The sequence below is a fragment of the Corvus hawaiiensis genome, chromosome 26 (genome assembly GCF_020740725.1).
Source record: "Corvus hawaiiensis isolate bCorHaw1 chromosome 26, bCorHaw1.pri.cur, whole genome shotgun sequence".
Taxonomy (NCBI): domain Eukaryota; kingdom Metazoa; phylum Chordata; class Aves; order Passeriformes; family Corvidae; genus Corvus; species Corvus hawaiiensis.
In genome coordinates this window covers 40,553,153-41,637,546 of record NC_063238.1, presented here as the reverse complement: position 1 = coordinate 41,637,546, position 1,084,394 = coordinate 40,553,153, and the positions used below count along the sequence as shown (strand labels likewise).

At 41.2% G+C, this 1,084,394-nt stretch overlaps 7 protein-coding genes and 4 long non-coding RNA genes across 39 annotated transcripts; 6 read left to right on the top strand and 5 right to left on the bottom strand.

Annotated features, from left to right (window-relative positions):
- Positions 1-3,743: 3,743 nt before the first annotated feature.
- On the bottom strand, positions 3,744-38,004 carry DENND3 (DENN domain containing 3). Of its 4 annotated transcripts, none has more exons than XM_048286743.1 (23): positions 37,830-38,004; positions 31,784-32,057; positions 31,120-31,235; positions 30,469-30,608; positions 23,638-23,749; positions 22,363-22,482; positions 21,247-21,465; positions 20,818-20,939; positions 20,203-20,358; positions 17,029-17,125; positions 15,656-15,759; positions 15,192-15,373; positions 14,162-14,683; positions 13,050-13,312; positions 12,385-12,555; positions 11,820-11,949; positions 11,239-11,346; positions 10,277-10,416; positions 8,945-9,105; positions 7,858-7,991; positions 7,577-7,692; positions 7,317-7,454; positions 3,744-5,228 (listed from the first exon to the last, which is right to left on the bottom strand). In XM_048286743.1, exons 1-23 carry the CDS (start codon positions 37,911-37,913, stop codon positions 5,028-5,030), a joined length of 3,810 nt encoding a protein of 1,269 aa, XP_048142700.1. In that variant the 5' UTR covers positions 37,914-38,004; the 3' UTR covers positions 3,744-5,027. The 4 variants fall into 4 exon arrangements, with proteins under 4 accessions (XP_048142700.1, XP_048142701.1, XP_048142702.1 ...); XM_048286744.1 differs by having other exon boundaries at positions 15,192-15,346; XM_048286745.1 differs by lacking the exons at positions 31,784-32,057; positions 37,830-38,004 and having other exon boundaries at positions 30,552-30,608; positions 31,120-31,232.
- Positions 38,005-41,877: 3,873 nt separating this feature from the next.
- LOC125317141 lies at positions 41,878-48,805 on the bottom strand. Its single transcript, XR_007199946.1, has 4 exons — positions 48,542-48,805; positions 46,885-46,967; positions 46,161-46,338; positions 41,878-45,058 (listed from the first exon to the last, which is right to left on the bottom strand). It is a non-coding gene; the product is annotated as an uncharacterized LOC125317141 (long non-coding RNA).
- A 1,962-nt stretch (positions 48,806-50,767) lies between these two features.
- Positions 50,768-52,584, top strand: LOC125317324. The gene is made up of 3 exons (XR_007200019.1): positions 50,768-50,936; positions 51,016-51,122; positions 51,898-52,584. It is a non-coding gene; the product is annotated as an uncharacterized LOC125317324 (long non-coding RNA).
- A 54,984-nt stretch (positions 52,585-107,568) lies between these two features.
- On the bottom strand, positions 107,569-115,977 carry LOC125338410. Of its 3 annotated transcripts, XR_007208291.1 has the most exons (6): positions 115,433-115,977; positions 114,650-115,328; positions 113,866-114,055; positions 110,275-110,354; positions 110,081-110,190; positions 107,569-107,800 (listed from the first exon to the last, which is right to left on the bottom strand). It is a non-coding gene; the product is annotated as an uncharacterized LOC125338410 (long non-coding RNA). The 3 variants fall into 3 exon arrangements; XR_007208293.1 differs by lacking the exon at positions 113,866-114,055 and having other exon boundaries at positions 107,569-107,803; XR_007208292.1 differs by lacking the exon at positions 113,866-114,055.
- A 1,459-nt stretch (positions 115,978-117,436) lies between these two features.
- PTK2 (protein tyrosine kinase 2) lies at positions 117,437-315,879 on the top strand. Of its 16 annotated transcripts, XM_048286969.1 has the most exons (37): positions 117,437-117,527; positions 132,942-133,000; positions 160,066-160,092; positions 203,256-203,482; positions 218,952-219,118; positions 225,079-225,166; positions 238,822-238,901; positions 240,389-240,451; positions 245,046-245,100; positions 248,720-248,860; positions 249,585-249,662; positions 250,650-250,757; positions 251,698-251,815; positions 258,361-258,391; positions 260,821-260,873; positions 269,348-269,431; positions 270,586-270,603; positions 274,274-274,330; positions 275,693-275,713; positions 276,760-276,857; positions 279,559-279,643; positions 282,436-282,536; positions 283,823-283,938; positions 284,746-284,846; positions 285,731-285,820; positions 287,105-287,309; positions 293,366-293,477; positions 295,708-295,794; positions 296,961-297,098; positions 298,403-298,534; positions 305,749-305,811; positions 308,691-308,730; positions 309,388-309,494; positions 311,753-311,761; positions 313,031-313,186; positions 313,639-313,719; positions 314,633-315,879. In XM_048286969.1, exons 4-37 carry the CDS (start codon positions 203,288-203,290, stop codon positions 314,840-314,842), a joined length of 3,288 nt encoding a protein of 1,095 aa, XP_048142926.1. In that variant the 5' UTR covers positions 117,437-117,527; positions 132,942-133,000; positions 160,066-160,092; positions 203,256-203,287; the 3' UTR covers positions 314,843-315,879. The 16 variants fall into 16 exon arrangements, with proteins under 16 accessions (XP_048142926.1, XP_048142927.1, XP_048142914.1 ...); XM_048286970.1 differs by lacking the exon at positions 160,066-160,092; XM_048286957.1 differs by lacking the exons at positions 117,437-117,527; positions 132,942-133,000; positions 160,066-160,092 and adding an exon at positions 178,421-178,790.
- An 866-nt stretch (positions 315,880-316,745) lies between these two features.
- Positions 316,746-318,014, bottom strand: RPLP1 (ribosomal protein lateral stalk subunit P1). The gene is made up of 4 exons (XM_048286676.1): positions 317,839-318,014; positions 317,670-317,744; positions 317,447-317,564; positions 316,746-316,863 (listed from the first exon to the last, which is right to left on the bottom strand). Exons 1-4 carry the CDS (start codon positions 317,908-317,910, stop codon positions 316,784-316,786), a joined length of 345 nt encoding a protein of 114 aa, XP_048142633.1. The 5' UTR covers positions 317,911-318,014; the 3' UTR covers positions 316,746-316,783.
- Positions 318,015-325,708: 7,694 nt separating this feature from the next.
- AGO2 (argonaute RISC catalytic component 2) lies at positions 325,709-382,837 on the top strand. 2 transcript variants are annotated; one of them, XM_048286339.1, is made up of 19 exons: positions 325,709-325,955; positions 343,407-343,602; positions 347,387-347,507; positions 353,286-353,467; positions 354,741-354,877; positions 355,016-355,150; positions 356,271-356,358; positions 357,039-357,186; positions 357,376-357,495; positions 357,626-357,748; positions 359,431-359,564; positions 361,877-362,061; positions 363,929-364,088; positions 366,716-366,806; positions 367,889-368,083; positions 369,259-369,393; positions 370,135-370,236; positions 370,597-370,796; positions 371,138-382,837. In XM_048286339.1, exons 1-19 carry the CDS (start codon positions 325,925-325,927, stop codon positions 371,244-371,246), a joined length of 2,592 nt encoding a protein of 863 aa, XP_048142296.1. In that variant the 5' UTR covers positions 325,709-325,924; the 3' UTR covers positions 371,247-382,837. The 2 variants fall into 2 exon arrangements, with proteins under 2 accessions (XP_048142296.1, XP_048142295.1); XM_048286338.1 differs by having other exon boundaries at positions 353,283-353,467.
- A 1,910-nt stretch (positions 382,838-384,747) lies between these two features.
- On the bottom strand, positions 384,748-387,307 carry CHRAC1 (chromatin accessibility complex subunit 1). The gene is made up of 3 exons (XM_048286341.1): positions 387,091-387,307; positions 386,351-386,477; positions 384,748-385,591 (listed from the first exon to the last, which is right to left on the bottom strand). The coding sequence occupies exons 1-3, from the start codon at positions 387,226-387,228 to the stop codon at positions 385,446-385,448; spliced, it is 411 nt and encodes a 136-aa protein (XP_048142298.1). The 5' UTR covers positions 387,229-387,307; the 3' UTR covers positions 384,748-385,445.
- Positions 387,308-391,924: 4,617 nt separating this feature from the next.
- Positions 391,925-852,239, top strand: TRAPPC9 (trafficking protein particle complex subunit 9). Of its 8 annotated transcripts, none has more exons than XM_048286362.1 (23): positions 391,925-391,974; positions 393,668-394,268; positions 403,295-403,440; positions 405,575-405,703; positions 410,843-410,869; positions 412,019-412,140; positions 413,828-413,953; positions 419,634-419,850; positions 422,017-422,160; positions 436,603-436,729; positions 441,171-441,316; positions 447,564-447,649; positions 454,805-454,931; positions 456,498-456,630; positions 457,878-458,038; positions 464,997-465,149; positions 474,452-474,576; positions 547,167-547,309; positions 558,047-558,157; positions 603,168-603,321; positions 612,056-612,146; positions 841,864-842,087; positions 849,128-852,239. In XM_048286362.1, the coding sequence occupies exons 2-23, from the start codon at positions 393,685-393,687 to the stop codon at positions 849,305-849,307; spliced, it is 3,456 nt and encodes a 1,151-aa protein (XP_048142319.1). In that variant the 5' UTR covers positions 391,925-391,974; positions 393,668-393,684; the 3' UTR covers positions 849,308-852,239. The 8 variants fall into 8 exon arrangements, with proteins under 8 accessions (XP_048142319.1, XP_048142320.1, XP_048142316.1 ...); XM_048286363.1 differs by having other exon boundaries at positions 391,935-392,045; XM_048286359.1 differs by having other exon boundaries at positions 391,935-392,116.
- Positions 852,240-873,975: 21,736 nt separating this feature from the next.
- Positions 873,976-892,321, top strand: LOC125317166. The gene is made up of 5 exons (XR_007199955.1): positions 873,976-874,044; positions 887,607-887,764; positions 889,504-889,671; positions 890,349-890,482; positions 890,959-892,321. It is a non-coding gene; the product is annotated as an uncharacterized LOC125317166 (long non-coding RNA).
- Positions 892,322-909,301: 16,980 nt separating this feature from the next.
- Positions 909,302-1,003,621, top strand: KCNK9 (potassium two pore domain channel subfamily K member 9). The gene is made up of 2 exons (XM_048287133.1): positions 909,302-910,330; positions 1,002,292-1,003,621. Exons 1-2 carry the CDS (start codon positions 909,745-909,747, stop codon positions 1,003,131-1,003,133), a joined length of 1,428 nt encoding a protein of 475 aa, XP_048143090.1. The 5' UTR covers positions 909,302-909,744; the 3' UTR covers positions 1,003,134-1,003,621.
- The last annotated feature ends 80,773 nt before the right edge of the window (positions 1,003,622-1,084,394 follow it).

Genomic DNA, 1,084,394 nt, shown 5'->3' with positions numbered 1-1,084,394 from the left:
CACATGCTCCTCATTAAACTCGTACTCGAGAGCATTTCCGAGTGCCATTGCCCATCCCTGGACATGCTCCAGTACCTCAATGTCCTTCTTGTCATGACTGGCCAAGAACTGCAGACAAAACTCGACCGCTGGCCTCCCCAGTGCCCAGCACAGAGGGACAATCACCAGCCCGGTCCTGCTGGCCACACTATTGCTGACACAGAATGCCAGGAGGCCACCGGCCTCCTTGCCCAGCTGGGCACATGCAGACTCACATTCAGCCGCCGTTGGCCAGCACCTCCAGGGCCTTTCCTGCTGGGCAGCTTTCCAGCCACTCTGCCCCCAGCCTGGAGCACTGCAGGGCCTTGTTGGGACACGTGGGCAGGACCCAGGCCTTGCTCTTCATGCTCCTCATCCCATTGGCCTCACACCAGCCAGCCAGCCTGTACACATCCCCCTGCAGAGCCTTCCTACCCTGCAGGGCATCGACAACCCCACCCACCTTGGTGTGGTCACCCAAGGGCACTACCCAGCTCTTGGCCTTTAATACACTGGGGAATGCAGCCACTAATGCCAGTACCTCTGACATGCTAAGTGCGCACACTGGCTAATTCCTCTCTAAGCTAAACACAATATCCAGACACTTCCCTGGACATGCTGTTAAGGAAGAACTAAAAACATAAAACACAATAAATTGGACATCAGGCCCGCCCTATGCTGTTGGCATTTTTCACCAGCACAGAGAGGAGAACAGGTACCTGCCTCATTGCGGCAGGAGGCTCTCCAGATACCTACAAGACACTCAGAGAGGGGCCGTGCTGGGTTTGGGTGGATAGAGTTGCTTCCTAGTAGCTTCTATGAAGTATGTGAGCAAGTAATGAGGGCAAGAACCTCCCCTCCTGGCCCCACTCTGCCCAGCAGAATTTTGGGTTCATCCTCACCTTGAGGGACTGTACCTGGAGAGCCCAAAGTGACGGGGGGAATAAGTGGCAGGGATTGTCCTACATCCCCATCTTCTCCTGGTGCAATGACAAGTGAAGAGGCCCTGTCCCCTGTGCCAAGCGTGGGGTGGGGAAGCCTTCTTGATCCCTTCCAGCACCACAGCAGGATGAGGCCTTGAGAGAGGGACAAGAAGCAGAAATCTCTTGGGTGCTGTTGTGCCTTTAGGGTGATCCCCCTGCTCTGCTCAGGGGAGGTGACTCATCCCTGGCCCTGGGAGTGGGACTCTGTGATCCTTGTTCAAGAGCAGCAGGTCCCTGCTTAGGCTGGGAGCGGGGTGCTAGGTCTGGGCTGGCTTTGTGCTGTGCTGGGGGTGAGGACAGTGGAGCTGGGTCACTCCCTTGATGAGATTGACAGCTGGACTGACAGTCTCATAGTCAGACCTGAAGCCAGTCAGAATTTACCCGTGAGAATATTACAGTGAAATTTTGCAGCTTTAGTGAAACCCACAGAGAAGGCCAAGAAGATAATAAGAGATGTTCTAGACACAAGGGGAGGATGTTCTTGTTATGGGACATTAAGAGTGTACAAGGAAGAGCTTGTGGATAATATATAGCAACTATACCTTTGCTTGTATAGCTAATTGTTTTACTGCCTGAATGGTCATTGCTTGTTAGACAGCCTTGTCACTGTTTGCTAATCTCAATTAGGACACAGCATTTGTGAAGAGGTATAAGAATAGCAGTAGGGAAAATAAAAAATCTACCTCTCTCAACTATGGATTATGACTAGTGTGTGCTTTTATGTCTGCCTCAACAATAGCCACACTCCCTGAGCTGTTGCTTGTTACAGAATAACTCACAGTGGCCTTGGAGTGGTTCGGAACAGCCTGGAGAAGAGCTGCTCTAGCACTGCCTCCACTTCCCAGTCTGGACCAAGAACAATCAACAAACCAGTATCATCCCTCCCTGAGCCCAGTCTGCCCCAGCGGGGTCAGTCCCTGCATTTTCCAGGCTTGGCAGCAGCCAGGGTGTCTCTCGTCCTGGGGGGTGGGGGTGGCATATTGTCCCCACATCCATTGGCACATGGTCCCCATGCCCATCACCAGCCGAGACCTCGTGCACTCCCAGACCCCCAAGGAGCACCCAGGCTACAGCAGTGCCAGCCCGGCTGTGTAACCCTTACGGCACACACTCACTGGGGACATGGAATGTGCCTGTGGGATTTCACCTCTTCCAGGTGACATCCCACACCTCCTCACATTGGTGTCCCATGTGCTGGGCAGCCCTTCACATCCCAAAACGGGGCTAGGGACATGGGGGGCTGGTGGCAGCATTTCATGCATTTGTGCAGCACTGTCCCTGTCCTGACAACTGGGGTGGCACAGGGCCACCCACTGCTTCGGAGAGCAGGGGACCTGTGCCAAGACACCGGGGAACTCACCATGGAGAGGGGAACAGGATGCCAGGCAGAATCCTGCAGGTTACCATGACAGATGAAACAGATGCAGGAAGGTAAGGAATGCACATCCAGGGGTGAGGATGTGGTTTAGTTTGCCTACAAAAGGATTCAACTGGCACTGAAGGAAGACAGGGCCTGGTCCCATGAAGCCCCCCAGCAGCCCATGAGCACGGGCTGGGAGGCAGAGGAAGGGGCTGTTTCCTCCCTTCCTGCATGGCCCTGTGGGGGAGATCACACCCAGCACACAACACCCTGAATTTCCAAGCAGCTCCCATCTCCACAGCCGAGTTACTTCTGGAAGCAGACACTGCCATCCCTTGGTTTGATCCAAGAATCACAGAACAACTCAATCTGGAAGTGACCCATAGGGATCATCGAGTCCAACTCCCTGCTCCACACAGCACTTTCGAAAACTGGACATAGGACCAAGAGCATCGTGGGCTCCTGGCAGGTCTCTCTGCTCCCCTCAGGTTTTTCAGGTCGGGAGACCAGGAAAAAGAATCAGCAAACATTAGCCTTCAGGTTTCCAAGAAACAGGCAACATTTCCTTGAGGGAGAGAAGGAGATGGCAGCACAAGCTGGACTTGGAGGCTCAGACAGAGGCTGACCAACCCCAACAGCAGCACGGCCTCAGGGCCAGAGAGGGATGGGGTGTGCTCAGCCCAGTCACTCAGGGCCTCCCTTCTCTGCCAGGGGCAGCTCCTGCTCCCTTTGTCCCTTTGCTGGGAGACAGTGACTCACAGAGGCAACTACACCTGGCAAGCTCTCAGCTGGCAGCAGGGCAAAGAGGAGCTCTGAGCAGCTCAGAGGGTCCTTCCCCTGTGCCTTCCCAACACCAAGGGGCTCACAGGAAGTACCTGAAACTCTACTGAGAAGTGAACAGAACCTCACAGTGCTATGACTGCAGGTTCATTCCACAGCTGAAATCCTGGAGCAAAGCTGAGATGGTCAGTGAACACCTACAAACCAGCTGAGAAGACAAGCAGGTTTAAAAAGTCTGTCAGGAATGAAAATCAATGAAGGCAGCAACAGGTGGGCAGCAGGCTGGTGCAGCTGGTTCATCTCTGCAGCCAGGGGAAATTCATTAACAGGCCTTGTGTGTCTTTAAATTCAGTAAATAATTCCTGTCACTTACCCCAAGCAGGCCGACAGAGCCCGGGGAGGAAAAAAGGAACCTGAAAGTCACAGGTAAGGGGCTCAAAGTGGGACATGTTACAGCAGAAGCTGTTTCAGAAAAGGAGAACATGCAGAGAAAAAAACCCAGGCAATTATTCTTTACAGCACACAAAGAGGATGCAAGTCAGTGCTAAAATCATCATTTTTCAGTATTGCATTACACAGGAAAAAGAACAAGGTACAGAGGCCAGAGTATCAATATAGTGTTTAATATTCTTAAATTGATACAAAAGCTAAAAAAGTAAAATTTCTGTTACCATGATACGATAAAAACTTTTATCAGCAGAAATATTGCACAGAGTCATAAAATTTCTAGTCGTAATATTTTCCAGTTGTTTATACCCTTCGTTTTAGCCCTACACTGGTTTATATTTATTAAGAAAAGTAGCAGCCCATTTTGTCCTTCTATTTACAGTCTTTTAGACACTGCTTTCCACTCTGCACTGATGCAGATAAAACCATTCTGCACAGATTTATTGTTTTACTTGTAGATAAATGTGACCAGTGGAAAAACCACTATGCATCAGGCACCAATCAGGGAATGCTGCTCTGGAGACTCCTCCAGGCTGCAGCCCCTGATGCTCGCTCCAGAGACTGAGGAGGAGTTTCAGAACTTAAAAATGGAGCAGGTTCTACCCAAAATAACAGCAGTTCCTCTGATTGCAGAAACAGGAACTGAAGGGAGATGGGGCAGAGGTTGGTCTGCACAGGGGGTGAGAGGTGCTTCCAAAAGCAAGAATAATATATACAGGAATTAAATAAATTAATGCTTCAGATAAAAAAATCATCAATTTCACAAACTGTTCAAAATGCCAAGTATTGTGCATTGTTTTCAAAGAAAAAATAAATTTAAAACCTAAAACATTCATTTAAAATACCTTGTTTCAGCTGGAGGAGCTTTCAGTGCCATCGGGGAGAGCCTGTCTGTGCCTGCATTTTAAACAAAACGGCCCCAGAAATCCCACCCAGGGTAAGGGACACTGCTACAGCTCCGAGCTCAGAAAGATGATCACAGTGACAACTCCATAAGTCCAAGTGCACTTGTTTTTTTCCTTTTAGTGTCCTCTTCCACCTATTACAGGCTGTAAAGACATTATCAAATCCTATTTTTAAGCAACCTTGCACTGCTAAGAGAGAGCTCCCATGGAATTATTGAGCCAGCTCTGGCATTCCAACATGACCTGCCCCAGGCAGCCAGGTAACCCCAACCCTCCACACCACCTCGTGTCCAGTTTGAAGACAGTGACCTGTCTTCTCCCATTTCTGTTCCTTTACCAAATGTACAGGAGCAGGACAAGGTGTGTGGGAGATTTGCTTTGATTTCCATTTTCTACAACATAGGGATGGAAACCAAATAAATACAAGACAATAACACTGGCAGGTGGTTGAAATAGATGCAAAATGCTGAAGTAAACACAGCCCAAAGTCTTTGCCTTTCCCCAGAGGAGGCAGACACACTCAGAATAGCTTGGCTATCCGGCCTTCCAAATGGCAATCTTCCCTTCTTCCTTCCCAGAGCCGCTGAGGACATACCTGTCCTCCGCTGAGCACAGCGCCTTCACCACATCGGCGTGGCCAACCAGCTCCTTCTCCACACTCTTGCTCTCAGCACTGATCACATAGATCTTCCCTCTGCTCTTGCCCTGCAGCCACCCACTGCTGCCAACCCACAGCTGAGGGAACAAAACAAACCCACAGTCATTTTCACTATCAGGCCAGGACACAGTTGAGGAGGTTTATATGGCACATTGGTACAGTCTCACGCTTGACTGGAAAAGGGAAACACTGAAAATTTCCTCTTCAGTATAAATAAGGGGCTTGGCTACTATTGCTCCTGGCCTCCTCCAGGCCTCCTCAGCTGCTGTGGCGTGAGCTGAGGGCACCTGGTGGGTGTCTCTGCTCCCCTCTGGTTCCCTCAGTTCAGGAAACCCCCTGTGCCCCATGCTGGAATGTTCAGCTGCAGATCATGCCAGCACTGGGGCTGCTCTCCCTTATCCCTGTGAGAAGCACAGTGTGCTCTTGCAGTGCAAGAGCAGAGAAAATCCAGGGAAGAGCAACTAGAACTGCAAAGAAGAAGAAACAGCTGTCATATGAGCAAAGATCAGAGAATGGTTTGGGTTGAAAGGGACTTTAAAGATGTCATTTCAACCCCCTGCCATGGTCAGGGACAGCTTCCACTATCCCAGGTTGCTCAGAGCTCCATCCAACCTGGCCTTGAATGGGATGGTGCAGCCACAGCTTCTCTGGGCAATCTGTGCCAGGGCCTCACCACCCTCACATGGAAGATGGAAAAGCCAAGACTCCTTAGGTTGGAGAGAAGGCAGCTAAGGAGCCTTTACAAAAGGTTTACAAACTAACAGAAGTGCAGATAAGCTGAATGTAGAACCACTGTTCTACCCTGAAATTAAGGAAGTCAGGGACACGTGGGAACCAGTAATAGTTCCGTTTCACTGAGAAGAAAGTACTTCTCTGTACAGGGCTGGCAGTGAAATTCATGAACCTGCTGCTCTCCAGGGAACTGTTGCACCAGCAAGATCAGAGCCACAGAGACTGGGTCAAAAAACAGGTAATAAAAGACATAGACCGAGGTACCAGACAGAACACATCCTATTTCAGATAGACACAGTATGCAGCTGGGTTTCTCTTCGGTTTCTTAAAGAAAAACAATGGTTTGTTTTTAATTAAAGCCTGTGACTGACAGCCCTATCAATGTTGTTGTCAGCCTTTGTCAGGCTGCAAGCTCACTCTCCGTAACTCATTGCTGTGTAAAGGGAACAGGAGTGTGAGTGGTGGCACAGGGCCTGGTTGGAGCCTGTCACTAGTGGTGTCCCCAAAGGGTCAGTACTGGGCTCAGTATTGTTTAACTTATTCATAAATTACTTAAAGAAGTGAAGAGAAAGGAACAAAGTTCTTCTGTAGAATAAAAGAGAACTTAATGCCTTGGGGGTTCCAAACAATCCTCTCACTCCCTTGAAACAGAGGTTATTAAATGTATCAATCTCTGCCTTGGGGAAGAATATCTTAAAATGATTTCCCATTTTAGTACAAAAGTCTAACCAGAAGCTGAATACAGAGAAAACTTCCCTATTCCACTAAAAAATTTTTTTGAAGGAAGGAGGGAAAATCTGAGAAAAAGATTCCGAAAGTTGCTTTCCCAGTAGATATACATTAGCTATTTATTTGCAAAGTAACCTTGAATGGGCCCCTGTGGTAGCGCAACTCCAATCATTTGCACAGCTACTGATACGACATAAAAGCAGGTACACAGAGGCCAACAGTGACATGGACACAAGATGCCAAGGTAGGAATCCACTGCCTCCTTTGGTCTGTCCTGAATAAGGAATGTGGTAACTAATCAAGGAAAAGGTCATCTACAAAAACAGGCCAATTAATTGGCATTTGTTGGTTGTCTGGTAACCATTTTTCAAGGCTTAGTCTGAGGAGTCCTGAGATAAAATATCAAAGGACCTAAACTTTCAGTTTCTGCAGTTCCCTGGAAATGTCAATAGCTAATAAATGTCACCACACATTTAATTACTGATGAGAGTTTTGGCTTGCCATGCATTTTGGGGTACACCTGTAACAGCCATTTGTGTTGGGCAGTCTTTAGCTTCTCTGATTTCGAAGAGGAATCAACATTCCAAACCAGTATTTATGCACACACCAAGTGAGGAAGCAATGAGAGCCCATGACAGCTGCAAACAAACAAAACTTCAGTAAAGAAATCCACACGAGGCAAAATAAGCCCAAATGTCTCTCACCTGATTTTTAACTCTTATCATACAAGTAATCTCAGAGCAATCCTGAAGATGAATCTTTTGAGGTGTACTTGAAAGGTCTTTGGTGCTCCAAATGTACAGGTCGCTACTCCTTGAGGAAGACGCCCACACTTCATCTCTCTAAAGCACAGAAAGATACATTTGAGCACTGCTGACAGAAAATGTATCACAATAACCAGGGCTTGAAGGAGGCACAGGGCCCTGCCTCCTTCAAACTCTATCAAACAGAGTAAGTGCAATACCTCGGGAAAGAGCTGGAATCCAAGAAAAGAGGAACACACATCCTTCAGGTGGTGCTCGATTTTCATCTGTGGTCGAAACTCGTGAGTTGACACTACAAGAATGCAACTTCTGGTACCTTCAAATATTAAAAATACAGAGTTAGTAACAGAGGTGCCCACTTCTTCCATCTCTACAAAATATGGAGGAAAAAAGCAAAATAAAATGGAACATCCAATAACTGTCTTGCTTCTTTATGTGAAGATGATTTTTGAAATTATTATTATTTGAGGAAGGGACTTACAGCACCATAGTTGACCATTATGAAGCTTTATAGAGGTGAGATTTTGGCAGGGCAGCTGAAAGACACGGTTCACTTTCAGAGTACTGATGTTCCAAGCAATCACCGTTCCATCTAAACTGCTGGAATAGGCTTCACTGTTGGCACAGATTAAAAAATAAAGAAGTATAGTGTGCATTCATGTTCAGAAAAGAGAACACACACAGAAGATACTTACTTGCAAAATAACCAATTTTACAGTAAGCCAAATTCATGTTCATTTTTTAATTATCTTCAAGATTATCCTTTACAAACTCTGTATCACCGGAAACACTCCAGGCTAACTCAGACCTCTCCGTGAACGAGAGCACAAATTACATCATGCATGAGGAGTAGAGCACAAAACATTCCCTATAATTCTTCTGAACAACATTTCCTGATGGATTTTCCCTTGAGTTAGAAAAAAAACCTCAAATTGTTTTTCTTTGTTACTGCACCTGAGAAAACAAATTATACTATCCCTTTTCTTTTTACCTTTAACATTTGTTGTCTTAGAATGAGAAAACCTTTTTCAGAAGGTTCCAACAACACTTAAACAAATTCTTCCTGAAACCCAGTTACACCTGGTGCACCACTGGCAGACCTATTGACCTTGGAGTTGCCTTTCCCATGGGAAGACAGCAGGTTAAGACATTCAGCCAACACTCTTCCCAGTGCTACCAGAAGATCAAAAGCGTTCTGCCTGAACAGAACAATAAATGTATTATTTCTTTTACAAACAGGCAGGAAAAATCCAGAAGCTTGCTGTAAACATTTAGTCGACGACGTGCTCAAAGCGAAAGTGAAGCGGTCTTTAAGCTTCATCTGTATCAGCTCTTCACGGGGTGCTGCCAATTCCTGGCTGTTCTCATCCTCATCCAAAAGAGCATTCCTTTATCCTCTTTGTTCCAAACTACACAGTGCTCTTTACTTAAAAAGCAAATTCTTAGTTGACCATACACAATATGGGAGCTACAAAAATGGGCTAAATGAAGACTTTATTAGCAGGATAAACCCTCCCATTTAAAACAATAAATTCTTTCAACATGTAGGAAAATCAAATTAGATATACCTGGGTGTTCCATTCTTCTTCTCCACAATGATGTCTGTAACATCAGAGCGATGATCATTCAGTTGCTTATTACAAGACATACTGTGGGTGTTGATTATATAAATAATGGAGTCCTGAGAACCAATCCACACTTGACTCTGTTCCACCATGACCATGCAAGTCTGGGGAGAAAAAGCTGGGTTAAATAAAGCCTAGAAGAAAAATCACTCTTTAATGTAACATGGAAAATGCTGTATTCAGAAGCTACAGTTTGTTGGTGATCATTGTAGGAGACAAGACTTGGCTCTCCAGTGTTCTGTCCTTTGCTCTGCTCTATAAAAAATGAGAGGACAGATCTCTTTGCAGCAAATAGGATTAATACTTTACCTTAGGGACTGACTAAAGGTGTGCTTCCTGGCCCAAACAAAGTAAAAGTTACAGAGGGCATCAGGGGGAACCACAGAAGTTAGTGTGCTCCTTTCCTCTGGATTGGAAACCAACCTAACCGTCCAATATATCCACACTTCCAACTTCAGCTAAAAGTAGTGTTTAAGAAAATACTGTCTCCTCTACTGTCTCTGGAATGTCCTTCCCCTTAATCAAACATTCTTGATTTATCTCCCTCCAGAGTCCCATCAGTTGCCAACTTTTTTTGTCTTCTTTTAGGTCAATATCTGACTCTCCTGGAATTCCATCTTTCCTCCACCCAGCTCTTCACCATCAGCTTTACGCCTCCCTTTCTGAGTCTCTCCCACACTCATCCACAGTGATGTATCTTATCTTGCACAGAAGTGACATGTCCAAACCCTTTTCCTGTGTGTTCTCTCTACTGTGTGTTTTTCACTCAGGTTCAGATTCCCCTTTCACAGAGAGAGTTACTCTTTCAGGTGGTCTTTGACAAGCAACTCTTTCACCTGCTGGTTGAGACACTTTCTTTTAGAGCTCTATCTCTCTTTCAATAGCATCTACCTGGTTTCCTTACACCTTTTCCCAATCTCCAGTTCTTCAGCATGGATGAATTTTCATCTATTCGTAGGATTCCCCTTCTCATCTTCTCTTTGGGTTAATTATCTTCTATTCTATTCTTTCTCCTCAATTGTTTCAACCCTGCTTTCCTGCCCCAAGAACCCACCAGGCCCTCCCAAATCCAATCCATCACTTTTCACCAGTTGACTTGTTTTATTATTAATCCACTTAGCCTCCTTTCCCCTTTTCTCAAAAATCTCCATTTTTTCAGGTTAACTGAAGCCCAAACAACTCAACAACTTTTAAGGAATGATGTGATTCAGGGTCAGACTACAGCAACAAAAGCACCCAGCTGAAGCAGGAACTGTGATCCTGTGCCACTCTTACCAGTTTAGAGCGGCCCATTTTGAAGCAGTGTTGTTGGATAGACCAGGTGGAGGCATCAAAGACCACTACCTTCCCCTCATTTAAAGCACACCAGAGTTTTGGATGAGCATTATCCAGTCTTTCTGAAGGGTCAAGATGCCCTTGAAATAAAGCAGAGAAGATGAGAGAGGTGAAAGAAAACAAATTACTTTTGGAGACCTATGGGAAAGCCATTATTAGGCAGAGCAGGTTTGTAATGAAATACATCTGTGTTCTGGAATTTACATCACCAGTTACTTACTGACACAGTTCTCACAATGAATTTGTGCTCATTCTAATCTGTTTGTTGAGTTCACCCAATGATTTCATCTTAAACTCCAAAGAGAGCAGAGAAAATCTCTTCCATTGATGACTAAGAGCTGAGCTCACTGGGATTGCAGGAAGGCTTTTAAGCCCTATGAAATACAACTAATAAATCCACTCACTCTTGTCTACTCCATTAGAGCCTCTCTTAAAAGCATACTATGAATAAAGAAAAGCACCACTGAATCCAACACCCTCCACACTACTCCTTGCACTGGGGTTCAACCAAACACCCCAACAGGACTACTGAAAAATAAAAATATAACAATGAATATTGATCAATGGGGGAGCATCATCCATCCACCCACCCCGCTCAGTAAGTGAGCCAGAAATCTTAATGAGAAATCAGCCCATTAACACAGAATTGAAGTCTGTGATAAGGCACAAATGTAGAGGAAGGCAAAATAAGACTGTGGAACACTATGCCTTGGAGTATCTTAATATGCAACATTACTGTTCTTTTTTAATGATTTTTCTGGTTTAATATTCAACACACAACCAATCCATGTCAGAATGTGAACACATCAGGCAGGCATAATAATACCAGGTGTTACAAGACAATGTGCTTTATAGGCTAATTAAAGCTGGGCTAACCTGAAGAGAGCAATACATCACCTTACCTGGTGTGTAAAGCAAGACATCTATTGCCTGTGGAAATGTCTCACCAGCTGAGGGGTTGATCTTGTGCTTTAGTGTCTCTGCAGTTGTTTTGGGGACCATCATAGGCACTAAAATAGATTTTTAGAAGGTTAGGAAGTGCACACTTAAGCCTGAAATAGAACTACAATACTAACGAGATACCAATTCTACACCATTCATTCGCATTTCTCACTTTTCTTTCCCTCTAGCTTTAGCTGAGGGCCCAAACACCATTTGCATGAATTCTGGTAGCAGAGACATCCACCACCCAAGGAGTCTAAAAAGCAAGACAAAAACACAGCATCCAAGACGGAGACAGAAGCAAAAACCAAAACCAAACCAAACAAAAAAAAGGGGGGGGAAAAAGGGAGGGAAAAAAAAGAAAAGACAAACCCTAAACTTTCTATTTACTATTAAATAAACTACATTTGTGAAAGTGCAATCAGGCTAATGTCTTTTTGTATTTCTACACATAACCAGTTTGAAAAACAGAATATATACTGAAAGAGCAGAAAGAGATGATGCAAACACCAGCAGGCTTTGTAGCATTGCTGTGACTGACCTTCATTTTTCATCCTGTCAAAATAAGACAGTTTAGAGGCTGCATAGATGCTTTTGGAGGACTGCAGGGCACCAACCACAGCATCCATCAGGAGAACATTTGTCAGTGCTTGCTGGATATACTGAGGATCCTAAAGACAGAAGTCTTACTGTAGTTTATCTATTGCTCATTATTCTTACAAGACACCATGTTCAAAATTACAACATGTGTCATGCTTAGCACAAGCACCAGCCAGTTGCTGCCCTGCAGCATAATTCCTGCCACCTGCTGTCAGACCCCACTCCCACATCCATGTTCCAAGCCAGGTCTTGGAACAGGAAGCCAGAAGCCAGTGTTATTTCATTACAGGAATACTTCAGATCTAGCACAACCTTGATACAGGATGTGCAAACAAAACCATATGTAAAGATACAGCAGGCACAGGGTGGATACCCATTTCCAAGCTGGATCTTTCTTCACGGGAGAGAAGCACCATGAAATTCTAAGATTAGTGCATGAATTATTTAGAACAGAGATAGAAAGCACATTCTTCATACTTATTTGGTTACAAATTCCCGATTTATACCTTGTGATCATATGCCATTTTCTTTCCAGCCCACATTTCTTTCACTATCAGGTACCAGAGATCACACTCAGTTTTAAGGTTGGCTTCAAAGACTTCTTTTTTAGATAATGTTTTAATCCTCAGAGTAGGTATTCTCAAAAGAAGGAAAGCTACAGTTGTGCTCTTAACATCCTGGAAAGTTACAGGAAAGAGAAAATGAGGAGAATGTATCAAAATGACAGATAAAGTTCAGCACTCAGCCCACAGGGCAGCTTTCTCTAATTACAGCTAATTATTTCAGTTGTCCATACACACCATTAAGGAGAGCTGGATTCATGAAAATAAGTTTAAACATCATCATACAGCCTTGGCTCCACAGTGGGTAGAGGCTGACCCACTGATACCTCAGTCACACGAGCACATTTAATGCTCATGTTATTAAACTTCTCTACTCCATATCCTATGTGCTGCACTCTGCACATTTCTCTGAGGTTATAACCTCTTGATTTTCAGTCACGAAATTTTTGGTCCAAACCCCCAGAATTTTACCTAATCACTCATATAGTGACTTCAGCAGTGTTTCCTACTCTCCTTACTGAAACTTTACCTTGAGAGCCAGCTTATTCTGGAGAATGGAACACAACCTATATCCACAGGCATGCCAGAGGACAGAAGTTGATGCTCACCTCTATATCCCTGAAAGCAGCAATCGGGACATAGCCAGGATGGCCTCCTTCAGTCAACAGGAACAAGCGCTTCTGGGTCAGAGCTATTTTCCCTACACCATAGTTGGTCTTAACTGAGCAGGATAACTTGTAGACACATTCATTTTTATCTAGATGCTCAATTACTGCTCGTGGCAGATTCACCTCTTGAGCTTCTGCTTCAGTTTCCTTCCAGTAGTTGTAGAAATCTCTGAATGTTTCAGGATCAATTTGTTTCTGCTGTCCTAAAAATATTTTAAAGCCCCTTTAATGTGAGAAAGTATTACACAAATTTGCACAGGAAGATGGGTTTAAAAAGCTAGTAACTGTCAAACTGTGCCTCTTTATTGTGCACACAAGTATAGACATTCTAGGCACATGTCCCCATCCAAAGGTTATTTCAGGCATTATCCTGAAATACCCACCCCCAAGGTACAACCACCCCTCACTGAGTAAGATGTGTGACAAAAGTCACTTCAGCTCCATCTAAACATAAAGGAATAGTATAAAAGTGAGCTAAGAATGAGGAAAAGTCAGAGAAGACTCCATATAAATTCTGGGATCAGTCAAGAGGCTGAACCTGTCTTCTCCCCCAAAGGATCACCTACCGGGTAAGAACCATACTCTAGGCACACTGATTCATTATCTCAAGCTGGCTCTTATTGGGGATTAGAGCTTGTCCATATATTGATGTGAATTAATATATTGCTTTAAACATATTTTTTTGCAGTCAGATACTACAACCAGCAATTCTCAAATTTTAACCTCTGACAATTTTACTAATAAACAGTGTTCTTCTTTAAGCTGTTAATGTGAGTCCTGCAAGGGTGGTGGCAGTGGGCAAAGGACACCCAGGAGGGGTCTCTCTGTTTGGCAGGTGACCCTGGACAAGTCAGTGGAGCCTCCCTCCATCCAGCAGCTGCACAGTGAAGGGTCCCCACAATGGAACACTGACAGACTGGTCAGGCACAAGGGGCTCAGCTTTCCCAGGGCACTGACAGACCAATCAACACTAAGGGATTGAGTAAATCTCCCTTTTTCATGTGACAGTGCTAAATAATAAACAAAAAGGAAAACAAACATCTTACACTCACCTACTGTCAGGGCATCAAATAACCGGTGGATAGTGTCTATATCCCTGACAATCCCAGACTCCTGAATTCTCTTCACAAAATCATCCAGCTGCATGTGTGTTTTTGGCAATTCGAAATTTTTTACGTGGTCATCTACTTTTAGAACTTCTCTTTGTTTTTCCATCACTCGACTTATCAGCCTCTTGAGCTCAGGTTTGCGGTCTGCCTGCAAGCGCTCCGAGCGAGGCAGGGTCTCCACTATTTTTCTTACAAGATCAGTAGGGAAAATTCTTAAGTCTGTTTTTTCTAGGTTCTGAAAGTCAGAAAGTGCATTTAGTAGTTTTCCTTGCATCAAGCTAACAAGGCCCCGGAGGTAGAAGTACCTTGCCAGCATCGCAGAGTTCTCAGGGGGTAAGGTACTGATAGCTTTGCTGAGGTGGTTGAAGAAGTCTGTGTAGTAGGAGTGAACACACTGGAACATCAGAGGAAAGTGAATTTCAGGGATTTTGAATGTGGTGATGGATTTGGAGGGCGTTCTCACAGCTAGAAACAAACACCAAGAGAGTACATTGATCAGGGAAAGGAGTAAAAGTCTAAGTATCTTCACAACCAGCAATACTACAAACAACAAACAGAATCCCCATCACAGCAACAAGCAATTACAAGAAACAAGAAGGATTACATCCATGCTAGGGACACACATACATTTCTATGCCCATTGTCTTTATTATCAGAATATTCCCTAATCAGATAATATCAATTCTGGAAAAGGAAAAAAAAAAAAAAAAAGAAAAAAATCCCTCATGTAATTATTTCTAAACAGTGGTAAGCTTAAGCCTGTGTTAACAATCACTCTTTTGTGGTCCAGCAAAACTTACAGCAGGCTACAGACTGACTTCACAAGCAAGGGGAAGCACAGACAGGCCCCAGCTCAAAGCGACTCAGCCCATCATTTCCTCCCAGCAACTGACACTGTTTCTGTGACAACTGCTCAGTGATGTCACCCCAAAAGACAACAGAAGACTATTTGTCCATCACAATCTTCCCTTACCAACACTTGTTTCTACTTTTCGAAGTGAGGAGTTCCTGATGGGGCCCTCTGGCAGTTTGATGTCCTGCAGGTTGGGCATGCTGATCACCATGCGCCGGCTAGCCTTGCGCTCTGCACTGACTCGCTTGGAAGCCATTTTCTCTATCATCAGCCTTCTGGGGGTGAGAAACATCAAATCAAACCTGAGAAAAATAAAAATAACACATAACTAGTTTCAGAAATCCATACACATACACTCTAAATTACTGCTTGGTTTTATTTTTTTTTTGTATAATAGTATTACATCTACAATTTCAACAGCCATGTGTTCATGTAGCCCTTTTACAATAATCTTAATTGAGTTAAGAATTAATCATAATCTTGTTTATAGATGGCCTGATCTCATACCAATAGAGTCAAAAGGACTTTTATCCCTGATACTAACAGAAGATTCAAAACCAGGATAAGAAATGAGAAAACTCTACCTGTCCTCTTCAGACTGGGTACTCAAGTCAAGCTGAGCAAAAGCATCCATCTTTCTGTTCAGACGAGCTTTAAGGAAAGAGTGAAACATGTAGGTCTCCAAAACCTGTGAGACACAAAGGGGTTAACGGTGGATGATTTATAAATTTACATTAGTATGTTTTCCTCATTTTTATTATCTTTACATATGCATAACTGAGACCTTCCAATTTAGCAATCACAAAAATAAAAAGATTGAAAGCATCAACAGAAAACTAATTAAGATTCCATTCACGTTCTGGACTTTGATGATATTTGCTTAGTAGGAAACAGTAATCTCAGACTGCCCCCCAAGAGGTGAAACCAAACAAAAACGAGAAATACTGAGCAACAGAGCTACAAGTTTAGTATTATCTTTCCTACTTAAACCAAATGCTGATAATGCTGTCTATGGTTTGGAATAAGAATTTTGGGGCCCTCTAAATTAACATTATGTCATCATACTGAAAAGACAAGTGAATCTTCTCTTCTTCTGGTAACCCACAAAATTGCTCTCTGATCAGGTAATTATTCTAGTGTCATCCAGAAATAACTTCTAAAAGGTCAAATTGCTCCTTTTAGGATAGAGGACACCACAAAAACTGCCAGGTGTGAACTAAAAAGAGGGAAAGCCACCATCTCTCATCACTGTGCAGTAAAACAAGGTGGAATCTGGGATTTGAGGCAATACAACATGTCTATTATATAAATGTTCAAATGCCTCTAACTAATGCGCTTGCAATGTACTATGTGAAACAGCATCTCCAAAAGCATTAGGATTCCCAATTTCCAGTATTCCTCCAGTAGGTGGCATATTTTGCTAGCAATTTTATGTCCAGGAGATTCCAAATTTCAGTCATATCTAATGGATGTTTTTCAGTTTTCTTAATATAATTCCAGACACCACTAGTAATTGCTCCATATTGTGTTATTTTTCAAGATTCATCTGAAAGCAAACCTGCCACTTTGCTCTTCCTGGTATTTAAGTGAGTCAGCTGCTCAAAGTTCTTCTTAAATACATACAACTGAGTTTTAAACTACTATTAAATTTCAATTCATAAAATTGCCACCATTTAATTTATAGCATTAGAAACTGCTACTGAAAATATTTTAATTCTTTCTATTCATCTGAAATCCTGGTCAGAAGATTTCCAATCAATTTCTCTCCTGCAGACATATTAATAGGTTCCTTTTAGTCTGTTTGTTTTTAAGAATGTGTGCATATATTGGAAGCTTTATCCAACAAACACTATTTCTCATATAGGATTCATTACTTTGTTGCCTTTAAATTGCCAGGTATTGGCATTAATCCTAAAATACAGATTTATTAATAACAGAATCACAGCACTGAATTTACCTTTTTGTAGAATAGCTGGTCACCGATTGCCCTTGTTTTCAGAAATTCTTCACTGTTAAACACTCTGTGTTCATAATTTAGGTGGTCTTTTACCTCCCTGGAGACAAAAATAAATAAATAGGTAAATCTGCTTGGAGATTTGTAAGCAAGTTGTACTTTTGCAATAGCAGAAGCCCACTGGAACTACTAGAAACATGCTGCAGCATCAGAAAATGGAATAGCAATGTGCTGCAGTATCAGAAGGCAAATTCAGTTTTAATGAACAAGTCTGAGTTACTGAATCATAGAAAAAGAATTCAAATTCTTGGAAGTAATGTGGGCTATCTGCTGACAAACTCACATACACTCTGTGAGATTTAGTAAACCATGAAAGAGAATCTGTGTAAATCATGCCTTAGGCTCCAATCCTGGAATTAAATTTACATACACAGTTCCTGAGTCACACACAATCCATTGGAGCACAAAAGACAAGTGCATTTATCACGGGCAATTTGAAAGATGTGACCTGAGCTCACACTGTCCCATCACATTGCATCTGTAACAGGCACACGAAGAACAGGACTCAATTTATTATTACATCTTATTAATAGTTTATGCAACCATATGGGGTCAGGAAAAATTACGATCAATAAAAGGACATAGTTCTACATAATTCCATATAATTTAGCACTGTTTGCTTTAAACCTGGAACCTCCATGCAGACAAAATCACTACAATGCTTTGCTGAAAACAGAACAACTGGCAGCATAACTGCATCAGAGTTACTTTCCTTCACTCCTGGATGCTGGCAGACTTAGAAGATAGAAGAAACAAGGCTGAAAAAAAGAACAGAGAAAGTTTGAAGGTGTCATAGGTTAGCAAGCATAGCCCCAGAAGGGATGTCCTTGCTAAGGGGTGCTTACAGCTTCCTCTGGGACCTGATAGCACCTATCAGTGGCCAGTTTGAATATGGACAATTCTTTAAGCCACTTATAGTTGTGACCACCTCTGTGATACACACTTAAGAATAGACAAACTCCCCTCCAAGCTCTCTCTTGTTTCTGGTGCTGGGACAGGTGGCTGCAGGCCCCGTGCGGGCGCCAGTGGGCCCGGCCAGGCCCTGCTTGGGCCAGGCCGGGCCGGGCCACGGCCATCCTGGAGCCATGGACCTGTTCCAGCCGTGGAACCCCCCCCACTGCCTTGCCGTGGGCAGCCGAGGTGAGATTAACCCTTTTATTGCTGTGAAGAGCTGAAAACCTGAGGGAAGAGAGAGCGGAGATGCTTAAAGCTGAAATTCTGTTGTGAAGCTATGATATATCAGAGTATCCCGTTGTAATTTCATGAAGATATGGGGGGTGGAGTGTTCAACTCATAAGCAAAAGCACCTGCGCTGAGATAGGCAGATGCTGACGCAGCTGTAATTTCATGAGAAGTTTGGACAGGGAGTGATGGACCAGATGAGGACTTTTGCTCCAAACGGGAAAGGAGAAACCTCAGTTCCTAGAGATGCTCCCAGAGATAGTCCTAAAGATGAAGATGATGAAGACCCTTTGCTCCCAGGGAAGGGCCCCTGTTTTTGTTTCTGAACGGCTCAACCTTAAAATTGTACCCCAAAAAACTTCAAGAGTGGACCCTCGAAAGCAGTTGCAGGAAAAGCTGCAAGTCGGGGGAAGGGACTCACATCGTGAGCAGAGAGACTCCTCTTCCTAAATGGACTGAACAATATTTGGAAGTGGGCAGCTGGCTCGTTGTGATACTGTTTTCATAGCACGAGCAAGAAGAGACTTCTCTTTCTAAATGGACTGAACAAGGTTATTATGGAAGTGGTAAACAGACTGAACATCTTAAGGGTTGTCTTTTTACGTTGTCAGTGGGAGAAGGGAGGAAGGTGGGGGGAGGAGGAGAGTTCTGAAGGTGGTATAATTTTTTTTTCCCTTCTTTTAGGTCTGTTAATAAACTTCTTTATATTCTTTCAAGTTTGGTGCCTGCTTTGCGTTTCTCCTAATTCTTATCTCACAGAAGATACACAGTAATGAGTATTTTGGACCAAACCACTACACTAAATTGGTGTTTCTGCCCGGTTACAAACCCAACCCGCTACAGAAGGAAAAGAGAAAGAAAGCAAGAGAAGAATCAACCCCTTTGTGACACACATTATCTCTTAGAGAGCAAAGCATCTGTTCGTTTTTTTTGCAGCATTTAGTGCATTAAAGAGTTCAAGCTGTTATGAGCAAAAATACATTTCTCCTCATCTTTGTCTGCAATTATTGTTGCCAAACACTGAAATCCACAAAATCCCACTGTGGAAATAAATGCATTTCAGTTTCCATAACTAGCTATCTGTAAAGGCTGTTCTATTCCCCACACCCAGCAGCTACTCTCCTTGGAGGGTCCAGGCACTTGTAGGAACACTCCTTAAGATGATCCAATAACAGATACCTGACATCTGGACTCTGTATATTAACCCAGCACCTTCTGACTGAAAGTGCCAAGGAGAATTCCCATGAGCAATTCAGTAGCTGATCCAAAGAGAGGAACGACCTCCAGCAAGAGGCCACATCAGCATTAAAATGCCAGTCCCAAACACACCCAATACCCCACATTTCTTACCAAAGAATTACAGAATACCCCGAGTAGGAAGGGACCTACAAGGATCATTGAGTCCAGCTCCTGGCCCAGCTGTCCCTTCTTGTACCAGCACTTTGTCCTTGAGTTTCAACAGCTCCTCTCCCTGCTTCATTCTCAGGTGGTTGCACTCTCCAGGTATCTCATCCATTCTCAGCCCAAACACTCCCAGGTGTTCTGAACTCTTGTTCCTGCTTTCAGCTCTTCTACCCTGTCCTGGTTTAAATTCAGGTTCCTCTAACAAGAGTGACCAAAATTTGACTGATATCCCTGCTGGGCCCTAAGCTTTTCCAAGGACTGCACTTCTCTTCCTGAAATCTTCATACAAAAGACAAGGTCAAAATTTTGTCAAAGTTTTATCTAAGATGTTCTAGCAATGTATATGTACATCAAAACATCAATGACTCATATTCCAGCAGGCTACAGGATCTCCTTCTCATAATCCCTAACAAAACCTAATCTCTACAAAATATCTATAAAGTAAGACGAAATGAGAATATTTTCACAGATGCTTAAAGTACTTAACCAGTACCACATGCTCTTGTAATAGAAAATACTACATCCACTTACCTGAAGATATTAACAATTAACTGCAACATGGTTTGCTGCACATCCATGTTCAGTTTCTGTTGCCAAGCCCTTCTGCGGGTTTGGAGCTCACCAAGGTCTGTGCTGGCTCGGAGATGGCAGAGCTCCAGATCAAAGTGCAGCTGCAGACCCTCCACTCTACACACAAAAGAAAACTATTAACTTACATCCTAACATCAACAATTTTATTTCATACTTTTAAAAAAAATGAAAGTCATTTAGGCCTGTGCATCTTACAGCTGAAGAAGTGCAAGATTGATTTACAAGTGCTGACAAGCTAACAAGATTTCAGGGAGCCCCACTCAATTAAATCACAGTGCACTCAGTCTTCCTTGTAAAGTTCAGACTATAACCGTATCAATAATAAAAAAGAAACAAGCATTCCAGTTGTTACAGAATTATTTGGTGATTATGACTGCTTAAAGCCACTTCTATACTACTTAACTGAAATTTTCAATTTGCCCTTTTAAAATACAGTGGGGTTTATATGAATGAAATAATATAATAATAATAATAATGAATAATACAAAATAAAAAACTTGGAGCATCATGCATGATTTATGCACTAAGATAAACACATCTTCAAGATCTTGTCACCTTTTTATGAAAGTTTCTGCTGCTTGTGCTGGAACATCTGGAATCTCAAGCTCCTCTTCAACCATTTTTGAATGTGTAATATCTCCATTATCTATATTAATTAGAATTAAATCTTCACCTTCCTTTTAACAGAAGAAAATAGAATGACTGTACATATATTTACCTTGTAAAAATATTTACTTCTCATTTACATACTCCTCAGACAATTAATTTCATCAAGGAGGTAAACCAGAAAAGGATTGAAATTTTTTCCACAAGTAGAGAATTGTATGGATAACTAAACAATTACATTCAAAACAAATAAATACAATTGCCTTAATAGATGCTAATCTCAATACATAAACACTTAGTAATCTAATATGCTCTAATATGGAAGGGGACAAATGCACTGCAAGTAAAAATCAAGAGTGGTCATGGTGTAAAACATACCGTGCTCACTTCACCAAAATGATCAATATGACATCCCATGAGAAAAGATGTTGGAGCCATCACAAAATCCAGCATTTGCCGAGACAGAATAGGCACAAAAGTGTGCTGCCACTGCAGAGGATGAAGGTACAACATAAAGCATTCAGCAACAAGTGTCAGGAGAGCCCAGTCAGAAGAGAAGAAAACGATTCTCTGCTCAGTCAAAATGCAAGTCATAATCTGGAAAACAAACCCAGAATGTTAAGTATTTGTAATGAGGTATCTAGAACACACTAGAAATGCAAGTATTTCATCTGCATGTGAGACTCAGCCTCATGAGCTCTCATTTTTAGTAGCTACCTTACAGATTTATAAAATTAAATAATGTCCATTTCAAGATGCTCCAGCTGCACAGGACCATTTAGGATTTGAGGTACTTTTATTCATAACATGCACATGTGGGCAAAGCCCAAAAAAAATAAGGCAGTACTGCCAACTCTCAGGACTGAGGAGGTTTCTTGGAGGAAGTGGCTCAGATGCTACTGGTGACCTTAAATAACCTAATTTAACTTCACAGGTGGCCTTTGAGCAGGCAACTGAATTAGGTAACCTCCAAAGGACACTCCAGCCAATATTATTGTGAGATTCTGTGAAGCATTGAAAAAATTCAAACAGCCTTTTGGATTTCTTGTCTTTCTACACCATTTACACTTTATTTGTATGAGAGTGCCAACTGTCACCAATCCTTCCTTCTGTCCCCTTCTTAAATGTGAAAAAAACTCTTATAAATCTTGTAGTGAATGTAGTTTCATGTAGTGAAAATTCAAAATAAAATATGTCAATTGGCTTGGATATTTACATTTTAAAATACATTCTTAAGAAATTTAGCACCTATTTCTAAACCACAGGAGGAAGAAATGCAATATGCCTTAATCTAATTGGGTCTATAAATAACAAAATATCTTAAGAATAAGTATATTTTATTGTGCCAGATCTCTAACATTCAGAACTAATACTATTCTGAATTGTTGGTCTTTTAAAGTTTTTTTAGTAAATAAACATCTTGATTTTTTCCTAAACTACAAATTACCAGTACTTTCAATCCCTAAAACATTTTAAAGTATGAGTTAGTTTTACCTGCAGCACCTTCTCTGGCTTGAAACACAGCAATGGAAGATGGAGATCCAAGTCAATAATTGGACTGTCTGGATCCTCTCGTGAAGGAATTATTATTTGAAGAGGTTTCATATTAAATACCTGTAATAACAGATGGTTTCTGTTTACTCCTTAATGAAAATGTTATCACATGACATTTAATTCAGGATTTTAGTTCCAACTACAAAATATTAATTTTAATTGAGAGCAAGAAGACAGGTGTTTGCATACTGCAGAACAGTAAAATTAAAAGAGAAGGAAATATTAAAAGACATAATAACTAGTTTGAAAAATTAATATGGACTTGTTTCCTCTCATTCTCATAGGGTGATTGGCTGGCAAATTTTTTTTAAAAACATCTTTTAACAGAATTAAACTTGCTTTGTTATAAGCATAACAAAATAATTGAATTAAATATGTAGATACAACTGGGAAACTAAATCGATTGAAAAAATTCATATAGGAAATAGAAAAAATATCAACGAAGTAAGTGAGCATGGGTTGTCATGCTAAGAAAATAAAACAAGCCAAAAGGAACGAAGTCTCTCAGCATTTCAGATACTTCAGCTCAAATCTCTGGGGGTCAGATCCTGCATGTGCTGCATATTTCAGCACTCACAGCTGGTTTAGCCAATCACCCAGTTGTTTTCCAGCTATGCTATTTTTCCTCCACTCCTAACCCCACATCCCAGAGTCAAGGAAAGCAGCTAAGGAGAAGTCCATGGCTGAAACTCTGCTTCCCTGGAAGCCACTGCAGTAGATAACAACAGAGTGTGTGCTGAAATCACTGACCCAGCTCACATCTGGCTTGACTCGGGAAGGGTCAGAATGGAACAAATACACAGCACTAAATACAAATGTTGATGTGAGTTTCCCCTCTCAGTTTGGTCTTATCCAGGCAGCAGCCAACTGAACATTTCATCCACATCACACTGTTCTGCTGCTCCCAGACCTGCCCAGGCATCATCTCAGACCATAAATAGTTGGCATGAGCCAAATCCTTCCCAGAGGAGTACTGAAAACTAAAGAACATGACTGGCTAGCACTCCAGCCTGAACGCTGGCCACACTGTTATTTTCGCCACTAACAATGCATAACCTTATTTTTAAAGCACAGGTACTGACATCAGTCCCACACCACCAAGTACAATCTCTGACCTGACACTCATGAATGTCACCCAGTTTACTGAACACAGCATTTTAGTATCTTATAAGAAATAATGTAAAAGTGATTATGGAATTCAGGAGGAGTAATTACCAAGTGGAGTGGTCCTGGTGGCGGGCTGGGGATTATAAATAGCTTTGCTGCAAATTCTTTTATGTGCTCCTCGACATCTAAATCCCTGAAAGGTCGTAGCTGCACTAGTAAGCTGTAATTAAATGATAGGAAATTACTTATCAATAGTAACATGCAAACACAGAAAACTCTTTCTGCTGATAATCTTGAAAAAATTATTAGGAGTAATGAAGCTATTATTTCAGCTAATTAATTTCTAATTTATTAGATGCTTCAGCAGCTTCATTAAATTTTAATGATGCTGCTGCGTCAGAAGCAGAGTTTTTCGTACTCGCATGTATAAAACACTACTGCATTATATCCGAGGACACAGCACAGTGGTTTGATGGCCAAAGGAAACCACGTGTGAGGCGAGATGGTGAGGTGTAGCTACAGTGTCTTATAGAGACTGCTTGAGGAACCAAACCCACAGCTGCAACACAGTGCCTTGGCGTTCCTCCCATCCCAAGCATCAGACACCAGCTCTGAGATGGAAAACAGCACCAGAGGAAAAGAGAGGTTGCAGACCTGGGTTTGACTGCAGAGGAATGTGAAGCAAGAACCATATTTAGCATAAGGCTTAGGCCTGTATGGACACTGCCCTTTGCTGTCATTCCTGCCCACACAAAAATAAGAACATTTGTGCAAACCTGACATATGTTTTTGGCTTAAAACTTATTACCCTAACAAAGGTCACGTGGTTTTTATTATACTCCAAATAAATTACTGAACATTTAAACATACACACCACAGAATTTCTGAAATGCAACAATTACCAAGTTAGATATTTGTGGTCACAAAGGGCATCTTGTTCAACAGAAGATTCTCCTGCACATTTATAGCAAAGCCCCCAAATCTTTACAAATTCAGAAATCTAGGCCAGCAAATCTATATATACAGAAACTAGGAACTGAATATGGTTTTCTTCTCCCTGAGGGTTTTACTTCAGTTTGCAGCTTTACTGGTTTCCTGCAGAAGATTACTTGCTGTTCAGGAAGAAAGCAACTGAATAGGTCAAGAGATACATAAGAATTCAGGACACCATATTTGTGTATAGCATTTAGATTCCAGAAAAAAACATATTCTGTCATATATCACTGCACTTTTTAATGAGATATTTAAATTCACTATACTCCCATATGAAGAAAGACCTGGGCTGTTATAAATATACTCACAAAAAGTCCATCAGCTCTTCAGGGGCTCAAAGAAAGGAGAATTTAAGAATTATCAAAGTAAACCAGACAGTAGAACCATCAATTTAAACAAATACCCTGTCACACTTAGTAATGCCTCAGATTTGGCCTAACAGATTAAGCAGACCTGTCTTTTTTTTTTCTTTGAGACAATACACTCTTATCATGACATCCAGTAAATGTCACAACAGAAACAACGTGACTGAGAAAGCAGCAGATGTAAAGAGAGGACAGTAAGAGCTCCCTAATCAGGACATGGTGCCCATTAATGCAGCCTAACAGCAGCTGACAGCTCTGCACTGCAAACGTCTGCAGAAATAAATGAAGTAATCTCTGAAATACTCAAGTGGAGAGCTAAGGAGTTTATGAACCTTTCATTACTGCTATTAACTGTCCACAGACAGGTGTTTCAGAGAGCAAGAGCAGCTCAGAATAGGCCCTTTGTACTGCCTCAGTGCTGGGAGCTATTTGCACACTCCCACCTTTTCCCAAGGCAGCTGAAAGGACGAATGCATAGGTTGGAAGATTTACTGTTTGAATGGAGCGTATTCATCCATCCAACACAGAAGTTCATCCAGGAGATTACTGCCAGGAATATTTCACTTTTCATGCAGTCTAACAGATTGAGGTAATACTACATGTGCAAAGTGCCAAAACCTCTCAAGTTAAAACTGAACCCTTTCAAAAAATGTAGAATAATTCAACAGCCACCGTGCTGTGGAACAGTTTAGGTGCACACCTGCCTGCTTTGGAGAGAGGCAAGACATACTCCACACAAAATGTTCTGGATTCGGAAGCACTGTGTGCCAACAATACGGAAATTAGTTATAAAATTAATGACATGGAACACAAAGACCTTCATTACTATGCTGACAATTTGCAAATCCCCTTGCAGTTCAAAGCATCTACATGGATTTATGGCTTGATGCTGCCTGTGCATCTCAGCTTGGTTGTTTTCAGTTGTGATTTCTACTCTGCCACTTGAAAAAGTTTAGGAACCTGGATTTTATCTAGGAATACTTATGAAAAAAAATACCTTTGATGATTGCTCTGACTGAAAACCAGTACCACCTCACCTACAGACAATTCTGCACACTTAGGTACTGAAGAAAATAATCTATGCACAGAATTCTGGAGAAAAAGGAAACCTTCTGCTGCAAAAAAACCCATCCTGAATGGAAGCAGAGCCCCTTTAGATGCTACTTCAACATCAGGTCTTCAGGAACAGCATTCTTGCACTAGTTCTCACAATGAAAGGGCTACACACTAGAAATAGGTGGTTTGAGGTCCACTAACAAGTGCTTTCAAATCTCCTGACTGGAAAATAATTAATCAGTTGAAGCATCCTGCAAAACACATCTGCTGCATACCAAGGATACAAGTTGTCATAGGTTAGCAAGCATAGTCCCAGAAGGGACGTCCTTGCTAAGGGGTGCTTACAGTTTCCTCTGGGAACTGATAGCACCTATCAGCTGGCCAGCTTGAATATGGACAATTCTCTAAGCCACTTAAAGTTGTGATCACCTCTGTGATCCACATTTAAGAATAGGCAAACTCCCCCTCCAAGCTCTCTCTCGTTTCCGGTGCTGGGACGGGTGGCTGCAGGCCCCGTGTGGGGGCCAGCGGGCCCGGCCAGGCCCTGCTTGGGCCAGGCCGGGCTGGGCCACGGCCATCCTGGAGCCATGGACCTGTTCCAGCCGTGGAACCCCCCCCACTGCCTTGCCGTGGGCAGCCGGAGCAGCTCGGCTCTCCCCCCTCTCCACTGCGATAAGAAACATTCAACATTCCAGCTGCAAAGCTGCAAGGCCGAGGTGAGATTAACCCTTTTTATTGCTGTGAAGAGCTGAAAACCTGAGGGAAGAGAGAGAGGAGATGCTTAAAGCTGAAATTCTGTTGTGAAGCTATGATATATCAGAGTATTCTGTTGTAATTTCATGAAGATATGGGGGGTGGAGTGTTCAACTCGTAAGCAAAAGCACCTGCGTTGAGATAGGCAGATGCTGACGCAGCTGTAATTTCATGAGAAGTTTGGACAGGGAGAGATGAACCAGATGAGGACTTTGGCTCCAAATGGGAAAGGAGAAAACCTCAGTCCGTAGAGATGAACCAGATGAGGACTTTTGCTCCAAATGGGAAAGGAGAAAACCTCAGTTCCTAGAGATGCTCCCAGAGATAGTCCTAACGATGAAGATGATGAAGACCCTTTGCTCCCAGGGAAGGAGAAGGGCCTCTGTTTTTGTTTCTGAACGGCTCAACCTTAAAATTGTACCCCAAAAAACTTCAAGAGTGGACCCTCGAAAGCAGTTGCGGGAAAAGCTGCAAGTCGGGGGAAAGGACTCACACGCAGGCAGAGAGACTCCTCTTCCTAAATGGACTGAACAATATTTGGAAGTGGGCGGCTGTCTCGTTGTGATAATGTTTTCATAGCATGAGCAAGAAGAGACTTTCTAAATGGACTGAACAAGGTTATTATGGAAGTGGTAAACAGACTGAACATCTTAAGGGTTGTCTTTTTACATTGTCAGTGGGAGAAGGGAGGAAGGTGGGGGGAGGAGGAGAGTTCTGAAGGTGGTATAATTTTTTTTTCCTCTTTTAGGTCTGTTAATAAACTTCTTTATATTCTTTCAAGTTTGGTGCCTGTTTTGCATTTCTCCTAATTCTTATCTCACAGCAGATAAACAGTAATGAGTATTTTGGACCAAACCACTACACTAAATTGGTGTTTCCGCCCGGGAACAAACCGAACCCGCGACACAAGTGTACTGTTGAAGGTGTTATTATTTGTTATGTATAAGAGGCACTGCTACTTGAGTACATCCAAACAATGAAAACACTTAATTAGCTGTTTAACTCATTGGTCACCTGATTACACACAGTAACTCCCTTTCTGGTTTATAGAAATACAATGTCAATGCTTTGTAATGTCACAAAGTCAGAACATCTCCAGCTGTACAGGGCACTACATTCAAAATATATCATAGAGGTCTTGGCTGTAATTGTTTATGTTGCATTCAGAACAGCCACACACCCCAGCAGCTGTTTCATGCCACATGGAAACATTTCAGTAGTACAACCTAAATAAGGAAAACCGGTACCTCTCCACCCCTTCCCTTCCCTCCACCCTAGTGTACTCTGGCACAGTGAAATAGTTTTTCTAAAAAAAACCAAGACACCAAAACCAGAAGGGCAGACATTCTGAAACGATCCATTAAATAGTATCAAGATAAAGGAAATTAAAAAAAAAAAAAACAGAATAAAATTTAATGGAAATGTGATCAGTTGAGTTTCCAGTACAGTGGGAAATGCAAACACCAAATTCAGCTCTGTCACTGGCATTCCCCTCCTCTCCTTCCAGTCACACACACTCCCATCTCACAGATGCAGCAGCAAAAAGGAGAAGAGCTGTGCAGCTGTGTGAAAAATTCCCCTGTTAAAGCACCAGGACAACACACAAGACTAACATGGAAGGTTATTGTCCTGCTGAACTTCCCTATAAATATTCACATGTTTACAAATCACTTTAAGCTCAGATGGTAGGGTACTGATCAATCTAAACTCCTCTCAGAAACCAGTACAGACTTAAAAGAGAAAAGTCACATGTGGTAGTTGGCTTTGGACATTAATGCTTTAAACAGGTGCTAAACCCTACTATATATGATCAAGGCAGAGGTGTTTAATTATGTTTAAATAATTATAAAGTTTAAAATACCCACCCAGAGGCAGAAGCAGCTCTAGAGGGTTAACTCTACCTGGTTACTGTCTCCTCTAAACAGATACGAGAACTAGAAACACTTTTGCAACATCTGGAATTTTCCATGGTTGTTCTGAAGATTTTCCCACTTCTCCCTCAGCAGGCTCTTTTAAAATCCATTTGCCAATTGACTGCTTCTCCCAGCTCAGAGATGTCTCACTTCAGAGAAGAAATTACTCACTTATGAATACTCTACATAAACCACTGATGAGTACTGTAACTGTCAAGCTGAATCCGTATTATTTCTCACTCAGTGGAAAGCTGGTGTGAGGTGAGCCCTCTCACAGGCTGAGTTCACAGTATAAAAGAAGCAGGAATCCCACTATAAAGGCTTGATAGAAACAGTAGCCAGAGCTGTAGTCACAGCTGGAAGAGTTCCATATGCAGATTAGCATTGACTTGAGATTTGAGATTTATAAAAGGCAGCAATGAATCAGTTCCTGCAATACCAAGGGCTGATGTAATTGACTGAAATATAAGAAGCGGGGGTGGGAGTGGTCTGGGCAAGAAAAGAGAAAGGAAAACAAACATTTGCTTTTTATTTCACTGAACATTTTGATTTCACACTGACCTGTGCACAGTGAGTTTCCATCATGTTGAAGTCCCTTGTCCACATTAAACCCCTTTACTAATGTTTTAAAAATGACAGAGCAGAGGTACATGCCCTTAAGGGCTGCTAGAGTGATTAATTTCTGATCTCACAGCCTTTTTGAGCCAACGTCTCAAATGCCCAAGTGGAAGGCACTGCTTTGCTCCTCCAGGGCTCTCCTCATGTAAACCAGGGAAAGCCAGTCAGTGCTCCAAGATGATCCAAATCCACAGCATGGGGAAAAAGAGCTGCATGGGCTGGGGAAATCAATGCTCAAGTCTCCTTTGGTCTGGAGCCAGGTTGGGAGTTGGTGATGCACCTCAGTTGGTATCCAGAGAGTGCTCCCTTGCTCATCTGCTCGAGACACGAGCACCAGCAGAACAAAGGGGAAGAGTCAAGCTCCAACCTAAAACACCAAAATCTTTCAACTTATGTACAAGAAGCAAATACCTGCAACTGGCTTCAAATTTGACTCTAGAAAGCTTGACTGAAATTTAGTGAAGAAAACCTCTTCTACCTTTGGACCACAGGTCTGCAAGTGAAGACACACAGTAATGTCCAATCTACACAGACAGGTTCCCTGATATGAAGAAATTTAAATTCATAAAAGATGCAAATAGATCCTAACAATTTAACAATAAAGTAACCTCAAAATAAGTGAAATTACTTAATTACAACATATATCCACCTTCACTTACCTTTTCAATCATCCACACTGCAGACTGTTTGATTGTCTCTAACCAGTGTATCCTAAGAATTTCTCTGCTAGTTCTACAACAGCCAAGCAACAACTGTACTTCCTCAAGTGACTTGGATTATTTCCCTGAAGTGTCATTAACTGCTTATTAATACATATATATTCATGTTCTTATGACATTTATTTGGTGCATTATAAAAACCTTTTTGTGCTTTGAAAGTGATTTTTCTAAGAGTGGCAAAATTACAGTTAACCATCTTCCAAAACAACCAATAATATCTGTGAAAAATCTGTTCCCTACACATCAGCAAAAACCCCAAAGAAAATGAAGACAACATCATAACTTGGTATATATATATATATATATAACTGAATACCCTTGGTATTCAGAATTTGCACTTACTGTCTGGGCAACACTGACATAGCATTTCTTCTTTTCCTCTCCTGCACACCTCACACTACCTTAACATAAAACTAACCACTGTTTCACCCCCATGCAGCTCTCCTGACCACATCAAGCAAATTCAGGTGTTAAAAACCTGCAGTCATTTCCAGCAGAAACACACAGGGGAGCAAATCTTACCAAGAGAGACAATCCTTGAGGGCATTAAAATATGGGTATCTGGATATAACACAAACAGCAAAGGGTACAAAACAGACAGGCGCCTTCCCAGTCTGCGCAGACTCCCAATGGCCCCGCCCATTCGAGGAGCTGGAATCATCCTGCAAGGAAACTGCATATTAATGTCTTTATGTTAATCACGAATTTATGGCTGATATTTTCTTGAGAACCTTAGAGATGTGATACCCAATTCCCCCTAAATTTCAAAGGGATTTGGATGTCTATCTCCCTTTAGGTCTTCAGAAAAATGTCAGCCTGTAAGACTTAAACAATATGTATTAAAAAGAATTTCAGCACAAAATGTATCTAGAAAGAACATGTTTCATTGTTTGGAAAGAACAATCTTTACCAAAAAAAATCCAAGGGATAAAATCTGCTCCTAAATATCTAAATCTCCTAAATGAAATCCCTAACAATTTTTCCTAATGCAATGTGTTCCAAAGTACTTAATTTAAAATGGCAATATAAAAGTATGATTTGTCCTGTACTATTTCTAACATAGAAACACACCTGTTAACTAATTTCATAAATTAAATCTCACAGTATTTTCAAAGTGCTTTGTTTTTATACATTTTAATATGTTCTAATAGACGAATGAGTTAAATAACATACTTGCATAGACTGGTAGTACTGTGCAACAACACCATATGTTCTGTTACCACAGACGTCAGTGAAGACCAGGAAATGGATGTGGTCTTCTTTTGATTCAGAACTTATATAAAGTCCTCCTGAAATGAAGGCAGCAACAATATTTTTAATTACATATTTAACTACCGCTGTGTGAAAGGCAATTCATGACAAATACTGCACATTGCCACTTCATTTCAAGAGAAATGTTTCATTTTAAGGGATTAAAATGTAATATACAGTCCACTTGAACTAAAGGTTGCTACAGAGGCTATAACATGCACATTACTGAAGAAGCAAAAATGGAATTATTCTGCATTTTCAGAGACAAAATACAGTAAATGGGTTTAATTCACTTTTTTCCCCCCAAGATATTAAAAAGGTCTGCAATAATGACACACATATTAAAATTTCTCCCATTAAACCCGGAGGAAATATTCACTACTTCAGATATATAAAAATGCCAAATGAAAAGCGAGAGAGTACTCAGCCATTTTGGGGGGAAAAATAATTTTTCAAGTGTATCCATGTGTGCACTTCACTCAAACCAAGATCTACCAACAAGGACTAAAAAATAAGGGCTGTAGTCTAGGTCAACAAATATATACATTAAAACAGTTCTCAACAGTAAGTGTGAACTCTCATGTACCTGGGAAGCAGAGCTGTGGCAAAGCAATAAGATCAATGTCCTTTGGAACTGTCACATCTTCTGTGCCAGGTGCTTTCTGCTCCCCGTTGAAGCTCTTGGCATTTTCAATCTTGGGTCTCTCTTTTTTCTTTCGGAAGGACCGGCGTTTGCTTTTATTCAAGTTATTGCCAGCATTAATCACTTGAAGATCATCTCTGCTGATAAATGGAGGCACAAATACAGAAAGAACTTCTGGATCAAGGGGTGGAAGACTTTTGAGTCTTCTTTGAGTGCCCTATAGAAAAACAACAACAAACAAAACAAACACTAAGTTGACACTCATCCTGATACGTGTTTTTTTTAATAATTTTTAACTCTGTTTTTTCTCTCCCCCTAAAACTGTGGGTTTAGAATACATTTTTTCTTCTTCCTAAATAATTCATTTCTCCTTTTTTTTTTTTTTTTTTGTTTTATGCATGTTAATGCAAGGAGAATGAGAATTTTTAGCAGGCAAGGAATCCTTCATCACTAAAAATGCACCATATCAATATTACGCCTTTGCCAAAAGAAAATAGCAAGTATCAAATACCATATTTCCTCCTTTTCACTGTTAAGATACACTTAAGCTATACTTAAAATAAACACTGGGAATAGGAGAAACCAGGCAACAAATAAATTAAAAGAAAGAAAAACAGCTGAGCCTCTTAGATAAGTCTTCATTCAACTTCAGGAAGAACTTCCTTTTAACTCAGAATAACATGTACCAAGAAAAACCCCAAACAACAAACACAGACTTTCACAAGACAACACTCAACTTTATAAGGCAATTAACAAAGCACAATTAAAAACTACAATCACTGTTACAATAAATACAACTTTAAGACACTGTAAAGCATGAAGCCATGAGAATTCCTCCATATACCGATGACTAAGTGGAACAGGCATCCCAAGAGCACATATGAAATTACAATATTTTTCGCAGGCAGCTTTGCAAAGTACAACTGGCCTGAAAGCCCTCACTGCCCTGCAATGAAAACCTGTGGAGGAAGTGATCAGAGAGATTTCCTTGAACTTGGGAGCACTTTTTGTATTCTTGACCATATAGTCGAGCCAAGTAGCTGCATTTCCAATTACTTCATTGCAATTTTAATTCTTCCTGCAAGGTTAAAAAAACAAATAAAAGCTTTGTTTAACCAACGGATATTTGGAAACAGGAAAGGCGAGCCCCACTGTGGTAAAAAGTTGTTTCGTTTTCAACTTTTTGCAAACAGCTTCAAAGTCAGATGAGGTGAAGTATACATGCTGCTTTTATCACCAGACATGATGCAAGATGCTCCTTGAGAACCAGTGCTGGCCTCACCCATCATTTCCCTATTGTTTTTTAAACAGCTACAACATAGAAAACTCTGAAGACAATCTTCCACTGTCCGAATTTTGAGACAGAAGTCTCAGCACTTACGTCCCAGAAGGAAGTCCACAAATAGGTTTTTTTTCCACATTTGAGCATCATAGGAAAAATGGGAAGGAATGCTTCATGATATATTAATTATGGTATCTTAAATTCCATAAACTGCACCATATTTATAATAGGGTACTCTAAAGAAACTACTTCACTAAAAATAAGAAGCAAAAAACCACTTTTAATGAACAAAGAGCCTGAACTAGAAATAAATTGGAGTGGAAAAGAAAAGGTCAGGTAAGTATCCACTGGGATAGTCAAAAGACAGCAATGACTTTAAAAAGCACATCACGGATTGGGGTACTGAGTGCCACATCCTCCCCATGCTAAGAACTTTCAAGTGTCATTTCCTTAGTTAGCAGCTGACAAAGGCAGTGAAGAAAGTGGAAATACAGATAAATTCACCATGATCACCCTCAAACTAACATGCAGCTAAGCATTTCAGGAGGAAATTAAGAATTAAGGCTCAGCCCTGAGGCTGTTATGCAAGAAAAACACAGATGTAGTCCAACAGTAGCCAACTCAACTCGGCAGATTTGTCCCACTGAGCTTTTCATACAGAGTTGCTTTGACAGGGCAATCCCTGACTTACACTAAGGCATCTCTGTGCTCCGAAGTGCTGGATGGCAGCCAGCAATTTAACGGCCTCACAACCTAACAGCTCCTGAAATGGCAGATCCTTGATGTCTTGAACTACAAGAGAAGCATTAAACACCATTTTTTCCCCACAGAACAGCACTGTCAGCACTGTCGCTGACCCACTGACAGTCCCCAGCATTCGAGTCAGCTCATATTAATGTCTTGGCCAAAGTCACATCTTCTTACTCCTTGAGTTCAGGGATAGTGAATAGGCAGCAACAGAACAAACAATATCCACTTGTTTCTGCTATTCTTTGAACAGTTTATCTTTTCTGCTGCTACTGTTACTTCTTCACTTTGAAATACTTCTCTTTTGTAGCTTCTTACTACCAAATGTCCTTGCATCATACATATTTTCTTACAAACAGAAGTGGGGGACTTTATTCCATCCCCATTTGCTGACAGTGTTCCTGTAACAGCGGTGCTGTAAAGGACACCGATGCAAGACAGACTTTTACAATGACTGCATTATTCAAACACAAAGAGCAGTGTGTTGAAACCACAAATCAGAGCATGACCTCAGTCGTCTGGTGTTTCCTTGACCTCATTCTCCTCTTCCCATCACTGAAGAAGTTAATTTCACTTTGAATGTCATGAAAGAACTAGCTTCTTTAACAAATAATCAGGCAGGGAAAGTATGAAGCCTCAGAAAAATTAGATTGGGCAGGACAATTAGGTTGCAGTGATAGGACAAGAAGGAATGGTTTTAAACCAACAGAGGGCAGGTTTAGACTAGATATTAGAGGAAATTCTTTATTGTGAGGGTGGTGAGGCACTGGAACAGGTTGCCCAGAGAAGCTGTGGATGCTCCATCTCTGGAAATGTCCAGAGTCAGGCTGAATGGAGCTCTGAGCAACCTGGTGTAGTGGAAGACGTCCCTGCCCCACAGCGAGGATGTTGGAACTGTGTGATCTTTAAGGTCTTTTCCAACCTAAACAACCGTAGGATGATCTCTGGAGATTCTTGTACAACTCTTTGCTCAAAGCAATTATAAGGTTGATGTTAGGTCTGGCTGCATTGGGTTTCACTCAGTCAAGTTTCAGAAGTCCCTTAGGAAGGAGATTCTTCCGCCCTTATGCCCCAGCCCTCAGATAGCTCAGCTTCTTCTGGACTCACTCTTGTTTGCCAGCAGTTCTCCAGTAGAAAGGTACCCAAATGTGGGACAGCATCCCAGATGGGAACTCAAGGGTGTTGAGTAATAACAACAATAGTAGTAATCCCTTCCCTTCGCCTGTGAGCCACAGTCCTGATGATGCAGGCCATTACACAGTTACTTTTCAATCATACAGTGGCTTGGGTTGGGAGGGACTTTAAATTATCATCTCATTTGAATCCTCCTGCTACAGGCAGGGCATCTTCCACTAGACCAAGCTGCCCAAAGCCCCACCCAATTTGACCTTGAACACTTCCAGGGATGGTGCATCCACAACTTCCCTGAGCAACCTGCATCAGTGCCTCACCACACTCACAGTAAAATTCTCCCTAATATCTAATCTAACCCTGCCCTCTGTCAGTTGAAGCCATTCCCCCCTGTTCTATCACTCCATGCCCTTGTCAGAAGTCCCCCTCCAGCTTTCTTCGAGCCCCTTCAGGTACTGAACAATAAGGTGACCCCAGAGCTTTCTCTTCTTCAAGGTGAACAGCCTCAAGTCTCTCAGCCTTTCCTCATACTCATCTGCTCATCTAATAGTCTTTGTGGCCCTCCTCTGGACCCAATCCCAAGAGGTCCATGTTTTTCTTGTGCTTAGGACCCCAGAGCTGGATGCAGCACTCCAGGTACAGCAGAGGGGTCAAATCCCCTCCCTCAGCTGCTGCCCACACTGCTTTGGAGGCAGCCCAGGACATGGCTGGCTTTCTGGGCTGCAAGTGCACATGGCTAGGGCATGTCCCACCCCCCATCCACCAGCACCCCCAAGTCCTTCTTGGCAGGGCTGCTCTTGATCCCCTCATCACCCAATCTGTACCAAGAGTAGGCACTGCCCTGACTCAGGTGTAGCACCTTGCACTCAGCTTTGATTGTCCCAAGGTTCCCACGGATTCACTTTTCGAGCTTGTCCAGGTGCTTTTCACTGCAACAAGCACACACTGATAACTGATGCTCAATCTGATCACACATAATTTCTTTCAGCCAAGGAGGCATAACAGAAGCAGAAAAAATTGTTTTGGTGGTTATGTCTGCATCAGCAGGGCCAGCAAGCACGAGACAAGCTCTGTACCACTAACTGTGGTGGGTAGATACAGAACACGAGGATGGAATCTGTAGGAAGATCTGAGACATGTCACGGACAGCTTGCATACACTTGACAAATCAAAACCCAGCTTTATAGCTACAGATAACGTAGGGAAAAGAAGCATCACTACTGTACATTTCATTCTTACAAAATACATGCTTCCAGTGCTAAAAAAGAAATCTCTAGCTGAAAATAGCAGCCTTTGATCTTTTCAAATTGAAATCTCAGAGTGACAATTTTCTTGGCAATAAGGATAAGCAATGGATGACAGCCCAGAAACTTCTGTTTCATGAGCTTCAGTGGGAAACTGTATCTTTTTTCCTGGAGTCCCCATGAACAACAGGTCAGTCATATAAAAATTTTCTTACTTTGTGGGTGGGTTATATCACAGTCCCATTGACCTCATTTGCTTTATCACTCCATGTGATAGAATGCACCAACGCACTGTAAAGACCAAGATTTGAAGCACTATCAGGATTTTTACCCACTGTTTCATCTGTAAATACCATCAGAGATACACTACTTTCCATTGGAATGGTATCTTCTGTCTATAAAGTCTTTTCTTTCTACAGTCACTAAAATTAGCCATAAAACATATTCCATTCTCGTCATGTAGATGTAAATCTCTAAACTTGCCCTAAGACAGTGACTGAAATTCCTGTGGTGCAACAGCTTGCAGGGACTTTACTGAAGTTCATATTCACAAAAGAAGGGACTACTTTCTTTTCTGATACCTTTTTGTATCTTGAGCAAAGAAACAATTCAGAACCTGCAGTGTGATCAGAATATCAGAATGGCTTCTGCTTTCTGTAGCCAATTTCTTATTTGTTGTTCCACAGGGTTTTTTTCAGAAAGCAGTGAGATCAAACTAAGCAAACTGGAATGAATAAGAAATTCCCCTTCCTTTGGGTTCACTTCTCATGCTTCTGATAAAACACCATGCACATACTGATTTCAAAAGTCTGGTGCTAACATTTAGGAACTATTTTCCCATTCTGAAGGTACACATGAATGAGATCCTGGAATGTGAACCTGTGCTTGGCTGTTATCACTTAAGAAGCTGACATCAGCAAAAGCTGTCTCCTGAGCGAGTGAACAAGCAAGAAGCCCAACAAAGACTTCTTTATCTAATGCTATTAGAGCACAATCAAATTCAAGTTCAAGCAAAGCAATTGAGATCCCTGGGAGCTGTTTGGCTTTTTTTGCACGTGCTGGCACCACAGCTCTTCCCATTGCGGGGCACCTCGTAGGTATGGAACAAACCCGTCAGCACACTTGAACCAAGCAGAACCGGGAGGAGGGCTATAATTGTGAGCCCACATGTGAATAAATACAAACAAATTATAAATCATATATTAAAAGCAGTAACCAACCCATCGGCTCCCGCCGTATCCAAGTGGTTCAGGTTATGCCAAACTCAGAGCACTTGAGCACAGGGATTTAGATCTCGTGTTTTCCTGAGGATACAGATTGCTTTTCTCTCCACAGGACGTGGAGTAACACCCAGAAAGAACACGCATCCTTAAGCGTTTTGCTGTTCCTATTTATATAAACCTACAGTGAGTTCTCCATCTAAACTCAGACCTTTGGAAAAGTGCAGCCACCTCACACCGCTACCAAACTCTCCCTGCTTTGCTGACGTTCGCCTGTCAAAACAACTTTCTGTTGGGGTATATCAGCTCCATGCGCTGACAAACCCTACCCCACGCACTGGCACCGCCCGCCCGAACCCGCTCACCTGGAGCAGCGCCCGCACCCGCTCCCCGGGCGCACCGACCAGCAGACAAATCTCCAGCAGGCCCGAGGGCAGCACGTCCTCCATGGCACAGCGGGGACAGGGCGGCTCCTTCCCTGCGAGCAGCGGCTCCTGCCCTCGGGACAGCGGCGCCTTCCCGCCCTCAGCGCCGCCCGGTCCCTCCCCGCGGGGGTGGTCTGGGGGGAGTTCCCGACGCCACACACGGGAGCCCTACCCGCCCGTCACGACTCTGAGCTCTTTGATTGGCTGTCTCTCCTGTCACTCGAAGGAGATACAACCAGTCAGAGCGGCAGGAGGTGTGGCGGGCCGGGCGGGGGTGGGGCAGAGGCGCTGGCAGCTGAGGGGCTCCGGTGCGAGATGTTGAGGTCTCAGGATTGAGGGATAAAAGATGAGGGGCTGAGAGTTGAAAGGATGAGGTGCTGGAGGATGATGGGCTCTGGGGCTCAGGGTTGAGGAACTGAGAGCTGAGGGATTGAAGGGCTCAGGGCTGAAGGCTGAGGGTGCAGGGCTAAGGGGCTGAGATACCATTGGCCCCTTTAAAGACTAGTGATGAGGTTTGTGATTTACAGTCACGTGATTCCACGTTGACATGACGAAGGGCTATAATATCTGCTACTTCTAAGCAACAAGTTGAGGACCTGACTTGAACGAGAGGAGTCCGCAGTTGTTGCTCCATCCCTGGAAGTGTTCAAGACCAGGCTGGATGGGATTCTGAGCAGCCTGGCATAGTGGAAGGTGTCCCTGCCCATGGCAGGGAGTTGCAAGTGGATGATCTTTAAGTTCTCTTCCAACCCAAACCACTCTGTGATTCTTTCCTCACCTCGTTTCTCTGTCTCACTGAGACATCCACTGGGAAAGACACTTCCCGACTCAAGGTCGAGTTAATTTTTCTCCACGGGCTGTTTTCCTCGTGGGGCTGTTGGCCCGGAGGGGCTGACGTGCCTCAGGGCTGCTTGTCACCCTGTCAGACATGGGTGATGTCATGGTCTGGCGCCTTCTTAAGCACAGCCATTCCCTGCTGTTTGCTCCAGGTGATTCAGCACGACTGTGTCACTTCAGCACGACTGTATCACTTCAGCACGACTGTGTCACTGCCACTACACGAGAGTTTTCTATTTACGTTACCACAGGTCACAGTTTCAATGAACTGTAAGCACAGAGCTGGTGCAGGCTGTGTGGTGCTTTCCCCTCTGGAGCAGCGGAGACACAGCACAGGGAACTCCGAGGTTTCTTCTTGAGCTGTTTAATCTAAATACACCATGAGTCACTCTGTATGTATTGGCTCTGTGCAGATCTTCACTGAGAGAATGTAATTCCTCTGGGACCGGAGCATAAAGTACCCGAAACTAGAGATTGGTTTCTCTGAAACTGGATGTATGAGATAAAGTTTCATCACAACCACAAACATTTTTTTGTGGACTAGTGTTCAGGTATTTTAAATGCAAAAAAAATCCCAGTCTAAGTGGTTCCAGGAGTTCATGAACTTCTTGTCAGTTCAGGGGTCAAAACAGGCTTCCTCAAATGTATGAAGAACATAGGGAATTTTATTATTTCGTGGGGGTTTTCTTATCTGAATTTTTGTGGTGTTAAAGCTCAGGATTATACAGCCTCTGGTTGTCTCAAATTTTGAGGAAGACACACATCCAGGATATAGGAAACTCTGTTCATATAGCAGTGACTAAAAGACGAAAATTCTTGAACACCTGGAAGTTCAGGGATCACTTCTGCAAAGCGGTAGAAGATCCAAAGCTCAAAGATTTTTGTTCATGAACTTTGAGGTCATAAGGGTTTGTTAAAATGATCTTGTTTAGCCTGTGTAGCCCAGGTCACAGAATCAGAGTGAGTCCTGTATTAATGCTGTATCTTCTGGCTGAGGCCATCCAATAGGAATTGTTAACAGTCCCTATTAAATGTTGGGCATCTCATTTTTAGTTTCACTTTTTAGCTTAGCTCTTTGTCGCTGGATCATGTTACACTGGCTGCTGCTTGAACAGACATTTTACTATGAAAAGATTTCTCTCTGCAGAGTTCAAGATTATTAATCTCTATTTCTAAAAGATTGTACAACTCATACTGTTAAAACTCCTTTCCTAATCACTTGTGTGCATCTTTTCTCAAATATTTCAAATTTTTCCAGTATTATTTTTGAATTATGAACACCAAAACCAAAGCTTTATTATTGCTGAATGTTCAGTGATAAATCACATTACTGTTTCTGACTGATATCCCCACCTAATTAAAACACAGACAGATACATGAATCATTCAGAAAGGATGTAGTGTTTAAATTAGTTATCCCCTGCAACTCAGTACAGTTTTCTTAGGGTTATTACTTCCAACATGACAATCCTACATCATACATTGCTTGACCTGTGACTGTGACCAAGCATTTGACCATATTAAAAGAAAATTACAAATGAACCAAGGCTATTAAGCAATTCAGGTCACCCATAATTAATTAATCTATATCATGATTATTTTCTGATTTCTCTGCTATCTGCAATGATAAATACTGGATGATTCTTGTTCATAATTAATGTAGCCCTCAAAGCAAAGATACGGTGAAGTTATTATCAAAACAGAACTACAAGATGAAAGGTACTAATGTTAGTCTGGTAAAATCTCAAGAACCCTGGAAGGAGAAAACCTGCTATATGGGGTCCCTGGTAAGAGACAAAATCATTCACATAAGAAGAATCCCTCTGTGCTACAAAAAGATTCATGTAGTTGAGTAATTTTCTTCCTAAGAAAAATTGTCAGCTAAGGAAGAAATGCCACCTTTTAATATGTGTTTTCTTTTTGTAAGATCACAAATACAGTAAATGTTTGTTTGTTTGTTAACTCCCTGAGGTGGTACTAGGCTGCTGAATGCAGAAAAAACTGCTGTTCTTGATATGTCCTCAACATGGGAAAGGCTTTCTCAGACCTACAGGGCCATATCTGAATAATTAAAGATTCTCTTGGCATAGAATCTAATTTACCTTCCAAATACAGTGTTTCTGTTTTAGACAGACTGCCTCTGTTAAAGGGAGAAAATAATTTCACAAGTTGTATTCTTTTGATGTGATCTTGTTTATAAAATAACTGAGTGACTTGTTGAGTTGTAGATGCCTACACTGCAAACACCTCAGTCCTGAGGGATGTGGGCCAGGTGAAGAGTCAGGATTCTGAATTTCAGGAGAGCAAATTTTCAGCTCTTTAAGGAATTAGTGAATGGCACCCCCTGGGAAACTACTCTTAAGGAACTGAGAAGAGCTGGCAGCTCTCTGAGGACAATATCCTTTGAGTGCAAGAGCACCTAATTCCCATGTGTAAGAAATTAAGCAAGGAAGGCAGGAGACTGGCATGGGTCAGTCAGGACCTCCTGGTCCACCTGAAGTGTAAAAAGGAAATGCTCAAGCAGTAGAACAAGAGACAGGTATCCTGGGAAGAATATAGAGACACTGCCCAGATGTGTAGGGATGGGATCAGGGCAGCCAAGGGCACAACTGAAGCTGAATTTGTTGAGGGATTTTACAAGTGTGTTGGTCAAAACTGGAAGATTGAAGAAAGAGTCCACATCCCCACACACACAGATAAATAAGACAGGAGAACTGCAGAAAACCAACATGGAGAAGGCCAATTTTCACTCATGCTTGTGCCCCTTTCCAAACACTGGTGGAAACTACACATTGACTAACTCAGGGCTTGCGCATCCTGCAGAATTTCACCATGATAGGTGTAAGGACTGCAGGAGTTTTCATTTTGAAACTGAATACAGACATCACTCATGTTCTGCAGGTTTAATGATAGTTAAATACCCTCTCTTTGGCATATAATTAAGCTTGTGGCACAGCAGTATCGGCAGGTGAGAACTGAAACTCAGACCACTGCTTCCTTCCACTGCTTGGCTCACAGGAAGATATATTGCCCAGAGAGGTGATGGATGCCCCATCCATGGAAACATTCAGGTCAGGTTGGACAGGGCTCTGAGCAACCTGATCAAGTTGAAGATGTCCCTGCTCATTGCAGGGGGATTGGACTTTGTGACCTTTAAAGGTCACTTCCCACCCAAACTCTTCCATTATTCTGATTTCTGTGTCTATGCTGAGCATGACTGCATAAATAAGAAATCTTTATTCTGTCCAGTAAGAACTGTGTGTTCTACCCAAAGAGAAGACAGGACACACAGCCTGACGTGTGCTGCCCTGATACATATCAGACAACTCTTTGCAATCTGGAAGTCCGTTTAAAAACACCACATCTCAGGATTTTAAATTCCTTGTCTCTAAACACAGTTCTTATGCTCTTATCATCAAGGTCATTTATAGGGCAAGGGATTTATTTTGAACAAAATTCAGGGAGTCAGGTTGACATATTCTCTCCAACTTAAGCATTTCTCATTTTATATTCCTTCTTCCAGAATAATGAAGCAGCAGATTTCCATGAATCTGCAGTGAAAGATATTTACTGACAGACATAACATTTCTTTCATTCAGGACAATTCACTTTCTAAATTTACACTGAAATTAGCAACCAAGCAACCACTGACTATGCAAATCAAATGAGGATTTTAAAATTATGGCCCTGCACAGACTTAAAATTTCTCTCTTGATGCCTCAGAGACTTATTCCCATTTTTAATAATGCTACAAAAACCTATAATGAAACTTCTTTGTTGTTGCAGGTGTCATCCAACTGAGTGCAATGACTTTGACCTCAAAATTATTCTGTAAAAGATCACTAAGTTCAGCATAAACATGTCAGAGAGGAAGGAGGAAAGTTCAGAGATCTCTGCACCTATTAACAGTTTCATTTGCATCTTCTTTCTTTTTTACTTGGCTTGTCTGGTTTGTGCTCTCACCATTTATGGTATTACAGGATACAAATTTTCTGCAACATTAACTGTCATTTATCGTGCATCTCTTTCAGAATACATGGATGTGTTTCACTGGCATAACAGAAAAATGCCAGCATGGAGCAGGTTTTACAATGTGTCAGCATGTGGGGTTTGTGTTCTCAGCTTGAACCTGCCTGTGTGTTGGAGAAGCCACCTACTGCCTCCTATTTCCTCAGCTCTTGATCTATGGAAATGTACCCCCAGTTCAACCTTTTGTAGGGAAACACGCCCCTTAAAGCTCAGATCCTTGTGACTGATCCACATATGCCAAACGATTTTGTTGTGTTTCTCTGTCACCTCTGAGAAAGGCTGACCATGTACTAAAATCAGGCAGCAGAGGCCTGGAGCTGTGCTGTCTCCATCCTCAGAGGTTTTCAAGAAGAGACCAATAAAGCTGTGAGCAAACTGGGCTGACTTGACAGCTGACCCTGCTTCATGCAGGAGGTTGGACCACAGATCTCCTGAGGTTCTCTCTGACATGGATGATTCTGTCATTCTTGGGGTCTCTGTGTACTAACACAGCAGGAGGGCTAAAAATTTGTATATGAAGGAAACAAGATGTTAGAATTATAGCAAACAAAATAGGGACAATGCTCAGCCAGTTGTACAGTCAATGACCTTTTAAATGAACACAATTTTTCTGTGATGGGATAACTGAGTCCCAAGGATACAGCTTTGGGTGTCAATGCAGCACTTACTCCTCATCATCTCTATATTTCTGATAAGAAGGCTGGCTGTAGTTTTATTTTTTAGAGAAAAAAATTGTGAAAGTCCTAGGAGGGAAAAAAAGGGAGATTAGCTTTATCACAACCCCTGCATCTAGAGAGATGTAGCAACACTGAGCTGTCAGGCCTTGGCAAAGAACCAGACTAATCTGAGTGCTCTGAATATTAGAAACACTTTGCATTGCAGATACCATGGGATACTCCTGAGGCTACAGAAAAGCTTATTCCTGAATCTCATCACTCCAGGGGCAGTTTTAGCAGTGTTTTATTTATGTGGGATGTATAACGTGTCCCTCAAATCTGACTGGCTTAATATGACACTTATTATACTTCCAGTTCTTTACCATCTGGTACAATCTTGGGCAGCCAAGGAGATTTTGCAGCTGCTTTTTATAGTAACATTAAGATTTCATAACATTTGTTCTTTTACAGCATTGCTGTAAGAGAAATGCAGACTCAGAATTCCTGAAGTAGTAGGACAAGAGAGAGAAGAGGTCAGTTAGTGTACAAAGATTGTCAGTCAGATACAGAAAATAAAATGTCGAATTTAACAGGTTTAGTGTAATAGCTTCTTGTATACATCACTGTAAGAAACCTTAAAATACATCAGCATAGATATCATCATTCATAACTATGAACTGCTTTTTGCTTTTTTTAATTTAATAAAGTGTGCTTGGTTTTTCTCCCTGGAATCTGGGGAATCTCTTGGGATACTCCACTGTGTTCAGAAAAGATCAGCAATTCATAGCTTGACAAAAGCACCATATAGTAAACATCACCCTTATTTAATTTTAGCTTAGTTAAATGCATATTAAAAGCCAAACACTTTCGCTCTTGATTTTTTTGTAGCAGCCCTTACATCACTCTCTTTATGAAAAAACAGCATATGTAAACAAAATGACCTTTGTTATATAAGAAACAATCTTCTCTAAGCTGGTGAACTGTTTGTATATGAAAAGGTTTTTAATTTTTAAATGATCACATAACAAAGCTGTTGAAGAAGATTAATCCAGGCTTGGATCCAACCAGAATAGCCATCGTATTTTCCATGTAAAATAGCCAGCTTCCAAGTGACCTCTGCTTATCTCCAGGCAAAAAATGCTTTAAGAAGAACCCCAAAAGCAGCACAGACCAAGTATCCTTTAGAGCAGCCTAACACAGAGAATTCACAGGTATTAGCCAGTATGGCTATGGATAATGTGAGACCATTCTAACTTGTCAGCATTCCATGCTGCTGCTCCTCATTCCTAGCAGACAGTGCTGCATTGTGGAGCAAAACCTCATGAAAATCTTTTGTAAGCACAGAAGGGACAGAACAATCTCCCATCCTTGTACCCAAAGCTAGGAAGATATGGACTAGACAGATGGACCACAAGGTGGCTGAAAACTGGCTGGACCATCAGTTTCAAAGGGGAGGGGTGAACAGCTTGAAATCTGACAGCTGGTCATGAGTGGCATTCCTCAGTGTTTGATACAGGGCTAAAAATACTTGGCATCTTCACCATGGATGTGGACCATGGGGTGGAAGTCATCCTCAGCAAGGCTGTGGATGGCACCACGGGTGAAGGCTGAAGGGCAGAGCGGCCATAAGAAATCCAGTGCCATCCACCTGAAGAGGGGTCATAAAGAAGAGCAACACAAACTCAGAGGCACACAGTGGGAGCACAAGAGACAACAGCTGAAAGGTGCAGCAAGGGATTTCTGATTGAATACAATGAAAAAGGTTTTCACCATGAGAATGATTAAGCACTTCAGCAGGTTCTCCAAGGAGCCAGTGTGATCTCCTTCTTTAGAGATTTTTGAAACTGGAGGAAGAGCAGGGCAACTGGATCTAACTTTGAAGTTGTTGCTGCTTTGAGCAAAGAGTTGGGCTAGCGACCTCCAAAGGTCCCTTCTAAACAACATTTGTCTTTGTATTTCATTAAGCCCATATTGCTTTATTTGCATCCAAGGTTCCTTAGAGATTTAACAGTGCAGTAAACAGAGAACAAAGTTCAACCATTTGCATGGCTAAACATATAGTCTACTTTTAGGTGTACTGCTATAGCATTATAAAAGGAGTGTATTTAAATATTGCCTGACATATCAAATATAGCAATTAGGCACATGTTGCTGTGTCATGTAGGACTGAAACTGGGCAGAACATAACCTCATAAATAATTAACTCCTAGTTAATCATGTGTCAGCTTCTACAGTGAGACCAAGGAGGATTCTGCACAACTTACTATATAGAGAAAAGGGCGTTTGTACAAACACCACCCAATAGTCTGTGCTTGTTTTCCATGTTGCACTTCTAATGTTAAAAGAAACAAACAAATTTTGGGTTTGAAACCTTAACTGACAGTGTGTCCCCACTGTCTTGTTTTCTGTGATTCTTGTTTGTTCCTCTATAATGGCTACTTCAGTTTTCTCTGAAGAGCAGAGAGAATATCTCACCTACCAGGGTGAATTATTCATCAAAGATACTTTAAGAAATAATTTTTAGAACAATTTAGGCTTCCTTTTCTGGCACAGCTGAATCTAATGTTTTCCTTGATTCAATTTATTGTTCTTTGGCATTCAGAGAATTTTTCAGCGTTGATTCACCTGTAATCTTCTATAAGGGAAACCCACCAAAATATAACATTTCTACATGAGGAAGGAACATAACCTGACATAAATGGAAATGACTGAAAATTATAAAAGTGGGTTCATATTCCACAAAGACTAACCTTATGTCCAATTTTCAAGTGTCAGAAAGAGCAAACCATTTATGACATCTGGCCTTCCTAGTGCAGGGTGATCCTCCTGAAGGGTGGCTCTTAGTTTTCTGTGTTTGCAGAGTACACACAACACCAGGAGCCCAGCTTGGTTAGCTGCCAAGTTATGTTACAGGAGTGTTCATGGTGACTGTGAAAAAAAAAAGAGTTCTTTTATTTTACCAAGAGTTGTTGTGGAGGCAAAGGCAAGTACTGGAGTGAAAAAGGACTTTGTCATATGATTTGGGAAAGCTTCCTCCTAGGAGAAGCAGTGACTCAGAAAACACTGCTCATAGTTCCTGTAATATTGTCACCAATGCTGCTCACCTACTGAGAGTAAAAATGATGTAATATAAAAACATATAGAATTACAGCTTGTATTAAGTAAATTTGTATGAAAAACTAAAACCAGATATAGCCCAAGCTACAGCTAGAAATAAATTTATTTGTACTTCTACAGAGAATGGTACTTACTTTTAAGTCCTGGCTAAAAAACCCCAGATTGTTTTGAATTCTCATGTTATATAGACTGAAGGCATAAACAACAACATTTTCTTATTAGTTCTGTTCCCAACTACTTTTTTTGTATTGGCAAGTTCACTTGCTGCATCTTTTCTAAAATTAAGCCTTCAGCCCTCTTTTTTTTTTTTTTTTTCCTTCAGGATCAATCCCACTGAACTCATTATCGCGTTGCTACCTGAGACTGGAAATGCCTGAGGGCGGGAGGAGTTTCTCCGGGTGGAGCTCAGTCATCCTGCAGAGCAGGGCACCGGTCCAAGGCTGCGGAAACAGCACAACAATAACCAACTGCTTTCTGGTATCTCTGTTAAAGTTCTCCATTGTTTTAAAGGAAAGCTGGTTTACATCTGTCAGCAAATTGCATTTTGGTCCCTTCACTGAACATGGCTGGAAGGGACATTAATATAATAATTGTGAAATACATCATTCTGCATTGTCCCTATTGTACCAAAGGAGAGGTGATTTTTTAGAGCATGTTAGGAATGTGCAGTATGGCACAGCCATGTGGGGCATTCCCTTTCAGGCCTTTCTTCAGGCACTGCAAATTGCTCATAGGTCAAAAAGCCAATCGTACACTAATAGATTACATGTGTCTTTGATAACCATAGTACATGCTGGTCATAAAAGCTGGTTCAACAAAATTTCTAGTGTCTTTCCTGTCTTTCCCTGGCTATAATTACAAGAAAGCAGCATTGTTTAATTGAGAAAGCACGTTAGTGGAGTTCATAAATGAATCTACAAACAGATTTTCCTGAAAAGTCTCTTCTTTAGTTCATATTTCCCTGGGTTTTCTCCCAGATTTAACAAGATTTTTCATGGAAGCTTTCTAACAGAGATTTGCTGCTAATATATTGCAGCACCACTAGAGAGCTGACTGACTTGAACAAGATATGATCACCCCTTCATAATGACATGCATGATTACCCCTGCAAATCATGCAATTATGATAAAGATTTCAAAGGAAAGAAGGTAATTTATTTATGCACTGTCCAGAAACATTCAGTCTCTTGTGGAGCAAAACCTGAATCTCAATATGGAAGTCTTTAGAGTAACTGTAACAAGACCAATCAGCTAACCAGGAAGGAATCAAAGACATTATCATTAAAGCAGTGCCAAGAAAAGTCCTACAGGGCACTGTGCTGCAGTATGTAGTTACAATATGATAAAAAGGCTGCATTTATTTCAATACTAACATCTTTAAAAAGCAGGAAATTTTGTTTGGGAGACAGCAACCCTCGAGTTTCCAAGTGATCTGGACCTTTCTAATTCTTGTCAAATAACAACAGCCAAGCCTTCTGTTTTTCAGCACAGCCAAAAAGCAAGCCTTAAATATAAACAGCACTAAAGCTTTGGCACAAAGCGGAATTTGTAATTCAGCACTAAGCCAACTACTGAATTTATTTTTCCTAGCACCTAAATACCCCATGGGGCTTGTAACACCACTGATGCTTGGTGCCCTACAGCCCCATGGCACAGTCTTTTCTCTGAAGAGCTTACAGAACCCACAGCCAAGCAACATGGGCTTGTTTTGTCTTTATTCTCTAAGTACAGATGGCATTCAGTACTGCTAAGTTAAAATAAATATCAGAATTTAAATATAACAGCCACATCCTCCAGACAAGTGATTGCATAAATATGCAAAGTCTGTGGCCTTGCTTTCATATTAATTTTAACTGCATCTCACATCATCAGGCAAGGTTTTCTCCTTATTATCTTTCACTACCTGTCTCATTTCAGACAGCAAAGCCAACTCCAACACTTTCCAACTCTATGATAACAGAACATCCATGGCTACCTCTGTAGTCAATAGCAGAGCTCTGAAAATGTGTGCTTACCCCTCCAGCTGCCAGCAAGGAAAAGGAGAAGGTGCATGAGATGAAGATTCAAAGGTTGCCAGCGCATAAGCAACAGCTACTGACTTCTGCTTTCCCATTCTGTTCAAGGTAGAAAGAGCATGCTCTTCACAGTTTTCCCATGAGATTTCTGGCTCAGGTCATCTCATGCATCCTGTTTCCTGTGCCACGGAGTGCTTAGTCTCAGCCAGGCATCTGCTATCACTCCCTAGGATGACAGGGGTCAGATTGCCTGTGATCACAGTAACCCTGAACTATGCACACTTGAAAAATAGGGGCTTTTTAAATATCCTCTTGTTTCAGTGCTCAACATTTGTTAAGGTTGTTTTCACCCTGTAGCTAAAGCACCACTGAAAAGCATAATGGAAATACCCAGTGAATAATTTTGTCCTTTGTCATGTACAAGACCTTTTCTGATTTGCCACAGGGGAACATGCAATGTTTCTGTGAAAGCAGAGGGTCAGGATGGAGGCTGAGGTCATCAGGTTTTTCAGCTGTACAGAGTTTACAGAGTTTATAGACTGCCTGACCCTTACCTTTGGAAATGGAACTCACAAGTGGTTCCTACGGAACTCATTAGAACTTAGAAATTAATTAGAAAGTCATTGTACTCCAGTGGTATCTACAGCCATCAGGATCCAAATTTTGTTAAATGCAGTATAAACTCCAAGTCTTTCCCCTAGGGAACGTTTTCGCTCCATCTTTCCTCACCCTTACTGCATATTCTGCCCCAAGGCAGAATGGAAGCAGTTAGTGGTAGCTGTAACATGACTGCTGTCATGTGAACACTTCTCACTGCAAACTGTGGGGATGCCAACACTGATTTCTCTTCACATCTAGTTTCTTGACATTCAGCCACCCTCAGAAATGGTTAAGTCCGAGTTGCAAATTAGTCTTTAGTGTCCCCTCCTGCAAATCATCTACCCATCCAGTTTTAATTCCTTCAAATTGATAAAGAGAGGCGAAATTCCCATTCCTGGGCACCCTATCGAATTTCCTTGTTATCCTTGCTTCAAGCAGGGGATTAAGCTAGACACCTCCAGCGTTCCCTTCCAGCTTGAGCTTTTCTTTGATCCTACATTTTATAAGAGATGGTATATTGAGTGTCCATGTCCAGGTGTTGTCAGTGGAGGAGCTGCAGGGGTGGTCTCTGTGAGAAGAGGCCAAGGACTCCCCTGTGTCAGAGCCAGCTCCAGCCTGCTCCAAAAGGGACCCACCACAGGACACAACTGGAACAATCAGCTACAGTGGTGGCAACTCTGGGAAAACAGTTAAGAAAGGACAAAAAATCTGCACATCAGCTGAGAGAAGTGAGAAAAATGTGACAGAAGCAATGCTGTAGACACCAAGGTCAGTGAAGAAAGAGGGGAGGAGGTGGTCCAGGCACCAGAGCAGATTCCCTTCTAGCCCATGGAGAAGACTGTGCAGGTCATCTCCCTGGACCCCATGGAAGACCCCTCAAGAGCAGGTGGATGTACCCCGAAGGAAGCTGCAGCCTGTGAAGAATCCACACCAGATAACTCTGCAGCCTGAGGAGAGGAGCCCATACAGGAGCAGTTTTCTGGCAGGACCTGTGGCCCATGGGGGACCTGTGCTGGAGCAGTCTGTTCCTTAAGGCCTGTATCCCATGAAAAGGACACACACTGGAGCAGTTCTTGAAGAGCTACAGCCCATGGGAAGGACTGACCCTGGAGAAGTTCATAAAGGACTCTATCCTGTTAGAGGGACTCCCCACTGCAGCAAGGGAAGAGTGTGAGGGGGAAGGAGCAGCACAGAGGAAGTGTCATGGACTGACCACAAACCCAATTCTGCATCCCCCTTCACTGAACAGAGAGAGGCAAGGGTGTAGAAGAGTTGGGAAGGAAGAAGTGAAGTTGAGCCTAGGAAATAGGAGAGAGTGGCAGCAAGCTGTTTTCAGCTGTATCTTTTCTTCTCACTATCCTGCTTTATTTTTAATTTGCAATAAATTAAAAGTTTTCCCCAAGTCTGTCTTGCCTGTGATGGTAACTGGTAAGGGATCTGTCTGTCTTTATCTTGACCTGTGAGCTTTTCCATCCCATTCCTGCCCCCATCCCGTTGAGGAGAGGGAGGGACAGCAACTGGGTGTGGTCTGTCAGCCAGCCAAGGTCAAATCCACCACCGCAGAGACTGAAACAATAAAACTGTTGTCCATTTAAATTCTTTCAGTTGTCAGTTTAAGTTCTTTGCGTTCATTGCTGTCCTTTTGGGTGAATAAATACAAGCTTGATACATAAATGTAACACGGATGATTTCTCAACAGGTTCTGAAAAACAAGAACCCACTAGCAAGGCAGTACTAAAGGATGGCAAACCAGAGTTACTGCAAACTGAAGGACTGATTGGTTTCACATCCAAAGGTGAGCAGGAGTCATTGCTATCTCCCTTCCTCCACTGCAGTTATTTTCTTTTTAAGTTTTAATCCTCTGCTCTCCCTAGTGTCCACTTTTTTCCAGAAGGGGGAAAAAAAATTACTTCTGGTAGCACTCAAGATGGAAGGAATAAGGAAAAGTACAAGCTTGGAAAAAGGCTGCACACATTTACTGGTGAGTACTGTGCAGCGTTTATCTTGCACGTGTTGATGAAACCTGCTTTGAATGTTTGAAACTGGGTTCTTGCAGATCAAACAGAAACAAAACTCCCAAACCTCAGCAGCTGCAGAACAGTTACAGCCCCAATGACAGCTAAGGAATTAGCAATGCCAAGTGAAGAATGTCACAGTGGATTTGCAATTAGGTATTAGGAAGAAATTCTTTATGGTGAGGGTGGTGAGGCCCTAGCACAGGTTGCCCAGAGAAGCTGTGGCTGCCCCATCCCTGGAAGTGTTCAAGGCCACGTTGGATGGAGCTCTGAGCAACCTGGTCTAGTGGAAGATGTTCCTGCCCCTGGCAGGAGTTGGAATGAGATGATCTTTACAGTCCCTTTCAACCCAAACTCTTCTGTGATTCTATGATGATTCTATGATTTTCCTGGGAAAGAGAGGGGAAATGCTGTATTACTAATGATGCATTTATATGACAGGTATGACAGCTGTTTGTGGCACACTGTAAACATACAGGCTGTTAGTGGAAGGAGCCTGCCTTTGTAAGGGTGTGCAAACATCCTGGATGCAGATTGTGGAACTGTAAGCAAATGTCCACTTTTGACTAGTGGTGTGGGCCAATGTGGTGCAAGAAAATAGTCTTACTCTGTAACCAGATAATACCTATCTTCCAAGACTACCCACAAGTAACCAACTATGCAAAAGCAGGTGACAGGTAAGGATGTTCCACAGCATTTGAATTTCTGAGCATCATTGCCACTAGTTTTTTATGTTTGCAGACCAAAGTAAGTCTTCCCTCCAGCCTGCCATGCTTCAGACCTGTAGATACTGCTTACACCCAGCAGGATATAAAGAGGATTGGTAGGTTTTGAAAGTGTACTTCCTGCTTATAACAACCGTGGAGCAACTTAGACCAGCATTCAAACTGACATTGAGATGAGACCACTGAGAACAGAAGGAGCTTGGACTGGATTTCAGTTTAGATACTTCAGATGGTACCTAAAGATTGATGTGATAAACCTCAGATTAATTGTTCTAATAAAGGTACAGAGACACCAGAACAACTAATACATACATACGGGAAAGTTGCAAGTTTCTCAAGAAACATTTGCATGTCTGCATCTTTCCAGCTACAACTGATGAGGAAAAAATCCCACGCTTGAAGTCATCTGCACATTCAGTGCTTAGTCTGTCGTTGGAATGACTAAGAAGATGATTATGGAGGATTTTTTCACCTTTTTGTTTTGACTGCTAACAATTACTAAGACTGGCAAATGACTCTGCCTGAGAGGTTAGGTCAAAGTTTATAGTTCAGATGAACAAAAACTAACAAGCTGGATTTTCCTTCACTGCCAGCCCACTCGTGTTGAGTTGTATGAGCAGCATTTTCTGTATGATGCACAGTAATGCTGTTATTTGGTTCCTCTGGTTTAGAAATAAAATAATTCTATCTGCACCTCTCTTCACCATGACTCACGTCTGTAAGATCACAAGGGAAAAATCAGTGTGCAGCTTTCTTCTCTGTCAGACAAACAGTGTTGGTTGCCATCATGCCTTGACATTCAGGACCTGAGCTGCCTTCTTCTTGAGTGTTTCACATCTGTGCAGATAAAGCAGGTACAGTAGCTCCACAGGATTTATTTTATCCAGTTTATTTACCTTGCTCCATCTGTTCAAAGTAAACAAACACTGTGAACAGGGCAGGTAAGAGGCTGAACTGGATGTACAGAGGTAATTAACTGTCTTATCTTTTATTCAGCTAGTGCTCTTCAAATTTAATAAACAAGTTCTTTCAGGCACAGATGAAGAGCATACTTTCTTCTTTTATTCTTTCTTTGGAGTGTAAGCACATCCTAAATGGAGGCAAGGAATTTCAAAAGTACCTACTGATTTTGACTGTGTTTTTATATATTGAATTTGAAGTAGCTTAATAGAAATTTTCAGAAAGGCTGCCTCTGTGACTGTGGTTGCAGTCAATATAAATTGGATATATATGGCCATCATGGCTTCTGGGCAGCCGATGACATCTCTGAGAAAACGTCAGGGAAAATTATTTACCCTTTCTCTAAAAACCAGAGATCATATAAAATGCAGTTGAACTGTGGACTTTCCATCCCTTCTCTTCTGCTGCTGATAACAGAGGAGAAAAAGCTACAATTATTTGTTCCTGCCAGTGTGCAAAAATCAAAGTTCTGTCTTCTCCGAAGGACCTTCTTGGAGTGAACTGTTTCCTATAACTGAGGTCTTGGGGTTTCCCCCACCACAGAGTACTCCTTTTATCTTCCTTTTTATGTGCAGTGTCTTCCAGCTGAGAAAATCCCAGGTCCCTTTTGTCATTTTGTCCACAGTCACTTAACTCTTGGTAGGCCTAGTCTCAGATTCCCCCGGTAAACTGTCTATTTGATTTTCACTGAGACTCAGCAATCGTGTTTTAGGTTTCACAGAAACTTCAAAAAAAATTGACTTGATTAAATACCCCAGCATATGTGTCCACAGCCACAGAGTGAGCTCCTGCCTGAGCTTGCCTGAAGCTAGAGCTCAGGACTTGTTAAATTAATTTAACATCAGCCTACACAGATCATCTAGCCCACCACTTCCCTTCAAGGACAGGGAAGTACTTCCCATGTCATAAACTTCCATTTTGGCATAGAGTGATCAGACACATAATTGTCTGGAAGAGGAAGAATGCTGTTCTTCTATGGGCTCCAGCTCTGAAGGTCATGAGGAGAAGGCAGGAGTAATTTCAATTGGTAATGACAGAAAATATTCATTCAAATACATTCAGTGTGTCAAGTGGCACTTTAAAAATCCTTTGAGGGCAAGATGGACACAGCTGCAGGCGACTGCTTCTGTCTAGGCAGGAACAGGGCACAGAGGGATCACATTTGCTCAGGCCTGAATTATCTTGCACAAATCACATTAGAAAGATTTTTCTAAAGGCTTCTTGAAAGATCAGATTTGACAACCTCAAAATCAGCTCTTTAAACTAGGACAGAGAAAACCTCGTATGTTTAAAAAATAGTAATAGACAAAACTTTGCAGTAATTCAAATTGATATAAAACCTGGAGGATCTGTTTTCTGGGAAATGTATTCAAGCTGCTGTTACATGTCACAAATAACTGTAACTTCATACAAAGCCTTTTTCAGAGTGGTTCTCCCAGTTGTCTTCACTACAGACAGCAGACGAAGAGTGTTCAGGGTCAGTGGGCTATGTCAGGAATTGCCTCTGAGGAGCTTTGTGAGATTAAAAGTTGGAGTTTTTTGACAGTTACTTTCTGTTCCAAATAATGGTTTCAAAACCAAATTTTATGTGGGTTTAGCTATGATGCTTTCTTCATTACAGTTCCTCACTTGTGCTAAGCTTACTGCTTTGACAGGAACACACTGGCTCTAAGTCTTGCTGTGTATTTTAGTTCTTCCATGCCAACACACATAAGTAGTTCTCTCACCCCCAGTGAGATGTCTTTTACCTCCTGAAATCAACACACACTGTACTGAGGTCAGAGCAGCCACCAGTATTTTAGGCACTGAAAATGAAAATAAAATGCAATCTGATACAGCAGAGGCTGCAATTGCTAAAAAATCCCTTTGGAAATTTTCATCTTAATGATCTCCTTTGCTGATATCAAAAGGTTATGGCCTAACAGCTTCCAATTTCTGCACTCATTGCCTGTGTAAAATCATGCTGCCTTTTTAAAAAATGATTCTGAAAAACTTTTCCCTGGACTGATTCATTTAACAATACTCTTCAATGATATTTAAACACACTTAGACATGGTCATGAATTAACCTTCATAACCTCCATTATGAATTCATGGGTAGCATACTTACTACACAAATTAGTTACTGTTAGATGTTCAAACAATCAATTTCATGCTTTCTCTCATGCTTTGGGCTTACAAAAATATTTACAGAGCTCTCTCGTTAGCTTTTCTCAAATCCTTCATTAAAATTTCTTCTGCAACAATAGAGAAGCCTTGGCAACAGCTCATACCCTGTGCTGGCTGCCTATCACACCCATCAGGATTGCTTCACCGTTGCCTTAAATTCTCCTCCGTGACTGTACCCATCTGTTGTTTCATGTCTTACACCTCAAAAGCGATTTGGGGCAGGATTAGCTTTTCATTTCAGATTTTTATTGCTTCAGTCACAATGGGATCATTTTCTGTGACAGAAATTCCAACATGCAACATGCACAGTAGTGAACAAATGGGGAAGACAGATAGGGAAAGGCAAAATGACTTGCTTAAAATATCCTGTGAAAGCTGGGAGTCAGAGCACTGTTCATCTTTCTGTGTTTGCATCCTTTTTCTCACAGCTGTCATCCTTCTCATTACAGAGGAAGTCCAGGCATTCTAGCAAGGATGAAAAATCAAATTTGAAAAAAAAGAAAAAAAAGGAAGATTACAATGGATAATTCTAGGGAAAGGGAAGAGTTACTCATCCCATTTCCCAAGGGCTCATAAATACGAGCAAAGCTCATATAAAACATGTCATGGGTGCCTTTAACCACTAGGAGCCGTATTCAGACCATCTCCCGCCTGTAACGGATCTGGCAAATTTTAGCGTTTAGGTCAGAGGAATAGAATAATACAATTGTTTAGATTGGAAAAGACCTCCAAGATCACGGAGTCCAACCAGTTAAGATCTTCCACTATCCAGGGCTGCAAGATGCTGTAATCACCTTGTCTCGGTTTTTGAGACAAACTTCAGGAGGAAACACTCCGGAGTGTCTCCTCCAAAGGGAAAAGGGCCTCCCCTTTTCCTCCGTCAATGAGACAAATGGGTCACAAGAAGTGGGAAAAAGAAACCAAACTGTTTATTGACACACGAACAAAACAGGGTAGAACAGGTTAAAAAACCCCTCAAAATACAACAAATGCCCAGCGAGGGAACAGACACGTGGCCTCGGACCAGCCGGGGCCACCCCGCAGGCTCCCGGACCAGCGAGGAGGGGACGCAGTGAGGCAAGGGGAAGGAAAGGGAAAAAAGAACAAGAGAAAAACCAACAGAACCTTCTCCCAGCTAGCTGGAACGCAAAGGAAACCCAGAAAAACAGCACTGCGCTCCCGGCGCGCTCCCTCCCGAGCCCTGCCCAGAGCCCCCAGAGCCCCCCGAGCCGCTGGGCTCAGCTGTTAAACTGCCCCGCGCTCAGGCCCCGGGCCCGGCCCCGGGTCCATCCTAAAGCCACAGCGTCCTTGGGCATTGAGCGGATGGTTAAGGAATAAAGCGGCTTCAGAACATCACCCCAGGACACATCTACGCCTCATTCATCCTTTTGTTTGGGATTGCCCAGAAGGCTCAACATGTCCCAGCCTGACCCGAGTCTAGAGTTTAGGCTCTGCTTCCAGTCTAGCTTTCCTCGCTGTCCCAGTGCAATCCCATCACACCCAGCACAGACAGCCAGTATTGGCAGAGCTGGAGGGGAGGGGAATTTGTTCTGCTGAATCTTAAACAAAAACTTTTGGCAATATTTTTAATGAAGGTTGTAGGCTTTTCTGGTTCTGGAGGGGTTTGTAGCTATAACTCTTTTCAGGATGCCATTTCAGCTAAAGGGCCCATTCCCATTAATGACCCACCCTGTTTTCACAGCGCTCTGTGGTGGCAAGCATGGCTTGGCTGGGATTGTTAATTGCTGTGAGTTAATATATACTTTATTGCCTTCAGTTTGCCTGAAAACATGATGGCATTTGGCATTTGTTTGTTTTCAATACTTGTTCTTGCAAAACTTGGAACGTCCCCCTTGGGGGATTTTGCACTCCTGTGATATTCACCATTTCAAAGCTCAGATATCCCAAATGACTTTTGAAAAGTATGCCAGGTCACCTGCAGAATGACTGGAATCTCTCCATCCACTGCATGGTTACCAAACAGGCTTGAAAATATGAGAAGCTTAATGAAAAAAATCCTGATCTCTGCCGCTTTCCTCAATCAAATTCTGTCCAGTCTGATCAGTTCACACACACACAAGTCTGCAGGACAATTCACAGGCTGGTACAGAATTAAAAATCTCAGAAAATTATTTAGAAGCCAAAGCTTTTGTTGGCTTTTTCGCTATCCAAGGAAGTCAATAATATACACATTTTTAGATATTATAGGCATGATTTATCATAGCAACTTCCACAGCCTCACCACACCGGCCACTTCCCTGGAAGCTGAAATACATCATCTTATATTTCCTTACCACAAATGTGAATGAGGACCATTAATTATGACACTTTGAGAGATATTTAATTTCTGTGTGATGCAGCAGGATTGCAGAGCTGTGCGGTTCTCACATAAAGAAGCAGGACTCAATGAACACCTGAATAACCTACAGATTAAACTTGGTCCCATGAAGTTTAGAGTTCAACAGGTATGAGCCAAACACCACTTGGTACAATTGCAGGTATGAAAAGCAGCAGCACTGAAGGCATCCTTAGTGAAGGGTGTGGAAGAGACTGACCACCGTGTGCTGTTTCGATGTGGCTTTGAATTGAAGTGCTTTGCAAACCTCTGATTAGAGGGGTAAATTTGGATGTTTTGTTAAATAGTGTATGAATTATTTCAAAGATCAGACTGTGTTTGCATCATGTGGTGTGGACACACTGATAGCCTTTTCTAAAAGGAAGCAAAGACATAGCTGTGCACCAAGTTTTTCTAAACCAGTTACAAAGAGAAGTCTTCATAGCAACCTGCAAAACCTGTAATGTACTTGCACAGGTAATTTTTGAGCACCAGTACCAGTGAATCCTGGTTTCCTGAAGATTTGTGCCCTGATTGACTAACTTCAAAGCAAAATCACCAAGTGAAGGTTTTCCCATAATAGCAGCACCTACAAGATGTCCTTCCCACCTGGATTCTCTAATGATGCATGAGTTTGCAGCCTTTACTTTACTAGCTACGCATACAGGTGCTTTGTTTTTCTACCCATCTGCCTGTTTCACAAAGGCATGAACTTCTGTTCAGCATTTTGCCCTTCTGTCTTATGTGACTGAAAACAGATATAAATATTATTAGCAAGAAGAGGAAGGATGGCAAAATCCACCAGGTGCCATGGTTCTGCAAGTCTCCACAGAAAATCAATCAGAAAATAAGGAATTTAGCTCCAGCCAGCATCGGAGAAAGACAGGAAGACACAGCTGTCATTAGACAGAATGAAAATGCTCTGACAGTACAAAAGAACAACTATTTCACTCTCTGTGCAGGTTTCTTTCTGGGCAGCACAGAATATCCAAACCTTTTCCTCTGTAATCCAGCACTGAATGGACTTCTTGCTCAGCTTGCATATGCTGTTGCTGTACACAGGAAGCACCTATGTCTTTATCTGATCTTCATGTCAAAAAGCAAGGATGGATAGGTAAATTTGCAACATCTGCTTTTTATTCCCTGCTTAGAGAAAATAAATTCTGTTGAGGGGGCATGGAGAGAAGGGCTGACAACTTTGTGGAGACAGCTCAAAACCTCCTTTGGCTGCATTCCCAGTAGAAAAACATTCACTGTCATGATGTTAATTGTATCACACACATCCACACCTTTTTGTGCTTTTCCAGGAGTTAATACTGGCTGTTGCAGATCCAGCTCTGGTGGCACAAGCCTCCCTACTCTGCAGGGTTAATGTCTGCAGACAAGTGCACAATCATTTGTTTCTGCTCAGCTGCAGGGACAATGCAGACACAGTTATGCGCAAACAACTCCTCGCCTTGTAGGCAGCGAGTCACATGCCTGACATTAAGTGTAAATCATGTGCAATCTCATCTCTGGCCCTTGTCCAAAAGCCTGCTTACCCTCCCGTATCTGAATGTACAGCATTAGGTGGCACTGAACACCTCAACTGAAACTCTGCTTGGTTTTACTGGAGTAACAGACCATAGTTCCTTTGGTCTTCACAGGCCCACAGGTGGGAACAGCCACGTTGATCCCAAACTACACGCAGAATGAAGTGCACTTAAACATTTTACTGCATTACTACACCATCTTTACTTCTAGCAACAGTTCAGAGACTTCCTACAGAGCCTTGGCAGAACCTGGCCCCCATGGCCTGGTAGTTGTGGGTAGCAGGTGGCCTGAATTGCTCTCCTAAACTCAGGGTGCCCTGTTATTCCATCTGTCACTGACACCATAAGGTATGTCCATGCTATATATTACACCTGCTGTGCAGGGTGAGCTGCCCAGCTGGAACTGGTGCCTGCTTGTGGGTTCCTCCAGCCCTCCCTTCTCTATCCTCTGGATCACTGAGCAGAGCTGAGCACAGGGATCACAGCTGAACCAGAGGAAGCAGCAGCTGAACAGCAATTAGGAACGGTTCAGTGTCATCCCAGCCCACCCCACCCCACTCCACCGAGTTCTAGCCCCAGGGTCTCCTAAAGCCTTTGACCCTTGGCTAAGGGGCTCTGTGGCCTAGGGATACAGGTTTTATGGTGTGATCAACAGGGCCAGGTTTAATCTGTGACATGAACACAGCCAGAGTAAGCAGGTGGGTGAAGTTTTTGAAGTTATATATTATAATAAAGTTATAATTAAATATACACAATTATAGCTATTTAGACCCATTCTAGGAGGTTGCTGAGACCCACCTTTGAAATTTTCTGTTTGACAGTCCAAGTGCTGTTTGTACACTGCCTACATAGTGGCAGGGGCCAGCACAGCACTTCACCTGGGAAGAATTTCCTCCAGGCTCCCATGAGAGCAGAGGTTGCTCGTACCCATGGCTCAGCAGAGCATGAGGGCAGCTGAGTGCCATCCCCTCACTTAACAGGCTCTGAGATGTGGATACTCACTAATTTAAATATTCTGGCTAGAGGTTGTAGCACTTCAGATACGCTTTTTAACTTCAAAAAAGGCACACCTGACAGCACAAATTAGTCACAGCTAAGGAGAACCTAAGAAAATGCATTAAAATTAGAGCAAAGACTTGGCTCCCAGGAGAGACTAGTGTTTTCATTAGCTGCAAAGTACAGATAAGATTTTGTGACTGTTTCTTATTTACATTTTGAAAGCCAGAGTTGCTGGATATTCCCTTCAACTAGGAGCTCTCGAGTTGTTTTCCATGATTTCTGCACTAATCACTTCTCTTCTGGAAAATTCAATTCAAGCCCATGTCTAATCTAATGTAGGGAATCTTCAAGGACCTGAAGGAATTCTTTTTGCATCTGTCTATTTTTGTATCACTAAAACATTTTCCTGCTCCGGGGGCCTGCAACAAAGTCCTTGCTGTGAAATTCTTACCATCTGAGGTACAATGAGAAGGAAAACTGGAGGGAAACATCCCTCTTGCAGGTTGTGGGAAGCCCTTGTGGGCCAAGCAAGAACACAGACACACAGGTGCCAGACATGACCACCTCTCACCACTCGTGCTGTCCTGCTGCAGCTGGAGCAGGATATTTTGCCAGGAAGGAAATCACCTCCTCACCCCGGTGGGATTTCACCCGGTATGCAGATGGCTCTGGTGTGATGAGAAAACCCCACCACTTCCTAAGCAATTCCTCATCCCCCTCCTGTACCATCAGCTGCTGTTACCTCACTGCTGAGGCTGCCCACATTTTACAGGGAGTAAAAGGCTGCTGGGCAACTCTCTCAGCCCTGCCCAGGCAGCAGGATCTGTGGGATGAGCGAGGATCTGGCTACAACAAGGAGATCATAAGGCCTTTGATTTATGGTTGAGCTCTAGTACTCTGCCAAGAAAGGATTTCATTGAGTTATGTTCAGGACCACTAATTAGACTGTTTCCAGATGTTGCCCAGAGAGGAACTGTGAAGGATGAAAGGAGGTGGTGGATTTGGTATTTTTATAAAAGGGAGAAGTTTGTTTTCTGACAGCTGGATTGCATTTAAACAGCTTGGCAAAACCTTACCTTAGTTTTAAAGACACGCTTTACTACAAAGCGATTTCTGCTACAAAAAAAAACTCCACTGGGGAAATAGGTTGGGGTTTATACAAATATTTCAAATTATTATTCTAGCAGAGGAAGTGAGAAAAAGACCAGCTCAAAATTTCACATTGTCTTCGCCATGAATAATCCATCACTGTCTGTCACACACAGTACAGGTGGATGGGAAGGGAGGAGATGAGCTCCTGCTGGACCAGAACATGAGAGTTCAGACTCAGAAGAAAGTTCTTTGGTGTTATGGTATATGGAGGCAGAGCTTAGCCAGCAGTGATGTCCCAAGAGCACAGAAAACCACAAGATTTTAATAACAAAGACAGAATTGTAGCCACGAAGAAACAGTTGGTTTAAAGGACAGATAAATTACAGTCTGGCCATTTACCTGAAGCCTCAAATCAACACATTAATCAGGTGGGGAGAAAGGAACGGATCCCAGCATGAAGGAAGCGGACAGTGCCAAACCCAGGTCTATGAAGATAAATTATCACGGAAGAAGAACATGAATATTAATTTACTAATGAATATTAATTTGTGTACATGTGGTTTTTAGGTGCTTGAGATAAATCCCATTTGAGATGCATTACCAGAGTCCTGTGCAGTGCTGGGGAATTTGCTCCTTAAATTCAAGGCTGATATCAGAAACACTGTGTTCATACATATGAGAATTTTTGTAGATAGATTGATAGATAGATACAGTTTTTCACTTTGGAGAGATGGCAAGTATGGTCTGTAACAGCTTTAAATTTCTTAAATTTTATAGTGGACTGAAAATATGAGGTGAGGGAAATGGGCTGGACAAGGATGAATGACTCTGGACCAAAGGGTTTGAGTAAGGTAACTGAAAGTAAGGATTTGAGCGAGAGTTCCTAAGATACTGGATCAGGAAAAGAGGACAGGACCTGGGAGATTCCATGTCAGAGCATTACTGTCCTTTCCATTGCAGCTGAGATAGCAGTCTCCAACTTGAGCTGTAAGCATGGGAGCTCATTCCTGGTGACAAATGTGTTTCTTTCTGTCCACCCTGCTGCTAGCATCCTGCATCACCTCTCACGTGGCTTTTGGACAGGCCCTGGAAGATGCAGCACTTGATGGTTCTGGTTGTGAACTGCCTCATGACTGCAGAAGCACCTTGTACAGGCTGTGCTGAGGTACCTGCCAGACTACCTGCCCTCATCCTTCTCCAGGCAGCAGCAGACCTTGCCTTTTGTGTGTGGGCCCTTCGGCACGTGGCCTCTCCCTGCTTCCTGCAATATGGAGGGAGATGATCTTTTCCTCTCCTTGGGTCCCTTCCCTTCCTCCCTCTGCATGGGTGTTGCTGCCCGCTCGATGCAGCAGTACTGGATACCAGCACTGTGAGTAAAAGCTGGGAGACTACCAGCAGAGGAAATGCTTTGAAAATGAGATCTCCTACTTCTGTGTAGAGGAACAGGCTATTTTAGGAGCAGATTGTGTTGGAGATATGGGCTGGGACAGGATTACTGCAGCTGCTGAGGGAAGTGCTGCTGTATCCATAGCTTCCCAATAAGCAAGGCAATAGATATCTCATAAAGAAACTCTCCAGTTCATCAGCTCCTCTCCTCTCTTTGTGGCATGGCCTCTGGACTCAGATGTGGTTTTCCCAACCACAGAGACCATTGCTGGTGTACAGCAGTGTAAGAGACCAAGCCCACCATTCGCACCTTCCCAAAATAATACAATTTCCACACAAGTTCCAAATTACAGCAGAAAGAAAGGGTTGTCCTGCTGTCAGTCTGAGGGCAGCACAAAGGAGCATGGTAACACAAAATTCCAGCAGTTCTGTGTTGCAGTGGGGATCCTGCAACACGCATATATCAAACCAGGAGTCCCGTGGAAAGGAAATATATACGAACAGACAGATTCTTGATAGCTGTTTCAGAGAGATGTTTATTTCTCCAGCCGCATGGCCGGAGCTCTGCCCAGGAACTGTTCCAGTCACGGGACCAAGGGTCCTTCTGCCCGCGCAGGGAACACAAACCAACCAATGGGAACGAGGCTGAGCAGGGACAGGGAAGCCCCGTGTCTGTGCCCTCAGGGCCCCTCTCCCAGGGCTACACGGCAGGGGAGGGACCCCAACAGTTCTGGGCACATTTAACAACATTATTAAGAAAAATTCAGTCCTGAGCAGCTCTGAAGGAAGTAACACCCCATTGTCTGCCTCAGATTCACAGATTCCCCTTCTAACTGCAGCTCCCCAGCCATTTAAATTACATCTGATAATTAAACATGCTGTGAAAGCAGCTTCAGTGCCTGTCAAAGCTCTGTTGAGTTTCACCAGAGATGCTTCAGCTGAAGCCTTCAGTTCTTAAATTTCTGGTAAGTGGTCTGTTGGGACTGGCAGTGCACATACGTTTGTCATCACCTGTATCTTCAGTACACAGGTCTTGCCTGCTGAGGCAGTGGTCTCCAGCCTGCAGTACCCAAATGCAATGCCAGTAGCCTGACCTGGTGTATAATTCTCTGAGCTAAATCTACGAGCAGGAGGAGCTGCAAGCCAGGCTGCAGAGGCCTGCAGACCTTTGTCGGTCACTGTGCTGAACAGTCACTCCAAGAATTACCTGCGAATTTATTGCCCTTCACTGTAACTTGAGAAGAACGTTGCTGTCTCTATTCTCACAGAGATTTACAGCTCATTCTGACTAGAAATGGGGCTTTTTCTCTTTTTTAATTGAGTGATCTGTCTTTTGGAGAAATATTTTATTTTGTGCTGCATGTTTCAAGGTCTTTCACTGTGTCACTTCCACTTTATTTAGCCACCCTGTCACACCAGCCTTGTGCACTCCCTGGTCCACTATCCATGGCAACATTCACTGCTCGTACATTTATTTTTCCTTTACGCAGCTCCGTGATTCTTCCCAAACTGACTCTCAAGACTGGAATGTGGCCCTAAATTAGGCCTTATCTACATGGGAAACCATTCCAGAGATTTTGGGATAACTCCTCTCTGTGGAAAGCCTTGGTGTAGCATACGTGTGCACAGCTGGGAGTTATACCACGGAGCTGTCACAGTTCAGTGTGCCTTTGTGCCACGATAAATTAGGATAAGCACTGACTCAGGAAAAGTCCTTGGCTATTACTGGAGAAAGGTCAGTTGAGAATTGCGTTCGCTGTGTGGCCGCATCCAAAAAGCAAACATAGATGAGGCTATATAAAGGATGGGATGAAGGGTTATATAATTCAGTTACACAATGTATGTGATTGCTGTCATCAGAAGATGGTCTTCAGTGCTTGTTAGTCTGTTTCAAAAATAAATAATGGGATTGGGGAGTTCAGGGACAAGCAGCGTTCTCACAGCGATAAATAAAAAAACCTAAAGGATTGGAACCATTTATCTGGGAAGGAAGGATAAGATGTGATAAATCAAACTATGAACAGTCTAGGACACATGGATTAAGAGTGCCTGTTTTCCCTTTCATATAATAAAAGAGCAAAGTGTCATTCAAAGAGATGAGAAATAGCAAATTACGATTTTACAGTAGCACTTGCTCAACATAGTTACAAAACACAGAGCACTGGAATTTACTGAAAACCAAAACATGAGAAATCTTGATGTGGTAACAGGAACATATGCAGTTGCAACATTGAAAACTAAAAACTTAACCCCCAAATCCAGAAGGGAGATAAATGCTTTGGTATCTATTTTATATAGGGAATTATATTACACCATCAGGAAAAAAGAGATATCAGGGCTTGTTTCCACCCTCTATTGACATCTCCATTACTAAACACTCAGAAACAAGTGATCCCACCAAATGGCCATGGATCCAACAGTACAGTGATGTCTGTGTTCCCAAGGAACAATAACAGCTGTGAAGGCAAAGGAGCTGCCTCTTATTTCCAGGAATGTGTAACGTCTGTCTATTGTGCCCATGCTGGTGCTTGACATGGCCACACACACCAGAGCCACTGTTCAGAAACAACTTCCAAAGATGCCAGTTCAGTCGGTGAAAAATGTTATGTCTGAAAGAGCTCGAATTTGGTGAACTTTCATCAGAACTGAATTCCAGCTCTGGTTGCCCTGGAAACACTGGGATGCTAAAGACACCTCATCTCAGAGCAGCTTTGTCCAAGGGGTTTGCTTGGCACTGAGGCTCCTCTCAGCCTCTGCAGCACTTTCTGGCACATTGACTTCAGTTTGACTCAGCAACTGCAGGGTGGGTCATATTGCTCCTCCCTGGAATTAATACTGGTTCATATCCAGCCCAGACCTTTTGAGCTGAGTTTTCTTAGTTCAAATGCACATCTGTGCCATATGGCAGCTGCACCTGACTTTGGATTCCTCACTCCCCAAGGTGGGTGTCTCTTATTTGCCTGACAAAGTGGCAGAGGGAGCTCAGACAGTTCAAACCCATCCCAAAAGAAAGGGAATGGTGAATAGCCTTCTGGCCACTGTATCACAGTTTGCTACCAAACACAGCTGCTCTCCAGTTGCATTGTGAGATGGATCCAGACTGACTCTGCTCAGCTCCATTATGAGTTTCCCCCTGATCTTTCCAGCCCCCTGACCTCTGTGCTACATGAAGCTGAGAAACTGCAGGATTCATTGATTTCATTAGGAGTTATGTGTGCTTGGTGCCTCTTGGACCAGGACCATCTTTTATCCTTTTCTAGAGGATATTTTGTGGCCAAGTTTCTCCCTCAATCCCAAGGTTTTACAAAACTCTAATGACAAATTTATGCAGCCAGAATCTATTTCCACAGGACATTATAGGAGTTAATCACAGAACCATTTAGGTTGAAAAAGACCCTTAAGATAATTGAGGCCAACCATTAACCCATCATTGCCAAGTCCACCACCAAACCATGTCCCTAAGTGCCATGGCTCCATGTCTTTTAAATACCTCCAGGAATGGTGAACCCACCACTCCCTTGGACAGCCTGTTCAAATGCTTGACAAGCCTTTCAGAGAAGAAATGAAGAAATTTTTCTTAATATTGAATTTAAACCTCCCCTGGTGCAACTTGAGGCCACTTCCTTTTGTCCTCTCACTTGTTACTTGGGAAAAGAGGCTGAACCCCACCTGGTTACAACCTCCTTTCAGGTCATTTCAGAGAGCAATAAGGTCTCCCCAGAGCCTCCTTTTCCCCAGGCTGAGCATCCCCAGCTCTCTCAGCCACTTCTCATCAGACTTGTGCTCCAGAACCTTCCCCAGCTCTGTTGCCCTTCTCTGGACCTGTTCTAGCACCTCAATGCCTTTTTGTAGAAAGCATCAAGTACCTCAGCCTATTCCTCATGCTTTGTCATTTATGTTTTCCCCTGCATCCAATAAAAGATGAAGATTCTTCTTAGGCATCCTTCTGTTATGAATTTATTTACAGAAACATTTTTTTATTGTCTTTTACAGAAGTAGCCAGATTAAGTTCTAGCTGGGCTTTGGCCCAAATTAGACATTTTCTCCCTGCATAACCTCACACCATCTTTGTGGTCTTCTGGAGTTGCCTTTCCCTTCTTCCAAAGGTCATAAACTTTTTTTTTTTTTTCCTGAATTCCAGCCAAATCTCTCTGTCCAGACAGGCTGGTCTTCTTCCCCTCTGTCTTGTCTTGTGGCACATGGGAACAGCCTGCTCCTGTACCTTTCAGACTTCCTTCTTGAACAATGTCCAGTCTTCCTGGACTCCTTTGCCCTTCAAGACTGCCTCCCAAGGGACTGTGTCCACCGGGCTCCTCATTTTGGGCCCTCTGTCCCCCTCAGAAGGGAGTCTCCTATGACAGTGACCCATCTTTATTTCTTTATGGAAGCAGCTTTGACTTAGGGTGACTTAGCCTTGGCAACACTTCCAACCTGGAGAAACCATTAACTCAGGAACACCTCCCACCTAGAGAAACCATCATGCTCATCATTGTTCAGTTCCACTTGCAGAGCCTCCTACCTGTTACACTGGGGTACCTGGGGAGGTGGGGCAGTCACAGAGGAGACGTCCCTGCTGTGCCAGGCAGGGGCTTAGTGCCACTGCTCCCCATCTCTTAAGTCACTCAGTTCAGCCAGGCAGAGAGAGGACAAGTAATCCTCTGTGTCATCTGTCCTGTCTGCCTCTGGGCCTGTCCCAGGGAGGGTAGAGTGTGATTCCAACAGTCTGTTTCTCTCTCAGACTCCCTGATAATCCTCAAGCTCCTCCCCTCCTCCAGGAGCTCTGTCACTGGGGTGTCTCTCTACCCAGGCACACTCCCACAGGGATGTTCACTGGTCAAGCTGGCAAAGTCACAGCACCCTGCCACATGACTGCCTTAATTAATCATGATAATTACTGTTCTCTCTGGAGGGCCTTCCACTCCAGAATTTCCAAAAGGTTTTTCTGCACTTGTTTAATTGATGGCCCTGCTCTGTGAGGTACTTGATACCTGTGACCATGGTGAGTCCCACATTGATAGAATGAGGTTAATAACAACATCCTGTTTCCCTGGCAGAAGGTTTCAAGATTATGGGATGTTCACCTTAGAAGAAGCAGTAGACCATATCAGTATCTAAGTAAAAAGAATCATGGAGGAAATAGAGGCAGAGTAAAGCACCAGAGTGGGAAGCTTGACTGTCCTCACTTGCTGTCAGGCCACCCCAGTGGCACATCAGCCAGAGGCCACCCAGAGGCAAAGTGGAATTGGAAACTGTCTGCAGGCAAGGTTTCCACAGAAATGTTTCTGGTAAATGCATTCAGACCAAACAGTCATTAGGACTAAACACAAGCTTTGGTTTAGATTTTTGTTTTCTCAACCTATCCAACCCAACATGGACTTCCCAGTTGTTCCTTAGTAACCAGTCCATATGTCAGGATAGTTAAGATTATTATGTATGAGGTAAAAAACTTGAGATTCAAACAGCAGCCCATATCTACCTCATTTAGTCAAGAAACGCACAGAATTTCCTCCATTTTTATTAATTCTTTTACATAGATGGGAGGAAGTATCATGGATTAAAAATCATGAAACTGTCATCTCTGCTGTGGATTTATTGTCTGGGTAGAGAAAGAAGCAATTACAGTTAAGGGAATGGTATGAAAAATAACTGCTTCTGAATATTTCTTTCCAATTTTAATCAATGTTAGATATAACAGTGGAAAAGTCAGTGTTTATATTTAATGTCTAAGTTCATAACTCTGCAAATTATAAATTTATTTTCAGGTAAAAGCATTGATAGGGAGCACATTCCACATTCAGGATGAATGGCTAAGATCAGACAGCTATGCATGCTTGATCTTTCATGCCCTTGAATATGCAGGGAATGAAAACAGCATCACATTACTTCTCCAACTAGGTGGAAATAACACAGCCCTAATGTTGAATCAATTCACAGAATAAACCCTGTGAATAGCTGCTGAGGAAATCAATAGGAGGAAACAGTGAACTGAACATCTATTCTCCAAATGGTCAGAAAAAGGAAAAATAGATTGTGGCTGTCCTGGTTTTGGTATCCCTGGAAAATCTAGGCCTAAAATCCCCATCTAGATTAACAAACTAATTAAGAACCAAGTGAGGAGATGATGAAGAAAGAAACAAAGGAAAAAATTGAAAATAAAATAACATAGAAAGAAAAGAAATAGAAATAAAAGAAGAAGGATGATGGAGGGAAGCTGGGCAGTTACAGAGAAGCAGTAGAGATGATGGGAGAAGAGTATCAAGGGAAGAAACTGTTCAAAAGAGGAGGGTTCAAGGCAGCAGGTAGAGAATAAGTTCAATATTTTTCTTTCTGATAAAAGATGGGAGTGCCAGCAGGAAGCATCCTGTAAGAGAAAAAACTGTGAGATGAAGAGGACAAGACCTCTGAGAAGGTAGAGGGAGAAAAGTGCCAGAAATAAGCCAGATGTGACCGCTAGGTTTTATGTCCTATATAGCAGAAGCCTTAAATTTCACCTGCTGCCCTCTCCCTTTTTGACAAATGGCAGATTTTCCTGAGGTGATACGGTCTTAAAGACCTAAAAAGCTGGAAAAATACCTTGGATAGCTGTGATCTTGTCTGTGATAGATGAGGGATTCCAGGGACAACATGACCAAAAGAGGAGGACAGGACAAAGATGGTTGAAAGGAGTGAGAGTACTCAGAGGTAATGGAAGGGGAGGGTCAGAAAAGAGAGAAGTGTCACAGATGAATCAAAAAAACTGAGTGTAAATAAAGGTTTGTGCTGGTGGGAGGAGAGGAGGAATGAGGCTAAGAAGGAGAGAAGGAACAGATGACTGTTCTAATGTGAATTAAGATGACATCAGAAAAACTGTCTGTGCATTGATACTTACACAGCAACCAGTTTGCCCAGGCTTGAAGCCGATGATACCGTCCTTTGGGAGCTGCTGTTCATCAAAGCCCTTTAGTGCAACCCCAGAAACCACCAGTCTCTCCTTGCCCTTAATTTGTTTTAATGGAACACTTTTCCTGCCTCTTCCTGTGTTTTTTAGCAACTCCTTGCAATCTTTCTTTATCCTCAGCACCTGAAGCAAGTGATAAGATGCTGGTAACCTTGTTTGTAATTTGCAGTTCATTAGAAGTTCAGCCTGCAAGGGCAGCACTTGTGTGCAGGGTAAATTGTTGAGCAGGTTGTTTGATCTGAGCTTTGTCTCTGCCAGCCACTTTAAGGTGCTACCTAATCCTGATCCGTCAGCACTCACTGGGGTTTCCTGGTCTTCAACTCTGGTGTCAGTGGTGATAACCATCAAAACGGGGGAAACCCCCAAGTATTAGCTGCACAAAAAGCACGAAGTTCAACACAACGTCAGTGAGAAAAACAAGGGGCAGCCGAAGATGAGCAATAAGATTAAGAGATTTATATATGAAAACACAGAGAACCCCATCTCCACCGGGTACACTGCCCTAATCATATACACAGTGTCCTGATCATATATATATTGTATATATGTCATATATACAGCGTTCTGATCATATATACTGTGGCTTAGTTGTATCCAGGCAGAAACCTAACACCCTTCTCAGCCGTTCTGGTTTCCACTGTTGCTCCCCAAACAACATCTTTAAGCACTGAAAAAAGATGCCAGAAGGAACAGAGGCAGCTCCCTCATACCCTGAAAGAGATGCAGGGTTTGAGCCTGTCACATGGAAAATGTGTCCTCCAACACAGAATTTCTAGAAAAGCTGTGGCTCAGCAGCACAACTCCTTATCCATAATCTGTGCAACAGATGCACCAAGCAAAGCATCTCCTATATTGTCAGCTGTTGCTTTAGACTCTTGTATCTCCACAGTTTGCTCTTTTTTCTTTAATCTGCTGGATGGAGGTAATGAATATTTAAGTACTCGGTGTAAACCCGTCTGTCCTGGCAGAGTGGCTGGAGCTGCACAGAGCTGCAGAGCCGAGGATCATTGTAATCTGCTTGATGGGTGGTTCTGCCTGTGGCCAAATGGATTCCATATGTGAGATCATCTGTCATGCAGAAGGTACCATCATTAGTTCCCTTTCTAGGAAGTCCTTCTGCTCTCTTAGGTGAAATACACTGTCACTGACCCCTACATGTTGATTTGCCATGACAGTGCCTTTATGGAATGAGCTCTTTGGTGGCTTTTAAAATTCAAGTGCTCCTGTTCATTTTTCTGGACTTCAGGTAGAGAATGTTGCTATTTCATTAATTTTATTCTTGATGCAATTTTAAGCCTCTGCACAGAGATCATTGGAGTGTCCAGATATCTTTGCAAAACATCACCTTGGGTGAGGAGAGTAGGCTGGATTAAAGATACGCCATACCTGTGCTTTTAATTTCAGGCTTACATCATTACCAAAGAGCAAGAAGCTGATATTCTGCAGATCTGTGTAACATAATGGACAGTTTATAGAAGCCAACATTTTCACCCTTTTTTCTCTTTTTATAGGGAAGGCAGGTTCTCCGGCCCAGAGCTGCTTGGAGGATTGTGTATGAGAGTGGGCAAGTTGGCTGTGGAAAGGGAGACTGTAAACCACTCTCCATGTCTCCTGGGAGTGGGTCAGGTGTAATGAGTTTAAACTGAAACCAAATGGTTGTTAGAGATGGCAGAACCCAGTTTGCTAGAGAGGACAGTGGATATGTGTCTGGGAAGAAAGAGTGTGAAAACTCTGGCACTGGCAGTTTGTCCAATCTATCTCTCATCTCCCAAGGATTAATTGGGAGCTACTTCATTTGGATGTTTTACCATCCAGGTTTTTAACTTTGCTTTCCACTGTTATTTAGTAGCAGATGTTCAGATTCTGATTTTCCAAAGCTACCCAGTTGTTATTAGGTATAATTAACACCAACATCCTTAATCCATAAGCCTCTTTTATGTTCGATTCAGTCCTATTCTGTTTACAAAATAAAACCTTCATGTGAAGACCACTTCTTCAAAAAGCAATTAGTAATCCCAGCTCCTAGGCCCTCCCTGTGAGGAAGAGAAATACTTTCAGAATATGGAAAGCAAGGAATATTACTAGGGCATGTAGCTGTTTGCTCTAACAGCAGTACAACCTAGCTCTTACAGCTCTCCAAATTTATAGTGCTGAATTAATTACTTATCCATGTATCTAAACTCAAGTATTTAGTATTTAGTTCAGGGAAGTGATTAATATTACTCAGAAATACCAGTTTATGGATCATTGTCTGTAATCAGGCTGTGGTAGTTGAACAAGATCCCCATTTCCTGTGGTTGACAAAGGATTATTCACATAGGATGTGCAGCATAATTGAGTTAAGGTTATGGGAGCAAACACACCTTCTGGAATTTGCCCAAGCTGAGTCACATAGTTTGGTAAAGATAAAATTGCATAATTTAGGGGTATTTTTAAGCCCCTGCACTAAACAAACACCATGGTCATGCATTCTGAAGAACAACAATGTGATAGGAGCAGTCTGTTCACACTAGGATCTGGTTAAATAAATTGGAAGTGCATTGCAGTGTTTCAGAGGTTTCAGTTCTAAAGCTATTTCAAGAAACCCATGAGGATTTCACTAAAAATCTGCAGCTGCAGTATGTACAGGCAAACAGGATGCTGTTCTATCACCAAAGGAATAACAAACAATTCCAAAAGAGGGGATAATTTAGTTAAATATAGCACTTGAAATAATATACCAAGAATTCACATCTTTTGTGATCATTCTACCTTTTTAATGCAGTGGATAGGAGGAAAATCCTCAATCTTCTAATGACTGCAAATGGTGTTCCCATAAAAGAAATGAAAATTTGGAAATAATAGTCCAAAGGATGGAATGAGCACAGGCTGATGGAAATGAGCTGAAAGAAAATAGCACCTGAATGTCTGAGATCATTGCATTATCTGCTTCCCAGGCCAGGTCCTTGAGGTCTGTGCTGGTTTTGCCTGGGGCAATTTTCTTCATAATAGTGATTATGGGGCTGTGTTTTGTATTTGTGATGAAAACAGTGTTGATAATTCAGGGATGTTTTCATTATTGCTGAGCAGAGCTTACACAGAGTCAAGGCCTTTTCTGCTCCTCATCTCACCCCAACAGTGAGTGGGCTGGGGCTGCACAAAGAGTTGGGAAGGAGCACAGGTGGGACAGCTGACCCTAAGTGGCCCAAGGGACATCCCATACCACAGGACATCATTCTCAGCATGTAAAGCTGGGAGAAGAAGGAGGAGTGGGACATTCAGAGCAGCAGAGTTTAACTTCCCAAGTCCCTGTTCCATGTGCTGGAGCCCAGCTTTCCAGGTCATGCCCAAACACCTGCCCATGGGAAGTAGGGAATTAATTCCTTGTTTTGCTTTGCTTGCATGCACAGCTTTTGCTTCCCCAATTAAGCTTTCTCTGTCTCAACACACAAGTTTACTCACTTTTCCAATTCTCTCCCTCATCCCACCAGGGAGGAGTGAGTGAGCGGCTGTGTAGGGCTGAGTTGCTGGCTGGATTAAACCATGACAAGGTTTTAAATGCACAGCAACACTGAGAAAAATGTGCAACACTGACCACTATGAAGGTGCTGATGGTCAGTGCATGAGCTTAGTCCCTGATTTAGTGCAGCCCAAGAACCAGTTGTCGTCTCTAAGATTCCTTTTCTTATATCAGCCAAAGCAGATGCTTCGGGAAGAGAGTAAAAAGCGGACTCCCTTTTTGCAATCATGTGCAGTTCAGGGACTTCTTGAAAAGGTGAACTTGGTATATTAATAGCCCTCAATCTCTCTCCTCCTCGAAGAGCCTCCTTGAAGGGGTGCTTTTGAAGCCCCATCAGCTTTTAGTTCCCGCAACACACTGTGGCAGGAAGTTCCAAAGTTTAACTACAGGCATGAAGAGTCATTTCCTTCCGTTTCCTTTGAGCTTGTCCTCTCCCACTCAAAATCACTGCTTCCTTCTTCTTTTATTGGAAAGTGCAATGAAAAATCAATCTCTTCACCTTCTCCATGATGTTCATGATGTTATAGATTTATCCTGGTCATCTCTTAAATTGAAGAGATAACTTATTTAGCTCTTCCTTACATTGAGTAGTTATGTACTTCTTATCAGCCTTTTAATCCTCTGAATCCTTTTTCATCTATTGTTTCCTTTTCAAGTGAGTGGACCAGAGCTGCTCACAGGATTCAAGCTAGAAGAGCCATAGATTTATGTATTTATATAATAATAAATTATAATTTTTTAAAAATTTATTTATTTAGCAACATTCTCTGTTTTGAGCTCTGTCCCATTTCCTGACAATTCCCAACATTTTATTTGCTTTATTGATTGCTACTATATGCTTAGCTGATGTTTTCATGGAAGTATCTGTTGCAGCCCCAGCTTTTCCCTCTTGGCCAGCTCAGAGCCACGTGCGAGCTGAGGGCTGCTTTTCCCCTCAGACATCGTTTCTCTGTCCAGTCACTGAGATTCTGCAATTCTTCCCACTTTTGAATCATCTTTAATACCCAGAGTACTTTAATATCATGACTAAATCTTGTCACTTTACTGTTTACTCTTTTCTGGTTCATGAATGAGTTTGTAAGAAAATAGCCCATACCTCCAGGGGACACCACTGCTGATCAGCCTCTACCACAAGACCTGACCATGAGCTCCCACTCTCTGTTTCCTGTTTTTTTAATTCATTCCTTTTTTATTCATCCAGGGACCTTTCCATTTACGCCTTGACTTTCCTTAAAAGCCTTTGGTGAGAGATGCTGTCTGCAGCTCTCAGGAAATACAAGCTGGTTATATCAACAGGATATCCTTTATCCAAAGGCTTGTTGACACCTTCAGAGAACTCCAGGGACTGCGGCAGGACTTCCCTTTATAAAAGCCATGCTGACTTCCACGGCACATCACAATTACCTCTGCATCCAATAATTCCTTTTTTTTCTGCTTCCTACAAAGCAGCAGCACAATACCAACCCTCTCTTCAGCTCCTTATGCTGTTGAAGAGCTTACACCTCATTTTAGGCTGAGGGGCTGGGACAAAGGTGGTCCCACTGGATCTGTATTTTCCAGACTCTGACTTTCGGGTGCTGGAAGTGCAGGAGTTGGGATATTGTTTCCAGAGTTTCCCCTTAGTGTTTATTGTTGGATTTGGTCAGGTATAGAAGTGAGTGCATGGCACTCAAAGAGCAGCACCATTTCCCCATGTCAGGATTCCTCTACCTACCCCAAAATTTTACATGCAAAATTCCATGCTGCAGTCAGTCCTTTCCATTTTGTCAGAACTGAAAGATGAGCACTTGCTTCCCTTTGTTTGCACCTCCAAGGGGCAGGAAATGCCTCTTTCTCACCATGTCCCCTAAAAACCTGGGGGTGGGGAGTCCTGCCAACGAAGGGAGGAAACACCAGACAAGTTGGTTGCTGGCAGCTGCTGGTTGCAGTCAGTCCCCAGGGAATGAGGTTATTTAGAGTATGCTGGAATGAGTCTGTGCAGTGAATCAGGAGCACAGTCTCAGCTCCCAAACAGAAAAACCTCTCTGTCCCTTTTCAGAGGGAATTTCATGCAGGTGACAGTCTGGTTTCATCGAATAAGCCAACATGAATTATTTCCTGATCATATCCTTGATGATTTTCAGTTTTGAGAATGCTTATTCATCAATCAATTTATCTGCACTATTTGCCTGGCTACACCATCTTAGCAGTCTCATACCATTCTTCTTCTTGGGGTGGTGTGGTTATGACTTCTTTAAATTTTGAAAAATATTGAAAGAAAATAAATGATGGAGAAATAACAGCTGCTAAACAGCTCAGAAAGGTCATTTCCTCAAAAATAAACCAGAGAAAGGCAAACAAGCATGCTCCCTTCCCATGAGGAATACATCTCATCCTTCTTTAAGTTTGAACAATTTTTGAATGAAGTGAAATACCAGCACTTTTGAGACTTGCACTGACTGCAGAGATCTTTCTGGACCCCTGAGCTGCCCAAGGAATGTATTGCTTTCAGTCTTCTTCCAAAACCCATTCTCACATATTTCACTGGGCTCCCATCACAAAGCTGACCTGCCTGGGAAGTTTGAAGAGGTGTAAAAATTTTAGCAGACACTGGTAGGAACCAGCTGCCACACTGCAGAGTGACTCAGGCTACAGAGCTCTGCTGGCAGGAGCACAGATGTGCAGGAAGCAAACCTTGGTCAGGCTGAGTAATCCAGATGAGCACAAGAGCAGCACCTGAAGGCACGTACTGCTGGGTGTGATGCACAAGGTTGTACCCCTGTTTCCTTGGAGAGATGATCTCAGTGGTCTGTGTTATGGCTGCCCAGTACTGTGGCTGTGAACCACTGTCCCCTGTCATGGAAAGAGCTTCCACCTGTCTGCACCAAGGGAATCGTGACCTCCTTGCCTGCCATTCCTTCTATCTTTCTCCCAGCCCAGGGATGCTCTGATTAGCAATTCAGAACCCTCTGGTTTGTCCCAAAGGTTCCTGAGATCAGGGTAGGCATGGGAGGCTGTGGGGGACATGGGATATGAAGGTTGGCAAGCCTCAAGACTCACTTTATTGCTTATCTCATTCCCTTAAGAGGGGCAGAGGCAGCCTGAATACCACCTGATTTACCATCTCTCGAAGAAGAGAAAAGATTGCATTTGTTGAAACAAATTATTTTTGAAACCAAATGCAATACCTCACTTCTCACACTGGAACTAAAGGGCAGCTGTTACAGGATACGCAGCTCCATAGGGGTCTGGGTAACTGTGATTTTATTAAACACTGGAGCCAACCTACTTTTATGTACTGCTAAGAAGGATGTCCGGCTTCCTGATGCTGTCCCTGACCCCAACGTGCATCCCACAACTTCCCTTTCACCTCACTGCTATGTCTCTGACCCACACTGTGCCAGTCCAGGGAGCTAAACCATCACAGAGCCTTCTGTGGTTTTGTGCCACAGAAGGTTTTTGCTGGTGCAGTTCCCAGCACCAGCATGCAGCAGAATCAACACATAGGACTTAGTGGAAATATGCAGCCTGGTAAGCCTGACCATCCTTTCCAACAACACCTACCTGTTAATTAGGATCACAAATATAATTAAATCTCACTCTCAGCCTCCTTATACCACTGTGCCATGCAGAGAACAGCAGTGGATGCCAGAGAAGAAGCAAAGGGCTGTAAGGGGAAGGAACATGCACTCATGAATGACTGTGAGAATTAATTTCCACCATAAAATATGGCTCATAATATGAAATGTCTGTGAACCATCTCAAAACCTTGTCCTCTAGCAGTTAATTTTAAAAGTATTAGTTATGGCTTGACATCACCTGGGAGCAGGCAGATGCCTCACTGCACAGCCTGACCAGGGCTGCAACCAGGGGAACCTGCAATCCCATTAAGGTGTGGGGGCACAAGGACCACCAGGGAGAAAAGAGGAAATGAAGGGCACCGGGTGAAGCTCCTGATGGCAACAGGTGCCAGCATGTGGCTTAGCATGTGGCTTAATGGGCACCATGTAATGGTTTGCTAGACAGGGAGGAGGGAGACCCTCCCATGTCTGGGAGTGAAGGGACAAGGGGAATATCTGCTTGAAAGTTTTCTGGGAGCATTTCCTACTGCTTCATCTCATGGAGACAAGTGGAGAAAGGGCAGTTGTTAGGGAGGAATCTGAAGGAAAAGGGTCTGCAGTGTGTTACAGCAGGGATACTGCAACACATGTATCAGGCAATGGGGCCCTGGAAAGAAATATCTATGGACCAATTCTTGGTAGATGTTTCAGAGATGTTTATTTCTCCAGCCGCATGGCCGGGCTCTGCCGAGGAGCTGCTCAATCACAGGACCCCAGGGTCCTTCCCGCGCAGGGAAACACAAAACAACCGATGGGGAACGAGGCTGACCAGGGGCAGGGAAACTCCGTGTCTCCCCCCCAGGGCCCCTCTCCCAGGACCCCATGGCAGGGGGAGAGACCCCGACAGCCCTGCTCGCCTGGCTCCCAGCAATACCTTGTGCTGCTGCAGGCGTTGATGCAGAAAGCAAAGTGTGCTGAATCAGTGTGCAAACTAGGGGGTGATAGGGACACATCTGCTGCCTGGAAAACTGACCTGGAGGGACAGGGAGGGACATGAGCAGCTGGATGTGTGAGCATGTAGCATATTGATTAGTGAATGGGCTCCTGGAGCCATCACAGCTGCAGCACAAATTACTGAGAGACACTTCAATGAAGAGGAAACTCAGTAACCAAAAGACCTTTGGAAATACCATCAGAAGATGGTTATTTATAACTTGCTGCCAAAACCATTTCATATTGTTTGCATAAATTACCTTGGCTTGAAGCCAAAAGTTCAGAAGCTGCCAAGGGCAAAGCCAGACACAGGTGTGAGCTCACAAGAGGCTGCCAGTCCCATGGAGTTAAACTGGTCCCATCATGGACAGGAAAGATCTAAAGAAAAGCCAGGGTGTGAGAAGAAGGTGCACGGGGCTACCAGCTTCCCTTGGGCATGGTGCTGAGCCAGGGGCTTTCTGTGGTGACAAGAAACACCTCCAGGGGAGCAACATGGCCTAATCCTGTGTGTAACAGACACTGTGCATCCTTTACATGCAGCCCAGTGGATCAATGGTGTTATTCTGCTCCAAGCAGTACAGCAGGAGACCACTCAATGCAGACACACTTTTACATTCAAATCATCCCACAAAATAGGAGGCTTGCTGTCATTCTCAGACATGCCACTAAAATTGCACTCAACCCCCTAACCCGTGTTTAAAGAGAAATGATTCAGGTTTCTCCATTCTACTATTAGGCTTAGGAATAATCTCTGCTGCACACTTGCATCATCCCCAAGGTGTATGTGCTTTTCAAAGTCACCCAGTTCTGGCTCTTAAATAAGCTGTTATGTACTGACATCCTCTAAACTGAACCCAGAAGTGTTTACTGGACTGAAAAAGACATCACCAGATGGCTTCAATATCAGCCTAGAAGGATTTCTGTTCTTCAACAGGCACTAAATGTGTCTGAAAAAGCAGCAGGCTGCAGAGCGTCTGCATAGTCAAATCACCTCTAAGAGGCTTTGTAATTGCATTCAGTTCTGCTGTGCTGGAAAATGAGGATAATAAACTCAATGTATTACACTTACACTGGGGCTAGACTCCATATAGAGTGGTAACAAGAAACACAGGCTGAGGTTTTAACTGCAGTTAGTGGGGCTCAGCACTTTGCTTAGTGGAAAAGGAGATGCCAAGTTACCTTAGTTCCCTTGAGAGTTACAACCATGAGCTCCTAGGTTCCCAGAAGTCCCCAGAGATGGAGGGTCACCTATTTCAGAAAGAATCACAGGCTCATAGAATGGTTTGGGTTGATACTCAATTTTACTATTTTTGTCTTGATTTGCCTCATTTTCATTTCTAGCTTTTATTTTCCAGCTCTGTGCACGTGAACTGCACTGAGGAGTTTACTAAGAGTTTTCCATACGATCCGCCAAGAAGTATTGAACACATTTTCATTAACATCTTCTCTGTGCATCAAGTTCTTTTCAACAAAAACTAAAAAAGAGCTGGTCTTCTACTATTTTTAGTCTGTTTTTACTGCACTGGGGATGGAGATCTGGGTGGGTAAGTCAGTAGTAGATAAGTGAGTGAGTAGACAAGTGAGTGAATAGATAAGTCACTCCAGTGAGTTTCACTTCAAAGGAGTCCTTTCCCTGCATGCCATAGGCTGGCAAACACTTTCTCTCGCTGCTATGTCAATTTGAGCAATCCCAACATCTCCTCCTGCTGCCCACTCAGTTGTGTCAGTACAACATTCCGTGGCCTGCCCAATAAATCCTGCAGAGATCGATCTGGGATAATAATAACCTGACCAAACATGACTCTCTTTTTTTTTCTTAAGCCCTTTTAACCCTCATTGACTCTACTTAGCTCAGTGCTGCCACTGAAAAATTACACACCAAGCTGCACCAAGAGCAGAGGGGAATAAATTTGAAAGTTGGTTTCAAATTACCTTTGTGAGTCAATCAGCCACACTGTGGTATGGAAATTCAGTTCAGTCTCCTGTTCTCATTTACCACCAAACTTGGGTCAGAGAATCTGCAGCCCCACAAACTCGCACTGTAGTTGTAGCTCTGTTCCAGGCAGAGCCTATTTTTATGTGCCACAAAACTTTCAGCAAAATTGGTCCCACCACGGAAGCAAAAGCCCAGTGAGAGATGCTGAAATCCTTCTGCAGCCCCTGGGGAGAGCAAGGCATTTTGTACAGACAACATGACACCACAAACACTAACCCAGGGGATGGGTGGAATGAACCAAGAGGAAACACAAAACCCATGGCTGCACCAGAACATCATTAAGGTCCCTTCCAACCCAACCCATTTATGATTCTAAGACCTCCCCTCTGTGCAGCCCATGAGCTACAAAATGGGCCCCTCTTGTCAGCCTGGATTTCGAAGCTGCTTTCCGGGCCCCAGCACCGAGGTGAGGAGTGTGGTGTTCACCAAAGTCATCCTCAGCTGGTTTGTCACCCTAAGTGCTCTCTCTGCTTTTGCTTAGGGACATTCAGAGGAATTCTGCAGAAGACTTTTTGGATCAGGCAATGACACTTGGAGTATGATTCATCTCACCTCACTTTAACAGCTCACGAAATGCAGGGCTGGGGTACAATTGTCCATCTGGACACTCAGTGCCATATGGGCTACTCTGTGTCACCCCAGACCTCTATCCAGGGCTGGCAGGTGTGACACTGAACACACAGGAGACCTGCACATTCTGCAGTGACAGCCAGCACAGCTTTTGTCACCTTTGCTGAGGCACTTAATGTCATCCAAGACATCCACATCTGAACTAATGGTCTGGGTGCTCATTAAAGATAGAAGTGGTCCAGTCATTGGCATTAAGTATAGAGTATTGTTCACACAAACCATGCAGGTGTCTTCTTCAGGACATTAATTACACCCTGTGTTCAACTGACAGGTGCCTCTCACCCTACTGATTGCAAAAGTGACCAGGGTGAGTTCCCAGGACCCACCCTGTAGATCCACATTTAGTCAGATGGATTCTGGCACTGGAACAGGCCCTCCAGGGCAGTGGTCAGGGCACCAGTCTGCCAGAGCTCAGGAAGTGTTTGGATGATGCTCTCAGGCACAAGGTGTGATTCTTGGGGCTGTCCTGTGCAGAGACAGGACTTTGAGTTCAATGATCCTTGTGGGTCCCTTCCAGTCCAGGATATTCTATGATTCCATGATTTTATGATCCTATGTCCAGAAGTTTTCAGGATGTGGTAGCTGCTTAGGTGGGGCTGGCTGGACTGTAACTCCACCAGGATCATTGCTTTAACCAAGAAGAATTTACGGCTCAATCATTTGAACCTCTCAGGTCACAGACTATCACCAGCTGTGATGGCAGTAAAATTGGATGTCTTGTAGTGGTCTTCAAAGCACTTGGCAAAGTTCACTACAAAGACAGTGCCTTATTCTAAAATAGTTGGCTGAACTGGTTTGCAAGTTGCTGGTTCCAGTGCAGGACCCTCTGAGGCCTTTGCTCCTTGGATGTCAGAGGAGAAGGTCATCTTGGGTCTTTAAGTCTGTTGGTGGCTGTTACCTGACCACTGCCAGTCCAGTGCTCCTGAAATTGTTGACATGGGCCACAGAAGGTCAGAGTTCCTTTCCCCAGGCTTGACTGGGAGCTCCAACAAAGCCTGCAGAGAAAGTCAGCATGAGGTGCAGGAGCCACTTCTGACTCAAAACTCAGAATTCTGTCCAAGTTTGGCAGTTGTGCTCTCTGGGGTTTTCACCCTTCACATCTCCTTCTATGCTCATTTTCTCATCTGCACTGTATAAAACGCTACAGGATCTCCCAGTGCTCAGAACTTGGATGATCTTTCCATCGCACTTACCTGGAGTTGCACTGCAGCCACCAGCTCATCACTGGAAAGTTTCCAGCCACGCAGCTCTCTCATGCCCCACATTTCCTTCAAGCTTGTGGGATGTTTCTGTACAACCCAGACTGTAAGTCCCTGCCTAACACAGACTATTATTACACTGCCTGCATCATCCGTTTGCGTGGCTCATTCGAGACAAATCAAATAACTGGGTACAGCCTCATGCTGCAGCTTAAATTAGAAAGAATAGACCACAAAGCCAACTGCAGCGGTAGCAGAAGTGCCTATAAATAAAGCAAAATGTTTCTCTTAGAAACCTTTGTGCCACAGAGGGAAATTGTAGAAGTGGTCCAGGATATTTTTGTTGCTGCTTTTTAATTTGAAATTTCATCGTTGGAAGCGCTTGCAGACGCAGAGGGTTGTGCAATGTTTTCGCTGCAGTACGGCAATTGCTAAGATTAGCACAGTAACAGATCTTTTCAGAGTAAATTGCATATAATTAATAGGAAGCAGGAGGAAAAAAGGAATAATTGTATTTAACCCAAATGCAAGTTCAGTTCTCCCAGAAGGTGGAACCAGCACTAAGGCCATGCTGAAGACGGGCCCGTTCCATTCAGCTGGGTAAGGAACAACCATTATGTGCCCATATTGCAAATTTTCATTTCCAATTTGTTTTAAAAGTGCAGGGATGTTCAAGCTGGACTTTATTTTAAGCCTTTCCTAGCAACGGTGGAGATTATTGGTTTGTGCTTCTGGCTTGTCTCCTATCCAATGTCAAAACAAGTTAAAGCATTAAAACAGCATTTCCCTGTGAAAGAGCTATAAAACATCTGTGCAACACAACTTACATTTTAGCCAAACTCTTTTGGAGTCCGTGGTTAATAGGGGACCTAAGTGTCCAACAGGTCAAGGGAGGTGATTCTTCAGTGAGACCCCCCACTGGAGCACTGCATCCAGCTCTGGGGTTCCCAACAAAGGAGACATTGACCTGTTAGAGCAAGTCCAGAGGGGGCCACAAAAATTATCAGAGGGCTGGAGCCTCTCTGCTCTGGAGACAGGCTGAGAGAGCTGGGGTTGTTCAGCCTGGAGAGAGATGGTTCTGGGGAGACTTTAGAACCCCTTCCAGTACCTAAAGGGAGCTTATAAAAGAGAGGGGGAGTGACTTTTTTTACATGGGCAGATAGTGAGAGGACAATGGGGAAGACCTCTAAACTAAAAGTGGAGATATTTAGATTGGATGTTGGAAAGAAATTCTTTACTGGCACTGGCACAGGTTGCCCAGAGAAGTTGTGGATGCTGCATCCCTAGAAGTGTTCAAGGCCAGGTTGGATGGGTCTTTGAACAACCTGGTCTGGTGTAAGCTGTCCCTGCCCATGGCAGAGGGTTGGAACAAGATGATCTATAAGGTCCCTTCCAACCCAAACCATTTGATGATCCTATGACCTGTTCTGAAGCCTCATGCCACATTGCATGATGAGCTTCCATCTTCCCTCCCACTGAGGCACACAAATTTCCCAGTGGATCGTTGTGTGCAGCAATATGGAGGGACAAGTCTACACACCTGCTTCACTCAACACATTTCTCAGATCTTCATGTCCCCACACTGACATTCCTCCCTGAAGCTGCTGCAGCATCCCAATATTGCCAGATGCACAGCTCAATAAAAGTACCAAAATAAATCATTGCAGGCAAGGTTTCACTTAGCTGCTGTTATTAATCATTAGCAATAGCTATTGCTAATTAATGTCATTACACATCATGACTATTAATCACAATCTGCTGATGCAAGACATATTGTCTCTAGTAGATAAAGAGGAAGAAAGCAAGTGAGCAATAACCAAACTCGAAAATTATGATGGGCAGCGTTGGCAAATTCACATTGCATACTTCATGCTAAAACACATCAGACAATGTCCCTGCCTTGGTTACTGCATCTCAGCTGTGCTCAAGCAATGCCATTTGTCACAAACCCAACAAAAATGGGCATACAGATTTAATATATTAACTTAGTAGATGACATTTTTTGATGATACAAGCTCTTAAACCATGGGGGAATGAAACTTCAATTAAGCTATCTCATCGAAAGCACTACACTGCTCCCCTAAGAACACCCCAGTGTTGTCACCTTTACATCAAGGTCTTTCAAAAAGGATTAAACTGTTCAGTTCTAATACAAGCTGTTGGACTGTATGCAAAAATCCCCAAGGAAGTGCCCATGACATCTTTGCTAGGTAGAAGGTGTGATTAGCTGACCCTAAAGATCATTTGATCCATGAAGTCCACAAGACTTGCTATGGTGCAGCAAATCATAAAGTGCTGGGTCATTAGGATGTGTTTGTCATTAGGATTTAAGCACTCATTAATCACTTTCTTTTTTTCATTATAAGGAAAGAAAGGGAAATTTCCTTCTTTTTATAGTTTAATCTCAAGTGAAAATTTAAATGCAAGACTGGAATCAATTCTGTAGCTCACAAAATTGATTTGCCCCAGACCTGAATTTGCAATATTCCCCTTTAAGCAGGCAGTCAGAGCTGCGAGCACTCCAGCACTCCTGGTTTCCCTGTGGTACTAGAGAGAGCTCATACAGAGCCTTCAGGTACCTGCCTTCACTCTGATGGACATGGACACTGCCTGCTCAGCAATGAAATCGCTATGCAGGAAGCTCTTGGTAGTGTTTATACAGCAATTCCCTGCAGTAGGAATCTCACAAAGGTGCAGTGCAAAGGGCAGGGCACATCTGCTGGCTTTGGGTGCGCAGACTCCGGGGGAATGCGGTGCCGAGGACAGTCATGTGGAGGAAAAGGAGTCAGCCCTCTGAAACGAGGTATTTCTGCTGCACGTTCGGACGGCCACGTCTCCATCTGCTGTGGGAGAAAGGGCTGTTGGTCACAGTGGTGAGCTCATTAAAATGAGATCAATAGAGATTTAATCTAATGCTGCGGATTACTCGAAGTGGAATGCTCAATTAAGTGTGGAGAAAAAAAAATGTAACACATCAAATGAATGGCCAGCTGATTCCCCTGCTTTATTTGGATTTTAGCCCAATATCGAGGAGGGCTGATAAGCTAAAGCAGAGCTGTGAAAAAACAGCTGATGCTGGGGGTAGCGGTCACCAAACACCAGTTAAATATGCCACATCATTACTCACACATTTTGCAGTGAACTCCACAGGTACAAAGAGTTTTGCTGGGATTATATACTTCCAATTTCCACTTCTGTTCACACCAGTGGCTCTAAGAATATTTGAAAGCTGCTAAGGTGAGGATTTGCATAAACAGGATTTGCCACGGCTTTTGGAAAATTGGAAGAGTTAAGTGCGATGAGCGCTACAAAATTTGTCTTTTCTTTGCAGTTCTTCTGTAATCCAGCCCATTTCTCCCTCCCTGCTCCTCCACCCCCAAAACTGAAACTGCTGCCACCTCCCCAGCTCCCTCACCTCTCTGAGCAGCAGCCACGCGGGGACAAAGAGGATTCTGTTTTGAATGAAATATTTTATTCTCAAGGCACGAAAATGTGGGACCAGGCAGAAAGCCAGGAAAAAAGAGAAGAGAAACATATTCTTTAATTAAAACAAGCATTGCTTGCTTTGAACTATGAAAATCATGTTACAAAAAAACGGAGCGATGAATTCCTGCTTCTGGAAGAGAAGAATGCTCTCCAGCCCCACTAAACTGCAGTGCTGCAGGAGCAGGGAGGAGCACGGGATGCATTCCCCAAACTCCGTAATTGGCAGACACGGGGGGCCCCTGTGCTGCTCACAGAGAGAATTCATCCCAACACGAACAGCTCTGTGGCCCGTTGGCACAATTTCACAGCATTTTTTTCTTCCATCAAGTCGCATTTAATCTTTGCCCAGACATTTCAAGGCAGAGCTGTCTTATTTCTCCCATTAGGGCAGGACACCTTCCCACGCCATTCCCCGAAGTCAGAATTTTTGGGAGCACAGCAGGATGAGGTCCAGCCAGTCACAACCTCCCTCATAAGTCTTCTCTTCCTCTAGGAGCCTCACCATCCCTAAGGCTTATGATTGCCTCTGAGAAGCTCAGCAATTTGTCATCCTGAGTATTCTGCCCAAACTTTCTCACTCTGCCCCCTCTTCCTGACCAGGGGGGTTGAAAAGACCCTGAGGCTGCACACTGTGAGCAGGGGATGAAGCAATGCTGCCTCTGAGGTTCTCCATGTTCCTCTGTGTCCTGGGTGGGAAAGGCCAAGCACAGAGTTGTCTTCTGCTGCTGGTTGCCACCTACCCATGTGTACTAGTTTGAAAGCAAACCACTGAGAGACTCAACATCAGAACTACAATTTAATAGGAAAATTAAAAATAAATGCAGCAGTACAGAAACACTGACAGAGTCAGGATACAACCTGACACCCTGTCAGGCAGGGTGGTGGTAGCAGTCTGATGAAATGGTGGCTGCAGTCCTCCTGAAGTGATAGATGTGGTGCTGTTGAAACAGTGATCCTGTAGAAGGGTCTGATCTTCCTCTGAAGGTCCAGTGGTGGTTATGTAGCTCTCGTCTTCTGGGAATCCAGTAGGTAAGGGCTGACTGTGGTCTTCCAAACCTCAGATTATATCCAGGTAGGAATGCTTAGTTCCTCCCCCTGGGCGGAGCACCTCACAATGGGATGATGTAATGTTAGGAGTCATGCAGTGAAGCTGGATGGCCCATTAACAGAAGATATCTCCCAGAGGGAGTTACCAGGGATGTGTCATGGAAGAAATAAAGAACACTGCCCCACCTGGTTTTAACAGATGGTGATGGAATACATACTTTTGGTTACATCTTACATTGTAACCTAAGACACCATGGCTATTTCTTTTCTATTTTTCACTGTTGTTATGACTATTTATCACTATTATTGTCATTTCTATTTATCTGTGGTCTGGGGTGTGCAGCAGGAGTTTTCCTCCTGCTCCCCCCGCTGCGTTCCACATACTAAAGAAGGAGTTTGTTTTCTAGAGTGGTTCATGATGGGCTCATGGGTAGGAAAGCCCAAGCAGCACCTGTGGCTATAGATTCCTCAAAACAGCTGACTTTGGTATGTTTTGTTGCAATTCCCCACCAACTGGGAACAGTAGTTTTGCAGACCCCCAGCAGCAATCTCTCCACTGTCTGTTCTTCTGCAAAGTTTTTCTAGAACTTTTGACAAAGTTTTTTTGAACTCAGAGGGACAAGAGCCACACTGGCACTAGGGGGTTGCCTTACCTCATCTTGCCCCAAACAGGGCAAAATGCCTATGGTATTTGTAGGCTCTCCTGACACTGCTCACAGGAGCCTCTCAGCTGATCCTGCAGAGAAGAAACTGTTCATCTAGGATTACAATGCAGAAGGTGCTCAGATGGTTACTCCATATCAAAGTCTCTACAGCAAGCTGGCAGAACAGCAAATGAAAAAGGGCTGTTCTAGGATGAAACAGAGAGATTTGATAGAAATTTCGTCCAAAGTCTTCTCATGTAGTTATATGGAGGAAGAGCATCCTGTACTTGTGGGGTAGAGCATCCTGCCTTGTCCTGGCACTGCTGATGTCATGGGACCTGCTAAGCCTTGAGAGGAGCCAGCAGGGACAGGGAACCTACCACAAGAGTTTCAGTGCCAAAAATGTCCCCACCAGTGCTTCTGGTGTCAGAACACTGTCAACAGTTTGTAAAGCCTGGGCTAAAAGCTCCAAATAAGAATGACATTTGAAATGCAAAAAAAATCCTACATTTCTTGAATCTAAGCTCCTTAACCCCATGATGAACACACTCCACATGCCAGCAGGTGTGATACTTTCTGTGACATGAATAGACATGCAAATGGAATTCAGCAGGACCTACTACAAGGTGCAAGGAAGAAAAGCTTGAGGGACTCACTAGTTGAGTGATGGTGACTACAAAACCCAGAAGGCTTTACCTTTGTACAAATAAAACAGATAAATTCAAAGCAAACTACTCCCTGGAAAAACAGGGTAAATTATGAGGAAAAAAAGCACAGCAAGATTTATATATAGCATAGATCTGCATGCTTGGTTTTTACAGTCATAAATTCAAGACTTTCTGTAATATTCTGGCAGTGTTTTGTCTCAGGGTTATTTTGAGGCTGTTAGGGACAGAGAGTGCCCAGATTTGATGAAATTTGAAGCGGAAGTGAAGGGTTGCTGGTTCCATCCTGACCATGCAGTCACCTTGCAGTGGCCAAAGAGAATTGGCACCGGCCCCAATGCCTGTGTGATGTCTGTCAAGTGCCAGGATCAATACCTTCATGCAGCAATACCACTGTGGCTCAACACTCCTTTAGGCAGCTGAGCAGTATCTGATGCTTCCATTCACCGTATACTTGCCAGAGTCAGCAGCAGGGGAAGCTTTAGGAGATGAAGAAAAATGCCCAAGCCACGGTGTTTTCAAGGAGAAGAATAAGTAGCAGGACTCAATCCTGAATTGGTACAGAATCTGGTAGGTCTGCACAGCCCCAAGCACCCTGCATTGTCCCTGGTCATGCAACTCTTTAAAAACAAGCAACTTTTTGCAATTATTTGCTGGCACTCCATGAAAAGCAATGCCTCCTCCAATTCTTTCTTTCTGGGTTTCTTTATTGAAACCAGACATTCAAAAAAATCCATTTCTATTGGAAACAGGACATGAGGACAGTTTTTGCCTGTGTGGCAATTTTCTTCTTGCGATTTGCTCCTGGGGACAGCCTATTCTTCGCCAGGACTTGAACAATGAAGGTCTCAAACAAAGGCGGCTCACACAGCTGGGGAAAGGATGCTCGAGGTCAGGGTTCCTCCCTTAGCCCCTGGTGATGTCAGTGGGATGGGCTGTGCTGGTCCTGCTTTCCTGGGTGAGACTTCTCAGGGAGCTGCTTCAGCAAGCACCAGGGTGGGAATTCCAAGGCACGAATTCCAAGGTCTCCTGCAAGATGGGGTTCGCAGTGCTCTCAGACCTGTGGGGTTCAGGCCCTTGTGCTGCAGAGAGGTCACTTCCACCAAGGTCAATCCTGGGCTGAGGGGTTCCCTCCATCACTGTAATCTGACTCCTCTGTAAGAGTAATTTTTAAGCCACAGGTTAGACTTTCTGGCTGTGTTGGGATTTTTAAACGTTTTCTAAGCAAAATCCACCATTTAGGAAAACACACACATACAGAAATGCACAAATATGTATTTTGTGTGCAGCACTGGAACACTTAATAACACTTTTTTTTTCCCCTTTGGACTCCATGCCCCTCTTTAACATGGAAAACCCATTTGTCTACCTCATTGGATACTGAGTGGATAAATACATTAACTGCTTTGAAGCACCTTGGCCTCTTTTTTTCCTAGTCAGAGCATCAGCATATCTGCACCTCAGCCAGACTCTGGGAAAATCAGTGAACCACGTAAACCACAACACTGTGGGGAGACTGAAGTGAGCTAATGCTCAGTTCACACAAACCATGTGGTTATTGAAACTCAAGATGAAAAAGAATTCGATGACAGAGCCAGGTAAAATTGGCACGTTTCAGTGTATTCGTGTAGTTAAACTCCTATTTTCCCCAGCAAAGCAAGACACATGGCAAAGACTGTCATTGCTCTCTCTCTGTTTTTATTCCATCTCTGTCATTCAGGGCCAAAATGCCATGTTTTCTGGGAAACTTTGTCCTTTCCATCCAAACCGTGGTGCCTGGTGCCTCCTCTTGCTGCTCTGGAGCCTTCCTACCTCAATTTCACAGGTGCAGACATTTTCATAAAATAGTAGTGAGCAAAATCCCCAAAACAACCACCACAAGCAGACACATTTCCTTCTGCCATGTGACTTGGGAGGGACCTTACACTTTCAGGACAATGATTTCAGTCCCTGGAATCTTCCATAGCGGGAGTTCAGCAGGACCTAAAGACACTTCTGTCATTTTCTAAGATGATGTGATTCAGGTGTGCAATAGAGCAGATTCTTGTGGCTTCATTTGGCATCAGCTTACTTTGAAATCTGGATGTTGATGCCCTGTAGGGGAGTTTCTGACTAAAGGAATGACCCAACATTCGGCATCACATAGCTTGGGATGGCTGTGCTGTTATTTGTAGATAAAACCCTGGGTGCTTTCAGCTTGCACTCAAAGGGCCCCATGACAGATAACAGAAGTCCAAAACAGTAGAAAAATTAAGCATTTTAAGCCTTTAACGTGAGAAGAATTTTACCCCAGTCTCCAAGTGTACAAGCCTGCAGGTATGCATTTATGCTGTTAAAGTTGAGGGGAAAATTCCCCAGTGGTGGTAGAAATAAAGATTCCTTCAAGCTCCTACACCAAGAAATGCTCTTGACTTAAAAAAGAGCGTGTCTGGAGCATGATCTGCAGTTCAGGATGGACAGATATGGAGATGCCCTGTCTTTGCCCCTGGCAAAGAGGTTGAGCTTTTTACTTGCAGCACTATTTGACATAAATATCCGTTTTGTGGCAGCAGAAGTAACCTACAAGTCCTGGAGTGGCTCCATCCCAGCTTGGGACTCTCTCCTCACCTCTTACATTTGTGTATAGCTGGAGGCCAAACTGGAAGTATCCCATTCCCAGTGAACTGCTATCACAAAACCACGTTTATTTTTCATCCACTGTGTTTGCAAGTGGGATGTTTTGGTTCTTTCCTTCTGTATATTTAATGTATTTTTACTGCTGTGACAGAAAGGAGTTTGCTATCGCCAATGCATCAAAAATCAACTCAGCACTGGTGGGTTTGTTACCTTCTGGCAATGTCTGTGTGAAGAGTGCAAGAGAAATACTGAGTCCCTGAGCAAAAAAAAAAACCATTCCTGCCTGCAAGGACAGGTCCCCCAGTGCCTCTTTTTGATGGTGCCAGCCCCAAAGCAGGTGACAGCTGAGCAGACAAGCACGGAGCTTCATTTCTCTGTTCAGAACAGAATGTGAAATGCAGTCACTTCTGCTGGTTGGGGGCTGCCTGTTACTCCTAAATTTTTTAATAACCTTCTCAACTGGAGCCAGCTTCCCCTTTGATGTGGTGCTGCTTTCATTAGTACTCGTTCAAGATGAATACCTGATTAGCCATGGGGAGCTGAAGGGGTTTATTCTTCCCCTTTTTCTTTCAACTTTGATAACTCTTACTACAGACAAAGAGCCCCCGCGCCCTTCCTGTGTTAGAAATAAAACAAGGGGTGTTAGGCCAGAGTGAGTTTGTCCATGTCTGGCAGTTCAAATGAATTAAATCTCTCAGCCACAGATGAACTTTTTGTGCAAGTTTCTTCCATGCTGCACTTGGTGGTGTTTTCAGTCTTTTGGGGCTCTTCTCTCTCAAATCCAGGGCAGAATGGCTGGGAACAAGTGTTTCCGTGCCCCTCAGCACAGAGGCACTTCTGCACGAGGACCGTGAGGGATTTGTGAGCACACAAGATCTTACTGCAGGTCTGAGTTCTACACCTGTAGGAACTGAGCTCTGCAGATGGATGAGTTTCAGCAAGGTCATTCTTCCAGTTTTCTGAAACAGACCTATCAACCCACTGGGAAATAGCCCTTCTGAAATGCCAGAGAGATCCTAAATGTCTTTTCATCCCTCCTTTCCCTGGGAAAGCACTGTAATAAGAGACAGATTATACAGTATTATATGTGAGTTCAAGGAAAGGGCTGCAACTGGGGGGAAAAAAGATAAGAAAGCTTTGTTTACCAGAGAACTCCTAAGAAATAAAGTCATCTGACCCCTTGCAAAAACTTCACAGATTTCTCTCTTTGATTTCCTTCATGATTTTGAAGACAGAAGACATAGTAACAAGTACTCAGAGGCTCTCGGAGATGCTACAAGCTGTTGCCTGAATTTCAGGCCAGTTTAGACATCATTTCTTCTGCCTTTCCAGAGCCCATCAATGTCTCATTCTAGATAAGTTCAATTATTGGTGCAAAGAGAAAGAAACTTTCTCCTCTTTTGGAATCATAATGTAACCACAACAGCAAGCACTTAAAGAGCCATTCTGCACAGTGCCAATTTGCTCTCTAAAATATTGTGTTACAGCCAGGCAATGGACACATGGGAAGCTAGTGATTTGCCTGTTGCCACTCAGCAGAGCTGAGATGAGGATACAGGTCCCCTGAGGGGGATGTAGTGGCATAGCTAGAGGCAGCTTTGCGTAAAACCTCCAGCCTTTTCCACAATATTTTGCCATTTCACAGTATTTCTGATTCTGAACTTATTTTTCCCATTCTCCTAGTAACATGCCAAGACTCCAGGACCCAAAATTCCCATCTACTGGCTCTAACATGGGGTTTGAAAGATAAGAGACTCCACACAAAAGCAGAGAGCTCGTTCCTCAAGTGCGTCTTGCTGGAACCAGCCTCACCCAGCACCCTGCTGAGTCTGTTCCCTGTGGCAGACAATGCTGCATCATTCCAGGAAACAGTGTGGAACATTGAATAAACTTTGTATAATCAAATATCACCAGTGTTCTTACCAGCATCTCGCAGATTCAGAGGACCACCAGCTTGATTCCAAGAATGCACAGCACAATCCCCTCCTCTAGTCCCATTCCCAACCTGGTGACCTGGTGCTTTCCCCACAAAGCACACAGACACAGATGGGATGTCTGCCCTTGGCTTCTTTTGGATAAACTAAACAGACAGAGCTCCTACATCTGGCTACAAAGCATTTCTGGTGGTCTTTGGTGTTGTCTCCATCTTCTCACTTCCACCAACACCAGCTCAGCCCAGTCTTCAACCTTTTCTAAACCTGAACATACAAATGGGATGCAGCATTTCAGCCATCAAAGGCCAAAATTCCCCCTGAGCTGCTCCCCAGCTTTCCCTGGCAGTGTGGGGATAGGGTAGCTTTGCATCAGTCCACTTTAATGTAGATTTTATTTGCCCCAATCAGTTTATTAAGTCATTTATCTCATACTGAGTGATATCCTGCCTTTTTTGCAGGATGGGATTTTAATTGAAATTGCCCTCTCACATCACTGTGAAATCAAGGTGGTTGGTCAGCTGGTAAAATCCTCTTACAGAAAGCCCAACTTTCATTCTTTTTATGCTGCTTCAATCCTGGGAAATTATCCCTTTGGAGCTACCCAATATATTCATAACTGAGCCTGTCCATCCTCTGCCTCTGTTGAAACGGAGTCCCAGCCATATGTTCCTCAGATACCAACCAATCTGTCAGAATGGAATCTGAAATACTGTTATCTTGTGTTGGGTGCAATATCTCCTAGGCTAGAAAATGATCACACATCATTTGAGGAACTTCAAAGAGATTTATTTCTGGTTATATGAGACTTCCAGTATACATCTTTATGATTGAAATCTCCCATTACCTGGTATTTCTTTCCATTTATTACGGATAAAAGCTCCGGGAGCAGCTCACCTCTTAATGTGAACCCATGGTCTGTAATCCCCTTTACAGGCACCACACACTCACCTCTCACTACATCCCCCCCCAACTTTGATAGTTACAGCTTTAATATCTCTGCATTTAACAACTAAACGGGTCACGGTCTCTTTTCCTTTCTTTTTCCACCTTTTCTCTTAGGCACACTCTGCTGTTCACACACAAGTTTTAGTCAGCAGTTTTAATGCTCCAGTCATACACATCAGCATCCTCTCACTCCATTTTGCCAATTATATCCAATTTCTTCTAATTAACAAATATTTGCAATTCCTGTCATTGTCAGAAACATGAAGAATGAAGGAGCAAAGTGTTCCTACAGCTACTGGAAATTAAACTATTTGCTTGGGCACCTGAATTGCCTCAATGGATGAAACAAATCTGCCAGTGGCATTTTGGAAGTTGCTTTCAGGCAAACCACTGCCTGCTTTCAGGCAAACCCTGCTGCACCAGGCAGGGTGATTGAGGAGTGCTATTAAACATTGTCAGTCAGACATCTGGGGAGTAATAAATAAAATTCATAGAAGAAATAGGATAAAAGTAGAGAGCTACAGGGGACTCTACAGCATCTGCAGAAGACATTCAGAGCCAACCTTCTGAGCATCCTGCTCCAAGGAAAACCCTTTGCCTTTGTTTGGGCCCCAGCAGGAAAGGATGTTTATAGGTTGTGTCTTTTAAAGTACACCACCACTGAGTCAGAGCGTGTGTTTACATTTGGTTGTTGGGTATTTCAAGTATCAGCACAAATTCAGGGTGGGAATCAGCACAAAGTCCAAATAATAAATTACTACAAAGGGAAAATAAAGCAATGCAACTTTGTACTGATGTGACAAATTTTAGTGCTGCAAAGCTGATGGGCAGCAGGACAAGTCTGTGCTTGGTGATGCACCTGGTGCAGTGCATCTGCAGTGGTTTTGCTCACAAAGCTGAGCCCTGGCAGGTCCATGGGATTTAGGGGCAGAAAAACACACATGGTGGTACCCAACACCACCTTATCAATGGAAGCAGATGTAAACTGGCCAGAGAGGAGGTGTAGCAGTATTTGCTCCAGGAGTAGCAAGCAGGCATTACTGAAAAAACCAAAACTTCTCAAAGTCTCTGAAAACACTCTTCATAAGCACAGCAAGAAGGGGATGGGACCAGTTCAAACCAGCACTACACCAGAAACTGGTATCCCTCTCCCTGAGGAGAGCTGGGGAGTAGTTCTCTCTTGTCAGACCAAAGCATCTTTGAAATCCTCAACCAGACCAGGAAGAGTTAAAATCTTACTGCAATTCATGGAATCTTAAAACAGTTTGGGTTGGAAGGGACTTTTAAAGTTCATCCAGTCCAACCCCCATGCAATGAGCAGGAACATCAACTAGATCAGGTTGCTCAGAGCCCTGTCCAGCCTGGCCTTGAATGTTTCCATGGATGAGGGATCCACCACCTCTCTAGGAAATATTTCTCTGTGTTTCATCTCCCTCTGAGTAAAGAATTTCTTCTTAATATCTAATATCTATTTTATATCTCTATTTTTTCTAACCAGCTTCCAAGAGCCTGGGCCCATCTCAAGAGAAATTGGTCTCACCTTAGTGGAGAGGCTTGGACATTGTGAAACACAAATAAATGGGCAGCAGAACCAGGTAAGAGGGTTGGAGGTGAGATCTTTAAATAAGCTGGCCCTGTTTTCATCAGGAGGGCCTTATGCACTGTTCAAAATTACTTCCTTCTGTTATGTTTGTTTTATTCTGTGTTTTTATACACCGCTGATATGGTGGAGCCCTGCCAAAAAAGGATGTTAAAATGCCAAAAGGAGGAGATGTTCTGCTGGAACCTTTCTAAATCAGTGGGAGCCAGGAAGCAGGGAAGCCACAGGCACTTCCCTTTGTGCACAAGTTCCAGCCCCAAAGTGCTGGCTCCAGAAGCTGCATTTTAGCTAACCATGGAATTAAACCCATAATGGTTCATCATAGCTTTAAGCAGGTGCACTTTTAGCAAGACTACAATTGCCCTGAGAGAGCTGCAGCCCAAAAAACCTAAGAGAGTCCAAATCCCTCTGCGAAGCACTACCACTCAGTACTAATTTCACACAGAAGACCTTTTTTTGTTTGTTTTTAACATGAATACTGTCCTTGGCATCCTATAAGACATGCTACATTCCCATGGGGATAAATGGAGGTTTGTTGCAGCTTTGACTGGTCTCTTGTCAGACACACAACATCTAATTCACTGCAGTATTTCTACTTGTCCTGCTCTGGTTGGATGTACATACTCCCACCATTACACTACTCCTCCTAGCTGAGAGGGTTCAGATCTTCTTTGATTACTTTATCTCCTGTAAAGCAAATGAAAAGGGAACGGAGCTGGAGATTGGTGTGTGGCTCAGCCCCAAGGCTGAGGCAACATATCTTGAGGGACCTTTCTGTTTTTACAGAATGGTATTGTGGGGTTTGCCCACAGGGAGCACCCAGTCTCTCTCCTCTCATCCCAGCCTGCAACTCTCCTATAAGTGTCTACATCTAGATTTGGTTTATGATTTAATCAGGAAAGAGAAGCAGGTTCAGGAAGGATGTGGTTCATCTCATCTTAATTTTGGTGTCTGAACCTGCTTGGGTGAACTGCCCCTGGGATGAGTCTTTGCCATCATCAGTGAAAAGGGGAGTCCAGATGCTCAGATGGGGCTGTTCTCATTGTAGACCTCACTTTTAGGTTAGGTCTGAGGGAAAATGTAGAGACCTGGCCTCTGATTGTCCTTGCTGAGCTGGGAAAGAAAGACTCTCAGATACAGTGCATAAAACCCTTCCCTTCCCACAGCCTTTTCCTCTCTTGTCAGTGAGATGACATTTATATTCACACAGCATTCAGCACAAGGCACCCCCACCCCATTTCATTCTTGGGCACCGCTCTAGTAAAAATAATAAACAGCTGAGTGTGGCAGTGGGGTTTGGGAATGATTCCAGCTCACAGTTAAAGGACAGATCCGGTCATTCCTTGATGAATAACAGCATTTACAGAAGGCCTTTCACCCTGAGGTGCTTCACAAATTATAAACATATATCGCCACGTCACAGAACAGGCTAAACAGCCAACTTCAAAGTTTCAGCTGGGAAAATCCCACAGCCAGCCCAGTGCAGGGAGACACCCACCTGCCAGATAGCAAAAGGCAAGGCAGTCCTACACACACGGAGGGGCTGCTGCTAGACTGGAGGCATGTCCAAGCTGCATTATCTTTCTCCTCTCTGGAAGTTATTTGTATGGTCTTTAAATGCCTGTGTTTAAACAATGTCACTCCTCAGTGCCAAAGTTGAAACCATCAGTGTTTTATTGTGTTTCAACATGTCTGTGAGGTCCATGTGATTGTTCACCTTTATTTCCTCTCCAAACAAATGCTCCTCTCCATTTCCCTCACACGTGCTTGTGCCAGCCACAAACGACTGCTGGTTGCTGCAACTCTACACCAGTGCAAAGACCTGAAGGAGAAACTAAAAATATGCATAAAAGATGTGTAAAAATGACAACTACAGGAACTTTAAAAAAGATGGCTCAGGAGTTTTAGCTGAGTGTGTCAGGAAAATGCAGCTTCCACAACTCATTGTTACACCTTTGAAAACCTCAGAGAGCGAAAGAGCCTGAACCTGAATATGGAAGTGAAGAGTGCACTCGAGGGTGGGTAGGGAAGGACTTCAAAACCACCTGTTCCAGGGATCCAGCACCTTCCCTCTGACAGCAAACATGGGACTGAAATGTGGATACTTTTCAGCATCATTGACCATCACTGACCACCCACGTGTTTGTCCAGCTGTCTTCAGGAACCTGGAGAGGGATCAGCAAAAGGAACCTCATGTTCCAATTAAGTGACATTTTTACAGAGGAACCACAGGATAGAAAGTTTTTAAAAAGCCAATGATCCAGAAAGAAACTTCAGCATCCAACTGGTATCCTTTAGTTTGCATCCACCAGTTTATACTGGGACTTTTTGCTTTCTAAACAACCTGTCCCAGTGAAGATCAAGAGGCTTCAGAGCTGGTGGTGAGCACAGAGCTTTGCAACTGGGATTTTTCCCATTTTAGGTAGCACAACACATGTTCATTCATTCTTAGCTGCAGCAGACTGAATCAGCAGACAGATGAGAGAGTAGCAGGATGCCATTATTATTTCTTTATTATTCCCCACTCAGGAGCAGATGGGGAATAATAAATTTAAATATTTGGATGTAACTGTCCAAAGAAAAATGCAGGTCATGCAAAAATAAATGCTTCTCAGGAGTGTAATTTATGAGACTAAAAAATAAGCACAGAAATGAAATATGGGAATCCCCAAATTTGAGACATCAAGAAACCATCTGACCACTTTCTTCCCCCCCCTAGTTTTTCCCAGTGGTCTGACTGCACAGTTAGTTCTGCAAGGCCAGGTTTGGTTTGAGAGTGATTAATGATTACCAGTAGCAACAATTCTTTTCAATCCCTTCTGGAGATCAGGGGAGGAGAAAAAATGCAGTTCTGCCTCATGATTCCTGCTCTCAGCAGAGTGGGACTCTTGGAACACCACCGGCAGCTACAGGTGCAGCAAGAAGATCACCAGGAGAGGTGATTTGCTCCGTCTCCCAGCTGACCCACCTGCTTCAGAGCTGATCTTCCTTTTCTTCTCTGTTATTTATATGAATGAACTCCTCCCCAAAGAGTTTGCTGAGTGATAAGAACACAGATCATCCATTACCCACCTTATGTTGGGTGGCTGCTGTGGTTGGAATGAGATTTGCATGTGGTCAGACACATGGTCCTGCAATCTCAGCCTCCCCTAATTGCGGATTAGCATGAATCAATGCCTGGCTGCAGAGATGTTGCCTTCCTATTTCGTCCCTGTAGTGGTTTCTGTTCTGGCTGCTGCTGCTGAAAAATCCTTGCTTTGCAATCAAGCTGAACATGAAAGTGTTATTGGGCTTCACCAGAAACGAGTCAGTTCTAGGCAGCAGATCCAGTTCTCAGTGGAACAGCCTGGCCCTTGCTGAGTTATGCTCCCTGTGCCAGAGTTTCTGTTTTCTTATGGTCTTTGGAACTTTAAGTTATATACAAGCATTAAATCAGACTTTAGGTACACTAAGAAACATTGAAATTATAAATAATCTCATGCTAATAAATGTATAGAAATAAATAGCTATGGAATATTGAAAAGGTATCTCTAGAGTCTGTCCTCAGTGTAGCACAGTGTAGAAGACATGATTATGCATTCTTGTGCCAAGAAGTGAGACCATGTCATGCCTAGACATTATCTCATTAGCATCCTGTTCATTCTCAAATCTAAATCCAGATAACAATTGTTTAATTTTAATTTTGTGTCTATATATAATTTGTTCACTGTCTACCTTTAGGTGAAGTCAAGACATCTAAGGCTGCTGCAAACACATGAATTTCATTCCTGCAGCAGACGAGCAAATTCTACAAGTCCTTTCTCTGGGTTCAAAAGGTGTCTTTGAAAGGAACAATTTTTAAAATTACACTCTTTGCAGTCAAGGAAATGAATGAATTTGTGCTGACCATACCACTTACACGTCACTAAAATATGTACCATGACCTAAACCCTATTCCTTCCTTCTCTATCAGGGCAAATACATTAGGAGCATATCATGCATGTGAGATGCTGCTATAATTGGAGAAAGGAAAGACAATCTGATTAATCTAATTCCCTGATAAAAATCACACCAAACACCCTTGGGGAAGAGGATAAGCATCCTGTCTCCAAGTTTCATTCCACTCATGTTGCCCTCCAAGTGCTGGAGCAGTCACTGAGGTGCTGCGCTATGTTGATACCTGAATGGAAGGCTGAGGTTACCTCCAACATGCCAGAATTTCTTTTTTAAACACCTTCAGCTCACAAATCCTTCATGGAATTACAAACAAGAGGTTCTCTGGTTACAAAGGGGTGGCATTAGTCCTGGAAAATCAGGCTCTCCTCCAGGACATCTCTCCATGGATCATGTGGACCAGCTTCTGAAGAGAGAGCCTGAAACACCAGCACTGTCTGCAGCAACATTTCACTTTGCCAAGAGCAAGGCTGTGGGGGCAAAGATAACTTTTATAATACTGTGCTGCTGTGCCCACCTTGCTGCTGATACCCAAATGTGGCAGTTTAACTCTGTATCTCTCATTACCCTGGTTTTAATGCAGCTCAGGGTGGTTTTGTGTTAGATTTCAAGTCTGACTGATGAGGGAATTGATGTTGGGCTTCTGTAAGAAATTTGTCTTGTAACAGTACAAAATGTTGATGAAGTAACTAAAACAGTACAAAACTACTGTGAAACACATTAAGTGGATTAAGATTTGGCTAACTTCAGGTCTTAAATATTATTATAACCAGACAAATTTTCTTTGAGTGGGTGTGTGTTTGGACAGATCCCGTAGGGACTACTTCTTGGCTCTACACTATTGTATTTTATCAACAACTTAGGAAAAACCCCTTTAAATCATTATCAACAAATTTTTCAGATGAAAAAGGCTGGGAAAATGGTCAAAAGAAGGAATCCAGGTCACTGATGCCAACGGGTAGTTAGCAATCTGAAGGTAAGCAAGTACAACCAAGTTAAGTCACAACATTGGAGAAAGAAGATATTGGCCTGGTGGGGCTGTGGTGGGTCTATACTGGAAAGTCATGACCAAAAAAGGGTTGCAAGTCATGGTGAGTAATCAACTGTCCATGAACTGACCTAATCTTTGTATGTGTAAGCAGAGGAAATCCAGGGAGAAGAGGGTGATAATGTTGTCTGGGTATTCCCCGTCTCCTGAAACTGCTGCCAAACCATTGTGCCCTGCTCTTGCATCCGCAAAGCAAGGGGAGGCTGAAAAGCTGGAGACAATTCAGGAAAGAGGCACAAGAATGTACACAAGTCTGAGAAAGATGACTTTCAGGGAGCAATTTAAGGAGCTTGGTCCATTTAGCTCATCAAAAGAAAGCTAAGGGGTGGCTGGACACTGATCCAAGAACCTCCAGGGAGAAATTCAGTATCAGTTGTCTTTAGTCTCACTAACAGGAATGTCCCATGCCACCAGCCTTGGTCTGAGTTCCCACACCAGGTGCACAGCTTGGCCATGTCCTGCCACCTTATCAGGGGGACACGCTGGCGTTTCTCTCAAAGAGAACTCCAGGTGCCTGGTCCAACCAGAGATACAGCACATTCTGACAGGTCCTCCCAGCTGATTCAGCCAGGGACCAGGAGCCTGTTGCACACCAGATTTTCAGTGTGAATGTGGCCAAAGAATTTGGGGCCAGGATTCTCCAGCTCTGTTTTCATTCTGTGGTTTTTGTCTCTGTTCTGATCCCGGTGCCAAAGAAATGTTGCATTGTTTGAGAGATGTGAATCTGGTGGCATAGCCTGTCTCAGGACAAGCACTCCCAAAGCTCTTGTCTGATCTCTCAGGAGAGTAGCTAAACCAGGAGACAGAGATCACGGGCTCAGGCAGAGAATTGCTGTGCCTTTTCCCCAAAATCCAGGAAGGATTAGGCACTGACCACCTTGAGCAAGAGAAACAGGAAAAGGCTGGAGAGCAGCAACACTTCAGAACGCTGTACATGAGAAAGACATTAAAAATAAGTTATTTACTGGGCCCATAGCATTTATTTCCCTCATCCTACCTGCCCCTTTTGGAGACCTCTTATCCCATCTCTTCAAAGGCCAGTAGCCAAACACGACAGATACACAAAGGTCAGACGGGTGGTTCACATCAGGATGACTCCATCTGGCTGCAGATCCTGCCTGGAGTGCAGTCCCTCCCTTTTTGTGGGGGTTTTCTTCTCAACTCTACTGGGAGATGGCTGGAAGCACAATGAGGGGAAAAAAACAAAAACGGTGAATACGTAACAGGAACAATTTGTTCTTGGATTTAGGGCTGTCCTCGGACAATATGTAAGGCAGTGTTTGAGTGAAATATTTGACTAACGATCCCTACAAGGATTGGAGTAATTAACTCATAACTGGAAGTGATACACAGGGATATGGAGAAGTTGGAAGTGGGTGTAACAGAGTGGGATTACGACAGTAGCTGAGAAAAGCCCACACCGTTGGAGGTAGCTTTTCATAGGAGAACAAACTGTGAAGAAAGTACGTGTCGAAGAACAAGCTGGATGCTTTACCACACTTTAAAAGTGTCTTTAACACATTATAAGAATGTGCTAAAAACAATGTTCCTGTATTTTGCAAGCTGCATATTTTTAATTGCAGCAAATTACTGACTTGCACAAGCTTTAGGCAGCTCTGCTGAAACTCAGGCTGTTATACTTAAGAATGATTGCATTAACTACTTAAATATTCAAACACTGGTGAATAAACAAGTATTGTTCTTTGTAACTTCTCAATAAATTGTTGCTTCTTCTGGTTGAACCTTGTGCTGACTGTAAAGACAACTTTCTTATGGCACTGCTAAAAGCTTCTGTGCAAGTGCAAGAGATAATTTGAGGACTTTTTCCTTAACTGCCCGCTCAGCTGAATCCTCCACAACTGCTACATTCCAAAAAGGGCAAAATCGGAGCTGTTTGTTTATTTTCTCTTCAGAGGGAAAACGAAGCTTTCCAGGGAGGAGCAACTGCAGCTGAAATGAATTCAGCATCACAATGGCAAAACAAGAAGTGCATTCATGTAGCAGCACGTTCGAGCCCCTCCGCAGTGTGGTTGCTATGGCGTCTGTGGGTGGTGGTGGAGATGACAGGAGATTCTCAGCAGAAATGCCAAACCACGCTCTAATATATCTCATACTGACCTGCTATTAATTCAGTGGCTGCTCTTTTATCATAAAAGGGAAAAAAAAAGATCAGCTCAACTTTCACTTCCAGAATGAATGTGAAATTCAAACCAGCAGTGGCTGCAGGGGTGTAAATCACATGACAGAAACTTTAAAGGTCGGGTTTTTTTGTTGCTGGGGCTTTCTGAAACCATAGAAGGATTTTAAGGAAATGGGAATAAGCTGATAGTCACACTAAAAAGTGTGACTGTGCACTTGCCCATGGATTTTGCCATAAAATGTAATGATTGCAAGAAATGTACATTAACTGAAGTACGAGGTTTTAATTCCTGTGAGTTTTTCCTAGGTGGATATCAAACCTGTAGCAGAGCTGGGTATTTCTTTGGTCCCATTCTCTTTATTTACAAAAACTTAGGAGGTTTCTTTTCCTTGATCTGGAGAGAAATCAATAAAAAACCTTAATTCTTGGTCCTTTTCCTTGTGACTATGCTTACCACCTTTGTGCCAGAGGCTGTGACTTCTTTTTCAGCGCCATGGAAGCTGTTTTCCATCCATGTGTCCTGCACATGCCTTTGTTTGGGCAGGGACAGACATAGTTTTGTGTAATTTCAATTATCTGTGTCTTTAACGAAGATGACTGGCTATTTACAGTTATATTAACTCTAATACAGCTCCACACCAGCCTTGTGTATTGAAACACAATTATATAGGAAGCAGAAGGTATGGATTTGTGTTTGTTACTCCAGGTTATCCTTCCCATGAGCATCCTGTTTGGACCATTCTAGTGGATGACGGCTTTGTGCATGCTGGGAGGTGACACCCTTCCTGCAGGCACACATTTTGGAACTGCTCTGGAGTCTGGTATCAACAGGAATTCAGGTTCTGCTGGCACTGGGATCTTCCCAGGAGAGGAGCCTGCCTTAAGCCTGGGCTTCTCCGATGGTTGCGAGAGGCTGTTGTGTGGTGAAAGGTGGGAGTAGGACATTGGTGCTGCTTGCTCTGGGGAGTAAAACCACATCACAAATCAGCTCAGCAGAGGATGTGAAACCAGCTCAGAGGTGCCAAGGCTTGTCCTGTCTTTCCCTGCATAATTTCCTGCCCAGCAGATCCTGATCAAGGTCACAGCCAGGGATTTGCCTGTTTTCATCAGCCCCCAACCCTGGAGCGAGCCTGAGCAGGGAATACTGGCACCATTCACAGAGAGCACACAGGCTCACTGCACAGAGGCAGCCAGGGATTCTCTTGTTCTGTACAAGCATTTCAGTTCATCTGCCTTTTTCATTCAGGAGCATTAACCTACAGTCTAATACAATTATGTGCTATATGCTCTTAAATTTTTAATTAGTTACATGAACTTGAGAGCAAATGGTCCCTTTTTCCCCTGATACACACATAGAACTCCTCTCAGCCTTAATAGGGATTACATGGGTTTATCAAGTGATAATAAAAGCCTAAACATTGGCTTCTCCTGACATTTACTGGGTAATTCCTGCTCTCAGCACACAGGGAGTGTAACTGGACACTGTTAAGGGCAACATAATGAGGAGAAAAAACATTTAAGGTTAATGCTCAGCTTTACCCATGTTACATATGTGGATCTTTTGGAAGTGTTACGACAAATCTCACAGAAGGAAGCAAATCAAAGGAAAAACTGAATTAAAAGTCATGGGTGGGTGTTTTCTCCCCTGCAAAGGGCACATCTGTACCTCGAAACATCTGGGTGAGTGTCTGTAGGAGGCTGTGTGTTGGAGGCTGCAGGAGCAGAGCGGGAGGCTCCATGCAGCACCTCGCTCTTGCTCTGGGGGGAAACTTGAAGGGATAACAGCAGCTGGGCTGCTTTGAGCTATTTTCATGGGCCTCCAGTCTCTTGTCAGGCAGGCGTGAAGCAACAAGTCCTTCAGTGCTACCTCGGCATTCCTTGGGGCTGGAAACAGGGTTTATTCCCAAAGGGTGGGACTTACCTCTCCCAGCTTCAGCTCTCTGCAACACAGGTGCCTCCCACATCCCTAAAGCCTTCTTGTCCCTAAAGCATCTAAAGTCTTTGCCCCATTACTAAGAAATGAAACTATTGCACCTGAAGTTCAGTGACAACAATTCCACCTGAACTGTGCATGAGTGTCCCTGGCTTCTCCATGATTTCTAGCTACAAAGCCATGGCCTGTTTGTCCCCCTGGAAGCACCCTGGTTTTTAATGGTGAGAAGAAACTGCTACAAATGGGTGTGCACAAGAACTCCTGTTCTGTCCAGGCAGCTTTGGGACAGAAAGGGCCACATCATAAACTGGATTATTGAGACACAGCCATTGCCACAGTTGTTCAAAACAAACCATTTAAAAATCTTTTCTTAATACCAACATTTTTTAATGCTTTGAGGTCTGAATTTTGTATTAAGAACTTACTTTCTGTGAGGGTTTCTCGTGCAACACATGGAAACATGGCCTGGATGTATTTGCTATGCAGGTTAAGTGCGGAGTCTCAATATTGTTCTCCCAGCCATTTCTGATGTGCCACATCAGAGCTGACTTACAGAATAACAGAATGGTTTGAGTTGGAATGGACCTTCAAGATCATCCAGTTCCAAACCCCCGCCACGGGCAGGGACACCTTCCACTAGACCAGGACTTTCAAAGAGGAAGCAGGATGGGAAGGGAGCACGGAAACACAAGAAAATTTATTCACTGTTCGTACAAACTCTAGTCACTGCTTAACCACCTCCCAGAGAAAATCAGATTGGTGTTAGCAACACCCTGCAGATCTGTTTATTAGAAAAATTGAACAGGAAAACCTCTGCAGTGCATGACTCCTCCAGGCTGAACTGCTGTTGGACAGATGCTGAAAACTGATCTACCCAAGCACCCCACAGCTAGGAGGGACACACATTTATTGTGCCGCCGTAACACAGCTCCATGGAATAGCCATGTGATCTGCTGCCTTTTATGCAGTGGCTGAAATAAAACAGGAGAGGATTGGGGTTTTTTTAAACTTTCATATTGGAAAACTTGCCTGTTCCAAGGGGAATGTGGTGCAGGCTCAGCTGCAGGCAAATACAGCCAGAGGCATCCCACACACATACCAGCACATACACAGGGAGCCATACACAATATGCAAACACCCTGAAATCGCAAACAAATATCTCGAAAATCAGTTGTGCTCTAGAGGGAAAAGGGGCCTGCCCACACACACAGAATTAACAAGTTAATTAGTGTTTAAATATTTCCTTGCAAGCTCTGGCACTATTACTGCTCCAGTGAGTGTAAAACTAGCAGGAACAAGTGGCTGGTGGAAGAAGAATGACTCTGGTTTTCAATATGCTCTGATAAATGATAAAAATCATGCAGGCAAACCGTGCATGGTTTTTATTACAGCTTTACTGTGGCATGATTGGGAATTGAGGGAAATGCTTCTTTTTAAAAGCATATTCCTTTTGATCTAGCAGTGACCTTTTAATATGTTCAGGTCCCTGCAGGGGAGACAAAGGTACTTGTGGTCTTGTGTAAGAAAGGATGAGGAAAAAAAGGCACTTCAAGATGACATAAAAGCAAGGATCAGCCAAGGGGAAATAAATTTTCACCCTCTGAAGTATTTCACCAGACCTGATGATTTATTCACTTTGATACATTCCCCTGTGTGACCTCATGGTGGGATGGGGTTTGTTGGCTCTGCCAAGAAGACTCACCTGGAGCTAGAGGAGATTGGGGTATCTCTGTTCTAGCTGTGGGCAGTGAATTACTGCTCACCCCTTCCTGCAGTTGTTTTAATATTCATCCACTTGGGAAGGAAGCTGTGATTTGGTTTGTTATCTCCTTTGAGTGCCACCAGCTGAGGTAGTGCTGGGAGAATCAGAGATGTGCACAGCACCTTGCTGAGGTTTTTACTCTCCCTTTACTGCTAGTGAACAACTCCCATGGGAATAGATGGATGGTGGAAAAGAGCATGGATTTATACCATAATCACCACACCTTGGGCTTTTGTAGTTTCTTTTTTTTTTTTTTTAATAGAATAGAATAGAATAGGACTATTTCAGTTGAAGGGGACCTACAATGAACATCTAGTCCAACCACCTGACTAATACAGGGTTGTCCAAAAGTTAAAGCCTATCTTAAGAACATTGTCTGAAGTTTTTTAACTCATTGGTTTTTAATTTACCCTTAGTTTGCCACGTTTGTAGGTTGCCTCTGAAGCAACCTTTTGCACCACTTGTGCTGCAGGTATTGAAGCTGTACATTTCTTTTCAGGCCTCTGGGGACTGAGTTATAATTTAGGTGCTTCTACTTTCAGAAACATGACTAGCAAGTCAAAATGCAGTGTCCTTGAATACTGCATTTTAAAAAAGCATGAGCAGTGAAGGGTTTGCAGGCTGAAGCACTCTGTGACCAGAATATGTGCTTACCGAGCTAAGAGTCTGGCAAATAGTTTTTCCACAGGACCAAGGCTTTATAGAAACATGCATCAAGGAGGGAGAGGGAAAACATGACCACTTTAGTGCCTAGCAATTGCTGCTTGCATTACAGTGGTGACAGCCCAACACTTCACAGTTTGCTTCTCTCGAGGGCTGATAAATGGTTTGATTTTATGTGAGATCCTTTATCTAGAGAAGTTCCCTCGTATCCACAAGAATCAGATCAATGTTCTGAGCACAGCTGCAGCAAGGCAGCTGGCTGCCATCAGGATGTATTAATTCACCTCTCAGTGTTCTCCAGCTTTGCCACCAACTCTTCTTCTGACCTTGAGCAAGGCATTTTATCCATTCAGGTACCTCCTGATGTGCCTGCAGATGGGCACATCAGGATGGGTGTCTTCCTTCTTTCAGTGACTGCTATCCATTAGCTAAATATGAACCTATAATGTGCTTTGAGCTCTTCAGATGACATATCACAGTAGTGCAGGTGTTACTGAAACATGCAGGTAGAAGCACTGGATGAAAAAGTCTTTCTGGAAATGACTTTCATGGCCTCGATTGCCTGTGTGCAGGATTTGTCCTCAGTGGATTCTGGACACAGAGGTCTGAGTCTGGTTTTTTTCTTTTAGGCAAGAAGAAGAGGATCAGCAGTGAGAATATGGCCCAGAAAGCAAATTGTGTCCTGAGCTGCATCAAAAGCAGTGTGGCCTGAGCGAGGGAGGTGATTCTGCCCCTCTGCTCTGCTCTGGTGAGACCCCACCTGCAGAGCTGCATCCAGTCCTGGGGTCCAGCACAGAAATGACACGGAGCTGTTGGAGAAAGGCCAGAGAAGGCCACCAGGATGATCAGAGGGATGGAGCAGCTCTGCTGTGAGGAAAGGCTGAGAGAATTGGGATTGTTCAACCTGGAGAAGAGAAGGCTTTGGGGTGGCCTAATTCGGGCCTTCTAGTACCTGAAGGAGCCTGCAGGAAAGATAGGGAGAGACTGCCAGGGCCTGGAGTGACAGGACAAGGATAAATGGCTTCAGACTGAAAGAGAGCAGGTTTAGATTGGCTATTAGGAAGAAATTCTGTATTGTGAGAGTGTTGAGACACCAGAACACGTTGCCCAGAGAAGCTTCCCATCCCTGGAAGTGTTCAAGGCCAAGCTGGATAGGATTCTGAGGAACCTGGTTTAGTGCAAGCTGTCCCTGCCCCTGGCAGGGGGATTTGGATCTGGATGATCTTGAGGGTCCCTTCCAAACCAAACCATTCTGTGAATCTATGATTCTGTGCATATTCCTTAATTTTATTAGAAAACAGTTCATCCATTTAACTGTAAGATAAAAAGTAAATAAATGGAAGTAAATCTCGAGAGTTTTCTCCTTCCTTCTGGTTTGCACAACTGATAGGCACACTTGTGGGCATTTATCTTAAAACTTTTAATTATATTTAAGAATTCTATAAGGCTGAGAAACACAATACTTTTTTTTTTTTGCCAGACCGGTTCCACAGCCCAGTTCCCAACCCGGTCCCTCAAGCATCTTTACTGACACTGTTACAGTGCCCAGGGCTGGAGAGAAAAGCCAGGAATGAGAACACTTTAACTGAGTATTACTTTTGAGGACTTAACATTTCCAAACCCTGTCCCAAAGGACTGTCTCATCAGGAAACTGCAGGCCCAAGAGCACTAAAGGTGCAAAATGTATCTGCCACAACGAATGATCCCTGGCCCTACACAAGGAAGGCAGGAACAGGAGAAAAGAAGGGAAGGGAAAGAACTGTTTAACCTGTACAACCTGGGGGAAAAGGCAAACACAACACCACAGACAGACTGTTTAGTGATTGAATTCCAGTTCAGGATCAGGCTCATCCCATGAGGTGGTTGGTGGCAGCAGGACACTGCACCGATGATTTATGAGCTTCCTTTCAGTTCCAACATTCAGGATGGTCCCAATCTATGTCTGCCAAACTTTTATCAGGATACAACCTCAATCCCAAGTATTTCCTTGCATAAAGATAATAATGGATGCTAAATAGTAGCATTTATTGTAAAATAAATAATAAATATGAAAAAAAGCAGAAGATAAAAGTCTTGCTCCTCAGCTGGGATGAACAGGGCCAGCTCTGCTCGCTTCTGTGTCCACACTATGGCAATGAAGGATTTGGTTCAGATAAAATTAAGCACCAAAAAAGGACTTGATCTTCTTTCCCTCTAGGAGTATCATTAGCTCCTTCCTTAGTCCTTTCTTCCAAAATTCTGCTGAAGAAGAGAGGAAAATGGATGAGTCATTGCAAAGCTGCAAATATTTGGCCAGTCTAACAGAGTAAAAGCCGTTCTCCTATAGAATCTCTTCCTCTGTGGGCTCACTGCGGTTTATTTTAGCTCATGAATGAATGTATCAAGTTGTCTCTTGAAATTCAAGACAAATACTTTAATTCAAAGTGAAAAGGCAAAATAATGAAGGATTGTTGCTCTATGTACTTAAAAATAAACATCATCAAGCCTGTATTTAAGGATGTCAGATATTCCACAGGTGACTTTCCGGTAATTCTAATACTTCACACTACAGCTGCAGCATGAGAAAGACAACAGAAGCCCAAATTCCTCATTTATTGTGGTCAATAGCCATGCATTTGTGTTATTTTTCTGAGGCGACATTGTTCAGCACAGTAGCTTAAAAATAACACTCCTACTGCTATTGAATTTGTTCTTTTTCATTTTTGTTTCCTGTGAAGTATTTCTCAGGCAGAGACTGACTGAAGTGGGGCAGGGACTGGATCTATCCACAGAAGAACAAGTGCTGAGGACTTTCTCCTAATTTCTACTAGATGTAAATAAAACTCCTGCAACTCTTCATCAGCCCTAGAGAAAGGGTGTAGTCTGTGCTGCAGGGAAATTACAGATAAATGTGAAATTCCAAAAGCTCCACTGCCAAACTTGATGTTTATAAAATTCTCTTCTCTACCTTTCCACAACCACACTGCTTTCAAATAGGTCAGTGGTTAAATCTCTCAGGTGCTGCATTAAAGCAACTTGTGTAAGAGAGCAACCCTGTGCACAAAATATTGGAAGTTAGACTTCTTTTGGGATACAATTACTTAGGAAAAACATAAATAATTGCTTTGAAACTTTTCAACTCACAAAGAGAAATCCAATGGTAAGAGTGAACACATGCATTTGCAATCAAAATAGCAACAACTGGAAAATTAATACTATTTATATTAATACATTTTTGTAAAAGAGGAGTACTAATTTATACCATGAGTAGCTTTAAATTGAAAGAGAGCAGGTTTAGGTTGGACATTAAGAAGAAATTCTTTACACGGAGAGTAGTGAGGCCCTGGCAGAGGTTCCCTGTGGATGCCTCATCCCTGGGAGTGTTCAAGGCCAGGCTGGACTGGTCTTTGAGCAACCTGGGATAGTGGAAGGTGTCCCCACCCATGGCAGAGGAGTTGGAACTGGATGATCCCGAAGATCCCTTCCAACCTAAACCACTCTGTGATTCCATGATTCTATGAATGTGTACCACTACAGACAAGAATTTGCATTTTAAGCATGAAATCTGCCAAATGTCTTAACAGGATTTTTAATGACATATTTATACATATTTTGTAATATATTTATTACTTCTCTTTATTACATTTTGGTCACATTAATCTGATTTAAATCATAGTGCAAGACAACACTTAACAGGAGCATGAAAAATCTCTACACTTGCTGCACCTGCTTGGTAAATAAAGAAAGCAGCTCAGCCTGTAACTAACTCAACATAAACAGATATTTTAAAAAGTCTGATACAGGAGCTGATCTAGCAGCATCAAAACAAAACAGTAAGGAAATCTTTGCTTCTCTGTTACACACAGCTCCAGTACCTCACTGAAACTAGAGGAGGGTTTTTATTAAGAGAAAGATAAGAGGGTTGGGAAAACAACAACTGTAGGAAGAAAGAGAAAAAATCTGACTTGTACACTTTGTTTTCAGTGTTCAGCAGCTTCAACCACTTTTCTGAACCTCTCCTAATTGTAACCCCTGGTATCTACCCATAGGATCACATTGCTATGCCATTTTTATGGACTAGAACCAGAGGCATCAAAACCCTAAATGACATTTAAGACCACATGAAGTTCAGAGCAGATAAAAAGACCTAACACTGCACTGCTGGTTCTAACTTGTAAACAATGTGACAGCTAAAATCCTGTGTATCTGTTATGCTGAGAAGTAATGCTCTTACAAAGTTAATATTGTGATGTGTAAAAAACATGTTTCTAAATAAACAGGGTAACACTTCAAGAACAGAGGGAGAGAAACATTTCATGAACAACTTCTGATTAAAAGCTTTATTATAGAAGATACACCTGCTGTCAATTCACTTTTCTATGGCTAATGGGGACACTGATGCATGAATGTTAGATTGCCACAAAGTGCAAACCTTCAGTGCAAACTGAAATGCACCTGGCAGGGTGAGATGATCTTTCAGGTCCCTTAGCACTCCATGATTCTGTGATTTTAAGTCAAACCACAGGTCTTCTCTCTCACCTTTTTTTTGGTGTGCAATATTCTTGCTACAGAGTAAATAAACTCAGGTGAGGTATTGAGGCAGTCAGACACAAAGGCACTTCAGAGAACACCTCGGAAAATTGTTCTGCCTGTACTGAAAGAACCAGGGCAGAACTGTGAGCTACATGGAAACGAAAACGATGTCTTCTAAACATACCTGCTATGGTTTTTACCTCCATGCTTTATCTGTTCCAGAGGCTCTCTTCAAAAACTTTGTTTTACTGCAAGAGCAGTATCCTTTTTCTGCAGAACCCTAAATGAGAATAAATGATCAATTTTTAATTAGGCAACTGAAGAGCTCAAGACACAATGCTCTTTTATTCCATTTTGATTCCAGCTGTTAAAGCAGCACAGGATGAACAAATTACAGGAATGAGAGAAATCTTTCTCCCTCCTGGCTAACTTAAATTTATGAGGTCACTGATTCAGTGGTTCCCAAGTAATGATTTCATGTGGACAGCAGGAACTCTATGCAGCCATTGTAAAATTAACTCATACAGGTCAGCAGCATCTTGCCCAGAACTTCGAGTAACTCTTTTTACCAAGAGGCGACTGTAATGCAGGAGGATTTTTTCTGAAACAGGATAGAGGATAGGAAACCCTGAGAGCTGGAGAGGGGCTTTTTCCAAGGGCATGTACTGATAAGAACAAGGGGGAATGGCTTCAAACTGACAGAAGAAAAAAATTTGTAGGTAGTACAGATGAACAGACAGATTGGAAAATAAAGAAAACATTGGAAAGATCAATATTCATCTGCATTCAAAATCATTCACTAAGTGTGAGATTGATCAGCAATGACCACTAATTCCCACAGAAAATAGTCTCCCTACTTAAAGTATTTGGGTCTGTGTTTGAAAATAAATTTTCAGAAAATGATCCTCTGGTACCTAAAATGTCATTTGAAGCGTCCAAAAGAATTGCAGAAAGGGGATCTTTCCTTTTGCTGTTTGCTCAGATGTTGAAAAAAACGTGGAAGAAAAAAAGACAAGTTTTCTCAGATGTGGTCATTGTAACCTTTTAGCTGACGGGCATTCAGAACAAGTTAAAATTATCATATATGGAGAAAGCTTAACACAGTCTTAAAAATAAAGAAGTGGAAGTGTTCTGCACCAGTCATCCCTGCCCTCCTTGCTCGCTGGATTGATGTCCCGGGGGCCCAGTGGAGATGGGAGGATTGGATCTACACACTCACATCTGACTGCTGTACGTGTGCTGAAATTTGCATTAAGTACAAGAATCCCTTTGATCAAAACATCGCACATATTTTACACATCAAGGGGCTCTAGGAAAAGTGTAAGCTTGCAGAGCAGCTGGAGGAATTTGGGGAGGGATTTGACAGAGAGCAGAGTATGATGCAACTGTCACAGTTCCTGCAATAACCTGACTTGATATTTTAATGACAAAGAACTGGGACTGCATAAGGACAAAATACATTTTAAAAATTAGATTTATTGATAGCAGTTTGAATAAATAAAAATAAAATAATCTCAGGTTGGCTCAGACCTGAACAAACTGAAAGGCTATGTCTTTACTGGGAAAGCCACCAAGTGCAACCCTGGAATGTAAGCCCTGGGGCTCCAATGCTGGCAGTCCCAGGAGTGTGCTCCACTGACTGGGCACAGTCCTGAACACCCTCCTTCCCTCCTGAGCCTTCCTAGGAACAGTGGGCACCACAGCTCAAGGCAGCAAAATGACAGAAAACAGCAGAATGTAAGCCAAAGAATTCACATGTTTCTAAATGTCCTTAAGACCTTTGTGCTGCTGGGTCTCTGGAGAATGCAGTTTTAAAGTACATGGCTTGATTTGGCTCAGCAACAAATTTGCCTGAGGTTTGGTTGGGAAAGAAAAAAAAAAAACCAAGAAGTTGACTTCAGTCTTGGAAGACAAAATAAAACACAAAGACATGATTCTGTGATGGGAAGTTCGGCCCTTCAGGATAGATCATGGATTTTACTTCCCTTGCTGTCGCACCAGGGCTCCACCTGAGAGAGTCCTGACTTCATTCCTTCCTTGGAACCAGTCTCACTAAGCCAGTGTGGGATCTTTCCTTTCTTTCTAGGAATCAAAGCTACCAGTCAGGAGAGGGATTTTGTTTGATTTTCTGGAAAGATAAATAAACTTCTGGGTCCCATGACTGCACCTGGTCAGCTGTGGGGTCAGGTAAGTGTTGTATGGTACCACTGGGGCAGTGATGCTGCAAACCCACATCAGAAAATGCAGACCCAGTACTGGGAGGGTTCCCTTCCTGCCATGTTTGGTTTCAGCCAGTTAAATCCAGAACAGAAATTGTCTTGTTTTTGTTTTGTTTTGCTTCCCACTGGGAAATCTAGGAGGTTATTACCCTGCCTCTAATTAACACATTAACATTTGCTTTGGAGGTCTTAGTTAATAACAGCAACTCATCAAGTGGGTCCCCCAGCTGCTGATTTGTTTTTTTTCACACCAAATTTTCTACCTGAAATTTCCTTCCTGATCCTGTGTGAGTTTGCCAGTTTCCGTTGAAGCTTTTCTTATGAATTTCTTTGTGTTTTGTTTTGTTTAATAAATTAGAAAAACCTCCACTGGTGACTTTCCATTCAGCTCCTACTTCAGGCACTGCCCAATGCTGATACAATGTTTTATCTTTTTTTTTTTTTTAATCCAAAAAGAAGGATAGATGTATAAACATTCACATTTTGGTGCCTTTAATTTTATTTACTACATACTTTTCCTTCACCAATGCCAGAGTACTATGTAGACTCCTTATATATGCAGTTGACTTCTTCATCTGAGATTGATTTAGGTGATTAAAAAAAAAAAAAAATCCTCTTACAATGAAGGATGTTCCTGTGTATTACGTGAAATATTTACCATCTTGCCATTTTTGCCTTTCTTTTTCCCCCCCAAATCCCCCTGTATTTCATCAGCACAGCTTGAAATAGCCCTGCAGTTCAGAGCTACCTGCTTGTTCTGGTTCCTTTAATGAATATTTACCATCCTGCAGAAAAGTGGAGGATGCCTGGCTGCAGCTGTGCTCCCAAACACCGGAAAGAACTCGTTCTCTTCAGAGCCATTACCCCCAGCTCCGTCACTTAATAGAAGGAAAGACAATACATGCTACACCATAATGAAATTTCCTACCTTTTTGTTTATACCAGGTTTAATAAGCCCTGCAAATTAAATGAGGTAATGGCATGGACTGCTCAAATAATACCAGTAGTATTAAACTAAATATCTTCCCTCCATATTAATCATTTCATAATTAATTATAGGGGACAGTTGTCTTTTCCACCTACCAACAACCTCTGTGTAGACAGAGCAGGCGAGAAAATAATTTTACATTTCTACAAAAGTTCTCAAGAATCAGAAGAAAACAAGGATCTTACAAAACAGAGGAGCAAGTCACAACTTAGAAAAGTTTAGCTGAGTCAAGATTTGGGCTAATTACCAGGGCTCTCCCTCAGTTAATTGAGAAAAATAGGGGTAATCAGACAGCAATTCATTGGATTCTCAATAGGCTGGATGTATGGATGGATGGATGGATGGATGGACGGACGGATGGATGGATGGATGGACGGATGGACGGATGGATGGACGGATGGACGGATGGATGGATGGATGGATGGACAGACGGATGGATGGATGGATGGATGGATGGGTGGATGGACGGATGGACAGATGGATGGGTGGATGGGTGGATAAGCTACTGGAAGTGCCCTTCTCATAGGCAATTAGTTTGGATCAGGCCCTAAAGTTGGAGGGGAAAAAATGGCAGAGTTTTGTACCTGGCTGCCTTGTAGCGCTGACAGAATCCCTGACTATCGCCCTGCTCGCGCCTCAGGAGTTTCTGCTGAGATATCAGTTTGGATAATGAAGTAACTTCACTGGACATCACCACAGCTCCCCTCTCCCACCTGAGAGCTCAGATCATCAGCTTTTATGGAGCTTTCTCAACATTTGACTGAAACCTGCATTCTGTAACACAAAGGAGATTCCCTCACATTTTTGTCGAAGTCAGTACGTTGCTAAAGGCTTCTGCTTTTACAAGCAATTTTCTGATGAAGGAAAGGAACAAGAAACAAACAAAAAACCTGTCACCAGAACCTGAAATAGAGCCTTTTCAGGATTTACTACAAACCATCAATTTGATAGATTATTTTGGGCTTGCCTTCATCCCATTAGAACCAGTGGGAAATCTCCCAGGGACTTCAGACAACCCCCTTTTTTTTCCATATGAAAAAGTGAAACTATTAAAAGATAGAAGAGAATGTAAGAATCAGACTCACTGCTCTGGATTTAGTCTCTCTCCTCCATAAATCACCTAAATAACTCTTTAATAGTTTTTCCACCTGCAAATTGGAGAGAATTGGTACCCTGATGTTGTCCAGAGAATCTGCAGAGCATAAAGTTCTAAAAATACAGGAATAATAACTATTTATTAAAGCAAGGACATTTGAAAAAAAGCCTAAATGAAGAATGTTTATTAAACCTTTATATGAGATCAATAGGACATACAATGCATGACAGAAAGTAGGTATTGCTGCTGTCCCGAATGCACAGAATACAGACCTGGAGAGGAGTTGTTTGCTTTTAGGCCTGTTCATCCAGGGAATTATGTGTGTTTTTGGCAACTCAAATACTGTCTCAGCTTTCCAGTGTGAAAAATGGGGATAAGTATCTTCTTCACAAGTTTGCTCAGAGGCTACAGCACTTTGACATCTTTGGATGAAGGAAGAAACAGAGGAGAAATGATCAGCAATTGGGATCAAATGCTGGGAAGGGTCATTTAGTGCAATTCCCTGCTGCTGGTAACAACTGTATCATAAAATTTATGAAGCTCCATTTTCCCTTTCATTTTCTGTTTCCAGTATTTATACCACCCCTTCCCTGTATATTAATCAGAGCACACACTCCTATTTCACTCAGTCATTTCCTTCCATTTTTACCATTCCGGTCCTTAGGAGCATTTGATTTTTCTGGTGTGTTACCATGAATATCGTCTTTATTGATGTCTCCCAACTTTCTGTCATCAGTAATTTTAATTAGCACATTTCTACCTTTTCTGGCAAGAGCATCAATAATGATCCCAAGACCAATAATTACAAAATAAATGAAATAATTTTTCCCTTCTTCCTTCCTTCCTTCCTTCATTTCTGCATAGTGGTCCAGCTTCGGTGGAAAGGGTAGAGTGTATTTGGTATCCTGTCTCCAGCATATCCAACAGCCTTCTGGTTATGTCCCAGCATTTCTGTAAAAGATGAATGGGGATTGCTATACTGCTGTTTAAAAGAGAGTTTCTAGGAAACATTTTTATATGGTGCTCAATGCATTTGTATTATGCTCAGAGCTTACCTAATGGATTGGCTCCTGGAGGGGCTTGGGCCATTTCAGGTGGGATTCACCTTAAAAACTGTGTTTGCAATCTAGGTCCCTACATGTTCCATGTCTCCCTTGAGTTTCCTTTTGGTGCCTGGTAAACTAAATGTAGGTAAATAAATAAATGGAGGTAAGTTTAAGAGTGGGACTTGTCTTACCCTGAAGTAACTGCCCAGGTTTGATCAGTGAAATTCACATTCCAAACACCATTGATTATATTGAGTAGTTCTCCATCAACCTTTGTGAGATGCAGTCCAGGAGCTGGACTTGATGGTCCTTGTGAGTCCATCCAGCTCAGGATATTGTATGATTCTGTGCCCCTGCCTCCAGTTTCCAGACACACTGTAACTTCCAGAGGTGGAAGTCCGGGATCTGCTCAAGCTCCAGCTGCCTGGGGCAGGCAGGAGAGCAAAAACTGAGTTCAGCTGCCATGAGAGACAAGGGAAAGATTAATAGAGACATTTATTATTTCTGGCTCTTTCCCAGAATCACTGAATCATTAAGGTAGGAAAAGACCTCCAAAATCATCAAGTCCAACCTTTGACCAAACACAACCACGTCAACTAAAACCACAGCACTGAGTGCCACATCCAGTCATTTCTTGAGCACCTCCAGGGATGGTGATTCCACCACCTCCCTGGGCAGCCTCTTCCAATGCTTGACAACCCTTTCCATGAAAAAATTCTTCCTGATGTTCAACATGAACCTCTCTTAGTGCAGCTTGAGGCCATTTCCTCTTGTCCTGTCACTGGTTGCCTGGGAGAAGAGGCCAACTCCCACATTTTATCTGGAATGTCCAGCTCTGGGCTCCTCAGTATGAGACATGGAGCTCCTGGAGTGGGTTCAGCAGAGACGATGAAGGGACTGGACCATCCCTCTTATGAGGAAAGTCTGAGGGAGCTGCAGCTGTTCAGCCTCAAGAACAGAAAACTGAGAGGGGACCTCATCCCTGCCTGTCAGTGTCTATAGGGAGGGGTCAGAGCATGGACCAGGCTCTGCTCGGTGTGCCCAGAAATGGGACAAGAGGAACGGGCAGGAACTGATGCCCAGGAGGTTCCACCATTGCCCAGAGAGGGTGTGGAGTCTCTTTCACTGGAGATATTCCAGAAATGTCTGGACACAATCCTGTGCCATGTGCTCTGGGATGACCCTGCTTGAGCAGCAAGGTTGGACCAGATGACCTCACTGCGGTTCCTTCCAACCTTTCCCATTCCATGATCCTGTGATTTCAGACTTATGTTATTAAATATACAGAATGACTGATGGGCACTCAAATGCTGCGGTCATTTTAAAGTAAATTCCAAGTATTTCCTTGAAAAGAACTATCACAGAATCACATAACCACAGACCGAGTGAGGTTGGATGGGACCAAGTGGGTCACAGAACACAGAATATTCTGAGATGGAAGGGACCCAAAAGGATCATCAAGTCCAACTTGTAGTGGCCCATACAGGGATCGAACCCAAACCTTTGCGTTATCAGCACCAGGCTCTGACCAGGGTCATCTGGTCCGACCCCCTGCTCAAGCAGGGTCATCTCAGAGCACACGGCACAGGATCGCGTCCAGACGGCTCTGGGATACCCCCAGGGAGGGAAACTCCACAACTGGAATATCCCAGTGTTAGAACAAGGGAACAACTGTGCCAGCTGGTGCCACTGAGCGAGGACAAGGCGTCAAACTTCGCCTCTTCCCGAGCAAATTCGCCAGATCCCGTCAGGATCTGCGCTGCCTCGGGGAAGGAGCGAAGGAGAGAAAGAGGGAGGGAGGGAGGAGAGAGCCCTTGAGGCGGGCGCGGAGACGGGACGCGCCCTCTCCACCTCCTCCACCCCGCTCCCTGAGGGGCGGCACCGTGACCCCCCCGCAGCCATGTTGGGGGGGGTAGCGGCGCATCCCATGGTGCAGCGCGCCGGGAGGGCGGGGAGAGAAGGACGGAGGGAGGGAGGGGAAGAAGGAGGGAGGCGGCACTGCCCGCGCAGACCCTTCGGAGCCTTCTCCTCCTCCTCGTCCTCCTCCTCCACCGCGGCTTCTCCTCTTCGCCGCAGCCCCGGAGGCGGCCGTGCCCGCGGCGCGGTGAGTGCTGGTGGCGAGCGCTGCCCGGGGAGGGGGCGGGCGGAGCGGCCCCGATTTACATCACGGGGAGGGGGTGTAGGGGGGCAGCGGTGTCTCCTTCTGTGTCCCCCGCCCCAACCCCCGGCTTGGGGAGCGGCGACGGCTCCGCAGGGAAGGGAACATCGTCCGTGGTGCCGCCCGTTCCTGTGTCCTCGGGGAGGGGCTGCCGCGGACACCGGGGCGCAGGAGGCACCGCGCGGTGGGCTGGGGGTCTCTCTGGGTACGGCCGCTTCCCTCCCCGGGAAGGCAGAATGGGAAGGGGATGGGAGAGGAGGAGGCTGCGGGGAGAGGTCATCTGGTGCCCCGCCTGCCCCGTCCCCCTCCCCGGGGGATCCGGCCGCCCCCTGCGCCCTGCCCGCCCTGCAGCCCCGGCCGGTCCCACCGGATGTGTCGGGAGGCGGCGAGGTGGAGCGGGACGGTCCGTAAAGTAAACAAAGGGAAAGGGAAGGGAGGAGGAGGAGGTGTCCCCTCGCTCCCGGGGCCGGACCGCCTGGCTTTGCCCCTTCCTCTCCTCAGGCAAGCGCGTAAATCCGTGGCTGCCTCTTGGAGCCGGAGCGGGAGCGCAGGGGAAGTGGTTGAGGTTTCTTCTCTTTAGGATTTGGGGCTTTTTTTAGGTGTATGGGCTTTGGGGGTTTATTTTTGGTTTGTTCTGGTACTGCGCTCGCTGGGACCGTGTGATCCAAAGAGAATCGGGGCAGCGCTCCGGTCCCTTAACCCGGGGACAGCCCCCGCCGCCTGCAGCGGGGAAGGGGAGCGAGCGTCCCCTCAGCCCGGCTCATAGTCGGCCCGGTGGTGCCACAGAAGTTGGATCACACAGAGGAGCCTTTGCACTTCTTGGAGAAATCTGATATCTTTTCGTTTTCCGGTTGTAAACCTGATTTTGGAGTACAGTGAGAATTGCAGCTGTAACAGAGAATCGTTCTCCTCAAATCCCCGCGACTAATTCTGAAGCATATGCTGTACATTTCCAGTTCTCACATTCATTCTCTTCCCAGACCTCCTGTGCTCTGATGATGCTTTTTTTGGGACAAGGAGTAGACTTTTTTCTTTGATTTCCCGTTCTTTTTTGTTGTCTTCTGGCTGGAACAGTGTTGGCTATGTTGTTTCTGTGTTAGCTGCCTCGCAGTCAGTCCTGTTCCAGTGCTTTGGGAGCAGAGTATCCTGCAGGCCCTGGCACTGGAGCAGCGTCAGCCTGGAGCCCAGTTTTTGGCAGTTTCACTGGGATAAGAGCAGTGCTGTAGTAAAGGCATTAAACAAAAAGTTCACTTGAAAAGAGAAACATTTGGGAATTCATATTGAAGTATTTAATGCAAATGTTAGTGTAGGAGTGAAGTGATATTGCAGCGTCCCTTTAAAATTCACATTCCTTTGGCATTAAATTGCTTGATATATTTTTTTCCCCCTCGTGGATTAATTGGAAAAGTCCTACATTCCTCGAAGCTAATCTGCCTTTGTCGTCTCTGGTTCTGTTAAACCTGGGTAAGGTCAGGAGTGCAACTGGATTTGGGCCAGAAAATATTAAATGTTACACAGTTATTTGGAACAGTTTGTTATCTCACTGATGTTGTCCACGTCCAAAGTTCCACCGCTTCCTTTCTCTGCCTGGCCCTTTTTTTGTTACCCTTGAAATCAGGCTGTTACCTTACCCCCCTTTGTGGGAACACCTTTGTGGTGTGATTTGTGGATGGGGAACACAGCCCTTGGGTTTCTTAAAGCAGGGTTTGTGGCTAAGATTCTGTACAGAATGTGTGTGTGTCGAGATCGATCCGTGCAGGAAATTTAATGGTCCTAAAATCTGGGATCCTGTTAACAGAACAAAAAGGGAAGAGGCACTGGTTGCTGGAAAAATTGCCTCTCACAGGACTGTAAAACTCTACAGGCAACTCAGCAAGAGAAAAACAGTTCTGAAATTAATTTGTCTTTTGTGCTATTATGTCTTAAATGCAGTTTTTGTGGAACATGGCTGGGATTTATGTTTGTGTTGGTTGACCTTTTATTTTGCAGGAAGGTTAAAATGTATACATGAAAGGAAAATGACACAGTGCTTATTTGTCAAAAGCTCTAAGCTTTTTTTGGCCTCAGCCTTGGGTATTATTAAAGGTACTAAGCATGTGTAGTGACACAGCAATCAACTAGTAGCCTGTTGGAATACTTCATCCAGAAAGGAATATTCTTAGAATAGCGCTCATGTCTTGAATGTGTAATTTGCTGAAATAGCTTTAAAAATTCTTTCATGATATCTAGTGATGTGACTTTGCTTCAGACTTTGTTGTGGAAAGGGCTTTTTTTTTTTTTGGTAATATAATGGTTTGCCATATGAGTAATAGTTGAATGGGGGATCTCAGTATTATGAACTCCACCAAGCTAATAGATATTTTGGGGAGGATGACAGGAGGAGAGAAAAGCAGGAGTGCTCTCTAGAGATTAAGTAGTACAAGAGGTGGCTTTAATGGTTTAGGAAATTATCTTCTGCTTTTTTTATGCATCTGTGAATGTGGTGGTTTGGAGGTTTTTTCCTCCACTAGGAGGGTAACTCAAAAATCAATAATTTATTTCTTGCCATTTGTATAACAAAATGATCTTTTTTTTTTTTTCCCCTGGTAGGGACTGCTGTGTGTAGTAGAATGGTCTTTATTTTGATATAATTTGTAATAACAATACAGGCTTTTCCCATTCATTTTACATCTTTTAGGATTTATGGAAAAGTCCTTTTCCCTATGAAAAAGAACCTTCTGTCCTCTCAGAGCATAGTTTTGAAGAATATTGGTAACTATAAGTAGGTTGTAATTTTGCTATTAAATCTCTGTAAAAACATACAAGATTCGAATAGTCTCATGTGGTTTTATTTGTCTTAAATTGGACCTTTGTACCTTTACGTTTTATGTAGATTATTGCCTAAAGTGTATTTTCACATTCTGGATAAATGCCAGTAAATGGGCAGGAGGCAGTTTAAAAGGACACTCTCGTACTGGATTCATATTCCAGATCTATTTCCTCGTGTGACTGATATTTAGTTCCATCAGATGTGGATTCCAGACTAAAGGTGTGTTTCCTCTTGTCTCGTGTTAGGGTAATAGTAAAGTTTCAAGTACCACTGAAAACATGGACATACTGACTTAATTTCTTGAGAAGGTTTTGATTAGAGGTCAGAATTTTAAAAACTGCAACGAAGAAATCCTTACTGCATCACTTTAAGTCCTTGTATGGAATAAGAGCAGAAATGATGGAGAAACCTTCTGGAAGGCAATTTAGAATGCATTTATTTAGCACCTGAACTACAGTGATCCTTGTCTCCTTGAATGGTAACTTTTGCAGGATAGTTGTGTGCTAAAAGCTGTCTTTCTAATTCTACGTGTGGAAAAAACCCAAACCTAGAACCTTGATGCAGATTACTGCAAGAGCAGAGTTTGTTGATTGTTCACGATTTCAGGTGAATCTCTTGGTTTGTATATAATGCTACTTAAAAGCCTTGAAAGTTGTGTGTTCTACCAGTGTTCAATGAATGTGGTTTATTGTGTCTGTTACAAAGACATGAAGCTGAAAGAATGGGAAATTAAGTGGAAAACATGGTATCCATATAGATACCTGGTTTTAAATAGGGTTTTTTGGGTGTGGGAGAGGAAGAACTTCTGTGGAGATAGAGTAGATCTTTCTGAAAGCTTTCATCCTTATGTCCTGCTCTCCATATTCAGGCAGTGCTTGATGGCTAATATGAAAAACTGTTGAAGAAAGTGGTTATTTAGGGGCTGAACAGTTTTTAAACCTACAAACCCAAACTTGCAGGTTTTTATTTTTATGTTCTCTGTCCCATTCCTGTATAACGTCTGTGTTCTTTCCACCATGTAAGCTTCCAAAATAGGAGTTTGTTGCTTGTTCAGCATTGTGTTCCTGGTGCTGGGATCCAAATCTTGCATTTGGGTAGACTTCTGAGTGTTAGGGCTTTTATTTTAAAAAAACCCACAAAAATATAATCAAACAACCAAAAGCACAAAAAACTTCGTGTGGCTTTACCTGGTTTTCTGGATTTGTATTAAAGCAGGTGCAAAAGAGACGGCTGTGATTACCCAGGTGTGTGGTAGCTTTCCAAGCACCTCCATGCAAATTTTAGCAGTTCGTGCACCTTTCAGCACATCAGAGGGATGTGTTCTTGGAGGGAGTTGACTCAGGGAGTTGTGTGTGGAAGAAAAAGTTTCAGAGGCGGCAGAAGAACCACAGAAACTGATTCTCTTTGGCTCTGACAGTGCTTGAAACGTAGAGATGCAGCTCAGTGGTGGTGTCAGTGGTTCAAGAATTGAGAAGAAAATGGAGAATAGTTTCTGAAATCTGGTTTACAGGGTTTGAATGCAAGTTCTGTCAAGTGAAAATCAGAATGGAAGAGGTAATTAACAAATGCTGAAGGCAACAGGCTTTGTTAGAGAACGTCTGATTCACTTGCATTAGTGTGAATTTTGGCTGCATTTAAATGTTCTTCAGCTCTGCAACTGTCCATGGCTGAACTGGAAAAACTCTCCTGGTTTGGATTTCGTTTTTTGCCTATGGCTTCAAGACTTTTTTCTGCCATCTGATTTTCTGCATCATCCCTCTGCCCCTTTTTATGATGTTCCGTGCAGAAGGGGCATATGGAAGAACTTTAAAGTAGTTTTGGTTAGCTTCCTGTTGCATGGAAGCATTACTTCTTGTTTTTCTTCTGGGAAGGTGACCTCAAGCACTCAGCTCTGTTTCATTTTGCTGCAGGGTTCCAACTTGGTAAGAGTGTAATATAGGTCAGTTTAGAGTTAATCCCTCTAATGCTGACCCTTTCCCTGCCCATGGAACTGTAATTTAACTCATTTCAAGATCCCAGACTAATTTCCTTGCTTTTGCCCAGAAGTGTGTAAGCAAAACCTGTGCGTCAGTGTCCTGCAGCCACTACTGTCGTTCCAGCTATCTTGAACAATAAATTTGGAAACATTTAGCCTGTGTATGTGTCAAGAGTCCTTAAATGAGGCACTTGCTGTCTTTGCAGAGATAGAAGTGACTGAGCTGAAGCTGTTCCACAGCTTGGGACAGCGAGAAAGGGGTCAGAGGACTCTGCTGATTCTGAACTGCTCCCGCTTCCTGCTGCCATGCTCGGACCTTGCATTGTTTACCCACACATAAAAATGTGCGATTCCTGCTTTTGTTTTATTTTGGTTTGGAGGAGGGGAGAGGGAGAAGACTATCTGAGCCTCTAAAGTGTCTTTGGAACGCAGAGATAATTTTTTCCTGTAGTCCCATTGAAGTTTGTAGGAAGGATTTGAAGCAGCAGATTTTTTCCCCCCCTTTTACTTTTCTTTTTTCCTATTTTCTTGCGGCAAATGATTAGGTTTCAAGGGGATACCAGAAGTTTAATTTAGCAGAGGCTCAGAATGAATTAAATGATGTATTTTGCATCTGTGAATGCATCTCTTTAACCAGGTATCCACTTCTTTTCCAGGCCTTAAGCACACCTGGAATCTTTACTGATACAATCCATGGGATGTACAGTAGCCAGTAAGGTCTCTGCTCCATTAGCATTTAATAGGTAATTTTCTAGCAGTGCATCCAAGGTTACTTCTATTGAAGGTACTGGTGAGAGACTTAGAAATCCCAATGTCTGAGTTATATCCAGTGGTGGAGATTTACATCAATCAATACCTGTTTTATCCCGTCTGTTGTAGGTTTTATGTTCAGCATGAATGCTGAGGCAAGTTTGTTCCCAGTAATACTCTGCAGCTTTGAGATTCAGAAATTCTGTGATCTTCAAAAGAGAATTTCCTCTTACTGATTTCAGGCAATCTTTTAAATTCTTTTTCTGTGAAAGATAGTGCGAAAACATGAAATCTGCCACCATTTTCCTATTTGCACACAGGTACCTGTTCTTGATTTCTTTTCCTTTGGAATTGGGCAGTTCCAATCTTTCTGTCTTCAGAGGGGAAAATAGTCTATGTTCTGGGTTAGTATGCTGGAATTTTTATTGCCTGCTTTTGTTCAAGTAAAGGTTAATACAGAAAGAAGAAAAATAAAGTTAGTGTTTAAAAGAGTACGGTTCTTTTTTATTTTTGGTTAACCAACCAAGTTGTTTACCAGTATTTCCCCCTGCTGTTTCTAATACACTTTTCAAGTACAAATTCCTTTTGCTGGCGGCTGAATGCTCTTGTGGTTCTTTTATGCCTGAGTGTACCTCAGATTTTAGCAGTCTCCTCCTCCATCCCCTTTGCTGCTTTACGGATGCTCTTGTAGTGGAAGCTGTTTGCAGGCGGAGGTAATTGTTCACAATGGATTTCACAGTCTAGGCACAAAAGGGATGTATAACAGGGACCTTTGTCATTCAGTTGGTGGAACTAAGTTTTTGTAAAGAGGTGAACTTCATACTTTATTGTGTAAGTCCTATCCTCTCTTTCTTCACCCTTTTCCCTCACCAAGTTCCAGAACTTGGTGAAGGTGTTCTTGTATTTTTGCCACTGTCTAGGACCCTTCATGCATGGTAATGCTGGTTTTGTCCGCCAGTGGTGCAGAGAGGTGGGAACCACCGACACAGCTGCAGTGTCAAAAGTTGAGATGATTTTATTTCTCCTCCTGTGGCGGCTTCTTTTCCTTTCAATGGCAGAACCAATTCAGCTGCTGTGCTGTTGTTTATTCCCCTTTAATATAAGGGCAGTGAACCTGGCACAAAACCACCTCAGTTCTGAGGTGCTTCCTGTGGAGGGTTTGAAGTGCCCATCACAAGGAGAAGCAGAAACAATGGTGTTGGATCCAAGTTGTTGATTTAAGGTGCCATCTTACAGCTTGGAGTGAACCATGGCATGGCCATTGCAGTTAATTCATGTTTGTCAGTGTGCTCGTTACCCCTCCTCATGCCTGACTCAGAACTGCATTTGCTAAATAAAACACATTTTGTTTTACAGGTATGGCAGAAAAAGGGCTGATAAATAATATGTACGTACAATTGTACCTCCCGAGTAATGAGCCACAAGTTGGAGAGTTTTAATCTCTTGAGTTCCATTTTTAATTATATAAAAAACTATTTAATACTGTTACATTTTTAACTTGTTTTCCATTGCCAGCTTTCACCCAGGAAACCTTCACAGACTGCTGACATGTGTTGGTCTCTCGCTCTCAGTGAATCTCTTTGCAAATGTTACAAATTACAGTTTCAGTTCTTACTCTGGTGTTAACAGCTCCATTATGGGAACACTGTTAATTAATGGCTAAAGAAGTAATTCTGAATTTTTATCAGCTCTCATTTTCTATTTCAGGCTTAAGCGCTATATCCTAGAGGCTTCTAGATTTCAGTTAGTTTATTAATTATCTTGTCATTTCCACTTCAGTTTGTATAAATCACAAAGCCAGCTGTTTTCTGCACTTCTTCAGCTCTACAGCCTCTGTTCCTACTCTGCGTTTAGTGCATTTTGAATTTTGTTGTTCAAATGTTCTGCTCAAAATATGCTTTTAAAATCCTACAGGAGCTGAGTGAACTGGGGAGTGCAGGTGATTGATTGATTGATGGGTGCTCAGTTTGTGATTAACCTTGTTCTGCTGGTGCAGGTAACAAAATGCTCTGCTGTGGTGTAGTGGGGGGGTAAATAATTTTTCTGCTAGATTCAGCACTGGTAGGTTTTAATTAAAATTCTGTGTTCAGTTTTGGGCACTGGACATCAAGAAAGGGTTTTCCTCTTTTGGATGCTTTTGGTAGTAGATGCCTGAGAATACAACATCCAAGAACTGAACAAATTAAGATGTTAAGACTACAGAGAGATAAGAAGTTATTCCCATGTGTTAGGCCACTATGAGGATGAAGATGATAAAGGATTAAAGGGACTAAAATGAGAATTAGTTGACTTAAATAATAGGACCAAAGACATGGGCTGCTACTTGGGGAGGAAGACATCTAATTCCAAGAATAACAAACCACTGAAATAGATTAGGGAAGGGATTCATCAAGAACAAATTAGACAGCAGTCAGAAAGGGGATGCTGTTCATTCCTACCTTAGGAGTGGCAGTTTGACAAGGTCACCTCTTGAATCCTGTCCAGCACTGATTTTAATGATGAGAACAGGTAAAGAATGTGGGGTTATTTGCAGAATTATGGTGATAATCAAAAGGTAGCTGACAGTAACCCCAGCAGCTGAGAGTTCTCCCTGAGCTCATGTGCTCTCTGTTATCTCTCCGATTGCCCCAGACTGGGCTGTGGAAGAGGGCTTCGGTGGATCGATGCCGCGTTTGTTCCTGCTGGGTCCCTCATGGACCGCTGAGGCGGCGCTTTGCCAGCACCCACGCGTGCACACAACCTCACCTTTGCAGGCAGTCACAAACAGCCGCTCACACACACAGTCTGTGCACGAACGTTCTCTGCGTGCAATTCCGAGGTGTTTAATGACAACACGCCCGAAGAGAGCAGAGGCAAGAAGAACCGCCAAACTGAAAGCCTGTGCCAGTTTTATCCCGAAAACTCCCAAAGGCAGGCAGAGCATCCAAAACCTATAGTCTGAGGGCTAGGGGGCAGAGGCAAGGTTGAATGACATAACAGGGGCCAATGGGAAAAGGGATGGGAGGGGGGAGAGGACCAGCAACCAGCAGGATCTAGACAAAGAGAGAACTTTCTAGCACAGTGTTGTAAGGAGAGACCACTTTTAAGGCAACTTGGGGGGTGTAAAGTGGACTTAGCCACCGCAACACAGGGCAGCTTTGATGTGAATCTGTTGAAGGCAAAGGTTGTGTTTCCTTTGTGGAAGGCTGGAAAGGTCACGGGGAGTAGACCTTTTCTGTAAATGAAACTGTAGTGTTCTACAGATGCAGATGTTACCTAGATATGGCTTGGAAAACAGAATTATAAACTGGTTATTGATGTTACCACTATTAGTTTAGTTGCTGTTTTGATCCAATTTCAAGGAGTAAAACAGGTGAGACTTTTAAATTGTACAAACAAGTTGATAGAGTGGCCTTAGGATGACTTTTCTTATTTCTTTTAGTATTGTCCTTTAATTAATCATAGTATATTATTACCTATTAATAAGATGAGCTTTGTTTTCAGAATAATAGGAATTTCTGTTGACTCTTCCCTTTGTTTTTCTGTCAGTCTTTCACTCTTCAGTATAATTTGTATTTGATGTTTTACCACTAGGCTTTGTCTTAATCATAACTCACATGAATCTGTTTTAAATCAAGTCAGAATGTTTCTCAGCATTTTGCCATGGAAGGAACAAGTTGCTACTGACATTGGGAAGCAGAATTAAGTAATCTTTAGTGGAAATGTGTATGAAGACAAAATGTGGTAATCATGGCTGGCTGTACCTGGTACAGCTGCTGCTGAAAGCTGGGATTAATGGAGCTGCCTGCATTTGAGATGATCCTTAGGAAGGAGTAAATGCATGGATGTGGTAGCTTTTTAATCACTGTGTTAAAAATTAGAGGCAGAAGCTGTTGAAATTAACACTTCAGTGCTGCATCTGAGTCTTCATGGTGCCTTTAGGCTAAAAGGGGAAGCTAAGAGTGTGCGTCTGTGCAATGTGTGTGAACTTGTGTAAACTGCTGTGGTCTGGGGAAATAAATGTCATTTAAGAACCCCTGAATTGGTGTGGAAGTAAAGGGAAGCCTTTTCTTGTCATCTGCATTAAAACCTGTTTCATCAGTTCTAAAAACACATAGACTAGGTACCAACTCTTCATTATCAGGAAAATAATAATTTCAGATTTACTTGGTTTTTTTGTTTAGGATTGCCTTTGTAAATTGTGGGATTTCGACTGGTGGCTTGGGGAAATCTCCTCCAAGGAGGATTGCAGTTACTATACTCTTCAGTGCATATGCACAGAAACTGTTTTGCACGTATTAATCAATGGTTGTCAGGAAAAATCAATCAATTTCCATAAGTGAATAATACTGTTTTTATTTTGCCCATGTATTTTGATGGTGCAGTTTGAGGATTGAAGTTTATAAGAGAAACAGTGGAAAAAAAAGTATATGGGATGTGGTTCTCTGGGGGAATATTCTGACCCGGTCTCTTCTTGAACACTTTGTGAATATTAGATTGAGTTTAATATCTCTGTTTTTTGAGTGGTGGATGGAAAAAAATATCGGTCAGAACCTCTGTAAAACTTAGTCAAAGAATGGAGTTAAAAGGAGGAGTGGGATGTAAGACTGAATTCACTTCTGTTCCATTTCCTGCCTGGAGTTCCTGACAGTATTTCATTTGTATAAGAAATTGAGCTTTGGTACTGTGAAAATTTGCTACCTACATGAATTTATTAAACAACCAAGTGAATATTTTTAGAAGATTAGGTCCCTTTAGAAGAAGCTGGTGTGCAGTGCATATGATTAATCCTTGGCTGGAGATTTAAACGAGGTGAAAGTTTAGTTGTGTCATAGGCCCCCAAGCCCCTGCTCATTCAGCTCAGTGAAGGGAGGGTTTCTTTGTGTGACGGCAGCACTGCTCGTCTCACGCTGTTCCAGGGCTTCCAGCAGCCAGTGTTGGGCCTTGCTCTCCTTTCATCAGGAGAGGAGAGGGAATTCTTCAAGACAGGAGTGTGTAATGTTGGCTTCATTGTACAACTGCATCAGCTTTTTCTTCTCATAAAGGCAAACAAAACCTTTAAACTGTTTCACAATCTGAAGAGAGTATTGAACAGAGCTTCCCTTCCTAGGACACAGATTTTGGAATTCTGTAATCTATTTATCTGCGTGACTTTTTGGTGTTAAATGGGAATTGCATTGAAGTTCTCTCTTTCAAAAGTCTTTGTTACCTCTGTTGAAATAGATACTGAGCCCCAGTATTCTCAAGTGGAATAGGAACATTGGTCATATTATACTGAGGAAGAGATCATAGAGTGAAAGTACAAGAAGGGTGAGGACTGCACAAGTTGTGAAAATAAATGTACATAAAACACATTTCCTTTAATACCTTACTCTTGAAGTTGATAGAAGTAGAAAAACAAGGCAAGACCTTGTGGGCAGCTGGGTCTAGGTCAGTTTTGGAAAGGCAAAAGGTGAGTTAGAGAAAGGATTTGGAGCACAGTCAAAAGGAAGTGGGGAGGGGGAGAGTGGTGCCCATGTGCCTATAGTGTGAGTACTTAATGCACAGCTGTCACTTGAAATATGATCGTTTTTTGCACTGAGTCTGTGTTGCAGCAGTTTGAAGTGTTATGTTGAACTTGTGTTCTGTGTTGTTAAAGCTTTGTCTCTTTGGCTCATTTTTTCTGATTACTCATGTGAATAGGGAGTGATAGTAAGTATGGACTCTATTTTTTTTTGGTGTGTTTTTCATATCATATGGAATTGACATCTTACTGAAATTTGCACTTCTTTCTGCAGTTTAGCTATAGCAATCTAGTTAAAAGTTTCTGCAGAAGTACTGGTGGTGTAGCTTACAGTGGCCATTAGGGGACTGTCTTTTGGGGTGATGTGCTTAGGCTCTGTGTTTGGGTCCAGTGAGGTATCCAGGTTCTGCTTTATGGACTATATCCTTCTGGTGACCAAGCCACTAAGCAATGGCAAGATGAAATTAGTGCTTGTGTGCCAATTATCCTGAAGCAAGACTATTAAATGCTCACAGCATTGTCCATGCAAACACTGCTTTTGAGTCGGTCTAGAATTCAGTAACTGCCCTGACTGTTCTGGGGCTTCTCCTGAAGGCCAGTGGTCATTTGTTCACAGATTGTTCTCAGGGCTGTGTTGTAATTATTCTTTTGCATGGGTGTGTTTTTGGTGCTGCTGCTGAAAGTGCTCCAGGCAGGTCTGCTGCCCTCATTGCGTGAGGTGTAGAGGAGTAGTGAGATAATCTATGGTTTTGTGTATGTACAAGTTGGAAGGCACCCAAAAGGATCATTGAGTCTGCCTAAGGCTTGGTGCCATGACTGCTTCCTTGGGGAGCCTGTTCCAGTGACTGACCACCCTCCCTGTGAAGGACCTTTTCCTCATATCCAGTCTGAATTCCCCCTGATGCAGCTTCATCCCCTTTTTTTGTGTCCTATATATATATGTTCATCCAGTCTGTATTTTTTCAAAACACCTATGGAATGCTTCATTTCTATCTTGTTAAAAAACTAAAGCTTAGTTCCTTTCTGCTTCCTTAAAACAAGTGACTGGAGAGTAATTCCCTATGAACAGTGTACAATTCCCTAATGGAAATTTGTTTGTGGTTGCTCAGTGACTGCCAAAGTTCACTTGATTCAGTTGTTTGTGCAAGATACAGGAGAGTACAGCTACAGGAATAATAACATTGCAGATAACTTGGCTATAGGTGTCTCATCTCTGCTAAAGAAGATATTACTTGTGCCCAGCAGTTGCTGTTCTCTTCTTTCCCTGCACTGACAGAGCTCTTCAAGTCTTTCCTGTCTTCTGTGATCTTTGTGGAGTTTTCCTTTGCCTCACTGTAGAGCCAAAGGGGCATCATCAGAGACCAGATTAAATGCTTTGTAAGGATAAAAACTTTGCATTGCATAAAATTGTTTATTTGCTTTCTTGCTGTGGATCAGAGTTAGGAGAGGGAAGTGAAACAAATAATGTTGGTCTTTAGTGGTCCATCTTTGGTTTTGTGGACATTAAAGTCATTGCTGTGTTGGAGTGGAGAATCTGGGAAAGCGTTGAAGGAGAGGTATTTGTGTGTGAAGAGAGTGAAGAGGACAAGTTTTCTTGAAAAGTGTGATCAAAGAGCTTTAAAGCTCACTGGAAACATGAGGAAGCTGAGGAAGGAGCTCCGTGCCTAGAAGATAAATTAAGATTTTTACTCCTGGATACTGGTAATTGTCTAATGGCTCAGTGGTGTGGTTGGGGAAGGAATCAAATTGGAAAGGGAATAGAATGATCCTGGAGGACAAAACTTAAAATTCCAGGCTTTGTATGTGGATGTTTAGATCTACAAGTAAATTGTCTTTTAATTACAATTACGTAGGATTCTGCATTGATTTTAAGAGAAGAATAAGGTATTACAGTGATAGATAAAACAGAACAAAAAAAAAGAAGGAAGCAAAACTGGACCAAGTGGGTTATTTGCAGCTGGTTGGGAAAAGTCTTAAAAGGAATAGTTTTACACCACAAAAAATCATTAAATTTAACATTTAAATATTGTCACTTTACTTTACTGAAAACCTTTCCCATGTGGAAAAAGGTAGAGAAATTTCAAAAGCTGTGAAAAATCCCCCTCCCCTCTAATTTTTTCCCCCTGAGCAGATGTACTCGTTTGGGTTTTTTTTACTTTAAAGAAACCATTTTGTAAGATAAGTAAGTTTTTTGTTTTTTTTTTTTTACAAAAAGTTGAAATAAAAGCACAAATCTTCAACCCAAACCATTTTTTACATTTAATGTCCTTTTGACCACTTTAGAAGCTTTCAGCATTTTATCCCTATTAGGAGGAGACTAATTGGTGTTTTAAGAAGTGTTGAAACTGGTTGGACTTGAGTTTAGCATAGGAGAGTTCTTGTCACCACTTGCTTCCTAAGTAATTGATGAATGAAGTAAATCAATAAGTAACCAGTGAAAACAAATACAGGGAAGGTATGTCTGGAAATGGCTGTTGGTGTAAGGGGGAAGAGATGATCAGTGTTTGGATTGTCCTGAATACCTTACTCGTAGCAGCTAATGAGCAAACGAGAGGCCCTTTATCTGTCCTCTGGGATTGCCTTCCAACATCAAATCAAATCACAGTGCCATGCATTTGTACACTGAATTTTACACACATGGGTGATTCTATTGAAAATCAGTGGGAGAATTTGTGTGGAAAATTTAACATGCCTGTAAGTGTTTGCATTATTGATGCCTCAGCAATTAAAATAATATTTTTCTAGTATTTGGTGCTTTTTTGCTGCTGCATGTAAGTCCCATGGTATTGCAAACACAATTATTTTAACAAATGTTTTGAGGGTGCTACTGATGTAACTTCCCAGAGCAGGGAAAGGTCATTACTACTGGCCTTGGAAATTAAAAGTAGCTTTTGCCTTATCAGAAAACATCTTCAGTTAAATCAACAAGTGCACGGGTTTCTCAGTGTGAGAAATAGTCTAATGAGCAATTTGCCTTTTCATAAAGGACTTGATATCATTCCCATTGTGTTAATCATTGGTGTTTTTACAAATTGTCCCAAATCATGACTAATTCCATAGAAATGTTCAGAGCAGACGTGATTCTGGGGAAAGCTGTCGTTTGCCACTCAGTCTGGCAGAGATGGTGGGACAATCTGACTTAGCAGATTCTGTGTTAACCATAAATCAGTATTTGGAGGCAGTGCCATTTATCTTATGTAGCACCGTAAGAGCAGCACAAGTTCCTGCTGATTTTTTTTTCTCCATGGTGTGGATGTATGTTTCAGGTAAATGTCTGTGACTCTTTTTTTCTGGTTTTCATGTTGAAATTAAAAATTAAATTACTTTTCTTCCACCACCAGTTTATTACAGCTTAGATGGAAACTTAAACTGTGCTAATTTGAACTTTTTATGTTACGTTATGTCATGAGATTCTGTTGTGGATATCTTTTGGTGGCCTTTACGTGTGTGGAAAATTAAGTATCTAAGATGAATAAAGCTTGGGAAACAGTTCTTAGAAATCTAATTTTAAGTGCATAATATATAAGCTTGGGCTTTCTAGTGGTATTACCTTTGTCCCTATAGTATATATTTGTTTGAAAGGGAAAGAAGAAAAACAACTAGCAAAGTAGTAACCTCAACTCTCTACATTACTTGGCTCTGGATTTCTTTTAGATCAATTGTTTCCTTTTAAGAAACAAACCCACAACTTTCTGTGTATTATGTCTGTATTGAGCAATATCTGTATATATTTGTTACTTCAGCTGAGAACTGGCTTGGCTGCCCTGTGATGCACATACCCTGAGGAAATAAATGCTTTTCACTAGTTCCTCCCACACACTTTTTATTTTCCAGGGAAGCACTTTCTAATTCTAGATCTGGATGCTGCTAATGTTTTGAATCACTCATCAGGGTTTTCAGCGCTCACTTGTTTTTGCCATTAAATGTATATTATCAGTAATAAAGGTTCATTTCAGAATCCTTTAACCCTTCTCCTCCTTCAAGATAACAAATCCATATAACTAGGGAAATTTTTAGTTTGCTTTCATGGGACCAACAGGATTTCAGGCAACTTGCTTTGTAAGATGTCTGTTTTGAGTTCAAATATAAGTCCCTGGCTTCTACTTATACAAACTTCTTCTGTGTTCTGTTCTAGGTTGGGTTTTTTTTTTCTTTTCCTAAGGATTTCCAGCTAAATAATCTGCACTTGTAAAATAGGATATGTTCTGCAGCTGGTTCCTTAGGGAGGTTATCTTGTCTTCATAACAAGAATATCAGTTAATTTGCTCTTAAGTTTTTTGGATGTTTGAGTATTTTGACATTAGTTAAGAAAATATCCTAATGAATTCTAAATGTTTGTTTCAGATTGCATGTTTCATCCTGTATTGAGCACCTGCTGCTGAGAGCTGGAAAGTCTACTTAGGGTATGTACACCAGCTAATGATTTCAATTTCACACAGAGGTTATTCTGGGTAAAGCAGGTCAAGATGAGATGTTGTTGTTCTTTCCTTGTAATTATTGTTGAAAATCCTGATTGTTAAACAGTGGGTGTTAAAACAGAATTTTTTTTTTTTTTTTTTTTTCTCCTGAGCCTCCTGGAACTGGCTTTTCTCTGACAGCCTGTTCATGGTCCTTCCATTCAGCCTGAGGGTACAGAGGTGGGCAGACCTGTGCAGCAGTTAATTTATGGTGTGTGGGAGGAGTTTGTAAGGTGTTTTATCACCTGCCAAAGTCCCTTGGCTGAAAATTGTCTGGCCAGTCCCATGTGCTGCCTTTTGAAGCAACATACTAGTAATTCTCTGTTCTCATGTTCTGCTTTTCTGTAGTACAGAAAAAATGGGTCTTAATAAAGTAAAATCTTTGCTGTAGGGGCACTTGGCCTAATCTGAAGAAGTTTAACTGAAAGCAGGAGTAGAGAAGTTACAGTCACAGTATTCTTTGTACTATAGGAATTTATTTCTGTTCTGCATATTTTTTGATTCCTTTTGACCCCACCCCTCCCAGGGTGGATGTTTATACTTGCAAACTTAAGTTTTACTCCTTAGTATAGTTGGTATTTCTAACTTCTGCCTTTATTGCTGCTCATATAGATGGATGTTTGGAATATTCTTACGTTTGAGTGCGGCTAGAATAACTTGTTGGATCCTTATTTTTTCTTTGTGGTTTGGTTTCCCCCCCCCTTCTGCAACCTTCCCTGTGGTTGGTGGTTTGGGAACCTGTATTAAATTACTGGGGGTTTTTTTCCTATTGCTTAGGCACTGGCAGGTAACAAAATTCATCTCCTGCTACTTCAAGATCACTTTTGAATCTAACTTGTGCTTGTGGTTACCCTTATTTAAAACTTTGATATCACCTGCTTTAGAGTCGTTAATGTTCTTGCCTGGACTGTGATACACTTGAGAACAAAAGAGATGTGGCTGCTTGCATTTCACATGGAGCAGGCCCCTAATAGGACTTCAGGCTGTGATCTTGTATCCATATTTTCATCTTCAGGAATCAGTAGAGGGTCATTTAATGTTTCCTGACCATCTAAATTTGCAGGGGTAGGTATCTTCATTCTTCAGTAGCTTACTTCTGGATGTCGTCAGCCTTTTTAAAACTTCAGTTTTCAAGTTTATGGTGAATAATTGCTTCTCCTTTCCAATTTCTCCCTTCCCTTTTCTGGTATGGGATAATGTTTGTTTATATTACGCAGTTAGTTTTTTCCAAGGAATTCCGTCTACTCTCATCACTCCGAAAGACAAGTCTGAATGGTTTAAAAAATAGTAGTATTCTGTTTTGTCACTTAAATGGGAAAAAACCCAAAGTATTTCAGTTGGAACCAGTACTGATATTTTTATCAGTTAAAACCAAAATTTGGAGCCTTATGCCTCATGTTCATTCTGACTTATGATTCAGATGGAAACCCAGACACTTGAAAAATATTTCCTCGACATGGAAAACTAATAGTGTGGGAAATCCAGAAAACAAGGAGTTGGGGGGGTGGGAACAAAGCATTTTATCGTATATAAAGGTGTACAAATCAGATCTGTGATTTCAGGGGGTTTTAAATGCTTCCTTTAATTTTGTTTGACCTTTTGAAAGGAACAGCTCTGACTGTTGTGATGTCACAAGCGAAAAAGTGCACTTGTATGTTTTGTGAACTGAAGCCATTTGCTCCCTGGAGTACATGGTTCCAAGTGAGTCATATCCTGGTAAAACCATGACAACAAAGTATTTATTGGTTTGTTAGGTAAATATCTTGCAGTACCTGCCTAGATAAGACTTTATAGAAAACCAGCTCAGTGAATAATAAGGTTGTGAAATATAACGTAGAGTAAGAGGAAACAGTGAAAAATTATAGATGTAAATTGCAAGTACTTCTGACTTGTCAGGTTTACATTGAAGTCTGTGTTTTTTGGGTTTTTTTTCTGGCTGAGGATTTGGTAGGAGGAAGGAATTAGTGCTACTTGCTCTTTGAAAGTAGTATTGTATATGCAAATACTGAAATGACAGTTTCAGTGGAAGTGACAAAAAAATGTACTGCTTTATAAACTGTTACTTTTTGTATTCTTATTGCAAAAAGTCAAGCTGTTCCTTGGACCATGAAAGTCTTTTCATTATGTGATCACATGCTTTGTTCCACAGAATCACGATCTGTTTACTCCCAAAATACCCTGTCTATTCATGGCAGTCTTCAAGCCCTCCTCTTACAGGATGGAGTTTTCCTGTTAAGTGTGCTGTGGTAGTACTGCCTTCACCCATTCATCTTATGGCTTTATTAGTATTTGTACTGGATGGAGTCACAGAACTTAAGATGAAAGGTTTCAGCTTTGGGTCTGTGCTCTGACATGCCTGCTTTTGTTGTAGCATTTAAAATTTGCACTCAGAGCAGATCTCTTGCTGATTTGAACAGCACCTGAAATCACTTGGCAGTTCTGTGTTTAACTTCTCAGGTAGCAAGGCATAAAAGAAAGCAGGAAACTTGACAAAATGACTCTGCTAACATCATCCAAAATCCCTGAATGCCTGGAGAAAAGGAGGCTCAGGGGGGACCTTATTGCTCTCTACAACTCCCTGACAGGAGAGTGTAGCCAGGTGGGGTCAGTTTCTTCTCCCAGGTAACAAGGGACAGGATGAGAGGAAATGGCCTCAAGTTGCATCAAGGGCAGTTTAGATTATGTATTAGGAAAAATGCCTTCACCAAAAGAGTGGTTAAGCATTGGAACAGGCTGCCCAGGGAAGCGGTTGAATTCCCATCCCTGGAAATATTCAAAAGATGTGTAGATGTGACACTTGGTGACATGGTTTAGCAGTGGCCTTGGCAGGGTTGGTTGATGCTTGGACTCAATGGTCTTAGAGATCTTTTCCAACCAAAATAATTCTATGATTCTCAATTAGTGAGTGCAGAAGACACATTATCAATAGGAAGAGATTATAAGCAGCAGTTCTGTTTAGCTTTATAATTCTGACTTATTCCTCAGGCCAGTGTTTGAGCAGGGAATTGGTGCAGGCATTCTGTAGATAAAAGTATGTCTACTTATTGTGTGATTTCAAAGATGCTGGTCAGCCACTGACAGTAGGTGCAACAGCACTTCCACCTAAGGGGCAGCTTCCAAAGGATGTTCTCTGGATTGTATCTCTACTGCAAGTGACTTCAGGTGCTTTCCAACTTCACGGTTTTATTTCAGGTGGAATTAAACTCGTATTGGATGAGAAATCTTGTTGTATCCAGCATAGCACTTGTTTAAATACAGTATTGCAGATAGAGAAATTAATGTTCCTTTTTATCTTTTATGGTTAGAAATATTTTCCTAGTGAAATCTCAAAGATTGGGGTTCTTTATGTAGTTTGGATGTTATGCATGTTTTAATTTTGTTTTAATACATTCGGGGCTTTTTTCTTGATACAAAATTCGTTTCAGAAGATTTCAGTTGGCACTTTAAGGTGTAAAGAACAACCACTCTCTTCTCAAGTATAAAGCTAATTAATGGATGTTGCTCCTTGCCAGTAAGACCTACATGCTTATAGCTCCTCCTGGCTTCTGGAAGTGGAATTTTGCTGGGCGTCCTGACTGGTTTCTATTCTGGACTTCTGGGTCATTGCAGAGAGATTTACTTTGCCACCAAGGTTATGATAAACTTCAGCTTCTTCCAGGCAGGCTAGGCTCACACGTGTGCGAGTTCAGTACAGAACATCCTCTTCTCTCAGGCTGGGCCCTTCCAAGGGCTCTGTGCTCTCTCTCTGCTGACAGGCACCACCAGGGTTTTCAGAGCAATGAGTGTGGATATAAGGAACACAAACCACTCCATGTGGTGCCTGACGCCTTTCTGAGCTCTGTCCTGGCTTTTGCTTGGAAAATAGCTGATACTCCTCAGCCTGTCCCCAGAGCAACTGTTGTCTCTTACAGGGAAGTAAGTGGGCTTGGGGAAATAAATTTCAGTGTTTGGGGTATTCTCCTTCATTGTCTCATCCCTCCGTGGAGTTCAGTAAAACTTCAGCCTGCCTGGAGTATCTTGGAGTATGTTATTGAGGTAGAATGAAGTAGAGTTTGTCTTCCCTCTGAAGGTGCCAAAGGTCTTCTGTATACCAAACAAAATATTTGTTTTGGTTGTTAGCCCTCTGGTAAATGTGAATAGGGAAACATCAAGCAGAAAACAAAGTCTGACTCTGTAAATAGTACTGCTTTGTAATGCAGCTTGGATGGGCCTGTAGCAGCACATTCTGATGATGCCAGGGATAGCCATACAGTGCTGGTGCTGCTCCTTTCCAGGCTGTTTGAATGGCAGATTTAAATAATGATATTCTAGTTAATATTTGAAATAAAGTTTGTAGCTCTGCTTCTTTGAGAACACATAGCTTGCTCAGTGGTAATGTATAGTTGGCCTTTGATCCTGCATCTTGGTTAATGGGCTATAGTCTGTACTGGCTGTTATTTACTGCAGGAAATGCACAAAAATGTTTAACATTGGCCTAGGAAAGTTTCTAAAACAGCAGGATATTCTGAATCTTTGAACAAAACCATTCTTGTACAAAATAATCAATGATAATGTGCTCCTCACTGCTAGGTGGTAGATTTCTTAACTTTCCAGTATGTCTGGATTTCAGATGCTTAATGAATCAACTCCCTATCAGTCTTGCTCATCCAAGCATGTTACCTTGATTTTGTAAAAAGAAAACCTGAAGAGAATTTTCTGAAAACATAAAAAGACCAAAATTCAAACCAGATGGATTCAAAGCTTTTCAAGGCTTCAAAATTTCATTTTTACCTGTAAAACTGAGTGAGGCTTTCCAGTCTTCCTGTTCTCTTTAATGGCAGTGTTTGTTACTGGTGTAGCATCTTGAGTTGTAGTTACAGGACACGTTATAATGAGTGTCCTTACAAGAGAAGGAACATTAGGGGATACAAACGTACTGACCTGTCATAAAATATTTGGGGAAAAAAACCAAAAAAGGCCAGCTTGATAGGCAGCAGGATCAGCAAGTGACAGCCCAGGGGCTGCTAAGGTTGGTTTGTGTGTGCTGTGGTAAGGGAAGGATCTGGGTTGTTTCCTGGCAGACATTCATGGAGAACTTCCTCTGAAGGGAAGCGGGCTCAAGTGCACTTCCTGAAGTGTGTTTTAATTAGTGCCTCAGAGGCAGGGAATTTCACTCCTGGTATTTTACCCTAGCCCTTATCAGCACTGTACAAAGTAAAACCATTACTTGTCTCCCTCCTGTTTGGCACACCCTGTTGACAAGTACCAACATAAAACTGCTTTTATATTTATTTTCCCCCTTATCTCAGTAGTCTCATTAGAATCACAAAATACTCAAGTTTGAAGGAACGCACAAGGATCATCTAGTCCAACTCTAAAGTGAATGGCCCATATGGGGATCAAACCCACAACCTTGGTTTTATCAGTATCAAACCCTGACCAACTGAGCCAATAGTCCTTGTTCCCTTTTGATTTACTAAACCCTTTCTGTTTTCTCTGGTATTACTGTCTTGCTCATAATCTCATTTTGTTCATGCAATGTTGGTTATTCTTGCTTAGTTTTAAAGCTGATGGAAAACCATGGGATGATGCTGGAAGCCTGTGATGTGACTCCTTTCCTTCTCGTGAGTTTCTAAAACTCATCAGTTATTTGTGAACACCCAGTGTAAAATGTTTCAAATCAGCCTGATTCCCCTTCATGCATGGATGCCTGTAGATAATTTGGTTTGGTTATTCTCTATTCCTTTGAGACATTGCATAGGTCTTCCTGATGCATCACAATTCCTTAGATGCCAATTTCTTTTGAAACTACTGCATTTTTGAAAGAATGCAGTGTTTTCATGTGCTTGAGTTTCATGAAATCCATTTTCAATAACAAGAATTAGAATTTTTTTTTTTATGCTTTTGTGTCCTGCCTACACTTACTGCTGTCTTGGGTATAGAGTAGGACTATGAAAAGTGATTTCTTTTATTTCTTTTTGACCAGTAGCTGTGTATCAGTACTTTCTTTTCCAGGCAAGAAGTAAAGCAGACAACTTGAATTCCCTGACAAGAATCCAGACAAATGCAGCTTGGGCAGCATTTTTTTATTAAGAAGGAGGAAGAATGCACAAGGAGACAGTAAGAGTCTATAACCGCACCTGAAAATGAATGCGTTAAATGAGATGAAAGCTTCCGTACCAAGAGGGAGCCTTGATCACCTAGCAGGAGTTAATAGCTGTTCCAGGTGCCACTGAAATGCTGCCCTTTAACAACAAGTGGAAGGTTTATTGTTAACAGTCCACTCCCAGCTGTGTTTTGGAAGGTGCAGTCTTTAAATTGCTAACCAGGTTTCCCATTAAAAAAAAGGTCATTTCTTATTTTAGTATTTAGATTGTGCAGAGCAAAAGGGCACATAAAAAGCCATGGTTGTCAACAGGACTCCAAGTTTGGCATTCCAGGTTATTTTTGTAAGTATTGTAAGCAGGTGGCTGTGTTGTCATTTCCCTCTTTCAGGATCAGTCTACCCAGCTGAACTTTTAGGATAGGAAGGTAAAAGCTTGGCAGAATTGTAGAGAGTTTTAAGGTCCAAAGGAATTGGGACGCTGTAATCATCGAGTTCTTCCTTCAGCCTATTCCTTTATTCTAAATGATCTCTGTTAAGAGCAATATCCAAAAGGAGTGGTAGGATTTTTCTAATAGTAAAAATACATGAGTAATATACTTCCTTCTGTTTCTCAAACTCTTTTTGTGTTGTTTTGCTAGCAGTAGTATTCCTGGTAGTCTAAACCATATTGTATCCTAGTTATTTTAAACAGAACAATTCAGCTGTATTCCTATGCCTTTAATGTGGCTGATGCTGACTCTCGTAAATCCCTCTACATATCAATTTGCACTGGACTTTTAATATGGTGAATAATTTACCTTAGAAGCCTCTGCATAATTATTTTTGGTTGGAAAAAATCCCAAGCAAGCAGGATGTAAATTTGCACCTCCCTTTTGTGTGATGTTTGGGGGTCTGTATGAATCCTTCTTAGATACCTTAAAAAAACTTCCTAGGCATTGGATGTGTTCGTATCCAGTTTGAGACTTATGCTTCTACTCTATGCTAAATCCTAAACAGGAGTGACCCTAAATGAAGGTGGTCATTGAACAGTGACTTCTGCATCTTCTTTTTGGGGGGAGGCAGTTTTTTGGTGACTTTGTTTTTAATTTGAGGCCTACTTTCTCTAGCAGATCTGTAAGTAGTAAGTAGTCAATGATCTGTAGGAATGTAAGTAGTGAATGAAGAATAGAACATTTGGTGTTGGTGGTGAAATCTGGGCTTCAGTTCAGAGTTTTCCTCTTGATAAGGTCTGAAGAGAAGCCAAGCCAAAGCTACCTGGAAGATTTTCTTTGTGGGGGTTGTATGTGTGTATAAACATATGTGGTGTGAAACTTTCACCGGCTATTCTTCAGCTCTTTAAAGGGAAGGGTTAAGCAAGAGCTCCATAATAAATCCAGAGTTAGTGACATAAAAATCACTGAATCCTGATATTAATACAAGGAATTTGTGGTTTTGGTGTTAACTTTTGGTAATAAACACTTCGATTTGAAGACATTAACCTAATGCAGCTCTCCCCCCATAAAGGAGAAAGGAGGACATAAGGGAAACAGTAAATTACTTTGCTTAATGTCCTGAAGGTCTCTGTATTCATATATCCATATGTCCAAAGAAACCACGGAGTGCTGCTGCCATCTCTGCATTATCTGTGTACCAGGAATGTGAGAAGTAGGGGTCAGAAGATGCCAGTTTAGCTTTTCTGACTAAAACTCCCACTGAAGAATTAAAGAAGATGTGTGATTGTGATATTCAGGGAAGCATCACAGATTGAAAAAGTAGCTGAAATGTACAAGTAGAGAGTTAATTTTTCTGTTGGCATCTAACGCTTTTCTGATGGAAGTTCTGCATTCCGTAATTTTTAGTGGGCAAGGTGTGGAAGCACTGAGGTGGGGAAAGAGTGTTGCACTCAATTGGATGGCTCTACAAAGTCACTTCTTTCAAATTCCTCACCTGGTTTATATTTTTAAAGAAAACATTTAATTCCTCAATTTGCATCTGAACTGTGAAATATTTTTGTCAGAAGAAACCCTAATTTCTATGTTATTTTGGTGAGCTAGGTGGAGTTTAAAATCGTTGCTTTAGTATGTACCTCTTTTTTCTGTTTTTTTTGAAATAATTTTTCAAGATAAATTAGTGTGAACCTGTGGACATTTGAAAAGCAGTTTGTAGGAAGGACACAAAGTTTGGCCTCAGGTCTAAAATTTTTCTAGTTAATTCTGGAAGATTACAGAAGCTGAACAAAAGGCTGGTTGCTTTTGGGGTGGTAGAATTACTATTTTTCTCAGACTCTCAAGTGGCAGCAATGTAGAATTTCTGCAAATTGGCCCAATTCAGTGAATCCTGGTTTTCATGTCTTCAAGCATCCATGTTTCTGTGTAGCTGATCTGGTGAGTAATTGAGGTCACACATAGTCTGTTCAGAAAATCCTGGTAACTTTCCATTTTCTTATTTTTACAGTTCTCTTGTATCATTAAAATTGCCTAAAATGTGTTTTGAAGCAAGGACATATCTTAATCTGCCTGCTGTATCTCAGATTTCTGAAGAATGCAGAAATTTGAAGGAGCGATGGGGTCAGGGATGTGAACAGCCCAAGGACAAGAAAACATCTCTAGTCCTACGATACTCCTGGTGGTAAAAAGAGAAATATACAGGAAAAATATGGGCTTGGATGATGTAAATAATGATACACATGAGCCATTTGTAACTTAAATGTGGTGGTTGTTCACAAATATTTGTTAAAATCAGGAGGTGTTAAAAGAAATTACATTGAAATATTCATCTGTAACTGCTGAGGCTGTTGGTAGTGCATGTTGGTATTTATTGTGTTTTGTGGTTTATAATATATACTTTGTACATAGCTTCTGATACATTTTTAACTCCTACACTGACTGCAAATTAAATATTGATTTGTGCATTGCTGGGTTTGAGCTTCAAAGCACTTCTGAGTTGTGGTTAATTGATCTCCAAACTAACACATGGAGGTTCTGAGACCAAGGCATCTGAATTACAAATTACTGTATGTCCTACACATGTGGTTCATGTATTTAACCAGTTTCACAGACTTAAGATTAACTAGTTTTGTTGTGCAATTTGTTCTTTGAAATGCCTGTAAATATGAAGGGAAAATAAGAATAGAACAAAGTAAGACATAAGCTACCACTGGCAAGTTTTCTAATACAAAAGTAATTTTATTTGCATGTAAAATATTTGAAAATTGCACACTTTTACCATTGACACTGTTCCTCTTGTGTCATTCAGTTTCCTAAAGACCTCAAAAGTCCTTGATTTTTCTGGAGCTTTCAGTCACAAATGTCAGTATTTAGGCAGTAATCAGGGCTACAAATCCAGGAATGTTCCAAAGATAGGTTTCTACTCACTTATTCTCACGACTTAATACACAGGAATTAAATAAATTTAATCATCTGTCATGTTTTACTTGAATGAGAGGATTTTGCCCTAAAAATAAATTTTTTTAGCTGCTGTCTGAGGCCATGAGAGTTGTTTTTAATACTTTATGCTACATAAAAGTATTTGGATGTGTGTTATTTGGTTCTTAATAATGTTACAGTTGGCCAGAGGACAACAGATGTAGCGCCGTCCACTAGCAGTTTATAAGGAGAGAAAGGTGTCCATTCATGATCTGTATGGAAGGGAGCATCTTTAAAACTGTTTTGTGGAAAAAAGTCTGTATTTGCTTACCCCCACTGCAAAACCCAACGTATTTGCGTTTTGAATGACCATAGTTTTAGGGTTTGGCATAGAGGCTGAGGAGACAATGAGGAGTCAAATCCTGTGGAACTTAAAAGTCCTGGCAGAATAAAGTCAGTCCTTTGTTTCTCAGTGTATCTTGGTATTTTTGTACTTTGAGGAAGATATGGAGGAGTTGGAACTTGATAATATTAGTATTAACTTCTTCAAAAGCCAAACTTTTCAGAAATGGACATTCTGGATGTAGGACACTTCAGGAAGGTGAAACTCAGTGGTTTTTGCATTCAAGTGCTTTGGCAAGAGCTTTTGGGTTGAGTGGCAAAATCACTGCCCAGCCTCAAAGCTGCACTTTGTGATTTTTTGAACAGTGTCTAATTAATTTGTAGACTTTCAATTTTAGAGCTGTAGGTTATTAGTAAAGCTGTTGACATTGTCTAATGTCTACAGACAGATGTGACAATGTCTTAATTAGAAAATTCTGTGTGGGAAATACCTAAAATCTTTTTGGTTTTGTTTTTTCTGAGGTGAACTAAATGAGTTTTAGCTGGTACACTGTAGTCATACATCACTGGGTTAAGGCTTTTAGTGTCTGTTCTCTGTCAGAGGTAGTTTGGACCAGACGATGCCCTTGTTCCCTGTGCAGAAACTCCCTTGGACAGGATGAAACCACTGCAAGTCACCACCCCTGACATCCCACTTTGCCTCTCTCTATGGTTGTTTATTTATGACAATATTGTCTGTTACATTGGTTTCCTAAATAACGAGGTTTGTGCTGCTTGCCGTCTCACTGTTATCCTCTCCCCCATATTTTTTTTGGCCATAAGCGGGTTCCTACCAAACTCTGCACAGAGGCAGAAGCTTCAAACCACAGCTGAATGGAGCTGCTGATTTCAGGCTGCCAACAGCAGCATTCACACCCAGGATCATGGAATCATTTAGGTTGGAAAAGACCTCTGAGATCATAAGTTGCAGAGGTCTTTTCCAACGCAGATGATTCTGTGATTTCCCCTTGGATATCCCCCAAACTTGGTACACTTGGAACTTTGAACCATCCAGAGCACTCTGAAGGAGGGGGTTGGGGAGTCAGGTGAGTTTCATGAGGTGTGCTGGCTTTGGGATAAAGGGACCACAGTGATGCTGGTGGTGCCTTCTCCTTGCTCAAGGGTGTTCTGAACACTGCCACGGAGTTGAATATAAGGGTGTGTGGTAAATAATGCTTTGTTAATCTATTCAGAAAATTTTCTCAATTTTAATTTTAAGTTTGGCATTTTATAAGAATGTGCTGAAGTAGTTTAATATTTTAAGGAGGCAAAATCATGTTGGTGGTGAGGCACCGACAGAGGTTGCTCCGAGAAGCTGTGGATGTCCCATCCCTGGAAGTATTCAAGGCCAGATTGGATGGGGCTTGGAGCAACCTGGTCTAGTGGAAGGTGTCCCTCCCTGTGGTGGGTGGGTTGGAACTTGGGTGACCTTTAAAGGTCCCTTCCACCCCAAACCATTCTGTGATTCCAGCCTTGCTGGATTACTGGGGAATGCTTTAGGCAGCTGGGTCTGTTCCAAGGACCTGAGGAGTTCAGAGGTCAGAGTTGCCCAGTATACCCCAAACTCTTCTAGCAGATTTCTGTGGTTTTTCTCTTGGCTATGGAGGCACACTTCATAGATTTCCTTTGGGCCTCATGACTTTTGTTACTCTGTGATTCAGGAATTGGGGAAAAAGGAGATAAATGGGTTTAGTTAAATTGCGTTGAGGTGGCAGCAGAGTTAACATCTGTGTCACTTTGGTTGAAAATAATTCTTTTTGGTCCTTTGAACTTCCTGTGGTTTGCTCTGAGCTTTCAGTGTCCTGTTATTAAGAACTTGTGCATTTCTTCTTCTGTGGGGCTGCAGCAGACAAATACAAGTAGAAATTATTCCAGCTCCAGTTCTCTGACAAGTCGTTTGCATTTGCAGCCTGAAATTCCTTTGTACTGTCACAAATGCTTAGTTTGCAGGATGACAAAATAAATATTAACTGTACCAGAGCTGACACTGGCATAAGTACACACTGCAGTTCTCTAATTTGATCTCTTTCTTCATATCAATGAAAAAAGATGTGTTCAGAAGTTCCTGAAGTACCGGCATCCTTGTGCGGTACCTCCTTGATTTTGTGCCAGAATTACTTTAATATATTCAAGCAAATCTAAGTTTGTGTCCACTCTGAACCTGCTTAGATCTTGAAGGGCTTGAAAATGAATCTCTTTAATAATTATTGGAGATTTGAATAAGGTTTTTAATTTGGACCATTTTCTTTCTCATTTATGCCTCAAGCTTGAACTCACATGATATTTTTCAGGGTGAGTCTTATGATATGTTCAGGAGCAATTTGGAGAGGGAAGATTGGGGAACTGCAGACCTTGATGAACTCAATGTTTTTTCAATATTTTAATTTAAAAAATTTAATAAGCTTTGCATATGTATTCTGCACATTATGTGAGGCAGAATATATAGTTACAATGTATGCTAAATAATTTAATGTGCTTGGGGTACCTGACACTTCACACATGATAAATCGAAAACTAGAACATAGAGTAATTAGAAAATGTTCACCTTCTTCACGTTACTGAGGTTGGAAGAGTGTGAAACAACTGTCAGTTCAGCTCTGGATCATCATTGTGACTAAGTTCAGTTCTTTGTTCTCACTTGGGTGGGATTCAGTGGCATCTAACTCTGTCCAAGTTGGATCAGAAGCAGAGAAAGCTGGATCGGTTTCTTTTTGCTTATCTTCCTTGCTTCCATGAGCAATGAATGATCAGAAATGGAAAAGCTTTTTAGAGAATAATCCTCAAATAATATATCCTTACTTGAAATAACCAAAGAGGTGAGCTGGTGTTTTTTCATTCTTGTGAAATGGTGGGGAAAGGAATAAACTACAGTATCAGTGAAGAATTTTAAAAGCTTACCAACGTTTTTCTTGGTTTAGGCCTTATTACTGTTGCTGTCCTTTCTTACGGATTATACTGTGGTACAAAAGATTTACGTTTTTCTGCTTCCCAGTACTCATTGCTGAGGCAAAAGCCACATTTATACTGTACACTCCTTTGTGGTTTTGAATTCTTATCTTTGTGCAGAAAATACTTGTTCACTGAGTTCAGCCTACACAGGACTGTACCAAATACGCTTATATAATTAGGATATTTGTGGCTCTTTTCTGTTTATTCTTAAAGGACTGCATCATGATTTGCTTTGTGCTCCAGCCAGCTTGGTTTACTGATAAGGAGTTGTTACACATCAGCAGGGTAGGTATTCACCATTAGTATTGCATTTTATATATCAACAAAGCAAGTTGAAGTAAGATGTAATTATAATAGTGTATATGCTATGTAATCCCTTGACATAAATGGAGAGACCTGTTACTGAAGTATTTGTACTTTTCAAGTGAAGCAGCGCTTTTTCTTAACATCAGCAGGAATAGTAAATTTCAGATTGTTTTAACAGTAGATGCATTTTGTATTTGATTTTTCTTTTTGTGTTGGGTTGACCTTGAGTTGATGGACAGTCTTTAAGACCAATTACGCTTCTCACAATTTACATATTTAAACCGCACGGAAAGGCGGGACTTCCCCTTTTTGGTCGGAGCTCGCCTGCTGGAAGGTGGGGGGGCTCCGAGCCTCCCGGCCCCGCTGGGCCGGGCCGGGGCCACTGCCCCTTTCCCCCTTTCCCATCGCTGCGGCACGGACCCTGGGTCACTGAGGGGGACTGTCCCAGAGCCGCAGGCAGCTAAAACCAGCCATGGACTGCTCACAGCTAAACCCATCCAGCGCGGCTTCTGGGGACAGGCGGGTCCCTCTCCTCTCCATGCGGAGCCGGCGGAGCCAGCGGGAGCCGGCAGAGCCTCCTGTCTGCAGCCAGCACACTCCGTGCTGAACTGAAGAGGACACCACGCAGCCAGCAGCACAGAGGGAGCGAGGCTTTCCCCACCGTAAAGCCTGAACAAGAACACTCTTCAACATGGCGGCTTCAGAGTCAGAGAGAAAGAGAAGTGAGTCCCGTGGGATGGAGCTGAGCATGGCGACGGGAGAAAAGAGGGCGGTGCCGCGATTCTGGCGCGCAGCTTAAAAGAAACCTTCTTGCATGCCGTGGTAAGAAACTGTAATACCACAAACTGTTTGTCTCTTTAATCCATTTGAAGAACATGGGGGGGGGGGTGGAGAATCAACGTGTGCCTATGAAGTTTGTGAAGAGTGCCTATGCCAGGCTATATAGAAGTAGTAAGAGGCTGTTAGAGACTTGTGGCGAAGAAAAGCCTCTGTGTGCAGGCCAAAATAACTTATCCTTAAAAAGATGAATAACCCCATGTGATGGCCCATGTTCTGTAGTGTGAAAGAACTGTGAAATTCTTCATGGGAGAGATGTTCTACACACAGCAGACTGTTTGTTTCCGGGCGGGTCTGCTGTTGGTGGCAGTTTGGGAACCACGTGCAACTGAAGGAAAACCCTTTTTTCCTTAAGCATAAGAGAGAGACTTTTCAAGAACTGCAACACTGACTAACATCCCATGTTCTGTTATCCCTTGTGTGAGCTGGATAAAAGGAGAGAAGTGCTGGAAAGAAGGGGGGGGGGGGGGGGAATTTACTTTAATTTTGTTTTGTTGTTTTCTCTTTACTTTTAATTCTGTTAGTAATAAAGCTCTTTCATTGTACTGCAACTGTTTAAGGTTTGTGGCCTGCTTTGCTTTTCTCCTAATTCTTATCTCACAGAAGGAAAATAAGTAAATAATGAATATTTTGAATCAAAACCACTACATTTAATTGGTGTTTCTGCCCGGTTTCAAACTCAACCCGCTACACTTTTCCAAGAAGTCATGTCTAGGTATAAAATTATAATAACTTTAAAATCCATTTCAAATAAACTTGTAATACTCTACTTAAATACTTACAAGGCAAGTCAGTTTCTAAGGGACTTAGTGATTCTTAGCTAAGAAAGTAATGAGTGTGCTTTGTGAGCAGCATGCTGTCAGGATTCCTCTCCCTGCCGCTGCCCTTTAAATTGGCTTGTTACTTATTTACGAGGAAAATTGGTTTGACAGCCCTGAAGGCAGAAGTGTTCCATTCCCAGCACAAGTAGTGCTGTCGTGCTGTAGCCCTGGCCACGGGATGAGAGGAGCTGCTGCTTTGAGAATCAGCTCCAATCCCAGCCTGGGACCATTTGGGTACCTCCAGCTCTGGGGCTGAGCTGTGGATGTGTCTGCTGAAACTTGAGTTATCTTGGAGCTTCAGACTGTCTGTAGAGACCTCCAAACATATTTATGTGGCAGCTTTCTGTCACTGTCTTTCCACCTTCTGTGGATAATTTAACTAGTTTAAATTGAGTTTTGGGCAGGGGTGTAAGGTGTTTGTTATTTCATCCTGGACCTAGAACGTGTTCTGTTCTGACCTGTGCCCTTATCCAACCTGAGTTTGCCAGGAACCTACACAGGCGGTGTAAAGTGTATATAAATGAGAAGTTGTCTTTGCTGTCCTTGTTCCTTTTCCCTACTGTCTGTGGAGTTTGTCAGCATTGTACAAAACAGTGTTTTAGGAGATGTGATTTCAAAAATCACAGTCAGGGCTCGTGTAGGAAGCGTGACTTTGGTTAGCTGCTGGGGGGTAATTGCAGCATTAACTAAAACCCACAGCTTTTAGACTTAGAGTTTATAGCATATCTAATATTTATCTGCCACCCAACGTGTAATGAATCTTAAATCTTTCCGCAAGTATTTCTGGTGGTCTTAATCTGTTTCATGCCAGAGGCAGGGAGAAATAATGCTTTCAATTTTGTCAAATTAAGTTTTTACTGTGCATTAAATTGATTAAATAGAGCAGCAGATTAAGGCGAAAAATACTATCTTAAGTTGCAATTCAGGGCTGATAGAATCTTAATGATGCCAAGCTGAAATTTTTCAGTGGGTTGTGGAAATGAGAATCCATTAATCATATGTGCTCAACTTCGCATGGTGCCGAATTGGAAACAAACTTTGCCTTGTTCCCTTTGCTGAGATGAGTAATGGCTGAGCTGGGAAGGAGCAGCCAACGGGATATGGAAGCTGCACGTGTGTTGTGTTCTGTCAAACTAACTGGGTCTCCTGTTTGATCAGGTTCTTGCAGAGAACAGATGTGTTGGGGGGTTTCCTGTTACACCAGCGCTGCTGTCTTCTGAGTCGCTCTCTGACGGCTACATGACAGAACCAATTAGGAGAAGAAAGCCCGTCTCATGTTGTGTGCTGCAGTTCTGTCTGCACTCCTGTTCTCCCACTATCCCCTCTTTACCTTCATAATCTAGTGTTGTCAGTCATTTCTTTGGGTTTCTTTGTCCTGATGTATGTGTGTATTTTTCTTTTCCTGATTTTTTTTTTTTTTTATTCTGCCCGTGGTTTCTCCCTGCCTCACTTGTCATCTTTATTTGCTGTCTTAATTCATTTTATGTCTATTTTCCATCTGAAAAACTTTATAAAAGGGGTCAGAGACAGCAGAGGAGATGCCAGGGAAAAGCTTTTTCTCTATTTCTGCTGGTGCATCAGCCTTGTGGTGTGAGGAGGGAACCAGCCTAACACAACTAATATGCTAACATGCAACATAATAAGAAAAAATAATTTTGTCGGTTTAGATGAATACATAATGTATTGCTCTGTAATGACTCTTCTGCCCTTTCTTGATTTGTTGTCTTTACTTCTGTTGCCCCTAAACTCCTGTTTACACCCTGACGTAGGTTCTGTGTCTTTTTGGCTTACAAAGAATTGTGTATTCTTGTGTAATGATAGAAATTTGGTTTTGTCTCCTTGCTAATTCTTGTTGCCTTGTGTCTGCTGTGGTGTTCAACAAATAATTTACTTGATCTATATAGTTCTTGAATCAATGTGTTTTTGTAACCTTGGTTTTGGAAATCTTTTTTGACTTTTTATTAAAAAAAAAAAAAAAAAAAACGAAAACACAGAAAACCACCAGAATGACAGCTTGCAGCATGTTGTACCTCCACTACAGTAACTGGAAGCGGTGTAATCTGTGTCCCTGGGAGGATGTGTAAGACTTGTGGAAACACCCAGATGACATTAAAGGAGTTGTTCCTGTGCATATGGTGGTGAATTTATTGGACTTTTTCTAGCACACTGAGTGTCCTCAGTTCTCTTATTTCTTACATGGTTAAGATCCAAAACTGTCATGTCTCACTGCAGAACTGATTTCAGCCTCTGTAACTCTGGCTGTAAATGCCCATTTGTTGTGAAGGGATGCTGTGCTTCACTTTGAGAACAAGCTCCAGCTGAAGCAAATTCTTTCTCCATCCATAGTGTCACTGTTGGGCTAAGAAAACCCCAGTATTCTTATTAAAAATCTTATCTTATTATCTTATTTATTGGGGCAGGTTTCTGTACAGAGTAAAACTTGTGCAGCTGCTGTCAAACTCACTGTGAACACTTTGGAGTAATCCCACTGTGAGCAATAAAATGTTATTTCTTAGGCACTAAGTCACTTTTTTCATGGATGGAAGTGTTAAGCCTCCCCCCACCCTTTTTTTTTTCTTTTTTTTTTTTTTTTTTTTTTTTTAGGTAAGAACCATGTGTGTGCAAAGGTGATAATCTTGTTAAACTTCTGACAAACTAGTTCGTATGTGTTCTTTACTGGAAAACTTTTAAATTTTTTCTCCCTTGCTCTGTGCTGGCTGCATCTGTTATCTTCAACCTCCTTTTACCCATCTGTAACTTCAAATAAGAAAAACTTAAAACTTCAATTCTAGCTCCTGAAAAACTGCTGTAACAATGGAATCCATGTGTGGGCCAGAACCATGGAAACAGCATAATTTTACAGTGGTGAAACATGAAAGGAAGTGACTCGCCCAACTTTCTAAGAATTTGTGTTTAAACAAAAAAGCCACCCAAAACATGCAAAGTACTGGTCTAGTATCCCAAAAAGAAACTTTGGGTATTTTTTCTGTTATATTGTTAATCTATTACTCTAAATCTTTCTAACTAGTTATCGTTTTAAAACCACACCAAAATCCTCACCTCACCCCCTCCCCCTCTAAAAAAACTCCCAAGAAAGCAGTTTTCTTTTACCGTGTGGTCTGGGATGTGCAGCTCTGTTTTGAGCTTTTTAATATTTTGCCTGAGGTAATTTCTCCTCGTTCTCTCCCCTTCCTGGTTGTGCCCTTGGCACTCATTTCTGTACATGGAAACACATCTATTTTACATTCTGGAACACCTCCGTGCTCTGTGCTAAGTTCCTGTCATACCTAAAGCACAAACCAGCCTTTGCTGACATGCAGAGCTAATTTGTATTTCAGTGCAGGAACTACACAATCCTGTCGCCTTTTGAAGGCGTGGGTGACTTGTGGTGGCACATTGTGTGTCACAAGTCCTTCACAGAAAATGACAAGGGAGCTTCAATCATAGCAAGCAATGTCAAGACAATGTTTCTTGAAAGAAAAACATCCACAAAAGCTATCACTTGGAAGAACAAGCACTCTGTAGTACACGTAGGGGGTAGCAACACACGTATAGAATACATGTCTGTAGCTTTCCCTAAGCCTGCCTGAGGGCCTGAATTGTTATGTTCATAAAATGTCACAATATTTCCATCAGGATTATGTGATCACAGATCACAGTGCTGGAGATATTCCTGATAGATCTGAACTACTGCCAGCACACACATGTCCCTGCTTAAACATCTTAAATGCCTTTAAAGTTTCCTGGGCTTGTTTAAACACATCTCCTTTTGTGATAAGCCATTAAAGGGTAAGAATATTCCTGTAATGTGGCTGAAATCCTTAGAACAGTACTTTTGATTGAGTAGGTGTTCTTATAGTTGATGTTTAAACTTGTGAGTTCACAGAGCTACAACATGTTTAAGAATATGAGAATCATAAAATGATTTTAGTTTGAAAAGACTTAAGATTGTTAGTTCCAGCTGTTAACCCAGCAGTGCCAAGGCCACCACTCCACCATGTCCCCAAGTGCCACATCTACACATCTTTTAAACACCTCCAGGGATGGTGGCTCTGCCCCTTCTGTGGGCAGCCTCTTCCAGTGTTTGACTGCCCTTTCTGTGAAAGAGTTTTTCCTAATACCCAATCTAAACCTACCCTGGCACAACTTGAAGCCATTTCTCCTTGTCCTCTTGTTTTTTACTTGGGAAAGAGACCAACCCCGACCTGTCTCTAGTCTTCTGTCAGGGAGTTGTAGAGAGCAATAAGGTCCCCCCTGAGCTTCCTTTTCTCCAGGCTGAGCCCCCCCAGCTTCCTCAGCTGTTCCTCATCAGGCTTGTGCTCTAGCCCCTTCCTCAGCTCTGTTCCCTTCCCCGGACACGCTCCAGCACCTCAATATCCATCTTGTCATGAGGGGACCAAATCTGAGCAGAGGATTCGAGGTGTGGCGTCCCCTGTGCCCAGCACAGGGGGACAATCACTGGCCACAGTGTTGCTAATACAAGAGATGCTGCTAAATGAGAGCAGTGACTGCCCAGCCCAGCACTGGGCCTCGATGGCAGCAGAAAATGTTATTTACGTAGAGTTTGCATGCTTGGCCCAGTGGCTGGTGGCACCTCTCTCCATGCTTTCTCTTGCAGGAATTGCAGGGAGCTCAGTGCCAGCTGTGGAGAAGGCACTCTTACTGGTTTAAACCTAATCTCAAGTAGTTTCCTCAGATGCTCCCTACTGCTCAGACTAGCAGGATTTGTTGAATGGTGGTGCTGCATCTATTTGCTCTTCCTCTTCTTATTTTTTTCCTCTCTTCTTCCTCCACCCCCTCCACTTGTGCTGTGATCATGTTCACCCTGAGCCTCATGTCCTCCCTGCTGAGAGGCCCCAGATTTGATATTCTGGCCTTCCTTGGCAGCTGTTCCATCCCTCAATTACTTCAGCTGCCCAGCTCCAGACATCTCTACCTCCTTCCGGTGCAGAGACCAGAACTGGACACAACAAGTCGATGCTTTATTGTTTTGCACAGTAATATGTTTAAGTACCATGTTTTCAATGCTCTTCCTAATGAGACACAATGTTTTATTGCCTTTGGCCAGCTACTCCAGTTTGAGCTGATGATTTCAGAGAAAACAGTGACTCAGCCTTCCTCCCGCAGTTGGAACTGGAGAAAGTGCAAGTGTTACTTGGTTAAGGAGGTATTGCTCAGAATTCTTTCCCTAGATGTATTACATCACTGCTCTGTGCTGAAGCGTAGCTGCTGTCTTAGCAACTTGCTTCATTTTGTGAGATCCTTGTTGGTTTTTTCCCCCATTAATAAGACTTTTGCTGACCTATAAGAGCTTAATATCACCTGCAGACTTGCAGAGTTCACTTACCCATTTTGTGATGCTGAATAAAACCAATTATTGGGGAACTACTCCATCCTCTTCTCTATCCAAACCTCTCTTCCCCATAGGCAAAAGGTGCATATAGTACTTGTGTAGATATGAGACTAAATTCTTTATCTGAGTAGCTTAGATACTGCATGTTCTGTAACTCAGTATGTAATGAGATTGATCCCGCCTGCCCTGAGTAATGACTGGGTGATTTCTCTTGCTCTTTGTAATCTCCTTAAATGTGACTTCCACCAGAACCTTTTCATTTAATATTCTACCGTTCACTGTGCCTGGTCGAAAATTTGGCTCCTGGTGACTGCATGGATAACTCAGTGGTCATGCTCAGTGATGTGGTATAAATGAATTTGAAGTGTCAAGGTGCATGCAGAGTTCAGCTGAGATGGAGGAAAACACAGGTGGATTATTCTGAGGGTCTTAATCAGAGTTTGGATTTTCTCAGTTTCAAAAACTAGTATTTAAGAAGCATAAGCAGAGTGATTTTGGAGGAGTATCAGTAGAAGAAGGCAAATTGAGATTTGAAACTGTTGCATGATTTTATTTTTTGTGTAGATGCTATAAATTAAGGAAACGCAATACTGATTTTGTTTTCAAATGGGCAGAGGAAAGCAGGTACAAACAGAAGAGTGGAGTAGTGAGAGGAATGTGATAAACTGACAACAAAATGAGAAGTTATTGAAACATACAAACTGAAGGTGTTCCCATTCCCCCATATGGGATGAGTTAGCTGATGTGGTTTTACTGGTGTAAATCCTCAATGCTTTTGCATATTTTTAAAGCCATCTGAGGTATATCACGATGTGGTGATCATCAAACCATAGATATGCCTAGTACCTGTTTTATCAACGAAACGTATAATTTGAAAAAACCCTTAGTGTTCTGTGCAGTATTTCAGTTGGTCCTCTCATTTTTCCTTGCTAAATTCTGTGTTGCTTTTGTGTTTCAGAGGCAGCAGCTTGCCTTAGAACTAATAACTGGTTAAAGAGAACTTCTCAAAAGCACAGTACAGGCTGTGCACGTTGCAAGGTGTCACAGCAGTTCATTGTTGGCCGCTTGCTCGTTAACCTTTTCAGCAGACAGAAATGAGAGCATTAAATCATTACTGCTGATACTCACAGCTGAAGCAAAGATTTAAACCAAGATAATAAGGAACTCCAGTGCAACGTGGATCTCCTGTGAAGTAGGGCTGTAAACACAAGATGTGTGGTTTTGTATGCTGAATTTCTTCTGATCAGGCCAAAGCACAAAAAAACTGCTGCCAGGTTTAGTGGGTGGAGGTGTCTGTCCTACAGTTGTCCCCCTCCATGTCTCCCTAGGGTAACAGATGAAGATTTGCAGCTAAGCTGGATGTTCAGCTGCTGCTGTGCCTAAGGCAAATGCAATAAATATGTCAGTTGGGGGAAAGACTCTAATCTAAGTAAGCAAATGGTCGTTTTAGTGCTGTTATGACTGACATATGAATACTATGTCAGGTATTGGTGTTTGGAAATCAGGGCAGCTACTGAAAGCCAAAACAGCTGGAGCATTAAGACTTGTAAAGATAATAAAATGTTTAGGAAAAATGGGCCTTTACAGTGAGGCACTTCTGCTTCTCATTCTACATAGCTAGTATATGAAAAGATTTTATTGAGTTGCATTGAAAATTGCCCTAAAAAATTGTCTTAATGTGAAATGATATAATAAAAGGTTGTTAACATTCAGCCCTGCATATTGCTAAATTAGAAGTAGGTTGGATGTAGGTTACAAATGAGATGCACTTTTAATGATGAAGGGGAAAAAATACATATATGGAACAATGCAACTGGTGGTTTATACAATCTTTTAATCATACTGTAAAACTTTTTAATAACTTTTCCTTAGTGGGTGTGCTGTCAGGATGAATTCATTGCATTTCCAAGGTCTTTGTTCGGTAGATCTGATGGTCATGGATAAATCCTTCAGTTTTTCAACAAATGTAATTTTACAAAGCATTTTTCTTGAAAGATGACTTGTGTTTTCTGCTTGCTTATTTGCTCTGTAAAAAAAAAATATTTTTACAGATGATGAGATCTCAACTTTGTTAAAGATCAGAGGAACATCCTTTTTAGCCTGCAAGAGAATATAGGGAAGGAGGCTTCGAGGTGGTTGGATCCAGCCTCTAAGACAACATCCTTCAGGACCAGCCACAAAAGGCTAAAAGCTGAATATGCATCTGTATTCCTAAATTATTTTGGTGCTGTGGCTAAATAGGAAAATTGCATTTTATGTTGAGTCTGTGATATTCGTCATTTAGCTGGAAGGATTGTTGTCCAATGACATGTGCTGCTTGGCTTCTTGGAGACTGTGGTCTGTGGTTCCTTGTGTGCTGTGAGCCTTCACTCTTCCCTGGAAAGAGAGATGTTTGTGAACTGAATATCTGAATTAATTTCAAGGGAATGCTGTTAGGCTGGAGTCAGCCAGCTCCTGCTACAGGAGAACAGGATTAAATTTCTTGTGGTGTCCTGCTTACCACAGCTCTGGAAGGAGATCAGTGCTGCAGATGGGGCAGTCTCTGGAGTTGTCCATGGAGCCGTACTCTCATTTTATCTTGAGGCAGGAATAGGAAGCTTGTTGCAACGGGGTGTTGCAACACACATATCAATCAACGAGGCCCGTGGAAAAGAAATACAAGGACCGATTCTTGATGTTTTAGGGATGTTTATTTCTCCAGCCGCATGGCCGGGATCTGCCGAGGAGCTGCTCAATCCCGGACCCGAGGGCCCTTCCCGCGCAGGGGAACACAAAACAACCGATGGGGAACGAGGCTGACCAGGGGCAGGGAAATGACGTGTCTGTCCCCCAGGGCCCCTCTCCCAGGACCCCACGGCAGGGGGAGGGATCCCAACAGAAGCTCACAAAACATTCCTGTTTTTGATGATTAGATGTTACTCTTGGAAGGAAGATTTAAAGTTGCAGCTCCATTTCTAAGAAAACATTCGGTGAAACTCTGCAATGTAAATGGCATAGTTTTATAAAAGCAAATACAGTGGTAGAGAGATCCGGTCCTCAGGGCATCCATAAATCATAGAAAAAACTATTGGTTCTGGGATCTACACAGCCTGTTTGAGGATTGTAGTGCCCCAAACCATCTCAGTGCATATAGAAGTAATAGTAGTATTCTTTCTTTAAAATACTGTCCTTTTTGTTCCTCGGTGAATTAATCTATATAACTGGTTTACTTGGCAAGTTTTCTTCAGCTGAGGAACTTTGTTATTTTGTAGGACCTCTAAAGTAATTTCAGCTTGTTCCTGGTCCGTTATAATCATCTGTGTCCAGTATTACAGAAACCTTGCTTGGGAAGGAGCTCTTGAGGCCATCTGCTCCATCCTCCCAATATCTACATGGGGATAGAACCAGTTTCCTCTGAGAACTGATTAGCCTTTACAAAGTATGTAAAAGTTTGGCTATGATAAAGAATATGATGTGAAAGTAATTTTTCTTTCTGCCTGTTCAAACTGGCAGTTTGCTCCCTGCCAAGTAGCACAGTGAGATACTTAAGAATATAAATGCAGAACACGAGTGATCCCTTGAAAGGATCAGTAGGAGCAGAAGCACTTGAAATATGATTCATTTTAGATTTCACTTTGAAGAACTACTTTGGAGCAGATGAAAAAGTAAGATTGGTTCATGTTGTACAGCTGCTGTAAATGTGGTTTGTGTGACAGCACTCCAAGCATTCAGAAACTGAGTTGTAGGAGGGAGAAAAGTCAGTCCAGGCCTCCCTGATACGAGGGAATCCTTCCCAACAGGACAGCTCTCCAAAATGCTCTCAAGCCTCTCATTTTAGTCACAAACCAGATTAAACCCCTAACTTTGGGTTTTTTCCTCTTCAAATCTCAGCACTGGTTGAATTTCTCTCTAGAGATTGAAATGCTGTAGTGTGCTTCAGAAAGAGGGAAGTTTTACACAGCAGAGAAGGCAAGTTTGTATATGCAACCTGAAATGAGTAGCAGCCTAAGTGTGTACTCTCAGTTTACCTCTCCATGAAGGAAGTTTTTAAAGTGTGGACAGAATCCACTTGTCTTTTTTCAGTGTTAGATGTTAAATGAAAAACCATATTTGAGAATAAAGCTAAGAGGTTTCAAGCCAGAAGAGAGTGAGCTGGGGAGATGGGGTAAACTCAACAATAAGAAATTCCTAAAGTGACTCCACACTAACAGAAACACCTGAAGGTAATGAGCATTTCACTTATTGTTGTGGTGTCTGTGTACACAAAGGAGTGGAATTGTTACTTTTATCCTTGGAATTGTGAAGTATTTATTTAATTTATGCTGTTACGAATTGACATTTCTGTAGTGGCTGGTGTTTGCTAAAATTAAGATACATCAGCCTGTAAGGACTTAGTGCTTAATGGAAATAATAGAGAAATACCATACAAGTAACCTGCTAAGTGCATATATGCAGTTTTGAGTATACTGATAGGACCTTCAGGCTTCCATTTCTTCTGTCCAACTTGTTTTTAGATCTAATGTATGTCAGTTAATGGCAGAAAACAGTCTCTTGCACTAAATTGTAATAGAACAAAGTGCAGTTGCAGGAAGCTGTTCAGCAGACTTGTCTCAGAGGTGCAGCAGCTCTTCAGTTAATGCACTTGTGGGACTAATTTGCAGTGGAACATGGAAGTAAGAAATCTTCACAGTGTTTGACTTAAATATAGCAGCGGTGCTGATGGTGTCAGTGCCCCATTTGGGAAGGCCCTGGTGCAGTAACAGGATCTGTGTGAACGCTGGCAGGGAGAGATGACAGCGGAAACAGCAACTCAGGTGTTAGGAACAAATGCTGGGATATGATCAGGTCTTTCTTAAAAATATGTGTGTGTGTGTCTTAGCTGCAGAGCTTTTCCCTGTTTAAATCCTGAGACGTAAACGATTGTTTTCTGCCTGTGTGTATATAATAACAATAATAACGTATTTTTCTGGGGGTTATGTTTACTGTTATTTTCCTGACATCTGTTGTGTAGGCACATTTAACCAAATAATCTGCTTCAAAAGTAATAAATACTGCGATAAAACATTCCCAATACACAAAATTTAAAATATTTTAATGCACTTTTAAGTGTTTGTAGTAACTTAAATCATTTGATAGTTGTTAATTATAAATTGAATTTACACATTAGTTTCTATCACTGTAGAAAAATTAAAATCAAAAATGGCATTTTCTAATCCACAGTTTTAGATGCTTTACTCATGTGGCTGCAGTTGTATTGTGTAGCCTAGTGACAAGCAGGAATTTTTTTGTGACTTCATAAAGAAAAAGAGCATGGAAACAATTAAACTTATACAAACAGAAGAAATGATGCAACATTTATCTTCATGTAACTTTCCAAATTAATTGTCACTGCAACATCTCTTTGTGATGGAAGAAAGCTCCATTCCGTATGTGCTGATTTGGATTCTGTGCAGGAGCTGTTGGGTTTTTTGCTTCCCCCAGTTCTTGTGTCTCCTTGGCTGCATTTCTCCTGTCTTGAGGCATTTCTTACATGTAAGATAGTTTTGTTCCTAACTAGACAGCATGATGAACATCTTTTAAATGTACTTTACTATCTTTTTAAATATTGTGTTCTACCAGACTAAGGCATTCAGTATTTTCTCTGGGGGCTTTTTGTGATGTCCTGTTGCCACTTTGATTTCATGCTTTAAGTGTGTTTCAACTTTGTGTTGCTGTTTCATCATCTCCTCAGAGCAGTGCAGTTCATTTTTGAAATGTTTAGTGGGCTGCCTTTAATTTCAGGTGTAATTCTCTTTGGTATTCACGTTTCATCATGTTTTCCAGCCACAGACATGAATTGTAACAATCTGTTGGTGAGAGCAGGGCTAATAAATTTATTGAGCCTCGTTATTTCTTCAAATAGGTAGCAAAGCCGTCACCATCTGCCCCGATAATCTCTGCATCTGTTTCAGCTGCTACACCTGTGGTTAAAGTTCAGTTTCCATGTGGATTTTGTACCCAGTGTGACAATTTATTACTCAACTTTGCTGTTTCCTTTAACCAAGTAACTGTGCAGACCTTTTCCTTAGGTTCAGTTCAGTTTTTCTCTCATTTGTTTTATTGGTTCCCCTTTCTCATCCCCTCTCACTTGTATTTATTTTAGTTTTCATTAGCCCCTTGACCTCTGTCCTCAGTCCATGTCCTTACGGACTTGAGTAATTCTTTCTTTCTAGTTCTTTATGGGTTCCAGTTTCTGTTCTGAACTCTGATGGGCACCTCAGGTCCCAGTCATGATGATGTGTACTGAGAGGGCAATAGAAAAGCAGGCAGGGACAATATAATGACTTAGAGTTTAATATAATGTATACTTCTTTAGTGTATAATTTTTAATATGTTCCATTTAGACTCTGAGACAGTGGTCATTGTTTGTAGCTCAAGACAGCCTTAGCATTTACCATAAAAATGTTCAGCAACTGTGTCTAATGTGCCTTGGTGACAAAAATCAGCATCCTTTCTTTTAATATTATTTCTTCTGTTCTATGCTTGTCCACTTGAAAGCTTAAATGTTTCTCTAAAGATTTAAGAATAAAGAAAACATTCTGTAGAGTCCTCTTTATTTGCAAAGACTATCCCTGACACTTTTGAGCTCTTAAATTCTGTAGGTAATGATGGTGAATTTTGTATGTAACACTTAATTTGTGCGTAGTGACCTGTATTCTGTTGCAGTAATTACACTCATTGCCTTCAGTATAATCTTTGTCCTTCAGTTAGGTGAGCAAAGCATAATCCTGTTAATGAACAGGGTGAGACAAGGAAAATGCTTTTGATTTGCATGTGGCATTCCTGGCAGCCAGCAAATTGCTTCAGATAATGTGCTTTATTAAACAAGTATGGCCTTGCAGAAAAATTATTAGGCCAATGCAATTGTAGAGCTATTTTTTTCTTCTGTTTCCAAATGTATTTCTTTATTGTTACAGATATTTCAAGACTTCCCTTGCCAGCAGGTAAGTTCTCCTTTTTTCATTTATGTCTTGATGTGACAGCAGGCAGCTTTTAAGGGCTTGCTTACCATATAGTCATGCTTTTATATAATCAGAATATCGGTTCTTACTGGCACTGTCATGGTACTTAGTCATGTGGGGATCCGAGGTCAAAACAAAACCTGTTGAGGTAGAGATTTTTTTCCATTTAAATGGTGTATTTTGACAAGGGGAGGAGGTAACTGAGGTGTATTTATAGGCGGTTGTTAAATATGCGTGTGAGGTAGTTAATGCTTAAAGCGACTCAGCACAATGTGGGATACAGCTGTCAGGGGAGCAGATTAGGAGTAGCCACAAATAGTATCAGTGGTGGTTCAGAGGGACAGTGTGCAAGGAAATGGGGATGGGGGTTTATGGATGCAAGGAATTTCCCCAGGTTATAGTAGGGAAGGTAACAGAGTGTTCACTTGGCTGGGGTCACAGGGGACTTGTGTCCGAGCTGCTCTATTGGACTCTTCTATCAGTGGTGTTTAAAAATTATAAAAAAGCCCTAAACATAAAGAAAGACAATAAAACCCACCAAAAACACACACTTCACAAAAAATCCCAACCCTGCTGACCTGATTTTTTAAAATAGCATTTTTTGTTTATTGTTTGTTACATTTGGTCTTTAACAAAGTTTTACAATTCATGCATCCGTTTGTGCTGTGGGCTCGAGTTGTGATGCAGAGCTCAGAGTGAGGATGTCTCCTGTTCTGTGGCAGATGGAATTTGTTCATCTATTCCTTGTTTGTGCTGTGGAATCCTGACTAAAGTGCGCTTCTACTCCTGGTTGATCAAGGGATTGGGTGTTAGGCCTGCTGCCTTTTATCCTTGCCCTCTGCCTTGGTGATTTTGCGTATGTACCCATTCTTTCATTTCTCCTTGCTGATATTAATACCTGCTCTGAAGGTAGCTGCTCTTTCCTTTTGGAATCAAATGGCAATTTCAATTAAAAGCTTGATACATGGTACTTTGTACTCTTTTCCGCAAGAACTTTAGAGCAGCTCTTTTGCAAAAAAAATCATGTTTTCTTGGAGCAGTGAAGGGAAGACTAAATGTGAAAGTTTTCTTTTAAGGAAGACGTCTTCAAAATGATTTTGATTGCTGAGAGTGATTGTCAGGCAGGCAAGTGCTTATGGAAAATATTGGAAAAATAAATACTTGGTGTTTAGGTCAGGTTGACAGGAAGATAAGTATTGTTGTACGGGGTTTTTCTGCAGCTTCTAGGACAAGGATGTATGATGAAACAACTTCTGAGTTTATATTTGGGACTTGAAGAGTTTGGCTGGTGTGAATCTGAGTCACAGTGAGATTATTCTTTTCAATTTGAGTCTGTGTGTGGGAGTGTCCTAATTGTACTCCGTAACTGTGTCTTGGAAGTACTGATAGAGGGCAGAAGGTTTCCCAGGATTTCGAAAGGATGAGCTTTTCCCATGGCCTGGCAAGAGGCCTTTATAGAGGGTATAAAAACTACACACCGTGGCTTACCTGTAGCAGAGATCTGGTAGTGCCCCCTGGTAAGGGAACTAAGGAAACTTGTTTTAAAATCATGCTTAAAATACTGTCAGAAGGGAAAGATGGAGTCCCACAGAGGTCTGAATTGTCCTGTGGTATTTACAGTATTTTTATTAATGACCATGAAAATGGACATGTTGTGCCTTTATCTGCCAGTAACACCCAACACAAAGAGTTACGAGCGCACTGGATGATGTGATTAAAATTCAAATGAAATTTGATAAATTGAAAAAGCAGCCTTGATAAAAGATATAATATAATTGAATAAAGATGAGGTTCTGCGTTCAGATGGGAAGTCTTAATCAACAGAACTCATCTTTGCATTAAATAATGGTATTTTCTCATTTCAGGTTTTGAAGAACTTTTTTCTACTGGGTGCTGCTTTCAGCAGTGGACAATAGATGTCACTAGAAATGTTCTCACTTTGCCACCTGGTTTTAGTGCTCTAAATTTTCATCATAATATGGGGAGGTGGGGGCTTTTGCAGTGTTTGAAGACTTTGCAATAAGGAGGAGACTACTTCAGGTGGTGTCTTTATTGTAGTGTCTTCTTTGAGGTTGCATTATACATAAATTTGGTATAGTCAGTGATATATCAAGGTCATCCAGAACACTTATTTCATAGCAAAGCCTTGTAAAGAAGGATTGTTTCTGTGCTGGAGAATGTATTAGTTGATGAGGTTGTTAGTTAAATCATTACTCAGGAGAGTTATCCTGAATTAATCTGTATCCCTGCTTTGAAGTTCATGGGTAACTTGGGTTTTTACTGCCTTGTAATTGAGGCCATGGAGATGAGCTTAGAGGATTTTTGGAATGTGAACCAGGAGGGGCTTGGAGAACTATTTGCTAAAATATTATCATTTTGAAGGTGGATAGAGAACACAGTTCTCCTGTCTGTAAGGGAAGTTCTCTTGCAACACAAGTGTGTTCACAGCATCCCTCAGGGCATGGAAGACTGGTTTCCTCTGGTAAATGCAGTTAAACTTTCTCTGTTGATCCTGTTGGGATTAAAAACAATCCCTCCTGGATTTTGTCATGCTCTGAATTTAAAACAGCTCTAGCATCTGTGTGATGTAGGTGACTTTTCCTAAGAGCTGGTCTTTTGTTCCTGATCCTGCAGTGCAAATGTGTCTTCATTACCAGAATCAAGAAATAGTAAGGAAGCAAGAAACTGTATCAAAGAACTAGAGGAAAATAAAGACAAATATAAGAAATAAGCATATACTGGAATTTTGGTTAAAAATTCAATAAAACATTATGCCAAGATTGAATCTCAGGTACAGTTATTTGTTCTTGATGACTCCTCCAGATAGTAGCTGGTGAGTCAAATAAAATCTTGCTGACTCCTAGCATAAAATATCGAAAAATTAATAGGAAATAAGCATCCTTTGCCTGGTTCTAATTTCAGATATACAGCACATTTTAAGTCTGATGGTTTTGTGTTCACTTTTTGCTGTATAATGTACAGTTTAGGCGTAAGCACCATTTGCACACAGTCATTGTTATCTTGAAGTATTAAATGGTTTTGTAACTATTTTTACTTCCAAGTTCTCATTTAGGACAAAAAAAAAAAGTTACATAATTTCAGCTCAACCTAAAGTTGTTTCTGAATTAAAGGCATGTCCTCATTCAGTCTGTTGCTGTGTTCGGCCTTGCTGCTTACACTGGGCCTGCTCCTGATCCACTTAATGAAATCAGATTCATCTCCTGGCACTTTCCACAGCCTTGGAACAACCTCCTGCTACCCCTTCCTCTTACCCACTGGGCAGGAGATGGGGTGTTTAATGCTGTGCTGTGTGATAGATCTCCCTTACCCTAAATCTACACCTGCCTGTGTGATGAACCTAAATACAGCAACCAGAATTTCCAAAGCCCCAAAGGGTTGGGTACTTCCTATGATGTTAAAAGATGGAAAATTAAAAATCGGTTGAGGTATTGCCAGAGTTGCAGTAGGCAAGAATTGACAGAAATAAGGTTATGCAGAATTCTTAAAATAAATGTTCACATGTATTACAGAGGGTAATAAATTATGCAATGATTATTCATGCAGCTGAGAATAAACTCAGTAGCATGAGCAGAGAACTGTTGATAATATCCCTGTTTAAAGGGGGGGGAAGGTAACCAACTGTGTAGGCAGAAGTGAAAGAGTACAAAATAGTGGGTTTTTGATTTGTCACTCCAGTTTTAAGTAAGAATTAAATACAAGCTGCACTAAGACTGAACAGTTCCTCTCATTTCAGAATGCCTGGCACTGTGCTGAAGGAACTATACAAGGAAACATGTACTTTTCCCTCTAAAAGCTGTATTTTCAGTAATCCCTTCAAAAGTCAAGTATTTTTTCTTCTAGGAATCGTTGTGAATGTTACTAAGAATTCTGATTTTCATGCAACAGTAAACTTAATTTTCATATATTTTTAATGGCTTGGGTTATGATTTTATTTGTGTGATGAGTATGGAATTGAAGACATCTTAGTTTATGCAGTATTAGTGCTGTCAGTTAGAATAGCTGCCTGCATGCCCTGTACAGCTCTGAAGATGTGAGAAGACTTTTCTTCTTTTGATGCAGATGTGCCCTATAGCTTTAATTCTTTTCACTACCAGTGAGGCAGGTGCTATTTCTAGATTTCCAAATGCCATATCATGAAACTGCTATTACTACTGGATGAGGTTATTGCTGACAGAGCTTCAGTGTCACTTGGAAGAAGTTTCTCTTATTTGTGCATTAGATCTTCCTGTTTTAGAATTCTGTTGAACAGTTTTAACAGGTTAATAATCTCTACCTCATAAAATGCATTTTCCTGTTGTTGTATACCTCTGATATTTGGAAAAGCAATGTATTTATCCCTTGTAAGCTATCACTGTTGATTATCTCATTTTTGTGTTGAATACTTGGGGAGATGACCACTAAGATCTTGACATGAAATCTGTGTATTTGCCAGCTTTTCCAGTGAAATTTTCTTGGCTTATTTTGGCTGTGCTTTTGACACTGCCCTCTTCCCTGCATTCCCATCCATATTTTATGGCTAATTGCCCAGACAGGGCAAGAGCAACAGCATGGTTTGTTAAGAAAAACATCTTTATTAATGAGGCTGAGCTAAGTAGTAGTATTGAGGTGATGAGATGTATTAAACACCTCAAAAAATTTTAAGTTAGCTAAGTTTTAGTGTTTTTCCTTTAGAAATTTGAGCCTGACAGTCCAGACAGTTTCCAGGCCATCTCACTGTTCATTTATTCAGTCCATAACTTCATCAGTTTGTCTGTCAGGATGTTGTCATGGGAGACAGTGTTGAAAGTCTTGCTGAAGTTAAGAGAAATGACAACTCTTCATTTGCCAAGCTTGTATTTTAATCAAAGAAGTTCATTAGGTTGATCAGGCATGTTTCCCCTTCCATAAATCCCTGCTGACTATTTCTGATCACCCTATTGTCCTCATTTGTTTAGAAATGGCTTCCAGGGTTGTTTGTTCCATCAGCTTGTCAGGAATGGAGGTAAGGGTGACCAGCCTCAGTTATCCAGATCCTCCCTTCTTCAAGTTCCATTTGCTTTCTTCTGGCTGTCAGGAACCTCCCCCATTTTCAAGGGCAGTCTGTAAAATGATTTGTAGTTAAGCAACTTGCCCTGGCTGCAGAACATTGTTTTTCTAGGAGTGCGTATAGGGATGGAGGAAAAAGGGAGGAGAGGGAGTAGAAGAAAAGAAGTTTCAATATAGAGAATTGAGAGTAGTATTATAAAAAAAAATTCAGGACATAAACCAGGTGTATTGGGAATGATGTGGCACCCCTGGTATCTGCTCTAGTCTGATTTGATGCTCAAAGAAAGCAAAATTTGATATATTGGTCTCTTAATCGGACTATGACATGGTTGCATGAGGAGGTAGGGAGTAAGATTTGATGACATGAAAAGTCCTTTGAGTCCTCTGCCCCGTGTCCCTATGTATGTTAACAAGCTGGATCAATAAAGTCTGACACTTCAAAATAAACAAAAAAGTCAGCAATTCAGCACATTCCTCTACCGTTTCCTGTCTGTAGCTCTGGCTTCCAAGGTTTTGGAGACATACACTGCTGTGGGGATTATTCTTGCATAGTTCTGGGCAGTCATCTCAAAGTGGAAGAATTCCAGTAATCAAGGGTGCATCACATGTAAATGTATCACTTGAATGTATAGTATCTAAGATTTTTTGTTTGTTTGTTTGTTTTAATTTCTGGTTTAGGACAAATGGGAAATTATGCTTCTTTAGAAAATGCTTCTTTAGAAATTGATATTACAAATGATGTCTTTAGGAACCGTGCTGTTTGGAGGGATAAGGGTACTTTTCCTAGGGAAAATTGTTCTACTTATTTTTGCAAGTGACAAAAAAAGGTGTGGCTGCTCCACCCTGGATAACCTGAAATATCCTGAATTACAGTTATGTAGCTCAGCTTTGAATTAAGTCAGCTGGACATACGCTTCATTCTTTTAAGTAGGGTATGTGTATTCCCTAGTTTGGGAAGTTTGTTTTAGAAATAGTAAGATTATATTTATTTTCTCGCTGAGGATCATGGACAAGAAGCTTGAGCCTCAGTGTCATGTGGGTACCTGGTGACACTCCTCAGCCAGGTTTACCAGGAAGAGGCTTGTTAGTCTTTCATCTGAGAGGTGGGTAATTTATGTCTTGTGTAAATAAGGGTGTAGGGAATGGGGGATCATCTAGTGCTTTATTTTAAACATCCTAATAGTTGGCATTCTTCTAAAAAAAAATAAATAAAGCAAGTTTTTGACAGAACTTTTGGACAAAATATAAAAGAAGAAAACCTTGAAAATTCTTAGGGGGTTATTTTTTGAGTGGGGGGGAAGGGGACACCTAGGACAGAAACTATTGAATCTGAACTACAGATTTTTGTTGGTACAATATCAGAGGAATTGCAGTGGAACTTAGAGCTCTGTACTACATGCTGTCAAAAAATAAATAACTTGTAGTAGTGTTTTGCTTGGAACAGGATGCTTATGTACTCTGAGAAGATGTTTACCTGTTGTGGTGTCAAAGGAATACAGAGCGAAAATGGTTCCTTGTGGGTTCTGTGCTATTTAGATATAGGTGGATATCCAGGACCTGGCAGTTCACACTCAGCTGAGGCATTCCCTAAGTGAGGAAGGTTCATTGCACTCTGTACAGCCACATGTATGTTCTTGCTGGCAAACTGGCTGGTGGTGGTTGTGCAGAAACAGCTGGAGGGGTGTTGGTAAGGGTTATTCAAATGATGTACCTGGAGATTTGAATTAAAATTTTTTTCTGGTGACGCCTTAGGTTTTAACTTCCATATTTTTGAAATCCTGTACTGCCTGGTGTGTAACTCTGAAGTTTCTTGTAGTCTGTTAACTTCTGCTCTCTCATGCTAGGTAGACATCATAAAGCCTCTCCAGGCCTGCTCTGCAAGGGCACTCAGACTGTCCTAGGCCCAGAAAGTATAAACCAAAAGCCTCTAAAGGGGGGCAAGCTTGGGAAAAGTACATCATTAACTGAAGGATTAATTGGAGAATGAACCCTGATATGCAAATGAACCGGACTTAGAAAAGCGTGAAGAACCTGTGACCTGTTGTCCATCTTGGGGCCCATCTTGTTAGTGGCTTCTGGGCTCCCCAGGGCGTACCTTTGAAGGCCTTTCAAATAAATACCTCCCTTTATTCCCTTATTCCTGTCTAGTCTCTGTTTTTAGGTGGCCACTTCAGGCATCACTGGACTCTTCCAAAGTACAAAAATGGGACATTGTATGGTTGCAAATTTTAGAAGGACTTTTTAAAAGGGTTTTTGGTAAGTGGTTAGGAATTTCAGAATTGTTTTTTACTTTCATAGTAGAAGGTTTTTTGGTTCATAGAAGTTTTTGGATAGGCAAGTTAGGGGATGTGTATCTGCTAAGAGTGATTGGAGAATTCATCTATCTTCTTTTACAGGAGGAAAATCCAGAGCAGAGCCAGCCTCGCACATGGAGGGCAGTGAGCTCTGATCAGGGCATCAGGATATTGGGAATGAGACTCTGTTGCTCCTTTACAGCACACAACTTTCAGTGGCAGTCACTGAAAGTGTCTTGTTCTGCTGCAGAATTACTTAAGGAGAAGATGAAATTTGGCAAACTGAAGAGTCCAATAATCATGGTACCTAAATATGTGTTCTTTAGTCTGTTCTGCTGATGCCCATGATGCATTCACTCTGTTTTTATACAACTGTTCCACAGAAAGTGCAGTTTCTGTGAATTTCTGTAACCCCTTGCTGTAGTGTTGGTGTGTTACTACCCAGGGTTTTCAAAGCAACAGCTATGGAGTAAAGGAAGGGTGGGGATAACAGTATGACTGAAAGAAAGAATTTGAATATCAAGCTGGATCTTGTGTAGTTGTGTGTGTTTCATTCTGCGAGACCTGGGCTGGGAGTGGCTTGGGATCTTCTCCCAAAATACACATGAGCTTGTTTGAAGAGGAACATCACTGACTACAGTGAACCAAGAGGAAAAACATTGCATGGTGAACTTTAATCAACTATTTTGTTGTAAGTTACGCCTAAAATGACCATAAATAAAGGATTATATGATCTTTCCTTTAGTTTATTTTTCTATCCTTTACAGCTCTTAATGTATGGTTTGAATGCTCTCCTTGTGTCCTTAGCTCGTAACTTATTTGTGCTGGCTTTGTTTGCTCACCAGAAGAAAGGAAGTAATAACAAAAATTGTTACCTATGGCTTCCCCCCCCCCTTCCCTTTTTTATTTTCAGAAGTTTAAGAATTTTAAAGTTCTTATTTAGGAAAATACCCCATCACCTTATGATAGCTGTGGTGTCTCTCGCAGGTCTTTTCCTTGGGGATCACTAATTTGAATATGAAAAACTGCAAAAATTATTTTGTCAGGTATAAAGCTGATGTTCTTCAGGTGTTCATGTAGAAGGGTCAAACTTAAAAACAACAAAATCTGTTCTTGTAGCAAGTACATTTTTCCTCAGGACTTCACTCTGACGAAAGGTCAGGATAACAGAAGTGGGCTGTTAAATGCCTGTGCTTCCATTAGTGCGCTGGAATTACACTTGAGATGGATGTGAAACTTCCTAAGAATTTCTTATATTGTTTAACTCTGGCTCAAAGATGTTTTCCAGATTATATCTTCATGCACTAATTATTCCTTTAAGAAGATCATTAAAGTTTCTAGTTATTGTCCATTCAGATCACTTACTGGAATGGTTTCACATGTTTTTGTTGGTTTTTTTTTTTTATGGCAGTCTGGGAGAGTTATCTGTGATAACTCTTTTTTTGAAAGACTTAATACAGAGAAATACTAGAACTGTATTTCCAGAATTAATAGACTTTATGTTGTGATTCACATTGTTTTCAGATGTCTTAGTGGAGCAAATTTTCATGGATTTGAAGAGCAGCTTAACTAATATCTCTGATCTCTACTACAGATCTCTGTGGTGACAGTGACAGGACCCGAGGGAATGGCCTGAAGCTGTGTCAGGGGAGGTTTAGGTTGGATATTAGGAAAAGATTCTTCACCCAGAGGGTGGCTCGGCACTGGAACAGGTTCCCCAGGGAATGGTCACAGCACCAAGCCTGACAGTTCCAGGAGTGTTTGGACAACACTCTCAGGCACAGGGTGGGATTGTTTGGGTTGTCCTGTGCTGGGCCAGGACTTGGACTAAATGATTCTTATGGGTCCCTTCCAACTCAGGATATTTTACGATACTAATGAAAGGTTAGAATGCTACTAAGGCTTTTAGTCCCAGTAAAAAAAGATTGATTGATGAGCACTGAAATTCCTGCTGACTGTTCCCTGGTCATCTACGTGTCCTCCAAGAGGTGGAGTAAAAGGTATTACTGAAATTTGGGGCTTTACTATAGAGAAGGGTGAGGGAACCAAATGATGCAGTGAGATGTTAGAGGCAGTGACTACCACTGAGGTTCTGGAAACATCAGTAACGTAATTATTGAGATTTTTATACAGAACTCCTTAAGGTAGGGTATTAAATAGAAATTTTAAGGACAGTGATCAGGCTTTGTCTAATGACCTGCATCCTTCAAGACTTGAGGGGGTGAAGGAATTCTGCTCTTCTACCCCAAGAGAGATGTAACTTAAGTCATTCCTTGAAGATATTTAACCTATTAAGATGACAGTTTCACATCAACTTCTGCAATTTAAAAATTCTTACTATGCATTTATTTTAGGGTTCTTGAACTTCCCTATTCCCAGTTTAAGTTTATGACACTTATTCTTCACGTCTGTGTGGCCGGACAGGGTTTATATTCTTCCTCTGTGTATACATTCACTGATTTTATGTTTGTTTTTTGTTGTGTGGGTTTTTTTTGGTTTTTTTTGGTTTTTGTTTTTTTTTTTTTGTGTCCTGGTCTCATGTTCACTTGAAAGCTTTAGTACTGAGTCTTGGTTGAAATGCATCAGATGGGGTTGTGAAGAGCAGTACCAGAGGTTTTTGGAAGTTGTGTTTTGCAGCTCAGAACTGCACAAGAGGTGAGCTCTTGGCCCTGTCAGATGCTATTACATGCTGACAGTGTTGGCCCTGTGATGTTTGGTAAAGTAGGTCATTCAGGCTGCCATCAGAAAGGGTTTTTTTGTTTTTTTGATGTTTTGTTTACCATCTGAAGGCATAAGGTACTTATTTAACATCCTTTCTTCAGATCTGAAGAAAGGCTGTGCCCAAACATCTCTTTCCCAGCTGTATGAGTTGGTTTTGTACATCTTGGTCTTGCCTACTTTCATTTTTATAACAGCATTCTTGCACATGTGTTTTCAGCTTCACCAAAGCGCTTCCTCTTGTGCTGAAGTTGTCAAGTCAGTGGGTAAAGTTTACTACACTTCAGGCTCAGCTGAGTTTGGAGCTACAGAGCAGAGGTTGCATTGGTCTGCTCATCAATTTACTGCTATGAAAGGATGCAGAGAGGGGATATGTGCTGTCTTTGACACACTGAATGTTGTTTCATCGTGTTTCACAGCTGGTTACCTCAACTGAGTTGAGTTGCATTTGGTGGTGAACTCCTGGAAGCCTTTTTTAAAACGAAGCAACAAGTTCTTGTGTTTCTGAGCTCTTTGATACCACTCTGCAGGCATTTTCCTAGGTAAACAGAACTTGTTCAGCAGAACTGTGCAGTCTTGTGTAATTGGAGGAGCAAATGAGGCTAGGTGGTGGATTTTGCATTGAGTAAAAGATTTTGTGTTAGCTGAGGATGACCTTTGATTCCCTGTAACAGCATAAAATGACAGCCTGAGGAGCTGCTCCTTGAAAGTTTATTGCTGTTCTTATGAAGCAGTGATGTAGCTGAAAGCTCCTGAAAAGTATATGTCCCTTCTTGGTACAAAATAGGAAGAGGGGTGATTAAATTGAACAGGAATTGAATTTTCTGTGGCTTAGAGGTTCAGCTACACCTGGCCTCTACTAGAGGTTCTCCTAAACAAAGCATCAAACTATTTTTTGGAATTTTTCAATCCAAATTTTGCTAATTACAAAGGGAAAGGGGGATTTGTGCCTATTTAACAATATTTTCTTATTTTTTTTAAAATACGCTTTTCTTTGCTTAATAGCTCAGGCACAGAATTTGCTTGGTTAAAAGAGCAGCCTTAATGTTAGTGTTATAAAACTTTAAAAAGATGTTGTGTAAAAATTAATAATTAATTTTTAATTTTCTGTTTTCATAAAACTTGAAGGGTATGAGCACTAGCTTGTTGATTTATTCTGTGACTCTGGAATTTTAAACTTAAATAGCTCTTTGTTTCAGCTATAAGAGTTTGTTTATGCATCAGGGATTTATGCTATGCTCATCCATCACTAAGAAATACGATATGAACTGCTCCACCAGTGTGTTTTCATATATAAATTGAATAATACTGCATTATTGTGAGGTCATGGGTTACTGTTTTATTCAGTTTGTAATGGCATTTAATAGTTTGGGAATCTGAGGAGTTGCTGATGTTGTATCTGTGGTTTATGTAACACTGGGAGTCAGGTATAACTTTTTGCTAGAAAGATGTTTGCAACTAAAAATGGTTTGGTGAGCTGTTGTTCTAACTTTGTATTTGGCATCTGGAGGAGAAGCAGGACAAGGAAGACACATCCAGATGACACCATTTTGGGTAAATAACTGCGCCCTACCTAACTGCACAGCTTTCTTACTTCCTTTTGTGCAGTTGGTTCTTAGATAGATGAGAGAGAAAGCAGCCCGGATACACTGAGAAGAGACACTGAAGAGATTTGCTGACCCATAAGCAACTTCATTTTCCTATATCCCTCTCAGAAGATGTGGCTAATTATTTCTAGGTTATCCTTGAATTGATAAAGGTTGATTTTAAGAAACATTTGTAAGGTCAACTGATCCACTCATGGATTCCTTCCACTGAACAAAAGTAATCCTCACAGAATGCAATTCCTTTAAACAGCATCAAAGGGCTCGGGTCCTTCCCCTTCAGATACCTTCTGCTGTGTTTACCTCATAAATGGAAGGTTTTCACCATAAAAAAGGGAAGTTTTATAAGGTTATAAGTCAAGAAGGGTTCTGGTGACCATTTGGATTGCTTTGTCTCATTCCTTCTCCAGTCACCCCACATCAGAGAAGCCAAACTGATAAGCACTGTGAATCTGTCACAGACCAGAATGATCAGATTTTATTTTGCAGTAAAGTAAGGAATACTGTGTGTAGGATTCACTTTTTCTCTTTTTTTCACCTCTTCTCTCCAGGTCTCCATGAAGCAAATTTTAGCTTTAAGCAATGGAATAGTGAATTAACTTCTCAAAGATGTCTTGAGGATAGAAATGGTTTTGTTGGGTCGATTTGTTTTGTAAATAGCCTAGAATAAGAAGAAATAGAGATTTTGAATCAGTGTCCTAAGGAAGGAGTAATTTTAAACCTTTTTCAGCTTTCATGGCATTGACTTTATCCTTCTCTACAGTAAAGCCTTCAAAAAGTAAATGGAAGGAAGTGGGAGAAGATGAGCGGCTTAGTCCACCCACAAGGAAATCTGCTACAGCTTTCATGCCTGAAAACTAATACAACCCATATGGGTTTAAAAAAATGGCTAGTCTTTATTTATGGAATAATAAAAATAAAGTTAACTTAGTGGTCCTTTTAACATCTGGTGTCTTAACAGCATAGGCTGGGAGGCTGCATTGCTGTCTGCTCTGCTGCACAGCATCACAGGATCCCTTGGGAAGGGGAGGTATGGGAAACCTCATTAACGCTGCATTCCTCCTGCTCTCTCCCAACACCCTGATCTGTTTTGCTCCCCACCTCACTACTACCAATAGGTTAAGATTTGAAAATAAAACCAGTGAATTCTGTCAACTACTATTTTGAAATGTAGCTCAAATGATCATAAGGCTAAACAGGTGATCATGCTCCAGAAGGTCACAAAGTGTTGTTTTAAAACCCTGCACTTTTTGGGAATACCAAAAATTATCCTACTATTAAGCTTACCAAATGGAGAAATACAACAATAAATTGAGTATTGGACTGACTTTTTGCCAGAAGAATGTCTTAAGCAGAGATTCTCAGCAGTTTATATTCTAGAATGAGTTTATATAAGTGCTCTCTATCTTTTTTCTTCAGGAGAAAAATGGCCTAATGTATTCTGGAGCATGGAATTAGAGTTTGCTCATATTGCAAAGTTTAAAATGAATTCACAGTGGTGATGCTGCTTCTCAGTTGTGCTGAATCATTTCTGTTGAAAAACTGGGCTTGGATTTTGACACTCAGAGTAAAAGATCATTTTTCTTTCAGTTCTGCCTGTCAGAATGCTCATAGTTAAATAAGAAAGACCATCTCTGGTGGCAGGGTAATGAGGACGGAGCGTCTCAGTCTTCAGAGACCCTTGGAGGCCATGGAGCCCATCCCCCTGTTCTCCTCTGTGCTCTTTGGCAAAGGGTGTGTAGGAGGGCAGTGAGCTAGAGAAGGTGTGGGTGGGAGGGGAAAGGGGTTGCTTGTGGGCAAGGATGATAGCTTTAGAGACCAGGTAATTCAAGGCAGATTTCCAAATCAGCCTTAGCAGACCTGAGCTTAGAGTAAGGCAGAGGTCAGTTGTCGTTTCGGATTTGTTGTAATGGCAGTGCACCATTTCTCAGTAGTTCCTGTGAACAAAGATGATGCTTGTGTGACTTTGGCTAGGGGAAACTTAGGGCAGATAATATTTTTCCCTTCTAAATAATGCATACACCCAAAGAATAGTTAGAATAATTAGAAAAAACCCACACAAAGAACTAACTTGAGGGAGTGAAGATGAATGAAGATTATGGTGCAGTTACAGTGTCTGGACAGCATGTTTGGGGAATTCTGGATACTAACATGGAAAGCAAATTAATTTGGATGCAGAAGATTGTCACTTGATCAATAAAAATGTTTTAATTTTTAGAACATTAATCAGGCACTCTCAGCTTTATAGGCTGCAATTGTCATGGTAGAAAGCATTTGTGGCTTTACCAAAAAAATCCTGCACTTGTCCTGAGGGTAAACTTTGTTTGAAAACTTTATCAGCAAGATGAATGCAATGAACTCATCTTCCATCTCCTACATGAATATGCAGATCTCCTTCAAAACAATGCCTTTGTTCTTCAGCTTCTAGTAATTACTAGAGGGATGAACCAGTAGCCCATGAAGTGGCTAAGACTATGAATTATCGAGTCCAAAATAATAATAAGCATCACCATCATCATCACAGAATGGTTTTGGCTGGAAGGGACCTTCAAGATCATCTACTTCCAACCCTTATGGACACAGTCACCTTATACCAGACAAGGTTGCTCAAAGCTACATCCAGCCTGGCCTTGAACACTTAATGGGATGTGGTATCCACAGTTCCTCTAGATGTGTATCATCATCCTCACAGTGAAGAGTATCTTCCTAATACTTAATTTATACACATATTCTTTCAGTTCAAAGCCATTCCTCCTTGTCCTATCGCTATGTGCCCTTGTCAAAAGTCCTTCTCCAGGCACTGGAAGGGGCTCTAAGTCTCCCTGGAGCTTTCTCTTCTCCAAGCTGAACAGTCCCCACTCTCTCATCCTGTCTCCAGGGCAGAGGTGCCTCCAGCCCTAGTGCTGCTGATGTTATTGCTGTGCTCTGGGCTGTAGCTCTTCCTTTTTGTTATAACAAGAGAATGGGCTGCTCTTTTCTCTCTTGGAGGAGATCTCTCTGTTGCTGATAAGTTCATCTGGTGGCTGAGGTGTCGCAGAAGAGGAACTGAAAAGCAAATTTCTGTTCTGCTGTCCAACACTGCTGTGGTACCGATCTGTCTGTTTACGTTACAGTTTCCAAATCCTGAGCTCAGTTTTGTTTCTCAGGGCAGTGGAATTTGGACAAGTATTCTCTGTTTGGTTCTGTCCTGGTCTCCTTCCCAACAGTGCTCCAACTTGCCAGCCAGTTTGATCAAGATTTGATGAATAGAGATATTAACTGATGTGAAAATATTCAATTGAATAGCAGAGAGTTCCTAATAATGCCATTTACTGAGGGAGAAGCCATGGTCAGTTCTGTGCTGATGAGACCTCTGGGACACCCCAAGGACATAACCGTGGAGAAAGCCAAGGTTTGCCAGTTTGTCTGATGGGTGTTTTAGAGCTTTATTTTTGTTTGGATAAGCTTGAGTGGAAAAAATTAGACAACCTTTTATGTGTCTCGCAATCATTAAAAAAAACTCCAAAACCCCCAAAACAAAACAACAAAAACCCCCAAACCAAAACTGTTGAACCCTTTGTTCCCCAAAGCTTTGTGATTTTTGAAGGCGACATTCAATAGGAGACAGGCTCAGCACTGCAAGGAAAATTAAAATTAAAACTAAATACCTGGATACAATTAAAAAAATGCTTCTGACTTTTCTCCTCCCCTTACTTTCTAAAAGATGATTCTGATAGTCAGTAGTCTTTAAAAGCAGGCTGAAATTGAGCAACCAAAATCATAGTCACAGCAGAAAAGTCTAAACTTGAATTTCCTTGGGGCAAAATGCCATTTCTTAGTTGACCTTGGCCTGTCTGTTGTTATTGGGGTAGTCTGAGCTTTTTTTCTGGTTAGAATGTGTGCTTCAGGAAAATGGCCCGTGCTTCTATATGTTCTTAGTAAAAACTTAAGCATTCTTTTTCTACAGTAAGTATTTTTTTAGGATTTTCTTTGATAGCTGCTATCATCATCGCTTACATAGAGACTACTATGCAGATACTATCAGTGTGTGTCAGCAGATGCATCTTGCACAAGAACCAACATTCCTGTTCCACAGTCCTAATTTCTGACAGATGTTTCTTACCTCAGTAAATGGTATAATCTGATTGGCATTACTTAAAACAGATTACTTTACATAAATGCTACTCAGATACGTACTTGATGAGCAGTATTTATAAAATTTTGTAAATACTCGATATTAAGTGTACTGGAGATGTATTTAACTTTTCAAGTTTGTTTTTTACTTCGTGCCTTGTCTGTTGCTCCATCCCTCCCTGACTTCCTCCCTGCAGCTTGGAATTTTGGAGTATCTGAATATCTCCAGAATATAAATTTTATATTTTTGGTCTTTTTTTTGTGCAGGAGAAGATTATCATGTTATTTGAAAGAAGAGAATGAGCATATGTCTACTGTGTACTTCTTACAGTAACAGATATTAAGTATTTCTTTAAAATCTTAGCATCAAGGAAGCACTTGGTTTATGTGAAAAAATACATCTTGAGAGTGTAAAATTCTGGATAGCTTCTAAAATTTAATAAAAAAACTCTCATGCTATGAAGTACTTAGTTTTCACCTTCATTTTGTAGTCTAATACAAAACCAAGAAGGTATGTCCTTGACAAGAATGAATATAATACTGGTATTATATGAGCAGGCAGTATCTCTTGACACTTGGATTGATAATCTGTATTAGCCTCATCTGTTAAAAGTGTAAAGAATACAGAGAGTCCACACATTCTGTTTATTAAAACTCTCCTTGGCAATGCACTTACCAGTTGGTATTTAAAGGGTTTTGTTTTCATGAATAGAATTTAATTTAGACCTTCTCCCTTTTACCTCTTGATTTTTAAATCTGTTTTTCTGGAAAACATTTTCTTTTTATGGAAGAAACACTTTATATATATTTTTTTTTTTTTACACCCTAGAGCACAGATCAAACCAACTTAAGGAAAACTGAAGAAGTATCTGCAGCTTTCCTTTTTCTAAGGAAACAAGTCTGACTTGCTCAAGGTCACCAGGGAAGCCCATGGCTGGATGTGTAAAAAGCAGCTTTCCTGCCCTGCCAGCTGCAGTGTGAACCAGAGGGGCACCGAGCATGTCTGTGCCCCTTCTGTACCCACACAACTACAGCAATTGGGGGTTTAAATATTACTGTAGCATGTTTTGCTTTATTATTGAAGGTAAATCTAATCGACCTTGTCGCTGGAAGGGCTTGTCTGTCTGTGTAGCACTGAGGGGCTTGGAAAACTTCATGGTGGGGGGAGGAAGGCACCCAGGCATGTCTTCAGTTCCCTTTGGCTTTCTTCAGCCCCAGAAAGAGCTTTGTGCCTGAGCAGTGATGCAGAACATCTGATGGGCCTGGTTGTGGCCTAATCTCTCTCTCTCTTTTTTTTTTTTTCCCAGTGAATATTTTTTCTCATTTAAATAGAGAAGCAGACAATACTTAAATGGAGTTGCTGCTTCTTTTCTTCTTTTTTTTTTTTTATCAAGAATTTTGACATACACCACTAATTCTGCAAGGCCGGTCAGTATATTGAGAAATGAGATGGCAGTAAAGAATGGTAATTAAACATATGCTGTAGACGAGTGCATGCTGCTACAAGTAGGCAGATAGGTTAAGTTGAAGGCTGCTGGCTTTAGATTAATTCCCTTTTGGTTCTAGTCTTGGATAAGCCATATGCCTTACTGCTGAGGGCTGGGAGTGAGAAGAGATTAACATGGAATATATAAAGAGCTTTAATGATAAGTGTGAGTTTGTTCCTGTTGATTTTAATACGTATTTTAGCTGAATCAGTTACGTATAATTTTTGTGAAATACTTTGCTGTTAGTAAAACGGATATTTGCTTTATTTCCACATACACATTCTGCCTGTGTTTATTGTAAACATAGGCTTTCACAGTGTTTATACTCACCATTTTACGAGAAAACTGTTTGTAAGCAGTTTTGATGTTAGGTGCTGCAAAGTTAAGAAGAAACAAAGGCCGTTCACCATCTGGGGGGGGAGTGTTTGAGGTGACCTTTGCCTTCTGATGAGAAGTGAATAAAGAAGCCCCGGGTTTAGAGGGGGCTGGATGTGGTGGCACTGAGTAAGGACTGGCGTGGGCTGCGATATTCATTCTTTAAGGCAAATCAGCACTGCTAGGGTTCTTCCATCCATAATCTCGTGGACTGAGGCAAGTGCTGATGGAGGGTGTGATCCCTATTCCTGCTGAAGTTTGGGGAAGTTCTCCAGGGTTTATAAGGAAGTTCCCGTGCGCTTACAGGGAAGTTTTGCGCTTTTAGGATGCCTGGCGCTTATGTCAGTAAGCGGACACAGCAGATGTATAAAAGCGATGGCAGAACGCGGGTGCGGGAGGGGAAGGGGCGGTGCGGGGCAGTCGGGAACAGGAACATCAGCGGCGTCGAAGTGAGGCCGGTCCGCAGCCGGGCTGGGCGGTATTTCCAGCGCTCCCTCTTTGCGCAGAGGGTGAAGCGGAGGCTGCCGGGCGCGGGCACCAGACGGGGATTAGCATATTAATGGCAGCCGGGTAATCGCCTCCCGCCCCTGCCCGCCCTCCTCCGCAGGGCTCACTCCGCCTCGGCACCGCTCCCGGGGAGGAGGAGGAGGACGAAGAGGGAGGAGGAGGATGATGATGATGCTGATGCTCCGGGGCGGGGGGAGATGAGGCAGCGGCGCGGCTTCCCCGCTGCGGAGCGCGCTGGAGCCCCGGGCGGGCCGGGGGACCGCGCTCCCCCCGCAGCCAGGTGAAGCCGCACCGCCCCGGGGAGGGCCAGGGCTCCCTCCTCTCCCCGGGATCCGGCACGTCCAGGCGGCTCCAGCCTCCCCCCGCAGGAGCCCGGAGCGCTGAATCGGGACATTGTGTGCCGGAGCTGGCCGGCATCGAGCACGCTCCGTGTATGTGGCTGCTGGAGGTGGCCGGGCAGCAGCCCCCGAGGCGGGCAGGTGCGGGCTGCATGGAGAAAAGCGGCTGCAGCCCATTCCCCATGTGCTGGGCTAAAGGTACAACGACCTCTTATTTACATATAAGTGTATGTGTATATATATATATGTATGTATTTTCCTCTCCCTCTTTAATTGAATGTTTTACCACCTGTGGTTCTATGGGGTTTTTTCCTATCAAAGCCAAGCTAGAAAATAAAATATTCTGGTCATGCGCTTGCAGTGCGGAGCTGCCCCTCCGCAGGAACTGCTTCACCTGACAGCTGGGATGCTTCGGGTTTTTTTATTTTTTCTCCCTCTGCCTTTAGGAATGATTTGAAATGAAAAGAGCGCTTGAGCTGTTTGGTTTGTACTTGCCACTGATGTGAGGATCTGACGGCTTTGTTTGTGATCTTGGTATGTTTAAACCTACTGCGAAGATGACTCTGCTTTCACTCACCTTTTAGAAGAAGTAGTTTTTTAAGTGTCTGATCCTGATCGTAGGGAGCGTTTACAGTGGAAGACTCACATCTTTTTACTTGATGTCTGAATTTGCTACCCCTGTTATCCAACCCCAAACCCAGACAATAAGTAGCCACAGAGCATGAATTTATTACAATGAGAGGGTTGGACTTGAAATTGAGGCATAACAATAGTTAGATGGACATGGGAAAGTCGTTCACGTGATAATCTTATTTTGCAGCCCAAGACATTAATATTTACCGTATTATCATCTGGACGGTGTTTGTATATTGGAGTTGTTGGTGTGAGTGTACAGGGATTAAGGCTGAAATTCGGTTAGTAGCCATAGAATCAAATCTTCCTTAGATGGAAAACAACTGTAAAAGGTTGAGTGTTGCTGGTTGTAAGCATAACTTGCATCGTGCTCGCTTTCATTTCAATGTACTTTCTTTTTTGGAAGAGAAACTGGCAGTGAAGTATTGCGTCACCGTAATCTTGGATCACGGACAGCCAGTTACTTCAGAAGTTCAGGGCAAACGTATCTGAACTCAGGATTTAATAAGCATAGCTGTAGGCATAGCTGATGATTAGTTGTCTTGGGAAAAATAACATTAAATTCATTTACAATTTTTATTGTCTCATGATTAGGAGGACACATGAAGAAGCATTTAACGCTGTCTTTGTCTTGCCTGTTTTCTGCACCTTGCAGAAATGTTCAGGCTAAACTAGTCTTCGCCACACGTTGACATATTACAGTAGCACATAGAGTAGAAGTGACTGAGAAATGGGGGAACTTGAAGCACCACACCCTGGTCTCATGAAGTGCAGAACCTGTCAGCTCACTGGGGAATAATAGTTAGTAAACAATGAGTAATGGTAGCTGGAAACAAAGCTAAAACACAGTGTGCTTTGCTCTTAGTAAAACTTGTTTACTGTGAAGGGGTAACAACAATGCCAGATCTGTGTACCATAAATTGGATAACGAAAGTATTGGATGAAATTGGGATTCATCTCCCTGGACTATTGTGAGGGTCCAGATGAAGGCACCTCCCAGAAAGTAACTTTTAAAACTAGGGAAGAAAAATCTTCTGAAAGCAAAAGCAAGATTTTGCCATCTGCTATTAAGGCTGGTTGGTATTGAGGTATCAGTTTTTTTCCCCTTACTCCAGTCCCAGAGGATGCCCCCAGCAGGGGATGGCTGCATTGGGCCATGATAAAAGGTATTGATTTCCCCCCCCCCCCACCCATTCCAGCAACTAAAATGAATGAAAAATGATCCCACCTCTTCCTCTGGTCGCCTGTGGTCTCAGAATATAACTTCTTCAGGGAAGATTGCTTATCCATCCCTTCTGCTCCAAAATACAGAGAGCAGCCCTGTAATCTCTTGTTTTTCATGTTGCGGGAAGAAGGGGGACACCAGGAGTTGCATAAGAGGACAAAGGCACCAGGATCCTCACAGCTGCCAGTTGTGATGATTTCTAGAAAAAGCTACATTGCAGCCTCCCAAAAAAATAGGACAGATGAGAAATAGCTTGAGCTATATTTGTCATTGAATGGTGGCCATGCCTTAGTTGATGATTACTCTGTGTACTGTTCACCGGCTTAACCTTAGGGAAATGAGACAGATCTGGCCTACTTTGATAAGGGCTGTGAGATATCTGCAGTCCAAGAAAGGTAATATATTAATGAGAGAACCATTTAGTTCTGATGTCTTTATTCCGACTCTTTGGTTTTTCTGCTAAAGCTTCAGGTTACCTGTAGCAAAAACGGATAAAACTTTTAAAGTATTTTATAATGTCTTAAAAAGTTATCTTGATGTGTATATTTTATTATCCATAACTTCTTTCTAAGTGCTCTGTTCTCTTTTGAATGGGACAGATTAAGCTTTCATTGTACCAGGTGGGATCTCAGCAAATGTTTGTTCTTTGAAAATGCTTTGAAATATTTCAGTAAGTCTGTTCATATGGAGCTTCCACTTTTTTTTAGCATTCTTAAATCTGAAATTGTCAAATCTTCTTAGCGATAGCATGGGATGACCTAATTGCAGCCAGTTCTGTGGCTCTTGTCTGTCGGACTGCACCAGAGAATAAGATATTTGCTTGCTTTAGAAAGTATTTGTGTAAATCTGTGATGTTGGTTTTTTTGCCTCCTCTTCACATCTAAATCTAATCTAAATAGTGTTACTGAATTGAATAATTTAGTCTAGATCTGCACACTCCAGATTTGAGGGTATTCTGATGGGTGAATGAAGGGGAAGTGTGTATTTTGTTGCTGGTGTTTTTCTTCTCAGTAAGTCTGTATTACTTTAGTAAGGAAAGGAGTAAGACATTTTTGGCTGCTTCCTCCCTCTCATTAAGTAATTTGAAACTTAAAATCTTAGGCCTTGTGGAACAATCATCCTGAAGCTCAGTTTCAACTTTGGGGGATGCTGAAGTGGGTGTCTTGATCCCTGAGCAGTCACTACTCCTTTCCCAGCTAAATGCTGAAACTTTGTGCTGGGATCGTACAGGGATGTTTCCTTTCTGCCTGTAACAACAGACTGGAAAGTAGTCATGGATCATTAAAGACTTTTCTCTAACATCTCTGAACTTTGTTAAGATCATTAGTACCATAATGTATTGCACTTTGACTTAGATACTTTTGCTGGTGAACTTTTTTCTTGTGTTTCCTGTGAATTCCTGCCATTTTAACCTTACACTATAACTGAGTGGAAGCAGTGTAAATGTGGCAGCCAGGCATAGTTGGACAGCTCTGCCTCAGGTCAGTGAATTATCCACCCCAAGGAGGAGGAAGTTTCTTCTGAAGAGTTCTGTGTAGTCATTTATGAAGAATTAATTGATGTAGTTCAATGTGTGGCATGTGAATTATTAGTGCAGGGTGACCACAGTCCTTGAACTCAGCCCTTCAAACTAACATGGAAAGTCTATAGTGGCTTAATAGAATTAAGCTAAATTCAGTCAAAAACCTTGTCTTGATTAAAATAAATATTAAAAATTTTAACCTGTGTTGTGAAATGTATCCAATCTACTGGGAAAAAGTTTTGCCCTGTCTATTGCAAATCTTGCAGTCTTTTTAAAGAGAGAAGCAGTTCCAAGTTAAATGTTATGGGTTTATTTTCTGGTGAGCCCTGCTGATTCAGGGGGTGTGTTCAGGTGGGACCTGCTTGAGATGTGTTGAATATAAGCAAGACAGTTGGATGCATAAGAGAAAAGTTCGGAGCTGTTTCTTTTTCATCTCCATGTCATAGATCTCTGCTGTTTTGCTAACAGAGTGATAACTTTCAGTCCAACAGGCCCTTAGGTTTTTAGGTGATAGGTGATCACTAAGAGGGACACGGTGGTAGGAAACAGAATAAGGGAAGTTGCTGATACCTTGTAGGTTTCAACCTGAAGGTTGTAGGCAGGTAAATAGTCTCTAAAGCCAGGTTTCCTGCTTCTTTGACACAGACACTGTATACGTACCGTAGAAACATAATGGCTTTTGTGTATTGGAAAAGGAGAAAAGCCATTCTGTTTGTATGAGTGTTCTGCTGCATCTTCACAGTGAGCTTCAGTTGAAGTGACTGGTGGGAAGCATCTACTCTTGCACTTTTAATGTATCTATAGGTACAGTTCAGGAGTGACATGAGGTGCTTTTTCTTGGTGTCTGGGGGCATTACAACTAGGAAAAGTCTGGTCTGTCATTTGACAGTGTTGTTGACTGACTACATGGGCTACATCATTCATTTCCTTCTAAACTGAAAACTTGCCTAAACTTTTGTTAAACTTAATATTAACTTTGTAGCTTCGTGGGCTGTGAGACTTGCAAATCATAAAAAGCATCTCTTCAAATCCTGGGGTTTTTTGGAGGTTTTTGTAGAAAGAAGAAAAATAACGTTAATCTCATCAAACCACTAATTTTCAAAGGCAGTTGAAAAAAGTTCATAGAATCACAGAAAGGTTTGGGCTGAAAGGGACCTTAAAGATCATCTGTGTAGTTCCAACTTCCCTGCCATGGGCAGAGACACCTTCCACCAGACTGGATGGCTTAGAGTATCATATTCCTGATATGCCTGCATATATTTAAACGTCGAAAATAATCTGGAAAAGCAAGGGGGGTTCTCCCCTTCAGTGTTACAGCACAGCACGTGGTAGCTCAATATTCTTAAAAATACAGGAACTATGCAACTCTGGGAGTCTGCTGCATTCCCACCGGGGTGATTTGTTCCTGTATTCAGAGATGACTGGAATGGAAGATGGAGCTTGACATATTTTTACAAGAAAGGAAAGTGATTGTTTTAAGGACTGGGGGAGCATTTGGCGTTCCCTGGGTAATGGAGATGTATGATCTTATCGATTGTAGCACCTGGTAATGAGCCAGTGAACCAGCTTGGAATGAAATCCTGAGCTGCTTGGTAAAAACCTAAAACTTAAGTAAGGAAAACAAAATGTTTTAAATATCTTTTTAAAGAAGCATTAGAAAAAAAGGCCTAAGAGAAAAGTGTGGAAGTTGGCACTCAAGTGAATGTTTCGTTGTTAGAAATGATGCATTAAGCAGAAAAGTTAACCAGGAGTCTGTAGCCCTAATAGCTTTCTTATTCAGTTTATATTTGAATTTTTTTTATCACAAGTCCCATTGTGTGTGTATATATTTATTTTCTGTATGTAAAATACATCTACAGACATATGCATACTTTTCCTTGCCCAGTTAGCCTGGCAACAGTTGCAGTATTGCAAAATTAGCACCTGTAGATCCCAAAGATGATCTCTTACCTGTTTTTGTGTTTCTAGCAAATGCAATTCATTGGGCAACTCCTCTTCCAGCAGAGCTTTTATTGAAAGAACTATGGTACTGAAATTAGCTTTTGTGATTGGTGTTATATTTGTAAGAAATGTATTAGCTTGTCTCAATCCTTCACATGCTGTAGCGTTGCTGAAATAGAATAGTTGCAAATTCACGTCTTGTAAAAATTTTGATGTGCCATCAAAGGGTACATGCTTTTTATTAATTACCTGGAAAAAAACCCCTCACTAGTATTCCTAAATTTATGACCTGATATGGATTTCTTCATGTAATTATTAAAAACTTGAGACATTATAGATTAATATACACTATAACAATGCAGTAGGCAAGCCTGTACAAGCTGCTGCATTCTATAACCTGGCACAACAAACAAAAGCCAGACACAAGGAAATATCTTTGTAAATGTTACATTAAAAGAAGCTTAAGTACAGGACATCATAAATGTATTTGATTATCGGAGTTAGAAAAATATTGTAGCATTAATGAAGATTTCATTGTCATGCAAAATCAATGAGATCACTGCAATATCTCCTGTTGAATCCTTGTTGAGAACTGCGAGTGCCAGTTTTTCCTGACAGGTTGTCAAGGGCAGAGGTTGCTGAGGTATGGAGGTAACTGGTGGTTGCCCAGCACTGGGTGATGCTGTATTTATTGGCATATGGAAAGAGGGTTGGATTTTCCTCTTCTGATATTTAATGTAGCTTACATAGATAGTAAGAAAAGCATTTCTGTGTGTATTCAATCCTGCTGAGTCATTTCATTGAAAATAGCCTGTAAACAAGCTCACTTTTTTCATTTATTTGTTTGATAATCAAGGTTTGTTACTTTGCCAGAAGGGAGATTGCTTAATCCTTTCCCAAGCACCATCACTGCTTTCTGAAGTAGTGTTTCTCCTGCCAATGGTTGCAGATCCATAGCAGCAAGCACTAGGGGTTTGTGCTGTCTTTTTGTTTAAATTGGAATCTGAAAATGAAGTATTGTCCCTTGTTTTACTGAGGAAATATCTAAGGAGAAACAGCTTTTTCCTAAGTCTCCTCATCTTGAATAAGTACAGGAGTAAAATCAGTGTGACCTTCAGTTCTGCTGTGACTTGGGACAGCTGCTCACAGCAACTGAGCACCTGTAATGCTCTGGACAGGGAGACATTAACAGGGGGTGAGTGTAAGGACTGAAGTGTGGCATTTTGAGACTGAAAGCTGAACTTTTTAGTTCAGTTTGGTGTGCTGTAGAACTAAAAGTAAAACCAGGCTTTCCTCACTTGAACAATACCTCTTGATGAAGCTAAATTAATTACTTAATTGCTAGTATTTGGTCATGGATTCCCATACTGGTTGAGTTTTCTCCTTTAACATCCATATAAAGGTCATGGAAGCAAGGAACATTTTCATCATAAGTGATCGCAGGGTGAGTAATGGTCTGTGGTCCTGTGAAATCTTTATTCCTGGGAAGGAGAGTGGGAAGGAACTGGGTGTGTTCCTGCAGCTTCTTAGCTGATTTTGGAAGATATGGGGCAATGAGATTTAAACTCTTCTCATAGGCTTTCTACTAAATGTTTGCAAGTCAGCAGTGATCTGTTCTTGCTGGTATGGGGAGATAGTAGGAATCATGTTCCTGAAATCTCAGTGTATTCAGCTCAAAGGAGGTTTTGTCTAGTCTGTGTCAGGATGGTTGGTCAAGATAATCTGAAGAATTGCAACAAAGATACTTAAGAGTAGAGCAACCTTTTCAATTTGATCCTAACAAATGATTCCCATGCAACAAATTGCATTGCCAAGGACTTGAGAAGCAGCTTTTTGTCCATTCAGGTGTGTGATTGCAGCAATCTTGACTCATCCTGGCAGAATTAAAACCAGATTTATGGTTGTATGTAGCTGTACCTGTCAAATAGGAGCATGTGTGTTGTGCAGATAACCATCCCAGCCCCTTCCCAGAGGGAAAAGGCACTGCTCAGGTGACAGGGAGCTGTGTATCTGTTGCCAGTACAGAGCTAATTCCTGTGTCATGTTTATCACACGAGCGGCAATGAAATTAGGATTTGTGCCCCAAGATGTTCAATTGGTGTCCTCTGGCATGGAGGTGAGATGGGCACGTAGTGGTGTGGTGCCTGTCAGGTCAGTAAGTTAATGTTCTATCAACTAACCAGATTTAGTAGAAGGTGGGCTTTTCTGCATGTGTTCTGAACCTAAAATTAAAGGGATTTTGTTCTGCTTATAATTGTGAGGACTTAATGCCTGGGGTTTTCTTACCCAGAGTTGGGAGGATGTCATAGAATCCCAGAATGGTTTGGGTTGGAATCTCCAAGATCATTTCATTCAAACCCCCTCAGCCATGGGCAGGGACACCTTCCACTATCCCAGGTTGTTCCAAGCCCCATCCAGCCTGGCCTTGGACACTTCCAGGGATGGGGCAACCACAGCTTCTCTGGGCAACCTGTGCTGGGGTCTCATCACCCTCACTGTAGAGAATTTCTTCCTTGTTCCTGTTCTGTCCTTGAAATGAAAGATTTGCCCCTTCAATCTTTTGCTTTTACTTCTATATTTTTTAAATAGATAACACATAGTATTTCATCGAGTATATAATACAAAATATAAAGTATATTATATACTACAGATACTGTTTTATAGACATAGGATATATAAACTGAATATATGGATGCAAGGCATCATCAGTTCTTCAGTAGGAAAATACCCATTACTTGTCTTCTTTTTAGAGTAATTTTGGTGGTTGTATAGGTTCTGGTTTTATGTGATACTGAACAAACTTTTTGGTGGTTTCGGGTGCACTAATTTAGTTTTCCTGGAACAAGCTGTGTGACCTGCATTGACCAGTAGTGTTGGACTTCATGTTTGAAGTACCAAATCTGCACATTTAATATAATTTAAATATCTTTTGTCAGTCCGGAGGTGCAGTAAAAATGCATTTGGAATAATGCTGTTATCTGCCACATCTCACTTCTCTTCCCAGCTCTGGCTGGGATACATTTGTGCAGTTTAAGTACAGTGTCCCGCACTGATGAAAACCAAGGTCTTGCAGTAGGAACAGGAGCACTTGTTGTGGCGGTCAAATAATTTCTGTGATAAACCCTCCTTCAAGTCATCTTCCACTCAGAATTATCCAAGTCTTTATTACTCATGCTGAAATCAGTCTCGAATCTCTGAAATTGCTCATCCCTAAAATTTGAAGGGAAAATAGTTGTGCTTTTTCTGTGTCTGGTCTGGGAGGGAGCAGTGGCTGTTGGAGATGGGAGTAAGAACGAGCTGGAATTAAAAATTATCTGAAATCAGTAACAAGCACACCCTGGATACTCCTGGATACGCAGCAAGGTCATGTTCAAAATTCCTGTTTCATCCTGTAGGAAAAGCCAGGCAAGTTAAAACACACTTAATGTTTATCCAGTATAAAAAAGCAATGGCAACCAGTCACTTCTGTTTAATCCAGATTTATCTCCAGTTTGGTTTTTTAATGTCAAGCCAATGTAAAATAAACCAAGGTGGGAGGTTTTGGGTGTAAATATCTCAGGAACAAGAAAAAAATCATCAAAATGGGGTCAAATCTCTTGTATTTGAAACTGGCAAGATGGGCTCATACTTGGGTCTGTATTTATAAGTACACAGAGGTCAAAATTACTGGCGGAAGGATTTTTACATTCAGATGTCTCTGGTTACTTCTGTGGCTGCAATGTCTTGTGCATCTTCAGGAGAATGAGAAATGAAGGCAGCTTTGAAACTTGCAGTCACAAATCTTCTGCCTTTCCTTAGCATGGTATTGGGAAATTCAGGGAAGTGTAGTTATGAGCACAGTATTTGGAGACATCAAAACAAGACGGAGAACACCAAACCTCAACTTGAAATGGTTTTTCGTGTCTGCCAAGAATAATAATTTTATTTTATGAATCAGTCACTGATGCCTCGATCCCATCAGTATTTTCCTGTTCAGTGGTAGCAACATAAACAAGAGGTTGCAATTTTTTGGAATAATGTTACATATTGGGAAGTGGGAACCATTCTCTTTCCCTAATGTGGGCATTATCATGAATTTCAGTTTTGTTTCCGTCCGTAGTACTCTTGATTCTTCAGCCCTAGAATAATCATACAAAGCAGTAGTTAATCTATAACTTTTTGTAGGTTATTACCATAAGACTCGTGAATATTTTTCCTTCTCTTATTAGGACTTTCCTTGCTCTGTATATCCAGTCTGAACTCACATTATTAATGTTGCTCCAGTTTCCTTGTAAATGGAAATAAAAATGTGCTGGTCGACTTCTTTTCTCAACTAGGAAAAGTATTTCTCAGATCAGGCAGTAGGCAAGACGTGAGCTGTGCCCTTGTCTGCTCACAAGGACAGCCTCCTGCACTGCAATAAAGTTGCTCATAAAATGTGTCCTTTGTGACTGACTGGGCAGTTTTTATAGGGCCGGGTCCTTTCAGGTGCTGAATGCTTCCTCCTTCCTCATCCATGTGCACTCAGGTATTCCAGCACTGGACACCCATCCATTAACACACTTGTGTATTCCAACCTGCTGGGAATCCATAAGGATGGGCATTGCTTTGCAGAATTAAGGCCCTACTGAAGAAGAAAGGTGGACCTTGAACACTTTAGGTTGTTGATTTGTTAATTATGGCCTGTGTTTTCTTTGACATTGGTGGTACAGTGTAATTTGGCACTGAATTTTTAGATGGACTATTATTTTTTGCTTTAATTAGTACTTCTTTGTGTGTTTTTTTTTTTTCTCCTTCCTTTCAGGCCACAGAGGTGCTGTTTGTTTTATGACTGTGAACTGTTTTGTTTAGCGTGTAAGAGAAGATTATATAAATGTTATAATAACTTGATTTATAAGTTCAGAGATTTCTGTCAAAACAACATGTTCATAGGCATAGTCCCAGCATAATTTGTTATCTCTCTTTAATCTTAATTTTGTTGCATTGAAACAAACAAACAAGGAATTTAAGCTTCTCCTGCAAGATGTCCTATAAGAATTGACAAATTCCATCCAAAATAATTTCTCTGTAAATACCTTATATTGGTATACACCTTTGCTAAGTGCCTTTTAAAACATCAAGATCAATCTGTAAGTTTAATATATGCTGTACAGCAATATATTGTCTTTTTTAAATTAGACTATGAAAGAACAAATCCAATTTTAAATTTATGTCTTGCATCTGGAAAATGATGACAAAAGTAGCGTTTTTTTCTGGACATTTGTGCCGTTTATAAAGGCAACAACTCTTGATTTTAGGTTGTTCTTTTGAATATCAGATTTTGCAGGTGACAAAACTTAACAATGAAGACAGACACACCAGTAAAATAGTTTAAATTTTTTCAGGTCCTGTCCTTTTAAATGCTATTACAATGACTGAATTGCAGTAGACAAGGGAAGATGGATAAGAGATGTTTTTCATAAATTACTTTGTGTATCATAAAAGTGAAGTAAATAGAAACTGAACCAGGGTTGCATTTAGTTTTGGTATTGTTGTCTAAGTCTCCAAAATCTTCATGGTTTGAGTTTCTTTTAATTAATTAAAACAATGATGAATCTTGAGTTGTCTAGTTAAAAAAAAAAAAATTAAAAAAAAAAAATTGAGCATGGATTGGTGTTGAGAAAAGTCTTCCACAGTTCTAGTTGGGTGCAGAAATCTCAAATCTAATGAAGAATTCTTGAAAGAAATGGAGCTTTCTGACCTTGAGCGTGGTAGAGGATCGTTAAAATGAATGGGGAAATGGGGGTGGGCTGTGCTGCCCCTTCTGCAGTGGAGAAACTGTCCGGATCTGGTCCTGGAGGGGTTTTATTTCTTAAGGCATCACCCTTTCTGTGCCTATCTCACTTCTGCTCGAAGTGTCACAGTCTATGCCGCTCAAGTTCTTGCTGTGAAAAATACTTTTTCCACTAAGAAGGGTGGAACAGCGATGTTTTCTGTCTCTGACATCTTAAATGAGGAATTAGTGTTGCCCATTAATGAATCAGAATTTGCTCTTTCTTAAAACTTTATAAATGCGTAGCATTGCAGCAAGTGGAATGTAGTGGCTTGGGGGTGTTTGTTTAGGGTCTTGATCTTTATTTAAATTTAAAAATATATATATTTATTTTGCCTAAAGGGGTAGAGTAAAACATGAAGTCTCATCAAGTATGCTGCTCTGTACCCTTCTTTGTATTAGTAAAGGATTCTTCTGTTCACCTCTCAAAGTGGGAAAACTAATTTCCTTCTGGAGTGTGAAAATCATTTGCAGCTCATTTCTTCGGAGCAAATCATATTAACTCTTAATGTCTGATTTTCCTCTGAGTGGTGTTGTCTTTGACAGAAGAACATGTCTGCGTTTTAAGTGAGCTTTTCTCGTCGAATTCCTGTCAGCCATGAAACTCACTTGCTCAGTGAAATATTCTGCAGCTGATTAAAATGTAATGAAACCATGTTTCTGACAAATGCTGAGCGTCTTTAAAGACCATACTTCGATATTTGCAAAATAATGGGAAATAATTAGAGGTTAGTTGTGCTTATGCTGCCGTTAACTGCGCCAGGCATAGCTCAAATTAACCTTTTCCTTTACACTTCATTGTAGTTACTTGTTCCAGCATGTGTTCTAATGGTCTCTGGCCAAAAAGAAACACCGCATTACCTGTTAAAAGTTACTATCACCTCTTTAAATTCCAGTGCCTGGCACCTGTAGATGGTGCTATGATAGTCAGTGATCAGCTGTTTCGTTGATTTTGGTGCAAATTACAGGTGTTCATCAGGTTCCTTGTATCAGATGCAAACAAGCCTTACTTGTCTATTCTGTTCCTGGAGAATTCCATCAACTTCTGCCTGTGTTAAAGATTCTTGGGTTTTTTTATTGACATCTGTTCATTTAGTTGGGCAAACTTGTCTGGGTACCAGATAATAGTTGATACATGTCTTTAAATAAAGAGGAAAAAAAGAAGTTTGAAGTTGAAAATGACATTCAAATTTTCAATACTGGGATTTTAACCAAATTATTTTTGCCTTTCTTTAGTTATTGCAGTGGAATAGTTTCTCTTCCTCTCATACCTGTTCTCTGCCCCCCCCCCCCCCTTTGTCTCTCCTCTTCACCTCCCTCTTGAGCAGGTATTGAAAATCAGTAAATGTTATTTAATAGTTTAATATTTGAGGCTCAGATACATCAGTTTTGGACTGTGAACCCCCACCAAAACCAGAAAAAAAGAAGCCTGGACTGATTTATTCTGTCTTAATGTGTAAAAGCAACTCAAAAATCATTTAAGCAACAGCAGGAGGACTCAGAGGGAAGCAAGGGCTCCATGGTTGGGAAAAGTGGATGAAGAAACCCTTGGCAGGGAGGAAAAGGGTAGCAAGTTCTGCAGCTTTGGCAGCAGCAAGGACAAATTACTAAGTTGGTGAAGCAGCCTGTGGTGACAACTTACTTGCCTTTAAAAAATTAGCTCAAACCTCTGTACAAATACACTCTTCAGAAATAATCATATATCAGTTTTGTAACTTCTTACTGAGGCATGTCTGAGAAACCAGACAAATTCCTTTATTGGTATTTGGACATCAAACTATACATGAGAACTTAAACTGTGTGCAAGAGAATATTTTATATGTTTTTAAAAACTTGGAAAATATTGCATGAGTGATGGGACATCTTTAATTTTCTTAGGGCTTTTTTAAACATACTTATATGAATCCTTTTAAGGATTAGAATATACAGTGTAGGTTTTTGGATGTATTCACAGATGGGCTTTTTTTATAGGGTTGTTTATTTTTCTGATTTTTTCTATAATAAAAATGTTGCTTGACTTCTTTTAGTTTTCTGACTCTATGTCAGGCTTTTCCAAGGCTGGAAATCATCATCTTGCACTGCAGCTATTGACTTGATAAATGTAGTCTATGAGAAAGCTGCCAAAGCTGGTGTATCTGTATTTTCATCTGAACTTTTTGGAAGCCCTGAGGGTTATATTTGACCTTTGGAAAAAGTCCAGAGGAGGCCACTGAGTTGATCATGGGGCTGGAGCACCTTGGCTATGGAGACAGGCTGGGAGAGTTGGGAATGTCCAGCCTGGAGAAGAAAAGGTTCCAAAGAGACCTAGGAGCCCCTTGCAGTGCCTAAAGGGGCTCCAAGAGAGGTGGAGAGGGACTTGGGACAAGAGCCTGGAGTGACAGAACTCGGGGGAATCACCTTAAGATGAAGGACAGGCACTTTAGATTAGGTATTAGGAAGAAATTCTTTACTGTGAGGGTGGTGAGGCCCTGGCACAGGTTGCCCAGAGAGGTTGTGAGTGTCCCATCCCTGGAAGTGTTCAAGGCCAGGCTGGATGGGGCTTGGAGCAACCTGGTCTAGTAGAAGGTTCCATGGCGGGGGGGTGGAACTGGATAATCTTGAAGGTCCCTTCCAACCCAAACCATTCCAGGATTCTGTATTTCAGCTTCAACAACAGAAGCAAAAAGTTAAGCTTTTATGGATGTTCTTAATGTAAAAAATTTATCCCATCAGTGATCCAGTCTCTTGGACAGCATCTCCTACTTGTGACTCTCTCAGGAGACTGTGTGAGCAAGACTGCAGTCTGTCCTTATGTTTCTTCAGTATCCACTGCATTAGAGACTTTTAGAGAATCTTTTAATATCAGTTTATCCATCCTTGTGGATTTTGTAAATACTGATCAAGCTCTTGTCTGGAGTCCTGCCTTTTTTAGGTTCCCTTCACAAGGCTCCTGCTCTGCCCCTTCATTATTTTAGTTGCACTTTTCTAGACTTTTGGACAGTGCACAAGATGTTCTGGAAATTCCATTGACTTTTCTGTTGCACCTTGAGGCTAAAATAGAAAAAACTTAATCCATAATTGTCTATTGGCAAGGGGTTGTGTGATGCTGAAGATACTAAACACCCACCCCTTGCCTCTAGTAAGCACTGACAGAACCTTTTCCAAGTCACAGAGATCCCAAAGACCCTATTTCAGGCTAAAATTAGTAATGTGATGAAATACTGTATTCTTTGGTTGGAATACTTAATAGTTTCATCTGTTTGTACAGTTTTTCCTAATGCTAGCTACTGTTGTTTGTGTAGGAATTTGAGTGATTCTAGGTCCCTCTGACCTGTGAAATACTTGCTGCATGTTTGTAGTGTGGAAGGTGTATTGCCTCAACAACATCCAGGTTTTGTGCAGAAATACTTTTATACATATTAAAGGCCACATAGTCCTTGCTGAAAGAGATTGTTCTTCTTTTTTCTCTCTAGCTACTATGAAGTATTTATTTTAAAATAAATTCAAGCACATTAAGAGCACAGATTGCAAAGATGTAAAAACTGCTTCCTGAAGCTCATGTGCAAAGGTGTTTTAATTGCCAGATCCTTTTGGATTGTATTCTCAGGCCAAGTCAATTCAGCATTTTAAAACTGCATGTGTTTGAGTGCATCCCCCTCCCCAACTAATATTCCTGTATGTTCTAATAGAGACTTGAAAGAAGATGGATTGATAGCTGTGTTGGCTTACGGAGGTGTCTTGTTTGTGTAACACCGACTTAATTTATTACCACCTGCTGTTTCTGCAAATGGTGAGATTGTCGCACACAAATTGCATATTTCACCACTGTGATGGTGGGAATTGATTTATTGTTTCCAGGGAAATGATTGAATAGAAGAAAAATGCACTATGAAGTAAGTTGCATCTTATTGAGCTCCTTAATGCCTGTCCATGATCAAATATATTCTAAAAAGGTGCAGTAAATTCTTATGGGGGTAGTGAAACCTGCTGACTTGATGTCTTCAGGTTTGCTTGAATTTCTCATCCATGAAGATGTTCAACCAGTCACCCCCTGTCTCCTTTGATACCCTCCCATGATGAGGGTACATGCTGCACACCCCAGTGGTTTGGGACCTCAGTACTGGTAGGTCTGTGCTGGTGTCTGTGCTGATTCACCACAGATGGGCTGTCACAGAACCCTCCAAGACTCGATTTTACTCCTGTTTTTGAAAGCTGTAACAGTTGAATTGGATATTTCTGACCCCATTTCCTGTTGTTTGAAATTATATAACTGCCACTAATGAATAAATATCTCAGGGTTATCTCAGGTGGAATGAGATGGACTAGATGGAACGACCCAAACAAGTTGCTTTAATGGAAGAGGCTGACGCTGGTTTTGGCACAGGCTGGGTTGTATTTATGGCTTGTGTGTTGCAAAGCATGATGAGGTTTTGACCCAGGATGTCTCCTGTCAGGGGAGGTTGGAGAGGAGATGAAAATAGTGCCACATGTACCATGATTGATTATTCTTGTGGAGTTCCTGCATAATTCCTTCCACAATTGGAAGTGGCAAAACGGATGAAGCTTAATTGTACTGAAACTTACTGTAGGGATTGAACCCACCTCTTCCAGGTTCCAATTAATTTTTTTATCACAGATCAATATTTTATCCTTTTAAATATTAAATTTTACTTTCATAGAACTTTCTTGAAGGAAGCCCTAAAATAAATGTGTTTTGCCTGGTTAATACAAGTTGGAATGGCTTTCTTCCCCTGGTTTAAAAACTTCAGGAAGTAGTGACTCAGTTGGAAGTAGAATGGTGTAATTGCAGCTGTTACCTTATTCAGCTCAGAAGTTTTAACCTTTCTGATGGTTTGTGTCTCATGCAAAGCAAAATTTTTAGCCGATGCAACATACATGTTGCAGATTGTTCTAGAAAAAAAAAGAAAATACGTTTTCTAACATCACTTCTTTGGTAAGCTGTTGTCTGACTCCTGTCTCTGTTTACTGCATGTTGAGGAAACCCCCAAAACACACAGTGAATCCACTTTATATTGTAATCAGCTCATTTAAGTGAGAGCTTTCCCTTAAAATTGTGAATTCCTTATTTCTCATTGCAGTGTAAATGTTGAACTTCAGGACCTGTAGTATATTAAACATGCTTTAATCACTCTAAACTCAAGGAAGGTTCAGTAGCCCTGTGTTAGTAGATTGAAGGTAAAAGACTGAAAAATGCTTTGGGTGGAGGACAAGGGTGTTTTCTTGGATGATGCCAATTTTTAGAGCTTTTCAGTGTTGATGGTTCAATTCAGAGACTTAATGAAGCATTCACTGGAAAACCCCACAAGAAACCTCACAACTTCATTGGGATTAAAAAGAGCAAAACTAGTGAATGCCTTTCCCATTAGACATGCAGTGCACAGTACAGAAGTCCCTATTTTTGTGGGGAGAGTGTGGGGACAAGGGACCATGTCCAAGAGAGAGTTCCAGCTGCAGTGAGGTGGTGAGTCCTGGGGTTAGATTCAGCCCTACACAGCACGTCAGGAGCATCCACCTGGGATGAAAGCCCTGGTAGGGAGTTCATAAATCCTGTTCTGATACAAGGCGGTATGGAATCATTGGTGCTGACTCCAGAAGTCTGAAGAGGGCCCTGATGATCTGTTTGGAGTGGATGAAGTGTTTTAAATTGTTTTTTTTAAGGCTTTATTATGTTTTGTTGGTTTTTGTTGTTATTCTTAATAAAAATCTTGAAATGGTCCATACAATGTATGTTTATCTGCTTCTAGCTTGACTTAGGTAGAGTACAGAGTAAAGAATCACTTCATTCTTCATTTCTACCTGTGTGCCAGAGGTTGTAGTTACTGGCTTTGGAAAACACCTGAGCCCAGAATAGGCCTAAGGAAAACTTCCTACAGGTCATTGAATTTTGTAATAGGCCATTGTCATGCAACAAAGCAGCCAGGCTGTTGTCATGCTGTCCCTCTTGAGCACTTAACTGCCTTTTATCTGATGGTTAAAATTATTTAAGAGGGTTAAAAATTAAAAGATAGTTGGAACATTTTGAATTATAGACTGGGATGGTGTCATTCAGTAATGCAAAACTAGGAAAGCCAGGGTAAAATCAAATGTGGCCAAAGCCAAATGTGTCAAGCCTTGATAGTGCATAGCCAGGGTACCTCACTGCTCTCCTCGGCAGCTTCAGGCACTTCTAGTTTTTCATTGCAGAGAGGCACACTTGCATCATCACCAATTCTCATTAGTTTTTAATATTTTAGAAAGACAAACTCTTCCTGCTTGTATTTGCTTCTAAAGCTGTTTAGAAGAAGAGCTTGGGCTATGTGGGCTCTCCTTGGAGCAGTATTTCAGTAAGGAGTGTTAGGAAAGATTATTTGAATTCATACAGCTTACTTCAGTCTCATTTCAATGTTGATAGGAAGGGCTGCTGCCAATAAACAGTGCAGCTTCAAAATATACAGAAATTAATTTTAATCTTTATTTTAAAATTGCACAGTTGTTACTTGCTCATTTCTGTGGTGACTTTAGAAAGAAAACTGCACCCCTCTAACTCTCTAGAGCTTGCTAGAAGCAAGCAACAGAAAATTGAAGGGGAGATTAGTGTTTATTTGAATTTCAGTGGTGCCAAGGGACCACAGTGAAAGTTCAGAGTGCTGTTGAGAAATTAGACAAGTATCTAACTGGATACTGTGTTCTAATTAAAGCTTGTACAGACATTGATTTTCTTGTATTCCCAACATAACTGATGTTTCCTCACTATTTAATTTTTTAATATTAAAAATAGAAAATGGTGTCAACTCCAAAGGGAATTGCTGGTAGCACAGATTATGTAATGTTACAATAAAATTGGGTTAAACTGGGTGTTTAAAGGTACATTAGGACTTAATCCTGTGGATTTTTAGTGAAAAGGATGGGTGGTGTTTTGAATGCAGGGTGGACAAGTACAAGACATCTTGGGACATTTGAAAAATTGCTGCTGGACAGGACAGTAGTTTAACCATTGGTTAAACTATTTCAGTCCCCTGAAACTTTCTCAGTCCCTTCATCCCAAGGTGCAGCTACGCAAGTACCAGCTACTGCTTCTCTGGCACTCAGCAAAATCCTCTCCAAGTTCTTAAGCAGCCTTTGTCCATAGCAGCTGTACAGGGAATATGCCCTTGTTTCATTTAATTTAGGTGATATACTTATTTATTTATATTTTTATTAACTATTGATTTTTAGTGAGTTACACTCGTCTTACATTTACAAGCCCAGGATTGCCATATTGCTTCACTTCATGTGGGTCTGGTAGTTCACTCTGTCTCTGAATTCCTCCTTCATGGTCCCCTGAACATTTAATCTACTAAAACATTGTTATAATTGAAATAAATGTTCCCATATTGGCAATTTGTATTGCTAAACTTGTTTTGACTTTGGTCTGTATTATCTTTGAACTGTATTGAGACATAGATTTAGTAACTGTTCAGCAATATTCCCTGAGGGGGAAAAAATGGAATTGCCAGTACTGTTTTTCCATTTCATACTGATATAGTGAAGTACTTACTGAGACGATTTAGGCTAAAGTAGATACTAAGAACTTGATTTTAAAATTGTTTTAATGTGTCTGGCTTTATACTTTGACCTGAGAGCCTTGATAAATGCTTTTGGCTACAACTGTTACGCTTGAAAATGCATATATCTGGAGGAGTGGGGAGAAAGCAGTGACCAGGAGAGGATTAAAAAGAGGCAGCAAGATAAATAAATGTGTTCTTGGATGTAGTCATAGTGAATATAACCAAAAACAGTGAACACAGCTGAAAGGCAGGGTAAAGTGGAACAAAGGATTGCTCCTTTTTTCTTCTGCTTTTGAACATCAGCATTAGCTGAAAGAAAAAGTACGAGAAAAATAAACTCAGCAGGGAACAAGCAGGGACATTCCAACGTGTCTTATGGAAATAGCTGAAATTACTGAATGTCTTTGAAGGCTAAAGTGATGATAAGAGGAAAAAAATAGCCCCTCTCCTTTCTTTCCACATTCGTCCCTAATTTGAAATCACAAACCTAATGGTTTTCTCAAAGTTTCATCCTTAAATGTGTAACGAGATGTTGACATCAAGGAAATGTTCAAAGAACTTGTTGCACACCTGGTGCATTTGCTGCTTCTTTCCTGTGGCATGGTTGTGTTTGTATCAGGCGATGGAATACCAAAAGTCAGCAATGTGCTGACTCTCAACACAGGCCCCAAAAATACAAGCTTTGTCATGGGGACTGTAGTTAAAATTGTATTTAACGCCTTTCCTGTCTGTGAGGTTGAGATAGTCAAGTTAATATTGGCAAGGTGAGTTACAGCAGGATTTAATATGAGCTGTGAAAATGGATTGAGCTTGAAATGCACAACATGTTTACTCTCTGATGTGAGATGTATTATGGATAATTTATGGTTTTAGAGTGTGAAATAAATTCTTAATTTAGTTTTTATCACCAAATAACAAAATTTCAGAGGTTGTAAGGCACCTGTGGAGGTCTGTCCAATGCCTCTGCTCGGACCAGGGTCAGCTACAGCAGATTGCTCAGGACTGTGTCCAGGTGTGATTTGAATATCCACAGGTGGAGATTCCACAACCTCTGGGCAACCTGTTCCAGTGTTCAGCCACCTGCGTAGTGCAAAAACTTTCTCTTAATTTTTAAAATGGGAATTCCTGTTTGTCCCTTCAGGGCCATTGCTTCATGTCCTCACTGGGCATCACTGGGAACACTCTGGCTCCATATTTACTGGTATTCATACACATCGGGAAGATCCCCCTGAGCTTTTCTTCTCCAGGCCAAACCATCCCAGCTCTCTGAGCCTCTCCTTGTGTGAGAGATGCTCAAATTCCTGAATTGTCTTTGTGGTCCTTCTTTGGACTTTCTCCATTATGTCCTTGTCTCTCTTGTACTGGAGAGCCCAGCACTCGGTACATCAATCCCACCAGTGGTGGATAAAGGAAAGAATCACCTCAGCCTGATGGTAACAAAGCACAGAAGCCTGGTGGTTTGCTGGACACATTGCTGGCTCATGGTTGGCTTGTTGTCCATCAAGACCTCCAAGTCCTCTGGAAAGCTGCTTTCCAGTCAGTCTGTCCAGTAAAGCAGCGTTGTTTGTCAAAGGTACAAGCAATCTAAAGACTTTTATTTATTTTAATAATTGTAATATTTGAAAGTATTTTAGGTCTTGCAGAAGGATTATTACACCAGGACCAGAGAACGAAATGAACTCTGAATTTTCATTGTACTTTTATACCTTCTTAACTTTTATAATAGATTTTATGGATTCTTGCGGATTTGTATAGGTTTGGATTGAGATGGACCAAGTTACTTTCCAGAAATGCCACCTGGAAGGGGCTTTAGCTCATAGATGTCAAATGCCTTCAAGCCTAAGATGGGGATCAGAATGTGGAAGTTAAGCAATAATAAGATTTTGTGATATCTACAAAGGACAACATGCAGTCACAGTGTGAATAATTACAGCTTGGTTCCTTGTAACATGAACTTGTTAGTGCTGCATTGTTGGCCATCAGCCAACACAAATAAGAGAGAGTGTTGTATATTTTTAAAATTATTTCTATTGTATTATCAAACTGCTGGTGTTGAAGACATTATTTACGTTGAAACCATTTCCCTTATGAGATGACTCTACTATCACTTTATTAACCAATTTGCAGTTAATTGATTTAAATATTTTTTAATGACTTTTGACTGTCTCATTAGTGGAAATGATTTAATTTCTGAGTACTTGAAGCTGGTAGTGAAACGTGACTTCGAACTTTGATTGTGCTACTTGGAAGTCGTAACACTGACTTCAGCAAATGTGGGGATGTGTCAGGAGGAGTCACATTGAGAGGGAATGACTTCTAGAAAGATTCAACTTGCCTAAATCTCCCACCACAGTACAGAAAATCCATCTGAAAAATAATACATCTTGTGTTGTAGTCTGGTAGCAACTGAAGCATCTCAGCAGACTCGCTCCGTATCACCGGGCCAGGGCTGCCTTGCTTCGCTCCTTCCCCAAACTTGGAATAATCCTTGACATTACTGAGAAATCCCGTGTGATTTCTCTGAAGTGCAAGCACTGGGAGAGCAATAGTCTTTCCCCTTGGAAGCTCAAAGGGATGCTGGCACAGAGCCTTGCATACAAAGTTTGACCATGCTTGACTTTAGACCATTAGCCTTTTTTACCACAATATCCAATAAAATACAGTAGAATTAAGTCATAGAATCATGGAATGGTTTGGGTTGGGAGAGACCTTGAAGATCATCTAGTTCCAACTTCCCTGCCATGGGCAAGGACTCCTTCCACTAGACTGGGTTGTCCTGTCCAGAATTTCTGATTTACATCTAATCCAAATCTGCCTTCTTTTAGCTGACTGTCGCTAGTTTCTGGCCCATGGCAGCACACACTGCTTGTCTGTTTAATACCAAGAGGACTAAAGCTGCTCATTTGAACTGAGATGTGTAATGGCAGCATTACACACCAGTCTGGTTTGAGTTTAGAACAGCCTGAATAAGCACCGTGGTGTTGTTATCTGAGCTTGCTTTGTATTATAAAACAACCTGGCAGCTCTTGTAAAATAGTTATTTAACAGCAGCTGTGTTTTACAAAGTTTTGGCCTGGGGCAGAGTTTTACAGTCACATTACAAGCTCAAACCCAGGGGCTGGTTTTAATGGAGATGTTAATAGGTCCATAACCGGAGATATGGCATGTGTTTCTATACCTGGAGCTATCAGATTTATTGCTATTTTGGTGTTTCATAAAGTAAGCATTGGGCTTTGTAAAAGAAGTTACAAGGAACCCAGCGATGATCAAATTCTGAAGGAAAACTGCTATTCTGATTTTGTGGAGGGGGTTGTTTAACCTTAAAAATAGAGGTTTTAAAAATCTCTGTGAAATACAACCTTGTGAAAACTGACCCCATACCCAGTATTGTCAGTCTGATGTCTAATTCCACATTTTGATGAATATAGAAAAATTATAATAGTGTTTTGCCTGCCTACTGAAATTACACCTTGTAAGAGCACTTCAGTGTGTAGGTACTGGAGTCTTGAATTGCTCTTCTGTTTGCTGCTTCCAAGGGATGTAGATTGTCCATATTTAAGCCTGTGGCCAGACATCTAAGTGCTTGGTTTGGTGTTTTCCCGTAGCTTTTCTCCCTATTTTTCAGCCACATAAAACCTATGAATGTGTGTATTAAGTGGATGAAGTGTAGTGAATTAATACAAAAGCAAGCATGCTTTTGGTTGTCCTCTATGAAAAGATTACTCATTTTGCTTCACTTTTCCCTGCAGTTGGCTTATGTAAACTTTAAATAAAGCTCAGCAGTTTCACCAGTGACCTTGAGGTAGGGTGGGTTGTTATGAAGGAGGCAGAACATCCTGCACAAAGTCAGTGGCCTTGTCTGAGCCTGAAAACTGCAATTTCATTCCGAGCAGTTAGACTGTTGAAGGGCTCTGTCTGCCTGAATGTGTCCTGGTGAAACTCCCCACCCTGCGGACCTTTGGGGTTTAGCAATGGCTATTTTAACCTTACAGGAAAGGAGCCCTGCAGTTTGCGGCTTGCACAGTCTTGTCGGCTTGGTGTTAGTTTGCCAGAGGGGAGATTTTTGTGCCTGTTTCAGCTTTAAAGTCAATGTTTGTGTGAAAACAGCTCGCAGGCTCCTTTGGTGAGGAGAAGTCAAAGAGTTGCTGAGGGGCTCCCGGCATTTTCAGATCTATATCTATTCGTGAGAGGTGAAGAGGAGGAGAGGCTTTAATGTGGGTGAAAGGTTGGCTTAATACATTTGTATTGATGGCCAGAAAAGAGGAACAATAAAGATGTAGTGGTTTCTTGAGTTTTCACACAGATCTGAAATTCTGGCAGGTGGGGGAAGTCCCTCAAGGGTCAGACACTGGGGGAGAGTTTGGGAAAAGTGTCTCCTTGGCTTCTCTTACCATCTTCCCTGAGGGCAGGCCTTTTGTCCGTGGGTGTTAAGTTCTTACAGTTCTGTTGGTTGAATGCAATCCAACCATTTATTCAAGAGGTAAGGACATCCTGCCCAGATGGGCTGTTGTTTCTTCTTTATCTGGTGGGTCTGAATTAGATAGATGCTTAAGACTTCCAGTCGGGTTTTAGCCTTGCAAATGTTGTTATCTACAGTCTGAAGATTTCAAGCCTTGATATTGCCGGTGCTAATTCCTGTTAGCTGAGCTCATGGTGTGTTTTGACGTGGCTGGTGTGATGACCAGCTGCTGCTGGGGGGGAGATGCTCTCGCTCACCCTGACTGCCGACTGCTTCTGCTTCTCTTCCTGTTTGGCAGCTTCAGGCAGCCGTGGTATGAAATTAAGCCAGCCTTGAAAATCAAATCACCTGTTTTTATGTTTTGGGTTTTTTTCCCCCTGGTAGTTTCCTGAGCCAGTTTTTGGGGAGGTCAGCAGAGCACCGTGGCGGGTGGCAAGGCGGTGGCTGAAGCTCTGAGGGGCAGCCAGGCATTACGGGAGCTCAGCTGGAAGCAAGGATCTCTCTTGCGCCTCTCAGTGAAGTAAGCCAGGGCTCAGGCATTCAGTTTACTACCAGGAAGGCGTTCAGAGCACTATGCCAAAAAGATCGAGTTGAATTTATTTTTAGCTTCTCCACATTTTCAAAACTGCCTCCCCGCTGGCTGCTCGCTCTGAGGAGGAGGAGGAGGTATGGAAAGCTCTGTGCACTTGTCCAAGCCCTGGAGCAAAGCCCTGCTGTCCTTTGCTCTCTTCAGCCAGCAGACTGGAATGATGCTCTAGACTGGCAGGCAGGGAAGAGGTACTCTTTGCTCTTTCTCTCTTGGATTGCATTGATTTTGCAGACGCCATCTGCTTGTGGCTGACTAATTAGGAGCAGTAGCCAAGAGGCAATTTTCTTCTCTCTCCTTCGACATGCAGACTTCATAACATGATCTGTGCCTTTTGCCACCAGATTTTGCAATCAGGCTGGTGGAAGATAAAACTTAGTCACTTGTTCAGGAATTGTTGAGAGGAGGGATAGCTGTGTTCTTAATGGTTCCTCACTGAGTAATGAACTTAGATCTGGATGGTTTTGTGTCCCACTGGTTCCCAAAATAGCATAAAATGAGTGAAGTTCTCAGTGTTTTAGCCTTGGAACAGGAGACCCTGGTGCTGGTGTGTGGCTTCTTAGTGGAGAACCTCCAGTTCAGTGCCGGGGTTTCTTTATGCCTCTTTAGAGTTGTAAGACCAGACTTGGCAGATTTTAGGGATGGAAACTCCTGTTCAAACTGAAGGCTGGTGTTTGGTCTTGAACATTTTTTCTGGGACCCTGGGTTAAGTCATTGAGAAACAAACGGAAGAGGTTTTGCGAAAGATACCATTCTGTAAATGATGGTGTTGTTCAAGTTCAGGTCACTTGCTCCAGGAGGCTTGCAGTCTCTCTGATAATCAGCTGGGTAGGTTTTTATTCTTGTAGATATGTAATTTTTTCAGTTGCCTTCCAAAAAGGAAGTGAATCTTCATGGTTTTCCAGTACATGCCTCGTATGAAGCAGAGTAAGATTCACGTATAACTATGATTAATTTCTTTCTTGTTTCCCTTTCCCTAGAATATGACAGATACCTAGCATCTAGCAAAACCATGGCAGCAGCTTACCTTGACCCAAACTTAAATCACACCCCGAGTTCAGGTGCAAAGACTCACCTCAGTACTGGGATGGAGCGTTCCCCGGGGGCCATGGAACGAGTCCTAAAGGTTTTCCACTACTTTGAAACCAGCAATGAACCGACCACGTGGGCCAGCATTATCCGGCATGGAGATGCTACAGATGTCCGAGTAAGTCTGTTTTTAGCATTCTTGTGCCATTTTTAGGTTGTTAACTTAAAAAATGGGAGGTAAAAATCTGGAGGCAAAAACACTAGAAGTTTTGTGGTTTATTTTAAAAGAATATTGACCTGTTGTATATTTTGAGTAAATTCAGAAGCTTTAAGTGGTACCAACCTGTGTGACACCTCAAGGCAGGAATGACAGCTGGGATAAAAGTGACATTAAAAAACATTTTGCATGTTTTAAAAAAATAATAAAAAATGAATGTGTTTAATTGTAAGATGTGTGTATTTACATGTTTAAAATGTTTAAATATAAATGTGTACATCACTTAGGGAAAAAAATACTGTTAGGAATATTCCCCATAGTGTGGGAAAACGGAGCTCTGAAGAGTCCCTTTTTTCCCCTCAGAAAGTCCATTTGTCCATCCTCTCCCTCCTGGTGGTCACCTGCTGCTTGTATTTTTACAATATTGTTCTTCAGTTCATCTATGGGAAAAACCCAAAGCTTGTAACTTTTTAAAGAATAAGTGTCTGTAATGTTAGAGTTCTGTGGAAGTGTTATATATGCATGAAAACACTTTGTGACCTTAGATCCTTTCGAATGCTGAGGTTTTACCTTTTCTGCATTTATTTCAATTTTTGAGGTATTGTGGTATCTAAACTGTAATGAAGCCCAGTTTAATGTGTCAAATGCTTTTGTGGTTTGCTTGTTTTTTAATTATCCTCCAAAAGCAGAATCTTGCAGGGTGGTAGGTGGTGTGTGGGGTTGTTCTCTGCTGTGAGGTTCTTGCTGTAGAGGCAGGTTCCCATCTGCTCCTTCCTTCCAACAGTGCTTCAAATGCCACTACAAAGATGTGATTCTGCTGGAGGGAGAGAGTTAAGGAGACGTATTTTCTCCTTTTGCCCTCTATTAAGTTTCCTTTGCGCAAGAGAAAATGAAATTTTAAAATAAAAAAGAGTTTTGAGTGTTTATCTCCCTTTCCCACTGTTTATTTCCTATCATGGCTGCTTGTGGGAAGGCCCAAGAGCATTCCTCAGTGGAGTAGGTCTTGTGATCTTGATCACAGACCTGTGAAATCCAGGGATTTTCATTGGTGTGGTGATCAGAAAATCTGTTTCTTGTCAATTCAGTAAGCTCATATCTGTGGTCAGGGATAATTTGGTGAGTGGACAGATCAGAGAAACAACAACCAGAAGCATTATCATCAATCACATACATTTATTTTACGTGGAATAAGGTTTTTTGGGTGCCACTTGAAACGTTTTTGCTCCCTGGCTTAAGTACAATGGTTTGCTATCTCTAATCTGATTCATTTGTTTCATAAAGTGCATTACTTGGTACAAGAGGAGAAAAACTATCTCAGTTTGTTTTTAACCTCGCAAACCTCTCCTGTGGATAAATGTCCAGGGCTCTTAATGTGGTACTTTCAATAGAGGCTATCTTTTCAGAGAAGTATGTAAAATCCTGGAAAACAAAAGCAGAGATTAAATCTGTTTCTTTCCAGCTCAGAAATACCTGTGGTTATGGACTTTAAGGATACAAAACTTTCAGTTGCTGTAAGAAATTCAGTGCTGGGTTCAGTTCACAGTTATGTATCATTGTTTAAAGCAAGAATATGCCTTTTTTTATAAAAGCACGATCAAAAGAACAGGCAAGTAGCAGTTACTTGAGGCTTGCTTTAATTTTTGATTTTTACATGTACTTTTAATTGGATGGATGTTTCCAAAAGGAGTGGGATTTTTGTATTGTTATGTCCTGATAAAGAATGTGATGGGTAGCTGTTAAGCTTCCTTCTTTTAACAAATGTCCTCCTTTTGTAATTTTGTTAAACTGGGACAGTGACTGTTGAATGTGAATGTGCAGGTAGTAAAGGTCTAGCACTGATGTATTACCATGACATTTATTTTAGAAACAGTAAACCCTTGTTGGAGTACAAGCCTACATTCCATTGGAATGACTGCTCTTCGACCAAGCTGAATAATTTAAGATGAAAATAGCCTGTAAAGTTTTTATGCCTCCTTTTGTGGAGGAGACCGTCTGCCATAGAGCTTCCAGTTCTTCTGAATTACAACCTGAGGGAGGAGTCTGGAGCTGGATTTGTTTCCAAGGAGCTCTGAAGGAATATTCAAAGGTGAATGTCTTTGAGACAGCTCTGCAATTAAAAGGAAAAGAAAAAAGGTCTTTTGGGACTACTCCATGGTCAGCACAGCTGCTGGGACGATAGCTAGGGAACATTTCCAGTATTTGGGGTACATTCCCAGTGTTCAAAGTCACACTTTGTCTGAAATCTCCAGATGAGCCAATTAAAGGTGTTTCTGCTGCTAATGTCAGAGGACTTTATAGAATGTACCCAGGGAAAGTAAAGTTGGAGTTTTCTTTCTAAAAAAGAAAACTAATGAAATCCAGTTTGCTTTTTGTGAATGAAAAGGATGTGTTTGACAGCAGTGAGGAAAGGGCATTTTCCTGTCAAAAAAAAAAAAGGAGGAAAAAAAATTACATCCTAAGAGCAGAGTAGAAACAGTGATTTAGCTGTATGCCTTCCACACAGAAGAAGGCTATAGTCATGAAGGAAACACTTTTCATTAAAACTCAGGTGGTTAAGTGTTGGGGTCCCTCCCCCGCCGTGTAGCCCTGGGAGAGGGGCCCTGAGGGCACAGACACGGGGCTTCCCTGTCCCTGCTCAGCCTCGTTCCCATTGGTTGGTTTGTGTTCCCTGCGCGGGCAGAAGGACCCTTGGTCCCGTGACTGGAACAGTTCCTCAGCAGAGCCCCGGCCATGCGGCTGGAGAAATAAACATCTCTCTGAAACAGCTAGCAAGAATCTGTCTGTCCGTATATATTTCCTTTCCACGGGACTCCTGGTTTGATATATGCGTGTTGCAGGATCCCCACTGCAACAAATGGTGGAGATTTGTGAGCAGAACGATCCCCGATCCCTAAGCGACTGATTTGTGTGAGTAAACCCTGGAAACTTTGGATTCCTCTTCTTGGTTTTGCTTTGCTATTCCATATCTGAACTATGGAGGAACCGTGGGAAGACTCTTGGCTCTCAGAGCCGCATATGGACATTTATCTTAAACTTAAAATGATTCTTGAACAACGATTTGTAAATTTTAGCTTGATTCAAGCTCAAAAAGAACTGAAACACTTCCTGGCATGGTTGTTTAAGAACTTTTTCTATGTTTCTTGGGATTTAATTATTACCAAGGGCTTTTGGAAAACCGTTTGGACACAGTTAATACTAGAGTCAAAATATATGCCGATGGAAGAATATTTTCGTGAATATTATTTAGTTACCGAGACTGTTGAGCAATGTCAGCTGTGTCCTGGCGAAGGGAAGCCTGGCGCAGGGACCGTGCGGCCCAGGCCACGTGCACCGAGCGCTCTGAGAGCAGCAGCGAGGCAGTTCCCGCGCGCGGGCGGAGCCACGCGAGCCGCAGTGTCGGTGGCGGAGCGGGGAGCGGCGGGACCCGGCAGTGCCCGCCCGGTCCTGTGCAGTGCGTGGTGGAGCGAGCCCCGGGAACGCCCGACCGAGAGGGGCGGCACGCGGGCGGCGGCTGGCGGCGATGGCGGTGGAACGGAGCCGTGCCCAGCCGAGACGCGCGCTGGAGCGGGGCGCGGGGGAGTCATCGCTCGGGGGCCCGGCCGAGACGTGGGTGCAGCGCCCGACAGCGGCAGCGAAGCTGCGACCAGAGGAGGCGACGCACGGAGAACTGAGCGGCGTGGCCCGGCCCGGCCCGCGCGGCCCCGAACGCGACGCCGGGAAGAGCGCGCAGGCACGAGCAGCCCCGAGAATTCCAACACGGGAGCGACCGAAAGAGATAGCAAAGACGCAGCGAGACAGAAAACAGCAGCCACTCGGAAAAAGGAAAAGATCATAGCAACTAAGACCTTAGGGATAGTAAAATGGTATAATGTTAAGCAAAATTATGGTTTTATAACAAGGTGTGACAACCAGCAAGACATATTCGTGCATAGAACTGCTATTAAAAAGAATAACCCTGAAAAATGCATCCCAAGCTTGGGAGATGGAGAGGTGGTGGAATTTAATATTGTACTAGGGAGAAAAGGGTTACAAGCATCGCAGGTCACTGGGCCTGATGGTGTTCCTGTAAAAGGCAGTATATATGCAAAAAATCGTAGTCATGTTAGACAGTATCTCCATTGTAAGCCCCCCCTACAGTTTCCCTTTCCTAATCCCACCTTTCCCTTTTACCCTATATCCTATTACCCCCAGTGTACTCCCAATCCGTTTTTTCATCCATGGTTTCCCTCACAAAACCATGCTTTTGCCAATTGTTTCCCCAAAAATCCCTTTCCAATGCCGAGTGGGGGATGAAAAGGGGGAGGGAAGAAGTTAAACCCTCTCCTGCCTCAGTTTCCCCACAAAGCATGCTCAGAGTTCTGTCTCCCTTCTGTCAGTCCTAAGATGTTCCACAGAATCTGTTTGGACATTTAAAGACTCAGGAGGGTGGCTTGTTTTGTCTTGAAACTGTTCTTGTTATGTTTATCCAGTTGTTTTCATTCTCCTTTTATTAAAATAAAACGGGTGAGGTGTTGGGGTCCCTCCCCCGCCGTGTAGCCCTGGGAGAGGGGCCCTGAGGGCACAGACACGGGGTTTCCTGTCCCTGCTCAGCCTCGTTCCCATTGGTTGGTTTGTGTTCCCTGCGCGGGCAGAAGGACCCTTGGTCCCGTGACTGGAACAGTTCCTCAGCAGAGCCCCGGCCATGCGGCTGGAGAAATAAACATCTCTCTGAAACAGCTATCAAGAATCTGTCTGTCCGTATATATTTCCTTTCCACGGGACTCCTGGTTTGATATATGCGTGTTGCAGGATCCCCACTGCAACAGTTAAGCTCATATGAACAGAACTCAGCTTTCTCTAGGAGTCCCTTAAAAGGCTAGACTGTGATTTCCTTGCTGTTTGTCTTAGAATATCTTTCACCAAAGCAACAGTGTGGCTACATGTAGGCTTTGCTTTGAGGAGAACTTTGGGCTGTGGACTTCTGCTTATTCTGGACACATTTAGTCCCTTAAAGACAGCTGTTTCCTCAGAGGGTTGAAGGCTGTGTTCTGCAGTGGATGCAAGAGCAGCTTCTCAATTCTGGGAAATGCTTTCTTGGATTTCAAAGAACTGGCATGCTCTCTTTACCCTCTTTTTCTTTGGTGTTATACTAAAGGCATTTCCAAAAGAAAGAAAAAGGCTTTTATGAATGTGCAAACAGTGGTCTTCTTCTGTGAATGTGTATGTAGACACAGCCACGCATTTGCCAGGGGAAGAAAGGTTGTTTATCTTCATTGTGTTTATGTTGGTATGGCTTGTTTGGATGTGGTGTCTAGGTGCTTATGCACAAAGAGGGATTTCCAGGCTTCAGGCTTGGAGAGAATGCAGGACATGCTCTGCCCTGCTCCCAGCCTCAGGTGTGGCATGTGAGGAGGTGGGTGTTGCTGAGATGGAATTTTTTGTCTCAAGTGCACCCTGAAAGTAAACACTGCCACCAGGTCTTGATCAGCACTTGGGAGAAAATGACCTCTGTTTTCAGATGTGGTTGAAGCAGAATTGTAACTGAATTTTTAAAAATAAAAAAAGAAGAGTGCAGTGCATTTAGCAGATTGAGGGGGTAGGGAAGAGTTGGGGTTTTTAGAAAACAGGCATTAGGAAACCTTGTGTGAGTCCTTACAGGTGGCTTTTGGTGAAATGCAGATCTTCTGCGCAGTCTCCTTTTCCACCCCAGAGGTGGCCAGCTTGCATCCATTACACCTCCTTTTTTTAAACTTCCAGCCTTTAAAGCTTGTCCTTGATTCTTCACTAGTAGTTGTGAGAAGTAAAGACATTATTTATGTGGAAATAACAACTACAAACCTCAAACCAGGTTATTGCCAGACATGCGTGGTACCTTGATTCTCAGAAAGTTGTGTTTTCTTCCAGTTTTGCTACACTGTCTAAAACCTAAGCTGGATAGAGGTAGCATTAAAACTTTTAATCTGTCAGCTTTGTCCTTAGTTTTGTAGTTGGGAGAGAAGCATGGTTAGAGCTCTTGAACAAATAAAGATAGTGTTCAGGGTTCTCTGTTCATAATTCAAATGTCTTTTTCTTCCTTTTCTGTGCAGTACCACCTTGAAATGTCAGCTTCCTTAATATTGACAGAATAAGAACTCAAAAAGCTGAATTAAAAAAGAACATCCTTAGCTAAGGGGAAGGATATATCTAACCTTAAAAAAATTGAATGCAAGGAGCATGCTTTGGCTATGTCCCATCCATCTAGAAAAAGACCAAAGCAAATTCATCAGCTTCCCTACCCACCTGCAAAATCTTACTTCTCACAGGTAGAAGGCATGGATGCTTGTTGGAAGTTTGTGTATTCCAGTCTGTTCCCCAAGCTGAGCTTTTTAGGGGAAGGGCTGAAGCACATTCAGCTGGGTCTTCACTAAAGCAGTTTATTCAGCTGTGTTACTGTGTTCGTATGTGTTGCGTCTTTTTTCCTGTTTGCCTCTCCCATTCAGTGCATGCTGTACTTTCATCTGTTGGCGCAGGAGAGCAGAGTATTTGATTGGAGATCCAGTTTGTGGTGGAGGATTGGAAAGATCCTGTAGTGCAAAGGTCTGTGGTTCAAATGCTATCCTAGTTAAAATGCGTGTTTGATCTGGCAGCTGTGCCAGCTTCCTTCTTGCTGTTTGTTTTCTCATGCTACCACCGTAGTTGTGCTGGCATAAGTGGCGTGGCTGTTTTGGCAAACTCAGTCCAAGTTAAAATGAATTATTGTTTTGCTGATGTCTTAAATCCAGATCAGTTCTGTAATCTTGTTAGCTGCATTGTCTTGCAGACTAACACAGCTGAGAAGGCTGGGGGGGGAGGAAATGCCTGCTTATGCTGGCACAGTGCTGCTACTGCTCCTACTGCAGCACGAGTGAATAGAGTATTAAAGCCTTATTGATGAACATCCCTTCTCATCCACAGCATCATTCCTGGTTTCCAGCATTTCCCAAGAAGGATATTGTCTGTTCGGGAAAAGGGCAAGAGGCTTGTCAGCCCATCCTCAGTTCCAGATGTGATTCCACTCGTTCACCTTCATCTCTGTCCTCCAAGTCTCTCCTCTCCTCCTTTTTCAAACCCACGTTATTTAGAGCCAATATCTGGACAAAAGGTGCCAGACATGTACTGTGGCTAGTCTGAAGCAGAGCTGGGCAACACAATACTGATTCTGACTGACTGACAGGTAGCCAGAGGTTGAACTCACTGCTACCCAACTGTGGAATGGCCAGATGTGCTTATTGCTTCTCAGTTCCTCCCAAGCCAGAAGCTTGAAGAGGTGTAGGAGAATGGGCATGGGGTAGAGCTGCTCTGGTATATCTACTCCAATCTGTAAAGGAGATGCAAAAGTATTAATTGGATAAGTTTTTATCTACTGGGTTTCTCTTTTAAAATGGATTCTTATTAGATTTAGTAACAGGGGTAGCAAGTTGGTCACACAAAGTTCTGTGGAGAGAGGCTGTGAGCACTGGCAGGAGTCAAAGCTGGGTTGGTATTTTTGGTGAAGTCAGCTCTTTACAGCACCTGTTGTGTATTCAAATCTCATTTCTACATGTGTACAGTGATACACATGCTTTGAGGCAGTAGAACTATCTGATGTATAGAAGCAGACTGGAGTGCAGCGATTCAAACATCAAATAGATGTGTGCAAAAATGTATAAAATCATTCCTGGTGTAGTACAAGAGCTAGAAAATTGGTACTATTTACCTTTTTTTCCTTCCTTTTCTCTGCTGTGTGCCTGCATGAATTTTACCAGGTAACAAGGTGTGGTTGTATAGTTATTTTGTAGGTGCCTCCCTTCTGAGAACCTGAAAAAGGTAACAATAATTCAAAATGATGGATCTTGAAATGTAAACAAAAGGTATATGGTACCATGATAATCAGTATATTACAAGACAAAAGTACCCTTGGGCTTTAGAATGCCTCTTTTACTTGTGCAAAATACTCATGATACCCTTAGATGAGACACACATGCAAAATAACATTTTAAAGCCAATCTAAATAGCCCTTCGGCATTTTTCTGAAGAAATCTGTATCTGTAGATGGCTTCAAGTCAACGTCCTGCATCAATGTTTAAGTGTACAAAAACTGTATCCAAGGGGGCTATTAGACTTTGCAAGTTCATCTGAGGATAGGGAGTAGTGAAATAATAGAATCACAGAAAAATCTGGGTTAGAAGGGACATTTAGAGGTTATCTATTCCAGCCCTGCTGCAACATTCTCAACTAGATTGAGTTGCTCAGAGCCCAATCTAACCTGGCCTTGAGTGTTTCCAGGGATGGGGCATGCACCACCTCTCTGGGCAACCTGGTTCAGTGTTTTACCACCCTCATTGTAAAAAAACTTCTTCATAATATCTCGTCTAAACCTACACTCTTTGAATTCAAAGCCATTTGCCTGTATCCTATCACTTCATACCCTTGCAAAAAGTCACTTTCCAGCTTTCTTGGAGCGCTGGAAAGGGCTTCAAGTTCTCCCTGGAGCTTATCTTCTCCAGGCTTAGCAGCCCCAACTCTCTCAGCCTGGCTCCATGGGAGAAGTGCTCCATCCCTCTTACCATCCTGGTGGCCTCATCTGGATTTGCTCCAACAGCTCCATGTCCTTCCTCTGCTGGGCCGCCAGAGTTGGATGCAGCTCTGCTGGTGGGGTCTCACCAGAGGGAGCAGAGGGGCAGAATGCCCTCCCTTACCCTGCTGCCCACGCCGCTTTGGATGTTAAGCTTCTGGAAAACTAAATTTATGGTCAGCTTTTAAAACAGCGTTGCATTTATTTGGGAAGTGTGCAGTAGGATCAGAAAAGTGCTGATTAATCCAAGAAGACTAGAAAGCAGGGCTGTACCAGTTCTGCTCTGTCAGCACTGTCACCGTGTGCTTGGAAGGTTCCTTGTGGAATTCTGTGTGGGCGTGGAGGGGTATTTGGTATGACAGATACGACTGTGGCTTGAATATGAAAAGCTCTGAGGCACTTGGGTGGATGTGTCGCTGTTGGGGTTTTAGTTTAGTCTTAGGTTTTCCTGTTAAAGGAATTTTCTCCCATATGCATGTTGCTAGGGGACAAATAGCTGTACTTAAGAAAGACAAAAAGGGGAGTGGGGCGGGCCTGGCTACTCTTTTGTCTACACCTGGGTGTGGGGACAGTTCGCTCTGAGCGTCCGGAGAGAGAAGCTGCAGAGAAAGGAGCTGCTGCTGCTTTCTTTTTGGCCGTTCTTTCTTCCTGCTGGAAGCAACGCCGGGACCCCAAAAGCCGCTTTCCCTGCCCTGCTGGAGACCGAGCTGTGGCTGCCCTGCCCCGCTGCTGCTTCGAGCTTTCGCTACGCTGTAGCCCTGCTCGCCCTGCCTGCCTGGGCCTCCGTTTTCCCATCTGGATACATCTCGCCTGCCACCCGGGATTTGCGTTCGTCCCTGCCATTCCAGCCTACTGTTCCTGAGAGCCCGGGATCAACTGCCCAGGGGTTTGTGAAGCCTTTGTTCCATCCCTTCCCGGGATCCCAGGGCACCAGAGCCGCGGGTTTCCCGAGCTCGCTCCGGAGCGCCCCCTGCAGCCGCGGGGGAACCATCGCACCTGCCCTGCTCACCGGGAGCCGCCAGCGATCTCTGCCGGCTGTGAGCGGAACTGCACCCGAGGGGAAAGGGCCTGACAGCCGAGAAGGCTGGCACTGGGTTTGTGATTGCTGTTACTGCCATAGTTGTTGTTGTTTTGTTTGACTGGTTATATACATATATATATATAGAGTAAAGAACTGTTATTCCTATTTCCCACATCTTTGCCTAAAGGCCCTTGATTTCAAAATATAATAACTTGGAGGGAAAAGGGGTTATATCTGCCACTTCAAGGGGGGCCTCTGCCTTCCTTAGCAGACACCTGTCTTTCAAAACCGAGACAGTCGCTTGAGCTGAGGTGTCTCTGTGCTGGAATGGCGACAGGATCCTGGCCACCAGGACAGCCTGTGTTCAGGCTGTGGTTTTGATATTAACTTGTTGGGCTTCAGGGGCAGAGTTCTTGTGCAGCCGCATCAGTTTCCCAATCTTGTTTATCATGTGATACACAAATGTGTTTGCTGGATAAGCACAGTAATGAGAGAAAGAGGAATGTGGGCTTTTTGCTTTGACTGTCAGACACAGTGTTATCAGAGGACAGCCCAGATTTTGGTGTTGTGGGCATGTTCTAGAGTTCTTCTTTATGGAAATTATAAATTAATTTTCATCAGACTGTTGCCATTTACTTTTGTTCAGCTTTTCATTTAAGCCCCCCATATAAATCTGTCATCAGGACTTAAAATACTTGATATATTAAGTATTGTGTTTGACATACTTGAAGTGCTGCACAAACATTAGCACGCTGTGCCTATGTCAGAGTTGCTACTTAAAGACTTTTTCTGGTGCAAGAAACTTTCTCCTTCCTACTAAATAAGGAAATTAGGTTTGTAGTCACACTGGGAGTATATTATTCTGTCTTCAGTTTATTCATAGTAGCACATCAGTCCTGTTAATTTACAAGCAAGCAATTCATTTTGACTCATTTACAGAAGCCTGAAGTATTATTGATAAATACTGGGAGAGCCAAGGGTACTGTGTGCCTTTCAGCCTTTCTTTGGTCTGTCTTGATTTTTCAACGTTCTCCTTGATGCACTGTACTGTAAATTCTATTTTTGGGCACATCCTCCTAATTAAGGGCAAATATTAATCTATTTTTTAAATTAGCTGTGATGTGTATCTGTGGGTCCTTTAGACAAATGAGTAGAAGTGACTGCAATCCAGTTTTCTACCTATAGAAAAAGTTTTTTCTTCTTCTCTCTGGGGTAAAGGGAAGGAAAGGTCAGCTATCCCTTGCCTTTTGATAGGAAATTCCTCTGAAGGCTTCCCACTCTCTCTTGCTCAGCTCTACTAGTCTATTTTATGTTCAGGATGTAAATGTCAGCTTCAGAAACCTAATTAAAATCAGTGTGATTATGGTAAACCGCAGTCAAGTGGCACATGATTGTGTGACTGCCTTGCAGTTGTGGGGAGCTGCCAACAGACACATGAAAACTCCTCATGGGAATTTATATTCATGTAGGGATCCCCTGTACCCAAAGTGAAATCTCATTCTGGATTAGGTTTCTGCTGGAGTCAAGCTCTCCAACAAGTACTTCTAGCTGTGATTGAGGTCAGAAGTTTGTAGTCCAGGTTCAAACTGCTGGTCCTTACCTGTTTTTTTCCACTCAGTAATCCGTCTGAGGAGCTTCCTGAGCTGCAAGGCTGGTTGCAGTAGTCTGGAGAGATTTCAGATTTCTTTGGCCGTGTTTCCAGTTAAAAGATTGTGGTGACGTCTCAGCAGGATGCTGTAGCTGCTACTGTGCAGTGGTTAAGCAGTTAACTTGTTAGTCTGGAAACTTCTGATTAAGCATTCTCATCACTGCCACAGAGAGCATCGGGCTGCTTTGGCAGGGCTCCTCACAGAGCCACCGTGGAAGGCACAGAGGCTGTCACCCATCCTGGAGTGATGGCAGTGGCTCTGTTGGACACTTCAGGTGTCTCCACTGGGTCTGTGGAGGTTGCCCAGGACCTGAGGAGATGCAACATATTATTTGCTACTTAAGGGAGTTAAATGCACTGGCCTGATGCTGGCTGCAGCGCCAGTGCAATCTTGGGGATTAATCTTGGACTGTTTTTGGAAAGAGCAGTGAGGACTGTGCGAGTCCCTGGGGCTGGATGAGCTGCCCTGTTCTGCTGCTGGGTTCTCCTGATGGGATGTGTGGCTCTAAATGTTTGAAAATTCAAATTCTCTGGTTTATTAATAAAAAAAGGTATATAAGCAAATAGATGTTTTACTAGAGAGGTCTCCCTTGCAAACCAGCCATTTTGAGCGTCTTAATCACCATGTTTCCTAATTTCTCCGGTTTTTGATTCTGACTGGGGGTTGATAGCACCTGGAATGAGCTCTGCAGCTTTCCTGAGCAAGAGAGAAGAGAAGCACTTAATGTGTTTGTTTCACATAAAGCATCACTTCTTCCCTCCTGACAGTACATGGCTTTTTAGAATATATTTTCCAACACCTGCACTTGACCTCCTTTGCACCTATTCTGCTGTCTCCTTAGTGTTTTTGCTGACTTTTTCTTGAGTTGCAATACGTACTAATTGTTGCTAATTATTTTCTTGGGGTGACAGCAGCTACCTCGCCACATACCCTTCTTATGTAATTCAGAAGATATGTCTATTTTTATTTTTTATTTTTGATTCTGTGATAGGTTGAGACTCGATGATACAAAAAGGACAGAAGCTTAAAATCTCTCTCGATTTTGGCAGGAATTAGGACACCTGACTTCTTCAGTCGTTTTGAAATCCCAGCCTGAAGACTAGAGAGGGTCTGAGGTGCCCATCTTGATTCTTTCCTGAGTAAACACTAATGGTTTCAGCTGAGCCTTATGCATCAGTAGTCTTAGTGGTTCATGGTCATAGATAATTTTACCATAATTTTTTCCTTTCCAAAGCCATTTCTTATCACAGCAGGCGTAACTATCATCTAAGAACATGTACCATTTTCATCATCAACTGACAGTGTCAGAGATGGGGGGAGGGATGGATTTCCAAAATGTAATGCTGTATGTTACACGCTCTGTGCAGGGTGCAGGAAGATATTAAAATGAATGAGTCTCTTCTGTTTGCATGTAGAAGAGCTGGCACCGTTCCCTTTGGATGAGAGCTGGCCTGCCAAAATGTTAGGCTTTACTAACTAAGCAGAGATTGTCCTTTGGGTGAAGAAGAGGTTAAATATGCTTCTGTTGCTTCTGAGAGTACTTGGTGGTGGTAAGTGTTTCCAGGGATACAGGCAACTGTTCTCCTTTGTAGTTTGTGATACAAAGAGCCTCAAATGCAGGCAAGAAACAAACTTAAACAATTTACATTTAATTCAGATTTAAAACCGTTCACTGATCTGATAATAGACCTTTGGAATTGCTGGGGAAGGTTGCAAAAAGTGAACTGCTTTAAGAGGAGACAGGATGAGTAATTGGAAGAGTTTCATTGTAGGCTGATGAATGACAGAAACAATGCTTGGCTTGGGAAATCCAGTGGGATAAAAATAGTCTGAGGTTAGGAGAGCACTTGGGGGAAGTGTTCTGTGTGCTTGCCTGGTGTTGCCTCATCCCCTGGCACCCATCTGTGGCCACTCCGGTTCCTCCTGGAGTTGTTTTACTGAGGTGCCTGCAGGGAGTTCTTGTTTGCATCAGACCTTTGTTCTGGCAGCTTGGGCACCTTCTGGCTGTCGGGACAGGCTGTGGCTGGTGAGTCTGTGGTGCTGCCAGCTGCTTGAAAGCTTGGGTTTGCCAGAGTGTTGTGAAGTTCCCCTCCCACACAATACCATTCTCTGCAAGCCTCCTGCTTGCTTTGCTGCTGCTGTTCATCTTCCTTCAGGTCTGGCCTCGCCATCCACTTAGCACTGGATGTCCAGCTCCAGGGCATGGGAGACAAGGGAAATTGGGGGCTGTGGGTTCTGAAGCAAACTGATGCTTCTGAGGATGCTCACACTGCTGCTCTCGGACACAGGGTCCTGTTGGGCTTGATGGAACCTCTTCTAACTCAGTCCCCATGAACTTACTAAACATGGCTTGTGTTTCCTTCCTGTAGGCTTGAAAGAATTGTGTTTTACATTTCTCTGTGCACTGCGTTGCTTCTGAAAGATTATTTAAAGGTTGCAGTTTGAGGGGATGTGTGAGCTGATTTAACAGCTTGATATCACCTCACCAACAGCATGATTCCACTCCTACAAGTGTCATCTTCCCCCTCTATTCAGATTTAGTGCTTCCTTAATTCTCTTTCTGCAGTTAGTTTTTTGCTTGCTTAATTTGTAGATTCAGGATTTTAAACAATTTCTTTGGGGTATAAAACAAATTTTGGGAAGCAATCAGAGTCGTTTAGGTTGGGAAAGACTGCTTAGGTCATGAGATCCAGCTATGAACCCAGCATCACAACCAAGTTCACCACTGAACAATGTCCTCAAGTGCCGCATCCTCATGTTTTTTGCACTTCAAGAGTTGGTGACTCCACCACTTCCTCAGGCCAGCCAGTTCCAAGGCTTTTACCCTTTCAGTGAAGAAATTGTTCCTAATACCCAATCTAAATCTCCCTTGGCGCAGCTTGAGGCCATTTCCTCTCGTCCTGTCCCTTGTTACCTGGGAGAAGAGTCTGACCCCACCTGGCTACACCCTCCTGTCAGGGAGTTGTAGACAGCAGTAATGACCACCCCCCACATCCCCCCCCCAGGCCTTCTTTTCTCCAGGCTGAGCCCCCCTCAGCTGCTCCTCACCAGACCTGTGCCCCAGACTCACAGTGTCATCCTATAGAAAACCTTCTCTCTAACTCACTGCAGAAGGCTCCTCTGGCTCCTGTAGAACTTCCACTGGTTATGTGGTGACGTTTATCTGGAATCCTGAGCAAGAACCAGCAACTTGTGCATCTCTGCGTGCATCTGTGTGTGTACTTATATGAGTGTTTTCAGTAGGAAATTTTCAGACCATTACAGGCACAGAAGCAAAGGCCTGTGAATTCCTGAAAGAAGTGTCTGGGAGCAGCGATAGCCCCTGCTCCTGCTGAGCTCTGAGCTCCGGCCGGCGGGATCTGCCGTCTTGCAGGGAGACACGGCTTCCCTTTGATGGGGTTGTGAGGCAGCAGCTCGGAGCTCCTGCTGGCTCCCTAATCGGGATAAGAGCAGGACAGCCTGGCACGCTGCACCTGAAAGGTTGCTCATCCCTGCTCCACTAACACATTCGATTTTTAGTTACTGCATGTCAGACCTTTCTGATGTCTGACACGGCAATCTGCTACGGATTTATGTAAAAGGTTCCTTTCTTGGGCAAGAGATCCTCAAGCTCTGAAATTTACCTCAGGGCAAACAACCTTTGTTGTGTTTGAGAATGTTCCCAAATAATTGTCTCTTGCCTAGTTTTCTATAAAACAAGGGATCTGTGCTGCATTTCAAATGAGTTCGGGAAGGAGGGGAAAGGAAACCAAGGGGCTGTGGTGTCACCTGTGAAATCCTGGCTGTTGGGGCACTAAAGAGGATGAAAGTCCCAAGATGATTTTCTGGTTCTTGATGGAGAGCAACTTTTAAAGGCTGCTGGTGGGTTTTCTTGAGCTAATAAATCTTGCTTTCATCCACAAACCTGCTTTTAATATTTTGGCTTTTATGTTATTCTGTTTTACATAGAGGAAATGCTGGCCTAAATCTGATAAACGCATGGAACATATTTACTGATGTTTTCTGAAGCCATGCTAGGAAGATTTCAGCCATTGTAACTAGATGTGTGAAAGAGTAGCTGACAAATATGTTTAGTATTCTTAATAAAGTTTCTATCTATGTGCTGCTTAGTATTTTGTGTAGGGTATTACATGGTAATAATTAAAATTTTAAAATTTATATATATATTGTATTTTACAGCTTGTGAGGAGTGTGTGTTTTCTCTTTTAGGGCATAATTCAGAAGATTGTGGACAGTCAAAAAGTGAAAAATGTGGCCTGCTATGGGTTACGGCTCAGTCACCTGCAGTCTGAGGAAGTTCACTGGCTACACCTGGACATGGGGGTGTCCAATGTGAGAGAGAAATTTGAATTAGCCCACCCTCCAGAAGAATGGAAGTAAGAGTATAAATCTGTTCAATGTCAGTCATAAAAGTCTTTTTGCTTTGTTGTAAAAAATATTCTGTAATTTGTTTTACTAAGAAAGATCCTTTTGTAGTGGAATAGAGGTGATGGAATGGGGGAAAACAAACCCACCAAACTTTTCACTAGGAGCTGTGAGCAATGTTTTGTTTGCTTTCAGAGGTTTTTGTTGTTGTAAGGGGTTTCCTGCAAACTGAGGAGAAACCTGGGATTTAGAGGAAGCATAAAATAGGAACAGAAATATCCTAGTCATTTGTGCTGAAATCTGCAAGTTTTGTCATACTTAAAAGTTTTAGGGCAGGAATGCTATTCCTAGTTGTGGTATAAGCACACAGCTGCAATTTTAAAAGGATAAATCTTGTTATTTAAATAAAGCCAAAAGGATATTGTTAAGTACTGGTTGTACTTATCTATAGACTGAGTAGGAGAAATGTGATTTGAAATGAGTGAAATGCAGTCAAAAATAATTTTATCCCTCTGCTGTTGAAAAACTTTTCGGTTGTTAAACTAACTTACATTGTGGCCCAGAGCAGTAAGTGACCTCTGCCTTCCTTCTGTCTGTGATCTTCTCAAGTTATACCAGGAGCAATGAACAGTAGAAAGATAACTGCAGAATTTTGGGGGTTTTTTCATAGCCTGGGCACATTTGCTGGGGTTTTTCATGATGCTGGTTAGTTGGTTAAAAGAAGTCTCATGACCAAAGTTTCTTCAGCTGTTTAGGAGGGTAAGCTGGTGGTACACGCTCAGGAGAGGAAGGGAGGAAACTGTCCACTTTCCTGGTAGAAGGACAAGAGGAAACTAAAATTTATTTGCAGAAACACACAGTAGTCTACTAGAGAAAATGGGGAGCTCACAGTTGTAAAATACCAATAAACCAAATAGAGATTAAACCAAAGAATAGATTACTGTGGTTGCTAGTTCATTGCAGGGGTGTTGTGCATCTATTTCAGTGGTTTATGTTCATAACCACAATTTGTGCACAAGTTGCTGGCTATTTTAAAGGCTGCACATACCTTCTGCAAAATTACTGTAAATATTCTATACTTAATTTCTCATAAATGGAGTTACTATATTTTAGCAGATTTCACAGTTGGCACGCTTCAGTTTATAAATTCTCTTTAGGATCCCAATTTTAACAAATTCCACAAATTCAAAGAAATGAGGAATGTTTAAAACCTGGGCTTCAAGAATGTTGCATATTCTCTTCTATGCATTGTTTCTGTGATCTACATGGATATTTTCCCTCACAATAAGTTTTTCATTGATAATACTGTGAAATCACAGCTTAGAAAGGAGGAGATTCCTGAATCCTTCCCTTGCTAGTGGTGCTATCACATGGTAGATGAGATGTGAATAGTTAATGGTGTGGAAATTTGTTACTTAGTGTACCAGTCTCAGTTCCATTTTTATTAGGCAGTACAACTTGCATGGTACACATTGCAGAACACACTTAATTGGTTTTAAAAACAAAGTCAGATATTGTTTTGAAGCTTGTGGAAAGGAATTGCGTAAAATGCTCATGAAAGAGCTATGATAAGATGTAAATTATTCAATACCTTTCCAAGTGTCATTTAATGTGTTATCGAATACATGCTGCCTGACATACCTTTTAAACCCTGAGAGATTTGCTGTGCATAATCAAAATGCTGCTGTCATATTTGTAATGCCATAACACAAAGTGTCTAAGATCATATGACAGTACTTGTAGAAATATTTAGATTACTGAAGGGGAAGTAGTCTTGGAATGGTTCTTAAATTAAAAGCTTCCTATAGTGTTAGTAAACCACTAAATGCCTCACATGCAGTTATTTTATTTTTATCATCTGAATTTAAGGGTTGTGTATTCACAGTGTTCAAAAATTAGATCTTGGAATTCTCCTGGACTAATCCAGTTACATGAATTGTCAGTAGGTTGCACACAAAAGTTACCAGAATAAAATCTATCACTCACCTGGGTGAGCCAGAGTTAGCAGGATCTGGGGCTCTTAAATCATAGGTAACGCCAACCCTCATCATTTTGTGTAATACTGGGCCTTGAACAGCAGTCACAGCTGCTGTCCTTTATGTCTCCAAAACTGCTGTGTGCCAGAGCGCTGTTCCTTTTGCTGGTCTTTTGTGTCACACAAAAGAAATACCAAGAGGTTCCCATAACAAGTTGTGTGTGTTGGAACACCCTGTTCCCCACAGGGCAGACACCTTCTAGCTCTCTAGTTCAGGTTTGTAAAGCAGGTCCCTGTAACCAGATGACATCCCAGCTGTGGCTCTGACACGCAGGAGACACCCTATGCTCAGCAGTCCTGGACTGTGAGTTTTGGTAGCTGTGATACAAAAGCCCTGGCAGAGAGGTCAGATCACCTGTGGGATGGTTTAATGAGTTGACCAAGTTGATCTAACAGATCTGTCCCTCTCCTCGCTGCACTGTCTTCTCTCTTCTATGACTTCCAGTTATCCAGTCCTTTTCCTTTCCTTCTGTGAGCCTTAATACTTCTCTAATCCTTCAAAGAGCTGATTGAGTTCATTAAACTCACACAAGGCTTCTCCTTTGTCCACCCTTTTTGTTCTCATTTTCTATTCTGATTCCTTTCCTGTTGATGTGAACTGAATCAGAACCTGCTGGAGGCAAGGTTGGCATTGGCAAGATGATTTCTTTCAGGGGCACAAATTCTTAAGAGTTGGATCATCCTTTTGTTTTTGGCTCCACCAGCTGCCGTGGTAATGCTTGTTGCTGACAGGGAAGCTCCCAGAACTGCCTGGTGGTGTTCACTCTGCTGTGGAGGGTTCACTTCACTGTACAACTTGTGAACTCAATTGATGCCCACCTTTGTGAGGTGTGGCAAAGTGTTTCTGAACTCCAGTACAGGGGCAGAGCAGTAAGAAGAATGGTGATCTTCTGGATATAACTTATCAAACATTAGGGGAGTGATCATCAGGTGAGATACTTGCTCTGAAAGCAGACCTGGTTTGTGAGAAAGGGACATGTCATCCTTGTCAGTTGGCTGCATTTCAAAGACAGTGAATTTAGAGGATATTGAATCGAGCCCATCCTTGAGTTGGCCTTTGGAAGTCGGCTTCTTCATTCCCACAGGCCCAGGCAGAGATTAGGTTATAAATAGGTAATGAAGGTCACTCACTGTGACTGTCCCAGCTGAGCTGCTTTGCCTTACCTGATTTTCTCATGAGATCCTGTTGCAAAAGCCAGCACTTTCATGGCTGATCAGTTAAGAAGACACGTCCCTGTAAAGGAGAGAGATTGATTTTCATATGTTTGTTTTTTTTGGTTTTTTTTTAATCCCAGAGAGTAATGGTGTTCTGCATCCTACAATCACAGAATCATTTGGGCTGGAAGAGACCTCTAAGGTCATCAAGCCCTGTGGTTAACCCAACTCTGCCAAGGCCACTACTAAACCATGTCCCCAAGTGCCACATCTACATGTCCTTTAAATCCCTCCAGGGATGTGATGCCACCACTTCCCTGAGCAGCCTGTTCCAATCTTTGACAGCCCATTAAGGGATTTTTTCTAATATCAAATATCCAATTTTCTGATCTGTAATCCAGTCTAAACCTCTCCTGGTGCAACTTGAGATGGTTTCCTCTTGTCCTATCTCTTGTCACTTCGGAGAAGAGCCTGACCCCTACCTGGCTACACTCTCCTGTCAGGGAGTTGTAGAGAGTGATACGGTCTTCCTGAGCCTCCTTTTCTCCCTCAGCTGCTCCTCATTAGATTTGTGCTCCTGGGGAGATTTTGGTTGGATATTAGGAAAAAATTATTCATGGAAAGTATTGTCAAACACTGGAACAGGCTTCCCAGGGAAGCAGTGGAGTAACCATCCTCGAAAGTGTTCAAAACAAGTGTGAATATGGCACTTGAGGACACTTGTTTAGTGGTGAACATGGTAGTGGTGCTGGGTTGATGGTTGGACTTGAAGATCTTAAAGGTCTTTTCCAACCTTAAGGCTTCTGTTGTTCTAAAATGCACTGGATTATAAAGCCCCCGAAAAGGCAGGAAGTCTTTTACACAGACTTGGTTTTTTTCCATGTCAGTCTCTGCAGTTGTGTTCAGCAGTAGATTTTAGTGGATATGGCAGAATAAAAACCAAGAGGGGCTCTGCTTTTCTGCAGTTGGATAGTGTGCTCATGCTGCCTTCTCTCCCTGACACATAAATACCTGGAAGTACAATTTGGCTGATACCTAAATTTTAGTAAATAACTAGTTATCTGCTGGGGATCATGAAATATAAAGGCCGATCATCAATAGAAGGTGATTTCTGTGCTTCTTCACAAATGAGAGTTTGTCTTAATTGTGACTTTAAGTCTTTTTTTATCTGTGTCTGTTTTATTGTGTCAGAGAACGGTTTGGTTTGAAAAGGACCTTTAAGGATCACCTAGTCCAACTCCCTGCCATGGGCAGGGACACCTTCCACTATCCCAGGTTGCTCCAGGCCCCATCCAACTTGGCCTTGAACACTTCCAGGGATGGGGCAGCCACAGCTCCTCTGTGCCAGGGTCTCACCACACTCAGAGTAAACATTTTTTCCTTACGTGCAGTGTAAATCTACTCTCTATCAGGTGTTCTCAGCCTCGCCTGCATTTCACTCTTTAATTTAAGAACATGTTTTCTGTGCACAGGAATTATGAAATACATTGCCATACTACAACAAGACCATTCTAATATTCTTTGTTTATATACGGGGTGTGTGTGTGTATTTACAGTTTCCAAACTTTAATGGCTTCTAACAGGACAATGTATTTTCAATTATTTCAAAGCAAATAATATTTTATATTTTTTTATTAGATATTGCAACATCTGCTTGCAGTGGAATCCTAGGCAACACTTACCCCTAGGAAATTTTTACCAAATTGTCGTGTACATCTTGATTACAGGCAGCTAGATCACTTGCTGAAAAGAAGTTCTTGTCCTGCTGAAACCAACAGATTGAAATGTTGTAATATTTGCTCTTATCACAGGCAGATTGTTAAATATACTTACTTTGGGAAGCACTGCTAAGAGTGTTAGAATATGCTGTGTTGGCACAGCCCAAGGGATGGAGACATTTATTATTGGACTTTCATTGAAGCAATGTGTCAGAGGAGGAAGCAAACAGTCTGTGTCAAACATCGTGGGCTGTTACCACAGGACAAGCAATTATACTAAATTTAAGGATTGAAAGCAGAAGTTTAGGACAAGAAATAATACTAAATTTAGAGGTTGAAAGCAAAAGTTTAGGTTTGATAAGGGATACAGATTTAGTGTAGGTTATGGGTCAAGGCTCATTCTGAGTTTCCCTCACTTCTGGTGTACAGTTAACTTGAAAAATATGACTGTCAGGTTCAAAACTGTTTAGTTTTTGCATGTGTCTTGATGATAAATAGGGGAGCAGGAAACCTTTTTACAGAGAAACCCCTCCAAAACCTATGGAAAATCCAGAGGTGAATATTAGAGCATTGATCAGAGAAGGAGCGGAGTCCTGTTCCTTGTTCTCCTGTAGGATGTGGCTCCCTGGTGAGTGACACTGTTTGTCACTCCTGGAGCAGAGGGATCAGTGTTTTAAGTACCTGCTTTTGAGAACCAGAGATAAAAGCTGTTGCCAGGAGTCATGTCAGTGGTTCTGGCAGGCTCATCTGTTGTCACCTAACTGGGGCCTACCTTCCCATGGATCTGGAGCTTATCTGCTCCAAGTCCTCGTGCTTCAGTCCTGTCTGAAGCTCTGAGAAGGCAGCAGGGCTCTTAAGTTTGCCTCTGTTACAAAGGTCCTTGGTAAGCATCTCTGTGAAATGTCAGGTACAAGATAAATGCCAGTTTTGTTCTCTTGAGTAATCAAAAAGGAAATTTTCCATTAGTTTTCTAAGTTTGTTTTGAGTTTGTTTGTATTTTTAAGAATGTTGGGAGGAAATATTAATATTAATTCCGCTCAACACTCTTCTTCTTGCTTTTCAGGTATGAATTGAGAATTCGGTACTTGCCAAAAGGATTTCTAAACCAGTTCACTGAGGACAAACCAACTCTAAATTTTTTCTATCAGCAGGTATGTTCAGTTCTACTGCTTTGTCTTTTGCTGATTTTGCTGAATTTAGAAAGCTCGGGGTTTGAATATGTGGGTAGGATATTACTGCAGAAACAGAAAAACGGAAAAAATTTAAGGTCGCATATATATAAAGCAGAAAGGCCACAAATCCCATGACATCTTTCTCCTTGAGAAGTTGTGAGGAATATGTTCCAAAACCAAGATAATTCTGCAGGTAATAATTGTGCTAACTGAGATAAAATTGACTGTTGTTCCACTGGCTTCTTACAGTTAATTCACATTTGATTAAACTGCTGAATTTCTTTATTTTTGCAAGTGTAACTGACAATTGCACTACAAACCATCAAATGTTTTTTCCACTCACATTTTTAGGTTATTTTTTTGGGTTTAAAATCTCTTCTGGATTACTAAAACTGCATAATAGTCAAAGTTTCTATAAACGAAGCACGAAATTCTAATTTTATTCAGTTAAATGATTTTAATCTGCTTTTAGACTGACAAGTTCACGGTAAAACTTCCTGGGGATATTTTTTAGGGGAGTCAGGACTAAAATGGCTACCCTGTCCTCTAACTTCAACAAGCACAATTGTGCAACGCACATTCTTGTCTTAAGTAAATGACTTTTATTAATTTTTTTTACCGTGTGATGCAGCTTTTGTATTGATGTGATATTGATACTGATAGGATGAAGTTGACTTGTGAAAAGACAATTCTCTTGCAGTGCTTCTCTGGGCTTAGCATTCTAGTTTAAGTGATTTGTGTAACATGGTTTCAGCCTAAAAATGTCTGGGTTTTGGTGAGTTTTTAGTGTAGTGCTGATAGGGCTTCTTGTACAAACAACAAAATCATGTTCCTTTTTCCTTTAGCAGCAAGGGACTTCCTCCATACTGACTTTAAACACAGATTTGTGTTTCCCGTGGTGCAAAAGTGGGTGATGAGCTCCACAATAATTTCTTAAACTCCATCACTTACTGTTCAACACTGGCAAGCCTGCAGTGTCCCCTCGTTTCTGCCTCAGGGAACTGTTTCTTTAAAGCAAGGAGTTTGAAATCCCAGAGGAGTATTTGTTAACTTTTAACTAAATTTGTAGAAATCATTACAAACAGATACAAATGGCTCAGATAGAAGGTTTTTGAAGGTTATCAGGACCAATAGGCAAAGCAGACAGCTGCTTGTATTGGACAACGCCCTGAATCACAGTGCTATTACAGAGTGAAAATCAGATGTTCTTCTCTCCTTGCTCTGCACACCATCCCATTTATTTTCTCTTCCCCTTTCTTCTTCACCTTATAGTGAGGTATTTCTGAATCCAGTTCTTTAAAAGTCACTGCTCTTTGTTTCGGGGTGCTGTAAGGTATTTGGGTCTCTGTTGTCATGGAAATCAGGTGCATAACTTTCCAGAGCTATCCATGATTCTGCTTTGCTCCATAAATTTCACTTGTCCTCTTGGATAAACTAGGACAATAACTTTTATCTGGTAAAGTGTTGAGGCAGCAGCAATGACGTATGAAAAGAAGACAAGAGAAGAATTTGAGCAGTAAGTCTGCATCATAAACCAGATCTACAACAGAGGAGGGGTTAAAAAAACAAGGAAAGATGATTTTTCACATTCTGTTCCTATATCAGTGTCATTCCTGCAACATTTTAACATCTTTTGCTAACGACTGCTCAGTCAGACACATCATGTTGTGTGTAGGCAAGAACAACAGAATGAACAGAATTCATATGTGCATACATAGATATCCTGAGCTTTCTGCACAGAAGTAACTGTCAGAGATAAGGAGCTAGAACCCAGTTACAAAATTTCAAAAATCCAACAGAAACACCACTTCTGTAGTTAGATTGGCTTTTCTCAATGTAAAAATCAAATACATTGTTATCTTGGGTGTTATAAATGAGTAAGAAAAGATTTTTGTGAGGACCAGATGCCTGTGACTTTCTTGTCAGGATGAGACTGGGAACCTTATTGCTAACTTGGTAACATCCAAATGCATGTTTTCTGTCTTATTAAAATGTATAGCATCAAATTGAAAAGTTCATGGAGAAGGAAAAGAAACATGGTTACCTCTGTCATCCATGGATTTTGGAATTGTAATGATTTTGTTGAATCTGAGTTGCACAGCTGCAGCATTGTTGAAAAAGAAAGTTTAAATCCTCAAGTGATGTTCATCTTCTGGGAAAGCACAGAACATTTTGTAAAGATAACAAAATGTTACCTTAATCACTGTCAACAGACAGGGTTTATTCATCCAGCTCACCCAAACCACAATTATCAAGCTGTTAAACCCAAAGCTGGCACACGTTTGTGCCTTCACCTGCATGACTACTCCCATTCACTTCAGCAAGTGCACTGCCCTGTGCAAATTGGTGCATTTCAGGCTTCTCAGCTTGGGCTTGATATGTGAAGTCACTATTTTCTCCTTGGTTTTTCACTGTTTTAAGGATGCTGTGACCTCTCTTAGTTTTCGAATATTCCTTATCTTCAAGAGTCTCTAACAAATCAAGAACCTGTGATCGTGGCGGTCGTTCTGCCATCTGCGGTGGGCGTGAGCTGCTCTTAATTGGAAGTGTAAAGTAGGGCACTTAATGAGACCTTTCATTCTGCAATCTGTACAGCAAGGGATTAAAATTGGTGTGTGAGAGCAGGGGGAAACCACACAACTCGTTAATAGCATCAGAATCAGTCCCACTAACGATGCCATGCAGTGCCTCTTGTGCTCAGGCTGTGCCTCAGCTTTGAGGCCAGAGATGGGGAGAGGCTGATCTTTAGGTCATTCCCCTTCACTGGAGGAGCTGTGTGTTCAAGTCATGTCATTTCACATCCCATTTGAGAGCTCTGATCAACAAACTAATGTTGGAACTGTGTCTTTTTGTTTTGTTACTGCTCTCTTTGGCAGGTGTCAGAGGTAGTGGGTGACAGGACTTCAGGGGTGTCTTCTCTTTTTTCAATCTGTGGAGCATTTAGGTGGCGATTCTGCATCAACTGCATTACTCCCCTGGGCCTAACTGCTTACAGTTTCAGCCAAATTAGGCAAATTGGATCCCACCCAGTGCTGTTGGAATTGTAAGGCTGAAGTATTCAAAAATCAGGAAAAGCCAGATTTATGGTTGTCTGCACAGTTGGCAGATGCTCACTGCATTGGTTTTGTGTGCCAGCCTTCAGTTGTGTCCTGTGGTATTGAATACCCAAATCTGAACCAAAGTTAGCTCTAATCCCATCCACAAAACCTTAAATGTGAAGTTCAGTGAATAAAAATACTGTAAGTTAAGTTTTATCAAGAATAGCATCCTTTTTTTTGCGTGTGTGTGTTCTGATGACTGTTTTGTAAATCTCTAATGAAGATACCTGGTTTTTTGTATGATTTTTAAACATTTTTCAGAGAAAACAAGTGGAAAGGTACAAAAGGAGAATTTAAAATCGCAGGTTTTGAGTAATTAAATAGGATTTCACCATTTTCCTGTCCTTTTTGTGGGAGCATTTTCAGTTGCTTTAAGTAAGCGTTGGTGAAATTCATAGTGTCTTCCTTTCCCTGTGTTCCAGTGACATGGCTGTTGGGAAGTGGAAATAAAGGGGAGAGGTTTGGTTTCTCTAATTTGCCTTAGTAGCTGAGTGAGGAATGAAAGCCATATCTCAAATCAAGATAGAATACAGCTTTTAAAAACATTCATGTAATGAGAATCAGACGTAAGCTACTTGAATTGCTTTCCTTTTGTTGTGGGACAAGAGCCTGCACACATTTATCCTTGAATAACATGTTAGCCTGCAGTAATTGGAGATGGTTTATCCCTTGATGAAAAGGGAGTAAGCATCTGTAAGGGGGGTGGGGGCAGCTCTTGGCATCAGCTGTTCCATTGTTGCTGTCCTTGTGCTTCTAACAGAAGACTTTTAAAGTAACTTTTTGGGGGGTTTTTTTAGATCCCAGTGAACAAGAAAAAGTTGTTTTTATCAGTGTGGAATTTTTCTCTGCTGCCTCGTTTAGCCTGCAGTATGGAGCTACCCTGGAGATGTTCATGTATATATAATAAAGGAGACCATAGGACTGAACTGTGTTTTGAATTTGCTTTTTAAAATGAACCAAAGTTTGTGTAATGCACAGGAGAAGGAATTGCAAGCAGGGTATGATCTCGAAGTTAGGTCAGGTCAATGATGCCCTGAAAAAACTGAGCTGAATTCTGTGCCACGAGGGCTCTGTGTCTCACCAGGCAAGTACACTGCGGGTTCATTTTCATAAGAAAACTCCTTTTAAAAAGAAAAGAGAAAAAAATTATACTTTTTGTGATTAAAAAAAAAATAAGGGAAAAACATCCTCTAAAAAGGAGGAGAAAAAGTTTATTGTGGACACTTGGCACTTTCTTCTCTATCCCTGTAGTGTCTGTAAAGATTATGTTCACACTCAAAATGTATTTCATTAAATGAAATATCTCTTTATATTGTGGCAGATAAATACATCATGCAAATTAAATTGTTTTTATAACTCTGTCCCTGACACATAGGAAATTTTAAGTCCAGGCAATTACTGTAATAACTTAATGATTAAAGTTTTATAAGGCTTAGGTGCATGATATGTAATTTGAAGTGCAGGCTGGGAATTAGACTCTTTAACCTAATTAAATAACAACATCTCTTACTCCATAATAAAAATAGGAGACCTAAAACAAATGACTTTGACAGGAAAAGCTTTGTAGGAAATGAAGAACATTGGGAGAAAAGCTGGCATTGTTCCTGATGTTGGCAGCTATTTAAAACAAAAAGCCCCCAACAAGAAAAAAAACAAACCACCCAAAACCCAGCAGATCTTTCATGAAGAGTTAATGGCTGAGACATAAACTGTGCTCTACAGGGAGGTGGCAATCTAAGAATTGCAGCTGATTAAAAAGTTACTAAAAATTTATTTTTTGGTAAAAATACAAATCAAACGGAACCTCTCCTGTCCTGCTCTTTACAGCTTGAAAAGACAATTTTAAGTGAGATTTCCTTGACGGGGGTAGGTTTCTGAAGTTGCTGAAATTCACAGTACCCCATAAAGTACTAATTTTTTCCTGTAAAAGTTGATTTACACCCTCAAAACTATGCTGGCATTCTTGTTTTAGGCTCTGCTGTTTGTATAGTTGTGGAGCTACTTTGGCTACAGATGTTGTGTGCCCAAGTCTGCTTTCCCTTAGTGCTGTATGGTAGGAATGTGAAACTTCCTTGTATTCCTTAACACCTCCTAAACGGCCAGCCAAGCTCAGGCCAAAGGGAAAGGGCTGCTTTGATTTAAAATTTCCACCTGTCAGCCAGAGTGGGCTTTTCTTGAATTGCTCATAATTCAGCATGATAAATTGAAAATGCTTGGGACCAGGTTTCCATGTATTGATGCGTGGATATGTCTTCATTAGTAGTCTGGAACAAAATGTTACTACAATTAGTATATTAAGTTGTGTATAACAAAAAAAACACACAAAAAAAAGTTGATTTATGTTGATGCTTGGACTTGCTTGATCTGGAAACTCAAAATTCTTTGTTGGAGAGGAGAAGTATAAAATTAGCTGAGAGCAAGGCCTGTTTAGTAGGTTGAGTTCTATATGGCTCCCAAGAGTCCAGTCCTACTTTGTGGAAAGTCTGCAAGGCAGCAGTGTCTCTTGCAGTGACATCTGGAGCTCAGCCCACTTGGACAGACGGCAGCATTTTAGCTGCTCTGCCCCTAACAATGCCTTGTCAGAAGTTGGTTTCCCCCCCAGCCCATCTCTAATGCCCTTATTATTAACAGAGGACCTTCCAAAATTAGTTAGAGATGTCAAAGATCACCCCGAGATAATATAGAGACTGTGACCTTGGGACATGAAGAGGAGGAGCAGCTGAGGGCAGATGGCAGATGAATGTTATCCTGATACTGGATCTGGGCTTTTAACTCCCCTAGATGAGGCCAAAGCCCTAATTTTCCCTAGTATTGACTTATCTCCTATAGCAGATTTCAGATGGGTAAATAGGGGTGGGAACACATGTGTTTCCCTCCTGTGTGTATTTTAAAAACTACCATTATGATTATTAAGGTGGCTCCTAAAAATACTGATGACATTAGAAGCAGGCATTGGGCTTTTGTGCATATGGGGCTTCATTCAGAGCAGATGAGGCACAAATCTTTCAGGGTTAATGCTGCATTAGATTGCTGAAGCTGTAGTAGTGAGGCTTGGGACCCTGTTCTTTCAAGCTGATTTTGTAGTGATGAAAATTTGGTGTCCCACATGAACCTGCTGTTGGAAAACAAGGATGGAGGAGCAGTTTGTTCCTTACAGATACCAGGATTTATACTGGGTGACTGTTCCACATTAACCCAGTCATGTGTCTGTCCTACAGTAATTCTGTGGTGTGTTTACCACTACAAGGAGCATTACAGCTGAAACCAGAGAGCATCTGAAATAATTCTCTTTGGTGGGATACCATGGAAGGAGCTTTGTCATGGATTGGGGTGGAATTGTGTGTGGCCCCTGCTGCAGGTGCAGAGCAGAGCAATGTCCTTCATTTTGAATGGGAAATTCTGGGGAAAACAAATGTGCTGTATACTTGGATTTTTATCTTGGTCACAAAAGTAGTTGCTGAAGATCCGTTTTTCCTATGGATATATTGAGATATTCTGGTCTTTCATTACAGAAGCTTGTACTGGTAAATTGCAGGAATCATTTCTCTTGATTATGGTAGGATGGGTGTCACCAGAAGTGTTGTGTGTTAGTGTAAAACAAAGATACTGTTTGAACTCTGTAGTGGCTGAGGATGAACTATAACATACAATATCTAACACCAAATCTAACACCTCCAGAGTTAGAAACTTGAGTGTTTAAAAGCAGGTACCAGAATACACCTGAGCTGTTGAAAATAAATTCAGAGAAATTACTGAGAACAAATAAATTATTGCATATACAGGACAATTAAGAGGAAGGTTGTATATTTTTAATATAAATGACACCAACTAAGCAGAAGTACATTATTTCCCAATATACAAAAGCACCAGCTAAAAATATTTGTGTGGAACAAATGGATAAGGAGAAAATGATGGAATATAAATCTTTGTTTTCATGCTTCATTAAATGACTGTAATTACTATTTGTGTGCTATGTACTGAATGGAGTACAGAAGACATTTTCTTTGTTTGGTTGTTTATCTAAGTATCTCATATGTTGTGATGATTCTTTTTGGGTAGGGTCTTAACTCCTCAGTGGGAACTTAGTCACTGAAGGGTTGTTTAAATGCAGTGTTCAAAGCAGTGCAAATTTGGGAAAAAAATAGAAATAAAAAAGGACTAAGTTGTGTAAATAGGTCATAGACATTGAAAGAAAAGCAAGAGAAATAGATTGCTTATTTTTAAACTGTCCTCCTGAAAAATGGGAGTTTATCCTGTGGGAAATTTCTTGGTAACATTAAGCTGGGAAAGCCAGTAGTGGCTAATTATTGGTATTTGCCCTTTTTGAGACACCATTTGATAGTACTGTTGCTAAAGAATTTCCACAGTATTTATGCTTGAAAACTCAATGTCAAGTTTTATAGTTTTATTTAATAATTATAAGGCTATAAACAAGTTTAAACCTGAAATATCTTTTTAAGATACAGTATCTAATGCCTTTTTTTTTTTTTTTTTAATCCCTAAACTGGAAAGCATTTGCCAAGTTCAGAATTATTTTACTGTTGTTCTTAATAAAGAAGTCTAAATCGAGCATGGTGTGTTTTTATGAACTGCTTGTCAGCCTGGGTGAACCTTCTTCTGAAATACTGCAGCTGCATAAAAAAACTTGTGTGCAGGAAAATGAAGCAGATGGCTTTTGAAAGTAGCAGCTGGTATATAGAATACGAGGCCAGTGCTAGATTTCTCCTTAAATCATAGCATAGGGCTGTTCTCTAATTTCTCCGTCTTCACAAACATGGGCTTTCCTCTGTTTCCAATTTTTATTTTAAATTGTTCAGTCTGGAATTTGCTACCCGTTTCGGTAGCTGGGAAACTGCCCATTATTTCCTAGTAAATTTGGAGAAGTTAGAAGTGACACCATTAGTAATTTCCCCATTCAAGTAAAAGAACAAATATTTTACAAGTCTTGACATCAGAAATGAAACTGGGCTTGTGTTTATGTGCCCAACTTCCATGTGGGAAAAGCTTTTTAGTTCACGTTGTGTTCACCTCCTTTCTTTTGTTATGATTTAGGAGTATCTTTGAACTTTTAATGCCCAAAAAACTGGAGACGGAAGAGAGATTGCTGTTCTGGCTAAAAGATGAAGAGTGATAAAAAAAAATTTTAAAATATTACTAAGAATAGAAAGTATTTTAAATGAAGTGACTTGTTGTTGAATATCAGGACAGTAATAAATCAGAAAATATGGTGTAGGATTGTGTTGGATTTCAAAATCTTTGTTTTGCTTTGGATATGACTCTCGCGGGGGGTCCGATGTTGGTCAGCAGGTGTGGCGCGACCTTCCTGGAGAGCATCCTGCAGGAGCAGCTCTTCCAGGGGCGTGGCCGGCCTCGCCGGGCAGCCGGGGATTCCAGCAAGTGTAGCGATTCCTCAGCTACAAGTGATTCCAGCTCTTGGGATTCAGCTCTTTGTGAAATCACCCGAGGTGGACTCGGGGACACAGATAGCGGAGCCTCGTTTGCCTGTTCCGCAGAGGCAGCTTTTATTGTCCAGCAGCCCCTGTGAAGGGAAGGCCAGGGACAAAGGCTCCCTTCTCAGGGGCAGAAACAGGGGCTTTTTATGGGAATGGCAGGGGGTGGGGTAGAAACCGATTAGCCAACTGGGTACAGGCCATTACCATATAGAAACAAGGGATGCTGGGCGTGGTTCACTTCGTCACCGTGGCCCAGAGGAAGGTTGCTTATCTCTGGGGTAAAGTCTTTTTGCCCTCAGGCGTCTCTCCTCCAAGGGAGTGCAGAGGGCTCCTGCGCCAAGGGCTCACAACCCTCCGCATATTACTGCCCTTTCTAAGCATGTATTCACTGATGGTGATGTGGATTCTGTGTGTGGGGGCAATGACAATTTTGTTTCATTTTTTATTTTATCAGAACATGTACAAGACTTCTTTTTCCTACCTCTGAGAGGTGCTTTTATGCTTGGCATTCTATTTTCCCCACGCTGCAGCCCTTTTTTGTATCAGGCTGTTTGTAGATGTTGTGGCCAAGAAGTCAACTCCAAATGTGAAGTGTAGGTTGCACTTTAATTCTTATTTGCCACCCTGTGAATGAGCAAATTTAGGTAGAGTTGCTTCCTGTGACACTGGCACTGCAGTAGTACTCGCCTGGTAGCCTGAAGCAGTTTTTATTTCCATTATTCCATGTTTAATGGAACTTAAGTAGACTAATCCTTTCTCCCCAAAGCATGCACCTGCTTGACTGTAAATCTGATTTAAACTTGTTAGAACATACTAAAAAAAATCCGAGGGAAAAGGTTCTTGAAATCAACACAGCAGTTTGCAGCAATAAATTATTTTTGTCTCTTATCCTCCTTTAAACTGTTTTCCAGTGTATTTTTCTCAGGGAGTTGAGATAAGCACATTATGTGGGAATACAGAATTAGTAAGTCAGTGGAAGCAAATGTGTTACAAGCAACATACATCAAAGTGACTCACTTCAGACATCGTATTTTGGGTTTTGATTGTTACCAAATAAAAAATATATAAGATTTTAGCAGTGTTGATACTTGAATTCTTAATCCTAGTGTAAATCCAAGTGTTTGCCTTGTTGATATTTTTGCATTTTTATTGCTATAACATTATGACTATAAAGTATTGGAGATAAATACAGACTTAATGTAATTTTATCATTGCCAGAGCATCTGGTCTCTAGTATGGGGTATAAATGAAGTAACGGCACACAGGTTTAACAGCAGCATCTTAAAGGCTTTGTTGGGCTCGTGAAAGGGATCATGGGTTGCTGTTTTGGTTTCTTGTTTGGCCACTTGGGTTTTTGGGGTTGCTTTTTCAAAACCAGATTTGTGTGACAAGTTTATATAAATACTTTTGTCTTACAACCTAGGTAAAATTAAGGTATATTAAATAGCATCCTACATTTTTTTTCTGGTTTAGCCTTTGGAAAGGTCCCATTCTGAACAATTAAACTGGGGAGGAGACGTGTGGCAGTGGTGCTTGATCTGCTTGAAAAGGATGTGTGTGTGTATATATCTATCTGTCTGTCTATAAATAAATGTATTCTTCAGCTTCTCCAGGTATTGCACACTGTTAACTGAATTTCCAAGCCATAGGTTAAGGTCTGCACACACTGTCAAGGAGTATGACAAGCTCACAGATAACAGGATCTCCAAACCCAACAGAGGAGGATTCATCCTCCCTCTTTAACATACTTCTGAATTTGTAGTCAACAGAAAAGAACTGATAGATTTTGTTAGATTTCTAAGAGTTCATTTTTTGTGCCTTTGTATGTATGTAGGCTTTGTGCTCTTGAACATGGGGCCTTTGTTTTTCTAACCCAGAAAATATTCTCATTTCTCTCAATTATATTAACAATAATAATAATAATAATAAAAGTTATAATTGAGCAAACACAAAAGACTTCTTGGAAAACTATTCAATTGCCTTGTGACAGTGCATTTAATTACCATTAAATTATCTCTTGTCTCTTCCACTTAGTATTTGCTCAGGCATTTTCCTTAGGAGGTTGTGCTGAGCCTCCTGTGAAATTCTTATCTAATCTCTGCACAGGCATTAGTTCATGCATTGATCTGATGCCATCTCAAAGAGAATAGTCAAGCAAAATTAAAGGTGATAAGAGAAGTTCTCATTGGTATTCTGGGAGTAGAAATTGAATCTGCCTATTTTCCTTTTTTCTTGCTGAATTGGAAAGCAGAATGTGTGCAGGCAGGTTTATGAAGAAAGGAGAAATATAGTAGGACACTGTTAAATCCAGACCACTGGATTCTGAAGCTTACAATCTCTCTTTATAACTCACAAAATTTAAATACTAAAATAAGTAGGTGTATATAATATAAAATACGTCTTTTTCCCTTTCCATTTTGTTGAAACAGGGGATGGTCTTTTACATTTTCTTAGTCAGTATCTGATGCCTGTAGTTGCAGAGTCACGCTAGGAACATGACTGGACAGCTCACAAGCCACAGGGCAAGAGGAGATAAACCCCAAACTTTAAATACTTGGGTAATGTTGCTTATTTATTTATGGAACAGTAGGCTAGCAGTGTTTTAAAATCATGTTTGCATGAAACTGGAGATGCTCTTAAGCTGTTTAGTTTAACAAATTGAGTACTGGGATCCACAAGACAATGAGTTGTGAAGATAAATGAATACACATTTGATCATGATACACTGGATCTTAAATTAGCATCGTTCCTGCAGGTGGAAGTTTTGTGTGTCAGGACTTAAAAACTACTTTGCTACAGCCAGTTCTTCTTGTTGTGGGAATGGGAATGGGAAAAGGAATAGATGGATAACAGCTCTGAAATTTCCTGGTGATGCAAAATTGTTGAAATGGTTCCCAAAATTGAACGTGCAATTTAAAAAAGAAAAAGTTTATTGAAATACAAGGAATCGGTCAATTGGTATTTTATTTGGGTGGGTGTAAGGCAGGTTGGCCAAGGGATTTTGTGAACAGTTTTACTTGCTCGGTGAAGTAACTTTGACTGTACAGGAAGGTGAATTCTCAGGAAAAGGACATGAGCATTTCTGGAATTTGGGTATCCATATACGATCTGAACTCATGTTCAACACTTCCTCTCCTTTTGAAGTATCCCCACGCAGAGCTGAGGATGAGGAGGGCTGTGCTGTTGTTCACCACCCATGTGTGTTTGCAGAGGTCATTTATGGCAGTTCATGGAGCCTGAAATTCCATTCCTGATTTACCTGCCCTGAGCTTGTGTCTGACAGTTTTATGCAGGACCAGTTTGATGTCCTTTCTCATGAACAGAGATCCTGGTGTAATTTATTACATTTTGCTGTTTATAGGATCATAGAACCGTTTAGGTTGGAAAAGACATGGAATAAAAACCATTAATCCAGTGCTGCCACATCCACAACTGAACCGTGTCCCTAAGGGCTCCATCCATACTTTGAATGCTTCCAGAGATTGGTGCTTCTACCACTCCCTGGACAGTCTGTTTCCAATCCCTGACCACCCTTTCAGTGGAGAAATCATCCTAATATCCAGTCTGAATCCAAGTATTTAAAATTGTGAGCATAATGAAGAGGAGAATTATTAATTCATATTGTGTGTATTATTAGTATGGGAATACAGAATTATTATTTCCATATGTGTGTACAAATAGCACACTGCATGGTGCTGAAGGGCAATTATTCTCCTGTCTCATTAGTATTTGTAGGAATTGAATTGAGAAGAGTTAAAAGCTCATTATTTTGTCATGTTGAGTGTCTGTATGAATTCAAATGCAAGAAGCTTTTTTCTCATGTTTAAGCCATTGTAATAATTCATTTTCATTTTCTCACTCCTGCACAGTTTATCATATTTCTTCTTTCATGTCTTTTAATAACAAATTAAAACTTTCCATGCAATTCAGACCCAGGAAGTTTTTAGGGATTTGTTACTTTGTAGTTGGAGCAGGGCCCAGCTGCCACACTGGTGCTGAGGGAATGCAGTGGTGAATTCTCACGTGTTCTGAGGAGAATGCTGAGTGGAGAACACCTCCAGCTGTTGGATCCATTGCTATAATTTCTTATCTTTTAAGTTATGTATTTCCTAGCAGTAGTAGTTTGAAATAGTTGTTCTTACAACTTGTCATCACTCAACAAACCCACTTGGTGAAGTGTGTTGCTTTCATAGTGCATCATCTCCTCTTTGATCTGCAGGTCAGTCACGTGGATTTTTGTGGTATTTCGGGCCTTGCTGCAACTTTAGGATCTCAGTAGCAACTTGATGTTTCCATAAGAGGATAACAGGAGCTGTTAAGGAAAAACTGTTGAGATTTGTTACTGGTGCAAGATTTGCAGTGAAGTTCTTGGGCACTGGTTCTGTTCTCTCTTACTGCCTGGGTTTTTTTGTTGTTGTTAGTTATTGCATAAATTGCTTACTCTAACATGGTGAAAGTATTACCTAAAAAATAGGATTCTTCCCACAGCCATGTTGGTAAATAAAAAAAAGTCCACGACATGGTGATGAAGATTTGAAGTGTTTGCTACTGTAGATCGTCATCATCCAGTGTCACTCTTGGTTCTTCTTGCTAGTTCAGTATTATTTTATGCCAGTGTGCAGTACAGTTTGCACATACTACTCCATTTACTTTTATTTTTATTTTCACTGTAATTCCCAGGCATTTATCAGTTTTATTTGCATGATTAGATCCACCTACACAATTAAATACTATTGACCAGGATGATTCAAGAACACAGCCTGCCTTCTCCTAGCTGGAATGCAGGTACAACCATCTGCTCAGTCCTCTGTGAATTTTGATTATATTTAATAAAATGTAGCCAATATTGACATATATAAGGAATTTTTCAATCAAGTTCATTGCGGTTCAAATGTGTTTTTTCCCAAAGTGCCGCTCATTTATGGAGAATATAAACACAAATTCTTTTTTCTCTTCCTGGACTGTGAATTGTTATTCCAGAAAATTAGGATGTATTCATTTGAAAGTTGTTTGGGGAGTATTTTAGTCTGTGTTGGCACTGACCTTATCTTTCTGTGATGCCTACCTGCTTCTTTTGCTGTAGGTGAAAAATGACTATATGTTAGAAATAGCAGATCAAGTGGACCAGGAAATTGCTTTGAAACTAGGTTGCCTTGAAATCCGGTAAGCTCATAATTTAATTTATTATTCAACATCTTTCTGACTGAATATATACAGTAATTTTGAAACTGCTTAAAGTTCATCAATTTCTGACCAGTAGAGTTGAATAAAACATCGTAAGACATTTATTTTCTACAAAGCAGTTTGAAGAAAAACTGAATAGATTGTAACTAATTTCTAGTGATTTTTAAATTAACATTATTTTAAAATTTTAATTAATTACCTCTTGATACTGCCTTTTGGGTGAATTCTTCATCTGAATAATTCAAAGGCCTGTAGAGTACATGGAAGTATGCTTAAAAAAAAATGCATCTGTGGTGTTATTTAGCAAATAGTCTTGTGATTCTGCATATATAAATCCTACAGCTAAAGAATGTAATTATAAATAAATGCTGCTACCTTTCCTCTCTGTATTTGCTCAATTTTTAATGTGCTGTTTTGAAATGATTAAATCTTAAGGATCCTTTTGGGTGTTTCTGGTGTTCTTGTCAACTGTATAGACAGCTGGAAAATAAAGATAAGTATATCAGATTAAGAGATCCTTGAGAGAGTTCCCAGCTTCGAAATGCATGTGTTGGGTTTTGCTAATTTATGGAGAATTTCCAGCCTGAAACATTTGCTTTAGTTATGCTGATGTCTTGAACAGGGAGATTAGGAAAGAAGTAAAATTGATAAGAAATGAATGACAAATGTAAACTTGTTAGGAGAGAATAAAAGTGTCCTTTGAACAGTTCTTTCCAAATTAAAACAAAATTTAGGCTTATGAAATTTTCCAGGTATCACAGGAGAACCTGATGCCTTTGTTAAAAGTTTTGCTGGTAGCCCCAGAGAAAACAAAAATTCTTTGTGTAACTGCAAACTCCTTACGCACTTACAAAATCATTGTGCCCTATTTCAAAACATGTAATGAATATAATAATCTACGATTATGTTGTCAGCCAAGTCTTACCTTCCCTGGTTCTCAAGCTGTGGCTCTTCAGAGCATTTTGATGAGATACTTCTTGTAGATGAGCTACTGAGACTCTTAGAATGAGCATTACTGGTCCATTTTTCTCCCTGACAATGATAATCTCAGCCTTCTCCTAACAAAACTTTCTTATTTATTCATTTATTTTTTAATGTGAACGTGTTTGGATTGAAGCAGTTTTCATCACTGCCTGCTTCCCCTGGTTCTCCCTGTTCCATGCACAGAGGACTCTCACAAAGAAGTGCAGGTAGTGCAAAGAAGTGAGGTAGAAGGAGCTGCTGAAGGGCAGCTTAGGTCACTTCTTTTTGTAGCAGCACTGGTTTAAAGTCGTTCTGAAAATGCAATTAATTTGTAAAATAAAAATCTGATCTGTTGAGGTAGAATAATGTACTTAATACTTAGCTTTTAATTCATTCTGGCAATGTTTTCTGATGCTGAGTAGAAGTTTTGATTATGTTGGTGTTGTAGTTTTAGGCTGAATTATCCAATAATTGTTGCTTTCAAATATTTTTCCTGTCTTCAGGAGATCCTACGGAGAGATGAGAGGCAATGCATTAGAAAAGAAGTCCAACTATGAAGTGTTAGAGTAAGTATTGTGTTCTAGCTTGAGGTTTGAACTGTCCCTTCCCTGCATCAGAAACAATAAATTCAGTTCAATAACAGAACGTTTCTGTTGTAGTTTTCCTATCCCATCAAGTTTAAGATGCTTTAGTATAAGAAAAGGATGATGAAACCCATTGAGGTGTAGAAGTAGGAAAAGTGCCTTTAACTCTGGTCCAATGAAACAGGTTTGGAGTTGTTTAAACTTGATCAGGAGGCTTATTATGATTTTCATCAATTTTGCTAATGTTTATGGGCTTTGCCAGCTCTGGTTGTAAAGTAATTTTGTTCCTCAGTGTTTTTTCTGTGCCCAGTTCCTAAATGTTCTTCTGTGCCCAGTTGCATTCTTCAGTTGTGACTCATCTGTGGTAAAGTTTGAGTTACCTGAAAATGTTTGTGGTATTGTTTTTCCTTCTGTTTGCTCCGTGTGGACTTTTTCTGTGTTGTTACCTTGCAGTTAACAAGGTTAGTGTTTATCTGTGTATCACAAATTTTGAGGAGACCAAGGAGCATTCTTGTACTGAAATACTTTGTTTGCTTATTCATGTTGGACATGAGATGACTTCAGTTCAAACAAGCCAAAGTCCTTGAGAAGCTTCAGGGATTGAAAACTGGTTTTATTTCTATTTATATAATGGATAAAGTTTCAGACATACATGCACCAATGATATGCTCATCACTACTAATTACCCTTATGAAAAGATGCTGTACAGTTGAACACAAAATTGGGATAAAAGGTTGGTGCGGCATTGAAGTCTTTATTTTTTAAATCTTGTTTTTAATAACACGTGTGCTAACTTTTGGAAGTGTGAAATTGGAGCATTTGGAGGAGGAAGTTAAGATTTTATACCACAATGAACAAGTTTACAAGGATTTTTGAAGAATCTATGATTTTAATAGGTAAAGATAACTTTGAGGAATAGCCTGCTTATTTGTAGAGTATTTGGTATTTCTGTAGTGCTCCTGTTTTATGCAGATTTTTTTTAAAGCTTTAGGTTTGTATGAATTAGGGATTTTTTTTTAATTAATTTTTTTAAATACTTCAGTTTTTTGCCTGTAGCTGCTAGTAGAAACATCCTGGTTGAGGAAACACATCACAAAATGAGAAAGTACTAATAAAGATAAAGGGGATGAGCAGACAGACAAGACTAAAAGGGGATATAAAAAAGATCTGAAAGTATGTGAATTATGGTTGGTGCAGTTTATGTTCAGTAAGAACTTGAGCAGACTATTTTTAAGTCAGTTTTTTGGCAAATCAGAAGCTACAAGCATTAGTAATTAGGTTAATGACTTTGGAAACAATGAGACAAAAGAAAGCTGGGTCATAACAGGTCACACAAAGTATAAATTAATAATTGAAACAGCTGAGAGTTCCAGGACGACTCATTGTGGTGCTGCTTCCAGTTTTACAGTGATTTCTTTCCTTCAGTCTCTGTGTTTGTTAAACAGTGACTGCTTTGGTAGGAAATAACTGCCTTGCTGCTGTGAAGGACAAAGTGAAGCAAAACCTTGATATGCAAAATGTAACCACTTAAATGCCATGCAGAATTGGACATGGAGATTTTGCATTTCAAGGGTTTTGGGTTTTTTTGAGAAGCAATATGTGATTTGTATGGGATTTAGCTGGGAAAGATGAAGGATAAAACCACCTTAAAGTGACTATAGTAAAGATAATTACAGACTGGAAAGGGTCTGCAAAAAGTGCCAGTGATCCCCAAAATGCGTTAATTTGATCTTAGAACCTTAATAACCCATAAATGTTTAAGTGCACAAGTAATATTTATTGCTCAAGTGAGGCCTTCTGGGTTTTTTGAGAGGGGTGTTGCTAGTTTTAGTACATCATGAGGCACTTAACCAGCTGAGGGCAATTTTTAAACAGCCCTTTTTTGCATCGGGTGTGATTGCTCCTTGCCTGCCTTTGTTAGATGTCTATTTGATGTATATTTGTCTTTGATCAGATTGTCATACAAGAACAGATCTGGATGGGAAGTGGTGGATAGGATCAAACTGTTAAGTAGCCTTTAATAGTTGGGCCTTCATGGAGTGAAAGATTTTTTTCATAATAAATGTGAAGCCTGTTAACAGAGAACAGGGATAATTACAAGTACAGAAGTGGGAACTATAGGAAGGAACAGGTGCAGCCACAATTTGGTAAAAAGCATGTTAAAGTCTATTATGTTAATCTAACATTACTTTTTTTGTTGTAACTTGAATTGAGGTGAAAAATACATTGTATATGCTGCCTAAAGCTGCTTATCATTGTAAGACAAGCAGTATCACCTATCCGTAGTTGGTATTTTATTAATCATATTGAAGTTTGTACATTTAAAAAATTGAATTTAGATTTAAGCCCACAAGTAGGTTGGAGTAGATGAGGTTAAATACAAAGCTGTAGTAGAGCTGTATGAACCAGGCTCTCAGTGCTCGTTATCTCTTGTTGGCAGTCAGAAACCAGATGTCTGAGTTCTTCATCCAGAGCCCTGAGTTGGTGTCTCCCTTGTTGGCCATTCCACCCCCACACAGCACAGCTGGGAAGGAGTTTGTAGGGTTGTGTGTGTAAAACTGTATGTTCCGATTTCCAGTGCTTATTCTCTTATTTATGGGTACCCTTAGGTTGTTGTTGGCCAAGGCATTAAATCTTTGTGGTTCTTTTGTTGAATTCTCCTCCAGCAAATAAATTTGCTGTCTCAGCTAAACACAGGAAATGCTTTATTAACAAGTTTTGTTAAGAGTTTTGGTCTATTGTACTCTGCATAAGAATTTCTTCTCAGTTTGTTGCACCCCAATCTGTACAAAAGGCTGCTCTACAACTTGTTCTAGTAATGAGTCAAATGAGGCTGTGGCAGCTGTGTGCTGCAGGACTGTTAAGATGAGGGATACCAGGGTGATGGAAGGTGCTTCATTTCAGAAGCACCATCTCTCTCTCAGATGCTTAATGTTAAACTAATATATCCCTGTCAAAATGTCTTTGCATATTATTTAGATGGTAATAGTGTGTTAGAATCATTTAACTGTGTGGGATGATAAACCAAGTATCATTTGCATTTGAGAAGAAATGCATGGAAGGAATTAACATTTATGAAAGTTTTATAATCCTGCAGCTTACTGTCATTTCACAGATGCCAGTGCTGCACATGAAAATTCTGCTTCTCCTGGTTGAGGATGTTTTTAGTATGAAATTGTATGCTACTCATCTTCAGAGAGCTTTAAAAATACCCTGGTTTATTCTTCTGAGTGAGCTTTTTATATTGACTTTACTGTTGGCTTTGTTCTTGTGCCGTTAGGTAGCAGTAAATAAATCCTGAGTATCTCCGCTTGCTAACGGCTTTTCCTTTCTTTGCCAAATGTAAGAATTCCAGATGTTCTTCCATGTATGTTCAAAGCATGCAGTCATGGAAAGCTCGCTTTCATACTTGTTCCAGAGGCAGATAAGAATGTTTGAAAGAGATGGTAATGTCCTAAATTTAAAGGAAAAAAGTCAGTAACACCTGTGAACTATAAATCTTTTTCCTGTTTATACTTTTCTCTTAGTTTTTCCTTTTTTGAATGCAAGTTTTTTGCCCTTGGTTGTACAGTGGTATCTTCTGCCCTAACATACCACTGGCAGCTTCTCGAGCACCTTGTTTTGAAGCTGATGTTCAGCTGTAGAGACACAAATGCGTATCAGACATAAGCTATGTGCAGCATATCAGAGCCATAGAAATGTTTAATGGCTCTGGCTTTCAGACCAGGGGTACAACCCAATTTAAAAGTGTGAACATGAGCTTGATAAATTCAGTTTACAAAATCTGAGCTCACAGTCACCTGATTTACAGTTGCAAAAAGTGAGATTACTTGCAAGAAAATGCTGGTAATTTTAATTTGCTCAGTATGAGTTAAAAATAAATAGTAGAAATTTAAACAACCCCTTAATTATAATGCTTCAAAGGGTAAAACAGTAGTGAATTGCACTCAGCATGCTTACTGAGGTGATATGATGAGTATTGCTCTATGGATTCCTGGATTCCTTAGGCCAAGTTGGGGCTCTGAGCAACCTGGTCAAGTGGAAGGTGTCCCTGCCCATGGCAAGTGGATGTTCATTATGGTTCCTCCCAGCCCAAACCATTCTCTAATTCTGTATCTCCTACTTCATTCTAATAGAGGTTTATCTGCGTTTTCCACTTTCATGTTGTTCCCTTCTCACCTGACTACAAGCTCTGAGAATATTTGTTCTGTATTCTTTAAATTATTAAAACATGTACAAAGAGCAGTTTTTATTCTCAAAACTCCTCTGTGCCCAAGCCAACATTTAAAATAACAGACTTTCCACACAGGTACCTGTTCAAATGCAAAATCCTTTGGGATTTTAAACTAGAAGATGCTGCTGTCCCACATTTGATGTGGAGTAGCTGTAGTTAGAGTTTTAATAGTACTGTGTTTGTTACTCTGAGATTGTCAAGGACATTGCTATGAAGATTGTTTAGTAATGTATATGCTGGTTAAAAAAACAAAACAAAAAACAGACCCAAAACACCAGCCTGAAAAGAGAAATATAATATTGCACAATGGTTTTGATATTTATGCTGTATTTTTTCTTTCAGGAAGGATGTTGGTTTGAGACGGTTTTTCCCGAAGAGTTTACTAGATTCAGTGAAGGTAATTACAGCTCCAGTCAGTCCTATACTGCTGTAAAGAAAAGAGTGTCAGAAATCTGAAAACTGCATTTTAGTTTTCACTGTACAGTCCTAAGGGAATTGCTGTGCAGTTTTGCTTTGTGAAAAAACATCCAAGCTGTCTGTCGGATTGGTGGGATCTAAATCCCAGTAATGTAGCTGGCAGGACAAGGATAAAGTGATTCACATGGCCTTGCTGAGTGCTGTGAGAGGGGCACAGCTCTGCCTCTCAGACCTTGGGGGTAAAAGTACAAAACAAGTCCTTGGAGCCTCTTGTATCAAATAACTTTTTTTTTTTTTTTCCTTCCCTAAAAGAAAAATGAGACTTCTGGAGAAAGAGGAAGGGGACTTGTAAGAAAAAAGAATATTTTACTGGGAACTTGATAAACCATGTTCTGCCTTCCTTGCTCAAGACTATCCAAGTTATTCAAGGAAGATTTCCAGTAATTTCTGCTTATGTTAATCCTAGCTGAGACTATTAACATTACTTGAATCTCGCTCCCATTGAAGTCCATATGTTCTCAGAGTAAAAAATGCAAATTTTTCTCAACATGTGTTGAAAAGGGGAATTAAGAATGGTCACCAAGTATTTTACATTTATAGGTGCCTTGATATGAATGTCCTGGTAAAATATCTCTTACAATTCATACATGAAAGTATAAATCACAAATTGCTATTTTGGAGCTGGTTTTGGGAAGCAGTGCTTTATAGAAAGACTAAAATTCAACTTCAGATTTGGAAAGAATCTGCATTGTGATTTAAATGGGTAAACACAAAAGGTCTGTCATGACAGGGTTTTGTTTCAAAAGACTTTTGAAAATCAGAAGCTAATGAAGTCAAGTGGATTTAAGTAATCCCCTGTGCATTTTAATTTGAGCAATTATCTGAAACTGTATTTTCTGCTAACGGGAAAATTGTGGTAAAAGGCTCCAGACGTAAAAGTATGAATAACTGTCTCAAAAATAATATTATGGAGCCAGAAAACTGACTGACCAAGAAAACTGCACTTTGGAAATCCTGAACTGGGGAGAAAAGAAGTAGCAAGAATTGCCAGAAGGTAAAGCTGAGTGGAACCTTGTAAAGACATGAAAAAAATTGTTGGACATATGAAGAAGAAAAACAAGGGAAGGAAAAATGTGTCTGCTTTTTAATGAAAATGAAATCCCTATTCAAAATAACACAGGATTGGTCCAAATTCTTAAATTACTCTTCCACTTTGTGGAGACCAGGGAATTTGAACTGGCAGGCAAAGAAGGGTTCCTGATAGCCATGAAATATAAAAATAATTATTTCTCTCAATTCTCTCTGCCTTGAACAAACACAGAGAGGGAACAATGGTTCTTAGACATGCTTTTAAGAGCAAGTTTTCAGTGCGTTTTGCTTGAAGTTGCCATTTGCAGACATTTCTGATAGATGCTTCTGTTATGGAAAAGGTGTGTTTTGGGGACTGTTCAGCCTGGAGAGGAGCAGGCTCTGGGGAGACCTGAGAGCTCCTTCCAGTGCCTAAAGGAGCTAAAAGAGAGCTGGAGAAGGACTTTGGACAAGGGATGGAGTGACAGGACACAGGGAATAGCTTCACACTGACAGAGGGTGGGGTTAGATTGGATATTAGGAAGAAATTCTTCCCTGTGAGGGTGGTGAGGCCCTGGCACAGGTTGCCCAGGAAAGGTGTGGTTGCCCCATCCCTGGAAGTGTTCAGGGCCAGGCTGGATGGGGCTTGGAGCAGCCTGGGGTAATGGAAGGTGTCCCTGCCCATGGCAGTGGGGTGGAACAAGATGGTCTTTAAGGTCCCTTCCAACGCGAACCAGCCGATGACTCTAATGGACTTTGTATCTTTACACCTTGCTCATGATCTTAAAGTTTAAAGTGACCAATTCTTCTTGGTGGACTGAAAAGAGTCAGATAATGTATGCCAGTATTCCTGGCAGTAAAAGTGATGCTGGAATTGGTCAGGAAAACATGGGCAGAGCAAAGTATGTTTCATCAACTGAGTGGCTGAAATACTTGGGACACCTTGAGCTGGCAAATTCTTTCTTATTTTGTTGTGTCTTGCTCCTGGTATTTGCCAGTGATAAGCTAAGGCTGAGGGTTGCAGTTCCCTTGAAGTTGGTTTTCTCTGTAAAAATGAAGATAACAGGGAGGTACAATGGAGGGTGTTTGAGTCCTAACAAAGCCTGAGGCAGCTCTGGGTGCACGAGGGAAGTTTCCTGGCTGCCAGGGGCTTTCTTACCCTGTCCAGTTCTGCAGCCACTTTAATGATCCACCTGATAATTGGTTCTGCTAAATTGACACAATAATTCGAAATTACACCAAAGTCACAGATTTCTTTGTTAATTTGACAACATAGTATGTGGTAGAGGGTTTTTTTCCAACCTATATGTGCATCATTGCAAAACAGATCATTTTGTGCATATGCAACACCCTTGGATCACTGCTACTGGAGTAACTCCCCCTGAACACTCCACATAAACATTTCTGGCTGTTTTGACTTCTGAGTGTTCTGTAAAGGCTTGCTAAAAATGAGTGCCTAATCTGGCTGGAAGTGCTAACAACAAAAGGAAGTTGGTATTTGTGTAGTGCCTGTAGCTGTTAACAGGCAGTGTGGGAGAATAAAGAGTTTTACTGCCGTTAAAATGGGACATTCAGATATGTTTGGATGGAGGACCAGTGGTAATTCCTGTCTTAACCTTGACATATTGCAAAGAAAAGCATGGTTTTGCTTTCTGTCATTATTGTTAGTTGGAAGATGTATTAGAAATGGGTTTTTTAAGCCCATTCAGTCACTTTATGCAGATGTTTTTATTCATAATTCTTGTTGGCTTGTTCAGTGGGGGAGCATCTTAGAGATACTGCTTCTCAGATCCTGTTTTTATTTTCATATGAGTGGCTGCCTTTCCAGGGATTATACATTATATACAGGCAGATAATTCACTTTTTTAAAATCTTAGTTTAGCTCTTCTTTGTGCTGCTCTAAGTGGTTATTTCTACCCTGAAAACAGTTAATAAAATGCTGGACAACAGAGTTAATACAGTTTAATTTGAATGTTAAGTTTACTTTTTACATGCAGTCTACTATTTAAATTTCATCTTTTTATATTGAAGCTTTTTTTCATATTATCAGACTGAAAGAGTCCACTTTATTATGGATAGTCTAAGTCACTGTGTGCAGAAATTAAGATACAGCTACAGCTGGCTTGTTATTACCAGCTAAGAGAGAGAACGGTGATTTAGATTTAAAACCTCATATGAAGGTATAAATTGCTGTGGTTTTGTATTGGGACACAGTTCAGAAGGTGGGAGAAATGAGGAACCTAGAGCAAATACTCCTGGAAGGGTTAACATGTGGTCTTTATTATAACTTACTCAAAACATTATTAGTTTGATATCCTTGCTATAATATAGCAGAAATAATTTTGATCTTAAGTACAAGTTAAAAGGCAGACTTGCTCCTTACATTTTGAAGCTCTTTTTTTTTTTCCTTGAGAATTGTCTGTATCTCATTGATAAAGACACTGGTAGTGCTACTAAGTGACCAAGACTCTTAAAATGTCCCTCAGTGATTAGATTTAAAATATTTGTTCTCTACATGTTTCAATACACAGGCCAAAACACTACGGAAATTAATCCAACAAACATTTCGACAATTTGCCAACCTCAATAGAGAAGAAAGTATTTTGAAGTTCTTTGAGATCCTCTCTCCAGTGTACAGATTTGACAAGGAATGCTTCAAGTGTGCTCTTGGTGTAAGTAGAGGAATGTGACAGGCACCAGAATACGTTCTGGAGTTAGAAATCTAATTGCTTTTGCTTAGTTCTACAGTAATTGCTTACTTAGTTCCTGTTTTCATATAGAAACATTAGCAACATTAGCAACAAGTCATATTTATTGATTTTATTCAGGACTTTCTCTGTTGACTGCTTAAAAAAAAAAGCATCATTCATTAGTTGGGTAAGAATTGTATGTAAAATTAAATATTTTTATTGATGCTTTGTTTGTGAAGGTCAAGGACTTTTTCAGCTGTTTCCATGAGGAAATGAGACTTCCCAACTTCTGTTTGTAAATTTTTCTCTAATGCCTGTTGATCTCTACCTATTTCAAGTAAATTTTGAGGAAGGGCCCTAAGTCTGGAGGGTTTGTGAAAATGGAGACTACAGCAGAAATTAAAACTTGAATATCAGTGTCCATGAGAAGAGGAAATGCAGGAAATCCATAGTTCTCATGTAGACCTAAGATAAAACACATGGAAATGCAGTTTGAGTAGCAGAGTTCCCCAGGAAACCAGTCATGAGGGCTTTTGCCACTTACAGAATTACTTGATTTTAATATAATTTTAATTTGTTTGAAGAATTGAAAAGCTTGTAGATATTAATTACTATAACCTGTAATTATAATTTTGGAGGATAGTGTTCCATAGCAAGGCCTTGTCTTACTGTTGAAATTTTGCCCTTTCTCCTTTTGACTCTCAAGTCAAGCTGGATTATTTCAGTGGAACTGGCAATTGGCCCAGAAGAAGGAATCAGTTACCTGACAGACAAGGGTGCAAATGTAAGTCTGCTTCTGTTTTGTGGGGCTTTTTCTCAGTCACTGTGTTAACAACCACGACCTATTGTGAACTGAACATCACAGAAAGGGGAGTGACAAGTGTGACCTCAGGGTTAAACACAGCTGAGCTGGGAGCTCAGCATGTAGAGCTCTTAGTCAGATATTAATTTGTGATTTGGGATCAGAGGAGAGGCACTGGTGTTAGGTACAGAGTCAGTGTCAGCCTTAGCACTGAATTTGTGGGCTTTTCTACCCAGTGAAGCGCTCATTTGCAGAACTTGAAGCATTGGTGGGGACTTTTTACCAATGAAACGTGAATTATTCTGAGTTGTTCTCCTTAGGAATGTGTAAATGCAGAGCTTGTTTAACCAGTTTGTGTGCCCATTTGTGCAGGCCCTGCTTATTTACTTTCTTCATACCCTTCTCAGCCTTTTCCTTACCTGACACTGACTGTATTGCAGTATTTCCTGTGCACCCCCACGGTGCAAGGGAGCTCTGTCCAGACAGATCCTTCAGCACAGTGTTTGGGAACTTTACAACCACAACTTAAGCTGAGCCCATGTCCAGCTTTCTATTGAAATGAATTCAAAAGTAGTGAAAAGATGGGGGAATCAGGAATACACAGCTAAGAACATACCTTTTCCAGCAGTCTGGAGGGATGTTGGGAATGTGTCAGCACGGGTTCCGTGTGGTTTTTACGTGTTTAGTTTTCTCTGTTGACATCCAAGAGGTTGTTCCCACTTCAGTGTGCATCTGGTGTTACTCAACAGTGACCTCTGTGGGCACAGCGGAGCTGGGCTCCTTTTCCAGACACTGGATATTTGTGTGTTGTTAGCCAGTGGTAATGAAACTCCAGAAAGAAACAGAGAACAGATCTCTGCAGGTGTAGTTTGGAGATCAAAGTCTCCCTGTGCTTTTTCAACACCAGGGATAAAGGCAGGCTATTTTGCTGTATTTTTTTTCCTCATTTTTTGCACTGTCTTTCTGCAGCCAACCCATCTAGCAGACTTCAATCAAGTGCAAACCATTCAGTATTCAAACAGTGAAGACAAGGACAGAAAAGGGATGTTGCAACTGAAGATAGCAGGTGCACCTGAGGTATGTTATTGACAGTGGTGATAAACTTGCAACTAACTTTGTTTTTGCTTGCAAGGAGTGGGATTTAGTATAGTCTTAACGTGGATATTCTCTGTATTGGACTTTTGTTCCAAGTTTGGTTTTAAAACAGATTTAGAGTTCATTACATGTTTTAGGTTTTGCATCTGGTGCTTGTAGACTTTGGTATTCACAGAAGAAGCTTGATATAAAACCAGTATCTCTTAAATGCAGTTTAATAGCAGCCTGTGCATATGTACTGCATCCTAGAGAGGAAGCAGCAATTCCACTTTTGTGTAAAGGGGAAATGTGAAAGAAGGAAAATTTGTTCCCTCATACTACATGGAGGCAGTGCTGGAAGTGAAATCAAATCTTTTCCTAGGTCCAGTGCACCAGAAAACAGTGGTAGAGCAGGATTGAGGGAGAGTAGCAGATCAGTGAAGAGGATGATGAATGTTGGTGGTATTAAAATTAATAGCTTGTCTGTGTGTCTCTCATCTCTTTTTCTACTGTACATATTTCTTCTTTGAAATTGGGAAGGGTTGTTTTTAGGCCAAGAATAAATTGCTGCAGAGGGCAGGGAGAAAAGATACCACCTGTAAGAACTTTAAGGAAAAAACAGCTCCTTCAGAGTTGTCTTAATTACAAGCCTGAAAGCCATAGCAGTTGTATTCAACAGTGATTTACACTTCATAAGCCCAAATTAACACTACATTTAGGTGGCGGGTTTTACCAACTGTGCTTTCTGGGCCTCCTGTTTGAAATTTGCTGCACAAAAGGCAAAGCAAGAATCTCTCTGGTGGTTCCCTGCTCACCCATATTCTTCTGTTTACGGTTTGCAGGCGTGTGTAAGGTTCTGATGCAATGACACAGCTGTTCCCCTCAGTGTTTGCAACTACAATAATTCCTCTTTGTTGGTGCCTTGTTTTTTTCCCTTCTGTAGCCTCTGACAGTGACAGCACCATCCTTAACCATTGCAGAGAACATGGCTGACCTGATCGACGGCTACTGCCGGCTCGTGAACGGAGCCACGCAGTCCTTCATCATCAGGCCTCAGAAAGGTAAGGAGAGCTTCATCCTCACAGCTGCTCAGAGGTTATTTTGCATTTGAATACAAGACAAGAGGTAGCAGCAGGACCCTCACCTGGAGGCTCTTTTCTTTCTGGGAGGAGCCATGAGAAACACTGATAGTAAATTGTCACTCCATCAAAAATTGCTTAGTGGTTGATCATTAAGACTGGTTTCAGTAATCCGTGCTTTACACTAATTCCAAACTTAAATTGAAGAAGTAAATTATAATAATTAAAGGCACTCCTAACAAGGGTGCATTATCTCATAAAATGATTCCCTAATATACAAGTGGAAATTCAGAGAGGTTGGTTAGAATGCATTTGGATAAGGTTCTGACTGGTGATAATTATGTAGTTTCTGCCTTTTCCTAGATACTCAAAACATCTCCATTTAAAAAATAAAAAATCTTGAGAGGTCTCATGAGTTTCTCTCATAAAGTAGAAGTAAAGCAGAGATACATTTTATAGTGTTTGTCAGTTGTTTTTGTAGCAACTCACCAGGTAGAAGCAGTGAGATGAGGTTACAGGTACACCAAGTTTTAGAGAGAATTTAATTAAATTTATTAGAATTTTCAGACAGCTTTAATTAATGAAAAAGTCTCAAGCAAAACTGTTTAAGAATGAAATTTTCTTCTTCCCTGTTGTTCTCCTTTTTGCTCGTGGAAATTCATCCAACTTTCCTGCTTTCTAAAACAACAAACTATTTCCTTCTTCCCTCTTTGAAAGGGAAAGAAGAAAGGACATAAACTATCCCAGCATCTCTTCAATGTGAAACTGAGTCTCTTTTAGCCACGTTCTTGCTTTTTTCTGCCACAGGTTTTCCATGGGGTCATGTTGTTAACATAATTCAGGTCTTTTCCAGGTCCATGTATAACATCCTGCCTGTGCATGGCTCAAAAAATCCCCAAACTTACATTTGGTCATTCAGTAAAAAAGAGATGTGATCTTCGGGTGTTAGATGTCTTGACAGCAAATGGCAATTGTTCAAATTATTCTTAAATTTGCATGGGTTTTGGTATTTCTGACCCTTAAGTGTGTGTGAGTGGCCTTTAGCTCCAACACAAGCAGCTAAGTTAAAACCTGTGTTAGTTGTGCAACCTTACCTCCACACAAATGAAAATCTTCCCTCTCCACACAAGTGAAAATCTTCCCTCAACACATACTTAGCTCTCCAAGCTAACCTGGTGCTCAGCTCAGTGATGATGAACCATTGGTCCCAAAATCTGACACTAAAAGGATAAACTAGCTATCAGTGATAATAATAGTTTATTGTTCTAAAAATAAAATAGGCATCACAATCCAAGATCTTCATGTCACTAGACTTGTCTCTGGCTGTGAGTATAGGCCTTTTGTGTCTCTTGTTTTCTGAGAAATCATGGTTTGGGGTTTCCTATAATCATTATTCACTCCCAAAACTTTCCTTCTTATGCCACTGGATTGGCTGTTTTCCAACCTGAGCTGTTGTAGCCACAGTTGGTCTTCTAAAACTTTTTCATGTCTTTACACATGACCTCTTCCCTGAATTAATGGATAGCTCTGACTGTCTCTGCTTTTCCTTTAGGGGCACATGTGGACTTTGTTGGGTTCTTGCCACTTCCACACTGGTGGTGGTGCCCATCAGAATTGACTTGTTCATTTGCAGTTTTTCTTCCTAATTCCTGTCTTGTTCTGACCTTTCTTACCAGCAGCTGTTACGTCTTCTAGGCTCACTGAGCTCTCTGAGGGGCATTATCTCTGATTTGCCTGTGCCTTGCACTGAGGTTTGCTGGTAGGTGTGAATGCAGGATAAATCAGTGCATTTAATGCAGGGTGTTTATTTGTGTGCTATTCTTACAACGCAGAAATTTAACATGGAGCAAATGAGCAGTGATTGAACAGGAACATCAGGTAGCACTTTGGGAATACTCCTCTTTATGTATACATGAAGAGAACCCCTCCAGTTAAAATAAATTCTGAGTTTCTTTTGTCTTGGGTTCCTTTTTTTGAAGTTCATAGCAATACTCAACATATACATTAATCATTTTATGGGAGAGCTGTCCCCATCATGATCTGCATTCCCAGATCCCTCCCACAGTGACCTTTGATTGTATAAGACACATCAGAAACAAATCATGAAGCAACTCTTGATCCCACAGATGTTTTATCCCCTTTTTGAGCTTTCCCCTCCCTTCTTTGTTGTGAATTTACATTTATTGCAAGTGTCCTCGTAAATTGTCATTCTTTATTACTAACAGAGCCTGTTTTTGTGAGACCTGTCATGCTATCCAGTAATGATCCAGTCCCTCTTAATTTGGGGAGAGCACTTGGTAATATTTAAGATGTGGACAGTATTTGGCATTTTCCCATTGAATTTGTTTTATTTTTCATAAATATTTTGATAGACCGGTCCCTTTAGACCAATATGGAAACGTTACACTTAATATTTTTATTTCCATTATCACACTTACCTCTTACAGGCCAAGAACACAAAAGAAAAAATTCATAAAAAGTTGAACTGATTATCAGCTTTTAGGTTATGGAGTGTTTATCACTCTCTACAACTACTTGAAAGGAGGTTGTAGCCAGATGAGGGTTGGTCTCTTCTCTCAAGTAACAGGACATGAGCAAACAGGCTCAAGTTGCTCCAGAGGAGGTTTAAATTGCATGTTGGGACAAATTTCTTCACCAAAAGGGTGGTTAGGCATTGGAACAAGCTGCCCGTGGAAGTGTTCAAAAATACCAAAACTAAATAGTTCATGAAGTTATTCATTTAAGTACTTTTTGTTTTACACAGATTTATCCTGGGCATCATTTTCATTTTAATGGAATGGCAACATGTGTTTCCATTCTTAGGAATGCTACCTCTTTACCTCTGTTACCTCTTTAGTTTGACCCCTCACTGATTTTGCTTTCACAATAATTTCAGTCAGATGAGGAGAATTTACATTCCTCCTGGCTGGGGCCACTGGAGCTGCCTGGGACCTGCTGTGTCCAGCATGGAACTCTGCTCCGAGTGGAAACACCTGGACAATCCAGTGGAAACCCCACTACAGCCATGCATATCCCATTTCTTTAAAAGAATATAGAATTGGGCAAAATTGTTGTGAAAACAATTTTGAAACTTGTGAAAAACAACATATGCCTTAACTGGGATGCTGTTAGTAAGAAATTTTGACTTCAGACCTGCAGGGGTACTAATGAATATTTGGTATTTTATTTGGGATATAAACTGTAAAAGGATGAGCACCAAGTTGGGCAGCAATGCCTGAAGTGAGCAGTTCGTATCCAGAGAGCGCGTAGGCGTCTGCAAGATCAGGAGTTCCATGCAGATTCTTTTTTTCTTTAATTATATCCAGTGATCGAGGAGGGGAAGAATCACAGAAGAATGACAGAATAGTTCAGGTTTGTGATACTTCTAAATTTCATCTAGTTCCAACCCCCCCTGCCACGGGCAGGGACACCTTCCGCTATCCCGGGTTGCTCCAAGCCCTGTCCAAGCTGGCCTTGAACACTTCAGGGATAGAGCAGCTACAGCTTCTCTGGACAGCCCCATTACTACAACCTCTGTGCACCTCTGGTACTACTTAATAGTGCATGAGGTTTTTTTGATTCCTGGATGCCTTTTTGTGTTTTTTTTTTTTTTCCCAAACATCTGCCTGCTTTTTCAGTTTCCTTTGTCCTTTTACAGCCCTGCACTTGACACACATCTCCAGCAGCCGAGTGGGATGTGTTGTCCCTGTAGCCAGTCCCTCTGCAGGCACCAGGCTGTGGCTTCCAGGCAGTTCTGGGTGCTCCTTCCTTCTTCCCAGGGCTGAGCCTGCTTTGTCCAGATCTGTCAGCCCCATCAGCTCAGAGGACAAAGGTCCAGATCTGTTGCTCTGATGGTAATGAGCACAAAGCCAGTTATATCCGGTGGAATTCAGCTGAGGATGGTGAATAGGGAGATGATCAGGTGGAACGGTTGTGGATATGGTGGCCCCATGTGTGCTGCTCAGTTTCCCAATGGATCTGGAAGCAAATAACTCATTTAACTTGGGTCAGTCTTTGCTTTTCTCTGTCTATCCCTGTTTTTTCCTCACAGTTTTCCAGACTGCTTCAATGCTTGTCACCTTTCCTTCACTTCCTTCACTTTTCCTTCAATTCCTTCACCTTTCTTTCGCTTTTCATCTTCTTCGAACTCATTGAATGCATCATGCTACTACTCAACTTACTGTGTAAGACCACTTCTATTCACATTCTCCTTATCTCACAAAGTGCCTAGAAAGGATTTGCTCTTACAATGGAATCGAGATTTGGTTTTGTTATGATTTATTATGTTTTATTACGATCCTTGCTTTGCATTTTTCACTGATAGGAAGCTGTTCAAAAAGTGGAATGAAGGCTTGCAGGAACAGAATGAGATTCTCTTCCTTAAGGAAATTTAATACCACACTGGAAAGTCAGATTCTCTCTTTATCTCCTTTAGATCCTCTTTGATAGGTAGTATTTGACTTGGGCACACACTAGCAGTTGCCACCTGTGGTATTTCTCACTTTCTTAGGAGGCTGGAGGAGGGAAGAACAGTCAGATCTGATCTGAGCTCAGTACTTTGAACATATGAAGCATTGTGGCCCTGCAAGTATTATGAAATAATTCCTATCAAGTGTAATGAAATCATTCACTGATCTTTCTGAAGTCCCCAAATATGATACTCCACAAAAAAAAGCCCTAGGGGAAATTAAAATTCCATCTTTAGAATGCAGTTTGAATACTGTACAGTTAACACGCAATAGAGCTACATATTAAAGAGCAAGGAGAATTATTTTGAATAGCTGCTTATTAATTGTGCATCCATTACCTTGATTTAAAAATACAGAATGATAAGGTTAAATTTACAATTTAATGAAGTTCTTTTAACACAGAGGGAGACTCAATGTTCCACCAGTAACACGTGTGATTAAGCAGCACCATCTAAGCCTTAAATCCGTTGCCAAGTGTAGGAGCAGCGTTGGAATAACCAGCAGTAGCAGCATAACTTGGTGTAAACCAGAACACAGGATGATTTCACAACTAATAACTGCCAGTTGTAGGTGTGACACAGAATTTAAGGTTCTTTTGAGTGTTCTTCACAGCCCTGGGGAGGTCTGCCTAGCAGTGGGCAGGCCTCTTGTGCCTGTTTCTTCAAACTTGATGTCCAGTTTTCCTCCAGGTTGAATCCTCTCGTGCCCATTACAGTCTCTCTTTTTTGGGTACCTGCACTCCAGTCTTTCATTGCCAGGCTGCACCTTCACGCCATTGATCTCATATTTGTCACTCCACACTGCCTTGTAGGATCTTTGCCTTTTGTTTCCTTCCCCAAAAGGTATCATTTACGCTAACATACCACAGTACCTTTATCTCGCACCTGCTTATATAATCTTACTGTCCTTGCTCTGCCCCCCAGTTTCAGGTGCTTGCTCTTGTCACTTTGCTGAGCTGCTCCACATCTTCCAAATTGCAGCTTCTGTTTTCCCTTCTTTTCTGCAACTTCCGTTTCAACATCCCCCATCAGACAGATCAAAACAGACTGATGGTGCTGAGCCAAATGGTGCTTTTCTACCTGTAGACAGCAAAAAAATGTACCAAAACAGTGTATTTTGCCACGTTGAGTGTGGCTTTTGGGTATGGAGCATTTCTCTGCTCAGTCCGTTAATACACAAAGCTGAGACTGTCATTTACATCTATAATTTCTGGAAATTTTAATTTGTGAGAAAAGTGAGAATTTACATGATTTTGTGCAAACAGTGTATGTCACTATTTTCTGCAAGTGTGGCCATTCTCTCAGGTCACTTTATCAGAGCTACATTGATTTAGAGAGTGAAATACGATTTAATTACCCATCTTCTCTCCCTCTCTGCATACTCCAAATATAGTGAAAAGGTGTTTTGCTAAAGGATTAGTAACTTCCCCACAGGAATACCAAGTGTTTAATCAAATCCAATAGGAAAGAAACCCCTTGAATAGGTACATCCAAGCTTTTATACGCATTGCCATTTTCAAAGAAAGACTGGCAAGGATTTGAATATAGCATACAAAAAGCTGACTTACTCCCTGGCACAAAACATTATTATTCTATAGTCTCAACCCAGTGTGAAATCAATATGATAATACGTGCTTTAATGATTTATTTCAGTTGTCTTACTTGGAAATCCAAGTTGGATTCAATTGTTTTATTTATATGTTAGCACTTAGGACATCTTGGAGATAAAAGAAAAGCATTTCTTACTAGAGAGATGAGATAGTGTCACACCTTCTGCAAGTGATTTATTGGAGTTATTTGTTAAGAATAAAAAAGAGCTTTTATATTCTGTGTATGTTGTTTCCTCAGATGAGAGTTTGCCTAAAGGTCTGTATCAGTGGGTAGAAGGAGTTGTTGATATGCTGCTCTTTATATATGTATAGAGCATTCTTTTGAATCACCTCCGTTTCCCTGAGAGGTTGTGATGATTATTGTTTCAGGCACGTGTATATGTCACTTTGAGAGAGGTTATTTGAAAACTTGTAAAAGCTTTAATCCTGTTTTCTTCTTGTTTACACAGAAGGTGAAAGAGCTTTACCATCAATACCAAAGTAAGTTCTGTGCTTTCTTTTCTCATGTATTAAAAAAATGGTTTTGAAAAATAGTGATGCTTTCAGAACTTTCTGCATGTGTCTAACTTTTATTGTTGCTTTTGGATTCCAGGACAAATAGCAGGTAGGGCATAAAAGCCTCACAGCAGTGTTAAACTATAGGGATACCAGAAAGAAAATCTGAGACAAAAAGTGCTTAATGCATCCATCATATTTGACAATAACAAAAGCAGGATGTTTTGGAGAAGACTTGACTGAGATTCAGGCTATTTCTTTTGAGTCCATGAGTAAATTTAGTGTATAGGAGTGATGCTGAACAGTTTGTGAATTGTGGTTTCAATCTGTGAGTCAGTCTGTGGTCATCTTTTTCCTAATTATCCCCTTTTTGGCTTATGTGAAATACAGAAAGTACTCTTTTTGCTGCTATCATAAATCTGTCATGTGTCCTTCTTTTAATAAAACTTCCATAATGGGGCCAGTTGAAGTTGGGATATAGGTTCAGTGTAATAAAGAATAGCAGTTATTAAATATTCATATTGCATAGTAAATACCTCATTATTATTTTAAATATAGAAAAATTCTTCTCCAATAAAATTGTGGATGCCTAGAAAACACCAATCCTATGTCAGGCAAACAGAGATGCATTTTTTTCCCTGGTTGGTTTTATGGTGATACTTTATTAAAGGTGTGCTGAGACAAGTTACCTGCATCTAATAATTCTTAAAAATTATGCTAAGACACCTCTCTGCATTTTTATTCTTCCCAGACTTAAAGGTAAATAAGAATAAATTTCTGATTTAGCTCTGATTCAGACAATTCCTTCTGTTGTTGGAGTTGTTGGTCTCTAATGTAGGCAAGCCTTTAATCCTTCCTGGTGATTGTCTACTCCCCTGGTGTCAGTGGCTGGGTCTCCATCCTCTCTGGAAGCTATCATGTTTGTCTCACCTTTCCATGGGCAGTTCCTTGTTGTGGCCTCCTAAACTCCAGTCTTTAAAGCAAGACACTTTTTGGATTTTTTTTTCCTTTTTTTGTAATCTGACTGTTCTCAGTGGCCACATCCAAATTGAGTTTAGAGTCATACATCAGCAGTGTCCTCCTGGAACTTTATCAGGTGCTGCCACCCCTGTCCAGTAGCACAAGGTAACTGCTGAAAGACCCAGTGACATTTAGTGGTTGATGGTGTTTTACCTCCTTGTTTTTATTTTGGGACACAGGGGCTGTGCCTGCTTTGACCCAGTCACCTCATTTCTTCCTTTATTTCTGAAGAAGTTCAGAACTATTTTTATTACTTTCTTAACTACTGGATGGAGCATGGAATACAGTTTGTTCCTGAATTAGTGATTACACACAGGTTCTGCTGCAGCCCTCACTATTAGGCAGCTTTCTCATGCTGTAGAAAGAGAGAAGTTAAAATTCAGGGAAGAAAAGTTGAGGCTGGAAGCAGTAAAATCAGTAAATTTAGTGTGCGCTCAAGAAGCAGGAAGACTTCTATTTACTTAAATAGGCACAAGTGAGAAACACAGAATAACATTCTAATTACATAAAGCTTAACCCTTATTTATTTGTAAGGATTTCTGGGGTAAAATAAAGTTTGAAGGAAAAGCTTCTTCTCATTTTTGGAGCAGTTTACCAAAACTAAATTTGTGCACTTGAGTCTGTTTAACAAGAGCACCACACGTGCTCTGAGTTTAGCAGCAGAGCTTTTATCAAATACACAAAACTACCAACCAACAGCATCTTGCATCTGGGAAGATTTGCCTTTGACAGATGAAATTCCTGATTTCTGAAGGCATGAAGTGCAGTGCTCTCTTGACCATTGAAAATTTTGGTTATATATGTAAGTGATGAAAAATTGAGACTTCGTTAGAATTTCCTTTTGCACATTTATGTGTCATATAACATATACATAACATATACATAACATAATGAACATTTATACATAATGCGCAATACATTTACACATAATGAACAATATATAATATAGACATGACATAGTGAACATTAAAACATAGCTACATTTAAATGCAGTTGGTTTTCTTTATTTAGCTGACATGTAAATTAATTCAAAATAGTCCAGGATAAGTAATCTTACAGACAGAAACTCAATTCACACTCTGTTTCTCACGGATCACACAGAAAGTAGAAGCACAGTCAGATTGCACACATCTTGAAAGTGTGCAGTTTAGGTTTTGTGTTTTCCTTCAAATTCACTTGGTTTCTGTGAACCATGCTAATTAAAAACCGCTCTGGCTCCCCCAGACGGGATGAAGTGGTAGATTCCTCTCTGCCTTCTCTCCCCCTCTCATCCTGTGGCGGGGGGAGGTGGCTCAGCCCTGCTAATTACAGTAGGTGCCTGTTGGGATGAATTCCCAGTGTTAGTGCCTGTGAAGAATGTACAGCATTCAGCGCTTCCAACCTCTGTTTTCCAGGCTGGCCAACAATGAGAAGCAAGGAGTGAGGTCTCACACAGTCTCTGTGTCAGGTAAGGCTCATCCAAACTCAGGACCTGAGTTCAGTTCTGGAGCTGGCAGATGTGCAGGCAGCTTTTCCACTCGCTGCTGCTCCAGGGCTACTGACTGCTCCAAACTGGGGCTGTGCTGCCTTCGTAGAGCAGTTTCTAAAGAGAAACTTTTATGCAACAGCCACATCTGTGCAGTTACTTCAAAGCCAGGCTGCTTGTCAGTATTTCCACTTAACTTTGTGATGAAGTAGAATGTCGTCGGCTAGAAGTGAAATTACCTGAGTATGTGCTAATTGTGAAGGAGCAGCTTTGAAAAGGGAAAATATGCAATTAAATATTAATCGTTGCTTTACAGAAAGGAGAAACTTAATAGCTGTTTTTCTGTAGCTGTTTAGATAAAAGCATTTAAGTTTTGCTATTGAAAATGACAAGTTAATTGAAGGATGGGTATGTGAAGTAATACGTGTTATTTCTGTACCTTATAGGCTTCTAAGATTTCTCTAAGTTACTGTGGGGTTTTTTTTATGCTTGAGGGAGAACATTTTTCTGTTACAGAATCTTAAATAATTTTGAAGGATTGATTCAGTGTCTTAGTAGGAAACTGTATTTCTAAATGGGTATACAAGGGGTATATAAGGGGACTTTAATGCAAAAATGTTTCTATATTATGATCTATTCCTATAGGTTTCTAGTATTTGGCCACAAACTTGAGGAACCAATACTGTGACTCAGTGGATTTCCCACCCCTGACTTAGAGGGAGGCTTCAGCCCCACTTTAACATTTACATGTGCACTTAGTGGCAAACACTCAAAGCCCCAACACATTTCATACAATAAGGAGGAAAGACATGTAGACATTTGACTAATTTCCTGCTTCTCAGATTCCCTTTCCCACCCTTACCCACTTTTAAAAGGTGTTTCAGATTGACTCCTTGGCATAGGAAGCTCAAGTAAACAGACATGGCAAGAAAATAGGTGAGAGGGTCTGGAGTTAAAATGAGGATAAAGCTGTAGTGGGGTCATAGAGCTTCACCAGTTACTGTGGCCTCTTGGAGTCAAATAGCAGCTCTTCTTCCTTCAGTGCCTGTCAAGCAAGTATGGTAAATCAGGTAGATAAGAATAAAGCATGGGCAGCATGTTCTCTTTTGATTCTTATATATGTGGCTCATTTTAGCTGTTAAAAATGTGGAAATTTCTGAAGTGATTAGCACTGTGCTTTTAATTATTCCACTCACCCTCAAAAAGGCTGATCTTCAGGATGAAAACATCATACTGTCTGCAGCCTCAAATTTTCACTCCTTCAGTTTTTCTGAGAATGCTGATAATACTTCTAATAATAAAACCAGTAATAAATGCTGACTTCACAATCGTTTCTTGTTGTCACTCTGACTTTACAAATTTAGGTATCTTCTGCTGATGTTCTCTGGCATTTCAGAGCACAAACACTTCTCTTTTAAAGCAGCATTTTGAAATTAGTATAGGGAAATCAGTTAGAATACCCCAGCTCTGGCATTCAGGGCATCACATGAAGGTGGACGAGGGGGAAATGAGAGCTTTGCTGTAGCACCACAGAAGAAGCAGAAGTTGCAGTGCTGGAGGTGAGCTGGTTGGTCAGGTGAATGTCAGGGACACTGAGCTGCAAAGCTGGCTCCTGTTAGCAGTGCAGTAAAATTAAACCAGAAAATATCATTCTCATTCTTGCCAATATCAAAATCAGAACCAATTAGGTATTAATTCTTGTGTTGTAGAAATGTTTGATATCTTTCCACAATAAAATTACTGTGTTTGATGCTTGTTTTTATACCATGTTACAAACCACTGGAAACACTAATAATGCTGGAATGGTTCAAACCAGTGCATTTAATATTCAATCTCAAGGGTTTGTTCTTTTTGTAATATAATGACAAAGAACATAAATACCTTTTTTGTTGTTGGGTTTTTTCCCCTCAAATTTATTTGAAATACATGGAGTATGTCATTGTATTAAATTTAAACCAGAGGCAGATTGCTGAGATTAACTCACATGACAGGGGTTATTCTCAGGAGCTGCTTTCTCTAAGAATCTCTTGAATCCCCAGAGGAATCAGTTTGCTATAAATGAAGTAATACTTGATGTAGATGTGGAGAAGTGTCACTCCTGTTGTCAGATGGAACTGATCCATCAGTGTGGAACAAAGGAGGCACCAGCCGTGCACGGTGCTCAGCTCAGCCCAGTCCCAGGTCAGCAGAGCCTGACAGCAGCCAGGGCAGAGCCAGCCGTGGGGGTGCTGCCGTGGGGTGCAAAACAGGAGCTTTTCTCTGGTGACATTGCAGTGGCTCAGAGCCAAAGGTTTCAGATAAGATGAGCTTTTGTAACTCTCTGACATCTGTTAACTGCTCCACGCCTTCGATGGTTTAAATCGTAAATTAATTCTGCTGTTTGATTTCACTGACATCACTCCCCTTTGTTTAGACCTCTCCTGATGCTGAAGATAAATAGCAAAAATCTAAAATAAAGATTCAGCAAAAAAATTAAGAAGTCAGATATATTTATAGTATTAACACACTTAGTTCGAAAGGGAAGTTTTACAGTGAGTTCCTCGCCACAGTTTGGGGAAACCAGCAATATCCAAACCCAGTGTAAAACATGATTTGTTGGTCTGAAAGTTCAGGTATTTGTCTGAAGCTTTGCAGGTTTAAAAAGGAACCTGTTAGTGAAAGACACCTTGTCTTTTTGTAATATTTATTAACATACCTTGGAATATTTCTTGTCTAGCGAAGTAAAAACTTGGGCTTTTTCAAGTGCTCCAATATTCCAAAGCACACAATGATAGAAGGTTTGTAAATCCTCTTGATTTTTTTTTTTCCCTCCTCTAAATAAAGGCCTTTTCAAACTAGTGAAGGATGAAGTTGGTTTCAGGAATCCAAAGCAGCAAATTTCTGGATCTGGGAATCTGTGTGTCACCGAACCAGGTTTCACCACACACCTTCTGCTGCTTCTCTTTCTTCTGATGTTGTCTACCTTGCTTCCTCAAATTCTCTGTTCCTGCGGTGGACACTGTGTGCATCTGAGATGCCTGCCAGATTTCCCCTCTTTTTAAAAGCATATTTGTGTGGGTATAACATTATAAGTAACTACAAATAAGCTAAATTAAATTAGTTGGATTTTAGATTTCTTTGGTAGTCATCTGATGTTTTGGCTGAAGCTGCTGTGATTCACCAGAAACAATGCATGTTTTTAGCTAGTAAGTAATTGCAGCTTTTACCTCCTTCTCCCTCTGCATCTGTCTTAACGTTAAAAAAGAGTTCTTTGTACTGAGCCATGAGTGTACACTCAGGAAATGGTAAGGCTAAACGATTTGCTCTGTGCAAATAGTATATCAAATGTGTAAAAAGCAGCACACCAGTTAACTGTAATTTTATTGACTGTATTTCCACTGTTTGGCTTGGAGACACCTTATTAAAATGCTCTGCTCTAGTCTAAAGGAACTTACTTTGGCCAGCAGTTTGTTTTTAAATAGCAAACATTAACCTTGGTAAGGTGATCTTATATTTCCAGATACACATATTTCCAAAAATAATAACTTACTCGGTCAATTATATATTACAAAAAGTTCTTCATAAAATGAAATCAGTACAGCAGTAGCTGCTTTCTCTCTTTTTACATAAATTCCTTCTGACACAGTTCTTTGGTTTCTTCTGCCCCTTCTGTGCTTATGTAAATATGACTAGGAAGAATAAATATGCTTTTGCATCCCTTGGCTAATCGCTGTGCCTCCTTTGCCCTAGAGAATCAATGAATTTTTTTAATCCTAGCTCAAATGCTACTTTCCATGCAGTGCCACAGAATATGACATTTCAGGCCCGTGTGTTTCAGTGAGCATTGAACAAGCAGAGTATTGAACAAGTCTTGGCAGGTTCGTAGCAGTGCTGGGTTGATGGTTGGACTCAATGATCTTAAGGGTCTATTTCAGCCTAAAGGCTCCTGTGATTCTAAGCAGCCCCTCCTGGCATTTGGATATTCAGGTACTGTTATAAAATGATGTTTTTGTGGGGCAGGAGCTGTGAGTGGGAAGGTGGCAGGAAGGGAGAGATCAGCTCAGTAGCTTGCACAAGGAATGTGTCTGAAGGGGCTTTTAGGATGTGCCACAGGGTTAGTCCTGGTTAAAACAGGTGCTGATTTTACAACTTTAGTATGGGCTTATTTGGTGAAGGAAATTAAAAGGTCTCTGAAAATATGGTCCCTGTTTCAGCTGATAAAGCAAAGTGTTCAAGGCACCTGAGTAGCAAACCCCAGGACACATACCTTGAAGAGGGAACTAGGTATATTAAAGAGAAACTGGGTTGTTATTCTGTTGCCCAGCTGGTGCAGCTGCTGTGACTAACATAAGCAACATTTCAAACTCAAAGGGGCCTAGCTCTAAGTGCATCATGAAATGATGGTAGGAGTTTCTAACAATTCTAGTTGTGCCATTGCCTCTCTATCCCATGGTTAAGATATATTCAGTAACATGCCCCATGAAGGAGAAATTTGATCTCTTGGAACAAGTTTCTGTATAGGAGCTGAAGGATTTAATATCCTGAAAGAGGGGCTTCTCATCAAATGTCCAGGTTCTGCTTTAAAATCACAAATTTGTAACATTACATTGTTGCACTTAAATCACACTGTGATTAACTCCTGATCCTGGCAGTGAAGTGAGAGTTCTTCTCTAAGGTGCTGCTTAGGAGCAGATCCTGTTTGAAGGAGCTGCCAGTTTAGTAATGCCATTCAGCTGAAATTTCAGTTTGAATGGAAAAAAAATCCTGTTTTGAAGGAGGTAAGCCTGATTTAAGTGAGATTTTATCATGCAGAAAAAAACCTCTGTGGTATAGTTTGCGAGTAAAAGAGACTTTCAGGAGGTTTCCTGTAAAGCAGAAGCCAAATGTGAAAACACAACAAACAGGAGAGGAAAAAAAAAAAATCTGTTCACCTGATGTCAGTGTTACACCACTTCAAAGTGCTCTGAATGAAGGAAATGTTGGCATGTGAAAGGACCTGTCTGTCCCAGGGGTGAGGCTGATCAGCAGCAAAGCTGTGAGCAGGGTGGAAAGACAAATACAATTTTATTGAATCACTTCTGCTTGCAGAGCACAGTGCAAGCTCTGTGTCGTGATTCCTGTGCTCCAGATGAAGGTCTGCCCTGTGCCCAGGTCTAAAAGAGTTTCTTGTGTAGGACTTCTATTACTTAGTTCCTTTTGAGTTAGTTGGTGTGGAAAAAAAGTGTCCTTTGCTTGAGGTTGAAAAATTGGCAGTTTTTTAATGTCCGTTTTCTCAAGACACTCTAAAAGCTGAGAAGTGTAAGTAAATTTTTAGATGAAAAAATGTATCTTGAACGCTTAGGACTGTGTCACAGCTCAGCTGTGTTGTACTCCACAGCTCACTTCTGAAAAGAAAGACTGAGAGTCTTGCCATAAATTACATAGTTACAAATTCAAATTAAGTAGTTATTAAGTAATTTGAGGAATATAAAGACTTTGTTAGAGCTGTAGCTCTGCCATATGGTCCCAGCACTGGGAGACATTCAAGCTTAAGGTTTACTGCAGATTAATTTTACAAACCTTGAGCAAGTCATTAGTCTCCAGGTTCATGGAGGAGGGAGTTGCTTCGTAACTCACCCAGCTATTTCACTGATTAATATGATAATACAGTTGAAAATGCCCTTAATGCTAATAAATTGCAGTATTTCAAATTCCCATGACAGTTGAATAGACTGGTGCTGTTACTTTTTTCTATTTTATTCTGACTAAAAGGCTTCTCTTCGTGCTTAAAAAGACCAGAATGAATTGTGGTAACATTCTAAAGAGATTTCTTCCATATCGATGTACAAGAAGTTCCTGCATTGATTCCATCAGCCTGTGGTGCTGGTTAAGGAGTTCTTACTCTCCTGTGCTCCTCATTTGTGAGCCTCTCATTGCATTTGAGCAGACACTTCTGCTTTGCAAAGAGTGGCAGTGTAGTATGGCTGGAGAAATGTTCCATGCAGGTTTGGGGGTTTGTTGTTTGTGTAGAAACATATTTGATGTGACAACCCCATAGTGCTCATTTTAGTTCAAAAGCTCAAAAATCAATAGATTTATTCTTTCTGCAGGTTTTTTTTCCAGAGTTTTTCCTTAGACTGGTTTAAGAATGTACAACCAAAGTAGAATGGGATATTATCGGGTTCAGCCTTCCAGTTATTTGCTATCAGCTCATACAAGGAGCTCCAGTAGTAACTGTCCTGTAAACAAAGGGCAGTAAAAGCCTGGTTTCTTTCTTTCTAACATAGTTACTGCATAGCAAGTGATTTTTGCCTTTTTTTTTTTTTTTAACACAATAATTTTAGTGAATACTGAGTAGAAGAACTAAATAAGTAAAGAAGTCCTGTGCAGTTTTCAGCAGCATTCTTGAGCACCAGTGATGTCCCAGCTGGAAGCTGGTGAGGAATGGTGGAAATCCTTCTTAGTAGTATTCATTTCATTAAGGTATTTTCTAGACTTCTGGGAAAGTGATGGAGCTTCTGTTTTTAAAAATTTAAAATCAACTAATTCAAATCAACTTTATTCTGTAGCTAGACTTGCAGATGTGGTAAGTTTAAGACATCTTCATTTAAAGCATCTTCCATTCAGTGTGACAAAATAGTTGAACAAACTTCAGACAGTAAATCATAAAGGCAGAGTTTGAAAGGCAAGGGAAGAGTAAGACCATCACATCACAGGGCATCAGGGCATGCACATGAGGAATTAAAAACACCTTTGCCTTTGCAGTGTTCCCTTCATTTGAAATAGGTTAGTCAGGTTTCAGCAGCTTCTGCCAGCCACCTATCAGTGTGAGGGTGAGCAGCATTTCAGCCCTTCAGGCTTAAATTAGCTCTGTAGCCTGAGCAGGCAGGTCAGGAGTTGAAACATCTCTTTCCTTTTAGATGGCTTGCAGTGACTCTATACCTGTTCTTCTGTTTCAGTACAGAGTGTTGGGTTCCCTCATTCTCATGTCAACACCTTTTCAGTAGTTACTTAAACTAGGTGCAGTATTTTTTCCTTTTCTTTCGTAGTATATCGGAAGCTTTTTTTGAGTGTTACCTGAGGCTTGTGCTAGAATGACAGTGCTGAAAATTGTCTGTCGTGATGTTAGGAAGAGAAGTCCCTTTGGGAGTATCAAGGGGGAGAACTCAGACTGTTCCCCCTTAAATTGTCTTAAACCAAGACAAATGGAAGTACTGATACACTGAGTCAAGCATTTTGCCCTCTCCTTGCACCTCTTTCAGTTTTTAACACTGAATCTGATTAATGTTCTGTCTTTCTTTCTGATATGAGCATTTTCCCACTAGATTAATAAATCCTGTTTGCTCCATCACCCAGCAGTTTTTATGATGTTTTTGTTGGTTGTTGAAGTTTTTTTTATTAAAATGTAATTCTCCTTTTCTACCTTTCCTGCACTCTTCCCGCCACTGACTGGTTCACTGTCCCAGTAGCTGCTGCTATGGTACTGGGCTTCTCTTTTAACACCTGAACCCCCAGCCTGTGTAACTCCAAGTGGCTGGACCTCACTCTTGAGTTTTGGCTGTGAAGAGCTACCAGCAGCAGGATACAGGTTTTTTATTTAATTGGCTTTTTAAACCACTTCTCACATTTCCTTAGAGAGAGGAAAAAGGGGGAAGCAGAGAGGAGCAAACAGGTAACAAGAGAAATAAAAGGAGCAGGTATCCTGAGGTGCTGAGTGTCATCTTGTGTCCTTTCTCACCTCATGGAATCAGTTGTGGCTTCTTTGTATTTTTTCCTACTCCACAATTTCCCTCGTCCTGATAAGCGTTCCTGATAAGCACTTTGCTAAAAAATGCAGTGGGGTGACTGGGAAAGGGGGCAGTGAGGACAGTGCTGTGGGGTGTTCACCCAGAGATCCTTGCAGAGCTAGAATATCCATTGGCAAGGCAGGTCTGCACTGGAAATAAGACGCCAGTGGCAGATTTGAGATCATAAAATCTGTCAGTGCTGTATTTCAGGAGATAGAGAAACCATGTTTTTTCTTGTTCTGTGTAACCCTGCTATGTGAAATACTTTGTGTTGTTTTAAGGGTTCAGATAGTCAATACATACATGTTTAAGTCTGGTGGCTGCCACTTGAACTGGAATATAGCTGTAACACCATCTGACAGAATTTAGATGGGAACCTTGGAAAAGCAGGTTGCATTTCTGGGGTAGACAATATTCTTTGTGTTGTTGATGAATGGTCTTCATAGTTGACAAAAGCTGACTTTTTAATGGGTTCTAGTCTCACTTTTAAAAACTGAAATATGAATTACTGTAGAAAGGAATTTGAAGGAAAATACCAAAAATGCTTTAGAGTTTCAGCAACCTTCGTATTTTCATTTGGGTATACAGAATTGTAATGTAAACCTTTATGTTCGTTCATTGTAGATGTTCTCTTCAGTCTCTTCTCTTTTATTTCCAAATAATTTGTTTCTGTTTTTTTTTTCTCTTTCCTTTTCTTGCCTCTTTGTAAAGGAGTCAATCACTGTCAGCATAAAGTAAAGAAAGCTAGACGCTTTCTGCCTTTCGTCTTCTGTGCCCATGAGTCGCCGCCCAAGGGTACTGCTCTGCTCTTTGTCTAGGCTGCCTTATTAACTCAAAAGCTGGATATACTAACTCAGTTACTGTTTGTAAACTACTTTAGCCTCCGGTAAACAGAGTTCCAAGAATAATTTCCTTATGTTTTCCTCCTGTTGGATTGGATTTGTGTGCAGCATCACCAGCTTGCTGGTCCCCGTTTTTATGGGGAACTTGTTTTCGAGCATCATATGCTACAATGACAAATATAATAAATTATTTTCTTTGTTTAGTTACGCAGCCCTTGTCTGCTGTCTTTTTTTTGTTAATATATTTTGACTTCATTCTTGGACCCCTGATACAGCATGCTTATGGATGAAACAGAATAGCAACAATAAGCATCAGCTGAGATCACTTTGAATTAAACACAGAATACAGTGATGCTTTTGGCTGCGTACTGGTCCAACCCTGGTCTGGACCAGTTTGGCTTTATTAGGGGTAAGAAGAATTTCCTATTATCTATAAAATCTGTCTAAAATACTTGCCTTAGCTTGTGCTGTGGAGTTTGGTGTGCAGTAGGGCTGCTGCAGTACACGTGGAATCCAGTGTCTGTTTGAAATCTTCCTTGTAGATTTGCTCCCTTTCCCATAGTTTAAATTTCAGCCTTGTACAACTGCACAATGCTCTGTGTCATTAAAACTTAGATGGTTCCATTTCTTACTCATGTCTTGGTGATGTCTCAGGAGTGCATTTCTTCTGGGAGGGTCAACACCAACTCTGCTTATCCAAAGTCCTCAGTGTATGTGCAGAGTCAAGTTCAGCCAACTCATACGGCTGTAGGAGAACTGCTTTAAAGTATTGAATAAACCTAGAAATTGACTTTTCTTAGCAATGCATTAAAATAACTAGTTCCAGTTCCAAATTTAATTTTTGGGTACCTTTGTGTTTGAGAGTCATTAACTCTGTTTCATCATAAAAGCTTCTTAGAGTGTATCTCTGTCCCTTGGGTTTTAGGTGAGAAGTCTTAAATTCTGCTACTTTTCTGGTTTCTCTTGAGTCAGGTATATAAGATAACTACAGTCTGAATACTTTTGGATTACTCATGAATTTAATAGTGTATTTTCCCCTCCCCCTTCTCTGTCCCCTCTCTCTCCCCCTCTTTTTTCTCTCTCCTTGCATGCCACCTGGATCTGCAGATGAAATTAGTGGGGACGGTAATATGTTTTCTAGTCTGTGTGTTACTAACGTGCAATATGCAACTCTTATCTCCATATACCACTTAATGCACTTTTCAGTAATACATTTTATACAGCTTTTAATGTTAAAAAGTGGTCTGCTTTGGGTATTAGATGATAAATACTGTACTTTACAGGCTGTGCAACTAATGCTTTCTGCTAAGCTGGAATTGGAAAAGGAAAAATTCTATTTCAAACACACAAGGATGTGGTGGTGCATGTGTTTGCAATGAGACTTGTGGCATGATGCAAGGGTTTAGAGGTTTGCAAGAGTGTCCAGTTTGATTGAAATGGTTATATCATCATTAATTTGGTCAGTTGGTGAGATCAGTGGATGTAACACCTGAGAAATGAGTCTACTGAGTAATGCTTTAAAGGCATCAAAGTGCTCCTTGCATTAAAAGAATCTGTACAAGATAGATTAATGCAGATAGAATACATGAATATGAACCAGGTTTCAGCTATTCAAACTAATTATTTTAAAGACAGATTTTAATGTTTGGGGTTAAAAAAACTTTGAAACTTACTACAGAATATTTGACTGCTGCAGGCTTCGTAAGTCTTTTTTCCTCTGAAATCAAGTTGGGTTTTGTTTTTATAAAAGAGATTTTTAGCTATTTTTCTAAAGGATTCCATCTGATGTTGGGAAAGAATCAAACTGCTGCTACTGATAGCATATGTATCTTTATTCTTCTAAGTAGGAGGCACTAAAAGGGCATAAAAGCAATATGCAAAAGAGGGCGATAAGAGGAAATAGAGATCACGTCTTGTGACCTTCCTTTCAGTAAAATATGAAGGGGGTATATTAACTTTTCATCTCCTTTCCTTCAGATATAAACTAAATATTAAACCACACAGTTTCCTTTCTTTTCTTAAACATCAAAAGGACATTTTTTGTGTCATAAATTTAAAAATTTTATTTCAGATACTACCCCTACATAGCTTTTTATTGGAACTTACCTTCTTTTATAAATTACAAGCTTCGATAAATAGGAAAAATGATAAAAAAGGGAAGTTCAAAAGTGTGGTTAAGGTCATGGATTAGCTATTATGGGTTTAATAGCCTAGGATGTTTCTCCCTACAGTTCAATAAATGCATTCAGACTTAGTAAAGCTCAAATTGGCTTATTCATGTGTGTGACCACCAGTACCTTTTCCTGAAAGCAACTGTTCATTTTGCCATCTCCAAGAATCATAACAAGTGATGGTGCTGGGTTTAAAAATCCAGGAGGACAGCAATGATGAGCCCTGTTGTTAAATCTGAGTTTTTCTAGACTTGCCAAGGACATCTGGAATTGCTGCTTCGTTGGGAGTTTTCAGCTGTTGGGAGTGCTGTAACACATCCTCCTTTGTGGAGCAGCCTGGAGAGCCTTGCCCAGCTCAGTTTTGCTTTAGGCTCCATGTAGGTTCTGGAGTATCTCTAAGCAGACACAGTTCTGGATTTAGGAGAACTGGTTAGAGTCTCAGTCTATGATTAATCCTGGGCTCAAGCCCCTCTGTGAGGGAGGTCAATTCTCTTTAATTCAGAACACTTTGAGTCTATCAGTGTGGATGCCTTGACTGAATTTTCCTCTTAATTCCCAGACACAATGCCAGATATATAAATGAATTAATTTTTTATATATTCCTCTCCAGAGTGCTAAATGTGGAACAAGAAATATTTGTGTAGTGAATTGTGTACATTTAATTTATTTGGCTTGATTATGAAGACACTTCTGGTTTCATGATGGCTTTGGGCAATGTATCAAAACCATGTAAAGTGCTCTGTGCTGTTCTGAGAATGCTTTTAGTATGAATTAACTCATTAATTTAAAACAGAGAGATGAACAAGCCCTGCCATTGATCACATTCTGAAAGCACTGTTCTGTAACCTACTGTGACAAGCGTGCGGGTTTTTTTAAGTGGCACCAGTTCTGGTTTCCAAACTTTGAAAATTTTTCTTAAGTATGCTTAAAATAGCTTTCATCCAGCCCATTTTTCAACATAGATAAAGAACTTTCTGATACTCTCAACAAAATCCTATCACAATATTAGAAGGAAGTAGAGTGATTTATCCCCATCATGTTGGGGATTTTTTTTTAAAGCTTATTTTTACAAAAAACATTAGTTTATAATGTAGGGAAGAAAATATAATACCAAGAAAGAGATAAGTGCCTCTGGAGCGTGCTGCCTGTTCGGAATTGTGCACTGTCTTTATAATTTACTGCATTTTTATTAGGTGACTTGTGTTTTGCTATGTCCCAAATAGAAATTGCTGAGCAAAAATTTAACTAACATGAAATTTCCCAGTTCTGCTTTTACAACACCTGGCATATTCCTACAGGAGTTCAAAAGAAAAACCAGCTTTAATTTTATTTAAGTAGTAAAAAACTAGGATCATAAAATTGCACTAACTCCCTGAAGTGTGTTGAACTTCAAAGGTTATAGGCAGCCTGTAGTTTCCTGATCATTGAATATTCAGTTTGCCTGAAAACTGAGCCTCTTGCTTATCTGTGTGTGTAGTGTTGATGAGCCTTGCTCTGGTGTCAGGGTTGGCTTGAGCTGAGGGACCATCCCGTCCTTTTTCCCACTCACTGTAACTTTGTCCCAGTCCAAGCCATGGCTCTAGAAACGATGCCAGGGAGCTGTAGGGATGTATCCATATGCTCCAGGGCAGATGGGGGAAAAGGGGGAGGAAATAATGGCTTCCAGAGGCTTTCCAGTGTGTGATCACCTGAAACCAACCACGAAAACTAGGGTTGAAATTACTCAGTTTTGAGAACTTCTCTTTGCATTTGAAGTTGGTGAGTAGAATTTGACAGCCTTGAAGTAAAAAATGAACCCACTGTTGTGGACTGGCTTTAAAACCCCTGGAGGAATTGATCTGACCTTTAGGAAATGACCTGCACACACACTGGAAGTTCTTTAGGGCAAGAACCTTCTGATGTGACTTGACATCATTTAAACCATTTTGAGAACAGATGATGTAAAAGTTGCAAGTTTTAAACAGAGGAAGAAGTGCACTGTCATTTTTCTGATAATTTTGGGAAGTTGTTTCCAAAACCTGTCCATGAAATCTTGATTCTTGACAGCAAAACTAGTGGTGAATCTCCACTAAAAAAGTAAAATTGCAAGACAAATGGTTGTGAGAGTGTGGCTTTAAAAGGTCTTTGTGCTCTAGAAGACTCTGGGGTAAATAACTCACCTGGCCACACTGACAGTAAGGGGATGCTGCCCTGGAACATCACTGGTGTCTTGTGCCTGTTTGATGTAAAAAATAGCAAACTGTTATTCACACTTTATTGAAGGTAAAGCAATTTAACTCATTAATAATTTTTTCTTCTTACTGCAATGGAATTCGCTGTTAGAAAGATTCTAAGTCAACAGTTTAGATGGGTCCCAATTGCAAAACTTGAACTTTTTTGAATACAAATGAATCTCCCTTTTCTTCTTTGTTGAGTGTATCTATGTGATGTAATAAAATTGGCACTGAGATCATTATCATACCATGAATTATGCATGAGCAAGTTTTAGTCATGCTGTGTTAAATGTGACCCAGCAATGCTGAACTTGGGGGTTGGGACATATCAGCCTTGATAAATTGGAGATGTTGTTCTGGAGAATTGTTTTCATCTGCTTTTCCCAAAACTCTTCAATTCCTCCTTTGCAGAGACTGATGACTATGCAGAGATTATAGATGAAGAAGACACTTACACAATGCCCTCAAGTAAGTGCCGTGGTTAACTTGGGAACTTTCCTATCCAAAAGCTTCCTTGGTTTAGCAGGGACTGAAATATTTCAGCCTTATTTAATAAATGTGCAAACAAAATGTTCTGGTTTCCTGCTATCTGTGATTTCACAGTGAAATTCTTTTTTTATCACAAAATGTGGATTTTTTTTGATTGTGATGCTGAACATAACACTTAAAGATTGGATAAGATCTCTGTGATAAGAGCAAACAATGTGGCAAGCTCTGTGCATTGCTGTTTGGCTGTATCTCACCTTGCTCTGTGACAGACATGGCACTCTCCAATTCCATGAGAGAGGAAAACTCAACTGTACCACATGCAATTTTGTTAAAGATGAAAGACTTGGGGAACAAAAACAAAAATTCAAAGTTCTGCTGACTCTTCATCTTTGAAGTAAAAGCAGTGGTGCTGTAGCCACCACAAGGATTTTGTGTTACAGCCTGTCTGAATTGTGATACAATCCTAAACTGTCAAGGCCAGTTCATTTAACGTGAAAGTCCAATATTCTGATTTTAAAAGCTGCATCTGGGAAATTCCAGTTGCATTTGGGCAACCAAGGATTTCTGTGGAAGCAGACAATCCATTGATGCAGAATCCTGCCAAAACATTGGGTTTGGTCAGTGTGAGAGGGGAGGATGGTGCTGAGCTGGGGGCACGTTCTGCTGAGGGACCATGAACTTACATGGATTTCTGAGCTCACCATGGGGCAGAATGTTTCATGATCACTTCAGTGTTCACAGCATCGTTTCCACTACTGTGGAAAATCTTTGAAAAGCAAGAATATATGTTTTGAAAAACATATATATATTTGAACATCAGTATTTGAAAAGCAAGAATATATGTTTTCCAGAAATAAACAGAGCATTTTTACTGTCTTGCAGCTAAGTTACTATATGATTCTATTAGCATCATTTCAGGATCAAAACATACTGTGATAAATTACATCCTTTATTTTGGTTAACAGATTCACTTTATGTAATTTATTCCCCCCCCCCAATCTTTTTATTTAAATTCTCATGGAAGTAATTACTTGTGGGCCCAGCCCTGGATGTGCTGAACACTTGAATATGGCTTCAATGCAAAACCCAGGAGATGGGCTGTGGAGGGAAATTTCATTAAATGCTTTGCTGGATTGAAGGGGACTCAAGTGTTCAGCTCCCAAAGGACTGAGTCAGTAAAGATCACAAGAACAGACCTCTGACTTTTGCTAATGTAAACTTAAAATTGCATCAGTATATTTCGTCTTTTTTTTTTTTTAATGTTAAAAATGTTTGTCCTGTTTTGATTTTAAGAAGCTCTATCTAAGTAAGCATTTGATTTTTCTCTTAATTGCACTGCAGAAAGCTATGGAATAGATGAAGGTAACAGGAGACCCTTTACCCATCCCTGTATGCTTGCAGTTTGGAATGATGTGGAATTTTTAAGCTTACTATTCACTTTCATTTAATAAACATTATTTATTTATAGTTAAACCAGTTAGCTTTGGGATTTTAAAGAGGAAAATGCAGTAATTAAAAAAAGAGATGAAAAAGGCATCACCTTGTTAGCCAGCTCTAGATAACATTACTTCTGTAGTGTTAATGATGTCAAAGTCAAGGTTATGAAGTGCTAAGCTGGTTGGTTATATTTTTTTATCTGAATGATACAAGTGGAGATGAAAACATATACTGTGCATGCTTTTCTGCTATTCCTGAAATATTTTTTCATGTCTGCTAGAAATTTAATTGCAAATGAAATCATTCAATTGCAATTGATTAAATGTTTTGCTGAAGTACTGAGCCATTTTTATCAGTAATATTCTCAGCCTGTTAAACCATGACATTAACAAAATTGCATAAGGCCACCAAACATCTCAATTCCACTTCAGTTGCACACTGGCAGAGGTGTAGTGCACTCAAAATTTCAGTCTTTCATTTTATTCTTATTTGCCATGCTCTTGTTCCTGTATTTTTTTTCTTGCAGTTACCTCTTTAAAAGTTCTCTGGGCTCTTTTGATGGTTCCAAAATCTAAAATACCACATGGTGGAGTTCTCTTAAACAGCCAAAGGGATGTGTGCTGAGGCTGTGTCTTTGGTGTTGCCCCGAACTGTTCGTGTGCTTTGTCTTTCACCAGCTGTAATTAAAAATGATTTAATTACATTAATTGCACTGAAATAAGTGCATAGTTAATTTAACAATGTTGATTTCACAGTTCCTTTCCCGTTGCTTTGGTTCAAACTTCTAAGAGGTTTGAGAGGTCTCCACTGTGTGTGTGCAGCATCTCTATAGGTTGGTGTGCAGCAAATGTTAATCTTAGTTATTCATATGTGAGACATTTGAGTGACTTACTTTGAGTTTTGTGTCTTGTGGATTATTTCCTTGCCCTTCAGCAAAAACTTAATATTTCAAGTCTGTTACATTCTTGTAGCCAGAGATTATGAAATTCAAAGGGAGAGGATTGAGCTGGGGCGCTGCATTGGGGAAGGACAGTTTGGAGATGTGCACCAAGGAGTTTACATGAGCCCGGTAAGCCTCACTTCTCAAATGAAAATAAGCAATAAAACTTTTCTAGGTTAAAAAAAAAAAAAAAAAAGTGTATTCCTTAGAGGTCTTGGTCTGAATCTTCCAGAATGAATAAAAAATTGCTCCAGCGATAATCTCACCATCTCTCTCACAACAAAGCCTAATAAAGTTCCTATGTTTTACTGAAATAAAATACAAAATACTTGAACACTGATCCAACAAAATCCCAGTGCACAAGAATCACCTCAGTCAAACCAGGGAGGTTGGCAGGACTTGTGTAATTTAGGATGGTGCTTATGAGTTTTTCTAGAAAGACTAAGATTTCAGTTTAAATAGATAAAAAAAGTTTGTGTAAAATGGTAAGAGAAAGCTGCAAAAAATAGTTAATTTCAACAAATTTCAAGGCTTACAATAAAACAAATACATGATTGTAAAATGAAGATTTATTTCGTGTTAGAAGAAATTGCTGGAGTTTTTGATACATTATATAGGAATTCTTGTAGACAATAATCTAATTCTAACTTCAGAAACAGCTGGTTAGAGTCCTGGGCTTGGTGGGTTAAATAAGTCTTCAATGCAATATTTAAGTAAGTAAGGGTAAATGTTCTGTTTCAGACAAGTTTGAAGTCTGGTCTGATACCCTTACTTAGAAAGCACATCTAATATACTTCGCATTGAGAGAGATTCTTATTTTTAATTTAATTCTGTCCAAGTTAACAGGAGTACCAAGGAGTAAAGTTTCACTCACTTGGGCCATGGTGGATAAATCTAGAGCACTGTAAAACTAATTAAAGACCCTTTTCTTGGGGACTGTTGCTTTGAAAATGTTGGCTGTCTCTATTATTTTTTGTGAATTGGAAAACAGATTTTACTCAGGCATCTGTTACGGTGGTATCCCCACTGTAACAGGCATCCTGTGCTGACATTTTTAAAGAACAGCCTGTTGATTTCTTTTATTAATAAAAGTTTACTACATTTAAGGCACTGGAATATGTGAAGGTGAAACAGAACAGTGATGTCATTAAATTTTAATGTTCTGGTCACAGAGTGTAACTTATACTCTGGGAAGAAATCTTACAATCAATGTAAGATTAGTTCCAGTAACATGGTAGTGCTTCCATGTATATGTTCAGCTTGAGTGCAAAGATATAGGGGGTATTCCATGCCTCTTGTTCTGCTAGCTCAAAGCTGAATCTCAAAAATTCCAATTATCCCTGTTCATTGCACTTGTAAAGTCCTGATTCTAGTGACTGTGCAGCATCCACCTCTCCTGGCATGCTGCTTTCTCCCAGGTATTCCTGAAGGATCAGAGCCAGGCTGTAAGTGTAGGGTACTGAATGGGAAATGAGTGTATAGATACAGGATCCTATTGGTCAGCTGTAAGCAGTAAGGTTGTCTTTAAAGGCTGATTAACTGTGGAATTAATCCCAAAGTGTTATTTAAAGTACCATTTGCTGCTCAATACAGAAAGCATGGCCAGTCTGATACATCCTCACTGGTTTGTGTCTTTATCCAAAACCAAAAGATAACAAAACCCCAGTATCAGGCCTTTTCCAATGTTTATTCTGCAAAATGTCTTTGCTGGTTGCAGACACTGAGATTCTTCCTTTTGCTCTTTTTGGTTAAAGGATATTTCAAAAATTTGATGTGTAACACCAGGATAGGGATGGGTCTGGCAGGCATCCAGAGGTCTCATCCCCAGGCTGATTGTTCAATCCTGGTTTCATAAGGGAGTAAAATAATGATTTGCCATCAGTTTTTTTAGTTAGTTTATGGGCATTTGATGTGTGAGAAAAGGATTTAATCAATGTTTTCCTGCAAAGTCAACTTGAAGATCTCTTTTGTGAGCAACTTTGAAAATAAGACATGTAGCCTGCAAAATATAAATACTATTCTAATTCTGGTAATGTTTGTCTGTAAATAGATTTAAAACAGAGCAAGCATGAGCAGGCATAGAACATAACTCTGAATCTTCGTCTTCTACTGGCCTTAAAAATTGGATGAGGGTATTGAACAAGCCCATACCTATTGCAGAAGCTTGGTTTTAAAACACTTCAGCTGCTCTCAACCCATCAAGAACTTCTCATTTTTCAGTATGCGGAGGGTGAGAAATCAGATGGGAAAGTCCATTTGATTTTAAATACATGTTGTTCTGTTCAACTTGGTTTTAAAGCCTTGATCTAACTGATTGTGAAGATAATAATGTAAAAATCTTTGGTTTACTTTCCTTTGTAGTTTGAGTTCACAGTTACAGCCAGTCTTTCCTCTGAGAGTGCCACAGAAAGTCCTTCATTTGGCTTTCTGGGTTTCTTGCTTGTATAAGCCAAGTGTGGGTTTTAGCCATTATCTCCTTTTTTCCTCTGTTTTTGCTAAATACTGTTAAGATTTTACCGTCCTCAATGATGCTAAAAAGTTTACAGTACTATTCAGTTAAACTTACCATCTTTTGTCATAATTTTTCCACAATTTAACATGGTTTAAAACATATTAAATATTTCCAAGACACATTAGATGTAAATATTGTATGCAAGGTGTCTTGATTATAATGGTATTTTAACACTGAAGCTTTCAACATGTTATTTCTCAAGTAAAGGTATTTTATTTAATAGTAATTTTTTCCAAAGCAGTTTTGCCAGAATTTTGAAGGATGAAGAATTTTGTTTGATGGGTTGTATTTCAGCTATTTCTCAATAATGTCTTTCAGGAAAATCCAGCTATGGCTGTTGCAATCAAAACATGTAAAAACTGCACTTCAGACAGTGTTAGAGAAAAATTCTTACAAGAAGCCTGTGAGTATTAAACGACTTCTTTTGGGATCACTTTTGTAACAACTCCTTGCAAAGACTGGGGCCACCTGTGCCAGAAACTTCTTACACTGATGTAAATATTTTACTGATATTTATTACGCCTGATGCTCTCCCCTCCTACAATATGTGCCAGGGGACTGCTTTACATCCTTGCATTACTACCCATGTATATGATTGGATGTGGGTTCTTTAATTTTCCGAATTGAGTGGTGATGTCTGACTCCTGTAGGGCTTTAGAACCAGTTTTGGAACATGAGATCTGATCCTCGATTTCCTTCTTTTTTCCTCAATGAATTAAAAGACACTGCAGTTTCTCCACTTTATTGCTTTGGAAGGTCAGGTAGTTGTCTTTGCTAGAAATGTTGTGTCTACGAGAGATCTGCTTTGAAAATTCAGAATTAAAATCTGTGCTAGAATAGACCATTTTTCTAAATAATTACCCACAAATGTTGCATTCCCCAAATAGCACATTTCACGTATGGAGGAAGGCTTTTTGTTGAGGTGAATAGGAACAGAAACTTTTGTAAGAATATTAAAGTTACTGATTCCTTTATTGTTTGGTTTTGCTAGCAAGTTCAGATATGGCACTTAGGCCTCCATTTTTGCCTATTATCCCCTGCTGTTGTATACCTCTAAATGTTGTAAAGGTATTGTATTTTATCAATAAAGTAATTGGTTATGGTCAGATGTTACAGTATATTTTATTCACTAGTCCTTTATTGAAGGATTTTTTTCAACTTGTTCAGATCTGTGTTCATAGCTAATGGATTCTTATTTTTGAATGTCAGATTTTTTGTAAATTACTGTAATTTTTTCCATTGCATTTCTGTCTGTTGGAACAGTAAATACCATTGCTTACAGTAACAACTCAGCAGTCACAGGTAGGCTGCTGTCTCTTGGCAGTGTAGAAAATAATTGCTCATTGAATGCTGCTTGTTATGCTTCAAGTTTAACAGATTAGGAAATGCCACTGTAATCAACATGTAAATAGTACTTTTCAATTTTGATTTAATAGTTTTGCCATTTCTTCTTCTTCTTTTTCATTCTAATTCCCATCTGTTGCCTTTGTCTTGTGTTCAGATTGCAAACTCGCTCTCAGAACAGTTGGTTATTTCACTGAATTAATAAATTTATTTCCTAGTATTTTAATACTAGGAATATTAAGATATTTTGAGGTTTGCCTATGGTGGAGTTTTCAACACTGAAAAGATTTAGCAGCTGTTATTGCCTGTATCACATTTCACCATGTTATTTATTGCTTTTTATTAATGTTTTAAGCTATGTCAATGATAGGGATGTTTGCTTTGTTGCTTTTTTCTCTGTATTATTCATAACATTAATATTTGAAAGAATATATGAAGTTAGCCTGTGAAGTTCCTTTGCAGGAAGGTATGTTACTAAATCATTACAACTTCTGGCCCTACAAACAGGATTGTTCAAGGATTTTTGTTGGGGTTGCTGTGTAGCCATGTACAGAAGTAGAATTCAGAGCTCATCAGAGTAGAAATCCAGAAACACCTCCTGGTTTTTAGCTTGTGGTTAGTTTAAATTTAAGGCAGAAGAAAATGGGTTTTATTCTTGCCTAACTTGAGGCAGACTGAAGCAGACTTTGCAGTTTGGTAATTGCTGTGTATTTCTGCTGACACTACAAACTGCAAGTGTAGAAGAGAAGCTATTGAAGGGTCAAATGAAGGATGTTTGTCAACAGTACATAAAGGATGTTTTTGCCATGCCTGTGTTGGGAGAGATTCTGCCCCTCTGCTCCTCTCTGGTGAGACGCCACCGGCAGAGCTGCATCCAGCCCTGGGGTCCCAGCACAGGAAGGACCTGGAGCTGTTGGAAGGAGTCCAGAGGAGGCCACAGAGATTCTCCAAGGGCTGGAGCACCTCTGCTGTGGAGCCAGGCTGGGAGAGTTGGGGTGTTGAACCTGCAGAAGGGAAGGCTCTGGGGAGACCTTGGAGCACCTTCCAGTGCCTAAAGGATGCCTACAGGACAAATGAGGAGGGACTCTTTATCAAGGAGGGCAGGGGTGGGACAAAGAGTGGTGGATTTGCCTGAAAGAGGGCAGGTTTAGATTAGATTTTTGGACAAATTCTGTGAGGGTGGTGAGGTCCTGGCACAGGTTGCCCAGAGAAGTTATGGCTGCCCCATGCCTGGAGGTGTTCATGATCAGGCTGGATGGGGCTTGGAGCAAGCAAACTGGGGGGATTGGAACTGACTGATCTTAATGGTTCCTTCCAGCCCAAACCATTCTGTGATTCTATGATTCATATGTCATACTGTATAAAACATACTGAGACTGCTCTGCTGGGACTGAAATTAACTCCAAGGAAAATCAAATGATGTAATGATTAAATAAGATTTTTGTTTATTTCATAATCTGGCAGACGTTTTTTCCAGTAATTGAATTATACTGAGTGTTTCTTCCTACCTCCTCTTCCAGTAGAAAGACACAGATTAACTGGTTGTGCACTGGTTTGAGAGGGTATTTTATTCACTTAGGTTAGAGGCGGAGCCTGACCTGACTGGCACCTTCCACAGCAGTTTGCATTTTTGTGAGTGAAGAACAGCACAGCTCAAGCAATGAGTGTTCCTTATTGCCCCCAGCACATGGAGTGACCAGACATTACTGCTTGCAACAGTCGTTTCAAGTTGTTTCAAGTCCTGCGATTATATTTTCTGGCCATGGGCTAAATGCTTCTTAACCAACAGCTTTATTTTTGTTTTTAAAAACGGTTTTATGTAACACACTGAACTTTTTGATTTCCTTTTAGTAACAATGCGTCAGTTTGATCACCCTCACATTGTGAAGCTCATTGGGGTTATTACAGAAAACCCAGTCTGGATAATCATGGAGCTCTGTACGCTTGGAGAGGTATGAAAAATCCTTGTGCAGTCTGGTCTCTTCTCTTTTAGCTCACTGAAAAGGCTGAAAAAACACTTCACAATACTAACCATACTATCAAGCATGGTATCTTACTCCTTTGCAGACTTATGAACTCAGAAACAGGAGTGGCAGCTTTTGACTTTCTCCTCTACCGGGAGAACTGCATCAGCTCATTCCAGAGTGATTTAGTCAGAGTTTTCGAGCATTCAGTTGCAGTTCCAGAGTGAGAGCATGACCTCTGTCAAGATGATGATAATGTGATAATCAGTTAAACAGCATTTGCAAACATACCTTCCAGAAGTGAAACTGCACATCTTTTATTCTTCCTCAGTAATGCTGCATTTTCCCTTGAAACATTGAATTTCTTACCTTTTTTTTCTTCCAGTAGAATATCTGCAGCAGAGGCCCTAGATAAGATGACTTCCCTCATTATTATGTTTTTTGGATGAATGCTTTAAAGAAAACTAGTTCTCACTTTTTATAATTGATTCGTTTTCTTTGAGCCACACGTTTCTGAAAATGTGAGCTGCGGTGATGTTTCATACAGCATTATGTGATTGTCATTGCAATTACCAAACTGCAATACATTTAAAAATAAAAAAAAAAAAGGTGGGATGGGCAGAACAACCTGTAGTGGAGAAGTCATCTTCTGTCAGTAGATTTCCTTTCCAGTGCTCAAGTCACTTTTCAAAGCCTTGTTTTGATTCATAAGGACACTCCAGTGCCACCTTCCAGGAGGTCCTGCCTGCCTTACACTGGGAATATAGCTTACAAATATTCTGCACTGATACTGGCTACTCTGAGCTAAATACAGTTGTTTCAGCACATGTAGGTTAAAACGAATTATTAAAATAAATGCTTCTAAAACAATACTGATGAATCTGTGTTTGGCTTGGCCAGGTGCTGTTCAGTTCTGAAGTGGTTTAGGCTGTAAATGGAGGCTGCACTAAGGGGTAGAAAAAACAAAAAGTCCAGGAATGCTTCACCCTGGAACAGCAACAGCAGATGCTTTTCAAAAGGAGACTGAAAGGAATGCACAAGATTACTAGTTATTTTTTTAGTTTAACAGTTTTCATGTAGAAAAACTGCTTGAATTCTAATGCAGTCGCAGTTCCTCATGGGAAGTGGTTTTCTTATCCAGCCTTTAAGGGAAGTCAAACTCGTTATTTCATTGATACTCATGTAAACCTTGCAATTTGAAATATGCCTTTTTCAAATTTCTTACTTTTTTTGTCCTAATATCTTTCTGGTTTTTTCCTTCTTGGTGCAAAAAGTTGAGGTCATTTTTGCAAGTAAGGAAGTACAGCTTGGACCTGGCCTCTCTGATACTCTACGCTTACCAGCTTAGCACAGCTCTTGCCTACTTAGAGAGCAAAAGATTTGTACATAGGTAAGATTTCATACATATATATTGGTATTTTTGTATGTCACTGCTTAAAATTTTAGGGAGTGTCAGTTTTGCAGCGGTTTCCACTGAAATTACACCCTTTTCAAGGGTGACACCTGCTGGTTCACTCCTGGATTGACTTGGAGCTGGTGCCGGATTTCAGTCAGAATCGTTTTCAGTTGTTGCTTTGTGGTTACAGTATTTTTTCAAGCTGTGAGTCAACTGTAATCTTTCAAATACAGAAAAGCAAAACAAGGGCAGATGGCTTCTTAAGTAAAGAAGAGGGGAAGTAAAATATTTATAAAATACAAGTACTTGCTTAAAGAAAACGAACCTAAACTTCCTTTACGGTGTGTTTTGAATTTTATTCCCTTGAATGTGAATGTGAGTTTCTAGGGAGAAGAGACTGGCTTCAGCCTCTTACTGTGTGCAATTAAGAGCTCACAGCACTCCAGTTGTTAAGTACAATTAATTTTGAACTTAAGAAATTTATTTGTGTTTAAATACTCACTAATTCTGTATATGTGTTGTCATAATGTATATGCAAACACTTACATATGAAGTAATAGCTTTGCATATATATGTAGATATTTATATTAAAACATTGTAAAGAACAATGGGGGAGAAAAAGAGGCTCTGGGAGGACCTTGTTGTTCACTACAGTGAGAATTTGAGCTCCTTATTAGGAAGCCTCATACGAGACTGAGCTCAGAGTTCCTTACCTTTGCAGGGCACATTTTCTTCAGGTGATGATACTTCACCACTTTATGTTTTAAAGTTACTAGAAATACTGTCTCCTCTGTTTGGCAGGGATATTGCTGCTAGAAATGTGCTGGTATCTACCACTGACTGTGTGAAATTGGGTGACTTTGGTTTATCCCGATACATGGAAGACAGTACTTACTACAAAGGTGAGCTGAGCCTCTGGATCCTTCTTGCAGGCCAGTGAGAATACGGTTGTTTCTCACATTACTGAGGAATTGACCAGATTTCCTTGATCTAGCTGTTGCATTTGTCTAAAAAGGCAAGTCATTCAACAGTTGAATAATGGCAGTAAAGTCCTGCATGTGCTTAAGAAGAAGGATCACAAGGTGTGATTTAAGGTGCAAAAGGTAGCAAATTCACGTGTAGGTACAGATAAATGTTGAGTCTGTGTTGTCATTGTATGCTACATATTTCACATGCCACTGCACTAGGGAGATTCAGTACAAAACTGCCTTTGAAGCCTACTTTTTTCCCCATTTTGGATGGAATACTGAGCTTTGGTGTCTCCAGCAGCTGAGAGATGTCCTGCAGTGCCTGATAGATGGGAAATGCAGCAGGAGAATAGAGATTGCGTGTTGGGTAGCATTCCAAAGCTGGTCTATATTATTAAACCATGAGTACATAAATCTCATCTTTAATATTTTTCTGGTTTCATATATTTTAAATTACCCATTATCTGTCCTCTTACACTGTGTTATGTTTCCTTGTTTCATTTGTCTCACTTTGCTGAGCTACATTTTATCTTTTTAATTGCAATGGTGGAAAATAATTTTGACATGATCATTTCTTGGTGTGTTTTGGGGTTTGTTATTGGGGTCTTTTAGGGGAGGTTTGGGGGATTATTATTATTATTTTGGGTTTTGTTGGTTCATTTCTCTATTTCATGTAAAGCCAAACAACATAATATATTGATATTTTAAGTGCTTCACTTGAGATTGGTTTTGCCTATGAATTACTGCGTTGGGAACAAAATCTATTTTTGAGATCTGTAGTGAGGATAACAGCCTTCCCTTTCTTGCCTTCCCTGTAGCTTCCAAAGGAAAATTACCCATCAAATGGATGGCTCCAGAGTCAATCAATTTCCGACGGTTTACCTCAGCTAGTGATGTGTGGATGTTTGGTAAGTGAACTCCAAATGGCGAGGGTTCTTTGTGTCCTCTTGGAGAAGTTTGGTGTTTCATTTTAACTGCTGTAAATGAATAATTTCCAAATATTTGTCACAGTTTTGACTGTACATTCTGAAAATCCAGTTTCTTCCAGCATGTTTTCCATCTCTGTATTTTTCTTTCCTTTTCCTGCTCAATAAGCCTGAATTTTCATGGGCCTTTTTACCTCTAGGAAGAAGCTGGCAGAAATGAAGGTACAAGGAAATTACCACATAGTTATAACAGAGATTATTTTTATCTGTTGGTTTTGGTTATGTTTTTTTGTGTTATACTGTTGTCCTTTGTTGTTTTTCTTTTACATTTTGACTTCTTTGTGTTCATACATGTTTCCTTGCTTAATGTGCAGATCATCCTATGAGATACCCAATTTCCAGATCCTTAATGCTAGATTCCCACTTAGCTTGTCTTCTATAGCTCCTGGCCTCCTACAAAATACAACCAGAAGCTCATTAAATATAAGGGTAAATGGACATATCCTGAAACCTTGATCTTTTTTCTCAAATATACAACATTTTATATGAATCTGATGAGCTGTGCTCAAGCTGGTGCTGACTGCTGGCCTGTACAGACAGAACACAAGTTGTGTTCGGGAGCAAAGGTGATGAGATTTGGAATAAGAGCAGGACAGTGAAGTAACAGGTTTACTCTCTTTACAAATTAAAATTTGAATGTTTTTAAGTGAAGGGTTTATAATAGTTTGAACAAAACTCTAGTACTGTCAGAGTTAGAAAAATGAAGCCTATGGAACATTCTGGCCCATCCTAAACTGACAGACCATGTTTCCCTTTGAGCTTTTAATGCAGTTTCAATAGAAACTGGTTTATTACATGTTTTCAGCACAAAAAATGTGGATCCATGCCAGCACTAAAACACCCTCAAAGTGAAAATACACTTTACGTGTTGAAACAAGGCACTTGGAAGGTGTCAGAGGGAAAAGCAAACACATTCTGCCTCATAAGAAAGGAGATTTGAATATGAGCAAGCACTGATTTAGGGCAGGTAAAAGGCTGTGTGAGCCAGCTGTGGGTCACTCTGCCTCATCCATAGGTGAGGCTGGTGCTGTGTGTGTGATCCTGCTGTAGTCACTCCCCTGCTACAGGTAAGTCCAAAACGATTCCCTAGCTATATATTTTGGAAGAAATTGCATTATTAGTACAAAATTGGGGTTTGTTTCTCTTTTAACAGGTCTCATTGTTTGCTCACAGTGAAGAAAACGTGTTTTTGTGTGTGTTCCTCAGGTGTGTGTATGTGGGAGATCCTCATGCACGGGGTAAAGCCCTTCCAGGGAGTGAAGAACAATGATGTGATTGGGCGGATCGAGAACGGTGAGCGGCTCCCAATGCCTCCAAACTGCCCTCCCACCCTCTACAGCCTTATGACCAAGTGCTGGGCCTACGACCCCAGCAGGAGACCCAGGTTTACTGAACTTAAAGCACAACTCAGGTAGGGTTTGACTTCTGACAGGTGATTTCCTTTGTTCGGAAATACTTTTGTTTTACCTTCTGTTCCAGTGTTTTGGTTCTGTGGAAAATGCGAGGCACGGTGTATTGAGTTTTTATCTTCAGAAGGCCAGGTTGTTGCTGGTCTTTGGGAAAACTGGGCCTTATCTGTTAGAGAAAATTCGTTAATAAATTCAAATAACTGGAAATATGAATCACCTCCTTTCTCTCCCAAGAAAAACTCCTTGTCTGACTAGCACTTCATTTATAATTTTAGCAACAGTCCTTGGGGAGTGAGTTAGAAAGAATTAAGAGTGATTATCTAAACAAACATGCCGTGAGCTTCTGGAGTAGAGATGTATCTTTACTTAAATAAATGAAGCATCAGGTGAATGCTCTTGGGATTTCTTTCCATGCCATGTAGCACAGGAGTTGCACAGAGACAGCTGTCCCAGGGCAGTTGCAGAGCCTGCAGTAAATGCAGCATCACAGACAGAAATTCCTTTGCCCTTTGTAAACCAGGATATAGACTGCCTTGTGTTTATCTTGGAAAGAGTGTGAGCACACACCTTGGAGAGCAGTCTAAATTCACACCTTAGTTTATTCTGCAGCAATATATTCCAGTGTCCATATTACCTTTCACCAGCCCCAAAGTGGGAATGATATTTAACTTTGAAACATCACTGAGATAATGTGCAGGCACATTCGATATTTGTGACCAAACTGCGTCACAGACGTGACTTTTGGATTTTATGACTGCTCAGGATGTGTTTGCATAAGTCAATACAAGCTTTGAGTACCACATAGGTTTTGCACACTGACAGTCCACACTGGGATTTGTTGTAATTCATTGCTTAAATGATTTGGTTTTATTTTAGGTCTTGCTTCAAAGTTGTGCTTTGTGGCATGTTTTATTTTCATAATATCATTTCTTTGCTTTCACTGAATGTGCACGGTTCAAGATAATTCACTGGTGATTAAAATGAGGAACAATTTCAATATATTTATGACGCTGATTCAGACCTGCTGTATGGAGAACTTAAAGGCCTTTAAAGTTCTTTCCTAATTCTTAAAATTTCATACAGTTCCACCATCTGTTACTCTGGGAGCTCCTGTTTAGACTAGTAATTTGTAGAACTAAGGGAAGACAACTTTTCTCACAAATAACTTCCCATCCTCTTCACTGTGTGGAGTTAACACAAAGGGAGGAATGTCAGGGCTGGACAGGCTTTGCAAGGAAAAGATGTGACACAGTTGTGTGATTTAGGTAATAGGTGGAAATGGGTAATTCACTTGCTTTTTCTCTTTTTTTTTGACTCTGAAAGTACAGGATGATTAATAATTTGCAGCCAGTTGTACTGATAACTTAAAGATGGTTGGCACAGATGAGAATGAAGCCCTAAAAAATGTGACTGGAAGATGGCTGTGGTGTGTAACCCCAAGCAGGGAGTGTCTCACCAGGAAGGAAGGAGGATGAGTAAACCCAGAGTGTGCCCAAGAGCCTGGCTGTCCTCAGAACCAGCACTCAGGGCATGAAGGAACGCAGGGTCTTGTTGGTTACACATGAAAATGTTTCCCAATGTGCATGGGTGAGCTCTGAAACAGGTCACCCAGAAAGACTCTGGAATTTCCATGCTGGCAGATATTCAAATTTTGATTGGAAAAGGCTCAGAGCAGCTGGCCCTTGCTGTGCAGGGAGCCCAGCTTCACCAGGAGACTGGACTGGAGACCTCCAGGCATCCCTTCCATCTCATTCTACGTGAAAGTGTGGAGGGGTGTTTGCTCCTCTGGTCATGCTGGGAGATTGAAGCATTGTTTAGAGGGCAGCCTCTCTCCTGCAACCCTAAAAGTTTTTACTCTGTTCCCACAAAAGCATGGAGCTTTCTGCCACTCCAAACCAGTGACCTTTATCTCCCAAAGTTAGGCAGCGTGGTTGTCCTTAGGGCTGCTTTGCTCTGCTCCAGACAGAGTCAGCCTCTCGCTGGAAAGGTTGCCAATTCCCTGATGCTGAGGCAGTCTCAGGCAGCTAGGGAAGATTGGGTTTCAAAACTCAAATTCCCATGAACTTGCAAAAACAAGCCATTTCCCTGGTGGCCTTTCCCTGTGGTGTTGCTGCTGCTCGTTCTGGATGCTGTCCAGAGCAGTCTCTTCAAGCTGAGAGCAGACTGGATGTTTGCTTGGAGCCAGATACAGCACTGCAGCATTCATTCCTCTCTGGTTTAATGAAAAAAACTCCTTGGCTTTGGGAAAAATCTTCTGCATCTGGAATAGCACTGATGGGAGCATAAGAGTTTCGCGTGCTCTCTGTTTTTTGATGCTTTTCCCGTCTCATAGTAACAGCTGCTTTGCCCAAACTGTATTTGCAGCTGATTGTGCAAGGCAAAGGTGCTGATTTCTGCACAATTTACGTACTGTTGTTTGTTGCTACATATGAATTTAAGTACTGTTATTAGGGTAGTAATTTTATAGCATTTGATCTGTCTGAAGTGGATGTGGTTGAGTCAGTCTTCCCAGCAAACACAGAAACAAATGGGTGGATTGTGGATTTCCAAATGTAATTTATCCTCGCATTCCAAGTCCCTTTTCAAGTGGTGGAGGGGGGTTAAAAGTCAGATTAGGTCAGGGCAGTGAGGTACTATCCTGCTACTCCTGCAGTTCTGACTTGGTCAGAATTAGAATATAGGGCATTTTTGATTGGGAAGCGTGTGTTGCCTTGCTGGTTTTGTGTAGAAGACATTTTTTGTCTTGCACTACATGGTAAATAATATAAAAGGATTTCGATTTTAATTTTAAACTTTCAAATGAATGTAATTTCATGACATTTTTCACTCTATCACTGGAACAAATTTTCTTTAAAGTACCTTTCATGAACCCTCTTGCTACAAATAGCAAAACAAGCAGCAGTTGCATCATTGTGGAGATGAGTGTCCCTGTTGCCCATTGTTTTAACAGTGCTTAACCCCACTGGCATCCTGGAGCTGCAGGTTTTCCCCCCATAAAAAGAATGGGGGGGGGAAAAAGAGACAGATTCTATGCTTTTAAAGTCTGGTTTTATGACAAGAGTGAGATAATTAACTGATGAGAACTGGACTTGAGCTTTTTGTCACTGCATTTGATGTAGATCCTGAAATGTTGCTTATAAATGAAAGAGAGAAAACTGCTAAGAGTGGAGGCAGTTTGAGTCCTCTTCTTTTATAGCATTCTGACAAAAAAGTACTATAACACGTAATCGAAATACATGATGGCAGCTGCAAAATGCTTTGTTATTCTTCTGTTCTTTGACTGTGACCATTAGGAATAGTCCATAATCCATGTAAGAGTGCTTTCAGATTAGAACAGTATGTGCAGATATGCTCATCTGCATCCAACTTTGCATTTCTGGTGGCAGAGAGAAAGAAAGAAGCTGCTTGTTGGGGGTCAGCACTTAAAGTAGGTTCCCACACCACTGTAGCAGGAGACACTGGTGCTGCTGTGCCTTTCGGAATATGAGGATGCAGTTTGTTGTTTTAAATATTCCTACACTGAAAGTCCTCATAAATGTTTCCTTTTCGCTGTCAGAGGCCAATTTCAGTAAAAAGTCTTTTGTAAATTAAATAAGTTAATCAATTATGCAAACTTGTAATAGTTGAGATTTTTCTTGAGCCTCCACCTCTCAAAGAAGCAGAGTTAAGTTTGTATGTGCTACCTCAAGGTTTGCTAGGGGAAGCATAGGGATAGAATTCCCTGCTTGCTCCTCTTCGCTGCTAAAAATATGTACAGTTTGGGAAACTATGCCTAGATCTGACTTCTCCTGACCTTCTGCAAATTCTAATAAACTGTTCAGAGAACTTGAGCAGCTGCACTGAGGAAACGTCAGAAATATCTCTTGGCACACTCTTACTTCATCCACAGACCGGTCTTCCCTTTTGAGAAAACAAAGACCTTTCTGTGAGTCATTTATATTCCTTGTGGCTTTTTCGAGTAGTGCTTCTCTGAGGCATTTCTATTTTATATTCTTGTCAGCAGAATCAAGGGCATTCAAGTACAGATGCTGCTGCAGCCCATCAGCCTCTGACCAGGCTGCTCTGGGCTGCTGGGAAAGAACCTCCTGATGGCGCAGGCAGTGGGAGAGCAGGGAGGATGAACTGCAGTTGTAAAGCAAAAAAGCTGAGCCTGTGTTAAGAAAAAGAAATAATTTCAATAGAAATTTTTCGTTTCTGGTGATACAAGATGATGGTTTTGAACACTGGGGCATCACAGATAAAATGCCTTTGATAGCAAAGCAGAGAGAGTATTGGGGTTTCATTCCTTTTTATGGAAAACCAGGACTGCGCTGTGACAAATTCCACGCATGGCCCCAAATTGTCAATAAGCCATCTCTAAATTTAGCCAGCTGCTACCAGCCAACTCTGTTCTATTCTTTAGCTCAGATTAGAGCAAATACTGTATCAACAACCTGGTTAAAAATCTGCATTTTCTTCATTTTTCATTCATTAATCTGGGCAAATTTTTTTTGTCTTGTTTTGTTGTGGGTTTTCTTAATCCTGAGGCTTGTCTTGAAAGATGATAATCATGGTTCATGGCTGTGGATATGTGTTGGCTGCTTTCTCATGCTACGTAAAAACACTGGATATCTGAAGTGTGACAGCTTTAAAGCAGGGGGGTTTTGCTGGTTCTTCATGGGTTCAAGTAGGAACTCTTGCATTTTCCTCATTCTGAGGGAAGAGAGAGGTAAAATAGAAAGATTCCCTCCGTTGAGCTGTAGCTGTGTTTCCATGGTAGTTCTAGCAAGGGTGACTCTTGCAAATAACTTGTCTGATTTTGCTTTTGTTCCACATTCTTGTGTTGCTTCAGCAGTGATGGGTTGAAATTGCAGCAATAGTTATAAACTTGATTTAGCTGCAGTGAGACGAGATGACTTCTCTGCTTTTTAGAAGTGGCATAGTTTGGGGTTTTTTTGGCTGACTAAGGAGAAGCAAAGTTCTCGTCTCCAGCAGGAATTTATTCTTGAAATAAGCAGTGAAGTTCCACGATGAGAATAGATTGCTGGAGTTGATCTCATCCCCTCAATGAGTAATTCTGGGTGGTTGTTTAGCAGACTGAACAGGAGACTATAAACTCAGAACTTAGCTTTGTTTCTGGAAACTCCTGAGTGATAAAGAAGCTGGAATAGCTCCTCCACAGGATTGTCTTTACCCTGGGGATAGCGATATGGAAATAATCTACCCTGCTCACATCTCCAGACTGTCCGCGTAGCGTGCGGCTCCAAGGAATTGGCAGCTCCCTCTTTCAAAGCTTCATTCTGAGTATTTTTCAAATGGCAAATATCCAACATTAATAAGCCACATAGCAGAGCTGGGAGGAGGCTGGCTGTGGGGGCAGCAGGAGCACATTCAGCTTCAAACAGGCTTTTTAATAGTCAGAACAGTGGTGAGTAGCAAACTGGTTTTACTACTGTCTTGTACTTTGTGAAAATGCAGCCTTTTGACCTGAATGCTTAGAAGCTGAGTGAATACTGTCAGATCTTTCTGTTTTGCTAAATTGCTTTGCTGAATGTGTTCGTGGTTAGGCTAAAACGTAAGAGCTGAAGAAGTATTTTTGACTGCTTTCTTTAAAAAAGGAAAAAAAAATCCCAGTGATCTGAAGCTCTTAAGTTTCAGTAAAGAACATTTTCGGTTTGTTTTGAACCTTTGCAGCAGTTCAGTAGAATATTTTCTTGTGAAGATAAAGCTTTCATGCAAGTAAGTGCTTGATTGATTGTCTTTGGGGACTTCTCTGTGTAATTGCACATAAAAAGAACTGTTACGAAAAAAAAATGTGTGCAAGATCAACCACAGCTTTCTGAAAATTTGATGCTGTTTTTGTTGTTAAAACACCCTGGTAATCCTATGGAAATATTTCTTTCTGATCCTGGTTTTCAGAAACAAAACCAGTGTATGTAAAAGAAGTTTGGTTTTCAGTAATTTTATAGCATTTCAAGTTAAGTAGTGTTTATTATTCTGAAAAATGCAGGAGCTGTGGGGAGAGGTTTGTTAGTCACTGAAACTGGAGTTCTACTTGATTACAATATGTTTTCCTTAGTACAATACTGGAGGAAGAGAAGCTGCAGCAAGAAGAACGAATGAGAATGGAATCCAGGCGACAAGTCACAGTATCCTGGGACTCAGGAGGATCAGATGAAGCTCCTCCCAAGGTAGCTAAGACTGCAAATTACGTGTGTTTTAAAAAAACCAAAAAAACCAACCAACCAAACAAACAAAAAAAAAAAAACCCAAAACCAAAAACTTTTTCTGTTCCGTTTATTTCTTCAAAGCCTCCCCTGATGGGTTTGTTCAAACCATGGCATTCTGGCCAGTTCTGTCCCATCTGGGAATCCTTGCCTGAAATGACCTAGCTCTGCTTGAGCTGTGCTTAGAACTGAGCCGGGCTAGGATACTGCATTAAAGATTTTCTGTTTCTTCTCTAACTTGTAAAAGACACCCATAGCTGCCACAAAATCGTTTTCTGGCCTTTCCTTTTCCCTCCTTTCTTGTAGCACTCCTGTAAATTGTTCTCTGATGAGCTCTCAGGCCAGCGTGAAGTTTATTTATAACACATGAGTGATGGGACAGAAGTCAGCTAATTGCATTTTCCTTCTGCTGGACAGAAAATTAGGGGTGTGTTTCCAAGGAACGTACGTGGTTTAGTTTCCACTTAATTTTCATTTCTGTCCTCTTTGGATGTCACTGATGTGTTCTGCAGCTGTGGGAGTCCAGCCTCACCAGTTTCTGAGCCCTCTTCCCTCTAAATGACTTGTCTGCTTGATCTCGGAGTTATTTTTGCAAGTTGTTACTTGAAAGTTTGAGCCTGTATTTTGAAGTTTAATTCCGTGCAGTCACCACTGCATTGTCTATGTCCTGAGAGTTTGTGGTGAATTCCTGGAGTTGTTACACCCAGGCTCTGGAGCTGATAATAATTCCAGGAGTACTTGTGTGGCACCTTGTGCTGTGCACATTCCCCAACACTCAGAGAAAAGCAACTTTTTGGTTTTGGTTGGTGTCCTTTTGTTTTGTTACGTTTTGGGGGGAGGAGGGTGGTGGTGGTGGTGGTGGGGGATTTTTGTGTGTGTTTGGGGTTTTTTTCTCTTTGTTTCTGGGAAACAATGTTCCAACTTACAGAAGCAGATAAACTGCATAAATTGGACCAATATGCTGCTAATTTGAAATGAGCACCTTTGTGTGTGATGTATGAACTGAAACACTTGACCAAAGGTGTGTTAAAACTGCAGTTAATTCTGCCACTGGAGTTAATCTGTTTTGAAGGGGTCACTGTGTCCTCACTGTGTATATCTGATGCTGTTGTTGGTTAGGTTTTTTATACACTACTTTTGTGTAAAATATGGATGTGCTTAATAAAGGCATTGGAACAAGGTGAGTTTTGTAAATAGCAGTCTTTTAATTATTATCTAATTTTCTCATGGTGACAACTGATTTTTTTTTTTATTCTTGTGATGATGCACTGTAAGAGTTGCAGATGATTATAGGTCTTAAACTCCTACACATCCTCAAATAATTCCCAGCTATCACAATCCATACTGTGAAACTACTTGCGTCTCTCGGTGGTATTTCTGTTAGAAATCTAAGACAGAAAACATCCTAGTCCAGAATGATAATGAATTTTTTCCTCAAGCAATGATAAATTCTGCAGTATCCATTAATGTGGTTGCCTTTAACTGCCAGAAGGACTGAGGGAGCCCTTTGCAGAATGATGAAGTTTGGGGTTTTTTTCCCCTCTTTGGTTGATTTTTCTCTTCCTGAAACATCCATCAGTGCTATTCCTTATTCATAAAGAAACCCTCAGCTATATCTTTGGAGGTTCAGAATAGGATCAAAAGCACTTTCCATCTTGAGGTAATTAGTTACACAGAAGTTAATTATCAAACTAACTTCATACCTCAGAATACCACATGGAAATAGCCGTGCAAACAAACCAGTTTGGTTTGTGTTATTCTTACTGAAGCAAAAGGATTTACTTTTGGGAACAGTCACAAAAGCAACAAACTACCAGCAAAAATTGGAAACAAAGTTGTATTGCACCTGGAAATTTTTTAAGAATTATGTTCTTAGCTGATGTTCTCTCTAGAGTTAAACAGCACAGCGCAGGTCATGGAGTGCAAGCAATTAAATAAACACAAAGAATTCACAGAGCAAGCATTATTTATTGACATCCTGAGCAAACAATTCAGCTTCATCCATTGCCAAGCAAAAATGGAGGAAAACTTACTTTTAGGTTTTTTTAAAAAAAGTGTTTGTAATTATAGGAGATCTGTTTTAGGGGTTTTTTTGGAGTTTGCCAAACCTGTAAATATTTGTCTCACTGAAACATAATTTTCTGGTTTTAGTTTTGTGTGTTTAGTGATTCTAAAAATTCCTTTTTGTTTACAGCCCAGTAGACCTGGTTACCCTAGTCCCAGATCCAGTGAAGGGTTTTATCCAAGTCCACAGCATATGGTACAGCCAAATCATTACCAGGTATTACATTTAATACCGTGCATGTATTTTTTTTTCAAATGTGTGTTCTCCATCTTAGTTGCAGCTGGTGGGATTGATGCACTTCTTTCATGGTTTATTTTAATTCAGTTCTGTTCACAGAGTTTTGTTTTACATAGGAAAAAAACCCAAACTGAGCCTGGTAGGTTTGCTCCAGCTGGCAAATATTTCCACATCTGATGTGGTGCTCAGATTCCTGAAACGAGTGAAACATTTCCATATTTATTGATGGAATGTGGTGTTCATGTTAACATTTGTGCTGAGCTATGAAATCACTTGCTTTATAAAATGGCATTAACTGGGGGCCTTTCCTTGGGGTCATTGGTATTTCATTTTCTGTGTCCTGATAGCTGCTGCCTTCAGCTCTACCACATTGTATACTCACAGGTTTTGCCTTTCTTCCTAAAACTGCTGAAGAAATTTAGAACAAAAGTTTGTCGTTGTACATCGTAGAGCAATTTTAGGTTTGTTCAAGGCTACAGCCATATACAGCTGTCTCAGTCAAGGGGATTTTTTCCATGAAGAGAGGGAGGTTTTCATTGATTTAATAAGTATTTCAGGCTCATTAAAACTACTTGGATTTTCCTGTGGAGAAGTTCCCAGGCCACTCAGCTCAGCACACTAATTACATGCTGCCACTCAAGCCTTAAGCCTGTAACATACAGCAGGGGGTACATTTTTATGGGGCTCTGTAGGGTGATGTTTGCAGGCTCCTATTAACTGGAACATGAGCCCTGCATGTGTAGCTCTTATATATGTATCTATAGATTTTTTTTTGTCCTCAGAGGGCTTTGATCTCCTCGACTGCAGAGGTTAGAGCACGCTCTGATGCCGCTGGCTTGATAGGCACCATAAAACAGTTATCCTCAAAAGTTGTATTTCTGTACTGTTACACTTATTCTAAAATAGTTATGTTATGATGGGCGTCCTCTAAGACTTAAAACAGAGGTGTCATATTTTGGCTCAGCTTCTTTCTTCTGATGTTGCTTCCCCTTCCTCGTCTCAGTGACTGCTTGAATTGAGTCATTTCTGTGCTTTCATGTTTGTTGTCTTGAGGGGGATGTTTTCATTATGGGGAAGCACAGGTCTTACTGATATCTCTGGTTTTCTCTTTGTTTTTGCCTGGGTGGGGTTTTTTGCCCCCAAAGGTGTCTGGCTACCCTGGTTCCCATGGGATACCAGCCATAGCAGGCAGCATTTATCCTGGGCAGGCTTCTCTACTGGATCAAGCAGATTCCTGGAACCATCGGCCTCAGGAAATATCAGTGTGGCAACCAAACATGGAGGTATGGTGACCTGACACATCTGTTACTGTGTTCTGTACCGTTAAATACACTTTTTATTATTATAAATTGTATTACGTCTGTTATTTAGGTAGATCTGTTATAGGAAAATTGAGTTGTTCTGGTGCTTTTTAAAATCACCTCACTGCAGTGGGCTGGGAGTCAGGACTGAATTGTTTTTTAAACAAGTCCTTCTATGTGAGGCTGGCCATGAGGTGTCACCTCACGTGAATTCTTGATGAAGTTGTTACTACTTATCTTAACCGAGTGATAGCAAATATTTGGTGTTTGTTAAGAGAAGGCTTTACTGGAACTTTGTGCTGTTCATAGAGTTGGGAACACTCACGTAAAAATACCTCTTGGGAGATATCCAGCACAGCTGAAGGATTGAGTCTTCTCTATAACTTACCCAGTAGAGAAGATGAAATGGTCTGAAAGACTGTTCCTGAGCTGAATTCCTTCTGGGTGCTCTCCAGCCTGTCATGATTGCACTGAGCTGCTGAGGAACATCAAATTAATTCCCCGTTTAACCTTGTGTCTTTTTTTTCTCCTTCTCCACTGTTGTACACTTTTTTATTCCATTTTTTCCTTTCACAAAGATTCAGTTTCTGCAGCTTCTGTTTTAAATATTTTTCTTCTCTAACCAGCTCTATTCCCTGTGTTCCTGATAAACATTTAAGTGATAACTGAGATCTACATGTTAAATACAGGGAAGTTTGTTACCAAATTTCCCTTGGCTTTTTTAAAAATACTAACTTATACACTGTTTCCTAATGATTTCCAGACAGCATTGGGGTATGGTGTGTGGAGTATTTGTGAGCTTAAGGCAGGCATAAATATTTGGTCAAAAATTCATTTAAAAATGCTTTTGTGACATGTTTTGCCAGTGTTGGCTAACACTGAATAGTACATTTGTTTTGATTTTAAAAAATGTATCTTGCAGCATTTAATAACTGGATGGTTACATTATTGCTCAAGACCAAGAAAACAAAATTGATATATCTGGTTGTTTTGTCCAACTTAAATGAAGTGCAAATATAGGAAGTGACAACATTGCTGAAAAACAGAACAGAATCTTTCAAATCGTTTTTGGTTGCAGTGACTAAGAGCAAGGCAGATAAAAAAGGGCTGGAAAGAGTGTCTTCTGCTGCTCTGCTTCAGTTTTTGAGGAGCTGAAGAAACTCTGCTTGACTGCTGCTGAGAATTTTGGCTTCTAAAAATCTTTTCTTTTGTAATCTCTTAAGTTCTTGCACCTGTTTATACAACTTTTAAATTGTGAGACTGAACAAACTTCCTCTGGATTGTAGGATTCAGGCACTTTGGACATCCGAGGGATGAGCCAGGTTCTACCCACACACCTCATGGAGGAGAGGTTGATACGACAGCAACAGGAGATGGAAGAAGATCAGCGCTGGCTTGAAAAAGAAGAACGGTTCCTGGTAATTCTTTGTTTCACAGAGCTTCTTAATTCCTCCTGATTTTTGGTTTTGTATTGCAGCTGGCTAAAACTGGTCACTTCTGTGGACTGAGAAAATTTACTGGACACAGGAGTTGCTACTAAAATGTGGGTTTTAAAATAAGTGTTCAGCTAGTGAGTCTAGTTTCAGATACCTTGAACAGCTGTGGCTTTTGGTGAATCACATTTTATCCAGTTGAGTGTTTGTGTGGGGGAAGTTGTGGGTATAATTCTGTGCCCATCTAGAGGTTGCCTGTTTGCTCTTAAAGAGATAGATCTGTGTGTACTCTATCCCTAAAAAAGATGTAACCATCAGCCATCTAAGGGCCCTGGCTGTGCTCAGAGTTGTAACCAGTCTTTCCCTGGAGGAATAATGCCACATGTTAGTGGGAAGAAACAGTATAAGAGGGAGCTTTGTGAGGAGGGGAAAAGCTATGAACCTCACCCGGAGCAGGAAGAAGAAATCATTGGTAATGGGATCTGCTGATGCTGTTTCTTTGCAATTCCAGTTCCTTGTTGTCAGTGCCACTGGTGTACGTTTTTTGGTTCAGCTCTGGCTATCCAGTTGTGAAAATTCGAGTTGTGTGTTAAATTTCTCCTACATGAGGCTGATGGCTACATATGGAGCAGAAGGTTGGAGTAGAATGTTACCAGGAGCCTGTGGGTGCCCGAGCCTCACAGGACAGGTGGATAATTCACAGTGCTGTGGTGTGGGTTGTGACAAACATCAGTCCTGTGCTTGATCTTAGGCATATTTCAAGGAATGTTTCAGTTTGGAAATCTCCTCTGTGTTAGCTACTGGTATATGCCCCCATGTCCATGACATCTTCTAGCTGAGATCCACATTGTGCCTGAGCTAAGAAGTGACTTTTGATTAATGGGTGTTGAAACTGGTTTCCTTTGTAAGTCCACATGGGAATTTGCAGTTTCCCATTGGGATGACAGCAAACAAACCACTGTACCCAGATTGCTTGGTCTGAAGAGAGGGAGGGGAAAGGAAAATTTCTTCCCTAATTTAGGCATTAGCTTTTCCAGTCTTATGTGGCACCAGTTGCTTGTGACCTACGCAACCCAAGTCAGACTCATCCCACTGAAGGTTAAAACTTTAAAGATGGCCAAGAACTTTTTGTGGAATTATGTGTTTTCTGGGAATGAGGCATTGACATTGCAGGTGGTGGCAGTAGGTTGTGTGGGAACTTTCTGCAGAAAACTTCCTGATTTTTTCTGCAGAATAAATGATGATTATTTGTAGTGTTTGTTGATTCAGTCTCTGTACCATTAGGGTATTTATCATCCCCTAAATTGATGTTGAGAAGGAACTTGCTGATTTTTTCTTTCATCTGTAGTACAATCGTAGCATCTGTTTGGAAGAGATTTGCTGTGTTTCCATTTTGTGTTAGTTTTATTGTGAGGAAACACCATCTCTCTTGCATCTATTCTGTTGAGGAGTTGGAATCTGTAAGAGACTTCAGTTCTTTTTCTTTCCACATTAATATGTTGACTGTACAGACTTTGGGGTTCACCCTTGAATGCCTGTTACAGATTTACACCTCATGTCAGGAGCCACAAGGTGCCTGTGAAGCCACAGCAGGATGTGTGTCAGGGGAATCTTCAGTTTATAGATGGTTGTTTCTTGGAAAAGGAATGTGGCTGAGTTTCTAGGTTAGCCCTGAGGAAATGAAGATGTGGAAAAGTCATTGTGGGGAGTCACTCTTGGAGACCTTGCAGATCTGCTGAAGGATATCCACAATTCAGACATGAGAGCTCAAACATGTAATAATAAGCCATTTATTGAGGCATTAAGGCCATATAATGATGTCTAGCATAGAAATAAGCCAGATATTACACACACGTGCTCCTTGGCTGCTGTCCTCTAGTCAGTGACAATTAACATTTCTGCTCTTGGAAGAAGGGCCTTCCCTATTTTCATTTCAAGTGATGTAGGGAGAAGAAATCTGGCCCTCCCTTGCCTGCTTTAGGCAGGCTTCAAAGAATATTTGTCCTTTTGAGCACAGAAAATAACAGAGTAGAGCCGGATAGTAATATTTAACTTATGTAACTATAATATTTAACTTCTGTAACCATGTGTAGTGTTTTCAATGTAAACTGTCTACTTCCAAAAGCTGCTCTATTTACTCAGTCCTCGGGCTCTACAGCACATCCCACTTGTACTACTGAGAGTTGGACTCACAGGGGATCACTGCAAATCATTTAATGTAAGACACTGCAACAAGATAAAAAATCCTCTGTGGGTTTCTGTTAGTACAATTTTTGTTTCCCCAGAGTAACACCAACTTGCTCATGACTTGAAATTTATTGCTGCTTCTGCAGGGAGAAAATACAACTCACAGCACGTTATACAGGGATAAACAGCACTGATGCTGCTGGAAGGGACTCTGCAGATGGGGAATTCAGTTGCAGTGGCATTGAAATGGAAATGTGCAGGTCTTTGGGGAAGTTATCAGTGTAAGCAGTTTGCCTGAAACCGGTCCTTGGAGAACATGGGGATTAGTCAGTACTTGAAAGGATAGAAATGTTGTGCAAGATGCAGCCTTAACAGAATCCAGAATTCTGGAAATTCTGCTGTAAAAAGAGAAAACAAACAGGTCTCTCCTCGTGGGAAGCTCCTGAACAAAAACAAATCTGTTGTGTAAAAGCCGAAGAGTGAAGAAGTGCTTAATTCTAAATTGTACCAAATACACTCATTGGGAAGTGAGGAGAGAATTGGAGGGGTTGATTTTGGGGGATCTAGGACTGACAGTCCCTCACACCCCCTGACAGGGAGGGGAGGCAGCACTAGGTCTGGCAGCTTTGATGGATGTTGATTAAAACTTTTGATGATTAAACTTCCATGCTGTCTTGATAGAAGTGCTGTGGAGGTGATCCTCTCCAGGAAGGACAGAAATATGTGAATTATATTTGGGAAAGCTGAAGTGGAGACACACAAAGCATTATTGCACCTAAAGTTTGATAGAGATCACTACAGGACACAGTCTCTGTCCAGGGCACATTCAGGTGGAAGATGAAATGCCTGCACTTCAAACAATATAAAACAATAAAAAATTATCTTTGAACATTTTACACTTTTCTTCTTCTAGGCTAATTTAATTGCCTGCTCCTTCCTTTATATGGAGTTTCCAGTCTGAACCTTTCTTTCTAGCTGCACTGATGTTATGTGCATTATTTTTAATCATATAAATAAAGATATGTATGTGCATGCCTGTTAGTAACTCCTCAGCAGACAGAACAGTTTTGTACTAAGAAATTTATAGTCCTTTCTGGGATAGCTTAAGAAGAAATAACTCACATAGTTTCCTTATCATGCTTGGGTTTGTTTTTTTTTTCTCTGAAATTCCCACATAGTTGTGGTTTTGTCCTATTTTGACACTGAGAACTGCAATTCAAGTGTAATTGATGTGAACTGTTACTAAAATAAGAATTTAATTTTTAGCCTGAGAAAATCCCACCGAGACATTGCAATTCAGCATGTCCTGAGAACTCCAAGGCTTACATGTTATTTTATTAGCAAGTAACCAGAAATACTGGAAATAAAGTAGATTATGTCCCAGTTTGTCAACGTACACATCCTGTCTGAAAATTCCTCTTGACATTTCCAAAGATTTCAGATAGTAGGCTTCTTTATTAGAAAAAAAATCCATTTACTTTTGAAGGACTTTGTTTTTCTGCAAGATTTTAACAACATACAGTTCTCCCTCTATGTGGTTTTTTGAGTGTCCAGAGCCATGGCAGGGACTGGAAAGATGGCAGGGTGTTCTTTGGGGCTGTGAAATGGTGTGTGAAGTACAGAACAGGTTTGGTGTGAGGCTGACTGTTGACCTAGAGAATGTTGCATTAAACAGCTCAAGGTACAGCTCAAGGATCTCAGTATTAAAAGTTCAGCAGTGCATTGCTGTCATGGCAGCATGGGGGGCTCAAATTAAATCTCTTGCAACTGCACAAGAGTAAGAATTGCTGCTGAATAATACTTCAAAATATGATGGGAGTTTGATCATCAGAATCACCTTTACTGTAAAATAGTTTGCCTTCTGACATTTCCACATCTACACAAAAGAGTAAATCAGAATATCATTTAGTCAAATGGGAGTTGTTAGAATTTATTAGAACACTAAAGTCAATAAATATATAATTGTGCCTTTTCTTAGTCATTGGACACAAAAGTTGAACACTTTCCTGTTTTTCCATGTGTTCCTGACTACCCAAGTTTTGATGGGGCAGAGGAGAATGTTTGTGGAAGTTGAAAGAAGCTTATGTACTGCTAAAGGATTCTTTTCCTTATTTCTAAGGTGTAGCTGTGCAGGTCACAGGGGTGCAGCTGCTTGGGGTCACTCAGGTTTGCCATCACCCCCTGGCACCTGGGATCTGCAGTTTAGGATCAGGTTCTTGGAGATGCCAGGGCAGCACCACTGCCCTCCACAGTCTTATTTTTGTGGGGGTAGTCAATAGGACTTGGTTTGGGTTTTTTTGTAATGTGTGAAGCATTTGTCAAGTTAATAATCATAATTTTTGTGATATTTTATGAGCATTTGCAGCCTTTCTGTGCAGCAGTTCCTGGGCTGTGGGTTGTGTGCTGTCCATGTATGGGGTGTCCTGAAAGGAACTCAATGTGCTGCATGTTGACTGCTGGTGGAGACTTGGGGAATGGAATTGTTGCTGTGACGTGGAGACTTTGGATACTGGAAGGAGGGACCTTCTTAGCAAGATGAGGAGGAGGAGAGATGGATATTGTGTCTGCTAATTTAACTTTTTGCTTGTATTACTAGGAAAAAAACCCTGTTATTTGGACTAGTGTGCATTTTTGTGCTTCTGACTCTTTAAAAATGCTTAATATTTCATTGTCTGTGGAGTCTGGTCTGAGGGACATGGTCTAGATGGTCCAGGGGAAGGTGTCCCTTTCCATGGCAGGGGGTTAAAATGAGGTGATCCTGAAGGTCTCTTCCAACCCAAAGCATTCTATGTTTTAAGGTGCATCTTTTGAGTAATAAACTGCTATCAGTGCAAAGAGCATTAAAGCCCCCTGTGATAAAATAGCCTTTGGTTATTTCCAAAGAGTTTGGACACTTTCCTGGCTAGAAATGAACGTGAAATGATGACAAATTGTGAGCATCAGTGTAACAGAAATGTAGTTTATCATATGCTTTATATGGATATTTAACAAGGATAGCTGTCACTGTTATTCCCAGAGAGATGGCAACATCACGACACAAGTCCAGGTCAGATGATATGGCCGAAGCGACCTCGTTTAATCACCCATACCTTTGATAGCATGGTTTGCAAAAGAGAAATTACATGATTGGCCCTTGGCTGGCCACCCACCGCAGTGAGTGGCTGAGCAGTATAACCACCCATTTCAAAATATTACTCCACAAGACTGGAAACAATTCCACTGTTCTCACAGCAGCCTGCAGGTGTAGTCCATCCAGTTTGCATGAGAGTGAAAGCTTTCACAGAAAAGCTGTGAGAAGCTGGATTTCTCTGTTTCTCAGCTAAAGCATGAGAAAGGAAAAACTTCACAAATGCTTCAGTAGCTGAAAAATTCCTCTGCTCCTGCCTTTTAGCATCCACGGATAGCTATGTGCTTTAGCTGAAAAGTATGATGAGAATCACGGCTTTACCTGTCTAGTGAAGTTTCAAGCATACTCATGTCAAATGAGACTTTAATCAGAAAAAATTCCTTCATCATAATAAGGAAATAAACTGGAGATTAGTCAGCGGTCTTTTCATCTTAAAATCTGCCACAAATTCCTGGAAAAACATTAGAAGACCGCTTGTGTCTGTTTCAGTTCTTAGTGTTTAAGATGGGGTTAAATATTTCCCTGTCTGATACAATTTGTCTATTTTTAATCTGCAAGTTCTTTCAGGGAGTGGCTGTCTCTGTCTGTGCCTCAGTCTGCAGAACACTGAATGAAAACCCCAAATATAAGCCCTCTGACAGCCTGGCAGCACAACTGGACTATTTTTAATGACAAAAGATCAATATCAGTGTGTTTTTGCAGGTTCCTTCTGCCCTGCTGGCTTTTAGGGTCATTTAGCAGGATATGTGAGTTGGAATTATTGTTTAGTGTTCTTAAAGGAGGAAGGGATCTCAAATAGCTTTAAACAAGAAAAGGATATATTTGTCCCCTGAAATTAGCTCTGAGAGAACATGGAGTCAGTTCAGTGTGTTTAGTTACACTTACCTTTCTCTAAATAAAAAATGTGTATTCTCATGCTGTGTGTGACCATTTTATCCCTTGAGTTATCAGTGACTCCTCATCCAGTCTCATAGGAGAGAGTCAGATAAATCCTGGTTTTAAATGCCAGAATTGGTGCACTAGAAACACACTGTAATTCTGCTGAGCTTGTGTCTTCAGATCAGTGTTAACCTTGGCTTCACATCCTCTATTCCTTTGTCTTTCCATGTAATCAGTGTTGTCCTTGAGGAATAAATATACCTGTATTTGCTGCAGAGATGAGTGGGGTTTTCCTGTGCAGGCCCAGGAGCTGAACCTTAGGGGTTCTTGTGGGTCCCTTCCAATTAAAGATTTTCTATGAAAAAAAATGAGTGGTTTCTGTGTGGGAAAAAAAAATCAAAATTGATGTGGTTTTATTTTTCCTTTTAAAAACAACCAAGCCCCGGGTTTCTGTATTGTGCTTAAAACACAGAAAATAGAAATTTGTTTGTTGCTTATATGGGGAGAAAAGGGCATCTGGATAGCTTTGCTGGCTGGCTGTATCCAAATGGAGTGTTTAGAGAGCTCCAGTAATTGGCCCCATTTGCTTGGAGAGGGAGCCAAGTACATATAAGCCATCCTGGGGCAGGAAGTGGGAATTAATGTGCAGCATTTCTCATCCTGTGGTTGGAATTTTGCTGTTGGGAAGCAAGCTTCTTTTTAGAAAAAACCCCAACTTTTGCTGCCTTTGAGAAAACTAAAATGCAGGTTTTCCAGTGTTGTGTTAGGGCAGTGGTACTATGGATATTTAGTAGAGCATTTTTACTCCCGTGCTGAGGGCGGGTGCTGGTGGAGCAGCCGAGGCCCCGGTGGCGGCAGCGGGGGCGCAGGGACTGCAGTGAAATGACATCTGGATTTGTCAGTGTGCATTTTTAACGGGATTTCCCTATCTTTACACTGCCTCCAAGCTGAGGGCGCAACTCTGGGTAAGCAGAGCACAGAGTGAAACGTTTGATTTTTGTTTCAGAAACCCGACGTGCGGCTCTCCAGAGGCAGCATCGACCGGGAGGACGGAGGTCTCCAGGGCCCAGTAAGTGTGGGGGGGATCTTTTCCTCTCCCAGCTCTTCCTCCAGTTTCCTGGTAGAACATGCTGTCCACTGTCTCGGGTGTGGGAGATGATTTAAAGGTTTTGCTAAACGTTTCCACTGTTACTACATGGTTGTACAGCTTTCCGAGAGGCTCAGCTTCTGTGGGAACAGCAGCCACAGCAACATGGTTCATGCAGCACAGTTCATCAGTTTGGGGGATTTGAGGTTAGTTGGTTGGGTGGTTTTTTTCCCCCCTGAAACTGTTCTTGAAACAAATATTAAAATGTTTCCACAAATATGTTGCAATAAGTGCTCATGTGCTGTAGAATTGGGCCTTTTATTTAAAAAAGTGGATTGTTTTCTGCAAGTTCTGTCAACAGGAAGCAAGATAAAAGTAACTTTTGCAGTTGTTTAAATAGCTGAAGGGTTTTCTCACAAGGAATGTAAATGTTGCTGTTGTGTTACCCAGAAATGTGTTTGGGGTAAATGATCCACTATGAAACAGTTGGAATAAACTCCACAGCCATTCCTTTATTCCCAGACAGCAGCTGTAGCTTGAGTGTTCTTTCTTAGTGGCTTAACTCCTGTCTGTTTAACTAAAACCATCTCTTCAATTGTTTAATTGCCATTGGAATCTCTGCATCATACCGATGGAAAAGGGGGATTAGGCTAGGGACTGTTAGTGACACAAACCTGGTGCTTCGTCCACTGTTTCTCCCCAGGGGTCACCTGTAAAGTAGTGGATATTTTAAATTCACCTTCCTGTTTCATTTGGGATACGACTGTAAACTCATACTTCGGCTTCAGCATTTCTTCACTACTTAAAAATTTAGGGATTCTTCCTGCATTTGCAGCCAAGACACAGTCACGAATGAGTGTAATAATGACACACTGCAGCATGGTCTCTGGAGACATTCATGTCTGGAAGCTCCTAAGATTTTTTTCCATGAAATTTGAGAAGACTATTAGTTACTGTTAGGCCTTGGCTGTTGTTGCATCTTTATATAAGAGCAAGGAAAGTGTTGCTGCATTTTGTGCATTTTGTGAAGATGCTTTGAGATGCCAAGGAGATTTTGAGGTCTTGTCACAGGTTACAGCCCCAGATCCCAAACTGTTTCTAGGGGAAGTCCTATCTGCCCAGGCAAGGTAGTACAAAGTAACACCCCATTTGAAAGAGTGTGAAGAAAACACTTCGTGGTCATGGACAAAATGGGTTTTAAAAGAGACTCTAATTCATGTTAACTACGTTTCTAGTAATTTGATCTTGGAAGTTCTCAGTAGATTCAGAACATAACTCTGGCGTCATTTGCAGTGGGAAATGCCTAATGCTGCTGTGAGTCAATATGAGTTTCTGACTGAGAGGATGAGAAATTGGGCAGTGATACAAATGAGAAGTTAACACTCACATTTTGGTAGTTCCTGACTGATCACATTCTTTTGACCTCTACTTTCAATACGCAATTTTGTGGAAGTACAAATGTAAGAATTGTTTTAGTGGGATTTTATTGTCCTCCCTCTCTTGCTCCCTTTCTTTTCCCGTGGGGTTATCAGATTTGAAATAGGTTAACAGCACGAATCAAAATTAATGACATGACTGAATGTCTCCACTTTGTGTCCCTGTTTGTGAGGTGACCAACCTCACTGAGCAAGAGACCAATGTAATTTCTGGTTCTCCTATTGCTGTTGCAGTTTTTAAAAAGCCCTTTTTGTGGTGTTGTCCAGGTGAAACTGTGGTCAAGCTTTGTCTCACAAATTCTCTCCCTGCGGTGGTGAACAGCATCTATGTAGGGATGTCACCTGTCCCTGTTTCTAAAGGCTGTACACTTCCTTTGTCCACCTAAGTGCTAGAAGATCCCATCTCTGCCAGGCCCTGTTCTGTCCTGCGTGCTTGACTTCCAGCAGTCTGGAACTTCCCACTCTGTGCTCTTAAAGGATGGCTCTTAAAAAGCACCTGACATCCATGGACTCCAGTTCCTTCAAAAGCAGATTCCCAAGGGACGTCACTATTTCCTGGAAAGAACCCAAAGTCCGCTCTCTACATAGCAAAAGTTTTGCTGGATTTTTTTCTCCTATCTCCAACAATTTGAAACTCAACTCCTTTGTGGTCACCATGACCAAGGCAGCCACTACTCACCACTTTGCCCAAGAGTCTCTCTCTGTTTACAAACAAGAATTCCAGGAATCACTTTTCCTAGTCAGCTTCTTTAATACCTGCACCAAGAAGTTACCTTCACAGAAATTTCGTGGACCTCTTTGTGTCCACTGTATGATATTCCCAGTTGAATTTTGGGAAGTTAAAATCACCCCCAAGGGCAAGGGCAGTTGATGCAGAAGTAATTCCTTAATATTGTGCTGACACTGGAGCTGCTCACCCTGGTGACCGAGGTTGGCAGAGAGGATGTATGAATGCAGTTATCAGGGAAAGTCACTTCCGTCTGTTAATAAATTCTTCCAAATGAATAAGCAAATGGACCTTGACTAAGAGCATTGCAACAAAACCAAAAAGCAACAGCAGGAAGTTCTGGAGTCTCTCGTTGTGTTGCCATTTCTCCTTCACCACCATGACCTCTACAGTTGGATCTGTGGACACAGACTAAAAACACCTGTGACTGTCCCACCACCTTTGAGTAGTAAGGAAGGGTGAACTGTAATGTCGAGGCCCGGGGTGTTGTGAGCGCTACAAAATACATGCAGATTCTTTTCTTACTTTCTAAGTAATAGACCTGTAGTGAGGGACTGACGATGGTGAATCAGGATATATTTTTAACCGGTGGGAAATGTGCTGAGAACTGTCTGCTCTCAGTATTTGAGATTGAGACAGTGCTTATGAAAGCTGTGAGCACTGCAATAACTACTTCATATGTTTATTTTATTTTATAGGCTGGTAACCAGCACATATATCAACCTGTGGGAAAACCAGGTAAGCAGTAAATGCAGATACTGTCATTTTGAATCCTTGATTACAAATCTTGCTGCAGCAGTAATGAACAAAAATTCATGGCAGTATTTCCATACAGGGTGAAACTCAGTTCCAGGTACTACACATTGATGTTTGTGTGCTGTGTGTTCAGGTTCCCTGTGCAGGCCTCAGACATACAGTCAGCAAAGCCAAGGAAGTGTTTATATCAACAAGCAGGAAATGTCTAGAGGAAGCTGAGTCAGAGTGGGAATTCACCCAGTGTGGAGTTCAGACATGTAAAACAGCAGTAGAAACCTAAAGCTGGGTTTCTTGGTCTCAAAAGTGAACCACACCCAGGGTTGCTGCCAGGAAGAAGTCCAGTTTACCCAGGCACACCCAGCATGTTGGCACTCAGCTGTGGTACCAGGGGTGACACAGGTACCAAGTGTGCCCAGAGCAGTAGCAGTTGCCCCACAAGAAGAGTTTCAAAGTATTTTACTAAAACAATCCTGTTCTCATAAAGTGCAGCTCCCACAAACAGTGGGTTTACTGCAGGATGCGTAAAGATGTCCACCTTTGCAGAGGAGGGCACGTGCAGCCTGTGCAGTGCTGGCAGACCAGAGGCTGCAGGTACATCTGACACGTTGGTGCTCTAAAAACACATTTTTTGTCGAGCAGATCACGCAGCTCCGCCAAAGAAGCCTCCGCGCCCCGGAGCCCCCGGGCACCTGGGCAGCCTCGCCAGCCTCAACAGCCCCGTGGACAGCTACAATGAAGGCGTGAAGGTAGGTGAAACACCCCCAGCAAATGGAACATTACCAGGGCCACGTGAAACACCCCCAGCAAATCAAACATGACTGCTCCGAGGTAGTTTGGTGTTCCTGAAGTAGAGATTGTGGAAAGCAAAAGGCAACCAAACTTCACAAGTTAATGTTGTCGTGGGGCAAGTGTGCCCTGGCAGCTCTCCAGGGGAGTGGGGAGGGAACTCAGGTTCTCTCTGGCTGTGATTCAGTGTGTTCCTCACCTAGAACCTGCCCATAAGGTGAGCTTATTTCTAGTTTAAAGAGTGTATGAAGTGTCCCAAATGGACCCAGCTCCCTGCTCAGGAGGAAGGAGCACACCCAGGGATCCCAGGGCGTGGTACCCAAGTCTCCTGTCCTTGGTCATAGGGAGATGAGACCTGTCCAAACTGTGGTGCTCAAAAAGCTCTTGCTGCAGCATCAGGGCTCCTCAAACCCTACCAGCTCTGGGAGACAAGGGAAGAGGGGAAATGGGCTGTCTGACCTGAGAGTGAGATACTTCCTGATATCTTGTTTCATCTCCCATAAATAGCAGTAAAGCCAAAACTGAAACTCAACAGCAGTTTTGTAGCAGAGGTGCTGCAGGGTGCTGTGTCCTGCCCCTGCTGCAGTTGGTGTCCACAGAACTGCTCCTTAGGAGCACTCCCAAATGTCAGGCACTCCCAAAATTATCCCTTTGTGTGCTGTTCCCTGCCTGTGGGACTCTGCCACCTTTCTAATCTCCAGGAAACAGCCCTGCCAAGCCTGTAGTAAAGAGCAGGAATCCATGGTGTGGTGGCCACAGCAGCTGGGATAAGTGACCCTTATTTTAGGTGCTTTAAGAAAATATAGAAAAAGCCCAGTTCATCTGAACATGAAATTCAAAACCTGCCATCAGAGCAGTGTGTTCAGCACAACTTGATCCTAGTAGCCACTGCCAGCCTGTCTCAGTCCTGCTCTTGTTCTGGGATTATTGGAATGTTTAAGAATCAGTGTAAATATCCAGCAGTGGTGAATTTGAGCAGGATTATTTATTATAATCTGATGCCAGTGCTTTACGAGCTGCCAAGCCTCAAAAAATGTCAAAAAGCAGTAACAGATGTGTTACTAAACTTGGCTTCTCTAAAATTTCCTTTCAAAATGCTGATACTGGAACATAAAAAATGTTTTTTGAAAACAAACAAACCTGAACAGCCAGAGACATCAGTAATGACAAGTGAACAGGATTTGTGTACTAAATAGCTTTTTGAGTAGGAAAGAATGGCTGATTTTGATTTTTTCTGTCCAAATTTTCTTGAAATTGGGTTATGTCCCTTGAAAAAAACAGCCCATTACTTTTTGGCATAGCTTTTTTAATGGCTGCAGTCCTTAAACTGAAGATGCTTCTAGGGTTCATTTCAGACTCCCTTTTCTGTACACCCAGTTCAGACTCCCTTTTCAGGGAGAACACAAATTAAGAGGATTGGAACTGCCTGCTGTCGGGAGCCTGCAGGGCAGGCTTTAGGGAGCTCCTGGGTGAGGCAGAGTCAGTCAGTTCCATGAGGAAACTCAGGACTTCTGCAGGGCAGTGGTGTTGGGTTTGGGGATAAACAGAGAGAAACCAAGTGCGAAGAAACACACTGTCCATAGTCTTTAAAGTTTAGGGCCTGGAATTCCAAGGGTTTGGGTATCACCTAGAATGGGTTCTTGGTAGTTCTTCACCAAGATTGTGATGAGTTATTGTGAACAAGCCCTGCACAATTAAATGACCGTGTATTTCCCATCATAACTAACCTAAACAAAAAGTTTCAGAAGGATGAATACAACATTTTCTTAAATGCATCGAGTCCTGGACTGTTTGTGTAGAGGGACCAGCAGTGCTCCCAGGACAGGTGGTTTCCCAGGCCCTCTGCTCCACTCACCACTCTGCTGCTCGCCAGACTGGCTTGCTCCTGTCCAGCTTTGCATGATCTCATGCCCATGTGTTTAGTCAAGAAGGAAGCATGGGGTGCATGGCAAACCCTTCCACTGCCCACACGGGTGCACAGCAGTCGCTCTGTCACACAGGACCCAGAGCTAACCCGAGTGGCTGCCGGTTCTGGTGAGGATGCATTTTCGTTGCAGGCTTTTTAACTGGTCTCTTATTGCTACACATATTTTGGGTTTGGTTTGGTTTGGTTTTTTTCTGTTTTTTTCCTGCTGAGTTTTATTAATACTGTTTTTCTTTTTTTCCCTTCTTTTGGTAAATTTCTTTAACTTCCCCCCCACATTCTGCTCAACCATAGCCATGGAGGGTAAGCAGTGCGTGAGCGTGTGTGTACGTGCCCTATTCCAAAATGTCTTTGCATGTGACTTTGCCAAATGACTGTTTTAACTTCTTGATTGCTGAAACTGATTCAAATCACAGTCTTTCCCTGCTGATTGAGGAGATTACAGTGTTCTTTCTCCTAAGGTATTTTCTGATCAATGCACTAGATTGAATCTCTGTAATAGCTGTTCGTACCCACTTAATGAAATGCTACAAAATTGAATCAAATCATGTGCTGAATGCTGCACTCCTTCGTTAGAGAAGGTCTCATCCAACTATTTCACAGTTTCCTCAGGCAGGGTATCAGGTGCTTGCAGTGAATCATTTCTGGAGCTGGGACCAGTCTTGAGGGCAGCAGTAACCCAGTGTAGGGAGCTGAACCACCACGAACCATCTCAGATCCAGGAGAAAATCAGGAATTCTTTAACCCTCTCACACAGAGTGGTTTGGGCATCCTGTAGTAGGGAATAGCTGCAGGAAACTGGGATGGTTATAGTTTTACAGTTCAGAGATACTGAAGACCTTACAAAGGAAGTTGGCAAAGTTTCTTTCATTTCAGACCTGGGATTATTTCAGTCTGTCTTGGATTTAACTCCAGACATATCCGACTTTGTTGGAAGTTCTGCTTGAGTAAGGACCACAGGATTTTTAACTTACTAGTTTTTTTCTGATCTCTTGGAAATCAACTGTCTAAAAGCATTCCATGTTTCCCGCCTGTATTGGTGACACCATTTTTGTTAACCTGCTGTAGATTTTTCTCTAACAATAATAGTATCATAGAATCATGGAATTAGGGAAGGGACCCTCAAAGATGATCTCATTCCAGTTCTCTCTTTAACATATCTGTATGTTACTATGTGCTCTGACGTTATTTTGGAGCACAAAAATCCCTTCTGGAATGAGGAACCTGTTACCTGTTGTCCTCAGTGGAACTTGAACCACTGAGACCTGTGAAGTACTCAGTACTCTCATTCCTCAAATTACTCACTTCTCTGTTGAAGGAGTTATACTGGAAGCTTTTCAGGGAAACCCTGGTAGAAGTTGCCCAGTGTCTTTTCACAGGTTCAGTCAGAAGAACTAAAAGAAACTTCCATCAGCCTCTGGAGCCAGCGTGCTCGGCCAGCTCAGGGCAGCAGCGGGGCCGGGCGGGGGCTGTGGGGAACACGGGGAACCTGAGCCCCTCCCGGCAAGTTGGGAAGAGGCTGAGCCCCATCTGCTGGGCAAGGGAGGTTCAGCAGCCCCTCTCTGCTTGCAGATTCAGCCGCAGGAGATCAGCCCTCCTCCCACGGCCAACCTGGACCGCTCCAATGACAAAGTCTACGAGAACGTGACCGGGCTGGTGAAGGCGGTGATAGAAATGTCCAGTAAAATACAGCCGGCTCCGCCCGAGGAGTACGTGCCCATGGTGAAGGTACGGGGCAATGCTTAAAGTCGGGCTTTGTTCCTTCCCTGAATGAGGTCTTCAAGTGGTGTGGGAGAAAATGTCTGGAAAGCTGGAAGTAGAAAAGCTTTCTGTGTTCATGGGATGGGTGACTTGTGGTCAGAGGTTGGAGCTTTGGATCCTGTTCCCAGTATTGTGGACAACAGTGCTTCATTCCCAGCTGGCCTGTGCTTATCCAGGGTGTTGAGTTATGTGCTGTCTTCTCCACCTTTTCACTTTTTTTGAGAAAAACTTGTTATTAACCCTTTGGCATCTTGTTTTGATGGTGATAGACAAAATTGCAGGTGGGATTTTGAAGTGCCTCAGGCGTGTTCCAATTCACTCCTTATCCAAATGAGTTAAATGTATCCACTGTCTCTTGCACTCTTAAAATTCTGTCATCCATTTCTTCCAAGTTTATTTCTTTAATCTTTTTTTCGTAGGAGGTTGGTTTGGCACTAAGAACTTTACTGGCAACAGTAGATGAGACCCTCCCAGTGCTCCCTGCAAGCACCCACAGAGAGGTACGTGGAGCTCTGCTCACCTGATGCTCAGCCATTGCCTTCCCACTCAGCCTCAGCCACTTGGGACAGGTTTTGGTGCTCCCTTCTTGGCACAGACACACTTTTTGGCTCCCTGAGCAGTTTGTACTCTTGGGTTATAATTCTGCATTAAATGAATTTTATTAAAATTGCTGCATGGACTTAGGCTTGGTATTAGTGAGGATTTTCAAACGGATAGAGGTGTCACCCATAGGAAGGTGACATAAACCCCAATATTCCAAGGCAGGGAGACCATCTGGGGTTAATTCTTAGCACAGATGTCATTTGTCATTTGCTTGCAGACCACGCCATTGAGCAGGTAACTGAGCAGAGCTTGGTGCAGCTGGAAGGTGGCCTGTAGCTCTGGATGAGGAGTGACTGAGAGCTTTCAATGAAGTTCAGGAGTAAAACAGTTTTTCTCCAAAACTATGAACGAGTGTGGTACTGAGAAAGCAGAGAATGGTTCTGGAAGTGCTATCTCAGAGGTTCATCCTGACTTAGCCATGTGCTTAAGCAACCTGTATCTGCCTTCTTGACCCATTTTATTTTTTAGAGCTACTTCTATGCTTTAGAGCTGCTTCAGTAATAAAAAGAGTGATGCTAAAAAGGACATGAAAACCCATAACAAGCTGTTAATGCCAAGTTGTGGTTTAAAATCTGCTACTTGGGTGTTGGTGCTGTTTTACAGTGGGTGGTTCAGCAGCTGGCAGGGCTGCTCCTGATCTCCACCAGGCATGGAGCAGCAGGTGCCAGATTCCATCTGCTGCTCCACGTGGTGCCCACAGAAACAGCCCAGTTTCAGTCAGGAATCCCAAGCAGGGGCTGTGGCTCTGGGATTGCTCTGAGTTCGGTGCTTCAAACACCCCCCAGGGCTGATGGGGTTGTCTCGTTGCAGATCGAGATGGCACAGAAGCTGCTGAACTCGGACCTGGCTGAGCTCATCAACAAGATGAAGCTGGCCCAGCAGTACGTTATGACCAGCCTGCAGCAGGAGTACAAGAAGCAAATGCTGACAGCTGCTCACGCCCTGGCTGTGGATGCCAAAAACCTGCTGGATGTTATTGATCAAGCCAGACTGAAAATCAGCCAGTCCAGACCGCACTAAGCACTGAGGGAAGAGCATCATCAGCCTCGGAATTCTGCTTGTGACAGGATGTTCCTTCACCTTCCACCAGCAGTGAGGATTAACCCAGTGCAGTCCTGGCCTTCCAGCGCCTCTCGCTTCCAGACCTGCCCCACGGCCGCTGGTTCTCTCATTGCAACAGTTTAACCAAGTCTTTCTCGTGGAGCCGAGCTGGGCTGGGATTCAGAACGTGGCATTATCAGCAGATGAGGTTTGTACAGCAGCCCTCAGGCACTCAGAGCCGGGGGCACAGGGCAGTTCACACCATCGCATGGGACACGCTTCGCATTGAGCTGCCTCCGGGTCCCGGTCTCGGAGCCAAAACTGTTGGAGCAGCAGATGGGAGAAAGATATTGTGAAGTGAAGAATTCGGGGAAACCTCAGGGCTGAGAATTCTTGCCCACAGTATATGAACTATCCAGACTGGAATTTTTTTATTAGAACACTTACTTCGCAATATGCTAATCACGATTTACAGAGAAAGAATAAAAAGCTATATTTTCAAGACTTCAGTCATTTCAAGACAAACTAAAGCCCTCTTCATCTTCCTGCCTTTTACTTTTATGTGACTGTGTGAAGCATTTGTTTGGAACTAGCTGTAGGACACAACTGAACACTCGTCTTTTTCACCAGGATAATGTGCCAGTTCTTTTGTAGCAATGTTGTTTTCCTTGGAAGTGAAAATGCTGCTTTGTACCAGAGCAATTCAGAGCTGCATTTAGAGGAGATCTGTAACCATTCATGTCCCCCATTTTTATATAATTTATGAAGACAGATTAAAGCCATGACGACTATTTTAAACCCACTGTAGTTAACTAACCCACCCTTTTGTCTTTCTTGCCTGGGAGGAGTTACAGTAGAGCAGTGTAATTAGATTTTCCTTGGTTTTCCAGTTATGCCATCTGTTCTGTTAAAAACCACACTCCCTTTTTGCTGTTGAGGGGTATAAATTATTCTCAGGAAGAATATAATGAACTGTACAGTTACTTTGACCTATTAAAAAGGTGTTACCAGTGAAACTCTGTTATTTTGTGTGTGTGCACTGCAGAATTCTTCCCTGGGTATCTGTGTCTTTTTAGATATAAATGAGTTGATAATACAAATACCTGCCATCGCATCATAAAGTTCTTATATAAATGTAAAAGATGGGACAGTGCAGAGTGCATCAGTGTTTGGTGTGGATGTGGAACAACTCTCCCCAACTTTGGAGCCCTTCTTACACACCTGGAATTTTGTAATGCCTCAATGCTTTGGAATACGTATTTGGAACACAGCCCTTACTTACCTTGTTCAGTTGTTCTGGAAAAGTCCTGTTCAGAAGTTATTTATGAAATACATTCTTTTTAAGTAGCTCCTTTCTAGTGCAGCATTACATCACGTCCCACACCCACCCTTCAAACCAGTTTTCAGACTTTTTTTAAAAGTCTGGAAAGGTAAATACATTCTACACCTTTCAGAACCTCAGTCCTTCACCTGAGAATTGCAGCCTTGTCCCCCACTGTGAAAAGCCCCCGACTCTGCTGTGCTGCTGCTGCCCCTGCACAGGTGCCATGGGAGTTGCACTGCTGCTGAAACCAGAGATGTCACCACAGAGGCTGCAGCACTAGCAAACCCTCAGCCCTTTTACTGAATACGATATCCTGCAGCTCCAAGCTGTCACCACATCCCTGTGTGAGCTGTGCTCAGTGGGATTTCATTCCCACCTTTGTCCAGAGGCTGTGGGTGCCTTTAGGAGCCTTAACTGTACTTCTGAAGCACCAAAAAAAACCTGACAAGTTGTAAAGCCCCCTGCTGAGGACTCATGACAGCGATTACCAGGAACTGCAGGTAACCTGGCCATCGTCCACCCAGCCCCCTTCACAAACATCCACCTGAGAGGCACGAGTACAAGTAGATATTCTTTATTACAGGCAGGTACAAAACTTAGTCAAAAAGACCAAAGCCCATGTCATCATCAGATTCCTCTGATTCTTCCTTCTTTTCCTCTTCTTTCTTCTCCTCAGCTGGAAAAGAAAGACAAGATTTATCTTTTTATCTGCTCACAGAAGTCACTTGTCACAAAGGATTTCACATACAATGACTGTAACATCAAGCATGAAGACCTGAGCAGTCCTAACAAGCTAAGCCAGCAGCCCAAGAATAGTGTCTGCAGTATTAGCAAAGAGGCTTCAGAATTCATTTCTATCAAACCTTTAAAACTTTTAAGAAGAGATGCTAATGTACGATCCTGATGACATTACAGGAAGAGCAGTCTTAATTCTGAGGGAACACTAATCCTGTACACTGACTTTATGTGCCAGCCTTTCTCAATAGAAGGGTGCTTTGACCGAGAAAACTCACACAGATACTGTAAGGCAAACCTCATGAACACAGCTTGTGTCACTGGTCCTTGCAAGGTTGTGGCTGCCCCATCCCTGGAAGTGTTCGAAGCTAAGTTGGATGGGGCTCAGAAGAGCCTGGTCCAGTGGAAACCGTCCCTACCCGCAGCAGGGGGGTTGGAGAGATACGATCTTTAAGACCCTCCCAACCCAAGCCGTTCCATGGATCCACGTTTCCGTGCCTCGCTCGGACACGGCCGCCACTTACCGGGGGCGGCTCCGCCGGCGGGCGCGGCACCACCCGCGGGAGCGGCGGCAGCCGGAGCCCCTCCACCGCCCGCTCCCACGTTACAGATCAGGCTCCCGATGTCGATGTTCGCCAGCGCCTGCGGAGACCGAGAAGCGGCAGCGAAGCCTCGTTAACACGGGGGGGTGTGTGGGGGAGAGGCCCACACGCCGCCCCTGCCCGGCCCGCGGCCCGTCTCGCCCACCTTGGCGAAGAGCCCCGGCCAGAAAGGCTCCACGTTCACTCCGGCCGCCTTGATGAGCGCGTTGATCTTGTCCTCCTGCAACGAGACAGTGGGGCTCAGAGCCCGCCCGGCCCGGCCCCTCAGGCGGCCATGCCGCGCGGCCGCCGCCATCTTGTGCGCCCGCACTCACCGTCACGGTGACCTCGTCGTCGTGCAGGATAAGGGCAGAGTAGATGCAGGCGAGCTCGGAGACGGAGGCCATGGCGGGGCGCGGTGCTGGTCGCCGGGTGGTTCGGCCTTAGCTTCGTACGAAGGACTCAGCACCTTGGGCCGCCGCGGAGCGAAAGGGGCGAGGCGCCGCGGCCGCGCATTTATAAGAGCACCGCGTGTTCGTCATCGGTGACGTCACCACCGAGCCGCCGCGCATGGCGGGTGCGCGCGCGCGCTCCTTCCGTTTTCCCTTCCCTCCCCCCGCCCCCCCCCGCCTTTACCCCTCACCGCCCTCACAGGGAAGAATTCATTCCTAAAAACCACAAACAGCCCTCCCTCAGCCGCTCCCCCAGCACTGCTAGGCCCACCCGTGTCCCCAGGTGCCACATCCACACGGCTTGTGTATCCCTTCAGGGCTGCGGACTCCATCGCTGCCCCAGGCAGCCCGTGCAAGGGCTCGAAAACTCTGGGGAGGCAATTTTCCCAGTATCCAAACTAAACCTCCCTGGCACAGCTTGAGGGATCCAAGCCCCTTCCCCCCGCCCCCCATTTCAGGTCTCACTGGGTCGCTAAACACTCCATTTTCTATATGTAATAAAATGGGAAGAAAAGGTGCAGAATAAGCCCTTGGTACAGAACTGTGTAGCCTGATTTTTTTTCCACCTGAACATAAGGAACAACTTCTTTCCTGTGCAGTGACCAGGCACTGGACAGATTGCCCAGAGAAGGTGTGGAGTCTCCCTCACTGGGGATATTCCAGAACTGTCTGGACACAATCCTGTGCCATGTGCTCTGAGATGGCCCTGCTGGAGCAGGGAGGTGGGACCAGATGACCCCATGGTGGTCCCTTCAACCTCACCCATTCGGTGGTTCTGTAATTCTGCGCTTCTGATGAGCCTGAGCTAATTGCAGAGTTTTGCTCCAAAGGAATCATCAGATTGTGAAAAATAAATATTCTCTGAGGGCTTTTTTTGTCTTCTTGACAGATGTGCATTTGATGAGCCTTGGTGGCTGGGTAGACCATGGAACAGATTTCCTAGAAGCTGTGCTAAGGCACTCCTGGAGGACAGGGAGGTGATTTGGGACAGCCATGGCTCCATCAAGGGCAAGTCCTGCCTGACCAACTGAGGGGCCTTCTATGATGGAGTGACCACATCGGTGGACAAGGAGAGGGCTATGGATGTCACCTGTCTGGACTTCTGTAAAGCCTTTGACACTGTCCCCCACAACTTCCCTCTGCCTAACTGGAGAGAGATGGATTTTATGGGTGGACTGTTCAGTGGATAACTAATTGGCTGGATGGTCACATCCACAGCACAGTGATCAACTGCCCAATGAGATCAGTGATGCATCCCTCAGGGGTCTGTTCGGCACCAGTATGACTTAAAATCTTCATTGAAGACATGAACAGGGGGATCAGGTGCACCCTCAGCAGATTTGCAGATGACTCCAAGCTCAGTGGTGTGGCTGACATGCCTGAGGGACAGGATTCCATCCAGGCTGGACAGGGCTCTGAACATCCTGATCTAGGTGAAGGTGTCCCTGCTCATTGCAGTGGGGCTGGGCTATCTGCCTTCAAAGGTACCTTACAACCCAAGCCAAGTAAGTCAAACTATCAAAAATAAGCTTAAGGAAAATTATTCCAAAAATTGCAAAAAACTTGAAAGCTCAGAATGCTAAAATGACAATTTTCTATTACCAGCAAAGTGTATCCAACAGCCTGTTTTTGAAGTGCTCCTTTGTAGAAATCTGAGGATTTATTAGACTATTACAAGTAAAAACTGAGGTAGGCAAGAAGGACCTGACCTCTAGTATCCACCCCTCCCTAAGGATCAGAAACAACTGAGAATTTCACTAAACAAAGACCTAACACTACTCACTGCTGGAGATGATAAATGCAGAGAGTTGCAGTGCTTAACTTGTGGGTGCTTATACCTATTAGGGAGGTCACCAGCTCTGAATTTAAGCATTTACTTAAACTCCTATTCAAGGCACAGGGCAATTGTCTACATTTTTATACCTAACTCAAAGTAGCAAATAAATGCACTTTTCCATTGGGATGTAATATCCTGGACCCTCTGTCATTGCTGTATGCTTGAGGATGGGATTTCACGGGGACTTGCATGAGCCTGCCTTGTCTGTCCCTCACTCCAGGGTTGCCAAGGTCTATTGTGCAAAAGCCCTCAGAGCTGTCCCAGTGGTGCATGAGATGATGATCTGACTGAAAAGTAGCAACAGAGAAATAGATTCCTTCTCAATCAAATAAACTTGCAAATGATGCTGGCCTGGGAGATGAGTACTGGAAGTGTGCAAGCAAACAGTGAAATACAGGTTTAGTAGACATGGTTTTGTAACAGTTCTGATGTAACAGTCTTCAAGGTAAAAATTATTAGAAATGCTGATGGGTTGTTAAAAAATAAAATATGAAGACCTAAAATTTAAATGTGGCATTCACATAAGCTTAGGCTTTGGTTGGCAAAGATGTTAATTAAATGAGATTTGCCTGCATCCTTGCTTCATGGCTGTCTTGCTGCATCTATTGTGTGACACTGATAAAGCTGCTCTGTAGGAGCCCAGAATAAAGTTCTGATGAAAACAAATCACTGTATAATAAGAAAGAGAAACACCGAAAGAAGCCCCAGTTTGCTGCTTCCTAAAGTTCTTGGGAGACTAGGTATCTGATCAGGATTGCTGGTTAATAAAGCTTAATTAATTAATTAATATTTAAAGCTTAATTAATAAAGCCAGTTAATAAAGCAGACCAAGGATCTAGAAATTTGCAGTGGTGTGTGCTTTTCACCTCTGATCCTGTAACAGTCTGTACTTTTAGTGTCTAACATTGCCATCCTTTTGGAACAGAAGTCTCTGTTCTGGATGAATCTACAAATAGATGGAGGCTTAAAAAAAGCAACAAAACCCCCTTACATTCTTCTGTGTATTCTACAGTCCCAGGGTAGTGAGTTATTTCCAGGGTGGTGAGGTTTAGGACGATGACACAGCTGTGTACTAGCAAGATGTTGCAGGGTCACACAGGGCTGTTTTCATGATAAACAAAACAAGTAACTTGGCTATGAAACTTCCCTGAGGCGGATCTTTGACACTTGGAGGATGGATGGTAAAGAGCAGTGGCAGAGATCTGGCTGGATGCGCTTGTGCATTGCCAAGAAAGATGAAAACATCAGCAAAATCCGTCATTATTGTACAGAAAGCAGTCAGTCCTTAGCACCTCGTCCTAAATCATCTGTGAGTGTGCAGCACTACGGAGCTGATGCCTGATCATTAGAACATGACCAAGGCCACTGGTGGTCATCAAAATGGTCAAACTCAAGAGGTCTTTACCAAGGACACCTGAAGTTTATAGTTCCTTTCTCTTCCTCTGTCCTTGCTTAACTATTTTGTTGCTGCTTATAACCTTCCTGAGGTGACTCTTCCCTTCTTAAGCCGCCTCTCTCCGGCTCTCAAGGCTTCAGTTTATCAGTGAGCAAAGGCAAAGTGTGGCCAGCAGGACCAGGGCAATGATTGTCCCCCTGTACTCAGCACTGGTGAGGCTACACCTCGAGTCCTGTGTTCAGATTTGGGTTCTTTGCTACAAGAAGGACATCGAGGTGCTGGAGCCTGTCTGAAGAAAAGGAACAGAGCTGGGGAAGGAACTACCTGACAGGAGGCTGTAGCCAGGTGGGGGTCAGTCTCTTCTCCCAGGTAATAAGTGACAGGATGACCTCAAGTTGTGCTCAGGAAGTTTAGATTCACTATTAAGAAAAATTTCTGCATGGAAAGGATTGTCAGGCATTGGAACAGGCTGCCCAGGGAAGAGCCAACAGCCTTGGAGGTATTTAAAAGACATGTAGGTGTGGCACTTAGGGACATGTCTTTTTCTTGGTGAACAGTCTCAGGTACAGTATTTGCTTCTTTAATCTTTTTGGAAACTCCTTTTCGTTCCTAGTTGGGTGTTTTGGTTGTTTTGTTTTGTTTGGTTTTTTTTCCTTGTAACCAGGTTATTACAATGAAGAACAAAACTCTGGTACTGCTTAAAACTGTAATAACCAGCGTGTGTAACGCATCCCCAATAGGTGGTGCTGCATCTTTTCCATCATGTTGAATTGTTGCATTGTTGGCCCTGATCATCTGGAAAAGTTGTGGGTTTGAGTGATTATTATCATTGGTAATCTAATGAGAATAAGTATTTTTCATTGGTTTTGTTTTTTAATAAATAATTACTGCAATCCATTTGACAAAAGAAATCAAATGCAGCTTTGTAACTTAGTAGTTGGGACAGTCATCTGGTTATAGAAAGACATAAATCAGGTTTTGGTCCCTCCACCATGGATTAATTGTGGTTAAATCATTACTTGTTAAAATAAGAAACAGTTCCTGAGCAGGGGACCAGAACCCTCAAAGTCTTTGTAAAATGTGAACACATTAGAGCACAGAGCCATGGACTTCTTCACTTTAGTTCTGATTTTAAGTTCTTATGCAAAGCAGAACACAGAATATATGACAGATCTAATGCATGTACTCCAATATAACATCTTAAAAGTTAGGCCAGTTGAGAGATGGCAAATATAAGCTTAAATCCCCTCCAAGTCAAGAATAAAATTTACATCTTTCAGCTCTGAGCAGAAATTTTTGCTGCTGTATCATTGTAAGCAATGACTGCCATACATTTATAAACTCTGGGGTTTTAATATTAATTCAGTTGAAAATGGTAAGGGTTGTTACTTAGGGAGGTCAATGTATGGTTTCTCATCAAAAGAAAAGCTTTATCATTTGTCACTGGCCTATTTGTATATAAAATATTTTCCCTAGATTGCTGCTGCTGCTATAAATGATTTTTAAATGCTGCTCCTAAATACCATCTTTGCTTCCAGAATGATTAGAACATAAACATGCTTTTTTCCAAAATTAATAATTTTTTCTGTGACAGCTATCAATACTGGAAAATGTCATCTTGAAACCCAGCAGTTAAGACAGGTATTGTGCCCAACAGTCCCTCACTTTTTTTTTTCTTTAGAAAAACCTAATTTTAAGTGTTTAAGCATCTGTTCTTATACTACCATATAATTGTTAATACAGTTTATAAGGAGCATGCATAAAAGAATGCTGTTACAGAGCTTTCAAACCTCTCTTTCAGAACAAACCTTTTCAAGAACTGAGGCCTTTTTTGAGTGAAACGGCCCAGTAAGACATAATTAGGTTTCACTGTGCTCCCAAACAGCAGTTGTCAGTGACAGAAGGCATTGGAAATAAAACAAGTGACATGGCCCAAAATGAGTGTGTGAAGAGAAGCAGAAGAAAGTTGGAACTCTCTTCCCTCAGATGCACAGAAATGGTGCTGGAAGTGCTCAGTACCATGAAAATATAGCTGAGGAACAGCAGCACTTCCACATGGGAAAACAGTGCCTAAATAAAACAATTTAACTAATTCATTATTTAGCTGAATGTGTAGTTCTACACAAAAAAAAAAAAAAAAAAAAAAGAGATCCCTTTGCTTATGAAGTGCTAAATCCAGAGAAATCAGCTTTAAATCAGTACAAGTATGTTGCACTCTAGGATGTTCGAGGCATTAATTGCCATTTTCAGGATCTCTATTTTTCAGGGAACTTCTGAAATCAATTGCAGAGGATCCTATGGAGCCAGAGAGAAAACCTCCCCTTATAAACCTCCCCTTATATCTCACCTGTCTTCTGAGCCTTGTTAGCTTCTTATTTTCAAACTGCTAGCACAGTATTGTAGTGGACTTTTAGCTTCAGTGGAAGTCAGTGCTGATAGGCAGGGTGACCAAATTAGTCCAGTGAACATTTCCAGAGAGTTGTCAGTGTATTTTTATGCCTTTTTTTTTTCTTAAATGCAGGCCTAACAGGCATGATAGAAGGTCTGATCTTAGAGGAAGTTACATTCCTAATCAGGTTGAAGAGATTGGTTTAAATATAGCATAAAAACCATTAGATGTTGATAAAGAAAACTGCATGTTTTCCCCCTGCCACCGCAGCAGAAAGGCCAAATGTGCCTCTGATAACTCTCTTCTGGCTCTTGTTCCTGGGGATTTCCCCCCCATCCACCCTCTTTTTCAGCCTCTAGTAAGGTTATATAGCATAAACTGGAAATTATTGGTGGTTGTGCAAAAATGTTACCTAGCTCCTCTGAGAGAGGAAAACAGCAACCTCTTTGCCAGCTCCAGCTCCCTTGCTTATCTTTTTGCTAGAGCTGCTTGGCTTTACTTTAAAACTAAAGTTGACCCATAATTTTGTCCTTTGTTTATAGTTACGGGTAAATCTTTACTTCCCAGCAATTTGAGAAGCCTGGAATGGAGACAAATCCAAAATCACTCCAGTGGAAACTCTAGTGGTGACAATGGTTTCAGGAATAGTTTACTTGAAGTGAAAGCTGAGCTGTTAATAGCAGCCCTTGAATATCTGCAAGTTTGACCCAAAAGGAAGAGTATGAGTCTGAGATGCTTCCGTATCACTTGAAATATGAATTGATGAAGAAGGATATTAATTGGCTTGATAAACACTACAAGCTGTATGTTTGCCTTGTCTTTTGGCAGATAATACTTGGTGAAGGAATTCAGTTGACTTTGATGGGGCTTGACTGTTCTGGATTGAAAACTGCATCAATTTTTTAAAGGCTTCCATATCAACATGGAGGAGGTGATTGAAAGTATAGATCATGGCTATGCTGGAACTCTGTAAGTAACTCTAGTGGAAGTGAGCATCATTAACTTGCTTTTTGCCTCCTTAGCAGGTTTAACTTTATTTTTCCTACTTTCTTCTCTTGAAAGGAAGAGGTACCAATTAGGTGAATACAAAAGGACGACAGTTCCTGCAGGAATTATCATCACTGATGTGGAATCATAAAATCATTTAAATTGGAAAATACGTGTAAGATTATCACGTCCAACCATTAACCCAGCACTACCAGGCTCATCACTAACCCATGTCCCCACATGCCACATCCATGTCTTCTAAATCCCTCCAGGGGTATCACCAGGTTCTCAGTGCATCATACTGATCAGTACTCTGCCCCTTTCACATAACTTCTAGTTTGTCTCCTGCAGTAGTAAACTTTACATGTGTACAACCAGACATTATCTTGTTGTACTAAACTTTACATGTGTACTGTACCAGGCATTATCTGGTTGTACAAGGCAATAAGGCAACCCGACCACAGCTGGGCTTCATAGATATGACCAAAAGTGGATGTGGTATGGAAGTGTGGGATCCATGAGGTAACCAAGCTGAGGTTTTCACAGCAACAGGAGGAATAAAAGAAGTTGAACAATCAAATCCAAATTTAATTAAAGATCCAGCAGTATATGTAATATATAAATAATATATATAGATATAATTCCAGCATTCCTTTCAAACATGTAACAGGGAGAGGTAGCAGAGAGAGTGCTAGAGGCACACCGTCATTTCCCAAGGTCTCCCTGAAAGCTCCAGGATGACAGGACATAGTCTTAAACTGTGCCACGGGAGGTTTTTCCACAGCAAGGGTGACTAAACATTGGAATGGGCTGCCCAGGGTGGTGGTGGAGTCACCATCCCTGGAGGTGTTTAAGGAAAGACCGGACATGGCACTCCGTGCTCTGGTCTGGTTGACATGATGATGTCCGGTCACAGGTTGGACTCGATGATCTCCGAGAACTTTTCCAACCTGCCTGATTCTGTGACTCCGTGGTCAGAGCTCAGACGAGGCTGCAGGCGGGGAGCGGGGCCCCTCAGCTCGGCAGTGCTGCTGATCCTTCTCCGGCTGCCGCTTCCCGCCCGCCCGGGCCGGAGGGCGGAGCGCCCCTTCCCCGTGACCCCGCGGCTCCTCCTCCTCCTGCTCCCCTCCCCGCTCCTCAGTGCCGCCGAGGAACCTGGATTCCCGGCCGCCCTCCTCCTCCTCCTCCTCCTCCCTCTTTATTTTCTTTTTTTTTTTTTTCCCTCCTCTCCCCTTTTCTTTTCCTCCCCCTCCCCTCCCCTCCCCTTCTCCCGACAGCATAGCCGGGGCTCGGGCTCGTTCCCTCCCCCGTGCCCTCCCCTGGAGCCGCCGCCGCTGCCTCCGCCGCCGCACACGGAGACATGTACCCGGGAGCCCCCTCCGCCGGACCCGGTGAGGTTTCGCCCGGGTTTGTTTCCCTCCTCCGCTCCCCCTGGGGCGGTCTTCCCGGTCCGTGTCCGTGGGGAGCCCCGGGAGCGCCTCGCCCCCCCCGGCTCAGGCCTGGCTGGAGCGGCGGCCGCGCTGGCCGGGGAAGGAAGGAGGGTCAGGGCGCCGCCGCCACCTCGGGCAGGGCCGCGTGTCCGGAGGCCCCTCTGAGGGGAGGGTCGCCTTCCCTGCCCCGCTCCCCCCTCCCTCTGCCGAGCCCTGAGGCCGGCGCAGCTCCCGCTGCGGACCGGGGTCTCCATTTCCTCCCTCCCGGCTCCATCCTGGGATTCCCGGCTGGCCGCGTGTTCGTCAGCGGCCGCGCTGCTGTAGTTGTGCCGCGGAGGTGCGGGTGGAGCGTCCGCCTGTCGGGAGGGCTGGGAGAGGTGAGGGGCAGCGTTAGATATCCTCAGACTGTCGTGTGAGTAAATCTGGGAGCAGAGGAAAGGTGAACGTGCAGAGCAAGATTACCGACTCTATTAGAGACGTTTAATATTACTTTGGGGAAATACAGGTTAATACTGTGCGAGTTTGTGCAGTTCATATGAGACAATGTTTTTTCCTTTTTAGTGTTGGGCTGTTTCTGTGGTGAGAATTCTTATGTAGAAACAACAGTGTTCGGGTGACTAGCACCTAGTTTTCTTCTGGAAAAGTTCCAAAATAAATGGAACTTTATTTTATGCTACTGTTCTGAAGGGTTTGGCATAAAATCTCTTTCCTTAGACGGATAATCTAGCAAGGAATAGTGTAGGGAAATACAGGACCTGTAACTGAGATGTCTTTTACTGCTTCTCTTACAGACGTTTCTGTAAAAGCATTAATGTCTTGGGATCTGCAGTTAGGTGCTGGCTTTTTTTTTTTTTTTTTTTCCTTTTTTCTTTTTCCTCTGATTTGGTTCTCTTGAAGGGGAATAATCAAGAAAGACAATCAGGATGATTATTTTCCTCTTGAAATACAGCTCCTCTGTTTTTACTTTCTCACCAGGCTCTTGCTGGCACAGCAGAGAGACAGGTCTCTACAGCTCTGTGTGTCCAGACTGATGTTCAAGATTCTGTTTTCATATGTAACATCTTTTGCACATTTCAGTGCCAGTAACTGTGTAGTGCTATAGATGTAATCCTTTGGTGGCTTCTGGTGTCGGGTTCTCTTGCTCAGGCACAGGTACCCTTGGAGTTTGCAGGGGCTCATGGTGGCTCATGTCAGGCTGTTGCTGTGTTCACCTCCTGGTCATAGATCCTGTTCGAAATTGTGCTTAAAGAGACAGATAATTAAAAATATTACCAGCATATGGGCTGAGAGTAGTTTCATGTGTGGGAGTCTCTTTATCTTTATTTACTCTCTGTCCAATCCTACCACTTTCACTTGGAATGATCTCCCAGTTGGTGGCTGCTGTTTGCCATCAGAGGCCCATGTTCAGTGTGAAAGAATGTTTTCCCCTTCCTGGAACAACAACCTTTTAACCTCGGGCTCCTGACACTGCTGTACTTTCACCAAGTTCGAGGTGGCTGTGTGTTGTCATTGGTGCGTGTCTCGGGCTTCTACTGTTCTGCTGCCTCCAGCCAAGCTCATCTTGTGTCTTGTTTACTTCCGAGTTTATCAGTGTGGCTCAGCCCTTTCCCCCTGCGCGGCGCTGGGCAGTGGCCGTCTCTGTGCCGGCGTAGGAGCTGCGAGTTGTTCTCCACATGGTGATTGAGGCTCTGCTTCCTTCCTGTGAAATCATCCACGGAGAGCCTCAGCAGCACGGTGGCTTCTGGCAGCCCAGGCAGCTTCCTGCTCCATTCCACACACAAGGCAGGGCATCTTGGAGATTTTTATTATAGCGTGGCCGTTCCGTGAAGCAGCCTGGAAGCAGGACTGGACTGCTGAGTCCCCTTCCACATGTTAATCTGAAAACTACAAAACCACTGTATGTGAAATCCTGCTCGGAGGAGAGAGCAGAAACGTGGTTTACAAGCTGTTCACAGCCAGAGCTGCTGTGAACATACGAGAGCTGCAGCCTCTCCAGGTCTGTCAGCACATCCTTGACACCAAGGAAAGGCTCCATTCATCTCTGCTGTATCCGGATCCTGCCGCCGCTGCCCTCTCCGCACGCTGCTGATTCGCCCGAGCTGCTTTTGCTCTCCCAGCTCCTGTTGCTGAGCTGGGCTCTGCAGCCAAGCCCGTTCTGAGGGTGCCCCTGGTGCTGGCCTCCTGCCAGAGGAATCGCTCGATTTGCCACAGGGCTTGCTATTTTAGTCTTAAATCTTTTTCTGGAAACAGTATCAAGCAAGTTAGGAGGCCATATCTGATAGATTTCAAAAAGTTGCTGCTGAACGTGGAAAGTTTGTTCAAACATTATGTTATGTCAGGAGTGAGATGGGTTTTTTAAACGTGAAGGGGTTTTCATGAAATCACTGTTTCCTTAATTAGGAAAATAATGATCCCTTTTGCTTTCTCCCAAATACTGTCTGAATTCTTGACTTGGTGTCAAATTTGCTGTGACACTGTGTCCATACCCTTTTTATTTAGCTTCAAGAAATTGTGAAAAGTAAAAAATCTGAAAATCTGAGAGGGAATTTTTTGAAGAAAAATTTTGCTGCTGCTACTTTTTGGTGTACCTTTTCTTAGAAGGACAAAAAAATGTCAAAGTGGCATAATAAAAATACTGTCATTCAGTTAAAAGACTTGAGTAAAAGCTGCATAAACTTCTGAAACTTGCACTTCTAGGTCTTAATGTATTTATAAATTCTAAACTTTGCACACCACAGATTTCTCTTTTATTCTTTGAAAGATTATGTGGGTTTTCCTGATGCTGAAGGTCTTAATTTATTGTTGAAGCAGCAGTTGTCTGAAAAAGAATGTGAAGTTGATTATGGCTTTGCATGTGAAATACCACCTTTTTTTTCTTGGTACAAGAAGCAACTTTATCAAATCAGCGGAACTGAAGTTATTTTCTTGTCATTTAGTTTTAAGTTACCCTTTTAGAATGTTGAAACTTTTAAGTCTCTTTTGGTTTTTCAGTGCATGTACTTGTTTTTACCTTCCATATATTTTCTTGAAGATTTTGGATGTTGGATGTTGTTTCTCTTTGGGAGTCTTCAGTCTCAAAATGTGGTGCAGGGAACTGTAGATGCTGAAAGGGCTGGCAGAGGGATTTTCCTATTTTTTACAGCTGCCTGTGGAAAGTCTCCTTTCTCACGATAACTAGCTGGGAAAACGGTTTGAGGTTTTGTAAACTATATTGCAGGTGCAAGCTGTTTGTGTCGTTGTTTTTCACACTGGGAAAAATATTTTGGAAATGGGTGTTATGCTGTTCAGTCAGTTGCTCTGGGAGGCGGATGGTCAAGCACCCCATGGCATTATGCTACTCTTGTGAACAAAGCTATATGAGCTGATTTATATAATTAAATATAGCCACTTCTGGCCTTTGAACCCGATCCTGGACTGTGTCGTTCCTGGTACAACAGCGACAGGGAAGGGTGTGCTCATGCCTTGACTGGGGTAGTAGAAATGGCAGCGTCTTCATCTGGTGGAATTTAACTCCACCAGTGTCCTCTTAGCTTGTGTTTCAGTGGCAGCAAGAGCTCCCCTGTACCTCCTGCTAAAGGTCTGCCCTTCTCTTCTTAAAAAGGCTTTTTCTGTTCTTTTGGGGGTGTATGTGAACCTGGTTCTGAACTCTGCTGCTGGTATCACAGAGTCATCCAGTTTCTTTGGCTTAATTTGAGACAGTACATTAATGCTGAAACTCCTTGTAAGCTGCCACACATAGAAGAGGGAATGAGAACTTCATATACAGCCTCAGATCTCTTCCTTTTTGCATGAGAGATTTGCTAAAATTAAAATTGCATTTGACGAAGTTACAGCCTACAAAACACAGCATGACTTTTTCAAATGTGTTATTGTCATGATCAATATATTTTCCTAAGGAAAGAAAAATTCTGTACCATTATGTTGCCTCTGTTGTCTTCAGGTGGCTTAAAGATGAGGTGGTTTGATGGAAAGATAATTGGTGGCATCAGATGTGTCACCAGACTTTCTCCTTTCCCTGGTGAGCTGAACTATCCTATTTGCTCTTGAAAAGTGAAACGTCTTTTTTTGCAGTGATTCTCTTGCTGACTGTGCAATTATATGGGATTTTGTGTACTTACTCTTACTTCATCTTGAAGTTTTTCACTTTTGTGGAATTGTTGCGTGCTCGTATGTACTTAGTAGTGCATTGTAATGTGCAGAAGCAGTGCAGAGGAACACCCAAACCTTCCTGACTTCCAGGAAAGTTCTTTCTTCACAATTTGTACCCCTTCCTTCACTGCTATCACCACCAGTCTGCCTCTCTTTCACAGAAGGGTGGGAAAGGCATATAAATGCTTTAACTCAGTAAGAGGAGTTCTTCTACCCCTTAGAGCTGTATAGGAAGGCGAAATTTTTCCATTTCAGAAACCAGCCCTCCTGGCCTTCCAGAAATCACAGGGATCGAGCCGATGAACACAGTAAACTTCTGCTAAATTGGCTTTGCAAATACAGATAGTTTTAACTAATTAGGGACTTTGCATGCCTTATGAAAGTCCTGTTCACGTTGGCTAAGCCTGTACTGACAACACCTTCACAGAACTTGTAAGGTCTGTCAAAATTTTGTTGTGTTTTGCTTCCCTTAGTTCATGTTTAAGCAAAATACTTGGTCCTATTTTTAGTGATGAAATTTCTAATACTCAGCCTACCAGAAATTGTTGCTAAATCTGAAAATGAAGAAAAGCCTCCACTATCTTATTTTTGGTAAGTTATGAACTGGAGGAAAAAAAAAAAGCTGGTGGAAAATGTTACGTAGTTTTAACTGTAGTGGCTGTGGGTAGGGATCTGTTCCATGCATTGTCCAATTAACTTGTTTTAGTATCTTGCATCCTTTCTGATGTGCTCACAAAGCAGCCCACTAGAATGTTAAAATACCTCTTATCCTATTGACTAGGGAAGCACAACATTTTGAATTCAGTGCAAGGGGATTTTTGGTTTGTTTGGTTTTTTTTCCCCTACATACATTGCAATACCCAAATTTGAACTTAAAATTTTCATTATATGTTTTATACTGCAAAAATTGGGAAAAGCCAGACCTGAACAATATCAACCCCAGGTAGACTGCATTTGTGTAGTGTTTTACACCAGATCTGTAATTTGTGAGTCCCTTTGGTAGCCTTTTCTAAGAAGTTGTGCTTTGAAGAGACTTTCTAGTATTGTCCAGGAAGTGGAGTTTTTTTAACTCCTCGAGACTGAGGTGATGCCTGTATTTTTATGTACTCAGGCCTGTTTTAAGTGGTGTCTTTTAGTCTGTTAACTGAGCACCACAGATTAGTGCAATTCATTTTAACCTTTCAGTTTCAATTGTTTTGCTTTTACTTTTCTCTTTTCAGAGTAAACTTGATTCTTTCAAATAAAAAGTTTTAGTGTGAGCATTATTTCATCTGTTTCTGTACTCTCTCTTTGCATTTCGTATTAAGCAAAATTACTTCTCCTAAATACCCTGCTTTATAGCTGTGCTGCAGCTGTGAAGCCACGTGGTACCTGCTGCCCAGGCTTTCTAGGAAGGAAAGTTTGTTGTTTTTTTTTTTTTTTTTTTTACTGTGTGACTTCACAAAAGTGGACACAGCCATGGTGGAAGCAAACCATTAATTGAGATGGGAAAGTACTGTGGATCCTGGCATAATCAAATCAGTCCAAAGCTTGCTTTTTCTTTTGAATTGGGTTCTCATTGAGCTGTCCACAGTGCTACCAAATTTTGTTACTATTTGGGTTGTGAAACAGATATATTTTTTTAATCACAGGTGTGGCAAGAGTAATTTGTTCTCTCCTATTGTAATTTGTTTGTCCTGTCCTGTTCTGTTCTTTGTAGTGCTGCTCAGTTGTGTTCTGTCTTGTTGTATGTGAGTTTATTGCCACCTGCAGTGAAGTTGCTGGGGACCAGGTCTGAACATTAATAAGTCTGCAGTCATGCAAGTCTCTATCTTTGGGAGAAGCATTAAAATATTTAACTTGATGCAGAATAACTCCAGACATCTGTAGTTTGGGCTCTGCGCTTTTTCCCAAAAGCTCTTCTAGCACAACCTGATTTAATTCCCTTGTACAAGCTACTTTATAATGAGAAGGTGGAGAATATTCTTAGCATTAACTCTTGCACCCATGTCAAGAGTTAAATCCCATAGCACATCATTCCATAAAATATGTTAAGTCTGAAGACTGTGTGTTTAAGCAGTACTTGAATTTTATGCCTCGTTGTGTCACTTCCAACCTGGGTTGGGTGTGACAAGAGGGGATGCAGAGCAAAACTGAAGTTTTCATTTTTTTTAGAAATAAGCTAATCTCAGCATGTTGTCTCGGGAAGCTTGAAAAAACACTTCTGAAACTTAGGTGTATCAAGTGATATTTGTGATTTTATATATAGTCCAGGAAAAAAGTAACTCTTCGGTGGCCGCTGAGGAGCTGCAGTGGCAGTGTTGGACACCGTGGGTGGCTCTGTTTGAGCTGCTCATGTCAGAGGTCAGAGCATTGCAACTTTTTGTCTCCGTGATGCTTTTTTATGTTCCTAGTTTAGTCATGAAATTTACAAAAGCACTTATTAATGTGAGAAAATAATGAAATTTAAATTTTAATTTAGTAGTAGGAAGTGTGTGTGGATGTGCTAATTTAGATTTTTTTAAAATAAGCCAATTTTAGAAGAATTCCCAAGAGGGGAGGTTTCACTGGCTTAGCTAGATCAATCAAAAAATTGTTTGAAGTTAAACCTGCCATGTAGATGAATAGAGTTTTAAAACATAATTATTACTGGGGCCTTCTTATATACCTTCTAAAACTTGTTTAGCAAGTGTTTGCTATTAAAGGACAGGAGTCTGTTCATACAGAGGGTGAATTCCTGTCTAAATGTTGCTGTGTTCTTCACTTTGATAATGAACTTATTTCATTGTCCTTTCATACGGCTTGTGGTTTGCACTGAATGCTCCCTTTCTACTTTTTTTTTTTTGGTTTTTTAAAATCAATTTCCTCTGTTGGTTGTACAGTCTTGCCCCATCATATTCCTCCATCATCTCTGAAATCCTCACAGAGGACAAGGCTTTGGGAGAGCAGGGGGTTTCTTATTTGTGGTTTTTAACCACCAGTGAAACCTAAGGTTTCTCAAATTATACTAGTCAACTTCAGCTCTGCTGACTTACATACTTCTGTTGAAAAATCTACTGAGAGACATAGGTTTAAAAAGAAAACCCAAAAACCACCAGCCCTGCAAACCACAAGCAAAACAAAAATAAAATAGAGAAGAAATCCAGGTTCATGTAGAAATGACAATGCAGAAGAATTAATTTCTCAGTGAACCAATGTGTTTCATTTTGGGAAGACCTTCAGTGTTTAATGAGGGAGTGCTTAGGAATAACTTATAGGGATTCAGAATATTTGCATAAGGGTGTGTTGTTTAAAAAGTCAGAGCTTCTTTCAGAAGGAGGAAACTTCCCACCAGGGCAAGGAAATGAAGCTTTGTTGTCTGGGTCTCGTTATGTGGTAAGAATACAGTAGTGGTGGGTTTTTTCCTAATTATTTGACTTGCAAATTCCCTTTAATGTCAAATTTCAGGGAGACCTCTCTGTAGCAAACTTGTATGTAACTTTTTTTACCTTTCATAGCTGAGTTTTAGTTTGTATCGAGTAATATGAGAACATCAGTTGCTTACGAGAAGCAGGTGGAGGAAAAAACCCTAAGATGTAATAGGAAAAAAAATTCTGCTAGGGGAGTTCTGCTGCCAGCCTACGCTCTGTAATGTCTCAGTTATTCCACTATTAGGAACCTGCACTTTGCTCTCTTTGCAGTGATGCTGAAAACCACAGCCCTATCTCTGGAAACCACAGGAGATACTACTGGATGTTGAAGATGCTGCTACAGCTGCTTTCACTATCTAAAATGATAAAATAAAGCATAACCTCAGGTCTTAACTGGGAATTTTTCTATTCCGAAACTAAACCACGAGAGTGTTCCTGTGTTTGTAGATTAATCTAGTGTGGGTATGAGAAAAGATTTTTTTTTTTTTTTTCAAAGAAGACATGACTTCTTCTGAGTTACAGCTCTACAGTTGAATTTTTATATTAAAACGTTTTTAGGAATGAAGACAACTTAATTTTTAGTTTTAGATTTTACACAAAAACAGTGCCAGCCGAAGTCTGTATGGGTATGAGATCTGATTGCAAAGGTAGAACACAAAACAGACCCATCCTAGCTTCTTGCTTTAATTAGCTGAGGACAAATCACTTCTGTGTTTCATTAAGTTGTGCACAATGCGAATCCCACAGGGAACTGGGATCTGGGGCCTCTGTGGCACCAGTTCCCAGCTGGTGAGGCACAGCACTTGGAAAACCATGCCAGTGGCCATGGAATAGAGCCTGAGCCATTAGAGCTCGTTAAGTTTAGTGGGGCTGGTGTGCATGTGGACACTATTGGCTCTGAAAGTGCAGGAGGCTGCAGGAGAGGCATGGGGTGTGATGGCCGGGGAGGGGAAAAGTACTGGGGGAGCAGCACTGCTGAGAACTCTGACTCTGGTTCAGGTGATTTAATCTATCCAGCATCTGCTAGGAGGCTGTAATGCAGAGACCAGTCCTTTCTATTTCTAAGGAAGAAAAATAAAAATCTCTGAGAGCCTGAGATGTGGAGGTAATGGAGTGTCATGGTGAGCTGCACAGTTCTCACGGTGTTATGTGATGGCAGTTGGTGTGTGCAGAAGGTGTTGAAGTACCTAATGATGGGGCTGGGGCCGTGTAGCCCTCGCTGAGCTCAGCTCTGCACCTGGCAGCAGCTGGATTGACTGTGGCTCCTGGGGGCTGAATGAAAGTGCTTGTCTGTCTCACATTCACACCAAGTAGTGATGGAAACTTCAGTCTTGTGTGTTAAATTTTTTGGGAGGGTCAGTACTGATGCATAAAGAAGTCATGCTTTATCAGCCTTGTAGTGACTCAAAACAAAACAAAAATAAGTAACCACAGTGAAGGGTGGGTTAAGCTGTTTCCTACACACCTCTGCAGTTCCAAGTGTCAGATAGCACAAAAGGAGGGGGAGCCACATTTCTTTCCTAACCTAAATGTAAGCAAGGGGGTAAGGGAAGCATGATGTGGGATAGTGAATTTGGAATTTCTGGTCTTACTTTCTTTAGGGGAGAAGCAGCCTGAAGGGAGCAATAGGTGCTAGTAGGTGGATTGGGTTTTTTTGTTCCCTTTTAAAAGATGTGTTTATTCACTTTGGGTCTTTCAAAATGGCAAAGAACAGAGATTGTATTGAATGGAGGCATTGCTCTTTATGAATGCAGAAAATACCATTATATTCTGTATTTCAAATTGTTAGGAAAGACATTTGGAATTAGATCAACATCATTTTCTGAAGCATGGAAAAGGGAATGAATCATGATGGTCAAGTGTGATAAATAGCGCTAAGAATGTTCTCCATTTCCCTCTTCATTGAGTAGAGGTTTGTCTGAAGATGGAGTTTTTTTGTACTTTGAATTCACATTTAACTTCAGACTAGGCTGCTGACTTGTGGGTAAGCTGTAAGCATCCCTCCATTGTTTGGATGAGGCTTGCTATTTGGATGACTTAGTTCAAACTGCAGCTTGTAATTAAAAGCATTTCTCTGTGGCCCTTAAGAAGGATTGTGGTAGGACTTGGTAAAACTCCACGTGCAGGGATGGGTTTAGGCACCTGGTTTGTGAGCAGTGAGGATGGAAGTTCTGCACTTGGGTGCTCTGGTGGTGCTCTGCCACTGCTCACCCCACTTGTAGGTGTGGAGAAGCAGCTTATTATTCAAAAATCTGGAGGCTGACTTTGAAGGTCAAGGCTGCAAGAAGAATGTGGGAGGAAAGCAAAGTACTAACACTTGGTGTCTTTTGCTAGTTGACATTGTCCAGAAGCAGCTTGTGGGCTGGAAAGAACCATTCTTAGTTTCTTTCCTGCTGCTTTCTGCTGGAGCCTTGATCTCTTCCTCTTCAGTTCTTTTGTTCTTACATATTCTTCTTTGAAATGTGTTCCTGACTTAAAAGCAAGCTGGATTGATGTCCTGCTTCTCCCTTTGATCTGTGACTGCAGCTCACCGTTGGTGTGTGGGAGCGATTCTGGTCTCAGTGGATCACATCCCTTGCACCGTAAGAGATTGTGTCTGTGTTTTACAGAGGTCAGAAAGGAATCAGGGTAACCAAGGGAGCTGTAGATCTGTAACTGCTTTTTTATTCCAGACGAAATCATCATAGAATGGGTTGGGTTGGACCTCTAAAGATAATCCTGTCCAACCTGCCTGCTGTGGGCAGGGACATCTTTCAGTAGGTAAAAAGGTTGGCTTCAGAGTTAATCTTGCTTGAATTCTTTCACAGGAAGTGAAAATTAATCAATAAAATTATGTCTGAAGTAGTCTACTGACCATAATGAGATTACAGTTACGAAGGCAGTGCTGTTTCTCTAATGCTTTTACTCTTTGTTAAGGTATTTCATTTCATACTACAGCACTAAGAAATTGGAAGCAATCTGGCAGAGTAGCATCAAACATCTCAGTAGTCATGCAAGGAATTTAAAATATGAACAATTATGAGGACAACTCCTTCATTTTTGGTCATCAGTATTAAGCCAACCCTTTTTCTTGTGGCCCACCTTGGCATATGCGATGTGCTGTGGTTAGAAAGTGTGGTAGCTGCTCACTGAGAGAACCTTTAGAGAGGGGTTTCGTCAAAAATGATAACTGAAAATCTCATTACATCGTCTCCTCTGCTGTCCTTGTGATTTGTTGAATTCTTGGAGATTAACAGACAAGTCTGTAAAATTTTTTTATTGTGCATTATCTAATCAAGAATGTTATAGCTTGACTGTAGAGCTGCTGGTTTCCATGCTCTAAAACATCCTTAATGAGCAGCAGACAGACTTACAGGTTCCATATAGATTCCTCTGCCCCCAAAATATCAAGGGACTATGAGCTGCAGCTTTGGGTTTCCCTTATCTCATAGAAAACACTGCCAGCCTCTCTCCTATCGTTCCCTAACGGATCTTAACAGAAAGCCAGAAGTTAAACTTCTTTGTAAAACCCAGACTGTCAGAAAACTTGAAGACAGCCCCAAGTTTTTCTTTAGTTGAGTCCTAAAAAGAAAAGGCTGAACTCAGTGTATTTTGTTTTCTTGCTCTGACTATATATGTGTAACTAAAATACATAAACACTCTGCGCAGATCCTGTCAAGGATCTGTGCTGGGTGTTTTCCATGTTCTTTCTGAATGCCCTCTATTACTGGTAGTTGAATAACTATTTGTGGAAGTCCTGTTTCCCCTGGTATGGGCTGTCCCCTCTCCAAGTCTCCCTTTCTCCCAGTTCAAAGAGCACTTCCAGAAGTGGATATGATCCTTTTGCAGGCCCTGTGACAGGGCACCGAGGCAGCAGGGGGAAGGAGCACATAGCACACACCAGGAGAGGTGAAGGGAATCAGGTGTGTTCAGCCTTAGGAGAAGGAGGGTAAAGGATGATCTTCCAGCTTCTCCCACTGGCTAAGGGGAACCTTTGGAGCAGATGGAGCCAGACTTGTGTCAGGTGCACCAAGAACAGAGCAGAAGCTAGAGCACAGGAAACTTCACTTGAGTAGAAGACAAGTTTATTTTACCATGGGGGTGGAACAAGTTGTAAGATGTGTTGTGGAAACTCTGTCCTTTAAGATACTCAAAACTTGACAGGTCAGCCGGGTACCTTCCCACCTATGTTGCTCTGTGTTCATGATCTTCTGCTCCTCTGCAGCAGCTGCTGGAGGCTGTTCCTTTACCAGTCTTGGTTCTTCTTTGGTCATGATGAACACATTTGTCATTTTATTTATTTCCTGCAGTTCTGGAGGCAAAATAGCTGCTCAGTAGTTGAGGACAAGTTATTAAATCCCTTTTTTTGCCCAAGGAGCGATGTATCCTCTCTGGATCTGTGTGATGGCCTCCGTGACTGACCTCAAGGCAGCAATGAACGTGCACAGTGTTTGTACCTGAAATCACCTGTAGTGATGATCTGAGAGAGCAGCCCCATTATCTGATATTGGAAACCTTAACCCAAAGTGATGCTTTCAAATAAGGCTTCCTTCACCTTAGTTTCATTTAGAGACTGTATTTTTAGAAAAATGGTTTTAGAGAGTCTTCCCCTTGGCAAACTTAGATTTCATGAGCCCAATGCTAAAACCTACGGAGAGTTGTGAAAACATCACCTGATTATTAAATATGCGTTAGGACTTGCCACACAAGGAAACTTATTGATATAATTGCGCTGGTATAATTATGCTCAGATGATTTCCTGTGTCGACAAGCCCTTCCATGCAACTCGTTTGGCCCCTTCTTATTTAGTAACTCATTAGGCCTCTGACTGCACATTAAAATTGCATAATTCTGTGCTAAAAAATCTCCAATGTGCAAGTTTAATGCTGACTGGCAGCACTTCCAGCATGCTGAGCAGGCCAGCAGTTAAGCTTTAAAAAATGGCGAAGGACAAAAGAAATGAAGGCTCCAAATCTGGGAAATGGTTATGGAGCACATGGTCCTGAAAAACCATCATTACATAATTGTGTGAATTTTGGAGTAGAAGCTCATCGAAGTGTGTGGCTCATTCACACCTTTTATAGACTAGGAGTGTCTTGGCCTGCTCATTCCCTGAGTCACTCTTATCTCTGATTTTGATCCTCAGTAATGTGCAGGAGTAAGAGCAGCCAGCCTTGTGTTTTTGCAATAGTTTTCAATTTGCAAAAATTATTTTTACTAACACAGTATTTCTGTGATTGTCCAGGTTTCCTCTACCTTCACCTTTCTTCCCCTATCATTTGACAGAGTAATTTTGCTTGATTGTTAATTTTATTTAATAAAACTGCCACAAGACTGTTATTTTTGTGATACTTTTCCAGCTTTTTTTTTTTTTTTTTTTTTTTGGTAGAAATTGCTGCTTTTAAGATTGATAGCTATGAACATTTAGTTTATGTAAATGGGATGAATTATAATAGGAAGTCTGGATTCTTTCCTGGTAAAAGTAAGCCTAAAGACAGCATACGGGCACCTCATTATTCCACACCCAGCTCACCTTAATTCACACCTTGAAAATGGGGCTCTTGATGGTCTCAATCATCATATCAAGGCTGAAATGTTCTCATTATTCATTTTATCATCTGGCAAATGAGTAAGGAGCTTCCAATACTTATCACATGGATGCTCCAGTTTAGTAGTCTTTCATCTTTTTTCTAATCCCTTCTTTCCTTGACAGCACTTTAAAAGTAAAATCTAGGAATGCATGTAAATTTTCCAGTGCTTTGAAATACTGTCTCCAGAAGCAGCATCTGTGTTCATGAAGGTGTCTCTGCATGAATTTTGGCTGGGTTCCTTGGGCAAGGCATCACTTCCAGCTGAGATGTCCAGTGATATCCTCTGTAACACACCTCACCAGGCTGCAACAGCTTCCTAGTAGGAACCTTGGCACTAAGGAAAATATTCCTGTATTGATACAGCTTCTGTCACATTTAAAAGTGAGTGATGGGAATTCTACAGGGAGTGTTTGAACAGGGAGATGGGGCAGCTGAATCACTTTGAATGCAGCAATTGTGCCTCATGATCAAGGCTGAAAGCTTCTATCATGTTTTGATAGAAGGTCAAGCCTTATTTCTCTGTTCTGTCAGCACCAAATTCAGTATTTTGTGATTCTACCCTTCACAGCTGCTTGCTGTAGTAAGTTCTACATAAGATAATTTGATTTTGCATTCTTAATTTGAGGCAGTAGTCCAAAAAGTGAATTCAGCTCAGTGGTTGCAATATTTAGTTCTTTTCCCCTGAAGTTTGGTTCCCACCCCTCAGCGCTGTAGTTGACACATACGTGTCTGTTTTAGGTGGCAGAAATGTAGGTTGAGCGCTTATCGGGTCACTGCTGCTGTTTAATAAACACTACTTATCTCCTTGAAGCAACACCCTGCCCTAAATAAGTTTTGCCTTGGGAGTTGAGCCAGAAATAGCTTTCCCCCCCTTTTTTTTCCTTTAATTGGATCATAAAACCCAAATAATTGAAAAAACTGTTTAAAATTAAAATAGAGGGTGGCAGTGGTCCTGCTTTCTGGACAGCTTGGTGCTTTTTTATCTCTGTGAGTCATGCAGGTTATAAAACTGCGTTCACATCTTTACCCAGGAGTCTGTGCTTCTTTCAGCATTTCTTATTCTCAAAAATGTGGCTGAACCTTCACTTTTATTCACTGTCACTGAAACTCCAGTGGAGGAATGTAGTGGTGTTGTTGAGCAATATGTGTTCATGTTGATCCCTGAACACTTACAGATATGGCTTTGTTACACCCCTGTAAAGCAGTAAACAATCCCATTTTAAAACAGGAGGAGGATGTATTGCTTAATTACAAAATTACTTAATTTGGCAGCATAAATAGCTTGGGGATGTGTGTCCCCTTCCCTCATGCTTGTCTTTGTACTTCCAATTTTTAAGTTGAAATTTTTTGTAGTTTTGAAAATCAGTCATTACCAAATCTGGCACTGAAAAGGAAGGGCAGTGGAATTAGGATGTGGCAGTAATACAGAAATTTAGAAGGCATAAAAATCATCAGGAAAGAGAAGGGAAATCAATATATTGATAACACTTGGCCAGGTAATAGTGGTAAGGCAATGTGTGGAATGCAGAGTGTGGATAAGAAGAAATGGAAATGTTAAAATACAGGAGCCTGGGCAGAAAATTAAAATGTTTTCTAATGGCAATCATGGAAATACACAAAAATCACAGAATAAAGTTAATGACTAGGACATAATTTTCATGGGAACATTGCTTTACGGAAAGATGGAAATAAAAATGTGTGCAGTGGTGATCTGTGAAGGATTCGGCAACAGAGTGACTGAAAACATATGTGGGAGACAAATTATTTTAAAATTTTTTTGAGGGGGAAAAGTGATGGCAAACAGGCTTCTGGAGGAGTAGAGGTGGCTGCTTTGTGCACATCCTCCTGATAAGATTTGGAGGTGGATTGCAGCAACCTTTGGTGTATTGCAAGTACAAATATTTGTGGGAGTATTTTTTCTCTTACTTCCCAGCTATAGTGATAATGCCATAAATAACTTTGTTAGGTGTCCTATCTACAGCAGAGGATTCTTTCCACGTAATGGCACAGACAGTGTGAATTTGTCACACCAGACAGGGGGATATGGTGACTGCAGGGCCACCTGATCGAGTTAATCACCATCAGAAAAATGTGAAGTAAGCAGAGGGCCTGGAAGTGTTTGGAAGAGATGAAAATTGATGTCTTAGAAGTCAATATGTGTAGGAATTTAGAAAAAAAAAAACCTAAAGGTTGAGCAGAATCAGTGAGCTGGGTGTTCTGTCTTCCTTCAGGGTTGGAGGTGGATAAGGTCAGATGCAGAGGCAGATGGGCTGCTTGTGGCAAGACTGGGTTACAGTTAAGAGCTAAGGTGATACTTGGCTCCATTTTTCAGGGTAGCTGTTGACACTGCAAAAGCAATGTGGATGAATAATACTCAAATGAAAATTGCTGTATTGCCATTGAAGGCAAAACTGAAGTACTGAAACATGAAGTTTTATGTCATGGAAATGCAGATCTTCAGCAAGAAGTGACTTTAATGTGTTGATTGAGTTAGTGTTGGAGAACCAGAGTCTTTAATGGCAATGTTTCTAAAAGGGAGGGAAAAAAGGAAATTGGATTTCAGTAGCTTGAATTAAAAGGGTGAATGCCTCAGAATATGTTTGGGAGACAAGATCAGAAACAAGATTTTCAAAAAATAATAACAAAACCGTCTATAGTTTTCCCACTGTCAAATCGGATTAAGTATTTGGTGCATGGGGAAATAGGTGCTGACAGTTAGTAGGGTGGTAAAAATAAGGAGATACTCATGAGTGGAAAACTGGGCAGTGTTGAGGGGTAAAGTGGGGAATTGATGCTACTAATGTCAGGAATGGCCTTACTATTTCATTAGCAAACATTGCATAAATTTTAGGAATAAGTACATGAAAATTCATCAAGAGGTATAGGAGGCATTGTCAGGAAAAGGAGAATCTGAGCATCATTGAGAAAGAAGCAGGGTAATAGATATGGATTAGAAAAGTAGGTATATTAAAGACAATGTAGCTGGGAGTTAATAGGGAACTGGGGGATGATCATCAGCAACTGAAATGGGTGCACATGCACTGAGTGGTCGCTGGATGACCTTTACAAGGCAGTGGTACAGCAGGCAAAAGCAGTTTAGGGCTCCTTAATCTGCCTTTTCCAGTTGAGAGGTGGAAGCAGCAGTGTGATTATCACTTAGTCTTCTCCAGGAAAGGTGAGCTCAAAATGCACTGGCTTGAAAAATGACTGGAAGGATGAGAATGATGAAGCCTGATTTATGAGCAGGGACTAACAGAAGGACTGTAGCCTAGAATTTAGTATTAAATGGGAATTTGGTTTGAATCTGAAAGTACAGTGAGGAGTACTCAAGATGAAGGCCAGCGAATATAACCTACCAATGAATAAATTAAAATGGAAGGATGTTTTCTGAGCATTAGAGCATCACAGTTCTGGAACAGCTTTCCAGTAGAGAAATCCAGAGTGGAAAAGTGGTGACAGATGTGTTAATGAAGGCATGTGAGTTGTTTTTGGTGCTAGCAGAGAACTGAATTTGATAATCCAGGAAACCACACCTGGATTCTTACATAAGTAATGAGAAACCTCCTGGGTTATTTCACATGTGAAGAGTTTGCTGCAAGTTCTTATTGCTCCAGAGCACAGAACATCTGAGCACTGAGGCTGCAGGAGTTTTGAATACTCATGTTGGTACCTTATGCACTTCTCTGTGGATTTTTAGTGAACTTTCCTGGATTGAAACAACAGCAAGCAGCCATTGTGCTTCTGCTTCATGTTGTCTGAGCAACAGCTGATGTTTGAGCTCAAGAATTGAGCACAGCAGCAGTAGAGTATTTGCTCTGTTTTCTGTGTGAAGGAAGCAGTAGGATATAGTTTAGTTCTAATACAGGCTTTTGCAGAGAGCTGCAGCACAGAGGAACGTGGTGGAAACTCCATTTTATAGGTGTTTGCTCGAATAAATGTGGCTAGGTCTGTTTTGAAATGAAGATTCTTCCCTGCAAGGAAAATCTTGTTTCTTGCTTCCCTGCTTGGCCTGTGAAATTCCTACCCAGCTGACTTGTGGTATAGGAAAATGCAACTGATTCTAAGATTGTTTTCAGTAATTGAGTCTAGGAAATACAACAAATGGTGAACCAGCATGAGAAAGAAAGAGGAAAAAAGGGATTCATGGTCTCCTGAAAGTGGGGTTTGGGGTTTTTTTTTTATTTTTTAGGTTGTTTAGACTCATGGTTTAAATGTGCTGAGCTTCACTGCCCATAGCCTGTAAATTTGTTGAAATGTCAATTTGAGACAGCTGATGGTTAACTTGTGCTTTCTCTCTTTTACAGTGCTCACACCTCCTCCCCCATTGCCACCACCAATACAGGGATATGCCTTTAAACCTCCTCCTCGACCAGATTTTGGCACTTCTGGGAGAACAATCAAACTGCAGGCCAACTTCTTTGAAATGGACATTCCTAAAATAGATATCTACCATTATGAGTTGGATATAAAGCCAGAAAAATGTCCTAGAAGAGTTAACAGGTAATGCTATGCTTTGCCTTTCCTCAATTTATTTGCAGTCTTGTTTTTCTTTGAAAAAGCTGGAGCCACGTGCCCTCACTGATGTCTGGGAAGATGTCTGGCTTTAGTCAGTGATTGTACTGATCACTTCTAAGTTTGCATATCCATCAACAAGATATGCATATCCTTTTTTTTTTTTTTCCCCTCCAAATCTTTACTTGGATTGAATTTGTCAGAATCTTAAGGAGCTGCTGATCGAAGCCACTGGTGACAGATGGATAAACTGTATTAGCTCTTTTGAAGCTGGGTCAGTATAAGCCAGCTTGATGAACATGATTTAGTATTGCCTGGTTAACTATTGGAGTGTAATTGGCTGAAGTCTTTCAGCAGGAAGCTGGTGTTACCAGCTTGTTTTCCCACCTTTCCCTACTCACAAGGGGAGGCAAAACCCATTTATTTGTGGGAGAGGATTGTGGAGTTACTAAAGCATGTAAGAAATTATCCTTCTTCAGTAGATTCTCTGTAAGGGAAAACTATGCTCCTGAAACAGATAGCAAGGTGAAAACACAGATCAGTTGGCCAGCGAAACAAGCAGCCAGGGCTTGAATTTGGCATCTGTAGCTTCTTAGTCAGTGTGCAACTTCATTGACTTGAAAAAGAGCGGCATTGCCAGAAGTGAAACTTGAGAATGAGACTTGGCACCAACTGGAAACCACAAGTGTCATCATCATAACTGCATCTTGACTGTAGAGGATTGGAATGGTCTGTTTATATCTTCAAGAGCAAAGCCTTTCCTTGTTGAAAAAGGTCACATGGGTGGAATATGCAGTCATGAGAATGAACAAAGTGTAGAGTCAAAAAACGCAACCCGAAAGCCACGGTTTTCCTAATGTGAATTACTAAACCCGAGGGCATTCTTCACTGTTGCACTGAGGAGTTGGTAATGAGTGTTTTCACAAAGCAGCATCGCTGTGCTTTTCTGCCCTGTTTTTTTTTTTCCTATGGTGATCTATTATAAGTTTAATTTTTCAGCTAGTTGAAAAGTGAGGTTAATTTTAAAAGCAAACACCATTGCTAAGTGTATGAAGCTGAACTCTTTTCTTGCCCAGTTTTCTTGCTGATTTCACTGAGATGCCCTTTCTGCATTGGAGCACTGCAAAACACTTGGAGCAGTCACTTTTTTCATAGTGGGAGCCGTGAGAGCTTTGCTTTCCTTAACTGATACTCTTGCCACCACTCCAGCCCTGCCAGCTGCTGCTGGCTGATCCCGATGGCCTCTGCTGCTCCTCTGGGAGCCAAGTGCTGCACAGCTTGTGTGTATTCTGTGTGATCACCTCCCTTACAGTCTAGAGTATGGGTGCTTGCCATAAAAAAACTAAAGCAGTTTTTCTCACTGGAAAGGCAGATTCTGTTCAGTAGCAAGGTCTTTCTCCAATGCCAGCTAATGACCTGCTCTGCTTTGTCAGGTTAGTCACTCCTCTTTTGTGCTAACAGGAGCAGGTACACAGATCTATGCAGATTAAACACCTTTTGCAGTAAGCAGAGATGCCATAGATGCATTCAGCAGTGGTGTGTTGGATGTTTCTCAGTGCAGTGTGGTGAGAATACAAGTTGGATTCACTTACTGAAGTGTGTTATATTTATTTCTTTTGAGTGCTTACTGCTCTGTGCTGTAGATGTATCTGCACTCACCTGCACCTGGGTTTTTGTGAGCTGTGACCTCTTGGTCCTGTGTCTATACCTGTACTTCTGTGTGTGCTTATATATAAATACATATATATAGGATTATGCAGGATGCACATCTCCAATTCTGGATTATGTTTTTTTTACAGCTGGCTTACATGTTTCTAGTATTTTGGTGATATAATTCACATGTATACAGTAAGTGGTTTTTATCATTACTTCATATGTTGTAACCTCTAGAAAGGAGAGAGGGAGATGTTATTTTTTGCTCTACTCCCTCATCTGTACCAGCTTTGTTCTTCAGTTTTATTCCAGCTTGTACTGTGACCTTGCAGACCCCACTGCAGGGTGTATCCACTGTACATGCGAGTTCCACACTGAGGCATGAGCTGAAGCAGGACTGGAAAACACACAGCTGGGACAAAGTGCTCCTGAATTAGTACAGTCTGGCTACAATTTTGTACATGTGGCAGAAAGGCCAGATACGTTTGCGTAGTTGAGCAGGCAGAGTGGGCAATGTGAGTTTGATTCTGCACTATGGGTGCTCTCAGTTTAATTTTTGAGGACTTGTGCAAGGTGAACTCTGCCTGCAGTCGCCAGCCCAGGGTTCTTGGTGAGCTTGCATGAGCTTGGTAGAACAGTAGTCCCAAAGGGCTGAAGTTAGTGAAGTGGTAAATAACTCTTCTTTTAACTTCACACGTAGAAAATAGCTTATTTTTTATTAAAATATCTCCACCCACAGCTGAGAAGCACCGTTGCTAAATGTGGATGTGGTTTGAAGCTTGAAAACATTAATTAAGTGGAAGTGTTCATTTTTTATATAAAGCAGTTTACAATCAGAAGAACTTGCTCAGGAAGAGAGTGGGGTTTCCATTCTCAATCTTAAACTCAAGGTTGAAAAGTACCTACTTCCTCCCACCCTCCCAGTTATGTACTTGTTCAGTAAGATACTCAAACCTGAGGCAGATATTACTGGGTCATGTTTGATTCATGCTTTGCAGGAGGTCAGAGTTTCTTTCAGTGGGTACATCTCACTTTAAGATAAACCCTGGGACACAGCAAAGAAATTGCCAATTAAAACAGTCTTAATTCTCTTCTTGAATGAGTTCAGTTTCATCTCAGATTTTGCAGCACTGTAGTACCTACCTGAGTGCTGGGTTAATCACCTTGCCAAGTCAGGGTGCATGAAAGCATCTCTGCAGCATCTCTGAGCTGGTGGTTGTCAGCAGTGCTGGAGGAACAGTGGTTTCCTTCCTGTGTCACTTTAACCTCTTAATGCCCTTTTGCCCCTGGCTGTATGTTAAGATTGCGACTGCTGATGGATTTTGGGTGTTACAGGTAGCCTGAAGGATATCTCTCTGGGATATTGGGAACAAAAGACCTTTGGCATCAAAGGGTGTTATTATTCCAACTGACCTCTCACTGGCTGCTGAACTGCTTTGGATGACCAGTGTGTAAACACTGTGGTTTGACAAGAGCTGTGTGAGTGGTTTCCCCATTCATACAAACATGCAACTTAATTCCAGCTACTCTTAAATGAATGTGTACTTTTAATATCCACAGGTCCCACTGAATGCACATACCCAGTTTTGTTGGATGGATCTCAGTTTTGTTGTGTGTATGAAAAAAAAAGCATTTAAAAGTTATTTTCCTCAGTGAGCTGCAAAACGTTTCACTGTCATTGTTGGCATAAACTGTTGTCCTGGCACTGGGGCTGTAAGCTGGGATAATGATATTTTTGAAAGCTGCTCAGGCTACTGAGCCTTTGGTCCAAGGTCCTTGCAGAAAGGGCTGTGGGACGGGGGAGCTGAAGCCCCCCATACACCTGTTTTGAGCTTGAGAGAGCACGAGCTTTCACTTCACCACTTCCAGTAGGTCACAGAAAAGAGGAAGGAAAGTTTAAATCTGAAAAAAACTAAAAACAGCAGCTTTAAGAAAACAGTCTGAGAAAATGTTACTTTCAATTCAGATCAGTCAGACAAATCTTGCCTTTAATAGACAGAAGTGGACATCCCTTTCAGTTACCTAATGCCTCTATTGGTAAATATTAGTGTTAGTATTGGTCTGCTACTTAACATTCAAAGTAAAAAGTTGGATTAACTTAATCTTTTTGCATTTTCAGAGAAATTGTGGAGCATATGGTTCAGCACTTTAAAACCCAGATTTTTGGGGATCGCAAGCCAGTGTTTGATGGAAGAAAAAACCTTTATACAGCTATGCCACTTCCCATTGGGAGAGATAAAGTAAGTTTTAAATAGAAAAATTTCTAGAGGTGTGGTTATTTGCAGAATATTTGCAATAACTAATAGAAACCGATTGTCTGTTTCTGATTTTCTATTTCTGGAATAGATGTCTGTATTGTTGCCACTCTGCTCAGGGTGTGCTTTACCAGGACACAAGTGTGAGCTTGTTGCTATCCCAGTGGTCACTCCCTTTTCTATATCACTTCATTCCTCCCTCTCTTTCTCCCCACTGGTGTGGTTTCTACTGCTTTGGGGAGCTGGATCAGTCCCAGACAGCACACAAGCTCCAGAGTGGCACTAGGGAGAAAGTGAGAGCACTGTTAAATTTGGGAGAGAGAGGGAAAATGCTGCTTTGGGCAGCAAGAAGCTGTTGTGTCACCTCACTAATCTCATCAAGGCCCACTCTAAGCTTATTCTCACTATCAGTAGCTGAAAGAAGCTCCTTCATCTCTCTGCTGCTTGTGTTGGAACCTCTCCTCCCTAATCCTTTATGACTGAGAGCCAGTTTACACCGCACAGGTTAAGACCTGCAATCTTTGCCCCGGGGCAGCTGGGGAGGACTTGGGTTTTGTTTGCCAGCTCCCGGTGGGGTGGTGACCTCTTCGGGCACTGGTTGTGGCTGCTCCTGTGCCCATCGACTGCTGAAGTGGAATGGACTCTGTTAGAATATGCTAACACACAAGCCTTAGAAAATAATTTAGTCTATGCACCTGTGATCTAATACCAGACTGAATTTTCTGTGCCTTTTTTTCGTTTAGGTGAGTCCCTGAGGGAGGGCACAGTCATTCTTGTTGGTACTACAGTAGTTCCCTTCTGCTGTGGGTTACACACAGTTACAGAGGAGGACTGTTCTACCTCATAAGAGTTGATTGCAACTTAAGTAGACAAAAATAGAATGTAAGGGGAAAAGGGAAATACAGAGAAATGTGGAAACTGGGAACCACTCAAGCCCTCTGAAATTCAGCAGCTGTGAAATAGTTCAGACTGGTCTTTGCTGCCTCATATTGGATGCCTGTGCTATGCTTGACAGAGTTAATAGGTCTATCTGAATCAAGCTCTTAATCTCCTATGTGTAATTTTTATTTTCCCCCAGTCTAAGTGAATGCCATGCAGTAAAGGTCAGTCTCTACTCCAGTGTTAATTATTTTTCGTTAACTGATAAGGTAATGTCTGGGAAAGCTATAAAGGAATAATTAAAAGTCTTAGAGATTTTCTTCCCCTTGCTTTCACGTACAATATTCTAGTTTCTACAGGTTTGGCACACAAGATTGCAAAGTATTTGCCAAAGGTGGAAGGATACTTGATGAGAGTCCCTTAGGGGTTTAAACAACTCTGGATGCATGCAGAGTTGCCTTGTACTTTACAAGCTATGGATGAGTAACAATAGACATTATGACAAGTTCTGCATTTAATAAGTAAAGTTAAGTAAAAAATGGTTTATCTATAGAGGATGAACAGGGATCAAGTTAATTCTCAGATCTAATGAGACTTTATGAGATGCAAGTTGATCCTACTTGCTCTGATAACTATTTTGGGTGGGACAGAGTTAACAAAATCTTCAAAGCAGCCTTTTCCCAGGTGTAGGTTACAACATTCATTTGCACAGACACAAAGGAATTGGGGCATCAAGAGCATTTCCTGCTGGCACACTGTCCCTACGCCTCAGTTTTACCACATATAATTTAGTGTGTGTGGGTTGTAAAATCCAAAGCATCAGGAATGGAGTCCGATTTGGTCATCAGGCACAGACAGAAGGAACATCTCATCATTCCCAATCATGCCAGAGCAATGCTTATTTGGAGTGGTCACTGAGGAGAGTGTTTGTAGTGGAGTTTATCATGAGGGTAGTTCAGGTGGTTTCATCTGTGGCTCACATTTAGGCTCACTTTCAGTAAACTCCTAATTTTTCCCTGTTTCCCATGGGTATAGGGCTTTCTCAATTGTTCTGCTCTACATGTATTAGTGTTACCCTGGAGGAAGGAGCTAATAGAGATAAATCTTGAGCTGTTTTAAATCAGACGTGGGGAAATTTAGCTTAATGAAGGGAATTTTTACATGGTGCTAAATTGGTTTAAGCATGATTTAAACCACTATAAAGCTTGTAGGTATTAGGACTTTCCTCCTGCATAATTAGATTAGGTTTCTTTGGTGGGTTTTTTTTTTGACTGTTCTGTACATAACAAATGTAGCAAGTTTACTGCACATCTGATTACATTTAGGATCGTATTGAAAAGATTCATGAACATACAGTGATTAATCTAAGAGGAAGATCTTAATTTACTTGCAGTATACATTGGTAATGGAAGAACTGATGCTAAACAGAGAGGGCTGACACAAAATTGCCAAGGTTTTTTCCCCTCCTATTGCTCTTTTAAGTTAATTAATGCACTCTGTCCTCATCTCTTGTTGATAGTGGTTGTTCTGCGCTCGTATTTTTGTCCTTGCTGACAGCTCTGCTTTTTTTATAACTTTTTCTTGTATAGAAACACTTCTCTGCTTTGCTTTTATGGTTATCACATCTGTTTTCATTCTTTCCTTATCGTACCTTATTTTCACTCTTTAACGTTTTCATTTTTTTTTACCTTTCAGAACAAATATGGAATGTGTAAATATTAACATGATCTTTTCTTACTTTTTACTTGTACACATTGAGAAGAAGGAAGTGTTTAGGACATTGCCAGGGTAGGAAGATATTAACAGTCTCCTCTTTCCTTGTAGGCTCTACACAGCAAACCCAAGTCACCTCTAACAGCAGCTTTGTATTCAATTCTTGCTCTACTTTTGTATTTCCCTAAAACATCCTTTTACAGTCAAAAACTGGAATTTAATTTTACCTGAACTTGGAAGTTTTCTCACCTAGCAAGATTCAAGAGCAACTGATGTATCTTAACCTACATCTTAATTAGTCTTTTATTAGAAAAACAGTAATTACGAATGAACAGAGCAGCAGTTTGATGCAGAAATCCTACGGCTATTCTCTTTTCCAGAAGGAAAATGTTAATCCTGTCTGTGGCCACAGACTTGGTCCTCTGACTTTGTCTTTCTGAAGTACTGCTAAAGACACTGCACATGACAGAAGCAGAGCTCATTCCTACATCCATAGTTTGTTGTTAATCTGTTTTCCTCTGAATCCCTGGGAGGGAAAAGCTCTTGGATTAATAGAGAAAAGGTACATTGTATGCTCAAAGCATGATAAAGTAATCATGTGATGTTTCATTTATTTTATGGAGAAGAAGGAATACTAAGAATTCCTCAGAAACACATGGTCAGGTTTGATCTTTATAATTTTTAAGCAGTGATACATTGATTTGTGTGACTCATTCAGACCCCATCAGCTTCAAGACCTATTCTTTTTAAGAATGGCTTTGACGTTTTTCTACAGGCTTAATGATTTTTCACGTCCTGACAGTAAAATCCCTTTCATTTAGCTCCCTTAGCTGCAAAATTGTCAACTCTGTTGCAGTTTAGCAGTGGGTCTACAAGGTAGCAGGTTAGTAACTTTTTTTTTATTTGGGGATAGATAATAAAACAAGTCTTAAATTTTGCTTTAGGGTTTATCCCTAATAGTAAAGGAGATAGTAAAATTCCCATCTAAAACTACTTTGTCTTAATTTTTTCGTGTTTTGCTTACTTTGTCAAACATGAATGTGTTACTGTGTCCTCAAAAGCACAGAGTGGGATAAATAAAATATTACTGAGAGACGAAAAATTCTGATTAGCAGTGCTTAAAAGTATATGTGAACTTTTGGATGTGGGACGTGGATTAAGGACTTTTTTTTATATTTTTGAGATTTTTTTTTTAAAATAGGGTGAGATATTTAATTATTTAAAAAAAAAACCAAAACAAAACAGGAAAGTTGTATTTAAACCTTACTTATTTGAGCAGTAACTCTTAATTCAACTCATTTGGAGTTAGACCCAGCAGCAAAACTGGTCTGGGCCAAATTCAGCAGTCACATCTCTGCTAAAGTTAACTGGTGTTTGCAGTTGGGCTCCTGGAAGAGATCCTGGGCCTTTTATTTCCACCAGGGACCACCTGCAACACAGGTTCCTTTTCATCTCCCGTTCCATCATAGTGAAGGAGTTTTGCAAATTGAAAACAGAAGAGGAAAAAAAGTAAAATTAAATCCTTTCTTTAGGTTAAGGGCACCATAGTGGTTAATAGTCAGATGAGTTGTGTATTAACAGTACTGGGAATAAGTATAGAATGGTTGGGATGGGAAGGCACCTTAAAAGCTGTCCTGTTCCAAACCCCTGCCATGGGCAGGGACACCTTCTTGCTCAAGCAGGAATTCTGAAACTTGATCTGGAGGAGAAGTTTAAAGGAAAATGCAGGTCAGGTGCAACAGACATCTTCCATCTGTTGTAAATGAGATGCAAGTTGAAGACTTTTTGATGGTGTGGTGGAAAAAAAGACTTCATGGAAAGCTTCCAGCATGTGTGAGCTGAAGACCTGTCCCTTTCTTTGCACAGCTTTCAGTAGGGTTGACCTTCTGGGCCAGACTCTCAGCAGTGACCCCACGATTAGACTCAGCTCCCAGTGCTCTCCCACAGCTGTGCAGCTCCTTCCTCCGCTCGAGTCTCCCTGGGGAATGGTGTTTGTGCTAGAGGAGAGATGCAGCTGTAATCTTAATTTTGTGTGCCTACAGTAGATGGTCAACTCATTTTCGGGGGCACACGGGAAGGCTTCTTATTTGTGTTTTATATTTCTTTCCTATTTTTGGACCGAAGAAGCAAATTGCTGAAGAGGCCAGATGTTTGCAGATATTAGTTTGCTGTTAGCCACCTATTATTTTTGCTAATTACAGTTTGCCTGTTAAGTGGATGCCTTTTATATTTAAATTGCAAACTCCCTAGCAGGGGAAAATACAAGGTTTTTGTTTGTATCCAGCACAAAGGATACTCTGATCTTGGTATTTCCTGTAGTCACTCCCAGACGTTCTGATCATTTCAGACAAGCCTTGATTTTAGTCGGCTTAAGAACTTTGGTGCTCAGACTTTCTTTGTTTTAAGAAAGAGGAGAAATCAGCATTACAAATAATTCCAAGTAATTGGCTGAAGTAATTTACCACAATGTAGTTTGCCACTGTTTTTTAGACAAAAAATTCAAAGTAGGGTGTACCATGGGAAAGAAGTGCCCCTGTTTCTTGCCTGTACCATCACTGGTACTTGTGTTGTAGTTTATTCTTTCTTGGGTATTTAAAAGTAAGAATTTTGGCTTGGTAGGTTTTGTGGTATTTTTGTTTTATTTGGGGGGTTGGTGATTGTTTTTTGGTTTTGTTTTTCTATTGCCTGTCTTCTCTTGTTTGAACTGTGTGTTCAGCAGTAGTATGTAGAGCACTCTGGTGCTCTCGAGAGCAAATACCAGAAATTCATGAATCTTGGCAGGTGGTGACAGCCCATGTTTTATTTTAGGCATGCAGGAGCTGACACGAGTGGTGATGCACTGGGACGTGTTAGGGATCTGAAATCAGGTTATTGGATCTTCACCGAGACCTCCCCATTGATCCAAGCGCCTCCAAATTCCAGTGTTGCCTCACAGAGGGAGAGAGATGCCAGCTGGGAGGCACTCCAGGCTTCTGAAATACCCCTTTGGGAAGATGTAGCTGTAAAAAGAGACTTTACCTAATGTGTGCTGTTGCTTCATCATTGCTTTTTGTCTCCTCCCCTGCTTCGTGGCGCTGTTCAGAAGAATCCATCGTCCCTTCTGAGCCCCTTCCATTTTCCCCCCTTTCAATGGAAAGAATCATCTTGGTTTGTTGTTTGGTATTGTTGCAGGTGGAGCTGGAGGTCACACTGCCAGGAGAAGGAAAGGACAGAATATTTAAGGTGGCTATAAAGTGGATGTCCTGTGTGAGTTTGCAGGCTTTACATGATGCTCTCTCTGGCCGGCTGCCGAGTGTCCCATTTGAGACCATCCAGGCGCTGGATGTAGTGATGAGGCACTTGCCTTCCATGAGGTGAGGGGAAGACCTTGATGTGGTTTAGGTGTGATGTGAGTGCTTTGGTGGCTCTTTGGGTAGGAGGTGCTCCCATAGACCAGCCACAGTTGTGGCCGTGTGGCAATGGCAGGCTCAGGCAAGAGACAGTCAGTGCTTTCCTGCTCATCTGGTGGAATTCGGAACTTCCAGCCTGGACCCAAGTCCCTTTCCCCAGAGGTTTTCAGACTGGGCCCATGTTTGTGTGCTCTCAGGTCAGGGGGGCTCTGCTATCTCCCTCTTTCCTCTGTAGCCTTGGAGAAGGAGGCTCTCCCCAAGTGGGAAGTGCTTGGAGGCTGGTAGACGTGGAAGGGTGGTTTTAAGACAACTTCTTACCCTGTTCCTGTGTGTCCTTGGACAGATATTTACTGCCAATTTTGTATAAACGTTACCATGCTAGGGGGACATTAATGTCACCCCCTGTGGCTATTTTGATAGGAAAGAAAAGCTTGAAAATTATTTGGTTTGTTTTCCAAGTGGGACCCACAGCATTTTCAGTCATGCCCAGGAGATAACTGGGCTTAATTCTGCTGCCATGGAACAAATCACTTAAGACCACTGTGCAAATGATATTCAATTAGAAGCTAAAGAACAAAGTTTAGTAGGGCTGAACTTTCCCATATCGAAGCTCTAAACAGGTAATATGAGTTAAGTATATGTAAATGACTTTAAATAGCCTTATAGTATGTTGACTTTACCCTCAAATTAAGGATAAAAAAAGTAAAATTACTTTAATCAGGTTTTGCAGCACAGAAAACAGCCCAGACTGTCAGATACCTTTGTTCAGAGGAACACATTGGCTCTTGATATGATTTGTTTGCTATTAAATGTGAAGTACTTAATTATCAAGATGAAAGATGGATCAGAAATACTTGTTATATCACTTATTTACCCTCACATGATGTCTATAATTCAGAGTATGGGGAGAAATGATTACATTGGTATTTTAATAGCAGAGACTTTTAATTCTTTTCTTACGGAAGCCCAGCTGAAGTTATTAATGCTTTCTGTTGGAATTAGTAGATATGTTAAGGGGTGTACTGAAAATAAATTTAAACTTGAGTAGTAGCCTATTTCTTACAGTAACAAGCTGGATTTTGAGAGGTGTAACCTGAGTCCTGCCAAGAATCTCAGATTATTGGTAATTTTAAACACTGACATTTCTGTGCTTTTCGAAAAGGAATTTCCATTAGTTACGGCTTTATTGCAATTTTTGCTTTAGTTTCCTGATGTGGGTTTATTTGCTTTCTTGCAGGTATACTCCTGTGGGGAGATCTTTCTTTACAGCATCAGAAGGGTGCTCGAATCCTTTGGGTGGTGGCAGAGAAGTTTGGTTTGGCTTCCATCAGTCAGTCAGACCTTCATTATGGAAAATGATGTTAAATATTGATGGTAGGTAGTACAAAATGTTTTCTTGTTTCTTCTTGCTCCTTAATGGAAAGGCAAAAATTTAGCTCCATTTGTTTTGTTGGATTTCTTGAGAATTTCCTCTGTATTGTTGTAACACATCATTAATGTTTTTGTCTGCAGTGTCTGCAACTGCATTTTACAAAGCACAGCCAGTTATTGAGTTTGTCTGTGAAGTTCTGGACTTCAAAAGTATTGAAGAACAACAAAAACCTCTGACAGATTCCCAAAGGGTAAAGTTTACCAAAGAAATAAAAGGTAATAAATTATATAAAGCTGCTTTATTCTGTCTGATGTGTTACTGCATTTTAAATTTACTGCATTTTAAATATTTTCCACAGCAGTTGCCTTATTGGGAGACAAAAATTTCATATTTTTCGCTTTTGAAACCTATAAGTAGTGCCAATTGCAGTTTCATGGCAAAGATATTTCAGTTCCTAATCTGGTGGTTCTAAATGTTTACAAATACTGGGATTTCATGCTTTTTTAATTACCCAATCTTAATTTTTTCTAGTTATTGATGTCAGGGTTTTCATATTTCAGATTTTACTTATAATTTAGCAATGTGTTTTTGTCTACTTAGGCATCTGTCCTGCATATACTCTTCTGGAAGTAAATTAGAGTTATTCTAGTGTGTAGTGTCTGAATCAAAGAGGAGGAAGAAATCTTACTGGTTTTGTTCACTGAAGGTTTCTTCTGCAAAATGAAGATCCTTCCTTCCCGATATTCCTGGTAGAAAGCAAGCAACTTTAAAAACTCCATAAATCCATCCTGCACCTTCCTTTTGTGTTTCCAAAAAATGTCAACAAAATTATCTTTGCCCAACCAGAAGTTAGCAAGGAAAGTATAAATAAATCTTGAGTTTGCATTGGTTGTAAATGTTTTGAAAAAATAATCAGGCACCAAATTGCTTCACTGTGGCCTCGTTCCCATGAGCTCCTAGAGAGGCTGTTTGGGGATTCTGCTCCACCCACACCCCCAGTTCATTAGCTCAGGCTCAGTTGCAGGAGTTGGAGGTCTTACAGACACCGTATGTTTAGACAGAAAGTATAAACAAGGGGTTTTGTTTCAAGGATCTTTCCCCGTCCTGGGCTTCCTTAGAGGTACAGAACTGGAATTTGCAGAATGTGCTCAGCGTCATCAGTGAGCTCTGGGGACTTTGGGATTTCTTCTTGGCTCTGAAATTCTGGGTTGAACTTTGGCTGAAGCTCAGGAGTTTGAATTTTAAGACTGTAAATTGCTTTTTGAGTTCTGTCCGGGCTGCTGTTAGGGGCTAAATAGAATGGCTTTATTACACTGTTTTACAGGTCTTTTGTAGCAGTTTAGGGCTGACACCTTGATTTTGGAAAAATGGTGATTTCTGCTTTCTAATTTTTAGGTCTGAAGGTGGAGATAACACACTGTGGACAGATGAAAAGGAAGTACAGAGTGTGCAATGTCACCAGACGACCAGCAAGTCACCAAACGTAAAGTATTTTCCTACCTTTTAAGCATATGCTTGATCTCAGGCTGGAAAAATACCTTGCCTGCCTTACTGAGGTGGGAAAAGTTGCCTTGAAAAGTGATGCTTTCTTTGGTTAATACCCTTAAATATACCTCAAAGGATTTTCCCAATTTTGCTGTTCTTTTTGTTCTATTTTTATACTGTAATGAGTATCAGGGCATTTGAACCAATTGCTTTGGTTTAGATCTGGGAGGTTTTTTTTGGTTGGCTGGGGATTTTTTTCTGTCATTTATGGATTTCTTCAAAATTGGAAGAACAGGGTGTCCTATATGTAGCCTAAAGTTTCCCACAACAGGAGTAGAAAAGTGGTGCCAGCTGGGATTGGCTTCCTAATGTTGCTTATTGGCAATCTATTTTTCCTCTGGAAAAAGTGTTTCTTTTTAATCACCAGCCCGAGATTTGCAGGTAGCTTGAATATGGAGGCATTGACTCCCATTTTTAAGGAAGTAATATAACAAACAAAACTGATATCAGCTTTATACAAGAAGATAACGGCTCAGTATCTGAATCTGGTGTTTAATTGCTTGGGCTTTGTTTCATCCTCTTCCAATAGGCTTAACTTGTGCCCAGAAGTGTACTAAGGAACTGTGGGAAAGTATTTTGCATGGAGTAATAGCTGTTTTCATATTTGCTTTCCAACAGATTCCCACTTCAGCAGGAGAATGGACAAACAGTTGAATGCACTGTAGCTCAGTATTTTAAGGACAGGCATAAATTAGTTTTACGCTACCCTCACCTTCCATGTTTACAAGTTGGACAGGAGCAGAAGCACACATACCTTCCTCTGGAGGCAAGTAAACTTATAGAGAATTCTGGGGGCTGGGGGAAGGGGGTCAGAGGGAAAAAGGGTTCAAATGTTGGCCAACTGTTTTTTTTGAGCAGCCAAATGTTGAGAAATTCTGTAGTGCATCAGTGAAAGAAAAGCCAAAAAAACCAGTTGGACTGTGTTTATAATTTCCTTTCTGTGGGGATATTTCAGGTGTGCAACATAGTGGCAGGACAAAGATGCATAAAGAAACTCACTGACAATCAAACTTCCACTATGATTCGAGCCACTGCCAGATCAGCGCCGGACCGGCAGGAAGAGATCAGCAAATTGGTGAGTGCTGTGTCAGATGGGAGTCAGATGTAGGAATGGGCTTAATTTTGCTCGCCCTTAGCAGGGCCCGATGTGTTTGTGCACTGCACACAGGTTATGAGCTTGGCTCTGTATATTTTTACAATTTCAGATGCGGAGTGCGAGTTTCAACACCGATCCTTACGTCCGAGAATTTGGGATAATGGTCAAGGATGAAATGACAGACGTGACTGGCAGAGTCCTACAGCCTCCCTCAATCCTCTATGGAGGCAGGGTATGTCCAGTGGGTTCTGTACAGTCTGTGATGGCTTCCAGCATCAGCTGGAACTGGTAGTGGCCTCTGTAATGTGTTTATTTTAAATTAATTGTGTTGTGTGCCATGAGAGAGCTGTCATAGGTGTAATGTTCGGAATTTACATTTAGGTTCTCAAAGTCCTTAAATGTATTGGCCATTTTGCATCTCCCTCAATTGCTGTTTTATTTCTGAAAGTAAAACTGGGTTAAAAATGCCTTTTTTTGCCTCAAACACTCTTACACTGTGTGTTGCAAGAAGCAGCCTGCAAATAGTGGTTCAAATCAATGTGTATGGAGAAGAACAATTTCAATTATCACTATATATATTTGAAAATATACTGAAATATTCCTGAATTTCTGTTTGGTTTTGAATATTCTGGGTGGAGCAACTGTGTTTAGGGCAGCTGTCTTAAGGTATCATCTCTATCTGCATATCTTTCTCCAGAGTCATCCCTTCCTGTTGGAGTATTTACCCACAGGTTTTTATTTTACAATGGCTTTTCAGATCGCCTTTCTGACAGTCTTTCTCCTGTGATGTCTTTTAAAATAAGCTTGAGAAACAGGATTTTCCATCAGTTATATACTGGGACTTTTATGCAAGATGAAAGCTTTGATAACTGGGATAACTTCATTTGTGGAGGCTTTTGGTGAACCTCATGCACTGCCAGCTGAATATAATTCTGTCCCTGTGCACAACAGACTCTGGTGCCTCTGTAACCCATCATGGGAGAGGATCTTGAGTCTTCTGCCTAAAATTCTTTGTACAACTCAGGCAAATTAGCTCAAACCTCCCTTCACTGGCAGGTTGAGGTACCCCAGGCCTGACCCTGGTTAGGGGAGTGCTTTCATGAACTATTCTGGCACCAGCAGGTTGGGGGAACTTAATGGCAGATGAATGTTGGAAAGTCCAAGTGGGGAGGTACTGCCTTCAGCAGACACAGCTCTTTGCAAGATCCATTATCAAATTCATGTGTGTGTCCTGAAAAATTCCCAGAAGTTTTAGCTGTTGCTGCTAGGTGAGAAGAAAGACATCATGGTAACTTGTCTAAAACGTCTATCAATATTTATTAATGTAATTAATATCACCAAAATTACTTCAGCTGCTTTATAACATCTCTTGTTCTCCAGATAATCCATCCCAGTAATATCTGCTTGGTGGGAGAAATAAAAGTGTTGGGCAGGGCCAAGTTGAATAACTGATCACCTTTCTCAGCTTGTTCACATTTTTTCTGGAGTTGTGTGAATGACATTGAACCAATATTTGCCTCTACTTAGTGATGTGTAAAATATTCACAGTACTTAAACGAACTTTTCCCCTTTGGAAAGTTCACTGAGCAGTTGTAAAGTCACGGTAGAAATTTAGGTTCTTGTTAATGTTCCATACCAAGCATGAATCTTACTTTCCATATATAAATACAACCAAAGGCAATGATCAGCAATAAAAATGAACAATGTGAGCTTTATTTTTCACCTGGCTAAGAAGCTGTCTTTCTACAGTGATAAAATGATTGTTACAAGATAGGATGGATGTTTGTTCAGGGGAGAGAATGACCTGAAAGTATAAATCACCTGCTGATTGGGGGGAAATAGAAGCAAAGCTGATTTTTGTTTAGCATCAATCAAGTTTTGCATTAATGTTTAATTTTTACCTTCCACTTCCAGAATAAAGCAATTGCTACACCAGTTCAAGGTGTCTGGGACATGAGGAATAAACAGTTTCACACTGGAATTGAAATAAAGGTTTGGGCAATTGCCTGCTTTGCTCCCCAGCGCCAGTGCACTGAAGTTCATCTTAAGTAAGTGTGTTGTGTAAGATGGTGATTTTATCATTTATTATGGATATAAATGTCATGATTTCACTTATTTATGAAGAAAATATTTTTGGCCAAGTTGTTTAACATATGGCAATACATCTTTAACAGTGCTTTCAAAGTTCTGTCTCTTTGTGTTTTGCATGATGCCAGTATGATTTCAATGCCAGCATCAGGAAATCCTCCAAATCAGACTTAACAAAAGCTGTTTGTGCTCTATGGCAGGTTTCTGAGCAGTGAGGCCATAGGATAGAGTTTAAGATAACTGAAATGATGTAATGATGGGTGTTTATCACTAAGTGTTTCTCAAGAGTCAGAGCTAACGTGTATTCTGTTAGGTTCCTTTCCTGGATATATGGAGTGGATTTATTCATGCAGAATTTCTTTAGAAGGAAAATTTTTCTCTATAACTTCTTCCCCTTCAGAGTTCCTGGAATGTGCAAGTTGAATGGCTGTATTTGCCACATCAGTAGGACTGGTTGTTCTGTTGACTTGAAGAGTTTGAATGAAACTTTCAGATTTGGTTTCTTTGCCTTTGGATGAGATGTGATTGTTCAAAGCCTATTGTTAAAAGTGACATCTGCCATTGGCTCAGGGAAGGTGTGCAGGCCCAGATCAGTGTCTGATTCCTTCTCTCACATGCAGCTGCTTTCCCTTCATGCATGGACAAGTGCAGCCTGTGGAGCTGCCCTGGCAGTGACTCACCTGCTCTCTGGGAGGTGAATGCAAGGCAGGGATTGCTCATGCCAGTGGCATTGCCACAGCAGTGTTCCTTCAGATGATTTGCCAAACAGCTTGGGAATTTTTCCCTAACAAGTGATGAGCAAACAGTGAGAATCTTACTTTTTACTGCCCGTTGTGTGAGGAGGGGAAGGACTTGTTCTCTCCAGGCACATGTCAAGAACTGGGCTGCCATAGAATTTTCCCTTCCATGCTGCTTCTTGTGGTGGAAATGCTTTGTAAGCCAAGTTACTCACTTTTGAGAAATAGGCAGAAGTCTTCAAGATAATGAGCCAAAATAAAATTATTTGAATGGCTTAGAATGAGTCTGTGCTTACCATGAAAGGACATTGCTTCGTGCCAGGAAAATGGCTGCATCCCGTTCCACCTTGTGGCCTCTTGTTACGTCTTGTTGAGCAAGTTGGAACTCAAATGCTGTTGATTTACCAGAGTAAACACCTTCAAATGCCCTAAAAGTCTTCAAAATCGCCCTGCTTTACCTGTTGGGAACAGGGAGAGAAACTTTCCTCATAGGCATTGTAGTTCCAGTTTAAAGGCTCAAACCCTGAGCTATTTTAGACTTGAATGTTGAAATCACAGAAGGGTTTGGGTTGGAAGGGACCTTAAAGATCATCTTTTTCCAACCCTCTGCCACGGGCAAAGATACCTTCCCCTATCCCAGGTTGCTCCAAGCCTCTTTCAGCCTGGCATTGAACACTTCCAGGGATGGGGAGATGTACTGCCACTGACTCTGCTATAGTGGGTGCTTGTTTTTCCGGAGGAAATATCCATTTTCTGCAAGGAGCCTCAGGCTGCAGGGCTGAAGCTCACAGCCTGTTATGATTCATGCAAGTTAACAATGGGTTTGGAAGAAACTAAATCTTCACACCCTCTCAGTCAGTGGCATCCTGTGGTGAAGATGAGTAACTTTTAAACACCTGTGGAGGGGCCACCCAACTTAATAAAAATGGGCTTTTATCAGTGAGCTAAAGAGGCTCACAGATGGAAGCCTCTGAAGAAGTTAGGTTGTCTTCATATCTGACCAATTCCATCAAAGGGTGACTTTTTTTGTACCAGCCTAGGAGAAGGTTTGCCTTTAGCTCCAGGATACACATTTTCTCTGGTATCTATGAAATTGTGCATTATTATGGATGCTGAAGCAATTCACTGAAACAATTGCTGGTAACTTGGTTGCTTTCCTCATCAAGAAAAAAGGGAGGAACTCCAGCCCTTTTTTTAGTGGTAACACATGGAAGAGCAGGCTATCCCACATCGTAATTGTTGCAGTCTTTTTGCAAAAAGTAGTTTATTCCATATTTCCCATAGAAATAAGGTAGAATTTTCTTTGGAAATGAGGTTTTTTTATTAATGGTGTTATTTATGCAGCATATTTCCTGTCTTTCCTTCGGTGACTACACAGGCACTGTCAATTAAAGATGCACTTGGGGTTAAATTCCCAGGTTTTTGGACAGCACAACTCTGCAAGTTTAACAGGATTGTTCCATTAAAAATAAGATCAAATATCAAGATGGGTTTTTACTACCTGATAATGTAATGTATTTGTTTGCATTCCTCAGGTCCTTCACAGAACAGCTGCGGAAGATTTCCAGGGATGCTGGAATGCCAATCCAGGGGCAGCCCTGCTTCTGTAAATACGCCCAGGGAGCCGACAGTGTGGAGCCCATGTTCAGACACCTCAAGAACACTTACACTGGGCTGCAGCTTGTCGTGGTCATTTTGCCAGGAAAAACACCAGTCTATGGTCAGTGAGTGGAAATGGTGCATTTCAGTCACAGTTCGTGTGGTTTTTGTGAAGTATCCAGAGGAGAGAGGTTTAATGCTGGTTTAGCTCTACAAATTCCGGTTAGGGAATAGGCTGTAAATTAATTTTGTTATTTTTCTTGTGCTGCATGGTGTTTTATATTAAGCCCTAATTATTTTCATTATTTTTTCTATGCTTTTAATTTGCTTTTCCCTATTCTTCCTGCTGGTTGCATTTGAGATGGAGGTTGTGAGAAAGCCAACCCAGGGCTTTGGTGAGATTGACATTGATAGGTGGTGAATTAAAATATACTTAATAAAACTTGTGTGCTGAAAATTCCAAGTGACTGAAGAAGTAATGACTTCAAGAACTCTGTAGCTTTTAGAACATCTTTGCTTACTCACACAATCTCCCTTTGGCAAAAAGTGTTGAGTGAAGGAGATTTCTGTCTATTTTTCCTTTTATTTCAGTTTTTAAACTCGGATTGCGAGGATACAGATGCATGGAAAGTGAAAACTCAGCAAACTAAACTGTTTTTTGGAAAAAGTGACAATTAGTGCATTTTACATAGCATACACACATGGGTTTTAATATGTTTTGTATAAACCATGCATTTTTGTTTTAACCAGCTCTTCCTATAGGCAGGACCACTTGTTTTCCTGTCCTCCCTCCCTCTTTTTTTCACTTACCTTGCCCAGCTGGAGCAGCATCCACTGTTTTTCTCTCATAGCTACATGGTCTCTTCTCTGGTGGATCAGATCTACCAAGCAGCTGCAGAGTTGTTTTATCCCATCCCTCACCAATTTAATATAGCACAAAATAATTTTCTTACTTTATTATTATCTCTTACAAGATGAAAAGAGATTAAGCAAGGAATCTTAAGGAAATAGTACCTTTTTCTTCCCCCTTGAATTCAGCCTTGCAAAGGAGGTGGCTCGTCTCTAATTTGTACAATAGAAATTTGGTGCAAAATGACATTTTTGCTATTCCTGCTTGGCATTAAAAGGGAATTCTTTTCCTCTACTTAACCACTGAGAGGATGTGGTACCGCTCTCATCTTCTTTCCTTGTCATTATCTTTGATTACAGTTATTTCTGCCCCCTCTAATCATCTCTCCTTATTTTCTCCCTATGCTCTTCCATACCCTGCACTTCCTATACCCACAGTCTTGTCTTTTCTCTTCTTCCCACCCTGCTCTTTTCCCCCTCCTGTTGCCAAAGAGGGGGGTTCATCTTCTCTGAGCCAGTCTTGGAGCCTAGATTTCTTCCCAGAATGTGAGAGTATGAGGCTCTCTGAAAGCCTTCAAGTCTCATTTTTATTGTTAACAATAGGATTTGATTTAACCTTTGGAATTGTACAGTATTGAATGAGTTTCTTGGGAGTTTTTATGGACCATTGTCTGCTAAACTGGTCACTTTTCTATGCAGGTGATAAACTTGCAGTGATGAACTGATGATAAAACTGCTTGGCTGAATATTACTCAGCACTTTACTGTTAGGTTTTTGTTGCTAGTCCAGTGTTTAATAATGCAACAAGTGCTCATCATCCTAATATCCACAGTACCCATATCATTAGGCAAAGCTGATGATATAATGCTACATTCTAAACTAAGAATTAATTTTAAAATTCTTAGTTAATATAAGTGAACAGTGCCTTTAGTTACTGCATTTAGGACCCAGTTAGGTGGAGCAGAGCAGACCTGGGGGGAGGTTCTGGATTTGGGGAGTAGGATTCATTGTGTTCCTTTAAGCTTGAGCACCACTTTGCTAAAACTCCAGGTGTAGTGAATTGGCATCAAGTTTAAGTCTCCTCCATTGTTTGATTTGCAGTTTGCAAATACTTTTTTCGGTTTTTCTCCATTCTGTAGCGGAGGTGAAGCGCGTTGGTGACACGGTGCTGGGGATGGCCACTCAGTGTGTGCAGATGAAAAACGTCCAAAGAACAACACCACAAACTCTGTCCAACCTTTGCTTAAAAATAAATGTCAAATTAGGAGGTGTAAATAACATTCTATTGCCACAGGGAAGGTAAGTCATCTTTCAAAGGGGAAGAGGTTATTGTATTGCAGAGAGGGTGTGCGTCATGCTGAGATAACTGGGAGCTTTTATCTGCAGCCATAGCACTGTGGCTTAAGTGACTCTTCAGACAAACTCTGTTTTGGCTTCTAATAAATAGTCCTGCAAAAGTTAAGTTATGAAGACAGGAGAGGAATACTTGTTTCTGTTGAAATTTATAATAAAAGTATTGTTTTTACGATCTGACCACTGAAGTACACGGCTGTCACTAGAATGAAAAATCTCTAAGACTCTATTTGCTCTGAGTTTTCAGAAACAGAGACCATCTAGAAGAGTAGTGCCTTTTCTTTTGGTCCACATTCTTCTCTTTGAGACTCTTAACCACAGAGGAGATGTGAGCCTGCATTGGGCCCTGGACTGTGCTCTCAAAATTCCTGAGTTTGCTGGCTGTGGAGCCCACTGTCTCTCGGGTGTCCTCAACATTCAGTGTTGCCATGAAGGTGGAGTATTGGGATGGCCCTAGATGTGCCAGGCGCCCCAATATTTCCCCTGTGCACCTGACCTTGTCAGGGTCGTTATCGTGCTGTCCGTCCCTTCCAAAAAGTGCCTCTAGTGCTGCCACTTCTCTCAGCTGTTGGATCCCTTCCTCAGTGGTCTTCCAGGGCATTCTGTGATGGTGCTCCTACAGTCTGTCTCTCTGAACAATCCTCTCTCTTACATTCATTAAAAGTCCCTCCCAGAGAGGAAGGGGTCCTGGCTGCCTCCCGAAACCTGATCAGTACTTGAGTCCTGGGTCAAGGATGCTTTAGGTGGAACCTGGACAGTTGTAATCTCTGTTGGTTCCATGGCTGCACCATCGGACTTTCCCTCTTTGAGGCAGGAAGAGGGCTTCCCACCAGCTGAGGAAGAGTATTCCCTCAGCACCCAGCCTATCTCCTCCTATACCCCCATCCAGTCTGGGTGGTTCATTTCTAAGGTGGACTGTGGGGCAGGATCAGGCTGTGGGGCAGTGTCCCTGGCCCCTGTGGCCTGCTCCTGGCCAGCATCCCTAGTCTCTGGGGTAGGTGTCAGGGTGGTTACCCAAGACAATCCCACCTTATCTCTAAATGCTAAATAGATTAGGCCTATCAGCAGCACCAGCCATTGTATGGTATCATGAGCATCTAGAGAAAATTTGAGTGCTTCAAAAGCTGGTGGAGTGCGTCCAAGCAAATGGGTGAAGGATTGGGGAAAACCCCCCCTGTATTGCTTCCTCACAATGGGTACCATTATTAATGAAACCCCAAAGACAATCTCCTCTGCGATACTCATTCAGCTATGTGCCCACGTTCCAGAGGAAGTTTAAAATCCATGAATTCCTCACCTTACTGACCCATAGTGCAAAGTGTAGCCTTAGTCAGAGGACCCATGTTTAGATAAGGAGCTGCAAATGGCAAAAATGTAGCCACAACCATGTGCCACCTGAAGCAGGGTAAGCTGGACCACATGGTGCTGCCTAACGAGGTTTCTATATTCAGCAAACAAAAATTAGGTTACCCAGGAACTGTTACTCCTTTTTCACCCTTTCCTCTCAGTGCCCTCGAGCCCCACATTGGGCACCAAAAACTGCTGGTTTAAGAGACAAGTGTCTGCCAAAGAAAGTGGGAGCCTTCCTGGAATGGAAAAGATGACCCCCTCACTCCAAATTATTGTAACTTTGAAATTACGGGGGCTTTCAGGCAAAGATATGGGTAAAGCAATAACAGTTCTTTACTCGAATATATATATATATATATATACACACTATATATATATGTTATATATATATATATATATATGGACAAACAACCAACAGTAACAGCAGTAACAAAAAAGCCCCAAACAACAGCAAAAAATTAACAGAATTCCAAGACACCCAGCCATGTTTTTTGTCTCTTAAGTACAGTCTATTCATCATCTCTTAGGCAACAAATGGGAAGAAAATTCCCTGAGAGAAAAAAAAAAAGAAACAAGGAAAAAAATGCCTAATCCCCAACGTTCTCAAGATTTCCTGTATGAAATTGTGTTATTGAGGAATAGAGTTGAAGCTTAAAACTTGTGCTGTAGTGCTTTGGTGTTCCTCTCTAGGTGCCATGGTTTAATATCTTAACCTAAATATTTGTTTAAAACTTTCAAGCACAGTTTTAAAAAAAATGTACTTTGCAAATAATGACTTTGATACCTACAAGTTTTGGACTTCCTTACTAAGACTGTTTTTTATTTGGAAAAAAAATTTTTATTCATAGGTTCTGAATATGTCCACAGTCCTTCAATTTTCTTAGATGCCTTTTGTTACTAAGGGACCAACCTTTACTCCTTTCCACGATCCAGTTAATAAAAACTGCAATTCTGAAAGGTAGAAAAAAACTAGATACATTTTTAAACTAATTTGTAATTAAGAGCTACAATTAGCTATGCTTTCAAAATCTGCCTAAGTATTTAGCATGAGAACCTTAATCAGGATTTTTAATTACTGCCACAGGACAAGTGACCAACTCTGATCAAGTGCCAGTTGTTGATGAATTCACTGCAGGAGTACAGAGTACTGTTTATTTGAGTTTTAATGTGCTTTATTAAGCATAAATCTTGCTGCTCTTACAAATCTCCCTTCTCTTTGCCAGACCCCCAGTATTCCAACAGCCTGTCATATTCCTTGGTGCAGACGTAACTCACCCACCAGCTGGGGATGGGAAAAAACCTTCCATTGCTGCAGTGAGTAAATTGTGTCCTGGTCTTTCACCCCAGCTCCCTCCTGCTGCTCAGCTCTAATGCATTTTATTGCTTTCAGTCCTTTTGTGGCCCATTGCATCTGATTGCCTAATTATAGCACTGTAAATTATTTTTCTGCAGGAATTTAATGAAACTTCAGAGAGCTTGCTCTGATGCTAATTACTTAAATGTGTATATTAGCTTGTAAAATGCCAGAGCTGCTGATACACAGAGGAGCTTTTCTGGGAGCTGATATTTATCAGCAGCCTGTAATGAGCTGGTGCATGTTTTAATCTGCTTCTTCAGCACTTAGAAATGTTCAGAATTTCTTCATTGCTGATAAGGAACTAGGCTGGCTCAGTTGTGGTTTCTGGGGACTCACGCTTCCAGAAAACACAAAATGTGCAGTAATCTGTTGGAAATGTACTTCTGAACTACAGGGAATGGTCTTTAGTTTGTGTTATGTAAACACCAGTAGTGGCTACTCAGGGTTGTTTAATAATGAAGATCTTTGGTGATGTTATGCATCTGTTTTAAAAAGTTACACCTGTGTGTCCAGAGAAAGCCAGGTGGAGATATGCTCAGTGCTGGCTTTAATTTTTTTTGTCTGTTTATTTTTAAGTCCCATGCCACTTTTACAGTATATGAATGTTGATGTTTCATAAACAGAAAAATCCCTTCCTTTGGTGAACAGTGTGGATATTTCTGTGGTCCCTCACCATTTCAGTTTGATGGATCCAAAAAACAGACTTGGTCTCCCAGAGTTCAAATTCCTGTGCTGTAGTCTGAACTAAATTAATGGTTTCATGGTATCAGTGCTCCAAACTGTATTTGATTTTTTAAGTGCTTGTAGGTGGAAATAGGGAATGAGTCTTTTAGATTTAAAACAAGTTTTCTTTTTCAGCAGGGTGTGCTGCCACAGGTGGACTAAACCCAAAGCTGTTTCCAAGCACATTTTGATTTCCACTTCATCTTTGCCAGGCCAACCACTCAGCGTGCAAGATACTGTTGAAGACAGTGCAGTTATCTCATGAAACACCTTTATTAAAGTGCTTTTTGGTTTGATGCTAAGCATTTTTCCCCAGGTTGTAGGAAGCATGGATGCTCATCCCAACCGTTACTGTGCCACCGTCCGGGTGCAGCAGCACCGCCAGGAAATCATCCAGGATTTGGCTGCCATGGTCAGGGAATTGCTTATCCAGTTCTACAAATCAACGAGATTCAAACCAACTCGCATCATCTTCTACAGAGATGGTGTTTCTGAGGGGCAGTTCCAACAGGTGATATTTGTCTTTTTGAAATTCTGATGGTGTAGTTTTGTGGTACTAATGGAGATTTATATAAGTCCACCTTTGTGGTTGGAGTTACAAAAAGAAGTACAACCTCAACAAATCTTCCTCAACAAATTTGTTGGATTCTAACCAAGCAGGCAGGAGAAGTGTTTCCATATTTTTCATGTGCTTTTTAAAATACTTTCCCCCTTCAAAATATTTCCCTGTTACAGAATTATAAGTGAAAAGTGTAGTTTTAGCACTCAAATTATGTTCCACATATGTTCTGCTTCCTATTGAGGATCTTTTAGTCAGACTGTATCCCATGGAACTTAGGCAGTAAGGAAAAATAAGGTGGTTTTTTTCAACCAGGAATAATAAATACTGGATTTTCAGTCACTTTTATTCCGGATAAAACTCATCAGATACTTTGTCATATTTATTATGTTTGCTTGCAAGTACCATTTTTTATGAAATATTTTTTAATATATTTTAAAGACCCTTATATGCACTTTTCTTTCCAGTATTTATGTATGTAAATAAAAGATATAGAATTGAGTCAGCTTCTCAAAATCCAGGGGGAAGAGAGGAAAGGTCACTTGCTAAACTTGAATTGATAAAATAATCTTTGTATGAGATTTTGATGTATCCTTTTTTCAGTTATCACTGGTTTTCACTGAATTTTTCATGCATAATTAACCCACATTCCAAATCATTGCTTTTTGGTTTGTTCCACTTTCCTTATTATTGATGTCTGTAGTCCTGCACGGGATTGCACAGAGCTGGGAAAGAGCAGCTGAACTCTTCTGGTTTTCATCCCTTGTACTAGTCTGAAAAATAATTAGTCTGTTGTATATTCAGCAGCCTAATTAAATGTTCATTTGTATTTGGCAGTTAAAAAGATTTTGACATGCAGCTTGTTAGTCTGAGCCTCGTGCTTGGAGCTGAACAAATATGGAAGCAGCTCTCTCCTGGCTCAGGAAACTGCTGATGTAATTTGCCCTCATCAGGGGAAGAAATTAATGTTTGATCGTGAAAGCTTTGACATCCCATTACTCTGAGTGACAGTGCAAGAAGGAACATGATAAATTATCTGTGGATAAACAAACCTGTAGATAAATAAGAGTTATTTGTATGATAGTAATGGTTCATGTTTATCACACTTCTCTCTGTGTGTGGCTCAGGTTCTCCACCACGAGCTGCTGGCTATCAGGGAGGCTTGCATTAAACTGGAGAAGGATTATCAGCCTGGCATCACATTTATAGTTGTGCAGAAAAGGCACCACACCAGACTCTTCTGCACGGATAAAAACGAACGGGTACGTTCTGATTGGGACCCACAAACGTCCAGCAGGCAGCCAAGTCACCAATTCCTGTTTATTCTTGGTACTTACTGTGAAGAGGAGACTCCCAAAGTGCAGGATGGAGCTGTTGCTGAGAATGGAGAGTTCCTCATGGCAAAGCTCTGCTCACAGACTGGGCCTTCCACATTGTTTTTCCTTCTGTCGGGCTTCTCTGTGGGAGCACTTGGAGCCCACTAGGCTTCAAGGCAATAGTTAGTAACTCCCAAAACTGACATGAAGGTGGTTGTTATATTAATAAATGCTGTGATTATGGATGTTAAAATTGTTTGAAAGTTAAGAATATTTATACATTCTGCTTTGAAGAGTTTTTGAGGGAAGAGGTGGCCTGTCTGACAAGGAAGGATTGTCCCCTCTCACATATAAACAGGAAAAGTTACTCCTGTCCTGGAGTGGGAAGGTGAAAAGAGTTTGACAAATCAGTTGCAGGAACTTCTTTTTACATTATTCAGAAAAACAAATCTTTTTAGGTAATTTCTAAGAAGATTTTGCTGCTTGTCTCTTCTTTTCTTTCTCCATAGTAGAGACACTCCAGATTGTAAGCTGGAACAAAATTTCAGTTTTGCATATTCTTTCTTCACTTTTCTGCTTTTTATAGATGTTTTCCTTGTGTTTGTTTTCCTGGCTATATAGCTGAAAAGAAAAAAAAAAAGCCCTTTGTGTTGTGCCTCAGTGTCTTTGTATTTCCTGTTCACACAGGTTGGAAAAAGTGGAAACATTCCAGCTGGTACCACAGTAGACACAAAAATCACCCACCCCTCAGAGTTTGACTTCTACCTGTGTAGTCATGCTGGGATCCAGGTAGGACATTTTGTGTGGCATGGTAACTTTTTAGCTGTTAAAGTTTGGCCTAAAGCTGCTTTTTCTGATGGGTTTTTTTGTCCGGTCTGAGGTTTTCAACGTGAAATTGCATTTCAGTATGATCATTTAATTTCAGAGATGAAATTCTGGAAAACAATCCTGTCAAAGAAAAGGGGAAGGGATTAGTTTGATGGGGAGCAAGGAAGGAGGTGGTTTGCCTTTTAAAGGAAAAATTAGCTGAGATGTGTAGAACTGCTCCCTGTGACTTTGGAGGAAGCGGCTGTTTCACTGCAGTTCCCTGCAGGGGTGGAAGTTAGGAGATGTTTTGGGAATGCTGACTGCTCTGTGATCTGGCTCCAGGGAACAAGCCGACCTTCTCACTATCACGTGCTCTGGGATGACAATCGCTTCTCCTCGGATGAGCTGCAGATCCTCACCTACCAGCTGTGCCATACGTACGTACGCTGCACGCGCTCCGTCTCCATCCCTGCACCAGCATATTATGCACACCTGGTGGCCTTCAGAGCCAGGTACCATCTGGTGGATAAAGAGCATGATAGGTGAGTTCAGAGGTTTGAATCATTGCAGAATTGGAAAGCAAGGAGGAAGGCAGTGGGCTAATTAATTCTCAGATCAGTGGTGTCCTCAGCAGTTTGAGGGTGAATTTGCTCTCACCACTTAATTAAGCTTCTGAAACAAAGCAGAAGATGTTCCTGTGTGTGCTGTGTTCTGTTTCAGAACCTCAGTGGTGCTTTAAGGGTAATTAATGTTTGACCATTCTTTTCAGAAGAAACGAATTATACAGAAACATGTCCAAAGAGATGCAGATTAAATAGGGTTTCTCTCCCCGCCCCCCAACCTGTTGTTTTTTGTCATCCCCTGCCCCCCCCTTCTCTTTCAGTGCTGAAGGAAGCCACACTTCTGGCCAGAGCAATGGCAGAGATCACCAAGCACTTGCTAAGGCAGTCCAGGTGCACCAGGACACGCTGCGCACAATGTACTTTGCTTGATGTGTTTTAATGTTCAGCGGCTCCGGACAAGGCAGGATTGGATTCACACCAGAGCAGCTGCACTTAGACCAACAGATGCCCCAGCCCAGGGACAGCCAGCTATGAGTGATGCATCTTAATTCCTTTCTTTCCCATTGCAAGGAAGCCTTCCGTCCAGAATTTCAGACTTGATCACAAACTGCATTCTTCTACCAAACCCTCCTATTGTCGGAAATGTGGTTTGCCAAAAATCTCTGAGCTGCTTGCTATAAAACAGACCCAGATTTTATAATTAAATCAAGAGCTGCAATCTCAGGGCTTAGGGAAGAAAAACAAAAAACCAAACCAACAACCCAACCCACAAAACTCCTCATTCAGTTTGCTGTTCATTGAGTTGCTTTTGATAATTTGGAAAGATCTAATTCATACTAACATTTGATGAGCTAAAACGCTGTGAATCAGCTTTTAATACAAAGGAAAGCAAAGCATCTTTTGAGTATTTATGAAGCCTTGATTATTCTGGATGCATTTACAAAATTTTTATTTTCAAAATAAGAGCGTGACAAAGTTCTGGTTTCTAATTGTCTTATAAAGATTATTCTCAGATTATTCTCTGCGTGTCTAAGGGCATATGTATTTTCTGAAGCTTGTTCTTGAATGTTTTTTATTGTGCTGCATTTTAAAATGTTTTTCGTAGACTAAAGATGAGTATAAAAAAAAAAACAAACCTGTAACTAAGCTTTTAATAGCTCCAGTTAGATCGGCAAAAGAGAATGTGCCATTCAAAAAATTTGTAAAGATTTTTTTTAAATCATACTGACAGCTAACTTTAGGATTTGTCATACAGGACTGTGACACTTACTTTCCAAAGTCTCTAAAGAATACGGGTCTGTGGTGATAAATACAGTACAATCCTTTTTCACTGTTGTTTGAGTTAATGTAAATTTTATATATGTTTCACAGTATTAATGTGATAGACTAGATGCTATTATTTATTTTTATTTACTAAGGAGTGCTCATCATACTTCTGTTAACATATCAAGAATGCTTTGAACTTAGAAAGTAAAATCCTTTTTGTGGGGACATTACTCTTCAAATGCAAAAAAAAAATATGCAATCGATGTGGTGAGAGGTCAGAGATGCAGCCAGTGTCTGTTGTAGCTTGGGATTTGCAGAAAGGCTTTTTCAACATGCACACAACACAGCAGGTTTTACCTCTGCGGTTCAGACGCACACAAGACCGACATCCTCCGTTCATTCAAGCACAAAACAATTGTATTTTATTTATATGTTGAGTAGTGGTGAAGCAGGAGCTCTGCTAGAGGAGAGTGGCTCGCTGGAAGTTAGGCAGAAGTCAGAGAATCTATGCAGTAAAGATAAAAATTAGGAAACTGAAGTTTACTTAGGGAGGGAGGTGAAACTCTCTTCATTATGCATAAGATCTGTAGGAGATGTGAGAGTTTGGCCATTCTCTTAGAAGAAGCATTAATTAAAACTGATAATTATTAGATGCTTCTGTTAGTTTGCACACTGGATTCATAAAAACCATAACACACATGTAAACCATTGCACTAATGACAATGCCATGAGCAGGTTTAGGAGAAAATGGAAAAAGCCCAGGAAAGTTGTTTATGCTGAGTTGATCTTGTTTGTTTTTCCATGGGATAACTGAAATGACATGCTGAGAGGCAGGTTGGAAAACCTTCATTCTCTTCCATTGATGGATTTTGCTTTGTCTTTTCCCTTTTCTCTGAGCAGCTGCTCAGTCTCTGTTTGGACACTTTTACCTCTGGCCACTGGGATGGGCGAGTAGCTTTAACCCATGCAGAGCTCTGGGCCACAGAGCAGGTCATCTGCGACTAGGTGGTGTTGGATAAGCTAGAAAATGCCCAACCTTTGCTGCATAAAGATTTTTAGGTACATAATTCCAGTTCAGATCTTCACCTTGTAGCAGTGTGTTGGTTGTCAGTGTTTTGTAGGTGAAATGTAGAACCTGTTAATGGAATAATTGTATTTGTTTCTCTTACTATTTGTTACTATTACTATTGTAATAGTATCACTATTCTAATTGGTGATTAGGCTGCTGGCTCAGAGTGTCTTCTTGGTCATAGTTCTGTAAATTCAGATTTCTGTAAATTTGAAGCAAATCCTAGGTAGCATTGTCTGTCTTGCTGTGTGCCAGCGAGGTTGTACCTACCTCCCCTCAAGTACCCCTGAGCTGCAGATCCTCCCCTTGGTGGGTGTGTTGCACTTCTCTGTGTTTCCTTGAGAGCTTTCCTATTTCAGTGAAGATATTAATTTGGCAGAGTTTTATATAAGAATTATTTTTATATGGATTCTTCTTATCAAATAGGATAAAGATCATCCATTTTAAGACATCATTTAACTTATTTGCTGTCTGTTATGCAGAGACCTCTTGGATGTGAAATTCATCCCCCTCTTTCCACGGATATCTGGGACAAAGGAATTGTACAGGTGGTCAGATGGGGTGAGGAGAGCAGGATCTGTCTTGACCTCAAATCTCATTTCTGAAGCAGCCTGGGACTGCACTGCATCCTGTTTAAGATGTTTCCTTTGTAAGAGAGTTTTAGGCAGCTCCTTAATCTGAGAGTAGTTGTTGTTCGTGTATCCTCTTGGAATGAGCAGATATTCTGTGTAGCTTTCTTTCCCTAAGTATGAAGAACTTGGGATGTTTATGTGCATTTCAGGATGTTTTTACCTTTTACAGATCTTTCTAAGCCTCTAATAACTGCTAATCCTTTATGCCTTGGTGTCTCCCTCCTTTTCCCTCCCACCAGTGGTGAATTAGTGAATTTAAAACGTTAAAAAAAAACCAAACCCACTGATTAAGTACATGCTTTGTAAAGTACAGCATGCTGGCAGTCCAGCAGCTCTCCTTCTGGGAGTATTTTTAATATAAACTATGTATTCAAGAATGTCCAGAAAAACCCACCACAAACACCTAAGATCCCAGTATTATTTTTTATTCTGTACCTCCCACATGTCTGGTGTAGAGCAGAAACTTCTCAGGTCAACACAAAGGTCAAGAAGTCTCAATCTCCCACAGGTTGCTGCTGGAGAAGTGCCAGCTGAGGTCACAGCTCTGAGTCTCTGGGTCACTGTGTAGCTCAGGTCAGCAATAACCAAATTTGTGCCACCCTTGGGCACTTGGGGCATTTTCCAGCCCATGCAAAGGAGTCCCACTGCAGAACCCCCAAAACCAGCATCAGCAAGTGTGAAATGCTCCTCTTGGCAGGTGACAAATACTGTCAGAAGACATGAAATACTGAAAAGTTAGGTTTTTTTCCTCTGATGTGCAAAATCTAATGCAATAATGGGGTTTGCTTAATGGTGGAAATTTCTGCTCCAGTGGCTGAACAGAGTAACGAGTCCACTCCATCTGTTCTAGCGCCCAGGAAACAACTGAGCTGATCCTTAGGAGCAATGTCCTGTTGGGAAATGCTGGAAGTAGGTGGATTTGTCTCTGCCTGTATGTGGCATTTAAGACAGCCCTATGCAATTTAACACTTGTGTGTGTGTGTGTGTGTGTGTGTGTTTGCACTGATGTACAGTGTGAGATCACTTGTTTTATTAGAGCTCCTTATTTTGGCTCGGTTTGCTTTAGAATATTTAACTTGGTGAATTACAATCAATGATCTTCCATGTAGAAGCTTTGGCACAGGAATTCCCTTGTTTCTTGATCTGTCAGGTAACAAATACCATTGATCTCTATCCAGGCCCCCAGGCAGCGTTCCCTGATAGTAAAAAAAAAAGAGGTTGTGAAGGTTTGGCTTTGATTCTTCCTCTCTCAATAACTCCTGCAGCCTTTGTCCATTGTAACAGAGTCTTGTTCTTGTTGGATCATTTTTATAAGACGAGGTATTTCCACAAGGATTTTCAAATTAAAACTTTTGGAGAGTGGGTGTGAGGAGTTCAGGGGTTTTTCTGAAAAGATTGAATTTTCTAAGATGCTTCTTAGTTTTTCTTTCTGACTTAAGTCATTGGGGCCCAAAGGCTTTTGATTAAATAGCAGACTCAGTCAAATAAGCATCTCTGCTGGCATAAATAACCCATAAGGGACCTTTTTTTTTAAAGACATCTTTGACATCTTTTACACACATTAACTAAACGAATGTAAGAAGAGTTCTCAGTATTTTTCACACTTGAGACCAGTGTAAAACTCACTTGTTTTCCTGTTTTTTTAATACTCTTCTCCTGCCATAGCATCTCTCTTTGTGTGGCTTTCCCCATTCCTAATGCAGGGCAGTCCTTTGTTTTTTACTTTTATATTCCATTTGGTAACATGCTTCTTGATGCACACATGCCATCTTTCCTAAGGAAAACTTCAAGTAGAAGGTAATTGCACTGATTTTTTGGGTTTTTTTAAACTCTTTTTACTGTATGATTTTTTTTTTTTTTTGCGCATCTGTTGTGGCTCTTTGAAAATACTGTAAATAGTGCTCTGTACAGCAAATACTGAAATGCTGGGGATACCATTCCTTGTTATATATTCCAGAATCCTGCCATATTTTCCAGTGTTGATATACGAGCTTTGGTGTCAAATGCTGTTAGCCTTTGTTTGCATTATGGTGTTAATCCAAAGCACAGTTGCTTTATGACAGTGGAAATATTTAGGGTTTGTTGGAATTTATAAAACATTTCTTCCTTCTCTCCCCTGTGCACATTTCTGCCAGGCCACAGAGATGCATTTTTTCAGCTCTCACTGTGCTCGTTGTCTGTGCAAGGTTCAAATGCCAATTTTGGTATCAGTTAGGTGACTGATGGCATTAATGTAATACCTGGATCATCAGCTGTACTCTCACAGGTTTTCCTTGGTTGCTCCAGCATCTGATTCTTGTGTCGTAGAAGCAGAACCAGTGGATGTGGCAGAATTAGTGGAATTACAGGGATTTGGGATCCAGTTAGGATGTCTTGCTGTCTGTCCCTGCATGGTGTGGGATTGGGGAGTGCAGTGGATGTTTCAGTGCTCTGAGCTAAAGGAATGGTGTCACCTCTGCCCATGGATCTCCCGTCCATCAGCAGTTGCCTTTTGCTTCCATAACCCTCGGGGACAGGACAGACCCCAACTCCAGCCCCATTGTCTGATGTTAGGATGCAAACCATCAAGTCCTGCCTTCTGTTTCTGAGGGTAAATGACTGGAAAGATGCATTTTCTGAGAGGGTTTAATCCAGATTGTATGGGAGAGGGGTGCTGTGTGTGCTTGGTGTGGCACAGAATCTGTTTAATCTCATTTAGTGTTTCAGTTGCTTTGTCACTTCTTCGAAGTGTTAATTTGAATGTAATTACTTGGCCAAATCACTACAAAAGTGGGTTTGTGAGAATCTTTAGTTACAAAGCAGGTGCAGTTCAAGGCTACCTCCTGTGTTCCTTCACAGAAGAATTCATTGACGTGAACCTCCCACTAAGCAGCCAAAATGCTCCCAGAGGGACTGGATTTGTCCTGGTCTGTTCCTTCCTGGGAAGTGGCAGTGCCATACTGTGATCCTGGGTGGCTGCTCAGCCTTCCCTCTGTCTTCCAGAGGTGCCCCTGTGTATTGAGAGGGTACCAGACCTGGCAAGAGGCACGTCTGGCACATCTGCTTCTGCTCAGGGTCAGTCCATCGCAGCAGCTCCCTCTGTGACCTGTCCCTTCACTTGAGTTTCTATACTGTTGTTTTCCAAATGAAAAATGTTTCTGTTCTTTACCTGTTGGCCAGAAAATGTCAGGTTTTCTCTGAAAATGACATGAAGGTGCTTGAAATATATTTTGAGTCTGAGGCAAAAAATAATTTAAAAATTATTTTTTAAATGTGTTTTTTAGATGAGTTGACATGCGACTGTAAGAGTGAAAATACTTTATTCCTTGCTCGGAAAATTAAAAACTTTAAAATGCAGGAAAAAAAACCCAAACCAAACCATCAAAAAATAACCCCAAACCTGAATATGTTCATCTTGGGACTGTTTAGTGTCAGTTCTGTGCAGAGCCTTGGCCAAAACTCAACCCCGACATAAGTGCACGTGGACTGAGGGTGCTTTAAGTGACCTGAAATGAAACTGTAGAAAACTGTGTTAATACATCAGAATTTTGTTTACAATTATTCCAAAAAAGCTTCCTCATCTCAGAACAAACCACTCTGCTGACAGAAATACCTGTTGGAGCACCGTGTGCTGGTGTGGTTTTGTAGCAGTGTTAAAGTTGATTTTTATTTAGAGGTAACAGGTCTTTGTGCTATGGATTTTGGCCTGTCACAGTGAGTTTCCTGGGATTCTGTGCTCCCTGCAATTTCCTTCCCTTAATCTCTGGCTGTAGACACTAATGGAGCTCATCCATGGCAGGGGATTGCTGCTATCCTGACTTTTGGGAGCCCAGATTTTGCAAGTGACTGAATAAACCATTATAAATCAGCTCATTAATAACGGAATGGGGCAAAATCCTGTCAGTTTGGTTCAGTTCTCAGTCGTGATTTAACAAAGCCCCCCCAAAAGTGTGAAGTGCAGGGTAAATGGCTGCTTTGGAGATGTTTCACTATATTCTGCACTGCAGATCGAGGACACTATTGCTGGCAGGGCTTGCACTGTGCAGAGATGCTGAACAGCTCCTCTGTCTCTGATGGGAGCAGAGTTTTGTATACAGACAAGGCAGACCTGGGATCATCAGGAAGTTTAAGGAGCCCTGTGCTTGGTGCTGCTCATGCCATAGAGAAAAGAAAGACTGAGTACCCCAGCCCTTGGGGAAACGAGATGAGGAAGTGAGGGGAGACATTTCCTTGCAAAATTGCCAATTCAAGCACTTGTTCAGGTGACAGTTTAATTCTTAGTTTTCCTTCTGGCTTCCCTGCAAGTGCCCCTCAGAAATCCCCCCTGCTGCACCCATCTGCTGGCCCCATCCCAGAGGGGGAAGGTTGGTAGGGAGCTCCCCAAGTTGGTTTGTGGTGTCAGGGAGCTCTGACTTGGTTGGGGCCAGGACAGGGAGGGTTGAGAGGTTGGCAGGAGTCAGTTGTGGGAGTTCTGCAAGTGGCAGCACTACAGACCTGCAGCACCAGGTAAAGTCTGGCTGCTCCTTCCTCCCACCTAAATATCCCCCAAAAAAGCAATTCCTTTGGATTTATCCATGTGCTGCCTCAGCAGATGCATCCTAAAACTGCCTGTGGCTGCTCTTCCACCAACCAACCTCCCTGTGTGGTTTGAGGAGCCTTGGCTTGCATGGCAGTTCTGTATCAAAGGCAATAATCCTTTCCATGGGCTTCTTAGGAGTGCACAGGTTTTAGTTGCGTTTTTCTCCTCACATTTTGAATGTGCCATTGTACCACGGGCTTTAGTTTTGTTATTTTTTTCCTCCCTTTAAACACAACTAAACCACCTCCTGGAACAGCTGCTCTCTGCTCATCAGTGGGGATTGCAGATGCTGTCTGACCTGGGAGCAAGCCTAGGAGTTGTCCCCAAAATATAAATTTGAACTTTTCTGGTCATTTTATGGGGTTTTTTTGAGTGTGCTTGGCAAGTGTGAATGGTGAACAGGTCAGCAGGCAAGCTTGGGAGTCTATAATCCCCCGGCTGGTGCTGTTTGTGTTTGCTTTGTTAGGTTGGATTTCCTGTCAGAAAAAAAAAATTAAATAATGTGGACTTTTTTCTGTATTTGTCAGCTTTTCCTGGTTTTAAAGCCATGAATAGAGGAAGCTTCACTCGTGCCAGTATTTGTGAAATTGCATATTTTTGCCTGCCATGTACTTGGCTCAAAGCAGATGCTGTCTGGGCTTTATGAGCACCCCAAAACCTCAGCTGCTGTGGGTTGGATCAGACCTCTCAAGTACCAACATGAGATCCAGTGAATTTTGTTTCTAGATTTCCCCAAAGTTAATTCTGCATCAACTGTGAGGTGCTCAAACCTCACTGTTCTATAGCACTGTTTCTATGCTATAAAAACTATAAGGATTTGACCCAAATTTTGTCATTCCTGATACATTTTCTCGTGAAACTTAACATGACTGAGCCCTTCAATTGCTCATCTCATTTACACATGACAACTTTGTAATTGCATTTTAAAGAAAATAAGAGAAAAAACCCAACTAAACCATCAAAAACCATTAAAAAGTAAGTTTCAGAATTATTTATCTTGGAAAATCAAATTTTCAATGAGGTGCAATGAGGAATTACATCTGGCAAAGCTCTGTGCTGTCCTGAAGACTGTTACCACTTGCTTTCTGTAATTTGTTGATGAAGTTTAGTAGATTTGCTAGATCTGTGTGTGTGTCCCTTGCTGTGTGTGTACACACGTGTGATAGGAAAGGGGACAGTATATAGGCTGTCTGTAAAAGATAAAAAGGCAGTATTTGGCTGGAAATAATAAGCACAATTTCCGTGGCTTTTGCAGTATTTTATTAGTTGAACAATCACAAAGACTTCAACATTTAGGGCAGTTGATAAGTAAAGGTCCAGCCCTGGATTTCTGTGCAGCAGAGTGGTTAACTTGATCTTGGGAGGGTGAGATAGAAAACAGAATGTATTGATTAAATCCTTTTTTTTTTTTTTTTTTTGCTTTAATTTTGGTACATTGCAAATTTAACTGACTTTATCTGCTAAGGTTTTTAATCTTTTGTTTTAATAGTATCAATTTTTTAAAATTATTTTTTATAAAATAACTGAAAAAAAAGAACCAAAAATCAATCCAGAAGCTTAATATTGTAAATGTTCCCTCCAATGAAAATGTTTCTATGACCATTTAAAGTTTGCTTCTTTTTTTTTGAGAAAAAAAGAAAAAAGATATGATGTTAAGGTTGTTCCAAGTGGTACTAAATGTGTGTTGAGTAGTTTTGTGTGTGTGTTGCATCTCTGTGGAACTGTCTCGTGCTTGCAGTATATAAATGATGTAGTGCTGGCTGGGGGAGAGTAGCACTTGTAATGCAAAAACCAGACCCAGAATTACTCTCAGCTGACTCTGAAGGGCATCCCTGGCACTGTAGGATTTCCCGTGGAGGTTGGAGGCATCACTTGGCAGTGCTGGGGGGTCACAGGGGGGTGGAATCAATCCATTGCTTCTCTCGCTGCCGTAGGTGAGCACTTGCATGATGCTGTGTGGCCACGCCACTTTAAACTAAGCCTTAACTAAATGATAAATGTGTCAGATTTCTCTCTCAGAGTATGCAAAAATACTGTTTAATGACAGGAGGATGTTCCTGTAGAGCTTCAGTGTTAGTAAAGGAAGTCTCCTGGCCTGAGAAATAAGGGATGCCTGTAGCTGTCTGTACTGTGATGCCTCTTTGGGCGCTGGCTGTTGAGGCCTCTTGGGCCTTCCTCCAGCAGCTGACCCCAAACAGGCTTTCCCAAATCCCAAGCTTTTTGTTGTCCTTGTTGTCAGACACATTCTCCTCCCTCCCCCTGCCAGCAAATCTCTGCCTGAAGGAGGATTGTGATTTAACACTTCAAATTTTACATCCCAAAAAAAGCCATTCTTGAGTTCCGCGCTTGCTTCAGGTAGGTGCCACCGATTCCATTTCTTATGACTGACATAGGATCCTTAAAACATTTTAAATAGAGGCAAAAAAAAGTGTTGGGGACCCAGCTTGCTTTTATTTTAGTATTTTTTTTTTCCAATTTGGATCTACCTCATGTAACCAGTTGGGTGCTAATTACTCAAATTGTCAAGGAGATTTGACAAAGGCGACCAAATCGACCCCAACCATGGCCCAAAACCTTGGGTTTCTTGTTCTGAGACAACAATCTTGGATTTGAGTTCTATTCTTTGTGCCTTTGTGTTTTTTTTCCCCAGTGCACAACAATCAAAACTCATCTTGATTAAAAACAGCAAATGGATTTTAACCATGCCACAAAAAACTGAATTTGAAAATATTTGTCGGTGTAGCAAGTTGTAAAATAAAGTATCACAGCTGACCTAGGCAAAGAGAAATACCCAATAAAGAAGGTTTTGGAAATGTTTAATCCTGACCCCAGATCTCTACATCTCTGTGTCTCTATGTATGCATATAGCACACGACTTTGTGTGTATATGTGTATATATATAAATATAAAATGGATACATGTGTAAGGGTGAGGGAATAAAACATCATTGACCTTTCCACAGTTTTGTATGTAACAGTTTACAACAATGTGTAACTTTTTTCTACTATGTGAACCTTTTTTACTCAAAAAGAATTCCTTTTCGGAAAGCTTTAAGTTGTGATACGCTATTATTTTTTGAAGTTTAATAAATTTTTTTAAAATCCACTTTTTACCAGTACCTACTACACAGGGGGACTCTTTGCTGTAAAACTGTATTTAGTTTAAATATTAAAAGAAAAAAAAAATCTATATATGGGATTGTAAAAGTGCTGACATTCCATCATGGCAGGACTTCCAAGCTGTTTCCTAAGGCTTTCTGTTGCAGAGAGACTCGAACAAAAGGAAAATGCCTCTGTTCAGTGTTTTTATAAAACTGCTCCATCAGGTCTAGACTTAAGCTATATTTTCTAAAGCCTAATCATCCTTTAATATGCTGCAGATAAATGATCAGCATGGTTGCACTTTCTCAGTAATAAAGTTTGCCCTGCAATTGGCTCATGATAAGAACTTTAGTTTTTTAACAAAACCAATCGTACTTTGGGCAGAAGGTAATATTTATATAGGTACCTCAAGATAAAAAAAAAAAAAAAAAAGAGCCTGAATATGCTGCATTTTGTTTCTTTAACATTTTTCATGTAGCATTTGTTTGGTTTTCTGGTTTTTTAGGAGATGACTTAGCTACCTGTTTGCTTTGGGGGACCCCAGTAGCATTTTAGGCCATTGTATTCCTTGGGTCTCACAGAATGTAGTATCCTGCCTTGGGATCATGCAGAAGTTTGGGATGGGATGTGCCCTGCGGTGTGTACACACAGGGAGGGGGACCATGGGAATTCGCTTTATAGACTTCAGGAAAAGGAGGAAAAGGATACTATATTCCTAAAACAGACAATACATGTTCCTAATCTTAATTCTGTTGTATTTGGTTTTGCTCTTTCTGCTTTCTTGCCTCTTTTCTCAAATACGAGTGTGGAAAGGGGCAGTTTTTTAATGGGGACACAGTGACCTGCCCCATTGGTGGGTGTTTTGGGGGTCATTCCCCAAATCCATGGGTAAGAGCAGTGCCCCACGTTGGAGCAGGACTCTCCTGCTCTCTGCCCACTCCCTACTGCAGGTCCACCCTCTACTCCTTCATTTCCGAGTCGGTGAAAATCTAAAAATGTGCAGAGATGGGGAATTTTTTGTTGAGAACTGTTGAAGGAAGCTTCAAAGGCTGTGAAATTGAGCATTTATTGTCATGTTTTTAAGCTTAGGTGGGTCCTTTTCCAAGTTTGTTTTACAGCTTGCAAGGTAAAATAGTTTGCACTACTTTTGCAATAAACTCATGAAAAACCTAACAGGTTCTGTTCTGGTTTCTTACTGTATGTATACAACTAATACTAAAGATTTAGCAGAGTGTTTTTCACCTCAAAACATAAGACTTGTAACAAGCTCAGAATGCTGTAATTCCTGACAAAATAATGATGTGAATGATATTTTATAAAGTTATTTTGTATGGTGTCAATTTTGTTTTGCCTCATAGTATGTCAATAAAATAAAATTCCTCATCTTTACAAGAGATTGTTTCATGTCTTTTCATTTAATATTTGACCATTTTCTGCAGTTACTTGTGCACTGTGAGACTGTACCAAAATCCCTGGTCCCATTGGCCTCCCTTGCATTTCACCCCTTAGTTGTGTTCTTGAAGTTTCCCTGTGCTCCCACCTGCTCTGTGCCCAGCCAGAGACAATCCTTGCTGCTTTAACTGCTTATAAGGTGTAATCCTGGAATTGTTTATGGAAGATGAACATTTTGGAAACCACTTGCCTGAAATGCCTTTTTTTTTTTTTTTTTCCTGAGTGTATCCCTACAGTGATCAATTTTTAAATAAAGAAGATGTAGCACCTGGTGGTGATTATAAAGCATCCAACAGCATTGCAAGGATGCCAAGGAGCTTCCTCTGGGAGCCCAACTCTGCAAACAGATTGGTTTTACTCAATATTATGAAATACTGTCAGAGCTGTCTCTTCCCTTTATTTTTTCCCTTGTTTTTGAACCACTGCTTTGAATTGGATGAGGTTTTGCTCTGTGTCAGGCTCTTGGGGAAAACAAATAACCCTTCACTGCTTTGATGGCAACAAGCTTTGGCAGATGCAGGGCCTTGGAGCAGGCTGTGGCAAATTTTGGCTGCTCTGACATTCCCATTGAGGATTCTGGCTGAATGAATCCAGAAGGGTGTGCAAATTCTTTTGGTCTCAGTAATTCACAGAATATGTTCATCATCCCCCAGGAAACTTCTAAGAGGGATGAAATATGGCGATTTATACTTACTAACCACAGTTCTTTTGTCATTTTGGCAAGTTTAGGAAACTTCATGTCCTTTGAGCAGCACTGGCTGGGGAAGGATCTCACAAGGTGGTGTTGTAGGGGGAAAAAAGAAACATGTCTATAATAATAGTAATTCATTCTGGCAAGCATCCCCTGGCCTGTGTTCCACTGCCTAAAATCCCAGAACACCTTAAACAGGTCAAGATACTTGGTCACTTTTGAGGAAGTTCATGTTAAATGATGCAGTTTGACAGAAGAGAGGAAATAGGATGAGAAAGCTCGTGGGTTGAGATACAGACAGTGAGCTCACTGAGCAGTTGCTGTCATGGGCAAAACAGACTCGACTGGAGGGAAAATTATATAATTTACTGACATTAAATGGAATCATATGGTGAGAAACTAAGTCAGAAATTAAAACCCCTTTCCACCCCTTTTCCAGACAACACTTTCCCCTTTTCCCTCTTGCCTCCTCTCTCCAGGGCGCAGTGCTGGGGATGGGGCTGTGGTTGGACCCCTGCCAGGGCTGGGAGGACGTTCCTCTCTTTGGCTGTGACCCACCCAAGGTAACCATGGTTCAGGTATTTGCTTGTTGCCCTCATCCCTGTTTATGCTGGAGAATTACTGTGCAATTTTGTGCTGGTGTATCTCTTTTTCTTTCCCAAAAAACTGTCACCCCCCAAACAGCATTCCATGCTCAGTTTCCCACACATCTCCATGCACTTTTAATGTTTTAAAAAAAAGCACAAACCAGCTCTTTCAACAACGGTGTAGTTCCGCCTTTACCCACTTGGGAATTTCCCCAGGGATCCAGCCCCACTCAGCACTCACTGCAGCATTCCTGGTACAGTATGATTTTCATTTATGATAACTTCAGAGAATTTTTTTACAGTGCAACATCCTCTGATCTTTACCCTGCCCTCCAAATTAGGGTGTTGCTTTAGTCAAATTTCCAGCTGGTTTTCTGCCCAGCTTTTTTGGAGTGGGAGGTTCTTATTCTCTGTCAACATTCCAGTACTTACCTGGGACATTCCTCACAGCTGGGGAAGAGATCTCAGTCACTTCTCTCTCTCAGAGTGACCGTGACACTCTGCAGACATTGCCACACTGACCACGAGTGTGACTGAAGCTGGAAAGAACTACAGGAAATTTCTGCATCCATTGTCAGTTTTCATACAAAATGTTTATTTTAAAAAGTTGCATGTAAAGTTCTGCACAAGATGGTTGCCATTTCTGTAGTATTAAAAAAAAAAAAAAAAACAAACCAAAACCAAATGAAAAATCCATCTCTGTCACTCACATGGCAAAGGAGCTGCTCATTCTGAAGAACCCACAATTAACAGACTTCAATGTGCACTTTGGCAGGAGAAACTGCAGAAGTGGAGTTCATTCAGGAAAAGGGCTCTAGATGCAAGTATTTACATAATTTTCTATCCCATTTACCACCACAGCTACAGAACCACATTAGCCCTTGGGATGGATCTCCTCCTCTACCACGTTTTAGTGCCCACATGGCTGTTTTTACAGACTTTTTTCATGGACTTGGTCCACTTTTGGAGCTTTTGAACTGAAATCTGCTCTAAAGAAATTTTAAATTTGGGTAATGATTGTCTGACAAAGCAACTTCAAATCATCTGACCAAGCTCTGCTGTCAGGTTTGCACTGTCTCTTCCTACCCTGCCGTGTTTCTGAGGGAAGAATTCCATTCTCCAACGAGTATGAAGTTCAATTTCTAAACTTCTTTAAGCAAAAGCAGATGGCTCAGTGTATAAATAAATCCAGCATCTGGATTCTCAGTCACAAAAATAACATCCTTTATACAATAGAAAATGGATCAACTATGAAACAATTTTCCATTGGCCTTAAGATCCAACACTGTCACCAACAGCTTCATCTTCATCCTCTTCCTCCTGACCCTCGTCATCGTCTTCCCTCACTTCTCCATCTCGCTTCTCTTTTTCAAGCATTTTTAGATACTTGCTAGCTAGGATCTTCTTTGGCAAGATATCTGGAAGGCAGAATTGTGGCTTTTATAGTCTGTTTGAACACTTGTATTGCCTCATTAATATTATTGCATCCAAACCACTAATGAGCCAAAAAGAAATATTAGTATTTTTAACAAACCTTAAGTGAATAACCAGGTAAGTTGGTCTGACCTACACAGCTGTAAGAGTAGGAGGGAGCTACCCACTTATGGTACAAGTAGCCCAAGATAAGGACTCTATTTAATGACTGATTACTGGCAACTATCTTGAACGGTCTGCTGACGTAAATTATTTGATGTAAAACTGAGTGCTCAACTGCCTTAGATCCAACAAGCCATTAATATAAAACCCAAATATCAGTAAAAACACATGTGTGTGTGTTTATATCTAAAAGGAGAGAGGGACCATACAATGAAGCTCTTTTTCTCAAAATTTACAGATTCCTACATGTCATTTTTGGTCCACGTAACTTCTCACCTAAAGATGTGCAATGATCTTCTTTCACAGGCCTAAAGCTTTCAGATGGAACTGCTGGAATTTAAGAAACGCCTAAGGTAATATCCTGAGAACTGTATATAGTATAACTGCATAATTTAGAGGCAAGCAGAAAAATCCCCATTCACAAATAAATGTTCTTAGTGACGTAGTTTATGAGTTCCAGTTGAATGCTATGCAGGAGATCAATGACCAGTAGGAAAACTGGGTCCTCACAAAACAGAGCATTAAGAGCAAGATTTCATTTTCCAAAGCAGACACTGGATTTACCCTTATGCTATCGATACCTGCAAGGAACTGAAAAGTCTCACACTCTTCTGCTGTATGAGACAGGTCAGTGTAAGTCAGAGCATTCTTCTCCTTCCCTCTGCCGTGTTTGTAGGAGTATGTAGCCAAATACTGAACAAAAAGCTCCTAAAAATTAAAACAAAACTGAGTAGTCAGACTAAGAATTCACATATATAGTTGATCCCTATCTAAAGGCAGAAGCACCATATTTAATTGCACATACACTAGGCACAGTGCAGAAACTCATTAAATTTCAGTAGCTGAAGGGAGTCTAAAGGAAGGATGGAGAGAGACTACTTACAAGAGCAAGTAGTGACAGAACAAGGGGGAATGGCTTCGAGCTGACAGGAAGTAGGTTTAGATCAGATATTAGGAAGAAATTCTTCCCTGTGAGGGTCGTGAGGCCCTGGCACAGGGTGCCCAGAGAAGCTGTGGCTGCCTCATCCCTGCAAGTGTCCAAGGCCAAGTTGGACGGGGTTTAGAGCAACCTGGTCTAGTGGAAGGTGTCCTTGCCCATGGCAGGGGTTTGGAAACAGATTTCTTTAGTGCCTCCCAACACAAACCATTCTGTGATTCTGAACTCGGGGCAGCTTTAAGGTCAGTTCAGTCTCGGGATGCGGGCAGAGAAGGGAAGCGGGAGCCCGGCCCGGGCCCGCGGGAGCGCTCCGAAGGCAGAGGCCCCTCAGCCGGGGAAGGGAGGCGCGGGGGAGCCCGAGGGCAGGGCAGGGCGAGCCGGTACCGTGGCCTTGGCGGTGAGAAACAGCGCGTCCTGGTTGATGCTGGAGACCTCCGGGGAGCTCTTCATGATGACGCGGATCCTCGACAGGGGCAGCGACACCAGACGGTTCTCGGTACCGCTCAGCCGCGCCGCCGCCATCTCAGCCCGTCCCCGCGGCACCGCGGGCACGGCCCGCCGGGAGCTGTAGGCGGCGGCTGCCGGGACTACAGCTCCCTACAGCACCGGGATCCGCCTAGGACCCGCCCGCCGCCGGGACTACGGCTCCCTACAGCACCGGGACCCGCCCCCGCCGGGACTACAGCTCCCTACAGCACCGGGACCCGCCTAGGACCCGCCCGCCGCCGGGACTACAGCTCCCTATTGTACCGGCGCCCGCCCGCAGCCGCGGTTACGGCTCCTTGCAATACAGTTCCCCACGCAGGGACTCGCCCGCCGCCGGGATTACGGCTCCTTGCAATACAGCTCCCCACACAGGGACTCGCCCGCCGCCGGGATTATGGCTCCTTGCAATACAGCTCCCCACACAGGGACTCGCCCGCCGCCGGGATTACGGCTCCTTGCAATACAGCTCCCCACACAGGGACTCGCCCGCCGCTGGGCAGCGCCTCCGGTTCCCGCCTCACTGTCCGCGGGCACCCGGGCACGCTGAGGCTCCGGCTGCCGAGTCCCTTCACAGAATCACAGACTCAAGTAGGCTCGAAAAAGATCTCTGAGATCATCGAGTCCAACCTGCGACCGATCACCAGGTGCTTGTAGAATGATAAGGTCACACGCCTGAGCCTCCTTTTCTCTAGGCTAACCACCCCCAGCTCCCTCAGCTGCTCCTCATTAGACGTGTGCTCCAGCCTCTCCCCAGCTCTGTTGCCTTTCTCTGGACATGCTCCAGCACCTCAATGTCCTTCCTGAATTTAGGGGCCCAGAACTGGACTCAGGATTTGAGGTGCGGCCTCACCAGTGCCCAACATAGAGGAACAATCACCAACCATCCTGTCTTGCTGTCGACACTATTGCTGTCACAGAATGCCAGGATGCAACCGGCCTCCTTGCCCACCCGGGCACATGCCAGCTCATGTTCACCCGCGGTCAACCAGCACTTCCAATCCTTTTCTGACAGCTCCTTTTGTGCTGAGCAGCTTTCCAGTCACTCTTCCCACCTGGATGGATTCCTGCTGCCCCAGCGCAGGTGGGAGTAGCCTTGGGGCTTCCCCTTCCTCACCCCCTCATCGTGGCTCTTCAGCCCAAGGCTGGCACAGGAGTGTGGGGAACTTGTTTTTAATGGCAACTGGGCATCTCCTGTGTGTATTCTGATTACAGGCCAGCTGGCCACAAAATTGTTAACCAAACTGTAATTACAGGCTGCTCAACACCTCTGCTGCTGTAGTACAGTACCAGGGAATGCGTCTGGTCATCCTGACACTTGTTAGAGCTGTGGGGAGGTGTGGAGGGCATGTGTAAACTATGAAGTGATGATGGGGCTGCATCTTCAGTATTAACACATTCCCCATGTTTATGCTGTGTGCCTGCTGCATAGGAAGGTTGTACCATGCTTGTGGATGGGGTTTTGCTGCTGGGAACGTTGGCTCCAGAAATTCACCTGTGCCTGTTTGGGTAAGAGCTGCAGGGCGAGTGAGCACTTCCAGAAGTGGTGACACATCATTTGCATAAATTCATTAATGGTTTCAATAAAAAAGTTTCCAGTATGCTTTACAAACAACATGCCTGATGGTTTGTATTGGTAAGAAATCTGCTAAGGCCATTAAATTACCTCTACTTAGTATGAGAGGGAAGAGCAGGAGCTTTTTCAGAATACACAATAATAATTCACATGGAATTTAGGGGAGAAAGGAGTGTACTCATAAAGAATCATTAAATGGACAACACAGGGAGTTTATTGACTGAATGTTATTATCTTATATAGAATTTGCCCAATGCATAAGGACAAGGCTACAGATGATACTGATTCATTAATAAAATATAGCACCGTAAGCAGTTGCAAGCACCTTGGTGCAAGGATAACACAGTATATGATAAAATTCCAAAATTATTGTATTTGGGGACATCATTTATAGTTAGCTATTGCTGATTATCTCTTAGGCTGTATAATTCCCTTGAGGTTAGAACTTTTGTGAGGCCATTCTGTGTATGGTATATCGGAAGGGAAGCACAAATATCCTGGGATGCTGCATGGATGTCTGGAAAGCTTGGTTTCTTTCTTCATCCTTACCGTCTTGTGACATCTTGTGGAGACAGCTGACATTACTCCGACAGTGAGTTTCTTATAAATACTATCAGAGTCTGTTATGATTTCAATTTACAAATAAACCCTCGTCAAACTAACAAGATTTCTGAGGGTATTGAGCTTGGTGGTGGGAAAGCACAGGGGAGGGACCCTCTGAGCTGCTCAGAGCTCCTCTTTGCCCTGCTGCCAGCTGAGAGCTTGCCAGGTGTAGTTGCCTCTGTGAGTCACTGTCTCCCAGCAAAGGGACAAAGGGAGCAGGAGCTGCCCCTGGCAGAGAAGGGAGGCCCTGAGTGACTGGGCTGAGCACACCCCATCCCTCTCTGGCCCTGAGGCCGTGCTGCTGTTGGGGTTGGTCAGCCTCTGTCTGGGACTGTGAGTCCAGCTTGTGCTTCTTGTCTCTCCTCCTCCTTTCCCTCTGGGCAATGTTGCCCATTTCTTGGAAGATAACTGAAGGTCAAGGCTAAAGCTTGTTCAGTTCCTTTTATGCTGTTGTTTCCCACACGTCTCCCAAACTGGGGGAGCCCAAGGGGAGAGTAGAGACCTGCCAGGAGCCCACAGCTTGTGCCACAGTGGCTGAGGAGACCTGAAAAGAGGTTGTAGCCAGGTGAGGGTTAATCTCTTCTTCCAAGTAACAAGTGACAGGACAAGAGGAAATGGCCTCAAGTTGTGCCAGGAGAGGTTTAGGTTGGATATTAGGAAAAATTTCTCCACCAAAAGGGTTGTCAAGCATTGGAACCATCTGCTTAGGGAAGCGGTTGAGTCACCATCCCATGAGGGATATAAAAGACATGTAGATGGGGCTCTTAGGGACATGGTTAGATGTGGCCTTGGCAGTATTAGGTTGGACTTGATGATATTCATGGTCTTTTCCAACCTAAATGATTCTACGATTCTACCTAAATGCAATTGCTCACCTAAATTTTTCAAACACTGCAAGTTCTATTGAAGTTAATCTGTTGGTGTGCCACTACTTTAAGTCATGACATTCCCCCTAAGGAAAGGCTGCAATAAGGCGTTCCTGGACCCTTCTCTTCTCCAGGCTGAGCAACCCAAACTCTCTCAGGCTGTCTCCATAGGAGGGGCACTTCAGCCTTCTGACCATTTCCATGGCTTCCTTTGGACTTGCTCTAAGAATACCATGAGTTTTTTGTGTCCTGGGGATACCAGACCTGGATGCAGCACTGCAGGTGAGGTCTTGTGGATACTAAAAAGCTAGGAGCAGAGGAATTTTCCAGCTGCTGCAGCATCCTGTGAAGTTTTTCTTTCTCATGCAAGCTAGCTGAGAAACAGTTTGAGGTTTTTGTAAACCAAGGCTCTATCTTGCACCTGCAAACTTGTTTTCCAAGTATTATCATGGTACACTGAAGAAAATATTTTGAATAGGTGTTATAGCATTCCAGCAATCACCCTGAGACGTGGATGGTCAAGTGACCAATGGTGTCATACCACCCTTGCGAACGAAGTTATATAAACTGATTTATATAATTAAATAAGGGCCATTTAGCCACTTATCCTGAAACTGGACTCGTGTCATTTTTCACCATTCTTGGTACAACAGCGACAAGGTCTCACCAGAGCAGAGCAGAGGGGCAGAATCCCAATCCCCTCCCCCACCTGCTGCCCACCCTGTGGGATCAGCCCAGGTCATGTTTGGCTCTCTGGATGCAAGTGCACATAGCTGGCTCCTGTCCAGCCTCTCATCCACCAGCACCCTAAGGTCCTTCTTTTTGGGGCTGCTCTCAATCCACTTATTCCCCAACCTGTGTTGATACCAGGAGGTGCTGACCCAGGTGCAGCATCTTGCATTTGGCCTTACTGAACATCATTAAGGTTCCCACATCCTCCACCAGAAACGCATCTGAACTCTCATACAAGGCTCATACTTTGGAGTTTTCATACTTCCAGAGTTTTCAAGATTTTTGCATTTAAGCTACATGACTGAGAAATCCTCTCAGAGGAAGATCTCTCTTCTCAAGGAGGCTCAGGGGAGATCTCATCGCTCTCTATAGTAAGCTTAAAGGAGGTTGTAGTGAGCCAGGGTCGGTGTCTTCTGCTGTGCCAACAGTGTGAGGACTAGAGGAAACAGACTTAAGCTGAGACAGGGAAGATTCAGATTAGATATTAGAAAAAAAGGGGAAAAAAAAATCACTGTTCAGGTGGTCAGACAGTGGAATAGACTGCCCAGGGAGGTGGTAGAATCACCATTCCTGGAGGTGTTTAAAAGGCATTTGTCTGCCAATGTGGTTTAGGGGTTACAGTGGCAGTGCTGGGTTAACAGTTGGACTGGATGATTCTATGACACCAGACCAGTTTCGGGTTTGGGAATGCCAGGAAGGATCACTTCGTTCTAAGAGCTAGAGCCCTTTAAGTTTTCATAGAGTCGGCTGGAATTCACCACCCAGAAGATTCAACCATTCATTCACTCGTCCTAACGCGTTCCTCATGAAGGAACGCCTCGCGTTTACAGGCAGAGCCTTCCAGTCCCCGTGGAAGCCCCGGGACCGACACCGCGGACGACAGCGGAGAAGCGCCGCGCTCCCCTCGCGGCCCTCCCGCCACCGCCCGCCGCGCATGCGGGGCGGAGCGGCCACTGCCGTCAGTTCCGGCGGCAGCGGGGCGGCAGCGGGGCGGCTCCTGTCCCGGCTGTGAGTGCCGCTTCCCTGCTTACCGCCCGCCAGCCGCGTCCCCCTGTCCTAGAGCGGTTCCTGTCCCGGCTGTGAGTGCCGCTTCCCTGCTTACCGCCCGCCAGCCGCGTCCCCCTGTCCTAGAGCGGTTCCTGTCCCGGCTGTGAGTGCCGCTTCCCTGCTTATCGCTCGGCAGCCGCGTCCCCCCGTCCTAGAGCGGTTCCTGTCCTCGCTGTGAGTGCCGCGTCCCCCCGTCCTAGAGCGGTTCCTGTCCTGGCTGTGAGTGCCCCGTCCCCCCGTCCTAGAGCGGTTCCTGTCCTGGCTGTGAGTGCCCCGTCCCCCCGTCCTAGAGCGGTTCCTGTCCTGGCTGTGAGTGCCCCGTCCCCCCGTCCTAGAGCGGTTCCTGTCCTGGCTGTGAGTGCCCCGTCCCCCATTACTGCCCGTCCCCGCTGCCCAAAGACCGGCTCCTGCCCGGGCTGTCAGTGCCCCTTCCGCGGTTACCCAAAGCAGCTGCCCTGCGCCTTTCGCTGCCCGAGAGGTGTGCGCCTCTGCTACGCTTGGCTCTTTTGCAGTTTATTCCTTTTCCATGCTAAACTTGGCGGGCCCAGCGCGGGATATGCCCGGGGACAGGGAAGAGCGGGAGCTGCCATTCGCCCCCTGCCCGCCCGCTGCGGCCCCTGCCGGGGGGAAGTGCCAGGACGGTGCTGCTTCCCTGGGAATGGGGCTGCACGCTGGGAATGGGGCTGCACGCTGGGACTGCGGCTGCTGGGCAGACCGCGGGCAGTGCCGTGGGAGAGGGGAGGTACAGTCCATAGTTCTGAGGAGCCCTTTTCTTCAAGGCAGCTGCCTGTCTGTGCCCCCGTGGGCTCGGAACTCACTTTTCGGCTTGTAAAACCGATGTTGTCAAGTCTAAGCTGGGCTGTTTTTGTTTTGTTTTGTCCATGTGTTTGGTTTTGGGGAGAACTGGTTTGTTTGTGTTTTTTGGTGATATTTACGGTTCAGGGTGTGCTTTGGAGCTGAAATTCACCAAGCGATCCGTGGGGTCCAGGACATGAAAGGACTCAGGGATGTGCATCTTCGTTCAAGACCCAGCTGCAGTACAGTAATCAGTTTTAGAGAGCTCAGCAGAAAAGGAATTCTAAATACTTAAATGTAAAGGCAGAAAACATTGCCTAGTCCTTACCTATGTGTGTTTTGAGAAAGCAAGATTCCACTTTTCTTCAAAAATAGGTGTTCTGGCCCTGATTTTCCTCTGCTTGACCATGCACGAGCACTGACAGCTGTGTAAAGTTTGGTGATCCCAATTTGGTGCCTGTTTACATCTCACTCCACACAATTTTCCATATTTCCCCAAGAAAATGGGACTGAAGAGCCTGAATCTGACAGGCTCTTCTGAGCTGGTATTTCTTCCCAGTGGTTGTGGTAGAGACTCTGCTGCCCCACGTGTGAACTGGCTCGTGTAGCTGTACAGGGAGTGAGGTTCAGTTGGAAAAACCCTAATTTACAGATTTTTGTTTGATAGGTAACTAAAAGTACTCCTTGTGCACAGTGTAACATCAGTAAGCTACATGTTGAAGATGGAATAAAATGGTGAAGCAAATATTAGTATCGCAGCACATATATTCAGGATGGAGAAGTGTTTAGCATCTGTTTGATACAGCAACCCCGTGTACTTCTGAATGTTAAGAAATAATACACGTTTTTCTTTCACTAGCGTGCAGTTGATGCAAAATGAGTGTTCCTGACTACATGCAATGTGCTGAGGATCATCAGACCCTCCTGGTCGTGGTTCAGCCCATTGGCATTGTACCTGAAGAGAGCTTTTTCAGGATCTACAAGCGGATTTCAGCTGTGAGCCAAGTTAACGTGCGTGACTCGCAGCGAGTGCTCTACATCCGATACAGGCACCATTATCCCCCAGAGAACAACGAGTGGGGGGATTTTCAGACACACCGCAAAGTCGTGGGGCTGATCACTATCACGGAATGTTCTTCTGCCAAGGAATGGCCTCAGACTTTTGAAAAATTCCATCTTCAGAAGGAAATGTATGGCTCTACTCTCTATGATTCCCGGTTGTTTGTCTTTGGGCTTCAAGGAGAGATTGCAGAGCAGCCCCGCACGGATGTGGCGTTTTATCCCAGTTATGATGAGTGTGAAACTGTGGAGAAGAGAATAGAAGATTTTATTGAGTCCCTCTTCATAGTGCTGGAGTCAAAGCGGCTTGATAGAGCCACTGATAAATCTGGAGACAAGATCCCCCTCCTCTGTGTTCCTTTTGAGAAGAAGGATTTTGTAGGTCTGGACACCGATAGTAGGTAAGCAGCTACTTTTGTCAGCTTGCAGGTCTTAGAAACACACATCTGTGGCACTTGCCAGCCTTTAGAATAAGCCTATTAGAAAGGACAAGGTGAGCTTTATTCCAACAGAGGCTGTGTCCTGATCTTACTGTGTCTGAGAATTTAACTTGTAGGCTCAGCATATTTGATGGTCTGAGCTTGTTTACATATATATACATTTAATTGATGAAGCTCATCAAATAGTAGGAAGAAGTCACAGGAGTGACTTCTGTGTCAGGTTTGACAGAGTCTGTTGTAATGAGACTTTTGCTGGAAAGCTTCCAATGTTTTAAAGATACACAGTATTAACAAAAAAAATTCAGTTAGCATGAATGAAACTATTTTTACATTATGTTGAGTAGTATTTGACTAATTCTACTTACTGTATTTTTTCCTCTAAGCCTCTGTCTACTTTTTCATTCTATGAGACTGACTGTTTATTTTGATTATGAAGTCCAGCATCTTTCCCGGTCTTTCTTTGTTTTATGTAGTTATTTGTTACTGCTTTTTACCTGTCATATTTTGCTACCTGTTTGCTACAACTGTTTGGTTTTGTGTATGTTAGAGTTCCCCCATTTTTCCTTCCTCCTCATTTGCATACTCATCTGTCAGATTTGAGTGTTGCATAGTTCTTGTGCAAGGGATAAGTAATTCTGGCTTGATAGCTACAGGCACATGCAAAATCTGTTTGACTCTGCTGTTGGCAGTCAAATCCAGGCGATGGAAGCAACCACCTTTTGTCCTGGCAAAGACAGAGGTGTGGAAGCCCTATCAAAACACAGGGTGTGTTTGGAAGCAGTAGTGTTCATACCTGTGTTGTACTGTAGGGATGCCAGCAGAGGTTATTACTGTGTGTAAAAGCTCAGAGGTGTCCAGGCAGGGTTGTGAAGCTTTTAGATCACATGAATCAGCTCTGCCTGCATAGTTAGTCCTGGCCTTGGAAATGGGAAGAAAGCATTCCAGATTGCTAATTAGTTTGAAGCCTTTTGTTAAATTATCTGTGGGTGCTTGAAGGACCAGCAGTACTCCTGTGCCCTGCTCCTTTTCGTGAGCACTTGAACTGGCTCTGACTCGTTGGTCCCTCGTTTGTCCCTGCGCTATTATTCAATTATCAGAATAAATTACTGTGTTGCTGCTTTTTGTATGTGGGTGGTAAAGTTGTGTACACTGGACAAGCGTTTTTAGAATCCGGTCTTTAATTACTCAGTTTGAATGAAATTTGATTGAATGTAATCAAAATTTCCCATTCCAGTTAGATAGAAAATGAGAACTGTTGGCCAAGAATCTCAAAATCAGAATTAATTCTGCTGTTCAGTTGTGTCTTCTAAAAAACTGTACTTTGGAAATCGATTTCTTAGATAAATGACTTAATTCTGAGCAGTGGCTGTGCTGTAGCTAGTGGGAAATAAATACTCTTTGTGAAGTTCTGAACTGGTGGGGAGCTCGAGTGACAGCAGAATGTGTCCACACATCTCCAAGCAGGTATTTTATGCTGTTGCAGTGAGGAGTTCAAACAGATTCAGGGTGATGCTTCAGTTCTTTGCAGAATGGAAGGTGTGTGACCCTGCCTGTGTGGACACAGGGGTTTATCCAGAGTTAATCACTGGCTCAGCTCTGCACACACCCTTGCTGGAAGGTTTGAATACCAAACAGGTTTTCAGTAAGTCTGGATCAATGGATGTACTTGAAATGTTTGCTGCACCGAACTGCTCAAGGAAAAGTTGCTAAATACTCTTAATTGTTCCGTTCAATAGTAAGAAAGTTCTTCAGTTTTATTTTGCTGTGAAGTTAGTACTTCTGATTGTTTTAAAACTTAGGATTTATACATTAAAACTTCAGAAAGCGGAATGAAAATATATTTTTAGCTTCTCTGCACAGGAACCTTTCTAGGCACCTTTCAAGTACCCTGATGCATCTCCTACCTCTGTGTTGTAAAGCAGAAATTCAGGTTCATGGAATACGGTTGAATTCAGATCAGTTTATTAAACTAACTTATACTGTCAAGCCAAAGTCTTTGGATGTGAACTAGTGATAATATTGCATTTTATTACTTGGGAGATTTTTATTGCTTGGCTTGCAATTACAGGATTTTATTTTAGCACATTCCCGTCTGTAGTGACAGATTCACTAATTAAGGGAAAGCACTGCGTACCAGGGAGGTACAGGGCTAGGAAGGACCTTCTTCAATAGAAACCAGTTTCTGTTTTTGCAAGACTGGATGTAATTCTGTTCAGGGAGGCCTCAAGGTTGTTTGAGTGCAGGAAGTGGGTATGAAAAGATCTGGTAGAACAACTTTTGGTACTTTGTTGGTTTTGAGTCTGTCAGCATAGTAATTTTACAGAAAGAAAGAAAAACATGGTATTGAGATATTGAGGGAAATGAACAGCTTTTTCTAGAAAAGGTGGAAATTTCCCAAGGGTTAAAGGCAAAGAAAGTACCTTGATCTTTTTTCTATAGTTTCTGTCCATTTCCAGTTTTTTTGTATGATGTATCCCAACCTCCGAGTCAGTGTGTAACCAATTACTTAAAAAGCACAAAAGTTCTATATTAAATAGATGGCAGAGAAGACACACTCTTGATGCTTATAACAGAGTGTGTCTCTGCTGCTGTAATTGTGGATGCCTACTTAGGCTAAATAAGCATCTCTTTACCTATAACTTCTAAAATTGAAGTTAAATTTCAGTGTCTAGCAAGGGTCTCATTAAATGTGTGGTGCTGCTGTAACCTGGAGATATTGGGATGATAGATTGAGGGTAAATATGTTAAGAATTTACAAGGGACACAGTAATTCTGATCATGGGATTTGAAGACTAATTAAAACTACTGAACATTGTTTGTTTCTTAAAAGATACTCGTCTCCAAATATTTTATTGTCAAATACTAAGGTTAATACTTATGTGATGATCAGGGCTATATATATAAACCTGATCTTCTCCCTCACCCAGTTACAAGACTTTCATTAGCTTGGTTACATAATAATTGCAACATGATTGATTTCTTTTAAGATGCAAAGTTCATAAATTAGGAAGGTGAATTATTATGCTGCATTTCAAGTAAGTTAATTCTTGGAAAAAATGAGGATGATCTTTATCTTTTGCAAGTTGCTTGTGTAATGAGCAGGAGAGACACATTCCCAGAACTGGTACTGAGGTGACAGCATACTCACTGTTTTATGTGTGAATAAGAACTTTTTATGGCTGGTAGAAAACTTTCTGTATGAAAAATAGTGGATTAAGTCCTAAAAAGTTTTGAAGAAAGGTTGTTCTGTTAAACAGAAATTGTAGGACTGAGAATCTGATCTTGGTTTAATTCCTGGGGCATTCAGCCAAGAGGGGATTTTGGCAAATTGATTTATTTTTTCTTTCTGGTTCTTCAGCTGTAAATTGGGTAAAATATTTATGTGGTCCCAGGGCTCCTGAGGACAATTGAAAAAGTTTCTGAAATCAGTTGTGCTTGATAGTTATTCATAGAGGCTGGGAGATTGATGGAGAACAATGGAAACACATGTTCTCATTATGATAAAAAAGTCCTACAAACTGAAAACTAGGAAACATGAGCCAGAAATACTGAAAATCCCATTTAAGTTTTCAATTTTATTTCTGTTTTCAGCTAAAAAAAATGAACATACTTAAGTATGATTGTAAATCTACTTGGATAAGCTCATTTTAATGTTGTTTACAACAGTTTGTGTCTTAGGTTCTTTCTTTTTTAATACTGGCTTCCATTTAATGCTGTGGAGTGATGAGAATGTAGGGCCCTGTTTATAGATGCGTTTTTCTCTACACGGTGACATAGCTGGGATTTGAGCACTGATTTATCAAAGTTGATGATCTCAGTATCTGTATGTGGCTGTTAATTTTCTTTCTGTTCTCTGTCTTTCTAATTTCTGTTTTGTTCCTTTCTGGTTTTTTTCCCCCTTCTTCTCTCATACTGCCCTGTGAGTTTGTTGTTGGGTCTAAAAAGGTAGGCTGTGATTGTGTATCTTTGAAAATAGTTAGCTTTTTTCCCATCTCCTGCCTCTCCACTTTGCCTTCATTGCATATTTTAGTGTTGCTTTTTATCTTTATTTTTTCAGTACACACAAAAATAATTGCTGCCTGGAGCCTCACCACTGCAGTTGTCCCCTTTTGGTGCATTTGGCAATTATATTTGGTAGCAATGCTGAGTTTTTTTGTAGGACACACATAGTCTGCTTAGGTGGCTGCTGGCCTCTGGAATTTGCTTTATTTTTTAAACTCCAAAGCCATGAAGCTGTTGCTGCCTGTGTTTGGTTTCCAAAATCAAAAGTTCTGGCAGTTGATCCAACGCTGTAGCTGTGTCTCTTTAAGTCTGGATAATGTTATGATTGGTGATATCTATAGCTCTGCATGCTAACTGGAATTAGTAGAACTTGATTGATGGAAATTTTTTTTGGAGCATTTTGCATGTATATACTTTTGGAAATTGATTTTGCATGTTTCTTGTTTGTAAATTTAGCCAAATTTTGAGGATCCAGAAATTCTGTCAAACCCTGTTTCTGGATGGTTTGTAGTGAAAATAAATTCTGTCATGAAATATAACACTGAATTTTCCTTCACATTATCCTGGGATCCTAGAAAAGAGCTGGAGATGAAAGAATAAAGCACATATCCTGTAGAGCAAATGAGTCAGAAATGGAAATTCAGTAGTTCTTTGTAGTTCCTTGAACAGATTCATTGCCCTCTACTTTGAAGTAGTAGTAGTGGTCACTGGCCATGATTGTGGTTATTCCTGTCAATATCAGAGTGTGTTTGGTAGAGAATTAACCCAACTAACTTTAGAAAATCAGATTTTAAAGTAGTTCTGTAGTCAATGGAATTTTTCCCTGTGGTGAGGACCTTCAGAAGAGGAGTTTGGGTGACTGACACCAAGGAGCATTCCATGGGTGGTCCTGCATGAGGTGATACTGCCTTCCCTGGGGATGTTTCTGAGTGCATCACACTCAGGAAGGAGTTTGTAGGGGCAGACTTTAGGTGCTTCTTTGAAATTTAATGTTGTAAATGATCTGGCGGAAAAATTAATACGAACTGCTCTTGGCAGTAGGGTGCTACAAGGAACTGGCGTAGAAAAAGGTTGTCCTCTTATCCTAGAGGAAGTAGTTGTCAATTTACACGGGCTTCCTGTCCCTAAATAGATTAGGATGAAGCAGGAGAGAGCCAAAATATTTAAACAGTGTTTAAATAAAAAATAAATCAGAATATATCTGTAAACGTCTCACTTTCAGGTTCTTCAGCTAAAATTGTGAAGCAAAACTAGCTCAGTATTAAAATGAGCAATCATCATTTTATGGTGATATATATATATCTAAAAATATATGTGAATATATATGCATATAGGACTTTTTTCCCATTAAATTTGCACCCCAGTACACACTGAAGAAACAATGTGTCACTTGGATGTGATTTTAAGGGCCTGATGTAGATACTGGATTTTTTTGAAAAGAGGCTTCCCAAATGTGAAGTAAATTAAGTTTTGCTGTCTGTGGAGAGTGGTTTTTGTCTCATTGAAGTCTTTGCCTTCTGTCTTTTTGGACATTTTTGAAAGAATTTAATTCATTGTACTTAATTGTGAGTGCCTAATTAAGACACAGTTTATACATCTGTTTGGTGCAAACTTACTCTGTCATTAGTAAGAAAACATCTTCCAAGAGGATGGCAAAGACTTGCAGGGACTATAAGAGATGGATCCTGTCTTGGCAATACCTTGAAGAGCCTAAAAATAGGTGGAGTGAATTCAGTCTTTGAATAATTAATAGTAAATTTCTTCATCACTGGGAATAAATTATCTGTTTGTCTATAAATAAGGAGAGTTTCTCAAAGAACAGTGGTTTTTATGAGCAATGTTTATTGATGTCTGGGTGAATAAATGCCTTCAAACTTCACATATATTGACATGTGCGTAAACCAGCAGCAAAATTAGGTTAGGAAGAGCTGTTGGTGAGGCAGCGTGATCGAAACCATTCCGGTATCAGGTCCTGATTTAGAAGTCAAGCATCATCTCCTTTCCTTTGCTCTATGACTCATATTTATGAACATAATCATATGTTAGCTGGAAAATCTGGAAAAACACTTACAAACTACAGTTTTGAGAGAATAAGAAATTTAATTGTCCATAAACATAGAGATTGCTTGAAAGTGTAGAGACAGGGAGTTGGAAGCAGTGGCATCTTTGAAAGGAATTATAGCTGTGTAAGGGAACAATGATTCTCCAATCCCACTACTTATGTGAAAAACAAACAAAAAAATTAAAGCAATATAACATTTAAAATGTTATTGTCATTCTGGAGTACAGACATTAGGAAAATCTGATTTATAACCAATTTATATTCTCCTGTGCAATGATGATTCAAGATTGCAAAGGAACTTTTTTGATAGAGTTATTTTTCTATAACTCAAAGCTCAGACTGAAATCTTGGTAAGATTTGGTGCCCTTCCATAGTTCATACAGAGCAGTTTTAGTTTTCACTTTAAGTTTTCTTGTATTTTTTTTCTTAAACAGATCTATTAAATATATGCTTGTTGAAAAATAAAATATAAATATTTCAATTTCTTGACACATCTGAAAGATAAAGAACAACAGTTGTATTGAGCTTCATTTAATGTCAACACCTTCACATCAATTGTGAATATGGTGTGATAGATCAGAGAAGTGCATACATTTATATAGGAATTATTTGTAACTTTTTAGATGGAGAGAAGCAATAGGAGACATACTTCTTGTCTCCTTTTATTATTTCCATTTTTTTTGTAGACAGTAATACTGGTTCCCATAGCTTTTCTCTTTAGTTTTTATAAGGCCATTGTCTGTACTTTATATATATTTTCTCCTTCTAAATTTCTGTCCTGATCCATATAAATCAGTTACTTTCTCTTCATCTCCTTCTTCCAAACCAACTGCAAGGAGTAAGACATTATTTGGTGCCTGAAAAGTTGCTTCTCTTTGGCCAAACTAACAGCCTTGAAGGCAAATAAACCAGTAACATGAAATTGTTTGGATTCTTGACATTTCTCTTGGCCTTTCTGCCTTAAAATCTAAGGGAAATAAATGAATATCCTTATTCCTACCATTATATTTTATATGTTCCATGCCTCTTTCCCTTTTTTCATTTCTATATTACAGACTTCATGAAGACAATCTGTTCAGATGCCTTATGGAGATTATTTCAGTGACACTTCAGTTCATCTCTAGGGTCCTTTGGGAAGTTCTTTGCTGGAAAAAACCCCCCACTGCCCCAAACCTGGTTTCATTCCATAACCTTGGCATTCCTCTTATATTAAGTTCTCACTCTAGGGAATAAGAGTTTAGCATCTGGAGAGTGGGTGTTACCCTAGGTTTTTTTGGGTTTCTTTTTTGTTTGAAGTTGTTAAGTTCAAATAGTCCCGGTAACTTTTTAAAAGATCACAGGCTGGTTTGGGCTGGAAGGGACCTTCAAGATCATCTCATTCCAATCCCTCTGCCACGGGCAGGGACACCTTTCACTAGACCAGGTTGCTCCAAGCCCCATCCAGTCTGGCCTTGAACACTTCCAGGGATGGGGAATCCACAGCTTCTCTGGGCAACCTGTTCAACAGCTATTCTGATGAACTTAATTAAATTGAAAAACTATCACTACATCTAAAAGTGAAAAGTTTAGAACTATGTCAATCCAAGATAGCTCTTTGTATTTTTGCCAGATTCTTTGGACTTCATGTATACAATAAAGAATGACATCTACAGCAATTATTTTCATTACAGTTTCATTTCTGATAAACTTTTATTTTAGTTTAAACCATCCAAAGAAATAAAAGTCTGTTTTTCCTTGGTGTGATGTGTGGAAAATCAATTTTCATACCCCTATGTACTTAGACATTGTTAGAACAACAGGACATACTATTGAAAGTAACAGATAAATTAATAAAATATCTAAGTTGACATTTAAATTTCTCCCTCATAAACAGTTTTATAATTATAGTGCAAGGACATTCTTGCCATGGAATACTTTTCCAGGAGGGAGAACAGGAGGATTGCTCATAGACTTGGGAGAGCAGAGTTGTTCTGAACTGTCACTTAAACCATGGGGTGTTTTCCAAGTCCAGTGTATCTTGCTTTACATCTCTTATGTTTCTTTAGCTGAAACTTACTTAGAAAACAAATAAAGTAATAAGGTTAGTGCTGTTATCACACAGATTTATGCCCAAGTTGCCTTTTCAGCTATACCAAGGTGTCTGTTGAATATTTTCAGTAGGCTTTGTCTGTTCATTTGGAAAGAACATCACCATTTATTTTAACATGTAAAAAAAAGAGGAGGAAGAGAAATCCTGTCAGCTGTTGCCTGAAGTGATTGTGCTTTTTCACTCATCATCCCTTTAAAAGAAGGGGCTGGGAGCAGGGGGAGGTTTGTGAGGTCTGGGGGGGTCTGAGGAGGTTCTGGGCCCCTGACACCTTTGGGCTGTGTGTGGAGAGGGTCCCAGCAGAGGAGGGCAGAGGGCTGGAGCAGGATTTTGGAAAGGTCACCTTTAATATGCTCAGAACCAAAATGTGAGGAATTCCATGGGAAGCATCCATGGAATGTTGGGATTTATTCAAGAACAGTTTCCCTAAGCACAAGAACAATCCATTCCCTACTGAGGGAAAGAAAGAAGGCAGACCACCCTGGCTTAACAATGAGCTTTTGGGTGTACTGAAAAAGCAAAAAAGCAGCATATCAGCTCTGGAAAGGCAGCCAAATACTCACTGTAGTCTGCAGGAACCTTGCTTTGGAGCTTTTCAGGGGGTGTGACTCTAGCTGTGTGAATGCTGTGTAGCCAAAACGTGATACGTTTTCCTCAAATATATCCTCAAATTGTTGGTTCTTTTGCATATTACGTTAGTTAGCATTCATATTTGCTCAGAGACAGAGAGTAAATTAATGTTGATCTGCTATTAAAGAGGAAAGAAAATGGACTTCAGGTGTTTATTACCTCAAACAAGCATTCCCTGCCAGTAAAAGTGCACCTTTCATTTTGCAGACACTACAAGAAGCGCTGCCAGGGCCGGATGCGGAAGCACGTTGGAGACCTGTGTCTGCAGGCTGGAATGCTGCAGGATTCCTTGGTGCATTATCACATGGCAGTGGAACTGCTGCGCTCTGTCAATGACTTCCTGTGGCTTGGAGGTAGGGTTAAGTGGTGGTAGTTGCTAAACCCAAGTAAATCAAACTATCCCCTATCATTTCCTTAGGCATCGTGAAAAGTAGGAATGATTTTGGTGACCAACATCCGAATATCAGGTGTAACAGTTAAGTTGAAGCAAAAATTGCTTAATAAAGATATGAGAAAGGAATGTGTTTAGGAAAACCTAAACAGGATAAATTGTGTTACTGTAGTAAAGCATGTATTTAAAAATTGTGCCTGATTTTTTAATGATTCCTTGGAAAGTATTTGATTTCCTTCACTGGCTTGTACAGGTATTTTAAAAATATTTCCTATGGATGTCCAGTGTGGACTGTTAGGAAAAGATTTTTGCCTTTCCATCTACCAAAGCCACAAGTGTTAAACTTCCACTGGCATGACTTCTTTTCATAGTATGTCCTAGGATTTGCTTTTTTTCCCTGCCTTTTCTCCATCCTTTCCTTTCCTTTTTTTCTGCTTTTTATTATTTATTGGCTATACAAATGATCTTTGAGCACAATTTCTGCTTCTCAGTTTCACACCCTTTCAGGACAATCACTGTTTCCAGGTCTGCTTTTAGCTTTCTCATTCTATGTGGAAACCCATTTATATTCCTAATGGCCCTGCAGGTTACATACTATGAAAACCTTAACACCTTTTGACCTCCCACTTCTTTCCTTCTACAATTCCAAAAATTTAAATGGTCAGGATTCCTCAAATTATACTTAGAGGCCTCCAGAGGACTCTTCCAATCCAAATTATTTGGTAAGTCTGTAAGTCTGATCTCCTGCTTATATCACATCCAGTTAAATCAGGTTGTTGAGGGACCTGTCCAGTTGAGTTTCAGGTGTATTTAATGATGGAAGTTCTACAGTCTTTGAGCAACCTGTTCTAACATTTTGCTGGTTATAATTTGGAAAAACCCAACAACAAAACATAAGTTAGTCCTACCTTAAAGCAGAACTTCCTGTGTCAGCTTGTGTTGACTCTCATCCGATCTCTGCACCTCTGAGAAGCACCTGCCTCCATCTCCTCTCTGCCTTCCCACTGGGTGTTTTGAAGGCAGCAGGGACATTGACGTTCAGCCCTTGTTTAAGGCTGAGCAAGCCCAGTTCTCTCTGCTTCTCATATTCTCTGCTTCAGGAACTCCAGTCCCCCGACCCTTCTGATGGCCTTCCACCAGCCTTGCTTTGGGATGAGGCTCCTGTCAGGCCCTATCTCCAGCCTGGAAAGTTCTCTCTGCATTGAAGGCCTGCCCTACTGTTCCCCTCAATTTGGTATCACCCAGGAAGTTTCTGGGTGTGCTCTGTGCAATCATCCAGGCAGTTAATGAAGGTATGAGTATTGTCCCCCTGAGGGACACCACTGGTCACAGGCAGCCATTTGGCTGATCACAGTCCTTTGAGTGTGGCTGTCCAGCCAATTTCCCACCTACCTGATAGGCCAGCTATCCCAATCTTCCCGATTTGGCTGCAAGCATTCTGTGGGAGAGCATGTCCAAAGATGTTTTGAAAGCCAAAATACACAACATCCACTGCTGTTCCTTTGTCCACTGAGCTTATCATCTCATTATAGGAGGCAGTGAGGTTGCCAAAGACTGACTTACCCTCAATAACTCAATGTGTGCTGTTCCCAGACACGTTCTTTCACTTCATGTGCTTCTAGAAGGGTTTCTGTGTAGCCTCTCCAGGGAGCTGATGTTGATCTGTCTGTACTGGTACTTCCTTCTCAAAGAAGATGACATTTCCCTTTTTCCAGCTATTAGAAACTTCCCGCAATGGGCATGAACCTGCTGGAGGTGATGAGAGAGTGGTCTCACCTTGGTCAGCTCTTTTGGCATCTTACCTGGTTTTGTGGAATTGCATCCAACTGGATTAAGTGCTTTTCATGTGAGCTTCCTCTACAGTGACAAGTTCTTACTCCTGCAGATTGTTTTAGTAGGGTTGGGGCAGTGGGAGTTCCGAGGGTGAACCCAGAGGTGAAAAGCACATTGAGTATCTCAGAATTTTCTGTGGCCTTTGTCATTAGACCTCCAATTTCAGGTATATTTTGTTTGTGCAAATGGATTTTATGATGTGATACTTCACTTCTTGCAAATGTCTCTGCTAATCTGTTGGCTTTTTTTTCTTTTCTCTGCAGCTGCCCTTGAGGGGTTGTGCTCAGCATCCGTCATCTATCACTATCCGGGTGGCACTGGGGGTAAAGTTGGACCTCGCAGAGCTCAAGGAGGTTCTCTTTCTGCTGAGGCAGGCAACAGGCACAGGCCAGGTAAGAATGGCATTTCAGTTTTATTCTGTTTGCCACCACTGAACATCTGAAAAACTTCTCCCTATTTCCTAACTCTAAAGTTATGCAGATGACAGGATTAATCAAAGGAGGGAGGTTGGGGGAAGAGTTGTTTGGTTTTTTTTAAAGATTTTTGCAATTACGTTTCTGTTTTGGTGTTAATGTTAAGACATGTGCTTTGCATAGAATTGCAAAGCTTTTGATTTCTTCACCTGATTGTTAGTAGTGTCTGTGTTAGTTTGAATTTTGCTAGACGAGATGCAGACAGTTTTCATAAAATATGACGTGGCACAGCTGCATGTATTAAGAAAAATAAGTTGGGTACATTTTATTCATAGTTTTTTTGCTATCCTAAGGTCAACGTGTAATAAATAAATAGATTTCATTAATGAAATGCCAATAAACCAGTGTAATTTTTAATGTTTAGTATACTTTTTCTAAACTCTTGGATTACAAAAGAGATGGCTGAGGAGAAACATAAGAGTTATCCGTAATACAGTGAACATTGTGGAAGAGGATGGGTAGGGATTGAAGGTTCAGTGTTGCTTTCAAAAGAAGAACTGGAGGACATCAGACAGCTTAGTAGATGGCGAAGCAGATGGAAGGAATGACTCTTTATCCAGCCTATAGGTATGACATGGAACTCCTTGTCATTCAGAGTGGTGTGACAGAGGCAAGGCTGCTGTAGCTCCATGTCCCCAGGTCTTGGCAGATAGGAGGCTGAGCAGGAATTCCCAGCAGGCCTGGAGCAACATAGAGGGTACACACACACAGCCTCAGTCTGTCCAGGAGCTGGCCACTGGACTGCACCAGTTGCTGGTACCTTGACCCACGAGGCTGAGACCCAGAGCCCATTCCCGTTGTTGTTTCTTAGACCAGCACACACACATGCACTCCCCCTCTGTTTTTCCATGCTTGTTACCTACACTGCCTCAATCCCTCCTTCTTCTTGTCTTTGGCTCATCCCCTACACCCCAAAAGGAATCTTGTACAGTTCTAAGATGTTCTTTCCCTATAATGAGCCCCATATCCCTGTAGGCAGTGACCCCCCCAGTCTGTAAGAGGATCCAGAGAGCTGCCTGTGTAACTGAGCTGCTGGGCTTCACCCCCGCACAGCTCTGCTGGCTCTGATTTGGTTACTGGGGTTCAATTGATGGTCACTGATCCTCTCTGCTCCTTTGTAGTTGTGCAGATCAGCCTGTCACATAACCTGACACTTGTCACATGCTGTTACAGCTCCTGAAAGTTTCTGTGGCTTCCAGGAGAGGCTGGGCTGGAGTAGGGAAGTGAAAACACATTGACTAGTGTGAGCTACAGGGCCTTTGGGCTAACCCAGCATAGCTGCTGCTTTGTATGTACTCACCCAGGACTGAAACATAGCTGGGTTTAAATGCTGGTGTAAAGTTCTCTTGCGTGAAGTGTGGTCAAAATTAAGTCCTTAATCTAAAGGAAGCAACCACCCATCTTACTCTTTTATAAGTCCTAATGTAGTTGTGGTTTGATGCTGGTTAGGCACCAAGCATCACAAATAAAAACAAAGTGAAATGAGGATTATTGAGGAAAATGGAAAGACTTCAAGGCAAAACAGGTCCACACTTAAACAGTTATAGTATAAAGAAGATTAATTACTAACAGAATTAAAAGTAAAAAGAAATAATAAGAAATTAAAGCAAACTCCCACAACACCTTTCTCTTCCAGTACCTCCCTCTTTCCACCAACCCGCACAAAGGACACAAACATGGAGTTGGGTTCAGTGTTTAATTTCTTAAGAGTGTTTCTTTATGTTTTTGGAAAAGAGTTTCTTCTGCTGTGCCATGGGATTCATCCCATGGAAGATAGTTCTCTGCAAACTTCTTTAATGTGGTTTCAAACTTTCACAAACAACAGTCTGCCCGAAATCTGCTGCAGTAAAAAAATATCCCTCCCATGAATCTTGCAGTCTTTCCACACTGCTCATCATGGGTCATAACAGTCATGGGGTTTCAGTCTCTTAAGGATGAGCTATTCCAGCCTGAAAGTAAAGGCTCTCTTCTCAATCTCTAAAAGTCTTTCACCGCATCTGTATACTCTGGTGTGAGTATTTCTCATGAACTACATGTGGATTTCTACATCCCCCCATGTACATCATCTTATGAATTATAGGGAAAACAAACTGCTGTATTATAGTCTTCACCAAGGCTTGCAAGGAGAATTTTCAGCTCTGGTGCTGGGAGCGCCTGCTTTACTGCCCTTGGTTCTGCCATGTTGGCTTCACCTCACATGATCTCACTTTTCCTTTCTCTCTGACTTGGAAGAAAGCTGGTGCCTGTTAAGTTGCGGCTGAGAAGTTGATCTTGTTTCTTGTCCTGGCTCCGTGCTGGGGAGAAGTCGCCATGTCTCTCGTTGTCGGCTGCATGCTGTTTCTGCTCGGTTCCACACGAGCCGCGCTGGCTGCCCGGCAGGGGCCCGCCGGCCCCAGGAGCCGCGCTGTCGTTTCAGGCTGGCCTCGGCTGCCTGCGGAGCTGGGACGGCTTTTCCCGACGGCTTTTCCCGACGGCTTCGCCCCGCGCCAGGGGCTCTCGGGCCCGCTTCGGGATGGGGCCCGGGGGCCTCCCACGTTCGCCACCCCAGAGGGGGGAAACAGGAACAGAAGGAACTTCTCGTCCTTGCTCTTTCTTTAAATATGTAAATCGCAGAGGCGGTACCAGCTTTTTCATTTGTTTAGCAACCTATCCATCGAACTAAATTTAAACTACCACACCAGTAAACACCTGCTTTGTATTATCTTTATTAAGAACCGCGTGTGTTGAACCCAGATAATTGACAGTAAAATTACCTTATTTCAGGACAGAATACTAATTTTTCATACCATATCTAGTCATTAAAATCTGTGCATTTGGTCCCATGACCTATGAACGCATTTTATGTTGGTTATTATCATTTCACCTGGTTAGTGACCTTTGTCTACTTTTCAATGAATATTTAATAGGAGATGTTGCAATCTATTTGTTTGTCATGGGTACTCCTTGTTACTAAAGAAGGTAACAAGTCACAACTATCAGAATAATTGGATATATTTTGGATATATTATTACTGTGTCTCTACTTAAGTTGAGACTTAAATCTCTCTATTTCAAAGTCCTGTTTGCAAACTTGTTGGTGTAGTTGTATTTTATAAATGTTTTAGTTTCATATGACAAAATTTTTCAAAGGACTTTTCTGTGGAGAAAAACTGATCACAGTTTTTTTTTTTTGTCATCCTCTGCAGATGAAAATATTACTTTGTGGCCCATTAGATATTGTTCCCTAACTCCAGTTATGATCTCTATGATTTTAGGTCTGCACTGCTGACCTCTCTCCTGCACAGCTGTTGCTGTGATGTCATTTTCTTACAAAGTTTTCTGAAAGTTTATTTTTATTACCTTTTCTTGTCTCTGCCGTGCTTTTCATTTAAAATATTTTCAGACTGCACCTTTGGTTATAATCTGTTTCACTGTAATTAATTTTGTGAGGACTGTTTAATCTGTGGAATAAATTCCACTGTATCTTTTTGTGGGATAAAGCCAGAAAAAAAAGGGTTTCCAAATTCTGCACAAATCAAGAAATGCCACACTTGGAACTGACATTTGTGCCTAATTTTGAGGCATGTAGATGAGAGAGTTACCTGTAGTGCTTCCTCTTGTACCTGGAATCACACCTCTTCTTGTGCCTGTACTTCAGCCTTCACAGGATGAAGTTTCCTGCCCAGATCCAGACAAGAGAAACATCTTCCTCTGGAATCCATTGTGATTTCCATCATTTGACATTTTTAGGCTACAGCACAGGACCTGGCTGCTCAGCAAATATGGTGTCTGCTTTAGATAGAAACAACTTTGGAAAGAGAAGGTCCAAAATACAAATGAGCTTCTGCTCTATACTGTGGCTGCCCATCCCTGGAAGTGTTCAAGGCCAGGTTGGATGGGGTTTTTGAGCAGTCTGCTCTAGTGGAAGGTGCCCCTGCCCATGGACAGGGGGTTGGATCTTGATGGTCTTCAAGGTCCCTTCCCAAACCATTCTGTGATTCTGTGAAAAGGCAACTTTGACTTCTCAGGTATCTAAACCTTTTAGTTTGCATTGGGACAGGTTTAGGCCATGTCTCCTCGAATTCCTGGATGTGTCTTTGCAACCTTCAGTGTAAAGGAAGATTCTGAGTTTCCCAGTTCCTCCTGGCCAGGAAGTCTGGCTGTGGTCTGTCAGTTATGGGATTTGTATGTCAAACAAGATGAGTCTGGTTTGCTTTATGCTTAGGTCATTGTCTGTTTTGGGTTTCTCCACTGGATTTTATTTGTTGGGAGTTCTAAGCTCTTGATTTTGTTGCCTGACCTTCATCTTTCCCCAGGCACAATTAGGACACTTGAGTGAAGTGTTGGCATGTCTTTGGGTCTAGATCTAAATCTCTGCTTCACTTGTCTGGAATCCAAGCAAATCAACTGAAGGGAGAGCCTGTCTTGCTGATAAAATAATTGTTTTTGGCTGCTTAACCCTTGATATTAACAATTTTATTGCCATGTTTAACCAAAGGTTAGGGCAGTGAGGTGTTACATAACCTGATAATCTTAACTCTGCAATACTCTTGGCAACTCTTACATGGACAGTCTGGCTTATTGGGTTGACATGACTCAATTATTCAGAAAATTTGACGGAGTGAAATTAGTAACAATTAAAAGGGATAAAATTACTTGAAAATGTTATTCTAGAGTATTGTGCAGATTAAATGAGCCTCCCACAAGGAGAATTAAGTACTGTAGGTCCTGGCATTAAAATATACTAAGTGGACTGTGATGGAAACTTGCCAACTAAAACAATAAGGATAAAGAAAAAAGGATATGGCTTTAAATGATACACTGAAAATTCTGAAATTCTTCTTAATGTATCTTAGAATTCATTGCAAGTTTATGGGACTTTTTACATTTATTTATTAACAAAATGAGATTTAACATACAGTGACTACTTGATTATAATTGGTAGTCCTTCAAAATAGCAGTGATGATCCTGATAAATCTGATTATTTTGTTCAAGCCTGATGTTATAAAACATTATAAGAACTTACTTTGCTGGCTCTATTTAAGGCTGAAAAAAAATCATTTTTGTTCCTCCTTTTAGGGGCACAGGAAGTTCTCATTGATCCAGGTACATTATTTTCCTGCATGTTTCCAAAGTATTTTCTTCTGTTACTTGATGTGTTTTGCAATTGTATAGATATTGCCACTTGCCAAAACTAGATTATAAATCTGGAGAAATTATAGAGACCGAAGGGTAACTGGCACAAAATAAATACTGTAGTTCGTGATTGTGTTTCCATAAATTCTAATCAACAGGATTTCTTTCCATGAGTAGTGAGGATTTAAAAATATTTTTGAAGTGACCAACCTGAATGGTCACATGTAGTCCTGTAGTGTCATGGTGCTCTCTCAGTCATCATGAACAAACATCTTTCGCTTCCCTAAAAACATTGTTAATCTACAGATGTGCTTGGTCTGATTCCTCAAGGTTAATAACCATATGAAAAAAGTTGCCTTAGCATTTAAGTATTTAAAGAAACATTCTTTCTGCTCCCTCAGTATATTCAGAAATATCTTTCACAGTAGTTTTTAGCTGTCTGTTGAGAGTTAGGGCCAGCTCTGAAACACAAGAGATTTTTTTTTTTACCATCTTAGCAGGGAAACCTCCTGGAGAAATAAATTACTGTATAGGCCTAACTAAATTACAGTAAAACCCTACAGATTAAGCAACCCGTAAGAAGGTATCGAGCCTTGCCAAACCTTTGATGTATTTTCACTTTTATTATGTTAACTCCTCAATAAAATCAAATTCTATAAATAAATTTTTCATGTTCTTTCTAATACCCCAGATTTCCTTGGCTTCCACTTCACATTCTTATCCTTTATATAGACCCTTTCTGTCTCTTGCCTTCTTTCTTATGTAAGAAAACCAATTTCTTAGTGTTTTGTCTGAGCCTTTTTCCCCCCTAAGGTGTGCTTTAGAAACACAGTTTTAAAGTAGAACGAGGAATAGTTCAGATTAAAACTGTGTATTCAGATGTAGCCATAATATAATTTTAGCAATCTGTTACTTTATTCATAAACACTCAGATAAGTGCTAAAAATCATGAATATATTTGGTTTTTATTAAGTGAGAGATTATTTCCTTTCTTTCTACGTGGGGCAAGTGTACTTTGTGTATTCTATGTCAAACCTACAACATACCCTAGTTTGCTTTTTAGGTATTTAGCATTTGCCAAGAGTCATTGTGCTCATTTCTGACCTTGTTTTGTTCTAGGTGCTTTGACTTCCAACGGGATAAATGCAGATACCAGTGCTGAGATAGGACGTGCCAAGAACTGCCTTAGTCCTGAAGACATCATAGAAAAATATAAAGAAGCCATTTCTTACTATGGCAAGGTAATCCTGGTTATTAAAAAAAAAAAAATCACTGAGGTTCTTTTCGACAGTGAACTTCTGTGGCTTTGGTTTTGGAAGATCTTCTAAAGCAGTGAAATTTGTAAAACAGTTTCCAGCTCTCCTGGAGGAATTTTTAGGTTTTTGTGCAAATGCTCAGAGCCTGATATGGTAAAGGATCTTAATGTGTACATTCATAATAGGAAAAGAAAAAGAATTATTTTGTACCGTGAAAATAGAGGCTCAGTGTCCACATCAACAGTAAAGCTAAGTTTAATTGTATTGCAGTGGAGTTATTTAACAACTTTTTAATTTCAGGTATTTTCAAGTATCTTTAGACTAAGCTTGTAAATATTTATTACAGGCATTTTCATGTCCAAGTTGAAGGGAGACTCTCCAAATGAAACAGGTTCAGTTGTGTGCATGAGTTAATTTATGATCAGGAGCAATTAAAGGTGATAGTTCTGGGCATAGTGTCAGATAAATTTGAATCGTTCAATAAAACAGTAATTGTCAAGGATGCAGTCAGCTTTTTAATGTTACCTTAAGGGTACCTTGCTCATCTAGAAAGAGTATCATGTCTCTAGAAGTATAAAATTATTGGACTTTGTTGGGCTTAGGGCAGGATATTTATATTTTGTTTATTTATAATATGCACTATGCTCTCAACAAGTCATAACTGTGCTTCACTGCAGCTTCACTTGAAATAACAAAAAGCTTTGTGCCAGGACTGATTTATAACCCTGCAAGATGAGCAGTTACCTTCTGTCTGTTCTAGACCTACAGACAGAGTAACTCCTTGCTCTAATGCTGAGGAAGCAGCACTTTCTACATATTTCCTGTGTTCTCACTGAGCTGAAAAAACTTTTGTAGCACTTTCTAAAATAGATTAAATCTCCAGTGATTTGCTTTTGCCAATATAAATGCATGAGAGAGGAATATGGGACAGCTTCGCTGGCGTAACTCTTGCATTTTGTTATGAGCTTGCTTTCCCCCATTAGTTTTCAGATATAAATACCTGAAAAGAGCTTAACTTCAGCAGGAGGTGGGCCAAATCAAATATCCAGTATCAGTGTTGTTTGAGGAAATCACCAGATCAGATTGTCTGGCTAGAAAATTGCCTGTTTGTTATCTGAGCACAAACAGTTCCGTGGGCATCTGCATTGTCTCTTTACCTTCCTTAAGCAAGCTAAATCACTTAACAGTCGTTTACAGCAAAGGTTTTGCAAACAGATACTGGAACACTCAGATTGGTTTCTAATTCTCTGGTCGTCAGGAATATTGTTTTAACTAAAGAGAAAATGGATGCAGTAATAAAAATATTTGCACCGTGAAGGTAGAATTTATTTGCAGACGCAACACCCACAACCAACCATTTATATGAGGTTATCCCAAAGGGTGCCAGTATTCCCAGAGTTTCTCCTTATCTGAACTTTCAGACTGAAGCTGTGCTGTGTCTCAAGAGAAGTGAGTGAAGAGGCTGAAAATGCTTGTTTTGCATAATAATATTTTAGATGACACCTTAATTTTCACTTGGGCATATGTTGATAATTTAACACTGTAGTCATTAGCATTAAGGAATTGCTGGGTTTGGACAATGTGACAGCTGATTTATGTGCTGAGCAGAAATGCTTATAAAATCTAATGGGTGCAATACTTCAATATTATTTTAATTTTCTCCCTCTCCAAGTACAAGAACGCTGGTGTGATTGAACTGGAAGCTTGCGTGAAGGCAGTGAGAGTCCTGGCAATACAGAAGAGGAGCATGGAAGCCTCTGAGTTTCTGCAAAATGCAGTTTATATCAACCTTCGGCAGGTCAGTTGGAAAGTCCAGTTATTTTTTTCTTGGTCATTCAACAGAATTTACTGAAAGTTACTTAGACTCAGGAGACTCCAGTTTATTTTCTGTATCACTGCCTTCCTTCTGATGAGAGCTTGACTTCTGAGGATTTTCACATCTGTGAGTCTGGTTTGCAAGGTATTGACAGTTCATCTAAAACCATGAGGACTTAGTTTGAGATTAAAGACTCTCTTGCTTGTTCTCCCTTGTGAAGGTAAAAAAAATCCATAGTTGTTCTCTTGTGATGTTGTATTAAGGAAAAACAGCTGCGGGGGACTGATCTGCATTGGATTTTTAAAATTTTCTTGATTGCATCTCCTTCAGTGAAACTGAACAAATCAGGAATGGCCTGTTGCAGAATGAGCTGAAGGGTCTGATTAGTGTTCTTAATCAACTGAATCTTTGTTGTGTAGTGCAAAGTCTTAATTAAGCCAAATCAGAAAGGAATTCAGGGGGGAAATCAGTGTTTGGAACTGTGGGGAAAGTGCTCAGTGTCACCACAAAACAACATTAACACTTGATCAGTGTCTCAAGCTTAGTGTCACTGCTCACAGAGAGACTGCTGTGTTTGAAAGAACTAATAAAAAGTTGTTAGGTTTCTTACTGATTTTTGCTCATTACATCTTGGTAAGATGAGCAGTTTAAGTCCACACCATTGACCTTATTAAGCACCAGGCAGGGACAGCAAATATATGATGGGGGTAGAATACTTTCTTTCATTTGCAGAGAATCCTTTCTTTGGCATCAATTTTCTAACAAAGTGTAAATGAGACATTATTTAATTGATAAGCTGTCATAAAACTCATCAATTTTGTTACAGAGTCCCTTAATTGCCATTATCCTTGTAGCGCTAAGTCCCTTCTCTTTGACTCTGTAACCTGTTTTTTTGCTGGCAGTTCTGCACCCTTTTTTGTTCACCTGTCCTGTTCTAGTGCTGTTATTCTTGTTGCCTGCGAACTCCAAAATTGTTGTTTTTTCTTTTTCTGGAAGCAATTACTGCCATTTTTCTCCCTGACACCACTGATACTGCAACTTCCACTTTTTATCGGAAGAAAAATGTAAGACACAGTGTCTTGGTTTGAAAGGGAGGCGTCTGTCAAGGAAGGAAAAGAAAATGTGACCCCCTTCCCTCCAAATTATTATAGTCCGAAATTACGGAGCTTTCAGGCAAAGATATGGGAAAAGGAGTAACAGTCCTTTACTAATACATACATATATATTTGTGTATAACAAGGCAAACAAACAACAACAACAGCAGCAACAACAAACCAACCCAGAAACCCCGTGCCGGCCTCGCTCGGCTGTCGGGCCCTTTCCCCTCGGGTGCAGTTCCGCTCGCAGCCGGCGGGGGCGCTGGTGGCTCCCGGCTGGGCAGGGCGGGTGCGGTGATTCCCCCCGCGCCTGCAGGGGGCGCTGTGCGCGAGCTCAGCCGTGTCTCCCTGACGGGGTCATGGCGGGCACGCTGGGTGGGGAAAGGGGCTGCAGCAGGAGCCCCGGAGTGGAGGTAGGACGGCAGGGACAAGCAGACCCCGGAGTAACAAACAGAAAACTCCACAGCCTCAGCAGGAGCCGTGGGGGTTGGGTGGACACGGGGTGCTGGGTTAGAGTGCAGCAAAAAAGCCGAGGCAGTGGCAGAAAGCAGCGGGGCTGCGCAGCAGCAGCAGCCAGGCTCCTCTGCAGCAGCTGTCGCAAGGAGCCTGGGAGATGCGCCCTCTGGGAGGGGGGAGAGGGTCGAGGTCCCTGGTTTTCCCAAGGTACCCGAATAGATGGTGAGGGTCCTTTCCAGTCAGACCGGGTGTTAATAAGGACCCAGTACAACAGCTGATCTAACCAGCGAAGCTCCACTCATGGTAGGAGAAGACAGTGGGAGACGGAACCCCGCAGTAGTGGCGAATTCTTCCCACAGCGACCACAGCCTGTCTCTCCTCCGATGCCGAGAGAGAGCAAGGAGCTGAGCCCAGCCCCTCACCTCCCGGCCAAAATCTCAGGGTATCTTTGCCCTTGCAAAGAGGAAACCCCCAGGTAAGAAAGGAGACAGCTGCACCCTTCCCCAGCCTTGGCCATTTCTTCTGTCTCTCTTGAGTGCCGGTTGTTGTTGTTGTCTCTTAGCAACAGATGGGACAAAATTCCATGAGAGAAAGAAACAAAAGGAAAAAAATCCTAACCCCCAACACCCAGTAAATGGCAAAGTACTTGTCACTTCAACAGCTGATAGCTATTGCTTAATAATACACAAGCACAAACGTTGGCAACATGAAAAACATGCCCTAAGCTGCCAGTGAACTTGCAACCAGTACAGCCTAAACCAGTACAGACTGGGATCTCTGTGTGGCTGGGGAGCAATGTCGCATTATTATGTGAAATAAGAGTAGGATAATCTTTCCTGGGCTTTCCCCAGGGCTGGGAAATGCATTTTCCATAGAGAGGTATGGCTGAGAATTTTATTTACAGCTTTTAAAAATTTACTGTATAAAATGGAAACAAATAATAGTTCTATTTATGATTTGGACTAACTCAGAGGAGGAGTCATCCTGTGATAGCTGAGGGAATAAACTGTAGGACAGTGTTTTTCACTTGCAGGTAAGTAGAACACCAGCACAACCAATATTCTACAGCAGTAAAAACACCTCACAGGTTAAAGTGTAAGACTCATAAACAGGAAAACTAGTTCCTATCCATAAATTCAATTCCATACTCAGTCTAGTAATATTATGTACTGGTATTTTCTGATGAGCTGCAGGGTAATAAGACTTAACTTTGCATCCAGTTATGAGGAATAAATTATAAAATATAATTACAGAGAAAGTGAGATTATAAAATTTTAATGTAGTAAGGAATAATTAAAAAACAAATAAAAAGCTGCGTTCTTGAAAGCCTGTCCTGAAACAAGCCTTAGAAAAAACCGGCTCTATTACTTGAATAGTGACCTACAGCCTTTCCAGGTGCAGTTGTAACTTGGTTTGGTAGAGCAGTTAAATAAAAATTAACCAGGTGGAAATGATGCTGTGCTTCAGGTGGTGGCTGTTTTGCAGCCACTTTACAGGCATTAAGCTTTAATAAATTTGTAGGGTCTGGAAAGATGTTTGTGAATGCTACATCCATGGCATGCAGAATGCCTGCTGCAGTCTTCCCAGAATTAATTACTTGGAGTATCTGTGTGGGTTTTTTCTCCTTTTCTCTTCTTTTAAATTCCTGAATGGTAGCACATAACTGTGTGTGCTCGGGGAAAATGCAATTTTGCTGTCTTTGTGGTGATGAAAAAACAGTTTCCTGCAACTGAGGGAAATGCTTGAATAACTTTGGGAACAACCATTAAGCAACAAGTTGTGTAACAGTGTTAAAAACTTACATATGATGAAAATAAAACTTTCTAGGAATCTGCTGCCTCTCTCATAGTTCCAATTATTAGTGAGTGCTCTTGGCTACCTAAATAGCATGACTCTGTCTTTCCTTATCTTGAAGAATTTAGTTGCCATAGGTGTGTGAACGTTGTCAGAATTTGTATTTAAGGAATAGCTTTTGATAAGGCTTTTAAAAGCTTTTTTGCTTTATTTCCTGACTATGTGCTTGTGCCCTTTTCAACTCTGCTGCCTTATTTTTTATTTTTCTAACGTGTTAAAAATGGCATAAATGGGTAACTAAAGTGTGACACCTCATGTTCTTTCTGAGTGATTGCTTTTGGGAACTCTGATAAGCTTCTTTAAAATTTTTCTGTATTTTCTTTTTGTGCCTTCTGTTCTTTCCAGCTGCACTGATTTCTGAAAGTGTTCACCTTGGTGCAGTTGCCTTTTTTCACAATTCTTGGTACAGGGCTTGGTCTTTTTCAGGGATGGCTGGTACTTTTGCATCTCTCACCGTCTTCTGTTGTCAGTTCTGAAGAAAATAGTATCTTCAGCTTCAAAAATTGTCTGAAACTCTCTAAAATGCTTTGCTACTCTCTCTCTTCATATCCTGAAGTACAAAGATTTGAACTGTCAGAGAAGGTCGTGGTGCCCTCTGAAAACTCCTTGTTGATGTCTCATACCCCTTTGCCCAAAATTAGAAGTGACCTTTGAGAACAGACTACTTTTTGTAATTATATCAGGACTTAAGTGACTAAAAGACATTTTGAAGCTCTGCTTACAAGACCTAATCATTCATGTAAAAGCCAACCAGTGTGGTGAGCAGCTTCCCTTGACTGTCCAAGCCTGTAAGCGCCTGAAGTTAAACACACTGATTGATACTTCCAGTTTTGAAGAATGAATTGCTGTTTCTGTCCTTTAGGGCTATTTTTGGGTGAAGTTTGTCACTTGAAACGCCTTTGCAAAACGTGTTGGCAGCTTTAGAGTAATTTAAAGTACGTCTCATTGCTTTTGATTGTGCCATATCCTGTGCACTAGGTGTCAGCATTGGTCTGCACTGCTGGTTCCTGGGACACAGAGTAGGAATCATCCAGAGTTTCTGTGGCAGTTTCTTCTTGGCTGGCTGACTCCAAAGCAAGATTATCATCCAGGCCAGAGGCAAAAAGAATTAAGTTGCCTGTGACTTACACCAATACACTGATAAGCTAAAGAAGCACATGGTGGTAGTTCCTTACCAAGTTTGTTTCAACTTTAAGCCTAAGGGAGCTTTAACTAAATTCCACCTCACTTGTTGGCAGTGTGCATATGTATCATGGAATTCTTTAGGTTGGAATAGACCTCAAGGCAAATCATTAACTCAGCACTGCCAGGCCCAACACTAAACCATGTCCCCAAGTGCCACATCTACATGTCTTTTAAAGCCCTTCAGGGATGGTGACTCCACCATGTCCCTGGGCAGCCTGTAACAATACTTGACTCAGTGAAGAAACCTGGGTCTGTGTCTTTCTATGACATTTTGCTACTTTGACATTATTTTTCACATAGTTGGGAAAAGCTCCCATTGAACTCACTGCTGCCCTCCAAAACTTGCTTCATGCAAGGCAGTGGTGAGGCACTGGCACAGGTTTGCCAGGGGAGCTGTGGATGCCCCATTCCTGGGAGTGTCAAGGCCAGGTTGGACGGGGCTTGGAACAACCTGATCTAGAAAAAGATGTTCCTGCCCGTGGCAGGAGGGTGGAACAAGATGATATTTAAGGTCCCTTGCAACCTAAACCATGTTATGATTCTGTGATTCAGTCTCACAGTGTATAAATCACAGTACAGTTTAGTGGAATGAAGATTTTGTGGTTTACAAGATTAGAGACATAAAAATTGAGACAGTAGTTTCTTGTTTTCATAGCCTGAGATTTTAAGATTAGATTTAATCTTAAAGGGATGAAAATCTTAGTGAATCAGTAAATCTTGGAAGTGGCATATTTGTGCACTCCTTTCATTCACATGACTGTCATGTTAAGTATCTTCCATTCCATGTGGAGCTGTTTAGCTGTTACTGTTTTCACTGTTTACTTGTTAGTACCACTTACAAATAAAGTTGAAGCCGCAGAACTCCATCTTTGCAGTTTTTGTTAACAGCTGAACCGAGCTTAAGTTTTCCTGGCTGTAGAAGCTGTCATGCCTGGGTGTGTGCAAATCCCTGGCCTTCTGCAGCACCAGTGTCTGCTACTGCGTTTTGCCTCCTGTTTGTTTTTTAAAACTCAGCATTTGAAATCTTTGATTAAAAACCAGTCCTTTTCTCTTTTCCCTTCCAACTCCAGCTCTCAGAAGAGGAGAAGATCCAGCGTTACAGCATCCTGTCAGAGCTCTACGAGCGCATCGGTTTCCACCGCAAATCGGCGTTTTTCAAGCGCATCGCAGCCATGCAGTGCGCGGCCCCCAGCATCCCCGAGCCCGGCTGGAGGGCCTGCTACAAGCTGCTGCTGGAGACTCTGCCTGGCTACAGCCTCTCCCTGGACCCTCAGGACTTCAGCAAAGGTCAGTTTGGATTACCACAGTTGGGCACTTAGCTGGCTTTCCATAATAATTTCCTTGAGAGATTTCATACTAGACCTAAATTATTTACTAATCTGAAACTAATTCCAACAGATAAAGCAGTTGTTTAACACTGTACCTTCACTTTCTCTTAATGTTGTTCCAATAATTCCAAATTTCTGTGAGCCACTGCTGAACCTGTTGCTGTGGTTCCCTGTTTGCAGGAAGTAATTGTTTTATTTACAAAAACTTCATTTCTAATGTTTTTCAAAAATGTCTTTGTTTTGATAATATGCTTCTCAGTACATAAAAAGGTCAATATATTATTTTGGATTTTTTTTCAATTAAAGTGCCTTCAGCTGTTGGCATCAGAAATTGTATTTCTTCTGGTTTTGTAGTTATTTGATCTTATAATGAAAGATTAAAAGGCCTTTTACATATTTTTGTATATAGACACACATAAAGGTTATTTTACATATTTTTGTATGTAGACACACATACATACATATAATGTAATTAACAGGGTCAAGTAGGTCACATTTTCCCACAAATTAGATCAGAGACAACTAAAATGCTGCTTGGCAGCTCCTTTTGAATAAACCTTTCCAAAACTTTGTGTTGCGTTCTATAGCAGCAGTTTTGGGGACCATTCCCTAAATGTTGTAACTGCAGGAGAGGAGCAGGAAGTGATGGGCTGAGCTTTATTTGTGGATGGTTAGTGTTGTTTTTTTTTAACCTGCTGCGATTTAGCAGTCCAATTATATGTGAGGGGGGTAGAAAATGCCACGTGGACTGGGTGGAAAAATGCAGAGAATCTAATCTAGGAAGAAGGAATGTGATGGGAAAAATATGCTGTGGTCTGGGATGGGACTGTGTTGGGAGAAGAGGTTGTAGAAGTTCTGCAAGAAACGATGATTTAAAAGGCAAAAAAATGACATGATTGGTGTTTATCTTTCATTTTTACCTTTCCTTCATGTTGCACTGAAATGCTTTGTCTGATTTTCACCCCCAAAATGGCTCTTTTAGAGACATATGGAAAGATCACTGTACACTCTAAGATAGAAATGACATTTCACACATGAAAGATAATGAGACTCTCAAAATATAAACTCTCAAGGTTTGGTTGCAGTAAATATTCTTAAAATAGTTTGCCAAATGCTGATGGGTGATATTAGAAGGAAGGCTGTTGAAGTTTATGAAGTATTGCACTTCTTGAAATATCTGTTATTTAAAAATTACTGCTCTTGCTTACTACTAAAAGCAGGTTAAGCTTCATTAAGAGTGTTTCATATTATGGTTCTGAAAGGAAGGTTATGTTATGATCTATTTATTCTTTCCACAGATACTCTGCAAATATGAAGTAATTCATGGTCTGAAACTTAGTTTTAAATACTGAAAATCAGGATATGTGCCTCGTGTTCTAAAGTGTTACTGCTTTTATTGGTCAGGAAAGCATTTAGAGAAAATACCTCTTGCTTGATCTTTAAAGAGAGTTAAGAATTACAAGTTGTTTTTTTTTTTTTTTTTACAAAGACATGGACTGACAGGACAAGGGGGAATGGCTTCAAACTGACAGAGAGTAGGTTTAGATTGGATATTAGGCAGAAATTCTTTACTGTGAGGGTATTGAGGCCCTGGCACAGGTTGCCCAGAGCAGCTGTGGCTGCCTCATCCCTGGAAGTGTTCAAGGCCAGGTTAGATGGGGTTTAGAGCAACCTGGTCTAGTGAAAGGTGTCCCTGCCCATGGCAGGGAGTTGGAAATAGATGATCTTTAAGGTTCCTCCCAGTTCAAACCATTCTATGTTTCTATGATTTCAATTTCTGTATGAAATCTCATGTGCATTGTCCAGAGAATTTAAAAAATACATAAAACTTCAAAGGTTTTGCGTACCATTTTGGTTTCTGGGAAGTGTTAACTTCATCTTCTGCATTTTAATGGTACATTTCTTAGTTGATAGACAAGCACATAAAAATTGGTTTCATGTTTAGATATTCAAGCAAACACAATCCTAATTTTTGTGTTGAGTACAAGATTTGGATTTGTAACAACCTTTGGGTGATTGGTGTAAGTGCCATAAAATACTGCTTAGCATATGAAGAAAACCAAAATCAATGGGTTTGTGATGACTTCCAGGTTTAAAATATATTAAATACCTGCATTTTTTCCAGGAACTCATAGGGGATGGGCTGCAGTGCAGATGCGTTTGCTCCATGAACTTGTCTATGCTTCCAGGAGAATGGGCAATCCTGCCCTGTGTGTCAGGCATCTCTCCTTCCTGCTCCAGACCATGCTGGATTTCCTTTCTGACCAAGGTATGACTTTCTACAGAAGAATGTGTTTGCAGTTTCTATTGACCCACAGTCAAATAATGTGACTGTTTTGAAATACAATTAATTGGAGAAGTAATGGAGAGCACAGAAGTTGGGGAATTCTGTGTATGCCTGAGGTGGGTTGTTGATGGTAATCAGTCAACAGAGAGTTGAAATTAGATGATCTTTAAGGTCCTTTCCAACCCAAACCATTCTGTATTTCTAACTTGTAGAGAATGAACATGATGGACCTGAGTTAAACAGTGTTTAACTGGGACAGTGGCCTTAAATTTCTCTACATTTCTTCAGTTTCTTTTTTTTTTTTTTTAATCAGCAATAAATTTCAACAGGATTTTAATACATTTGTCAAAGGTTGACAATGCAAAGTGTCTGTGGATGATTTTCAGCAATGGGAATTTACAGAATCACCTGGAAAGCCAAAAGTGACAACTGTTACGTTTGTATTACATTTCTTAAGAAAAATATTCCAGACTGACCTATCACCCAGCTCAGTGAGACCAGTGATCTTAATTAGTGCTGAAAGATTTTAAAAATTGGTTTTGCTTCTCAGTAAGCTAGGTAAAAAAAAAGCATTTTTTTCCAGTTACTCCTTTGTTTACAATAAAGAGGATGGAAGTGAAAAAGGATAGGGTTTATTTTTTTTCTTTTCTCCTTTAGTTATGGCCACATGTCTCCCCTTAGTGACTCCTGCAGCCAAGAACTGTATTGGCAAACTTTAGGTTTTTGCTTGATTTTTTCCCTCTGTTTAGTGGCTCAAATCAGTGCTGGAGGAAGGAGAGGAACTGGACTAAAATGGATAAACTGGACTAAATGTGCTTTCTGCCTGTAGATCTTATTTGCTGTTAAAAGGTCCTTGGATTTTCCTGGACTTACAGTGAAGCTTTGTTAAGATGTGTATGGAAGGTTGTGCTGAAGACAAAGGTTTAAGCTCTACCACTCTGCATCTCCACATGTGACATTGTTAATCCCTAATCCTAAAAAGGTTTGAACTCTTGAAGAAAAGCAACTTTTTTGTTTTTTGCCTTCACACATTGTATGTCTGAGTAAAGCCTCTGGTTTCATAAGACCTATAATAACTGAGATATTTAGTGCCTTTGAGAAATCAAACTGAATGTTCTCCCATGTGTTTGAAAAATATTTTTTTCTCCTTCTCTCCTGAATACGTCCAAAATAGAGCTTGCTGTTGAGTTTGATGTATTTTATTGATATGCTCTTGCTCAGACATGATGAGTGGTGTTCCAAAGGAGCTGAAGTGTGGATGACAGTGCCAGAAATGTATTTCTGGCTTGTAATTTTTTTGGTAACTTTTCTGAGATTGGTACTGTGTGACCATAGAATCATTAAGGTTGCAAAAGGCCTCCAAGATCATCAAGTCCAACCTGATGTTGTGCAAGGGTCCATTTAGCATAGAAAATTACTTTAAATAAATAGTTCTTTTAAAAACATCAGAATATTAGGAAAAAGTAAACCAACAAACACCCTTCAGTCTTGAGCTGTGGTAAAGAACAAAAGCAAGACAATTGAAGGCAGAGGGTTATGTTACTGTTTTACTTACTGTGAACTGTTCTCCTTATAAACTGTTAAAAAGGTGTCATTAGTATTTTTCTCTGATAATCACAGTGAAACATCCAGATTTTCTTAACCAATTGAAGGTTTAATTAGAAAACAGAAATAATGCAGTGGTATTGGAGTTCAAGAGTGCCAAGATTTTACTGTTCTTCTGTATGCTGCATAGAAAGTTACCAGTTACCAAGGGTGGAAGAAAACTCACTGTTTTGAAAAGTCAGTTTTTTGAATGTTTTCTTTCCTAAATAAACTTCATATTTTTAAAGCTTGTTACTGATTATCTGCTAAATCCTATTCTTGTATTTAAAGTTTGGGTAGTTTGCAAGTCATTGTAAAAATTAGAATAAATAGAAGTGAAAACTCTTTAAGCTGAGAGGAAGTTACCAGCTAAACATTTGGCACTGGAACTTGATCTTCTAACCTTTTTCTCTCAGGATTAGCTGCCTCTAGACACAGAAAAGGAATATTTTCTAGTTTTTTAATCTAATTCTGTTCATTTACTAGTTCAGTTGAAGTTGGTATACTGGGACTTCACAGAACAGAAAAAAGAGATTTATTCTCCAAGTAGAAATTCAGCAGATGAGATTTACTTGTTCCAGTGAAATCTAGATCTATTAATTAGAAGCTCTTGCTTCTATTAATGGAACACAAATGCATAGTCAAAACTCGTTTGTGTTTAAAATAAAATTTAGTGTTTTAATTGAATGACACATTTTAAAATACAACTTGTCTATGTTTACTTGAATTTACTTGAACCTCCAACCATGCAGCCTGGCAAAGCTAAATAAAGAGTATCATCAAGTAAATAGGAGATGTCAGTCACTATTTTAACAACATGGAAGCTAAAAATTTGATACAAAATTAAGCTAGTTACATAAATATGTAAAATGCAGTCTTCTGCTAAGCAAAAAGAGGTACTAAATTCTGCATAAACCTCTAATCTCAAGCCATTATGTTTTAATGTTACCAAGCCCTTAAGAATCACTTTCTTTAAATAAGAATTAAAATATGCAGGTGCAAAGTTGCTTGGAATTAAACCTATCTTTTGCATAATACTTTTTGAAACAAAACTGTGTACAGCCCAGTGAATTTGAATTGAGTAATGTCAGATATTTGGAAAAAAAGCCATTCTTTTATCGTGGCTCTTTACTGATAATATCCATAGTAGTTAAAAGGACTGTGACATGCACTGAGTGCAAATAATTCTGAGTTGGCTCATCTGTTAGGGCCTCACTAAACACAGAACTATTTGGAAACAGCTGCTAAGGAAATGTGACTGTCCACTCACCAAAGCATGTCCCTGTGGTGAAGGAGTATAAAGTTGGGAATGTGTCTCCATTGCCTTTTTGAAGAGTTGAGGTTTTAAAGCGAAAGCCGTGAACTGCTTTACTTCAGAAAACGTGGCACCTGTTGAAGGTCATTGAAAGACCTTGTAGTTGATACACCAAGGGAGGGAGCAATAAACTTTGGATACATCAGACGAACTTGGCTTGGATACCAAGGAGCAGCTGACGGATTTTAGGGGAGCAGAGATGAAGATCATCAAAGATGTGCTGTGACTGAACGGGAGGTTGCCACTCTCAAAACCCTCCATAAGCAAGTGCCCAACCTTCCAAAAGTCTGGGAGGTCTACAAAGTGTTGGAGTGTTTACTGTCTTGGCTGCCCTGGCTGCTCCTGCGAGGCTGCTCTTGCCCCATCCCGCTGGTGCTGCTGCTGTGGCTCTGCTCCCTGGCTGGGCAGCTCTGGGAGGGACCCCGGGGAAAGCCCCATGGCACCCATGGAGATCTCCCCGATGGCACTCTGGGGGCCAGCACTGGAGCAGTGGTGGGGGTAACCCCTTTCCTGTGCTTCTCCGCATCATTCTTGGCATTTTCCTACTTTTCTGTTCTCTCTTTCTTTCCTCTTTTATGAAAAAGTTAGTGCTTTGGATCCCAACATTTAATTTCATTTGTGTTTTAATCCCACTTTCGGGTATGTTTAGAACCTTATTCCTTCCTGCAGTTGTGGATTAAGGCAAAACTTGCCTCTCCTCACCTTAAGTGGATCAGGACTGTCCCTCATCCGTGCAAGCTCATAGTCTTTCAGACGTTTAGCAGGTTTCTAGCTGTCATTCCTGCTCTTTGTTTCTGTGGTGAGGATCTTGTGCTGAGGCGACCTTTTCTCACCCACCATGCATAGCATGGGATGAAACTACGAGTATTCTATTCTTTTTTTTTTTTTTTCTTTTTTTTTGGGGGGGGAGGAGCAGGGAGGGGGCTAGTTCCTTAAAGACCTTCAAGGTTCTTCTGTTTTGTTGTTTGGGAAATAATGTGCACTTTTCAGTGCTTCTCTGCCAAGATCTTCCTGTCCTGTGGTTATTGTTGCTGCACTTGAGTTCTTTCCAGTCTTGTGGTGAGGTGACAGCCTTCACATCTGAGATCCCAACTGCTCTGTCAAGTACTTAATGAATTAAACTACTGATTCTGTGATGATTTGCATTAAACATGCAGAAGCAATTTTTCATCTGTTGACCAGGGGTTTGGATTACTCTTGAGCTGTAGGTGATGGAGAGAACAGTACTTCCCAAAATATCCTGGTGTGCCTTTCTGTCCTTCCTCTGTGTGGTTGATTCTTAAATCACTGGATTTAAGAAAGGTGCTTTTTCTCAGCCTGTAGTGAGATCATTGTAACTGATGAAGAATTTCTGCCCAAATTTCTGCTGAATGCTGTTTCAGTTCCCCTCATCCTCTAGATGAGTTGGGATGGACTTGTCAGTGTTGGCTGGGCAGGCCACCTCGATGCCTTGACAGCTTGGACTTCTTGGTAGGCAAGGGACTTCTCACCATTAATCTGAGAGCACTTTCAAAACTTTTTCCTTTCAAGCCTGCTGTGCTCAAGTGATGAGTGAGATGTCAGCTGCCAGGGTGAGGATGTGCCTTTTGCAAAGAAGCGATGAGTTTGATCTAAGAAAGAAACTCCCAACCTTGTTTATCTTCAGAAATTATGGTTAAGCCGGGACTAAGCATAGTTTGATGATGTCAGATGTGGTGTCTTACAACTCTTAAAATATGTCTTTCGATCTTGCAGTTTGAAAGAGGAAATTATGCAGTATTTTAGACATTTTTATTTATAGAACAGATTGCATATGCATCCTCTCAGTGTCATTTAAATTTCAAATTGCTATGTAGAAGTATGGGAAATAAGGAAGAATATTAAACTGGGCTCATGAAAATTGACAGACCACAAGTGAATGTGGAAATGACTTTAACCCTTTGTAGCCCTCCTGCCCAGCAGCCGTAAGGACGAGACTCAATTTCTGAGAATCTTTACTTAAAACTGTAACGTTGTCCTGAATTTCTGTCCAGACCTGGGAAATTGAAGTGAAGCTGCACAGACACTTGGTGGGTTTTACCTCCCTGCAGAGATGGGACTAAATGGCATTTCAGTGGAGCCGGGGATAGGAATAGCCTATGAGCCTATAAATTAGTTTTGGGCATGGAATGATTTAAAGCTGCATCTTTTTTTGAGGGACTGCTGGAGCAGCTTGCGACTCTGTTCACCTCACTGCCTCCTGTTCTCTTGCTCTTGTCTTGCTGTGACTTTCTCATTTCCCCATGTTTACAGAGCTGTAGCCAGAGTTGTTGAGCGTTTCAGCTCATTTCAGTTTGAGCTGGTTGCTCACCATTTCTCCCATTTGCCACTTCTCCTGCCTATTCTCATAATGTTGCTCTTCCTTTTTTTCTCCTGTTTTTCATATTTAGGTTAGAGGAAACAAGATTATAAACATTACAAATAAAGACATAAGCCCAGAAAAGATTTTGAGGTGTAACTTGCTCAACTCATGAAAAATAGTAACTCCACACAGAAGCAGGAAGCCTGCCAGAACTGAAGGATAATTGAGGTATGGAAAGAGACACTCAGGGAAGATTGAGCTGTATCAGAAAATTTGGATCAACATTTTTTGCTTAGGAAAGAAGATTCCAGTGCTGGTCCTTCCTCTACAGGGAATAAATCTGTGAAATTATTTTGAAATGTAATTAGAAGTGGTTTATGATAGGGAGTGATCTGAACTGTAAAATGAGTAGTAATAAATTTCAGGTATCAGATAAGTTTCAAAGATGCCAAAAGCATTTTAATTTTAAACAGCTGAACTACAGTTGCAGTTAATTTCTTAAACTTGTTTTTATCCTCACTTTAAAATTACAAATGGCAAGTGTATTGCTGTATTTTTTTAAGAGTTCAGGGAGAGATGGAAGTTCTTCCAACTGATATATCTATGTCATAGTCTTCCTAATGACCCTGACCATGGCAGTGGTTCTCTTTACAAGATTCATCACTCCCCTTATGCATCCATGGCCGTCTCAATACTGACTAAGTGACCCTTGTCATTGATACTTCTCTTGAAGTGAGGTAAATCAAATTCCATCCTTTGAACCCCTCTGGAGTTCAGTAAATTTGGCCTCAGTACTCAGAAGCTCTAGTAAATAGTAGTAGGTGTTTGGATAATTGTGATATAATAGGAAGAGGTTGGAACATCTTTGAAGCATGACTTATTTTCAGGGAATGATGGAGCATTTAAATGAGTGTGATTTAGTTAATACAGTGTTCCCGAATTAAAAAGGAAAAACAAAAAAACAAACCAAGCCAAACAATAGCTATTGGTACATTAATTCATTAATGATTAGAAGAGATAAAAACAATAAGTGAATGAGTTTAGGGTGTTGAGGAAGGAGATTTGCAGTCATGTGCTCAGCAATAACCAAATCATCCCTGTATTATCAACAGTTTTCAGCACACATACAAAACACAGCCCAGCCCAGCTACTGTGAAGAAAATTAACTCTACCCCAGCCCAAAGCAGCGCTTGTCAAAACAGATGTAAGCTATTCGGGAACTGGCAAAAGTGACAATATCACAATTTGTTGCTGAGTTGGTTGTTTAGAAGAGTTTCTAGAGTAGACTTGACTGTGATAATGTTACTTGAGAGTGGAGAGTAAGAGATCCTGTGTTGGAAACGTGCTCTTAGAGAGTCTGCTGATGCTGTCACAGGTAATCCCCCAGAGCTGTGTGATGAAGGCACCAACTGCTCTGCTCTACAGTTCTGTTTTGTGCTGCAATGCTTAAAATACTTTAAACTGCATTTAAATTAGGGCAGCATTTCTCATAGGATCATCTGTAGTGTGTAAATTAATTTTTAGAAAGGTAAATGTTACTGATTGCAAGGGCTAAAAAGAATGATGCTTTAATCAGATTGAACAGAGAATAAATGCAAGTTAAAACTTCAGAGTTGAACTCAGGTTTACTTAACTGACACTGATGAACTGGTTTTAATGCACTGTGTTGTATTTTAGGTGACAAAGTACCTGCAAGTTGGTTTTGCCCAACCAATAAACCTTTCAAAATGGAGCTACTTTGGTTGGTCTTATAATATTCAGATTAACTGATTTCAGGATGAGGATGGAAATCTTCAGTATAATTACCAGGGAATATTTGTAGCAGCCTGGGTAGTTCTTAGCCATTACTTTGAAATATTTTGAAGCTTCACCATAGTGTCATATCCTGCCTGTGTACATACATATAAATAAGTGTACGTGTGTGTATGTGTAAAAATATATTAAACAGACTTGTCACCTCGTGTGTTTGATGTATAGCAGTGGCACAGTGTGGTGTAAGAATGAATATATTAAAAAAGCCTGAATGGAAATGCTTTCTGATGCGTTGGAATAAAAGACTTGGGAGATTGTATATGAAGTAAAAGGAAGCTCCTTAGAAGCCAATTAACTCTTATTCATCATGGTACCATGACCTTCACTCTTGTATTCCTGCTCCCAAAAGTTGTTAATCTGTGATACTTCTTGCTGCTTTTTTGAACTCCTGCCCTTTAAAAATCTCCCTCTGGAATTTGTATTTTGTAGCAACAAGCCAACTTATTAAATAACTTCCCTCAAACTGCTTTATTAAAAGGGTGTAATTTATCTTCTTGAATTACATGTCTTTTAGACTTCGAATTTTTTTTAGATGGAACAAATAAGTACAATGGAGTAAACTGAGTAAACTAGCAACAGGAATAAAAGATTCGTTTTCATAGATACGAAAAGCAACGATTTTTTAAGTCTCATGTTATATGAAGGAAAAAATTAAGTACTGTGAATCAAATGTTTAATATTACAGACAAAGCTGAAAGTCTCACACGTGATTTGCCTTTGCTTAGACTTGAGTGTCAGTGGGATACAGACAAAAACTCCAGCCAATGCCACAGTCAGATTCTTAGGCTACAATCAGCAGATCAATTGTTACAGTAAAATAGTGCTTTTTTATGACAAAAAAAATTCTGTTAATTTTTTTAAGGTCACTCATGAACAAAATGAAGTCTTTGAACTTTAGCCCAAAATTCCTGTCTTCATGTAGGCAGCTCTGATCTTGAAGAAGTCTGATTTCCCTCAATTAATTGAGGGAAAAGATACAGGTGGGCAAATGGAGGCACATTGCCATGTTTTTATTCCAGAAAAAAAATTCCTTTGGGGAAGATCTGCTTTAATTGGCAAGATGAAGACATGAAGAATTAGTGCTGTATTATTAAGTGCTAATTTTTTTGTACCAAAGGAAGCTATTTTAGGAGGTGCTATGTTACTAAAATTCAAATACATTTTATATGAAATTTAACAGACTCAATACTGCTCTCTCACCCTAAATTAAAATTAAAGCACTGGAATCAAGGTTGCTATTGAAATTGGCACTTTATATGGAAAAAGAAATATCCATGTTTAAAAATGGATCATCCATGTACCTTAGTGAACTTCCCCATATGATGTCCATTGAGTGTGATTGGATGTGCTATGAAAAGATGAGTAAGATAGGAGTGATACTGAAGAGATGTTTTTACAGAAGGATGGGAAAACTCAACTGTACGTAAGGAGAGAGAGCTGCCATGTTTGAATTTTAAGTTTTCAGACAGTTTTCCAGCTTTTTCAACAATTAAACCATCCTTTTCTCAAGCAGGCATTAAAATTTCGAATCCTTGTAAACCTTCCTGGCTAAATTCCTGTGATGTTGTATAACAGTATGTTGGGGAAAATGTTCTGCAGAAATCAGTGTGTTGTTCTTCCCGTCCTCTGTCTCTGACTTTCCACACAGAATCCAGAATCAGAGGTGTTTAACAGTTGTGCCATTGTATCTGCGAATATTTACAGAACCTACCTTGCCCAGCAGCAGCTTTGCAGCAGTCCTTAACTTCATTTATCAATGTAGAAGTGAGCCTAATTTACTCCACTTTGTGTAGAAGTTGGACTCCTGGTACTCCTTAACATGAAAAAATTATTACTGATTTCAGTGGTTTACAGACTGGTTTTGTGTGTACAAAATATATTTTTTAGTATTGAAAGTATGCATGCAGACATTTGAAGTTCTGAGATATGGTGGAGAGCCAGACACTGAAATTTTAATGGTGTCTTTATGAACTCTGTCTTCAGCTATGTTGATTTTTTAAATGAGGTTTTAACAAGAAATATTTTTGTTCAAACTGGCTGGGCCTTCATGTGTACACATTTTAAATAATTATTAAAAATCTTGTAATGGAAGACTGTGATGTGTTTAGTCAGTCTCTTCCCATTCTTTTTCTCTGTGGCAGTCACTTTAGAAGCTGAAAACATTCTGCTTCTAAAAGACAGCTATTTTTATTAGTCTAAAATACTATTTTCTTCCCCATTCCTTCAAAGTTAGCAGTAAATTGAGAACTTAGTTTTCGAAGATGAGCTATTACACAGCAAATAACTGAATCCTTTGTGTGGATGGAGTCAGTCTCTTTAATATAGTTCATGATGCTCTATTCATGAAAGGAGGTCTTAATCTCTGGGTAGCATAGATTAATTATTTTCCTGTAGTTTCTGCTCTTTTCTGTGTCAAACAGTGAATTTTATTTGTCTCTGCTGTGTTTATTTAGAGATTTATGTTGCTTGATTTCTTAAAGAAATGGGATTCATACTCTCTGCTGACTGCCAGTGCCTTTCTCCGTAAGAACAGCTTTGGAGTCTGTGTCGGGAACACACACATTTATTGCACTAGACAATGTTGGGATGAACACCCAGGGTTCCTGTGTTGCTTTCAAAGCAGCTTGTTCAAGTATCAGATTTCTGAGCAGTTTGAAGTTGTGGTTTCTTGCTCCATGTATTTTTCAGAAAAATATTAGAGGTGTTGTTTGTTACTAAAACTGTAGAAAGTGCCATCACCCAATCCCCATCAGAGTTAATGGGGTGGAAAAGCAGGTGGTGCTGCCTGCAGATGAGCTGCTCTGTTCTGCTGAGCTCCCACAGCCCAAGTGCTGCAGGAGTGGATTGATCGTGCAGGTCTTGCTGAGGTGCTTTGCTCACACCTCTGTCCTGGTCGAGCTTGGGAAGGGGGATGGCCTGAGTACACAAATGTGGTGCTCCCTGTCCGTCTGCATCTGCCCCAACCAGAGCTCAGGCACTACCTGAAAGGGTCTGAGGAGCTCTGCACACCCCTGCAATCTGTGATTAACTGCAGAGTAAAAAGCGTGTGGTGGTTGCTGTCCATGAATACTCAACTTACACTGCAGCTTTTGTGAGGGTCTTAATGTAGTTTGTGGCCTTTTTGAAATTCTTTAGACAATACACTATGTCTTGATAGTAGGGAAGCAGATACAGACTTTTTTTCTTATCTAGTTGTCAAAAGGCTCACCAGGTAATTTTCATTTTTTGTGTGTGTGTGAAGGAAATATCACAGAATAGTTTGGGTTGGGATGGACATTAAAGATCATCCCTGCCATGGGCAGGGACACCTTCCCCTAGACCAGGTGGCTCCAAGTCCCATCCAACCTGGCCCTGAACACTTCCAGGGATAGGACAGCCACAGCTTCTCTGGGCAACCTGTGCCAGGGCCTCACCACCCTCAGTAACTAGTTTTTTCCCTAATACCTTATCTAAACTTGCCCTCTGTCAGTCTGAATCCATTTCTCCTTGTCCTGTCACTACATGCTCTTGTAAAAAGTCTCTCTCCATCTTTCTTGTAGGCTCCCTTTAGGCACTGGAAGGCCATATCTATGTTTATGGGTGCAAAAACTACTTTTTCTCTTGTTTTTTTTTTTTCTGTCATTAGACTGACTTTTCTGTCTTGTTATATATTACTATTAATTTATTAAGGAAATGTTTGAGTCTTTCCTGAAAGAGTTGGGTCGGGACTGCTGCAGGAACGCCCCTCAGACTTCTTCTTTGTGACCATTATTCAGTGTTTTCAAGGGAGAAGGAAAAATCTCAGCCAGCACAAAGCACCCTGGGCAATGAGGGCTTTTGTTAAAATGTTGATTCTGCGCCTATCACTGAGGTAAAATTGAAGTCAGAAGGTATTTAGCTATTTGTTTTCAATATTTTAGTGAGCTGCATGAGGAAATGAAGTTGTTCCAATGTGATTGGTGGGTCAGACATGAAATGTTCCCTTTCTTTATTCCACCTGGCTCTAGGTGTACTGCAAGGGACACCATGATGTGATCAACACAACTTCAACCAGTTGTTGCCAAAGAACAAATGCTGCATTTTTACTATTTGCCTTAGTGTTCAATGGGTAGTGCCTGAATCTGAGTACAGCTGTTTTAAATTTTTTCAAATATTAAAGAGCTAAAATCTACAGTTAAAGCAATTGTGTTCTCATTTTCTGTGTTATCTGCCAAGACATGAACTGCTGTTTGTGTGATACTGTTAAATCACAGTTGCTAAAGGGCTTAAAAATGTTAGTCTATAACTGACCTTCTGTCCTGTCCTGGTCTGATTTTTTCAGTGGCTCCATTATTGTGAAATACTGCTCCACATGACTGTGAAATGAGGAGAAAGTTGTCTTTTTCACATTTAGTAGCTTTTAATCACTAATGGTTTCTGACTGTGCACCTGAAGCTCTCAGATTTTTGTGTTCTCATATTAGAAGAAGGTTTGAAGCAGCTTGGACACAAACCCAATGCTCGTTATGTTGTTGTGAAGTAGTTAAGCAATGAAATTCCAAGAATATGGGTGGACTTGCTACATTTCCGGTGGTCAGAAGCAGTCAAAACCAATTTGGTATGCAATGGGGAAACTACCATGGGGTTATACTGATCAAACTGAGCAGAATGTGTTCGAGTGCCAGTGCTGACAGTGGCTTTGCTCAGCTTTATTTGGTTACAGCCATTCTGTGATCCTGGTCTTTCAGTGAGTCTGGAGAGAAACTGCGGGGAAAAAAATTGTGAACATAGTTAATCCAGATGAGAAAATAAGCTGTCACTCCTCACTCAGTAAATGAGTCTCTAATACCTACACAACAGTATCCAGTAGTGCTCCCAGCTGCAGGACAGGCTTTTAAAGCTGTTGAGGTGAATTCACAGGTCACAGGATCAAGTGGTGGTTGCCTTCCTGCTGATCTGTACAAGCATGAAGGCACCAGATGGGTAAAGACCTCCAAGAGCAGCTGGTTTTTGTCTCTTCGAAAAGGTAAGTGCTGGTGATAACAGTCACAGAAATCTCCTAATTGTGGGTCAGGAAGGCGGTTGAGGAGTTCAAGGCATCCTCCCAGGAGATTCTATCAGAACACAATGACAGGCAGCCAGAAGCTGTGAGAATTCAGAGCTGCAATTGTTGTAGCAGGTTTTTGGTAACCATTAGGCCACACAGATCAGGGAGCTGAGGTGCTCCTCGAGGGAGAAGGCTCCAGTGTTTGCTTTCAGAACTGGCTCTTGGGCAGGATCAGGCAGCTCTTTTGCATCGTGAATACTTCTCATTGTGTCCTGCTGATGTGGATTCCTTCAGCATCTTGGCTGAGATGTGGTGCTAAGAAAAGGAACAGAGCTGCTGGCCTGGCAGCCAGTGTTTAAAGCTGTGCTTCACACCACATCAACATGGAAAAATGGTTTGGTTTAGCTTTGTCTTCCCAGAAAGTATATGGAGCTGCTACCATGGAATCACCGCACGACTCAAAAATCTGTAAACAAATTCTTTTTACAAATGGCAGCCTGCTTTCTTCGAGCATGTTTCACACTAGGGAATGAGCCAGTGCTCTGGAATGACAGACCTTCGGTTTCAAGCACAATTAAGCACATTCTGTAGTGTTACCTTCATCATGTCTGGTAGCTGTGAAGATTTCCATCTCGCTGGAATCTGCTTGCACTATGTGCCCTTGCTCCTAATATGGCAAATAACCTGAAATTTTGATGGTAATACTCAGCCTTGAACCATGACAACTCCTGACTGTGCTGTACTGCTCTGAGTGTATGTGGATGTCTAATTAATGTGGTTTTGGGAACATTTCCTACAGGCAATTAAACTGTGGGGAATGGCTCAAGAGACTGTTCAGTGAAACATAGATACAAACAAGGCAATTTGTCAGTTATGTGGCATTAATTCCATAGTGAAGGGGATTATAATCAATGTTTATTTGCTTTGAAGGAGTACACACTTGTGGCTGTAGAACTCACAGACCAAGCTGGATTGATGTGGGCAGTACAAGCATTGCTGGATGTTTGCGCTTTTCAAGGGCCAAGATGGTGTTTTAGACAGGTTTTGGTATTTTTGGCATGGTTTACAGGATGTTTCTTTCACATTTTTCTCACTCCTCCTTCTCACAGCTGCTATGCAGCATTTTTTACCCTTTCTTAAATATATTCTCAAAGAGGTGCCACCAGCATAACTGATTGGCCCAGCTTTGGGCAGCAGCAGATTTGTTTTGGAGTTGGCTGGAATGGGCTCTATCATGGAGATACCCTGGTGTCTTCTCCCAAAGGCCACCTCTTGCTACCAAAAGCTTGCTGCATTACCCAGTACACCTGTCTAAGCAGTTTTTTTGGTACTACTAGTGATAACTACTTGTTATCACCCTCCCCTTTCCTATTTAGTTTTACCATTGAGTATTTTGATCTTTTAAGTATTTCCTAGAAACAGTTTAGATATTGAATAATTATTTTTATTGGTAGCACATACGTGGAACAGCCTGGTTTAGTGGAAGGTGTCTGTGCCCGTGGCAGAGGGGGGTGGTTGGGGTTCAAGGTGCCTTCCAACATTCTGTGAATGTTCATTTTAAAATAATACAGGTCTTTTCAGCTGCCTCATTCTTCCTTCTAAACAAACACTCTCAGGCTTTTGTCTGTTTGCAGACTCCCATTTCATCAGAGAAAGAGGTAATCATAGAATCATAGAAAGGTTTGGGTTGGAAAGGACCATAAAGATCAAGTATAATTTTGTGCTGAGGCTGTGTATTTCCAAATAGACTTTTTTTTTTTTTCTGGAGACACAGATACATTGTTGAAAATAATTGCTGGATAAAGCTAATAAGCAGTCATTGCACATTCTTGAAGATAACCCCAATGATATATATTTATTTGAATGTTCTTGTACTTTTAAGCAAAACCAAAGAAAACCTTTCTTACCAGTTGTTATAATTTAGTAGCGTAACACAGTACAATTATTTTGAGGATTAGATGGTTTTCACACAAGTTAACATTGAAAGTAATTTGTTTCTCTTCATTGCCTTTGATATTATTTCATCTAATGTTTCAGAGCAGGGCCTGTTCCCATAGAATGCTACTATTAATAATATGTGTGAGGCTGATTGCTTTGTCTGTATTTGAAGGTTTAATAGATGAAATTGTAGAAACTTGTACTTTGACAGTAAAAAACCTAACAAAAGTAAGTATAGACTGGCACTTGAAAAATTCTGAGAAATCTACCAAACTCTTTTCCTTAAGGTCACTTAATAATATTTGATCCATCTGTTGAGGTTGAGCTTAACTCCAAGTGCTGAATGCAGAAATTAGTTGGCGTGCCATTAGAGTTATTTTGTACAAGAAAAGGCTATAACCTCATCATAATTAAATGTGAGCTTGAAATAATTTTAAATTTTATTTTCTAGAAAAGAAAGATGTCACGCAGAGCTTGGAAAGCTACACGGCAAAATGCCCTGGGACAATGGAAGTCATCACTCTTCCAGATGGTTTGAAGCTACCTCCTGTTCCCTTCACCAAATTGCCTATCGTGAAGTAAGACCAGAACACAATCTTTGACTTTTTCACAGTACCTGTCAAATTTTAAAGGATACTGAAAGGATGCAGTCATCTCACTTTATGCATGTTGATCACAGGAACATGAAAAAATCCCAAAATGTCAAATTGTTTTGAGAAGCTCTTGAGCAAAAATAGAGCCTTTGACCAGAAAATACTTCGTGGCCTTTAGTTTCAGAAAGAGATAAGTTTTGTTTTTTGAAGAACTGTCCTTCAACAGTGTCTTGGTTTGAAAGACAGGTGTCTGCTAAGGAAGGCAGGAGCCTCCCTTGGAATGGCAGATGCGACCCCCTTTCCCTCCAAGTAATTATAATTTTGAAATCAAGGGGCTTTTAGGCAAAGATATGGGAAATAGGAATAACAGTTTTTTACTATTATATATATAACCAGTCAAACAAACAACAATAACCATGGCAGTAACAGCAAACAATCACAAACCCAGTGCCAGCCTTCTCGGCTGTCAGGCCCTTTCCCCTCGGGTGCAGTTCCGCTCGCAGCCGGCAGGGGCGCTGGCGGCTCCCGGTGAGCAGGGCAGGTGCGATGGTTCCCCCGCGGCTGCAGGGGGCGCTCCGGAGCGAGCTCGGGAAACCCGCGGCACCGGTGCCCTGGGATCCCGGGAAGGGATGGAACAAAGGCTTCACAAACCCCTGGGCAGCCGATCCCGGTGTCCAGCCGGACCCTTGGGAACAGCAGGCTGGAACGGCAGGCTGGAACAGCAGGGACGATCACAAATCCCGGGTGGCAGATGAGATGTATCCAAACAGGGAACCCCCCGGAGGTCTGGGCAGGCAGGGCGAGCACGGCTACAACGCAGCGAAGGCTCGAAGCAACGGCGGGGGCAGGGCGGCCACAGCCCGGCTCCCATAGGGGCAGGGAAAGGTGGCCTTGGGATCCCGGGGTTTTTCTCTGGCAGAAGGAAAAGCAGCCGAAGAAAGCAGCCTCTCTCTCTGTCCAAGCACCGGGGACCGACTGCCCGCACAGCCAGGTGAAACAAAAGAGTAGCCAGATGCACCCCACTTCAGTGGCTAGCTCTTTGTTTTTCTTAAGTACCCAGCCATTTGTCCCCCTAGCAACATGTATGGGGAAAATTCCTTTAACAGAAAAAAAAAAAACCAGGAGAGCTCCTAAAACCCCAACGAACAGTTTCTTAGTCAATTGAAGTAAAGTATTTTGCTGAGATTTTAGTTGGATACTTGATCACTTCAGTACTGAAGATCCATAAGTTGGATGCGGTCTCCATCCATGGAGCTTGGAACTCACCTGGAACTGATGCTTTTTGTTACTCTCCCTTTCCAGATGCTGCATTTTCGAGCTGGCACCTTCACTGGCCTATTCTAAATCTCAGTTCCTTTCTGTGCCCAGGCGCATCATACAGTCAGGCTAATGAATTATAACTTGTTTAGGTTAAAGCCTGGCATGAAGCATTAGAGAGAGTCAGAGAGAAAGCAGCCACTGGGCATCAATAATAGAAGACTGAAAGAAAATCTTTCCTTTTTGAAGGAAAGATAATGCTATTCAGAAAAGAACATGCTGAACTGTGAAGAAAATTCAAGTCTGGAAGATGAGGCAAATGCTGATTGAATCCTTTTTTATAGGAGTCATGCATTTAGAATAATGGAATCAGAGAACCATGGAATAGTTAAAATTGGAGAAGACCTTTAAGGTGATCAAGTCCAACCATCAACCCAGTATCACCACCATGTTCACCATTAAACCATGTCCTCAAATGCCACATCCACACATTTTTTCAACACTTCCAGGGATGGTAACTCTTATCACCTCCCTGGGCAGCCCCTTCCAATGCTTGACAACCCTTTCCATGAAGAAAATTCTTCTAATATTGAATTTAAACGTCCCTTGGTGCAATTTGAGGCCATTTCCTCTTACCCTGTCGCTTTTTACCTGGGAGAAGAGATTGGAAGAACAGGCCAGGCAAAACTGTGGCAAGAGATTCCCATGACTTCAGTGGGAGAGACTTTGTGTCATTTAAAATGTTTTGTATGCTGAGAGAAGGGGACAAACACATTCACTTGCATTAGCAACTTGTCTTGACCTGGCTGGGCTTAGAATATTGGGAGTACTTGCTTCTGTTTTGCCATGGGGAGGGCAACCCAGCATCAACTTATTTAACATTTAAGAATTGCTTCTCCTCTCCTTCTCCTTCTTGTCTTTTCTATAAATCCATAGCCATAAAAATTCATAGTCCAATAAAATTGTGTTTAGATATAAAGCCTCTGGTTACATCTGCTCAGCAGATCTGGTGGTGTAGAGCTCTCCAGCCCATTGGGAACCAGCTGTGCTGCAGGACTGCAGAGCTCTCTCAGCTAAATTGTGCTAATTTTTGTGACATCAATTATAAATGTGTGGAAATGTCATTTTGATCAATGTTGAATAACTTCAGCTTATGATTCAATCCATGCTAGAGCCCTCTAGAAACACACATTTACTGATGGGGATGACTTCTATTTACTGTTGGCATTTCATGGTCTATGAGTTTAATCCATTTCATGTGGGGTGCTTATTTTGCATGTGGATTTCTTAATCAAAATACTGTCAGACATGGAAATGCCACAGTGAAATAGGATCGCAGTGGCACTGTTACCTTTTCTCCCCAGTACTTCAAAAGCAATAGACGAGATTTGGCATGACAAAACCTTTGTATTCTGTTACTCATGTTCATTATGAAATCATCTTCTAGTATTTTCTCAGATAACAAATGCATTATTCCCATTTTTATAATTTACCTGTGTTAAAGGTAAATGTCTTACTAATATACTTAAAAGCAGAAAATTTTCTTCCTTTTCACCACTGCTGCTTTTAGTTGTCCTTACATACTTTTCTTACTACTTCAAATTTACTCAGTGACAGTTTTTCCCTTCCCTCTGTTTACTTAGTATAGTGAGGTCTCTTAAAAAAATATATTTTCCTTTCCCCTCTAAGTAAGGTTGTTTTTAATTAACATTTTCCAAATACAGGATTTTGATCTTCTGGGTAGCTAGTGAAATTAGTTAGTAATTCTTAATTGTCACTCATTTGCATTCAGTGGTGTCAGGCCAGGGGACATGACTGAAGCTTTTCACACAAAGGAATTAAAAAATCTGCCATGTTCTATGTCTGACCTGTGAGGGTACAGCTCTCTGATACGTGGTTGAAGAACTTTCCTTCCACTGTCATGCATTCAGGTAAAGCAGGTTATCCACCAGTATTTATATAGTAACTATGAAGGAGCCAAAGCACTTTTCGCTGTATATAAAATACAATTCCTTTTTGTTACCTCTTTATCAAATTCAATGTTTCTTTCCTCAAATAAGTATAATTCACATTTTTGCTTTAAGTTGCATTCTAATTTGTAAAAAAATTCTATCAGAAGAGGTTTTAAATTATGAAATATCAGGGGTCTCTTACAATTTCTTTCTTATTCCTCAGGTTCATTGTCTGTGATTTTGCATATGATCTCGATGCTGACACTAAGTATCACCAACACATAATATATGGATGTGATTTATTTCTTGTTCCAAACTACTTTTAGTGTTATTTAGTAATTCTTATCAGGTGTTTTGTTTCACAGAGAGAACTTGTCTCTGTAGTGCTACTCTTACAGCTTCATTATTTTTCAGGAGAAACATATTATCTTGGTTTCTTGTGTGCCTACTTTCTCTTAGTGTGATATTGATATATGTTTTTTATTGTGCTGAGTTCCTGATTTGAAGTAATTAGGTGTCCTACAGGTTTTTATAATGCTGCTGATTTTACTGAATATTCACCAATTTATTGCTTGTTCATCTGCCCAAAATTTCATCTTTAATTTCCCTCAGCATTGGAAGAGCAGTGATTTCCTTGCATGGCATTGTAGGGAATTGAGTCCAACAGGGATGTAATCTAATAAATAATTTGTTTTCTGTCTATTTGTAATTTCTTTCTGGTTGTTTAACAAACCTACTCAAATTTCTGGGATATTTCCTTCCTTCCTTCCAGTAGCAACTCTGCATTTTCACTGTATTGAAATCAGCTTTATTAACTGTGGAGAAGTTTGTTTATTTGTGTTATGTTGTCCAGTGAAATTTTGTCTGGATTCTAGTTTGGATTTAAGTTAAATATTCAGCTGCTTTCTGCACTGGAGTTGTGGTTCAGACTGCACTCAAAAATTAATAGCTGGATTTCAGAACACTGTTCTGGCTAATTTTGGTTTTGTTGGTTTCTACAGAAGATTTTTGCCTTTGTTTCCTGAGACCTTTCTGAAACTGCAGTTTCCTTGGGTTGGTGTTACTTCCTTTTGTATTGTAGATGTTTGCTTCAAGTGTTCCATTTCAGGTATTTTATTCTCAGACTGACATTTCATATTTATCAGTTCATTTTTAACAGAGTCACCTGTTATAAAATAGAATAAATGAAATAATTAGAAATTATTTTTACTCAACAGATCTGTGAAGCTCTTGAACCTCCCAACCAGTCTCCGACCTCACAAAGTGAAAAGTTTACTTGGTCAGAATGTATCAACCAAAAGCCCCTTCATATATTCTCCAATTATTGCACACAGTCGTGGGGAAGAACGAAATAAAAAAATAGGTAAGAACAATTTGCAGTATTTTCTGTTACTTTGTTAAATGAGAGAATCCTCTGTGGTCAAGGAAAGCAAATCTGAACATTGCTGTCTTTTATTTGACATAACCAGTTCTTTAGCCTCAAGTCCTGAAGGAACAAATCTTTTTTCTCGGGGGCACAGTTTCATATTCAAAAGAGGAATAAAGTCTCATAGGTGATAACACTGATTTTTGAGAAGAGATAAACTAGTTTTATTTCCTTCTCAAACAAAAGAGAATTCAGGGAAAACTTAGTTCTGACATGCTCTGCTTGGCAGCCACCACAGTTTCAGTGCCCTGAGCAAAATGCACTGTCGTGGTTTTTCCTTTTCCTATTCTGATTTAACATAAACTCAGAATGCTGAACTGTCTGATTAGTCCCTTTTACTTAAGGACAGTTCAGACAAGAAAAAGTTTATAAACCCTGTTAGGAATATTAGTAATTTTCTTTTAATAAAGATTATAAAGCTTTTCAGTGCAATAATCATGCCATTGAAAAAGATTAGAGGTTTGTTGAAATCCTGGATTAAGTTACAAATATTGGTAGTTCTTTCTGTTGCTTCTGTTCATATCACGTGTGTGGTAATTTTTACCACAGGCATTAATGTCAGCACAGAAAAGATTAGCGTGCCCGTGGAACAGAACTGATCGTAAAAACTTCAGAAATTTGCAGCGTGTTTTATCTTAACTTGGCTCCTTGTTCATTTGGACTGTGCCTGGCCTGCAGGGCCAGTTCTCAGAGAATCTCTGTGTGGTTTCCTCATTCCAACATATGTGGGCTATGCCCCTGCTGAGGACCCTCATTATGATTAAGGTGATATCCCTCACCCTGGGAGGAAAATAGGCATGTTTTTTAGTTGGGTTTGTGGTGATGCGTATTTTCAGTAAATAGCTGAAACAGGAACAGTTGGGATATGCGGAGGCAGGGATCATTATCTGGCAGTTTGGATGGACTTGGCTCAGTGTGACTTTGCTGCAGCACTACTTCAGTTTCAAAAGAGAAAGGATAAATTTAAAAAATGTACACATAGGGGAACATCTTAAAGTGCTCTCTTGATTTCTCTTAATAATTTATTGGAAGTTTGATCACTATTAAATTTTCAACATTTAATCTCTTAGCTATACTGTATCATGTTTTTTTTCATTTAAATAAAGCCTTACTCCTAGTTTTGTCACACAGTTGTATAATGCAGTATTTTCATTCCTTGATGGATACAAAAGGAACCTGCATTTTTGAACTGGTTAGGATCTGTTTCGGTGCTTTGTGTACTGTAGGAGATTTACATTTTTACAGTGAACTTTCTTCTTCTAGGTTTTTATTTAGCCTGAGATGTCTGACTATTTCTGATCCTGTACAGCGTTTGTCTTTTGAAGTATATACACATTGCAGTCACTGCTAAAAGCCTTTAATGTTTTAAAGTTCAGCGAACAAAAGAAAATAGAAAATAAAAGCAGATACTTCCTTTGAAAGAAGCTGAGGAATTATTAACTTCAAAATTAATGAGAGTATTTTAATGGCATGTATTTAACATTAATTAAAAACAACAATAACAAATGAACTGTTTTTCTTACATGGAGATACTACTCCATATTTTGGTTAAATTATTGTTTTACAGCAAAGCAAATCAAGCACTGACAAACCAAAGGGAAACAAAAGCCATTTAGAAAGTCTTGAAATGTTTTCAGCTTTCAACTTGATAAGCTTTTCTGATTGGAAACAATAACAGGGATAATTATATTCTAGTTAAATTGCTTTAATAGCATGCTAGTTGTGAAAAATAAACCTACTGATTTTTGACATGAAGTGTTTTGTTGGTTTTGAGTGCTGATAGTCTAAAGCAGAAGGAATATATAATACAGTTCTGTTAGTAAATCCAGCAACTCTGTCATACCTGTATTAGCTGATACAAATATAGCTCATTTTACCTTTTCTTTCAAAACCTTTTCCCCCAAGGAAACAATTCTGTAGCACTGCCCTGGCACATTTTTCACAGGGGATTTCAATCTCATCTCAAAAACCTGTATTGATTCAGACTCCATCATGTCCCTGGGGAGGTTGTTCCACTGAATCACTGTTCTTACTGAAACAAAAAAAAAATTAATAAGAAAATAAAACCTGTTTCAGTGCAACTGGTGTCTGTTACTCTTGATCTTCTTCCAGTGACTCCTTGTGAGGAAAGAGCTTCTGTCCTCTTTGTTGCAGCCCTTTAAGTACTGGAATATTGTGATGATATTGGCCCTGAGCCTTCTCTTCACCCCAGAGAAGAGATCTCACTCCTTTATTCTTTCCTTATCAATTGGGTTCCCCTGTCCTTTGATCACCTTTGTGGTGCTACTTGGGATCCTCTCCAGTCTGTGTCTTTCCCAACTGTGGGGATGTCGTGGTTTGACACTGGCCCCATGCCAGGCACCCAGGAGAGCCACTTGCTCACCCTCCCCTGCCACAGCTGGGCAGAGGAGAGAAAGAAAAAAAAAATTTACGAACACTTCATGAGTTGAGATAAGGACCTGGAGAAACACTTCAAGGGCAGAACAGGCTTAACTTAAAGTTACAAAGTGAATTTATTACTAACAGAATCCGAGGAGGATAATGAGAAGTAAAATAAGACCTTAAAAATACCTATTCCCCCCAGCCCCTCCCTCCTTCCCACAGATAGCTCAGGGAGACAGGGCATGGGGGTCTGGTCAGTTCATCACCGAGATTTCCTTCCACTGCTCCGGGAGAGGAGTCCTCCCCTGTGAGGCTGTGGGGTCCCTCCCACGGGAGACAGTTCTCTGTGAACTTCCCCGCCGTGGGTCCGCTCTCAGGAGCAGCAGCCACACTGCCCCTGCTGCAGTGTGAGCCCCTCCCACGGGCACACAGCCCTCCCAAAACTGCTGTGCCATGGCTCTCTCCTTCCACAGGGTCCAGTGCTCCAAGGCCAGGCTGCTCCAGCCTGGGAGCAGGGCCCTCTCTCTCCACCGGGTCTCCCACTGGATCACAGCCTCCTCCAGGCATCCACCCGCTCCGGCACGGACACCTCCTCCACGGGCTGTGGGTGGATCTCTGCATTCCCCGGGAATCCTCACGGGCTGGGGGTGGATCTCTGCATCCTCCGTGGATCCCCAGGGGCTGTGGGTGGATCTCTGCATCCCCCGTGGATCCCCAGGGGCTGTGGGTGGATCTCTGCATCCCCCATGGACCCAGGGGCTGCAGGGGCACAGCTGCTTCACCATGGGCTGCACCACGGCCTGCAGAGGCACCTCGGCTCCGGCGCCTGGAGCACCTCCTGCCCCTCCTTCTCCACTGACCTTGGTGTCACCGGGTTGTTTTCCCTCACATGTTCTCACCTCCTCCTCTTCTCTGACTAGAAGCAAAAACTCCCTGACTTTGTTTGGATTTTCTTCTTAAATATGTCATCACAGAGGTGTTACCAACCTCTCTCATTGGCCCCGTTGTCGCCAGCAGCATGTCCACCTTTCAGAGCCATCAGAGATTGGCTCTGCTGGACATGGTGGAAACTTCCAGGAGGTTCTCACAGGAGCCACCTCTATGGCCCTCCTGCTACCAAAAACCAGGCTGAGCAAAACCAATAGAGGGGACCAGAACTGGACACTGTGCCTGACAAGCACAGGTTATAGTAGAATGATCACCTCTCTGTCTCTGCAGGGGAGAAGCAGATGGACTCAGAACCCAGCAGGGTGATGAGCTGAGGGACTGTTAGTCAGAGGTCTGTTACAGGTGAAGGATGGAACCAGGTTACTGCACGTATCAGGAGGAAGGTTCCTTCCCCTCCTCAGAATTTTACAGGTAGGACTGGCACCTTCTACAACAGGGGTGAGGCTCTGGAATGAGAAGGCCAAACACCTGATGAGGTGGGTGAAAGTCCTTCTGGGACAGAGGGGCCTCCTAAAGCAACACCACCTGGAGCCTGCATCAGAACCTCCTCTGTTAACAGAGAAGGGTGGTTCTAACAGGAGATTCCCTCCCTTCTAAGGGGAGCGGAGGGCCCCATGTGCAGACCAGACCCAACTCACAGGGAAGTCCGCTGTCTCCCAGGGGCTCAGGTAAGGGACATTACTGGAAAATTCCAGTCTAGAAAGACACTCTGATGACTGTCTCGTGTTGGTTGTTCAGACTGGCAGCAACAAAACAACAAAGAGAAGTCTGAGGCCAATCAAAAGGGACTTCAAGGCCCCTAGACAGTTCATGGAGGGATCAGGAGCACAGGGAGTGATTTCCTTGATCCTTCCAGTAGCATGGAATAATATTGATAGGAACAGGCAGCTCCGTTAGGTTGATGCATGGCTCCGAGGTTGGTGTCAATGGAAAAAATGTGGGGTTTTTTGACCATGGGATGATCTATAAACACCTGGCCTGCTGTTACCTGACAGGATGAGTCTTTCTCAGATGGGAAAAAGAGTTCTAGCACAGGAGCTAGTGGCACTCATGGACAGAGCTTTGAACTAGCTTGGAAGGGGGAAGGGGACAAAACCAAGCTCTCCAGTGATGAGCGATGGGATTTTGTGCCAAAACTTGAGGATCCTAAAGGGATCCTTCAATCTGCTTTACAAGGTACCACACCTGAAATGTTTCTACACTGATGCACACAGCATGAGGAACAAACACCAGCTGGAAGCTTTGGCCCAGTCCCAGAGGTTTGACATCATTGGCATAAATGAAACCTGGTGGGACGAGTCCGGTGGCTGAAGAGCCCTGTTGGATGGTTGTGTTTTCAGAACAGACAGTCCACAGTGTGGTAATTATTAGAATGTGGAGATTCAGGACTGCAGTGCTGCTGTGCTACTGCAGGTGCCTCTGTTGCTGTAGTAAACCACGATGGTTAACTCTGTACCTGTGCAGAGCAGTCACTGGCTGTTTTGGGGGCTGCAGAATGCATAAGACATCATGGACACTAATAAGTAATTAAATAAGAAATGTACAGAGTGTCTCTTACCATGGTGAATTTGAATGTTTTGTTTTAATCAACAGTTTTGCTTTTCAGGTTTCAGTAAGATAACCCATTAACATCTGTGGATGTATGTGTTTAATTTCCACTAGCATTAATTGGAGTTAAATATTTGCATTAAGTATATCTCCCTTGAGCTCTCTAATATTGCTTGCGAAATGTAATCAGATAGTAAATGATTGTGAATGTACAATTAGAGTACAGATGGCTTCAACTGTGCTTTAAAGTCTTAATATTGATAATCCAGGTTTTTGCTGGACATTTCCTAATACTCTAGTAAAAAACTGTTAGCAATGTATGTTAAAATCATTGGGTAAACTAGTAAAAACGAATCCATGTATGTTATAATTCAGCTTATAATCATGATTTATTTAACAAAGGTAATTAAACCACCTTTTGTTTACTTGGACTGCAGATCCTCAGCTTGCAGGGAGAATCTTGCCACATTGAACTTCAGGTGCATGTGGTTCACTGTGAGAAATCTGGAAGGTAGACAAGAACTTGTGGGCTGAAAAGATTATGAAGTGCTGATATAAAGTAATCTTTCTGCATTGAACAATTACTCAAAATTTACATCTCTGCTGCTGACCTTCATAATCTCCCACAGAACCACAGAATTACAGAACGGTTTAGGTTGGAAGGGACCTTAAAGATCATCCAGTTCCAACCTCCCCTGCCATGGGCAGCCTCATCTCTTTAAATTATGAAACTCAAGAAAATATTAAAATTGTCAGAGTGAAGTATCTTTAAAGTTGAACATGTCTCTTATGGTGAGATATAAACTGCAAGTACATCTTTTTACCTGACACACTTTACTTCAGTGTCTCTTTATATACTCCATATCATCAGCTGTGTCTATAGGAGGACTTGTAATTTCCTTCTTCCTGGTGTATTTATTTCTAACCTGGTTGATTCTTATGCAAGTCTCCAATATCAAGGCCCTGTGTGCTCTACCTAACTCCAAGTATGGAAGCCTTTAAGTGTTGAACATGAAGAATGTGTTTAAGTAGTGTTTTGAATTGATGCCTGAGTTAATTTTGCCAATGAAGCATTGGGTCCTTAGAGCACTATTGCTGTGTTAATGAATGTTTCCAGTCCTTTAACCTATTCCTTTGCCTGGGATTTACAGCTTGTGCTGCACAATGCTCTTGAGTAGTACTTGGGCTGTTAAGATTATAGAGAGATATTAAGCACTATAGCAATCTGACTGCTCAGCTGCTGTTATTTTTTTATAACACTATGATTAGGTAATTCCTGCCTTAATTCTGTGATTATTTCTTGTAGACTTCCAGTGGGTCCAGGGAGATGTATGTGAAGTTCAGTTGATGGTGTACAACCCTATGCCTTTTGAGCTCCGGGTAGAAAACATGGTATGCATCTTTCTAAATCTTCTCTTTCTGCTATTTTTATGAAGAAGAATCTCATTTAGACTTCCAAATATGGTTTTCTATAAATACTTTTAAAAGGTGGTTTAAGCCAGCATAACCTCAGTTTAACTGTGTAGTGTTGTCAATTTTCTCATATTTGTTGGTGATGAGGTATTGAAAAGAAAAATCTCTGCCACTCAGAGTGTTTAAGTGCTTTACTGGCACTGACCCATAAATCAATTCTGAACATTTCTGCATTGAACAGAATTCCTGCTATGTGATTTACATATACTGGTTTTCAAGTAATAATTATATCCTGAAACCTAATAATTATTGTACACTTGCTCCTGTAGTTTAAAAGCCTGCATTCATCCTTCCTTTGCAAATTCCTGTTTTGACTACAATTTAAAAACCTGATGAACTAAAATAGTTAGGTCTGAGAAGCTTTGGGTTTTAATAAAAACTACAGCTCATGGATTTGTTGTTCCCAGTGATTTATGTTATTTGAAAACACTCTAATGTCAGATGATCAGAAGGGAGTGAAAAAAAGGCTAAACCACTGGAGAAATATGTGAGGTTAGAAGGATCAAGCCCAAGCTCTCTACTGCTTCAGTTGGTTGCTTGCACTGTATCCCGAAAAAAAAGGCAGTTGTGGTGGATTTTTTTCTTCCCCTTCTTTATTCCAACTAACAGGATTTATAAAAAATTGTTACCCATTTAAAGGTTAAAAGTTCTCTAACTACCAGACCAACTTAATAGCCACTCAGTCCTAATCCAGCTTTTTCCTTTATTGTTAACTGTTCTTACCTTTAATATTGGTTTAAAAATAAATCACATCTCTTAGAGCCTATTGTTCTGTCAAGCTAATTGAATCAGGGTACATTTATTTGCTCATGATTTTTGTTTGGGTTTTGTTTTTATTGATATGTCTGCTGTGGTGTCTGGTCAAGCAAGTTGACCTAAATTACTGATAATAAACCACATATAATGAAGTGTTTTTCCATGGGAAATGAACATGCCCAAAGATTTTGTTTTTACAGCACAATAAAATTAATTTTTGGAAGCTTACATGCCACTTTCTCCAGCAGCATTTTCTCTCACCCTCACAGAAGTACTCAAATTTTTAAGGAATTAATAGAAAAAGTAGTTGTAAAGCTTCACATCAGAAAGGTCTCTGTGGGAATTAATTGATTAAGAACATTTTGATTTACAGTCTAATTTGTATTGTGTAAGAAATGATGTAGTTATATATTTTAAAAACTTGGACAGTTTCTTAATGAGGAAATTTCTTCCAAGTGCTTACACACACTCAAGAACTCAGAATGCAGTTATTTGCATAGATCTGCACAACATCCATTCCCTGAGCAATTGAGCTGTAGTATCACCAATGCTTCTCTTCACTGTTGTCGTGATAAAGTTCTGTCTTGGAATTAACACTGAATTCCAGTTCCAGTGGTAAGCACAAGAGGAATTAATTTGCAAACTAGATGCAAATAATTGAAGTGATTAACGTAATCAGAAATTCTGCTCTGCACAAATGTGGGCTCACTGGAAGAAATTGGTTGATTTTGGTAGATTTGTCTGCAGTATCAAGACTGTAGCAAGTTGAGGAAAGTGCCTGCTCCCCTGGATTTGGAATTCTAGAGACAATTTCTTTGGAATTGAGGCCAGTTTGGAGCTCCCCAAATGACAGAAACACTGACATCTGTTGAGTCTGTAGAGGAGAAGAATATTGGAGTAATTCCTACTGCTCTCCTCAATCCCAGGATGGGAAAGTGCAGTAAAAATGGGAGTTGGGCTCTTCCCAGAGATGCCCAGTGTAAGGTGAGAGTCATAGGAAACTTTTGTTATAAAAACCCTCTCTTTTTCCAAGCATGAGGGGGATCATACACTGGGACTGGATGTCCAGATGGGACCTCCATCTTCAGGAATCTTTAAAACTTGAGTGAACAGGATGTGAAAAATCTTAACTACTACCAAAGTTAGCCCTGTTTTGAGCACTGGGCTAAACAAGATAACCTCTACCCTTTCCTTCCAACCTAAGTTGTTGATTTTCCAGTCTCATCTGTGAACTTTCTAGAATGTGGGAATAGATATTACTTCATCATAAGAATAAACTCTTCTGTTTTCATTTTAATAATTCAAAGTGTTGTTTAATGTTTTAAAAGGGTGTGTTTTATTATTAACATGTACTCATGCCTGCAGTCTCCATACCTTTTTCTTGTCTGATTTCTCATCACGTATCACATTCTTTCAGATTATTGACTCTCACAGACTCAGTTGCATATCCAGCATGTCCTTTTCTGTCATTTAGTGGCAGTTTCAGCTTGTTTGTCCCACAACTTTTGTCCTTCTGCCTGACTCAGCACCTCACCTTTGCAGGATGACTGCTCATTCAGGCCTGTTTCCAATCTTCCTTGAGTTTGCCATTGCTTGGTTTCATTTTTCTTTGTCGTTTTCATGGTCCACCATACATCCATATGTAACTGTCCTGAAATCTATAATCTTACTTCTTTTTTACAATTTTCCTCTTTCCTTCAATTTAGGTTTGTTTGTTTTGATAGATCACTCATTCCATGTTAAATGAAATCCAAGCTTTTGCCGTGGTACTTTTCCTACTATGTCTTTCTGTTTGTTGAATTTCTGTTGTGATGGTAAACAACTTAGTATTGAGCACAGGTTGTTAAGGAGAATGATTCCCCATGAAAAGGCTTTCTGAGCTTTTTCATTAATTGAAGTATTAATGCTGAGTCCATGTAGGTTAATTGAGGTGTGCTTAAGTAAAAGGCATTGAACTTCTAGACTTGACATGAGGCTGTGGACACAAGACTTTGATTAGTGTAGCTCAGATGATAAACCCTGAAAAATCAATTTTCTTTGTTGTTTTATTTTATTGTTCTCAAGGATCTTGGCCCATCTTTGTTGTTTTTACTCTTTATTTCCTGTCATGAATATTTTTGATTTGGGACTCTCATGAGGTATTTATTCTTCATTCTTGCCTGATTTCTGTGTTCCTTTTCTGTCTTTTTCTATTTCTTGTTTCTGTTTTGTCCATATAGTTAGAAGGCTGATCCAAAGAAAGGTGCAGTAGTGTTTGTAAAATGACAAATGTTTAATTATGGAGCATGGAAGTGATTGGGTCCCACAACTGTGTGAGTCAATAAAGTGAAGTAGGAGAGATCTTGGGGCTGATCAGAACAAATGCTTTAATAAAACACTGCAGATAGCTTAGCAGAATGAGAGACAAAAATGAGCCTTACTAGAATTGGCTGTGATAGATTAGACAGAATATTCTTGCCGTGCTGGTGCTGGAGCTCAAGTCACCTGGAGATGGGATGTTCAGCTGTAAATAAGTGCCACCACTTGGCCTTTTCTGCCAAGAATATTGATTTCTGTACAGACTTGTTCAGGTACGTGAGTGTTGGCCTCCAGCTCTTTTGTAGTTTGTTTTGCAGTTTCTGCCATTACTTTGGTTTTCTATGCAGGAAAAAATGACCTTCACATTTCAGGCCTTCAAAAAAATCCAAAAAATTCTGGGAAATCTCCAGTGGATTTATTCTGTATCTTGAGACAAATGCTTAAAGCAGCAAACCACAGTACAGTGTGGTGAGATCTACTACTAAAATACATGTGAAGATGCAGTTCAAAATACGTTAAGTTCTTTAAGATTTTAACTACTTTTTCATCTTTGTTTATCAAGTTTACTATTAAAACCAAGAAAAAAAAGCTGAGAAATTTTGAAGCAATGTAACATATTGAGGGAAAGCATTTTCTCTTCTACTGTAGAAAATACAGCCATGGTTCCAAGAAAGCTACAATATCTACAGACAGTGTAAACCATACTTAATAAATAGATATCAAGAAACAAAAATATACTACCCTAACCCATGAGAATATTGTAATTTATAATATTTAGTCTTTATTCAAGATTTAAGTATTTGTTCTGTAGTTCTCCCTCTGTTTGGACCTGTATTTAATTGAACACGATTAAGTGTGGTATTTTGATTAATGATGCTTTAAAAATGGCTGTTGCCTTTTTCTTTTTTTTTTTTTTTTTTAACTTCAAAACTGTGCTATTAGGCCAGAGCTCTATGTTGATGTTTAAAAATACCATCTAAAATTGATGGTTTAAATTGTTTCCATCAGCTGCTCTTTCCTGAGTTCCCATCTTTTGCTGTTTCTGCCATCTTGAGAGAATATTTACTTATTGCTACACTGCATTTAATGGAGACTGTATTAGTCAAGAATGTACACAGAAAGGTGAAGGGGGAAAAAGAATAAAAATAGTTGTGTTTGGTGTTTTTCTAAGTCTGCCTAAAACAACCATATTAGAAATAGTAGGAGAAATTTCCCTGTAAATAAATATTTGACAGTTTTTGTGTAAAGTATTTGACAACATCGTATACAAGTATGTTCAGCATGAAAACTAACTCTGAAGGTCGTGTTACTTTAAAAAAAGAATGATTGCATTTTGGGATTGGTAAGTAAAGCCTAAAAAAAGCAGTTACATACTCATGTTATTTTAACAGCATCCCCAAATGCTGCCATTTACATGCAAGTTGTTTTGTTCCTCTAAAACTAAAATGAGATTTGAAGTGATTGAAAGACATGCTGTGATAAAAGCATGCATATATTCACTCTAAGACAATTTAAATTGGTTTGTAAGAATACAAAGAAATGTAAACATTTTTCCTGTGTGTGTCACTCATACATTCCCTGGAGGAAACCTTGGATTTGGATGATCTTTTCCTATAGGGTCACAAAGAGAAATGATTACTAAGTGATGACTAAATGATTACTAAGTATTACTACTTGAAATAACGTATAAAACTCTCAGGAGAAAAAATCTAACACATCTCCCTACTTTTGGTGGTGTGGCTGATATGTTTTGTTTAATGGATGTGAGAGTACTTCAGCCTTGATTAGGCTTTCACTGTTAAACTGCGAAATTTTAGGCACCAGGGGGCAATGTTGGGCAAATATTGCAGCAGAATCGTCCGATTCAGCAAATTACGATCTTGAAATCGTCTTTCAGACGTTCTAAGATATGTTACTGTCTTTTAAAACTGACTTGTGTGGCCTAAGTTTTAACGGTAAGTATATTGATTTCAATTTATGTGTGGAAATCTGAAGTCTAGTTGATTTTTTAATATATATTTTTTTCCCATTTCAATGAGTTTTAATGCTTTCTTAATATCTTTACTTTTAAAAAATTGGAAGTTTTACTGAACAGTAGAAGTCTGAAAGTGGGGGAATTGAATGCTGATTTCTTCTTTTTGTATTAGTGCACTTCAGGCTCTTCAGTTTCTAGCCCAGGCATGTGGCCATAGTTTAGTGTGTGCTTAGTGCAGGTGTTTTGGCATTTGCATTGTGTTTGTTCTTTAAAAAATCCCTTTGTTTTCATGGTTTGCATTATATATTAGAGAATATTTAGGGGTCTCTGTCAGTTTTGTTTGTTTACATTTGCTACAGCTGATAGTAAACAATATATTGGAGGGCTTGTGGGTTTTTTATCACTGATTTTGCAGGACTTTAAGTCCTTGGATGAAAGTTTTTAGTTGAGGTGAATCCTGAATAATTCAAATGTATTTGAATATTAGGCCATTTGAATATAGGTGATAGATCGATGGTTTTGAGACTAAAATAAAAAAGCTTTCTGTACCTGTTTTAAAAGTGAGTTCTGGAGAGTGTATGGGGTCACCTTTTGTTTGTGTTTTAAGATTTGTTTCAGCTAAAGCAAAAGCAGCAGGACTACATCAGTGTTGAAGTGAGAATGTTCATCCCATTTCTGTGGGGTGAATCCCACTGGAAGGATTAATGTGGGAATCAAAAAGTCTGAGTGCTCTGGTACACTGGGTGGTGAATATATAGAAAGACAAAGTTAGGTTTTACTTATGTTTTTGTGGAATGTTTCCGACAGCTGAAGTCTCCACATGAAATGGGAGGAAAATGAAAGTTCAGTAGAAATGAGGGTGTGACAGAGTATTTACTTACAACTCAAGTAAAATGGTGAAATGGAATTTTGTGCAGTCTCAAGGACAGAGTTCTCTAATGCAGTTTTCCACAAAGCCAGAGTAGCTTTGGGTGAATTAGCTGTTGCCTCAAGACTGTCAAGTCTACAAAGAAGTAATTGCTAGGACAAAGATTTTACAGATTTTGTGTATGTTATGTGTTTTTCTGTGGCTCAAACCATGAGTTTTTTTCATCTGTCTTCACAAAAGTAGCATGTTCCTCTTTAATAGAGTTCTCAGTTCTCATGAAGCATCCACACGGAGTTGAGATTTAATCCAGTTGTGCTTACTGCTTTACTTGATGGAGCTCTTTGTGTAACATCTTTATTTAAAAATAAAAATAAATATGTGTATAGGAAAACAACTGGTAACTTTCCAAAATCAAATTTACTTTCAAGAGTACATTCTATGCTCAAGCATCTTAAATTCATTAACCAAGCTTAAAGAAAACTTGCAGTCTACTAAGAACAGTAATGCTGTGTTCAGAAGTTTCTTAAATTTTTTTTTTTTTCTGCTTAGTTTCTTGTTTTGTCTCATGTTTTAAATTTAGGATGCTAAAAGATTTCTCTGACACTAAAGGAGTAACTGCAGGCATTTAGGCTTGAGAGGAGATCAGTTCAGCAGCTTTATTCCAACTCACTGAAATGTTTAGGTTGGATGGTTAAGCTAAACTTCTTCTGTTATCTGTAAATAAAAATATTTTTTTCCCCTTAGAAAACATATTTTGGCCAGGTAATTAAAGCTAAGCAAGACCTGCTATTGATGTTTGATTTTCACTGCCCAAAATCTATCACATATTCAAGTTGAAGTCACAGGTACAATTAAATGTAGGTACAAAACAGCACTATGCGGATGATATCTCTGACTTTTTTACTGTGCTTGGGTATAAATTTTTATTAGTTTTTCATACATCATTCCCAGCTCAGTTCCTGAAACATGTTTCCATGTTGAATACAAATCCTGCTGTAATTCTGGATGCACACTGCAGTCACTGCGACTTGAACCCCAAAATAACTGCTATGAGTAAATTGGAATAAATCATAAAAGTTTGGCTGATGTAATGCATGGGATTAAAATATAAGTATGTAGCATAAAAATGTAAGTGTATATCATAAATGGATTTATCTGTGTAACGTGTTTTTTTCAGGGTCTGTTGACAACTGGAGTAGAATTTGAATCTCTCCCTGCTGCCCTTTCCCTCCCTGCAGAATCTGGTCTCTACCCTGTGACTCTTGTTGGTGTTCCCCAAACCACAGGGCAGATCACTGTCAATGGTAAGAGATGGCTCCAGTCATTCTGCGTGGGCAAAACAACCTGAGTTTTACACCTCTGTGGCTTGCATGGCTTTGTTTGCCACGTGTGTGTTCACCACTCTGAATTCTCCTCAGTAAGTAAAGGAAAAAAGCAGAAGAGGGAATCTGTTCCCTGTACCAGGCTTCATTAAAAACAGCCTGATGAATCACTTGGTTGCAGCAGCAGTAACAAGCACATTCTTGGAGTATCTCATGTGTGCGAGGACGAGGATAATGAAATCCAGCTCCCCTTTATTAATGCTTTCATTTGGAAAGCTTCTGAGGAGGATTACTTGAACTTTTTTCTTGAGAATGCAGAAGATAATCTTGCAGGGTTTTTTTTTTCCTTAATTAATTGTGTTCATGTAAGATTACAGAAATTTTTGCCGATTGCTTCTGTGGAAACAATTTAGCCAGGGTGTATGGCCTGTTGCAGTCAAGATATCATTTCCTTAATAAGCCTAAATAAAACAGTGTTTGTAGTAAGGAAGAAAATTAAAGACCTTTTACAAAAGATGAGCAGACCTAGAAAAGGAGGCATATGTGGAGAGGATGGATTCAACATGTAGTAGGAGTGAATCATCTTACCAAATCACATTTTTAAATATGTCTTCCTGGAATACAAAGTTAGGATACAGGATAAGAACCATTTTAGTAAAGCTAAACACTAAAAGATTATGGCTTTGAACTTGAAGAAACTCTGTTCTCACTGAATTTTTCTTAAGTGCTTTTGTGTCTGCTCATAAAACAATTTTTCATGTGATTTTTTTTTTCCCCAGAAACTATTTCAGTGAATACAGAATAGCATCAAAGCATTCAGAACATTTGTACTGTAGTTGTCTCCTTTGAGTTCCACGTACTAAAAATGTATTGCAAGTAGAGGAGTTGATTTCTGTACTTGGCAGCTTTTTGTGTGTCAATGTATCAAATTTTCCTTCAGATATAACTCATAAATACTGCCTGGTAAGGAATCAGTGGAGAGGTATTTTTCTACTAAATTGAACTTTCAGAAGTTGTGGTCTTCTGTGGCAGGTGTCTGTGTTTATGCATGCATATTTTTTCCATCAATAATTTCCTTTAGGATTCTTTTCTCCTTCTGGATGCAGTTGAGATTCTTTCCTATAAACATTTTTCTGAGGAAATAGGGAACGTATGTTGGAGGTTGACATGTTTTATGTGCACCAGTGAATTTGGTGATGAGGTATAAAATGGTGTCCATGCTATGACTTGTGATGTTGATCTTGTACAGAATTCTGCAGAAGTTACTGTAATGCAGAAATCAGAGGCTCTTTACAATTTCTTTTATTTTACATGCCACAGATGCAGAGGTGAACACATGTGTTGTTTGTACATTGTCAGGTACTTATAAATGTTATTTCAGGGGTTTGAAAGTCCTGTACATATTATGTGTCCTGAGAAGATTTTCCTGTGGAGAAGGTGGTGTTTTGGGTAGCAGATGCACTGACAAGACCTGACCAGTAAGCTTAGTACTTAAGACCTGCCAGAAAACAGTAAAATTCACAACTGATGTTTTCTTCTAAAACTCAGGTTATCATACTTCAGTTTTTGGTGTCTTCAGTGATTGCCTTCTGGACCATCTGCCAGGAGTGAAGACCAATGGCTGCACTGTCGAAGTCATTCCAGCTTTGCCAAGGGTGCAGATCAGCACTTCCCTCCCCAGGTGAGAAATTAAATTAAATTATGGTTTTGTTGGGTCATATTTAAGTGTTAGTCACATGCTGAATAAAAACTCTGCCATCTGAGTGTATAATCAATGCTTGAGAATAAGACATAATCTATGCCTGGGTTCTTTGCTTCAGAATGCAAACCTGAGTTTTTTGTTCTACTGCTTGAAATCCTGGAATTTTATAGAAATATGCAGAAATAATTTGGCAATACTCTTGTGCTCAAAACCTTGGTTTTGGGCAAAGAGGAATGCATCAAGCCAAGAATTCACAGTTTATATTTTAACAATCCAGTCCAGGTGTCCTTGTTGATTCAGATCAATTGTTACAGAAGAAAGAAAAAGAGAGAAAAATACATGGAAGAATCACTAATGAATACACGTACATTTATACAGTGACTGAAAACATGATTTTTTTTGCTTTTTAATATGCAATTCCATGATACTTTTTTCAGAATATGAAGGGAAAAAAAGAAATTCCTTCTTCCCTTTCACTCCACATGCCCAAATTTCAGAACCCTGAAATGCTAACAGTACATGACAGTACATTCTGTATGATCAAAAAATACTGGTTTGAAGTCCTCACCACAGATCTGTTCTGAGAGACTGAAATCTGCTCCTGTTTGTGGAGGCTGCTTGTCGTGTGGTAAGGAAAGACAGGATCAAAGGGAAGGATGGCAGGAATACCTGCAAAAAGAAGTGGAATTATTGGTCATTAATCTCAGTAACTTTTGTCCTTGTATCCTTGATGCTTTCTGACCACTCTGCATTAGCACAGAAAATACAGTCAGGAATGGAACCTCTGCCCATCTGTCTTGTTCTGCAACCTCCTTCCCTCATTCATGCTCCAAAGAGTTCATTTCTAGTCCTTGTTTCACCTTTCACACAGGGAATTTTTCCCAGGATCCACTGCCCTGAGGTTTATGCCCTGCACTGTCCACTAAACCTGCTCATTGTAATGACCTGCTCTTGATTTTCTTTCACCTTTTCCCTTTCTTACAGTTTTTACAAGTAGTTTAACAAGCTTTCAGAGTTAGAATATATATTTTGTATTGTTTGAAATCTGAGTTGTCTTATGCATAAATTATTAATTTTTGTCCTCAATGGGTCTAAAAAATAGGAATGGAAAATGGTATCTGGTATCTTCAGCAGAAGTTTCTGAGTCTTCCAAGAACAGTGAATACAGTAACCTGGACAGGCTTTTAACATTTTCATCATAATACTTTGTTTGTCACATTTTGTAGGTCTGCTCATACACTTCAGCCTTCTTCAGGGGATGAAATCTCCACTAACGTGTCTGTCCAGCTGTACAATGGAGAGACCCAGCAGCTCATCATTAAATTAGAAAATATTGGAACAGAACCGTTGGAGAAACTGGAGGTGACAGCAAAAACAGTCACCAAGGGTGTGTATGCTGATTTATATTTGGAAATAATCATGCTGACTTCTTCTCTGTTAAAAGGGAGATTATTTGTGTTATACTTCTTTTAGGTCAGTTTAGAATAAATATCATAGTCCCTGTTACAGAGCTGAAATAATTCAGTTTGATTTTATTGTAGGAATATAGGAATGAATGTAAAAGTGTAGAGAGATGAAAGGAATTGTAGAATCATCTGTGTGTTAAGGGTCACCTGCTTTTTGGAAATCTAGATCTAATTTCAGTGTTACTTGGGAAAAAATCCTGAGGCAATTACTTGTAAAGAGGAAGAATCTTGGGTCTAAATTATTTTCTCCTTATGTCTAAATATGCTGATTAGTTCATTAAATAAATTACTATTAGCAGTAATGTTGTCCTACTTGAGGGAGTGGAATTAAATAAACCTGTTTCTATCTACTTAGTGAGCAGTAGGAAAAAAAATGGAGAGAAGACTTTAAAAGACAAAGCAATAAATAAAATAAGCTATTGTGAGTTAAAAGAATAATTGAAGCTCTGGAAGAAATACAGCACATCCCCTGTGTACACTTAATTCTCTTGAAGTACTCTGGCCATGTTAGTATTAAAAAGTTATCTGATAGATGAATCCTGCTTTTGTTTTGTGATTTTTTTTTTTTTTTGGTTTGTCCTCTGAGGCATTGTTATGAAAATGATCTTAGCAGAAGAACTGCAGGTGACAAGCAGCATAATCTTTACTGACAGTAGAAATACCTTACTTTATTGCGGGTTTTATTCTGTCAGTGTCAGAGCATTAAAATGCAGTGTGATACGTTGTGATTTCTGTTCATTGCAGTATTCAAGCTCAGAATTTTTTTATAAGAGAGTATCCCCCCCTTTCCACAACATCAGAGAATAGGAGTTGCCAATCATCTCAAAATAGATTTTTGGTCTGAGACTTGTTACCTGGAATAATTTTAGGAGTTGAAACATATGATGACTTACTCTTCGTATTTCAGAAATTCCAACATGCTCCTCCTGGGCCAGGGGCTGTATGTATGAAATGGAGAGGCCAAATACAGCATTCAGGTGAAATGGAAACATTGATGGAATGAAATGTATTAAATGGTTGAATATACGGGCCTGTGAATCACATGTAAATCAGAATTCTTGTATGTAACATTACACAGTTAATGGGTTCACAGTGTTGAAAGAGAGACTTATGTCAGCTTTAAAACCACCATCTCTCCATGATAACTTCTGTTAAAAACAGTGGGGGAAAAGGAAAAGAGTTGATAGACTCGCCTCTAAGTTCAGTAAAACTTTTAATTGTAGTTCATCCTGTATTTTCTTTCTCTATAGAAGATGCTTACAACGAAGTCCCTTTGTGTAGCTGACAGTGTTTCAGATGTTATTAGGCATGATAACTGTCTATCAGAAAAAGGAAGATTTCTGATGAGTAAGCTATAAGCATGCATGCTCAAAAAATGCAACTTAAATCCCCATCTCAGAAAAAAAAGGAATGAGTTTTGAGAGGCACTGAATGATATTTGTTCTGACAGTGTGAGAACTGTGCCATCAGAATCATGCAATCAGAAATGTCTGTGTGGGCAGAGACCTCTGGAAATCATCTTAACCTTCTTTTGAAAGCAGAACTTAAGGTGATCCAGGGTCCTGTCAGGCAGAATGTTCAGTTTCTTGCACCATCTCACAGAAGTGAAATGCACCCCTGTATTTGGAACTGTGTGCTTGAGATGAGCTGTTACTGGATGAAAAAAACACAACTTAAATAAGTGTGACTTTTTACATGACTGTGCTGTGGAAACAATGTAAAGCACTGGAAAAGGCTGCCCATGCAAGAGGAGCTAATGGTCTACATTAAGCATGCAGTAATTATGTTATTTCAAATGTGATTGCATGGAGGTGTTGCAAAGTGTCATAGAATCAATCACTGAATGGTTTGGGTGGGAAGGGACCTTAAAGACCTCGGAGTTCCAATTCTCCTGCCACGGGCAGGGATACCTTCCACTATTCCAGATTGCTCAGAGCTCCATCCAGCCGGGTCTTGAACAGTTCAAGCGATGGGGAGTCCACAACCTCTCTGGACACCCTGTGCCAGGGCCTCACAGTAAAGAATTTCTTCCTGATACCTAAGCTAATCCTGCCCTCTGTCAGTTTGAAGCCGTTCCCCTTTGTTCTGTCACTACATGCCCTGTCCAAAGTCCCTCTCCAGCTCTCTTGGAGCCCCTTTAGGCACTGGATGGGGCTCTAAGATCTACCCAGGGCCTTCTTTTCGCCAGGATGAGCAACCCCAACTCTCTCAGCCTGTCTTCGTAGCAGAGGTGCTGTGATCAACTTAGTGGCCTCCTCTGGACTTTTTCTAACAGGTCTTTCATGTCAACAGGTCCAGCATGTCTTTCTTGTGTTGGGGATGGACCTTTGCTTTTTTTCATTTTAAGTCTCTTCCATTTTAGTTATGGCTCTCTTCCATTTTAGTTACGACCATAAATTTAAACAAATGCATAGGGATGGAGTGATGGTACAGTGACATGGGCTTGTGGTGGTCAACAGGGAACTAAAGTTTTGTAATGTCAGCAGCTCTGAATACATGCATGGAACTCATGAAGGCATGACATTAAACCATCTCTAACAGCATCACAAACTCTTGGTGTTACGCATCAAGGTGAGAGGATATGCAGGTGCTTATGAACTATCCATAGTGTATTAAGAAGTTGTCTCTGGTTGTTCTGTACTATTCCTCACTGAAATGTGCCTGTTCAAACTGCTCAAGGTCTCCTTGAAAGCTGGTGGTCACCTTCATCTGCCTGACCACAGCTTGCCTGTCAGCTCAGGAGCCTGTGAGAAGCTGTTGTCCCATTTCAGCCAAATACACAGAGCTTTCAGTCAACCTTTGTTTCACCTGATTTCCTTTGGTTCTTTTTGTCTTGGCAGTTGCTTGTGAATCTCTTGCAGCTGCTGCCTGCCTGACCCATTTCCCTACTTTCTGTGTCTGGAGCCACAGCTTTTAGCACAAAGATGAGTGTTGTAAATGGCAAACATTATCTTTTTTATTGCTGTTGGAATTACTGGATGGGATTTGCTGTTGCAGTGCAGTGACCTGACCCCCCTCCCTTGTTATGTTAGCATTTATAGCCAGTCACTTTCCTTGAGGAAGCCAACTTCTCTGGCATTGTTTTGAGTGGTGTCATGTTAATGAGAACTTCTGGAGGTAAGACTTTCACACTTGCCTTCCCTTACTTCCTCTCCTCTGTCACTCTCAGGTGCAGCTCTTTGGGTTTTCCACTCTGGCCCTTAGATAAGTAAGAACTTGAACCCCCCCTGTGCAGTTCATAAAGGGCATCACAGGGTTTTCGAGTCCTTCGGCAGCCGTGTGTTGTGGAACAGATCCTGAGGCAGCTCAGCAAGAGGGACTTGTCATGCTGCCACAATAGACACGTCTGTCATGGCTTTTAGTGTCTCACTGCACCCCTGAGCCAGGCTGTGGCATCTGTAGGTTGGACATCACATGTCCATACTGTCAGGGCCAACTCTGTGTCACCTTACACTGTCCCTCACCAGGTCAGACAGTTTAATCCTTTTTTTGGAAAGATGACCTGTGCAGAGCTGGATGCCTTCCCACCCTTTGGCTGCAGTCAGCTCTTGTTAGAAGCTTGTTATATCTCAGTTGAGGGAGTGCAGTCCAAAGGCTTTGATAAACCAGCTATTTGATCCACTCAAAATCCACTGTTTTTGAACTTGAGGCTTGAGAAGAACCCATCAGGCAATCTTAGCACAAGTGGTGAGCCCAGCTACACAAACTGAATGAACCTGGATGATGAAGCAAATCCTCATTGATCTTTCCTAGAAGTGACTGACCTCTGGAATTTAAACATAGAGAAACAGGTTCAGCTGTCCAGCTGTATTCTTCCCATGGCCTTTGAACACATCTGCCAGACCACAAATGAAAAATCTACTCTGAGGTTCAGGAAGAACTGTGAATACCCAGGACTAGATCTATTTACCTTTTTTTTAGCTAAAGAAAACTTTGTAAATTCTTTCAAATTGGAGTTGGGTTTTTGTGGTGGATTGACCCTGGCTGGATGCCAGACACCCATCAAAGCTGCTCTGTCACTCCCCTCCACAAATGGCCAGGGGGCAAAAATATAATGAAAGTCTCATGAGTTAAAGCCCAGGAGAAATCACTTACTGATTACTGTCACAGACACAACAGACTCAACTTGGGGATATTAATTGAATTCTATTGCTAACAAAATTGGATGGGATAATAAGAAATAAAATATATCTTAAAAACACCTCCCCCCTCCACCCCTCTTTCCCAGATTTTCCATCTCCTTGCACAGTGCCACTGGGAGGTGGAGATGGGGGTTATGGTCAGTTCATCACACATTCCTGCTGCTGTTCAGGGAGAGGAGTCCTTCCCCTGGGTTCTCCCTGGAGTGCAGGGGAACCTCCGCTCTGGCACCTGGAGCATCTCCTGCCCCTCCTTCTCCACTGACCTTTGGTGTCTGCAGAGTCGTTCCTCTCACATATTCTCATCTCTCTGAGCACAGTTACTTCTGTGCAATAACTTTTTTTTCTTCTTAGTGTGTTATGACATTGTAGAGAACGTAACGAGTCCTGCAGGTTCATTTCTATCTACCAGGTCTAGGAGAAGTCAAAATGTATGAATGCCAATGCCTGTGCATTTAGAACTGATAGTTATTTTGAGTTTATAAAATAAACTATAGCAAAAAGCCAGTTTTACCAGGGGATTTAAGATTGAAAAGAACTGAGGTTCTTGTGATCTCAGAAGAGTTTTCTATCAAGTTTCTCTATGCAAAATGTCAGAATGGATTTTTTCTTTGGCAGACCTTAAAATCTGTTAAAAGTTAGATTGGCCTGGGATAACCCAAAGTTGGTTTCTGGGTAAGCTTTTACATGATATTTGTTAGGATTTTAGTGATTTAGTATTCAGTAAAATGATGAAACAGGTTGCTATTTACAACTCCTGATAGCAGTTGCTTTTAACTTCAGATGTTTGCTAAACGCAGATTTTGGACTCGAGAAAGACCTGAATGCAGGCTTGCCCCAGATTAGCCTTCCACTGAACTGAAAGGTCTGAAGCCAGAGTATAATCCACTGTAACAGTGATTACTGAACAGGGTCAACATTGTTAAACTATAAACAGTGTCAGATAAATATAAATTAGGTGTCTCTCTACAGCGTAACTTTTAGCTCAAGCATTTAGATCTTGTATTGTAATTACTAGTGTTAATTAGAAAATATCTGCAAGGGCTGTTCTCACTTCAAAAGTCTTTTCACTTGTAATGTCTTCAAATAAATCTCATACTTAATGAAAACATGTTTTGGAAACAGTTTGGTGCTCCACTGCTTGGGATAAGTCCTTCTTTGTTTACACTGAGGGAAAACATTCCTTTAGCATATTGGATTTTCACTTGTTAGGAAAAGGGGATAGAGATTGCCATACTTTTTTTCTTGAAAGTAGAAGAAAATAATCAGAATGGTGATATGGTTCCAGCTAAATCATTGGATGAGGTGGAGGTGACTTTAAGGAAACAATTATTGGGAGGATTTTTTATTTTTACCTCATCTTTGTGTTTATGAAGAAATCTGTACTATTGATTTGATGGGGAAAGACAACACAACACCTGGTGGTCTGTGAGAAGAATATATTTCAGGCAAAGCTGTTATTGTTTAGGTAGAAGTTAATGGAAAAAACATTCTCTTGGTTTTCTCCTTCCCTAGAAAAGGAAACCAAAAGTTTCTGTGCAAATCAACATGACTTGGACATAATCTGGAATTCTGATTGCTGTTTTTGAAAGATCCTTTATTCCAGGTTTAGTTGTAGAGGCAGTCTGCCTGCCCTGTCCCCTCACATGTGGATCTTAGATGATGGTTTTGGAAAGGTGCTGAAATCCCAGCGGATTTTAATTACCTTGCTCTTCCCAAGTAGCCTGGGAGGATGTAGAGATGAACTGTGTGACTTTCAGTGGTCCCTGTTATGCAAAGCTGTGCTCAAATAGTGTTTAAATGAGCTTTTAGAAGAATTCTCCAATATACTTTGGAGATAACATACATTGCTGTAATAGATTGATGTATTTTTAGGACTCTCCCAGTCAAACAGTCACTTTTATTTTATGTATCAATAGACTTTCTTGTAGTACTTTGCATGGTATGGTTGCATATATGAATCAATTTAGGGATGGGGTGGGTTGACCCTGGCCAGAACTGAAGACCCAGTATAGATGAACAGTAAATTCTGGGTTTTTTTTTTTTCTCTTGTTTTATTTTCTGGCATGTTAGGCTTATGAGGGAGGACTTACAGATCCCCTATCTCATATGAACCAATGATAAATAATATATTAAACAAATTTTCTTCTGTCACAGAATAATCCTGTCTGGCAGCATCCTTAATGTTTGGCTCTAGTAAAAAGCTGCTTCTCAGCTTTAAGGAAGGACTTTATAAAAAGATGAAAGCCAGTAGTCTTCATTGCCTTCTCCATTACTCAATAAATAACTGAATAATGATGTTACAGCTGTTTCAGAATTCCAACTGATTAAGTTTGGTGTATTTTGATGAAAAGTGCTTTGCATTCATGTGACACCTCCTGAGCTGAGCTGTGTAAGATTCAAAACTACATGAACTTTTAGAACCCCTGCAGGCTATATTTAAAGTTTATATTTAATGCTGCCTATTGTGCAATTTTTTTTTCTTCTGGTAGTGGTCTTCTTCACTTAAATTCGTATTTTGAACTTTGTGATCTGTATGATTCCAGGTCAGTGTCAGTATCCAGTAACTTCTCTATCCTTCTAGTGTTACATTACATTATTTTTTAATACCTTAATTCTGAATATTTTAGATATTAAACAGGACATGACAAATTGGTTCATCCTCTCTACAGTAGTTCAAAACTGAAATTTCCTTAATGCAGGGCTTATGCTCATGAAATATTTACTTACTTTGATACAGAGAAGCTGTATGGAGATTTCTTGAGTTGGAATCTAGAAGACACCCTCTGCCAGTTTCCTCTAAAACCTGGAAAGATTGCAACATTTACTGTAAACATTAAAGTGAAGCTGGACTTTTCATGCCAAGAAAACCTTCTTCAGGATCTCAGTGATGGTGAGTTTTTCATTTCTCCTTGTTTAGGAGGGTTGTATGTGCTGCTGGAAACACTTTTCTAACTGCTGTGCCATTTGTGTTAAACTGATTTGTGATGTGGCTGCGTGTTTGAATATTTGTGTCTTGTAAAGCAAAGACAACCCTTGGCTGAGCTCTACAGATTGAAGGGTGAATTTTTGAGACAGCTGTGGGCATGAGAGTCTCACCCAACTTCCCCATCATGAGACCTTGCCATGGTATCTGTTAAAATATTTTTTGACAGTGTTTCTGAGGTATCTCTTTGTATCCTTACCTTATGAAGGTAAAGAAAAATAATTCACAAGCATTAGTGGGGTTTAAAGAAAAATAGCATTGAGTTGATTATTTAATTATCCAGGACTGCAGAATTCTGAAAGATTGCTGAGTGCAGTTTTGCCTAAAGTGACAGACTGAAATTTAAGGCATAATCCCCCTAATATTTGTACTGCAGAGAAAGTCTCTTCTGCTTAAACTTATTTTGAATAAAAGGAAGCTGCAGTGTTTGCTTCTATGAGAATTATTTGGAATTACAAGTACCAGGTAACTTGTAATAAGGATTCCTTTTTTATGATAAACACACAGTCTTGCTGGAGTAATTACTCAGTAATTTTTTCGTTTGTCTGCTATGTTTACACTGATTAAATTAACTTGACAAAACGATATATTCCTGTATTAAAAACTCTCTGTTATTTGAATTTTTCCCCAGTACTCACTTGCAGGGATGCATTACCATTATAAGTAGTCTTTCAGTATAGAAAAAAATACAACAAAATTACATGCAGAGCTTATTCAGGTTGAATAGGAATGATTTCTGCGAGTTACCTTGCAAATGCATGTAGACAAAAATTATAGTAATTGTTAGTAATGATTGAAAGATTTTGGTTTTGAAACCTCCCTAATATAAAATATAAAGGTACTTTAAAAATATTTTCGGACTTAACTGCACAAACCCTACAGTGTTGCTATACTAAGGTTCAATTTAGAACTTGCTGAAAATGCTGATAGTGAAGGAAGAGCACACCCTGATATTGTGAAAACACAGGTGCCTGGGAATTGAGACTTTGAGAAATGCCCTTGATAGCAAGTGAAATTATGTAGACTATAGATATGTATATATAGATACATAAACAAACATATATATAACATTTCTTTCATTTTCCCAGTGTCCAAAAAGCTCTGAAGCTGCACTTGTCTAGGAGCTTTTCAGACGAAATAACATAAATCCAAAATATTCTGTAGGAGATAAAGATAACATACTTCTTGGTATGGATACTGAACAGTTGTGGGATTTGGGATTTGGATTTCAGCCTCTGTTGTTTACCTTTATCCAACTCTTATGGGACCACAGATGAACAAAATCTTTGAAAAACATTTTTACCTTACCATTTCTGCTTCCTGCTTCTCTGGAAAATTGTGTAACTGGAGCCTGGAAGCAATTCAGCCTTTCCTCATTCAGTGATGATAAAGGAGTAGGATCCATTAGTGCTTTGTTGGAACTTTGGTATCTGTGGGTGCTGTGTACTCTGTGTCCTTTGAAAGTGTTATTAGAGATGCTAAGTATATTGACTATTTAGTTGCTACTTTATTTTTTATGTATTGCTTTTAACTTCACAAATGCTGTACTTTCCAAAGAGTCAGGTAGGAGCCTGATGGGAAGAAGAGTAAAGAGCTAGAAAAATCAATGGCAACTATGACATGGCTTTTAATCATAGGGTAGCTGTGGTACCTTTTTCTTTTGAAGACCAACCACATTTACAGTGATGATCAAAATACTTTTGTCTTAAAAGTAATGTCTTTGGTAGGGCAATTTTTACTTTCATGTCTTTTCATTTGCTGCTGGAATTGTTCCCTTTTGTGCTGTTTGTAATAGGACATGGTGCAGAAGGAATAAATTACTGATGTTTCTGATGATACACGTTCATCCAGTTGGAAAGTAAACCAAGTTATCAATCAGAATTGGCTGATGTGTGTTGATGCTGTGCTGTCTCACAGAGAAAAATGTTGGGTGTGTTTCTAGGTTAAAGGAAGCAAAACCACGAGTGGCTGTACAGGATCAGATCAGTGACCATCCAGTCCAATATCCTAACTGTGACAGTGGCTGAGAGCAGATTTCAGTGGGACAATACAGGAAAAATTGTGCACATACTTCTGTTTTCCTCTAGGCTTTTGGCCTCCAACTGTTGTTAGCCCAGGAGCTTCCAGGGCTGAATATGGTTTCTCTGGTTTTAGGCACTGTTAGTCATCTTTAGTGGGTTTCTCTTTCCTAAAATTCTTCATTCTTCCTGTCAGCACTTTACAATGTGCCGTGGCAAGAAGAGTCACAGCCAAATTAATTTTTAGCAGCTTTGCACTTACTGGTGTCCTTGTGTGTACAGGTTTTTGTATTGCATGAGAGACGTAACAGGACATCTTCCAAAGATGGTTCCTGCAGTGATTTTATGCATTTCCCCAGGGTACTGTCACAGCAGACTGGAGACTTCTACCTGGCTTACTTGTCCCTGTTATGGAAACTGTTGCACATGCCAACCTTGCCTCTTTGAACTCTCAGTTCTGTATGTTTGAGGGAGGCCGTACACACTCTTTGAAAGGTGATCTATGACCTAATGGTGCTCTTTATTTTGGTTTATATTACTTTCCTTATAATCATGGGGTAATGCACCATTTATCATTTGCTTTTTTGACTGTTGCTGAGCATTGATTTGGGAGATTCATGAATATCTGAACCATAGCTCCATGATCTTGCTTCTCAACAGAAATGATATGCTGAGAGCCTCTTACCACATGTATAAGTTTAGGATTTTTTTTCCCATTTATTTATGCTGAATTTTGGTATTTTATTGGGTGTTTTCTCCTGTGCAACAAAAGACAAGATGAGAAGAAATGGGCTCAAGTTGCACCAGGGGATGTTTAGATTGGATATTAGGAAACATTTCTTCACTGAAATGTTTGGAAAACATTGGAACAGACTGCCCAGAGTGGTGGTGGAATCACTCCCTGAAAAGTGTTCCAAAAAAATGTATGGATGTGGCACTTGGGGACATGGTTTAGTGGTGAACATGAAGGTGGTGCTGGGTTGAGAGTTGGACATGATGATCTTGGAGGTTTTTTCCAACCTTAACAATTCTGTGATTCCATGTCTTAAAGTCAGTTGACCAGGATTTGGGAGATCCATGCAGAACATGTGTTTGCTGCAAATTCTAGCAAAATTTTGGATCTCTTGATCCTCAGCTGGATGGTGCAGGGTTCCTTCTGTGCACGTCCTTGGCTCTCTGGCCAGGAAGGTCAGTGTGGGTATTTAATTTTATTCTGGGGTAGCTACACTGAGTGAGGCAGGGGGAAGCCCTCAATCTGCCCAGTACAGCCAGCTGTAAGGAGCTGAAGCAGTGAGGTCTCTGTCACCTGTTAAGGTGACTAAAAAGGTCAACAGGATACTCACATTATGAGCATAATGAATTCCCCTTTCCAGCTATTACACTGTAATTTCTGAAATTCAGCCTTCCCCTGACACTGAATGGGGTAAGAACAATAGCTGCTCTTTCTGGACTATAAGGTACACGGTGACTTGTTTGAGGATTTTAAAAAAGCTCCTGTTACGTGGGGACAGTGTTTTGCAAAGTTAATGAATTAATTTACAAGGAGTACTTCATTATGTAGAATGTTAATGTTCATTTATTCCCTGTATAGGGAACCTAAAGACAAGTGTGAGAATATTTAAATTCATAAACTCATCAAAGGAACTAATTAATTACATGTTGAGAGAGAAGCAAATCTATGCCTTAAGTCTCTCCTTCCCTTCTCTGGGGGGGGGGAAAGGTTGCAGAGAAATAATAGCATATTTCTAGAAGCACTAATCTTGAATATTTTTTAACATTGTTTTGCAAGACCAGTGTATATTTCATACTCACTTTGTTGTTTTTCTGCTGAAATGGCCAGATTTTATCTACTTCAAAATGTCCCTGCACTTACATAGTGTATAAAAGCATGACAAAGCTTTTTTTTTTTTTTTTTGTTGGAATGAAACTTGGTTTGGAATTTAAATGTGCACTTGACAGGTCTTTCAAGAAAGTAGCCTGGAGGACTTTATTAGGATAATGGTATCACTGATGATGGGGTCCTCAGAGATGTCCTCAGAGATAATACTCCTCAGAGTATTATCATTTCCATGTTACTCTGCTTGGTAGCCTTTGAAACACTTAATCATTCCGAGTATTCTTTTGAAGTGACTTCATTTCTAAAAAGTTTTTTTTGTCTCTGTAGTTTGAAGATGTCAGGTTGCTTGTACTGTTAAAATGAGTAAATGAGTTTTTTCCTTCTGTTCAATTTTTTTAAAATACAAATGCTTCTGTGTCCTCCATAAATTCATCACTGTGTAACTTCAAAAAATATTCTTAACTTTTTGAGAACTTCTCATACAGAATTATTATTGAATTCCAGCTTCAGTAACTACAGAAGATAATTACAGAGGATAATCTTCCAACTGCCTTTAAGATAGATAAATAATCTTGTCTCGTGATTTGACTAATATAGGGTGGGATTTTTTTAACAGTATATAAGTGCCATAGTACTTCAGCCTATACCAGTTGTACCAGCCACCAGACAAATACACAGAGGGACTGGTGTTTCAGACCCCAAATCTTTACAATGTAAATCTCTAAGACAGACATGAGGCAAATAACAATAAATTGGTTATTGGCACATACAGGCTAATAAACCTGCCATCCTGTTATGCTGTTCCTTTGCTGAGGATTTTATTTTAGCATCTAATGTAATCTGCATAAATAATCTCTAGTGTTTATTATGAATTTCTTTACACTTCGTTTGTTCTCTTTCATTGCATTCACCCTTATTGTAAATTTATCTCCCAATTTTAGTTCAGTTCAGCAACCTCAGGACATAAATCCTTTCTTACAGTGCATTTGTTATTGTTAATTATTGTCTTCAAAGGTAGTGGGGTTTCAAAGAAGTGCTCAAGTCTGGTACATGTCATCTGTGCCCTGCTCCTGGGAGCCAGAGAGCTGATGCATTCCCAGGAACTTTGCCTGGAGTGCTGCTACCTGGGGTCCCTCCTTTGACAGTCTTGAGCATGTTCTTGTGAGAGGGAAGGAGCTGCATCTCAGTGCCCACCTGAAGTGTGAAGGGTGAAGGGGATTATATTGCCTCAAACTGTATTCTGGTGTTATTCTACTCTTTGTTGCTGCACACAGCAAGTTTCTAGAATTCTGACCACTTCATAAGAATACAGTTATTTTTCTAAGGAAAAAAAAGGCATTCAAGTTCAGCAAGCAGAGTCTGTCTCCTGTCTCGAGTTGTTTTTTTTCTATTTTTCCACATGTTTAAAGTACTTTAAAGCTATTACAGTGTTCTTATGAGATGTTGCATACCAAGAGGGTTTTGTTTTGAAATTTCAATCAGGGAAGGATTGACAAAATAAACAAATGGGTTGAGGTGGCATTTAGCTTTCATATGTTATGATCAAGCTGTGTACTTTCCAAAACCTCTAGGATTCTATGACACAGCATCATAGAATGGTTTGGATAGGAGGGGACCTTAAAGCTCATCTCATTCCAACCCTCTGCCATGGGCAGGGACACCTTCCACTATCTCAGGTTGCTCCGAGCCCTGTCCAACCTGACCTTGAACATTTCCAGGGATGGGGCATCCACAGATTCTCTGGGCAACCTGTGCCAGGGCCTTACCACCCTCTGGGTAAAGAATTTCTCCCTGTCAGTTTGATGCCACCCCTCCTTGTCCTGTCACTCCACAGCCTTGCAAAAACTCCCTCTCCAGCTCTCTTGGACCCCTTTTAGGCACTGCAAGGGGCTCTAAGTTTTCTGCAGAGCCTTCTCTTCTCCAGGCTGCACAGCCTCAGCTCTCCCAGCCTGTTTCCAGAGCAGAGGTGTCCCAGCCCTTGGATCATCTTTGATGCCTCCTCTGGACTTGGTCCAGCAGCTCCACGTCCTTCTGATGTTGGGAGCCCCAGAGCTGGATGCAGCACTCCAGGTGGGACCTCACCAGAGCAGAGCAGAGGGGCACAATCCCCCAGGAAACATCTCTGGGCTGCGAGGGGGATCCCTGCTCTGGGCCAGCAGACCCTCCTGCCCTCCCTGGAATGGGCTGCTCAGGAACGTGGTGGAGTCACCATCCCTGGAGGTGTTTCTGGAAAGACTGAACGTGGCACTCCGTGGTCTTGTCTGGTTGATGTGGTGGTGTTCTGTTGTAGGTTGGACTCAATGATCTCTGAGGCCTTTTCCAACCTAAATGATTCTGGGATTCCTCCTCCTCCTGCCCCTCTTGGGGTCCCTGTGCTACTGTTCAGGAAGCTGCAGGAAGCAGATCTGCACTGCTGTTGGATTGTATGAAATTCTTCTGGAAAGAAGGAGCACTTCAGGCTAAAATCTTCCAGTGTTTCCATCCCGTGTGACATCGATTTGCCTGGGCACTGCCTCAGAATCCAAACCTCTCTGATGTCCTACTGTCAGTGGGACAGTTTATAAATGTTTCCTTGCTGTGGAGTTTGAGACCTCCATAGCTGTGATATACCTGTTGGAAAGTGTATCCATTTTTGTCCCCTGGATCAGGCCAGTGATCCTTGCACAGCACAGGACAGGAGCTGTCCCATGCCACCTCTTCCTTCAGTGCTCAGTTACCATGTTGTAAATCTACGGGTTTAACTCCCTGAATGCACTTTACCTCATTCAAATAAGAAATTGTGTGGGATTCTTCTGTGCAGTGTTGCTGGGAAAGTGGCTAATGAAGCTAAATTGACAATTTACTTAACATTTGAGAGGAGAGAGGAAATGCTGGTAAGAGATTTTGCTCTGTTGTGACAGCAGTGACTGGGATGTTAGAAAGGCAAGCTGTGTTTTTGCAGTTACCATGGAAAAAGTGTTGGTCATATGCTGTTACCATGGAAATATTCAATGTGGATTGTTGAAATTAGGAAAATTTCTGGACAAAGTAGAAAGACAATTATTCTTTTTATAGTACAAGGCTGCTCAGGCTGTTTGACAGTAGGGATTGACAAAACTATGGAGGATTTAGCATCTTCATCTCTTTAAACTTCATGAGAGAAAATAAAACATAGGAAATATCAAAAAAGATAAGTATCAGTAATGTAAAACTTCTGGAGAACTGCTTCATTGATGCTCAGTTTTCTCCTGCCATCATTAAGTTCTGCAGCCTACCAGGGTTTTTAGCAGGATTTCCCCTCTTGTGACTAATGTATTGCAGAGAAGCTGGGCAAGGTCTTTCCACCATTGCTGCCTGGTCAAAGAATAGAAAAACCAAAATAATTAAAAAAATAAATTGTTTGCAGCAGAACGTGACTTTTTTTTTTTTGTCCTCTGGAAGAGAAGTTGACTTGAGCAGTCCAGGCTGTGAAGGGCTGAGTCATTTGCAGCATAACAAAATGCCTGGCACTGGCTCTGTGAGAGTGACACAGACTTGAGACAGAAAGTTCAACCACTACAAGTTACCTTGGACTTCCCTTTCATCCTGATGTCTCCTTTCCTAGAAAACCTCAGTTTTCAGATACAATTTAGAGATTAAAAAAATCTCTTCTTCCCAGAGAAAAGTTTTAAACTATTGTCTTTTCTTCCCCCCCACCACAGAAAACAAAAATGAAATGGGGTTTTAAAGAATAAAATAATTAAGAAAGGCATTAGTTGTATGTCTGTGATGTTGTTTTAGGTATTATCTATTCCTCTCTCAAAGAAAAGAAAGCTCATGCCATATAAAACATGGAAAATCTGATTAATACCATGCAGATTTTCATACTTGGCTCTTTTCATGTTTTAATTTGTAATTTTATGCACCAGTCAGTGTCAGTTTTTGTTCTAAATATAGAACTAGTGAAAATCATTTATCAGTTGGAGAAGAATATTTTTCCTCAATTAAAACGTCTAATTTTCATTTTGAAAGAGTGGCTTTCAAAGCCTGTGGTCAAATGTAGTTCTGTATTTATTCCTGTGTTTTGTCTCATTCATGGGCCTGCTGCATTGCCACGGGCAGGGTACTCTCACCTGCCTGTCCTGCTCTCCCCCAGGAACTGATACAAGAGGATATTTATTCAGTGCTAAGGTGCATTTTAGAAGTAGTTAGTGAAGGGAGTTGCCAGTAAGGGAATGTGGGAATTTTCCCTTTGTTTTCTCATTTGGACACCTGTGAAGTTTAATGAAGCAATACCCCTTTCATGTTCCATCTCATTCTTATGGTTTCTTCTTTTGAGGAACATATCTTCAACATGTCCAGATTTCATAGGAGCAATTTAGGAAATATGTTTGGGTTTTGTGTAACACTTTGGTGTTTCCCATGCGTTCAGCTGTATGTGTCTGCTGCTGTACATGAGATCTTGCTTGTATTTAATTGTTGTTTGTGGATTGCAGTTTCTCTGCACAGCATCAAGGAACAAAGTCCTGCTCTTCTTTGGATGTAAATCTAAATAATAACAAATACTGAATATATTTTTACTGTATGTTAAAGCTTAATTATTTTAATTTTCTTGTTCTTCTTTTTTTGATTCAGCAGTAATTTTCACACATTTTAAGTTTGTGCTGAGAATGTAGCCTTGGTTGGGCTGAGAACCCCAAATATGCTGTGGTGCATTTATTTACCTTAAAGTTACAGCTTTTTGGCAGTAACAGACACTATTAAGTTGTTCTGTTGTATCTTGCTGCCATCCTATGTGCCTGGTACCCAGACTGGGAGTAAACACCAAACTGGGGATTCCTATCAGGGTATTTCTTAAGCTTTTTTGTTGACTCTTACAATGGAAATCTTAAGTTTCCATTTTACCTCCTTTATAAATGAGAACTATTTTATTTATTTTTATATCAGAAGCTGTACAAAATGTGCCATCTCTATTTTCTGTCATTTTCCACAATATATGCTTGAAAAAGAAATCCTCATACCAGAAATTAAAGATCCTAAGGAGCTGATAGGGTCACTGTCATGGAAATCCACAAACTTTTATCTTTATTTTAATATTGTAAATGTTAAAATTAATTTTACATTATTAACTCTGACATCTCTGTTGTGATATTTCAAATGCAGTTGCCATCCTTCCCTGTGATCTTCACCGAATTTTTGGTGTGGTCAAGTTCCATTTTTTTGGTGTCCTGGGAGAAACAGCCAAATAATCTTTGTCTTTTGTTTTGTCTTTTTGTATAAAAGGTTACTATTATTTTTTGTGTCTTTTCTCTCCCTTTGATAATACAGATGTAAATTAATTGGAACAAAGGATAGCATTAGATAAGCAAAGTAATTCAGTTTATTCTCTGTTCCAGATGGAATCAGTGTCAGTGGACTCCCACTCTCCAGTCCTTTCCGGCAGGTTGTCAAACCAAGAGTGGAGACCAAACCTCTTAATCCCCAAGAAAGCAGCAAAGTTGGTGATTTCAGTCACGTCAAGGTAAGGGAACGACATCAGAATAAGTAAATCCTGTGGTTTTTCTCTGTACTGTGCTATGGTTTGTTGTGTGATTAAAAAACAAAGGTTTCCTTCTCTCATAAATATTTCCCTTTGGTTTCCTTTAGCACAGCTTGATGTTCTGTGTTTGCATTGTTATATTAGAGCCAACAAACAAAGAAGATGAAGAAAGATCAGGCTAACAATGGAAAGTGCAGAGTTGGTTATCACTGTGGTGTAGTGGGGGAGCTCTCAGCTCACCTCATGGTGCTTTCTCATGCTATTTACTCTGTAGGAAGGTGCTTCTCTATGAACTCTTGGCTTTCTTGCAGTGAGGTTTTTTTTAGTGGTGTGCATAAAGTAATAAAACAGAATAGTTGAGAGAGTCAAAGGAAAAGTAAATAAAAGTAGCAGGGTGGAAGAACAGTTGTGTAGGTGGAAGCTGCACTTTGCTTACCAAGAGTCTGCCCTGGACAAAGCTTCTCTTTGCTTTTTTGTGGCAGATCTTACCTGTTGAAGGTGTAAAGTTGTTTTGAGTATGAAATTAGTTTAGCTTCATAATAGCCAGATTTGAAGAAGATATAATTTAAGATGAAAATAAGAAAAAATATGTAAAAATATTTTGTAAAAATATGGACTGCAGCACTTCATTGGTCTCTTCCCAGGCTTTGGTGAATGTTGTGTTGTGTGCAGTATTTGATACATTCCCTCCACGGATCCGTGTTCTGCATCAGCTCATCCCATCAGGAATTAGAGCAAGTGTTGTACAGTGCAATATTTGGCCTCGCATGTGTTTGGCTGGGAAGCAAACACAGGCTCTGCTTTTCTCAGTGACTTGCTTTGCCTGTGAATTTGCTTCCTTCACAGTGAGAATATTCACAATTCTATCTGAGCAAGAAACAGGTGAAAATGTTAATTTGTAAGTGTGTTTCTTTTGGACCATTAGCACTGCTAATTCGTCATCAGTTGATTCTGCAGCACAGAAAACATGATTGCAGCATAGGAAAGGTGTTAAAAAATTACTAAAGCCTTTGTATTTCATGACATAGCAGTGTGTTTCCTAATTGTTTATAAATCAGTATGACTGAGGAAATAATTTGCTATTTAAGTGAATAAAATGTCCAGCATTAATTTTCAAGTTCAGAACTTTGTGTAGAGTGTCTGACCTGTAGACACCTCTGAGTCAAGGCAGCAAGGGGAGTGTTACTTCAACATAGGATTAAAAATCTGGAAATGCAGAATTTTGCACCAAATACATGAAGAAAAAAGCATTTTGGTGCACTTTTTACTTGTCAATCAGTTGTCCTGGCAACCAAGAACTTGCAGGTTCCCAATGATCTGTGTGATAATATTACAATGATGTTGGAGGGCTGTGAAGCAGAAACTTGGTTTTTAACAGTGTGTAGCAAAACAGTGTGATGGGAAGGCACATGCTGGATCCTGTTGCCAGGTTTATGGGATGAATTTTGATTTAATTGGTATTTTGTGATGGAAGAACCATTCAGATGATCAAAACTATGTTGAGCAGAGAATGTGTATTCCATTCACATTCCAACAGCATCAAAGGGTTCTTTGCTGAGTAGATGTTTCTGTGTCCTGAGCCTGCTGTGTATGACTGCTGTACAGAATCTGTAGTGTGCCTGGAGTTTGTCCCAGGAATACTACTATAAACTACTATAAACCAGTAATTTGATCTGCTTGGATTAAAAATGCCTATGGAGCTCAAAACTGTTTAGAGCTGTCTTAGGAAAGTTTTTTGATTCACTGGACTATCCACATAAGTCTCTGTGTACATGGAGAGACATAGAGGGTAGTGGGCAAATGACCAGAAAAAATTACCTGTTGTAACTGAGGAGATGCATTTGCCTGTTCAGCTGACTGCATTACCTCTGACTGGTGGTCATTCTGTGATAACAAAGTTTATCCAGCTTTGTACATTCACTCTTTCTCTGTAACACACGTTATTTCTGCTTGTGACTTCTCTCTGTTTTGGCACTGCTCTTTAGTAGGAAGCAGTGTAAGAACCACCAGTAGCTTAAAATGAAAGCGAGATAAGTTCCAAACCATAGCATCAGGGAGTTACTGTAAACAATCCAGTCAATTAAGCATTTAGAGATACAATTAGAATGTGCTGTGGTCCAGTTTTCTTGGCTGAGTTTTGAGAAATTTGCTGTGGTTTTGGATTTGACTCTCTCTGTTTTAGGCTGAGTGTCTTTGAGTACATGAATTATGTTTATTGTCAAATGCTTTTGCTCAGACTTCACTGTCTGAAATGGAACAAGCTGGGATCTTCACACAAGAGATGGTCCCAGGTTCCCTTTGATACTGAGTCTCAAAATATTTGGTATTTATGAACCTTTTTGAGTTCCCTAGAACCTCGTTAAAAGATCCTTGGGTTTCTCCCTGTGGCAGCAGAACAATTTTGTGGGCTGTTGGTTTGTCCCTCACGGTGCAGTTTGGGATGAGTGCTGGGTTACATTTGGTTTATAGTTGTTCCAATTAGAGTGGTTTGACAAGGACTAATGTAAGAAGCAAGTGGGAGTTTTTAAGTTAAGAAGCAAGATGGATCTTAAACAATTTGTATGTGTGGTGAAAACACTCTGCTGTCACTTTATTCATGATTTAACAATAGGTGTCTGATGTGAATATTCAGGAGTAGTGGTTATTTTTCAATCCTGCATGCTGTGCATAAGCTCATCTTCAAATAAAAGTGAATATCTGCAAATGAAAGTGAATGTAAATCAATGTTTCTCATATTGCTGATTCTGAAATGTCCTTGTTCAGATATTTATAAGCCTCATACTTAAACCTTCCCTCCCTACTTGTTTGCCTTACAATTTTTGTGCTTCAGTCTTGGATATTGCAGTCAAGCTTCTCTGCAATCTCCGTTTCCAATTTTGCTGCAGGCTCTCTCCTAATAAACCGGTCACTGGCTTCTGGAAATGACTGTTACAATGAGCTCATAAATTCAGTGTAAAAATTGCTTTATGACCTCATCATAAAGCTTGCTTATACCCTCAAGCTGAATAGGATCTCACAGTGTAATATTATGTTCAGATACTCTTTTCTGCTGTTCAGTGCTGGGTAGTTGTGCTGAGCCGTGTCTAAACTCCTTGGTTGTTCTAGGGTGTATCTGCATGAAAGGATGAGTTACCCTGCTTCTCTCTGCATTGCTGTGGTGATACTGGTGTGCAAATGTCAGTTTGGAGGCTGAATCTGTTACTTTTTGAGTAACACTGCAGTGCGTTTAGAGATATTAAACAATTCTGTGTCTTAATGCAGAAGCTGCAGTGAGAAATTTAACCAGATGTCATAATCTCTCAGCAAACACAGTATCAGTTTTAACCTAGGGAATTCTGCACTGCTTGTCATGCTTGGAAGCTGAGATTATGTGGTGTAGTCTAGTTCTTGTCAGTGATGGAAGAAACACGCTGGCATTTCACTCCATATTCCAAATGGACTTAAGCTTTAGAGATCTGTCTGACCCAAATGAAAAGTTGAAATGGACAACTCTTTTAGCTGGGTCATGAAAACTTTGAAAGCATATTGTGAGTTTTTTAAAACCTTGGTTTAAGCTGTTAAAGACACCCAGTGCTTGCCGGCCAGTTGCTTGGCAGACAGGGCTGGTTTATAATTTATAAGGGATTTGGCTGACTTCTTTATTTGTTTTGAGACTTGTTTGTTCAGGAGAATTTCCCTCAGCATCCTGAATGTGAGCTGTAACTCTGGAGATTCAGCTGCAGAAGCTGGAGAGATTTAAGGACTCTCATAAAACTGCTCTGTTCCTGCACTATCAGTAAATGGTAGGAAGTGTTAAAATACAGTATGTAGAGCTAATTTAATTTAACACACTGTCTTAATGTATCTTTTCTGATTTAGTCAGCAGTGTATTAAGATGAGATACAGGCCTTAATTGGATTTTTTCCTATTCAGTTCTCAGGCTTTACTCTTCTATTTGAAAGTGTGCTGCTAATAGGGATAAACTTTATATTGTTGATACTTCAAGCTCTAACTCTTTTTACTCATAAGCCTTACATCTATTCTAAGTTTTAAGCCCTTAAACAGAACAAGTGGGATTTTTCTGTTGTTTAATTTTTAAATAATTTTGGGTGCTGCTGAAGTTAGTGTGGATGTTGAATCTATAGAATACAACTGAAATTTAGATTCCTTTTTATTGAATAAATGTGAATATAGGAATGAGATCTTAGGCACAAATATATAGCCCAGTTTAGATGTTCTACTTCCACACTGTCCTAACTTGGAATTCAGTACTGTGATTGTAAATTTCATGGCCCTGAGTTCTCCCTCAGTGTTAAACATGTCAAGTCTTATGCTTCTATCTCTTGTTTCCCTAATAACTTTCAAGACGGTAGAAGAGAAGATAAAAAGTAAACAAAGCTCTTTCACTTCCAAATCTGATTTTTATCAAAATAATGCATTATTTTTTATAATTGACATTTGTGATATGAGTGCCAGAAAGCCACTCACATTTCCTGAAGCCTGCTCAAATTGGAGCCATGAGCCACATCAACCTTTGCCTGGTCAGCAAAGTGTTTTTTCTTGCCTTCCTGGCCAAGAATTGTAGTTTTCTTTGAGATAAAGTGGATTATAAAAATAGAGCCATTCTGCAAAAACAAGGGAGAGATGATTTTTGGCAGTTGGTACCTGTCTGGCAAAATTTGATTATGATCTGGATCTAGATGAAAGCTGGCAATTTTTGAGCCTTTCTGGGTCTAAATGCTTTCAACTTTCCTTCCCTGACCAGTTCAGCATTGCCTACCTTCCCTTGGGTTATAGAAATAGTTGAATATTCCACACAATTTCTGCTCACCAGTCCTCTTCCTCTCTTCTTTTGTGAATTGTTCCGTCAAGAAAGGAACAGGCTGTCGTGCCCTAGAGAGGGCTGTAATTCAGAACACTAAGAAAATGTTTTACTAAAGCTATTCTTTAGAGCCAGAGGTGGAAAAAACTCTACTACCCCTTGGGTTTGGATAAATTCAATTCATTCAGCTTGTCTGGTGTTTTATATTCAATATTACCATAGTAGTATCTGCAATTTCAATGCAATATGTTTTAGAACTTGCTATTTTTCCCATTTTATTTGACATGAAAGAAGAATTAAAAATTTTATGAAGTACTAATAGAAAATTTTGGATAGATTCACTGCCTGCCTGTCAAAAGCACTGTTTCTGTGGACTTTTCTTCATTGTCACTCGGAAAACAAGTGATGATACCCTGCTTATACCCAAACCAATCTCTCATCAGGTGCAGCTGCAGGTGCAATCTCCTGTATAAACCACACTTCACCTCTCTTTCTTGTCTAAAGATGAACAAAGAAAAATTGAAGTTGACACCAACACAATAAACAGAGCTTATGTGAACAGCTGGAGGTGGTCACATCCATAATGACATTATGATGAGAAAGCAAAACTTAATACTGAGGTTGGCTTTTGTAGGAGGGGGTTGACTGTATAGAAAGTGAGGGGAGAAAAGGAGGGGAAGTTGCCTGGGTTAGAATAATGGAGAAATAGTATAGGTGGGCTCATGGGAAGACCTGCTGAGCTGGAAACAGAGGGAGGGTTGGAACAAACATCTGGAACAGGGTGGTGAAAGTTGTCAGCTCTGTAAGAAATTTTAAGAATAATTAGAAATGGAGATGTTTTCTGAATTCTCTTCTTGCATTGGATGATAAATTTTCTCACAATGTTCTTCCAGAGGTCAGAGAGCCCTTGCAGCCTGGAGCTCTCAGAATGTAACCTGCTGTGTGCCCTGTGGTCAGGTGTCACAAATTCCAAATCCCCTTGGGGTTTTAAACATTAATTTTGCACTTGCAAGTTCTTGCATGTTTAGTTTTCCTCTTTTAATGAGAACAGATGAGGTAGGTCAGGCACAGGGTTTGGATCAAAGACCACTCTTTATTTCAGGTGCCTTATTTACTTGTTTCTTACCTGTGTACATTTACACTGTTCGTGTTGCAGATCCAGACATTGGCTGCTGAAGTTGGTTTCAGCCTCATGCTGCATTTTTGCTTAAATATTGCTCATCCTGCATATGATAATATTTTCTTGCCAAATGTTCAATGGAACTTTTTTGAAATTCCATAAATTTTACTGATTTAATAATTTTCTATGGTGTTTTACCCACAAAACTCAGTGCATTGACAAGTAATGAAGAACAGCTTTACTGCAGGCTGTGATAAACACTGTGCCATAGGCTTTTCTCTGCATTTGAGAATAACTAAATCTGCAAGCAAGTTCAGTTTCTTAATATTTCAAGTAACTTTTTTTGTTGAAGTGTTTTCAATTCCTCAGTCACAGAGGCAGATCATAGTAAGGGTTGGAGTTTTGTTCTGATTTTTGGGCAGCTGGCCAAAGGAGATAAAGAGCATCTTGATTAAAAAAAAGTAGAATCTTTAGACTGCGAATGTTCTCTGTAGCTAGAAGTGGCATTTTTAATAGCTGCCTTCTCTGGGACTATGAGAAAGAGAATGAAGTTTAGTAATTTATCACTGTGGGGACTTCAGAAGAGTAGGTCAAATGTGGTAGTTTTGCTCAGAAGAAATGGGAAGTGCAGAATGTGATGGCTGTAATTGATGCCAAGGCATTTTGGAAAGGGCACCTCAGAATCTGCTTTACCAACTTCGTTTCACTGAGGGAAACGACAGGATCATCATCACAGCAAGCTCCACATTTGCTGTTTATGGGTAAACCAGGCTTTAAATGTCATAGCTTGTAAGTTTGTAGTAAGATGGTCTGGAAGAGGGATTTCTTAAGAGAATTTCAGTTTATTTATGAGTGTGTTTAAAGCTTTTTGATTTAGTACTAAGAAGGATGATGTGCTAAATTTATCATTGGTCAGTCAGAGGCTGACTCTTTGTTAGGGGGAATAGGACAAGATTGAGTTCAAAATACTTAAATTTCCAAGCAATGAAAATTATCTAAAATTATCAAAAGTAGAGGAGAGGAAATTCTTTGTAAGACAAAGAGGAAAAAACTCTGAGACTTAAATAAATGCAGCTTTTAATACTGTTTTAGATAAAACAGATCCAGCTCATATTTTGTTGGTCATTTTATGAAATTGGCTTCTCTGTGTTGTCATTAAATTGCTGATCTTGATGTATATTGCAGTGACTGATGATGTGAGAGAGGGAAAAGCAGGTGATGAAAAAAATATGATGTGAAGAGGGAAGGTGTAGGAATTTGAGGATGTTGATCAAATAGAGTGTAATTTCTTAGATGTTTCTCTGTGATTCATTTAGACCTGATTTTCTGTAGGTGTAATCTTAGAGTAAATTAAATTCCTAATGTTCTTGAGTTTAAATGGAATAAAAATCTTGTTCCCTGGTAGTAGAAGAGAAAAAGTACTGTGAATATTACATTGGGAAATTGATCCTTTATGCTGGTGCATGTTATTTTTGTGTGTAGTATTTTCTGTACCACTTAGAGGTGTGTAGTTTGATGATGTATTGGTATAAATATTACTGCTAAGTGACTCAGATGTGCTTCAGCTGTCTGTAGCCATTAAATACAGTGAGCATAATGCATCACACTTTGCAGATTGGTGAGAGTGGAGAACTCAGAATGACTTGCTGATTTTAAATCTGGGGCTCTTAAAACATGATTGGTTTAGCTGAAATAGGTCTGAGAAGAGAAAAAGGCAAATGACAAGAAGCAATTAAAATACATATTTTGTAATAAAGTTAATCTGTGGAGCCAGGAAGCTTCTGGATTGCTTCATGGCAGTAACTCGTGTGTCTAAATTTTATCCAGTTTACTTTCAGCTAGGTTATATCTTTGTATCAAATGCCCAGGAAGGTGAGCAGTCCATGTCAGTAACTTTCTTGAGTAATTCCATGAAATTCCACTCATTTTTGGTTAGACACTGTGCAAATGCAAGTAATAGACAATTTTATTACTACTGATGCTGACAGTCCAGAACAAGGAATAAATTACTTGCCCAAGATCACACAAGATGTACAGTTGGCAGTATTGTCAAAATAACCGCCAAATGCTCCAGCCCATGATGAGAGTGAGAAACAGGTCATGTAATCTTCTTTCTTAAGAATATGAAAAAATAATCTAAAAGCCTGCATTCTTCACTGCTGGAGAAATTCAACATTAGGTTTTCTTTGCCTAGAACCTTGATCTTTTACCAAAAGCCATTTCTAGATTTTGCCCCTTGCTTGGTGCTTGTTCCCAATGGGCAGCTGTCTGTATCTGTTTAATTCTTCCATGTTACTCTTCATTTGTTTTTCTACCTCTTGTTGGTCAGTGCAGTGCTGTGGGCAATCCAAATCCTCTCCCTGTGTTTATCTGCTTGCTTAGTAATCACCTGTAGACTACAGGTGCTCCAGGCTAGAATAATGAGGGGAATAGCTACAAATGGAGAGCAAATAAGTTGAATTATAAAAAAAGATGGAATGTTATCCAGATGTTGGCAATCTATTCTTGTAGCCTTGGTGGAAAACTTCCTACTGATGATCCATCTAATCTGATTCTCATAAATTTACCTCTGAGCTTCTAGCCAAGAACTCTGAGCTGAAACAGGCATTTTTGGAAGTTAGCCAATTTTATGGAAATATTTCAGTGGCAGAAAACTTTCTACGTCCTTGCAGCAGTTCCTGTAATGGTGAAATAGCCATGCCTTTCAAAAGTGCATTTTACCATTACCTCTAATTTGTCTTACCTTCAATTTCCACCACTGGGTTTTAAAGCAAATAAAGGGCCTTCTGCCCTAGGTATCTTTTTTCTCTACTTATTTTAAATGAGATAATATGGGACCAATTATTTTTAGAATTTTATTCAGAACTTTTGTATATGACAGAAATGTCAAATTCCGAAGGAAGGAGGACACTGCTTTTCCTTCACTATTATACAGCTCAGTGATGATTGCCCCCAAAGTGCTGGTTTTGCTCTTGAAGCTGTATCTCTGTAAAGTTTTAAAGTTTTATGAACTATAACGAACTTTTTTTTTTTTATGTTTCATTTTTGAAACTGACCTTTCAGGTTTCCTTTGTGGTGGTACTGTCATGCAACTATAATGCATAACTTCACCATGACAATTTTTCTATCACAAAAGAAGTAAAATAATTTGAATTGTAACTGCTCTTTGTACTTGGTATCCAAGTGTGGGTTATGATCTCCCAGTCTGGATGGAATGGAGCTGAAATGGTGGGTGATCATTAGATTTTTAACTGAAAAATTATTAAAAGTAGGAACAATTTCATTATCATGGTCTATACCACTTACTTCAGTGAATATTCCTGGGAGTGATTTTTATTCATATTAAGAGAGGTAAGTTGAGGAAAAGAAAAAGCTATCCCCAAATTTGAGCAGTTGTAACTATACTGTATAACTGTATTTCACTAATAACTTTGAAGAATAACTGACTGTAATTTCTGTGAAGTAAAAATACTCAACCCCCCCCCCAAAATCCAAACAGTTCAATCCTCAGGTGTTTGTGTAGTGGCAGCTCTGCTCACCTCACCTCCTTTGTGAAAGGTGAGCAGAGCTTTAAAAGGTCCCTGATGGAAAAGGTAACACAATGAGCCTGTGGACATTCTCTCTTTATTTACTGTATACAGGGGACCTTGTTTCCCCCTGGATTGCAGACTTTATGACATAACTGTGTGCAAAACAAGATGTTTTCTGTACTGTGCAGTGCCAGGCTAAGTCCTGCTGAGCTGTGTGTTCATTACACCAGGCTCTCCCAGTTGTGTGTTGAATCTCCCAAGGAACAGGAAGGCATAAATAGGGGTCTCTAATTCCAGGAACAAACATCTAGGGAATATTGGCTGAAAGAGAAAGGGAGGAGGAATCCAGATCAACTTAATCAACTTAATAATTTTGCATTGAGAGAAAAACACATTCTGCATTCTGGGAAAAATTCATAGATGTTTCTCTAATGTCCATTATCATAATACCCAGCTCACTCCAGTGAGGAATGTATTCCTCATTATTATGAAAATAACACCAGCAGGAATCTCAAATATCTCTGCTTGCCCATAACTTCTGATTGCTGCTGTCCAGTGACAGGAGAAATGGCCCAGAGCAGTTCTGGTACCTGCAGTGTCTCCCATGCACAGGGAAACACAAGGAAGAGCAAGGGCTGTATCATTGATTTTCCTCCTCTGTAACACTGACTTGTTTCTACCTTTGTCTAGAAATGTTTTCGTTAATAAGTCATAACAAGCTCTTTGAAGCTGTTCTGTCCTTTTTTTTTTTCCTTTTTGTTTATGTCTCTTCTCATCTCATAGTATTTTCTACTCACTGTTGCTTTGCCATGTACAAAATCCTGGCTGGCTTTTTCAGGAATTTTGCCATCTGTTGAGTACCTTGTACCAGCCTAACGTGTGAAAGTCAGTAAGGCTCAGCTCATGCTCTCTTTTCCTCATTTGTTCCGCTCACAGACTTGCATCTTACTCAGAGAGAGAATCAAACTATGACCATCAGGCGTTTTAAGGATATGTAGAAGAGCATCAAATGGGGATAGAAGTCCATCTGTGATTCTGATGTAGTACATTTTCATTTTGCATCTTTTTACCTTCCTTCCTCAGAGCAACAAAATCTCCCCATTTCAAAATACTCACAGTGTATATTAGGAAAAATTTCTTCACTGAAAGAGTGGTTAAGCATTGGAAGGGGCTGCCCAGGGAGGTGGTAGAGTCACCATCCCCGGAAGTATTCAAAAAACAACTGGACGTGGCATTTTGTGGTGCTGTTTAGTGGACATGGTGATATTTGGTCAAAGGTTGGACTTGATGATCTTGGATTGATAATTCTGTGATTCTTATCTGGCTCATGTACCTGCAAAAAAGAACTAAAAAGTAAAAACTTTGTGCAGTTGTCTCAATGAATGAAGGTTTAATTGCCTTCAGAAGAGTTACACAGTCTTTCTGTGTATCTCGGGAAGGAGGAAGCTGCTTGGCCACTGCTCCCTGTGCTTTCCCAACAGAAAGTCTGAATTTTACAGAAGTGGAACTTGCTTTTGGACACCAAAACCTTCAGGTTACAGGATTAGGAAAACAACAGAAAAAGTCCTTTGTAAACTTAGTCTCTGAGACAAGAAAAGCTTTTTCTTTTGAAGGAGTTGAAAAGAAAAATTCAGAATGCAGCCAGCGAAGTGAGGAGCTGTTCATCCTTTGTGCTCAAATGGTTAAAATCTCCAGAACAGTGAAACACTTCATTAAAATCTTGTCAGCCAGGCTGAAGTGTTGGCCTTGGACTAACCTAAACAAATGTGCTGGATTGGCTCCGGAGCAGTGTGGAGTGCTACATCTCAGCACAGTTTCTCAGCTTCTCTAACATCTTTTCTTTTCCCCCTCTTTTTTTTTTTCCCCCCCTTGCTGCATTCCTATGAAGGAAGGTACAGATTATTTTAGTCATTTAGTTCCTGTGTTTTAAAAATATATTCCTTTCCATTTGCATGGTTACCTGTTTGGAGTTGTGGTGGGCGTTTTATTTTTTGGACCCTTAAAAATAAGCATTGAATTTTAGCTCATCACTCAGGATAAACCGAAATTTTCCATACTTCTCTCCCTGCATGACCAGCTTGCTGGTTTACATTTTCCTGCTCTTTTATGAATTGGGAAAATCCTAAAGAATAGCAGCAGGTTTGAAACAGTGTTTTCCATCTTATGCTCTGTGTATAGAGGTTTGTCTGTGGGTTTTGTTAGGATCTATTTGATTTGAAAGCAATTAAATGAAAAATAGACACTACAGGTTTAGAGTTTCTCTGCAGTGTTTAATACTCGGGGAGTAGGTTTGGATCTGGAGTGGCTGCTCTGAAGTGATGGAGAAGATCAAGTGTGGATTTTCATTATTTCAATTTTTAATCTAAGCACCAGGTTCTGAGCTTTTTCTAGGGAATTCTAAATTGAATGGAATATGGATCAAATCAAGCCTACAGTTAAATGAATTTTTAGGTGAAGAGATGGTGAATATCTGTATGTCTGTTTTTCAGTAATACATTCTTTGTATCTCTAAATACTTTTTTTTTTTTTTTAAAATTAAGAGACAGAGTGACCAAAATTGCCAAGACAGGAAGAATAAGAAAGGCTTTTCTGGTTATTGTCACACAAATCTGGCTACAGCTGAGGTTTTTTTCCATATTTGACTCCAGGGCATACACAGTTCCTAATCTGAGTAATGCTTTATCTGTGACGAGGCAAAGATATACCTTTTTTGTGAACTAACAGTATCAGGATGATGCTTCTCATCTCCTCTTTGTATTCAGTTCAGGATGTGTTTTCCTGGGTGCTTATCCTTGCTTTAGCTCAGTAACAATCAGTGGGAATAACTAAGGCTGCAAAGAAAATAAACAAGAAAATCTGAAATCTGAGTATTACTTGCCTTTTCCCTTATGTTCTGTGATAACGTCCAAGTTCTTTAAAATACTTCTGATTGCTTCTGGTTTCTTTTTTTAGTTTTATTTTTTTTCCTCCTGTCTCAGGAATTTCCCTAATTGCCTGCCAGTGTCACTTATTCAGGTCTTTCTATCTGCTTATGATCATATAATTTATTAAAAATTGCTTTCCTGCATCTTTAATGAATATTCAGAACACAGAGTGAAAACAAATCTATGACATCCTAGAAGGAATTAAGATTTTTTTCTGCAGCTAGTGGTTTTAAGCAGCAGTATAAACAAAACTATATAGCTGCAAATAAACAGAAGGGAATTGTCAACATTCCCCTTCTTGATTGCATCGCTTCCCTTGCTTCCTTCTGGGAAGGTTTTTACTTCTCCTGTACTTTTTCACTTGGGGACTTAGAAGAACAAATTAAGGCTCTGAAACTTCTATAGCTCTGTATGGCTGCTGTGCTAACAGTGCTGTTAAAAATGTCAGCAGTGTCCCCATCCCTGTGGGTGGCTCTGCCCATCCGTGTCACAGGACCTCTTAAGGCTGGATCTTGTCGGAATCGTTCTTGGAAATGTAGGGATGCACCTGTTCTGAAATTAATTCAAGAGGACATTTCAGTGTTGTGGCAGTCTTGGCAAGTGTTACATGTGTTAATCCATATGTCCCACCAAAACTTGTGTGCTATTTGGATAAAATTCAGTTTAAATTATCACAGCATCCCAGCAACTTCTGGGTTTTTTTCCTTTTCCTTGTTGGCTTTTTTTTTTTTTAACTGGAATCTGAACCTTCTTTTAAAGAAATCTGATTGAAAGTTAAGCCTTTTGTTTAATATGCCACCATAATGAAGTTTCCCCACATTTCCTCATAGAGAGTTTAATTTTAAATACGTTTTTATTTTCCATTAATACATGGTTTAAGATGAAGCTGAGTTAAAAAATAATTAGTGACTGCTAGAGAATGCATGTGTAAATTAACTCATCTTTCCCTCAGTCAAGGTATCCATGACTGAGAGTTCATGCAATTTACAAAAATAAAATCTTACAGGATACCTGAATTCCCAGTGATTTGTAACTCGGATGTTGCCTGTTCTACAAGCAACTCGTGATAGATTTTGAAGAGAGGAAATTTCAGTTTCTGTTGGAAATTGAAAAGATTTGGTGCTTACATGGAATTGGACCTTATTTAAGTTAAGAAATTGAAGCATAATCTTAGCAGGAATTCTTAATATGAGTTTAATATTTCAAGAATGGAATTTAGACATGGTCTAAATATGATTCCCTCCTATTAATTAAATACCACAAGGTGGATAGTACTGTGAATGGTAAACTTATGTCATAAATACATGCAAATGTTTCATCTGGATGATTTGTTCACACTCTGTTAAAAGTAGTTTATTTTCATATCCCACATACCGGAGCGTGTGTTTCAAATAAAATGGATTTTGTGTGTGTCTGTTGGAGGTTTGTACCATGAAATGATGGGGAAAACTCCAGAAATAACAGAAAGAGAGATCTTTTTCAGCAGACACATTTATGTTTCTATTGAAAGTACTTGATCTGTTGGGTTTTGAATAACTTTAATGGAAAAGACTGAAATTAACAGTTTTAAGGCCTTTATGAGTTTCTACATTTCTAAGGCTTCAAAAAGCTGAAGAATATAATGCACTAAACCAATCTGGGAATAGTCAGACTGCATAATATGGAAAAGTGTTCAGAAAGATAATTTTTCTTAGATTCCATTACATGAAAGAATTGAAATAGCTCCATTTATTTAGTGCCCAACCCTGTAAACCCAAGTAGTTTACACTTTGTGATACCTCTTTGTGATTCCCCTCAGTTACTCAAATGTTTGAAGATCTGTAATATAAAAATGCAACAACAGAGTTTGCAGAAAGAAAACCACAAAGCAAGCAAGGCTTTGTGAGCACACAGGAGATAAATATGAGTGAGTACAAATGTTTACGTGTGGAGCAGAGAGATTTGGAGCTGCTTATTTTTGAGGAATATTAATGAAGGCTACCTGGTTACTAAGCTGAGATGGGTGCTTGATGTAGCCTTCATGTTCTCTTGTTGTGTCCCATCTTTTTTTTCATATAATTCCATGCTGTATTCCCTGGAAAATTGTACTACTTTCATTAAATATTTGTATCGGTGCTTTTAATGTTCTAATCCGTGGCTCAGGTTTTGAGCTGCATAAGCTACAAGTAACTTGAAAACTGCAAGATAAAATTAATTCATTCAGCATTATGAAACACAATTTAAACTGATTAATGCCAGTTAAGATAGTATAAAAACATGGAGATTTAAAAAAAGAGAACGATAAGTTCAGCAGTATGAAAAACAATTTTAAACTAATTAATGCCAGTTAAAATTGTATACAAGTAGGTAGATTTAAAAAAAGAAAAATAGAACATGCTTTTATAAATGAAAGTGAAGATATTTCAGTCTTACTTGATTTATATTTAGAAAAAAAAAATACTGTGACTGTTCTACCGCTTTCAGCTGTCATTTTTGCCAGTTCTTAATTTACTTCTTTCCAAACAAGTTTACAAATTTGTTCATTTAAAATGGAAAGTTGACTGCTGCTGTTTCTGTTTAACACATGCTTGAAAATGAGATACTTTTGAAGATGCTTCTTTAGGTGAAAGCTGAAGTCAAGCATTTGAGCTTGTTTACTTTCAGAAATCTGTTTCAATTGCTGCCTGACAGCATCTTCCAGTGTTCCTGTTTGATTTTAACTTGAAAATGGAATTAAAAACAACCACCATTATTTGTTTAATACGAATGTGGGGCTGTTTTATTTCCACTGAGTAAGAGATTGCATGCAGTTCTATACATGTAGATGTAGAAAGATTCTTCTCACTTTCTTCTGGGAAGTCCTGAAAAGCTCAATGAATCCTCACCCTGTTAGAGTTCTGTGAAGTGAATTTTTACACCGAGGTTCTGTGCTGAATGTTTTAACTGTGAAAGGTGACACGATAGGTGGTGGTTGGGATGTCATAATTTGAACGAAATTTTGTAACTTCCTCTTGTCAAGAGGAAATTTCTTGCTTCAACAGGCTGCTAATGCCTGGCACGTGAATGGGCTGGTAATAGGGCGCTTGCTTGGAGTGCTTCAGCTTGAATCGAGCAGGAAAGGCATTTTGAATAGATTTTTTCACTCATTATAAAAGTGTACTTTAAGAGTTGACTTTTGTTAACTGTTCTTTCTTGATATAAATATTTCTGAGGACTGTAGAAGACCCAGAATCTTACACAGTAATTTTGGATCAAAAGTCTCCTTTTCAAGACCTTAGCCCAATTCAGTGTAGTACACTCTCTTTGGACTACTTTGCCATTTTAGTGTGGGTTGTTCCATGCCATTTTTCATCCAAGAACTTCAGGGTCAAATTGCTGAATAGGAAAAAATGGAAAGACATTTTTCAGAATCATACTGTATTCTTGTAGTTGTGTTATCATCTTACTGTTTTTCTTGAGTGATCTGCAGCATTCCTGTAGCATTTTTCACCAGTACATGAAAGAGTCTTGAGAATATGTGGTGCTAGGTATGCTGAACATCAGTCATCACTGTTAGGGTGAAAAACGTAAGTAAAAGTACAAAATTGGAACTTTCAGGTTCTAATTCATTAAGGAAAATTAGCAGTTGCATTACAGAGTTGTGTTCATTGGCTAGGAGCTGCACAGCAAAAATGAGAACAGTATCTGCCCCAAATATAGCAGAACTGTAGGTCTAAGATAAGGCAGAAGAACACAGCACGGGGAGTTCAAGGAAACATTCCCATGTCATTTGTTTGTTTATCCCTCTATTTATTTGTAAGGCATCATTCACAGAATCAGACTCAGAATGGTTGAGGTTGGGAGGCACCTCTGGAAGTTACCTGATGCCACCCTTTATTGTTTTACAGCCAACGAAAAAGTTGCATCTTACATTGCTAAGCCAGTCCTTTAGTATTCGTACAGTACTTAGTATTGAAACTGTAACCTTTTAGTCATTATTAGTCCAGATTTGATCATTACAGGAAGAATAATAATACAGTTGGAATTATTACACACTGAATTCATAGCATAGGAAAAGGGGTAGGAATTATGCCACCCTCCCAGTGCTGTAGGGTTGATCTCTTCCTAGTGCTGGTGAAGTGTCCTTCACTGGCAGGAATACACCACAGGTGGTTTCTTTTCTAGGATGCACTTTCTAATGTGTTTTTACACCTTGCTTTTTCTTCATTGGTTTGTGGTTCCTTGTTACATCCCAAATCAGTATGTGTTAGATGTTATTTGTTCTTGTTGTTAGCCCTGACCAGGGTTTTGTCCGGCTGAGTATCTGCATTTCTTTATCTGATTGTTGGTGAGTGATTTACAGCCTTTGGGGTTTTGCCTGTGCAGCTGTGCTGCAACCACCTCTCAAAGTGTCCCTCATCACACAAGGCCTTTATTTATTTATGCCACATTATTATCTCGTTCATAAATACTTCATCTCCATTGAATAATTGCCTCTTGCAACTCTGTGTGTAAAGCTGTGGGTGTCCCATGCAACTAAAACAAATTGGACATGGTATCCTGATCAGGTGGACAAATTGTTGTGGCAGCTACACCTCAGAAAATAAAGTTGCAGCCAGGTCAATGAGAGCAAGCTGAGCAAACCTCAATCCCGAGGCCTTGTGAGCTCGATACAATGCACCAGAAATACAAATTCAGGCCCTTCCCTGGCTAGGACACTGCAGTGTTACAGAACTGCCCAGCCTGGATGAGACTTGTTTGAAATGATGAGCACATGAGGGGAGTGGACATGAGTTCCAGTCAGTTCTCTAATGAATATTCATTCAAGTAAATAGAAAATGGTTCTGTGGCACTCTGGAATATTAATGAAAGAGAATAGATGAGTTTAGTTACAATTACTTGGGAAAGATTGGCTCTTTTTTCCCTCCAATTTATCAAATAGTTGTGTATTCTCGTTGTTGTCAGGAGTGGGTTGTATTACCCTTGAAAACCAAAACTGCTACCTTTTGGGGGTGAAGTCCTTTCTAGATAACAGTAAATAATGGCAAAATTATTAATAATATGGTTTATGGAAAGAAAACTTAATCAGAAATTGTTGATCTGCATAATACGTTCAGAACAGTTATGCTTTACTGAGTGTGGAATGAGAGCAGTTTCTTCCAGTGAAACTATTAGAAGCAGCAGGTTTGGGGTTTTGAACAACAGCCTTTCCTATTTTGTGCAGTGAACTGCTGAAAGTTCTTCCCTAAATGGAATGTAACAGTGTCTTCCACAGAAAAATAGGAAATACTTATTCTCTCTGAGCATCCCAGCTGTTTTACTTACGAGATAGTTGAAGCATTTTGTTATTACTGGTACTGGTAGCAGCTGAAGTAATATTTAATGTTTTATACACAGGATTCCATGTGAATATACTTAATAACAAAAGAGATATTGGACTGGAAATTGACGTAGTATCAGTGCTCATAAGAAACAACAATATGAATTAATTTTCTAACTCATCATGTCTGCAGGTTTATTGCATATGAAGTTGGTTATGCCTGTTGAAAGCCTGAAATAAGTGGAATATTACATAGAATCCTTTCATTCCAGAAGGAAGGAGAGACAGAAGTCTACTTATAATTTGTGTCCAATAGCTGCCTTTTGTTTAATATAACAGTTTTTAGCTGCATAGAATCATAGACTGGTTTGGGTTGGAAGGGACCTTGAAGATCCTCTAGTTCCAATCCCCCTGCCATGGGGCCTTTGAGGAATTGTCTCTACGGCCTTAACTTCTAATCAGGTATTTTTCTTACAGAATTTTTTTATTAAGGAAAAACAGTGCCAGGTATAATATGTGTTCCTCTTTTATAGATATGCAATGTATTACAGTCTTGTCACTTACTTTGTTGTGAGAAAGGGTGAAGGTTGAATAATGATGGGAATATTTGTTGGGAGTTTGCAGAAGGGGTAAAACTAAAGGTTAACACCAACATAAATCTTTCTCCCATGTTACTGCCTTCATCAAATTGTTAGAACTTTGCTCATAACTACTATAAATTGTTAAAAGAGATAAAATATGTAACAAGCCTGGGAAGTCTATTTGAGTTTTTCATATGAGGACATAGTAAGCTGATCAATAAATTTAATACTTGATGCTCCAATTTATGTTCACTAAATTAATTTATCTGTCATTTTTTCAAAAATGAATGCTGTGGTAACTTTAGGAGTGGGACTTGAAAAGGAGTTTGTGCTTTTGCCCTTACACAGCTGGCTTTTAGAGGCCAAATTCCAGGGAAAAGCAAACAAAAACCAAACCCTTCCATGTATCTTGTTCTTGAGACCTTTCTCTTAATTTCCAGCAATAGAAACTTCATTATTTTAACGCAATATTCATATGCCTTAGTGGTTAAAGTCCTCTATGTTCCTGATGAACTTCTGATTTCACAACAAGAACATGCAAAATGGAAATCTTGAATCATTCCATTTCCCGGAGAACTGTTCCTGTCCTCACTTGCAGATCAAACTTAGGAGGAGGTTAATGGATGACATGAGGTGGTTGGATGAGCCTAAAAGATAACCATCTATTAAAATGTATAAGAGTATAAATAGTCACCAGATGGCACTGTGACTGAGATAAAACACAGCACCCATAAATATAGTCAGCTACAGCTCGGAATAAATGTTAGTTTGCTCTGAAGTTGTTATATCAAATAGCAGTAGGGGTTTTTTTATTCATTTTTTAATTTTTTCTGTCTGTGTTGAACTTCAGTTGGCTCTGCTGGCTTCAGTAGCTTGTGCTTAGAAACTGCTGCTTTAACCAATCAAGACCATTTATGTCAATGGAGCCAGCCAATTGATACTTGCTAATGATTAATTTTAGACTGTCTGATTAAATTATAATGAATTCAGGCAACTTTTGGTATTCTTGTTTTACTTCTAGGGGAATACATGCAACAAATTACTTGAGGAGGAAAAATAATTTTGATCAGTCTCACTTCAGTGCCTGGTAAAGTTACGGAGAAGATTTTTCTGGGAGGTACTGAAAACCACCTGAAAGACAATGCAGTCATTGGTCACAGCCAGCATGGCTTCATGAGAGCAAAGTCCTGCTTATCGAACCTGATTGCCTTTCATGAGCATGTCATCCACCCAGCTGATCAAGGGAGGCCAGTTGATGTCATCTTGGTGGATTTCAGTAAAGCTTTCAGCGCTGGCTCTCATAGTGTCACTCTGGACAAAATGTTCAGCCCCCAGCTGGGTAAACACCCATGGGATGGGTGAGCAACTGGCTCAAGGGTCGGGCAGAAAGGGTGATAGTGATGGGAGTGACATCAGACTGGGGACCTGTCGCTAGTGGGGTTCTGCAGGGCTCCATCCTCGGCCCCGTGCTCTTCAGCATCTTCAAAATGACTCGGACACACGACTGGAAGGGACACTGAGCAAGTTCACAGATGATACAAAACTGTTGTTGACTACAACTGACCTGCTGACTCCCTTGAAAGCAGGGAGGGGGAGGCCCTACAGAGAGACCTGAACAAATGGACTGGGCAATCACCAGCCATATGCAACTCAACAGGGGCAAGTGCCAGATTCTGCACCTGGGATGGGGCAACCCTGGATGCACAGACAGCCTGGAGAATGAGGGGCTAGAAAGCAGCTGTGGGATGGGACCTGGAGGTGCTGGTTGATGGCAAGTTGAATAGGAGTCAGCAGTGGCCTGGCAGCCAGGAGGGCCAGCCCTGTCCTGGGGGCATCAGGCACAGCATCACCAGCCAGGCAAGAGAGGGGATTGTTCTGCTCTGCTCTGCACTGGGGCAGCCTCACCTTGAATATTGTGTGAGGTTTTGGGTGCCTCAATATAAGAAAGGTACTGAGCTGTTAGAGAGCATCCAAAGGAGGGTAATGGAGATGGTGAAGGGCCTTGAGGCGAAGCCACATGAAGAGTGGCTGAGTGTTGCAGTGGGGTCTCCTGCAATATGCATTAGACAGTGAGGCCCGTGGAAAGAAATAGGGACCAATTCTTGATAGACGTTTCAGAGATCTTTATTCTCCAGCCACATGGCCGAGGGACCGCCAAAGAGCTGAGCAATCACTGGACAACCAGGGTCCTCCCTGCGCAGGGGAACACAAAATAACCAATGGGGAACAGGATTGGGTACATGTGAGCAGGGAGACCCCGTGCCTAGGCCATGCCTCTACCCCAGGGTCCCCTCTCCAGGACCCCAATGGCAGGGGGGAGGAACCCCAACAGCTGAGGACACTTGGTCTGTTTAGCCTGGAGGAGACTGAGGGGAGACCTCATTGCAGTTTCATCTTCCTTGTGAGGGGAAGAGGAGGGGCAGGCACTGATCTCTTCTCTGCAGTGACCAGTGACACAACTCAAGGGAATGGCCTGAAGTTGTGTCAGGGAGGTTTAGGTTGGGTATCAGGAAAAGCTGCTTCACCCAGAGGGTGGTGGGGCACTGGAATAAGCTCCCAGGGAAGTGGTCACAGCACCAACCATGGCAGAGCTCAAGAAGTGTTTGGACAACACTCTCAGGCACACGGTGGGATTGTTGGGAATGGTGTTGTGCAGGGCCAGGAGTTGAACTTGATGATCCTTGTGGGTCCCTTCCACTCATTCTGTGATCCTGTGAAATGCCACTTTTAGATTTATACAGAGTCATAAAGCAATAGTCATATAGTATTCTGTTTAAATTTGCGGTACACGTTTAATTTGAGCTCTTAGCGAAGCTTTTACACCCTTGGAATAACAGCACTTTTGTAGCTGACATTGAAGTTAAGTGGAACAAAAATTAATTCTCTTTGAACAGAGGTTTAATCTAATTTTTGTTTTATTTGTAAAAATCAGTTACCTAAATGATGTTTTAAAGGAATGGTATCAGTCAAGCTATTGCTCATTCTAAAGCCTTGTTCTGTCATTAACTTTTCTGTTTGAAGAAGTATCGTACCAGATCTGGCATCACTTTTCTTTAGTCCTCGGCATCACACTTTGACTGGTTGAGTAAAGTCTTCGTGGTGGTAATACCACTTGGCAGATACGCAGAAATCCTAGAGAGATGCGGAGTAGTACTGTCAGTATTTACATAAATTTTCAGAAGTTCAGAGTTGTAATGTGTGCTCTATGTTCTAATTCCCCTGTGATCAATCTGGAAAAAAGATTGGAAGTGTTTAAACTTTAAAGAAAGTGTAGTTGATAATGGAAAAATTTGAGTAGGAGTGTTACTTCTTTTTGCCTTGCAGCCTGAGTTCACTGCCATGGTCAAGTTGATCCATATGCCTTATGAAAACAGCAATTCTAATTATCCCAAGAACTTAATTTTCTAGCCTGAATATTCAAGTCTAATACTACGACAGAACTGACTTTCATTATCTAAGTTTTATATGTCAGATTACATTCCCTTACCAAAACCAAGTTTTAAAAATGATACAACAGGTGGCAGTTGTTCTATTTAAATTGTAGTTCATCCTTAAATAATCCTCAAGAAAGATGGAAGGTGTAACAGAAACCTGTTTTAGAAGCTGTATTTAGTTTTGGCTGGGAGATAATTTTTCTTTTCCTACAGTCTTGTTTTCCCTTGCATTTTGAGTTGTACATGAAAGGTCTTACATTTACTGCTGAAGGACACAAATTCAGTGCATTTTAAGCTGTGTTTAATTTTTTATTTTTAATGTAGCTAATACCCTTCAAAACCACTGTTAATGAAACTTTATGCATATATATATATATATATATATATGCTTGTAAAATAAAATAAGATACTTACCTTGCACTAGGCAATGGCACAGGCTGGATGCTGACTGGATAGAAAGTCGCTTTGCAGAAGAAACTGGATAGACGTTGATGGAAGAGGAGTCAGCAGAGTCTGTGTGCCTTTTCAGTGAAGGCCAACTCCACCTGGGGTGTACCAGGCAATGTGTAGTCAGCAGGCTTGGGGATGATTCTTCCCCTCCGGTCAGCACTTGGGAGTTTTGGGTTCCTCGGTGTAAGAGGGACAAGGAGATGCTGGAGTCAGTCCAGTGGAGGGCAGTAGGGTCCACAATTGATGTGGTGAGTGCTGAGGTTTCTGCAGCCCCAAGTGGAAGAGGCTGAGTGCGTTACCTGGTGGCAGAGTGTAGAGTGAAGGGAGCTGGGCTCATCTTGGAATGCAGAGTAAAAAAATAATAACAAAATCACAGAATGGCTGAGACTGGAAAGCACATCTGGACAGCACCGTGCTCAAGCAGTCAAGCATCCAGGATCGTGTCCAGTTGACTTTTGAGTATGTTTAAGGTGGGAGACTCTAGAGCCTGCTGGGAAACCTGTTCCAGTGCTCTCACCCTGTGCTGGTTTTGGCTGCAGTTTGTTCATAGTGGCTGGTGTGGGGCTGTGGTTTGGATTTGTGCTGGAAACAGGTTGATAACTGAGGGATGTTTCCTGATGTTCAGAGGGAACCTGCTGTGTTTCAGTCTGTGCCCACTGTCTGTCACTGGGCACCACCCAGATTACAAGCAGTAGGAACAAGCTGGAACATAAGAAACTGCAGTCACGTATTAGGGTGATTCTTGTTTACAGGGAGGGTACTCAGACACAAAATGGCTGCTCAGAGATGTTGCAGAATCTTCATTTTCAGAATTTGGCTTGATGAAACAACCTGCTGTAATTTAGCCCTGCATTGAGCAGAGAGCTGATCAGAGAACCTCCAGAGATTTCTACTCAGCTAAAATATTTTATGCTATATGACATGGTTTACTCTGCAAGCACTTCTTTGTGGAGACCTTCACCATTCATACCTTTTTTGGGTTTTTTTGGATGAGTCACATTTTCCAGTGTACAGACAATTATTAGGAAATTAGTGGTCTGCATTTCTATTTGATAATTTATAGAAATGCAAACATTTCCCTGATAATACAGGATACTGGTTAGTTTTTCATCAGCTGGCTGAACTGGTCACAGTAGCATTACTGCACTGGTATCAACTGGGATTAAAAAGCAAGCAAAAGGTATTTATTGAGAATGTATGTCTGAATTCATTAAATCTTCTGTATTTAGAAATATGTTTTGAGACAATTTTTCTTCATATTGAGTGGTGTCTCATACAGTTGTTAGTAACAACTGGGTAACCATCATTTCCCTGTTCCAGTTCTATGGAATTGTATTAGAATGAAGTTGAACTCCAGCAGCTCCCACAGATTATTTGTGTGCTCTTGATTGCCATATGTTCTGTTTTTTCTCTCCTTGAAAAATCATTTTTGATTCTGCTCTTGCTTCATGTACTTTGAATTCTAGGCATCACTTCATGTTTTATAGCAGCCTTTTCAAGATTGTTGCTGTTGTGCTTTTATTTGTAGTGTTCTAGGGGGGAGGGAGGTCAAAAAAATGTCACACCGTCTGTCTCCTGTGTGCCACAGAAGTTCATTTTCAGCTTCATGCAGAAAAAAAAAAAATTGAAATTCGCTCTGTGGATGTGACAAAGTGTTTCTGAGGACAAGTGTTCAAATGCAATATTGTCAAGCTATTTTTAGCCAACTGCTGTCCCTATAGTGCTGTTTAAAGATTCAGCTCAGGCTGCTAATAGATATATTTATAACCATTCTGTCAACTGCCACAGCATGAGTGCTGTTACAGATGATAATTCTATTCTTGGAAGCAGTGCCATGGTTACCAGTCCCCGAGCTGCTCAAATAGAAGCTATACATCTGTACACACTTAGTAACATTTTAATATCCCAACACATTTTTACATTGCAAGAAAGAACAAAGCTAGACATGGTAATCAAAGAAATGATACATGCAGAAAAGCACATGAAAATTAAAATCAGAAAGAAAATACAATAACTTCTCAAGTATTACATATTCTGAAGTCTGGGTGTGAAACAAACTGTAAGAGGTTTGTTACTGCATTTTACTGGTATTTATTGTTAAGCAGTTTGATTTCAGTGGGGTTTATTTCATGTCAGATTGGTAAAAGATTGACACCAAGTACAGCATGAATGTGTGTGGGCATGTACTTGGTACTGTAGAAAGTCATTATGCTGATGAGGTTAGTGTTGGGCCTTTGGAGAAATAACAGAATTGTACTAAATTAGATTCATCTGCGTTATGGGGACATTTGATATGAAAGGTTTCCCATGGCTGGACATTCGTGTGTTGTGCTCCAAGCATGGGTTCGTGAGATGCTCTTTGCTGTGGAGTGTCAGCCGTGGCTGGCTGTGGCCTGGCACCACAGCTTGTCTGAGGCTGGGTATCCTGTGGAAGCCTTGGATACGCCTTCATTTGGGCCTAAACTGCATGTGATTCAAGGTCCTCTGCAGCTTTCTTAGTCTGACTCCCCATCCCTGGAGTGTTCCATGATTCTGTGACTCTTTAGGGTAAATATTTGCTAAGTGATAATACAGAGCCTGGAACTCGGCTGCTTTGTTTGCTTTGTCTGAGCACGGAGAGGCTGAAAGTGTGACTGGAGTGAGGACATCAGGTCCCACGTTTGAACAGACTCTGTTTGAAATGCCTGCCCTGTAAAGGAGCCTGCAACATTGCGGCATGACTGAAAAAGACACCAGAGAAGACAGCGCAGATCCGCGTGGTAGTGGAGCTGTCAGGGCTTTGGAGATCCTTGGTGTATTTTTGTTCTGCTTGTGCTGTCAGGTTTGCAGGGAATTGCACTGTGGGACCATGAGTAGCAGTAACAGGCTCAGAACAATGGTTGTACTGGGCTTGGGATGATTTGTTATCATCCACCATGCTGGAAAGAGATGACTCAGTCTGGTTTTACTGCTGTGGAGCTGGGGAAGGGGCTTCTGTGATTCATGGACAGCAGTGGTAGATTTTAATTTGCTATTCAATTTTTTTGGTACAGATTAAAAAAAAAGCTATATTGATTTTTATACAATGACTGTAATCATAAAAATATCTGTGTTTTTTTAGTGCATCATCATTGTCATTGAATGTATCGAATTTCTGCTAGATGTTGGACATGGAATACATATCCCACCTGCCTGAAAAATGGAAACTAAAATTAACTTTGTTTTTGTAGGAAGATTTGTAGTAATATTAATATTTGGAAGAACACAGCACCAGTATTAATAGATTTCTTCAGCTGTGGTGAAGTTTTAATATAATCAAAAGGAAGTTTGTTTTCACAATGTGCATAATGTAAATTGTAGAATTCATTGTTGCTAGATGTTAGGAAGGCCATGACAATAGACGGGTTCAACATGGAACATGAGAAATGGAAAATTGGATTTTCTAGATAGCCTGCTGTCCAGATGATCCAACGGCAGTGTCTGTGCTAAGAACTTGTTGGATACTGAGTATAAATGAAAGTGATAATTGTTTCATGCCTTACTTGTCATCTTTCTCCTAAGACAGGTACTGCTGTCCAGTGTAGGATGCCGAGCTATGGGAATGCCTGGTTTGTTACAGAACAAAAGCTCTGTATTAAGACCCAGAGCTACTGGGCTTCATGTGACCAAAGGACTTCGTTACAAAAATTAAGAAATGGTCACAAGTCATCCAGTATATCAGGAAGCATCTTGCTGATGTTATATATAATACCAAAACCAAGTTTGTTTGGTTTGACTGCTCAGAAGAATTTTTAAAAAAATATTTTTCATGCTTTTTGCTGTTCAGTTAAGCGGGCTTTGTCAAATCTAATGAATTTGCTGAGGAGTTTATTTTTTAAAAAAAGATAGTGCAGTGGCTTGTTACTTAATAATTTTACTTTGTGCACAGTTTTCTACAAAACTTTCAAAAACATTGAAGTAATCCAGATGTTTTTATGTAGCTGATAGAGCAATTACGTGTTTAACTGGTGTTCTTGGCAATAACTTTTGTTGTAATCAGTGAAGGCAAGTGGTCTGTGTCTTCTAATAGTGAAGATGGTAAGGAGTGAACAAATGCAAATCCAGATGCTTTTCATGGATTTGCTCAAATTTTGCACCAGAAATGTGAATCATGCTGCAGTTCATCTTTCTCATTCAATACTAGAATTGCGATGTGCCTGATTGTGTCTAGAAATGAAGCAGATATCCAGCTTCTTATGGGAGAACTTGGTGTTTAGTCCTGGGAATGTATAGAAAGAAAAAATGTCTGAAGATGAAGTTATATTAAAACACAAAAAATCTGTAAAGATGATGCTGGAGGGCATGAAATAGTGTCTTGGTAGAGAGGGGAATTCTGAAGGGAAGTGTTACTTTATTGCTGAGTAGCATTCCATAGATGGCATCCAGGTGTGATTTTTGAGGTGATGCAAGCAATTTTTTTTTGAAGTCTGATGAAGGGCAGGGTTTTTTTTCACATTGAAGGGACGAAATATTTGAGATTGGCGACTCAGGAAGGTTCCTGATGACTGAAAAAAGATTAGTATTTTATATAAAGCAAAGATAAGGAGGCAGATTTGGGGTTGCATAGGTTGCTCAGCCTCACTGGAGTTTCTGATGAGATGATGGCGCTTTTCCAGATATATGAAAGAGAAGAACATAGTTGAGCACAGTCAGTGTGGAGTTACCAACCTTCGTTCAAGCTTCACTGACCTGTTTGTCTTCTTGGCAGAAATCGCTGATTCTTTGATGATGCTGAGGCTGATACCATCCAATACCTCAAAAATCCAGATGGTGAAACAGAATGTGTCCTCAGCAAATTCCTGGATGAGACTTGAGTGTTGAGTAAACATTGTAAGTGGTAGAGATTGAGCGCAGAAGTATCTTGGGAAATTTGAGGCTGGGACCAATAAGAATTTCAGAAGTTCTGCAAGGAGAGAAATGCAGAGTTCCGATGAAATGGTCTTTCTAGTCACAGTGGATGCCAAGTTTAGTATGAGCCAGGAGTGCATTCTCACTGGGAATTAGGGACAGCTGTTCCTGCTTCTTTATATTATGGAGTGTTATGGAGTCCTTTGTGAAGGTAAAAAAGTTTGATCATTGTCAAGTTCTCAAACACATTTCATCTACTTCCTCCAAACATGCAGAAATCACACTGGGTTTATTGCTTAATAGTATTATATTGCCAATGGGGGATGTGAAGCACAAGTGCTTTGTTTGGTTTCACTGGTCATGAGAGATGGTTGCCAGGTCTCCATGTTATCTTAGTGTTTGGCAGTTCCATGCTTTAATTACTCTTTTTTTATTCTCTTCCAGACAACTGAGTTATTTGAAGCAGTTGTTTCTTCTCTTCCAGAAGCTTTCTCATGGAATTTTTTAGATTCCTGCCAACTGTGCCTTTTATGTGAGACTGCAAAGGAGGTTGTGACAGATTGGTTTGCAGTTTCATCAATATGCTGCTAATACTCATTTTTACGTCTCTCTTTCATGCAACACAGATGGTCAGGTTTTTCAGATGATTAGTGTGTCACTGAAATTGGGTTTTGGCTAAGAGTGTTGGCTGAAACTCATCCTAGCTGAAGCAGATGACATTGATTGACTAAGGGGAAAAGATTAAAAGGTAGGAATTTGTTTCTTCAGGAAGGTTGTGTAGCTATTTAATTGTTAAGACATAGGGTGCTTGGCTTAGGTCATTGCTTTTGCTTTTCAGATATGAAGAAGAGGCGTCCAATCATATTTCGTAATGTTCATTTTAAATGCAACTTTCTGCTTTTATTTTATGGATGAGATGTTGGCTTTAGGTGGTGGCATCAAACGTCATTTTTGTGGGTTTGTCTTTGGGTGTACTGAATTCCAGTTACCAAGAGTATCTGTGATACGGCACATACCTTCCTCTGTTTGGTGTTGTGCAAAGAACACATTATATACAGCCTTTTGCAAAGAGCATCACCTCTCACAATGGGTTTTACTTCTGCTTGGAGTCCCAAAACAAACTTCGTTTGCATTTGTGTATCTCAGTTTCCTATTTTCTTGACTGAGAACAGATAGAATCCTGAAGATACGGTTTGTAGATTGAGTTGCTGTCATTCATCTTCTGCTTGGCATATTAGTTGCTTTCCATTTAAGAAATAATAATTTCCATCACTCACTTACCGACGAGTGTGCATGGCCGACAGCAGTTCGTATCCCCTTGTACTGAGATGTTCTGGATGACGTTGGTTTTGGGAGCATGTAAATGCTTACAAGTCTCAAGCAAATAACTGGGAGAATCCCTGTATTTGAACTGAGATTTAAAAGAGATACGAAGTTATATGAGAAACTTGGTAAGCCTAAAACATTACTTAGTCTTTGAAAACATTACTGACTTCGTAAAGGGGTATGCAATTCTGTGTATTGGAGTCACGCATCAAGAGTTCCACCTGTGTGTGCATAGAAATTATCAATTTTTAGGCAACTGTGGCTGAAATTTTTAATGTACTTAGACAAAGTGGAAATTTAATTTGCAAAACATTCCTTGACAGGCTGTGTCTGGTTTCTCTGGTGGTTTTTTTTTGTGATCTGTTTGGTATAGAACATTGACAATTATGAAGGGATCCAAGGGAACAAGTCCTGTACTTCCTGAATGCTGTGGAACAAGTTAACACCTATGAAACCCAGTCTTTGGAAAAGAGGAGGAACATGACTCTCACCTTGCAGATATGGGCCATATTTTTGCATGCTCTGCCTAACATCACAAAGGCCTTTCTCTTCATCCTGGTCTTCTAAAGAAGATTGATGGACTACTGGGTCAGATTTCTTTCAGGTCATGAGTTAACTGAATAGGGTTCTCAAAACTTTTTTTCTGAATGTCTTCTGACAGTGACACCTAAATTTTGGCATCCACATGCACTCTTCCAGGAACCTTGAGTTCCCTGCTACATTTTTTTCTAGCAGAACTTGGCACTGTGATATTGCAAGAGAAATCCTGCAAATGATTGGTTGTCCCACTGCCCAATTCCTCTTAGTTTCAAAAATCCATCATTGGCAAGTTCTTGTTTGTCTGAAAATTTGTGGCCAGCTCAGCATTTATCTGGTCTATCTATATTTAAGAGATGATTATTGCTGCCAGACTCCTTTTAAGGACTCATCATGGTTTTTTTAGGCTGTTGGTTTTAGGATTGTTAGTGGAAGCACTGCTGATGAAAGCTGAATGCTCCATTATGAGAAAAAGGAGTAAGTTGCTTCCGAACGCTCTGACTCATGAGTACAAGAAACTAATTTTTATAGCCTTAACGAAAGGACATCCATCTTTCTTCTTGATAAAAGAGGAGCCAAAAATACTCTGGTTACTTGTAAGTGCTGGATAAGCAGATCAGTGCAAAAAGTATGTGTTTTACCGAGGTAAAAGTAACTTGACATACAACAACAGTGCTTCTTTAGACAGAGGGAAGTTTCCAAAAGATTAGAGAAAGTAGGCGTGTCCAAGATCTGTGACAAAAAACTACCCTTTCCACAATCCAGAAATCTCATGGATTTCTTGTGTCCTGCAATGTTACCTTCCTTCAGTGGATGCTGGATGTTTTTTGTCCTCCATTAGAAGGAGGTGGAAGGTGACTTTGATTTGTTTAAATAAAACTTTGTCCACTCCAGGGTGAGTCAGTCTGTGTTGTAATGTCAACGAATCATGGAATGCATTAAGTTAGAAGGGACCATAGTGGGTTGTCTGGTCCAATCTCCCTGCTCAAGCAGGGTCATCATAGAGCATATGGCACAGGATTGTGTCCAGTCAGTCAGTGCTGGAGTATCTCCAGTGAGGGAGACTCCACACCCTTTTTGAACAAACTGTTCAGTGCTTGGTTACTGCACAGTAAAGAAATTATTCCTCACGTTCAGGTGGAACTTCTGTGCATCAGTTTCTGCCCGTTGCCTCTTGTCCTACTGCTGGGCACCACTGAGAAGTTCTGTCCTCTGACACACTGCTGAGCGACAGTGATAAAGAACACTCTCAGATGTTTCTTCTTGAGGCTGAACAGGCACAGCTCCCAGAGCTTGTTTGTAAGAGAGATGCTCCAGTCCCTTAATCATATTTTGTTGTTCTCGAGTGGACACACTTCAGGAGCTCCATGTCACTCTTGTCCTGAGGAGCCCAGAACTGGACACAGCACTCCAGATACCCCTCTCTAGGGCTGAGTAAAGGGACAGGATCACCTCCTTTGACCTGCTGGCAATGCTCTTCCTAATGCACCCCAGGATCCCATTGGCCTTCTTGGCCACAAGGGCCCTTCTGGCTCCCAAATACTGCGATGACATGTTCTGGTCCAGGATGAGCCTGTAGAAGACCCTCTCTGTGCTGTTCCCTCTGCTGCCTGCAGCTGCCTGTGGGTCACCTGTGGGAAGCAGGAGGAGGAGCAGGATGGAGGCGGCTGTGCGGGCACGGTATCCCCCATGTGCCAGCAAGCCCGGCCCTGGCCCCGGGGCAGGTGCTGGCCACGGCAGCCAGGCTGGGCTGGGTTCCCAGCTGTGCTTGCTGCCTATGGGGCATTGCTGTGCTTGGCCCATGCCAGCGCTGGCTCCCCTGCAGAGCAAGGCCTGGTGCCAGGCCTGGCTGTCTCTGCAGCCTCTCCCTCAGGAAAAGGCTGAGGTACTTAATGCCTTCTTTGCCTCAGTTGTCAACAGTAAGACCAGTTACCCACTTGGCATCTGGTTACTAGTGGTGGCTGCTGGGCCCAGTCATGTTAAGCATATGTACAGCTGATGTGGACAAGGATACTGAGTGTACCCTCAGTAGTAAATTTGTGACCACACCAAGGTAGGTGGGGATATTGACGTGCATTGCAGGGGGATGTGGACAGGCTGGCTGGATGGTGTGAGGCCAATGGGATGAGGTTCATGAAGAGCAAGGCCTGGGTCCTGCCCTCGTGTCCCAACAAGGCCCTACAGTGCTCCAGGCTGGGGGCAGAGTGGCTGGAAAGCTGCCCAGCAGGAAAGGCCCGGGAGGTGCTGGCCAACAGAGGCTGAATGTGAGTCTGCGTGTGCCCAGCTGGGCAAGGAGGCCGGTGGCCTCCTGGCATTCTGTGTCAGCAATAGTGTGGCCAGCAGGACCAGGCTGGTGATTGTCCCTCTGTGCTGGGCACTGGGGAGGCCACAGCTCAAGTGCTGTGTGCAGATGTGTGTCCCTGTTCAGATGCGGTTAGGGAGAGGCGCCTCTGCCCGAATTAAGGTGCCAAGGGGACCATCTACTAAAGTCAACAAGAGGGATTGTATTTAACAATAAATGTGGGGTAGAGAGATAGGGATAGGAAAGAGAAGGATGAGAAGGAAAGAGGGGGAAGATCGGCGGTGGGGTGAGATGGGGAAGGGATAAAACAGAAGACATTCCAAGATGCTCGGTTCCAGCAGTGTCCTGTCAGTCCTTCCTCGCCCTGCGATTCTCTGCACTGGGGGTGCCGGTGGTTCTTGTGGAGGTGAGAACCCTGGGTCATTCATCCGGGGTTAACACCTTTCTCCAGTTCGTCTTGTGGGTATCCAGGGAAGCATTTTCCTATTTGCCATGTGAAAGGAGTATGGGCCTTCATTTCCCTGCAATGCAGAGGCCCAAGGAGCATTTCTCAGCTCCTAAGGCAGCCTGGGGACAGGGTGGGGATGCACTCCCACAGTGCAGCCCAGGCCTAAAGTCAGCTTCTGTGGGGTTCTACAAAGACAGCACTGCAATCTTTCCTCAGGTGGCTCTCCCTGACCAGGCTGCCTTGCTGTTACCTTGGGAGTGAAGGGCTGGGGCCAGCAGCAGGACCTACCTTTGGCAGCTGGTTGCCTTGGGCACCATCCATGCATGCATCGGTGCCTCCAGTGTTTGTCTCCCTCTCCAGTGCTGTTGCCTCCGGTAGCTGCCGTTGCCCCTGGGAGCTGGGCGTCCTCAGGGGGAGCCGGCATCTTTGGGGATCGTCCTGGTGCCGGCAGTGGGGCTCACTCCTCCAGCTGCCTACTGAGGCAGCTGAAAGAGAAGAGCCGGCGCAGAGCCCGCCGGGCCGTCTTGACGATGGAGCGCCATCGCCGTGGGGCCGGGGGCCGCGGGACAGTGGCCATGCCAGCGGGGGGAGAAGGGCCACTGCGTGCCAGGGGCTGGGCAAGCAGCAGGCAAGCTCCTGCCGGCGTCCCATCCTGGCAGGGCTTTGCCTGGGGAGGGGCGGCCTGGGCACGGCCAGCCTCCATGCCTGCTGCGTCGGCCTCGTCCGTGGGATCGGCAGGCGAGGCACAAACCGCAAACAGCTCTGGCTCTTGGGGCGGTGCCGTGGGGAGAGGCTCACTGTGCCCCTTGTCGCGGGGATCGCTGTCCTGGGCAGAAACTGGTGTCTCTGCTTCTTCGTCTTGTGGTGGGAGAGACGAGGCGCTCTCTGGCTCGCTGTCCCTCTCTCCTGCCGCTTCTCTGTCAGGGAGCTGTTCTTCCTCCCACAGCTCCCTGATGAGAGCGTCGCAGGACAGCGAGTCATCGGAGATGGGGCACAGGTCGGCCAACAACTGGTCAAGAGACACAAGCTCTGAGGAGCTTTCTGTCTCTCCTGCGGCATCTTTGGTCCCTCTGTCATACATGAACTCCCTAATTAGCTTGGTCTTTGCATGTTAAGTGTTTTGATTAGTTAATTTTGGGTTACACAACTTTAATTGAGTGTTAATGTTCACCCATCAGTCCAGGTACAAATATCAAGTTCTGCTATTAGCGTTTTCACTTGTTCAAAGCAGTTTATCTGCACCAGTTCCAGTTAAAATCCCCTAGTTAAAAGTGTCCCAGTTAAAATTCCCTTTCCAACTTTAAAAAGAGTTGTTTTTCTCATGTTCTCTGTATACTTTTGCAAATGTTTTAAGATGTGTTGGATGTATTTTAATATTTATTTTAAGGGTTTCTACTTTTCTCAGAACCAGCTCCAAACCCCAGTTTCTAACAGCCAACAGCCAGTTTTAGACCTTTAGCCGTTGGTCTGTAAGTAAGCTCCATGACAACCTGAATCTTAATAAGGACATGTTACCACTCTTACTCCAACTGCTACTACCCCCCTGACAACGACGAGCTATTGGTAGACAGAGATAATCTGTCAAAAGGGAAGCACCAATCACTTAGGACCAAAGGGGTGTGCCATGGGCGGTCTGTAGGCGGACTGGGGTGGAGCAAGGGTACTATAAAATAGTGAGTCAGGCTCAGAGCAGCAGCAGACCACTGCAGATTTAGCTGTAGTGGGCGCCAGTGCTGGGCACTTAAGCCTTACTCCTATTTAGGAGCCTTCAATAATTTTTCTCTGACTTTTAGGTTAGCTAAAAGTCAGCCCAGCACTGCAGGTTTTCCACCGGAGGTCCAGTGCTGTAAAAGCCCAAAGATCTCTAATCCCTGCGTTCCCGGAAATACCACTTGAGCCACTAGGATCCCAAATTTTGATATTTTCCTGATATTTATAATTTTTCAATTTTCCTGTTTTAATAAATTATTCTAGTTTTTCTAAGAGTTGTCTCGTTCCTCACACTCTGCAAGTGCCGTGCGGCACCGAGGGACCTGCAGCTGGCTCCAGGGTGGGACTCGATGGATCCCTGCGGATGCAGCTGGACGTCGTGTGGCTTTCGTTGTTGTCCAGGGAGGAGAAGGTGGCTCTAAACCTCTCCTCATACACTTTGTCTTCCAGCTCCTCCAGCTGCTCTATCTTTTTCCGCAGAAGCTGCATCAAAGGGTCCTCATCCTCCGGGCACAGCTGCTTGCGACGCGCAGTTTGCTCGGCCGGCCGACGCGTTCCCTGCGCCCCTTGGCGGGCACTCAACCACTTGGGAGTGCTTGAGGTGGAGCTGAGGGACCTGTTCTCACGCAGATACGGGGCGAGGTCTCTAAACAGGTCACTGCAGGTGTTGCCACCATGCCCCTCCTGCACCTTGATGAGCTCCTCTGTCTCAGAGTGCCCCAGGTGCTTCCACGCCGGCTGGGTCCCTGTGCACATCTGCACATTGCGTGCGGGTTGCACGGGTGGCAAGCGATGGTCCTGCCTTGCTGCTGACCCATGCCAGAGCCCATCCCTTTTCGTTGCCAGGGAAGGCGTTACCCAGGCCCCACCAGCAACCAGAGTGCCCTGGCGTGAAGGTGGCACAAGCTCTTGGTGGCCACTGGCCACAGGGCCCACCGCACGTGCTGTGCCTCTGGGGAAAGACCCAGGGATGGGCGTGACGGTGGTCCAGGTGACCTGCGCTGCCTCCTGTGGCTGCCTGTGGGTCACCTGTGGGAAGCAGGGGGAGGCGCAGGATGGAGGCGGCTGTGCGGGCACGGTGTCCCCCACGTGCCGGCAAGCCCGGCCCTGGCCCCGGGGCAGGTGCTGGCCACGGCAGCCAGGCTGGGCTGGGTTCCCAGCTCTGCTCGCTGTCCCTGGGGCATTGCTGTGCCGGGCCCATGCCAGCGCTGGCCCCTCCGCAGAGCAAGGCCTGGTGCCAGGCCTGGCTGTCTCTGCCCCAGGGCTTTCCCCGGGTCCCACTGCAGCCTCTCCTCCATCCCCGTCCCTCACCTGCCGCCACTTGTAGAGCAGTGGCTGCCCCTCGCGGGGCTGCCCGTGGGCATTCGCCTGCTGCTCCTTCGACATGGTGGGAGTGCTCGGATGAACACTGGCCACAATCACCCAGGGGAGTTGCTGCCTCCAGAGAAGCTGCTGCCTCCTCAGAGAGCTGCTCTCCTGGGAGTGACCACATCAGGGATTTGGAGCGCCCAGGGACATGACACGGACCCATGTCACAATGATCTCTGGGCACGATGCCACCGCGGGTCACAAAGGCCTGGTGGGCACACTGGCGCTGTCCTTGCTTTTGTCCTGCTCATGGTACAGTGTAAGCCGCCAGAGAGGCCTGGTAGTACCCTCTTAGGGTGGATCTCTGTTTCCCCTCCTGCCATTGTCTTTGATGCTCCTCGGTGGGTGTTCAGAGGAGCTGTTTCTCAAGAGACTCCTGGCAGTGACCAGAATGTTCTGTAAAGGATATTTTCTGACCTAATCACCAAGAAGGAATATTGCAGGGAAGTTGCGGAGTTGAGTTTTTCCTTGACTGTCCTTACACTTTTGTGTTTTGGTATATACCTTTAGCAGTATGTCTTTTTATACATTTTTGGGAACAGAACAGTAGCAATGCTTTTTTCAGGAAATGCTTGAGGGAGAAATGCCATGCTTGTCAAAGAACGAGGAATGTACGGAATAAAGGTTAATTACTTTGTGATTCACAAAATAACTGAAAGCACAGATGAATGCACCATGAAGACTAACTTTAAAGTAGGATCAGAGTTTACCTGAAATGCTGAAAGAAACAGTGAAAGTGCAGTTTTCCAGACTCAGAAGCAACGAGACAGAAGGGCTGTGGTTAATGTTCTGTATTTGAAAGGCTGTGCTGTCTTTTTACAAAGATATCTTTTGTGTTGTATTTCAGAACTTCTTGCTTAGTAATTTTTAGACAAATACCAGTTACTTCTTTATTTATTTATTAACTGCATTATTAGACTGGAATGTTTTAAAAATTGTGTCAGTATTTTTGCATTAAGAGGTTTTGGTAATAAATTCATATGTAAGAAAAGACTGTGTCCCATCTGTATAGAAGCATTTATATCTGCAGACTACTTTGAGTGCTAGATCACTACCCGTTAAAAAAATAAAATAATACTACGCTTCTAATATTTGATGAGAAAAATGTGCATGCTAGTTCTGGTGGTTGTATTTAGTCATTCATCTGCTGAAAAGTTGTAGGAATGGTATTTAATTTTACCAGTAACACTAGAGTTTTCTTTTAAAATTTTAGATTAATGAGACGCTTTTTGGTACTTGGTGTTTCCTTGATCTTATGAATGGTTGACATAGTAATATATTCAAAGTTTAGAACTTGAAAAATTGCACATTTCATCACAGACAGGAGATGTGTGATGTGACACAACGTTACTAAAAAATTATACCTTATATTTTTCATCATACTTTACTCTGTCATCTTTCTTCTCATTGAGAGGTGAGGTTGTGTGGTCTGTAGCTGCCAAACACATTGACGTCCTTTTTGTAGCTGAGATCTAAGTCAGTAAAACCTAAATTATTTTAAAATTCCTAGTTAACCAAGAGTGAATGTTATGTTTTGTTAAGTTAGCTTCAGCTAATAATACTGCTTTATGATAAGCTTTTTTAGCATAACATTTTTTAGAAAGCTTCCTATTTGACCTAATGGGAAAGCAGATTTCCTGGAGAAAGTAGGATTTCAGTTAGTTTGTTCTCAGTTTCAATACGGAGTTCTTAAACAACTATTCCTGCTGCAATTAATGAATTTTCCTGTCCATGTTTGTAGAAGAGATTCTAAAGAGATCACAGAAAGTAGAGTTGGGAGGGACTTGGATAGAACATCCAGTCTCCATCTTGCTCCCCCAAAGGTTGCAGAGCAGCGATGCCTTGGCCCCTCTGGAAGAAGATCTGCTGACAGAAGTTCAGAAGTTCCAGAGTCTGCCTTTAATCATCTCTAGCCCTTGCTATCACAGAAACTGTAGAAGGCTTTTTCCTCTTTTCTCTGCGAGTTCTTTCTCTTCAGGCTTTTCCTGTCCCCAGTGGAAACTGTTCCTGTCCTTTGCACATTGAGCTTTTGATGACTTAATAGCTGTTATTTGATGTTTTATGTCGAGACTCTCTGAGTTTTACAAGTTAGGATAAAGGACTAAATAGGAAATAACTAAATTTTAATCCAAATCTGCATCACCAGTTCATTTGTTGGTTTTGGGAGAGACGTGTAATACTGCCATTTCAGGGAAATCTTGACTGAAGATGAAGCTCTGCTACGTCTGGCTGAGCACAGCTAAATTAATTTCCTGGGGTTGGAGCGAGTTTCAGTTCTAGTCACTAAGCTTTTTCAGATGGAAGACAAAACTGAATTTTAAAAAACAATGCTAAAGTAACTAAAAACTATGGTCCATATAAGAACTAGACTCAGACAACTTCCATGGATTAAAAAACTTTAAACCAGCTTCTGGTATTCTCTACCTTTATGGTTGGCTTGGCAGATTTCTTGTATCAGAATGACTTTGATTATAAATTGAGTTAAAATTTTGTGCTTTTTTGCCATCAGCTGTCAGGTGTAATGAACTAGTTCATTAAACCAGAACTGATTCTAGGAACAGTAAAATTTTAAAAATTTCTGCAATTGTGGTATGTATTTCTTTTAAAAAAGGATTTTAAGAGGTACAGTATGAAAAAAGGTCAGTGAGCACTATGAGCGTACAGCTGGAGAAAGTATGGGAATTCTTTGTTCATCTGTAGTACAGAGTTTAGACTGCCTTTACTTTCTTGGGTGTCATGCAGTTATAATTTATTTTAAGGCTTTATTCAACAGGGCATTTATTTTTTTCTTTAGGCTATTACAGACTGAGATACCATATGGCAGATGGGTCCCCAAGCAATAAAATAATTGAGAAAATAAATGTATGTTATAGTATTGGAGCTTGAGAAAAAAAACATCATTTTTTTCTCCCCTTACATTTTTAATACTTTTTTTCACTAAACTGCAAATGGTAAGAAATCTGTGGAAGACTGAATTAAGAAGTATGACAAATTAATGACAGTTGCTGTTAATTACCTGGCGGAGCAGTCCGGAGTGCTGACACAGCACAGACAAGAAATGCAGTGGACATGTGTGAACCAAGACAACCAGTAAGTTTATTGGTCATGGAAACTCAGTTCAGCACAGAGTCCCCTAAATAAATAGTTTGGCCTTTAGTATATGGATTAATTATTCATAACTTCCCTTTCATTCAGTGTTTTTGGGGTTTTTTTTTAAACATCTATGATAAGTTTCAGCTGCATTAACTAATTACAATTTCTAAAACGTCACAACTAAACAAGGGATATGAAATTGAACAATACATTCTCCCATTTTCTTTATTTTTCCTTATGAAGATCCTAGATATTGTTGAAATGAAACGTTAAATTATATACAGCAGTTCCTTGCAGAGATGAAATGGTTAAAGGAATGTATTGGTTGCCTATATATATGTATTTTGTTTTTTCAACTATGGATACTTTGAACATGGCGAAGTTAGCAGTGTATACCTGAAGTGTGGGAAGATGCAGGATTTATTTTATTTATACATGGTATATATGTTTATGAAGTTTATTTTTACTGCTTGTGAAAGATTTAAGTGCACTGAGCACTAGTTCTGTTATCTTTTGTAGAAATTAGCCTATTGATGGAGACATTTTAATTCAAAGAAGACTGATTTTTCTTTTTTTTTTTTTAATTTGAAGTAGCAGAGTGATCTGCATGGAGGTGATTATTCAGTTTGCCAGAGCAGGTATTTTATTAAGTTTTAACCTTGCACAGAATATATTAAGTGATTTACTACACATGAAACCATTTCTTTCTACTTACTATTTGCTATAAATATTTTAGAAGACACTATAACTGATACACTCTGAACCAAAATTGCCTAAGTCAGTTAATTTGAAAGTTGCAAAGGTTTTTATAGTAACGGTGGAAAATTTTACTGAGGATGAAATATTGCATAAAATATTCTTAAGTGTGAAAACTCTTGATGGATTTGATGTATAAAGTAAAATCTTGGGGGTTTTTTTGTGATGGCTTTGTCTTTTCAATGTTTTCTTGAAGGGAGAAAAGATTCATTACAATGCGTCTTTTAGTGATGTTCAACTTCTCTGGGTGTAACCAATGAGATCAGAGTTTTCAGGCTAAGCTGTATGTTTTAGTGTAATGTTTCTAGGTGTTAATCCTTTCACATGTTGTTAAACGTTTTTCAATTAATCTGGGTTTATATGAAGGCTGATGGTGTCCTGTAGAGTCTTAAGAATTATCTGAAGTTACTGTTCCAAATTTCAGCAGTCATCTATTTGCTTGTCAGTTCCAGATTTTCCTGTACATAATTACACAAAATAACCTGGAAAAACAGGTAACTTTTTCCTGTGTAGCTACATGTTTGCATTATGTGCACAGTAATATTAATGTATCTTTCATCTGATTTCCAGATGTAGAATGGTGAGAGCTTGTTGGTTTTAAGAACTTATTTAGGTAGGTTTAGTGGACTCAGCTATAACATTGTGCTCAGTTGACATTTCTGATTAGATTTTTTTTTCCTGGTTGCTGAAATAATCACGCACATAGTTATTACCATAAAGGAGCAAAAAGTGCTTAAATTACCTGCACAAATAACAAATAAAAACTCTCTAGAGATTCTAGCTATGCTATGGAAAAAATTTCGATTAAGCAGGCTTTGAATAGGAAACACTTAAAGGCGTATTTGTAATGTACATTTTTGTGCATCATGAAATGCTCAAGGCTGGAGCCTATTTTTTTAATCTGTCTAGGCCATGTATTTGGAATCACAGAATCACAGAGTGGTTTGGGCTGGAAGGGACTTTCAAGATCATCCAGTTCCAACTCCCTGCCCTGGGCAGGGACACCTTCCACTATCCCAGGTTGGTCAGGGCCCCATCCAGCCTGGCCTGGAACACCTCCAGGGTTGGGGAATCCCTAGATATGCTTGCTGCTGTTTTTCTGTGTTGGACTTTATACTTCTTGAATTATGTTGACTTGGGATGGAGCATTCAACTGATACTCTGCAAAAAGTCTGTTTCTTTGGTTATCCAGATATGGATTTATCACAGGAACTTTGAGTTCTTTTATTTATCTATTATTTGTCTGTTCTGGCTCAGTGGCTTACACTGCTCTCCTTTTCTGTACTGTGTTAGTTGTCTCAGGGCCGCAACTTTGAAGGAACTTCCTATCAATGAGTGTACTTATGGCCTTTTAATTTATTTTTCTCTCAATTGTGTTGTCCCTTTGACAGTTTGTGTTAGTAGTTTTTTTGAGAGAGGACTAACTGGGAGTTATACAGATGTTCAATTATATTTCAGTCACTACAGTTACTGGAAACAGTGTTTATTGGCTATGAGCTTGTTCAGCAAAACCATTAAAACCCCCAATTTACAGATCCTGTTTTTGTCTCAATATTGCATTATGTCTCTTAATCCTTTAAGATGCACATTGACTTTGCCATATATAATAATATGATATCTCTCCAGAGAATGGGAGACAGGTGTAGTACTTCAAAACCAATATTCTGGGAAATTCATTGAGCCTGCTTTCTTTTCTGCTGAGATACTTAGTTTTTTTGAGACTGCACGTTAACATCCTGCAAGATTGCACAGGACTGCCTGGCTTTGGCCTGTGTAATACTGCACTGGGCTGTGATTTCTGCAGTGTCAGTGCCACATCCCAATTCAGCAAACTTAAATGGGTTTGGGACTCACTTTACTCCGAGATTTTAGGGTTTTGTAGATGTGAAAGGTCAAGCAAACACCAGGTCTGAAGTACAGGCTTGGTTGTGGAAAATCTCACCAAGCTGTTGCTTTGAAGACAAGTGCTTTTTAAACAAAATGACAGCATCAGAACGTTAATTTGATGAGCAATGTAATTACATACATTTTCACTAGCCTGCTTAATTATTAGTCAGTATTAACTGATTATTGCATTAATAATACTCCAGGTATTGTTTTCATTGCCTGAATTTTAAATACCCTTGCCTTGAAGGGCTAAGGGAAAGTGGTGAGAAAGACCTTATGAATGTGCGTTTCAGCAGAGGAGAATAGGGCTCTTCAGTCCTCTTGGGTCTTTATCTAAGTTCACTGACAAACACAAAGCTATTTTTACAAAGTCCGAAGTTCTGTGAGGCCGAATGTCTGATTTTGAAGTCACTTTCTTAATATCAAGGTGAGCACCTCAAACACAGCCATTCTGCTTTCCTGTAAAAAACCTGTCAGATTTTGCAGCTGTAATGAACAAGTATAAAGTAAGGAATGCTTCTCCATTGCCTCTTGGTAGATGAAGGTTTGAAAGTTAAAGTTTTGAATAAAAACTTTAGAAAAGGCTTTATTTTAGAAAATGAGACACCCTATTTGAAGGTCACTAAAACAGCTTGTAGTAGGTCCATCAGGTGAGAGAGCAATAAACTTCCTGATCCATCAGGTGAACTTGGCCTGGATACCAAGGAGTAGGCAATGAACTTCAAGGGAGCAGAGGTGAAGTTCTCCATGGATGTGCTGTTGCTGTGAAGTAGACGTGAAGTTGTCACTCTCAAAGCCCTCTATAAGCAAGTGCTCAACCTGCAAAATCTACAAAGTGTTGGAGTCTTCACTGTCTTGGCTGCCCTGGCTGCTCCTGCGAGGCTGCTCTTGCCCCATCCCGCTGGTGCTGCTGCTGTGGCTCTGCTCCCTGGCTGGGCAGCTCTGGGAGGGACCCCGGGGAAGCCTCATGGCACCCATGGAGATCTCCCCGATGGCACTCTGGGGGCCAGCACTGGAGCAGTGGTGGGGGTAACCCCTGTCCTGTGCTTCTCCTCATCATTCTTGGCATTTTCCTACTTACCTATTTTCTGTCTTTCTTTACTCCTTTATTTAAAAAAAAAAAAAAAAAAAAAGTTGAATTATCGCTTTGGATCCTAAGATTTAACCTTGTTTTTGTTTTAATGTCACTTTTGGGAGAGCGCTAATTCATGTCCGCAATTGTGGATTAAAGCAAAACTTCCCTTTCCTCACCTTAAGCATATTGGAACATCTTCCTGGCCATGAAGAGGGGATTCCCTAAAAACAGAGTGTTGGTTCCAAAATGTTAATTGAATATTGTTATGATTCATCACATTTTTTGTAATAAGAAGTAATTGACATAAGGTAAATTCTCTTGAGGTAAGGGGTGAAATACGGAAATTAATTAAAGTAAGGTACCCCTCGGAGACCACCCCTTTGTGATTGACTCAAGGTTGTCGGATTTTGCTTACGTGAGGGAATCACACAGCAATTCTATTTAACGTATTTCTCGGACGAAATAAAGCACAAGCGAGACAAATATTACACCTGAGAACTGTTTACTGATAAGCAAGGGTATGGTCCTGACTGGAGAGGGATAGAAAAGTTACACAGAGAGGGGAAAAGAGAGAAAGAGATGACAGGGACAGAACGTTACCACCACAACGCCGGGGGGCAGCGTCGGGCTCCCTGCCGTGAGAGCGCGGCCTCCACGGCCGGCACACAGCGCCTGGCCCGCGGGGATGGGCGGCGGGCCCGGGGAGCACAGGCTGCGGAACCGCGGCGGCGATCAGAACCGGGGACAGCGTCGTGCCGGGATCGCGGCAGCGATCAGAACCGGGGACAGCGTCGTGCCGGGATCGCGGCAGCGATCAGAACCGGGGACAGCGTCGTGCCGCGATCGCGGCGGGCAGGCAGCTGCCGGGCAAGGGCGGGAAGAGCAGCGAAGCAGGGTCGAGGCGCGGCGACGCGCTATTGCCGCAGCGTGCAGGAGAAGCGGCCAAGGCAGGGTGCAGACAGGGAGAACAGGCAGGGACGGAGCAGGACCGCAGGGACAAAAGACGAACGGGGGAGGGGGGCAGCCGAATGAGCTGAACGTCCAGGAGAGCTTCCACCCCCTCCAAAAACCGAAACGGTGGAACCCGTTATGGTGGAGTTAACAGCTTTTTATGTGCTACAGCTCTTCCCATGGTCTGCTCCTTTGCGGACGACTATTCGCCAGTCAGGGGAATTTTTCCCGGGCAGCAGGGTTTCCCTGCCTGCAGGGGAGTCGCTTGCAGCCCAGTGGTGGAAATTTTCTCCCCTGATCGGCTGCCAGGCGAGGTCTGCCCAGGGACAGAGCTTCCCGTCATTTTCTGAAGGGGCTGTCAGCTTAGAGACTGTAATGTCAGCTTGTTCTGCCCCATCACGTGTCTCAGCTGCCTCCTGCACGCGTACAGCCCCTGCAGTAATTAAAATCTGGACAATGTTGAGGCATAAATAGAAATTAAATTGGTTTTTCACAAAGGTGCCCCTGAAGGTGAGGTGTAATAAGAAATGTCTAAAACAAGATACCACATGGGGTGTGCAGAGTGGGACATTGTAATTAACTTATGTAAGGTGCCCCTTGAGAAGAGCACTCCTGTGTTCGTTGCAATACAGAAGATAATCCCCAAAGTCTCACTGATCTATTGAATGAGTTTGGTGCTAAACCATCCCCTCCAGGCTTGGAGTGGGTGCAAGAAAATCAGTGTAATTTCCAAGTGGTTGTTGGTCAAATCTCTGTGGGCAGGGGTGAGTCAAAAAAAGAGGGAACAGTAAGTTCTACTGTCCCTGCTGCAGCCCTCTTTAGCTAGAACCAGAGAGCAGGGATATGGTGGGAAACCCTTTCCTTTGTCCTCAGTAGGTGAGACAGGGAATAGAGGGTGTCTTTTCATGAGAAGGATTACCAAAAATTCTTCAGGAGGCTTGTTAATAACCTGTTGTCTTGGTTCCCAAAAGTTCCTATAACCGATTTAGTAGACACTGGAGCTCAAACACCTGCCCTCAAAGTTGAAGATGCTTCTTTGTGTGGAATTATTCCGTCAAATGAAGCAACATCGTAACATAGAGGTGACTGATTAAATAGGAAAACTGCTTGGAACCATAAATGAGAAGTCTTTGGTTTGGACTGTGGCTCACTGTTCTGATATTGAGTTTGTTGGAAAAGGTAGTTATAATACGTTGGTTATGTTCATATGGTTATTTACCCTGTGCATGTGCTCAGCAGGGCAGACCGCTAGCGGTGAGATTCATTGGAACCTCACCTGGGAACTGATCAAAGGGTTCATGAAAGTACGGAATCATAGTGACCAAGGTGTATGTGTTGCATTACCTGAATCTACTGAACAAAGTTTGTGAATTTATCCTTTACTTTTACTATGACCAATGTAACCTCTCTATTGTTTTTAGTTACATGTTGGGCTGATGAAAAGAAGGGAGTTTCGGTAGATTGGGAAGTCACTGCCATGGTGTGTGGAGCTTCCTGAACCTATGGACTTCCCCCTAATGCACTCTGTAATTTGTCTTTATAGCAGAAGTCCTGTAACTTGACACGCCCAAAGGCAGACATGACAATTTATCATGCATCAAGCTCCATCATCCTACCATTGACAGTAGTGAAGGTGAACTGGGACCCAGAATACAACCTTTGAGGAATATAGTGGTACTGAGCCATGTTTTTTTTTTCAGTGGGATCCGCTTTTTGATCCACTGTATGCACCAGATCAATATGAACCCAATTATGCTGCAGTATTCAGTCTCCCTGAGTGTGTACAACTGCCTGGTGTAACAAACGTAATGCCAGTTGACAGAAGTAATTTAACACAGGCATGGTCTGGAGAAACATTATTTGTAGAAGTTAAATTTGCACAGCCTAAATTTGTAGTATCCCAACCAAACAATGGCCCTTTATTTAATTGGTGAAAGCTTATAACATGTAAAGAAGGGCCAGGAGATCCCCCAAGAAACATATTTTTTATCTGGAGTCCAACCATTGCTAAGGGAGATGTGTACTTGTTGGGGACACCCCTCAAGAGGGTGGAAGAGTCAAGATGGCCACTGTAATACTACCAGCTCCTGCTGTGCTAGCTGATGTGGGATCCCCATTACCCATCTCCCAGTCCAAGGTGTCCCCTTAGATACTAAGCCAAAAGTCACCATTCTTGATTTTAAAGACAAAACTGATTGTAAAAACACGGAGTATTTAGCTCCCCTAGGAATTGGCCTAGGGCTGCTCCAATGGGCAGTTTTATTCACACCTGTCCCTGGAACGGCATGCTATATGAAGGTGTGGAGTCATAATCCCTTCCCTTTTCCCCAAGCACATCTTCAGTTTTACTGTAATGTCCCAAAAATGCCAACACTGCAGTGTCCCCTTCTCTGCCGCAATGCGAAGACTGGAATGGCAAATCAGTGGGATTGAAGTTCCAAATTATTTTACCACTGGACAAACAACATCACTGATACTCGAAAACATCCTTAGCTCTTGTGTTACTTTAAAAAGGCATCAGTTTGTATTGGAAAGTATCACTTGGCAATTGCATTTATTAATTGTCAAAAAATGCATTTGGGGAACTTGACACACAGGTCCAGTAGGCTTCCAAAATGAGTTTACAGAATAGGTTAGCCCTAGACATGTTATTATTGGAAGAACAAGGAGTACACGGATTGTTGAATTTATTGGAAACTTGTCGCAGTGACCGCTGCTGTCCACTGCCCAGGCTAGCTCCAGCGGTGTGCGGCAGGAGTGGGGAGCAGCTGGAGGCACGGAGCTTTAACGCTGCTCCTCTGAAGCCTCTGCTCTGCCCAGGGGAACTAAGGCTCCAGGCACTGAAGGGAAAGATAACAAGTAGCAGGGAGGCTTGCCAGGAGAGGGAATCCACATTTATCGAAGGAGATCCATGGTGAACAAGCAACAAGTGCAGTGCTGCTACACCTTATAAAGGAGGGTTGAACAAGGGGAGTAACCCAACTAGGGACCAATAGGCGGATCAGGAGGGAGGGACGCTGGATGGAAGGACTCAGATCTGGTCCAATGGTCTTGGTGGCTGGAGGGAGAGGGGTCACATGCCCCAATGGGGGCTTCGAGGTTTAGGGGATTTCCAAGAGGGGAGGTATCCGAGGGGGCAGGGTCTCGGGGGATTGACGGGGACCAAATAAGGGTAATTAGGGAGGGCTTGGGTGACAGACACAGAACAGTCCAGAACTCCGGGAGGGGTTCGGGTGATTGATAGGGAAGGTGCCAAAACAAGGGGAGGGGATAACCATTTTTGGGAGCACCGGGGCAGCGGCTTGGATCTGGGACAAACCAACTGGGAATAGAAGTGGGGAAGGTAGGGACGAACCATTAGGATACAAAGAACATACAAAATACAATAAAAACATTGCATCACCACAGAAACTGAGTGTTGCATTACCATCCGTAATGCCTCATCGTCCATTGAGGAGGCATGAGCTAAGATGAAAGAAATAAGTGGTTTAGCTGGATAATTATTTCAGTTCATGCAACCATGAGACTGGTTTAGTGGATTAGAACCTGGATCATGGGTTACTACCCTCCTAAAGTCTTCAAGGCTTACGGGACGGGGGAAATGGTTAGCACAAGTTGAACTTGGAAATGTAATGGGATTTGTATTTATATTTGTTGTCAACATAATCACATGCTTGCTCATCTTGCTTCCCCCTCTGTTCACTATATTCGTATTACCAGCATGGGAGAAGACCATGTTCCTCAGGAAATGTAGAACCATGGGGCGGAATGTAGTAAATGAGTAAAAAGTACGGAGTGCTTCTCCACTGCCTCTTTGAATATGAAAGTTTGAAAGTTAAAACTCTGAACTAACTCTGACAAAAGCTTTAGAAACTGCTTTATTTTAAAAAATGAGGCACCTGTTTAAAGGTCATTAAAGAGACTGTAGTTGATGTATCAGCCAAGCAAGCAGTAAACTTCTGATCCATCCGACAAACTTTGCCTGGACAGCAGCGAGCAGCAAATGAACTTTAAGGGAGCAGAGGTGAAGTTCTCCATGGATATGCTGTTACTGTTGTAAATGAGGCTGAGACTTTTGAAAGGAAAAGTCAACTCCTTTATTTATTAACTGCTGAGAGCGGGAACCCAGGATAAGCCTAGGCTCTCCACGACAAGCCAGAATGAAGCAATACACCAACAAGACAGTGAGACCCACTGGAGGTGCTGCAAAATCTACAAAGTGTTGGAGTCTTTGCTGTCTTGGCTGCCCTGGTTGCTCCTCTGAGGCTGCTTGTGCCCCACCCCACTGGTGCTGCTCCCTGGCTGGGCAGCTCTGGGAGGGACCCCAGGGAAAGCCCCATGGCACCCATGGAGATCTCCCCCTTGGCACTCTGTGAGCCAGTGCTGGAGCCATGGTGGGGGTAACCCCTTTCCTGTGCTTCTGGAACAATTGGCTAGATGGGCAGAGTCCAAGAAGATGAAGTTTAAGCAGTCCAAGTGCCAAGTCCTGCATTTTGGCCACAATAACCCCCTGCAATGTTACAGGCTGGGGACAGTGTGGCTGGACAGTGCCCAGAAAGGGACCTGGGGGTACTGGTCAACAGCCAACTGAATATGACCCAGCAGTGTGCCCTGGAGGCCAAGAAGGCCAATGGCATCCTGGCCTGTATCAGAAATAGTGTGGTCAGCAGGACCAGAGAAGTCATTCTTCCCCTGTACTTGGCACTGGTGAGGCCACACCTCAAGTACCGTGTCCAGTTCTGGGCCCCTCGGTTCAGGAAGGACGTTGAGATGCTTGAACATGTCCAGAGGAGGGCAACAAGGCTGGTGAAGGACTTGGAACACAAGCCCTACGAGGAACGATTGAGGGAGCTGGGGTTGTTTAGCCTGGAGAAAAGAAGATTCAGCAATGACCTTATCACTCTCTACAACTACCTGAAAGGTGATTGTAGTCAGTTGGGGGTTGGTCTCTTTCTCCAGGCACCAACTGACAGAACAAGAGGACACAGTCTTAAGCTGCACCAAGGGAAATTTAGGTTGGATGTTTTTTACTGAGTGATAAAGTTCTGGAATCGTCTGCCCAGGGAGGTGGTGGAGTCACCATCCCTGGATGTGTTTAAAAAAAGATTGGATGTGGCATTCAGTGCCATGGTTTAGTTGAGGTGGTGTTAGGGCATGGATTGGACTTGGTGATCTTGAAGGTCTCTTCCAGCCTGGTGATTCTGTGTGTGATTCTGTCTGATTCTCCTCATCATTCTTGGCATTTTCCTACTTTCCTATTTTCGGTCTTTCTTTCCTCCTTTATGAAGAAAAAAAAGATTGAATTATTGCTTGGGATCCCAACATTTGACATCATTTGTATTTAATCTTGTTTAGAAGCTAATTCCTTTCTGCAATTGCGGATCGAGGCAAAACTTGCCTCTCTTCACTTTTAAGTGGATTGGAACAAAGGACTGTGAGAAAGTGCTGGGAAATTCATCCTTCCTAAGCAGTGCATAGGTGTGTTTTATGAGTCTCGGATGAATGACTTGCATTCAGTATGAGTAAAGTACTAATGTGCCTTTTAAAAATGTCTATAATAAAAATATAAAATGCCTTCATGAGGAGATACCATATTGCAGAGCAAATGACTTCACTGTCATGCTGCAAATGTCCAAATTTTTTAGAAGTGTTAAGGGTGAGCTAACAAATATATTCAACACGTGCTTGCAGTGTTTAGCTCCTTGTTTTACAAGGCAGTTTTGTATCTCAGGATTAAAATGGGTTGTGCATTTATTTACATGTTATGGAAGTGTTCAACAGAATAAGGTGTTATGGAAAATATTGTTATCTAAAGGAAAAAGTGGAGCTCATGTTTAAAGAACAGTGAATTTACCATGAAAGGTTAAAAAGTAGGGTAATTTTAGTGGAGTCATTGAAAGGCTGGCTTTTATGTCTGTGATACCAAATGGAAGTGGTAGAATGTAAGTTTGAGGTGCATCAAAAACCAGACTGATAATCTCTTCCCTTCTAAAGGAAAACAGCCTTTTGGATTACTACATTAGGTGCTATTATTACAAAAGATAAGCATTATACACACTTAGTGCTACAGAAAATACAAAATATTTATAAATCTACTCCGGGATAAGTGTATAAACTCCTCAGAGAGGGCTTCAGAAGCTTTTTCAGCAAGATGATTGTGGTTTGCTAGATGGGTGTAGTTAGATGTCAAGTAGTCAAGTGCTGTTTCAGTGGTTATATCTATTTTTCAGAGGAGTGATAGCTTATTTTAGCAGGATATTTTACATCACCAATGGCAATGCAAGATGTGACTTGAAAGTAATCTCAAGTAAATAAATCTAGTAAGAAAATATTGTCTTATTTTCCTGGTGTACTTTACACCATAAAAGAAATACTTTTATACTTTTTTTTTTTATCAGATATAGTCTATTGAGTGGCTGCTATCTTAAAAAACTGTGGTGTAAGTGCTAAACTTCCCTGTCATATTTTAGAAAGAGGGTTTAGTTATTTTCTTCTTGTCTATTTCTTTTCTTATTCCAAAGTCTTTGTTTTTCCCCATTTTTTAAACAATCAAAACACCCTTGTTCCATTCCAATGCTTGATGCATGGAGTTGTTTTAAACATATAAAGTTCCAAAATAAAAAATTATAAATGTTATAAAAGACCCACTTTCTATTCTGACCCTTTCAAGCTTTTCTAATGAGTAAAATTGTACCTTTGATATTGTAGAATTAACTCTTCTAACAGAACAAACAAGTTTGCTGTATTTTTTTAAATCTTCCTAGTAAGTTCTAAGCAATATGTTGCTTTGACTTTATCCATTTTCAAGGCTATTTTAGGTAATGTTTTCATTCTTGCACTCTGTCAGTCATTATTTTGTACGATTTTTTTTTTTAAACTCCTGGTCTTGTTCACCTCTTTTCCTCTGATCTAGTGTTTCCTGTGTGCTTGTAGTAATCCTTGTAAGGAACATTGAAGAATTATCCTTACTCGACTCTCTGGTGTTTGCAAATCTAGATTATGCACATAAAACAGGGCTTTCTTTGGTCAAATTATAGAAAACAACTCCACTTAACAAGGAAGTAGCTTTTATTAGTAAATAAAGGGCCCACTGTTTAAAACTTAATTTTATGGGTTAATGAATGCAGTCCACATGTGCCTATGACTTAACCAAGGATCCCATATACTTTTCAGCATAGTTTTCAAAAATGCTGCTTAATTCTCAGTTGCATTTTATATCCTACACAAATTGCCTTGCTGACATTTAAAACTGTCTACCCATACACTGCTGCTTATCTCAGTGACCTTCTAGTTCCTCATGTTCTGGTGTGAGAGCTAAGGTGTTGTCATTTGTTTTAGTGACTCTTAGACATTTGATATCACAGGAGTAGTTAGTTGGAATGTAATTGTCCAAATGAAATTTATCCAAACATGAAGGTTTAATGCTTCTCCGCATGTGAAAACGATTGGGTTTTATGTCTCATCAGAAATAGTATTCTTTCAGCAATGTATTTAAATACTAGGGTATAAAGTCAGTGCCTTGTCCCAAAGTAAGAGTGCTGCCTTCTGAAAGATGAAAGATTTCCTTTCTTTAGACTGACTTTTAAACTATATATTACCTTTTTCCACAACTCAAATGCAGTTCTGAAATCTTTCTGTAACTTGATCTCTTTACATTTTGTTTTCTACTTAAAAAAATATAAAATATGAATAGTTCCTGTAGGAGCTTGGGTGGGTTGGACGGTCGGGACGGACGGAGACGAGAGATCTCTGAAGTCAGATCTTGGAACATGCGGTTTATTGCAAAGGGCGTGGGTACAGGGGCACTGCTTAGAGCTGCCAGACTCAGCTCGGAGCAGGCCCAAGAGAGCAAGAGTGTAAAAGTAAGAGCAAGTAGGTAAGGGTGGAGTAAGCGAAGAGGAGGTAAGTAAGAGAGTAAGTGGGTAAGGGAGTAAGTAGAGTGGAACGATGAAGTCCTGGTTACAATACAATAAATCATCTTCTGTACTGAATATTCTAATTGTCACTAACCAATCTAATACAAGATACAAATCCTATAGCATTTACATAGAGCCTATAAGAGTTCTTGTATTACCATAGGGTGTTACATCTTAACTCCTAAAAACTACTCTTTGGACCCCTTCTGCTGAGCTAGTAGGGTCTGCTCTGACCCTTGGACCTGCCTGCAAGCAGAGGGTATTGTTCAATCAAGAGGGGATTACCTTCAGTCGGCCATACCATTGTTTTCCAGTTGTTCAGTAACTAAGACATGGTATCTTAAAGGTGGCCTTCATTTCAATGTCGCTTATAGTTTTCATATTCCCAAAATCTTTTGTCAGGCAATCATATTTATAAGGTTTTCCTGTTTCATCTTCCCCAACAGTTCCTTTGGTTTTCGGAACTGGTAAGGGTGCAGTACAATGTAAGTGACATTTATTATGGTTCATCACCTATATTTAACTGAGATTTGGTGATGTTTCTGACAAGCTGCTTGCATTTAGACCAAGTCAGCAGTTCTCCATGATGACATGTGGGCTGGAACAGGAGAACTAATCATCTGAAAAGGACAGAAAATAAAGGATTCAATGGCAATATGTTAGGAAAGACAATTTAAAGTAAATATTGAGAGCAATTATTATTGTTAATTTTAATCTGTCAGTTTGACATCTGTGAAGTGCTGAATGCTTCATTTTTTTGGGTTACACAAATACAATGACTGGAATGAGCCATAGTGTTGAAGACCCAGAAGGATTTAATTCTTCACAGTCTTCACAAGTACAAGAATATATTGTTAAGTTTCTTCATGCTGTATTTTATTTATTAGCCTTTTTGAGTTCCTGTTATGATCCTGAATCAGATCTGTGTTTTTCTCATTCCAGTGCACACTTTATTATTAGTAAGTACGCTAGACTCAAGAATTGTTTAAAATTTTGACATCAAATGAATTCATAAATACGAAGAAATCAGGAGAGAAGTGAGTTTACGTTAGAATGCTGTTGAGTGACTGAATGCAGTATTTTTCTGAGGCCATTTTAAGAGAGAAGAAAATTACCTGTTTTGAGGTTTAGTAAGAAGAACATTTAAATTAAAACTATGTTTTTATAGACAATTCCAGTGTTGTGGAATGATTTTGGCTGGCTGCCAGACACCACCTCCCCCCCCCCCCCCCCCCCCCCCCAGTGGCTTCCTTCCAACAATAGGATGAGGAGAGAATAAGATGTAAAAGCTCATGGACAGTGATAAGGATGGAAACAGGCAAAACTCGAGACTGCACATTGCCAGAAAGTGGAATAATTATGGGGAGTCTTTCATTGTGAGGGGACAAGGGTTGGTGTTTGTGTGTGTAAAGTGTCCACCTGTGTCGGTCATGTGAAGATGTTCCTTTGATTTTGGCCTTGTCCAATGAGCAGAGACACCTTGCACTACAGCAGGTTCCTTGGGGCTCCTTCCAACCTGGTCTTTGACACTTCCAGGGATGGGGCATTCATGACTTCCCTGGGCAACCTGTGCCAGGGCCTCACCACCCTCACAGCCAAGAATTTTTTCCTGTATCTAATCTAAACCTACTCTCTTTCAGTTTAAAGCCATTCCCCCATGTCCTGTCATTCCAGCCCCTTGTCCAAAATCCCTCTCCAGCTCTCCTGTAGCCCCGTCAGGCTCTGGAAGGGGCTCTCAGTTTTCCCTGGAGCCTTCTCTTCTCCAGGCTGCACAGCCTCAGCTCTCCCAGCCTGTTGCCAGAGCAGAGGTGTCCCAGCCCTCAGAGCATCTTTGATGCCTCCTCTGGACTTGGTCCAGCAGCTCCCACGTCCTTCTGATGTTGGAAGCCCCAGAGCTGGATGCAGCACTTCAGGTGCAGAGCAGAGCAGAGCAGAGGGGCAGAATCCCCCAGGAAACATCCCTGGACTGCAGGAGGGGATCTCTGCTCTGGGCTGGCAGCCCCTCCTGCTCTTCTCCTCCCCCTGCACCCTTCGAGGTCTGGAAATAATGTCCACTCAAAACGGAGAGGATCCCTTTTGCCCTCCTTGTTGGCTATTTGCTTGTCAGATCTTCCTCATAAAATTCCTTAGACTCTCAGGCAGTGGATAAAGTAACGGTGGATAAAGGGATCCTTTGTGAGCTGGTGCAGGAAAAGACACCTGGGAGCTCTGCTGAGTGTGTGTGTAATTAAAACATGAAAACATTGCTGTGCAAAACACTTATTATATCATCCATCACGATCACTCAAAGGAACTGCTGTTTTAAGAGCAGAACCAAATTTTGGTTTGTTGAGCTGTGAATTTAATGAGTAATTTGCTGTTAAAATACTCAGAAAATTTGAAGTGAGAACATTTGCAGGCCATATTTGGAATATTGGGCTTTTATACAAGGAAGAGGTTTTTATCTTTCAGAGATAATGATTTTTAGGTCTCACACAGGAAATCAAACTACAGTCCTTTTCTCCTGTTCCTTGAGCTCTCCTCCGTGTGGTGCTGTGTGTCTGCAGCAGGACAAAGCTGAATTTCTGAGTAGTTTTTCTATACATTAAAACATTTGACACCAACTTCTTAACTTGATTGAAGTAAACATTCCACATCTCTGGATAAATAAGCAACCTGGAACTTTGCATGCAGGAATTGTCTGTCACATCTCTTAATGTTTTGACTGATAGAACCACTTAAAAGCACAGGCAGATTAGTGTATTCCATTAATAATGACTTAAAATATATTAGATTAATCCTGAATTTATTACCTGTCACATAGTTCCAGGCTTAGAGATGAGTGCAGGACAGGTATTCCAGAAGTGAGGAAGACTCAGTGTGTTGTGGGATAAAAGGAGATCTTTTAGACAAGCTGTAGATACTTGAGCTTTGAAGTCAGTAGCATACATCAGCCATACCTTAGCATAATGATAAACTGCAGAATATAATTTTACAAATTCTGTTAACATAATTCAGGGTTTTAAATTATTTTTTTACATTACAATGATGGGCTTTTCAGTGAATGCACAGAGATCTTTTATAAGGTGGCAGATTGCTGCAAATCAGAGAAGATTTAAAGCAAAATAGATTAATAGATCAACCATATCACTGACTAACACTGAATTTCATAAAAGAAAGGAATGCAGGCAACCTGTTCCAGTGTCTTTCCACCCTCATGGTAAAGAATTTATTCCTAATATCTAATCTAACCTACTCTCTTTCAATTTGAAGCCATTTCCCCTTGCCTTGTCACTAAATGCTGTTGTAAATAGTCTCTCTCTGTCTTTCTTGTGGGCTCCCTTCAGGTGCTGGAAGGCTGCAGTTAAGTCACCCTGAGGCCTTCCCTTTTCCAGGCTGAAAAATTTTATGTTTAAAATAATGTGGTGGGAGTGAACAAAATCACTATGACTGCACCCCGAGCACCTCTGTGAAGTGCTGTGATGGTTTAAGTTGCCAACTGTAGTTTGTCACCTCCTGCTTTCAGCCATCTCTGTGCCTGTGGACTGATTGACAGATGGCAAACATGATGCCAGTACTTTCTGAGAATTCCAGATCTGGGACACAGTGTATTGCTAAGCCTGATGTCTCTGTTGGACACTGATAGAAATTGTAGTGCAGAATTAGTGGACACGTGAATGTGTCCCATAGACTGGGGACAGGCTTTTATTTTGCTTTGAAGTCAGTGCTTCACAGTCCATATGCTTGACATACTGGAGTTCTTTGAAGATGTGAAGAAACACTTGAAGGAGAGAGATGGTGAAAATTTTTCTGGATTCAGAGAAACCTTGAACAGGATCAGAGAAGAGAGGATCAGTGAGGGTTACTGTCTACATAGAATTCAGCTTTGTTTTGTGCAGAGAAAGACATTCACACCCATTTCTCTTATAATTTTCAAGGAATCTCATGCTATTTGTGACTGTGAGAGTGGGTTGAGAGGTATTTTGTGTTCTTGCACTGTTCTTTAGATATCCTGTTTTGGCTGCTGTATGTGGCCATTTCTTAGAAGTATAAACTCAGAACTTTTCTCTGCAGACTGTACCATTGGTTATTTTTATCTTAGGATAAAGACTCTTTGCTTTTAGGTTTATAGTGGTGAATCTCAGTAAATGCAGGTGAGCTGGTGTCCAGCTATGGAAAACTTCAGACATGTTGTATAGTAGTTTTTAACTGAGAGAACAGCAGATGAGCATTTAAAACATGCTGCCTTAAATATTTTTGAAGAAGATGCATCCTAGCAAGTACTAAGAGATAGCTGTGAGCTGCAAAGAATCTGGAGTAAAAAGCATCTATTGTAACTTTTTAGGGCATGGGTTTGTGTTAGAAGTCTTAGTGTGAGCCAGGATTTATTTTGGATTTATATTTTTATGTTCATGCATTGATTATTGCATCAGATGTTTTGAAGAAGCACTTCAAAATATGAGAGTACAGATAACATGGTGTTATTACCTTAAGGGAATGAGTGAAAACATGCAGCCACTTAGAGGACATTTGTGGTTTAAGTTTCTATTACAATCTCCATTATACAGAAAATGGTTAACCCCCGTAATTATTCTCTCTCCAGTCACCAAACTTAAGTTGTTCATTGTGGTGGCCATTCTTTATCTTTTTAAAATAGCCTATGAAAAAGTGAAATATTTGAATTTGAAGCAGGAGAAAGGGAGAGCAAGGCCTGAAACATCTGAGTAATGTGGGCAGTGGGTGAGTAGTGTATAATAACTTGCCAGATATTTGCTCTGTAGAACAACATTTTTCCTTGACATCATTCATAAAGCTGTCATCCCCACACCACAATAGAAAGATACTTCCTTCTACACATTTTACAATATCTTGCAAGTTTGTTTGACAGGTCACATGACAGGTCTATCAAAACTGGGAGTCTCCTGTGACAAAATTCAAGACAACTGGCAATCCTGTAAATGGAAAATGTGGAATTTATGTATGTCAAAAGCAACCCCATTTTTATTTAAATTTCTAAGAGTTGTCTTCTCATTTTTCCTTCTCATTTTTCTATCTGTAGGATTTGAAATATTAAATGAGAACCAGGCCGAAATGCTGTCTAGCTGTACCATGCTTTATATAACCTCACATGAACACTTGCTTGTCCTACCCTTGGATTTCTTTATGTCATTTAGTTGGAAAGAATTAAACTAGAGCAAAATTAAGAAATAAACATTAAAAAAGTTGTATATTTCCCTTAACACATCAGAGGTCAGTGAAGCAGGTGGCTGAACCTTGCTGAGAAAAACTTGGGAGTTCTTCTGCTTGAACATGTGCTTCATCAAGCACACAGAAAAGCTGGAGAGAAGCACAAGGTAGTGATGGATGTGGATTCCATCAATCAAGCACAAAAGATGCATTTCAGTGCCTGAGAGCATGAACAATTTGTTTTTATAAATTGGGGATATACTTGGAATGGTGCAGACTGTTGTCCACAGTACTTTTGAAAGTGGTGAGGTTGATCATAATCCTTAAAAATGCTCAGTCATTCACCTGTGTCACACAGCCCAACTCAGAGGTGTTCAGGTAAGAGGAGCTGTGGGCTGTGTTCTTTCCAAGGGCTTCCCTGGGTGGCAGAGAAGGTGGCAAGAAGATCCCTCCCTGCCTGCTGTGTCCTGGCTGCTGCCTGTTCTGAACCTTCTGGAGAAGGAAAATTTTCCCTTTGTGGAAGTAGATCAGAAGGCTCACAAGGGGAAGTTTTGCAAGTGAGGACTGAGAAAGGGGAAAAAAGGAATGGCTGAAAGGATGGAAGCTCTGCCATCAGGATGTTGGACCTCAGCAGCCAGGGACACTCATGGGAGCAGCACGAATTGGATCATTACTTCTCTCTGGTGACAAAATGGGTTTACATTAATAGGAAATGTGGCAAAAACCCGCAGATTTTTAAAGTGAAGCAGCGAGTGCTGAGGAAAGGATGTCTGTGCTGCCAATGCTTTTGAAGAGGGATGGGGGATTTTATTTCAGTCTGTCTCTAATCTGACATTATGGACTTGAATGTCGGATAGTGGATGGAGTGCACCTTCCAAGTTAGAATCACAGTATCATTTCTTTTGGAAGGGATCTTTGAAGATGGTCTGGTCCAGTACACCTGATCAAAGCATGGTCAGCTAAACCAGGTTTCTCATGGCCATGTCCACTCAGATTTTGGGTATCTCCAAGAATGGACACTTTATAAGCTCTTTGGGCAACCTGTTCTAGCATTTGTCTATGCTGACAATAATAAAGCCCTTCCTTGTGATTAAAGGGAATTTTCTGTATTTCATTGCCCCTCATCTTTCCACTGGAACCCAGTTGGCTCCATCTTCTTTAGCCCATCACACTGGGTGTTTACTTGCATGGGTATGATCTCCCTGAGCCTTCTCTTATCCAGGCAGAACATTCTAGTCTCTCTCAGTCTCTCCTCGTGTGACAACTTCTCAAATTCCTCCGCCACCTTGGTGACCCTGGACAGGACTGGCTCCAGTGTGTCCATGTCTCTCCTGTACTGGGAGTCCAGCACAGGCCACAGCTCTCCTGAGGGGTCTCAGCAGGTCTGAGCAGAGGGGAAAGATCATCCCTGACTGGCTGATGGTGCTCCTGATGCAACCCTCATAATTCACCCTGAAATGATCAAGTTTTATTCTTCAAGACAACTCCAGAATGTGAGCAAAGACAATAAATAAGAGTGAGGAGGAGACTGAACACAAAAACATCTCCAGACAAACCAAGTCCTGAAAATGTCCCCATAAAGTCCAGTGGCGGATTATCACCCAGGTGAACTGATAAAAAAAGTGTAAGAATATAGGGGGCAGAGGAAACTTACTTACAAAGCTTTAAAAAATTCTGTTCTATTTTCTACTTATTTATTTTTAAATGGTACCAGTTCTCAAAAAATTGTAACTTCTAGTGGATGGAAAGAGAGGATTGTAGGAGACAGAAGTCCAGATGATTCTGTTTCAAAATTTGGGCTGACTTCAGGTCCCATCATAATGTTGTGGTTCATATTATCCTGTGGTATTTTAAACTTGGATGTTTTCTTTTTAATGTTTTGTGCTTAATGCAGTTACCTTGGCACAAGTGTATTATCAAATAGTTGTAATATTACATGTAAGTCTAATAAATTTCATTTTTCAGAACTCGTTAGGGTTTCTTGTCTGCTTTGGAAAAGTTAATTGCCTTTTTATAAAACCATTTAGCTTCTTTTTCTCTCTGGCATGGGTTGAATGCGGGTAGGTAGCCTAAGGCAAACAATTACCAATCAACCCTCAAGCAGAGACCTTAGGAGTAATTTACACTTTTCCCATATTAAAGCTGTGATGTTAATATACTTAAACTGATTTCTTGTGTGTCTTTATTTCAATAGGAAAAAGTTACGCTCCTGCTACCTGGTAAAAATAGATCATAAGTTGCCAAACAGATTGTTTACCATTTGGTGTGATAAAATTAAAATGTTAGAGGTGGACAAGAACAACTTGATTCTTTATAATCTTACTATTTTTTTAAAGCAGGGTGTGACACTTGTCATGTAGATGCAGGAATACAGAGTCAAGTATTGATGCTTTGCTGTTGCTTGACTTTTAAAAGCAACTTTTGGTTACTGTTTTTCTTCTATTAAAGAGGGTGTCATACAAATTTATTGCCAAACAATCCCTGACTTTTAAATGATACAATTCCTGACCGTGTTTTAATCATTGAGCTTAAAAAGAGGGGCATAGGAGGAATTCTGGATGGCTGAAATTACATAGTTTGACTCTTTAGAAACAAATCTAATTACAATTTCTAAGAATATCTAATTTTAATGTAATTACTCCTGTCAAAAAAACCCAACAAAACAAAAAAAACCCAACCAAACAAAAATCAATAGCAACAACGACAACAAAAACCACCCACCCAAAAAATCCCAAGCCACCAAAAATCCCCCAAACAAACTAAAGACAAAAAAAAAAAAAAAAAATTTGGTTTTAAATGAAGCAAAGACCCATCATTCTGGTTAAATACATTTGAATAAAAAATAAAATTGCCAATCTATCATAATTCTTTTAATTGTCTTTTTTCCTACTCTGTTTTTTGTCTGAAAATTTAGTATTCCATACGTCAAGAATAGGAGACTGTTTCTTTTGACTGTTGGCTATTGTGTAATTGCCTGCAGTCATACCAAAAACTATTCCTGTCTTTTAACTGGTATTGCTGCAGCAAATGGGAAGCATTAACACTTCTGTGGTTTTTACAGTGAGGACACACTAAATTGCCTTTTGGTGAAATGATTTCTAACAAAGAAAGCCAGTGTTTTGCTAAGATTTAGGAAAAATAATTTATAAGCTGTTCTTGGTAATTTTACAGAAATCACAATGTTTGCAGTAATAACATTTCTAGTTATGTTAAAATTAAAAAAAAATCCATTTCAAGATTAAATAGAAGTTTTATGGTGGTGTTTAGCAGAGTAACCCATTAAATACGTATTCTTAAGCATCGTAATTCTGTTAGGAATAGATAGCTAGAGCATCTCAGTGCATTGTCTAATCAGGACTAAATCAGGATTGTTGAGTTGCAGCTTTAATTAGTTGTACACAAATAGAATTTTATGGAGAAGAAACTTGGACATTGTTGCATGTTGTTTTTCTTCTTTCTGGATGAAAAAAGTTGTCAAAGTTTGTTCATTTGTTTGTTTGTTTTCCTCAGTCTTTCATTCAAAATAAGATAAAGACAAAAGCCACACATGGCATCAGTTGTAAGGTAAAGAATGTTCAGTGTATGTTTATATAAAATACTGTTTCCATTTAAGTTGTTAAGAATCAGCACTCTTCCCAGTTTTAATTATTTTGGTTGTATTTTCCCATTGTGCTTTTTTCTGCAGAGGTTAATGGGTGGTCAAGTGGAATTCACAGAGCAAGGACAGTTTTTGCTTAGGATTTAATTGGGTATGAGTAACAGTTGGAAAATTCATGATTATGTTTTAAACCTCTGAAGTTATGAGTCACTGTTTGGGAGTTTCCTGCTGCATATTTATGAAGTGCTCAGAGATGACTCAGTGTGTTTTTTAAATAAGCATTTGTAATCGTTTTAAGTGTGTGCTAACCACTTAGGTTGGGAATCAAGTTAACACACCCTTAATAACATCAAAATAGTGGTTTCAACATCAGGTACCAGGACCTACCTACCTTCCTGCCTTCCTGCCTTCCTACCTTCCTGCCTTCCTTCCTTCCTGCCTTCCTTCCTGCCTTCCTACCTTCCTACCTTCCTGCCTTCCTACCTTCCTACCTTCCTTCCTTCCTGCCTTCCTTCCTGCCTGCCTTCCTGCCTTCCTTCCTGCCTTCCTTTCTGCCTTCCTGCCTTCCTTCGTCCGTCCTTCCGTCCTATTTCTTGGAGAGAGAGAATTCAAAAGTAACAACATAAATTAAGTCTTTTTTAAATGTTATTTTTGTAGAATGATCTGTTATTTTTAGAGCATTATTGATGTATGTGAAGAATACAGATGTGTCAGTAGTGGCAGCTGGAAAACGGGGATGGTTCAAGTATTGTCTGAGCTCATGCTCAGAAATAAGCACCAAACACCTGCTGCAGACTGGTCACTGACGAGTCCTTTATAAATCTCTGTTTCTGAGAGAGCATTTTGTTACACCTCTCATTTGCTTTGTGACCTTTGCCTCTGGAAAATTTGTCTGTTTTTTTGGTAACATCACGGAATTTAAAGTGTATTCTCAGCCTTCAGGAATCCTCAGGGCAGGTGGGACTGGTGCCGGCCAGCATGGGCCATGTCCATCTACCTTGCTGAATTGTGCCAAAATGGGGTCAGTGAAGAGTGGAAATAAATTTTAGTGTCATCTCTATGTCTGATTCATAGCTGCAATTATTTTTCTTATGTTTACTGAAGAGCTAAGTCCAAATTCCCTGCACTGAGGGGAAACATTTGAGGGAATTACACACAGAGACTTTATAGGAGCACTGACTGTTTTAATAGTGTGAGTGAAGGTTTGGTTGCTTGGTATATTGACTTTAAAAGAACCTGCCCAGGGACAGACAGAAGATACATCAGAATGGAAAGTGTTGCTGTTCTGCAACTCAAAGAACTGATTTCTAGCCAGACTAGAGGATAGATTTAATTTCTGAAGTCTTAGTTTTTGAAAACTGATTTCACTCTTATTCTGTTATTTTTGTTCATTGTATTAAGGAGTAGGAATCTGCAATATTCGTTCTAACTCATTAAATCAGTGATAAATTTAGCTCAGTAACTTTACTGATTTTAAAAGTGATGGTGCTACTGAAGCCTCTGTTTCCAACCCAAGTAGCAGCTGAAAAATCTTAAGTGCTCAGTCTCTCATATTTATGTGTTAATGTCTGTGCTGAATAAACAGATATATAGATTAAGTTGTTCAAGCATTCCTCTTTTAAAGCCCCTTTCTTCATTTGCTTCTACTTTTGGAAATTCACTAGTTGGGCTTTTCCCTTCTAATCAGAGGAATTCCTGAAAAAATGAGGATTGTTTAACCCAAGAATTCCAAAGAGCTCTTATGTAAAAATCTGATCAGTTCCAAGGATCTTTTATGTAATTGATCTTTTTTCCTGATTTGCTGGATGCATTGTTTCTTTTTAAGGTACTTCTGTTTTTGCAGAGGAGGATTTTTATCTTTTTAGGGTGTGAGTATAATTTTTCTTCAGAGTGTAGTATAATAATATTATGAATAAAAATTATACACATAGTGAAGGGAGCTGGGTTCTTCAGCAGAATGTTTTGAACAGTGAATGGATTTGAGATCTTCATGAAACCATCTGTGTGGGATGGAACCCCGTGCTGTAAAATAGAAACTCTGGGTTATTCTTCCTTGGGTAATGGTGATGGCCCTGGACCTGTGTATGACCTTATGCCCATAGGGGGGTACATGTGATTCTTCCTTCATAGTCTGGAGTATTATCTTCATATTCTCTGGTGGTTCAAAAGTTGGTAACTTTGACAAGTCAAGTTTTATGTTGCCATTGTGGAAGCAGAGTAATTAACACAGTTACTTTACACATTGTTGGTAAATATGGTAAAACCAGAAATGAAACTGCAGAGTTAATTTTAAGGTACGAGATGTTGGGATACTGTTGTAAAAGGTTTTTTTAATGAAGGGCAGCATCACAGTAAGCAAATCTGTCAGAGTTCTTTGAAGCATGTTCAGAGCTCCTGAACAAAGAGAAAATCATTGGTACTGCTCACTTGATTCCTAAAACACTTCCAGAGATTCTGACAAAAAGCTCTTTGAGAGAGCCAAGTGTGCTGTGAGATAAAAGTGAGGTCCCATCATGAGTTGAGCTGGTTCAAGTTAGGATAAATGGCCCATTTACACACTGAGGGTGGTCTCCTGCCTAATTCCTTGGGATTGTGTTGTGTCTGTGCATGCTTATAAAGGATCTGGGCATTAGAATGATTAGGGATGTGCCAAAGATCATCAAGGATAGCACACGTGAAAATCAACTCTTAGGGATTACAGGCTTATCCTGCAATAGAGGTGGGTTGGTAAGTTTGAGGTGAAGATCAGCATTGATCCACAGGCATGGTAAAGTAATGCACATGAAGAAAATGGGAGTCTTAATTCCAAATGCACAGTGATGGACTCTGAATTAACCATTGCAGTGCAGGGTAGAGATCTTGGAAGCACGAGACATTCTACAAAGGAGAGTATTAGGAATAGAATATTAGAAAGTAAAGGAATAGAGAACAAAACCAAAAGTTTTTCTTCAAAGAGTCCTTACCTCTCTTTGTGTGCAATCTTACCCTCTTTTCTCACAAAGGACGTGGTGGAAATAGAAGGAACAGAGAAGGGATGGACTGTGCTGAGGAAGAGTGAAACTGTGCAGAAATGTTTGGCATAAAAAACCAAAATTTAATAACTTTGTGGTGTTACCCAGGGACTTGAGGTTGTTGCAAATGAACTTATTCAGACTTGGTGGTGTTGCTTTGGTGGGAAGGTTGGAGGAAGGCTCACCCTCACATTTGCAGACCTTAACAGTGTTGCAGAGCTTTGTAAAATTCTCACTTGGTAAACTCAGATAAATTCTGAAAAGTTGTACTTGTTTGCTGAGTCTGGAGCAGCCAGATGTGGTATGTAGCCATTAGAGAAAGCCCTGTGCTTGCTCTCTCCAAAGTGAGAGGTGACCTTGTGAATAAGCAGGAACCCTGATCAGAGGTATCATTCCCAATTGGGGAGCCACTTCTTCAGCACTTGTTTCTGGTTTTTCCTGAGTTCTTTCTGGATTGTAGTGGTTTTATATGTTATTTAATTTATGGCTTCATGGTGTGTGGGGTTTTTAAGCTGGAGACATGGTCTTTGTTATGCCCACATGTTGGTTTTACCCACCTCTCATGGGGTATGCCTTTAGTGAGAAGGGATCTGCCAGCAATTTGTGCCTTCACTCTTGGGGACTCTGCCTGTAGGGTGAAATGAACAGGTTTCAGTGAGGAAATACATTCAATGATGCTGCTTTACAGCACCCAGCATGTTCTTAGATGTTGCTGGGAGAACCAGGTGGTCTCCACATAGAGAAATTTCCCCTTGGAAGGGTGTGTGTATATGTCTGTGATTTGTTAATCAACCTCTGTTCCTGCATTTATTCTCTTTTTGTGCCTTCCTTCTTCAGAGTCAGGGCAGGATTTATCCAAAGCAGTGTGGCCAGCTGGTCAAGGGAGGGGATTCTGCCCCTCTGCTCTGGTCAGACCCCACCTGCAGTGCTGTGTCCAGCTCTGGGGTCCCAGCACAGGAAGGACATGGAACTATTGGAGTGAGTGCAGAGGAGGCCACCGAGAGGATTGGAGGGATGGAGCAGCTCTGCTGTGAGGAAAGACTGAGAGAATTGGGATTGTTCAGCCTGGAAAAGAGGCGGCTTCAGGGTGAGCTAATTGCAGCCTTCCACTACCTGCAGGGAGCCAACAGGAAAGATGGAGAGAGACTGCAAGGGCCTGGAGGAATGGCTTCAAACTGAAAGAGAGTAGGCTTAGTTTGGATATAAGCAAAAACATTCTTTACTGTGAGGATGGTGAGGCCCTGGCACAGGCTGCCCAGAGAAGCTGTGGCTGCCTCATCCCTGGAATTGTTCTAGGCCAAACTGGATGGGGCTCTGAGCCCCCATGTCTAGTGGAAACTGTCCTTGCCCATGTCAGGGGGGGTTGGAATGAGATGGTCTTTAAGGTCCCTTCCAACTGATGCCATTCTATGATTCTGTGATTTCAGAATCAGAGAAGTTACCAAGGAACACGTGTTCTGCCTTGCCCTTCCGTTCCTTCCAGTCCTCCAAGAACAGTGTGCAGGGCTGCCTTGATCCCTAGCACAGGTTTTTCTAACAGATTCTGCAGTTTAGTGTCAGCAGACGGAAAATTCTCCATGGGAATGTTCCACATAAAAGTTACTTATGTTTAGATTGTTTTTAATCTCTCATCTGTATCTCAGCCAAGAACGAGGTGCTATGACAACTGTGGTCAGCAGTGCTGGGACCCAGGCTGAGGGAGGTAAAACCTCTGAGGCAGCTGAGAATGTGCATCAGCCCCTTGGGCATGCAGCTGCAATAGTGGGACCCAGGAGACCTGGATGCAATTTGTCTTTAATTAAAGAAGGCAGAATTCTGTGATTAATACAATAAAAAGAATTATGTATTACATTTCCTGAATATTTCCAGAGGGGATTTAAACTCTAGGAGGGAATATTGTCCAGGGGAATTATTCTGTGTATTCCTGTCTTCTGTCTTTAGGAAGTAACAACTTGTATTCCAGCTAAAAAATGCACACAAAATCACTTGTGAATGTGTGGCTGCAATAGGCAATTAGGAAGTGCAGAGTTTAATGAGAAATGAATGCTCTTCAGTACAAGATTGCTGGATATTATATTTTATCTGTCAGCCTGTGTATCTGTTTGTCAGAGTGACCTTTGATTCACCCTATTTGTTAATGTGGAATGACTACACCATGCCTGCCTTTAAACTTAATATTATTCTGCTCACATCTCCATTCTCATTATAAACACGGCTATTTTTAGCCTGCACAGATTCAGAATATGCCTTGTAAGCTTAAGGGGGATTTATTGAGCCTCCTGTGTGTATTCACTAGAGATTCCTTGTTGAAGCTTACTGATTTAGGATTGGGGAGGGGTAAAATGTACTATTTAATTCCCAGAATATGCCTGCAGGAGCTATATTTAGTATATTTAGTAGCTTCAGCTACTTGTCATTGCCATTGTGCTATTTTTACAAAGAGATGCAGCACTTCCATTGTTCAGGAGTTTAACTAGACAGAAATGTGGATGGATGAGGTGGTGTGGTGCAGGAATTGCTGCTGGAAGCCCATGTGTACTGGGGGCACCTGAGTAACACTGCACCAGAGCTCAACACAACAGGCACCTTGTTCACTAAACCGGGTGTGTAAAGTCACCTGGTTAACACAGGTGCTAAAAATTACATTTAATTGTGTGTTACACAGATAGAGAAGCTTAACAGCAGTGACAATGTGGGCTTTGCTTGTATTTGTACATACAAAGGTCTGACCTGCTGCAGAGGCACAATTTATTTCATTGCTTAACCACTTGTTAAGAATTTTATCCTGGCTTTTGTAGTTGCCATGTGTATTTTTAATGGAATACAGAGGAGACAAATTAGCATGGAGAGTGCGTGCTGCAGTTGGGTCCTGGAGGATGATTACATATGCACTACAAGATCATTACATATGCATATCCTTTTTATAATACATGTATCAGGGCTCCTGCTATCAATTACGGCGCTATTTGGTGCTATAAGGGACAATATCTACAGGGAGAGTCTCCTTTTCTTGCTTGGGGAAAATTAGGAATTCTATCTTGATCAATGAAGCATTCCAGTAGATTCAGATTTGCTTCAGGACTGGCATGCAGAGAAATGTGTAGGTGCTTTCTGCCTTTACTTGTGTGTTGAATTTCTCTTTAAAACCACAGAATTTATGTTTTATCAGAAAAAATAAAAGAGGACAGTCATATCATTTATGAAAATGTGAAACCCTAAAGGACATTTTGTGTATCAGGAAATCAGACAGGTTAGCCATGAGTGAAGACACTGATATTGTCCAGTGAGCGTGCAACGAATAAATCTCTTTCTGCAAAGCAAATAGATCCCTTCCTGCCAGTCTCAAGTCCATGGTTGGACTTGACGATCTTGGAAACCTTTTCCAACCTAAGTGAATCTGTGATTCTATGATATCACTGTGCACTTATTCCACCAATTATTTTCATGTAAAATTCAATTTATTATATAATTTCTTCTTTTAAATAATAATGAGGTAGTGTTTTCTACAGGCAGAAAACTTCATATATATTTGTTGATGTAGTCAAATTCTAATCTTCATTTCTTAACATGGACCTTTCTTGGGCAGCCTAAGATTGTGCCAGACACTAAAGACATTAGAGAGAACCAATTTATTTTCAGTTTTGAAATAATACTCACCTTGAATTAACCCTGGTGTAAAGGCTTGATTCTCTCCTCATCACAACTGATAAACTCCACTTCTCCTCCCAAATGTCCTTTCAATCTCAGCATTTCTAGTAAAGGAAGGTCTGAGTGTGAAGGAGTGATGTGAATTCCTGCATGGAAGAAGCTTTGAGGATATAAATATCCAAGTCCTTTGGGACTGAGTTTAGCAGCAGGAGACTGGTCCAGAGACTTGGTGCTAAGGAGCTGTGTGTATCTCAAAACCACAAATTCCAGTAGTGCTGTTCTTTCCTTAGGGAGTAGTAAAGACTTGATGCTACTGTCATTTAACTGGAGGATGTTTTTCCTATTAGATTGAGGATTTTTGTCCTCCCAAGGAGAATTAGAGAATTTGAAGTTAGGCAGAAGTGTCTCTGCTTTTCTTCTTCAGCAGTGTGGGAGTGTTTTTTTTTCCTTTTATCCTTCTGAGAACAAGTGGGCAGGAGGATGTTCAGCCCATGGACATAGAGGCACCAGTTGCTTCTCCCAACACTGCTGTTAAGCCTCATTCTTTTTACACAAATTTATCATTTAAGCCTCTTTTTTTGTACAAGCTTTATCCTTTGTCATGTTACCTTGTGGAACTGTGGGCTGTAGACTCAATGATGAGAAGAAGAAGCAAAAATGACAAGTATTTTTTTGTTAGACTATTACAAATGAAAGCTCAAGAAAGTGCTAACCTATATTAATTTTGATAGCCAGGTGAACGCTCAGGCAGAGCTGTGTGCATTTCCAAATGTCAGGACTGGACTTTGAGATCAATGCTAAACACAGACACAGTCTTCGTGTTCACAGGTTGCTACAAAGTGGAAGCTTGATGTATTTGAGTCTCACCTTCCTTGGTTTCAGCTATCCAGGCATCTCCATTTCCTTCCCATTGCTCACCTTTTGGTCTTTTCCTTAAAAAAAAGATTTAACTGTGTCCCATGCCCTGTATTTGTGTCTGAAACAGGTTGCTGGACCAGCATATCCCACATGCTTGGATTAAAATCTTGCAGCTTGCAAGACTGGACCTTTTTGGGATTGATCCAGTACTGCATGTTTTTGGGGCCATCTCTGCTGTTGTCAGGAGCTTGGGCATTGCCAGGGTCACCTGCTGCCCTTGAAAAGAGTGTGGTTAATTGCAGAAATTCACTTTCTCCTTGTAACTGCCAGATAACTTAATTAGTTACAGCCAGGCAGATGAAATTCCTGATCCATTATTTATTTACATAAAGCGCTTTAAAGATTTTAAGCATTCCACACTGCAGAAGAAATGGAGAAATTTATTTTGTTGAGACAGATCCTCTGGTGCCTTTTGCGAGATGAAACTGATGAAGTAGCACATTTAAATTTCTCTTTTTTTACTGATGAGGATTTTACTGATTGCTGGTTAGAATTGAGTATGGGAGTAGAATGGTCAGAGAAGGAGAGGAATGAGGGAGGGAGGCAGAGAAAATTTAACAAAACTGGGGTTTATATTAAGTTTAAAGAAAAAATTCCCACACCCAAACAAACCAGAAAACAAAAGACAACAGGTGAGAAAAGGGGCTAAAGTCAGCAAGAATGGCTAAACACTCAGGAATGTATGTAATACTGTTAATGAAAATTTGGGTAAGAAACAGATCAGGAGCAGGATAGGATTTGGGAATAAATCAAGTTTACAGTTGGGCAAGTAATCTATAATTGTTTGTTTTTCCAAAGGAAGGTGTATTTGAAGCTTACCCACTTAGAATAAATTCTTTTTCAAATTTTGAGCCGTAATCACATGAGAAATTATACTCATTAATGAGAATTGTCTTCTGTAAGCCATTTGGAAGCTAAAATGGATAGATTCTATTGCGAATTTCTGTATTTTTGAGTCTGGTCTTCATCCTGATTTTTTCCCTTAGGTTTTAGTTTTTAAGTGTTATGAATTTAAAGAGGAGGCTGCAGTGGTTCAGTTTGGTATTTCTTTAGCCTTACTGCAGTCAGCGTCTGCAGTTCCTCAGGAGCAAACTGCCTGTAGCACTGACATTTCATCTTGTATGAAATGCTGAGATCTACTGAGTGTCATTTTTACTATACTAAGGGAATTTAGAAAACACCTGAAAACACAATGTAGTGAGCCTTGCTCACAAATTATGATTTGTTAATTTAATTACAGAAAACACCGATAATAAATATTTCAAAAATTATTTTTCAGTTTGGAAAAAAATTGAGGCCAAAATCTTGCCTGGCTCTCTGAAACACAGAGAGCAGGATGTGGGGTGATGGGATACTCCAAGAAAAAAAAATCAAAAAACCAGAATCTTCTGGTTCTTCCAGTAGCAAGGTACACACAGGAATAAAGTCAATTATTGCCAGTAAAATTGTTTAGAGATAAAGAAGCAAAGAATAAGGGAAGAAATTGACTAAGCAAAATAGATAATGTAGGAATTCAAGCCAGGAGCTTTTGATCTGAACTGTTTCCAAGTAAGTAAATTTTACAAAACCCAAAATTAAGATGTATAAAAGTAATTTTCATCAGAAATGAGGAAATTAAATGAACATTTTATTGATTGTTTGCTCATTTACAATATATTACTATCAATTTGAGTTTCCTGAGTACTAATTCATGCACTGTGCATATAATTATCACTATCGGTGGTTTCTTCGTTAATTATTTCTAGTTTTGCTGTTCAGCAGTTTCTAAAAGTTTTTTTACAGCTTGCTTTTAAATTATTTTTGTTTAAAAGAAAATTACTTTTTAAATGCTTTTCATGTTTTGAAGATTTTTTCTTAAAAAAGGTCTGATTATGAGAGCTGTTAATATTAAATTAAGGTGATGCTTTGTGTTCTTCTATGGAAGTTTTATTTTCCTTTACATAGAGCATATAATGATTACGTCTCTGCAGGTGGGCCCTTATATCCTTGATTTATAGTTCCTTAACTTGCTCTTGGTCTAAGAAAACTTCCTGAGTTATAATAATGTTATTCTTCACATAAAACTTTGAGCACTTTTTGGGTAGCAAATTTTCTTGAGTCTGGTATTCAGTCAACCATCCCTCACTTGAGAAAAAGCAGAGAGAAAGAACTGAGCTCCATATTTCTCTTCCCAGCACAAGAAATGCCCTTCACACAGCTTTTCCCCCATTCATTTCTCTATTTCTTTTGTCATTGCCTGTTTTGGAGATTTCTGTTCCCAGTCAGTAATGTTCTAGTTTCTTCATAAGCAGCAATAATCTGTAGAATCAGAGGGAAATTCTCTTTAGATTTTGTTCTTTACTTCTGGGTAGGAAGTACTGCGGTAGTAGTTCAGTAGAAATACTTGCTCTGAGCTGTGGATTGCAATTGAATTGGCAATTAAAAATCAGTATTAAAGGTGTTGCTGCTCAGAGTCACCTCTGAGGTGTTGCCAGATGGGTGCTGTCTGTTGCCAGTGAATGAGGAAACTTTAGTGCCCAGTGGTTTGCTTTTCATTAGTGGCATCAAACAGCAATTCCTTTCTAACTTTACTTTAAATTTTATTAGGAAAGTGACTCTGGAATTGATTTCCATGAACAAACTGGTGCCAGATCTATGCCGAAAATAGTTTGAGGACAAAATGCGTGAAAAACCAAACCAGCAATTTTTCACAGTTTATCTATGGAATATTTCTGTTAGGTATCATTGGTAGTGGGTGCTGTTGGTTAAGAATGTCTCATTTGGAACTTAGATGCAGAAACACTTTTGTTTCCTTTCCTTCATCAATAGAAGGAAGGACCAATGAAATCATAAAAAATTTATCAAGCCAAAGCCATCGCAGTAAATATTTACTCTGAGTTTCCAGAATGGAGCTGTGCCTTAAAAACAGGAATGCCCCCAAGTCAACAGGTTTCTGAATTTCAGATGTGTTCAATAGTTACCAACAGGCTTCTTTTCCTGCCTGCCCTGAGACTCCGGTGTACTCCATCCTCCCTTCCTTTTCTTTTTCATGGATCATCTGCAGGCACAACGATGTTCACAGGGACATCCTGCCATCTCATTCTCAGTCTGCAGTGATGCAATTTGGAGCAATCTAAGAGATGCTATTGGGATTTGTGAGGATGAAGAGAATCTGCAGCTCAGGCTGTGATTTGTGTAGGTTTGACAGGGAGTGAGGATACGACGTTATTTAAGTAGCATTTGGGCCGTTCTCTGCAGGTGCTGTGGGAGAGAGTGGTAAATTATTTTAAATTTGTAAGTTTATGAAAGGTGTAGGATTTCTTTTTTTCTATCATAGAGATAGAAAATCAATCTTTCATGTTACAGGTGAAGTAGTTTTTGAGGTTTTAAAGGAGATTGAATTTGTTGTTGTTATGGGTTTTTTAAAATTTTTTTTCTGTTCATATTACATAAATCCTAAGCAATAAAACTTTCTCTAGTCACCTGAAGGCTCCTGAAGAAAAATCATTTTGTTCAGTCATGCTCCACCCCTACACATCTATCTACAGTCCTGATGTAAAGTCTGCCTGATGTTTTTTCTTTGTGTGCATGTGCACATTCATAGACTCCAGCAAATCATGATGGCCATAGAAAGAACAGAGGTTTGGGTGTGCTGCAGTTCTCAGAATCTCTTGTCTCCTCAGTGTTAAATGTGCCTAGTTAGATCTGACATTTTGGGTGGGAAGGGATGTCCTGCTGCTGTCTGGATTAATGGAATATGGTTGGGTTTCCTCTTCCCTGTTCTCTCCCGTGGGGTTTGGGGAGACACAGCATCATCAGCAGGGTTTCTCTTGCAAATTCCCCACTGCAACAGGGACCAAGATTATGAAGGTGCAGTTAAACTCTCCTGCTCATCAGTGGCACATAATGGTTGTATTTTTAGCCTTTTTTCTGGAGGTTTTTCACTTGGTATAGGATGGAAGGTGGTTTTGAATCTGAAACAGTGATGCTCTGTGACATTTCAAGCTCAAATGTGTTATGTGTTTACCTGTAATGACATGGGGCTGGGCCTGATAGAGCAGCTTTGTGCCACGGTCCCATATAGAGTGAACCATGGAGCTTTTCCCAGCAGGACACTGTGAACATTACAGCAATGATACAGAACATGCATAGAGTTTTCACAGTGTCCTAATTGAAATTGAAGTCCATTCTCACATTGCAATGTAAGTAGTGTCAGATCCCTGCACTTACAGAGCCTGGCTCTGATTTTTATGAAATGGTCCAGCTGGTTAATTAGGATGAAGTATGTTTTGAATGGATTTGTGCTTTTTTATTTTTGTCTTTAATATTGATTAGCTCTCCTGACATAACATAAACTTGAGTTCATTAACTACAAATTAGGAATTGACATAAACAGAGTAGATGGGTATGTCCAGAGTGCCCAGTGAAGGGTTTTATTTGTATTGTAATATGACTCTCATGAATTTTAATGAAACTAAATTAAGAATTAAAATTAGCCCACTTAAAAGCGAGTTGGAAATAGGCAGAACAGATAAGTGCACACATGCAGCAAAACATTAAACTCTTGATTTTGGTATTCTTTAAATCACTGGATTGTGGTTATTTGAAGAAAGTGATTCTGTCTCTGTTTCTTTTCCTTCGGTCAGACTTAGGATGGTATCAAACAGAAATAGCTTTTTTTTGTAAAATCCTTAGCTTGTTCCTTAAAGCTTATGAAAAAAACCTAACCTCATAAATTTTTTGTAAATCTTCTTGAGAGGCAGAGTGCTTTTACCTATCTGAGGGTTGATGGTGTCTGTTAAATAGATTTTCTTTCCTGGATAAGTTGTTGATTTGAGAGTTGGCATTTTTTTGCCTTTTTTTATGAAGAATGAGCTAAAAGCCAAACAAAGATGAAATTGGTGTTGTTTCTGAACCCTTTTAGGAAGTGTCTGTGCTTCCAGATCTAGGCTTCAGCATAGTATGTTATGTCCATGTTTGGGTGCAGGGCTGGCTCTACCTCTGCCTGGCTCTGAGATGTGGCCATAGCAGCTGCCCAAGGACTAGAATAAAAACTGAGGAAAAAAAAATCCAGTGACGCTTCCCAAGTTCTCACCTTGCTTCCAGCAAATTGTATTTCAGGAACATAATGAAAGACGAGGTCATGAATAATCTGTTTGGATCAGTCAAAGGGTTGTTCTGAGCTTGAACACTGATGATGACATGGGAACCGTGCTGGAAAGCTTCTCCCATGCTGTTCATTGAGGGGAAAGACACAAAGCCCAAATTTCCTCAGAGAAGTAAAGGCTCAGGGCTGCTGAGAGCAACACGTGCATAAGAGTCATGATAGAGAATCACCCTCATTTTTAATATTTACTAACCAGCCATTTCCTATAAAACGAACACAAAGAAAGACAAGGTGCATGCAGTTAGGTGTTGTTTTAATCTGTTAGTTCATGGAGATGAAGTAAGTTTGCAGTGACTTGTTGAGAGACCATTCTTTTAGTTTTATGTGATCTTTATCTGCTCCCAAACTTTGAAGCTTTTTCATTTGATTTTACAGATCATGAAGTGGTGAATATTTTTCAACAGTATGAAAGAGTGCAGCATTTAATAAACACTAAAGTCTTCTAAGCAATTATAAGATCTTGATTTTTTTCAGTGTTGAATGTGGTATGGGGAGGAATTATGTAAAGGGAAGTCCAGCTGACTTTGTGCTGCACTCTAGTTTTTAAAAGGATTAGGCAACTCTTTGCCTAAGCTGCAGTTATTTGTTAGATTGCCTTTTTTCCTGAGATAACAGAACGGATGGGTTAGGAAAGCAAATTTGCAAATCACTTCTGTGGCCAAATTTAATTGAACTTGTGAAATGCACAGTAGTGAAAAACAGCTAACAAGGTATTGACTTTTATTTCTCTAGACACTGGAAGCCATTTTGAATTTCAAGTACTCTGGTGGACCAGGACATGCTGAAGGATATTACAGGAACCTTGCCCTGGGCCTCCACGTAGAGGTGGAGCCCTCTGTTTTCTTCACTCGCATCAGTACCCTGCCAGCAACAAGGTGAGCCTTGCCTTGACTCTTGAAATCTCACTCATTGTCTCTGTTCTATTGAACCATATTGGAAAGACCATATTGGAAACATTTTCAGTATCATCAGCAACATGTAGGTAAAGAATTACATGAAGAAATTTTCAAAATTTCTCATTGAGGAGTTTATTGGAGCAATTCATGTTCATTCAACAGTTTCTGAGCTTCAAACATTTTCTCCTGATGATTTATTTTAGAAGGGACAGGATATCTCATGTTTATGGTACAGTTTGATTACATTTTTTCTGTATCTCTTAGCAGTTGTGGTGTGTTGTGCATTACAGAGTTTGGTGTTTGTATAACAGAATCTTACCCAAAATGCAGGTGTGAATGATGTGATGAATAAATTGTGACCAGACTCTGCTTTGGAGCTTGTTTTCTCTTGTAAACCACAGAGCAATTTCACATATCATAGTGAAGGTTAAAAAACAAGGCAACACTTGATGGTGGTCAAACGTGATGACAAAATTTGAATAAAATTCGTCAGCCACTGAGTGCAATCAATTTTAATAATTAGTAGGATTATTGTAAAAAAAACTCCTCTGTGTACAATGGGAGCAAGAATTTGGTTTGATTTAAATTCTGAGATTATTTCAATGCAGTTATGTATTGCAACACTAATAATAATAATAATAGTTGAGAGGGAACTTAATTATTCAAGAGATTCCTACTGGGCTGGGACCGTTTCATGACAGACTTCAGAAATCTGAAGATGGGCAAGAAGGAAATGCCAGTCTAGGAGATACTGGGTGAATATTTAATTTTCAAGGGAAAGAATTCAGTCACCAGTATCATACCATGGCAAAAATGTCCAGGGATGGATGGACAGCCTGTGGCAGCAACATAGCCTGAAAAACAGGGCTGTGAGCAGAAGAATTAAAGCCTCAAGGAAAGTTTTTAGGCTTCAACATGAAGAGAAGTTGGAGAGTCAGGAACAGGAAGAGTGATAAGATGGGACTTATGTTAAAACATACATTTAAAGAAACTGCTGGTCTTGCTGAAGGAAAGATGACTGACAAGGGAATGGAGTTTGTAATCATGGCACTGCCAAGAAGAATGGGATTCTGTTTTTCACCACAGGTGATACAGCAAATAATGACCTTTGCAAATAGCAAGGGAATTTTAGGTTAGGCAAAGATTGTGAAACGCTGCAACAGTTCTTTAAGAAAATGTTAAAAAATGAGACAAAGAGGATTATTTTTAGTGAGGCATTTGTGTCCTGCTCTTGTAAAACCATATGGCTCTATTAGTAAGCAAGTTTCTTGAGCATTTTGCTGCTTGAAAGTGTAACATAATAGGCATGGTTTTATTATTTTAGGAGCTGGTCAAGTAAAGCAAATTTAATGCTGCTTGGCAAAGTCAGAACATGGTATCCAGAACAACTGTTTGCAAAATCCTGGGCCCCTTTTTAATGATGTCCAGAGTCTCATCCCTGCAATGGCACATTCTTCAGCCTTTGTAAGGTTTTCGAGATTGAATAAGTGATCTCTCTTGAACAGCCTGGAAGCACCACAGCATCAACTTGAAGTAGTTTTCAAGAAGAATCATCATACAGGTTAAAATAACTGGGTTTCATTTATTATTTGAATGCATATTCCCCTCCATTCAGTGTCAAAAAAGCTCTCCATACTCTCAAAATGTGTGGTTTTAATGGTTTAATTTAATAGACTGCTTTATGGTTCACTGCAATTCCTTATAGTTACAGGGTGGATTGGGTGTGAAGCTGCAAATCTTCCATAAAAGCTTCAAATGCAACCTGATGGGTTTTTTTTGACTCCCCCTTGTTGGGATGTTGGCCTTTTGTGCTTGGCTTCCCCAGCTATGTTTTGTGTAGGACAAGGTTATCCTACCCCTGCCTTGTCAGTCCGCTCTCAGGAGTTCATGATGTGGAGCAAGTATTTAATCCTGAAATCTTTAAAAATAGATGGAGGTGCTAATTCAAACGCAGAGTTTCTGTGTTCAGCAGGGCACAGTTTCCCACATCGTGCAGCAGCTGGAGCTATATTTAGTGGCTCCAATTCAGCCAAGTGCTTCAGCTCACACTGTGTGTGTTTGCTTCATCCTTTGCCTGTTCATCACTCTGATCAGCAGTTAAGTCGGTGGAAACTTTCAGTAGTTTGCTGACTGGAGATGTAGTTAAAGATGTGGCTGCTTTTAAGGGTGCCTAAAAGCTTTACTGAGCTGGAGAAAAAGACTGTAATATTTACATTTCTCTCAGAAATGTTTTCTTGCTAGACCTGTCAAAAGGCTTTTGTTGTTGTTGTTGTTGTTACTTCAGGTATATATTGTTTGCTAAGTCATGAGTGCATTTTGGTGTTCTTATCTCTTCCTGCTTGTTCCATGCCATTGGCTTTAGTGATCTGTAACACTGTTCCTTTGCTCTTGTGCATCCCTGTGCAGATTCTCCACTGGAAGGAGAAGTCATGGCATTTGATATTATAATTTAGTGAAAAAATGCCAGAAATGTGTATCCCAATCTGCTAAGGGTAACTGTTCATCATTAGAGGAAAAAAGTTTAATTTTTTACTGTTGATCATCTCTGCCAATATCTGATACACAATGACAGCAAATTATAAGTTGTTTGTTTGTGGTTTTTTTTTTTTTTTTTTTTTTTTTTTTACTTTTGCTTGCTCTTGCAAAACTCAGATCTGGTTTCCTTTTGATTTACAACTGAGACTTCATTTCTTAAATATTGTCTTAGGTGCTGGGCTGTTTTTGTTTAGTCATTACAAGAAATTGTATTTTATCATTTACCTCCTTAGCTGTCATTTCAGAATGGAAGTTGTCATTGCTTTCATTATCGGGCTTAAATTTTTTCCTTTTCTTTTTCATTTTATTCTTTTTATTTTACATTTTTCCCCCACAAAAGTAAGAAACATTAGCTTACTAACTCCTGGGCTTAAAAAGTCAAAGCAAACTAAAATAACTTAGAGCATTGATTCTTCCCTTAGGCCTTTAGTGAAAAAAACCTCAGGAAAAACGTTAATGAAAACACTTCACCCCCCATTGTAACATTAAGATTGTGGTTTATGTAAAAGTCTTCCAAACTTAATTGGTATTTCTTCTATTTAGCTGCTTGAGCAGAAATGCATGGGAAATATCAACGAAACAACTGGGGATTTGGGCTTGGGTTCTGGTTTTTTAAATATCTAAGCAAAATTATATCTTTGACTCATGCACAAGCTCCTGCCTCATGGGGAGAAGTTTCATTAACCACATCTCCAGCAGATCTTCAGTTAAGTTTATATCATGACAACAGGGCCTTTTAACCTTTGTGCTGGTCTGTGGGGGTGTTGAGATGGGTTGGATGCAGCTGCAGTGCCTGATCTGTGGCCTGATTCTGGTTCAGATCTCAGCTCTCCCCACACCTAATTCTGGTTCAGATCTCAGCCCTGCTGTTGGGGCACATGATGTTCTGTCAGTGAAGGGCCTCATCTGCTCCAAGGTCCTTCACTGTGCTCCGCCTGCTGCCTACATCCAGAGGAGCTGGCAGAGCAGCCTTGTGCTGGGAAATATTCCCTCTGATCATGTTACCCGTGATCCTTGGCTCTGCTTGTTCATGTGTGCAGGGAGGGGATTGTCCCAGGAGGCATCACCAAAAACACAAGAGTTGGAAGCAGCCCTGGAATGGGGTGTGAGAGATAAAGAGTTAATGTTGCGAGTTCTCCCACTCTGTCCTGCAGCTCAATGAAGTCTTGAAGGGCTTCAGGAATCTACTTGTTTAACCACTTATTTATCAAAAATGCAGATACATCTGTATATTAAAATTGTACTAATTGTCTTCTGTAATTGGCCGTACCACGGCAATTGATTCCTTACCAGGGCTTAGCCCCAAAACACTGCTGTGCTTCCAGGCCTCCAAGCAGCGCAGTTACCAGCAGGTTCCAGACTGATGGTGGGGATCCCATGATCTGATCCTAGACTGCCAGTGGAGATGGGATGCAAATATTCAGTGTAAAGATACATTCTGTTGATGGTTTTGTGTGATTCTCCTCCTCATTTTGATATCCTGTTAGCTCTAAGCAAGTCTGCTGTTGAAACTTACCTAGGTTGTGTTGAACAATCTTCTTTATACCTGTTGTTTCTCTCAGAGGTGTTATCTGCCAGTTTTCATGGGCACTGAATGTCCTTCCTTATTGCCTTTATAAAAGAGCATGAAAAAATGCCAGAAAAAATACTGCACGTCTGACAAGAATTCAAGTAAGGTGTGCTCTGCACGTTGTGAGGGGCCTGCTGGTCGCCTTGTGTCCCTTGCCACTGTGCCATCAGTACAAAAGTGTCTTAAGTGAGAGCCTAAGCCAGAAAACGTTGATTTTGTTTATTGAAAATGTGGTGAGACAGTCTGAATTTGTAGATGAAGTCAATCCTCAGGGATGGTGCCTTCACTTTTAAGCCAAGTTGGGAATCCAGTTAAGTAATAATATTCTTACCTGTAAATTCTACAAATTCAAGATGATTAGGTAATTTTTTAATCTTTAAGTTTTTTTGTGGGGCGGAATACTTTCTGTCTTGAAACCACCATATAGCTGCTGAGACATCAGCTGCAGATCTCTTCTGGCAAGTGCTGAGCCTTAGACTCTGTTCTTGTATTTGAGTCAGAGGGAAAAAAAAAGGAATTGTAGCAGGTTAACACTGGTAATTCAAAGTGCCAGTTCATCTAGCCATAGGTTCAAGGTAATTTTCCTTTGTGTCATTAATGTAGATCATTAAATGAAATTATTTGGTTGTGTCAAGAAGGCATCAATTCAAAGCAGAGCCTGCAGTGTGTTCCCTAGTTTGAGATTTCTCACTGTTTTGTATATAAAGTTAAGATGCATTTTTTTCCGACTTGATTTCGCTGAGTGTTTGAAGACAGAGCAATCTTGGTTGTGCTGAGGGTTCTCAGGAGGTCCTCAGCTGGGTGGGTAGAACTTTGAGGTTTAATGAAATCAGATACAATTTTTAGAATTTCCATTCCAGTTCCCAAGGTTGCCCCTGTTTTTGCTACAGTAAATCGCAACACATCAGGTTTGGATCAGTAATCCTGATTATTGTATATTTACAAATTATACAAGGGAAAGAGTAAACAGAATTGTTTCTTCAGTTGTGCTCTAACAGACCTGTTTGTTACATGATAAGAAGTTATGTAGCACTTTCTGAAACCCTTCTTGGTTTTATATAGCCAGATTTTTAAATTAAGTGTTCACATTTGCTACATTCAGAATGACAATCAGCCACCTACTGATAGGCAGCAGTTTATAGTCTTCTCTTTCTCAGTATTTTGGTGTTCAAAATGTCATAGAGCTTTGAAGGGTGGAGAAAAACCTCTTTTGTTTGGGTGCTTGAAGAGCAAGATGTTTAGTTTGGAGGAAGACTTAAGATATGACCTGTTTGAAGTGATCTGCTGTTTCTACATGGAGAAAATAATTAGTATTAAATTCACTGTTTTGTTAATGAAAAATATTAATACTAAAAGTCAGTCAAAATGGGAACCAGGAAAATTCAACTAAATAAAGCAAATAGAGCTCTCATTTGGTGCAATTAAACTGACAAATCATTAGGAAAATCTGTCAAGCAATGGATTTATATCAATGTTCTCAGGACTGGATGTCATTCTAAAATATATTCCTTATTTATACATTATTGAGCTCAATATAGATTTTACTGAGTGGTAACTCATGACGCGTGGGAGGTTACACCCAATAGTTAAATTATCTTGGTAATCAGAGGTATTTAACTTCTGCTAATGGTGTAACACTGCAGCGAGTTCATGAAAGAGCAGTAAAAAGTAGCTTGCAGATTGAGAGAATTGATTTTTGAGATGAAAATGTTAAATATGTATGGTTTGTCATATGAAGATGTGAGAACATAAATCTGCAAATATTTATAGATGTGCTGGGAATATTTAGCATAAGTGACAAGGTTTACAACTGGGAGAAGTCAGATGAGGACGCTTCTTGGAATATGTGAAAAGACCTTTTGCCAGTAAGGTGGATAAACTGACTTAATCATCTGAAGTTAATCTTGAGAACTTCATTTTTAGATCATTTATTAAACATTACATTAAAGAAGACCCTATCGAAGACACAACAGCACCAACAGAGGTACTGTAGGTTGTTGTTCTGCTGTGTTGCTCTTTGTGTTGGTCAGTGGATTTTGGAGGACAGGGTTGTCATGTGTCACACCACTGTCATCAGAGCCAAAGCTTCTCTTCCCTGTCTGTGTCCAATTCTGAGTAATGATGGCTGTTCAAAGAAAACAGATGAGAAGCAAAAACAACCCCAAAACCACCAAAAACCCCCGTGGATATGAAAATACTCCATGATTTCAGTTGATGGGAAAGTGAGATGAGTCAGGATGCAGAAAACTTACCAACCCCCCTGAGAGTTTCTTGTTTAAAGTGACTTTAAAACTAAGCTAGAGACTGAACTGCAGAGAGATTTTTCACTGAAGTGAGCCATCATTGCAGCTGCATTTGGGGTTTAATTCTGCGTTCAGTGTTACTGAAGAATATCCTCTGCTGTCATTTCAAGTAATCACAATCCTCCTGAAAGAGATTTCTAGATCACAGTGTCATTGTCATTTGCCTGAAGTTCCCATGGCCCCAGTTTTGTGCCTGTTTTTGGAACCATAACTGGCATTGTAAGATTTTAAAAATACAGCATGATTCATTTTGCTGCTGACTTTTGCTTGTTCTATATTCTCAGTTCTGCAGTAGATGATAAGAGAAATTCATTTCTATACTAAATCTCTAAGACACTGTTGAATTAACTCAATTTTCAATTAAAAAAAAAGTTCCTTAATTTTTTTTAGTATCAGTATTGACTTAAATTTGCTTGTTTTTCTGAGATGTTCAGATGATAAATCAATCTGCTGAAAATATTACCTTGTAATTCTGGTTTTCACCTGTACAACCTTCTGCAGTTTTGTCTCACTTGTAAAAGAAAATCTTGAACATGACATTTATGGAAGATTTTTCAAAAGCAAACATCATGACCATATAAGGAAGATTATCAAAATGGAAAAATGTTTGGGTGCTGTGATTTTCAGTAGGCTTAATTTATTGGACCCAGACTTATTTTCTTTCCATTAGATGGGAAGAAGAGTCAAACCCTTTCAAGAACGTTTGTTCTGCATCCTGGTGTTTGTACATGGTCCAGCACAGCTGATGATGGTTTCACGTTGTGTGTTTGATACTAAACCACAAACCCACCCCACCCAAACACAAACTGACTTTTCTGGATGTGTTCAATCCAAACCCTCAAAAGGAGCTGGTAACAGTGAAATAACCCCTAAGAAAAGACTGGGGAGCCACTGGTGACCCTTCACAATGTGCGAAATGTGGGAGATGGTGTTCTCTGCCTTCCCTGGGATGAATGGTAACTAACACCTACTTGACTAAACTTAGAGGAGTCAAAATCTACCCTTCTCAAATAAATATTTAGTGTAAACTGTGGCATGGTGGTGGATAGTTTGGGAAAGGGAGAAGAAATTGTGTACATGTGGGCAAGTCTTTCCCAGTTCGATAAATCTCTGTCTTATGACTGGTGTTTCTCTCTCAAACATGTATAGGCCATTATGGTATATAATTTAATCAACTTCAGATCCATTTATTATTTTGAGTGGTTTAATTTTTTTTTTTTTTAAGCTGGCAGACTTTAAAAAAAGTGATTTACATAGTGCTGAGGTCACCACTAGTAGCCTAAGATTTGGTGAATTGCCTTAAAATCCTTAAAACAATTTGATGTTTCAAATTTTCTGGTAAAGAGCTTGGTTTAAGCAACACATTTCTGACTGCACTTAAAATAGGGGTTCAGCAAAATCTCACTGGAGTTCCTTTATCACACTTACATGAACATGATTTGCCTCTCAAATCTCCTTTACAGACACGGAAATAGGTTCTTTAATTTCTGTCTTGCAAAGGATGGCCTTATGTATGTTCTTCTGGAGAGAAAATTGATATCAATTATTTGGTTTTCTTATTAATTCTTTGTTTTCCTGGAACCTTCATAACTCAGCATCATGAGTTCTACACAGTCCTACTGATTGCAGCATGTTAAAAAAAAATCCTGCTAGTTCTCAGGTTTTCAGCAAATTCTTCTTTAACAATTTGTGTGTTTCTTTTTCTTTTTTTAAACTTTATTTTGACAATATGTGTGATTTTCCAGAGCTTTTGCTTTCTTGGTTGCCTTACTTAGATGCAGCTTCTGTTTGAAGCTTGCTGTTTAAATTAAAATTTTTTTGTAACCTTTATTTGTGTTTGGTTTTTGTTGCTGTAATAGTCTCTTTGAAACTGTCCTGTATTTACTCTGAAGATCTAGTGCTATCTTTTTCTACAGTCTTAATGTTACTTCCATTTTTTTCACACTAATATCTGATTCTTCTAAGATTTCAAGGTACTGTAATAATTCTGGAACTTCGAGTTTTATATTTTTTTTAACTTAAAGATTTCCCTGGAGAATTAACTTAAAATTGACAGGGAAAGAATGATTTCTCCTACATGTCTATTTTTTGTACTGTTGGAAGAGAAGGAAATAAATGTCATGATGATAAATAATTTTCAAGAATTCATATTTGGGAATTTTTAATATTAGTGATCTTGTTTAGTCCTGAAGGGCAGCTGCTTGTGTAGCTCCTTTGTGACAGGAATTGTTTTATTTGCAAAACTTTGGCTCTGCTGCCAGAAGATATTGCAGGAGGCTTGCATGTTTTTTGTCTGGGTTTACTGTGGCAGAAATAAAAAATTCCTTCCATATTAAGTTTTTTAAACTTCATTTACACTGGAAGTTTCTCTTCCAGATCATCACGTTGTATCTACTGGAGATGCAGAGGTTGTCTGAGACTTCACAGGTCTCTCCCACTCTCCCGGTGATGAGAGAGAAGCTGATAAAAGCTTTACCCCCTTTTCTTTTCCATTCCTTTCTGGTAACTGACTCAAGTCCTGCCCTTGCAGTTATTTCTTTCTTGTGAGTTCTAAGGAAGGAAGTTTCTAACAAGAGCCATGGCTCCTTATTTGTTCTAAATTTTTGAGCTTTGACATGTTTGCTTCAGGCACTCAGCTGCCTTCCTGCATCCCCCTCTATATTCAGTAGTCATTGGGGTTTTACACAGAGAGAGAAATCTCTTAAAATAAAAGCCTCCACCCCCACTTTTGCTTTTTATTCTTTCTAAGAGACATGGTGCTGACCCCAGCAGTGCTTTCTTGTCTCGCAGTGCCTGGCTGCAGGTGACATTATTGTCACTTTGTGACCTAAACCTTGACCTCCTGGGCTTGTCCTGGGAGTGTTCCCAAATCAGGGGTTGGCAAAACATTTCCTCTTGTGTGTGCTCTGGAAGGGACATCTCTGATTTTCAGAAGAGAGTTGTATTATGGACCAGAGAATCTATTCCCAAAGCGGAACAGTTCTTAAACTCCTGCACCTCTGAGTTTAATGAATTTTGGAATGGTGTTTCAGTTCAATTGTAAATTATTGTGCAATAAATGGAAATATTTAAATAAGTATTCTTGGTTGCCCAAGACACTCAACTGTAGCTTGAACTTGTACATTGAAGGATGGCTCTGACAACTCTCACCTCACCAATATTCTTCTTTCTTCCCTTTTTGGAATATTTCTGGGTTGTTCAGTAGCTTCTTGGGAAGTTTTGAATTTCAGATAGATTGGTAAAGTGTTTTTGCAACTGTCTGATTGTATTTGGTATTTTGGTACCTGGTTCCAATAAATTTTCATGTGTATTATATTTTTATCACCAATGCTGCTATTTCTGCTCAGTCTCACAAGGAAGAAAAGGTTGTAAATTAGAATAAAATGTTCCAAAATATTAATTTGAATAAAACATTAATTGAAAAAATTAACATGTAATTGTATTAAATAGTAACTAAATTAGTAAATTGTTAATTTTAATAATATTAACTTAATAAGACTGGTGAACATTATAAAATAATATTATTTTTACTTAAAAAGTTTATTAGAATGAACTTTTGCAGTAAGTTCTATTCTGTAGCTTTGTCTGCATTATTTTTTGGGGTTACCAGTAATGTAGTTGGTGTATTTCTATCAAATGCCTCTGGGAAAATTTGTATTTGAAGGATAGTAGCTGAGAAATACTAAGTTTTTTTGTGAGAAGCGCCTGTGTTTGCCTGTCTTACAGAGGGGAGAGAGTTCTCCCTCCCAGAGAAGTTCTTCTCAAGGTTAAGTGCTCTAATTCACAGCTTGTTTTGGTCTGTAGACAAGCCATGGAAAAGGAATTGCTCCTTGACAATAAATCCAAACCAATTAAAATTTTTGCTTGTGAATTTGTTTCTTAAAGGGGTAATGTCAAGGTAATTTTCAATAATACAACTCTCTTTTTTATGTAAAGGCTCAAAGAACTGAAAAATTCTGTGGCTTTTTCCACAGAAGTGGATGTGAAAGCTGTGAAGTGAGAATAGATAGGTGATCAAATGTTGTGGATCTTGATACTGTGCAGGTCAGAATTGTCATGGAACTTCTCCTTAAGATGTACCCTTCTGCTTAGTTTTAGTTAAAAAAAGCCAAAAACAACCAGCTATTAAAAAAGGTGGTTTTAGTAACGGATAAGGATATTCTTACAATTGGAGTAGGAAATAAAACCTGTATGTGAATGTGTGTATTTTTTGCATATATATTTATATCCATGTATAAATATTAATTTTGATAGACATACAATAATATCATCATTGAAATTGTGCTTTTTTCCCCTCTATCTAAACAGCACCCGGCAGTGTCACCTCCTTCTTGATGTCTTCAATTCCACAGAGCATGAGTTGACCATCAGTGCCAGGAACAATGAAGATTTAATTCTGCATGCTGGGGAGTGTCAGCGGTGAGTGCTGTCACTGTTAAAAGGGCCTGGATTTAACCCTGTTATTTGTATATAGACAACTGATGACATTTGGAGGCCTGGTGTTCTTTTTAAACATTGTACACATATCAAAGAATAAAAAAGTTTTGCTTTCTTTAAGATGCATCACTAAGTTTTAGCAATATCTCAAGTAAATTTATTTTGGCTCTGCATGTAGTAGTCCTGAAAATAATGAAATACAAAGCAGTTGGTACTGAGGTGTACAGCTCATTTAACTTTTGTAGTGTTTGAATTTAATTTCCATGTGCTCTGAATGCAATCCTGGTGTTAAAATCTGATCTCAGTAGTTTGTTATCCTTTCCCAGTTCTAAATTTTCTTTACATGGTTCCTCAGCCATTTCCTCACTTTTCCTACAAAGAAAACTACAGGCAAGAAAAATAGAACTGAAGAAGAAGCAATTCCAGTCTCTGTGGGAAAATATATTTCAGATCAAGTAGGCTGTTGGGAGTATTGATTCTTACAACCCTACTGGAGTGATGTACAGCTCATTATTAACCATTATTTGCCGTTACATACCTGCCTCGGGTTCCTGCTGCTGGCTGTAGCCTGGGGTTGCTTGGTTTATCTTCTTCAGATGATCATTGCATCTGGACTCCAATTTCATCCTAGAAAAGGTGATAATGTGAAAAAGGGAATCTTGCTTTTGAGTCAGGGGCTCCCTGCACCCCTCTCTTCTTTGGGAGAGTTGTGCTGCTCTCTTTAAGTCCTGCAAGTGAGAAACTTGCTTAAAGAGAGATGTTTTCATGTCTGCAAACCCCTGGATGAATATTAAGTTCAAAGTCAAACCACGTTAATTGCAAGGAATGCAGCTGTCAAAAAGAATTACAGAATAGGTAAAACAGCAGTAAATTTGGAATGCTTTTTGCCTTAGTGACTCCCAAAGCACAACCAAGTGGAAATACGTTGACTCAAACTCAGGTTGAATATTACTTTACCAAGCAATGGACAAAACCATCAGTAACATACAGTGCTTGTTCCTTTTTTTTGGAAAAAAATGGCTTTTTCTCTTTTTTAAAAAGCAATCTAAATAGTCACCAAAATGTTCTTTTTCTTATTCATATTGTTTTATAATTTTACTTTTACGCCTCTTGTTTTTTTGAATTGTTTTGTACTTTTCAAATCTCTTGAAAGTTTTCATTCCCAGTTTTTGGGACAATATATAACAGATAAAAATTAAGCTACAAATAAGGTTATAAAATTTCTTTGCATCCCTTTGATTGAATTTTATTTTTCTATGGATTTAATATTTTAAATTTAAATATTCTTAAATCATTACATTGTAATGGATATAAACCCTTTCAATCAGTCTTTTGAAACAGTTATTTTTCAAGGGAGATTGTATATGTGTTGGAGGTATTGAAACTTTTTAAGAATAGTGATTTTTATATTTATTGCAAAATGTCTTTTTCCTGGTGGTTAGAAATTGCACTGAGTTTTCTATCAGTTCTAAACTCGTTTATTATCTTATTTCTTGAATGAAGTGCTTTTAGTTGTAAAACTGTGTATGTGGCTCCTACGTTGCTCTGAGTTTTAATTTTTATTCTGATGGATCTGCTACAGAAAAGCAGGTGAAACATACACTGGCCTTTAAAATCACCTTCCTGCTCCTAGAAAAGGGCTTTTGTTGCTCTCGGGGTGGGGGGGGGAAGAAAAAAAAAAGAAGGAGAAATCTTTTCCCTTTTTAAGCAGTGGTTCCAGATCTTTGCTTTTTAACACAGGGCAGGTATGCTCTGGATTCTACTTTTGAGCCAAGGTTTTCAACCCAAACATACAAAGCTTTTCAACACATCCCTCTTTTAGATTTCTCCTTTTATGATATTTTTTTCTTTGGACTTTGATTGTTATTAAAATCTGATTAATATTTAAAGAGAGGCTTTTCAAGCAAGCTCAGGATTTCTTTCCCCTTCCCTGCATGTTTTTGATGCTGCCCTCATTCTTAATGTTTGCCTGATTCTGCCTTTATTTAAATTATGACTTTTTGCCAGCTTTGGTCACTTTCTCTTCCTTTTGTAATTTGGTCTCTCTCCATTCATCACCATCACTTTGAAATCTCCCGTCCTGACAGAGTGGAGGCAGCAGGAGATTGTTTTCTTGGTTTCTATTGTTATTTCTGGGGACTGTAAGCGTTTTCATATTCTCTGCCTCCAGACCTACAAAGAAGGATAATGCTGCATTCTGCTTACTCTGGCCTCTTTGCTTCCCACTTGGATGTTTAGAAAGTAAAATAACTGATGTGTTGCTTATCTTTTCTATATTACAGAGGGGTTGCTGTAGAATGTAAGTTTTTCCCTCCTGTGCCTGAGAGGGAATTTTCAGGGGATTCTTGCACTGCTCCCATGGAAAATGAGGAATGGTGATGGAAGTTCCTGGGTGCTGCACTTATTAGAACACTCTCTGTAATATGCTTGATTTATAATGAAGGTATAAAATCGACCATGGTGCTGGCAATGGGAAGGGTGGAAGAGATGGAAGCAGAAATGCCAAAAAAAGTCTGGGATTGTCAGCAGATCAGTGCTGGCACTGCCAAATCTTTCAGAGTCCGTGCAGGGAAAACCCTGGGATCCATTTTGTAATTATTTGGTGCATTCCAACCGTGTCGCCTTCTCTGGCTTATTTGTATTCATGTAAAATGGATCAAATATGTAGAGTGCTACACAATATTTTTGTTTTAAGGTCTGAAAGGCAGTTTGCTTCAATTAACTTAGAGATAGGTCAATAATAGCTGCTACAATAACACTGCATATGGTAGGAAAACCGGTATTATACTACTTAGGAACTAAGTGACATCCTTTAGGCCATTAAAAGACTATCTGGAAAATAGATGCCTTGTTCTACAGTAAGATTATTCTGCTGACTAGTGAAAATTATCATTTTAGCTTTCAGAAAAGCTTCAACTTACAATTTGCTGTACTTTTTAAGCCAATAATTGAGATTATTTACTGTGCGCATTGTAACTGTTCTTGGAGATGTATATAAGCAATGTTTCTGAGAAGTGACACTCTTTTCCCTCTATTTTAGGATAGAGAAACATTTTGCTCCCTGTCATTTTATAGTCAGAAATGATCATTTGGGCTCAGTGATTATTTTGTTCACTCATCTTTCTGTCTTTCATCATTGCTTGTTTTGCAGACAAACAAATGAAAGGATCAGCCTTTTTTTTTCCCCTATATCCCAAGATGTTAATTAGAGACTTCATATTCCCATCTCTGGTTTCCACATGACTTGCAATGTTCCTTTGTATCCCACTGTGGGACAATTAGTGACATGTTTTACTTTGGGGTCTTTTGTTCCCATGACTCCTTTGGAACAGAGAAGGAAAAGACAGGAGATTTGTCCTCCCTCTCCTGTGAGGTTGGTTGACAAAAAGAGAGGACTGAGAGTTTTGGAGGGTCATTTGTTGAATTCCTGAAAATAATTTCAGGACTCATTGCAAAGCTAGATTCCAAATAAAATTAATTTTTGCTGCTTTACATCTGCAAGAGTTTTTATGAACTTTAATATCCACAGGGAAATGCACTGAAGTACTGGTGTCCTCATGAAAAGATGTCAGCCAAGTTGCTCTACAGAAGTTCTGGCTGCACTCAGTGATGCTGGGATGTTGGCAATGTCTTCAGTTAATTTAAAATATGTTGTTATATCACACTGTGGTATCAACATGTTTTGTTCATCTCTCCCGTTGAACATAAGACATGTGATGATGAGGGAAGCAAATTCTCTCGTGTCTGCTTCTGGAAAGTTCAGCCTTCAGAGATTTTTCTGGACTAGCTGAGTCTCCAGTTTCTTGAAGAAGAAAAAAGCTGTTTCTTGAAGCAGTCAGCTGCACTGTTAAAGGAGTTTTGCAATGAGGAAAGTGGAAGTGTGTTGAATGTAATCAGTGGGAAATCTGAGCTTGTTTATCCCAGCAACAAGGTAATCAACAGGTTGTTCTGACATGGAAAAATATAGCAGACAGCTCTTGGAGGGGAATTGTATTAATGTCTGTGAACAAAAAGTGTTGCCACTAGCAGTGATCTGAATTTATTGAAAAACCGTAGGTACGGTAATTATTGTGTTTCTTACTTGATAATCAAACCACTAAAATTAAATTTCATGACAGCCCTCATTTATGTGTAAATCACTTCATAATTTATGGTAATAGATGTTATCTCATTATGTGCCCCAGGATATCTCATTTTGTACAACACACCCTGCCTTGCCTTTCCATTCCCATTCTGTGCACGGCGTGTCTGGCACTCGGGAGCGGGGGAAGATTGATCGTGGGGATGGTCTGAGTAGATCAATCCTCTCGTCCGTCCTTGTGGGACAGCACAGCTGAGCTGCTGAAGCCTTCCAGGTGTGTGACACTCCACTGTTGGGGTCTCTACATTTACACATTGGACTTTCCAGGCTGTTCTGGCCTTGGCGTGAGCACCATGGGGATTAAAGCTTGGATTGCCCAGAATAGGACTGGTGTGTGAAGAAATGAAGGGCAAACAGGACATGGTAAACAAGGAAATAGTTTTGTTGGTAATTCAAATGGGAGAGACTTTTGTGCAAAATTTACATGTTCTGACAAGTGCTGGTGACCCAGGGGATGCTGATGTGAAAGAACATGGTGGAATTTTGGCCTTTTCATTTCTTTAATTGGGAGTTGCCTAATTAAAAATATGCAGAAGAAATACTGCAGTAGCAAAGTCAACATTCAAGTTCAGGCTTCCTTTTTGGGTCAGCAGTTTTACCCTGCCTTTTAGCAGGGTTACAGGGTTAAATGAGCAAGTTTGCTTACACATATCCTCTACAGTAAGTTTTGTTGCTTTTTTTTATAGTCAGCAGAATTATAGGTATTTTGCTCAGTTTTGCTAAGTGAACTTTTGTGTGTATTGACTTCACCTGGTTTGATTTTTTTCTGTTACATTATAATGAGACAAGACTAATTGAAGAAACAAATTATTATTTTCACTTTTATACCTCTCATCATGTAGTGTGGTGCTTCTTTCATCCATGGAAACTAAAGAATTTTTAAAAGTCCTTTGTGTGCATACTAATTATGGGGGCCATTTCTGCTGCTTAATTATTTGATGTAAATGCGTTGATTAATTGAGCTGTGAAGTCTGTGCAGTGGTACACTGAAATTTCTGCAGTATTAGTTAACAATGCACATTTTGAAAACACTTTGAAATAGGTCCTGTTTCAAAGGGAACGAGAATTAAAATTCTGTCCCATTTTGAACCAGAATTTCCCCCAATAAATTTATTGTCCATGTGTAAGTAAATGATGATTGTTATTTCTCATAGCTGCCAAGTCAGTGTTTAATTTGTGTGTCTGTTTATGACAGGACATGTTGTCTGTATGGGAGATTAATGATTTTTTCCATACGTTGCTGTTACAGTTTATGTTTTAAAGACAAAGCTGCTATGATTAATGCTTTGCCTGCTGTCAAGAGAAAGTAAAATTTCACAGCAGTTCCCCTTGGTCTTCATGTTAAATCTATGGCCAGCTGGATATTTCTGAGATACCTTCAAGTCAAACTGTATTAACTAAAACATGAAAATCACCCTTTGTTGTCAGGGCAATTTTGTCTCTTATTTGACAGTTTTTAAACACACTTCTAGTTTTTTTAAGGCTTGCCTTTTTCTAATAGCCAAATCAATCTTTTAACATAGTGTGCAATTTTGAGTGAATAATTAGTTCTTTTAAACAAAAAGATTGTATAGGAATTGTTAGTTTGGGTAGGAAAGGGTGATACATCTATCACTGGTCACATCCATAGTATGAACCAGTTGTGATATTCATATTTATTTCAAAGTACTTTGCAAAAATTGGAGATGCTAGAGTAGGATTCTGCAAAAACTATAGAACTGCAAAATAACAACCAATAATAAAAAGAGGAAGAGCAATAGAAGAAGTAATAAAGAGAAATTTCAGTTTTAGACTGTTTTGTCGTTAAAGTACTCAAGGAATTCATTTGCATCCCATGAAAAGCAGATGCTCTTTTGAGGTCCCTTACAAGCTTGTCTCTTCCGTGGTCCTGGTTCTTTTGTAAGGCTCAAAGGCCCAGTGGGTGATCACAGGGGTTGGGAATCTTCGGTGTGACTGCACTGCAAAACCCAAATGTAATCTGAGAACAGGAGAGGCAAGTAGAAAGAGGGAATGATAGGAGAGAATGATGATATTCAGTTCTGGTCACACACACAGGACAAAGTGGAGACCAAGTGGCAGAAGATGCAGGTGACCGATGACAATAAAAGACTTTGGTTTGATAAGTGCAATAAAATTTAAAGGCATTATTAATGAACTGGATGAGGTGGGGACAGAGAAGGGCTCTCCTGTAAAGGTTAAGGGAAGTGAACATATGAATAAAAAATGAACTTTGAGCTGTCTAGGAACGCGTCTAGGAATGAAGAGATTTCAGGCCTCAGGCATCAGCAGACCATCTTCCTCATGGAGAAGTGGAGGCAAAGACCTTCACAAAGGCTGGGACTGAGGTGTCCTCAGTGGAATCGCCAAAAATCTGCCTGCAGTTGCCACACTTCCCAACAGGAAGACCTTTTCCAGTGTTCTGTCCCTGTAATTGGTGATGAAAACAAATGCCCTTGTCAGTTTTACGGCAATATGTTCCTGTTCCTCTCCCTGTCCTGTCCCCAGTGCAATATCATCTCTTTCTTCTGATTAATTAGGATGTATTTCCATTGGGAACGTGCAGATAATCTGTTTCCTATGATTTGCATTTGAATTTAGCATTTCTGTTTCTGTCAAGAAATGTGTATTTGAGCACAGGTGAGCTTTCCTTCCTGTTGCTGGTACGGAGACCTTCCCTTTGGGTTGGCTTTCTCAGACTTGTCTGAGAAAAGGGGGTTTGTTTCTTCTCTCCCCTTCCCTCCCTTTGCCAAAACTCAATGTACTGATTATCTCAATCCTGGGGTACTGCACTAGGTAGGCAACTCTTTTGGTATTACATGACTTTCCATAAGATTTTTTTTCCCCTGCTCCTTCAATTGCCTTTTCCTAAATCAGGGGTGACTAACTCACTGGTTCTAGCCTGCATGGCAATTTTTCTGACCTCTCTGAACAGTGCCTTGGCCTCAGAAGACCCAATTTGCACTATTTATAATATTTTGTGTATGTGGCTGGAGAAATGGGAACTTTGTGAGCGCAGGCCAAGTTTGTCTCTGACAGGATTTATTAAGTTTAATAGGGTACACCATAAACGTGGCTGGATGGTTTGGCCCTTATACAAAATATAACACATGTAGCACGAGTTTGCTGTCCCAGTTTTAAATGAGCTATAAATCACTCAGAATCCAAGCCAGTCATCTTCATTTTCCCCTTAAATCCTAAATAGATTACAGGTTGTAGGACTTGCAGGGTTCAAAAGCTGTCTCTTGAAAAAAATCAGAGTAATTGGTTTCAGGATTCAGATTTAGAAATTATTTTTTTAAGAAAAAGAACTTATTTTCTTATAGAAGAAACCAGACTTTTTTCCTTCCTTAATTTCTTCAATACTTGGAAAAAATAATTTATCTATTGGAATTTTTGGGTGCTAGGCACAGCTGTGGAAGCATTTGACAATGTGCAGGTCTGTTAAAAAATTGACTGAAGTGCTAATCTTTTTAATTGGGTTTTCATTTCTGTGCAAGGTATGTAGAAGAAAAAGTAAGAATGTAAGAAGATATGTGGTTGTTTTTTTTGTTTGATATCAATGGAGCAACAAGCCAAACAGGAAAAAATACCTCTTCCTGAAGGAGGGTAGAGTTGAAATGGCTTTTGCTTTCCCTTAATTCACACATATTCAAACCAATAAATTCAGACTGGTTTTAGAAAATGACATTTCAACATTGATGGGTGATGGAAAAAAGTGGGGGATGAAGGTGAATGTTATCAATCTTTCACCATGTATTAATCTCCCTGCTAGAACGAAATACAGAAATACCAATATTCCCAGGAAGAAAAGATTCTATGGAACTTTTGGGTCTGTCCTTTTTCCAGTAGATTTTCTGAACATTGAAGGAGAAAGGAAAGTCATATTCATCAACATTGTTTTGTCTCCCCACATTTGTCTGTATTTCTGTGAGACAGATACTTAATCAAAATTTCTGTTTTGTCTCAAAGTGGCTCTGTGGTCGGCACACCTGAGATATTCTGTTGGCAGTCTCTCTTCATAAAATCCACGCTAGAAACCAGGGAGTACTGAGTGAAACGATGGCAGACAACCACGAGGCAGAAAGAGGTGCCATCCACAGGAGCTCACACAAGTGGGGGAGTGCAATTGTGCAGCTCCAGCACAGTTGGCACAGCCAAATTCGTCAGACTTGGCCTGCAGTGTCAGTTCAAGGCAGGCTGCAGAGATTGTTATTGCAGAGATTGTTTCAGAATTCTTTCTTACCCAGTGGGATGCAGCAGTGCCCAAGGCAGGGCAGGCAGAGGGAGCTGCCCTGAGCTCTGTGCCTGGATGGGAGCAGGAATGCAAAGAATAATTTACTTTTCTGGTGCTGTGTTGTAAATGTGGGGCTTTGCGGCCAACTTCCAGGTTTGAGTGGATCCCTCCAGAGGGACTTTCCAGCCTACAGTTCTCTTTGATTTGAAAATCTGCCTACTCATTGGTAAACTTGCTCCTTCTTCCCAAAGCCAGCAGTGTTTTGGGCATGTGTCCATATGAACTGGTTCCTCTGTCGCTTTCTTTTGTCCTCTAAGACTTTCTGTCTTTCTAAAATTTGTCCTAATCTGTCTTGGGTTTTTTTTCCCCAGCCTTTTCCAGAGGGCAAATTCCTTTCCTTAGCCTTTTTTCCTTGATTCTTCTGTTGTTACAGATGGCATAATGCCACTTTTTGGTAAGGCTCTTGCCTTCCAGACTCACATATTACTTTAAGCAGTGTGTTATTGTGAGCAATGTGAATTTGCAGAGTCCTCCTCCACAGGTTCAGTTAGGTGCAGTACTTTTTCTGCTCACTGCCACCTAAACCTGGTGCCTTGTATGTTCATCTAACAGATGAAAAAAATGTGGAATTCATTTTCCTGATGAATTGCTCTATTATGATATGTGGAGACTTGGAAATAAGGAGTGAAGGGTACCTAGGCCCCCTTAGAGATTGTAGGACAAAGTGGTGAAGGTAACTGAATAGTTTTAGTCCACTTCCCAATTAACCATCATCTTTATTTTTTGTGGCAAAGTTTCCTAACACATTTCAGGTAATTTTTGTTTATGCTGCCAGTAAGAGACTGAGCATTTGGGTGTAGGTGCAGCTGCAGGTCACACCTGGTTTGATCGATATCTGTAGATAAACAGATTAATTTAGACCATAGCACTCTCTGTATTTAGGAGCACTTGGCTGTGTTTTGTGGCTGTGGTGACATGGTGGCTGCGTTAATGGGATGAAAGAAGATTGTCTTGAGTAGCTGCCAGTTACGTCTGCCTTAATGGCCAAAAGATTTATGAAAGTTACACTCTGATGTTGCCCAGATTTGGCTTTCTGCCTGCTCTCTGAGGCTCTGTAAAAGATCATGACGGTACAGCATAGATTTCCTGAAGCTGGAAATTAAAATATCCAATTTCTATTAATTTATTTTAGATGATCAAAAGTGTAATTAAAATAGCTGGTTTGTGAGTCTTTCCTTCAAAGAGAACACTCATTTAAAATTAGTGCTTCATCAGCTTGAATTTATTCCTCACTCTTGACATCCATTTAATTCTGCCTTCATTAACTGGAAACAAAAGCTAAAACAACAGTGATTTGAAAATATCACTGAAAGATGTTAAGTAAATGCTGTAGTATATAAAGGCAACCTTTTATGACATTTTCATTTTGCAGTTACAAAGTGTCTCTAGAAGTTGATTTGAAGTGAAGTCTTGGTTTTCTTCCCTGCCCCCTGTCCCGTGCCAACATAATAACTGGGATTACAGGCAAAAAGTTGAAGCCTTCTTTGGAATAATGCAAGGATTTCTAGGTCCTGAATCGAAAAGCCAAACCAGTATTCTGCTAAGTTTGAAATCAGTTTTTGGTTTGCCCAAAAAAGTGTCTAATCTTGTCAGGGAATGGGGGGATGTTAAGTCTGTAATCTTTCTTCTTCAACCTCTTTTTTTGTCCACTCCAGCCCACTCTTCCAGTAGCTGAATTCTCCTGAGGGAGGGCTTTGCCATGTTTGAAGTTTTCAAAAATGTACGCTCTTTCTAATGTGTTTTCATAACAATGAAGAATTCTACTCTAGCTTTGGATTGTCAAAGAATAACAGACAATTCTGAAACAAGATCACTTGGAGTTGTTTGATTTCCTGGCCCTCTGTGGGACTGTTTCTTGAGGGAGAGGAACTCTTAATCTGGATTGTGTAGTACTTTGATTTCTGCCTAGTGCAGGGGGTGTTTAAAACCTCCATGTATCACTTATCAAATTACTCCTTATCTTACATAGTGCTTTCAGACTATGAAAGACCCCGACATTATGGAAACATTCCAGATTTGATATGTTGAATCATAAGTAAGTACCCTTAGGCAAGAGGGTGACTTGTGCTAAAGAAGGTTAATTACAGGTTTATTTCAGTTTTATGTGTACATCTGCATCAAATAAGTGTGCTGAACTAGGAAAGAGTAAACAGGGCTTTATGCAGGGAAGATGTAGCTCATAAAGCCATTAAAGTTCTGTTCAGGAATGAACAAAATTCTGGATCAGGAGGGTCTAATTAATGTAATTCTTGACATGTGAAGGAGTTCCGCACCAGAAGCTGATAGAGAATCCAAGCTGCTCTGGGATAAGAAGGGGAAGTTAATAATTAGTTAAGAAAGGGAGTAACAACTTGTAGAGCTCAGGTCCTCACTGGAGCCTGTCTGGGCCCTGAACTGCTTGGCTTTGTTTGGAACTGTGTTGGCAGAGGAGTGAGCAGAGGGCTGGGAAGGTCCCTGGTAGTGGATTGTAAAGGAGGGAGCTGATGTGAGGAATTACAGAGGACAAGGTGATGAATTGTCAGGTGAACTTCAGTCTCAGTAAGTGATGAACAGGGTGAAATAAGAATCTGAGCTTTAAATAGTGAACGATGAGCTCAGAGCTGCCTTTTACCTCTTAGGAATTGGATCCAGGTTTTGATACATCTGTGAAAATCCTACCTATGGTTCAGCAGTGGTTGAATACTAAACAAGCATCTTTTTGAGCAGAATTTTTCACACCAGCACAGGACAGGATGTTTTCACTTCTTTGGAATGATCTCAACAAATGAGAAGATGATACTTGAAAACTATTTAAGTTGAAAGGAAGTGCTAGGAAAAAAATATTTGCGAAAGGAAACTTAATATGAGAGAGGAATCCAATGTTACACTTGAGGGGAAAAAAGAGAAAATAAAAGCAAGCACACATTGTAAATAGAGAAATGAATTATAAAACTATTTCAAGTTTAATGGTCCACGATGATTGGTAGTATATTGTTTTTTCCCCCTACCCAATTACAGGATAAAGCTTTGCTGATTGGTGTAACTGTTGTTAAGGTGGTTAAATGGGAATGGGTTTATTGATTCTTGTCTTCACATTATTTACTTCTTGGTGAAAGTTTTGCTATTGTCCACAGATCTTTTCCTGACTCCTAACCTGAAGGTTTCTGGAGTGTTCCCGCACATGCAGTTGTTGCAGGATTTGCACTGCTGAGGAGAGGAGCTGGTTGGAGGCTGTTTATAGTAGATTATTTCAGGATGGAATAGAGGTTTTCCTCACCAGTGGCAGGTGATCTTCTAGGTGCTTCAAATATTCTATTTCTCCTCTCCCCAGTTGTTTATTCTCCTCTTCAGAGTCTTCTTTCCCATAAAATGTGCTGGTGCCGAGCAGCTGGTTTTAGGTCTGTGCTTTAACTGAGAGGGGAAGGCAGTGGACAAGCAGGAAAACAACCTTTGCATTAATATTTTTAGTCTTATAAAGACTAATAAACTACATAACAAAACAATTATAATCTGGATAAATTCAGGTGTATGTTGCAACTAGATGAACTCAGTGTAGCAGAATAGAGTTGGGCCATTGGTTTAGTGTGCCTTTCATAGAATTAAAATGATTTTTTTCTTCTTGGCTGTATAAGTCTACTGAAATAAAGCTTGTTTTGGAAAGAATCTATGGAGTCATTGCTTGCATGAGGAAATTTTTCCCTCTAAATGACTCCTGCTATAACAGTTTACTAGGTCAGCTGGTCAGCTGTATTTTTCCTGAAGCGTTTATGCATTGTCTTTTTTTTTTTTTTTAAAGTTGAAACGGAAGTGTAAGTCAGCTCTGCAGAACACATGGCAGAATATTAATTCTGTTAATAGTTGCCATGAAATGTGTGGTAAAATCCCAGCTGTGGGATTATCTCAGCTAAAACATTTTCCTTTGACAAATGAAGGCCTAACATGTAAATTATACTCACCACCAAAGTTTCCTTCCAGGGTTACTTCATCAGGGAAGCTTCTCAGCCCTATCTTTTATATCAAAATTGAGTTAATGAGTTGTGCATCTCCTGATGAGTTGGCAGAGCTTTTGCAGCTTCAAGGAGATCTAACACCTGCTAATATCAATGCAAAAGCTTGGCTGCAAAGTTGCCAAACCCACATTTAACCTATTTAAATCACAAGCTACCATTGATCTGCTTTTCACAGTGTGTTCTCCTGAGTGCTTTGGGTTTAGATGTATTACTTAAAGAAAGATTTTAGTATTTAATTTGCAGCGTTTAAAAGGAAAGAAGCTGCCTCTTTGGCATTGAGAAAGGTAAAAAAATGCAGTTTAGTAATTTATTGATAATTAAGAGGAGACATGTAATAGGATTCTTCTACTGCCTGAAGATTCAGTTTGGTGTGAACAAAACCAGATGTGATCAAGAAAAAACTACAAGTGGTATGAGTGAAAAGCTTTAGGGAAGTGTATCCATGTTAACAGTGAGGGTAGGAGCAGGGACTGATACTGTGTATGAACCAGGGGCATTCCTGTGGGTCCAGCACAGCTGCATTACCACTGACAGCTGGCCCAGGCTTTGAGAAGGGTGATGGTGCCCAGGTTTTGAGAATGGGGATGGTGTTGAACAAACCTTTCCATTCAATGTGTAGTTTGAAATCCTAGAAACATAGAATGGTTTGGTTTGGAAGGGACCTTCAGGATCATCCATTTCCAACCCCTGCCGTGGGCAGGGAACCTTCTACTATCCCAGGTTCCTCCAAGCCCCATCCAGCCTTTAACACTTCCAGGGATGGAGCAGCCACAGCTTTTCTGGGCAACCTGTGCCAGGCCCTCACCACTCTCATCATAAAAACCATCTTCCTTACATCCAATTTAAATCTGCCCTCTTTCCATTTAAAACCACTGTCCTGTCACTATAGGCCTTGGTAAAAAGTCTCTCTCAGGTTTTCTCACTTTACTTCTTCCTTTTAGGCACTGGAAGGGGTTCTAAGGTCTCCCTGGAGCCTTCTTATCTTCATGCTGAGCCCTGCCCCAGCTCTCCCCGCCTGGCTCCAGAGCAGAGGGGCTCCAGCACTCTGAACATTTCCAAGGCCCTCATTTGGAGCCTCTTGAACAGGTCCACAGGTCTTTCATGTGCTGGGGAGCCCAGAGTTGGATGCAGCACTCTGAGAGGTACCAAGGAGTTGCAGCAGCACACATTTCATTATTTTTTCACAGTCCTGAAATAACATTATTTGGAATCTGATGGGAACTGTGCCATTTTGTGTGGACTGTAACAAGTTAAGCCAAGCTTGTCCTTAATGAGGGTGCTTGTGGTGGCAGTGACAGCCCAGATTGGAAATAGACTTTGTTTGTAAACACTAGAAATGAAGTGGACTTTGTGTAGAAAAAGGAGAAACCTTATTTTTTAAACTGTTCACTCTTGAGTACTTGTCTGTGTGTATTAGGAGAAAGTACCAAACATATATCTGAGATAGTTTCCATCTAGTAAAATATATATATTTTTTAATGATAGCAGCTGCACATGGTATTGGCAAATAAGAGAATTGATGCAAGATTTTTAACAAACATTTGTCTTGTTTTCTTACTTTAAACCTGTGTCTATATCATTTTTCTAGGTAAAAACCTTTCACTCCTTGGAGTTTTGGATGACTTGTGAGCTAAATTTATTTTGCAAAGAGTAGGCAAAGCGTGGGTAATGTTTGTAAATCTAACCTGTTCAATTTGGATAAATCTTATGCTGAGATCTTAACAGTTCAGTGGCTGAAGAAGTAGGGAAAGAATAAAAAATTGAAAAAATACACATATTAAAGCTACTTGAGTCACAGTTTATTTTCCTGCTGCTCTTTGAAAAAAGGGGGCAGGGGAGAAAAGTGTCTTTAAATAGCCTGTTGGGCTGCTGCTGCTGCATCTACTTGCTTGTGTGACAGATACTACATTTCTCATTAAAGGTACCTTGCAAGGGCCTGTGGTCGCCATAGTAACTATCTTGGAGCCTTATACCTTAAATTTATCCTGACAAAGGTTATTGTGGCAATTCCTGCTAATTGGCTTTTTTTTTTTCCCTGTTGCTGCTATTTTTAACTCATCCCCTCCTCCTCCATTTAAGTTCCAGATCCTAAGTGGAATGAATTCGCAGAATTAGTGAGAAAATGCTTTACAGGATAGGACTAATTGGCAGCTAAACTCTGTGTTTTGTTCCTCAGTGTGAAAAAAATCTAAATCATAACTTTCAGTGGTAACTAAAAAGTTATCAGATTTGTTCTCCAAATGTTTTTATATGAAATAATATCAACGCTCTTGAGACACAGTTTTGGTTCATGCAGGCTTCTACTATTATTATCAAATATTAGTCATGTTGTTTATTAGCAGATACTACTACCAGCAGAGATAGAGGGAAACAAGCCATATCCTGAAGAGCTGAAAAGCTAATTTAAAGTAAGCCTCTAATAAACAGAAGGGTGCACAAAAAGAAGAGTTAGCTGTGTGCTGTGCTGTATTAGTACCTGGGACAGGTGCTATATTGGTACAGATGCAGCTACCTGGCATCTGCTGGTGCAGCTGGTTGAATTAAAAAGTTATTCATAGGCTGATGATATCATTGTTTAATTTCCTGTAGGTGTATTAGAGGATGACTGCTACATTTCCAGTAGCTAAGAAGTCTCAAATTTAATTGCTTGATTGACTCCAGTTCCATTTTCCAGGCCCAGGACTGAGATGGCAGAGTAGTGACTTGATGAGCACTCCCAGGGCACTCATTCCATGGGTACAGGGCAGCAGAGAGGAAAAGTTAGAGGTGGAATGGGGACTGTCAAGCACTGTAACTTCTGATAGTGGGGAAGGAACAGTTCAGTTCTGCTGAACAGGGAGAAATGTGGTTGCAGTTATGACAAAGTGCAAAATGTGGCCATAAAGGCAACAAACTGGGAGGAAATCAGACCATGGCAGTGGGGGAAGGGGAAGGGGAAGGGGAAGGGGAAGGGGAAGGGGAAGGGGAAAGGGAAAGGGAAAGGGAAAGGGAAAAGGAAAGGGAAAGGGAAAGGGAAAGGGAAAGGAAAGGAAAGGAAAGGAAAGGAAGTCTCTGCTATTCAGTGAAGTGCAGGACACAGATGCACATTCAACCACTGTTCTACACTCAGTCCATTTCTGTGTGGCAGAGTTCACCTAAAGGTGACCTTTTTTCTTCTCTTTGAGATGTAAGAAAAAATCTCTTAAAACTTCACAACCTTTAAACATTGAGCTTTCTCATTTTAGTATCAATTCAGTCCTGATGCAGATCAGCACTTAAGTTTAGCACAAGGCAAGCTTAAAAGATGTAAGAGATGTTTATTCAGTGTTGACTCCGAAGCACTAAGGATGATGCATTCAGTTGCTTTGAAGTCCAAGAATAATGCACTAGAACTGGTTAGAACAATTTCATTTTCTTCCCATGCTTCCTCAGCAGAAATTTACAGGGACTGTAATTTCATGCCTGGGAATGGAAATTTGCTACAAAGCTAGAAGTTTTAAAAATAAATGAATTATGGAGGCCTGGGAATTGCATGCATCCTCAAGGGCTGTGCAGGGATATGTTTCATTTGCCATTGTTTTTTTCCTGTGTATAACTTTGAGCAAAAGCCTCTTTTTCAATATAAAACTGAAAAAAACTTTGGAAGACTGTCATTGGCTTTCAGCAATTTTAATTCTTCTTTAGCATGAAGGATAAGATGAAGGATTATTCTGTGCTAAGTAGATGGACAGGATTTATATCTTGTTGACAGTAAGTCTGCCTTTCATGTAATGTAAAATGAAGGTAGCAGAGCTTAGTGGTATCCAGAATTGGTATTTTGTCACTGTGGAGCCAGTTCAATGGGCTTTGTAGAACCCTTATTCTCTTTCCTGAGGTATTTGATGCTACAATTCCTGACACACTGTTGAGCTTTCTAGATTTTCCTGTATTCTTCACTTGGAATGTCTGAACAGGAACAGAATTCAGAACTTGCATTTTGCTCATTTTTTGGAATGTAACAAGGTGACCTGGGATAACAAAGTCTCTCTCACATGTTTTTTCACCTATATGCTGGGAGTATGTTATTAAAGAGGTGTAAGGTGTAATTTGGAGCCTGACAGACCAAGTGGGGAGTGATATTCTGGCTGTGGGCAGGAAAGTGCCGAGAGCAGGAGCACAATCTGCCTCTCTGGGTTTGCTGTGGCTGTTGCTGGTGAGTGCTGAATTCACTGCCCTGGCAGCAGTTGAACCTGCTCTGTCTGCCTGAGTGGAGATGGAAATGAACTGAGACCAGAGCTGGGTATTGGATAGAGCAGCTTCAAGGTTTCCAGAAGGTTTTATTTTAAATACATCAGCAATGGTGATCTGAAATGTAAATGATGATTTGGTCATGTAGAAAATTGCAACATTGTTCAAGACAAATAATTTCTGCCAGTGGTCAGTCCTGGAAATGCCTGAGCCCTCTTGGAAATCTGAAATTAAATGTGGGTTGAATAAAACAGCATTCACATGCTGTGATAATTTTTCAAGCTTTTGAGGCATTTAAACTCTAATTTTATGTAGCAAATTATACTCATTTGCTGCACAGAATTTCTAGCTGAACACCTACTGAAGATTTTTTCTTATTCCGTTGACTTTTATATTGTGTTGAGTGTGACTTTTTGACTATGGCTTTTGTTCTTTTCAGCTTTATATCTTCAGTTTTGTATCTTCATTTTGATCACTGATCCAATGGCAGTGGGATGCCTTTTTCCTGTGTGTGTTTTCTCCCTGACACAAAGTGATTCTGATGAATACTTACATTTGAACACTTGCTGCTGCAGGAATTACAAAAGATTAAGGGATAATACAAAATTATGGAAAAGAGGAAAATACAATTTAAGTTGTAGCAGTAAATGTTTTCTCATGTATTTCACTTAAGTGTGCAGAATGTACTTAGTAAGTCATAATTACTGATTTTATTATTGTTGGAGGAACTAGAAAAAGTTTCAGTGGAAGTTAGTCATATACCTGATTCTAAAAGAATTTCAGTTGACCTACCAAAAGTGTTCAGTGTGTTTTTTTCAGATTTTGCTTTGCAGTTTCTGTTAAATTCTAAATCTGGGTATTTCAGGAGAACTAAGCAGACTTAGAAACTGAATGAAGTGCTCATTCTGTTAACACAGTTCTGTGCTTTCTTGCAGTGTGAATCCAATTTATGAATGGCTCACTGTCAGAGGCTTGTGAAAGCTCATGGAGGGTAATGGTCTAATAAAATCTGCAGCAAAATTGCACTTGTTTAAAATGACATTAAATTTTATCTTCATGTGTTAAAAGTATGAAACATATGCTCCTGACAGCTTGAGCCATTTGAAGTTTTTTCTTTGTATATCATTAGTGACAGTAGATGTAGTTTAAATACTCAGGAAGTTTAAGACCATTTTGGTTTGGGTGTGAATGCTCCATCAAAAATATCAATGAAATGTGTTGTCGCAGCGTCATTCAGAGTCATTTAGGTTGGAATGGACCTTTTGAGGTCAGTAGTCCCATGCCTCTAGTCAAGCAGGGTCACCTAGCACAGGTGTAATCTGCTGCAGTGTTGTACCACAGAACATAGTGGTTGCTAAAATATCTCAGAGGGAAGGATTTTGACCAAATACTTCCCGTGCTTTTCTTTCCGTTTTTTTTTTTTACATAAAAGATTCTGAGGTTTTATCTGCACCTGAGACAAGTTATTATATTGACTGTAAGGAATACAGTAACTTCACAAAGAACAGAATCCCAGTATTAAGTGTACTGTTTCTCTGAAGGAGTGAGTTTCCTGATTCCTTTTAAGCTGCTGTTTCTCTCTGCTCCCACGTCTTTGAAGAACACTTTTAGAAGTCCAAGCATTTATCTCTGCCTCTGATGGGACTCAGTCCTGGATGATGAAAGGGGTAGGAAGGGTCCCCACAGAGCAGCTGATGAGTGACTTGTGTAGATGCTGGAAGTCCTCCCTGAAATGACAATAATCAAGGAAATGTGGTGTCCAAGAAAAAATGGCCCTTCTGGGGGCCAGCCTAATGACTTCTGACCCTTACTTTTTCAGATTTGTTGCTTTTTAAAAGGATTTGGTTTGTTTGATGGTTTTATTTTTTTTTTTTCTTTCAAACTTAGAAAATAGTTCCAATATTATATTCAGTTTCTTTGAGCTCTTCCTTATCCCTTTTAAAGGTGGTTTTGTCGACACTGTTGATTGGATATGAAATCTACCTTGCCTTTTGCCTAGATCCAGAAAATCTGGAGATTCTTTCCCTTGTATCATTCTCCCTGTCTCTTTCATGGGTTTTCTCTTCCCTACCAAAGACACCTCACTGGTTTTAAGTATCTTAGGGGGAAATTTTCTCATTATTAGATCTTAAAATCAAAGTTGTATCTCCATTTATTGGTGAAGTTTCTGCAATTCCCTTTATTCTGGGTTTGACCTGTGTCGGAGATTGGTGCCTCACTCTTTTGCAGACTGTTACAGATATCTATCTATATATATCTATATCTATATCTATATCTATCTATATCTATATCTATATATAAATAGAGAGAGAGATGTATGTATGTATATACATTCACAGTTATGTTTTCACACTGGAGACTTTTGAGATTTTTCATCTTTGTATCCCTTAGCTTTCCTAGCCTTTATTTGAGGAATGTTGAAAGTATATTAGAAAACCAGAAGTTACTTTTCCAGTTCAAAGTTTTCTTTTAGTGGTATATAGTAATTAAAAACTAATTAGATTTTCATAACTTGAAAGTAAATTTGTCATTTTAAAATTATGGCAGCGCTTGTGGTGAATGTCTGATCTCTTAGATCAAAAATTATTAGGGTTTTAAGTTGTTTTTTTTTTGTCATTCCAAGTGATGTCTCAGTATCTCAATACTCTTAAAAGAAAATTTGCGTTTGGTTTAAGGTTTTTTGTACTTTCTTTTTTGGCAAAATATTTTACTTTGTTTCATTGAAGAAAAATTACAAATAGCTTGTGTCCATCTGTGCACGAAGACTGAATAGATGCTCATCAAAGATGAAATGTGGGTCTAAAAGAAGTTAAGAGGTTTTCAAAATTTATTTACAGGAACATATTTGTGTGGTGTCCAAATTACAGCTAAGCCTCACAGGCAGGATGCTTGAGGAAACAAAAGCAGTGCAGATGTCTTTTTTCTTTAGTGAAGGTGAGATAATACCTCATAGTGTTGTGTTACAGAGTACCTGAGTGATTGCTTTGCTTTATTTGGAAAATTTTCATTATTTTAAGATGATTCAGATGGAGATTGCATGACAAAGAAACATATAAAGGAATTACAGAAACAAAACATTACAGTAGAATTTTTTTTTTTTTTTTAAATTTTCTCCATATGTAGGTGTGGAGCACTGTGGAATTGTTTAAATTGAAATGGTAGAAATTGTAGGAATTACTCCATGGACATGAGATTCTATTTGTCACAGTAGAAGATTTAAGCCAACAGAGGATTCTGTGCTGTACTTCAGTTCAAATGACTGCAGATAGAATGAGAAGTAAAACAGAGGAAGATGAAATGTAATTTTTTGCCATCCCTTAGGTGTGGAAGATCCCCCAGTGCCAGTGGGCACCTTTAACAATTTAATGTGTGCTGGGGTCTTGGTTCTTGCTTGGAAGATATCAGAAAAATATTTCTGATTTCCGTACTGGAATTTGGTGAAGGTTTGAGCTTTGGTACCTTCACTGCATGTCAGGTCCAGTTAAATACTGATTTAGCCACAATCCTGCATGCAACAAGCCAGTAGGAAATTATTTCAGTAGAATTTGGTGCCTAAGGAACATACACCAAATCTGAGGAACAAGTTGTAATTTTCTATTAACCCCTTTTACTCGGATGAGCTCCTAGAACAGTTAGACTGAAACAAGTCTAGATTTGATTTAGGCTCCCAAAAGTTCTGTCAATACCAGGCAGGCCCATCAGTGAAGCCTTACAGGCACCTCTGGGTGCGTTGCATGTTGTATTTTAGCTCCACATTGACTATCAACATTATTGATTCCACGGAAAGTATGTAATTACAATTCTGTGGTTGCAAATACATCGCATTAAAAACTAACAATAAATCGAATATGCTTTTCTGAATCCACTGAAAAACAAACATGCTGAGAGCTGATCACTTGGAAGTTCATAATTTTTCAAGTCTGGTTCAGATAATTCAAATTAAACTTACTCTGCTAAGTGCAGTGTCTAATATGGTTACACAGAAGTTACAATCTTGCACAGAAATAATAATCTATAGGGGTTTAAAATAGTTTAATGTAAATAATACATATTATGGCAATATTCTGATGCTTGGCTGGGATTATTTTTTTCTTAATAATCATCCTTCACTGTTAAACATGTATTTCATTGCTTTTTAAATGTTTTTCCTTGCTTCAGTTCAGAAATAAGGCTGTCAAGTTTCCAAACCCAGTGTTGTTCTCTTAGTGTTTAAAGCAAAACTAATTATTGTCAAAGATCTTGAATAATGTACAGAACATGATAAAGAAATAAATTATATAACCTAAGGGAAACAAAACTTGACTTTCCAGAAGGAGTTTTAGAAAACATTAATAACATGCACAAGATAAAGAAGCAGTAGTAATATGCCCTTCCATCTCAGAATATCTGTGATCTGGAAATAAAGATTAAATATTTCTGGAAATAATGATGCAGATGGTCATATTTGGTGTTGATGAGGCGTTTGTAACCTCTGTTGGGACTGTGAAATGCAAGAAGCAGGAATTAGATTGGGGAACATGAAAAACTGATCCAAGAAAATGAATTCCAAAGTTCATGTAACAATCATTTCAGATTTACAATAGAGATTGTGTCCAGGGATGGAGAAGGCAAAGAGCTGGAAATTCTTATAATGGAAAGAAACTTGGATTTTAGGGTCACAGTCTAATAAAGTGGAAAGGTAGAAAGAAAAAAATGAGTGAAATGAATGAGAATACAGGAACCTGAGTTCCTGTGCCACAGGAAGATCAGTGAAATAGCAGAAAACATCAGTTCAGGACAGAAGGGTTGATCTTACTGAGAGCTTAAAAAGCACAACATCCTCCTTTTATAGGGCTTGTTACAAGACAACCAAGAGGAGAGTTCTGCCTGTGACCTCTCCAGTGCTCAGCAGGACAATCGTCCTCTCTGAGGTGCAAAATCCTTCCCTCTGGCACTGGGACCCTGGGCGTGGTCTCTGTGGTTTGTGCTCATCTTCTGCCTTAGGGTCTGTGTTCCTCAGTGCAAGTCTGAGTCATTTGTGAGACCTTGGTCTGCTAAAGCAATAAAAGATCCTTCTTGTCTGTGAAATAAAGGTTCAATTTTGCATGATGTGCCAGATGAGTGATTATATTTGACAGTTTCAATATTTTGATTTCACACCGAGCCCCATTTTGAATTGCATCTGTCAAGGTAAAAGAAAGGTTTGCTCCTACAGAGAGCATTGTCTATGAGACAGGATAGTCTTTATTATGCTGCTCAGCAAATTCATATATTTCTTTCCGGCTTTGTCCTCACCAGGCAAAGAATCAGTTTCATTTTGGATATGATTTAAAAAAGAAAGAATCAATAAGGAATTAATTAAGGAATTAAATTAAGTCAGAAGTCAGATAAGGCCTGATAATGATGGAGAGTTGTATTACAGTTTTCTAACTTATTTTTTTGCTAACTAGTGGAATGAAAGTGCAAGTATGGGAAGTAAGAGTTAGAAAAGTAAAAGTAAATTAAAAGTAAATTTTAAAAAAATTAAAAGTGAATTTAAAAAAAAATACCCAAATTTGCTGATTTGGTGTGATTTCATGGTGGGGTACATGGCCTGCCATTAGTTCTCTTTTCTTCTTGTACTCACCAGTAGTAATTAATTGAAAATAACTTGTTTTGAACATACTGGCATAACGTTTGAACACTGTTTTATTTGTTTTGGTAATTTTCCTTTTATTGCTATTTCTGTGTTACTGAATTGGCTGTTGTTAGTATTTTTGGGATCCTTGAGTCAGGTGTGTGTCAGAAAGAGAACATGAGAGCAAGAAGGTTTATAGTTCTGGTGGAGGAGAGCTGTCTGCTCATGAAGAGTGAGTGGATGCCACATGCTGAACATACAATTTTGAGTTAATATAAATGTTTCATGAAGTCACAGAATCACGGAATGGTTTGAGTTGGAAGGGACCTCAAAGACCATCCATTCCAACCCCCCTGCCATGGTCAGGGAACCATGTAAGCACTGCATGTTAATCTGTTTCAAGATAATCAGAAATCTGAGAAAGTAATCAAAGAGGATTTTCTTTCTTTCTTTTTCTTTTTCTTTCTTTTTTTTTTCTTTTTTCCTGAATCCAGTAGAAAATCACCCCTGAAATGCAATTTAGAAAGGACTATGTTGCATCCCAACTTGTAGTGATTCAGGATGCTGCCAGAAGATAAATGATACTGAGCTTATCTGCACTAACTTTGACCTTATCAGATGGAAAGAGAATAAAACTTCTACTGTTGCAGCAAATTCTTCATCTATCTGAAATTTAATGATGTTTCATCTGAGCTATCCAGGTGTATTATGGTTGGTTTTCCTTAAAACTCTCTGACCCAGCAGCCTCCTCCTTGTGTCACAGAACTTGGCACTTCAGGAGATTCCCATTAGAACCCAGTTCCCTGTTCATCAAGAACTCCGTAAACAAAGTGATTTATTGATACAGAACGCTGCTGTTGAGTAAACTGGCAGCCATAAACACTGTAGTATCTAGAAGTCATCGCAAAATGCAGGTCTGCAATCGTTGTGATGATTGGGCTTTATGGTAAAAGCTCTCTTTTGATGAAGTTCAGAGCTCACTTTTGAGAGCTGTTTGCCAGTTCAGAGGGTACCTGGATGAGGTCACTCGGGTTTGTGCTCTCTCTATTTTTCCCTCGGTGCTAAGGTTCCAAGTCCTGAAGACTGTGTCCATCAGGTGTTGAGCTGGAATGTGTATGTTGTCTGCCTTGTATCAATTCTGGGTGCATTAAACCCCAGCCACGTATAAGCCCCAGAATTATAAAATTCCTCAGGGCTTCCTTTTTGCAGCTTGTTCCCCTTCTCTTTCACTCATTTCCTGGTTTAGCCTCTGTTTTTCTCTCACCCCTTCACCTTAAGCTGCTCCCCATCTCAAATAAACATATTTTGGAAGCAAAAGAAGATTTTCCTTTTTTTTTTCCCCCTCTCCCTTTTGGCAATTTTTTGTTTAGACATTGGGAGTAGCTGAAGGTTGGAGATTTCCTTACAGAGAATTCATTTTGGTGAATTTAATTGAAACAGCAGTAGGAAATGAACGTGCCCGAAAACTTCCATTTTTTGTGAGGGCAGAGATAATGAGCAGGAGATGATCCCAGAGGTTCTTGTGTACATTTCTCTTCCACTGTGTTAAACATGTTTTCTGAGCTAACTCTGCCTTATGCAAGCAATCTTTCAAGTACTGAATGTAAAAAAATCCAACCAAACTCTGCATAACTTCACCTGATAAATAGAAATGCTGTCCTTCTGCAGATGACATATTTTTTCATCTAGAGCAATCCTCTAAATGTTTTGTTGTGTTTCTCAGTAATAATTGGGAATATTTTATTTATTTTCCATTGAAAATTTCCCCCCCTTACTTTCTAATTATTTATTAATAAGAAAAATCTGGACTCGGGACATACTAGAGGATAGACATTCTGGAATAACCTTCAGACTGGTCTTTTTCCCTTCCAATCTTCCTAGCCAGTTTAAAGACAGAGCTGATAATTTTATGAGCAAGGTCACAGAATCACACCTGCAGTCATGGACTGCAGAGCCTCCTCTAAGCAGCCTGTTCCAGTGTCAGACCACCCTCACAATAATAAAGGTTTATACTGTGTCCAGATGAAATTTCCCATATTTTGATTTTGCCTCTCGTTCTGTCACTGGGCACCACTGGGAAGAGCCTGGATCTGGCTTCTTTACTCCTTGCTCCCTTCAAGAATTTATGGGTAAGATCCTCCTAAGCATTCTTTTCTCTGGGTTCTCACCCAGTTCTCTCAATTTCTCCTTGTATGACAAATATTCGTATCCATTAATCATCTTCATGACCCTGGGCTGGACTTGTCTATTTCAAAACACTGCTGTATTTACTTTAAAGAGGGAATGCAAAACACTGAATATTTTTGCCACGTAGTTTCCTTTTATTTGTGCCCTTAGCTTTATTTTCAATGAAAAACCAGTCAGTTGTTGATTTGGAGCACCAGATCAAACCTCATTCCTTTTTTTTCACATCTTCATCTTTTTCACTGATAGTCCTTGGTCTTCAAAGGATCACAGAATCCTGGAATGGTTTATGTGGGAGGGAACCTTAAAGATCATCCAGCTCCACCCCCTGCCTTCCACTAGGCCAGGTTGCTCCAAGCCCCATCCAGCCTGGCCTTGGACACTTCCAGGGATGGGGCAGCCACAGTTTTCTGGGCAGCCTGTGCCGGGGCCTCAACACCCATATAAGAATTTCTTCCTAATATCTAATCTAAATCTCTCCTCTTTTAGTTTAAAACTATTTCAAAACTATTTTAAAAAGTTACCAATAGTTGAGTTAAAGTTTTTAATTTAGAAGAACATCTTGGCTTGTGGAAGCACTAGCTAATTCTGTGTTTTCCCTAGAAGTAATTATTCTGTAGTTGTGTCACACATTAAAGCTTATCAATGGAATTCTGCAACTTATGTTTTCTCCTCAGATACAGTATTTGTTTCATTTTTTTTTTTCTGTTCTGAGTGATTGATGAATCTTCTGCCAATTAAGAATGGAAATGGAAAGTTGACATCTTGTAGAATATGTTGTTTTCTGAGTGTCAGTTAACAGTAAATCAATTTAGCTTTCCTGTTGTTGTCCCCACTTAGACAGCTATTCTGTAGAGCAGAAGCATTTATGTCCATTGCATCAAGAAAAATATTTATTTGAAAATAAACGTGCTCTTTTCAATGTTTTGTTAAGATTTCCACTTACATAAATATAAGGTATTTTTAATACATGGTCAGCTATTTTACTTAGTATAATATTCAGTTAAAAAAAAAAACCAAAACAAAACAAACAAAAACCACAGCTTTTGATCAAGCATTATTAATCAGGTGCTGCAAACACTTTCTATCCTGGTATGTGCCAGAAGAATTCTGTTAACACGGTGAGAAAACTTCATTTGTTCATAGAATTATGGAATCATTAAGGTTGGAAAAGACCTCTAAGATCAGTGAGTCCAAATGTTAATCCAGCACTGCCAGATCCACCACTGAACCTTGTCCTGAAGCACCACATCTGCCTGTGTTTTGAGCGCTTCAGGGATGGTGATTCCACCACTTCTCTGGCCATGTCTGTTCCAGTGCCTGACCACACTTTCTACTTTGTTTCTTCACATTTCAACTAATTTATTTCGACATTATATCCATAGTCGACTGTATTGTTACTTCTTCAAGGATGTAACAGCCAAATTCACCTCATTTAATTTAATACCTAATTTTTAAGGCATTTTGTAGTTCCTCCAAAGAAGTTATTAATTCATCCAGTTGAAGGGAGATTCTTGAAACTGAGTTAAAAAGCTGTTTTAATGTTCATGACTCGTTTCAGGTTGTATTACCCAAACTTAACAAATCTTATCATTAACACTGAAACTGAAAATCAAATATAATTAGTGAAGAAAGTGGTATTTTTGTACATAGCTTTAGCTAAAAATATGAAAGACCCTCAGGATATGATGGTAAATCTATTTTTAAAAGAGAGCATTGCTATTTAATGAAATGCTGAGCCCAGGGAATGCAGTCAAGGATAATCAGAGGCACTTATCACCTTTGACAGACTACAGTATTTCTTACAGCTTTGTTTCGGCCTGTGACTTCTTACTTCAGTAATTGAATACTTTCTGTGCCCATTCTTAAGCAAAACATTAAGCTTAAAAAAAGCATAATAATAATAATAATAATTAAAAAAAAAGGTGTAGCTGCAGGGGATGGGAGCATGCTTGAAACATCAGATTTGAAATACTTAGGTTCCTTATATCAGACTTTCAAATCACAGGAGGGTTGGCTCAGTCCTTCATCTTCTGCAAGACAGGTAAACTCAACTCAATGCAGAATCATTGAAATCCCTGAAGTGTAGTATCAGGGAATCACTTTACTGGCGTTCAGAGCACACTTATTGATGGTCTTGTTAGATTGTTTTTCAAGGTCTACAAAGAGCAGCTCTCTCCACTGTGACATGACATGCTGCCAAGTGTGGACCTGCTACAACCAAAGAAAGGAAATTCTCAAGGCAGTCTGAGCCCCCATCCCTGCCACTATTTCCACTTTATTTTTCCACTCTGAGAAGTGTGAAATGTGTTAAAGGAATGGTTGGGCTGTGATGAGACTGATCGGTTTCCATCAGGAGCTGGAGGAGAATCCATTAGCAGGTCCACATGGAGAAGTTTTCTGATGTAGCAGGATCAGCATTGTGTGTGACCTCTGCATTCATGGTAATGAGCCATTCTGTACTACACTGAAATGCTGAAATTACTGATTTCTGCCTTAATGCATCTCAAATATATCCATCTTCATTCTCCTTCAGTACCTCATTAGTAAAGAGTGGAAAGGACATGCAGCAAAGTTTATTTTCAGTTAATAAGTTTGAATAAGTGTTCTCTCAACACCAGCAGAGTGGTTCACTGATGAGAGCTGCATGTGTAGAACTCAGCAGAAGTTGGCACTGAAGAACTGTAAAGAAATAGCTGTGGACCACTGGCAACACCTTCACTTCTGTCAGTAGTATTTTCCTATTGGAAGCTCTTTGTAGAGCTTTATTTCTTTGCATCTGCTCCTTCTGACCTTGAGGGTGGGCAGCTTAAAGGTATTTTTAGACCTTTTGTGAGAGTATTTATGTGACACTGACTTCTTTTAAATTTGAAAGGCCAAGTAGCTTTTTATAGCATTGTTAAAGAGGCAGTGGTCATGGTTCAGTGGTTAAAACTGAATTATATTTTGCACTTAAAAGCTGAGGTTTATCCCTTTAAGCCTTGTGCTGGCTTTATGATTCAATGCAACTGTATGTTGGCAGGGAAGCAGTTTCTGGCTGCTTTGGACTGACTGTGTGGTTTTCTGCCTTAAAAAAACCCAAACAGGTATAGTTTGTGCTGTGTATCATCTTTATGCCATATTTGTAAATATTTTTGAAAATGGGTGCATTTTCAGGATAAAACCCAAGCCCCAGCTTTACCCAAAATAGCCTAAGGTTTGAATCAGTAATTTAAACGAGAAGAAAGAAATAGTTACGCTAACTACCTGCACATTAATCATTAAATTTTCAATAAATTCACAATTGAAACTGCCCAGACAAAGACTGATGTGTAAACTACAGGTAGAGGGGCAGTTTCACCAGCAATGACTTGCATTTTGTCCTTCTATTTTTTTTCCCTGATGGGATTGAGAGAAGCTTGTCTTGGAATCTCATAAAATACCTTGCCTCTTCTGCAGACATTATTTGATCAAAATCTAGGATCTGCAGGTATTTTTCTGTTAATGAAAACTGGCTGTGGAAACAATGCTTTACAGCAACTACGTCAGTTCTCTTTGTGTAGCTGGCCTTTGACGCATTTTTGTGTTGTTAAAATAAATATCTTTGGGGTTTTTTTCCTCTTTCGGTGATTGCCCCATGTGTGCTTTCTAACAGGGACATGTGTTTCCTTCTGCTTGTCACCAAATACTTTAACTTCTCCTTCTCAATTAATTAATGCCCTTAAAATATGTGGGTATCTGCTGGAGGAGATTCATCTACCTGTGTCATTCTTAGCATGATATTGCAGCTGCATTTATTTTCTTTGCTGTCTCCTCTAGAATATTGCTTTGCTTATGTTCTGAGAGCTTTGACAAAAATATATACAGGGGGTTTGAATTTGTGTGTGTTGACTTTGAAGCTGTTGGGCTTTGAGGGTCTCACTCGATTTTTGATGTTTGATCTTTTCTTGGTTTCCTCTATTCAAATGAAAACTACAAAAGTTTCAGAACACCCAGTCTTGAGGAAGGTCTCAGTATTCACAGGGAGAAGTGGAGCAGACTTCAGTCAAGCTGCATTTAGCAGCACCAGCCAAGGAGGAAGATGGTCCTCCTCAGCTTTGGTTGTGCCTGTGAGCATTTCTGCCATCGATGCCCTACTGCAGCCTCTGCCAGGTCACTGTTCCTCAGTAATTCCAGGGAAATCTGTCTCAGTCGTTCCATGAAACTTCCACAGAACTTCCCAAAAACATCTTGCAAGCCTTTTCTTGGTAACACAATTATGTTGATAGAAATATATAATCTCTCTGCATCCTTGAGATACCTGGAATTCTTCCCATCCACAGTGTTATTCCCAACATGTCTGTTGTTACAGCTGATGTGCTGAATTAGGGCAGATCTGTGTCACTGCTGTGTCACAGGTGGGTGCAGTGGGCACGTCTTGCCACTTAAATCCTGTTTTGCCAGAAGTGAGAAACAGACAAAGCTCTCTGCCAACAAGAAATCCCATTGTTTAAGGAGCTGGAGAAGAGGGAGATACAGCTCTTTGTGCCTAATGAGGGCCTCTGAGGTTTGACCTGGCTTTTCAAAAGCTGCCATTGGTTCTCTGACCCCGTGATGGAGCTCCTGCAAGGATCTTCAGCTTCACAAGGAGATTGTCAATCTCCCTTATTTGCCTTGGGGGCAGTTGTTGATACACAGCAGGAATGGGTGTATCATGATGGCATCCCAGATCTTCCAGGAACCATCCTTTTTGTGTCCTTCCCTCAGGTTAATGGGTATTCCAACACCAGTGTAGACAGCACTGGTGGACTTTGCTGGTGAGAACAGCTGCTTTGCCCACCAGTTTTTCCTCCGTCCTTCTCAGGAAAAGGCTTTTGAAAGCTGCCTGGAAACACTACTAAGTGTCTTCCCCACAAGGTTTCCTCTCACTTGAGAAGAACAGAGTTTTACAGCAGCTGTTTTGTGGCAACAAAGAGAGAAAAAGGACAGAGACTTATTCTGAATTTCAGAAAATTGTGGTTCAAGTTAAGTATTGTGATTGAGGTTGAACTAGAATTGTATCGCTTCATGAGGAAAATTGATTTGTATCTCTCCATCTTCTGGGGGGGGGGTGTGCTTTTTGTATTTTGCATGTTCTTGTGTAAGTAGAATCAGTTTTCTGTAGGTCAGGAGTCCTATCTTTACCAGGATCTGTAATTGGATTCTCTGTAACTCCAAGGCTGCATATGGAGGTCTCTGCACCAGTGGATATGGGCACTTCAGGTTAAGTGAAGGGGTTTTTTGTCATTACTTCAAACAGGTACAAAGATTTCTAGAGATGACTGTGCAGCTGTTTCGCTTACTGGAGGTAATTTGAGCCGTGCTTTTTGTTTGATGATGAGTCATGGCCAGCATCTGCAAAAAGGAGCCTTTCATCTTCAGCCCTTACCCTATTAAGGTTTTTCCCTGGTTAGGAGACAGGATCTGTGTTCCATGAAAGTGCTTTGGAGCTCTGGGCTCCATCGTGTTCCAGGTCCTGGTCAGTGCTCACAGTGTAAAGTGAAGCCCAAAGCATCTTGATACGCTTGAGTCATTTCTGGATTCCAAACAAAAGCAATAACATCCAAAATAATGTCCTTTACTTAATTTTCAGCACTGAACACACCTGGAATTTCATGTGTGTGGGATGCCAACCAAAGCTTGGATTGTGCTGTGGGTGCTTTAGTGGCCAAGCCCAGCTGTGTTTCACTGGCTTGTGTTCCTGATTCACTGGTTATGATTAATGATGGATGCTTTCCCTCAGTTCCAGCTCTTATTGAAAATACCTTAGGAAGAACTCATTGAAGCTTCAGTAATTATATTCATATTATCAGAAGTGACTTTCCAGCAGCTGCTTGATCTTTTGATTTATGAAGGTGCCCTGTAGTTCAGGATGGAAGTGCATGGTCTGGGAGCCTCTCTGCACTTAACTGAGTGGTGAATTTACCCTGAATCAGCCACGCAGGCAATGACAGCAGGAAAAGATGCAACTCCTCTCTTAATGGTGGTGGAGAGGCCAGAGAACAATTTAACACCCAGCTTGATGGAGCTGATGACAAACTCTCTAAGACCTGCAATACTCAGCTGATTTTTTTCCCTTTATCAGTCTCATTTTTTTTGTATTGAATTCAGTTTGAACATTGAGAGAAGCTGAAGGGGGCCAGGGAATTACACTGTCCTTTTTTGGGTCGTTTTCCAGCAGCATGTGGATGGGTCAGAGCTTGAGTGAGGTGTTGAGTGAGGTTATAGGGCTGAGGCTAAAAAGGTGACTTAAATCAGAGGTGAGTGTAAGCAGAACATAAACACTGAAGTGGACACGGACATCTTAAAAGAACTTCCAATTTTTGGTCAATAAGTTTCCATATTTATAAATATTAAACTGATTACCTACTGGAGCGCAAGAGTGTGATGTGGAGAGTCATTATAGCCTAGGCCATGTATTATCTACAGAACTTTTAACTCAGTTCTGGTTCCTTGGCCAAATTTTGTCCTTCCTTTTCATTTCCTCCTCTTCTGGGAATAACAGTGACTTTGGAAAAGTTTGTTATTGATAGTGATGAATAGGAAAAAACTTTAATAATCTGAGTGTGGGGATTAGAAGACTGGAAGGAAGGAATTAAATGATAAAGAAAAGAAATTTGATTTGGAGTCAGCGAGCCAATAAACTGTAGGATAGTTTTATAGAATATAAGTGCATATTAAACAAATCATTATTATTATTATGCCTCAAGTTAACTCAGTTTAAGCAATGAGCATTTATGGACAGGGCAAAGGTGTTGTCTAAAGATCTGTCTATACTTTGAAAAAGCTTTTGTGCTAAAAAAACCCCTTTTTAATTATTAATAGAACTGAGATTGAGAATAGATGATTTCTTCAATGTAATATAAAGGATACATAAAAACACAAAATGTTTTTGTACCTTCACATCATGAAACCTACATCTCTCCTAAAGCTGTCCCAAGAAAGCGTAGTTTATTGTTGTAGAAAGGCTTATGACAATAAAAATCATGAAAGAATCAAAGTATTCACCCTTAGAGAAGAAACTGAATTTTGGAGTCTACCTAACTTTGGAGGAAATGTGAGTAAAAGAATGCAGTGACATTGGTAGACTTAGTAAATGTTTCATAATTTTTAAGTCCACCCACTTGCAAATCTTTAGGGTTTGGTGGTATTTTTTCTCTCCTTACGTATTTGATACCCATTATTGTTGCAAGCGTTATCTTTTTAGCTGCTCGATCAGACCTTACTGTTTTGGATCCTGACATGAAAGTAACAACTCTGTTTCATTTTCCCCCCAAATTGAGTTTAGATTTATTCCCAGGCATTACACTCTGTATTGTATATTATTTATTATCCGTTGGAGGGAAAAGCACAGTATATATGTAAAATGAAATGAAAGGTGAACGTTAAGAAATTCAAAACCATTAGTTTTAAGGTAGAAGAGCATAGGCATCATGATGGAAATTGTGAGTGAAGTCCTATTTTTCATTTGAGTCTAGACACATTAAGTAGTAAACCTGGAAAGGGAAATTTGTAGTAAGTCATTGAGATGTTTTTTAAGGTATGAGTAATAATAATACATGAAATACTGAACTGTGCTGTGTTCTGTAAATAATGATCTAACCTGCTTCTTATTACTGTGTTTTGTGTTACTCATGAGCAGCCTTTACCCCATCTCGTCCTACATCAACTCTGCCAAGCCCAGCAATGGCAGGCACAATAAATCTACATCACACTTCACCAATATTTCCTTTTCCCCCCTTGATATATTGATGGAAAGCATCTCTTAAGATGGGCATCACTAGCAGCTTATTTCAAGGTGTCACTTATTTTCCTTCTGAATCACAAGGACTTAAATAGGATGGGACTTCAGAATAGTCAGTTGTGATCTCCAGTATGAAATAGAGAATTTTATGAGAGTAAGCTACGGGATGATTAGTGAGTGCTGATTACATGGTGACAGCAGGCAATAAATACATGTATGCAGGTTTTAATGATGGAATTTGAATTTACATGAGGAGTATTTTTACGTCAGTGCTCATTGTTTGTTTCTGGGGCCGTTCTGTGTGGGTTCAGAGCAGGTTCTTTGTTGTGTTCTCTCTTGTATTTTGATGTTACGTCTCCCTTTCTGGGAAGAACCATCCATCTGTAATTTTGAAGGAGAGCCATCCATCTGTAATTTTGAAGGAGAGCTTCTTGCTGTTTATCTGGCATTATCTGAGAGGCTGTGCAGGCTGGACTCCTGTACAGAGATATTTGCAAGCACATGGTGACATTAGACAGTGGGTTATATCTGTACTACTTGTCCTCAGAACAGGCTCACCAAAACAAGCCCTGGTTTTTGTCTTTCGCATGGCCTCTTGCTTTTCTCACTGCTGCTGTCAGCTACACTAACTCACTTATATTTGATCCCTTGTGCACAGGAACTGGTTTATACAAATAATTAGCATTTTAAAATATCTATAATTTTTAAAAGCTGTTTGTTCTTTTCATATAAATGGGTTAATTTTTTTCCTAAGGCAATTTAAGCCATGTGTTTTTTTAATTTTGTGCATTTCCATGCTATTCAATCAAGAAAGCAAATCACTTTATTTCCTTTCCTATTTTAATTTGTGTACATGTATGACATAAACAATTAACTGATTTTTCCAATATTGAAATAATGATAATGATTTAACCAGGGTTTCTCAGCCTGCCTGGCAATTGTGTTCCTATAGGACAGGAACTTTCTTGAGACAAAAAGTCACAGATTTGCCATTGAAATGATATTATCTAAGACATATAACATAAAAAGAGATACATAAAAAGTGAGTTATTGGGAATTACTGGGAGGAAAATACCAGTTTGGTTTAGGGTACAGAGGTTGTCCCAGGTTTGTGAAACTGTTTGCTCCTCTTGGTTGCTGGACAATCACAGAATTGATTTAATTTCAAAAAGCAGTTTGTGCTTAGAGCCGTCAATCCATTTCTGATATTCTCATTATCATCTAGATAAACAATTAGTTTAACTAAATAGTGCTGTTCTCAAAATGGGGTGCTGATGGCTTTTTGCCTGCTTTAGCCAATTTCCAGATAGGAAAAGCGTGGGAAAACCACCATGGGCAGAGGTAAATGTTGCTTCTCCTCCTCCTCTGGCTTCTGTAGTCCAGGAGAGTCCCTTGCATCTGCATTTTGGAATTTATTTTCATCCCAGCCTGGGCTCCAGCTCCAGGGGCTGTGCAGTGGCATGAGGAGAGGGCTGAGCTGGTGCCTACAATGAGCAGGTTTTGGCCTCAGCGCTGAGAATGGCAAGAGATGAAGAACCCAAATCTCGTAGATCACAATTGTTTGCAGTGCAATTTTTTCTCCCCCACTGCATTATTCCTTTTGATGATGTTTGTGATTACAGGCTAAATTATCCCTAGTTATTGTTACTCACATTTGGCAGTTCAGGTGGTGATTTGATCTGGTGGTTTCCTGTGTTCTGGGGATCTCGGTAAGAGAACAGTCCCACTGAAAAGATGCGTGTAGGTACCCAGCTGAAGAATATTACAGCTAAAAAAAAGAGAAGAAAACCACTTTTTTATGACTTTGTACTCAATTACGCATCATTAGAGTCTTCTGTATTTAGGAGGGAATGCTGCTGTTTACCCAATTTTCTACCACCTGGAAATAACCTGATTTACAAGTAAGAAAAGTGCTCTTTTCAGTAATATCCAAACTCCTAATGTTAGTGATGTGTCTTACAATGTGTCATGTGCTGATTAAAGTTGAGTTTTGTCCTTTTTGGGAATGATTCTAATGTAGTCTAGTCAAAGAATTTAATTAAATTACATGTGTAATACAACTTTCTGCCTTTTACTTAATTGGTCTCGCTTATGTTGTTTCTGCCTATTAGATGACAATTTAGCAATTTCCAATTTGTACACCCCTGAGGGAGGCTCAATGGGAATAAATGGGAGTAAAAAAATCTCTGCAGCTTTATTTCTCGATTTACTTGCTTGATGGCATCTCTTTTGTAGTTGTATGGAAGAAGAGAAATGGAGAATAGTAAGTAATAAAAGGAAATCTTTTGTGTGAAGGGCTTATATTGAGAACAAAGCAGATTGTGTAATCTTTGCTTCATGTATTTACAGCATTATTTGCTTAGCATAGGATATATAAACCCAATTTTAATAATAATGTACTTTCAATTTTAATATTAACCCTCTAATCCATTTATAACTGTTTAATTGAGTAACTCAGGGCAAATTAGTGCGTCAGAACCGTGGTGACTTCTTAGCTGTGGATGGAGAGGTTTATAAAACTGCTACACAATTTTGGGGTACAAATTTTCTGGTAGTAGTAGCCTGCCATTTTGGGATAATTTGGGTCTGGAATTTCTATGTTAAATTCCTCTTTGTAGATGGAAAAGAGCAAAGATGTTTTTTGCTTTAACTGTCAAATTGGCCCAAAGCTATATGTATGTTAATATCTGTGCCCTCTGTGTGTTTTTGGGGGGTTCTGTCTCCTTCGCAGGAACTGGGATTTTAAGAAAAGTTATGTTGGTTATCTATAAAAAAATGAATTTCAACTCTTTCATAAGCTGGAAGTGAAACTATGATAATTTTGCCCCTCTTTAAAGGTAGAGAATAAATCTGATTCCTAAACAGGGATTCAGTTTAAAATAGATGCCTAAATCTAGATATGCCTGTGTTTTTTATAGTCAGAAAAATATAGTCAATGAGTGAAAAGGATATGTAATTTTCATGAAAGAGATGGCAAAGCACTGTTTTCTATATTGATATCTTTGAATTTTACCCCCTTTTTTTTAAAGGAAAATTTGTCTTGCAGATGTTTAGATACCATCATCTTCTGGACTTTCATTATGTGTAAAGGAATATTATAAAGAAACAGAGAAACAGAATTTTGATTAAAATTGTTTCTTAGTTAATGAAATTTAGATTTAGGTGAATGAAAAGACTTTGTAAATTTCTATGTTAAACATAAATGCTGAAAAAAATGACCTTCAACATTTAAATATTTTAAAACGTTGCCAAAGCTTCTAAATAATACCAAGTTAATATTTTACTTGAAATAATACCTCCTCAGTTTATGAAGCATTAGCAAGATTAATATAAAATATTCATATTTTTAGAGGTAGGCATTTCCAAAGCATTATTTCAAGTAAATATGAATGAAATACTTAAATGAAAACTTATATTACTCCTTAATTCTGTGAGGGTATTCCTCATTTCAAGAAGAATACTTTCTCTTAAAAATCATAAAACTTTTGAAGAAGTTTAGTAGCAGACTTAAAATGATACCTTCAGTGTAAACTTTTAATGGAAGTGTCATATTTTGGGGGTTTTCTTTTTAATTGTTCCTCAGCTGGAGGCTTTTTCCTTGCAATGATAACAAAGGGTGCTTTGGGAAGTTGATTTTTAAAACCAAGGCGTCTGTCTCAGACACCATTAGCTGAGTGCTCATAACTTGTAGTATTTATAGTTCCCTTTCCCTCAGTTCCTCCAAATGTAGTGAAGAAATCCATTCTCATGTAAGAGATTTGTGTCTGTGAAGCTGATAAGAAAAGTTCCTTTATAAGTGGCACCAAAAATCCTGGGTTTACCTTTGAGTTCCTTTACACAGCTGCATATGCTGTGAAAGCTTCCCAAGCAGGACTTTGCTCAGGTGAAATTCCCCTGTCTAAAATTTAGACTACTATGTTCTAACTATTTCTGAACCACAGGAAGCAGGAGTAAAAATCCCCTTGATCTCATTTGACTTTAGTGGGTTTGTTTAATTTGCTTTAGCTCTTTGAAGGTGGTTTGGTCGCTGCCTGGACACCAGGCGACACGTGAGCAGGATCCACTGTCCATATACAATAAGTGGTCTTACACCATCCTAATTCACCAAGGGAGGTTAATGTGGCAGGAAACTGCTCCTAAATGAGTATCATTTCATCACAATAATTAAATAAGTACTGAATTTCTAGCTGTAGTGTTCAGATCTGAGTCTGGTGGACATTTGGCTTCACTGCCCTTTCCCAGGGGGGCTCAAGGTCAAGGCTCACTGAATAGGAGGGCACTTGGCAGGGCAGTTATCTGGGATGGTGATTTCCAAATGGGGAGTTCTGGCTAAAATAACGAGGTATTTTAGAGCTGTGCTCATTTTCTGATATACCAGTAAAGCACATCAGAAAACTAACACAGCTCAGCAATATGTGGGGCAAAATGTGCAAAGGTAAATCAGTATAAATGTGATGGGATGAAAGTGAAGGCAATCCCAGCTCTGCGTTTGGCTGAAGCTGGACCCAGGGCTGCCAAAGCTGGGTGTAACGAGCAACAGAAGCAGGAGAAGCGGCACCTTGGTTTGTTATCCATTATTTCCTTTAGTTTAAAACCATTACCCCTTGTTCTATCACTACAAGTCCTGCTAAAAAATCTGACCCCATCTTTCTTATACTCCTCTTTTAAGTGTTGAAAGGTTGCTTTGAGGTCTCCCAAATGCGTTTTCCTCTCAAGGGTGAACAATCCCTGCTGGTTTGTTTTCTGAAAATAGCTTCTAAATGAGCATGAGCATGAGCATGCTTCTAAACATATGTGCAGGTGTCATTGCTGGTGGAGGCATTAAATAAACTTCTAATATGTACAGTGTTTTTTGGGAAAAAAATTGTTTAGGTGAAATTGTGTGTGGGTGAGGGAGATGTGTGTAATTTCTGTTATTAGTGCTGAGCAGTTGACTGCTACGGAACCTGTGACACACACTCCCTGTGAGCTAAGATTTCTGGAGCATGATTAAAGCTTTTGTGCTCCCACTCATGTCTGTGAACATTATTTCTGTCACTAGTTAAAAAATAACTTCTGTAGGTTGAACCTCATGGACCACATCGCTTTGTTGGGAGATGTTCATTGCTCTTCTGGTGCTTTGGTTTCTTAAACTGAGGATGTCCTGAGTGCCCCCCAGCTTTGCTTTTTGGCAGAGATTCTAGATTTCCTTGTTTAAGTAGGGTATCTCTCAAAAACTTGCATCTGGGACTGGAGAATTTGTAGTAAGATCTGTGCAACTCTGTGGGTGAAAAGAATCAATGTATTTGTGGCAAAATAAACATTGTAAAGTCAATGGACTGGGTTAACTTGAAATACAAGACTTTCCAAGGGACTCACCAAAGAGTGCTCTGAACAGAAAATGTGAAGGTTGCAGGTGTGATAAAATTATACAGGTTATACTGGGAAAACAGTGACTTGGAAAAGAATTTATTAATCACACTAAATCATCTTGAGGTGAACTTCTGCTGCAGTGCTCTGGGAAAAGGGCAAATGTTACCTTTGTGTATAAAAAGAGAAGACAAGCAAGTAGATGGTAAATTAATGATTCATTATGAATGTAAAGTCTAATTGTATCTTGAAGTGACAGTCCATGGCAAAATGGGTATTCTTGCACACTGAGCATTCATGCATCCTATGATTCTACCCAAAACGTTTGAATCACCTCCTTTGTGAAAAACTTACTTTTTTCCTTATGTTGTATATAAAGCTCTGTACCTCTGCATTTTCCCTTGAGTAGCCACTGAGATGGACTCTTCACAATTTCCCATATGTACAGGCTGTCCTGGTGGGTTTTGCCCCCTAGTTTGGTTTTTGAGTAGGATCTCAGCATATTCTCTGAAGTAACCTTCCAGTCGTGTGCCACATGTCTCAGTCATACTCCTTTAAAAGAGGAGCACTGGGAATTTGGGAATTTTTCTTTTTTCTCATAGGCAAAAGTGAATTGATGTTCCAGGTTTATCATGTGCAGGAGGCTGTGAGATTCCTCTGAGTGCTCTACACACCCTACTCCACTCCTTTGGATCATCCTGCAGGGCCCTGGGACCGGCAACAACCATCAGTGCTGGGTCAGGACAGAGCCCAGGATGGGAAATGATCCAGGGGTGGTTCCTGACCAGCATTTCTGGTTCTTTTGGGATGTTCCAGGAGCAGAGAAATTTGGTGGGTTTTGTCCCTTAATGCTCAGTGTGAGCAGAATCAGAATGAAGATCAGGTTTGCACCAGGTGAGCACCTGATTCCTTCACTCGAGACTCCCTGGAAAAGATGAAATCATTGCAAAGTAACAGAGGTTTTTACCTTCTTCCACTCTATTTTTACTGTTTATGTTTTGTGCTGGGCAATCTTCTCAGTCTTTTCCTGGGGAGATTCAGACAGCTGGAGCGATAACTAGGCATGACTGTAGAATTGAGCTTTTTGGTCTTGTTTGTTACATCTGGCCCAAAATTCCATGTTTTTAATTTGCATATGTTTTCTTCTGAACTTCCTGCCATATGAAGGCAATAATGAATTACTCAAATGAGCAGCTGAATATGAACATATATATTTTGACATTTATTTCTCTGATTATTACTATTCCACTGAGAGAGAGGTAGGAGGTACAGAATGGCATTATTTTGGATAAAGAGACTTTTGAAATCCTTGTGTAGTTCAGCTGCGATGAAGGGAGGATAGTTAACTCAATCTTTAAGTATTACTGTACTTAGGCTTTTCCAGATTTCCTAATGAAAGACTATTGATTAATGGTCTCTTATGCCCCTATGGAAATTGGTGTATTCATAAAGTAGGCTATAACCATTATTATTATTATTAGTTTAAATTTCTTATTTTAGGTAGCTAACATCTCTGCTGCATGGTGATTGCCATGGGAATCCAAATTATTTAAATGGGCAAGTGAAAAAAGAGGCAAGTTGAAGTTAATTGTTCTGCCTCTTCATTTGCAGTTTATGGTTTTCAGATTTGGAGTTAGGAATTAACAAGCTATATGCCCAGCACGCATAGTATAATCACATTTAAGCAGAAGATTTATGTAGCCAACTATCTCTTAGCACTGCTCCATTTTCAAATATTACATTATATCCAGTGGAACGATTCTTTCTTGTTTTAACTTTTTATAGTCTGAAATGTTGTTGCTCAGATAAGTCTAAGCTGTTGAATATTGCAGACTTCAGCACTATAGTTTGACTTTTATCTCCTCTTCAATTATTTAAAATAAATAATTAAGTTCTAAATGCAAATTTTTAAATTTAATTGACCTTTCTCAAGATTAATGGAAAAATTTATCTTCTGCTCTGCATGGTTCAGATATTAAAGCCATTGTTTTTCTTTCCGCAGTCAGTTTTATGCCAGGAGGAGAGATCATTACTTGTGGGTCACTTGAGCTACTAAATTTTACAATTGTATTTTATAGTAGTGAATGAAATACAGGTTGTACTTCTAAATCTGTGAAAGAATTACAGGTAAACATGAGGTATATATTAATTTGCACTGCTTTACGTTATTATTACCAGCCAATGGTACAAATGTCTTCATCTCACAAGAGATTTGATTCTTCAGGTCCCTCTTTGCCTGTAAATTACTATATAGTGGGGCATCACTTCCAGTTTGGTATCAGCTGCAGGGCTTGTATTTAGAGTGGAATTCAGGTGTGTACCTGAAACATAATGCTATATATTACTAGTGAGATTGCACAATGAAAGAATCAGGCAAAGTTTTTAAAGGAAACTTGTGCTTTTATGCATTTCTTTCCCTCTTGAATGTGAGAATGAGAGTATCATTCTCACTTCAAGTTTTCCTGAAATTTAAAATCATTGAGTGTACAGGGACTCTTCATGCACATAAGCATTTTGCATAAGTGGCAATAACGTGGTCTGGCACAGGGTCCCTCCTGTCTACTTTATATGTGCAAGGAGGATGAACAGGAAGCATAATACTGAATAAAGTCTCCAACTGCCTCCTGTCAGCTTCATTTTGGAAGCAGCTTGCAAACTCATCTATGGATGATAGTATTTAAATAGGTAGTTAGCCACGAGGAAGAGTTTTCTGTTATACTGTTTCCTGTTATACTGTTTCTTCTTAAGGATAATTGAATAAGGACTCTCTCTATATTTTATTCTTCCAAGCTAAGCAGCAGTGTTTTATTTACTTAATGAAAGATGAAATCTACTTATGTTGAGCAGATTGCTGCTTTTCTTTTAATACCATGCCTGTTCTTAACCTTGTTTTATTTGGAGAGTATCACATAATTAATTTCAATTTATAGATTTATACTCTTAGAAGAGGACATGTAATGATCTGAGATGTGTCACTGTGGGATGGGATGTGCCTGGGACCTGCCCACTGTCCTGCCAGGAACAAAGGCAGGAGTTTGCAGCACCCCCAGTGATGCTGCCTTACTCAATTTTTCATCTATTAATTTTCTCTACCAGATGGCACTTCTGTGAAGCTGTCAGTGCTGCTCAGTTTAACTGGCACTGCTTTGGGAAAGGGGGATATGGAAGGCACTGGCTGGGGAGCAGTCATGATGTCGTTTCTGGAAGTTATTTTCCTCCATGCAAAGTCCTTTCTGCTGAGCATTTTTTTGTCAGGGCAGGGTAGGATTTCCAGTAAAGTTGCAGCTCTTTTTATGAGAAGAGGTGAAATGAGCTGTCCAGTGCCTTTAGTAGCTCTGCACTGTGACTTTAATAGGACTTCAGGTGACTGTCATTGAGATGGTGGCAGTGCCATCAGAAGGTTTGTCACTTTTTTGCCTGTAAACCATCCTGACAGATGATGTGAGAGGATACCATGCAGACATATCATCAGCACTGCTGATGAGCTGACCTTCTCCTCTTCATCCATTTAATTTGTATTTGAATAATTTGCATCCCTGTAACGATGCTCAGTTGTCTGAGGAGCTGTCACAACAGCTTGGGCTCTTTTCGTGACAAAACCCAGTAGTTTCAAAACACAATTGGTTCATTATTCATGAAAACTGTTGTTACTTTATTCCTCCTCCTGCTCAGACAAGGATGGCCAGAGAGAAACAATACCTGTTTTCCATTTGCAGGATTGGATATTTAATTTTTTTTTTTTTTTTTTGCATAATGCAGTGTTTTCAAACAAATATCTCATTATTTATTGAAAACTCATCTAGTAGGAAATTTGGATAGCTCCCCATGAGGCAAAGAAGTTAAAATGGAATTCTAGTCCCTCTTCCTGGCACAAGTTTATTTCTAAACTTTTGAGTTTTAAGATCTTCTCTGTTTTCCCTGATACATAATTACTGTGAAGGGCAAGGAACAGGTGCCCTTGCACAATGTGAACCGTCATTACCCTGGCTGTTTGCAATAAATTGAATGCCTGTTTCAAACTGAATAGTCTATTTTTACCTTTTCCTATATAGATTACATAGATTCTTGTATATCACAACAAGCAAGGACAAATTTGGGGAGAAGTGCAGAGAACTCTTGACAGGAAACAGGTTGCAAAGTAACTGCAGAAGACAGCAGAGAATGACTTTTTAGGGCTAAAATACATTTCAGTCTCATTATTCTGTTGCACAGCCCAGTGACAAAGTTGGTGATGTTGAAAAGGTTGCCTTTCACTGCCCTCTCCTTCTTCAGGGTGAGGTCCATGTGATCTCTAGAGATCACTTAAAAGTTGAAAAAAATACTTTTTTTAGTTGGTGATTGTAATTCATTGTCCAGCTTATCCATTTTCTCCTTCCATCAGCTGGCTCTGGGAATTGTTTGTCCACTCATTAACACCTCCCTGGTGAAATGCATCACTTGAGATGGGAGAAATCTTCAGATTTAAAAAGAAAGCGAAGGAGCTGGGTTTGAGTAGGGGTACATTTTTAAGGATGAATGACTGATTTAGGTTATGGTATTCATTTTTTGTTTGGATTCTTGTGCAAAGCCTTCCCATGTACTACGTGTTCCACAGGCTGAGGAATAAATACTGAAGTAACATTACAGATAAAAAATGCAGAGACAAAATTTGAAATGAATATTTTTAGCACAAGAGGAAGCAGAATATGGATGATAAAAGGCAGATAAGTTTAACAAAAAGAGCAAGGATTTAATTTTGTTGTGCTTTACTTTGAGAGGAACTATAGTCTTGAAACATTTTATCTGTTTATTGCTTTCATATATCCTACCTACTGCTGTGTTCATAGTACTGTTTTGTGTGATATTTTTCTCTCTGTAGTTCTCTTTTACTCAGACTCTTCACTTTGTAGCTGGCAAGTGTGTTGTGGTGGGTGTTTTTGTAACTTCTCATGTGACATGAGGTGCCACTGTGCTAAATACAGTATAAACATTATAAATAAAAACATGGTTAGAAGATTCGGAAACAGTAGAGCCTCTGAGTACTGAGAGCCCTGTTTACTAAAGTTTTCCATAACTTAGAGTTTAATAAAAGTTACTTCAAGGAGAGATGCACAATGAACAGTTAAGAGCAATCTAGGCTCTGTTCCTAAAGTTGATGTGGATTTATTGGAGGCTGTTGGGGTACAAAGTGCTTACATGCATATTTAATTTCCAGACAAAAATTACCATATTGCCAGCAATGATCCTTCAACAGAGGAATGCAATCTGAATGCTGCAGTTGCATATTAAATATTGTTAGGCTAGAATATTTTTCTCAAATATCTATCACTTAGAAAAGTGCAACACAGTAATTAGATGGGAACTGTTTTCCTGGTCCCTTTGGAGATGGATTCTAAATACTTCTGACTGTCCAGAAGCTAAGACAATTTATTAAAATATGGTTATAGGAAACTAACTGTATTTCTGTCAGAATATAAGCAGTATTCTGTATATAATAGAAATCAAGTCCTGGGTTTGCATCGGCTCACATACCACAGAGGGATGGAGTGATCTTGGAAACAAAGACAATGAAATTCAAAATATTCCAGTTGTGTCTTCCACGTGCATTGCCTGTGCAAAATCCAGGAAACCCAACCTGCATTTGCAGAATCAAATCATACTTCAGTGCCAGTAAGAATTGATGCTGTTAGTCATAGTTTCAGGCCTGGTAATTTTTTTCAGAATCCACTCCTCAGATTGTATCTGGGTGTTTTTCATTATGGTCTTTATTTCTGGCTTGATTGTGGCAGTTCCTGTGATACACTTTTGTAGCTCATGTTTAGCTTTTGAATATGCTTAGCACTTGATGGACTCTGCATGTAAATGAAGAACTTCTAATGATCTCTTGCTGCATTAAAAATAGCCAAAACAAAACCTTCCCTTGGAGAGGAACAGATTAATTCCTCTGCCTTTGGGATGTGAGGATCAGCAAAGATGCAGGCTGCAGAAGTGGTAGCTTACAGAAACCTTTGCCTGAGTGCTGTATTTGTACTTTTTAGTCATAAAATCATAGAGTGCTTGGATTTGGAAGGGACCTTAAAGGCCATTTAGTTCCAGCCCCCTGCCATGGGCACGGCCACCTTCCACTAATGGTGAAGGGGGAACTTTAGAAGCTTCTTCTCAGATGTCAGTTTTTGCTCAGTCTTGATAAGGTCTATTGCATTCATCTTCCCACAAGCTCTAGATTGTTCCTTGTAATTGCCGTGAATTTTCACCCAGTTTCTTTTAGGGTCAAGATTCTTTTAAATTAATGAGAATTATAGAAAATCTTTTCTGGTCTGAAGGGATTTCAAAGGTCTTTCTTGTTGACATTTGTTACTGGTATTTTCCTTTTGGCAACTCATAGAATATGTTTCCCTCTTTATATGAAGAAATAGATAAAAGAATAACAGCAGTCCTGTGCTTTTGTGAAATGCCCTTCCCAGACCCCTTTTCAGTTTGTAGCTGCATTTCATCCTGAATGGTTTTCAAAGCTGTTGCTTGGTCTCCTTAAGTGCAAAGTCATCTCAAGAGCAATATATTTTAATTCTTCCCTAATTATTTTTCTATTTCAGACAATTCAGGAAATTAAAGCTGTTTTGGCAGCATAGTATATTAGATCTTCCATAACCACATTTCATGTAATGTGAGCTGGTCTAAATTCCCTTTTATATTAGATTAGTGATTCTAATTTAACATATCAGTATTTAGTATGCATTATAGTGTACTATATTTAATTTGATTACCTTTTATGCCTTACCGTACATTTAATAAAGCAATTATTTAACCATTTACTACCAATGAATTATACTGGGATATTGAAATTAATATTGTCTGTAATTCATGAAGATGCACAAAGCAGGAGGGAAGTGTCTTCTTAAAAAAAAAAAAAATCAAGGGCCACATTTAGGCCCTACTTCTGTGGTTATTTTGTCTTTCCTTCCTGAGTTTTGCAAGGAAAAGTGAGGAAGTTGGCTTGTGAAATCAATGGACTCTCCAGGTGGTTACAGTTCACTTCAGGGATGCTTTCATATATAATATTCTGCTTTCCTTTATATGGGTTGGTATTAATAAGCAACTTTAATAGTATATTCATCAGCTTTTGGCCCAGTCTTGTTGCTTTTATCAGCAAGTCTTGAGCACACCATGAGCTTTCACCTACCAAGAGTGGAGGCAGGTGAACCTCTACAGAACCACAATAAAGTCATCTACTTGCAACTGCAAAATAAATGTCTTATGCACCACTCACAAAGTCATTGAGATGTTGATTGATGATTTGTAAAGCATTTTACCATCAAAGGCTTAGACTTCTGTTTTCAGTAGAATAAACCATATGGTTTATGTATCAGTAATTACAGACTAGGTGCCACTGAAGCCGATACACTGATACTGTAGTGCCCGTGTTTGCAGTGCTCTGCAGTTTCTGCAGAAATAATATCAGTGAGGATGATGTTGGTTTTTTTTTTTTTTCTTTCTTTCTTTTCCCTTGCTACAGCATAGCTATCCAAGTGGACAAGTTTAATTTTGAGAGCTTCCCAGAATCCCCAGCTGATGGGGCACAGTTGGCGAATGCAAAGCAGCTGGAAGAAGAAAGGCAACAAGCAAGAGGTCTGGAGATTAACAGCAAGCTGGATATTTGCTGGAAAATTATATCCTTTCATAAATACTTGCTTTAAAAGTATATAAATAGATGCCCTCTGATACATTTTATTTTATAATTCAACTCACTTCACAGCAGTGTTACTGAAAAGAAAAGTAATTAGAACTATGAAGCTTATCGTAATTATAGACTGTTTAAGGTTAATTGTGCTGTATATTTTTTAGGCGATGCTTGGGTCATCCTATAATGGCTTTTTCTGAGTCACTGAGCATGTCATAAATCCTGTGTGTTTTTCCCAGCTTTTAGGGAACTGAGGAAGTGTAGTTAGGATTGATGAGTAGTAGAGTCATGGGGTCAAATTTTTCTATTCTCCCCCACAGCAAGTCAGTGAATAATGAAGAAATTCATGAAGCTGGATTTGGAGAGTTTGCATATATTTAATTAAATTTGAGTAAATCAGAACATATTAGAATAATTTATTTACAAGTCCTCTTTATAGATTTAGTAATGTATCTAATCTTGGGTAGCTTTTTAAGGCTTAGACAGGGATTGTGTGATGACTAAGTCATTCTAAACATAAAATCCCCACAATAATTCTAAATGCAGTAAAATATTGCCTTATGATTATTAATAAGAAATTGCATTCAGTTTAGAGTTAAAATAAACCAATGGTGTTGCTATAAATTTTGTGATTTCTATAAAAAAAACTTGTGCTTGGCTTGTCAAAAATACACTTTCTCATGATTTTCTTCAGGAAACATTCTGTACAGCAGTCCCCCAAGCCATGTGATGGTACTCAGCACTTCCCAGGAGATTTATATTTTTCACACAGATCATCTTCAAATTCACATGATAGGGGGTGGCAGAAGATGAGAGAAGAGTGGCAATCAAATCATGCTTTATCTGTTTGTACTTATAATTGTACTTTTATCCGGTGATCTGAAATGATGTTTCATTACTAATTATTGTGAGGAAGAGCTTATTTACTGTGAGGGTGACTGAGTAGTGACACAGGATGGCAGAGAGAGGCTGTGGAGTCTCCTTCCCTTGAGATATTCAAGGGCTGTCCTAGACACAGTCCTGTGCTCTGAGGATGCTGCTTGATCAGGGGGATGGACCAGATGACCTCCAGTGGTCCCTTCCAAACTTAACCATCCTGTGATTATTAAATCAGATCTGGATTTGTCAAAAGCAAGGCTTGAGACATAAATGAGATTCCTAGTGCCTGGTTCAGTCCAGATTCCCCAAGCAACATTTCAGAGAGAGCTCCTTTTATGCAAAAATGTCAATATTTAACCAGAACTCACTTAGAAAATGTCTATGTTATGGAAAGATATAAACATTCTGTGATAGCACAGATGAATTCTTACACTGGAATTGAGTGCGCAGTTGTAATCATTTTGTCAAGGTGTAAAGATACAGCCTCACTCCTTTCAGTTGCTGGGCAACACTGTTTACATCCATTCTGTGTTCTGGATTTAACCCCAGTTTTGGTCCCAAAACCATTGTGGCTGACATGAAAGTCAGTACCTTAGAAACCAGTAGAACAGTGCGTGGATTCTGTGTGTTACATTCAGTGCCACCATTACTTTGTGTTTTTAATACTTGCTGTGATTGTTCTCTCTATTCCAGGAACTAAATCTAATTAATGAAAGGCAACAAGTTTCACATGTGCTTAAAAATCCTTGAAGAAATGTGTACATTCTTTTCCAGGTGTCACGTTCCAACTAGAGTTCGTCTTTCCCATGGAATTGTAGAATCATTAATGTTGGAAAAGACCTCAAAAGACCTCCAAAATCGAGTCCAAACTTTGCCCAAACACCACTATGTCAACTAAACCACAGCACTGAATGCCACATTGAGTCCTTTCTTGAACACCTCCAGGGATGGTGACTCCACCACCTCTCCGGGCAGCCCCTTCTGATGCTTGACAACCCTTTCCATGGAGAAATTCTTCATGATGTCCAACCTGAACCTATCCTGGTTTAATCCTTTTATTTCTTGCAGCAACATTTAGATGTGAACCAGTAAATAAAAAAAAAAAAAACAGTCTTCTCTCCATTCTGCTAAGTTTAAGAAACTTGGTTTCTGAGATAATTTTCCCCCATCAGAGTAATTTGACACAGGCCAGCAGAGTTACTGATGGACAGACAGGCAGAGAAATGGATGGGTAGTTCAGCTGCATTAGCCTTGTTTTCCTTCAGGAGTCAGCCTAAGTGCACCCAAGAGAGCAAAAGTATTTGCAAAATTACAAAAGGGTAGAGTTACTGATATTTCCTGCTAGATGAGGTCTTTGAGCACATCTCTTGAATGGTAAGGCCAAGTGATCCCTTTGTTATCCATCATCTCTGAGCTACTTTGAACTCCCCAGATAACTTTTCTCTCCTGACTGTGTGCATGACATGGGAAAGTGATGGGCTGAGGTGAGTTAACGTCACAGAATTTGCCCTGAGGTGTGATCCAAGGCCCACGTCAGACGCTTACACCAGGACTTGCAAAAGAATGTGGAGGGGAAATTAGAGTGTGCACAGGGAATTAGCAGGAAAGGAGACATGAGACAGTTGAAAGCTTTTTGACCAAAGACAGAGTCATCCAACAGAGTGAGGAGCTGTGCATTTGGTACAGACCCCCAAACAAGAAGCAAAGCTGGATGAACTCTTCCTTTGACGACTGGAAGAAGTCTTCCAGTTGCAGGTTAGCTTATTTCTGGAGTACTCTTAAGGACAACTTTGGTGTACAGGTGTTGGATGGTTTGATTTGGTATGTGCTGTGTGGGATCTGCTCCTTGAACAAATGATCCAGCTGCAGGGTTTGAAGTTTGGTGTCAGCCTTGGCTGCAGTTGTCCTGAGATCATGGAGCTCAATATTCTGAGGGAAGTGAGGAGAGTAAGTGGCAGAATAATGACTCTGGACTTCAGCAGGGGAGACTTTGGGGACGTGGAAGGCAGGATTGGAAAGGATGCTGGCCCAGTGGAGTTGCTGGGCCTCCAGGAGCAGCCTTCTCAAAGCCTGAGAGTTACAGCAGTCAGCAAAGTTCATCTGACAGCAAGGTGTGTCATGAGGGGACTGTTAAATTCCAGTTAGATACTAGGAAAATTCCTTTTCACAATGAGGGTGCTCAGGTACTGGAACAGGTTGTCCAAAAGTGCTGTAAAATTGGTATCTTTGAAGATGTTAAAAAATTCTGGGCAATGCCTTGAACAACCTCGTGCAATTTCAGTATTTTCTGTGCTTTGAGCACAGGGCTGGACAGTGACTCTGGAATTGCCTTTCAATATAAATTATTCTGTGATTTGTGCAGTTGGGCAGAGGGCTGGGTCAGAGAATGACTTTTGAAAAGTAAACTCCTTTTCCTTCCCTATCTTCTCCTATCTCCAGGTTTGATTGCAGCCAGAGAAATTTTCTAATGTACTGTGAAGGAATTGCTATTTCAGTGAAATGAGACTGTAACATTTTGGGGTCATTTTCTTGAAAATATTCTAAACCTGGCCTAAACAACCTTTAAAAAAGTGAGACAGACTTCCAGTGCCACCTTAAATATCATGTTCCTTTTTTAACTTTTCTAATAATTGGACTTTTTTTCTTACTTCAGCCTTAATATCTGTGATGTATAGAAGTCTGTCCTATTTGCAATGTTTCCTTACATTTTTTTAATTGTATTTTCTGCCCCTTCCTCATTTTTTTTGTTTTCCGTATTTAAACCTAATTGCCAAAATTTCTTTCAAAGCACATTTTCTTTCAGTCATATTGCTGATGTTGTTCTGCAGTACAGCTCTATTTTTCTCAGTATGTGGGATCCAAGGCTGGAGGCAATACTGCAGGTCAGGTTTCTCACAGAAGAAAATGGTACCTTCCGGGTTTCAGAGATGATGTTTTCTCTGAGAACTATTGTCTGATTGATTTTTTTTTTTTTTGCATGTGGTCCAGCATAACTGACTGAATTATTATTCCCAACTTTCATTTATAGATTTGTTGATTCCTTCTAGGGTGGTACTCGGAGGTTTTCTTCATTTCATCCCAGTGATCTTCGTAAGTTCCACTCATTTATTAGGTTTGTGAACACTGACATCTTTTCCAAATACATAAAAATTATGAATGTTTTTGTATTTCATCATCAAAGCAGCCAATCAGGATTTTGAAATTATTATCTATCAGACAGAAGCTTGAGTCATCTCAAGTGATTGCTTGACAGCAAATCACTGATAACTCTTATTGAAAATCATTTTTCTGTGTCTATTCAGCTTTTGATGACTTTATCTTGATCATAATTATGAATCTTCAGTTATGACAATATTACATCTTGTGGAACTTCTGTACATCAGTAAAGGTTTCTTTACATTTCTATGCTGCTTCTTATTGTTTACAAAAATAACTATTATTTAAGACCCTAAATAACTGTATATAATTAGTTTTAATAATAAAGTACCAGAATAATAATCAAGCAGAAAGCTTAAAGTATGAATATGGCAACTGCTGTAAGTAAAATGTGCAAATAATGCAAATTTATTTTTAATTAGTATAATTCTTACTTAGGAACATTTGCTGGTTTTTATGATTATGTGCCTTCTTCCACCTGCATTTATTTGCAAAGGACATATGTATTGAAAATAATTTTTTTTAGGATGCAAAATGTGGGATGCTGTGGGGAGAAAAAACATAAGTAACTTCCAGATAGAAGCCATTTTTAAAAACCTATTGTTTTTTTAAGCAGTAGATTTTAGATAACAGACTGTGTTCTAATTGTGAGTACCCAGCTACACATGAGGCAATCAGAGAGTGTAAAAGACCAAAGTTTTCCCTGGGGAAATAACTAGTTCATTTGACTATCATTTAGGTTTTTGGTATGAAACAGTTTATATCATATTCAATCTGTTGCTACAGAAATGTGAAATGAGGGTGTCAACTGTGAAAAATTAGGTTTTTAGGTTGTTTTTTATTTTTTTTAAAACAGCATCTGGTGATTGTGTGTTTGTTGGCTCTGAGGCCCCCACTGAGGCTTATTTGATTGTGCAGATGAAAATATCTTGAACTGTTAAATATGAACTATTGTGCTGGAAGCTGGAAGTCTACTGTTTGAGTCCTGGCTGATGCCTGTGTTGTTAATAACAAAGATTTGACTGTAGGAAATGAGGCCTGGGTCAGCAATCTGGCTCCTACAGAAGAGCAGGTTTGTGATGGCAGCAAGACCTCAGCAAAACATGTGGAGATTTGGTTAAGCAGATAGATTCTGCAAGGTCAAACTTCACCTTGGCAGTCTGTACTCGTGTTTATCTGGGCAGTCTTTTTCAATGAATTTTAAATCCTCGTTCTTACACTTGCGTCTTTTGTCAGCTTTGACTTTGAGCTAAGAATAAAAGGGTATCTTGGCAACCCCTGTTCAACTCCTTTGCTTTCATTGACTTTTAAAGGCTTTGTCTTAGGCAAACTCTGGAGTTAAGCTTTTCTCTCTCATTCCTTTGATATTTTCTTACCACGTATTTTGGTTGCTTTTCATCTCCAAGATAATGAGTTTGTAGCAATTTTCAGTTTCATATTTTTCCTATAATGAACAATTTTATGTAATTGTCTGATAATACGGTCAGGAGACAAAGATCAGTGATATGGAATTCCATGATCCAGATCCCTCTGTAGGTCCATGTGAACACATAATTCCTTTATGTGTTTGTTGCTTTATGTTCCAACAAGTCCACTTCTGTGGTTGCATCTCAACCTTGCCTTTCCCTCCTTTACCACCAGACTCCCTTCTGCTGCTTCATTCAATGATCTCATTGGACAAATGCAATTTCATTTCCTGAATACGAGTTAAATAATCTGTGCATGGCTAAACCATTTAAATGTTACATTTTGCTTTCACACAGAATGAACAATTGTGAAAATTGAAATTTCTCATCAGTTCTACAATCCATGGCCATGTATCTAAGATAAACTAATATCATCAATTTGTTTGGCAAATAAACAAATAAGACCCTGAACCTCCAGCTTAACATACCATAACATTCACCGAGCTATTTCCTGTCGATAGAATTTATTGTGCCACGAGATGACAATAAGCTGTGTGCTAAAAATAAGCTTGGTGCTTGTGATGGAATAAAGAAATTTATTTATCAAAAAATTTTGGCTGTAAAAGCTTAAAGCCCTTTTGGGATATTACGTAATTTTCTCTGTTAATCAATTCGGGTGTTTTCCTTGTGCGTTTCGTTTTTTGTTGTTTGTTTGTTTGTTGTTTTTTTTTTTAAACATTTTTTAGCTTTTGCAAAGAGCCATTCAGTTTGATTGTTTTTTTCTTTAATGTGTAACCAAAAAACCACCAATAGTGTCACAGAATGGGTCAGGCTGGAAGGGACCACAGTGGGTCATCTGGTCCAACCTCCCTGTTCAGGGCAGGGCCATCCCAGAGCACATGGCACAGGATTGTGTCCAGATGGTTCTGGAATATCTCCAGGGAGGGAGACTCCACACCCTCTCTGGGCAACCTGTTCAGTGCTTGGTCACTGCACAGTAAAGAAATGATTCCTCATGTCCAGGTGGAACTTCCTAAGCATCAGTTCCTGCCCGTTCCTCTTTCCCATTGCTGGACACCAGGAGCAGAGCCTGGTCCATGTTCTGAACCCTCCCTGCAGACACTGACAGACAGGGATGAGGTCCCTTTCAGTTGTCTCTTCTTGAAGCTGAACAGGCCCAGCTCCCTCAGACTTCCCCTGCAAGAGAAATGCTCCAGGCCTTTAGTCATATTTTCTTGTCCTCTGCTGGCCCTGCTCCAGGAGCTCCATGTCTCTCCTGTCCTGAGGAGCCCTAAATGGACACAGCACCCAAGATGTGCCTCACTGCCTCCTGTGGTTTTATGTTCTAGGGGGAATGTTCTACATCTGAATACGTGGATCTGCTTTGGTAGCATTTACCAACAATAAAGAATGGAGAATCACCTGTTTTATAGTAATTTTATAGCGTTATTTGAGACATTAAGCTTTCCATGAAGCTTTAAACAGTGAAAATTTATAATATTCCAGGCACCCCTGTGAGTCTGTTGTAAGTAAATTACAGTAAAGTTAGTTTAATGTTACAGTTAATGGCAGCCACTCTGTTTTAAAGCATCTTTTAAATACTGCCTTTTTTTTAGTGTTTTCTCTCACTTATAGTCCTTAGATTAAAGATGTGATAACAGAATTATTTATCTGCTGTTTCTGTGAAGTAATTCAAATTATTCTCTACCCTCTAGTGTGTTTTATGGAAAATACTGAGTTGTGCTGGTGTTCTGACTCTTATTTTTCAGCAGCAGCACTCTTCTAAGGTGATACTCTGCTGTCTTCTGTTTTCCAAATAGATGCTTTTCTTTAATGGTGTTTACAGCTTTCAGACTCTTTGGGGTTTGTGAATTCTTTATTTGTGGTCTCTTTAGGAGAAAAAAAAAGTGCTACTTATGACATTTTTCAGGGCATAATGAGAATATTTTAAAAAATAATGGCAAAAATCCTGTACTCAGTATTGATTTTCCTCTTCTATCATCTTTGAGCTCTTGAGTCTCAATCACTTTAGATCTGCTTTTGTTCTGAGCTTTCAAGACTTTTCTTTAAATCTCCTGGCGTCCCTGCAAGATTATGTCCTGTCGTAGAAATTAGTTATCTGCAGTGCTTGTTAATTTTCTTTCAACTGACACAAGTGAATATATATTCAGCAGTCAGATGATGTTTGTCTCTTTCCAGAGTTTACAGAAAAGGGACTGATCACATTTAGAAGCTGTTTATAAAAGCTCAGATATTCTTTTATTTTTTCATGTATTTTTGAGGACCATGGTTCCAGTACTTTTGGAGTAGTTGGTTGAAATCTTGATGAATCTGACTAGGAGCTTATTCCTTAATTATGGTGGGACACATGGCTGGATACAAGATGGTGCTGACATCTGCATGTGCTTCCAAACCCTGTGAATTCAGTGCCTTTCTGCAGTCAGGGAATTAGAAAAAAGAAATCCAGTCCTCTTCCTGTTACAAATAAATCTAAATTATTTGTATAAAATAAAATAAATCTTGATTGACTCATCACATGAAATTATTATTAATTTGTTTAAATGGGTAATACTGTCTTTGCATGACATTGGATATTGCCTATGCTTTTATTTTAGCACTTGTGTACCCTATTTTGAAACCCTTTTAAAAGAGATTGTTCTGTTCACAACAGTTTATTTCAGTGCTTCACTGTCCTTAGAGTAAAAACAATTTTCTCATTTTTTCTCTTTTCAGTCTGGGCCTATTTCTGAGCTCATACAGGGCAGAAAGGGAAGCTTGCAGGTTCTGTGCCTGTGGTTCTGGTCTGATGTCTGCCCTCAGTAATGACACTGTCACTGTCCAACATCTGGTACCTCCATGGAACTGGCCCTAAGTCAGCAGTCAGGGCTATCCTACCACATATTTGTTCTGTTTTCTATTGCCCTATCAAGTTTTAACCTTTTTGCTTTCAGATTGTTCCTAATTTATCATTCTGAATTCTCATCCATACTTAAAGGTTTTGCATTTTTGAGGCTCCCAGACTTTTTTACCCTCGTGTTTTATTATGGTTCAAGTATATTTTACCTTTACTTTAACGCTCCTCAGTGGAATTAAATTTTTATATTCTTAAGATAACAACTGGTGTAACTTTTACTGTTTGTCAATTTAAGGGTTAATAAACCATTTGTAACATTAACCTTTAATGAATCACTAGGTTGCAGTTTTGATTTGCAATAATAAAAGTTGTGCATATCACATGCCCTTTTCCTCTCTGAAACAAAATTTTCCTTAATTCCAATTTACCCTTCCTTGAAGCGTGAAGGGGAAGCAAGTGTGGAAGGGGTTCTTAATCAGCTGGTCCTGGAGCATCTACAGTTGGCTCCTCTCCAGTGGGGTGAGTGGTATCAAAATCGATGGATGATCTTTTTTAGAGAATGTACTGGCTTGTAATTTTCCACAGCATGAGAATGATAATGTTTTCATTTACCAACAATCTGTGATACTGGAGAATTTGATAGGAATTTTATTTTCCTTTAGCTGTTTTATTTAGCTGAAGATAAATGTAGAATTGATATCTGTTTTATTTTAAGTACCACTGTTCGGTGATAGTAAATATGAAACCTGACCATGCACTTTTTCCTGTAGTTTTCAGTCCTATCTGTCTTGTATGAGAGGTGGTTGCTACTTAAATTTTCACTTTTTCTTACAGTGTGGGCTTTTAAAGTAATTTCTCTAAATTTTTTCTTTTGAATCATAATGTATTTGTGATATACTTCTTATTATGGTCTAGAAAATTGCATTACTAACTTTTGAGGTGCAGAAAATATTTTTACTCTGGGTAGCAGGGACGAATTACTTGTCTTAACTTTGCATTTAGAATGATGTTCCCACAATGAAAAATGGAATTAATTTAATTTTGAAGAGTCATAATAATGGGACTTCTGTCTGAGGTTCTCAACAAGGCTTGTTCAGAGGCTTTGAAACATGGGATATTGGGATATTTTATCCCCAACACTTCTATGTGAGTTGCAAGTTTCAGATAAAGTCCCCAAGTCATCAGTAAATTGTTTCCAAGCTTTTGCTTTTAAAACAAATTTATGCTCCATATTTTAATACTGTGATGACCTAAAGAGGACCAATTTTAAGGAACAATGATCCATCACTATTCCCTGTGTTAATTATTAAAATTAAAATGACCCCAAAGTCCATTATTGGTGTACTCTTTTAAGTGCTTGGGTTTTTTCAAGCATGTTGACCATGCTCAACACATAGGTGAAAACCTGTGAGCACTTTGTTCATAGATGAGAAGATTAAAAATGGTTTAAAGTAGTTTGTTGTAAGTATGTCCAACTTTAGCCATAATCAGCTGTCTCTGAAATCATGCTTACCTGGCCTCAGTTCTTCAGGGGATTCAAGGATTTGGCCTCATTTTTTTTGTATGATTGACAGGATTTGGCCATGATTGCCCTGGGCCTCACCAGTAGAACAAGTGGTTTGTGCCAGGTGTGTGTTGTGAGATCAGACTGGTCACTTTTTAGCTCTGCAGAGTGGCTTTGACCATCAGCAGCTTTGGAACCTGGGCTCTGTGGTGGAAAATTGTCCTTTGGCACTTCTGCATAGGACCTTGCCTTAAGGTTGAAAAACTTAAACTCAGTCTTAAATGAGTAATGAGTATTATCTGTTTTGTATAACACACAAAGTGTATCCATGTGGAAGCTGTAGCTTACTGCAGAGCCGCGCCCAGCCGAGACGCGCGCTGGAGCAGGGCGCGGGGGAGTCATCGCTCGGGGATCCTGCAACACTGCAGAGATTACTGAAAAGGACATTTTGATTAAATGCCTGATTTTACTTGAAAACAAAAGCAAAAATTGAAAATTAAAGACAATGGAGACATTTTCTCTTCTTTAAGTTAACTGTAATTTTGAATATTCAGCAGCTAAATCTTTGCTAGTGATGTAGCCTGGTAACTCTACCTGCAGCTTCTGCAGTCCCTCCAGATGCTGTACCGTGGCAATACAGGATGATTTTTTCTTTACTAATGTGTGGGATGGAGGAGGAAGTAAGAGATTGTTATTATTGTTTGGGAGGTGGGAGTACTAAGGGGCTGTTGAAGTGTCTGGACAGCCAGGGGGGGTGTGCCTTGTACATGCATTTAGACAATGTGACACACTGTCTGTTGGACTAGAATTCTCTTTCAGTGCTAGAATATATTTCTTATTCAACTCTTACAGGCATGGAAATATGTTAAGAGTTTAAAATACTGTCATATTGTAGTATCAGCCGGATTTTTTATTTCTCTTAATCATTACACTGTATTTACAACCTGGCTTTGCTTTGAGTTTTGTTTTTCTGTTTGTTAACAATAACTTGTGTTTTAATATGAACTCTTTACTACTGGCCATCATTGTGACATAGCCTTTGCATAAATTGGCTAAAAATTTGGCTTAGTTTTAGGTAATATAACTGATTCTATGATTATTCAAGGATTTTGCTATACTGATGGTCACATTGAAGGGTTTACTTTATTATAAGTACTCACAGTGAAACATGAATGAATATTTAACAGGGTTTTGATTAAAAAAATGACTGGCTCTTATTCAAATTTGTAGAAGCTGTACTCCAACATTCCTTTTAAAATTGGCATATTTAATTCATATAAGAGTTAATATTACATCTCTAAAATTATGAAAGCCTATTGAAATAATTTTTCATGTAAATTTGACAATCCTGTCCTTTTTTCATTAAATGCAAGGCAAAGAGTAGAACTAAAAGTTGGTAACATTGAAATTTTGGTCTGAGGGTAAGAAGTTACCTTTAAAGTTGTCAGATAGAGGGGGAAAAAGTGGTTTGTAGTGAACAGTTTATTTTGATTTCATGTAATTAAAAGACTGGGGAAGGGAAAAGTATTTAAGACATGAAGAATCATAAAAAGGAAAGTATTTCAAAGGCTAGACTGAGAGTTCTTAATGTGTTGTTAAAATTGATTTTAAGATTTAGGACATCTCTGTAAAATGAAGTTGTCTGTTGGGCAGGTTAGTAAATCACACGTAATTGAAAAGCATCATCTTGCTCAACACCACCAAGTTCAATGGTCTCTAAAATTTATGATGTATTTTCTTTTTACGGCTGGGCAACAAACCAAATGTAGGCATAGATGTGGTTTTAAGGTGAATACATTAATATCATCAAATCAAGGAAACAGAGCCTGCAAAGTTTAAGGAGGAGAATCAAGTCTCCTCCAAGGTGTGTGTCATGCAAGCTCCGTGGCTGGGGTTGGAAATGATCCGATGGCATCATCTGTAGCTGCTGTCTGTGCAGGGTTTTTTCAATCTTCATTTGATTTATGTCACTGAATTTGCAAGCAAGCAAAATCCCGGGACTGAACACTTACCAGTTTTGATGGTGCTCTTCTGCTTTCCATAGCAAAATTATCTTAGGTACAAATGCATGCACAATATTTTATTGAACTTGAAGTAGACTGAGGTTGTAATAGGCTCCCGATTGAACCTGGAACAGGCTGGGCTTGGGATATTCCTGCATTCAAATGAGAAATGCCTCTGAAATGAGAGTCTCCTGACACTTTCAATGCTGTAAACAATTTTCACAACAGAAACTTATTTTGAATTCTCCTACATAAAGCAAAATAAACATAACTTCCTTTACTGCCTGTGAGAAACAGGTATAGAAATCTTTTCCTGATGACCCTCCTGTGTATAAGAGGGAAGATTTATTGGAGAAAATTGGTTTAGGAATTTAGAACTGTAGACACTGAAAAGTGCTAGAGGTTTTAATATATCAAGCAAATACTTTTCTTTCTCTATAGCAACTAACTGAATAACTGAAAAATCAATTATTATACATGAATTCTAATATTATTAACAGTAGTGTTCCAAGAAACATGCATTTGTCAAGCTTCACCATGGAAAAAAGTCCAGAAATAGCTTTTTGCTTTCATTCACTCTTTTATTTCATTCACTCATTTCATTAATTCTTCCCTTCTTCATAAAAAAATGTGAATTTCAATACAGTTTTAATGTTTAAATGTACTTGGATGCCTTTTCACAACGCAGTGCATTTTATTTCCTAGTATGTGATTACAGGGAGAACAAAAATCACTGCCACTGAATGCTGCTCAGATCATAAATAAGAAAAGCGATGGTCAGCAGACAAAAGTCTTGATTATCTACTTATTGGTAGAGAATGCTACAAAGCTTGTTGTGGGCCCACTGCAAATTCTGTGCCTACCAGCAGCATGCAGGAATACTGTACTTTGAGGAGACTAAAACACTCAAAAGTGGAGGTGGTTTTAAATTGTCCCTCAGAGGTAGCTGGAATCAATAGAAGATGTTGATTTAAAAGCCTTTTGAAGTGTTTTATGAGCATATGGTTCATGACAGCTTGTTTGGAAGTTCTGTCTGGTTGAGTTTCAAAAAGCATCTTATGGAAGCATTACTTAAAAATAAATTATCTTAATAATTAATTGTATGTTTTAGAGAGCACCAAGTCATAATCAGTTTTCACAGCTCTATGTTTCATGAATATTAACATTAATTACTGAAGCTACACACCCATTTTATTTTGCATTTTCCAGCCTGAACTTAGACAATAATTAAATCTTTCTTTCCGTAATTCAGATCTCTGCACACATGACCACTGTTCACAGTTTGGCTTCAGTCAGGGCCATCCTATAATGTTGCTGCTCCCCCATATTTGAAATTCCAAGGCTGTCTTGGATGTGTTTTCAAAGACTGGACTTAATGGGGGACTGTAAGGAACTAGTTTAACTTTCTCTTTTAATAAATGCACCCCTCCTAGGCTCTAGACAGGATCATTTATATTATATAGATACAAGCTTGGAGATATGAAGAGATCAGCAGGGTATATGAGGGCCTTGAGAGAAATGGTGAATGTTACTGTGTTCATTTGCCAAACTAAAATATTCTGCAATTATTTCTATTTTAGAATTACAGTAGTCTGGCCATTGTCATCATTGGAAAGGTGAAACTAAGACCATTAGCCAGGAAATCTCAAGAGTAAGCTGTCTGTAAGGTAGAAAATCACAGTCTGATTCACAGGACGACCAAAACTGATAAACAATCTGGTGGTAAATGGATTTTGCAAGGTAACCGACCTTTCTCATCCATTTGGAAAAATGTTCAGGTTTTTGATTTTTATTTTTAAGATCCAAGAGAGGTGGGAAGACTTTCATATCTTAACAGCTTGTGTGCAGGCTGTTTTGGAGGATATTTTGGCAATGTCAAGCAAGCAACATGCTTTAGTTCCTGGGAAGTGTTGAGGGACTGGGGTAGTACACAGAAAAAATGGACTAACTTGATGGAACTGGGGCATCTGGCACAGGAATAATGGTCTTTCATGTCACTATTGTGTGGTGTGTTTTGAAGCAGCTGTTGTTTCTAATTCCTACCCAAGCCTTGGTTACTCAAAACTGAAAAGTAAAACTTGTGCAGAAAAGGTTTCAGACACAACAGATCAGTAGTGATTTCAAAGGAAAGATGCTAAGAATAAAGAGAGTACCCAAAAGTGAAAATAAATTAACAAAACCTCTTATGGAATGGCATGAGAGAGGTTGTGTGGAGTGCCAGTGGTCACTTTATATCAGATTTCTGAAGTAACTGGCAGCTGGAGCTTCAGGTCCAGCACTTCTAACAAAGCAATGAGAAGAGTGGGACAAAAAATGGGGTAATAAATCCTAATGGGGAAGTCTAAGTACTGGTCTAGGATCATCCACAGATTTTCTGGGCAACATGTTCCACCCTCATTGTAAAGAATTGTTTCCTTAAGTCCAATCTAAGCCTGCCATCTTCAGTTTAAAACCTTTGCTCCTCGTCCTGTCACTGCAGGTTTTGGTAAAAAGTCTCCCTCTGTATTTCTTAAAATTTTTCAATAATCTCAAAACCCAAGTACCATAAATGAAATGGATGAAATGTAGTCCAAAAAAGGTGCTTATCTCTTCTGAGACAAGTAACACAGAAATCCGCTACAAGTTCAGCTGTCTGAAGTGATTGGAAATTATTTAATTAGGTGTTACTCAGAGCTAGCAGAGTAATTCAGCTGTGAGGAAAGGTGTATGTGACATTTGTCCAAACCTCTAATGAAACTTCTCACAGAAGAGCTCAAATCAAACCAGAACAGGAAAATGTAAAGTTTCAGAGGTGTTCTAGGAATGAAGACTATTAGCAGGTTTATACTACAAAGATACTACACTGAATAAAATTTGATCAATTCTCAAAAGTCGACTAAATCTGGCGAGTGCTATGTTGAATATTTAGAACATCTACAGTCTGCTTGATTTGAGCTGCAGTATCTCTGAGATGCATTTTTTTAATTAGCGAAATCAAAAGTTGACTGATCTCCAGGAATCCATCAGAGGACCAGGGTCTCAAGGAGGGCAGAAAAATTGCTGAAGTAGGGCAACTTTTTGCATAAGAGCATACATGGTTTTCAGCACAATGTTAAGGGTTTTAGAACAACATTACAGTAGAAATACTGGTGGAGAGACATGTACCAAAAAATGGTGTTTAATCAGATACAAAAAAGAGAAAAAGAAACAGGACATTGTGGTAGAAGGACAATTAACTCATTCAAGCTTGATCAGGCACGTGCCTAATACATTTTGTTGTGTTGAGTGACTATTTTCAATATTTCATTTGCAAAACCATTCTATTTTTAAAGGAAAAAAAAAGCAGCCATGTCTTGTTTACTTCTTTATAGGAGTATTGCTTACGACATTTCAGTTAAGCCGTAACAGGTGATTGAGAGACACCATAATGATGATAAATTGTCGTGCAGTTATGCAAGGTACTTAATTTTCTAGGTATTGTTAGGAGTAAATTGAATAATAGATTAAATGAACATCCAAATTAAAAAATGAAATGCTACTGTAATAATTATGACAATGGGTTACATGTTCAAAAAGAACTGTGTGAAGATAATTGTAAGGAAGACGATTGAAAAGACAGAAAAACTGTCTTGTAAAGTAGTTGGTGAAAAACTATCAGTGAATCTGCTGGGAAATAGATTTCTCTTACTTTGATGAACGTAGAAGATACTATTTGAATAAAAATTCAGAAAAAATATGCTTCAGCTTGTGGACAATTTAAAAAAAATGGAAATGAGATCAGAAGATGTATGTATTAACAAGAGAAGCAAAAAAAATGCTTTGATCAGGCAAGATTTTAATTGCCCAACAATTAAATGAATTGTACAGTAAAGTGTGCAGAGAATGAGAAATGGAAAATATGCTAATTGTAGTGGAGCACTACTCTGAACAGCCTGTGTAGGACAGGTTTTACATGAGATTGCTTTGGGGCAATTAACAGGAGAGGAGACGTCAGTCCACAGGCCTACTCTGAGCTTTCCTTCTCTGGCTGCTGACACTTCTCAGCTTTCGTTTTATTTCACTTGAAAAAAAAAAAATGCACCTGCTTGGAACTGAAAACCAAGAATGCTGTAAATGAAAGCAGTCGCCTCACTGGCCATATTGTACTTGGGATCAGACTCTTTTTCACTAAGAAAATTTGTCATTTGACTGGACCATGATGTCTGCTTGGTAGAAGTGCTCATGTACTCTTCTGTAGTTTGAAGTTTGTACTTAAGATAAATTGAACATTTCCTGTTTATTTTATTATACTAAAAGCAAATTTTCCTAGGTATTTGCATGAGTTCTTCCTCCACCTCATGTATTTTGACTCACTGGTTAAGGCCAGTGTGACCTTCCATCAGCAGAGGTTCTCCAGCAAAGAGATGTTTTGAGGGGATGGAAGTCGGCTTCATTTTCATTGCTCATTCTGAAGTAGTCCTTTACTTCATCAAGGAAGGAGAAGTGAATTAACGACTGCAAAGACCATAAATCCAGCTCAATAAGCCATGTAATTCTGAAATTAATAGCTTCCAACTGTCAAAACCTCAGCAGTACAAACAGAGACCAGAGCAGACAGATTTGTATGAAGAAACATACGCTTTGACTGAAGTGCTCTCTTTCATGTTCTCTCATTTTCTCCTTTTTATTCTCTCTCAAAATTGACATCCAACTGTCTATTTTTTAGCATAGGAGATTTTTTTCCCTCCATTTTGTGATTTTTTCTTAGCCTATCACACCTCCCCATTGTCCCTTCAGTAAAACAGTATCAGAACTTGATATTACTTTTGTTTTATTTTCTATCCCAGACCTTTGGATTAAGAAACCATAAAAATTTAATTAAAATAATAAAATTTAATTTCATTTGGCTGATTTGAATCATTAATTGATTTGATTTTACAAAAGAAGCCAGTCAAACAGAAAATCTTTCCTGAGCTGGAATTCTGTGTATTTATTCATAATGTATACTCAGTAGGGAACTTAGACTTTTTATTTAATGCCTGTTTCCTTACTAAGCAGAAATCTAAGGTCACTTTAGTAACGTTTCTCCTTACCTGTGGATACACGAGAAAAAGTTACAGAAGGAGAAGAGACATTTTTTCCATCTCAGGATATAAAAGAGGAGCTGAGCAAATGTGTTCTGTAGGATGGCATTGTACAAAAGGGCTTTCATTAAATGATACTCAAGTTGGTTTTTATTACTCATTACATTTTGTATAGTATCATATGAAGTTGTGGCTCAGTAATGTCAGACATGTACAGAGGTATTACAGAACTTCTATATCAAGGCCAGACACATGAGATGGAATAAGAAAGAGTCAATTAAAAATGTTAGTAGGATATAGAAAGGGTAAAGTGTCTCGGCAGTATCTGGAATTATGCAGAGAAGTAATTGGTTGCCTCGTGAAAACTTCAGGAAAGAAAAAAAGGCAGCAGGAGCAATCCTCAATAATTAAAAGAAGTGTTAAAGGATAATTACATTTGTGTGCTTTGATAGAGTCAACTGTCAGTTTTCTGAGTGAAAGATGGGGTTGAGTTGTTCAAGTCAAGGGAAAAAGCCAGGTATTAAAAGCATTGGAGACCATAAATCAGAAACCTCAGAGCAGAAGCAGGTGCCACGAGCCTTGAATGGTTCTGGTGGGAAGCCTTCCATCAGTGCTCCCAGCTGTGGGAGCATTTAGTAAATTTGTTTTAGCAGGACATGAGAGCCTCTGAGCTGGTTTGATGCTGCACACAAGCTGCAGACTCCAGCTGGAGGCCTGCTGGGGTGTCATCAGCAGCTCAGACCTGGCCGGGCTTATTGGCTGGGGCTTGGCCTTACTCAGAGCTCTGGCTGAGTAAAACATGACTTTGCACCTCTGCACTGGGCCACTTGGAAGCTGTTGCTCTTTCATTGTGCCCAGAAATTGAGGCCCATGTCTAAACCCCCCAAAACAGGAGCTGACCCCACAGGGATGGGTGGCCACACTGTCCTGCCCACTTCATGGTGCTTAACTCCCAACAACTGCATCACCTCTCTTTTTGCATACATGCTTCACTTCCAGAAAGAAAACATCCAGGTTTATCTCACTAATCAAATAGCCAAAAAGTGGTTGTGAAGCACAGAAAATAAAAATGAGTGGTAAATGTAATCTAAGGTCTGAGACTGGGATGGAAATAAGATCAGTGAGCAGCTGTCAGTTGGAGTGAACAACCTGAACTTTGCCTGTTAAAGAGTCAAAATGACCTCTTCTGTTTTCCTAGCAGATATATTTTTGTATGTATTTTTGCTGGATCAACCAGTAAGTTTCTGAACATCTGTTCTTAATGAAGGTATTAATCAGCAATGCGTTCACCATTCACTAATTATGAACTGTTTTTGTTAAACATTTCAGCTGTGTTTGAAGGAGATGATTTCTGTTCATGGGTACTTAGTAGATTGTGCTTTGTCTGCATATTGCTTTAAATTAATCTCATAACATGAAATATACATCTTCATGTTATTTAATTCAGTAGACTGCAGAAGGTGTCTCAATGTAATTTTGTTTGGAGAGCCTTTTGTAAACTTACTGAGCTCGTCTGAGATCCTTGCTGCGAATAGGAATTTCAAGATTAAATTTATTTGTGACTCATTTCCAGCTCTTTTGTTCTCATGTCAATATTGTTCTTTAGTTTAAATAGCTTTTCTCAGTCTCTGATGTTTGCCTTTTATCACTCTTGCTCTTTCTTTTGTGCATCTTGAGACAGCAGTCAGGACCAACTCTCCCAGTCTCTTTGATAGCAGAGGGGTTTTTTTATTTCTCACCCCACAATTATCTCAGTAGCCTTTGTCTTGTGTCTGGTGTAAAGTGTGTTTTTTGTTTTCTTAGATCTCCTTGACAAGCTTAGATCTTCAGTAGAATTATTCCTGACATGGATCCTTAATGATCTCAACCTTAAAGTGAATCTGTGCTTTTATTTCCAAGGCTCTCTGTTATCCTTCATTAACCACCAAAGTTACAGTGAATATTTAGTATTTCATAGAACATGATGTAAGCTGTTGAAACCAGCATTGCCTGTTTCACAAACCGGAGTCTGAAACAGGCAATTATGGAGTAAATCCAGCTTATTAAACCTTGTGGCTCATATCGAAGTTTATGAATTAAGACCAATGTGAGTGTTGTTGGTGCCTGGATACAACACAACATTTAGCAAGTTGCTGCTGTGTCTCTCTAGTGTATCTCTGGTAGGATGTAGAATGTTTAAGATGGGTAATAATGTAGTCACTTTGATTAAATACAGAATTATGAAACCACCAAAATCTTTAGAAGTCAATTTTGATTAAATTTCAAGTTTCAGGTACTCAGCACCATGACCAATAGTGTAATAGAGCAGTATCAGCCTTACCGGCTGGAAATTTAACAGTTGTTAGCAGCTCCAGATATGCAAGTGAATTTCAAGTTTATGTTAGTTTTCATTACACAATAATTCCACTTTTGGGAAGGTTGTAGTGCAGTTGTTTGGAGTCAGTAATACTCAGAAATCCCTGAAGAACAAATAGATGCTACACAAAGGTAAAAAAAAAAAAACATGCTGGAATGAGACAAGGCAAAGAATGACAATGAGGCAATACAAGATGGTTTGCTTCTGAGGAATTGTTTTGGCTTTGTGGCTGTCACAGTCCATGGTTTTGTACCTCTGAGAATGTTGTGCATGAATCAGACAAGTAAAAATGATCAGAGGGGAGCAGGACTGTGACATGAAGTGATACGTATCTGATAGGGGAGGCATAATAGAGGCTGGCGATGATAATCTGGAAGCTGTTCTTCAAAAGGCACGGTGGCAGACAGTGAAACTCTTCTGTTACTTTGAGAGAGTGAAAAAAATCCAGCTACTTGTTCATCATGCAGAATTAACCTTCACAAACCCTTCTGTTAGTGTAATAAATCATTTCTTAGGCAATGTATTGAGTGAAATTACCAACAACTCTGACATACTGCAGCCTTAATCCTTCCTGTTCTCCTTTAAAAGTGTCTTTTGTATTCCACTGGTGCTGGCAACTTGGTAATAATCCAGTCACTTTACCTAATTTATGTAAAATACCACAGATGGCATTTACCTCTGTCATTCATCTGGAGTTTCAGACTGTGGAACTGTTTGTTTGCCAAAGTGCCACAATAATCAGCAAACCTTAAGTTGGATATTTTGATGGTATGAACTCAGCAGAAAATTGTTACATGCCTAAATTTAAAAGTGAAAGGACCAAAAAGTTACAGAAAACCAGAGATTACATTTAGCCCAGGAACAACATTTTATTCAGACTTAGTGGCCTGTAGGTACTAAAACATTGTTCCTTTGGACTTTTGAAGCAGGTTGGCTGTGTCATCAGTTACCTCACATTCTAGTTCATTCCTCTGATTAGAACCTCACTGTATGCTGTGTGGATTGTGGACATTTCTCAGTTGCACAGATTCCAAATGTGACCCTTGACTGGTCAGTTATTGTCTTTATGCCCAGAAATTCATGCTAAGAGCATTCATATTTACTGCCAGTATACCATTAGATAATACTATTGGATAGTACTATTTATACACAAACTTGCAGTAATTAAGTTTTTGATCTACCTTTGAGAAGAAGCTTTAAACTGAAATAATGTCATGATGACTCCTGTGCCTTTCCAGATAAGCAAAAATCTAGAGAGAAGGCTGTGTGAAGGAGTTTTCTGAGATTACACTGATAAAACAGGAGATACTTGTACAGCCTCAAATATTTCCAGTGCTAAAGTTTCTACTTGCCCTGAGCATTTCACTAGAAATTAAATTTGAGTACATGGTATGTGGCAATTAATAGCACATTAAAACTACCTTTATAAGCAGTGATTATCCAGTCTTTAATTTCATTACTTCATATTCTGATGGCAAACTGAATTTATTAAAGTCTGCACACACTGGAATAAAAACAAGTAAATATTTTACTCAGTACAGTAAAATTGTACTTGTATGTAATAATGTCTAGGAGAGAAGTCATTGGGGATTCTTTCTGTTTTGAAACAGGGATTAAAATGAATCCAAGTAATCTTTCTGTTCATTAAGTAGCTCACTCATGCTCCACTATAAATAATAAATGATGTGATGGGGAGACTCATCACTGTTAGTGAAATTTGAATATCAGAAAGCAAGTTAATATATACAAATAAAAAATGAGCTTTAATCAGCATAAAATGCCTTTGAAACTTTTGAAAATTGTATGGTGAAAATCAGGATTGGATACCTTCTGCTGCCTAAAAATGAAAGTTACCAAGATCTACCTGGAGAGCTGTTTCCTGATTTTCCATTCCCATACTCCACTCAATCAAGGTGTAATTGCCAAGACTAGAGAATATTTATTTTCTTCACCCCTGAAAATGGGTGATTTTTGAATGTACAGATAAACTCATTCTGTAAGATCCTTTAGATGTCAGATACAGCTTCAGGCTTCTTCCTTTTAGCTCCTGTTAACAGAGAAACCTCATTATGTTATTTATATATTTATATGTATGTATATAAATTTTTTCATATATATATAAATATTAAAAAAAAAGGTAATTCAGTCAAGATAGTATAAATAGGTTTACAAAAAACCCCAGCTAAGATCCCCTCCCCATTTTTGGGGTTGAATATCTTAGACTTTAGTGGGAAATCCTGGGAGGTCAGAAGGATGGTGCTGTCAGTAGAAATACACTGTTCTTTCTCCTCAGCCCCCATCCTCTCGATTTCAGTCTCCTGTATCTGGAGGTCTCTTACTGAAGAGAAACCATGTTTGTGATTTGGAAGATGTGTGGATTAAAATATTGTAGGAGCTGTTGGATGCCTGAAAGCACTGACGACATGAGGAAATTTATACTTTACCCTCCTAATTGTTGGAAAATATGAGCCCTTGATTGGTATGCAATTAGAAGTGTAACATTCTGTTAAACATATCACACAGCATATGGCATGTTAGTAGCAAATCCTCTAACTTAAAACGAAAAAAATATGCAGTTCTGCATATTAGCAATTTTTGCAGGCAATCAAAATTTGCCATTTGTCCAAATGTCAGAGGGGGAAAAGCCATACTTAGTTATTTTGGTAATCTAAATTTGGTTTATGTTTGATGAAATTTCTGTTCTCTAGCAGTAAACAAATATAAAAGAGGAAAACTCAGAATATAGTTAAATGTGCCATTGGTTCCAACTACTCAGAACCTTGGCTTTTATTAAAAAAAAAAAAAAAAAAAAAAAAAAAAAAAATTGAATAACAGTACCACATCTGCTTTAATTCAAACAAATTAAATGTGCTGAAGCAAAATCAAATTTGCAGAACCTCAGGAAAAAAGACAAAGATCAATGAGTGAAATTCACTGATGGGCAATCAGATGGTGCACTGGTTTGTCAATTAAACATACAGAATGGCTCCCTAGACAGATGTTCCTTTCTTTAAGAACCTCATAGGGCTGAAGACCTGACTCACCCTTTCAGTACCTATCTTCTGACCACCTTCTGTTTGGTTTTGGGATAAGACGTTCACATACATATGGAGGTGCTACAAGAAACAGCCTTTGATTTGAGGCCCAAATCCTGCTTGTGTGGGCCCAGGACTGACCAGTACTTAGAACATGCAGTAGCCCATTTGTGAGATTAATTGTAAGCGCTGCTAATTGTTGGCTAATGTGGCTCATGGAGAGATGGCTCTGTTGGCCAGGCTAAGATGGGAGCAAGTAAACTGCACCTGGAAATAGAATAGTTTCCTTTTTCCAGTGATGTGCAGGGTTGCTGCATATCTTCAAATGCCATCAGTCTCAGAGGAGTTGAATTGCCTTGATTGACTGCACATACACCACCATTTGTACCACTGAAGTTTAAAAATCTCTGAACGCTTTGGACACGTTTTTGTTAACAGAGTATTTGACAAGCTTGTCTTTTTCTGGTATTTGTAGATGGTCAATTCATCTCACATTTGGCAAGTAATGTTTATCTTTTTCCTCGAAGTTTCTGACTTCCTGGTCAGTTTTTCACTGTTGCAATGTTAGGATAACTCATCGCTTAAAACATGTGCTTTATTTCTGCTTTAATTGTGTCTTGTCTCCAGTCTTCCTCCTGTGGCTGGGTATTTGTGAGGCATCACTCTAATGGTGTATTTGCCAGTGTATCTCAAAGTAATCCCCTAAGGCTGGCTTTATTAAGTGTTGACCCTGAAACAGGATGTGGGATTCCCATTGTGCTGCTCACCTTCTCTGGCTGTATCACCCTCCTACTTCGATCTCCAAATGTGACCCCTGCTGCAGCACAGCTGAGCTGCAGCCCAGCCCTGGGGGAATTTGTGTCCCTGTCTGAAGCTGGGCAGGAAAGGGAATTTTTCTGCTCTAGCAGAGAACTGATCATTTGTTATGCTCAAGCACTGATATCGGTTTTGTTGTGACTTTGTGCTCCATTTTGACGTTGACATTATACAGTCAATTTGGCATTGAACTGGAGAAAATGAGAATACTAGGAAGCTGATTCCTCAAGCTATTAATTTTATATCAAAATCAGCCCTCCAAAATGGAAGGGGGGAGAGGGTTCTTTTTCATTCTGCTTTACTCACCAAATTATACAGTTACTTCATAAACCTTAAAATCGAGTAAATTTACAATCAGCTTGTGCTACAAAGCCTGAGGTTTGGTATCGGCTGTTCCTGTTGTGTGTTGTAGTCACTAATCCTTTTAATGAAGAGCTTTTAGCAGTGAAGAGATTCTATTTATAGTAAAGCCATTAGAGCATAGAGCTCCTCATTGCTATTCTGCAGCATGGAGCTGTAATGTTTGTCAGTGGAGAAAAGCTATTTTTAGCTGCAGCATTGAAAACCAAGGCTGAAAGGTCAAGAATCCTCAGGGGGATATGTTCTGCTACATCAGTGCTATCACACAGCTGCTGTTTACTCTCTTATCGTGCCTCAGTAATAAGAAGATATTTTTATTGTGACACTGAAGGTATAAAGCATCAAAAGGATTTTGCGCATGAAATGAATACTCGGGGAGTGATGTATCCAATCACATTAAATGTTCTTCTTAGGAGGATGATTTTATTTTCCCAAAGACTGTCTCAATACCCATTCTTCAAAAGATTCATTCTAGGAAAGTATTTTTTTAAATATATATATATATTTTTTTTTTTTTTTTTTTTTTAAATAAAGGGGCTAAGACCCAATGTGAGCAAAAGACAATCTGCTGAAATAGTGAAGGGTTTCAGGCACACACATTTCTGCCTGACATCTACACCATTCATTTTTTTAGCAGTGTAGTGCATGGACGGTAGACATAAAATCAGCGTGGAGTTTGTCAAAGGAAAAAACCTGGACATTTCTGTTGGTAATTTGAGGAACAGAATTGTGGATGGTGGATGATTATATCTGGCACAGGACACTGGGTAGGTACTCAGTGAGCACAAAAAGATCATGTGGTCCTATTGAAACAAGATATGATAGATGATATGTGAAAGGGAGAAGGGAGAAAGGAGGGGAAAAAAGAAAGAATAATTATAGGAATACAAGTCTGCATATATTAGTTGAGCCTACAATGTGGAGGCTTCAGAGAGTTTTCTAATATCTTTATATAAAAATCAGGGGGAAAAGAGATTAATTGCCACATTGAGAAAATTAGGGTTGTATGATCAAAGGGAAGGCAGAGAGGAAATAGCCTGTTGACAGATGGCTTATAAAAATTAAAAGATTTTTCTGAGGATATGAGTTTGGAGTTTTGTGCTGCTTGGGGAGACGCAGGCACTGTCATCATATTTTAATAATAATAAGCTGCTATGTAACCCTTTTTATTCACCAAACATGTAGCATAGGAAAAGTATGAGTACAATAAAACACTGATAGGTACACTTTCTTCTCAGGGTGTAATGAAATTAATTGTATTTCTCTAAGAATTTATTTGAAATCTTGCTGCTGAAGGTTCCTGTCTTCTGACACATGGATTCCATTATCCCATACCTTTTAAAACGGTTACTTTCATATCAGGATATTATTTTGATTCTACTCTTTCTGCGTACCCAAGCCAGTTTTTAACACCATCTTCCCCTAGCTTTCTGTATATGCAGCATTTGGCTAAATCCATGTGGTTATAACTGATAAATTGTTCCCTCTGCCAGGCAGCAGCACAGAGTGAGCACACGTTAACAGGCAGCTCCCGTCCTCAGTACATAAATAAACCAAAAATTGAAGGATTGTCAAAAAAGAATTGGGGAAACTGAAGGGATCTCAATTCTACAATTATTTTCTTTTACAACTGAATGAGATTTAGGTAAATGGGCATTGGCTGAATGGAAAGACAGAGAAAGGGAGGGGATGGCTTTGTGAAAAGACAAGGCAGTAATGGCTTGTCCCTATCAAACCTGCCAGATGTTGCTTAGTCCCATTATCTCTCATCTCTCACTCTTATGTGAAAGAAACTCAGGTGTTTCTGGCTGTGTCACTTCACGGCACAGTGACTCAATTCAACTCACTAAAACAGCAGGAGAAAAACAAACCAAAACCAAACCAGAAAAAAATAGCAGCTTCTGGTTTTGGGTGGGATCAGGCTGCGAGGTTGAGTCAGTGTGTCCTTCACCCCCCGGGGTGGGAAAAGAGGAAGGCAGGAGGCAGCTCTTAATTCAGCTTTACCATCATGTGAAACAGGAGCCAGTCAGAGGAACAGGGACAATGGGTGGAGAGAGGCTCATCTGGACTACAAAAAGAATCAGCAGAGAACATGATAAAAAATTACGTAAGCTCAACCCATGATCTTAACTGCAGATTAATAAGTTATTTGTTTATAGCTTTCACATTTATTACAGATTCATATGTTTGTAGCTTTCACTACAGGTGTTTGTGGGGAAAAAAAGGTAAGTACTGGGTCACAGACTGATTAGATAATGTTTATTTTCTGTGAAAATGCATATGATTTTGCTGTTCTAGCTGCTAGAGTATTGCTGTATGTGAGTTTTCCTCCACCTCCCTAGTTAATCTTGATGATTTTTGTACTCATTAGTGTCACGATCCGCTAATGCAAGCGGGGGTCGTGATGGTTCGTTTATCGATCTCAGAGTGTAAAAGGACACAAGAGATTTCAGTTTTAATCAAAAACAGTGCACCTTTATTAAGTGCCCACAACACAGTAATGCAATAGAAGAGGGTAAGAGAGAGAGAGAGAGAGAGAGAAAAACAAAGTAGAGAGGAAGAAAAAGAGGGGCAATAGCTACCAACGGATGAGACGAAGTCCTCGTGGTCTTCCACCAATAGATTCGTCTTCTTTCCGTGGGGAGATCTCAGACTCGGTTATTTCAGAAAGTCCCTTTATAGTCCTTTTCAGAAGCTAGGGGCAACTGGCCAAGAGGTTGGGAAATCTACAGCCATTGTTATGGGGTCCGTTGCTTTGAGAAGCAGGTACAGGACAGACGTACAAGACAGGTGTACAGGAGAGATGTACAGGACAGGTCATTCCTTTCCGCTTCAGCGCAGTCCTTCCCGCCTGGGCAGCAAGAACGGCACAGTCCATTGTGACCTGCACTAATTTTCCTCAGGAATGTGTACCAGTTCCCAGTGGGCACACCCGTAGGCAACAGTTGGCAGACATCCCACCTCAGCCAGGCCAGGACTCCTGTGTTAGTCTCTATCCTTGGTGATGATCGTGAGGCAGATGAGGGATCTTCGGACCATCTCTTACAATTAGTCCTGTGCAATCCCATGTAGGTTTGCATTCTCTTTTGTTTTCTTAGACTATTTCACACTATTTCTTAGACTATTTCACTTAGGGCTTAGACCAGCTGCAATTACTTCAGTGGTTGTGTCTTGGTTGAAATTTTACAATCACTATGACAGCCTTTTCTTCCCCCCATAGTTGCTGTTCTCACAGTTATCTGTTCACATACCACCCAATTTGCTTTATTAGACAAACATTTCTGTGACAAAGGGATTTTTTAAATTGTTTTTTTTTACCATTGGTGGTTTTGATTAGTTAAAACAAAGGCAAGTCTTTTGGAGTCCAATGGGTGAATGCTCCTGCTTGGTTGTGCCTTGGCCTGAAACTGAAGACTGGTAAATTTGGTATCTATTGACATTCAACTTCGCTGTAAATTTGTAAAATTCAATGGAAGTCAGTTGCTAAAACACTTTGTTATCAATAAATTCTACCCTGAATTTCTTCCTTGTGCAGAGATAGGTTAAAAATAATCACAGAGCAAAGACTTTCCAGCCTGTATTGACATCGAGTCAATGAACATGCAGCAATTGTCAGTTGTCTTTTACTGGTTTCATACTTTAAATACACAGTTTCTGTGAGAGAGTGGCAATGTCAAAGCTGTGTCTGTAGTGAAGACAAGAATACTTGCCTATAATTACTGTTCTCTGAATGATTTCCTTTTTCTGAGGGAGGTTTTATCTGTTCTCCTTTCTGCTTTATCTGAGACTTGTATACTCTTGTCTTCATTTGTTTGTTAACCAAGGGGAATTTTTATCTTCTTACTGTCATGTTTTGAGATTTATGTGATTGCCTCTAATTCGGAACTTGGCAAACCTTATGAAATACGGAAATGTGACCTAGTTCTGACCTCATATACCTACGTTGCATCTTGCAGAGATGCTCTTGGCATGTTTGATGGCCCTCCAAGTCCCTTTATTTGTTGTCTGTCATCACAAAATGGATGCTTCTGGTTACTCTATAAAAGGATTAACGATTAATGACACAGCTGAAGTTCCAGTTTAGGAATCTCAGTTTAAATCTCATTGCAACATCTGAAATCTCAAGGATTGTTATTAGAGACAGATGGAGTTGTTTCGGGAGGTGTGGGGACACCAGTGCAAAGCTGTGTATGTACATCAGAGGGTGTCATCTTTTCAGCTGCACTTTTTTAGCTATTACAGAGCAGTGTCTGGAGAGTTCAGTTTATCCACTTGGGTTAATCTGTGATTTCAGTTTATTGTATATACCCAGCCCATGCTGTAGATCCAATTCAAACTGAAACAAAGTGCAAGGTCTTGGCACTTCACTCCCATCTGAAGCAGAAGATGTTTGATGGTGGCAATGTTGGGAACACTTTTGCAAATAAGGTTGCAGGCAGTGGTTAACATTTTAATTGTCCTGTCCTTTAAATTTGCTCATTTTGGGAGTCTTGTCAATGCTAATGCTGTCTCCCTCATACAAAGCCAGGATGACTTGTGATTCCAGTCCTATTTGTTAAGTGGATGTATTTCATTTGCAGCTAATGACTTGCTGCTGGTGGATGGTAAGTGTAAGTGCTGATGTGTTTTATTGTCTGTTTAAAGCTCTCATGAATCTCTGGAAGAGTCTTAAGACTGATTTTTGTTGTGGTTTCCCGCTTGTGGTTGGGTGTCATTCAAGATTTGTAAGGAATTAAGAGCTGTAAGGTGGTCTTGTCTGACTGCTTCTCTCTCTGTGGTGTTTCAGCATTTAGGATCCAGTGCAATTCATATTGACAAAATGTAAATTGGGTTACTTAAAGGGTAAAACATTTCTGGAAATGAACTTCATTGTTCCTGTTGTCAATTAAATGAGTAAATCGCATTGTAAAATCTTCCTCTTTGCTGAAGATTCTTGCTTGTGTGCTGTTGACATGCTGAAAATGCAGGTAAGATGTGATAAAAGGTGCTGTTACTATTGCCTGCCCACATGTGTAATTTGTTTGCTGCATAAATACCCCTTGCTCCATACAGAGGCCTAAGGAGCTACATAGAAACACGGATTGGTTTTGTTAATTCACAGAATTCTTCCTCCTTGTGTTCACAATAAATATAGATAAATAAGCCAAAACTTGATTAGGGAAAACTGTTTCTGCCAAGTTGTATTTCAGTAGGCCAAAAAATTTCCTTCCAAAACATTCTTCGATGCTTCTGAAGGGAATACCTGTGACTTCTAAAATAATCAATCTGGTCCTAGAGAGTAAAAGCCGAAGATTAGAGGATATGTCATTTCACCCAATAACTCTGAGTCTCAGAACTGTACAGTGAATAATTCAAACAGGTTTTTAAAAACACGGAAGGAGGATGTTGGTATGGTGTGGGGGAGCAAAGCTTATGAAGATGTCTAATTTGGACATCATGCTTTGCATCTAAGAACAAAGTGAAATATGAGCTAGAAACATGATTCTATGAGTAGATAAAATCCTTGATAGGTCAAGTTTCCTCCTAGCTCCCCCTGCAAAGAAATTGCAAAATTCTCCTGCAGAACTGCTGGAACTCCTCTTTCATATTGTGCGTATCTGAAGAAATGTCATTATCAGTCTCTGCAACTGCACTGCTGACCAAGGCTCCAGGGGAATTTTGATAAAATAAATGAGCAAGTCTGTTTAACTGCAGAAGCAAATTCTGTCTCCATTTTACCTGGTTGCTTTCCTGAACTCCTTCTCCCGCGCCAGTTTTCCAACTCAGCTTGTTGGAGATGCTCTACAGCATCTCCATCATTTTTTGGGCTTGTGTGGTCCTCCTGAGCTGACAGAGCTTAAGTCTTGCTGTTCCCATTCTCTCAGGATTCGTGGGATGATGTGGAAGATCTCATCCCTTCTGGTTCCAGATTAGAAGTCCTGAAATAGTCAAATGAGTATCTTTCTCTGAGGGCAGGGTGAACTTCTGACTTTCCTCTTCTGGCCAACATTATGTTTCTAAGGCTGGAAGCTCTCTTGGGAAGATTTTTTATTTTAAAAATTATTTTTTAAATAAGAACCTTGAAGAACTTGATCCTGGAGAATGATATAATGCTAGGTAAAAACTTTGTTGCAACTTTTAAATTGTCCAGCTGCACTGGTATGGGAAGACAGTTGTTTTCCCCCGGCTGCTTACCTCTTGTGGATTTATGATGCTGTTTTTCTGAGAACACCAAAAATGTTTTTTATCATCAGTGAACGAATCATATCCCTGTGAGAAGCATAATATGCATATTACATATAGACAGACTGAGAAAAGATCATTACTTTGCCTGAGGCTACAAAATAAGACAGTAATATAGTGGGAAGCTCAGTCTCACAGTCTTCTGGTTTAACCAGTGAATGACTCATTATACTGGCTGAAAAAGCACTAGGAGTGAATGGTGGGGATAAAGCCTAGGAAATTATTGGTCAGAACAGAGTGTCCTGTTCAGGGTTTTTAATAACCTGTGACTTTCACACTTGTTTTGAGATTAAACTAAAACTATGTGACTGTACTTGGCTTCTGGCAACATCCCTGATTAATAAGCAAAGCAAATGCTTTTTGCACTGACCTGCTGTCAGTATCTTTAATTCAGTGTATAAGACCAGTCCTTTCAGTTGTGGTTTGGCTTTTTTGGCAGATCTTATTTTGTTGCTTCATTTACCTGCCACTGGCTTGGCAATGAGGTGGCATTACGCTCTGTCCTTCTGAATGAGAGGACTTCTAAATACCCCCCTCAGCATCACAGCAGTATTTATATCCAAAGGCCTTCCTGATCTTGGAGTTGCAAGAAGCCATCTCTAGGAAGAGGTTTTATTTTTAATTGCAGTTAGAGGATGCACAAATCTGTGCTCAGTTTATTCCAAGCCCAGTTCATTATCAAAGCTCAGAGGAACTTCAGACGTGATGTAAAATTCCCAGTGTCTTCCTGACCCTGCAGCGTGCTGCTTTCCTTCTCCTTCCTCCAGTGTAGTTTGAGGATGACTTTTTATTGACCCAAGACGAGGCCTGCTACAGTCTTTGTGCATCCCCCACTTCCCAGTTGTGTACTGGGTTTTGGCTCTGGTGTTTGTATTGCTGCAAGCTAAGTCAAATTAAGGAGTGGATCTCTCTGGAAACAGTTTTCACCCATCATTGCCAAGTCTTCCTCCAGATTATTTCCTCAATTACTTTGTGTATTTTTGCTACCTAGTTTGTTGCAGCTTCTCTGTACTGATTTACCAGAGAAGTCCCCCAGAAGACAAATCCAGTGAGAAATGCCAGTAGTTTTCTATGGCATCAGTGATTGGAATGGCTGGTGGGATGATTGCCTTGATTGCTTGGAGAATTGCAGAATCAGATCCTCTGTTCCCAAAAAGAGACAGGAAATAGATTGCTAAGGACATGGAATTTCCTTCATTCCTATCCCAACCCTTTTCTTTATGTGATTGTCGTTAAAAATTGGTGGTTTATGATTTATGCCCGTGTCCCTGGGCTTCAGTGTGCCAACTTCAACACCTTCCAGTGCTGGAGTAATTTATAACGTAGGGTTCTTTCTGTGCACATGAAACCCTATGGCAGAATATCCTTTGGTCTGTGTACCTTTTCAGCTGAATATTTTGAAATTCAAAGCTCTTAAGAGCTGACTGCTCAGTTCTAACTAGAATTTGCAAGTTATCTGAGGGTTTCGTTTTCCTCCAGAGTTGTATGACTAAGCACGAGAAGGGAAAACAGATTAATCATCACTGAAAACAAACAAATAATGACTTAATAATCACAAATCTAACTGAGAAATCAGTATTAATTATTCATAGAGGGTGATTTATCTTAAATCATACTGTTAGACTGGCAGCTGAAATAAAGACGGATGTTTCTGCTTTGTCCCACAGGGTTGGAAATACACAATTGGAGTTAAATTTGATACCTATATAATGATGTGGGAGGTTATGGAGGTTTGTATAGTTGGTATTTGTGTATGAAGTTTGCTGTGAATCGCAGATGGAAACACTTTTTTAGTATCTATACTGTTTCTAGTTTCTTAGAATTGCAGAATCATAGAATCATAGAATGGTTTGGGTTGGATGGGACTTTAAATCTCTTCTCATTCCACCTCCCTCCCATGGGCAGGGACCCCTTCCACTGCACTAGGTTGCTTCAAGTCCTGACCAGTTTGGCCTTGGACACTTCCAGGGATGGGGCAGCCACAGCTTCTCTGGGCAACCTGTGACAGTGCCTCAGCACCCTCACAGTAAAGAATTTCTTCCTAATATCTCATCTAAACCCTCTTCTCTATGTTGTGTAGAGACTGCACTGTGACATCTTTCATTTAACACTCTCACTGCATATTTTGGAACAGGAATAAAGACGAATGAAAAATGCCATGTATTACAATTTTAGTAGATAGTTTATAATTAAAAGTTCATTCCTAGTAGTTACATTTCACTTTCGAAGTGCTTTGCAAACACTCGTAAATACCATAAACCCATAGTTTCAGAATATAACATTTAGACTAAAGGCGGAGGCCCTAAAGTAAAAAGGAGTGAAAAGGAAGGAATAAATTTCTGACAAAAGCTTGGAGTTCCACATCTCAGAACATCTGATTTTGTCTTCTACCTTTATTGTAAATCTATTGTGATGCTTTGGAGAGGTTGGTTTGGTTTAGTGTTGTTGAAAGAGGTATTGCGAGTGAGCTGTTGAAGTTTTAAAGAATGTAGGTGGACTGGACCTGTGCCATCATCCATTCCATCACTCTGAGCAGGGCCAGTCCTATTCTTAAAAAGAAATGCCAAGTCAGGCATTGGAAAGGAGTGGTATCATCACTGTTTTATAACTTCCCAGTGCCAACACGTGCACTAATGCCAGGTTTGATTCCGTGTTTCCACCCCAACTCTCCCAGTTAACATCACAGATCTCTGCAGAGGCCTCTTACATGCACTGAAGCGTTTCTTCAGTAGTTACTTTATTTATATTTAGAATTTAAGGTGAGAGGAAGGATTTAGGGTTATGGTAAGGAAAGGGAAAACAAGTTATGAGTTAAAAAGTGTTTCTAGAACAGGAACTCAGAATCTGTTGCCTTAGTTTAAGGTGTTAAAAAGGTGCAAGGTTAACACAGGAAGCCTTGTTGATAGATAACTGTTTCCTCCTCATGTAATTTCATCTGCTAAAGTATATGGCATCATTTTGGAAGTGTGACAACATGATCTTTATTTTAAAAAACCCCACAAAATAAGCCTTAGTCCAAACCAGCATTTATTTATATTCAGTGCTTGTCCTACTGATCAGCACATATACATGAAAATAATCCAGATTTACTTGAGCCCATTGGGCAAATTTGTGTTATTTACAGTTGCGTGTTTGTATTTTTCGTTGTCCCTGAAATTTGGGGTATGTACTGCTTAAGAGTGTATTGATACATATAAATAAGTAATGCAGTACATGTAATAGCTTTTTATGTATTTTAATTCCCATTTTTCCTGGGTACCCTGAGAATGCTTCCTATCAAAATCTCCATCTCAGAGATTTTAATAATTTTCCCCCAATATTTTCTTTAGAGAGTTGGTTCTTTCCTGGAAGCTTCAGGAAAACTTCATGACTTCATTATGCTATTACTATTTAGGTTTTCCTTCCACAAAATAACACCAGAACTTCTAAGAACTTAATTTTGTGAGAATGGTTGACCTTTCACGATATTGAAAACCCACACACTTTCTTTGGGAAGATGGCTGCATTTTATCTCTCTGGACAGACTGAGGGAACTGCTTGAAAAGAACTTCTTCCAGCTACATTTCTGTATTGATGCCTAAAATAAAATTAGTAATAATTACCAATGCCTCTTTGCACAGCTTAATAATAGAACCTGTGGTAGAACATCCTATCAGCTGGTGGCTTCATTTATCATTCCAAGAGAGAAAAGGCACATGGAATTTTAACAGCCTCAGGCCTTTTCAAAACAGGTGATTTTAAAAATTTTAATTGTCTGTTGAAGGCAATCATTCATTTGTTTCAGCATTAGCAATGTCTGGATCCCTGACTTAAATATACTGCTGACTATTAGTCTTAGCTTTTAGCTAGACTCAAGTGCCTGATGTTGTAGGAAAAGGGCTTTTGGCTTCCAGTTACGCACATTCTTTTGTATGTTTTATGAAAAAAAAAATTTTGGAATTACACCCTCCTTGTCCAGGAACATACAACTTCTGTATATATCAAGTTAAAGCAAAACGAGAGACTAATGGATCTTTGATTTCCTTGGGAAAATAGGACTTTAGCACATAATAAATTCTGGGTGAACAATTATTACCTGTGGTTGTCACGCTGTGGCACATGTTCCTGCCAGCTAAATCAAATTGGCCAAGGTAAATGGAGAATTTTCAAGATTTAGTGATCTTTGTTCCTTTACCCTGATCAGCCTGGTATTCATTCGAGGATGTTCATATTTTTGTCTCTGCTTTCAGATTTTTCCATAAAACATCTATGCTGCTGTTTCTATTTCTAGACACAGTTTTATGTGTTTGCATTTATAGTGTTCCTATTGCATGTTTACATGCACAAAAAATGCACAAAGGCTGTCTGTAGGTCAGTTTCGTTTATATGATTAGTGTGTGTTTGTGAAAAAGGAGTTAAAATTTGGAGGGAAGAAAAGATTGTGGAATCCAGGATACAGAAACTTGGTAATTTAGTCTTTTGAAGAAACAAGTGGTATTTTCACCCTGCATCCACTTGCTGAATATTCCATAAATAGACCTTATTCATATCCCTCTTGGAGAAACGTGGCTGCAATTTATGGAAAGCTCATCATGCTTCGTGGAAAAGCTGAATGCTGCAGCTTTTACTAAAGCTCACTGGTTCATAAATGTTGCAGTGCTATGAGCAGTGTAGAAGTGCAGGCTTGTTTTTTGGTTTTGCCTTTCTGGCAGGCAATATGATTTTATTGCTTGAAGATAATTCCTGCAGAGTTCAAAGAGGAAAAATGTGAATTCTCAATGAATTTTTGAAAGAATTTGATGTTGGATAATCAAAAGATTTTCGGTACAATCCGAGAAGCTGATTGACAAGGTGTGGTTTCAGTGGACTGTGCACTTACTTCTGTGGCTTCTGTTCAGACTTGTGCAGTGTCACATTCCAGTCAAATCATCCATTCTTGATTTGCCTGTCAAGGATTGAAGTTCAGGGAGAAGCTTATGCTGGGGCCCAGCTCTGGGTAGCTGCAAACCTCAGCTTTCATATATTAACAATGGTAGAAAAATGGATCAACAGAAAAGAGCTTTGCTCTGTCGCGACTTTTATTTTCAAAAGATGAAATCTGTTGGTCACAACAAATCATATTCTCCCCTTATTCCAGCAACTGCTTCCATCTTGATTAGAAATCCTGTGACAGTGGGACTGGTGCTTTTAGTGTCCCTGCAGTGTCCTTGGCAGAGTGCTTGATGGATTAGCAAGAGAGTGGTTCTATTACACAGATTATGGGCAACTCATTCTTTATAATAACAGTTGATTATGGTGCACTGCTATTTACCATCCCAGGCATACCAAATTAAAGTTTGAATACGGTTATATTAAAGCCATATATTAAAAAAAAAGGAAAGGAAAAGAAAGAAAAGAAAAGAAAAGAGGATTCATCGTAGTTTTAACTTGCTGGTTTTGTGAAGCATCTCCAGCCTCAGGACCTTGTGTGGACACAAAGGATTCTGATTCCTGTTTGAGGAGGGAGCAGCTCTCTCAGTTCATATCTCGTGTGTTTAAGTGTAAACGACCCAGCATAAAGTAGATGTGAGAGTACAGAGTAGCCTGATACTGCTTTAGGTGGGATATAGCCTGCACCAGGCTTCCCTCATGCCTGTGACCCAACTCCCACCTCTGTTCCTTCCCAAGCTGAAAATAGAATATATACTTGTTGCTGTTGATTTTGGCTTTTCACTAAATGGAACAATCCAGAGTATCAGGAAGAGGTAAAAAATCCCTAAAGAAATATTGAAACTAATTAATATTTCAAAGTAAGAACTTGTTTTTTGTCTTTCGTTTTTAGAAAGTAATTAGGTATCATTAATATTTTGGTTACTCTGCAATAAGCAAATCCTTAAGGGATGAAAATATGCTCTGACTAGCTGCTTTGCAAATGTATAAAATTCATAATGTGTTTGATTAAAACTTCTGTATTTCTTAATTAAGCTTTCCACTGAATTCTACAAACATTTCATAAAGAGTAGTTAATAAATCCTATAAGGTACCATCTTTGTCAAAGTCTGATGTATGGCTGTTGAGAATTAATAAAAATGTTCAAAACTAAATGGGAAATTAGAAACACTGTAAATAAACAGCTCTTTGTATTACTAGTACCTCGGGCAGTGTTGGGACTTCATATCTTTGGTTAGAATTGTCTTGTATTTGTGATATTTTGACATTCTTAAGTGTGCCAGAGATACGTGACAAAGGATAAAAGGGAAAGCAGTGCTGAAGAGGGCAGGAACATGGACCTTGGGTTCTAAGCTGGCAACAGGTTGCTGAAGGAATTTCTACTTGATCTGTTCTAGTATTTTTAATATAGAATAATTAGGATAATTTACTGGTTTTTTCCTGAAAATCTTTAACAGAGCCACCATAAAACAAACATTTTCTCCCCAAAGTCTGAATCTGTGGGTGAACAAACTGATGTGGTCCTTTCAGTGCAAACAGTGACAAATAAAGTCAGCAAATTAGCTTATAAATTCTTGTGCTGCACACATGAATTGCATAACGTTTAGAGGTAAATAAAGTGAGTTTATCTAAATAATGCATGCACTAGCAAGGCTGGCAGTACAATGCTTTTCAATAACCTGTTTCTTGAATGATCATCCCTGGGTTACCTGAAGTACCCTTCTTCCCTCTTTGCTGAATTTTATTATACACCCTTGTGATTTTCCAACTCGGAAAGAGAAAAGAGCCATAATGACATTATTGCTCTGGTTTTTGTTACTGAAATTTTCTCAAAGCCCTTTAGCAAAGTGAAGCTGAACCAAAATTGGTGGCATTCATCAGCCCCAGTGAACAAGCAGGGATCACTCTTCACCTCACAAAGAATTTTAATGTTTCGTTGCAATCCAGAATTAAGGACTCGCTCTTTCCTCATCTCCCTCTCCCCAATCTGTTTACTTGGCCATTCATAATACTGACACTTGTGCTGACCTGTGTTCCTTGAAATTGTTTTGTAGCTCTTTAATTCCATTGTTCCAAGTTAATCTGAGGTGAAAATTTCTGCTGTTCTCTTCAATGGCAGAGGCTGTTAAAAAAACCAGCTCATCTTAGTGTAAGCTTAATGTCAAAAATTAGCTCCAAAAGGTTGAACATGAAGAAATGCTGAGCAGGAAAATAGGAAAGTTGCACAGACAACAATGTATGATTTACAATTGAAGGGAAAGAAAAATCAATTGAATGTTTCCGTGCATTACAAAATCTGAAATGATATGATGCAGAAAAAATCATAAATGGTAATTCTGCTTTAAGGAGAGGGTAAATAATTGGAAGAGGTTGATTTATACAGATTTAAGATCCCTGAAAAAAGGGCAAATAAAATAAAAATCTGTCTGCTTGCATTTTAGATTAAATTAAAAAGTGAAGAATGAAAGATATGAACTTGAGACAAATAAAAATTATATTCTAGATGTTTCTGAAAATTTTTGTAGTTGTCAGGTTATTCAGCAATTTCATTCAATACTTTTATTGTAATAACATCACCATATTTGATAAAATCAGGTGTGAGAAAAATGCCTCAATGAGTTTTGGATTCCCAAATGCTCTTATGCTTGTGGCCTGAAAGCTGCTCTGAAGGGGCAAAAAGAAGGAAAGAAATTTTAAAAAGTCATTTATTTTCTCTGGTCAAAGCCAGTCACAGCTCTCCTTGTGCACTGCCCAGTGCAGCACTTGGAACAGCTGCTTCTGGTTTTCATTTTGGTGACACCCTGGAAGTGTCCAAGGCCAGGCTGGATGGGATTGAAGCAACCTGGGATAGTGGAAGGTGTCCCTGCCCATGGCAGGGGGTTGGAATAGATGATCTTTAGCATCCCTTCCAAATTAAGTATGGAAGCTCCAGATTTTACCTTCTTAATATAATTTAATGCACAGTGCTCCTTTTGAGCCAAAGTGTGACCAGCAGCAGATCCAGGAGAACTTGAATTATGATGCAGATTTCTAAGAGATTTCTTTCAACCCCAGAGGAACACAACAGTTGTTTATTTCAACAGAAATGTAAAATTCTGCAGAAGCTGATAATGTTGGCCCTGTCTTCTGATCTCTAGGCAGGGGAACATCAAGACCTTCCAGGCATACAAGGACGATTTTTAACTATACTTGTCAACCTTAACAAAATCCTGCCATAAGAACAATTACCAATTTCAAATTATAGATTTTAGGAAGATGGACACTTTCTTGACTGTTACCTTTCATGCTGATTTTAACTTGGTGTGATGCCTGAAGAATACCCTGTGTAGCTCATCTGCTCAGGAACTTAGTGCTGATGATGCTGATGGAAAAACAAGCAGTGATCTGATTTTGGTTCTGAAATGTCAGGTTATTCTTGATGTTAGATGCTGTGGCATTTGCCTCCTGATGAGATTATGGAACATTAGTTTTCATGTGTTGACACAGTTTCCCTTATGGGCCACTTCCAGTTGTGGATTGAAGTTCCATGAGTTAAAAAATGTTTGGAAGAGAAGAGTGTGGAAATTTAATAGCTGTGTCTCTGTACTTTGGAACAGTATTGAGGATTGTATGTATTGGACTGATTAATTTTCTTTGCTCTTAATTGCAAAAATCTATTTGAATTTAACCAACTTCTTATTCCAATTTGGCAATGTGTCTGTACATGATGGCTAGCACAAGTACTTTTGAAAATACAAATCAAGTTGATTAACAAGCATTTAATCCCAGGGAGACTTTTTTTTTTTCCTGAAGACTTTTTTTCCCCCTCCAGTAATCATTATAAGTATTTTAAAACCTGCTCTCTTTAAATGAAATATTATGCATGTTTATGTTCATATAGAACTAAAAAAAAATTTTGCAATGCCTTTAAAAAAAAAAACCAAACCAAATATGATGCATTTATAGTTATGACTTATTTTGGTTATTTTCTAAACAATTTTATTTTTCACTACTTTTGCTTATACATTCCAATTTAGAGTCATTGAGCCTTGTTTCAGAAGAGGAGATTGGCTGCATGTTCCCCTGCTCACTATGTACTTTATATTTAATTTTACACTAATTCTGGCTGACTGAGTGGGCACCAGTATTTGTTGTGGTTACAGGAAAGTACAAAATGTAAAACTGTATTCAGAAAAGCAATTTTCAGTGAAAAAATTTTTTACAAAGCAATCATTAAAAACAAAGGGTAAAGTGATACACACACTGAGTCAAGTTCCCTTGTGGGTTTTTTGTTTTTTTTTTTTAGTTACATCTCTCTAATTTTCTGTAGTTCCTGTTCTGCCTAAGAAAGAAAGCAAAATAAAGCCATTTTCTCTATAAAAGATATCACAGGATAGAATCAATTTAGGTTTATTTTACCGGATTTCAGTTGTGTACCCACTCTGGCTGTCGAGTGTACCTGGTAGATGTTAGTGCAAGCCATACCATGGAAAGTGTATTAAAAACATACGTTTAGTTACTAAATGCTTCATATTGAGAGAGGTCTTAATGATGCAGCAGTTTTCATTTAATAATTGTACAGCATCAATCCAATATTATCAGAGAGCCTTTAGGTTGCACAGTGTCTCAATCAACCACCTTGATAAACGGAGAATATCCAGACCTTGAGTCCTTCTGGGGTCCTGCTGGTATTTTCTAAGGGAAAATTCTGATACGGTGTCAAAAACTTCCCAAATTCTGCTCCAAGAAATCAGGAACAGAGCAATAGAGTCCTTATCTGCCAGCTCCTCATTCTATCCCTTATCCTGCAAGACCAGCCCTTCTCTCATTTCATTGAAAAAATTGCTTTTGCCTTTATATTTCGTGCAGGAAAATTGACCTTTAGGAAATCTCACACTGCTTCCCTAATTTATAAATCCCTGTGTGACAGTGTCGTTCTTTCTACCCTGTGCATAAATGGGACACAGATCTGTAGAGACAGATCCTAAAGGAGACCTATAATAAAATCAGAATTAAAACCAGAAGCAGTCTCACACTTGAGTGAACTCTTCTTTCTTAGGGATGCTCATTCAGGCATCTTCTCCTGGTGCACACTGAGCTGCTCTGACTTGTGTTGTCTTGGGCTTTTTTTGTGGGCTCTAGGCAGGCTGTAACTGCAGTAAAACTATCACAAAAGGTATTTCTTTAGGCTCTGTATTTTACTTTTTCTGTCTGCACCAAATTCTTTCATGACATACCAGGAGAGCTTATCTTCTCTGTGCTACTGCTTTCTCTGTCCAGAATAAAAATAATTTCCATGCCTACATTTTTTTTTGCCCATTCTTCCTCTTTCAGGAACTGAGCTGACAGAATAGAAGTTGAAAGGGGAAATATGCATAGTATCAAGAATCGGTTCTTACTGAAATGTTTTACAAACCACACGAGTGACAGTGTAGGGGATATAAGGGTGAAAAGGGCACAAAGAGGCCCTGCTGTACCATGCTTTGTGTAGCCTGTGGAGTGAAAAAGCACGTGACTATACCTAAACTTCAGCTTTCAGCTTATCCTTGCCTCATTTGGCATGTTTTCTATCTTTTTCCATCAATCTTACCAAGTTTGATAAATTTACCAAGTGAAGTTCAATGTAGGGGTTTAGTCCAGGGCATAAATCTGGGCACCTGCCTAACTGAGGAACCTGGAGTCAACAAAATTATATTTATTATATAAAATGCTCAATTTAACATTCCATTTCTCCTGCATTTTTAAAGTTAAGTGAAAGGCAGCTGTTTCACAGTTGGAACATGCTGGTGTTAAACCAACAGGCTCCCTGCTCTAATTTAAAATTGTTTGGAAATATCTTAATTTCATTCAGAACCTTAGTGAGTGATAACCTTTTTTGGTCACCTGCATCTGCAGCCAAGTCCAGTGTACAGACATGGGTGTGAGAGTGACCCTGCAATGCCTTGGAATCATGGACTCATGGAATCATGGAATGGTTTGGTTTGGAAAGGACGTTAAATTAAATTTAAATCCTATTTAAAGAAAATTTCTAGTTCATATTGTAGTAAAATTGGTGGCAATTCCACCAGAAATTATGAGGGTTGTGTCCTGTCTCACTTCAGCCTTTGCAATTATTTTCATCCTTGCTTTCCCTGCTAGCTCCTGCAGCAAACTGGGCTTTTATTACTGCATCATGTTCTTTCAGTTTCACAATTTGCTACAGTAATATTTCATCCAAGACAAGGAATTTAACACGAGGCTTTCAGGGAAGAAAAAAAAAAAATAAGAGGAAGATTCTCCTCTCTCTTATGGTCAGTGGTCAGTCCATTCCCTTGTACAAAGCAACCCTTACTTTAGAGAAGAATTCCAGCAAGAGCTATCCTTGTTTAAGTACCATGGAAGTTCACAAAGCCATCCATCAATTGTTTTTGAGGTCCTTTTTAACTTCTTTCAACAACATCTCAGGCAGTGGCTGAAGTTACTTTGTTTTGGTCAGAATGTTAAGTGGATAATGCTGAATTTTTGACGTCATTGATTGTTGCTGAAGTGCAGAGCAACGTGGGAAGGTTGACAGGGATGATTTTATTTTGGTACCAAGTAACCATTCTATTCTATACTCAGAATAATTTTTTTTTAAAGCTGGAAACCTTTATAAAACCGTCAATATTTTAAACCTTGTGCATGTAGTTTGTGTCTGCTTGACAGTGTAGAATGGTTATCATGGCAGAGTTTCCCTTCAGGACTGGAGGTTAACAACCACTGTGTGCAGCTGAGGCTTTAAAATCGGGTCTTGCCAGGGGTATCTTTAATGAGTTCACATTCAACCAATTGTTTCCCATCTGAGCATTCTGAGATTGATCTCCTGAGTGATGATTATCCCTATACCCCTGTGTTTTACTTGTATGCCCTGCTCAGAAGGCTTGGCACAAAGTCTGGCCTTTCTTCAACAGGCAATGTAGAAAGTAGGGAGTTCTTCAAACACTTAAAAGAGTGTTTTTCTTGTTTCCAGGTTTAAAGTTTCACTACTGTCAGAGGGCTCAGTACCACTCTGAGATTCATTTTAGTGTCATCACCAGCTAAAGACGTGATAATACAACACATGTACAGAGTTCTCTGTTAATGTCTGCAAAAGTAGTTGAAAACTTTTTTAAAATCTGAAATTGCCTAAATATGAATGAAATCAGCTTTAGATTACTGTACTAGATTGGCTGGCTTCCCTATACCTGAATTTATGTACCAGAGCTTTGACCTCAGTGACAGGTCGTCTGATCTCAGTCGCATCCTGGCACTTTCAGTGCCAGGATGATGGATTTTCCCACACTGCTGCATGATCCTCATGCCTGCAAGTGGGACCTGTAGAGACTTGGGATGGTTCTTCCTGAACACGTCAAACTGTGTGGCTGCAGGACTGCCAATCAAGAGGGAAATTAAAAAAAAAAAAAAAAAGACAATAATATATATTTTAACATATATTTTATGTTAATTTTTTTTAACATTCATTTTTATGAAGCCATGGTAATAAGATTTTCACTTTGGAATGAAAGTCTGAGAAATCCTTCATAATTACACTGGAAGATGCATAGCTTGTTAACAGGTGTGTGATACTTTGTTTTAGGTGCTTGTAGTGGGTCGGGTTTGTAACCGGGCAGAAACACCGATTTAGTGTAGGGGTTTGAACCAAAATATTCATTACTGTTTACCTTCTGTGAGATAAGAATTAGGAGAAATGCAAAGCAGGCACCAAACTTGAAAGAATATAAAGAAGTTTATTAACAGACCTAAAAGAGGAAAAAAATCATACCACACCTTCAGAACACTTCTCCTCCCCCCACCTTTCTCCCTTCTCCCACTGATAATGTAAAAAGACAACCCTTAAGATGTTCAGTCTGTTTACCACTTCCATAATAACCTTGTTCAGTCCATTTAGGAAGAGGAGTCTCTCTTGCTCGTGCTATGAAAACATTATCACAACGAGACAGCCGCTCAGGTTGGTTCTCTGCTCGCATGGGAGTCCCTTCCCCCCTGACTTGCAGCTTTTCCCACAACTGCTTTCGAGGGTCCACTCTTGAAATTACTGGGGTACAATTTTAAGGTTGAGCCGTTCAGAAACAAAAGTTCTCTTCACCCATCTCTGGGAGCATTTAATCTCTAAGAACAGAGGCCCTTCTCCTTCCCTGGGAGCAAAGGGTCCTCATCATCTTCATCTTTAGGACTATCTCTGGGAGCATCTCTAGGAACTGAGGTTTTCTCCTTTTCCATTTGGAGCAAAAGTCCTCATCGCTTCCATCTCTCCCTGTTCAAACTTCTCATTAAATTACAGCTGCGTCAGCATCTGCCTATCTCAGCGCAGGTGCTTTTGTTCACAAGTACCAAGTTGAATGCTCCACCCCCCCATGTTCATGAAATTACAACGGGATACTCTGATATATCATAGCTTCACAACAGAATTTCAGCTTTAAGCGTCTCCTATTTCTCTTCCCTCAGGTTTTCAGCTCTTCACAGCAATAAAAGGGTTAATCTCACCTAGGCCTTGCAGCTGGAATTTCGCTTATCGCTGTTGCTCACATGATCCTTTGCTGGACAGCAGGGCAGCTTCAGCTGAATCTTGGCTGCACTGGAGAGGGGGGAGAGCCGAGCCGCTCCGGCTGCGCACAGCAGGGCTGTGGGGGGGTTCCGCAGGTGGAACAGGGCCCATCGGCTCCAGGATGGCCGTGGCCTGGCCTGGCCTGAGCACGGCCTGGGCCAGGTCCGCCAGCCCCCGCACAGGGCCCGAAGCCGCCTGTCCCAGCACCGGAGACGAGACAGAGAGACTCTGCCTCGGGGTTTCCTATTCTTAAGTGTGGATCACAGAGGCGGTCACAACTTTAGGTGGCTTAAAGAATTGTCCTGTCCATATTCAAACTGGCCATCTGATAGGTTCTGTCGGGTCACAGAGGAAGCTGTAAGCACCCCTTTGCAAGAACATCGCTTCTGGAGCTATGCTTGCTAACCTATGACATGCTTAAAGTGGTGTTACCTGGAGTAAGCATCAGTAGAAGTAAAAACAATATACCATAAAGTCAGGGGATGGAGTAGGGATGTGGGAGCTGGTTCAGACTCTTGCTGTTTCATTTGTGCTGGTTTCAGGAGGCATTGCAAGTGCTTCTCCAGCTTCCCAAAGCAAATAGCAAAATCTTCTTACTCATAAAATATGAATAAATTATAAATCTTTTTGTACTCATCCCAGTGGATGTTCCATTATATTATGTGTTCATCAATTTTTTATTATTTTTACCTTAAATTTGTCAGTGGTTGCACTTGTAGGAAATGTGTGCTCTTGCAAGAGGAAAAAAGTAAAAAGGATAAAGTTTTCAAATGTTGATGGCAATAGAAATTGATGAGATATACATTAATAATAGAAATAGGTTTTATTCATTGGTTTCAGACCACTGATGTATTTTACTGAGGATTTTGGTAGCAAAGGGAGTGGATAATTTTGACATTAAACAGTGTTGCCCTGGGCTCTGATTAAGCTGAAAGATTTGGAGAGATAAAGCAGGTGGTTCTTGTATACATTAATTCAGTCTTTCCTAAGCTCCACTGTCAGCTCCTGTGCGGGGCTCTGTGATGAGCTAAGGTGGAAGAGAGGGGCTGTGAGTGCCCCTGGTTTTGAAGGAAGTGTCAAATGCAACCACAGTTTTAAAAACTTGCAGAAAGAAATCCTATCCATTTATCAGTTTGGGGTGTCAGAGGGAAAGCAGCGAGTCTGCATTTGCCTTGGCAGGTTTGCTTGGCACAGAAAAAGGGATTATTGCAGAGGCTGCTGTGTTCTTTGCATCCTAAATTGTCAGAAAGGGACAAGATAAAGAAATCCTGTTTTCTCGAGGAAGCAGTCCAGTTCTTAACACTTCTAAGAAACCCCTGATATTCAAGGAAGGCGCAGGGGAGTTTTACTGCAGTGCTTCAGCCTTGCAGACCTGTTGCAAATTGTGTCATTTGTGTGAAGGGTGACATGGGCTTAGAGAAAACAGTATTTACTTTCTTATTTGAAAATCAGTTTTCCTATGAATTGCAAGAAGAAAGTATAATTTCAATTTGTTTTCTGAAGTATGAATTTTTGACATTAGTTTTAGTTATGACAAATTTCAAGAGGTGGTGAAACAATGCTGGTGCTTTTGCTGGCAATACAATTTTTTTTTTTTTCTGGGGAAACACATAGTTCTGCAAATTTTTCAGGTCATTTGGTAATCTCAGCTCCTGAAATAAGAGTGCCCTTGTCTGCTCTGCAAGTTTAGAAGTCAGCGGTTGTCCTGGATCAACTGACTTGTGTAGACAAAACAAAGATAAAAGTTCTGTTCTGTTTAAATATATTACGTGTATTGCTTCAAGTCTAATAATATGTAATACACCCACACAGTGTCAAGTGGAATAATCCCTCAGTGATTTCCAGGATGCTGAACCAATGACTCTGAGCTGTCATTTTATTGGTGGGATGAGAGAACACTTAATATGTTGGTTTTATTTTCCAAGTGTTCATTAGCATCATGAATTCCTCCTGGGGAAAAAAAAAAGTGAAAACATAAAGTGTTGACTTGAGAATATGTCATAAAGTAGAAAAAGAGTTGGAGCTGGAAATGTGAAATATTACAGGATGCTGTGGATGCTGTGCTTAGTGCACATGAAAATATTAACTTACTGCTGTATGTTGAGGAAAGGAGTCTCTGGTCTGAAAATGGCACCTCATACCTTGGCAGAAAGGTCAGCATCAATCACCATGGAAGGGAAGTTATCAATTGAAAGTTCTGCAAGGTTTCTTTCCCAAATTGAGGCAGAATATTGGCAAACATGACCTCTGAAGCTCTGCTTTTAGAAAAATGTGCTTGCTTATGGTAGGCTGCTGCTATAAGGAGCAGTTAAAGTATTTTGTTTAGGACTGCTTTAAAAACTGTCCAAATTGCATTCATTTATTAAAATAACTTAGCTGAGTAAATTTACTTTGAAGTATTTATCATGTTGCATGGCAATAGAGGTCTAAATAAATGGGATTTTGTCATGATGAAACAAATGAAATGCAAATTAGATCTTTAAAATAGTTAAGGAGATAGTTGCAGTAAAATGCATTGATAATAAATATTTTTAAAAATACCTCCCAAATGACTAGACAAGATTTCAAATTGATAACTAACAGAAAGTATTAGTTAGTGCTAATTTCAGCATAGGAGGAGGGGCAGCTGGCTGAAAACAAGCAGAGGAAAAGTTTTCAGTCCCATGTCTTGTCTCTAGTTTTTCTGCTGGTTATAAAGGGGAAGAGTCAACATAGACTTAGAATTATTTTTTTTTTTAATGTTGATACGTTGATTTTTTTAAAATGACACAGGAACATTTTTTCCTTTTAATTTTTAAAAATATTATTTTTCTTTTGCATTTGTGCCCTGAGTGTAAGAATGAAACTGAACACAAAAGTTGCTGTGGACTCTCAGGTAGTGTTTCCGACATGAACCAACTCTGCTATCTCCCATTTCAGTTTCAGACAGTTTAGAAAACAAAACAAAAAGCAAGTAACAGCTTTTATTTGCATTAATGTTATCTTGCTTTACCTTGCCAGAGTGCTCTGCACAAGTGATGCTGAGGTGTATCCCCAGGCCCATGTATCCTGTGAGAGCAAAATTGTGGTGTGCCTGATTTTGGGAAGAAATGCAGATGCAGAGTGGGGCAGAGCCATAGATCTGACTGTTGGTCTTGCAGTAAGAGGTCCAGGACTCCTTGGTACTGTGAAGGACAAACCTCTTATCATTACACACAGCTATTGGGAGCCAATTTAAAAGTTATATTCACTGTATGGAATTGAAAGTATTTTTTATTAAAATAAAGTATGGAAATGAAAGTATTTTTTTAATAAAGAAGCACTTAACATGCCAAAAACACAGTCTATATTTTATTTCAATTCTGTAGACACAAACATAAATGACTTTCTTAGGCAGCTTTTCCCTCCCAAGTTCATCCAGATTGAATCTTCTGGTAGAGATCGGAGAGATACTTTGTGCTTTCTCCCTAATCAGGCATGAAGAAAAGACAGAAAAGACTTGGGGATGCTTTTCCCTGCCTGTGGCCTCCTGCAGCCCTACCAGATCTCTCCCTGAATGTTTTTCTTCTCCGGTCTAATGTAAAGTCTAACCCACATTTTACATTTTTGTCATTCATTCACAATCACCACAGCTGTGATAAGAAAGTCAGCATGGTCTGCTGTGGAGTTTGATGAGCTGAAATTTTAAAAAGGGGGAAAAAAAAAAGAGGAAAGAAAGTGACAAAAAAAAAAAAAAAAAAGGGGAGATGGAACTAAGAGATATTTTTAAGCTTTTATATGAACAAGGGAAGATGCCAACCAGACATATTTTTTGAGAAGGTTTAACCAGATTTGACCAAGGATGGAAGGTGACATTTTACAGATGAAGAGAGGTTAATGTTGTTTTCCTTTGTAGGCAGGGATGAAGGAGGATACTTTAAAACTGAAGCATTGGATGTAATAGCTGAAAGGTATTTTCTTTCTTCTTGCATTTAGTTTAATTTGAGGACTGGTGAAGTTTCTCACCTCTATAACATTAAATTTTTGAGAAGCCCTTCAGAATATTATGCTTTAAGAACTCTGCTCATTTTGTCAAATTTGGTTGAAATAATAAAAACTATTTAAGAAAAACGTTACTAGAAAGGGCCAGCTTAATTTGAAGATGGTGTGATTGACTAAACCTTGTTTTATTATAAAACCTGATACACTTGAGCAAATCTGAGTCAGATGCACAGTGAGTTTTGTCTTTTCCACTCTGCAAGCATTGTGATCCAACTCAGCTGCATTACTCCATGTTTCCCCCCAGCCAATCAATTAGCAGAACATTAACTTTTTATAAAAGTCACACTGCTATAAAATCCCTTTCTGTCAGTTGATTTTCCCCTGGAACTAATTTCTGTGGCATAGGGAGAAGTATTAAAGTGTGTAATATTTTGGATCTGAGCAGGATTTGTTACAGTAGCATTATAATCATATCCTTTAAACCAGATGGGATGTAAGTTATTTTTTTTGGGCCTGCTTTCTTTCACCACAAAACTTCTGATGAAAAATATGATTGTTTATCAATAAAGTCTTTCTTCTCATCCATCCCCATGAGATTAATCATCAAACATGAGAATAAGTTCTCTGTCACAGGTCGTCCTAAGCAAATACTGATTGATAAAATTATTTCTTTCTTACTAATCCAAGGAAGGATTGGTGTCTTGCAGTGTTAAACTGTTGCTACTTCTATTTTGCTGCAATTTTTGCTTTGGGTAAAGGAAAGAATTGGGAGCAGAAAGATGTCTAAAGATGGGCCATAATGGTTGGCCTCTGAATTTTTTATCAAACCTGTCACATTTCCCTGATGAAATTTTAACCTCTGAAATTGTAGCTGATACATTTGGAATTTTATTGTGATTACAGGGAAATAATACTGATCTTCTTGATATTTTACTTGGATATTTGTAACTTCTTACTGTTGTAAGGTAAAGATGTTAAGAGCTACCACTGGGCTCTTCAGCACCCTGTAATAAGTATGGAAAAACCAAAAATGGGGACCAATATTCACTGCTTTTCCCAGACTTCCTCTGTCCTTCCCATGCAGTGGGAAGTGTGTGCTGAACAGCCTTCTGTCAAAAACTCTTGTCTTGAAGAGACACTTTCTTAGCACCTCACTCAGTATCCACGGACAAACCCCCAAAGTTTCCTTTCCTTTTTGGTGTGAGAACTCCACTGAGTGAGCTGTGCTAAAGGAGACCTGTGCTTGTGATGTGAAAGTAGAAAAATTCCTGTTTGCTCAGTTCTTAAAAGTGTGAATTCTAATTTACAAATGCAGGACAAAAATGCTTTTCTCACTTTCATCTGAATTTCTGCCTCAGAAATAAGTTAAAATTTTCTAAAATTTCTCTGCTTTCTAAAATCCCTGCACTTCTACAAAGCTCTGCTCACAGAGATGATGGGTGTACAAGGAAGTTTTGAAATAGTTCTGCAATAACATTCCCCATTTCTCCTTAATATTCTCACGCTAATTTTTCTCTACAGTGAATGTAGAGCTGCACTCACCTGGGAAATCCCAGTTTTTGAACTAGAATGTGTCTACCTGTTCGTGCTACTCCTGCTTCTCATTCTCTTTGATCTTCTGTTTCAAAACAACCAGCTAAAAGACACTTGGTACTTTTTACTAAGAACCTGATTAAAATGTGGCATTAAAAAGAAATAATATTTCAGGAATGCTTTGCAGCTGTCCTGCTGCATATTGGCTTTCACATAAGGTCGTTGGTTTTTGCTATTGTTAGTTCAGGAATATAAATCTTTTAAATAATGCTTTGTTTAGGTTTTTTGTATTGTGTTCATTCTTTATGACACCTATATCAACCTGAGGGTTTTTGAAGGTACATAATTGAAAAAGTGGCCTGCTGAGCGCAGACTCAGCCAGTTTAATCTGCAGCCATTGGAAGACAAGAACCTTGAGTCACAAAAATATCAATGTTCCTACAAAGCCATTTATTACTGTCTTTGAAATAGTCTCATAGGGCAGAGCCACAGTGCTCTGTGCAAAAGGAGGCATAAACCAGGAGTCCACCAAGAATGAGCACTGCACTCACACTTTAAAGGGGTCAACAACCTATTTGCCATGTTGGGTTGTAAAGAATATGATGTATGCCATGTTTCTGCTCTTTCAAGCAGCTGAATTTTCTGGGTGGTGTTGGTTTTTGGCATTTTTGGTGAATTTTGTATGTGTGCTGCTCATCAAACTGACAGTAAATGAAGGTTCTGATGTGTTGATATGTCCATGTCATCATTTGGAACTGTTACACAGATTAAAATTGTTGGTATCCTTTTGAGTTGCAAAAGACTAATCAAAGGCATTAATACCCTCAAACAAGAGAATAAAGTTAATGAGCAGGAAGTAGTAAAAAAAAAAGTCTGGTTTTGCAGGAGGAAGTGACAATCCCTAAGGAGAGAGAAGAACCAGGTTACGTATTTTGGGGAGTTTAGTAAGGTTTTTGACATTCTTTCTCATAACACTTGAAGCTGAAGACACATGGTTTAGGTTACTCTTCTGTACAGGAATGCAGAACTCCTTGGAAAACCTCCTGTAGAAAAATTAGGCATGGTTCATTGTGAGATTGGCAGGATATGTGAAATGCAGCTCAGCAAAGAATCTTTCTGATGAGTATTTTCATTACCAACCCTGCTGGTGGACTAGAAGACATTCTTATTAAGTTTGCAGGAAAGCTGGGAGAGAAATTACTTGAAGAACTGGACTGAAAAAATGTAAGAATTTTTATAGGAACGAGGACAAACTCCTGAGTTTAGGAGAGAACCCTTGGTTGATTCTCTGGTGTGCTTTTCCAGCAGGGTACACAGAGAATTCAGAGCACAGTCATGGTTTCGATTAGACATCTGCACAGCGTGATCTGAGAGAAGAACAAGAGAATCTTTTTTTGACTTGACAGAAGACCAGGAGGTACATGACAGCCCTCTTAATGTGTTACTTCTTGTACTGATTTTGGCTGGGATAGTTAATTTTTTGCACAGTGGCTTGTAAGGTAGTTTGTATTTGTGATGAAAAACAGTGTTGATAATATGGGGATATTTTAGTTATTGATTACAGAGCATCAAGGCCTTTTCTACTCCTCATTCTGCCCTGCCAGAGGAGGCTGGGCGGGGACAGGAGTGCACCAGGAGTGGGGAGGGGACACAGCCAGGACAGCTGACCCTGACTGACTCAAGGGATATTCCATATACCATATCAGGTTGTGCACAGCAGTAAAATCTGGGGGAAGAAGGAGGAAGGGGTGATGTTTGTCTTCCCAAGCCACCGTTCTGTGGGATGGAGCCTGGCTTTCCTGCACACCTGCCTGCCCATGGGGAGTGGTGAATGAATTCGTTGGTTTGCTTTGCTTGTGTTCAGAGCTTTTGCTTTCTCTTTTAAACTGTTTTTGTCTCAACCTATGAGTTTTCTCAGTTCTACCCTTCCAGTTCTCCCCACATCCCAGTGAGGGGGTTGAGTGAGCAGCTGTGTGGGGCTGATTAGCTGGCTGGGGCTAACCACAACACCTCTGTTGTAAGAGAGGACAAAAATAATAGATTTCTTGTTTTTCTGGTTAAAAAAAATAAGTTGAAATAAAGTTCTATGAAAAGTGGTTTTTTATGCAGTGTATTTGAAAAAAAAAAAATGTTACGGGAAGAGGTTGTCTTGGGAGACCATGGTGGCTTCACTGTGGAAGCCTCTGAGATCCAACAAGACAGAAATGTCTCAGAGATTATTAGGTGTAGCAAGACGCTCATGTGGGAAAAGGAGATGGAGCAGATGTCTTTTCCAGGATCAAGATCATCTGATTTTCATGACATCCTCACGAGGTTGCCCTGTGTGGTACACCAGCAATCTATGTGATCATCCATCCTCACCATTTTAATTGGTGGGTGTGTGTTCAGGCATATAAACTTGTCAAGCTATATCCTCCATTGTTGAGTGCATAAATTAGCTCTTTTATTTTTACATTTATGAGACTATAAAGGCTTCCTTCACATATCAAAACAGAAACTTACACATTTCCTAATGGCTTGTAGGAAGCAAATGAAGCTTGAATTCGGTTCTTTTTATTTTGACAACTGTTATTGATACGAAGTGTAATGAAAGCAGCCTGTTGTTAGGCTTTCAGTTATTTGGTAGGCTGTTTCCAGCCTTTAATTTACAAGGATGCAATAATTGACCCTGTGTCCTTACAGGGCTGACTGGGAATTAGTGGCTGCAGTTATGTTTTATTTAACCAGGAGTGCTGTGCCTGTGAGAATAAATAGACACTTGTTTTAATAAACGCAGAGGATGGGCTGGTTAAATAGGTAAAGATTTTTGGTGCTTGATAACTCTCTGATTGTACAAGTACGGACTGAAAAAACCTCATGAATGATGAGCAGCGATGAAGTCAAAAGAAATGAAGCAGAAAATATACATTAATATAACTACTGCTGAGTTTGGGTTCTCATGGCAAATACAGAACACTTTGCTTTACAGTCCCACAGCCGAGCCCCAAGGTACTTGTGGAACAGCATGATTTTGAGTGTAATAATTAGAATTATTTTAGTGATATTATTGTTTCCTTTGGTTGGATCTGATAAACACACAGGTCAAAACAACGTAATAGTTGTTATCATCACAGATGTGAATATCCTTTGAAGAGAGTTTGAGGATTACTACTAAACCTCGCAGAGCTCCCAGGGCGTAGCCACAGCATCATAGAAAGTTACTGGCCTATTTTTTGCTGTTGTTGCAATTAGGATCAGATTTCTATCAATTTAGCAAAATTGAGTTGCATATCAGTGTATTGCATTTAAATTTTGGTGAGAAGTTTATATGAGCTCTGTGATTGGCAGCATGAAGGATATGACCTGGTGAATTTGAGACATCAGAAAAAACACTTCTTGCTGACAATAACTTGACGCCTCCCTCTCCTCTATACACACATTTTCAAGCTGTTCCCCATTCTACAACTCTGATCTTATTTGGGTATGTCTAATCAGAATTTCTACATAATTATTTTTAATTATTAATTTGGAGAGTTATGTAAAGAGTGGATTTTCTTGTGTAAGAAAGGTGCTGGGCAGCTGTTCACAAAGAGTTTTGCTAAATTCACTATGAAGAAAGCCTCGCACAGTCACTTGGCAAGGAATAATCTAAAATTAAAAGCCTAAAGATAATCACTTGAAGCATCAAATTGCCTTTTGCCATCCCATTATACCAACATTTGTCTTTCATTTGTTTTGATTCGTTATAAATTATCCACGTAATACCAACCTTTCCCATTTCCCAAATAAATAAATAATGTGTGCTTGGCGCCTAACCAGTGTCAAACCACAGCAGCTCCACAGCAACCTCCCTTGCTCCTAGTGCCTTTCATGATGCCATCTCTGTTTTTATTCCCTCTTGGCCTTGAGTACTCATCCTTGGCTTTCCACCTCCCCTCAGCTTGCCAGTGTGCACTGTATTTCCTTCTTCCTGTGCTGTTCCTGCCATACCTATTTAAATGTTCAGGTTCACAACACAGGAGAAGGGGATGGGTGCATCCTGTTCTATCATGGATGTCTTACTGCAATATTTGTCACTCTTGGTGTCCTCTCTCCCTTGCTCCCAGGGACAGTGACCCATGCCAGGTTATTTTCCCTCTAAGTGTTGACTTTGCTGTTAACAAGCAAATCCATACTGGATAAAGTGTTGGTAGTTGTCTGCTGAAGCTTCATTTCCCCTCTTCTTGCCATGCATCTGCTCTTCCTCTTGCTTAAAGTCTGCCTGCTCTCTTAAGCCCCTGCCCAGTTTTGCAAACAGATTTATTCTTGAAATTGTATTATTGGTACGGTCCTAACACAAAGCCTCTGGATGGCACCACAGCATGAATAATGATAATTATAATGAGTTGAGTCAGCCATTAAATCACTTCACCTTCAAATCTTGGCTATGTGTGGAGGCCTTTTTTATTTCTAGAGCTGACTTCTTCCAAATCTAAAATTCATTACTCAGTGCATTTTTCATCTCCACAGACGTGCTGGTGCTCAGAGAAAATTGGGCCGCAAAAAGAGACTGAAAAAGCTTTAATTAAAAAGCAAATAGCATTTTTCAGCAGAGAGAAGAGGTGGTGAGATCTCCCCCAGGCTTTTCTTACTATAAAAAGATCCTTCTATTTTTGTTTCACTTGCCTTTTAAAATCCACCACCTACCTTGTTTATTCATCCCCCTTTGGAGTTTACTGATCCAGATGTAAGAGAGGTATTCAAAATTAGCAGCTGTTCTGTGGCAGCCTTAAGGGGTATATGACTTCCTTCTGTAAAAATAAAATTTGCAGGCTCTGCACATTACTTGTGCAGCTACTCAACTGGGGGGAAGAAGCTCTAATAGTGTCAGTACCTTTTATATTCAATATTTAATTGCCCAGTGTGTAAAGATGGATTACTTTTTGCAATAAGTAGAGCAGGTAAAATGTGTGTGGGGTTATTTATTTATTTTTAATTTTTTTTCAGAACAGACCAGGGTGATAGAACGAGAAAAAGTGAAATGCTGTGGTTATCATTTTTCTTCAATTTTTGCAGTTTCATGTAGGGTGGTGTGGGTTATCAACCCTACTATCGCTATTTTAGGGAGAAGGAAATTCAGCATATGTATCTTTTAAAATAAAATCACATTATGGTGTTTAGGATGTGCTTTAGTGGTGAACCTGGCAGTGTTATGTTTAATAGTTGATCTTAGGAGTCTTTTCCAACCTTCATGATTCTCTGATTCTGTGAAAAAATAATGTATTTATCACATTTCCAAACTTGGCAGAATTGGCTGAGTTGTGGTACAACTGTTCTGAAAGCTTTTTTCTGCAGTTTACTCTCTTGTATTCAAAATCAAAGCAATGAACATCCATTACAATTTATTAGTTATTTGATGACCAATTTGAAATAAGGTGTGATCTTTCTTTGTACTTCACAAGAACATATCTTGTTCTGTTATATTTAGCTGTAATTGGCATCTTTATTGGCAGTCTGAAGAAAATGAAATGGTGAGGTGGGTTCTGGGAACTGATTAGACCCTCTTAATTACTGAATATTTGTACTCCTGGGAGACACTCAACTGTAGCTGTGGTGAAGGGGAACTTTACTCTGCTGCTCCTTTTTATCTTTGCAAAATTCAGCAACTGATACTGCTGAGCTTTCAGTCCATCCTCCTTCATGTGAACGAAAACCAAGAATTATTTTCCTGAAGCAATTTTAATTTCCATTTGAATGTTGTAGAGTGTATTTCTAAGTGCTTCCTCTGGTGCTGAATGTTTCCCTGTACTGGAACATGTCATCTATCCCATGGTGTGGTTTTAATTCTCAGAGATAAAGTTCCGGTTTTACTTTAGTTGTTAAGAATTTGATTTTTGGGTGAGTGACAACAAGGATTTCACCTGTAATGCCATATGGTCTAGCCATCAGATCATGTAATGGAAGTTTCCTGGATTTAGAGAAAAAGGTACCCTTAGTATTTTTTCTTAATTAAAATTTAAAATTATTGTAGTCTTGCACTGTTTTCTCTGAAATTATGGTTTATGAAGTTCAGGAATGGCACATAAACATTGACTCCAAAGCAACTGCAAGCTATAAGTTGATTATTCTGAAAACTACACTCCTTTTCAAATAATGTTTGGGATTTTGAGAATTTCTTCATTAACAGGCACAATTTGGTTGCTGTGGAAAGCTCTGCTCTCTCTGTGAATGTTTAAAATGTCTCTGTTCACAGTCTCTCTTGAGAGAAGATTTGACTTTTTAAATGCTCCTCTTTACAGCTGTTTTGAAATGGAGAATTTGCACTTTCTGGCATTTTCCAAGCAGCAGGGACATTACGTACAAATGTCCCTTTTTGAATAGCATGAGCTCAAATCAATCAATCAATCAATCAATCAATCTCTTCTTCAGCATCAGGGTTTTTCTTCACCCTTGTAACTGAGAGCTGGCTTGGTCCTTATGATCAGAATATGCAGTTAGAAAAAACTACACCTGGAGGTGATTTGACAGCTTATTTCTTAAAATCTTATTTTTCTTTTAGCTCATTACTTTTGATAATTGAATAAAAGAGACCTTCTCCTTTTTATGGATGGAGATGTTTAGTATCAATCCTTCCAAGCAGTCTCTTCATAGCTGGTTGTTTTGCATTTGTGAGACTATAAACCCACAATGGTTGGCAAGTGCATTTAACCTCCAATGTATGCATAAAACTTTAAGACTTGTGGTATAAAATCTTTTAGCTGTATAAAAGCTCTTGAAGTCATCAATTTTATTATAGACCTCTAGGTGCTTTTTAAGTCTTCTGAGAGACATAACCTTTTTCTTGTCTGGTGCACTGGAGTGCCTCTTCCTCAAGTCCTTTAGTACATAACTCTTAGTGGTTCCAATGAAAATTGCATCTTGATTGATGTTCTCATATCGAAGACTGCTGATGAAATGAATTCTGAAATTGTATGATAGAGTGTTGAAACAAGTAACTGTTCAAGTTGGAAACTGTACTCAGAATTGTTGTGGTAATGGATAATATATACTTCAAAAATGTCTTTTTCTTATCCATCTTATAAGATAGTCAACCTTATTATAAAAATAAACTGGTACTGGATGTGTTGAACAATAGAGTGATTTATGTGATTAGAAATAAGTTTGCTGTGTTACTAGATGGAGATATTTCTGGTTCATCTCTTAAACACTTACTGGAATTCTTTCATAGTGGTCTTGGACTCACAAACACGATGTCAGCTCGAATCGTAAGATGTAGGCTTTAAGTCTGCCTCTGATGTACCTCATTTTCATTTTACTGCCATATAAATTATATTCTCTTAGCTTTCAAAAGTTTTTCTCATCTTGTAGTTTGAAGCAGACTATTCTACAAATACTTTGATTTTTTTATAGTTCCTTTGTTTCTAGATTTTCAGGCAGTGTACATCACTTTTGTTACATCGAGTTTCTTGCCTCTTTTCCTTGCCTAACCATCTGCCATAGTCTTTATTTCACCTCTAACCAGGCCCATGCATACTCTCCTTGTAAAATTGAGATCCCCTCAGAAGATTTATTTCCATTATGATGCTGACAAAACTGTAGGCAAATTATAGCACTGCATTTTATAGGCATTTATTTATTTTAAAGGCATTTACTAAAAAGGGGGGTGTAATCACAGTGCCTGTTTTATTTATACAGGTGACATTTTTCTCTAATTCTCATCTGGTTTTAAATGCCTAAATTTGCACATTGATTACAGAGAGGAGAAAAAAAAGAAAATAATGGGAATTTGAGCATTCTCCATTAATTGTCATCTTTCTGAAGTAGTTGCCTACAAATTACCTACAAATTGTTCAAGTGTCTAAACTCAACTGCAACAGTAGGAGCCATCCCCAAAATCTCCTTAGAATAGTGCTGACAGACCTATTAGGCATTAGCAGTAGTACTCTAAGATCTGGGAAATGATACTTTAAAATCATCCTCTGTAATTTAAATATTATTAAAGGAAAAGAGAGGGGAAAGATAAAGTGTCAGCAGAAGTTAATGATGTCTAAGGTATCCATGTTATTAAATATGTATCACAGGTTTAAAATTTTCTTGGAAATTGTCATAATGGAAGTCCCAAGCAGCAGAATTTTGTATCAGTACTTTAAAAAAGTATTTTTCACTTGTTGGGATCAGGGATCTCAGCCTCTCACAGGCTTCAGCTCTTAGACTTGGAGACTCATAACAGCATTTCTTCCCAGTGATGAATGACCACTTAGATTTTCCTTTCAGTTAAAATTACTTTTGTGTAAAATACTGTAGATTTTAAATTGGGAGTGAAGACTATCTATCCAGCCCTTGCTATCTGTTGTATTTCTCCTTTAATATTGCTTGGAGAAATGATCACCTTTACACAGAAACAGATTGTAAACATTAGACAATTTGGTGTTGTAAACCACATTTCTACCCTCAAAATATTCTCTCGGGAAAGAAGTGACTGCCTGAAGTTCCCCAGAAGCAGGAAGATACATCTGTGATATCAGAGGCTCAGTAAATTGAATAGGGAAGTGAAAGGATCACACAGCACTGGAGTACTTAAACTAGGAGGAACTGTGAGGTAACTACTCAGTACCTCAAAGTCAGACTCTCCTTTGCAGATAGAAGCAGGGAGGAGGAGGATGGGGTTGTGTAATGTTCCCTATCAACTTCCCAGTTAAATTGTGTTCCCCTTGGGTCATTCCACTTCACTTTCTTGGAGGCTGGGCCTGGCTTTCAGCAGGTGTTTGTTCACCAGCCCACGGGAGCAGCCCTGCAGGAGGAGGACAGAGATTTACATCTTCTGATGGCACAGGTTGTCTTCTAATCCCAGCTGGTGCCTGGTTGCTCAGAAGGGAGTGTAAGGAACAGGGGCAATGCCACATGATCCTTCCCATGAATACACAACCAGGATTTACATTCCCGGCTCCTGGGAACAAGGAGGTTCAGGACTTTCTCAATTGCAGCTACAGTGAATTAATAGCTGCTAATGGTGTGATGCCACAGAAGTGAGATTGATGTTTTTGTGAGCTTATGGACTCAAGGCTACTGTAGCATTTGGTGGTGGTAAAGTCCCACAGCTCATCTGTGCTGTCTGAAATGTATTTTTGAGGGTTTGCTTTACATTTGTCACTTGATAACTTTATTCATGTCCCAGTTGTGTCATGTGGAACTGTGCAAGAATTAGTCCCTTGTCGTCTTTATTTTATAATTTGTGATTTTATGCATCTGTATCAGATCCTGTTTTACCAGCTATAGAATCAAAATGCTTGGTTTTTTCTCATGTTGAAAGTCCTGTGGGTTTTTTGGGATTTTTTTTTTTTTTTTGGTTTTCTGGGTTTTTTGGTCATACCGTTTGGTTTTTTTTTTTCCCCTGCTCACTTTATTATTGCCTCACAATAATAATTCTTTTGTGTTGTCTGCTGAGCAGTCACATTTGCTTTGGTTCTCACAGAGCTGTTGGCCACGTAGCTGAGATTGCTTTCCAGAGTGGCGATGAGTAAGAAGCTGTCAGTGCTTACCTTATACTTCAGACCTGACTGCTTCCCTTTGCATTCCAGCTGCTCTTTCATCACCCCGTCCTTTAGGTGGTTTATCCAGGTGGGTTGACCCTGGCTGGACACCAGGTGCCCACAAAGGCACTTCGTCACTGCCCTCCTGAGCTGGACAGGGAGAGAAAATATGATGAAAGGCTCATGGGGTGAAAAAAGGGCAGGGAGTGATCACTTACCAGTTACTGTCACAGGCAAAACAGGCTTGACTGGGGGGAAAAATGTAATTTATTACCAATCAAATCAGACTATGATAATGAGAAGTAAAAAATAATGTTAAACACTTTACCCCAGCCCTCCCTTCGTCTTGGGCTTAACTTCACTCCCAAATCCTTTATCTCCTCCCCCCCAGCAGTGCAGCTGGGGCTCCCATTTTATCTCCCCGTCACTTGGGTGCCTTGTGTGACGCTACAATTTTTTGCAGTAGACTTTGATTTTGATTATTCCAAATGATTTTTTGTTGTCAGCAAACTTCATCCCTATGCTAGTCAATCATTTTCCAGATCATGTGTTAATCTTTCAAATCCACAGGTCCCCTGTGTGTTTCCCTGCTGTGGAGAACTGATAAGTGAGCTATAATTTTAGAAAATGATAGATTTTTTCCTGCAATATCCAAACATGTCTCTTTTTGAAGCTTTTTGTTGAACTGCATGTAAAGCATTTGGTGGTCTTTGGTCTTCTGCACATGGCTCTCAGCACCATCAAGTTACAGCTGAGCAGGAACTTGAGAAGGTGTTGAAGGAACCTCCCTTCATCTGCTCTGTGCCTTGTTTGGTTTGGAGGGAGGCTCATGACTGCCTTGTTTGGGACAGATTCAGCCCCTCTTTTGGGATTAGATGGACATTTAAGGATGAATCACCATCAGCCTTGAGGCATTGCTCATAAATGAAAAATGTCTTTTTTTAGGAAGATTTATGAAGCTGTGCAATGATTTTTTGCTGCAGCCATCACAGTGTTATGATTCTTTAACAGAAAAATAGCAAGCAAATAACTATTGATCATCTGATAGTCCCCATATTTAGATGCACATAAGTATGATTTCCCTTTGTTGGTTTGCTCTATGGCCCTAGTCTGGCCATCAGGATGAAGTAGTGTTTACATATTTCAGTTTTATGGTCCTTTTTTTCAAAGGCAGAACTGTCTGATCAATGCTGCTGTATTTAATAGCTTTTGCTGTATTTTCTTAAATTGTATGATAGTGTATGCTGCTGTGGTGGAATAAAACTCTTGACAACATAATGTATCAAAAGTTTATATTAAAATATTTTTCAGTAGTATTCCAGTGATAGATTTTAACGGCCATCTTGTGAGCTGTTCACCAGATGCATTGACATATTTAGATTGCAGGGTTTTTTGTTGTTTTTGTTGTTCTGCCTGTTTTGGTTTTTTTTTTTAAGAGAAAGTAAAATTCTGTAAATCTGAGGAAAGTTGCTACAGAAATGATGGTAGGGGGTTGGAATGAGATGATCTTGAAGGTCCCCTCCAACTGAAATCATTCTGTGATTCTATAATAAATTAAGGTATTCCTGCAAGTAGATAAGGGGCAGGGTAACAGTAAATCAGCACATTATTTGTGAACTAAGATACTTTATCGTAGGGCAGATACTTACCCATGTGTAGTTAAATTCAAGGAATCTCATGGAATGTGTGAAGTTTAGCTAGAGGCACTGGCTTTCCTTTAATTTGGTGCTTTTTGTGCAGGTGTAAGTGGAACCCTTGGAGACTCTGCTTATTAGTGTTAGGGGTTGAATTCATATCTTCTTGGAAGTAGCTAAAAGGAAAAATAACAAAAAATGAATATGTGAAATATTTTGTGCAAAAAAATGTTCAGTATAAATGGTAATTAGACCAAAATCCAGCTGGATTTTGAAGACTGGTACATTTATTAGAGTTTTGGTACAGAGGAAACTCCCATGTGAAAATATATATATTGAAGTTTATTAAGTTAATATAACATTGTACCTAAAGCTTGAGAGTGTTCCTGTAATGTGAAATGGCATGGAGTTTTCTGTGGCTGTACATTGAAATTGTTCAGGGAATCTGGCAGGAGTCACATGCTGTGGCACTTCTGGCAAATCCCAACCGCTGCTGTTCGTGTTTGTGTTGAGGATGCGTTCTGTGAGCTGCCTCTGAGTACTTGCTACTTCCACTCACACGTAATTTTGGTTTGCTGATGTATTTGGCCACTCTTCCCAGTGCTGGAGATTAGGATCTTAAGAGAATGAATTACCTTGGCAGGGTTTTGGTCTGATGAGCTGTGAAGAAGATTTTTTGGAAGACAGTCTTGAATCAGGGTGCGGTTTACTCCCCACTTGTTTCTTCCCCTTGTATTAATGCCAGTTCATTCCTTTCTCTTCTGGAAGTTGTGATCTCTCAGCTCTGAAAGGCTTTTGAAAGAAGGGTTCATGCTGGATTTGAGGGGGAAAAGCTTCAGTAGTATTTCTGAACTCCACTAAGAAAAACTGAAATGGTACACAAAATCATGAAAACTGGTTTTAAGATTTAATACAGAGGGCAAACGTGGTGTATTTTTTAGACATAGTTCAAATCACAACATGTCTTTATCAAAGAGGTGCAGTGACAAATTAATGATGATACCTTTCTGACACTGTAACATTTGTCACTTTGTAATGAACAACTGAAAATTTGACAGCTTTTAGAGCTATTCATTACCCTATGGACTAAGCCTTGTGAACTACTTGTTCTGCTGCAGGTCAGGCAGACGTGTTGCTGTGGATGCGAGTCCTGGTACAGATGAAGTTGGCGCTTTCCTTCCCAGTCCTATTAGCAGTTATTTTCCAGTAGTTTCGCTCTCCTGTTTACTCAGTTACCTGTTAGTTGAGTTGGCAGCTCCTATTTCCCAGGGCCCAGTGCAGTTATTATGTGGCTGCAGAATTAATTCTAAAGTTGCTTTCAAATGCTTTCAAGTCCTTTTTTTTTTCTCTTCTCACCAGCCTTGTTGCAGAGCTGTGGTTAACAAATCTCATTGCAGAACATGCTGGAAGTGATCCTGTACTGAGAACAGCAGCAAGGAGGCAAGGGGGAATGGCTTCCCCTGGATATACCTATTACCACAAATTGGAATCACAGCTTGGAGTGATTTTGACACTTCTGGGGGAGGTCACTTGTTTCTAGGTACTGCAGGATCATCCCTGCAGTGAACAGTATGGCAGGAAGGCATGTGCTTGTCTAGAAAGGAATTTCCTAAAAACCCTTTGTCCTGCTCCAGATTGTGTGCAAAGTGAACGAGGAAGGAGGGTAAGACAAGAGTGGAGGGGATGTGACTGTCTACTAATTTTATTTTCTTTACCTTCCTTCAAAACACAAAACCTGAATATTAAGTTTTGCAGTAACATTCTGCAACTATTTTCAATATGCATTTGCTTGAAAAGAGTATCCACAGGGCTTCCTCAGTGCAAGGTGTTGGGTTCTTGGGATGGGCGATCCTGCTAATCAAAGGGGAGATGATGCCAGATTCCCTTCTCTAAAATCCTGCTACAAACATCACTGTGATGACATCATTTTGTTGCATTGCTGTAATGCTCAGGTAAGTGTTTAAAAACCAATTTAGAATTGTAAAAGCCAGCATTTTGAAATCTACAGTTAGCTTGGTGCCTGGGTAAATAAATAATTGAAAGCCTAAACAAGTAAACAGCTTTCAATGAAGCTAAATCCCAGTGGCTTCCATTGACTCAAAAATGGTTGTGGCTAAATTCAGCTCCATGCCATTACAGGTGACTTGGACTCCTTAATTTGTTAAATTCCAAATCTCAGAGAAGATTCAGCACTTAATAATGTATTTGTAGGGCTGGATGAAATTTGTTTGCACTTGCATGTTATTTTTCTTCCCCTAATAAATTCAGAAATTAGTAACTAGGGTGTATCCAGAGACCCTCAGGAGAAAATATCCCAAGGAACAGAGGTTTATAGCATGGGATGTGCTCATTTAATTTCTGGCTTATAGTGTATTAAGCAGTGATGTTCTCAGAATTTTCTGGGACTTCGCAGCCAGACTTTAGGTAAAGAGAAGATAGATTTTTGAATTAGAAGAATATAAAGACTGGACAGAGGGATTCTTATGAATTTTATCAGGATGCCTGTGCATTAGACGTAGATATTAGAGCCAGCGCTTGCAGAAACCTGCTAAATTTGCCAAGAAGCATTAGCAATTAACGTAGTTAATTAAAAAGTAGCTATGTTAAAATTCATTTGTGGGGGGGGTGGGGGGTGGGAAGAGAGAGTGAATTGTAATTAGAACAAAGAAATCACAGCTGCTACTTAGAGAACTGTAGGGAAGTTCCCAGGTCTGGCTGTTGGGAGAGGCTCTGCATTGCGGCTGTGCCTGGTTCATTCATTACATCCTCAGTTTTCTAGGAAAGAGCTCTTTGGGGTTATGTATCACCATTTCCAAGCATTATTGACTACCCTAATCAAATTTAACTTCTGCAGGCTAACACACTAATAAAAAAATGTACAGGTTTTTTTTTTTTCAGAACTTCTCAGAAAGGTGAGGCTCTGAGTGTTTCTTGAGGATTTAATGTTCAACGCATTATGGTAATTTTTTCCAGTTAAGGTTTTGGATCCTGCTGAGTAGAATTGGCTCAAAGAAAAATGCCGCCTTTCCCAGCTTCTATTACCCTGCATGCTGTTACTAAGCAGAGAGGAAAAATCAAGGCATTTATCTTGGCAAATTGAAATGGGTTCCAAACTAGAAATTTGTGAAAGTTGCTAATGAAGTAGTGAATGTCTTACACATACCATTTTATTTTCCCACTGAAAAATGAACTACAATTAAATCAATAGATTATTGAATAGGCCTGATGTGAGCTCAGGGAATTTTCAGGTCCTTCTCATATATATTTATTTCAAAAAATAAAATCGGGCATATGGATTATGATGTGTGAAGCAAGCTTGAATCTCAGGTTCACTGTGGCACAACGAGGCACATGATCAATAGTCTACATTGCAAATATTTTAGTGGGCTGCTCCTATGGTGGTACAGAGGAGATATAATTTATCCTGTCAAAAATTATTTTTTCTTGGCTAGTGTAATTAAACATTTCCTGAAAAGGTACCAAACTTTCATAGAAAAGCATCCTCTTATCCATGTGTTCTGCTTAGAGGGGAAAGGATTTCCTACTGTGTCCTACAGTCAGAGTTGTAATAAAATCAATTTAGCTTCAAGAATAAGCAAATTCCAACCTTGCTGTTGAGGCAGAAATGAGACCTGGACAAATGATAGTCTGGACTCTCGTTTTGACCATCTCGAGGCTGGATTTAGGTGGTCATGGCTCTGAGGTTACCTCTCTAATGTGCCATTCATCATTCCAACTGAGGCAAATTCAAACCTTGTGCTTCTTCTACATTACCTTGTGGATGATCCCCACTGTTCTCACTGTACCCTGAGTGTGTGAGTGCACCTGAGGTGTAACAGATGTTTGTGCCAGGGCAGACCAGGGATTGGATATACACCAGGTCAGCCATGCTGCCAATTGGTAATTTTTAAAGAGATGCTGGCAAAAGCTTTGCAGGATAGTTTGGGGTACAGATTTTGATAATATTTACATAAATGGAGCCTAGTCACCAAAGGAATGGGACCTTCTGTTTGTGCCCAGTCAGTTTATAAGTGGCATCACTGAGGAACTCTCTTGTAGATCTGCAGAGACAGTTACCTGTGAAGAGCTCTGGATACTGTATTTATATCTTTACTAGCAGATTCAGTTCGTAAACTGGGCAGAAGTACCAATTAAGTGTAGTGGTTTAGTTCAAAATATCCATTACTTACTTATTTTCCTTGTGTGAGATAAGAATTAGGAGAAAGCAAAGCAGGCACAAAACTTTAACAGTTGCAGTACAAAGAAAGAGTTTTATTATTAATAGAATTAAAAGTAAAGAGAAATAACAAGAAATTAAAGCAAACCCCCTTCCCTCCCCCCAGCACTTCCCTCCTTTTACCCAACTCCCACAAAGGGTAACAGAACATGGGATTTTAGTCAGTGTTGCAGTTCTTGAAAAGTCTCTTTCTTATGCTTAAGGAAAAAAGGGTTTTCTTCAGCTGCACATGGTTCCCAAACTGCCACCAACAGCAGACCCACCTGGAAAGAAACAGTCTGCTGTGGTGTAAAACATCTCTCCCATGAAAAATCTCACAGTTCCTTCACACTGCCAAACATGAGCCATTACATGGGGTTATTAATCTTTTAAGGATAAGTTATTTTGGCCTGAACACAAAGGCTTTCTTCGCCACAAGTCTCTAAAAAGCCTCTCACTGCTTCTATATAGCCTGGCATAGGCACTCTTCACAATCTTCATGGGCCACACGTGAATTCTCCATCCCCCAATGTACTCCAAATGGATTAAAGAGACAAACAGTTTGTGATAGTACAGTTTCTTACCACGGCATGCAAGAAGGTTTTTAAGCTACACGCGAGAATCGCAGCACCGCCCTCTTTTCTCCCATCGCCGTGTTCAGCTCCGTCTCACATGGCTCACTTTCTCTCTGACTCTGAAGCCACCATGAAGAGTGTTCTTGTTCAGGCTTTACGGTGGAGAAAGCCTCTCTCCCTTTGTGCTGCTGGCTGTGTGGTGTCCTCCTCAGCTCAGCGTGGAGTGTGCTGGCTGCAGACAGGAGGCCACGCCAGCTCCCGCTGGCTCCGCCGGCTCCGCATGGAGAGGAGAGGGACCCGCCGGGCCCAGGAGGCCGCGCCGGGTGGGTTTGAGCTGTGTGGCAGTCCATGGCTGGGTTTAGCTCTGTGGCAGTCCATGGCTGGTTTGAGCTGTGTGGCAGTCCATGGCTGGTTTGAGCTGTGTGGCAGTCCATGGCTGGGTTTAGCTGTGTGGCAGTCCATGGCTGGGTTTAGCTTTGTGGCAGTCCATGGCTGGTTTGAGCTGTGTGGCAGTCCATGGCTGGTTTAGCTGTGTGGCAGTCCATGGCTGGGTTTAGCTGTGTGGCAGTCCATGGCTGGGTTTAGCTGTGTGGCAATCCATGGCTGGGTTGAGCTCTGTGGCAGTCCATGGCTGGTTTGAGCTGTGTGCCAGTCCATGGCTGGGTTTAGCTGTGTGGCAGTCCATGGCTGGTTTGAGCTGTGTGGCAGTCCATGGCTGGGTTTAGCTCTGTGGCAGTCCATGGCTGGTTTGAGCTGTGTGGCAGTCCATGGCTGGGTTGAGCTCTGTGGCAGTCCATGGCTGGGTTTAGCTGTGTGGCAGTCCATGGCTGGGTTTAGCTGTGTGGCAGTCCATGGCTGGGTTTAGCTGTGTGGCAGACCATGGCTGGTTTGAGCTGTGTGGCAGTCCATGGCTGGTTTGAGCTGTGTGGCAGTCCATGGCTGGTTTGAGCTGTGTGGCAGTCCATGGCTGGGTTGAGCTCTGTGGCAGTCCATGGCTGGGTTTAGCTGTGTGGCAATCCATGGCTGGGTTTAGCTGTGTGGCAGTCCATGGCTGGGTTTAGCTCTGTGCCAGTCCATGGCTGGTTTGAGCTGCCTGTGGCTCTGGGACAGTTCCCCCCCAGTGACCCAGGGTCCGTGCCGCAGCGTTGGGAAAGATGGGGGGGGCAGGGGCCCTGGCCCGGCCCGGCAGGGCCTGGAGGCTCGGAGCCCCCCCACCTTCCGGCAGGTGAGCTGGAACAAAAAACCATTCCCGCCTTTCTGTGTGGTTTAAATATGTAAATTGTGAGAAGCGTCATTAGTCTAAAAGACTGTCCATCAACTCAGGTTCAACCCACTACAACATGGATGAGGAGTCTGATGGCTCTGTGGCTCTTGTGAAATCCATACCTAGGTAGTGAAGCTAGCTTGGTGTCTTCTAAACACCTCAGATCTTACTGCTTGTTTCTTTGGTTGCATTCAGGAAAGGTTAAAAGAGATAATATTTTTACTTTTTAAAAAAAATGATTGGCTTTTTTAGTTTAATGTAACATTTGTTTGACTTTTTAATGCAGTCGATATGCCCTGAAAAGGTCTGTATGTACAAGCAGTTCTATTAAAGGATTATTAGAAATGACATTAATAGCAAGCCTAGTAGCTTGCTTCCCATTCTCCCCTAGAAATCATGATCCTTTGTTTTTGCTGACATAATTACTTCCATATGAGCCAGTTCTAACAAGACAGAATTAAGAGTTCACATTATAAATGAGCAGCAGGAACAGATGGACTGAGAAAGTAGTCAAGTTCCATGCAAATATCAATAAAGGTGATTAGGAAAGCAATAAAAGCATTTGGTTAATATATTTCTTTGTATTAATAAAGACTGCCTAACTGGAAAAGGCATGAGGCCAGTTAGGGGTCTGGAATGTGAGATGTTCTGCTTCTGCACATTGCAAAGCCAAGGTTTGGGTTATGAGAAGATGTCACTGCCCTGAGTGGTGTTACACTGCCAGGCCTAATAATAAAATTCTTCATTTTTTGTTTAACTTAAGGGCTGATAGCACCACATTTCATCCAGTGAATCAGATACTGAGCTGAGGAGCTTAACTGTGATTGAAACACTGCTGTGACTGGGAAAATGCGATTGGAGCCCGTTTTGCCTGGGTTTCAGTTTTCTGGTTTGTGAACCTCCACCTGCAGCTGTGCTGGCTAAGAGCCTTCCTCCCGTGCCTCTCTCCTTACTCTTCCTGGTGGTATCGGTCTTCTGCAGTGCTTTGCCTTGGCTGTTTCGTGGTGATGCTGGTGCACTCCTGCATTTCTCTGCACCACATGGCTCTCTGCTCATTGGGAGATCTGTTTGTCCTGCAACCATCAAGAGCCAGAGAGGAGAGCAGCAGAGCCTCTGCAGCATAGGAGATGTGGAACAGCTGGAATGTACGTATCAGGAACATGTCTACATGTTCCTCTACAGGATTTTTTTTGAGAGAAATTTCATTGTGCATTATGTAGCATTTGCACGTTCCCTCACAGGTTTCTGGACTGATGGGAATATCAGCACACACTGCTGGATGTTGTTTGCTGGGTTATGTGGAATTGCTGCCTGTGGAGTTGATGTGCACGTGCACTGGGGGTTGATTTTCTGGACACCCAAATTTGAGTCAGTAGCTCAGACTGGCCTCTCAGCTATCTGGAAAAATACCTCAGAATTTGTCTGAACATCATTTCCTAGCAGAGATATCTGGAAAAACCTCATCAGCCCTTATCTAAATCAGAGGGTTAAGGCTGCCTCGCCCTTTTCCTCATATGCTCAGAACTGCTAAGAGTCACAGCAATGTCAGCGTATTTTTTGTGGGGGTTACTAAGTGTATGTGTAAAATGTTGTATTTACCCTGAAGATGAAAGTAATTTCCCAGTCAGATAAAGCACTGTATGAAAAGTCATTCAATGACTTCTTTTTCCCTTATTTCTTATTTAATAATGAATGAACACTTGCAAGAAAGTAATTCTGCACCTAAAATTCAGTTGTAAATACAGGAAATGCTCATTGCTCTAAGTGAGTCCTTAAGCAGAGTAAAGTGGTACACAAAGATCTTTGATGTCAATAGGCTTTTTCATTGAATGTTTTAGGTTTGCCTTCCTGGAAGAGAATCTCTTGTGACTGTCCCTGACTGGTGTATGTATTTCTAGCTCTAAATGTGGAGTCTTGTGATGAATTCAGAGAGGCCTTTGAAAAATAATACTGGGTTGCATTTGCATCTCTTGTTATATTTGAGTCACTTTGGAATACTGTACATTTAGTTATTTTTTTCTTTCACTTAATAACATTTTTTCTCCGCAGTATTAACAATTGATGTTCAATCTTGGCTGTAGCCTGGCTTTCCTTAGTTTTGCTCTAACAATGAGGATTTCTAGTCAGAGCCCACTCTCCTTTATGCAGGCTGCTCTGGGAGGACAGGAGAGCTTTCTCAGCTGGAACCAAAGCCTCATGCATTTCACTTAGCTTTTGATCGATTCTGTTGCTGCTCGCTGTTGGTACTGTATTGAAATAGTTTTTTTATTGTTGTAAGCTCCTATGTGCTGTGGTGGTTGGCAATCTAGAAATGTGTTAAATAATATTGATTTTTTTTTCCCACTTGGCAAGCATCTCATTCCACTCTGTCTCTAATAGTATTTTAAGTATCATTTACTGGTTTTATTTTCTTTCTTATTTATGACTGAGCATCTCGCAGAGCAAGGGGCTACCACAGTGCCTGGAGAGAAGTTCTGAGAGAGAGGGCACTTATAAGAATATACCTTCCAATTCTGCTAACTGCCTTTATATACCAAGATAAGTTTATGTATTATATTCCTATGACATCATTCAGTAGTTGGTGTGTGTCAGAAAAATAAAAAATACTTTGCTTTTCAGTGCAGTGCATATAACCTGTCAGATAGTCACCCTAAATGACAAATACACTTCCAGAAAACATCCAGGTGATAAAGCCGTGGTTCCTAAAAGTGATTTTCGTTGCAGCTATTAAGGGAGCACAATGGCCTTTTCAGCTGTGGTAATTGTCTCTTTCTGTTGAGACTTGTCTTGAAGTGATAGTGGGAGGTCAGTTTTAAATCAAAAAGAGGTTAATATGGTCGTTTATGGTCGCCATTTATTTATTCCACTTTTGCTCTGTACAGATTTGCAAAGCTCTGTGTGATTTCTGACCATGTTTCTGAACATGTGAAATGTTTCTTTGATAAATAGTGCTTCTATCCCAAATTTCACACAACTGTTGAAGCGTTTCATGTTGGAGCTTCACACCTCAGATCAGGCTGTTATGGTGTCTTCTCTAAACCTCTGTGGGTGTGAGGGGAATGGGGTGAATGTTTTTCCTGAAAAGATTTCTTTAATTTAAAATTCTGAACAAAAATTTTCAGGCTAGGTTTCCTAAATATGGTAAAATACTAGCAATTCTTTTTCCATCTGAAAAGCTTGTCTCTTGCTGTATGGGAAAGATAGGGCAGCCACAGCTTCTCTGGACCAACAGTGCCAAGGCCTCATCATCCTCACAGTAAAGAATTTCATCTTAATACCTAATCTAGCTCTGCCCTCTTTCAGTTTGAGGCCATTTCCCCTTGTCCTGTCACTCCAGGCCCTTGTCCCAAGTTCCTCTCCAGCTCTCTTGGAGCCCCTTTAGGCATTGGAAGGGGCTCTAGGTCTCCCTGGAGCCTTCCCTTCTCCAGGTGAACACCCCCAGCTCTCCCAGCCTGGCTCCATAAGGAGGATGCTCAGCCCTGTTACCATTTTTGTGAGTGGGGTTTTTTTTCCCGTAAGTTATCATTAGCTGAAGTGTTAAAAATTCATCTCAGTCTTCTGAGTAATAAATCAGGTATTTGAAATGAAATATCTCTTCTCAGTAGACGCCGTACTTCATCTTACTGAGGCCTGATATTATCTGTGTTTGAATGTGGAGGCACTGCTCAGACAAGTTTGTAGCATCACATCTGTGTAAGTTACATTGACACCACAATGTGAGTCTCACTCCCTTTTACTGATGTAAACAGAGCCTTTTTCTCAGCTCTGTTATGCAGCTCATTTACAATTTTAACGAAGGAATGTTGGGGGAGTTAAATTTTGGAGATAATGTTCATGCAGAGTGTTATTTTTGTCTGAAGCTACAGTTGTATGCATGACAATTTACACATGAATGTAAGACATGAATCCTAATTAACTTCTAGTCCAAACTGAACACAATGCAGTCTGCAGCACCGGGGCAGTGAGCAAAGGGGAGAGGCAAAGCATATGGTGACATTATGATAATAAACTACTGTGACAAAGGTCTACTTCCAGTATCCATTTGAGTTTCACTGACCTGTGTTTCTAACCCTGCCCCTTGGAACTCTCAATAACAACCAGTGTCTTGATGAATCTTTGCCACAGAATCTGTTTGATAACCTAATTCTCCTCAGTCAATTGCTTCCTGACCTGACTTCCATTCTTGTTTCAAATGGTTTTCTTAATAGCTCAGCTAACTACAGTTGCCAGCAGTTGATACTTATTAAACATTTTTTTAAACATACCCCAGCATTTTCCCACCATCTGCTTTTAAACTGCCCATTTGTGGGGATTCTTTGCATAAATATTTTGTGGTTCATTTGATTCTCTGCATAATTAATTAATTGCTTCTTACTTAGTTTTCTGCATAACTAATCTAATGCCACGTAATTAACAAACTCTTTAATTCCTTAATAATTATTTGCTGTTCTTTTGAATATATGAATTAATTGACTTTAAATTTGCTGCTGTGGTGATTTGACATCTAGTTAATTGTTTTGATTAATCAATTAATTAGCTGCTTAATCTCTGCTTAAAAGTATAACCCCATGACTGCCTTGCAAATGTTCTAGCACCCTTCTCTGCTCTCTTTTCATTCAGTGCTATCATCTCATCCACATCTGGATGCTCAAATTGTTGTCCAGACACATGGGCCTTTTTAGTTTAAATGCATCCCTCTGATAAAGCCATCTCTATAGCCCCAGTGATCCTCCTTATGTTGGATCTTCCTCCAAATACGATTTTTTCCATGTTACGCACTGCTCAGGCACTGGAACCTCCAGAGAGATTTGACTCTGCTTGGTTATGCCAAAAAGGGGAGAATCAGGGAAAAAGGACATTAAGATACTGAGTTATGAAGACCCATGAAATAAGTATGATACAAGAACAGACTTTGAGAATTTTTCTTGCACACAGGTTGAGGATGTTTACGATTCAATATAACTGCTGAAGAAATTTTTGGTAAATTGATGTGGCTGATAAAGTTCCTGAAACTTCATGTTTATGTATGGTTCTTTCACTAGACCTCGTTGAGGCTGTTTTTGTCTGGTTCTTTATAGTAGAAAGGAACCTTTCCCTTCACACTTTGCTTTATTTATGTGCTAATCTTGGGCTTAAGATTTCACATCTGGTTGCTGTAGAAATTGCTGTTCTCTTTGAGAACAGGATCTTCAAAAGAGGAGTTGCCTGAGCAAGTAGTTTGATGTTATACTTCATGAGTAAGCCAACAAAAAAACATACCTGACATGATGAAAACTCCTTCAAAATGGAATGTTTTATTTAAGTTTTCCACAAGGTGTCAGCTGTTCTTCGAAGGTATTAAATTGTGGCTTCTTATGCAAGTGGAAGAGTGGGAAGTGAAATGGTTTTATCAGATATGGAATGTGAAATGCAGGGGGTATGTTCAGGAGCATTACATTTAACAGCAAGAGAATAACCAGATGAGAATCCAAATAGTTTGGACTTTTTCTTATGTTTGATGGGCACTGGCCAAATTTATTGCCTGATGTTGATCAATCTACAGACTTAATAGTGGGAGAAGTTACCAGAAATAAAATACTTCTGAAGCACATGAGAATGCCTTAAAACTTACCAAAGAACAGTCAAATGCATATGATAGGTTATGCTGTTATGTGTGTAAAAAATTGCAGTAGGAATGATAGGTATGTTATAATATATTTTAAAGGGATTTTTTTTAACATGATCAGGTGCCTGCTGAATATTAGTAAAAGGCTGGAGGTGGTAGAGCAGTTCTCAGGAGGTTTTGTCCTTGTGCTCCTCCTCCTCCTGCACATCATCAGCTTTGGCAGGTCCATCTCTGTTCCATGGGGCTGGAAACACTGACTGCACGTGGACAAACCTACCTGCAGCTGACTAAATTTAGATGTCTTGCTCTGGAGCTGAATCTTACCCCCAGGCATGATTTTGATGAAGCACTTTGGTAGGAAGGCACCAGCTGGTCCATGAAAAGTCACCTTTAGCAGTGGTCTCCATGCCCAAACGTGTAGGACTCTCTCCTCTGCTTAAAAACACTGGAAAATATGCAGAAGTCGTTAATATTTCAAGGGAATGGATGCCAGAGTCTGCTAATCTTTTTTAGTCTCCAATTTCTCTGAAACTGATTATTGTGAAAAGACACTTGGCAATATGCACAACCTACGAGCCTGTGTTTTTGCTGGAAGTGTAGAGGTGAAGGATTTAAAGTAATTTGGTTTTCTTTATTTACTTTAGGCAATCTGGCTTGAGGCTTTTTCAGGGCTGTTTTGCAACATATTGAGTTGCATTCATAAAGAATCTGAAACAAATGGATTCCCTGCACATGTAGTGAATAACAATGAAAAACTACAGTCAAGGTTGTTGATATTCCATATTCTGATGCTGTGTTAGTGTGTGATACAGTGAATGTGCTGCCAAGAATGGATCATCTCTTAGCCCTGTGTGTATCATATGAATATAAAAAGTTATCTAACTTGGTGGACCCAAGCCCTGACAATATTCATATTTGAGATCTGCCTTGGCAAACAACAAAAGAACTTTGAGAAGAGGTGCAACCTGAATGAAAAATGAGCTTTAAAAAAAAAAAAAAAAAAATTGCAGGAGAGATGTCCTAATGTAAGAGAAATATGTAAGGAAGTGGTATAGGTGGAAGTAATTAAAATTTTTATCATCTCAATGTATATACACACATTTACACTTATCGTCACCATTTCTTACTAGTGAGAAGAAATATGTCAACAGCTCAGTCGTCTACAGGTATTATTAGAGAAGGTGGAATAGCTGAGCCTGCAGGAATATAGTTCCCATTCAGCTCTGTCTCATTTCAGTTTTATGTCAGTATAAATTTACTGATTCAGTGAAATTCAGCCCACACCTTGATTTCTGTGTCTAACTAAAGCTGTGTAAGCAGAAGGCTGAAAATTTCTGTTTCCTCTTTATTTACTGCTGATAGAGTATTATTCTAGGATGGTGCAGAAGATAACATGATTATTCCTTTTAATACTTTATTTTTTTAATAACCAGAACTTCTTCCTTGACTTCCTGTATGTTCAGTAGCTCATTCTCAAATTTAAGGTTACTTTCATAATAGTGTATTTGATTTGATTTTAAGTATTCCTTAGTCTTATTTTTTAAGTGTAGAAGAAAAAAATATAAAAACCCTGTAACTACTGACTTGTTTAAAGATCTGTCACGATTTTGAGATTTTGCTATTGATTCCATCAGCACAATTGAGAAACAGCACTTCAAATAAAACCATCTAAAACAACGGCTTTTCATGTACACAAACGTGTTGAATACTGACTGATTTCATTTTTTTTCCCCGGTGTTTCCCTTTCTATCTTCCTACTAGAAGCAAAAGTTTGTGAAAATAGGTAAAATGTAAAACATGCATCTGTCTTTAGGCAGGATTTGGTGTTTTTACATGTGATTGAGTGATTGCAATTGACAAAAAGGATGGAGGCAGAATACCAGAAACCACTGATTTATCAAGGGCCTGTGTTGCACCTCAGCTTCAGTGGTTGGTTTTTTAATCATTATATTTACTTTTTAACATCTGAAAGCAGTAAGAGAGGATGCAGTGTTTATACTGGAAGTATATCAGCCTCAGAATTAGATTGGCAGTGTTTTAGCAAAACTTTGAAGAAGGAAGTCCTAAGTGAAAATTGATTTTCTTTGCTGCTTGCTCCTCAATTAAAATTTTATTTAGAATTTCAATTTATTGGAAAATACGATATTGGAGAAGCTAAATCTTTAGCAACCTAATACTTTAATTACCCACTATTAAATTTTGCTTAATTATAGAACAACACATAGAACTGTTTGACATGTGAATAAAACATTACCAGAGGCTTGCTTTTAAATCTAAAAATCCAAAGGAAAAAGCAAGTGCTGAGACACTTAATAATGCTCAGACATTTTAAAAAGAACTGTCTTGAAAGACAATGGAGAATTTTAATGGAATATTTAGAAATAATTTAGCTGTTATTAATCAGCTTATGTAAGAAGCTGAACAGCAAATTATTTTTGTATCTGGGTACATGCTGGAATACTTTCAGAGAAAATAACAAAAATCTGTCTTTGAACTTGTGTTAAAGTAGCCCAGTGTTGTCTTACAGCTTTCCAGAAACTAGGGAGCTGCCTGTACAGGCAACCCAACAACATCCTTTGCCCTGCTGCACTTGAGCATTCAGATCAGGTAAAACTGAAAAAATAAAAGTCTATATTGAAACACTGAGCTTGATCTTAGAGGGTTTCTTTTGCCCAACTCTTGTGTAGAGCATCAATTACCAAAATAGTCACTTGTCTTTTCACTGTGCTTAGAGATTACCTATTCCTCATAATTCAGATGTTTGGAAGAGGAGGTAATTGATTTTCAAACCTGTGGAGTAAATTGGAAAGTGCCCAGAGAAGCTGTGGCTGCCCCATCCCTGGAAGTGTTCAAGGCCAGGGCTGACTGGGCTGGAAGCAGTCTGGGATAGAGGAAGGTGTCCCTGCACATGGCAAGGGGTTGAAACAAGATGATCTTGAAGGTCCCTTCCAACCCAAACTGTTTTATCATTCTATGAAAAATACTGGAGCTCTCTCTTAATCATAATGTTTTGGTAGGCTTGTGATTTGAACGTTCCAAAGGACAGCAGTTCTTCTATATAACATGGGAGGTTGGAGTAGACCCCTCCCAGGTCACTTCTATAGGAGATGTAATATTGTGTGTGATTAAAAAGATTCCTGAGTTACACTTGGTTCTGACTTGAGCTTCAAGAAACGGAGAAATCTGTTTCCATTTAATTCTCCTTTCCCACTGTCAGGTGGGAGCTGCAGAAACCATAATGAAATTGGTCCTTTAAGGCCCTATCAAGCCTAACTCTGAGTTCCTTCATTTTCTTCAGCTCCTTTAAAACCAAGAGGCTCCAGAAGGACACACAGCAGTGCTGGGTAAATGAAGCTCCACATCAGTGGTGTTCTGAGAACTTTGCTTGCATTGCTTGAGAAGAGGCAATAAAGCACAAAGCAAAACCTTCCACCACGGTGAGCAGCACTTGAGTTCTGCTCCTTCACTCTTTGGCAGTGGCTGCCTCAGCCACAGAGTGGGGACTGTGCTTCGCTGTGTTAGACCTCATCACTGTATCCCTCTTTTCTGTCCTCATTCTTTCCTAGAAATAACATATTTTACCAGGAAAAGTGTCTGTCAAGGAATTGGGGAAAAGATGAGGGAAATGACATAGGACACAAGGCCTCAGGGAAGATTCTTTTAACAGGGGAAATTAAAAAAGGTCATTTAGGAAAGAGGAAGAACATGGGGATTTAAGAATTGTTTTCACAACTTGACCATGTGTTGTATATTAACATTCAGAAATAGATTTGCTTCTTAGTCATACTGTTCAAGGCATGCTGCTAAATTTTAAATTCCCCTTGTTGGTAACATCTGTCCCTCTGGTTATTGTTCTACTAGCTGAAAAATTGGAATTTGAGCCCTCAGTGGATGGATGCACCTAAGTATCAGTAGCTTTTCCCCCTGTCTGAGGCACCATCTCATTTCAGCTGAGTCCTAGACTGCCAGATGCTGTCTTTGATCTTTGATCATCCTTAAATCCTTGGGTGTAACACCCTGTCCCAAAGTCGGTGAGTGCTATCGTGTTTCTGAGATTGCTGCATACAGAAAAGGACATAGCTTTTACCTTTATGCACATAAATAATATGTGGCAGAACTATCAGCCTGAAAGTTGTTGGGTTTGACATTGTCCAGTAGGATGACCACATTGATTTCGTTCCTATTTTTCAAGATTTTAGGTCTTTTCATGAAACTTCTTCCATCCTTGAGTGTGATGATTGTAAATGGAAAAGGCACAGCAAAACTGCTGCTTTTCCAGTTTGCTTATAAATATTCATCTGCCTTTTGTAGCTGTTATGTACAGTAGGACTAAACTAAAGTACAAGGATTTAATGCTGTTAAGAGCTGTTCCTTTGCTTTGACTCATTTTACTACCAATTTCCAATTATTTTTTACTCTCCTTCCAACAGATATCCTCTTTTTGGTCCCCAAAATATCTTCTAAGCTTCAGTTGCCCAGTAGGTATTTTCTTCATAGACAAGTTGACACTGCTGGTTGGTCTCCTGCTTGGTTTTGCATTTTAGTAACAGCCTGTCTCAGTAACTTTGACTTTTCTGCAGCGTTTTTTTTCTATAATTATGTTCCAGGAGAGTTGCAGAGCATGAATGTCTTTATTTTAAGCTCTTAATTAGCAGTGGAAGCAGGAATGTGTAGTAAGCTTTACAAATTTAACATCTAATTTTTAAATGGTGAAGTTATGTTTCAAGTCCAGCAGAAAGTAGAAATAGGAGAAATGGAAAGTTTTCATTTTTACCTTTTCTTCAGAAACCACACACTGAGGTACAGGAAAGTATTTAAGGATAAATAGGAGAGCAGGAAAACAAAGAATTCCTAAGCCTCATCAGGCTGGAGTTTAACAACCTGAGAGATTTTCCAAAGATTTTGTTTTAAAAGTTCCTTCAAATAATGGCTGAAAGCAAGCACAGCCACATCTCTGGCAGCTTGCATTTGAGTGACAAATGACAATACAGAAGATCTTGAAGCATTTAATAGTCTTAGTTGTGTTTGCATGTTAACACTTACTTTTTTTAATTTTCTAAAAGTCAGTGAGTTGTTATTTTCATTTCCCTCAGCATAAATAGGACCATATTTAAAGTTAAAAAAAAAAATATATATTGTTATTACTATTTTTAATAGGTTTGTAGGGGTTCCAAGCTCCTGGCAGGTGATTGCAGGAGTGGTGCCAGCTCCCCTCTGAGTCCCAGGCCTGAACTCTCCCTGCAGCCTGTGAGCCCAGCCTGGTGCAGCAGCCTGGTGGAAGGATTTGCTTCCAGCTCTGGTGCTGACACCCCTGATTGTTCCTTAGCTGGCTTTGTCAAGCTGCATAATATTTGAAGATGACTGTTGTAATTAAGGCTGCTGTTTCTATTATATTTAGCTGATACTTTGCCTTGACAGGAAGGACCTGAGCTGAACCATCACACATTCTTATTTTCCTCATTTTTCATGTCTGCTTTTGCACCCCATATAGCAGAATTCATGGCTTTCATACACCCATTTAACATCACTAGGTTTGATAACACACAACAAACCAGAAGATGTTGATAAAAATCCCTCCAGAGCTGTGAGCCAGGAGACATTCACAAAACCCTATTGCTTTTTGCAGGTGAAAAATGAAGAGATTCTATATACCAGCCTTTTCTACAATGGCTTCTACTTTTGATTTCAAATTTCATCAAATACTAGCTTTTTTTTTGTAATCAGTTTCAAATCCTGATGAGTTTAAAACAAAATGTTCAGCTTGTTCATGTTCGTGTTTCAGCATGTTTATGTTTTTCCTTCTGCACTTCTCCTGCTTGCAGTGTAGTGCATTGGAACTGTGTTTGTATTCAAGACCTCTTGATTTTCCTGCAATTTCATAAAGCTAAATAAAGGGACAGTTTTAATTAGCTGGGTACATTGTCATTACGAGTAGTGCTTTGTGCAGGGGTTTTCCATATCAATATGAAAACAATGTTCTGGGCTTAGTGTGCTCGTGGCAACAAGTTATGGTGAAAGCACCCAAAAAGGAGAGATTTAGGAGCTGCTCTTTCATTAGGTGATGCAGTTTTTTTTATTTCTCTGCTTTCTTTTTGCTTGTGGCCATTTGCTGTTGTGGACAGTTTTGGGAGCTGCTTCTTGTAACAAAAAAAAAAAAAAAATAAAAAAAAAAAAAAAATCCTTTGTAAGTTGAAATGTTCTTGTTTGCACCAGGACATAAAGATTTTGCACAGCAGGGGGCTGTCAGGTACCTGTTGGGTGAGGAACCAAAAAGCCATTCCTTTACAATGGGATGTTGTGTTTCCAAGCTGTGCCTTCTCACTGCTGGAGAAAAAACAGCTCTGGTGGATCACTCAGAGGTCTTTCAATGGTACAAAAAGCCAGACTTAGAAAGCACTTGTGGTCTGGAGATGGAAAAGGAGTTCTTGTCTGTGTGCTCTTGCTGGTGCTGTGATTGAATCATCCTAGGAGAGAGAGAGGTCATCAGCCCATGGTACCACACCACTGTGGCCAGGCTGGGCAAGAAGATTAAAGCTGACTTTGGGGCTCAGACAGGCTGAGAGAGTTGGGAATGTCCAGCCTGGGGATGAGAAGGCTCTGGGGAGACCTTAGAGCCTCTTCCAGTGCCTAAAGGGGCTCCAAGAGAGGTGGAGAGGGACTTTGGACAAGTGTGTGAAGGGAGAATGGGTTTAAATGACAGAGGGAAGGTTTAGATTGGATATTGGAAAGAAATTCTTCCCTGTGAGGGTGGTGAGGCACAGGTTGCCCAGAGAAGCTGTGGCTGTCCCATCCCTGGAAGTGTTCATCAGGCGGGATGGGGCTCTGAGCAACCTGGGCTAGGGGAAGGCATCCCTGCCTATGGCAAGGGGGTGGAACTCAATGATCTTTAAGGTCATTTCCAATCCAAACCACTCTATGATTGTATTATATATGTCTGATATTGGATTCTTTACACTTTTTGGATAGTGGCATTGACCTAAGGTATGAAATGAGGCAGTGTCAGCCCAGTGTTGACCAAGAAGTTTCGTAAGGCCCCAAGTAAGTGCCTTGCTCTGCTGGCTGGAGGAGCAGGTGTTTTTCCATGGGAATCAAGCTCCCTGCCTCTGTGGAACTCTCTTCACTCATACAAATCCTATAAATATATCCTGAAGAGGCAGTTTAACAACCTGAATGTGCATCTTGTATCCTATCTAGCAAAAATCAGATCTAAAGATTTAAATTCCTGTATTTTTGATACTTCACTACTAAATAGCATTTTTGTCTTCAAAATATTTTTGAGACTCTGTGTAGCTCATGCGCACAATTTTTGGGATGCAGCTGCTGGGAAAATATTAAGCCAAAACTGAAAAAGTACATAGAGTTTGCACCAACATGAGGACTCAAAAACTGTCCCTTTATTACTCTGTTTTCCATAAGGAAGAGAGGGAGCAAGATTTACTTTCATGTGATAGGCTGGATATTTTTGGTACATATAAACCATAGTTCCTTTGAGAGCTATGTGATTGCCCAAACAGTAAAGAAAGATGGAAATTTTGTTTAACTCTCAGCAGGTGGGTGTGCAATGCCCAAAAAAAGTAAATCACCTTGAAATCACAGAGTTAAGCAAGAACAGTCAGCTCACTGCTGTCACGGGCTGTACTCTCAGAAACGGGGAACAAGATGATAGCTCTTCTTGGTTCAAAGCTGAGCCTCAAACTCCAAATATCTCAAGGACTTTGGATGAATTTGTGTATCTTTTATGTGCAAGGTAGTTAAGGATGCTTGATATTTGTAACAGCCTTCAATATTCAGCTCTTAAACTAGAAAGAGGTTATAACAGAAATGCCACAAAACTCAGGTTTTTGTCCAAAAAATTGAAGCAGACAGCATGAGTAAAAAGAGTGAAACAGGTTGAATTTATAATGTGGATTACTAATGTTTGCTTGGTCCTAGTCTGGAGAGACAGGAACCCTTGATTCCATGGTCAAGGTTGGTCTGAGCACAACTTTAGGATGCAGAAATTTTGGAAACATACAGGAATTCCTCATAGGTCACTGTCTAAATTTGCAGTGCAATAAAAGACTAAATAACACTGCTGAAGAGACCAGCAATTTTTTTCTACTTCTTCTCTTAAAACATTGAACTGTTCCCATATTAATGTCTTTCAAAACCTGAAGATTTTTTTTCCTTCTGTACGTGTGGAGTGTGAATCAAGGGTTTTTCTTGTAGCTGTCATGGGGTGCACCTACCCCAGCTATGAGCTGCTGTATGGAGTGAAGAAAAAGTGTTTATACATGCTCACTGTTAATGATAAAAATAATCAAAGAAGGATCAGATAATCCAACAAGAAAAAAAAATTATGGAGTTCTGTGTCCGTTACCTAAGGATAGTTCTAAGCTGTGTGGAAGGGCTGGCAAGATGAGCTTTGATATCTCTGCTGGTTCCTCAGGGCTCCATCCTTTGCTCAATTTACAGAGGATAAATATACAGTAGATAGCAGGAAAAGGCTGATTTTGGTCCTTGCAGTAGCAGGGAAAAGGTTCTGTGTCTTATCTAAAACTAGAAATTGAAATTGCTGTTTCTTGTTTTCTGGATTTAACTTTCTTAATGGTGTCTCTTTGCTGTTCAAAACTTCATCCTTTTCAGGAAAATATGTAGTTCCTCCCAGGAGTGGCAATGCGGGAAAAACTCCTTCCACTGATGGTGCAGGGTGTTTCTGGGAATCGTGCCCTAGAGAGCCTGTTCCTCTTCCTGGACAAACAGGGAGGCTCAGCTCCTGGCATGGATCCGCAGGTGCATAATCATTCACATGTAATGATTTCACTTGAGGATGTATTTTATCTAACAAACTCAAACTGAAATGGATTTTATCCCATCACTAAAACTTAAAAGAACAAGAAGTCTCAAAGCCAGCAAACCAGCCTTCGGAGAGAAGTTAACTGTGCTCGTTTTGCAGCAAGCATCAAGTTCCCCAGTGTTGAAATTTGCTTGCCTAAGGTCAAAGTGAATTGACAACAGATCCCAGACCAAGACCTAGAAACAGGGTTTCAAGTCTCTAATTACAAGCTGGAAAGGGAATAGTTGTCTTAAGCTGTTTTATTGCATTGCATTGTTGACCTGAACATAGTCAAGAAAAATCAATATTTTCCATAGACTTCTGGAGTTGGCCTTGTGGGTGAATGAGGACAGGCTGCTTTATTTAATGAAGCTGATAGCATGAAGTAAATGCTGTCACAGAGTTTGTCACCACATATTGGAGGGAAAGCAATGATTTCTAAAGAGGCTGCTATTTGCACATTTATTGATCTCTTGGTGGAGCCGTAGCTACCGGTCCCTTTGTAATGCCAGATTATTTTATCAGTGACACATCATGTGTTTCCTCCTCAGTCCATTTATATTCCCCTTAGGCAGTGGCAGAGCATGGCAAAACAGCCTCAATGTTCTGGCAGAAGGTGGCATTTTCTTTCAGAGTTGGAGCATTCACCCTCTATTTTTGCCATGCTAAAAATTTCTAATAATTAGAATTTCTATAAAAATAATTAAGAGCTGATGTAAGTCTGCTTATAAAGAGCCAGTAGGTTCTGACTGCAGGCTCTAAGGTTACTTTATATGCTGTGTCTTTCCGACACAAAAATAGGTGAGTCTCAATCTACTGTTCAGTGAAGCAAACACTTCTCCGGCACTCAGAGGATCCCAATAAGTCACAAAAGGCTACATAAGAGAATATACATCATTGTTCTTGACAGCCATAAAAGACAATTTATGATGAGTTTTGGCTCATGAATTTAAACACCAGTGGAATTAAGAAAGTGCTACCAGAATGATGATTGCCAGTTGCAAATGACAGGGCTTTTTAGATCTGCTTGCTGTGCAATGCAAGTCACTTAGAGAAAGATTGACTTGATGGTGTATTTTAATATTGTTAAACAGCTGCATGTACGGTATAATGAGTCCCTAACCTTGTTTGATCAAAGTGAATCAAGCAAACTTGTTGAAGTCCTTAAAGTCTCATAATTTATGAAGTTTAAAAATTATTTTAAAAATAGAGTCTAATTGAGGTACATATTGCCATTTCTGTTTCTTCATGCTCCACAAAGCCAATTAATTCTCTGAGCAAACCAAATGTGTGACAAGGAGGAATTGAGCACAGCTCAAGGGTACTTATATCTTTGAAGGCTTATTTTTGGATGGGATGCTGGCAAGAAACTTTTGAGCCTGTGAAATTCCAGAAGTATCTAGGTGGCACCGAATGCCATCAATGTTTGAGCTCGGGGAGATGGATGGGATGGGGACGCTGTCTGAAATGGGGATCCGAGAGGTTGGGTGAGCTGGTGGAGGTCATTTGGTGGTGTGAGTTGACTGTGCAGATGTTGATATTTGTTAATCATCTATTGCAGCAAAAGCAGTTTCTTATCTGGAGTGGGCAAGCACAGTTTTCATGTGTGACATCTCCTTTAAGGGGGCTTGGAGAGATGCAAATCTTCTTTCCTGAGAGTGTTTCCATCTGTCACTGCACCACTAGGGGGAAAAGGAGGCTGGTCTAGGGAAATCCTGATCCAGATGGCTGGTGGAATTTTATGGCCCAGATTAGAATGGTGCAAAAGGTTGCATTATCAGCAAGAACTTGCTGCCTTAGAGACAAGTTTTTTAGCTTATCTTTAATATTCATAACTTCCAGATACTTAGATCAGTTCTCCTAACTCAGAGACAATAAATAAAACATTTCAGCAGTGGCTTATTAGTGGCATGTGGTATCATCTTAATCCTTTCCCTCCTTGGAGAATTAATGTTTAAAAAATAATAGTCCCGTAAAACACTAGGCTTGCACTCTGGTAATTATGTAATAAATATCTGTTTTCAGTTCCTCTGTGTCTGTTACTTGCAGATGTTTGCATCTAAACAAGGAAAATTGTCTATTTACAGCTCACAGGATAATTTCTTTCCTACCTGGCACAAAGACTTTGGTCCTTGTGAGCAGAATAAAACAACCAGCTGCCTCTCTACCCTCTGGTGCTCTATAATCAGCGTACCATCCTGTTTTCTGGCCAGGGTTTTCTTAGTACTACCAGTCTGATACTCTGAAGGTAGATATCTTGTTTTGCTGGTGTCTCTGTAAAATGCCTTGAGCACAAAGTCGTTATCTGAGAGCTACAAACTAAAATTGATCTGGTTTAGGCTTAGCATAATTTCCATGTCTGGGCTGACCCAAATGGTATTGTCCAACAGGTTTCTGAAAATGTCAAGAGCCAGAGGGGAGGTCCCAGTGAAATTGAAGTTCTTCCTTCCCTCAGAGTAACTTAATTTTCAAGTCCCCAAGCCCTGTAAATAAGAGACAAAAATTGGTAATAAGAAAGGGAATTAATAGGATAGTCTTTCACACGATTTATATAACTTTCAAAAACTGTTGCTTCCTTGTGTTTAAAAGTGCTGGTCTGTAGCACTTTCACACTAGGAAGATAGGATTAAAAACTTGAAGGGGCAGCTCTGGGAATTAGCAGCCAGAAGAGCTGATGGATTTGAGATGAAATAAAAGCTGCTATTGGGGAAAATTTATTTTGAAACTAAAATTGTGCGGCTGCCAATAAAGTATTCAACAGACTCAAATGTTTACCTTAATATTGATGTCACATTTCCATTTAGTAGGAAAGTACTTCTTTTCAGCTACTGTTGTCATTATGGAAATCAGCTGAATGAATCTTTGCCATGTAATCCATTATGGAGTAAATTGGAATGTGAGGCAAAGTTACTGTTGGGCGGATGTGAAATCCTGTTAGGATGCATGTGCGAAGTCGTGTTATTGCAGCCCTCTGCAATGCACTGCACTGGGATGGGAAAAAACTCATGCAGGAGTTAGAATGGTCTTTTAATTAGAAGGAAGAAAAATGAACAGGCACTGATGCATCTGCAGAGCATCTGTCTTTATTAAGGATTTCTCTTTCAGGGGAGCTGTTTATTTTAAACTTGTAGAATTTATATCTTTGCAGGGAGTTTTATTTAAGGCAAACAGGGCACAGGTTCTAGTCTCAGAGGTGGTGTTTTCACCCTTCATGGCTTTATTTGTAATTTGTTTCTGTATGTCTGTAAACTCTTCTCCCTCCTTCTGTCAAATGTGTCCATGTTCTCATTTATTCTGTAAAAATGGCTGAGTTTGTAGGCACATGCATAGAAGCGTTGTCTTATTCACAGTTTTACTGTGCAGTTCATGCATTGGGGATGAGATTGAGTGGATTGCTTCTGAAATAAGGTACTATTGGAGCATTCCAAGCTCTTACAGCTTTCCAGTTTTTCCCAGAAAATCTTCCCTTTGTGTACGCATTTGCAACAAAAATCCCAACATCGGTACTTTATTTTGAGCATTCCCTGCATGAAAACTCATGCAAAAGGGGTCAGTGTTACTGAAATAAGGAGAGAAATGCTGATTATTGTTTTTAAATGAATTCGTAGGCAAAAAAGAAAGCTTCCAATGAAATGACAGTTTGCTGTAGGGAGTTTTTGCTAAGGATTTCTGTCTCCCAATATTGTTGAGGCGTCTGTCTTACTTTTTTCTTCCCTTATGAGAGCTTTAGAAGTTCTCTGGGCAAACAAACTGATTGTTACACTGCAGTGTGGGAGGATTTTGTGTTGCATTTGTTTGAAAATGCTATTGGTCCTGGAGCTTCATGTTAAACTAGCAAACTTCTGTAGTCCCTGCTCTGTTTTCTGCTCCATTTGCATTTTTCTTTCCGACTCTACAGTAGTGCTAAAAGGAAGTTAATGAACAAAACATGAGAGTGCTGCAGGAATTAACAGTACTGTGAGTAGGAAATGCATATTCTTAGAAAAAGTTTGGTGTCAGCAGAATCCAGGATCACAGGATGAATTATTTCTTTTCTTTTTATTTGTTCTCAGGCTGTTTATCTACAGTATTTAATACAAAAGGAAACAGAATAAAGTTTCTACCAGAATTTCCAGGGAAAAAAAGAGAAAAATATAAGTTTTATTTTGCCTATTAAGTGAAGCAAAAGCATGTAAAGCAGATTTGGCCTAATTTTTAAAAGTTAACCTATTTTTTTTCTTGGATATGGCTGCTATGCTGTTCACTGGTAACTAGCCTAGTCAGACCATATAGAATACTTAATGTTAGGAAGAAGTATCTGTATGCTTTACACCCAATAGTTCCATAAGGTGCTGTGGATGACAAAAAAATACATGCTTTGCAAGAATCTGTGTGTCTGAACATGAATTCCACCCATCAGCAATGTTCCTCCACAAAAATGAGCTGCATTTTGTGGAACGGGCCACAAAGATGATCAGGGGGCTGGAGAGAATCTCCACTATGGATTCAGGCTGAGAGAGTTGGGGTTGTTCAGCCTGGAGAAGAGAAGGCTCCAGGGAGGCCTTGGAGGCCCTTCCAATGCCTAAAGGGGCTACAGGAGAGCTGGAGAGGGACTTTGGACAAGGGATAGAGTGACAGGAGAAAGGGGAGTGGCTTCAAACTGAAAGAGGAGAGATTTAGATCAGATGTTAAGGAGAAATTCTTTACCCAGAGGGTGCTGAGGCCCTGGCACAGATTTCCCAGAGAAGCTGTGGCTGCCCCATCACTGGAAGTGTTCAAGGACAGGTTGGATGGGGCTTGGAGCAACCTGGGATAGTGGAAGGTGTCCATGCCCATGGCAAGGGGGTGGAACTCGATAATCTTTTAAGATCCTTTCTGAACCCAAACCATTCTGTGATTTTTCCTGAGCTACAGCAATTCACACAGAAACACAACACACCACAGAAACAGAAGGTCCCGTTGACCACAGCTGGTGTTTGGAATGTGTATTGAAATCACCAAATAATCACAGCATATGCTGGAGGAGGGAAAGCACCCGCTCTCCCACCTTTCAAACACCTCCCCAGCACTGCAGATGCATCACCAAATGGAGCCTTCACATCAGTGCCAAAAATTAAGGACTGAGTACAGCTTGTTGGTACTTCTTAAAAACGATCCTCAGTGCTCTCTACAGAATCATGAAATTAGTGTTTTAAATGTGGAACAAGCTCAGAGACCCGAGGTGCCAGGTAAGGAGCCAAAGAGGTTTCATATCTGCCTGCATGAAACAGCTTCTTTCTCCTCTGTTGGGGTTTATCACCTTTGTTAATAGGACAGTAACACAGAGCTAATTAAGAGTTTGTCTGTGTCTTTGCTGTGGTGATGCCAAGGACTGTTTTGGTCCTGTATCTTTGCCAGCTGAGGAGAAGCACCATAGATGCACACCACCAATCATGGACTCATTTAGGTTAGAAAAGACCCTTAAGATCACTGAGTCCAACTGTAAAATTGCCATATTGCTCATGTATGCTCCTACACAAGCTGGTGCTTTTCAAAACGCAGTGTTTGCGCAAATAGTTAATAGTTAAATCCATTTAAAATAGCCTTTCTTCAGGCAAGTTTTCAGTCATTTTTGTGCATCAGCTAATCCTAAATAAGGCAATTTGTATATGGCAACATCCCCTGGAGCCCCCATTTCTATGGGCTGTTCAATGTTTTTTGGTAATCATGTACATTTTATTTCTGGTTTGGTCTTTGCTATGGTTTGGGTTGGGTTTTTTTGAGTTGAAATATTGATCTTATTATGTTATTTGGTTTTCCTGAATGATTTTCAAGCATGGAAGGCAGCCCCAAACTAACTTTAAATTTCAGAAATATTACACTTTGTGTGTTAATCATAAGGACTCTACTGGTAGCATTGGATTTTTTCGGTTTACAAATAGATTAATGTAAATCAATTTTACCAATATTGTAGTGCTGAATTACAAATGGTAAAATCTTTTGTACAGTGAAGTTGCCCAGGGATTTGAAAAAAACTCACCCAAAACCCACCCCTTGCAGTTCTGTTCCTGAATTCATGTAGAAATTATGGTCATTACAGTGCCAAGCAGTATTTTGGGACCTGCTGGATGCTCGGGACTTCAGACTATCAGACAATTTATCTTATGCTTAAAAATTAAACCAAAGCCTTTTCATTTTTCATTTGAATTTTATTTTAAAAATTGTGATTTTTTTTTTAACATATTAAAGTCAGGAACCCAAAACAAGACAGTTAAAAGGTCCTTAAATATCCAGAGGAGTGGGACTTTCTCCTCACAATTTATCCAGGGACCTCTTCATGTGTTCCACGATTCAGCAACGACTGAATGAAGTAAGCAGGCTTTGTTTTAACTCCCCTGTGGACACAGGGGAGCTCCCAAGAGAAAATGAGGGTGTCTTTTCTGCATAGACCTCTAACTATCCTCTACATGTTGCATCCAAGCCTTGAAATTCATCATGTCACCATGGTTTATGCCCTGGCTCTTATTATAGAAGCAAAACTTTTTACGTATGAAGGGAAGGACAGAATTTGTTTTATAGTTTATGCAATCAGTTTGAAGTGTTTAAAGTGCTTCAGAACCTGTTTCCAGTAAAAGTTTTTATAAAATGTAAGAATTTTAGTTAATTAATTTAATTAATTGGCATTAATTTCTTTGTCAATGCCTGAGAAGATGGTAAAGAAGAGTCTTTATCTGATGGCATGTACATCTGCAGGGGCAAGAGGACAAATTGTTCTGTTGGGAAAAGAAAAAGGCTTCTGAAGTGCTTTTTGTACTTCTTCAGATCTGCAAGAGAGGCATGGAACAAGACTTGGAAGTCAGCATAGTCTGACTAGCAGATGAATACAGAATGAAGCAAGAAGACTGGTATGTGTGGGATCATAGAATATCCTGACTTGAAAGGGACCCACAAGGATCATTGAGTTCAACTCCTGGCCCTGCACAGGACAGCCCAAGAGTCAGGCCATGTGCCCAAGAGCATTGTCCAAATGCTTCTTGAACTCTGTCAGTCTTTGTACTGTGACCACTGTCCTGGGGAGCCTGTTCAATGCTCAAACATCCTCTGGGTGAAGAACCTTCTCCTAGTATCCAACCTAAACCTCCCCGAGACATCTGCATGCTAAGCATACTGTCATAGTTAAAAATAGGGATCAGTGGTTTGATAAGTTTCATGCTGCTGTGGCACAAGCAGCTCTGAATTACTGTGATTAAATAAGAGACTGTTGTCCAAACACAGGTGAAGTGTTTGAGCACATTATTCTCAAAGCAGTGGTGTCCCATGTTTATAAAATGCTACCCTGCCTCCTGGAAATTCTCCAAACAGGACTGGGTGCTTTAGAAAGGATGTTGTTAATGACTTGGAGGCTTCTTCAGCAAAGGGATAATAAAAGAACTGATAGGAGGATGAGAAAGTCCATTTCATGAGACCTCTCACTTTGCTGTAGTTGGGATGAAAGGGTTGACCATGCTTTAAATATTTCATACTTCCCAGTATGAGATGAAAAAGTAGATGTCAAGATGTCATCTTGATACACACAGGCAATGCATATACACAAGGTAAGTGGTACATGCAGTACTTGTGCTTTTGTCTTGCAGTGCTGTTGTATTCTTAGTATTAAATTTTATAGTGTAACAAGAGAAAATGTACTTGGATTCAGAGTAAATCAAGCCACACATAATAAAGAATGTTTTTCTGTGTCTGGGCATTCTGGGTAGCAGATCTAAATATTCGTGCTACAGGAAAAAAATGTGTGCCTTAGACTGTCATCTGTACTCTGCCCTTCCACCCTTCCTGCTCTGAATATATTCTGTATCTGAAGCCCCAGGCATCAGTCTGACTCCCTAAAAATTATTCTCATGTCCTGAAATTTTCAGCCCTTGTTATCTGAAGGAACTGGCAGTCATGACCAGAAGATGATTCCTGTGCTTAGATTCTGTACTTTAGTTTTCAGTCATTTGTTATTTGTGCTGCTTGGTGGCAGAAATAATCAGTATATTTGGCAATTGCTGCTATCACTGGTGGGTTTTCTGACAGTGTACCTGGTACAGAGCGTTGCCTGTCTCCAAATTGACTATCCTCTCATTCCCACTTGTCTTCTGTTAGAGATTTCCTTGCTTTGCCCTGCTTCCATCCCGTTTGCTCTGTAGATCTTCCAACTGAAGTTTGGATATTTCACCCCTGAAGGCTTGAAGAGGCTGCAAAGAGATTGTCAAGACGATGAGAAGTGTGAATTGAGATGGGAGACTTTGATGTGAACCACAGGTGTGCTGGGATTTGGGCACTTTTGGCAGTGCTCAGTGATCTCTCTTCATGGGTGAGAACCTGGACTAATTTATCTTCACACTCTGGCTTTTTTTTCTGTATTCATATGAAGTTGTTTTGGTGATGGGGTTTTCTCTCACTTGCAAGAAGAGCAGAGTTCAAAGTCCCCCGAGGTGTATCAGAGGTGTAGGCAGAGAATGAGCAGGTGTGGGAGCCCTGGGGACTCCACTGCCCAGAAAACTCTGCAAGACAAGTCCTGCTAAGAAGAAACTGAGGTTTTGTTTAATTATACCAGCAGGCAGCACATGGTGTAGTGGGTAACCTGTCCCTCAAGGGTGATTTCCCATACATGTCAAAAGTTTCAACATTCAAGAACTCTGAGCAAACTGTGGGAGAGTTGGGCACTGTACTAAATCTTCATAAAAATCAAATGCAGGCCTAGCATTTGCAAAGAGAAACCACCAGGTCAGAAAGCCAGCAGGGGGGATATTTCACTGCAGACACGTGTCCTATGAAATCATAAAGTTCTTTGAATTATCTGATGTGCTGTGATTAGCACTGGACCAGGCTGCCCAGAGGAGCTGTGGCTGCCCCATCCCTGGAAGTGTTCAAGGCCATGAACATCAAGGACAGAGCTCGGAGCAACTTGGGATAGTGGAAGGTGTCTCTGCCCATGGCAGGGGATTGGAACTCAATGATCTTGAAGGTCCCTTCCAACCCAAACCATTCTAAGGTTCTGTGAGTCCATGATCTCCCAGATTGACACAGCACAAGAATCTGTTATGGACCAGCAAACTCTTGGTTATGAGAACAGATTTGCTCAGAGAAGCAGATGAGTGGCTTGGCTTGTCCTTTGGGCAGAGCTGGGCTCCAAAAATGAGCTTGCTATGTTAGACAATTCTAAGAAAATAGCTTTTCTTTTTTTTTTTTGGTAAATGAAGCTAAAGCTTTCATTGGCTTTAGAAGAGAACAAAGTCTACAACATATGTATTCTGAAAATGCATGAGGGAAATAAAATGCCTGTCATGGGGAGAACTGATAGAAGCATTTTCCTGTCCCTGCTACAGTAAAAATTCAAGGAAGTCTACATATGGATTTTTTTTTTAATCTAACCTTGATAATGTTGGATTTAAAGAACTGGATGAACTGTGCATCTATCTAATGCTGATGATAATCCCCCAAATCAATACTGAAAATGCCTTGCTTATTTAGTAGAAATGTCTTAATTGGGACATTCAAGGAATAAAACAAAATTAACCACTTCCTCCCAAAATATATTTTGAAAGGTGCATGTGTTTTCTGACTGAAGTGATTTATGTGAGAAGGGATTTAACTTAATTTCAAGTCTTTAGGCAATCATCTCAGCTGAGAGCAGAATCCCATTCTTTCACACCTGTACTATGAATTCAGTTGTTATTCCCTGCATTTATTAGTATTTTTTGACTGATGCCTGTGGAATGAGGCTTTTGCTTATCTCTGTTCACCCCCACTACGTTTTAACCTATTGGGTAACCAAACCCAAATTTAAAAATAGTTGAGAAGGACTCAAATGTCGTTTAAAGACATACCAGTTTTACAAAAAATGGAAGAAAAGGACCCTAAATGGTATTGAACTTCAGAAGAATCTGGAGAATTTGTCTGGTTTGTGTGGATGTGGTTCTTAGGGACACGGTCTAGTGGTGAACCTGGAATTGTTAGGGTGATGTTTGGACTCAATGATCTTAGAGGTCTTTTCCAACCTTAATGATTTTGTGTTTGGCAGCAACTATTTGTAGGTCCAAATTAACCCCAGTGCTTAATTGTTTCTGCTTAGTGAAGGTGACCTTGTAATGGAGAGGATGGAGAGGCAGAGCACACATGTCCTTTGGCATTTCTCCTGTTTGCTGTGGTGATTTTTAGCAGCTTGGACAAGTTATTTTGTGTCTCAAGGCAAGCTCTGAACAAAAGGTGTCAGAAATAGTGACTATCTGGTGTGGACAGCTGAAGTGCATCAAGGACTCCTGCACAAGGCCCTGGCTGTGCTTTACTTTCTTCTCAAATTCTTGTTTTTAAAACCAGTTCACTCTGCTGGTTCTCCACTAGCTGATACTCTTGTTTCTATTGCTCAACACAAAGCCTGGTTACTGCTGCGGGTAAATGCTGAACAAAATTATTCCCTTAGGATTGATCACCAGTATCCAATGGTGAAGTGTCTCTCTGATAGAAGTACCTTCTATACCTACTTAAAAACTGAACAAAACTCACATTCTAAAGCCTACTTTAAAACTCGGGTACATGCCAAGAGCTGGTTTGCTTGCTCCTGTCCTTCAGTGCAGGCTGAATTACTTGGCTTTGCATTTTGATATTCCTTTGTGCAGTAAAGGATTGTGCACTCAAGTTTGTTGGGGTAAGGGGGCCTTATCCTTTACAAACCAGTACAAAGTGATTGACAAGGCTCCAAAGACATCAGAAATGCAGTTTCTTAACAGGAAGGTGAAATGAGCAAATGATTTGTTGTGATGGACAATGAGTATAGAATAACAAAAGATATCTGTGATTTTTTGCCAAAACAGTTATGTTTTATTCTTTACTACATGTTGCTCTTAAAAGTAAAAAAAAAAACCCCTCATCATTTGTTCTGAATTTTGGTGAATAATTCAAGCTTCTTCTGAGATGACAGTAAGCTGTACTGGGCTGGTGATGTACATTAATTTCTTGGCTGGTGTAATGAGGCATAGAGTTGTCATGCAGGGTCACTCTGGGCATAGGAAATGGTGCCAGTCGGAAGTGATAACTTGCATTCTGTCCTGCCCAGGTGGAATCGCAAAGATTTGGCTGCACCAGCCTGGGCTGTAGCCAAGAGCTCATCATGCATGCAGGAACTTGAAAGATCAGATGGTGCCTTCTGTGAATGGCAGGGAAGCAGAGATTAGTCAGGAACAGATATAGTTCGTATGTCAGCGTGTTTTATGTTTCCATTCTTTATTCTTGACTTCATAATTCAAATCCATTGATATCTATCATGCCATCTTCTTCCTATTTCTTCAGCTTATTTGGCTGCATTTTAGCCTTCATTGGCATTGCAGTCCCTTCACTGCTGTGCTGTTGACACAAGCCAAGGATGCATCATTTAGCATGATCCTGTCTTTTGCTTTGTTCAGTGAAATGACGACAGTGGGATGATGTATGTTGTGCTAAATATATCCTCAGGGTTTAAAAATGGCATTTGGTTGGACATATGGGGCAGTGCTGTACGACATCAAAAGTCATGCTTAAAAAGATCACGCTTCTTCATAAGGATCATGCATTTCTGGCAGTTCTCAAGGTGTGTTACAGACCCAGTTATTTTGTCACTGATGTGAATTTCACAACCTGCTTCCTTGGGACCTGACCTGAACTGTCATATGTGGTAAAAAGATGTTCAAGCCTGTATGTCAAATGCTGGAGGACATTAGTATAATCAACAAGAGGTCTTTTTATTTTTAAAAGCAAATCAGAGTGTTCTCTTAACACCTGTTTAAGAGCTCAGTCATGTGTTAATTGACAGACCATAAACACAGGCTCTGATTTTTAGAAGTACTTTGTTTTTCATGCCTGATTGGCCATATGACTTTGAGCTGTCATTGAAAGGCTTCTTTGCTGGAATCATTGAGTTAGTGAGATCCAGTGCAATATGCTTTGGGTTAGCAGAATATTTCCATTACTCGGTTATCATAAAAAATGTAAGGAATTATTCTTGGCACTTTTTGTAGTGAAATAAAAAGAATAACTGTTATTTCAAAGGCATCCTGCATTCTTGATGGATAATCACAAATAGCTATTTTGAATTTAGAAATAAATTCATAAAGCAAAAAACCCTGTAAATCCATTTGCCAATAGATCCAGACTTAGGCTTTTGAGAAGATGCTTCATGTTTCTTCTCATGAGCTCACGCAGCTGGCACTTGGCTGTTCACCTGTTCAATTGCTTTTGAATCAAGTTCCTGTGGGTTTTTTCAATGTAATTTTAGTACGTGCTTGTGAGTGTATTGCTCATTGACTGATGTATGAGAACATTAAATGCAGTTTAGAGGTGCAGAGTCAATCCTCACACACTCGCTCAGCCACACTGGGACACGACAGATTGGCAGCATGTGCAAAGTTATTTGGAAATACTGTTTTGGCTTCTATCCGAGCAACTGGACAATGATAAAAAAGGATGGGAAAGAAAAGATTTTTTAGGTGGGGACAGCCCAGAATCCTTTATCCCATAGGGCTTAGAAGAAAGCATGTTATCCCTGGGGAAATAACATGGCACACTGGAATGGCAAGGTCACTGAGCTGAAGGCCAGCACTCACGTGGTCCTAGCTGGGGAAGGCAAAGACACAGTGAAAATAAGGAAAGGAGGAAAAAATGGCTTTCATTCTCAAAAAGAGCCTTGCTTTTCAGTCTGGTTTCACTTGCAACAGCAGAAATCAGTCACTGCAGAGCTTTGAGGAAGGTATTCTGGTGAGTTCTTTTAGTGTAGCTCATATGATGGGTTCACCTCACGAAGAAACAATTGCAGGAATGAGTGGCAAGTAGAAATAAGCTGTTCTGAGCCTGGCAACACTCATTACCCTGCTTGAAGCTTCACTTGAGAGCTCCAAAGTTCAGCAGTGAAAAGGCATCTGCTGACTGCAAGGTGAGTGAGATTTAGTGAGTCATACTGACTTTTTTCACTCAAAGATGTTTCCTCAAAAAAAAAGCCTGTACCAAACTGATTGTCCCAAACAGGCTGAAGTTTCTCATGTCTCTATGTTCTTCCCCTTCTCCTGTCGTGGTACTCACATTCTAAGTACTTGTATAAGGATTTTGCCCATTTTAAATTTCTGCTTCTTGAAGCAAAAGAAGAGGTTTTGCTATCATACATGAGGGATTTTTAATTCCCGTGCAGAGAACAGATCAAAGTTTTATTTTGGTTGCTTTGTCCTTTATTCACATAGAAAGAGAAGAGTGCAAACACAGTCAGGTTTATTCATTTCTATCAACAGACTGAAACTATAGTCTGGTGATGAATTGAGAAATCATTTAATCAAACTTCATCCTGATGGATTTTCCTGTGATTTGTTATGCTTCGGGGCTGGGGGAAGAGGAAGCAGGAAAGCTTTAGCATATAGACTAAACTGAATTTTTGAGTGCTTAAAAATGGGGAAAAAGTTCTCTGTCAGCCTTTTGGTGGGAAGTTAAAGAAGCCCCAGGCATGTTGAGCAAGCTGTTGAGATTACGTAGTAATGAATAATACATGTGTACCAGTGGAGAGATCTCACTGCTGATTATTTAAGTGAATACTTCTGTGGCCAAACTACTTGTGAAATATGCAGAGGATTTATTATTAGCAGAAGTGATAAAGAGAAGATTGGACAAAGCTGTTGAATGGTGGGAACAGGAGTGATTTGTTACAGGAGTGGTTAACCACACCAGCTGCATGATTTTTGGAAGACTGGCCATGTGTGTTTGAAAGCAAAATTGTTTTCATGAGCTGGAATGTAGAGATTCTTCAACATACTGGGCTTGGAGAATCTTACCTGGAAGGTAATACAGAGCATCACAGCCATTTTCATTGTCTTTCCCTTTTTTCTTGAGGAATTAATACTTTTTTGTCCCAAAGATGCAACAGTGGGAGAAAGGTGGGGTTCCTGACACAGATTTTTCATGCTGGGGGCAGTGGGAGAGGCAGACTCCCACATTTTAGGAGTATCCAAGAAAGGCAGAACCAGTTCTTCACCCTGTGACTGTTTCTTCAGAAAGGCTGACACTTGCATTTCACAAATCAGGGTTGTGGCTTTCAGTGAAACAAAACTGCTTCCCTGCTGTTTGAAAGGATTTTGCTCTCAGTGAGGGGTAGGATGTAAATATGCACCTGTCACCTCCACACTTTCTCCCAGCTGAGCTCAGTGCCTCCTCTGGAGCTTCCCTGGATCTGTGAAGTCCATGCAGCAGCAGCAGCTCATCAGCCCAGGTGTCCTTCACACTCCCCATTCAGGTGTGTGACTCCAGCCAGTGTGAAATTAGATGATGAGAGGAAATACTCTAATGTGAATCTATTTATAGGTGCCTTCAAGTATTACCTCAAACAACAGCACTGTGCTGAGTCTTACATTTTTCACTTGTTTGGACCTTTGAAAAAATTAAATGTGGACAGTGAGGTAGTCATCAAAAACAATTATTTTAATATGCTGCGAGTATGATTTTATTGTAGTTTACTTTCTGTATCTCTTTTTGACCCATGTAACTCTTAGAGAAACGGCAGAGAATGCATTTAAGGTTCCTTATTTAAGAATTTTATTCTAATGTATGTTAATGACAGAAGCTGTGGGTGCAGTAGCTGGGCAGTCTAAATTCCACTTCTTCCACACGGCACAGCAAGCATTCCCCAAATCCAGCTCAAGGGAAGTAACATCAGGTTCTTCCACATCTGCATTTTGATTTGGGCCTTTGTTTTTATGTTAAGGTCCCCTTGTGTATTATTTCACCCAGTGTTATTTCAGCTACCATAGTGCCCAGCCTTTGGATGCAGGATGCGAAAGACATTAGGGAATTCAGGTTGTTGGAGAGATTCATGGTAGTGTCCCTCAGCTGCTCATAAATGCTGTTAACTGACCCTCTTGACACTCCTTGTACCCTTCTGATATCCTATGAACTGAAATGATTATAGTGAACATCCTTGCTCATGTATTTGACTTTATCAAACACTTCACACATGGGTTCCAGTTCATCATTTGATCAGATAACAAGAGCTTTGTCTTTGCTTCTAAAACTGTGTGGCTGTCACTTCTCAAACCAAGTTCTACATTCTCTGCTTCGCTTTTATTTTTTCAGCTTTTCAGCTAATTGCCTCCTTTTTTCCTCTTATGTGACCTCTAACATATATTGTAGCACTTTTAGCTCACGTTTAAGATCATGTAGATTCCTTATCAGAACTGTTTCGTTTGAATTCAGATTGAAAGGGTGGTTTTCCTTTCCTGAGCCTCTGTTGACCAGACTGTAACTCCATGAAAATCCTGTACCAAATCTTTTTTGCTTGCACCTCACTTTAGTTTGTGTGCCTTGGCCCTCGGCTTTTGTGTTTCAGTTCTGCTTTTGGTTCCAGAGAGCTTCAGAGGTTTTGAAGCTCATTTATAAATTTGCTTCATCCTCAGAGTGTTTGCCTCAGACATTGTCATGTTCCAGTAGCAGAAGACTTAATCTTGTACATTGTTTTTAGTTAAATGGTGATGTTACTGCTGGGAATTCATTCTATAAAACACTGCATGTGATTTTTTTCAAGTTCTTTACAAGTATGACACAAAACTCTTTGTAAAATTGCATCCTGAAAATGTGACAGTGACCAGGAGCTGGAAATTCAGTTCTTGACAGAGATGTGGCACTTTGGCATTCATTGTCTCTGTTCATCCCTGCATATTATTCATAGCAGAATAAATACCACATTGCTTTGCCATGGTTCTTACCATCTCTGGCTTCTTTGAGTTCCCTTCCTCTTCTGTACATCAAAAGCAATGCACAGATAAGCACAGTTTATAAATAGAACAGAGATAATTGGTGGGACTGGGGAAGAGTTTTCAGCATTCTCATGGCTTGGTTCATTGGTGACAACTAGATTTAAGTTCAGGAAAAATGATTTTAACAAGAATCTTTGCAATTTCTTCTCATTGCTGTCTGTCCCAGGAAATGTCTTCATACTTCAGAGCTTTCCTGTGCTAGTCTGTGTCTTGCTTTTGGGTGAATTAATGGAATTTACCCTGCAGTTTCATTGAGCAGATACATTGCTTTTCTGTTTTGTTTAAGTTATGTGAAAGAATTGAGGAAGTAAAAAGCTGTGCAGCCTTTTTAGGGGCAGAGATTGTTAGAAGCACAAATATTCCTAGAATTATGTTATAATAATTTATTTGAAAGAACATGTCAGTTGTAATGGAACCAAGTCCTTACTAGATATTGATTTTTGTTTTGTGTCCTTGCACATTATTTAGAGTAGCAAGTTTGTGGTTTGTTTCTCTGTGGGTTTTTTTAGTGTTCTTTTGGAGTCTTCTAACAGGATAGATATAAGTAGAAAACCCTTTTGAGAAACATACCATAGAGAGATGGAGACATCACAATTAACTCAATGTATAAAACAGCTTTAAATGTGACTGACCAAAAGGATGGATTTAAATCAGCCTGCTGATAAGATTTAGCCATCAACATGGGACAGAAGGTATTTTTGGGAACAGCAACAATAGAGCCTGAGGACCTGTTTGGTTAATCCCCTCTGTGGTTTTACTGATGGCTTTGTCCTCCTGACCTTCAGTATTACATTGTTTAGAGCAGCCTTTTGTATGAGGCAGGAAGAAGTTTTTCTGTGGGTATTTATGAAAATGTTGGTATGTTCCTATAATTTCAGCTTCCACTGATCTGCAGACATTTCAGTGGCCCCATGGTGGTCGTGCAGTCCCGTCTCCCACTCAGGGAGAGCTGTTCCCAACAGCCAGGTCAGATGTCACTTGTCTATTGGGGGGGCTTAAAGTCTCCTCAGAAGTTCCTGCACCTTGATCTCCATCCTTCCAATCACCCGTCCCTGACCCTCTAGGAGAGCTTTTGGATGAACTGTTCTCCAGCTGCTGACACTTGACTGCTGAGTTTAACCACAGCCTGTGTGAGGCCAGCTGCACCCTCTGAGTGTTTCAGCACTCAGGACACACACAGTTTGTACCAGGCACCAAGAAATAAACATCAAGTGCCTCACTGCCAGGACTGGAGCACTCGGGAGGAATTGATACAGCTGGGAGAACCAGATCATTTGAAATAACAAGTCATGCCCCAAAACCCTGAGAAAATAAATCCAAAGCTTGTCTTTGCAAAAGATTGACTCCCACATCATTAAAAAATCTGATTCATTGGGTACTGCCATGCAGCAACCAATGGCTACTACAGTAACATGAACCAAGTTCAACTCTTTTTCACCCAAAACTCTGTGTTCTTTTGTTCTGCTTTTGCTCTCTAGCCCAGTTTTTCTCACTCTGTTTAATCATTCAGGCTAAATCTTCTGAGAAAAATTTCTTCATCCCTACAATAAGACCTGGATAACAGGGGTCAGTTGACGGTTTTAGAGGTTGCATAACAGAAGAAGGGTTATATAGAATAATAAAATCGTATAATAATAATATCTCAAATTGGAAGGGATCCATAGGGAGCATTAAGTCCAAGTCCTGCTCCTTTCAGAGCTACCTAAAACTAAACCATAAGACTTGACTTAAAGCACCATCCAGACACTCCTTGAGCTCTGGCAGGCTTGTGGCCACTTCCAGATACAACTCCAGTCATCAGCTGTAACAGTAAAGAGGGGGGGGAAAAGCGACCTCAGTGCCCTAACAGCAGAGTGTGATGGCTGCAAGAGGAGATGCAGAAACATTGTATATGGAATATAGTGACAGTTGGTTCTGGAGGCAGGTATTTTCACAGAGCAGTATTTTCCAAGACAGTGGCCACCTGACAGCTGAGTTATGAGAAGGCAGCTGGGTTTTGTCAGGGTAACCTGCTCCAGGACTACTGGAAGGTGTTATTTTGTATGCGGTGAATTTTCCTTGGCTGTTGGCAGATTGCAATAATTTGCAGTTACCCTGGAAAGGAGGAAAGCCTGTCTCTTGCTGTGTAGCAAGTTCTCAGCATCCTGTTGATATGGAAGAAATAAACTTTGGAATCTGTTCAGTGTTGCCTGCTTGCCCTCCCTGGTTTACCAGGGGCTGACTGGGATGCTTATAAGGTCATAGCTGTGGTCTTGTGAAAGCTTGCTACAGGTTGTGGTTAGAGAAATCAGTTTTCTCTAGCAATAGGTAACAAAGTGAAATACCTCTTCTAAGAGCCCTCTGTGATCTGTAATCATCCTGCTTGTCTGTGTCTGGGTTTTGCTATGCTGGATGTAGGAGGCAGCACTTGAGGTTTTAATTTTGTGCTATCAGGAGAGTGCAGTCTGAACTGACGGGTCCAAAATAAAAAAATATGATGAACTTGCAGCCACTGGACAGATACTGAGCAGAAGCAATTGTTAGCATTTCCAGATTATTTTATATTTAGAATCTGAATAAACTAAATCCAGGATGAAGGATTACAGCAAACCTTTCAGATGGAGCACTACAACAGGCCCTTTTTGAAGAGATAAAGAAACTGTGTTTCTGATAAGGTTTGCATGCAGAATCCTAGAATCTTTATGCCATTGCAAATGAAAACTCAGTTTATAAGAAAAAAAGCCAATGTAAAGAACACTCCCATATGTCAGAAAACTGGGGGAGCAAAACATTTTCGTAGCCATTCATAGTCATAATGTGTTCAAAGAACTCTATGTACATTTGTAAATTGTCTTGAAGCTGGAGAAAATTAATCTGTGCAGCTCCTGACCGTGCCTGACGCACTGGACAGACGTCAGGGTTTTCCACTGACTTCATTTCTCCCTGTCTGCAGTCTTGATGTTTTCATTTCCTTTAAAGTAAACTGTAAGTCTGAATTTCCTGACTTTCTGATACTTGGAGTTTATTTGGTGTATCACTATAGAGTTTAAAATTACAGAAATTTCCAAAATGTGCCTTCAGGCTTCACTTTGTCTTAGCTTTTATTTTCAGGCTTGTAGCATATTATGGTGCATCCTGGTGGTACTATAAAGTTCAACTTTGAGCAAACACTAAGCTTTTATTTGTAAACATCTCATTTGAGCAGCAACAGTCAGAGCGAAAAAATTTGAGTACCACTTGAACTTTCACTAGAACATTATGAAAAATGGATGAGACTAGAGAAAATAATAGGTATTGACACTTACCTCTTTGTCAGATTTTCCCCAGAAAATCTCCTTACTTTGCATGCTTTTCAAGGGAAGAATATTTTTTTTTTTCCTTGTCCCTAGTCCATATCATTTAATCTTGGCTTGTTGTGTACCGGCTCATAGAATTTCAGTTATAGTTCAATAGCTTTTGTCTAGAGCTCATTATCTGTAATTGAATGTATGCACCAAGCTGAATATGTTTATTTGTGACTTGATAATTAAGCTGCTGCAGATGCTTATTCTGAGAGGAGAGGAGACAGGCAGCCTTGTATCCCACAAATGCTGCTCTGGCCTGAGATGGGAAAACCAGGATGTGTTTGAAGGCGATCAAAGTTCACCTCCCAGCATGTACAATCACTGGTCATATCTCCCAGGGGGTTACAGTTTTTCTTCATTAATTTTCTTGTCTCCAGAGTAAGTGAACACTGAAGAAAAGAGGCTTCATTGTTCTTTTTGTTGATTATGCTGGCCCAGATGTTACTGAAGACGAATGTCCTAAGGTTGTTTAAGACTGATGCTGCCCAGTTTTGGTCTGCAGCTTCCTCTTGAGGGGAAGAGGAAGGGCACAAAGTGGTGTCTTCTCTGTGGTGACCAGTGTCAGGACCTGAGGGAATGGCTGGAGCTGTGTCAGGGGAGGTTTAGGTTGAGTATTAGAAAAATGTTCTTCACCCAGAGGGTGGTTGGGCACTGGAACAGCTCCCCAGGGAAGGCACCAAGCCTGACAGACTTCAAGGAGTGCTTGGACAACTCTCTTGGGCACCTGGTGGGATTGTTTGGGTTGTCCTGTGTGGGGCCAGGAGCTGGACTTGATGATCCTTGTGGATCTCTTCCAACCTAGGATTTTCTATGGTTTTATGTTTCTATGAATTTTTACCACTGTAGATTCTGACTTTAATCTACCCTGCAGGTTAATGAGTGCTGATTTCACAAGTTCTTAGGCAAAAAGGGTGGGATATGTGGGGGCACTTTGCCATTGTTGCAGCTGATACTGAACTATGTAAAACTTCTATTAAAAAAAGAAACAAAAAAAGGGAGAGATAAAGTTTAATGGGAGCGTATTGCATTTTGGTAGTTCTTGGTGATGAAAATGAGAGTGCACTGACGTCTGGTAGCCATGGTTGCTAACATTTCAGGAAGCACAAAAGCAGGGATGAAAGTAAAAGTCTTTTTTTTTTTTTTTTTTCCCCCAGTTCCTCTGAGGTTTTTGAATAAATCAGAAGTATAGTGCCACCTTAATTTTTACTATTTTTACTGAATTTATCTTAGTTTGCTAATGCTTTCTGGGAGCAAACCTGAGGTGGCATTGTAGAACATAACTGCTTTGTTTTTGCTCTAGTTACCCTGATGCTTTTTTTAAAGTAGAGCATGTTTGGTTGAGTTTTTATTTTCTGTCAAGTGTAAGAGCTGCTGCTACATTAAGACCCATTAATCATGTTTTAAAAATAAGTCCAGATTCTGAGAGGAAAATCACTACATTCACTGATTGACTTTCTGGGTAACAAAACAGAGAAAATAAATTGCCATGGGAAGAGCTAACATGCTGCAAGGTCCTGATCACTGGCCATGTTCTTGCAAGGTAATAAAAGGCATATTTAATGTCTGTGCCTAAGTTGTCCTTCTGAGGCCAGTAGGAGCAGAGCTTCTTTGAACCTGAAGAAAAATAAAATGCTGTGACTCCTCTGAGAAATGTGGTGAATGAGACATGGGCCCTTCTGCTGTTGAGTTTGAAGCCATCCTTACACACAGTGTGCAGTATAATCTGAATACACACAGAATAAACCAAGAAAGAAATTTATATCACTTGGTTCCCCAAGTAGTCTGTCTTAGGAGTATCCTTGCAAATAGTAAAACATAGCAGAGATGAGTATTTTAAGATGGGAATGTGATCGCTGAAATCTGACTGCCAGGTTTGCCAGGCTGTGCTGGAATTGTTGATCTGGGAGCCTGCAGCTGTTCATTTTAAGCTAAAATGGGCCCTGATACATTGATACAGAAGGTGTTGAAAGCTGCTGAGTGGCACTTGTGTGCAGAACATCTCAAAAAAGGTTTTGGTTTCAGGCTGGGCTCCTACCAGACTTCTCATTAGCCAGGTGAAAACTGGTTTTGGATCTGGACTGTCATTGTCCATGAGTTTATTTCACAGGAGTAAAAAAATGCAGCACATCAGAAAGGAACAGATGTTGGGAAAATGAGCAGTGGTTGTAGAGAACGTGACAGAAACTGGAAGGATTTTTAACCTAAAATTTATGGGGTGTACATGTATAAATCCATGGACAAAGTTGCACCACATCTTTTACCCTAAGGTAGGGTTTATTACCTAGTTTTGATGTATTTCCTGCTTGGTTCTGGGCAGCTCGAGGTGCTGGGTACGCTCAAAGTTGTGTGACTTTTTGTGCACACCTCTGTCATCTCCTGGGTGCTGTAGCTGCCTGTGATGATGGCCTTGGGCCTCCAGTTTTGATGTCAGGACTGCTTTCTGCCTATTTTCTTTAATAACTGTTGTTTGGGGTTGTTATCTTTGTGTTTTGAGCTCAGGGATGATTGTTTTGAATCTTGCCAGCTTCTCTTGGTATTTATTTTAGTTTTCAAGAAAAAATGTAGCCAAAAGTCATTCTGAGTTAGAGTGTCTTTATGGATAAAAAATGCAAAGGGCAATTGTATGAGGCTGCAGATGGATTTGTGGCTTAATTTCTTCATTAGAGACCCAAAAAATAGGCATTAATGTTGAATTGTTGCATTTATAATCCCTTAGAACTAGTGCTATATTTTGAAATAAAGTGGAATATAAGGAAGAAATAAATAGATGCCTCTAAATTCACTTTCTCCCCTCAAAGCTATGTAACTCGAATCTCTGCCTGTCACTGTTTGAAAGACCATTAAAATCATCCACTTGATATGCTCCTGTGAAAGCTTTTTTAATTCTGAAAGACTGTGTTAATGCAGAGACATGAGTTTAATATATAAAATGATTAAAGCTTCTGAATTTGTAGAATCTTTGAGTACAGCAGAATTTTGCCAGGAGTGACCATTGCACCATGCTGCTATAAATTATTCAAGTACCTGGGAAGATGTTTTCTCCACAGGGATTTACCACCCTCAGTTCATCCTGTAAAGTCATTGCTTCCTTTCCATAGAATAATTTCAGTTCCAAAGATGACAGTCTCTGGAGGTCATCTCACCCACCCTCTGACTGTTCACCAGTCTTAATATATATATATATATATATATATGTTTGTATATAACAGAAGTATTATGCCAGTTTAAAAAATATGGATAAGAAATCTCTTGTTTTCTTACACCTGGGTTTCCTCAATGCTAATCTGTAGAACTTCTCAGTGAAATATTTTCCAAGAAGTGTCTCTGTATCTTGTGGCTTTCTTCTGTGGTTTTTGTGTTGCCTATGTTTTAAAATAGTTTTGAATGTTGCTCCTCTGTTCATTTCAGCTTAACCTGGAAGTCTGTGGTGTCGCTGTTTAGTATTCTTTAGTGTTTGGAAGTGGGCAACAGTTAGGATTTATTTGTGGGTGGGAGGGAGTTAAGAGTTAGCCTGTGGTGGATTTATTTTGCCCGTTTGAATGCAGTGAAAATAATTCACTGAGGGATTACTGAATGCTCAGGAAAAGATTTAAAAAAAATAATTAAACCCTTTGAGTATTTTCTCTCTTTTCACAAGGATGCTGTCTTAGCGACAGAGATAAAATGACACAGTTTTTGAAAGCATCCCTCCCAAGCACAGCAGCATGTAAGCTGAGAGCCAAGAGTGGAAATGTGTGTGGAGATCTTTATTGTCTCTCTATCTATGCATGTATACACACACGTGTGTGTGTATTTGAAGTTGTATAACTCACATGTCCACTTCCCAATTGGATTCTTTATCTCAAACACCGTTATTTAAGTGTCAACAAGCGCAGTAAATTATATATGGTGAACTCTGATGTTGTGGTAACAAACCAGTGAAGCAACCAGTTTTAACATCATCTATTTCCTTAGATTAAAAAAGATCCAAGACCTTTCCTGAGCAGTGTTGTCTGTGCACTGTGTTTTCTTTTATTGTTAACTTGGTAAGGCACTGTGGCAAAGGCGTTGTGAAGCTGCCTTTGGGGTGGATTTTAGGGTTAAGAAGACTTGTTCTGTGCTCCTTTCCATTTGAGGGGGGAACAGAATGTGCCACAGCTGCAGCCTTTCAGCCTGGGACCTCTGACAAATGCCCACAGTACACCAAGAAATCAGCTGAGATGTCTTCTAAAGGAGATGCTCTGAGTCCATGAGGCTGCAAACTTAAATTGTCAGACAAAATGCTTGACCTGTTGGCTTCATAGGCATCTCATAGCCAAATATCTCTCCAAAACCCGGGGGATTGTTAATTTTATTTTCCCTTCTGCCCAAACAAATGCTCTAGTTTTGTATTCTTTCTTGCTAACAGGGCTAAAATCTGTTGCCCAAAATTTCCCCACTCTCTGTCATAGTACAAGCAATTGAAATAGGGTTTCTTTCCACATCTCTCTTTTGCTTCAGTCTCAGGTAGACTGTTGCAAACAGGAGCTCTGGTAGCAACTGAACCCATTTTTTGTACTTTTTTACTGAATAATAATGAGAGATGGACCTATTTGGTGATTCTTGGATGGGCATTTTTTTCTTGAATACTTGTCCTATGGTTTCCATGGTGACTGCTGGTGATAAAATGGCACCACCAAAAAAATCTCAATGCAGCAACTACAAACTTGACCCTACGTGAGCCATTTTGCTCATAAATTATGCAAAGAACATTTTCTGTCTCTTACTGTGGATATGGGGAGAGAGCAGAATGAGGTGCCCTGTTTTCATCTGAGTGTTTGAATGGATGTTGCAGACTAGGATGAGGCTGAACAGCATTTTCAAATGGGAGGGAAGAGCAACTTCCAAGTCCTCTAACTAAAGTTGGGGTTCCTTCTGAATTCCTGGCAAGCTACTAATGGCTAAGTTTGGATGGCTTTGATAGCTTTGTACATATCAGAGTTCACAGTACATTTTCCAGTCCTTTTGGAGCAACTGTCTGGGTTTCTCTTCTTGCTTGAAATGCAAATGTTAAGATGTATTTGTTGCCAACTGACAAAAAGCAAGAAAAATTATTTTAGAAGAAAGAAATCAAGCAAGCAAGCATAGCCATTCATTATTTAAATGACAGTCTTTCATGGCAATTTTGTCTTGAAATAACCTTCTGGGTTTGCAAATTGTGCAGCACTATTTTTCAGTAGCCAAAACTCTTTGTCACACACTCAAAACCCCTTTGTGATACATGCATTGCTATCTCAGTAATGGAAAGGTAGGAGCAGATAATTGGCAAATAGTATTAACCATCACTGTGTTCCAGTGAGGGCAATGAAGCAGTATTTTGCTTTGGTAAATGCATGTTAGTGTCCAAGCAATTTGGCAAGCCTTTAGATTTGACTTGAGAAAATAAGTGGAAGAGGATTTTTTTTGTGTGCCCCCAAGAGTTGTCTTTCCCATCCTGCCCCTCCACTCAGAAATGTGGAATTGAGAGGTTTTTCCCCACCAGTGCAAAGTTTGTTTCTTGGCACTGGCTCCTTCATTAGGATGACTGTATAAGATGGACATTCTCAGTAAGGGTCAGTCCTTGGGCTGAAGTCGTGGGATGTGCCAATTTTTGAGGCTGCCAAGGTGTTTCAGGAGTCAAGTAAGAAATGGCCATGTTGTACATTCAGGGTTTTTTTTTTTTTTTGTTTTTTGTTTTTTTTTTTTTTTTTTTGCCATCTGCCTGAAAGAAGTACCTTTGAGGAGATTCTGATCAGGGAAGAAGCTACTTGTACTAGAAGAGAGTTAATATCCAAAAATTGTTGCAACAAACCTCCATGCAGCCACCTAAACACTGCTTTTGCTCGGATCTTGGGGCAGAATGTCTGACTTTGAAAGCCACTTCTAGATAACAAAATAATTGCCTTGGGACTCCAGTCATCTCCTCGTTGCAGATGGATTTCTCCTGCTGTACCCAAGGGAAGCTGTTGTTTTGTTCCTATCTTGGCTCTTTCATGATCTGGCTGATATTTCCCGCGGTGTTTCGGCTCGCAGCGAGGTGCCGAATACGTGTGCTATTGGAGCACTCTCCCCGACAGTAATCGCTGTGTCTGTTCTGATAGGGATGAGCCCCACAAAAGCTCTCATAAACACTGGGTGAGAATAAAGGGCTCCCCACGAGGCCTTGTTGAAAAGGTGTGTTGTGTTTTTTATGTACTGTAGTTTTCAGACTCTCAGTTCAGGAGTGGTTTACTGAAATTGATTTTATTTTATATCTGACATTAAGGAAAAAAAAATGTCACTGGTTGTTATTTCTTTAAGTAGGCTTTTATTTCGATAATTGAAGTTTGGAGGAGAGGACAAAGCTGTGATACACCTGTTTAAGAGCGCTCAGTTATCTATGATGACTGTAATGATGGTGTGCATTGCCACAGGCCTTACTCATCCATGTTCCCTATCAAATCAACCTTATTTAATGGCTTATCATAGCCATTTAGTAGAATAACTTTCTGTTGAGGAGCAGGAATTGAAGCTGTTGCTCTCTTGTCCCTTCCTGGACTCTGGGCATGGGAGCTGCCCCTTGGTGTGCAGCTCTGGAGGAGCACTACAGTATTTATCCATGGAAAGTGATAATATATGGTGTTTGGATTCAAGAAGTATTATAATAATGAAATTTAGCTACCATGCCTGTTCTGTTTCGTGACAGTGCTATGCAGGAGTATAAATAAAGAAGTGAGTACACAGAAGGAAGGGGAGGACATGGCTGTCAGGCAGAGCCCATGCTGGCATGATTTGTGCCCAGCCCCTAAAGTCATGGCTGTGTCATTTGTGGGGCCTCTAGGTATGGTCATCATTCAAAAAATCAAATAATCTTTCTCTGTCACTATCTCTGTCTTATCAAATCAGTGTTTCATGACTCTACGCAGCAAAAGTCTGTTGTCTGCAGACAAGTGGGCCGCATTTTAGACCTAAAAAGGGAAATTAAATTCATGAATTAGTGATGATATCCAATTTGATGTTGTCTTTTATTTTTTTGTCCTGATGCTGAGATTAGCATCTTACACAGATGCATCAGAAAACACCTGGTGTTGCAGCTCAACTAAGTGCATGCTTAATGTTCCACAACAACATGTGACTAAGGCAGGCAATGAAAAAAATTAGTCTGTTATTGGCAAAGATTATACAGACAAAATACATTTCCTTCATGCAGCGGGAAGGAAAAACACCAGCAAGGATGATGAAGACTTTCTTAATAAGATTTTGTTTTTAAATATTCCACTTCAGACCTCTTAATAAAATGAATGCACACAGCTAAGATCACTGTTGAGTGAGATTATGTTCTCATCCATTTAATAATGATGCAGTTGTAGAGTTTTTCCTACCTTCTCTTTTAACTTTAATTATTTAGTACTGGGAAAATTTTGCCTGGATTTAAGTGGGTTTATAATTTTTTTTTCTTTTAAATAAGCTTTCAATTTGTGTAATCTGAATGGAACTTCATCTCACAAAAGTCTGAACATCATTTTTTCTAGTCATCTTGTGACTTCAGTGTCTATGTACTGCAGAGGCTACGTGGACAGGAGCCTTTTTAGGACAGCATTTTGAAAATTGAATTTAAAGAGAGCATTTTGGTTTAATTTGCTGGGTCAATTTGCTTAAATGGGCAATAATCTTGTATTTGTCCTGGTGAGACCTTGGACAGAGAGTACATTTGGGCATCATTTTTGATGCTGCAGAATATAGCACTTATGCTAATAAATGCTGGTAAACTGATAGGTTTATGTATTTTTACTCAGAATGACTGATTTTTGGCTTATGTATTATTTGTGATTGATTACAGGTTGCCTATTCATTTTCTTTCTGTCTGGGCTATGGAAAGAGAAATTACTCTTTACTTCCTCACTCCCCTCTGTTCTCAGCCGCCTCCCCAGGAGATCAGCTCCAATCTTGGCACTGTGTGACAGTTAGCAGTTGTGACAGGCTAGCCTATTTTTGGAAGTCTGTCCCCACTCTTTCCCTGCTGGAAAAGAAAAGCTAGTTATCTTTAAAAATTAATTCATTTGGAAGAGGAGGAGAGAGCTTTAGGAAGCACTCAGTGCTCAGTGCTCGGGCTGCAGTTCTGCTGATGATGTGTTCAGCTCATGTCATGGGCTGGGAGAGGTTTGCACTTGGCCTGGCATGGATCACCTGCCCTCAAGCTCAGCCAAAGCCCTTCTGTTCTGCATGGAAGAGGCAGCAGGCTTAAGTGCAGCATGGAGCTGCATGGATGTTGTCCAGTCATGTCTTATATTTCACACATTCCTAAGCTGCTTCTGCAAACCCAGAAATACTGCTGCTTGTCTCCAAGGAACAGAAACAGAAGTTCAGAATTTGGCAGTTAGGGTGGAAAGACTTTTTTTTGTTTAATCTTTTATTTTGACCCTCCTTTAGGCTTGCAGACTCTACAACTAGTAGAGTACATGTGTTGGATTGTACTTGCAGTTGGATAAGATCCATAGCACTGCTCCATGGGAAGAGTAACTGCTGTGTGCTCAGTGATTACATCTCTTATTTTTATATGCTCTCCTTATAATCAAACTGCTACATCTCAGTGCATTGCAAACTCATCCTAAATCAGGCAGATGTAGTCCTGGAACTTCCTCAGGATTATCAATTAAAAAATATTGAGCAAATGTGTCCTGGTAGGGAAAGTACGGCAGCAGAATTACATTGTCAGTGGATGGTTTCTATTGTATCAAGAAAGCAAGAACTTAAAGTACATAAAACTATGACGAAAATAGCTTCTATATTCTCATCCTATGTTGCCTGCGTCCTTAAAGCTGAGGAGCACACTGGGCAGCCGATGTTGGGGCTGATCTCCTAAAGCACTACTGGTTTGTTTTTTCATAGGTGGTTATTACTGGAACTTTAAAAATAGACTCTGCTGTCTGTCTAATCTATTCATTTAATCTTGTTCTCAATGCTTCACTTTTTTTTCCTTGTATATGATGTGAATACCTCTATGCCCACACTTCGTGCTCCTGTAATCGCTGTACAATATCAGAACACCTTTCCCTGGAAAGTCAGTGCTGAGTCATCTTCAGAAGGTGCCCCTACTCCTCACATCAGCTTGGTATGCAAGCAATTAAGTATTTAAAATACCATTTATGTAGGGGCCACAAAAGGAGTGGGGAGCACTTGGCCCTTCAGGGCTGATCCTGTATTTTCAAGGTCTGCGGAAGCTGCGTTGTTCGAGGCTCCCGAACTGCAAGGCACAGATGTAAAATATTAGTGAGCTCATGAGGCAGAAGCCATAAAATCTATAAAATAAAGTACCTCTGGAGGCAGGACTGTGATACCTAATCAGAGTGGCCTGTTTACATGGACACCATCCAGCTCTGGGTCCCCCAGAATGCTGGGGGGGGTGGGTCCAGACAAGGCCACAAAGTTCATGAGAGGGTTGGAGCACCTCTGCTATGGGGACAGGCTGAGAGGGTTGAATCTGTTTGGTCTGAAGAAGAGAAGGCTCCAGGGAGACCTTGGAGCACCTTCCAGCACCTAAAGGGGCTCCAAGAGAGCTGGAAAGGGACTTTGGACAAGGGCATGGAGTGATAGAGCAAGGGGGAATTGGCTTTAAACTGAAAGAGGGTACCAATCAATAGCCAATAATCAGTCATGAGATAATTGGATATTAGGAAGAAATTCTTTGCTGTGAGGGTAGTGAGGCACTGACACAAGTTTCTCAGAGAAGCTGTGGCTGCCCCATCCCTGGAAGTGTTCCAGGCCAGGCTGGACAAGCCTTGGAGCAACCTGGTCTAGTGGAAGGTGTCCCTGCCCATGGCAGGGGGTGGAACTCGATGATCTTGAAGGTCCCATCCAATGCAAACCATTCTGTGTTTCTATGGTTTCCTGAGTGTGGCTTTCCCTTTGTCCCCTTTAAAGGATCATGGTAACACTCTATGGCTCCTTTTGTCCCCTACACCAACTGAAGCTCGAAATGTACATGGGCTTGTCTGGGTGGAATGGGTTAAATTGGAAGTGAGGCAGTACATTAAATTACAGCTACAGCAAAGCACATATTGATTCCTCCCCAAAAAATATATCCATATTTTACACTTTTTAATCCTTCAGGTTTAAGAGTTTCCTGAGGAAGATAACTCATCTGATTATATTCTTACCAAGAGGCTTTTCTTTTATTATTGTGTTACATAAAATTCCCACTTCTGCCTCATCTCTGCCTTCATTGCCAGAAGGAGAAGCCCCTGAGTGTGCAGGTAGACACCCCACATTTATTCTGTTTCCTGTCAGCCAGTGGAATGCACGTGCACACTGCAGAAGTTCAGACTGACAGAACTAGCAAAAAAGCTCCACGTCTGTACATCCCTAGTGTGAACCCTGCACGAGCTGAGGTGTGAACTACACATGTGTAATTCTGTGGGTATTGGGAAAATTTTATCATAACAGATGTTTCCATGCCCATGGCAAGAGGCTTGGAACTAGTTGACCTTTAAAGTCCCTTCCAGCTCAAACCTTTCAATGTTCTTCTAGAACAGAAAATTTTCATTGTGGAAGACAAAGAAATGGGAGAGGAGAAACAGTTTTTAGATCATTTCTGGTACATATATGCATGTATGTATGTATACATTATCTGTTGTTTCACAAGGGAGATCAATAAGGGGAAGCTTTCTTTGGATATTAAATTCCTTCTGCATGGTTTGGTGCATGGAGGAAAAATGTTCCCTTAATTCTACCCCTTGTCTCATTTCCAGAAGATTAAGCATAATTAGGCCTGTAAATTGATGATCACTCTTTTGTATCCATCGATGCTAGGATGCAGCATTTTAAAATATTTATTTAAAGTACATGTGAACTAGCAGAGTAATGAATGGGCTGGACTTTATCTTTTCATATGCTAAATAGTAATAGTTAATCAGCATTGGTATGTGGTGCAACATCAGATCATCAGACCAAAAACATCCATCTGCCTCTCCTGAAGTGAATCATCATTGTAGCATCCTTGCTCAGTGTCTTCTGTAGGAGAAAAATGAAACAAGCATCTCTTAGCCTACAAAGTGTTTGCTTACCTACTGTAAATGAATATGTAAGAGGAGGGGGAAAAGAAGTGAAGCAGTACTGGTATGCATTTGTATAAGGCTGGAGGATCTGTTTGTTTATGATTATGTTTTCTCTACATCCTTTGTATCAGTCCATCAAAAACAGATGTGCTTCTCCACACATTGGCTTGCATGGACATGTGGGGAAATCTCTGTTCCTGGAAGTTTTACACTGCTCTGAAGTTGTCTCTCTAGTGAGAGACTCCAGTCATCTAATCTTTCTAGTTTGTCTACTTTTTTAAAAATATGAATTAATTTAATGTGATTGCATGCATTTCAGTTAATAACTTCATGCGCACAGTGATCAGACAAGAATTTCTTCCTTTTTCGCTGTAACTGTAGATTTTATGTCTTTATCTGCTTTTCTCCAAATGTTTCCAGATAGACTGGTCTGAGTTTTCTAAATCATTTCCGTGGCTATAAAGTATCATGACAAATTTCAAGGCATTTTATATTTGGACACACAGAGCAAGTCCTGGGAAGTTGCTGTGATCTATTTCCATGTTTAAACTATTGTCCTTGACTTATAAAAATCATTCTTCCTGCAAGAGTTGAGGGCTTTGTCTTCACCACTCTACAGTTGTTTTGAGAATAAATGCTACTTGTACCTTCTTTTTTTCCTGTGGTCGGAGTACCTTTTTAGTTTTGTAAATAAGTATTTAAGACAGATGATTAAAATAGTTTTTGCTCTGTATTAGACAATGGCCAATTAAACCTATCAGCTGCAAGGAGTTGCAGCAACAACTATTTTACATGTAGGCATATTGACTGTCTGATAGCTGTAACAAAAATGTAGCCCAATTTTAGCCATTTTTTCTGTCACAGAATCATCCTGCTTTGTCTAGTCTGATTTGTGCGTCCAACACCATTGACTGGCAGCCTGGATGGAGTTTCAAAAGACTGTCCTGGTTTGTTACTGCTGTAGAAGTGATCAAATGGTACATATGACATTTATTAATAGTCAGTAGAAACGTAGCCACATAATGATTATCCAGGACAGTATTTTATGTGTTGTTAAGATGCTGAAAAGATGTTTTGTATCTATTGTATATCAATAGACCCCACCTGGAGGACAGCATCCAGCTCGAGGGCCTCCATCATGAAAAGGACACTGACTTGTTGTAGCAGGTCCAGAGGAGGCCACAACGATGCTCAGAGGGCTGGAGCACCTCTGCTGGAAGGACAGACTCAGAGAGTTGGGGTTCAGCCTGAAGGAGGCTCTGAGGACACCTTAGGACACCTTCCAGTACCTAAAGCAGCTACAAGAGAGCTGGAGAGGGACATGCGACAAGGGCATGGAGTGATAGGACAAAAGGAATGGCTTCACTGACAGAGAGCAAGTTTAAACTGGGTATTAGGAAGAAATTCTTTACTGTGAGGGTGGTGATGCCCTGGCACAGGTTGCCCAGAGAAGCTGTGGATGCTTCATCCCTGGAAGTGTCCAAGGCCAGGTTGGATGGAGCACTGAGAAACCTGGTCTAGTGGAAGGTGTCCCTGCCCATGGCAGGGAGTTGGAACTTGATAATCCTGAAGGTCCCATCCATCCCAAACCATTCTCTGATTCTATGAAATTCTGCATGTGCTGGGGTGGCCACAGCAGACCATGGTCAGCTTGATGAAATAACTGAGAAAAAGTAATTTGAAGAGTCTCTTGACTAACTCACACAACTTCCTAGAGGAAGTTTTGGAAATGTTGGAGAACAAGAAGGCAAAGCATTTATGTAAGGATGCAAGTTTGAGTTGATCATTTTGAGATCTGCGCAAAAAGATTTGTAATGTGCCTCTGCACTCAGCTGAGGATGTGTGACTGTCACTTGGAGCAAGTGAGAAAGTCTCCCCAAAGCATCTGGCAGAAGTTGGCTGGTTTCCTCCTCTTCCTCCCACCTCTCCTGGTCTCCAGCATGTCTCCTGCTGGAGTTCCTTCACTGTGTTTTGCCGTAACAAGTGCAGGTCTGTCCTCTGTCATTTCCACTACTTGGAGCCTGAACCAGGGAGTTCATGGTGGGTGCATTTGAAAGTGCAGAGAAAATCTCACTTTTGCCAGGCTAAGGTGGATTCTCCCACTGGCCAAAATTTGTTATTTCTGTCCATATAGATGTTCATCTGGTTTTAGTGTTAAGTACTTACCACTCTTGTTCTCTTTTCATTTACTGTAATGTCATTTAGATATAAGGCATTGCTTGTTTTTTGTAATTCTACTGTTTCGGTGGCTTTCTAAGGGCTAGTTATGCATATGATTGTAATTCTGCAAACTGAAATTCCAGATTATTCAAAGTGCTTCCATGTGGCTACCTTGGCTTTAGCACTTAGTTAATCAGGAGAGAAAGGGGTCAAGATGTTTTGGTTTTTTTCCATACAAACATCCATTATTGTCCTTATCTCTATGACTTTAGCATCATCATACTTTGCTCTGGCAATTATCTGATTGCAAAAAAATGTGTCTTGTTATAGATTTGGTCATTATACTTCTTTCTCTTTGATTACCAGCATGCAAAGCAGATCAGTGTCAAGAAGCTTCCATAATATTTGTAATCATACAAAGTAAATCAATATTTGGTGTAAAGGAACAAGGATATGTCCATTAATATTGTGAATTATGGTAGAGTCTCTGATGTTGTTTAGTATTTCTGTATTCCAGCCCTTCAGAGATCTGGAATTATGTTGACTGACAAAAATTATATTAAAAAATGCTCATGTAGTGTTTCATTGCCTGGGATGAGGTAAAGAGACTTCTTTGTTGTTTGTGTAATGTTTTAACAGAGTAAACCAGGGTGCTTTATGCTACAATCTAAAGCCCACTGTGAAGGCAGTTAATTTTTATTTATCTTGCACCTATGGGGAATATGCCATATCATCCCCACCCTTGATTAAAACACTTCCATATTTACATTTCCACCAAACACATCAAAACACAAGTGAAAGCACTAATTTCTAATAGCCAAATATCTCAATATTAATGTTCCTTGTTCTCCTGCCCTACAGACTAATAGTGACGAAAACTAAAATGTCATTGTTACACTTGCATATTAATGTGCAGAGAGCTGACTGTGATTATGTTAGCTGGAGTTACCAGATACAATGATGATAATAATAATAAGCAAATACGTCATTTTCCGTGGTTTTACCTAGAAAGGAGTTATCTAGAAAGGAATTTTATGTCACACTTCAAAGCTTGCTCATGGCTCTGCTTTCTATGTAGTTACATTTGCTGAGTGGTGTGGGAAAGTGTTTTTCTTGCTTTTATTGCTTGGGACTCTGGAAGGCAGATCACCAAAGACAGCCAGCTAAAGCCTGTGCATCATCATCATGAGGCTTTATAACCTTCCTGGGAGGGCTGTGCTGGGATTGTTGGAAATACAGTCTTTTGTTCCCTTTGATGCCATTACCTGTACTGCATCCAGCATAACATCTCATGTTATAAACACTACTGGTGTTCTTGCCATGTTCCCAAGAAAAAAACAGGTTTAAGGAAATACAGGAGTTAGTTAAGTGAATAATTCATTAACATGATATATTTCTCTTAGCAAAGGCAAAGCTGTTTGAAATGTGAGGGCATGGCTGGTGATTCTTCAGCTTTGAACTATTTTGTCTTGGTACTATTGTATCTGAGGAATGGATTTCTTATCCCTAAAGTAAGTATTTGGAGATAATCTGGATGTCTGCAGATCCCTTGGAGGCATTAAGAACTGTAGGGATGTGTTAATTAACTGGTGGTGATGTAACTGGTGGGGTCTTTGCTGTTGGTGATGCTCTGTGAGGAGATGATAACACAGGTTGAGTTTTAGATCCAGTTTAGATCCTGGGTTGATCATGAAGCACCAGCTTTTAGGGGAGAGCAGAATTGATGTGCTCAGTGTGGCAGGATGGATTCTTAGCATGGAAAGCCATAAGGCTGCTAGTCTAGGAATATTTTTCCAAGTAGAGTGTGCTTCTCATCTGCAGTGTCCTTCATATCATGTACTTTCATTAGATATTCAGGTAACATAGCAAAGGATATCCCAACCCTGCTAATTTGTTCTCTGATCTTTCAAACCCTTTCTTACATCCTTGTGTTTATTCATGGAGATTGTTCATTTGACTGGACTCATTGCAGAATAGGAGATGCATAAATAGTGCATTTTGAGTGTGTTATGCAAAGTTAAGGGAGATGAGGGAAAGTGTGTCTATGTCATTGAAGACTCATTTATTTCAAGGTGTACTGTACAGAACATACAAGCATGTTCTACATCACAATTTATCCTTGTGCTGCTGGTGGTATAGAGGAGTGAATAAAATACATTGTTAGAACATAATAAATCATATTAATATCGAATAAAATAGCATAAGGATCTTGTTATAGATACTGTGCCTGCAATATAACCCAGGGCAATATGGGAATATGTAACATTTATTACTAAGTGTAATTTTTATGCTGCTTTGAAAGTGACAAACATTTGACATGTTCAGTTAATAGGTTTAATTAAAATTCAAGATTAATTATGAAGATGAGTAACTCTCCTTCATTACCTTTGTAGGAACAAAAGATAACATGTCAAGAAAGAAAATATGATTAACCCAGTAACATGTATCAGAAGAATTGCAAATACTCCCTTACAGGAGCACGGATCATGAATATTAAATTCTGCCTCCCCCAGCAAAGAGGGAATGAGATTCAAAGCAAATTTGGTTTGCAGAACTGCTGGGTTTCAAAAGAGTGATTTAAAAATAACTGTAAATGCACTTGTCAAAGAGGTAAACTGTTGCTTCAGACAGATCAGAGAAGATTAGAATAGGGGAAGGTGTTGGAGTCTTGTAAATTTCAACACATTATTGAAGAATAACTCAGGTGTAAAACATTGAATATGGGATTAGTTCCTTGGGTTTAAGTTTTTGAATATTCATCCCATAGTCATGTAAAAAACTTGAAAGAGGCTATTAGACAACTATCCCAATTCTTCCACTGTTTCCAAGAAAGTGGCAACACCAGCTGATGCATTGTAATACATTATATTTATAGGTCAATTTAGCAGCTTTTCCTATTAAGTCTTGTCAGGCTCTGTGATTTATATGATATTTTTTCAGCATGCCTGTAGCAGATATGACTGGCTAAGTTGAAATATGTAATGTGTTAACCTCTGAGCTGAGCTAATGATAAAGTTGAATTAGGCTAATAACAGTTTAAAACAGACATATGTTTCATTTCAACTTTGTAGACTTTCAGTCTTAGATCTGTTTTAGCTTCATATAAAAATACAAAACGTTATTTCTCTGAAAGTACAATGTGTTGTTCTGAAGGGTCACCTCCAGGCCTCCAAATTAGAAGCAGAAGAAAAAGGGGTTTGTTTTTAGTATGTTCTGAAATACCAATTTTTTAAAGTTGTCTCCTTGTGTTTCCTGTGTCATTCATTGATATTCAGCTAAGGTTTCTAATCAATTGCCAGATCTCACAGCTGGTTGAAAACGACCAGCAGAGTTTTTTCATCTCGGCAGTCTTTTCTCTTGGCTCCTTTGAATTAGCTCCAAACAAGCTACGAGCACCACAACTCTCGCATCCTTTTATGGGTTTGATGTGAAAACAAAGCATTGCTGTAGTGGGCATACAAAGAGACTCTTGAAACTTACCTGATGAGAGAAGAGAGCACATTGGCCAGGATTCAACTCCTGCCTATCAAACTTGGCAAGCAGGTTCAACTTTCCAAAGCTGCCCTCACTTGGGTGACTTTTTGGGTGGTTGGTGTGTCCAGTCTTGTGTGTGCTGCAGTCAAACTGTTTTAAATGTTAAATACTATTGAGCACCCTTTTAAAAAACAGAGTATTCTGTTTTGCTCATAAGTGACAGAATTCAATTTTTAGGAGCGATGTTGGTGTCAGTGCCATGCCTTGAAGGACACAGTGTGTTTAATGATGTCTTATCATTGCTATTCCTTTTTTCCCACTTGTGTATCCCACCAGTCTGGATACAAAGTCCTAGGGAAAACCACATTCGAGGGCCTCATTTAGACCTTGCTTCATTCATGACATATGTCTGGCAGAGGGGAATTATGAGTGGAACTCCTGGACTGGGAGAAGGCAAGGTGAGGATCTGAAATGGTCTCTTCTATTCTACAGGTTGAGAAATTCTCATTGCAATTAGGAAGTCCCTGCTGGTGACTCCTTCAAGTGCCATATGAATATCCAGGTGTAGAAGTCAAGCTTTTTGTGTCACTGAATAAACAGTAATGACTTGAAAATGCAGAAAAGTTAGAATATCCCTTACCCTTTTTCTCTTTCCAATAATTAATTTATGTACAAAATTTGCCCTGTTTTCATTGTCTTGATTAACAGCAATATGTTTTTATTCCCAGTAGCTCTGCAGACAAATTTTTACGAGTAAGTCTAGACTGAGCACATTTGCCAGCACCCAGTGGTCATGAAGATTGGCTGTGCTGTCTGGTATAGAGGGCTTTGAACAGAATTAAGTTCCCACCAAAAAAGAATGGCCTCTGTTAGCTGGCTCATCCAATGCCTGGAGGTAACCCCTAAAATCACACGTGTTTGTTCTATGTAAATGGTGTTTGTCAAAATGTTTCTGTTGGGGGATGTGGGGTTTTTTGTGTGGACAAGGTTCCTGCTTGGGTGCCTTAGCAGAGAGCTCTGTTTTGCCACAGGCAGTGCAATAAGCTTCCAGGTCTTGGCTGTTGCAGCAGAGGTACCAGTCTAGGGTGAAATTAGGTTGCTTTTCAGCACATGACTGCAGGATAGGATTGGAAGAACCCAGGACAATCTTTAGAGTGGAGTGTATCAGTCACCCCCTGTATCCAAATGTGTTGGTGTCTCACATTAAAATGTCCTGTAGTGTTAAGCAGTGACTACAGCACATTTCTTGGGTAAGCCACTGCCTGGTGGCATGTGGTATATTTGGCTAAAATAGAGATTGTCTGAATCACAAATAAAACCAAAAAGGAAATACCATAGTTGAACACAGCTGTGCTGCAAGTTGATCTTGTGTGTCATTGTCGCCACTTCTTTCTGATGTAAATCCTTTATGTCAGGGGCTAATGGTCACTCAGTGTCCTCTATCTCATCAGGCCATCTCAAGTGGTTTCCCAGCTTTGAGCAGCAGTGATTTGGAAGTTGCTCAGTTATTCGTCATTGGGATACAAAATGGAAAATCTGATGCATTTACTCTCTATTTTAGGCCAAAAATTAGTTGTTTTCTTGAGAAACATAGGTCCTAGTCCTGCATCATGGCAGGACACCAGCTTAAGAAAATGTCTGCTGCCACCCTATACAGGATCACCTCATTGGCTTCACTTAGATATTCCCAATCCAGTGGTGCAAACGTCCTTACAGAGGATTCATCATTTTCTGGAACCCTGGTAGAATCTGCTTTCTCACTGTCTTTCAATATGAGGCCAGTCTTTAACTCCTGGGATCATTATCACTGCTCTGTTTTACTTTAGGATCTGAGGAAGAACTTTAGATGTCTGTGGTAGCCAGCTGTGGTAGCCAGCCGTGGTAGTTGGTCTAGCCAAAAAGGATTACCTCTTCTAGAAAGCTTCCTCACACCAAGAAATTATTTATTCCTAAAGTTTAGAGGCTCAGCTGTTGTTGGAAGCTGTCACCTGATGCTGGAAGTTCAGCAGGAGAAAGTATAAAAAGGACAAATATGGAGTTCTTCATCTGCAGATATATTGAATATAATAGTGCATTTTGGGGAAGAAATAGAAAACTTCCATGTTTTTCAATGTAGACAATTCTAGGCTGAACAGGAGAGATTGCAAGGTCACATGGTTAGAGGCAAACACTTGTGTGGGAGGACAAATGATAGCTTTTATGCATTGTTTTACTGTTGATATTTTTTGTGTTAGGTAACAAACACATTTAAACCCCGAGCACGTTTGGATTTTTCCGAAGTGCCTTAAAACACAGAGCTGGGCTGCATTTCAGTCTGCAACGCAGAGTCTGGGAAGTTGGCTACTCAGAGATGGAACTGAGGTCTGCTTTTAGCTCTGAGGATTTCTCAGAACACAGAAAGTTTTCAGCAAGGGACGAAGCTCATCCCTTTTACATTTGAAAAGTTCTAGAACCAAGTAAAAATAAGAATTGGTCTGTGCATTTCAGTCCCTCAAAAGGGGGTCAGCAGAGGTCTCTCGCATATTTATTTCTCATTTTTCTTTGGAAAACACTGGAAAAGAAAAGTTTTATGTAATTTGGGATATTGTATATTTTTCTTAGTAAGATTTCTTATACTTTACCAGGGAGGTTTGGACCCCAAAGAGTCAGATCATACCTCCCTTAAAACTCTTATTTAGTAGGAGAACATCGTAACTTCTCATATTTAGGCAGGGAAGTGAAGGCATATTGAGAAGAAACTGGGGTTTCATTTATTTTCTAGACAGAGTGATCTGAATTTTTGAGATTTGAGATGACCTTTTGCCACATTTGTTCTCTGTCTGGTGCCTACCTATGAATAACAAGCCCTTTCTTGCATTTTACTGTTGAACTTCTCAGTAGCATCCCCTGTGTCTGGGCTTGTGGGATGTCACATATCAGAAAGTCTCACCCTTGACCCTCCTGTGTTTCCATCCAGCAGGTATAAGGCCTTCATACAAATCAAAAACAGGTGCCGATAAGTTACACTGAAAAATAAACATTTGCATAGAGCCCTTAAATATTTCTCTTCTCTTCAGCTTTTTGGGGTGTAGAAAGAGCAGCCACACCAAAAGCTTTTTTAGTGAGACCAGAGGTTCCCCCCAACCCAGTGTCCCTCTTCTGACAGTGGCCAGTTGCATTAAGGCTTTTTTAGGAAATAAAATTTCAAATCTAAAGTAACACTTCGCTAAATGAGTGCCCTTCTAGTTTTAGCAAACCTCATCCTGGGCACTTTTTGAGCTAGAGGTTGGATACACAGCTTTGTGTTTATTAGGTCATGCTGAACTTTCTCAGATGGATTTACTTAATTAGTCTTTGAAACCACTTGTACTTTTCGGTGCCTGTATCACAGGGAGTGATTTTTTTAATGCATATTTTAAGGCAGCTTAAAAGAGCTCCTATGATTACCTGTAGTTGTGGGGTTTTTTGTTTACCGTAAATCCTTTTCTAAGTGCATAAATCCAATTAGTATAGCTTTTATTCTATCTGTTGGCATTTTAGTAAGCGTTTCTGCATCAACATTTTTATCAACAGATTTATGTAACAAGCTGTTGTTCCAGTTCCTGTGTACAACTGTCCTTAGTTATGGGAGAAGGAAATGTTTTTACTTGCTAGATTTTATAAAAGAAGCTTACTAAAAAATGTTTTAAGCTCTTTTAAAACATGTAAAATCAGATATGAACTCATGTAAAACTGGATTATCCAGCCTTATCCTCTCACCTTCTTGTTTTTACTGAAGCTGGTGTCAATCCATAGCCTGATTGGTTGTCTTTTGTGTGAAGATGTATCTGTTCCACATAATCCTTTATAAAACATATCCAAAAACTTTTACTGTTTGTTCTGGACTAGTTACCGCGTATTTCTTGCTACTCCTAATGAACTGAGTTTCCCTAAAGCTTAGCATCCTGCTGTTTTCTTTACCTCGTCTTTTGCTGTTTCTTCCTCCCCTATTTTCTTTGTAAAGTTTTAGATCTTCTTGTGTTTAAATTCCAGGAATAATGAGATTTTTGTCAGATAGCACTGAGTGCCTGGGTTTTAGGATTGGAAGCTTTATCAATTAAGGGTGCTTTTCATCACAGCCATGCTGGTAGCCAGTTCTGGTTTTTATGTATTTCCCCTTTATCCTTCTCTTTCAGTTCTGAGAAATCTCTTTCATAATTTTAAGAGGCTGAATCTCTAAGAGTATTGCTTGTTTTTTATTTCCAGCCTCTTCACCCTAAATTGGTGGGTGATCTTGTATCTACAGTTTTCAGTGTATTTCTTACCAGCCAGAAGGGAATAATGGGCTTACTTTAATATTCAAAATGATATCTCCTCTGGAAGCCTTATAACATACAGCTTTTCTTCTCCATGTTCTCTGCAGGGCACCTTACTTTATTTTTTTTTTTTTTTTTTACAGTAATTTTATTTTACTGGTCCTGTCTTAGGTGTAGCTTGTAAAATGCATTTATCTCTAGCTTAAAGCTAGGACTGTACTTGCAGTCCCTCTTTGATTCAGTTTTGGAGTTTGGATTTCTGCTCTCAGCTTGTCGGGAGCCTCTCCCCTTGTAGAGGCTCTCTTCTGCGTTTTCTGTTTCCCACTTGAGCAATCTGATTTTGTTTGCCAAATCCCACGTGGCATCCAGAGCTGTGAACCTTCCTGGGAATTTCTTTTGGGAAATAGCACTTGTAATTGCTCCCTTCCATGGAGTATCTATTTCATAACCAGAAGAGTACAGGTAGGGAGTCAACAGGGACTGGTATTTTTGGAAGATTTTGACTTCTCCCCCTTCAAACTCCAGCATCAAGCAGTGGCACTGTAAGCTCCTGGTCTCTTTAGTGTTCCTTTTCCTTTTTATATTTTTAACAATTTAAACATAAAGGCAAATTCAGAAATTAAACAACTATTTGGATGCAACTGACAGGCAGTTGTAAAAGGTGAATACCAGAGAGACTTTAAAGTACCTGAACTTGCTTTTAAATTTCCAGTCCATGCTGCCAATGTCCCTTAATATCATAATATGTATCATTATAAACCCCAAACAAAATTGTAAAACTTATGCAGGTAATGATTTCTGCACAGGACAAAAATATTAATCCAAAATTTGTTCTTGTTCTAAAGCACTGGTTTTAAGATTATAGCATGTTAAGTGTTTCCTCTTTTTCTATTTGTATATATACAATTTGTCTGGAAATTGTTGAGCTTTTCCTGCAACGAAAAGTCTTTTAATGGAAAACCTTGCAGCAGTATATACTCTTCAGCTCCATTGGTGGAAAACTGAGGGAGGATAAAAGAGAAACAATAGGAACAAAAGTGAGGAGAAAATAAAGGCTGTGGGCTTGGCAGCTTCAAGAAGGACCAAAGGGCCACAAGAAGGAATAAAATCCAAGATACAAAGCAAGGATCAAGAGCCAAGAACATGCACGTGCTGCTTTTAGAGGTGACACATTGGGTGGAGAGGATGACTATGTACAGTAATAGCTTAGGTAGCTTGGGAGGAAGGGAAGGGTATTTCCAGACCAGCAGACTAGGAAAGTAATTTTAACAGCAGAGGTGAGAATTTACATCGGCAAACATTTTGCAGGTGGGAGAGTGAAATAAGAGAGAAATTGAACAAGTGCTCAGAGAGGAGGTGAAAGTTTACCTAAACTTATAATCACACTATCAGCCCATCCCACAGCAGAGAATGAGGCTTTTCAGTCACAACTAATACTATTTCCTCCAGCAGGCTTTGATTTTTTACCAAAGTAAGTGTATCCTGTATTTCCAGCTGGAGGGGAGTGACATATGGTGTTGTTTAATAATTGAATTTATTTTAGAGCATCGTGTAACATAATTGCCCTGGAAGTACTGAGCACATTGCAGAGCTGGCTCTGAGAATGGAGAGCAGTGCTCGTGTCGTGCCTGTGACTGTGCTGGGGTGGTGGTGCAGAGCTGTGAACATCGACAAGTCAGATAAGTGATCTTCAACGATGTGAATGACTCTGGAAGCACTGAAATCTGGGGAGGTGAGAGATTTTTTCTGCCTCTCTCTCTGCTTTTCTTGTCAGCTTGTTGTGACCATTTGCCAGTCACGATGAGACCAAGTTAAGGCACCTGATTGTCACTGGCTATGAATGCAGTAAATAAATACCCAAGAACTTGCTATTCTTGACTCTTTTTTGTCCATTAGTACTTTCATTGTTGAAAATAGCTAGAAAAAAATTGGCATTTACTCCACTTATCCTTCCTGCATCTACAAATTTTTCAGAGTGAGCTTTTGCTTAGGCCCCTTTTGCCCTGGCATCCTGCTTTTAACAGGGCTGGTGTTATTTATTAATATATTTTTAAAAATTTTCATTCTGCCTCTTCATAAGATTGAATGTGAGCCAGAAGCAGCAGGATTGATATTCTGCCTTGGTTAGATATAAATTTTTTATCATATTAGTAATTTTCTTTGTCATATTGATTTTCTCTTCCAGTACAAGGCGTTCAGATGTTTATTTTCCTTTAGAGTTATCTGAAATAAATTATAATCTAATGAATGCAAATAGTCGCATAAAAACAACATTAGGACTGAGGGGAAAGAAAACTAAGAAATAATTAATATAGAGGTAAAAATTCTGGGTTTTTTTCCTCCTGTTCCCACAGGGTCCCAAAATAGACATTCCCATTTCAAGTTCTGCTTTGGTTTTTTGCCATGCAAGAAATTACCCTGTGGAAGTGACCACAATATGGTTCTTCCTCACACTGCTCTGAACCAAGCAAGGATGTTATTCAAACAGTTTCCCGCCCTCTTGGATTTGTGCTTTATTTATGATAGCATAGTATATCATCTATCGTATTTTATTACCCATTATTAATGCTATTAAGTGCAGTAAATAACTTCATTTGTAGCCTTCTACATCGTGCTCATAGGTCCTTAAAAAGGTAAATCAACTCTTTTAGAAACCATAGTGGAGGAAGTTGTGTTGCTTCTACTGTTCAACTTTGGGTCTTCAGAGCCTCCATTATTTTTCCTGGTACTCCTCATTGCTAGTTCTCATTTAGAGGGAAATTCCTAACTGTCTTTGAAACAGTTAAATAATTATTTCTAGACAATTATTTGGCTCCGCAGTGTGTTTTTCCAGTTCTGAATTATATCTGGAATTGCACTTACTTCGGGGGAAAACTGTCCTTTTGCCGAGCACTCTCAGGAACGCATTTTTGCCAGCAGATGTTTCAGGAAGCAAAGCCAGAAAATCAAAGGCATCAGTCCATTTTGAGCTATTAACCCTGTGCCACAATGGCTTATTTTAGCTTTTTGCTGATACAAGAGGCAAATAACAGAGCCAGAGTAGCTGTCTCCTGCTGAGGAATCACCCCTTCCATCCCTGCCTTCCATTTCCTTCAGGAGAAAATGAGGACGACAGTATGGAACATAGTACCTATATATGTAAAGGTCTCTCCAGCAGTTCTTCTAGTTCTGTAATCAGAAATCATGCATATTGTCAGTCTTAAAGGGAATAATAGGAGCTGTGAGGATGTACTGTTTTGGGGAGGAAGGGAGTTTAACCCTGTGTCCGTGAGACTTGCCATTTCTCTTACCTGCCTGGTCAGGTTTTCTTTCTTTATACAAATTTAGTGTTTGAGGCCATTAGAGATCCTTTAGAAAGTGGAATTTCCAGCATCTTTCAGGAGAGATTAATTTCATCTCCAGAAGACCTGTGGGGGAGATTTGAGTCCAAACTCAAGGGACTAGAGTTTCAGGAGGAGAAAGAAATGAAATTATGTGTCCTGGGAAGTACAAGAGGTCAGAGAAGAAGAAGATATAATGTTACCTGTTGGTGGTAATGTCTGTGAATCAAGCTCCCCAAGGAAACATTCATAAATCTGAGCAACTTCCCTGCTGAATTTAAGTCAAACTGCTGGGTTGGTGGTTGGCCTCTTTGCACCATGAACAGCAGCAAAGTCACTTCACTTGGTATGTAAGAATCTGAAATCTCAGATTATCTTTGCAGAAATGATAAATGTTCCTGCCTGATATTTTCCCACTGATCTGCATGGCTCCATAAAATCCATAAAGAAGGGAAGACCATGCATGGTAATTTCTTACTTCATGGCCTGTCCAGAGTTTACATGACAGGTTAACATCACATTGTAGTGTTTGATGAAGATGTATGATGACATGCTACTATTTTTCCCTTTCCCTTTCTAGCCAACAAACACTAGCAAAAAACACTAAAAAAATCCTCAAAACCAATCCACCCTTTGGCATTGGAGGTGCAAAGGAGGGCTATTGGAAGAAAGGCTGCTATAGGCTGTGGAAAGAAACAAACAAATCAGCAAATTTATTCAATTTTAAACAGGGTTTGTGATTTGGGTAGTTAAGAAGAAAGTAAGCAGCAGCCTTGTGTTCATTAGAAAGACTCTTCATTTGTTTGTATGAACATCCAAGAAAAATTACATGTATTTTTAAAATTATCTCAGGTGATATTTGGTGAAAGGAAGATGTATTCAAACAGAAACAATAAGGACAAGATTCATGTTACCCTGTGTAGTTGCCTGTATCTGATTCTGTTCTGTGAGGCTGCCTTTACACTGGAAGTGTAGCAAGAAGCACTGGCAAGGTTTGAGTTGCTTGACCTGTGTTTTTGTCTGGGTCAGGATGCCTGTGTCCCCCATCAGCCTTGAGAGGAGCATAGGGAGGTGTAAAACTGTGAAACCCAGATACATTTGCTCAGCTGAATTCTGCCTTAATTACTTCCCGTATTAAGGAGCTAAGCTTTTTTTTTTTCCCCAGCTCTTTGAGTCGCAGAATACAGCACTGGAACAACTCCAGCCATGCAGCGTGCTTTAGGGTGGCGTGGTGATAAAATCTTTATACTTTTTAAGAAGTTAGGCAAGGTTTGCACTAGCTACCAATCCAAATGTTGCTTTACATCCTGCTAACAGCCATTGGCGTGTGTTCCCTCCCAGAGCAGTACTGGTATATAAATATTTAAATGTTGAAGGGAATGTGGAAGCACTGTGCCTATAAACTATAAATGAGATGGGATTGGTAATACCAAAAGGTGATATCATTTGAAGAACTCTACTTAAATAGTTGCTTTGTGCATTAAAGTAATTTAGGGAATGTTTATTGTCTCCGATAAAATTTCACAATGGAATTTGCTTCTGGGAAACCTGGAACGCTCTGTAATATTCATAAATGTGTCTGAGGGTAGGATTTAAGGAGCACACAAACTGCTAAACACTGAAATATGAGCAAGCCCTTGATTCATTGAGTAGGAAAGTTATTAAAACTCCAGCATGCAGCATTTAAAGGATATTTGAAGGATGCAGGTTAGTTTTGCTGTATCAGACCCAAACCAGATGGGATGTTTAATACACAAAATTGAGAGGAGGAACAGCTTTGGAGAGTGTCTTGATATCTGACAGCACAACTACTGTAGTTTGCCCCTGGAATATTAAAACACTAATTTGTTTTCTGAAAATGTGAAAGTAAATGAAACTGGCTGCTAAACTGTTGATGTTTGTTTGCTTTTCTTTGTTCCCTTGATCTTTGGAATTGAGTAACTTTCTTTATTATATTTTATTTTAAATTGTAGCCCAGAAATCAAATATCAGATAAAGATAATAGATAATTAAAGATAATAGATATTAAATAGATATTAAAGATAATAGATAATTAAAGATAAAGATAGTATCTATCAGATAAAGAGAGATTATTTTCAAAACACATGAGATCTCCTGAACTGAAGCCTCTGTTGACAGCTCTGTCGGGCTCTGTCTAGAGCATTGCAAAAGGTAGCTGTAATGCATTATACTGAATTTTTGTAAATTCAGTAACAATTTTCCTTTTTTTCCCCTGTAATACTGACTTTCTATCATTGCAGATTTGCTTTTCAGCAGAATGGACCGTGAATTTTTATGTGATGCAAAGGAATGTAATTAAGAGCCAAAGAAAAAGGAAAATTCTGTATGTTAGGTCTTCTTGTAAGAAAAGTTGTGGTTATCCCATCACTGCAGGGCCTTTGTCACTATTTAGGAAAAAAAATGTGGGAAAATATGGACCAACCCTTTTCTGTTTCATAATCTTGAACTCCTCAGTGTATTTCCTACCCGAAAATGAAACTCCTGTGGCCTCATAACTTCCTTCTCTTGCTTCCAGTTGACTGCTTAGCCTGGAATTCCTTTATTCCTCTCGCTAGGCTTGAGTGTCTTACATGACACATTTGGCCACCAGACAATTCAGATAAAATATCACCTGAAATTATGGATCCAGGAATTTAAACAAAACCCTAAACATAAAATCAAACCACCCTAACCCCCTTTATTCTATATATTTAGAACTGATTGAGCTCATTAGCACTTTCTAAATGGACAATATTCAAGGTGCCCTACCATGGGATTCTCCACATTCTTGTGGCTCTAGGAGGGATTCTTTCACATGTTGAGCAAGGAGTTGTCTGATTTAACAGAATATTTTTCTCCTTAATTCCCAAGATTTTTTTTTTCCTCGTGAGCTGGCATGTGTCTGCGTTTTAGTAGGCTTAAAATTGCTCTCCTTTGAAGGTTCATTTGGTCAACAGCCCCTGCAATGTACACCAGCTGTAAAGTGTTCATAATGACTAATGGCCTCCTTCCAGCAACCTATAATAGTGCTGCTTTTTCTGTCCACATCTATGAACCTGGTGAGGATTTTGGAAAACCAGCCACTAGGCAGAGATATAAATTTTTCCTATTCGACAATGAAAATCCCCTTGGTATCTTTGAGCTAGACTGTATGTCCATGTGTCTGTGTGTAATATATAGAAATAGTTTTCTAGTGTATAGAAATAGTTTTAGTGCTAATGTTAGGAATTTTTTCTTCAAAAAGGAGGAAAAGTAAGAAGAAACCTAAAATAAAGTATTTTTACTGAAAGCATTAATAAGTGCTAAAGTGGGAAAGTAAATTAGAAAATACCATCCCTGAAAACTGGAAAATTTGCTTATTTATTTTCCCAAACTCCTAGTCAGTTAATTAGTATTTCTTATTTGTACAAGCATGAAACCTATAAATCCTGCTAATCCTGCTGAATAACTGGTGCACTGCAAGCAATGAGACAAAAAAAGGAGATTGTGTCCAGAAATAACCATCTGTGTAAAAGATGAAAGGAAATTACTGAATGAGCTGGGGAGGACACAAGAAATCCAGGAGATGCTGTGGCTCACCACAATAGGCAGTTATCTCCAACACGTCAACAGCACCACCCTTCACCCAGTGAAGCCAAAGAAATGCTGCAAGGAGGGGGTAAAGCGGCACAATTCTTCTCAGAGCCAATGGGCAGCATGAGCAACAGATTGAAGAAAAAAAGCTTGATTTAAACAGATGGGCGATAGATGTTCTTAGACGCCTGCTAGAGGTGAGCACAGCCTCCCAGTGCAGAAAGAGAGAGGAAAAGACACAGGAGGACAGACTGAAGGAGAGGCTGAGAGCAACAAAATGTGGCAGGCATTACATTTCCATACTTCTTATGTGGCGGGATGAAGTCAGAATTCATTAAAGCCTTTTTATAGGTACGGTAGCAACACCATATGGAGTATTTCTGTCTGGCTGTAGCCACATGATAGTCTCTGAAGAATACCATGTGCAGTCAGTGTGAAGTCTGTGACACTGGAACTCTAGATGTGTGTGGAAGGGATATACACACAGAATTAAGTTTATCTAGCACACAGAGGGAGTTGTGTAGTGGGTTGACCATAACCAGCTGCCAGATGTCCCCCCAGCCACTGAATTGCTCCTCTACCTCAATAGGACAGGAGAGAGTAAGAGATAAAGCTCATGAGGTGAAATAAGAATGGGACATCATTCACCAGTTACCATTACAGCAAAGTTCATTAAGTGAGAGCAAGCAGGCCATGTTGCCATGTCTCATTAACAGATCTCTGCACCTCCAAAAAATATTTGTGCTTCATGTGCTGCTCCTTAAAACAGTGTATAAAGCACAACTGTGCCCAAATATCCCCGTTCCAAATGCCCATTCAAGGGAGGTAAGAAGCATGGGAAGGCTGTCTGTAGTGTCCTGACTCTGGCTATGTTAGGTGTGGTAGATCCCATTGGTGAATTAATTTCTAACAGTGGGGAGGAGCAGCCTTGGGTGAAAACGCCCAGTCTGAATTTAATATCTCTAAATAGACAAAATCCCGCCTGCCTAAACAGCTATAAACTCAGAAATGCAAATAACCCAAAACATGGGTGGTGGTTGTGTTGCTGCCATTGTTGCTAAATATCAGAATACTCCAGTTCTACCAAACCAGGGAGTGTTTGCAGCTCTTCATCACGTGAAGCCCAATTCAAAGCATAAGATATAATAAGAACACTGATGCAAGTCTCAGTGCAGATTGCAGATCTGGGCTGAAACCATTTCCATTTTCAGTTCAGCTAATTGGTTTCCAATTGCCTCTTTCATTTCACTGCACCCAAATGCTCATTTTCAAATCTGGGAGCAGCTAAGTCTGTAAAACAGAAATATTTTTACTTAGCTTGTTGATTACCTGAAGCATTTTTCTGATATCATTGAACTTAGAGCTGCTTATGAGACTGATAAACCAGAGTTATTTAATTTACATTACTCCTGTAAAATGTAAAGGGTTCCAGTTGGTTCCTGCTGTGCTGTTGTAGTAATGTTGTAAGCTCATCTCTTGAACTTACCATTAAGGCAGGACAAATATTTCGATGTCAGAAACGTTTTAGATTTAAAAGAAATCTGCATCAAGGAATGGTGCAGGTTTTGCCGGCTGTCTACACCCATATGGTGTGTCACACATGTGCCTCAGTTGCACGTGTTTGATATGTGTCTTTTAACCAGCTATCCCTTGCCAGCCCAGAATAAGAATTATTTATGAATTTTTTATGATAGACTGTGGACATTTTAATTCTTCTTAGGTGTTTGCATGCTAAGGAAAACGTGTTATTTGTTAAAGATTTACCCCACTGTCCATGTTTTCAGTTTGTCAGGCTGAGGTTGTCTATGCCCCTCCTCTTCTCTGAGCTGGCCCTGTTCCTTACAAAGAAACCGTTGAGAAAATGTTAACCAGAAAGATTTCCTTGTTAAAGGCAGCAGACATCATGTACAGTGCATTAAATTCAGTCTTTTTCCAGTTATCTTATGTAACAGCATTATGGAAATCTGGATAAAATCTGAATATGGTAATCCAAATATAGATATATATATCTATCTATATATATCCATTTTATATCTACTCTTTGCACATTTTCAGTTGTAGGTTATTTTTATGTTTCTTTTTTTGTCAAGTAATACTTTTATTATAAAGATTTTAAAATGTTATGTTAAAGCTATATAGGTTCCTAACATATTAGCAGATGTTGATGTACTTACATCTTTAGACCATCGTAGTCACATCTAGCTTGTTGATATAAAGAAAAATAGAAATAGTTTTGAAAAATTGAATGGGATTCAGAAATGCTCAGATGACTAGAAAAATGTGTTAAAAGGATTGGGAGGGAGCTCAGTGTATTTTGTTGTTGGAAGACAGGGATCTGGGCGGTTGATTACAATATGTGCATATCTTTTTTGAGGAATAGAAAATTGGTGATGGAAAAAAAAGAAACCCTGGTGGTGACAAAGAAGCAATCCACCAAGCTGGAGACTGAAGCTGGACTTCAGACTTGAGCCAGGTTGCTTTTCTGAACAGAGGGAATAATTCAGTAATCACAGGGGCACTCACAGGAAGAGTTTGGATTTACCAGTGCTCAGCGCCTGATGCTTTTCTAGAGGTTGTTCCCATGTGAACATAGATAAATCAGAGGAACCTGGTGGTGTCTGTTGTAGAGGTCACACTGCAAGTTCTGAGAAAATCTGTTTTCTCCCTGAGTTGGGGCCAAGTGGGTGGGTGTGTTAGAGATGGTGCAACCTGTGGAAGTGGCAGTGTGATCTCTGGATGAGATCAGCCATAGTTGGTGTCAGGTCTCCTCAGGGTGAGGAGGTGATTGTTCTCTGAATTCTTGATTTTTTTGGTGATAGTCCTTTATGTGAACTAGGCAGACTGGCTGGAGCAGTTACTGCTCCATCATGAGAAGAACATGAAGTTCAGTTGTTCTCCTCATTACTCAGTAACATTGTTGGTGGGAAATCACTGTAGCCAACATACCTAGGTAATGATTTTTCAAAGTGACAAGCTTTTCTGCTCCACTCTCAGGCACATGATTCATCCCACTGCATGACTTAGATTGAAAATAAGAATGCTACAGTTTGCATTTTTTTCCCAGTGCAAGCTTAATGCCACAGGCTGAGTTCTTCAGAGAAGGTTAAAAAAGTACATGCTTATTGATGGCAAGAATGGTGCCTGTTATATGTCAAGACCTTTTGTACAGATTTGGTTTATTCATTCTGTTTTATTTTCTTTCTAAATTGAGATCTCCTTCTATACAAGTCTGCAGGGATCAAAGAGAAGGATGTGGGATTTCTTTAATCTTTTTTCATTCATCCCTCACTGGAGTTAGTACAATATTGGAAGAATGTTACAAAGGGTCAGACTCTTGGTTGGTTATTGATTCCATGCTACCAGTGAACCTGCTCTCCTTAAAATATTGTTGCTACTCTGCATTTTGTAATTGCTGAAAACAATTCAGAGAATGGGATAAATGAAGCTGGAATATTAAATACTTAAAAGGAAGTGGGGGTGATTTAAGTCACAGGTTTTTTTTGTTGCGAGTGGACAACCTATAAGAAGCAGAAATGTCCCTTTCGGGTATAGAAAGCTTGAGGATTCTTCCTGGTAGGCAGCATGTACATGATTATTTTTAATGTAAATAAAAGTGACTTTACAACCTTGAGGAGAAGTACCTCTGTTTCACATGTGGCATCTCTCTTTTGCAGACAGAAACCTGTAGCAGTGGCACACACATGCAAATATATCCATATTTGTGAGTTCCTGTGAATGTAGTTTGAAATATTTTAGCATATGCTTATAGTATATACTGCTAGTTAAAATAATATTAAATGGGAAAATTATTAGTGACCAATGAATCATAATAAAATACACATTTACTGATCTGTACTTGAAATATTGTGTTTTCTGTACATTGTGTCATCCATTCTAAGAATAACTCAGATACCACTATGTTACAAACTTCAACATGGACTTTCAATAAACATACACTTCAAAAAAATTTATAGTAGTATTTCTCCTTCAAATCCCACATTTGGGCTAACCGTGATCAGTTTGCTACCATGAAGTTTTAAACAAGAAATACCAACTACACTCCAGGGACAAAAGGTTGACAAGTTACTGGAAAAGGGAAAATAATCTCTTTGTAGAGATACAGAGAAAAAAAAGTGAAGTTTGATCTGGCTTTTAGCATCTTCTTCTCTATTTCAATCCCTAGTTGATTTCAGCAGTTTTTACCCTCTTAAATTTTTTTCTTATATATGTAAATACATATTTCTCCTGTAGTCTGAGTTGAATGGTGAACCCAACAGTAGGAGCTAATAATCATGTATATTAGAAGATATACACTGAAATTGAAATTGATTTTTCTGGAGGAAAAATACTATAACTGGTTTTGTATTCTTAAATCTGTGCTTGGAAGTGCTAAGTCATACTGATCAGCATGGGCTTATTGCATTATTTCAACAGTGGAGATAATTAATGATGGCTAAAAGAGGGCGTTTATATGACATTCAATTATTTAATGATGTAAACTGTCAAAGTTTTTTATTCCAAGACTCTAAAAGCTGAATTTGGAAGCCAACCTAGTGAAGTCATTGGAATTGAATTTTTCATTAGCTTTAATGACTTTTTTCAATGGTTGTTGTATGGGTCTTCTGCAAAATGCAGTAATTAAAGTACTGGTGGTAATTAGAACTTACGGAAAATAAGTGAAGCTGAATTTGTGTATCTTTCTGCCACAGGACTAGAGCAAAGGCAGCTCTGTGTGCTCTGTTTTCAGTTGTCTTGATTTCCTTTCTCTGCTGGAACTCATTGGGAAATAATTTCTCAGAAATTTTGTTTGCCTTCCACCACATTATATTTAGGATTCTGTTGAGGGTTTTTTTGCTGGTAAAATTTGAGTTTCTATTACCAGGAGTGTGTTTCTGTGCCAGATAATGCACTTTCTCAGCCTTGGACATTCTGTATGAACGCTTCCCGCACACGGCCCCAAACATTTTGACCATTAATAGTTCTGTGAAAAAGAGTAGATGTCCATTTTCCCCTTGAGCCTTCACACTCCATCACTCTTCAGCCTTGATTTTAAAGGTATAAATATTAGAAGATGGCATGAAGCACCTCACCTCAAGGAGACTGGTGCATATCCTTTGATTCCACAGTCTTCGGTGATTCGGCCTCTGTTTGATTTTGACCCCATATGATTTATTGTGTTTGCACCATATTAGCATTGGAGGACAGTCCAGTGGATAGGGTGCTAGACTAAGTGTCAAGACACCTTATTTTCCAAGTTTTTCTCCCCTCTACTGAATGAACACAAATTTCTGTGTCTAAAAGAGGGGAATGTCTTCCCCTCTGAGGTACTTTGACATTCCCTCTGAGGTACTTTGAGTGTGCCAAAGAGAATAAAAGAGCAAAAAAGGAAGGAATTTGGAAGGAAGGAATTCGGAAGGAATTCGGAAGGGAGGGAGGAAGGGAGGAAGGGAGGGAGGAAGGGAGGAAGGAAGGAATTCGGAAGGAAGGAAGGAATTCGGAAGGAATTCGGAAGGAAGGAAGGAAGGAAGGAAGGAAGGAAGGAAGGAAGGAAGGAAGGAAGGAAGGAAGGAAGCAATCTTTGGATTTTCATAGTGTTCCCTTTCAAGGGTTAACTGTGAAGTGAAAAGGTATCTAATGTGCCTGTTGGATAGACTAGAGAAAGCTAAAGGCAGTGGATAATTTTCGTTTGTTTTCTTTCTAACATCTTGCAAAATAGATGAGATTGTCTTGTTTGTTTCATTAATATACAGAAATTATAAATGTCTTAACTTTGGGGGAGTTCCTCAGGAAATACAGTTATTGTTTTGGTTTTTGCCTGGGTTTTGAATCATCTGTTAAAGTGACAGGCCCTTGTTGACAAATCAAAATCCCAAAATGTGAAGCATAATTGTAATTTTTTTGGATATCACTCTTATTTTTGCTCATGTTCTTACAAAGCAGTCTTGTCTCAGGGAAGGGTATACTAATAATTAGTATTTTGGGTTTTAATTTTTTTTTAATAGTGTTTGGCTTCAATAATCAGTACAAACTCTTTCCTGGTTAAGCCTGTTTTGACTTTATAGTAAAACGGGATTTAAAGTTTGCAGATGTTCCAGTTTTGGACGCAGGCCAGACTAAAGCTACAAACTTGATTTTCTACCCTATAAGGGTAAAGAGATTTGAGAGCTTTTACCAAGAATACTTTACTAACAGATCGGGTTTCCCTTCAGAGAAAGCTGCCAATTAAAAAACTCCCTGAGTTATTTATTTATGGATTTTTGGTTCTGAATGGCAGAAGTGATGGGCTCAAGCCACGTTCCTGTTGAAATTAAGGGGATCTGCCCTTCATCAGCGTGTGACATTGTGGCTGGGAGAAGCTGTTTTCTCTGCCAGTGTGTCACCAACACCCAGGAGCCCAGCTCTGAAAATGTGACTCAGAGTCTACCTCAGGCAAGAGTAAATGGAGACCTTGCCTGAGGAATGACTATTTCATATAGGAATTCCTGGGATATAATGTGATTTGTAGCAAATGAAGGGAATTTGATTCCTCATGAACTGCTGACGCGCAATTCCCGTTGGCTCATCCAGGGAGAATTTATTTCTTCCTGTCTGATCTTGTCTGCAGACCCATAAAAACCCTGTTCTGTGCCACTGGCATGCTGAGGGGGCAATTGCTTTGGGAAGGAATGCCTTGGTGCAGAGGAACCTTCATTAAAACACTTTATGCCAACCTGAGTGGCATTTCAGAAAACTGAGGAACTTTTGGGAAATGGGTAAAGTTACTTTTATTAAAAAAATGCTACTCACTTTATATTTCATTGATATTTTATGAAGAAACTTTTAAAAAGCTTAGTAACATTTTCCAGCCTCTGTTGGAAAATTCAATGTTTTTTTTTAAATGCCAGGTTTCTTGGGACCAAGGCAGAAGAATTAAAGGGTTTGTTGCCACTGTACCAGAGGATGAAGCTCTTTCCTTTCCTGCTGGAGCACCTGGTGCAGAGTTAGTGCTGGTCTAGATGAGTCTTGTGTGCAATTCAGCATCAGATTTCCACACACATGAACTTCCATGAAATTACATTACTGATGTGTCATGTACTGAAACCACAGATTCCTTCTGACAGAGGATGTAAAGACGAGTGAAGTTTCAGGTTTCTGAGACATATTGGTGGGAAAATCATTATTTCTTCCCATCTTAAGAGAAGAGATTTCAAAGAACCAGCTGAAAGCTCCAGTTGAGGTGGTTTTGTCTAGATAGTGACGGGTTCAAATCTACCTTGCATCCTAAAGTCCTTTTTAACTTTTTCTTTTAAATGAATTGCTGTCAGGAGGGTAAAAGAGAGTGTAAGTGGCCTTGTGGCTGGTTTCCCCAGGGGAGAATGCCTTGAGCAAGCTGCCTTTGTCTGAACTGTGAACTTAGTCCACCAGTAAGAGAGCAGCAAGTGATTGCCAAGACAGAACTCAAGCACGTAAGGGCAAGAAAAGGGCAAGAAGTGTCTCTAAGGATGCTTTCCCAACTCCCCCCCAAGGAGTCACTGGCATCAGTATTCAAAAGGATGGATAACGAGACAGTTTTGTGAAAATCTACTGAAAGTTATTTTGGGTAGGAAAAAAAAAAAGTATCCTGAATCCCTTCTGTTACTGTGCCCATAGTTGAAAGAGTTTTTTGGCCACCAAATTCTCAGATAAAAAAGTTTGAGATTTAATTGGAACCTCAGTTCTTTGGGATGATTTTCTCCCGTGTAAGTACAAACTGTCAAAAGTCAATGTTTGAAGTGTTTGATATCTGAAAATTCTGTTTTCACTTGATATTTGGAACTGCCTCTGAGGAAAGGTAGCATTGTGCACCATTTTAAATGTATAGATTTAGACCTGTAGGTTCTTAATTTGCAAGGTAAATTCTCTCCACAGTTATGATTGTGTTTAACCTATCTGCTAAATTATTGCGCTTGCTTTCAGACTGTTCCTTAGAAAGATTGTTTTGGTTTTCTGAGAGAATGATGACCGAATTTATGACTGTGTTCTCTATAGAAACATCAATTATTCCAATAAAGGCCAAATAAAAAGAGCTATTTACTTGTTTTCTCAGACAAAGACTTGCTGTGACTTTCAAGTAGCTCAGACGTCTGGCTCACAGCAAGCCTCTGTAACACAATGAGTTCTCATGCTGCCTTCACATATGTGCCCACACTCTTCATTAGAGAGGTCCATGAAAAGGCAGTTGTTGATGCCCTAGAGACCAGCTTGCTATCGTGCTTTTTGTAGGCTGTTTCCCCAAATAATGCAGTTCCATGCAGCTCAAAATAGGAGTCAGCAGTGTTGAAAATGGCTTTGGTGTTTCATCGAGCGAGTGTCACTTTAGCAGGAATGTGTCTTTGGTCTGCTGGACTAAATTAAATTCATTGCTGTTGAATGTGAAAAACTAGGAAGCTTCCTGCTGCTTGTTTTACAGGAGCAGGGATTGTCGTCTTGGTGTTGGAGTTTATAGTGTGCTCACACAGAACAGAGAGACACGAAGGGAAATGTTTTTAAAGGATGGAAAGATGTTTGTTTCTGCTGATAGGAGGCAATTATGTTCTGTTTGAAAAATGGAAAAAAAGGCCTAATCCCATGCATGTGCCAAGTGACTGCTTAAGGCTAAGGGGTAAGACAAGATCACCTGGCTGATTCACTTGGGCTTTTTAAGTTAACACTTTTGCTCCGTTTATTGCACAGCTGATGATTGCTTGGCATCAAACTTACACAAGTGATGTCCTTTTTAAAAACTGCAGGGAGAATTAGAATTAACATGGGATTTGGTTAGATTTCTATCTTTTTCTAAGAAACTTCACTTTCTGTAAGTGTCACTTATACTCTGACAATTATTTCCCTTGGCCTAAAACAAGGGAAATTATCTCCCCAGTTTAATAATTTCCTTTGATTAAAATTGTGAGTAGGAACATGTTTTATGATTTTCTTTTCTTTATCTGTACCACTCAAAGGGCTCCATAAAGAGGCAGGTGGAGGCTGAGGTACCGTATTGGACCAGTGGCTTTAGATCTGCTCTGGAGCCTGCTGAGGGTTGATGTTTATGGAACTCATTTTTCAGTCATGCATTGCTTTGTGCTGGTAAGAGATCTTAATCCACAGTATCTTTTAAGCACTGAAGGTGAAACAGAATTTGAGTTTCTCTATCTTTGCTATTGTCTGGAAGTAAGAGGTCAAAAGTTGGAGCAAATAGTACAACAGTACAACAGGGGTGGCCTGACTCTTTTTGATACCTAATGATATAAATGAGATAAAGTTTGTAAGAAGAGGTCATCTCTCTCCAAATCCTTCATTCTCATTAATATGTATTTCTGTTCCCTCTTCTATAGAAAACATAATCATGAACCAAAATGACTGTTCCCTTTGAGCTTTGTCACCTCAGGCTTTGCAGTGTTACTTCTTTTTGGTTCTCATTTAAGAAACTACTCAAGTACAGTTTCTGAGAGAAGTTTGGAATGTTAATTAGGTCCAAGAGGTCTGTACTGAGACCATCAAATTAATTTTGCTTCTGTCCTATGTAGATATGAATCTCAGCTTCCTGAATTGAAAAGGCTATTACGTTGTATGCCCTGGAATGTCTCAATGTTTATAGCACTTATCTGCCCCAAAGAAATACTTCTGCTCATTCAGGGTGTTTAAAACACCTACTTGACAGAGGAAGGCAGCCTTCTCTTTTTACTTCTAACTTGTGGCAGAGGTCTAATTAAAGTTAAACTGAAATAATAAATATGTTTTTATTAAAACTGTAAGACTTTTACAAGGGCTTCAGATTTCCTGGACATTAAAAATATAATGAGTAGAGTCCAGCATACAAACCGCATTTAAAATACTTTAAAAAGTTGAATGTTAGCAGACAGGAGGAGAATTAATGTCCTGGGTTTCTTTGAAGGAGAGGGGACTTTGTGTCATTGGTGTTAGAAATGCATTTGGATCCTGCCAGAGAGATGGGTGCAACGTTACTGCTGCTAGAAGATCTTAGGTTTACATCTAGGGCCAAAACCAATGAAAATCATAATCAGAAACCTAAGGAAAGCATTGTTCATGGAAGCCAAAAAAGGCATATAAGGATGTAACCTATTGTGTAAATGAATGAAATTACGAGTTTCAACCATTATTGCAGCTTTCCTTGTAGAGGAACTTTGGACCTTGTGGCTGTTGTGCATTTTATGAGATAAGGAGGGTTACATTGATCTCAGGACTCCTTTGGTTCACTTCTCTGCAGTGCCTTTGGCTCTGAGCTGCCTCGGGTGTTCAATCATTTGTGTGCACCAGCTTGTGCCTCACATCTCTTTCTGCCTCACTTAACTCATCAGTATCACAAATACCCACCTAGGAAACCTAATTCATTTATAAAAGTAATGTCAGTTGGGAAGGACATATTTAAAATCTTCCTAGAAATTAATTGTCCCTGTCCCTGATTTGGTATTTACTAAGGGGAGATAAGCAGTAAGGGCTTGATGACACTGGGGGCTCTTACAGTTTAATTAATGAATGACTGTAGATGCACTGAGAACCTCTGATAAAAGATACCCAAGACATAGAAAATACAGTTGTTTTAATGTCTTATTGCCAGGACCCTTTCTTCAAATGAGTATCTCTGGGGTAATATAATTGTCATGATAGTCAATTAAAAGTCCATGTGCTTCCTCTGTAATTTTTTTTTCTTTTCCAATTGTCACCTCAGGAAGAAATTATTCCAGTTACATTTTTCACAGTCAAGCTGTAAACTTTAAGTTCAGCTTAAAGGAAACTAGTAAAGAAATACTAGAAAGCAAGAAAATGCAGTTTAATGTGTGATATTGGGAGATACAGCATAATTGGGATTTCTCTCGGAGAGAGGAAAAATAAAAGTGCTAATCTGTAACACAAAAAGAAGACAAAAATTTTAGCTTCTGATATTTTGAATGAGAAGGGAATTAAGTAAAGCTTATTACTGAGCTGTGTACTAAGAAAGACAGGTTATCCAGCGATAGGAGATGTAAATAGGAGCTTCTCACTGAGGCCTTTTCGGGCCTTGAAAGAGCCATTGAACTGTGACTTGATTTCTTCCTCAGCAAAATTAAATTAGGGATTGACATTTTGGTTCAGAATGTTGTGGTGATCATAGGTGAGTAAATTTAATTAGTTTTTCAAATATGTTTGCCAGTAAGCTGAATTTCACCATCCAGGTAATTGCAGCTGTTAGTAGTAGTACATCAAGTAAATTTTATTTCATGTGGGTTTTTTTTAATCACTCAAAACTAAAGCAGTGTTTTAATGTTTTTGAAGTTCTACTTGGGGACATACTGGGATTTTTTTGACTGCTATATGCCCTACTATTCAGCAAAATAAATCACAGTTCCTTTCCCTCAAAAGTTTACAAGGTAAAACCACAGTAAAGTCAGTGATATGTTCATATTTTGATTTCATATGTGTCTGTTCCCCACAACCTTTGATGTTAATTCAGAAGACAAATTTGTTCAGTTTCTTTTGGGGGATTCAGGTCTATGAGACTTGGTTTTCCCAACAGCAGATGGATTTTCATTTATCTGTTCCATTTAATTCGTGGTTCTTATAAACCTGATCCCTGAAGGTATGCAGCAGTCGAGAATGCACCATTCCTTATTGCTTTCCTTTCCCAGCGGTAAAGATGCCAAATACATCTTCACTAAAAGTTGTTTTTATATAATAAAAACCCAAGGAAAAGTTAAACATTGCTGCAGAGATGCTTGACAAAGCTGGAGGTGTCTGCCAGGGGAGTGACCATGGATGGAGAGATGTCTTTAGCTTTGTAAATGCTGTGACGTTGGAAGTCAGAGATGAAAAACCTCTGTGTCATGAGCCCAGTCAGCATTTGGGATGGGAATGCATCTGTCATCAGTGCAGTGATTTAAAAGCATAAAGTGGCATAAATCCAATAAATTATTCCAGAAGTTGGTGAGGTTTTTGCATCTTGTAAATATGAAAACTTATGGTTTTCCTTGTGACAGGGGTTAAGAAATATCTCGGTGAGCTACAGAGTAATAGATTCTCTACTTAAAAATTACGACCCATATTGTAATGAATTTATGGCAAAAAAGTCCCCCAGCAATAAAAGGAGATGTCCAAATCCATGGCAAAAAAAAAAAAAAAAAAAAAAAAAAAAAAAAAAAAAGAAAACATGCCCAGTAATTTATTAAAACCAGTACCTGAATTATCAAAGCTAGAGCATAAAAACTGAGCTGGCTCTCATGTAAGTAAGTAGGGTGTTTGAGGTAATAGCAAGGACTTAGGTAAATGGATGCTCCAGGGTAGAGCTGAGCTGTGCTGCCACAACCATCCGTGTCCACGCTGCCTCCAGGGATTTGTATTTCCACATTTTGCTGATGATACGCAAAAAGACTACAGTCAATATAGGTTCTAGCATAATGTTTTCTAGGTGTTAGTTTTGATTAGAAGGAAAAGAGAATACTCTTTGATCCCTGTATCTTCTGAGAGAAACTGACAGCCTGTGGATTCTTGTTGTATGTATTAAAGAAACAAGAATGTGCAAAGAAAGGGCTTTGGAACTGGCAGTGGGATGAAGCATTGCCCTGACTCTGTAGAAAGCATGTCCAGAGTGAAAATAAGAGCAAGTTCAGCACTAATTACTCATTTGAAGAGTTCTAATCTCCAGGCAAATTGCTGTTAGGCAGATAAGAAGTTTTCAGTGTAAATTGGACAATCAAAATTAAGGCATTTGAGCCTCCTAAAATAATGTCTTTGTTAAAATGGAAGGTGTAGAGATGCCTGAAACACGTATGAGGAGATTATGAGGAACATCTCTATGTCTTCAAGATTTTTAAGGAAGTATATGCTGAGGTAATAGGAGTATTTGGCACTTAAGCAGTTTTACATATCTGATGCATGGTTAAATCATGAAGGGATCCTTATGATATGTCAGTGAATAACGATTAATTCCTGATAAATTCACACTCTGTGGCTTAAAAAAGTGTGCTTTGATCTTTGGGAAATCATGTAGCTCTCTGTTAGTGAATTAATGGCAGACCATGATTTTAACTTGGATGTGTTTTATATCCAGTATCTCCTTATTTGAGCTGTGTATGTCGAGAAACCATAAAAACCTACTTGGCTTCAATTAAAAAAAAAAAAGGAAAAAAAAGATAAATAAATTAATAAACATACCCCAAGGCAAAACCCCAGTATGTTCATGGCTACGAATATAAATGCATTTAATGATAATACTCTTTTTTCCTATCTTGTTTTCATTGTTCTGGATACTCTAAAATGTTCTTTCTGTGTTGAATTCATGGCTTCAAGTGGTATGTCTGCTGCAATGTGTTAAAAATACAAGATGGAGTCAGGGTGAAAGCTTAGTAGGACCATCTCCAGTGAAATTCTGACATCTTTCATTCTGAAATCTAGAAAAAATTGCAGAAATACCAGATTGGAGCAGAATGGTTCGGCTTTTTATTTTTCACTGTTCCTTTGGCAAATGAAGGAAGTTACTGTCATCCTTCAGCAATTTTTTTGCAGCACTTTATTTTTCAGTGGCAGAGAAGCAATGTATGCTTGTCATTTGGGGAAATGTGTAGTCTAATGCCTTGAAGACCTTGTGTTGTTTGATTATTTTAAATTTACTGCTCCAAAGTCAACTCCCTGGACATTCCCCTTTTGCCTGTCCTTCAGGGCTACTCCACGTAGCTTTCAGGTCTTGAACCTCATGATGTTTAAGCCAATGTCCTCAGACAATATCTCCAGCATTGTTGACAGACAGAGGAAATGTAAAAGCTGAAGTAGAGGCCAGCAAGGAGTTTACAGCTACAGGTGCTCACAGCTTTCAGCATTGCTGCCAGTGGTTACCTGGCTCATGCCCTTAGAGTATGAATTCTCCCTTTAAAACCTTTGAGGAATCACACCTTCGGCATGTGTGATTTTGTCCTCTCACAGGTATTGGAAATGTTTTCAGGGTTCAGCTTTGATAAAACAAAATGTGACACAATTGGAACAAATCCTGTCTGGAAGATATTTTTAAAAATTCTCCAACTGAACCAGTTTGAATCGCTCCTGTAATTCCTGTGCTAACCAGGAGGAGCATTTGTTTAATACTTTTCTTGAATGACTCTCTTGAATTCCCCCCAGAAATACTCTTTTAGGGGGAGAGTAGTGAGTCCTTCAGAGAGCATGTGGCTTCTGAGGGATTTAGTTAGAAATTCTGTTGCTAGGAAGCCTGTAAAGAGAAATGTGGTATGAATAGCATGAATGCATACAGTAGTTCTCAAGTAGCCCTTGTATCCATCTGTCACGTGTCAACATTTGTTTATGGAAATATCCTTCCCCAGATGTCAGTTTGCTTCATTCAAAACTTCACAAGTTCGCTGTAAAATTGTTTTCTTCTGCTATGCAGATGAGTCCCAAATACCTCTAGTGCAAATAATAAGCTTTGACCTCAAGCAAAGCACTTTTATTATTGAGTTGCTGTACTTCTCCTTTAGCTTTCTCTGCCTTTGTGCAGTTATATGTGTAATTTATTCTTAATTTAAATTTTTTTCTGCTACAGATTTCATAATTGCAGTTAAATCATTACACTGGGACAGGGCAAAGATTAATTAGATTTTAATTCATTTTTTAATTGCAGTTTTCTGCAAAGCTTGAGTTACATTTCTTTGTGTATTTAGATTTGCTACACTGGTCTAACATAAATATTAACCCACTTAAAGCTACATATTACTTTTAATCTTAGAAAAATCCTCTCTTTAGTTTGGAAGACATTTCATCTCTGTTCACCATGAAATTGCCACAAATGAGCAATGGAGATGTGTTGTTAATTCCATGTGCATGGCATAGAATCATTATTCTTGAAGGCATTTATGAATTATCCTTTGAGTAAGGAATCTAGTTTTCAAATAAATTTGTGCATTTAATGTTATCTCATCTCAGAGATGTGTCTGAATTTTTCATGTTCTGTATCCACACTGTGTTTGTCTAGGCAACAGCTTTCTGCTGTCCCTTTTGGTCACAGGAAAAGGTTAAACATTTGCTCTAGAATCCAAAACAGACTGAAGGAATCACAGTTGTCACCAAGTTTCCCTGCTGTCCAAGTGTGCTTTACAACTCAAAATCCATTTTGGAATATAAGTTTACAGCAGGATTTCCATCTTTGCTGCCAGGTACCACATGTAAAATAAAAAAAAAAGTGTATTAATCTTGATATTGGCACATGGATAAATTGATAATATGTGCCCATGTTGGTGCTGCTTCTCAAAAGGCTTCACAGTTTCTCGTGGGAAAGATGTCCCCACTGTAAATTGCTTTCTTTCCTGGAAAGCTGGTTGGGTAAGGATATAGGTGACAAAGCCAGGACCAAAACAGATTGTCCAAGTCTTGTTAGAGCAGAACTTGTCTTCTAAATTTGTCTGAAGAATTAAACCAGCAAAATGATAGTCAGTTACGATAAAAGCCTTTTTTAATTTCTACGATCTTGGTAGTTTTGTCACTGTGTTTTGGGAAATGGTGCTTTTTGCCTCTCACATAAACCTCAGGACCATCCGGAACATGAACCTTTTCATCCTCATGTTAGCAATCACACTGCTGTTAGTAAGCATGAGAATTCCAGTTAATAGCTCTTTGTTCCAGGAGCAGGCACAGGTAATGTTTGGTGTCACCTCCCGGGGTTTGCAGTGTTACTCCAATGAAATCGCTTCAAAGGAGCAGACAACATCTGTCAGCCCTTAGTCATGGAACAAGGCACCAACTGCTGTGTCACACCATGATCCCAACATGCCTTCCCTGGGTTTGCTTTGTGCTCAGCAGCAATATTTCAGGAAGATTTGTGAGGATTTCAGGTGCCTCTTGATGAGGAGTGATGCTCCAAAGGCCAGAGGCTGCAGTGGTGGCCAGTGGCTCTGCCTGGAACAGGTGATGGCAAAGCACACAGGAGACTGAGCCAGGATTGGGTCCAAAGGCAGTGCTCAGCATCACACACAGCCCAGAAATCCACAGCCTGGAGACAGCTGTAGGGCCAAGCCAGGAAGCCCAGGGGTCAGGTCCAGGTCTGGATGGAGGAGACAAGAGACCAGATGCAGACACAGCTGCTCTACAACTGCAGCTTGAAATCAGCTCCAGCATTTTTATTGGTTTCACCCATTTCACCACCTTCCTTTTCTGCTGAGAGCAGCATCTCCCAGCTTCCCAGCAATGCCATGCCCCTGCCTGCGTGCTGGTGTCTGCCAAGGGTGTAGGGGACAGTGGAGCATCAAAGATCATCGCAGTAACCAGAAAGACTTACGGGAACTTTTCAAAGACTTGCAGGAACTTCAGACAGGTTGTTGTAATGGATTCAGAACATTATTTAACAATTCTGAAGTGTCTGAGAAATGCATGTATTCCCCAGCAACTCAGGAGCCATTAATTAAGATGTCACTCAAGTGGATTATTTGTGCTTGTACAGTGTCACCTAAACACTGGCCCTGCCTATGATGTGTCTGGCTTGGTGACAGTGATGGAGCTTTCTGATGTTGTTAGGAATTTGACTGTGTACTAAGCTTTTGTGTAAGTACCAGTGTAATTCCCATAAGTTTCCTGGATTTTATGTGCTGTTCTGGGTACTGGCAGCTTAAGTGCTTTTATGGGTAGTTTGTGCTGCTGCTATGACATTACAGCATTTGGAAAGATTTTGGTGAATCTCTGCCCAGTACTGTGCCCTTCCTTTATAGAAAAGCTTTTATTGGTGGAGATTAAGTAATAATGAAGGAATCTAAAAATTCTATGTTTGTTTAAAATAGGAATATATTTATTTATTGAACAGGTAATCAGTCAGAAAAAATATGAAGATATCATCTCCATGAACTCACTTTCTAGACAAGGTTTCCTTCTGCCACATGCTAATAACATTGCAGAGCTGCCTCTCCAGCACATCTCACTGCAACCTTGACAATGTTTTAATAAGGCAGCTGGGAATTACTGTGTTTTCACACTGCATTTAGTGCCATTTTACACTTAGGCTTTGTAAAAGAGAAGTGAAATAGGTAAGGATTAAGTGTTAGTACAACTGTAAGGCAGCACGCGTACAGCAAGTGCTGGTAACGTGCCCAGTTCTTGCTGCTGTAGATACCAGTGCTGAGCCTATTTTAAATTTGCTCGTGTTCATAGTCATGAACAATGAGTTGTGGTTTCATATTCCACAATAACAGTAAAATCAGAGCTTTGCCTAAAGTTTCTGTGCATGAGCTCCGGGGTCTGTTTTTCAGGTAGTTTAGCAAAGAGATCTAAACCAGCATCATAAAGATGAATTTGAATTATTTTGGGAAGTGCAGTGCAGGTCTGCTTGTTTGATTCCTTGTGCTGAAATGATTTTTTACCTTTCTTTTTCTGCTGGTTTCTTTTCCATTCTACTGGTTGTGGATTTGTCTTTCAATGAAGTGTTTAGAGTTTGATATATGCATGAAAGGATGTCTTCTCCAAAATCCGTGTAGTCCATATTATTTGGTATGTGCCTTCAGCCTTCTGTGTAGTCATCTGTATTCATTCTGGAAAGATGACAGAGAGATTCCTAGTAAGAATCAGCTGATAAATCAGGATCGCACTTGAACTAAGGTAATTGCAATCCTGAATTTGCTCAAGTGTTTAACTTCCCATACTGCTTCATTCTAAACTTCGAGGTGATCTGAATGTTGGGTTTTCAGCTACCAAGATGAATGGAAATACTTAGTATGTAGGTGACTGGCTATAGGGTTTTACCACATCTCTAAAATAGAAACAATATTCCTTTTCATTTTTGTGAAGACTTTTGCCTGAGGATGTTAATGTAGCTTTATAACATTCTTGGGAAGGAGAAGAACCTTATTAAATCTAGTCTGCCACCAGAGTAGATTTAGTCACACTCTAGCAGAGAGCATGTACCCCAGTGGGGAGGATATTTTCCCTGTCTCTCGAGTTTAGAGCTTATATTGAACAAAGTCTTGGTGGCAAATACATATTTATTTGCAGATAAATAAGTGCTTTGCAGCATTCATTTTGTCTCGTCAATATGATTCATCAAATCAGAGGAAACTGCTTGCAGATCATTGGGATCAAACTGGGACTAATGTAAATAAGCCTATGTCATCCTGACAGCAGTTCTCCCCATTTAATATAGTGATTAAATCTGACTTAAATCAGGGGATGTCTTTTGTGTGGGATAAGTAAAGATAAAACACCACAGCATTTCCAGGACCTTGAGAAAGCTGTAAGAGCTGTCTCATTCAGAAACCAAAGTTCATGGCAGAGGAATGCACAGGCTCTGTTATGATGTTTTAAAAGCCTCAATATGGGTTCAACTTAGTTAATTATGAAATAGTGATTAACATCCTCTTCTAATGTTAGCTGGCTGATGCTGTGGGTAGCTCCCTTTCAGAAATGTATTTCTTTTTCTCCCTTTGAAACACACTTCCCTCCACTTCTTTCTCTTCCTCACCTTATTTATTTATTTATTTTTTTAATCTGACACTTAGAAATGGACAGGTTTGTTGATTAGAAACTGAGATGATACTGTTTCTTTGGTACATGGCTCGTCTGAAACTCCTTTTCCCAGTGGTCTTGACCTCATTCTTCCTTTGGAATATGTAGGTCAAATTTGATAGAAGATTTTGATAGAAGATATCAAAGCATCTTGGCTTTGTCCCTATGTGTCTTCCTTGTGGTCTAGTAACTATCACTGTAACTATTTTCAGGTGAAGCATACAATGAACACAACCTATTTAAGGCATTTACTGAGCACATTGAGGAAAAAGCACCTGGAAATTTTTTCTGTCCGTAATTCCTGGAACTTTGTCAGTTGACTGAGAATACATGGAAAATTAAATGATCTTACATGAGACAAGGCCTCAGAAAGAGGGGGTGAAGAACATGGTGGGAAAGGTGGTGTTAAGGCAAGATGGGTTCAGCAGTGCTGTGAATCAAGTCCTGTGCTTCAAAGGACTTGGCTGTGTGCTTCCTCCATAAGGCCATTTAAAAAAGCCTCCTTTGCCTTTCTCTTTCTCTGCTTTCTAGAAAATACCAACAAACTGTACCAGCCTTTGAAATGCCTTGTTGTTTGCAGGCAGGATTTTTTTAAATTGATGTATTTATGTGGCAGTTGATAGAAAAAAACCCCATCTAAATAACTACCATCTATGTGATGAATTCTATGTGCTTGCCAGAGGAATCAGTGCCCTCTTTGATTTTCACAATGTGTTTTCAATTATTTCTGACTCAGTCTGAGAGAGTTGGGGTTGTTCAACCTGGAGAAGGAAAGGCTCTGGGGAGCCTTGGAGCCCCTGCCAGTGCCTAAAGGGGCTGCAGGAGAGCTGGAGAGGGACTTTGGAAAAGGAAATGGAGTGACAGGATGTGGGGGAATGTCTCCACAATGACAGAGGACATGGTTAGTTCAGATACTGGGAAGAAGTTCTTTACCCAGAGGGTGCTGAGGCCCTGGCACAGATTGCCCAGAGAGGTTGTGGCTGCCCCATCCCTGGAAGTGTTGGATGGGGTTTGGAGCAACCTGGTCTAGTGGAAGGTGTCCCTGCCCATGTCAGGGGGGTGGAATGAGATGATCTTTAAGGTCTCTTCCAGCCCAAACCATTCTGTGATTCCATGATATGCGCTGCGAGAAGGAGGAATGCACTTTCCTAAAGAAAAGAATGATTCTATAAGTATTTTTTTTTGCAGATGAAGAATATGACATGTAAGTGTAATGGATCTGTCAGCTGCAAGTGATTTCTATGTATATAAAGAGAGATCAAAGATATAACGTCCCTAAAATAGACCTCTTTATGTAATCATTAGAAAGTATTACCACAGGCAAGATAAATAGAGGCTCATCATGGTGATAGAAAGTTGAGTTCAAGCCTTATAAGAAAAATATTTTGGTATTATTGCTGTTTATGTATTTTAATAATTTATAAGCATACTATCAAGAACAAGACAGGGTCTTTATACGTAAAAACATTAGAAAGCTGATGGTTTTTTCCTTTTTCTTTCTTTAAGGTTTTGACCAGCAAAATGTTTTATGCAGGCTATCTGATAGGAGTTCAAAGTGGGAAGAAAATGAAAATAATATAAGAGAGGTTAGAGTATTTGACAGAAGTGAAAGGAAGCAACAACTTAATCAGTTTATAGCATGGAGCATCATTTCACTTGCTTTTGCTAAGGAAATAAGGTATGAACTTTTAGATTGTGTTTTATGAGCAGCTTTATAAATCCCATGTAAAGTTTCAACAGAGGTGAAGAAAGCTGATCTTGGAAACATTTTTGCAGCAACCTCAACTTGGATGTGTAGAAGCAAAGATTTAGTGTTGTTTATAAATGTTTCTACGTCTAGGCTCTAAAGAGAGAAAATAGCTAGTAGAGGTTTTAATTCACCTTGTATCCAACAGAGAAATGTCCAGAAGGAGGTGCAGTGGTGAGAGACACCTCTGCTGGGTCCTGCCCCCCTTCCTTGAACCAAGGCCTCGTACCGTGCAGTCATTCTGTCTTTTTTTTTCCTTCACAGTAGTAATTTAATTATTATTTGGGCGAGCTGCACTTACTGCAGTATCTTTCATACTAATTTAGGCACTTCAGCTCTTTAATGATTAATGTTGACTGCGCTCAGAAATCTCATTGAACCTTTCCAGCCCTGAGATGTGTTGAAGTGTATGAACTGGTTTTGATGTGAAGTCCTCTGTGTCAAACAGGAATAACTAATTTGGGCTAATACATGTATCCCATAAGCAGCCAGTGACCTTGCTGTCTTGGCCAGTTTAAGGCTGCATCTGAGTTAGTGTCTGTTGGTTCTCTGGGGGCTCTGGGGTTGCTGTTTTCAAGAGTTTTCTCTCCTCCCAAATATCTTTTTGATATTAATTCCCCTCTTGCAATGCTTGCTGTAGATCTAATTCTGATCACTCTGTATTCATACCTGTATTTTAACCTTTCCCATCTTGATAGAATTGGCAATGCTTACTCCAGTGACATATCTGAAACATTTCATTTTAACTAAACCCAAGTCCAGCATTTGCCTCACAGCCCTAACATTTATTAATAAACCCATTGACATCTACCATTACCACTCCATATCTCTCCTTTGATCAATTTCTGTTTATAAATAAAAAACATAATTAATGTTTCATTTCAAGCCCAGTAACTCACAGTGGAGAGAGCGCTTTCTCGGAGTCCAGACAGGCAGTCAGATGCACCATGTCCTCTTCATTCACTAATTTGTGTAGGCTGATGAAAAATTGCTTTCCACGTGAAATTAAATATCCTAGGAGAGAAGATGTTTTGAAAGCTGTGTGGCAAGAAATGTTCGTACAGTAATTAATATTCAGTGCAGAAGAGAAGTTGACTGTTAATTTTCACAAGTGTTTCATGATGGCAGGAGCACTTTAATACAGAAAGCACTTCATAGGTAAAAAATATAGATAACTATTATCTGTGAACAACAGTAGAAGCTATACATCAAGCTGTTGATGTAGCCATCCCATTTTTAAGATTTAGTGAGGCTTGCTTTTAATTTTAGTCTCTACCAAGCCCTCCTGACATATGACTGCAAAGTCTCTCAGTTTATTGTAGTACTAAACTGAGCGCAGTCTCCCCTCCATGAATAAACACACCCCATTATTGTACTGTCTGGGAGTACAAAACTCAAAAGTAATATTTAGGCAATAAACTTTCATAGAATTTGCTTGTTGTCTTCTCCATTTTTTTTCTGTCTTCTCATTAGCAGACCAATTGACAGTAGATGTAAAATGAAATAGGAACAAAAAGTCTCTCTTACCAGCTTGCCAGTGGTTCTTCCCACCCACTTTTCCCAGGCCAGGCTCTTCTGGGTCTTCAGCAAAGTTGAACACACCTAAGGTCAAGCTTCTTTGAAAATACTTGACAGGAGACAAAATAGCTCCATAGCCCTCCCACAGTCTCACCTTCTCCTCCTCAAGGTAAAAATGTGTATCTCTAACACATGTTCTTTATTAATTGAAATAATAACCTATTCCTTTGGTAGAGAAGGGAAAGTTTAAAAAGTCTTACTGAGCCATTGGATTTACTTTGGAGAAACAGATTTAAAAGACTTGTATGAAGTTGCCTTTTGATTTTACTGCATCTAAAATACTAAGCAGCTAATTGGTGCCAATGTGGGGTGTTTTCATGTGTGTAAAATTTGCATTTGGGCTTTTAATTTTTTTTTTTTTAAATCAGACAGTTGACAAATGGCTGCAGGAAAGTCAGAGCACGGTGAGCTGCTCTCTCTGCTTGGACTTGCTTGAATTGCGATGCCCTGCAAACAATTCAGGTCTTACTTTTTAGTGGAGGATACTAATATTTGAGTTTACTTAATGGCAAGTCAGTTGTTGAGGGGAAGCAAAAATCCACTAAAAAAATGATAAAATATTAAAAAAGAGGAACCAGGTACTGATGAATATTTGTTCTGCTCTCCCACACACATGTGTGTTCTACCCTGGTTCAGGACCTTGTCATCAGAATTTGATTTAAGCTGTGGTTCTGCTCTCCACAGAAGAGGTAAGGTGAAACTGTCCTGTGCCTGGTGGGAACCTTTAGGTCATACAGCATCCCAGAAACGAGTTGTGAGTGTGATGGGTTGTGTTGTGCATCCCCATTAGACCAGCATTTCTCAGAGTGGGGGGAGAGCCTGGCAGAGTAAATGAAAATGAGTTCATTGCTCAGGGAGGAGAATTTGTGGTTGGAAATGTTTAGAAACCACTGCTACAAACTGTCATGACTTTGCATCTTTATCTCCAGACAAAGGCAAGGGCCACAATTAAAAGATAATCCAGTTCTTCTAACAATTTTATACCTTCTGGATGCTGTGGTGGCTCATCACTCTTGTGTTGGTGGAATTGGTCTCTTCTCAACACTGATCCTAGTGTTCTCTTCCATCTTCTTTTCTGGAGGAGTGCTGTGATGGATTACTGCTTGTTGGGCTGGTGTCTCAGTCATTAAACCTGGCAGCAGTGAAGGATGGGCATCTCCACAGGTCTCCTGAGAAGACTGGGATGGAATTTCTGCACAGTCTCCTGTAAATTTGTCTTAAGCTCCTTGGGGAGGTGCCTTATGTGTGGGTCAGGCTGGATCAGCCCAACATGAGTGGCCAGAAGAGGACATTATTCCATTTGTGTTTCGACTTATTGCTGTGCTTCCCCTGAGTCTCTGTTGGGGGAGAGAGACAGGTGGGAAGAGCCAGCCCTACCAAACACTAAAACCGGGGAGTTCTGATGTGAAAAACTGATCTTACAAGAAGAAAAAATTCTATTTTAATCCAACTAAAGATGATTTTTTAAAAGAAACCTAGTGATGGGGAAAGCAGGAAAAAAGAAAAGACAAAAATTGTTGATACGATTTGCATGTTTTGCAGTAGAACAATGAGAAGAAAGTTTGGTCTTTAAAATGTTGTGGAGGTGAAAGCAAGATCTGCCTGCGTTAAAGAAAGACTCAGTGGCACATGGGGTTAAATAAGGATTTATTTTCCTGGATGAGAGCCCAGCCCTGCTGCTGGTCATGTACCTGCATATGCAAAGTGCTCTGTGTGATGTGGTACCATCAGGGGCGCCTGGAGAAGATGTGTTTTGGTTCACAAAAACATTACCAGTGTCCTGAGGAGTGGGAGACCAGTGGACATCCAGCTCTGTGTGTCTGGAGGGTGGATATTAATGTAAGAAATTAAATTTGGAGTGCTATCAGTTTTTGAGACCTGAACTTTTGAGACTCTGAAACAAAACCTGGCCTATTCCAACACCTCTGTGGAAAGCTGACTTCTTTCTTTGTATTTATTTTTAATCTACTCTTGAGATCTAGCAATGGGCTTTTTACCACTTCCTCAGCTGGTGGTTTGGAGGCTCATCTATTATTTCCAAGGTGTTTGCCAAAATCTGAAATAGTACTCAGAACTGTCCAGTTCTTCCACATCCTTAATTGAAGTTATAGCTACAAATTTCAAAGATAATCATAAAGGTTCTGAAAAAAAAAAGAGTATTTTTTAAACAGCTGTACTGCAGCCTTTCTCTGAAAGAGGAGAATGAGGAAACATCAGTATTTTATTTCAAGTAATGGAGAGTATCCCTGTTAATGATGGATAAAAATATCATTTTTTTTACTTGGTTGATAGCTGTTATTTTAGTATTCATAAAACATGGAAATATTTGCATTTCTCTTGTAATTTTTGGGCCAAAAAGCCCAATTTTACAGTGGCCAAATTATGGCAAAGGTGTTTTTCAGTCCTCTCTTGAGAGAAATAAACTCGTATTAGGAAAAGCTGCAGGTATTGGTGGTTCTTCCTAGCCAAGAGCTAAGGCATTCAGCCTCATAGCTACAGGGATGAACTGGGCTGCAAAATGTGGATACAGACCTGTGATGTAAAACACTTTGAAACCAGCTCAATTTCCTATTTTGCAAAGCTGTTTTTAGCCCTTTTGAAGCCTGGCCAGAGAAATCCCGTCACCGCTTGGCAGGTGAGGGGCACATTTTGAAACATGGCAACAGGACAGTTGTGCATCCTGCTATACAGAGCCCTCTAAATGCACCAGAAGGATGCTCAGTGTGTATTAAGAAAGAGGTCTAGTCTTGTCTGTACTCTGGAGAGGTGATATTTGATGAAATTGCATCTGTGCTTCCTCATGTTATTTATATCCAAAGATATTGCGTTCTGATACAATCTCTGTGTTATCTCTGGTACATAGAGTCTCCCTCAGGCTTCTCGTGAAAATGAGGCATTTATGATTTCCCTGGAAAATTAGATTTTACCTAAATACATCCACAGTGATTAGAAAATGCACTGCAAAAACCTTCACGTTTAGGGTTGCGTGAATATTTCCATCCTAATTCCTTGACTGTGACATTAAACCTTTCTGAATATTTCCTCTGAGGAGAATTTCTTCCCAGCCCGATATCTGCCTGAGGATTAATACATGGCTTTTCAACTTTGAGTAAAACTTGTTCGTCTACTTTTGAACAGAATGGGAGACAAAAATAGTATTTTTCTTCTTATTAAATAAGCACAAGCAAATAGATCTTGCAGCTCAGATTATATCTTTGATTGTATAGAGCACCATCAGCCACAGCTTGAATATTTTTAGAGGCTTTAATAATTCATAATTATTTTTAAGGGTACTTAAAGGGATAATTTAACCCTTAAAGGGTTAAACAGAATTTGTCTGCAGTATTGGAGTCTGGACCAGATGACCCCACTGTGGTCCCTTCCAACCTTACCCATTCCATGATTCTGTGATTCTGTATTAGTTTTTTCTTGCTTTAGACTTTGCAGTTCCTTTAAAAAAAGTATCCTTATGGCTAAAGAGAAAACACATAGGGCTTTTAGCTATTATTTCAAATGTGACTGCGTCTGGAAAAAAAAAAAAAAAAGAAAAAGGCTTTTGTGTAGAAATTGAGCAGTTTAGCATCTGCTTTGTATCAAAAAATGGTACCGTGTGTCCTGTAGGCCACAACATGAAGACAGTAGTTTGTATAAAAGCAACCCAATCTCTAATTTCTGTTGAGAATATTCAGCCTCCTTTATCTGTATTAAAGTACCACCTTAGGGGACCACCAAGCAGGGCTTGGTCGAGGAATTTCTTTTGCTAAATGCCATAACAATAAATGCAATAGTTTTGTTGTGGAAAAGAAGTGGGGCAGAACTTGGAAAAGAACTGTACTTAGCTCAGTGCAGGTGATATTTTTAGCAGGAAAGCTTTTGGGTTTGATCACTGGCAGGATGCTCAGAATTGACAAAATGCTTGAAAGTTACAGGATTCGTCTGGATTTGTATTGCTTTGCTCTGTAGGAAAGGGGCCAGCCAGGAGATCTCTCTGTCTCCACAGAAGGAGGAAAAAGTGTGTTTGGCCAGACAAGATGACTGCTACTGAAAAAAAGCATCCATGGCAATGTGCTGCTCCTCATGTTTGTTGAAATGCAAGGGAACAAATTCTTACTTCACTTCTAAGTCACCACCAGTGCATGAAGTCATAAAGAGGGGGGTATTTTGAGTTTTGGCAGCTGTGAATGGAGAAGGAAATTGTTTTCCAGATTTATATTATCTGTCGTGGTTCCACCTTTCCATTTTTTCCTATTTAGCTCTTGTGAAGAAGGGCAGCCTTTAAAAATTAATAAGTGCACTAATGATAAATGCAACAGTGGACGGGAAGGGAGGGGAGATTAGTTTAAAGGGAGAGCTGGCAATCATACAGAAACATCCTTATGCAAAAATTTAGAATTTTTTATGAAAATCAGACCACTGCATCTAAAACCACTTGAAACAGAATATAGAGCCCAAGCAACTGAAAGTTAATTTTAATTTTTAATGATAACATTTCTGAAATTTACTGAGCAAACTTAAGCAAAGTGCTTGCTTTTCAACAGCAGTATCTGCTTTATCCTCAGTATGTATTTGAAAACTTCTCTGTGCCTGGTAAGAGAGAGCTGCAATGCTTGTTGCTGGCTTCCAGCTGTCCCATTCAATGTCATCAGAGCATCTTTGAGATTCGTGAAGAAATTCTAACTTACTCAAAAAATCAGCACCTTCCAATTTCATATGTTAAATTATTTAAACAACTAGGGGAAAAAAGAGCATTGGAGATGTATGTTGGTAAAGCAGAGGTATGGTACACCAGCTTCTATGAAATTCAGTAGATTTGCATGCGTAACTAGAAATATGTCTAGCAAAGTGTCTTAGCACAAGTGTTTTCTAGCACTCTGAATATTTAAAGTAGAGCCTGGTTGCAAATTCTTACATGAAAATGATCACCAGGCTAATTGGATGGAGGGGGAAAATACATAATCACAGAATCACAGAATGGGTGAGGTTGGAAGGGACCACAGTGGGTCACTTGGTCCAACCTCCCTGCTTGGCCAGGGTCATACCAGGAGGTACTGGACAAGGCAAGTGAAAATGGAGGTAAAGGAATGTTTTGCACAAAATCACACTGTTTAAGAGAGGTGGGATGATGTGAAATAAAGGGGCTTAGGCCAAAGAACACAGTTCCCATTTTGGACACCTTGGGAGGTAGGAGGGAGCTGGGTGCAGTGGGTTTTGAGGGCAGGGTGGGGCGTGGTTTTACGCTGAGGAGATCACAGACAGCAAATGTTGGCATTCTGTAGAGGTGGGGAAAGAGCTCCCTGCTCCTTCCACACCTCTGTGCTTTGGTGTGTGGTATGTGTGGGGAGTTTTCTTAGAAGTCCATCAGTAACTTGATAAGAGTAAACGGGCACAAAGGGAGCCCCTAAAGCACATGGGTGAGTGGAATAAAGATGCCTTTAATCAGTGCCTGCTTTTCTGTATTGCCCAGTCTAGAGCAGGCATGGAAGGACAAATCCAGTGTCTGGTTTCTGAGTGAGTCCAAGGTAAAAACAATGTGCTGTGGTTGTCACACCTGTCTGACTCAGAGAGGCTTTAAGGTACATGTTTCATCTGCAATAAGTTTCTTATTTTCAATAAGTTGCTTCATTTTCACCCAGCAGAAACTGGCTTTTTGTCCGCTCTGCAGTTCCTTCGTGTAAATGGATGTTAAATTACAAGAACCTTGTCCTCCTTGTGGGAACCCAGAGTGCAGAGAATATTTCTCTGCCTGTTTTGAAGAATTTTACCCCCCTGAACAACGCTGTTTTGACCTCCATCCTTGGAAAAAACTGCCTACTCTTAGAGAAGAACTAGAAACTACACTAATGTAAATTAGGTGATAGACTACTATGTAAGATTGTCACAGGGTGAAAAATTTAGAGGTTTTGGGTTTGTTAATGTAGTAAATAGATAAAAGCAAAAAACATCAAAATGGAGGATTGTTATTGTTCTCCAAACCTTCTTCTTCTTCTTCTACTACTCCATATTCTGCAGTAAAAGTAGTTTGGGATGATTGGACAAAGAATTCTGCAGTTCCTGGCTGTGTTACTAAATAATTGGCAGAAAAGTAAAAATAATGTACGTTTTTAGTAACCAGTGGTTAATTTATCTTTAAAAGGCTGTGTCAATCTTGATAATTGGGCTTTCTCCTGCATTCTCTGCTTTTTGCTATGTCTGGATCATCTAGTGACTCTTTTTCTCTGATAAGACTTAATAAACAACTATCAAGAAGCAGCAAAGGTGAGAGTCCTGTTTGTCTCTCGAACTCCTGGCAAGGACTTAAAAAACTCTCTCCCATCAGGAGAGGTTTGATTACGGGACGATGAGTGTCACTCCTCTCCAAATTATGGGAAAATCCACACTATTGATGGCAGTTTGATGAGGAATTCATACATAAGGTTGTTTTCAAGCCCCAGGGATGGCAGGGGTTCATCAGGCAGTGGTCTGGGTGCAGCACTCAGCTCCTCTTGCTCAGTTCCATAATGGGGCAACTCCAGTGGAAATTAGGTGCTCAATTTCAGATCAAAACACATTGTGTTAATCTCCCTGTACTACCAGTTTGGATTAGAGTGGTTTCTTTAATCATATTAACTAAAACCTGTTAATTGCTTTCTCTTCTTGAATGGTGATTTGGAGAGAACTTCTACACACCTCATTTTTTGTAAGTGATACACTGAGGAGCTCCATGCAGCATCCTCAAGGGATCCAAGGGTTCTAAACACCTCAGGGTTATCTTTCCCATTGGCTTGAGGAATCCCCATGAACACAGGTGCATACCTATTCCTTCATGCGGTCCAAAATAATTCCTTCATGAGAAGCAAGCTAAAACCCATTACTGTAAATCTGTTGTTTCATACCATGGAAATGACTAAACTGGGTGTGCTGATAGTTCATGTGCTCCTGTGTTGTGTTGCTTATACTAAAGTAAATATGCTTTTGGACATCAATTAACTTCTCTGGGTAGTTTTGCCTATTTTGAGCACTTCACGTGCACCATACAGAGGTAGTGAACCAGCAGTGTTAGAGACTAAGAATTTGACACTGCTTTGCAAGAAGTGCAGTTTATTCTTTTACTTCAACACTTTGTCATTGGTGTGCCTGGGCAGAGATTTACTCTGTAGCATTTGTCACTATGGAAGTAGGCAAAGGCTGCAGATTTTACTCCTTAGATTAGTGGTTTAGTTATTGCAGAGCAAAGGGAAAAACTGCCTGAAGCCTGTAATGGAAGCCTTTGCTCCTCTGAAGTGCACCAGCTTGCATTACTTTGGAAACTTGTCCCATTATTGTTAATGGAACCTGTTCCTAAAATCTGTTTCCCCAAATGCTCACCAGAAACAAAGCATCACACAACAAGATTTATAATTATAGAGAGACGTGTCTTCTCCTTTTTGTACTTTGTAGTTTATTTGTGGTTTCTCTGTTATACAGAAACATATGGAAGAGAATAAATAGAAAAAAATCATGTCATGGGGGAAGGCAGAGAGAGATTAGGAGACACAGCCAAAAGTGAGAAAGTGTGTTTCCACGTATGTCACTTCCATCATTACAATACATCAAGTCAGTTTATAATCTGTCTTCTTGTTTATAAGAGTATCACAGTCTCAGCCAGAAGACGATGGACTGAAACATGGACTCTTGAGCTGACAGCACTGACAATCTCCCTGCTACAGCCTTTTTGGGTCGTGTCCCAAATGGTGAGCAAGACACACCAAGTGGAGCAGTCTGTGGTGCAATGTGGTTGTTGTAACAATGTCCAGGAGGTTTTACTCTGCTTCCAGGGACAGGCTATTCCACAGTGTTTCAGGCTTTCAGGTTGACTGTCAGACCAACTTTGCTTTCTGAAGACCTTGCAGAGATTTATAATGAAGGCTGGAGACTGAAAGAAATGGGAGGAGAAGAAAGATGATGTATTTTTGTAGCCAAGAATTGAAATACCTGCCCAGTGCTGAGTTTTCCTGGCAAGCCAGCCCTGGTCAACACAAGGCTCTGGGAAATTAAAATAGCTCCTCATGACTAGCATGGATTTATAGCTCTTCATCAGTTCCCGTTTAGCTCATAAATGCCCTTGAAATATTTTTAAGATACATACCTTGCATAAATGGTGCAAATAATAAAATACTGCAAATATTTAGAAAAATTTGAGCTTTTTCATTTCATTACTGTGTGTTGCTGAAGGACAGTGAGAACAGAGGGAATTTAGATAGGAAGAGCTGAAGCACAGAAGCCAGTTGAATTTTTTCAAATCTCTTGTGCAATACAGAAACCCTTGTAATATCGATCCACTGCTTTGTATTACTTTAAGTGGTAGAAATGCCCCTTCTGAAAATTTCTGAAAGTACTTGAGAAGTATCAAGACTTAGCTGTAGGATTATTGTTACCATTGATTATAATTTAAAGTGACTCATCTGCTTGCCTTTATATTAAGGCATGGGATCTCTTCATTTTGTGTACAGATCCACTCCTCAGCTTGCAGCTGATGAAATGTGGACCCTTTGCCTTAGGAATAAAGAGGCAGCGCGAAATGCTGAGCATTAGCTGCCAAAATAGCTTCTGCACTGTTGTGTTTAGGACTTGCTTTGTAGAAAATAGTTTCATTTCACTGTAATTTTTCTGTTACAGAGGAAAGATAGTGGCACATTGTGCCAGAGTGGGGCAGTCCATTAGAAATTTCTCTCTTTGATCAGAGGAAAAGCATAACTAATTGCACCTTGTCTTGTCACCCAGTGGATTGAGGCACTTCAGGTTGCAGTGGCCTCTGTCCTTTTGAGATGTGGTGTGGCCTGACATTGATCCTCTCACTTCTAATTGAGCAAAACTCCTTTGTTAGCAACCTGTAAAATGGAGTGATAATTGTTACCTAGCCAGGAGGAGTGTTATGAAGTCTAATTAGTGAATGTTTTGGTGCTCATGGGGGCAAAAAAAAAAAAAAAAGAAAAGAAAAGAAAAGAAAAGTACAAATGCTGCATTGATTTTTCTCTTTTAAGACTGTATTAATTCTGCTGTTGTGGATTTGTTCTCAGGGCTTTCATGTACAAGATGGGCAATCTAAGCAGGCTTTGCAATCCTAAAATATTGTGTGTCTCAACCAATATTAAGTACAAAGGCTTTTTCTCACAAATGTAAGGAAAATAACACTTCAGAGCCCTTCTCTGCCTTTCAATAGGATGTTCTAAAGGGAAACTATTTTAAATAGAGATGCAAAGCAAATCACAGCACTTCAATAACAGCCTCATCTTGTTGCTTTTCATGGATGTAACTTTGCACTTGTGAGTTTTCCTGTAAGTTTGCAAGGTCTACTTGAGTAAAGTGTGTCCAGGACAGAGAATGTTTCCTACCTTTCTGACAAGCTTAGATGATTCTGCCTCTGTTCTGTCTTTGTTCTTTTTGGTTTGAGTTTTTTTTTTTTTTTTTTTTTAAGTTTCTGTCAAGACTTCAGCACTTCTAGGTAAATTAGACTTACCCACAGCAAGCCTTCCAGTAGACTGCATGGACTCTTCTTCCAAGTGGCTTTCTCCTTATAAATATGCTCATTAAGGCAGTGTTCTATAAAGTGTGGGGAAGCTTCACAAAAAACCCCCAAACTACAAGTTGTGTGCTGATAGTAAAACATCTCTGAGCTTGGTGTTCTTAGGGAAGTTGTCTGCTAGTCAGAAGTGCTGTAGCCCCATCTCTGCTCTGTTTCATACTGAGCTCTGTTAAAAATATCCTCCTTAAGAAGTGTCATGGATTGGGAACAATAAAAACAAATACATATTGCTAATGAAATTATAGCCCTGATAATATGAATAGTTGAAATAGAAGAATCAGTGGAAATGCATTGCTGCCCAGTCTTGAGATTCCAGTACAGAGCCAGGTAAAGGGCTGGCCAATGGTTTTGGCCTGATTTGGCAGATAACTAGCAGACTATGAAGTGTATGGTCCCTTCATGCGGCAGCATGACTGGGATTTTGGAATTACAGCTCTAGTTTCTGTTGGGTGCTGTTAACCTTAAGAGAAATTTAATGAGATAGGTGACCTCTTTGCCTTCTCTCTGTCCATCCTCTTCCCTCACTCCAGTTCAAGAAATCCATGTGGGATTTGTTTCTATTGCTGTAGCCTGATATCCAGCACATGATATTGACGGGGGCACCGTCTGAGAAAAGCCTGGCTAAACCAAAGCCAGCCTGGTGTTCCATTTACTGAAGTGCAGGTTTCAGTTAGCAGAGGTGCGATTGCAGCTCTGCGCTGTTCTCACACAGCGCCCCTTTCCATCTTGGGTATATAAAATAATGGATGGGCTGATTTTACTTGCTGTTGGTCTAATAATCTAATCATGTAAGGGCAGAAGACATTTCTTCCACATCTCTACATTTTGGAACAGTTTTGCTTCGGGATTTCATTCACTGCAGTCCACTATTTTGTCTGTCTGTGCATTTATGATTAAGAGCATCTCCCCTGTACCTTCTCTTACTGAAATGAAAAACTTGCAAGGACATCTTGAAGTTTAGTGAGGTGATTGTGGTTTGAATTTAATTGTTAGACAGGCCATAATATAGTTATTATTTAATTATATAATTACTTTGCATTAACTTCAGAAACCATTAAGGAGAAAGAAGCATGTTTAAATATTTTACCATAATTTTGACAGACTAATCCTTGCCTAGAGCAAGGGCTTCTCTTAGCTGTTCTGTCATTCTAAGATTATGCAAGCTCCTCCTTATTTTTAATTTTTCCCTTGATTAATTCTACTTTGTTTATGAATTTGTTATTTGCGGCTGACTCCCCAGGATGCTAATTGCTACTGTAAACTACAGATACTGCTGAGCTAATGTATTCTGAAAATATCAGAAAAAGATGTACAATTAAAAAATGAACCACTGATTTTTAATTTTCAGTTCTTTCATATATCATAAAAACACCTTATTCTTTGGTTTGCTTGGTTTTTTTTTAATCTGAGAAAACATCAATCTCTCCTCTGTTTATATCTATGAAAGATAAGAATGGATCTGGTAAAAGAAGAGGTTTCTTTACAGTATTTGGAGTTGTATTTGATCTGTTTTATTCTATGGTTATTAAGAAGACAGGATGACCTCACATATTCCAGTAAAAATTTAGAGGTTATCTGGAGTATAATATTTAGGAATTGGGTCCTAGACAAAATCATAATCTAAGTGAAAGGAATAGAAAAAATTGGTGACATAAAACTTACAAATTCTTTGCATTTTCCTTTCATTGCTGACTCTTTCCTACTGAAGAAAAAGTGAGATGATCAGTGGAGTGCAGATCAGCTCCAAAAAGACAAGTGAAGGTACCAGTCCTTTCGCAGGGAAAGTTCTCCTGTTGGGTATGTGATGATCTGGATGAGGATCAGAAGAAGCTTTTGTTGCTATATTGATCTTGCAGACCAAGCCTGACAGCCAGAGAAGTTCCCCGTGCAGAGGTTGGCTTTTGATGGAGGTCTCTGGATGGACACCCAGGTGTTACGAAACTTTCAAATGGCCTGAGGCAAATCAGTTTAATCACTTCGACTCGTATTTTTTATCTTACCAAATGTAGGCATGTTTGTGTTTCTCGACTGTTGTAAGATCTCTCGGGGAGCTCTCCTTCCCTGCCAAATGTCAGAGAAATCTTCAGTCACACTGTCTTTCACTGTTTCTAATAGGTTTTAGGTGGTATCTCCTTTTCCTGCTTCAGGATGGATTTTGTCTCCCTTCTCCACCTTTCCCCAAAATACAACTTGTCTTCTATCCCACCCTCAAACAGAACCTTATCTTCACCCTCTGGGGAATACTGAGGTTTTATTTCCTGCTTTCTTGTGGCTGGACAGTAGATTGCTGTGTGGCAGTGAGAAGTGCTTTGTACTAGCCTTTCTCCTTCCTCACTTTTCATTAAATACCTTAATTAGCATTAATTAGTCTCTGTCTTCAGGCTGCCTTTTCTTATTTGAAGAAACTACTGAAGAAACCACTGGTAATACTTCCTATGTCAGATTATCTCAAATATTTAGACAAACTTGTATTCAGTATTTGACTCTTTTCTTTATGTGAACACTGGAGATCTCATTGCTCTGTACAACTCCCTGACAGGAGGTTGTAGCCAGGTTGGGAGCAGCCTCCTCTCCCAGGCAACCAGCAACAGGACAAGAGGAAAGGGCCTCAAGCTGCACCAGGGGAGATTCAGGCTGGACATGAGGAAGAATTTGTTGACTGAAAGGGTGGTCAGGCATTGGAAGGTTCTGCCCAGGGAGGTGGTGGAGTCACTATACCTGGAGATGTTTAAGAAACAATTGGATGTGACACTCAGTGCTGTGGTTTAGTTGACGTGGTTGTGTTTGGTCAAAGGTTGAACTCGATGATCTTGGAGGTCTTTTCCAACCTTAATGATTCTGTGATTCTATTGATTAAAGAAAAAAAAGGGTGGTCAGACCAAGTGCAGTGTCCTTCTCCCACCAAGGCCTCTGGCTCATCCCAGTCCTCCTCGTACACCCACACTTTGTGTGCTGAGATGACAGCAAGCAGTTGCAGTTAAAAGCATGGTGTTACCTCTCAACAGGGAACACATAAATTAGCTGTAAAATAGATGGTGATCCTTATAGGAGTTGCTTAGATGGCCGTGACTGTCCCCAGTGGGGTTTATAGAGTTTAATAATCAGGGCAGCAAAATATATGCCTGCGGGAGCAGACAGCCCAGTTGTGGTAGCATCTGTCAACTGCAGGAATTTCATTTACAGCCCGGAAGAGCTGCACTGGGACACCTCTTACCAGTGAATTGCTGAAGCAAAGGTGCTAATAGCTCATTATACTGCAAACAGGTGGTTCAGGCTCTTGCTGTTGCAGCTGGAGAGCCTGCAGAAATGTGATGATGCACTAGGCAGGCACTGCTGGCCACTCCAGAGTCTTTGTGGGTTCTGCATGTATCTAAGCAAAATGCTGTTTGTGATGTTTGTCCAGGAGCTAGGGCTGTGCACTGTGTTTTCATGCTGCGTTTGGGCTGAGTCTTTGAATTTTCATTGGGAAATATTAGCATGCTGTAATATCCTGAGAATGAAGCAATTACCTTAATAGATGCTTCTGTCTTATTGTGTGGTCTAGAGTGTGCTACTTGCCATCCCTTTCACAGCGTTGCCTTCTGTAAAATGAAATATTTACCACCAGACTCTTGCAGAGTGTTCAAAATTGTGGAAAAGTATTATACTGCATATTAATGCAGCATAATAATGATAGTATTCTAGTATTCAGAGATTAGAGGCTGACTTAGTTTGTGTGGAAGGAAAAAGAAGAGTTATTTCATTATCTTCATTTAATCTTGCAAATGGGAAATCTGTGTGGTTTAACATTCATCTCCCTACCTCTGGCTTTTTGTTTAACTTGAGTCCAAATGGGCTGATTCTAGACCTTTGATTGCTGATAGTTCATTTGCCTGATAACTGGGTTCTTACGGCCCTTGTCCTCCTCTCTGGCACCATGCAGTACTTTGAGCTTCAGGCCCAATAAAGAAATATGAAGTTTTCTGCTACTGAAATCAAAGCAAACGTTAAATCAGGATGTGCCCAGTAACTATTTAACTTGATTAGCATTTTGACTGTATTGGAAACCTGAAAAGTGCTTGACAGATGCAATACAAAGCTTTGCAGTGGCAGCAAAAGATATTACTTGTTTAATGTCAGCACTAAATAATGTAATGCTGTTGTCAAATGTAAGTTTTCATTGCTGTTTTCAGTGCAGCTTGATTTCTGGAAAATTAACCCATATCATTTTCAAAAATTGTTTCAGCTTTTCCTTGAAAAAGTAATCTTTAGACAGAGTATTCTGAAGAAGAAAGGCTCCTTCTCTCCAGACACCAAGTTTTGAAATTCTTAGATTTTGTTTATTAAGGTCAACAGGGAGGGAATAAATCTCAGGCTTTCAAATTTTAGGTTATAATTTTGAAAATCTTGTGATCTGAGACTGTTTCATAGGAAAGAACTGCAACTCTCGCTTTGCATCATTAATGAAGTATCAGACTTCTCATATAAATAATATCCTGTCTTAATTAGAAAGTGTTTAACCAAATATTTAAATCAGAGCAAGTGTAGGGAAAATAACATCCTGATTTAATCAGAAAGCAGTTAAGAGTCACTGTAGGTCTGAAAGGTGAGGGAAGTATTGGAAAGTATAAATGGACTCCTTAGGAACATCAGCTCCTTGAGAGTAGCTGTACAAAAAGAGATTCATAGAATGGTTTGGGTTGGAAGGAACCATAAAGACCATCCAGTTCCAACCCCCTCCCATGGGCAGAGACACCTTCCACTATCCCAGGTTGATTCAAGCCCTATCCAGCCTGGTCTTGAGCACTTCCAGGGATGGGGCCTGGCCAGCTTCTCTGGGCAACCTGTGCCAGGGCCTCACCACCCTCACAGAGAAGAATTTCTTCCCAATACTTTCCCTGCTGTTCTCACTGCCAAAAGCCTCTGCCTTTGTATGGACACACCAAGTACCTACAATTGATTTTGTTTGAAATTAAACCCTAACACTGTCTCCTGGGGTGGCAGCTTTCCTTAAATATGTTTGTGTCAGTTGTTTGCATACATACATTACAAATATTTCTTCAGCGTATTTTATGCTGACATAATTTCATGGCTTTCTTTCAAAGCACAAGTGAGTATTAGCCTACTAAATTGCATTACTGCTTGGGAATTCCCTTTGGTAGTTTTTCTTAGTCATTAAAAATACCACAGTAGTCTAAAGCTGCATTTTGCTTAAAAACAGCCTTTACTCTCTAAAGTGGAGCACAGGATCCTCAGCTGTAATGTGGCCACATCAGGTTCTGCAGACAGAAGGAAAATTTCAGTTTCTTTTATCTAAGACACTTTCAAGGTGAGGCCATGATTTGTGTGGCTATAAATCTCAGCAGTGAGGTTCTTGTCAGCTTTTCTTTGATGCATCATCAAAACATGTTGGTGATGAGACACCCAAAGCCAGTTTGCTGCTGGACTCAATGTGTGGCTCCATGATTTCTGAAAATGACACTGAAAGAGGGTTAGGCCAGGAAAGGTAAGACTGAGTGGCAAAGTCAAATCCCCAAGGAGTCAGGAAATGGAGGAATTAAGACTTCTTCTATGACTTTGAATCTTGATGGACATCAAAGCTTTTCATAGGCCCCAGTTAATGGCCTGGCTCAAAATACTGAAGTGGGACCTGCCATGGCTTCATGTTAATTCTTATTATTTTGCATGTGAACACATTTTGTTTGAGGTCTCCTTACTTTTCTTTCATTATCTTAAATGTGGAATTTATGGAGAAAACAACATTTATGCGAAGCTGACAGGACTCCTGGGCTTCCTTTCCTGAGACTGGTTGTGTGTGTGTGTGAGGAAGCACCTTAGAGAGGTTTGGAGATGCTTGACAGCCATCCTGCTTTATTCCCACTCCTGCCATTGCTGAGACCTTGTGACCAGAGTCCTTTTCCCTTCTGGAATGGACATGCTACAGATGTAGTCCTTAAGGGAGCCTTGGATAATGAAGCTTCCTACAGCTTTTTGCTTCCCTGTGTATACATGAACAATTGTTCTATCTATTTGTTCTGTGAAAGCGCTTTGTGCCTCTGTTATTTGTTCTTATCCCTCCCAAAGTTTTCTTGACAAACTCCCTTCTGCCTTAGCTTCTGGAAAAGAGAGGAGGAGGAAAGCAAGCAGACTGAGGATTCCTGCTGACTCGCATGGCAACAGCGATCTCCTTCCAGTTCAGTATTTTTCAATTTTGTGGCTGTGTGAATCAATTTATCTGCAGCATGCTGTCAACTTATTATTAAGGAAGTGAAAATGAGTGCTAGATAATCACTTAGAACAGCTTGGAGCAGCCTTGGTAGTCACAGAAATAAAATTATGGAAGACATTTTCTCAATACGGTGCCTTGAGATGCACTAATGGGCCAATTGGCCACACAATGAAGTTGCTTGCAATCAGTGCTAGGATATTCTTCTTCAATTCTGAATGAAGACTTCTGTGAATTTGAGAGAATTTCAGGAGAATATGTTGCTTTACATCTCTGATCAGCTTAGGGTTCGATGTTTGGCCACACATTTGAAGCAAAAAGTGCAAACCCAAGCACCACTGCGGCCAAAAGGGGATCCAAGGCTCTCAACAACCTTTTCAATTTTAAAACTCCTGGAGGAAAATAGCTCCTTACTTTATACCTTAAATAGTTATGGTCTCCATCTATGTCTACAAGGAAGATAAACATAACAAAGGATGCAACATAGGCACTACAAAGACATAAACAACAGCTGAAGGAAGACTATTAATTTTGGAGATTCATGTAGGAAAATGTTTTAGAGCTGCTGTTACCAGGACATTACCATTCTTGGTTCAAAAACATGTATTTTTAGGGGGTGCCAGAACTTTTCCCACTTATCCCAAGATAGTACATTAAAATTCATTTTGTAACTATCATTATCTCTGGAAAAAAATTATTTGAAATGCTGTGGTTTAGGAATGGAAACTTGGTGGATCTCTACAAAATCTCTTGTAGGGACGTTGACTATTCACATTCAGGTGATTCAGACCTTTTGTAAATAAGTAGGAGAACCTGGAAGGCAAATTAATGGGAATGACACAGCAGAGGAAAATCAGCCTTTGGCAGCATATAGAAAGCAACCAGAAAAAAAGTCAATGTTTTCTACAACGTGAAGTTATGCAGTGTGTGGATTCTGTGCTTCCTTTAAAATATAATGGTAATTGTAATAAAGAGTCTCTGACCAACCTGGTCTAGCGGAAGGTGTCCCTGTCCAGGGAAGAATGGTTGGAACAGGATGATCTGTGAGGTCCCTTCCAACCCAAACCATTCTGTGATCTGTAATATTAATGGTAGAGAGAAATTGTTCATCGTGTTGGTAGTTCACCAGAAATTGATGGAAAACCTCTGAAGAGGTATCAATGACAATAAGTGTAATATCTTCAATGATTGGGTAATGAGAAATAAGAGGAACTTGAAGTAAAACTGAAAACAGCAAAAACTTGTAAGGAATATATTAGTTTTGCTTTAAAAGGGTCTTATTACCAGAAGGAAAATGTGTATTATCCTCTTTTTCCCTATTTTTATGTAGATAAAGAAGGATGTTTTACATTTAAATTCTAGAAATTCGGAATTGTTCCATGTTCTGACACTCCAGGAGCTTGTTCAGCCAGTGTCAATGATGCATCATCATAAATGGGGATACAGAGGTGCCCTCTGACTTTATCAGTGGCTTGTACCAATGTCTTCAGGAGAACACCCCACTGAGACTGGTGCAGACATCCTATGTTTGGATCAGCATCTTTTCTGATCAATTAAAAATACTGTACTGTAAATGCAGTATAAAATGTTGTGTGTCTCTGCTAGTATGTACTGAGAGCATGTGGGATATTGTGCAGAGCTTATGCTGTGACAATCAGTTAAAAAATCTGTGAACTCTTCAGATTGAAGCTAGTTCATCAGTTTGGTTAAGGCTTCTTTACTAGCTTAAACTCCATGTGTTTTTCTCTTTTTTGGTCATGTTTGATGCTACAGAGAGCTTTAGAAAACAGCTTTGCAAACCAAAACCAAAGCATAACATTAGAAAGAATAAAACAACTGTTAAGATTATTGAGGATATCAGACAAACAACCTGGCAGGGAATGTTTGCTGATATATAGGAAATAACCAAAAAGAGTTCCAAAATGCTGCTAAGATAAATCCAATTTTGAGGGTTTTTTTACTAGGAGAGGTTGAAAGTACAACAGGCATATGATTCAAAAGTGATGGACATGAAGCTCTCTAATACCTTCATGGCTGGAATGTAGCATATGAGATTAAATTTCGGTGGTGAAGAGCAGATAAAAAAAATGTTTAACTGTCTCTGCATGTTGATATCTGGTTGCAGAGGCTATCCTTCAGCACCTGATAAAAAGCAGGTTGGTTATAATATAGTGATCGTTTGGAAAACTTAATTTTTTCTGTTTCCTCTGGGTGAGTCACAGTAACTGAGACTACGCTTGGTTTGCTTTAAGTATTAAATACTTAGAAATAATTAATACTTTGTAATGCTTGTAGCTTGCATTACACTGAGCTGAGTAAATTGATTTATAGTTTAGAGAATTTTGGTACAAAGTTGTATGAAATCAAAAGTTCTTTTTAACCCCCGGTAGGGTCTTGTTTCTGCTGTGTTAACTATGCCGGACTAGTTTGGAAGTTCAATTCCTGGACTCCTTTCAGCTAATTTTTCTTTTGGCAGTTTCAGGATTTTATGTGCATCTTTAGGAGTTAATGAACATGCCTTGGCTGTATTCGAGATGTTGTTTAGAACAGTGAATGAAAATGTGCTGAAACTGAAGTGCCCTTAAATTATTTATTATTCCATAGTGGTTTAAATAAACCTGTGTATTTAGCTTGTACTTTAACATTGTTTTGAATACAAGTCCTTTCCTGAATTTTTTATTTTGATTTGACTTTTTACGGTGTGGTTATGTCTGAGCACCCCCTGTTTGATTTTTTTTGGCTGACAGCACTCTCCTAAATTAGGGAGGAACTTTTATCTCTGCTGTGCAGCTGAGAAGCAAGGGGAGAGAATTCGTGGCATGCCTCAAGGTGTGCAAGAGCACTGTGGCAGAGCAGGGAAAGAAGCTTGGGTCCCCCAAGTCCATGACTACAGCAATGTGATGAAATCTTGCAGCTATGAACTGCCTTCTTGATTTGTTTCTTTTCATGCAGCCTTTCATTCCCACTTGGACTGAGGAATGAGAACTCATTTTAGGTATGAACATTTCCTCTGACTCTGATTAGGGCCAGAGAGGAAGTGTTCAGCGAGTATGAACAATTGTAGCCAGCACTTGCAACTACTTCTTGTCTCAATGCTGGAAAAAAAAAATGAGGCAGGGCTGACTACTATTGCCTTTTATTAAGCTTTATAATCCCCATTGAACTCAATGTCTGAGTTCCCTGGGCTAGCATTTGTTATCCCAACTCTGGGCTAAACCATCCTTCTTCTCCAATTATAGGCCTTGGCATCAATGTTTTTTTATAAATCATCTTCTTCAAAAGTTTTTTTTCCCCATGGATAAGATTGGGATATTGAATGACTACCTCTCTGTAAGTTAATCTAATAATGCAATGATTTTCAGACTCTTAGGTCCAAAACGAGAGAAAAGCCTCTTTAGACTTCCTGCTTAATAAGATTTACAGTGTTTTTTATTATCCACAAACTTAGTTTCATTCCTAGCTTGCAGTATGTTCGCTTCACAGTTAGGCTTCTTAAATTAATGTCTGGTTCTTTTTCCAGCAGTTTTTCATCTCTTTTAATTGGCCACTCTTGTCACATTTTGCTCCTCCACTCCAGCACCAGCTGGCCAGTGCTGCCAGAGCTCATCTGTTAACCTCCACTGATCCCCACCTTTCTCTCCTTCAGCCCTTCCCTTTCCATCCCACCAGCTCTGCTCTCAGCTGGCAGTACAAAACTTCCAGGGTTCATCCTACTCCTTTTCACGTACACAGATACCTGAGAAAGAAATGGCTTATTTCATTCAGTTTACCTTGTTTAGGTGAAAACACCTTAAAAAAGGTGAGCAAGGTCCAGCAGTGTCTGCTTTCAAATAAATCTCTGATCTTTTTAGATGATGCAACTTTTAGGATGTCAAATGTTGAAATTATAGCTTTAAGAGCAACATTGAATTTTGTAATATTCATCCTCTGTGTCCTGTGAGATTTATGTACATAAAAAATGTCACGTATGTAAACTTAATTTTCAATTAGATTCTTAAAATGGCATAACTTGCTGACACACAGTTTTACTATGTAACTTCTCATATGTAAAACCATATTTTTTTAAACCAGATCCTAATTATATCAATAATGGCCAACACACACCTACACCCCTTTTCTTCATGTAGGTGGTTGTTTGTGCTTTCTAGCAGCAAGACTGTGGTCTGTTTATTCTATTTTTTGTATTTCCTCCTTTTTTAAAATAATGCTGTAGACTTTACTCCTGTTTATCTTACCTTACACTGACTTAACTGCTTTGACTTCAAGAGAGTTAACCATAATCTTCATCTACGTAGGAGGTAGATTGTGCACATTTAGCTAATTCTCTAGGTGTCTGGGCTCAAAATGTAGTGTAATGGATCTTAGTCACTGCTGTGTTTTCATGCAAACTGTTAAATCAACACTTTATTTGCAGAATTTCTCAAAGCAATGGAAAATAAAGACATTCAAGAGTGTGCTTTTGGCTCCAGAGATGCAAATCTAAAATGTGCTGATTTCACAGTGAATAGTCCTGGAAGGAAGGAAGGACACTCCAATGGTCAACAAACATTTCTAGATGTGATTCCTTGCTAAGTATTTTCTTAATATTTTTATGCAGCCTTTTCTAGTTTTATTCTCCATGTGGAGCTGAGGTGGGTTAAGTACGATCCCTGCAAGTGCAGTTGGGAAGCACCGGAGTGTCAGTAATAGGAAAGATAAACCAGAGCACTTTGTCACTCTCTGGTTTTAATACCAGAAACATAAAACAAACCTGTAAATAGTGCAAAATGTTTAGACAGGAGGATGTAAACATAAACTGGTGATGAGACAGCTGGGGGCTGATGGGTTAGGTTCAGAGGGAAGATGCTGTCCTGGGTGTCCCTGTGCAGGGAGTTGGAAAGAGTGGACAGGCACTAGTCCTCATAGGGGACCTTAACCATCCCAAAAAGTTATAGAAGGACATCAGAGCAGGACAAAAGCAATTCAGGAGGCTTCTGGAGTACATTGATGCCAGCTTCCAGACATAGGTGATTGAGGAGCTGGTGGGTGGGCATGATCTGCCTGGACCTGACCCTCTAAACAAAGAAGAACTGGTCAGGGGTGTGAAAGTCAAGGGAAGCCTTGGCTGCAGTGACCATGGGATGGTGGAGTTCAGGATCCTGCGGAGATGAGAAAAATAGTAGTTTCACTGCCCTGGATTTCAGGAGATCAGTTTTTGACACAGTTTCCCATAACATCCGCACAGACAAACTGGACTACAGAACTGGGCAGTGAGGTGGATATAGGGTTGTAGGGTGGATGTGGGACATAGGGTCTGACAGTCTCAGAAAGCTTCAGAAAGCCTAATGGCCCTTTCTTTCCCACGTGTGTTCTTGGGTACTGCTCACTGTCCAAGAAGAAATTTGGAGAAAGTTTTCTATGTTAACTAATTCATCCCTGCCCACTGCTGAGTTGCTCCCAGAAATCTTCAAAGTTGCATGGAAAACTATAACTTCACACAATATGATTATATTTGGAGAAAGAAAATGAAGGAAACAGCTGTTAGTGAAACTTCTTGGTCCACAGACCAGCCTGCACTGAGACCCACTGGGTGTGGTTATTTAAATGTCATGAGCCAGTATCGGAAGCACAACACAGAAATGGAGTAAGAGGCTGCACCTTAAGCTCCACTTAGCAGGGGCAGCAGCAATGCCTTCAAAGCCATACTCTACTCACAGGAGCTGCAGACTGGTTTTGGCTTCTGCCTCCTGCATGATACAAAGATTAAGATGCTGCTTTAGACTTCTGAGGGATGACATCTTCGTGTTGTAGCACCAGTTCAGACATTCCCATCCCTGCTTCCACATCACCTCTGTCTTCAGACTGCTCTGCCTGGCTTCCTTTAGCTCCCATTTGTTTTCTGATGCTGCCTTCTTTCTTAGTTGGTAATGAATATTTTTATGCTCTTCTGTTTGTTGTGGGGACGTCTGGATGAGGCCCTTGCCATTCCATTCTTACATTGCCATACGAGCAAACCATCCATCATTCCCTGTTTCCAGGTTTTGTCTCTGCTCCACAGTCATTGTTGAATTGAGATAGCTTTCTGGGGAAACCAGGCTGCCAAATGAGTAAATATGTGAGAGGGTGAGCAGTCAGTCACTTTTATGAAAAGGTCTGAGTCCAAGAAGATGAAAAAATTCCTAGTTCTTGCAGAACTCTGACTGGATCTCTCCTCCCTTTTACATTCAAAACAGGCTAATGTGGACTTGATGTCTCATTTTAAAGCATTATATTTAAGAAGATCTTTGGAAATCATCTCCTTTTCTGCAGAGAACTCTTTGTTAATGGCTATTTTGACCCAATAAAATTAGATGCCTGTCAGACACTCCCTGCTTTTCCAAAAGCAACTCAGATATCATCCATTTTATATCTGTGATATCTAGAAAAGCTATAATTTGTATTCGTGTTTTAGGCTTATTGCTTTGTTTGTCTTCTCTGTCTTCATGGACATCTTTAGGAGTGTGTGTTATCCCAGACTCCTGCCCTCCCCCACTGCTCATCTCCAGAAGGTGACTAGGGAGCAGGAACATATTCTAAACCATGAGGGAATGAATCTCTGTTTCAGGGTAGGGGCTTGTTCTCCGTATTCCCTGATTTAACAACCTGCTCTTGTCGTTCCCTGCTTGGGTCCCTTCAGTAATTGCTTGAGCTGCAGTTATTTGCATTCACCCTTCATATCCTTCACTCCTGATCCTCCCACCCAGACATTCCAGCTTTGCCCTTCACAGCTACTGAGTGAACTTTTTGTCAGACTCTTTCCCCAGTTTTGACAAGAGACTTTCTTATATCCCATTTTAAGCCCCAGCTTATTGCTGTCGTTCCCTTCTTTCCCACTAACCACTGCAAATGGATCTCCTTGACTCCATGGGATTTATAAACATCTTCAGTAAGAAGGTGCCATTCAGTCTGATCTCTTCCTTATTCTGGGAGCTTATCTGGTCCCCGTTGCTAATACATTGTGCTCAGCAGCTTGGGTTTGGTTGTAGAAAGGCCCTGGTCTTCATATGAAGAGGTAAGGATAGGATTAATCTTCCTGTTCCCTGCCTAATTTCAACTTCTGCTCCAGATTCCAGCCCTTACTTTTAGTAACAGGTTTCTCCACTAGAGAGAAAATAAAGAGAGTCCTTTATCGCTCTTAATTTTCTCTCTCTACAGATATTTACACACAAATCAAGTATGTTTTTTCAATCCTTCTGATAAGCTAAACAGATTAGGCTTTTAAAGTCTGTTACTGAAAAATACTTTCTCCAACCTTCAGTTATTTTTTCCCCCCTCTTTTCTGCCTCCCTACTGTCCTGCATTCTATTCTGACATCAGAACAGCATTGTGGTTATGGGTTTAATATTACCAATGGCAAATACAAAATTAAATTATTTCTTTCTTCTTGTTGCCTGTTTATGCATTTTTAGAATTTTTTTTTAATGCAATGTGGTATTGGGAGGAAGAGTTACCTATTTAATAAAATGGTTTGGATTGGATGGGACTTTAAGGATCATCTCATTCCACCCCTCTGCCATGGGCTGGGACACTTCCACTAGACCAGGTTGCTCCAAACTCTGTCCAGCCTGGCCTTGAACACTTGCAGGGATGGGGCAATATACATCATCCTTTAATGTAAAAGATTACTACACCTAATACTTATAAGAAACTGTATGAATTCTTCTCTTTTAGGGAGGCAGATTAGGAAGGCTGCCATATAACTCCATGACTTTTGGTGAATTTAACCCCCTGATCTGCTGTTGCTGTAATATTTTATTTTCCATACTTAAAATGCATTCTTATCCATGTAAAATATCAAGGGTTCACTTTAACGTGGAAAGATGAGCTCTGCAAATGCTGGCTCATGTGGAGAGGATCAGTTATGAACTTCTTGTTAGAAAAGATTAAAAGCAAATCTTGTCCCTTCTTGGCTGTGTCACACACTGGCACAAAGTCACCTCCTGAATGAGAAGCCTGTTCCATAGTCTTGGTCTCCTAAGGCAACAGCCTTGCATGTAAGGGTTTCAGTGGTGCAGTGCTTTTTAACATGATGCTGGTGATAATTTGAAAGAAACTAACCTGCAAAGTATTTCATAGCCCTAAAAAGAATCTTAGAGTCAAAATCAATTATTTCAGTTCTGTTTTCTACTATTAATACAAAAAAAAAATCTAACTAAAATGGGAACACAGGAAGTAATGGGCAATGGCTTGGCAGTGGTCTGTTAAAAGTGTCGAGAACATAGTGCTGAATGCTCCTTCCCAAGGAATGACATAAGGAAATCAGAGAAAAGCAGTTTCTTGCAGTCTTGAAGAGGGGATATCCTTCCTGACTTGGGTCACTCAGTGCGTCCTTGGACACCTCCAGGATTTGTGTTATCCAGAAGATGCGCTTAAACAGACTTTTGACTCCAGTGCGTGTGAGTAGAACGGGGGCATTTCCATGTAATAATTGAGGTTCTGTGCTGTGTTTGCTTCTTATGATCCTGATACAAATAGGACTAGGTTCCTTTAATGAGAACCTGTACAAAAGCTGGAAAAATCTTACATAGAAACTTGGAACAATCCCTGCAATACACTGAAAAACATTTTTAGAGCCTGACCACAGCTCTCTGCCAGTGAAGAGAGAAGATAGTCTTTCACACACTTGTGGCTGATACTTGGGGGAGGCAAAGGTTCACCAGTTCTAGCAAGGATGACAGAATTGAAGCTTGACTTGTGGAGCTGTTATGTGTGAAACCACAAAGTTCAGTATTTCAATGGCCCCTCTCAGATCTGCACAACTTTATAAGGCATCATTTAACCATGAGCTACAGCAGCAGTGTCTCATGAACCTGCCCTGCCTTTTGTATTTGTTTTTTTGATTAATGTGACTTCTCATAAAGAAGTAATTTTTGGTAATCCAGATGGATGGTGGATCTCAGTATCATTATTGTCCCAAGTAGTGACTTTGGGATTTTGAGAAGGTGATTTTCCTTCTTGGCACATCAAAATAGCACTTAACTTTTCTTGTATTAAATTGAGTTACTGGAATAACTAATTAGTCTGGTTATCCAGAATCATAAGCCATTTTGGGAGTGAGAATAGACTTGGGTGTTACTTCACAGAAAAAGAATAGATGCTGTGAGAAATTCATAGTTAACTATGAACTATTTCCTACATAGGACCTCACTGGGACTGATTTAAACTTTCCTAGGTGCAGCTAAATGCATATCAGAGTAGAAACAGAGACTCAGAGTTGCTCTCCCACTTTCCTCTTAGTTTCCTAACTTCTGTTTTACCAGGAGGAAAGGAAAAGTAGATTACTTGCTGTATAAATTCTCTGTCAAAATTTCTATGAATTAGGGCTAAAAGTGAATAATGAATCTTTCTCCAGCTTTCCCCTCTCCTGTCTCATACATATACATTCACACTCAGAAATAGCATACTCTTTATGCAAAGGTTCCTCTCTTCTCAAATAAAACCAATACATTTTTTTAACATATCATCCGCTGTGGATAACTTGATTACCTCATGCGCCTAAATTCAGCTGTTAATTATTTATTTGGAAGTGTTGGGTGGGCTGCACAATTACCCTTGACATATTAAATAAATAGTTTTTTACGGTAATTGGGGGTTGATGCCATGCTGCTTAGAATAGGCTCCAGTATTTTGTTCCTGTCTTGGAGCTAACTGCAGTTTTTAATTTCGTGAAACACTTTAGGAGACCATAAGAAAAAATAATCACATTACAAGTGAGAAGTGTTGAGTAAGTTTTTTTTACAAAAACCACACCAGTTATAAATTTAGCCCTTAATTGATGGCATTATGAAGGGCTGAGATGGAAAACAAGCAGTGGGAAACCCAATAATCTGTAATGTCAGGAGCCTGCATGGTCTGCTTGCCAGGCTGTGCACGGGCTCTTGAAGAGGTAGAAACTTCCAGTGGCAAGACAAAATAACCTTCCAATACTCTGTGCCCGAGGTGGAAAGGTGTCCAGCTGAGGAAACAAGAAATAGGCAATGCCCTTTCCGTTCTAATTCACTTTTGTAGTCTCAGCCAAAAGGTTTTCCTGTGCTGCTGCTTCCAAAGAAGCAGGGAAGTGCATTGTTTCTCCAGGTTTTCTTCCTGCCAGGCTGCACTCTTTCCATGGACAAGGTGGCCTCTCTGTTTTATCCTGTCTGTTGTTTGCATTCAGCTCTAGGCACACAACTGGGGCTTCTCACATCCTAGTCTGCTAGATGGAGAGAAAGCCCCATATATGGCTGCTCTGGGCTGTGCAGGGAAGAAGATCTGGCTCTGCAATATCTTCTGACTGACTGGAAGATGTCCAAGCTGAAAGAATCCTTCTCACCTCACTCTGGGTGTCTGGTGAGAACAAGGGAGCAGCAGGATTTGGGTTTGTGCAGCAAATCTACCCATCCAGGAGCTCATTTGGAATTCCTTATGCTGATCCTCTCCTTCCATTGCCATGCTGGGAGTCTCTACCCTGAAGGATGCACAAGGAGGATAAAAAGGGCACTTTGAGAGCTTTACTGTATCAGGCTTTTGTACCTCCAGTAGAGTAAGACATTATTGATATATTTTTGTTGACATGTTTCTCAGGGAGCTTCAGCTCTCCTGTTCTTCCCATTTTCCCTGGGTTCCATGAACTTCAGAAGCTGCTTCCTTTAAGTTTAGGTTTGAATCTGTAACAGGATAATTGTCCATTCTGGTGGGCCCTTTCTATAGCATGTTTGGGTCCAAGTTTCAGGCATATGGTCCTGGATTACTCACCTTTTTGAAGAACAGTTTTGTCTTTGGAAGTTCTCCAAACTCTCCATCTCCAGGGAGCTTCTGGTTGTTCTTTGTGGACATTACTTGGGCAATTGGCCTCAAGCTTCTGAAAAATACTGAGATCTAGTTAAAAGTCCCAGAACAATCCTTTTTATACTGAAAGTCTTTAAGTTGTAGAGAGTTGATGATATTTCTGCTCTTTTCTGCTTGTAGGAATATGCCTTTCAAAGGCAGCCTTGAGGAAAACGGTGCTCTCTGCTCCCCAGTGCTGGAGGTTTGATGGGTGCACATTTCCAAATGATGGACTTTGTGCAAGGAGATCTGTGTCTCAGCACGCTCAGAGACCTGCTCATTACCATCCCTCAGTAGCTGACATTAAAGAAGCATTTTTAGCACTTCCTCTCCTTACTAATCAGAATTCTGTTTCATTTTGCAAAATATGTAGTAATTTCTCTGTACAGCTAAAGCATCTGACCTTGCTATCTTTAAATCCAGTATAACTGTATTCTGAGAGGCTGAGAGACAGACTTTTTTCCTGATACATCTACAATTCATCTGCACTGCTATCTGTTAAACTTCTTCATCGGGTCCTTCTTAAGAAACAGTAGCCGCAAGCATATTTTATAAAGAGCAGCTAGATTTTGGGGTGGTGTTTTGTGGATGGGTAAGGGGAACTGCATGATAGGATATCTAATGTAATATAAAATAGAGGAACTATATAAATTCTTATTGAAGGATAAATTAACTTCTTGAATTTCCAGAAGGCTTACAGTTTTGTTTTTTTTCATTGTCCTGAAGAGATGAGAAGTTTTGGAGGAGAAGATACGGAAATGTGAGGGATGGGGGGAACTGTGATAGACTTTGCTGCTTCTTCTACCCTTTTGCAGGGATAGTGTCTGACCTGGAAGGATTCCTGTTCCTGTAAGTCCCTGCTGCACCAGTGATTTGTGACAGCAATTCTGTTGCTTAGTCAGTGGAGGGAACAAGAAGAATCTACTTTTTTTTTTTTCTCTTTAAAACTTCCCAGTCAATTATTGTGACTTCTTACATTGAGTTGTCTCTCATTCTCTGCTCCCTTCACATACTAAACTGCCCTTTTCAAGGGGATGAACTTCTTTTGAGAGAAACTTGTGAACTGACTGACAGAATGTTGTCTAATACTGAAGGAGATAAGGCTTTTTTGCCTTTATCTTTCCTTTAGGCATCTGTATAAATTCAGACAGTGGTGTTCGATGTCATGATTGGTTGAATTTTAATAGAAGTTTAATTGAATTTTAGTAAGACTTCTATAGTGGCAAATAAAGACAATTACATAGTTCAGGAAGCTAAAGTCATCTCTCCATTCACCCAGGGGATGAACTAACTTCTGCCCAGTGCTCTGGGAATTTGTTCCCTTCCTAAATAAACGTATTATGTACTTACTTGTTTCTCTCTTTGAATACTCTCCTGTCTCTATTTGAACTTTGTGAAAACACATAGAAAAGTGTCTACCTTACAAACTTTACTTGTGTGTAGTCCTAAGCCAGCAGCAATTATGGGCTATAGTGCAATAATAATATAGTGTGAGTCTTAGAGAACATATTTTGGTGGGGTTTTTTTTGGTGTTGATGTTATTGTAGAGGTCCCAGACTTACTGCAGTAGAAATGGCATGCAGAGAAGATACAGTGAATTTATCATCTAAACACCAAAAAAGAGACTCCAGCTGTTGACAGTAAAGAGAACAGGGAGATGACAAAGATGAGCATAATCTGCTCTTTCTTCTGAGTACACGTGGCCTGGCACGGGCACTTGGGTGAGACATCCATGAAACTACTGCTGTGAACAGGGACAGCTGTCACAGGAAAGACTGTTGCGAGACTGTTTAGTTTGAACGCAAGGAGGAATGGGAATATGAATGAATTCCATGAAAAGATGATATAATCTGTCTCCAGTGTCTCACATGTATTATCTTTCCACTTTTCTGTAAACACTTGAGAATGGATTTTCCAATGAGCAAATGAAAACCCTGCTGTGACATCTCGTGCTCCTGACAAACTCCTGTCTCCCTGTGTGATGATTTGGTGCTGTCACTGAGGGGATAAGTCTGGATTGTGTGGACTTTATGGCATAAACACAGGTGTTGCAATCCGGTTTAAACCCAGAAAAGCAAAGAAAGCTAAGTCTCTGTGCATAAGCCAGAAAGAACTTAGAAGGTTCAAAATATTCCCAGAAACAAGATTAAAACCAAACGAGATTAAATGTCAATGCCAAAAAATTGATGTATTTTATTTAATAGTAAAGAGGCAAAGAGAACGGAAGAGAAAAGAAAGAAAGAAATGGAAAAAGAAGTGTGCGGGGGGGGGGGGGGGGTGGGGGGACAGGGAGAGGTGACAGGGGTTAGGTGGAAGCAGATCACCCATCCCAGGGTCCCAGTGATGTCTCATTGCTCCCCTCCATCTGCTCTGCTGGTGGTGAGGGTCTCCCATCGCTGCCGTGGCCACGCCGCCACCACACCACAGGCCAAAGAGTGCAGAATCCCGTGGATTAAGACACGCTTTGGGCCAGGTGGGAATGCCCACATGTCTCCTTGTGGGGGCTGGCTTGACACTGTCCCTTGCAACACTGAGGGTCTGTTGCATCATCTCTGGTGCTCTGGTGCAGGGTCTGGGGACCCCTTTGAGGGGGGCCCCTTTGATGGGCCATGTCACCCCCTTCTGCTGTGGATAAGCTTCCCCCCCAGTGAGCACCCCTCAGCTGGGCTCCTCTGCACAGGGGAGGATGGGCGGTCACTGCACCTCTGACCAGAGGCTTTTCCAAGACACCCAAAGCCTCTCCTCTCTCCACCCTTTGGTTTGAGGGTCTGTGGGAGCCTGGCAGCTGATAGCCCTGGGGCTGTGGTCTCCACCTTGCAGGTGTTAAGCCTGTGCTTTGTGAATGTCCCCAGCCCTGAGCTGTTACTTTATCTTATCTTCATCAGGGAGGGGTGTAAGGCCCCAGTCAGGGCCCCATTCAGGGTTAGGTGTCTTCTCTGCAGCTTTGTAATACAGTTTTAAAAGTCCTCTAAGAAAATGTTTAAGTCATAGGCTATAATATTTCAGTCTCTGACAACAATCTTCTTTGATGTTGGTCTGCTTTTGCTAGAATGTGACTGTATTGGTTGGCTTTAAGAGCATGTCTGAGAGGAAAGTAATCAAAAACTGATAGCAGCAAAAATTAATGAAGTCAGAAGAAAATGCTGTGCCTGTGACTACCCAAAGGGAAAGACACAAATTGAAATGCAGCATGTTAATGAGGACTGCAGCAATCTTCCTTATTCATTTCTGAGCTGGGTTCTGCAAACTTTTGTACATTCTGGACGTAACTCCGTTAATTTAGATGCGGTTTTGGGTATCCCCAGGTAGAAAGATTATAAAATTAATCTCTCTTTTTTTTTTTTTTTAAAAAAACATTTTGGGTTAAGGAAGGGAAATTTTTTACTGCAAATGATGGGAGCTTAATTTTGTAGGTGCAGCTCGATCCTCCAGTGTGTTGCATTTCCCTTGATAAACCAAATGTTAATCTTTAAGTCACAAATGATAAAAACAAGTGAGATTTTTTTGTTCTTCAGGTCTGCCCTAAAATTAGGTCTCCTGTTTCTGATAGAGGATTGGTCCTTTGATGAGAGGAGAGGTCATTAATATGTTGGTGAGAGCTTTCTAAAAACTCTGGTTTCACTTTTCCAGCCTCATGGCCTGGTGAGGTGCATTTGTGTGGCAGTTAGTGTTTGATGGGGAGGATTGCCAAAGTAAAGCTGACACTTAACAATTGGGTAGGGTCTGTTTGTGCTTTCACCATCTGTACAATGAACAGAAATGACGTGCAACTGCACCCAAAAAATCACTTTGATTACTTAATAGCATAGCCAGTTTTTTTTCAGGATGGCATTGCACATACTGAAATACATCTTCTGTGATGAAAGCCTGCTTTGCTGTAGGAACACATTGTTTTTCAGAGACTCAGTCTCATGGATCACTTTTATGGCTTTCCATTTCTGTCCTTCTTCCGTAGCCTAAACAATGAGTCGTTCTATCCACAGGCAGTTTGTGCTGCTTCCTCAGGGCCCCCATTCTGGGGTTTGCTTTTTACAGGGTTTTATGCTGCACTAAAAATGAAGATGAAATAAACTGTCCAGATGGGACTTTAAAGATATGGACTGTGGAGATGTTCCATCTACACAGGCCGTGAGTGGTTTCTGATAGTGCTGCAGCATTATAAGGGAATAGCACTTTTTTGTGCTTCCTTTAATAGAATCATGGAATGGTTTGGGTTGGAAGGGGCATTAAAGCTCATCTCATTCTCATCCCCTGCCAGGGGCAGGGATACCTTCCACTAGACCAGGTTGTCCAAAGCCCCATCCAACCTGTCCCTTGAACATCTTCTGAGGTGCTGCTGGAGGGGTGTGTGTGAAATAGTTTTTATGATACTTCACACAGAACTGCACGGAAACATCTCAAGATTTTCATACTGGGCCCTGGAGTTGTTTGAAAGTGATTTTAATTTGGTTATTTAAAGGTCCAGGTCATTATGTTGTCATTACAAAGCCTCCAAATGCCCAACTCTGCTCTGACAATCTCTGTGCCCATCTAAGCTTTAAATGGAGTCTTCAAATGTCACCTTCTAAAATGCTTTCTGACTTTAATTTAAAATCTCAGGATTTTCATGAAGTTGTGTTCTATATTTCTCAGTAGTCAGATTGCAAAAAGCAAGGGAGCCATGGTGCACTCCCAGAGGATCCTGGTTTAGGTTTTGGGGGACCAGGACTCTGGAGTAGAGTACCTGTGTTCATCAGTCAGGACATAATTCAAGATATAAATCCAAACTCTAGGCCCATAGATAAGATAATTCAGTTTTTGGGTGCAGGATGACCTTCCCATCAAAATGTAATACAGCAGTAAAATCTAGTAAAAGAGCACATCTGTCGCAGAGAGCAAACCTGAGCCTTGTGTTTTGCTAGAAACCTAAATTCTCTAATTCTTCAAAAGCCATTTAACTTATATTGGATAATTTCTTAGTCCAAGCAAATGTCTCTTTGTACCAGTAGTATGTTCTCCTGAGTGCTAAAAGTTTTGCTTTTACTTGCCAGCACATCAGTACAAGGATAATAGCAAAAAATGTCAATTTAATTAATTGTGTGTCAGAGCATACATTGATAACCCTAAAATAAATCTGTAGCCTAAGTTCAGGCTATTGAAAGTTGTAATTTACACTGTTGAAAGTATAAAATCATGTAAGGTGGGGAGAGCTGTAATTTGAAAGTTGAAGATATTTTTATTTTCAAAAGGATATATAGGTTTGGTGACTGCTAACATAAAGGTGTTAAAATATATAGAATGGGCATTTTGCTCAAGGGAATAATGCATCTCATGGATTTTAATATCTTTTGATGAACTATCCTCAGAATTTATAAATACTTGAGAATTAACTCATAAATAAAATAATATTAATTGAATAAGTTAGTAAATTACTTTTTCAGTGATTATCACTGCATCTCTGTTCAAATCCTTGGTGAGCTGTCCTGGGGAGTTCCAGTCTGAAGCTGCATTTTTCTACCTCTTATTCCAGGGCTGATTTAGAGGAGAGTGAAATAATCTTTTACAAGTTTATTTTACAGTCTGGTCAAAAGGTTGAGAGCTAAAGCTTAAATTGATAATGTCTAAGTGAATGAAGGCATAAGTTGGAATATAAAGCTTTACTTGATAGACATATCTAAAAAAGGGAAATGAAACATCATTTTAAGCCCAAAAGCTTGCCAGTAAGATTTCTAGGGAGTCAAGGCTGATCATTGAGTGATCACCAAGTGTGTAGGAGCATGAGCAAGAGGAGAATGTGCTTTTTGAAACAGCACTGCCTCACCTCAGCCATCTCTTGGGCACTTTGCAGAGAAACACAGGTTTGTATCAGCAAATTGGCTGGGAACTGCCTGGGGCACCTGGGTTTAGGCTGAGCTGTGCCTTGGATTGGAGGGGCCACATTGCCAGATGTGCCAAGCTGGAGGGGAGCTGCAGAGGTCTTGGGCTTCATAATTCAAACACCGGGTTTGCTTCATGAGCCTGGTGCCCCCAGACTACAGAGTGGAGAAATTGGAGAAATTTACTGTCCTGCTGTTTCTAAGTATCCGTTTTATGAGTGCAAAGGGTGGTAAATTCTCGCGCTCTGCTTTTCTGCTTCTCTTCCCTGGCTGTCCCAATGACTTGTGGGAATGAATTATTTTTAAAGTTATCTTTTAAAAAAAAGTAATTTTTAACTTGACAGCCTTCCTGTCAAGCACGCTTGAGCGGAAGGGACTGCACAGGGCAGTTGCTGCCGCCGAACAGATCAGAAAAGATGAAAGTAGGGAGTTAGAAGTCTTTTCTATTAAAGACCTTGGGGTTTTGCATTGTTGTTTCTTCCAACGATTTATTTTTTAAATAAGCTTTCTGACTAGAGCAGTGTTCTAATGTCAAAGCCTGATATCTGTCCCCTTAAAATGCCCTTAAAATAGTAACCAGTGTTCTGCTTGCCTGTTAATCTTAGCCAGGGTTTTCTTCCAAAGAAAAGGTACATATGAAATGCAGTTGATCTGAATACAGGTAATTTGGTGTCTTTTGCAGAAAATGTAGCACAAAATTTTTAGACAAAAGAGACTTTCAAGTTTTTTGTGTCCCACAGAAGGGGAGGAACTGGAGGAACCATTGTTAGGTGACAAAAGCTTAACCAAATTCTCACTGCAGGAAAAATGAGGGTAAGAAAGAAAATATCTTCTATAAGTTTTTGAAAAAGTTGTTTTTCTGTTCATTATAGGTGAATGGAATCAGTGTATTATTTCACAGTGATACTAAAAGATGTTCCCAACCGAACATCTCATTTAATGCTTGATCAGGGAGCCTCTCCTCCTGCATTCTGGAATCCCTAATTAAATGTCAGGCTGTGTTCAAAGACTTAGGGGATTGGCCACTATTGGTTTATTTTAAAATTGTGGGTTTAGTTGTATTAATAATGATAGTCTCGTTGAGAGTATGTACAGCAGTCAATAAAACTCTCACTTGTTTAGTTTTCTTTCACTGTATCGGAACCGCTTTCCCCACACACTGATAAAAAGCACTCTATAAATATCTTTGGCCTTTGGAAATAAGAGACCCTTTTTTGCACTTTATATATCCTCACAGTATTTACTGAAGCAGAAGTGCCTCCATTTCAGAGTGCTTTGCTCGTTGCACATTTCCCTCCCCGTTTAACAAGATATTAAAAAGATATCCTTCAGGGCAGGCAGTAAAATGTAATGGCAGAAAGGTCACCCAAAGAGCATGAAGATGGCCTTTGAAGAGCTATTTCTGCAGGAAATAGGGAAGAGAAAAAATTGCTTTCTAACGTTTCGTTTCAGGAATAAGAAGTTTTCTTGTCTTCCCCACTTTCCTCTGGTTTTTTTGAACCCAGCATTGCCAGTTTTCCCTCTGCATGAATAGCAGCTTCCCTGTTTTAAATTTTTAGGATACTTTTCTTAATATTCTGGATATGTTGGAGGGGGCCCAGAGTGCTATGGATTAAAGTTGTACCTAGTGCATCTAATTTTGGGTTGTACTTCAAAGGCCTGCTTTATCTTGTGGAGAAATTAATAGGCCTCTGTTTTCTTAAAATGCCGTTACTTTTCATAGCTTTGATATAAACTTTCCTGCCTGATCATATTAGCAAGAGGATGAGTCTTTCTAACTCTGAAATAAAGGAGTGCTGACAAGGTCTATGTGTGTAACTAGGGTCAGCTAGAGTTTTAAGATTGATGGTGGCTGGTTTGTCTTCAAAGATCCTTTCTCCTGAGTAATGAACGTTTGTTCCATGGTGTTGTTAATCCTTCAGTTCAAATGGAAGTCATCACACTTCTTTGTGTATGAGTACAGGAAAGAAAGTAGTGCACAGGAGAAGGAACTACATCCATGCTTTTGCTCTTTTTTAGTTGCTTCAGTTCACCCAAGGAATTTAAAGATATTGTAGGTGCTACATCATCATTTGTTGGGAACTGTATGTCTAATTCTAGTCTCAAAGTTTTAGAGGAAGAAAATGTTCATGTTATCTTTCTTCCTAAATTTTCAGTTCACTTTGATACTGCTTTTAGAGCCATGAGTTATCAGAAATGTCTTTCCACAGATGAAAAAAACAAAGAGTTTCTCTTGTTTGAATATAGGTTAGATATTAGGAAAAGGTTCTCATTTTTCACCCAGAGGGTTGTTGGGCACTGGAAAAGGCTCCCCAGGGCAGTGGTCAAGCACCAAGCCTGACAGAGCTCAAGGAGTTTTTTGACAACACTCTCGGGCACAGGGTGGGATTTTTGGGATGCCCTGTGCCGAGTCACTTCAAACTCAGACTATTCTGGGATTCTGTGAAGTTTTGCACCCCTGGATACCTTAATAAAATAATGAAGCGTGAGGAAAACAGAGGAATGAAATACCCTAACTAATTAATCACTTAACAAAGTAAATCAATAACAGAACCAAAGCTGTTTTGATGCTCCAAACAGATTAGTCAATAGCGCAATGACACTGCTCTGACTCACCAGTTAAAATTAGTAAAGTAGTTCTGATAGATTAACCAGAAACTTTCCATTTCATTTTTATACTTTCCTTTTTCTTTCAATTTTCTGCTACTTATATAGAAATAACTTTCCTTGGGGTGCTCTGTTATTACAAAGCAGCTGTGTTCGTTTCCTCCCTACTGTTTTCAGACTGCCTCTTTAGAAGTTTTTTACTGGAGATCCCATGTGGAAAGCCTGTATATATTGTGCTTTATAGAATACAGCAATTCCAGTTGCTAAATTTGGATCAAAACCTATAGACATTTAGGTATGCCTCTTTGCTAAGGACATATCTTTCATAAAAATAAAACATGATCCACGATCCCAGAATGAAAAGTTTTTCAAAGAAATGGCTAACTCTTAGTTCAGCTGCTGCTTCCTTAATTTCAAGTTTTGGGGATGGATGCTGCAAGGCACTAAAACTGTAGGTGTTTTGTTTTGCTTTGGTGGCGTTTTATTTTATTTATTTATTTTTAAATATTTCCCTTTAAGAATTGGTATTTCATACATGATCTTAATGCCTTGGAAACTTCTTAAAAGCCCAGAACAAAATGAGTGTTGTTATACTGGTATGTGAGTGACTTTATTATGAATAAAAAGGAAAAGTAATTTTACTTTTGCTACCCAATTACTGTTTCAATCAGTAGTCATAGGAGAAGGGGCACAGATACTCAAAGATCTGCCTTTCCTTTTTTACTCTCCTGATCTCCAGAGCTCAGTCCTTCCCCATGTTCTGTCAATGATCATTTCTACAATGATTTTACATTCCTCTTGAATATGTTAAAGGAATTAATCTAACTCCATATAGTCTAAATTCAGGAATATTCTTTATTATTTTGCTATGTGTAAATTCTCTGCTAAACCTTTGTTGAGGTCATTAAGACACAAGTGTTATTGAGGGAAAATGCTAAAAGTAGGATACTACCATGACAACATTTTTTGGTTTTATGCTCTATTGCTCTTAGAGTAAATCTGTCTCTTTGTCAAAAGATTGTTGACTTAGCAAAGCGTGCAGATGCTTAATTACTTACAATTAAAGGTACAAGATAGGAAGTGTTCAGCACAGTCAGAGCTGTTGTTCCCCAGCCCAGCCTGTAGTGAAATTATTCTCTGGACTAACCAGATAAAACCACTGTGCAGGTTTGTGGTTTTGTGCTGTTCTTCAGAAAGCCTGTTGTTAACTGTGAGTTCTGGAATCTGACACCATGACCTAGAAAACACCCTGTTCTTTGATCTCTAATTTTTTAACTTGAAAAGTAGGGGTGATTTTCTGACACAGTTTGGCTGCTAAAGTTGTGCTGCTGCACGATGTGCTCCCGGTGTGCAGCAGGGTGCATAGCAGGGGTGCTGGTTTTCAGAATGATCGAAGCATAACACAGTGAAATAGAGACACAGCTGCTGTTGTGAAGAACACAATAATTCTCTCTGTGCTTGCTATTGCCCTGGGTATTTTATTTCTTTGTTCCCCCAGAGGGAAAACTGGGAACTGAGTCACAACAGATCAGCTACTTTTGGTCAGACTGAGGTGTCCTGGTGGTGTGGAAGCTTGAAGGTGCCCTTTCTCTTAACACCAGAAGAAACTCATCTCTAATGAGCAGAAGGATTTTACTTTCCTTCTATCCCTTCATTTCTGTCCTTACAGATGTGGATAAGTTGTGCCAAGTCTAAGTTGTACCCTTACCTCTCTCTTCTTGAAAAGCAGCGGTGGAAAACTGACTCTCTTGCCTGGCTCTTCCTGTAGCAGCTGTCACAAAAAAATAGAAGTGCAAGAATGGAGATCTAGATATCAAGCGTCATATAAAATTTTTGTTGGGAAGGGACTTCTGGAAGCCAGCTGCTCAAAGGAACCCTAACCTCAAGGTTAGATCATATTGCTCAGAGATAGCACCAACAAGTTTAGCAAATCTCCAAGGATAGGGATTCCTCACTTTCTACTGCTGTGCCTATTTCTTTTACATGTCTCTGATCAAGATTTCCTTCACTACAACTTTTAACCATTGTCCTTTTCCTTCTCCTCTGCATCTTTGAGAAAATCGTACCATCCTCAGTGTAAGTTCCCCTTATGTCAGAACATTGATGGTGAGAAGCCCCCTGAGCCTCCTCTCCCAATTTGTTGAGTCTTTCCGCATCCATTGCGTGCTCCAGCCCCCAGCAATGTGAGTTCATTCCACTTTGTCAGCATCTCTCTTGTACTGGATGCATTCCAAAACTGGACATTGTATACCAGGGGAGGCAGCTGAGCAGAGGGGAATAGTCTCTTCCTAAGGATTTGCAGACTGTGCTCTCAGGAAAGCAATCCAATATGCATTTAGCTGCCTGGACACCTGTCCTGAAATTGTTCCTTCCCAATTGCAAGACTGCCCTTTTGCAGTTTCTGGAAGCCCTTTTGTCCAGCTTCTGGATGTCCCTCTGAACAGCAAAATCCTCCAGTACCTTGACAGCTCTTTCCCCCCCGTTTGGGTCATCTGTAAACTTGCTGAGAGCTCCTTGCATCCCATCAGCCAAGTGTAGATGGGAAATGGTATCAGCTCTGGTATTGGCCCCTGAGAAATATCCCTTGGAACCCTGTGAAAGTACATGCTCAGAAACACCACTCTGGTTATGCTCAGCTTCTTTCTATCCAAGGAAAAGGAAAATAACTGTAGGAAACAGAGGCTCTTTTTTACTTGAAATGAGAATGTCCAATTCTTAATGTCAGATGGGGGCTTTCTGAATGAGAATTTTCTTTTCTGAGTATTATGGCAATGTAGTAGAGCGAAATTATTACATAAAAAAGCAGAAAAGGATCGTCTTGTAATTTTTTGTATGCAATGTGATAGTCAATTTTGCCCTAATTGGCTTACTATTACTTCTCATCTATTTCAGCTCAGCTGCAAAAAGTAAAAAGTACTGCTGCAGTTATTCTAGACAAAATGTCCTTTCAAAGACCAGCTTAAAGCTTCACAGAACTACTGGTATGGAGCTGCCAGTACTGGTCCTGGTCTGCCTTATATTGATGTGTCCTTATGCCTGTGGAAGATGAACATGCTGAGTCGCAGATGAGTTTGATTGGCAGAAAGTTGTGTGTGCTTGGTTGAAGAATTTGGGGAGAAAAGAGGATGTTTTCAGCATGTGGCTGTGGAGAGAACTGCCTCATCACAGCCTCAGTCCCCTGTGATTCTTTTCACTAAGATCAGTTTAATAACCTGACAGATACAAATTTCTTTACTGTCAGCGTGGCACAGCCAATATGAGAGTGAAGGATCAAGCAGAGCTTGGTTGTGTCTCTGGACTCCTCAGCGCTGGGATGAGGATGGAATACTGGTGGGAAAAGGTCACTGGTTGATCTTTCAGTGTGCCAGGCTGGGCTTGCAGGCTGAACAACATGAAATATCTTGTTTTGATTTGTAAACTGAGCAAGCAGAGAATGAGACCCGTTGGGGGAATAGCTCTGAGACCACATAATGCCGCGGCCGTGTGTGGCTTTCATACACAAAGTCAGTGCTTCTCCCTTTGCTTTATAAATGTCTTCAAATAGACCAAGATGATTTTTTCTCCTTAATGACTCCCTAGGCAACTAGCTTTTGCTGTGTGGTGGGGATTACAGCTAGAGGAAATCCTCTTCCCCTTGCACATCCCTACGAGCAATATTTTCCTCTCCTGGGAAAGCATATGTGTGTGCCAGGTCTGTGCACCGACCCACCCAGGACCAGCTCAAGGGCTGACTTGGCCACCTGTGTTTCTGTGGATGCTGTTGAGTGGTCACAGTCCAGCCTGCAAGCCCAGCATTTGGCTTTTTAATTTTTATTGTTTGAATGCAATCAGAGGTGCTGAATGACTGCTTGTCAGGAGTGCAAGAAGATGGTGTTAGCTGTAGCCTGGGCTGGTTAATCATTGATGGACAGGCGATAGCTCCTGGCCTGTCTCCTCCTTCCCTCCCCTTGCTGTCATTCCCTCTCTTCCCCACACGAAACTGAATGAATATGCCACATTATTTCAGGACAAAACCTGATCTTAAAATATGCAAAATAAAATTCTCAGTTTTATTTCTTCAATCACCTTGGCAGGGGGTATTTTTAGCCCAATTTCCACATGAATATTGTATCATAAGAGGGCTGATTAAAATGAGGTAACATGACAGGGTTGGCTCCTAGTGAATGGATATGTTATTTATACTGTTGAAAGGACATTACTGTAACCTTGTCTGCAATCCTACAGAGTGGTTCCCAGTAAGTTATGTGTCATCTAACCTTCCCTGAAATTTATTCCTAACAATTGGCATGTATATTATCAATGCAGAAGAAGTCTTTTATATTCTTTTCAGATCGGAGGTGGCAAGTAAGCAACCTTTCAAACAAAACTCAGAGGTGTTCATTGATAAAACTGGAGATACATAATTTAAAATTTTGTTTTAATTCTGGATTTCAGCAGAGGAGTAAAAGAAAAGCATTGAAAGAATTTGGCAGTCAAAAAAAAAGTAAGCTTTTTGTTCTCTTTTCAAAGGGTTTTGCCTTCACTTTGACTAAGGTGTTTAATTTCCAAAGCAGATGCCAACTATAGTGTGAGCCTATTATTTTAGGAAAAAATGACAGACTTATCTTTTGTATTGAAGATTTACAGTTAACCACTGAAAAAGTGTCCTGAGTGAACAGTAACATCATTTCATTGAAATACTGTTCAGCAGTAGACCTTAAAGCACTAAACAGAAGACCTCCAAGGACATCCTTTGCACTTGACAGGTGGTAAAAACAAAGCTCACAGTGAACCACCAGTTTGCCCAGCACACCAGTGGCACAGCTCTGCCCCAGATGCAGGGTTTCAGAATTCTTCTGTGTCACTGGGTGCTCTACAGTGCCATGGGCATCATGCTCTGAGGCACAGGGAGGTCGGCAATTGCTCATCTCCTGTTCAAGAAACATCAATTAATATTGGAATTACAAACTGTGTGTGAAATCTCTCTGCAAAAACCTGTTACCAGAATTCTTAACCAGTGTAGCTTTTTCCTTGAAGGCATCCTGTTCCTCTCCCTTCTTTTCACAGATCTGGTGACTGGGTCTGAAGGAGAATTGCTGTGGTCATTCTGTTCCTAAATATCATAGGTACTACTACTTAACTTCTTCATTCTTCACTGGACCCAGTAAATTCTGCTTGATGTGCCACAGGATTTTCAGACAAATGCTGATTTTGCTTTGAATTTTCCACGTCCTTTAAAAGTCAATCACCCTTATGATTCATCTTTCATTTCCCATTTTAATTCCTCTAGGTTTAACCTCTGCCAGTGGATGTCAAGCTGATTTTGCTAGAGTGGAGCAGCTTTTCAATGTCAACTAAATGAAAGTAGACTCTAATATCAGTTCCCTGAGCAGATATGGTGACCCAGGTGATGGTTTGTTTTTTTTCCATTCTGCCTTTCAATTTGTGCCCAACAGGAGAAGACTAGTTGAGAAAAGGACAAAAATATTCTCTGTAATCAGAGGTGAAGGGCTTTGAGAAAGGCCCCAATGTAGTATTTCTTCCCTCAAAACTGTGACTTGTTTCTCTGCTAATTGAGAATTTAGAAAACAAGGCCAAAGGATATTTGCAGTTCTAATGATAAACAGATACATGGACATTGTGCACTTTCGTTATCAGCTGCCCTTGTGTTAATGATTGATGTAACTAAGGCTGTGCCTTGTTTCTTTAGCTTGCCTCTAAGTTAGGATTGCTGTAGGTAGAGCTAGAGACTTGGGGTTAAGGAAGGGGAATTCTGTCTGGCAATACAGTCAGGAAGCTGTTTTTTAGCTTTATTTCCTAAGAAAATTATTACCTGCAATGCTCTCTGTATGCCCATCCCCAGCAATTTTTCAAGTTAGTGATTGATTTCAACAGTATCTGAAACAGGACAGAAATCTCAAAAAGTAGTTATGCCCTACAAGTGGGCACAGGTGAAGATCTCAGTGGGACAGAGACGGTTTCTTGTACCCTTGATGGGGTCACAAGAGACTGGGTGGGAGCCAGGGACAGGACATGGGGCAGTAACCATAATAACCATTTTGTGGGAAATTGGGCATTTTTTATTCTCTTGCTTGCAGGAAAACATATTCTCTGTGTGCACACGGGAGGGCGTTGTGCAAGGGCAGAGCTGCTGCTGCACTGGGACACGGTTTACCGCAAATTTCTCACTTGCTGTTCTTTCATTCTCTTTCTGTGAAGGAAAAAGTGCTTGTGGGAGAGGATTCACCTGACTCTAGGTCTGCAGCCAATAAAGCCAGAGCATCCTTGGGTTGACTGAGGCTGAGGCTCCCGGTCAGGCAGTAATGTGCTGCTGCTTTTGGCACTATTGTTCTTCCTCATTTGGTCCAACCCATGGGGAAGGGAAGTAGGTGCCAAAGAGATGGTTAGGACAAGCTGTTTGTATCTGATCTTAAATAGGGAACAGTTTCTCCATCCTTGATTTCTTTCTCACTTTATTTGAGCTATATTAAGTGAATGTTATGCACAAGCTATTTTCAGAAAGTGGTAATTATATTAAATTTCCTTCTTCTGGTATTCTTTCATTTTGTAATGTATTCAAATGCAGCTAAGATATTGTCCAGACAAGATGACGATAGAATCTGATCATCTGTTACTGTTTACTAATGAAAGCAAAATTGGAAGAATATGTAGCAACTTTGAAAAGGGTACTTTGACAGTTTTTATTTTATTGGAGTTGTTTTAGTCTATTATTTAACAAACCTTTTCTTTATTGCTTAAAGAAGTGATTGCAGTATTTCACAAGGAACTAATTTTTCTTCAATTTCTATTCACTTGTGCAGTGTTCTTCTGATAGCTTTGTGCTCTGATTTTCATGCTAAATCCTTTTAAAGCAGTTGCTGGATGAAGTGAATTAATGAAATTTGGCATTCCAGCCCCTTTCATTGCCTGAAAATACTGGGCCCAACACAACCTGGGTCGAACAGATGTGTTACCATTTCAGCACAGGCTGATGGTAAAACTGGCCACTCCTGAGCCTGCAAAAATTTCATCAATACTCTTTATTTATATGCATAGCCCTTTTTTGGGACACTGCATAAAGCAAATACTAGAACATCTTTTCAGGACTAAATTTGTATTGCTCCAGCAGTGGCCAAAGCTAAATATTTGTACCAGAAGAAAAACACCTATCAGCAATTGTAAATACTGTAAACAGTGGTAGAACATTGCTGCAGGTATTTGATCAGAGACAACCATCAGTTTGCTCTCTGGTGCTATAAATTATTCTGACATTTCAAGTCTAGTGAGTGATATGGTGAAAACTGTATTAATACACATGAAAATCAGCCCTGGTTTGAAACTCTTGGCAGGGATTTCTGCAGGTTAATTGAATTAGAGTCTGTGTAAGCTGCTTCATCCTATCAATTTTTATCTTTTAGTTTTATTGATAGATCATTTGCTTGTGTAGTCAGGAGAAAATGAGAGTCTAACCATCTTTCTCATTCTTTTTCTGCTGTTCAATCATCAGTGTGTTTTCATTCCTTATCTATAAGGAATTTGATGAAAATGTTTTCTACATTCCTGTAAACACAACCAGGCAACTTTCATTTAGGCTGAAAAGGTTTGTTAGGTCTAGCTTCAACCTTCCTGCTGTATATCTGGGTGAAAATAAAATATTCTTGTTTTCTTTACCCTTAAGGATATATATGAGAATATATATATGAATATGTATGTTTTGCAGAGATAAGAAATTTTTGAATTTTATAGTTGTGAATTCAAGGTGTAGCAAATTACTTCTATTTGCTGCGCAAGCTATCAAAGGAACTTTTATAGAGGTTAGGAATGGAATGGAAGGTAGAAGGATAACAGTGGCAGTGTATTCTGTCATTGTCTCTGCAGGGCAGCTCTTAAAAAAGAATTCTCCTCTTTATATCCCCAAATCTAGAGTGAATGAAAAGCAGCCCTGAACAGAAGTTGGCAGTCAGTGGAACACAGAGAAAGCCTTTCTTCAATGCCTTCTTCATTCTGATTGTTTTTTCACAGGCCCAGTGAAGTGAGAGAACTTGCTGCCTCTTGCTCCTTCCTGGCACCAAGAGCCTGGCATGTATGTGCCAGGGAGGACCTGCTGCAGGGACAGAGCAGGTTGGGGTGTGACTGGGGAGGTACAGCTGTCACAGCCTGATGTGGGTGTCCTGAGGGAGCTCAATGGGGACAGAAACCTCCCATGGAGCAGAAGGGCAGAAGCTGACTTGATGTCCATTTTCAGTACAAATACAGACTGTGAAAGTGGGGCCTCATGATTCTTCTGCCTTTTGGTGTTTCAAGCAGGAGATGTCAGAAAAGTTACCACAGGGATGACTGGCTTGTGGCAGCCAAGTGTTCATAGCAACATCACTTTTTGATCCTTCCATCTTGGCTCTTCCTATTGATGTGAAACAGAATTCACCAGACATTGGACTGTTCACCCATGATAGGGGAGGTGAGCTGGCATGAGATCATTGTGAGCTGAGATTAGATCTTTGTGAGACAGGGTGGTTTTACCTACTGATGATGCATTGTTGCAAAAACAGTCCTGCTCAGTGCAGGGGGAGCTGCAGGTCCAGCCCCTGGTCTGTACTCTTGAGAATCAGCCCTTGGCACAAGCTTTTGGAATCTTTCACAGGTTGCCCAGAGAGGTGGTGGATGCTCCATCCCTGGAAAAATTCAAGAACAGGTTGGGTGGGACTCTGAGCAACCTGTGCTAGAAGAAGATGTCCCTGGTCATTGGGTTGGACTGGGTGACCTTTAATGGTCCCTTCAAACCCAAATAATCCTACAATTCTTAGACCAGCTTGGAAGTCTTTGCCACCAAAGACCCATTTTATACTCAATGCCCTGTTTCACTTGCCTGAAAGACAAGCCCATTGCAGGGGTATTTAGCAACCTGCTTGCTTTTGTCCCTGCTGTTGGTGTCTTATTGTTTCTCTTCTCTGTCAGGTCCCAGGCTCTGCCTTTTTGCAATCAAAAAAAAAGTATGTTCAGTTCTGTACTGTGGTCTGAGGGATTCACAGCTTGGTGTGTTTCACCAGAGTATTTGTTCCCTCCCCTCGACTCTCAACTCTATACTCATGGCATGTCCATTTTGTACTCACAGGTTGATAAAAGTTGAATACAGAGATGAGGCTGCCCTGCCCTGGTCTGAAGCTGAGCCTGGGAGGGGAGAGTCATGCTCCAGGTTATCATCAGCTTCCCAGCCCTCCTGCTCAAGGAGTGCAGGGGATGTCTACAAGCAGAGTGTGCAGTGTTGTGATGTTGCTACGGTGCTCAGGAGCAATTCTTGTGGAATGGTGAAAGGCACTTTTAATAAAACCCCAACCATTTACCACATGCTTTTTTTGAGGAGCCGGGTTGCCACTGGGGTAATCACTCTAATGGAACTGGAAAGGTATCATGCTGCAGTTGTTTTCATATCTGTGTGGCCTCTCTTTATTACTTTACTTTTACTGGGTCCACTATTGTATTTCCCACTTGGAGCTAAACACTCCTGAGCCCTGGGGATTTTTTGCAATTATTGCCACTGACAGAGCAAACAGGAATCTGAGCTGTTGCTACAGAGGCTGTATATAACACCATGCCCGTGAAGCACTGGGCATAATAACCATAACATGAAAAATGAGCTATTGATTCTCTGCCCACTTCCAGGGAATGAAAAATTTCCTCCCAATCTGTAATCCAGTGCACTGAGAACATCGTCCTCCCGAGTGCTTGTCCATGGAGGTCTGACTCCATTCTGTGGGCACCATTTAGTTTAGACTAATGAAAAAATGGGCCTATTTGAGGAAGAAGCTGCTCACAGGCTTATTTAGTATCTGTGCAGTGTAATCTGTGCTATGATTTCATGGCACTTAGGCCTGCGAGGGGCTGTTTTGACTTTGGGTGGTTACCAGCCTTGCATCTCAGGGAGCAGCCAGGGCTGAATCATGGAAAGCATCAAGGGGAAATTTGGCATCCTTACTCATTCTGAGCATTGTTTCAACCCCTGCATAAATATCCTACTTGATGTGAGCAAAGATGTCGCAGTTTAGGTGATTTTGGCCTAATCATGGCGGAAATGTTCAGGAAAGATCAGGCCCCAATCCTCTGTCATATGCAGAGACTATGTGAATAGTGATCCATCCATCCATCCATTCATCCTCATGAGCTAAAATGCAGCTGTTTTCTTTGATGTGATCAACTATTTAGTCATTCTTGAAATTTTCCTTTTGGTTCTCATTGTTGGGATTTTTAACATTGCCCAGTGAAGGTTGGCTCCAATCTCTTTTGTGTGCGGTGGCCTGGGAGATCGTGACCCTGCCACAAGGATTGACACCAGTTTTGCTTCCTATGACATCGCTTTCATTGGCTTTAGATCCCAATTTACAGGGCAAATAGCCCACACAAAGCAATATTAGTTCTTTGTGGGCAGCTGAAAGAGAAGCACCATGTGGATATCAGCAAAACTTGGCTGCTTGTCTTGCCGGCATCAGTGCCAGCATTTTCTTTGGTTGGCTCCATGCAGATCTGGGACGTTGTGTTTCATTTGGAATTTTGCTCGGGACTCAACCCAAGGTTGGGAGATGATGCTGCCAAGTTTTCTCTGGTTTTGTGTCAAGAGCAACTTTGGATTGAAGCTGGAATTGAACCAGGCACGTGACCTAACTCCTCTACTGTCTCCTACATTGAGGAAAGCCAGTCCTGTCTAGCCAAAATGGAGTCAGACAGAGGGTGTTATGGGTTCCTGGTGTAAGATCAAAGTAGCATCCATGGAGTTTTTCACTCTCCCATTTACTCTCAGTCTCACAAAAGAAATTTTGTAGAACAAACCTTCAAGCACAGGTCATGAATGTTCTTTTTTCCCCTCTGCCTTTCTGAAGCAGTGGGTTACAAGATGGCTCTGCCTTTTTTGAGTGTATGGTTGAAAGAAAAGGATGCAAAGGCAGCAAGTGAAGCTCAGTTTTTGAATGCCAGGTGCCTGGAACTGCTTCATCTCCGCAGTCTTGGGGAGAGGTCTCCAAAGCAGCAGCTTTAAAATCTTTGAATTATTTTTCTGGGCACTGAGCAAAAGGCTGACACCTGAGGGTAATATATAAGAAGCCAAGTAAATTGTTTGATGTGTCGGCATTTCTGTTGATACAAATAATTAATGAGAAAATTGATTTTTGGACCAAATTCCTTCTCTCAAGGAGAGAGATTTTCTCAGTAAAGGTATCTTGCTCTGTATTTAGGTATTTCTGCACTGTTTGTCACATACCAAAAAAAGGCATTGTGAAAGAGGATTGGGATGGCATTTTTAAGCCTGTTTTCAACAAAATCCATAACACGAAATTCTTGAATGTGAGCATGGCTCTGTGTAACCCCACAAACAGTTGGGAGGGACAGGCAAACGACCTCTGTATATCTGCAAACACTTTTTTTGTGCCTCGCTGTTGCCTCCCTTAGATCTTCATCCCTTCATTGGCTCGTGTCTGAATGCTGCTGTGCTGAACATCTCTGCCTTGACACTGGGTCTAGAACCAGAAAACCCCTTCCATGGTCTTCTGCTGAGCTTTGCCTTAGCACAGAGGGTAGACCTTGGGCATGGGCCATTAGGGTTAGTGTTCTCAGATGGAGCTCCTGTTATTTTAGCTCATGCAAAATACCTCTGCTGTTGACAGGAATTAATTTGCCCAAACTGGGAAGAACCAAGAGAGATGTTTTAGGGTATATTTTTGTTTTGGATGGAGATATAACTTCCACCTATTCATAACCAACAAGATTTATTTTCAGCATTTGGATGCAGAATGATAGGCAGGGGGAAAAAAAAAAAGCCACCTCAAACTCTGTTTTCAAATGTATAGACAAATCAATGCATTTCATGTAGTTTCAGCTCTCATATCAGCTCTCCAAGTGTGTGTTTCTGTGCTCAGTGCTGAATCAATCTATTTGCTTTCCATCTTGGGCTGCCTTTCAAGCAACACCTGACCAATGCTGATCAGCCTGGAGAGATGTGATATGTGACCTACCCTCTCGACTTGCAGCAAATCAGGCTCCACACTTCTATTTTTAGAAGTCTGGTTTCTGTGTTAGGCTCCTGGAATTCTGCATTTGCTTCATCTGGAGTACAACAAAAATCTTTTGATTAATTTTAGAGGCAAAGCTCCTTGGAATAAAATTTGCTTTAATAATGGAAGTGCATTAAAAATTTATATGAGAAGCGGGAATTTATGTCTCTCTGGGAGCTGAGATTTAAATACAATCTTACCTGAAACAGACTTTCAAGATGTAATAAACACCAGATTCTCATTGGACATCTGAGCCCTGTTGGGGTCTCCATTCCCATCCTGTTTAAAAGCCTTTCTGGTTGGAGCTGGCTTCCCACTCACAGCTCTTCTCTGTTCCCTAGCTTAACTAAACACATTCCCTCTTGGTGAAGTGAAAGCCTCTTGCCTCTCTTGTTTCCATCTTTCTGACCCCTTCTCCTGCTGATCTCTGCTGTCTCACAGTGTGGGCCAAGCCCAAAGCTATGTTGGTGCTGAAACTCCAGCAGTGCTGCCTGGGATGGAGCAATGCCCTCTCAGACTCTCTTGAACATCAGCACAGCCCAGAGAAACCTCTGGTATTTTGCTTCACAAGCCACTTGTGCCTGGTTACACAATCTGGACCAGAGCTGCTGGTCCCCAAGCCAGGTTTTGGGTAGGTTTCTTTTTTTAGCCTCTAGATATTTACATTTGCATTCTCTTGCTGAAGATTTGTGTATTAGCATTTTGTCCTCATCTTCAGTGAATTGCATTTTGCTGATTTTTGGGCTGTTATCAAAATCCTATTGAATTTTATTGTCTGCTCCAAATCATCAGTAACACCTTCTAAGTTAAATTAGTTTTCCTCAATTTTTTAGATTATTTTTTCCCCACCTCCTCGAACTTAAATTCTCAGTGGAAATATTGGCTAGATCTCAGGGCTCACCCTCATGGGTTTCATCTCTTTGAAATATTTTTGGAAAAATAAATACCACATTTTCAGTGATCTCTCTCTGAAGCCAGATTTTCCATTATCTTTAAATCACATGAATTACACACAGATTCAGATCACAAATGGAAAGACAGACAGTGAAGTGCCATGGCAAGGGCTGTTGCTGTTCTTCTTCCATCCCATTTGAAAGCAGGAAATTCTCTGATTATCAATAATTATTGTCTGGGTCAGCTGGATTTTGTAGCCCTGCCTCAGACAGCCTTTTGAGTTCAGAGTGAGGATTTAAAAGCAGGTAACCTATAAAAATGTTATATCTGTGACTGTATGAAACAGGCACCCTGAGGTAGTAGGTATTTTTGAATTTGGGTTTAAGAAAATGAAACAAGAGATGATGTCATTGAATTCTGGGGTATGAACACAAGACTGAGAATCCTGAGCCTTAAAACTTTGCAGCTGGCTCGGTGACTCGGCATTACAAAAGGGAAATGGTGTTTTATATCACTTTGTCTTTTTTTTTTTTTTAAAGATATGTGTGGGCAAAATGCACTAATTTACCACTGTGAAGGCATAACATTTTTTAAACTTACTTGTGCCCACACAAATTGAAATGGAAACTATTATTTTCACATTAAGCGTTACCTCTTTTTCTGTTACAACACAAGGTACTCTTTCTCAATGAGTGCTTGCCCTAAATCAGATTTCAGTCTTACAAATCAATCTTATTTTTTCTTCCAACTATCTTTTATTCTGGTTTGTTTCTTGCCTTTTACAACCCTTCCAAAAATCTGTTTAGTTTTTGTGTTCTGCTTAGTATACTCTCCCAATATTCAATTTGTCAGAGGTTAAGAACATTCTGATTGAAGTTTCCATCAGTTCAGAAATAGTATCAAAGGCAAAAATTATAAACTGGGGAAATCGAGGGTATTTTTGAATTTAAAAGGCTAATTTAGGCTAAATGGAAAATGGGTGTGAACAACTGCCCTAGCATTTTCACAATAGCCAACCAGATGCTATCTGAAAAAGAAATAGTCTTAATATCCTCATTTCTTTTTTATGCTAAAACATTGGCAGGTATTGATATAGGAGGCAAACTAACTTATTTGCACTAAATTGGGCAGTTCACACTGCACAAAAGGCTTTCAGCTGCAGTTGCATAAAATATGGTACAGAGGCCCCTGGGTCCTGGAAAGCAACGTGTGAAATTGCCTCACAACCACAGGTTTGGCAAATTACTGTTTGCCTGTAAATATCACCCACTTCTGAGTTGGTTTTTACTGAGATTTTTCTGTCCAACTCCTCTCACTTCCAGGGGTCAGAGTGGAGTAATTGCATCTAACATTTGAGAGCACAGGACTTGGAGTAAGGAGCGTGGTACTCTGCTCTGAACAGCCTCTCCGGCAACTCATTTGAGGTACAGAGGAGAAAAAATAACAAACCACCACCACCACAAATAAAACCCCAAACCAATCCCCACAAACAACCCCCCCAAACACCAGCACAGCAAAATGGTTTGAATATTTGCCTGGAGATAAAATTGGGTTTTGCCATGGTAGCAATGATTTGCATGGGAGGAGAAAATTTGGTCTTGGTTAAGATGGTTCTCTTAAAAATGCTGGAGATTTAAATCCTCTATAGAGATGATTTCCATCACAGCAAAGAGGCTCCACTGAAATATTCTCTATGGAAGTGAGAAATCTTTGGGTACCAAGACTGCCTTTTTCTCTGATGTATTTTTAGCACTGATCATTATCTGTTAAGAACAGGAGTGAAACACTGGGTAGGATATGCCAATTTGTTTTTATTTTATACCTTATGAATATGCCCTGTGTGGAGCTGAAGCTTCCTGCTTAGCTCAGTTAAAGCCCTCTCCAAGGATCAGTCCTTCTTCCATCCCTGACTGTGCTGTAGTCAGTAGTCATCTCATTTGGGATTTTTTTCCCCCATAATATATCCATCCTGAAATACTCATCCTGTTGCTAAGAGCACAGTCTATTATCGAGTTCAGTCTCTAGACAAGCAGACACAGTGAATGACTGGCCTGATTCAGCTCTGTTAATTCATTAACTACACATATGTACAGCAGTTGCACAAATATATTATTATTGCAGGTAACACCAGAATTAAGTCTACAAAAAAGCCATCCCACAGTACTTGGAAGGTTCAATCTGTGGATGCTAGCAAGGGCTGGCAGAGGAATTTTCCTGTGAAACTTTTCTTTCTCATCAGAGGGCAGTTAGAGAAATCCAGCTTCTCACAGCTGATTTTCAGCTCTGTGAAAGCTTTCATTCTCATGCGATCTGGATGGACAACAGTTTGAGGGAATGTAAACCATTTCTACACCTGCAGGCTGTTGTGAGAACTATGAAAATTATTTTCCTTCTCTAAGAATAATATTTGGAAATTACTGCTTAATAATAAGTACTGCTTACTGCTCAACCTATCACCTTGAGAGGTGGTGGGTCAATAGGTTAATCATGTAATTTCTCTTTTGCAAACCATGCTATAAAAGGTATGGGTGATTAAACGAGGTCACTTTGGCCGTATCATCTGACCTGGACTTGTGTCGTGATTTTCAGTGTCTCTCTGGGGATAACAGTGACATCAATCAATCTATGGAATTAATAGATTCCATCAATAGATATTTGAGGTCATATTCTGGAACTTTTAATATCAAGAAAATTCACTCTGGTGAACTTCTGGAAAGTTCAGTCACTTTCTGATATCGGGGTTTTGATCCAATCCCATTTCACAGGGAAAATTATCTTAGATTTAGTTGGCTAGCACAAGTCACACTAAGGATGATGAGGATTAATTGTCTTTGTGCATGAGCTTTTTTGGTCTGCCAAAGGCCTTTGCAAGACGCATCACATAAGACCAAAAAGAAAAGGAAAAAGCATTAGGAAATCAAAAGAGGAAGGAAAAAAGAGCCCACTCTGTGGTGTTTGAGTTTCTCTTTTGTAGCATGATTTATTGGTCTCTCAGTTTTGTTTCAGGCCCCAGCTTGGATGACAGGAGCTTACAGTGAGCCCACATAGGCTGGCTTGACAGAGATGCATATGGGATCTGTAATGTGGAGCAAGCTGGAAGGAAAGGTGGCTGAGAGTTCAGGGAAATAAGGCAGCCTTTTTTCTTTCTTCCTCTTTCCTTGTTTCTTTCTCTTCTTCCTTTTGTTTTTATAGGAGTTTGTGCATAACACCATGCATTTGCTAAACCATTTGTTTTCCCTAGGCTATTGAAAGTTCGTATCTGCTTGTCCTCATTATATTTTGGCATTGCTTACTACTTACACAGAAATATAACTTCATGCCACTGATTTCTCTTTAATGACCAATAAGCCATGAATCAGCAGCAAGATAAACAAGTTCCAAGAGCATTGCCATGCATTGATATTTATCTTTACAGTGGATGTGAAACAAGATGAATTACAGAAACCCCACCTACACTTGTGACACCTACATATTTCTCAATTGCTCTTATGCCCATGCTATCTGAAAATGGATTTGGTGCTAGAAATGTGCCTTCAGAATATTGATAACAATAAAAAGGCAGCCCACTGAATTACTGTTAAGGTTGTGACTGTAGGAGTTTGTGCATAATTAGCTCACTTGTGGACTATAGGTAGAGATACAGATATTAATCTCCTTTAATTTGAAATGCCTGAAAGTCCAGGCTTTGCCCACTGTCTGTGGAGTGAGATGTACAGTCCCAGGGCAATTATTCCCATCCTGCAAGAGCTGCCTGGGGTAGGTGGAGTGGAAATACTTTTGGAAGCATATTTACCTCCATAAACTTAGAGAGGATCTTGCTTTTGCATGGCTGCAGTTTGAGGAGATGAATCCCATTGATGGGAATGGTTATATTAGTTTATATGCCTTTTATGTGGAAGACATTGCAATTGCATTTGTTTTATGGGGCAGGTCTGAGGAAGAAGTTTATTGTACCTGACCAAAGAACCCTCCTGTGTGGAATTGCACACAGAGATTCAGCAGAAATGAAGGGCAGATCATCAACTCTCTTCGTCACAGCCCACTAAGTGTCACTCAACTACAATATTACCAGCCTGAAGACATTAGGGATATATGTTTCAGTCTTCCAGAAATTCAAATGTGGGCTTCAGGCAGAAAAAGAAGCAAGAAAAATCCTGGTGCCCATGCCCACGGGCCATGTTACATTACTGTGTAGGTGGAGTTCCTTCAGGATATACTATCCTCCCATCTTCCAGAGAAAGTTGAAAAATCCCCAAGCATGGGAGGCACAGTCTGTGCTCCAGCATCATTGTAGATTAAAAATAGCAACAGCTGTCTCACATGATGCTCTCCTGGCCCTCATCCTCCTGGTTTTCATTAAAATGCAGAATTTGTTGCTGCTCAGTGTGACACCCCTTGGAGGAGAGGCTGTGGTTGCTCCGTGTGGCTCACTCTTCCTTCTTGATATTCCCACCGTGGCTTTGCATGGGATGAATAAGTTGGGGGGGCAGTTCAATGGGAATTGTTTGAAGCAAAGGGAAGATTATGATTTTCCACAGCAAATGAAAGTCTTGGCGTTGTCAGACAATAACTCATCCTCAGCTTTTCTGACAGATTGGCTCAATGATGGCTGATGAGGGCTCTGTAGCCACAGTGGCAGTGAATCTTTCAGAATCGTTGCAAATGAGTTCAACTCCAAATAAAGTGATGGAGAAGACTTTTTTTTTTTTTCAGTGAAACCTCTGTGACTGATGCCACGGACTGGCCTGGCATGACTAAAAATTTTCTCTGTCCATTTTCATTCAATAGTGCCTATTCAGCCTCACAATGTCCCTTTAATGAAACCATTTAGGAAAATGATTCTATTTTGCAGTAATACTGGCAGGCCAGGGAGGTTCATGCTTGTAAAGCAAACTGGCTCACACACTGACCAAATCACTTCTGCAATACACTCTTGGAGAAGGCATTTATCACTAAGTGTTTGTTAGCACAGAGAGAACCCAAGCTGTTTCTAAACCTTTGCAAATCTAATACTGACAAGGCTTGTCCTAGAATATCTTTTTAGGAGGTGAACTCAGGAGCTATTAAGAGGCCAGGGTATTGTTAGCAGAGAGAAGAAAATAAAATACATGCTGAAAAGAGAAAATATGATTAAAGATAATAGTTCTGCTGTAGGGGCCCCTTTAGGCGATCTGGAGAAAATAAGGTTTGTAATGTTCTGCTCCTTCTCTCATAGCCTAGAGAAGTCTTCATGTGCAAAATATTTTTAATCTCGTTTTCTATTCCGAGACTCTGTTTCACAAAGTCATTTTTATGCATCCCAGTATAAACACTGCAGCAGATTTAACAGGGATTTTGTGTCTGTCAAAATTAAGTGCATCAGTCTGTGTGCAAGGCTGGGAAATGTTGGGAGGCAATCATAGTGGAAAACAAACATACAAAAAAGGCAAACATCAAGTAAGGAATAGTTTCATTTCTCAGATAAGTGACTTTATTCCCAAGGCTGACTAGTGATGAGAGAGGTTATTCAGTGGTTATCACAGACAATGGATGATTGGGGCTTTGGGGTTCTTTTTCTTTGCTGACTCATTTTCTGGCCTTTAATGAGTCAAACTCTGTGTCATTGTAGTCTGCAAAAATGGGTGTAATAAGGATGTGTGTCCCAGAAGGATTCTGAGTCTTTATTGACGTGGGTAAAATATTCTGATATTTTTGTTTGAAGATACAAAAATGAAAATAGCATCACTAAGGGAAGCACCAGTGCTTTCCATGTGAACACTTCTGCATGGAACCACACCCTTGTGGACCTAAGTATTTTGGATTTTCTTTGCTTTCCCTTAGTTTTTATACTTCATGGATTATGCGGACAGCTGAATGGTTCCACTACTGCATTCAGCAATTCCACTTGAATCGGACATTTATTTCTTCCCATGTTTCTCTTTCATTCTCCAACAGAAATGCTTTTATATTGAAATTGAAGGTTTATCCTAACTGAGCTTTCTCCTTGACAGTTGCTCTGCTTTTGTATATGTTGCTTGTTAAGTCCCTTTCACATGAAAGTCTGAGACAAAATTCCATTGATTTTCAGTAGGGCAGGATCAAATTCAATATTAAGAAAACTTCATTTCCTGCTAATAATCTATTTTGGTCTCCAGACAATTTGCAGAGTTGTCTTTAAAACAGATGTCTAAATCTGATCGTCTGCTTGTTTTGTTCTCTCTAAATAACCTGCAAAAAATTGCATTTATAAGGCTCAGTCCTGCAGATTTTTATCAGCACTGCTGCTGCTCATTCAAAGGTGACCTTTTTTATAAATCAGGATTTCTTCTTAGAATGAAGACTGGCAGAATCAAGCACTGAAATTTTCACAGCCATTTGTATTTCAGACCAAATTTCATATTAGTCACCTGACTGTGTTTGCTTTGACTGCAACAAAGCCTGGCAAATAGAAAGTAGATGAATTAATAGTGAACTCAACTAAGTCAGGAAAGTTTGAAGAGATGATAAAGGAAAAAAAAATGTCTTAGGCAAATAGAGCTGATGGCTTCAATGAGAGAGCATTTCTATCCTGTTGGAGGGCACTTGGATTACTTGGTCAGTAATGCTTTGTGCAGCACCAGCCCCATTCTAAGCAATAGTCTCTAAATTGTATTAAATAGGATATAAACAGGATCAACAAATGATTTCCAAATAGGGATTGCATAATTCAAATCAAGGGAAGCATTAAGAAGGAGGAATAGACGCTGTGAAGTGGAGACGTGGTGCAAGTTCCAGGAAAGAGACACTGAAGTGATGAGTGTTTCTTGCAGCATCCTTGATGAGATGTTGAGAGGTTCAGGGCTGGGCAAACACAAATCATAGGAGAAAAACTGGCAGAGATGTGGGGCCATATTCAGACTGTTTTTCTACAAGAGCCTATCTTTAGCATCTGAATTTGGGAAAGTGATCAGTGATTCAGGCCACCTACAATCCAGCACTGCCAGACCAGGCTGGCTGTGCTGTCAGTGCAGAAGAGCAGTCATGATACGTAAATTAGCTAGTGGGAGCAGATTATTCTGAATAGAGCCCTGAATTTAGGAATGGAAGGAAGTTCTTGTATGGTTTAACTAAAAAAGGTTGTTGAAACAGCTGGAGACCCAAAAGGATGGAAGTGTGCAGATTGCTTGGCTCCGATTTCGTAATTTAATAGCTGTGGAGGAACATGAAAATGTGGTTAACTTTAAGGTAAAATTTAGTGGAAAAATTATAAGGAGAAAATAGGAAGCAATGGTGCTTTCCCTAGTGCCCATGCATATTTTGGGAAGGATTGAGTCATGCACAATGGGAAAATCCTAAGTGTTCAGTCAGGAACCATAACAACAGAAGTGAAATGAACGGCAGAAAAAAAGTCCTTGTATTGCAAGTGGGATTTTGTTTAGCTGATAATGGTGATGCCAATGAACATATGTAGCAGAGCTCACTTATTCACTGTTGCTCTTTATCTTTTTCATATGGTTGCTTTTTGTCAAGGTGGCTTTGCATTGCTTTGCCTTTTTTAGTTGTATGTTGGTTTTAACTCATTGTCACGTTGTAAAATTTTAGCACTAATAATAATTACAGACACGTTTTAATTGTCCCATGTGGGTCCATTATGCTCACTCATCCTTGTTTGGGTTTCTTCCCCCTCCTTTAGTTCGTGTGTTGTTGTTAGAGTTGCGTTCAATAATGTCTAATGAATTTCATGGGTGAATATAAAATATTGTGCAAATAGGAGACAAAGAATAGAGAAAATAGGGATGCTTGAGCTCAGAAGCGTAGCAAAAGCTAAGAAAACTAGAATAAAACATGCATTACACAATTCTCTTGCATATCTCTGACAAAGATGATTTTAGCCTCTTGATTAAAAAAAAAAAAAATTGGAAGTTCGTGGGTGGTTTTCTAATGGCTCAGTGGGTTTTAGCTGACTAATACTCTGAGTCTTAAAGAATATGAGCAAAGTACTGTTGTTATCTGTGTTGTGGTTTAACTGTGTAGCACTCCCTCACTCCCCACTCCCCAGGGGGATGGGGAGGAGAGTCGGGAAAGGTAAGATCCGTGGGTTGAGATACAAGCAGTTTAATAATTGAAATAAAGTAAAATATGATAATAACAATAGCAATCCCACCAACAAAACCAGGAATAATTAAAACAGTGAAAAGCAGAGAGAAGAATAAAACCCAGGAAAGACAAGTGATGCACAATACAGACACCCAAATCCAAGGGGGAACCTCGTCAGATTTTTTTTTTGTAGTGGGACCCCTGAGGTCAAGCAGATGAATGCTGTCAGTCTCTGATCCCACACTGGCTCCGAGAGGCACAAAAAGACCTGCCTGGTTTTGAATGGTTCAGTATAACAAGACTTCTGATTTTCCCCACTGTAAATCGAAGGAGTAAGGTGGGTCAGAAAGCTCTGTACACATTCAGCTGTGGGTGGGGAATTTGTGACAGTAGAGATCTGTCTCTGGAATGTGCCTGTGGGCAGACGGTGTCCGCTTAAGTCTTGACCATCGCTCAGAAATTGGACTGAACTTCTTTCAAAAGAGGAAATTAATGAATGGCATTCACCGTGCTGCTGCTCTCTCTTGCCAGGCAGAAGCCAACCTTGTCAAATAGTGAAACAAAAGAAAGATCAAACAGCTCTCTCTCATTTAGGGTTGTTATCAAGACAGGGGTTGCTGCCAAGAAATCCAAAGGACTTTTGGTATTTATTTTACATGGAAGATTTGAGGAGGTTTTGGTGAAAAGTGGTGGTAAGTAAAAGACATTTTATGATGGAGTTAGAGCTCAAAAGACTCACTGGAGTCCTGCATGTCTTCTTTCCCATAGCAGTTGGGCCAGCATCTCTGCCTGGGAGTGTATAATGAACATCCAGTCTCTTTCAAGAAAGCCGAAATTGTCTTTTCTCAGCCCAGTTGTGGTAATGGCTGGTATTTCAGATCATTCATGCACTGTGTGGGTGCACATTGTGTTAATCATTAAGTGTGGAAATGACCAGTTAAATACATGAAGCACTAAGTGTTGCAGCTTCTCTCCTCAATAACTGCTCAACATGGGCAGCTAGATCTGTCCCACTGGACTCTGCCTAACAGTGGTGCCTCGAGGTGGCCACTTAAAACACAGAGACTAGACAAAAATAAGAGAATAAAAGTAGGTATTTATTTGAAGGGCCTTCAAAGGTACACCCTGAGCAGTCAAAAGGCTACACCCAAGATGGACCCTGGGTCACGGGTTCTTCACACTTTTGTGAGTTTGGTCCATTTGCATATCAGAGTTAATTCTCCAGTTATAGCCTTAGTTAATGATGTAATTACCCCAAGTTTGTCTCCCCTCTACGCTTTAGTCTGCACATTTTGGGGCCTGGTGTCCTTGAAGAGCAAACTTAGAGAGGTTTGTTATGTCTAACCAGCATGAGAGAACAGTAGCTAACAAGCCACACAAAACTTCAGAGTTACACACTAAGCAGTACAGGATTTGAAAAATATAAAAGTTAAAACCTAAGGCATCAACAGTGCTGCTATTTGTGATGCACAGGAACATCTTTCACTTGACATTTTTATTTGCTAGCTTCAATCTCAGCTTTAACATTTTGGAGAGCCTGACATTGTAACTTTTTTTCTCAACTCAGTCTTTACATGAGGAGAAATACCACCAGGAGGTCATAACTTGCTGTTCCATCTGCTCTGTCCTGCCCTATATCGTCATCTGGATTTGCAAATCAGGTCATGGACATAAATGTTACATGGGAGCCAGAACATAGGAATTACAACAGCAGGTCAGAGCAGTTGTCTACCCTGTCTGGGATCCTGTCTGGCAGAGTTGGCACCATAGGTTTCAGAAAAAGGAGCCTGCAGGAGAGTAGGACTGTACATGTGTTGGGAAGATGAATGGTGGTTCTGTGCCTTCATATGTCTATGTTCAGGACATCCTGAAGAGGACAGGAATTACCACAGGCACTGGCCCCTGGAACCATTTTGTGGGAGCAAAACAAAAATTAAATGTGTGATCATTTCTGTATGGAAAAAAAGAGAAAGAGTGTTTGCATTCCTGACTTTCTTTTCTCCTTCAGTCTCCCCAAATGTCTTTTGAATTTTTTCTCCATTTTTAATGCAATTTGATAGAGGTACAGAGCTTAGTGACAATGAAATTCCTGCAAATTTGCGAAATCTGGAGGAGAGGAGACAGACTTGAGGAAATGAGGGAAAGGCACTTAAGAGCAAGTTGCATTTTGGGCAAAAACCTTTGCAAGCACCACCAAGCCCATGTCGTAGAAGCTGAAAATGTCCCTTGGAAGGGGCTGCTGGAAGTCCTCCAGTCCAAAGTGTATTAGGTCAGGTTTTCCTGGAATGAGTCTCAAATATCTCTTAAGGCTGGAAATTTGACCAGGGAGCAGAGATTTGGTCCCTCGATGACCATTTCCAGCACTTCACTACTCTGCAAGTGAAGAATCATTTCCTGATACCCAGTCTGAACCTCCAAATTCTGGTCTTTTGCCCATGACTGAGAAGTCCTTGTCTCCATCATCTTTGCAACTCCCCTTGGAGTAGTGATAGGCTGAGATTACAGTCCCCCTTAGCCTCTGCTTCACAAAAGAAGCTGATGTGGAGTCAATCAACTGCAAGAAAAAGAAGTTGTAGGTAACCAGTACCCTTGGAATTACTTTTTCTTTTCTAAATGTGAAAGACAGAGGAATGAGAATAAGATATTTCTTCACTTACTGCAAAAATGCATAAATACAGCACTGCAGTGCATTGATCTCTCCTTTTTCCTGTCGTCCTAGAAGAGTAACCACTGCTACAAGAACAACTACAAATGCCTTCTTTCTGGACAAGTGATGTCAGCATTATAGAACAGAAATCCGTCATCTGTCTGCCAACATTATCTATTCCATGGGAAGTTCAGATACTGTTCTCTCTAGTGCAGTTTCAAATCAGCATCTCATTTGCAGAGTTTATGTAATGGCTCATTGATCTACCATAGTGGCCCCTTAACGTTTGGAAGTTTGAGTTTCAGTAGATGGGTTTTAAATAATTGCAACATTGCAAACTTAATTGTTTTGTCATTTCTCCCATCACTTCTAAAAAATCATTAAAGTATTTCCATTTTATTTTTTGCACAGAGATTTGTAACAGCCATTGGTTACGCAGCAAAATAAAGGCACCAAGAAAAATGGATAATGTCAAAGCAATGTAGAAATTTGCAGTATTTCTGATTAAATGTCAATTTGCATTGTTGGGCCAGGGATGGGATAGGATTTAGCAACCCTATTCCACTGCAAGCTAAGAAGGTTCCACTTGATGGCTTTTGTATTGTTTATCCTCAAAGTTGTACTCTCCCCTCTACTTCCAAATAAAAAGGGACACTTTCAGCAGTAAATTCAGGAGGTGAATGCAGCTAGAAGAGGCAGCCAACAGATGAGCAGTTTTTGTGCTTTCCTTTGAGGTCTCCTGGGAACCTCTAAGGCTGTCAGAGGTCTCCTGGGAACTCCTCAAGGATTTTCAGGGTGCTGGGTTGGGATTTTCAGGGTTGTGAAAGGATAGCTATTAGAGGCCTGTTTTCCAGGAGGCTCTAGCAGTTCTTCCAGCCACTCCTGATCAGAGTGTGCTTCAAGTTTCTTTTTTTCCAGCTGACTCCTGGTCGGGGAAAATCAAGCACCATTTCAGCAGGTGCAATGGAGAGGCCTATATGGCTGCTGGCCTAAAAGCACAGCTCCCATGTGCTGCACCTGGTGCAGAAGTGCTTCAGAAAGAGAGTGACTGGTTCTTCTTCAAGACCCTGAAGCTACAAAAATCTTGAGCTCCCAGCTGTCCTGAAGAATGTGCTGGGAGTCTGTGCTAATCAGATTGGGAAATGAAGATTTCTGTGATGGCAAATGCAGAAATTTGTACCTTCTGGCCTCTGGAGGAAGTCTCCTGCTCCACCTGCAGATCTGCAACTCCAGAACAGCTTCTGGGTGTGGATGAGGGGCTGGGAGCTCTGTCCAGTGCAGCATCTGAGCCAGCTGAGCCTCTGAAGGGGGGCTGATAGCAGCAGGTGACTCCCTCCTGTGGGGATTGTAGTTCCCATCTCTCAGCCTGACCTGCTGTCCTGGGATGTTTTCTGCTGACCAGTGGCTCAGTTCTGAGGTATTGTAGACTAATTGCTGAGGCCTGTCCAGCCACTGGGCTACTGTCCACTTCCAAGTGGGCACCAGTTATCCAGTCAAGGAAACCTGGAGCATATCAGGTATTTCCAGATGGTTTCACAGGTTGTGGTTGAGCATATGTGGCCCAGATTTTTGTTTTCTGTTTTCTCCTTAAGTAAGGCGGACCAAAGGAGAAGTGGACAGATCCTGTAAGTCAGCAGCTGTTGTCAGCAAAGAGGATCTGGCTTTCAAGACTATGGGATCTTCTTTGGAAGTCAAAGATGGCTACAGAGAGACAGGATCTGCCTGGCCAAGTGGGGCAAAAAATAGGAACAGGAATAACAGGTGAGAGCAGTAAGGATCCACAGCAGGTTTTGCACTTTACATGAGAGTGGAGGCAGAATTGATGGAGCTCTGCCTTGAGATGGATGATGGATCAGCTGGGAGCTGCTGGGTCACTCTCAGAGAGCAGAGCAATGCAGCTGGTACAGTGGTGAGTATTTACCACAGACTGACAGTGAAGGAAGAAGGAGATGAGGCCTTCTTTGGACAGTGGGAAGAAGGCACCCCAGAGAAGGGGATTTTATTCATGTGTATAAATATCTGATGGGAGGATGTAGAGACAGAGCCAGATTCTCAGTGGTATCCAGTGAAAGGACAAGAGGTGATGGGCAAGAGTTGAAATTCAGGAAATGCCATTTAAACATCAGAAAACTTTTCAAAAATGAGGGTGTCTGAACGCTGACGCTGGCTGCCCAGAGAGGTTGTGGACTCTCTGTCCTTGCAGTTATTCAAACCTGGGCAAACTGCTCTGGCTGACCCTGCTTTGAGCACAGGCTGGCCTGGATGATGCTCAGAGGTCCCTACCAGCCTCAGTGACTCCACAGCTCTGTGAAAAAACACATTCCTTCTTTTCCTTTATACCACATAGCCATGAGGAGCAAAGCTATGTCATTTCTGGGGATGTGCTTGGAGTTTCCATGAAGAGACAACAAGTGGGAATGGTTTGCAGCACAACTTTCCCAGGGCATATTTTCTTAGAGCAAAATGTAAATTTTCATGAGTGAAATAATCTACTTTGAATCACTTAATTATTGGCAATAAAAGAAACCACAAGACCAACCTGAAAATTGCAGGGATAAAAAACTAAGTGCAGGTGTAGACTTCACTGAAGCTTTGTTGAAACTCTGCAGGTATTCCAAGTGTATGTTTAAGAATGTCAAATGAATAAATAACAGCTACTGGAGCTATGTACTCTTTTTAACTGCAATTACTGTTACACTGCAATCTGCTTTCTGAAAGTGTTGGAAATCTTCCAGAGACAGAATAGGCCACAGCGTTTTGGTACAGTTGGTAGAGATGAAGTGATGTGATGTCCTTGCAAGGTGGAGGAAGGGAAGCAAGAAGAGAATGACCAGACAGATTCTGGATGGTAAATATCTGGATTTTAGCTCAAACTGGACAAAGGAAAAGACTTCACAGGCTCATAGTCAGACAATAGCTGGTGTTATTCTTAAACCAATACTTTGAAAAGATCTTGAACATCTCTTCTGAATAGAGCAGCATAAAATGAGTAAAAAATTCATGTATTTGAGTAGCAAATTATCTTAAATGTAGGTCATTTTCTAAGTGCTCAAGTCCAGTCATTCATACACTGTATTCAGTTAAACATATTTTAGGATAGGTAGGTTTAACACCTGTGGGAATGTTTTAAAGACCATTCAAGGAACACAGAAAAAGAAGCTGTTTGGTTAAATCAGAAATGGTAGCAAAGGGAAAGTCAGTGTCATGGTAAACCTGGTTAACTGAAGAAAGGCATGTTTTGGACTGAAGGCAGCCCTGGAAACAAAGTTCCTTTAGAAATTTAGAAAATCAGAAATTCAGAAATTCATCCAACTTACCAGCAGTCAGTCAGAACCATGTTGGATGGTAGATGAGATGGCCAGAGTCTTGACCAGAGCAGCTGTAATAAACAGAAGTGTTTGCCTAGTGCTGCTGAGCTGCCTTGCAGACAAATGGGATCAGTTCTTTCTGGCTGTGCCAGGGGAGGAGGTCCGAGATGTGCCTCTGGGGTGCAGGATCGCCCGTGAGGGAGTGATGTGAAATTGTGTGCTGGGTTTTTCAGGTGCCATTAAGGTCCTGCCAGTTTGAAGCAAAGCTACAGCCACTCACCGAGCGACAGGCCTGGTCTGTTCCCTCTTGCACAAATTCCTGAAGTGTGAATGGTGGCTCATCCCCACAGCCTCCCTCCTTGTATCTCCAATTGCAAGCTCTGGCCAGTGTTGATGTGATGACCAGCAAGGTTTCCTTCTTACCTTGCTTGTTTTTCATTGTCCCATTACTCTGTCACTGACAGAGACTGACCACTTTCTCTTTCCCTTTGGAACCTGCCTCTTTGGCCTTCCATTGGAAGATCATTTCAGGGTCTCCACTCTTGCACCATCTCTGTTACTTCTCTTCACCTTGACATCAAAATTTCTCGTCTTTCTCCTTTCCTTCTTGTCGTTTTGTGAAGTCTGCTTTGTGCAGGGCTGTATTTCCTTGTCTCCACTTTGATGATTCCTAGAAAATCCATTACTATTTATTATTGTGTTGCTTTGAAAGTTAGCTGTGAAAGTAGATGCACTACAGTATTTACAGAGACATAGAAAATAATATCCTGAGTCTATGCCAGACAGCTCTACTAGAGCTCACCCTTTCCTGTTGAAGGCGAGAGAAGAATTGTCTATGTAGCTAATGCCAGTGTGGGAAAAAGAGAGCAACTTCAAAGGAGGGATCAGTCTGTTGGCTGCTATACTGAAAGAGAATAAACTATGAATGAAGCGAAAACAAACCTCAAAAGGTGACATTCTTCTGCAGAAAACCGAATAAAATTGTTTTTGCCTAGCTGCAAGTTCTTTGCTTCTGTGAAGTTTGGAGCAATTATTTCTTATGTGTGTTGAGAACAAATTTGTTGTTAGAGGCAGCATCAGACGGGGCAGAGCTGAGGAGTTTGGGGGTCCTATTTCCACCCATAGATTTCGTGATGGTGTAATTGTAAGCAAATTGTTTCCCTCCTCTGTGCCTGTTTCTCATTATTAAGTAGGGCTAATTATCCTTCCTTCATAAAGCTTTTCAGTCTGGTTGGAGATCCAAACTATGAAATGTACATATCCTGCTACTATTACACAGCAAAATATATTGAAGGCTTCTTTTAAAATTTAGGAGAGGACACATCTAAGTATATCCAAAGGCAGGATGAAGCATTGCAGCTGGAATATTAAGACCTAAGAATCCAAATAAATAGGAGTTGGTGCCCAATCCACATTTTTATGCTTTATGTGGCTGGTTGTTCATATGTAGAAGAGGATATTTCTTCTATTACCCACCATCCTCTTTTGACTGTGTAGATCTTTTTAAATTGCCAAGAATAGAAATGAGTACATAAATGGATGTATTTCTAAACCACCTTCCTCTCCTTGCAGAATGTAAAATGAGGTTATTTCTGTTATGCTATAAAACATGTGTAGTTGCAGTGGCTTTGAGAGGCTTCAGCACCATAAGCTTTACAGTTAGCTTAAGGGATGTGGTTCTGTTACTAGGACACCACAGGATCTACCAAAAAAGAATCAAAAATAGTCCTTTTATTTCTCCAAGGCATTGTATTTGTATTACAGTACAGAGTGATGTGATCTGATTACTTCAAAGGCAATCTAACTTTGAGCTCCTTGTGTCTGTAACCATTTGGTCATCACACGTTGGTCTCTCTGAAGGTCTTGGGTAAAGATGTTGCCATCAGAACTTTTATCCATGGGTTAAGCATTTTAGGGAATTCTTTGAGCTCTGCTGCAGAGACAGCATTGATAATCTGTTTTCCTTTTCTGCCTTGCTGTTTGCCTTCTGAGATAACTGTATTTTGAGTGAAACTCTGTGTGTGTCTAAACAAAGAGCTTGGTCACTGTAAATATATGCAGGAAGAATGAGTTCTGCAAACAAAGCAGACTTTGCAATGTGACCTCTTTTTCTGAGATGATCCTTGGGGAGAAATATAGATAAGTAAAAGTAATAGACTTCTCAGTACACTGACTTTCTGGAGGGGCTGTAGGCCAGCCTGACTAAACCTGCGATCTCTTGAAAAAGATGACTAAGGAATAATATTTCAGGTGTGTTTTCTGCAAGGGCCAGCATGAGTCTCAGCATTGGAATCTGTGTGTTAATCTCATCTTAAGCTCTCTGTTGGTATTCAGTGCAGATTTGCTAAGAGTTGTCTTCTGAAAAATGGTTGAAGATCTCAGTCCTGGTTATCCACCTGATGTCTGTACCTACTTCATTTGCTGTTTTAGCAGAGAGAATAAGACTTCATTGTACACAAACACCCTCTTTTGAGAGCTGAGCTTCAAATCCAAATTCATGTTGTGCTTCTGGGGCTATTTGTGGTCACATTCCTACCCATGATGCTTGGGGGATTCAAAGGCAAAACTAATTTATAGTTTGAAAAGCTACAACTCCTACTGCCTTGGACTATGTTTTCATCTTTATGTTGCATCTGTCTAAACAGAGAAGTCTTATACACAATTGTCTAATGTGTGACCTGTAGATTCAGGACAGCTGTAGATTCAGGACTGGAATCCCACATTGGGATGTTTCTTTGCCAAGGTATGCAGTAAAGTTTCTTTTTTCTTTTTTCCTTTTTATTTATTTTTTTTATCCTTTTTGTCTATTTATTAAGCAGGGAAATAATTATGAAAAAATAAAGAGAGTATTTCAAATGTTCCCTGTAAAGAAGTGAGGCTTGGTAGCGTTCTCTCCTCAAAAGTTAAACTAAAAGTTTAAATTCTTAATTGAAACTGTTTAATAGACCATTATCATTAGTCAAATCATTTCTGAAAGGGAACAGAGGTTAGGAGATATGTAGTCTGGTCATGCCAATGAATTGCTTTCAGTTGTGCCATAAATCTGTCTGAAAGCAAAGAAGTTGTAGAGCTGCCTCTAAGTTGATTCACAGCTCTTAGAGATTGGGCTGGACATGGAGCTTGGGAGGGAAACCTGGTACTGGGAGTGGGACTGCTCAGTAAAAGAAACATAGAGGGCATCTGGATAAAAATTCTTGATTAAAATACAGAGGACAGTATTTTACAGAGAGTATTATTTATAGGAATTAGGGTTGGGAAGGAAAACCATCATGCTTAACATGAAGGCAGCTGTACCTCCCCAGCCAAACTTCAGACCCTGCCTGAAATGCCTGAAAGTGATAGAGCTGCTGAAGAAAAAGAAATCTGTGCAAATTCTAAGATCAGATTAGAAACTTTTGAGTCATACTAGGAACCATACTAAAAAAATCCCCCTGCTGTTATTGTGCCAAAATGAATTCATCTCAATGGTGAAAGACAGAACTGGCATCTTTGGTCAATATTTATCAAGGATTATTGAAAAGAAAAATCACTCTGCTGTCACTCAGACCACTGTTTCATCAGAAGAAATTTGTGGTAGCATGCAAAAAGCAAAAATTAACCAAAATAAAACTCTCCTTCTGGAAAAAAGCAATTTACTTTTTTAATAAAAAAAGTAACTTAACTTGAGGTGGTGAATCTGCAGCCTATCAAGCCTGCCATATAATTTTAAATTTTATAACTCTCATGATTAGAAAATGTCAAGGTAATCAAAATATAGGGGAAAATACAGCTGCTACAGTAAATGAATGCTCTGAAAGTATTGAGATTGTGTCATGCTGTAACCACATAACAATCCTGACTTTTAAAACACTCTTGTCACACAGTGTTTTGCTTATACATTGCTTGAAGATAGTGAGGGTTTGGGTATGATTTCACAGTTGATCTTAAGATTGAGTTATTAAATTTACATTTTACGTTTGATACACAGCTCTGATAATGAACCTGAGCTGCAGAGAAAGTGTCAAAAAGTTTAATTTCTTTTGTGCTCAAACCCTCCTTATAAATCTGCGTGGGTAATAAAATTATAATCACATATTCATGCCTCTTTGCAAAATAAGTGTAATGATACTTTGTATTCCCTCGGCGCCAGCTCTCTCAGGTTCTTCAGGCACTTTATAAACATTAATTAAGACTCGCACCTCTGCGTTGTATGAGCACTGCTCTGATGACCTGCATTGTTTTGGAAAGTGTCTGCCATATTTTGATTGCTCCAGAGCCACCTGTTAATATTGTACACATCAGTAAACTGAGGCAGGGCAGTTAAGTTCACATGATAAAATTCTTATAGCAGATCAGTAATTAAGATTGGGGCGTTTCTGGAGCGTTTTGCTTTCCAGTTCCCCATTCTAACCACCAGAATTAACTCCTATGGGCACTTCAAAGTATTTTCAATGATTCAAATTGGTTTCTGAGTTGGAAGAGATTTAATTCATGCCATTAATGGGTGTAGGATTGTCAAAGCATTGTCACCTGGTATCTTTTGAGGGCAAGCATGTGACAGTAGGACAGCCATGAACTGAACCGTGGCACCATTAAAGGCTCTTTTCCTATAATAAGCTGTGATAGGCAGCTGTCTGCAAGCATAACCTGTTTTATTATGGTGAGTCTGTGGCTCATTTATGACTAAATGGACTCTTTTTCTGTTGGTCCTTAGCTTGCAATGTGCTACTTTTTCCTCATTTTCCAGTCAAAAAAATTGTACCTTCTCATGGAATCATCTCTGCTCTCTTGCCCAAGGCTGTTTTATTAACTCCTGTCCAACTTCCATTTCCTGTCGTTTTCTGCTGCTTTTCCAGCTGAAAGAAGACAGTGGTCATATCATGTCATAATTATGTTCCTTAGTAATTGCCACAAAGATGCTGAGTGTTTCCTAATTAGATCAGGCAGCATTCATAGTGAAACCTCAGAGATGCTGTCTGAGGACACGAGTTTCCTTCAGGTCTTGGTAATTGAGTTGTACAGCCCATGATTGTGCAACCCGAGTTTCTCCCTGCAACTCCTGAGGCACATCAGGGGATATTTTAAGAGAAAGATCAAGGAAGCTTAATATGAGAAGTAATGGGACTTTTTTTCCCTCCCTATTCTTTACATATGCCACGGTGTGGAAACCTCCTTTGTACCTTTGTAACTTTGTACCTCATCACAGTCTCATTTTGCAAGTAGAAGACCGGAGCTTGTTATATTATCACCTATTGTTATAGGTGAGGATCAGCTAAAAAAACCTAAAGACTTAGACTGGTTTTGGGGGCAGATGGATAAAACTTACCCAGGGATTGAAAAACCGTTTGCAAATGTAACATTATTTTGATGTGAAATAACTCTACAGAATGTTCCAAATAGTGCCTTATTTTGCTGCTGGAAAGCTGTAAAATTGTAGATCATTGCACTGTAGATGAGATGTCAATACAGGGGAATTTGTGAGCAATATAGAATGGCTGGATATATTCAGTGTGTGCTGCTTGCTTTCATTTTTATGAGTCAAAATGAGCAGGGTAGTCAGCATTTGAGAGCCTTAACAGCTAGGGTATTCCACGCTCAGGATTAGTGTTCATGGCAAATGTTGGAAGCAATGGGACAAATGGGAAAATTGCCCTTTATCCAACACTGTGGTAGGGGGGAATGTTGCCTTAGCCCTGCTATTTGTGTTAGGAGCACCTCCCTTCCACCTTTTTGGTTAATGGATAGGGATGGGACATTTATCTGGAGATGGGAATTGGGGTATTTATCCAGGGATAAACCCCCAGGCACCTGGGGGGCCGTGATCTGATCCTCTCTTTGGCCACTGATGTGCATTTCCTGTGCCGGTCCAGCACAGTGGCTGCTGGGGCAGGATAAAATAATCCTATGCTCTGTGCAAGCATCATTACAAAACATATTAGGAGGGAGGGAAAGCTTGCTTTATCCAGCTCAAAGCTGAGGTAGACCAAACAGCTTCTACCACCCCTCAACTCCATTTTTCCCTTGAAAATTGTAATTTTAGTTGTAGATTCTTGGTGGTTCTTGGGGCTGTCCTGTTCAAGGCCAGGAGCTGGACTCTATAATCCCTGTGGGTCCCTTCCAACTCAGGATGTTCTATGGTTCTGTGGAAAAAATTGCAGCTTCTTGGCTTCATGTCTTCCATGTAAAACCTGCAGCAACACTGCCCAGGCCTTTTCTGGGGAAAAAGGGCACATTTTTGCAGCACAGTGTTTCCCTGATCTCTCCCCATTGTGTGATGGTCAGACCCTGTGCAGCTTGGCTTATAACTTTGATTGAACTTTCAACTTTACATGGCTAAAAGTTATTTTGATCCTTAAAATAAAGTGTAAAAAATTGAAAGTATCAGTTAAAAAAGTGGTCTTTTTGTGTTGGCAGGTAAAATGCTGGAGAAAAGAAAACCATAGGTTAGTCAAGAAAAGGAGATAATTTAGTTTTATGTTAATAGCTGTGCTTAATAATAATTATTATAGCAGATGATACTTTTCTGCTACAATGATAAAGAAACCAAACAAAGTCTGGTCTTCTCAGTCTGGAGTGATACTTAGGTACCTTTTTCATACCAGTTATTAAACCCTTTATTTGATGAGCTACTTAGTGTAAATGCCTTGATGTAGCATCTAAAAATAACATGAATCCTGAGGGACAGGCAGAACACAGTTATTTTGCTAAGGAGGAAGATGAAAAGGGAACCATCCCCTGGAAAACAGGTAAAAAGACAGGAGAAAGTCATGAGCTATCTGCTTCTCCCTTCTCAGTCCTTGTGGTCTACATTTAATGATACAAAATGCTGCAGAAGGACACCAAAGCAAAGTAGCCTTTCCTTTATCCAGCAGGTGATGGAAAACATTGCTGTCATTTCCAGAGCTCAGTGGGTTCACTCTGCTCACCAAAATCTCAGCCTGTGTGCAACACAGTAATGGAGGGAAGGTGGTGCAAGCTGCACCAGGAAGAGGCAAATATCAGCAACACAGCTCTGCTTTGGTCTGCTGGTGGTGGTTTAGTCATCTTTCTCAAGAAAGATTAGGAAGAAATTGAAGGAAACTGCTCCTTCTCACAGACAGAAGCCACTGTGATATATAAGATGGCAGAGCTGTGGTGTATTAGCAGGGGGGGTTTTTTTGGCCTTTCTCCACATATCATTAACATAAATAATAAAAAAACCCCCTTCAACCTGATTCTACCTGGCTTTCCAGCAGAAGAGCAGATAAATATTTGTGAGATTCTAAAATTGTCATAAAACTGAGTTGTGGCTGGATTCTTCCCAGTGGTTTGTGATCTCTTTGCCATTCTTATCTGGTTTGGCCAGTTAGATTCTCCCCAAAGTCTGTAAGGTCATACACATACTTGAGACTTCTAAAATCTCACTTTGATATGAAATAGCAATCACTTGACTAGTAATTCATAACAAAAATAAAGTAGTATGTTTTCCTGCAGTGTGTGGCAACAGAGAGTGAAGCTTCTTAAACACAGCCCATGACTCAGGAGGCTATTTGCAAAATCCGGATCAAAAGAGTTGGAATTGATATCAAAATTATACCAGTCAGACCTGGTTTAAGAGTTTGTTGCAAAAATAATTGGGCCTGGATTAAAATTCTGAAAATCTTAATTGATCCCTTTGACTTTCCAAAGATTGGTGAGCATCCAAAATAGCGTTTGGGGCATACAGTTCCAGCTACAGTCTGCCAGACATATCTTGAGGGAAAAGTACTTTTTAAAAAAAGTTATTCTGGACTCTGCAGGCTTTTATCATCATGAATAAAAGCTTTTTTCATTTATTTATAATCTATCAGATCTCTTTCCCTGCAGTTTCCAAGTAGAAGGTTTCATAATTGTTGCTGTATACACTACTTTTTCCTTAAAAACAAGAGTATTGTTATTCAAGTGCTTGCTGTTCATAGTGCCTGAAAACCAAAACAGCAAAGCAATGACCTCTTAAACCAGATGCCAGAGAAGCACAAAGCAAAACACGGAATCACAGAATGGTTTGGGTTGGAAGGGACCTTGAAGATCACCTTGTTCCAACCCCTGACATGAGCAGGGACACCTTCCCCTATCCCAGGTTGCTCAGAGCTCCATCCAGCCTGGCCTTGAACACTTCCAGGGATGGGGCAGCCACAACTTCTCTGGGCAACCTGTGCCAGGGCCTCACCGCCCTCTGGGTAAAGAATTTCTTCCTAATATCCAATATGAACCTACTCTCTGTCAGTTTGAAGCCGTCCCCCCTTGTCCTATTACTCCATGCCCTTGGAAAAAGTCTCCATCTTTCTTGTAGGGTCCTTTCAGGTACTGGAAGGCCATGATTAGGTCACCCCAAAGCCTTCTCTTCTCCAGGCTGAACAATCCCAATTCTCTCAGCTTTTCCTTGTACCAGAGCTGCTGCTTCCCTCCAGCAACTTGGTGGCTCATTCCAACAGCTCCAGGTCCTTCCTGTGCTGGGAACCCACCGAGCTGAAGGTGGGGTCTCACCAGAGCAAAGGGTAGAGTCACCTCAATGAAAAAATGGGGACACCTGAACCCAGCCTGGCTTCCTCATGCCTGGCTAACAGAATAAAAATATCCTTACTGAAATCATTACACATGGCATCAAATGTCCCTCATACAACAGGCATGAAGAGGCTGCTAATGAAATAAAGGAAGGTAATTTAGCAAAGAGATGAGACACTTTGGTTTTCCCTTGGTGGTTAGCAATGACTCTGGTTTTTCCTGCTTTGTTTAAGTTGCTAAGGAACCTTATTTGCTCTTGAATCTATTTTTAATTGACCCCAAAATGAAGAGTTTTGTTACAAGAAAATGCTTTCTTGAGTCTAGGTTTGTGAATCAATGTCATTCAAAGGAACAGAGTTCATTCTGGACTGAGATGTCTGATGTTTTCAAAGCAATTTTTCAGTCCTTCAGAAAAATGTTTAGAAGTAAATGCAGACTGTAACACACTGAAGCCTGCTAGATATTTTGGAAATTGACTGTGATTTATTGGTTTAAAAAGTTTAGGAACAACTTTACTGTTCTTCCCTGAGGGTCCTATGTTGAAAAAAAGGGAAATTCCTTGTATCTTGAGCTAATTCAGGTATAACCACAAAGAAAACTAAAAGAAAAACCCCACACCAAACTGAAATCAAGACTGCTGGTGATCACAGTCTTGCTACATGGTCTGACTTTGGGAATATGTATTTAAGTTTATATTCCCTTTAAAATAACTTTCACAAGACTTGCAGGTTTGAGATTTTGATGTATTGCTGTTTCATTTAGACCATCTGTCTTCTGATGTCCTGAAATGGTATTTCTTGTAGCACAGTTCCTATTAGAGTTGTAGGATTATTAAAAATCAAATTTCACCCTTTTTTTTTCCTTTTTTTTTTTGCCAGGCAGAGCTGCTTGGCATCAACACTGTTGGTAAACAAACACAATCAAATATTCTTCCAATACTGCATTCCCATGTGTGTTTGTTGAAACTGCAGCTCAAATGAGGTTGGATGCAGGAGTTGTACCTGACTGCAGACAGGCACAGCAGTATTTCCCTCTGCACTCAGCTTGGAGAAAGCACAGGCTCGACAGGCAACTTAAGTCATGTCCAAGGTCTTCCTATTGGAGATGAGTTTGCTGTAAGACAAAGTGCATCATTTTTTAAAACAAAATTAAGTGGATTTCTGAGAAATAAATTAACACACCTTCGGGTGCTGCTGTGTAGCATTTTGAGATATGGTATCCAGGAAATTCTAAATTAAAGAAGATATGCAAGATTCTTCTTGACCTTTTGTCTTAGATCACATTTAGTGTTGGATTATTTTAAGGTATCCTGTATTCAGGGATGCATTCGGTAATCTAATAGTCCTCCTCCATTTTTAACTACTCTAATTGTATTTATCTTAAAATTATCTGGCATTCATTGGCTTTCCTGACAATTTTAATTTATTCTAGTATATTTTTCTAATGTCTTCCTTTGCTGGAGGGTAGAGGAGGATAGAAATATTAGGATATCAACACCATGTGGGAGTGGAATTACTCTGAGGCCAGAATATAGGCTATAACTAAGAGTAATGGGGTAAAATTAGGATGGGAACATTTAGACTGAGACTGAAGGAGCCTTGACAGTAAGATATATTGAACTGTGGAGGTATTTCCTACAGGATATGGTGGCAGTCTCATAATTTGTAAGTTGAAACTAGAATGGATAATTTAGAAGAATTACTGTACATGGAGCAATCATAGTCTTCTTACAGTTGGAGATTACCTGTCTTTTCAATCTCAAATTTGGCTACTTCTCCTCCTTTGCTTTATCAAGCCCCTACAGTGGGACTGGAAAGAATTTAGAGAAGAGAGTTTGCTGTGTTTGTGTAGAGAACTATCTGAGAAAGCTGTACTGCAAAAGACATCTGTAGCTTTTTCCAGTGAGTCCAAGAAGCACCAGAGCTCTGATTTTTCTCCATTTCTACCTGCTGGGGAGAGCACTGCTATGCCTGTTCCCTGCCTTGCTCCCTAAAGAACTAATAAGACTGGTTGTTTTCACTGTTAACAAAATTTTTTGAGACAAAATATGCAGAATCCAGAGTAAGAGGTCTCTTCTTTGCATGGCTGTGATGGCATCCATTATATGATAACATTGAATTTTGATTCTTCATTTGAGAAATGTGCCTTTCTGAAGAGCTGGGTTTGATAACAGGTATTTTAGGAGAAGCTGGAGAGGAAAAAGCATTTGAGACCAACCTTGGTGGGAGGACAGAGTGTGAGGAAAACCAAGGCCATGGTCATGGATGGAGATGGGGGCACGGCAGTGTGGACCAGAAGGATTCTGTGATTTTAAGTAGCAACTGTGACTTTTTTTTTTGCTGTGAAGCATAGGCATTGGGGCCAGGATCCAAAGACAGGGTCATATGACCAGAATGATGGGCCAGGACATAAAGTCAGGCTATTTTGCCACTTTTGAGTCTTTTTCTTTGAGCCCATTAACAGTCTTGTGTAGTGATCCCTGGTTGTTGATGTGTTAGATATGTGATACCAGCTTTCAGTAGGGATTCATTCATTCCTGAGGCATCCTTTGGGTGCTGCCAATTTAACAGACCCATAACAGCAATGCAGTGAAGATAAAGGAGAGAAATGTAAGAGAAAGCAACCAGACAACTCTATAAATTTTTAGTCTTTGGAGAAGAAAGGAATTTTTATCTCCCCCTAACTTGAGTGATCTTTCTGAATAATAACTCTTTCAGGAGTAATAGGACACACTTCATATAATCGCTGTTACTTTCATTGCTTCAGGTCTCTCTCTGCAAGGCAGCAGAGAAGCTGGAAAAGCTGCAATCATAATACTGGCTCTGCTTATTAGTGAAACAACCTGCAGATAAACTTTGGCTGTTTCATTAATTAACAGCTGTATTTTTCTCTCCTGGAAATCTCAACAGAAAGGCCATTCCTGTGATTGCCCAGGACAAATTACTCAGCTCTCAGAGCCAAAGATGGCAGGTGGCTTTCCAGGGCTCTCAGTACAGCCCATGTCATATTTTTGTTCTACCTTGGACTTGGTGAGTGGGCAGTCAGGGAAATGGTGTTTGCTGGCTTTGATGGCATTTCATGCCATGGCCAAGCAATAAAGAGCCACACTTGCAAGAGAACATTACAGTCCAAAGTTCCAGACAATGCATATTCTCATTTCAGGATCCAAGTATTTAGGCCCACATTTATAAGTCTAGGCAAGGTAGATTGCTGCTCAGTGTTATTAACAGGCAAACAGCATCACAGAACAAAGATTTGTGTAAATATTTCATCAGATTGCAAGAAAATGAACATCATGCTGTTCTCAGAAGGATTTTCCAAAGTGATTCTGCCATGGTTGCTTTCAAATATTTAGATATATTGCTGGGGTTATTGTGAGTCCATGAATTCACAATGTATGAGTAAATATGTGCATGAAATACTCCTGCATTTGCAGGGGAAAGGCTGACTGAGCAAATGAACCCCTTTTTCTATCTTGGTATCAGGTAGAAATATTCCACATAGTACTAGACCTCATATTTTTAGGCATAGAAAAGCTATTACTGGAATAGGAAGGAGTCCTTCTGGACAGGCATAATTCAGAAGAAAATTCTGTATTTAGTGAGATATGGACAGGGATGGGCAAGGAATCTATGAGAACTCCCAAGATCTGAAATGTAATGTGACTCTCAAATGTGTGGTCAAAGGGCAAAGGAAGTTGCCATGGTTAAATGTGCATGATGTACCTGTTATATATAGATAGCTCCCAGATGTTAATAAAATATTAACTATTATTAATAGTTAATCAATTAGCTGTCTTAAAAATGAACTTGATACCTGGAATGAATGATTACATGTATTTCTCTATAAGCCTTGTGGATACATACATGGATAATTATATCTATCTTGAGTTCAGCAAGGTCCTAATACCAAATTTCAATAAATGCAAATGGCCCAAATGCCAAAGCCATACAGGGTGTACAGTCGTGTATATTAATTACAGTATCTTAGCATAAAGCTGGAAGACTTTTCCTTTCTAGACCATCATACCATGGGCAGGACAGAAATGATCCCCATGGACCCCTATCAAAAAGTATCTGCATGTATTTTTGACCAGGTTAATTACTATTTACTCACAGAAGACATAATTATTTTGTTAACCAAACTGCAGCTTACATTTTATGAACCACAGGCATGCTTCTAGGTTGAAAGGAGGTTTTCTTCTTGTCAGTTTTGTTCCTCATTCCCACTTCTCTGAACTTTTTTAATCATGTTTTCTCATTAGCAGAATATACTTGATTAACTCACTCATTTAATGAGGTGCTTTGGGATGATAAAGACAGCAATCCATTCTGCTGAATGACTTTGAGATGTTAAAAATCAAATAAAACTTCAAAATACCAACAGACCTCCTGCTGGTCTTTACTGGTAGTTTGTTCTCTGATGTGAGAGAATATTCAGTTCCAGTTAGTGCCATGCCTTCAAGAAAAGTTGATTTTCAGATTGTTGCTGATAACAAGTGTTGGCACATTGTGGCAGAAACTGGTTTCTTTTCTTAGATTAGTTTAAGAGTAGCTCAAGCTTGCCTGATTTGCAAGCAATTAACAATTTTATTATTCTTTTATAGAGAGAAGAGAGCGATATTTTTTATATTAGATCTCAAAGAAAAGTTAGATCTCAAAGAGGAAATAAACCTTTGCTCATGCAAAGCATTTTTTCTTGAGGCTGCCATGCTCTGGAAGGTAAAAATGGAGCCCAGCTACAAATAAAGTTGGGAAAACAAGAGGGTGGATACTACAGTTGAGTTTTATATCATTCAGGTTGTTAAAGACAACTAGAATTGATCTTTCCTGTCAAACACAATTCTCCTCTATTTTTCTGTAATTTTTCAGTGCTTTGTTTTGTGGGTTTGTTGTTCTGTACTTGTGAAGGAAACCCAGGAGTAGCGTTACTTTGTCGCATTTTATGGTGATAAAGGTCTTGGCTCAGCATTTTTAAGACAGGGAATGAGTTCCCTTTTTCCTGAAAGGTTGTGTGTTTGGAGTGCAGTGTGCACAACATCTGGATATCGCTTCAACAGCTGGCAAACTTGTTGGGGAGCATCTGCCTCCTATTGCAGCTACTTTTCATTGAGGCAGATTGAATGTGGCATCTGAAAGGGCTCATTGCATACGTGGAGATTTCTCTGGTCATTAAGTGACAAAGTGATTATTTAAGGGCACAGATTTTGCCTGTTTTCACGGAGAGCCTGGTGCACTGTAGACACTGTCAGAAGCAAATGCAAGAGACATTACAAAATGATCAGGAACAACATGGATAAAGGGGAAAATAGGGAAGAAAATTTAGCAGAGTCCTACATTTGTAGATATTTACTACTGAGCTTCTAAAATGCTTGAACTGAACTTTGTAGTTTTGAATGAAATGCTTCATTTAACAGATTATTCTACTCTGATGGATGTTTAAGATTGATGCAATTTTTACAACCCTTTCTAAGTCAAACCTCTCATGAAGTTGATTAATTCTTTACCTCTGGTTTTCCTTTCATTTTTTTTTTTTTGACCAGGGATACTCTATTGATCAATTTGGTAACTAAATCTGATGAAATCTCACTGTGTTTCTACAATATTAACATGTAGTTATGTGCTCTTATCACTAGATATGAGTTAGTGATACCTTTATGGAAGAAGTAATAACTTAGATTTGGCCAGTGATCTTCCAAAATTATCATCTTCTGCTGTTGTTTCTCAATAAAGGTTTTTAACAGATCCTTATTGAGTGGGCCCAACCGAAAAATGCCTTCAGAGTAAAGGTCTGTGAATGGTTTCCTTATTATGTAGCTGTGGACAGGAGGCTGAAACCACCTGCACCTGCATTCTATCAATAACATTGGGACTATGGGTCAGGACATTTTGCTGACTCATAGTAACATCCTTGCCCATCCTCATTTGTTCTGGGAATTCCATCTCTATTTTAAGAGTGAAGAAAGAGCTCTCTAGATGTGAACAAAGACATACCAGCAGGATGATCTGCTGAGCCTGGTGCCAGCACTTAGTCCCCTGGAGCTCATAGGCTTGTGCTGTGTTTGATCAGTGAACCTCAAGGGAATTAAGATTTCCAGTGAAATTTCCTAAAGCTCTCAGATACCTGAATGTGAAGAACTTCTAGGAATTGACTGCAAGTTGTTTTCTTCCTACTCCCTTCCTGGCATTTGACATCCATTTTAAAACTTAAAGCCAGGAACCACAGTTTGCATTCTCTGGGTGAGCTCACTTGTATCCCTGGTTTACAAGGGGGACTGGAATATCTATTCAGGACCTCTGTGGAAAAATAGATCCATTCTATTTCATGCGTTACTGCTTCCTTGTAGCTGTTATCCAGTTGTTCTGCTATAGTCTTGCCACCAAGCATGCTAATGCCATTAATGGAAATGGATGAGAGAACTTCATTTGTTCCAGAGAGTTTTCCAGGAGAGGGCAGCCATAGTTAATTCTGGGTCAGTTCATGCAATACAATGTGAATATAGATTACTGGCAGCATTTGTCTGTGGCGCTCTATTGCCCAGCATGGTTTCTGTGCTTAGTTCTCTTACTTTGTTCTTTTGTTTAGATTGCAAGTGCATGAAAGATGGACCTTTTCACAAATTAATGCTGGAAAAGACAACCCACATAATAGAGTGGTTAACTCCCCGTGCTGTTTACTTGCTGAAATCGCAAATGCTCTTGGGAACAGTTTCCATTATATGTCACTGTTTGCTTTATATACTTTCCAAGCAACTCATGAGCTTCTCTCCGCTCTTGTACTTCAAAGATATTTTTGGAAAAGCATAGCCTAAACTGTTGCTAGAGACCTGAAAAGTTCTGGAAAAAAAAATCCCTGGCACCAAAACCTTCTACTTCTTTTGTTTAGAAAGGATCAGGACAAAATGATCCTCTCTCCTCTCCTCTTTGCATAATGAGGATGCATATAAAGCCTCTCTTGGTTTGGATGTAAGGATGATAAGTTGGCACTGAGGGGCATATCCCACATGCACAGTTTGGAGCTGTGCTTATGCAAACAGCAGCACTGATGTAGATGGCATCAGGAGGCTTTATTTAGTACTGCCCTCCCAGGGCTATAGCTTTGGCACAACTTCTGGGGCCGGGGTGACAACCAGAATCCCTGGAAATACACCCTCAGGCTTTGTATTAAGGCAGCAAGGAAAAATTCTTTTTAATATGATATAAACTTTAATATGATAAACTTCCTTTCTTGGATCAGTTAAAACCATCAATAGCTATTTTTCTTTTATCCTTCTTCTTTTTAAAATTTTAAACCCCCAACTTTATTTTCCTACACAGCTAAGTAAAAACCATTTCCCAGACCCCTAGGTAGTGTAAGTCCATGGATTTTTATAAAGTTAAAAACCTGATCCCAGCAGGTGACAGGACTTGAGAGGATTTTCTGTTCCTGTTTTGTAGGCGGAAACACGATGCAGTTCTTTACACTTCACATGTACATTCACAGAACGATACGTGACTTCAGAGGTAGACTAAGGAAGACAGAAAGTCTTTCCATGCATTGAATTTTGAAGACTTTCAGCTTCAGTTTTTTCGACTTTGTCAACTTCCTACACTTTACAACCTCTCCTCATTTCCTAGGCATTCTACTAATGTGTGTCAAATGTACTCACATAACCTCAAAATACATAAACCATGGAAAGATTGTGCCAGAGAGGCCTTGTCCAATGATCCAGGGCTCTTTGCCTGCCATGGAGGGTGAGGAATTAATAATTTCTCATCTCTGTTTCTACGTCCATGAGTCTCTAGAAGGTGGAGCAGCCACCATACTGTGTCTGCAGATGAGCTGATAGCTCTGGCTGGCCTGTGCACAGAGCCTTGCGAAAATAATTCTTAGAAAAGGGACTTAATCAGCTGCCGCACTACGCTGATTTGCACATAATTGTGTCTGTCTTTTAAAAGCCAGAGATAAAAGGACAGAATTTGACACTTGCTCATTGCTCATTTTCCCAGCAGATCTCCAGGCTGGAGCACAGTTGCAGGATTTGAGCGAGGAAAAAGGTTTTGCCACCCAGGTTGTCAATGAAAAGGAGACGGGTTTGCAGGAATGCTTTGCAGCACTTGACAGATGAAGGCCAAGGCATGGCTTGCAGTCTTGGGTATGGAGAGGATTTAATTTTTTACTCTGTCTGTCTGAACTCAGTGTTTCTTTTCTTCTCTTCCCCACAATGTCATACTTGAAGTTTTATTTAAATACAAAGTTTTCATCCTCTGTGCTGGTATCTGAGGTCTCCATTCCCTCAAAATTCAGTGATGGGAAAGAAAGGATTTCTAGGCTATTAATTTAAGTCTTTTCTCAGAATTCTCCTTTAAACAGCATTATTTGTATTTCAATTTACTTTTCCTTATGGTTGGGTTTCCTTTTATCCACTCTACACCATTCCTCCATGTCCTGTAAAATCTCAGGCTTTACCTTTGGTTTAGTGTGACTTACTCTCATAAAGAGCTGATACCTCAATGACCCAGCATGGGGACTTTGAAAACTTACAATTCAGATGTTTTTTTCTGTCTTCTGGAAGTCATCTTTCCCTCTCAGTTCTTTTTGGTAGCTTATTAATTCATTTCTGCTTAGTGAGAAGTCCTTGCTTCACTTCCCAGGACAGCTTAACTCCTCCCTAAAATGTCTCAGTGTCCCCTCATGGAAAACTGGTGCAGTGCTCACTTCCTTGCCTTAGTTCAACCGGATTTGAGACTTGAGATACAAAAATAAAGATATTTTTAATTTATTTAAGGGGGTTTTTTTTGTTTTTTTTTTTTTGTTTTTTGTTTTTTTTTTTTAATTTAATTGTTTCTGATTCTTTAGCAGTGCTGTCTTCACATCCCAGGAAAATAGGTTTGTGTAGTTCTAGGTGCCATACAAATTGTTCTGCTAAGCTCTTAGGAACATGAGTATTGTGGTCCCTAAGAGCTTATAGTCTTTGTCTCTGAGTGCTTATAGACTAGTATTTTATACCTATATCTTTATAAATAGAGATACAGATATAGATATATACACACACATATATATGTGTGTGTGTTGTATGCTATAGAGATATATATGGTATATGTAAAAAAAAAAAAGTGAGCAGGGAGGAGGAATAGGGAAATAATATGACAGAGTAATGAGAGAGAAGTAGTTCTGCACACAGGTTGTAGCCCACAGGTAGTAGTGAGCACAATTTGCCACCTCTGCAGCAGTCACCAGGTTTCTGTGTGACCTTGGCAGCAGGTTTCAGCTGGCACAGGAAAAATGGGTCAGTATGTGGGAATTTAGCCTGGGCTGAGCTTTACTGCTGTATCCAGAAAGCTGGGAATGAGATCCATGCAAGGTTCCTTGTGGACATAGCCAGGTCATGGACCTACAGGATGCTATTTGGTGCAATGGCTTCAGAAGAATAGAAAGTTTGGAGGTTTCAAAAGCAGAGATGAAGTGACTTTAATTGTTAAGGCTTATAATCCAATTAGATCTTGGAGGAGGGCTTGGCAGTGTAGGCAGAGCAAAAAGGTCAGTGTTGGAGAAGTATTCTATAAAGTGGCATCAAGATTTAATCACAGGCTGGAAGTGTGAGTCATGAGAGGATATCAAGTGAAAGTGAATGCCGATATTGGCAGGAAAGAGTCTGATTTTATTTCTGAAATTAAGACAGGTATGGGCAGGAAAGGACTTCATGAAAAATTCAGGAGCTAGGTTTTGAGCATGTTCAGTTTTAGAAGCAGTAAATTATTAACGGAAATATCTCTGAGAAAAGCCAAAAGTAGTTTGGTTTGATGACTCTAGGCTTAAAGATTTCTTGTTTTCTGTAAGCCTGACTGTTATTTGAGTGTTCATATCCAATCTAGCAAGGAAAAATACGCATTTGTGTCACAGAGGACGACTGGAAACTTCCATCTACATGTAGCTATTACTGCGGTTCTTTCGTGCATTCAGATTGGATTTTGAGCTAGGTCATGATATAGAAGCAGGATGCAATCAGAATAAAGAAGTAATAGTAGGGTTTGACAGTTTCCATCTCACATCTGCCTGGATTATTGTCTCCTGTCTTAATCCAAAAGTGGACTAATCATACATAGGGAAAATGGGAAAAAATTCACTCAATCCATTGGCAAGTGAAACAATTAAGAGTCATCAGACTGAAATAAGCTGTGAGTGAAATTTAAAGAAACTTCATGAAGAATATGTTCATTTTAGTGGGGATCCCTGCTTTTGAGCACCCCCAGTGTGTGGCCACTGGGCACAGGTAGTCTGGTAACCACATGTCACCCCTGCCCTGCACAGAGAGCAGCATTTGTGCCTGGGCTTGTTTGATATCTCTCCTTGAGCTCAGCTGATTGCATTTCAGTCGTGGCTGGGCTAAAGGAGGCCTGTGAGGCTCAGTGTCCTACTGCTCATATTTACACAGCCACTGAAATGTGGTAAATCATCTACCTGCCTGTTAGTAGGGGGTTATCCATTATCTTGTACCAGGCTTTGGCTGATCTACAAGGACACAAAAGTTCTTTTGGCCTGGACAGCTCATGCAGTGTTTCATAGTTCCATTTTATGACAAGCATGGAAAATGAGTCACAGACCCACAATTTTTCTTCAAATAATCAATATAACTGTTTTTTTTGCTTACTTAAAGCATCTTGCACCAGTGTCTCTGTACATGTGGACATGGAAATACTACTGTCTCATCTCTCTTCTCACCTGCATTTGAGTTTTTTCTGCTTCAGACAGTATCTCACAGATTTCTTCATACAAGCCTCAAATAAGACAATGATACTATACATAGGATTAGTTTAACTAGCAACTCAAAAAAACCCCACCCTTTTAGGTATTACCTCTGTAAGAGTCCAGGGCACCACTGTGTGTTTGTTGAATGGGTAATGCAGAAAATACTGTTTCCAATTGAAATGGTGGAAAATTTAAAAAAAAAAAAAAAAAAAAAAAAAAAAAATTCCACTTCCATATTGCCATATTCTGTGAGTTTGGGTAAGTAAACTGTGTGACTGAACCCACATGTTTGACTTTGCATGCATAGAATTGAGTTCAGGAGCTCAGTTTTGTGTCTCTGCTGTTTAGTAGGCATTACTTCTGTTGTGAGCAGTTGTAATTCACTGCCATCTCCACAGCAAATGTGCTACAATCATCACCCTTATCACTGATTTCTAGAGCAGGTAACACTCCCTAGAGGTCTGCACAATCTATCTAGTGTCTAGACTAAACCTGCTTTGAGGTTGAGACATGCTCCCAAAACAGCACAAAGTTCTATCGGCTCCTTTTTACCATTAACTTTTGCAGCCACAAGTCAGAAACTCTGACAAAGTTGGCATGAGGCTTTTCAAAATCTCTTCTGCAGAGGGAGAGGTTTGTCCCACATCCCTCACTGCAGAATGGCAGAAAAACAGGAGAAAATTTAAAGTCTCATTATGCAACCAGTGAGGAAAAAGGTGATTTGTTTTCAGTAAACTGTAGGTTAAATCAAGTCATGGTGTGATTTTTGTCCTGTGCAGAGCCAGAAGTTGGACTCAATGATCCTCATGGGTTCCTTTCTTATTCAGGGTATTCTATGATTCAGTTCAGTTCCTGCAGCACAAAGCTGCCAGTATACAAAAAACAGTGTTATATGAGACATCCTAATATGTTTTAGTTATCTTTAAATGTAATATAGGGCGTTTTTCCCCCTCCTTTTTTTTCCCCCCCACAGGGCAGGGTAAGAATGCTCTGAAAGTCGTCCTGACACAGACAAGCTATAGAAGTAAAGTTTTCAATAACCTGAAATAACATGCAGATCCCAGGCTTGTGAAATTTCGAACACAAGACGCACACCATATGCCAGCCTGACCTCCTGGCTGTGTAGCAGATAATAAAAAGAAATTTTGTCAAACCTGCTTGTGATGAACAGATAAAAAAGGGTTGGCCCACATTCGTAAATGAGACCATTTAAGCAAGCTGGGGCCATGTCATGGTATATTTTAAAGTAAGTCAAAAGGAGCTCAAGCTTACTGGAAAACAGAGTTTTGAGCATCTTAAAATTTTAGGGATCTGCCTTTGTGCATTTAGGTTAGGACTGGACACAAGCAGTACAAACTCTGAAGGGATTTTCACTTGATAGCACATTGGGCAAAGCACCAAATCACAGGTTATCTTGGCTGCCAGAGGAGAGATGAGACAAGCAGGTGCCATCCATGTGCCAGCAATTTCTTAGGGAAGGAGAAATGTCTGTCATAAAAGGCATGTGTGAAGTAAAATAACTCCCACCAAAACTAGGGAGGTTAAACTGAACTGACACATTTCTGAAATAAATCTGTGGTTAATGTGCATTCAGATTTTAAGATCCCAAGTAGAAGCTGGAGGCAGTCAAACCCTGGAGAACGAGTCATGTTCCTGCCTCCCTCCTCAGCCGGTGTGACCCTATTTTTTTGAGTTAATGGAAGAAGGTTGTACCACATTTAGATGTTCATAGCCAAGATCAAGTAGTGCTAAAACTGAATGCTGATCACCTGTCTTGGAGATTAAAATTGGACATAAACATTGTACTGATTTGGAGGAAGAAATCTTGCTCAGGGCAAATGACAAGGTTGAGGAATCCTTTTGCAAGCAAGTCCCACGGGGATGCTGCAGCATCCTCAGCCTGTTGCCATCACATAGTTAAGAACAGACACAAGCTGGGAACAATTTGGCAAGAACGATAATGGGACCAGTCGGGATCTGTCATCAGCATACTGGGCACTGCAAAAGAGTGATTAAATAGGAAGACACGGACAATTATCAAAGACTAATTGCTTATTGTTGCTAGAACTATATTTTAAATGTGTTTTTCTTTTTAATTGCTTTTGGAGCAAATAAAGTGTCCTTAATTCAATTCTGAAATGTTTGGGAATGGGAAGTCTGCCAGGAACCGGGCAGCTCAGAGGTCCTGTGAAAGCAATTGCCTCTTTCACCAGCCTATATTCATGTCCAGTTATCCCATCCTCTGCCAACTTCCCTGTTTTCTGGTTCATGCCCCTAGGTTGGCTGAAGGTCTCTGGGTTGTTGGTACTTGCAGGAAGCTGCAATAGCTTGTTCATATCTTTTTCTGTATTTTTCATTCATCACTGTCCAAGGGCCCTGACCCAAAGAGGAGCTGAACTCTTCAGGTCCACAGAGGGTTTGGAGGAGCAGCTCTGAGTATAAGGGCAGTTTTTAGGACAGGACTAGCAATGATTGACAAGGTGAAATATCTGTGTAGTTTGAACCTGTTACAACACAAACATCTTTATGCCTCTGTGCTCTGGTACTACTGACTGCAGGGAAATTGAGCAGGGGCTGGATTTGCCTCAGTATTGTGTCAGTATAACAATGAATGAACATGAGGATGTTATTCCAAATTAAGATGCTCAGGTTTGGTGTGAAGAGCAGGTCCAAATCACAGACAGAAGTTTTAATGCAAGTAGCTGGGAGGATCTTGTGTTATTAAATAACCATTCAGCATTTTCCTGATGAAAGTGACAGGGAACACAGTTTTTATATTCATAGAAATATTATTTGTATGGATGTATTCAGCTTTGAAAGTACTGCAGGACATCATCATGGACAAATGAATGTAACCAAATCTCCTTCTCTGTGTGCAAATAATTTGCAGGAGAACAGTTTGGAAAATGAAAGAAAACTGGTCTGCATTAAGGAGAACAAGTGAAAAGAGGGGAAAGAGTGTTTAGGTTCATATTTTAGAGGAGACACACAGGAAAATCCAAGGATCCTGTTTTCTCAGCAGAATGCCACATGTCACCTGCTCCTCTAAGCATCCCCAAAAACCAGGCTGATAAATCTGTTGCTAACTTGACACAGAGCATGAGGGGAGGGATGGGAAACCTGCTTGTTTGGAGATGAGCAGGATCAGCTTGCTCTGTACAGACAGTTTGCCTGCAGTACAGGTTTTTTCCTCCTTTCTGATCTCTTCTTCTACCTGCATAAAATGTAAGATCAGAAATGGACAGAATTGTTCAACCTATTACTGAATAAATGATTTCAAAAAGAAGTCCCTTTTCATTGTAAAGTTCCTTGCAAAATCCTGAACAAACTCTCTTGCAAAAAAAGGACAAGGAAAAAAATAAACATATATAAAGAGTTATTCCAGACACCGTGGCTGGTGCTTTCTGTGCTCTTTTAGGGCAATTAGAAGGAAAGCTGACCTGGGCAAACATTTTAATCTGCACTTTAGATTTTTTGAACACAGAAAAACTGAATCATTCTGTGAGACCTTCATTGCAGCTTCATCTCTGGCTTGGGCTCTGGGTCTTTGGCTTTCCTCCAGCGAAGTACCTGATGTACATTATCCATAGATGTCGGTGATGCTACTGCTCCTCTCCCCTCCCCAGGCCATGGCTCTCCTGGTTCACAGACCAAGATGAGTAAAATTAGTATTTTTTAATTAACAAATCTAGCAGCATAGCAATGGTTGATTGACAGAGGACCCTAACTCTTACAGTAAAGCTAGGCATAACTTTCTTTTCTAGTTTCAAAGCTCTCTTTTACCTTGTGTGTGAGAGGTATTTACTCATCTGGGCATCTCATGCCTTGAGTTTTGCTGGCCACCTTGTTTGTGCAAAGCCATTCCTCTGTGAGGTGTTTGCTCAAAGTCTCGGTCCAAGTTCACAGCTGCAGAGAATGGCAGAGGCCAGTGCATGTGCATCAGCTGGGGATTCAATATCCAGTTTAAAAGGAAATATTTAATGGAACTTTCTCCATCCATTCTACTCCCCCCCCCGCCCCCCCCAAAGATGAGCAGAACCACCCTGCCTTTGTCTGCAGCCTGTTTTTTAAAATCAGCTCAAAAATGAGTGAGGAGAGAAAACATTACTGGAATATGCATTTCCGTGGAGATTAAATGTGTTTGTATGCAGCTTTCCAAAATTAAACTTTGACAGGGGCAAAGAGGGGCTTTGGTGTGAAAATGCAATTAGCCATGACCCAGGACTCTTGATATACAGGGGGACCAATGAGTTTTGAGCTCTTGCACAGAAAGTTGACAAAGTGGCAAGAACAACTTATTATGTGTTAATATGAGCAGAGTAAATAACACAAAATGTTATTAATTTTTGGTATTCATTTCCAAGTGGTTCCTTTGGGTGATGTAGACAGCAGTGCACCTGGGAGGTGATGGTAAATGATGTTTTTCTTGTGCAATAGTCATTGTCTTCCTGTTAGTAACATTCAATCCCTTTTCTTGAGAGTTCTGAGATCTTGAAAGAAAGACATTATAAGAGTACTGATGTATTATTTTCACATAATGGTCTCTCACAGACTTCCTGTGGTGTCAATAAGCATCACCCATCAGCTGGGCCATGAAGCAGTTTTTCCATCTTAAAGATTAATTCATGGAAATCCTAAAACACTTGGCAAAGGCTCTCAATGAAAAAGCAAGGCTTTCCAATCACCCTTCACAGTGGTTGTAGCGGCCTCATCCTCCACCTTCCAAAATGTGTTGGATAACATTTTCTCCCTTGATACAAGAATCACTTAGGGAGGGTCCCAGAGAACAGCCCTGTGCCTGTTCATGAGTGACTGGAAGAGACAATAGCTGTCCTTTTTTCATGGCTATTGGGTATTGCAGGGAAATTTTGGCACCCAAGGATGCCACCGTAGTGGACATTGTAGGTAAATGAACAGGAAAGGGGGTGGGGAGAACAGCATTCTGTTGGCTTATTGCATTACTTCAAAAATGATTTAATTAGAAGGAGATTGGGAGATTTCTAGGTCTTTATGCCTTTTTTTTTTTCCTTCTGTCATCCAGATTTCATGCTGCCACTTTTAAAATACAATTTATATAAGCAGTTTGAATTAAACTTGGTCCTTCTAATTTTCTGAAGTGCTGTTTCTCTCGTATCTGAATCTCTGTAGGATGGAGATACAGCCACGACTGATTTCTGTGCTGGTGACTGCATCTTCTGATTCAGAGCTCCTGTATTCTGAAGCCAATAATGATTCACTCTCACAGCAGTGGTGTGAGCAGTCTCAGCTTTTATATGCCATCTGTGTGAGTGAGCTGAATCTGCAGAAACGGGACCCTGTGCACATGGCTTTTCCTCTGCTCATGGATGAAAATATTAAAGCAAATCCGTATGGTCCATGAGATGTTTTCTGTGTCAGGAAGGGAGTAAAGCTGCCTGTCAAACCAAGCTGTTCTCTCTGATGAAAGGGGGCTGTTTTTAAACACTCCTTTCCATAGTATTTTGCACGCCAGCCATGTGTGCTTTCTCATCTGACATCTCATTGAGATCCTTGGCTCCGGTACTGCAGGAGGGAAGTGTGTTCTGGGAAGGAAGGAAATTATCTCTCAATATGTACACAAACATGTGTGCACACACACACACTCTTCAATCAATCTAAATGGATTGAAATTTTTTTTTAGGAATGTGAAAAAAAATTAATCTGGTTGAGCCAGACTTAATTGCTTCCCTTTTGTTTGGATTTTCTATTTCCTCATGAAGATATTAGAAAGAAATTCTCTGAGCTATTATTAGATACAAAGGTAGAGGTAGAGGGCAAAGGGTTCATTTACAATTCTGACAGCAGACCATTGAAGCTAAAAGGCAACTGATGAGCAGCTTAAAAATATAGATTCATCCACTAAGCTCGGGGAGTATTTCCAAAGGTTTGTGCTGGTCTGGGGATCTAACCCTTTGTGCAGCTGTAAAACCCACTGGATGGAGAAAGCAGAAAAAAAGTGGGTTTGCTTTTTTTCTTTTTAGTTAATGAAAGGAGTTACCTTGAAGGGAGAAGCTTGAAAACATGAACTGATATAAAGTAATGAATTTATATAAATGCATTGCTTTTGTAGGAAGCAACTGGACTTCAGCTCTGTGTCAGGAGACTGGGAAGCATAAAGGTTATCCACAGACACACATTCTTTGTGTTTTGAGAAACTCAAGTCAGTTAATCCCTGATAATGGGATGCCATTATAACCACTACTTCACCTTCATGGTCTTAGGGCAATACTGCAAGAAGCAATTTGATCATGTTGGGCAGAAGAGTCCACAGCATTAGAGTGTGCTGTTGCAGAAGAAATCCAATGCCAAAAAGGTTTTCTAGCCCTCCCCTAAAATGCATTGGTGATTATTACTTCCTTTCAGAGAATCACAGAGATGGGCAGGGACCTCTGGAGATGATGTGGTCCTATCCCTGTTCAAGCAGGGCCACCTCAAGCCACTTGCCATGGACCACGTCCAGATGGCTTTTGAGTATCTCCAAGGATGGAGACTCCACAACCTCCCTGGGAAACCCGTGCCAGAACTGGGTCACCTTCACAGTAAAAAAAGTATTTCCTGATGTTTAGAGGGAAGCTCCTGTGTTTCAGTGTGTGCACATTGCTTCTGATCCTGCCACTGGGCACCACTGAAAAGAGCCTGGCTCTGCCCTCTTTGCACCCTCCCCCCAGGTGTTCATCAACATTGCTGAGATCCCCTGGAGTCTTCTCCAGGCTGAGCAGTCTCTGTTCTCACATCCTGTCCTCACAGGAGAGGTGCTCCAGCCACTTGATCCTCTTCATGACCCTGCACTGGAGTCTCTCCAGTGTGTCCATGTCTGTCCTGTACTGAGGAGCCCAGAACTGGATACAGCACTCCAGTTATTCCTCACCATGTTCTAATTGTCCAAAAAAAAAAAAAAAAAAAAAAATTAAAGGAAATTTTGGAACAAGGGCTGTTCCAGCTTTCCAGCTGGGACACCAACACTGGCTTTGGACAGCTTCAGCTTGAACACTGCAGGGGTTTTTGTGCTCTCTCTGCCAAGCCTCTTGTGTCTGGAACTTGTTACTGTGTTTGGGCAGCTTTGGTCAAGGAGGGGTTTTCATCTGGGTACCTCAGCTTTGCTGACCTGACCTCTGGAGTAAATGTTCCTTTCTGAACTTGTTTCTTCTTTGGCAATAGCTTTAGTTTATTTTTTTTCCAGTGACTGCCTTGAGGCTTGTTCAGTTTGCCAGGCTAAAGGGCATCACAAGAACATGCATCATTTTGTACTTTTTGTCTAAGGCAACAAAACAAAACTAACTTAAAAAAATCACTTTGGTGTAGATTGGTTTTTTTTTTGTTTTTTTTTTTGTGTGTAGTTTTTTTTCTCTGTGAAAACTCCTGAAGCATAAAAATAGTGTCTTTCCTTGAAGAGGGGCTATTACTAATGTAAATCCAATGCAGAGGAATAATATGATGTATGTCAAAAGGCAAGCAACCGAGGAGGAGCTGGAGTGATGGAAGTGCCTCACGGGCAGATGAGATTGTGGGGATAGGTGTTCACACAAAGGATGCTTTCTTACATGTGCCCAGGGCTTTCTCTTATCTCTGAACATGAACCCATAGTGAAATAGAAATGTTCCTGTATTAATAGTGCATTGGAGATAACCCTCTGAAAAATACAGTAATACTGCACAACTGAGAGCCCTTTGAGCGCAGGGAATTGGACTGGCAATTTCATAGCGTGTTGATAATGAAACATTTTGGTTCTGTATAAGCAAATGGGCAAGGTTAATGGACACATTACTCTGGCTGTCATTGTCCCAGCAGTAACCAATTTAGAGGCTTTATATTTTCTGCTGTCCCAGAAAGGGAAAGAAAAGTAGAAAGTTAAAAATAGAAATCCCAGAGTGATTTAAAGTGCAAAGAGTGAACAAGCTTGTGTAGTCCGGTATAGTTTTAAAATCTCTTTTTTCCTTATAATCTGGACTTTAATATATGTATTACATTGCAAATTCTGCCAGTGTCTGTCCTGCTCCAAAAGCTCACTTCCTTACAGAAGGATTTATTCTGGCTGTAACACATGAACATGTGCCTCCAGCCCTGGATCTCTCTAGCTGCTGTTTGTACTGATGGTTTCTGTTTGTATTTCCCTTCACCTGATGCTGGTGATTTGCAGAACCATGAGAAATTGTCTGTGGCTTTGGCCTTCAAGGGAGGAGGTTAAGAAAATATCTTCTGGTGCCTGTGTATAGATCATAACTGGTTTTTTTTTTAATAATTCTTTCAACAGTGATGGGCAGATATCCGGCCTTCATGAGCTGTTTTTTCTCAAGTAGGTGCCCTACACAACAGCACAGCATTGGGTTTTCTTTCCCAGAATTAACTGTCCCACACTCTCGGTTTCATTGGGGTTACTTTTATGTTGTTGAGTCTCCTGTCAAGATTAACAAAGTCTCTGAAGCAGGTGTCCAACCTAATGAGGACTTGTTTCCTTGGCTTGCAGACATCCTGGTTGATGGCAAGGTCTGTGACTGCGACATCGTGGTGACCTGCCAGGTGGGGGACCCTGTCCCCTTGCAGGTGAAGTTGACCAACTGGAGCAAGCACAGCGTAGGGCCCTTTGCTCTGACCATGATGCCCTACCAGGATTACCAGAATGGGGTGCACAACTACGACCTGCAGGATGCCATCACTTTTGTGGGGTCCAACACCTTCTACATCGACACCGTGAGTTATTTTATCACATGTATCAGGATTTTGAGTGATGTGCACTTAAAAGGGGCTTCATTACTCCATTGTGTGTTTTAAAGCAGATTAATTGTTGAAAAGCAGTTATTGCTAACAGTGCTGCTGGGTTAATCTAAAAGGATCTCTCTGAAATGGTTTAAAACTGCAATTTCCTACCGTGTAAACCACTAGTAAATTATCAGAGGCAGCAACTTCTGGTCTCTCCAGATCTGACTGAATGTGAACGGGTAACCCTAGATTGAGTGTTCAATACCATATTGCCAGTCCCTCGAGTCACCAGTGCAGCCTGCAGTAACAAATTTTAAATAAATTTTCTTTTTTTCTTTAGTCCATAAGAAACATTCCACAGGCTGAGCCAAGGAACTCAGCAAATCAGTTTTAGTCAGGTCCTGAGGAAACGCAACAGACTGCAAAAAGAAAATGCTAAACATTAATGGCCAGTCTGATGAGCTGGTTCATTTCCTGGATGCTTAGCATACTGTTATAAAACCATAAAGAAATGCTTAAAATGAGACAAAAAAAAAAAAAGAGAGCCCCTTTTTAAAACAATTGAGATTATGATTTTTCTCTCAATTTCTCTAGAAAATTCAAGTCTAGGAGCCTTTTGCTTTTAAGGCAAGACACTGAAAATACAGATAATGCTGCTCTCTCCCACATCCTTCCCTCCCAAAAATACAACAACAAAATACCTGGAATGAAAATTTGCAGGCAGTGCTGCAGAGTGGGATGAGCAGCATTTCTGGTAACTCATGAAATAAACATGAAGAAGGGGGTGAGTGTTTGGGATAGTGCTTAGGACCTTTGTTTAGGTCAGCTGTTCAGGTTGGTAACAAAATGTACCTGTCAAAATTAAATATATAAGTGAACCTTAGTTAGAAAGAAATTAAAGGTTAACCACAGGGATAGTTGCCATGCATATTTTTCAATTACGCATCATAGAAGAAAATATTTCTAAAAGCTAATGAGCATGAAATATACCATCAACTTGAATTTTAATGGGGGCTAACTGCATTCTTATAGCTGAATAATTTTAATATGTCAACAGAAATCATCCAGGGATGGCTTTCTTTGACTCTGTTTATGACAAAGTGGAGTTTTTAATCAGAGTGGTGGTGTTTGGATGCCCAGCTGCCAGAGGGCCTGACCCTCCAGGCTAATGAGGGAAAAGGGAGATGTCAGTGTGATGTATTCTTACCTTCTGATTGAGTCTCCTATGGGGCAAAAAGTCAGGAGGTCACATCTCTGGTGTCTGCCCAGGCAGCCTTCTCATACATTACGGTCCCTGCTTTTGCCCCACTGCTCAGTATTTTGACATTTCTCCTGTAAACACAATCCCCAAGAAGTTAAAAATAGAATTGTTTTCTGCTGCTTGTCCTCCTTTCCATACAAAAAGGTGAAATGAAGAAAATGTCGACTCTTAGACAAGAAGTGTTACATTTCACAGTGTGTAGGGTTGATACTACACAGGCTCCTGGGGAAAATGCTTGGTCATGTTTCCTTGGGGCATAGAGCCCTGATCATGGAAGAAAATCCTTCATGTCTGTCAGAGGCCCTTTCTTCCCTCATAATAACTAATTTAGGAATAGAAAATAGATTTCAGAAAGTGCCACCTGTTTGGGGGACAAGGGGAAAGCCCTGTTTTGTGCATTTGATGTTTCAGGGAAGAACCACCATGCTCAGAATTGTGCTTATGCTCTGAGTTTGGCCAAAAGTCAGACAGACACTGGTTAAAAAAACAAAGAAGCTCATGGTTGGGTGAGATGAAAGAGAACGAGAGTTTCTCTTTTTTATAAATGAAAGTTGAGATACTGGACCAGATTCCCTGCTGGTTTTCAACTCAGTGCTGCTGTGTGGAAGCTGTTAAAAATGCCCCCATCATTTTTTTAACATGAGGTCGTGAGCACTTGATTATTTTTCTTGTTTAATGGAGGCGGTTTGTGGTGCTGCCCTTTCCCAGCTGCTTGGGAAAATGCTCCCCTCTCCCCCAGCAGACCCATCAGGACAGACATTGCAAGCACTTGTTTTTGTGCAAAGTTGTCCAGTTTAGCAAAAACTACATTGGTCAGCAGTTTAAGTTAATTGGGCTGACTTCACACTGACACTGGCACAGAGGTGCTGGCATGATTTATTGCAGGGCTGAGCTGGGTGGGAGGAAGGATGGAGAATCAAGTATGGTTTGGTGTATCGCTGGTGCATGGTCAAGAACGAGTGAGATCATCAGGTATTACAACAAGGGCAGATACTTCTCACACCCTGAAAATTCACTCTGTTGTCATGCAGAAACTTCATTATTGGTACCAAAAACCCCAACAGATCCCTCTGCCTTCCTAAATGTTAGTTTCATATTAAGTCTCATGCTCAAAAATTCACCGTTTTTTTCGATTCCAGACTCAAAGCAGTTTCTGCTGCTGTCTGGAAGACAGGGGGTATATACAGGAATTTTCAGGATGCACATGCTGCTTTGCAGTGCGAATATAAATTGTTGAAAGGGTAAAAGTCACACAATTTTGCATTTTCCTTTTTTGTGGCTTGAAGTCCAAGTTAGAAGATCTATCTTGGAAGTAATGTAATGATGCTTGTTCACCTCTTTATGCTTTTACCTCAGTGCAATGCAGCAGCCTGGGTTTGTGTCACAAAGTCTGCTGGGATATGCTACTTCAAAGAACAAAGTCTTTTCTGGAAAGTTTTAAAGGATATTGAGCTATTTCCATGCAATTTAAATTAAACAAAATCTGTATTTTTAAGCACGACTTCTAATTTGGCTAACCTTACTTTTCTCTGTCTGTGACTTTCTCCATTATGATTTAAATATTTGACATTTTTTGTTCAGTGTGTGATTTTGAAACATGAGTTAATATGGTGGAACCTACCCGTTAAAATACAGTGCATTGATTTATTTTTTTTATCTCGCTTCACAACATAAAGTTTATCTTTCACCATATTATTAAAATTTTTAGTTCTTACCAATGTTTTTTGTTGACTTATTAGGTGATCAGACAGAGTTGCTTTTTGCCAAAACTGAAACCAAAAATATTGTCTTATATGGAGATTCCTGTAACTCCCAGCAATTCATCCTCCCTTGTTGTCCCTGCTTGTGCCATTACTTACTCTCAAGCAGGATGTTTTCCTGCCTGTGTTATCACACACAAGCTCAAGCGACTGGTAGTGGGAGATGAGGAGAAATTCATTAGTAGATGGTCATTTTGAATCAGCTCAGAAGCAATGATGAACATTTGCTCACTTCTGGCAGGTCCTCTGTGGCCCATCTGGAACAAATTATTTTTCTTGGCACCATTTTATTCACACTGTAAACTCTTTGGGGCAGCGAGCAGTAGCTGGCACCAGCCCTAATCTCCAACTGAGCTCCCTAAGTACTACAGCAGTATAAATAAGTAGTAATTAGTTCTAAGCAATCGCAGTCCCACATGGTAGCCTAAATCAGGGAAGGATTAGGATGGAGCTAGAAACTTAATTTTTCTTCTATCTTGGTGGAACAAAGGAGTAATGTGGTTGTTTCTTCCTTGATTTTCGATCATTATTTTCTGGGGCACAAGCTGCCAATCTTTGGTTTCCATGAATGGTGGAATTTTAGTAAAACCTGTTTTAACTCTGCCTTGACTCAGGAATGTCAGCGTCCTGATGAATGATTCAACATGCATACAGGCACATATCTGGGCAGTGACACCACCAGAGCTGTGTGATGCTGAAGGACAACACGAATTTGGTCTGGGTCAGGCACAAGTCATGTTCTTTGTAGTTCAGCTGGGTCATGCACTGCAGTCAGTGGGATGGTGTGTCCTGCCAGCTACAGTGGTGGCCACCTGAACAAGCCACTCTGACTGGCTGAGCAAGTCATCAGAGCTTATGCAGTTTAGGGAACATTTTGCCTCATTCTGCATTTGATCAGGTGAATCCTTGTGTTGAACAGCTGGCTTAGATGTGAACATCCACTTTACAGATATTTGGGTGGCTTCAGTTCCAGGCTGAAACACCTGAATTAGGAGGTGTTACCAGGGGTGGTGGCCCACTAAGCTCCCATGAGTCAATGGAGATGTGGTCTGCAGCAGGTAGAACCTGGCTTATAAATACCAGGGCTGAGATTCAGTTGCCTAAAAGTGGATGTTTGCCATCATACAGGTGCTGTGGGTATCCTACCAGCCTCCAGATGCTGCCAGAAATCCTGTAAGACATCCTAGGTATCTTCCCAGTCCTGTGCAGGCATCTCAGTGCCTTAGGCCATCCCATTACCTGTGTTTGGGCAACTCTGTTCTGGCTCTGCAGGCTGCCTAGGGAGACCATTCTGTGTTTGCTCCACTGTCTACACTGACTAGATATCTTCCTTTTGTAGTAGGAGCTTGAATACCTCTTGTGCAGAGAGACACCTAAAATTAGGTGGTTTAACCTCAAAATTAGTCCTGTGCCTGGTGTAGCAGCTGGGCTGGATGTGACCCTCTACTGGCCTGACTGCTGCTGCTGAATGTCTTTTGGGAATGTTTGTAGGCAGCCCCACTGGAGAGGCAGCCTTACTTTCCAAAGCTGGTTCCTATTTTGAAGGAAACTTCTTGTAATTCCTGCAGAGGCACCTGCACCTCAGCAGAGTGAAGGTCTCAAGCTCCTTTTGCTTCCCTGTTTCTTCTACAAACCACAAGTGTTGATACAGTGATGGTGATACAACAGATGTGGGTAGAGGCCAAACCATGAATGTGATGCCTGGTGCTGATGCTGCTGAGCCTGAAGCCACCTTCCTGCTTGCCAAGGGCTCTGAGCTGTGCTGTGACAGATATTCCTTCATGGTACAGTGAGATCAGGAAAGATAGACCAGGAGCTTGGAAAATCTAAGGGTCCTGAGGAGGCTTCGTTTGCTGTTTGCCTGCACCCACTGCTGACATAACTGCCTGCCTCTGCCCTCCTCTGGATGCAAGTCCAGTGAGGCAGAAATAAGGCAGGCAGCCCTGGGAGAAGGGGAAGGAAGCAAGAGGGGACATGGCTTGATGTTTTTGTGCGTGTCCAGACGCAGTGCCAGAGGGCAAGAACTTGTACCCAGCACGGATGGGAGATGCCAAGGATGGGGTCAGGGGAACAGCTGTGGCTGCTCTGATCATTCACGTGGATGACACGATGCTGATACCAGTTTGCTGTAGTCAGCGAAAGTGCTCAGCACCAAAACCAAAGAAAGCCTGGGCTCTCCAGCTCTGAGGATGTGGCTGCTTGTGAACAGCCAGGCCCTTGTGCAGGAGCTGCAATTTAGAGTCACAGAAGCATGGAATGGTTTGGTTTGGAAGGGACCTTAAACCTCATCTCATTCCAACCCCCCTGCCATGGGCAGGGACACCTTCCACTAGCCCAGGTTGCTCCAAGCCCTGTCCAACCTGGCCTTGAACACTTCTAGGGATGAGGCAGCCACAGCTTCTCTGGGCAACCTGTGCCAGGGCCTCAGCACCCTCACAATAAAGAATTTTTTCCATATATCTAACGTAAATATCCCCTCTTTCAATTCGATCCCTGTACTCTTTGTCTTATCACTACAGATCCTGATGGAGAGTCTTTTCCAGCTTCCCTGTAGCCCCTTCAGATGCTGGAAGATGCTGTGAGGTCTCCACTCAACCTTCTCTTCTCCAGGCTGAACAACCCCAACTTTCTCAGCCTGTATTCACAGAAAAGCTGCTCCAGTACCTTTAGTGATTTCATGGCCCCTCTCTGGACTTTTTTCCAGTTTAGGGAGGTTCAACAAAGCAGCCTGATACCCCAGGCTATACAGGATGCACATCTACTGGCTAAAGAACCCAGCAGTGAAAATCCAAAAAACCCCTAGAATAGGAGAAAATGGAGACAAACAGCTCATTCCCTTCTGAAACCTACAGAGAACCTGCCTCACGGAAGGTGGTGGCTGGAAGTATTCAGCGCTATGGAATATTCTTGAGTTCCCCTGAAATCTTCTGCTGATCATTTTCCTCTTCCCTGCTATGGCCTTCCCATCATCCCTGTTCTGGACTTCTCATGCAGTGGCAAGTTTGTCCTTCAGCAAAGGATGTCCATGGGCACCATTGTTCATGTCCCAGTTTACCTTATGACGAAATTTTTTGTAGTAAGGAACAGTCCTGATCACCTGTGTCAGAGCCTCAGCCTTTACTGGGACTTTTCTGCTGGGATGAATTTGCCTTTTCACAATTTTTGGGAAAATTCTGTCCAATGGAATGGCTTTGTGTTGATTTGTATTTTGCATTTGCTGTAACTTCATCTCAATTCTAGGCATCCTGAAACTGGATTTAACATCTTGTGGAAGCAGATACTAATTCAAACATTATCACATGCTGAACAGTGGTGGGAGTGTTAAAGTTGGAAATTACTGAAGTGTCTTGCTGAAATGATGGACTGAGATATATTATTTGTTGTGAAGATATGGATTGTAGATGGATTTGGGATGAAGGAAGATACATAAATGTAGAAACAGTGTGAACTCTGCATTTAATTTGGACAAGTAAAATCAGGATGGCTACTGATTCTGGGAAGTTTCTTGCTAAACTTCATTATTTCAATGATAGTGAATATTAAAGTTCCTGATTAGAATTTGCAGTCAGATTGTGTCTCAGTAATAAGTGAGAATGAATTTAGTTATTGCTAAGCTGTTAAATGGTGTTTAACCATGTATTTAACATGAATTCAGGGACATGATTTAGAACTTCAATAGAGATGTTGGTAAATGCAGTCTAAGGAGAGATTTGGGGTGATCTCTACCTTAAACAAATTCTGTTTTGGAATCAGTGACTCCTAAAGGTTCATATTCTGTTTTGAGCTGTGCCATAGATTAACTGCATGAGTGAATAACAGGATTTATTTTTTAATGTAACAGTTTAACTAGAATAGGGATGAGATCTTTACTCCTTTTTGTATGAAAGCATTATTAAGATGTGAATCTACAGTACTCTGAGACCATTTGAAGGAGATAATGAATTGCAAACTGCAATTAATTTGCTTTGTTGATGGTTTATTTATACTGATTTTTATGTTCTCTTCGCCAGGTAAAGCCAGCCAAAGACTCTGTGTACTTTGGAGCACTTCTCTTCCTCTACACAGGTGATTTCTACCTGAATATCAAATTCCATGAAGATAACTGCAGCAGGGAGCTGCCTCTGTCCTGGCTCTGCCTTCCCAGTGTCCACATCCGTGCTACGGAGCCTGTGGCCCCAACTAAGCTGTAAATGCAGCGTGTGCTACTTGATTAACCACAGCACACAGCAGTGCTTGGCACATCCTCTGCTTGACCCCAGCTTGTTTCTGTCCAACCCCAGGCCACAGTCTCTACTTTGGAGGAACAGCTGAACACTTTCTGAATTGGCTGATAGTCATTTGGACAGCTGCTTTGGCTAATTTCAGAGGGAGCGAGAGAGAGATTATAACTATGCTGAAGTTTTCCTCTGTTTCCAGAAAGCCTTTGTAACTACTAATACATGCATTATACTTCAGTATACTCCATTGATATCAGTGGTTTGAAAGGGTCTTGAGGGCTGAATTTTACCATGTGTTTGAAGGTCTTAAATCCAATTTGAATAATCCTGTTTGATCATTTTTCAATAAGATTTGTGCATCTGTATGAAATTCCTCCTGGTTTATGCTGGACCCATGGCATGTTCCCTTGGGGTATAGATCTCTGTTAGATTTGTTCACTGGCTTGTTCTTGTTCATTTGCTTGCCAAGAATTTGGTATCTTTGGTAGTAAATGGCAGTAGTGGTGCTTTTTAGTGTGTTACTGAAAGTAAGAATTGCAAATATGCCTCCAGTTATTCTCTGCCTCCCCTGAGCCCAGTGCCTCTTTTTCCTGGTAAAGTCACTGCCTTTAGTTTGGCAGATCTATGAACTAGAATGGAGAGAGGGTGAGGAAGAGCAAAAGAGTTTTGTCCTTGAAAGAATAAATAAGCCAATTTTTGGGCTGCCTAAGGCTTGCCTGTGAATTTGGGCTTTCACAGATCTGTTTTACACAGTCACAGTCACTTGAAACTTTTGCAGACACCTGAAGATCTACCAGAATTAATCAGATGATCATTAATATAACTTTTCATCAGTTTTTGCAAACTCTTCTCCTCAGATTTTTCATTCTAATATACTGCTTTTTGAATGTGTCTGTTTTTTCCTTTTTTGTTTACTTCCAAGTTTGGGGGTTTTTTAAAGTTTAATTATTAGGCAGTTAAGGCCATGGAATTCCTGAGTGTAAAAGTAGTTGTTGAATGTACTGATAATTTAGCTTGTTTTTCAGAATAATGTTTTTGTATAGTGAGACATGGTTTTACCCCATGTAAAGCAGGGAGCTGTCTTAGCTGTATGATTAATACATTATTTCATGGACCATATGTTTAAAACCTATCTCAGTCTTTTCTTAAATACATAGTTAAATTTGGTGGTAGTTTGCTTTTGGGGGTGGATACACCAAGATGTGGCAGGGACACTCCAGTTAGCTCTAGATGATTTAAATCTACATGCACAACCTCTTTGCAGATTCTTTGTTTCTTTAGCATTCATCCAAACGTGGGCCCCCACTGAATGCCTGGCCTGGTCCTTCCTGCTCAGTCCTGGCTCTCTGCACCACTCCCAGGGGTACTTTTAGATGTGACTGGTGTTTTCCATAGGGAAGGCAGTGCTCAAAACTCCATTCATTGCATGCTTGCAAATGACTGTTCATCCTAAATATATTCCTCACCTGAGGGAACTACAGCTGTAGCATGGTAGCTGTATTTCCAGTGTATGCAGGGTGTTATCTCTAAAAACCTGTATTGTGGCAGTGTTATCAGTGTTTGTGCTTGAGCTGTGGCTCTGTACTCAGCCTTGAAAGTGGAAGTTTTCAGTCTTGACCTGATGAAAATCTGAGCCCTGCTGAAGATTTATTTGCAATGATTTACTGCTCTGTCAGGTGCCAGTCATGTCCAGTAACAAAACTGTTCCTTAAACTGGCACAGTGGCTCTGGGCCAGAGACACCCATGGAAAGAGGGTCCAAGAGCTGAGTTGGGCCTGTTTTTCTGTGTTGGTGGAGCTTTGCTGACCAGATTGTGTCGTGAGGCTGAATTCTCTGTCACTGGATAGGCAATACATGGAAAAATAAGATCCAAGGACAGCAGGAGCTAAATCAGTTCATCTTCTCCATAAAAGCTTGATTTTGACATGTGTGTCTGTACTATGTTGCACAACACTCTTGCAGCAAATTCCAAATTGGGTTTCATTCAGCTTTGCCAGAAGATAATCTGCAGATTCCAGGAATACAGCTAAGGCTTCATAAGGACCTATTGCGTTTGAAATAAAAATGTTGTGAAGTAGCTGCTGTTGCAGTCAGGATGCTTCAACTTACCTGGCTAAGGGATTATTCTCTAACTAAGTTTTGACAATGTTCTCTGAGAAGAGAGGGTCTTGTTCTGTGAAACCTGTCCTGGGACGCAACATTCCTGTGCCTTTTACACATAAAGGATCCCGATCCACAGCCCACTGAAGCTGTTGGAACAGGAACAGGTTTTATTATAACAAAAGCAAGCTGCATATTTTCTAGGTATACAACATGCCATTATAAATCTGCCATATGTGCACATAAATATAAGTTCTTACGTGTGAGCTGACCCTTAAAGGTCTATCTGTTCATTATATAGTAGACTACTCTGTCCCTTGTGAACTTTGATGCTTAGTTGCTTTTGGCATTTATGATATCTTCCCCAATTTTCTCACACTTCTACTTGTCTTGGTGAGAGAGATGAAACACAAGAAGTTCTTCCTTCGGGGGATCATTTTTGACTTGTCCAGAAGGAAGATATTTAAGTGTTAGTGTAATTTGGAGAAGGGTTGAGGGAAAGGTGCTTAAAATCACTCGGGTTGCTGTCAGAATTGGTCCTTGCAGTGCTTGAAAGAAGGATGATACTTGTCTTATCTACTTCTGGTACTGAAAACTTCTTTTTCTTTCTCTGAAACACCCAGCAATTATTTTGAACATGATGAGCTGAACTGTTCATTTTAAATCTGATACGAACCAGTGGTTGCAATGAATTATTCCTAATTTAAATGGCCATTGCTGAGAGCAGATGTTGGTCCCATATATGAATTCACTGGAGAAGCATAAGTTATGTAACTTTAACTGAATAAATACTTGTGTCTTGTTATTTACATGTCTGCCAGTCTCTTCTGTCTGTAGTTCTTGATTGTGTTCTTGTGTGTTTTTGCTGAGAATAATGCATATCTCTTGATGCTGTATTGTGTCTCTGAAAGCATGTGTTTGACCCTGGAACTGAAATTTCAGCTTCACTCAAACTTTCACTTCCTAGCTGTTTCCTTCTGGGGTTAGGTCAGTATTCTTGGGTTGTTCAGCATCTTTTTAGCTCTTAGCTTCTCATCTTGCTCTTTCTCACCTCATCCTTCCCACTGACTCTTCCACTCACTGCCCTTTTCTGCTTTTCTTTGTTTGGTCCCTGCAGAAAGGATCAACTTGTCCCTTTCTTTTTTTCCTTCCTTTGCATCTCTGTTAGAGCTCCCCTAACACTTTGTTCATGTTGGGGAAAAAATTGCTTCAAACCCAATTTCATCTGCTAAACTGGAGTTTGACTCTCATATATCCTCTCTTTAAAGCATCTTGAGCTATTTCAGTTGAACAGGATTTTGTCTGTTTTGTTACAATCTGATGTTTCTTGTTGGAAGGATACTTTAGGCCACTGTATTCATGATGCATCAGTTCCATAACACCAATGGGACTTTGTGTGTAGGTGACATGTCATTTAACATACATTGCTTGCTTACTGTTCCTGATTCAGCAAGATATCCAAGCATGTGCTTAATGTTAAACACATCAATAGAAACACATTAATAGGCCCTCTTGTGAAAGCTAATTCAGTCACACATTTCCCTGGGAAAGTTGCTAAACCTGGACCCAGACGTGCAATCTTCATCTGAACCTGAAAACTTGGCATGGACGCCCACTTGCCATTGTGTTGCGTGGGTCATCACCACTCCCTGGAACCCTGGTACAAGAAGGCATCTCACCAAAATCTGGCACTGTGTCTGTCCAAGTCTGGGAGTGCAGAAGATCCTTCCAGGCCAAGATGTGCTCAGTGTGTATCTATACCAACCACAGCAATGCACCTTGGGGGTGTAAATCAGATGCACAGGCTTGCCCACATTGTCCCCAGTGCTGTGCCCAGTTGCTGTGCACCAGGCAAAGCAGTGCTCAGCCACCTCATGCTTGCAGTTGCGCTTCCAAGTGTTTCTCTCCCAAGGGCTGGTGCCGGCACATCCTCCCAGCCTCCTCATCTCCACAGCCACGGGAAAACTCCTCAGGAGCTGCTCAGAAATCACTTGGCATAAGGGAGGGCATATGTTCACAAAGAGGCAGCACAGCACCATTTCTGAGATGAGGGAGCAGTGGATCCTCTGCAGAGAAGAATTTGTTATGGCCCAGCATTCTCTGATGCCATGGCTGGAGAAGGGCGACTTCAACCCCTCTTCAGCCTGGATTCAGCTTGAAAAAAACAAAGTAGACGCTGCCAGAGAGAAATCAGGCCAACTATTGAAACAGTTTAACAATGAGCATCTTGTTAATGACTATGAGGATGTCATCACTAATCTGTGTCAGAAACAGGGCCCTTCTGCTCTCCAAAGTCTGCCCATGTTCTTACAAACTGGTCCAGGCTGGTGGCTGAAGTGACGCCATGGTCTAATTCAGGCATCTGCCTTCCACCTCCTTTCCCAGCAGCTCAGATCCAGAGCAGAGATGCCATTCCCTCCCCATGCCTTTGCCTGATTCACTTCTTTGTGTGGCCACAGGAGGCTGAACCCATGCAGTGGGTTTGGGTTGAAAAAGGGAAAGAAAAGGCAGAGGAGTGTTTTCCTTTAGTGTGTGCACATGTGAGCGAGTTGCTGATGTGAAGCTGCATCATCATACAGAAGCCTGTGAGGTTGCAGCATCCCAGACCAGAACTTTTGGGGCAGAACAGGGGTAAATGAGCATTGGGAGGAAGGGAGGGAAAAAAATGCAGAGGGAAATGCTACAGGGCTACAGAGACACCTCCATGAGGTGCCCAAAGTTAACTGGGATGAATCAAGGTGAAATGGGTTGTGTAACTGCCACAGCATTAAAAATAGGTTACGCTGTATATTAAGATTTCATTTATAAATTGTTTATAGAGCATTCATAAATGTTAGATGTGGTAAGCACGTTATGCACACAAACACTTTGTGTTCCAGCATTATCGATGGCCGTGTCCACAGCAGCTGCAGGTATTATGGATGGTTAAATCACAGCTCTGGAGACCAGCAGTTCAATAGCAATACACAGTACATGATTCATCAGTCACCTCAACGTGTATCAAGAAATTATGTGCTCTTTCTAAATGGAACCTTAGTATGAAGTGTGACCTTAGGAACCGTGAAACAGGGAACTTTTGCCCCTTTTGTCCTTTTTTTTGTTCCTAAAAAAACCCAAAACAAACAAAAAAAACCCCACCAACACCTGCCCCCCTCTCTCCCCCCCCAACTCTCAATTCACCAGTTTAATAATGATTGTTCTTTTCCTCACCTTTGGCTTGAGAAAGGCCACAGGCTCCTGAGAATTATAAGGATTTATGGAACACATACAGTATTTGGATGTGCTCCCCTCTGCTGCAAATGTGATTTGTGTGTTTTGGGGGTATGGACTCCAGGGATGCAGAAGGATGTCACCCCAGCAGGATGTCACCTTGCCAGCCAGGGTGTCTGCAGGTCCCTGGAGAGAGCACAAGAACAGAATGTGAATGTTAATTAAGCAACGAGAAGAACAGAAGAGTGATGAAGTAAGACTTGGACAGGAGAATTTAATTTATTCAAATGAACCCTACAGCCAGCTCTGGGCATTTGCTTACATGGAAGATGTCACCAGAGAAGATGCCACCATTGCCGAGCCCCAACACAAGGCAGACCAGCTAAGAATTGTCCTTCCCTACCATGGCATCCTCCATAAACTTGGAGAAAGGCATAAAGCCTGCCCATCCCATCCCATCCCATCCCATCCCATCCCATCCCATCCCATCTCTCACTTCCATGCAGAGCTGAGTCTCACAAGACTCTCTTTATAAGTGGAAGAGAAAGAAGGTGCTCCTGTCCTTCCACTCGTGGCTGAAGTCCTGGCCTGGGCTGTGTCTTTACAAGTCTCTTGAGGAGGGCACTGCAGGGACCTGGCCCAGGTCTGTAGTATTTGAATTGTGTATCAATGTAAGCCACTTGCATGTGGTGATAGGTGGATAATGTGCATTTAATTTACCACAAAAATAAGACAAAATAGGTGCAAATGCTTTGGGATATTATTTTCAACACAAATATTGGGTAGATCTACCAGATTTTCCTTTTTGTGTACTCTCCAAATGTTGCTGCTGTTGGTTTCAATATAAAATCACATCCTCTAAAGCTTGTCCTTGCTGGGGGCTTGGGGTCACACAAGCTCTGTTGAGAAAAACAATAGGAGGGATCAGTGGTGTTGTTAACACAAACCTCTTTATTTAAAAACACTGGGTATGAACAGGAGCCACATAATCTGTGCTTCCCAAAAAATCCACAGGACAAGGGGCTCTGTAAGGAAACACCCACCCTGCATCAGGAAAATTTCCAATCTGAAATGCCTGGGTTTTGCCAGTGGCTGTAAAGAGAGGCCATGGTGATGAGTTGAGATGGAGACATGCACTAACCAGACCAGTGCATTCATATGAGATAAATCAGAACCACAGAATGATCTGGGTTGGAAGGAACCTTAAGGGTCTCATTCCAACCCCCTTGCCATGGGCAGAGACACCTTCCCCTATCCCAGGTTGCTCAGAGCTCCATCCAGCCTGGCCTTGAACACTTCCAGAGATGGGGCAGCCACAGCTTCTCTGGGCAACCTGTGCCAGGGCCTCAGCACCCTCACAATAAAGAATTTTTTCCTAATGACCAATCTAAACCTATTTTCTTTCAGTTTAAAGCCATTTCCCCTTGTCCTATAAATCGCTGTGTCCTGTCCCATCAAACATGGATGAAGTGAGCAAATGGGTTTAAAAGTTTCAAAGGACCCAGGGAGATACCTCTGAACACCAACTCTGAACACAGGAGACTCATTTCTTTGGAGATCAGACAGAGCAAACCCCTTTCCCTCCCCCTCCAGGATGCAGTAGTGTGGGATTCAGGTTTGTACCTGGACTCTTCAGCTGCTATGGTACAAACACGAGGACTGTGGCTCATTCCCAGTACTTTTCCTTTCCACTACACCCACCATGGGCCAGGTGCATGGTGACCTTCTGGGTGAGCAGGGCACCAGGCAGCATGTCAGCAAGGAGCCACATGATGGGGAAATACAGCTCTCCTGGGGACCACCCATGTGAAATGTCCGGGGGAAGAGGGAGACCTGCTTCCTGTCAGCTTTGTGCAAACCTGCTCTGATGAGACCCTTGGCTGAGAGGCTGTTCCCGAACGAGCATGGTCATATTTTCCCTCTCTCTGTTCCCTGCACCCCTGGCTGCACTGTAGATAAGGCAGCAGTGCTTTGGCAGCTGGGAGGTGATGCTCTATCTGTTTGCACATGCAGGACACTAATGGAAATGTGCCACCCATCACTATCACTGGGGTCACTTTGCCTCTGCTCGTCGTGCTGGGGACATTGGCTGGTTGTTTTGGTGGCAATGCAAAGAGCAGCAATGCTGGGCACTGATCACAGACCAGGCAGACATCTGCTTTCAACACTGACAAAGCCCCTGCACCAGTCTTGCTCACTGCTCTGTTGGTCAGTTCCAAACCTCTTTTTCCCCTTGCTTTAGATTTTTAGTTTCAGGGAATTTTTTTCTGACATCAGATTTATTTATTTCATAGTCCCTCAATGTTCTCAGTGTCACTTTTCTGCAAGTAGACTGTACCATTTTTCCTGTTCATTCAAACCCTGGGTTTCTGGGTTTGGAATGCTCAGACACAGTCCTAAGTCCTGTGCTGTGGATGAAGTCCACCTGATGCCTTAGATTTTAACTTTCATATTTTTGAAATCCTGTACTGCCTAGTGTGTAACTCTGAAGTTTCTTGTAGCCTGTTGACTTCTACTCTCTCATGCTAGGTAGACATCATAAAGCCTCTCCAGGCCTGCTCTGCAAGGGCACTCAGACCGTCCTAGGCCCAAAATGTGTAAAGCAAAGCCTCTAAAGGGGGGGCAAGCTTGGGGAAACGGCATCATTAACTGAAGGTTTAATTGGAGAATGAACCCTGATATGCAAATGAACCGGACTTAGAAAAGCGTGAAGAACCTGTGACCTGTTGTCCATCTTGGGGTCCATTTTTGGCAGTAGCCTCTGGGCTCCCCAGGGTGTACCTTTGAAGGCCTTTCAAATAAATACCTACCTTTATTCCCTTATTCTTGTCTAGTCTCTGATTTTAGGAGGCCTCTTAAGGCATCACCCCCCTCTCAGTGCCTCTCATGGCTTGTCCACCTCCTGCCCTGCTCAGCTGCCTGCCTGATTTCAATGTTAGGCACTGAGAGGACAGTAAGACTCCCGCCTCTCTGGGCTCTCCCTTCACACCTGGCACATCTGGTTTGAATCAGTCCACAATACTCTTGTCCTCTCTTCCCTCATCTCATCCCCAGTCCTCCCACTGGCTCCCCACCAGCACACAGGTAAGGCCGGTTCTGGCAGCCCTGGTGCATTGGAGAGGAGGCAGGAGGAGAGGAGGTTTAGTATCACCTTACTATCTCCTGCAAAATCTGTGTTTTGTTGCTTAGTGACAACATCTTTATACTTGGTCCCAGTGCTTCATGTGCAATGCTGAATGTGAGGCACTGCCATGCAGCAAGAAGTTAAGCTTTGCTAAATGCCACATGTCCCTCAGCACTGTGATGGGGTTCCCAGCTCCTCTTCCAAACACTTGAGGGCACATCAGGCCCTGGCACTGCAGATGGGCACAGCCACCCCCCACCTCCATGGCACCAAAGCAGTGGTGGCTCTCTACCACATTCAGAACATCCCAAATATTGCTTGTGTCCAGAGGAGGGTGGGATGCGGTCTGGGGGCAGATTCTCGTTGCCTAGAAGGACAGAGTTCCTCAGACCAACCCACAGAGCTCAGGAATGAAAGACAATTGCCTCACATGTGTAGCTACAGCTTTGCTTACTTTGACCCAAAGTTTATTTTTATTCCACAGTCTTCCCCAGGAGGAAACACTTTAGCAGCTCTTTTTCTCACTTCTACCTGAAGATAAAAAGGCAACTCCTAACAGTTTTCAAGCCTCTGTCTTGTGGATACTGTAATTCACATTAAGAAAGGAGGCTCTGGTGCTGCAGGCAGTGGTAGCCAGAGTGTGCAACAACCCCAATGACATGAGCAAGGGAACACATTGAGCAGCCACCCTCAGCTTGTGTGTGTGGTGCACCTTGTGCTTGTGGGTCCAACAAATGCAAGGGAAGGGAAGGGAAGGGAAGGGAAGGGAAGGGAAGGGAAGGGAAGGGAAGGGAAGGGAAGGGAAGGGAAGGGAAGGGACCTATAATGGTCATCCAGTCCAAATGCCTGACCACTTCAGGGCTGACCAAAAATTAAAGCACGCTATTAAGGTTGTTATCCAAATGACTCTTAAGCACTGACAAGCTTGGGGCACTGACCAGTTCTCTAGGAGGCTGCTTCCAGTGTTTGACCTGACCTCTCAGTAAAGAAATATCCCCCCCAAGAAAACCAAGGCATTGGGAATTAGGAACAATCAATGACTCAGAATTGGACCAAGACTAAAAGAGTGGCAGAACTCCCCATCTGTATGAGAGAAGAGCTCGGGGATGAAAGCCTGGTTCAATCAAAATGAAGTGACTGCTGTATGAAAATGTGTATTTCATGGGCTACCTATGACTGACAATGCACCGGATATATTTTGGACAGTCTGCCTTGCTAGTAAACCCTGCCTAATCCATTCAAGGGACTGGAGTGGCTGCGGCAGCCTTGTCTACACCAAAACAATATTCCATTTCTGTCTTGTTTGATACTGTTTCATAGAATGCAGCACAGTCTCAGCTGAAAACTGCATTTCTGTTCTTAGAACAAAAGATCTCTCCTTTTAGGTAAAGCATCCATTTGCATTAGGAAGACCCAGGGGATGTGGGTACAAGAACATACTTTATCCACAGGCGAGGTTGAGCAGGGCTCATGGTAAGCCCCAGCTCATCTGTCTCAAAAAAAAAATTAAAAAACCAAGTCAGGGCTGTAGCAACACAGTTGGACAGTATTTTATCTGCCATGCTGGGCAGCAAACCTGCACCTGCAATGGTGCACAGGAGGGCTGTAACAGCGAGAACATACCTCTGGAATGGATTTAGAGATAATAAGAAATCATCTTAATGCGACTGTTGAATGTACAAGGGATCTGGTAATAGTTACCACAGGTACACTTTCATTAACTCCCTTTAATTTAAAAGCTCAGTGTTTGCAGGAATCTTTTACTGGCAAAAAAAAAGTGAAATCAAATGAAAAGCAATCCTTCTGAAAAGCAGTGCTGCTGTTTCCCCCAGGAGCTGCACAGCACAGCCTGAAATCACCTGCACTGATCCTCCAGCCAGCTCCTGCAGCCCTTGGATGGGCCAGACAAGCACTGCCTGTCCTGCAGTGCCATCCCAGTGTCACCCATTCCCCCTTATCTCTACAGCAGGGACACCCCATGTTCACTGAGTACAAACAGGGCGTGGGTGGGATCTTTCCAGTGAGCAGAACACAAATGACAGCACCCACCACATCACCAGAGCTGCACCTTTTCCCCGTGTTCCAGGTGAGACTGGGCAGAGTCCAGGCTTGCAACAATAATGTTCCTCCACCCAGGAATAACCAATGTTCATACTCATTGGAAAAAAAAAAATTAAAGAGGTGGTTTAGTACCCAAACCTGGTATAGCTCTGCAACAAATTTTATAATCAGTAAGAAATTTAACTCCCCTGAAAGTTTATAAGCTATTTGATCTACCCAATGCTTTATCTGCTCAAATCAATAAACACACCATGAAAATTAGGGATTTCAAAACAAAAGCCTGCAGCTGAAACTTGTGATGGCTGAGTTTGGGGGAGGCAGAGCATTGCTTCAACATAGGGGTGCCCCATTCCCTCCTCCACTCCCCACCCTCCACCCCACAGAGGTTTACACCAACTGCTCTCAGGGAATGAGGAGCAGAGCTGATGGTTGACTTTTCAACATCTTGCTGAGCTCTTCTCCTAGATTTTCTGTGAGCTATTCAGCTGTGTGAAAGCCTTCATACAGATTCAGGCATTTCAGAGGACAAATGTTGGGAAGGCTGTAGGAAATTTTGGTGCAGTGATGGAGTATTCCTGTGGCTGCAGTAGGAAATGCCTTTATTAGTGGAAGCAGGATGAGGGGTGGGGACACAGAGAGGAAAAATAGTTGGGTTCAGGAAAGGTTTATTACAGGAAAATAACCCAACCATTAGATGCTATCTGTGTTGTGAATCATATGCTTTTCCAGCTCAGCTTCAGTGGAGTTCCATGCTCCACAGAGTGTGGTGTTTCAGTGAGGTGACCTTTGGGCACGACTGGGGGCTTTAGGGCTAAATGTGCCAAAATCGCTTTGCTTAACCATGTCCCCTCAGCTTGCCCTTGAGACCTCTGTCACAGGAGAATTATGAGAAGCCATAGCTGTGGGGTTGACTTCAAGTTTTTATTAATGATCAAATGATGATTGGATGGAAATTAATTGGTGATTGAGTGAAAATCAATTGGTGATTAAGCAATAATTGGATGTTAGTTAAACAGTGATTTATCAATGAGTTGACAATTATTTGAAAAATATTTAATGGTGATTTAGGTGATGCTTGAATGATAATTTAGACAGGGATATGACAATGATTTTGAAAGTGATTTAAAAAGTGGTCAAACACTCTACTACTTACTTCACTTCAAATAATTAACCTACAGCTGGGTATATGGTGCCAGCATACAATGGACTTGTAGGCCCAATGTGAAATATTACTTATCTCCATCTAGATATCAGATGTTGGGTAAGGGATCTCTCAGCCTCAAGAAGTAACCCTGAGAAATGTCTCTGCTCAAGAGATAGATCAGGGCTGCGCAGCCCACTGCCATGCAGGAGATGGGGCATCACTGAGCTGGGGGATTTCTGTCCTGTGGTTTTAGGTGGAGGCACAAGAAGTGTGTTTGGTGTCCTATGTCTATCTCCTTTTTCTTTTATTGACTTACAGGATGCAATCCAAAATAACCTGCAAGAAGCTTTGGCTACACTATAGGCTGTTAACAGAAGGATATGTCTAGGTCTTGATACCTTTCAACCTCTTCATCCTTCCCCCCAGCATTCCCACAGGCTGGAAGGACCCACAGAAAGTTGATGTCTTTCCCCACCCCACCACAGAAGTTTGTAGATGCTTTCAGCTGGGCCCACCTGGAAAAAGCAAAGGGTCCAGGGCTGGGAGTTTTTATGGGATAAACCAGGAATGCAAAAGTACTTCACAGGAGAAGAAAATACATATCTATGAGTGACTTTGGGTGTTTTCTCTGTAGTGCATCCAGGGCATCTCCTTGCCCTTGGTTGACCTTCACATCACCACAAGCTTGAGCAGAAGCCCACATGGGCTGTGGAATGGGAAATGTGAGTTGAGGGGCTGCTCTGCATAAGAAAGAGCTGAGATCTCTTACTCCTGAAGACAAGAAGTTGGAATGAAATGGAATGGCCACTATCCATTGTTGTGCATCAGTTTGCAGGCAATATCCCAGTAAGGGTAAGGGTTTAGCATCAATGAGGCTGATTGATTGATTGATAGATAGATAGCTAAAGCAATATTTTATACTAAAAATGGTGTCTGGAGAAAGGACTTTGCAAAGAAAGTTGGGTCACAAAGTGAACCTCACAATGAGGAATGCAAAAGTGATCAACACAGTTAATCGGGTCTTTACTTCATGTACTGGAGCCTTCCCAGGGCTACTCCAGTCATGGTAGCCTGAAGTCATTGCTCTGTCCTCTCCAGCACTGGCGTCGTTTTCTTATTTCTCATTTCTGACTTGTTCACCATCCAGTTTAGCCCCACTTTGCCATCTGAGGTGGCAATATCACCTTTGCAGTTGGGTACCAGGACTCTCTGAGTGCACAGGAGCAAAAGGGATCCTGTGTGGAGAGCTGGCAAAGACCAAGCTGCAACAGGAGCCCAGGCAGGCTTGAATCCAGCACCTGATGAATGGGTGGGAATCCACCTGAGAGCCTCTGGTCTGCAGGCTGAGCATGAGAACAGGCATCTCAAAGGAAAACAGCTTTGAGAATGCTCCTGGTCTTTGTGAAACTCATCCCACCACAGGCTGTGACTCCCACAAAGCATCTCAGCATGTGAAGTGAGTGACTGCTCATCCAAACCCTTCTCCCACAACCTCTGATGCTTTGCCCCAGGCTCAGCAGGAGCCTCAGAGCCATGTGCAAATTAAGGTGGAATTAAATCCCTCTTCTCTTACAAGGAGCTCTTTAGGGAAAGGTCCCCCCAAGGATCTGGGTTTCATCCCCTAAACTCAACTTTTCACCATCCCTCTCCTGGCCTCAGGTATGTACGGAAACTCTCCCTGTCCCTTGGTACATCTGGCAGTTCTGGCTGCGTTTCTGCAGGCAAGGAGAGCTGACAGCCTGTGAAGGGGCCGTGCAGGGCTGCATCTCTCTAAATACTGATTTTTGCAGCAAAGGCACCAGCGCTGCCAGAAACTCCTGCAGGATTCAGAACCATTAAAGGATCACAAGCAATGCAAGTGTCACTGGGTCCTTCTGTGAAAGCTGGAGGGAGCCTGTCCCCATTCAAGGAGCAGCTGGCACATGGAATTTGTCTGAGCAAGCTGTAAAGGATCTCTCAGCCCTGCAGGGTCTGTGCAGAGTGGCTGGCACGGCTGCCTCAGCAGTGAGTCACACCTATACTCCACTTTCCAACACAAGGCATTACATGCAAATGTTCTGGGGCGTTTTTGGCAAGCAGCTTCATCCTGGTACCCCCTTTGCCTCTTCCCTTAGCTACAGCACCTTGTGTAACTGAGAAATATGGCATATTTATCCCATTCCTCAGGCTGTCTCTATGCTCTTTCACTGTACCTTGGAAACCAAATTTCTATTCTTGCCAACAAATCACTTTCAGACAAATGGGGGAGTGTGTGGTAGCTTGGATTTCTTTTAAATTTTTTTTTAAGAATTTTTTTTTACAATCTAAGTAAAGACTTTAGGATCTATTTTTAAAGATTATATTCCCCCCCCCCCCCCCCCCCTCCACCCACTGTGCTGCAACAACTGAACACTTTGGCTTGATGAGAATATTAGTAAAGCAGTCACAATCTGTAGGGTGCACTTCTTAAAACTACATTGCATAATGGGAAAAGCATAACACAACAAAATGTGGTGGGGGCTGGGGTTTTCTGTAGTATGGGAACTGAAAAGTCATGTCTTCAGCCAGGATTGATCACCAGCTGGTTCACAGTAACCCACCCCCCGACCTTTCCTGCTTTTGTCTCCCAGATAGAAATCTATCGATTTTAGAGCTATGCTAGAGCATGGTTAATACAATGTTTTGTGGGAAATGTACCTGCTTAAACAATCTCGTTCTCTTCCTTGATATATTTTGGTATTTAAAGAAACCAATAAGTACAGTAATGGCAATGATACGCCTGTAAGATGATTTGAAAATTGTGGTTTTACCATTAGAGTCTGGGGGAATTGCATTAGCTCTAATAAAATCCTATAGAACTTCAATGAGGGCAATAACTTTAAAATGTTTTTATTAGCAACATTGCCAATATCTATTCTGAGATCTGCAGTGTTAACAAATTAGACGTAAGAAAAAAATTCCATTTCATTTGGATGAAGACTACTGTGTTCAAGGAAAAACACAGCACTTCCTAGATTTTATTGGAAGTCCTTGGGAATTAGCCACCCACATGGGATGTAATGAGTGATTTATGCTGGTCATGTGCTATTTATTCCTTAAAATGTAATCATGAGCTGATTATTTTATGATTTGATTAAGAATCTGCCTGGACTTAGATTCAAAGGAAAACACATGGAAGAAGAGTTGAAAGACAAAGGTTGCTGCTAGGTAAGGATATTCTTGGGATCTTGGTATAACCAAATATCTCTGATTAAGATTCAGCTTTTGCAGTGCTTTAGGCTTCTGTGCGCGTGCATCTGTCTTAGAAGAACTGGGCTAAGTCGATGAGGGTAGGTGAGTGAATTTGGCCTTATTCTTCAGATCTTAGTGCAGCTAAAAGCAATAACATTGCACTTCAGGGCTCTGGAACACGTGGGGGAGAAGGGACAGAAAAGGTGAAGATTTGATATGGTGTTTAAACTTTGAAAAAGAAAGGTGTTCATTGTGAACTGAGCTCCCGTTTGAATAACCACTCTTTGGGAGTGCCTTAGGATACAGCAAACAGGAAACTTTGGATGATAACAATGATAAATTAATAGTGTCCTGTGGCTCTGTGCTTTGGCATATAATGAAGGACACTGAAAGACAGGTACATGTGACTATCCCCGCTACTGAGATGGGGTAACAACCACAGCACCACCAAGTCCCGGGATAGATGCTTTCTTGGCCACTTCTTGTTTCTGATTTCCTAAACTAATCTGTGCTGGCCTACAAGAGGGTTGAAGCTATCTGTTTGGGGCAAGGTGAAAAAAAAGAAAGATGTTTTCTTTTTTAACAACTGTTTTTTTCTTCGTTCTTGAGCAATTTCTTGTCTTTCTTTTTTTTGGTAGGTTTTTCTTTTGAAGGCCTGAGATGTGACCATGTTAACTGAGAAGCCTTCTCCAGGAGGTGTTGGATATCAAAGTCTAGGAAGAGCCTTGTGTGATCCAGAAGGTGATTTTGAGTTGAGCCACAGAGAAGCCACAAGGTGTATGTCTGCAAATCTGCTGGCCTTCTGCTGGTAATTGCAGGGAGAAGAGGAGGAGGCTATATCTGTGTACGAATGCAAAACAGTTGATGTGAGAATGGAAGCTTATCCTAATTAACTGAGTGGAAGCAAATTCAATTTGTCTGGCAAATATGTGCATGTTGAATTCAGTTTGCTTTATAATGGTTTGAGTTCAACGCTGTTAAAGGACTGTGATCCAGGACATAATGCCTGGAAGTAGACAAGAGACTTCACCAGTGGGAGTCTGTCCCTGTCTGAGGAAAAACTCAGGAAGAAACGTAGAATAAAAGATGAGGCAAAGAATTCCCAACTCTGCTGTGTGGCAACCAGTTTTGAAACAGACTGACTGCCAAGTTTAAAAGATGGTCAATGTTTAGAGGTCCACAGACAGTAAACAGTCTTTAGCCCTTTCTGGCTTTGCATGTGCTGAGATGACATCAAACATGTCATCAAAGTGTTGTGTTCAGCCTGCTGGTTGGAGGACAGGAGAGAGGGGTTGACAGGCCTTGCAAGTAGCTGGTGTTTTAGCCTGAGAGTTAAAAGGAGGTGAACTTATTCACACAAAATCCAACCTTTTGTTGACCCCTGTCATTCATAGTTTCTCTGAAAGCTCTTTGATTTGGAGGAAGTTATTTTGTTGTTTTCTGAAGTGTTCCTTCTGGAAGTGGCTCCTCTTGGCTTCCTAAGCATTGATGGAATTTTTCCTTCTGAACAAATGTTGCCATCTGCTTTTTCCATCTTGTATCCCTTCCTCATCACCACTCCCTTGCCCTCTTTTGTGGTTCCTCCTACCTTCTACTACTTGCCACTTTTTGGATGCTTTTCTGTGCTATGGCAGACACACAGCATCAGATAAAGACTTGGCAATGCTTTTCTCCTGTAGCTTTCTTTATGTGTCCCACACTCCTTGCCTCCAAGCCCTCCCCAAACACCGCTCTCCCAGTCTTCTCCTGCCTCACCTCAGGTCCTGTGTGCAGTTTTGGGCACCACAATATAAGAAAGATACAAAGCCATTAGAGAGTGTCCAAAGGAGGGTAATGAAGATGGTGAAGGGCCTTGAGGGGAAGCCCCATGAGGAGTGGCTGAGGACACCTGGTCTGTTCAACCTGGAGGAGACTGAGGGGAGACCTCATTGCAGTTACAACTTCCTCGTGAGGGGAAGAGGAGGGGCAGGCATTTTTCTCTTTGGTGACAGTGACAGGACCTGAGGAGATGGCTGGAGCTGTGTCAAGGGAAGTTTAGGTTGGGTATTAGGAAAAGTTTCTTCGCACAGAGGGTGGTTGGGCAAAGAACAGGCTCCCCAGGGCAGTGGTCACAGCACCAAGCCTGACAGAGCTCAAGAAGCTTTTGGACAACACTCTCAGGCGCATGGAGTGAGTCTTGCGGTTGTCCTTTGTAAAGCCAGTAGCTGGATTTGATGATTCATGTGGGGCCCTTCCAACTCAGACTGTTCTATCATTCTATGATTCCTGGCCATCCCACTGGCATGCATTTTGTCCTCCATTTCCCACTTTTTAAACTTGAGCCATACAGTAATCCATTCTCTTCTCACAGTATGTCCAATCAGTGACTTCCCTGGATCCTACAGATGACATTAACATTTCTATCTGGAAGTTTTGTAGGTGCTCCACCCTCAGACTGCTCCTCCTGGTTCACAGCTGCTTCTTGAATCGACTATGTCATGCTGCAGAGCTGGCTGTGAGGGATGATGCAGGACTTTTTGTCTGCTCTCTGTCAGGCCTAAAGCAGCACTGTTTTCCCATCACTTAGACCCACAACACGGGTGCCATGTTTGAGTTTGGCCACCCCTCCCCCTCAGACCCTTGCCAAATGACCAGGCCACCACACTGATGTACTGCTTGCAGTCCCAGCTTTACCTGACAGGTTTTTTTACTGAAGATTTTGAGGTAAGAGAGAGTCTGTTTCTTTTGATTAGTGGTGGGAAATGCCTAGAAGAGTTTGGCATGTCATTAAAATAATAGAAGGCAGAGTTTATTTCTCCCTGGAACCCACAGTAAGGGGCAACCTGCAAGAAATATTTCAGGAGATGGCCAGCATGATATCCAGAGCAGAAATGAATTAAATACCCCAAATCAGAGCTGCACTTGGTGTAATGCGGCATGACTTCCATTTAAGTGAAAGGAAGAGCTCAGATTCAAACCAGCTGAGTCTCTGCACCCCCCAAGAAATTTCATACAACTCTAGATGAGGCTAGTTTTGCACTAAACAAGCCAGCAGTTCATACCCAAGGTCTCTCTCTCTTTTTTTTTTTTTTTTTTTGTTTCCCAAAGAATTTTTGGGAGAAAAAGCTGCTAACAGTGGTACAGAGAACTCTTGTAATACAGGAGGAACCCAGCACAGACTCAGTTACAGCAGGGAGGGGATTTTGAGACAATTATTGCATCTTGTGTGAGATCAAGAGGCTTGTGGAGCATTGCATGGCCCAGCGTGGGACCTGGGGAAGGTTCTGTGGGGAGCAGGACATGCTGATGCTGTGCTGACTTCGGCTCAGAGGAAACATGACAGAAGCAGGATTTTCAGCTGCTCGTCCCTTTGAGAGTGCCCTGTGTCACAGGGTGCTGCTGGGATGTGCATTAGTGAGCTGCAGTCAGGGATCCAGGAGTGTGCTGGGATCAGTCAAATAAATCCAAAGCTGTAACTGAGAACCAGAGAGGGTCTTGCTAGTACTGACTCCTAAATAATAAGGCAGGAGGGTGAGAGATGAGAAACCAGAGAGTCTCATTTATTGTTGCTTAAGAGAGAGGAAGGCATGTTCAACATGGACAAATTTGCTTTTTTTTTCATTATTCTTTTTTTTTCTAAGGCTGGAGAAGCTGTTTCAAAACTATTTCCTGCAGAACTGCAAGATGCTGGAGCGGAGGAGACGGCTGTAATTTCCAGCAAACCCAACTAAAGAATTAGTATTGACAAGGCTCTTCTGGCAGACCATTAAAAAACCCAGCAGCCATTTTTTCACTCCTGATATTGTGTGAGATAATGGAGTCAGCGGCTGCACAGACAACTCCTGCCTCATTACTCTGTCACCTCAGTCAATAGATTCAAAGAAGCAGCTGATGGAGGTGGGACCAGGGGGTCTGCAGGGATGGACTGACTGAGGCACAGGGGCCACACAGGCAAAGCCTGGCTGGAGACTTCTGCCAGCTGATCTGTTTGGGCAGCCAGACACCAAAACCATGGTGGGGGTGGGTGGTGGTGGGGGTGCAGTCAGGGGATAAAGGTGACCTTGGGTCTCTCTCTGATGAGATGATAGAGCTGCTTCTTTCTTTGAGAAACCAGTTTCTAAACCATGAATTTTCTTATCCCCTCTAAATGATAGTTTAAACTCTTTGCAGCTCTTCTAGTTACTTTAGTGAACAAAATTCTGTGAAATTTCACATGATTGCTTAAACTTCTTTTAAAAGCATGATTTGTTAAGAAAAACAAGGCCTTTTTTAATTTTCTAGAAGCAAACTCTAGTAGGAGACTTTGCTGGAGGATGTTCCTGAGTAAGGACAAAGCTCCTGAGTGATGATCGGGGGAAGAAAACACAACACATGATCTGTGACCCTAACCCATCTCTGACCACATAGATTTGGTACTGCACCAACTGAAATTATAAAAAACTCCGATTACTTTTGGTTGAGTTAGATTAAATCCCTAAGGAGAATGGTTTGGAGGTAGAAGTTTGGTCCTTTCCCTTTGAATTCTCCTTAGGATTCCATCAAAAGGAGTCTGACATGGGCATTTATCTTCTGAGCCACAGGACTGGAGACAGTTCAGAACAACAGTGACTGGATCAGTTGCCCTCTCCTGTGTGATCAGAGGGACTCAAGACATGGACAGATAGTCCCAGGGCATCTTACTGCTTAGATGTCCACACCCTCCTAGCCAGAGCCTTTGTTCTAGGCTCAGGGGTGCAATGAAGATGTGGCTAGCCATGCATGCTAAATTATCCTCTCATCCTGTAGGTGATCCAATTAAGCCAAATCTGAAGAGAACCAGAGAACTTCATGCTCTGCCTTGCTGTGCATGAAGTCAGCAAGTTAATAATGGACATTGATCTCTAGGGCTGTCAGTCTGTCTAGGGCTGGATGCTTCCATCCAGTTTGCAGATTTTTTTCTCATCACATCATTAGGTTTCATACTGCAAGCAATAAACTCTGTAGCCTGCAGCTGTGAAAACACTAATTTGAAAGCTATTCTGTTTTATATTTTTGAGGAGTTGCAGCTCTATTTTTTTAATATATATTTGTATTTTTCTCAAAAAAACTCCACTAGTTCTTTCAGTTTACTTTTCCCATTTTCTGATTTTCTGAACTTTCCTATCAATTAGACTGTATTTTCTGCTCCTTCCTTTCATTCCCCCTTCTCTTTTTTCTCCTTTCCCTCCCTTTTGTTGCTAGAGCAACAAAAACCTTCAGAGCAGAGGGGATTTACACAGTAAAGACTGTAAACATACGGTGACACTAAAGTTTTGCCTTGTTATTTATGAATATAATATGAAATCTTCTGGATGTCTACACATCCATTTTGGGTGTGTTAATCTAATATTGTCTTCCCGCTTTCCAGGACTGTGATTTCCCAGATCTGTTGGCTTCATTCTACATCTTCAGCCTTGTAAGATCAAAAGAATTGCCCTTGGCTAGGACTGTGACATTATCTGGGAAAGGAGCGGTCACCCTTCAGTGGCATGTGTAAGAGTATCTCCCTCCTCTTTCTGTTGTATTTCTTTCTTCACCCTGTGTTTACTCTCCAGAGATCTCTCTGCTTTATTGGTCCCTACAGCTCCTGAGTCCTGTAGTGGTTAGTAAAGCAAATTTTTATGGGATAGTTCTTCACCTAAAGTATCGGAGGGACATCAGCACAAAAGCTGGCCCTGGGCGTAGATGTTTTGAAGGCAACAATCATGTGAGACCTTGAGACTATTTTATCAGCCTGAGTCTTTTGCATTAGTGAAAGAAGGTGCAACACCTGCCCTTCTGCTGTTGTGGAAGGTTATGGTTAAACATGCTGGCAATATTCCACTGGGTGAGAAAAAGGCACATTTCTGTCTGAGTTAAACACAGGCTTGGAAAATAATAACAGGAGTTAAAGTGTGACTAAGCACTTCCAAGGGCTGTTATGCTTGACACTGAATGCAGCTGGTCATGCCCTTAAAGTCCTTTTTAATATGATTACTGTGCTGCTCATTATTCTAGGGGTCTAGAAAAAGCAAAAATTGTTATGTTCTTACAAAGGTAAGTAGCTACTCAGGTATGTCCGTATTCTTCCTGCACCAGGACCCCTGAAGAGCCCTCTCTGTCATGGCCAGGTAGGACCCATGGGGTTTAATTTAGGATTCTTTCTCAGAGATGAGTATTTTATAATGAACCATGGTTCATCCAAATCCTTAGGTTTGTGCCTAATTACATCTGAAGCCAGAAGCTGATGCTTTCTCTGTGTTACAGAAGACGCAATGGTGCCACAGGCACTGCAGAGCAGCAGCTGGGGAACTTCCAACACCAATCCTGAGTGGCATCGTGTGGTCACTGCTGTCCAGGACAGGGTAGAGTCGACAGGAAGCGGTGCTGGATCTGCCCCTGCTATTAATGAACAAAAAGAAATTTCTCCCCTGTCTGAGCTGATGCTGGGCTGGAGAATGAGCCATACAGGAAACTCTACTTTAATTTCCTTTTCAGTCCCCATGTTCAAATCTCCATGACTGTGATTCATTACTGCAAAATGACTCTGTCCTGCCTTCGTATGTTGTAACTAGATTAATACAACCATTTCACATATATTGGTGATGATGGCCAGTGCTTAACACACCTGGGATTGAATTAAAAGCTGCTGGGGCTGAGACCATGAGTCACAGATACAGGCTGAGCTCGGGAGCCAACCTTTGTAGCTGTGGCTGAGAAACATAGCTCCTGTGGATGAAGGAGGTGTGAGGCCTCTGCACAGGGCTGGGTGGTAAGCTCATACTCACCCCGTTTTTATATTGCAAAGGGGAGTTGTTGGCTCAACACTAGCACATTCATGGGACTGAGAGCCCAAGCACGTGGGGATGCTGGGGCTAGCAATACTGACTCCTCCCACCCTCTGCCAGGCTTTCTGGAAAGGGTAAATACATTTTAGATTAATTCATGGAAAGGTTTGAAGGTGTAACTTTAGTTGCCCATAGACATTCACAACGTCTCCCAGGGCGAGTGCTGCTGTGGGTACCATCAGGGAGACAGTGAGAACCAGATCTGTGTGAAAATACAGGGTCAAACCAGTCACAGAATCACAGTACATGCTGATTGGAAGGGACCCACAAAGATCATCGAGTCCAAGCCCTGGTGCTGCAGAAGACAACTCCAAAAGTTGCACCAAGTACACAAAACTAAATTTCATTTGGGAGAGTAAAAGAGCTGGGAAACAGAGTTTGTCATGATTGTCTGAGATTAATTTAAGCAATTAAGATGTTATTTCACCTACCCTAGATAAAGCCAGAAGCACACTCCTAAACTGGGGCTTGTGAGAATTAAAGTGCTGGTTGTATTCACGTTTTCTCTGTTCTGTGGCACAGGTCCAACATTATTTGCAAACCGCAAGCAGCAGAAGTCACTGTGAATTTTTAAATGAATTATCTCCTTTTTTTAAATGGATTAGGCTGCTTTTGGATACAATGAATTCAGGTTCATTTTCAGCTTGTACAATGGGAGCTTAAGCTATCACTGACTTCTTTGAATCTGCAGAAATAAGAATAAAACATGACCCTTCATGTCCTCAATGGCTCAAACTGAATTGAAGTAGATGATTATTTAGGGTTCAGAGCAGGTTAGATATCTCCTGTGTTTTACTGTCAAGTCTGTCTCTCTCTCTCTTTCCATCTCTTTCATACTTTTTCTTCCTCTGCACTCTGGCCAAGCCCTGGAAAAAAAGAAAAAGACATGCCAAAAATAAAACCAAAAACTTGGATTATATAGGTTCTTAGCCAAAACAGGGTGAATGTACCAGAAATCCAGCAGGAAAATATATTCTCAGAGGCCGAGTGATCTGGATAGTCAACAAAGCTTAGGAATTACTTAGTGACTAATGTTTATTGTCACTATGGATTTTGTTTGTTTGTTTAAAGCTGAAGTGTTTGGTACAGCCTGGACTGGGCTTATGTTTGTTAATAAGCAGATAAAATTTTCAACAGAGAAACTGAAAAAAAATCACTGCTGTAGTGTGGCCCTATCCATCTATGATAGACACAGCCTGCAGATCTGAACCTGCTGTGGAATGTTACCATTCCAGCACAATTATTAGCTTTATAAACATTTTTCTTCCTGTCACTGGGAACCTCTGGTATTTGGGATCGATCTGTAACAACTTCTAAAATCTGCCCTTTGCATGCCAGTTGTTTCTACTGCCTCTTTCTAATTCCTCTGTGCAGTACTGGTGTTGAAAATATTTTAGTCCAGACTCAGCCATCACAGACCAAGACACACAGACCAAGACACAGCCTTTTTTTGCAGTAAAAGGCTGGAGCATTTTCTACTGTTGCATTTAACTAGAAGTCACTCTCTCTGTTTTTTTTGTGGCAGAAAATCAATGCCATAATAGCTATTCCTTTTTGGCAAGAGACTGATAGCATTGGCCAGCACCCAGAATAATGCAAGCTGGAGATATAGAGCTCTGCCAATGTACCTTAAATCTCCTGACCTTCAGCATCTCAAGATTTCCAGCCCTGAGAGGAGAGCTTTTGGGAGAAGAGATTGATAATTCTGCCTGGCTGTGAGACAGTGTCCAAGACAGAACTCCAGTGGGAAACTGAAAACCTCCTCTGTGTTGCTGCTTCTTTCACAGTAAGGTAAATAATGGCTGATGCCACTGAAGCCAAGGGAACTGATTACTCAAACTAGGGCTAAAGACAGCAAAATCAGTCCTCCCAGGCACGTCCTGGCTCCAGGACTGGCTGCGCTGGGCTTGCTCACAAATGTCTGTTGGACGAAAATGAGGATGTGTTTGGGGTGATTGTTCTGCCCCACAGATCAGCCTGCTTTTTTGGGAGGGACTCCTTGTGGATGCTGAGGTGCTGTTCCCCTGTGGGCCACCCCCCTTGAGTCAGGCTGGCTCCCGGCCATTCGGGGCCAGCTGGGCTCTCTGACCCTTGCAGGCTGTCACAAGACTGCAGCTGCAGTTCAGCATCTCTTGGCTTCTGGGAGTGCCACTGTGCTGATGTTACCCTGATTAACCTGCGGTGCTGCTGATGTGCCGAGGTAAACTCTCCCGGCTCCTCAGACATTAACATTTCACTTCTTGCTGAACGGGAGGGTTTGGTTCACTACTCAAAGCACGGCTCTGGGAGCCAAAAGCGCTGACATCTCAGTCTGCCTTGAGCAATGACTTTACCGCATGACCTTGTCCCAGATGCTCTGCCTTTATTTTTCCTTCTGTAAAAATGGCTTTGTGAACTCTCAGGGATCCACCTTTGCAGGACTGTTTACTAACATGCAGAGCAGTAATTTTTCCCTTTTACTGCTGACTTGACTTGCTTCACGATCTAGAGCGGGCTGCTGGATGTAATGATGCAAAAGAAACGTTGCCCCAAGCTGATCCCCATAATAAAATTCCACCATGAAATGCGGCTTCTGAAGAGATATCGAACATGAGGATTCTTAGACATGGTTATATCTTTTCACTCCTTCCAGATTTAAGCTTGCAGTCTTGTTGTCTACAACACGGCTGCTGCTCTAATCCTTCATGTATTACTTAATCTGAGAAAATTCCTTCCAGGGGTTATTTTGTTGTTCATCTGTACAATTTTTTTCTTTATACTGAGTAAAACCACCCTGCCCACATGCAAGCAGACTGATGAGGAGTGAAGAGATACTGTTATTTCAGAGGTCTTAGATCAAATGCATCCATTATTACTATTGAACATGATCTTCTGCATAGTCAAACTATTTTGCCAAGAGATTTTTGCATGCTTGTGTCTTTTTATATAAATAATATCTATTTAATTTTCCTTTTCTGAAAAAAACCCCAGCATCAAGCAACACCTCTTCAGACACAAGTGTCAGGAAAAAAGGAGAAGCAAGAGTTAAACTAAACTGGTAAGTGACAGTGTACCAGATGCATTGACACTAATGTGCCTCTTCAGAGTTCACGCCTAAAGGCTTTGTGTACAATGATAAATATATTTGTTTTGGTTGCTGGAGGTGCCCTTAAATTATTAAAAGACAAAACAGAAAAGGGACTTTTCATTTTCTAGCACCATTAACTTGTTTCACTGGCCATGAGAGACTCAAAAAAGGGTTCAGTATTGAAAAATCAAGCTTCAGACAGCCCTAAATTCAGTTATCATTTTCAACCTTTTGTTGTATTTCATGTTCCTATCTGTCTAGGCCCTGTTAGCAGTGTTGCTTAATCATAAACCCCACAACCTCTGGCTGCTGCAAAAGTCTTTTTATAATAAAAGAGGGAAAATAGGACATTTTCAATATTTCTTTCTATTGATTTTGTGTATGTGAGAGAAGAGAAAGGGAAAGAAAAAATATGCCATTGTGATAATATAATAATGCAGTACCAGTATAATTTTAGCTAAAAGAAAAATGTTAAAGGGGAAAAACTTCTGTCTCTATGAAATGCTTTGACATAGTCAAGGACGTATTTAGGGCTAAACTTTTTAAAGTGGAGATTCACCTCCATCATGTGTTACTTTTTATCTATTCAGGCTGGATTTTGGCTGCCGTTGCCCGTTCATTTAACCTGTTGCTCCCTCTGTAGCTTTCCACATCACAGAGCTCTTTAAAAAGGCAAGACCTCACCTCGAGCTTGTGGAGCTCCATATTTACATTGGGTATTTTTCCTGAGTTGAAAAGAAACCATTTGGTTTTGTGCTGCAGATCCTTTTGGCATTCCTCTGGGTACACTGGACTCGTGGCTCAACTCAGCCTGGTAGTGGTCAGTGTGATGAATGTCTGCCAGCCCTGTATGCCCTGCACCTCTGTCCACTTCCACTCAGGTACAGACTAGCATTGATCAGTAGATATCAAGATTTGGGTCTCTCAGTTCTGAAAACAGCAGTTTTTTGAAAAAAAAAAATTACCATGGAAAACATCACGAGGTACAACATTATGAGACAGGTAACAGCTTTCCAGGCTCAGTTAGTAGCTGTCTCAAGGTCCTTGGCTGTTTCGTACAGCAACATCCTGATTGATGCCAAAAAAAGGACAATATTCCACACCCTTCTGGAGGAAAAGCAAGTAAATCAGATGCATCTGCTCTCATGACTTCAGTGCAATGAAGAGGGATGAATCTGTGCAACCAAATGCTACACAGAGTGACACAGAGGACTCAGTGTCCCTGCAGTCCTACATATTTTGATGCCAGCTCCTGCCTACCCATCCTGGAATGAGAAGTTCTTTCAGGGCTAAATAACACTAAAGACAGTGTCCCTAGGTGGGTTCAACTGTAAGTAAAGTCTCCCACAAACTTTCAAGAAGCTGGCTTTTCCACAGAAAAATCTATTTCTTTATTTTTAAAAACTATGTTCTTTCAGGCTAAGGAAGGTTCTTAACTGTGATAACCTATGGTGATCTTTATCCCGTTAAATACATAATAAAACATCTCCCTTGTTAGTGGTTTGCTCAGCATACAGTGTTTTTAAATGTCAAGTCCCATTCATTTCACATGTAGTGGAACAACAATTTAAAGGTGCTGCAAAAGAAAACCCAATCAAATATAGATACACTTGGATGCAATTACAGCAGCAAATGATTGTGTACAGTAAATCTTTGTTTAACCTAAGCCATGCAATCACCTTTGGAACCCTTTCCAGTATCTTATTATTAACCTCTTGTCTATGGAAAAGCCCCTCTCAAAATGAAGGAGCAGATGAGAGCAGTTTTAATGTGAGGCTTTAAATCTTAGCTGGGCCTTTATTTGGGAGCTAGAACAGGCAGAGCTCACAGTGCAGCCCATAAGGCTTCCCAACACTGTCACTTCTGCATGACCCCTCTTTTTGAAAGTTTTGGGAGATTTTCATATAACCATGGAATAGCTTTAACTGCCTTGACTGAAATATTGTCTGCCTCTTTACGAGCTATTTCTTTCTGGTTTTTTTTCTGGTTTGGTTTGTTTTTTTTTGTTTTGTTTTGTTTTTTGTTTTTATTATTATTATTATTTTGTTGGTTGATTTGAGGTTTGTTCTTTTTTAAATATTATTTCTTTCCCCAAAAGCCTCTGTCTTAATTTTAGCAAAACTGATTTGGCTGTAAGATATGAGAAGGAGATGGAAAAACTGCTTATTTTGCCCAGTTTCCTGGGATTTGTTGGGAAGTGGAGCATCCAGATGTTCCACAGCAGACACGATGTCCCCCTTGTGCCAGGAATGTGCTTCCTTCTGCTACTCCTATTAAAATTCATCCCCATTAATTTTAATTATTAGCTGCTGAAATATGTTTGCACATCCTCAGGAGGGATATGTTGCAGTCTGCCTGCTAAGATGCCACCCACCCTGAGTGTGCTCTGCTCCCACACTGGGCATACAACTCCCTAAAATACATGTGGCTACATATGTTAATCTGCATTTTGGCCATTCCATCTCCACCTGAGCAAGCCTCACTTCCTCTAAAGGTATTGCAGAGATGATCCATATGGCCAGTAGAGCTCAGGATATGATAAATTTCACTATCCTTGGTGAAATGATCATCTTTGGTCAGAGTTATGCTGAACCCTGAACTCTCCATGGGAGGTTAAACACCTGGGTACAGACATCTGCACTGTGGACAGGAAAAGTTGGTGGACATGAATTTTATCTGAAGTAACTGATTAGTCCAGTACTGAAGGGATTGAGCAGGAACGTGTCCTGGGAATCTGTCATGATGAAATATTTAGAGGGAGAAATTTCTTGCCTGAACATTTGTTTAGCATCATTTCTGGGTGGAATTTTTGACACTATTTTTTCTCAAATTAACTCAAGCTACTAGGGACTTCAGGCCAATTCCAGCTTCTCTGGAAGCTAATTCTGATGGAATTAGCAAAAGGAGACAGAAACTGCAAACCTACAAAAGCATCAAGCGAGCCAGATGCAGAGAAGTGCCAGTGGAAAATTTTTGTTGTACAAGGATTAAGAAAAGAATGTACAGTGCTATATAAACTGACACTTTTAAACAGACTCATATTTCTGTGATGGAGAAAAATTCTGTGATAGAAAAAAAAATTCTCTCTCAAGAAAAAAAAGAATGTATTTTAAGAAAAATGCTAAGAGTTAAAATATTTGGAGAATACTCATGAAAATGGGTTCTAGGGGGGGAAATACAAGACTTGAACTCACATAAACTCAGGTGGGATTGCCTGCTGTTAAATACATGTCTAAATGGAATATGACAACCAAATTCAGGTATCAGTTTATATTGTGACTCTGGACTTCCTAGATTCAAATTCTGCTGATGATTTGAACAAATAGGTTTGTTAAATTAACTTGGATGTGCCTTATTAACAGCAGGAAAGCCTGCAGGTAGTCATTTTCTGCATATGCACTGAGCTTCCCTGCCCCATCTGCTTTCATGATGGACATTACCCAGCACTCAAAAGGCTAAAATGGCACTCCAGAGGTAATTGGTGAAGCACCAATAGTTCCTCAAGACTCTACATTATCCTTTCTCCCAAGCCTGTTAAATTAAATTTAGTTCCTTCCCCAGTTTCTGATCCCTGTGTGAGCTCCAGAAAGAGTTAAGCATGAGGATGATTCTCTCTTCTCCAACAGGCAGGGAAAGCAAGAACTCCTTTATAAATACTGCTTCTTTAGAGGTGGACATACTCCTACCCCCTCCGCACAAGAAATAGCTGTTATTGGATATTCCACTCCAAAATCCAGTGAAAGAGCAAAGGACAGTCAATCCACAGGGACACTTCCTAAAGATCTGCTAAGGATGACAATAAAAAAATGGGCAGATGTGTGAATTTGTCAGAGACTGAGGGTGCAGATACACATCCAGAAAATTCCCTGGTCTCCTGACACATGGCTTGTGCTCCCCTGTTCTCTTGGTTTTCATCTGTCTGCATTTCAGTGCTGGGGGAGCCGGGCTCTTGATGAGTAGCATCTGCAGAGTAGTGAGAACCTGGGAGAAGAGATCTCTGCCGACAGACAGTGGGAAGTCTGACCAAGCCGGTAACCTCTGCTGCAGCCACTGTGAACTGCTCATCCAGAAACTTCTCAGCTGTTTGTTAGCTACTGCACTTGAGAACATGACAATCCCTGGTGTTGCTGGAGAGTCTGTTTGCTGCTACAACCCTTAATGGGATGCAGCATGTCTCTGCTGCGTGTTCTACCAGCCCTGACTGCAAAAGGGAGGAGGAGAACCAAGGGGAAAGGCTTTGCTCCTGCTTTTTTCCATTTAGGACAGATGGGAGGGAAACAGTCTTCAGTTGTGAATGAATGCTGGGCTTTGCCAGCCCCTTCAATATCTCCACAGTTTGCCCTAAAAAAACATACGGAAATGCTTTACTTAGGATTCAGTAGCACTGGCCAGTTCTAGGCATTTCCAGCAGCCTCAACAGGTTCATCGGTAGCTTTATAATGTTTGTCATTTGAATATTGCTGCTCATAACAATGCAAATGATCATCATGGCTTTGAGAGTTTGTGCAGGGAGTCAAGGAAGGAAGGGAAAATATCTGCTCACGCATTTTACTTCAAGGTCCCTTCATCCATGGGATTGTAAACTTGGAAGCTTAAGGAAGAATCAAGACTGAAATGAACTGCTGCAGATGGTGAAAGATCTCTTTTATTGGTCACCACGAGTGAAGGATGTGCCTCAGACTTCTGCTATTCTCTACTACACTTGCCTGCTCTCAGGTTCACAGGTAGAGGTGAAGATTATTTATTTGTAAAGCTGAAAAAAATATGCTGAGGTGTTTCAGGGAAAGAAAAGTAATAGTTTTGACGTGGTTTCTATGCTGGAAGACTTTGCAACCTGATTTAAATATGATGCTCAGTGAGTGAACAATAGGAGGAGGGTTGACGTACTCAGAATTTGTGGTGAGTTATTTTGGCATTTGTGTGTGTCTGTGGTACTCCTTCTTTTCCATCCATGAGACAGACATCCAAAACTAATGAGTTTGGCTAACCCAAGCTCCTGCCTCTTAAAAGGAGAAGTGTTGTCTGTGTCCAGAACAAGATATTTCATTTGAAAGTAAAAATAACTGGTTTTGTCCAGTCACAAGGAACAGAAATTATCTCAAAATGCATCCTCTTCTCTGGCAGCCTAGAGAGGACTTGTTCCTTTATCCACCAGTTGATCTTTCCTGTAGCTCTTTCTACTGTTTACTGCACTTCCACACTCCAGACTTTTCTTCATTACTTCCGTGTCCCTCTGATTTCCCTATACCTCCTTTATCCTTTTCTTTTTTTTCCCCCCAGTAGCAACATCCTTCCCTAACTCCTCTCACATGTGTTTCACAGGGTTCACAAGACTCCACAGTCCTCACACCACCATGTCCTCCCTGGTCTTTTCTGACAGGGATTTTTTGCATGTCAGTATGAAAACCATCAGGAGGTGGTAACCACCTTATAGGTGTAAGCAGGTGTGTTTTCTTGGGAAATGTAATTCAGGTCCAAACTGCCAGCATAGCAGTAAAATAACAAGCAACCCAAACTGGATCCACCACGGTACAATGTGTCTGTAGACTGATCTCAGAGATTACTATTTGTGGCTCAAGTGCCTGAGGTTTTTCAGTTCTTTTGGTTCAGTTCAATCTAAAATGAAATAAATTTCAGGTGCAATTCCATTCTGTGTAGGGAAGTGTGACTGAGAAATTCACTTCCAAGGCAAATCCTGATCTACGCTACAACTCCAATGTGTACAAATCCAGTATGTTCATCTTGACTACTGTAGTAGAAAGGTGATAATCTTCAGTTATTTTACTATAAAAGGCATTGTAAAACATGTTATAGGTCCATCTTGAAGGTTTCAAGGAGCTGTAATTGCTGGAGTATGTCTTTCAAAATGATAAAACAGGTTCTCTCGGCAATACATCAGGAAGGTATCTCTTCTGTTTTCAAATTCAGGTGCCTCGTGGCCTGATGTTTCCCCCTTAGATAAACTTCTTCTGACTGGTCACACTTCTGTGAGACTTAATACCTTCAGTTCAAGAGAAGCTCCAAACTTTTCAAACCTGCAGCCAGATAAGCTTCCAGATATGGGCTGCTCACCCCAGTTGCTTGGTTTTTAGGGCAGTAGCAGCCAAACAGAGATACTGAGGAAATTTGCTGAGCTCTCAGCTTCCCTTTAGCTACCTACCCTGACTCTGGTGGGGGGACATGACCTAGTGGTCCTCCTCTGTCTCTCATCTTGGTGAGCCCTGCCTTGTGAACAGTCTGTAGACCAGGATCCAGAAGTAAATTGGAAGCTAAATTATCTTCTAATGGCTCATCTACCTACCTCAACACATTTGTGAAAAGGAATTTTTAGAGCAGAAATTAGAAATTAAGATGTTATAGGATTTTCTGTATTAAATTTCTATAGGGTAGGGGAGGAAAAAAAACCTTAGAAGCAAGAATGCTGTAATGGAAGATGTTTTACTTTTTGTTTTATTAGCTTTTCTAATGGCTTATTGCCATTTGTCCAAAGTTTGTGCTTGTCTGTTTAAACTCTTAAAGAGCAGTGCAGTAATGCTGCACTGATCTATTGTTGGTGGGTGGCTAAACGTAATTCCAATAAGTTTGTCCAGACCAATAATATTGATGATTTTTTTTGGAAAAACTTCTGAATATTTTTTTTTCTGCAGTCAAAAACATCTCTCTCAGAGGATTTGCAGAGATGTTACCTTGAGAAAGAGGAAAAGCTTGCCCTGACCAGCTTGGCTTTATCCTAGAATGTGCCATACCAGTGAGGGGAAGGGGCTCTCTCCAGCTGGGTGGGAAATTGCAGCTCTGAAGAAAGTCACCACATCACTTCTTTTCCCTGCCATTCAAGTTGGCAGAAAAGATCTGCATAATTACTAAGCCTCACAGCCACCTATACACTCATAGGGTTATTTTCTAACCTAGGAAGTCCAGTTAGATGGAAAATATTCTTTTGATTTATGACCCTGAGGTAGTCAGCTCATAAATTAATGTTTGCATTGGCAGCTTCAATATGTGCCTTTTGCATCTGAAGGCTGTGGGTAGCAGAGAGTGACAGGAAGGCATCAGAATAAGATGTGTAAAACATACAAAAATTGTGTTTACTTTCTGTGTCTCAAGTGAGAAGGCATTTCACTATGAGTGTTATACCATGGCTCTTTAAATGCTTTATTTTTTGCAGACATGACTGGGAAATTATCTAAAGCAAGATTTCTGGGTGACAGGAGTGGGTGAGGAGAGGTAAACAATGAAGAACAATGCAGTCAGACACAGAAGGTCTTAGATCATTTAAGTAATTGGGCAAAAAGGTGACAAATCCAGTTCAGTGCAGATAAATGTACAGTAATGACTCTTGGAGCACAGAAAATAAAGACAGAAAATGTTAAGCAGGAGACTGCAGCAGCTTACTGACTAGCAAAGAGATCCGGCGAGCTAATGGAGAGAAATCTCCTAAATGATTGGGATATAACTGCTCCTGAATGGGTGGAATCCAATGGAATAAGAAAAGGGTCAATAATTTAATTTTTCATAGACATAGAACTCTGTTAGGTTATCTTGTCCATCCTCTTGCATCAGCTCAGAGACAATTCTTTCTGCAAAGAACCCTATTATGTTGAATTATGAGGACTGTCAAGGTGATCTATAAGATAGATTTAGTTAGTGTGAACATTTTTGCTAGCCAGCACAAAAACTGGAATGCTTTGGATGAGATTCTGACCTCACTGACACAGATGTAAATAAAATCACCTGTAAAATTTTCAGCAGAATCTTTCATGCTCTATGGAAGTAAATACACACTCGCAACTGGAATTTTACTGCAGGCTTTGTGGTAGTGGGAGATGGGGAAAGGTTTTTGAGGATTTTAGCTACAGCTGGGACAATGCAGAATCTGGTGGAGATGGGTTTTCTTCCAGGAAAATTCATCAGACTGTGAAGCCCAAGCTGACTTAAGGCCATTGATTGGAATCCCACTTCACCTCTTTCATGGTTGCTGCCTGGTGATTCAGTTCAGATGTTGATCTGAATAAAAGGTTATCTGCTCTCTCAGCAGGCTCACTGACTTCAGAAGGTACTATTGGAAAGTGAAAAGAGTAGGAGTTGACTCTTGCAGTAAGTATATAAACACGAAAGGCAAGATTCAAAGCCTAAAATTATGAGCTTAAAACCCTGTGTTCAACTCACAGTAGAAACATACACATCTATCAGTGATTATTTTACAGCACTGTTTTCCAGGTTCTGCTCTGTTCTTGTTCTCTTGCTTCTGGAATCTGCACCAAAGTACATCTGGGATCCAGATCTGGTTGTGATCTTCCTCCAAGAGCTTATCACACACTTTACATTTAACAGGCACAGAGGCAGTGAGAGGAACCCAGACCTCCACTTTCCTCATGAAATAAGAGCAGACCAGTCCTCTTGTGCTTTTGCACAATGGACCAATGGAGATTGTGCCTCCTCTTCTTTTGACACAAGGGGTGAAGACTTCTCCTTCTGAAGCTTGTAGTTACAGACATGGGCGAGATAGCTCCTGGTTTGAGGAAAACATTGATCCCAACACCTTTGTTAAAGAGCATGACAACTGTGAGAGCTACAGCTTTGCTCTAAAATGGAAAGAGCCCCTGCTCATTGCTTTTAGGTGATGGACTGTGCTGTTTCTTCAGGGACGGATGGGGGGCTTCAAGACTTTGAGTTCTGAGAAGACAGAGGAACCCCCCACTATCCTGTGCTGGGTGAAGGACCAATGAAAACAGGGAATCAGTGCTGGCTTCTGGATCTGGGATCCTGCAAACCAAGCAGGTATTTTGTTGCCTAAATCTTTCCATGAAAAATCCAAGTTCCACAAGTGACCTTAGTGCAGAACTAACAGGGCAATCTAATCAGAGCACTGTCATTTTGTTAATTCAGCCTTGGAGAAACTTACCTCTAGGTAAGAAATAGCTGTAATATTCTTTTTTCATATCAGTGAGGTGCATCTTCATCTACACCATTTGCCTCTGCCAGTTCTTATTTCCCGACCTTGCTGAGGCACCAGAAATTGCTTATGCTGTTAAACACCAGCAATTTAAGATGCTAGCACTCAATTGGAATTTGAGATGTTAATTAGAAGTTTGATTTTGTAATCTCCCAGGGGATTTTTGTCTTCTTTTTGCATCAGTCTGGGCTGTACTTCTGAGGGGGTAAAACTGAGGCTGAGTGAAATAGAAATAAATGCAGAGTGGGATGGAAGCAGGATGGCTGTACTACACAAATCACAATGTGGTGGGCCCAAATCAGCTCCCTTTGTATAAAAAGGTCCATTTTGACAGTGATTTTCAAAGAGATGGACTTGGAAAGTGGAAAAGAGAAGATGTGGAAATGAGGCAAATCTTTGATCCTCTTCAAGCTTTTCCATTGCAAAGGTATTTCTGTTTTCATATCACTGTCTACAAAACATATCCACACACAAAGATCATGTATACAGAGCCCTTCCCCATCTCCTAGGGGCTGGATACCAATAAATGCATTAAAACTCTCTGATAGCTTGGTCTTGGGATCTGTTATGACCCACCCCTGAAGGCAAGAGTAACCCAGTTTCCTGTTAATAGATGCCTTGAGGTGGATTAGGGTGAAACAACACCAAATGATTGGTGCTTGTAAGTATATATATATATGTAAGGTTTATTTTAGAACAATTTGGTTGCAATGAAAATCACTTACGTAGCTATTTTGGTTATTATAATCTACAGTAATATAGCAATAAAAAACCATAAAAATATCACTTAAGAAAATGTATAAGAAAGAGAAGGAAAAGTTAAGAGTAGAAAGATCTCATCACCCATGGACCTCACAAGGAAACTTGGTTGCAGCAGTTTCAATACCTGTTGGTCAAAGTGATGGTCACAATCTTGATCTGTTGGGGTGGAGTAAAACCAGGGACCATAGAACTTCCATGGGTTATAAACACTCATGTTCAGGTAGGAATGCCCAAGTACCACCCCTCAGGTGGGGAGTTTCAATTTAATGATGAAATGCTGTGGATCAGGGAACAATATGTGAGTGTTTGATGGTTGATGACACCTCCCAAGGTGCCAGAGCTGCCTCTCAAGTCAGCAGAGTTTGGTGGCCCATCAGAAGGTGTGAGAACGTTCAGGCTATGCGTGACTGTCCCGGTGCTTTCCAGGAGGGAAGTTTTCACAGCTGAAAACCATTTGTGTAAGGACTGTGGCATGATAGAAAGCATTATCCTACCTTGAAAGATCTGCCTCTTCTCAGCCTCTTCCCTTACCTTGTTCAACACACAGCTGTAGCCAGAGTGGGGGGGGTGTCTTCTCACTCTCTGCACCTGGGTGGTTAATTTGCACATCATTACCCCCTTATTGTTTGAGTTTACCCCCTAAGTTTTTGAGCCATCAGCATTCCAGTCTTTCTCAGGAGCCTCAAAAGCACTTGGAAGAGATTTTTGAGACTTAATTCCTTTTTTTTAAGATGTGTGCTCTTTCAGTAAAATGTGTTGTTCGGGGGAGACAGTAGACTCAGCTGAAACCACATGCAACTCTGATGTTTTTGGAAAAATAATTTTTTTTCTGATGAGTTGCTGACTTTCTGGGGCAGTACCAACAAAATTCTATTTTATTTATTATTCTAATTTTCTTTCCAAGCTGGGGTTACTCTCAGTGTCTACTCTAATAAGCCTCTGCAACAATTTTTTTCCTTCTGAGGCCTTGTTCGCAAGACCTTTGAAATGTTTGACATCACATTGGCTTTTCAACATACATTTTTTGGTGCTCTTTGATCTGTTATGGTTTCCAAATGCCTTTATATTTTTATCAAATGGCTGCCAGTGTTCAGCTACATGATTATCAGCTATTCATTTAACCTTTTAGACACACCAAAATGTCAAATGCTTCACGACGCCTTTTTGAATACAAAAGGCTACAGAAGTTTCTTTTAAATTCTGATGTGTCTTAACAACTCTGAGTTTCTGTTGTTTTAAATATTATATATGGCTTTAAAATAAAATCTGGCCCTGCTTAGTACTAGTCATAGAATCATATAATCATTGAATTATTTGGGGACCTTAATGATCATCCATTTCCTTCCCCTCCTGCCACAGGACACCTTCCACTAGACCAGGCTGCTCCAAGCCCATCCAACCTGGCCTTGAACTCTTCCAGGGGGGAGGCACCCACAACTTTTCTAGGCAATCTGTGCCAGGGCCTCACAATCCTCTGGGTAAAGAATTTCTTCCTGAAATCTAATCTAAACCTACTCTTTTTCAGTTTGAAGCCGTTCCCCCTTGTCCTGCCACTCCATGCCCTAGTAAAAAGTGCCTCTCCATCTTTCCTGTTGGCTCCTTTCAGGTACTGGATGGCTGCAATTAGGTCCCCCCAAAGCCTTCTCTTCTCCAGGCTGAACAATCCCAACTTTCCCAGCCTTTCCTTGTAGAAGAGGTGCTCCATCCCTCTGATCATCCTGGTGGCCTCCTCTGGACTTGCTCCAACAGGTCGATGTCCTGACATGGGCATGAACAGACTTGGGTTTCTGTGGGTATGGGAGATCTGATGAACAAAATGGAGCATTTTTCTATGAGGTTGTTGTTATTTATCACCTTGTCCACCAACAAACTCTTTCTACAGTGCTGCAGATAACATTTCCCCTTTCAGATGTGAGGTTTCACCACAAACATAATCTCCAGTACATAGTGATATTCACATAGTCACACCAAGATCACATCCCACCAGCTCAGACCCTGGATTAATGTCACTTGAGAAAGAAATTCCACATCTGAAGTACACAAGAAGATACTTCCTAAGGAAAAAAGAAGTCTGATATGTCTCTGTGGGATGATATATTGTGCTGAGGGTACAGGAGCAAAAGGGAATTGAATACCCAGGGATACACAGGATAGCAATTTCTGTAGGATCGATGTGTGTCATGTGGCATATTTTACTGAAAACAAAAAATGAATCTCCAGCAAGTAACTACTAGGACAGTTCTGTAGAGGGAAAATGGTGTCCTTTCACTTTAATTTTTTTTCACTGAAGAATGGCTATCTTTCCAAAAAGTATTGCTTATTTCAAAGAGGAAGGAGAAACTCAGTGCAGCGTTTGCTGGCTGGAAATGATGATAATGGGTTACAGTCGTCCCCTCTCAATTTAAAACTTCTGGGTGAGGTCCTGGTTTCACTAGAACAGATGGGGATGGGATTTTACCACATCAAGTGATGCCTTGTACATCTAGAAGATATATACACACATATCTATATTTTATATTAAACCAAAATTTGAAACACAGTTAATTTGGTTTTTATGACTCAGTGCAGGGAGAAGTCCAGAATCAGCTGCAAGAGGCAAGTACAACCAGTATTTGATGGAAAGTTGTCTGGTATCATCACAGATGGATAAAGATAGAAGTTGCTGAAATGCTGGAGTTGAGTCAGAAAGGCCAGAGGATACCATCCACAGGACTTGCTTCTGAACTTTGATAACAGGCTCAGAGCAGGACTCCAAGCAGGGCTGTTGTAGAGGAGGACATTGTGGGCTGATTTTTGAAAAAAATGACCTGAGCTCAGCTGCAGCTCTGTGTTTAGTGTCAAAGCAAACCTCAGTCTGGGACTGTGGTAGGACATATTATCATGCATGGAAATTGCTGTAGGCTTGAAGGAGAGTGAATAAAATGTGTGATAAATGTAGTCTGTGTATGTATATATATATAAAATTTGGTTTGCATTGACTATGTGGTGTTTTAAACACCTGAACATGAAATGAATGTACATGGGGCATTTGGACTTCGGGCACCTGTCTTATATGAGAGTGCATGGAGCTCCAGTGAAAAGGGAATTAGATAAGAGGTAAATTCGACAAAGGAGATCTGAATTCTCCTACAAGCTTTGTTGGGATAACCTGTCCTATGGAAACATCTTGGGCGAAGTGAGCGCGAGTCTGTGCCCATCATCTTTGCAATCAATAGAATGGGGACTTAGCAGCATGCTCAGTGAATGTAGTGAGCTCCACAGTAACCAAAACCTTGATGTCAGAGTTAGGAGGCTCTGGAGGGATTTATGGAGCATAGCCTTAAGGATGAGCAAAGGAGTCACTACTCACTCCAAGAGAGGATTAGAACCTTCTCGTGCCTTTTATTGCTCCAGCAGGACATTGCTATTGGTGAAGCCTCTGATTAAGAAGCAGTACTTGAGATATAACAAATTTTCAGTGATTACCATGGGAACCACAAATGATTTCATAAGGGTGGAGAAATTATAAAAAGTTCTAATTGAGAGAGAGGATGAGGCGTAAAACAGTTTCTATGGAAACCAGAGGTGGCATCCAAAAAAAGTGTGTGTACTAATCTGATAGTCTGATTGGCAGGTAATTGGTGCAGTGCTGGAGTGGGGAAGCCTTGGGATATGAGATGAAGTGTCCATCACACAAATACATAAAACACACAGCCTTCTGAAGAAGAGCTGGAGCTTCAAACTCTTTCCCTCCCAGTAGAATACACTCATCCCTCAATGGCGATTCCTTTTCATTCCTGTCTCTGTACTGAGTGAATCTTTTTTTTTTTAATTACAGCGCAAAGAATTTCAACAGAGCTGATGGATGGAGCTGTTCCCTCACCTTACCCAAAGGGCAGAAGTCATGAAGGTGCATTGATGGATAGCAGACATGACCTCCAGTCTGCTTCTCATCTCAGGCAGAAGAGAGTAGTGAACACAGACTTCCAGCCTTCAGTAAGCTCTCTGAATAGTTGGGTGAGATACTTGCTTGTGTTTTCCAGGACTTCTTCAGTTTCTTCTGACTGACTGGCTAATATCCAGCTACGCTCATTTCACAGAATTCAGAACTTCTGCAATACTTTTTCTTGTCAGATCCCAGCAGAAATTCCAAGGACACAATGTCCTATATCACCTATGAAGGAACTTACAGGCATACATTAAACCAGATAACCAAGTATTTATATCTACCAGAACTATTTGCTTTTAGGGCAAGCGGAAAACTCTTGTCAAGAGTTTTGTGTAAGACATAGGATGAGCAAATCCAATCTTTGCTTTCTTTCACAGGGCTACAGCCCAAGTACACCATGATATCTTTCAGCTTGATGTCTGAAGAAGGAAAATATTACTGTTGTCAATTAATCACATAAATAACAGGCCTTTGGCCAGCTGCAAGTTGCTGAAGTCCTCAGCAAATTCTTTGCCAGCTCAATGGTTTGGCAGACACAGATTTTCCTCCAGTATTCTCTGAGCTCACCAAATTAATTTCTCTATTCATCAGATGTACACAGAAAAGCCCACATTTAGAAATATTTTATGGATCTGAGGTGTTTTGAAAGAAGATAAGGCTTTCTGTTGAAAGATCTAGAAGGCTGGTCTGCAATCTCTGTGACACTGGGGTTCATGGCTCCTGAGTGTTATCCATAATCATGACCTAAATGAAGTACTGAAAAATATTAGGCGAAAAATCACCCTATAACTTAGAAAATGTGCATTTAGAGAATTTACTTTGTCCATTTCCCGATCACAGAACTACCAGAGCCAGCATGGTCTAGCCTGGAGCCATCTGCAGAACGGCCACACTTCCCAAGGTCAGCAGCAAAACTGTATCCAGAATGGCTGCCATGTGGTGACTCTGTATACTCCAGCATAAATTGGATTTGAAGAACAGTAGATAAAGATAATCAAGGAGATCAGGAAGAATTCTAGTTCCACTTTTGATCTGCCAGTTTAGATGAATTCTGGGTCAAGCAAAACTCTGTTTTGTATACAGGACTAAGGCTAGGTGAGTCTTGTACATGACACACTTCTGCAAAACTTTGAAATGTCTGCCTGGATAATAAGCTTAAGCTGTAACCTTTCAAGGATTCTGTCTTTATAGTGTGATAAAAGAATTGTTTTCCATCGACTGAAGGGCTCAGAGATGCTATGAAGAGAGGGGTGACATGCATTAAAGAAGGCTCAGAATAATACCACATTAATAGTTGTCATGTAACTGAAGAGGTTCTCAGGTGGTCGCCCCTCTTTGTGGTTCAGTAAATCCATCACTGCTGATACCACATCTTCTTTTTAAAAATATTTCACAAAAAAATAGGGCAGGGAACTAAACAGAGCGGCTGAAGAAAATGACAGAAGGTGTAGCTCAGTTCAAGAGCGTCCAGAGCTCCACCCTGCTCACTTAGCCTGGGTAGCCTTATTGTTGTTTTTTTTCCTCTCAAAAATTCTGCATTTTTGAATTTTCACATATGTTTTCATTCCCTCTGCTGCCATTGGGCAGGGAGACAACCAGAGAAACAAACCTGGCCCAGTCACACTTCTGATTGGGTGCTTGCACATCAGCTGTTTTTCTGATTCATTCACGGATGGTGTTGGTCTGTGCCCTCTCTGTTACGTACCATGCAAAATTCTGGCAACTGAATAATTAATCCATATTTCATTTATTTAATGTAATTTTATTTTATTTCATTTCATTTCAGGTCCTGCATTTCTCGGAAATGCATGTCCATGTGGTGGAAGGTGTGCAATAACTTGATTTATACAGATGTTCAGTAGAAAGAAATAATGCAAGTTCCTGGTTCACACAGATGAACATTCCTGTGTGTGTTTTGCAGGGGGTGCTTCATCCTTTCTGTTATAACATGCCAGTAAGTTTTAAGCCCCTCTGAAAACTCTTGCATTTTTTCTATGCAAAGAAAATGTTCCACTAACTACAGATATATCAGAGTCCTGTAGATGCAAAAAAGGCAGCAATCCTTCACCATAGTGGACAGAAGACAGAATTTACCACCTTCAGTAGATAAAGAGGACCTGAAAGAGAGCTGGAGAGGGAATTTTGACAAGAACCTGCAGTGATAGGACAAGGGGGAATGGCTTTAAACTGAAAGAGGGAGGGTTTAGATTAGGAAGAAATTCTTTACTGTGAGGGCGGTGAGGCCCTGGCACAGGCTGCCCAGAGAAGCTGCAGATGTCCCATCCCTGGAAGTCTCCAAGGCCAGGTTGAGTGGGGCTGGGAGCAACCTGGGGTAGTGGAAGGTGTCCCTGCCCATGGCAGGGGCTTGGAACTGGGTGATCTTTATGGTCCCCTCTAACCCAAACAATTCAATGATTCTGTGATTATGGGGGATCAACATGCAGGAATCACCACTGGGTCAGGGTTAGGCTAATTAAATGAAGGAAAGTTTGCAGGGCTTAAACAGAAGATGCTTAGTCTGTGGAGATACAGAAACACTTGAGCATGTGCAGAGCAGTGCTATTTCACTTAGAAGCAGTTTTGAGAGTAGAGTAATACTTTGCATGAAAACATAACTGTACTGCTCCACAGGAGTCAAAAAACCAAATCAGATGTTGGAAAAAGGAGTTGACACCATAAAAGAGAACTTCATTATACCTGTGGTGACCCCACATTACTCACATCCTGATGACTGTATGGAGTTGTGTCCCATCCATCTCAAAAAGGTATAGTAGAACCGAATTTCATGGAAAGGGTGACACAGCAAGGGATAACAGTCTGAGGGATGATTAAAAGACTGAGAATCTTCTCCCTTAAAAGTGAATAGCAGAGGAGGAATTTTAAAGAGGCCTTTTAAAACCTAGCGGTATGGAGAAAATTATAGTTTACGTCACGTCTTCTTTCAAGACAAGAATTAGGGGATAACAATGAAACTCCCAGGCTGCAGGTTCAGAGCAAACAAGAGGATACTGTCCCTTGTGTAATGTATCATTGTGCTGTGAAATTTCTTCCCATGGGATGCTGGAGATGTTATAAGTTTATGTGGGTTCAAGAAGTGATTAGGCAGATTCATAGAAGAAAACATGTGGTGAGGACTATTAAATGCATTCACACAATGCCTGTCTCAGGAATTCCAGGATGACAAGTCACAGAAGATGGGCAAATGTCAGCACATGCTCACTCAGTTCTTTCTCTTTCTTAGGAATCCTCTTCCAGCCAATGTCTGGGGTGGCATAATGTGCAGAAGAAAATTTGGGTCCCACCTGAAAAAGTTGCTGCTTCCTGAAAAAAGTGGACTTGTGCAGGGATCTAACTGTGAGACAGGCTGAACATAGAATGTGGAGCAGAAGGTGCTAACACAGGATAACGATGATCCACCTACGAGAAATGCAGTTCAGCAGTACCAGATCATCCCTCCGAGCACTGCTTACTTCTGCTAGAGCTGGAAATCACAAAAACTGCATTGCAAGCCCTTCAGAATTCTTGGCAGCATTGTGAATACACAGTCCAATAGATTAGTGCTTTGCTGCAATTTTTGGAGCTCAGCTAAAGGCATATTCAAAGACCCTGCTGTTCAGATTGTGAACAGTCTCATCCCTGTTCAATAATGTCTGAAGCCCAGGAATAACCAGCACCCTGTGAGGAAATTCAGTTGAAAGGCGTTCACATCCAGATGTTTGTCTGATCCATATATCCAATGAAGAAATTTTATTGTCTTCTTTTAAACTCTGTTTTCAGCTCTCCTTTAAATCACAGTGCAACCTATGTGCTCCAGAGTAAAACTTCATGGGTTTTGACAACATTAGAATCATAGAATCAATTTTTGGGGGAGGGTAGGGTGAGGCAAAGTCTGTATGTAACCATGGCTTAGATAGAACAGGCACTTTCAAAATGCAAAACCAAACTTAATTATAATTTTGTTCTGAACTTAGATGTCAATTAGGCCTTAATGACCTAATGATGCCATTATAAATATTTGTGCAGACTTAAGCTAAAAGCAAAGATTTTAACTTTTTATTAAAAAAAAACCCAACTGTGAACATGAGTGTCCACCATCAAAGCAATGATAAATCAAACTTTAAATTAAACAGTGCCAGTTCTATTTGCCAACATGCCAACAGTTACAAGAGAGTGAAGTCAAAGTGCAGGCTCTTGAAGATTGCTTACAGTGATCTGCTTGCAGAGTTTGCAAATACAATGATTTCCTCATTTGCTGAGTGACAGCTAATGCAGGAGCCTGGCTAACATATACCAGCCTTCCTTCCTGCAAGCTCTGAGGTAGGGTAACATTAATGGAGGATACAGAACAGGCAGTTTTGGGAGAGTAAATTGCCATCAATAATTTCTCTGATAATTGTTACTTTTCTCTTTTTTTTTCTTTTCTTCACAAATTGTCCATGAATAAGTTATGGCTGAAATAATGTGCTGAAGAGGAAGAATTTCTGCCACTGTGTCTATCATGAACTCTTTTCTATGAATGTATGATTGACTAAGGTCAGGCAGCTTTGCCTACACACATATGTTATGTGTATTGTTTCTTTTCCATCATTGGTTGGCAGGAAATCTAAGAGTAAAGTCTTCTGGAAAAACAGCTCTAAAACCAAATTCTGAGTCTGTCTGCTGATTGATTCAATTATATTTTGCTGTCTAAGCTTTTTGAAGTGCATCACATGTTGCTTTCCAAGAGACATCATTCACAAGGAACCTGGTAACTCCTCATCTCAAAGGCTGAAGAAAATCATGAACTCAAGTATAGAAGCCTTCAGATCCATCTTCCATGCCATTTAAAATGAATAGCACTGCTCTCACAGTGCCTGAACACTCTGGACAATAAATTTTTCTTAGATTTTAGAATCAGAGATTGCTATAGATTAGGAAGTAGCTCTGGAGGCCTCTATTTCAACCTTCTGTTCTAAGCAAGATTCATCTCATAGCTGGGTCAGTTTGCTTGAGGGTTCCCTCCAACAGAGTTTAAGATATCTAAGAATGGAGAAATCACAGTCTGCCTGGACAGCCTGTTCCAGTGCGTAGCTGGAATGTTGTGAAAAATGCTTCCTTGCAAATAGCAGAATTTTCTCTTACTGCAGCTTGATGCTTCTCACCTTTTCATGCTGCACCCCTGAAGAGAATTTGTCTCTATCATTTCTATAAGCACACACCAGGAGTTAATGAAGTCTTTGGCTTTAATAAGGGCAAATATGAAATACTGGAAGCAATACCTGTCTGGGTAAGATTATGTCAGAAAGTGAGCTACTTATAAAATTAATCATTGGGATATTATCCTAGCTTCTAATGGCAAAATTCATCAGCACAGATGTCATTGTGATGAAATGAATGTGAAAACATAAAAGTAAAGAGTGTAAACAGACATATATAATGAATAGTGTAGTTTCTATGTCTGTTGCAGCAAAGTTCTTCTTCTCTCCAAAATACCCTCACCCCAAGGCCACTACTGTGTGTGCATGCCATGCTCACAGAACCTGTCTCAAATATCCTTGGTTTTCTGCAATCTCTGATACTGTCATGGCATTAAAAGATTCCCATATAGAACATCACAGAAAAAGAAGCAAAAACCCACCCTGTCCCACTGAAACTGCAGTGCCTTCATTCTGTAGGAAGCAAATCTTCTCCGTAGGCCACAGCATAGGCAGCATGATAGCAGGATAATTTCAGAGGGGTTTACAGTAGTCTGGGCAATGCTTGTAATTACCAAGGAGGATTTTTCAGATGAGGTTAGCATAGACATTGGGGATGTACAGTTACAGAGTTATGGGCTTTAATGGTGCCAGAGCTGCAGAGTACTCTGCCTGCTCGCTGATGCTGGAGCCCTGGGGAACAGGGCTAATGCTGCTGGGGGCTTTGCTAATGCTGCTGTAGGACATGGGGGTGGTAGTTTTCCATCCTCCTGAAGGCAGTGTGAACACCAAGTTTAGCTGTCCAAGCGACTTCTCAGCCCTCTGTCCCAGCTCCCCTTTCCCACACTGGGAACAGCAAGACCTCGGAATGGTCATTAATGGTCAGATTTGTTGGTGCAAAATTAGTTTTACCCTTTATGGGGCACGCTTGGAAAAGGACACTGAACGCCTCAGAAGACACGCTCAGTTCAGTTATTACTATCAGTAGAGAGATGTTAATTTCTGAAAAAACAAGAATACACCAGTATCAAGCGATTCATTTCTGTATAGGCAAAGATTAAAAAGCCCTGTTAAATACCAAAGCCCTTATTCTCCTGTGTGTGCTAACCTAGCCCTTCAAGGAAATTTTTGGCACATGTGTGTCACTAATCAGACCCATTCTCGTTACAGTACAGCTGTTTTAGTGCCTCCCTGTAGCCCTCATGGATCTCTCCTAGGCACTGAGTCAATAAGGGCTTTTAAATGAACTGCTCTATCCAGCTCATGCATTAGGAGTCTGTGATGGGTCTCACAGGGAAAAGGAGGTCATGGGCAGAGAAGTGCTGGGTGCTGGCCCTTCAGGGACAGTGGGATCTCCATTAATTACCTTGAATCTCTTTTAACCAACATTGTGAGCAGATAAGGGGCCACCATGTGGACCAAGAGTGCATGAAGGTGGGTTAAAGCAATCTTGGTTCATACCAGCTGTTGTGATTAATTCAGGCATCTGGAACAGGAGCTAGGACAAATCGTGTGCTGTTGAATGGAGGCACTGGAACACTTTGCCCCAGATACTTAAACTGCAGGATCCAGTGTAAAGCATTCTTTGCTGGCTCCGTGATGACAAATTATTTCAGTTAGGTTCAGAGCTAACTGGTATCTATTCCAGCTGGCATAAGTTAAGTGCTAGGCACCTTCATTGCACTGTATGCTGATGTTAAATTACACTAAAAGAGGGGCACTGTTAGCAGTCTGGCCATTGACTTTAATGAAACACCTAATTTGATCATTTTAATTATGAGCCGAGGCAAAGCAAGAGCATAATGTTAAAATATCATTTCATGCCAGTAGAGAGAAAAGTTGACATTTACCTTAACTAAGGACTAGATTGCTGAGAACGAAGGAGAGAGATAATGAGCAAATGCAAAGGAAAATAGGAATGAAAAGGTGAGACAATCTGAAAGCTGACAAGACACTAGAAGGACATGACCTGGAGCTAGAGAGGTCTGGAAAAACCTTCAGGCTGGGAGAACATGAGAAGTTTAGTGAAAAGGTTCCATGTGCTTCTTTAGTTAGGAAGAATCTTGATGCTGAAAAATGGAGCCTCTGTTTCCTGCAATTCTGAAACAAAGCATTGGATATCATACAGACAACAATATCTCTGGATTCTCTTCTGAATGGAATTATTTCTGCATTTATAAAGCTAAATTTGATCAAATTCCTACAGGAAGAAAAGCAGGCACACATTCTGTCTTTTTTTTTGTTTGTTTATTTAAACAAATAAAGCCATACTTTCATTGTGACAGGCCAACAGCTACAACAGGCTTCCAACAATGTTAGCAGAAAACAGGTTCCTAAGAGAGAAGGAAAAGCAGGATTACACAATCCCTCTGCTACCAGAAGCAGAGCAGAATTACCAAAGCACTGCAGTTGCAAACCATTGTGGCACCAAAGTACCTCCTCCTCCACAGGCTGAGTTCTTCTTTTGCTTTAGCCCTTTAAGAGGTGTGTGGACTTTATATGAATCATCCAAATTCCCTAAGTAAACTTGTGACATAGAAATTCTAACATTGGTCTCCCTGAGGGCCAAAATGTTGGTGCACAGACTTGGCAGGGGTGTCAGTCGCTCCCTGTTTGGTGCTCATTTAGCACTTGGATGGACATGGGGCTGTGAGGAGCTTGGCTATGCTTGAAAGGTGGATGAACTTCTGCTTTATGTACCTTATGATAGAGCCAGATTTTCCAATATCTTTTTTCTTTTAACCATTTTTTTGTCTTTATCAAGAAGTAAATTGACTGCAGTGAGCTGTGTCAACGCCTTTGCCCAAAAGCTAAGAGGTGCAAGTCACGACGAGAGCTGGGGCCTGGTGCTGCCGTTCCCTAGCCAGATCTAACATGGGTCTGGGAAAGTTGCTGTTAATCAGCATCCTCATCAGGAGATCCTGAATGGTATATGATGGGAATTCAGAGCTGGAGGAATGTTTCTTCATCAGAAATTTCTCATGAGAATATGTTTCCTTACAAAAGAAATCCTTTGTTTCTAGTAAATTTAATAGCAATATTGCAAAAAGAGAATACTTGACTCACATTAAAAATCTTTGTTCTTCTCAATCCAGCAGAGAGAAATTCCCCAAGATCTTTCAGTCTAGAGGACTCCTTTGATCTTCCATTAAAGGTATATAATATCTGACAATTTCAGTGGTTTATTGTCTGCATAATTGGATGCGGTCAATGGATTGGGTCAAATTCCCAGCAGGTGTAAATGACATTTCTGGCAGCTTTGAAGCTTCATTTTCTCCAGTTTCTGTCAGCTAAAGATTTTGGTTTGGCTTTGAGTTTATCATACAGTGGTTTGAAATCTTGTTTGTGTGGGCCTGGCTGGGGAGCATTCTCAGGGAAATCTGGTCCCCGTAAGTGCTGGGCAGGTACTTGAGGGAGCAGATTTGGCCTTTGTGTCTGCATTGCTTTTGACTGAGGTTTCTGATCTGCACAGGTTTCCTGTGAGCACCCGGTCAATGCTATAATTTGTCTAAGATGCAGTTTCCTGTCTGTAGGATGAGGGTGGTAATTCAGCACTGAATTTCTCCTCAGTCAAGTGATGCAAGGAGAAATCCATTAATGCAAGGCATTTGGGTAATAGGGTAATGGTGACTATGAGCAACATGAATACCTGGATTTAGTCCTGCAGAGATGCACTCTTATATTTATATGGAGATAAGAGCCATGCTTTTCTATCTGTTACTGCACCATTTGACATTCTGTGTCGAAAAAGCACAAGACAGGGAAATAAATATCCTAATTGCAGCTCCACAGAAGAATCATGTGGAAATAAAGAATGGAAATTGAAAAGTGCTGTTTTAACTTCCGTTGTCATTTGTTCTGCCAAGCTATGTGAAGGTTTTGAAAAATAAAAGTGCTTTTTTGTGGCTCCTGGTCTCCCTCTGTAATCATCCCCTCTCTCTTCTCTAAAGCATCATGACAGTGTGTCAGTTAATAGTAATCTTACACAGAATTAAATTCTCCCTCTCTCCTCAGACCCCCCAGATTCAGCTCCAGGTCAGGCCTGGAGCTCCTACCCTATTCCTTAACTGCAGAACTTGTGCTAGAATGGATTTAATGACATTCATAATAGATGCTTTGGGCTAAATCCTAAATGTCTTTTCATTCATTCTCATTCTCTGCTCATGCAAACTGCCAGTGAAACCAGTCATTTCCACCAAAACCAGACTTAGATTTTCTAGACTTCGAGACACACAGAGAATCAAGCCCTGAGGCCCAGAGGAGTGCAAAGAGCTGTCCCATGCTACACCACCACCTTGCACAGAGCCAGGAACACGGACCTCTGCCGGCACCCCACAAAGGTCATCCTGAGCTTTTGTCTTGTGTCATGACAGAAGTGATTTTTCCAGAGGATTTGTGTGAGCTGGTGGCATCAGGGATCAGCAGACAAACTGAATCCAGGACAGTGAGAAGCACAGAAAGAGGCACGGAGTCAGGAGAGGAAGAGCAAGATAAACAGAGTACGAGGGCCAGAGTAACTGCGAGGTGGGAGTAGAAGTTGAACGATGGCGGAGGATGTGATAACAGATGAGGCTGCTATAAGAAGCCTCAACTATTAGTAGTATATCAGTCTTCTGTTTTACTTAGCAGTGTGCTGGAAAGTGTGATGAATTCAATCTTGTGTAGCTTGTGGAGGGACGGTGCTGCGTACGTTTGAAATGCAGAGGGTGCCACGATCTGAAGTGTACCTCAGGCCCTGTTTTATCTTGCACACCTGACATTTACTGCAGTAGGAAGTGGAGCGCAGTTTATTTCACAATATATGAAAAACATTCAATCATGTGCCCTGCTGCTCATACAGTTGCTAAGAGGATGAGATTTGTAGTAAGTGGTCTTATGAAGCTATCAAGCTGCTTCATATTCAGAGCTCAGATTTCTGCCTTTTCAGTCTGTTCAAAAAAGGCCTTTTCAAGACTTTCCAATCTGCCCAATAGGTCTTTTCAGTCTGCCAGAAATTATTAACCTTGCCAAGGCCTGATCTTCAGAGAGAACCAAAAAAGTCCCAAGCCCCTCTTTCTCCATCTCCTTTGCCTGACTCAGCAGGCCAGAAATATAATTTACCATTTTCTCATAGACTTTTGACCTGCAACTCTTGTGGGTTATTTAGTGTGACTTCAGAGCAGGTTCAGCAAGGAAGAGCCTGGCAGTGCTCCGAGCACACACTGGAGCACCAGGGCCAGCACCAGTCATGCTCCTTGGCTACCACTAACCACAAGCTTTTTCACTGGCCAAGCAACATTGTCCGGGGGTGTGAGGAGGGGTGAACAGTCACTGTCTAGCTAAGCTGGCACCAAGTCCTAAAAGCAGTGTGGTTATCCAGCAGAAGCTGCGTGCTGCAGTCAGACAGCTTGCTTTGCTGGTGGGGAAAAGCTACTAAACTTATGCAAAGCTCTGCTCTGCAGGCAGGTGTCTGCAGACACTTGCAAAGATGCTTTTCCACTATAGTTTAGCAGTACAGAAATGAATCCACTGCAGACATAAAATTATTCTCAGGGAATGTCTATGTAAACAGTAAGTTTTCCTACTAAATTGTCTTTTCAGGAGAAAGGCTGGGAGGTGTGTTAGGGTTAATGCCCCTCAGCTACTAGCACACACAAGGATTCTCCAGCTGCACTAAGGCAGACTGGGAACAGACAACTGAGGAGCTGGTGGAGATCTGTCTCTTTTTCTCTTCTCACATATCTTCTCTTGACACGCAAGCACAGGCAAAAGTCTCTGCAGTGCTACGTCCGCACAAGAAAAATGCCTTAGCAAGAGATGTGCTCAGAAATCTTCAAGGCGCACAGTTCAGAACAGAGTTCGGGTCTGAAGACCCACTTTATTATGCCAGTATCACGCCAGTGATAACTTCACTGGACATAATGTGCCTTTCCCAAGAATCCCCTGGGTTTGGAACATTGCATGACAGACTATCTGTCCCCATGGGGAAAATAAAATGCGGGTGCTATCTGTTCCCTCCTCTACTTTGTTGCCTTCAAGAGAAAATGCCAAGAGGATTCATCCAGAGTCTCCAGACAGCTGGAAAAGCTGCAGACACAGCTGAAGTGGACATTGATAAACATTTTCTGAGTTCTGACTACAATTTTTTTCTGCCCAGTGTCAAATGACTGATTGCACCATCTCCCTCCTAGCCCCACATCCTCAGCATCCAATTTCTCTGTCCACTTCCTTCTTCAGCCTCCTACACCTTCTTCCCAATCTGCTTTTTCCCCATCTAGGTTAGATCCCCTTTGTGACGACCTTTTCTGTCACTCTCTTCACTCTCTTTGTGCATTCTGTCCTTATCACTGATATTTTCTGTCTTGCAAATGAATACTGTGAACTGTCAGTGGCAGCCATCCCTTTTCTTGACTGATCCTTCAGGATGGCCTTACTGAGCCTGGCTGGCAGACGACTATCTCTAAACCTTCTGGTGAGCACGGTTTTTCAACTTCAGTGAAAAATGCATTACACAGAATCACAGAATCACAGAATCACAGAATCACAGAATGGGTCAGGTTGGAAGGGACCACAGTGGGTCATCTGGACCAACCTCCCTGTTCAGGGCAGGGCCATCCCAGAGCACATGGCACAGGATTGTGTCCAGACAGTTCTGGAATATCTCCAGTGAGGGAGACTCCACACCTTCTTTGGGCAATCCATTCAGTGCTCGGTCACTGCACAGGAAAGAAGCTGTTCCTCATGTTCATGTGGAAATTCCTGGGCATCGGTTGATGCCTGGGCATCAGTTTCACCAGGAACAGAGCCTGGTCCATGCTCTGAGCCCTCCCTCCAGACTCTGACAGACAGGGATGGGGTCCCCTCTCAGTTGTCTCTTCTTGAAGAACAGGCCCAGCTCCCTCAGCCTTTCCTCATAAGAGAGATGCTCCAGTCCTTTAATCATATTTGGTTGTCCTCCAGTGGCCCAGATCCAGGAGCTCCATGTCGCTCTTGACCTGAGGAGCCCAGAACTGGACACAGCACCCTGGATGCCCTTCACTAGGGCTGAGTAAAGGGACAGGATCACCTCCCTCTACCTGCTGGCAATGCTCTTCCTCATGCACCCCAGGATCCCATTGACCTTCTTGGCCACAAGGGCCCTGCTGGTTCAGGGACACCAGAACCCCCAGGTCCTTCTCTGCAGAGCTGCTTTCCAGCAGGTCAGCCCCCAGCCTGTGCTGGTGCCTGGGGTTGTTGCTGCACAGGTGCAGGATCCATTTACCTCTGTTGAATTTCAGACAGCTCTTCCCTGCCCATCTCTTCCACCTGACAATGTTCTTCTGCAGGGCTGCACATCTCTCTGGGGTATTGGCCACTGCTCCCAGCTTTATTTCATCAGCAAACTTCCTGAGGAGGCATCTTCCCCTTATCCAAGTAATTTGTAACTAAGTAAAAAGATACCAGGCCCAGTATTGAACCCTGGGGGTATTGTGGATTGTCAAGCAAAGCCATGGGCCTCAGGATGATGAGATGTGACACCATGCAGGTATAAGGCAGCAGTACCATGAAAATGCTAAGTTGTCAACTTTGGTAACCAAGAGACACAAAACCACAGAAATTCTCACTGTGTTGTGAGCAGCCAAGGAAGAAATGCTGTCCCAAAACATTGCTCTGTAATAATCAGGATATAGCAATCTGCATTTGGTTCATGCTCTGCCACTAATTCATTTGTTGGGCTTGTAACCATATAGCAATGCTGTGCTTCAGAGCAACCATCTGCAAACTGAGAGTAGTACTTACTGAATCACAGGCATGTTGTGAGGCTTCATCAATCAATTGTGGTTTTAAAAGGAATCTCAACTCCTGGCCCAAAAGTGTAAATCATCATAATTTATATCCTTGCTAGAATTTTTTTATACAGGACTTTTTTTTTCTATTCTTTTCTCATAACAAATGTACATCAGGTCAATTCTCAGTGGGTTATTCCTGATTTAAATGTGTGTAAGAAAGCTGAGAAGCAAATCTCTCATCTTCAGACAGAGGAAGGCTCTTAATAATGTAGCCATCATACCCTTGAAAATGGAAGCTTCTTAAGAGCTTTGTTTGACTTCAACAGCAGGAAAGTGTGCACCTCACTTTGCTCAGCATCAATCCTTTTTAAAGCATATTGTGTGTTTACAAGCTGTCTTGAGCACTGAAATTGATTTTAGATCTGGGTAGTTATTAAAGGTTCACTTTTCTTCCCTCCTCCAGTTTCAAACTAAGTGATAATGCGAGGTGGTGGGAAATTGTCTCCATGACCTGATACTGCCTTTTCCCTGACTCTGAGTTCCTCAGGAAAGGTTTCCACAGCAGTAAATATCCTACCTGATCTCTACCAGTAACGCTATAATCTTCCTTTCAAAGAAACAGTTTAGCTTTGTGTGTACATACAGGTTGGAATTTATTTTGGAAAATATCTGTAAGAGACTCTGGCACAGCTAAATGTAATTGAATTAGCTGAGGTTTAAGCTGCTGCTATGGTCTTACTTCCATTTCAATACAGTCAGATACAGTAAAAACAGTATTTAGCACCAGGTTTTTAATTGCTAGTCAGTCCAGCCAATGTCTGAATTTGGTGACATAAAGCTGACACTCCCAGCACGTCTGTGGAGATGAGGGAAGAAGCTTTTCTTCCACTTGCTCTACAACAGATTGGCTTGGCTGGCCTTAAGGTATCCTAGGCAGAGTTCAAAGTAGCACCCACAACTGGAGTATTTAGGGATTATGTTGGAGTATTCAGGCCATGGACCACTGAGGCAGATTGGCAAGAGCTGCAAGTGGAGGCAGTGGGACACCCCACCAGGTGCCATCGAGGTTTGTGTAAGATCAAGGCCAACACTGCAGCTGGGTACCCCACCTTACACAAGCTTTCTCTGCAGCTTTGGTAAAACTCTCTGCTCCCTACCTGAAAAATGGTATATGGAGGAGGAAAATGTTGGTTGGGAAAAGTGTTTCCATTACTGGGAAGTAGTCAGGTCATGAATGATGGGAGTAGAGGCCAGAAAAAAACACGTTAGAACAAAATGCACTGTGAAAATTATGGAGGTAACTGGAGGGTGAGTGTACTCGTGTCCTCTAACAGGAAAAAAATAATAGCGGGAAGTGTGGAAGACCCCACTCAATCTCTCCCAAATAAAAAAGGATGAATATACATCAACCATTTATTCCAAGGAGATAAAAGCTGGATCCTGCTGCTCAAGCAATCAACAGACAGAAGTAAGATAAACCAGAACATTTCATTCACATTTTATTCAGTGTTTTTCTAAATACTCTAAGCAATTTTTTTCTGGACAGAACAGGACAATTCCACAGCAAATATACATGATAGCTCCTATTTCACCTTTACTGTGGCATTCCATTAGTAACAGTTGCAGCTTATTGCACTACCCAGCAAGCCCCCTCAGCAATTGCTTTCCTTCTTCAGTGGTGATTTTAACGAAATGCACATTTTCCACCAATTCATTCAGAAATTGTTGCACCAAAATACAGTACCCGTTGCTGCAGGAAGATGTCTCTCCCAGAGCTCTGCATCTTTGCAGCTCAGTTACCTCTGGTGGTGATGGCGAGGGCTGTACCTGTTCAGGGATCTTCCCTTCTACCTTGCCACGGTTTTCCTCAAAGACTTAATCAGGGGCAGGTTTGGTATGTGAAGTATTAATCTAAAATATGCATTAAATATCACATTGAGGCATCAGCTGCAGTAAATGCAGAAGTGACAGTCACACTGTGAGCATTCAGTAATCTACAAATAGAGCTGGAAGTCACAGTGGCTCAGGAAACTTAGAGACAATTCAGTAACAAATGCATCCACATCCAACACCTTTGCTGCATTAATTTCTCCAAGCAGCCTCGCTCCTCTATAGTGTGCCTACAAGACGTGCATATATTACCGTCAGTGACTGATTCTGTCCCCGTGGCTGCTCATGTTTAATGAAAGCTTTGTGCCTATATATAAATTCTGTGCTTGAGTGAAATATCTTCCAAATCCTTCGCAGCAGGTCTGGAAGAGACCTTTGGCTTGTAGACTGAGAAGTGAACTCACCCTTTCTGCCACGCACAGGCTCTGCAGAATAAAAATGATACATGAGGATAAAAATAGAACAGAAGAGACTATTTAGGTTGGACCAGATGCTCACATTCCTGCCACCTAGGTGGATTTAATATTAGTGAATTCCCTGTAAAAAGAAACGAGTGTGGGAAAAATACGAAGCGTAGGTCTGATCCTGTTCTTTTTTTTCTCCCACGTGTGAAGTTGCTTCACACAAGCACCCTCTCCCTAAGTCAATGAGACTCTTCGTGCATGTTTTCTGTCACTGCTGATTACTTTCAAGAGGACTGTCATGTTGCAGGCACAGGGGGGATGGAGGCAAGAATTAAAGGACCAGTGCCCTGTTCCACCTGCTTCTGCACAAACACTGCCTGACGAAAGGAATGCCGTTGAATCATGTGAGTCCTGCCCGAGTGTATCCAACAGAGGTTGCACTCCTTTGAACATCAATGGGAAAAAGGTACAAAGAATAAAATGAGAGCTGCACAGGGAAGGTTCCCTCCTCCATCATTTTCCTGAGCTACTCCTCTAAGGACACAGGTGCATTCACCCAGTAACCCGAGCTCGGCTTCCTCTTGCACTCAGTCGACTGAGTCCATGGTCCACAAACACTTCAGTGACTGTGCAAATGCACACAGCTGGCGGAAGCAAAGGACATGAAGACAGCTTGTGAAGCTAAAGGGAAGTCTGACTCCTTACGACCCAGTCACTAATACTTGTCATCATAATCTTTGCATTCCTGATAACAGCCTGATCCAAAGGCCACCAGAACTGATAGAAATGGCTATGACATGCTTTGAATCAGGCATTGCATTTTTAACTCAGACACTTCTCAGTTCTTAAAATTGCAATGTTTACTTCTCTGCTGCAGCTGCATTGTGAAGGACAGACTTCATTCACGGCCAGATCATTTAATGAATGAATTTTGTAGACTTGCAGGGAAAAATTTTTATGGGGGACCTCTGGTGATTCTTAATGACTGAAATTGCAGTGTCTTTCTTATGTATTGCCAGTCTCACTAGGTATTGGAATTGCTACAGATTTGCAGCCCTTCTCTCATGTGAACAGCATGGCAACAACTACTCCTTGTGTGTGACCACCTTCCATGAATTGTCACTTAAAAGAACATCCACGGCAAAATTCAACACAGTGACTCTTTTATAGTAGTAATACAAAGAAAACCCCCAATGGACCAGAGACATTTTATAGGGCAAAGTGAGCCAGGACTACACCTCTGCCTTGCTCACCTGTACACACGGACCCTTTTCCTCTTATGTAATAGAGACGGGAGAGCCACATGGAGACGTCATTTTAAGGCTCTGCACTGGGAGGAGTGGCTAAAAAATGGGGCTACCTTCTTGAACTTCAGTCTTTACCAAGCCCTGATGGCATGGGGACGTTGCACAGTGTGTTCTCTGTTCCAGCCCAAGGCCTGGTAACCACTGAAGGAAGCTTGGTCTAAACAGATAAAAGGGAGTGCTCTTCCTGCTCTGAATAACAGATCCATCAGTCCATTCATCTTTGGGGAGGATGAGAATTTGTCATAGAATCATAGAAATGTAGAATGGTTTGGGTTGGAAGGGGACCTTGAAGATCATCTGATTCCAACCCTCTTGCCATGGGCTAGGACATCTTCAACCAGACCAGGTTGCTCAGAGCCCCATCCAACCTGGCCTTGGCTTGAATTTTTGCTGAGGATGCAAAAAATTTCAGCTGGGTTCAGGAAGAGGGAGGACAAGTGTTTGGGAGAAAGATCTGTTATGACTCACTGGATAGAGCAACTAACTGACAACTCAGAAAATCCACTGATTTAAAATAGTCTGAGGCTGGGAGAGTATTCAAGGAGATGAAAAAGAACCACTCATACTTGTCCCATTTGCTTTTGTCCCTTGTGCCTGTACAGCCTCTGTGGATGAGGAGCTTCTGGGCTCAATGAACCTCAGCCTGAACCAGAACTGCTGTTCTGGTCATCTTCATGCCACCATTTTCATAGAAAGAAAGTGGTTTCTTAATAACCTGTGTTGAAAAAGAAACAGGTTAAGTCTTCTTTCTAATATCGATCATATTTTTCTTTTTTTTTTTTTTTTTTTTTTTTTTTCTTTTTTTGAGGGCTTTTTTCCTTTTCTGGTTTCTTGTGATTCCTGTGGTTTGTCTGGAAGATGACTCATGGATTGGCAGCTCTCAGCCCCTTCTTGCACAGAGAGAGACATTAGATTTCTCTCAAGGAGCTTTGTCAGGTCCAAAGGATGGAGTGGAGAGGTCCACAAAAACAACTCAGAATCCAGGTGCTTTGCTGCTGGCTCCTGCCTTTGTTGCAGAGCGAACTCAAGGTAAAACAGCAGAGCTGCTGTGACAGAACAGCACCCACATGCTCCTACCTAAAACGTGGGAGATTTCAATTCCCCTTGGCTTTTTGTGGAGATAGTAGGTGCAACTTTGGGTTAGCAGAGCTGTCAGCAGCCAGGGCACCCACTGCACAGCTCAGATCTGTATTCCAGCCTGTGTTCCCTCTCTCAAGCTGGGCTTAACCCGAGAGGAGCTAAGTTATGAGTTGTCCCTTTGAGTTAACTTTCCTTTTGTGACTAAACATGGTTTGCTCCTTTGGCAGCTCCACTTATAGCAGAATAAAAGACTTTTTTTTTTTTTTTTTAATCTTATGGAGAAAATTTTTGTCCAGGAATTTTTAGTTACTTCTGTCTATATTAAAGAAAAACTCTTTGCTCACCACTTACCCCCCAATCCTTTCCTGACAGAGATATTTTCTAGATTCTTCATTTTTAAAGTTCCCTTTTCTTTCAGTCATGCTGTACAGCCCAGGTCCAAATCCTGAACTCAGTCTGAAAATGAACTTTCTGTTCCTGGTTGTGTCTCTGCCTCTCACTTGGGTGAAGCCAGCTCAGCCTGGCACTTCAGCAGAGCCTGTAAACTGAGCCACAGACCATCCTGCCCAACGTCAATCCTTCTCCCTGGAGTTTGCCTGACAGCTCTGCTGTAGATGGAGAGATTGAAAGACACTCCTCTTTGCAAGTTATTTGCTCTGTGGCTCAAATATTTATATGGCGTTGAGTCTGGATGAGCAAAGACTGGTCCTTGGAGTGGTGGGTACTTCCTCAGAAATAGGGTCAGCAAAAAAGAAGAAAATCCCAGATTCTTATGGATGTAAACAGATGTTTAAAAAAATGACTGCTACTCTTCTCTTAGCTGTGTTTGTGAGTACACAGAAAGCTTTGTGAGTACACAGAACTGCAAATATTTCCTGTTCCACAACCCCAGTAAAATGTTAATATTCAGATATTTCTCCAGAAAGCACCACACCAATCAGCATCTTGTCACTGTGGCTTGATCAGAAGAAGGCTCTGAGCTCATGGCCATGCCTGTACCCCCACAATGTCACACCGCTCTGTGTCCTAAGTCCCATGGAGACCTCGTCTGTTCCCAGCTGCACACAAGCCCCACTTTGGTCCCACACTAACCATCACTTTCAGCTAAAGGTTAATTACTGCAGGGGACATTTCCATCCAAGCTGTTGCCCGCAGGTTGCAGTCCCTACCTGAGTCCTATTTTTAGACCATCTCCTTCCTTGCTATTGATCCCAGTCACCCTCTGTTAATTAGATACACACAACATACACGGCATTTGCAACTCATTTATCAATTCTGTTCAGCACCTCCCTCCCCTGAGATGTAATTTGGAGCCCTCCTTGAATCATGCTATTGATCTTTCCCAGCAACTTTGCTAAAGGATTCTCTGTGTTGCAAACTATTTATAGATTCCTCTTCTCCTTCTCTCCCTTGAGGAATCAGAAATGGGCAAAGGTAATCAGACTTCTATTTTTAAGGAGTTGATCGAAACCAGATATTTCCTCTTTTCTCTACCTTTCCCCTCCTTTCCCCTGCTGCTGATCTGTACAGGCTTCTTTTGGTAGGTGAGACCTTCTTGCTCCATGTGGTGCTGTAACAATTCTGGTAACACTCAGGTGGTGTGATTCAGAACTTGCCCTGGGTGAACTCTTGTTTGCTGAATTGATAAAATGAAATCTTCCTCCTTCCTGCATCCAGGAGTTTCCCAAAGGGCCTTGTGACCAGTTTCATCTGCTTAGCTTGGGGTGCACCTTTCAGAGGGCTTCAGTCTTGGAGACTGACTTCTGATCAGATCCACCTGCAAGGCACTGCATTCCCTTTGTCCCTTCATATCTCAAAAAGGGTATCCAGAGGCTTTAGACAATGTATAGCCAGGAGTAAGACAGACAGAGTTGCTTTTACAGATGGAGAGTTACAGTAATGAGCCCTGCAGTCCTAGGATTTGAGAAAGACCTAAACCAAGGGAATGTAACCTGAGGCTCAGAGAAATCAGGACCAGCTCAGCCTTCACTGAGTAAAGCTGAAAATCCCAGCTCTAACACAGGAGGATGCCTACAGTTACGGGCAAGGCAACACCAGGAGGGACAGCCTTGTCTCGGAGAGTACATAAAAGCAGCCTCAGGCTCCTGTGGTAACACCTGGTGCTGGAAACCTGATGGCGAAGGGAGAGGCAGGATGTGACCTGAGGGACTGCATCCTCTCCAGGGTGGTGGCTCAGGAGCCATGGGGCTGAGGAAGGACCCTGTGGAGCCGGGCTGGCTCCTCTGAACCATTGGGAACATTTTGCTGCATCTATGTAGGTTGTATGTAATGAGCATAGAATTACATAATGACTTCAGTTGGAAGGAACACTAAAGATCATCCAGTTCCATACTCGTGTCATGGGTCTGAGTGCATGCCTCTGCTTGGGGTATATGCTGAGGCTGGGGAACGGGCTGTGCTGCATGTGGGTGGTGTGTGTAGGGCCGTGGTGTGGGCAGGTTTTGGAGTGTGTGATGCTGTGGTGCATTTGGCTGCAGACCTGAGGGAGTTTTGGTGTGTGGGGCTGGGGTATATGTGGCTGTGGAGTGTGGAGGTCAGTGTGTGTGTGTGTGTGGGGTGCCTGAGCGGAACTGCAATGTGTGGATCTCTGTGTGCATGGAGTGCCAGCACAAGATGTGAAGGTGTGGTGAGTGACTGTGGTGTGTGTGACTGTGGTGTGCAATGCTCAGGGTGTGTAGGGCTATACACGTGTGTGTAGGGCTGTACAGGTGTGTGCACGGGGGCCATGGTGTGTGACGCTCACGGCGTGTAGGGCTCTGTGCGTGTGTGTGGTCGGTGGTGTACAACGCGGGATGTGTAGGGTGACGGTGTGTGAAGCTCGGGGTGTGCAGGGCTCTGCCTATGCGTGTCGGTGGCGTGCGGGGCTGTACGTGGCAGTCTGTGGAGGGGCGGCGGTGCGCGGACCTGCGGTGCGGTGGAGCTCTGCGCGGGGCCGCGGAGCCGCTGTGCGCCGGGGAGGCGGGGGTGGCACAAACCTGTCCCGGCCGCTACGCGCGGCTCGGCTCGAGGGTGGGAACGGCTCGGGGTTGTTCCTGCGGGGACGGCACGGACCCGCCCCGCCACCGCCCGGCTCCGCTCGGCGGCCGGGGCGTGGCTGAGCCCGGGGAGGCGGGCGGGAGCCGCAGCCGCGCCGGGGGAGCTCCGCGGCCGCTCCCTGCCGGGGCGGCGCCGAGGGGGTTAAGGCGCTCCCCGCGGCGGCCCGGGGCGGGCTCCACATCCCGCCTCCCGTATCCCGCATCCCGCCTCCCGCGCCGGAGCGGGCACGGGCACGGGCACACGCACACACACGCCCGCACACACACGCTCTCACACACACACACGCGCAGGCGATGGCTGCGGGGCGCGGGCTCGCTTCTCCCCGAGATGATGTCAAGAGCCCGGGAGAAGGAGGAGGAGGAGGACGGTTGCTCTTTTTCTTAACGGCATTGTTCTAAAACCATCCTAAAGAAAGCAGCCCCCGCCCCGACCGCCAGGGCAGCAGCCGTGAAAAGTACCCTTTCATTTTTCCCTCCTTTTTGCCTCTTTATTTTTTTTTTTTTTTGTCTTATTTTTCAATTTTTCTTCTCGCCTCCGTCTTTGTGTCCGCCTGGGGCCGAGCTGCCCTCACGCGCTCCCCGGGGAAGCCGCCGGCGATTCTCCGCTCCTCCCGGCAGCTCGCGGCCGGAGCCAGCGCCCGCCGCCGTCCCGCCCCGCCGCTGCCCGGGGCAGGTGCTCGGTCCGCAGCCGCCGCCTCCCCGCCCGCCGGCCGGGGCGGCTCCGCGCCGCTCCTCCCGCCCGCGGGGCGCCGGCTCCCCGCCGCCAGGGCCACGCCGCCGGCCCGGCGCCCCCGCCTCCCGCCGGAGCGGCGGCGCGGCCCGGCGCGCCCGGGGATGCTGCCCCCGGCCCCGCGCCCGCCGCCTGACACCGCCGCCGCCGCCTTCGCCGCACCGGACGCCGCTCCGCTGCCCACGCCGCGGCCACCTGCAGCAGCAGCAGAGGCAGCAGCTGCCCGGCTCCACGCCGCCCTCCGCGCACCGCGGCGGAAGGAATAGATCGCCCAGCCCGTCCCGACCCGCCCGGCCAGCGCTCCCGCAAGCAGCCAGGGCCGGGGCGGGTCGGGTCCCCGACGGCCGGAGCCCAGGCGCCCTCCGCCCCTCGCCCCGCTCCTCCTCCGCGGATGGGCGCGCTGCCGCCGCCCGGCCCCCTCCGTCTCCGCCGCTCCGCCTGAAGAAACTTGGGACGGCGGCGACCTCCGCCTCCCCGCCGCGCCCCGCCCGGGCTGCGGGCGACCCTTCCCCGCGCCGCCGCGCCGACTTCGCGGGGGGACCCGCCCGCCGCAGGACTCCGTGCCGGGGCCGTCGGCCCCTTGGCGGGGACCCCCTGCCCCTGGCCTCGGTGCTGGGGAGGAGCGGGGGGTGCCCTGGATGGCCCTGCGCACTGGGACAGCTTGGTTTGGGCAGGTCCTGCGCAGAGTTTCCCGGCTTCAGGGCACCTGGTCCCGGCGCTCTAGCAGCCTCCTGTGCCTCTCTTCTTCCCAGGAGCCCGAGCAGGCGGGCGGGGAGCGACCGCCGCCGCAGCACAAGCTGCCCCGGAGCAGCGGCAGCGGCGGCGGCGGGCGCCGCCGGCCCCCCCGGCAGCTGCTCCCCTGCTGTGGCTGCTGCGGCCTGTCGGAACCCCGGGCGGCCAGGGGGGGACATGGTCCCCTCACTCGCCCCTTGCTGGCGGCCATGAAGAGGCAGAACGTGCGGACGCTGTCCCTCATCATCTGCACGTTCACCTACCTGCTGGTCGGGGCTGCCGTCTTTGATGCCCTGGAGTCCGACAACGAGATGCGGGAGGAGGAGAAACTCAAAGCCGAGGAGATCCGGCTCAAGGGAAAGTACAACATCACCAGCGAGGACTACCGGCAGCTGGAGTTGGTGATCATGCAGTCCGAGCCGCACCGCGCTGGAGTCCAGTGGAAATTCGCCGGCTCCTTCTACTTCGCCATCACGGTCATCACGACCATCGGTGAGTGACTCCCCTCGGGGAGGACCTGTGGGGTCAGGGCCGGGGCTGGTGCAAGAGCTTCCCGGGCTGGAAGAAAGGGAGAGGGGCAGGGAGGCTGTGGCATGCAAAGGTGTCTGTGCTGGATGAGATTTTTTGCTTCCCTCCCGTGTTACGTAATTTGATGCTCTTCCTTGGCACTTGTTGGACTTGACAGTGTCCCGCACCACTTCTCCTGGAGATGGATCCTCTGTCTCTTGTGTGGGACTGGAGAAGAGTGGGGCTGGTCTGGCTAGGGGCATTGGCACTGGCCAGGTGGCTACCACGGTGCTGTGGCTTGGATGGTGAGGAAGAGGAGGAAGAGGCAGGGTGACACTCCTGGGGTTCCCCTCAGGAGGAAGGCCCTGTTGTCACATTCCTTTTCCACCTTAAGAGACATGGGGAAAACTTAGGCAAAAGGCAGCTGGAGGAGAATGAAAATGATGAGGGCATGGGAACTGGATCAGCTGGGAAAGCCCTTAATGTAGCCAGGCATGGACAGACCTGCTTTTGTAAACTTTGTTTTGGTGTTGGCAGTGGCTGTGGTGGTGGTTCCCACAGCCGTGGTCAAACCCTGGGCATTACCAGTGTGTTCCTGCAGTTTTTATTGCAGCTGGAGTGTCTGATGTGATAACAGGTCACAGTCTGCATTTCCCCTTTGTGGGCACATGGTCTGACAGGCAAAACGATGCCTGCTGTCACATTCATGCTGCCCAGCTTCCCAGATGTGCCGCTTCCCACAACGGTCAAGGGACAGTCAGTGGACACAGCCACGGGCTGTCATTTTGTACTTTGCTGCTTCCCGCAGCTAAAGCTGAGCCTTTTTCACAAAGTTTGCTTCTCTGCTATAAAAATAAATACCACAGTGATTAGAGGCTGCGGAGTACACACAGAACTGTGCTACAACTCTGGCTTTGGCTGGATGAGCACGTTTGCTCGTGCTGGTTTTGTGTTCTTTAAGGTGGGTTTGCTAAGGCAGTAGATAATGTTCTTCTCCCAGAACTTCTGGATGTTACCCCCTAACATCTGTGGAGATCTGTAAAGACCCCTCTAACTCAGTAGCTGTTTGATAGCGGCTGCGTTATATGGAACAGGACATGAAAGAAGCGCTCTTATTAATACAGAAGGACTTGGTCTTTTTGCCATTTAGGGATTATTACAAGAAATTTTCACACTGCCACCTGAGATACTGAGTGTTCAGCAGAACATGCTGTCCACTGCCCTTTGAGAAGTGTCTACTTATGTTTGTGTTTGACTATATTCTACCTGGGGCAGTAAAAAATTTCCTTTGAAAGACCATCTGACAGTATAAAGTGTATTTGCCCTTACAAAGATAAGATTTTTCAGGGTTAATTTCCTCTTCCTTTCTGTTATTGGATACATTACTACAAATGCATATATTAACAGGTTATGGAATATAAAGTAGAATGCTACTTTGGGTGATGATTTGTATTTCCCGCTGTTCGTTACGATGTCAGAACTCTCCTTCCTACTTTGACCACTGAGTCTCCATCAGCCTGTCTCTTGCCACTTATTTGTGCTAAATGAATATCTCTCTGTCATGCTCCTCTGTGTTACAACAAACCTTCCACACACACGTCTGTGTACTCACAGTGCCCTGTACTCCTGCCTGGGAGCTGCCTGCAATACTTGCTGCGTTCTTAAGCTCAGTTGGTGACAGGTAGAAAAGGCTGTTTGTACAGTAGTTTGCTGTTTTGCTGGTGTTTTACCTGGAAACAAGTACAACTTGCTTGGGAAGTTGTAACATTTTCTCCTTCAGAGGGCTGGGATTTGTTTAGCAAGCTCGGCATACCTCAGCATGCAGAGGATAGAATGCATTTCTGTAGGCAGAGGCGCTTTCGGAGGTATGAATTGTTTAAATTTAAAAATGTGTGTAGCAACAGGGAACCACTGGGACAAAGAGTGATAATAAAGAATGGTGCAGAAAGACAGACATTCTATAACGAGTGTTCATTTGGGAAGCTGTGCTCTGGAGGATATCTGATCCGTCTTTCAAAAGTTTATTAATAGTTGCTCTCTGCATCTTGCCAAATGCACTTCTATTTTTTGTACCATCTCTTCAGTACTAAAGTGGTTTCATGATGTTATCTGATCTACTGCTAGTCTGTAAAAGTAAGCATGGAAGATTTTTCTTTAATTTCTTATTTATCCTAAACTAATTTCTCTCACGTATGGGAAAAAACCTTTCTTTGTTTAAGTTATTAGGAAAATAAGGGTTCTTACCTATGTTTTTTTTTGTACAAGGAAGTGATCTAAAATGTTCATATTAATCTTTTGTGCTGGTTCTTTTTTTTCAAATCTGTATGTATGTTCTCATATACATCTGTCTCCCTCTAAAACCTTCTGGACGGACTTCCAGAAGCACATGCATTGGGGTATGCATTGGTGAACGTGCTGTACTCAGAAGGTACTCCTGCAAAAGTGTGTCTTACAAATCATTGCAGGCTGACTTTTAAAAGAGAATTTACAAAGACCTTGCCTAATCTGGAAGGGTACCTCTATCTCCACAAAACTTCCCTTCAGAGAAAACAGTGATAGGAATTGGCGGACCACAAAGTCAAGCAATATGCATATGGTTGCAGACTAATTTATGTCTAACTTAATTGTACTCCGTGATAGTGCCGTGCTAGCAACATGTCTGGAGCGATTACCTCTTCGCTGTGCTGATTTCAACTACTGTGGCTTTAATTTAATCAAAGGCGTGTATGGTTGGCTGTGGCCCATCGGTAGCCGGGAAGAGGCTGTTGCTTCTCTGCCAGTGCTAGGGGACAGTTGTCCCCAGACCGTAGGACAGGTGCCCCGTTGCCCCTGGGATGTGGGGCTGAAGGGACAGCTCTGGTGCTGAAGGGACAACTCTGGCAATTCCCCCAGTCTACAGTGCTGAAAGGACACCTCTGGCAGTGTCCCCAGTCTGTGATGCTGAAAGGACACCTACGGCAGTGTCCGTGGTATCAAGGTGTAAGTCCAGCAGTGTCCCCAGTCTGTGGTGCTGGAGGGACAGGTCCGGCAGTGTTCCCTGTTCATGGTGCTGGAGGGACAGCTCCGGCAGTGTTCCCAGTCCGTGGTGCTGGAGGGACAGGTCCGGCAGTGTTCCCTGTTCATGGTGCTGGAGGGACAGGTCCGGCAGTGTTCCCTGTTCGTGGTGCTGGAGGGGCAGCTCCGGCAGTGTTCCCTGTTCATGGTGCTGGAGGGGCAGCTCCGGCAGTGTTCCCTGTTCATGGTGCTGGAGGGACAGCTCCGGCAGTGTTCCCTGTTCATGGTGCTGGAGGGACAGGTCCGGCAGTGTTCCCAGTTCATGGTGCTGGAGGGACAGCTCCGGCAGTGTTCCCTGTTCATGGTGCTGGAGGGACAGGTCCGGCAGTGTTCCCTGTTCATGGTGCTGGAGGGGCAGCTCCGGCAGTGTTCCCAGTCCGTGGTGCTGGAGGGACAGCTCCGGCAGTGTTCCCAGTCCGTGGTGCTGGAGGGACAGGTCCGGCAGTGTTCCCTGTTCATGGTGCTGGAGGGACAGCTCCGGCAGTGTTCCCTGTTCGTGGTGCTGGAGGGGCAGCTCCGGCAGTGTTCCCTGTTCATGGTGCTGGAGGGACAGCTCCGGCAGTGTTCCCTGTTCGTGGTGCTGGAGGGACAGCTCCGGCAGTGTTCCCTGTTCATGGTGCTGGAGGGACAGCTCCGGCAGTGTTCCCAGTTCATGGTGCTGGAGGGACAGCTCCGGCAGTGTTCCCAGTTCATGGTGCTGGAGGGACAGCTCCGGCAGTGTTCCCAGTTCATGGTGCTGGAGGGGCAGCTCCGGCAGTGTTCCCTGTTCATGGTGCTGGAGGGACAGCTCCGGCAGTGTTCCCTGTTCATGGTGCTGGAGGGACAAGTCCGGCAGTGTTCCCAGTTCATGGTGCTGGAGGGGCAGCTCCGGCAGTGTTCCCTGTTCATGGTGCTGGAGGGGCAGCTCCGGCAGTGTTCCCTGTTCATGGTGCTGGAGGGACAGCTCCGGCAGTGTTCCCAGTCCGTGGTGCTGGAGGGGCAGCTCCGGCAGTGTTCCCTGTTCGTGGTGCTGGAGGGGCAGCTCCGGCAGTGTTCCCAGTCCGTGGTGCTGGAGGGACAGCTCCGGCAGTGTTCCCAGTTCATGGTGCTGGAGGGACAGCTCCGGCAGTGTTCCCTGTTCGTGGTGCTGGAGGGGCAGCTCCGGCAGTGTTCCCAGTCCGTGGTGCTGGAGGGACAGCTCCGGCAGTGTTCCCTGTTCGTGGTGCTGGAGGGACAGCTCCGGCAGTGTTCCCTGTTCATGGTGCTGGAGGGACAGGTCCGGCAGTGTTCCCTGTTCGTGGTGCTGGAGGGACAGGTCCGGCAGTGTTCCCTGTTCATGGTGCTGGAGGGGCAGCTCCGGCAGAGCCCCCAGTCTGTGGTGCTGGAGGGACGTCTCTGGCAGTGTCCCCAGTCCGTGGTGCTGGAGGGGCAGCTCCGGCAGAGCCCTCAGGCTGTGGTGCTGAAGGTTCGGCTCCCGTCCATCACTGCAGGTCCGGACTCCCCTCCTCGGGCAAGCTCTGCAGCTTGTTGCTTCCCCTGGAACCACATCATTAAAGACGTGTTTGGAAGGGACCATGAAAACCTGAAACTTTCCTGTGTGAGATGAAGTGCTGAGATTCAGTCAAGTCTCTCATGTCCTCTAATCTATGGTATTTGGCTTTTATTGGCAGGTTTTTGGGGGTTGTTGCTCACTTGTCGAGCTGAGTAATAAACAAAAAAGTGAGGGCTAATCAGACAGGTTTCCTATTAACCTGGGGCAAAACATATTTTTCTACTCCCCAGGTGCAATGTTCTTGTTCTTTCTTTCGTTCCTTTTATTTTTTTTTTTTTAAACCAACACAACAATGGAAAGGTTGACAACTGCAGGTGCTACAATATTCGATGAGTCTGCTCTTAAAATCACTTAGCAGAAAATCCTCCCTCCCTCCCCTCCTCCACCGTCCTCCCCCCCCCGCCCCCCCAGCTTCTACAAAGTTTTGTTTATGTTTGGATTCTGTGAAAGTTTTTAGGTGATCAGAAAGAACAAATAAGCTCTTCTTGGCTCTCACCAGGTGCTGAGTTTATTTCAGGATTGTTCTCATTTCGGAGTCAGCTACGATGAATTCCTTACCATTTCCAGTTACACAGTCAAAATGATGAAAAAGAGTGGTTTAATGAGGTTCTTCATCCAGCTATTTATCTTTTACAAGATACACTGTAGAATATGCCACAGAGTTAATCTAAAGGCTCTATACTCTGAATGAAAACACCAACTTCCAAAAATAAAGGGTTATTTCTAGGATTCCTAGTAAGTAAGACCCTTTTCTATAGGTCTATAAGAGTCAATAAACTCTTTCTGTGTAAGCAGGTGTCAACACTGTCAAAATGTGTTATTGGTATGGATATCGCTCTATCATTTAGGCCTTAAAGGGTGATAGTAATACTTGATTTAACACCACTGAGCTCTAGTAAACACTGAATATTTCTGGAGGCTTGTGTAGAATGTAAAGAACTGAAAGCTGTTTGTGTCACTCTAAAATGAACTGAAACAACAAACAGATTGAAGATTGTTATTTATTTATTTTTTCCCAAGAAGTGACTGTAAGGGGAGCAAAATTAAGGCAGTTTGTGCTGTGAATTATGAGTCTCTTTTTCTGGCTTTTAGGCCTTTGTTTTTGGTTTTGAACCTACCACAAGCAGTGACTGAACTATTCAGACAAAATACTTTTTTTAAGAACGCCGTGCAATACCTGTAATGGTGAATGGATCATCCACCTATTGACAGCTGGTTGGCTGCTGAGTAGCCAAACACTCAGGAACTGTCTGCATCCAGATGAGGACATTTCATACTTCTGGCAGATGGTGTCCTGACAGGGAGTTTGAACCTGCATTAATGAACTAAGCAAACACATGCTTAAATCCATTTTGGGGTAGTGGTTGAGTCTCAGTGTTCTTTCTCTGCATCATTTTACCCTTCTGTAAAATGGATGTAAAAACACCAACTTGGTAGTACAGTGATGTCTCTACTTTGGGTTAGAAAAAGACTGAAGTGTTCTCACAAGTGAATTATTTTGTCTGTCTTGCTCCTCCTTTAAGACCAGCCTCTGGTGTTCTGAGTCTGCTCTTGGTTGGATGGTAGTATTTAGAGCCAGTCCATTGAAAAGGTTTGAGTAGGGAATCGTGGCAGATGGACAACCTGCAATTGAAAGAAGAGACAGGAAGAAAACAAGACATGTAAAGGAAGAGATTGAGAATAAAGACACAAATGTTTTGGTCAATTAACTGCTGCATTCATGACTTGCCAGGATCATGAAGGTCATATCTCATACAAAAAAACCAAACAAGCACACAGTAAATTAAGCCAATCAATTATTAATAAACTCAGGCGAAAGCAGAGAGATTTTCTGGTGAGACGAGTGCTTGCCGATACACTGAAGTAACAAATCTCTTCATTCATGCCATCTGAAGCTTTAGTGGAGAATACTGGATGATCAGGACCTCAATATCTGCTGGTGGTATCTCCCAAGCAAGAAAGAGGTGAGCTACAGTGAGCCCCGTGAATATGGACTGTGTGTAGGATTTTGCTCCCCTGCATAACTAAAATAGTCTGCAAGATTGTTTCACACTATATTCAGATTGTATTGTCTGACAAAAATTTAAAAAACCCCACTAAAATAGTGTTCTGCCAACAGAGGAGACTTTGAGGCTACTTTGCTCACATTTGTGGAAAAAGTTCTTGAGTTCTTTAAAACTGTTTTTGCAATGATACCTCACATTCCTGCCGGAGGCACTTTAGCAAAAGCTTTTTAGAAATCACTGATAAGCAAGGAAAAATTAGAACTCAGAATGATGTTGGCCTGCATCTTCCCACTGTATGGCTTATTGGCAGTGCAAATGTAATAGTAAGAGTTGGAAAACAATTTTGGGGAAATATTGAGAAACCTCTGGCCATTGAGCTCTAGGTAGAGGTGTCTGCAGATTTCCTTACTGTAACGACACTGGAGAAATTAGTGTCTTGTAGATTTTTAGGATTTGGTGCTCTTTCACTTCCTCCTAACTATTCATAAGTTCTTTCTTTACCTGAAGCAAGTGAGATCTAGATTAAGCATGAAGAAAACTCTTCCCTGCCATCAGGGTGGTTGTGTGCAGGTAGAGACTGCCTAAGGAGACTGCTTTAAAAAGAGATTAGACAAAAATCTCCCAGGAATGAATAAGCTGTAACTGCTTTTGCCTTTGGGGAGGAAGATGGACTGGCTGACCTCTTGAAGTCTTTATCAGCCTTATGTTCTATGATTTTCTGAATCTTCCTTTTTTTCCTACCTCTTGAGCCCTAATAGTTCTTGGGTTAACTTGTTTTTCTTGAGGAAAAAACCCAAATATCTTTGAAATTCTATTTTCTCCACTTTATGGTCTTTGCTTATTGATTATTTTTCTAGCCAGTAAACCCATTTATGTACCTTTGCAAGTGTCAGAATAGAAATATCTGTGTTTACCTACCGTCAAGGTTACAAGCTAGAGGTGTTGGTGAGTGTTTTGGGAAAGAAGTTAGCTGAAGGAGAAGATGATCCTGCTGATATGAGGATGCCAAGCAGAAATTCACAGGGCAGAACTGGGAAGGTGTTTTTGACTAAATTTTCTCTCAGCAATGGACTTATATCTGCTTCGACTAAAAAGAATAAAAATCCTTTTGCTTTCTCTTGGGACAGCTTCACAACTATGAGGCTTGACCAAAGGAACACTAATGGAGAGCTTGCCTGTTGGACATCATGAGTTTTGGGACAGATGTTGCTGGTCTGGCATGAAGGACAGCTGAGAATGCTGTTGTGTTTCCTCGAATGTCATCTGAACTGAGGTGCTCAGTTCCTTCAGTGCAAGAGCATATTCCCCCATAAATGCTGAAATCCATTCTCGTGGCTTTGAGCTGGAGTTGTACAGCTCTTTATATTCAGAATGCTGTACTGACATTAGGTGATTCATCTTCACAACACCTCTATGTAAAAATTATCCTCAATTTAGAGACAAGAAGAGAAAACAACTTTCTGAAGATTCAGGTTGGGAGCTATTTCTAATTGCCAAACTGCTCACTTCTTTCTCATTCGGACAACATGATATGACTTTATAGCCAGATTAAACAGTGGAGATGAACCAAAGGCAGAGATCCATAAGGAGTTCAAGGTGATACTGGCAAACTCCTGCAGATTAGGTCTTTTGACATGCAGTGATAGCAGAACCTGGAGCTTTATTTCATGAAGGTTCATATACGATTCTGGCTAATTATCTCTGTTATTACTATGTGTCTTCTGTCAAAGGCCCTTTAGGCTATCAGGTATCCAGTTGTTATGGATTTTACTGAAGATCCTTGGCTGGATATAGTTAAAGGCCACATGAGATACCCCTTCCCCTCTAACAGATGCTGGCAAGGACACTTACTGATGATGCAGAACTAACGAGTCCTTGGTGCCTGTAAGTCGAACTAAGAGGTTACTGTGGACTTGCAACAGATGTTTGCTGTGTGTAGCAGGCCTATTCCCCTCTTTTTGGATAGTTTTGAATGAAGCCATGGGCTGCTTCAGAAATTTCACACATGGACATTGCTGCGATGCAAATTAATTATAATTTGTTATTTTTTCAGGATTATAGTCCATGGAATCTACTGACTTTAGGTAGATTACCAGGTTATTTATCCCGCCCACCCCCCCCCCCCCCAGGTGTCTGTGACTTGATTAGCTACAACTAACATCGATATTGCTGGTGTTGTAGCTACAGCACTTCCTTTGATTGAAGTGAGAGTGTCTATGGATAAAGGACTGTTCAGCAAAAAAAAAAAGCAAAAAACCCCAAAGACAGAAATAAAGGTCTGATCCAAAGTTTATTATAAGTAACAGAGAGAATATTTTGAGTCACAGTAGTTTGGGATCAGGCCATTATTTGATATATTCTCTAGCAAACCAATTAATGGAAAATATCTTCAAAAGCAGTTTTCAGATTTATTTATTTTTAATAATGAAACAAAAATTTTGAAGTTAAAGTGTATGCTGATTTTGGCATTTAAACTGATTTGTGTCTTTTTAATTGAAAGTCAAACGCTAAACTATGCATCTACTGCATACCTCAAACTCAAGCAAAGAGAAATCTTGAGGAAGGATGTTGATGTTTTTATTCTATTTTTTTGTTTCTTTTGATGGTGTGTGGTTCTTTTCTTGTTGTTTGTTTGTTTTCCTTACTTTCATGACTGCCAGACAGTTAAGAACCCCTTCTGATCTATCATCTTCTAATCCACTGAGATGCTTTTTTTTTTCTTAAGTGTAACATGCACTTACTTTTTTTCTGTTTCAGGGGAAGAATCCCTGAAGTTTCTTATCAGTTTTTTTCTTTTTAAGGAGTTCAATGACTTTTTTTTTAATACCTGGCCAATTGCCACAAGAGGCTTATGCAGTTATCAGTTGGTTAAAGGGTTCAGTATCCTCTTTAACTGCTTTCATTATGGAGGTGATTAGGGCATGCCAGTGAAAGGAATCTCTCTATTAAGGACTCATGTATTTGTTACTTATTAGGATGATTAGGAGGGAGCAGACTGCATTGTCCTTTCAGTTCCTTGCACCAGCAGGAAAAAAGAGCTTCAGAGAAAAGCAGGCAAGTAGTGGGGTTAAAAGGTATCTGATGGGAAGCTGATTGTCTCCTTGCTCTCCCATCAGAGAAGAGGACCTTCTCAGGCACAAAAATTTCACAGAGAGCTTGAGGGCACAGATTGATGAATGAAACCTGCTGCAGCTCTCTCTAATTGTGTCGTGCAGGAGATTAGCTCTACGGAAATGCTCATAGACTCCCAATTTAGAGATATTCTTGACATATTGAAGGGAAGATAGAAATAAGAGATCTACTCCCAAGGCAATTGGCAGTGTCAGCAATTTCGGATGCACACTACCATAAACTCATTTCAGGGGTGTTTTGGGAGCAGATAGAATATTTTATTTCTTCCACCCTCTTTTATTTTGATGTCCTCTGGAGAGGATGTCCTCCTCCTATGTTTAAACCAACACAGGCTATGGGAACTGCGGCAGAAATTAAATGTTGTAACAAACCTGTAACAAACCTAAACCAATTGAGTTTTGATTTGTCACTCTGCTGTATTTCACACCCATATGGAACTTCTCAGGACCAGACACAGTAGGAAAAGGTGTCAAATATTCTTGTTTCAAAGGTCTGTATATCCATTACTTGAACTAATGAAAAGTTGTTGTTAGTTGTTAGTAGTTTGAACTGTTGTGGTGAAACAAGGCTGACTTCACTCAGTGAAAACAGTGTTTGCAGCAGTAATAATCTTTAAAAATCTGCAGTTTGGTGCTTAATTTAACTTTGCTCTGGATACATATAAAATATCGTACTGCAATAAAAGGAGCTCCAGCACCAGGAAGGACATAGAGCCCCGACCATAAGGCTCTGCATGCAGACTGTGTCATGTAAGATACTGCATCAGGAATATTTAAAAACAGTTCATGAAATAAAGATGATTGAACTCCCTGTTACAATCTTGCATCAGAAAAACACCTCATACTTGCAGAGGTGACTTGATGTCTCAATGCTTGCCCAGAGTTTTTCTGGCCTTTGGGGACTTCTTTGGCTTCCAGAGTAAACCGTGAATTTTAGAAGAGTTCCTTACAGGATAAAGCATACAGTATTTTCTGCTGAGGACTAGAAACAGTAGAAGGATGCTATTTCAGCATTATTCAGGGTCATCTAGGCTGTCAAAAAAACTGGATTGCCCCAGACTGCCAGAGGAAAAAAACTCTATTTTGGGATGTGGAAGTCTGGAGACCAACATTTGGATTGTGAAAGTCTCTTCCAACATTTAAAGTTATGAGCCCACCATCACTTTGACATGTCCTCTATAAAAGTTCCTGATACACTGCTTGTTTACTTCTGGACACCAAATATGTATTTTTAAAATTTTTTGGTATTATTTTCAGTATTACTTAGGTGTGTTAGAAATGACATAGGTCTGGTTCTAGGCACTTGATAGTTAAACAGCAACACTGGATCTGTGCCCTCGGAAGCACATGGAAATCCCAGTGATTTGACCTGAACTCTTCAGTTGACCTTTCAACTGATATATTGAGAATTCAGTGATCTTCCAAACTTCTCTACTTTAGAATTTCTCCCCTCTTTTGCTGTTCCATGTGGGAATGAAGATCCCAAGAAGAGGAAGGAGGTGGTTTCTATTCAGTCAGTACTGATGCTCTATCAGCTTTTTTGTTCATTTCTGGTATTTTTCTCTGACAGACGAATAAATGATCATCCAGTCTTTTGGCAACAAAAGCTTAAGCTCTTAGAACACATCCTGCCTAGTAGTAAAAGGCCTGTTATTTAAAGGGCACTTTTCAAAACGATTAGTACTTCAGTAGCAATGTGTTTGCCTTAATGAGTGCACTCTGGCAGCCAGAGGAAACAGCATAAGCTGATACCTAGAGATGTAGGCTGACATAGGCAAATTAGCAGTGCTACAAGTCAGTTACCAAATGTACTGCACATCCAAGAGGTTTATTTTAGTGAGTGAAAAGTGCTAGGTATGATTCAGAACGGCTTAATTTTTGTTTTCTTCTGAAATATCCACCGCCTTTTGTATTTTCATTCAGAAGGCCTTGTACCACTCCTCTACTTGTGATAGTTTGTGCTGTATGGGTTGCATTCAGGTCTGGTTTGACTTGCTGAACTGGCACCAGAGACAATTTTTCATAAAGTTTCAGACTTGCTTCATTGGTGTTGCTGATGTTTGAAGTCTGTTCTTGTGATGTAGGTAGGTCAGCTGCTGGGCTTTTGATATAACATAGATTTCTTTTTAAAGGTTTCAGCAGGTTTTTCCTTTCCTAAGATGGATAACAGTGAAGGCTGTTGGTATTGAAGAAGAAGAGGCACGGGATGCAAGCTCTGAGTATCCAGCAATAGGTGTCATGATGGAAGTTGCTGGCTCTTGAGCATTTGTGGTGCTGACTTGGATAACTAGCTGGAACCTGACTGCAGGTTAGGTGATAAGGAGTTAAAAACTATTTCCATGGTCTCTTTGACAAGAATCCAGCCTGTGGAGCATTTCAAACCTGATCAAAACAGCAGGTCTGTTCCTGAAGACCTTGAGTGTGGCGCAGTGAATAAGGAAAGGTGTTAAACAACAGCAAGGAAGTGTTAGAGTGGCCACAGAGAAAAAACCCTTTCTAGCAGTGATACTTGTGAAACACTGAAATGCATTGCCTGCAGGAGGCATGGGCTCTTCGTTGCTAGGTCTTGCAGAACAGGATGGACAAGCATCTGCCAGGAATGACCTATGCATTCTGTCCTGCCTTACGGCAAGGTACGGACTGGCCTCTTCATCCTGTATTTTTAATGGCTCCCTAAACACACAGGCTGTTTGAAGTTTGTTTTGGATCTTGCTTGGATCTATGTAAATTTATCTTGTCCTTTTTTTTTTTTTTCTGAAGGTTTGTGCTTCCCTTGAGGGATTATCAGTGCACCCTACAATTCTGTCTCCAGCTGAATATCTGGAAAAGAATCAAACCTCTTCTCTAGGCAGCAACTGTTTGGTGTTAGCAGTGTCACCAGCTTTTTATGGCTGCTGTTTGAACAGCTCTACCAGTGGCTGTTGCAGGGAAAAACAAACATGCTACCTATCTTTAAAAAAGGGACAGGAGAGAACGTGGGCAGTTAATGCTCAGTCAACCTAAATTTGATGTTTAGAAAGATATTTGACCAAGCTGTTAATCAGCATGAAAGTACCTAGGGGATAACAAGGGACAAGCTGGAACAAACCCAAATTTTTCCTGAGTAACTCACGCTGGATTTGTCTGGGTTGTTTTTATTCCAGCAGATAGCTGATAGAGGGGGAAGCAGTAGGTTATGACATTTTTTACATATGTGGCATGATAATAGCATTGAGTTCTCGTAATTGCAGTAGAAAAATCTAGACTGGATTGAACTGCAAGATGGGTGCAAAGTGTGGATGGCACACGCCATGGACCAGAGGTTGGACAGTGGCTGGGCTTACCACATGTGTGAAAAACACATACACTGTGCAGATGTAAATGGGGCAGAAAATACAGATTCACAGATCTGCTCAATTTACCGCCAGATAATTTCACAATAGGATAGAAAAAATGCAGAAATATTTATCACTGGTTTTCTGTCAAATTGGATGGACATAGCATATGCAGTCATACAGGGGTCTGTCCTGTGGCTGGTACTATTCAAGTTTCCCATTAATGGCTTGTCTGATAGAACAGAGAGTACACACATTTATTGTGAGGGGTGGCTAGCACTGTGAGGGCAGGAGCAGAATACAAAACGATTCTGTTAAACTGGAGAAATGGTCTGGAATCAATATGATGAAATTCAATAAAGTCGAGTGCACAGAATTACATTGAAGAAGAAAATATCAAAGATACAGATTTAAAAAATTATATAAACTGACTAGGTGCAAGTACTACAACATCATGCTGATAAAGTGGTAAGGCTTCGCCTGGAAACTGGGTGCAGTTTTGGGCACACAGAGATTTGAGAAAGGATGAGAAAAATTAAAATGCTGAAAGAAAATTTAACCTGTATTCGGTGTGAAGTAGGCAGAGATTGTTTACCCTATATGAAATACACGAAGGAGGGGAACAATAACAGCTTCAAACATGGGAAAGATTGTTGTAAAGAGGACATTGATAAGTTTTTTCTGCATATATACCCAAGGTTTGCTTTTCAGCACTGCAGATGCAGGTTTATCATCAGCTGTGAAAACAGCTGTAACATGACCTGTAAGGAACCTTCAGAGTGTCAGCAGTGGGATATTTGTTTGAAGTGGTTAAACAGTTGTCCAAACACATGGGTTTGGTTTACTTCAGCCTGCCTCAGGTCTGAATGGGCTTGGTTACCCATTGAGGCCCCTCCAGCCATGTGTTCCTAGGTGGCTGGGAGCTGCTCTACAGGAGCTGCCTGGTCAGTTGAGTAACCCTAAGTGATGGACTGAGGATCTGAGCATCCTGCAACAGGTCAAATGGTTTATTGAGGTTTCTCCCAGCCCTCAGCTTCTGGGATTATGCACTCAATGGATGTTTCTAAATGCTGTGCTGAATGTACAGCAACATTTGCTGTCTGACAGTGGACTTTGTGATGGTCAAGGCTCTGAACTTGCCTTCAGGAGAGCTGTTCTTCTAGAACAGGCATCAATATGCATCTTGCAACCCCTGCTCACTTGGCATTTTGGGTTGCACATTCTCTCATGCTGAAACAAAGAGGTTCTTCCTCTTTCCCTAAATCCCATGCATACAAACCAGCAATTTCCATAGCACAGACAATCATCAATCTGTTATCTTGGCAGACACCAATGCCTTTCTACTTTGGAGGAAGGAAATCTATCCCATAATACACCTGTGCAATATATGGCAATGGTGATTTTGTTGCTAACCCCCGCAGCAATCAGTTTATGCCCTCAAGCATGAGATTTGATTATCCTTGTCATTATCTAAGCTACAAATGTTATTAGCAGCCATAAAATTGTCCATTAAAGTGAGAGGAATTACTTGCCTGCACCAGGGGGAGAACAGATAATTTACCACACAGATTTAAGCCCAAAAGCACTTTTTTCCCCAGAAGGACACGCTAAGCCTTTGTACAGCCTCCACTTTTGCATTTCAAAACCTACTTCCCCCTCCATGGCCCTCAAGTCTGGGTCTTTTACCATAACAGTGACATAGATAACGCCTGTTGAAATAACCTCAGAGATCATGACCACGTATTTATTCTATGTTCCATAGCTTGAATGAATGCTTCCCTAATTCTGGAAGTGCAGACGCTCAAACTTTGGTTGGGTTCCATATTTTCTAGACTTCAGCACTGGTCTGAACTTCATTTACACAAAAGCAATTCTGGATGCCTTGGGCTGACTTGGCACCCATGGACTGACCCTGCATCACTGGTTGAGTGTAGGATCTGTTGATTTGCTCCTAGCAGGGCCATTTTCATAGGTTTTCTTGATCCTGCAATACTAGGTTTTTATGAGAGGAAGAAGTGATGTATCACAGGGGCCAAGAAAAGATGCTGTGTCTGAGTGGGTGAGATCCAGGGTAGTGTCTGAAAAATTTCTTTGTCTTCCCTGGGACTGGCTGATTCATCCCCTTCCCACCACCCTGCTAATTCCTGTTCATATATCAGTTCACCGTAAAGCTGCATTTTTATTCCCATGTGGTATTGTGTTCCCACCCCCTTCCAACAACAGGGAGTGGGAGAGAACACCTACAGCTTTCCCAACAGACGAAAATGGTGGATCCTGACAGACTGGAACAGATTCTGATCACAGTCTTTCTCTGTAAATCCTGTGGAACTTGATTGTTTTGGTGTATTTGTTGACTTTAAAGTAAGAGAAATGTGTGCAGAATGTGGTCTGGAGAGCCTGTATTTTGAAGGAAGTATCTCCTCCTACTCACCCAACAAATTTACACACACACGGTGTAGCATCAATATTAGCTCCTGTAGCAAATGGAAAATATGTCAGTAGCCCGAAAGGAATAGAAAATGTTCTCAAACAGGGCTTAAAAAAGTAAACAAACATCATATAACCAACAAAATCAATACAGTTTCATATTAGCCATTACAGATATCTCTGTATTTGTCTACATCCTACTGTGCACATTTCAGTGCTGTGGAAAATGTAGAACCCAGGGGACCTAATTTCAGAACTTGGAGATGGTGTATTGAATGCAAGGCCTGGGATAGAAGGCCTGGAAGAGATTTATGTTGAAAAACAGGAGAGTTTTCCCCCTTGAATCCCCCAAAAGAGCATTAACTGAGTCAAATAAATGGAAATATATACAAAATTAATATCTATTAATGGGTGTTACAACATTAATAGAAACCTGAGTTGTTTCTATTTGAAAACTTCTATTTCTCCTTGAAAACTCTTTTTTTTTCTGAGTAATTTCCACTAACTTAAGAAATTACTTTGTGAGAACTAATGTTAGGTTCAGGATGCCCAAGAGGGGACAGCCTTTCAGCTTTCTGCATTCTAAAATCTTTGTCTTCCTTAGATTCTCTTCTGCTTGGAAGGAGTTTGAGATGGAGAAATTTCCTTATGTTTCCAGCCTTTGCCTCATGGCCTTCCTTGACTTGTCATGTCTTCCAACACAATCAGTAGTATTCAAGCTATTCTTGTGGGCTTCCATATTGAGTTCCTTCAAGCCAAGCTGCTTTTCGCTGCTGAAAGCATTCCCTCTTCTCTTGTTCCTTTGAGAACTTGATATACCTATTTATCAGGAAGCAAAAGTCGAGGCTGCAGACTAAGCAGGTGGTTGATGCTGTTCCTAACCAGAAGAGCACATCTCAGTGGAAGTTGTGTGAGATTTAATAGGAGAAGATCCTCCTGTGACCCAGTGGCATTCTTTGGTTGCTTGTTTAATGCACCTAATATTGGGGGAACATCCTGTGTCTTTTGGATGGTGACTTTTGCTTCCATTCACATTCTCTTGCCAAGGAGAAGCTGGCAAGATTTCCTGCATAGCACATTGGTAGAGACTTTGAAGAAGAGGAAGAAGCTGGAAACAACTATTAGGACAAAGTGGACCATTGCTTAGAATCCTACATTCAGGTGATTTCCTGAAAGAGAAATGTTTGGTTTTTGGTGGTCTTTGGTCTTCTGGAGTTTTAGTTCCATGTGTCAGCAAAGCTATGAATGCTCACTGAGTGTGCTGGAGAGCCACAGGAGCTCTGCCTCCCTGTGTTTGCTTTTCCATTGGAAAGATAGTATTATCTGAAATACAGATTGATTGATAGACATATGTATAGATAATTTACTTTCTTTTAATGTGATGTGCTCCAACCCTTTTGCAAGTGTCTGTAGGCCCTCTGGGAGGTCCACAGCCTTTCATCCTGAAGGGGACACAGAAGGTTCTTGTCTCTCCTCTGCCTTCTATTCCATCTCTCTGCAGTGCTGGATGTTGATCTCACTGCTCAGAGTGCCTGCAGCATGCACAACACCCAGGGGCCTGGGTTTCTTGTCTCTTGAGTGGCATTCTGTGAGCTAGTGTTCAGAGAGAGACATAAAGATCAAAGGCTGTGCAAGTGTACTGTGCTTGATTTTGCTTACACCAATACAAATCGATTGACTTCACCGAGTTATGAGGGATTTACAGCTAGGGGAGAACAGATTCTGACCTAATGGCTCCAAAAGAGGCTTTTCTTGGATGAGCAATGTAATTAGAGCACTGGAACAGACAGATTTCGTGACTCATCTGTGGGTCTGCAGTCTTTTCTTTGCTTCTAGTAGGGTGTTCACTAATGTCACCACACTTTCATTTCACCCGTGGGCTGATCTAATGAAGGACCAACCTTTGCTTGAGCAGAGATCTCTGTTCAGCTGCAAAGCATCCTCCGATCTTCATGTCACTGTGAAGACTTCAAGCTTCGGACCAGACATTGGGGTAGTGGAAAATTTCCACTCTCTTTGTTTGTTGTACTGAAGCAGAGGATTAAAATAACTAGAAGAAGCAAAGCAGGGGCCGGGGAGATGACTGAGTCCACTTACCAATCTGAAATATGTGTCCTAGCAAAGGGCAAAATCATCAAGCATATGAGCCGCCATCAATCTGCTCTATATATCCAGCTGGAAAACACTGCATGCATTTTTTAAATCATAAAACTGCTTTTCAAGCTGGTTGGAGGTCTGAGGATGAAGTATTTTTGTTAGAAAATGCTGCTTCACCGAGACTACAAAACATTCATTTGGGAAATTTTTTTGAGAACATTTCCTAAGTTTGGGGATGAGGAGGTGGTCATGGTTAGTGTAAGAGGGACCTGGCATGTATTATTGAAGACTGGTGCTGAGCACAGTCACAAGGCTCATATCTTACAGATGTCTGGGGGGCTATGTTGGGCACAAGGGCCTGGCAGAGAGGTGACAGCACTCAGGATATGGAGGTGGTGCAGTTTTGGCTGCTGGTTCTCCTTCGGTCCCAGTGCAACAGGAATTGGAGTCAGGGGCCAGCTGTTGCAGTTTGGCTGGTGGCCATGACTGTGACAACAATGATGGCAGAGTGTGTAGGGCAGAAGCTGTCACCTTGCTGTGTGTACAGTGCCACCTCTTTCTCACCCACCTCTCATTTCTGCTGAGCTTGAGCTGTGAGATCCCTTCAACACAGTAGTTTCAGGAAAGGGTAGGGAAGCTGTGATGCAATGGATTGGAGTTCAGCATGGGACAGGAGACAGGAGACAGTGGCATCATATCTGGCATCACTGATGGTTCCTTCAAGAAGATTGGGGGCCACTGACATGGGGAACTCAGTGGAGTGCCTACCTTACGTGAAGCCTTGTCCTTTGTGTCTGTGTGCTGTCTTCTGAAGCCTTCCAGGTGCCAGAGTGCATCTGCACTCCAAAAATCATAACCTACTGCAGCCATTCCTCTGCTAGATTTAGCCCTCTGAAGTGGGTTGCTGCTGGTGTGGTTCACATTCAGCAGAGACTGTAAGACCCACCTGGGAAGAAGGTGAACTTCTATGTGCTGAATCATGTGCCTCACCACTTGGCAGTGACAATAGTACAGCTATATGTGCAATTGGATTTGATGTCAGTTTTCTTCTGATTTGCCACTCATTGAAACTGAGAGCCAGTCATGATGATTGGTCCTGTCCTTGGATTCAAGCCCTGCTGCACTGGGCTCTGTACCAGCATGAAATTCAGAGTAATTTCAAAAAAGTGTCTAGAAGACCACAGAACTAAACCTCCATTTTCAAAAGTAGCTTTTGCACTTAGGAGGCTGCTTTCCAAGCCAAGGAGCCTCACACCTGCCAAATATGGGTTTAAAAAACAGGTTGGTTGGAGTGTGAAGTCATTGAAGAACATGAGAAAAATATGCCTTTCAGGACAGTTAATAAAAAAGGAGTCTGGTAACTCCAAATCCTTTGGTAATCCACTTCTTCAGCTATCTGTCACACAAATGTCCCTAGGAAGATTTTTCTCTCTTGTTACACCTGAGAAGTAAGTCACCATGTGAAGTATTAATGAAAGCTACAGTCTCTTGCACATTAAAACTGCTCTTTCTGCCTGTTGACTCATGAGGTACCAACTCATGTTGATTTTCACTTGATGAATAACTGTAAAACACAGGAGTAAGTCTATGCCTTAGAGAAATTCCTGTTACTTTGAGACAGGTCACAAATGAGTGCAACAAGTAATAGGATGGAGGGAGAGGAAAATAATAACAGTTACATTCTGCTAATTGCTATTAGTTGCCACCATCACTGATGAGATGAAGAATTTATCCCAAAAAAGATACTGGGCTTGTGGGTTAGTTCAGGGACATGTTTTGCATCCAAGAAGCTGTGAAGAACAATGCCCAGAGATGTGTTTTGAAGAAGCCAAAAAATTGTAGTCACAGCTGGCACAAATAGCATTGCAGATGGGGAAGTGGGTGATGAGAAAAGGGAACTGGGAAAGATGGAACAGGGTTGTGTGGTCATGAAAAGCTTGAAGATGTGGGAAAAGGAGAAGTTAGTAGAGAGGAAAGGGTGAAGTTCTTGAGGTATTGTGCTGCTCAGAAGAGAAGTGTTTGCTTTAATGTTTTGTCCAAGGTAGATAAGGATATCCCACCTGAACGGGGTAGCCTGCAGGTATAGAACATCCCAGCTTATGCAAGTGCAGTTTAGAACAGTCACAACTTGATTGACCTTCCCTGGGATGCTGGTGGTAATTGGACTTGGCTGAGGGTTTGTATGATTGTAGGGATCTGGATGCAGGATTCACTGTCCTTTCTCAAAGAGTCTGAAGCTACGTATTTTATTTTTTAAGCCTCCAGAGATAAGCACTACCATAGGTCCCCAGGCTATTTCACTGCACAGCTATCTATAATATGGTCTAATACAACTTAAGAGGTTCACACAGCTCACAAAGCTCCAGTACAGGCAGGATTGAAGAATCCCAGCACTGTTTTGCCTGAACCTACAAGTTTTGTGTGCTCTCTGCACTGGTTTTAGCATCAGCCTCATTAGTAGCACAGCTCTTTTTAATGATTGCCAACACTTTAGCAAACTTTGGGGTTAAAACTCTGACGAGAGAATCGTAACACTCTTTGTGCTGTTCTGACCTGTGGAGGTATTTGGCTGTGGGAACAGTTATACCTCAGCAGGATTAGATAATGTAGAAATGCTAGACCTATGTCATTAAAGCCATCGATCAATAATCTGCAATCCGAATTTTCCAACCTCAGAGGTTTCTTAATGACTTCAGATGAAATTTGTGGACACCTTCCAGCTCTGGGTGTTTCGAAACAGACCTCTAAGGAGGGAAGCTGCTACTGCAGTATGTGGCAGACATGCTGATGCTTCTGTTTTCAGCCTGGGGCAGGGCCACGCAAACCTTTCTGGAGCTGTTCTCTAGGTTAAACCACGCTCGGGGAGTACTAAATATTGTCACTACTTCTTGTGTGACAAGAGAGAGCTGAATTACCTTGGGGAAGAAGGAACTGGCCAAATCCATTCTCGCGGCCGCACCGCCCCAGAGAAGAATTTTGATTGTGAGCAGCACAACTCCAAACTGCCTGTGATGTTCAGCGGGCGCCAGTGCAATGCTGAGGCAGACGTGCCGCCTCCTCCCCGGATTGTGTATTTTGAGCACGTTTCGGTAGTGCTCCAAGTTAACATTTTTTTTCTCTTCCTCTACAGTGCCAGTCATTGCCTTTTCTTCATTTTAGTGATTAATTGCTCTAAATACTCCTGCTCCTGGACTGCAGGAGTACAATTTCTGTGCTGTATTTCATCTGAACTTGCTATGCAAGTACAGGCGAACTTGGGGGAGTGTGCACACCCACGTCTTGCTAGGTAGAGATGGTTGCCAAAAGGACACCAAGTAAAAGAACAGTTAGTTCTTAAACAAGGGTATAATCTAATAAGAGAAAAAAAAAAAGAAAATTACATACTGGAATCTTCAGTGCCTTTCCCCTCCCCCCAGTTTCAAAATTTACAGCTAGTACAACCCCTGACTAGAGCAGTGATTTAAATATATATAGGCATCTGTGCTTCTAAGAAAAGGAAGTGTGTCTGTTTGGGGAGCTGTGTGGAATGAGTTGGTGGATCTCAGTCCAACTTCTGGCAGACAGGTTTTCACATCGCTCAAAGTCACCCTCTCGCCCAGCCCCCCTCCAGGGCTTGTGCCAAGGGCTCTTTAGCTATTCCTCATACGATCCCACCTGCCTTAGCATCTTCTGCAGAGATGGAGAGCTCCTCATGTTCCATTGTGTGCCTTCTGGGCCAGCACTGTCAGCCCTGCATGTGGAGGGTAGGGCTGGCTGTGTTCTTGATTCTCCCCAGTGTCGCTGCTCCTTTGCATCTTTCTCCATGTGATCCCCATGTGTTAGACACTTTTAGCCATCCACATGACTGGTTTTGCCTGGCATGTGGCATCATCTTTTCATTGTGCTGAAAAGAGGCCAGCTAGAAGGCACAGCAGTGTCTTGTGCCAGGACCATGGCGTGGCTGCTGTCACGGATGTGCTGATACACACCTCTCCTGGGGTCACTCTGCCAAAAGCATCAGGACCCTGGAATTTGTCTGGGGTGTTGTAGCACAGTGCTTCTTCACCTTTTATATACCTGGCTCTGTTTTGTTACAGGCAAAAAGCTTCAGGGCTTGCAACAAATTTAGCAGCTCAAAAATAGATGGTTAATTTGTACTGCCTGGACTTAACAATTTCCTTTTCAGTTATTGGGTGGAAAACCCATGGCTTGCTGCTGGCCTCCTTCACCTGTTTTTAGGATGTCCAGTGCCAGGATCCTCAATCTGGTCCTGTTTATGTGCTGCCTTCCAAACCTCACTGTGTGAGTTACTTGCAAAGCTGTTGCTATGCCTGGTTGTATTCATCTGCTTTAAGGATCCTCTTGTGCCCCTTGAAATGCACAAGAACCCTTTCTGATGGCAGCCACACTCTTCAGGCTGAGTGCTTTTACCTTGACTCAAAAACTTAAAAAGTGAATGTTAATTGCTTTAGTGGTGTTACTGTGGAAAAAGGCACACCAGGCTGACTAGCTCAGAAAGATGAGTCCTGTTGCTGATAAGGGAGAGAACAATCTATGTGAGTCCATGAAAAGTCTGCAGTGCCCAGGGAAAGCTCAGAAGTGGAATGGAAATATCTCAGTGATTGTCTTCCTTGTTGCTTTTGTCTGGAGATGGCAGAGCTGACTGACATCTCAGGGCTGCGTTGCTTCTGCAGTGATTTGTCACAGGCTCTGGGCTGCCTCGGTGTGCTGCTGCCTGTGCTGCTTTTCCCTATGGTGGCATGTGGCCAGCTGCAATGGAAATGCAAAGGGAAGAGGGAAAAGAGACTCTTTAGGGAACACATTAATTGCAGGAGTCAACAAGGACATGGGCAAGGTGCGTTCTTGCTCTTCTCCTAGACTTGGAGATGCTGTGGGTGGAACAGCACAATAAAATTCAATATTCATTCAGCCCTGGGGGTTGAGTAGGTCTGGAACAGGTGGCACAACTCTCTGGGAGCCTGGGTCCAGAACCAGGGCATACTACTCCAGGAAAATGAGGGTGTCCCAACAAGTTCTCTTTCCGAGCTCCCATCTGTCATAAAGCCAAATCAACATGTCCTTGTAGTTGCTGGTGGTTTGAGCTGTAGGTGATGTGTCTCCATGTTTGGGGCTGGCTCTCTTTGGTGCTCAAGTGACCTTACTTACACTCTTCTGGTGCCTCTGCTGTTTCATTTCTTTTTCTTTGAATTTTCGTGAAATTTTGAGCTCTTCCAGTCACAACAGCTGCAGTTTGGCATGTGTGCAGAACCAGCACTCTTTTATCAACTCGGCACCTAACACACATGAGGCATCCCCAGGATCATAAATTGAGGTTATTTGGAGCAGGAGAAGGTGGGAAATGAGTACTTTCTCTGTTTGCTGTTAAAAATGAGCCATTCTATCAGCAAGGATCCAGCAAGAGAGAGGAGAAGGGAGAGAGCATGTGATGCTGTAGAATGGTGATCAGATGAGGAGGGAGCCTTTGACTGTTTTTAGTTCCTTGAACTGATTGTGGATTTTTTAATTTGAATAAAATACTGTAACAGTCATGGCAACCACATCTTCCAAGCCCCTGAGAAAAAGTTTTGGGTTTTACTCTGTAAACTTGACACAAAAAGTATGCACATTGCTATACCACTGTTCTGGGTGCCCAAGGACCATTCTGCTTCTACCCTTAATTTGACTGTGTCCGGTTTCCTACAAGTGAAATAGTTATTGGTGCCTCCCTCTTCCCCTGCATGTGCAGTCTACCCTCAGAATGAATCCTTTCCTTGTCTTTTGCTGCATTTGTGGAGCACAAAATATATAGATGCTTGGCTGGGGATTTAAAAGCCCAACTCAAATCCAGTGAACTAATGTGTTATTTCAATTTCTGTATGCACCTGCTATTGTTCTCCAAATTCCTGGATTTTTTTTCTTTTGCAAATTCATGCTCATTCTCCCCAAAGAGATTTTAATGGGAAAGAGAGAATTAAGGTAGACAGCCTGTAAAAATCCAAACACTTAAGAAAGAGCAGCAACCTAAATTATCATCTCAAGTTATTGCTCTACTGTGTTAGTGCTTACACTACAAAGTGCTTTGAGCTGTGAGGAAGCAGCTGGTCTGGAATAGTGTAGCTGACTGGTATCAGGCAGAACCAGAAATGCCCCATTACGTGGTAGGCAGTAATGGTGGTCTTCTGCATGAGAGAAATGCCGGGTGTCTCATGTGGCCACAAACAGGCTATAAATGGCATTTATTTAACAGTATCTCTGGCTCATACAACAGAATAATCAAAAAGATATCTTATAATCAGTTATTCTTTATGCTGGCTTGTGGGTCAGGAATAAAACAGCATAAAAATCATCCTACTTAACAAAGCACAAAAGAAAGAATCTGTGGTTGGTAGAGTAGGAAATAAAGTGGTCTAACCAATCTTGGAAAAAATGTAACCTTGTCATCTGCAGACTTCCAGGCTGTTTTTTTCTTGCTGTAGCACTCACTGATAGACTCACTCCCCATGCATAACTCCTTTTTTTTTTTTTTTTTAAACTATATCTCAAGCCAACTGCCCCTATTCTAACCCTCCAAACCCTCCACCGTCCCAATCTGCCCTTTTGATCCTTAGCCCATGTTGCATGTAGTTCATAGAATCTCTACCTGGGCTCTGGTGCTGATGAGTTATACAGCACATGGCAGGTGAACAGTGGTGGCCATTAATAAGTGCCAGTTAATGCTTGCTTGAACTATTCAATAGCCTCTGAAACTGGCCACTAGCCTGAGACGTTAAAAATATTCCCAGAGAAACCTGGGCTTCAGGTTTCACAGACAACTGAGAGTATTTAATCCTAGCACGGAAGAATGCTTTTCCTGCCCCATGGCTTTTTTATTCCTGAGTAATGAAGACCATGGCAGTGCTTTAATAGGACCGTGGCAGAATGTGGTTGCTTGGGTTTAACAGCACAGATGTGATGGTGTTTGCATGAGGTTCTCTTGGTTTTCATATCGGTCTCTTTTTCTGGGATGGTCCTTCATTGTACCTGTCACGGCTCCAAAGAGAACAGGAGGGGATGGACTAGTCTGCTAGTAAAGACAGCAACTTGGGTGAGATTCATGTTGTCACTCTGCTGATGGCTCTGTAAGATGCAAAGTGAGGAGTAAGTTCAAGGGATAGGCAAGGAAATAGTATTTTTGGAAGCTTGATGGTGGGATCAAGTCCTTTGTGAATGGAATTCAATCTAATGATGGTGCTTTTCAGCCTGACATTTCATCCTGGTCCGAAGGAATGCTCTATGCCAAAAGTGGTGCATTCCTAAGCAGGGGGGCAAGGGCTGAACTGAGAGTTTAACTAAGAAATACAGTGAAATGACTGTATATTCAATATCTGTCCTTGTTGCTGCAAGGGAATCCATCTGGGTGTTCTGTGTGTCTCTCTGCAGAAGCAGCAACTCTTTCTAGCACTGAAGTTAAGTACCATCCCAGTGCAGCCAATTTTGTTCCTAAAATGAGTGAAGGCTCCTTAATAGTCCCTGAAAATGCAATGGGAATTCAGAAGTGCACCCTGAGTTCTGCATTCTTTGGTAAAATCTAAGCAGGCAGAGAGATAGAGAGAAGAGTGAAGGGCTTGTACAGCTCAAGTGATGGAAACAGGTCTGTCCTCACAAATTTGCTTTAGATGTATGCGTAGGCAGGACAGTGACTGCTCCTGGAAGAGTTGTTAACTGCTGGGCAGCCACAGAAGTTAATCTGAGTATCTGTTCCATTATTACATCTGCTCGAGGAAGTTAACCTTTTATAGCCACTTATAAGCCAGGGCAACTCTGAAAGGAGCCTAAGAAATTGTTTTAAAAGCTGTGGATCCAGTGACAGGGATCCTGGACATGGTGGAGGCAGCTGGCAGGTGGGACCTCATGAGCAGGTGAGGACTTCCCCAGAACATACCCATGGCTATTGAAGTAAAAAACTTCAGGGAGCCAAGTACTGTGTTTCAGCCAGTGTGAAGTAATTTAATACATTTTCCAATATTCTGTGAGCAGCAATAATGTAACTGTAGTGCTTTTTCTTTTATCCCTGATATTCATCACGAAGATGAAAGCAATGATGTTGTGACTCAGCCAATCTGAACGAGCCTGACAGTTCGTCTCTCTGATGGGCTGGGACCGGGTTATGATGCGGAGTCATTTACTCTTTGTTGGCTTTCAAGCCATAAGGACTCCAGAAATGTCCCTGGCAAGGTAGGGATTTGGGAACTTAGCAAAAGCTGATTCTTCTCTAACTGACCAAAAAAAAAAAAAAAAGCCATGAGAATCTCCTTATTCCTGGTAGAAACAGAACATTGACACAAAGAAGGTGGAGTGGGAAAAATGCCTCATTCCAAAGTGTGTTTATCCGTGGTAAAGTGCTTCTATAAAAGGCATCTTGGGACTTCATGTTTATTCCCCCTCAATGACTTCTAGGCTGGGTTTGCTCAGTTTTCAAGTCAACAGTGGTGATACTTTTTTTCCCTACTGCCAACCGTATAAACTTAACTAGGTTCTGGAAATCAAGCAGTGCTTTCTCACTCACAACTGTTGCCTCCAGTAATATCCTGCAATCAGCACATGGGAAGCATCTTTATTGGTGATACGTGAGCCAGCTTAGATACCAGTTCATTCCCTACCCCAGTGACCTTACTGTGGTAAGAATAGTAAAACCTTGTCCCTCTAAATGAAATCAGAAGAACTAATTTGGGCACGTACCACCTTGAGAAAGAAGGAATTGTTTTTTACTTTGGCATGGTGGTAACTGTTGACTTACCTGCTTTTTCCCTGGTTCCCACACTCATATTTGAAGATCCCTGTGATGGAAAGATGATGCATCTGTGCCTATTTTGTGGTGAAGAAGAAGGAAAGCCCCTGTATGTATGTATTTAGGTATTATTCCTCTTTTTGGAGGGTTGTATGGAATTCCCACTTGTACAACACAAAATCTTTAGGTTGGGAAGTGCTGTGTCCTGAAGCTCAGAGAGTGATTCTCAAAGGTGAGCATGCAAAGGTAGCATTAGATTTCCATTTGTGTCTGAGATTTTGGGTGGATGTTTGGGTCTTTAACAATCTCATGGGGAGGGGAAGAAGAATGATTTTTTAGGGTTGTTTCTGGTGTAGCTCTAAATCCATTTTGTACTTCTGAGGGCACTTGCTCCTGATTTTGCTGTGTTTTGGTTCAAGTAAGTTCCCTACATAGAACCACAGAATGACGTAGGATGGAAGGTCCCTCTACTGGGCATCAGTCCAAACCTCTCTTCCAATTATCCCAAGTCCTGAGTCAGGTTGGAGCCTTTTCCAGTTGTGTTTTGATCATCTCCAAGGCAAATTTTTTCCCAGCTGAGATGGCACAGCTTCTCTGCCACTGTCAAGTGTTTGTTGCAAAGATTTTTATGCTTAAACTTGAGTTTCTCTGTCTGCAGTCTGTCACCACTGCCTCCCATTTCGCAGTGCACCTCTGGGTACACAGCTCTCCCTTCTCTTGACCTGCCCCTGATGCTCTCACTAATGCAACCCGATGTGGTTGGCCCTGGTTGCTGCAAGGACATGCTGCTGGCTCCTCTTTAACTTGCTGTCTAACAGGACCCCAGATCCTTTTCTGCAAAGCTGCCTCCTAACCAGCCATGATAGTTTTTAGACCCCTAATGACTGTCTCCAGCCCTTTCCCTTCCAGAGGGTCACAAAGGTGAGAGAAAGGGATCGTGAGTCCATCTGGGTGAATATTAGAAAAAAGGAATGCAAATCCTTCAGCGAGGGATCTGTCAATGATGCTTCCTTTTGTAGCTGGAGTGATGTTTTTTTCCTGCCTTGGTGTAGAGCTGCTGAAAAATTGCACAGTATCAGTTGTAACAGCAGCATTACAATTTGCAAACATGCTATGTTAAGCAGTTAGTGTGAAGCTGCACGCCGGAGTCTGAAGGTTCCTCTGCTGATTCTGGCTGAATCCTCACAGATGTCAGACTGTTCTTAGACACTACGTTTTCATTAAATTAAATCTTTGCTTTTTCTGGGAAATATCGCTTTCCTCGACAGACTGTTCCACTGATGCATAAACCCAGAGTTGGGAGAGAGCTTCTAATTTTTAGCTGGCCTTTTATATTTCATAAATTCTGTCAGTTCTTGGTGGTTTTACTGTCTCTAGTAAAGTGTTTGCATCTTTCCAATATTTAGACGCTGCTATAAAATCCTCAGCATAGGTTATATTAAGTCCAAGGATATGTGTAATTGGCTGATTTAATCTCCCCTTGTTAGCCAGTTCTTTCCAACACTGAAATAATTTCTCTTGCCTTTCTTTGGAGTTCCTTATCTCCTACAATTCTTTATCCTCCCTTTCTGGGCCAGGGAGTACTCTGGAGAAGCAATCACAAGTGACCATTTCACCTCTCATTTTTCCACCAGGACATTCATGCTGGTTATATTTAATCAGTGATTTAAGTTTCTAGTTTTGCCTTTCCTGTTGAAAGTGTGAGTGCAAGAGGGGTGCAATTACATTGGAAAGTGCTACAATAAACAGGAGACTTCTGGAACCAAAAGCCACGTCTGTAGTTGAGGCTGAAGTGGAGGAGCCAAATGCTGGCCAACTACCTCCTAAAACCTCTGCTTTTAGGAAGCATGCCTTTTCCCAAACTCAGCTTAACTAACATCACAGACCATCAGAGTTAAATCCCACAGACTGGCAAGGACTTTGGGGATAGGAGGGTCACAGATTTGCCTCCCCCTTCAGTGAGGGGATGCTTAATGCATATTCCCTGTGGGCTTTTCAGAGCAAGAGGCGTTCAAGGAACTTTGTGTCACTGAGGCCAATGAACACACTCCTCTAGTCCTCAGTGACAATACTGATGGAATTAGATGGGATGGGTGCCGAGTGATGAGTGTAGAAAATTTTGAGGTTGATTAATTCAGAAGCCGTTCAAAATTCTTGAGGCTCTGAGAGATGGCACAGGAGCTGGTGGATAACGTGCCACCAACCTCAGTATCACTGCTGGTGCTTATAGCAGTGCTTGGGGTGCCTTGGGGTGCCTTGGGGTGCCTTAGTCTTCGTGTGCATGATCTCAATCACAGGCACAACTGGCACAACCCAAAAGAGACCCTGTTGTTGAGAGCAACATTGTAGACGCTGAATGGGGTTTGCTCAGCCTTCCTTTTTCTGTTTATTTCAAGCAAGCTGACAAAACGCTGTCAACCAGGCACCTGCATTTCCAAACTGAATTTCCAGGGGAAGAGGATGCTTTTTCTATCGAGCAAGAGACAAAGGGGACAGAAAGCTGCTTTCCTCTCCTTTCCTAATTTCACGGCGAAGACGGCGAGATGGAGACGGCCCCGTGGGGGGGGAACCGCGGTTCCCGAGCTCCCCCCAGAGGCACGCCGGCATCCCGCTCCCTGCCCACTCCGGCAGCTTCTCAAAGCATCTTTTACTTATTTTTTCCACCTCTTTTTTCCTTTATTTCTCTCCCCAAGAAAGCCATAGGTAGGTAAAGATTTTCTGATCTTCAGCACAAATGTGCCCCCTCCTCCATTTCCCCTCTCTATGGGTTCTTTGTAGAATTTTTTTATTTTTTTGTTGATTATTTTGGGTTTTATTTGTAGAATAAGGTGTCCATTACCACCTGCAGTGCAAAAAAACCTGAAGCCCCAAGTACTCTCTGGTCAAACAGTTGTTAAACCTGTTGTGGACTCTGGGGTAACAGGAAAAAGATACAACCGAACAAAAACCCAAACACAAAACAGGAAATAAAATCCCTAAAACTGTATCTTAAACAATTTTATCTGCTTTATTTTTAGTGTCAGCTTTTGTAGGAGAAGCTTCAGGGTAAAAGAGACTTGCTGATGGCTGAGAGTGTACAGACACTTGTCATTTAGGCTGCCTGGTTCAGTACAAGCCATCACTGGAGGGAGGGTACAGAAGGCAGGAGGGACACTTGTGCCTAGTCCTTCTGTGCATCCTCCTGTTGGGTGTTCCTATTAACTCTGGATTCCTGGCCAAACCAAACTCCCACTTTTTGGGAGTGCATTCTCATGTTTCTAGGTAACGCTTATTTCTGGCTGAGTTGTTAGGATTTGTGCAGGTTTGAGGGATGTGATTGATTAAGCCTGTGTTTTTCTTCTGGTTTTGCTGGGGAATTTTGGATCAATTCCTCCTACCATCCCACTCTGCTTCCCTTCTTCCCCAAAAGGGTGGGTTATTTTGATAAAGAAAAGTGAGGTGCAGAGAATAGCAACATCAGTTACACTGAAGTGTGGGGACTGTAGGGTCAACCTTGGGGTTGTCCTTTTTTTGGACAACCCAGTGGGTGCTGTAGAGAAAGGGGATGATACAGCCACTAAACCGGTGTTTTGTAGGGGCTCTTCAAATTACATGGGTTTTATATGAGGGATTATCGGAGGGGGTGCTAATCTATTGTCAGCACTCATCTCCCAAGCCTGTGTTACTGTGTTTGGTTAACATTGCAGTGACTTTTGGATGGTGTCATTGGCCTTGCTGAGATGAAGGAGGAGAAGACAGAAATCTTTATGTTGTCAGCAAGGCCTTGGCCAAGTCCTGGTATGTCAATGAACAGAAAGCAAAGTGCAGCTGGGAAGATGTGGGGGTGTCAATTTAATTGTAAAGAGCTCCCATTTCAGAATGGTGGCATTTTCCTTTCTCACCTTCTATTTTCTTTGCCATAGACACAGTCTTTCCTCCTTTTTAATGTATTATGTATTCAGCTGGGACATGCACAGACTGATGGATTCTCTATTGGATTTATTTTTGGCACCTGGGCTAGATTTTTACAATGGACTGTGTACTTTGCAAGGTTTATTTTCTGGTATTTCCCACTCCATTTTATGCAGTCTGACTGTACCTGTCCTGCTTGAGCACAGGCTGGAAACCCAATGTGATTCAAGTCACTTAAATGCTTTTAATGGGCAGGGAGTAGCATTTGGGGTGGTTTATTCTTGTCCAGTGAAGAGTTTCTGCACTTGATAGTAAACTTATTTATTCTAGATTTGAGGCAGAGTGGGAGCCAGTGTGAGACCATTTGGGAAACCTGAGTTCAAGCTCTGATGAGTACCCCTGTCAGTGAAAATGTTCTCAGGACACTTGCATGTTCCATGTGGAAAGCTGATATTTTCTGGTGAAAACTGCTCATGCTGTGCGTGTCACCCAAGGCAAATCTCCAAGATAGTCTCAGGAGGTTCTCTATCAGCATGAGAGGAAAGAGTAGGCACATTATGTTCTTCTACTCAGTGGGAGTTCTGTAGGAATTTTGAGTGCTGGAGCGTGTTCTTCAGCCACTACATTTGCTGTCAGTTCAGCCCCCCTGAAGGCTGTGCCCTGGGGTCACTGCAGCTGCTGGACAGCAGAATAATACTGCTGGGCATCAGAGAGGCTTTGACATCTGTTGCAATAAAGCATCCACTGGAGCAGAACTGATCTGAAATTGGCTGGTCTGGCATTTCTTACCAATAAACCCACCTCCTTCTCTGTAACCATGAAGCTCAGTGGGGATGGAGTTGGAGCGCCTCACTTTTTAATCTTTAAAGAATTTTTTCTAAATTTTTGGTAAATGATAAAAAATTAACAGACTTTCAGGCAGTGATGTGTACATGAGAAATAAATTGGTTGTAGTGAAGACATCCAAATACCATAACCAGCAGTGCTGTGTTAGATTAAAATGACAATGATACCATGTAAAACCTTTTCAGTATGTGTGGATCTCATTCATGATAATATATTACCTTCAAAAGGTGCTGTTTGTTAGCCAGCATCTAGTTAAACTTGGCCTGTTTAATGACGATGAAAAAACCCCCTCCTGTACCTCATTGAATGTGTAAGTATAAATCATATTTTATTCTGATTAAAAGAAGTTTAATGAAACAGGATAAAAAAATGATGCTTTTATAATTTTCATCTTGAAGACTATAAAAAGCATAAAACACTGTGAAAAATACATGTTTTAGAAAGATACACTGCTTCTAATTCAAGGAGGTTTTAGTACAAGAATCACAAGAAAATATATGTTGAAGTACTTCTTCTAAGTATGTAGTAAAAATGTAAAAAACTCTTCTAAGTATGTGTTCAAAATGACCAAAGAATTCCACAGGATTGATGCAGAATTAAGTCTCTACTGATATTTTGTTAAGATAATGATTTTTTCTTTTACTTTAAAGACAATAAGGTTTCAATAAAAGAAAGCAAAATTGAAGAACAGTGACATTTGCATTCTGATGGCATTGACTTAAATAATCAATTCCCTTGTCTGAATCATTAAACTTTTCATCAACAGATTCATTTATCTTCTTTTTCTCCTTTGATTTGACTATTCAAAGTGCCGCTACTTTATCATAATCATAAGACACCGTTTTTAGTATCTTCAGCAAAACGATGTTTGGCGGGAAGAGAAAATTAAATAGTGAATCCTAGCAAAGACAAACAAAGATGTTCAATTTTTTTTTTTTTTTTTCCTTCTAGTAAGGGTGCTACTACAACGTTAGGTGAAAATTATGAGATGTTTGAAATTGAAACCAATCTTGCAGTTTGCTCTTTCAATTAGGAGTATCAGTCAGTCATGTTCTGACTTCCACCTCAAGCTCTCAGTTGGAACCAGTCCCACACATGGGATCAGTAGTCCTAGAAGTACCTGCACTGACACAGAATCTTAGAGCAATCTCATAGAATATCTCACTTGTGAAAGGACTCATTGAGTCCAACTCCTTGCTCCTTTCAGGACTATCTAAAACTGAACCATATGAGAAAGATCATTATCCAGACACTCCTTGAACTCTGACAGGTTGGTGCCATGACCACTTCCCTGGGAAACCTGTTCCATGACTGACCACGCTGTCCATGAAGAACCTTTTGGCTGCCAGGACTCACTGCTGACTCACATTCAGTTTGTCATCAGCCCAAATCTCTTCCTGCAGAGCTGCTCCCCAGCCTCTCATCCCTCAACTTATATTTATAATAATAATTGCTTCTTACACAAATGTGTGATTAATGCATTGTTAACTTACCATCTTCATTTTTGGCACTACCTGCCAAGCTCAGGAAGCCTCTCAGGCCTTACAACTGAGTCCTCTCTTGGGACTGTAGGACTAGGAAAGGAGACTGGGGACAGCCAGAACTGCTCTGTGCTCCAGTAAATCTTTCCCTCCCTATAAAAAGAGCCTCCTGGACCTGCAGCAAAATTAATACTTGTTCTCAAAATCTGGAAGGAGGAGGTTTCTCTTGGAAGCCGTGTGAGAAGTCAGAACTGCCAGAGTAGCCATGCTGGTGTTGTCCTGCCTTTATCTTTCTTTCTAGAAGCATTTAGAGGGACAGACAAACCTCCCTGAAAGGTCAGACTCTGACCTGACAGTCTGGTTCAGTGGGTAGATTTGGGATGGAAATCCTCTTAGTTTTGCTCCTTCTCTCCTTTGTTTTATTGGGTCATTCTAGACAACTGGCTGAAAACTGCTGCCTCTGTTTCCTTCTCCAGCTGTGACGGTACCCACTTCCTGCCTTCCTGAATCCTTGCTGAGGATTGTTAATGGAGGGAGTGAAGAAATGCCTCCAAAAGTGCTAATTGTTAACTCAAGTGATGAAATGCTGTTGTGTACAATAATTGTGCACAATAATTTTGCATTTGGGTGAATTGGCCAGTGTCAAAATCAGCTGATGTTCAGAACAATTCACTCCAAGGCCCTGCTTAGCTGGGTTTATCAGCCACTGAGTTGTGAGCCTGGTGTATTGTTATGTGTTGCACAGTGAAGGCATCATAGCTGCACCAGCAAAGCCTCTGTTAGCAAGGCAGGCTGAGTGTGAAGCTGTGAGCTGCAGCCAAGCCCAATTACCACGCGAGAACGCCTCTCCTGTTCGGAGCCTGCCAACCATTTCCTTTGCATATTAACGACATTTATTCTATTTAAATGGCTTCGCCATCATGTCCCCAGCTCCCATTCCTCTGGCTGCATGGCTGTAAGCAGTGGCAGGCATGGGCAGAGGTTGTTCCAGCTTGAAGGTGGGATTAGTTGTCCTTTGAACACGGGGCAGGGGTTTGGGATTTGGGGTTTTGACCATATTCAGGGGTTTGGCTGCACTCAGCAGCACCAACCACCTCTGTCATTTGCCTGGGGTAGGAGTAGCAAGGTTGGTCTGTCACCCTTCCCCCAAAATTTTCCTTCTTACTCCCGTATTTCCCCAGATTTCTGCACAGTGCTCTCTGAAAGAGCTCCAGATTGGCTCCTGACCAGAGGAACCTGCGCAGTCAGGCTGTACCAGCCTTTTCAAGCCCCTGTGAGGTGACCCCTGTGATGGGGCTTCCTCAGTGTCAGCCCTCTGGCTGCTGGTACAAAAGAGGGATTAGGCCCGCATCTGATCCCCCCTGGTAATCTGAGGCCAGACATGGTCTGTTCTTTCAAGAACAGTTGCTGTGAAGATTTTAAGGATGTTGTCACAGCTACACTCATGGGCAAATGGAGCAGTTCGTCTGCTTCAGGCTGTGAAGATTTAATTGAGCTCCAAGGGAAGGCTCAAAGCTGAATTAAATCTTTTGCTGATGGAGAGCAAGGTCTGCCATAAAGAAATTCTCCTGATCATTGTCTTCCCTGAGTGCTGCTATACCAACCCAGGACCAGCTCTGACACAGTCCAGAGCAGAGTTGGTGCTGAGAAAGGGGCTGTTTACCCTCATGGAGTTACTTTCAACAACAAAATAAATTATTTCATTCTCTGTTCAGCATATGTAGAAGACTTCCAGTGCAACTGAATGCCATTTTTTAATTGCTGATACTCTGTAACTAGAGATTGTGAGATTTGCAGGCTCTCAGTCGAAATGTCATAATAAGATTGTTCCTTGTAATCGTGTAAGAAGAAATAGCATGTGTGGGAGAGACAGACCAAGAGAGAATAGTTTATCTGTTTTCCTTAATAATGTAAGTGTGACACGTGTATTAATTTTGGAACAGATTGTGGAGATCTGTAGTAGAACTCTATGGGTTTTACTCCTGGAGTTTAGTCTTGAATAAATAAATACTCAAACTCTAGCATGTTTTGGGTCTCAGGCCATTTTTTCAAGCCTCCTTGCTGCCAGAGGTACCTGGTTAACCCATCTCTGTAAGGATTACACTTGGAGATCCTAAGGCACAAATCTTGTGCTGGTTGCTTGGAATCAATTCCCCTGGATTTCTGCACAGTAAACACCTCTTAAAATGGCTTTTAAAAAACGCCTTCAGCCTTGTGTTTCTGTTGGTAGGTTTGACAAAGACATCCTCAGCAGCCAGGAGTCCAGTAAGGAACATGGGTTTGTGGGATTCTCTGGAGATAGACAGATTTAGTCCTGAGCCTCAGAGATACCACAGTATCTTTAGGAATATGTCAAAAAGTGCTTCCATGGAAGGAAATATTTATGCAGACTGTCATCTGCTGCCTTGGGTTTGTCTGTGCTTTGTGGACAGGAGAATTTGGGTTCTTCTGTGAAATAGTGTTTTTGTTTAGGAACTGTAATGTTTTTCACATGAAAAAAGAAATACTGAAAATCTCTTAAAACCTGAGGAGAGTCAGATGTCTGGGTAAGGGGCAGAACTACAGGATATTGGTGTGCCTCAAAATTCTGGGAATATGTAGAGTATAATGTTTTGTTACTTACAATAGAGAGCTGCTTGCTGAGAAGACATTTCTGCAATAACACAATTATTTCCATGGATTTCACAAGAATTCAGAGGGGTCTTCTGCTATCAGATCAGTTCATCAACATACCCCCAAACTTTATTGTTCTATACTTCATGTATTTTTCACAGATACTCCCTTCTTGTAATGTGCCTGAACACATTTTTATTCAGACGTAACCAACCTGGGACCAATGCTAAGGTGTCAGACGTGGTTAAACTAGAGAACAGTTATTACAGAATTCAACCTTGAACTGCCTGGGGTTACAGGAAAGCACAGAACAAGCCATAAATTATGGGGATATAGGTGTGAGGTGAGTGACAGGTAATATTCTTGGAGGTTTTAGGATTCCATGAAAAAGGGAAATGTGAAATGCCTGGTGAGACAGCGACCCATCAGAGACGCTAATAAATCTGATGGGTGTTGATGAGTGCAAGGCTTGTTAGCAGCTTCCCATCTTTTGTGCAGTCGAGGGAGAATTCTTTCTGACTAAGTGCATGGTAACCTGGTTCTCACCTTATACCATGACTTTCACAGGTACAAAAGGTGGTATAAATCATAGAGATGGTTTGTTTTAATAGCATTTTACCAATGCTCTGGACAGAAAAAGACGAAAGTAGCCATCATGGCAGCTATACTGCTTTTTGTCCTGTGACTGGGATTTCATTTCACAGTTCTAGGTTTTAGTTCTTTTGCATTTCTCTGACATTACAAAATGAGAGGAGTCTAAACCACACTAAGCTTCACCCATACCAAAACTTGAACCAAATCCAGTGCAGGAATGAACAGACTTGTGCCTGTGACTGAAGCTTGTGGATGCCTCACCCCTTCTTAAGCCGAAATGGCTCTGGAAGGGTTTGCCTCTCCCCTAGGAGATCCAGTGTCCTTCTGTGCTGTAATTCCTCCTGGTGCTTTAGCTATCGCATCAAATAACTCTGTATGGAGACAACTGCTGGAGCTAAGGCTCTCTGTGACCTTGGTGAGGCTAATCCTCATGTATGCTAACGTGAAAGCAGCATCCAGTCCATATGTTCAGTGTCGCGTGTGGCTCCGGGAAGTGCCTTGGGTGGGTTCAGGATTAAAGTCATATCTCTGCTTCCTCGGGTAGAGGGAAGCTTGCCAGGATCTGGAGGGGGAAATGTTAGTTCCTGAAAGCAAGGACAGTCATGATTTTTCCTCCTCCCACCTAGGTTAGACACTTGGAGAACCTTAGGACTTTTCTGTTTATCTTTGTTTAATGAGCAAAGAGAAAGATTGATTTTGATTTAAATGTCAGATGGCAGAATTATAGACTTGCCAACATCTTGGGTGCCCTTTTGTTTAAAAGAAGCATCTGTGCAAGAATTGGTACTCACAACAAAGCCAAGGTCTCAGGCAGAAAAATTAAAGTGACTCTAAGAAACTGGTAAATGCAAAGCACAAGGATGCCAGAATCTGCCTCAGAAACTTCAACTTCTCTTGAAGCTGCAGGATGGAGGCAACAGAATTTTCTAATCCTCTGATTCACATACCAAATATTTCTGCAAAGCCTGTGAGCCACAGGATGTATCATGGCCTCTAAGAGATGAGGGGATGGGAAGATTTAGGAATAGTTTAAAGTGGGAGATGATTGTGGTTTCTTAGGGAACAGTTACTCATTTGGCCCTGCTGGGTAATCAAATGGGGCTGATCTTGAGTCCTGGGTAGTTTCAGGGGTCCTGTGTCCACTTGTGGTCTTTGCAGTACAGAAGAGACAGACATAATGGAGACAGTCCAGAGAAGGACCACAAGGGTGATTAAGGGACTGAAGGTTCTCTTCTGTGAGGAAAGGCTGCAAGAGCTGGGAGCTCAGGGAGAAAGGCTGCAAGAGCTGGGAGCTCAGGGAGAATCTCATCAATGTGTATAAATACCTGAAGGGAGGATACAGAGAGGACAGACCCAGGCTCTTTTCAGTGGTTCTCAGTGACACGACCATAGGAGAGTCTATCTGAACATTGGGAAATACTTTTTCTAATCGAGGGTGACTAAGTGCTGGCAGGGTGGTTGTGCAGTCTCCATCCTTGGAGATGTTCAAAAGCCACTTGGACTTGGTCCTTGGCAGCTGGCTTTGGATGGCCCTGTGAGGGGGGAAGGCAGGATGACCTTCAGAGGTCCCTTCCCACCTCAAACATTGTACGGTTCTTAGTAAAACTTAGGATTTACCAAAAGGAATTACATCCATCTAACCACAGGTATATGACCACACCTATATTTTTCAGTACAAGAAGTCTCTAACAGAGGATATCTCAGGTTCCAGAGTTCCACTTGGAAACATGAAGCTAGTCCAGACTACAAAACAAGGATGTGCAGGCTGGAGATGAGCTACAGGCTCTGTGAAGTGCTTTGTTCCCATAAATGTACTTTGACAAAGGAATTTCCCTGGCAGCACCTCAGGTTGGGTAGTGGCAATGTCCTCATCCGAGGGGTGAAGCTGCAGACTCTCAACCTCCATCCCATGTGGACTTGCTTGGAGCTTTGCAGCATACTCAAAATAGCAGCATGACATGTCTGACTCATTTTCTGCACCACTGAAACACTGTGCAGCGTTGCAGTTGACCCAGCAGTGGCTTAATAATATCTGCAATTCCAGTGATGTCTCCTGGAGAGATCTGAACTACTGACACCGTGTAGTGCAGTGGAATAATGGGAAATGAGTTTTGATGGGAAGGAGGGTAACAATAAAGACAAAAGTCCCTTATAGATCAAGCGGTTAATGCAGGCCAGGCCAGTGAAGTGTTGCTGGTGGAGGTGCTGATAGGCCATGGAAAATTTACAAGCTGACATCCTGAGCCACTGTCAGGCTGCAAAACATTGAACTTAGTCCTGTGAGCCTGTCATGCCATAGCCAGGCAGATGACACTGGGTGCTGATGGTCAGTCAGCTTTCCCTGCAGTGTTCTTTTAGGATCTGCTGATCTTTGCGTCACACTCGGTGTCATCCTGAATATGGCTGGGTGTCTGATCTGTTTGCTCAAAAATGCAGAGCCGAGGCCTCACTGGAGGGTTGGCAGGGGGCTGGCTGGTCTCTGTGCAGGACTGGCTGAGCTGTGGGCTTCACTGGAAACATGAAGAATACATCTAATCCTAAAAGGTCCTTAATCTGTCCAATTTCTCATCAGGCAGAGCTCTGTTTGGCATAGCAGTGGCTTTGTAACTGCTCAACATTTCATTGTCTTCATTGATGCTTTTCCTTCTTCATAAAATTACTGAGTTTGCTTCTTTTTGTCTGAAGGAAGGGAATATTCTAGCTCTTCTCGATTATCCCTCTTGAATACTAACTTAACATATGCAAAAATTCTTGTGAGGATACAGGTTTTATACCATGTATCTTGTCTAAGCCCTGGGTGATGTGCCCAGTGGAAAACTGGGAGTCTCCCAAAATCTCAGTCCCAAAGAGGAAAGACTGGTTGTAGCACCACGCTAAAAATTAGCTCAGCTGTGTCTTCCTTGCAGTTCAGATCCTGACCTGCCCTGATGGTTGTAGAGGTGCTTTTCTCCCCCTCCAAAGCAGCTCACTATCTCCCTGGTGTCAGAAGGTCTGGTTGCCTGGTGTTTATAGAAATTGGAAGTCCTCCAGTGAAAGGCTGAGTGCTATTTCACTCCTTTAACAACCCACCATCCTGTGTGAGCTGTAACCCCCATGACAACCATATGTCAGTCTTATTTTAAACCTAATCTGGTATAAATTTGCTTATACAAAAGCAGAGAGAGAGATGAGGAGAGCTGACCCCCCCCCCCCCCCCCACGTACCTACTTAGATTTCCAGTTCGAAGGCAGTGTACATAAGTAAAGAGTAAAACCTGAGCAGGGTCTTCAGAGCTTGGCCCCTGGGCAGCCCTTTTCTCCCCCACAGAGTGAAAGTAGCAGTAATGAGATTTCCTTGTGTCACATCTCTGGGCCCAGCTCTTCCTGTGCCCTTGGAGACACAGGTTGTTGTCAGCTCTCTGAGATCCAGCCTTCTCCACCATGCACTGTCTCACCTGTGCTCCACTGAGCTGGGACACAAAAGGCCAAATCTAGATGATGCTTTGGGGCCAAAGCTGGCAACTTAAACTTGTCAGCACTGAGAATGTGGTGGTCTCCAACTGTGTGCAAGGCTCTAGCACTGGAGATTTGGGCTATGCTGCCTGGCAGAAGGTTCTGTAGGTGAAAATGATAACAGCCCAAGCCAGCTGGGGTCCGATTATGGGTCTCCAGCCCTCATAATGGTCAGGCAGCTTGTTCATCTTGTGAAAGATGGTGCATCTGCTTGCAGGGTAAATCAGACAGCTAGTTGTGAGATAGCCAGCTGAAAAGTCTCCTAACACATGCTGATTGAGTATTGGCTAATAAAAGCGTGGATTGTATGGCTCCTACTGAACTGTTTGACCAGAAACCTCAAAGATTTTACTGCTGGAAGTCAGGGGAAAACTTGGGTACATAAAATGGCAATAAATCAGAGCCTGAAAGGTTTTTAGATTTAATGGGGCTGTGAACAGCATGGAAACAGGACTAAGTATTTCCCCTTCTTCCATATTTCGTTCTCTCCCCATCTCCCTTGAGCTTTTGTGCTTTGCCATAAGGGAGTACTGAGGGAGGCTGCACAACATCACTTTTCCTAAGATGAAGTCCCTAACTGTTGTGTTTTGTTCCATTCTGCAGCCAGAAAATTTATGGTAACAATAAATCGAAGGTGGTAATATGCTCCCCAATTTATCGGTGAATTCATGTATAAAAATGAATGTGAAATACAGCCTTCCTGCTGCTGACTCGGAGTGTTGTTGCAAGGCAGCCAGAAGCTGCAGATCCCTTCTCCCTTGCAGTGGGGACCCCTCCTACTGGCTTCATTCATGCAGAGGTGATCAGGCTTCTCATAAAGCTTTGCAGGCTTCCAAGAGATGCATCATTTTCAAATTCATTTCCTGCTTGGGTTAATAAACAGTTGATTCATCTCCTTGTTCCCAGTTATGGACTGGTTGTGGTGACTCTAAATACTAGGCTGTCAAGGTGAGAGGGAGGCAATCATGGGCAATACACAGACTGCAGAGGAGTTCAATTACTTGTTTACATCAATCTTCACTCCAAAGCTGTGTTCATATAGGAAGGGGTTTGGGCGACAGGGTGAGAAGAGATGTGTGGGAGGGAATCCCTTTCCTCTTCTGAGTTTTAATTTCTGAGTGTCAGTGAACTATTCCCACAAGCAAGGCTCTGTGAGCCAGAGCTTTTCTGACACAATGTCTCCCGTGTGAGTGCATCACATGAGAGCAACCAAAAGACTTTCCTGACACTGGGGCTGCAGGTAATCCAGGATCCCATTTTGGAGAATTCTTCCTTCTTTGCTCATGCTTTGTCAATAGGCTAATTAGATGGGGAGGGCAACAGAGAGAGAGTGAGAAAGGGAGCCAAAATCAATATGGCACTGGAACAAATCAGGGTTTTAAGGCTGCTGCACAGTAGGGAGCACATCATGGGTGCTTCTCTCTTGTACCTTGGTGAAGCTGGCTGGGTGCAGCTTTGGTTAAGGACCAGGTCCCAGAAAAGAGGGACAGATCAGAGCAGTGGGGAAAATCGAGGTGTTCTGAAAGAGCTGAGAGCTTCAGTATTACAGAAAATGCTCAACCATGCATCAAAAGTAGCTGCAGAAACAGAATAATGCTGCAGTTAAAATACTGGGCTTGGGTTTTTGTGACTGAGCTCTTGACTTCACTATGCTTTGCTTAGTTCTCTTCATGTTGTTTGCAAGTATGCTGAGAGCCCCAAAGGATTTGGAAAGATATCTTCCAGTCTTCAACTTCCAGTGATGATAAATCAATTTATCATTGATTTATCAATGATTTTCCTCTGTAGTTTGTGGCTTCTCTATTGAAACAGTTACAAAAGATTGTGGACACTGGGAACCAACTGGGAACCAACCATTGAAATTGAAGAGTCAAAGGAAATTATTTGCAAATATCTTTAGGTCTATTTGCCAAGTGTTTATAAAAAAATCAATACATTTAAAGAAAATCAAGATGGTTCCCAGACATTCTGCTAACCAAAATGGGGCTTTTTTCATCATAAATACTATTTATGATGAATAATTTGACTAGGGAGAACTGGAGAGAGGCCAATGTATCTATCTATTTAATACGAACTATGGGTGATCCAAAGAATTATAGACTTCTCGGTCTTATTTCAGTTGCTGAAAGAATAACTGAGAAAATAATTAAAGAACAGGCAGTAAAACACCAGGGCAAATACAAGTTGAAAGTAGCAAAACTCCATAGATTTTAAGTGTAAAGTCACACACGCTTTCATTCACATTTTCTAGTCAAGGTAGGAATTACTCCTTTCACTGGAATTTCTGTATCTACTAAGATCATGAACAGAGATATGGGCTTTCACTCAGTGTCAGGAGAGTTTAGCACATTGCCACCTAATCTTTGGTGATGTCTTAGAAGGCTGCAGCACCTGAATGCAAATAATGTTACATGTCTGATGTTAATAACCCCTCAATTTCTTTGGGAAGATTAAGAGCAGAGCAGATAATGGATGACTGGCAAATACAGTTAATTTAGATTTTCAAGATGTTTTTGAAAAAAATGCATTACAAGAAGCTATTAATGGGATTTGGTGAGTATAGAGGAAGAAGGAAGGCAGAGGCACAGCTTCAGCAGTGGTGAAGAGGAGGGACAGAAAGACAAGGGCCAAGAGTTCAATTCTTAGCATGGGAAGAGGTTAATAACAAGTTCCACCCAGAATCAGGTTTGTGAAGATTTGTGAGGAACAAAAGCAACTCCATAAAGGCCTAATAAACCATAAAAATTGCCAACATGAATTTCAGTATGACCAAGCACAAGGCAGTGCTGTTCAAAAGGACTGATTTAAAGGTTTTGTACACACTGATGATTTCTGCATTCAGTTTAACCCTCCAGAAATAGGGACATCATTGCCAGCGACTGAAAGAAGGGATTCAGGCAGCACACAGCAGGGCTGGCAGCAGTGAAAAGCCCACTCAGCTGAATTAAGGAATGGGTGGAGGAAGCTGTGTCCAATAATAATGATGTGTCTATTAATAAAATGATGAACTAATGCTTCATCTGTGCCACCTGCTGTATTGAGTCTGATCACCCTTTTGTTGAGAAGAGGAATGGTAGAATCAAAGAATCATGAAATTGTTAAGGTTGGAAAAGACCTCTGAGAGCACTGAGTCCAACCGTTAAGCCAGCACTGCCAAGTCCCACCATTAAACTATGTCCCCAAGTGCCACATCTGCATGTCTTTTAAATACCTCCAGGGGTGTTGACTCAGTCACTGCCCTGGACAGTCTCTTCCAATGCCTGACCACCCTTTCAGTGAAGAAATGTTTCCTAATACCCAACCTAAACCTTCCCTGGCACAGCTTGAGACGATGTCCTCTTGTCCTATTACTTGTTAGATGGAAGAAGAGACCAACCTACAGCTACAGCCTGCTGTCAGGGAGTTGTAGAGAGTCAGAAGATCCTTCCTGAGCCTCTTTTTCTCCAGGTTAAACACCCCCAGCTCCTTCAGCTGCTCCTCATCAGCTTTGTGCTCCAGACCCTTCCCCCACTCTGTTCCCTCCTCTGGACCTGCTCCAGCACCTCAGTGTCTTTCTTGTCCTGACAGGCCTACAGCGGAACCAAGAACTCAAGGTGTGGCCTCCCCAGTGCCCAGCACAGAGGGACAATCACCGGCCTGGTCCTGCTGGCCACACTATTGCTGACACAGAATGCCAGGAGGCCACCAGCCTCCTTGCCCAGCTGGGCACATGCAGACTCACATTCAGCCGCTGTTGGCCAGCACCTCCAGGGCCTTTCCTGCTGGGCAGCTTTCCAGCCACTCTGCCCCCAGCCTGGAGCACTGCAGGGCCTTTGTTGGGACACGTGGGCAGGACCCAGGCCTTGCTCTTCATGAACCTCATCCTGCTGGCCTCACACCATCCAGCCAGCCTGTCCACATTCCCCTGCAGAGCCTTCCTACCCTGCAGGGCATCGACACCCCCACCCACCTTGGTGTGGTCACAAATTTACTACTGAGGGTGATGCTTGAAAGGTCACCTAAAAACAGAGACTGGACAAGAATAAGGGAATAAAGGTAGGTATTTATTTGAAAGGCCTTCAAAGGTACACCCTGGGGAGCCCAGAGGCTACTGCCAAAAATGGACCCCAAGATGGACAACAGGTCACAGGTTCTTCACACTTTTCTAAGTCCGGTTCATTTGCATATCAGGGTTCATTCTCCAATTAAACCTTCAGTTAATAATGCAGTTTCCCCAAGCTTGCCCCCCTTTTAGAGGCTTTGCTTTACACATTTTGGGCCTAGGACGGTCTGAGCGCCCTTGCAGAGCAGGCCTGGAGAGGCTTTATGATGTCTACCTAGCATGAGAGAGCAGAAGTCAACAGGCTACAAGAAACTTCAGAGTTACACACTAGGCAGTACAGGATTTCAAAAATATGAAAGTTAAAACCTAAGGCATCGAGGTACGCTCGATGCCCTTGTCCACATCAGCAGGACAGACACCAAACAGGACTGGGCCCAGGGGACAGCGCTACTGACCGGAAGCCAACTGGACCCGGCCATCCCGACAGTTCTTAAGCCGGTAGAGTGCACCTGCCCAAGCCCTGGGCTGACGGCTTTTCCAGGACTGCGCTGTGGGAGACGGACTCAAAGGCTATGCCAAGTCCAGGGAGACTCCATCCACAGCTTTTCCCTCAGCTCTGAGGCGGGTCACGCGCTTCTCAAAGGACGTCAGGTTGCTCAGGCAGGACCTGCCTTTCCTAAACCCACGCTGGCTGGGCCTGATCCCTCGGTTCCCCTCTATGGGCCGTGCGATCCCACTGACGACGATCTGCTCCAGAACCCTGCCGGGCCCCGAGGTCAGGCTGACAGGCCTGCAGTTCCCCTCGTGCTCCCTCCGGCCCTTCTTGGGCGTCACAGCGGCACCTCCAGTCATCCGGGGCCTCCCCGACTGGCCGGGAATGATGATAATAAAGGACGGGAGAGTGGCTTAGTGACCTCTTCTGCCGGCTCCCTCAGCATCCTTGGGAGACTCTGGGCCAGGCCCAGAGACCTGTCAGCGTCTAAGTGGCTCTGCAGCAAATTCACTAACAAATTCCTCTGGGACTGCAGGGGGTCTGGTCTGCTCCCCAGCCCTGTGTGCCAGCTCAGGGGGCTGCTCATCCTCCAGATAACCCATCTGACTGTTGGAGGAGATGGAGGAAAAGAAAGAATTCCGTAGCTCAGCCTTTTCCTCGTCCGTTGTGACCATATTCCCCTCACCCCCGCACCGACTAAAGAAGGGCGATATTCCTTGGCACTCCTGTGTTCCTAATCTTTTTAAACAAAGACTTTTAATTGTCTTTTACAGTGGTGGCCAGATTAAATTCAAACAGATTTTCTGCCTTCCTGATGATCCTTCTACCTGAGGCTGGGGCCAAGGGCTTGGGCACATGGCGGGCTGGGTGGGATAAGCACTTTGGCACAGCACAGGGCCTCTTTGGGCATGTTTAGGGGAGAAACATAAGGTGGGACAAGAGAGAGGTGCAGGTCATGGGGAGAGGAACAAGCCTAGGCAAAGTTGAGGGGCAAAGGCCTAACAAAGGCCTTTGTGACCAGGGGCGGCTCCATGGAAACCGCCAGGCCTCTGGGACAAGGGGCGGCCGTGCCCACCAGGCCTTTGTGACCCGCGGTGGCATCATGCCCAGAGGTCATTGTGACGTGGGTCCGTGTCATGTCCCTGGGCGCTCCAAATCCCTGATGTGGTCACTCCCAGGAGAGCAGCTCTCTGAGGAGGCAGCAGCTTCTCTGGAGGCAGCAACTCCCCTGGGTGATTGTGGCCAGTGCTCATCCGAGCACTCCCACAATGCCGAAGGAGCAGCAGGCGAATGCCCACGGGCAGCCCCGCGAGGGGCAGCCACTGCTCTACAAGTGGCGGCAGGTGAGGGACTGGGATGGAGGGAGAGGCTGCAGTGGGACCCGGGGAAAGCCCTGGGGCAGAGACAGCCAGGCCTGGCACCAGGCCTTGCTCTGCGGAGGGGCCAGCGCTGGCATGGGCCAGTGCTGGCATGGGCCCGGCACAGCAATGCCCCAGGGACAGCGAGCACAGCTGGGAACCCAGCCCAGCCTGGCTGCCGTGGCCAGCACCTGCCTCGGGGCCAGGGCCGGGCTTGCCGGCACGTGGGGGACACCGTGCCCGCACAGCCGCCTCCATCCTGCGCCTCCCCCTGCTTCCCACAGGTGACCCACAGGCAGCCACAGGAGGCAGCGCAGGTCACCTGGACCACCGTCACGCCCATCCCTGGGTCTTTCCCCAGAGGCACAGCACGTGCTGTGGGCCCTGTGGCCAGTGGCCACCAAGAGCTTGTGCCACCTTCACGCCAGGGCACTCTGGTTGCTGGTGGGGCCTGGGTAACGCCTTCCCTGGCAAGGAGAAGGGATGGGCTGTGGCATGGGTCAGCAGCAAGGCAGGACCATCGCTTGCCACCCATGCAACCCGCACGCAATGTGCAGATGTGCACAGGGACCCAGCCGGCGTGGAAGCACCTGGGGCACTCTGAGACAGAGGAGCTCATCAAGGTGCAGGAGGGGCATGGTGGCAACACCTGCAGTGACCTGTTTAGAGACCTCGCCCCGTATCTGCGTGAGAACAGGTCCGTCAGGTCCACCTCAAGCACTTCCAAGTGGTTGAGGGCCCGCCAAGGGGCGCAGGGAACGCGTCGGCCGGCCGAGCAAACTGCGCGTCGCAAGCAGCTGTGCCCAGAGGATGAGGACGCTTTGATGCATCTTCTGCGGAAAAAGATAGAGCAGCTGGAGGAGCTGGAAGACAAAGTGTATGAGGAGAGGTTTAGAGCCGTCTTCTCCTCCCTGGACAACAACAAAAGCCGCACGACGTCCAGCTGCGTCCGCAGGGATCCATCGAGTCCCACCCTGGAGCCAGCTGCAGGTCCCTCGGTGCTGCACAGCACCTGCAGCATGACCAAAGATGCCGCAGGAGAGACAGAAAGCTCCTCAGAGCTTGTGTCTCTTGACCAGTTGTTGGCCGACCTGTGCCCCGTCTCCGATGACTCGCTGTCCTGCGACGCTCTCATCAGGGAGCTGTGGGAGGAAGAACAGCTCCCTGACAGAGAAGCGGCAGGAGAGAGGGACAGCGAGCCAGAGAGCGCCTCGTCTCTCCCACCACAAGACGAAGAAGCAGAGACACCAGTTTCTGCCCAGGACAGCGATCCCCGCGACGAGGGGCACAGTGAGCCTCTCCCCACGGCACCGCCCCAAGAGCCAGAGCTGTTTGCGGTTTGTGCCTCGCCTGCCGATCCCGCGGACGAGGCCGACGCAGCAGGCATGGAGGCTGGCCGTGCCCAGGCCGCCCCTCCCCAGGCAAAGCCCTGCCGGGATAGGACGCCGGCAGGAGCTTGCCCGCTGCTTGCCCAGCCCCTGGCACGCAGTGGCCCTTCTGCCCCCGCTGGCATGGCCACTGTCCCGCGGCCCCCGGCCCCACGGCGATGGCGCTCCATCGTCAAGACGGCCCGGCGGGCTCTGCGCCGGCTCTTCTCTTTCAGCTGCCTCAGTAGGCAGCTGGAGGAGTGAGCCCCACTGCCAGCACCAGGACGATCCCCAAAGATGCCGGCTCCCCCTGAGGACGCCCAGCTCCCAGGGGCAACGGCAGCTACCGGAGGCAACAGCACTGGAGAGGGAGACAAACACTGGAGGCACCGATGCATGCATGGATGGTGCCCAAGGCAACCAGTTGCCAAAGGTAGGTCCTGCTGCTGGCCCCAGCCCATCACCCCCAAGATAACAGCAAGGCAGCCTGGTCAGGGAGAGCCACCTGAGGAAAGATTGCAGCGCTGTCTTTGTAGAACCCCACAGAAGCTGACTTTAGGCCTGGGCTGCACTGTGGGAGTGCATCCCCACCCTGTCCCCAGGCTGCCTTAGGAGCTGAGAAATGCTCCTTGGGCCTCTGCATTGCAGGGAAATGAAGGCCCATACTCCTTTCACATGGCAAATAGGAAAATGCTTCCCTGGATACCCACAAGACGAACTGGAGAAAGGTGTTAACCCTGGATGAATGACCCAGGGTTCTCACCTCCACAAGAACCACCGGCACCCCCAGTGCAGAGAATCGCAGGGCGAGGAAGGACTGACAGGACGCTGCTGGAGCCGAGCATCTTGGAATGTCTTCTGTTTTATCCCTTCCCCATCTCACCCCACCGCCGATCTTCCCCCTCTTTCCTTCTCACCCTCCTCTTTCCTATCCCTATCTCTCTACCCCACATTTATTGTTAAATACAATCCCTCTTGTTGACTTTAGTAGATGGTCCCCTTGGCATCTTAATTCGGGCAGAGGCGCCTCTCCCTAACCGCATCTGAACAGGGGCACACATCTGCACACAGCACTTGAGCTGTGGCCTCCCCAGTGCCCAGCACAGAGGGACAAACACCAGCCTGGTCCTGCTGGCCACACTATTGCTGACACAGAATGCCAGGAGGCCACCAGCCTCCTTGCCCAGCTGGGCACATGCAGCCTCACGTTCGGCCGCTGTTGGCCAGCACCTCCCGGGCCTTTCCTGCTGGGCAGCTTTCCAGCCACTCTGCCCCCAGCCTGGAGCACTGCAGGGCCTTGTTGGGACACGTGGGCAGGACCCAGGCCTTGCTTTTCATGAACCTCATCCTGCTGGTCTCACACCATCCAGCCAGCCTGTCCACATTCCCCTGCAGAGCCTTCCTACTCTGCAGGGCATCAACACTCCTGCCTGGCTGAGTGCCATCGATGAAGTTGCTGAAGGTGCCCTTGATACCCTCATCTAGATCACCAATAAAGATATTAAACAAGACTGGCCCCAGCACTGAGCCCTGGGGGCCAGGAAACAGTAGTGACTGGCTGCCAACTGGATGTAGCACCTTTCACCACCACTCTCTGGGCTTGACCACCCCGCCAGTTTTTTACCTAGTGAAGACTATGTCCATCCAAGCCATGGGAATTCAGTTTCTGCAGGAATATGCTGTGGGAAATGGTGTCAAAGGCTTTACTAAAGTCCAGGCAGACACATCCACAGCCCTTCCCTCAGACACCAGGCAGTCACCTGATCATAGGAGATCAGGTTGGTCAAGCAGGACCTGCCTTTCATAAACCCATGCTGGCTGGGCCTGATCACCTGGTTGTCCTGTACATGTCACATGATGGCACTCCAGATGGACTTCTCCATTACCTTCTCTGGCACTGAGGTCAGGTTGACAGGCCTGATGTTCCCTGGATCCTGTTTCTGCCCCTTCTCAGAAATGGGCATCACATTTGCTAACCTCCAGCAAACTGGGATCTCTCCAGTTAGCCAGGATTGCTGGTAAATGATCAAAAGTGATTGGTAGTGCAAATAGGAAAAAAAAGACAGTGATCAGCAACATGGGATTTTTCTGTACACTGTAAAGGGAAAATACTGCAATTTAATCCATAAGGAAAGAAGGTAAGTTAGAACTGATGTATTTTACAGGGTTAATACTCAAAGGGAAGAGTTTGTCTGCCACTCTCCATTTTTGCTTTTTGTATTTTAATCCTTTTTATGAAGTAATGAGTACAGAGAAGTACAAAGACAGCTAAAGGCAGTTTGTTTCAGAAAGGAGAAGTGTTCAGAGTCTGCATGACAGAGGCTGAATTTTAAGTTTGTGGACCTCAGTGGGGAAAGTATTTCTTGGAGGCAGCTCTATGCTTTTATAATGTATGCTTATATATATGTATATATATATGTATTTCAATTAAGGATTGAGTACTTTCAGGATCTAGAATTTTAGTACTCTAAAGGAAAGGAAATGTCTTGGGCTGTGAACATTCAACATGCATACTGATCTCAAACTGGGAATGGAAAGGGATGTCATGCTGTGGAAATACCACTCTGCTCACAAGTGCTGCTCTACACAAAATCCCTTTCACACTGCAGTGATTGTAACATGGATTGTCTCCTTCCAAACTGCACAGGGTTCAGATCTGTCGGCAGTGTGGGGCTCTAGGTCAGGCTATCTTGAAGTTGCCCAGTGTAGTGTCCCAGACCAATCTGAAATGCTAGGGCAGAGGTGTGAGGCTTTGCCTGTCTGTGACTGCAGTTTTCATTCAGTCTGAAGCAGTTTTTGAGCTCATTTGAAACTAGGAATGAAACATGGGCAGGTCTGATCGTTCCAGCTCTTGGGCAGCAAAGCTCCAGATCTATTTTTTCTGAAGAAGCACAAAGTGATATCCCCGCAAAGCTGAAGAGTGCCATGAGAAATTGCCTCTGACCTGACACTCCTGGGTGTGATGACACAGCCTAGGATGTTGCTGTGCACATACACGTGCTGGCCTGGGAGGGACGGCAAGCTCCAGGCAGCTGTGAGGTGCTTGCTGATGGGTAGGGCTGCTGCTGTGAGCGAGATGTCAGTGTCCTGTGCCATCAGTGGGGATCAGTTGCTGGAGAACTGAACACGTGCTCTCTATTTTTCTCTTTTTTCCTGAAGTCACTTGGTATACATGTTACGGTGACCACCTGAGGCACCTGATCTGCCTGTTTTGCCCATAATGGTGCTTGCTGGCCCAGTCTTACACTAATTGGAGTCCTCCAGCTGGTGCTGAGAAGTCACCTGCTGTTCTTTTGCCTCACCTCCTTTTTCTGCAGCACTCTTACTGGCAGAGGTAGCAAACAAGACAAGGAAGACCTATCTGGATGCTAAATAAGCACTTAAGACACTGATCAAATGTGACACAGGGATCACAGCTCACCTTTGCTTGAGAAGGCAGGGAAGTGCTCCAGCCTTCAATTATCACTGGGCAGCTGAGGCACAGAAAATTTCCTGATCACACCATGAAGAAATTCAATGGCAGCAACAGACTCCAGCTTTCCTGGAGCCCAGCCCTGCCTGTAAAGCAGAAGCCTGACCCTTCAAAGAGGCTGCTTTTTCCTCTCCTGCCTGTTTGTCACTGTGTCTCATGGTGTCATGCTTAGCATTAACATCCTCGTGTGCTGTGGACAGGTCAGGTGTTTCTGGGGTGCTCTCACTTCAGGGCTTTTATGCAAATTCATACCAGCAATGATCCAAAAATAGTAATCCTTAATCATGGGTAATTTCTAAAATGAATCAAGCACATTCTTTTCCAATGAATGATTCTCTTAGTAATGATAAGGACTTTCTAATGTCCCTACAATATGCTTTTTAAAGGCATTAGTCTCTCCTTTTAATAAATTCCCTTTGGAAATATTGTGTGCAATTTGAAAACCTTAGGAAAAAAGAGAGTCTGGTTGAAAGCAGTCACTGCTGCTCAGCCTTAATCACATCAAGATGGTTTTTGTCTGCAGATTTCACTCGTGTGTGTGGATGTGGGGCTCAGACCTTTCCTTAGGCAGGCACTGACTTGATAAGCTGTAATGAGCATGTCAGTGATCCATGGATGATGGGTCACTGGGAGATGGGGCATTTTGGAACTGCACCTCTCTCTCACATCCACTCTGCTGCGCCTTTGGGGGATTTCTGGGGCACCCACAGGAGCCGGCCAGGAAGCAGTGATTTTGTACTCACCACAGAGCACCCTGGAAACACCTTGGGCAGTGACTTTCAGCATACCCCTGGCCTTTGAACTACTCTGAAGGACAACTCTAAACTGCAGGAATTTGTGCAAAATCAGAAAGCCAGGGGATGTAGTACTGGACCACATTGCCTTGCAGTGGTATTTCTTTGCTAACTGGGGATAAGGCTGTTGTGGGTGTACTGAATAAGCCTAGAAGCAAATGGAGGAGCATAGTCTGTCCTAGAGGCACTGTGTGGAGTCAGTGGAGGGATCCAGGAAACATCTGGCTGGAGATGTTTCCATTGAAGTGCTTGGACTCTGAGAGGGGACGTAACTGGGCCAGACCAGAGAGACATGGGCAGTCACACGTGTGCCACATGTGCAGGTGCCCTCACTTTCAGGAATGTAAAACTTTCAGCTAGTATTGAGCTTTCCTTACTATCTCCTAGTCTTTCATTCTGCCAATCTAGAGGAAAAAAGCATAGATTGTTTCCTTAGAGTGCTGACACTGGGAAAGCTCAGTTCTATTTCAGGGAGACACAGTTACACTCAGGAGTTCCTGGCACTTTGATTCATGCTTCTCCCATAGGATGCCCATACCACCTGTGCAGTAGTTATTTTACCAGCTTATTTTTGGTAAGTAAGAAGTAGGAAGATGTGGAATTACCAACAGAAAATCTTTATTCCTTTCAGGAATATGTTTCACCAGGAATTGAGAGCTTGTTCCAATGTGAAGTGCTCAAGACCCAGGGCTGAGGATGCAAAACTTCCTGCTCCTGCAGCATGATTGCACTAAATATCCAGCATGAGCAGCTGATTTTGTCTTTTCTTTCAGTTTTCACGGTTGTCCCACAGACAGAAGCAAGATGCCTACATGGCAATGCAGCACTAGGGTTGAACTGTTGCTCTGTGATAACGTACAGTTCTCTCTTGCATTTACAAGTGTGTTGATGGGGGGGGACATGGTCTCGTGTTGCAGACTCATGACTGTGAGTTAGAGCTTCCCTTTGTGCCCTTGCTGAAGGGCAAGCAAGTTTCATGGTGATGTGAAGGGAAAGTTCCCTGTCTGAAAAGCTGATGGTCCAGATAAACACCATTCAAAAGCAAGGGGTGTGAGGCAAGTGAGCATCCAAACCAAGAGCTGAATTTGGAAATTCATTGCTCTTCTAGCCTGTCCAGTGTTGGTTGGATGTGGTCTCAGTGCTTGGATCACTGGAACTGGTAGTTTTAATAAATAAGCTACAGGAAAGCTTACATAGCTTTAGCTTTTAATATACAGCTTTTTTATAGCTTTAGCTTTTAGCTTTTAGCTGAAGCTAAAGCTAGCTTAAAAAATGCATATGTGTTGCTGCCTGTTTTGAGCTTCCCATCCCCCCTCCCAAAGACATGTGCTCCGAGTTCCTTTGTTCCAAGCGCGGGCAAAGCCAAATGTAACTCAGACTCTTCAGCAGTGTCTGATTGGCCGCTCACCCCGGGTCCGCCCCCAGTCATCCCCTTGCCCCTTCTCCGAATAAAAAGATGGTCGAGGGGAGGCAAAGGCTCTCTCTCAGCTCAGCTACCTTCCTGTAAACACCTCTGGTCGTCTGTCTCATTTGAAGGCTTCTAACTGCAGGGAATTGAGCGAGCAGGGAGCTATATTTCTCCCTCTTTGCTTCTGCTGATGGTATTTGCTTTGCAGCTGATTCAGGTACCGATCTTAGAGCTACTAAAGTGCTAGATTGCCCGTGCTACCTCTCAAGGCTGCTCGAGGCTTTCTAAGGCATTGAAATACAAGCGCTAGCCGGTATAAAGCTGAAAAGATACCTTCCACACATATGCCTATGTTTAAAGGTGAGGAAAAGGTAAGTAGGTTATGGTGAAGTCTTGTGATGTGATTGACTTGTTTTTATAAACATGTTTGTTTACTTCTCCTCCTGAAAGTGTGGGTGCTAGAACACAGGAACTGTGGTGTATTTTGTGGAAGAAAAAGGGATGGAGGCAGGCACACAGAAATATGTAGTGGAGGCATGCAGATCTTTTAAACTGGATTTATCTGTGGAGATGTGACATGAAACTGGCCCCTTCAACATCGGTGTACTGGGATGGTCATCCTCCTTCCCATATCCCTTGGGACGACCCAACTGATGTTGCAGTGGTTTGCTGCAGCTAAACAGCAGCTGCTCCTTGGCTTTCCATGTGCTGCTTCGTGCTGCACAGAGCATGTAGATAATTCCTGGGCAGTGCCATGTTCTTCTCTCTGTCCTCTTGTGGCCCTGTTCCCCTTGCCTGGTATTGCTGTCCCTGGGGTTCATGTGGGTTCTCTGCCTGGGTCTGCTCTCTGCCTGTTCTCTCCCTGCCTATGATGAAGAGAACCTTTAACTAGCAGTTAGTGGGGTAATTTGACTGAAAACTATCCTTTGATAATCCTGATTTGTATGTCATGCAAGGTCCAAGGTGGTCCTACAAAATGCAAGAGACAGTGACACTGTGGAGCCATGAGTTAAGTATTGCATGGGGCTTAGAGTTGCAGGAGGAAAATGTGTGCTGAGGAATTCTTCTTGTCCCTTCATCTAAATTTCATTCTGTACATGCTTTCTTACAGAGAAACTGTTTTGCAAACACTGTGGAGAGCTGTAAGGTATTAAAATTGGGTTTAGGATAGCATCCTCCCACCTGGAAATCCAGGTGCTTTACATATCATGACTTGAGCTCTCTGGAGCTTGGAGACAACCATAAAGCTTCTGTGAACATCCTTAAATAGCTGTTCTGCGTGTATAAATTCTGCTCCTAATTTCCAGAGCAAGTGATATGTATTGCTGTACATAGCTCTCTCTTTCCCTGGGTATTAATTACCCTATTCTTCTGCCGAAGAGCATGGCAGCAAGAGTGGCAGGGTTTGTGTGACATACTTCTGTCTGGTCAAGTTCTCCTTCTCTATTTAGTAGAAGGGCCAAGTGGGCAAGAGAGAAGACATGCTGTGTGGCAGAGAGAAAAAAGGAAGGAAACAGTGTGGGGAAGATTTAAAAAACAATAATCAGTGGTAGTCATTGGAGGTGTCCAGATAAGGTGGTGGAGGGGAAACATCCCAGTGTGTCTGTGTTCTTGTAATCCTCAGTGTTGTCCTAGCAACTCTCATCTCAGGGAAATCATTTTTCCAGTGTTTGAGTAGAGCAATTATTTTTAAGGCCACGCTAAAATCTAAGCTCTGTTTTCAGCTGGTGTGGGGTGGCATAGCTGTGTGACCTCAGAAGAGCTCAGAGGATTCAGTGCAGCCAAAGTGCTGGTTTATGGTCCTATTGCCATAAAACAGCCCACAGGTCGCTTCTGGGTGGTGAATACAGGGTGCTGCATCCAAGAGGCATTTTAAGGGAAGTATGGGTAACACAAAACTCACTCAGTCTGTCAGGGTTCTGGGATTAAGACAGCAGATGCTTATAAACAGTGTGGCTGTCCCTGGTTGTAGCTTTCCCCTTAATCCACACAGCACAGTTCCTCCCAGGAACCTCCTGAGCCTTGGGGTCAATGCTGCTTCTGAGGAAGAAAAGATGCCAATTAAGGGGCTGGCTGCCTGATGTCCTTTCCTGGTTTATGTGTTGGCAGGCTAATTGCAAAGTTGTCTTCTTGGGGGAGGAAAAGGTGGAAAAGACAAATGGGGAAAGGCTGATTGGATTTTGCTCTCAGCCTGAGGACATGCATAGTTGGAGAGTGGAGTTTAATGGGAAATGGAGGCCTAACCCAGTGGCCTTGGAAATCAATAGGAAGCCTCCAACTGGCTTCAGTGTCTCTTTGTTCTAAGCAAACAGAAGATCGTGGAAATAGGAAAACAAAATTATAACAAAGCTGCAGAATGCACATTTATCCTGGGCTCTGTGGAGATACAATTACCTGTCTAGGCTTGTGGAGAGACAAAACAGTGATGTTTCTCTTAAGGGAAATGACTTAAACAAACAGACAAACAAACCAACCTAAATAATGCATTCAGGGGAATTGCATGGAGTAGTCTGCAAAGGATGAGGATTAAAGGCTTGATTCTGCCAGTTGCAGTCCTACTCAAACCTGAGCTTAAAAGCAATGTAAAATAGTACAAGGAGCAGAGGAGGCAGCCTCAGTTCTACAAGGAGATGGTAGCTTCATTAGCCAAAATGTAAAGGAGAATAAATAAAAAAACAGCTAAAAACTTCCTAGTGTAGAGTAAAAGAACTGAGATCTGTTAGAGCTGTACAGGAGGGAGCAAACTCAAGTTGGCAATAAATTGAAAACAAACTGGTTGTCTTGGGAGTCTTCAATCTACCTGGTTCTCTGTGAATGTATTTTATACCTGGTGCATTCTATAACTACAGTAGAAAATCAGAATAGTCCATGATGTACAGTGAGGGTGTTGCTCTGCATATGTATTCCTGAACAATGCCTGGTTGCTATGGTGATAGGCACTACAGAAAGTGTTCATATGGAATCCTTGACAATTTCTAATCCGGTGGGGAGAGTGATGGTCTGAGAGGGTGTCTCTGCCAGATGGAGAGCCTCCAGAGAACACCCCTACAGGGACTAATGGGTCTTTGCTGGAAACCTTTGATTCTTATGTTGACTTAATATATTTTGAGAGAAATAAAATGAGCTCTACACACCCAACCTCTGCAGCTTTGCAGACGTTGACTCGGAAACTTATGGACACCTGAGTAAGTACACTGGATTTAGCATTTAGTGAGCATGTCAAGTATTTGGACTTGTATCTGCTTTTAAACAGCTAATTCTATCTGTAGGGAATATTAAGAATCTTGACCAGCCGATGAACTGGGGTGAGACTCGTGAAATCAGAGTCTTGGAGGTTTGAAGGGACCTTGGGAGATCACCTAGTCCCCAGCTCAAGCAGGGCCAGCTAGACAGTGGTTCGGTTCCTGAGTGCCACATCCAGACGGAGGTTAAATATCTCCAGGGAAGGAGAGCTGCTGAGCAACTTGTTCCAGGAGTGACCATTCTCATAGTAGGTAAGTTCTTCATGTTAAAATGGCATTTCCTCTGTGCCACTTTATGCCCATTGCTCTCTGAGTGGGCATAAAGAAGAGTCTATCTTTGTCTTCTTTAAATTCTCTTGCAAATACTGATACACATAGATAAGGTTCCCCCTGACCTGTCTCTTCTTGAAAGCTGAACTGTCCCAGCTCTCCCAGCCTCTTCTTCTGTGACAGATACTTCCATCCTTTATGGCACTTTGCTGGGCTCACTCCAGTATTTCCATGTCTCTTGTATTGTGGAGCCCAGCCCTGGAGAGCTTGGCCACAGGCATTGTCCTTTGGACACCATCCACATTGTCCATCAGAAAATGATCAAAGAAGGCAGGATCTGGACCTGTGTGTCCCAGCTCTCCGCTCTGACAGCCAGGCCGTGCTTTCTAGCCAGGCTCAGAGATGGTTCCCTTCCCTGGCTTCTCTTCTTTGCTGCAGTGAAAGCCTGGTTGGAATGATTATCAGAAGTAGAGAAGTTGATGAGTCACTGTCTTGTAGAGCAGTGCAATTTTGTGTGGAGCGCTGCGCTGATCTGCCCACCCATCTCGGGTGAAGATTTATTTATGGTGCTCTCTGAAGTGATACTGTAATATCCTTTCCTAGCCCACATTCCCGCTGGTGCCTGCTCACTATGAGATTTCTTTTTTTTTTTCCTTCCCACAATGTGTTAAATAAGATTATAGTGTATTGAGGTTGAAGGGAGCAGGATATTATTAGGTTTTTTATCATCAAATTACTACTTTAAGCAATTTGGAAGTTTCTGATCAGTCATGTAGAGCACGATGTACTGGACCTGGCCTTGACATCCTCTCTCAGCACCAAGGCAAGATTCAGTGATCGCCCAGAGGTTACACAGGGTAAAGGTGGAAAACACTTTGGTGTGAACAGCTGCTCCTGGTGCTTGCTGGCTGCTTCACTCTCAGGGAGGGTTCAGGGACATTGCATCTGTCTCAGTGAAGCACTTCCCCTGCTTGGTAAGTTGTGCTTCACTAATGTACTCATCTGCCAGGAGGCTTTTTGCAGTTTATGCCCATTCCAAAAAGGAGAGCACATCTCCCCACTCCTTCCCACCTTCTTGCTCTGCCCAGAGTGAGCTCCAGGGGCTGGAGGAGGCATCTGGTGCCTGCAGGGAAATATGAGTGCTTTGCCATCTTTGTCTTGGATGCAGTGTGAGATAAGTGATCTACTGAAGGGGTCTATGGAAGGCAGAGTTGCTCATCCACCACTTTTTCCTCATCTGTTGCAGGCATGGAAGTGGTCCAGTCATATTTAATTGTGGTATGAAATTAGATTGTGTTTAGAGGCAAATTCAGTGGGTTGCCTGGCACGGAATCTGGATTACTCTCAGCGCTGATAAGTTTAAGTTGATAAGTGCAAGTGATAAAATGCTACCTTCCCTGTTTCAGAAGAAGTTAAATATCTCTATTTCTGATAATTTAGAAATTTCATTCTATACTTCTCTTCTAATAAAATAACCATATTTGATAAAATCAAAGATGATAGAAATGCAACAATGAGTTTTGGATTCCCAAATGCTGATATGTTTGTGTCCTGAAAACTGCTCTAAGGTGGCAAAAAAAAAGAAGACTATTTCTTTTCCCTGGTCAAAGCCAAGCACAACTCTCCTTGTGCACCGCCCCAAGCAGTGCTTAGAGCAGCTGCTTCTGGTTTTAACTTTGGTGACATCCCTGGATGTGTTCAAGGCCAGGCTGGATGGGGCTCTGAGCAACCTGGTTTAGAGAAGGTGTTCATGCCCTTGGCAGGTGTGTTGGAACTACATGATATTTAAGGACCCTTCCAACCCCAAACCATTCTGTAGTTCTACAGTGGGCTGGTGAATGCATGGTGGTGATGTTCCTTTCCTCTGCTGAAATAATAAATTTTGACTTTTTGTATTGGCTCATGCCCCCTTCAACCAGTTTAGAGAGGCTATTCAATCTAACACTCAAAAATTAACTCTGAGGGCAGCAGTGAAGTGGTTAACAAGAAGGGCAGGGGGAGCATAGTGATGGAGATAAAAGGGAGATGAGACAGGATTATCCAGGACAAGTTTGCGTTTGCCGCAGGGGGATGAGTCAGTGGTGACGGTGGCTAATGTAGATTTTGAGATGCGAGGGATTTTTTTCCAAGTGAGATTTTCAATGGAAAATATGGTTTAAATGTGGACTAATGTGAAATGATACAACAGGGACAGTAAAGTGCATATGTTAAACAGGGCAGCTCTGCAGCAGCCACCCGGTGAAAGGATTGATGGGTTATTTATTGCAGATTATATGACAGAGAAAGAAATCTGGCTCATCAGAGGCCAGGGAAATTAAATGTTGTCCTCTTGTCATGGTAGGTGCTGAAATCGATCTGTTACCTCCTGTTACATCTTTTGATGAGCACGCAGAACAGCCTGTTGCTTGGTGGATGAGGTCAGCTTTTAGAGTTGTAGCTGACTAATTTCTAGGCCAGCAATAACATTTTTGGTTATGATTCTATCATAAAATCATAGAATGATTTTTGTTGGAAAGGACCTTAAAGATCATCTAGTTCCAACCCCCTGCCATGGGCAGGGACACCTTCCACTAGACCAGGTTCCTCAGACCTGAGGCCAACCTGGTCTAGTGCAACCTGGCCTTGAACACTTCAAGGTATGGGGTGACCACAACTCAATTTCAGAACATAAAATGCTTTCTCCATAGATAAAGAAAAAGAGCTTACCAGATAGAATATTGATTATCCATTATGGAAGTGTTTTTACATAAAGAGAACTTCTTAGTACTATCAGATAATGGTGCTACTAGAAGCATGATAATGAAGCAGACCTGCCTTTTTTTTTCCTGTTTAGTGCAAAATTTTGACTTCCATAGGTTTCAGGAGAGGTCACCCAGTTTACAGTCCTGTGGGGCTTGACCCTGTTTACATGTCACTTAATTCTGTGCCAGTATGTGAATACCGTGTCTCTGCTTCCCTGTGAACATGTGACAGCACTTATCAAAGTCCAAAAACATGTGATGGGAATGTGTTAGCCCAGGCAGGTAAAGTCCTGTGCTTAACATTCTGTCAGCAGTAGTGCTCCCCAAACCCTTCTTAGATCTTTGATGATGGAACTGTTCAAGGCCAGGCTGATGGGGAGTGGACCACCTTGGTCTACTGGAAGGTGTCCCTGCCCCTGGCAGGGGAGTTGGAACAAGATGGACTTTAAGGCCCCTTCCAGTCCAAATCATTCTGTGAATCTATGATAAAAGTTCACACACAGTCAGTGCCGTTGGTGACTGATTTAGTTGGCCCACGTTTTCTAAAAGCAGGAAAATATATTTCCTGCTCTGAAAACAGTAGTCATTTCTTTGCTCATCTGCCAACATCTGTCTGTGTGTGCCAGTCACAGTTTATGTGTTTTAATCCAAAGTATGCCATGCTCTAGCACCCACCAAGCCCCAGACCTAAAGGGCCTTGTCTTATGCCTGTGGCTTTTGGAGACCATTGCTAAACAAATGACTAGAAGTGACAGCATGTGTGCCGTGGCCCTCCATGGCTCTTAATGCCAATATTTGGCAGATTTTGGCAGGAGTGCCGAGCATTGACAGTTTTGTCTTACGGCCACCCTTGATGTGATAAGTGGCACAGGTAGTGCTAATAAGTACCTAAGCGGGTAGAGCTGGAGAGAGGTGACTACTGCTTTTCCTGTGTAGAGGCAGAGTGGAAATCTAAATCTACCTTATGGTAACATACAGCTAAATTTTTGAAGGACTTTATGTGCAAACTGATTGCTTTTCACTGCAGAGACATTTCTTCTGTTATAAAGAACGTGGTGGCTGGTACCTGACAACGGGGTTCATTGCATTGGGCTTATAAAAATACTGCTTGTCTATTAGCAAAGATTAAGGGCCTGAATCTGTTCCCACTGAGACAGCTGTGAGGTTACCAAGCAAAGAGCACTCAGCATTATGAAATGATTCAGTAAATCTGAGTGAGATCAGCAGTCACTGAGAGCTGCCTGAAGAACACCACAGATGGGGCAAGCTGAGTGCAAGCGGGATAGGTGCTGTTGCTTTGTGCAAGAGACAGTCATCTGGAGTCAGGACATGGGCAAAAGCAAGGCTAACCAGCTTAGTAGACAATTAGGCTGTGGTTAAACGGAAGGAAATGCTTGTGTGATTTAAATGCCAGCAGAATTGTTGGATTGGGGTTCTGGTCCTGACTGCCACAGTCTCTCAGACTCCTTCATTCACTATCAGTGCTTCCCCCTGCACAGCCTTGTTGCTGCTTCACTGCTGCTGAGGTACAGAGGTGGCTGTATGAGCAGCAAAATGTTTTACTGAAGACTTTGAGCTCATGTCTTTGTTGAGGGAGGGATGCTGGTGGCAAGGCTGGTTCCTACAGTATCTATAGCTATTTATGCATATAAATACATATATGTATAAATATGTATATATATGTTTTTATATAGCTCTGTGTGTATGTGTGTGTATGTATATATGTGTAGCTGTAAGGTTTGTCATCTTTGTCTCTGCTTACCACAAACTTGGAAGTGCTTTTTGGAGGTGGTAGAAGAGGCAGGAATAGGAATGTAGATGTAGCCTCATCTTCTTTACCCTGATCTCTCCTGATGTCTTTGGCTGGCCATGGAGAGGACATGGGGGAGAGCTGCACCAGGGTCTCTATCAGGCTAAATCAAAAGCTGAGACTGCCTACTTCGTAAGAGAAAACTGTTGTAAACAGAGTTGGTGATCTTTTGGGTAGAGGAATCAACCTATTGTGGTCATCTAGCAGAATGGTGGTCCTTTTGAAATCCCCTGGAATGTGACACACTCCTATTGGGAAAATAGATCAATCATCTACTCAAAAGGCAGTATTTGCCTCAAGGTTTTATGCCAAAGTGTCTTAGTCATTGTTCTGCTGTGGGGAGATTCAGGTTTTCCCAGTGCAAGCCCAGTGGCTGGTAAAGCTCAGAGACACAGAGGCTAGCACTAGTCTTTGGAAGTGGCCAGTTTTCCTGCAGCACCTTGGAGGGGCTGAAACCTTTTGGACAATGACCTCAGGAAGCTCAGAGTCACTTGTGCTTGTCTTGTGCACATTGAAAGCTCTCTAGGAGCACACAGCTTGCTGTGAAAAGGGAAAGGGAAAGGGAGGGACAGATGGCAAGGGAAGAGGCAGGAGGGAGAAAATGGATAGGGCAAATTCAGGCCAGACTTGAATCAGTGGCGGCCAAACCTGCTAGCCAGAACATGCCAGGAGGAAGCAGAGACCATGATCAGCCATCAAAACATCCTTGGTATCCCTTGCCAGACATTTCTCCCTGAAAAGACAAATAAAATAGGAAGCTGACTGATTTAATGTCATCCCAGAGCCTTCAGCACAGTGTCATCAGCATGGCATGCCATAGGCTGACCTTCCCTACCCTGAGTCAGACTTTGTCCTCGCTTGGTTTGGAGACCCTCTCTGAGATAGGCCAGAGAAGATCAGACTGCCAGAAGCCAGAGAGTGAAGGGCTCGACAGGCTGTGACGGCAGTGTCCTGCATGGCCAGGAGCAACAAGGAATGTGACACAGCCCTCCAGCTGAAACACAAGAAAATGCAAGAGCACTGTCCCTAATTTGTCAGTCAGGAAGAGCTCTGGTGACGTGAGGAATGGGAGGTGACACCCTGTGGCACAGCCACTGTCAGGGGCTCAGCCCTGATCTGCATCAGTGGATGGTTATTTCCTATTGGTCCCCTTGCCCACAGACATACCTGAAAAGATCTGCTAAATATGCTGAATTATCTGTTTGCCTGTAACAGCCAGCAAAATAGTAATTTTGGCAAAGAACAGGTTTTCAGGAAATCAATTACCTAAAATTTAACCTCCAGCTGAGTAAAGGCCTGTGGATTCCAGTATAGTGTTTATGGTGCCTAATGTATTTCTTGTGTTGGGGATTGCTCTCTCCTCATTTTAATTTAACTTTCCACAAACGCAGCAAGGAACAGTCAGTTCCTTTAAAACCCAGTCAGTCAGCTCTTCCCCATGCACCTTTCAAATATGGGCAATGAGGCCGCTCATCTCCACCTTGTTACAGCCAGAGATCATAAAATGAGACTTGTGCTTACGTGGATTATGTAGTTTTTCTCAGTGGCTTCATGTGGAGAGTGGAGACTGTGAGCCAGGATTTCTGGTTCCCTGCACTGCCTGTTGGCAATGGCTGGGCTCTTCCACCGTGTGTGGCATGGCCGCCTGTTTCATTATTTGGTAGGAAACTGGAGCTTCCTTTGAATGCACCTTCCTAGGGGACTGTCCTGGATCCCTCCCACAGAGCTGGATTATTTCCTGTTTATTCCTTTCCTGCTTTCATTTTATGTTCCAGTCTTTAACTCTGCAGAATGCAGCTGGAAAGATGGTACATAGATGAACTTAGAGGTTCCAGCTTGTGTGTGAATCTCCCTTGACTTTTGGCATGACCTCGCAGCAATGCTGTAGGTGCTGGGAAAGGAGTAGATGGCTTCAGACCAGGATATAAAATGTGCAGCGTTCCCTGCAGGCACAAGCAGAGTAGGGGGAAGCAGAGTAGGGAATGCCAGTACAGGCATTGGGAAGAAGAAAGGATGAGACTGAAGATGTTGTACCCTTTTAAGAAAGGGAGTTCCTCATAGCTCTAGTAAGGGCAGATATTTGGACCTTCTTTTGTCATTACCATAAAAAACCCCCTGGATTACCAGGAAATGCACAAAAAAACCAGTGGGAAGGCACTGTAAAGTACTAGTGAAGAGTTAAATCTGGAACGCTTGTCCAAGAGATGAGTAAAAGGGCTTGTGCTATCTAGGTACAAAAAGTTAATGGGTGTAAAAACCAAAGAAAGGGGGAATGATTTGGCTTAGCAGTAAGGGGTGTGGGGGGGTGTGGGGAATTATGGAAGGTTTCAAACAAAACCAGCCTGAGTACAGGACAAATTTGCAGTCAGATGTGTTACTTTGGAGAATAAGCTCCCAGGGAGATGTGTGGCACTTGGTTGGCAGTTTGTGACTCAGTAAGTGCACAGAAGGGATAAGGGCAAATGGACATCTGGAGAAAGAAATCTGTGTGAGCAAGTCTGGTGGGATATGAATGCATGTGAAGCTGTGTTGTGAGGACCCCTGGGTACTTTTTCCATAAATAATATGGACAGAAGAGCAGGGAGAATACAGTGGGATGGCTTTCCAAGCAGCTATCACAAAGGAAGACTTATGAGAAAAATCACAAATCAGCAGGGTTCATCTGAACATTTGTATGCCCAGTGCTTGCTGTTCAGAGATCCCACAAATGTTTTCACTTACTGATGGACAGGCACCACTCTTCTTAATTTATGGAGCCACTAAGAGAAGACTTGGAAAGGCAAGGCTCTCCGTAGTCACTTAGTTGGTTAATGACTGACCTGAAATAAATTATTCTCATCATTTAGGCGTTTCTCTGAAGTGTACCATCTCTGAAGCTCATATATACATGTACAATTTTTATCCTTTTCCTTTTTATCCTTTTCCAATCAGTACTGGAACCTGCTGTACCCAAAGTGCTGCTGGGAAGCTGTCTCGTGTTTGGGGATCTCCGTCTCCATCTGAATCACAAGAGAGATTGTACCTGTTAAATTTACTTCACAACTTTGGAGATTCTTTTAAAGACTTTTTCAAAAATATTTTATGTTGTAATGGTTCTTCAGACCCAAATGGAGAAATATCTGAGGTCTTTTTAGCAATCACTTTGGCAACTTAAACCAAACAGCAGCTTTCTTGGCTTCTTGTGGTGCCTATTGTTATACTCAGTATGAAGGAGCTGCTGTATTCTAAATTTACAGGAAGCCACAAGTTCGTGTGTTCATTCATTTATTTTTCATTCATGCAGTGAGCAGGAGTCAGCCAACAGCTGTTGACCCAGCATTCAGTGAGCGAGAGAACGGCAGCAAAGGAGGGATTACAAATAAGTCCCTTGTGAACAAGAAGCAAAACTTCCAGGTGAACAAGTCAGAGACAGAAATATCTGTAATGGTTAAAAAAAGTAGTCCCTAACTAAGAAGTTGGTTTCATGAAGAGTCAGCCTGGAGCTCCAGAGAAATTTCCTGAGAAACAAAACCATTTTAAATCTGCAAATCTTGGAATAGCTGTGGATTTGTCCTGAGATGGATAGGTCCAGTGGTGACAAGAGACATTACATTTTCTTTTCTTTCCTTGCTCATTTAATGTGCCTGTTTATTCTTAGCCACAGTCATTTTCCCAATCTCTTTAATGCCCCAGGATCCATTTCTGCTCATTCTTTATTCTGTATTTATTTAATATGTGCAAGAAGAAGTTGGTTGATGAAACATACTACTGAACTGAATGAGGCCATCAGAGGAGAAAATGGGTTTATTTTTCTCCTTAATGACAATTCAGATAAGTAGGCAATGACTCTTGGAGGATTTTGCCTTGAGATCATGGAGTTACAGGCAGTTCTCCTTCTATAGTTGCACTAAAGCCTCGTCCTTGATCCTAAACATGGAATTTCAGAGTGATTGAGGTTGAAAGGAGCCACCAGTGGTATCATCTGGTCCAACCTCCCTGCTCAGGTGGGGTCTTCTTGGAGCACTTTGCACAGTGAGGGACACTTGTGTGTGATGTTCATGTGCTTTGTCCTCTTGGTACTGATGGTGTTGTTCAGTGAGATGCACTGGTAACTTGGAACAAAGCATGGACTTGATGTTCAAAGATCTCCTGTTGATTCCCAGACCCATGAATGTCAGTAGAAAAGTACCTCCCAAGCACCACACCTAAACCTGAACTAAATCACAGAGCCAAGCCTTCCCTTTCCGTCTGGATGGAGCTGATTGATGACATCAAAGGAGGCCATATCTCTCTTCCCTAAGGCCCATGTTTGAGCACAGTGGTCTCCAAATTAGTAGCTGGAGAGACAGGGCCCCAAGTCCAAGAGGATACAGAGGTGCTAGAGCGATGCTGGTGTGAAGACAGGCTTTGGCAGATATTGAGTTGAAGTCTCCATGAGCCACCTGCTGCAGAGGGGAGGGTTGGTGGTTGGTGGGGCCACCAGAGCAGGGCTTAACCAGCTACACAAGGTAAAGTTAAAGAAAAGCTACGTAGTGTTAAGACTCTCACACTTGGCCATTGAAGAGGATATGTAACACACATCTGTATGCCCCTAGATCTGTATATGGCTGTATCTGACATCTTCTACTGCTCAACTTAACCTACAGACTTTGCAGGAGCAAATATCTTAGGCATGCAAGGAACAAGATCTCCTTCCTGTCTGAGATGGGATTTTTTTCCTAATTTGGTTAATGCCAATTGCCCATGCTTCCTGATAAGCTGAATAACTGCAGTTGGGATCATCTTCATGGAAATTTCCATATGCCCCTTGCAGAGAAGCCAATAACCAGCTGTCAAGCAATGAACCTCAGCCGAAACATCCGACCAGGATGGCTGCTCAGTGGGTGTGGAGGGAATGATGACTCTGCATCCACATCCTGCCTCTGTGTGGTGACAGGGTTGCAGGGTTGCATGAGTGCTGGGATTGCTGAGGAGTGGCTGCCCCACCTATGCAAGAAGCTTCCAAGAGGAGAAATGGGAACTGCTGCTGTCAGATTGCCCATAAATTCAGTCCAGTTAGGGATAGAGAGGATGTCTGCTTTCTTTGGTCCTCATCCCTTTCAGTGCAGATGTGGAATGAAATGCTGTGATCAGTTCTGGGATACTGTAGGTCTCTTTTTCTATCTTTTTTTTTTTTTTTGGTGGCCAGCAGTCTCTAAAGGTAGTCTTTCCTCCTTCAGCCCCTACAGAGTCCCCAGGCATGACAGCAGGGTGAACTTTGCTTTTGTTATCAGCTTCTCAGCAATACAATGTGTTTTAGAGCTTTGTTCTTTCATTCCTTGAAACTAGGGCTGGTGTCTCCTCTTTCCTTTCTGCTGCTCAAGGAGTAGTAGAAGTGATGGACTTGGAGTATTTAGAGCAGAAGTTTACAGTTATTTAATCTGTAGCTTGAGAGAAGTAGTATATGTCATTCAGGAGTGCAGAGAGTTGTTTTGTTACTATTTTATTAAAAGTGCATTTTTTTGGTAAAGGGGATCCTTAGCCAATAATCGAGTAAGAAGCAGCACATCATTAGAAAAACAATAAAGGATCAGACTAATGACTCTTAGGGCCTCATTTGCTCTCCAGTTAATTAAACAGACAACACAGATGCTACTGCTGTTAATAATATCATTCAATTACAGTGCTGCTAAGTATTATGGTCCCTAGGAAACCATTACCCAGTGCTGATTGAGAAGAGGAACTGTGAAGGGCTACTTAGGGGACAATAAACCATGTCTCTGTTGAAAAGGGGGCTGGAAGCAGAGTTTTCTGGAGACACGAGGTGCTTGAGTACAAGTAGGTGCAAGGTTGTTTGAGGTGATGGAAGAGAGGAAGAGGAATCTGAAAAGCTACATTCCTACCCCAGGTGTGCTGATGAAACTTGGAGCAGCCAGCTGGGGGTCACTGGAAGACATTTTATGAAGAAATAGCTGGGGAGGAAGGCTTTTTGTTTGCAGAAAGAAGAGAGTGCGTGCTTATAGCAGCCAGGAGATGGATGGGAAATAAAAGGGAATTGGAAATGGAAATGAATGTATCTCAACACCCCAGAGTGTACTAAGCATCTCTCCAAGGGGAACAGGGAATATCATAAAAACCTCATTGAGCAGTGCAGGTAATAGATTCACTTCTCTGATATTTCCACTCTCCTACTTTGCGGGTGAGTGAAAAATTGAAGGCTGGCAGGAGAAGACCTCATCTCAGCTGTGGGAACTTCATCAAATTCAGCTTTCCCATCCAAGCACTGCAGCAACAGGGACTATTAAGCTGAAGGAGCACAGCCCAGCACGGTCCCAGGTGACTCCCCATTCATGGCACACACCTGCCTCCCCCAGCATCCTGGGAGGGTGCTGCACAAAGCTGTGAGAGGGCAGAGGATGGGTGTTGAAAAAACCCCGGGCCTTCCTCAGAGTCCTGATGTTTCTTTGCACCATTTCCCCTATGCCAATCCATTGTGTGTCCCTCATTTTCCCCACAAGGGCTAGATGGTGCTCATTTGTTTTTTCTTTTCTTCTTCTTTTTTTTTTTCTCCTTACTTTTTTTTTCTTCTGTGTTTGCTCATGCAAAAGGAGCTTTTGTAGTATTCATATATACTGGAGAAGCAGCTGGAGACCCTGACCAAGGATGTAGGGAATCTTGTATGCTGTGATGCTCAAACTGACCATTATCAGTCTGGGATTAATGGTCTGTGTGCTCAGTACATTCAGCTGTTCTCTGATCCCCGGGAAGTGCCTTGGGTCACGACCATAATAGTTTAAGTAATATGAAGATACATGTTGGAAAATGCTTGGCAGTAGCTCTGTGTAAGGAAACCTCTCCTGCATGTCTGCACTGATATTTCGAGTGCAAGGAGGAGTTTAGGTCTGTGTAAGGCCTCTTTGTGTGCTCTCAGGGTAAGAGGGTGGCTATGGGTGTTTGGGGTGCTCCATCTCTAAGGAGGTGTGGCACTGATGGGGCTGCACTGCCCCGTGGTGACACCAAGCTGCATTCATTATACCTGGGTTTGCAGAGGGATCCTTTAGTGAACTCTGCTGGAGCGTGGTGCCAAGGTCAGAGTTTCAGTTTGCAAATTAAATGCTAAAAAGAAATGTATATTTGTGTGTGGATTCCCACATGATACAAAATGATTCAACCCCAAACCAGTAAGAAGGGAGTCATACTCGATTCTGAAGGATGCTCTGGGGAAGGTGGTCCATTTTCTTTAAAGCTCAATTAAAAAAAAAAAAAAAAACAACATACATAATTTTTAACCAAATGTGCATTTATTCATTCAGGTTCTTTTTATCACTAGATTAATAGAATCGGGTCATTAATAGAATAGAGTCATTTCAGTTGGAAAAGACCTCTATGACCATTGAGTCCAGCTGTTAACCCAACACTGCCAAGTCCCAACCACGTCTCCAAGTGCCACATCTACACATATTTTAAATACCTCCAGTGTTGTTGACTCAGTCACTGCCCTGGACAGTCTCTTCCAATGCCTGACCACCCTTTCAGTGAAGAAATGTTTCCTAATACCCAACCTAAACCCCACCATGGTGCCGCTTGAGGCCACTTCCTCTCATCCTGTCACTTGTTAGTTGGAAGTAGAGACTGACCCCACCTAGCTACAACCTCCTGTCAGGGAGTTGTAGAGAGTCAGAAGGTCCTTCCTGAGCCTCCTTTTCTCCTGGTGGAACAACTCCAGCTCCCTCAGCTGTTTCTCATCAGACTTGAGCTCCAGACCCTTCTCCTGCTCTGTTCCCTTCTCTGGACCTGCTCCAACCTCTCAGTGTCTTTCCTGTTGTAATGTGCCCAAAGCTGAACCAAGAATTTGAACTGTGGCCTCCCCAGTGCCCAGCACAGAGGGACAATCGCCAGCCCGGTCCTGCTGGCCACAGTATTGCTGACACAGAATGCCAGGAGGCCACCGGCCTCCTCGCCCAGCTGGGCACACGCAGACTCACATTCAGCCGCTGTTGGCCAGCACCTCCAGGGCCTTTCCTGCTGGGCAGCTTTCCAGCCACTCTGCCCCCAGCCTGGAGCACTGCAGGGGCTTCTTGTAAATGAAGTGAAGGACCTGGCACTTGGCCTTGTTGACCCTTGTCATGGTTCAACCCCATTTGTCAACTAAGTACCACCCAGCTGCTCATTACCCCCTGCTCCTGCCACCCTGGTGGGGAGGAGAGTTGAGGAACAAAGGTAAACCTCGTGGGTTGACATAAGAACACTTTAGTAATTGAAACAAAATAAAACTCAATAATAGCACTAATCATAAGAACAACCACAATAATAATAAAAATTCTAATGAAGTTACAATTACTACAATTTTAATTGAAATGAAATGGAGAGGAAGAGAGAAATAGCACTCAATATAAATAAGTGATGCACAATAGCATTGCTCACCACCTGCTGACAGATGCCCAGCCAGTGCCTGAGCAGAAACCAGTGCCTCACAGCCAGTCTCCCCCAGTTAATTAACTGGGCTTGATGTTCTGTGGTGTGGGTTATCCCTTTGGCTAATTCAGGTCGCCTGTCCTGGTCATGCTTCTTCCCAGCTTCTTGTGCACCTGCTCCCTGGCAGAGCATGACACACTGAAAAGTCCTTGACTTAGGACAAATGCTGTTTAGCAACAACTGAAACATCAACATTATTCTCATACTAAATCCAAAACACAGCACTGTCCCAGGTATTAGAAAGAAAATGAACTCTATCCCAGCTGAAACAAGGACAGAACCTCATTCTGTTGGCCTCAGCCCATCAATCCAGCCTGTCCAGATCCCTCTGCAGATCCCTTCTACTCTCCAGCACATCAACACTCCTCCCCAATGGGGTTTCATCTGCAAGCTTACTGAGGGTACACTCGATGTCCTTGTCCAGATCATTGATAAAGATATTAAACAGGACTGGCCCCAGTTCTGAGCCTCAAGGAATCCCACTAGTGACCAGATGTCAACTGGATGTGATTCCATTCACCACCACTCTCTGGGCCTCACCATCTGGTCAATTTTTTACCCAGAAAAGAGCACACCTGTCCAAGCTGTGATATACTATGCCCAAATACATATAATATATTATCTATTAGAGATAATTGATGTGATATGCTATATATTAAATGTATATTATATATCTGATGTACTATAATGCAATATTCCCCAAAAATTTCAAATGGCTTTAGTCCCACAGATACCTGCATTCCCCCCTTAAATTCAGAATGGAGAGACTGTTCTGCTTCCAGGGAACTTTCAGCATGACAAGGTAATTGGCATCTCTGCACTTCTGCCACAAGGAAGGTATGGAATTGGGAGTACACCAGGATCTGAGACCTGGACACGCACCAGCTGTCGGGATGTAACAGGGCCACAAAGACTGAGACTAAGCCAAGTCTGGTGGTGTTGCCAGGGAGTGGACCTGTTATTTTTTCCTTAGAATGGCACCATCCAGATGTTTGCAGCAGCTCCAGCTCACTGGCACTGTGTAGCACCTCTTTCTGGAGAGTAGGAAAGGGTCTTGGTGGCCAAGACTCTGCACGTTCCTTGGCCCAAAGCAGTGGCCAAGGTCAGTGCAGTGTGAGACTGAATCTCTCAGGATGTGTCCTAGCACTGGTCAAACTCAGGCATAGACAAGTTTAAACAGGAGGAGACAGTGCAGTAGTTTCAAAGGAAATATGAACATAGTTCTGTGCTTAAAACATGGTAAAATGGGACTAATAGCAATCAGGGGAATTAAATGCAAGAACAGCCCAGGCCTTGCAATTGCCACTGCTGAGAAAGGAGATTTACTGTGAATGAAGTCCTTCTCTGGGATGCTTTGATGTAAGCAAAGCATCTCCTTGTTTCCACACAATTTGTCTCTTCATGTCAGCAGGACAGGAACCCCTTGGAAAGGGGCTGGCAGCCCCTGAAAGACACCTTCTGTATGGTCAGGCGTGCTTGGTGACCAGGCAAACTTTCCCAGTGCTCCAACTTCACTTCTTGGTGACATTAGCCACAGACCCCTCCTTTACTGCACGTGTATTCATGGCTTGCTATCTGGCTCATCTCATCCCTGGCATCCTGCTTCTGTCCCAGTAATGGAAATATTAATTAAAATCAGCCCCACTGTGAGTAACTCCACATGTGCTTGCAGGGATGGGACCTCTCTCCTGCAAGGCTTTGGCACTTCTGCCAGTTGCACAACCACTGTCCCATGTCTGCAGCCTGCTGAGATCTGAGATGCCTCATTTTCATGAGGGATTCCCTGTGGAGCATATTAATTAATCTCACTGAAGTACTGTAAGAAACACACTTGCAAATATTTTTTTTTTCTTTTTTCTTTTTTCTTTCTTTTTCTTTCTTTTCCTTCCTTCCTTCCTTCCTTCCTTCCTTCCTTCCTTCCTTCTTTCCTTCCTTCCTTCCTTCTTTCCTTCCTTCCTTCCTTCCTTCCTTCCTTCCTTCCTTCCTTCCTTCCTTCCTTCCTTCCTTCCTTCCTTCTTTCCTTCCTTCCTTCCTTCCTTCCTTCCTTCCTTCCTTCCTTCCTTCCTTCCTTCCTTCCTCTTTTTCTTTCTTTTCTTTCTTTCTTTCTTTCTTTTTCTTTCTCTTTCTTTCTTTTCTTTCTTTCTTTCTTTTTCTTTTTCTTTCTTTCTTTCTTTCTTTCTTTCTTTCTTTCTTTCTTTCTTTCTTTCTTTCTTTCTTTCTTTCTTCCTTTCTTTCTTTCTTTCTTCCTTTCTTTCTTCCTTTCTTTCTTCCTTTCTTCCTTTCTTTCTTCCTTTCTTTCTTTCATAGGGATATTTAGTTTATACATTTGAGGACATGGGGAGTTTTTCAGGACTTGTTATCAGTTACCAGCATTAATTAAACTTCTTTCTGCTGGAAACAAAAGCAACATATTATTCTAATATATAGCTTATACTCATCCTACCCTTGCTACCCAGCTGCTTTCTTTCCTTACACATCTAAAGAGCCCTCTTCTGTTGTGTTAATGTTTCTTGCACCATTCTTATATTATTCCTACATATAAAAACCTGGACATGGATTTGTTGATTTATCCTTTTCCCACTCCTTGCAAATGTCCCTGACAATTCTTCCCTTGCAATAAGTATTACTGCAATCTTTCAGTAAGTTGCAAGATGTATTGCAATAAGCATTATTGTGCTCTACTCTTGGTATTGTTTGTGCATTTGTCATGGAGAAATCTCAAGCTCCTTTGTTACCATCTCTGCATTCTTAATACCAAGTGACTCAGTTACTAATCCCTTTAATTCTTCACCCTTGTGCTTCAGCAATTAAGGACTTTGATACCTGTTTTTGCTTATCCTTCTTTTAGTTTCAGCTACAGTAGTGAACATCTGATCAAACACTTTTCCATAGCATCCTCACTGTTGATCTAAACCAAGTCTAAAATAAAATTGCTTTTTTCTGGTTCTGGTGCTATTTCAGGGGAAAAAAAACCCTATTGCCTATTACATCCAGGAGGGGCTGAGCTAAAGTATCACTCATAACAGTAATTCTCCACTTGCCATCTAGAAAAATGCAAAATGATACATTTCCCAGAATTTATCTTTCTAATGGTTTCCAAGAGATCTCATGTCATGTCTGGATCCAGTGGCAGAGATCTGCAGTGACTTCCTAGGAAATGAATTATATTCAGATGGATCCTGTTATGTGCATGGTCTCATCTTTTAAACTTGTATGAGGTACCATGTTATTCATCTGCTCTGCAGCTTTGTGGTTACTGCCTTTATTTCCCTCTCATATCACATCCCTCAGCCCTGCATACTGACCATATAATGTTCCTGTTGTAACAAAAATACTCTGTTTCACATCTGATACCCAGAATTCTTGTTTTTCTAAGCATCCACATTACACATCTGCCATTTTTGGTGGGCAAGGTTCCCTCATATTTTTATTTCCTTCTTACTTTCCTTTTTTTTTTTCTTTTTCTTCATGTCATGCTTTCTCTTTTTCACCGCTTTGCTCTGTCCATTTAATCTCTTTTTTATACCCTTTCCCATCTCATCTTATTTTGCTCTTTCCCCACCCTCCTTTCCCTTTTTCCTCTCTCACTGTGAAATAACTTCCGTGTCTTTATAACTCCATTTGTGCTTCTCTCACTTCTTTACGTTAGGCTGCAAAAGTGTGGCAGGGAATCATGCTTTAGAGGCATTTAAGACATGCCTAGTCTATAAAATATGGAGCACTCTTGAACCCAGTGATTCTGTCTCTGCTCATGTCCTGGTGCCTCAGCAAGAGATGATGTGCACAGCCTGGAAAATGGAGAATGATATCTAAGAGCTGATGAGGAATGGGGCACGAGAAGAGGCTGGAAGATAATGAGGGTGGAAACAGGTAATGAGCAAAGGAAGTTAAGAAAGTTTGGGGGGAACCATGCTGGCCAGGACTGGGTAAGAAGAGCTGTTTGGGCACCCAAATGGTGCTGGAGATAGTGCCATGGCCAAGACAGTCCTGTATTGCATTCCAGGTGGGAGTCTGCCTCTTCTTCCAGACAACCAGCAATAGGACAAGGGGAAACAGCCTCAAGTTGCACCAGGAGCGGTTCAAGTTGAATATTCGGAAAAATTTCTTCGCTGAAAGAGTGATTAAGCACTGGAACAGACTGCCCAGGGAAGTGGTGGAGTCACCATTCCTGGAAGTGTTCAAAAAACAAACAGATGTGTCACTTCATGGTACGGTTTACTGGGCATGGTGGTATTTAGTTGAAGGTTGGGCTTGATCTTTTCCAAGATCAATGATTCTATTATTCTGCATGCAAGGCAAAGGAAGGAAAGTGGGCAGGAAGCGAAGAGGAGGCAGTGCATGAAGATAAAGGGATAGGAAAGGACCAAGAGTTGTAAAATGAATAGAATGGGTATGAGGTGAAGGAGGAGCCACCCTGATTCCCCTGCATGACTCTCTCATTGTGGGAAGCCTCTGTTCTCCCCCCAGGTTCCACTTGATCTCTGGGGATGCCGGCACCATTCCCTGCCCGCTGCACCCTCCGAGCGCTGCCTGGCCGAGGCATCGGCACTCGCTCCCTCCAACAGCAGCAAAGTGCCAGAGTCAGCTGCTGGCAAACTGCTTTGGTTAAATAACAAAACAACAACAAAAACAAATTTATATACATAAGAAAAGGAAAATGAAGCAATGATGGGTCGGGCAATTAAACTAAAAGCATTTTAGAGTGTAATCCAGCTCTCTCTATCAATAATTCAGGAGGCCAAGATTGGTCTAATTGATTAAACACCTTCCACAGTAGTCAGCCACTAATAAGACAAATGAAATGTCTTTTTTATTGTCAAATCTCCATCTCACATTTGCTCAGGCAAAATCCTGCAGGGCTTTCCATTTGAGGAGCTTGGGTATTTTTTTCTCTTGATGGAGATAAATTGAAGGCCAGCGTCTGTTTTTAAAGAGCAGTAAATTAAGCCTGTCTGCTCCTTTGGCCGTGGGTGGGTGGAGAAACAGAGCTGTGCTGAGCAGGATTCACACATAAACCTTGTGTGGGTTGTCAGAAGTTGAACCTGGTTCCCACAGGATGTGTTTTCACTGTGTAATGATTTGAGTGCCTGGGACACTTGCCCTTGACAGACTCCAAAGGACTGCAGATCCTACCTAAAGCTGATGTCTCTCATCTCCTTTCCTCTAAAGAGGAACCTCATTAGGATCCTTGGTTTCCCGATGGTGATATTAATGCTTACCTTTTGACATGGCACAGGTGTTTAGAAGGAGCTGAGCAATTGTTTAACTTTTCTAATTTATGTGACCAAACCCCTCGCAGGTTCTGGGAGAAAAAAAATATGTGAGTAGAAACTGGTTTATGTTTTATAGCTTTCCTCCAAAATCATGCCAAATGCAATGATTTGGGCGACATCTGTGAAGGCAAAGTAGGGCATACCCAGCAAATTTGCTTGATATTGTTTCCTTTGGACTGTGTCACTGAGTGAGAGGGTGATTGCCCCAGCAGGATGAAGCTTGTGGACACCAGCTTCAGAGCACTGTCCATCTCTAATCAAAAGTTGATTTGAAGAAGAGGTAAAACTTGAGCTACCACTGATGCACATAAAAATGCCTATCTGCAGGGTGTAAGTCTGTGTGTGAGAGGGCTTCTTTAAGCCCAGATACTCACCATTCTAAAACATCCTCTTGTATGCACAGAGGCTCTGGGACTGGATTTTTAGCCAATATAAATCAAACTAGCTCCTCAGGGCATTCTGCTGACTTATACGAGCCAAAGATCCTGCCCTGGGGTGAGGAGAGAGCACTGATTACAGTGTGTATGTGTGTGTACTTAATTAGGAAGGACTTCAAGCTGTGTCTGTGCTCTGGAGTCCCCACTGAGTTAACTTGGTGTGGCACAAGTAACCTTGTGAGCAAACGCAGAATCTGGAGATCTGGTAATGACTTCCCTCATTTGCTGTTATGGTATGTGTTTCCCCACAGGCTAGATAAGGAGGGAGGGAAGGAGGCAAAGTGCCTGAGAGGTTTTGTTTTGCCTGTATTGCCTTTGAAATATTGTATAACATGTTTGAATGCTTGATCTAACCAAGGAGTAGTTGTTTTACTTCCCAATCTAATAACTTCCTGATGTCTGTCTCCTCTTAGCTTTGCTCCAGCTCGACTGCACAAATACCATTTAATTGCGTTCTTGTGGAAACTAAAGGCCAGCAGCTTTGCCAAGAAGGGCTAATTTTATAATGCCCCATGCCAGAATTAATCTTGATGGCACAGATAAGGCTGATGGTTTATAGCTGGCAATTATCATCACAGGAGATCTGTTGCATAGGGTGATTACAAGTTATGGAATTCTCTTAAATATGGGGCATTGCAACACCTGTTGCAGGCAGGTGTTCGCTGTGGTTAGACAGATGGGAGTGAAAGAAAGTGGGTGACCGAGAGGAGGAAAATAGAACCAAAGAAAAGGTGATAACAGCAAATGAAAACAAGTAGGGTGAAGGCACGAGAACAGCAATGGAGTGATCTATTGGTGGAGCAGGCAGGGAAGAGGAATGGATATAACCAACAAAAAGGGAGAGGTGTGGAAATGAAATTGAAAGAAACTGATGGGAGAATTAGGCCAGTGAATATGGAAGTCTATCTGAGATTCAGTGTAGTCAGAGACCTTTTTTTTTTGTTTTGAAGGAAATTTTCAGCTTCTGTCTTTAGGCCATGTCCCACCTGTCTGCCTGGTAAGAAAAACAACTCGGTTACCCAGTAGATGTGCCGGTGCTTACCAGAGTCTTCTCCCTGGGACAGGTTCTTCGAAGCTGAAAGCTGGTCCTCTGCAGAGATAAATGAAACCTTGCCAGGTTTATAATGCTGCTGCTGCTACACAGCCAGGGAGTCAGAGGTCTTCAGGACTCAGGAACAGCTTCAAACTCAGTGTGAGCACTTGAAGCTGCTGACAACAGCTCTATCAAACTGTTAATGGTTTTGCAAGGCAAATGAGACCCATCAATGAATGAGGTAGCAAGTCTGAAAATGAAGCTGTTTCTTCCAAGAGTCGTAAGCAACCAACCAAGCAAATATGAAATAGCTGTTGGTATGTATTTGGTTTACATGGAAAGGTTTTGGTAGTCATGGCCTGCAGGGTGGCTTCTATGAGAAAACATGGGAAGCTGTCCCCATGCTGGAGAGAGTCAGCTCCAGCCAGCTCCAACATGGAACACGCCAAAGCTGAGCCCATCAGCAGTGCTGGTGAGACCTCTCTGATATATTTAAGAAAGGGTATAAAATGCCAGACAGCATCTGTGAGAGAGGAGTGAGAATGTGAGAGAGAGGAACAACTCTGTAGACACCAAGGTCAGTGCAGAAGGAGGGAAAGGAGATGCTCCGGGTGCCGGAGCTGAGATTCCCCTGGTGCAGAGCATGGATGTCCATGGGGGAGCAGAGATCCACCTGCAGCCCTTGGAGAACACCCCAGAGCAGATAATCTATGCTGAAGACTTTGGAGGACCCCATGCTGGAGCAGAAGGATTTGCCCTGAAGGAAGCTGTAGCCCTTGGCAGGCACACACAGGAGCAGGAATTCCTGGCAGGAATGGCAGCTCATGGAGAGGAGCCCATGCTGGAGCAGGTGTGCTGGCCCATGGGGGACCCACACTGGAGCAGTTCCTGGAGGACTGTGCCCCATGGAAAGGACCCACACTGTGGCAGTTCTTGAAGAACTGCAGCCCAGAGAAAGGACCCATGCAGGAGTAGTTTGGTAGGGACTATATCCCATGGGAGGGACCCCGTGCTGGGGCAAAGGCAAGAGTGTAAGCAAGAAGGAGTGGCAGGGACAAAGTGTTATGGACTGACCACAACTCCCAGTCCCCATCCCTTGTGACAAATTGGGAGAGGAGGAGGAGAGAGAAGACTTGAGAATGAAGGTCTGAAGTTGAGAATGGGAAGAAGGGAGAAGTAGGGATAAGGGGTTTTTCGTTTTGCCTTTGTTTCTCACTGACCTAGTCAGAGAGTAAATCGCAATAAATGAAATTACTTTTCCCCAAGTTGAGCATGTTTTGTCCATGATGGTAACTGTTGATCAGTCAACTTGTCCTCATCACAAGCCACAACTTTTTCAATCCTACTTTTTCCCCCTATTCTATTGATGGAGGGGAAGTGAGAAAGCAACTTTGTGGCCAACCAGGGTCAACCCACTGCATGATAATATATATTTTTTCCCAGAAATGTACAGCTGAAGAAACTTGACTTCCACAAAACTATTCTAATAAACTTACTGATAGTCCAAAATTGAGCATGTGTTTGCAACTCCAATCCCAGACTGACAAGTGTGAGATGATAAATAAATCACATTGTAAATACAGGCCCCTTGTAGATTCATGGGACAAGTGGAGGGACATTATATCTATTAGGCAGGGTCTCCAGTAGACCCTCAGCAGTGCTGCTTCTTATTTATATAAACTTCAAAGCCTTCAAGTGAAGCTGAAATAGAGACTTAAATCACAACAGGAATAGTTCTGGAGGATGTTTTGTTTGAAGAAGTTTGAAATAGGACAAGAGGGAATGGCTTTAAACTGAAAGAGGTAGATTAGATTAGATATTAGGAAGACATTTTGCACTGTGAGGGTGGTAAGGCACTGGAAGAGGTTGCCCAGAGAAGCTGTGGATGCCCATCCCTGGAAGTGTTGAAGGCCAGGTTTGATGGGGTCCTGTGCAACCTGGTCTAGTGAAAGGTCCCTGCCCATGGCAGCAGATTGGAAGGAGATGATCTTTAAAGTCCATTCCCACCTAAACCATTCTGTGATTTTATGAAATAACCCTTCTAGTGTTTTTTCTCTCATTTTGAATAAACTAATAACTTCTCTCATTAGAAGGCCCATTTTGGGGCGGATATCAAGCTCTAAGTCTGATCTGTATTCTTCGTGACTAGGCATTCTCCCTCTCTGGGATCCATGCTTGGAAAGTGCAGATGGTAATTCCCTGTGTCAGAGCAGAATTGTGAATAGTTAGGAACCATCTCATGTGTCATTTATAGAGCCCCTGCCACTGCAGGGTCTTGGAGCACAGTGGAGGTTCTCAGGTATAAAAACTGTGCAAATGATGTTTATGACTGCTCAGAAATGTTCCATGAAGTACTTTGTCAGTCTGATTTATTGAGCCACCTTGTACGGAGGAGTTCAGCAATGAAATAAAATGAAAAACACTGGTTATGATATTAAAATAATATAGTAGGTCATTGTTTTCTACCCAGCAGAAGATAAATGATGAGGAGTTTGAAGAAGTTTTTCTGAATGACTTCCCATTTCTTCCCACTCAGTTTGACTATTCCTGTTGGCTGGGAATAGAAAACTGAAGTGATGGATGGCTCTGATTATGCCTAGTCAGGTGCATTAAATGGTGTCTCACTCTACTGCCTCCTACAATCTTTCTGCTCGCTGTGCTTATCAGGGCTGGTGGGGAAGAAGTAGATGTCTGTAAACAACAAAGAAATAAAAGGGGAGGTGAAAGAGCTCAGATTGGTCTCAGCAAAAGGATTTTCTGGGCACTGGAAATGTGTTGAGGAGTTTGAACAGATCCACTTTTAGAATAACTAATTGGGATATGTCTGTCAGCTTGAAGACTCAGTAGCGCACATGAACCCCATCCTGCTTTCCATGGGTCATTTCATGGGAGAGATGCTTGCAGTATATGGAAAGTTTCTTTTTAGCATCCATCTGTTTAATGCTAGCATGGAGCTTAGCTCACATGCTTGTCTCTGGTTAAATCATGAACTCATGTGTACTTGAGTTACAGTGCTGTGAGTTCACAATCACCAAGAATAATTACTCTATTTTCATCAGTGTAGGACAAAATAAAATCCTATGGATTTTTAGCTACGCACCAAGGACGGGTAGGTTTGAGATGCAGTACTTCATTTCAGGTTTTGTGTCAGTGCTGTATACAAGAGCTGTCTAAAGTTGTATGAAATACAATTTGAAGTCTGTACAAATGTGGCATTGAATTTCTGTGGCTCTGTATCTAAATTTGGGTTGTTGATGTACAAGAAAATTGAATTCAAGCTGGAAAGGTGCAAAATGCTGTCAAAGTGACCCTGTCTAATGTAACAGACTAGCTGTGACTGCTTTATTCCTCCTAGGAAAAATCAAACAAACAAACCAGGCTGGTGAGATATGGCTGATCTTTATTAATCTGTAGGAAAGGTGAACTAGGTGGGTTGCTGTTTGAGCTAAGAACTTCCATGTGAAGAATCAGACCTTGAGCAAGTTTGGATGGGAAACAGGAAAACTTTCAGCTGTAAGAGCACTGTGTTTAGGGACAGCCTTTCAGCTTGATTAGTGGAGATGGAAGCCCTAACTGAGGTGTACCTCTATCTTTTTAGGAAGGAGATTTTCAATGCACATGAGTTCAAGTTCTGGGTTTAATATCTCTTAGGCTCAATTTCCTGACTTTCCTTGGGCATTTTCTGATGGCTGGAACAGCATCCCATGAGAAATGCCTCTGTCTTTGTCTTGTTGGGGAAAGGTACCAAGGTCTCTACGCTCCTGGTGAGTCCTTGCCTCTGTGAGATCAAAGTTGCTATCAGAAAAATATATGAGATGGCTTCATTTGGAAGTGCCAACCCAGTGAGTTAGGCTGGTGTAATTACCCTGATACTGCAATTCCAGCAAATCTTCCCATAGCCAAACCTGAACAATGTTGCAAAACGTCAACCTTCATGTTTTAGCTCAGCTCTTCTGTCTTCATGTGCCTCAAAGGTAAGTACTGGCTCAGTGAAAAGCTGGACAGGACGGTATCGTTGGGCAATATATTTCCATTAACTTTCTTGGTTTCAGCTTCAAAAAACGCTTTCTCAATCAGAATTGAACTTCTTCCTTCACAGAAGTTTTGATTGAATGATTTCAGTATTTCAAAGACAATTGGCAGAACACACTTTAAAATTCGTAGAGGATAATTGAGGCACTTCTCTTTGTTTGTATTATCAAGCATAAGGGTTTTTTTCTTGGGGAATAAGAGCAAGAGAAATAAAAACCCATGTACATTGGTAAAATAAACTGAACCCAAAGCATTTGAGCATTATTTTTTTCTTCATTTTTAATGAAATCCATGTACCTCATTCAATGAAATCTATCTGTAAGTCCAGTTGAATTACTGCTCTGCCTATATGTGATGTAGTGGGGGAAATGATGACAGATTCCGCTGACTTTCACTGTTAGATCACTGAAGCCAGGTTTCAATTACTAAAGCTGCTGCAAAATTAGAGTGTCTGCATGGAAAATAACCTTGGCCAAAACTGCAGCCAGCCAGAATTCAGAAGACATGTTTGGGGATGCTTTTCTTCAGAGAAGAGTACAATAAAGGCTGTAACTGATGTAAAGAAGTCTGTGATTGCAAAGTTCTAGAAGCAGGAAAACTTGCGCCATTCTGGCTAATTTCTTTTTTGTGGTCATTAAGGGACAGAGAATCACAAGCAAAGAAGAGGGAAGAGGAATTTTTGGTTCCTCCAAACTCGACTGTTCACCTGCTGACACAGAGACTTCCCTGCAGGAAGTGATTTTGTATCTGTATAACTTTGTCTAGATCAGCGCTTTCTCTGTTTTAGTCAAAGTTGTGTCTCTAAATTGATTTGCTGGCATATTTTTCTAGCAGGGATTGAACCTAAGCACAGTGGGAATAACTAACCCTTCCTTTATCTGACCTTTAGGATGGGGAAAGTCCTGGTTCCTCAACAGCAGAAAGGAGAATCTGCTTAAAATACCATAGGCCTATTAATGTTTTTTAAAAGTTGGAAAAATAACCTTTTTTTTTATCTTCCACATGGGAAAAATCTGCAGTAGAAACAGCACAAAATTGAAACAGATACATGGGGGGAACTCATGGCAAGTTGTATGTGCTCTTGTGTGTCTCTTAGTTGCATAAAGGGGAAAGTTGTAGAAGGAAAAATGCGATTGCTTCAGTGCAAACACATCTGAACCACTTCCCTGAGTGTCACCCCGTGTCTCTTGCTGGATGTGCTGTGTTTTACCAGCCCAGCCCTGACAGCATTTGGCATCACACAGATTTATGAACATGACTCTGTGAACTGCACTGGACGGTGACATCACAGCTTCAGAGGACGTGGGTGCTACGTCATTAATGATCTCAGTCACTCTGCTCTGTACTGGACTTTGGTGATATTCGTTTAACAGGGTTTTGTTGAGATACAGCTTCTTGAGCCTTGGCAGTGTCAGATTGAGAGCTGAGAGCAGGATCCTATTAACCCTGTGAAGACTCAGACCTGGTGGTTTGAAAAGAACTAACTCTTTGAATAAAGTGGGATCAGAAGTTTCTTGTGCCCCTTTTTTATCAAGCCAGCATAGAAGAAACCCATTAATTTTTGGTCTTTTGTTAAGACATGAGCCCCTGTGCTTCTTCCTGATGTATTTCCCCCTGATCCCTCAGAGTACTGTTTGGATCATCCTGCCTGCAGGTGGTGAGTCCTTCATCTTCCCCCCTCATGGAGAGGACTCAGATAATTGCCAATAAACTGTGAGCAACAAAAATCAGTTACAGACAACTATTAATATTGCCCAAGAAGTCAATTTATAGAGGTGATTAAGGAAAAAATGCTTCTTGCAGTCACATCCATGGAGTAGAAAGAGCCTTTGTGATGTACAGAAATGACAGCATCAGGAAAAGTTCGCTATACAGTGAGGACATGATGTTATGGTGATGGTCAGTCAGACCTACATATGCAAAAATGACAGTATTTTGCAGTCCAGGGAACTGATGACGCTGATACCATGGTCCTACAGCTAGAAGGGCTGTGCACAGCTCTAGAAGAGATCCTGAAAGTTTTTGAACAGCAAGAGTGATCTCAGACAAGTACAATAAAAGTGATCATATAAGGAGCTGCTTCTAAAGATACAAAATCTGAATTGTGTAATTACATGTATCTGTACATATGTATATGTTATAAAATGCCTCTTTTCTTCCTTGCTGCAGGACTCTGCCTCCCAGAGCTCTGTTTATAACTAATATTAACTAAGGTTTGAAGCTGTGACTACCTCCAAGAGGTGTAAAGGAGTGAGCAATGATGGAGAGAAATGGGGGATGTTGGATTGAGGGCTACAGAAGAACAGTGTGATAAAAGGCAGCATAGAATAAGAAAAATACAGGCTGTGTATCAAAAAAAGAACTTCCTAATAGCTGGACCTATTGGACAGGGCAACAACTTCTTAAGGCAGAGAGCAGAAACTCTGTTAGTTCAATCATTTAAACAAAACTGGACAAAGCCCTGGAGAATATATTGTAAGGAACAATCATATGCCATCCCCTGGGAATGGATAACACAACCTGATAAAGTCTTTTCCTAGTGGTTGTGACGATGCTCTTCAGACTGAGAACTTGTTCTGGGCATGATTTGTCTTGGGACTAGATATGATGTGAGCCTCAGGTCAGTGTTCTGATTGATTCAGAGAACCAAGCAGAGAGGACGAAAGGGAGGAAAAGAGTGCAGGGACAGTCAAAAATAGAGCTCATGGGAAAATATTGACTCAGAAGTCAACTGTCAACTGCTGCCCAGCTGGAAATCCAGCACAGAGCTGCTGTTGGTTTTGGGAGGAGTCAGGAATGGTACACCAGACACAAATCTGGTATACCAGAATCACGGCTGTTTAAATGGTTGTTTCCTCACAGAGCTGGAGAGGAACCTCTCCTATCTTCTCAGCCTCTTTTCTGAAGCAAAGGAAATTGTAGGGATGAGCTGAGATACTTTTCTATCTCTACAAAATGAACTGGTGAATGTTGGCATCTTTGATTTCATGGGAGGTGGTACCTCAGCTGCTCTGTTACCTTATTGAAAAGAGTTGCCAGGGACTACAGACATCTCCTATCTAAACAGTAAAAGTAGTGCCTAAGTTCAGCAAGAGGATGTTTGAGTTAATCATATTTTCTGTGTCAGACAGATGAGCAGAAAGGTTGTGATTTCATGGGGCCATTTGAAGTTTTCCAATTTCCCTCATTTATGTTTTAGTAAAACCCCTTATAGTGTAAATTTTAAACAGAAAAAAAAGGGAAAGATTCACATTCAAAAGAAAAAAAGTAACAAGCACAAGCAAATACAGAAGTCTCAAATATTTTGGGGTATTTTTTTGAAGCAAGGTTTTTCACATTTTGTCTTTTGCTAGAAACAAGTTGTTCCTTGAGCAGCAGTGGTAGTCAAGCCTGGTTTCCTGTGAACTCAGAAACATCCCCAGTTCTCTTGAACCCTGATTTGCATCTTCATCCTTGCAGGCAGACAGATATTCCATCACAGGCTGCTTTATAAGGTGATGGAGACATGACATTCCTTCAGTTCTCTCCCATGCTGCTACATCTCACCCCGCCATGAAGGACCTCCAGCTCTTGTTTCTTTCCAGTAACTGGCCAGAGAAGGAGCTGATCCCAGCTGCAGCTGAGCCTGCACTGTGTGTGTGTTGATTTTTAGGCCCTTTTATGTGTATTCACAGATTGGCCAGATGGTAGGCCCAGCAGAACAGATCACTATCAAGTTCACATTACAATTTCTTCTAAGTGGTGGAAATTGGTGAGCAGCTTCAAAGTTATTGTGGAGGAAAAACAGATGAGCAGAGATACAGATATAGACGGCTTATCCTTACCACGAAATGAGAAAAACACAGAGCTAATTAGAAAAAGGAAAGTTTTTTATGCCTTGGTTTAAACTCGTACGTCTATTCCTTACTGCCATAACCCAGTGGGTATTTGAAAGGGCCAAATGTGACCAAATCTCTGTTTTTGCATTATGCAGAAACAATAGGTCTCAAAACAGAGGAGCTGTGTCCTGCTGGGGTCTAAGTCCAAGAGGAATACAAGGTCTTTTTCACAGGAAGCAAAGAAACCCCCACGTCTCTCCACCTGGGGGAGGGTGGAAACTCTGTGGGCACAAGCCTCTGACAGGAGTGTGGCAGAATAAGCAGCACCTCCAACTGCTCTGCCCCAATGAACTGAACAGATTTGTGTTCTCACCTCCCCAGGGAGGAATCCAGCAGGGAACAGCAGAGGCCATCTCTTGTACACGCTAGTGGTGGAGTCCAGACCGGGAAGGAGAAAAGTGCAGTCTAAGCAGTCTGAGAACCTCTGAAACACAATTCTCCAATGTGTCTCATGAACGTGACCTTGCTGAGAACCTTGCAGGGACTGGGACACATTATTTGCCTTGACCCTCTAAGAATCCAAAGGAAATCTCTTCAAGAGGGTCAGCTTCTTACAGGGAACACCTGAGTGTATTGCATGTGATCCCCAGTTGAAACCAGCCAAACCTGAAGTCCTACCCTGAATCAGAAATGAGCATGGCTGTGTTTCACTAAATTGCTGCCTTTGGATCCCTATCATTTAAGCTAATGTGGGCAACATAACTGTCTTGCCAAGTGCCACCCACAAGAGGACTACCCAGAATGCTGTTACAGCTGATGGCCTTAGTTCTTGCTCCATCAAGGCTGTAAGATTCAGGGCTGTGTTCTTAAGCAGTTGCCCAAGCACTCTTGGTACTTTTCCTGTGGTTGAATCTTCTGATGGGACATGATTTAGCCACATCTGGTGATGGTCAGGAGTAGGAATTGATGCCAACAGGCAGTTTGGGTGATGCAGAGCATTCACCAGGCCAGTATTTACTGCAACTTGGTGTGGCTGGAAGAGAAGCTATGGGAAGAAATTGCTATCAGTAATGCTCCAAAGTGGAAGGTTCAGGTTCCATAAGGAAGGAGATAATGTGGGATGGCTGCAGACCAGAATAGTAGAGGGAATAAGGAAATGTGGCAGAGGAATGAGTGGCAGCAGTAGTTATCAGTCTCATTGGTTTTGGATGAGTCCTTCAGGTCTGCTGCTGGATGTGCTGACAAGCAGTAGATTCAGCATCTCTGGTGAGCTTACAGGAGCCACTGCTGCAGAGGCAATTCCTGAGGCCAAACACTTCTCTGTCCTGACTCATGATGTGCATAGGTGGCCTTCCACCTGCAAGACTGGCTTTGGCTGTATCTTCACCTGCTGCTCAGCAGATCTCTTCCTTTTCCTCCTTATTTCCTTGCTGCATGTTGCCTGGGCCTGCCTCTCCCATCAGAGCTGCTTTTGAAGCTGTTTTCCTTGAGCATGTGGGAAGTTTGATTTCAAGATCAAGAAGAAAAGAAGTCTGTGCTTATGGTGGGGAGAAAAAATCCATGGAAGCCTGTTGCATCCCTGCCACCCAGAATAGAAGATCATCTGCAGGTTTGATATAAAGCAAAGCAGTTAATGCAATTTCCAAGGTGTCATGACATTATTTCTGCAGCCAGGACATGGAAGCAGTTGTAACAGACCAGGGATGAGCCAGGATGAGAGGCTGAAGCTTGTCGAGGGATTTAGGATTTGAAGTTGCATCTGGGCAAGTCAGATTCTTTTTCCTCTCCCTATCTTCTCAACAAGAGATGATATAATCATGTATTGCTGTGTGTTCCTTAGGGAGACATGTGCCATGATTTATCCTAACTTTAGAGACTGTCTTTTGAGCATGGAAGGGGAGGATGTCTTTGAGGATGGAAGAGGATGTGCAAAACTAAGAGAGATTGTTGAGCTGAAGTCTACAGCAAGATCACTTGACAAGGGAATAAAAGAAAAAAGAGGTCGTGGAGATGTTTGAGAAGAAAGGCAGCAGGATTCAGGGAGAGGCCAGATATGTGTGAGAGAGAAGAGGGTGCAGTCAGCAGTGCCCATGTGCCAGGAGAGTGGTGTAGTTGCACAGCAGCTTTCATCCAGGTAACAGCAGCTCTTGATTACCTTACAGGAGAAAGTCTTTGTCCTCGTAAATGAGTTACTTCCAGTTAGTTAGATAAAATATCTCCCTGATCCCTCCTGAAAACCTCTTTCATCTGCACCACAAAGGCCACGTTGTTTCTTCTCCCTTCTGAAAGCTGAAAGCACGAACAGCAAATCCAGCGGAGAGACAGCCTGATCCTTGTGGCAGTTTCTCTGACGTAGATGAACCTCTGAAGTGAAGTGTGTTACATCAGGAAGATGTTTTAATCTGAATTACGCTTTCCCATCTGAAGAATAGGTGCTGCTATCCTCTCTTCATTATCTCCTGGCCTGGGCTGCTGCCAGCATGACTAAGAAGGGTTTGAGTCACACAGATGGAGAAGTTAATTCCTGTCCGGAGACTGTTGTCAGAGACAGCCAGGCCCAAATGCCCATCACTGGGATGAATGATGTGTCCATGAATGAGGGGAGAAACCTCCTCCTAAGAGAAATAAAGCATCCCTCATGAATAATGTAGAGCATTGCTTTGAGATTCAAGACATCTAAGACTTGTTGCACATTAAATGCGAATGTGAATGAGGCTTAGCTGCTCTGCAGATACACTCTGGCCTGAGCATGACCCATAACTAACTCACCACTGTCACAGTTTGTTTTTTTTTTAACACTGGCCATGTACTTGGCCTGGTACCAATGCACATCTAGAGACAAACCTCTCTCAGTCTCTGGCAGAGCCCAGCGTAGCAAAACACTCAGAAAACCCATGCAGGCTCTATCTGTGCTCTTAAGTGAAGCAGGACCTGTGTTTTGTAGGACACAGAGGCCAACAGACAGACGCATTGAATGCCAGTAATAGACAAACACAAGTACTGCCCAAGGAGAGTGCTTATTTGCAGTGGTCCCTGGGGAGTGTTAACTTCCATGTGTGGGCCAGGCATGGACTTTGCCTAGGACAGTGCTGCTTATTCCAGGATGAAGCCATAATGGGCTGGGCTGGTGATAGAGTGTGGACATGAGGGGCTGGTGGTGGAATTCATCCTCAGAATCACAGAATCGTTAAGGTTGGAAAGCGACACTTAAGATCATCAAGTCCAATGGTCAACCCAGCACCAACACCATGTTCACCATTAAACCATGTTCTCAAGTGCCACATTCACATGTTTTTTGAACACTCCACTGCTTCCCTGGGCAATCTGTTCCAATGCTTTACATTCCTTTTCATGACAATTTTTTTCCTAATATCTAACCTAAACCTTCTCTGGCAGAACTTGAGCTCAGTTTGGTTTGCTAGAGTAGATACCACCTTGCAGTGTTGGAGATGGCTACCATGTAGATGAAACACACTGAATATATTCAGGTTTTTTTTCCCTAATGTTTTCTTTTTCTTGTGGATTTACTTATTCCGAGCAGTCTGTATCATTGCAATAGCATGAATTTGTTTAAGACCCTTTTTGCCCCAGAAACAAAGTGTTATTCCAGGGAGTTTGTGTTGGAGGAGAAGGCAGATGTTATGGACCTGTCTGTACCCCGCAGCTGAGTGTGGTGCCAAAATCACTGGTGTAGATCTAAGCAAGCTGTTCTGTCCACATGAGGATGCAGAGTGCCAGAGATACTTGCTTGGGGCCTGAATACAACATGGCTTTTCGTTGATAGAAGGTCTATAAAATCATGAGTGGCACAAAGAAAGGGAATTGGGAATGATTGTTCCTGGTCTCTTCCAAAAAGGAGATACCATTACCATCAGATGATAGTAATGAAAGGGAAGTAAAGGAGCAATGGCAGTTTTTTTAGAGAACACATGGCTGATCTGTGAACCTTCTTGCCACAGGATGTTGCAGCTGCAGAAATTTCAGACACATTGAAGGGACAAGCCCAAACTCATGGAAGAGAAATCCATTGTGTGTTACTAAACCCAGCAAAAACTGGCTTAGGAAATCCCTGAGCACCAAATAATGAAGCTGGGTATGTGAAGTCTTGGGGGAAACTCACATGTAATTACAGCATTCCTATGCTCTTCCTCAGCCATCTGCTTTTGGTCAACGTTGGATTCAGGTAGCTGTGCTCAGAGTTCGTGTGCACATTCTGGTTGTGGGCTGGTACCCCAGCATAATGTCTCTTCACAACCAAGAGAAAAATACTGGGGTTGTCCCCAGCTGTACTTCAGAGAGATTGTAATGAGTAGTTTCTCTCTGAGTAGTTTCTCTCTGTGTCTCATCTGAAAGGCAACAAAGAAAAATAAGCTTTGAAGAAGGCTCTAAGTGGGTTTTCCTCAGACCTTCATAGCTACACTCTGGTAAACAAGAAAATAGAATTCCTTTTTTGTTCTAGAATTACATGTGGGTGCACATGGTCTTTGAGAGTTTTTCATCAGAGAATGGACAAGGCCCAGAAAAACCAAAGGCTGGGAAGTACCCCAACAGAGTACTGATTTGGTGCCAGCCTTTACACTGTGATTCTTTTCTTCCTTTACTTACACCTTCCTGAAATTCTGCTTGGTGTCTGTAGCCCAGCTGGTTCATGACTGGGAGGAGATGGATTTTGTGGTGTATTGGTACTCCACAGTCCAGAATTGGAGTAACACTGAAATATGACATTTCTTCGTGCCAAGCTATCCTTCTTGAGCCCAGATGAGCTCTGTCTTGAAAGCCTGAGCAGCTGAGAGGGGTTATGAAAGTGAAGGATAGTAATAATGATATTGCTTCCAATCAGGGTGAGAGTTATTTAGACTTTCCTTGATCATTCAAATGATATCTCATTAAACATCAGGCAAAACTGCCTGCTGTGGTCACATTACTGTATTGTGGGACCTCATCAAACCACTTACTATACCAGAGTAGGGTAGGCAGTGTTTACTTAGATGTGGTCCAATATAAGGCTCCATCTATACCTTTCTCACTGTTAGCTCTGTGGCTTGTTAAGGGATGCATTTCCTGTACCCAGTACTAAGGTCTTCTGCTCAATCTTTCTTCTTCACCACAGAAGAGAGAGACGTCCTGATGTCATGATTAACCTTTCTATTTCTCTTTAAGCCTTGTGTTTCTTATGGATGACACAAAGTCATCTTTTTATACTCTGCTAAAGGGCAGTGACATTCGTGTAGAGGAAATGAGGAAGAATTTTGGTAGCTGAAATCTGCTACCAAGTCAGTTGCTTCTGCTTCTGCCTTTACTTGATACAAGTAAAACCCAGCTGCTTGGAGACTGACTCTGTGACCTGTGTGCTTTCCCACCATTAATGATCCTTTGTGCCTCTCTTCCTTGGGCAATTATTCACCTTCCCCTTTTTCCCAGAGGCAGTCTCTGATGTTAAGAAGACAGTGGCTTGTTTTAGATTTGAAAAATACTGAATTTTAGAGAGCATGCACTGCTGCAGTTTGCTTTCCATGCATTACTCTGTACATTGCTGGATAGATTCTGCAGTGCTTAAGTAATAGAGAGTTAGTCTGTCTTTGGTCTCTCAAAACTCCTCATTTCAGAATGTTTAGGGCAATGGCTAAGGTGTTCCTTAAAGCCATGTTGCATAGGATAAATATGTGACTCTTTGAAAAATCTTATTCCAGCTTGATTAATAAAGTGCTTTCTTTACCCCAGATTCATGGTGCAAATACAGTGAGAGATATTTATCTGACATTGTGGAATGTGAGTATGACTTGGGGCAGGATAGAAGTCAGAATTTCTGAATATTCTATCTACTTATGTGAACTGTGGAAAAATTAAAGCCTGCTGGTGTCTCTGCTTCCCTATCTGCAAAACAGGAATATGGGTATATTCCTATCTTATGGGATATGCAATTACAAAGTCTGTGGCAATTCTCAGAAATTCAGTTGTGAGATAGCGTGTAAGCACATAATATTAATGTTTTATGATCTCTCTAAACTGTTTCTGGGGATATCTTTAATGATAAGGATATAGTGGGATCCAAAGAAACCTTTTTTCACCCCCAAAATTTTTTTTTAGAACCCAAAGTAAAAGTTGTTTCCCCCAACTACCATCTCTGCAACCATGTGGAAAATCACATTTTCTGAAGCTTTCCTTCTCTTTATCATCTGTAACTAAAGCTATAAAATGGGAAGACATCCCTGGTTTAATTAACACCCCTGTAGTTCTAAAGCTGATCTTAGTAATGAGAGGAAATTACAGCCTTTATTGAGGGACAGTCAGGTGGAACTAACCCAGCATCAATCTGGTGAAGACACTTCCCTTTCCAGGTAATTTGGAAACTGCTTTTTATGATGAACAGACTACCTGGCTCAATACAACAGGTGAATCTGTTTCCTTTATAACCCGGGAAAGAACCTCCTGTTTTGAGTTTTGTGCTTCTTTGGTAAAGTGGTTTTTACATCCCATCTGTCAACAACTACTAGCTGACATAATTATAAACCTGTTGCTTTTTGAAGGGGATTCTTGCTGGTTTTCTTGTTTTCTTTTCTTTGTACACTCTTGCTTTACACTTTGAAGGTTGCCTGGTGTTCATATTTTAGTTCTAGTAAAAGTGCAGACTCTGAGGTGCACCCCCATCCTGATGGGAAGGCAGAGTTCTGGTTTCTGCATCTCAAAAGTGGTGTGGCAGAGCTACAGAAGATCCAGAGGAGGACATGGAAATCATCAAGGAAATGTGGCTTCTGCTAAATGAGTGAAAAGGCTGTGGCTTCAGTTTAGACAGAAAAAAAATGAGAGCAGAGATAAAGCTGAGTTTAGCTGAAGCCATGAAGGTGGTAGATAACGAAGATTTAGAACTTCAACACTGTAGCTAAGGTGTTCTAGCTGAAACAAGGAGATATCCTTGAAATTAAAATGTGCCTTTTTAAATAGCAGATAGTGAACTTCTGGAATTTGTTGTCACATGAGATTGAGGAGGTGTGCAGTGTCAACAGTTTCAAAAAAGGATTAGACATATTCAGAGCAGCAGGTCCATGACCTGAGTCTAAATGCAGTGGGCAGGGCTCCTCAGTGGTCCTGCCTCAGTGGTATCTTAGGTCAGGTCTGTCCTCCAGCTTCAGATCTGTAAGAGTGTGGGTCTGCTGAATGCTCTGTGTTTTATCTACCAGCTGTCTGTGGTATCTTGATATATCAGGGGCTCTTGTATGAAGCTAGATGACTCTTTCTGGAAAACTGATTTAAACCCTCAATATCTACAGTGCAGGCACCTACACTGGAGACAGTCACTCAAGGTGACTATCTATCATGATTAGGATATCCTCATTTGGCTGTTTATAGGTAGTTGTCTGCCAGTTCTGTGGGTGTCTAAATTCTTCTGCAGTCAACAGATGTCTAGTCAGTCTAATGGGGACCTAATGAACATGATCAATGAACACTCAGAACTGTCATTTCATCTTGCCAGACTTGGGATGTTCAGTTAAATAACTCACTACTGCCCGTTTTCATAGAATCTTTGTTGACTGTAGTGGGAGTTTGGACACACAGAACACATGCAAATACATAAATGTAGGTATATTAATTTTGTACTGAGTTCTGTCCCAATATTTCTGTTATAATAATTGTAGAGAAATAGTTTTCTCCTGAGAATAACTCACTGAGCTCATTTAGATGTCTCTGTGTCACAACAGGAACTGCCCTTGTGAAGTACATATTTCCACTCACTGACTTTAAAGGGACTCTAGACTGTGGTACCCACAAGGTAAATGCACACCATCGCCAAGTGGGTACCAGCCATCCCATTTTGGAGACTTTGATACAGTCCCTTAAAATATCAGCTGTAAGAAATGTAGATTTTTAGAGCAATGTAATGTGAAAAGGTGTAATTATAATATCAAAACAGCTCCCTGCTTATGGTTTGATTTAGAATAAAGGCTTAGCCATGATTTTACTATCTGAAAACTGTGCTGTGAAATGTGGTCCATCCTCTGTCCTGGATTAGTTTAACATCCTGATGAAATTGCCTTTGCCATACTAACTGTCAAAGCTGTAAAACTATGGCACAAGCTGGTAAGTTGTTTATTCTTCCAGTAAGTAAAGATAGAACAGGCATTAAACCCCTGAATTCCTATGATGTTCCAGTAATGAGTGACTTTCATAAATTGTCTAGGAGAAAGGCTTATTCAGTATGGAGGAGTTTGAAAAGGAATTTCTTTGGGTGGTGGATCTGGATGTTGTTAACTTCATGCTGTCGGCAGACACAGAATTTGGATGCCATCACTGTACTCTGGTTTTGGGACAGGGCAACACCAGCTACTGTCAGAAACACTGTGGGAGAGTCTGTCTATTTCCAAAGTTTCCACTGTTGCACGTGAGACTGGACAGATACGAAATTTCTTCAGTTAATTAATGTGATATAACCTTATTTAGGAGACTCAGCATTGTTTGAGGTAGAATGGATTGCCCATTCTTTCATCTTCCCCACTCCTGTGTGAACAGCTTTGCTGTTCTTTGCCTTACCTACTTCAGACACAGGGCATGGGTGAGGAGATACGGGATGATGGTGTGACTGCAGTGTCCCTGCAGCTGTGGATCTGGCTGTGGCATCAGAGTGATTTGCATGGCTTGCATGACAGGGGAACCGTGGCCATCACCTGCCCTGCTGACTGTCCTGTGTTTCCATCCCCCTTCCCAGGTTACGGACATGCTGCCCCCGGGACGGACGCGGGGAAGGCCTTTTGCATGTTCTACGCGGTCCTGGGGATCCCACTGACACTCGTCATGTTCCAGAGCCTGGGCGAGCGCATGAACACCTTCGTCAAGTACCTCTTGAAACGCATCAAAAAGTGCTGTGGCATGAGGAGCACCGAGGTCTCCATGGAAAACATGGTCACTGTGGGTTTCTTCTCCTGCATGGGGACACTCTGCATTGGAGCAGCAGCCTTTTCCCAGTACGAGGAATGGAGCTTTTTCCATGCTTACTATTACTGCTTTATAACATTGACTACTATAGGGTTTGGAGACTATGTGGCCCTGCAGACCAAAGGGGCCCTTCAAAAAAAGCCTCTCTACGTGGCTTTTAGCTTTATGTACATTCTAGTGGGGTTGACAGTCATTGGGGCATTTCTAAATCTGGTTGTTCTCAGGTTCTTGACCATGAACAGTGAGGACGAGAGGCGGGATGCTGAGGAACGGGCGTCCCTGGCAGGGAACCGCAACAGCATGATTATCCACATCCAAGAGGACTCCCAGCATGGTCGGCCACGGTACAAGGCCGAAGTAACAGACCTTCAGTCAGTTTGTTCCTGCATGTGTTACAGGTCCCACGAGTACACCAGCCGGGTGGTGTCCCACCAAAATTCGTTCAGCTCGAAGCTGAACCCCCAGTACTTTCACTCCATCTCTTACAAGATAGAGGAGATCTCGCCAAGCACATTAAAAAACAGCCTTTTCCCATCTCCTGTCAGCTCCATCTCACCTGGGTTGCACAGCTTTACAGATAACCACAGGCTGATGAAACGGCGAAAGTCCATTTAAAGGGATTTGTCTTGTTTTGCTTTCCTTGTTTTTCCCAGTTCTTTGTTGTTTTGGGTTTTTTGTTCCTCGAGTGAGACGGAGCGAGGCCAAAGGGAGTAGAGCAAGCTAGTCCTCCTCTGAGACTCAGCTCTTGAGCATGAAGCATGGATTATTACTGTTCCAGCAAAGTATGCCTTACATTACCCCCTTGGTGGATGTCAGAGGATTCAAGATGACGTGAAGTGGGTACCAAATCCAAAGTTGCACACACAGCTGAGAGCCTTCATGTGCCACTGGCACTCCTGACCTAACAAACTTTTTTCCTCACGAGCAGGTTGTAGTGTGTGTGCGTGTGCCTGTGTGAGTGCCGGGTGCGTGTGCGTGTTTGTGCGTGTGCAATTCCACAACCAGTGCCATGTGACAAAAATCAAAGCATCAGGTATTACTTTTTCTTTTGCCCTTGAAGCAATTGTGTTCCAGCCTGCTTTTTTAGATTGCTTCCAAAAGGAACAGGGAGGGTGGGAGGGGAGCCAATTTGTTTTGGGTTGTTTTTTGCCAAGACAAGCATGCGCCATAAGCAGTCAATATACCAGCTGTATCATGGTAAATTTCTTAATGCTAGATTTTAGATTGTATTAACATTAAAAAAAAGGCAGGAGAAGATGGATCATTTTAGCTTGCCAGTTCAAAATTTAAAAAAAAAAAAAAGCATGCACTTTGTAAAACTGGTATGCATAATAAAAACACAAGAAAAACTAGCAATGGAATTAATAATCAAAAGCAAATAATCATATTAATTTAACTATATTTAATTTTATAATTTTCAACTGTTCTAACAATTTGCAAGCAGAATTTCTAAGATAAATTGGGAGAATTGTTGGAACAAGAGAGTGTATTTTGTTATTTTTATTTTATTTTATTGATAAATTATTATTATTATTATTATTTTGTGCAGAAATTACCTGCATGAATAGGAATTATATTTTTTGGAATGCTTGGTTAAGATGGGTATAAATAGGAGGATGTATATTTTTTCTTACATAATAGTGACAGGGCATTCCTTGTTTTAAATAAAAAAATAAAGATGATTGTCTCTAAATGCTTTTGATTTGTAAATAATGGAAAGCCTTTGTTGGTCTCAGGAAGAATTCAAGGGACAGTATCTTGTGTTTGGCTCACTGGGAACTTGTGAGATTAGATGTGATATTGCTTTTTCTGCTAGGCAAAGGCAAAATGCATTTAGCAGTAACAGGCAAAAATAGCTTTACTCCAGTGTTTGGAGGGTAACAGTGGGAGCAGTTGTGTTGGGAAGTTGTAGTGGAGGATGTTAAGACCATGTCATAGAATTGTTCCTTGGACATTGTCCATCTCTGAGTTGTTCATCTGGACCAAACAGACTTTACAGAACTGAATTAGAGGCCTAATCCAGCTCCCTTTTAAGACAATAGGAATTTTCAGTGATTACGTGTGATTTAGTGCTTTTGGAGATTTATCTTTGATTTTACAAGGGTAGGACTGGGAGTTTTATGAACCTGCACTGTTGTCCCTGATTTAATTCTATCTTTTAAATCACTTTCTGTGCTAATTTGCCATACAAAACCCATTTCTTTTTGGCACTAATCACCTCCTGCTGATTCTACCATTTTGTGCTCTCAGTGTAAAAGCAATAATCCTTTTTTTACCCTTAAAACTAGACGGTGTGTGCCCAGCTCTGAGCTCTGTGTGCTGATGGATGTTGATACCCTCTCAAAGAGGCATCTATAAAGAGCATTAATAGGGAGAAATAAGGAATGTCATTCCTCCTCTGTTGTCTTCTCCTTGGCTTTAAATTATTAACTATCAAATATGCTCATGTTCTCACATCTGCCTTTCAATAAGTAAATGACAAGCAAGTTATCCATGACTTTGACTCCCTTATGCAGCTTCCTTTGGGTGTAGAAACTGCTGTGGCATGAAATCCTCCATTAAGATTAGTGAAGAACTAACAGGATTCTTAATGAGCATGGATGAGGCTGGACTTCTTCAGAGTAATGTGTGGGGCGTGCTGGGTGCACCAATGCTGTGCTGCCAGTGCCATGTCCTAGGGCAAATGCTGATGGCAGAAGGATCGAAGCAAGAATACCTAAAAAAGCAGTTCCAGGATGTATTAAACCACCTCAGTGTTTGACACGTAGAAGTGCTTCCCCTGACAGCCCATAGGGTTCATGGTGCTCTCCAAATTCACTTTTTTCATCTTTGCTTGTGTTATCCCAGAAGTGCAAATAAATGTATGTCTCTTTTCCTGCTATGGAGATAACAAAAAGTATGCCTGGAATATGTACCTCTATATCATGTACAGCTGCTGGGTGTATTTGACACTGGAGAGAAGCAGGAAAAATTTGGGGTTTTGCAGAATTTGAGTGGAATTCTGTGCCTAGCAAAGGAGAATTTTGGTAACAGGACTTTTAGCAAAAACATTAAAAAGAAAAAATCAGTTGCATCTTATAAAACATTGCTTAGATTTTTTTTCTCTTTTCCTTTAAGAAAATAAGAAATTATTATTTCTGCTGCATATAAAAATAGTCTTTAAATGTCCTATAAAACATGTTGAACTGGAGAAGCGGAAAACTTTACATAGTCTAGCTGATTTGTTGCTAAATCTTCCCTTTGGAACCATAAATAAAGAGTAAATTTTAGGACATGGGGTATTTAAGCAGGGGAGAAACTTACCTCAGCATGTCATGGGTTATCTGCCACTTAGAGTCTTTGCATTAAAACTCAATGGCTTTATAATAGTTCTGCTTTAGCTTAGTTGAAGTTTGTAGATGTAGGAAGAAATCTGTGTATGTTGATATGAAGGAGCCAGAGTAGGTGTCCGTAGCCATACTTTTAAATCTAAAAGCTGTAATGAGTGTGTTTGTGGGAAAGTGTTTTGCTTGAATGTATCTGCATTCCTTGGGATTTTCAAACATGTTTATTTATTTTATTTTCTGGCTGAAGAGCCCACAGGTCTGTACAACCTGCATTTTGAAGAGTTTTCTTTGCAGGGAAACTCTTGCAGGACTTTGCTTTGTGAGCAGCCAGGCACAAGAAATCTCATGTGTGCACATCAGTACACGAGGCAAAATCTGCCTCTCTCTTTAGTCGTTTTTGTGGTTCTTGACTGATGGGTGAATAATGGCTTGGGCTGTCTAGAACTGGAACGGACAGTATCATGAAAGGGAAGCTTTTGTCCAAGGTTAATCCCAGCTTTTCAGTTAAATGTGAAAGGTCAGTCAGCGAAAGTTGAGCATTTGTCAGTTCTGTCTCTGACTTCTTATTGCCCTACATGTTTTCTTCTCATAACACTGCTATTCACAGACTATTTTCGCTGGTACATTATTGGGTTTATTCCACTTAAGACGTTTTTTCTTTCAGAACAACTTCTCTTGCTCCCTACTCGCTCTTTTGAAATTCAGCTACGAGCAGGTAGTAGTGGTGATGCTTATGACTAGACATCCTAATGTCTGCTATCACTCTGTGATGCACTCTCATTCCCCAGAGTCTCATTTCCCCTACCCTTCCCTATTATTAAGCATTAGAAATAATAATAATAAATCAGATTAGTCTATTTATGTCACGCTAATGTGCTCTTCATCAAAACAACACAAATTTAGCTCCCTGCTGTCGACTTTGATTATATAACAACCCTATTATCCTATAATATTTCATATTATCATCAAAGGGAAAAATCAGTTTGATCAGTGAAGCACCAAAATAGCTTTGACTGAGCTTGCTGTGATATAGAAACAAGAGGAAACTTAATAGAACAATGCAGGCACAAGTCTCCACTTGGTCTTCATTACTGTGTAAGGAATATCCTGACTAATCTAACTGGCACTGCTTTGCCAGAACTTTGGACATGCACCTGCTTTACAGGGATGCCTGTAGTGGGGCAGCCCTAGAAGGGGTCTTTGGATGTTCCTTCAAGAGTCCAAAATAGCTTCTTGGTTGTTAATGAATGGAGAAGATGTACAGTGACCTTCAGCAATAAACTTCTGTTTGAACTCTCTGTAACAGCTCATTAGGATGAAATAGACATTATTAAAAAAAAAAAAATCAGAAAAAAGATAAAGAAAAGAGGGCAGTGACCAAGTTAATCTGCTGTATTGTACGTTTTCTCATTAGTTCCCTAGTGCTTCGATCAATAAAATGCCAGGTCAGTAATCTAGTTTATTGTGAATCTGACCTAAGCAAGGTAATTCCTTGTTTCCTCTGACAGATTTGTAAGTTTTGTTAAGGAAAAAAAAGCTTGATTTGTTGCTAAAAGCTTAAAAAGGAGCAGTCAGTGGAACCAAGATGGAGCATGATGTTCCAAAGCTATTTGGTGCGTGCAGACCAGAGGGCAGAGGTTTGGGTAGAAGTAGCTTTCAGCTGAAGTTTATGTCTTCATTTAGCTTTATGTAATATTCCCGTTAATATTAAGATCTAATTAAGACAGTCATTTAAAATCTTTATGAGGAAGCCGGATGAGAGAGATGTGTTGGAGTGTGTCCATTACAGTAATGTTATGGACTTTTTCATGCATATTTCAACAAGACACTATTACTGACTGGAATACTGCGCAAATTACAATGAGAATTGCACCACTGCTACTTTCATCAACCAGAGATGTGTAACACTCACAGAACTGAAAAAGAAAACAATGCCTTTCTGACCAGCCTGCTGTCATCTAACTTGTATATCAAACTTTATTTTGGGAACTTCAGCAAGATAAATTGTAGAAAAAGGATTAGCTATCATAAAACTGCACCAAAATTGAAACAAATTGAATAATGACATTGGACACAAAGAAATTGATTACAGATGGAAGGTGCCCTGGGACTCTTATGCCAGTTAGTCTGAGCTCAGAGGCTGAATTAAAACCATGAAAAACTGATGAAACCCTTTGCCAAAATGCAGTTTTCAGTTCTTTAAGATGCATATAATAAATATGGCAAAGAAACTTTCACCCAAAAAAGTAGTAGGAAGGCAAAAAGAAAGTTGGGGGAAAAAAATTGTTCTCAGCAGCAGGAGTAGTTCTTTTATTTCCAGTTGAAACGGCTGTGAGGTGATGCTGAAGGACTCTTGTGCTTTTCATCTGTGTAGAATCAGTCAAGGCCCACCCCAGTGTTCCACTGATTACTGCTGATGAGGAGATTCATGGAGTTCCTGGCTCTCCAGTCAGGTTTTTGCTGCTTTCTCCATTGAAACCAAGATTTTATTCAGCCAGCCCATCCGAAGCAGAGCTGGTCCCTGGGATGTATTATCTTAGTGATGCTGTTTCCTCCTCCTCGTGCTCCCAAGTGCAAGAGGACATGAGCAAATCCTCTCCTTGTCTAAGACCTGGGTAGGGCCTTCCTCTGAAGCCAACTGATTTGAGTACTATGAAATTAGTCCTGATTTGTACCTTTTTCCTGAGACTGGAATGTGAACCTTTTTTCTATTTACTGCTAGATACTCTATCAACTACTGCTCAACATGAACAGTCTTTCCTAAACCTAAGGGAAAGCAGTAAGACCTAAACCCAACAGTTAACCTGTATAATTTATGCAGCTGTGTTTTGCTTTATGGAATCCAGTCATTCAAAGCTGCCTGCTAATTTTAGGCTGGAAATAGTATCCCTGGAGCCTTCAGCCTTCATTTGTCTCTCCTTCTGTGAATATTGTAATTAATAAATATCCCAAAGCCCTCCTTCACCTTGCTTTCTGTCAGTGTAAGGAGTGCTGCCATGAATTAACACCCAGAACAGATTGGGAAAAAAAAAAGGAGGGGTAGCGGGGAAAAGATTAATGTTGCAATTTTATTGATAATTAATATTCACAGTTCCAAGCTGCGTTGTCTTTTAGTTCACTTTGAGAAACGCAGAGCAAACAACAGGATGATAACATTTATCATAGCTGGCAAATTCACAAGTGGAGCTGGCAAATATAATAATTGAAACTATGCTCCATAATGCATCTTCCTCATGCATGAGTTCTGATACCACCATCCTGGCTTTGATTCATTGTTTATCTGGCCTGTGGAACAGCTTGCAGTAATTGCTGTATCCAGAGCACTACACTTGAGGCTAGAAGAGAGATCCATTTCACAGACAGCCACCCTCTGGCTTTCTCCATACTCGCTCTCCCCTTTCCCACCCAGACATTAACTCATTAGCCTGCCATTTCATGGATGTATATGCAGGCCCAAGATTGCCACATTCTGTACTCTGTCCCCTCATCTATTAATGAAAAGTGTTATGCTACACAGCTATACCCTGGAAAAGGAAGTGTTCCTCTCTAATTATGACTGACAAAAGAAATCTACAGATTGATTAAAAGCAATATGTAGGGAATTAAATAGGAAATGCAATGTGCATGACCTTGAATGGGTGAGATCCTTTCTTCCCTGGCTGGGATGCAATGCATTAGCCTACGAGGAGAACTTTGGAGTGTCTTTGTTTGGGGGAAGGCCATCAGGAGAATGGCCAGCACAAATTACATAAGCAGGTAAAGAGCCACAGTAGTTTGGCTCCTTGTCTGTAGATCATTGGTGAGGTTTCAGATTAAGAAAGAGTCATGGCCTTCTGGCTTTAGTTTATTTTCTAGTCATCTGCCAGCATCCTCCAATGCAGGAGTGGCAGGAGGTGTGGGAAGGATGGACCAGGGCTGGTTCATAGTGGAGTGGATTGTTGTGGTGAGACCACCTTACCAATGCTGGTCTCAAAGGGAAAGTAGGGGAAATTGGGTCCTCTAGAGCACCTTCTGTCTCCTAGTCCATGGAAGAGATAAGTTACACCAACCATCCTACTGCCTGCAGCAAATCCAAAAGTCTTGAACTGTGGTGTCCTTGTCCATCTTCAATAGCATCTCCCCAGAGCCACTGGTATGTGTGGGAAATACTAAGCTTCTCTAGCTGGGTTCAGGAGGTCACAATATAGCAAAGAAACCTCTTCATATTGACTGTGTTTGAACAATTTCTACATGTCAAAATATCATCAAAACTGGCCTTTAGAGAAATAACATTACTTCATTATCGCTGGCTCTCTCTACAGAGTGGGTATGCAGCTCCTTAATCACAATTATTGTTCAGAGGATAATTAATCTGGTAAAAACGTTTAATTAGATTATCTGAAGTAGACTGTGTAAGTGAATTTGGCCTCCCAGAGTCTGAAGCTGCAACTCTACAAAACAATTTCCAAAAGGCCTGTTTGATAGTATCACTTCTGACATGGGGGTCATGCCTCAGCTGCCCTATTGACAAGCATCATCCTGGCATGTTGGCTGGAGCTGGTGTTGGAAGAATTTGGGGAAGGGATTTTAGCTCATCACCAATGCAGTGAGGCTCTTAATTCCCACTGAATTCAGGGCTGATATCTGACTTGCACTCTGGGTGAGAGCTCAGGGCAGCATTCTCCTTAGAAACCAAGACATGGAACTTCAGTGGCAGTGCCTTCAGATAGATCTACAGCTGTTTTTTTAATGCCTCCTGTGAAGTATCTATCACATTTAACTCACCTCTCTGATTTGAAGCTCTTCTCAGAACCCCTTCTGAATGGTGAAATGGGTGGTGAAGTTTCTTGTTCAGCTTGCAGCAGTGGGCACATCTCATTGTCTTCATTAGGCCAGTCATCCAAATGGATCTGGGGGCCCGGTCACAGCAATTCATCGTGGTTGTGACTACCAAAACTGCCAAATTCTTCTGATTGCTCTAGCAGCTGCTGTCTTCCCAAAAGCCTGGCCAAGTGGGGCAAAAGACATGTATATGAGATCCTTCTAGCGCTGCAATTAGTTGGGTTTTTTATCTTCACTGCACATTCCTTTCAAGTTCTTCAGCATTGAAGCTCCAGTTGCTCTATGGTGACTGGTATTTCCATGTGACTTCTCTTTTCTTTGAAGAATTCATTACTGCTGTGCATGTTTTCTAGAAAAGATCCTTTTTAGCTTATCTTCTCAATGCCTAACATGGAGAGACACATGTCAAAGGCATCAGTGGGAAATTCCTCTTGATTGTTGATACTGTGCCCTTTTTATTCTCTTGGGAAGAGCTGAATCCTGTGTGGTCACCACTGACCAACACAACTGGTTTGCTCAACACAACTTGATGTTCTCGTGGCAATTTCTCTCCTTTTCAACTGTTCAGTTGCATTTACATTGTGGCAGATACTTTCTGTATAAATTCTTAGTGCAGGAATTACTCAGCTAATTGGAGGACAAGTGTAATACCTGCATAACAAGAGGGGGATGCCAGTGTCCAGGTCACAAGAGGTTTAGGACAGTTTATCTAGCAGCTGGGTTTATTAAGTAATTTCTTGGTTACCACTCTGAACTGCTTTTTTGGACCTTAAAAAAATTGTTTAATGCCCACAAAGTTAGTTTGGGTGTAGGTACTGTTGGGTTGACCTTGTCTGAAAAAAAAGCTAATATGTGCTTCAGAAAGAGTCCTGTCTGCTACAAACCTTTTGAAAACTAAGGAATAAGCAGAAATTATGAGGCAGTGGCAGATTCTTCAGAATGCAAACCTAATCTGTCTTTCTTCTACAGAATGCAGATTTCCTATAATATGCTATACAACCAATAATCCATCTGTTCTTTTTTTTTTTTTTTTTTTTTTGGCAAGGTCAGGAGTGAACTGTGGAAGAAAAAAAAATGCTTTATTTTTCCTCTTCCCTTGACTTGTTAAGATTTGTGTGACTGTTTGTCGCCATTGAGGAGTATCAAGTAAAACTTTTGATCCTAGTGACACGATGGCAAAGGAAATGAATTGGAGCTGGATAGGTCAATGGGGAAAGGGAGGGGGGCTTAACAGTTGTTTCCAGTAGGCCAAAAGAATGTGGATACTGTCTCTTCAAGGTGCAATTTCTTACTTCAACAAACTGTTCATCTATGAGAAACAGGGATAAAAGTGTTCAATTTGGGACCTAAGGAGTTTATATGGAAATTCTTGGATTTCTTCCAAACACACATACATGTTGAAATTAAATTGTGAATCCTGCTTTGGAGACTGAGCCTTCCTGCTCAGACAGAAGCGTGCGTGTATGTGTGTGTTTGTGAGTGTGTGTTGATGCTGTGTCTCTTTTGGATCTCTTGACACTTTTTGGTGCATTTTTGTACTTCTTTGAATGTGCATATGCGGACTTACCGACGGTGTATTGACGGCATTCTAAAGGCCCTCAACAGCCTGAGATAGAGCAAAAATCTAAATTTCTACCCTGGTTGATACATTTTCTGTGCAGCACACAGAGCATTAGGGGAATGGTCATCTAGAAAGAGGGGCTGCTTGGCTGTGGAGACTGCACTGGGAATTTACCTCCTGGAAGCTGCTTTCTCTGCTCATTTCAGACCTCTAAACTTCAACATAGTTGTTGAGCTGGTCCTAGCAAAGGAGAGTGATCAGGTCATAAGCATCAAGATGTGATTTGTTAAACCAGTGATAACTTGATTACAAAGAACCAAATTAAAGACTTGTGTTTTCATTTCTTCTCCTGGCCTTCTCCGTCATGGGAGAGGATGCCTTCACACATGGCCTTAGAATGCCGTACTGGAGTCAGAATGCAACAACAGTGAAATGAAAATAAGATGTATTGCAGCTTACTTAAAGAATGAAAACTGTATCACACAAATGTTTACAAGTCCAAGTAGACAGCGAACCCCTGTACAATATGTAATTTATGCAAGGGATTGCATCTTTTTTTTGTAATGAATGCACTACGCAACCCTGTATATATTTTACAATGTCTTTACAGAGAAAAAAAAAAGAATCATTTACTGTAGTGTTGTAAAATAATGCACTTTTCTAATTTTTTCATTAAAAATCCTATGGCACGTTTTCAAATGTATATTGTTTCTTTTATATTGAATGTGGAAATGTTAACTTCCTGTAAAATTGCACTACAGAAGTAAAATCCACTGATGGAACTTATTTTGTTAAAGAAAAGTCCCTTGACAACCAACAGATGTTTATGATTATATGATATGTATGTGTGTGCATATATGTGTATATAGTGTATATGTAATGTATGTATATGTATATGCACACACACACATATATCCAGTGATATGTGTATATATAAAATGATATAGGTCCAGATTTATATATGATTGTATTAATATAATATCTATAGATTGATAGATATATAGATATGTATATATATTCATACATACACACAAGAATCACAATGTACAAACCCAGAAAGGATTACTCATTAAATTTAAGGGGGTTGGGGGGGGCAGAAAGATGTCATATACAGAAGATATTTTGCATTGCAATAAAAGCTTTTTTGACAAAAGTACGTGCAGAGTGAAGTATGAACCTTCATCAAATACCCAACGGTGCTGTTCCCAAATGACTGCAGTTCAGTATAAGCAAAAATAAACTGCTTAGAGGAGGCATAAGAGCAGAGTCAGTGCATGGTGGGCTGGAGCTAGCTGTTGAGACTCCCCCCTTCTTAACTTTGTGGAGCTAAAGGGCAGGATCTTAGGATATCAAACTGAAAAGCATGACTTCTCCTGACTTGAGGAGATCAGTGTTTCACTCACAAAACTATTAATCCAGGCTGCCTAATAAAAGAGGGGAAGTGGGTCTCAGTGCTAATTTTAGCTGGCAGATACTGCATTGAAGCACAAGCATGATTCCTTGTTTGGGATGGAGCGTTGGGCAGCTTGTACTGTTGTTGCCATCCAGGTAAGTCACCAGGGAAGCCAGGAACAGGCCCTCATTTTGTCCTTATGATGTGATTTTGTCGCGAATGACTGTTTTAAGATCACTTAAAGAATCACCATCAAAGGTATCAGTAAAGACAGGTTTAATAGAGAAATGACAGCATGACAAAGTTCATTAGCAAGGTTCACCACTTCCTAGACGGTTAAGGCACACCGAGGAAAAGAAAACAAAAACATCCAGAGTTAATGAATCCAAACCTAAATAAACCCCAAACTATCCATGTGGAGGTGGGGTGGGGGGAGGCACAAAAGGATAGAAATGGTAAGGATGAAAATATGCCTGAAGGCCCAACAGCACTTAACAGCATTTAAGCTGAATGGTACTGTACTTAACAGCACCTTAACAGCATTTAACTTAACTTAAGTTATAAGTTAAACAATTCAGCAAAGGATTCTCATAGGATTTACTGTACCACAGCAGTACCTTACTTACAGGCCTCACTTACAAATCCAAAGTTCCTAAGAATGCAGGAGAGCAGCATTTCTTCCGTTTCTCCCATTTGGCATAAGCACATTTGCATGCACACAGACAGGAAGAGCCTGTACAAGGTACCTGTGAAAAATTGCCCTCCAAGGTAGAGAAATACTCCAGATGCCTTTGTATGTCCTCTGTGGGTGAAGGGTTGAGGAATGGGGGGTATCGGGCCAGGATCTGTCATTGTTCAGTGATCCCCCAAGTACAGCAATCTTGAGAGTTCTCTGTCTCAGAGAGGTGTCCACTCAGAGAGAGATGCTGGTCACAGCCCTCTGTAGGCCAGGCGAGCTCGAAGGGTCTCAGTTTGGGCTGCTGTTTGTTGGGCCACAGGAGAGTCTTGGGCTTTGGTCATAACAATGTTTCATCCTGGCTGCAATTCAGGTCGGTGGCTTTCTTTGAAAGTTTGAGAACAAAAATGTCATCCCACTTGGGTTGTTATTCAGGAAAATTTGTTTCCAAGGCTGTTCATTAAGGAAAAAAAAAAAAAGCAGGAGCTCATTAGACAGCACAAGTTCCTGGGAGCAGACAGTGTTTCTGATAAACTCAAGAGGGTCTCAGCCCAGGTGCTGTTCATCAATACTGAGGCCTAATGAGCTTTTCTCAGATTATAATGTGGTTTGGGGGAGGAGGCACCACCAATACAGCTCCTACACGGGCTTCACCACATCCTGCTACTCATGGAAGGATTGTAAAAATTGCCAGAGTTAATATTTCATGTTTGAGAAACATCTCACTAACGGGAAGAATCCCCTCTTTTTTCTTCTTTTTGTTGGTGATGCTGTGGCCAGAAGCTAATCCCAGCTGCACAGTGACAGAGAGTGAGAGGTTTTATATTTTCTTCCAGGAGCCTTAATGAAAGGAAACATCTACATGAACAGTGAGAATAGTTAACCATTAGAATAAAAGGCTGGTTGCAGCAAATTTACCACAACATGCAGTGATAAAACATAGAACAACTACGTGTTACCATATAATCATGGAATTGTTTGGATTGGAAGGGATCTTAAAGATCATCTCATTCCAATCCCCTGCCATGGTCAGGGACACCTTCCACCAGACCAGGCTGCTCCAAGACTCATCTAGCCTGGCCTTGAACACTTCCAGGGATAGGGCAGCCACAGCTTCTCTGGGCAACCTGTGCCAGGGCCTCAGCACCAATTATAGCGAGACATTACAGCGACAGTGAGATGAGTTTGTTGTCATAGCCTTCATCTGCTCTTGCTGTGCATGAGTCTCACTTACAAATGAGTGAAGAGCCAAGAAGTCCTGTGTGTTGGTACACAGTCAGTGTTCTACACATCTTTATTTAGTGCCTGGCCTACATTAAAACAATAAAAAAAATATGCATGTGAAATCTTCATTTTCTGGTGGAGACAGAATTACTTATGGCACAGAAAGGAGAAAAACATCAGTAACTGAGAGAAAGATATACAAACAATCTCACATATGTTTTCTGGGCTGCATCAGAGTGGCACAGGTTGCCCAGATAAGCTGTAGATGCTCCATCCCTGGAAATGTTCAAGGCTAGATTGGGTGGGGCTCTGAGAAACCTGGTCTAGAGAGTGGCATCCCTGCCCACGGCAGGGAGTTGGAACTAGATGACCCTTAAGGTCCTTTCCAAACAAAATGATTCTATGATTTCTATGAACATCTCTGTTAGCAGTCAAGATCAGCTATTATTTCTTTTTGGAGTGGTATTTGAAAGCATATTTTATCATGTACAGAAAAGCTGAAATGTTGTTGAACCCCATTTGCTCCTTTTCCAAAAACCTTTCAGAGTAATTAATGAAGCAATCAATAATATAGACTAGAAGACAATATTTTAAAGGGCTCCAGGTAGTGCAGGAGAATTTGAAGAAGAGTTTGCATGTTGAGCTTTTCTTAACAACCGCAGGAATGTCAGACTTCAGGGGATGGGAGTAGAAATGAAGGAAAAAACCTTCCATCTTTCATCTATAGGCCTATAAATATCTTTATAAATTTGAATCAAAGTCTGATTTTTCAGGGTTTGGCTGCTGCCATGTGCGTGGGTCCTGTCTCAGAGGAGGAAAAGAATTAAGCATCCTGCAGCAAAAAGCAAGAGCCTGCTCAGTACTTATCAACTGCTTGGTTGACTGCAAACCAAATACTTCAGTCACTGAAAACAGGTTTGTGTTTGCAATCATGCTGTGACCAAATCTCTGCATCTTTCTCACCTAAGGCAATGTCTTTAGTTCATCTTGTCTGTTGTAAAAACAGTGACTTTTGAGAGGGAACAAATGAGGGAATTGTACTGGAAGCGTACCAAATAATGAGCAGTACAGAAGAGGTAAATGAGCTCTTCCCTGTTGTGCTCTCTCACTCTCCCAGGACAAAGTAATACCCAATTAAACAGAAACTAAAACATTTAGAACTGAGAGAAGAAAATATTTTTATTTCTGTTATTAAAAGGATAAGTTTAGGAATAAAAAAAGCGCATATTTCTAGGATCTTCAGAGCCAGGAAAGAACCTGTTACTTGATTAAAATGCAGAAAACAAAAGCTCTGAAAGACCTGAAATCAGTGCATGAGTGCAAATTCAGCCACTGAAGAAGGTATAAAAGACTAGTTTGATGCTGTGACATGATTCTGTCTCTCTACTCTGCTCCTATGGACCTCACCTGAAGCACTGTGTTCAGCTCTGGAGCCCCCAACACAAGAAGGACATGGACCTGCTGGAGTGAGTTTGGAGGAGGCCACAAAGACAATCAAAGGGCTGGAGCACCTCTGCTGTGAATTCAGGTTGAGGGACTTGGGGTGGTTCAGCCTGGAGAAGAAAAGGCTCCTGGAAGACTTTAGTACCTCTTCCAGATCTAAAAGGGCTACCAGGAGAGCCAGAGGTGCAGGAGAGCCAGAGAGGAACATTTGACAAGGGCTTGGAGCGATAGGACAAGGGGGAATGGCTTTAAACTGAAAGAAATTTAAACTACTATTAGGGAGAAATTTTTTACTGTGAGGGTGGTGAGGGCCTGGCACAGGTTGCCCAGAGAAGCTGTGGCTGCCCCATCCCTGAAGTATTCAAGGCCAGGGTGGATGGGGCTCTGATAAACCTCTGGTCTGGTGGAAGGTGTCCCTGCCCACATCAGGGGGGCTGGAATTAGATGATTAACTTCAGAGTCCCTTCAAACCCAACCATTTTATGATTTTATGATTATATTCAGACTATCCTGGGCTCCAGAATTTTACTGCTGGGAAATTCTGACTGCTGAAGAAAAGGAAGAAAATGTCCGTGTAGATGAAGCCAATGCACTGTGCCACTTTCATAGAGGCTGATGAAAACTCTTGGCTTTAACACTTGTCATGGATTCAGATGACCTGTCCTGACTTATTTCTGGGGTTATTTCTTCCAGGTCTGGTTGAGGTGGGAATGTGTTGCTTCATTTCTAAGAAGGTGGAAATGCTAGAGATAGAAACTACTGACCTATACTACCCCAGTCTATACTGAGTTAATCTTTCCCTTCTACCTTCTAGTCAAGGTTGAGAGGCAGGAAAAAACCCTCTGCTTCAATACCCATTTTTCTCCTACATACCTCCCACACTAATGGTCTTGTGTCACAATAGACCCCAGTTTCACTCTGGAAGTTCAAGTCATATGAATGAATTTGGTATTTTCAAAGGGAGCAGCCAACAGCTGTGACATTCAAACTTAGGTTTGAATAAAAGGAGAACATATGGTATGTCTTGGTCCTTCTCTCCATAAAAGCCAGCAGCTGATTTTTCAAGGAAGAAGAGTTTAGTCCACCCTCTGGTGTGCTCTGCTGCCCAGTGGAGCGGGAGCAGGAGCTTTTATCTTGCCTTTCACTGTTGTAGTGTCTGATGAGTGTTTCCAGCTGCATTTTGAGTAGTAGGATGCAGAGGCAAACTGGAAGATGCTGACATCTGTGAAGTTTTATGACAGAGGTTTCCTGTGTTATACACAGAAATGAGAGGGAAAAAGGCCAACTCACAACCTGAGTGACCTTGATCTCAAACTATGAGTGATGCATCTTGATGATGGCTCACATTTAGTGAGAACAACTACTGCTGTGCTTTTCTTTTGTTATTTCTACTTCATAAAATGTAAGAAATTCCATGTATAAAAAGGGAGCTGCTAAGACAGTTTAAATAATTTTACCAAGAGATAAAAGCAGACAAGGAGCAGAGATGAAGCAGGAAGACAATGTCCCTCCATTCTAGATTCACGTTAGAAGTGCACAGTAGAAGTGATCCCAGTTTGTATTCCTGTGTTAGTCTGTCTCTCCCTATGCTGTGCATGGGCTCTGATTAACATTGTATGGACTCTGCATTTCACAGTAAATCTGATATAAACTCATGGAATTTATATTACAGTAAACAAGAGGAATATTTGGACTGATGGGTTAAAATAATCCATATTTTGGTGCAAGAGCCTATGTGGTGCTATGGGACAAACTGATGGGTGGTAGTGTAAAAGCCAACACCACTGAGATAGGACTCAGTTGAATACAGATGTGATGAAAAAGAAAGGGTGGGGGGGGAAGGGCAGCAATTAACGGAGTCTGATTCTGTTCTCCTTGGCTCTGATTTCACGCTCACGACCCACTTCTCTTCATAATGCTAACACAATTTTCCCTATTCTTTTTTCCTTCCAGAAACGTCTTCAGGAAAGTTTTTTCTATTCATGCTGTAAATTTACGTGCCCAGAAGTTGTGGTCATGAAGGAAAAACCCTCCTGCAACTCTAAAACGTGTAGATAGTGGATGTGGATGCTAATAGCTTCTGGCTCATTAGCACAAGAGCAAGTATCTGCGGGAGGTAATTGCTGTAAGGGTAATAATGTAGGAAACAGCCAAAACATCGATCTCTGTGTGAAGGTTAATCCCCAGGTGCTAAATCATTTAAATTAATCACCCAGTGCTGCAGGCGATGATTAGTGTCTGCTCCCCTGAAGGAGAGGGATGAATAGAGAGAGGGAGGAATCTAGAACACAAATCACACTATGTTTGTTGTCCTTTGGACGTTCTCCACTTCCTTGCAACAGCCTGTAGGCCAAAAGGGGCTTTCCCAGACGTGGTCTTGTCAGGAATCCTAATGAAAAAATGTCAATCAAGTCTGGCAGTTCTTCTAAAAAGGAGAACAAGAGGTGACCAGATGTTGTTTAAGTGAAAGGGAGAGCTCTGGGAGCCCCCTTAGTAAGTGGAATCCCAAACACAGTCTGTGGCGATTGCACTTGGATAATTTCAAGATGATTTTGGCCTGCCTTTGATCATTTAAATCCAGCCCATGTTGGTAGTGGGAGCACTCACCATTGAGTGACCATGTAGTTTCTTTTAGTGGATGAATTTTCAAACTTGCCATTTCTTCCCTGTGCTTCATTAGATGATCTGAAGTGGTCCAGGGCTGAATGAGTTGTAGAGACAGAAGGATACAGTCATCTTGCATTTAAAACAAAATCATCATATTTGGTGTATCTTGGCCTTTAGTGAAACAGCTGAAGGAAGTGATGATCTGGAGTTGTTCCTGAGCTCCCTCCAAACTTCCCACAACCTCAGAGACAGCACAAGGGGTCACATCTGTCATGAAGTCAGGGTCTTACCGAGCTGTTGTGTAGCAGGTGAGCTGCAAAACCTGGTCTCAGGTCTCTCCTCAGCCCATGGCCTTGCTTTGTGGAGTTTCCAGTTGGTTCTGATGGAGTGTGTGTTTCTGGACAAATACATAGAGGCATTTATTCTACCTCAGATTTACTGGGGAGCTACCTGGCCTTCTCTATGCCAGCTAACCCTCTGTAGAAAACTGGCATATAAGAAATTATATTCCTTCAAAGACCTTTTCACCAGGTCAATCCTTACACAGGTTCAAAACCCAAAGACAGTTAACCAACCCAGCAGCCTCCTAGCAGGGAAACATCAGGAGTGAAGGGTGCTAAAAGGGGCTGTGATGGACTGACCTCAACCCCATTCCCATTCCTCTTCTCAGAGAATGAAGAGGTGAAGGCATGATTGGAGAGGTATGGGGGGAAGGTGCTGTTTCAGTTCATTTCTCATAATCCAAATTTACTTTAACATGCAATAAATTAATTACCTTGGTTTGAGACTACTTTTCCTATGACTATAACAGATATGTGATCTCCCTGTCTTTATCTCAATCCACAAGATTTCTGGTCTTTAGTTTTGGGGTTTTTTTTCCCCCATGGTGTCCTGTTGAGAAGCGGAAGAACAGCTGTGTGGGAGCTTGTCTCTAGCCAAGGTTAACCCACCACAGCACCCAAGTGGAAACAGCTGTAAACAACTTGGTCTGACTTTAGGGTTGATCCAGCTTTAAGCAGGAGGCTAGGTTAGAGACATCCTGAGGTACCCCCAGCCAGAACAAGACCGTGACTCTGCATTTGAATCAGTGTCACATGAAGGAGACACCTGCAATCAAGCTTTATCCCATAGATAGAACAGCAGTGACACAATGGATACTTAAATATAGCCTCTCAATATCAGCAACACTTCTCCAGACACAACAGGACCGAATGGATGCTGTGAAGATTTGACCTGATGCACATGAAAGAAGAGTAAGCTTTAACGAAGCATAATCTAAGCACACTTAAAATAAATCTTGTGCAAAGCTTAGTCACGTATGGACATTTTCATAACACCCTGGACTTACCTAGTAATGATCATTCATACCCATCTTCCAGTGGGCCCAAAACACCGCACATGCAGCAGCTTCAGTGCCTCCCAGGAAGAGCTGTGCAGGCTTAGGTAGGGAGACATTAATCATTGAGGATGGTGAAGTGACGGATGGCTGAGTGAACAGGGCACAGCAGGCTTTCCTTCCCAGACAAGCCTGTGATAAGCAGGAGCCAGGGTTGTAAGGACATGATTATTAGTGTAGCTGTCTGATTACCAGAGAAACAGCAACAGAAAACACAATCTGGTTGCAACTGCTACCTGAGCACCTTTTCCGTGCAACAGCTCTGGGAGAGGCAAAGTCAGACAGGAGATGGATGGCCCTGCAAAGGCTGCAGCCCCGTGAGCTGCTTGTGAAGCAGAGTTATATGCAGAGTGCAAGACCTAGGAAGCTGTGCTGCTCCCTCTGCTTCTAGAGGAAGTGCTGATCCTGTACCTAAAGAAAAGTTGTAAGTCAGCCTCTGCTAGCCAACCTGAGTTTGTGGAAACTCATAAAGAGATAGAAGCTCTTTAACCATCGATTGGGGAAAGGGCTGTTGTGATCAGGGCAAAGAAACAACTGCACTCATCAGTGTTGCCACATCTTTTCACTCCCCTGCAAAGTTGTCAGAGGTTCAGTGGTGTGTCTGGACTATCTCCTCAAGTCAAGAGGAATTTCCTTGTGTAGCGTCACACTGATGCCAGTGCAGAGAGCAAAACACCACCTCAGAGAGACAGGTTGCTGACAGGCAAGTGTCTGGGTCATAAAACCAATATTCAAAGTTATGACAAAAGTTTTCTTCAGCAGAAATCTCAATAAAATGAGAGAGATCAGGGATGTGAAAAGAGATGATCTTCCTTCTAGCCACCTCCTAAGATGGATGTAGGTCTCTGCTGTGGCACATGACATGAAGGGAATCTGAGATCCTGTACAGATCTCAGCAGGAAGAAATGGTGCCTTAGACAGACCCTTTACCTTCTCCAGCTAGCTGAGTGAGATTTTATAGCTCCTTATCTCCACTGACTTTATCAAGAACCATAATCTGGTGCCCCTTATTAGAAGGCAGTGTGAATAAATCACAGTCACAACAGCTGAGAGCCTCATGCTGCTGCAAACAGAAGACTCAGCCCTGCAGTTCAGTGGTGCTTGACTCAAGTGATTCACAGAAAAAATGACCACAGAGGGAAAAAATGATACTAGTGTGTTTGTGAAGACTCTCCTACACAGTCCTATCATATGTAAAAAATTACCTTTCCCCAAAAATAGCTGGGAGGCTGTGTGACTTATAGAGCCTAAATTCTGTTCCAGCAGCTGGTTTCACGGCTCTGCTTGTGCAGTACACGTTGCCTTCCATTTGGGTTCAGTCTGTTCTTAATCTGTGCCATCCCTGGCTGAAGGACAAGGATGTTTCTTATCACCTTAAGTTCTGGACAGGAAGCTGCAGGAACTCATGCACCACCTGTAAGGATGCTTCTGAGAGGATACATCGTGGCAGTGATTTATTGCTCCAGAAGAAAGAAAAGAAATATTTGCATTCAATTTTCAATAAGCAGATGGCACACAGCTTGTTTTATACTGCAGTAAGTTTTGAAGTCCCTACTGAAAATTAAGAAAAGTGAGTGTATTCACTTTTATTTCAAACTTCCCCTGTTTCCATGGCAATATCCCAGTGAGGTACCAAGAGTAGATGCTGGGACATGCGTTATTAAACAGTTCTTTCTCTCTGTATCATGAAGGTGATGCTGAGATCCCTCTGTAAAGAAAAGTGAATTGCGAACGACATGGGGATACTGAAGAATTATTACACAGAGGAGGAGAAAATTTCAACACCCTGTGAATCCACAGAAGGAAAAGGTAGATTTGTCCTTTTATTTTAGCCCAGGGCAATTCAACTGATTTTCAGTAGAGCTGTACCAGCACTAAAAAGATGGGACCATTCCCACGTGGTATGGGTGGTTGGATGGAGCCAGACTCCAGCTGGAGCTGTGCAGCAAAAGGATGAGTAGCCACAGACATGAACAGCAGAAAGTGAAATCCAACAAAAAAGGCATCACAATGAGAATGGTCAAATCCTGGAACAGGTTGCCCCAGTGCTAACCTTGAAATAATCAAAGTCTGAGTGGAAAAGCTCTTTAGCAGCTTGATCTAATTTTGAAGTTGGCTCTGCTTTATTCAGAGGTTAGATGATCAAGTTCCACATCCACTCTAAATTGTTCCATTATTTTATGTTTCCCTGTCATGGGCACTTCAAGAAGTTTCCTTTTTCCTTTCATGCTGCATATTTAGCCCAGTCTGTAGGAAAGGTAAATGAAATTATTCTACTTCTGTTGCATCCTTTTGCAGATCATTCTGTTTCATAGACTTTGGTTATAATGAGCAGGAAAGTCAAATTTCTCCACGGCTCCATTCTCCTCAGATTTAACGTTGCCCTTGGCTGACACCTGACTGAGCTCTGTATTTACTGTTTACTTCAGTAATTGGAGGTCTTTGATGCCACAACAACCAGAAATGTGTCACCTCTTCAGACAAAATGTGTCACCCAAGCATCATTAGCCAGTTGAGCAATGTAACAGGATCATATGATAATTCACTTTGGAAAGGACCTTAGGAGATTATCCAGTCCAGCCTCATGCCTGGAACAGGACACAGTGAAAGTTGATTTATACAGACTCACTGGTTCAGGGAAGGGTGTGGAGTAGAATCAATGAATCAGAGGACCTGAATTATAACAGGCATTGGATTGTTTCCTCTAATAACAATGAAAATATACATAGTGATCTGGTAGTGGTGGTAGTAGTAGTAGTATGCATTGAAGTCCTAAGCCTTTAGATAGAAAAATATTTCCTTATTTTAATCTAGATGGGGGAAAAACCAAAATGGACATTAAAAGAAGTATAATGGAATAATAATTTTACAAAATCACAAATTACATGACATTTCTGAAAGATGCATCCTGATCACACAGCTGGAAAACATTCACACTGTCCTCAATCCCAGGCCAGTTCCCTACAGCTAAGACCACTCTCCTCTCTAATGATAGTTTTTGTCCTCTGAGGGGCAGGTTTGCCCCAGCAGCATTCACAAAAGCTTAGGATCCTTCAGTGGGGAAGATGATAAGAACAGGATTTTCCCTGTGACTTGGGAAAGAAACTGAGATCTCTTTTTAACCTGTTTGCATGTGGGAAACCTGAAGGTTATTCTTTAAGTGGGTCAAACACATGAATGTATTTCTTTTCCAACTTCCAAGTTGGGCCAAGATTTCAAGTGCCCAAGATTTCAGTAACACTGTCTCTGCTGTTAATGTGGGGCAAAGGAATGAATGAAAATCTCTGCAGCACAATGAAGCCATCTTTAGCTCTCTCCTCACAGTAAAGTCGTTGGATCAGATCTTACTCAGCCCTTACAAATTCACCTATAATGATAGGCCACCTTTTGTAATAACTCTGAACTGGCTACCAAGAGGAAAAGTAGCTGATTTTCTGAATTCTACAAGTCAAAGTCTGTCCTGCTATGGGTCCCAAGAAGTGCATTCCCTTTGCTCTTGTTCTTACTGTACTTAATTTATTACTGTCATGTTTTCATTATTGTAATCCCATCAGTCCCTCATGGAGCAGCCACTGCTTTGTGCTTTGCACAGTGACTCTGATCATGAGCTTGTTTCCTTCTTTAGTTACTCCTGAAAGAGAGCTGGTTTGGATGCTCCCACCTTCCCAGTGCTTCTACCTAAGGTTTGCCACAGGCTGGGAATGCTTCCTTTTGAAAGGAGATCCTAAAACAAATTATGACATTGATAGTAGTGAGGAGTTTTAAGTATAATCTGAGCCTACTTTGCCAGGGAGGGAGGCACCAGCTGGGGTCTGAGGTCCTGCTAAGTCTTTTAACCCATCACAGGAAGCACTGAAGGACCCCATGGGTCTAAAGCTCAGGGAGGGCAAAACACATTCTTGGCCTACAGAATGACCCATCAGAAAAGTGAGACTGAAACCCACTTGGCACAGCTTGTCGCACACTTGTCTTCATCTCTAGTGCAAAAGAAAACCACAGCTCATGAGATGGGCAGTGATCCACGTCACTGGGAATATCTGAGTACTGAAATTGATTTGGTTGAGACTGCTTTAGTTGTTGAGAAGAAATTTAGAAAGAGCACAAGTCTTGTTCTGATTTCAGGAAAGGCATTTGTAGATTCAGCTGACATTCACTGTGATCCATCCGGATCCAGATGGATCCGGAGGCTGTGTGTGTTTTAGCAGAAAGACTGAAAGTATCGGGCTAGACAGGTCCTGTATGAACACTGACCACCTTCCAGGAGTACCCCAAACACCAGACAGCACCAGCTGTTCTGTAACTATTTAGGAAGAGAAATGCTTGCAGCAAACACTTTCTTCTGTAGCAACAGATGGCTTGAAGCCGCCATGAGTAAGAATTCCTAATGAGATTCTTCCAGAGGATCTCCTGCAAAGGGCAGAGGAGGGAGAGAAATGTGTCCTAGATTCAAAAAAGTGCTGATCTGCCCTCATGCTGTCCTCCAGCTGTAAAGGGAGAAGCAGAGTCTCACTTCCTCCTTGCAGAGATTACTCTCATTCAGTGAGCCAAGCCAATTAGACAATTACAAAAAAGCAGAGAGTTTTTTAGAAGACAGGAGCTGTAAGGTGGCTTGTTTTCAAGGTTCATTGTTGGTATATTTTTGTGGCATGTGGAGGACGAGGATGGAGCTTTCATATTTGCAGGAGCAATGATGTGTGAGTGGAGGGCCATGCAGAGAGCGTGAGGCAGAGAGACACGTTTGCCATCTCTGCTGAAATCTCAGAATTTCAATACTAATAATATTAACACACACGGAGGCTGAAATAAAATGTATGCACCAGGGCTTTGATATTTAAATATGGTCTTTTCAGTGAGCAGTGGAGGATAATGAGATATGACAGGGAGAGCAGTTCTCAGAACTACAACTAATAAGGAATTCAGACCCCTGAAGTTACTTTGTGGGATATCTAATTTTCACTCTTCTGGCTCTAAAAATAGAACTGAGATGTCCTGCTTGAGATATAGAGGTATCCACATTATGTACACAAAGTTGTGATTTGTATTTGACAGACCAGAGGGTTCTGTTGCCTTTCAGAGTGACATCAGCAGGCTGGAGAAATGGGCTGACAATAAGCACAACAAAGGGAACACCAAGTCCTACCCCCTGGGGAGGAGTGACCTCAGACACCAGTAAAGGCTGGGGAGCACGCAGCTGGAAAGCAGCTTTGCAGAAAAATACACAGAGGTGCTGGTGCACAAGTTGCAGATGAGCTCGAAATGTGCCCTCGAAGCAAAAAGAAAAGGCCAACAGCCTCCAGGGCTGCATTAGGCACTGCTGGCAGCAGATCAAGGGAGGTGGTTCTTCACTTCTATCCAGCACTGGTGGGAACCTCCAGGAGTGCTGTGTCAGTGCTGGGCTCCTCAGTACAGCAGAGACATGGACATGCTGGAGTCAGTCCAGTAAAGGGCCGCAAAGATGGGTCAGGTGTTGGAGCACTTGACATATGAGCAGAAACTGAGAGACATAGTCAGCCTTGAGAAGAGAAGGTTCAGGGGGAATCTTGTCCATGTGTATAAAAATTTGATCAGGTGAATTAAAGAAGATGGAGCCATCTTGCAGTGTCCAAGGTGTCCTCGGTGGTGTCTAGGGACAGGACAAAGGGAATGACAGAAACTGAAACAGAGGAAATTCCATTTAAATGTAAGAGAAACATTTCTCTTGCAAGGAGGGAAATTGAAGGAGCACAGACTCTGGAACAGGTCACCCAGTGAGCTTGTGGAGTCTCTGTCCTTGGAGGTATTCAAAATCTGAAGGGACGTGGCTCTGAGCAAATTCCTCTGGCTGATGCACAATCTTACGGGCTTAGAGAAACAAGCTTTTGAAAATGCAAATGGACAATAAAGTCCAAGATTTTTAGAGAAAAAATATGCTTTAAAAGAGGTGAGCTATAAGCAGTCCATTTGCAAATTCTATGCTAAAGAAGGAGTAATGCCCAGTGCAGAGATGGGCTACTCTGCACTCAATGTTCAAAGAACTGAATGTGACCAGTGAGGTTCCTGGTCAGAGTTTCTCTGCAGACAAGTATTTTCTGATGGCATCCTCATATTTGCCATGAAGAACCTCACCAGCTGGGCTGCCATGTGATTAGGGTTAGAGTGGGATCAGCATGGTTCTGCTGATTTCCCTCAAAACCAGAATTCATGGATCCTTTAATCACAAATTCCCTAATAGCTCAGCACAGTCTTGATCAAAATGCAACCATAGGCCACACACATCAGTAACATTTATTTAGCTGGATAAAATGTGGTTGTCAAATTACATGGCCCTGTGGAATCTGGAGATGAATGATGAGGCTTCACTCTGGCATTTGACTATAGCTGTTGTGGGGAGGGAGATAATTTTGTTTTACATTGACTTAATAATTTATCCCCTGACCACAGGAATATTCATTAAATAACTGTATTGTCCATCTGGGCAAACAGAAGTCACACTAGGATATATCCAAAAGACATTACTCTATCAAAAACTACTGGGGGCAGGCTATGGTGTGGGGATGGGATGCTGCAACACTCTTCTTGATTAAGAAATCTTTGGATCTGAAAAAACTGCAAACTTAAATTATGAAAGAGCAAAGGGATCTATGCATGGGTTGCCTTTTGTGAGGCAGCCAGATGGTGAATGGGTTGTGCAAGTCCTTGAATAAGAAGCCTGAGAAGCATCTTTCAGCTTATTAGCTGAATCACAGAGTGTGAAAGAAACTTTGAAACCTGCTAGACTAGAAAGTAGCATATTTATAGAAACGTCTCTGTGCACTGCATTATCTATTCCTGCACTGCACACTATGCCTGGTATTACTACTATTTGCTCTTACCTTAGCCCAGCTTGAAATGAAGTGATTTAGAGATAATGGGCTAATACCAAGACTTTTCATCCTTTTGTCATGCCAGGCCTTAAAATGAAGATACTGAGATGGTCTAACAGTACTCAATTCACAGAAAATCCCAAGAAAATGGGAATGTACACCGCCCTCACCTGCCACAGGCTGCCTGGCAGCATTGTACCTCGGAGAAAGGGGAATCTTCTCATGGACACCAGTAAGCCAGAAGGTCTTTGATGTGCAGCAGACCCAGGAGCTTTGTGTTGGGACCACTGAGTCTGCAAGGGCTCTAAGGTAACACTGCAGAGACACAGAAAACAGGCTGATACAGCAGGAAGAGACTCATTCCACTAAGACTTTGTCCTGAGAAGATGGTCCTCTCCTGGGAAGAGTAGCTTGACCCAGAGCCCAGCTGCTTGGGTTACAGGAGCAGCCCATGAATAGCCTGGGTTTAGGGAGGCTGCAGTTCATTTATTTCAATTTGCCTGAGAAAAAATGTCAGTGAGTGCAGCACCTGCCACAGAGACAGTCCTGCTTTTCCATAGTGCAGTTTTGGAGCAGATTCTGTTAACGATAAAACAAAAGAAATTGGGATCTATCAGGCCTGATTGTGGATGCATATGCTGTGAGACTTTTAGCTCTTTCCCTGAGTGTCTCTGTACATTTCTTGGTGCCAAGGTTAAGAAGGTTGAGGATAGTGTGAGAAACAGTTACATCCTTAATCAGTCAAAGCCAATTCAGTGAGAAACAGATCAGTGCAATGCAGAGGATTAGTCCTAGCTAAGGTCCACAGCACTGTAGAACAGAGAAGCCAGCTCCCATGGTCTTCAGCAGATGTGCAGATAACAATCCCTGTAGTGAACCAAATGTCCTGGTACAGAGAATAATTCCCTTGAGCAGTATTCCCCAGGGAAATGGAGCACTGGAGAGGCTATGAACTGGAGGAGGCTCCTTATCTGTCTCTCCTCATACAGGGAGGGGTGGGTGTGACTCAGGGTGATGAGTGGGAGTGGTGGTGGGACAAGGGAGGGATGTATCAGACCCACAGCATCCCCTTCCTGGGTAAGGAACAGCTCAGTGCCAGTGCAGCTGGGTGGGGTCTTCTCAGGGAGCTCCTTGGTGGACAACACAGCCTTGCTCTGCACTGCTGGGATGGACGGAGAAGGAACAGAGGCAAGGAGCCCTTTGTGCAAGGGCTTGGTTCATCACTGAAAAACCTTTATCTCAAGCCTTTTCTTAGTGTGTGGTATCAATTAATTAATCAACCTGTGCCCTCTAGCAAAATGGTTCCTGCTCTTCTCGCCACATCCCACACTCACCAGCTGCTTTCAAAGCCACCGCTTTTCCCACCAAATTGCTGCCATGTGGAGGAGGGGAATCAGCATAACACATGTAACCTTTGTAGATGTTTTAAATCAGGTCTATCTTGTGGCCACATCTTGTTATGGGGGGATTTGGGGGGATTATTGTGTTTCAGCACATTGGTATATTATAATGACAGAGTATAATGAGTGACTGCTTGGGGTGATGCTCTACTGCTGTCTTCTGTCACCACTCAGGGCTGGAGAATGAGTTTTATAAAGAATTAAGATCTGCTATGGAAGGAAGAGGTATCTGGCCACTGTAGGGAACTATTACTCTGTGGAGTTTTCTTGAGATTTGTTCCTTTAAAAGCAGTTGTGGTGTTTAAAATCAAGAGAAAAACTACTCCTTTGTGGAAAAAAAGACTAGAAAAAATGAACTAGTTTAAAACTCAGAACTCAGGGGATAAATCTCTACCTTACAGGCTTGCCCTGAAACCACATGGGACCTTGGTCCTTTGGTTTGGAATGTCTGTACTCTGCTGAAGACAAAAGCCGAAGCCAGATCTCCTGGGGCACTGGCAATGCTTGTGCTCCCTCACACATAACCCAGCACTGCTGAGCAGAGGGTCCCCATCCACCCCAAACACCAGCTGCAGATTCAATAGAAAGAGGCATTCCTTGATGTCAGGAAATTTTCAAGTCACAAATTCTAGGTCTGCCATGATTTCCGTAGGTCTCTACAGGGACTGACACCTCCTGATCTGTCCGTTTGCTTCAAGTCACCTGCACCCATGCAAACAGCAGAGGAGATTGAGCAGCCTGTTCCCTGGAGTTGGGTCTGGCTCCAGACTCTTGAGTATCAGGGTGGGAAGCATTGGATACTATCCCTCCTCGGTTTCCCTACTTCGTTATGTGATACCAAGGGGGTTTAGAGAAATGTTTTACCTTCAATGCTTGTCAAACTACTGAAGCAGCTGAGGTTTAGCTGCTTGAGAGGAGTAAAATGCTACACTCAAAACCATTAAAGAACTTTAAGTTAATAGTTCAAGCAGCACTGTAAGCAGAGGGGATCTAAAGCCAAGACCTCACAGAAAAAGCCAGATTTTGGGTGTAGAATTCTGGGCTATGTTGGATTTTTCTCCTTCAGTGAGTATTTTATGGGTAGAGCTAAGTTTTCTGCCTCAAAATTATTTTTTACCCAGACAGAATTTGGTCTAGTTCATTAAATGTAATTCAGGTTGTCCAAGGAGTATCATGTGTCTCACCCAGACTTGTGCATTTGTACCTTGTTTATCTCCCTCCTGCAAGGTAAATATTCAGCTTTTACACTAGTAGGTGGATAAATTTTCCCCAAAGAGCCAAACTCAGCTCTGGGAAATGGGCTTGCAGCAATATCCCTGCACAAGGCTGACAGGGGTGGGGAGGATGGGACCTTTTGACTGAGTAGGTGTTTGAGTTATTGGGGAATTTAATTTCTTTTCCCTAAGCACTCCCTTCCTTTCTGCGGAAGTTATTTTTTCACTTGCTATTTAAACGGATGCAAAGTGCCTAACATAGATATCACTATCCAAGCCTGCTGCAAGTATTAATGGATAATTGAAACAGTAATGCAAGTGAATGGGAGCATCCTCCAGAGTGTAATTGACTGATGTCCTCAATTCTACAGAAACTCACAGATCACCAGCTGGTCCAAGGTCTGCTGGGGAGGAAGAAAACCCACCTACAGACACAAACATAGATTCTGCTTTGTTTTAGGGCTTCCTGAAGCTTACAGTGACATTTGAATGAAAAATATTATTTCTGAAAATAATAACTTCAGTAGTTAAAAAGAAATATAGGAAGGCAATGCAACATCCCTGCAGGTGCAGATAACCTTCTGGGACTTACACCTGGGACAGAGAAGGTAAAGCATAACTCACAGACAATGGAGAAAGGATGAAAAAAAAAAAATCTGAAGAGCTTTCATCAAAGAAAATTGAATTTAGGGGATGAATTTGCCCCATAAATCTAGGAGTAAAAATAGCTGAGGCTGGCTGATAGTGGTCTGAAAAATGAGTTCAGTTAGAACGGTCACAGCTGTGATGGATAGGGGAGCTGCTTCTTATCAGGTCAGGCCAGTAATGGAAAGGCAATGGAATAATCATCAAATAATTCTTTTTACTATCTATCAGTTACACATAAGTGGTTGCCTTACAGAACCAGTTAACTGGTGACAGTAAATCTGAGCAGAGCCTGTATGCTTCAAATGAGGATCTCCTTGTGCTCCTCCCTTACTCACTGGAGTACATTTTTCCATCTCTGATGTCACTGGGTGTTGCAGTGGGGATCCTGCAACACGCATATATCAAACCAGGAGTCCCGTGGAAAGGAAATATATATGGACAGACAGATCCTTGCTAGATGTTTCAGAGATGTTTATTTCTCCAGCCGCATGGCCGGAGCTCTGCCCAGGAACTGTCCCAGTCACGGGACCAAGGGTCCTTCTGCCCGCGCAGGGAACACAAACCAACCAATGGGAACGAGGCTGAGCAGGGACAGGGAAACCCCGTGTCTGTGCCCTCAGGGCCCCTCTCCCAGGGCTACACGGCGGGGGAGGGACCCCAACAACTGGGTTAGTTCTGATTAAGTGCTGTTGCTGTTTGATAGTGTCCTGGTACCTACGGGAAATGTGCCAGGGATGCCACAGTTTCCAGAAGACATGCATCACCAGGAAGCCCCTCTTCCCAGACTGAACTGGCTTTGCCAGCACAACTAAACTGAGATCCTGTAAGAGATTTATTTTTCAGATAAAAGCTGAAGTCATAACTATGGCTCCTAAGAATAATGCTCTTTTTCACTATTGTTACTACTACTACCACTTCTACAGGTGATGTAGCATAACCAGTAGTGCTAGTGGTAAAAGCAACAAGGAATAATCATAGTAAAGACATTTCCCTCATTCTTCCTGAGCACTAAAACTCCCCTGGAAAGAATAAAAAGAATGGCACTGACTGCCCAGCGCCGTCTGATCTTGGATGGCTGTGGTTTATCCACACAGGGATTCCTTAGGGTGTCACTTTGGAGCTGGTGTCCTTCAGATTTGCTGTGGGGTTGCCTTTAAAATTAGGTTGAAGATGGTGGAGAGGAGGTGTGTGTGAAGATAAATCACCAGGTGGGAGAGGCTGTGCTGGGGCTGTAAGCAATTGCATCAAAGCATTAGAGTTTGTGATAAAACTGTGACCATAGCCATGTTCACAAAGATGTGGAATATGTCTCTGAAGATCACTTAAAATTTTCAGAGCAGAAATGATGCCCATATAGGCAATTACCTGGTAGCTCCCTGTGTTTCCAAGTTGAAATATAATCCTGTTTTGTAAAATCTTGACCTTTACAGTATTCTGAGTCACCTGTTGTACTGAGGCATGGTGAATACGTAGAATAGCCAGTTCAGGATCTTTTCTGACCCCTGACACTGATTGTTTTCACTTTAAAAGAGATAACCCCAGAACTGGGCAGAAATGGTAGCTACTGGTATGCCACAATCTCAGTTGTTTCTGTTACTTAGGAAGGTCTTCAGAAAATTTTAGGCTAATGAGCTGTTCTTGGTCATGAGAGGGTTTCATCACCAGTGAAGGTACCAGGTATCTGTGAAGCAAATGGAAACTGGCAGCCATGCTCTCTTCAGCTGCAGAGTAGGAGATACTGACTTTTCTTAATGAAAAGGGACTGGGTTTTTTTATTGCTTAGTAGCTTCTTCAGTGGAGTCCTAATTTTATTTAGGGTTTTTTCATGAAGGGGAAATGTTTACTTCTTTTTGTCTCCCCTTTCTAACACTAAAAAATTTGCTGGAAGACAAATACTCACCATTTGCTTACTAGTGATGTTGTCTTTCTACTCTTCATCAGTCAATCTTCACCTTCAGAGTTTCAGCTATTCACAAGGCTTTGCAGCATTCCTTCCAAAACACCACACTACTCAGCGAAGCTTGAGCCATGTGAGTTTAATTAGTTATGTGACTTAAAGGAAAACACGGTTGCAGTTTCCCACATGCCATGTCACACTGTGCATCTGTCAAAGAGGCGGTGGGAGTCTTCCAAGAAGTGCTTGCCTTATTATTCAGAAAGCCAAGGTCTTTTGTTCCCTCCAATGGCAGCTTGACTTAATAATTAATGCCTTGCACTATGTAAACATGAGTTAATGAACCCTCACTCTTCCCTAAGGCTAAGGATTAACGTTTCCCTCACATGGAGGGGGAGACTGGGCCACAGCAAATCCCGTTGTGTCTTCTTTTCTGCTTATGATTGCCCAAGAAACTTCAGAACTCTGATGCTCCTGTAGAAGAAACTGGCTTTAGGCAATGAACTGAAACAGGAGTTTTTTTGATTCAGGAACAATATGAAGAAACACTGAGTGGAGTGGGTCTGTGCTTCTGGACTCTGCTTGCTGGTAGAACAGAAGGTCAGAAACAGAAACAGGCAGGAATTCAAGCTGCTGTGAGTGGGGCTGGCTAACATAAATTCAGCTTCCATGTCAAACTCATTCTTAAGGGACCATGACTCTCATGGCCTCCTTGACCTTTCTGAAAGTTTGATGTCATAGACTGAGATACACAGAGATTAGTCAGGCTTGTCACTCCCTCTCATCTCATAAATCAAGAGAAATGGAGGATCCTTGAAAAATTCAATAGTTAATTGCAGGTGCCAAAGTGAAATAGGACTTGGGCCAAGGAGAATAATCCTGGCTCAAAAAATAAAAAGAAAAACTTTGATAATAAGCCCTTGACCATTTCCTCTTAGGAATACAAGACACCAGAATACCAGAAGAAGGAGTCTCCTGCTCCACAGAATAACACAATGGAGTTTAGAAAGATGCAGATGATGCCAATGATATTCCTTTTCTCTTCCCCTTCATATCTACAAAAAGCCCTAAATATTCACCAGTGTTCCTGTGCCGTAAGACATTCAAAAAGATAATGCCACACCCAGACTTCAAACCTACTGATAAGATAAACAGGACAAACCTGGTCTCAGACACCTCCTCCATAGTCTTGCTTTGGCCTAGCTCTATGGATGGCTCATCAGCTGAAGCTGATGGACAAATACTGGGATTTTTGGAGTATGTCTCTGGAGGAAACTTGTGTTCCCAAGGCACATAGGTTAGGTGAGGCCTGGTCAGTGGTTTTCAGTGTGTTGATGATTGAACCATAGCTAAAAGTGCCTTCAAAGATAGGGGAAAATATCTCCTATGTTCTACAGCTTTGTTTCTGTGCCTGATCCCAGGAGGTTTATTTCCCTGGTTCACAGAATATCACAGCTGCGGTCCTTGTCATCAAACCATTGCTGAGATCAACATCGCAGAGTTCAAAGCTCTATCCAGCTCCGGTGTCTCTGCAAACAATATTCAGCCAAGGGGGTTTTTGAACACAAAGGATATTGTCACAGTCATAAAAAGAGGAGGCTTCTCTATTACAGGGTTTTTTCAGTATTTTCTGCAAAGTGGTTCTCTCATCCCTTAATGGGAGTCATGTAGACCTCTGTAAATACATTCCATAGCCTGGAGAAAAGGAGACTCAGGGGAAACCTTATCACTCTCTACAACCACCTGAAAGGAGGTTGTAGCCACACGGGTGTTGGCCTCTTCTCCCAGAAAATTAGTGACAGGACAAGAGGAGACAAGGCCTCAAGCTGCATCAGGAGAGCTTCATGTTGGACATCAGGAAGAATTTCTTTATGGAAAGAGTGGCCAAGCATTGCAATGGGCTGCCCAGGTAGGTGGTGGAGTCACCAACCCTGAAGGTGTTCAAAAAATGATTGCATGTGGCACTTAGTGCCATGGTGTAGTTGACAAGGCGGTGACCAGTCAAAGGCTGGACTCGATGATCTTGGAGGTCTTTTCCAATTTTAATGATTCTGTGATTCTGATTCTAAGAAGAAATGAGTGCCATTGGTTTAATCAAGTCAATCAAATCTCTGGTAGAGCTGATAACTGGATCCAAATCTTCCGATATCTTCCTGTGTCTGCACATCTGGCTGGGCATAAAACTGAACCAGGGTTGTGAGTCAGTGCACCTTCATCCTTCTTTTTCAATGGCATCAGAGGCTTAAATACCATAGCAAACCCCTCCTTTCTTATCAGGCTGTGGATGCAAAGCTTGGCAAGGAAGGAGCTACAGGGGAAGGGGAGACCTCTTGTTCAAAGCAGCTTAATCCTACCAGGGAATTGCTTCTGAGCCCAGTTCTGAATGTCATCCTGCCCTGCCCACCCCAGCACTCTGGTGAGGAGTAACTCCATGGCTTAAGTTTCTCCCTGTGACTCGGGATTCTCCCCAGTGATTACAGTGATGACGCAGCAGCAGCAGCTCATCAGTGACTCATTCATCGACGTCTGAGAGAAGCAGGGGCAGGAGGGAGACCTGCATTTCTTTCATTAATATTCCAGACTTCTATGAAGCTGGCAAGGAATGCCTGAGACCGTCTGCTTGTTGTGTGAGAGAAACCTTCACCCTCGCTTCCTCTGGGAAGCTGCCTGTGGCATCCCCCTCTCTTCTGAGTCAGAGCTGGCAGCTCCTCTCTTCATTTGTTCCACTGAACATAGACAAATGCTTCATGTAGGAAAATGGGAAATGAAAATATGTTCAAAGAAGGGTCACTGGCACACTGGTGGATGCTGTAGCTTTCCACACAGCACAAGGGAACATAAAAAATAGAAGCATTAATAATGTATATGTGTGCCAAAGCACCATGAGCAACCATGAAGAGCTGCATGTTGCACAGCCTTTCCCAGTGCTCTGTGGCAATTGCCTTGGGAGGTCTGATAGCTCACCTTTGTCTCCAGCTGAATTAAAAAAGGCCTCTTTTGTCAGTTCATGTGTTACTACAATGTTCCCAGCACCCTGGTTCGTTGTCTGCAAAGCTTCCATGCAGCAGAGCCTCCTGGAATACTTATCTTGGTGTCTGACACGGTTTTGCCCTGAACATGCTGTGCCTCTGCAAATTATAATCCGATTTGTAAGTGATGCTTATCTAAAGTGGGCTAAATGACTTACAGTTCATAATCCTGGACTTCAATGGAAGACAAGGCATCGGATGCACAATATCTCTCCGTCCAGAATGTAGTATTACAGTCTGTCAAGGGCCCTTATTTGGGAGAAGGGATTGAATACTTTGTGTGTAGCACAGACATCATCGCTTGCATGATCCCCAGGCTTTCAAGTCATTACACTACTGACTGCTCCACTTCTCAAGCAACTTCTCAGCTCCATTTCTATGCCTGATCCCAGGAGGTTTATTTTCCTGGTTCACAGAGCATCACAGCTGCAGTCTTCGTCATCAAACCATTGATGACATTGACGTCTCAGAGTTCAAAGCTCTATCCAGCTCCAGTGTCTCTGCAAACAAAATTCAGCCAAGAGTTTTTTTGAATAGAAAGGATGTTGTCACAGTCATAAAAACAGAAGGCTTCTTGACCATAGGGTTTGGTTTTTTTCAGTATTTTCTGCAAAGTGGTGTTCTCATCCATTAATGGGAGTTGTGCAGACCTCCACACACACAGTTTTGTTAGTACAGTGGTCAAATATCTGGAAGACAGCCTCGGTGTTCTGGTGATGATCTGCATTGTCTCTTGCTGTCACCTGGTGGATGATACAGTGCCTGGAGGGGGGAAACATTGCTGGTGGGGTGTTTCTGGTAAGTGAGCAGCAAGACCAGGCTGGATGAGGGTCCAGGCAACCTGGTCTAGTGGAAGGTGTCCCTGGCCATGGCAGGGGGGTTGGAATGAGATGATCTTTAAGGTTCCTTCCAACCCAAATCATTCTATGGTTCTATGAGTCTATGACCCTTTCTGCTCTACAAGCTCCTGTGGTAACTGACCCTGGGAACAACCTGGAAGGGCAGCAGATAAATTGTGGCTAAGTCTGTCTACACTGCCATGCCCTGGCACTGCACACATTTTACAGCTCCCAAAGGAATTTTCTCCAGGGGAAGGAAAAGCATAATCTGTATTGTGAACAGGAAGAAATGCTTAGCACTGGAAGGCAGCACCAAATGTGTTTGGCCATAAAGACCCTGTGAATATAAAGCAGGGGGAGAGCAACATGAGGCAGGAGCAGACAGATGAAGAATGATTGAGGCAGTTCTGGAGATTTGGGTTGAATGTGAGCTTTGCTGCATCCAGGCATCCTCGGACTGTATGAGGCCCTGCCTGGCAGGAGTTCAGGGCCCCCTCACATTACAGAGTGCAGTCACCTGCAGACACTGCTGAGCTGAGCCTAGGCTCCAGATAGACACTGGATTCACTGCTGAGGATATTGCAATACTTTGTCATAAAACAAAATGTCCCTTCTCCAAAGCTGGACAACCTTGAATAACCTTTCCCAACCTGCTCTCTGCCTGATTTTGAGTCTTTTCATTTTACAATCTGAAAAGAAGACAAGTGTTTCCAGTTCTAGACTGACATTGTCCAGATGCATAATGGAAACACTGTGCTTTGTTTCTTCTCTCTAGTTGTGGCACATAAGATGTATTGAAACAGGTCTCAAGAAAACGGTATTGAAGAGGAGAAGAATAGAACAAATTTTTTTTGCCTCAAGTGGGCTCCTGATATGAATTTGTCTTCCTTTGCTTTGGGCACTGCCCCTGTGGCATTAACGAGGTGTTTATACTCCACTGCTTCAGGACATGGGAATGATGTATTCTGCTTGTAAGACCAAATTTATTCATATTATCCACAACTGTATGAATCCCTAGCAGAATGATTTCCCTACCTCCTGCAGATCCCACCTCTGTTTTCTAGTGTTAGTACTGTGCAAGACATCAGATATCAAACTAGCTCTTGCAGAAAGTCTTGTCCAATAATAGGCAACAATGGAATGGAATCCCACATTTTATGGGGTTTAATTTTTATGGCGAGCAGATTTGTTTCTTCCAAAGATATGTGCTTGACAATGATAAAATTGAATTTTGGAAATAAATTAGCTGGAGATTAACTCATTGTTTGAAGGCAGAACAAGGTTCCATTACCAAAACTGAAGTAAGGCTGTCTCTAGGTGTGGGAGATGTGAGGTCTGTATCTGGAGGGAGATGTGGAGATTCCATTTAACCCATTACAGGTTTCATGGAGAAGTTCAGGACAGCTGTATTATTCATGAATGGCTCTTATCCTCCCTGGTTTGTTTATGTACAGATTCTTACAGAAATATTATGAGTTAGAGAGTTATAAAAGACTTTATGGTCTTCACATCCCGCTATAAATCCAGGTTGCCTCAGTTACCATCTGGCTAACTGCACAGGTGAGGGGAAAGAGAGGGACTGAAAGGGAAAGAGAGAAATTAGTATTAATACATTTTTTAAATCTAGAAAGATCTTGTGAATTCTAATCCTGTGATACAACAGAAAGCTTTCAAGACCTGCATAATACCAGAGGACTATGAAAGCTAGAATTCGGACTGGCAGCTCTTTGACAAGAACACACTGATGGGTCTTTTTGCTAAGAACATCATGAATTGCCTAATCAAAAGCTTCAGCAAAGCTAATACTCAGTCTCTTCTTGAATACTTTCTGTATTTGGGCTGAAGAGCTGTGTCTTCCTTGGTAATAAAACATGCTTGAGGCCTGGGGTAACCAGGTAACTGGATTGTAAAGACTGGATGCAGAATGGTATGATCTGGTCCTTGTCTGGTCTGATTTAGGGTAAATGGAGGCACAGGAAGAAAACACATCTTCCCAATGTCTTCAGAAAAGGTCTGTCTACTTGAACAAAGCAGGCTGGAAGGGTGGCACTGGTATTTCTGTGAAGTTTTGTCACACAGTTGTGAGTCACATATTAGTTGATTTTTCTTAGAGCGAGTCCCACCTGACAGAATCAACAGCAAAGACTTGACATCCTCAGCCTTCATTTGAAAAGGCAAAAGAGAAGATGAAATCAAATACTTCTAGCACATGCTGTTGTGAAGGAGAGTTTACATGAATGGAGATCCCCTCCTGTGGGAAGATGGGCCAGAACTTCATAAAAGCTGTTATTAAAAGCCAAGCTTGTAATCTTGTGAGAACAGACTCATTTCTTTGTGAGCAGCATTGCTAGTAGATGCCTCTGAGTACTAGTGCTTTCCTCATTCCACTGCCCTATGCATCTAAATTTGCTGCTGTTTCTTTGTTTTGTTTTTTGCGGGGGTGGGGTTTAATCTGGTTTTGGCTTTGGTTTTTTGTTTGTTGGGTTTTTTTGGTTTTTTTTTTTTTTGTATAAGGCAAAATGCACCTAAGCTGGAAGAAGTTTGTAAACAAAACCAGAAGTGTCTGTCCCATGACAATAGTCATGGCTCATTAGGCCCATGGCTTGGCTTTTTGGTTAACTTCTCCTGACTAATGTGATCACACAGGTTGAGAGCTGGGTATTGACTTTTGTGGGACTCTAGGACTCCAGGGATGCTGAATACAGATGTTTGCAGTCACTCTTCTCTAAAAGATACCCTGGGGATCTTGGCTATTAGTGATGAAAGCTCCTGTGTCCTGACAAAAATAGTTTCTCTAAATTAGAATGAGGAAAAATGGGTAGAAATTGTGACACCTTTTTTTTAATTTTTAGTCTGAATTTATACTGAAATGAGTAGGAAACGTAGCTGCATGGGCACACTGGCTGTTAGTCAGTATCCCCTAACCCCTATAAGTTTTAACCTGATGGCTAGATTCCCTCCTTCTTCTGCACTGGTGTGGCCTCACCTTGAGTCCTGTGTGCAGTTTTGGGCACCACAATATAAAAAGGACATTAGGCCAATAGAGAGTGTCCAAAGGAGCCCATGAGGATGGTGAAGGGTCTGGAGGAGAAGCCATATGAGGAGTGGCTGGGGTGCCTTGGTCTGCTCAGCCTGGTAAAGAGGACACTGAGAGGAGACCCCATTATGGTCTTCAACATCCTCATGAGGGGAAGTTTAGAGTCAAGGACTGATTTCCTCACTGTCATAACAGTGACAAGACTGGAGGGAACAGCATGAAGCTGAGTCAGGGAAGTGCAGGTTGGGTAGCAGGAAAATTCTCACCCAGAGGGTTGGGCCCTGGAACAAGCTCCCAGAGAAGTGCCAGCCCCAAGCCTGGCAGAATTTGAGTGTTTGGACAATGCTCTCAGGGACATGGTGTGACTCTTGGGGTGTCCTGCCTAGGGCCAGGAGTTGGACTTAATGATTCTGATGGGTCCCATCCAGCTCAGCATATTCTATGATTCTCTGGCTCTGAGATTCTTCTTCCCTCTGGTGCTACTTGCTGAGCATGAAGCCATATGATGTGGGATGCCCCTTTGGTCAGCTGTTGTCCACTATCCTGGCTGTGTCCCATCCCAGCTCCTGTGCATGCCAGCCTACTCACTGACAGGACAACAGGAGAAGCAGAAAAACCCTTGATGTTGTATAATAACTACTCAGCAATAGCTAAAATATCCCTGTGTTATCAACACTATTTTTCATCATAAATTGAAAATATATCACGACATGAACTACTGTGAAGAAAATTAACTTTATCCTAGCCCAAATCAACATACTCATTAAGGAACTTGAATTTTGTGTGTTGACTAAAAAATGCCCCAGATCTCTTTCTGCACTGGTAGTTATAGTAATGATCCATAAGTAAGAAAAGCAGGAATGCTAAGTTGATGTGTTTCTGGGAAGGAAGCAGGAACCTCCATTTGGATCACAGAAGAAGGTGAAAGGAGAACTTTGGCAGACACTGCTCTTCCTGCAGTAGCTCTGGCTGCATGGTGATATCAGTTTTCAACATAATGCTCTTTCACAAAACCTGCACTTGGTCAAGCATGTGCTTCTTGGGATAATAAGAGTAAACCAGCTCTTGTGGCTTACTGAAGTGTATATCGAAGGCAGAGTTATTGAGGTTCACCCACAGGCAGAACACTTTGACATCAATCTTTAGTCTCAATTATGGCATTGACAATGTGGTTCTTCAGGGCTTCTTTTCACCCTTCTCCATCATGAATGCAATCATAACTTACCTGTCTCAGCTCTTGAGATTTCAAAGTGTAACTAAGAAATCCTTATTCTCACTGGTCACTGAACTAGGTGGGATCAAATATTAGATTGAAATACAGAGTTGAGTACAAAATAGCACTCATTACTTTCTCCATGGCGCTCAGTTTCCTTTTTAGACTTGATGTCTGAAATATACTGGACAGATAATTTTTCTAGCAGTGCTAACTATAGATGAGAAGATGAGTTATTCTGATGGTCTCTAAAAATAGCTCAGGCAAAAGACTACCCATCTACACAACTAATGCACTTACAACCACCACATCTTGAAATCCTCTGGTTCCTTTTAAGGGCTCCCTATTCCAGCATTTGAAGCTTAGTGAAACAATAAATATGGCAGCACTGCCATTTCTGATGGGGTGAGAAGCTCAGGACTGGTTACTGTTAACTTCCTTCTTGAGGTGGTTTGATTTTTGACAAAAAATGTGGTGTTCTGCTGTTGCTGTTTCAGTTTGCTGCCTGAGCATTTTTGTTAATGCTTACTGCCTCTGCTCAGCAGTATAAAAGCACGATTGCTTTTTATTGCCATTCTCTCCTAGCACAAGATTGTGTCTGTGTCTCTCACAGACTTGTCAATCTGAAAACTTCATTTGTAATTTGCCAGAAGCCCTCAGGGCATATTTCTTGCAGTAGTCTAGCCCTCTGTCTTGCAGGAGAAGAGACAGATTCACCCTTAGCTGTGTGGGATGGCAGAGGACCAACCTGCATCCCCCTGTGAGGGTTCTGTGGGGGCTGGTGATGATGTGGTAGGTGGGCTGCGTGTTTTTCCTTGTGTCCCATTTTCAGTGGGACTGTGACAGCAAGCTGCAGGATCCCAGGGCAGTCCTATAGCTCAGGGAATTGTATTTGCTGTTCTAGGAACTGTGGCACTGCCTGAAACCAATCCTCTGCTCTTCCCTCTGCTTTTTCCTTCTCCTTCCTTAGGATCCTCTGGCTCCTCATCACATTTTCACTCCTAGCTGGGTTCTGGGCCCTCTGCTCCTCTTGGCTGCCTGGGTGCCAACCTATATTCAGTCCCATAATTGTCCCTACCAGCCAAAAGAAGCAACCTCAGGAGAAATTTGGCTCAAAACCTGGGATGGAGTGTGCTTGCTAGACTGAAGGTTCTAGAAGGACCAAGAGACCCTGTGCAACATATTCTGCTGAAACTGCAGCTCACCAGGCCCAAGGAGAGTGGACAGGACACTGCTGGTAAGTGAAGGGTAGAGGTGAGCATGAGGGTGCTAGAGAATTGCCATGAAAGCAGTGAAATAATTGAAGTCTATGGAAGATTTACTTCCCTAGATTTACTTTAAATTACTTCATATCTGCTTCTTCCCTTTGTGTTATTCCTTCCAACAGCAGAAGCAATTTTGCTGAAATTTCCTAAGGACCCTCCTTGTCCACAATCAGAGCATACATTTAAGGGAAAATGTTTAAGCCTTCTAAGCTTGCTGCTTGCAAATAACAGGGCGTGATAAGAAACTTTCTGTTGATCTCAGTGGAAGTTGAGGACAAAGAGAGAAGACTGAGGCAGAAACACAAGCGACAAAGACGAGAGATCAGTCAAAATTTGTCAGATCAGTGGACAAATGCAGTCGTGCCTTGATGGCTCAATTTTGCTTGCTTTCCTCCAGAAAACAAAAGGGGCCTTTTTCTGCTCTGCAAGTACAGCCTGTGTCTCAACAGAAGATGCTGAGCTAGGGGAGGGGAAGGTTCAGAGAGGAGCTGAAAAGTGAAGGAAAAATTCTGCTCATGATTCATTTCTGTGCTTGAAACTTGAAATCCAAGGTTCAAATGTCATTTAAAGGACTGTGATTAAAGCTTGGGGTGTTTATTAAGGGATTTCTGCATACAGAGATGAGTAAAGGTGCCACACAGAGCTTGCAAAAGGACTGAAGAAGGATGGGTGCCTAATCCTTTACAATTCTCTTTTTAGGTTCTTTTGTAGGTCATACGGAGTACCTATCTCACATTTAATATGTCTTTGTAGACCTTACTCAATCTTGTATTCACCAAATTCCTCTGCTTGGTTATAAAGTAGGCATTTATTTTCAGCAATACCCAATGAGAACAGCAGATGCTTTTGATCAATATTTTCCCAGAAGACTTTTCATTCTATAAACTGCTTTATCATCCCACTAATGCCAGAAGACCTTTAAGGAAAGCAGAGCATCAGGGCTTTGTTGATACTGAGCATTCCCTGTGTATGTTCTGCTCTGGGGTCAGCGTGGTATGAGCTGTCTCTCACTTTATCCAACAAAACTCCGAGCTGGTACTCATTCACCAGCCACTGAAGCCTCTTTCTATGACATCTTATCATCATACCACTTTTATTTCTCACTTCCCTTAAAAAATGAGCACTTCAGAACTCAGCTGTTCTCTGATTTTGGTAAGTCTGTATCCAGAAATCATGTAGGTGCATCTTTTTTTTCCCCTCCCAGATGCATTATTTGAAATGACAGAATAATTTTTTTTCTGAAACTTTAGATATATCTATGCATCTGTATATCTATATATTTGTATCCTTCCCCATTCTGTGGGCTATTTTTAGATGCTACTGCTGAATACCATGAGCTACTGCATGTGAACAGGTTGATGTATACTGCCTTTCCTTTGTTTCTCATCTTCTACTGCAGCTGTAAAGAAGAATGTGGCTTGAAATAAATCTGAGTTACTCACATTATGATTACTTGGTAGAACCAATCAGTTTTCCAAAAAAGTTTTGATTGATTTTATACAAGAAAGTAACTCCCTAGATAGAGGACTAAGTGGAGAGAAGTCAGATTTATTATTGTATTTGTCTGTATCTCTTTTTAGAGCTGCCTGAGTCTCAGACACTGAAAAAAACCAAAGCAAAACCAAGCAAAATAATTGCAAACAATGCCAAAAAAAGGTCTTGAGAAGCTACCTAATTACCCCTTCAAAGAAAATAAGGCTAGTAGATGTTTTTATAATGATTCTTGGGCATTAGCAAAGTACCTGGTTCCTCTTGTGCTCTATGAAATGCGTAGAGGCCTTTGGTGATAAAAGTCCATCTGGGTTTTGCATTTTTACTGCACTTTTTCTTCAGTTTACCTCCCTCAAAGCTTATTCCTCTTTCACACTCACGAAACAGCTGTGAAACTTAATTGGGAAGATAGGCCGAAACCTCATTATTCTTCTCTGTGCTGGTTTGGAGTTAGTTTTCTTCACAGTAGTTGGTTTGGTGTCATGTTTTTGATTTGTGATGAAAAGAGTGCCGGTTACACAGTGATGTTTTAGATATCAAACTTCCAGGACAGATGAACCCAACCATCCCTTTTTACAACCACCTGAAAGGAGGTTGTAGCAGGGGCGGGGATGGGCTCTTCTCCCAGGCAGCAACTGAGAGAGTGAGAGGAGATGGCCTCAGACTGCGCCAGGAGACGTTCAGGTTGGACATCAGGAAGGATTTTTTCACTGAAAGGGTGGTCAAACATTGGAACAGGCTGCCAGGGAGGTGGTGGAATCACTGTCCCTGAAGGCGTTTAAGGAAAGACTGGACATGGCACTCAGTGCTCTGGTCTGGTTGACAAGGTCGTGTTTGGTCAAAGTTTGGACTTGATGACCTTGAAGATCTTTTCCAACCTGAATGATTCCATGATTCTATGAACTGTCCAAAGGAATGTTCCCTATCATATATTGTCATGCGCAGCACATAAAGCTGGAGGGAAGAAGGAGAAAGGGAGGGATGTTTGAAGTTATGACATTTGTCTTCCTCAGTCAGTGTTACATGAGATGAAACTGTGCTGTCCTGGAATTGGCTGAGATGAGCACAGTTGGCCAGAGCCTGGTGCTCATAACATCAAGGTTGTGGGTTTGATCCCTTTATGGGCCATTCACTTAAAGAGTTGGACTCGATGATCTTTGTGGGTCCCTTCCATCTCAAAATATTCTATCATTCTGTAATTCAAAAATCTGCCTGCTGATGGGAATTAGTGAACAAATTCCTTATTTTGCTCTGCCTGTGCACACAATTTTTGTCTATTTGTCTGTTAAGCTGTCTTTATCTCAACCCACAAATTTTCTCACTTTCACCCTTCCGATTCTCTCCCCCATCCCACTGGAAGGGAGTGGCTGAGTGTCTCTGTGGTGCTCGGATGCCTACTGGGCTTTACCCAAGATATTCTTCCCATTTCCATGTGCTTGTACTCCTCTGCAGCTGAGCAAGCTCAGCTTGGCAAAAGTGCTCTGATGGCTCTGAAGGTGGGAAGTGAAGAAGGCTTGGATAGCTGTGAGAGGAGTGAAGGGCCACGGGAATCCTTGCCGGATGTTGTACTGGAACTTGCGTGTGGCTGTGAACATGCTACCAGGGGCTATTTTGTAAGAAGCTGGGCTGACAGTCTTTTTGGGAAGGAAATAAACAGATTACATAGCCACAAGAAGATAAATGTCTGAAGGACAGAAGGTCTGGAACAACCAGAGGGTGCAAGTTATTTGTGTGGAAGAGGGTGGAATTGGATGTTCCCAAGTTACTAGAAAAAGAAGGTGGGAAATGTTGATACGAAGCAGAGGTAAAAGAAGGTGGGATGAGTCATTGCATAACCTCCACAGAAGCCTCTCCTGACATCCAAGCCCACCCTAGATGTTCTCTTGTGGTCTTTCTCCATGTCATATCTGTCAGCCCCTGTTCTAGTTATGCTAGAATGCAGACAAGAAAACTGTACTCAGCACTGCAGTAGTGGTTCCTCCAGTGTTAGTAAAAACAGGCAATTCTTCACTTCTACTGCTATTTATGTTCTCATATGAGTACATCTTATACCTGAGTGGGGGGAAAAAAAAAGTGACACTGACCACACCATTGTAATCTCTCAGCAAAGTTCTTAATGAGTGTTCTTTGCAAAGAAAGAAAGAAATGAAAACCACTGTTTTCTTCCTTGGTTTCCTTCTGCAATTTTTCCAAGAAGCATTGCTCTACACATTATCAGCACTATAAATCTAATACTCCTTAGAAACACTTGTTTAAGAGATAAGAGCCAGGGACAAAAATATATAAAACTTGATGCTGGTTCTGTAACCACTGCTTTACAACAGATCACAGGAGGGATTTGTTTTTCTGTATTTCTCCTCTCAGGGAATTCATAGCTTTTGCTATGACAGATAAAAATATTTTTAATAATCTTGCAACAAGGAATTTGGTGTGTGATCCTTAAAACTAAGGCAAGACAAAATCTTCTCTGCTTCAGGAGCATGAGTGATCAAAGAATGCATCTGAAACACCTCTGGTGCTTGCTGCCTGGTACAATTCCACTCTTTGGTGGCTCACTCTTTTCATATGAGTGCAGAAAAAACAAGCAACATTTAATGCATTCATATCCCGTCCCTTTTTTACACTTCGTTTCCTGTTCTTATTATGAAGCATTGTCAGACAACTGGATCTCTGTACTTCATGGTTCATTAGCCCCCTTGCCAAAGCACTCACAGGATTACCAAGAGCCAAGGCAGACTCACTATTTGCACAAACACACACACACAGGCTATTTAGATGGAATTATTATTCATAAATTACTCTTAATTTGAGTGTTTGTCAGTCTGAGTGACTGTGCTCCCCTGTTATAAGTAGCACTAAATTACTTCTTGAAATTCATTACCATTGCTTGTTTTTCCATGTGTGTTTCTCCCATAGTTTCAAAATATCATCCCCTTATTGCTGGAACAGTTGATAAGATTTTGACATTGCTCAGCTTGGCGTTACCTCCACACCCTGGCTGCTGCCCCAGTCAGGGCTCCTCACCTTTCATAAGAGGGAAACAGTATGGGACAAGATCTTATGGAGAAAACATGTCTCACAGGGAAATAAAATTATTGGGATCTGCCTTGGCTTGCATTCCCAGAGGTTTCATACATGTGGTTCCACATCTGCATTCCAGGCTGACCCTTGCACTTCCAGCAGTGTCTTTGAAAGGTGGCTCCTATCTTAAGGAGGGTGGTTAAGTCAGTATTGCACTAAGACACTTAGATCCTGAAGAGGAGAAGAATTGTCATTTCCCATCTCCTAGCATGTGTGCTCTTGGCTTTTGTGTGTGGCTTTTACAGATCTCTTTCAGAAAAATTCTTTCCCTGTGCTGACACCCTGAGTACTTTCCCAAGTGCAAGGTTTCTACTATAAAACCACCCACCAAAATAGGATTTGCCATTCTGAATCTCACAGTGGCTGAATGAACCTTTGAGAGGTCTTGGCTGGAGACAGAGGGTCAATGCAGAGGGTGGGGGGAGTAATTAGTTTTTCCTATGGGCTGCCTTATAGAATTTAATGCCTTCTCTTCACAATGCAGTCTCTGCAAGCAGTCCAGGCTCTGTGTCTGGAAATGGGTCTTTGGATCTGGTACCTTGTAGGGTTTTTGTTCAAAATACCCATTACTTACTCATTTCCCGTCTGTGAGATAAGAATTAGGAGAAAGAAAAGAGGGCACAAAACTTAAACAGTTGCAGTACAAAGAAAGAGTTTTATTATTAATAGAATTAAAAGTTAAGAGAAATAACAAGAAATTAAAGCAAACCTCCTTCCCTCCCCCCAGCACTTCCCTCCTTTTACCCAACTCACACAAAGGGTAACAGAACATGGGATTTTAGTCAGTGTTGCAGTTCTTGAAAAGTCTCTTTCTTATGCTTAAGGAAAAAAGGGTTTTCTTCAGCTGCACATGGTTCCCAAACTGCCACCAACAGCAGACCCACCTGGAAAGAAACAGTCTGCTGTGGTGTAAAACATCTCTCCCATGAAAAATCTCACAGTTCCTTCACACTGCCGAACATGAGCCATTACATGGGGTTATTAATCTTTTTAAGGATAAGTTATTTTGGCCTGAACACAAAGGCTTTCTTCGCCACAAGTCTCTAAAAAGCCTCTCACTGCTTCTGTATAGCCTGGCATAGGCACTCTTCACAATCTTCATGGGCCACACGTGAATTCTCCATCCCCCCCATGTACTTCAAATGGATTAAAGAGACAAACAGTTTGTGATAGTACAGTTTCTTACCACGGCATGCAAGAAGTTTTTTAAGCTACGCGCGAGAATCGCGGCACCGCCCTCTTTTCTCCCATCGCCGTGTTCAGCTCCGTCTCACATGGCTCACTTTGACTCTGAAGCCACCATGTTGAAGGGTGTTCTTGTTCAGGCTTTACGGTGGAGAAAGCCTCGCTCCCTTTGTGCTGCTGGCTGCGTGGTGTCCTCCTCAGCTCAGCGTGGAGTGTGCTGGCTGCAGACAGGAGGCCATGCCGGCTCCTGCTGGCCCCACCTTGGGCGCCACTAAATACTTGTGCTGGTTTGGACAAATTTGGAAATATATCCTCTGAGAGAAGGCAGGTTACAACCATCCCTCCCCCACCAGGTTCGGAAAAAAAAAAGATTTTTTTCCTCGGAGGAAAGGGAAATAGATAAAAACTATTTATTTAACAAACACACAGGAAAAGGATAATAATGCTAAATAATAAAACCTCTCACTGTGGAGAGAAAAACTTGGGAAAATTTTGAGAGTCCTTCCATAGATTTCTCTCTCTGTCCTTGGAGCTGGGACAGGGTGGGGCCACTTCCGGGCCTCAGTGGAGAACTCTCCCGATGTGTTCTGATGTTGAAACAGTCCAAAAAAGAAGAGAAAAAAACCCAAAGTCCCAGGAAAGCAAAGTTCAACTCTGTCTCTCTCCGGAGAAAAAGGGCCGAAATCTGGCTGAGAAAGCAAACAAGCTGCTTCCTCCGCTCCTCTCTCCAACAGAACGCAGAGAGGAGTCTGTATCTCTGTGTGTCCTTGAAACATGAAAACAAACTGCAAACTGCTTTGAAGAGTTTGCTTGGTTTTTTCTCTCCCCGCCTCTCAGGCTCAGTTTAAAGGCATAGAAAGGCACAAAATTAACTTCTGGGCATAGGGCAGCAATATGGGATACACATCATAAAGTCACCCCAAGACACACCTGCAGAGGCAGCTGGATCTTTCCCACCATTTTCACTAGAAAATGTCTATCTGTGATGCCTTCACCTGGGCAGTCAGTTTGCCCATCTTCCTTAACAGACTGCACCATCAAATGTTTTATTGTTTTTAGCTTGTGACATGGTAAGGAAAGAGGCAAGAAATCTCAGGAAAAAAAAATACAAGCAGCCAAGAAAAAGAAAAGACAAAACAAATCCTCCCACCGAGGTAGAGATCTCAGAGCTCATTTATTTCAACTTCCAACTTCCACTGAGATTTTCCAATTTGCTGACGTTGAAAAGTACATTGAATCTTGGCTGAAGTACAAGTTCTAAAACACTTATTTTTTTTTTAAGCAGAATTTATATCCACAGTTGCATGGGAGACAGATAAAAGAGCAGGCAGATGAAATCTGCCCTATCCAGGGGGGGGAATTTGCAAGCACTGTGATAAATTTCAGAGGAGAGGTGTTTTCTTTGAGTTTCAGTCATATTGTGGTATTGAAAACCTTCAAAGCTAATTTCCTTGTTGTCAGAACTGTGAGGGAGGAAAGAGGCATTGCTGGGCTATTTACTTCATTGCTACCTTTTCCTTCCTTGTGCTTTCAGCATCTGGAATCTTTCTTGATGATGTCCAGCTTGTCTAACTGTGATATTAAAGTGTTCTGCCAATCTATTACCTCTCATCAAATAGGGCTTCCAGGTGAAAGGAGAACCACAGACCAACTGTCAAAAGTGTGGTCTTCTCTCTGCTGTGTTTTAAACTTGCTTTTTCTCCACTTGAGAACTACTTCAGCCACTTGCCATGCATCCAACTCAGCTGAGCCCCAGCAACACAGCAGGAATCAAATACTGGGCAAACCAAATTAAGGGTCTGACTCACAGTTGCTCCGAGGAGCGAGCTGAGAGGTTATGACTGATCCTTGTGGCTTGGTTCAAGCAGTCTTTGTCCACATAAGGAGAAGGACTTGCTGTGCAGTGGTTGCCTACCTTGCCTCATTGACATACCCTGGTGCTGGGCTTCATGGGGTCAGTGAAAGGCAGTGGGCTCATTTCCCAGCTAAAAAAACCCCTTATACTTATTTGTGTTTGCCTGAGGCTCATATGGATTTTTCCTGACCTTCATCCACTGAAGATGATTAGAGCTCTGCCACTGCCCTTCCTGCTCCACAAGGCACCTCTGGAGTTCATCTCTGTGAGCCCACAGTTTGAAGAGATGAAGTTGAACCTACCCACAGTCATGTTTTCAAACATCCAAGTTATGAATATCCTGTAAGACCCACAAAATGTAAATTTCCTCTAATTATATAATTCTCCTTCAATTTGTTCTGCTACTATCATATTCTTATAATTAATTTTTAAGCTAAACCAGATATATAGTGCTCCTTAAACTTGAAATGCCATAGCTCTATTTCAAGACCATTCTTCTCATGTGTACCAGGTTCACATGCCCATGTCCTGGCACTGGGGCTACAGGGGGTCTCTGTGAGGAGAGTTCAGGGCTGCCCCATGTCAGACACAGATGGTCCCTGGGGGCTCCAGTGGTTCCACCTCAGCCAGTCTGGGGATGCTGGGGGGAAAACTGGTTCCAGAAAGGACCAAAGGCAGCAGTGGCAGAGCAGGAGGGAGCAACTGGGTGGAATTTCAGCCCTTAGCCAGGGCTAATCTGACACATGATGACAAATCATGTAATTAAAAGCACCTATTAATTTTCTTTGCTTCTTAGGCAATATCCTTCCTTATGACTGCATGTGCATAACTCCAGGAGATCTGCTCAGTGTTGGCTCTTCTGTTGGCAGCAAAACCCCATCTCCTCAGTGCTGTAAGATGGAATGACTGAAGATCTTTGCTGTATTAAGGTAAAAGCACGAGGAAAAGTGAAAGTTTGCTGGTAAAGCAGCTTGTGTAGAGAGACACTCAGACCTCTCGAGAAATGTGTAGCATCACGAATGCTTTTGAAAACATGAGTGACTGACATACCCCTGAGGACCTAACTGGTCTGACTGTCTCTGGGAAGTCTTACAGACTTTGTATGATGTCTTCAGAGTGCCCTTTCATGACAATATTCCCAATAGGAGAGCATATTTAGCATTTAGTGACCCTCTAAGGACTGGAACAGGTTAACTGCTGCAGCTATCTCTGTTTTCTGCTAATGCAGTTTCTTTGCCTGACTGCTCATGCTTTCAAGATCAAGGGACCACATCCTTATACTGGCCATTTATCTTATTAATTTTCCCCTACAAGCCAGAAAAGGATCTGTAATGGCCAGAATTTCTCCTGAAAAGCCTAGAAAACATTCTGTCAGAATACATGTTTTTCCTTCCTCAAATCTCTATCCTAGCTGGCTGTATGGATTAGAGAAGATGTTTTAAAATGCTGAGTTGTTGCTCCTCTTCAGCAGCAGAAGTTAAGGGCAGCTGAGGATCCAAGGGGCAGAGGGGTCTCAGTGATGTCAGTTTGTTCCTTGCCAGGTATTCAGGAGATAACAGCCTGGGAAATATGATAAGCTAAGCTTGAAATTGTGTCTTGATACACTTCTGTTTTGGGCTCAACAGGAAAGGGGCCACAATGCCTGATGAAAGGCATCTAGGGCCACTTCAGAGTCCCTAACACATCCTGCCTGAATCTGCCTGTCCTGTAGCTCCTGGGGCATACCTATGCAGCAATCCTGAATGCCAGCGGCATCTTAAAAGTTGCTACACACTTTTTGGGCAACTGAATCAAGCCAAAAAAATCAAACTATAAAAAAGAAGCATGTATCTTCCACTCAGGCTTTCCCCAGAACTCATGCTTCCACTTCCAAATTTTAGTGTAAAATAGTAACGGTCTAACCTTTTGCCAGTGTTGAGATTAACAGAGGAGGTTAGTATAGTTCAATACACAGATTCATAGCAATCTCAATAATGGAAATATCTTCATGACATTGCCATGAACGTGATTTAAGAGGAGCCTGACTGGAGTTGCATATTTCATGGAAAGAGGATTGTATCAATAGATGACAAAGGTCTAGTGCTGAGCAATATGTTATAGGCCCCCAAAGGAATGATTGGGCAATCTATATAAAACCAAGATAAACCAAGGATTAACATAATAAAACATAAATAAGATAAACACAGAAAATACTGTGGAAAGGCTCATGCATTGACAGTGGAGTGACTGTGCTACACTGTCTGTCTGGAAGTTTGCTGGTCTCATACTGATGGTTCTTTCCTTGGCTGTGTTCTGGACAAACTGGTCAAGGGCAACTGGAGACAAGCAAACCCTAAAGAAAATGTGAAGAAATGAAATCCACAGTGTTATTTTCACTGGGGGCCAATAGCAGAAAAATACTTTAGTGAAGCAGAGAACAAGGTAGAAGAGCAGGAAGTCCAGGAAATTTCCCTAGGAGTGAGAAAAAGGCCCAGGTGAAAAGAAAATAGTGTAGAATAGGAATGGATATGGAAGACAGGTTAGGTCAGGGAGAAAAAGACTAAGTGTCAGGATTAGTGGACATGGAGCTAAGATTTTTTGTTGGGACACCTAAGATCTGTCACCAGTTCAGCCATAATTTACTCTCAAGTAAATTCATTGCTTTTTCTGGACATCTATTTCCTTTTCTGCCCTTTGTTTAAAGGCCTTTAGGTGTGAGATTCACTACAGCAAGACCCCTCTCATGTAGCTGTCTGAGGACTGGCCCAACAGAGTCTTGATCAGTGACATAAATAGCAAGGATAGAGTAGAGCTGAAGGGAAGCCTTCTTTGGGGAAGGGAAGCCTTTCTTGGAGTTATCTGGGATCCAAAAAAAGCAGGAGGAGGGTGGGAGTGAACAAGAACAGCTTGTTATAGAGTCCTTACCTTGTTCAGCACACCAAGATCCCTCATGACTTCATGGATCAGGAGTTGTCGGGGGCTGGCAAATGCATCTGTGACCCTTGGCAAAATCCCAGAAGGGCTCAGTTCTGCAGAGTGGCTTCAGAAGGTCAGGAGGAAGACAGCCTACTTTTCACTTTCCTAGTGTTACTCCAACATGATTACTATCCAAGAATCTGCAGTAAAACATCAGAAAGTTGCTGGATAAGGAGAAGCACCTCTACCAGAAGGAGTGGTGGAACTTACCTGTGGACAAGTCTGACTACACGTGATCACAGACTTCTCTCCCATCTCTACTTGTTTCCCTTTCTGAGTCCTTCATGCTGGAATTTTCTGCCCACCTGTATTCCAGGCATGCTCTGCCTGCCTGGATCATATGGTTTTAGAAACCTCCCAATGTGAAATAATAATAATAATAATCAAATGAAAGAGGTTATTGAAAAAATTACAGGCCATAATTTTAATAAATGTTGGCTCCTGTCACTATGTTCTCTAGTATTTATAGTTTTATATACTGCCAACAGATCCAAATGTTTTGTCTTTTTGACAAACATTTCATGCAATCATAAATTAACTCATTTCTCAGCAAAATCTGACATCAGCAGTTAAGCTGTCAGTATGCAGAAGTACTAGGGCTGGCAAATCCTCATCTCATAAAGAAAACAGAGAGCTTAAATGCCTCCCAGACAGTGAGCTAAGTGTGCCTGAGCTGAGTCTGCTATCAGGGGCCACATTGGTCATGGAGCTGACAGGTGGTGATTCTGCAGCTCAGGCATCAGCTGAAATGGCTCTGGAAGTGTTGGCCTTATCAATAACCCTGCACAGGTATGCAGGAGCAGCTCCTGGGCTTTCAGTAGAGCCAGGGATCTTAAAGCCTCTTGTTTTCTTTCTGACTTGTGTTGAGCTCCATGTGTAAATGGTGTAGATCTTAAGAGAAGTTCTGCACTTGGTAGGTTTTTTTCAGATACAATGCTGATAAAAACAAAATATAGACCAATAAAAAATTAATTTATCCCCTTGATCCTGGGATTTACCCCTTTCTAATTGAGTAGGACACTTTGGGCAGATAGATCTGCTGCCACGTCTTTTGAAAGAACTGCAGAAGAGGAGTCAGATCTGCCCTGAGCTCTGTACAAGCTCAGGAAGAGCTCTGTTTATAGCTATAATCTAAAAGTATCTTTCATTCTGAGCAGAGATCCATGCTTAAAAAGAACCTGTAGTTTAGTCTCATTAGCTTTTCCATTTCTCAGACTTCCTTGGCAGGGGCATCCTTCCTATGGAAACTCATCTAAGCATAGTGCTAAGGCACTCCTCAAAAAAGGGGGAATATTTCACCCTACTGAAAAACACATATCTTATCTGCATAAAGAGAGTAAATGAAATTATGAGTGACTCCTTGGAGGAGCTGGGGTGGAAGGCAAGAGCAAGGAAACATACCCAGGCCACCCAGGCAGTTGTAGTTGACGTGGAGATACGGAGGCTGCTGAAAGAGCACTCAGCAAGCTTGAGACATTTGTGTGCCTACAGACCAACCTAAGTTATTCCAGAAGCCTTGATATTAACAGGTATCACCCAAACTCAGACTTGAAAGTCTGAGATTAAAGGTGAGCAGGAATTTATTTTCTGCTCCAGGCAGGCAGCTCTTAGAGAAAATGTCTGCTGTTAATACAAGGGAGTGATGTACAGGGACAGTCCGGCTGACACTGGCTGGACATCAATCTGGCCACAAGTGTGTCAGATCCAGGATATATGAGCATGCATATGGATTTATTGGGAGGCTGATTTTCCTGCTGTAGCACTGCACCAGGACAGCTGCACATCTTCACCTGGCAACGGATTTGTACCAAGGTAACTGTGAACAGGACAGAGCAAATTTTGTTTACTGCTATATGATGAAAGGAACTGATTTTTATTTGGAATGGGCAGTGTGAAGGGATCGTGAAAAAACTCTGCTCATAATTCATTTAGTGCCCACTGCGTAAACTTCAGTTCTTAGCACCATCTTAGACTTTTTGGCCCATTCCACCTGGCCTCTGTTGGGTCGTGAGTCTCCCTCAGGACCCATGTCATCTCTGGATGTCAAGGATATGGTGGGGTATTTCACAATGTTTGCAGAACTGAACAAAACCTGGAGTTCTATGGAAACATCACCAAAAAACTTTGCTGTGCTTTGGAGCCAAGTTTTGAATGACTAAGGGATTTGTGACCCAGTAAAATCCTCCAGTGAGGAAAAGGTTCCCATAACCCTCTTTAGGCTGCAGATTTCAGCTTGCATGGGGAAGAAGAAAATGTTGGCTTCCTGTTTCGGGAGCCAGTATGGAGCAACTCCCTTCTGCCTCTCAGGAACGAACCAACAACAGTCCCTGTATATTTGTGGTTTCCAGCCTGTTTGTTTGGGGACTGGTGTGACAGAGATAGACATTTAATTAAAAATAGCCAGCATTCAGTCTATACAGAGTTAAGTATTAAACTGAAAAGAAATAAATGCTTATCCTTTAACAAGTGGCAGCCTTCAGATTCTCTAGTGACAATAAAAACAGTATCATGCCGATGCTGGGCATTTTTTGTTCAGTGTTCCTGCTTCAGCTAATGTCTACACTCATTCATCATATCTTTTCAACATTTTGGCTTTCCTCCCAGGCAGGATATGTTTGATTTTTTTTTTTTTTTCTGAAAGGAATAGAATTTAATAGGAACCATTTTTGTTTAGTTGCAGGGAAATATACATGGAAATAAATAGCATCTGAATCAATAAAAGGTGAGACCACAGATCTTACTGTTTAAAGCTTTAAACATCACTTATTTATCCATTCTTCCAAAGTGAAAAAATTATGATTCTTTAATCAATTGACAATGGTTATAGACATATGTTCAGAGAAGGCCTTTGTTTGTTTATCAGAGTCTCTAGTGTGATATGTTCCTCTTGTCTTCACTTACTTAATAAAAAGCCTTTCAAGATCTTTTCTCTCAGCTACTTTGTTGAGGAGTGCATGGACTACTTAATACAGTATAATTCTCAAAGTGCCATTGACATCTCGCTTATATGATTATAAATGAAGAACTTTGATATTTTTTTTGCTTAGAGAACCAAAGGGAAGCCAGATGGAAAGCAGGGTGCAAGGACAGGTAATAATTTCCTGTAGCAGAGCTAGGCTAAGCACAGATTTGGCAGGTCTTTGCAGCTTTGGCTCCAGAGATTATGGATCTCTTTTGACTTCAGACCCTGCTGAGAAATCATCACCTGATTTGCACTCTGGGCTTCTGCTGTTGACCACCAAAGAGGAAATAAAGAGGAGCATGAGAAAGATGTTACCAAGAACATCGTTTTGGCACTAAAGGAGTATAAAAAGGTTAGTTTGGCTTGTGTCCTGTCTGCTCCCTAATAATTTCTGTTTTCTGGTAACTTGAACTACAGCTCATTCTAACAATGCAATGGATTCAAACCTCCCACCGGAAACTCCAGATGTTGCCCAGGTATTAACCCAGTATCTTAAAGGGTTAAAACAAGTGTAAAAACCATAGCAGAAATCAAGAAAAGAAACTAGTATATTCATTTCCATTTCCCCTTCCACAATATATAAAATGCGGGAGTATTTAGAAACAAAAGTGACTTTTACTCTCACAAACTGCTTTGTTTTTACCACAGCTTGGTGGTGGGCAGTTTTGTGCTATTTCATAGTGTAGAAAAATAGAACTGAAGGAAACTAAGAGACTTGCCACGGTATCACACAGTGGGGAAAAATAAGACCATCCTCCAAACCTTTAGCATTATGGAATCCTTAGAAATTCCAAGATCTTCTTTAGAACAAGTCTGAAAAAACCCAACACAGCTGGAAGTGATCACGGGGTGAGGCCAAGATCCATCTTTGCTGTAAATTCAGCAACCCAGATGATCAGGTAGAGTTACACCACAGCCATTAGTATGAATGCTTTCTAAGGTAGTGCTTTTCCTTTTCCACACAGTAAATCTATGCCTGGTTGCTTATTGAGTTCCTTACATTCTGATGTATCTGGGAGAAGTGTTGGTCACACAGTTCCTTGGTGCTCCATTAACTGTAAACATGGGAGGAGGCTTTGACTGCATTATTCCAGTGTCCTGTTTATCTTGGAAATCCTTGCAAATCCTTCATAATCTCAGTCATTGCAAGCAATTATTCTGTGTGTTTAAATGCTCCCCTGAAATGGGATTGTTTCCGCAACTGGGCTCAAGTGGCTTAGCTAAGTGCAGACTGTACTGCAAGTTCACCACTTCAACAAGTGGTTACCATTTGAACTTGTCCAGATTGCTGTATTTACACACAAATCAATTGCAGAAGGAGAGTTGAAAAATCCATTGAAAGTGTCTAGCTGATTAAAGCACTGGTCACACCGAAGTGAACATGCAAACACTGGACTGGATTAGTTGGTTTAACAAGTTCTATTCCTTACAATTATTAACAAGTGTATAATAAATGTGTAGTACAGAAAAGTCTATAAAAATTTATTCCTCATGGCTTCACAGGCCAATAAAGCATTTATAAAGTCTGTGATAAGACTTAAAATAAAAAATCAATTGCCAATGCTATAGTATGGTAAGGAAAGAAGACCAAAGGCTTTGCCATGACATCCTCCAGTACTCAAAGGAGCCAGGCAGTGCAAAATTATATGGACAAAAGCAAAAAATTCTACTCCAGCACCCTGCACCACTCTGATCTGTGGGGTATCCTGAATACGAGCTGGTGAGTGCCCAGCTGGGCAAGAAAGCCAGTGGCCTCCTGGAATTCTGTGTCAGCAATAGTGTGGCCAGCAGGACCAAGGTGGTGATTGTCCCTCTGTGCTGGGCAGTGGGGAGGCCACACCTCTAGTGCTGTGTCGAGTTCTGGGCCCCTCAATTCAGGAAGGACATTGAGGTGCTGCAGAAGGTCCAGAGAAGTGCACCAGAGCTGGGGAAGGGTCTGGAGCACAAGTCTGATGAGGAGCAGCTGAGAGAGCTGGGGGGGCTCAGCCTGGAGGAAAGGAGGCTCAGGGGAGGCCTTATCACTCTCTAGAACTCCTTGAGAGGAGCCAGGTGGGGATTGGTCTCTTCCCAGGCAACCAGTGACAGGGCAAGAGGAAATGGCCTCAAGGTGTGCCTGGGGAGGTTCAGGTTGGACGTCAGGAGGAATTTCTTCACAGGAAGGGTTGTCAAGCATTTGAATATTCTGCTCAGGGGAGGTGGTGGAATTCCCATCACTGGAGGTGGTGCTCAGTGCCATGGTCTAATGACATGGTGGTGTTCAGTCAAAGTATGGACTTGTTGATCTTAGAGATCTTTTCCACCCTAATTGATTCTGTGATTCTGATATTCTGAGATCACTTATCACCTATGTCTGTCTGTAGCAATCTCGAGTGATTCAGAGAAAGGCAAAATCTTCCTCTAAAATATCCAGGAGACAAATTATATCAAAGAAGGAAAGAGTTCTTTCATCACCCCTCTAGGCAGCTGGCAGAACCTCAGAAGAATGATAATGATATTATTTTTAATGATTTATTCTTCATTCTCAAACCAATGACATCACCTGAAAGCGCAAGGTATTTCAGAAGAAGTTGAAAGGAATGAAGTTGACATCTAAACAGAAATGAGAGGATAAGAGGAGTGGGAAAAGCTACATTTGATATGCAGGCCCAGATCATCTCCAGTCCTCCTCTAATACGAAAATACTATGGTCAGATGATCCATGAAATAGGGACGAAATAAAGGAAAGAAAAAGACAACATACTAACTGTTTTATGAGGAGATAAAATTACTCCACGGTTCTGCACTGGTAAAAGTATGGCATGGACACCTGAAATGTTTATATATATGTATGTATGTTTGCAATTGCAAATATGCACCAAAGACATTTAATCAGAGCAGAGGCAGTCTCAGAAAGTTCCCATTAGTGAATTATCTTCTGATTGCAGAGGCTTATAATGAAGTTAATGAGAATAACGCTTTAATCATAGATAGCTGCTGCAGTGGAGAATATAATAGCCACATTATTTAGGCTGGATTTTTCCACTGACAAACACAAATTTAGATCATAATGGTCAGAGGTTTGGTTCCCAATTCTCAACTGAATCAATTAAAAGTAGAGAGAGTAGGAGAGTTCTTGCTGAGAGATGAATGGACACAAACTCCTTTGAAAGACAAATCTTTTTTGTTCACATCTCTACATATTGATTTAGGAACTTAACACTGGCTACTGAATTTAAACTAGGAGCCAAAAAATACTGTTCTGCTTTCTGAACAGAATTAATGAATTAATCTTCCCAGTATGCCCTCAAGGTAAGTAACAATCATTATTTGAATTTTAGAAATGCAGATAGCTAAGGCCAAGTAAACTCTGAAGTATCCATTAATGTGCCTTCTTCAGGATACCTGCCCTTTGGGTTTTCAGAGGCTTGTTCAGCATTCCTTTGACAGAAGGTGCACAAATTAAGCCAAAGAACAATATCTGGAAAAACACCATAAGCATTTCCACTTCGGGTGTCATGGGATGAAAACCTGGATATCTGTGCCTCCTGCCCTGCCAACTTGCATGATGAATAAAAGGAAGCAGGTGACATCATTTTGAGCTGTTTGGAAGACCAAAATGTGTTGAGAGGAAGGGCCTTTATCAGTCAGAAGACCAGCCAATGTGGAAGAACTGGTGTAGCCTAGATGTGAAGTTGGTGTTTGCCCTACTCACATTTATGAATCCAACCTAAAGCTTCAACATTTTCCACCAGAAATCTTCTCCAAAAAGAAATGCAATGAAGATATTGAGCTGGTAGAAAAGGGTCACCTTGCAAATGGAACTTATTGTCTGATAACTATAAATATATATTCTAACTTATGTATGGCATTTGGATTTCTAGGAGTGTGGCAGCAATGGAAATTGAAGCTGTAAGAGGAAAATTTGAGGAGAAACTGAAAAAAGTTGGAAGCCCCACACTTACTGTCTTCCTCTTGGACAAGTCAGCAGCTGCTGTCAATGCAGCTCAGAACTCACTTGAATGATGTCCATGGAACTGGGTTAAAACTCTAAGAAAAAACCCACTGGAAGGAAACATTTTCTTGCTATTCACAAGGTAGATGGAAGACATGAAAGTGCTCATTCCTCAACTTGTTTCAGTAGCAGCAGCTGGTGGTTTTCCCTTGCGTGAGTGATGACGATACTGCACTGGAGTTATCTTTCCAGGGTCCCTAATTCCCTGCTAAGGTTAACAGCACTCCTTTGGCACCACAGACCATCCTAAGGACAGAAAATTTCATCCCTGTCAGATTCCATTACTTACATTTTCAAAATTATCTTTTAATAGTGCACATTACAGCTGCCTGCCTTTTCCACACAATAATGCAACAAAAAACACTGACAAGATTTCAAAATCTTCTTCCAGAAATATGGCACTACTTGGATGAGAGAAGTGAGCAGTAGGAAGGACTCAAGTCCTCCACATGTGTCTGGTTTTTGGCTTTAATTTTTGAGCTTACATCCAAACGTAAATACCTTAATCTTGAAATTCAAGGTTAAAATAAAACAGACACAACTTTATTTCATCAGTAACTGCTTTAGGAATGAAGCTCGAACTTAGTCTAGTTCAAAACAAATTTATTTTTTCTACATTTCAAAAGAAAGTCAAAGAAGAAACAAACTTTCCTAAGATGTACTCAGAGTATTTGGAAAATGTTAAGGAGCATTTTAAGATGTCACTTTCTATCTTCAGCTACAATACACCTCTTTGCTAGTTTTGTGGCTGCTAGACTTATATGCAGAATTGCTAATCAGATTGGAAGTGTCTTGAAAATAAATGTCATTGAACTGGAATGGAAATCATAACCCTGCAAAAAGATGTGCAATTAAATGCACAACCACGACAACTATATTTTCAGCCATTACTGGAAAAACCTCAGCTTTCTCTTTCATAGCAGAGATCCCTTTTGATTAAGTGCCTCTTTCAGGTCAACACATCTGAGTGAAGCTTAAATTTCCATGATGAAAATATCGAAGTCCAAGTTCAGGTCTGTCTTGTCAGATGACCTCCTTAATGACTGCAGACAAGCAGCAGTGACACATTATAAACCCTGAAAGTTGACTGAGAATATGCAATATTGGAGTTCTCATTATTGCTTCTCTGAGAGCAATTTTTATGACACTGATGGCAATGATATACCTTTAGGTCTATGACTGCACTATATTTTTTAATGTAGTGTTATGAGGAATTTAAAATTATGAGAAGATGAGTTAATTATTAGCCACATATTATTTTAACCTCCCATTTTTGTGCAATGTGCAGGTCTCACTGAAAAATCTCACCCTGGTGCTGGCCCTGAAGAACAGCACAGAGGAAGCACAACCCAGTCACACAACACAAGTCATAGAAGAAAATTAAATGTGACCACAGATATTAGTGTTGAAATAGATTTATTGGTGATGAACCTGAACTAACACTTCCCCAGGCCCACTGGAGTTTATGAACTTGACTAGTTTGCTCAGGGAACTTTCTCTCTGCAATACACTGTATGCTGTGTTTGCACCCAGGTCTGACCCAGGTGTCACTTGGTCAATAAATTTGTTTATTCTCCTAGTCTAGTTCTATGGTGGGATGAAATCAAGGGGGTGGTGGGGGGAACCCCCAAAAACCTGTGCTGTGGAGAGTCAGTCAAGTGAACAGTGCTGCCTTCCTGAAGCAAGCTGAGCTGGCCATCAAGCGGTCAGGGGTCATATTTTGTGAGCATCCTTGAAAAGGTGCGATGGATCTGGAGGACACAGAAGTGGTGACTGCACACTTCAAAATTATGTTCTCTTTAGTAGAAAAATGTGATTTAGGAGGAGAAACAGGTATGACTTGATTGGAGGATAGATGTGTACAGCACAAATATCTGTACCTTGATCACAGTGACTTTTTTCCCCTCTTTGCTTTTTTCTATGGCCTGGATGTGTAGCTCTGTCAACTCTTCAGAACTTGGTTGAGGTGCACTGTTACCATCTGCTCTGCTGAAAGGTTTGAGGAGCCAGTGACATCTATGGAGGTGGAAAGCCTGGACATGCAGGGGTGATAACCTCTATCCCTACCTGAGAGAGATGTTATTGAAGGTCGCAGGAGAACAACAAAAACTTAAACTCCTCATGGCTTTCTTTATCCAGGGGAGTGATCGAAAAAAAATTTTTTTGTCTGTAAAAAGACATTTATATCTGTATCAACATAATCAGAAAAAAAGCAAATGAAATGAACTTGAAAAAAGCCTCACTGAGTGTTCTGAATGCAGAAGCTCTACAGACTGTTGTCAATGGCCTTCCAGTTTGACAGAAACTATTGTTCTCATGTAAGTATTTCATTAACTCAAATTTCTACCAAGCTGGTGAGTCACTCCTGGCTTCTCCTTTATGATTTGTACCAGATTAAAAATGCCTCAGTAATAAACACCTGATTTTAATCACAGTGCTGCAATAATGTATTGCGAACATACATTAGAAACTATTGCAAAATGTATTTACAACACCAAGCAACTTTAAAATAAATTAAAGAAGAGCCCTGTCATAAAACATATAAATAATGATTCTTCAGATGAGTATGCCATTGATATTTTTTCATTGTTCATTATGCTTTATAGCACAATACATGGTCATAAATATTGCTCAAAAGACTAGCATGGCATGTGACAGGTTGTACAGCAGTCTCATTGATATAATTCTTTTCCTGCACACGGATTAGAACAAATTATTTAGAAGCACTTGAGCTTGCAGAAGGTCAGTCCAAATAGGGAAGTCACTCTTATTTGGGTAGATGCCTGATGAATGGGAAATTCCTGTGGGACAAAAAACCTTTGAAAGACATGATGTGACTGCCTGTTTTTCCCAAGCCAGATCTAACGCAGTGTTCCAATTATGTGGTAATGGTGAATGTATATCACTGAGCAGTACACATTGTATATGTTGTGTGCAATGGGCAAAGCGAAGGTCAAGGCAGCAAAATCCCTTGGGCTTTCTGCAGGAACAGCTCTTGGCTGTTCTGTGCTGATGAAATTCCAAAGTTTTGTTACAAACAAACAAGAGGAATGGAAAGTAGTTTCTCCAGCTTCCTAGCATTGAAGCATGCCTGTCCCCAGTATGACTCTCCCTAGGTACTGGCATGTTTTCCTTCTGGTACAGCGTGCTCTGCATTATTAAAAGGCTTCTTGTTTGACTTAATCATTAGGGTTTTATTTTACTTTTTGATTGTAGTGACTAAATATAACAATAAATGATTTAAAGAGGAGACAGAAATAAGTGTTAGAGAAAACAAACAGCCTCCCCCCTGCCAAAATGCTGAGTGGCATAGCAGCGAATGGTTGAAAGAATCAGATTTAATTAGGGCTCCTTTCAGCACTGAAGATTCCATTTATGCACACTATTAAAATAATCTTCCCCATTAATACTAATTTAGATCATCAAAATAGCACTTCATCTATTATTCATATGGCATTGTAATTTCTCCCGACTGAGAGGCTGAAGCATGGTAAGACTCTTCTGCTAAATACTGAGCAGATATTAAGATGTCAGTAATGGCTTCAGTTTTCTTTCTATTACATTAGATATCCCACATTTTCCTCCCTTCTCTTGCATATGTGCAATGACCACTGAAAAGACCATAAAAATATGCTCTTTTTATGGCCCTTAAGGCCAAGGGTCTCCCTGTCACAGGTGTCATGTAAAATCAGTCTCCCCTTGCCTGCTGTCCAAGTGCAGCCTCATTCAGGGAGGTGCAAGAGCTGCTTAATCAAGGAAATAGCTCTTGAAGGAGAACAAACAAAAATCTCCATTTTCTCAAGTTTGAAGGGTGATGGGAAGAATTGATGTGCAGAGTGGAACACAGCTGAAATTTCATGCATTCTTGTCTTGGAAATGGCAAACTCTTGCTTTCTGTACAAAAACAAGTGTCGGATGCTATTCTTCAGCTTTTATTCTGTGTGCCATGTTCTCCACATCTCTGTGTGTGTAGGATGTTGGTGCAACTCCCCGTTCCAAACGGGCATCATGGTCCCACTACACACCAGGCTGGGGCCTCTGGCTTTATGAGTACCAGGTCCTGATGGACATCATGATGGTTTTAGATTTCTGAGCCTGACTCTTATTATGCTAAAAAGACAGACCAAAGCTGTCTTTGAGACTACTCTGGCAATATAGAAGGGTCTTTTATCAGTGTAGTTCTCATCTACTTGAAATCATGATTCTCTGAAATGCTCATTTATCCATTTCTAGAAGTGAAAATGAGAGCTTCTAAATCACCAGTTAAGGAGAAAATTCCCTGATAACTTGCCTATTAGGATGAAAAAAGAGTTGATAGAGATATCTGAATATCAATAATTGAGCCAATTGAGCATAGGCTTATACCTTCTGCTCCAGCGGAGGGAAGGGCAGATGACCTAGCAGGACTTTCATATTTATTGGTGGAGTGAGTCACTCTGCTCCTACTGATAATGTAAAGGAAGAAATAATTGTCTGCAAAGACTGCTGTTAATCACTGAATAGCAATCTGGAGGGAGGAAGGGAGGTAGGTGGGATGTAGTTTTACTTTTGGTAAAGAAAAGGGGCCTAAATGGAAGTTTCATGTGTCAGTTGAAGATGGATAAAAGACCTCACATGGAATGCTGTGGTTTTGGGACTCCAGCCTTTCAGCTGCTTGCTGGTTTAGAGGCTGCAGCAAAGCACAGTATGACTCTGCAATGTTTAAAGAACAGTAACCGTGAAGGCTTGGAAATCAATAAATAAGACAAAAGAATTCCAGCCTCAATAACCTTAAATATCAGAAATGTTATAAAAGGGATTATTATTTTCCCATGAGCTGAAAGGATTTGCTTTATTAGCCTTGTCATTTTATTAATCTCTATAAAGCTTTTTTTGCACCTAGGCTGGTGGTATTTAGTAATTCCTGTTTGTCATATTCTTGGCTTTTTGGAATATGTTAAATACTATAGAGGAGATGTACAGCAAAGTTTGACTAAACTTGACTGGTCATCATGAAACTACTTGTGGGAAGGATGCTTTGGTATTGATTTAAATGCAGAGGCACTGTAAACCTCTGGAAACAGACTGAGTTTTCAATACACTTAGAAAACCATTAACTAACGTGTTATCCATAGATTTACATCTCTGATTTCATGCTGCTGCATGTGATCATAATAACATAATAAAAGACCTCTGACAGAGTCAAAATTAGGCTTTAGAATGGATTTATTCGATTTAAATGAATATATGAGGGAAAAAAGATATGTTAATGTGCTCTGCATTATTTCTCACAGTGTGAGTTCCATGAACTTCCTGAGATCTTTGTTAAGTTACTGATGCTTGGCAATGCAACAACAATGTGCACTTGCAGCCCAGAAAGCCAAATAAATCCTGGGCTGCAGCAAAAGAAGGGTGACCAGCAAGTTGTGGGAAGTGATTCTCCCCCAAAACTCTGTCCTGGTGAGACTCCACCTGGGTCCTCAGCACAGGAATGACACTGACCTGTTGGAGCGAGCCCAGAGGAGACCATGAAGATGATCCGAGGGCTGGAGAACTTCTCCTGTAAAGACAGGCTGAGAGAACTGGGGTTTTTAAGTCTGGAGAAAATAAAGCTCCAGGGAGACCTTTTTCAGCCTACCAGCACTTAAAGGGGGCCTACAAGATTTCTGAAAAGACTTTTGCAAGGGGCTGTAGTGATAGGGCAAAAGGGAATGGCTTTTAGCTGAAAGAGGATAGATTTAGACTGGATATAAGGAAGAAATTTTTCCCTGTGAGGGTGGTGAGGCACTGGCACAGGCTGCCCAAAGATGTGGATGCCTCACCCCTGGAAGAGTTCATGACCGGGCTGGATGAGACTTAAAGCAACCTGGTCTAGTGGAAAGTGTCCTTGCCCATGGTAGAGGCCTTGGAATGAGATAATCTTTATTGTCTCTTCCAACCCAAACAATGCTATGATTCTGTGAATTAGATCAGGGTCCTCACAGTAAGATATCCTACACTGGTTGACTGTTAATTTTCTGTACAGCCAAGACCTTACCATTCCAATAGTAAAGATAAGTAAAGGTAGAAGCTGTGTGAAATGAGTTTGGGTAAACAGCTGGGTATTTGTAGCAGGAGATATGCAATTACCTTTTCCTCAAGGTCTCAGACGATATTTGTGAAAACCAGAAGAGGCTACTTGGCAAAGAAATCCAAATTATATGGTAAGGATGAGTTAAGCAACTGGGTTTCACAAGGTTTGGTTGGCTCGGAGCTGTAATGACTGGACAGCAGGGAGTGGTTTGGGAAAAGCAGAGCTGCCTTTAGCAATTGTCAATATCTGTAACAGAGAATGCTTGAACAGATGGTTAAGCTTTCCCTAGACCATTTTCAGAACTTTCAACAAGAAGCTGAAGGACCATGTCTTCACATTATACTCAAGATTCTCAGTGAAAATAAAGATTATAGTTTCCAGCCTTTCAAAAAAATTTAGCAACAGGTTACTAATGTAGAATAAACCCGAACAGTGATAGATCTCCCTATATAAACATACTGGAAACAGTAACTATGACCGAATTCACAAGTCACTGTCTCATCATGGACACCCAAGTCATCTACTCAAGTATTAAACAGAAAAGTGCTAAATTCTAGTCCTCAAACCATAGTTACAACTCTTGAATGTCTTGCTCTTTTCCTACTGTAGCAGCTTTTAAAGCCAGAAGAAACTATAGCAATTATCCAGTGTAAAATGCATAAACCAAGCCATAGGACATGCTTTAACTGATTCCTTTTTCAAGACCATTAACTCTCCTTGAGTTGCGATGGAGCTTTCAGGAAAACATTCAATATTTATTTAAAATTTTCCAGGGATAGAAAATCCATCACAGCTGTTGATAAGTTGTTCCTATGGTTAAGTACCTTGCCTGTTGACAGTTCATGACTTATTACTTGTCTGAGCTTTTTAGTCTAGGTTAGATCTTTCTGTTCGATTACCTGGGAGATAATTCACTTTTCAGATCTGTATGTGGTAACTGGTGGGCAGTGTAAGTTACCCGTGTGACCTTTCTAATATTTTGATATCCATCCTGAAATGGGTGAGTAGAGACCTGAACCAGAAGGAGCAATCCTACAGCTAGGATCCTTTATCACATTGAGAGGCTGTGTATTTTCTGTTCATGCACTCAAAAATCCTCAAATTTATGTATCCAACAGTCATATTATCATTTATGACTATGTTACACTCAGAAGCCATGATTTCTTCCAAAGTCACTAATTTCCAAGAGGAAAGGGGCCAATACATTATTCTTTATTCTTTCATAAATAGCTTGACAGTTGATAAAAGCAAACTTTTTGTGTGTCTCAGTAACCTCTCTATTCAGTATATTCTGCTTAGAAACCCAACTAAATATACACTCTGTTTGCAATTTCATGTCAAAAACTATCAGTCAACAGGTTGTAAAAAGTTCAACATCTACATATTCATTTCATATCCTCCTAGTTCTTGTACAAGTTGTTTCTGGTGTAAAGTCAAATACTACAGTGATTTCTACTGTTTTGACATTATTGTCTTTCATCCAAGCCTGCTGTCTTAAGAAAAAAAACCCCACATTAGATCCTTTTAGAAAGATCTACTCTCACCCTTAGAAAAAGGTTCTTCACCCAGAAGGTTGTTGGGACTGGAGCAGGCTCCCCAGGCAAGTGGTCACAGCACCAAGCCTGACAGAGTTCAAGGAGAGTTTGGAAAACTCTCTCAGGCACATGTTGTGACTCTTTGGGCTGTCCTGTGCAGGGCCAGGGGCTGGACTTGATGACTGTTGTGGGTTCCTTCCAACTCAGATTATACTATGATTCTATGATGGAACTCTGATTTACATATCACCAATTAAATTCCTTATTAAACAATTCACATGTTGTTCAGGCTATTTTTTTAGTGCTGCAATTACTGTTACTCACATTTTTCTTTTAAGATATTGGGTCATAAGAATTTTACCCTAGTTCATTGGAATTTTCCCTGTATTCTAAAATATTTTTGAAAATAAATAGTACAATGCTTGGCCAAACATCTCTTTTAAGAAGGTTGGAGGCAAAAAATACGAACTAACAGATTGAAAATGTTTTAATTTAGTAGCTCACATTCCAAAAATCCACCCAAGCCAATAATACTTCTACGTATATGAATAACTTGATCATTCATAGCTTTTAAGCATAATAAATTTAAATAGATTAATTAACATATATATCACTCTAATGCCAAGGAAGATGGGTCATTATGGCATTAATAGTTTGTAATCATTATGGCTTAATGATCAGGTGCTCTGCTATATTTCTCCTGTATTCCTAATACTCTGTTCATTAGGAATAGGCTGCAGTTTGATGTACCTTCTTACAGCAGTGATGGTAAAAAGGAACTGTGGGTTAATAGGAATTTAATAGACATTTATGTATTTTTTCATTGTTAATGTACTCTTTATTTTATTGATCAAGTATAAATCAGAATAAAGTAATAGAGTTTTAAATGGTAGGTGATGAATGTCTAATTTGCAGGATGTACTCTTTAATTCCTGAGAGAACAAGGGGAACAGAGATCAGCTGGTCTAGGCACTAGACCAAGTTTTTAATAGTTTGTGTGTTCTAACTGCTAGGAGATGGAGGGTTAGATGCTCCTAAATGTAATATTTCTTTTTTTTCACTTCAGCAGATCCATTTAATCATTTGTTTTCTCTTTGGTTGCTTAGTATCTTGAAGACAGTCAGTGCCTGGTATAAGCAAAGACAGATACATCCTTGATCAGAATAGGAGAAATGTGGAACTGCGTGGGAGCTCCCACATTATGTGACAGGGAATGTGTTTGCTGAAGAGAAAATAAATAGGCACTATTAGGCAAGTTCCTCTGGCTGATTTAGACCAACTGAGCATTTGCCCTTGATTGTGTCTTTACAGACTAGCCTTTCTTTTCCTTTCTTCTTCTTCTTCTCCTTCCTTCCTGCCTCTCTTTTTTTTCCTCTTTCTCCTTTCTCTCTTTTCTCACAGAATCATGGATATTGGAAGGGGCCTTTGACTATCCTGTGGTCCAACTCCACAGCTCAAACAGGGCCCCCAAGATCTAGTTGCCCAGAATGGCAAATGTCCAATCAACTTTTTAATATCTCCAAAGATGGAGACTCCACAGCCTGCTGGGCATCTTGTGCCAGTGCTCAGTCATCCTCACAGTATAAACTGTGCATTCTTACGTTCAGAGAGAACCTCCTGTGTTTCAATTTGTGCCCATTGCCCCTGGGTATGACACTGGGCGTCTTTTAAAAGAGCTTGGCTAAATCCCATTTTGCACCCTTCCTTCAGGTATTTATGTACATTAATAGCAAGCCTACTTTAGATTAAAGAGTCACAGCTGCCTTTTCTTCACCTGTCTCCCTTTGCTTTTCTCTTTCTTTGGATACAAGTATCAAAAGGACTTAAGCACAATGAATCATCCCATGTTATGGAAGAGGTCAGGTACAGAGACTAGAATTACAGCTGTCATGACTAAATTACAAAATAATATTTACAGAGCCATTAGAGCCTTGTGAACTCAAGATGCAACACTGCTATTTCAGGTGAAAAGGGATGCATTTTCCCATCTGTTCTTTCAGTCCCAGTAGCTAAACAGATTAATTACTGGCATAATTCCAGCACATTAGGGATTGATTTGCCTGATTTATTTGTGTGTGTGTGTTACTGAAGGGTTGCAATGAAGCATATAGTACTTTTAAAATAAAAAGCCCTAACCTATGAGCTCTAGAGAATATGTTTCAAATCTACCTTAATTTACTAGACATTCACTGTCTGAAGCATGTCCTTGATCAGCATTTACCAGTGTCAAAAAAATCACCAGAATATGATCTGTTGCAATTATCAGAAAATCCTGAGGGCTGTAACAAGGCAGAGGGATGTCAGACAGGTTAAAATGCAGGTATTTTTCTTTGTCACTCCCACTGTCTTCTAGTATCAGAACCTAACTGAGGCATACACAAAAAATAAGCAACATCTCCAGGCTACGCTGAAGACTTTAAAAAGACACATTTGAATGATACCTGTTTAAACAAAGGTGTGGAATACTCACAGCTTTTTACCAGCTAGCGCTCATAGTTTAATGCCTTAGAAAGCCTGGGGCAGCCTAGAGAGGCAGCACGGGCAATCCAGCATTTCAAAAGCTCTGAAAGTGGCAAATGGTAGCTGCAAAGCTGATACCACCAGTGGAAGCAAAGAGGGAGAAATACAGCCTTCAGTTTGCCTAATTCCTGCAATTACAAGCTTTCAAACAGAGACAGACAGGCAGATGATGTTCGCAGAAGGGATGCAAAGCCAAAGAGGGCGGGCCCCCTCTTGGGTCCTTCTTTTATTCGGAGAAGGGGAAAAGGTCGGCCTGGGGGCGGACCCGGCCAATCAGACACTGCTGCTGAAGAGTTTGAGCTACATTTGGTTTTGCCCGCGCTTGGAACAAAGGGGTTCAGAGCACATGGCAGAGGCAAGTCCTGGCTTGTCTTGGGGAGGGGGAAGGGAAGCTCAGAGCAGGCAGCAACACAAAGGGACTGTCACAACATTCAGAGGGATTCAGTTGCCCCAAGCCCTGGCTAATAATGTCTCATTGGGGCCCAGCCCTCCCAGCTGAGGAGCACACCTCTGACATCTCTTGATCTGATATGGGGTGAATGATTCATCCCCGTTTCTATTTTTGCAGATCTCTTTGGAAAACTTTCTCTGGTTAGCTCGGTTCTTGCAAACCCTCAAATCCAGACAGCTATTACACTAAAATTAGAGGATATATGTACTGATGGAATTCATAATTTACACAGTAAAAATGTAGGAAGTGAAGGTTTTCTTCTATGACTGTGCATAGATTTATTCACCTTGAAGGGATTCACTCTCTTTCAGCATACTTGCTCAGCTCTCCCAGCTGTGATGAAAACCCTTAGCAAGGCTATAATATTCCAAATTTCTTTCACTGATTGAGGTCTTGATCCTCTTTGTCTTTGGAGGAAAACATTTCCTTAGAAACTCACTTTGTGCTTGGGGTTCTTCTCAAGTTCAAACCTTGCCCCTTGAGCACTTTCTATCATTCATAAAAATAATATATAATGGAGATATTACATATCCACTTGCCTTCTGATGGGTCTTTCCTGCACATGCCTGCCTTCAGAGGTGCTGGTGTATTTTGGGTATAGATATCCATGCAGATAGATCTTCTGGAAGACTAAACAAAATTTTCTAATTACAAGTAATTAATATACTTTGTGAAGAAAACTCACAATGTGCAGTGAAGTTCAAACACACTAATGGTGTCTATAAAATACTGAAAAGTGTCACCCATAGAAACACTGACTGAGGAAAACACGAAAGCATGCATAGGAAAACAATGTCTGCAAGTGATTATTTTGATTGTAACTATACTCTACAGAAGCTAAGTATCACTTTGCAGAGGGGCAGACACTCACTGGCCTGAAGTTGTGTCAGGAGAGGTTTAGGTTGAATATTAGAGAAAGGTTCTTCACTCAGAGGGTGTTTGGGCCCTGAACAGGGAATGGTCACAGCACCAAGCCTGACAGAGCTCGAAGAACGTTTGGATGATGCTCTCAGGCACATGGTGGGTTTCCTGGGGTGTTGTGTGTCGTGCCAGGAATCGGACTAGGTGGTTATTGTGGCTCACTTCTAACTCAGATTATACCATATTTTAAACATATTGAAAGAGGCAATATTTGACAGACTTTGTTACCATCAGGTGGGCGAGGCCCTGGCACAGATTGCACAGAGAAGTTGTGGATGTCCCATCCCTGCAAGTGGTCAAGGCCAGAGTGGATGGGGCTCTGAGCATCTTGATCTAATGAAAGATGTCCCTGCCCATGCCAGGGTGGTTGGAATGAGATGATTTTCAAAGGTGCCTTCCGAACCAAACCATTCTATATTTCCATGAAATACAGTTTAGGTAAATTATATTGGTTTCCTCTAATACAACTGAACAGTTGCTGGCTCTTCTTCCTCAGGCCCTTGCCTGACTACTCTTTATTTTATATTTGCAAGTAATCAGTATTTGATCTTTTTTTTCCCTTCATATCTATTACTGGAAAATATTTAATCTTTAGGCTTGCCACATTGATAGAAAAAGGCAGTTACGGGAAATCAAAAAGCCTAAGGAAAAAGAGGAAGAACTCATCAAACACAATAGCATCACTGCCAATCTGAGTTTTGGCAGCTCTCTAAATTAAGCAAAACTAGTACAAAACTAAGCTGAGATAAACTAGTACAAAATTATAGACTACCAAAAAACCCTTGACTCACTAAGCAGCACTTCATCTTTTCAAGCAATTTAGTTCAGCTCTTCCAACAAAATGTCATTACATGTTATGCCTTTTTGAGTGAATAGCTATTGGAAAATAATCATGCTCAATTCCTTGTTGCCTTTCTTTTGTGTTCATTTTTATACAAGGAAGACTTTTAGGTTCAGGAAAATTAAGAGCTGCTTCAATATCCCAGGTTCAAAGAGTAGCTGTTAATGTCACTATGATGCTGAAGTGGAGTTTTATGTCTAGAGTGATTTTTATGCACCATCTCTTATTCAATCCTTATGAATATTTCCCTTCTTAGAGAAATGGAATTCACAAGCAGAGAATTGACTTCAGCTTGAACACAAATGAAAACCTGATTTAGAGCCATATCTTTTCTGGCACTGAAGAACTGAATTGGTCAGTATGAAATATTTTTAAAAAATGATTCCTTTTTGGTTTCCTTTTTTTCTTTTTTTCTAGAGTTGGAGCTAAAGCGAAACCAATCCTTTAAAAAGTGTTGAATTTTTTTTGTACTAAAACAGAAGAGCTCAGGTCGTGGTTGAAATAAGTTAAGAGCTGAATAAAGAGTTTCCTTGTGTGATTCCTTGTTCACAACTAAAATGACCTCCAAAACACAAAAAAAATGCAGGCATATGTCAATTCTGCAAAAGCAATCAGCAGTGAGAAGGGATTTTCTTTGCTCACATACCAACACAAGAAATATAATTCCTTGTGCAAAGAGAGTCTCCCTTTACCTGGTGTTCCTCTGTCAGGGACTTGCCAGCTCTCAGTAGGTTAAATAATGAGGGAACTCAAATGTGGAGAAGCTTCATTGAAAGCCTGTCAGGTGACACTGTTCATTGACATCTCTGATGCTTGGTTCTGGCTCTGTGACCACAAGAGCATCCAAACTCTGCTAAAGGGTTTGGTCTGACTCAGTGGCTTCAGAGGCCCCAAGGGTGGTATAGTTTGTCTTCCCACTGATTTTATCTGAAAAAAGTTAAAACATTGTCCTCAAACAAAATGTTTGGCTATTTAAGCATCACAGTAATCGAGAGTGCCACATTCCTCAATTATTGTAGCTACTCCTGGGGAAACTTTATTAATAGGATTTAACAGTCTGCTGCACAAGGAAGCCAGCAGCATTTTAAAAAAGCCAAAAACTTTGTTCTTCTTCTCTCCTTCCTTTGTTTGAAGCTGCCAGATTGTAGTTTAGTCAGTGAATATGCACAGACTTGAAATTACCTTTCAGTTAGCATGTACTGGAATGGGAAAAATCTAATTTGCTGCCAGTATCGAGTGTCAATAGAAAAGAGTCATCAATATGACGTGCACATGAAAAATAATTCATTTCACTGTGTTCCCAGGTGGTTGTGGTGCAGATGCAGTGGTTGCTTGCATCCCATAATTAAGCCCGAACAGCTTTGCAATTGTATTATCTCTTACATGCATTATCCTCAAATCATCTCTTTTCCTGTGTTATATCTGACTGATACCCTGTGCTGCTAAACAGCTATGAGGATGATGGTGCAGCACTACCAAAATGAACCATTCATGCAGGCACTGGGATTATATATAGCCCTATAATGGCTCTGTTTAAACTGAGGAGAAAGAATTCAAGTGGGATGGAATGACACAGGTGGAGCCTTTTGTGCAGTTGGGAACAATCTCCCCTTTAGGCTCTCTATCCAGCACTGTTTCTGCTGATTTTATGACAGTGGATTGCTAAACCTGTCTGATTTCTCTCCCTCCCTCTGTGTTTAGATAACAATATTTAACTTTTTATAGCACTGCAGTGGCAAGGATGAACTACGACAATCGTTGCTGAAAATGAAGAGAAACTACAAAACAACCCTGTTTCACAGAGGATGGCTGTCAGCTCCTGAATCAGCAGTCCAGCATGTTAAGCTTTCTTGTCATTCTCTTCAAAGCCCTGCAGAACTTTTTGCTTCCCTACAAGTCCCCTGTTGCTGGACTCTGAGTCTTTGTCACCCCCATGACCACTCTCCCTTTGCCAATGCTTCTGGTTTTGTCAGGTTGTTGATCAAAACTCCCCCTGTTGCCCATGAGCCCTACCAAATACAGGCCCTCTATATAAACAGCCTAACTTCCACCCAAGTCTTAAAAACTCCTTTGTGTTGTATTACTCACAATCAAATGATTTGAATATACTCTGCCCGGGTAAAGTCTTCAAAATTTGATAAAGTAGATGATTTCTAACTGAGATATTAGGTGCAGCAAGTATTTATTATTTGATAACAAATATACCTCACTAAAATTTGCTAGGCCGAAAAGTCTGATCCTGTTCATATTTAGTCCAAAAACCTGGCATAAAATACCGGTGTCTGCTCTCAAAATAGGCTAAAACTGGCTGTGTGCCTGGCTCTCTTTATCTCTTTTAAACTAAATCCATCCTCAAATCATGAGCTCCTGGGCATAAAACACCCCCATCCTCAAACAAGAAAAAATTGGGCATAACTTTAAAGAAACTTCTGGCTTCTATATAAATGATCTTCCATAATGCTTTACTGCTTTAAGGGAAGATACTTGGTATTGAAAAAGAAAAAAAAAAATGGGGAAATTTAGAGTAATGGTGGAAAGTATTTGTAGCTAAGATTTGAGATGAGAGGTCGCAGGGGGACACATGGAGGTCTATATGGAATGGAAGTGTTACAAAGGAGTGTTTGAGATCACTTAAAAAATCATTGGCAAGGGTATGAGCAAAAACCAAATTTAATATTAAAGGACAGCATGACAAGGTTTGTTGGCAAGATTCACTCTACTACTTACAGGACAGTAAAGGCACACTAAGGAAAAACAAACAACAACAAAACCAAATAAAATCCAGGCAATCAAAACAGAAATGAACCAAGAACTACGTAGGGGTGTGTGTATATATGTGTGTGTTTGTGTGTGTCTGTGTTTAGGTGCCTGTGGGAAAAGGACAGTGAGAACAAGGATAAAAAGGAATGTGGCCTAAAAGATTAACAGCACTCAAACTTAGCAGCACTTTAGCTTAACTTATACGTTAACCCTGACAATTCAACAAAGAAACAACACTTAACTTATACCTAACTTATAACTTAACAATTTAACAAACAAATAACACTTAACAGCACTTAACCTAACTTACGACTTCAAAGTCAAACTTAGCAACTTAGCAAAAGAACAACACTTAGCACCACTTAGCTTTTAAGTTATGTTGAACTTAACAACTTAGCAAAAGAACAGCACTTAGCAGCATTTAAGTAAGGTTAAGTCATAAGTCACAAGCTTCCTTACAGGCCTAACTTACCTCAGTATCCAAGGTACTCAAATAGAAGAAAGCAGTATTTCTCCCAGATTTGCTATAGCAAATGTTCATGTTTGTGCACACAGACATAAAGTCAGTGCAAGCATGATACCTGTGAAAAATTCCCCTTGGAGGTCAGTGAAATACTCACTTTGGATATTTTGCAACTCCTGACCGGTGAAGGGTCTGGCCTTGAGGAGTGAGGTATCAGCCTAGGACCCATCGTTTTTTGGAGATCCTCCAAGTATAGCAAATGTGAGAGTTCACTGGCTCTGACAGACTCCACTCAGAGGGAGGTTGCTGGTCACAGCCTGCTTTGGTTCCAGGAGAGCTCAAAGGGTCTCATTTTGGATTGCTGTTTATAGGGTCGCAAGAGAAGGGCTTTAGTCGTAACAACGTTTCATCCTGGCCACAGTTTGGGTCGGCACTTTCTTTGAAGTCAATAGAAAAGAAATAGTACACCGTTCAGACAAAAAAAATATTTTCCAAGGCTGTTCATAAGGAGAACAATGCTCATTAGACAGCAGCAGGTTCCGGGAGTTTCTGATATGTTTAGGAAGAGCTGAGCCCAGGTGCGGTTTTTCAAGGCTGAGGCCTAACAAGGTTTTCTCAGATTACAGTGTGGCCTGGAAAGGAGAAGCAGATAATGCACCAAAACAGGGAGTTCAGGTTGCTGCCATGGAAGAGCTATCGTATGCCAGAGGGAATAGTGGTAGTGAGGAGGAAAGACTCTGAGTGAAAGGACCGCTGAGGCAAGTGGATGATTGATTTGAAAATCTAAAAAGAAATGATTGAGATGGAAATGCCCAGTTACAGGAAAAGATACTGTGAGGAGGTTAGGGAAACATTGTCTCAGGTAACATTCTAAGGGAATGACAGTAATGATAGGGAGTTGTGCAATGAAATAAAAACCAAACCAAACCAAACCAACAAAGAAAAAAGACCAGTGTTGGGGTCCCTCCCCCGCCGTGTAGCCCTGGGAGAGGGGCCCTGAGGGCACAGACACGGGGTTTCCCTGCCCCTGCTCAGCCTCGTTCCCATTGGTTGGTTTGTGTTCCCTGCGCGGGCAGAAGGACCCTTGGTCCCGTGACTGGGACAGTTCCTCGGCAGAGCTCCGGCCATGCGGCTGGAGAAATAAACATCTCTGAAACATCTAGCAAGAATCTGTCTGTCCATATATATTTCCTTTCCACGGGACTCCTGGTTTGATATATGCGTGTTGCAGTATCCCCACTGCAACAGACCACTATGATTGTAAATTTTGAGGAAATGCATCAAATCTGATGATATACTTCTAGACTTAAAAGATGGGAAAAAACCCCAGGATTAAAAAATTACACAGTATGAGTAGACAATGCAAATACCATAGTTATTCTGGATGATATGGAATTAGTCTGTCTATGGGCTTTTTGTGCACATGGTTCAAACCAAGTCAACATAGTTGGCAATTGCCAAAAAACCCACCTATGTGATAGTTACAAGGAAAGGTGGGATGTTCCCAGGTGGGCTGTTCCCAGGTGTCTCATTCCATGTTTTTCTCATAGCAACACTGTGGTGAAGAGTAAAGAAGCCAAATGAGGAGCACCTGAGGTCACTTGGTCTGTTCAGCCTGGAAAACAGAAGACTGAGGGGAGACCTCACTGCAGGTACAGCTTCCTCACAAGGGAAGCAGAGGGGCAGCACTGACCTCTTCTCTCTGGTGACAGGAACAGGACCTCAAGGAATGCCATGAAGCATCAATGAAGGTTTAGGTTGGTTATTAGGAAGCGATTTTTCACCCAGAGGGTGGGTGGGCACTGGAACAGGCTCCCCAGGGAAGTGGTCACCGCAGCAAGCCTGAACTATTTGGACAGTGCTCTCAGGCACATGCTGGGATTCTTGGGAATGGTCCTGTGCAGGGTAAGGAGTTGGACTCGATTCATCTTGTGGGTGCCTTCTAACTCAGGAAATAAGAAGCCCCCAATAAACCTAAGAAAAACCCCAAATGACCAACAAAATAAAATCCCCACAGATTTGAGACTTCAGAGGGAATTATACTGGAACTCTGTTACTGTCTTTTGGTAATTTTTTTCTTGGTTAATCTTCATCTAGTTGTTCCATGATGCCTTTGGGCCCACTCCCAAAGCAATGCAAAATGAAATTGAACATTTTTATGAATTCAACAGATTTTAAGTCATACCTTCAATGTCATGAGAAAGGGATTTGGGATCAACTTTACTGTTTGTTCATGGGACGAGGCTGAGGGAATGGCAGATTTCTTATTGTGTTCCCAAGGTCAGACTACAAGACACTTGCTCAAACTGAGCCCAAAACTTCAGAGCCAGTACTTTGGTTTCCATTCTTTTTTGTTTGTTGGTTGATTTTTCTCTCTGGATTAGAAGGATCTGCAGGAAACTTAGGACAAGTCACTAAAAAATGAAATGACTCATCCAATAAGGCAGTAAGAGATTTAATTAGATTCCAAAATGAGTAAATCTGGTTGGTTCATGGCAGTATGAAGCAGGTGCCAAGCATGACAATCATCTTTGTGGGGGTGGAAAGCCCTTTCTGTTGGTACAGAACAAGGAGGTTGGGGGATGGAGGGTGCCAAATATCTGTCGATAACTCTGTAGAGGGAACACATAAGGGGAGGCAGACACACGCCATCAATAACTACAGCTCACTGTGTCTGCCATGATCCCTGGTGCATGCAGTGTACCGTGGGATCCTCCTCCAGGGCTAGTAATTTATCTTTCTCTGTGGCAACCAGGCGAAAAAGAAATGAAAACTTAAACAGTGACAAGTGGAAAATTCAAGAAACTGGAATGTTTGACAAATATCAGTTCAAAGACATTTAATGAACTGTGGTTAAATATTTAATGTTCCAATTAGGGCCTAAATGAAACAGAATCCAGGTCCACACGAAAGCTACCATTGTCTTCAGTTCTGGTCCCTACCTTAATTTTTAGGTTTAATCTGTATGTTGCATAGGAAAGCTTCAAGCTGGGTTCTGACCTGGAGGTTTGCTAACTTTGTTTTGCACATTGATGTCAGAGGAAGTTGAAGAAGGATGGTTTTGTGGTGCCCTTCAGGCACTGCCTCTTGGTGGAAGGAACAGGTTTCCCATGGTTTTCTCAAACCAGGTCATTCCTGATCCCTGAAACAAGTCATGTATAAGGTAGAAACTGCAGGTTGATGTCCTAATAAAAAATAGAGTGATTAAATTCAGGCTGGCACAATGGGGACCCTGAAAAATTCTGTAAACTTAAACGCACTTTTGGTTCACTTAATACTTGCTTTGGTGAGAGGAGTGAATAGCTCCCCATTTCATACAGCTTAGATAAATCTATGTTTACAGCAGAGGCCACTTGAGGCTCGTCTGACTCAGAGGCTTTTGCTTTGTTCTTCTCCCTGCCGTGGCACTGAGGTGCATTCCATGACTGTTTTATTTCCATTAGACTTGATCAGCCTTTCACTTCCTGAAACAGCTGCCACCAGTTAAAATTAAATAACTGCACATATCGTGCCTTTTAAAATTTAGTCCTGTTCAGTTTGCAATCTCTTCTTTTCTAAAAAGCTGTACTTTCAAAAATCACATATTGGAATGTGTAAGATATAAATTTATTGTAAAAGGAAAGTGATTTAAAGATTTCAGTATCATTTAATGTAATTCCAAACACTATTCTGTATCATTTTACCTATAATAGCTTCTTTTTGATGATGGAAAATTTTCTGTAATTCTGTCCTACTCTCTGGCAATAATTCATATCCTGGTTGAAAGGATTTACATACCTATTACTGTAATCTTTTATATTAATAATTTGCACATCACCTACCCAGTAATATTTTATAGAGATATCCTTCTCATTCTACAAAATTCCCTCCTTTCTTTTATAACTATTCAGAAACCAAAAAGCATAAAATGTGCCATTTGGAAAGGAACTTGTTGATACTCCTTACCGACTGGAGAGATTGTCATCTGGAACTTCCCCAAAACTGACAACAACCTTCATTTCGTAACACACCATTAGCCTCAACTACAAAGGCACTGAAATCAGGATGCAGTTAATTTTTTCATGGAGTTAAAGATTTCAAAAAATAGATTCTGGAATGGTTACTTGTTCACAAATATTTTGAAAACAGCCAGAAGCTGTTTGGGGCACCTATGCTTACAAGGACAAAAGGCCAAGAAGAGGTCACTTGTTCTGCTTTTGTTGTCACTAATGAGGTTTTTTTCCCTCATTGTAAATGACTTTGCACTTGCTGAAAAGCAGAGTTAAAGAGGACTAATAGGTGAGCTTCTAATGAGTCACTGTCTCCACATGACTTCAAAAACTGTGCACAATGTGTCTAGGTGTTGTTTGGTGTTCATCTTGTTTCACTGTTGGAAAGGAGAGCAGTGTACACTGCTTAGGCATGTTCCATCCACGGTGGTTTCAAAGCAATTGTTAGAGGAACCATTTATTTCTCCTTCCTGAAGGGATTTCTGATTGTGGACCTTGACATTGATGTAATAGAATTATTTTTATTTGGAGAGACTGAGTACCCTGGGGTGAAGGTGAAGCTTCCTTCAATTTGAAGTTTTGTGTCCTTTATGGGACCATGTTGGTAAGTACTGCCTAGAAATGCTTGGAGAATAGCACAAATGAGCAGTTCCTCCACACATGGTACATCAGAGTTATTAATTGTATGAGTCTATGTCCTACAAATTCCTCTTCCAAGAGATTAATCGGACTGGATGAAAAAAAGGAATTTTACACTTCAAAGGGTTGTTGTCAAAGTAATAACATAATCGTCTAACCAATTAAAATCACTTGTATTTTAAATAAAGTAACATCCTTCCTATAAATGGCAGCTCATTTTTTCAGTCTCTCATACTCAGTGGAAGAGAAATTCATGCCACTCTTGTAGCAATTCTGTAAACAGTAATTCAGATTGGCTTTATCCTTCAGGATAGAAAGGGATTTCAAATATACAAGTGCAAAATGGAGTCAGACCCATTTACCAAGGCAGGGGAACAGGACAACATGATAATTTCCAGAGGAGTCCTAACTTAATTTTTCCCCATTCACATTTGTGTTCTTAGAAAGTGATTCAAGTTATCTAGTAATCAATGAAGGATTCAGAGTAAATTCCAATTATTGATTTTCCTGGTACTTGAGAACATCTCTTCTTTCTTTTACCATGCTTCTAATATCAAGCTGAGTTTTCTTACCTTCCAGCACCACAGCTGCATGGAGCATAACTGGTATTTCTGATTTAATCATGCACTGTAGTGCACATGGAGCTAACCTTATGGATTTATACCTTATTATGAGGAACAGGATCAACTGCAGGCTCACAGATTCCAGGATAAAAGCATTCAAGGGAACCACTGTATTCAGGTGGCCTGACCTGTGGTGTAGTACACACCTATGGACCTCCCTGAATTTATCTGTGTTAGAAGAAGATAATATAGTTTCCAGGTCACTGTGATTTTGCTGTAAGTGCTGTAGAATCCTTTGCAGTTGGTCTTCCAATCTTTCTGTATTTAAATTGTGGGTCTCAGCCTAGCTTGGTTGTCCAACTACAGACTTTAGTCTATAACATTTGTCTGCATGATCAAAGATCTCATTATCCACGAATATGTTCAGTTCCTACTCATTCCTACAGGTGAGAAAGAATAGTACTCAGATGGAGAAGAGGAATATTTGAAATATTAAGCACAATATTTGTTCCAATATTGCAATGAAAGTATTGTGACTCCCCAAAGCAGCCACAACTGAATTTTACCAGTTGTTCACAAACTTCTTCATTCTCATTTTTTCAGTCTAGAAAGGACAGTTATGCTTTTGGAATTTGCCTATTTCCCTAAATACTGGAAATTGCAATCAAGTGAATTGTATATACAAGAACTTGTCTGTTGAATATATCCCCTCTTGAGCCACAGGTATGCTGGAAAATGGGAAAAGTAAAGCAGAAGTCCTATGTCCTGTGGCCTAAGGGTCTGGAAGTGGGCATGTGAGAGGGTAAAAAACCCAGGAAGTTCTTTAAAATGCTCCAAATATATCACTTTCAAGACTGCGGTCGTTGTCACCAATATAAGCCATGCTATTGCAATCCAGAAAGCCAACCATGTCCTGGCTGCATCCAAATCCAAAAGGATTCTTCCCCTCTGCTCCACTCCGGTGAGACCCCACCTGAAGGGTGGAGTGGGACTTTTGACAAGGGCATGGAGTGATAGGAGAAAGGGGAATGGGTTTAAATTGAGAGTAGGTTTAGACTGGATATTAGGATTAAATTCTTCCCTGTTAAGATGGTGGGACAAGAGAAGCTGTGGATGCCCCATCCCTGGAAGCGTTCAAGGCCAGGTTGTATGGGGCTCTGAGTAACCTGCTCTAGTGGAAGGTGTCCCATGGCAGGGGTTTGGAGTGAGATGATCTTGAAGGTCACTTTCAACCCAAACCATTCTGTGATTCTATGATTCCCCATAGAAATTCTGTTTAAAATTTACAATATTTCATGTTCTAATGAAAAATAAAAAGATAATTTGTGTATCTGGACTCTGCTTCTCTTTGGTTTTGTGGTATCTTGGTTCTAAGCAGTTTTCTTCTATCACTAGAGCACCGGAGAGTTTCCAAGGGATGAGAGATACAAGACAATTAAAGCAGTAAGTGGGTGTAATACTCTCCTTCTACTTTCATGTACATCAGTCCTTCATTAGGATTTGAAACAGGTGAGAAGGATAGAACAGGAAAAACTGACACCTGTTTATTGCCATTAGGACTATGGTAACTGCATGTGACTGTTCTGGAGACCTGGTGACCACCAGGAACCCAAGGCTGTGCTCCAGTTGCCAGCTTGTGCTTTCTAAACAAGACAAACATGAAATGAGCCACAAACTTATTTTATGTCAGGAAAGAAAAAAGTGTTGGGTCTCTGTACTGCCCAGTTGCACATCAAAACTTGTATTTAATCTTGCCAATAAAAATCAAAAATTTAAAGGGGAATAAAGATTTTTATCATCCAGGAAAAAAAAAAGAGAATCTCTGAAGACTCATGCTGGAAAGTGTTTGGCTTTTATCCTGTGCCAGTTAGCAAATAGAGGATGTTATTTTAACTTATATTGAGTTTATAATTTTAAACTGCAATAACATCAGTATCAAATTAAAAATTCAGACAGTACTACTGCAGTGGTGCAGGTGGCTCCAGCTGCTCTGTCTCCTGAGGAGAACTCAGACAATCAGCTCTGGTGGTCAGAAACCCAAGTTTAGTATATAACTTTGCAGTCATAGTGAGAACCCATGATTCCTTTGTTCCGCTGTTTGCATGTTTTCCCCTGATTGGTTAATGTTTTCCCTCCTTGCTTTATGGATGAGGTTGTGTATATTCATTTCCCAAGTTTAATATATATCAGTTCTAGAAAGTTCTTTGTTCCTCGATGCCCCATTGGTTCCTTCCCTAAATCCCTCCTTTGTGTTATTGCCATTGGTTCCCTTGTGCTCAACCCTGCCTCCTGTCAAGTATCCCATTTGCTGTATCCCTTATCCCCGCCTTTCCTATCCCCACTATAAAATCCCTGGACCCTTGTCAGATCCTTGGCTCTCCATCTTCCCCCCCGTTGCCTCACCTCAGTAAACCTTCTGTGTAGAAATTACATGGAGAGTCCCCTCTCTCTCCCTTCTTTGCCTCTGCCTGTGTGCCCTCACACCCTGTTCAGGGATGGCTCCCTCGGGTGAGGAGCGCACCCTCGTCTGCCTGCGCTGCTGTGTGTGTCTGTGCCTGCTGCAGTGCAGTCGGGTTGCGGCTACACCTCTGGGCTCTCCTTGAGCTAGCACGCAAAAACCTGACTTACTAGCTTTTGCTTTAAGGACTTGATTGTATCTCGTAATGCTCAAAAGCATGTAACTTGGAAAACCATCATCTTCAAGCACCGGGGTTTTCATTGTTTCTACAAGGCCATGAAAGTATATATTGAAATTTCCCATAAATCATGTGAGGCCTGAGATGAATCTTTCATGCTTGATGTTAGATGTTCATCTTGTCCCTTGTGAGCTTGTGATACACATTCCTTTTTGGTTTTCACTCCAGAAAAAGCTGATCCACTGCATGCACGATGGTTCTGTGGATCTGCCTTAAAATACTACTGAAACATCATGTCTAGACCTCCTTTAGCTGTACGAATGGTAAATGTATATTATACCTTATAAAAGGTATTATAAAAGGCAGGATACAGAAGTTCCTTTCTGCCTCTGGGGCCGCACATGAGTCTTGGCCTTCACATTTTCAGGTCACTATTAGGATACCACATGGTCATGGTCTTTCTCCAGAAAGCTCTATTATCTCATTTCTGGCAACAGCCAAATGTATTTATTGAATAAGCATTGATTCCAAGACATTTCAAAGACATACGGGAATAAAACAAAGCCAGCACAAACTGGAAAAAAACCCAGGAAATACTTATTCCAAACTTCTCACAGTTGAGAAGAATTGTATGGAAGGGAGTGTGTTTGTTTAGGAATTGTGCATTGAAGGAAAGTCCTCTCAATAGATTTTTGGGGCATTTCTCTGAAAAATACACAGGGTTGCTGCATGTCAGGGATTTCAGCTGGATTGCTGTCTAAGCAGTTTGTGGTGGAACAGATTCTGCCCACCCAGTTCCTCTCTGAGACAGCTCATGAGCCACTCTGCAGGGGCTGTGGTGTTGCACCAATTAATTTTTGTGTAAATAGGATGAGGATCTACATTCCCTCCATGAGCTTAACGTGATGAAAAAGTAAAATACAAACAAGCAACACTTTTGCAATGGTGTTTTTATTTTCTTTATCCAACCACCTGTGGTAAATCTGGGTGGAACTCTCCTCACTAATTGCCGTTCATTCCAAACCAATCTTAACCTCCAGCTGGGAGTGCTGAAGGGGTCAACAAATCTTTAGGCACCTCACTAGAGTGAGTTGGATAGAGCACACACCAGTGTTAGTATTGAGCAGGAAATTGCATAAACAAGGAGTACTTGGGATC

What these genes read in the sequence shown, in the direction of transcription:
- DENND3 (XM_048286743.1), bottom strand. Translation starts at nt 37,913, where the DNA reads ATGGAGGACGTGCTGCCCTCGGGCCTGCTGGAGATTTGTCTGCTGGTC. An exon ending in AGTACTACCAGTCTATGCAA is followed by an intron (nt 30,609 to 31,119) that starts GTATGTTATTTA and finishes GTTTCCTTGCAG; the next exon opens with GATGATTCCAGCTCCTCGAA. An exon ending in AAAAGTAGAAACAAGTGTTG is followed by an intron (nt 14,684 to 15,191) that starts GTAAGGGAAGAT and finishes GTTTGTTTCTAG; the next exon opens with CTGTGAGAACGCCCTCCAAA.
- PTK2 (XM_048286957.1), top strand. Translation starts at nt 178,688, where the DNA reads ATGTGGCTGCTGGAGGTGGCCGGGCAGCAGCCCCCGAGGCGGGCAGGT. An exon ending in CAGATGAAGCTCCTCCCAAG is followed by an intron (nt 293,478 to 295,707) that starts GTAGCTAAGACT and finishes TTTTGTTTACAG; the next exon opens with CCCAGTAGACCTGGTTACCC. An exon ending in TCAACCTGTGGGAAAACCAG is followed by an intron (nt 308,731 to 309,387) that starts GTAAGCAGTAAA and finishes TTTGTCGAGCAG; the next exon opens with ATCACGCAGCTCCGCCAAAG.
- RPLP1 (XM_048286676.1), bottom strand. Translation starts at nt 317,910, where the DNA reads ATGGCCTCCGTCTCCGAGCTCGCCTGCATCTACTCTGCCCTTATCCTG. An exon ending in GGCCGGGGCTCTTCGCCAAG is followed by an intron (nt 317,565 to 317,669) that starts GTGGGCGAGACG and finishes CGGTCTCCGCAG; the next exon opens with GCGCTGGCGAACATCGACAT. An exon ending in CGCCGGCGGAGCCGCCCCCG is followed by an intron (nt 316,864 to 317,446) that starts GTAAGTGGCGGC and finishes TTTCTTTTCCAG; the next exon opens with CTGAGGAGAAGAAAGAAGAG.
- AGO2 (XM_048286338.1), top strand. Translation starts at nt 325,925, where the DNA reads ATGTACCCGGGAGCCCCCTCCGCCGGACCCG. An exon ending in TTCCCATTGGGAGAGATAAA is followed by an intron (nt 347,508 to 353,282) that starts GTAAGTTTTAAA and finishes TTGGTATTGTTG; the next exon opens with CAGGTGGAGCTGGAGGTCAC. An exon ending in AGGAAAAACACCAGTCTATG is followed by an intron (nt 362,062 to 363,928) that starts GTCAGTGAGTGG and finishes TCCATTCTGTAG; the next exon opens with CGGAGGTGAAGCGCGTTGGT.
- CHRAC1 (XM_048286341.1), bottom strand. Translation starts at nt 387,228, where the DNA reads ATGGCGGCGGCGCGGCTGAGCGGTACCGAGAACCGTCTGGTGTCGCTG. An exon ending in TTCTCACCGCCAAGGCCACG is followed by an intron (nt 386,478 to 387,090) that starts GTACCGGCTCGC and finishes TTTAATTTTTAG; the next exon opens with GAGCTTTTTGTTCAGTATTT. An exon ending in GACTTTTCAGTTCCTTGCAG is followed by an intron (nt 385,592 to 386,350) that starts GTATCGATAGCA and finishes TCTGCCTTCCAG; the next exon opens with ATATCTTGCCAAAGAAGATC.
- TRAPPC9 (XM_048286362.1), top strand. Translation starts at nt 393,685, where the DNA reads ATGAGTGTTCCTGACTACATGCAATGTGCTGAGGATCATCAGACCCTC. An exon ending in AGGCAACAGGCACAGGCCAG is followed by an intron (nt 405,704 to 410,842) that starts GTAAGAATGGCA and finishes TCCTCCTTTTAG; the next exon opens with GGGCACAGGAAGTTCTCATT. An exon ending in TTTATATCAACCTTCGGCAG is followed by an intron (nt 413,954 to 419,633) that starts GTCAGTTGGAAA and finishes TTCCAACTCCAG; the next exon opens with CTCTCAGAAGAGGAGAAGAT.
- KCNK9 (XM_048287133.1), top strand. Translation starts at nt 909,745, where the DNA reads ATGGCCCTGCGCACTGGGACAGCTTGGTTTGGGCAGGTCCTGCGCAGA. An exon ending in CACGGTCATCACGACCATCG is followed by an intron (nt 910,331 to 1,002,291) that starts GTGAGTGACTCC and finishes CCCCCTTCCCAG; the next exon opens with GTTACGGACATGCTGCCCCC.